Source organism: Emydura macquarii, unplaced genomic scaffold, assembly GCF_026122565.2.
Source record: "Emydura macquarii macquarii isolate MOO-44397 ecotype Brisbane River unplaced genomic scaffold, CSIRO-AGI_Emac_v2 contig_2636, whole genome shotgun sequence".
NCBI classification, from domain to species: Eukaryota; Metazoa; Chordata; order Testudines; family Chelidae; genus Emydura; species Emydura macquarii.
In genome coordinates this window covers 31319175-32472607 of record NW_027132773.1, presented here as the reverse complement: position 1 = coordinate 32472607, position 1153433 = coordinate 31319175, and the positions used below count along the sequence as shown (strand labels likewise).

The 1153433-nt window shown below is 39.8% G+C and overlaps 1 protein-coding gene and 2 long non-coding RNA genes across 6 annotated transcripts; 1 reads left to right on the top strand and 2 right to left on the bottom strand.

Moving 5' to 3' along the window:
• Window positions 1-474774: 474774 nt before the first annotated feature.
• On the top strand, window positions 474775-1006924 carry TAFA5 (TAFA chemokine like family member 5). 3 transcript variants are annotated; one of them, XM_067564384.1, is made up of 5 exons: window positions 474775-474845; window positions 475365-475829; window positions 754319-754468; window positions 895381-895508; window positions 1006727-1006924. In XM_067564384.1, the coding sequence occupies exons 2-5, from the start codon at window positions 475718-475720 to the stop codon at window positions 1006733-1006735; spliced, it is 399 nt and encodes a 132-aa protein (XP_067420485.1). In that variant the 5' UTR covers window positions 474775-474845; window positions 475365-475717; the 3' UTR covers window positions 1006736-1006924. The 3 variants fall into 3 exon arrangements, with proteins under 3 accessions (XP_067420485.1, XP_067420484.1, XP_067420483.1); XM_067564383.1 differs by lacking the exon at window positions 1006727-1006924 and adding an exon at window positions 906831-906946; XM_067564382.1 differs by lacking the exons at window positions 895381-895508; window positions 1006727-1006924 and adding exons at window positions 763506-763561; window positions 770956-771134.
• A 60531-nt stretch (window positions 1006925-1067455) lies between these two features.
• Window positions 1067456-1098636, bottom strand: LOC137163703 (uncharacterized). Of its 2 annotated transcripts, none has more exons than XR_010922797.1 (3): window positions 1098478-1098636; window positions 1076769-1076978; window positions 1067456-1067584 (listed from the first exon to the last, which is right to left on the bottom strand). It is a non-coding gene; the product is annotated as an uncharacterized lncRNA (long non-coding RNA). The 2 variants fall into 2 exon arrangements; XR_010922798.1 differs by lacking the exon at window positions 1098478-1098636 and adding an exon at window positions 1098206-1098245.
• Window positions 1098637-1134404: 35768 nt separating this feature from the next.
• On the bottom strand, window positions 1134405-1140059 carry LOC137163914 (uncharacterized). Its single transcript, XR_010922874.1, has 2 exons — window positions 1139217-1140059; window positions 1134405-1136245 (listed from the first exon to the last, which is right to left on the bottom strand). It is a non-coding gene; the product is annotated as an uncharacterized lncRNA (long non-coding RNA).
• Between the last annotated feature and the right edge of the window lie 13374 nt (window positions 1140060-1153433).

Sequence of the window (1153433 nt, the reverse complement as noted above, 5' to 3'; positions counted from 1 at the left end):
CACAGCACTTCCAGGCCCAGCAACTGGCCTGTCTGTAATCTGGGCCTGCAGAAAAGCCTCTGGAGAAGACAATCCATTCTCCTGCCACCAGTCTGCCAGCAACAGGAGGAATCCAGCTTTCCTGGCACCACCTGCAGCCCTCTTGCACTGCAGCAGACCACTCCACATCCAGGATTTTGGATCCAGGGACCCAACCTGCTTGCAACTGAACCTATGGGTTCCAAACTTTAAAGACTGTAAGAACCATTCCAGAAGGGAGCAGATGATTAGTCCCTCTCCAGCTTGGATGAACCATTCTCCTCACTGCTCCACCAGAAAAGGAACCTGAGATAGTACCCTGTTTACAGTTAGATAGGTAGTTAGATTTAATCTTGCACCATGAAGGCACGTTAATTGCATCTGCTAAGGGCTTTCATCTACCTGGATCATCAAGTGTGCACTGTTAGTTCCCAAAATAATGAAGTGTGTTTCTAACAGCATCTCCTTACAGGCCTGCAACATGTCTCCACATGTACCACCTGGGCACCTCAGACATGGGGGACAAGCAGAACTGAGGGGGGGGGGGGGGCGAGAGACACTTTTGGTTATGAAAATTGGGGAGTGTGTGGTCACATGACCTAGTATGCTTGCCAGCATAGCCTTTAATAATTAAAAAGCATTTTATTATCTCAAATAATTTAAATCATTTAATATTTTTATTACTTGTATATTTCTCCTTAATCAAATCCTTACATAAAGTTTAGAGTTACTGTCTAATTTGTTGACGTGTGTAAGTTTGAATTATTTGTGAGTTCAAGTGTGGTAGCCACAGCCTTAGTTGGGTCAACACCTTGTCTCACTGGGGGCACTGCCAAGTAGCTTTATTTTTTAGCACACCAGTAGGAGGAGTTGGGCACCTACCTGCTTCACTGTGAAATGAGCTCAGGCAACAGAAACCCTGGAACTGTCCAAAATCTGTGAGGTACCCTTCTCCTGTTCACACACACAGTGGGCTCTGAAATTCTTCAGAGAGAAATTCGTATTGTCCAATTGCTTCAGCAACTCATCCACAGTTATTAAACTCAAAAAGCCAATTCTAAGTCAGATTAACCTTGTAAATGAAGAGAAGAAAAGTGTTGGTAATTATTTTCATGGATATTGAAAAAAGCACACAGCAGCACCAGATTGCAGTGAAGATTTTCAATTCTGGAAAATTCTGAATCTTTCTGACTAAAAAAGTGAACCCTAGAAACAAGAGAACTCTCTTAAAAGTATGAATATCCAAATAAGCCTTGATAGAAACAGTGACCTACCGAAGCAAGTTATATCCGTTCTCATGAATGAGAAGCACCAAGAAAATGAATTATGGTTCAAAGCACAGATGAGTTTCTCACAGTTTTGATATAACTGCACCTCTGACTCCTCCCTGGTCTGCTCAAGGGATGTCCCCATAGATCTCAGGCCTCCGGACATCACCTCTCTATAGGCAGAATTCTGTAATTCTCTCTCTCCTGACAGAGGGTTTAGGCTTGCAGTCCCCCTGCAATTTACTGTGATTATCCCAGCAAGTCTGACCTAGCTTGGCACCTGCAGTTTCACACTATCTCTCGAAGGACAACGACAATGGTTTATCAGTGACCAGGCAGTCTTCATAAAGCACAGTACATTTATTTCAGGCCAAAAGCACTACAGCAACAACATATAATAAAACAATAAAGGGACTAAAAGCATATTAAGCTTACCAAAGGTTACCCATCTTCCACACACAGGTCTGGTAGATGTCAATTTGTTTCATACCTTTTTAGGAGGGTTTTCCTGATTGTTAAAGGTTCATGTCAGTTTTCAGATCAAGAATAAGAGCCCTTCATCAGTTCACACTCGCCTTTTTATAGAGTTTTGAGGCCTTTGTTCCCCAGGCCTCCTGAAACAATTAATACCTCTTTCCCCAGTAGATGAATTTTCAAAGGCTGACTATTTGCATAACGGGCATTAGGAATTTACATTAATCAACCCTTAGTGATTCCAGCTTCCACAGGAAACCAGCCCTGAAAGCCAGGTGCACATCCAGATACATATAACACTTACTGGGTAATACAAAGGCATATGAATATTCTACAGGTCCATATCATCTGGCACATCTCAGTGTAATAGTCTTTGACATTTTCCACACTTCCAATGTCTCATATCTGTCATAATGTTAGAAAACCCACATTTTTTTGTACAGTAAGTATGTATGCAAGTATGTATTAAGCAAGTATGTATGTATGCATGGTCTGACTCTGCCACCCTTACACCTGAGAAGTCGTACCCTATGCCTCAAACAGTTTCTTTGAAATCAGTCAGAACACTCAAGCAATAAAGAACTACTTACTGCAAATGTACATCACAGAATAAGAATAAATTTTAGCTAAGTTATTTTTTAAGGTAAATTAATTCTGGCCTGTTTAAGTTTAATTGGTTAACAATTAAACTCTTACAATGATATGTTGTTAAAACTATGCATCTTTTAAAATTATACTTTTCTGACTACAGAAAGCACAATGATTTCCACGGGATGTCTATTTTTATTTCTTTTCAATTAAACAAGCTGGAAAAAAATATATATTACTCCATTATTAACTTGTCTTGATTGCCCATCAATAATTTAAGTTAGAATATAGCAGAGTATTATAGAAATAGCAGGCCTGATTCCCTCTTGGTTATACCAGTTTTACATCAGATAACTTCAACCCACTTCACTGAAATCAATTAAGATCTACAGGAGTCAAACTGGGGGAGTTGACTGGGTAATCAGGTCCAACAGCTTTTAACTCAGATTTCCACATGAAATCTTAGTATTTTTCTCCCTCAGAATATTAGATGTGTCAGTTTGCACTGTTATTACATATTTTATCTTTCCTTCCATGGAAGAAAAATAGTTATTTGATTACTCAGTCATAGTAATTTGAGACACATTTTAATAAACAGAATGTGTAGGTTTCAGGAAAATGATAAATCCTAGGTGAGTTACTGTTGAGAACTGCGTAGCAGGCAATCACCTACAAGGGAATATTTCTCAGACAGATACATATCTGTTCTTGTCTGCCTTGAAGGCATTCATCAGCCCTGGTACCTCTCAGGGTAGAAACTGTTCAGTCTTGCCTGGAAGCCAGGTCACCATAACTAAATGCCTGCAAGGCAGATTACTAAACAAGTCTGCCTTGGGGACTGTTAATTACCAAGGAGGTAATCTTCCAGGTTTGTAAATGCACCTGTCTGATTTCAGGGAAGGCCCCCATCAGAGGTGTCTCACAGATGAATGACTATTAAGGTCTGACTGGAGAGGGGTTTGGCATGTGGAGGTCAGTCCCAAGCAGGTGATTATTCATCTTTGCCTTCAAGCAGGCCATCAGACAGATTGATTTCTGAGCAGATATCCTGTTTCTCTTTTCTAAGTTAATATGATTGGTGGGACATTACACAGGCATCCATTTTAGTTACATTTAAGGACAACCCACACTGAAGATAGCAGTGGGGAAAAAAAAAATTTCCCCATGGCAACTACAGAAGCGATATCAAAAGCAACAGTCAGGACTTGAATTATAGAAAATTCATAGTGCCCAAATTAACAATAAATAAATAAAATATCAATCCTAACAAAACAGTGTATTCCTGTATTGGATAGTGTATTGTTTGCCTATGGGTAGAAGTGGGTCCTGCCTACTTTATATCAGCATATTTCTAATTTAAAATAGGTTGTGGGTATAAATTGTTTATGCTGTGCCTTGTCAAGAGAGAAATGAGCATTTGGAAGCAAGCTAAATATATCCATATATACGACTAAAAATAAAAAGAATGGCGAGCGATGACAAATTGAAAATACACATCTTACTTAGCCAAAATAAATTTTATACAAAGCCACTGACTGAAAAAATAAAACACAAAAGTTATTTTTTTAAACTCTCTTCAATATCAGAAGTTGAAAATGGCTCCAGCCTAAAAGTTAACCATTTCCTATAAAATTATGAAATACTCTAGCTTATTTTGAGAAACTTTTCCTTTCCAGATAAACTTCAGAAAGTATCCACAAAGTAACCAGCTTGGTTGATGATATGCAGTAAAGACAAGCTCAATGTAGTAAGAAGTGAGAGCCTAAGGCCTGTAAAAGAGGCTAAGGCCTAAATGGAAAAAGCCAAGTGAACAGAAGTATAAGGGGTCACTCAAGTTAACTGAAATTGGCACAGGAAAGTGCTGATACTGCAAGATTGCCAAAATATTAGTAAAATACGTAGCAGATATAGGAGGTACCAAGATACTAACTCTCTAAAATGACACTTTTATGGATAGAAATGACAAAAAGTGATAAATGGAGTTGTTTTGCCCAAATCAGCCAATCAACGGAAAAAGGTGGTATTAGACTACATCAAGAGGGTGGCAACTACCTACGTCAAAGGGGGCAGAATGAAAGTGTATGTAACAATGTATAAAAGAGGGTGTCAGAGGGAATACCGGCGTCCGGTCTAGGGGATAACGGAAAGTCCCGCCGTTGGGCCGAGGCCATTGTAATGCTACCTATGTGAAACTGATCCAGAGATACTCTGTAGGTCATTTCTCATTAGGCCGCACGCAATAAACCTGGCCTGGGTGCCTTCGTTGCTCAGCTAATCCGTGGTCATGTCGATTCATTCGATCGTGAGAGCCATCTCGGTTACCTGCGCAGAGCTGGGACAGCATCTACACAGGGACACACGCACACAGCCTACACTGATAAACATCGGTGACCAATACACCGATTACCACACTCGTAATTTATAATTATCTTCTCACCCCTCAACTTGGCATCTGCTATTGGCTAGCTTAGGCAGCTCCCCGCTCAGCACACTGGATTTTGTGGATCCCATTCTTCAGGGCTTAACTTTCCTTATGCGTTGCGTGGGTAGTCTGAGCCCCTAATTTAGGGTTTGTGGATTCCCCTGGGTGGCGAGGCATCTAAATGTTGTAACACCTATGTCCCTTTATGGATCTAGCTCTGCCGTACTCCACAGGGAATATTTAATATGTTTGTTGTATAACCAGAAACGTTCTTTACAGCAGATGAATTTAGTTACTCTATTTTAAGTTAATTACCAAGTAAAATATCTCCTAAGGAAAAATGTTGCAATCATTCAAAATATTGGATATCATCTGGTGAAAGACCCTCCCCCAGTGTCCAAATGAAGGAATCCAATAAGTTAAACAATGAGCAATAAATAATGGTGCTATTTCACTTAGGATGGAATTTACTTGAAAAAGAGGACCTATGGGTTTGGATTTATAAATCACTTGTAAAGTAGTTATTATTGATAAATATATTCTTCCTTTTGTCAGAACAAAAAGCAGATGGTAATTTATCTTCAATAACAAATGCTTCTCAAACAATGGAGCAGATGAAAGTTTTACTGGCAATCATTCAAAAATACCAGATGTACATCATTTAAACAGATTTTTAAAAGGAACTTACATTTTGGATCTGATTCTCCACAACCTTGCACAGGACATAATTGTGACACTGGTAGACCAGCTGCCACCTCTTGCCAAGTCTGTAGGCATTAGCTGAGCACTGTCAAAGTCATAGCTGAAAGCCAGATCAGTTCACCTATATATTAGTATTGTTTGAAATAGGTGTTAGACTTGTAAGGATGTGTTTAGAAGCTATAAAATGTTAGTAACTTGCTGCATGTATTACTCTTATTTGAAATGTCAGTATCCCATGCCTTAATATGAAAGTTTTGTTTTATAATTGTAAAAATGCCTGTTCTGAACTTGTGAACCAAGACAGGAAAAGTTGTTCCCTTGTTCACTAAGAACTATCAGAACTAAATGGACTGTTGTAGGACAAAAACTTTGTTGATTGCCCCATCCACCCATGAAGAAGTTATATGCAGGAACACTCATTCCATTGGTTCGAACTCTGGGGAAAGGGCATATAAAGATGCTCACAAGGAGAAATAGTTATTTCTTTGCTCTTTGAATGCTCATAGGACTAGAGCTATGAAACAAAAGCAGAGATCCCCCAGGGTCAACGTGGGTTAGCCCTAAAAGACATTAAGTGGACAGATTACCATATGTCTGTCACCCTTTGGAACTATAAACTAACTCATTTGTGCATATATGTTGTCTGCTTTAACCTGTAAATAACTCTCTCATTTCTTTTTCCTAGTCAATAAATCCTTAATTAGTTTATTAGTTTACTATAGGATTGACTAATAGTGTTGTCTTCAGTGTGAGATCTAAGGTACAAATTGATCTGAGGTAAGTTACTGGTCTCAGGGGACTGGAAGCAACCTGAATATTTTGTGATCTTTGATGTAAGTGACCATTTATCACTAAGTCCAGCTTGCCTGGGTGACGAGATCGACTGGAATGCCAAAGGGGACTGTCTGTGACTCCACTGTAAGACTGTTACAATGCTTCAGGAGTTCACATTTGTTAATGGGTTGGTGAAATCTGATTATAGAATTTACCACTAGTTTGGGGTGTCTGCCCTGATTTTTGACAGTCTGCCTTGAAGTTGGAACTCATGGTCGTGAACCACTCCAGACAGCATGACAGTAGTCACTTACACCTGAACAAAATAGATGTACAATGTCAGAATGGTAGTGGATAAAATTTCCTTTGCAATGACTTTTCCCTGGAGTGAATGACTACACAAGGTGCAAGGCAGTGAAGAATCAACTTTTGGTTCATATTTTATGAATTTAGCATCTTATCCTGCTGCCACTTTCATTCAGTGAAATATCAGGTCCTTCATAAAGCAAAGGCTCAGGCCCTTACTTATGTAAAATAGGCCTCAGTGGGTTCATACTGAGATAACAGAGAATTTAGTGCATTATGTAAACACATCTATTTTCATAATTTTTCAAGGGCCAGAATCACTCCCGCTTTATGCCAACTTTCACCATCATACACCAACCATCAGAATCTCTGCTTGTGGATTTTCTGGAGAGAACTGGCAATTGCATCAAGTGAAATTTACACCCCTTCTTTGGAAAAACCAACTCTCCTGCCCCAGGAATCAATCTCCCTGGATCACAACATGGTTCACTGACATAAGATACAGAGAGGTGTAAATTGAGAACAATAATGAGATTTTCCTCTTTTTTTAAATGCCATTCATCATGACTCTAGACCATCAATATTAATCACAAGGATACAGGCAAGTGCCAGTAATATTTATTACATGTTTATTCAGACCATACCCACTCTGGCTATCACTGCTGCTGCTTAAACTGCAATTTGGAGTGTTGTGTTGTTGTAGCCATGTTAGTCCCAAGATATTAGAGAGACAAGGTGGGTAAGGTAATATCTTTTATTTTTATCCTTTGAAGAGAAAGACAAGCTTTCAAGCCCCACAGAGGTCTTCTTCAGAGCTTCTATCTCTCACCAATAGAAGATGGCTCAATAAAAGATATTACCTCACCCACCTTGTCTCTCTAATTTGAAGTATTAACATACAACAATAAACTGGGGCTCATTTTGTGTAGCCATTTTCAACATACCCAAACATCATTGTGACCCTTTCCCGTTTATCCTCGGTGTTGCGTTGCAAACATAAATTCAGCAAGAATTAAAGTGTTCAGTAAACAACACCAAATTAACTGCTGCCTAGTTGAATTTACTCCAGAGATCAGATGGAGAGCAGTGTTCTGGTACAGACATTTTTCAAGTAAACAACAGTGTTCATAAAAGCCAGGCCAGATTTATGTGTGTGGATTTAAGTTTCATTAATTATGCAAGGTTGTCATACCAATTGTTGGAGCATTACCTATACAAAGAAAGAGTGGAAATTCATTCATTTGCCATAATTCAATGAAACAAGTGACAGATCTTAAAATTCCCCTTTATGAAGTTTCCTTTTTGACCTAGAGTAATAGGCTGAAATTTATTTAAAACAATTTAGATTATTCTAATATCATTATCAGTTAAACGTGGGATTTCACAGAAGCTGATTTTGGAAGATTATTCTTGGTGTTGTGCATGCAATAAGAGGCATGAAAGAGACTACAGATGACCTTGCCAGTGGGAGCCTTGCATTTAGCACTAATGAGGAGGTCTTTGAGAGTGCTACATGTTGGAATAATGAAAGGTCTTGTGCTCAGAACTACTGTGGTTAGATACTTGAGAACCTACAATATAACTAAAGTAATACTTTTCACTGAAAAAAAAATGTTTACTGAATACAAAAGAGAAGCACAGATCTTTGCTGCCTTTTAGTCTCTTGCAGGGTCTTAGGCCCCAATTTTGCAAACTGTTGCACATCAGTTAACCCCAGTGCTCTAGCAGAGTCCTACTGACTTCAGTTTATCCTACATCTACATTTTGGCTGATTTAAAATACACAAATATAAACTAGCTACATATAAAAAAAAAACTTGGGTAAAAATGTAGATTGCTATTAAAATATTTTTAAATAAAAAAATCTACTCTGTTATTGACCTATTCTAAATCCCTTACACCTGACTGATATTGACCCTTTCTGCTGAAAACTGATACACTAAACAAGCCCTTTATTTAAAAAAAAAATCTAAACAAGCAATACAGTTGCAAACAGAGCTTTAGGCTAGTTTAAAGCTACATATGCAGAACTTGGTCTTGCAAACCATTTTTAAACGTGTTGTCCCATTGATTTCAGTGGACAATGGCACAGATCCTCAAATATTTCGGTGGACAATGGCACAGATCCTCAAATATATTTAGGTCCCTAACTTTCCTTGATTTTAGTTATATTAAAATCAAGGAGAATTAGGGACCTTTAAATACCTTTGAGGACCTGGATCTACCTATATAACTAATGATTACTCATGTGAATTAGGGTAGAAGGATCCAGTCAATATTCCTATATAATTCTACACATAATTCTATAAGAATGAATAATTCTTCACCATAAAAGATCATGCATATAACTTGACAGCTACGAACAGATGTTTTCATAGCAATTTCAAAATAATTATTTGAAAGGAAAACTTTACAACAAACTCTCTCATACAATGGGTCAATTGATTTAGCACATGATAAGAAAAATACCAGAGTGAAGCTTTTGCCTGATACCAATATCAAAATCAAATCAAACCAAAACTTTTTTAGCACATCAGAAAAGTTTGTCAACTTTTTGTTTGTTTTCCAAATGCCCCTTTACTTGCTGGTTTTGCTGACACGTACATAAATTCTAGAACTGGTGATATAATATTTGTTACACAGTTTATTCAGTGAATATTTTTCATGTTATTCAACCAGCTCTATAATTTAGCCAGTTAATATTTGTCAAAGAACATATTCAACAAAACTTTTTTTGCCAACTGTTAATTCAAACTATTACAATTTTACTTAGAAAGTTTTAAAGACCTGATATTTATAATCCATCTGAAGCTACAAATTATTGGAAATTTGGTAATATGAGAATTTCTGACCAAAAAAAAAATAATAATACAATTAATATACTTATCCTTACCCAATTTCTATAACATTTAAGATCCTCCATTTTCTACCGTTTAGTTAGGATGAGCAAGACACAATGGTTATTCAGAAATACATATTAACCTGCGACTAATACAATAGTTCCATTTTAAATTTTATGTAAAAGATGTTCTTTAAAGTGAGTCAGCTCTCTCTAGATGACGCACTTGTTTGTTCCCTTATACGAGAAGACTGTCATTAAAAAGACCTATATAAATTATATTCTAGCTAGAGCTGCCAAACTGAATATGTCAATATTTTGTTTTGAGGGTTCAATCAAGCTCCAGGGGGAAATCCTCACCCAAAATGACAAAACTGCCATTGACATTAATGGAGACAAAATTTTACCCCTGGATTTTTTTTTACCTTTGTTTCAGAAGTTAGGAAGCTTATCATCAGTGGTATAGCCAAACAATTTCTGTGGCATTCATTATTTTAAGATTCAGAACTAAACAAGAAATAGGTGCACTGTGTAGATCTGTACTTAATCCAATAGACTATGGGAAAGTAGAGTCTCCATAAGGACTTCACATTGTAGTCAATGTTTTTAGCCATCTCTCATTACCCTGATGCTCATACTATATTTTAAAGACAAGTTGGTAGCTCACATTTGTGACCCAGTACAAAAGTATAGGAAAAGTATAAGAAAAAGGATTACCAAGCTGTATTAACTATTGTTTTATATTACTATTCAGATTATGCTTCTGCCAGACAATCCTTGTTCTCTGTACAATACATGGAAGAAAATCATAGATATTGGAGAAAGAAAAGCCCTATTAAGTCATCCTGCCCATACTAAGAAAGGAATGTGCTGAAACTGCAGTATAGTTGAAGGGATCTCCCAGATGCAATGTAGAAAAACTGCCAGAACTTACATAAAGATTAAATATCTAATTAAGGAGGGAGAAGAATATGGTTACTGCAACTTCCAGCCTCAATTTGATTGACTTACTACAGTGTACCTTTGCTACTCATATAGCTTTCATATGCATACAATTCAGAAAACAGAGGAAGAACTGGACATCTTAAAATTCAAGAACTCAAATACTATCTCTATGCACAGACAACAAGCAATTAAGGTACCCTGTAACCTTCAATTTGCTTGCATTCACATGCATCTCCAGAGAACAACATGCATTAAAATAGACACAATAAGTTCATTATGGCTGCAGACCACGTACATTTCAGTGTTTTATTACCTTTCTACAAAGTTTTAGCCACCTTTTCTTCTAAGTCCAACAGACAGATTGTAAAATTATTTAATTATATTACATATGATTAAATGCATAGAGTAAATCTCTGAGTCATGACTGACATTATTATTTTGGCTTGACCTTTCTTTTTGGAGTTCCTTGAATTTTAATTCCAGAATGTTTTGATTATTGTTTAGCCTTCATGACAGTACAAAACATCTGTTTATTCTAAGTACAGGAAAATAAATAAATACTAACTACTATGATTCCTAAGTAATCAATAATGATATTTTGTCCTTCCACAGAACATTTCATCCAAAAATCCCAAAACTCTCTCTAGATTAATATATAAAACTGTGCTTCAGTGACCCAGAGCATTTCAGAAATTATACAACTAGCCCTTGGACAACTGCAACTGCATATGATTAGTGTGGTTCCATGTGTCCCTTGGCTTCGTCTTGTCTAGTGAGACCTTTTTATAGTGACTTCTCTCCCACCCCAAAACAAACATCAAAGGCAAACTAATCCCAGGCTGCGGAGCACAACAAAAGTACCAGGCTGTATGGTGATGAACTCCGGGGGGGCTGATGCAGAGACAGTAATCTCTCTCCCAGACTATGGAGAACTTACAGAAGGACACCAGAGCTGTTACTGGAGCCAATATGTACCCTCCAAAGGGAAAACGGGGAAACAAACCCAAACAACATAGCTGCAGGTATTTCAGCCATGCCTCTCCAACAATATATTCACACCCCCATATGGACCACTGGAATCTTGCTTGCTTCTGCACAGCAGAATTGCACCAGTTCCATTACCCACGAAACTATTGCAGTTGAAGAGTTAGGAATTTAATCTGCCCATATACGTAAAGTTCTATCTTAAAGGCCTCTCTTCACCTTCGGTATTTCTGGTGAGACCATATCTCTAATGGTTGTGTACTAGGATAGGAGATGCTGAGACAACACTATGTACAGCTTTATTACACTCCCTTTTTTCCTGCACCTCAGCTTAACTCTTTCCTGAAGAGCAGGCTAGAGTTCTGTCTTTTCAGAAAGCATGATACAGCATTAAACTTCAGGCCTATTGTATGTAAAACCCTGATAAATAGATGTCAAGACTTTCCAGCCAACTTCAAAGGGAGGGTACCATGCAGTTTCTTAGTAAAACAAACATTTAATACCCCCACAAATCATTGCAAATAATATTTAGAATACTATAATTGATTTTTAAAAGCTATCTACTGATGTCATTCATACAGACTTCCCCACTTTGTTGCCTTTACATATATTCAAATATAAGGTTCCAACATTATATTTACACCTCTCTACTTTAGCACACTCATCAAAACATAGTTGGCTCTGATGTGCTCTCAGGGATGATTTGTTAATATTATAGGGTCACCATAATATGTAGAGTGTGTCACCTGGACTTTTGAGAACTTGAACAGCATTTCAGGGTGAGATTCACAAAAGGGACTTTGGTGCTGCAATGCTCAGTGTGCCAGCACCTAACTTTTAGGTGCCCTGCTGCCCCTTGGAATTCACCATGCTGTTAGGAGCCCAGGGTCCTTATAAAAATGCATGGGAAGAGTTATGCGTTTGTAGCCCAACGACCAGTGCGCTTCAGCAGCATCAGTGGGAACTACAAGTTGTGGCCGGCAAACTGCTGCATGTTGGGAGAATTTCCTGGTCCCTGTCTGGAAGTACCCTCTGACCTAGAGGAGGTTTCATCGCTGACTGAAGCTGGGAGCATGAGGCAAGCAAGCAGAGAGGAGGCTGCTGGGCTGTAATCCTGTTCAGTGTTTCCTTACAGAATAAAATGTGGTTCCTGGTGGTCGGTCCGAGTGGGTCTGGTCTGAGGTGAATACACACTGACACAAAACAGAGAGCACCCAGAGAAGCATCCGGCCCAGTTTCCCAAAGTTGTGTAAAAAGTCACAAGGCAGACTTTCCCTATCTTGAACCACCTCATACAAGTGGGGGTCACACATGTAAAAACATGGATTCACAGAAGCCAACATGCTGAGCAGGGAGCCACCTAACTGGCCAGTAGGAAACGCCAAGGAGAATGGTGGGGCCTAACCCAACACACAAAATGAGTTAGATGGCTAACTCCAAGCTAGATGGAAGTGCCTCCTTTGATCTGGGATTCACAGTCATGAACCCTGTCCTGGAGTTATCAGGTTCCAGTCCCCCTGCTGCAAAGAATATTTCATCATTTATACACAACTCCAACAGGAGAAACTGAGAGAGCCCCATCACAGAATACATGTACTTCACTGGTTAGGGGCATTCTCCTGGGAGATGGAAAAGCCAGGCTCAAGTCTCTCCTCCACTCAGGCAGCATGTCTGACATCCTAGGTGAGCGCTCTGAGCTTGTGTCTCTTATGTGGATTTAGACATACCCAGGACACATCTTGCCCTAAAAACAAAATAGTCAGAGAACACGGACTTTCTGAATCCCACTGTGGTTTAGGCATGAGTTACATGCCAAACTGCTGAGTGGTGTCAATATTCATGTAGCTGTGCACATGCCCAGCTACTGAAATTTAGGTGTCTTGGGGACTTTTAATAATGAAAACTTGGATATCTAGGGAATTTAGTTGCCTATGGGATTAAGGTGATAGCTGAGCAGGGGATTTATGAATGCCAGTGATATCTAAATGATGGATGTAGGCCCCCCAACTGGCAGTTAGGCATCTAAATCCCACTTGTGACCCCAACCTTCAGTTCTTGTCCAAACACTTTAGAAGCCTGTCAGCAAACAGTCTGGTGTCTCCACAGCCAGCAGCATTTCAGCCTTTGTGTTAGTAGCTGACTGGTCCTCTAAGTAGCTGGTGAAACAGAAATGTGTAACCTGTATCCATAATGGTAGAGTTATTGGGACCTAGCCCTCATAGCTGACATTTCTTGGTCCTGCATGGTTCGGGTACTGACTCCAAAACTGACTGAAAACTCCCTATATAACTTCAGAAACAGCCACTGAGCATGTCTAGAAACTGCCACTAGACATGGATGTTATTCTGGATGTTTCTGGACCCTTCTAGATGTGTTAGCCTATCCTGCATATGTGCAGAGACATAGAGTATCCCAGCTAAAATCCATGTCTCCTTTCTACTCCTCTTCCTTTCTTTGCTCAGAGAAGGAACCGTTTCAGGTGGTATAAAGAGGAATTAAAGGATGAAACTGAGAGAGGGGGAGTTTTTAGGATGAATGGTCAAATGCTGCAATATAAAGCATATGGGTTACAGCTGTTCTAAGTCAAAATCTTAGGGGGACTGTAACTGTAACCTGCTTTAGGCTTGTATATGGTTTTTAATTAATGGCACTTTTCAAAGTGCCCCTGAGTGCTGCATTGTAGCTGAGAGACTTTTCAAAGCTGTTTTGGAATGCACATGTACTCATTAATTAAGGGTGCTTCTCAAAGAGCCCATCAGTGTATTATTGTGAAACAGGACTGTTGATGAAATCTTGCTGCTGCTTTAGATCTAGTTACTGGAATGTGTAAATGTGCACTGTGTAGTCTGGAATATTACATCAGCTTCTGCCATGTGGTTCCTTCATCTGGAAGAGCTACACTATTAAATTAATAAGCTTTGGAGAAAGATAATAGTGAAATGCAGACACATATATTTTGCTCTGATTATTTCCCTCATTTTCCAAGTGGGGCAGTGCTCCATGTGCCCCAATAATAGAGCCTCAGCTGGCTACCTTCATTCCCAGGTAAAGCAAAATGATTGGCCTGACTTCTCATCTCTCTTTATCGGGAGCAGCTGTAGAAGACTGGATGCCAAGGACTCTCCTGGTAATCATGGGTAATATCTTTGCCTCCACTTTGCATTTGTTCCAGTTGGTCAGAGCTGAGGAGGGAAGCAACAATCCCCCTAGAATTTTGTGATTATTGGACCTAATAATTTACCCTATGCAACTGTGAAAAGTATGTGAAAGGTCATATGATGTCACAATAACCTATAACTTTTTGCATGCCTGAGAATTAAATGGAAAATAGGTCAACTTGTTTTCAAGAAATAAGCGTTATGAAGAGGTGCAAGAAAACCTGACAGCAAAACTGAATTAATCCAAACAAAAATGGCACACTGATATAAGGCCTCTGACGAGTTCATACTCGTAAACAAGAGAATGTGGAAATGAAGTTACATATACCAATTTGGACCATACAGAAATCAATTTAATTGGTGGAGAAAATAATGAGGATGCAATATGCACTTTCACTCCTTTTTGGGGTTCTTAAAAAAAGAGATTTAAAAAAAAGAAGTTTCTTCTCCCAGCTCACCCCACCACAACCTGCCAAAACTGCATCTCATCTTGACTCATCCTAGCTTTTTTGATCTCAGGTCAGAAGAAGCTGACCAGCTAAGGTTCTTCTTGAGACGAAGGTCATCTGGCTGTGTCTTGTTTAAGGAATTTTGTTTTTGACATGTGAGTGCTGAAAGTCATCACACTATCATGACATCCAGTCCTTCACCCATTGGGATATTTAATTGTCCATACTGCAGGGGCACCTAAAATCCTACATTGTTTTCCCTTCCCTTGTTGTGTTGCTTTCTGCCCTCCCTCTTTCCTCCTATCCTGTCATTCTCTTGACTTTTCATGAAATCCTGAAATCCACTATACCACATTCATCCAGGCCTGCCTTGTCTAAGAAAAGATCCAGTCAGATGATAATCTGACCAGATAATAAACTAGCATCCAGCCAGCAGGTGTCGTCGTCAGTTTGCCAGCTAAAGCAGCTACTTGTAACTAACCAGTGTCTAGTGTTCCAAAAACATCAACAAAAGCTATATTTCCCACATCTTTTCTATCTTCTCTTTCCTCACTTTAAAACAGGGTCAGTGGATGCCCTTTACACATGAACACTGAGAGTAAAATTAACCCTATCCTTTTAATCAAAAAAGATAATTAATTAAAATAAAAGACTAATATTTTAACTGCACAAGGAGAAAAAAAGTTAATAGGATCTAACTAAGTTTGTTTTGCATAATCACTCAATCATAGTTTCAATATTAATGCTGCTTTAATTCCTTGTTCTGTCTGTGTGTGTTTAAATAATATGCTTTCAATTTGAATGAATGCTTTTGGGTGTTTGCCAAGTAACCAAATAAAACCAAGGACTCTTTGAAAAATAACCACAAACCTATCTATCAGTGTTTAATGTTGGACAGTAAAAGACCATAAACTCTTTAGTCTTTAAGTAAATATCAGTACAACAGAATGCTGCATTTAATACTTATCTGGGATGTGATATTTGCTGCAGTCCTCGGGGTTTAGTACATGGAACCCAGATAGAATGAACATTTACTTGAAAGCCTATTGAAATGCATTGAAGCTACTTGGGACATTCACACCACTTCCAAGTAAGTGGATTCCACTATACTTGATTACCCTCATTTTCCTCTGACTTAATACATAACCTTTCCAACCAATCCTTATGTAACTGACAAGTGCTTAGATTCCTAATGTCAATGGCAGAACTGATTCAATGTGGCACATTGCTGAATCTACTAAATCACTCCTCTGTACAAGAGAGAGGTGAAATCTTTGCACCACTTCTGGGAACTCGTCCTTTCCGTGACAACCACTAGGAAGGATCCAAGAGAACCACAGTGACAGAAGCAACAAGCATCAGCATCTCTTACCTTAGGACTCAGGAGAGGAAGAAAAGGTAGAGAAGGCACAGAGTGATGTCTGCTCCAATTATATTAATTCCCTCATTTGTAGCATTCTTCTTCTGTTTCTTAATTTAAGGTACATAAAAGCTGGCAGAGCATATTGTGCTTAACAACAAAGTCACACAGGGCTTTTCTAACCCAGTTAATCTTTTTAGTGATTAATAGATATATATTATCGCAGGGAGAGTTTATCTTCTACATGCTGATATTAAGATTTATAATGTCTTTTATAAGGTCTGTGATAAGGTCTGTACTCAGACCATAAAATGAGCACTCTAGAGGAGTTGTTGTGCCTATTGGGTATGCAAAGAGCACCTTTGTTGTGATCTTAAATATAAAAAGTATATGAAAGGTTATAAGATATTAAAATTACCATGAAAAATAGATCAAGTGGTTTATGACATTGAATGTTGTAAAAGGTGCAAAAGAACCAGACAAAGAAACTGATTTAGTCTAAACCAAAGAGGTCTTGTTGATATAATCCAAAGATTGTTTAAGGTAGGCTTGGTAAAAACAGAAGATGAGAAACCAATTGTTAAGAGACTAAATTTGGTGTGATGGATATTAGGGCTAATTGGTGGACAAAACTAATGAGGGGGATGACCTGTGACACCCACTTTTTCCCTTTTGGGTTTCTTAAAAATAATCTTTGAAGAAAGATTGATCAGTTTGGTTCAGCTCTCCCTTTTATCTGCTGGCCTACTTCTCATCCCAGCTTATCCCCCAAATTTCCAGCATTGGCACTCATCTTGGCTCATCTCAACTCATCTAAAGGACTTTCTTCCTGAGAGGAAGGCCAGCTGGGCTTAATCTTGTTCAAGGTACTTTGTTTTCACCTGTGTGTACTGAAATTCATCACATCATCATGATATCCAGGGGGATATCTAATTGTCAGCACTGGAGTGGCATGTAAGATTCTGATTTTTCCCCCTTCCCTTGTATTATTTTTGCTTCCCCTTCCACCTTTTTTTTATTCTATCTCACACTCTTATGGCTTTTCACTGAAAGTCATTCATTCAAGTCAGCTATGCTATATTCATCCAACCCTACCTTGTCTAAAAAAAATCAAAATGGTTTGTTTCAACATTTTCAAAATGATAAATTTTGACTTTTCATTTTGAAACAATATTTTGTTTTGAAAATTAAGTAGATTTATTTTAAAAAGAAAACAAGAAAAACCAGTAAAACACGCCCTAAAAATGAAACAATCCCCAGCCCAAAATAATTTCAGGGCATGTAAAGCAAAATGTTTCCTTTGACCTAAAACTAATTGGGGGTTTTTTTTCCAGCAAGAAAAATGAAAAAATTCTGTCAAGTCAACTGAAAACTTAATTATTTTTGGTTCGGCCACCAAAACAAAAAAAAATTATTCACCCAACTCAGTAAATAACTCATGATAAAATGATGAACAGTAGAAAAGGAAAAGACCTATTAGGAAATATAGGCCACTCCATACTTCCAGTGTAGTATTGTTCCCTATCGTGTATCCTCTATTACTTTGTCCAGACATATTTTAAATATTTCAAGTGATGGCAGCCTGTATGTTTGGTCCCCGGGGGCCCTGGTTTTCAAAAGTAGGGAGCGTCTGCAACATCTTTGAAAACTAGCCCATTAGTGCCTGTGGATTTTTTTAAAACATTTGTGAGGTTTGAAAAACACAATGGAAACAAAGGAGAAGCAAATATTAAAATATTCTTCTTGTTTGCATTAGTACATTTGTAGTGTACGGTGTTTCAAACCCAAGCAGAGAATCCTCTTTCTTACCACTCTATTTCCTCTCCTCTTCTTCCTATTCCCAAAATAAATCTTTAAGAATGAGGAATGCAAGTTAATGTGTAACTGTAATGTTCAATATATCACCTCCACCTGCTGTACGTTTGTCTCAAACTACATCTACACTACAGTTTACATTGGCATAACTTACGTTGCTGAGGGGTGTGAATAAACCACCCTACTGAGCGACATAAGTTGCACCAACCTAAGTGCCCATGTGGACAGTGCTATGTCGGCAAGAGAGCTTCTCTCGCCTACATAGCTACTGCCACTTGCAGGGTCTGGAGTATTTAAGCTGATGGGACAGTTCTCTCCATCGGCTTAGAGTGGATACATTAGAGAGTGTATCTAGTGTATGTATAGTCTTAATGCTAAGTTATTGTCTTATATGTTATTATATTGTTGTACCTGATCTGGGAAGTTTAGCAGGAAATTGTCCTGCCTGTGAGTGCTGGATTTGTGACTTGCAATGTACTAATAAATGCCTGTAATTCTGTGAGTATTACAACTAGTTACAGTGGTTTCAAGATGGCAAAAGCACTTTTTCCTGAGAAGAAATGTATTGCTCATGCAGATGAGACAGGAATCTGTTAACACTTGACAGACTTTGAGTTGTTGCTTGGTGTAAATAGGAGACAGATGAGAAAGCAGCACAGTATCTAGCAATGTTTTCAGATGATGATGCCAAATCATTCTACCAGCAACTTCCCTGTGTATGATAGTTCTTACAGCCAGTTATGCAATCACTTATATAACTGCTATGAGGGTAGATTGTCCTGTTTGAAATACTGAAGTAATGACAAGCTAGGAGTCAGCAGAAAAGGGAATCCCAGTATAGTTATTTGTGTGCATTGAGGAGGCTGTTGTTTAATAAGGCTTTCCCTGTGTCACCGTGGCTGGGAGATGGCTCGAGTGAAGCAGAACCTGATGCACCCAGTCTCAAAATGGCAATGCAGAGAAGAGCCTACATCCAGTGGCAAGCTATGGGTATGTCTACACCTCAGACTACGGATGTGATTCTCAGCTCTAGGAGACATACTCATGCTAGCTCTCATCAAGTTGGCACACTAGAAATAGGGTGGAAGCATGACCTCTGGGATAGGTTAGCAACCCTGCATATGTGCCCTTCCAATACCCTAGACATGTATTCACACTGACAGCTCCAAGTGAAGACATAAGCCATGAGAGAATCCTGTGTGAAAAATAGTTTATAAATGGTTCAACTTCATACACTGTTAGTGAAGGAAGATAACACACTGGATAAACCTTCATACACTGTTAGTGAAGGAAGATAACACACTGGATAAACCTCTGGACTATATTATATGCAGAATAACAACTGTGTAAGAAGAAATTGGGGTTTCCTTAAAGGTATCAGATGTTAATGCCCAGTCTCAGGGTGACTCCTTTATACCAGATGTAGCAGTTCAAGAAATTATTGCTAGGTAAGTGGCTGAAAAATCGGAGGAAAGGTGCAAGCTATTCACAGGCATCCCATGGGTCAAATGAGAGAGACTGTTTCCTGAATGGGTCCCAGGACAAATGACAGTTGCAGGTGATGCAGAGATAGAATTGCCCAAACGGGGAAACCACACCAAGGGAAACTAGAAGTTGCTGATGCAGCAGAGCCATCAGCAATAGCTTTTAGAATGGCCCACGTGAAGAGCTGCCCAGCAGACAGAAGAAGAAATCCAACTCCCACAGAACTTGAGGTCTCTACAAACTAAATAGACTTTTGTCATGGTGACTACTATTTCTAGTGCTGTTGTATTGGGAGTGGATTTCATCTGCGAGCATCACCAGAATTCCTGGGATGTTAATAGGACTCACTTGTTCCTAGACAATATTCAAATACCCCCACTAGATGTGGGTAGGAAGAAGAAAGTGTGAATTCTGGGGAACAACTCTTGGGGCCTTAATGATGCCTCCACCATGCCTACAAGATGTCAGTGAGGAACTTCTCCCTCTATTGGCTCTGAATAAAGTTGTGTTGAAGCCAGGTCATCATGCAATAATACCCCTAAGGGATAAAGGACTGTTTCAGTGACCCTGTAGGAGTGTTTGAAGCTACCAATATCCAGTCAGAATTGGTGTTTAGCAGAACTCTGGCTTGAGCTAGATCAAAGAAGAGTTCTGTGTAAAAGCAATAAGTATGACTGGCCAGGATGTGCAGCTAGTGAAAAATGAGACCATGGGGACAGCAACCAGTGTAGCTGATGTCTCAAAGTTTCTCACAGGGGCAGAGATCAACAGCCGTAAGGCAGCCCACTCAGTAAAACTGCTAAGGGCTTAACCGACAGAAACAGCAGTGAAAGGCAATGAAAGGAAGTGATTAGAACAGCTGCTCTTACAATATGCTAGTGTGTTCTCCAAGAATATTGAAGAGATTGGGAGATATGATTAAGAGCAACATCTGATTATGCTTACACCAGACAGTGTTCCCATGTGGCAGTTTCCACTGGAATATCAGGATGCAGATAAATCACATATTGGAGGATGGTCTGACTGAGCAATCTATATCACCATGGGCATTCCCAATTCTAATTATGAAAAAACCCAACAGAGACCTGAGGATATGTATTGAATTCAGGAGACTTAATTCACAGACAGTTCAAGATAGACACCACCACTTCCCCACATGCAGACATCCTGGATAAAATGTCAGGAGCAAAATATTTTAGTAGTTTTGATTTGGTATTGGGATACCATCAGATTGAAGTGGCATATGAGGATCAAATAAAAAACAATGTTTGTGACACCTTCTGACTGTTTCAGTTCTCACGAATACACCATAGACATTTCAGATGGTAGTAAATTATCTAAACCAAGTTTTGAGAACTAGAGACATCCTCACGTACTTAGATGATTTCATTTGTTTCCATAAAATATGGGAGAAGTATCTGGTAGGAGTGGAAAGGCTTCTAAATCTTCTTAAGAGAATAATTCAAATTTGCAGGAAACAAATATAAGTTTGTGAGGAGTCTCATCGTCTTCCTGGGGCATATGGTCAGTGAGGATGCATTGGAACCACAATCACAGAAACTGAACGTTATAAAGGACAGGAAGGTTCCCACAAACCCAGAGGAGGTACAGCAGTTTGTGGATTCTACAGATTTGTAAAAGAATTCAGAGTGCTGCAGCATTATATCAGCTAACTAAGAATGACTTTCTCTGGACTGAGGAACACCAAAAAGCATATGAGTCACTGAAGGAAGAACTTCTCAACAATTCTGGGAGTTCATACAGCTTGAATTGAAAGAACCATTACTGAAAACACTATCTGGAAATTGGTATCTGTTGGTAAGGACCTACATGTGAAAGTATGCGTTTACACAGCCACTGAAAGATATAAAAGGATTGAAACAGTTGGGGATGCACTGATGAAAACACTTCAGCCCACCAAGCCACATTTGCATTAATAAGAGGAAGGAATTTAAATCACAGTTAGTACATGAAGTTTGCTGACAACTCAAGATAATCAAAGTGAGTATCACTGTTACCCACCCTGCAGGTTATGGGGGAGTAGAGAGAGTAAGCCACACCATTGGTTAGAGTCTTAGCCAGTGAAGAACACCACCAGCCAGCACTCAATTATCCATTACTTTCTCTGTGAGATTGTTTTTGGACTCCACAAACCCATGCTTCCTTGTGTCTTGATGTTCAGGTAGGAAGAACCAGCAAGGCCAGCTGCACCTACACAGGTGAGTGACATTGTGGAGTCCAACTATCAGCAGTCCAAATATCAGCAACTTGAAGACAGCATTAAAAAAGGTTGAGGAATAGATGGGCCAGAAGTGATCGTGCCAGGAGACACCAGGCTCAAGATACCTGGGAAAGGAGAATTATTGTCCATCCAGGAAGGGGAAAATGTAAGGCTATCCAACTGGAAAAACAAACCTGAACCTTTTTGGAGGGGCCCTTGTTCAGTAAATAAGATACTAAACAACTTATCCTTGCTGATTCAAAAAGCAAGAGCTCATCTCTTTGTAGTGTATCAAGAACTGGTGCACAGACTCATAATTGAAATAAAGGGGAGAGAAACAGTTAGGATGATCAACCAACCATCCCAGAGGGATGCTGAAGAGGATTTGGAGGTACCCTCTCAGGTTCCTGTGGCTTGTAATGGGAGACCAATTTTGGAGACAGAATTGCTGGGATGTCCTCTAGATCTCACCCCACTGCAGTCTTCAACAGACAGTCCATCCACAAAAAATAGGTCTAACATAGATTATATGAAACCTGCACTCATTGATAATCTAGATCTAGCTACGAGTGATGTCTCCATTACTGAATATAAGACTTGAGAAGGCAGACCAACAAAAAAGCTTGTGTGGATGATAGCCTACCTGGATTCCTAGCATATACTTTTTCAGTTGTTATTCAACTAGAGGGGGAAAAGCTGTAATAATTATTGCAGACAGCACTTCCATTAATAGATCTATCCAGGCTACATCTTTATCTTAGTGTTAATTTGTTGTCTTGTGCATTGTTATGTTGCTATATTAGATCTTGGGTTTTAGCAGGAAGTTCAGTCCTACCAAAAGTTGTGACTTGCAGTGTTCCAATAAATTCCTTTGTTTCTATAACCAAGTATTAAAAAATGGATGCCTGTTGTAAAATTGCATGTGTTGTGTTAGCCTCTCTTTCTCTCAAATGTGAATGTCTCTTTACGTCCCTTTCATGATTCTCTTTGGCAAGGTATTTCTTAGCACTATTCCTCATGGTCCATTTGAATATCGATGTACTTCTGCCAGTTTAATAATGCAAGAATATGCTTCTTGTTGTGTTATGTCAACTTATCTGTGGTATTGTTCAGTGGTCCATCTATGAGGAGAAAGGAAAAATGTTAATAAGTTGATATGGTTAAAGATAATGAGCTACCAATTACTGCTGAAGAACACAATTGCATGAATATTGTAATTAGATGTTCAATCATGTTGAATTAATTCAACACAACAACAAACTGCTTTACAGGCATTCAAAAAATGGTATGTTGTAGCATCTTGTTAAGCAAAGTCTCTAAACAAGTTTTAAGTTTGCATTTTCCTAATTTTGTTTCTTTCTGTTATTTCTCTGGACCTTTGCCCTCTGAAAGTGCTCCTGCTGTGCTATCGGGGATTTGCTCAGCCTTTCCATATGTCTATCAAACCATCTCTGCCTTGATTTCTCAAGTAGCCTAACTACTAAAGAAGCCTTTAACCAATAGTATCTGCAGCCTTTAACTGACTACTCTCTAGGTTATTTTCAAGATTTCCCCTTGTGCTTCTAGTGTTTCTTTTCTATCTAACTATGCCTGAGGTTTGTGTGGAAAGCTCAGAAGGGAATCTCAAAGTTTTCTTTCTAGATGGATGATTTGGGGGACAAAGGTTTTTAAAATGTCAATTTCCCAATAACTTTCAGGTATAAAAACTGCTTCAAACTTCTGAAAATTAGACTCTGGGTAAAGTGCTCCTAATTGTCTTAGAAGATTAATCATATCAGGTAGAAATTACTGTAGATGGCTTAGTTCCTTCTATAGCAGACAAGTATCAATATCGTTAAATAACAACTATAATCAGCTCAGAACAAAATAGAGAAAAGCACATGCTGAGTTAGCTGCACTTGCATGTAAAACTGAAGTATCTGCACAGAGTGCAAATTACACAGGAGCTCTGTCAAGCTAGAGCAACTTTAGATTCTGAGCATACCACTCCCTCTGCTATGACCCTAATTTCTGTTTTAAAGCTTCTCTTCTCTACTGTAAGTTCATTGTAAATGTACCTGTAAAATTGGGAAAGTCCTGTATCTAACTAGGGAACCAAAAACAACCTTTAACATTCTCAAATGACAAATTCCCACAGCTGGCTCTTTGAAATTTCCAGTCAAGTTTTGCAGAATGAAGAGGTCTGGATAATAACTAAGGGTACGTACACACTGATGGTGGCAAATTCACTGCCATCAGTTCCATTTATCTGGATCGATTGAGTGGAAGTGAAGACCTGTTCAATCGATCTGGAAGTTGATTTAGTAAAACCACCTTCCCCAAAAACATAGCACTGTGTTGACAGGTACACATTTCCCATCAGTGCAACGTAGTGGAGACAGTGCTCAGAAGAGGATTTAGGAAGTTGACGTAGCTCTATGTAGCTTGTGTAACTCCCGTCAACTGTTGTTGAATTTCCTCGTAAATATAGAACAGGCCTGAGAGTTTAGAATGCTTTTCAGAACTGAATCCCAACTCCAATCCTTTTGAGGTTCGCATCTCATCTCTTCTGATATATTTTGCAAAGCCATCAGAGATCTTGGCATCTCAGTCATTGACAGATATTGATTGAATACTTATAGTATTTCTATATGAGCCTCTTTTGGTTGGATTGAAATCCTGGCAGAATAGTTTGTATATGGAGAAATATCAACCTGTGTATAAACTCAGAATTTCAGTTTCAAGGATGGTTTTCCATTTCCCTGTCATCCAAATATATATCCATCACAAAAGGTAAAAAAAACATGTTTAATTGAAAAATAGATTTGTTAAAAATAACTAAGAATACTTTTCCAGAGGGGTAGCCGTGTAAGTCTGTTTTTAGCAAAACAGTGAGAGTTCTGTGGCACCTTAAAGACTAACAAATTTATTTGGGCATAAGATTTTCTGGGCAAAAACCCACTTCATTGGATGCAAGAATATTGTAGAGCTGGTAATTTCAATGATAAAAAATAATTATGCTTTTTTATGCCCACAAATCCTAATCCTACATTGACTTAGGTCAGAGATCCACATGCCAAAGGATTGCAGGACCTGGAGACAAAAAAAACATTAGATCCAACAGCATATTAAAAGTTTTCTATAGTCAGTAATGAATGAACTGGACCTTTAGTCAGTCAGAGTTAGATACAGGTTGCTCTTTGGTTTGTATTTGATTAAATATATCCATCTACATTTTTAAATGATAGTAAATTTTATCCTAGCTTCATATAATATGAACAGTGCTGATTGCACATTTCTGTGTCAAATATATCAATTTATATGTTCTTTTTTGCTATGTTCAAGAAATTTTTAAATTATCAAAGGGGCTAAGTATACACAGTTACTTCCCTTAGATATGTATATATATGCCTCCTATGTGATTTTTATTCCTTACATCTGACGAAGTGGGTTACAGCCCACAAAAGCTTATGCCTGCAGAAATTAAATTTGTTAGTCTTTAAAGTGCTACAGAACTCTCGTTGTTTTTATCCATGTATAGATTCCTAACCAATTTAAGTCACATTTCTAGTTTATTCAAACCATTGTATGCTTGTAGACTACACTCATTATTAACAGACATCAATACACAAAGACTAAATGATTTCACTGAGGTCAATGGTGGCAAAAATAATTAGACAGTTCCCGTATCACTTTCTAAAACAGGTTTTAAAGTTAGTCAAAAAACCGATCCTCTCAAATCATTGAGGGCAGAACAAAAAGTAATTGATGTTGCATTGAAAATGACAAACAGTGCAGTAAAAGAAAACAAGTTGATTTAGGGACAAATGAAACAAGTTGGCAAGAGGGGTGTGCTATCACCTGAAAATAATCAAGACTAGACTGCTCTATGAGGGACAAAATGAATTCTGTCAGGAAGGCATTAGAGTTACCTTCGAACCTAAATGATTCCACAGAAAAAGTTACATACTGTACAACAAATATATACATGTTGCTATAAATTGCAAGAAATGGAATATTATTATTACCGGTTAAGAACATAACAACATAAGAATGGCCATACTGGGTCAGACCAATGGTCCATCTAGCCCAGTATCCTGTCCTTCTATAGTGACCAATGCCAAATGCTTCAATGGGAGTGAACAGAACAGGTCAATCATCAAGTGACTCATTCCTGGTCATCCTGTTCCAGCATCTAACAGTGGAAGGTTTAGGGGCATCCAGAGTATGAGGTGGCATCCCTGTGATGAACCTATTCTTCATGACTTTATCTACTTTTTTTTATCCAGTTATAGTTTTGGCCTTCACAACATCCCCTGGCAATGAGTGCCACAGAGTGCCAGACTGTATGTTGTGTGAAGAAGTTCTTCCACTTGTTTATTTTAAACCTGATGCCTATTAATTTCATTGGGTGACTCCTGGTTCTTGTGCTATGTGAAGGGGTAAAATAACACTTCTTTATTCACTTTCTCCATACCAGTTATTATTTTATAGACCAGTCTCCTTCCCCCACTTAATCATCTGTTTTCCAAGCTGAATTGTCCCAGTCTTTTTAATTTCTCCTCATATGGAAGCTGTTCCATACTCTAAATCATTTTGTTGTCCTTTTCTGTATATTTTCCATTTCTAATATATCTTTTTTGAGCCAGAATTGCACACAGTATTCAAGGTGTGGGTGTACCAGGGATTTATATACTTGCATTATGATATTTTCTGTCTTATTATCTATCCCTTTCCTAATGGTTCCTAATATTCTGTTAGCTTTTTTGTTGGCCACTGCACATTGAATAGATGTTTTCATAGAACTATCCACAATGACTCCAAGATCTCCTTGAATGGTAACTGCTAATTTAGACCCTATCATTTTGTATGTATAGTTGGATTATGTTTTCCAATATGTATTGCTTTCATTTATCAACATTTTATCTGCCATTTTGTTGCCCAGTCACCCAGTTTTGTGAGATTCCTTTGTAACTCTTTGCAGTCTGTTTTGGAATGAACTTTCTTGAGTAATTTTGCATCATCTGCAAACTGTGCCACCTCACCGTTTATCCCTTTTTGCAGACCACTTATGAATATGTTGAACAGCATTGATCCCAGTACAGATCCCTGGGGGGCACCACTATTCACCTTTCTCCATTCTGAAATGTAACCATTTATTTCTTTCCTTTGTTTTCTATTTTTAAACCATTTATTGATCGCTGAGAGAACCTTCTCTCTTATCCCATGACTGCTTATTTAGCTTAAAAACCTTTCATGAGGGACCTCGTGAAAGGCTTTCTGGAAATCCACTGGATCACTCTTGTCCACATGTTTGTTGACCTCTTCAAAGAATTCTTATAGATTGGTGAGGCATGATTTTCCTTTACAAAAACTGAGTTGATTCTTCCCCACATCATGTTTATCTGTGTCTGATCATTCTGTTCTTTACTATAGTTATAACCAATTTTCCTGGTCCTGAAGTTAGGCTTGAAATTTCCAGGATTGCCTCTGGAGCCTTTTTTAAAAATTAGCCTCACCTTAGTTATCCTGCAGTCATCTGGTACAGAGGCTAATTTAAGTGATAGGTTACATATCACAGTTACCTAATTACTGCCTGTTATGAACTCAGTCTGGTATGACAAAGAATCATAATATTTCTAGATTAATTTTTTCTAGATATTTATCATGGGCCATATTTTGAAAGTATTTTGGTGCCTAAAGATGCCGATAGGTGTCCAGTGGGATTTTCAAAAGTGGTGGAGAATTTTAGTCACTTAAGTGGAATTTTTAAAGGTGCCTAAGTAACCAGGTTAGAAGCCTAACTTCTATTATCTGCATCTTTAGGTGCCTAAATATTTTGAAAATATGGCTCCAGATGCTTTTTAATATGGAAGTACTTTCAGGCAAAAGACAGTGTGGCTTTATAACTCTCTCCCCCACTACTTACCTTCAGGGGCTAGACCCTGAACATAAGTGTAAAATTAATTAATTAATTACCTTTCCAGAAGTCCTTTTTTTCCCAGTTTGATTCTTAAGGATATTATTCATCAGCATTGGCAATTGACACGTGGATAAGTATTTATTCAGCTAATAAGTGTAGGTAGGCCTGGCCTGACATAAGTAATTAAACAAATGGGGGGAGGCCTCATTCTTTGGAAGGTAGGATTAGGGATAGGGAGGTAAATGAATCATTGGCTGAAAACAGGACATTCATGACAAATAAGATATGTAAATACGTCAGTCGACTAAAAAGACAGACTGTCTGAGCCAGCTAAGATAAGAGGGAGAACATCCAGTGAATCATTTACTATGAACTAAGATAACAATGGACAAGATAAGCTAGGGATGTAGACATGAGATAAAGAGTACATCAAGCATGGAGAATGTGTGGATGTAGTATGCTGCAGAGACTGGTTCCTGGAAAGTAACCAAGCCAGTACAAAAATGTGTGATGCAACATATAGTAAATGCAATGAGATGTGTAATGTATATAAAGGGAAAGAGTTTCTGTGCAACTTTGGAACTACATCCACCCCCACTGCATTCGAGACTGATCAACTCACTTTAACATTGCTGTATGCCAAATAAAAATACCTGAGTGACAAAGTATGAAGCTGAATTGTCATTTTGTATGCTTGCTTAGGTTTCTTTAGTTGTTTCTAGGGGCAAACATAGTATTACTGTAAATCTTTAGATTATTACATTCCCATCTTTTATACGATGTGTATATTGGACTGTTGTGATGACAGAATATTACATACATTTCCAGGTGAGAACAGGAAGTCTGAACCCTAAAAAGTAAGCAATTGAATGTACTGATTGTATACAATGCTATTGTGTAATATGTTGAGTAAGATATTTTATGAAAGTTGTAATGTTCTAAACTTGATGGTCATTATGAAATATGTGTTCAGGTTATGGTTCTGAATATATAATGTGTATATACATGTAGGTAATTGTAATTGTAACTATGGTGCAACTTCATCATCACCTAACAACAGGGTGGTGAAGCAATCAGGGAGGAAGGGGCACATCCCAAGCCAGGTGTTTACACAAAATTGGCTCCAAATTATGAACCGTTATCCAGCCAGTTAATGCTAAGACATTGAAACTGAAAAGAAAACCCCAATGTTAAAAAACTATGAAAGGAAGGAGTTTCCCCCAATTTGAATGACCATGAGTCATAGTGCCAGGAGACAGAGAAAAGAAAAAGGGAAGCAAGGAAAGTCTTTTAAAAGCAGACTTGTGTCTGAAGTTTGGCATCCAGAAACTGAGTGTCCAGAAACAGGGCAGTGTCTAAGTGGGAAGCTGTCCGTAAACACTGGATCCCCTCTAAGACAGATGGTATGCTGGGAAACTGTTCAGACACAATTAGAAAAGTAATTTGTTTTAATTAGGAGTGTAAAACCTGAAGTTGTGTCATGATGTTTATTTTCTGTGTAACTTATATATATTTACTTTTCCTTATTATTTCATCTCTGAATCTGTGATTTTTCTGTTAAACAAATGTTTTGTTTATTTTTACTCCATGAAGGTCTCTGGTGTGCAAACTGTGCGGAGTTTGTGTGACAAAGTGAACTGATAACTGGAGGCTGTTTTCACACCTTCGGGGCTGACAAACCAGAGTGGAAAAGTCCAAATAACTGGTACTTAAGAACTTGGGGTAGAAAGATTTGTGGAGACTCAGGACTAGAAAGACTGCTTAGGGTCCCTCTGAAAGGAGTAACTTAGCTGGGGAGAGCCAGGGTGAGGCCTCATGCTTGTGTCCTGGCTCCTGTTGTCAGGGTTCTAAGCCATACGTAATATTAAGGTGCCCAAAGTTACAAGGCAGGTAGTGACAGAACCCTTCCTGGTCTGGGTGATCTCCAAAACATCACACCTGGAACTATGCTGCTAAAAGCATTAGCATTAAAGTACCACATGATGCTTCCTGGAAGTGTTTTGAGAATCTGGTAGAACCAAAACAAATCTTACATCCATTCATGGAAAACATTAAATGAACTACATCATAAAATAAAATGGCACTCTAGAGAAGACACAGGGACACACAAATATGGTAAATCCATAATAAAGAGAAATGATCTGGTATTATTTTGGAATACACCTGGAAAGCAAAGGCAATTTTAAAGGTGTCAGATTTCTTTGAAAATGTACATTATCTGAATTTTGTTATGACCACAAAGTGTCATACTATGTTTGCCCCAAATGTGGGTAGGACAGAGGACACAAAAAGTCTGCTACCCATTTAAAACAACATAATCAGGTTCTATGTGTTTGAGGCCTCCCTCCTCCCCGGCCATCAGAGGGAAGGAAGCATCTGCTGAACCTGCTTAAGAGATGGTTCAGTAATAAGGATTCCCTGGTGGCTTGAAGAGCTAAAGAAGACAAACAGCCCAATATTGCTCCATTGAAGTCAACGGGAGTTTTGCCATTGACTTCAATGGGAGCAGGAGTCAGCATCAGCATATGATAAAAATCTATAGGAACAAACTTAAGATTCCTGCATAAGAAAAAAAGTAATTGATTTGTTTAAAGCATCTTTACAGGGATAATATTTTAAAACAATAAATAATCTAACCAAAGAGATAAGTCTAGTTTCCTCGACCCTTTCTATTCTTGTAGATTATACTAATTGTTAGACAGTCAATATAGAAAGGCCAAATAAATTTCACTGGGGTAAATGAATGCAAAAATCATTATTGTTAAGTAGTGGAAGTGTGAATCAACTAAAAAGGAAGGAATGTCAGATTTAATTAGAAAATTATTTTGAACCTATGATCTTCAGATCAGAATTGCCAGCATCTAATATATCCCTGCAGCGGCTGAATCTGTGTACTCAAAAGCTTGAGAGAGTTCAGTTTTGGATTTCTGTTCCTACACCCAAGATCAGGAGTGCTCAGGGGTTTAGGCAGGGCCATTTATGTAGACGTGGGCCCTGAATGTGATCATTTTTACATGTTTTACAGAAATGTAATTCCAATTAAATTTCAACTTATATCAGAATAGGATTTACTAAATTCAAATGCCAGAGTGGGATACAGGGTTTTGGTCTGAGCTTATCTCTTGAGCTAATAAAAGTTGTAGCTTAATTGTTTAGACACCCCCACCAAGATCAGGCTCTCATTGTGCAAGATGCTGTGTACACACGTTCATGTGCGTGCACGCGCGCACACACACACACACACACACACACACATGCTAAGAGACAGTCCTTGCCCAGATGTGCTTACAGCCCAAATAGACAATATATACAGAAACCCTGAAGCAAAGTCATTGGCACAAGGACACAGCCGGAGTGTGGCTGAGTTTGGAATAGAACCCATTTTTCCTGAGCTGTAGTCCAGTGTTGTAGCTACTAGACTGCATCTTATCAAAAAGTAGCACACAAGGTAAGGACAATTTAAAAGTAAGATTTCAGTGAACTATGGGAACAATTGCTAAGTACATATTTCAAGAGATAAGGCCAAATATAGAAGAAAAACAGATCACCAAATACAAATAGATGCACTCTGGTCTTCCAAAATATCTACAGAAACACCTCCTCCCCTCTTTTTAAAAAATGTTAAACCCCACAAAATGTTCTGAATATATGATGTGCCCAACGGTGTCAATAGAGATTTAAAGAATATCTTATATGCAGTACTTAGATGTCAGCTAGCTCCCCCAGTAGTAGCTCAAACCAGCATCCAGATACCTGGGACACAATGAAAAGCATGTGTACTATTAATACTGTCAGCATATAGGCTCAGATCCACAAAGAAATGTGGGGACCTAAATTCCAGACTTAGGTGCCTAAGTCCCAGTTTTAGGCACCATTGTGATCCACAAAACACTCACTTGGCTACTCTGCGTACCGCTGAAGGGGCTGAAATCACTGCTATAAAAGTTCCTGATGAATCTAAATTTTGGTTTCTGGGCATGTGCACTGCTGCCTCACTCTAGACATCTGGACATCCATCTCCTGCCTACACTTCAGCAGGATTCACGAACCAGGAGAAGAAAGGCGTTCTTCCGCCTGTCTTGCCTGATACAGTAGGCATGCTCAGAGGCCACCTAACTCCACACAAAAAGATTGGGGGATAAGGAAAGGGGTGGCAGCAGCAGCCTACCTCATAAGCTTCAGAGCAGTGGTTAGGATACTCACCTGGATGTGGGAGACTTTTCTATTGAAGCTGTTCCACTTTAATTAAATAAGTGAATAATTAAATATTAATTAGTCCACAGAAAAGTACAAATCACTCTACATTCCAGTGAGCAGGGCACTCATCTGAGAGATGGAAGATCACTTTTCATGTCCCTTCTCCTCATCAGGCAGAGCAGGGACTTCATCTGTGTCTCCTAGATTCTGGGTGAGTATCCTAACCACTGGGCTAAAGGCTATGAGGGAGGTCCTCCTTTCTACATCAGAGTGTGGAGTTAGGTGCCTGCCTAACTCATTCACACAAGGAATGGCTTAGGCGCCTAAACCTTCCACTCCAGAAGAGGGCTTCCCTGCTGTGGATCACAAGCAGAGCCCCTGCAGCCCAGACTTACATGCTGAACTATGTGAGGAGAAAGGATTTAGGACCTTCTTCTCTTATTGGCTAGCTTAGTCATAGCAGTGCCCAAATCCCTTTTTGAATTCAGGCCACAGTGGATATTTTTGCGACAAATAATGTTCATTTTATAGAAATATTCTAACATGAGGGGAGGTTTATTCAAGAAGATGGGTAATTACTGGCAGCTGACTATTTTCAGTTCTTGAAAGAAAATCCCAAAATCTGAAGACCCTTTTTACAGAGAATAATCAGTAAAAACCTTGCTCCAGATAAGCTTGCATTTTTAAAGTCTCAATCCTACTGCAATTGATTTTTATAGAGCAGGATGAACCCCTGAAGGAGAAAAAAAACTTATTGAAAATGCCTAGAGACTACCCTGAGAAGAATCAATTTGCATAGAAAGTGCTTAAACACTACTCTGATGGGTGTTATTGAAAACCCTAAAAAGAATACACATAAAAAGAGACTTGTAGAAAATAAGTAAAAGTCTTTAGAATCTGCAGTAGTAGAAGAAAAATTTTTCCATGTTATTTATTGTTTTATAATAAGTGTCACAATAATTTGTGACATTAATTCACAAAATATAAAATCTTAAATACAGAGATGATGAAAATCTATAGCAGCAATTGATACCAATATTTCATCTAGAGAAATAAGTCATCAAAAACATCTTGAGGAAAAAAAAACAGTGACACAGATCTCAATCACAGTACTAATCATACTGTACTTATTATTGCTCAAATTGACATAAGAATAATCATTAGATAGACATTAAACTGCAATTATCAGTCTCAATGCTCTAATAAAGATCTGTTTGATCAATATTCAGAACCATTATTCAGACAGACAAGACTATTTTCCATTTTTTTTTATCTTGAGAAGCAAGACTGGTTTTTGCATCATATTCACAGGAAAAAGGCTTTAGGTCTTTAATTAACCTAAACTTGGCAGGAAATGAGAAAGAAGCAGAAAAATCTACAGCAACAAACTATGCTCTAAGCAAACACATTTTTTAAATCTAGAACAGTTGTTTTCAGCCTGTGGTCTGCAGACTCCTGAGGTTCCACAGACTATGTCTAAGATTTCCACTTCCATTTGACAATTTTTAAGGGACTTAAAATGAAAAAAGGTTGAAAACTACTGATCTTGAATAACTATCTTTTCTGAAACATATCTAGTCTTGATATAAAGGCTCCAAGTGATGGAGAATCTACTATGTCCCTAAAATATGACTTTTTTCCACTCTGAATTTGTCTAGCTTCATCTTCCAATCACTGGATCTCATTATGCCTTTTTCTGCTGGATTAAAGAGCTGTCTGCTATTAGAAATTTCTTCTCCCATGTACATACTTGTAGATTCTGATCGAGTTACTTCATAACCTTCTCTTTGATCAACTAAATAGATTCAGTGTTTTAAGACTCTCACTAGTAGGCTGGCTTTTCACACATGAAATAATTCTTTTACCTCTTTTCTGAATCCTTTCAAGATTTTCAACATCCTTTTTGAAATGTGGACACCAGTAATTGTCAACTAATGTGATATACAGAGGTAATATCTCACTCTGCTTGATATTCCTCTGATTATCCGTTCAAAGTTTGCATAAGCCTCTGAGTTAAAGCATTGTATTGGGAATCTGTGACGCTAAGAGCACCTCAGTGCCCACTGGGATACTATTTATCATGATATACCCAAAAGGTGGCATGCAATAGATCACTGGCAAACCAATAACACACTCATCGTTAATAGTCTTGCATGTTGTACATACACTTTATAGATATGTGCTGGAAACATGTTCTTAAAATGTATTTGGCAAGCAGTGCCTAAGCCATGTCTGTACCAGACAAAGGAATGTGCTTGAACATGTCTTCAATGTAAATGAAATGAAGTGTGACCAAAGACAAAAATTATTATATACAAGATAAAGAAAGCCATCAAGAGAGGAAAGATGACGACTTAACAATCACAAGTAAGAATGGAGACTTCACCCCCACAAAGCCTTCCTGCCTCTTGAAGCAGAATCAATTAACTTTGGGAAGATATAAGGAGAGAAAAAAAAGGCATTTTGGTATCCTTCACCTGAGGAGAAAAAGCTCTGTGAAGGGTCTTGGCCAGAGAGGCTGGTCAGCTAGGCTGTAAAAGACACTCTGTGAGAAACACTACTTTGAACAAGAGACTCTAGGTTGTTAAATCAGGTTTTAGTCTTAGAAGCATATTTTTACTTTTGTTTACATGTGACTCTTTCTATCTTTATTCCTTATACCTGGTATCACTTAAATCTATGACTCATTGTCTAATACAGTTTTTTACTTCTACTATAGACCATTTCAGTGCTTTGATTAAAACAGCGTGTATGTTAACCCCAGTTAAGTTAACAAGTGTCCTGTTACTGTCTCTTTAAGGAGGAAGCAAACTTAACTTCTGTAAACATACAAGGAGAAGGCTGGGCACCATAGGGCAGATGGCTTGTGGAAAATTTGGGAATGCATGGGTGTTGGGGTCACCTTGTAAAAAGTAACTGGGCAGTGCAAGCCACACTGTGGCGTGCATGCTGGCTTTTGTGTCAGGGCTGTGAGCCATAGCAGCATAGCATTTGAAGCACCCAGAGTTGCAGGGCAGGCAGTGACACAACCCCTTGCTGGTCTGGGCTGAACCACAAAGTATCGCAAAGTCCACATTCAGTTTATTATCTACTATTACCCCCATGTCCCTTTCAGTATCACTGCATTCCAGGATAGTCTCCCATCTTGTAAGTGTGGCCTACATTCTTTATTCCCAGATGTGTGACCTTGCATTTGGCTGTATTAAAATGCATTTTCTTCAGATAAGGTCACCTTACCAAATGATCCAAGTTTATTTATATAACTGACCTGTCCCCACCATTATTTACCACTCCTCCCATATTTGTGTCATCTGCAAATTTTAACAGCAATGATTTTATAATTTCCTTCTCAGTCATGGAAAAAGATTATTGGGTAAAGGACAGATTGCTGCAGAACCCCACATTCAATATTTTTAATTTCTTACCCAAAAATCTTTCCTCTATAATGTTAAGGCTATTCTATCTCTATGTGATTGTCAGCCTGGACAAAGAACTTCATCATTGTGAATGAGACCCTTTCACCATTACTGATATTGTAGTTTGGTTTACTCTGAGAATAATTACATTTACTTCAATCAGCAAACTACTACACAGAGTACAGGATGGCACAAGTTGATTCTATATTTCCTCACTAGATGTCCTTTGGACAAAGCTACTGTGTACATCTGATCATGAAATTAGGCCCACTACATTAAAGCAGAGATTGTTTCCCTTGTATTGAAACATCAGATTTGATAATGCAGAACACATAAAATACATAAACCTGTTATCCAAATGTATAATGAAAAGACATATAAGGGCCTGCTATAACACCCATCAAAGTCAAAGGACTAACAGTTCAGTGTAAACTGGATTAAATAATAAAGTCATGACAGAAATCTGGGGGAAGATGTGATGTTGTTTGGGTGCTGGTCATTGAGAATTTATCTGTTTAATGGTTTGCTTGAGATAAACGAGGTTAAGGTTGGTTTCAGAATTATTCATGTAATCTTAATTTGGGATTTCTATATTTTTTAATCTTTGGTTCTCTCTAAAGATGCTGTAATGATGCATCTTCCCTGGAATTGCACTTAGTAACTTTACTTGTAATGTAATGAGATTTTTTATTATTCACTACATAGTAATTTCTCACCATCTCAAGAGTAATAAAGATATTGTTTAAATTAATCCAACTGATATACTCAGTGGCAGTTTGTGAAACATAATAGCCCCAAGGAAGGGGACTATCAATATTTTTCAAATCATCATAAATTAATTTAAGGATTTCTTTTGCAAGTTCTCTTTATAAACAAGAATTATTTGACATTTTTGCTATAGGCTTCATATGTACATTACATGGATATTGGAGAACTGATTAATTACTCTGAATATATACTAGGGGCTTTCTTTCTGCTCCCACTGAAGTCAATGGGAATTTTGCCATTAACTTCAATGGAAGCAGGTTCAGTACTTAGATGAGTTGGCATGTAACATATTTGAAAACCACCTGTCAAATGCCGGCCGCTGAGTTGCCTTCTGTTGCTGCTGTTCTATAGAATTTTCTCTCTCTTTAATGGTATGGTGTTTTCAGCAAACTACTTTGGTGAAATTCATCAGTGGCAACATTGTCACCTGTTATGGTGTTTTTATAATTTAATCTCCACAGGAATTAGTATACTGTACCTGAGCATGAGATCCAGGATAGAACCATCCAAGTTTTTGCAAGAGTCCTCAGTTAATGTGTAAGCTGTAAGCAATTATGTGTAACGTGCAGTGCAGATGAAAAGAATATTTGTGATAAACACTGTGACACAGAGACCTGTTGGTGGCTCACTACTCTGTGTCAGCAACTCTTGTCAGGCCTGACATACTCACTACACCTAAGACAATGTTGTCATGATATATACCCAAAAGATGGCATCTGATATATCACTGGAAAAATAATAACTTACTGATCATTAATGCTCTTGTGTGATATATGCATGGGGTATATACAAAGAGCAATAAATATTGCTATAATTACGTTTTTAAAATGTGTTTGGCAACCAATGCATAAACCCAGTCTGCCTCAGACAAAGGAATGTGTATTTGCTTGTCTGACCAGCCTTGTCATCTGGCAGAGACAATGAAGGCACATTTACAAATAAGGTAAAAAAAGCTATCAGGAGAGCAAGGGGAAAAATGACCACTTAATCTCAGTTGGAGGCCTTTCTGCCTCTTGAAGTTAGGTCAATGAACTTTGGGAAGATATAAGGAGAGAGAAAAAAATCAGTTTGGTATCCATCACTTGAGAGATTAAAGCAGCCAGAGCTCTTGAAATCACAGAATGTTGGATCCTTCAACCAAGAGGGTTGAAGACTTTGGGAACTGAGTATAGGTGAGATACCTTTCTGGACAAAATTGTAATTTGCCAATATTAAGTTTTAGTCTAACAAATATATTTTTACTTTTGTTTGTTTGTTTACATTTGTCTATTTTTATTTCTTACACTTGACATCACTTAAACTTATGACTTTTTGTTTAACAAACTTGTTTTACATTTTCTATAAACAAATTCAGTGCTTTGATTGAAATAAGAGTATTTGTCGAACCCCAGTTAAATTAATGAGTGTTGTTTACAGTCTCTTTAAAAGAGGAGTGAACTTAGTAACTTCTGTGAGTGTTCCAGGAGATGCCTGAACACTGCAGGGCAGAGGTTTGGGAGAAATTTGGGACTGGGGGAATATTGGGATCACTCTGCAAAGAATAATTGGGCGAGGGAAACCAGGGTGTTACCTGCATGTTTGTAGGCTGGCTGTTGGTGTCAGTGCTGTAATCCACAGCAGCATAGCATGTAACGCACCCAGAGTGGCAGGGCAGTCAGTAACACAACCCCTTACTGATCAGGGTTGAATTCTAAAGTATCACAAAAATATTTACAGTTCCAGGGTAATTGCTCCTTTAAACCTTCCTCTGCCCCCAGAATGAATGTTCCAGTCTCAGGCCTTTAACCTTCACCACTCTTGGGGCAGGGACACACATGCTTCTCCATCCAAATGGGGGTTTAGGCTGCAGTCCCCTTGCACTCACTGTGATTCTCCCCAAGCAGGTCTGACTAATGTGAACCCCCTTTGCTTTTTCTCCAAGAGAAATGTACAGTGCATGCCTGTGGTTATAAATGACGCATACAGCTATTTTTGTACATTTATTTAAGGACAAAAATATACATAGAAAACATATAAAAACATTAAAAAGATTTAAACGTTTTACCAGTAGCTCCCGCAACAGTCTTATGCAGACTTTGGCAGGTTCCATCCTTTCCAGCCCTTCAGCAGGGTGAACCCCTTCCATCAACAAAAGGTCATGACCATTTGCTGAATCAAAAAGAACACCTACGTCAGTTCACGTTTTCCCTTTAGACCCCAAGTTCTTTCTTTCTGACTTGTATCTCTTGTGGGGCTGCTTTTATCCAGTGGAAGGAAAGAATTTCAGAGGGTGGTACTTCTCTGGACCTGTTTATGGTCCCAGCAATGGCCACATTCACCCTTTCCAAGCAAAATGTTTTTAGTTTCTGGAGGAGCAGGGATGTTTCCTCCTAGAGTAGAATACAGTCCCTAAAGATACTGCATGTGGCTGAATACCTGTCATGATGATGTGACTGCTTAAAAAAACCCTGGACACAACACAAGAGTCTTATTTTCAGTCTTCCCATATTTATCTCACAGTTGCACAGAGAAGAATAAAAATATAGTGAGCAGGACTGCTGGGCAACACAGACTTTTCAGATAACAACTCACCTAATGAGACACCAAGTGTTATCTGTTTGTGAAGGACCCATGGACCATCTATTGATTTACAACTTCTAGTATCCCAGACAGATGGTTGTTAGTCCAATCAAACAAGAATATTGTGGATCATTTAATTATTTGAATGTAAGATGGACACTTATGTTGTTTTATAAATAGAATCTGAGGAAATTACTATTTGGATCCTTGCCCTAGGCAACTGAGTTAAATGCTCTGATATACTGGATCTGGAACTTCATCAGCACATCTCTAACATTTAAGCTGGTTGGCTTTTCCTAGCCTTCATTCACTTCCTGTTGTCCACTTGGCTGTTGAAATGCCTTCTTTTGCACCTGCAGCCTCTGAACTCTCATAAAAATGATAGAGTGTTCAATAGTTAATGATAATACAAAAAGGGTTTAAATCAGGGCCCTTCACATTATTTATGTACCACATCTTAATAGACTGTTTGTGTCACAAACAGCTCACCTCTCATCATCCCTTACAATACATAGACAATATAAATCTCTCCCCGTTCATCATTACATACCATCTCTGTGAGACAGTATAAATTCCTTACATGGAAAACTAATGGTAGGAAAGTATTTAATGTATTTTAACTCTTTACAAATCCAATTTAGTAGCTGGAAACAATGCTGCAAACCAGAATCATGTGACCAGACAGCTGTTTGCTGCTCCATTAACCATAGTTTGAAAACTGCTGATTTAGAAAGAAAAAGTTGATTTATGAAGTATAAAATTAACATATTGGTAGAGTATTAGTTTTGCTGTCTCATTTACTCTGTAGATATTGGACCAAGTTCTATGGTCTATAAACAGACATTGCTCCCTATGAAGTCAGTGGGAATTTTTCCTGAGTACGGGTGGGATGAGGATTGAGGAATATGGTCTATCAGTTTCAGTAAAAGAGTTAATATATTTTCTGTACACTATTGATCAAACTTCATGTACTGATGTCCTTATGTAACACCTATTCCTATAATTCTCCTGTCAGTTATATAAATGCAAATCCCGTTTAATTCAATGGGAGTCATACTGGTGCAATTTAGTGCAGAACTGGGCCCATTCATTTCAATGTCATGTGTGGAAAGCCAAAAGCTCACTTTGGCCCTATGTATTCATTTATTTTCCTTGTAATGTTGTCATAGTATATTGGTCTTTGCAAAATAAAAGAGAAAAAAAATTCAGATGTAACATCAGCTATACAGTCACACATGTACTTAGTAAGTGGGACTGTGCAGGCATAGGTAAAATTTTCAAAAGGACCTAAGAGATTTAGGTGCCTAAAAGTCTGTCTACAGTGCCAGAAAAGATCCATGGCAATGAGTCTTAGAGCCTGGGTCATCTGACTCAGGCTTGTGCTACATCACTAAAAATAACGGTGTAGACATTCTCACTCAGGCTGGGGCCTGGGTTCTCGACCCACCCCAGGCTCCTCTCCAAGTCAACATTTACACTTCTATCTTCAGCCCTATAATGTGACCCCCATGAGCCCAAGTCAGGTGACCTGGGTTCTGAGCGTCACCACAATGGGTCTTTTTTTGGCACTGTAGCCATACCCTACGTCTCTTAAGTGCTTTGAAATGTTTTCTCATTTCTTATAGCACTCACCACTGGAGTATCTAAGCCACTAGTGATGTCCTTTCTAAGAAGAATGTACAGAGAGGGAGATGGATGGAAATGTGAGAGGAAGAGAAAAAGAGGTTGTATTTTCTTCAGTAATTTCTCTTATTATATTAATATTTACTTCTTGCACATGATCTCTATAATTTAAAAGAAAAAATTCTCTCATTTATTGGGAATGATTTATTGTTCTTGTGTAAGTTTTGGACAGTTCTGATGTTTCCTCTCTTTTTCCATCCTTAGAAGCATCAAACCACAGCTAATAGTGCACAACCATGACTGCCAGACTCATTCTCACATGTATAGTACCTACAAGATCACAAGAAAGTCTGTATAGAGGATATGGAGTTTGCTAAAGCCAACTGCAAATTTAGAGTTTTATCTGTGAACTAGATCATGTGTCACTCAGAAAGTTCATCCAGAGCTATGTTAAACACAATCAGGAGGGCTTGCCCAGCTTGATGAACAAGGGATGATCAGTATTATAATTCAAGACTATTCAAATACTAAATTAGAATGTATGCTTTTTGGAACAAGGACTGCTTCTTACTATATATTCATACAGCACCTTGTACCATGGAGGGATACTTCCTACTATGAACCTCTGCGCACTACTGCAGTAAAAATACAATAAAAATTTGAAGCTGTTTCCTCTTCTAACTAACCGACTGCTGTGTGTAGTCCTTTTTTTTTTTTTTTTTTTGTCAAGCATTATTTGTACTCTTTTGTATTTGTACTTTAAAAAATATATATAAATCAGTTCTTTAAACAGAAATTGTAGCTGGTAAAACAAAAGTGAAAACTACTTCATCTGAATGCAATAGTGTCTGGCTATACCTTATATTGCTTGGCTTTAAATATTGTATAACTGGTAACAAATAAGTAACTACATATGGGATCTCCCTGACTCACCACCTGTGCATCATGCTGTTCAGCTCTTCAATGACAAAAAGTATTCTTTAGTTGGTTAATAAAGATTTTTTTTTTTAAAGAATAAATCAGCCCCCCAACTGGATTTGCAAAGTTACATCCTTTGGATACAGGTGCAATATTTTACTCCTACATGAACACAGGGGCTTTTTGTTTGCTATTTATCTATATTCATTTACCTGATTCTGATTAGAGCTGGGGTTGATTAGGTTTGCAGGGCTGGAAGGAACCACTATCTGCAAGTTCACTTGCAGGTGAGCAGACACTGAGGTTAGTGGACATACTGAGCTTGAAAACAGAGGTTCAGTTGAAATAGATATTAAATTTGTTCCTTTCAGTTTCACTCTGATGCAATTATTCTGCACAGTTCTAGTTCTGCTTACACGATGAGTATCTTATAGGGGTGTATGGAGAAATATTTGTCTCCATAACTAGATTTACCTTTTGCAACATTTAGATTTATAAGAATATTAGTGAATGTTTGTTCAGTGCCTTGATGATCTAACACATTATATATGCACTGCAGGTATTATCCAAGGGGCTTTGCAGAAATCCATCTTTTGGCTGAATTATAAAGCTTTATAAATGTACAGATAATGATAAATTGTATTATTCATATATTTTCCTTTTAAGTTTTGAACTGTTTAAGATTTAAAGTTGTATAACTGTTTAAGATTTAAAGTTGTACAATAAAAAACTCAAAAGATCTTCAACGTATAATACCGTCTAAGAAGCTTTGAACTTAAGTAAAATCAAACCTTAGTCGAAATTTATTTTCAAGATGAATTGCTGCAGGGTGATGAAGTGGAACAGTCCTACCTTGTCTGGAATGTCAACCATTAATTTTCAATCAATTAAAATAAGTGAGATGCTCTCTGTGATATTTCAACAATTAATTTCTAATCGATGAAGATAAAGGAATGATGTTTTAAATGAATTAAATAAAAGGGGGGTGAAGAAGGAACGCTGAGGTGTTAGCAGCTCCCTACAACAGTTCAGAATTAGTGTTTTGCTTGGTTTGTTTTGAGCTGGGTTATATTTTTGTATCTCTCATAAATGGATTCGAAGATTTGCTATAAACACTTTGTTTCTAAATTCTTAAATGTTCCATGTTGCAGCAGAAAGGAGACCTTCCATGTATTGTATTATATCACAAAAGTTGCATAACTTGATACTAATTTTCTTTCCATGAAGTCAATACCATGGCTTTGCAGCTGTGTAATATACAATTGTTTTTAGATCTGGCTATATAAGAGACCACCTCTATCCCTGTGAGATAACACCAAAATTATTGGAGACACTTAACCTCAAAGAAGTCTCAGAGTTAGAATGCCAAGGGGCAGGCTGCGCCAGGGCATTTTCCAAGGCTGTTTCTTGATTTTCTAATTCATAGGCCTCCAGAGCCAGCATTAGTGGAAATTGCAGATGCATTCCAAAAGTCATTTTTTAATTCATTATGTGGAGAGAGAGAATGGCTTGAGAAACTGGGAGATAGATTATTAAAACATGTCAAAATATTTTGTTTGATTTTTTTAAATACAAAAATTGTATTTTTAAAAGCAATGAAAAAAATCCACCAAACTTTTCAACTTTCTGAGATTTTGGTTAAAAAAAAACCCAAAACAAAACAAAAAGAACAAATTTTGATTTTTGGAACTGAAAACAAGAAGTGTTCTGTTTTCTGTGTGTTATTTCCTCCTCTACAAACACTTGATCTTTTTTCCTCCACGATCCCCTTTGTCATCCCATCCTCAGATTTTTTTCCATTTTGCTACTGGGGAAAAGGGATGGGGGGGGGGGGGAAGGGAAATCAACCCCTCAAAAAATAATGAAACAGTTTGTATTTTGGTTTCAAAGAAAAAAATTACTCTCTTTTCCACTGAAAAATTCATATTTTTTTGAGGAAAATTTTAATTTTTTGTTAAACATATTTACAATTTTTTGACCAGGTCTGATTATTATTATAGTGGAAAGTTATTATTATGGAGTTCATTATCTAAAAATTTTATGTTTTAGTTTAATCTTTATAAATACTTAGAGCCAGGGATACACAATTAACAGAAAGCAAAGTAAATAAAACTCTATATCAAAATAATACAGATTAGAATTCATTTCATGTTTCTGATTGGGAGGAATGCTAGAAAAAAGAATGAAACAAGCTTACAAAACAGACTGTGTGAAATAAGAGCCCATATTTTAATGCCTAGGAAAATAGGAATAGGTTGGAGGTGAGGGGCTTAGGCATAAATAGAAAGCTAGATGTTCCTAACATCATTCCCAATAAATAAATATACTATTCAAGAGAAATAGTTGCACAAAGACCTTCATGTCTGGGCTTGAAGGAAAGCCTTACACATCCAATATTAGATAAATTGTTCAAGAAGAAGTCACCTTTGTGAAAATAAATTCCCTTTATAAAGTTAATTAGTTGCATAAGTGCTGGTGACATGACTTAGAAATGCCCCAGGGCTTGCATTCACGAATCAGTATAATTCATACATGTTCATCGTGTTTCTTTCTGATTTTTGCTTCTTTGTGGACTTGAGTGCACCCTTTCCTTAACATGATGGAATCATCTGGCATGCACAGAGACACCCATCTTGAGGAAGACAAGTTTCATGAGACATATTTGGAAGTGCTGTATTATGAAGCCCTTTTAATCAAGCAAGCAACAACAACAAAAATTCCTTTGTGTATGTATATCACATACTCCAAGTCCCTTCTGGAAAACAGAGTCCTTGCTGTTGACTGCAGTGACACCAAAACAGAATGGAAATGGAAGGGGGCAGCACTGATCAATGCAGGCTTCACTCATATCACTTATACTGCCAAATAAATGCTCTATGAACATGGAAAATTCTCTGATAACTTAATCAATGTGTCAGCATTTTCAATATGAAACCATCCTAGATATTGTAAGCAAAGTAAATTATTCTAATTTAATCCATTCATTGTCCAGAGGTTTGTGGACCCAATGTCCCCAAAGAACTTACTTCAGGATATAGACCTGCAACTCAGTTGTACTCTGTTTCAGTGTTGAGACATGAGTTTTTGGATCTCAAGAATATTAGAAGAAATGACCAATAAAATGTGTAACAATAAAAATCTCTTGAGCCTTTTAATTTCTCTCCAACTCTCACATACACAGTCCTGAGTAGTAATGTTGAGACAATTTATAAGGAACCTTGCTGCTCAAGTCCTTTTTAATCAGGTGTATAGAACCTAATGATAAACTTAAAAAAAAAAAAACCCACCACAGCACAACAGCAACATACACACACACACACAAATTGTCAAATAATTCTGTTTCACAATCTTACAGGTTTTCACCAAAGCTTCCACTTTTCTAGTTTCTAAATGCAAATATTATGTTTCCACCACTACTTCACATGAGTGCCACCTCCATCTGTAGTTATATATCATGCTTTCTGAAAGTTATCAGAATACTGTATTCAAAGTTTGTAAAGTTTTATATATTGCTTTCTTTTTTTCTCATTTTGTGCTGTCATCTTTTTCACTTCAACAAACATTCCTCTTGTTTGGTTTTATATCCAATATTCTACCTTCTGTATCCAAACCCCATCAAAGTTGATGGAATGATCCCAGTGACCTTAATGGACATGGATTAGAGCTGGCTGGAAAACAAGAATTCTGATTCACAAAAAATTGAAGTTTTGGAATTTGTTTTTGGTCCACACTGGAATGAAACCAAGACCTTTCAAAATTGTTCAGAGTCAGGGGAAAGAGAGTCAAATGAAACATCCCAGAATAGCCAGGTTGTTAGAGCACTAGACTAGGATGTGGAAGCCCCACACTCAAGTCACACTTCTGCCTGATTTAAGGCAGGGATTTGAATCTGTGTCTTCCACATCCTAGGAAAGTGTTCTAACCACCAGATTATAGAGCTCAGTCTGTCTCTGTCCCAATCAGTATTTAATTATGTATACAAAGAGGAACTACTCCAAGATAGACCTAATCTACAGCCTTGTGGAGTTTACAAGGGAATAATAAAGCAGTTCAAGCTGTGTGCCATCTTTTCTTGGAGACTCCGTTTTACTGGAATTACCAGGAGATCTGTATCCAGATGGAATCCCTCAAACCACAGCTGTAATGGAACCACACTGTTACAGCATAGAGGGCTGCCAAGGGCCAGAATTAATGCAACAATATAATTCCTTCCCCTGAGCACACCACATCCTGCATATTTTGCAGTGGAAAGAGATGATCCCAACCTACATTTCTATCTTCATCTTGAGTATAAAAATTAACTGATGTGTTTTGCTAAGATTGTGCAGCTATGGAGCCTTTGTTGTAGGGGAATTTTGCCCTCAGACACATAACTAAATGACTCCTTTAGTTGGGGGAGCATACACGTCTATATACATTGCATTGTTACTGATGTGGAATATCAATAGCGGATGCATAATAACACGGACATGGCATTTACTGGTAGAAAATGCAAGCCTGGGCATGTAATATTATATATTATTGCATTATTTATATTGTTGTGTATACACACACACACACACACACACACACACACACAAACACACATGGGATTATATATATAACACAAACATATGGGATAACCAAGCATTAAAAATGATTAATAGCAATTACTTTAATTTGTGTTTGTGGTTTTTTTAGTAGTCTCTGCAGACATTTAAAGCAAAATATATTGATTGTAGATGTTTTCACTTTCAAAATTAATGCCTTTTGACAGGAGAGGGATACAAAAACATTAGACACTCTGATTAAAATTTAAAAACAGTTCACTTGTAATCACGTTGAATTCCAAAACATTTCCATTAATTACATACTAACAATCACCAGATATTCTCCTGTACCTAAACAGGAAATCTGTTAAATTTTAAAGAGAAACAACTTCTTTTCCTGTGCTAGAGGACAATTAAAAATAAGGTTTAAGAGAGGGGACATAGTCATATTGAACTATGAAGCCACTACCATATCTCCATAACATTAACAATATATACTTTGTTTGTACCAGCTGAATCTTTTTCAGAGGGTGTGGGTTTAGTCCCTATATCAGTTTCACATGATTTGGGGGGTAATTGTACACACTTTCCACAGTTCTACATACTGCCACATTATGGTCTCTTTAGGTAGTTTGCATCTTGATATAAATTTGGTCCCTGATCCAGCAATCACATCCATGCAAGTGGACTCCTATGCCCACACAGGAGAGATTACAGATGTCAGACCTTTTCCAGTCTGCCACAGTATTTCAATTTCAGATTATGGATTGTTCCATAATGAACATGAGACCATCATAAATTTTAAAGCTGAACTGCCCCAAAGTTGGAGTGCCTCTGATTCAGTGTTTTGGTTTCAATCCATTTCATTAGGATTAGAGTGTAAATTTTTGGGGCAGGAGCCATATATATATTTGTACAATATCTAACGCTGCTAAGCCCTGACCCTAACTGGAGCCTTGTAGTGCTATTTTAATTCAATAATATAAACTTTTGAATAGACAGTGAATGGGAAATTTTACTAAGGATTTCTTTGGACATGACCAATTGGAATAAACAAGTTAAAAATAATAGAGTTAGGCATCTGGATCTATATTCAGGCACCTAAACAGGGTAGCCTATTTTGCGTCTAATCTAAAGCCCACTGAAGTCAACAGAAAAAGACTCCTATTGATGTCAGTGGGCTTTGAATAATGCCCTTTCAGAGGCATGGAGCACTGAAATGAATGGGAGTTGCAAGTGCTCAGCTCACGGGCAAATCAGTGTTTATTTAGGTTCCCCCCCCAAAAAAAAGGTTTGAATGGCTGTCTTTAGACAGTTCGGTTTGAAGATGTTAACCCTCCTGTCTAAAATCTGTCTGATTTTAAATGATAGTTTCTGTTCTCAAATGCTGAGTATAGGGATGAAAAAATTATGTATTGGTTAGCTGTCTGTCACTGTAATGTATTCTCCACTGTTCTATTTACAAAGAACCAAGAATTGTGCTGGTACAGAGAAGATCAATAAGAAGCCTCTTATCAATCTACCAGCAAACTTTGAAGTTAGAAAAAAACAGACTATATTGCTTTCAAGCATTTTTGACAGTTTAACAAAGACATAGCAAAAGGCAGAGAAAAAGATGGGGAGGAGCTGTAATGACTGCCCTTGGTAACAAAGAAAAGAAGAATGAGTCAAGTGCTGAAGAGTTACATGAACCATATAGTTTCATCCTTCAGAGGTTGAAAAGTTCAGGGCCATTAGCTATTTTTTTCTGTTGTTGAGCAAAAGAACAAAAGTAAGATACAGAATATCTGTCCAGATAGATTTTTCTCTTTATTGGCCTAACAGCTTTGCTTCCATCTGTGAAAACATAAAATAGTAATGGGGCAAGGAGTCACAAACCATGCAACCTTAGCCTTGAAAAAGAGATTTTGTTAAACCTATAAAACCCAGACTTTGAATTCTTTTACCACATCTTAAAATGATGCGGAGGCCAAACATTTAGCAAAAGCAGCTCTCAAAATGAGATGTTCTAATGCAAAATCACTTCATAAATTCTATAGAATATTTGTTTTTAATCATGCAAAATCTCTCACACTAGCACTAGCTGGTTCCCTATAACAGGCCACACAAGCAACACAGAGAGCTGGGTTTGCTGCTGACATTTTTTCTTCTTTAACTCTTTACGGAGAGAAGTCTTTAACCAGACCAGAAGTCTACTCTCTGGTTAAGAAAATTAAGGGCCAGATGGCATCATTTAGGCCACGTGACTGGGCATGATGTGGGGAGCTCCAACAGGCATTGTACTTCAAGGTGCACAATCTTTCTCTGATCTATTTGGAGTGCAGGGGGAACTCATGTTTTGCATCATCCCTTTAAATGGTGCAGCCTGGATGCCTAAGCAGGTCTACAGGTGGATACTGAGAGAGAGAGCACTGTTACTGTGTAGACTGTGGGATGATTTGTGGCTCTGCAATGTTAGGAAGGAGTGCCTCTGTTTTCCTGACCAAAGGGACTGCTATTGTCTGGCTACCTCCCACACCTGCCCTAGGGTTAGACGTAATTTGGCTCTATATGAACAAGTCTTACTGAACAAGTAGCAAGCTGAGCATTTGTGATTTTCCTTTATTTTGGAAAGCTGATGCAGTTTGAGCTTTGCATTTTTATTACTCATTTATTATTTATCTAGCTCCATAGAGGTACAAAGTATTAGGCCTCAGCAAAATGAGATCATATTCTCGGCACTAATGTTTATGGACATGGGGCTGCAGTAAAATATTAATATGTTTATTACACCATTTGGGGGAGCTGTTTCACTGTGGTTTCTTTCTGTTAGCAATGCAGGTCCATTTTGGCCATTGGGTGTCAGTGGTAATGAGTCAGGAGAAGTAAGGATGAGGTGAAAAGTGATGATGTGACAGAAGGGAAGAAGCTGACAAGACAGGGACTAACTGACAGCATAGGAACATGTAACTGGTCAACTTGTCCTTCCTCAAGGTAGAACTGGCCTAACAGCTAAAGATCCATATATTGAAAGGACTGAGAGTGAACTAATATTTCTGACCAGAAAAGGAACAAGTGGCCTAAGAGAGTGTTTGAGGCAGCCTTTAAACCTGAGTTACTTAATCCCTTTTATATGGAAAGTTCAGTTTTCAGGCCTTGCCTCTGACTCATTACTTTCAGCTGGTTCCCAGCATGGAATGAGTGGGTGGCTGGGAAACTCTCACATGCTCCAGAGTCTGCAACCTCTTCTCTTCTGGTGAAAGATAATAGCGGGCACCTGAGCAGCATACAGGGAAGAAGACAGGGAGTGAACAAAGCTGTAGCCCAGAAGCTGCTGCTACAGGGCTAGATCCACTAAGGGAACTTAGGCTCAGCTTTGCAACAGGCCTCCTGTCATCTAATGAAACCCACAGCCCTCAGTTTGGTGCCCACGGTCCCTCTACAGTGCATGAGGAGAATTAGGCTCCTAAAAACAGAATCCCAATGGCTGAGCAGAGAACTGCCTAAACTAGCAAACAGGCAATGCAAAGATGAGGAGTGTGGTCTTCAAAAGGACATTGGCACATATTTCCACTTGGGATTCTCAGACATGAACTCTGTCCAGGAGATAAACGCATGAGCCCTTTTCTCACCAAAAAACTGAGGAGGAAGAGGTGGTGCTCCCGCCACCCTATAAATTTTAGCTCAGTAGTTAGAGCACTCACGCTGAGTGTGTGGGAGATCCAGGTTCAAATTCTCTGTACCTTGTTTGGAGCAGGGAGCTCACCCCTTATTTTCTAAGGAAAATGACACTATTCTACAGGATATTATGGGGAATGTCTCTGGCCATCTCCTCTGTTGCTGTCATTCCACTTTGTGTAAATAATTAAATATTCTTTAGATGAGCCACCATGACTCTATATCCCAGTGCTTAGGGTATACTCCTGGGCTGAGGGAAACCCAAGTTCAAGTCCCTCTTGCTATGAATATTTAATGTGAAAATGTGTGAGGACTGGGGAAAGGTAACAAAAGAGTTAATGGGAAAAGAATTAATGAACTCAGAAGCTAGAACTTAAGGAGGTGAGTTGATGGAAGAAGTAGGAATTGATAGAATGTGTGTGGGTAATTAGTAGAGTGGGGGAGATGGGCTTGGTGGGAGAGTTGTGTAGTTGGCTGCTCACTTTGTGGCTTTACATAATGATATGCTTATTTATATAATTTTTTCCTCTGGAAAATTGACTTATCTGGAGAGTGTCAATAGTGAGAAGCTGGAGAGTGCAGAGAAAAGTGAGAGTTTTAGTCCTTCAGTAATAAATTCATCTAAAGTCCTGTGAGGAAACAAGATCCCTGCCACAAATAGTTTATATTTTAAAAGTACAAACAGCTACAACACAGTTAATGGAAACAATAGTCAGCAGAGCTGTGTGCTGATTGGACAGTAAACCAGGTAACTGAGTAACAAATTTTTGTACATAAACACGTGCAAAAATCACACACACTTCGCCTTCTGTTTAATAAAATAAAAATTATCAAGAAAGAACCAGAAATAAGTTTGCTCGGCTACGGACCCTGGTCATATAAAGCCCCCTTTCCATTTATAATCCTTACACCACCAGTGGGACTATTTCATGCCCTTGTACCCACCCCTCCAACCCCCTAACTTCTGAACTATCCATCAATACCACTCCTCTTTTCTCCTTGATGCATAAGAACCTTTGTTATTGGTTGGGTGAAACCTTGTTGTTGAGGGACAGAGCCACATGCCCGTCCATTCAGAATACATGTAAAGAAGTCATTGTATCCAGGTGTCTGGAAAAGTAGCAGTAGTACCCAAAAAATACAGGCACATGGAAAAGCTGAATCAGGTGGCTCAAAGGGTTTAAAACCTGTTACTAGGATTTTGACTTGTGGAACAGTTTTGCTCTGGGTATGCACGTGAGTGAGAGAATCAGCACAAGAGGAAGCAATCAGCACAAGAGGAAGGACCACAGGACAAGGAGAAGCAAGAAAGAATGATGCAGAAAGAAAGCTACACTCACAGAGCCTGTACAAGCTGGCTGAAAGAGTTTGGTGCTGCGAGCAATGAAGCTCTCTCTGTTTTTTGGTTCCTCCTGTGTTTGGAGAAACATGACTTTGTACAATCTTTGTAAATAAAGAAGATTGCATTAAAGAAAGCAGACTTCATTATTAATTTCTCCTCCTCATAGGAACAACATGTAGAGCCCTGAATTTTGACAAGTCACTTGGATTAAAAGGGTAACAACTTCTTCAGCCTTGGGTAAGTGGCCTGCTCGATTTCTTTCTTGTGCCCCCTCCATAAACGCATCCCTGCTCTGTGGGGACCATGAGCAACAATACCTTAGTCCTACAAATACACTAAGGTGAACAAAGGATGGTAAAACATTGGGGAAGATCATGCCTCCCTCCCCTTTGGGTGGTTGTATCTATGCAGGAGATTTCATGGTTTCAGGGTGCAGGTAGGGAGGCTGAGAGGACTAAAGCCCTGCACTTCGTACCAATAAACAGGAGGAGGAGGAGGAGGAAAGAGCCCCTTGATATTCCTCTCCCAGTAGCCTGAAGGAGAAGCTCATAGCAAAGCTCCTTGATTTTTTGCAAGAGGGGACATGGCAAAGCTTCGTGAAGGAGTAGACATGGCAGAGCTCCTCGATTACTGGATCCTACAACAAACTGGAGATTATACAGCAGCCTAAATTGCATGGGAGGAAAAAATCACAAATCCATCATTAAATTAAATATTAAAATAAATTACACAATTAATACTGCTGTATAATTTAATAACTGCATTTCTTCGTGCATGTTCTTATTATGTATCACAAACTGTCATATATTTTGGCTTTCCACAGGACTCGGCAGTTGTGATTACATAAAAACCAATCCTGCTTTGGAGAATTATGTAGTTTATTAAAAATTTCACTCATGTTAGAGAAACTCAGATTTGCAAACGCCACATTACTCTATGTGTGTGCGTTTTAAACCAAAAATATATCCCAGTTCATAATCCATTTCTACCACATAATTGGCTCTTAAGAATTAAGCTATTTAATAATTCCAAAAGTTTAACCATTATAACAGTATAAAATATGTAGTGGTAGAAGGTTTTTACTTTTTCACTTTTGGGTTTGATTTAATTTTGCTTTTGGACATTTTTAGCTCCTGTAACTCAAATAAAGCTTTCTTTCTCAGAACAATATTTTCATGGAGTTAGCCAAAAGTGGCTTTTTATATGGATTTAAAATTACAGGGACAGAGCCTAGCTTCTGCTTTGGCTAATTTCTGCTGTACCACTTACATAAAGCAGTGACAAAGCAAGCTGAGTCAGCTACCTGAGAATTCCCCTTGTGAGATTTCTTAAGGAACCGATGGTAGCTCTAATTATCTATCTCCAAGACTAGAGGATGTTCCCATAAAAAAAGGCAATTTGTAAATGACTATGCAAGGCATACAACAGTGACAAATCCTATGACCCTAATCCTTGGGACTGATCTATCTGAACTCATCATAGGAACAGAGAGAAAATTAGTAGGAAAAAAAATCAAGTCTGTAGTTTTTATCATGGTTAAAATCCTGGTGCGATTTGTTTCTTTTAAACCATTTATTTAGTATTAAAATGCATAATATAATATGAAAGGAAATATAAAATATGATTGTGATTGAGATTACAAATTACACATTGCTCTACTGAGTCAAAAATATGCTTTTTACTAGAGTTGTGAGAGAAATGGAACATCCATTTCACAGGAAAATCCATGATTTTGAAATTTGTTTTCATTCTTAATCAGGATGAAACCTCAAATTTTGAAATGTTCTATAAAACAAAACATTGGAAATGTTTTTGTTTTGTTTTGGGTAAATTTTGTTTTGATTTTGACTTTACTTGATATTATATTAGAATTTATTATATACAATTTTGAAATGAAAATTCATTTCAAATTTCATTTCATTCCAAAATTGTCAAATGGAGCATTTAACATTCTCAAAATGCTTCATTTTGATTTTTTTTCCTAAACAAAATCTTATTTAATTTGACACATTCCTATGACAAAATTTTGATTTTCCAGAAATGGCATTTTTTACCAGCTCTACTTCTTAGAAAGAATGTGTGATAATGTTCTGAATCACAATTAGATGATGAAATTTCAGTTTTTGGTCTGTAGTCTTATTACCTAGCTTGGCAGGTCACTGTGAGTATAATACAGGTATTTCATTCAATCACTGAGTTATGGTTGAAGAGATTTATTGTGTTTTCTCAACAGTGCTACATATAGTGAGTTAAGGAGCAGCAGGAAGTTCCTAGTGTTAAATTGCTGGTTTATTCTTACCAGACCAGAAAAGGCTGCAACATGAGACATAGAGAGAGGCATGTATCTGGGAAGCAGAGAGAGTAATCCTCAATGACTAAGTACTGCAAGATTAGGTTCTTGGTTAATATGTGCACTGCCACATGTCAGCTAAATTACTCATGAGGAGTCATCTCATGCTAGTACATTACTCTCAGCAGTATCTAAACAGGCCATATTGGATGGTCATTAATTTAGCTAATTAAAGAATAGCTAGCACATATCTGACAGGCATGTCACCTTTCAAGTCAAGTTAAAGACTTGCTGGATTTCCCTTTTCTTTGAATTTTTATCTCACTACAACAGACAATTATATAACTTTAAAAAAACATCTTGAAATACCGTGGCACAATAAAGCACCATCTTAGTTGCTGCTCTTGTTATAACATCTTTACAATTAAAAATAAAATTGTTTTTAATTAAGCAACAGTTTTGTTCTCTCATGTATATACATTCCATGCTTTAATAAAGACCATGGGGCATATTCCTTTGCTGAATAATTCACTGGAATGCCCTATAATTGGTAATGATTCATGAGTAAAAATAAAACATTAAAATATTCTCGATGAAGGGGGTTCAACTGTGGAAAGAGTTTCCAGTGGACGTGGGACTAATTAAAATTTGCCACCATCAGAGTGCACTGCAATATTCTCCTCTTTGATAAAGCTTTCTTACCATAACCAGACTAACCTATTTTAAAAATCTCACGCTCTCTCTCTCTCAATATCCCTCATTACCCACCCCATCAGCTCCCACCATGTCTAAGCAGAGTTTCCTATAACGAAGGAAATAAAAGAGCAGAAGACTCCATGAAATCCACTAAGGAGCTTGCTAGCCAGATCTAATATGAATGCTCCTGTGAGGGTTACTATAGAAAATCCTTAGTCAAAGAGACAGTTATGACTATTAGATAACTGAGCAACTTGCATTTCAATGGGTCCCAAAGTAAATATTCACTAGAGTGATTAAAAAAAAAAAAAAAAAAAAACAGCAAAATTTTTCTAAATGGTTTGCTAAAAAATTGCCAACATTTCTGACCAGCTCTAATATTGACAGGACTGAATCATATATTCATAGACTATAAAGCCAGAAGGGACAATTGTGATAGTCAAATCTGATCTGCTGTGTCACAAAGGCCATAGAATTTCCCACAGATAATCCCTGTCATGGAGAATGCACCACCACCCTTGGTAAATTGTTCCAATTGTTAATTACCCCCATTGTTAAAAATGTGTGCTTTATTTCCATGCTTAATCATGGTATACCTTTCTCTGCTAGATTGGAGAGCCCATTATTAAATATTTGTTCCCCGTATAGATTGTGATCAAGTCACTTTTTAACCTTCTCTTTGTTAGATCTGAAAGATCTTAATCTATTTAGTTTATCACTATAATCCATGTTTTCCAATTCTTTAATAATTCTCATGACTCCTCTCTGAACCCTCTCCAATTTATTAACATCCTTCTTGAATTGTGGACACCAGAACTGGGCACAGTATTCCAGTAGCAGTCATAATAGCCAAATACAGAGGCAAATATCCTCTCTACTTCTGTTTAAGATTTCCCTCTTTATACATTCAACTTGAAGGATTGCATTTGCCCATTTGGCAACAGTGTCACATTGGGAGCTCAGTGTTCAGCTGATTATCTACCATGGGCCTCAAACCTTTTTCAAAGTCACTGCTTCCTAAGGTTGAGTCCTTCATCTTGTAAGTATGGCCTATGTTCTTTGTTCCTGGATGTATATCTTTACATTTGGCCACATTAAATCACCTATCATTTGCTTGTGCCCAGTTTATAAAGTGATCCAGATTGCTCTGTATCAGTGACCTGTCCTTTTCATTATTTATCACTCCCCTAAGCTTTATGTCATCTACAAATTTTATCAATGATGATTTTATGTTTTCTTCCAGCTCATTTATAAAAAGTGTTAAATAACCTAGGGCCAAGACCTTATAAACACCCGCGCGGTAATTTCCCATATACAATTACATTGAAACCTGTCAATGAGCCAGTTTTTAATCCATTTAATGTGTGCCATGTTGATTTTAATGCATAATTCTGATTTTATAAATATATTAAAAACTCTTATGGTCAGTCTAGATTAGGAAAACGATGCTTTGGTTAAACTGAATTAAGTAATTTGAGTTAGCTAACCAACTTCAAATACCACTAGTTACCTAACCTGATAACACACTCACACACCCTTTATCATAGTCCAGATAGGACCTTATAAACTCATTCAAAAAGCATTAAGGATTTTAAAACTAATTAAGTGGCTTTGTTGATGGTCTGCACCCAGGATATGTTATTTTATTGGCCTATGTTCTGTTTCAGACCTATATTACCTGTGGTAATAAATAAAAATCATTGTACTCATTCATATGGTTTGTAATTGTAATTGTAATCATGCCCCATATGGGTTCCAGTGTGGGGTGGTTGGAGACAACTCAGGGTATGTGATCAGTAAGGGTCTTATTTATGTATAGAATCAGGTTCTCTTGGGGTATTTGAGTGGCCCATTCCATGATGTGATCCACTTCTCTGGTGGAATGTCCTAGTTTGGTGAAGGCAGTTTTGCATGTATTAAGGTATGCATTCTGGACTTTCTCCTTGGATCATATACTGTGGTATCTGAGTGCTTGGCTGTAGATAACAGATTTCTTGGTGTGTTTGGGGTGATTACTGTATCTAAGAAGGTAGGTGTGGTGATCCGTGGGTTTCTTGTATATAGTTGTCTGATGGGTTCCACTACTGAAACTGACTGTGGTGTCCAGGGTGTTGATGCTGGTGTGGGAGTGTTCTAAAGAGAGTTTAAAGGAGAGGTGGTGGTTGCTGAAGTTGTGGTGGAAATCTGTGTGGGAGTTTGAGTCATCTATCCAGAAGATGAAAATGTCATCGAAGTATCTCAGATATATCATAGTTCCATAGTTTGGAAAAAGTTTTTGCTGTTGAATGTAAAATTTTTAGAGGTGAGGAAGAAATGGATGAGTTTGGCAATCTGTTTGGGTTGGATATTTGAGGGTTGCCCATTTGTCTTGTAAATATTTTAGGCAGGCAGCTATGCCATCATTGTGAGGGATGTTGGTGTATAGGGAGTTGACATCCATGGTGGCAAGAATGGTGTTGTGAGGGAGATTGTTAATGTTGCAGAGTTTGTGGAGGTGTCAGTCGTGCTCTGTAGGAAGTTAGCCCTTTGTGTGGTGAGTGGTTTGAGGGTGGTTTCTGTGAGTCCCAATTTTCCTTCAGTAAGAGGGCCATGGCCAGATATGATGGGACTGCCTGGTTTCCCTTGTTTGAGTATCTTGGGAAGCATGTAGAAGGTCCATGGGGTGGGTTCTTGGGGGAGGAGTTTGTAGAGTTTCTCTTGGAGTATGCTTACACAGCAATGTAAACCTAGCATTATTGGGACTTGAATCGGCTGACCCATGTGAGGAAACCCTGGACTTGTGCATCTACACTGCATTTTGAGCCTAGGTTAAGGATTTTCTGACCCATGCTCAAACCTCAACCTGAGTCAAAGGAACCCTATCCCAGGGTGCCTAGCATCATCCCCACCACCCCACACACTCTAGCCCTATGAATGTGTTGCACTATGGGAAAACACTACTATTCTTGTTTCCTAACTGTGATAGTGCTATTGATGGGACTTAGGTATCCCTAAGGAGCATGAGTACATAAACTGCATAATTAACTCCTTTGATGGCTGTCTTAGTAGAATGACTGCAGTTTGAGAAGGATTTGTCCTGAACTACCATCTAATTTGAGAATTGGGCTCTCCACCTGAAGGCTGAGTCACATTGACAGGAGCATGCCCATGTGAGTCTGTTCTGAGGATAATTAGGACATCAGTCTCCAGGGTTGCCAAACTATTAAAATAAAACTTTGCGGTTCTTAATTTTTAAAATGGGATGTTCAATGAAGGTGTTTTTGTCTGGTTGTATTTTTTTTTTGTCTGTTTGTTTTGAAGTTTGACATGAAATATAAGTTACAGAGGAAAAACACACATACACACCAACCTGGCTGCTGCTGGCTACAAAGTGGTGAAGTGCATTGTGACCCATCCGTGCATAGAGTAGCCACCTGAAAATGCCAAGGTCAGGGCAGGCTGTAAAAGGAGAGCAGATTCTCCAGCACCGGTGGGTGACACTGAAGTCAGACTTCTCAACCAGCCACAAACAGTGCTTCTGATTCCCCACACTGGTTATCAAGAAGACAAAATAAAAATACACACAGCCCCCTTTACTGCATTTCAGTCTCTGGCTCCCAATCATCCACTAGGTCCAGTAAAGAGATCAGTTATTTAAAACTCTATGCTCTTTACCAAAAAGGTTTCTCCTGACCCCAAAGGGTCAGCTACAGTACCAGATCAATATAAATTTAGATCTTACCCAAAATACCACGCTGCCAGCCAATCCTTTAGTAACTAAAACTAAAGGTTTATTATAAAAAGAAAGAAACAAACTATAAGAGAGATGTTAAAGGATTAAAGCAATCAGATAAATACAATTTCAGGCTTCTAGTAGAATTGTGGAGTTTGCAGGCTTGTACAGTCCCTCTGGTATACATCCAGTACCTGGATGGGTCTCAGTCCTTTGTTTCACAGCTTCAGTTCAGTTCAGTTATAGATGAGTTGATCCACAGGTAGGCTGGAGACTAAAGACAGACTAAGGACAAAATGGATGTAATGCAGTTGCCTTTTATGTCCTTTTCCTTTGCCATGCTCTTGTGGAATTTTACAGGAACAAGATGGGATCCAGTGTCACATGAGTAAATCCTGGTGACTCATCAGGTATATCCCTGGCTTCTCCCTCTGACCCCTTGTATCTGTGAATCTCTTAATGGGCCATTATGCAGGCCATTGCTGCAGCCATCCTGTCTGGGGTGTTGCCCAGGCACAGCACAATTTGAAATACAGATATATCAACCATATCCATAACTCCCATTACACATATAACATATGAACATAAACATTATCATCTAATTTAGCACATTACAGCCTTTCTAACAGTATCTGACATGGCATATCTCACATGAATTATTATGATTCTGACGTATTGATGTTAAATCACATAATAAAAGTCCCCCCCCCCTCCCCTCCAGCCAGCGTGACCTGCATCCCCAGGACTTGGGGTGCAGTGTGCTCCAGCACCCCCACTCCCCGGGGATGTGAGCCTGTGCTTACATAACTGTGTAGACATACCCTTGCAGTAGTTTGGGGAAGGATTTAATGATATCCTTGAATTCCTGGGTAAATTGTGGTGTAGGGTCTCTTTTGAGTTCTTTATAGCACGTGATGTCAGAGTTGCCAGTTGGCCTTGTTAAAGTAGTCAGTACAGTTGAGGACTACAACTGTGATCAAACCAGCAGACAAAAGGGGCACTAGTCACTTTCAAAGTAATCATTTTAGAAATGTAATATTTAAACAATAAATTAGTTTTTCAAAGTAATCCTGGCTTTATTTTTAATTTTCCTTTTTTTTCCATCTGTTGAAACATTATTCGCATCATCTCTATTAATTTGGAAAACTTCATTCTTGGCAGAAGGTCTATTAAATTAAGTGAACAATATCCCAAAAGTCTAATTTAAATGGAGTGCAAAGTGATTTACATAAGGCAAGTTTGTCGCTATTACTAGTTTGGCAATGAAAATAGAGTTAATCCTAATAACGTGCTTATTGAATACTAACCATTCCTGTCAGTGTCACCTGTCAGGACAAAACAAAGATTTTATATATAGAAGAAGATTCACCCTTTACCTGATTCACCCTTTACCAGTTGGTCTGCTTCTGAGTCTTTTGCTACAGAATACTTATCGATACGTTTATACTAGTAGTTGATGCAGATCGCATCTGAAACTGTTTCTCAAACTATTGTCCTTTTCACAAATTTAACTGCAACTAACCAATGTCATGTCCAATGTGAAAACTTGTCTTAGCATACTGTTGTGGTTAGAGAAATTAAATGCCTTGGTTAGAACCATTTAACAAAAATTGCTGCACACATAGGTTGAATTTAAGGTTACATCTACACTTCAAGCAAGGGGTGCAATTTCCAGCTTCCATAGACATCTGTGGGTCTGTACTTGGTAGGGCTTAGCCATGTTACTGCTGCCAGTGGTACCGTGGCTACACTACTATTTATATTCATGCTAGTTTGAGTACACATACTTGTGCTAGCTTTTATTGCACTACCGCAAGTACGGTACGGGTATGGACGCTGGGAATCACACCTGTAGCTCATACTGTAGACGTTATTTTATTTTGATTTTATTTGAAGTTCTGTAACTTCATGCTCTGTCTTATCTTAGCTTCCTTACCACAACCTTTATGCTCCTTTATGATATGACTTGGGAATTTACCTACTAATGCTCTACACAGTTCCTACCTCACACATTGACGGCTATTGTCCCACTGTTGTTCAGGGGATTTGTGTGGGTGCATGCACACGCACACATGCTTCTGCTCCAACCCTATCAGTAGAATTGAAATCTGTATTTTTCCCGTGTGCTCTCTCCCCAAAATGTCTTCTAGTTTGTTAATGCATGAAACAAATTTAATTACACAATTAAAGCAAAACAAAATCCTAAATTATGATTGTGGTTCAATGACAGGTTCAATTTTGAGGGTCAGATTCTTAGTGTTTCTAATGCAGCTGCAGTGGGGAGGAAGGCACTGCCCTATTTCCCCCTGCTTAGTTGCATTAGCGCTACCTGAATATTGAGTTTGGATGCAAATGGTGATGAATGGAGAAAAAGGGTTGAATGCCTGTGTGCCTCCCCTCCATCCTCAGTGGTGGAGAAAGATGCAGGGAGAGAGTGAAACCAAGGCTCCACCTTTTAAATGTTCCAGCCAGGCTGATTGGGGTATGCTACAACCGCTGAAGTGCTGTAGTGAACTATTCTCCCTGAGAAAGGGGAGGAATTATTACTCTGAGTCACAGTTCCTTGTGATAGCATGCAGCTACATATTTCCTCATACTGAAGGCATTGAGCAAAAGGTCAATCTAGCCCTAATATATGTAACGTCGCAAAGCAGCTTCCCCCATAATTACATTTCCACCAGCTCATAACTTTCCAAAGCCTTTCTGGTGAAATTGTCCATGCTGCTACTTTTGGAAAGTCTGTGGAAGAACCCTTTAGCAGTTTTTGAGTCTAGTTTCCCCTTGTAGAGAAAATATTAACCACACTTATTTTAAAAACAGAGTACAGCAAAAATAGATGGTGGGACGGGCAGGAAAAGAGAAACAAGTCTTGAACTACTGGAGGTCATTGAAATCAACTACTTTTGTGCCAGCAAACTATAAATATAAAATTATTAGAAAAATATGCCAGTGGGTTATGAAGATGAAGAACGTTTGTCAACAGACAGGTAATTCAGTCTCTGCCTGACTCCACAATAATCTGGATTTTAATCTGTTGATTTATCTACACTTTAGTTTTGTCTGTTTAAAGAGGCTTGAACAATGATCTTACATTTAGGAGACAAAACCACGTAATCAGACTAATGTAGAAACAGATGGCAAACATGGGATAACAGTGATATTAAATTTGTTTCATCAGCTTCTTCTTAGTGTTAGCAAAAATGTCATTAAGGAATGTGGCTTAATACAGCTCAGTGAAGGACTTGCATAAGACACAGAACATTGTGAGACAAGTGTAAATGGAACTGAAATTATTTTTCCTTGATGGATTATTAGGAAAAGCAGTCATAATGTAATTTTCCAGACAGTTCGATCAAAGATGTCAACTAATTGTCAAAAGTTTTGAATGATACCCAATTTTCAACAAAATATTTATGGGTGAAAAAAACAGCAATGTTTTATCTGGCTAATGGTTTTTATAAAAAATACAAAAGGTAACCCACAGAAAGTTATTTTTCTAACATTGAAGAGATACTTACTCATTTAAATCTGCTCACGGTAGAATATTTGTGGAATTTAATTAGTAGTCTATTTTGGTGCCAATATGTAGGTGAAGTTTAGGAAGGAATTCACTAAAGGATGGTGCAGATATCTGCCGTTCAGGAGCTTGCCTGATCTATGGGCCAGTGCTAGAGAGGATGGGGACATATCTCCTCCCCGTTCATCCTTTGGTTGATGTGCACCTCCAAGGACAGAGAGAAGGAGCACTCTCTGCACTCTCCTAGGCCCAGGAACTGAAGTGTGCAGGGCCCTTGAGGAGAAAGGCATTTTGCACGTTCCCACACATCCATATAAACCTCTGTCCTAATCTGTTCCCTGTACGCAACAGAAGACTGTTTATGTAGGTTAAAACAACTACCATGAGTCAGGTAACATAGCAAAAGGAAGTTCAGGCCAAGCTAATGCCTATGAGCAGTTTTTGTAAAGGTGGGGTACACTAACTGTGTCACATCACTTTCCAAATCACAGTGAAAATTAATATTGTGTATGGCACCATAATTGTAAGGGCATCTATCACCCTTAGCTAAACTAGCTATTTCCTCTGTCAAAGCTGATGGTGTTGCTGTCTAGCCTGGTACTGGACTCACCTACTTCTGTGATGGTGTGAGACGTTGGCTCCCATGTAGATGGTGATTATTACACACACATGCAGGCCCTTGTATTGACTACCTCTGAGATTCTCAAGTCAGCTGTGTACCTCTCATGCAATTTGAAACACTGAGGACATTCAACCTCAGTGTAGAATCTACATCCCTTTCCTAGACAGACAATCAGGCACTTCATCCCAGTCGTCAGACCTAGTGAGTGGAGCAGAGGTCGCAACTGGGCCAAGGAGAGCACTGGAACCAAGATCTGCAGACAGGCCAAGGTCAGAGTCTGTGGACGAGCCAAATCAGTATCACATCTGGAATCCAGATACAGGCCAAAGGTCAAACCTGAGTTGTTAGGAGTGGGGATATCAGGAGGCAGAGGCAAGGCTGGGACAGGTCCGTAAAAGGGCTGGAGCAATGTCAGGGTAAGACAAGGACAAGACTGAAACAGGACTTGGGTAAGACATTGGCAGGAACCGGATAAGGAACAGGCTGGGAGTCTAGTGAGTCTGTTACACTGAAGCAGCAAGAGACTTCTTGGCTGGGTAGTGTTGTTGCACAGATGGATCTGCAGCTCTGGAGGGGTTGGGGAAAGACCTGAGCCTCGGAGTCATCTGACCTGGGCTCTGCTCATGGATAGGCTGCTTCCACATGCCGGAAGGCTTATTCACTGCAGGCTTTGTGGGAAGAGTAAGTCAGCACAGACGAGTTGTTGCACATGCCTGAGTGACAATACATTGGAGCTCTGTTGGAAGGGCAGCTGCATGAACTGCCCTTCTTTGACCACAGGTTTGCTTCATACTGACTACCAGCTCTTATGAGCAGAGGTCAGGTCATTCCTGCTCTCCTACCTAGAGCCAGGGTCCAAAATGGTCTTTCCCTGAAGACTCATAGGTCAGAGGTTCCCCAATGGAACACACCACCAAGGCTGTGACTCAATTTACTCATTATTTGGTTAACTACTATAATAACTCACTATTCACTGCCCTTATCCCCTTCATCCCTGAGTACACCTTCATCTGCACAACCCACAAAGATCCTTTGCCAGATCAAAGGACACAAAATATAAGCACAGAGCAAAGCAAATATCCATTCAGTTGCACAGAGACATTTAACTCATTCAGTCCATGCCACCACATTGAAGACTGCTGCCTCACTGACTGTTTAAGGCAGATGGGGTCACTGCTGACTGACTTAATCAATGGCTTCCTCAGAGAATGGAAACTTTTGGAGCTTCATGTATATGAGATATCTTCTTGTTTAAGGTCTAGTGAAACTGTCGCCAGCTGCCCAACAGCGCTGTCCACTGACCTCCAGTCCCCTGTTTCTGAACAAAATCATATAGAGGCTAGCATCAAAGCTACCACAAGATCCGCCTGTCTTCTAACGTACAAAATTCCTCCCGGCTATGCTTCACACTGGGACATGGCATTGTAATGTACTAGGTGACTGTTTCCTCATAATCAAAGATGAAGTGCAAACATCCATGCTGATATAGCAGGATCTGTCAGCTGCTTTCAATACAGTCAACCATAAGGTATTACAATCCCTGCTGTGCTACATGGTGTGATCAATGGAGTGGCATTAAGCTGGCTTCAGTTTCCTTTTGTAGAAAGTTCAAAAGACCCATCATGTGTGGTGATACCTCCTCCCTGAAAGCTCTCAATGTGCTGCTTTTCAAAAGATTCAGTTTTATCCCCATTTGTTTAATGTTTGTGTTCCAAAAAGATATAAGATGCCATGACATCAAATACTATCATTATGCCAAAGAAATCTAACTGTACATTGCTTCCTCATTAGCACCTATCATTAGCACCTGGCATTGCTGTCACCCAGTTACCAATGAAGTCTAAAGGAAATAAATACCTGGATGAAAACCAACCAGATGACTCAACCTAGATTAGAATGGTTAATACTAGCAAGAAGTGGAAATACTTTGGTCAACTGGCAGAAGCCATGACTGTCTCCTCTAATAAGACCATCTGCCCTCCTATAGTTAAGATGTAATGTAAATATATAATAATAGTAGTGTGCAATGTTGGATCCTCATCTTGTAGTTTACACACCGAGATTATCTGTATACCTAGTTACTACAGCTGACCGTCAAGAAACTAGGGTAGGTGCTTTAAAAGGTTGAGGAATATCTCATTTACTGATTAACTCTGAAAGTACAGCTTGTGTATCTTAACTTATTCTTTTTTAAGTTTTCTGTGGTCTGTGCACTATAGTCTGCTAAGTTTTGAACATTTTGTTTTGTAATAGTCCTACATCTTTGTTTAAAAAATGACAAGCAGTGAGAGGAGCACAGAATACATCATTCCTAATTTGCAGAATTGAAAATTTTTACATATATTTATTTCATATATTTAAAAACATTTGCAATACCATATCAGACTAGTTATAAATATTAGTGTTAAGATTTGTTATGTGTGGTAATACCAAAACATGGAAAAATACTATCAAATACAAAATATCTAGTCTACAGCAGTTATGAATATAGGTCTATGTCATCTAGAATTTTTTTAAAGGAACATTAATGAAAATAAATTTAAAAAGCAAAAAAAAAAAAAAATTGAGAAAAGGGCATTTTCAGAAAGATAAGTTTAAGTATCTGAACTATTAAGGATTTTGTTGGATGTTTATTACATACACATTACAGAACACTGTGCATTTCTATTTTTACTTGTTTGTAAAAATGATTTTTTATTTCATTTTTTTAAAATGTCAACCTGTATTCCATTACCTTTTTTTAGAGCTTAAGATCATTAGTGAAATATCCACTAATGACCTATATAAATTTTACATATGAAAAGAAATATTTTCTTGATTATTGCAATCTAGTCATTTCAATAGTGGAACTGAAATTAGAAGCTTCATTAATTTTTTACTATTGCACTCCTTAAAGTTGTTGAACTTAACCTCTTCATATCCATCTGAGGGTGTGTCTACACTGCAACTGGAGGCATGATTGCAGCATGTATAGACATTCTCAAGCTCTCTTTAATTGGGATAGTACAAGTACAAATAGCAGTCATGTTGCAGCAGCACAGGCTGTAGAAACCAAACTGGGACCCTGGGTACTTACTCGGGCAGCTAGCCCACAATGGAGTCTGTGCCACTGCAGCTTGACCACTCTTGGTACTCGCAGTAGCTATGTTAAAGTTAGCTCAGGTATGTTGACACACACTGCATTTATACCCCTCATTTTCAGGGTAGACGCACCCTCAGATAGAAAGCTTTTAAGGGCAATAACATGTGCCTAACGTATTCTAGGTCCATTCAAATGCAGTAGCTGTTATACAAAAGAATTAAGTAACCATTGTCTTAGCCCCTCATCTTGAAAAAACTTTAGTCATATGCTTAACTTTGCTACTCTGTAGCCTGATCTATAAATTATGTATTAATTATATTGATTACTTAAGAATTTCCAGTTATTACTTTAAGGTTTGATAGGTTCTTGTCCCAAGATCAGGCCTAATATTATTAAAATTACTATATATTTGGGAACCCCAATGTGCACGGTTGCAATACTTCACTATATGAACTCTTCTATATTTACAATAATTTATAAATACATTTAGCAAAGTCACAAACACTTCAACCCAATAAGGTAGATAGAGAATACAGAAAATACATCTGAACATCCGTACTCACACCATCCCTTGAAGAACAACCTGAAATATTAGCCATTATCTTCCTCATCACTATCATCTTCCTCCTCATCACCAATGGCCATCATTCTGGCACCTCCAAAGGGCTATATCTCTCTCCCTGCCCACAGGCTGAGATGCAACTTTTATAATATGATATGCTGATGCCAATATGTCTGATGCATATTCTGCAGGGATTTCTCCCCTCTTTCTTATTTGTATTTCCTCACCCTATTAATATTAAAGAGTCCTTCTATAGGTTACTATATTAATGATCTTAACTTATCATACAAGACAATTCATTGCCTGGCACGTTTATGGTCGGCTAGTCTTTCCAAAACTTTCCAAAAGCTGGTGTTAGCTTACGTTTCTGTGGTTGGCTGATGTCATTATGGACAAAACTCCCTCAGGCTATTTCCAGTTCCCCAAAACTTAGGGGTGATCGTTTGTCATAGATAAACGATCAAAGTTCATAGGCCTCAAGCCTCATGCTAACTGCTAAAGTGAATGTCTTACAGGATACAGGCCTGTAGGTTCTTTGCATTACTGCTGAATATAATAAAAGCAGAATATAATGAAGGCAAGGCAGTGAATATAATAAATGCAAGCTAGCCCTGTGGGCTACAATTGTGAGTAGTACCATTGAAGTCAATGGAACTCATTGTAGTAAAGATAAGCATGTGTGTAAATCTTTGTATCATTGGGCTCTGAGGACCAAATTGTGCGGTTTTACTTACACTGGGGAGCACTTATGTACACAAGTAGTTCCACAGCCTTCAGTTTTATTACTTGCATGAGTAAGGACTCAACATTAAGAAGCAAAACTTCCAAGCATTGTAATGTTTCAGAAATGAAATATCTATTAATGGATACTACCAGTTGGAATCTAGAAAGGAACCACTCCAAGGATCAGTATTTGTGATCAGAACAGCATACAGTACAAGTGAGGTTGATGATACTTTGATTTGGGTAAGATAAGTAACAACTTGAAACTCCAACCCACCTTAGAACCAGTCAGATTATTCTAGGAGATTAGAGAGTATGAGAACAGTCCCCAGTCTGAAGGCGCATCACTTTTTTTTCCAATAGCAGTTCTTTTCAGTGGAATGCTGTGTGATCTTCTCCCCATTCTAATTGACCTTCCCTTAGGAATAAGACCGGATAGGCCAGCTTTTTGATACAGCAGACAGGTGCCAGTAGAGGCCTGAAATCCTTCCACTGAGCCTTTCTGCACTGTACTTCACCATTCAGCAACACTAACGCTTGCCCACAATTTCTGCTCTAGGGATCTGATTCTGCAGACATTTGTGCACGTGCTTAACTTTATGCATGTGAGTAGTGTCATTGAATTTGATATGACTACTCCACCCACTGAAACATGTATTGGGGTTCAAGACTGTAAAGCAACACTGCATGCACGGTCCCTTTCTCTCTTCCCACAAGATCCTTATGGTTCTATGATTTATGGAATAATTAAAACAATGCTTTAACAAATAAACCCAGGAGAATGTGTAACAAATTTATCACTGATCTGTTATATTCATAAATCACAGGAATAATTCTACCCATTTAAATAAATGATTGCTTTATTTAAATGTGCAAAGAATTCACTGTAGGCAGGCAGGGACCTCATCTTTGCAATGAAAAAGATAAATTAAAATGCACTGCTTGTCTCACACCATAGTATTTCTAAAAACAATTACAGGAACATAAGAATTCATAATAGTATTGGTCAAAGAAGTGGGTACTTGGAACAGAAGGCTGCACAGAATTGATAGTTTTAAACAGAAAAAAACAAAGGCATATTGAAAAAGTGGGGATGGGAGAATCTTCAATAATACATTTTAAGTGGACTTCAAAATAAGATTCCTTCAACCAGGAAAGTATTTCAAGGATAAATATGGCTCTAAAACGTAAGACATTTTCTAATGCAAACCTCTTCACATGTCTCCTCAGAAATATTCATGATCCAGCATTAGAATCCCTCTTGCAATGACGTGAGAAAAATGTCAGTTTTCTAGCTATTTAAGTTGGGAGTAGTCAGTAAACCTTGGAGGACTGACCTCTGTTTTTTCCAGAGCCTGCCTGCTTGTGTTCTCTTTGCACAACTATAAATTAATCAAAATAGTTTTGATTGTGTTTTTGCCCCCTGAATAGCTCTCAAAAAGTTAATAATGGCAGCCTCTCCCTTAAACAGAGTCAAAATGGCTTGTGCTGACTCTCTTTAGCACATGCCATAGGTTCAGCCAGAATCAATACTATATGTCTTAAATCATGTGGCCCATCCCTGTTAAACTGCTAAAAAGGCTGCTCTGCAGACATCAGGAGAGTGGAGAAAAACATTACATTGCCAATTTAGATCAAATTTCTGCTGTGCAGAAAACTCCTTGATGCACAATGTACATTTGAAGAACCACCAAGAAATTAAAACGTAGAAATGCTTTCAATTTTGCATTGGACATTACACACCGCTCTAGCCTTGAGCTGATTTATCATCTTCACTAGTTTTGCTTCTTTAAATATTTCAGAAAGATAAGTGCCCTAATTTACAATATTCTCACTACTGTTCTACCAAAAGCTTTTTAAAGAAATGCTATTTTTACCATTATTCCTATCATAAGCCATATTTCATAATTAAACCTCCATCACAAAAGATGAATCTGATCTTACTATGATGGAAATACAAGTTACATTCCCCCAGTCCACAAGGATATACCAACAAGTACCTAAGCTATATTTTCTGCCCAACATGTTCTTGAGAAGGGCTCTACTGGATCGTTTCTTGAAATCCTTCTTTGGTGTAAAGTGGTCATCCTTACACCTTTTGACTGGATTCATAATACACCCAAGCACTTAGATCTTCCCTTCAAAAACAGATCTTGACAAATTATTTTACATACATTCTTTCAGTCCATCTTCAATATCTATTTTTTATGCCATGGACCTTGGTGTTCAGCTTGTTGAGATAAGTATGTTAATATTTGTAGCATTTTGTTTTAACAGCTCAACAAAACTCAAGTTTCACATTTTGAATATCAAAACTTTGTAAACAATCTATAGACCAAGCAGAATTCATAGAAATAGTTCACCAGAAAAATCTGAAACGGGTACATTCAAGAAAGTTAGGTGTTCATGCTCAATTTGTGAACAGAAAGAGGATAAACTATCTTTTTTTTTTAAAAACCCATTCAGTATGAATTATTCACTCAACTGTAATAGATATGTTTAGCTAATTTGCTATTCAGGACAAAGATCATGTCTTCGTACACTCTAATGCCTCTAGCATACTTTTGGTACTATAAACAATAGGAGTGATAATGCACTTTCTAAATTTTAAAACACAATTGTGATTTATTCAGGGTGGGCCATGGCAGTCATGTTTAGAACTGGATCAAGTTTAAGCCGAGGTTCAGGTTTGAGGCTGAGTCAGTCAAGGCTAGAGTTTATCTAGATCAGGTCTATAGCTCTTTGTAGACTGTAAGTTTGTCTACCCAGACTGGTAAGGAATGACACCAGGCCCAAAGTCTGGTTCAAGCTCTTTTCTTGGGCTTCATCTGAATTTCTTCTACACTGACATTCTATACTATTTCTATCATCCTTAACTAAGGGTCTTCTTCCACTATAGAAGCCTTTCTCCAAGAGTCAGTCAATCTGCTCCAGGGCCTCCCAAAGGACTCAACCTGCTACCTGTAGCACCTTACTTTCTTGACCCAGATGCTTCCTGGCAGCTCTCTTTGGTAACTTTTATAATCTCCTGATCCCTAGCAGATCAGTCACATCTGATTCTGGGCCCTTTAAAATCCCCTTAAAGGGTTAGCTATCCCGTTACACTAGCCCAAAATGTGAGAAGGCAGATCATCTTATCTCATGAGTAAATATTTCTACCATCTTGAACTCTGGAAATCTAGTTAGATGAGTTGTTTTCCCAAGTTTTTGGCTATACTAAAGCTTTCATCAAGTTTTTTCACTTAAGTTTGAAAATAGGCCTTTTAAGTGTCAAATTTCACCTTTAACTAAAACTGAGGTTTTGAATCCGAAATTAAAAGCAACATTGACATCTAAAGAGCAACGGTTCCCCATCTGGGGTGTGGGACCCCCCTTGGTGGGGCACCAAAGATTATAGGGGGTCCATGAGGCTTCAATAATATTGATGTCATTTAGTCCCCGGAGCCCCATGCTGGCTGGGTGCAGCAGCCTCAGACCCCACACTGGCTGGAGGGGAGGAGCAGCGTGCCCAAGGGAGTACCAGCCCCAAGCTCCACACCAGCCAGAGCAGAAGAGCAGCCCCCTTCCCCTCATCCAGCCAGGCGCCCAGTTGTAGCAGAGCTGTCCTGCGCCAGTGGGGGGCCTGGAGCAGACCCGACCAACCTGTCAGCACCCGCTGCCTCCATTACCCTCAGTCTATGAGCGACGGAAAGAGGCGGGCCGCACGGGGCGTATGGTGGTGGCTGTGCCAGGGAAGGCTTAGCTTCTTACTCAAGTAAGAATAATTTATTATTATTATTAATGTAATTTAGTGGTATTACTATTATTATCATTATATGTGTTTATAGGGGTTGTGTGTGTTTATGGCCAGGTTGGGAAGGAGGTGGGGGAGGGCGCATGTTTTACCTAGTGCTAACTAGTGGGACTTTCACTCTAAAAGGTTGGGAACCACTGCTATACAACAACACTCCTTTACAGAAGGGGAGGATCTCTCTCAAAGGCATTGGGATTTGAAGATGCTTTCTTGCCCATTTCTAGTGATTATATTGCAACCTATGGTGGGCAGTGTAAACTACTGGGAGTATGACACCAAAAAGAGGGCTGTTTTTAATCAGCTACTGTTTTACATGAGCCCCAAATTTCAACGTACGAGTGTTTGTGAGTGTGTCAGGAATTCATGTGTTTGGATTCAATACATTACTTCATGTAACAACTATCCACACAGCTCTTTACTTTAAATTAATGTTCCTTTAATCCAGTCCAGCTATGGGAGTTTGACTTAAATTGTTCATCTTTGTGAGATAAAGGGCTGATTCTACAGCACATCACTTTTGCTAGATATTAAAATGAGAGCCCAGTTTGCAGCAAGTCATAAATAACTTTAATTTTTGCTTTCATGAGGTTCCAAGATTTTAATATGATATGGAACTGATTTTGTTTTTCAGCATTTTGAGTTTCAATTTTGAAAAGTGTAATCACTTCCAGTTTCTATAATCAGATCCACTATAAAATCCACTCCTCAGTGTAGTCTATAAACTCATGCTTTGTGATTTATCAGGCTGCAAGTTGCCTTCAATGCACCTTTGCTTCTGGGGCTCTGATTGACCAACTGTACTTTTTATTCCCTTCACAAGATTTTTTTTCTTTTAAAAGGAATGATCAGCAGTATTTAACCTGGACCAGATTGTTCTATGTCTTTCTCTGAACAGACACTCACACCGGCTAAGCCTAAATTGCCCATTTAATAGAAATATCTACAGTAATCCTAACTTTTCACTAAGCAGAGACAGGAGTTTCACTTAGCAGTTAAAAGCTAGATACTAACACACAAGAGAAATTTACTTAACTCCTGATTCATAAATTTTTGGTACATTTCTGCAGAGTACGGGTACTGTCCATATCTCTTCAAAATGTGACTGCTCTGTAGGGGGAATGTTGTGGGGGTGGTTTGGTTTTGTTTACCACAACTCAAAGTAATTTCTCCTTCAGGTCAGGGATTCCTCATTTTTAGGTCACAATCTCAGTACACTGCAAAAGATCAAAATGTAAGCAACTATTTCCACACAAAATGTGACTGTTGATGATAACCTCTCATTTATTACATCACAGGGCTAAGCAATTACAAATTGGACATGCACAGCTGACAAATGGCTGAATGAGTGAGTTCCTGGGCCTTGACTACATTAGAAAATTTATTAAACTGCTATGTAAAGTGAATTAGTTCAATTATCTCTTTCTCTCCTAAGCAATGGCATAATGTACCAGAGGTTTTTCAAGATAACAGTTGAGTCTGGACTGATACAAGTTTTTCCTTAAAAGGTACACATTTATTTTCCTGTGGCTGACAGACTTATGACTCACCTTTCTTCTCTTTCAAGTTAGTAGGTTTTATTTTATTTTGAAGAACAAAACAAGAGTTCTGCAAAAGTCAGATATAAAATATATACTCCACACTATTGCAGAAAATCCATAATACTCTCACAACTTCAGGAAATTCAAATAAGGACACTGGTAATTTCTCATGGAGTGGGGGAATCTTGTGTTGTGGACACGGCTAAATTATGTCCAACACAGATGATTTATCCCTGTGGCTCAAAATATACTTCGGAAAAGCAAGTTTGGCCTTTAGAATGGACCAGATTAAACCAAATACCAGGTATATCCCCCCTGTAAATCTTTTGAAAACACCAGCTGATATCCCTCCCCTTCTTTCCTCCTTTCCCACACACAGGATGAAATCCTGACCCCAGTGAAGTCAATGACAGTTATTCCATTGACTTCAAAAGAGATAGGATTTCACCCACGCTCTCCTCCCTCTTTCATTTATTCAAATCAAAATGAATACTGACAGACTTTGCATATTATCAGGAATCAAGTATGAATATTTCAATACAATGAAGCTTGGTTTGCCAAGTGGTGCTACATTCATCCTAGCTGTGCCTATGAGAAATCATTTTTGAGAAATCATTGTGAGAAGACAAGGAGAATATGCTCATGTTACACCAACACAGTAGCACAGTCACCCCCATATTAGTAACCTTTTCTTTCATAATTCCTCTAAAATAGTTTAAACCTTGAACAACTATAAGTAACTATAACATAAAGATATAACATTTCAGACTACAATTTCTTTACTGAGGGGTTTGAAGTACTTTTCAAAACCAGATAGTCAGTTATAGAATCATACAAATGTAGAGCTGGAAGGGATCAGAAGAGGTCATCAAGTCCAGTTCCCTGTGCTCAGGCAGGACCAAGTAAACAGAATCATTCCTGACAGGTTTTTTCCAACCTCTTGATGGGGAATCCACAACCACACTTGGAAGCCTATTCCAGAGTTTAACAACCCTTATAGTTTCTTGATATCTAATCTCAATGTCCCTTGCTTCGGGTTAAGCCCATTACTTCTTGTGCTACCTTCAGTAGACATGGAGAACAAATGATCACCATTCTCTTTATACTATAACATATTATAGAACTTATCAGGTTCCCCCTCTGTTTTCTTTTCTCAGAATTAATGTGTCCCAGATTTTTTTTCCCAACACTTCCTTATAGGTCAGATTTTCTAAACCTTTTATCGTTTTTGTTGCTTTCCTCTGGATTCTCTCCAGTTTAGCATATATTTCCTAAAATATGGCACCAAGAACTGGACACCGTACTCCATCTGAGTCCTCACCAGCTGAGTAGAGTTGGACAATTACCTGCCATATCTTCCATACAATACTAATGTTAATAAGCCCGAGAATGATACTAGCCTTTTTTGCAAATGCATGAAGTAGCTGACTCACTGAATATGTGATCTTCTACAACCCCCAGATCATTTTCAGTAGCATTCTCTCTGAGCCACTTATTCTCCATTTTGTATGCATGCATTTGATTTTTCCTTCCTAAGTGTACTACTTTACACTTGTAGTTATTGCATATCATACACATTGTCTTCCAGCTTCTAAAATGGCTGTTCCCAGGGTTCTTTCCTCCACTTTCTGAAACAAAAACTTACCAAATATAGTCCAAGAACTTATTGGACATTATGTTGTGCCATATTACTTTTCCCAATAGATCTCAGTAGTTAAAGTCCCCCATAACTACCAGGTGTTCTGTTTTGGCTATTTGTTCTAGAAATGCCTCATCCACCTCCTTTTTCTGATTTGATGGTCTATAGTAGACCCCTACCATTATATCCTCCTGTTTTTCTACTTTTTTTTACAAAGAGACTTCTAACAGATCTACCTCTCATCTGCTTCTGGACCAGAGAACAAGTGTACATTTTTCTTGATGCAACATCTCCCCCCCTTTTCCTCCCTACCTAGCCTTTTTGAACAAGCTTTACACCTCTATGGCAATATTCCAGTCATGAGAGTTACCCCACCAAGTCTCTGTGATGCCAATTACATCATAATTTAGGGGACATGCTAATACTTCCAGTTCTTTCTGTTTATTCCCCCATACATATGCATTTGTGTATAGACATCTAAGATGGGCAGATTCCCCACTGATTTCACTCTTGCTGCTTCAAAGACCCCTTTATAATTTTCCATATTCACCCTAATATCTAGTCCTCTGTAAAGTTGCTTTTTTATGCATACAGACCTCCTCACTCTGTTCGCAAATCAGTGCATGATGATGTTCTTCCTCTTCTTGGTCTGGTGGACCTCATCTTTTCCCAGAAGCCCTCCTTCCTGGAACAGCATCCCATGATTGAGGAAGCCAAAGCCCTCCTGTCAACACCATCTGTGCCACCACACAATCATCTCCAGAACGTGTATGCCCTTTCTTGGGCTCTTGTCTATCCCCCAACTACTTCATCCTCACTCCCAGAGCCCTGTAGTCACTGCTGATCTGCTCAGCATCATACTTAGTCATATCATTAGTGACCACATGGATGAGCAGCATGGAATCGTCAGAGAGACAGAAAGGCTCAGCAACCTTTCCATAATGTCTTGGATGCAGGCTTCAGGCAGGGAGCACACCATGTCAGGTCAGTAGGTGGATGGCTGTATCCTCCTTAGATGGGAGTCCTCTACCACCAGCACCCTATGCTGCTGCCTCCTCTCAGGTGCAGAGGCCATGAGCCTCCCAACCTTGGGGGAAGTGGCTTTTTCTCCTCAGACATTGGGGTCTGCTGCTCACCTCCTGTTATCAATATAGCATACTGGTCTTGACCGCTATGGATGGGGGATAGAGAACTATCTACTGCCAGAGGTAGCCAGCAGCCAGTCTCCTCCCCTTAGAACAGCCAATTGTCCTTGCTCCTTGAGTGCCACTGCAGTCACTTGTAGTTGGCTAGCACCCTCCATCCCAGATATTTCCACACTAGTCCTGTGGAAGAAGTTCTTGTGTTCGCAGATGCTACACAGAAAAGCCACCTTCTCTTTCAGGTCTATTATCTGCTTCCTGAAGAACTCCACCAACAGACACTTCTCACATTATGGTTCCCCATGCCTGGTTTTTTCAGCGGGGACATGCAGGCTGCATTCCCAGCAAGTCAAGACCGGAGCCTGGGTGGAAACCTCCAGGATCAGGATGCCTGTCTGGTGGGGGCCCTGACAGGTGCAGGCAGGGGAAGAACTAGCAGTGGTGTGGGCGACACAATTTTCCTCCCATTTCAGGTTCTTCCTTAAGAGTAGCTGAAAGTGAAGGGAATTTATATATCAGTCTTGTAAATATCTGGCTGGTTTTCCCTGAGATTCTCTGGCCTGATCCACAAAGGTACTTAGGCACGAAGTCTCCAGTTTATGCATCTAAATCCTAGTTTTGGCTCCACTGTGATCCACAAATCCTAACTTACTCAGTGCATACATTTCCAGGATAAAAATTCCTAAGAGCTTAAGTGGGAAATAGGAGCCCAGATACCTAGAGGGAGGTAGCAGTGCACATGCCTCGAGGCAGAAACTTGAATGATGAGGGAACTTTTACCCTGGAAACCCAGGTGCCAAGGGAATTTAGGCAGGAATTTTATGGATCACAATGAGGCCAAAACTACGATTTAGGCACCTAAGTCCCTTTGTAGACCTCAGCCTAAGCCCTAGTATGGATTCAGTACAGTCCTTCAGCTCAACAGAAGGATTTCCACAATATGACTGTGGCTCTTCTGTGAGAGGTAATAACTCTGGATGGCTTACAAACAAAATATTTAAATACTGTAAATGAAGAATTAGGGAATGAACTGAACAAACATATGGATTCTTGCAGGGAAAAGATTTGGGAAGCATGAGTTGTTGGTAGTCAACAATGTTAAGGTGAATAATGAAGACAGATACAAATATATCTGATAGAAAGTAACACTGATGGGGCTGAGGGGTGTATTAATGTGGCAATATTAAAAGATCTGAATAAGTATAGCATGACAATACAATGACTGAGGTCTGATGACCTAACCTCTATTGCAATCAATGAAAAGATTCCCCACTGAAAACAATGGAGCTGGATCAGGCCTTCAGTAGAAAGAAAATAACCTAATGCACACTGAATAGTACTTTACTCCCCAGGTAGTGCTATTGGATTTCAGAGGGACTACTCATTATGTTATTAGTGAGCATTAGGACATCAGTATCTGGCCCTTAGGATGCAGAGGAATTGTTTATTTTGGAACAAGAGCATATAACTAGGAAATATTGGATAACAATAATATTTCGTAATATCAAAAAAGCGAGTTTAAAATTATAGAACAGATGTCCATGAGAGTTGGTTGAAAGGTTTGAAATGAAAAGGCCAACAAAAACAACAATTCTTTTGTAGAAAAGTCATTTTTTCGACTTTGTTGAGATTTTTCATACTTACCAAAGAAATTCAAACTTTTAAAAATATATTTTTAACTGAAACATTAATGAAAATTGTCGAAATGATTAGATATGTTTATCAAAATCCCCACAAATTTCTATAACTCTTTATGTAATTTTTCCATTTTTAAAAAAGGATCCATTTTGAACTCTTCAAAATGAAAATAACTTTGAAGTTTCAAGAATTTTCATGAAAAATAGGTTCATTTTTTCAACTAGCTTTTAGTTTCAAGGAATGAGACAGAACCTTCACCACTTGCATCATATATAACTAGACTAAGGTATAGGGAACAATCTTAGCTGGACATTGAAGCAAGTACATGGAAACTCATAGGTCTATTCCATTTCTGATATTTATGACTCAAAGTGAAGTAAGAAAACCTCCCCAATATCTCTAATGTTCATCTGATGTTAGTTCTACATAAGAGCTTTCAATCAGAGTCACAGATAAACTTCAGTTTGGATTTCTGAGCTTCATGAATTCCACTGTGTAGAAGTGAAACACTGTACTGTTGCATTATATTTATTTCTTCCTGGGGTAGGTTATTCTCCTGAGTATTGGTCATACTCCCACAAGTTGAAGCTGTTTTACAGGTAGCCGTGATCAATTCTGTACATGCTTTTCATAGACTATTGCTGTGGACAAGTCGGATACTGAATGAGTGCTACAGAACAGGAAACAAAACAAATATCAGGCTCCAAAAACACTATCTGAATCTGCTGAGAATAATTTTTAAAAAAGCACACTCATTTTTTAAGCTGCATTTCTAGCTGAAGCCAACAGAAATATAAATATTTAAGGCTTTGACACAAGGGAAAAACTGCATGAGTCATTAAAGTTATAATTATAACCCTGACTTGATCTGGCAAAATCAGGAGTGGGCATAACTGACTAAAATGTTCTTTTTATTATGTAAGCCAATCACCTACAAGATTTGCAGTCACCATGGACTTTGATGGATATAGTTGTTGCCGTTATTGCACCAGAATAGATTTACAGATGAACATTTGGAGTGACTGCCCTCTGATGATGGACTATGGCTTCCCTCACAGGCTTTCCCACCTGTCTCTTTACAAAAATTAACCTTATAGAATCTTCTCTCTGTTTTACCAGTGATAATGCTTTAATATTTTGTATAGCATCTTGATGGCACTCAGTACATTATAATAATCAGAAATGCTTTTAAAAATGAGTTATTTAAGGGGGTTGTTTTGTTATTCCTTCAGCAAATATTAAAAATATGTTTTTAATCTGGATGTCAGTTAGCCAAATTGACTGGATGCAGTGGAAGATAGATGTCCCCAGCTCAGACTTCACTAGAGACTTACTTCCAATATGAGTCCAAGATAAAGGAGCCAGGAAACTCATGAATAAAAGATAAAAAAACCTCAGAGGGCTAAAGGGAAATTTTCACCAGCTACTGGTGATGTTTTATTAGTACTTGAGGATTTATCAAATCTTTCATCTTTGCTACAGAGTAGCAGAAGCAGAGAAAGTTTCAGAATAAAATAAGATTGTGGTTAGAGGCAGACTCGTAAGCAGTGAGATACAATGGCCAATAGGATGGAGGAAGGAAAATTTCCTTAGACAAGAAATAAACTCCAGTTCCCAGAAAGAATCCTACCTGGCTAGGTAAGAAGCTTGGATCCTGATATCTGAAGCAGACACCATGCCAGCTAACTAACCATTGTGTTTTAGAATTAAAAGCCAAAATATGTTTGATGAGGTAACTTTATCATCAGGGCAGGCACATTAACAGATACATAATCTATCATCTTGGATATTAAGGGGTATATCATGTTGGTATCTAAACACTTAAAAGCTTTTTAAAAAATCAGTAGTAATAAAATAATACTTTCTACTTTCCTAGCACTTCAAGGTGTTTTAGAAGGAAGGTTAGTATTGTTATCCCCATTCTACAGATTGGGAAATTGACAGAGTAAGAGATGAGTAACTGGGAGCCAAGACACAAGTGAGTCTATGGCAAAGCTGGAAATAGAACTCAGTCTCCCGAGTCTCTCTCTGATGCCCTGCTTGTGATCCAATCACCATGTTACTTAGCAAAAATGCTGATGGGTTAGACTGCAGGATTGAGCCAGTGCCTAGATTAGGGTAGATTAGGTAGCCTAGATTAGGTAGTGCGCCTACCCACTCTCCTCAAAGAGGTATTGTGCTTACAACAGATAACGAGGGTAAATTCTGGTCCTGTTTAGGTTAATAGCAAAATTCCCATTGAAGTCAACAGAACCAAGATTTCAGCCACTTTCTCCAAGAGCACTAGTTGAGGACAGCCAACAAGTAATAGATATCCTCCAACTCCCGTTACTAGCCTATACCTATACCCTATGAAATTTTACTACCACTGTCTCTGTCTAGAGTCCCTGGTCTTTGTATACCATGAGCACAAGGATGTGTGGGGTACAAGATGGGAAGAGAAAGGACAGCATTTGTGTCCTTTCACAGTCTTTATCAGCCACCCAGTGCTAGAAGCTATTTTCAATAATCTATTTTTAAAATATTTACAATTGAGCAAAAATAGCTAAATGTGTGGGGCGATACATTGTTCTCTGAACAATTAAATTGATTGCAAACCAAACTGAAGTTGAAACAATTGGCCAAATGAGATCCTGGCTTACCCTGCATGCAACCCCACTGCAGTCAATAGTGTTGCATGGGGATTTACATTAGTGAATAGTTTGGCTCATATTTTTTTCCTTTACAAATGTCAGATATAAATACACCATGCTGAGTTACTATATGTGTTGACATCTGTAACATAGTAAGTTATTTTCTTGTCAGAAATCACTTGGATACTTAAAAAGGCTCTTCCAAACATGGGTTTGGCAGGTAACAGCCAGCCCTTCATAGTGACTCAATTAGCTAATTCTAGACTTTTAAGAGCAAAAGTTACTGGGTTTCAAAATTCTATTTCCTATCATCATAGATTACACGGTCATCAATAATTTTAACAGTCATTTTATTCGTTTTTGCAGAAGTTCCTAGTGATCTTTTGGTACTAATTGTTGCTTTGCGTGTCTCACGCTACCCTTCACAACTCACACACTTATCTCTTGCTGTGTGCTGTCAGTTGTTAGTTGTCAGTGTAGGCTGTGTGTGTGTGTCCACGTGTAGGTGCTGTCCCAGCTCTGTGCGGGTAACTAAGACGGCACTCGCTATTGAATGAATCGACATGACCACAGATTAGCTGAGCAATGAAGGCACCTGGGCCAGGTTTATTGCAGTTGAAATACAATGAGAAGTGACAGCACACTTCAAATACGAGTGCTTCATTACAATGGACTCAGCAGAACTTAATGGCGGGACTTTCCCTCATCCCCTAGGCTGGACGACATTGTTCCCTGTGACATCCTCTTTTACACATTAAAAAAAAAAAAAAAAAAAAACAACGAGAGTCCTGTAGCACTTTAAAGACCAACAAATTTAATTTCTGCAGGCATAAGCTTTCGTGGGCTGCAACCCACTTCGTCAGATGTAAGGAATAGAAATCAGATAGGATATATATATATATATATATACATCCAAGAGTAAGGAACAACAATGGGGAGGGCAAGTGCTAACAAAGTCAATATAGTTAGAGGAGATGAGGCCTATTCAGAACCATTGATTAGAAGGTGAGAATGTGTGAACAGTGACAATTACTTCTTGTAATGAGATAACCATTCCAAGTCCCTATTCAGACCCAGTTTGATTGTGTCAAGTTTGCATATGAGTTCCAGCTCTGCAGTTTCTCGTTGAAGTCTGTTTTTGAAGTTTTTTTTGTTGAAGTATGGCAACTTTCAAGTCAGCTACAGAGTGTCCTAGGAGGTTGAAATGCTCCCGACTGGTTTATGGATGTTACCGTTTTTTATGTCTGATTTGTGTCCATTTATTCTTTTGTATAGTGACAGTCCGGTTTGGCCAATGTACATGGCAGAGGGGCATTGCTGGCACATGATGGCATATATTACATTAGTAGATGTGCAGGTGAATGAGCTCCTTATGGTGTGGCTGATGTGGTTAGGACCTCTGTTGGTGTCACTAGAGTCAATGTGAGGGCAGAGTTGGCAATGGGCTTTGTTGCAGAGATAGGTTCCTGCGCTAGTGTTCTTGTTGCATGGTGTACGGTTGCTGGTGAGTATTTGTTTCAGGTTGGGGGCTGTCTGTAAGCAAGGATGGGTCTGCCTCCCATGGCTTGAGCGAGTGAGGGATCATCTGCTAGGATAGGTTGAATATCTTTAATGATGTGTTGGAGAGATTTTAACTGGGGACTGTAGATGATGGCCAGAGGTGTTCTGTTGTTTTCTTTGTTGGGTCTGTCCTGTAGTACGTGACTTCTGGGTACCCGTCTGGCTCTGTCAATTTGTTTCTTCATCTCTCCAGGTGGGTATTGTAGTTTTAAGAATGTTTTATGGAGATCCTGTAGGTGTTCGTCTCTGTCTGAGGGATTGGAGCAAATCCAGTTGTATCTTAGGGCTTGGCTGTAGACAATGGATCATGTAATGTGTCCAGGGTGGAAGCTGGAGGCATGAAGATATGTATTGAGGTCAGTTGGTTTTTTGTATAGGGTGGTATTAATGTGACCATCCTTTATTTGTATTGTAGTGTCCAGGAAGTGGATTTCTTGTGTGGATTGGTCCAGGCTGATGCTGATGGTGGGGTGGAAATTACAAAGATGGACTACAAGCCATCAGGAACATTTTCCCTGATGATGATATGGAACACCTGGTAGCTGAACTTTGTGACTTTGTCCTGACCCATAACTATTTCAGTTTTGGAGGCAATCTATACCTTCAAGTCAGTGGCACAGCTATGGGCACCCACATGGCCGCACAGTATGTCAATATTTTTATGGCTGACCTAGAACACCGCTTCCTCAAAACTCATCCCCAAGCACCTCTCCTTTACCCACACTGCATTGATGACATTTTCATCATCTGGACCCACGGGAAAGAGACCCTCGGAGAATTCCACCGGGATTTCAATAATTTCCACCCCACCATCAACCTGCTATGTTAGGCTTCAGGCCTCATGCTCTCACTTTCTACTACACTGTGTTTGTCTGCTTTACTTCCTATTCCCTCTATATTTCATTTCCTGCACAAGCTTCTCATTTACAATTCCTTACACTGTAGACAGATTTGTTAATACATTAACTTGCACTGCTCTCCTTAGAGTTTTTGGGGAGATGGGGAGAGTGGATGGAGAAAGTATCGAAAGGAGCCCATTTGGAAGTCACCTTCTTTCCCACTCCACCAATTCAGAAGAGATGGAACCTCTCAGAACTCCAACAGAGGTGCTTCCATGGGTGGAGGCAAGGGGTGTCCTACAAAGATACAATTAAGTGATTGGCTCTCCTCTGTGTGTGGAAAGTAGAACAGGGTCCATAGTGTTTCAATAATTAATCCTCACATCAGCCATGCAAGATAGACAATCATATAAGTGAGACAATTTAAACTGAGAGGTTACATGATCTATCCAAAGTCACACAAAATGAATACGGGATTCATTAGATACGGGAGTCATTAGATACGGGATTAGAACTCATGAGCTGCCAGCTCCAAGTACTATCCATGGACCATCGAAACAGGCCTCTCTTTGATTTAGCTTTTAGAGTCTTGTTTTTCAGTTCCATGTATTTTTCAGTACATACGTGCATGTAGGACTCTTGACTCATTTAGAAAACTCTGATGTTGATATTTTTCTTTTAACTACTCCAACATTTTTGGTAAAGCCCATTATTTAGAAAGTCATATTAATTTAACTCAGAGTGTAGAAACAGAGGCTTTTGAAAGTTTATACTCCATAGCATTATTTCATCTTCATGCACCGAATTTTCCCTTCTCTCTCAATACATGCAAATTAAGGGTAATATAATTTGTGAGGGTGGGAAGGAAATTGATTCCCCCAGCCTATTCCTGAATTATTTTCCTAGATTCTTCAGCTTTCCTTTTGCCAGGGTTATTGCCATTCAAGGAAAGGGTTTGTTTTTAAATATGTGAGTAAAGTTTCATGTTCAGTAACTAGAATGCCAAAATACTGTAGATACTAATTAAACTCTTATTATGTAAAAAGGATTGATACTACGTCACATTTCCAATTAAAGAAAAAGCTGAAAATGGACATTTCTTTTTAAATCATGTCATGCCATTGTACCATTATTCTTTAGTCTAATGTGAGTAAGTAATCAGGGCCTGTCTCCGAAGCAGGACTTTCAGTGATACACCCCTATTTTCATCTGGGAACGATACTTTCACTTATCATAGCTGTTTTCTTAACAGAAATGAAAATGCAGGTTGCTGCAGTGTGAAGTGAAGATGGTATCCTCATTATTCATAGATTTAAGAGCAGGCCATGTTGTTGAATTATCAGCAAATGGTTCAGTCTCTCAGCACTTTTAGTCCAATTCCCTTCCATGATAGCTTCTAGTATTTAGTCCAGTCATTATTCATTTCTTATATGGGAGCCCATGCCAAAACAATGTAAATTAATATTTTGTTAGCCATTATATTTTTACTGTGATCAATGTGTAATAAATTACACATCAGCGCCTATTGTAAAATTAACAGCAACATTTTATGTTTTCACTTCTGGGGAATATATTTTTCATGTTGTCCTTTCATTGTTAGTGGATCTGTTGTTAGTGGGTCTGTTGTTAGTGGGTCTGTTGTCTTTACTCAGACAAAACTCCCAAGACATTGCAAAACTAAGCTGTCATCCAGTTCTGGTATGCCATAGTGAAAATGTACCAGATAAAAAAAATTGTTATCCTGGGCATGTAGAATTTAAGCAAGCAAATATTTAGGGATGATTTTTTTTTTAGAGTAAACACTAAGTTTGTTGACAATATATGTATATAACATTTGAAACCAGTAAGTATATCTGTTCATTTACCAAATTTCCACAGCTATCTATGTTTTGTGCAAATGTAGAAAGTTTAAAAGTTATTACAATCAAATTTATCTGCTTTCTCATTTAAAAATGATATTTTTCCCCATTCTTGAAGGAGATGTCAAATATAGCCTTTAGGTAAGTTCCTCAACTTGCTTTTAGCTAGTAATTTATTTTACAAATTTAGATGTTTGCTGTCTTTGAGATTAATCTTTTGTAGCCTAATGTTTATTTATAATATATCTACACAATCTCCCCTCCTTCTCATGAAAGCTTGCTCTTAGACTTGGTAGTGAACGGCTATGTAGCAACAGTTACAGACTGCTTCAACTTCTTACCTATAATTCCATTAATCCCCCTATTATTTTTAAGACATCTTCTCTGATCCTGTTATCTCCTTTTTGTTGTACTCCAGCCTTCTCAAGTCCTGCTTCATTGAATTCAGCCTCATGCCCTGCATCAGTGGCTTTCTGTGCCATTCTTCACTTGCGTTGCAGTATCTTTCAGTTGTCTGGCCTGTACAGTCAATTGTCAGCTTTTTTTCCTTTTCCATGGTTCTACTCTTGTGTCTTGCTTCATTGCCAGCCTCCTTTATTATTCCCTCAACTTTGACTCTGTATTATCCATTTCTGGCTCACTACTCTTCTTTACTTTTCCTGGCTGTCCCTTGTGACCTTTCTGAAATCTGTTTGCAGGCTTACTTTTTCCCTTCTTTGCTCTGCAGTTACTTATCTAGTGATCTTCAGGATTATTTCTGTTCTTAAACCCTGGTTTTGTGCATTGTACCAACCAGATTTCCCATCTGCTTATCCTTCCCTAGGTATCTTCATTCTTCTCTCACACATTGTCTGCAACATTTTTAGGCATTTTCCACTGGGCAATAAAAGCTCAATAAATTTTACTGTTTACTTTAATCTCCTTTTGTCAGTCGTTGTTAATATAGAGTACATTACTGGTGCAAGTCATTCTGGTAAATGACTTCTGTACATTAGGAACAGGTATTAGATATTGCTATGGCACTGTTTTTTCAGTACTGTTTGTATGCATTATAACTGTTCTGTTAGCCATGTACTCCAGGTTGTTTCTCAAATGATTGAGCTGCAACTAAACAGTCAACAATAAAGCTGACATTTTAGGGCTTTTAAATCAACAGTTAGTTATATCTCTTGCCCAGAGTCCCAGTTCAGCATCTTTGTGATTTTTAAGGTGCTTATTACCATGGTTTCTGCGTGCCATATGGTGTTTTAGAATTATTTTCTCAGTGGTTGACATACTGATAGAGAACCAGGGTTGATTCTCCAACCTGTATTCAGGTTAATCATGTTAAACCATCAGGACTATGCAATAATATCCATCGAAGTATGTGTTGCAGGATTACAACCTATACATTTTGTGCTTCTCGATGCATGTATGGGTTGATATCACTGAATATCACAGTGCATTAGCCCACTGTTATCATATTGCTACTATATTAAGGTCAAATCTCACTTGCCTTATTCACATGAACAGTCCTATCAAAGAGAGGGGGATTATCCATGAAAGTAAAGTGAGTGGGATTCGATCTTTATCCCTGTTTCTGATCATTATTATGTCTGAACGTTTCATAGATTTTCCCAAGGAGGTCTGATGGAAATGGTGTGAGGTTTGTTTTCTAGGTCCACCCACCAGTTTTGGGGGTTTTTTTTAAACACTAAGTGAATGTGATTTCAAAGCCATGGATGAAATGAATGCAGAGAAGAGGCAAAGACATTACTGTAATGAACATGTTCTGAAATGCAGCCTGTAATGTTCACCTTGGTTTGTTTAAGATCTGCAAGCATGACAACTCACTCAGTCATATTGAGTGAAAAGCCAGCAACAACAATTCTGATTACTATTTTCCATATTTCCTTCAAAAGAAACATTATACTAAGCCCTTACACAACAGATTTATAAGTTTCCCTCTAGAAATCTTTTCCAGCATCTTATTTTGATTCAAGTTAGAATTATGACACAGTGTATAACTGAGATTGCAAAAGAATTCATTGCTAAACTATCACACAGAAGACAAGTCAGGCTGGATAGCACCCTTTGGAATATATCAGATATTCTGGACACTTTACTCATTTACACAAATGCCTTCATATTACTGTATTTGAAGCATCACCAGAAAGCATCAATGTAATTAAGTTTCAGTCATTTCTATTATTCTAAACTCTCTATTTTAAAGACAGCTGAAACAAAATTGCTGAAGCCTGCCATGCAAAGACTCAGTCCAGGAATTAATTTTGCCAACAAAACTAAAAAAATAAAATAAACCACATGCAATCAGCTACTCTATAATATGACTAATTACTTTTGGTAGTTTGAAACAAAATATTTAGAAACAGCTGAAAATTCATTTTAGAAAACATATAAACTGTTTTATCCCCTCACTAAGTTTAGATTTTCATGTGTTCTGCACTTTTTTGAATTTGTGTTCATTATATATATATATATATATACTTGATCTACAAATTATGTATAATTAGATACAATTAAATACATCTAAATTCATGCTATCATTTCATCACCATCAAATGGAAAATGCTCAGTTGCAGAACAATCTTTGAGATATAAGTTTTGGGGTTTTTTTGCATGGACTAAAAGCTCCAACTGACAAGGAAACCATAAAATATATTGACAGTAGTGGTTGCATTGGGATCAGGAACCTTTGGTCTCTGTATCATGTGTTTATGTTGTAAGTTACAGCTTCTTGGCTGCTATTGCAAATTGAAAAGTTTAAAAATTAATGTTTATTTATAGTAGCACCTACTTTGTGGTAGACACTTTTCAAATATTCAAGGACTGTGCAGAGTTTACAGTCTAAGGGATAGGAAAACAACTCTAGGCAGTTTATACACATGTCAACATGACTCACTGCAAGGGCTTATCTATACACAAATGATGTAGTGCTTTAGCTGTACTAAAACTCTCCTTAACATGGGCATAGTTATTCCAGTATAAATAAAGATGCTTTGTATCGGCTATTCCTGCATGGGAAAGGGAATAAGTTATACCAGTATAAAAGGGGTCTTATGCTGGTATAACTGTGTCCAAAGTAGGGCTTGTACTGGTAGATTTATTTCAGGAGGACACCCACCCCTGCCACATACACCCTAACTGACAAAGTTACATTGGTCCAAAACCTGTGTGGACCAGGCATAAGCAGCACAGAAGATGCTGTCTTTAAGAGGAACTTTGTTTATTTCTACTTTTGTTTTTAAATAGCTGTGGAGAGGATAGGAGAAATAACTTTTTGTTAGATGAACTTTAGAAGTTTCATGTTCTCACCTTGACATTGCCCTGCAGTTCCCAGTCTAGCTGTCATGTTCTTGCTAATGTGATTTTTTCCCCTCTTTTTTATAATTGTAAGTAATTTTAGTTTTCAAGAAAGTGAAAGGACTGACAGTAATGGCTCAAGCAAGTCAGTGATGACAGGGTCTGTGAAGACTTCTCTTCTGACATTCCTCATCCTGGCCTACAGTATCCCAGGTATTCTAGTTCCTGAAGACTGCTGAGCAGAGATGTTCCAAATTGGGATGTTCCCAAATGGGTGGAAAAATAAAGTAATTCATACTTGTTGGCACGTAATACAAGATTTAACTCAGGTCTGAAGAGGTTTAAGGTTAGTGAAACTTTCATCCATTTCTATCTAATCGCCCTCTTTACTATTCTAAGTAGAGCTATTTTAAGTTTGTGTGGATTAGATTTGTAAATGGTGCAGTATATTTCTTTGCACAGTGCACTATATTTTTCTGCACGTCTGTTTCTAGTCCTTAGCTGGTTTCAGCTGTTATGTCTTATGTGAAAGTGGATATTGTTAGTCTCCTGTTTCTAAAAGAGCTTGTGTGGCCCACGACTATCAGAGAGGGGAATACACTGTAACAGCCAATCAGAGACTGTTTGTTAAGGATGAAATGCTAACGCATGGAAGTAGATTGAATGGAAGTGGCTGCTATAGAAGTAGTATACTGAAGTGTCTAAGAGACTCAAGCCCCTCTGATCATGAAGTGCAGTAATCTTCAGATTCATGGGTAGCAGAGATATGAACCCATCCATTTTGAACAAATGCTCCTGAGGCAATTCACAGTAGATTTATTCTTAAAAGAAGGAAAGGATTGTAAACACAGAAAACTCACTATTTTTAAACAGAAGCATGTATTGTGCAGCAGCAGCATTCACCTAGGGCTGGTCAGAAAACTACAATTCCATTCTGGGGGAAAAAAAATGAGGTTTTGAAATTTCTCATTTTGCATTAGAAAGAAACTGAGGCCTTCTGAAAAATTTTGGGAAAGATTAATAGAGAGTAAAAAACTCACTCCTTTAGAATAGTCAATAGCCCAGCAACTGCTGATCACTGAGCTATTGGCTGAGTTTCCCCCATCCCAGCTGAGAACCCTAATTGCCAGGCAATTGGCTATTCAGAGGGTTCTCTATCCTGAGCATGAGAAACCCTCCCAGTGAAGTTTTAAATGAAATTGATATGTTTTGACAAATTATCATCATCCCAGTCATTCACTCCATGGCCTCTCTCATGCTCCCAGAGCAGCAGCACTTTCCATGACTTAGCTTTCCAGTCAAGACATATTGAAGTCCCACCCCCCTACAATAGTATCAAAATCTCCTGCCAAACTGTCCCTGGCAGTCCTCAGACAGGCTATCCCTACTGTGTCATTCTCACAATGGCTTGTAGTAGAACCTCCACCCAGTTTTTACACCAGGTTCCAATCCAGAGACCCTGAACCTAGCTGCTCAGATTTTTATTCTCCCAGCCCTTACTGCTCCTTCCCTGGACTACTTCTTACACTGCCTTTTACATGCATCTGCTCTCCCCCTCTTGCGTCAGGGACAACAACTGCAGGCTCCTCACTACAGGACCCCTCAGCAAGCTCCCTGCCTTTATAAAAGCCCTGCCTAGTTCTGCCCAGATGAATTTTATCCCCAATTAAGTCTCATTGTCCCCTCCAGTTGCAGCCTATGGCTAATTTGTCTCTCTTGCCTATATTAACCCTTCCAGGGCCAGTGTGGGACTGAATATCCCATCACACACGCAAGCAAGCTTAATGCTGGCCTGTGATGACATCCCATAATAGCCATACAATTTTGATCTATACATTGTAGTGTTTGTGGACCTAAACTGGATTAAACTGATTTTTAAAGACACATTTTCCCCCAAGGCTTCACGTGAACAAAGAGCAACGTGGGAAGGGGAAGAGAGGGAGGCAGGGAGTTGTGTGGGACTGGTTGAGAGAAGAGCTGTGTTAGGAAGACAGGTGCTATATGAAGAAGGAATCTGGTGGGGGTTTCCAGACCAAGCCCCAATATTTCACTGTTGTAAGGGTTCCCCTGTGCTGCTGTTTCAGCTCTCATTGTAGTGCTGCTGCCTCTCTGCAGTGGAGCCAAGGCAGAAATGCAATGCGAACCCTTTCATGCACCAATGCCTGAGCAAACATGCAGCTTACAGAACCTTTAAAGAAGAATGATTATTCATAACAATGAGAACTGTTGACACAAGTCCAGGCCCTATCATAACACTGGATCACATCAGTCAAGGGATTGTAACATTGAGGTTAGTAGTAGAGGAAGAGACACAATTGGTTGAGTCTCTTCTATTATTACAATGGCTCCAGTTAAGTGTTACCTGAGATTTTTGCTCTATCCCTACCCATAGTCTATAAAACCATAATGATTAGATATAACAATTGTTTATTACACAGTTTCTCAGAATTTCTCAGATGTAGTTTATCAACAAAATGCCAATAAATTTTAATTATTTGGACAAAGAATGGTCAGCTGAGTGCTAAGTTTCCTAAGGGATTTTTTTAAAATTAATTTTAAATCAAGTTAATTAATATATTTACTTGTATATTCTCAGAAAAGTAATTTTTTAGTCAAAAAGCAATGCTGTAATTTTGGGCAAGATATGCTTTATTTTTACAAATATAAGATAAGGGTAGACTCCCTGCTTCTGGTACAAAATTCAGCATCAACTATAGAGCCATGAGTGACACCCATAATGTCCACATTATCTTAAGGGGACAAGAAGGGGAGAAGTTTTAAAGTTTAAGAGTCAAATTCTTCTTAAAAGCCTCATTATTTCCTTGTGCTCCCTGCACTCTTTCTTGAGTCTACCTGTTACCCTATCTTAGGCTGGATGTTCTTTGGGACATGGCGTACTCTTTGCTATGTTTGTACAGCACCTAGCACAATGGGGATGGATCCTCTAAGAGCTACCACAGTACAAGTAGTAATCATAAATTCTCAGGTGTAAATCCGTTAACTTCAAAGGAGTCACAACACAGATAAATTTGGCCAACAAAAGGACAAATAGATACATGACACGCTGATACTGCACACTTACATATAGTCTACTTTACCACCTCTTTTTAAAGAAAAGGACCAAATAGAATCCTGAACACAAACAGCAGCTATAGTTTGCCTTAAAAAGGTATTGTGGTCAAATGCACACCCCAGCTTTTTAGTTTTGCTAAAAAGGAGACGTAGCAGAGTTTCCAGGAAGGTGGCCTTTTGACCTTGATTATACATCAGCATGACAGACAAGCTATGTATTCAGCAGTTCCAAGATTATTTTACACCTTGGATGTTTGGCTTCTAGGGAGTTTGAGAACAGCACAGACATAATGACTCTGTTCTATTTCTGGACAGATCTTAACCAGTGCACTTTTAATGTAATAGTAATTTATGGAGAAACCCTAGTCTCTTCAAATTTATGGAAGCTAGTTTTCCAAGCCCATTTATTAGCCTGATTTAGACCCTCCTTTTTTCCTCACTTTGTCAGAACTAAGCCAATCCAGCTGACGTTTCACAGGCATGATCATGTACAAATCAAACAAGATGTTCTGAGGTGACAATTCTATAAAAAAAGTCAGAGGTTTCACTTCTGAAAGTTTTCCTAGTTATTTTAGCTTAACATCATTCAAAAATGGGTTGGGTCAAAACACAATATTTGTTTCAGTCTCTTGGTCATAAGAACTTGGTGCTGAACATTAGTTTTATAAATTCAATATTTAGGGATCATTTCTGCAGCCCTTACTCAGGTTGTGCAGCATTTATTTCAGCATATAATCCCATTGACTGTACTTGGGACAATTGTATGCTTCAGTGCTAATGAATGTGAGTGAATCAGAACCTTACTTGTTAAACTCAATTTATGGATAAGCAAGAACCCTACCAAGTTCTTAGATCTGAATCTCAGCTTTTACACAGTTTAGGGAGTCCTCACGAGCTGAATGCAACTTCCTGAACTACACACATGTATCATGCATGCCCCAGGAACCCACAAGTGGCAGCAGCTCTAATGCTCTTTAAAGGCTATACCAGAGCATCTGCATGCTTGCAACAAGAGCTTCCCAAAGTGCATGAAAGTGAAGGGGTGGAAACAGCAGAAGAGACGGCTTCATAGAAGCTGCATGATCAAGGAGAAATTAGTTATGGTGATGTATCAGGCAGTTTGGGTTCTGTTCCCATTTCTTTTATTTATTTGCCTTAATTATCATGTGCATTATATAAACACTACACACATGCTATGGAAAGTCTCACCTCACCCCTATGGTAAAGTGCAGAAATATAATTATCCCTATTTAACCAACATGCAAAATGAAGGTCAGAGAGTTTAAATGAGTAGCAGCGCAGTGTCAGATCTAGAATTAGAATTCTGGTCCCCTGACAACCTGGCCTGTGCCTAATCTACTAGACAACAGAACCCTCCACCCCCAGCTCAGTTTCCCCATTTGCAAAAGGCAATTCTTACCCACAACACAGAGGTACCCCCAGCTTTTACTTAATGCCAAGCTGGCACTCAATTTACGGACATGCATCTATTGACAGGAATCTATTGGATAGACATTTCACTTCCTAACAGTCATGTGACATGGAGTATGGAACTGCGCCCACTCAGCCACATTGCAGCAGCCTCCAACACAATGGATGTTCTACTGTGCATATGTAGTTTCTAAATATTACCTATGCATTACACAGTCTGATGGAGGTGATACTACAGATGAACAGTTGCCCAGCTTCTCTTTCCTTCACGATTAGTCACTTCAATCAATGACCTAAATGTAATGAATCTCATATAGGGTTGCTATGAGCAAATGAAAACATTAAGGAGTTAAGCAACTCCCCTTTCCAGATGACCTGAGTTATAACACTGGTTTTGACACCAATTTTCTGTTGGACCATGGGCAAGTCATCTACCTTTCTGTGACCATCTGTACCCCTGTATTCACTCCTTGCACACTATTGTCATAATCTTCATACAAAGTACATCTGGTGAGGTATTGTTTGAAAACACATAATTTGCTGGTCAATATTGTTCTGATAAAATATGTGTGCCAACACTGGATGTAAAGTTATAAGATAACATTTTAGGGTGTTATTAACACATTCCAAACCACAGCCCTGCTCGAACAGAAGCTGGCGACCTGGTCTGTCTCAAACAAAAGAATGTGTGTTCTGCTTAAATTGCGCTTAAGCAGCAAACAGAGTCATCAAAAGCAAAGACGGTTCCAACCTGTAGATGCCTCCCCTGTAGACTTTTTGTCTCCCAAATCTCTGCTGGAAATGTTTTCTATGAGGGGGACTGACGCTGTAATAATAAGGGACAAACATCACAAGGTACCCCTTCTCTTCCTCTGTCCATCTATTGAGTGCACCAGAACGCACAATGGAAATAGCCATTACACTGAAGAAGGAGTCCTGACCTTGAGGTTCAGCTAGCAACACTATTGAGATCATGTGGTGAGAGAAACTGCTTTGAGTTTAACATAGTTTGTTAAGTTAGGCATTAGTTACCTTTTATCTTTCTTTCTCGTGTAACCATTTCTGACTTTTATGCCTCATTACTTGTATTCACTGAAAATCTCTCTCTTTGTAGTTTATAAACTTGATTTATTATTTTATCTAAACCAATATGTTTGAATTGAAGTGTTTGGAAAATTCCATTTTGGATAACTGGATTTGTTCGTATTATTTCTATCAATAAAATGACTGACTTTATAATGAGATTGTATTGTCCAGGAGAGGGATAGGCAGTACAAGACCTACATTTCTGGGGAAAATCTGGGATTGGGATTGGGATTGGGGTTTCCCTGCAGTGTAATTTGGACTAATGAAAGCCTCAGTGTGACTGGCAGTTTGCAAGTGGACACTGACATAGCTGGGAGTGACTTACATGCTAGAGGCTGTTTGTGAGCAATCCAGGAGTGGAAACAACAACAGCAAAGCAGTGTAAAGGGCACCCCAGGTTAGAGGGCAGGACATAGCGACTCGCTAGTCTAGGTTGTACCCTAGATATGTCACATTTCCTGCCTCTATTTCAATATCTTTAAAAGAAGACATAATAATAATACTGATTTACCTACCTCATAGGCAAATTAAAGATTAAATTGTGCTTGTATCATACTTTTTAAAATATCAAGCCTATATAAGTGTTATTGTTAAGCAAGTGGCAAAGAGGCAGCTTATGGAAGTATATCAAGCATAGCTAGCTATGTTACTGTCAACAGAGCCCAGAAGGGGGGTGAGGGGTTCTCAGGCTAAATACAGTTAGTTGAGAAGGAAGAGTGGAGGTGTTTCATGGAAGAATTTCTTCAGGGGCTTTAAAAAACCTAGATGTTTAAAAAACATCACAACAATAGAGCTTTTAGAGTCAGATCGGGGGAGGGGGGGTTCGGTAGTGGTCTTTTTTTTTTTCTTTTGCAGTAGTACCCAAAGGCTCCAGTGTGCTAAGTTCCATACAAACACATCAAAAGACAATTCCTTACTTTAACGTGAAAGTAGGAATATTTCTTATTCTAATTCTTCAGCCCTTCTTCTTCAAAATAGATGCACTGAGTACTATACAGTTTATTTATTTTATTTTTTTCAGATACTTTCCTCCATTTTACACTTGTTGGCAGAGCAGCACCTGTGGCCTCAATATCAGTGTAAAGGATTAAGTGGAGAATTATAAGGAACCCTAATTGGTCAGAGGCTTTCTCTACACTGTTTTCCTCCACATAAGCAAGCCAAGGGTCTTTGATTTCAGCCTTATCTATGCCTCACTGGAATCATCTATAGATTTATGGATTAAGTACGCACTTGAATCATTCATTTCACTTGAGCATCACCTCACAAGAAAAAACATGCCTGAACATCTTTTTGCAAAACATTCAGTCTACCATTCATTATAAACCCAGGCTGTGTTTGTGAATTGATACCAAATTCCCCTGAATTTGCAGATTTTCAAAGTTAAATCCCCACCAAGGATAAAATCTACAACAATGCGCACACACACACAAACAACAACTAAAAACGCCTACCAGGTTAGTTGAATGATGGTGTGGAAGTAATAACATTACTGAAAGAAATATCACATATTCTAACGTGCCAATTTTCATCTTTCCATCACTCTAAATGTTGTACTCACCAATACCCCATAATTAAGGCTGCAAGTCTATCACGGAGATTGCAGCAGTCATGGCTCAACAGTGGTCCCAGGAATGGCCTGAGCAGTGGCCCCATCTGAGAGCAATCCCCAAGGGCCTCGGAGCAGCAGGCAGTTGGGGCTGCGCTCTTGCACACACACCCCCAGCACCACCCTCCCAGAGCAGCAGCATCCCAGAAGCAGCTAAGATTTAGTCAGGGTTTTTTATAGTAAAAGTCACGGACAGGTCATGGGCCATGAATCTTTGTTTATTGCCCGTGACCTGTCTATGACTTTTACTCAAAATACCCATGACTAAATCTTAGCCTTACCTATGATTGTCTTCTCAAATTATACTGTCCATGAGCCTCCTGACCATCTGAATTATTTGTATTATTAATTAAACCATCCCTCTAAGCTCTTAGCCATTTAATTGATTGCTTTTATTGATCGAACCATCTTTGTTGCTATGTTGTTACTTAAGTGGCTCAGAAGTCATGGACTGCTGTTTTTATTTGCTCCCTGATTCTCAGCACACCTTCCCCTCTCGTGTAGCTCCACTTATCAAACTTTTCCATGGTGGGGGAGGGAGCTTAAATAGCTGACACTCTAACTCTGCTGTGAACAGCCCATGAGACACTAGGCCAGATTCTCAGCTGGTGTAAATTGGCATAGCTCTATTGAAGTTAATGGAACTATGCCACTGTACCCCAGCTGAAGATTTGGCCCACTATAGTAAAAAAACTTCCTAGGGTTCCGGCTTTAATTAAACAAAACAACAAAAACAAAACCACAGAAATAAGCTCCCCCCTTAGGTTTGACTGCTTCTAGATTTTCCAGAAGAGACTTCTTTGTCCTAGACCCTTCTTCTTCTTTTTCCTTTTATATTCCAAGTGGAGTTAAAAAAGCAAAACTATCTACAGTGAATAGTCAGGGATCAATCAAGCAGAATGTTAGCAGGGTGGTTCAAGAGAAGAACCCTTCCACAATGCCAAGTAGTTTTCAGGACCAGAGATCTCTTGTAACTGTTTGGAAAATAACATACAGGGAACAGCCTGGCTGAGAACTTGAACATGGAATTATTTGCAGTTCTGAAGGTGAAGTGCAACATTTGTAAATTGCAATGTAGTTGCAGCCGTGTCAGTTCCAGGATATTACATAGACAAGGTTGATGAGGTAATATCTTTTGTTGGTGAGAGAGACAAGCTTTCAAGTGTCACAGAGCTCTTCTTCAGCTCTAATTACTTAGGCTAAACAATCTGTTCGACCTTGCATTTTGCTGTGACACTGGGAGTTCCTTTCCCAGACCTGAAGAAGAACTCTGGGTGACTCCAAACCTTTTCTCTATTACCAACAGAACCTGGTTCAATGAGAGCCAGCTCCTCCTGCCACAGGGGGAACAGAAAGTGCCCCTCCAAAAGTAGCCAAATTCTTATTATTGTGCACACCCCTGGTGGTGGGGAATCCGTGCTTGCACCAAGTACGGCAATCGATCAGTGATCCTGGTTCATACCTGAGCCACAGGACAAGTAGTAGCTCCAGCCTCCTAGATGGAGCTGAGTCAGTAAGAAGTCTGTGGCTCGGGATTCCTACCCAAAGGCTAAACCGTTAAATAGTCAATGGCTCAGGCCCTTTGGGCATGGGCTGAACAAACAAGCAGTTGATAGCTTAAGCCTCTTGGCCTAGGGGTTAGTAGTTGTCCAGCCCCAAGTTCAAGGCCAGAGGTAGGGAGACCCAGATCCATTTGCTGACTCACCTCTCAGCAACACAACAGGCCCTGGGCTGCTTCCGACTAGTATCTGAGGGTTGCACTGGGCTGCTGAGGTCTGGTTCCCCATCTTTGTGTCGAGCAGCTCCTTCTATGCTTCCTCTCTGGATTCTTCCATCTCCTGAGGCCATGGTTTGACTTTTCTCTGGGATGGTTTAGGAGCATCACTATCCACCACAGCCAGTTGTCTGGCTCCTTTTCACTGCTTTGCCCCAAACTGAGGTGCAGGGCTCAGGTCTTATACTTCCTGCCCCACCCCTGCACTTCCTGCAAGGGGAAGGGGTAGGGCTAACTGCATCCAACCAGGTGAATTAACTCCCTCTATGCTGGAATGAGGCCACGCCTCCTCATTACAGTGATCCACTATAACCCAGAGACCTTTTTCAGCAGTGCTACCACCTTGCCAGTTATTCCCACATTGTAGTTTTGCATTTGATTTTTCCTTCCTACGTGAAATACTTTGCACTTAACTTTATCGAATTTCATCTTTTTGAATTCCAAGCAATTCTCTAATTTGTCAAGGTAGTTTTGAATTCTAATCCTTTCCTTCAAAGTGCTTGCAACCCCTCCCAGGTATCACCTGTAAATTTTATACGCATACTCTCTACTATGATATCCAAGTCATTAATGCAAATATTGAATAGTACTGGACCCAGGTTGACCCCTGTAGGACCCCATTACATATTCCCTCCCTGTATGACAGTGAAATATCTGGCTTATTCTAACCAAATTTAGGACAAGAGCACCAATGAATATGGATGTTCTGGTCCCACTAAGGTCATTTTAGAACATCCTGGGTATCTTTTCTTACAGAATTTCAAGGTTATTATCATTAGAGCTAGGTGGAAAACAGTTTCTTCCTATCCCATTATAATTTTCCCAATTTTGAAAATTTGCCTATTCTGCAGCAGGAGAAAATCCAAAGACCTTTCAAAAAATTTCATAGGGGGGTAAGGGAGAGATCCCAGAACAGGTAGTAATCTGTTGATCAGGAAAATGACCTGAGATGCTGGAGATATGAAAGAAACAGGTTTAAGTTCCCACATCCTAGGAACCCTAATCAACAGGCTATTGGCTTTTTAAGAGTGAGCAATTTTCAATATGTCCTACTGGGGCTATTTCAGTGGGTATAAATAAATAAATACTCAAGGATTTGAACCTGGGGGCTTGTCTACACAGTACATTAGTCCACACTGAAAGTTCCTTAATGCATGTTAATATAGTCCCATTTCAAACAGAACATTTTAGTGCACACCTGCAGGATCCACATGCATAAAGTAGGGTATGGCTACACTACAATTAAACACCATGGATGGCCCATGTCAGCTGACCCAGAATCATGGGGCCCAGGCTACCGTGCAGTTTAATTGCAGTGTAGGCGTTCAGACTCAAGCTGGAGCCTGAACCTCTACAGAGCAATTTTCAGCCCTGCAGCCCGAATCAGCCACGGGTCTTTTATTCCCATGTAGACGTATGCTCAGTGCATGCTAGAATTTACATGCCTCTGTGAAGACTAACACACTGTGTAAACAAGTCTTGGTTTTCCCACATTCCAGGTGAATGCCCTAACAACTAGGCTATAGAGTCAGTCCTTTGATTTCTGGTCTAATTAATATTTAATTGTTTATAGAAAGTGGAACAGCTCCAACAGGACAGCTTAACCCACACCAGAATAGGTAATAGCCCAATGGTTGGAGCGCTCTGCAGGGATCCTGTTCTCAATGGGATCCTGTGGCAATGTGTTCCACAGAAGTATTTCTTTCTATTAATTGTGAATTCTTCACTTTTTAATATCAATGAATGTCCCTTTGTTCTTGCATTGTGGGAGCGGATTTCTAGAAATTCCTGATCTACACCATTCTTTATCTGGTATCTAGATGAGCTAATCATATGATTCCCATTACTATATTATCTGAGCATAACACAATCCTTAATGCATTTATCATCACACCCCATGTGGATGTGGGAACTGAGGCTAAATCGCTTGTGTAAGGTCACACAGGAAGTCTATGGCAGAGTAGGGAAGTGAATTCCAGTCTCCTGAATGGTAAATTAGTGGACCACTGGACCATCTTTCCATCTCAGTATGAATTTATCATGTCCCTGGTCATTCATTCCTCTTCCCCCATAGTGAACAATTCCAATCTTTTCAGTCTCTTTCCATGAGAGGAAAGAGGGAGGTCCCATCTTAGAGTACCAGTAAGAGAGGAAACCCAGTATCCACTTTGGGGGCAGAAAATTAGGAAACAATACACTGTCCCTAATCTGTAGGAAGAGAGACAGGGCACTGTTCCATGAAGGAGGGAAATGGACCTGCTTTCTATCTCCCTAAACACACATTAGAAACCTCCTTCACAAGGCAACAGCCACATATAATTTTTGAAGGTGAAGAGGTTTTGTGGGATGGATGCTCCTGGAGACTGATAAATGTGACTCTATAGATTCAGTGAGCACCCTCTAGCTCTGCATTCTGGGGTGATTTGCCAAAACCGGTCCAAGAATCTGTCTAGTTTTTCCTTCAGTGAGAAGACCAGCTCTAATAACAAAGAATGCATCCTGAATGAAAATTCAACATGTCTGTTAAAACTAGCCCTTACAATTCCATCCTTAACAGTTCCCTCTAACCTTTACTTTGCCCAATAGGCACTTTTCCCATTTTTCTGTTCCCAGTTAATCTATTAGATATGTCTTACCTTATTGCATGTCCTTAAGTGTCATTGTGACTATGAAAAATGCCTAAACTTAGCTCTTCCCATTAGACTCCAATTTCCAAAGCTGCCATCTAGAAACTGAATGGCAGCTCAAAGATTAATGGTACTCAAGTTGAAAAAAATCCCTCTTTGAAGACTCCCAACTAAAAATCTCTAGCTAACTGAAGCAGAAATTGTATTTCTATTTTCTTTGCACCTTTTGTACAGAGTACAGATCTCAGCTTAACAAATTGTGAACTATCGTCTGCTAGTGCATACCCATCTTCATCTGTCTCTCTGTACCGTGACTTTTGCTGTCAAGCTCACATACCCAGTTGCTTTATTTGTCTGTATTTCACTTAATACATTTCCTTCTGGTTGATGCCCCTTTCAGGTTTTATAAGGTAAAGGTGAGAGTGAGCGTTATTTCAAACAAAGGAACAGATTTAAATTTTAAAATAAGGAATGGAAACATTCTCTTCCAGGAGAACTCTTGGACTGATTAGATTGTTGCAAACACCTTCTGTGACTTGGACTGATTGAATTTGCCCATGGCACTTCTAGTGGTAATGATATTGTGCTTATTTAAGCAGAAAGTAAGTTAAGGACAGAGTGAGAGTGTTAACTTTGAATTTCCTGGCTTTTATTATTTTTTGATTCCAGTAGTTTATATTCCGGAACAGTTATGCATTATGTAGCATTTGCTACAGCCTTGGTTTAAATAAATATTAATATTTGAATTTTGCTGTGTAATTATGATGACACTTCAGTGTGTGGTTGCAAGCTTCCTGGGGGACTTCAGTGCTGGAGTTCTCACGACATTTGGATAAACAGTTAACCATTTCTGAGACTTGGCACTATTTCACTAGTTCTGTGTGGTAAATGGCTTTTTCTCTTCAGGAGACACCAACTTCTTTGTCTCTCACTTGTTCTCCCATATGTCATTTGCTTTGCTCTTCTGGGGAAGGTAGTACACAGTATTTCCTCTGGGTTCTCTCTTATTTTCTGTTGGGTATCATCAAAAATTCTCACATTTCCCCCAAAGCATAGATTATGGCCCTGCTTCTTTGATTCCACTTACATTCTCTCTCCAGTTTCCCTCAAGATCTGGGCATACTTGCCTTCCTGGCCCAGTAGTCTCATATTCTTAAAGTGGCAGTAACCACTTACTCCTGAGATGATACACAACCTTTACTTCTATCCTCCAAAACACTTGAAACCCCTCCCAGCTTGGTATCATCTGAAAACTTCATAAGTGTACTCTCTATGACACTCTAAATCACTGATGAAGATATTAAACAGAACCGGACCGAGAAATGATCCCTATATGCCTTTCCGGTTTGATTGTAAACCACTAATAACTACTCTCTGGAAATGGCTTTCAAACCAGTTATGCACCCACCTTATAATAGCTTTATCTAGGTCATATTTCCCTAGTTTATTTATAAGAAGGTCATGTGAGACAGTATCAAAAACCTTACTAAAGTCAAGATATACCACCTCTACCACTTCTCCCTATTCTCAAGACTTGATACCCTGTCAAAGAAAACTATTAGATTGGTTTGACGTGACTTGTCCTTGATAAATCCATGCTGACTGTTACTTATCACCTTATTATCTTCTAGGTATCTGCAAATTAATTGCTTAATTAATTGCTCCATTATGCTTCCTTGTACTGAAGTTAAGATGACTGGTCTGTAATTCTCCAGGTTATTCCCCTTTCTACAGACGGGTACTATATTTACCCTTTCCCAGTCTGGTAACTCTCCCATCTTCCATGACTTTTTGAAGATAATCGCTAATGGCTCGGATATCTCTTCAGTCAGCTCCTTGAGTATTCTAGGATATCTTTCATCAGGCCCTGGTGACTTGAAGACATCTAACTTGTCTAAATAATTTTAACTTCTTTTTTCCCTACTTTAGCCTTTCATCCTACCTCACTTTCACTGACAGTCATTAAGTTAGATGTCCAATTGTTACTAAAATTTTTGGTGAAAACTGAAACAAAAATGTCATTTAGCACTTCTGCAAATGTTTTGGAGGATAGCATTAAATTTCAAAATGATATGGACAAACTGGAGAATTGGTCTGAAGTAAATAGGATGAAATTCAATAAGGAGACATGCAAAGTACTCCACGTAGGAAGGAACAATCAATTGTACACATAGAAAATGGGAAATGGCTGCCTAGAAAGGAGTGCTGCAGAAAGGGATCACAAGCTAAACATGAGTCAACAACGTAACACCATTGCAAAAAAAACCCCAAACTTAATTCTGGAATGTATTAGCAGGAGTCTTGTAAGCAAGATATAAAAAGTAATTCTTCTGATCTACTCTGCAAAGATTAGGCCTCAGCTGGAGTATTGAGTCAATTTCTGGGCTTCACATTTCAGGAAAGATGTGGACAAATTGGAGAAAGTCCAGAGAAGAGCAACAAAAATGATTAAAGGTCTAGAAAACATGACCTATGAGGGAAGATTGAAAAATTGGGTTTGCTTAGAAGAGAAGACTGAGAGAGGACGTGATAACAGTTTTCAAGTACATAAAATGTTGTTACAAGGAAGTGGCAGAAAAATTGTTCTCTTTAACACCTAAGGATAGGACAAGAAACAATGGGCTTAAATTGCAGCAAAGATAGTTTAGGCTGGACATTAGGAAAACCTTCCTAACTGTCAGGGTAGCTAAACACTGGACTAAATTACCTAGAGAGGCTGTGGAATTTCCATCATTGGAGATTTTTTAAGAGTATGTTAGGCAAACACCTGTCAGGGATGGTCTAGATAACACTTAGTCCTGCCTTGAGTGGAAAGGACTGGACTAGGTGACCTATTGAGGTCCCTTCCAGTCAAATGATTCTATGATTCTATTTGCAGCATTGATTTTATGATAACTTTCTTCATTTACAGCCCACACACAGACGTTTCCTCCCTGGCACTCAGCATGCTTCAAAATCACACTCTCCTAAAAAAGTCCCACATTTCCTTTTAACGTTTAATTAATCTTTCAGTTGTTAAAATGTTTTTAGAAGTATTCCCATTTTTGTTAAAAAATGTAATAGGACAATTATTTTAAATAGATCTGGATAACATAACATGCTGGGATTTACGATAACTGATATGAATTGCCACAACTTAGGCTATCACCAGAGAAGATGTAAAACAAATGGGCTTTTCATGGCCCTAATAAAGGAAAACATAGTTTAAAAGTTAATTGCATATTGACAATTTTAAAAAGCCCATTGTCTTCTGCACATGCACAACACACATTTCATGGCTCTTTAGACTGATTTTCAAAGCCTGTAAACCTCACTGATTTCAATGGAAGCCACAAGTGCTCAGCACTCCCAAAAATCAGGCCACTTATCTTTAGTCATGTTATATTTTCATAGCACCACAAATGTTAATGGTTCTACAGAACAGGAAAGCTGGGTCAAACAAATAACAGATATTCTACCCTACTCTAAATGCACAAGAGTTGTTCAGCACAACACAATTTGATACAATAGGATACAGGAACAGGCTGGAAAGTGGCTATTGTAGCTGGGAAGTATGATATAATAAGTGAGTTTTAAGGAGTGCTGAAGCCTGGTAAAGGAACAAACTATTTGCTGGTTTTCATTCAGCTTCCCAAAACTCAAGTGTTCAATATGCATTATTAGGTTGATGGCTCCCTGGTTATAATTTAAACTCAAAGGCCTAGATTTGCCAACGTGACTAATGATTTTGGGCACTTCAGTCTGTAGGTATCTTAAAGGGGACTGATCTTCAGAAAGTGCAGAGCTTCCACCCTCTGAAGAATCAGGCCCCTTTAAAAAATCTCAAATATGACACACGCACACACACACACAAATGAGGAACCCCAAAAAAATCACATAAATCTCAACCTAGGAGTTTGCCTTTCATTATTTTACCAAGCCTATCAAACTGAGAATCATACATGTCAAGCTTACAAGACTTTGTGCTGAAAGACAAATAGCTGGACTGCCCCTGCCTGTTGATGTACGACATTCCTATGGAAGCATAGTTCCCTTAAGACCCATGCTGGCACTGGCTCCTCCACCCACACTGAATAATACTCCACACCCTGAGTCATTGATATCCATAACATTCTGGCCAGGTCCCCTCTTCCCCAAACATACATTCATATGCACATACCTCAGAAGCCCACATATGCAGAGGGGGAACAAAAAGGCCTCCATCAATACCCAATTTACAATATTTCCATTGTGCAAAATCTTTCAAAATTACCTGTTTTGTACTTGTGAGACTCCCATCACTATGGTAGCTAAGTGTCAAAGCCATTCTAACCTCCTCTGTGTCATTCCAACTTTTGGTATATGTAACAGAAATGCAGTACAAGTGACTGTGCAAACTACTTGTGAGAGATGAATCCCCGAGTAAAGAGTATAATTCTAGCACAGGGCATGAGGATTAACATACATGGCGTGAAGCTGTATGAAAAGGAAGATGACCATTTATATCATTGTTGCTACCACTGTTGCACAATTGCACTATATCTGATTATGATGGGGTGAACCAGGCCCTAAGGCCCCCCAGCCACATCCTGCCCCGGAAAAGGGCAGTGGAAAGGGTCCTCCAAACTGCCTAGAGTGGCTGTGTAGGACACAGCCAATCAGGGCCCAGCAGGCTAGTATAAGAAAAGCTGCAGGGGCTGAGTGAGATCAGTTCCTTGCTGGAATTGGAGGAGTGTTGATGGTGTGTCTCTCTGAGGGCAGGGCAGGGCGGGGCGGGGCGGGGCGGGGCGGGGCGGGAGTGAAAAGAGTCCCTGAGCTGGCAGCTGGGACTCCACCAGGACAAGGCCCAGAGGTAAGGGTGAAGAGTGTGCTGGGACTGCGTAGAAGTGGCCCATACCAACAATACAGCTAAGTTACAGGGATACCATGGGTGGCTGAAGTACTCCCACCAGTCACTGGGAAAGTGACCTGGACTCTAATGGACTCCAGAAGGGGAACTGAATTCTTCTAGCTGACCAGCAGGTGAGCTGGGGCCTGAGAGGCCCAGAGAGGGTGAGGACAGTGCCTTCAGGAAAAGGATGGACTAATTAAGGACCTAAGACCAGGGAAAGAAAGGCTGAGAGATACTAGGATAGACCATACTTGTCAGACTGTTTCCCCAGAAGGGATTTTTATTTCATATGCAGTCTCTGTGTGACTCGGCTGGAGGGCTGAGTCACCAAAGACCCAGCACAAATAGAGTGCAGGCACATGCACTTTGACAGGAGATGCTCATGATACATGAGTGAGGCTCCATTACACTGATACAAAATGTCATGTAATGGATAGATGGAAAAGTTGTGATAATTCTGTTTATATGCATGTATTAACTTTGTATCTGATGTTATGAATATTGGCTATGTATCTGTATCTCAAACATGTTTTTTTCTTGGGAGACACCCACAAAATAGATTTACATCTAGGCTAGCAAGACCTATGTTGATGGGCCAGTCAGATGCTGATGGGCCATTCAAGAAAATGAACTCTTCAATGAGCTCTTCCTGAAGATGCCTCAGACAGTAGGGAGCCGTTGGCTCCCCCTATGATTTAGCAAAACATATAAGGATATGTGATGTGGACATGTGAACTAAAACTGCATCTTTGCCAGTAATTTTCCATTTACATGGGATAGGGTATAAATTGCAACTGAAACATCTCTATTTTGCCTCATTTGTTCTCCAATTCTCTGGACTGTGGATTTCTAACTAAAAATGTAAAAGTATTTTTGAGCAAATAACTTTTCAGACCTTCCAATCTTTGGAAGTTTCAAGGGTGACTTTTGTAAATCAGCAGACTCATCCATCACTGCTACAAATCTGATCTAAGGACTTTGCAATCATTTATAATGTATATGATCTTTTAACCATTCAATTAATCTCATTTTCCTTTATTAATACATTGTAGGTTACTAAGGATTGGCTGACAGCATGATATTTGGGTAAGATCTGAAATATATTGACTTGGGGGGTAAGTATCTTATCCTTTGGGATTGGTAGAACCTCGTGTCTGGTGAATTTGGTTTTCAGTAATCTCTCACTATATTAGACCAATTTGTCTGGATGGGAACCAGGTATTACTCGAGGTTTCTCAGAACCTAAAGCAGTGATAAATCCAGGTGGTGTCAGGAATAAATAAATGGGAAAACAGCACATCTGTCTAATAAATAATTGTTACAAATGAGCACTTTTATCTAAAACTACTATTTATTAGTTTTTAAGTACACACACACCAGAGATTTAGGAGATGTCAGATATAGTTACCCACAGTCTGATAGTTTTAAGTGATAACCAGCCGGGCTTCCAGGAGCTCTTTCCATCCAGCTGATGGGATGTTTAGATGTTAGCTCGTTGCCTGAAGAAAAGCTCCCTCAGATTGCTCCCGAGCATATTCCTGCCATATTCCATATTATAGGTAACTTCAAACAAAATACATAAACTATAGTGACTCTTAGTGGGTCACCAATTCCCCTAACTTCAGAAAAACTACTCATTATCTCAAAACATTTCTAATCATAACAACATCTCAGGGGCACTTAAAAGTTTGCTATTCACTCACTCTCTTGCATAACTTTCTGTCCCATTCTGATTAGCAAATGGCAAGTATGTAGCTGTCTGGCTTTGCCTCACAAAAGCCTGAGATTATTCCTCACTAGATGGTACTTGGTTTTCAGCTGGCAGTGGTTGAACATACAAAATGTCTGACTTCAGTATTGTCAAGTTCAGGAGTACACTCAAGAATGTCAAATTCTGGGGTAACACAGGGGTTGGAATGTTTAAAGGGGACTGTGTTTTGGCTTCTTGTTAATCAGTGTGCTGCTACAGAAGCTCATTTTGTTAATGGTTTGCTAGTATAAACCATCATTTTTTTAACTGTCTGCCTTGTTTCTTGCTGTCTGCCTTGAGTGTGGCATTCTCAACGTGATCCATTCTAGGCACCGGTCACTCATGGAACTCTGTATGACACTAACGGTAGCTGTTTGTAAATCCCCACACGTGGAGGAGGGGGAGAGGAAGATAGAGTACCTTGAATTTCAGGTTCAGGTTACAGAGTTCTCCAAAGAGATTCGATTGATTCTGCACAGCAGATACAAATCAGAATTATAGTTCTGGTGTGTAGTACAGTTTAAATGAACAGCAGTTGATTATACATTTTAAGCCTTAATTATAGATGTATATATTTTCTTGATTTGGGGTTCTCCTACTGTGAGGAAATGGGTGCCCTCAACTCCAAAGTCGGACTACAAGTAGAAGAGGAGGGTACTCAACACCTCCCAGGATTGAAGTCTTTGTGGTTTTAATGTTACTTAGACATCGTCTTAGTAATTCAACATTCTTTAGCCTGTGCTGAGTGCTTGCAACTCTCACTGATGTCAGTGGGAGCAGTGGCTACTCAGCACCATTTACGATCAGGCTTTTATGGAACATGTAAAAGGGAGGCGGGGGGAGGGAACCTAATAGAGCTAACACAATAGACTCTAATCTCTCCTTCAGAGTAAATGTAGGTTATTGTCTAAATACATAATTACAGCATTTTTAAAAACACATCTTGTGTACTTTATGTTTGAAACTGCTCTGGAGGATATTTTCCGTTAGCAGTGTAATGAGTTGTTAGTCTTTCAAATCCCTGGGTCCCTGGAATGTCCATTAAGATCTCTATGCATCTGTGATTCATGGCCTTCTCACTACTCAAAGCCACAAAGTGTGGAATGCCATGGATGTTTAACAAAACAGCAGCAGGTCTACGTGATTAATAATAATTTGCTCCCAGGCTGTGAATTTGTATGCAAGGTTTAATCCACAAGTTAATTAACATGGCTGATTTATAAACCTCTCAAAAAAATAGTTTTGTTTTTTTTTAATGGGAAGCACAAGTCAAGCTCAGCCACAGCAGCCCTGCTGGGGGCTGTTATAATTGCACCATTAGTCTGTGTAACTGGTTTCTCTGACTCAGTACTCACCTGTGTTTTGGTCTTTCTGAATCCACCTGATCTTCATGGTCAACATGAAACGATACTGCTGGAAATATTAACATGGAAATATTTTTGCATCTGCCAAATTGTCCTAAAATTACAATGAATATTTACCTGAATACTTATAAATAAGCATCCTATGTTTTACTTTCATATATTTTTGCTGACATTTAAAACCGTGTTTCCCACTAATGATATCGCAATGAAATTGTTAGATGTGTCTGAAAGCCAGACCTCCTGCATAACAGACTTTCTGCTTCTACATACAAGATTGGTATCTCTGCCAATGGGAACTTCATAAAAGTTTCCAGAGTAATTTCACCATCAATTAGTGACTGAAACATTTGACTTCTTGAATTGCAATGTTTTTACAGCAAGTTATTTTGTTTGTTTGCTTGTTTTTTAAGGAGTTGCCTTAGAAAACTGGTGTTAACATTTCTACCTTTTCCAGAATATTTAATCTGGCCTTTAAAAAATCAGTAAGAGAAATTCTGTGAGATTACACTTTCTGTCAAATTTTAAAGAAAATCCAACAATTTGACTGTTTTTGACGGGAAATACCTTAAAAAATTTAGAAACTAAATTCTAAGAGGTTTTTTCGCACAGATAACCATTTTAAAAAAAAATGAAATGTCACAGCTCATTGGGGTCTGAGTGTGATTACTCATGGAAGTGAGATTTTTCCAAAGAGTTTAGGATCCTGCTTCTATGAAGACTTTAAGCGCCTGCTTAATTTTTCAGTGAGCAAAATTAAGCACACATCAAAAAGTCTCTGCAGGAGAGGGATACAATGGAAGTTAGGTGCTGATTCCATCCAGACTCAGTTGGAGTTGGGTCCCTCTCTCTCTTAGGGTCCTTTGAAAATTACAGCCTTAAAGATTGCTCAAATGAGCAAGGATTGCAGGTGTAGGCAAGTATTGATATTATGGAATTATGCCTCTGGTTATTTTGGAATAAAACCAGGAAAAATTAGGCTCTTTTAGTTACAAATATGCTTTACTTTACATTTAGAAAGATTTTTCAATGGACATTTTTTATGGTGGTAACATAAGTAAATTGCAAAATGATTGTGAAATGAAACACCTTATTTTGTGGTAATGATGCAGTAATTATACAAGAATCATTACCTCGTACAACAGTGCAATAAACACTAGATCTTATCCTCCCCTTTCCCCTGCTAAAATATTTCTAATCTTTCACCTCTAGCTAGCTGCTATAGAATTGTGTGACAGTGATAAGCAGCACTTAGCTGATAGCAGGAATATGGCATATGAACATAGAGTAAAGATATCTTGAAGTTTGGGGGAGGCTTGTCTCAAGCCCACAATTATTGGTAAATCTGCAACCTTTTCCTCAGGCTCTATGCAGTTTAATATTACATTAAAATTGAAGTCTTAAATGTAATATTGGAATGGTAGCAGTACTCTAGGACAGAAGGTCAGATTATTATCTCAGTTCAATTAGTCTAAAGCTACACCAAATATTTAGCTGAGATCAGAATCTGGCCCATGAGATTTGCTTACTACATCTGACCATTGAACTATCAAGTCCACCTTCATGACTCTTGCTTCAGAGGGAAAAATAATAAGCCTAGCTAATTTTGCAGTTCTGTCCATAAAAGGGAAGGAGGAGAGAGGAGAATCCTGCATGACACAGTTTGTATTTGGAAGCATAAGAACTGATTAATTTTATGATGCCATTCAAAACTCTGGATGTTGTTACTAAATCAGAAATTTTATAAATCCCTTTTAAAAAATCCAGATTCATTATGTGGTGTGCAGGATATGCTGCTATGTCTGATTATGGCTTCCCCCATCATGAAACGGCTGGTACATACAAGGCCATATTTTCAGCCCAGTCTAAACCTGACCTCGACTTTATCCGGTGTAAATAAGCAATTTTGTGCCTGCAACTGCTGGAGATCAACATCTCTGAAACTAGAGGCCAATATCTGAAAAACTGACTCCTAAAAGATCAAGCTGCTTCAATCACTATACAAACTATACACCTGATCCTGCACTGAGTGAAACTCTCATTGATTCAAAAGGAATGCAGGATGGGGATTTTTGACTATAAATAGAATATAGTTTTCATCCATAAACTAGGCCAAAGGGCTCCAAGTTCCAAATAATGCCAAGCTATCTATTTTACTATACCCTTCAGCATCTCTTGAGACAGCAAAAGACTATATAGCTGTACAGATATTGCATACTGCTGTACTATTCTAAGATTGTCATAGAGTAAATATAACAAGGAGAGAGAACCAATAACTCCAAGAAAAGGCTTGTAGGAACAGACCTCCTACACCTGGGAGGTCTCTAATCTCACCTTTGCTTACACATGCTGGGCACTGAATTATACCCTTGATATACTCAGTATACCAGCAAAATGCAACTTTGTATGTAATTGTTTGCCTTGTTTCTTCCCTCCATGGTTTTTTTAAAGGAGGGGAGAGTGTGGGAGGGAAAAATGGATTTCTCACTCTTTCATCCTGCTCCACCAAACTTTGCTCAAAAAGGTGTTCCAAAGTGTGGCTGGAGTAAGAAACTATCAGGGATAAGCCCTTGGTTTTTATGGTAGCCATAAGGGAAAAAGCCTATCCCCCAGAGCTATCATCAAGGATGCTGGAGTCATCCAAGACAATAAGCCAAAGCAGACAAGATCTCTGCATCAGAAAGGAGCTCTGAAGTGAAAAATGATAGACTATACGCTACAGCAACTCAGGTGAATCCCATTCCAGGGCTCTCCCAGAAAGTGTGCACACAGATATAATCCATTTCTAAAACAGGGACTTCCTACAACTGAAGCCAAATCAAATCAGCAACCCGCCCTCCTTGGCTCATGATACACCAAATACCCATCTGGAAAAAGCTGTGCTAACAAAGGGCCAGTATATCATCCAGCCTGGTCTCAATTATGTATGCAGAGCTGAGGGTCTCATCCATGATTAAATCATGGATAGCAGAAACTGTACTCACCAGTGATCATGCATAAAACAGCATGAACCAAATGGTAGTGTCCTTGCCTGCAGACATACTGCTCTCCAGAAGAGGAGGCTTTTTAAAAATGCTAGTTATTCTGATAATCTACGAATTGTAGTGTAGGGCTTGAGACTGTTTTCAGCTAACAAGCTGTACATTAAAACTCATGTAAATGGCTAGTGCAAACATCCGATGACTCAGGTAGCCAGATGTCCTCTTAGTGATTCTAATTCCAATGAGAACAGCACATTTGCTTTTAGAAATTCCTGTCTGCCACCTATCTGTAAGGATCCCACCCCTTTTTCCTCCACCCTACCCCCCCACCGAGTGTAACCCTAGCATCCTTGATGTAAGTAAAGTGATTAAAAGTGCCTCTACATGTTCGTAAGGACCATTATCACTGTTGTTCTCTCCGGATGTATTTGTATTTGTAAGTGAATAAATAAATAATTTAAAACGTACTATGTAGTCAATAAGAAAGGGTATAGAATTGACCACTGTAACATCATGAAGTTGAAGCTGATTTATCAGACTTCCCGGTATCGTGAATAAACCTCTCCAGTATTGTCTATGCTGCCTGATTCTTGGAGAAAGAATCCTTCATGCTTTACAGTAGCCACATCAATTTCACTATCACTTCCTTCCTAAGTTATCACTTCCTTTCCAGGTCTCAGCTGCCAAGACAGTAGAAGTAACAATGCTTTGAACAGGAAACGCTGCCAGTGGGACACATAGGCAACTCTGGCTGAGCTCAGAAAACTCTTTTTAAAAAATGAGACAATGAAGGGCAAAGGGGAGAAAGAAGGTCTGAGCTCAAAGCAGGCAGAAAAATTAATTTTAAAGAGACATCACCAGCCTAGAGGGAGTTCCCAGGCAAAGAAACAGATGCTGCATTTGGAATTAGTTGCAGCTCAAGTGTGACCATGCTCAAGCTTACCCTGATTACTAACAGGAGGGAAGGAAGGGTTGCCTAACAGATTTAGTAATATCCAAGGTTTGGGTATGTAGAGATATCAAATACTAGTGTAGTGATTAACAAGGGGGACAGCATATGTTTGAAATTATGGAATGATAAAAACATTCATGTTTGGTACCAAAGTAAAATTTCACCAAACCAATGTATTACTCTATGGTCTGGAAGCAGCTGCATTAAATGAAGCAGACATCAGAAGGCTGGAGGCAGTAGATATGAGAGTTCCTTGCAAGATGACAGATGTAAAGAGGGCAATCTTACATGATTGTAAGATAAATTAAGGTAGGAGAGTAGGATGTGAAGTCAAGGTATAGGATTGGCTGCAATCAAAAGGATTATGAGGGTGAGACACTGTAGAAGCCAAACAGAGCATAGGATGCCAAAGAAAATAATGCAAACGTAAGCAACATCAGTCAGAATGAGAAGATGACCGCTGACTTAGATGGCAGGACATTGTACGCAGGGCTATGGCCAGGCTGAGCTTAATAGAGGAACAAGACAGGGATAGGAATGAATGGCAATGCTGTCCTGCTTCTCATGACTGTAAAGTTGCTATAGGAGAAAATGTTACTAATAATTGATATTGCAATAATCCCCACTGTGCTAGTCACTGCACAAACATATAGAAAGAAAACAGGGCCAGGAAAGAACTTGCATAGAAACAGACGTGAGATGCAACAGGTGAGTTACAAGTAATTAGACAGAAGATGAGGATAATGGTACTAAGAACAAAAAGATATGTAGACTAGCTGGATACAACTTGATGTTTCCAAATCATACACAAGCAGAACCTTAACACACACAGACAGTATCAGGGCCAGTTTCTGGCAGAGCTGGGTTTGGTGCAAGACCAGGGGCAGGAGAATCAAGTGACTAAGACACTTTAGCTATCCTAAATTCTGGGATCAGCTGCTCTAACTCATGTCTAGGTGGCCACTGCCCTAGTCAGCACCTTGGGACAGCACCTTGGGACAGCTGAATCTCAAAAGTCCCTTGGCCACACCCCCTTGCTCTGAAAGCACCCCTTACACTGAGGACCAAGAATGGGGCAATGCATATTTACTTGTTAGATGAAATTATTCCAGTGAAAAATGATAGAACTATGATTTTTTTTATTCAAATCTTGTTATTGCTTATATTTACAAAACCAACCTTTTGGTTTATACTTGTCCTGTCAGCAGCCCTATAATATTTGGGAGGAGAAGGAATTAAACCACCAATTTATAAGGTCACTGTCACACTCTAGGCATTCAGTCACTAGCTAAGATCCAATATGCATTTTTTTTTTTGGGTGGGTTGAAGTTGTCTTGGTCCCCAAACACACCCAAGGTCTGCATGTATGGCTGAGTCAGGCAACATTTACATAAAGGAGAGTTTAGCTATTAACTTTGGTCTACAAGAGCAGGCCCATATTCTCTAACACATGCATGGTCTGGAGTGCATTACTATCTGTGTAAACCACAGGAAAAGTTTTTTGTTACCTTTTTCTAGCATTATTATTTTTAAAAAGCAGGTATTTGCAGGTCACATTAGGATCCTAAAGTAATCTTTCAATAAGGAAGTTGTTTTTAAGAGGTCTTTTAGAAGGTATTTTTCAAACAAAATATTAAATTCTATTATCTATGCCATGACAGAAACTACAGTGATGTACACATTCTTAATGCAATATAGGTAGTGATCACAAGATGAGATCAGATTTATATTAGGCTTCAAAGCACATTAAAAGAGCTGCTGGAGGTCAACTGTAAACTGCAAAATATTTAACATAAAAATAATTTCCTTTTCCCATTAAAAATCTAATTGGCTAGATAATATTGCTTTGCAAACATGAATGAAACTCTCACAGCATTCCTATTAGTTAAATATGTACTATCCTCGATTTACTATTGGGGAAACTGAGGCTGAGAGATTAAATAATTTGCTCTAGTGTCTAGAGAAATCAGTGTCTAAATTGGGATCAGAATGCAGGAGTGCCTGGCTCCTATTCCTGTGTTCTGGCCACTGGGCCCTGCACCACATTCTCTAATGACATAATTATTGCTCAATGGGCCAGAAACAAAACACTGTTATATTTTACTACATTATACACACAAACTTTTCAAAGTGTGCAGTTGTCTGGCTGAATGTGCAATTGATCACATTATGGGAACCTGATAGGATTTTTGGACTGCAACTCCCTCCTACCTTCAGTATAATCCTATTAGCACGAGTTGACCTGTGGACAATAGTTGCAATCAGTGGTGTGAAACACCCAAGATTCTCCCCTGCCCTGGAGCTGAAAACCTTGGTTTGCTGTGTTTTGCAGTGCATGTAATCATAACCATTCTAATCAAATAAGCAACCTTCGTCTTAATTCATAAAAAGAAAGAAATAGTCCCAAAACAAAAGCTCTTGCATGATTAAAATACACATCCTTGTTCTGTTTGTTATGAAAATCCAACTATATTATGATTAAGCAAGTATGCATTTCATTTTGAATTTCAATATTCCATTAAAATGAGGGGAAAAAAACCTTGGAGGAAATTTCTTTAGCAAAATGACAAGCTAAAATATGTAGCGTTACATTGCAAAGCGTACATTGCCTGTCATATCTGGCAGGGAGGTCTTGGCATCCATTCTGTTTCTGTCTGCATTTCTCATCCCATCATCACTGAAGCTTACAACAGCCTCTGGAATCACAGAATAGAATACTGCATTCTAGGAGCATTCGTAAATTTGTATCATCCGTAAACTTCAATTGATGCATTCACAAATTTAAAAAAAAAACAAAAAAAACCCCAAAAACATAAGGGGTAATTGGTTGCCAAGATGCTACTGCAATGGACACCATAGAAATGCATATATGCTTATGAATTAACAAGAGGACTTGTTTCTGTCAACCTTACATTAGAACAAAATATTGCATGTAACAAATATTTGCATACAAAGGGAAAAAATCTCCTAGTCAAATGTTATATACTAAGTAAAAAATTAATTCATAAAGCCATAGCAAATACTGAAACCTAAAATACCAGGCTTGAATGTTTTAATCACACACAAGTTAAATTACAACATCCCCAAAGCACTATAATAAAACAATAATAATAACAATACTTAATAGCTAGCTCTTATGTAGTGTTTTTTATCAGTAGATCTCAAAGCACTTTACAAAGGAGGTAAGTTTCATTATCCCCCATTTACAGTTGGGAATAATACTATCCACCTACTCATCCATCCACCTATCTATAACATATTATAGGTATCTGTAAATGGGGGATAATGAGGCTTACCTCCTGGCAGTGGTGGACAATATATGTATAGGACAAACCATAATGACCAAATTTCACAATAAATATGTACAATCAGGATTTCATCCAATATGGAACCATGAGATTTGTGTGTATGCACACAATGTAACTATATATATATAGTATGTGTGTGGTATTCTAATATACTCATAATATCATATGTACATATACACACACACATGCTCATTTATATATACATATACATACTTATGTACCAAAATCTGATTGTATTGTATATTTCGGACTTTATGACCCTGATTCAGCAAGGTATCTAAACACGGACACACACACTGAATATGAGATGAGTTCCACTTACATCAATGGAGGGGGGAGCAGCCAAGCTAATTGCTGGTGCCTCCTTGTGGCAGATGTCCAATGCAAGTACTCCATAGGGAGGATATACAGTGAATAGATAAATGGCTTGGTAAAGGATATAAAAAGGGGGTGTTTGTTTAATGAGGGGAGGAGGGGCTCAGGGCTTCTGTGACTGGTATGGCAGGAAGCCAACCACCCTTTCTTATAGCACATCTTAACCCTCATTCAAGTGGGGGGAGAGGAGGTCCCAGAAATGGGTTGGCTGGGGGACCAGGATGAAAAAATGGGGAGGGCTGGTGGAAGTCCCCTGGGTAGATATAGAATGAACATGGAGTTTCCTGCACTGTACACTCTTATCTTCTGGGTAGTCCCAGACATCTAATAATAAAGTTGCTGCCTGAATAAAACCATATCAAGTGTCTCCTGTCCATCTTTTGGTAGAGCCAGACAATGACTGTGCACCTTTAAGTGGGAGGTGGGGGTCATTGTCTGACTTGCTGGGGTATAGGTAATAGTGTTTTACAGGTGGAAGAGCAGGAAGAGATTCAAAGACTGCTGCAAAGAGAAGTGTGGGTCAGCTTGGCGACGCTGACTCATCGCCAGGGACCAGAAGGGCTGGGAAGTTGAAAAAGGGCAAATCCAGCAGGAGAATCCCCTTTTTCCCCAGACCAGGTGGACTTCAAGCTGTTTGGATTGCATCCTATCAGGCTTCAGACCAGGTCCTGGAGAAAAAACAGGTGGCAGATGATCTCTTCAGGACTGAGGATAGATGTGCTTGATGATCAATCTTGATCTTTCAATAGCATTTCATTGTGAAGTATTGCTGACATGACTGCAGGACCTGGCAGTGGTGGACAAAATCACGCAAAAGTGGTTTCATTCATTCCTCTCAATGGGATATTGTTGGTTCACTGTCTCTCTCTCCTCCTCAAAAATTCTCTGTTGTGGAGCCCCACATATTCTGTTCCAACATCTTTGTGTAAAGCACTGTGGTGGCTAGGAAAGATCATGAGACAATATGGGCTACAATTTAGCTCTTTGTCTCTTTTTCGTCTGACCCAGACCCTACAGTGTGTCTTCAAGTCTTTCAGAGTTTGGCAGAGGGTGAAACCTGGCTGTAAACCAGTTGGCTGAAGCTCAATCCAGATAAGATAGCTATTATGCTGATTGGCAAAAGGAAGCACTCTGTGTAGCTGGCAGAGTGCATAGCAACTCAATCAGATGAGGGTTTGTGTCCAAACAATGTTAAAGTAGTCTACATTGTCAGGGGCTTACTAGACTCATCACTGCTTCCAGAGTGCAAGACTGCATTGCCAGAAACACCTTATTTCATCTACAGCTGGCAAAAAGGCTGTCACAGACCTCGGGCTTGCTTCAGTACATCAGTTACACAGCAGTATGACTCTACTGACATCACTGGAGTTATACCAACGCAAAAGTGATGTAACAGAGTGAAAAATCAGTCCCATAGCCTTTGCCAGCCATTACTTCACTATTATTAATGTTCGTCTAGTCCAATAGGCTCTATCTAGAACTAATGACCTGATCCAGTTAACGGGAGTCTTTCAATGTCTTTAGTGGGTGTTGGATCAGGCCCATATTGTGTAAGCTACCCAGGGAGCCTCTTGCTATAACAGAATAGTTAGTATCTTCCTTAATCAGGCTGTGCAATGACAGCATATTATATCTGTGCTCTATACTCTTCATTGGGTAACACAAGAATTCTGGGTGAAATTTAAAGTGCTAACTATTGTCTAAAAACTGTAGGATCTGTCTGCACTATGGCACTAAATTAGCGCTGCAGCCATCGATGCAGCGGCATCGATTGAGCAGGTCTGGTAAAGACATGCTCAATCAATGGCAGTTCACTCTCCCATCAACTCTGGTATTCCACAAAAATGAGAAGCGTAAGCTATATCGACAGGAAAGGTTCTCCCATCAACACAGTGTGGTGAAGACAGCGTGGCTACCCAATGTAAGGTATGACAACTTCAGTACTTGAGTACCTTACATCAATCTGGCCATGTAGTGAAGACAAACCCTAAATTACCTCAAGGCCCACCATAAAACTAACTGTTCCATGGATGAAGTTTGTCACTTTTTTCAATATTCTCTGTCTTTAAAGCTATGGACAATGGAAAGTCATGATATCATGCTCTTTTATCTGAAAATGTTTATGACACGATTTAAGACATGTGAAAGTGCACCTCGCTGACACGTGATAATAAAGAATAAGAAACTTATCCTTACATATATAATTTTTGGAAAGCAAAATATTTTGTAATAATCTGTCAGTCTTTTCAACCAATATATTATTTTTCTTGAGTAACTCCCATGCTTTATATCATTGTAAATACACTGAGCCTGGTTCTCCACTGTTCTGCATCTTGTGCAGTCACTGACACCAGAGCAAAGTGGGAAAAATGCTACCATTATGTTCCCACTGGCCTGACTCTGCTGTCATAGTGCTATAAATCAGGAGTCATTGCACTGAAAACAAAGGAGAATAAAGCTCCCTTTGCTCAAGTGTGACTACACAAAGTACAAAGCAGTGGAGAAGAAGGCCCATTTATATTTATGTGTACACTCGTGAGCTTTTATCATGTGGTCTTTGCAGTTCACATTCAGAATGTTTGCTTTACAGTACAATTACATTGGAAATGCTGTAATGTATTAGCATGTTATATCTTATTAAAAATAAACGGCTTTATATATTTTTAGATTTTATACTATTTATTTATTAATAAAATTGAACGGGAAGATATAGGACACAAATGGGTTATAGGCACCCAACTCCCATTGATTTTTCAACAGGAGTTGGGCACTTAGTGCCCTTTGTGCCTTTGAATATCTTCCCTTAATTGTTTTGTAACTTATAATAATACCTTTAAATGCTTAGTTCAGTTTGTAATGGTTGCATTGATGAAGACCAATGACATCTGACATTACTGAGGAACTGCTCAGTTTCTTCTTTGACTAAAAGTACATGAGGCATCGTTCTTGAACAATTATCAGCACTGAAGTAGCTTATGAACATAAAACAGAGTTGAATACCAATGAACAGCAGCATCAGAGCTGGTGAAATAAGGGAGAGACATAATTAGGTTTGCATATTTAATATAAATAGGTGTTGGGACAGTGCTGAATCACTATATTATATCACAATGGACAAGTTGGGTGAGCCTGAGTGCTAGAGGATTCTGGGACCAGGGACTCACAGCACTAGACTTTGGAAAATCACTGAAAAGGCCAAACTGGCATCAATATGTGTCATAAATGTTTGTCCAGATACTGTGTAAGCTGCTATGCTGATGTGGAAGACCAATGGTCATGGTCAGCCAATGGCCAGTTCGCCTGGTGTGTCCATGTGGCGGCGTGTAATGGCGAATCTGGGGCGAGCTAACCTGGGTCAACTGACCCTACAGAGTGATGTGACATCAGGTGCCTGAAAGGGAGTAGTCCACGGTAAGTGAATATCAACCAATCCCTGCAACCCCCTCCCAAATTATGAATTAATTGGAATATGCCACATAATTATCTGGCAAAGCATATTTAGCATATTTTGGGGACATGTGACTTCTTTGGGAAGAGGGTATAAGTATTGGGGAGATCACATGGTAGCTAGCTTTTCTATCTATATTTCATATACCTAAGAGGGCTGGTGATCCTGTCAGACAGAAGAAGAATTAAGACCAGATGGCCTCGGGGTAACCTAGACCCTGCTCCAAGGGATCATAAATCAGAGGGTCTCGGGTAGCCAAGACCCCACTACAAGGGACTCAGAAAATAGACCAAGACCTGAGGGAAGGAAGAAGAGACAGTCGTCCCCTAGGAGTGGTACCTATCCCGCTTTGCTTATCAATCAGGATATTGTGTGGGGCCAGCATAGTTACTGAGGGTTTATGCTTGGGAAACTGAAGCTTACTAAAAAGGGGCATTGTAGAGTCCTTTTTATTTGTCTGTGACACCTGCTTTTCAATAAACAATAGCTCTGCATTGAAGATACTGACTTTTTGGTCTTCACTGGTAAGGTCACTGGGTGCCCAGCTGTGGGCACATGAATTGATCTGAATTGGTCCCCAGCTCAACAATAGGCATGTGGAAAAAATGCTAACTAACCAATTTTACTCATAGTTAATAAAATATTATCCACTACTCAGGGACCATATGGTACATTAATATACTCATGAAGTTTTGAGTATTTGCTGCATAAATTAAGGACCAGGTTGTGCCCAAAAACCTGTGTGAGTGCACAGAGGCTCTCCAGTCTCTCTACCACCTCCACAGAGTCTGGCTACAACTGCAGTCTTTGTACCCTTCTTAGTGCCAGGGTGGCACTGCTAGCTATCCCAAAACAGAAGCGAAGAAGTCAGGCAATCGCCCTGCTCCCCAGCCTACTGTAGTGGCCAGTAGAGTTAGCCAGTCACAAAGATACATTCAGCTTTAAGAATATGGCAGCGGCCGTACTTCTTCCTGGGTGCTAGTGAGCTCCAGGTGATTCAACAGGAGCCTGTGCCTGGAATCCTCAATAGAAACCCAAGTGCTACTTAAGCACTGCCACTGCTAGATTCTCCAGTATGGCAGTCCTGAAAGTGAGTTTTAAAATGTCATGAACGCTGTAAATCATGGGCACTGAGATAACGTGAATTTTTGCCACAAGAGTCAGAATTTAACAAAGAACAAGGTTTCTCAAATGGGGGAAAAAATGATTGCAGCAAAGTCAAAATAACTTTGTTCTTCTCCCTTCATATACAGGTAAAAAGCAATAAAGGGAGTTCTTGTCCATTGCCCCTTGCATCCTTCTACCATTGCCATCTTCATTCTACTTCATATGACTGGATTTACCTCTCTGCTCCTTAAAATCCTTCCTTAATACGTGCTTCTTCCTTTTAACTTTTCAGTGATGTTCTCACCTACACATTGCCACAGCTTCAAGATAATACCTTCTCCCAGTGAAGAATATACTTGAACGGTATTTGTGTTATCTGTGTTTCGATTAGATTATAAGATTCTTTAGAGAGAAACAGCAAGAGTCCTGTGGCACCTTAAAGACTAACAAATGTATGTGGGCATAAGCTTTTGTGGGCAGAAACCCACTTCGTCGGGTGCAGTTTAGAGAGAAACTCTGTCTTTATTCCCTCATGTATATGTAGCATGGACTACATTGTCAGTACTGCACAGAAACTAACAGTGATGTAGTGTTGGTGGTTTACAAAGGTTTGATACCTAATGTCCCATAAAGACACATCTATTGCAAGGAGTGGAATTATGTTTCATTACCTAATCTTCAAGCAAAATATTTTCTTTATACTAAGATTGTTATTCCCGTCTACAGCTACCTCTGCAATAAGATCAAAGACTAAGAAAGAAATGTACAGTACTAACTCTGCTTCTTCCAAGTTGTCAGGCTGAAGATAAGATCAAAGGAGGCCTATCAAGACCTGCCAGCTTGATTTGTTTGGATTTGGTGGGGCTTTTTTGTTCTTGTTTTGTTGCTGCTGCTGTTTTGATTTTGTAATGTTCACAGTGAAGTGGCCCTAGACATCAGAACATAGCCTAAGGGCCTTCTTTGCTTGTGCCTTCTCAGGGGACTGCAGACCCAGAGACACCAACCTTTCCCTGTATATAGCTATTGGCATTTCAGTCAGCGATCTCGAGTGCCAGGTAAGCACTGCTTCAGCACAGAAAATGACTGCCAATATCTTGCACTATACAGCCTGCAAAGCAACAATATCTTTCAGTGCACACAAAAGATAGGACTTTAAATCTAGTGCACAGACACCACTGCTACAGGATTAAGGACTGGAGAGAAAAGACATATTCCAAACACCCAAGCTGGGCAAGACATCACAGAAGATATCAGGGTGAGCTAATTTTAAAACTGTGCCTTTTGCTTTTGTTGCTTGATTTTGCTGTTGTTTGTTTGTTTGTTTGTTTATGTTTGTTTGTTGCATGGTACTAAACACTCAAGCTGTTCCCTTCTGTGATGTACTGCGCTAACAAAAATGTTTTTTTTTTAAATCCACCCAACTCAAGTGTGACTGTGACTCATAGCATGTGGTAAGCAAGCCGATTCCCTTAGAAGCACGGAAGATGATTAACTATCTTCTTCTTCCTTTCTGACATCTAAGTCAAAAGTAATCTTGCAAATGTTCCAGATGGCAAGTTAATGTCTAGCTTCTGCTCTTCTTGGGATGGGGGCAGTGCTTGCTTTGGTAAGCTTGATGGTGCGTGATATCACTTTTCCTGATATTGTTCTGTCTTTCCAGTAGTCTATTCCATTCCAGAGGGCCAGTGTAGTCTAGTTAACTGCTCACAGGACCAGGAGGCACGAGTTCTTATGCTGGTTCTCTTACAGATTTGCCTAAGGGTAAATTTTTCATAAGTGATGTAGGTAACCCTTATGTGTCTGAGTGACTTTTGATAATGGTACCTGGGCACCCAAGTCAATTAGTTATGCCTAACAGTAGAGCTGTATGTGTAATGTCCAGCACAGGTAGGCGTACCCACACTAGCTCAGATCAAGCTAGCACACTAAAATATCACTGTAGCTGCTGCTGCATAGGCAAGTCAGGGTAGCCACCCTGACTACAAGAGTCTCAGACAGGATGGTACTCAGAGTGGTGAACCCCTTCTGCTTCCCACAGCTACACTGTGATATTTTTAGTGTGCTAGTTCAATCAAAGCTAGTGTGGGTATACCTACCCATTCTTGAAATCACACCTCCAGCTCCCATACAGACGTACCTGAGACACTTTTGAAAATGTTACCCTTAGCCTCATTGCATCTCCATTTCTCCATCTGCAAAACTGGGATAATAAAATGTACTTAACTACTTTGCATGGGATATAGGGAAGAGTCAAACTTGTAACTCACACTGATGTGAAGTCTGCATGCTGTTATTTATAATAAATATTGAATAGCAAGTGGGTTTGGGGAGAGGGACCCGGAATGGGCCTCTAGCCTTTTTTCTTTCCCTACTTCCTCTGCTAAACTTTACAACACTCTTTTAGGCTTTCTGCGTCAGGTGATAGAACATCCTGTTCTTAATTGTCCCTTCAAGTTCTTTTCTTCTCCATTGCAAAAAGTGGATGATGATATAAAAAAATGATAGGAACATCAATTCATTTCTATCTTATTTATGATTGCCAAGATAAAGAGGGAATTAAATACCCACAAAGAAACTTGATAGTCTACCATGTAAAACAAATCTTGGCCTAGTAATTGTCAAGGTTTTAATTATTTTTATTTAATGGGTGTGCAGAATTAAAATTAACCATTTATATTTGATTTAGGTGTTTGGAGTCTACTATATTATATTTGTCAATTTAATCAAACTGCTTTGATCACTTTTGAGAAAGTCTTGAATACTACAGCACACACTCTGCACTCCCCTAGGAAGTGTAATAGGCCAGTTGCTATTTTTTTTATTTCCATAAATGATATACTAACAATTATTACCAGATCTACTCTATACATGTTTACACTGATGATGCTTCAATTTACAGTACTTCAGATTGTGTTAACACAAATGAGAAGGCATTATAGGAGGACATTAATTGAGTTCAAATAGGTTGACTGAGCCTAAAGTGATATTAAATGCAGTTGGAATCTAGAGCTGAGTAGTTTATTATTTGGCTCCACACCAAATTGGCTCAAATTATTAAAAGTTTAGACTTCAAAACAAATGAAGGTGAATGGAAAGCAAGTTAACTGCTTCAGAGATTTAAGCTTAATCTTTAGTTGTTGGTTTTCTCTTTGATAATTGAATTTAATGAATTTAGTGCTGTTTAAAAACAAAGCATCTTGGCTGAAATATTAGATGTATCATAATAATACAAGGTATGTTTTAGATTCTCCACAAATTATTGAACTTTTAATGAAATAACTGATTTTGGCTTTGAGGACACTAAACATGTGCAGAAGATTAAACACAGTGATCTAATCTCTCAGCAATGTCTCTCATATAATAAATATCAGCAGTCGAGGGGGGAAGAGTGTACCTGGATGAAATTCTTATTTGTACAAGTACATCACTGGTGTGTGTGTGTGTTTTCAGTGCATAACTAAATGCCTTACTTTTTATCATTCGATTCTTTTGACACTAACTACTCTGAAAATACTTTAAAAATAAAACCTGTAGACAGTTTATGTTTATTTGTTTAGATCCTGATTCTCCACTGCCTTCCATATTGCTGAGTCATACACCTGTGCAAACTGGGTGTAGAACACCACCAGATCAGCCTGGTAGCATTTCATACCAACTTTGCACTGGTGTAAATGACTACTCAACATACAGGGCAATGAAATGTCAGTTTCTTGTTGTTTTATAAGTGTGTGGGTTTTTTTGTTTACCAATTATGAACCCAATTCAGGGAATCATACTGACTAGTGCAGCACATTCTTATGTCCTAAGTACACAGCTGAATTAAACTGAAGTGGTTGGAAGTTGTTCAATAGAAATTTTTTCCCCCAGAGAATGCCAGTTCATCACAATCTAAATATTTGATGGAGATGGTTTGAGTTCAGTGAAATTGCAATGGAACACAAGCAGCATTCTGATTTAAGCCTGCCTTGTTTCTACCAGCTCACCTGCCTGGCTCTTCAGTAGCCAGCCTGGCAGCCAACAGGGAACTGGGAACATAGAAGCCCTGGGAGCTGCAGCTGCCAAACTCCGAGGCCTTTGGCTCAGCCAGGTCTCCCAGGGCTTCCAGGATCCTGCCTCTTCTGCAGCTCTCTAGGCAGACTGGTGAGGAGCTGGGGACCTGGAAAATATGAGAGCCCAAGCTCCCAAGCTCCAAGGCCCCCACTGGCAGTTTCCAGGTTCCCTTTAGCACTCCAGGAGAGATGATGAGGAGCCAGGAATCTGGAAACCCTGGCTCCCAAGCTTATAGCTCCTTAGCAGTCCAGTCTCCCAGGATTTCCAGTGTCTGTAACAGCCTGCCATGTGAACTGTCCCTGAGCCATGTGGGCTGTCCCTAGAGCAGCCAACTATGCACACTGCCTCTAAGCCAAGGTTTCATTTCCTTTCAGGGAGAATTTTTAAATTTTTGGTTTTCATTACAAATTGGAAAAGAACCAGAGTATGAAATATCACAATCTTCCATGAAACAGAATTACCCTTCTCCACATGGCTGTAGAATCAAAGCCATTAATTGCTGTTGGGTTTAGGCATCAAGGTGTCAATCCATTGCTGTATCTGTTCTTATTGTTAAATAACTAGGGCACTTTGCTGGATAGGAACTATGGGCTTCATTTTGCATGGTATTAAGCAATCTCAGCTCTGAGTTCAGTACAAGCTGATAGCACTAATCACTTCACAGGTGGAGAACAGCACTTTTCAGTTGTTGGGTCACCACATGACTAAGACTTTAAAAAGATTATAACTACATTCCTTCCTCCACTTCTAGTCCACGAATATTACTTGGAATTCACTGCCTATGGATACTAGAGATTTCAAATTGTTTTAGAATCATGAAATCATAGACTCATAGAACTGGAAGGGACCTCGAGAGGTGATCAAGTTCAGTCCCTTGCACTCATGGCAGGACTAAGTATTCTCCAGACCATCCCAGATAGGTGTTTACCTAACCTGCTCTTAAAAATCTCCAATGATGGAGATTCCATAGCCTCTCTAGACAATTCATTCCAGTGCTTAACTACCCTGACAGTAGGAAGTTTTTCCTAATGTCCAGCCTAAACTGCCCACTGCTTCTTGTCCTATCCTCAGAGGTTAAGAACAATTGTTCTTCCTCCTCCTTGTAACACACTTTTATGTACTTGAAAACTATTATGTCCCCCCTTAGTCTTCAATTCTCCAGACTAAAAAAACCCCAATTTTTTCAATCTTCCCTCATAAGTCATGTTTTCTAAACCTTTAATCATTTGTGTTGCTCTTCTCTGGACTTTCTCCAATTTGTCCATATCTTTCCTGAAATGTGCTGCCCAGAACTGCACACAATACTCCAGTTGAGGCCTAAGTAGTGCAGAGTAGAGCAGAAGAATTACATCTTGTGTCTTGCATACAAAACTCCTACTAATACATCCCATAACGATGTTTGCTTTTTTTTTTTTGCAACAGTGTTACACTATTGATTCATATGTAGTTTGTGATCTACTATGACCCCCAGATTCTTTTCTACAGTACTCCTTCCAAGGCAGTCATTTCCCATTTTGTATGTGTGCGACTGATTGTTCCTTCCTAAGTGAAGTACTTTGCATTTGTCCTTATTGAATTTCATTCTATTTACTGCACACCACTTTTCCAGCTTGTCCAGATCATTTTGAATTTTAATACTAACCTCCAAAGAACTTGCAATCCCTCTTTATAAGTGTACTCTCTGGGAATGGTTTTCAAACAGTTATGCACCCATAGTAGTATAGTAGTAATTCCATCTAGGTTGTATTTCCCTGGTTTGTTTAAGAGAAGGTCATGTGAGCCTTATTAAAAGCCTTATTAAAGTCAAGATATACCATGTCTACCACTTCCCTCCTATTCACAAGCGATGTTACCCCCATCAAAGAAAGCTACTAAGTTGGTCGGACATAATTTGTTCTTGACAAATCCATACTGACCATTACTCATCACCTTATTATCTTCTAGGTATTTGAAAATTGATTGCTTAATTTTTTTGCTCCATTATCTTTCCAAGTACTGAAGTTAAGCTGAGTGGTCTGTAATTCCCCTTTTTATAGACAGGCACTATATTTACTCTTTTCCAGTCTTCTGGAATCTCTTTAATCTTCCATGACTTTTCAAAGATAATTGCTAATGGTTCAGATATCTCCTCAGTCAGCTCCTTTAGTATTCTTGGATGTATGTCATCAGGCCCTGGTGACTTGAACATCTAACTTGTCTAAGTAATTTTTAACTTGTTCTTTCCCTATTTTAGCCTCTGATCCTACCTCAGTTTCATTGGCAAATGCTATGATAGACATCTAGTCACTGCTAACCTTTTGTTGAAAACTGAAACAAAAAAGTCATTTAGCATTTTTGCCATTTCCACATTTTCTGTTATTTTTTACTCCTTCATTCAGTAACAGGCCAACCCTATCCTTGGTCTTCCTCTTGCTTCTAATGTATTTGTAGAATGTTTTCTTGTTACCCTTTATTTCTCTAGCTAGTGTAGTCTCATTTTGTGCCTTGGCCTTTCTAATTTTGTCCATACATACTTGTGTTATTTGTTTATATTTATCCTTTGTAATTTGACCTAGTTTCCACTTTTTGTAGGACTCTTTTTTTTTAGTTTCAGATCATTGAAGAGCTCCTGGTTAAGCCAGGGTGGTCTCTTGCCTTACTTACCGTAGAATATAAAATAATAGTTAATGGGTTCATGCTTTAAGATAGAATAATAAAGTAAATAGTTTGGGAAAAGGGCCGGAAGGACCTAATAAGGGCTGTTTGGATGCTAGTACAGCACAGATAGAGTGCAAAGCTGACTACACCCAGATGCATGACACCTGGAAATGCAGAAATGTTACTAAATTGTGTCACATGGGGTGACAAGCTGAACAAGTACAAGAACAAACTGATAAAAAATGTTACTAAATTATGTCACATGATGAGGCAACCTGACAAGTAAACTTGTCAGCTTGGTCACTTTAATCTGACAAGTAATTACAACAAATAGCAAGTAAACTTGTCAGCTTAATCAGTTTGAGGTTATTTAAACCCGCAAAAATCAGTTGCACTTTGGACTGCAGCCCACTGGGATCCTCGGTAGCTGGACTGAGCCCTTCTATGAACCAGCAGCATCCAAGGGATGGCTAATACTTCTTAGAATCGACTTGGCCCAAGGGGCTTAGGAATAGAAGCACTTTTTGGTGATGTATGGAATTACACTTGCTTTAAGATAGCTGAGAATTTACAAATGGCCACCTGTCTGTAAACACTGGAATAACTGAAAGTTTAAAAGCGACTATCTGTCTGTAAACATAAAAAGACCAATAGTAGAATTGTGTGCTTTGAGGAATGATTGCATGCATAGGAAAATATTAGGCCTTTGTATCTTTCTCTGGTTTCATGTTTGTATTATTTACGTTTAGGTGCTTTATCTAATACTTATGACTAAATAAATGAGCCATATTTCTTCAGTTAAAGCTCTGTTCATATTCTTGTTTGGTCAGCCCCACCCCTCGGTAGAGGCAACGCCTCTGCTTCCAAAGACCCACAATCCTAAAGCTAAGGCCTTCCAGGCCGCTCTGAATCCATGCTTACTATTTTTCCAATGCAGTGGGATAGTTTGTTGTTGTGCCCTTAATAATGTCTCTTTGGAAAAACTGCCAATTCTCTTAAACTGTTTTTCCCCTTAGACTTGCTTCCTATGGGACCTTACCTACCAACTCCCTGAGTTTGCTAATGTCTGCCTTTTTGAAATTCATCATCTTTATTTACTGTTTTCCCTCCTACCATTCCTTAGAATCATGAACTCTACCATTTCATCATGACATTCATCTAAGCTGCTTTCTACTTTCAAATTCTCAACCAGTTCCTCCCTATTTGTCAAAATCAAATCTAGAACAGCTTGTCTCCTAGTCGCTTTCTACAACTTCTGAAATAAATGGATTTAAAAAGAAACTGTAAAAAACTTTTAACTCTGAAAAATATTATACTGTTATGATTGATTAATGTATTGGATATAAGCCTTTGTCTCTTGAGTTATCCTTACTGACGACTGTTAGTACCATTATAGCAATGGTTTAGTGCTCATTAAGGTTCAAAACATTCCACATCTAACCCTGTTTGAAGATGTGTCTAATCCACCGATCTACCATCTTAACTCAAGGTATCCCATTTGGACAATTCCTCTAAAAAACCTTGATTTCACCTCCAGATAATGTACTAAAAAACAAGAACAATCTTCAGACATAGCCAATGCCTATCTCATGACAGATCCAACAGGCCAGCCTCTTGGTTTTAACCTTCCAAATCATCTGTGGGCAAAGCTCAATGCTTCAGATGTAAAGTAATCAAATGTGCTTCAAATGACTATAAATGGAGTCTTTGTATCCCTACTCTTTGCCACTGTGGCCAGTTAAAAGATGTAGATCATATACTTGCAGGTTGCATCCATTGGCAAGAGTGCCTGGTTTCCTCATGGACTTGCACAATGCCCTTTCCTCAGATATTGAATAGTTAAAACATTTAGACTTACACAGTTGACTTGAATATCTATGTAAATGCAATCACATTAATAAAAACAAAAACAAACAAACAAACAAAAAAACAATGGTGTGAGAATTGCAAGATTAAAGATTGCTTGGTAAGGGTTACAGGATCAAAGATAATTGTATCTTATTTTACTTGATACTGCAATTTGTTCCACATGGATGGAGCCCTGAGCTTGCTCAAAGCTCCAAGTCAGTGAGGACTCATACAGGCACAGAGATCTTTTTGTGTGGAACAAATTTCAGGATCAGACCTCAGACCCTAATGCTTCAGCAGGATCTGCTTGCATTGATTTCTGCTCTTATGCAGTGCCATGTTGAATCCATTGGGACTCTGTATGAGTGCTCAGGGATTGTACTACAGGACTGGAGCCTTGCTTTCCCTTCTGAATATGTAATTACACAACATACAATTAGATTCTCTATCTCTGTATCTCTTTTAGGAACACTATTTTATCAAACATGAAACATAGATATGGAAGATATCAGCTGGGGGTCTCATCCTGCTTTCCTTCTACATGCAAGACTCCCATTGAAGTTGAATATCTAATGGAAGTTGAATATCTAAGAATGAAATATCAAGTGACACAGAAAAACACTTAAACATGTGTCTCACTGTAATTAACTTCTTGCTGAATTCAGGACCTTAATGATGTAACATGATACATGTTGTATTAGATGGGGCTAAAACAAATGCATGCCTGATGCTAGAAATAATTTTGAACTATGATTATGTTAATCAATCCTAATGTATAGGAAAGATAGGAAGTATGGTAAGAAACCTCTGTGGCTAGACTAGGAGATCTTCAATGACCTGGAACTCAAAAAAAAACAAAATAAAAAATGTCATACAAAAAGTGAAACTATGTCAAATAATGAAGGATGAATATAAAAAAAACCAACACAAACAATTAGAAAAGCAACTGCACAAAACTAGATTAAACTAGTTAGGGATATAACGGGGAACAAGAAAATATACAAATACATTAGAAACAAAAGGAAGACCAAGGACAGGGTAGGCCCATTACTCAATGAAGAGGGAAAGACAACAACAGAAATTATAGCAATGGCCTTAGTATAAAATGCCTTTTTAATTTCAGTTTTCACCAAAAAGGTTAGCAGTGATTGAATGACTAACATAGTATACCTCATTGTAAATGGGGTAGGATCAGATGCTAAAATAGGGAAAGAACAAGTTAAGAATTATTTAGACAAGTTAGATGTCTTCAAGTTGGCAGAACCTGATGAAATGCATCCTATAATGCCTAAGGAACTGGCTGAGGAGATCTCTGAGCCATTAGTGATTCTCTCTGAGGCCTCAACTGAAGTATTGTGTCCAGTTCTGGGCATCACACTTAGGGAAAGATGTGAATAAATCTGAGAAAGTCCAGAAGAGAGCAACAAATATTATTAAAGGTCTAAAATACATGATCTACAAGAAAAGATTGGGGAAAAAATGGGTTGGTTTAGTCAGAGAACACAAGACTGACGGGGGACATGATAATAGTCTTCAAGTATGTAAAAGGTTGTCATAAAGAGGAGGGTGATAAATTGTTCCCCTTATCCACTGAGGACAGGACAAGAAGTATTTGGCTTAAATTGCAGCAAGGGAGGTTTTGGCTGGACATTATGAAAAACTTCCTGATTGTCAGGTAGTTAAGCACTGGAACAAATTAGCTGGGGAGGTTGTTAAGATCTGATTAGACAAACACCTGTCAGGGATGATCTAGCTCAGTGGTGGGCAACCTGTGACCCAAGGGCCACATGCAGCCCATCAGGCTTCTGAGTGCGGCCCCTGAGACATTTTGTTAAAAGTTGCACACACACATGAAAGAATCATACAAGAAGTGCACTGATTTGATAATTTGTCAAATTTTTGGCAATTATTAAGTATTTTTGTAATTTTTGTTATATTATTGTTATATTAAATAATGTTGTAATTAATATTAATGACAATCTACTGATAATTTTGATTAATTTCACTAAAGTCCTTAATTTAATTGAAGTTGATAACAATTCTATTAATATTTGAATTATATGAATAAATAAACATTTTCTATAACTCGTTATGAAATATCTGGCCTGTATTAAATGCATTTAAGTTTATTCGTGGGGTCATGGTTAATGCACATGCCTGATTTCAATCTTTTGGCCCACTGAGATAAAGGAGGGTCACACATGTGGCCCGATCACTAATCTAGGTTGCCTATCATTGGACTAACTAATGCTTAGACGTGCCTCAGTGCAAGGGACAGGACTAGACAAGCTACCAAAATCTCTTCCAGTCCTATATTTCTATGATTCTTTGCAAGTTTATACAACGGCAGAGTTTTGAAGTCAGTCACTGTAATCCATTTGTATGATAATTAATATACAATATATAATTGATTCAATAACTTACAAAACAATAAAAACATGGTAAGCTACAGGAAAAATAGTTGCAATTTTTCATATTTTTATTATAATAGCTCTGCTCAGAATATTGAAATATGGATTGTTTTTCTGCTTTCTCTGTTATAACTTCATATTTTTAGATGTTTATAAACCAGTCATAAAGTATCTGCTCCTGGCTGTCTAGGAATGAGTAGGACAGAAGTGATTTAAATTAAAAAAAGTTAATAGAACTGGTTTGGGTATCTTTGATATTAGAAATGTTTTTAAAAAAACACCGTATGATTTAGATTTGTTTTGTGTATGCCTTTATTTCCCAGACTGTTTTGTTTTTTCATCCACTAAGGCAATTTGTGTGTGTGTGTGTGTGTGTGTAACCAATATTCCCATTTATGTTGAAGGAGTGACTGAATTAAATGTTACTTTTAGGTCTGAAAGAAATGCAGGACCTGTCTAGAAATTAGTACAGGCTAGAAGGTCGGATCACTCAATTTTGTATTTTGTACAAATACACTGTGTGTTTTTACACTCCTTTTCCTTTCTCCAGGCTCTCAAATGGTCAAACAAATTTTAATACTGCATGTTGTAGGAATTCAAACGTAGTGTTGCTTTTCAAAACCAGCACTCAGCGAGCTCTGAGTTTTGCAGAACCAGAACTACTAGGTCCCTGGGTTGCAGCCCCCAACTGTGATTCCTCAGCAGACTTGAGTGGGCTTTGCAACTTCCAGTCTTTCCCTGACCAGCAGTTAATATAATGACCAGGCAGCCTCCTTAAACCAAAGTGTTATTTAATCTTAACAGTAAAACATAAGAGAATGAGTTTTCTAATGAAATAAACAGTTTATACCTATGTATTTAATTGTATTTACCTTATATTTAGCTGTGACACTCCTAGTACATTCCCAGACCTGAAGAAAAGCTCAAAAGTTTGTCTCACACACCAAAAAAAGTTGGTCCAATAAAAGATATTATTTCACCCACCTTTTCTTTCTAATATCCTGAGACTTACATTGCTACAGCAACACTGCACAGTCTATACCTATGTTTGTCTTGCCAAGTTTACCATCGTTACTGCATCAGACCCTCTCACATGGCCTGTCTCTGTGTCACTCTGCTCCTTGTGAGAGCTGCCTTCCCATCTTTCTAGAATGCAGCCTTTTACTGTTTAATATCCTTTTAGTCTGTTACTTCACAGCTTTATCAAAACAACTGGGTAACTTTGGCCTGACCTTGAAATCAGCATCTTCACAACTAATAGCACAGGTCAGGTGTTGTATTTTAACTTCCTGACCTATTTACAAGGACGTGTTTTATCTGGACTAGTTGTGTTACCTTCCTGCTAACATCCTGCTAAATAAACCACTATATTCATACAATAACATTCCAATATAGTCATATAATAAACATTTCCAATGACCCAGTAACATATAGCATCAGCCCGTCAACCTTCACACATTTTCTCTTTAACTCAAACCACTGTTTTTTCAAGAGTAATTAAAATATTATTTTCCCTACAAATTAAAAATCTGTTCTGTGCAAAGAATGAAGATTCTTTATTGAAAATATTTTATTTTTTGTATAAGAATTATTTAAGGCGGAAATGTATATTTTTACATTTTCATAAATGCAAACATGTACATGTATACATATATATGTGTGTGTATAAATATTTTAAATATATACATATGTATATTCAGCAGCTCAGAATTCATATTTTGCCCTAGCCAAACAGAACTTTAACCTGAAAACTTTCCAACTCAATTCTCTATCTAGACTCTTTGATGTTTGAGTAACAAAATAAGTACTTATTTTCCTAGGCTTCAGAAGGGATGGAAAATTCTTGTTGGACACATCCTAAAGTAAAGCTGTCGAATTTACAGTATAATGAGCTTCTTAGAGAAACAGAAATGGACAGAAGCAACCACAACAAAAAAGCTTTGAATGGCATAAGATTACTGGAGAAACCATAACAATGAAACTCTGGAAACACGATCTACTGTACCTACAAATTAGATAGTATTATTAACACTTGGGGAAAAGGAAAGATCTAAACAGATTTGATTGCAGTAGGTTTTGCCAACTCTAGGCCTTTGCTTTTGATAAACAAATGTTTCATCATCACAACACATAAACTGTATACAAAAATGATGTTGTTATTTCAAAGCAAAGTGGTCTGGTAGTTGCTTGATACCTTTTGAGATGTGATTAAAGTTACTGATACTTTGTAGAGCAAAGTATTGTTAGAACAGAACATGTGCTGCAATTTAGGTTAAATTTAAATTTGGACTATGTATCAGCAAACATTAATTATAGTATAGGTTAGGTATGGTCAATATTTTTAATGTTAGGTTTGTTCTATTTTTTTTCAAAACACAAATGATGTGAAGAGCTTTGAAATTTAAAATACCCCTACTGCCAACTCTAACCTTATCTAAACATGGGGCTAAGAGGCAAGATTCTATTCCAGACCTGGGTTTGGCTCCATTAGTCCCTCTCCACTCCTTCCATTAGAACTTAATGATTTCTGACTTTGAATACAGACATGTTTTTGTCTCCAGTCTCATGACCTCTCTGTTCCCCCCGAAATGTATCAAAAATGCTATTAAAATTAGAATTCACCTTTACTTGACACTCTGACCAACTCCAGCCCTTCTAATCCCCACACTCCCACATTATGAAAGAAATTGCATTATGACATTTTATTAAATTCCATTTTATTTAATATTCACTATTTATCATTAGATAGATGTGTGTTATGTTAACAAGAATTCACCGGCAATCACTTTTGACTAAAGGAATTCTGATAGTAATGTAGCTCCAGAACATGGGGTCATTACACTACTTACCGTTAAGCTAATCTTCCAGTCACATACTGAATTTTGTGTCTGATGTAGTTGTGACTGTTCTCGGGGTACCAAGGACTGTGAGTTATCTTGTTACTTTCTGTCTTCAATGTGAGGGAGTCTTGCTTATGTCTTGCTTATGTCTTGCTGGATGTCGGCTTCCTAACATCCTCAGCCGGGTAGCCACACAAGCTGTCCTCTGGGCTATGCCAGCCCTTACTTTGACTTGTTGTTTAAAATAGGTGTATCCCAGCTTCCAAGTCACTTTGAAGTGTTTCTCTGGTGATATCCAGCCCCTGGTAATAACTATTCATATAACTACCAGGCCCACTGTATCCAGAGGAACGGAACACACCAGCTTGTAACACTGAACTCAGGATCAGCACTTTGTTTAACACCCCAGAACTTACATATATTTATAGTGAAAACAAGAATTATCATCAAAGATTCAAGATTCCAAAATTCTTACTCACTATCGCTTGAAACAAATGATTACATATAAAACAGAATCATAACACACTTTCTAAATACAAACTTAACTAGCAGGTAACCTACTGTTGAATGACATTTATCTCACTCAACTTCCTCTCAAGTATTTTCAACAAAAGCTGGTTGAGATCCCATCTTCATTAATGCAAATGTGTTTTCCATTAACTTCCTAGATGAAGAAAGAAGGGTTGTCTTCTTTGCTTTCTTTGTTTATAGGCAGGATAACCTCCCATGCCTTGTTTTTAACTTGTGCTTCTCTCCTGCTGATTTACTATCTCTTCATTAACATCTGACTTTGTATGTCAATGGGAATCCACCATGTTTAGATTACAATGCTTAATTTACATACCAACAGACAGAGAAATGAATAAACATCTCGTCTGACAAGAAACGCCTGTTCTTCACCTTTGCTACTGACTAATATCTTGATACAGACTCTAAGAAAACACACTCTTACACAGTATATGTACATACATCATATAATGAGATTAATGGCCAGTTTGTCACTGGCTTTTATTTGAGACCTCATATGACATACTTTGGTAAACTAGATTGTACACCCCAGACTCCTGAGATTTCTGTATTTGTCTTGTAGGTTCTGGGGTCACAGAAGTGGGTAATACATTAGATTTGAGTTGTAGATTTAAGTGGTAAAGTATACATATGTATCACTGAGTGTGTATTAGGTATATAAGTAAGTTAAGGCTGTAATGGAAGGCCTGTGGGTTTTAATTCTGTGATATATGCAGCTTGGAAAAAGGTCTCAGGCCTGAAACAGGTTGGCATGACTAGTTGACTGAGAGATAACCCTGTACCAGTAAAGTATAAAACTATAGTAAAAGATGCATTAAGAGATGATGCTCTTGAAACTATGCAGCAATAGACTGGAAAATATGTCACAATGTATAAATTAATATCACAAGATAACCAGCAATAACATCTTGGGGAATTTTAGCTTGACCACAAGTTGCAGGGTAACTACTGGATTTAAACGTTAATGAGAAAAATGACCTAATTAGGTAGCCTATGAAAATGGGGCACTCCTAAATTAGTGGGGTGAGAAAGTATGGATAAGGAAAAGAGGTTGGATATGTATATGTATGATCATTAATAGACATAAGCATAACTCAGGTTAAAAGCTATTGCCCAGTCTGGGGGAAAAAGAACTGGGAGATGCTAAGATGACAACCACTGGTGGTGGTGATGATGATGACAATTAAGATGACTGACACTCCAGATTCCTCCAACAGAAAACGTGAGAAGTGAGTGACATCAGTCATAGAGCTAAACATTTTCCATCATCTCTCTGTCTGCTGTTTCAGTGTTTGTGGGATTGTTTTTCTGCTTAATGGATTTGTTATTAAAGGGACTTGTGATAAATTGCAATTGTTTTTCATGTGCTTCTAGGGTCTCTCATTCTAATGATACTGATAATAATATTTCTGATACTGTAGCTGTCAGGAGACCAAACCATTTCTGACCACTGCAGTCCAAGAGATTAATCGATACATCAACACATCAATACAGTTACAGCATCTAATAGCAAGGACCATGTCTGTCTAAAGTTAGTGTTCACCATTTCACCTTTAGTCTTCCTGCTAGCTGGTAATGTCTTTGGCAGCAAAATACTGCAAGGAGCTATTATTTAAAGGTATACCTGCTTTGGATGGTTCTCTGATTATTGTGGGAAATCTCATTACCTCTTTAGAGCAAAGTGTCCATGATAATATAGTGTCACCTGATATTAAAAAATCTACAGAAGAAAAATAATTAAATCCTTAAGAGCCCATATCTGCAACCACTTGACACACAATGTTCCCATTCAATGGAAGTTCAGTATGTATAGCAGCTATACAACTGAGTCATATTTTTTTTCTCCTTGAGTACAACAGTCCAATGCTATGCACCACTTAACAGTCTCAAGGAATTTGCATAGATGCAAGGAAGTTGCTGCAGATGTGGAAACCATCTGAGGGAGTGTTCACTTCCCCTCTGCATTGCGGTGTGGGATCTTGTGGTCAGTAGGTGAGTGTGTAATGTAGCTTGGTCTGAATCAAGAGCCAGTTCCTTGACCTATAATTACACAGATCCAGTTGCCCAAAAACCCCATCTGGTGGCTGAGTCAGAATGGACACTATTCTAATCTGTCCAGAGGAATGGAATAACAGCTACAAAAGGGCTTCATTGTAGCTCAACAGCCTCTATATTGACTGGGAAATACATTCCATTTCCCCTCCCATCTCTCAGTCCTCACAGAGATATGGTTTTATGATTTGTGCAGGAAGGGTGAATTTTACCACACAGTATCTGAACTGTGTCAAATGCGTTCTGCTGTTCTCTTCTTTATCACCAACGTAAATTAAGGTTGTGAATTTGCTTGCCCCCCCAATGATTTTGTTTCAAACTCCCATTGTGTTGCATATTGCATTGTGCCAAATCGTTTTATGCTTGTTAGAATGATATAGATATTACAGTGCTCTTTCAACCCATGAATAATAAGTAAACACTTCTGGTTCCTTAGTACATAGATGTAATTCTGGCATTCCATTATAGCTGTAACTGAAAAGTGCATTTTATTTTTCATGCTAGTTACCTGCCACAATTTCAGGGTTTTTTTAAAAAGCCAATTTTTTGTTGTTAATTAGCAAGCTGAAATCTTGATGAACAGCAGGTATTTTTATGTTACCCATGAATAGTTCTATCTACAGTGCATGCTTATTTCTATTATCTTCCAAAAAAAAAAATCTATGAGCAGAATGCAGCTGCATGCTGGGTTATTGACAGGATTAAAGGAAGCACACAGATAAAAGAAAACAATGTGCTTGGGGAAATAACTCTTTTTGCCCATAAAATATAAATCACATATTTATAATTGGAATATGCTTGGGGATTTCTGTGCTTACAACAGTACATATATATCTGCAGTTTTACTGCATTCCTCCAGGAAAAAGAAAAGAAAATGGCTTTTATAAGAGAAATATGAAAAGATAGTCTTGGATTCCCCTCTTCCGAAGTCTTGTATGAATGGAGTCTAACTGAGATACTGTTCCTGTTTGTCAGGGCAAGTGCGGTAACTCATTTCTGGAAAGAAATGACAAGAACTGGTTGCCCTGAGAAAAGCCTGGATAAAATTTGATAAAAGATCAGTTCAATTGCACTTCTACTGCCTGAGCTAAGAGGGATGAGATGTTTGGTGGAGCTCAAGCTAAAATATTTGTTGTTGCATACTACATTTTTTCCCTACAAAATTACACAAATTTACAATTAATTTTACAATCAGCTACAATTAAGAATTTTACAAATTACTTCCAGTTAATTTGCCAGGGAAAAAAAGCCACATGAATTGTTCCAAATTATTTGCCCAGCTCTCATTACAATTATTAGCCAATTCTTTCTTTGTTGATATTTTTATGGGCTCTTATCTCTCTACATATTAGGGCCAAAATTCTCAGACTTGATGTCTAAAGCTCCACATCACACTGAATGGAAGGTGAGTGCTCAGCACATTTAGGTGCTCTACTATGAACAAAGGCATCTAACTTTAGGTATCCGTTTTTGAAAATTTTGCCCACATCACTATTTGTCCTCTCTGTCTCTTCACTTACCTTTTATTTGAAATGTCCTCTTTTAAATAAAATGTTTGATTGCTGGCACACACACCAACACTGCAATTGTTAAGGAGATATCCATATTTTCATAATAATGACTTTGAGTGGTTAACAACAGAATTATTAAAAATGGGCTCCAGGGAAAACCATTGATATATAATGTCTGCTCAGCCCATGGGGGAGAGAATGTTCCAGTAAATCCGCATGCATTTTATTTTTCCTTCAAAAAATATGTTTGGGTACATCTGGGGAGTTTTTGAAGTCATAAAAACTGACAGCATAATAGTGACCAGAATACAAAAACTTTTCCACTGTCCTTTGCCAGTGACACTGAACCTTGACCTAGAACAGACCAGATGCTAACAGAGGCTGCCAGTCATGCTACATTATCCCACAGTTTATGGTGGAACAATTCCATGGTTAAATTTAACTGGTGATCCCAACTTATTACTTAATCTCATTGTCACTTCTTAGCATGGACACATTTGACCTCAGGTCTCCAGACATGAAAGACAGCTAAAAAGCTAGTCCATTTGCATTTTAATTGCAGAAAAGCAATTGTACTCTACTTTCAGACATTCTCTGAACTTTGCATTATTTTCAAATACAACTTGAAAAGTAAACTCACTGAGAGAGAGTCTCACCACCGCTCTGGCTCCTATGCTGGGTAAAAGGGCCAGACTGGTGTAAAGGGAGCCCTAGCAGCCCTGGATCCAACTAAGAGAAAGAACTGCAGGCTATCTTCCTAGAACCTCCTTGCTCTAGCATGTTAAGGGTAGAACTGCAGCATGTGGTGCTGTGAAGAATCTGGGCAGTGCTGACACACATAGGAAGTTGGTTGCTATAATTTAGAGAGCTGTGAAGTGCTAAGTTATGGCAGGAGCTGCTCTGGGCTCTGGAGCAGTCCAGAATTGGTGGTACACAATGATTTTAAACCACCTTAGTCTCTCTCTTTCTGGGATGCAAATGCTCTGTGATGCCTCTTAGAAGTACAGTATGTAATCTCGCCCATTTTGTTTAAATAATATAATTGAAATTAGTCAAGACACTTATAAAACGCTTCTAATTTTTGTACCTTAAAATATTTCCCTCATGCTCAGCAAAATAAAAAATTATTAGACAATTAATGTCATTTCATGTAGAGCTAAATCTCAATTGGATCTAAAAGAGACTCAGACAGTATAGGTCATATTCACACCTCTGGTAATTCAGGTTAAAGGCAGCCGTATCTGGCAGAATCTCCTAGGAAGTGTCAGCTTTGTAGCTTCTGTGCAAAATGTTATTTAATGTGATGACATAATGTTATTTTTGTATGGGGTTGTAGTAGTGAAATCTGTTGGACATGAGCCAGTGGACATCGGTTGGATATGAGCTAGTGATTTAACATCTGAGGACTCTCTAAGGGCCCACCATGTTGCTAAAAGCCAGTTCAGCGAGGTCTGAGAAAGTGGAGAGAGGCCAGGCTCGCTGTCTAAAAATAGGTTTTTTTCCCAAGACCTTGCAGAAGGTGTCAGGAATGGACTTTTGAGACACCAGAGACACTAGTCCATTGGGGACTGAATGAGTCCAAGCTACTGGGAAGGTGTCACTGAGATCCAGTTCAGAGGATGTAGGACCCAGTAGTTTCTGAGAAGGAAGCCTGAATTGGGATTTGAAATAGGACCTTCCAATGCTTGAGATGAACAGTAAATGAGTTCATTCATGCGTTTTCGTGTAAGTAATAAAGTAAGAGTTAGTTAACCAACTCTGGAGTGGAGCAGTGGTGACTTGATATTCTTGCAGTGGCCTTTGAAGGACTCCAACTATATTTATCAGCAAGTACCCACGCATCTCAGGACAGAGTCCTTGGACTAGAGAGCAGAATGAGGAGTAACACAATATAAAATTTCCAAGTTCAAAGCTTGGTGGTGGTAGCAATTACCTGAGTCTGGGGTGTAGGAAACCTACTTTCTTTCCCCACTCCTAAATTTGTGGAAGCCGTTGTGCAGTTAACCCACAGCGCCCAGCCTATGTGGTAAGAGTTGGAATGTGGCCCGAAGGATTCCATTTTCTGTGGTATGTTCCCCTTGTCTCAACCCATAGTGATTCTCTCATATGAGCTAAATTCTGGCAGAATTATCTTATCGGTTGCCTTCCTCCCTCCTCAGTAATATAAAATTTCCTGAGTGAGGGTTTGGGGGCAGCAACCGGTAAGGACTAAGTGGAACATTAATGAAGGAGGTGGCTGTATAAAGGCATCTTGTAATATGCATGATTTTATGAGCACATCCCCCTGTGTATTCCATGGGTTGTAGATAAAACCTAAAACACACCCCAGTGTGATGATTTTGAGGAACCTCTGTGAAATGAATCTCAAGGAATTGTGTACTGAATTTGTCCCCTCCCTAGTTTTTTTTCCTATAACTATTATAGAGAAAAGTAGGAGGATTTATTATGCCCTTAGGGACTATGAAAAATGGGACATGTTTTTATATAACTTTATCAATTACAGCTGGTCAGAAAATGGGGGGAAAGAATCAGTCCAGAAATAACTTCATGGTAACCATATCAGTGAAAGTAAGGAATTATTAGTTGTCACAGAAGAGTGTGAGTCAGAGAACACTATCCTGAAGGTAAGTTTAGGCTAGACATTGAGGAAAGTTCTTAACAGTAAGAACAATAGGGCAGCATAATAAATGACCAAAGAAAATGGTTAGAGTAACTGTTGAGGCAGATACTTAGTATATTAAACAGGATAGTATTGGGAAAGATGAAGTGAGTAATCTTGAAAATACAGAGATTCATACTAGATCCATCTATCCTAACACTACTCCATAGGAATCTTTGCGTTGTTATAATGGTTACAACCGAGGTGAGTGGAGATGCTGACAACAAGTCATGGGTACAAAGCCAGCAGGGCAAGGTGATATGATGTTTTTGTTGCAGTGAGCCATATATAATAACAAGGGGAATGGACACATTGTTCAAAAACCCAATGAAAGCTAAAAACACAGCACCTGTGATAAAAGGCATTCCACTATTTGGGTAAATATGGGAGTCTGTTGCCTTTTGAACACACATAGGAAACCCCAGAGCCCCTAAAGAAAATGACTGGAGACCTTTGGGACTAGAGCATGGGCAGAGACAAAGAAGACAAAACTCTACAGAAATCTGGGGAACTGGAATACAACAGTTAAATGTAGAAAGGTGCCAATGGCTACAAGATTTAAAGATTATGATACAATCTGCCTGGTTCTCTTCCCACTTACACTGGGAACTGTGTAAATAAACTGGGAGTAACTCTAGTAAAGGTAATCAACACAGATGGTGCAAAAGTGGTATTAGCCAGAGGATGATCCAGCCCAATATGTAGAGTCTAGTTCAGAAGAAATGTAATATTAGGGTTCTGAGCCAGGTATGGTAGGTAGATGGAGCTATGGAATAATAACACAAAATTTTTGTTGTATGTTGTTTGAAATGAAGCAGACGTTTGTCTCGGTGCTGAGCTTGTGTTATTTCTGGCTCACCAGCACATACAGCCTTTCATATTTCCCAGACAAACACAAATCTTTTGAGTTTAGCCATGATTTATAATATGGTTTGGTTGCACTGTCTTTAGATATGTATCAGTTCATCACAACAAATTTCTGCTTTTCTGATATACAAATTTTTTGTGTTTGTGTTTTTGTTTGTGCTACATGGAAGTAGTTTTTGTGCAGTAAATGATTTTCCTTGCTGTCAGATATCCTATCTCTCTAATTGCACATATTTTACAATTTCAAAGTAAACAACTTTTCCACTAAAACTGTCTGAAATCTTTCAAGCAGCTACATTTTAAGTTGGCAAGGAATAGGACTGTAGCTGTAATTTCTGCAGCTCTTCGCTGTGGGTTGGTGCTTTCCTTCTGTGTGTTCATTTGGAAATCCTCCAACATGTCAACCACCTCTGTGGCAATTGTGATCTGTGATTGGAAAGTATTCAACAAACTGCAGATACTAGCTATTTTCTCTGCCAACTCCAGCTGTTGCCTCAACTACTGTACTTTGTCATAAAGAATGTTTGGAAAAAAATCGAAGTATAGATTACATATGCAATGTTTATACTATAGGGTAGATGTTTGTACATAAATTCCATATACATCTGTCTAATATTTGCTGGGTCTCATATACAACATGCACTGAAAAAATGGACATAAACATTTTTATGCTAATATTTTGGCATTCAATTGACAAAAGGCATGATCCCCAAAAGGGTTAAAAGGAATGTATTCTCAAAAACTGTTTTTACTATTTCCAGACAAGGCCAAAGCATAATTTTTTCGGATCTAGTATAAACTTGTAACATGGGCCCCCTCCCACACATAGACCACAATTCCTCATCCCATACATAAAATCTCATGAGCTCTGAAATTTTTTTTCCTCATGGGCCTCCCAGGGCCTCTGGGCCCTGGTAAAGTGTACCCTTCCTCCTCTCTTCCCCCCCATGTGGGGGCCCTATTTCCAGATTCCAGTTGTATGTGTAGTGAATTGCCTTTACCAGTATTAGCTGGGAAAGAATGTTTTTAAATAAGGCACCTTATATATTTATTAGTCAAAAAAACAAGTTTAACAATAAACAGGTGCTTTTTCACTTGATGATAATACTGCATAAGACGGATGATCTTCAACACATTAATGCATCGTTTCATAAATTCAGTTGTCACCATCAGAATGTCACTGAGTACCAACTCTTTGTTACCACACCATGGAATCTGAGAGAGATACCACAGTTATTGCTATGTTAAATACAGATAGCGGTGTGTGGTATCTTTTGGCAGAAGTTTACTTTTTAATAGCATTACAGAATCCCAATAATCATTACGTCACCTGGTATCACAATTGACACCATTGCAGTGGTATAGAAGAGAAGCCAAGACTGAATGGGCATGGAGTTGGAACTACCCCACAGTCTGCCACAATAGTGTCAAGCCACATTGACAAGACAGTATGAAAAAGATTGCATCACTGCTGCTCTGTATTTTTTCTGTGTACAAACATAAGTTCTCCATCTCCTGGGCTGTAGATGTTGCACCTTTCATGAGCACTAAATTACCTTCAAATTAAAAACAAAGAACCGGGAGCCTTTGCTATGTGAAGGCAGATATAGGAGCATCCTGATTATGTTACTACAGGGGAAGATTATTTTATGTCTGCTGCTCACAAAGGATCTCAGTACTTTGTTCTCACCTTGTAAGTGATGCAGATGAAAAATGATCTGCCCCTTCACCATCTCAGAAAGGAACAGCTGAAGTGACTGCAGAATCTGCATGACGTGACCAGCAGGCTTTCTCCAATTCATTGGGTTGTTTTAAAAAAATGTAACAAGAAAATAAAAGCAGGATGCAAAACATGGCACATGATCAAATTCCCTACCTTTAGTGGCAGATATTGTACCATAGTTGTTTCACTGCCAGCAGTCAATGAAGAGGAATGGATGTTACTCTTTGGCATTCTGGGGGACATTTAAGATGAAAAGCTGTTCTTTTTTTTTAAACCAATAAACTAAACTGTACAAGGGTTTGGTCTCAGGAACCTGGATCAGAGTCACAGTGAATTCTTAGACTTCAGTCTTAAAGACTACATTGCTTTTGGGTACCAGTGTGTTTAGAGACGTTTAAAGGAGGAATTATCAACTCTGCAAAGTTATTCCATATTGGCACATCCCTGGTGTAACTCCATGATATCCAACAGAATTGTGTCAGTGGTAAATTTGTCCCATTCAGTTCAGTCAGGATTTAAAGAACCACACAGACAATGGGCAAATTAAGCACATCCTAGTTCAGCAGATAGCTGAATCTACAAAGCAAAAGAGGACAGTGAAAGTCAGGTCAAGTGAGCCTAAGTAAGATTTGGTTTTTTAAATAACCAATGAGAATTGATATAGCAAGGAAACTCATCTAACTCTAGCTATAATGCCAAGAATGAGAACAATAAAGGAGTGAAAAGTGAATAGGTATTGCAGTCCCAAAGTGTGTGATAGGCTGTCCCATCTGAGGACAACTGCAAACCCTAATCTGGAGACATTCATATATGTTTAAGAAGGGATTCTTTAATATCAAAAAATCCCAAACCAAATCAATTCTAAGATCTTGAGTCTCTCCTGTACATGAGCTCTAATTGGCAGAAGCAGCGGGGTCATCAGGGAGTCCATCATATCGCCCTGCTTCTCAAGGCCAACAGCTCTAACTTGTGCCACTGACTCAGGATCCTTAATAGATATTATGCCAATGGGGTATAGTGGATCTCCTCTATTGACCTCCCACCATCTACATGCCCAGATATGCCACTGAATCTTGCCCCTGGAAACCCCATACACCAAGGGGAGATAGCAGGGTTATCTAGCACACTTGTACTAGCAGGAAACTCCACTCTGGCAGGATAATTCTCTTCTGGCCAGTTTCTGCCCCCTTTGCATCTCTCAGATGCTGTTCAGAGGAGCCAGATAGGACTACAGAGTTCAACCATAAATATATATTGTGCCAGAAGGACAAAGATATAAATCTACACATAATATTATTGAAATAATATGCAATGAAAACCAATTAAAGGAATTAACCACTGTCGATTCATTAACTATAGCTCTTCCTCTTCTTATGTGGTATCTCCATTACTGTCAGTTTGTAACTATGGTAGCCCATTCTGTATGATCCTCTGCCAATCTCTTTGTGGACAAGTAAATAGTCCTTGTAATACACCCAAGATACCATATCATCCATCCAACATCTTCTTTTTCTGCATTGTGTTCTTCTGCCATCAACTTTCTCTTCTAGTGCCTATAAACATGCATCACCCACTAAAACCCTTAAAATGTGCCCTGCAAACAGAATCTTTCTCATAAGATCTCTGACTAGTTTTTGCTGGTCCCATTGATTTCTGATAATTTTCTTTAGTTATATGGGCTGTCTATGATATTTTCAGAATTCCTCTTTAACACCACAATTTAAAGGATTGTAATCCCTTAATTATCAATTGTCTGAGTGTCCATGTTTCACATGCACAATTTAACACAAACCAAATGTAAATATTTAAGAATCAGAATTTAGTCTTTAGATTAATGCCACCATAGTTCTTGTCTTGTCCACATTCTACTCTAGACCATTTCTTTGCTATAGTTATATGTAATCTCCACTAACTTCATCAGACCTTCTGAATCAGCCAACAGCACTTTGTCATCTGCATAGAGATATTCCATTCATCTTAATACCATCTTCTGTTTCTTTGATTAACTTAATCAAACACTCACTATAACTGTTGAATAGAGTCATTGACATTATACAACTGTCTCACTCATCTCTTGAACTCTATTAGATTTTCATTTCCATTTCCCATTATCGCTTGCTGATTCCAATATAATTGTTTTATTGCTTGGAGTCTGTATCCATCAATCATTACAAATCTTAATATGTTGGGCAACTTGTAGTGGTAGATCTGTCAAATGCTTTTTGGAGGTCAATAAAACACAAGTATACTGTTTTTGCCATTTCAACTGATCTTTCTAATATGAGCTTCAAGTTCATAATGATGTTTTTCATGCCCTTTCCATGTTTGAAACTGTATTGATGTTCACTTATTTCCTTATCAATCTTTTCTTGTGTTTGGTCTTGAACAACTCACAAAAGTATCTTAAAGGCATGCAATATTAGCCTGATTGTTCTGTAGTTGTTACAACCATAGCATTGTTCTTTTTTGGAATTTGGATACACAGTGAAGCTGTAAGATCTTCTGGTAATTCGACTGTCTCAATCATATTCTTCATTACCTCTGACAGGGCTTTCATGCCTTCATCCCCTATCCTTTTTAACGGTGCAGCCAGTATTCCATCACAGCCAAGTGCTTTTCCACTTGGAAGTCTCTTTATTGCTGCCATCATTTCTTCATCCATTACTGGTGTGCTTACTTGATTGATCTCTAGTAGAAGTTCTTTAGACCAGTCGTCACTGTATAGTTCCTTGATATACTCTCTCTCTATCTCTCTCTCTCATTTGTATCTTTAGGTCTGTGAAATATTGTCCATTTTTGTCCTTAAGAGTTGCATTAATCACATTTCTTCTGTAATTGAAGACTCTTATCTTTTGATACATCCCATTTTGTTGTTCTCTTTATCCAATCGTTCAATTTCTTTACATTTCCCATTCAGCCATTCAGACTTTACTAATTTGCATTTATGCGTTATCATTTTATTTAGTCTTCAGTATTCCTATTTTACTGCTGTCAATCTTTGTGCATTTGTGGCATTTTATAGAGGCAGCACTGCCATCTACTGCTCTAACACACCCTGTGAGAGCAATCATCATATTGTCTGCTAGTGTTTATTCAACAGGTTTTTCTGCTTCTATCACAGCTAACCTCCATATCTGAAGGCCTATCTGCAACCTGTAGATATGCTCCATGGCAGAGGACACTGCCCCTGGGAAGTTTACCCAGAGCCAAGACCAATAGCTCATGAACATGTTAACAGTTCATTATTTAAAGGCAATTAATGAGAACAAGAAGTGGCAACTACTGCTAGGTGTTTAAAAGATGGTAACTGAATTCTAGTGGGATTCTTTTGTGTTGCAAAACAAAGGGAAAAGCTCACTTGTCCAAGAACAAGCAAGAATTTAGGCCTCCTCTTCACTAAAGAAAACAAACGTGTAATATGCTTCTGGGGATTCCCAGAGCTGTGATCCACTACGTTGCTCTCTGCCTCAGACAGAGTGAATTTTGTTGGCCATTAGATTGTGTGTCAGCTCTCTGCCATGCCAGTCTGTCTTCTTCACTAGCAAAACTTCTCAAGGCTCCATCAGCCCAAACCTGACCTTACAGGTAACAAGAAATGAACTCCAGTTCCTGATCTACTCAAAGAAGTTTCTTTGCAATGCACAGCTCCTACCACAGTGCATTCACAGAAGATATTAAGTTTTCTGCTCTGTTAAAGAATCAGTATATTCCAACTTATCAATTCAACTGGGATAAATACACCCTGTTCTTCAAACACTGCACTGACATTGAGTCATAGTAAAAGTAAACAACTGTATTAACAAAAGAGTATGGATTAAGTGACACCAAGTAAAAGATAAATGTACAGATGGTTACAAACAAGTTCTCTTCTTTCAAGGTCTAGGCCAATTCCTCACACTGGGCCTGGGTCGACTTCTTTCTCCATGATCTTCAGGATTCACACAGGGCAGGTGGAAATGGCATAGCTAGTTTCACCACAGTAGAAGCACAGGTGGTGTTGGTGGTGCCATTCCCTTCCTTCAGGTATGAGTCACTGGTGAGCCCATGGATTCAGCAGGTGATAATTAAGCTGGGGTCATGGTATACGCTAAGGGACGCTGCAGGCAATCCCTCTTCTCCTCTCTTCATTCTCATAGACTATTATCAATGACAAGGGTGGCCAAACTTATTGACCCCCCTGACACTCCCCTCCCCATTGGGCAGAATCCTCTAGCCCCACCACCCTGCTGCAGGAAAAATGCTCCAAGCTGCCCACCCCAGTCTAGTAGGTAGAGAATGGTGGGGGTATAGGGGACTACTACACAAGCTGCACTTTAACTGTGAAAGAGCCTCATGCAGCTCACAAGCCACGGTTTGGCCACACGTGATCTATGCAGATGTTGAGGTCCACAAAGGCATCTAGGCCCACTGGCATCTCTACGCGGGCCAGTTCATTTTCGATTTCTTCCTGTAAGCTGTGCTGCTTCATTCCATTTTGTATCTGCTGTGAGGTGGTGGAAGTGCACTGAATAGGAGGCCACAGTTCCTTGCCCCTGCTGGAGTCCCCCGACGGCAGCTTCAGCCATTCGTGCTCCATGTGGGTCATTAAAGATGGTGAATATCAACTGAAGAAAAGCTTCCCATCTGAAAACACTGGACTATGAACTTCCAGCAAGGGGAAAGCCCAGTCTAACTTACCTCCTGTCAGCAGGCTGCTTACTAGGGCCATTTGGCCTGGTCAGAGGCATAGATTTGGGGATGCATCAGAAACAGAAGGCAGTGTTGATTCATGAAGCCCCAAAACCACCAGCATCCCCCTCAAACCACTGGGGCATCAGTATTGCAAGCCCCCTGTTCAGGGGAAGTAGCATCACCAGATGTCCCAATTTTATAGGGACAGTCCCAATATTCATGGCTTTTTTCTTATATAGGCCCCCATTCTCTGTCCCAATTTTTCACACTTGCTTCCTACGTTGCATAATGCAGCATGGTATTCTCAGAGCTTAGCTGCCTCACTTGCTCCTGCAGCCATTGAATGTCTGAGGTGAGCTACACAACTTGGCCTGCAGTGCTTGATTATCCCTCTGAAGGTGGAGGGTTCATTTGGGTGAATCCAATACTTCTAGTGGCTGAAGTGGTGATGCTGGGTCCATCCTTCTCACACCAGGCAAGGCCCTTCAGGGTAACTGTGGTCCAAGCAAACAGTCACGGCTGGGTCATGGGTGGCCAGACTTAATAGTCAGAGCCAGAGTCCGCACTGATAAGCTAAGAGTCAGCTGGGTCAGGATACCAAGAGATCAGAAGCAGGAGACAACATGGATGTCAAAACCATAAATCAGATGCCAGGAGTCATGTCAGATCAGGATACTAGGAAATCAAGCTGGAGGAGGGGCAGGAGCAGGAAGCACAAGGCACACAGTCCAAAACAGGGTGAAACCCAGTTGTTTTGACAGCTTCCTGTTGCTGGCTTAAATATGGCCAACAGGTCAATCAGCTTCTCTGGGACTCCACCAATAGGACTTCAGGGGTGGAGCCTTAAACTGGAATTGGGCTTCAGGGGTCCCAGGTAAGCAAGCATCAGCAGGCTGTCAAATGGAGGATTGACATGTGGCTGCTCCCGCAGACCCAAGTTTGAGACTTGTGGGTCATGACAAGATTGTATATAAAGGATTTCTATTACCTTTTCATAGAACCCTGTAAGTTTCATCCCTGTTTAGTTATATAGGGCTTTTTCATAAGCCATATCTAACTTAGTTACATGAATAATATCATCAAGCTATCTCTTTTTCTAGTAATGATTACAATGTCACAGTGCTACTAGAGATTTGAGATTCTGGTCTTACCACGTGCTATGACTGTCATTTTTTATTTTATTTTCATTGCTCTTCTTGTTAAATCTTTTTACTGTGAAACACCTTCACAGCTTCTATGCTACGGTGGCATATCACAATGTTCTGTAGAATGCTAACATTCCACTGTATTGTCAACACTTCAAAGAGGAACTACTATATATGGCTGGCAGCACTGGAACTGAGTTTTGTCCAACATACTCAATATATTATGCAACACAGAAACCATTAAATATGTTTGTGTGCTACATTTTAAAAAAAAAACACCTGATTTTTTACTGTAGCTACTTCTGAATGCAGAAATGTCCAGTGTTATTTGTTGAGGTGTCCAAAAACGTTAGTGTTTCTGCACAAGCTGGTTTTTTTACTCAACATTGTATTAATCAGACAACTGATGTGGACAAAATTTGGCAGTAGCCCCTGAGGCACCAACAGAAAAGCATTTGTTCATGTGTGATGCAGACAAACTTGTTTTCAAACTAATGTAATAGTTTGTTAATGTTAGAAGCAGCAGTCTGTCCTACAGTGCTAGAAATAACAGATTGTGATACCTTTGCTCCCTGGACAAATGGCCATATACGTTCTGGTTTTGTCTGTTTCGACAGGAGCAGAGAAAAGAGTAAAAAGAATCTTTCTTTCATCCTCATCACTTGTCTCAGCTGTAGATGAGGATACCTGGTTTCCAGCAAGCTTTTGATGAAATATCAGCTTGCCTCCCATGTATGTATCAGGAAGGTGCAATCAAGAGGACTTTAGTAATTTTTGCCAGAGTAGTGAAACTTTTTGCCACTAGTTCCAAACCTTCTGTCCCTCCCAGAAACATTAGATTATGTTACACCTACCAAAAAAAGAGCCCAAACTGATTGACATCAGGCTGAGGGAGCACAGTTGGGCATCAGGTACCACTCCCAGTTCTGCTGTATACTAATATTACCGTCTTGCACGCCATGATATCTCCTAGTGAGCACCCCTTTCAAGCCAACCCTCCCCTCACCCAAACAGCCAGATCCATATGAATTCAGACTCTGAACTCTGCTGCACTTGGAGGGCCAACATACAGCACACCTGCACCATCACCATTACCAGGCAGCTACTGCTGCAAACTGGGGTGAGTGTCTATGCTTCTGTGCACCTCGTCTGCCCTACAGGCAGTACTGCCAACCCCCTAGTGTTCAAAAATCATGAATCAGACACCAAAAATGAGATTATTTTTTAAAATGTCATTATTTTTAAGCCCATCAGTTTGGGTCCTCAGCTTGAAGCCATTGGTGGTGGGTTGTGTTTGTTATATCTTCAGGTTTTCCCTACAACCACGTGGAAGGGGGAGGGGAAGGGAGAGGGAGGGGGAGAGATATTCCAGCAGGAAGGACTTTGAGAGATATGAAACATCATGACATTTACAAAAAAATGTGAGAATTGGCAATACTAAGCAATCAAGCCAAAGATTGGGAATTCAGGTGCTGTGGGGAAAATAGAAGGGAGCAAGGGAAGGAGGAGAGAAAGTCTCAAGAGGGAATGAGCTAGTTAGGGTGGCATATAGAGAGCAAGAGATGACATGAGATGGAATGCCAGAGAGAAAAGAAAGGGGAGAAAAATGAAATATGATGTAAGGGACAGGAGGCAGGAGAAAGGAGCAGAGAATAAACTGAGGAAAAGGAAAGAGAGAAGACAAAAGCACAGACAATATGAGGGATGAATGGACAGCATTTTCATTTCCCCTTAACATGCCCAGCTGCCAAATTCTCTTGTTCACACCTCTCTTAAAATCACATTTCAGGGAAATGGGTCCATAGCCCAAATACCACAGATTTACACTTTAGGAACCCATTTGCCCTATAAGCTATTTATTTTGAGTGTTAAAAATAAATGCAGTCCCAAAGTACTAAATCATTGTAAACATGTGCAGCAACTAATAATGCGGTCACTCAGTGCTTGAGAGGGAACTTTGTGAATTTTTTCTGCATACAAATTAATCCAACAGTCTGTTATACTTCAGACTTTTGACTATTCACATTCCACTGATGTCGCAAATTCAAAAAGCCTTTCTTAACTCACTGAAGAGCTCAAGTAGATGAAGATAGGTACACTTTGTCCTCCTTTAGCATGGCGGGGTGGACTAGATAACCTCTTGAATTCCCTTCTAGCTCTGTGATTCTATGATTGGTTTCAGTTTTATAAAGCTATATTCTGTTAAAGCCACAGTAAGGCATACAATAAAGAAAATGCAGAGTACAACACAGGTGTGGAAGTAAATCTGATGCAATATATTCTTCAAAAAAAACAAGATGTTCTAGCAATGACAATGTATATCTGTATCATTTCAGTAGGATTTTTATTTCCGTATCTCCTTCTTAACTAAAGTCAAAATCTATCTTCACATGTATGGATTTCTTTAAAGTGAAACAATATATTAGGGATAACAAATGGTGGAATAGCAGTCATGACTGGTGTACAAGTATTGAAGGGTATGTGTTGTTCAGGCAAGACAGATATAAAGGTAAAGGTAGTGAAGTACCATTGTGTATTAATGAGGCAATAGACTGGAAAGAGATTAGAAGTGATGGAATGAATAAAACTGAGCCTGTCTGGGTCAAAATCACTTTGGAGAAGAAGCTTACCAGCGCTCCCCTGTGATAGTGCTTGGGGTGTGCTACAGACCCCTCAGGATCTGATCTGGATATGGATAGAGACCGCTATTTTTAATTAAATGAATACTACTGGGAATTGTGTTATTATGCAAAAATTTAATTTCCCATATATATATTGGCGGACAATATTTTTCTGAATGTAATAGCTGACAGATTTCTTCACAAAACAGTCACCAAACCAACAAGACGTGGTTTTAGGGGACAGCCTTAGTTCAAGTAAACCAAACAGAAGGATAAAAAAAATAGGTCTGCAACTAGAGTCCTTGATTTCAAAAGGGCAAACTTTAAAAAATTAAGGGACTGAAAAGCTCAAGGATCAAAATATGCAGGAGGCTTGGAATTAATTGAATCCTTTAACATTTTGATAATGCAATTTAAGTTGCAGCAGCTATCTGAAGCCTGAATTACAAGCAAGGTGTAAAAATTTGTAGAGAAGGGTTGCAGACCAACCTGTATAAGCAAGCATCTCAAACAGGTTATTAAGAAAAAACAGAATGTCTAAGAGGAATGGAAAATAAGGTGGATCAGCAAGGAAAGCTATCTCTTGGAGGTCAGACAGTGTAGAGAAAAAGTAAGAACTTCTAAAATGCAAGCAGAGGTGGACCTTGCAAAAGAAATTAAAACCAGTAGTAACAAAAAAATTCTATAGCTATATCAATAAAAAGACAACAAGGAAAGAAGAAGTGGGCCCACTAAACGCTGAGGATGAGGTGGAGATTAAAGATAATCTAGGCATGGCCCAACACTAAGGGCTAGTCTATACTTGAAATTTACAGCAGCACAGCTGCATTAGTATTCCTGTGCCGCTGTAAGAGTGCTTGTGTAGCTGCATTATGTTGACGAGAGAGAGATTGCCCACTGACATAATAAAACCATCTAAACGAGTGGTGGTAGTTATGGTGGGAGACATAGCACTGTCCACACAAGTACTTATGCCAGCAAAATGTATGTTGCTCGGGAGGGGAGGGTGTTTCTTATCCCAAATGACAAAAGTTTTTCCAGCATAAGTGCTGATGTGGACAAGGCCTAAATGAATACTTTGTCTCAGTTTTTAATAAGGGTAATAAGGAGTTTAGGGGAAGTGGCAGGATGACTAATATAAATGAGGATATGGAAATAGAAACTACCATATCTAAGGTGGAAGTCAAACTCAAACAGGTTAATGGGACCAAATCGGGAGTACAGATAATCTCCATCCAAAATATGAAAGGAACTGGCACATGAAATTGCAAATCCAATAGCAAGGATTTTTAATAAATCTGTAAATTTGGGGGGGTCACACCCTATGACTGGAGAGTTACTAATATAATAACTATTTTTAAGAAAGGGGAAAGAAGTGATCCGACAATCTACAACCTTGTATGCAAGTTCTTGGAACAAATTTTGAAAAAGAAAGTAGTTAAGGACCTAGAGATAAACAGTAGCTGGGATAAGATATAATATGGTTTTATAAAAGGTAGACAGTCCAAACCAACCTGATCTTTTTCTTTGAAAAGATAACTGATTTTTTAGACAAAGGACATATAGTAGATCTAATCTATCTGCATTTCTGTAAGGCATTTGATACAATTTCACAAGGAAAATTATTAGTTAAATTGGAGAAGATGGGGATTAATACTAGAACTGAAAGGCAGATAAGGAACTGGTTAAAGGGGAGACTACAACAGGTCACACTGAAAGGTGAACTGTCAGGCTAAAGGAAGGTTATTAGTGGAGTTCCTCAGCAATTGGTCACGGGACCAATCTTATTTAACATTTTCATTAATGACCTTAGCACAAAAAGTGGGAGTGTGCTAATAAAATTTTTGGATGATACAAAGTTGGGAGGTATTGCCAATACAGAGGATGACTGTAATGTCACACAAGAAGATCTGTACAATCTTGAAAACTGAAGTAATAAAAAATGGATTAAATTTAATAGTGCAAAGTGCTAGGTCACGCACTTAGGGACTAATAACAAGAATTTTTGCTATAAGTAAGGGACTTATCAATTGGAAGCAACAGAGGAGGAGAAAGACCTCAGTGTATTGGTTGACCACAGGATGACTATGAGCCACCAATGTGATGTGGCCATGAAAAAAGACATTGTAATCTCAGGCTGCATCTGGAGAGGTATTTCCAGTAGAGACAGGGAAGTGTTAGTGCCACTATAAAAGGCACTGGTGAGACCTCATCTGAAATACTGTCTGCAATTCTGGTCTCCCATGTTTAAGAAAGATTAATTCAAAATGGAATAGGTACAGAGAAGGGCTCAGATAAGAGGAATGGAAAACCTACCTTATAAGATGAAACTCAAAGTGGTTGGTTGTTTAGCCTAACCAAATGAAGGCTTAGGGGAGATACGATTGCTCTGTATAAATACATCTGAGGGAATAATACCAGGGAGGGAGTAGAGTTATTTAAGTTCAGTGCCAATGTGGACACAAGAACAAATGGCTATAAACTGTCCATCAACAAGTTTAGGCTGGAGATTAGATGAAGGTTTCTAACTGTTAAAGGAGTGAAGTTCTGGAACAGCTTTCCAAGGGGAGCAAAAAAATTAACTAGTTTCAAGACCAAGGCTTTGTCCATTGCTAGCACTTTTGTCAGTAAAACTTTTGTCAGTAAGGAATGTGAAAAAAATACTGACATAAATTTCACCAACAAAAGTGCACATGTGGACAGTGCTGCCAGCAGGCGTCGCTCTCCTGCTGACATAGCTACTGCTGCTCGTTGTGGATGGTTTAATTATGCTGGTGGGAGAGCTCTTTCCTTTCAACATAGAGCAGCTACACCGGAGACCTTACAACGGCGCAGATGCAGTTGTACCACTGTGCCATTGTAAGATCTGTAGTGTACACGTAGCCTGAGTTTGATAAGTTTATGCAGGGGATGACATAATGAGACTGCCTACAATGGCATGTTGTCCACCTGCAACTGCTAGTAGCAAATATCCCCAACAGCCAGAGATGAGACAGTAGATGGAAAGGCTCTGAGTTACTACAGTGAATTCTTGCCCAGATGTCTGGCTGATGGGTCTTGCCGACATGCTCAGGGTCAAACTGATTGTCATGTTTGGATTTGGGGAAGAATTTTTCCCCAGTTCAAGTTGGCAGAGACACTGGGGGTTTTCACCTTCCTCTGTAGCATGAGTCCTGGGTCACTTTCAGGTTTAAACTAGAGTAAATGGTGACTTCTCTGTAACTTGAAGTCTTTAAAGCACGATTTGAGAACCTTAGTAACTCAGCCGAAGGTTAGGGGTGTATTACAAAAGTAGGTGGATGAGATTCTGTGGCCTGTAATGTGCAGGTCATACAAGATGATCATGATGGTCCTTTCTGGACTTAAAGTCTAGAGTCTATAAATGTAGCCTTAGCTTAATTTCCTCAGTTTGTAATGCTTGGTTTTGGGACAATTGTTTGGTGTGTTGAAAGCTGTGTTCAAATGATATCACTTTAAATTAGAAAGGATTTCCTTGTCCTTCTTGCAGGCTAGGAGGTCTCTGAGGGAAGTTCTGTGATCTGGTCTCTCTTGGGCAGTCTGAAAAGTGTCAACATGATGCAAAATGGGGTGAGTTGTTGTGATGGGTCCTCCCAAGTACAACTTGGGACTGGGGTACTGTGTCCCTTAACTCCAAACTGAGTTGTATCTCGCACTACTTTGCTAGTGAAAAGCAGCAAACCCATCCAGGTGCTGTTATCACTCAGCATAACAATAGGTGGAGCCCTATGCCCAGTTAGATTGTATGAATGTTTCCAGAGCCACTCACAAATCTCACAGAGAAAGGCATCAGCCCAGTAACCCCAGCTTCCTGCCCTGAACCCCAAAGTTGCCATGTCCTGCCCTGGTCAGAAATCTGACCAGTAAATTTATCATCTGGCTTGCCCCTCCCTCAGCATGCAGAAGACACACCAGCTTTTATTAACTGAGTGGGATTTTTTTTAAACACTTCACTGAATCACACTGTTTTAATTAAGAATATAAAACAGGTTTATTAACTACAAAAAGGTGGACTTTAAGTGAGTATGAGTGGTGGGCATAAGAGATTAGAGACAGGTTCCAAAGAAAATCACTAATCTAAATCTTAAACCTCTAACATTAGGTAGCATCTAGATTAGGTAGTTTTCTCATGCCACTTGAATGTTCCAGTTCTCAGTAAACAGGCTTCTCCCAAGCCTGGGTACAGTCTCTTAGTTTTCCAGTGTTCCTGTCACTTTCAGCATACATGGGGGAGGAGAAAGGACCAGGCATGCAGCCTCTGTTCCTTCTTTTACATCTTCTGATCATGTGGCCACTAAGGACTTGTCCAGGCATGTCCAGGTGGGCCCTGCTGAGCCACAAGGTTGCTAAATCCCTCTCATGTGAATGACTCATAGAATTGAACATCCCTATTGTACAGTTTTGTTCAACTGTCATTGTATTGTAAAGCCTTTGTTTACAACTCTTTTGTTGGCTGATGGTTGCCACGCCCTCCTGGGCGGGGGTGCCTCCTCTGCGGTTACTAGCAAGCTTATAACATATTGCAATAACAGCAAAATACTGTAACTTGATATATACTAGCGATATGCATATTTTGACAGCACAATGGGTTTTAGCAGATTATGACCTTTCATTAGATATCTTACATGGCATGCTAAATATTACAACCATACAGAAATGATGAATAAGTGGTTTATAGTATGCTGCTTTGGGATACAGTGTGTCACAGCTGTGCTTCTCTGCCTTAGTTAAAAGCCTGCTATGTCTCTCTCTGAGGGGTTATGAGGTGAAGCATAGTAGACAGCCACACGTGCAAGGGGAGGTTTGCTTTCGTTTGGGCCAGGCAGCTAACTCAGCTCTCACTAGTGGCTCCAAGTAGTTGCACATGTACCGCACCCCGGGATCTTGCCTCATCTGGCATGCTAACTTTAATGAGGGCAGCCCACATTAACAACTGCTAGTGAAAGGGCACATCTGGCCCTCCAAGTGCAAAAGGTGTCTTCTTGTGACACTAGCAAAAACAACTCCCAAAGTATAACATGAGTGGAAACAGTGCTGGATTAAGTGAGTGGATAGCTTAGAGCAGTGCTGCAGATGGATTATGGTGGACTGGACAACCACAAAGTCAAAGAGCCATGGTTGAACATTTTGTGAATATTGGATCATAGAAATCAAATGAAGGGTAGAATGAGAAACTGAAGCATGCCAGCTTAGTTATCACCTGAATATACAAGAGCTGCATTCACCGCACAGAAACTGAGGTAGGAGCAAAAAGTAAGTGATTGGAACAAACACAAATACGACAATACATAGAACAAGGAATTATGTGGTGAATTTGAAGGATAAGACATTTATTGGAGCATGCAATGTAAGAACATTATACCTGGCTGTAGCATTTGTGGGAAACTTGTGCATTTGTGATGTATGAGTTGCAAAGATATGAATGGGAAATTGATGATCTGAGAAATGAGATGGGAAGGCAAAGGAAAATTCTACCACTATTAACACAGGATATTGACAGCAGCTGAACAAGCGTTGGGCTATAAGGCTGTAGGCTGGTGCACTGATTTCCCAGCCCACAAAATAAAACAGTTAGTTAGGTAGCTTTCAGTCAGTTGAGGTCCCTTCTCCCCAGGGCTACCTTTATGAAATGTTATGCAGAATCCAAACATAACAAAATGAGCAGTAGCAAAACAAAGACAGTAACTACAACAAACAATCTCCATATACAAACCTGTAGATGGGACTTCAGCTCACACCCACTTGCCCAGCCCCACCCCCTGACTTCCCAGCTCTTAATATTTCCCTTGATCCCTATAATAGATTAGTGTTTATTGGCTACTGCATTAACCCTTTATGGCCTGAGCTATGGAGAGCCCTTTTACCCTGTCACAAAGGTGAAAATGAAGAAACAAAGGTGGCTAATGGATGATGTGCTGCAGTTGAATGATAAGCACAGGAAGCTGAAGGAGAACAAAAAGGAAGATACAAGTTTAGGCGCTGAGTACAATAGGTTGATCAGAAAGATAGAACAGACAGTGAAGAGAGACAGAAACAACTGGATAAGTGAACAACGTGAAAAAGCAGAACATGTGAAGAGAAATGTGATACTTATTGGATCGCACAATAAGAGAACTGAATGGGACGTTAGCTGAAGATGTCAGCGGTGGAAGACAAGCACAGACCAATAACTGAGGATGAATATGTAGAGAATAAGTGATGAAAAAAAATATTTTGAAGACCTGTACAACTTGCAGAACACAGTAGATGAAATGGTCCTGGAGAAACTTCCCAGTACAAGCAAGGGAAAGAAGATTCCAGAATTCTGAGCAGAAGGAAAGATCTCAATAATAAGTTTAAAAAAATGCTGGGAAGTGAAAACGTAACAGCAGAACTTCTGCAAACAGGCAAGGAGCACAAGGTAAAGGCAAAACACAAGCTCTTCAACAAACAACAGCAAGTGCTGAGATAATGGGGGGAAGCAATAATAGTACCAATCTATAAGAAAAAAGAGATAAGAGTGCAAGAACTATAGAGGAATCAGCTTATTGAGTGTGTTAGTGAAAGCATTCACCAAGACATTTCAGAGGAGAATGAAGAGGTATGTGAAAGCAACGTATGGAGTGGAACAGGCTGAATTTAAACCACAACAAAGTACAATAGATAGCTATTTGTGATAAGACAGATATTGGAGAAGTACACAGAACACAACCAAACCTGTTATAACAACTTTATAAACTTCAGACAATCTTTTGATAGAATTTGGCAGAAAAGGTTATGGCATGTATTGAGAATGCATGGTGTCCCTGAGAAATCGATCAAGCTGACATAAAATATCTGCAGCAATTTGATGAGTGCAGCGAGAGTAGACAAGAAGCTGACAGATTGGTTCAGGACAACTGTAGGAGTGAGAAAAGGATGCATGTTATCACCAGATTTGTTCAGTTTGGAAGCAGTAATGGGTGTAGCATTGAGAGATGAAGTTAGAGGAGTCATGTTGTGTGGGAGGACAGTGAATAACCATAGTTTCACAGATGATATTGCCCTCATAGCATTGACCAAGAAGGATTTAAAGAGAATAACTGGTGAGACAAACCAAGAAAGCAGAAGATTCATACTGAAGATCAGCATGGAGAAGACACAAATGATGGTAATCAGAAAAGTAGAGGCAGAGGAAAAGATCAAACTCAGAGACAAAGAGCCAGAACATGAAAAAAAAAAAAAAAAGTGTATCTTATAGGACTAGTTTCAAAGAATGGAAATTGTAAAGATGACATAAAAAGAAGAATCAGACTAGCCACGCTGGCATTCATAATACTCGGTAAGGTCTGGGAGGCTAAAGATATTTAGTTAAATGAAAATCAGCATATATGAAACCACTGTCATGTGACACTGCTGTACAAGTCATAACGTTGGAATATGAGGAAAATCGACAAATGAAAGATATTGACTGGAGAAATGAACTGGCTGAAGGGAACACTGAGAGCTTCAAGACTGCAAAAAAAAAATTAAAAATGAAGTGATAAAACAGCTACAGCAAGAAAATGCCGTTACAGAAGATCCAAGAAAGTTCACTATGACATTTTGGATACGTGTCAAGAATGGCTACAGCAAAGGTACCATAAATGGTGACACAATCCACAGTACAAGGAACTAGAAATAGAGGAAAGGTCAAGGATGCATTGGTGTTACCCCAAAATTTGGATCCAAGAGACCCTATACTGGCTTAGGTGTGCTAATGGAACAATCACAAGTCTTAATTCTATAAGCGGGTAACAGGCGGTGGTCTGCCTAGGGAATTCACAAGGGTTTATCAGAGGTTTTCCTTTTAAATTTTTTGGAAAACTTCCTAGACTGCCTGCCTTGGTTTACCCTTAGGAGGATATGGATACAGCCCTCCGCTCAAAGGATTGACACTCAGACAGTAATTTCTTCAGAAAAAAAGTCTCTTTATTAAATGCTACTTTTAATATAATTGGATTTTTAAACTGAAAATCAACACAATGTAACAGATGAAATAAGCCACTTAAAACAGTACAAGACACCATAAACTATATAATCCAGTGCAGTGCACCATCAAATATAACTCTAAAATTGCAATACAATACTCATAACACAATATAACATATCCTTAGCACATTTTATAATGTTATGAATATTTAATTGTGATGCAGTATGATAGACATACAATGTTACAACATACAATATAACATAGAGGGAGAAAGAAACCCTGCATGCATATGTATAAAGCCTTAATACAATGTTGTATTAGAATACCAACTTATTACAATATAACATACAATTCCCTTATACATATGTATACAGTAACATCACAATAACACATTCAATAAGGTTACTACAAACTAACATTCTATGATGTTGTTCAGGCAATCATAAAATGGATGGGGTGAGAGATCATTTGGATGCATGAATCCAGCTTTATTTGCAATCACACGCATGCATTCCTTATCCTAAGAAAAATTATATTTCCTTCCTTGATCAAATCACACTGTCTTGTTTTTAGGTCCTTCTGTTCTGTCTTTTCCTGCTTGCTGTTGCTGTCACTGCTGCGGATGCTGCTGTCTTCTGTTGTTCTCCTCTGATCCTCTAGTCGCCCACACCCAAGCCTGTCAGTTCTGTCTTATATATGATTTCTATGGCTTATCTCATCTGTTTCATTGTGTTGATTTTCAATTTAAATATCCAATTGTATTAAAATTTGCATTTAATAAAGAGACATTTTGTTTTCGAAGAAATTACTGTCTGAGTGAGCATCTTTTGAGTGGACGGCTGTGTCCGTGTCCTGCTAAGGGTAAACCGAGGCAAGCAGGTCTAGGGAGTTTTCCTGATTGGTTCCTTCCTGATTGGTTGTTTTCTTAATGTCAGTCATCAGCATTTTCCCTTCCAGTGAGGTGATATCATTTTTGTCTGATATGCTAATTAGTTTTTACTTGTTTATTCAAACTGAACCTCCTTGAGATCCTCCTTCTTACCTAAGTCACCTCTCCCTTGAGGCATTATGAGGACCTTTATTTCACCCCAATCTACTTTTCTGCTATTGATCAGTTTCTAAATGCCTCCATTTTGTTTCTTCATCTCTCTAACATGACATCATCACGGCTATCATTTTAGATTTCTAGCTAAACTTGCTCTAACTATTATTATTGACTACTTATCAAAAGCCTTAATTCTAAAACTAACCTATGCATGCCTAAACATTATAATACTGTCACTATCTTTGTTATGCTAATTAAAACAGATAAAATCCACAATGTTTTTCTCTCCGCTCTGCATGATTTTCAGCTGTGTAGATAAATGCTGTGTCTGGTGCTGAACTCATTATTTGAACTAGAGCAGCTAAAAAAGCCTCTTGTATTAATAGAGAGACATGGTGAAGTATGACACTGAACAAAAACATTTAAAGATGAACAAAGCTGTGAGGCTGATACAAAATAGAAAGTGGTGGAAAGACTTCATTTGGCCACATCATCACTGCTGAGCTGACAGACAAGAATCAAAGAAGTAGATATCCCTCTCTGGTTTTGTGTTTAGTCTTGTTTTGTTTTGGTGGTTGTATTATCATTCTGGTTTCTAAGAAATAAAGTTATGTTTAACTGTAACCTTCCAGAACGAGTATTTCATGTTTTTATCTAACTTCTGTCTATGTATGTCATGAAGATAACAAATTGCAACATCTCTGTAATTTTTATGATAGTTTATACTCTCAACTTTATCTCAATCTTAATTCAGTTTTTTGTCTGAAAATTGGTGCATGTATAAATATTACTCTAAAATAGTGAACTAAACTAATAAAAATAAACTGCTCTCTGCTTTGTCTAGGAATGCTACATATCCTCTTCTTCAGAAGAGGAGTCAGATGAAAAAGATACCAACTGGAGGGAATCAGCACAAAGGCATGATCTGGCAGTAGACCAAGGAGCTTTCCCTCCCAAAAGGGGTTCATCTTTGGGCTGTGGTGGCAGACTCCTTTAGATGGCAGGAAGAGAGGTATGTGAAGGCATACAACCTGAGAAAGAATTGCCTACGCTTTCATCATCCACCTGAAAAAGGCTGTCTCTTTGTCCCTTCCTCCACGCCTCTGACAGTCTACTTCTCTTCCAGTGCCCTACTCTCTGTTTCACAAGTTGGCTGGGAACCTCAGTTCATGTGTCTTTCACAAAAAATTCAGTTATCTTTTCCCCTTTAATATCCTTCTCAGTCTTCTTCCTCCTCCCTCTTCAATTCTCTTCCCTCACTATCCTTGCAGAAATTAAATTCAATATGATAGCTATGTTACTTCCACTTCAACCTGAAATGAATTGTTAGTCACAATATTTATTCCATCTATAAGACCTAAATTCGTTTTCTATGAACAGTCAGTGCAGTGTGAGTAATGTTATGTTACTAGAAGCAAATTAAAATGAGTACAAGGAAAATGGGAAATCAAAATTTGATTTCTAATTTTCCAAAGATTTGCTAATATTTTTCTCTTCTATTTGATCAGCTCTTCTTCTGTACTCAAGAATCATTAGACTTAAAAAATAAAAGAGAAAAGTAAAACTGTAGCCTACACACAGCTTGTGCATCTTATCAATGACTTGCACTTAGAATTCAAAATGTCAGGTTTTACATGACTGTATTTTGAACATTAAAAGTATGTAGATATTTTTTCTACAACTGCCACCTATAAATGGATACATTTCCATATCAATCACATCTGGCCAAGGTCACTTGAGGTCACATAATTATTAAATTCTTGATACACAGATGATTTAGCATCCTGATTGCACTGGCACAGTAATAACACAGTGTAATATGTGGTATGAGAGAAACAGATATTCTGAAAAATAAACAGTTAAATTGTAAAAGACCTACTTTTTTTCATATATTTCTGTGATTTCCTTTCAGGATCATAAATATTTTCATGCATTGATTGATTAAAAGAATCTTATGTCTGTTGCCCATTTAGCTATCAGTATAATTGTATATAAGACCTTTGCTTTAAAAAAAGAAAACTATGAGAAAAGGGGTGAAGTGTCATAGTTTTGCTCAAAGGTTGCTGAAAATCAATAGATAGCAAAGCATTAGTCCATTCTTAATGAATGTTTTAAAATAACCAACCTTCCCATGCCTCTTTGTCCTCAAAAAATTGGAGCCAAATCTCTCTCTGGTGTACTAACTATAGCAGCTGAGATGGATTTGGCTCCTAAGAGCTAAACAAGGTATTTATTTGAAGGTAGAAGGATTGTTTAGTTCTTGTCAATGTAGTCAGTAACCCTCCCCTTCTCTCCCACCTGGACCTATCTGTTTATAGAAAGTCCACTCAGCATGCACTCTCCCACCTCCTACAAGCAACCCAGGCCAGTGGGCTCTGATATCTCCAGGACCTGGGAGGGTTTTCTGAGTGGGGAGGGAGTGGCCCACTAATTTTTTCATGGCCCCTTTCTATGCCATGGTACATTCCTTTGAGTGGGTGGTTCCAGAGGCAGTGGCAGATAGGAAAACTCAGACAACATAGCTTCTATGGAACAGGACAAAGAGAGAGAAGGTGAACAGCCAGGGAGACTTAGTGCCTCCAATCAATCTTTGAGATGTATAAATTTGGAGGACAAAAACCTCCTGTTTTTTTCACAAGGGTTGGGGTGGGAGGGTCACCCACTCCTTTAACCAAAGATTTTGGAGGAAACTCAGCAAAAGGAATCTTACAAAGGTTTCCTCTACACAGAGCACCTTCCCCCTTTTTTTTTCTGTCACAGGACGGAGTGATCTGTCCATAGGCCAAGAGGTTTTCCCTCTCAAAAGATTCAGATTCATTGATAGATCTAGTAATAATGCTGCAGTAGAATGTATGATATGTATTTCCTTGCATGTGAATACAGATATGTATTTCCTTGCATGTGTATTAAAAATGCCAGTGCTTTTGCTAAAGGACACAGTTAATATAAAATTCTTTCAAAAAGCTTTAATTCAAAGCAGAATTGTAAGACCCATTCACAGTGCTAACCTGTATGCCCCTTAGACTACTGTAAGAGGATCCAGTACTAGGAGTCAAGATATGTCAGGTTTGCTCCATTGCAGTGAGAAAGTCATTTCACCCTCCTGATGCCTCTATTTCCTCTCACACTTGTCTAGCTAGTCTATAAGTTTTTTGGGGGAAGATATTGTGTTGTACAGCATTGAGCACAAAGAACCCTGAAGCAACTCCTGCAGATTGATTTTAAAAATTAATGCACTTTACAAATTGTTTTAAAGTAGACCTCCAACTCCCCTCAAATATAGTATTTCCTTAGACATTTACTAAAAGTAAACATTTTGTTCCATAACATTCTGCATAACTATTTTCTTTAAAATCTGGCCTATACTAAGTTGATATTCTCACTTTCAAACCCATTTCCATCAGACCTAAATGGAAACAAGACTGGACCCTAATCATAAGACACATGCTTTATTCAACCAGATCTGCAGTATTGTAGGAATAAAATTGTAATTGTAACCCTGTAGCTTAATTCATAGCTTTTAATTGTAATTGTAACCCTGTAGATTAATTCATATCTTTTAATTCATACCCTTATTTGTGTCAACCTCTATATGGTTATTATTGATATCATGTAACATTTGAACTTCTCTCAGTCATACTCCATATTGTGAATGTAAAACCCCATTTTGACCCTATGTACTCCATCTTGTGTCAAACCCTTTCTAAACCTTTAGATGAATAAGATAGATAGTTATCTGAACAAGGTATGAATGGAGGGTGTATGTGTGTGTGAGTCAGACCCAAACTGCCAGCTTGTCTTGATGAAGTTGTCCTGATGAAGTGTGAAGTCCATCCTAGGCTGAAGAGTGTGAACATAGCCCCAAAAAGCAAAGAAGGATCCACCCCAGAAAAACTTAATCAAACTTAATCAAGACATCAAAGAACAAGCTGAAAGTCACGTCTGCTATTGTACCAGCAATCAAGGGTCACAGAGAAGCGACGTGACACAGCAGAACTGAAAAACCTATAAAAGACTGGGTGAGATTTCAAGGCTTTGGGGGGAAAAACAGCGTTCTACACATCATCTAAAGAAGAGCGTCGGTGCGCGCCCGACAAGGACCCTGCTCTCCTCGTGCCCAGCTTCCCTGGCCAGGTAGCTGCCACGAGCCACGAATTCCAGCAACGAACCCTAGCTACGATCTCAAGCCACAATCAGGACTGGTAGCTATATATAACTATAGAACGCTTTCTGGTATGTTTGGGCGCGTGAATGTGTGTGTGTGTGTGTGTGTATATGTGTAGGTTTAAGTTAGTTATTACTTTAGTTTCTGTCAATAAATGCGGCATGCTGCCTTTTCCCCTTGAAAAAGTCCCGAGTGCTTAATTTTGCACAACAGTATGAGTGAGTCTTAGATTGTTAGATTTTGTGGCTTTGAGTCAGAAATCACTTAGTAAGTCAGAACTAAATTTATACATGTTAGTGCATTGGTAACTTAAAATAATTGCTGAATAAAATAAATTGTATAATTATTTATTTTTGCATGCACATCTGAGATCTCATCAGTCATTCATACCTACTGCTACTAAACAGTTTATCATTTAGATAGGCAAAAACATCTTTAATTACAATAAGAGATATTTCATATACAGTTTCTGTCTGCAGCATGCTCTATAACCTAGTGGTTAGGGAACTAGTCTAGGATTTAACAAACCCCTGTTTAAGTTCCTACTCTGCCTAATTCAAAGCAGAGTTTTTATCCTAAATCAAGCAGAGCAGGAACTGAACCTGGGTGTAACCACCCAGCTATATTCTCTCTCTGTGCATGTGCCCTGAACCTAAAAATCTTCCTGACTAAAGTTTCACAGAAGCCATTACATCTCCACCAAACATTTCGACTTTGACAAAACAGCATATTCCATTTTGGCAAACATGTGCCAACTAGATCTAATACTGCTCTGTATATTCTAAGTCTTCCTTAAATATTTGGGTCAGTGCTATACAGAACTATTTATGCACTCAGATATAATTAAAATATGTGAGCATTTGCTTTGTGATCATGTCCAGCTAAAGATGATCTCAACATATAGGCCTAAATTCTGAAAAATACTTTTCATGGTCTAAAGAGATTTTCAAGTGTCAGTTCCCAGGAAAACTCTTACTACAGCAAGTTAGAAGATCATTTTGTAGATTAATCTCCAAAGGCCATGAAAGACATAAGCCTTTCACAGTCTTTTGAGGAAACTATCCCTAAGCAGTAGCAAAAAACCTGATATTTTGAAGCCAGTTAGAGTTAATACTTAACCACTCTTGGTGACATTATTTCAGCATGGCTGGTTACAGACTCCACAAAGAACCCAGGGATTGATTTACATCATGAAGGTTATCATTGCAGCCAGAAGGGCTAGAAACTTTTTAAAATGACATCTTAAGTTCTGGATAATACAGCAAGCTGTGCATGAATAGTCTAATAATATCCTCATTTCGGTTAAGGTGAAATCCATGCCACTCACATGAAGCCTGAGCAGACAGGATTTGTGCAGGTGCAGAGAGACTGATTGAAGGAAATCTACCACCGGATGCTACTATTCTTGTGAAGGGAACTGGGCCCACTGAATCTGTGTTAGGCTTGATTTGCAGCTCCTTCATCGGTCCATCCCTTTATGTGGCCTATAACAGATTGCGCAAGGTCTTGCACAAGCAGTTGCTAACACCTCTGCAACCCCACTTCACCAGTCCAGATGGCCTTGCGCTGGTCCTCCAAAGCACAGCTGAATTGTATGATGACTGCATGAAATCATTGTCTGGGAAATTCAGAAGTATTAATACAATTAGATTCTTTTTTATTTATTTATTTGCTGCATTCCCCAGTATTTAAATCCCCGTTGAAGAGATACAAACAAACTAAACTTTTATCCATCACAGAAAGGCTGGAAAGCTGGGGGACTGTTTTGCTTTTAATGAGAGCTTAAATTTTGGAGAATACTGCAAATTTGAATGACGAGGCTAAGATCTGGTCTACACCTAAAACTCAGGTCAACTTAGTTACATCACTCAGAGGCATGAAAAATATTCACCCCTGAGAGACATCTTTAAGGCAGCCTAAGCCCCTGCATGGACAGCACAAGGTCAATAGAAGAATTCTTCCATCAACCTAGCTACTGCCTCTTGGAAAGGTGAGTGTCTACACGACAGTGCTGCAGCTGCACTGCTGTAGCATTTCTACTGTACACATACCCTATGTCTATTATTACCTCTGCATTTCTGATACAGTATTGTTATACATTAATTGATCTGAGGGAGTTATTTCATTAATAGGAGCTTGATGCAGATTTTCCTGAAATATCCAGATTGTCATTCAAAAAATATGACAGTCTTATCCCCTTCTAATTGCAAAAATCAACCTTCACAATGTAAATCAATCCATCGGTCTCCTTGCTGAGTCTGTGACAGCCAGGTTTAACTAAAACCATTGACAGAGGTTAGATATTAACTGAAAACAATATAATGTAGGACTGGGCTAAAGGAGGTTGCAGTTGGAGACAGAAAGATTATGGTAGACAATGCAGAGATTCTCAAAGGCTGGATGAGATGAGTGCTCTGGAAGAGAAGAGTGCTCTGGAAGAGAGATCATTCCTGGGCCACATTGGTATGAGAAGGACAGATGAATTACAGAATACAGAATACAAAGCCAAAGAGTTCTGAATTTCCTGAACTCATCAGCATGGAAAATATTTTGCTGCAGCACTAGTCATGACCTAATTTTCTCAATTTCTGCCTGGTATCTTATTCCATTGAATGCAATTTATGTTTGGATATCAGATACCAGCATTATTTTTTCTAACATACTGACATAGTGAGCTCAACTGGAGCTGCATGGGTGAAATGAAGGACTGACTCTGGCTCATTGACTTTCACGCTGATAGAGTACTACTTCAGTTCAAGTACACACTGTGTCTGTTTTTATATTCTAGTCAGTCTATTCCAATCACTTTCACACTGATCAGAATCCAATCCTATGATGACTTCTGTATTAGGGCCTAATCTAATTCCCGGTGAAGTCCTTGGGAGTCTTTCCATTGATTTCAATGGCTGTTGGATTGTGCCCATTGGCTGTAAAAGGTTTAAAATTACATCCAAACAGGAGCAGAAACATCATCATTCAGGAGCTGAAATTATTCTTCCTTAATGTATTAAAAATGCAGCTGTAATATGTGCTTTAGTTCAAATGTGCGGTAACTATTTGGCAAGGCAAAAACTAGTTCAAGCCTGAATTTTGATTGGGTATTATCTAATAAGAAATGTGTATTGCAAATATAACATAGTACATTTTTGAAAGATGATGGGTAGAGACTACTCAAATTTTTGCTTGCTGAAGCAAAAATACTGTAACCTGAATCAGTTTATAATGAAGTTCAGCTATTAACAGTTTCATAGGATATGGCTGATAATTATGATGTCTCATTTCTACTACTTAACATACTCTTTGCTGCATAAAACTCTTTAATCGGGGTTATAAGGTTTTGAAAGGTCAGTGCTCCCTTCTTAGCAAAGGCTTACTAAAATGTATGTGAATTACAGTCAGACTTGGCAATACTTGTCATTCTTTCATCAACTTTATTAAAGAGCAATACATTCATATTTTAGAAGAGTAAGTACGATATATCCAACTAGTTTCAAGGATATACTTATTGATACACTTGCTGAGTACATATGCTTTAAGAAATGTTGCAGAAATTTTGGGGTAGATTCACCAATGTGATCTGATTACATAAATAAGCCATAATCCCATCATAATCAGCCAGTTAAACTGGATTTACAGCTGTTTTACATCAATCGAGTGGTGTAGGATGCCAGTGAATCTGGCCAATTAGTTACATTAAACACCTCTTCTGGGGGAAAGGATAGCTCTCCTGATAGTTGAAAGTTTTCTCAAAGTCAAAGCATGGAACATGTACATCAAAATAACTATTTCCTTCTTGACTTCCTAAGCATCAGTCTGATCCATAGGGCAAAGCTTTTCATGTACCAGTACCAATGTGTAAGTTAGGCCTAGGCTACAATTAAAATTTAGGTCGACAGAGCAATGCTGACCTAATCATACATGTACATGCAGCTAGGTTGACAGAAGAATGCTTTCATCAACCTAGTTAGCATTACTTGGGGAAGTGGTATTCCTACATTGTCAGAAAAACCTCTTCCGCTGGTGTAGGCTGCATCCACACTATGGGGTTAGGCCAGCATAGCCTACAGTTGTGTAGACATGGCCTTACACAAACAACCTCTCATCCATGGCCAATGAATTTGGTCCCCTCTGGGAGTAAGAGAGTGTAACAGAGTATAAACTGGGATAATTCACAAGCTGTGTGTCTAGAAAACAGGGGTGTAGTGAAAAAAATCACTTAAAAGGCAGGTATACAAAGGAATAAGAACCATCCTACTTTAACTTAAAATTTACAATTTCTGCCAACTCCTCGGTGTGAAATTTTCACCAGCTTGAATTCCCTTAGATTCAAACATAAATGAGCAGAGGTATGGGAGTCTAAGTTTAATGCAGTCAAAAATACACCATATCATATATCATTTCTGAATTTGACCCTAATGAACACTGATTTAAAAATCCCATAGGGGTTTATGTAAAAATAAATTAATTAATTCATAAAAAGACAGGACAAACTTCTCCCTCCAAAACTAGCTTTCTCTACTCTAAAGCAATCACTAGGTTATGTCTGCACTGCAACTGAAGGCGCAATTGCGGCTCGAGTAGGCGTACATATGTGGTAGTTTTAAACTGGCTAGCACAGCTAAAAATATCAATGAAGGTACTGCAGCACAGAGTTTAGCAGGGATTGCACAAACCCACTGGAACCCTGGGTAAGTCCTCCACACCCAGGTCCATGCTGCTGCATCTTCAGTGCTATTTTTAGTTGCATTAGCTGGATTAAAACTAGGACAGATATGCCTATAAGAGCTGCAATCAACTGCAGTGTAAGCAAACCCTACTAGAATTCTCCCCAACAGATCCCAACTCTGATCCTGGAGATATCTAATAACATGTAAGATTCTGTAGGAGATTTCCAATATTCACCTTCACAGTTTTCAAGCAGTACCAAGTTTAGATAGAGATTCCAAATTCTCCTGAATTATTCAGGATTTTTCAAATTTTCCCTTTCTCCAGGTCCTCTATCAAGTTAATCGGAACAAAGATCCTGTTTTGGAATAGTTTCCACTCCAAAGTGAACTTGGGAGCAGTCAGTCTCTAGATACAACATGAATAGAATGTGTATGCATATATTGCCATAGAGATGCCATTGCCTGGAACGTTTGTATGTCATGGTTTCATCAGAGTGATTGTGTCATGATGTGACAGTAGTTCAAAAGTCCCATTCCATTAAAAGATTCTGATATTTCAGAAGACTGGAGAAGTCTCCAAACTTTCTGATGACAGTCCTAGTCAAGCCTAACTATAAGCAGGTAAATGAATCTCCTCTTGTGTTGGTCTGAAATTATGGCAGAGATATTTTGAAGTAACCACATTTCAGGGTATAGCATGATTGTTCTAGTGATTTCTGATACAGTATTTTTGACATAGCCAAAAGATATAGAGATATAGAGATAAATCCATGGGATCACTCAGCATGAGTAAGGATATTAAAATCCAGCCTTTATTATATTCTGTACTACTGACTCAATGGGATTCTTTCTGTGTAATGTCAGAAGGATGCCTTCTTTGATTTCTTTATATTTTTGTTAAAGTTTATGAAGAGATTATAGGCCAGATTCTCAGCTTGTGGAAACAAGCATAGACCTATTGAAATGAATTAAGTTATACCAATTTACGCTAGCTAGGGATCTGGTCCATGACTGTAATTATGGACTCTCCATTGCACATGATGCAGAAATATCTCATTCCAAAAGTATGATATCACATTTGTTGAGTCTGTGTGACCATATATTTGTGCATGTTTATTCTAAAATTTATATCTAATAACTTTAAACTGATTGTTGGTTGGAAACAAGAAAAAAACCAAATATTGCTTTGGGACTAAATGGTATTGGCTGCTGAAAGTTCATAGCACAGTGAATGCTCTAAAGAGCATTCTAATAGAGAGCCTCCTACTGATAAGGCCTAATACATGACAAGAAATTGCAATTTCTTGCCAATAACGACATTCTAAAATAAAGCACCCAATCCCTTTTGAGTGAGAAATAATTTGGTCTTTATTCTATTTCCATCATGAAACTCTCTTTAAGAGAGATAAATTGTGATAAATTATGTGTACTGTTTTTCTCCTGTGATTGATTGCCAAGGAAATCAAGCTATTTCACTTAGATGCTAGCTGCTGAATTGAACCATGTTTCCCAGGAATAAGACAAACAGTTCATATTGAGTCATCCAGCTCCTGTTGCTTAGTCTGGAAACTACATTTTTAAGTTCCAGCTACCTCCATCTCTCAACAGGATCCACTGCTCTCATTTTGGGGGCCTGGCAATTAGCAGAAGTACAGTTATTGTAATCCTAATTATATGTTCTAAGACTAATTTACTTACATGAACCAGGGGGTAGCTTACCATGGGAGGGTTTGATAAGCAAACAGGTACTTAAGATTTAATTGGTTTGTAACCATCTGCAGTGATTAATGATATTTGAGACCCTCCTTGCTTCTCACAACAACATTCTAAATGAACACAGACTTTTAACTTGAGTTAAAAAACATTGTAGACATAGTTATTGTATTCTGTGCTAAATTCTGTCCTAAAATCCACCCTATGAGCCAGCACATACTTGCGCTATCCCAGAAAAAGCCTGGGAAATGAATTTCTACCCTACTGCCCAGCCCTCCCCATCTTGCTGTGGGGTAGGAATAAGTTACTTCACCCCTTTTTGTGGAACATATTCATCCCCTACCGCAATGCCCCACCAGCTATTCTACGCCAGGCAAGTGGGAGGTGACTGGGGGCAGAGTCAGGGTTCTTCCCACTCCCCACCCACCCCTCTCTGCTGCCTCCTTCCTTGCTGGCTCACAGCCAGGAGTCTGAGGTGAGCAGTCCCTAATCTCTATATCCTGGTTGAAATTCAAGAAATCCATTGAAGTAAATGGTAAAACTCCCACAGGTTTCATTGGGGTCTGGATGTCACCCCCTCAATGGAATTGCAGGGCTAAGCAGGAAAATAAAAGGAGCTTTACTATCCCTCATGACTGAGTAATGGTTTAGATTATATATATATAGCACTTAGTTATTTTTAATAGTTCTTAGACAATGGCAATAAATAGGTGGCTTTGTGATGCCCTAGACAAAATTACCTAGGGCCTGTCTACATGGGAAATTAAACAGCAAAACTATACCAACTCCCCATTTAGGCACTCTTACTGAGGAATAAAAGCTGGCTTTTTCAGAGTGAAATAGGCTAAACTAGAAAAAGGTACTCCTATACTTGAATAACGGTGTGCAAATTATCCAAATGGCTTCTGAAGTTGTAGATCTTGGTATAGAAGTAACTAGAGATAAATTGGTTGCATTTTGACATGTTTGTCAGTTTCTCCACAAGTTTTTCACCTGTCCAGAGGTTTATTGATAAGTCGCATATTTAAATTCTTGACCTGCTCTTCTATGTTCTTTAAATCAATGTAAGAGAAATACTTTCACTTCATTCATCCAATGTTCTACAAATTAGCATCATGACTTTTCCAGGTGCTATTTTCAGGTCCAATATTTCCTGTGGTGACATCTTTTAAGAACCCATTTTAAAGTTTCCCATAGTAGCTAACTATATGGTAAAGATATCACATCAAATATCAAAGGAATCTGATTATATCCAAAAAAGACTATATAAATTGAGATTGAATGATTTCTTAGGTGATTTTATCTGTTCTGGATAAAAATTTAGCTATGAGATAGATTGGACAGATAGATTCTGAAAATTGTTAATTAGTTACCTTTTTCCCAAATACAAATCCACTTTTTCCTCTCCTTATATAACATAACTTACTTTGAATGACTCAGACTAACACAGCCTGTCTACATCTTGCCTATTAACCTCAGTTACAGGGGAGAAAAAGGCTTGATTTACCATCCCTTTCTAAAGACTACCCATAATGGCCATTAGCACAAATTCCTACACACCAAAGACCACTTCTTAATTGGCTCAGAAATGGAGGGAAAAGATCAGGTGGGACTTCTGTCAGAATACAACCTATTAAGCCAGAAAGGAGGAGGGCATTAGATAAGGTTTTATCAGAATAATCCTTCTTATTGTTGCACACACTGTACCAAAGTGTGTGTCCACATGTCAAATATTTAGGAAGAGAGAAAGTAGAATTACACTCTACTGAATTGACACTTCCAAATCTCAGTGCATCACTTGGAAAATATTGGAGCCAAATGCTCTACTGGGATAAACAGGCACAGCAACATTCAAGTCAACTTTCCATGTGAAGTCAAAGGTGCTGTATTAATTTACCTCTTCACAGAATATGGCTCTAAAGTGTTGACTTATAAAGAATACCTATGAACAATTACTTCATCTAGATAATAATGTTGGATTTAAATTATTTTTTTCTTACAATAGCCAGTGCCAAGAATAAATCAAGTATGTCATTATTAGCACTATGTAATACATTAATTATGCAATTAGTGTATTTTAGACTACTCTTTGTATCTGAATTTTCTTCATAGAAAGACCTGTCTCATCAACAGAATGAAATACTAAAAGATAATGAAACAAGAGAAAAAACAAAAGATAAAATACTCTGTGATTCATCACTGATCCAAGGAGGTTACAATTCCCTTTGTTACTCTGGCTTTTCCTCTGCAACTTTATATGTTAAATCCATAATGATATTCCTTTTCCAGTAAAGATTTTGCACACATTTTACTTCCTCAGTAAAAACTTCAGTAGAAAAAGAAATAGCTATGCAGTTAGTGAAACTTACTTGTGGAAGTATCATAGTATCAAGAACAAGTAGAAAGTTTGTCATTTAATTTTTAGTTAAAGGCATTTGTACATAATCTGGTATGCCGTTCTCCTCTATGGTTTTTTGTAGGCCCAGCAAAATAGGACCGAGACTACTTCACTTATTATCATTTGCTCTCTTAGAGATTTCAAAGTGGATCCAAGGACAATAGTCATTAGTTCTGAAGATGAGTAAATTTTTTGTGCAAATATTCTTGTCACAGAAAATGCAGATTCAGGTCAACTGAAATAATTTGCAAATAAAAATCAGAAATGTCAACACAGTTCATTTCAGCATATCCAAAACAAAACATTTTGACTGTTCATTTTGGAAAGACAATTCTTTTTTGAATTTCCCTTAATTTTATTTTAAAAGCTATTAAAAACCTTCTAGAAACTTTGAAAATATAACAAAATATTTTTGCTTTTTGGGGGGTTTAGCCACCAACCAAAAAATGGATTAATTGTACAGCTGTATTAGTTTCTAATGTTAGTAGTTCATGAGCTATTGTACAGTTAAGTTAAAATATTCACTGGCCCCCTGCATCAAGCAAAATTACTTTCATTATCCCAAGCGTTCTGGGCCAGTCCATCTCAAAACTATTGATGTCAACTTACTGCAAAATATACATTATAACTGGAACAGGGAGAATATATATTTCCTAATCAAACTATGAATTATTTATTTTATTAAGTTGATATCATTGACTTTGGAATGGGCTGGCCCATAATGTTGTGTGTATAAAAAAGAGTTAAATATTATGAAAAGATAAATGTTTACTTTTAAGAGCCAAGTGTTGTAATGAGTATGACACAGATTCGGACAGCACTCATAACTAGACAGATGCAAACCCACTTCTTTTGTACCGCTAGTGATTCCAGAGTAGCAGATTCAGTTCACAGGGACCTGTCTGCAGTTTTGGCTCACTCAGAACCCACAGCTCGAAGGTAATCTAAAATTCACTTAGAAATTTAGAACCCTGAAAAAATTTGTCCTACCCATACCATACTGCCTCCTCCTTGTGCTTCTTTTTGTCTCTTCACCTTCTCCTTTCCTGAATCTCTCATCATCTCTGCTCACTGCTGACCGATGACAACAGGAGGAAGTGAGTGGTTATTGACAGAAAAAAGCTATTAGAAAGACAATCAGATAAATAAAAATGATTTTATTGCTATTGATGAAGAAGAAGAAGAGAAAAAGGATAGTCCTAATGAATATTGCAATTAATTATCTGTTACTTTGTCTTCTAACTACCTGCCATATCTGCTTTATATAGCTAAGTAGCATATACAGCATGATAAGTCTGTGAAATATAACCCTATAATCCTTGTCTTCAACTACAAAAAAAAGTGTCCTTATCTCCAGTTAGCTAACAATGTAAAGTCGTAAAGACAAAGCACTTTGATCTTTTCCACACAGCTGAGTTAAAGACTATGGGGAAGCCTATCTGCTAACTCACATGAAAACTACAAACTGCCTTATCTTTATCTAAGATTTTACCTTGAGGTAGTTAACTCGAGTTATCTAACGCAGGTTAAAGCACACATCTTTTTTTCCTAGCAAAAAAACACAGCCATAGTAGCCATTGCTGATACACAATAGGTAGCTGGCATTTAGGTGCATCCCATTTTTAAAGTTTCAGGCTTGAACAAGCTATTCTTAAGCTTTTGTGAATCGTAGGGAACTTGGTAAGCATTGTTGAAAAGAACAGAAACTAAAAAAGAGATTGCTTTCCAAGTAGATTTTTCCAGGTCTAATAAACCGTAGCACAGAGAAGAGCTGGTAGTACTTAATTCCATAAATAAAAGCATCAAGAGAGAAATAAATTTCTAGAACCAGCAGAAGGAGAACATTTTCAGACAGTTTAATAAACTGTTGAATGATATTTAAATATTGAGACTGTTAGAACCAGATGGGCATGCTGTGAACTATCCATAATGTTAAATGCTAATATTCATAAAATAACAGTTTTCATGCTTTATAGATTGTAATTCATAATTCTATTGCTAGCCTACTATTTTGCTTTCATGTTCAGAACTTGAAGAGTTTTTGATATTTGCCATTCATTTTATATAGACAAAGTGTTCCTCTTCCTTTTTCCTACTTTTTACTTGCAGTGAGTAATAACAGACGCATTAAAACAAAGGTAAGTATTCTCTGAGTGGGTAGGAAATGGAAAAAAATAATGTTGTTATGTTACTTGATGTCATTGTTCTTATGCAACATAACCCATCTAAATTAATACTTCATACTTACTACTGAAGGAACAGGCCAACTGAAAGAATCCATTTTCAGAAGACAAGAAGAAAATTTAGAGAATGTGAGCATCTCCCCTTGACTCTTGCTCTCATTTAACAAGGAGGTTTTGATTAGCCCATCAGGCACATATCATACAGCAATGCAGAAAGGGGTAAGAAATACAGTTTTCCCTGAAAAGGAGAGTAGGGTATACCAAAGATGGGAACACTTGTATTGCTACTCAGAGTTATAGTACAATATGACTATGTGAATGTGCCCAGAAAGAGGTAACCACAACAAGAAAGCACTGGAATAAGCAAAGCAGGGTTGTGAGTACTGGAAAATAGGCTGTGCAGAATGCTACCCTCTTACATTACACATGCAGCAGGAATGAAAAAATTAAAGTAGCTAGAGGCAGCTTTCAAGCATACTGCAGAGTGCAAGTGGCCATAGGAGCATTCACAATTGGTAACAGCACCAAAATGGCAGAAGTGTGTAGGGACTTAATTTGGTGATCCTGTATATGGCCAGAAGTCTAAAAGTGAGGCGATCCTATGGAGACTGCACAGTTTGGCTGGCAGATGGGAGGGGAGAGGGCTGACAAAAAAGCTGGAGGAGAGAGGGTGCTGGACCAGGAGCTGGATGTGCTACTTTGTCAGGTTTTGAGAATCTGGCGGGATGGGAGCTAGTAGCAGTTGCCTGTGTTTGGATCTGGAGATTTGGGAGACTCCACTGTCAAACCTTCACTGCTGAGACCATGTGACGAGCATTAAGGGCACGCCCCACATGCAGGCCAGCTAGCACTGAGCTCCAGCACATTTACTTCTTCACAGCAGCCAGTCACTGAAAGGTGCAGCCAGAAAGCTCTCGTTTTTACTGGCAGATCCTGAGCTGTCCCCACAAGTAATTGTGGAAAAGCTGAGTATCCCAGAGACTATCCTTCTTATTTGGGGAGCTCCTGTTAGTTCCCTTGGTGGTCCAGTGTTAAAATCTTTGTACTAGGGACAGTGTTTCATCTCAGGCTAGCTGAGGTGAAGAACAGGAAGCTTGTAAGAACATATTTGCCCGCTTAGAGTTGGTGACTGTTGTTTTATAACCAGGATCATTACCAGCTAGCACTAAGTCAATTTTAACCTCCTCTGTACAAAAGTGTCTCACTGCTATTATCTTGACTGTCTTGTTAATTCAGAGATATCTAGTGCTGTTCTTGAACTCTTGTTTATCAGATGCATCATCTCAAGAAAGTGTCTAGGATTTTAAAACTACGGAGCAGTATGTAGTCTGGGAGGGGTATCTATTCCTGGCTCCAACTTGTGTGTTTAATGCTTTCCTTAGAGCAATAACTATTATTTGCTCTCATCTGCTGGGCCAATTGCATGGTTTACACCGGAGTTATTCCTGGATGCTACTATGGTGCCTTAACAGAGGTATATGGTGCATATCCAGGTGGAGACACCGCCAACTGTCATTCTTCCTCTGGGTGGACAGAAGAATCCCACCTACCCAAAACCACTGGAAGCTCTGCAGAATCTCCATTAGCCTCAAGAACATCTGGTACCCAGGCAAGAGGTGAGCACTTGCCTGCTCCCAAGTGATCTGGAAGGGATGAGAGGGTTACAAGTGGATTAGAGATCATGTTACAGGAGGAGAACATGTAAATGTGATGAAATGGTACAGTAGACCACAGGATCATGTGAATGGATACAGAGAGGAAGCAGTGTCACAGGCAGGACTGATCTGCGCATTTTCATTAAGATCATTTGTGATGGAAATTTCGGGTTTTGACTAAACTGAATATTTCAAAAAAAGTGTTTGCTTTTGCTGGGAAGAAAATATTTTGTCAAAAAACCCAACACATCTGAAAAGCAAAACACTTCAATTCAGATATGCCACCTAAGTGCCTCATGAGAGTTGTAGTTTGGTTGCCTTTTGTCCCCATTCTCCTCTATGGGCTGGGCTCCCTGGCTAATCCATGTCCATGATACACTACCTCCCTTTGCCAAGAGGGGAGACTGAAGTACATCAAGGGAGATGTAATCCAGCTAGGGAGTTGGGACTATTTAAGAGAATGGGCACAAGAAATAATCAAACTGCAACTTCTGTGAAGCACCGTGGTGGTGTTTCCAACTCAACCTACTTTGTTTTTTTACTGAAATGTCAAAATTTACCTGGCAACCCCCCCAATTTCTCCTCATCACAAGTTTAGTGTACAAAGGCTTTCCGACATAGCATAGGCATAAAAAAAGAACAGCGTTTCCATGGTCTATGTGAGTTCACCCAATCTATTTTGCTCTTACAGTCTGGAATATTAGAGATTGTTATCTGTTCCTTTTGTCTCCATGGGCTATAGTTCAATGTAAGCAATGCAAATATACATACTTTGATATATTATTTTCTGCTCTGATATTTTGACGCCTAGGTAACTACTTCCTGGAGTCTGCCTTCATCTCCCTATCAGGTCGATAATATAACTTCAGTAATGCACCTAAATGTTCCAGTAACTGCCATATAAATAATGAAGGTAGACAAATAGTTTAGATAGTTCATAGCATTTTTTGCCATGCAATGTGAAGGTCATCTTAACATGATCTTTCTATGTCCTCTGATTAATTATAACTAGTGCACACCTCTCAGCTTTCCCTAATACTGGAGGTACACCTTGTTATCTGTACATTTGTTAGTGGGTTGAGTACATGGACATTGCATTCTCCTTTGTATGTGCATTTTTGGGTGCAGTTTTCCTCCTTGCCTGCAAGGGGACAATCAGCATCTGTTACAGTGACAACAGTGATTTCCATTGAAATCAATGGACGTTAGGAGCCACAATACCTTTATGGAGCTGGGCCCCACTGCTTATGTTGCTTGTTCACAGGATTTTGACTGAATGAGCATGCAGCTTGCAATCCCCAGTTCAGGATTAATTTTTTAGCACTTTTTCCTTGTGTGTGTGTGTGTGTGTGTTTGGATATTTTAGTCAGTCCCATAACATACAGAACCAAAATGCTTACTAACTTAATACAGAACAGTCTATTCCATTAGGAAGTGCTTAATCAGGTCACCCACTTTAGGATATCTCCAAGGGAGCCAGTGTGCATAATGATAATGCAAATGATTAGAGACAGATCCAGGATTTAGATTGTACTTGAACTTCACCAGTTCTGGAGCTGAATATTGTGACTCAGGTTCACCTGTCTTTGGCAATGATCGGTGTTTAATCTGGAGAGGTTCAGTAACTCATCCAATAAATGATGATGCATTCGGCTAGTGTTCATGGGTTAAATGGTGGTGCCAGACCTTGACCTCTGCCCTAGTGGCATAAAGCAGCTGGAAAGCCAGTGGTACCAATTCCCTGAAGATTCCCCCTACCTTGGGGAATCCCAGGATGGCATAGGAATCCTACAGTGACTCCTACACAATAGTACCTCTTGGCCTCCAGATGTAGGGGGCATTACAGGCAGAAAGAGGTTTGGGGCATCCCTACCTTCAGTGAGCTGTAGGCTTCTGAAAATGGTCCTAGGGCAGGATGTAATAGCCCTGAGATTTCTCTAAATTATGCTGACTGGAAACTTCCCCAAGCAGCCCCAGGATTGCAGGAATATAAATGTGGCTTGGGCCAAGTCAATACTAGAAAAGGTTTGCTGGTATACAGATATGTCAGCAAACCTTCCTAACAGAGATGTAATTTATACCAGTGAAAAAAAGGGCTGTTGCCAGTATAGCTTATATTGGTTCCCAAAGCAAAATAAGCTATAGTGAGAAAAGAATGTTTATGCCAGTATAACCATATCTACATTAAGGCTTTTGCTGATATAGAAAATAAATAATAAAAAGCAGCAACTGCATATATCCTGCATTGCTATACCATCAAAGGATTCTAGTGCTATTGTAGCTCTGGTCTTTGACTATGTCTACACTTGGAGGTAAGGGTGTGTGATTCCCAGCTTGTGTAGACATACTTGTCCTAGCCCTCTTCTGAGTTAGCACATTAAAAATAGCAATGTACCTGCAGCAGCACAGCCTGTAGCAGTGGTGGCACCATACTAGCTGTCCTGAGTCGGAACACTGGAGTTACATACTCGGTTTGTGCTCAGGGCCGTTCGCACAGTGCCACTGCTGCCATCATGGCTACACTACAAGTTTTAGTGTGCTAGCTCAGATGAGAGCCTGCACAAGTTGGGAATCAGATCCCTAGCTCCAAGTGTAGACATAGCCTTAGAGTCAACTCTTTTCCACCTTTGGTCCTGTGCCAATTGCATCTCAAACAGACCAGAGGACCCCACCTGTCACATTAAACAAGGGTGTGTAAAGCAGTTGTAACAAAACTAAATTTTTCACTTCTTTCTGAACACAGAAATGGTCCATTTAAAAAAAAAATCATCTCAGTAGCCATATTTTTAGCACAAAAATGTGTTTGTTTCTGAAAGCAAATCAGCCCCATTGATGGAGTGAAGGTGGTTTGTGCTATGTAAATATGCAAAATTCAACATGAAAATAGCCATTTCATCTAAACTGTAAATAAAACAAAATTTGGAGGGCGTGAAATGGAATTAAATGGAATAGCAAATCATTTTGTGAGAAATTCTGCCAACCTAAATTGTGAGTTCCACATAGCCATAGTTTTTAACCTGGCATGAAAATTCTAAAAGTGGTGCTTTTAACACAAAAGAAATAAAGACGGCGTGCAATGGGTATGATTTGCAGGCTTATATTGCTTTTTCCACTCAAGAACTTAGTTTCATTTAAGTCTTTCAAACTGTTTATTTTTAATGGCCTATTCTCTTAGGGTCTAATTAAGGGTTCCTGCAACAGGTTTAGGAGTCGGTAGAAGATGCTGTGGATGGAGGGACTGTGTCTGAGGTGGCCAGAAGCAGTCATAATGTTTCCAGGCATGCTGAGGAAGCAAACTGACATTTTCAAAGAGGGGTAGCATATGCTCCCATTCCATAACACTCCAGGTGGTGTTCCACACCTCACTTAGACACCTTCTCCTTGGGCCATTAAATATTGCTGGCACACTTGCTGACTTTCCCTCTGTATTCAGAGACTGCAGTCAGTTATATTATGCATGGAATAAAATAGCACCTTATGCCCTATTCTCCCCTCAGAATTATCTTTGCTAGAGCAGCCACAATGTAGCTTTGAATTCCCGTAATCAGGATAGTCTCTTATTGAAGTGGACCATGAAAACAACGAGACACATACCATGATATGGTTAAATGCAGAGGATGCAACTTTCTAAAGAACAGTATCTCACCAAGGTACCCACATCAAACTACCCAGCAGGGCTGGCCCAGTGCAATTCTCAATGGGCACTAATGGCCCCAGTGGACTATAAAACTGATGGTGAGTATGAAGTCTGCACCCTCAGGTTCACCAAGGGACCGTGACTGGAAGCCAGATACCTGACTCCCCCCACCGCCCAACTCCCCTCCATTCAGGAGATAGGAGAGACAAAGGGAGTTACAGTCTGGGATCATAGAGGCACACCTACTCACCATGATGATCAACATCCAGGAACCCCCTGGAGAGAGCGACCTCATTCATATCCTTTCTAACACATAAAGCACACTGGAACCTGCCAGAGTAACCTCAATTGTCTTTTAACGCACAAAACAGAAGTCTTGGATGTCAAATGGAAGGTGGAGAAAACAGCAGTTTGTTAGTTTTGCCATATGTGAAAAATTTCTTACAGACTCCGGGTGATCAGCCAACCCCCTTAGCAACTAGATTAATGATGGGGTTGAAGCAGGAGCCCGCAATAGTTACCCCACCTAGGCAGGAATCTCTTTCAATGCCCCTCACTCTCCACACGATTAACCAGGAGCCAGCGCCCCACACCAGCCTCAGCAGCTAATGGCAGCAGCAGTGGGTGGGACAGGCCATAGAATCAAGACCTAGGTGTAGCATAGGACCTTTCCCCCTTGCCCTGAGTATGACAAAAGAGAGGGAGGGGGAAAGATGGAAGAAAGAGATGCTGCTCCCATATACTGAGAACAAAGAAGGACCACATCCCAGTTTAGGTGAAGGTGCCTCACTACTCCTGGCCCCATTAAAACCGAATTCCAGCTAGTGAGGTGAGGAGAGCATTTTAAACAATAGACTGTCCCGTCAGTGCTTCCCGGTTAAAACGATATCTCTATTATGGGCATGGTATAGTAATTATAGTAAAATAGGATTCTGATGCATGTGATTATTATTTATTATTTGTATTACAGTAGTGCAGCACTAATCAAGATCACTGTGCTAGATGCATACGCAAAATAAGAGTAAGTTCCTGCCCCGAAGAGTTGCAGTCTAACTAGATAAGCTAGGAAAAAGTAGAAGAGGAAACACAGGCATAGATAGGTGATGCGACTTGCTCAAGGACAAACAGTTAATCTGAAGCAGAACGAGGAATAGATCCCATGTCTCCCAACTCACAGTTCAGTGCCCTATCAACTAGCCCATACAGAAGCAAAAGACAGGAAGGTCTAGCAAACAAAAATATGTGTGTCTACAAGAAGACTCCAACTTCGTGTCCTCACTCCCCAAAACACCAGGAGACAGTGGCACTGCACAAGAAGAAAAGCACATCAGTATTAGTTCGCTTGCCTCAGCATGGTATTCTGGAGTGAATCACAGCCAACTCCTCTTTGGGTGGAGCAAGAATTGCCACTGTGTTGGGGACTGTTGAGAGTACAGACAGGGAATGGGAAGTAAAGAGAAAGGCATGATTCCTGGAGGATTTCTTCCCTATCCCACCCCAAGAAAAATAAAATGTATAGTGTACCAAAGATACAAGTCAATAGAGTATAGCTTTCATATTAATTTTCTGCATGTCCAAATCAATATATATGATAAATGCACAAAACTCCTTAATCCATAAGAGCCATGTGTGTGGCACATTTTGCCTGTGGTAGCATCTAGTTTATAGATGAAAGGGTTACAAGAATGATTTAAGTGAATAACCTTATAAATAAAGAGCATTGCTGTATAATCGCCTCTAAACCTTTGTGTTTACAAAGCTGGTCTGTTCCAGCAGGAATCCAATTTAGAAAATCCAAATGACTGAAACTGAATTAACACATTTCAGTTCTATTTTTTTTTCTTTTCACTCCTGGTATATTTTTGGGTTTTTTGTTTGTTAGTTTGTTTGTTTTTAATCAAAACTGCAGCAAACTCTAGGGCTACACCCATCAGTTATGAGGTTGCTCTATAGCTTTTCCATGTAGCGTATATAATATAATAAAGTGCATAACAATATTTGCCACTGTTGTTTAAACCTTAATCGTGACTTCACTGCAAATGTGGAAAAGATTAATGGTAATTTTAGCTGACATGACACACAGACTATTTGTTGCCAAGGTACATTCAGAATGGAGAAAATATCTGTCCAAGACTATGTCTATGTCTATAAATAGATTATATATATATAAACATTTTGAAAGCCCCAGTGGTATTCATTAAATTCTATAGTACAGGAAAAGGAAAAGAAAACTTTTCATGTGGTTTCATTTCTATTTTCCTCTGAAGTCAAATATAGCAACAGGCTTCAAATTTAACAAGGTAAATTACTCTGTGTTCAAGATATACTCAATGACAAAAATAATCCAGACAGCTATTAAGCTAATAATGGTTATTTTTAGGGTGGACCATCAAATACATCCAGATAAGTATTGGAATTTTGTACAATCTTGGAATTCTGCATTTGACAGATTAGTAGATTTGGAGATATATTCTGCAGGTTGATGAAATAACACCCATTTATATTTTCTATAAAGATGAGTAATGTTATCTCAATTTCTTTGGATGGTTCCCTTATGAGTTTCTTAACTTCCGTGTCCAAATAAAAGCAGACACGATTATAGATAGTTTTAGAATCTTCCTAGCACTACATTTGAACTTTTCTGCTGATAAAGTATCAAAAAGATCAATGCAGTTAAAGTACCAAACCTTTTAGAAGAAGAAGCATGTATCAGAGTTAACATTTTCTTTTAGTCTCAGCCTATCTTTCATTACAAATATTTTCATTTGCCTTCTATTAATGCATGCATAAGTAATTAACTAATTAAGCAGTCACTTTATTTAGTGAATAATTTTTCATATGAATATTTCTCTTAGTTTTTCTTCTTCCAGAGGCAGTACATTAATATGTAATGTTATAAATATTTTTTGACTGATTTAATTGAACACAGAATGAGGCGGCATGTTTCTCTGGACGTGTTATGGGGTTTGACCACTCATTTAATTGAGATTAATTAATGTGGTATATTTATAAATAGATTTTGAAAGGAAGTACCTAGGAGTACAAAGCAAGAGTATTTCAGAAGCTCGGGATTGCATGTAGCCTACTGGATGTTTTCAAAAAGTGGAGAAAAATGCCAGACTCCTGCAAAAATTTTCAAGCCAGAAAAAACAAAATCTGATAATGCAATTCTCTTTACTTTTCCTATGCTGCTAAAACATTATTCTTAAGCACAAAGTTTCAGTTTAGCTACTTGAATCATTCACAATACTTTTCCAATTACAAATGCATACAAAATCCATTCTGTAGACGATTGGGAGAACATTTAAACATTCTGACCGGAGGAAACCAAACATTGCAGACATCCTTTGAATTATGCTAGGTTAAGCTCAAAAGCCTTAATAATTTTCCATCAAAACCTTTATGAAAAAAGAGGTTTTTCACAAAATGAGTTTTTTCACCACAAGTGTCTACTCTCTGTGAATTTTTTTGCAAGTTTATCAAAAACCCAAACAACAGAAAAGTTTTTAGTTTTTGACAGGAAGCCTTAATAATTTGATTCTGAAATGCTGCTTCAATGTCTCAGGAATTGTAGTTCAGTTACCTTCTGTCCTCATTCTCCTCTCTGGGCCAGGATTCTCAGGCAGACTTCATCTCCAATGATGCAACACCTCCCCTCACTAAGAGAAGAAACTATGATGCATCTTGGGAAAGGTAGTCTGACCAAAGAGCCTGCCTACAGAGGGGAATAGGAGTGTAAGGCACAAGAAGTACAACTCCCATGTGGCACTGAAGTAGCATTGCCAACTTGAATTGTTTTGCTTTTTGGCTGAAATATTTTGTTTTTTCGCCAAAAAGTCAAAAATTTACACAGGGGGAAATGTCCCATTTTCCAAACAGCTCCACTCAAAAGATTCTTATTGAGAAAAAGCACCCCCTAAAGGGTCTGTTTCTCTAAAATGTATTTGGATTTATTATAAAGTTTTGAGCTTCTTTCCCCTCCCCACTTCTTCTTGTCCCAGACTTCTCCCTCCTCCTAAACTAAAATTTTCCCTCTTCCTCCAGCATTGTTCCCTTCCTCCAAAATTCTCCAAGTTAATTCCCTGTGTTTCTCTCTCTCTCTCTTGGGGTTGTTACCTTGAAGAGAAACAAACAAAAAAAATACAGAACATGGGGAGGCAGTCTGGATCACCAGTGAGAGGGTGATACTCAGTACCACTTGCTCCCTTTGCTCCCCACATGTTCTACAGTTTAAAATGATGATACTTTCAGGAGTATGAGGAGAGATTGTTGAGCTGTTGATGAGACCTTCATATCAAGGCCTGGCTCTGCTTTCTCCCACCAAGCCATCAGAACTCTCCCCATCCATTTGCAGGGTGGGTCTTACACCCACCTCCAGGTAATCAGCTGAGCAGGGGACCAAACCAAGGGTGGCCCCTTGTACAGAAAGCAAAGCCAGAGAGAAAAGCAGGCCGAGGGCTGAGGAATAACAGGTGACAAAACCCAGGAAGACTTACAAATCTCCTAGAAAATCAACTTTAAAAAAGAAACAATACTGGGAGGACCTGGACAGGTGGCAATTTCCACCCCAGTCTGGATTTCTCTTCAGTTTCCCTACTCCTTCTCTTTCCTTCCCAGATAACAATTAGGCCCTACTATCCCTTCTGCCAACTCCCTGAATCCCTCATGAGAATTCAGCAGCACTGGCAGTGTAATTTTTCCTCTCTGTCCATGTGTGCATGCATGCACGTGTTTTAAACTAAGCCTGCAGGTGTTGCTGCCAATTTATCTTGCTCAGGGCCTTCCTTTGATCAGAGGTGTCAAAGGAAACACTGTCTCTTCTCACATGGGGAAGCTTCCGTGTTTATAATAATTAGTACTCACAATCAATACACTCTACAAGGCAGGAGCTATTTAACATAATGCACCCATTGCACCCTCTTGGGGAAGAATGCCCGACAGTTTGGGAAGCTCTGCTTTAGAACATCTTTTCTGATCTTCCTGAATTGTATAACTAGCATCTTAAAATGAAAAAAAATAAATCTTCGGATCTGTTAGCATTGCTGTATGAGAGTGGAGGTAAAATGGAGTCAATATTATAAATGATATTCATACTTTGCACTTCTACAGCATCTTTAATTTGAAGAATTTAATTTGAAGCATTGCTATGCCAATTTAAAAGATGGGGAAACTGAGGCTCAGCAAGTTTTAATGAGTTGCCCGAGCGCACAGTATAACTCAGAGACAACACTGGAATGGAATTCAATATTCCTCAATGCCCAAACACTTGCTCTGTTTTCCAGAGCACAGTGTATGGTGATATCAGGGGGCAGGGAGAGGTAAAGGGAAGAGTATGTTTCAATACAAAATATGGTGGGAATTTGCAGATGACTAGAAGAAAAATAAAGGGGAAAAGCTGAGCATTGTATAGAGCTGTGTATATAAATGTGAGATTCTGGAGTTGACCAAAGAAGGACATTTTATATCCACCATCCAACTCCTTGCAAACACCAATACCTGCAGCATACTCTCCCAACCTAACCACTGACAGAATTGGAAACTTGCAGAATTGGGGTCTTTCAGTGAAAGTCACAGCAAAATCCAAATGACACTCCATCACTTCTCTTTCTAATTTCCTGGTGGTCAGCACTTTAGCCACAGACCAGAATCTTTTTGTAGCATCTTAAAATGGGAGGAGACATAATATTTTTCTCAAGTTTTTACAGACCTCGTTTTCAGTTACTCGATACATTAACAATACCATGCACTGACAAATATCACAGCTGGGAGTGCATTATGACATGACTGTAGCTGAGCAAATAACTGATTTTTTTATTCACTTCCAGTTCTGAAATTTAAAAAAAAAAAAAAAAAAATGGGTTCACCATAACTGAAATAGAACATTCCGAAAATTTTTGATGACTTGAAAAAGTTGACTAAAATTTTATTTTGGATCAAATAAAATATGCCTCCCTGTGTCTGATGTGGAGCAGGGATTTGAACTAAGATCTCCTATGTCATATGGGTTTGTCCCACCCACCGTGCAATAGCATAATCTGGTTTATAGTCTGGATTATAGCGTAGTCGCCTGTGGAAGCTGTTTCATGTTATATACAAGACTTGAATAGTGCTTGGGCCAGAGAAAGCATATGAGAATTACTCTATAGCCTGATATAGGAGCACCATCTTCAAGACATTGCTCTGCATCAGACAGAAGGGAGACAAACCTGGCCTTCCATATCCCAGTTGAGTGCCTTAACTGTCAGGCTAATGATTAGAAGAGAAGCTCCTCCTTCAACTGTTTTCTGAATGACATCTATGCCCCCTTGTCACCAAAACTATCTGGAAAATTCATGTCAAATTAGCTAATAGTTTTGGGTCAACAAATAGCATTATTTGGCAAATAAACTATTCGTGCCTGACACTGCTAGTACAGAAAGAGAAAGAGGAGAGATTTTGTCACAAAGTCAATCTATTTTATTTCAGCAAAATTATTTCCACAGATACTTTGTATTTCATGCATCTAACAAAAACTATAGCTTCTGAAGTAACCCCTTCTGAAGTCCACTGTATGTGAGTTTGTCAATATTTATTTTTAGCAGTGTAGTCCAGCAACACTCAAGATTTCAGTAAGCATTTTTTTCCACTAAACCACTACCAGTTTCTCGCACAACACTTCCAGTACACAAGAGAGTGACAGGCAGGAACAAAGCTGTCAAATTAAAGGCACCTGACATGCCTGGTTTTGACAGCAACAAAACCAGAGTGTCTGATGTTTCATGAACAGTACAAACGTCTTGGCATTTGTTCTATTTTTAACCCATGTCATCACCGTCAAAAATAAAGAAGTTACATGCAATGCACAGAGAGCCAAGCTGCTGTGGATCTAATTCAAAAATTACCTCCGATGGGGTTTGTGGTCATATCTCATCCAAGTGGGTAGGGCTTGGAGGCAAAGGGATAGAAACAGCTGCCTACAAGAGGACTGATCATATTCACATCGCACGCCCAAAGCTAAAATCCACCAAAGGCCTTGTCCAGTGTAACAATGGCTATCGGAGCTTCCTGCTTTCTGACAAGATTATTTTGAGACAAATTCTGGCACTGAAGATTATTTACAGGAATAGTTGTGGTGCTGCATGGAAACCCAGAAACACCATTTGAAATGTATTTCTCTAGCCTAAGATTGCATATGTGTCACTTTGTATACCTTTCTGTAGGATGCTACATCCTACCATGCTTCTATTACCAACGAAAATATCTTTCCACTCTTTCTCCTGACAACCTTTTTCTTGTAATGAATATTTTTTTTCTAAAAGAAAGGTAATGAGGATACAAAAATTGTTCCACAGCACAAAGGCTAAAATAGGCTAATTAGAAAGCATGGAATTGGACCCTTTTCTCTTAAGATACACACCCAAAAAATCAGATTGATAACATATATGTTGTAAAATATTTAAAATAATTGCTCTGAACCTTAAATATATCTTGCAAGATTATGCTCTTATTTATACTGTATTTATGTTTTACAGTCCTAACTTACACCTGTATAAACCCAGAGTAATGCTACTGAAGTCAGCGGCAACACAACAAATATAACATAAGTGTTACTAAGCAAAATCTAGTCCATCCAATGTAGTTACCATGGAAAGTTACATTTATGGGGTTTTTTTACTGCTTATAATCTACCTTCTTTGTGAACAACAGGATACAGATGTCACGCTATCTGAATGAGAGGGGCCCTTGAGGTGTATTCAGGTGCTCTGATTACTCCTTTCTATACCAGTCTCACTTTGTGGGTGTCATGCTGGGTAGATGGGGGGCGGGGAGAGCATTTGTTATATTGTTTGACATCAATATGTCAAAATCATATTAATTCATGTGAGATATGTCATTTCAGGTACTGTTAGAAAGGCTATAATGTGCTAAGTAAGATGATAATACTTATGTTCATGTGTTATATGTGAAATGGAAGTTACAGATATATTTGAGATATCTGTATTTCAAATTGTGCTGCCTGGGCAACACCCCAGATAGGATGGTGGCAGGATGATAGCCTGCTTAATGGCCCATTAAGACACTCATGGATGCAAGGGACCAGGAAGAAACTAAAGGCATACCTGAAGAGTTACCAGGATTGGCCCACGTGACTATGGACTCCATTTTAGTTCTTGTAACATTCCACAAGGCCGCATGGCCAGGGACAGAGGGTATAAAAGGCAGAGGCCTTGGGAATCCATTTTGTCGTCAGTCACCAGTCTTCACCCAGGACTCAGCTTCAGGTACCAACTTACCTCTGGATCAGCTCATCTACAACTGAACTGAAGCTGTGAAACAAAGGACTGAGACCCACCCAGAGATTGGGTGCTCACCAGAGGAACTATACAAGCCTGCAACTCCACAATTCTCCTAGAAATCTGATGTACATGGACTTTCAATCATTTGTACGTATATGATTTGCTTTGACCCTTTAACATTTCTCTTATGGTTTCTTTCTTTCTTTTTACAATAAACCTTCAGTTTTAGTTACTAAAGAATTGTCCGGCAGCGTGGTATTTTAGGTAAGATCCAAACTTATATGATCTGGCACTGTGGCTGACCGCTTGGGGTCAGAGGGAACCTTTTTAGTAAAGAGCATAGAGTTTAAATAACTGGTCTCTTTACTGGACCTAATGCTGATTTGGGAGCTAGGAGCTGAAATGCAGTAAAGGGGGCTGTGTGTATTTGTATACTGGCTTCTGTGGGGATTCAGAAGCGCAGTTTGTGGCTGGTTGGGAGGTCTGGCTTCAGTGCCACCTACCAGTGCTGGGAGAATCTGCTCTCCATTTGCAGCTTGCCCTGACCTTGGCATTTTCAGGTGGCTACCCTGGGCATGGGATGGATCATAACAGATACAGGCCCTTATTTAAAACCAGTATTGCCAAAACATCACACCGCTCAGCTGCTGTGAGTAGCGGTGCCGTGTTCCAACTGATTCTGCAGATACATTATTATTCCTGAATATATTCAGGCAATTAGAGAAATGAAACATTTGCTTGCCTTCCGGCGCAGATGAATATTTTAAGAAATATATCACTGTTGATTTGTAGGACAAAACTGTTGCCCTTGCTGTCCTATCATTTCTTCCCAGGAAGTACCAGAGAAGCAGCACTTCTGAGATTTTGTAATATAGCAATTTCTCTTAGGTAGAGAGCAAATATTGCTAGTCTACTTTTAAGATAGCGCTTGATCAGTTTATGAGTGGGATTGTATAACGGAGTCACCAGCAGTGGTGGGAGGGGGAGGAGCTGGGCTTGGCAGCCCGGGTGTCCCTTCTAGGTCATGTCTCATAAACTCATGTCCCTAAAATCTCATGCTTCAGGGTTTCAACTTGTCACCTGTAGGGGTCAGGAAGGAAATTATTTCTTCCCCTCCCTTTTCCCCTCCCTCTCCACAAGTATTCTGAGGTGGTGGGTTTTTGGAAGGTTGGGAGTAGAGTTGTTATATTCTCCTTCCTCTGAAAGATCAGAAATAGCCATGTTTGGAGATGATACACTGGATGGGGTTGACCAGTGATCTGAGGTGATACTGAGGATCCTCTCTCAGGTGTTTGGCTGGTGGTTCTTGTTCATGTGCTCAGAGTCTAACTGAATGCAATATTTGTGGTTGGGAAGTAATTTTCCCTACAGTCAGACTAGCAATGACTTTGGGGTATTTCACCTTCATCTGCAGCATGGGGCATGGGTCATTTTCTAGGATCATCTGGATATCAAACCAGTTCCCTGCCATAGCAGGAGCCTTGGACATTAGTGCACCTCTGACCCTACTGTTTGTTGTCATTTGTTGGCCACGTGTGTGTTCTCCCAGTGTGTATTCTGTCCTACCTCTGCGCAGATAACTGAGACACCAAACCACGACTGGATTATCCAATAATACCAGAGATCCATTTCAGTAACAAAGGCACCAGGGCAGGTTTACTGCTGATGGAACACAGTAAAAAGTGCCCGATTCGTGCCCTATAAGTATACTATGCCTGTGACAATGTTACTGGCTCAATAAACAGTGGGACTTTCCGTTCATCACTCGGCCAGACAAAGACACTCCCTCTGAGACCCGCTTTTATACACTGATACAAGCAAGTTGCATATTGCCTCTCTGAGGTGTGTAGTTGCCACCCTCTGATGTCGTAAGATACCACCCTTTACCTTGTACCGGATGGTTCGGTCAAAGTATCTCTATCCATCATATTATCATTCTGAGGGGTCAGTAAACCCCCATTATCTTTGGGGTATTGGGATATTCTGGTACCTTTCTGGAATGTGCTTGCGTGAGTGCTTTGTACCTAGCACATCTTTAGAAATGTGCCAGTTTCTGTGAACTTACAGGCAAGCTCACAGCCTGATTCCTGCTAACTTTGCTTTCTAATGGCAGGGCTTGACTGCTACTTTAGCTCAGACCTCAGGCCTCATACCTGGCCTGTTATACGAGGCCTCATGTCTCAGGGTCTCACTTTCTACTACATTGTTCTGTGCCAGAAGTGGCAATGGGTGGCAAGCAGCAGAGATAACAGTGGCACAGGTGGCAGTGAGCAACAGGTGATAGCAGAGAAAACAGCAGCAGCAGCAGTGGCAAGCAGAAGCAGCAGCAATAAGCCAGGTGCAGAGATGCATAGTAGCATTAGAGACATTGCTTGATGCCCTCCCTCTTTTCAGGGGTTAGGAGGTGAACCCAAATGAATGCACCTTTGAACTCCAAGTCTTTGCAGATCCAGGACAGCCAGTTGTGAATGGGGTGCAGTGGAGGGAAAAGAGAGTGGGCATTCATTTATCAGACTTTCACAAGGCAAAATGGAAAACTGAGGTAAAGAACACTGTCCAATATATGTGGGATGGGTGTTTGCTTATGGTCACATGTTTTTGAATGTGATTGTGGTGTTTCCCCAAATTAATGCTGGATTCCTTTTCCCTTTTAATAAAAGCTTTCCTTAATTATACACACACTTAATGCTTGTGAGAGAGGTGTTTAGTTTTCCCAGTTTACTGGATGGTGTTCAAGCCAGTTCTGTTTTGTATTGTCAAGAGGAACCCCTAGGTATTGAACTCAGCCCTTGTTGCTGCTAAGTCCACCTGGCAGAAGGGTTACGCATCAAAAGAGCCGAACATGGCTCAGGTGGGGACAGACCAACTTGTACTCAGTGAGGGAAGCCTGTCTGGAGCCAGAGAGCTGAACTGGACTGCCGGTAGATAAACCGTCTCTGAAGGAAGGTAGACCTACAACAGGGAGTCTGAGGCAGTTGGGAAGGCAAGCAAGAGGCAGTGAGTCCACCTGGGATTCTCCATGCTGGTGGAGGGGCCTGTCCTGCTGAGATAGGGACTGCCCTGCAAGAGGCCCAGAGAAAACTGAAGTGGTTTCCATTATGTACAGCATTTACAGTTTGGTTCACTGGCTCTCAGCACCCCCACTATGCAAATTGTTCCAGCACCTCTGTACACAGTGAGCCTATGAAGAAGCTGTGGGAAAGCTCTACAATATGGCAATGTAGGAAGTAGTGCAGGGAGACAGCAAGGAGTTTGCATAGTCAGCCCCAAACTGCCTATTAAAAGGTCCCTGACAGGGCTGCAGGAACAATTTTTATAGTTGGATGTTGAGAGCCATTGAACCAAACTGTAAACCCTGTATAAGATGGAAACCACTTCAAGCCAGAGTGTGGAGCAGCACCACCTATACCCCTAGTTCCAGCACCTATAGTTCCCTGGACTGAAGACCAGTGCAGGGTGAGGGCCGGGGTTCCCCTACTGGCCCACCAAGGAAGGTAGAAGAGGAACCCCTCCCCCAACGAAGGGTAAGGACTAGTTAGTTAGGACTTGGACCAAAGGCCCAATGTGAGTTTAATGGATTATTGTTTGTTGGGCTGTTGATTCCCCTGGATCTCAGGAACCAGGTCGCAAGAAGGAATAGAGCACCACAGTGCCCAGAAGCTATCAGCAGGAGGTGTGAAAGGTGGAAAGCCTGCTATGCTTCTCCTAGCCACAAGGGGGCACATCAGATGGTGAGTCAGAACTTGTACCTCCCCATTTCAATATTTTTAAAAACTAGATGGTTGTCAGGGAAGGAGCATGTGGGACTACATGAAAGCCGGCAGAAGACAAGAATAGGAAAAGGACATAAAAATAGAGTTGGTGATGCTGCTTTGGCTAGGTAGAAGGGGTTGGGATGACTGAAGAAATACAAGAACAGAGAATTAATCAGGAGTTATAACCTGCTAACTGTGAAATTTGAAGAAGCAACACTATATTCTTGTGACTTCTGAGTATAAGCCTGGTGTAAGGCAAGTAGCAATACGTGGTGGTCATGAAAATCTGAGAACCATGCTTTTTATCAGTTGTTTGCTGGATTAACTTTTCCCCTCATTCTCCCAGCAACACTGTGGGCTTTTTCTGCATTGCTTCTGCATATTTACACTGAGTATCTCATCCATGAAAAATCCCATTGGAGCCAGTGAGAGTAACTCGTGAGCCCTGCTCTGCTCAAGTAAGAGTTGCAGAACAGAGCTGATCAATACACACTAATTTTATATCAGCTTTATTGGTATCCCATATTATACACCCATCCAATGTGCTAAAATGATATATCTATACAGAAAGTTAAGCAATATGTTTTAGGTTTTAACTGGTTTAATGTATTTTTCCATGGAACCCTTTTTTATGGGTATTTGTATTAAATGATTACTTCTCTCCCAGAGTCTTTCTTTGAGAACTATAATTAAAAAAAAATACTGATAGTGGGTGGTTCCTGCATCAAAGACCTATCAATATCTGAATAGCATCTGAACATAGTAACATTACAGAGCTGTAACTGCATGTGAACACTTATACCTAACTGACTGTTAAGGAAGGAAAGTTGTCAAGGGACAGTTGACATGATTGATATAGAAGAAGTTTCAATGCACTTACCATAAATAGAGAGTAAAATAGAGAGCAAAAATAGAGAGTACCACATAATCATAAGGCATATAATATATGAAGATCCTTCCTAAAGCTTAGCCAAGAGGCACTATCTCTCTACATTTCAAACATACTCCATTTAGTTCAATGTGCTATTTAGTTTAGAAAGTGGTCTAAGCTGCCTAGTGGATTAGTTGTCAGTATTAACATGCGGTATATAGTGTAATTGTAGCCCTCTTGGTTCCAGGGTATTAGAGTGACAAGCTGGGTGAGCTCTATGTGGCTTGAAGGCTTGTCTTTCTCACCAACAGAAGAAGGTCCAGTAAATATATTATCTTACATACCTTGTTTCTCTAGTATTAACGAGCTGACTGATACAGTATGCAATATATCCTATAGCAAAGAATGGAACTACTCTCCAAACCAGCTCCAGAGCGTTTATACTGTAAAACATGAATTGAGTGTAGTCTAATTTAGTATAGACTAGTTGTGTTGCAGTTCATTATTTGACATGATTGTTGCTATCTTTTTTCATAGGAGCCAACAAATATAAATGGCTAAAGAAAACATCACTACCATTAGTGAAGTTAAAGTAAAAACATCTAAACTGTATGATTAGTATTGATAAACAGAAAGGATAAGGAGTTTGTCCTGTGTAAGTCATAACCATGCTAGTAACAGGTAGGCAGTTATAGCATTAATCCAGTGACATTTTTGTTTTCCATATGTCCTCTTACCACAGGATGCACAATGTAGGCAATGAGCTGCTACACACACTAAGCTTTTTTGGTTCTCAAAATGTCAGTTACATACAAACTTCCTACTTCCCCTGTTTGATAAGGAGTCTGCTTCCTACAATTCCATGAAATTAAATTTGAATAGAAAAGGAAGATTCAGTTTTTCTTTCAGGCACACTTTCTGTTTTATATATTTGTATCCATTTTACTGTAGACCTTTTAATATCAAATATCACATTTTTATAATCACTGATTGTTTTATGAGTAAGGGTAACTCACTGGTCAGTGTGTGTTATTGATCTGTCTGTGCACAATCCACAGGCTGTATGGATCTGTTATAACCCACAATTTGAGAGCCTGGCTCCTTAGATGTCACTGAGATCCCCAAAACCCCTCCTCACTTGTCATGTAATCCTGCAAGTGCCTAATTCCCACCATTAACGTCCTCTAAAGAACCTAAGTTTCTGGCAGTGAGTTGCCTCAGTCTATGCATCTAACTCACACCTAAGACCCAACAGGCCCTCAAACTAGGCATTCCCTAATGATCTTGTTTGTGGGGCCTGATGTGGTAGATATGTTCTGAATGCCTAACCACACACAAAACAACCAGAGGGGTTATAATCTTTAGCCCATTGATGACGGCATTCCTTTAGGATGTGGGAGACCTAGATTCAATTCCCAACTGCCCTGCTTGATGTGAAGAAGGGATTTGAACATAAGTTTCCCACTTCTCAGATGAGTGGGATGGGCTATGGGATGGTCTGGGGGTGATGGGATCTCTCAGTCTCTTCTGGTGAAACTGTTCTAATGTGTATAAAGGTTTAAATAAATAAATAAAATACATTGGGCCATTTGTTGTCTTTGAATTATTTCCATCCTCACTGGTGTTCACAGCTTTTCTTAGTATTGTCTGCAAATTTCATTGATATGGTATTTACTCTTCCTCTTGCATCATGAAATATTAACAATAGACCTAACACAGATCCCTAGACACTACCTCCTACGTAGCGTGGCAGAATGGTTGTCTGAGAAAAAATATTCTGATTCACAGAGATGACTATACTAAAACCCTGCTAGCAATAATAGCGTTTAAACCCAATAAAATTGTGATGGTTGTGATCCAAGTATGGACAGGGGCATAATTATACAGAACCATAAGTATATAATCAGACTCTTTAGAGCAGTGTGATTTATGTGAAGCATTCAATATGTTCTACACCAAATATAAAAGCTGTCTCTATACATTTGTTGTTTGTCTTTTAGCCAGAGTCAGTAGCACAAATTTTAATGCCTTAGGCAAAACAGACAATATGCCCCTCAGTGGGAGATTTCGCAACACTGCTGGAAGAGTTTTCAATCACCACTAAAACCCAGTCAAGTGCAAAGAAAAGGCCTCCAGCTTTGACAGAAAAAGGGAATGGTTAAATTTTTGTTTTAAAAAATTGCATAAATATACTCTAAAATGATCAGCAGAATCTGAAATGAAAAAAATACAATGCAAGTCCTTATAATACTGTCTCAGTGATGTTTGTTTTTCAAATGGGCTGAAAAATTCTGTATTTTTCATACAGAAAAATGGAGTTAACATTCCAGGTTTGAAATATAAACTCTTGGCTTGATCTTCCATTGAAGCCAATGGAGAATTTTGCAATTACTTCAACAGAAGCTGTACCAGTCTAATGTTGTCCTTTATTTTCACTAGTTCCCCCTTGGTTTTCATTGTAAATATTACTATTCAGAAGATATTTTGGAAGCAACCAGATTACAGAACAGGGAACCAAACTGATCATATTACAATGTGGTGCAAATGGAGAAGAACTTTAGAGGATGACCCTAGCATGAATGAGGAAGGTCTGAGAATGAACCAGGCGCTAGTAGTATCTACATTATGGATAAATATAAGAACAGAGATGAGCTTTGAACAACAGACATACCCGTGTTATAATATCACCAAGCTAAAACAAATGACAACACAACAAGAGTTCAGAATTATGCTAGCAAATAGATACCAGGTGGTTGAAGATGACAGAACGGTTGAAGGCAAATGGATAAGGGTAAAGGAAAGTTTCACTAAAACCTGTGAAGAAAACCTGGGATTCAGGAAGAAACATCACAGTGAATAATTATGTGAGGACACATGGGAGAAAATAGAAGAAAGATGCAAAATTAAACTGAAACTAAATCAAGCAAGAACAAGAACACAGACACAGCGAATTCAGAAGGAATATGCCATAAAAAACAAATACCAAAAAGAATTCAAGGAAGGGCAAACAAGACTTTATAGACAAAATGGCAATAGATGCATGGACCACTGCAGCACAAAATGACATGAAGACACTGTACAACATCGTTAGACAGTTGTCAAGAAGAAAAACAAATATCAATTGACCAAGTCAACACAACCAGGGCAAATTAACCATGAAGACATCAGAATAATTAAATTTTTGAAAACAGCACTTCAGTCAATCATCGAATGGCAAACCAGTGGCCAATCCCCCATATATAGAGGAAGAAGAAAATGTGGGTGTTGAATTAGAACCTGTCACCAGAATAGAAGTAGAGAGGGCAGTCAATCAGTTAAAAAGTGGAAAGACACTAGAACCAGATGACATTCCAATGGAGGTTCTTAAGGCAAACTTGAATGTGTAAGGAGACAGCCTATAGGGAATGGAGAAAGTTGTTCATAAGCATATAAACCTCCATCATGGAGGTTAGAAAATGTAGGAATAAAATGAGAATTGCTAAAAGTCAAGCTGAATTATCTCTTTCTAAGGATTTTTTTTTAAATAGGTGTTTTTTTAAAGTTATATAAATAGAAAGAGATAAGGAAGGATGAAGTTGGGCCGCTAATCCATGTGGATGGAAAGGAGATTAAAGATAACCTAGGTATGGCCTCCAAATTCAATGAATACTTTGCCTCAGTTTTCAGCAAGGATGATAATTTGGAATATGCATGGAATAGGCATTATGAATTATGGAAATGACTGGCTAGAAATGAAAATTACCACATCTGAGGTGGAAAAAAACTTAAAGATCTTAATGTGCTCATATGGTGGGATGATTGGAAATCAAATGATTTCCATTCCAGAATACTGAAAGAACTGGAATATAAGATTACTAGTCCGGTAGCAAGGATTTTTGAATAAATATGTTTACTCGGGTGTAGTACCATATGACTGGAGAACACCTAATGTCGCACATATATTTAAGAAAGGGGAAAGAAGTGATTTGGGCAATTACAGACCTGTTAGTCTGAGATTCGTAATTTCCAAGGATTTAGAACAAATTTTGAAGGAAAGAATAATTAAATTAATGGAGGTAAATGGTAAAGGGAATTTCATACAACATAAATTTATCAAAGATAGCTCATGCCGGATTAACCTGGTTTTCTACTTTGAGAAAATACCTAATATTTTAGTTAAGAGAAATGCAGATAGAGAAGTATTAATGTCATTGTATAAGTAACTGGAAAGACCCTATTTGGAATATTGTACTATTTTGGTCACTCATGTTCAAGAAAGATTAATTTAAATTGGATATGATTGCTCTGTACTATTTTTTTTTTTTTTTTTTTTTGGGGGGGGGGGGAGAGGGCGGGGTAAATACAAGGGAGGGTGAAGAGCTATTTAAGCTAAAGCCAATGTTGGCACAAGAACAAGTGGTTATAAACTGGCCACAAAAAAATTCAGGCTGGAAATTAGAAGTTTTCTAACCACCAGAGGGGTTAGGTTCTAGAGCAGCCTCCCAATTGGAGTTGTGGGGGGCAAACAACTTAATGAGTTTTAAGAGAAAGATCGGTAACTTTGAGTTCAATTGTACGGTTGGTTTGCTTGTAGTGATAGTGGGCAGGGCTCAACAGACCTGAGATTCACTTCCAGTTTGTCTTATGGTCCTAAAAACTCATGCCTCAGGGATTCAGCTGGTCACCTTCAGGAGTTAGGAAGAAAATTCCCTCCCCTGATGTATTCTGTTTGTTTTTTGGGTTTTTTTAAAATCTCCTTCCTTTGAAGCATTAGGAGTGGCCACAGCTAAAGATAGAACATTGGATGAGGGACAAGGGGCAGGTCTCTGAGGTGGCACTGAACAGTATTTCTCTCAAGTGCTTGGGTGGCTGGTTCTTGCTCACATGCTCAGGGTCTAAATGATTGCCATATATGGGGTCAGGAAGGAATTTACCACAGGTCAGAATGGCAGCGACTTTGGAGTTTTTTTGCTTTCCTCTGCAGCAGCGTGTGGGGTGGGGATTACTTGGCAGGGTTATCTGGGGGTATATCTCACTTAATCATTTCCCAGTCATTGCTTGGGCTTCAGGCACTTGTGCAGCTCAGTCCCTCCTATTGTTTCCCTGTGGCACATAGTAGTCTAGTCTCCTATGGGCTGCAATATTTGGATCTAATTTTGGGTTTAGTGTGTGGTTGCTGGTAAATGGTGGTGGCCTGTGCTAAATAAGAGATCAGACTTTTGATAGGCTCTTACAAAACATATGGGAAGAAAAAATACCAGATGAGTAGGAAAAGGTTATATAGTGAAGCTGCTAAAGAAAGGAGATCTCAGTAAATGTAAAAACTGGAGGGGCGTTCACTTGCTGTCTATCCCAAGTAAGGTATTTACATGTATTATTCTAGACAGCATAACAAAAGTGGTATGTTCAAGGTTATGACAAGAACTGACAGGGTTCAGACAGGACCAGTCATGTATAGATAAATTGTAACCCTACATATCATCATAGAACTGTCAACTGAATGGCAATCACTGCTTTATATGAATTTTATAGATTTCCAAAAGCCTTTGATATGATGGACAGAAAAGCTTTATAGAAGTTGGTAGGCCACTGTGGAATCCCTCAGAAAGTTGTGAACATCACTGAGAGCTTCTATGAAAATATGAAATGCCAAGAGATGCATAACAGAAAACTAACTAAGCCATTTTAAGTTACTTTGGGCACCAGTCAAAAATGTCTTTATATTACCCATGATCTTTTTATTGGTTGTGTATTGGGTTATTCTGATATTCCTCAGGATACAATATGGACTGCTGAATAGCTGTGTCTCCTCGGTTTTCCAGCCAGGGACGCTTTTTATACTGCTTTATTGGTGAACAGCCACACCTGTCCAGTTAACACACAGCCTCCAGCATGTAACTTGCTCCCAGCTATGCGGTATTGAGTAATACTAGCTAGCCACTCATGAATTACACTGCAGAAGAACATCAGCAGATTCTCCAGCCCCAGACTTTCCCTGAGATATGTGCTTCTTTTACTGCTCAGTACCCTTTTGAACAAAACAAGCTCATAGAAAATCTGTTTCAGCAAAGGAAAATGATATGCACAAACTTTGTCACCCCAATGAAGTTTCCCACACATTTTAATCCAAACACACTGGTTAAGATAAAACAATAAAATAAGTTTAATAACTAGAGAAAATAGACTTAAGTGATTAAAATAATGATGCCTAAAAATCAGGATTGGTTACAAAAGAAATAAAAGAGTAAAACACAAGCTAATACCTAAATTAACAAGCTAAGTGAATTTAAAAGCAAAAAGGTTATGTCTGACCATATGTTTATAGCTGTTTGTACTGGCTGAAAAGCTTTACAGCCAGATCATCCCTCCTCCAGTTCAATGGTGTTTTTTTTGTCTTTTAAGCTTTGTAGCTGCCGTGAGTAGTGATGGGGGAGAGTGAGGTGACTTAGAGGCCCCTGTCTCTCATTCTTATACCACGCTCCCATCTGTGATGATTATGGGGTTCAAGTGACAAGTAGTCTGATGTGGACTTGAAGTCTAACCCATTTCTGTGATGAAGTGTAAATTTCTTATTCACACCTTCCCCCTGCCAGAAACTGGCTGCTTAAGCAGGAGATAGTTTTTTAACAACTGGTTGGGTGTTGGTCTGTTGATTGTTCCTGAAAAACTGATTTGGGCCTGATTTTCTTAAACTTGGAGCATGCTACAGCAATGATATATAGTAGAATCTTATAACTTCACATACAATGTTGATACACATATTTTATCAGGACAATAATGTTCAGCAGATTATGACATTTCAAATGATACCTAGGTATCGCTAGGTATATTTTGTACAAAATGTATCATAGTCTTGTAAAAGTGGTGAACATAATGGTATAGACTGTCACAGTAATAAGGGAGACCACAGAATAAACAAGGGGCATACAATGGATTTTCATACAGAAGCTAGAGGACCTTGACTTTGCCGATGACGTCAACTTGTTATCCCATACCCATAGAGACATGTAAGTCAAAACAAAAGATCTTCAGGACTATGCACAATTAGTAGATTTGGAAATCAACACCAAGAAAACTAAAACCAAAAGAATCAACACACAAAAAACACCAACAATGCTTTCTGGGACTGATAAAGAAGAGTTCTGGTATTTCCCATATCTTTGCAGGCTGCACTGTATGTAGAGTAGATGGAACAGACAAAGACACTGAAGCCAGAATAGTAAAAGCCACACATGCCTTTGTAACTCTAAAACCAATCTGGAGAAAAGAAGTCTGGCCTTCCAAACTAAACTTTGATTAGTTAACACCAGGGTAAAGTTGATCTTACTATATGGTACTGAAACTGGAGACTTATTAAGATCTTATTATCTAAACTCAAGTTTTCATAAGCAACTGCCTTAGGCAAATGCTCAATATCAGATGGCCAGAAAACAATCACAAAGAATTCTGGAGGTTAACGTAAAAGAAACTGAAAGGACACAAAATTATCAAATGACAATGAAGAAAGCTAGGATATATACTGATGAAAAAGTCAAACAGCATAACAAGACAGACACTGGACGGGAACCCCAAGGCAAGAAATGATGCAGCAGACCAAGGATTGGAAACTCATAATAGAAGCAGAATTGAAAGCTATCAGAATGGCATGGGAAGAAGCTAAGACGGCAGCAGGAGACCAGGAAAGATGGAAAGCCATGATGAAGGTCTTATGTTCCACATGGAATAGAGAGGGATAGATGTACTTCATTGTAAATATTAGTTATTATTTTATAGATGTGTTTAATTGACTGAAGAGAGGATTTTGAGAGTAACCTTGTGTGTTGAAAAATAGGAAATAATTGGGAAATAATGGCTAAGATACAGGCTAATGAGGAGTATATTCTGTATATTTATAATGATTAGATTAACATTCCTAATGTCAGTCGCACTACTGCTCTCACATCATAGCCATAATATACAGTTGAACTCATTTATGGTGAAATCAGACACAGTGAAACTGGTGGAGTGAAAGCCCTCAATTGATTCAATAAATTCATATTGATTTGCACTCCTCCTAGACGCTGGCTAGCTTTAGTGATGGCATGTTGCAACTAGCAATTGCTTGGAACTCAGAGCTCAGCTTACATATAGTTTCACTGCATAGTTTCCCAGCTAATATACTGGGAATTTTACAGTGACTGTACAAACCATCTGGGCATTCCTCTCAGGTTTACCACAATGCCATCAAAATATTTTAAAAGGGTGTACATCCTTAACTTCCATATTAGTTACCGTAACCCAGTGTACAGTTAATATATACTGTCTTTCTAAATTAATGAAGTGAGTTTGTATTATGCAAGGCTCTTATCTTCATGTGTTTGGAAATAAGCTCTTGATGCACACATAGCATAACAACAAAAAGAGAAACAAGCCATCTTCAAATCATAGAATTTAAGGCCAACAGGGACCAGCAGGTGGTCTGGTATGACCTCCTCTATATCACAGGCCACTAAATACCACCGAGACAACTTCACAGAAACCCAACAACCAGATTTAGATCCAAATATTACAGCCCTCCATAGACTAAACTATTGTGTACAACGCTGTGTTCTGAGGTTCTGCCATTTAGCCTAGCTCTTAGTGATTTCAGCTCTAAGTGATTTTCATGGGTAGCAGGGAACCTCACGGATAGTGCAGCCTCTGCATTGTCTGTCACTGCAACACTGTCCCACATCAGGTCTATTGATTAACCCCTAGACCTGCTCTTCAGAGTTTCCATACTGCTAATCATTGAATAGAAACAGAAACTCTTAATTGCATCTAATCAGCCCTGTTTTTAAATACTGGAGAGGGGCAGGTCAAATGGTGTCTCGGACTCTTTAAACAGCATTCACAATACCAAGCAAGAACACCTGCCCCCACACACCCTCTCTCTTTCCCTGGAATGGACATCCCTACCCCTGTTTAGCAACTGAAATTCACTGTAAGGTAACCACCAGAATCAGGGCAGGTTAAGTAAATCTCTGTTGCCCTTAACTCATAAAATATGGTAACAACATTTTGTTACCCCTGCATCCAATACTAAAGTGAATTGTAACCCAAAATTGATCACTTTGGCAAAGCAGCTCCATCTGCTGAGCACCTATGCATAGTATGGTCTTCTCCTGAAGTCTTTTTCTCCCAGTTCATCAGTAAGCATGAAGGGAGAATTCAATCAGACCGTGCTTACAGATGCTTCCCACTGCTTGACACTCACTGCAGATGTAATGAGGTGGGGCTGATTGACCATTTCTGGACCAGTGTGGGGTTAGTACACCCATCACAGGGTTATGACAGCACAAAGACATAGAAAGGGTCAGCTGTAAGTGCAGCTACTGACAGAGACGACTTTACACACACTTTACACACAATCAGCTGCTGCACATGAATGTTTATATTACAAGAGCTGAACATAAACTGCACAAAACAGAGTTTAGGCACAGAAGTTGTACATAAACAGCATAGAGAGTTTATGTGCAGCTGCATATAACAAGAACTTATACACAAAATATTTTCCCCTTACCAATCTTTTGTGCATACATTTTCATCTATGATGAATAACTGCCAAAAATAACCTGAAATCCCATTTGAAAACCCTACGTAATGCATAGAAAGTTCAAAAGATAACTGTAGAATTTCACACCTCTTCTACTTCACACCTACTTCTAGAGAAAGGGATTTTAAGCCCAATTTGTACTGCAACTCTGACTATGGAGTCACCACCAGGGAACCTCCAATTATACTTTCCTAGTTTATCTGGGAGACAGTGAAGACCAGAAAACTACTGACTATGAAGCTGAGTTCCTCTAGACACTTATGATATGAGTGACTTTACTCTTGCAAGTAACCTCATTAAATTCAGGGGGAGAATTTGTGTAGTTAAAGTTACTCATGAGTTTAAGTGTTTGTGGAACTGGGGCCTTTGCTTATATATTCTTCTTTTGTGCAGCTAGGCATGGCATATTACTCAAAGATAAGCTTAATTTCATGGTCATTTTGTTAAAGAGTACCAGCAGTATCACCTCTGACTAGCTTTCCAGTACCAATGGCCCTAGGTACAAACCAAATAACATGGTTTTTTGTCTATATGTGTAGAAAGAAAGAACTCTGCAAAACTGTTGACTTTGCTGTTACTCAGTATTGCACCATTGCAATGACTATTCTGGCTTTTCTTTTCTACTAACCTATTGAGTCACCATTTTCAAGCCAATAAAGCTAAACTGCTCCATTGGTTTATAACTTAAACATAATTTAAAATTGTATTTTCCAGTTCCCAAAGGTTTCTATTCACATTTAATTTTTTCTGCCCGTAAGTCTCTACAAATTCCAATGATGTGCTGTAAGCATCTTAACTTATTGCAGCAAAACCACTTGCTCAGTCTCATCAGCTACAATTAAGAAGAATTTCCATTGTATTACCTTGTTTTTGAGAGGTTTGTAACTTGTTATAATATGGATTACATCCGTTCCACCATTTTTAAGATACAGGCCTACAAATAAATAGTTTTATGAATATAGGCACTTATTTTTCCTCTTTATGACTCAGTCATCATAGAATCATAGAAGATTTGGGTTGGAAGGGACCTCAGGAGGTCAACTAGTCCAACCCCCTGCTCAAAGCAGGACCAACTCCAACTAAATCATCCCAGCCAGGGCTTCGTCAAGCCGCAGTTTAAACATCACTAAGAATGGAGATTCACCTCCCTAGGAAACCCATTCTAGTGCTTCACCACCCTCTTAGTAAAAAAACTTTTTCCTAATATCCAACCTACACCTCCCCCACTGCAGCTTGAGACCATTGTTCCTTGTTATGTTATCTGTCACCACTGAGGACAGTCTAGCTCCATACTCCCTGAAACCTCCCTTCAGATAGTTGAAGGCCACTATCAAATCCCACCTCTCTCTTCTCTTCTGCAGACTAAACAAGGCTAGTTCCCTCAGCCTCACCTCATAAGTCACGTGCTCCAGCCCACTAAAATAAAATTGTGCCACAAGAGCAATCTCCTCCTGGCTACTAACCCCTTGAATATAACTCAACCTTTCATTTAACTGCTTATCTACCTGTTCCACCTTGTAAGCCTACCACCCTGATAACTTCTTCCAAGAGTTGAATTTGCCTGTAGCCCAACCTGGTCCCACGATATGGATGTGGTTAAAAATAGTCACTATGTTATTTTGGGTGAGGCTTTGCTGGAGCTGAGAGCAATTAGGACTCCAATGGTGGGGCAATGGGCAAGAGGGAGAGCTCATCTGGGAGCAGTTAAGGCTGCATTTCACAGGCCATTTCCTTCCTCACCCTTCCATCTCTAGTGAATGGGGTCTTTTGCTTCACTCCTCAGTCTCCTTCCTTGTGATATATCTGGTTCTAGGCTCTGAGTCTTGTCCTACCTGATGCCACTGTCCCTTGGATAGGAGAGGAGGAGGCTGGGTAATTGGCTCCCATGCAACAGTGGTGGTGATGGAGGAATGTGTGTACAGAATACTTGTTGGCAGAGTAGCCATTAACAGGGGCAGTCTCAGTCACACAATTCCCACCTTGACGCTGGATCTCCTATGATGCTTAGGGCTAGGCTGCTCACAAGTTTGGAGTTTGGATGCGATTTTTTCCCAGTGCACTGGTTGGGCTTTGGTCCTAGGCACTCACATGGCATGGTCAGGGGATATGTGTCTATGTATGGCATAGTGTGTGGCTCCCCATATCTCAGTTCTTCTATCTCCAGTGTGCAGCGGGAGAGAGGGCTGAGACCCTGTGGGTTTACAAGAGGCATGGCATTCCCACCCACCCCCAGGTTTATAGTACATCAAGCAATAACCCCAACAGGGAATTTGGTATTGTTGCTCCAGTTGGGTAACAGTAGTTAAATAACATGGTGGCCTCTGCATTTAGACATATTATGGTGTCTGTGTCTCCCTGTTTCTGTTCCCATATTAGGTGGGATTATCCCTACAAGCCCCTTACAAGGAGATTCAATACTTAGACTACTCCTTCAGCATGCACCAGTCATCTTAAATCTGTCCTGAGGACACCTCTCAGAGTAATTGTGGAAGCATTTTGTTTATTCTGTGTAAAAAAGGGAATTTTAAATTTGAATGTTAAAATATTAAAACATAAAGATTTTAATTTAAATATGCAAAAGCAAGGACACAAAGGATGAAGATTAACAATACTGAGTGATATAACCTGGCTTTTGTGCCTAGAGACAGAGGAGTCTTTAAACTGCAGGTGATCTTATGTACCATGCTGTCTGTTCAGCCTTACCTATGTGTGTTAAGGATGGGGTGAAAGAATGTTTTCTTAGCCTTAACTCTGAATCTCTTGGCTCTTGTGGTTTGAGTTCATACCCTTAGTATTACTTTAACAAAGCTTTCTCTGTGGTTTAATAAATATTGTCTTGGGTTGCTTAAAGTGGAAGTCATTTGTAATATGACCTTATCTTTCCTGTGCCCTAAATGCCGTACAGTCGGTACTTTTGATCAGCATGAAAAAGTAATGCATAGTGACAGCCTTTGAGAATTACACAGATCTTGTAAGAAAATAAAAGGCCACAGTGTAGACAGCGGAACAGAAGTCCAGCTCAATATTGATCTGGTATGAATGATCCTCGTGGTTTGATCTTGCAGCACAGCTGAATGTATCTGAACTTTTTTTGCACTCTTGAGAAGTGCACTCTTACTCAGGCAAGAGGTCAGGTCTAAAACTCAGTGGGCACAAATACTGCAGCAGCATTTTTTTTCATTGAAAGGAAATCTGAATTTTCCCTTGCATTGTTCAGCTGATTTCTTAAATAAACTGCTAATAACCTCATATTGTTTTGTTTGTATCATTCAGGCTCCTGTTCAGTAACACCTTAAAACAAATGCTTCACTCTCATGCCATTGTTGCTACTGTTATCTTCAGCAGCAATGTTAATGGAATTTATGTACTTGCACATTGACTGGGGAGGTGATGTCTAATGAGACAGGGTGGTTTTCTAGATGGAGCAGGGGACTGTGACTCAGGTCTCCAACCTTACTCCTGGCTTTATATCTGACAATTATTCATTAACGTTTGTGCCTCAGTTTTTCTAACTGTACCAGTAGTAGAGTAACTGTTGGGTATCATGAGAACCAATTTATAGTTATACAACTCTTTGGGTTCCACTGATAAATGTGCTGTACAGGAATAAGCTATAAATAATAGCAATATAGCTACAAAAATACTGCAAACAATTTCTCACAAATATTCATCCCAGTTTTAGAAACAGATTTACTTATATTAAAGTACCTTGATTTCTCCCCCTGTCCCTATTTTAATTCATTTTCTACAAGTAAAAAGGCATTTAGTGGCAGAAATGCTTATAGAGAGAGTTAATTTTAAGGAAACATTAGAGATGCTCATGGAAAGCAAATTGCAAATGGAAACAACTGCAACAGAAACCTGACTCTAAGAATTATGTTCACCCAAACAGGGAACAAGAACTTACCATGCTGACCTACAGTCTAGTGAAACTAACGAACACAACTCAGAATTTGAAAGTGATCTACAACAAACTGCTCACAAACAAACAATCTACAGACCAAGAATTATTTTCTAAAGTATAAATTTGAATGAGGAATTAATATCAGAAAATTGCAATCTATTCAACCACAATTCTCATTAGGTAAAATTCACATTACTCGGGGGACTCAAACTAGTATTTATGTGGACTTCAGTGGTAGATAAGACTTGTGCAAGGCCTTTGACCCAAAGAGAAAAAGATGCAAAAAACAGCTAAATTATTCATTATGAAATTATTCACCCATCACTATTAATAATGTACAGCAATACGCAATAGAGATATAAAGCTTCAGCTTCCTTTTATATGACCACATTCTAACATCTGAGTGATGTATGTCTACAAATGGTGGAATAATTTTTTAGGGCATAACTTAATGGAAAAGACACCTGCTTCCTACAGAATTGTAATAGTCCTAAAAAAATTGGGTTGTTTTGCCTTTCACACATCCTTTTTTCAGCAATAAAATCTTTTTGGATTCGCTTTGGATATAATAACAAAGCAATAAAAGTATTAGAAATTGTAACATTGTATTGGTACAAAGGTATGGGGTGATTTATATTGCTAAGTAATATCATTTGATATCACAATAAATTACTTTTGTTAATGTGAAATTTTAACCTTAATATTGAAAAACATCAATAGTAAGATGTGAAAATAATCACATTTGCATCTGTTCAAAATTGGTTCCCTCACTTTTACCCAATTAACCACCAGTTAACTGTTTTTTCTGGACTAAGAAATTAGCATTTTCAAAGCTGAAATATCACATTTATTTGTGGAATGAGTATTTCTGGGAATACTGTTTGATAATATCTAGAATTGGGGATACTGAAGCACTAATAATGCTGACAACATTTTATACAATCTGTCAAACTAAGGGCCTGATCTAGTGGAAAGATTCCCATTGAGGTTAGCAGGCTTTGGAGCAGTCTCAAAGTGAAGATGAACAGAGAAGATGAGGACCTAATGGTCCCTTTTGACCTCATAGTCTATGAGTCAGTGAATGGAAAAGAGGTCTAAAGAACATATGTACTCAGCAATACAGGCTACCACGAGCACATTAAACTGTCCTCCACTCTTTCTACATCATCTTCCCACAGATTTTTTTAATCAAGTTCAAGATTTTGGTCTTTAACTTCAAGGGATATTTAAAAGACTGCCTAAGCTGCTGATGGATTTAACAAGCTGGCTCCTCTGGCACAATGAAACTCTCAACAATGCAAGTAAAGTTCATCTGTGCAGCAGACAGAATTTTCTTGGTGTGTGTGCCGAGATTGTAGAATGAACTCCCCCAGGACCAAATAAGATCATCAGAAACCTCATCACTTTCTGTTCCAAGGTACATTTCTTTGACCCTGCCCTGTCTGACATAAACACAAAGCAGGTATATTTATATAAAAAATCCTACCAAAAGCACATGCTTCTCTCCCTGAGGAGAGGATGAGAGAACAAACAACATGTATCAGATGTGTAGTCATGTTGGTTAATGCACTACTGGAAGGTCCCCATAGACTACAATGATGAGTGTAGTATAAGAACCTACATAGAATAGGAGAGAATCGGGAAAAGTGGCAGAATAGTTGGAACACATTAGCATCAAGTCAATCAGGGAAATTTAAACTAAAATGTTATTTCCACTGAAGGATGTAAAATAGTCAGTTGTACAAAATGTGCAATCTTACAGCTTTTGCCGGAAAACCAAAGGCTTCCACATACATATATCATGCTGTCAAGTTTATTTTATAGAAGAAAAGCTAGGGGGGCTTGAACAACAGTTGAAGTCACAAAGAAAAGGGATGGGATCCAAACTGGATTGAGGCAGGCACCAGTAGAGACACTCCAGGATGATACCACAGATCAAAGCACTTGTTAAAAAGGATAAAAGATGAAGGAAGATGTAAGAATATGGCAAGCTTCTGGAGCTGAGTTAGTAGGAAATAATGAGACAGTCCAGTGCTCACTAAAGATCTTGTGGCAGCAAAGCTGTTGTTGCTGCATCTGCCTCTGTGTCAGATGATCTTTGTTTGCTATAATTGCAGCAGATTCATCTATTTTTTAACTCTTCCACTTATAAATGTAAAAAATGATTATGGGGAACCTTGTGGTTGCTTAGAGAAGGGATGGATGCTCTGCTTTTTTCCCCACCTCTTCTTTTTCTGTCTTTTCTTTTGTCCATTTGTTGCCATGAAGCTGATACATAAGGGCCAAGGTTTTCAAAAGTGATTTTAAGTGCTTTTGAGGTACCTAAATGGGGACACCTTACAAGGGCCTGATTTTCAGAGGTCAGTTGTTAAGCACATTATGACAATCAGCACTCTTCCATGTGTGTCAGATTGGGAAAACAAAAACTGAGGTACCCAAAATCAAGAGTCACTTTTGAAAATCTTGGACAAAGGCCCTCAACGTTCTGCTTCCTTGTGAATCATGTAAACAAAAACAAAAACAAAAAACAAAAACAAAAAAACCCACTAACAAATCAGAAATTCTTTATCCTACATTTCACAATGAAACCCCAAAATGACAAAGAGAACACTTTAGAGACATGATGTTTTCAATGTCTGAAAGGAATTTCATTTATAGTAATTTACACCTTCTGAGAGGCTTGCCTGAGCTACCTGCCTCTCTGAGCCCTTGTTGCTGAAAGTGCTGATCAACTGTTAGCAATTCAGCCCATGAAAACATATCAGAGACAGAGGAGTTTAATTCCCTTTGACCTCTACTTGTTTTCTCCTTCTGCTGTAACACACACATTTCACTTTTGCAAAAGAGCAATCCAGTTGGCTCTAAGAACATATTGTGAAAAGTGTTTCCTTTCCAGCAATGGCTTTCAAACACTTTATAGCTTTGCATTTAGTGGTCCAGTGGCAACATGCTAGCTCCAACTAGAGGTCAGCAGGTACAGATGTCTTTGCAAGAGACATCTCTGCACTTTCACTGTGTAGATTTTAAATAAACATCAACCCTACTCTGTAGCCATTCTCATGTCAGCCAGTTGCTTACACTGGTGTAAATCTGGAGGGACCTCATTTACTTTAGTGGAATCAAGTCCCCTTCACACTGAAAGCTTCAGGCAAAAATAATTAAATTTAATAGAAGGCACAGCTTCTAAATGAAGATGTATGGCACTTCAGCTCTACTTTCCTTTAGACTGAACACTGTCCCTCCCTTCATGTCATTTTTCTCTTCAGTGGTTGTCAGTTACATAACTGCTTTCCTTGGCTCATAGACTTCAGCGTCAACTATGTTAAAACTAAAAAAAAAAACTAAAAAAAAACTGTTAAAACTGTACTTTACTCTAGTTGAAATCCAAGAATTCTCTGTGCCATAACTCATCTTTTCTACCTGTTTTAAAGAAGAGTTCAAAGGGCAGAATTAAGGGGGGGAAGACAGGCACTAGAGCTCAATACACATTCCATGGACTGAGGTTTAAAACTTGATGTGGGCACATCACTAGGAAAGTTAGGTAGCAATTTATATTGCTTAGAGTGTCTATCTCTATAATGTAGAGGCTCAACACCTTTTATTTTTTTAATAATGATATATGCTAGGGGAGTTTTTGGTTTGTTTGTTTAACCCTGTAAGTGCAAGGAACCCAAATGAAAAATGTCATTATTAACTGGCAAATGGCTCTCTGCCGGCCAGCTAGGATGGAAGCAATGAGGCTACTCCAGTTCCAAAATTGGAAACTGATTGTCCAACTGTTTGTGGGCATGTGTATATACTGTGATGAGGACAGAGCAACAGCACCACCAGGCATCTAAAGAGTATCTTATTCCAGAACACTGGGTATGGCTACACTACAATAAAACACCTGTCGCTGGCCCATGTCAGCTGACCTGGGCTCAGGGGGCTTGCAATGTAGATGTTCAGGCTTGGGCTGGAGCTCAAGCTCTGGGACCCTGTGAGTGGGGAGGGTCTGAGAGTCCAGGTTCCAGCCTGAGTCCAAACATCTACACTGCAGGTTTATACCCCATAGCTTGAGCCCCATGAACCCAAGTCAGCTGACATGGGCCAGCAACAGGTGTTTTATTGCAGTGCAGACATACTCACTGGGAGTACAGCCAGACAACTGTAATCCAGTCAAATGAGTAGAGCATCATGTATTAATATCCTCTAGTACTGTCCTCTAGCTAACTTCTAAAGTAACTCAGCTTGATTATTATCTTTTCAACTGTTTCAAGAATAAAGAGTTCATGGAGAAGGACAGTACGTTTGGGTGCTGTCTGGATATCTGCAAATCCTGGGAATACTTTGCCTCATTGAAAGTATTTTACACTCTTCCCTTATTTCTACTCTCCAAGCTGAGAGACATGAAAAATTAAATAAATAGCAGAAATAGTGAAAAGGAAATCAGACTTGAAATATTCTTTTAAATGTTAAACATCTCACATGCTATGTTTTCTGTAGCATATGATTTTTAACCGCCCTGTTTCCTTCTAATTTCAGATTTCTATGTTCCATAGAGCGCAGCTTTGTATTGGATATTTTTTCTTCTTGCTGTTTGAAAATAAAATTAATTTGTTGCAATTACTATGGAATTAAATAGAGTATGAACAAACAATTCTGCCCACAGCAGGGAATTCCATCTTGGGATGAAATGTGACATAGTGAAGAGTAGTAGCTCACTATTTTAATACAACACCAGCTGTAAAGTAATTAGGACAGCATTAAAGGGCAGCATACATTTTATTTATACCATTATATTTTCAAATAAATCTTGTCCAGCACGGTTTTTAGTTACAGGTCCTCAAAATAGCATACTACATGTACATAATTTAACAGAATTTCAGTCATGTCAATGCACACAAAGAGCCCGATCCTGAAGTGAGCTCCCACGTGGAAACAGAAGGTCACCCATTTGGATTTCATAATAAGTTTACGACCTAATGAACCTACAAATACTTGCCACCTGGCCTCAGGCCAGATCCACAAAATGATTGAAGTGCGTAACTGTCACTTTAGATGCCTAAGTCAAACATTTAGGCCATTGAGATCTTCAAAACCCCTCCTCAGCTAACCCTAAATTCACTGCCTACATTTTTGCCATTGAAGTGCTGTAGGTGTCTGTGTTTCAGTAGATGGGAACACGCCGAGATGCCTCAATCCTAACTCCGCCCAGCGCTTGTCTCCATGCCTAACCCCCGCAGGATAGTCAAATTAGGTGTTGTGTGCTGCTTGTCTTGCCCACAGGGCCTAACATGGTAGATGTGCTCTGAGCACGCTTAACTCCACATAAAACAGCCACATGGGAGGAGAAAGCAGCAGCCTCCCTTATAATCATTAGCTCAGAAATTAGTGCACATACACAGGCTGTGAGGTACACTGCTTCAATTCTTCCCTCCACCTGACGTAGAGCAGGGATTGGAACATGAGTCTCCCGCTTCTCAGCTGAGTGCCCTAACCACGAGGACAGAGTGATTTCAGTGTGCATAAATAATTAAATATGCATTGGGCCAGAGAACATATGAGTGGCTCTATACAGCTGTGTGGGCATTTACCTGAGAGGAAAAACCCCATTGTAAATCAGGCAGAAGAGGGAATTGAACCAAAATCTTCCATAAACCAGGGGGACATTCTAACCACTGGTCTGTAGGTTTCAGGGTGTCTTACTGACCTACCTCCCCCATACCAGCTGTGCTGCATGCAGTTGGGCATGCACCACTACCTTCCCTGAAGAAAAGGCTTTAGGTGCCTGACTCCAGGAGAGGGTTCATGGATGTGAAACCCAGGCATGGATAGGAACCTCCCTTTGACCAGACTTAGGTGCAGAACTTCCTGAGAGAAGCAGGACTTAGGATACATGCCATTGCTTGACATCTGCCATTGGCTAGTTTAAATGGCTTCCAACTCAGCTTGCTAGCTTTTGTGGATCCCATTCTTTGGCACTTATATCTCCCCATGTTTGGAGCCTGGGTGCCAAACTCGGGACTGTGGATTTCATTGGCTGGCTCAGCGACTAAAAGTTAGATTTAAATCCTTTTGTGGATTTAGCTCCTATTGCCTACTTTTGACAGTAGACTCTGTGAAGACATTATGTCTGGTAATCAAAGCTTACAAATTTGATCCCTAAGAACCTACTCCTGCCAATATTTACACACAGGTGAAATTCACCCCCACACAGAAACCCAAGGTCTAGGCACAATTTAAATCCTGTATAAGAAAGTAAAAGTGAGGCCTGAAGCAGGACTTAGCATGTAGATAGTATTAGGCTAGCCCTCTGCACAGGGGTGGCTTTGACATGAGTGACTTTGCTCTCATTAATAGCCCTAGCGACTTTAATGTGCATTGAAGGCACTAAACACCTTTCAGAATTGGGCCTTACATTTAAAAAAAAAACACTCAAGTAAAATAGCTTTCTCCACTTTTATCATTTTAGCAGAATACTAGGGGCTAGATTGTCTCCTGACTTTCACTCTAATATTTACACCAGTGAAAGTTGGGTATAAAACACTACCGTACTCAGCTGGTAGCATTTCACTCCCACCTTGCATAGGTGTAAATCACAACACAGATGCAAGGCAATAGAGAACCAGGCCTTATCTTCCCACATCATGAAAAACCTTTTCCTTCTTCTACCAATAAATAACACAGATGTTATAATCTGGGTGAAAGATTATCTGAAAAAATTACTCTAAATCAAAAAAGTAGTAATAATATTATATAATATAACATGAACGGTAGGCTATAGTGCACTTTTAGTACAAGTCTATCTTGCATAATGCTACCTTGCTTTAAAACAAGAGTACTGTATTCTGGCACCAAATTATATTGCAATCTGTAAAAATATCACCTTATGTCACATACATATTAGTGTAACAAAGCAAATCATATTTTCCAAATATGACCAATTAGAGAAGATGTAATGTCTGTCCCAGTGTTTTAAGATACCATTGGCTCTAATGAAAAGAACAAATAGATTTGGCAGAATGTAATAATTTTCCAGCAGGAATGATAAGAGGAACAGTTATCCTATATGAAAACAATAATTTATTTTCCAGTAAACATTTAAATGTTCAAATATCCCTTTATATTGTAAGCAGGTTTGTAAACGTATGAAAAAGCAAAGAGAAGAACACAGAAAACATCCTTGTGGCCTAAATAAGTGCTGTTCCTCTATTAATGTTGTGTTTTTCAGTGCTGTAACTTAAGCAACTAATTTGCAATAATAATAAGCTGTAGTTTTGAATACCTTATAACAAACAATATCAATAAAAGAGAGAAATGTAACATCAAAACATTCCACAGTTCTTAGCACTCATCCCTTTCTTTTGCTGTTTCACTTTTCTTCCAGTTTTTTGACAGTGGAAAATTTACTAAGGAAAAAATAAATGAGCTATAATCGATTATGTTTTCTCTTTTATCCCTACAATAAATGACTGACTAGTTATTTGGGTCCTGAAATAGGAGTTATACACACACTTAAAATTAAGTATGTGTGTAGTCACATTGATTTCAATTTTTGCTTTGGTTGAAAAGCCATTTGTCTCCAAAAGAAATTCAACCAGCTCTATGTATTGTCTTGATTTTACATATAGGTAAACTGAGTCAAAAGATAGTCAGACAAGGTTGTGACACTGAGGCTATGTTTACACTGGCGGTGGCAAATTCGCCGCCACCAGATTGATCTTTCATGATTGATTGAGCGGTCAATGAGACCCCCTCAATTGTTGAGGGAGTCGACTGAATAAGTCCACCCCCTCAACTAGCATAGCGCTGAGCCGATGGGAATGCTCAGCACAATGTGAACAGCGCGCAGAAGCAGTCAACGGGAGTTACGCAAACTACTCTGTGTGTTTTGCGTAACTCCCGTCGACTGCCGCCGAATTTCTGGGTAAGTGTGAACAAGCCCTGAGTGATGCTGTGGGAAAGCTATTAACCAGGCTATTCTATTTAGTGTATAAGCAGAATACTTCAGTTTGCTTGATTCAAAAACCGGACTGAACAAGGCTTATGGTCAGGTAGCTTTGTGTTTTGAACCTGTCTCTTCTGCCTAATCATATTACCTCTCTGCCTCTGTTGATTACAGACAAGAAAAATAATTATACCTACCTACCACACACAGAGATCAATGAGTTAATATTTGTAAAGTGATTTGAGCATGTAAAAGCTAACAGATAGAATGTGGTCTTGTAATTAAGGTACTGGACTGGGACTCAAGAGATCTAGGTACAATTCCTAGCTCTGCCACTTAATTTTGGTGTGACCTTTGGCAGGTTACATAGGGTAAAGTTTTCAAAAGCACCTAAGTGACTTAGGAGTCTCAGGCCTGATCTACACTGGCGACAGAGGTCGACGTAAAGTCACTTATGTCTATCTCCGAACACCTGCGTCTCTACTGGAACCACTGATAAGTTGACTTAAGTCATGGCAAAAGTCGACTTAATAAGGCCACCTCCGCAAGTGGCATAGTGCTTAATTTGAATTTATTAATTCGATTTAGTGTCAGTGTAGACACAACTTCACTACACAACAAATCGACTTTATTGGCCTCTGGAAGGTATCCCACAATGCCCCCTTGTGACCGCTCTGGGCATTTGTGCTGTGCTATCCCAGGGTATGCTGGAGAAGGGACACAAGAGGGATGCGCAGCAGTGCCGCGTGAAGATCAAGGAGCTGCATCAGTCATATCAGAAAGCCAGGGAAGCTAACAGCCATTCTGGCTCCTCGCCCAAAACATGCTGCTTCTACAAGGAGCTGCATGCAATTCTCAGCGGCGATCCCACCACGGTGCTGCCCCGCAGCATCGACACCTCCACTGGATCACAGTCCATGGACAATGATGAGGAGGAGGCTGAGGAGAGCAGGGTGCATGAGAGCGGGGTGTCCATTCTCCCTGAAAGTCAGGACATATTCATATATATATTCATATCCAGCAGCACACAGGACAGTAATAATGTTCCCAGGGAAGACACATTTGGTGAGTTTTTTTTCTTCTTAGCAGTTCTGTCTTCGATGGCTTGTAGCGGGGCAGCCTCGGTGGCATTGCTGTTGCCTGTGCTTCTGCTTCTTGCTCTACTTCGAAAATATTCGATGATAAGCCACGATGTATTTGTGATGCTCACAATAATAGTGCAGAGTTGAGCTGGCTCCACAGCAATGGCGAGTGCGCGGAGTGAAAAATGACACGAAAATACTTTTCCTGTTTGTTTGGGGGAAGAAGGGAGGGGGAAGCAGCGTTGCATCATGGGACGATGACACTTGTCCCAACAGACACCGCAGCTAGTTGCACTGTGGGATAGCAACCCACAGTGCGATGCTTTAAAAGTCGAAATAAGAGTGGTGAGTGTGGACGCATGAGACCTGCACAAAGAGCGTAGTGTGTACACGCTGCTGCGACCTCTAAAAATCAGCTGCTGAAAGTTGACTTTAAGTAAGTTGACTTCACTCGGCAGTGTAGCGTATGTCATGGCATGCTGCTGTAGTGCATAGTAGAGACGCTTCCTACATTGACAGAAGGGCTTTTTCTATCAGTGTAGTTAGTCCACTTATCCGAGAGGTGAGAGCTGCATCTACAGTGGAGGTTAGGTCAACCTAACTACGTCGCACAGGCACAACATTTTTAGCAGCCCTCAGTGAGGTCGACTTGCCAATCTAACTATTAGGTATAGACAAGGCCAGAATCTCATTTCCAAAAGTCACTTATGACCTTAAGTTTCAATGAAAGTCAACGAGACTTGGGCTACTAAAACCCTAAGTTACTTGTTAAAATACGACTTAGGATCATAAGTCACACTGGCATTTTTGGAAATTTTACCCTTGATCTTTCTGTGCTACACTTTCCTCATATGTAAAATGGAGATATTTTTTCTTCCAGCCTTTAGCCGAGTCCTTTTTTTAGGCTGTAAACTCATGGCAGGGACTGTCTCTTACTGTGTGTGGTATAGTTTGCCTAGCACACTGGGGCCCTAATATAAGCACTAATTCTAGAATTAATAATAGCTAAGTATTATTATTTCTTGAGCTCCAGGACTGGCAACACCTTTGATTGTTAAATACAATTAAATTTTCTAAAAAATGAATATGCTAAAACATGTGGGTTGTTTTTAATAAAATACTCTAACACTGGGATAATACTATGTTTATACTTAAAAGTACTTCTTCTGAAAAACATGATTGCCAGTTTTTAATAGTGCATGGTTATATAACTTAACACAGCTATCTAACTTAACTATATAACTTAACTATCATAGCATCACACTTCTCCATGGAATTTCACTGCAAGTTTAATATTTTGGAAACACAATGGAAATAAATGTCTATGTGTAAACAAGCTGGCCACCACCCAGGCACCCCTCTCATGGCCCAAGGTGCCTCTGCACTGCCTTCCTCTTTATTCTCTCTCTTCCAGCCCTTTTACACAGATTCCACACACTGTCTTTATCCAGTTTCCACCCTTATTGGAGTCTGGGTCGATTCAGACAAAATAAACTCAAAAGTAAAACTCAAAGTCCCCAGACTTGGTCCCAGAAACATGGCTTTTGCCTCAGGACCTAAGTGAGTAAAACGGCTTCCTCCCTGTTCTTAGGAGGTGACCCGCTCTGAGATTCAGCTGGCAACTGCCCTGCTCAGAGCTGACTCCCTTGCAGATTTCCCACAGTCAGCCTTTCCCCAAGAACTGCTTCAGATCTCTTCTAGCAAACACGCTGCTTGAGGTTCCCACCTAACGCCAGGTGTCTCTGGTTGGCTCATTTAGCAAGCCTGCTCCAGGCTTCAAGTCGACCAGTAGGCAGAACCCTCACTCCTTCTGCTCTCTCACACTGTGCATAGAAGGGAACTTCTGTGCCCAGTTCTCATTTCCGTGTGGAAGATGGGCTTATCCATCTCTGCAGCACTGTTTATGCTCTCTCACCCCACAGAGTGGTCTGTGCTCTATGCTGGAGGATGTGGGGGGAAACCAGGTGAGCCAGCAGAAGGCTTGGGCAGGATGGGATGTAAGCTGTGCAGACACCCTTTTAGCCTTGTGAAAGTTGTGCAGAAAAGATCATAAAAACTGAGAGTATTATCTGTTCTGTTCCCTCAGCCTTACGTGGGGTTGAAAGGCAGTTGCACCCAGGGGCAGTCTGTCGTAGCACAGCTCCTTAGGGGTTTAACAAAGATGAATTTATGGGTTTTCTTCCACTCAGAAGAGGTTTTCAGATAATTTGTTCTTCTACAGAAACCCACACCAGAGTTGGGGATTTTATTTTCCCTCGCCATGGTGGAGATACTCATGGAATGGTTTTTAAGAGCAATTCTCTGAAGAAGAAAAAAAAAGACTGTAAACTGACATTATAGGTGATCCATATTAATTTTGCCTCTTCCCAAAGCATGTTTGCTCAGATTACCAGTACAAAGACCCCACCCCCTCACTGTCAGCCTTGCAGACTTATTCTGGGATCTGAAAGTCAAGCTAAGTTCTTTCTCATTCCTGCACCATCACTAATAATAAAGGGTCTGCAGACGAACTGCTGACTTCATTTACAACTTCGCAGCTGTATGTTCCTCAGATCATGTCCTCAGTTACATCTGTGCAACCCTGTGCCTTCCTCTGAGATTGCATTAGTGTACCTAAACACATAATTTGAGGACCCTGGAGTTAGTTGTATAGAAGACTGTACAAATAGAATTATGTTAACAATCCTGTTGATGGAGTGAGAGGCAGAAAAATCTAGTTCCCTTCTCCCAGAGCTGTGTTGGTTCTGCAGCAGTAAAATATAGTAACATTCTACTTTATTCCTTAACATTAGCCGATATGATGCTGACTGTACACAGGGAACAGATCTGCTGAGTAAGAAGGTGCCATTTTCACATGGTTACTATCCAAAACAGAATGGCACATTGAAAGGTCATTCACACTTTTAAACAATTTATCAAACTAACTGCCAGATTTCTTTTCTCACACTGCTTTGAAAATGTGATAAGAAAAATTATTCACAAATTTCAGAGATTTCAAAACTTTATTCTAGGGCTGGTACAGATATTTCATGGCCTGAGTTCGATCACAGTATTAACACTAAATAGTACCTACCCTACTAACGGTTCCATTTGAGTCAAATTAGCCACAGGAGAAGTGTGTACTAACTGGATCCATTCTATACTAACTGTATTTTAATGGTTTAAAGTCCCATCTTATCTGCTTAACTTTAAGCATGTGCTTAAGTCCCATTAAATTCAATGCTATTTATGTGCTTTGCTGAATAGGAATGGAGTAAAGCACATCCTTAAGTGTTTTGTTAAATCAGTGCCTTACCAGGCTTCAAGCAGAGCATAGGCCTTGTGCAGGGTATCTGCACTGAACAAGTTTCACCTAATATAAGTAAAGGTATTAGAATTTGCTCCTCTGTCATTCTAAGCATCATTTTGATCAATCTGGAGTACTTAATGACTCCGCAATCTCCAAAAGATTGCTGTTGGGAATAATTTACAGATCTGAATTTGATCTGGAATGAAGTTCTGGAAATTAAATAAATTTAAATTAAATTTAATTTAAAAAAAAATTAAACATACTATATGTTGTATGCAGTGTCAGAAGTTCTGACAGCCGTTAACAAACTTTAACAAAGAACCCTATTGATTTATGTACTGTTAGTAGTTTGCACAACAGTTACATTTGTAAGAAGTGTGCGTTCTAGAACATTTCATCTTTTTTTAGATAGATTTTAATAACTTAAATATCTGTAAATGTAATAATAACAGATACTTATACATTGCTGCCTTTCCTAATAGGTAGAAGACCAAGGTTGGGATTCTCTGGAAAACCATTAAACCCCCAAAACTCATCTTGATTTTGGGCTTTCCAAGTCTGGACAGAACTACCGTCTGTAAGAGGCACTACAGGGTGAGTTGCCATCTGGGAGAGACATTGAGATAATCAGGGAAGGATATTCAGTATAACTCACTCATTGTCCCAGGCACAAATGTATCCTGTCCCAAAATAAATTTAAATAAACTAACACTATCAACAAAACCCTTTGGAGCATCAGAAGATGGTGAGTGAAATAGACCATCTCCTACATATTGAAAAATAGAACCAGATCCATGGAGAGATAAGGTATTTTGGAAAGGACACACGATTCTTTGTGGTTCAAAAGGAAAAAATGGAAAGCAGACCATTTGAGCTCTCAGGTTCATCAAATCCATAAGAAGACAAATATTCCAGGTGGAAATACTAAAATCCATCATTATAGCATTATCATCCCGAATTTACAAATATGAAAATAAACCTCTTGGAGATATACTGAATATATGATTAGAGATACTTTAGTTTCTGCTGCAAGAAGCATTTTCAATAATCCTTTTTTGAACCTGTAACTTCTACATGATGGGTATTCACAAATGCCATATAATCCCTCCCTTGTCTACCCTTGTATGGATGACCTTCTCATCAAGCTACACAGAGCCCAGCAAACATTGTTAAAAGCTGTCAGAAACTCAGCTGTGAATGAACAAGTGAAAGGGTCAATTGCAGCCCTCACAAAGCTCCAGTATCTAAGTTATCATCCAAAACAATGTTTATTTTGGAAGAAGATAAAAGAAATTAGTGACTAATATTGCAAACATTAGCATATCTCTCCTAAAATAAAATTTCTGACTCAGCTCCTGGGTTAGCTGGTTTCATGCGTGGACACCCAACACAGTTACTCCTTCACTTCCAGCCAGCAACTGCAGCAAATCAGTATATAAAGATCTTGGTCCAAATCCAATCATAGTATCTCTTGGAGAATTAATGCTTTATATTAGTTAGAAGATACCTGATGTCGGGTCCAGAGAAGCTGTTCATCAGTACAGATACAAGACCACATGTAGAGGAAAATTATCTGGACCCCTGTGTGACTCAGCTGGGGCTGGGGGAGGGAATGTGACCTAAGGAAGAGAAATGGTGTATAGCCTGCATCATGCTATAGACTATCAAGTTTTCTCTTCCATTTCAAGCAGATGTTCCTTCAGAAACGTGGTGTGTGTATATAACTGTTTATGGACTAGGCAGAAGCTCTCACTCTGTTCCTCAGGGTTTTCACCAAGAAAGAAAGTCGGTCTGCTGGCTCTGCAAGACACACTTAGAACCAAGGGGATGCAATCTATGTCAACTATTCTTTAGGTGTATCACGGGCCAGACCAGCACCCTATTAATGAATCTATTTGCAGTTGGATAACCAAAAGAGGAAGACACACAAAGGCTGGAGATTGTGGTCCATTTATCTCAGAAATGGGTTAAAAGGCCTTCTTTATACCTTTCTCCCCACAGCCTCTGAGAGTAAGGATGTTAAAGAAGATTTTAAAGGAACAGGCTACAGTGATTAAAATCGCTTTCTTGTTAAACTTAAGGTCCTGGTTCTCAGAACTGATTTACTAGTAACTGAACTTCCTCTCAAATTCCCCAAGCACAAACACAAAACATAGTGCAAATATCCAGTGATCCCTTTATTTTGGGGAAATTCTAGGCCCTGTGTTATACAGGTCAGGCTAGATTTTCCAATAAGTCTTGGAAAACCAGAAAAGTTCCAGAACACTGGAAGAAAGCTAATGTGATGCCAATATTTTAAATGGATAAGTGGGATGCCCAGGGTATTTACAAGACAATCAGCCTGACATTTGACCTCATTCTGTGAAAAGAACAGTGATTCTGTGGGCAGAGATCACACACATCTTATGAGGAGGTCTGTAAGGCTACCACAGACTCTTCCATCCACACTTTCTCAAAACCATAGATTCAACATCCTCATCTCTGTTGATGCAGGGTTTGGTAGAAGGGTGATATGGAACAGGTTGCCCTAATAACCCTTAAAGTTTCTTTTCAATTCTCCACAGGTAAACCAAAATACTCCTCACTTTCAAGGGATGACTTACTGCATTCTACATCCCACTATGAAAACTGTCTGACCAAGAGGGGACTAAGAAAGGGAAAATTCTGTCTTACCTGCAAATTTTCTTTCTTTCTTTCTCCATGTCAGACAGTCTGACACTCTGTTTGAGGATTATATTATGTGCTGGGTTTATTACTGGCTATTGTTGCTTGTTAAGTCGTCTGAAAGGGAAGAGGATATTCTTTCAGGAAACCTTAAATTTCATCCCAAGGCTTTGCTGCAAATGGTTTGGGCTGAAATAGCACTTTAAATATACTTAGTATTTTTCAGCTTTAGAAGATATTGTTCTGGAGAGCTTTTCCTGAGGGGAGGTCCTAAGCTGAGGTGCAGAGCAAATATCTGGTCTGCCTCCAGTTGCAATGTAGATGGGGAACACCCATTGTACAGACTCTCTGACGTGGAGAGCCGTAGAATGAAAATTCATATATAAAACAGAATTTTCCCTTTCCCACATCCTTATATGGTGCATAAGTCTTGTGCTGATTGCACTGGAGTGAATTCTATCTATCGTAGGTTCTTATATGGCCCCAACTACCATAGTATCTGAGCACCTCTCAGTCACTTTCAATATATTTATCCTCACAATACCCCTATAAATGTAGGGAAGTACTAATATCCCATTTTACAATTAGAGAATTTAGGCACAGAGATTACATAGCTTGCTCAAACCTCCACAGGAAGTAGGTGATCAGGCAGAATACTCACTGTTAGACCATCTCTCCTCCCTTTCACCCTATTTTCTTTTTCCTGAGGAAAAAGCAGTGGCTCTATTTTGATGAAAGTCTGAGCACATAAGTTTAATATTCTTCCTTGCAGGAATTTAATTTAAAAAGTAAACTTTCATTCTTTTGTGTCAATCTGAATTACCTAATATACTACAGGGTATCATTTTGTTTCACCCAGTGTGGAATAATGTTTATGATTTATAATTTAAAATACTTTGGGTTTTAAGAATTGTAGTGTATAAACAAATTGCTTTATTTTTTTTGAGTCACCACACCAAGTCCTCTCTTAAGCTACCTTGTCTGAAAACGACTCCTGTATTTGTGGCTATTAATATTGCATACACATTATAGTCTTGAGAGAGAGAACTGTTTGTCTACAGTTATTGGTTTCCATACAGATCTGAGTAACTAATGTTTATTATAGCTGGCACCCCAGCATCAGATTTCCATTATAATCCTTCGTTTTCAGCCATTCATAACTTTCTAAAACTTTTACCTTTGCAGTTAAAACTTTCCAGGACTGATCGATGCCTGTAGCTTTTTTTTTTTTTTAATTTTTCTGCAAAGTTCGGACCAATGCAGGTTAGTTTTTTAGCATATAAGGAGTGGTTAAAAATTCACTTCTAGTGTAACATTTCCTGTAACTTCTTGTTGAGAAGCTATAGTGAAAAAACAGCTGAGGCTAGAAAGATAGAATATGTCAGGAAGTTATTCCTCACAGAGGAATAGTGCCTTCAAGTGTTGCAGTGAGAATTGGTTTGGATTTGGCTGAGCAATGAAGGTTTGAAAATAATACCTCTCAAATGCAGTGTGTTTGGGGCAAGATTTGATTTATCACATTTTAGTAACATTTGGATACAAGGGAGGCTATGTGGTGGATGCACTGATGGCTAGCTGATCTGCAGAGTGTGCAAAGGACAGCTGCCTTACCCACTGAGAACTGATTGACAATCAGGCTTCAAAGGAGCCCTGATTTATACAGAGCATATTGGCTTGAACAGTTGAAAACTTTATACTTCCAGTGTATAAAGGTTTCCATGACGCATGACACACACTAGACAAAGCAGGATGCAATGAGTACTACAGAAGAAATAGCTTCCTTTATTGGTAACATTTCTAACAGGAACACAATTTACAGGACCAAAGTGCTGATTTTGTCTCAGCAGCAATACCTTTGGTGGTTAGTTCCAGAACAGAAACATATTTCTGAATGTTTAGCCAGAACTATCTAACTGAAGTCCTTTACAGAAGGAACAGTATTTAACTCTGACATTAGTTCAGACACAGGAAAAACCAGCACTGTACTTTCTCTGACTGTATGAAAATAAATCCCGTCGACACTCTCAGTTTGGGGATTGTGCTCCCAGTAAGGGTGTAAACCATTCCAAGATTTCATGGCCATCATCCCTTACTTTATGCCTAGATATGCGGCGATGGCTCCAGAACCATGGGAAGAGGATCTCTTTAGTAACATGGGTCATGATCTGAAAAAGGCTGCTTTATATAGTAGAAACTGGATCATTGTTACAATTTTACTCCAGCACATATTTGTCACCACCAGAACATGGGCGGTCTGACAGGAGTCAGGCCAGTCAGATGCCAGGAGGTCAGAGTCCAAGACAAGCCAGAAGGCAAACCAGGAGTCAGGCATCAGGAGGCAGGCCAGGTCAGGTTACCAGGAGATCAGGGTCAGGTGCCAGGTTACAGACAGTAATCAGAGAGTGAGGTAAAGGCAAAACCAGGATCAGAAGCTAGAGTCTAAGGTCTATTGTTAGTAGGGTCTGGAGCAAAAGCAAACAAGCAGTCTGTGTTTTTGCTCAGACAGCTCCTCATCATGGCTTCCTGGTTTATATACTAGTATTAGCCAATCAGTGGGCTGTGAGGGGCTGCCACTCAGGACTTGTGGGGCGGTACTTCCTGTCAAGCCTACCTTTGCAAGATGCTCCCAGGAACACGCAACCTAAGCTTCTAGTGGCAATACAGAAGTATCAGTGGCTCAGAACACCCAGGTTCTTGTCCTGCAGGTTCTTATAATATTACCTCAAAATAAGCATCATTCACACAAATGTGAATTGGCTGAAGCTGTGCTGAAATTTCCAACAAAGCTGTGTTTTATAGGGGTTATTTTAGAAAGCATTCCTAAAAGCCATGAAGTGGGTATTAATAGAATAGAAAAGTTATTTTAAATGGATTGTATGAATCTTCAAGATTTTGGGAAATAAAATTAAAATTATCATTATGTGCCTTCAGTGTAATATTGGCAAGAAAAGTGAAAACTGCATTCTACTTTTTTCTTATGAATTATGAGTTATAAATGAAGCAGACATTTTTAATTGATAATGAAGTTAATGGAGAGCAGATAAAGAGATTAATATGGCAGCTAGGTAGATAAGTTTACATATCTTGCACTGAACTTGGCAGTATTGTAGTCCTCGCAGAGGGCTAACACACAGCCTATGCCCTACTTTAGTCCCATTTAAGCCTTATTCTGAGGATTTAACTGGAATATAGGTGACATGAATGTCTTGGGCAGGCCTTTTGTATAATTGTGAATTTCACTGTGTAAGACAGTGGGCAAACTCAATGCTCAGAAAGGTAGAATAAAGTTCCAACAACTGTTCAGTCTGAGACGCTTTCGCCAGGGCTAGATTTATTTTCAAAGAAGAGTTCCAAAACAAGAGCTAATGCAATCAAAGTACAGGGTGCTAACCACCTGAGACTTCCCAGCTTCCACCAGATGGGATGGGAAAAGATTCATGGCTATTACAGAGAATCCCAAACTAGAACTGCTCTAGCCTGGGCCTCATTTGTATCTGACTTCCTATAGGTCACATGTTTATTCCTAGTAATATGTCCTGCAGCTACAGGTTCAAAGGGTCCCGGGGCCATAATAGGTACATTATGATGTGCTCATACACCAGGACCCTTTCCCCCATTCCCCACTCATAGAAACTTTTTGATTTTACAGACAGTTTGAGCTCTTACTATTCTTGAATCACTTCTGACATTGTCATTATGAGATCTGTATACAAGAGTCTTCTGAGGGCTGGTTTTCAGTCAGATATTTTCATATTTAGTTCATATATTTCATATCACTGGAAAGTAAATGTGCATGTTACTGGGTCATCTATTTTTTGTTTCCATAATAACCCCTTCCCCACCTCCCTCCGTTGTATATCAGCATTTCATTCTATTTGTCAATAAAGAAAACTTTTGAAGATTACTCTGCTAACACTGGAAGCATGCTGAATCTTCCAGCATGCATCAGTTTTTCTTGTCTGTCACTTAGTTGCTCAAATACTGTCTTTTTAAAAAGCTCTGCCATAGCAAACGTCTTCTTTGAAATATATGTAGATGTATCTTCTCCTTTTAAAAAAATTCCTTTGTTGTTGGCTAGGCACAACCTTTGAATGATTCTTAGCACCAGCAAAATGAGAAAAATAAAAAATAACACATACTGACCTGACATATGGGTGAGATTTAATTGAAACACCCTTCTTTTCTTTTTATTAGGCATATGTACAAATCCCAGAAGCAACGTACACAGTACCTTGATTAATAATGTAGTGTAGCATGCTGATTGTAAGAGTCTGTAGTCACAGATGAATCATGAACATAAACAGAGGGAGACAGATTGCAGAAACAGAGCTTCTCTTACTGAGTCTCACTCACATACTGAGTCTTGTAGCTGTCAGTCCTTGTGCCTACATTGGGAATGGCCTGCAGGACCTTTCTCCTCCACCCACACCAGCAACCCATTACCCCCCACAAGAGCCTCTGATTCCACACTACCTAGTGTAGTCTCCCATTCCACAGATACTCTGGCAGAGTCCTCCTCTAAATCAGATCTTCAGCACAGAAATGGCCTTCACAGTAAAAATGAATTGCTTTGTTAATGATCCTTTAGCTGGGCACACAGCTCTGCTCTGCATTGCTTCACTCACAGCAGAAAGGAGGTTTATCAAAGCTGGTGAATATTCCTGCGAAGGCAGTTGGTTTGCTGCAGACCCAGCACCACAGGAGCTCTGGTGCAGCAGCTCTGAAGGGGGAAAGCAACTGGGAAAAAAGGGGAGGAGAAAGATTTTTAAAAAGAGGCAAAGTAGAAAGGGAGAAAACCAATAGGCCAGGAAGGGAAAGTGCAGAAAGGGGAAGAGCCAGCAGAGATCAAAGAAGGGAAACTGCTGCAGCCTGCAAATGGACAAGAATAGCTGAGAGAAAGAAATTTATTTTCCAGAAAAACAAGCGCAAAGAATGAGGGCACTTCTCTCCACCGGACTGCTAATGTGAGCACAGCACACCACCACTATGCCCTTCTATCAATTGAGTAGCCAAGAACGGATCAGTGAAGAGCATGTTGCTCTGCTTAACATATGCCAGGGTTCCAATTACTATTATACTCGTCACTCCACTCTGTCTCTCAGGCAGGGTCCAGAGAGCTAATGACTGAGTGATAGAAGAAGAGGAATGTACTTGGGGAAAGGACTCATTTTGTTAACAGGAATTTGGGGAGTAAAGCAAAAGGTGTGGGGGTGGGTGGCTGGAATGGATGGAGGAAATACCAAAAACTCAGGAATGAAGCAGAAAAGGCAGCAGTGCATAACCACACTTCAGAAGTTCATCAACACCAAGCAAATATACCTCCGTCCTCTTCTGGAATTGTCATAACATAGCTGCATTTCCCAGAATGCCCTTCGGCGATTACTTCACCTGAACACTAGGTGCAGTTAGAATATCCAGACACTAGATGTCACTACACTCAACATAAATATATATTTTTTATAAATTCTTACAAAGAGAAAAATCCATATCAATGAGTGGCGCCTTTCTAAGTCAAACATCTCTTTTTGCTCCTAGAACAGAAAAGTGTCAGACTGAAGGTTTCCAGACCATTCGTATTTTGTCATATGATCTTCATGAATTTTTAAAATTAGGGCTGTGTCTTGTAAGTGAAAAGAGGCAAAGGCCCTTGTCAACTTACAACCAACAACATGATGCCAAAATATTAACAAGAGATGGGTATTTAAAGGATAGATTGTATTTATCCATTGCACAGCTGTGTTGGAGTGAGATAGATTACAAAGCACAATCCCCACCAATGGGCATCCAGTCTCAGTCCCTATTGCTCCCTCTATGCATATGACAGCAAAACAGGATGCATGCTCGGCATGGCACACTGGTGGGAGCTATGCTGCACTGCAGGAAGAGATGTAGCAGTGGATGAAGCATTGTGTGCTGAAGTGCTCTGGCAGGAATCCTATCTCAGGGTAGTTCAGGAAGGTAAAATTTCTCCCACAGCACCATATAGAAGGATGTGACTGTGTATTACCCCCATTTTGGAGCTTTTGTTTAACAGATGAATTGTGCCCTTAAAGATAATGTCAGGTTCCTTCATCGAGTTGAAGGAAGCTTGGCTATGTCCTCATTACACTAGGTCCTCACCTGCTCAGTGTTAATGACAGCAAATGGTGCTAAAGAGCTTAATATGTGTAGAAAACATATATGTTGGGACAAGACAGAATATAATAATAATGCCTTTCTTATATTTATCTGGAGCCTATCTGCCTTGGCATTCTAAGTGCCAGTCATAAAAGCAACAACAATAATAAAATACATACACACATGCATACGACTAATTAAAATAACAAAATATTACTGAATAAAACATTAAAACCATCTTAATGTGAAGGGCTGAAAGCCATCTGAAAGAGCCTTTAAAGTGTGTATGGAAAATGATATATCCAGGCCTTTACCAGAAAAGAGAGCCCTCCTCAGGTGGCGTAGAGGAAGATCTATCAGACCCCTATTTCAGAAATACCTCACACTTCCTAGAAGGTAAGGTTCTATAAAGGGTGCCAGCATGTCTGTAAGAGATGGGAACTGCACAGCTAATGCCCCGAGTTCAGAGCTGAAAATATACCCCATTTGTTTTAGATTATTTAGTATGGATTTGTGCAGGCCAAGACCAGAATAGTTCAAGTTGATGAACACCCGAGTAATTGCCCTATGGCTTTTCTGCACACAGTATGTGCCAGCTACATAGGAATTAGACTTGCAGTTTAACTGCGTCTAGTGACCTTTAAAATTGTGTCTGTTTTTTATTCATGAATCATCATTTTGTTTAGTGGGCAGTTAATGTTTATTCACGCTTCTCACCTTCCCTGACCTCTTTTCACTATATATCACCTATTCCAGTGGATGAGTGTTCTGTGTTATAGCAAGTCATAGCTACTGAGTTAGTCTTTTACTTAAATATCCACAGGGATTTTACAGCACCTAGAACTCTGATCTCAGTGCTGCCTTTATGAGTGCAGTGGACCAGGGAGATTCTTCTGCTGCAAACACACACACAGTATCCAATATAACTTACTGATTTAAAATAAAAGAGGTGTGCCATGGGAAAATCTTCAGAGAGCCCCCAGCCTGCTCTGCTGCCGGAAATATGGAGTTCAGTGGTGATGGCTCTGGTCCATATCCACATGTCCACCTGACACTATTTTTCCCCAGAGGACAAGTTTTAAAATATACTCCAACCTGCTAATTCTCCTCTTGCCCACTCCCCAAAAAGATTATGGGGGCGTTCTCCATGGATTTCAGGGGTAGTTTCCTAATTAAAATATAATACAAATTTCAGAGTCAAAATAAATTAAGTAAAAATGATTAACTTTTTAAAAAACTCTTTCTTCATTTTTTCCCTTTCTCTTTATCCCATTCCTTTCCCCTCCCTCTGTCTCTGGCATCACCACATCATCTCTTTCTCAGATACACACACACACATTTTTCTGCCCCCTTATTTCTTTTTCTCATCTCTACTTCGCTTTCTTGGAAAAGTGGCATCTCCTTTGCATGCTATTTCATGCTGGCTGCATTCCTTGCTGCCTAACCTCATGGTCTCTTTCATGCTTTCCCTTCCCTTGTTATCTCTGTTCCCTTTGCTTCCAACATGATCATCTCTCCTTTTCTGTTCCTGCTTTCTTTCCTTTTGCTAAAGTATCTTTATATACATACATCTATTTTTATCTGTGTGAAAGTAGGAAATCTCACCTCTCTAACACTTATCCAACTCTCTGGTGATTCCAGCTTATCTCTGTCCATCATCCTCTCCCACTATGATCCCTATCGATAAGGTGCCTTTCTCTCTCTCTTTTTTTTTTTTTTTTTAACATAGGTTTCCCTTCTTCTGTCTCCCATGTTGCCTTTTCTCCCTCTCTCCTACGGTACATCCATTGGTACATTTGACAGTGATGATGAGTGGGGTCTATCAGCAACATGCAGCTGATTCTTTACTGAGCTGCCCTGTGGTTGTGATTGGTGGCTACACCATCAAGCCAGCACAGGAGCTGGCTTAGCTTCAGGCAGGCATTATAGGGCTGGAGGAGAGCTTGCAGCAGTTCTAGTGCCATCAATTTATATGCCCAGGGCAACGAATTAATCAGGGACTCCCCCCCATGAGAAGTGTGAATAATCTGTCACAATTAGGAAAGATTTCCATCACCAGTGACTGCCTTACATTTGGAAAACTATCACTGCAACAAAAAGGACTATCAATTTCCTTTTAAAAATGAAAGCTGACGCTAGCACAGGCATTAATAAGACCCTAAATATTAAGGGATCTTCAGCCACAAGCTTCACTGGCCTCAGCTGTTCTGAATGTCATGTGTTTAAAGCATCCATGGTATCTCTCCTGCCCATAACACAGCAGGTCCTTTGTATGCATATTTATTGATGACATTGTTACCAGATTTGCCCTTCACCTTGCGGTATGCTCATTTATTAGGGTTACCTTCCTGGAAGGGGAGTGTAATTCTAGGGGTGTGATTCTACTAATGTACTGCTTGTGTTACTTGTGTGTTCATATGGCTACAAGCCCCCTCCCAATGGAGCTATCCTGCAGGACCTAAGGTTTTCAGGGCTGGGTTCCTCCAGCACCAGATTCAAATACATCCCCCACAGATACACACACACATTTCAGATTAACTGAGTGCATCTGAGCGGACTGGGCTATCAGCACTGTCAGCTGACCCCTTATACGTCCCTGAACTCAGCAGGCTGGGTGACACCACACTTTCAGTGGCCACCCTTATATGCCCCTTTGCAACGCACCAGAATAGAGCAGGCTGGGTCCAAACAGCACCTTTTTTGGCAGCTCCCCTTAATTGCCCCTGGAGTCAGTCAGGCTGGGTCAAACAGCACCTTGAGCCGTACTCTTATTTGCCCCTGGACTTCATAGGCTAGGCAGAGTAGCACTTTTCAGTTGTCCCCTTCATATGCCCCCTTTACACCACTTTTGTTCTAGCAGTAACCATCTTGAGGAGCAAACCCCATAGGATTTTTGGGCACTCCAGAGATCTTTGGCTTAGGTAAGATAAGCGTTATTACAGAACAAGATAGGGACCAAGAACACAAAGGAGTAAATGCAGTTTGGAGAGAAAGAGAGAGAGAAAGTGGCAGTCAGCTTGATTATAACAGTTATTTTATTGCTAGGTATATAAAACTTATGATACTAATAGTAATACCATGCAAGGAGAGAAAAACAATCAAATGCTTACAATACTACACGATTACAGTTGGGGTATTGGAGAAAGTTATCCCAGGTTTGATTACAAAAGTAGAAAGTTATCCTTGGACTAAGAGAGAGAGGGAGATAGACAAAAAGTGTGTTGTATTACCCTTGATGGGAGGGTTTTCCACTGCCTTTTCATATTGAAATTCCTTTTGTTTCTGGTTCAAGCAGCCTGGGGGGGTATTTAGGTGAGCCAGAGAGAGAGTTGGGGTTTTGCGCCCTGGTTCCCCAAGAACACAGAGCTGCCAGATAACAACATACCATCACCTGTAGCGCATTAAGAGGACAAATATTATTCTCGGTGCTGAACTAATAAAAGAAAGAAACTGCTTTCATGAAAACCCCAAATGCTTAATTTGGATAAATCCACCAGGGTAATGTTCAGTCTGTGCAATAGACCATCAGGCACAGAAAATGCTCTGCCAATTAATATAGAAGAAATAACTTTTAACGCCACAGATATTAAATATCTCAGACTAATCCCTTTTTGTTGTTTATCAGTTACATTCCATACTTCAAAATTTGCAATCAAACTCCCTAGCAAGTTGAAACAGATTGATCACATTCAGAGTTTCACTAACCCACAAATTAACAGTTTCTCTCTCACACCCAGTCCTGTGGTTCACTTATTTGTACAGCGCTGAGATATTATTACAAAGTGACAGAACAGTCAGCTCTAATTATTACTCGGCTGAGTTGCCTGCCTCTGTCATTAAGGCATAAATATCAACTTGCTAATGTTATGCTTAATTCCAAGAATCATAGTGCGCCTGTTATCTTTAAACAATGTAGGGATAATGTGAGTAGTACCTGCTTATTGGCAGCTTCAGTAGAGAAGGTCCAGCTAAGTTTCCAGCACTATGAGTGTCCATCCATGTTAGCAGTCTGATTGTGAGAAAACTTTACCCAGAGCCAGATAGAATCACTTGGCAAGGCCTTGTTCCATCATTCTTTTCTGAACACCAGAAAGTTCTTTCAGAGCACTTAAAGCCCAGATTTTCTAAAGAGTCCTTTAAGGGAACCTTGAAATGGAAAGACTCTATTCCTGCAATGGCATTCATTTTGAAGGATACGCAGCCAGATTTTTTTGGCACCCAATGTTAGAGAAATAGGTCCTCAGAAACCCACAATTCCAGAAGAAGTGGTTCGACGCACCAGTGAAAATCAGCCTTATATATCAAAGGCTGGACATCCAAGAATGTAGTACCCAGAATATGTCCCTTCAATATGCAACACCAGCAAATTACAGGTGTTAAATGAGAAGTGGTTGGAGTAGCAGGGAAAGAGACTGAGTGCTGGGAACTGTTGTATTCTTATCAGTGTGTTGAGGTTGACTAGCTATGTGACCTTGCACAAGCCACTTATCCTTCAGTTTCCCCATTTGTAAAATGAGTTTAAAGATATCAGTTTTACCGGGGGTTCTAAGAACATAAGTCTGTAAAGATTTTTTTTATATCTTTAAATAAAATATTCTCTATAAATTCAAAGTATTATTGATAATTTTTGTGCTTGGTTTACATCAGCACTGGAATAGAATTCTTCCTTTTTATTTATTTACGTTGGGGGGGGGGGTCATAAGGACTGGTCTGCATTACAAAATATGACAGCGTAGCTATGTCAGTTAGAAATATGAAAATAATCAATCCGCCACCTAGCCGCCAGAGCTGTGCCAGCAAAACCATCAATGCTGATGGAACTATGCTAAAAAAGAGTGTTTCTGTTGGCATAACTAAAGTCCTTAAGAGACGTGGGACTGCTATGCTGACAGATGAACCCCTGTCAGTTTATATAGGAGAACCTCAAAGTTACAAACACCAGAGATATGAACTGACCAGTCAACCACACACCTCATTTGGAATTGGAAGTATGCAATCAGGCTGCAGAGAACAAAAAGAAAGCAAATACTGTACAGTACTAATGTATGAAATGTAAACTACTAAAATAATAAAGGGAAAGTTTAAAGAAAGATTTGACAAGGTAAGGAAACTGTTTCGGTGCTTGTTTCATTTAAATTAAGATGCTTAAAAGCAGCATTTTTCTTCTGTATAGTAAAATTTCAAAGCTGTATGAAGTCAATGTTCAGTTGTAAACTTTTGAAAGAATAACAATATTGTTTTGTTCAAAGTTACAAACATTTCAGATACACACGCACTAGCATCTAAAAAATAGCAGTGTGTTCACAGTGGTGCAGGCGGTAGCTTGGTTTAGCTGCCTGAATGCGTACCAAGAGAGCCAGGTAGGATTGTACTTGAGTATCTAGTCTGAGCTGCCGCCCACGTTGCTGCAGCCACGCTGCTATTTTAGGCATTAGTTGAAGCAGTGTTAGTGCATGTACATCTACCTGAGCTAGAAAATACGTCACCCAGTTGCTGTGTAGATGTGTAGACATGAGAGGCTGTTGTTTCTCACTTCATTTATGAATAGGAAGAAAACAGCATGGCCTAAAACTTCTGGCTTATAAGAAAATTATCCAAACTTCTTCATTTTACCCATGACTGGGTAAAAACATGATGCTGCCTTTCAAATATCTTAAGTATTTCCCGGGCTGTGTATGAACTCCATAAAGGACAAGTTTTGGCAATTTGTGCACTGGTGTATCCATTTAAAGAAAATATATAGGGACACATTTTCAAACTTGGGTACTTAAAATTAGGCACCTCAATCCATATTTAGATTTCTAAAAATCCACTTAAAGGCTCATTCTAATTCCCACTGAAATCAATGGCAATCTTTCTATGACTTCAATGTGAATGGAATTGGTCCCTAACTGCCTAATGCCTCACTCATGCACACTTAGGCTTAATTTTAAGCATGAGAGTAATCCCATTGAAGTCACTCTGTTCCTAGAGTTTAGGTTCCGAAAACGGGTGTTTAGAGGGATAAATACAGATTAAGTCCTTATCTGTAAGCACTCAAGTTTGGCCCCTGGCTATAAATAAGAATCCCAGCACTAACAAACACAGTTTGAATTGTCAGTATTGAATGAAGCTGGTCAAAATATTTCAAATGTTGATTAAAATAAACATTTTTTTTTGCAAAATATGACCCATTTTTGGACCACCTTCAATACCATACACTCAGAACAACTTCTTCCAGAGCAAGCTAGAGATCAAGAATTATCAGCAGAAGTATCACTGAGTAATTTCAAACGAATGAATACAAGTAAGAAAATTGCAATTTGCATGAAGACACTCCTGAAACTGAAACGGAGACAAAATTCATCTGATAAGGTATTTACTGAAAGCTAACTATTAAGTATTATTATTTATTATTCGCTTTATCGTCTTTAACTGCATATTTATTATGAAATCAAGTGTCTGAATATCATTTTCTGATAGAATCCAATTTAAGGGGCTTTTATGGGGGAAGCCACCCTCCAGACTGGTGTTACTATAGGACATGATCAAATGACAGAGTCCACAAATGATCAAAATTTTCAAACTAAAGCAATCTAAGCAGGAATTTTATGGAAGTCCATGGGTGTCATCTTAAACCAAAGCTTGTTATTGGAGATTTCACACAGGCAGTAATTAATACCTCACACTGCAAGTGTATTAATACAACCAACATTTGTCTCTACCACACTGGACAAATTATTTGGGATTGAGAAGATTGTCAGCATTCCCAAGGAGCTGCAGGTATCAGAAAAATAAATACATAAAAATATCCCTTTTCTACTGTCTGAGAAGGAGAGAGAACAAAAAGTCAATATTGAATAGACTAAAGGAATAGAACCATATAAATCTGTATATATTCCTGTGATGAGTGTGGCATAAGTATATACCTTGATAGATGAAGAATATGCAAGTGATGAAGAAAAATTGTAATGTTAACATAACAGTACCTTTCTGCTTTGGCTTTCCTGCCAGTTGCAAGCTACTCTCTGCTTTTGAGGAACTCAACCTGGAACAACTATCAAGTGCTATGAAGCCTGATACCTGGTTTCTGGGGAAATATGTCTTTGGGCATGATAGATACTACTTATGAAACAACAGCGCTATGAGAATTGAAACTGTGCCTGCCAACATTTCGGTTGCAAGCGATCAGGTGACAAATGGAACTCCATACAATCAAAGCAATGGTGAGTCATGACACAAAACTTCCATGGCCAGAAATGCTCATTTTCACCCAGCAGCAGGAAAAAAAGAACAAAGAAGAACAATGTTGAAAGTCAAAAATATTGTGAGTAGCTTTTTCTGGTCAAAGATGGTGCCAGGCAGAAATTACTTTGGAAACTGCACATTGTGTCAGGATGTAGGTACTAGAAAGTGGGTCTGCAGAGCCTGGAACAGCTGATGCTCCCACAGTGTTGCCAGGAAGCCATGTAGGCCCACAGCCATGGAGCACTGTGGAGAGAAGGCACCACAGGAAGTATCACTCAAGCGACGCAGAGTGACAGAATCCTGCGACCCTCTGATTGGCCAGACACTCTATTTAATCCTGGAGAATACCCCAGGAAGTTGTCTGGGCAACCACACAGACTTCGGGCCTGCTCTGACACCAGACCTCACCTCATCTTTTGATTTCTGTTCCCAGCCTGACTCTGACTCCAGTCTGGTACTACCTCTCATCTCCGGCCTCTGACCATGGCCTGAGCTTGATTCTAACTCTTGCTTATTGAACAAAGCTCTAGCAATTCCTTCAACCCCTGCTCACTGACTACTGTCCCTGACATATGGTCCCCAACCCAGTTGTGACAGCTAGGCCAGACCACCTATGACCCAGTCCCTTACACATTGCACCACATACTGTCCCAACATACAGTACTGTAAGGAACAATCCTACATTGGCCAAGAGATAGCCTGGGTCTCTTAGGTCTTTTCCACCTCTGATTTTGATGAGGATAATTAATGATAGGAACAACTGCCCAGTGATGGAGTTCTTGCAGAAGTCATGCAGAAGAAGCCACTGAGAATTTAAAAATATATATTTTTATGATCAAAGGATTAAATTCAACCCTATTCAGAAATGCAACCCTAGGTGTATATGAACTTAAATCGCACTTAAGCTCTACTTTAGGGCTTCTGCAGGGTGATTTTCACTCAAACAGTCTCATCCTGTGCCTCTACCCAAGCCCTCTACCCAAGACTTCAATAGGGCAAAATGTGTTCCCAATGAATGAATAAGTAAACTCAACTCTGGATTTTGTGTTACAGAATGTTGTGCTCCCCCACTTTCAAATCTTTTACAAAAGGGTGTAACTGCAATGAGGAGATGAGAGTTGTGTGGGCTGCGAAATGTACACAAAGAAATTATATGAAACATTGAATTGTGGCAGTTTTGTTTGTACTGCAGCTTGATGAGCAATCTGAATTTTGCAGTAACAAAACCCATTATTTACTTTCTGTTCTTGCTGCCTATGCATTTAGGAATATTGTGGGGAAAAGCAACGTGTGCAGAGGTGGAAATTTCAGAGAAACAAACAAACAAACATGGTCCTTTTACCTTCACTATTAATTATGACACATTGCTTTCTTTTCAGATAGGAAGTAAAGCTATGCAAAACAGGGGGCACGCAGAAAGAAACTATTTGCATCTGAGACCTAATTGAACTGTGAGTCTCTATCTAGTCTCCACTTGTGGATGAAAATGTTTATTGTGTGCATGCACACAGCCATAATTCCCAGATGCAAACACCTACTTTTATCCCTTACATTTTGCAGGTGACAATGAAAGAATACAAATGAAAGGCCAGACTTAGCCAAGTTAAATGCCTAAAGGAATAATCAGAATCCTAAGTAAAATTGGCCTGGTTGTTAGAGGTGTTGAGCACTTGCGGATTCCACTTACATCAATGAGAGTTTAGGAGGCTCAGAAACTCTGAATTTAGAGAAAAAAAAAAAGTTAATTTTGAATTTGGTTATAGTTGGAGTGATTCTTATTTTATCCAAGCCAGTTCACTCATCTCTAATTATGAAATTTGGAACAGTGCACAATCATCCTCTGATGTATGATATTCAGTACCATGAATCAGCTAAGGTGATTCATAATCAATCAGGCCAGTGTCTTGCTTATCTCCCAAATATTTATAATACCCATCTCACCAGATATGGGAGTTCAGTGGTGGTAAGCTATTTAACAGTGAATCATGAAGATGTTTTTACATGGATCTTCTTTTATCATGTAAAGGCATTCCAGGAAGAAAAAGAGATATGACACAATGATAAACAGGAAGCATTAAAACTCATTTATCATTTCCAAAATGATTTTGGTTTCCTAGATGTAATCTCTGTCATCATATGCATATGCATATGTAACACACACCCAGCTCTCTCTCTCTGTCTTCAATATACAGATTTTTTTTCTTGTATAGGATTTAATTAGTTGTTCATCCTTCCATCTGTTTTCTAGTGTGGTGTCTTCCCTTTCATGTGATTTTTTTTCATCTCCTTGTATGTTTGCAAGCTTTCTAGTTCTGAGCGATGGAAGCTACAACAAGAATTAAAATCCTTGATGTTAACTTTTTTTTTTGATGGCAATTTTTTCAAGAATCTATTTGAGTAGTTTTTGAAGGTGTAATTATTCTGAGTCAATATACCAATACTTCCCAAACATGAGAGGTGCAGAGCACCACGTGGGAAGAGCTAAGGGCCCTCCATTACAATGGGAGTTGGGGATACTCTGCACCTTCCAGGATCAGGTGCATTCCTTGACAGCTCAATTTCTTATGAGCTACAAATGGAATTTTTCCATTTTTTTTCTGAAAATAAGCACTGAAGCCTAATAGTTATTTGAAACACAGATTTATTATCTCATGTGTAAAATGGGGAAAATACTTACCTCACAGAGGTGTCGTATCTGAGCCCTAATTAATTAATACTTGTAAAGCACTTTGAGATCTTTGGATGAGAAGTGCTATTATGGTTATATCTTCTATTGTGCTTAAAATGATACAATTAGTCTCTTGCTATAAAATTGCATTGATTATCAAGGTCTTTACATTTTTTAAAGTTATTTTCAAAGATCAAAGACAGTATTACATTTTCTTATCTTTTATTCTAAAAACAAATTATACATCTATTACATTATTGTATATCATTAGGTTTTTTCCTGGTATTATTATATTTGCTAACAGTTTTTTAACAGTAAACTCAAATCGGCTGCCACTGAGTAGATACAAACTGAAGGCCTGATTGTGTAGTCCTCAGTCAGGCAAAGCTCCCATCCAACTCAATGGATGCCTTGCCTGAGTCATGAATACAAGAACCCATGCCTACAAACTACCTGAAAATAGTTAGGCAGTTGGTATACTGTGACCACTGCTTATTACACTAATAGTAGCTTTCTCACTGTTTGCTTGTGCTGCCCCCCCTTCATCTGCTGTCGCTTACCTTGTAAATTGTAAGCTTTTGGGGGCAGGGAACATCTTTTTCTTATATGTACGTAAAGTACCTAGCACAATGGCAAATCAATCTTTCATTGAGCCTTCTAGATGCTATTAAAATACAAATAAGAAATAAAAGGAGGGACTGACTAGGGGTATAATCTGTATCAAATTGTGAACTCCCTTTTGTTTGGTGAAGGACATTTTGATTGTATCCTTTGATTGGAACCTTCACTTTGCATTGTAATTTCCACCTTCGGTTAAGGCACCCAGGTTATGCAGAAAACCAGTTAAATCCTGCTGATGAGACCAGGCTATTCTGGACATTGTGTGCTCATGCTATGGTGTGGGACAGCTCACACAGCGCTATCAATAAGAGCCATCAAAGGCCAATATCAAATTACTCTTCTCCAGTGGAACAATGGGTTTTCTGTCAGCGGAGCTGTTGACTTTTGGAGGACTCTCTATGCAGAAGACAGGATGAGGGAAAAAGGAGGTGCGGAACCCCCTCAGCCAAAGAACATAGGCAGAAAGGGGGAAGATATGGTTTTAAGAAGGGGACTATTTCATCACCATCTGTAAGCAGATCAGGCTGGAGAGAAGAGAAGACAAGAAATACTCTGCCTCACATGAAGATGCTGACCAGAATCAGAACTCAGACAAGGTGAGGTCAGAGCTGAACTGGAGTAACACTGAGGATTGTTTATTGTTTTCTATAGTTCAGTAACAGTTTTGTGCTATTTAAGAGAGAAGTGTTTGTGGTTAAGAAATTCCTTTGCTAAGTCTATATTTCTTGCTTTACTGCCGTATTGGCCCTGGAGGTTTAACTAGATACCACAGTTCCCTGTGGGAACATATCTAAGCAACTGGAGTCAGGCACTTCTTCTGTCATCCAGTATGCAGATTCCCAATGCCTAAGAAGGACCTCAGACATTTGGTCTGCCCCTGGGAGTGTGCCTGATAGATTCTGATCTAGGGACAGTGATTAGTCACTACCCAGACCCAGGGGTCTTAAAAGCACATTGAATTCTATTATTAAATCCAATCACAAGACACTGTTATCCAACAAGAGAGCAGGACTGGGCCAGGTTGTGTGAATAGGTTCTAAAATTGCATGTTTAGAGATATAGAACCTGATTCAATGCTAAATTAATCTAGTTTCATAGCAGTTTAATTCCACTGAAGTTAACAGAGTTCCACTAGCATAAAATCTGAAGAGTTTGTTGGATCATTAATATTCATTCTCAAGTCTTGTAACTCTGAAGAAATTCCAGAAGACTGGAAGAAAACTAATGTTATGCCAGTATTTCAAAAAGGGTAAATGGGATGACCCAAGTAATTATAGGCCTGTCAGTCTGACATCGATCCCAGGAAAGATAATAGAGCAGCTGATACAAGACTCAATTAATAAAAAAATTAAAGGAGGGTAATATCATTAATGCCAATCAACATGGGTTTATGGAAAATAGATCCTGTCAAATTAACTTGATCTCTTTGATGAGATTACAAATTGGGTTGATAAAGGTAATAGTGTTGATGTAATTTACTTAGATTTCTGTAAGGCATTTGATTTGATATCACATGATAATTTGATTAAAAAACTAGAAAGATATAAAATTAAACATGGTACACATTATATAGATTAAAAGCTGTATAAATGATAGGTCTCCAAGCCTGAAGAAGAGCTCTGTTTAAGCTTGAAAGCTTGTATCGCTCATCAGCAGAAGTTGGTCCAATAAATGATATTACCTCACTCACCTTGTCTTTCTAATGTCCTGGAACCAACATGGCTACAATAACACTGCATAAAGGTCTCAAAATGTAATTCTAAATCGGGAATCATCATCAAATGGGTGTGTTTCTAAAGGGGTCTCAAAGGGATCGGTTCTTGGTCCTATGCTGTTTAACATTTTTTAATGATCTGGAAGAAAGCATAAAATCATCACTGATAATGTTTGTAGATGACACAAAAATTGGGGACATGATAAGTGAAGAGGGCAAGTCAGAGTCATCGAAATTGCTTGTTAAGTTGGGTGCAAGCAAGCAATATGTGTTATAATATAGCTAAATGCAAATATATACATCTAGAAAAAAAGAACGTATGCCATATTTAGAGGATGGGGAATTTATTCTGGGAAGCAGTGACTCTGAAAAAAGATTTGGAGGTGGGGATAGGATAATCAGCTGAATGGCCAAAGGGGCTAATACATTCCTTGAATGCATAAACAGGGGAATCTTGAGTAGGAATAGAGAAATTATTTTACCTTTGTATTTGGCAGTAATGTGACCACTGCTGGAATACTGTCCAGGTCTAGTGTCCACAATTCAAGAAGGATGTGGGTAAATTGCAGAGTGTTCAAAGAAGAGGCATGAAAATGATTAAAGGATTAGAAAAAGTGCCTTATCGAGGTAGACTTGAGGAGCTCAATATATTTAGCTAACCAAAGGGAAGGCTAAGGGGTGACTTGATTACAGTCTAAAAGTACATGTATGAGGAACAAATATTTGATAGTGGGCTCTTCAAACTAGCTAAGAGAGATATAACATGATCCAGTAGCTGAAAGTTGAAGATAGACAAATTCAGACTGGAAAAAAGGCATACATTTTTAACAGTGAGAGTAATTAACCACTGGAACAATTTACCAAAAGTTGTGGTGGATTCTCCATCACTGGCAATTTTTAAAATCAAGACTGGATATTTTTCTAAAAGATCTGCTCTAGGAATTGTCTTGGGGGAGTTTTCTGGCCTATGTTATACAGGAGATTAGTCTGGATGATCTTGGTTGCTTCTAGCCTTGGAATCAATGAAAATCAGAATAATGTCATGATACATTAAGCTCATACATTTTACATTGAATTTCTTTATGGGAAAACAAACATTCATATTTTGAGGGTTTTCCCAGTTCCAGTTCACCCCGTCCTTCTTAACGACTTCATCTAACACAAATCAGATGTCAATTTCACTTAAAAAAAAAAAAAAAAAAAAAAAAAAAAGAAGAAGATAAAAGAAGGAACCTAATTAAATCTGATTAACTAAGACAAAGTGACATCAAAGTTAGCTCTTTCCATTAGATCTCTCAATGCACATTACCTTCTCTTGTCTTGACGTCAAGATTGTCACCAGGGCAGGAATTGGAAGGAGGAGAGAAAGGGCTCTTGGGAGTGAGAGAGAGTTCTGAGAATATGGAGCTGTATGTAAGAAACTGTAAAATCAAGAGCAGGAGAAAGAGTCAACAAGAGCATATAGAGATGAGAAAACTGAAGAGTTGAAAGCAAGAAGGAGTGTAACAAATTAGAACAGAAATGCAGGCAGGAAGGAAGCAGTGCCGATAATTAAAATTAATTTAATTCACTTTAACTTCCTTCCTAAAAAATGAAACTGCACTATTCTTACAATGGGACTAGGGGGGAAAATAGTACAATTAGAAAGTGACCAGATATTTCATACTTGAAGTGCAACAACTGCTATTCCTGTTACACTTTGGAGGAAGAATGATATTTCTAACTAAGAACACAAATGTTGGCAAACCTGTTGTTCTTATCCCCATTCTTAGCAAAATGCAGGCCCATAGAGTGGGCACTTGGTGGTGGCTGACAGAGTCAACCCAAGAGAGTGCAGATCTCAATTATCTCCATGTGCTATAGTGTGAAATCAGGCAGAGGAACTGAGTCTATTTTAGTGTCATCAGGTGTCATGATCCCTGCACAGCTGAAACAGAGGGCAGATCAGAACTTCTGTTCACTCTGCCTGGGGCCCCAGCTTCATTTGCCAGGACAACTACCTCCACATCCCTCATAGAGGGGAAATAGAAGAAGAAACTTCCATGACTTTGCACATACCTGGCCCACAAGGTCCAAAATGAGGGAGAGGAGAACTCTTGGCCCTATAAGAACCAGGGAGAAGGAGTCCCCTCTCCTTTTGGCTCCCTCCCCTCCCCCGGCAATCAAAGAGAACAGCCCTGGCAATTCTATGTAAAGAATATACCCACCCTGGAAAATATTCCATTCTGTGTGCTTCTTCTGCCAGTAAGAGTTCTGTTATTGGCTCCAAATTCATCATCTCTTCCCCTCTGGGGTATCCATCTGTCTGTCTCAGGGGGGTGAGTGTGATTGGTGTGTGTTTGTCTGTCTCTGGGTTGATGTGTTTTTAAGCATGTGGCTTAATGCTCTAGTAATAAATACAATGACATAAATAATGCCGTTTGATACGCAGCACACAGAGGTACAATCTGTTCTCTCAGGGGGAATAGCTTCTCTAAAAGACTGGCACAACATAAAGGGCTAGATTATGGCATTTATGTCACTTCACTGAGTGAGGGCTGTATGGAGTCATCCTCATCAGCTGCTCTATATTAAATGGCAGTACAAGATCAGAAATGAGGATATTCATAGCCAAATCCAGCAACTGCCACCATTAGCACTGGTTCAGATATATCAGGATGGAAGACTAACAAACTGCAAAGCGTGTTCACCAAGCAATGCTGCTACACTGCCAGCAATCACATGGTCGCCAAAAGCTTTGGTGGTGCAAAAAGATCACCAGTGATGGACATCAATTGAATATCCAGCTATCCCACCTGAAGCACTAAGCTAGAGATTGATCCAAGTGGTGCTCAATCTACAAGAAGGCCATGTCCATTTGGGATTTGCCATGATGACACTGATGGAGTTGCAGTGCCCCAGGAGGAGCACCAGCGAGATGATGCCTCAGAGTAGCACATCTAGTGCTGCTCCTTGTACCCAGGGGGAATGCAGTCTGCTCCTTCCATTACTACAGCCCTGCTTGATGTCCTAGTGGATAGTGAGGTCAGGGCTGTGACCCCACTTTGTTCCTTCTGTACCCTGCCACTTCTCAGCATTGAGTTCTGTAGGGGGGTGAAGGAGGAGTAAGCAGCCCCCGGGCTCCCTAGAGTACAGGGCACACAGGGACTGCTGTTGTGAGAGGCCCCTGAGCAGCTGCACAAGACAAGGGGCGGTTCTTGCTCACACAGGCACCATTCACAAGCGGGGCCATAAAGAATGAGGCTGTGTAGTGACCCATCCTGCCATTCGCTGAGGAAAGTATAGATAACACGTTAAAAGGTTTACCTAAACATTCAAGTCTGCCACAGGATGTATGAGGAAATGGACAGTATGAGGAAAAGGAGAGGAAGGGAAGGTGGGCAGGGTGTTTAATAATAATTGTCAGGGATATAGTAATGGGGAGGAGTAACTACTCTTTGTGTGACTGTGTCTGAAAGCAGTAAATGGGTGGCGTGTTTGAAAAACAGTGATTGCGTGTTGGGATGGGTCTATCTGGGGAACGATTGTGATGGCCTGAAGGAGTGTTAGGAATGAGAATAAGAAGAAAAAAGAAAGAAAGAAACACTATTTACAGTAGAAAAGGAGAAAGGAGGTGAAAAGCAATTGGATCACACAAAATAAGTTGCTTTTAATAGAGTGCTGAAGAGCATGGGAAATGAGAGGATATTTACCTGCTTCTGGTGGAACTCACCCTGCCTGTGTCCTGCCGAGTCATCTATCCCTTTCTAATAAAGAGTAAATACTTTTATCTTTGTAATAGCAAATACATTTAAAAGAGAGAGAGACTGAGAGAAAGAGGGAGAGAGACCCACTACAACGGTTTTATTTCCATCCTAAGCATTACACAGTAATTTATGAATTGCTCTAAAGAAATTGTCCAGGTTAGTTGCATCTGCTAATTTGGTCCTGGGGAAAAGATTTTTGAAGCCTTTCTTACACCCAATCCTATGGCGGTGCCCTAAGTCCTTGGCAATGCTGCAATATAAAACTATTATGTAAATTATTATCCTCTTTTTATTCTAGTAAGAATATAATCTTCTTTAACCAACATTTTTTTTAAAGAGAAAGAGAAATGTTTCAAGCAATCATTAGTAATTTTATTGCACCTCATGAACTCTAATATCTCAAGCAATTAAGCTTTAAAATCCCATACAATCACATACTGAAATGATCTTATTATTAAAATGGCCATATACAAGATGCTGGAGAGCTAATTATAAATGTGTAGTGCAGTTTATGTTAATACACTGATAATTATTTGTTTGCAAAGAAATTAGGAGAGAAATCCACAGTAATCCTAAAAGTCAAGTGATATGAACTTGCTTTGTGACAAGACCCTGGTGCTATTTGTGATGAAAGGCTAACAAACCTGAGTTTCCTGTTGTAAAAATCACAGATATTTGAATTAGAAAGTCTCAGATCTTGCTTTAAACCTGGAAATGTCTTTAAAAGCTGTGGGGCCCAATTGTCCACTCCTCCTATGCACAGGAAAGAAGACTTGGAGCACAAAAAATAGCTTTAAGATATCATTGTGCTTCCCAGATTCCGGACCCCAGCTCCTGAAACACTGGCTTGTAATGACAGCATGGGCCTCTATGGCAGCCCAGAACAGAGGGAGTACATTACACTCCATTTATGCCGGTCATTTCCCCTTCCCATCCTCTGTCCCAGAGTTAGGAGGGGAGCTGGCATAGGGCACAGTCTCCAGAGAACCAACTACCAGAGTATTTGCAGAGTCTGTTTACACTGCCTTTACCTATTCTAATAGCATGGAGGTGGTATGGTAGAAACGGATTATACGCTTATAGAAATGGACTATATAACCCTTTATTTTTTCCAATTAGCAAATGAATTAATTAGCATACAGTGGTGCATGCAGACTGGATTGATCTGGATTTTTCTGCCTTCTGATCTGTACGTACAGCCTCAGACAAAGCCAATTATTAGCTCTTTGTTCAGAGATGAAGGAAGATACAAGGGAGCAGAAAATCAAGTAACCATGTAAGACTGAGATTCTGTGGGATCATCAAGCAATCAGAGAAAATACCATACCCAGTAGAGAAGACAAAAGAAAAAAGTTTTCATGAACCATAGAGTTTGAGAAAGGTTTCAGACATGAGGTTCTGGTATTGCAGACCAGAAAGGGTGTTGCTGTCAGGTAAGCCATTGTTTGGACATTGCTCCAGAGACCTGCCAAAATGGCATCAGTTTACATTTGGTTCATGTTTTCAAGGTTTTATTTTCGACCGTGACAGCGAGAAACATAATCTGTTAACAGTGAATGTTGAGATTGTGGAGACCAATTTTGCAGCAAGACATGAATTTTGAAGCAAATTGCACATCTGTAGAATCACCAAGTACACCTGTGTGAAATTATTGTGGTTAGCAGTAAATATTTATGTTATGGTACGATTCAAAGGCCCCAACCAGTACTGAAGCCCCATTATGCAATGTAGTGTACAGACCCCATGTGGAGGGACACGCCCTCTCTCTGCCGGAGAGGAGACTAACAAACTCCCCTGGGCAGTTCAGCACTAATAAGCTGCACCTATAAAGTGTACTCTTCCTGGAGCTGAGGGGGATTAAAAAGGGAAAACTTGCCACAGTGGTGAACAGGAAGAGAGATGCTCCACCAGCTCAGAGACTGCTAACAACAGAGACAGATCAGCCAAGAGGGAGACAGTTGCGGGTTTCACTGTTCCCGCAGTATGCTCCAAAAGGAGGGGCTGGAGATAAACCCCCCACTAAAAGACAATAGTCCTGCTAATAGACTAAGCCCAAAGAGCCGAATCCAGAAGACTTCCTGAGAGTTAGGCCACCTTCGCTTTTCTTTGTTTTCACTCAGATGCCCCTCTCTCATAAGGGAAAGAAAGAGCAGAGGACCTTTCTTTTGTCTGTTTGCTTTACTCTGAGAACCTTCATATGCTACAAACTGGGGGGAAGGACATTATGAACAACTGGAAGTGGGGTCTCCAGGGAGCCGCTGCCCCTCGCACCCCAAAAGAGATGATCTCTGCTCAGAAGGGTTTACACTCTAAAGAATTATTATAACGCATTCTGATATTAGAGAAAGGAGACAGACAGCTCTCTAGTATTATATGTACGTACAAATTCAGAGTGAACACAATAGAAGATTACACTGAACTCATTTTGAGATTTGTGTTATCAGTGCAGGCCTTGCTGAAACCCGAGGCATAGGTAAAAGTATGAACCAAAGTAAGGCTGTGAACCAATGTAGGCCTTGTCAGAAGAGGAGCACTAGGTATCAGCTAATCAAGTAAGCACATTCCTGAGAGAATGGTAGAGGAACACACAGACCTCTCAAGTAATCACGTAAATATATTCCTAAGAGCCTAGTGTCACGCTGGCTGGACTGCGGTGGGGGGAGGGGGTGTATTTATTATGGTATTTAACACCAATATGTCAAAATCATAGTAATTCATGTAAGATATGCCATGCCAGGTACTGTTAGAAAGATTATAATGTGTTAAATAAGACGATAATGTTTATATTCATGTGTTATATGTGTGATGGAAGTTATGGATATGTTTGATATATCTGTATTTCAAATTGTGCTGTGTCTTGGTCACACCCTAGACAGGATGGCTGCAGAACAATAGTTTGCTTAATGGCCCATTAAGAGATCCACAGGTACAAGGGTCCAGGGAGAGAAGCCAGGGATATACCTGATGAGTCACCAGGACTTACTCATGTGACTCTGGATTCCATCTTGTTCCTGTAAAATTCCATAAGCAGCATGGCACAGACCAAAGGACATAAAAGGCAGGTGCCCGGGATCCATTTTGTCTTCAGTCCTGTTCAGCCTTCAGCCACCTATCTACCTCTGGATCAACTCATCTATAACTGAAGCTGTAAAACAAAGGACTGAGACCCATCCAGTTACTGGATGTACACCAGAGGAACTACACAAGCCTGCTAACTCCACAATTCTTCTAGAAACCTGATATATATGGACTTTCAAATCATCTGCATGTACAGGCAGCTCTAAAGAACTCTTCATACCACAACAGATGGTTTATAATATATTTTATGTGCATGTTAGGAGATTTCTTGGTTCCAGTTAATTGTTCAAGATGGAGTCAATATACACAAAGTGAATCAGAATGCAGTATCATAAGAGCACAGGTGTATAAAAGGACTGATCCAAAGACCATTCACATCAATGAGAGTCTTTCCATTTACTTTAATGGGCTTTGGATCAGGCCTAAAGTGCATTTTTTAACAGCACAGGACTGGAACAGTAACTTCTAAATTAATAATTGAAATCAGAGCATTGACCTGCCTAACTTGTTGTTTGTCTCACATATATAGGGGTATGTCTACACTGCCAGCTGCATTGTTGGCAGTGCAGGATTGATTCCGCGGGATCGATTGAGCAGCAGTGGAGATGTGCGCAATCGATCCTGGAAGTCAACACCATTAATCCACCCCCACTAGAAGAGTAATGCTGCGTTGCCCAGAGGGCATTTCCCGTCGGCGCAGCGCAGTGGGGATGCCACAGTAAGTAGCAGTTAGCAAGTCAATGGGATATATGCAAGTTACTCTACGTAGCTTGCATATGTCCCCTGTTGATTGCCACTGAAATCTGCTGGCAGTGTAGACCAGGCCTATATTACAAAGCTTTTCTCTGTATAAACTGGGCACAGTTTAAGTTTTAACTAGTAAATTAATTAAAGGCACTTTAAATGGTGATATTGCTGGCTTCATGGTATATTGTAGAAACAAAGATGACCTCAAGAAGTAAAGGTACAGATTCTTTGGCATGCACATCATTATGTAGAGCTTGGAGATAGTACATTCTGGCTCAAATATATTAAAGGAGCATTACACTAGCCTAACACCTAGAATCAATCTCTATCAGCAGGAAAGCCATAGTTAGTTGAATATATTTGTTCACTGTTTGTGGCCTGGGTCTTACACAAAGTTGTAAAGGATGTTTTTTGTTCAGAAAGCATTGTTTCTCTGTTATTACTTTGGTATTTATTGTGTAACTGTGCAGTGTTTATGTCTTTGCAGTATTTTTTCGCCTCTCCATAGAGCACTTGTTTAAATCTGCTTGCTAGTCCAATGTGGTTCCTCTAGATGAATATTTTATAAGTATACATGTGTTGGTAACTAGAAGTAAGGCGCTTATGAGATCTAACAAAGTGGTTTGCATGATGCATGAAGGAAACTATAAACTTCACAATCTATTATTCTCCTTTAGCTAAATAAAAAGGATAGTATCAGCATGGATGACTTATTAGAGTATGTAGAATTTTTTTTTAAAAGACAATCTTGGTTTTCAAAGATTTTCTCATTGAGAAAAAGATTCCCTGTTTTTTGTTTTGTTTTCCCTGAGACCAAACATCAGAATTTTCAAACAAAGCCAGCTATGAAAAGTAGTATATTTTTAAGGAAGATAAAAAAAATGGAGAGAAAAAATAGATTGGCAGAAACTGACATCTCCAACACATTAAAAATTACAGGGAAATGTACAGTTCTAGAGGAAGAGAAAAAAGGTGTCTGAACTTCTGATGCTTTTCATTTTCCTCAGAATGGCAAGCCCAAAGGGGCATGTAGGCTCTCCTGTTTGTGGGAAGAAAGGATGTAGGATATATGCTGCTTAAGAGACAGGGAAGACAGGAGTATTTGCATTGTAACTGAAGTCAAAACAGGAGTTCTCACTGAGCAAACAGTGGGCAAATAATGTGCTGGTTATTTTGCCCTTTAGTTGAAGCACCATGCAAGTATATTTCACTATCACTCACAGCTGATATCTACTCTTTACCTTGACCAACTGACCATAATACCAGTATAATCAGACTTCTACATGATGTCCTTAGATTCCAATTTTAAATTTCCAAGGCATGTTTCTATATGACCTCTGACAGAAGAGATACTGAACAAGCATAAAAGATTACAGTTAATCTTGCAATTACTGTATTTATTTAATGATAACATCAAGAATGAACATCTATTAGATCCCTTCGAGGTAGATGTATATATTAACATACTTCAAAAGCTGCTTTTCCTTGTCTAGGTAATTATGCTGTGTTTTCCTGCATTCCTTTAAGCATCTGGTGAGTAATTTTCTCTCCTTTTCAAAATCAACCAGAGGTTTCATGAACGCATGGGAAGAAATACTGGCCTCAGTGAAGTCAGTTGGAGTTTTGCCAGTGACTTCAACTGGGCCAGAACTTCACCCATTTTCTTGCTAACAAATAGTTTATTTTGAGTTGGGGTCCAGATTCCTCACCATGTTTACTTCACAACTGCTTCCAAGGACTTGTATGAAATACTGGAATTTATCAGTGTTCAACAAATCACTAAAATGTTCACTTACTACTGACATCTCTTTCCATTTCATTTCTAATAAAAGAAATTACACAAATGCACTGACAGTCCTAATTGCTGCCCCAGCAGAAGTGTATTTGCTGCTCCTAATCTTCAGAACTGCAGAAGAAATCCATGATGGAGGTGAAGCAACACAGAAATAAAAACATTGGAAAAAATATTATTAAAATAAAGATACTGCACTTGTCAATTCTGTTAGTCTAAAGAGCCAGAGTATAGAAACTTCAGATTTGCCATATCAGATCGGACCAGTGGTCAATATATCCTGCCTCTAACAGTGCTCTGTCAATGCTGTTTCAGGAGTGCTCTGAAAAAGAGCTGTCTGTATACCTTAGCAAGTACCTGCTGCTTCAGAAAAAGGAGCAAGAACCCCTGAAGTAGGCAGCTAGGCAATAACATTCTGCCAGTGTGAGCTGGGGCTATAAAGAGTTATGGATTCCAAGTTCTGGCCTGTGTTTGAGTCAAGTGATCAGTTATCATATGATGGCAACCCAGAGGCATGGCATCTCTACCCTCCTGACCTCAGATTCCCCTCTGACTTCCCAGACAACACACACACACACATTTTCATCATTCCCACTAGTAGGGTTTGCTTTATTAAGACATTCTGGTTCTATAACATAAGCCTTCTGATAAACCAGCTGTTCCCTCTCTGCTCAGAATAAATAATCCCCATTTCCCTTCCAGGCTTGGTACTTTTCTGCCTCCTGGTTCACAGAGCCAGCCTGCAGGGTCCTTTCCTCATTCCTGACACCCGGCTGGTTCTTCCCAAGCCACACACAGTCCTCTTCAGTGTTCCATGCCTGGGGAACCTAACGGCACTCTCTGCTCTCTGCAGGTCTCTTCCCAACTCCTGCTTCACAGGGAACAGCTTGAAGCCTGTCACACTTCCCCAGCCAACCACCATCCTGGCTGTACTCCAAAAGAGCCTTCTGGCCTCCCTGAAGCTCTCTCTCTATGAACAAGAAGCCCATATATATGAGATGCTGCCTCCAGGCAGCTATTATGTGGCCCTTGGTTACCTGACTCAGGCAGAGGCCAGAGCTTGGGTCCTTAAACCCTTACAGGCTTAGCTCAGCCTGTGATACCTGCCTACAGGTCAAAGGCCAACCAAGAGAATCTGAAGACTTTTCAGACATCATTATCTTTGTTTATCCTAGGTGTTTAGTATTTAAAACACGTTAATTAACATATGGTATCTAACATTTTAATACAGCATTCTTTTTTCCAGGCTAAACGAGACTTGGGTGTATATTTTTTCAGTTGTTAATTTTTGATTTTAAGGAATTTCAGTGTTTCATGGTTATTCACAGATTAGCTTTTACTCTTGTGTCACATGCTATCTTGAGATGAAACCTCTAGATTAATTATCTCTTCTGTTCCAGTCCATTTCTGACTTTGTCACAAACTGTTGGAAGGCTGAAAAAGTAAATGCAATCATGCGTGTGCTCTTAGGAATACAATTGTACCATGTAATAACCACGTCTCCAGTATGCTAGCAGAAAAAGTAGCTATGTGATTCTGAACTTAGTAACATCAAAGTTACCTGAGATTTACACCAGAGCCAAATGGGTGCCAAATTTGGTTTAGGTGCACCAGTGTGAATCTAGAGTAAATCCTTTGACAATAACAGGATTCACATTTGGGCAAGAACACTGAATCATCTCTTTCACATTGACTTTTAAAAGTATTCCCAAACTTTAGGAACAACCTTCTCTGCTATCGTTCTCCTTTTCACTATAACCAAGAAAGTGTGAACACAGTAGGGACATTTTTTAAACATATACTTAATTACATTTAAATGAGTGTGAATCCACCACAGACTGAAGGACCTTGGAGGATCTTAATGCCTGTCACAACACTAGTCACACTGATAGTTTAAACTCAGGCAGCTTTGACTGTACCATCAGTTCTTTGAATTTGGCTGTGGCTTGGGGAGAACTCAACCATTTCATAAAGCTGACTTTTCAATCAAACAACTTTTATTTCAAAACTCAGCTCCAATCTGAAAAAAATGTTTAATTACATACTTCAGTGCACTTCAGAATAGCAACAGGCCTTTGTTAATCACCACTGCAAGCCCTCATACACCACTGAGATTCATGATCATCATTTTAAGATGAACTAAATCCATGATAAAGGGATTAGAATTCATGCAGGGCTCATTCAGTTTGGAAAGTGCCTATAATAGCAAAAGCAGATCCTTAAGTTCCACTTTGGATGTAATGCTGCTGGTATAGATATGCAGGTTACCTGCTTATATATAATATTTAGGCACCCCCAGTACAGGGGTGTCATGGGGTGCACCACTTGCATTGGTCTGGCACCTCCTCTTGGTCACTCTAGGGATTAGCTCTTGAGCTCAATGCCCCCCTCCGCAGGCCATCACTCTGTCTCTCCCTCTGGTCTGCAGTCCCTCTCTCAGCCCCAGGAACCGCAGTGTCCTCTTCATGACTCAGCCCTCTGCCTAGCTCACTCAATGCTCCCTCCCCGTTCCAGGATAGCAAAGTCCTTTCTCCTTAGCAGTTCTAGGCAGTCTTCCCTTCTACTTCCTTGGTACCACTCACTCACTGGCTGGTAGGGGAACCCAGTCCTGGGAACCTCAGCTCAGTAGTTCTGGGGTTCATTCTCCCACCCCTCATTGCTCCTTCCCTGGATTGCTTTCTACCACACCTGGTTCCCTTTCTCTCTGTGAGTGTGTCAGCTCCAAAATACTGCTCTCTCTTCCCAGGGAGTGACTGCTGTCAGCCTTCCTGCAGCCTCTCCCAGCAGCCCTCATCTGTTGTCAGCTACCTGGCTTTATGCGGGCCCTGACTGTTCCTGCACAGCTGAGCCTGCTCTCAATTAGTTCCCTGCTCCCTGGCTCCAGGTGCAGCCTGTGGAGTTAATTGACCTGCCTGACTATCTTAATCCCTTCCAGTCCTGTGTGGGATGGACACCTATTACAGAGGGTTTCATTAATTTGAAGGCTGGATATTGTTATGTACTCCTCATATATGGTAAATTGCAGGGCTGTTACTAGCAGGTCAGGCTTTCATACCAAATTTAGACTGGCTACAGTGTGTTTTTTATCTATAGAAATACAAGACATGTGTTCTCTTTAAGATACTTTAATGCACTGCCAGGTAGGGCTGTTCAGGTAAGGTATGTTAGCCATGGCTCCTCCTTGTGGCTGATTATTATAATACAGTTTTAACATTCCATCACAAACATTTTACTAACCATGCTGCAACCTACATGCTACACAGTCATGTTTTTCACTTTTTTTTTCCAGAAGTAATGTCTGACCCACACTAGTACTTCCTTGAATCACCTGCCAGTATTGAAAAACTGGGACCAGGTTGTATTTCTTAAACATTATCACAGTGTGATTGTCTAGTGTGTCCTAGGGGACATCTTGTAAAGATATTTTTTTTAAAAAACCTCTTCCATGCATACTTAGATGGTTTTAAAAAAAATAATTATGACAGATAGTGAGTCTTTGGAAACATCATTTTAGTATGTTCTAATTATGTCCTATAGGAATTTATGCTGGGAAATTCGCAATTTCAAATTCAAATTCAAAATTTCATAACCAATTTTCTGCCATCTGAGTTCCCAGTGAAGGCTGTGAGAGAGAGCTTGAAATGTAGTTTGCTCATAATACTTAGTCCTGCATCAGTGCAGGGAACTGGACTAGATGATCTATCGAGGTCCCTTCCAGTCCTACATTTCTATGATTTCTATGAAAGCGGTCAACCAAACTGTGGAGACACATGAGAAAAAAGAGCAGGCAAGGTTTAGCAGCATTAAGATCTTTATTAATAAGTTGTCAAGAGCATTGTGTGTAATGGGAGTGGGAGGCAAGCAGTAAAGGATGATTGTCAACTACTGAATTAAATTAGAAAGTGGCTTAGAGAACAAGCAAGGCCTGTAGAGAGGAAGAAAACTTGATAGCTGGCAGACAGAGAGGACTGGCAGGTGTGAGAACATCATAGCTCTTGATACAAAGTGAGCAGGAAAAAGAGAAGTAGGACCCGGGAAGTCAAGAGAGCAATGGTGGCCTTAAGGTGAAAAAAGAAATATAAAGATCACTACTAAAAAATCAGTAATCTCTAATTCTGATATTTTTATTTACAAAGTTTATGATTTATACAAGGAACATATCTATAGAAAAATGGGGGTTTATTATTTTCTAATGTAGCTTCCTGTGCAAAAAAAAAAGATTCTTAAACCTCTAACACATCTAGAATTGTAAGAGAAATTCTTCAAACCAGGTGGTGAGCAGTCTTTGTGTTGGTCTGCAGGGATGGAGAATAATCTTCTCCCCATTCTTCTACAACTGCACAAGGGCCTTCCATGACAGCAGTCCCTGTCTTCCCTGCATTCTACAACTGCTCAGTCCAGCTTCTCCAAGGGGGGACCAAAATGCTGGAAATTGGGAAGGGAGAAACTTTTGGCTGGATTAAGTCATAGACATGTTAAGCAAATGTGGGTCCTGCTCCTAGAGTCATGTGATGATGTTAAACTCTCAGCTTTCATATAATAGGTTGCATGGTATATTTTTATCTAGCCCTCATGATTGCAAACAAACCTGGCCAATGTGAAACCCTGTAACCGGTCCAGAGATGTTTGCCTGGGTCTGCAGACAGCCTGAAAGAGTATCTTTGTGCAGTATGAGCTGCCCTGCTCATCTTACTAAGCTGTAAACCCTGAAGCTCACTGACACTATATGACTCTGTGCCCACTATTTTGCTGGGATTAGCAGGAGTCCCCTATACACAGAATCCTCTTCTCCAGTAGCTGAGTCCTCCCCCCTGAAGATGCTATCAGGAGACAGGGAGCAGTGGTTCAAGGGAGAAGGGAGGCCCCACTCTGCATAAAGAGGTGGTGTGGTGTGCCCCTGCACTAGCTCAGTGGTTGACTCATGCACTGTAGGAGCACAATGCAGTGGGTGCTGGGGAGTGCCTGGATTGCTTCAACCTAGCCTTGAAGGTATTGGGACAAGGTAGGGTTATGGCACTGTCACCTCTCTGCACTCACCCTTAGACCAAGACCAGCGCACAAGGGTAAGCAATTTGTGTCAGCCCAATTGCTGGTGCAAAACGCACAACCCCTTGGCACACACAAACTGTGATGTAGGCAGGCAAAAATCACACTGGGGTGAGCCTCTGCTCCACCCTCTGTAAAGGGAAGTGACCTAAATGACAGAATCTAGCCCTGAAGATTTTACAAAATTAAAATTGTTCTGTGAGTCTTACAATGCAGGCTTTTAATTACCTGTGGTGAGAATATCACTCTCACTTTCAAAACACAATTTGGGGGATATTGTTATTTCTGATGAAATGAAGCTACAAAATACAAAGAAGGAGCAAATTATAGGCTTGCATATTGGGAATTATCAGTAACAATACCTAATAATCATTTAGCAATTCACTTCTTCAAGGACTTAACAACAATTAATAACCCATAAAAAATTCATGTGAAGTGAGTATTTGCCCTATTTTACAGAAAGGAGAACTGAGGCAGGGTGTGAAGTGCCTTGATGAAAACTTCAGAGGACTCAGTGTTAAAGTCTGCATTTGAATTCACAAGTTCCTTCTCCCAGACCTGATCTCAGACTACTGAATGACATAATTTAAAACCAATCAGAAGGCTGCATTGTGCCTGGGGTCTCTAAATACTGAACCCTCTTATAAATAAATTGTAATATATGTGTTGGATTTAGCTGTGATTTATTTAACTCAGTTTCCTATTTATGTTTAATATTTCACTCATAAATCTTTCAGGTACCAAAGAAATTTACCCATGAATTCTTCTTAGCCCAGGAGGACAGTCTATTAGAATTGCTCACAGGATCTCACAGATAGACAAACCAAATGAAACCATAAAAAATGTGCAATCAGGCAGACATTGTGTGTGAACTATGAGGCAGCAGATGAAATTTAAATATATATTCCTGAAGATGAAAAAACAACAATAATCAGCACATCCCAAAATATCAGCAAAACTGGCTTTAAAAAGTCTTGGAATAATTTTGGAACTGTTATAACAGAGTTAAAAGATGAAAGAGGAGAAACAAACATCACACAGTTACAATATGAGCATTAGACAATTATTTTTTCCTCTGAAAATTTTTTACCTCTTTGGTGCAAAATGGCTATCCACAGTGGCCTACGTTACATCATCAACTGTTGCCACACAGTGGTGCCTGAGACTATAAGTATAAGCCCCAGAGCTAGATGAAACTCTCTGCTCCCTCTGTAGGGAAAAGGGAAAAAGCCAATCTGTCCAGCCTCATTTACATGAATTATAATGTTGCTTATCCATAGTGCTATATAGTATGTTTTATTTATGTTTTATTGCTTTAATTGGAATTTGTCTGTATTCTGATTGTATAAATGATACTGGATTGCGACTGTGACTGTGCTCACAAAAGAACATCGAATTGTGCAAATATGCCCTGGAGTAAGAGCTTCATTCTGATTTCTCAGGCAGTGGTTAGGGAATGAGATTCAAGCTCACTAAGGAGAAGAGAAAAGACAGTCTCAGAACCTGGTACCTTTAGCCTAGGAAGCAAAGACTATCTGAGGGTTTGCACTGGGTTCACAACCTAGAGATTCTAAATTCTTTATGAGGCGATTTAATGGGAGTGGACCAGAATGAAATAATAGCAGAGAGATGATGTTGCAGTAAGACCAAACTGGAACAGTGACAGAAGCACAGAGCTGACTTCAGAGCAAGGATTGACCAGACCATTGATGGCAGAGCTTGTGTCACAGAACTGAACCAGGTAGCTACCCAGTGGACAGGTACCTGGTGTCATATACTTCACTCGACTAGAACAGACTGTCAGAGGAGAGGTGCTCCCTGACTTCCTGGACTACAGTTGAATTTAATTGGACCCAGGAGTGGGGTATTAGGTGGGTGGAGATTGTTGAGTGACCTGATCTCAACAAGCTGCACAACTGGTACTCCTGATAAACTGATTGGGTGTCTCATTTTGTGGTATATCAATCTATATATGCTGATCATGTTTCTTTTGTTAGATTTCTTTTCCCCCAGCCAAAAAAGGTACTTGTGGTTCCATATTCACATGGGCTCCTCAGTGTTTGTAAGGGAGAAAGAACACACAGCTAAGGTGTCCAGGGAGATTATATTTTAATATTCCAAGGACAAAAGTAGGAGTATGGTTCTGTGTGGGACCCTGAGCCTTAGCTTAGTTTACCAGAGGACCTCTAGACATATTGAACCCAGCCCTTGTTGCTGCCATTGGCTCCTTTCAGAAACATTATGCAATTGAGTCATAATGGGTGGTAAATATTGACTTTTTAATGGATTTTCCTGTATTTGTTTTCTATTAGGACTCTAATTCTACTCTCAGTTATGAGCAGGTACATATTGTACATAAATTTTTGCTTTAAGGGTTAGCTGGCCAACTGACACATATGAGTAGCTCCTTCCTGATACTGGGTTGGAGGTAGGTCAGGGGTGTCAGTCAGATGGAAGGGCAGCCTGCCCTTAAAGGCCTGCCTGCTACCTGTCAGCCAGAACCTCCTGCCTCCTCTATCAGGAACACTGCAGGCAGATTGCACTTGTTCTTGGCTTCCCTCAGGGACCCTGGCAGCAGTTCTTTCTTCAAGGCCTTTTTATTCTCACCCTTCCAATAAATAATAAACCTGATGGCTCATTACTAGACACTGTGTTAACCCCAATGCAACATCCAGCTAATAGAAGCCTGTGCAATCACTCTAGCCCAGGAAAGGGAGAGGTCAGAAGGGACCTTCCTGAGGAGGGAGCCACAGTCTGGGAGCAGGAACAGCTTGCCAGGTACAGCAACCTGGGATGTAGCTGAAGAGTGAAGGCCTGCTAGCAGCAGCCTGAGGGCTGGGACTGGAGGGCTTGAGAGCTAGGTCAAGACACATGCACAGGGCCAATGATAGCTGTGGCTGGCAGATACAGGGTTGAAGCCTGCATGCAAGAGGGCAGTGAAAAAGGGTTACATTCAGACCTGTTATATCCTCAGGTGAACTGCCTCTAGAGGCTGGATTGGGAGCTCTTGTGTTTATCTTGAAAGTTTATAATAGTCATTGGGTTGAGGGTACCTGCGACTTTGTTTTCTGGCAATTCTTGTAAAGAAATCCTCTCTCTTATGAAGTGTGTGAGTGTTCCTGAGGAAACCAAGGGCTAGAGTCTGTATAGAGTCTAATGCTTGGAGTACCTGCAGTGTTCGCCTCCAATCCGGTGGTACACCCAGCATGTTACTATTCTACTTAGGGACTTGTGTAGCACAATACTCACAGCAACTCCCTACAGTACGGTGGTTTCCAGTATACATCCCGAGCCATGTTAGCCTCATTTTGAGAGCACATGTTCCCTCCCTCCTTCACCGTTTTGTGGGACTCTGTCTTCAATACAGGATATTTTGAAAGAAGGTTATGAATATGACCTGATAAATCCAGCTCTAGTCTCCACTCCAGCAAGGGCCTAAGAGCCCCTGCTGAGCCATGAGGATTGGGTAGCTCTAATCAGTGTACAAGGTGCTATTATCCCTCTATGCAAATCAGAATGGGCAGCAAAGGAGTTTTTCCACCCTTAAAGGTTAAGGAAATTCAGCCAGCACAATGAAAGAGTCAGAACAGCTGCAATCTGTCCCTGTCCCTGAAGGGCATGAAGATCCCTCAGTAGTATTTAAATGATTCATGGCCATGCCAGGGGAACAATCTGGAATCTTCTCTTCAGCATCCTCCAGTGCTAGACAAACTCCTAGCCACTCTTGCTCTGGAAAGAGAGTCTGCCTGCACTTTCCTGCTTCCTTCCCTGACTGGATGGTACAGGATGATTTGTGGCCAAAACTTCAAGACACTTCTTGTTCACAAAAGATGCAGAGAAACACTCTCTCCTCTCTCTCTCTCTCTACGCCAGCCAGGGGCTCCCCAAAAGGAAAAACAAATCTAAACATAAAATAAATCTTAGTCCTAGACCCCAGTATCCTTCTCTCCCCTGCTCCTCCTGTTTGTGCCTTTCTCTTGGATGAAAAACAGACACAGCTTTCGGCATCCAAACCTGCGTAATCAGACTTTGAAGCACAGCAGCTTCCCAGCTATTGTGTGTGAGACTATATCTAAGTTATTTCTTCAAAGGGAAGGTAGTAAAGGGGACAGAGGGAAAATATGTCTTTGAGTAAGGAACCCAGGATCCCTCCTAATGCAGCCAATAATACCATAGGGATAACCTTCTAAGAGTAGATGTCTCAACAAGCAAAATTCCAAATATCAATTATTCCTGAAATAAGGATCAGCTTGTGGCATCTAATGCTGACACCAGATTTGCCCTATATATACGCACTAAGAACATTGTTATGCTTGAGGGGGGAGAAATCCTTTCCCAATAACTTGACAGCAGAAAGAGCAAGGCAGATCTGTGGTAGAATTTTGGTGCCGAATCAGTCTCATTTTATACTCCAGCAGCCTCTAATTGCTTCACCATAGTGATAATCTCATGGACTAGAGAACTATCCTCAGAGAACAAGGAAATCGATTTTCTCTTAATTAAGATGTCCTTGTCCACTATCACATGAGAGAAGCTTCGATGGACATTGTCAGCTTCCTAACCTGCTTAATGGCAGCAAATGCAGTGGCACTCAGACATCTCTAGCTGCAGATAGACACACATATTCTAAGCAATGCCTGGCCTAGACCAAAAAAATTGAAAAGTGAGTGGTGAATTTAAGTGAAAGGAAGCAAACCAAGATCTTTTCAAAAGTATCTAAGGGCAACTTAGAGACCTAGAGTGAAATCCTGGCCCCAGTGAAATCAATGACAAAACTCCCATTGACTTCAGTGAAGTGGGGGTTTCAAATCAATTAGCAAACCAAAAAGGATCCTTTTGATCCTCTCACCATACTAATCACTCCAGAAGAGATTCAAGATTTCAAAGAAAGGAATCATGGTCAAGAACTCATAGGGATGTAAGCCTTGGACAAGATTATATCGTATACAGCCATGATTCCTATCCCCACGAAATGGGAATTTGTTATCTCAGACAAGCAGATATTAGAAATCATGAACAAAGGCTATTCAGTGAACTTTCTGTTAAAATAAAGTTGGTTGATACATTTTTGATGGAACAGATTGCCATGGGAAAATGCAGGTTAGTCAAAATCAAAACATTTTGAAGGAACGTGCTGATTTTGGCAAAAATTTTGATGAAAACAAATTACTTTGACTTTCTAGTTTCAATATGGTAAAAATGTTTCATTTAAACTTTATCACCTCATTTAATTTCATTTTGACTTACTTATGAGGAGAGGCTATGGAAACTGGGCTTGTTTAGTTTGCAAAAGAGAAGAATGAGGGGGGATTTGATAGCAGCCTTTAACTACCTGAAAGGGGGTTCCAGGAAGGATGGGGCTAGGCTAGGCTGTTCTCGGTGGTGGCAGATGGCAGAACAAGGAGCAACGGTCTCAAGTTGCAGTTGGGGAGGTCTAGGTTGGACATTAGGAAAAGGTTTTTCACTAGGAGGGTGGTGAAGCACTGGAATGGGTTACCTAGGGAAGTGGTGGAATCTCCATCTTTAGAGGTTTTTAAGCTGAGGCTTGACAAAGCCCTGGCTGGGATGATATAGCTGAGGTTAGTCCTGCTTTGAGCAGGGGGTTAGACTAGATGACCTCTGAGGTCCCTTCCAACTCTAATATTCTATGATTCTATGATATCAATGCTAATTTTAATTTTAATATTATCTATTCTATATATATATATTTAATTATGTGTTTATCTCATTGAAATAAAATGGTTTGACAGTATTGAAACAAAATGTTTCAGTGTTTCCCAACTGACATTTTTCAGAACTTTTGTTCCACAAGAAATTTCAAAATGTCAACTTTTCATTCCAATTCAGAACAAAAACAAACTTCAAAATGGTTGAATTTCCTGCAGGACAGCTATCCAGTTTTCTGACTAATTTTATTGATAAGGATGAAAAAGAAGGTTCTTTCGGTTCCCAACCCCCTGAGACCTTAAGAAACCTGCCAATATGCTTCAAGCCTCAAGTGTTTCATTCAGTTTAGAGCAATGGCACCAGTTCCACAGAGAAGGATGGACTCTTCCCTCTCCCAACCTCTTACCCAATAGTACCCAAGAAACTGTGAGCCCCAAGGTCAGTTCTGGATCTGAAGTTACACAGACAACTTTCCTGATAGTTATATCAGCTAAAAGGATATTAGAACTGAATGCCCTGTCTATTGGAAAACAATGCTGTATTTTCCAAGGTTTGAAGAATAAAGTGAAGTTTGCCCTTTAAATTCTAAATATCTCTTCTTAATAACAGCATCTGTGGCAGACCAGGTTTGACAGTTTGGGTGATCTTGATTTAGGAAGTATTTAGTTGATACCTTACGTATATGGTTTCTTCACTGACTAATTCTGCATTTTGTTTAAATGGTGTAGCTTTTCAGCTGTGAAATCAAATTGTTCCGGTTTACAGCAGAGGTCAATCCTGCTTTCTGATCTAGCGAAGGGAAGGACCCACCCACACTTACTGGATTATTGGAATTTCTATTACTGAGGAAAGAAATGTTACAGGTGAAATGACACATTTATATAAGTCTGGGTACTTGTATCACCAGAGTATCTGAGTGCCTCAGAATCATTTAATGTATTTATGTGAAGTAAAGATATATTATCTTCATGTTACAGAGAAGGAACTGAAGCACAAAGACACTAAGGGTATGTCTACACTGCCTGGCAAACCCAGGTTTGTGGGACCCAGGCTTGTGGACTTAATGTTTCCAAGCCTGCACTTAAGTATCATCACATAGTAAACCTGAGCTAATGTGTCCTTATTGCATGACCCAGACCTTCTGACTCAGGTCTGTGGCTTTGTACTGCAAAATGAGGAGTGGACCTGAGTCACAACAGGACTAAGTCCTTGACCTATCTTCTTAGCAGGATCATAGGACCCAGATCCTGACTGCTGACCCAAGTCAGATTGATTGTGTGTGGACAGAGGGGAGTTATGGCTGAAACCTGAATCAGGACCCAGACTTAGGTTACATCTACACTGCAAAAAACAAAAAAACCCTAAGGCAGCAAGTCTCAGAGCCTGGGTCAGTTGACTCGGGTTTGCCTCATGGGTGTTCCAACTCCAGCCAGAGCCCAGACTTTGGGAGCCTACCCCTCGCTGAACCTCAGATCCCAGGCTCCAGCCCAAGCGGGAATATCTACACTGCTATTTTTAGCCTCGTAGCAAGAACCCAAGTCAGTTGATCCAGGCTCTGAAACTCACTGCTGCGGGTGGTTTTGCTGTGTAGACACACCCCCAGAGTGCAGGTATACTCTTGGGAACATGCCGAAAGGTGCACAGGAAACGTGAGGTAGGGCCTGACTTGATTCCAGATATCAGATGCCAAACTCCATTGACTTTTTGCAATATTCTCCTAATTTTCCCCAGTATGACAGGGGAATCTGTCCCTGAATTTTCAGTCTGATTGTTGAGATCTGAGACCAACAACCTGCACACTACATTGAGAAAACAACAACTGCAAATTAATACAATAGGTCCACCCTTTGGAATCAAAACATGCAGAGAAAGAATCAAAAATACGTTATATTGTTACACATGAAGGAGCTGACTATAAATACAAGCAAGCTGGAAAAGACAAGATAAAGAAGTTGCTACGTCCACAAAAAACATGTGCTTGAGATAACTTTCAAGAATACAGAATTAGCTCAGTGTTACTCACAGGAATTTCCCTAGTGTTTTGTCTTTAGAATAAAATTCTTTCCAGTCTTCACTACAGAGCTTGGTTGCTCAAAATTCCACATGAAGATCTTACATTCATAGATTCCTAGATTCAAAGGCCAAGGACCAATGTGATCATCTAGATTGACCTCCCATATAACACAGGTCATAGAACTTCCCCAAAATACTTCACATAATATATCTTTTAGAAAATCATCCAATCTTGATATAAAATTATCAGTGATGAAGAATCCACCTTGACCCTTGGTAAATTGTTACACTTGTAACAAGGAAAATTTCACACCCAGAGCAAATGCAGATTACATAACAGAGATGTCCCCTGAGAATTAAATATTCAGAATATGGGTGTCTGCTCTTATCCCTTTAAGTATAAATAATGGAAATAAACATTGAGGTAATACACAACAGCAAAATGTCATGTAAAATGAAAAAAGATTTTGTAATAAGCTTATAGATTCCCAGATCACCACTACTAGAAAAAACCAAAATAGTATAATGTATGAATTGTTCAAATTCTAAAGAATACATACTATAATTTGATTTAAAAGTCCATTCTAATAGAAACACAATGCACATTCAAATCAAACAGATTAAAGGTGGCGGGAGCAAATAAACCTTGCCTATAAGTGTTTTATTGCACCTTGCCTATGAGTGTCTCATTACAACTACATTGAACAGAAATAGTCCATACTAAAGTGATAGTATTGGCAATATATGGACTATGACACACAGTTGAACAGTAATTGTTTTATCCAGGAGAGGGTAGTGGTGCACAAAAATACTAGACAGTTAAGTAACAATAAACAGCTGATTTTCCAAAAGGTAGATCCCTATAGCAGCATATAGACAGCTTTACTAGAAGTATATTTCTATGATTGAAAATCGGACCCATAGGGACATCGTACAAAATGCAGAAGGATAACACTGTGACTCTTGTACACTATGTTTGTCCCCTTGTGTTTCAGAAATATGGAGCAAGTTCACAGAAATCTGTTTACAACAGAAAAACAAAAATACCAGGGAGTGATATTTGAGGGAATGATGTTTTCGCATTCTGCTTAGTAAAGGGCTGGCACTGTTAGAGTTTCAAACATACAGTACCACACCTGGAAGAGAGCTTTTCCGGGATCAAACACTAAAAGCCTGATTATGAAGATGCAGGAGTTTTGGGGACACGTGGACATTTCTATAGTGGCCCAGACTTCAGACAAACACACAGTTAAGCCTCTATATTGTAGATAATACATTTTCTTTTTAAAGTCAGGTCTGAGCAGTGGTGCTGGAACTAGGAGTGCTGGCGGTGCTACCTCGCTCTCTGGCTCAAAGTAGTAATAAGAAACACCAAATACATGGTTTCCGTGGTTTTCATCATCAGCACCCCCACTTTAAAAATTGTTCCAGCACCCCTATCTCTGATCATTTTAGACTTAAATATTGTAATGGTAGCCAGGTACAGTTTGACATGCATTCTCCTCACATGCTCTGAAAGGGGCAAAGCTTCTTCCTACCACCTATAATGTTTAGTAAGGATTCGAGAATCATGACTGCCAGCAGAAAAGATGCAGTGCCTCTGTTAACTGCCAAGCACTCTTTTCACACAGACTCTTCTCAGGCTCCTAGAAGAAATAGGTTACACTGGGCATGCTCAGAGGCTAAACATAGATATCTGCATACTCCCAAATTCACATATATAGTCTCACTTACAGAGCCAGTTCTATGTAGTAACTTAATACCTATACTTCAAAGACCAATCCCAAGTTGCAGTGGTAGGTTCTGGGGGATATTCATGGGTATGATAAGGAATGCAGGCAGCAGATTGCAGCAGAGTAGCTTCCACAGATTTTGCCCCATGCCCTCTTGCAGGCAGTTATTGGCTAGTAGATCCATGCACCAAGGAATCCACCACGACCACCTCACCTTCTCCTGTCCTCCACCACAGTGCTGCTAAATGCATCTCCATGAAACTGAACTCCCACAATCCTGCCATTCCATGGAGGTAAGAATAAGATTTGGTTCAAAGAGTTTTTTTTTTTAATTCTGAAGCCATTTATTACACAAAAATGTCAAGAATAATTAGGAAAAAATTATGGTGTGTGCAGCACTAATGGTGCTTTGCTGTCACTTCACTCAGCTTTTCATTAGATAGAAGGTGAACAGGGGCTCTAATGTTCTGAAGAGAGGTGTCATATTATCCCTCTGTCCTCCTTGGAAGCTGGAACCGCTAGAGGACACAAGAAAAAAAAAAAAGTGAAAACAGTAACCTGATGCCTCAGTAAGCTTGAAAACACAGGGCGGGGACCTGATCCTTCAACAAGAGTATGAAATATGTGACAGCTCTGCACATTGAATAGGGTGTGCTCACCTCGAGATCATTGTATAAATTATTACCTGGCCAATTAGGTGCTACGAACTGGCTGGCACAGACAACTCATGATCCGTAATATTGCTGTAAATTAAAATTTAAAGAAAAAGTTTATTGTCACTTCAACAAAACACACATATATGCACCTTTTCATAGAAATTTGGAGAGACAGCTTCATTGTGGTAAACAAGACAAAACTGTGATTCTTGTCTTCATAAAATGAGATAAAAAAGGACAATTGGAAATATATTAATCTACTAAATTCTGCTGAATTGACTTAAGATTTATTAATGTTTTCTTCTTCTTCAAAGCACAGGCTTCTACTTTTCATTCCAAATGTTATGGGAATGTTTCTTGGCAAATCAAGCCAAGAACTGCATCATAGTGTTTGAAGATAGTGAGGGCAGAGGGCAGTAGGAGAGTGCAGGAAGGGAGGTATGTGAGCCCAAGAATGCTCAGGGCTCTGTTCCCTGCAGATTAGCTAGGTGCCATTAGGGGGCAATTAGGGGCAGCTGGGGCCAGTGAAGGATCAGCCAGGAGCCTCTTAAAAGCCCTCCGCCCCAAACAGTCAGGGCACAAGCAGGAGGAGTGTGCTGTGCTGTGCTGTGCTGTGCTGTGCTGTGCTGTGCTGTGCTGTGCTGTGCTGTGCTGTGCTGTGCTGTGCTGTGCTGTGCTGTGCTGTGCTGTGCTGTGCTGTGCTGTGCTGTGCTGTGCTGTGCTGTGCTGTGCTGTGCTGTGCATCGGAGGGACGTGGATCGGATTGAAGTGAAGGGGAGTGGTGAAGTGAAGGTGGAGGAACAGAACGGAGTGCAGAGGCCGGTGGACAAACGGAGGTATCCGGCTCAAGGAGCCAGAAGGAGGGGGAAAAGTAGCCCAGGGGAAGACAGTGCAGCTGGGAACACGGTGCCAGCAGCACATAGCTGCCTCTCCTAGGGCCCCTGGGCTGGGACCCGGAGGAGCGGGTGGGCCCGGGTCCCTACCCCCCTCCTTAGGGAAGACGGGGTGACTGGACACGTCTGGCCCACTAGAGACAGTACAAGCGTGGGACCCACCAGAGGGGAGCTGACGGCTGCCACACGTGGTGTCAGGAGTGGGATCCTCACGCAGTGGACTTAACTCAGGGCGGTCCTAACCCACCCCACCCTCCTTCTAAGATGGAGGACGTGGTCAAAGCCCTGGTACAGGCCACAGCCGCCCAGCAAGAAGCTACCCGGGTCCAGGCAGCTGCCCAGCAGGAAGCTGTACGGGTACAGCAAGAGACCAACCGCCTGCTGATGAACCAGGCTGCCCAGGACCGCGCCCTACTTCAGGAGGTGGTAGGCCAATTGAAAGTCCTGGTGGGGCAAGGCGGCAGCCAGGGTGGAGCACAGACTATACGGGCCAGCCACTATCTTCAAAAGATGACCCGGGAGGATGATGTAGAAGCCTACCTCCTGGCTTTTGAAAGGACAGCCCAGCGGGAGGCCTGGCCCCGGGATCAATGGGCCAGTATCCTAGCCCCGTTCCTGGGAGGGGAGGCCCAGAAGGCCTATTATGATATGGCGGCAGAAGCTGCTGCAGACTACCTTCAGTTGAAGGCTGAAATCCTGGCCAGGGCCGGAGTGACAGTAGCAGTACGGGCCCAGCGGTTTCACGAATGGAGATACAGGGAAGACCGGGCCCCACGGTCGCAGCTGTTTGACCTGATCCACCTGACCCGGAAGTGGCTGCGACCTGAGGCTCTCAGCACCGAGGGGATGTTAGAACTCTTGGTGATGGACCGCTATACACGGGGGTTACCATCGAACCTCCGAACCTGGGTTGGCCAGAATGACCCCGCTACCTATGACGAGTTGGTTGCCCTAGTGGAGAGGCAGCTGGCAGCCCAAGAACTGTCTCCGACCCCCAGGGAGAAGGCCCGGCAGGCACGGAGGCCAGTCCTCAACCCCGGCCCCAGGACTATTGGGAGGCCCAGGGGAACAGGGACCGGACACCAAGACCCTGAGGAACGGCCCGGGGACAGGAAGGGACCTGGGAGCTCGGGGGGTGAAGGCTGGGGGGCCCGACCAAACAGCCCACGGCAGAGGGGGGCCGCTGGCCCAAGATACCGGTGCTATGAATGTGGAGAACTGGGTCACATAGCAGCCGAGTGCCCCAACCGGGAGGAGCCCATGCAGTGCAACCTGGGGAGTCGTGGGGAGTGTTGTGGACTCATTGGTGCAGTAGGGGTTGCGATGGCCCCCAATGGATATGTGAGGCCTGTAAAAATGAATGGCATCACAACCATGGCCCTGATAGATTCAGGGAGCGCAGTCACACTGGTCTCTGGAAAATTGGTGGGACGAGACCAGCTGACGCGGGCGAAACACACAGGGGTAACCTGTGTACATGGGACAATAAGTTTCTACCCCTCAATCCCAGTATTAATTGAAATCCAGGGAAGGTCCACCCAGGTAACAGCAGGGGTTGTCCCTAGGCTTCCCTACCCGGTCTTGGTTGGCCGGGATTTTCCTGGGTTTGAGGACCTACTCCCCCCTGTGGAGGCCACGGTGGTCGGCGAACCCCAGACTGAAACTGAGACTGAGACACAGGCAACCGGTGCTGCCCCTGTTTTTGCCGAGTTTGCCCAGGAGTTATTTTCACCCCCCGGAAGACACCGGAAGTCCAAGAGGGAAAGGAGGGCGGACAAAAGGTTGGGAACCCGAATACTGGCTGGGAACCAGAAAGCAGCCCTGGTCAGTACGCGAACCCGTTCAGGAAGCCAGGAGGCCACTCAAGCTAGTGAGGACCCAGGGACGGTCCCCAGTACTAGCGGAGGCAACCCTGGGGGTGAAGGTGAGGTTGAGCCCCTAGAGGTAGGGCGGTTGGGACCCCTACGGGGAAGATTTGGACAGGATCAGGCCCAGGACCCGCTATACCTGAACGTGAGGGAGGAGGTAGCAGAGGTTGACGGCGTTCCCGTGGAGGGGAAGACCAAGGGCCCAGGACCCTATTACATCCTGAAGCGTGACCTGCTGTACCGTGTGGCCCCAATACGCGGGGAGGAAGTGGAGCAACTCTTGGTGCCCCGGAAGCACGTGAGGGCCGTTCTGGAGTTGGCCCATAGCCACTTATTCGGAGGACACTTGGGAGCAGATAAGACTCTGGACCGGATCCTAAGGAGGTTTTACTGGCCAGGAATACGGGCAGAGGTTCAACGCTTCTGCGCCTCCTGCCCAGAGTGTCAGCTGCACAGTCCGCGACCCCACTTGAGGGCTCCCTTAGTGCCCTTGCCAGTTATCGAGGTTCCGTTCGAGAGGATAGCTATGGACCTGGTGGGGCCACTGGAACGGTCGGCGCGGGGCCACCGAAGTGTTCTGGTCATTCTGGATTACGCCACACGATACCCTGAGGCCATTCCGCTAAGAAACCCCACGTCCAAGGCAATCGCGAAGGAACTGCTCCAGGTCTTCGCCAGAGTGGGCATCCCTAAAGAAATCCTGACGGACCAAGGGACTCCCTTCATGTCCAAGCTAATGAAGGACCTATGCACCCTGCTCCGTATCCAGGCCCTGCGGACCTCCATATACCATCCACAAACAGATGGCCTAGTTGAGAGGTTTAATCGAACCCTCAAGAGCATGGTACGAAAGGTGGTGGCACAAGACGGGAAGGATTGGGACACCTTACTACCATACTTGATGTTCGCAATACGGGAGGTCCCCCAGGCGTCCACTGGATTCTCCCCATTCGAGCTATTATACGGCCGCCATCCGCGGGGTATATTAGACATTGCCAAAGAGGATTGGGAGGAACAGCTTAACCCAGGGAAGAATGTAATTGAACATGTAGCACAGATGCGGGAACGGATAGCCCGGGTGACCCCATAGTGCGGGAACACCTGGAGAAAGCCCAGGAGGCCCAGCGGACCTACTACAACCGACGGGCAAAGGCCCGGAGATTTCATCCCGGAGAGCGGGTGATGGTGCTGGTGCCGACGGCGGAGAGCAAGCTCCTGGCCAGTTGGCAAGGACCATACGAGGTCGTGGAAGCTGTCGGGGAGGTAAATTATAAGGTGAGGCAACCGGACCGCCGAAAGCCGATACAACTGTATCACGTGAACTTGCTGAAGCCCTGGCGAGACCGGGAGGCATATCTGGTTGCCCGAGAAGCGCCCCCCCAGTCGGGCGTTCCACAAGGGGAGGTGGGAATATCCCCCGAGCTAACCCCGGAGCAGCGGACGGAGGTCATCGACATGATCCGACGGAACCAGGATGTGTTCTCTAAGCGGCCTGGACGTACGGCGGCGGTTGAACACCACATCGTCACTACCCCTGGCATGCGGGTGACGATAAAGCCGTACCGGATACCCGAGGCCAAAAGGGAAGAAATTCGAACCGAAGTGAGGAGGATGCTGGAACTTGGAGTTATCGAGGAGTCCCATAGCCAGTGGTCCAGCCCGATTGTCCTGGTCCCAAAGCCCGACGGAACTCTGAGATTTTGCAACGACTTCAGGAAGTTGAACGAGATCTCGAAGTTCGATGCCTACCCAATTCCACGCATCGATGAGCTAGTGGACCAGTTGGGCAAGGCTCGATATCTGACCACCTTGGACTTGACCAAGGGCTATTGGCAGATCCCCCTCGCTGAGGATGCCAAGGAAAAGACTGCCTTCTCCACGCCTGATGGCCTGTTCCAGTATGTCGTCCTCCCCTTTGGTCTCCATGGCGCTCCCGCGACGTTCCAAAGGCTGATGGACAAATTACTGAGACCCCACGCCCAGTATGCTGCGGCCTATCTTGATGACGTGGTCATCCATAGCCCTGACTGGGAGACGCACCTGGGGAGAGTAGAGGCGGTGCTAGACACCCTCCGTCGCGCTGGCCTCACCGCAAACCCTCTCAAGTGCGCAATAGGGCTGGCCGAGGCCAAGTATCTGGGGTATGTGGTAGGAAGAGGGCTGGTCAAACCCCAGTGGGACAAGATAGAGGCCATCCAGGCCTGGCCCCGTCCAGTCCGCAAGAAACAGGTCAGGGCATTCTTAGGAATAGTGGGGTACTATAGGAGATTTATCCCCCACTTTGCCACTAGGGCAGGGCCTCTGACTGACCTGATAAGAGCACGGGGCCCAGATATGGTGAAGTGGACCACGAAGGCTGAGGATGCATTTGCTGATTTGAGGACGGCTCTTTGTAGTCGCCCAGTGCTCATAACCCCAGATTTTGGGAGGGAGTTCATCCTCCAAACTGATGCGTCAGAGACAGGACTAGGGGCTGTCCTCTCCCAGATGATAGCTGAAGAGGAGCACCCAGTCCTATATCTCAGCCGGAAACTCCTCCCCAGAGAGCAGAGGTATGCGGTGGTTGAAAAAGAGTGCCTGGCAGTAAAATGGGCCATGGAAACCCTCCGCTACTATCTACTGGGGAGGAAATTCACCCTGGTGACCGACCATGCCCCGCTCCGGTGGATGCACCTTAACAAAGAGAAGAATGCCAGAGTGACCAGATGGTTCCTCTCCCTACAGCCTTTCCACTTTCAGATACGACATAGGGCCGGCAACCTCCACGGCAACGCTGACGCCCTGTCACGCCAGCACTGCCTCGCGTCCCAGGTAGCCCAACCCCGTGGTGTTGAGCAGGGGGAGGATGTGTGAGATAGTGAGGGCAGAGGGCAGTAGGAGAGTGCAGGAAGGGAGGTATGTGAGCCCAAGAATGCTCAGGGCTCTGTTCCCTGCAGATTAGCTAGGTGCCATTAGGGGGCAATTAGGGGCAGCTGGGGCCAGTGAAGGATCAGCCAGGAGCCTCTTAAAAGCCCTCCGCCCCAAACAGTCAGGGCACAAGCAGGAGGAGTGTGCTGTGCTGTGCTGTGCTGTGCTGTGCTGTGCTGTGCTGTGCTGTGCTGTGCTGTGCTGTGCTGTGCTGTGCTGTGCTGTGCTGTGCTGTGCATCGGAGGGACGTGGATCGGATTGAAGTGAAGGGGAGTGGTGAAGTGAAGGTGGAGGAACAGAACGGAGTGCAGAGGCCGGTGGACAAACGGAGGTATCCGGCTCAAGGAGCCAGAAGGAGGGGGAAAAGTAGCCCAGGGGAAGACAGTGCAGCTGGGAACACGGTGCCAGCAGCACATAGCTGCCTCTCCTAGGGCCCCTGGGCTGGGACCCGGAGGAGCGGGTGGGCCCGGGTCCCTACCCCCTCCTTAGGGAAGACGGGGTGACTGGACACGTCTGGCCCACTAGAGACAGTACAAGCGTGGGACCCACCAGAGGGGAGCTGACGGCTGCCACATTTTTTTTTTTTTTTTTTTTAACTAAGGATATTTTGGATAGGCACAGATAATTTAGAGGTAATTTCTTGTTGGGGCTGCTAGGAAGGGTGCAGTGGTGCTTTTGTCAGCTGAGAAAGGTTGCAGCATTTGCCTCATCCTGCAGTAGCCATTGGAGGAGGGAAGGGCACTCGGGGGCTGGGGTCCTAGAAGGTGGTAGCAGGAATAGGACCCAGCACTCCCTCACATGATTGTGTTTCACCTCATGTGCAAGAGCACAAGCCTTCTTTCACTGTCTCCCAAAGGGAAGGACACAATATTCCCGTTTGTCATCAGGGACAATATTATATGTTCAGTTTTTGCAAAGCTTGTCATGCCAGCCTGTGGTAAGGTAAACCTATAGAATCTAGGGCAACTAGAAGGGACATCTTGTGGTAATGCACATTTTATTTGCTCAAAAAGGCCAAATATAAATGCCAAAGATAGTTTGAAGCAGTATTATACAATGCAGCAGTGATTTTCATTGACATTGTTTTGTTGACATTCAGTAATAGATATGGCCATTACTCCCATACTCTCTTGAATTAGCCTGGTAGAAAATATCTATGTTGACAAAAGAGCATAAACAGAAGTGACCACATACTTGTATCTGATAACTGAAATAATAGTGTGCTCTCAATTAAATACTGTCTATATGCTTATGTATTTATCCATGTGAAGCTAAGTCAGCTTAGGGGAATGAAAAAAAAATCCCAAAAAAGGAAATGATTGTTGTTCCAACTTTCTGTACTCCTTTATCATTTGTCCCCTTATTTCAGCCTGTAGCAATGCAAAGTATGAAATAGTGGTATGCCAACACAACAACACTGAATTCAAACATTGCAATAAGGCATTTTTTTAATGATATGCATCTCAAATTTTGCAACTCAAACTCTAGAATTGATCACGCAAGGAAACATGCAAGATCCTGGGAAATGCTGAACAGTCTGGACGCACTCAGTACTCAGTATCTGACTCTCAATCATTAAAAGTTATGTAACTACTGAGCCTTTAGACCAAATCACTGAAAGCCATCAGATTTATGTTTGGGAACCTAAAACATGCATTAGTATTATTGTCTGTATTACCATATTTGTAATCTTTGCTGTTTTCTTTCAAAAATGATGATTCACATTCCCAGTAACTCAGATTCAGGACAAAAGTGACAATGTGTAGATTCTGTATGCACATAACGCATCATGATGCAAATACTTTCTAAGCCCTGGTCTACACTTACCAGGAGATTTGGCAGCAGTCGATGGGAGTTACACAAGCTATGCAGGGTAGATTGAGTAACTCAAGTCAACTACTCTGCTTCCCTTCTGTGTGGCATCTTCACTGCACTGTGCTGATGGGAACCATGTTCCCGTCGATGCAGCGCTATGCCACTTGAGGGGGTGGTTTTATTGCATTGACTTCTGGATCAATTGAGCGGGTCTTCACTGACCGCTCAGTCAATCCATATAGGTCGATCTGACGGTAGCGACTTTGCCGCTGTCAGTGGTCGCCGCCGTCAGTGTAAACATACCCTAAGACAATATTTTTGCCAAGCGCCTTCAAAAATTGTGTTTTGCTTATTTGAAAAAATAAATATAAGAAAGTGGAAAACTGGAAATGGGATATGGTGACTTTTCACCAGTTGATTCCCAGTTCAAATCCAGCTCACATGAGTGTCCAATGGTCATTTCTATCTAAAAACTGGTTTCTGTGAAATAAGTTGTTCGTCTCAGTCCCTAGAGGTCTTGATGTCTGCATCACAAAAACTATCCCCACCCCAATTGGAACATGGTTTTCAGTCTCAACAGAAAGGCCAACAGTTGAATGGTCATTGAATATGTCATAGAATATGTACATTACTCTCTCTTCTTTAGAAATGGTACTTGCGATCTTTCTGCCTATTCAGTGCTCCCTGGAATTGCCACAATGCTGCATGGCCCACCACCATCATAACCCCATCTGCCCTCATTGACTAACATCATATATTATACAGTCTGGGACGTGGGAAGAGGTGCTCAAGAGGCAGCCTTACAGTGCTCATTCACAGTTTCTCCCCCAGCCAGATGTGTGGCTTTTAGAGCATCTTTACACCATGCTAGCACTTTTTCTAACCATAATAGCAGGGATGAGGATCTCTCACTATCACTATACACACACACACCCCTATAAATAGAGAACTTTGATCTTCAGAGAAGTCAAATTACATTTTTCATGAGCATAAATGTTCTAAAAAAAAATAATAAGGAAAATGTATGGAAAATGTTCCAGAAACACATTTTCATGCACCTTGTGCAGGTGTTCTAATTAGGACAAGAATCGGGTAGGTTGCAATTTCAGACGATATTCTATTTCTGCTTGTTTAAATGACAAGATACAGCTTTTAAAACTAATCATTTTTCCCTTTTCCGGACTCTGATTCCTTTTACAAATTGACTAATAATACAGTACCATTCTGAAATTGATAAGCTTTGTAACAGATGGTAGAATGAATTTTCTTATGTGATTTGAATGCTTAGCATTGTGTCATGACACAGGTAGGATTAATTTTTCCATTGTGCTAGTCAGAAATGAAATAAGCTTAATGGTTTTTTTTTTCCCTTCTTTTAAAAGATGATCCAGGTTTCTGCTGCTTTCCTTTAACTCAAGAAAACGGTTGCTCAAAATATTTGTTGAGAACTTAAAAATAAGTCTGCGAATTTGCTTAAAATAGTTTCCATGAAAGATAGATCTTAATTTTTTATCCTCAGTCACACTGTTGCGGAAGAATATGACCCTAACTTTAAAAATCGGTTTTATCCTGCACACTACAAGTCAGATGTTATTACCTGTGTTTGATAGAAAGGTGATTGTTTCTAATCTATCTGTTGTTACAGAGAGAGCCAACAGCGTGATTATTTTCTATGTTCTATGCAGTTACCAGTTGGCAGCTCTGGTATATGAGAGGCTTGTTTTCTTGATATTTACCCATATAAATAACATTAATAAAGTTGAGATGTCTCATACTGCTCTGAGACAATTTAGATGGTCAATAACTGGGTTTGCTGTTCAATTTGCAGGTGCTGTGGGTAATTTGCTGCTCCTTTTCTGTCCTAATAGAAAAAGCACACCTTAATCATATTTAGGAGGAGCAGCATTAAAAAGATTCCTTTGTGTTGGGAATTTTCTTCTATGTAACATCATATAATGCAATGTAACAGCATACTGTAATGATTATCTTGTAGATTAACTGCTGGATATATAAAGTGGAATCAATTAATTTATGTTCGACTTCAGAAATATGGGCTTTTATCCAGACTTTAGTTTCTGAGGGCCAAATTGATCATTGGCATAAGCAGGAACCAGTCATTTAACATCTGTGATTCTGTGTCCATCTAAACCCATGTTGAATTTGGTTTCTGATCCTCATTGCTTATGAATAGGCTGAGGACTTTCCAAAACAAAGTTCTAGCATTTATTCAATCGTCTTCATGTTAAACATTTTGAATATGAATTTGAGTGCTGCTTCATATTTTACATAGAGATATGGTAAAAATTCTTTTAAAACACAATTTGGGATTCTTTGAGATTTTCGCATGAGACCTAAAGTGAGGGATGAAATCTTGACTTCACTGAAGTCAGTGGCAAAACTCCAATTGACTTCAGTGTGGCTAGGATTTCACCTGAGGTGAGCACTTGTGAATATTAAAAATACGATAACACTTTTGAGTGGGAGTTTATTTTCATGTCTTGGCCAAATTCCAACTCATGCAATAACCTTCTGTGCACTCTTCTGAGCTGGATGCAGTGTTCTCTTCCTGCTCTAAATTGGTGTTTTCATCCCAGTCATGTCCAACACAATGGAGAAGAGACATGATTCTAATGTAATTATTATAAAGGGGGCGTGTTATTGAGGCTACTGGACACATATGGGCTCTTAGTTCTCCCTGGCCCTCTGACAACCTAAGACAGCCTGTATATCACACAGAGTCTACCTGAATCCTGCCCTGGATTTAGCATCCAGAAAAGAGATTGCCAGAAGAAGGGTAATTTGGTGAAAGGCAATAACTAAGCTGCAGTATTATGACCATAGCAGAGTATTTGATTCTGTGGGAGCCCAGCTTCATTGATAGTCTTTCAAGGTGTCACTGACTCCTGGTGTGATCCTTTGGAGAGTTGCTGCTGCCCTCTCTGGTACTAGGGTTACTACCTTTGAAATGCAAAATACCTGGCAACCCCACACATACACACACACAAAGCAAGCCCGCTGCAACCCCCACCCCTCCCCTCTTGCATGACTCAAACCCTTTCTCACACATACATATGCAGTGTGTTTGCATGTTGATGGGCAGACAGTTGTTGTATTTTCAACCATTTTCACAACACTGTTATCACTTAAACTGTGAAGTGGGATCACTGAAGCATCTTTAGCTGGACACAGAAACTTTTAACATTAGATATCCCAGTGATAATAATGCAAATATTTAGACTCAGGAAAAAAAACCCAGCAGATTAAATTATTTTTCTGGCAACTGGCAAATCCATAAAAAAACACAGCCAGGCCAGTCAAATAGCAGCCAGTGGTAACACTAACTGGGACCCCCTTAGTTTGCCCCCTGTCAGGGCAGGTCTTTGAAGTTTGACTGAGTCTGGAAGCATGCTTCGGTCTTTTAGGCTTGGTCTATGCTTACCTCCGCAATTTGGCAGCAGTCGACGGGAGTTACGCAAAGAACTTGTGTAACTCCCATCAACTGCTGTGCTTCTCCTCTGCACACCGTCTTCACTGCACTGCGCTGATGGGAACCGCATTCCTGTTGATGCAGCGCTACACCACTTGTGGGGGTGGATTAATAACGTCGACTTCTGGATCGATTGAGTGGGTCTTCACTGACCGCTCAGTCGATCCAGATAAATTGATCTGACGGCAGCAACTTTGCCGCTGTCAGTGTAGACATAACCTTAGCTGTGCAAGAGACAGTGAGAGACAGGAGCAGGGATCTTGCCCCTTTGCTGTCCCAGACCTTTCCACCTCCTCCTCCTTCACTTCACGCTCTCCTTTAAAGTAGGCCTTGTTTCCTCTATTGGGCACAGCTAAGAGTGCCTGCATCCATGATTGGCAGCTCCGGCAGCTCCATGTGGTTGTGGTTCAGCTGCTTGCCTGCCTAAGCTCAGTATGGGGTTTGTAAACCCATTAGACAAGGTGAGAAGCTTCTGAACATCACAAATCATTTCTTCATCTTCTGCATGAAGGACACCAATTCTGTTTCTTGATAGACCCCATGACTGGCTAATTGACTCCATTAAGGACCTCGAACTGCAAAAAGTTAATATTCTGCTTTCTTGTATCGAATATAGGTTTTGTGGTTGTTAAAACATGAAATTTAGGGCCCTATTCTTCATGCCTTTCTTCCATGGAATTTTCATTGACTTGAATAGAAGTTTCATGTGAGAAAAGCCTGCAGTATAGGCCCATAGTTATTATTCATGTGAGGAGATGAGAATATTCTATAAAGTTTTACAGTGTATGGAAACTTTTAAAGGGGTTCTTTACTGTCTTACCTTTTTTAAAAAACAATATTTGTTTCATTCTGATTCTCTGAACTGGCCTGTAAAAATTTTACCAGGTTCCCCTGAGGTGTTGTAATATTACTATCAGCAAACAGGAATACGCTAGGAATGCAGAGACCTCATAAACACTATTTTCTATCCAATGTATCCTTCGCACATCTTTTTTGATTTTATCTTTGTTTATCTCTATTTCAAACAACAAAATCTTTTGGTTTAGTATTGTAAGCATTTAAGCCTAATTTTAGTTCATTTGTGTGTGTGTGTGTGCCTGAGTAGTATTTCATATTCTACATCTTTTTTCTTCTTCTGCATTGCAAACATTAAATATTTTATTTGACATTTGTACATGTTAATATTGATTTAGTTCTCCATGATAAATAGCTTTGTATTGTAAAACACTGTTAAAAGGCCAGTGTATTTTTCTGTTCATTCCATCTATCTTTCTTACTATATGCAATGAAAAATCTTTGATCTTATCTATATCAAAGTAATGTTGATAGTGCTTGGTTGTTCAAGCATTTACTTTTTATTTTCATTCTAAGAACGCTTTTAAAGAAGGTTATAGAAATGTGACTATGCAGATCTGAGAATGATGGGTATTTGTATGGTGATTAGAATCTCTGAAACTGTAATCTCTTTTTTTTCTTAAGGCAAAACTACACGTTCATTAGTCTCTAAAACTTATACTATATATCTTTAGCCAAATTGCTTATCTGAGTAAACACTTCAGGTCTTGCAGTGGTTACTTATGTGAGATCAAGCATTTAGTTTTCATGATACTCAGAAAGGAATTTTTGTATGGCAGAGATGGTATATATCAATCTTGGATGAGTTAATTTAATTTCCTTCATGAATCTTGTGGGACTACTATTGAAAATCACATGGTAAGTTACATTTGTGGTCAAAAGGACTCATCTTCAAATCATGGTACAGCTTTAATTACTATTAAGATATGTGATTGTCTTAACTCCTGCCAAAGATAAGTTTGGCCAATTCTATAGTATGGCTAATATATAACTTTAAAAATTCAAATGTCTGTGTATGCAGGTACGTAAGTGTTGTGATTTTGTTTTCTGCCCACTGCATTTTTAGGAACTCCCTGTTTTCACAAGGCAGCTGTCATTTTGTGAGGCAGTGCTGATGTGGTACATTATAGAGGTGATATATGCTGTGCTTTTTCCTAGAGTCTTTATTAAAGTTATCTCTTGATTTGTTGTTTCTCTCATTCTATAATAAAAATCATACAGACACTAAGTACTGTCTGTGTTTGCCCTTCAGGTATAGAAAAATATAAGAGTTCTGGTGACAAATGTGGGATTGTGAAAAGCAGCAAAGACCTCAGAAAAAAATGAAGAGATTTCTTGGTTAAAAAAGAAGAAGACTTATAGAGAAAGGTAGTCTCCAGTTTAATACAAAAAAAGAAACAAATTCAATCTCAGGTTTGGAGACCTGATCAGTAATCCCATGCAAATACTATGAAAGATAATAGAAAGTAATGATTTCCAACCAGTGTCTGGAAATGCCAAGTGATGCCCCTCAAACAGGTATATTTTCCACATATCATAAGTAAATTGGAGTATAAGGACCAAAGAAGTGCTTAGCAAATGTTTTGTACCAAAACTAAACTTTCTATCAAAACTAAACTTTCTAAACTTTCCTTCTCCATGGTCATTTTCTTATCAGTCAAAGGCACTCAGCAGGTGGGGGGGGGGGGGGGGTTCCTCTCAAGGACACATATGCAGAAGCACAAGAAACAATGAACAGAAGCATGATTGTGAGTGCAATAACAGCATTGATTCACTATTGTAAAATACACATCTTTCTCACTGTCCCCTGGCAAGCGCACAACTCAACAATCAACCAGGGCATGATGAGTTGTGCTGGTTGGGGGAGGAGACACTCAAGCTGGGAAAAAGGTTCTGGGTGGTTATTTGGGGGTATTGATGCAGATAGATGCAGACAAAATTTGAAATTGTGCCACCATTTTCCACAGACAGGGGCCATAGAGGCTGATATCTCACTCCTGAGACTAAACAGGGATGCTAAGGTGCATCTCCTCCATGTGAGCAGCTTCAAAGTGAGACCTTATGCTGCTCACCTGTGTGCCACTTTGGTCCTGCACAAGCAATTGCTGATTGGCCCAGGAATGTTTCCTGCAACAGGGGGAGAAACAAAGCAGCTTTGTAGAGGAATCTCTTGCAGAGGATTGGCAAGTGCCTCCAAGAAAGTTTCCCAGAGTTGTCTCTGAGGATTCCCGCGAAATCTTAATGTGCATTAACACGCTTTTCCCACCACGCTGCGTAGAAGAACAGGGGAATAAGAAGCACATGCAAACACAGATACTCTTGTGCATTTCTATCCCTTCAGCTAGCTGTATAATGCAACAAAGCAAAGGACAGCTGTACCTCATGTAACCAAGCAGCATCAGCTCAAAAAATCACTTACCTGAGCTCCCCTCTCCTGAATCCTGCATGCCAGAGCTATAGGGATGGTACCGGCTCAAACCCTCCGGGATTGAGAAGAGGTCCTGGTTCCCCATGTCAGAAAACAACCCGGTCCCCTGCTCCACATTATCTTCCAACTCAACCTCCTCATTCACAACTTCGTTGGGGTTGAGTCCAGTGTCTGCTGCCCCCCCTAGGCCCATGAAGGTATCCATGGGTCTCTTGACAGTAAAGGTGGGATCGTTGCTGAGGATGGCTTCCAGCTCCTTTTAGAAGCAGCAGGTCTTTGGATCTGCAGCAGAGCGACAGTTTGACTCCCTAGCCTTTTGGTACCTCTGATGCAACTCCTTGATTTTTGCACAACATTGCAGCGTGTCCTGTTCATAGCCTTTCTCCACCATTAAATGAGAAATTTAAGTGTACATATCGTAGTTCCTTCAGGTGGAGTGGTGCTGGGACTGCACAGCCTCCTCTCTCCAAATGCCGATCAGATCCAGAAGCTCCGGTGTGCTCTAAGCAGAACAGTGTTTGGTGCATTGCACCGCCATGGTCAGCTGGGAAGATGAGATGTGAGCTCTTCACGCTGATCAAGCAGGAAGTGGAATTTCAAAAATTCTTGGGACTTTAAAGGAGGAGGGGCAGATGGCTGCAGGACAGCAGAGTTCAAATTGATGGCAAGAGTTGTCAGGATGGGCATTGTGGGACCCTTCCTAGAGGCCATTTACAATGACATACCCAAGTGTGGTGTCTACAATGACAATTTGATGCAAAATCTCTACATCTAAAAGTTTGATGCAAAAATCTCTACATCTCTCAGCAAGGTGATTTTATTTTGTCACAAAATCAGAGGAGTTGGATCGGTGGGGACTGCAGTATGTACACCATGACAATTTTGGCTCAAAAAGCTGACTTTTGTCCAAAAAATTCTCTATTGAAGGCCAAGCCTAAGAAACAGTTTACAGTGAAGACTTCACAGAGAAAGCATGTAAGGAATGGATGCTGCTTGGCCAATGGGGATGGACCCCACATCACGGCGAGAGATCTTTAAAGCTGTAAAAGAGGGGAAGTGACATCCTCACTGGGCTTCACTCCCCCGCCACAACTCAACACCTGGAAACATGTCTAGAGAACAAAGGACTTTGAACTGGGGAGGGGGTCTTGGGATGGAGAGGTATTCCAGACTGTGTATTAAAGATCTGTGACCTTTTTGTATTGTCTGGGTGAGACACTGCTTGATTCAAATCCTGTTTATGTTATAAGAACTTGGACTGCGATTTTACTTTTATTTCTTAAAGTAACCAACTCTGATCTTTTATGCATATAATTTGTAATCACTTAAAATCTATCTTTCTGTAGTTAATAAATCTGTTTTATATTTTACCTAAACCAGTGTATTTTGGTTGAAGTGGTTGGGAAATCTGCTCAGGTTACAAAGGCTTGTACATGTCCACTTTCCTTTGATGATCCAGCAGACTGAATAATGAACTTGCACTGGCCAGGTTTCTGACCAGTGGAAGACAGTTTTCTTCTGGGGTACAGTGATGGAGAGCTGGGGGGAAATGGCTGGTGCTTTTCTATTATTGGTTTTGTGATTGGCTGTGGAAAGCACTCAGGTAACTCAGCCGGATGTCTTTCTACAGTCCCTGCATTTGGATGTCTGTGTAAGTGCAGCTTGCTAACAGCATCACGGTGTGAGAGGCAACCCAGGTAACATTCATGCGATTTAGCTGTGTGTTGTGCTCTGCATGCTGTTGTGCTAGGTGATAACAGTGCCTCAAAGGGTTTGCTGTTTGTCACTAGCAAGGCATTGTGAGAGACAGTCCAGGCTGGAAGGTTAAAGGGGCACAGTGCTTCCACAGTGTCCAGGCTGCACCCTGGGGGATCCTGTCACAGGATTCAGCCAGAGCACTTTTTTCCCAAAAGAAGCTGCACTTCAACAGCTGTGGAAACTTGCTGACCAAGCCTATCGGAGTTTTTAAAGAGCAGACTGTGTAGCTCACTGGAGCATTAATGATAATGTTCTATAAGCTTTGGAACACTGGAGACATTCCAGAGAACTGGAATAAAACTAATGTTGTGCCAATATTTAAAAAGGGTAAACAGGATGACCTGGGTAACTATAGGCCTGTCAGTCTGACATTGATCCTTGGCAAGATAGCGGAGTGGCTGATATAGAACCAAAGAATTAAAGGAGAGTAATATAATCAATTCCAATCAACATGGGTTTATGAAAAATAGATCATGTCAGTCTAACTTGATCTCTTTTTTTGACGAGACTACAAGTTCAATTGAAGTAATATACTTAGACTTCTGTAAGATGTTTGACTTAGTACTGCACAGCATTTTAATTAAAAATCTAGAATGATGCAAGATTAACATGGCACACATTAAACGGATTGAAAGCTGGCTATCTAGTTGGTCCCATATTGAAATTGTAAACAGGGAATCATTATGAGTGTGTGTTTCTAGCGGGGTCCCACAGAGCTTGGTTCTTGTTCTTATGCTATTTAACATATATATCAATGACCTGGAAGAAAACAGAAAATCATCACTGATAAAGTTTGCAGATGACACAACAATTGGGGGAATGATAAATAATGGAAATGACAGGTCACTGATACAGAGCAATCTGGATCACTTGGTAAGATGGGCAAAAATGAACAATATGTTATTTTAATATAGCTAAATGTAAATGTATACATCTAGGAACAAAGAATGTTAGCCATACTTACAGGACAGAAAATTCTGTCCTGAGAAGCAGTGACTCTAAAAAAGACTTAGGGGTTGTTATGGATAATCAGCTGAACATGAGCTCCCAGTGTGACCCTGTGGCCAAAAGATCGAATGCGAGGGGAATCTCAAGTAGGAGTAGGGGTAATTTTACCTCTATATTTGGCAATATAGCAACCCTGCTGGAATACTGTGTCCCGTTCTGGTTACAGCAACTCATAAAGGATGTTGATAAATTGGAGAGGGTTGAAAGAAGAGCCAGGAGAATGATTAAAGAATTAGAAAACATGCCTTAGAGTGATAGATTTAAGAAGCTCAAACTATTTAGCTTAAGAAAGAGAAGGTTTAGGGGTGACTCAATTAACATCTGTAAGTACATACCCGGGGAACAAATATCTGATAAAGGGGTCTTCAATCGAGGAGAAAAAGGTGTAGTACAATCCAATGGCTGGAGGTTGAAGCAAGACAAAATCAGATTGGAAATAGAACATAAATTTTTAGCAGTGAGATTAACCATTGGAACAATTTAGCAAGGGTTGTGGTGTATTCATCATCACTAATATTTTTTAAATCAAGATTGGCTGCTCTTCTAAAAGATATGCTCTAGGACAGTGTTCATGGACTGGTGCCAGTCCCTAAGATCTCCCTGACACATTTGGGAGGGCAGCAAGCCAGTCCGTGGGATAAAAAAGGTTGAGAAACACTGTTCTAGGAATTATTTTGGAGAAATTCTATGCCCTGTGTTATACAAGAGGTCAGTCTAGATAATCACAATGTTCTCTTCTGACTTTGGAATCCATTAATCTATGAAACTCTGCCTCCCCATGATAAGGTGGCTTGCAAGTTATCCAAACTAGATGAACAGGACTCAGGTGCTCCAAATAGGGTTAATGTAAATACACAATGGATTGCAACTGAAAGACATGGGCCCTCACTTATTGGAAGAAATTGGCTGGACAAATTTAAAACTGGTTCAGAGGTGGATCGGGAGAAGGGGCAATAAAAATCAAGCTATAAAACTGTGTTTAGAGAGCTGGGGTTAGTAAAAAGTACAATAGCAAAGACGGCTGTGGCTGAAAATATAATTCCCAATTGTCTAAAGGATTCATTCTGTCCCTTACATTTTGTGGGCACACATAAAAGTGCAACTAAAAGAAATACATAAGCAAATGCTAATGTCTCAGGTGGAGTTCAGTGAATGAAGAGCATTTATAGAGTTCCCAGAAATGAAGGAAGTGTCAGAAGCTGTGGAGATTATAAAGTCTCCAAAATCTCTGTCTGGAGATAATTCCATATCTGTTGCTGAGGCCACGTTTGTCAGGAGTGGTAAAATTTGACCTATCCAAAACATGTGCAGACCTGCCAACTTTATGGAGCTTTTCTATAAACTGTATCTATCTATAAACTGTCTTCTGACAGTGGACAGTGCCAGAGGCTTCAGAGGGAATAAACAAAACAGGTAATCATCAAGTGTTCCATCCCATCACCCATTCCCAGCCTCTGGCAAAGAGCAATCTCTGCCTATCTGGCTAATAGCATACATGTATGCAGATATGCACTCTTTTATATATTTGATAGATATATATTGCACATCTAGTGGGTTTTGTCTGGGGGATGCATTCAGCGTTAGAACCAGCTGCAAACATTTCCTTACTGTGAATATGCACAAATGGCTGTTCAGCTAAGAATGTTTACCATATGGTGTAGCTACGGTACCTGCAGCATTTCAGAGGAGGGATTAGATGCTCCAGATGTTAAATGGTGATATTTTTCATTTGGAATGACATATTGGTAAAGAAGTTGAGATACAGAGAAACATGTAAGGAGCCTTTAAGATGTACTGGAAAGGCTGGAAAACATGGTTTTTATCACTGGAAAGAGGAAATGCACTTTCTGCCAGTATCAGGTTGCTTAGTGTTGGCATAGCATAGATGTAGAGGAGAGACCTCTCTTGGAAAAGAAGCCATTAGTTGTAGCAAATATGACTGTATCCCAAAACATCTCAGGTTTGAGATCTTCTCTGGCATTGCTAAAATATTATGGAAGATTAATTCCCAATTCCTAATATTGCTATGAATGTCTACAAAGTTGTGAAATTATTTGAAACAGTTTTGGAATAAAGAGCAAACTTAAGGCTTTGGAGTGTGAAATAGACAAACAGAATAGTTCTCATGGAGTGGGGTATTTGAACCCAGAGCTTCCCTCGCTGTTAGCATGTGATGCTTCTACTGAAAGGGTGAGAGCTGCCATTCATACATGTATAAAAATAAGAAATAAAACCCATAGCCTTTGCTTCTAGGTCATTATCAAAGACACAGAAGAACTAGACTCAAATAGAAAAAGAAGCATTCAGCATTGTTTTTGCAGTAATTCAATTCCATTAACATCTGTTAGGTGAAATTTTCAGCTTAATCACAGATCAGTAAAACTGCGTAAAAATACTGTGTGCAAAGACAGGCATTCCACCATTAGCAGCAGCCAAGAAGCAGATATGGGCTTTGATCATAGCTGCATATCAATATGCAATCAGGCAAGAGCCTTCAAAGAATGATGCATATTCAGATATGCTATCCTGAATGCCTTTGAAAGTAGTAACTATCAGAAATAAAGTAATTGTCCAGACTCTTTTTCCTAGGGGACCTTTCCTTTACAACCAAGGATTGATAGAGACATGAGAATGAAAAAAACTCCCATGTTGGTGAAAGTGATATAATGTACTCTTTTCTAGATTGTCAAAAGCCATAAAGGATAAGAGATTTTGTCTTTATTAATCTAGGTAAATGGAGTTATTAGTAGAGAATGGTTGTTTACTATGCGGCACTTGGATAACTCCCAAATGCTAACAGTTCATAAGATCCTGTTGGAATTACATGAACTTCATAAAGACATAGTAAAAATTGGCCAAGTGAGCAATTAAGCCATGGCACAGGCTAAACATTGATTTTGAAGAAAATAATAAGTTAGTGTATTTAATTCTAGTTAGTGATTTTTTCTGGTAGAACAAAGCTGTACAAAAGATGAACACTTCTGGTGCTAAGTCTATTGGAACATTGTGGAATAGTTTGCTGAATGTAGTAAGAGATTGTTTCAGATAATGATGCTCTCCCTTTCTGTGGAATTTCAAATATTCCACAGGAAATATAAAGAAAAGCTTACCAGGTCTTTGTGTATTAACAAGCATCCAATAAACCAATAGAACATCTTGTGCAGACCCTCAAAAGAGCATTAGAAAAAAGGAAGATAGACCTCTGGTATTACATATTCTTCGCTCTTTAAAGTCTACACCACAGTCCACTATTCAGAAAACTACAGTAGAATTATTTCTTAGAAGTAATGTATCATTTTGAATTGTTTTTATAGACCAGGTTTAGCCAAGCAAATACAGGGTAAATGTCCCCACAACATGTGGTTTTATACCTAGATCAGAAGGTATTTGGTGTGACTTTACAAGGGAGGTTGGAAATAGTAAGTGTGACAGGTCACCTCCTTCCCCTCACCAGGCACAGCATTTCCTCCTCTGGCAGTGGGGAAGGGGCTTGTCCCAATCTGCAGAGTTTTTAGTCTTCCCTATTTACAAGGTGGTCCTAAGGATAGGCCCAAAGAGAATACTTTTCTCTGTGCCCTTTCTGGAGTGTTGCCTTGTTATGCTGGCCTCTGGGTGCCAGTCCTTCCCCAAAAATTCCCTATAGGAAGGAGAGTAGCCTTCCACACAGGAGAAACCTACTATCTCCCCTGATGCAGCTTATGCCCCATCTCTCTGCTCCCCTCTTTCATCAGAAGAAGGTTTAAAGGTCCCTGGCAGTCCTTAACTGGCCTCAGGTGTTTCTGGTTAACCTGAGGTAACCTTTTTTCAGCTCATAGGGGCTTTCACCATTCTAGGGCTGATATATCAATCCTGTATCCCTTTCTTTTAGCTGTCAGGACTGACTTTGTCATGTAAGGAAGGTTGTGGGGCCAGTAATAAATCTGGTAAAGTAAAAGAAATGAATATAAGAAACATATTGACTAGTTGTTACAAGATAGAAATTCAGAAAAGGAAATTTAGAAAATTAAATGAAATAAAACAAATGTCTAAATGCAAAAATTTATCATGAAATGGAAACTCTGAATTTTGACCATCTCTGTTTCAGATGCTGGCAGGATTTCCCTTAAATGGAGGCAAATCAGGGTCCAAGGCCAGAACTACTCACAATTGATCAGCCTTTTTTATTAGTTATACAAAATTATTCTAATTTAAACAATAAATTAATTGGAACCCAAGACCTTACCAGGAAACATACTGGATTCAGATGAATATTTAATATTCTCTAACAACCAGAAACATTTTTCATGACTGGCAAATTTTCTCTTTGACTCTTATGGGATCAGGGCTGGGAACCAATAATCCAGCACATGCTTTTTATGGTAATAGCTGAGTTACCCATTTATCTGTGGATAGTCAGGTGGGACAGATGTGTCAGTCTCAGGCCGTCTGTAATAAAAAATGGATGAACATTCACTTGGCTAGATCATTCAGGTACATTATTTTGATAGAAGAGCAGTTAGTTAATGTCACAAGTGACGTATGGTACAAGAACACTTGAAGGGAAATAATGGTGATAATTTGTCAAAAAAGCTAAAAGGTAGAGTGGAGGGTAGGTGAGGTGCAGTGATACACTATGTGGTTAGGATAATATGATATAGTGCTAGTGGAAGGGAGAATAACATAATAGGGCAAAAGAAACAGAGGTGGAACAGTATTAGGATTCTGGATAAATTTAAGAGGCTATACATGTCAAGCATACTCTTGGTATATACAAATAACAAAATAAGAAGAATACATGCAATAATAGTTGTGAAAATGGAGTTAAAAATATGAGACATTGACCAAGAAAGATGCATATAAGTAGAGCAGAAAAAGGAAAATAATGAATGGCAGGAGAATAAACAAAATCCAGAGAAAAGTGGTTTTCTGTAACTTTCTGCTAGACTAAATCATTTTGAGCTACTGTGTGTACAAGTCTGGCTACAGTCAGCCGGGAGAGAATGAAAAAATAGAAAAGAGAGGAAAAATATGTTTCTGAGAAGGTTTCAAATAATTCATGGTTATTTTTACATTTTAAGAGTTTTTTAGAGAAATTTATGACTAATCAGGAAACAGGAGGAATTTAAAATGTGGCGGATGTTTGTAAATTAGAAAGTTGTTGTGTCAGAGAAGGAGTAAATATAGCTGGGAAAGTAAGAGTATGAGAGATTTTTCAATGAAACACATGCAAAGGGTGAAATGACTGAAGCACAGAGGTATAAGTCATCAGTAAAACTGTATAGCTAGACAGAGACAGAAAGCAAGGATATAGGAGGAAGAATTTTGTGAAACTGCTGAGGGCAATATAAATGCTCATCAATATTACACAAAACATCCAACTGTAACTTAAAATCTACAAGGTGTGTGAGGGCCCATTCGGCGCCTTGGGACCATATTGCATGGAGAACTAGTCATATGCAAAAGAGAGATGGTGGGTTTGGAGGAGAGGATTCTCTTTGGAGATTCTAATGAGTTTGTTCAACTAAAAGGATAGGAGCAAATTCTGATGATATATAGAGTCAAATGATGCCATTTAGGCATTGGGCTATGTTGGACACTGTTCCTCCTAGAGTTCCCTGGTATGAAGGGGACTGTGCATGTCCCACAGTTCCTTCAGATATTGTAGCCTGCTCCCTCCACAGCAGACTTGACCAGCAGCATTGGACAATGCAGGGAGGAAAGCAGGGTCATTGCTTGTATCCTCAACCACCCCTTTGGTGTGATTATTTATGCCCCCAGGGCTGCTAAACACAGCCATCACTGTATTTCACCAAATACCTGGACTGTTTCCATTCTCTCGCATATCTGTTCAAGGGCTAGGTACAGTCTGGTTAATGAGGGTACTGTAAGTAAGGGGAAAGGAATCTGAAGTTCTGGAGAAGAGATTTAGATGTATTGGGCAAGACTCATCAGTATATTAGAAAATTGATCCTAAGTGTATTACAATTATCTTTCAAATTTCCCAATTCACTAAAAACGGAGGTTATTAATGGCTTACTTTTGACATTTGCCAGTCCCTGACTGTGACCTGAAGCACTTTTTAGATTTTTAAAACTGCTTCACAATCACCCAGAAGCAAAACAAAGATGTGCTGAGAAACAAAATCATTTCCCCCCACCGTGCCATAAAAGAAAACTATGGCTTTTCTGAGCAGGATTAGGTAAATGAGTTATTATCCCCACAATTTGGGCTCGAATTCCGTGTGGTTAATAATAGGCTATAAATAAACCCTCCAACTGTCAAAGCAGATAGATAGATAGATGATAATCAGTCATTAAAATGTAGATGTATTGTGGAAGGAAGTAAAGAAAAAGAAGACATGAAATTATTTTACTTTACTTCATTGTTGAAATATGCATTTAGATATTAAGATAAGGCCCACTTTAACCCTCTTATCCTAGTTGAGTATACCTTACCCCACAAGTAGTCCCACTGAAACTACTCACCAGGGGTAACAAGGGCAGAATCCTGCCTATAATTATTTTATCTAATTCTCCTCTGATTTTACACTGACTAACTCCATTGACCTCACTGGAATTATTCCTGATTTACAATGGTATGAGAAGAGTCAGGCCTATGGGGTCAGATCCTCAGCTATGTCTGATGTGTTGGTCAGCTAGCAGGGAGAAATGGAATGAAATACTCATCAAACATTTTAAGAACAATGCCATAGTCACTTTACCATCTTGTTCAGTAAGGGAAATGCATTATAAATATTTCCAGCTATACTCCCCATTAAAGAAATCCATGGATTGATTTGTCCTTTGCCACTCTCTGTGTTTAAACTTCATTGCAGTTCTGGATCTGCTGAAGTGCAACTTCCTCTCAGGGCAACACGGGGGTTTATCTGACTGAATGCCTTGTGAAAGTTAATTTGGACTATTCTCTTCCTCTTATTTAAACTGGTTCAAAAACGCATCAACTTCTGACTCCACATCAGGTGACAATGCTAAACAAATGGAGAAAGTGTTGATTTTTGCTAATGCTGAAATTGGAAATGTTTTAGAACAAAAAAGGGAGGTATGATCTCTAAAGCTACTCTCCCTGCTTCAGGGCAAAGCTTCTGCAGAGCCACTTTCTTACCACTGCTGATTTCCTGCTACTGTTTTAAAAGATAGGATGCATATTGTCACACCTGTCACGTCAGTTCATAGGCAGAGTGAAAAGAGCCCTGAAGCTCATCACCTTTGTAGGCAATATATAGTAGAGGCCTTACTCTCTCCTTATTTACACTGATGTAAATCCAGAGTAACCCAAGTGTGGTAAACGAAGTGGCTCTGGTGTAAAACCGATATGCCTGGAGAATGAGACACCGCATGTTTTCTTTTCTCTTTTGACTGCTTTCATGTTGATAAGAGGCATTTCCAATTCTGGATTACAACAACTCTAAGTCAATGTGTCAGTTTATTTCTCTCCCAGAGCCACTGTGAGATAAGCTTGAAGGTGATCAGTCTACTGTGATCTTATTTATTAATGTCCCACACTGAAAGATATGTTTCCTATGTAGGGATAATAGCTTTAAAGGCTCTTTTTCATGTACCACGTGTTCACCTTCACATACAGTGTTTGTGGCCTGTACATTTATCTCATACAAAACCAGGTGGTAATAATGGGTTTTCTGTGTGTGGTGCAGTCCAGGCTCCTATAGTCACTAGTGCTCATGAGGACCCTGTGTCTTCCGTGCTTGTATTGTTTTAAATATTCTTTAGAGGCACAGGTCTCAACAGGTGTAACCAAGTGTAGGGAATCATGTTGCGAGGTGGCATTGCTGGATAGAGTAATAACTTCCTGCTGAAGAGCCAGCACGTGCAAAATTTTGCAAACTGCCTTTGTTTACTTGGCACCTATGCCCTCATGAAAGTGACATACCACCTTGTACGTGGGCACAGTGCCATCCTAACAGATGGGGATGAATGTAGGCAGCCAAGAGACCATGTCTGAGCATCAAATGTGTTTGTGAAGGGCAGGATTCCCAGCTAGGAATGTCAAAACAGCTGTTTGTCCTGAGTTTTGTGTGCCAGTCGGTAAGGTAGGATATGCCTTTGCTAATTCATCACTGAGCTTGATTCATTTTTTAAAAACTCTCTTCTGTAGCAGCCAGCTTTTATGATTCTGGATTAGTGGTTTGCCTGAAGAGTCAAAGATAAATATTATTGTTAACGTTCCTTTTAGGCTGTCTGTGATCTGACTGAAAAAATAGCACAATGGGACAGATACATTTTTGCCATGCGATGGAACCCTGCTCTGTTTTTTCCACAGCTTTCCACATAATTTTGCTAAATGGAATCCTAAATAATTCAACATCCATTCATATCAAAACTAATATTTTAATAAAACTCAAGTTTTAATACTGAAAGCTACTAAGAAATTCAACTTTTATTTAAAATCATCTGCTGACACTCATAAAGCAACAAGTGAAAAGGTAATAGGAATAAAAAAAGAGAAAGATGGCAGATCTCTAAAATGATTCTGTCTCACCTTTTTTCTTAATGGTAACAAAATGCACAAGCTTCATTTTCACAAGATCAAAAATAAATTCTGTCCCACTAGCAAGGAGAGCCTTAAAGAATTATTCCTCTTAAAATAAATCTTTTCTGCCATCACTTTATAAGAGAAGGTTATAAGCTGATTTCAGATGTGGCTGTACCATGTCTACTACTAACATAATTTTTATAACACCTTTTTATAACACTCAAACTCCTTGACTCTGGTGAATAGCTTTGTAATGACAGAGAAGGGATTCTTTTTTAGTTTAGGACTGAAAAGATTGCCTTTCCATAGGCATTATTATAATCACTATTCTCTGTGATTAATATAGTTCTACCAGATGTGCAGTGCAATCTATTACCCTATTAGGATTTTAAAATGTTGAGTATATTTCCTGTCTCTACCTGCAATCCTTGCTTATTTACCAATGATAGGTAATTGCTGAGTGTGCTTACCCCTTCAAATGAAAAATGGCTAAAAGCAATGCATTATGGATTTATTTCACTATAAAGACCTTATCACAGTTCAGTAGTAACTGCATCTGTATTCCCCCTTTTTGATCACTTCAGGTCAATCCACTCTAGGATCCTGGCTCCTCAGTCATCACCTGTCTTGTTCAGAGACCAAGTCTCTTTCCCTCCTGACTGGGGGATCTGTAAGGCTGCACAGTTCCATGAGTACACTGATATCTCCAGCAAGCCAGACTGCCTAAAAGGCCAGCGTCTGCACTTTGCTTTCTCTTCAGCAGCTAGGACCAGTGTATTGCCCGAAGTTATAAATTACCACACAGCTGTTTATAAGCAAGCACTTTTATTCTTAAGGTGAAAACATTACAGAAAAAACATATTAAAAACAATAAAAGAACCCACACAAACTCCAAAAAGCTTACCAGAGCTCACACCAACCCCATCCTCTGGTTCTGGTAGGTGTCAGTCCTTCAAAACTCACAACTGGGTTTTCCCCTTAGTTAAAGTTCATCATTGTCCCAGATTCTTAACCAGAACAACCATGAAAAGTTCAGACTTTCCTTTATACAGCTCGAGCCTTTGATCCTGGCCTAATATACCAGGTGATCAGCAGACAATGCCCCACTCCTCAAGATGTAGCTTCTAAAGACTGAGTTTTTGCATAACGGCAGGTGAGGAATTTGCATTTACCTAACTCTACATATTCCCCAGGAAAACCACTTAACATGTTTTTGTTCCAAAAGTCCATTCATGGCTGGCCCATTGTTCAGTATAGTCCTTTGAACCCCAGATATCACACATGTCACACCTTCCCCCTCAAGAGGTTATATACAATCCCAGCCCACAATAATACATAAACCTTTCAGCTAACACAATGGGATTCCAAATATATTTAAACTTAAATCTGTAAGGTCTCCTAAAGATATTACAGAAAATTGCCATATCTGTCACAGCCCTATAGAACTACTGGCATCAAATAAAATGCATAATTTTGGAGCACAGAGGACATTGTTCACTGTGATTTATGGAACAAAGTTAAGGTTTTCATACTCATGCTTCTCAAAATGTATACTCCTGCAAATGACCTGCCTAAATTTTCTGTCAGGTGGCATTTGTTCCCTGTAAAGCCTTTTTAAGAGGATTGTGTTGACTTTGAGCAGCAATAGCAAACTGTATTTCTTAGAGGGGATACAAACTGTGCTGACGAAACCATGTGTGTTTGCTCAATCTACTGCTAACATAAGTGCCACAGATTACCAAGGGAACAATGTTTAGAACAGCGACTGAATGCATGGGAAACATTACCACCAGTCTCTGAATGAGGAATGTTGATGATGACAGCCACAGAGAGATCATGAAATCCAGATCTGTGCGGTCTAATCTGTTGAAAAAAATACTTTCTGTGACAATGCTCCTCAAGAGGCCCTGACATTGGACTCTCACTAGAAAAGGCTGAGAAAACAGTCTTGTCTTTTGATTCAAATATGAATAACTTATTGGGAAAATAAGTTCATCCCAATCCTAAAAGCTGCCTGAGGAATAAAAATAATGTTGTTCTCTTTGTCTCTCTGTTCCAATGGAATGCTTTGATTATGTTTTCCAATACATTTGCCAACAATGTTCACAGGTAATGAGACATATGCTGAATAAATGATTGATCATGAACCCCATTAGGTGGCACATTGGAAAGAACTTCATATCTCAAATGATTGCAGCATTTCCACCCTGCTGGACCCTTAACTATTCTGCAGCTCCTTTCCCCAACCAGCTTTATATCTTCTACACCCCCAACTGTCAGAACACCATACCTCCACTGTACTAGTTTTTCCCTCCAGCCAGCTGGTGGCTATTAACAACATACCAAGTGGCCTACAACCACTCAAGGACTATCTTCTCATCATGCTGCTTCACCCACCTGCCTTCCAAATCCAGCCCCCCTGTTCTATTACCTGTAATTCCAATCTCCCTATTATAAATTTCAGCTCCAGGAATCCCCACTCTAGTTGCCACTGCTGTCTTCCCAGCCATCACTTGTGAATTGTATACATATATAAATAGGTTGAATAAACTGATTTATATACTATGGTGACAAAACAACTGGACAAGTGAAATCGCTCCCATTATGATCTGATAAAAACCAATAAGGGAGCTACTTGATCAATTACCTTTACCCGTTGCTTGAAATTACAATGCTATTCCATATCTCTCTTCTCTTGAAAATAGGGGAAAACATATTTTTAAAAAGGGGGAGGATGAGGAGAAAACCACTCCCCATCATCACCCTAGTTTAAACATTGTCTCTGCTCAAGCCAATTCCTCTGGATTCATTATTATTCAGCCTGAGATCTTGTGACAGAGTGCTCTGTTACTGAGCGTGATTGCTGATTGGCTGGAGTTTAATGGGGCCAAAGTTCAGAAGCTATAAAATTTGCTCCAGCTTTGAAAAAGTCAGTCAAGCCTGGGGCCCTGATTTGGGGCATGCTCTGTTCTAGCCTTGAAAGAGAGAGTTTAGTGCGAGCATTGGCTGTATCAGCTAAGAAATATTTTTTTCTTCAACCTATACAAAGGGTTGTTCAAACTCTGGGTCTCATGAAGTCTTGTTTATGTTCTTATGAAGTTACTATTAGAGTTTTGGTAAAGGAAGATTACTTACCCTATAGTAACTGGAGTTCTTTGATAGGGTGTGGTCCCTAGAGTTATACTTCATGGGTGCGCATGCATTCCGTGCATCTGAGATCAGCAGATACTTCAAAAACAGTATCTGTTGATCCATGCCTGTGCCCTACATCTCCTCAGGCTCTGAGCCACAAGTATAAGGGTCAGTGAAGACTGACCCCCTCTCCAGTTTTTTCTCTACCCTGAATCAAGTGAAGATCAAAGCAGAGGGAAATGAAGGCAGGTTGTGAATACCCCTAGGGACCACACATCTCAAAGAATTCCATTTACTATAAGATAAGCTTTCATCTTTGAGTGACAGTCCCTTTGAATATTTGCTATGGGTGATACCCAAGCAGTGCTCACTGAGGAGGAGGAGAAGAAAGGTGCAAGGAAATGTTCTGCACCACTGATCGCAGGATTAATGAACCAAATGAAGCATCCTCAAAAGAAGCTTGAACCAGGACATAAGGCTTAGAAAAAGTGTGACTGAAGGCCTGTGTCACTACCAGGCAGGTCACCCAGAGGGGAATTCCTTGAAGAGAAGCCACTCAGACAACCTGTCTCTGACTGACTGAGCCCTGACAGTCTGTGGAGTAGGGGCTTCCATAAGTTCATAGCAAAAGAGGAAGCAGCTGAAGCCCTACATCAGATTACCCTATAGTCCAAAGGCTGGGGCACTCACCTGAGAGATGGCAGAGTCTTGTTCCGTTCCCTTCTCATCAGACGGAGGGGGATCTCCCACATCCTAGGTGAGTACTCTAACCACTTGGCTAAAAGTTAAGAACCAGGTGGCTGTCCTCCTCCTCTTTCCCCACCCCACCACCCGGCTGTGTGTGAAATTCCCTGTCCAATGAGCACACACCTCCCAAACTGGGTTCCACAAGTGAGTTAAATAGAAGAACGCTTATTTTCCCCTGGATTGTGAATCACTTTTTGGCTTAGGCAGAAGATAGAGGAAGAACACCTAGAGGGAGGCAGCAGTGCACATACTCAGAGGCAGAAACATAGGTGCTTACGGAACTTTTACTGCAAACACTTAGGTGCCAAGTGACTTTAGGTGCCTACAGGATTCTGTGGAAGTTTTGTGAATTGCAGTGGAGCCTAAAACTGGGATTTAGGCACCTAAATCCCTTTGTGAATCCAGGCCTTAGTCCCTGTCCTGGAGAAGTTGGAATCAAAGAAAGAGGGGTTCTCATTACAGGTGATATGACCTCATATCAGACACTTTTGAAAGTTATAAAGCTCTTTCATTTACTCTCCTCTTGTATTGTGAGAGATACTGAAGCTCCTTCTTGAACTCAGCCCTGGCACCATTCCAACACGAATCCTACACAATCTAATTTAGAAAGCACCTTATTCATGAAAACATCCCAAGGCAGTGTATACTTTAAATGGGATTAGGGGGAGCTCAGCTAAGAGCAATATTAAAAAGAAGAGCCTTAATCTTACTCTTAAAAAACATGTAGTGAGGGAGATTCTCTTGAGACCAAAGGGTAGCATGTTCTAGATAGAAGAGGGAAACTGTGTAAATGCTTAGTGTCAATGAATATATGAATATATTTTTGTCTCAGACAAGTTGAATCTTATTAATCATGTCCTCCTTGAGGCTCTCTTATAATATACTCTATGTAGTTTATTGCATAAACCATTGGGGAAAACCCAGATGTCATTGCTCAGGTAAAATTCTCAGTAACATATAGGTGAGCGTTGCATGTATAGGAACTGCAAGATGAGTCCCTATACTTTGCATAATGTACATCGCAACTAATTTTTAAAACTAATGTAATTTTTTGCACCAAATAAGGCAAAGGCAAAGAGGTTCTGCTAGGGCAAAAGCAATGTTTCAAATTATACAGACTAAAGTGTATATGTATTTGGAGCCGGGAAACATTGAAGCATATTTAAATGTTTACTGATCACAGTTTTAATCTAGAGCTTTCACCATGCACTCTGCAGGTAAAATCAGTGGGAGTGCCATAAACATAGAATGCTAGTGTTTTTATGTCATCCGTAACGCAAAGTGGGCAGTGACAATGTTTCATTGGTTAGCACTGACAAGAGAACCTTTAGGCAATGAGAGAAATTCTCATCCAAATTAGAGAGGACGAAAAACATCCTTCCAACTGTCACCAAAAATTCATACACTCTGGTTTGCAGATTCTTTGTCTTTTGGCAATTGTGGAATTGTTATTTCTTACTTTGGAAGAAAAAAGATGGGTGGACTTGTTGCTAAAGCATTGGGAATCAGGAGATCTGGATCCATTTCTACCAGACTTCCTGTGTGACCTCGGGCAAGTTGATTAATCTGTTATCAGTTTCCCCGTCTGTAATGGTCAAAATAATATATTCTTTCTTCCCCACTTTGTCTGTCTTCTCTACTTAGGACTTGGAATTATTCCAGGATATCTGTTTTTGAAAAACTATCCCTGAATAACTCCAATGAACCTTTCTCAGGGATGGCACAGAAGATGAGATTTCCACTCTATGTGGATCTCTTTGCAGGGTTAGGGCATAAGGTGGCATTAGTGAGCGTGTGGAATAGCCCCTTACCTCTTTTGCCCAAGAAGTTTCCCCACAGCAAAAGAACAGCAACACACAAAGAGGCAAGGGAATGAAAAATCTCAAAGGTATTTTAAAAACGAAAAATCTCCTTTCATAGGTCTCTTGCATTTTATAGACAGTCATTTACTTCAAAATAGTTCTTGCAATGAATTTTTACAGCCACAGTTTAGGCAGTGCTTCTGTAGATAAATGGTTAAGAGCTATTTTTCCATAAATTAGCAAGAGAGAAAACCCATAAAATTTGTCAGCAGGCTTCAGAAGAGTGCTATTTTCAAGCAGCACAAATTGCGACTGGCTCAGCACCATATGGTATTTAATTTTCTCTAATGTATGCATGTGCACAAATTGCATTTAGGTAACTGGAATGCTGTCAGTTTGAAGATAATTCTACATATACTCTAACAGGTATAAAGCCAAAGGTGCCTGATAATCCCTGCATCATTTCAAAAGATAGCCATTTTATTCATTCACCATTACAAGTAAACATGAATAAATGTTAAGACCTTGGTTATTGGATAGATCTGAGACTTGCTTTTTATTTCTGAACTATGGCTCAATTCAGAACAAATAGTCAAAATAAGCATGTGTGGTTTTACTACCATCCTCGGATATATTATAATACACATCTTTCATGGAAACCTGATCAATTTCTATCCACTCAGAATAATATCTGTATTGTATCTTATCATAGTAACATGACACAATGTGGTGCTAATTCAGCAGGAAAAAAACATGCTTCATTTTTGCACTAGGTAGAAATATTCTGAGAGTACTCATGTTGTGGCTGACTTGTTCTGTTCTGTTTTGTTTTTCGCTCCCCCTTGCCATTTTTGGACGTTTTAGAAAGCGTAATGCAACAAGACAGATCCTGAGCTGTTGTAATTCAGTAACACTCTACTGAAGCCAGTATAGCTACACCAAGAGTTTGCACCTAATTCAATGGAACTGGATATATTGTTTTTGTTGAAAATTTTAAAAGTGTCTGTCTGTCTCCTTGTTTACTGTATCCTTTGATAATGGTTAGTGATTGGCCAATCAAAACTTCCTTGACTCATGTTTTAGAACAAATATATTTCAGTGTCAAAGAAGTAAATTTGGAATGGACATTATGAAATTATTAATGCAATAAATTATGGTTGTGACTGCAGGAGGCAAGCTTATTGTTTAATTGTGACTCTCTCTCCATCTCAGATCTGAATGGCGATTTAGGAAACCATGACCAAGAAAAGGACCAGTATTTGAAAGAGAATCTGAGCAAACAGAGAAGAAGCAGTGAAGGAATAGGAAGTGTAGAAAAGAGTGGCATTGAAGAGTGGGGGAAAAGAACAGGAAAAAAAGACAGGATGATTGGGAGAGAAGGGTTCAACTTTGGATTTAGCAAATTGATCATCACAGCTGGCTCTTGAAAAAAATGAAAAAGAATAAGAATAAAATTCACCAGCTAGTGCAAATGATAAATGACCTGGGGTTTAGCAGGAATGAGAATCTGAGAGAAATAATGACGCTGACACTTAGGGTGTGTCTACACGGCAGTTAGACATCTGCAGCTGGCCTGTGCCATCTGATTCAGGTTCTCAGGGCTCGGTTCGGGCTCAGGCTGCAGCCCAAGCTCTGGGACTCTCCCACCTCACAGGGTCCTAGAGCCCAGGCTAAGCCCAAATATCTACATCACAGTTAAACAGCCTCTTAGCCTGAGTCCCACGGCAGGTGGCACAGGGCCAGCTGCAGGTTTTTAATTGCGGGGTAGACACACCCTTAGAGCCAGTGAACACTGGACAAAATCAGAATAATATACTCTTTGTGGTCATTATGCCAGGAATAAAATACCTTCCCAAATTCTCAAAGTTGTATAGTCTAGAAAAAGCCTTATCTAGCAGGCAATTCAAAACTATAGGCTATGATGAATGATTAGCCACTTGGCCTTGGAGTTTCCACTCACACAGGCAGGTTTTAAGAATACTCAGTTGAGGAAAAGCCAAATTCATCCTGTCATCTCTTCTCTATAAAGGTGACTTAAGGTGACTTCTAATGCCTTGGCCTTTACTAATCTGCAAGTGGTACAGTACAATTAAGATAATACAGCACCTTGAACCCACCCCCACAATGCTTTAAAACATCTACAAACAGTACAGTATTACCTATACATATAGGAATCGTGATATCAGGGTTGCCATCCTTGTGTCAGATTTTATCATGAGTCTCACAATTAGAGCTGTGCAAATAATGGATTTTTCAATTTGTCAGAAGAAAATTGTTTCAAGTCAAAAAGAAAACAAAATTGTCTGAAATTTTCAGATAATCAAAAAATTGCATCAGGTTGAACAAAACATTTTGCTTCACAATTTTTGAAGTGAAACATTTTGATTTCGACCACTTAGGATTGTTTTGATTTGTTTAAAATAAAATTTAAAGAAATGTTGAAATGAAAAGCCAAACCAAAATATTGATACAATTCATTTCAAAAAGGTTGAAATGAAACATTTTGATTTTTCAGAAGTTAGGTAGGTTTTTTAGTTTGGGGATTTTTACACCGCCTGAAACAATTTGTTAAAACTGAAAAACTTGCAAAAGGTTTCAGTGTCAATGAATCAGCATTTTTTGCTGAAAATAGTTTCGATAAAAAATTTTGCCCAGCTCTATTCACAATACATAATGTTTTTCTTACAGCCACAGCTACCAGAATCAAGTGGTTACATGAGAAATTCACCTTTCATTTAAATAAGTAAATACATATCTACCCTTTATGATTGCAGAGAAAAACTTGAAAATTTGATCCAAGTGTACTATAAAAGCTCTAAAACCAAAAGGCATATCAAAAGATCCCAAAAGTTTGTTTTTTGTTGGTTTTTTTTTTAAATCTCATGACTTTTTTAGGCCTGACTCATGATTTCCGGTCGGCAATATAGCTTTATTCACCATTGAACTACAGCCACTTCTGCTATAAACTATGGCAGCTATTTAACACAGCACAACATCACACCTAAGTTTACTGAATGCCATATTTAACTGAAACTGAAAATGGGTAATTAGACAGGCAGAATTTAATTTCTGAACTTGGGAATCTGGTCATAACACTAGGACCTGCATCCCTGATAGTTGTGAAAAGTCACACAACCGGTGAAAACCTTAGGAGTTTTTTGGTTTTTTGTTTGTTTTTTAAAGATTACACCTAAAAGCAATCTCCTGCAGTACATTTAGGAAAGGCAACCCTTATCACAGTTTTTCTGATGCTTACTTGTTACTCTCAGAAGAGCTGTTTCTAGGTTACATGTAAACAGAACCACTGAAAAATCATATGAGAAATCATTGTACAAAGAACTGCATTTCAGAACAGTAAGTGTGCAGCAACACATTTGAGAATGTTAAGGAAAAATAGGCTATTTGAAAATTAGCCAAACTCAAGCTTCAAAGCAGATGTAATGGCATTTTCAGCTGAGGCAGTGGAAAGCCAGACAGTCCTAAGTTAATGATCCTTTGTTTTAGAGGATCATGGATCATCCACAAAGAAATAGCATCTTAAAGGAATTCTAATGAAAGCAGTGCTTCTAGTAACAATGGCTTCAGAGCCTCAGAATGATGATTTACTGAAACCAAACACAGAGACTTCTGGGAGTAAGTTTACTATACAGCAGGTATGTAAATATAGAGGCATACTAGCATTTTTTTCCCTATATATGAGCTAAATATAAATTCAGCCTTTCATGCTCTTAAGTACAGTGTAGAGAGAAAGTAAATGTCACAAGGAAATATCAGAAAATGGATGTACAAATCAATAGCAAAATGACAACACAGACATCACTTTTATTAAATGGAATAAAACATTTCAACAGTTTTTTATGTCAAATTCTGAAGTTTATGTTATTCAAGCATGTAGCCAGTGAAACAACACAGGAAGGCACAAAAAACTAGGAGGTGCTGAGGACCTGCACCAGAAAATGTTGTATTGCCAGACAGAGGCTTTGGTGGTGGTAGTGGAGGTTTTGTTTGTTTGTTTGTTTCGGTGAAGTTTTTTGGGGGGCTTTGTGCTCTTTGAAAGCTTTTAAAGAATTTTGAATCTATGTAACTACAGCTAAAAGTTAAGCTAAACCTATCTACTATATAACGGAATTTCTGCAGCAGAAGTAACTTCCCATTGGCAAATTCTGTTGTGTGAGGTGAACAACAAGCTGTACACACCCAGACAGCACAGGGTTCCAAAGCCCTTGGGTTTTTCCCAAGAGGTTTGCACATAAATCTGTAGAATGTGACTCAAATAGACAGCGTCAGTATTCTAATCACACACACCCCGGCCACTTCAAAAAAGGGGGGCTATCTCCTCCCGCACACGAGGCCACTGCTTGGGCTGACCTCCCAGACCTCAGTTTAAGGAAAACCCCTGCCTGTAGAATTTTCATTGTAGCACTGTCTCTCACTCTCTCTGTGAAACAACAGGTTTGGCAATTGCTGCCGTAAAATGGAAACAAGAAACTACTGCCAATGAGGCACAGTGTGAAGATATAATAATTATGCAGCACCTCTTTCCGTTCCTGCCAATATTTATTAGCCTATGGACAGGAGCCAATGTGATCTAGTGGACAATACCCAGGATTGTGATTCAAGAGCCTGGGGTTGTATTCCTTCCTGTTGTCTCGCTCTATAACTCTACACTAGTTATTTTGGCCCAAATGTTCAAAAGCGCTTTGCCATGTTTTATGCAGCTCCATTTGTGACATTTTATGCAATTTACTTAATGGATAAATCTGCATATTTGCAAATAATTTGCATATAAGCAGTAACTTCACTTTATAGTCAATACTTCCTGCCCCAAACCAGGGTGGGGGTGGGGGAGGAGACGGAACATGGAGTTGCACAAGACTTGCCAGCTCTCAGAGGTGAATGCTTGGGTGTCTGGGGGAGACAGGAGGGAGGCTGTCTAGGGGTGCTGGATAGATAGGTGGGTGGGTGCTGGAGGGTGTCTGAAGTGTTATTAACTGGATTAGTGCTGGATCATCTGTGGGTATTTGGATCAGTGGGTGCCTGGGTGATGTCTGATAATTAACTAGTTGAGCTTGTAAGGGTGTGACTGGGGTTGGTGGATTCTGGAGTGTCTGGGGGGCTGGATGCTACTGGGATCTGTCTGGGGTAAAGTCCAATTGGGAAGCCTCAGCCAAGTATTGAATCCCCTTTTGTTTTGGCTTGGCCACCACCACTGCCACCAACTGCCTCTTGGTTTCTCTTTCCTTGCTGAGATCCACCAGAGAGATCAATGAGAGGAGACACAAAGAGGCTGTCAGCAGAACAGCACAGCTTTTCCCATGGCAGCTGGGAGGGACAAGAACAGAACCCACAAAGCCAGATGCATGAAGATCAGCTGAACTTCTGGAATGTAAAATGGGACAGTCTATTGTCTGGGTTATGCAGAAAGTCAGATTAGATTACCACAATGGTACTTATGACCTTACAATCTGTGATGGTATCCATTTATGGCAAATGCATGCACATCATGTGAGATTCATGACATGTGATAGCCCTGGGTCTTCAAACACCAAGTATCCCAAAGCTGGGCATAAAAAAGTAAGGTGCCCAAAATTAGAGGCCATATTTGAAAATATTGTACCTCAGTTTACACATAGATAAAGTGTGTATAATATCAACAACCTTTGATAAATGCTTTGGGCATTATGGATGAAAAATATAATGAAAGTGCTCCAGGTCAATTAATCATTTTATCATAATTATAATTGTCTATTCAATGGCAAGATAAATAGAATTTAAGCCCATCCATAAAGAACGATTAGCTCATCTAGTCTGACCCTCCTGTATATTAAGGGCAATTAAATTTCACCCAGTTACTCCTATATTGACCCCAGTCATTTTTGTTAGCCTAAAGCATAAGTTCAATAAAGCCATATAGTCTTCAAGAGTTGGGGAATCCATCACTTCCCTTGGTAGTCACTAGTTCCAATGGTTAGTCAATCTCACCGTTAAAAATGTGTGCCTAATTTCTAATTTGAATTTGTCTGGCTTCAGTTTCCAGCCATTGGTTCTTGTTATGCCTTTCCCCACTAGATTAAGAGCCCTTTAGTAACTGGTATGTTTTCCCTTGAAGGTACTTGTAAGTTGTAATCAAGTCACATCTTGATTGTTGTTTTGTTTTGTTTTTTAATAAACTACACATATTGAGCTCCTTCAGTCTCTCATTGTAAGGTATTTTCTACAGCCCTTGATTAATTTTTGTGGTACTTCTCTGAACCCTCTCAATATTTCAACATCCTTTTTTAATGTGCATACCTGAACTAGACATAATATTCTAGTATCAGTCTCACCAATGCCATATACTGAGGTAAAACCACCTCTCTACTCTGACTCACTACTACATTCTTCATGCATCCAAGATTCACATTAGCCCTTTTGCCACAGCATTGCTCATTGCTCATACTCATGTTCAGTTGCTCATCTGCTGTGACCCCTAAATCCTTCTCAGAGTCACTGTTTTCCAGGATACAGTGCCCTGTTTGGAAGGTACGGCCTGCATTCCTTGGTTCTAGATATATAACTTTGCATTAAGTTGAATATATTTGGGGAAGATGATTTTGCTTTTTATGATACAATACTCACATACAACACACGTTGATTTTCTTTAAATGAAATATTAGCACATAAAAAAAAATCATGAAAATTTTACACCAGATACAAGTAACATTTGTCTTCCGAAAAGTATATATCCCTGATGGCATTCATATTTTAAATTGTAAGATCTTTGGGACAGGGACCATTTTGCCTCTATGTTCAGTATAGTGCTGGTGCAAAAAAAGAATTATTTATGTGTAGAGTGTGTGTACCCAAAAGATATTTTGGTCACCTGGGTCATTATATATGCTTTGTCCCTTGTCCAGCACTAGTGCTATTCATCTTGTATTGCAGTGATTGTCAGCGCATTGTTATTATTGCTGCTCAAAGAACACAATAGGGGAAACTTAAAAAAGGGCATTAGAATTCCAGTCGGGATTTTCCTTCAAAACCATTCAAAAGAAATGGTTGAAACCAACTGTTATACTTTTATATACTCTATTGCACTTCTTCCAAAGGGCTGCTTTCTATTCACTTACTATCTTGTAGGTTATAAATTGCAATCTGCATTTCCTCTACCAAAATGCACAGCTAGTGATATTTAACTGTAAAGAACTATATCCTTAGGCAATGAATAAAGTAAGAAATTACTTACTGAATTTAACCAAGAAGAGAATGAACCCATATAGATGCAGTGCATAAATTTTCAAGTGTGGGACAATGGCTACCATTTATTAACATTTTATCTCTATATTGAAATGTCTGATCTTGCTTCAGCAGTTTTATTGGCAGCAAGGTATCTGGAAGTTTCATTTTTTCCCCCTTGAAAAAGAAAGCAGAACTGTTCATGCTAGTAAATACAACTCAGCAGTCACTTCTCTATTGTTTTCTTTAGGTGGAACAGAGGTAGGAATACTTTTTTAATATGAAAAGAATCAGATAATAAAAAGACCAACTTTCACTAAAGAAAAAATAATGCTTTTATTAACAGACAATATATACCTGAGTTACAGTAGTCTGAATTTTAGACAGATAGAATGCCAAAGAGTAAAATGCTTATGAAGCACAAGCCAATTTTTTCAAGGTATGTAGGCAAATAAAGATGCAGATAGGTGCCTAGTGAGATTTTCAAAACTGCTAGGCACTTTTCAAAATCACACTAGGTGCTTATTTGCATCTTTAAGCACATAAATACATTTTAAAATATGGCCCAAATAGTTCCCCTGAATACAAAATAAAATAAGAAAAGTATGGCATAGATTCTTGTGTAAGCTGAGAAATTTCAGAAAAAAATCACAGCAGGCTTTTTTGGGGTGTGGGGAGATGCTCCTCAAATGAATTAATTTAGCATTACCACCAGGCAGATGGACTACCCAGCAGGATCTATGCCTTCTATAACTCCCAGTTGACTGAACCACACAGCTTTAGAAGAAGTCTGTGATACAGCCAGAGGTGTGTACTCGTTCTGGATGAAACGGAGGTGTCAGCTTATCTGCAAGTTAGCATATATGCAACTTTCTATGACAAGCCACGGCAGCTCAGTCAATGATATTTTTTCTGAAATGTTCTGTGATAAAAGAAAATAGTGGCAGAAACTGGAATTCAGTTGTATTTTCATTGTGCAGAAGAAGAAAAAGCATGGTGTTGTTTACTGTAAGACACCAAGAATTCTTGTTTCTTTGGTTTTGGTCCTCTTTAATCATAGCTTCGAAAGTTAGGGAAAAGAGTATAAATGTGTTATGATTCATGTGCATCTGTAGTGATACCCACATAATACATAAGTGGTTTGCGATCTTTATTAATGTTGAAGCTGCCCCTGAGAGTTATAATCTAACTCTATTTCAGGCAGACTATTAGCCAAAAGAAGCGGGTCTGGATCTGTCCAGCTGCCACTGAAGTTTAAGGCAGACAAAGCTGAAGCGGAGGCAGCAGCAGTAAACTAGGGCCATAAACCGGGGAATGTCACTGAGTCCGGGAGAATGAGTAAGGAGCAGAACAAGTGCTTGGGAAGTACTGCTCTAGGAGCTACCATGTGGGCATTCATATTTTACTGAACCAACAAGAACAATTCTACAGAAGGCTGAAGCATCTTGTAGAACTGGGCATGTTGCGTAACATATGGGACAAAATATCTTTAAAAAATGTCTAGAACACATCTTGCCAGTGATTGCATCTATAATCAAGATTTTATTACTCTATCCAAACTTCTTGTATTATAGGCTGAAATAATTGGGCATGTTTAATCTACAGATACTAGAAAGCTGGAGGGGAAAGAGGGGAACAGGCTGACACCTGTAAAATATGTAAAACTTGTTTTAAAGAGGATGGTGACCAATTGGTCTCCACAACCACCAACGGTAGGACAAGATGTAATCAATTTAGGCCTCGTTTACACCACACAGTTAGGTCGACGCAAGGCAGCTTACATCGACCTAGCTCTGGATGTGTCCTCATTTAAATTTGGCTCCCGCCCATGTAAGTGGTCCACTATGCCAACTTAATAATACCACTTTCCCGCAGCAGTGTAGAGTCACGGTTGATGTAATTAGATCAATGCAGTGATAGTGTATACACTTACATCAACTGTTGCTGGCCTCCAGGAGCTGTCCCACAATGTCCCACGCTGATTGCTGTGGTTACCATTGTGAACTCCGCTGCCCAGGGGTCAGGTAGATAGGAAACGCCCCCTCACCCCTTTAAAGCACTGCACATTTTGGAAATTCCTTTTCCTGGTTTCCTGGCTTGGTGAGCACACCTAACAGCTCACCATTGTTATGTGCAACTACCCAGCTGACCATGCCAGCTACACACTGCAGACATGCTCCAGCCTGCAGTACACAGGAGGTGTTGGATCTCCAGGGCCTGTGGAGAGAAGACACTGTGGAGGCACAGCTCCAATCCAGCTGTAGAAAAATGGACCTCAATGAGCAGATTGCACAGGGGATGTAATCTGGACCAGCAGCAGTGCCACATGAAAGCCAAGGAGCAGGCATACCAGAAGGCCAGCAAGGCCAACAATGAATCTGGTGCTGAGCCACAGACCTACCGCTTTTACAAAGAGCTGCAAATCATCCTCAGCAGAGACCCCACCTGCACCCCGAAGAGCACTGTGGATAATTTCAAGGAGCCTGAGTCACAGGTCACTGCCATGAACAGCAAGGAGGGGTAGGTGGCAAAGAAGAGGAGGAGGTGAGCCAGGGAGTCAGTCCCAACAGTCGATCATGGACAAGCCTGATGCAAGAAAAGGAACTTCTGGTTAGTATGTAGTTTGCTTTGAAATTACAAGGATGGAATCTCCAAAGTAGCAGGACACATCTGTTGATTTACTCTTTTTTTACTTCTGCTAGAAGAGGTAGTGGGACAACCAAGAGAAGTAGAGTTGCTATCTGCTTTTCATTTCCCTCTAGAGTTAGACAGAGGGGGTGACATGGAACAGTTTGTTTATGTGCACTGGGATGTCCTGTGAATCCTCCGTAGAGATCTTGATGAAACTTTCATTGAGGTAGTCTGAAATCCTCTGCTGAAGGTTTCTGGAGAGGGCTGCCTTATTTCTTCCTCCATGGTAGGATACTTTTCCACACTACTCAGCGATTATGTCTGCAGGCACCATTGCAGTTCACAGGCTAGCAGCATACGGCCCTGGGCGGCAACGGGAAGCCATCAGCTGCTGTGCTCTCTCTGCCTCTGTTACCCTCAGGAGTGAGATATCAGCTAAAATGAACATGGCCTGTGGAAAATAATGCTAGTGTTGAGTTCCATTGTCCTATGCAACTAGAATCATGCCAGTGAGCTATTCCCTGCTCATTTCCCCAAACCCCCTTGCCTCCAAGGGCCATATGTGAATATGGTTGGTGCTGTGACTGGTGCCATGTTCTATCAATCCCAAACAGAAGTGAGAATGCAGTGCTTACAATTTTTGAGAGCAAGGAGAATGAGTTCAGTATCTTCAGTTTCGATTTCCGTCGTGAATACACTAACAATGGTACCTCTGTGTGTTGTATCTGCAGCTGCTCCCATTGTAGCCCTCGGGGTCTCCGCATCCACACCCGTGAATCACCTGAGCCAGACAAGGACAAAAAAGAAGAGGACTCAGGATGACATATTCCAGGCGATCCTGCAAGCCAATGCTGTATCAGAGAACGAGGACAGGGCCCGGAGGATCACTCTTGTGGGCAGCATGGAGAAGGATAGAGCAAAGAGGAGAAAGGCACAGGAAAAGGAGAGGGATGTGAAGCAGGAGATACTTTGCTTCTCAGACTCTGGTAGACCTGTAGGTTCAACAATCCCGTGCTCATCTCCCTCTGCAACCCATAGGGAACTCAATATCAGGACCCCTGCAACATTCCACATGGCATCAGGTGTCAGTGCACCATCCCTACTACTCTACCCACGGGGACATTAAAGGTAATCACAGCTTCACAAACACTGGCCTGTGAAATCCACGGTTGGTGAATGTGTCCCTGAAATGGAAATGAGTGTTCTTTCCCATTCAAAAGTTCTGTTCCCTTAATTTAATAAGTTTTAAATGTTTTTTTTTTTTCTTAATTGCCTGGTTCCTGTTACAGAATAAAATTCTATGTTTTGGAACAAAATTCATCTTTATTAGTTCACAACATATGCTGCCTGGTGCTGAGCAGGTCTGACACCCACCAATTTCCTGTTACTTCACTGTGTCACAGAACCCATAACATCATTCACAGACAATATTAATAAGTGCATTGACAATGTTATCTTCTTACACACACAGCACGATTCATGCCAGGCAGAGCACACTATGGCAATACACACTACTCTGGCTCACTATTAAAATGTTCTTTCAAAGCCTCCCTGAGCCGAATAGCTCCTCATTGAGCTCTTCTAATAGCCCTCGTATCTGGCTGTTCAAATTCAGCAGCTAGTCGCTCTATTTCCGCCCTCCACACCAGTGGACATTTTTTACTATTTGCTTCACAGATATAATGGAGGAAAGAGCAGGCAGCTATAACCATAGGGATATTTTTCTCACTGAGGTCCATTCTTGTAAGTAAGCAAGATCAGGCTATGTCTACACTGACGGCAGCAAATTCGCCACCATAAGATCAACTTGTCTGGATCGACTGAGTGGTCAGTGAAGACCCTCTCAGTCGATCCAGAAATCGATGTATTAAGACCATCTCCTCCAGTGGCGTAGCGCTGTGTCAACGGAAACACAGTTCCCATCAGCACAGTGCAGTGAAGACAGAGCGCAGAACAGAAGCACAGAAATTGACGGGAGTTACGCAAGTTTTTTGCATAGTTTGCGTAACTCCGGTCAACTGCCGCTGAATCGCTGAGGTAAGTGTAGACAAGCCCTCAGAGACCCTTCCAACGACCAAGGCATATTCAACTGTCATTCTGCATCTGCTGAGCGTATAGTTGACCCACTCCTTGGTGCTGTTGAGATGGCTGGTGTATGGCTTCATGAGTCACAGGAGTAAGGGATAGGCTGAGTCTCCCAGGATCACTATCCACCGTTCTGGAAAAAAAAGTCCCTGCTTGCAGCTTTCTGAACAGACCTGTGTTTTTTAAAAATGTGTGCATCATGCACCATCCCTGACCAGCCCGCACTAAAATCAGTGAAGCATCCCCACTGATCCACCAGCACTTGCATTATTATAGAAAATTATCCCTTTCTGTTTATGTACTCTGGGGCAAGGTGGTTTGGAGCTAAAATAGGGATATGTGAACCATCTATCACCCCACCACAGTTCAGGAACCCCATTACTCCTATACCATCCACTATGTCCAGAGTCACAGTCCTTCATAGCAGGAGGTGGTTATTGGCCCTGCACAGTTGCATGACAGTGGCCCCTGCAGTGGATTTCCCAACTCCAAATTAATTTCTGACTGACCGGTAGCACTCTGGCATTGCAAGTTTCCACAGTGCAATCGCTACTCACTTCCCAACTGTCAGTGTGGCTCGCGTTTTGATGTCCCTGAGCTGGAGGGCTGGGGCAAGTTCAGCGCACAGATCCAGAAATGTGGCCTGGCACATCCAAAAGTTCTGCAGCCGCTGCTCGTCATCCCAAACCTGCATGATAGTGCAATCCCACCAGTCAGTGCTTGTTGCTCAGGCCCAGAATCAGGACTTCACCATCTGCAGCTGCTCTATGAATGCCACAAACAACCTTGAACTGGTTCTTTCTATGTCCCACAGCAATCTAGCCTCCAAGGAAACATCATGTTCCTTGCAGCTCTTCTTGCGGCTCTGCAAATACTGCAAGATCATGTGCACTGTGCTATCAAGGCTCATGACAATAGTGCAGTTGTGCAGGTTCCATGCTTTTGTCAGAGTAGGGACGTGCAGGTTTGTGGGGATTTTAAAAAAGGAATGAAATATTTGGGATGCTGATGAAATTATGGGATGGGAACACTGCATTATGGGAAGTTGACCCCATGCTCCCAGTCACCTCTGAGCAACTCATTTTGTCCCCATGGGGCATTGAAAAAACTTTTCAAAAAACACTGCGCAGGATGAGTTGCACAGTGGAATACCTCCCCAAGACGCACTGCACTCTGCATCGATACATGCACTCTTGGTGAGGATGCAAACCACCAACACAAGAAGCAAAGCGTGCACACACACAAGTGATGTAATAACTGTGGTGGCTATATGCCAATATAACTTAGGTCAACTTACTTTCGTAGTGTCTTACATTGAAGCAAGGGATAGCCAAGTTAGATATTAGGAAAAACTTTCTAACTATAACGACAGTTAAGTATTAGAAATGTTACATCTATGGTGTTTGTGGAATCCCTGTCACTGGAATTTTTTAAGAACAGTTTAAACAAACAACTTTAAGAGGTGGTCTATGTATAGTTAGCCCTATATCAGCATGGGAAGATCAATTAGATGAACCCTTAAAATCCTTTCCAGCCCTACATTTCTATAATAATTATGCAAGGTGTGAGAGAGCTAATAAGGAATTTCTAAATCCTAAAGCTTAGAGTAATAGATTTTAAAGCCAGAAAAGATTATTATGATAATCTAGTCTGACCTCCTGCATGACACAGGGCATAGAATTACACTCAACAATATTTGCATCTAGCCCAGTGATTTGTGGTTGAAGTAGACAGTCTCTTTTGGAAAGACATCCAATATAGATTTAAAGACTTCAAACACTGAGAATTACTTGATGAAGTAATACATGGAGTGTAGTTGTAACTGTGTCGGTCCCAGGATACCAGAAAGACATGGTAGGTGAGGTAATATCTTTTATTTTATCTTATTATCTTTTTATTATCTTTATTTTAGTATTAGTATTTTTTATTTTATTTTATTATCTTTATCTATTTTATTTATCTTTATTTATCTTTTTTATTATCTTATTATCTTTTACTTCTGTTAGTAAAAGAGACAAGATTTCAAAACAGACAGAGCACTCCTTCAGGCCTGGGAAAGGAACTCCCATTGTCACAGCAAAACGCAAGGTGGAACAGATTGCTTAACATAAGTAGTTAGCACATATTGTAAGGGAGCATTCAAGGTAAAGTGGCCCATTAATACCTCTGCAGTCATATGACAAAAAGAGGGGACTAGGGGGTTACAGTAATAAACCATAAATCCAATGAAGTAATGACAGGCCAATTCACCAAATTCCCTGCAGGGCACTAAGCTTTCATTTGTCGGTTGTCTCGCTACAGAATGTAGTTGGATCTTGGTGGATTTGCTTGTGATGAAACTGCCATAGAAGCATATTTAAATGGAGCTAAATATCCATTTGCTCGCAAAAAATCCTACTCTGCCGATGCAATTTGCATGGGCACTAATGCAGACAGACCTTAGCTTTCTGAATATCATGCTCATTGTATTCTCAAAGTAATCCACAGAATTGTATTTGGGCACAGAAAGGATAAGGTAACAAAGTGTATCTCTGTGGGGAAAAAATAGATTGGGAATTTTAATAGGAATTTTTAAAGGTAATGAAAATACAGAAGAATTATCATTTTGATCAAATTCATTTTCTAATCCGAGATAATGCAAGCTTGGACGAGTTTGTTTTTTGGGTTTTTTATGTTTTTGGTTTTGGGGTTTTTTTTAAATTCCCTTACAGTATAGGGAAAAAGGGAATGAAAATTGAGATTCTAGAGTTCCTGTGTGTGACAAACACTACAGTCTCATGCAATATCATTGGGGACCATATTGTATTAAATCTATGGGCATGTCTATACTGCTGTGGCGGCAGACATTAATGCAGTGGCATTGATTGAGTGGGTCTGTGTAGTCTCAATTAGTCCATCTCCCCAAAAGGCAGAAAGCAGCATCTCCTGTCGACGTAGCGTTGTGAAGATGCTGTGCTGTGTAGATGTAAGTATGTTAACGTGAGATACGCTAGTTACATGACGTAACCTATGCCGACCCACCATGGCCGTGTAGACCAGACCTATGAATGGTGGATGCAGGATTGTGCTCTACTCCATGGGTGAGGAGTACCACAGCTCCTACAAGAACTAAAAACAGTGGGAGGTGATTAAGGTGATCTATGAGACTAACAGCTCTAGAGAGGTCCCGTTCTCTGCAGCGGTTTGCATATACTGGTTCAAGCTGCATTTTGCAAAGACTAGGAGGCAAAGAAAGGACTTTTGATATAAAAGGATGATCTTGAACTGACGCAACTTTTTTCTAATTCAGCAAACGGACTCCAAGAGGAAGCCCCAACCCTTGCGGAAGGGTTGGAAGGACTTTGACCTACTAGAGCCTCCTAAGACTAATGGGTGACCTCTGGTAAGCTTTTACAATGCATATAAGAATGTTTATTGTTTTATGTTTTCTCTGTAATGCCTGTACCATAACAATAAATATGCTTTCAAAGAAAGAGCTCTGTGGCAACTTGTAACTGCAGCAATACTCTGTTTATAGCCCTCAGAGAGAAAGCAAAGCACTGGCACTGGACTTTAGGCAGTCTACTGGCTTGCTAGGGCTATCACAGTATAAGGCAGGGAGCTGGGCCAGCCATAAAACCCCAGTCAGAAGGAAGACAAATATGGGTCTCCACCCAAGAGAGGTGACAGTTGGGAGCCAGAAACCTTAAGTGGGAGTCTTCAAAGGACCATGAAGGGGGAATAAAGTTGCAGTTACATTGAAACCTTTGCCACTGTACCAGCTGTGAATGTAACACACATATTTCACAGGTATTTAAAAGATTGTGAGGTATACAACCGTGGTAAGATTACTTGCCCTCTCACTTTGTCTATCAGTGTAAACATTTTGTTTATTTCATTTGACGTCTGGACTGCTGAGCTAAAGCTGAATGAATATTTTCCAGCAAATAACTTATTTTTGAAATTTGTCTTTCTGTTCATAGACTATGCAGAAAGCAGATCAAAATGTCCTCAAATTAATTTGTTTATCAAATTTGTTCTATGAGTATATATTCAGATTTTTTACTCTATGGATTGATTGTGAATATTCAGAATTCAAGCTGTGTTGCTTAGTTGTGATTGGTCATAGAAGTTAAATGTTGTTCCTCTTCCACGTTGAATCCCACAGTTTACATATGGACACAGAAAGTGCAGCAGTCCATCTAGTCTAGTATCCTTTCTCTGATGGTGACTTGTAGTAGATGCTTCAGAGGAATGTGCTAATAACTCAATGGTGAACAGAGGATAAATAGGAACAGCTGATTTATCTTCTCCATACAATTTATTTTATATACTCCTATTACGATCTTTCTAAACTCAACAGTCCTAAACTTTAGTCTCTCTTTTCATTAAGGAATTTCTCCCCAGTCCTAATCATTTGTGTTCTCCATCTTTGGGCCCTTTCTATTTTTGCTATTTTTTATTTGCAATTCATGGATTCCAAGGCCAGAAGGGAAGATTGTGATCATCTAGTCTTATCTCCTTCATAACACAGGCCACAGAACTTCCCCAAGATAATTCCCAGGGCATATATTTTAGAAAAACATCCAGTCTTGATTTAAAAATTGTCAATGATGGAGAATCCAATAGTTCATCTAGTTTCAACTTTCAGTTATTGGATCATGATATGTCTTTCTCTGCTATATTGAAGAGCCCATTATTAAATATTTTTCCCCATGTAGATACTTATAGACTGTAATCAAGATATTCCTTAGCCTTCTCTTTGTTAAACTAAATAAACTGAGCTCCTTGAATCTATCACTATAAGGCATGTTTACCAAGTGACCCAGGTCTCCCTGAGTCAATGAACTGTTTTCTTCATTATTTATTACTCCCCCAATTTTTGTGTCATCTGAAAAATGTATCAGTGATGATTTTGTGTATTCTTCCAGCTCATTGATAAAAATGTTAAATAGAGTAGGACCAAGAACTGATCCCTGCGGAACCCCACTGGAAACACACCAGCTCAGTGATGATTCCTCATTTACAGTTACATTTTGAGACCTATCTGTTAGGCAATTTGTAATCTGTTTATAGTGTTGTGCGTTTTTTTTAATCAAAATGTCATGTGAAACCTAATGTTCTAATCATGTAATATATTTTGCCTTACAGAAGGCAAAGTAAATTACATCAACACTATTACCTTTATCAATCAAACTTGTAATCTCATAAAAAAGAGAGCAAGTTAGTTTGTCAGGATCTATTTTCCATAAACCCATGCAGATTTGCATTAATTACATTACTATCCTTTAATTCTTTATTAATCAAGTTCCATATCAGCTGCTCCGTTATCTTGCCTGGGACCTGAGGCTGACAGGACTATAATTGCCTGGGTCATCCCATTTACCCTTTGTAAAATTTGGTACAACATTAGCAGCAACATGCAGCAACCAGAATGGAATAGAGTATTCCAGACACAGAAATGACATATTTTCATTATTATTTTCCAGCCCATTTTTATACATCAACACTTTGAATTTTTTATCTCTAGCACAAATACCTGAATGTGCAAATTTAAAATAAAGTTGTCAAGAATATTCAGATTTGTAATTTCATTTGTGAATTCACTTTCCATAACCCTTTTTCCAGTAAAACTTAATTGCTACAAATGCTGACAGAAAACAAATTTTAAAAGCAGCAGATTCATGGATGAAGGCTTGATTGTAAACGGCTTACTCACACTAATAACCAGTTACTTCCTTTGACTGCAGTGGAACCTGCTTGTTACAATGTGAATGAAGAGTTCACCATCTAGCCCTCACTGAACACTGTTCACAGAAGCAATTCTGCATTGTTCTGTCAGTTCTAATAATTATTGAAATTTGAAAGGTGGCAGGATAAATTAGAATAGCAAAGGTATACAGAGCCATGCCATCTGCTACTTCATTCTTTGATGTGCAGAAATATCTGATAAATTGATTTTAAAAGCCTGCTAATGGCTCCACTGTTGACATGAAAATTTGCTGGGAGAGTGGATAATCTTGACTTGTTTGTCCATATAAATTAAAAGGGGGGAGAACATTTTGACTGGCGATGACTATGTTCCATGGAAGTTGTACAGTTTATGCACCTAGTGGATATAAAAAATTGGTTTTGAATTTATATTGATGAAAACCAGGAAAATTCAGAAGATGACTACATTGTCTGGAAATATTTATTCCCTCCAAGTCCTTCACAGGTGTATTATCCAGTCCTTTTCATTGTTAACAAGACCTACACTTTCTCAAGGCAGGCATTGATCAGCATGTTAATTAGGTTGTTCAGGGTGACAATTTACTCCAAAACATCCACAGTTAAAACCATTGTTCAGATAAATGTAACAGGCAGAATTAAAAGCTGCACAAGTTGGACCTTTGTGCCACAGTGTGGTTGAAGCATGTTGTGATCTGTCATGGATCTGGAAATCCTCTTCTTGTCATGTGTGTCAGGGCTGTAGTTTCACAACATTATTCTAATTGCTCCTGGGAGGAAAGGAAGGAGGTACTACAGGGACTTTGAAAAATACAGAAATAAAATACTAGAAAATTCTGTGTACTGTAGGGAATAATGGTGTACTGCAGGAGGATAGACAAGATAATGCCAAAGGCATTTCCCATTTCTATTTCCTATTAATAAATATGATCTCTGTTTGAAATGGAAAGATCAAAGGCTAGTGTGACCCATCTGTGCCTAGGGTAGCCCACCTGAAAATGCCAAAGTCAGGACAGACCACAAAAAAGGAAAGCAGATCCTCCCAAAATTGGTGGCTGACACTAAAGTTAAATTCTCCAAAGTCACAAAGAGAGCTCCACAAACTGGTTATCAAGAAGCCCAAAAAAGAAATACACAGCCCCCCTTATTGCATTTCAGTCTCTGGCTTCCAGTCAGCCACTAGGTCCAGTAAAGAGATAAGTTATTTAAAACTCTATGCTCTTTACCAAGAAGGTTCTCCTGACCCCAAAGAGTAAGCCACATTACTGAACCGTTATACGTTTGGATCTCACCCAAAATACCATGTTGCCAGCCAATCGTTTAATAACTAAAACTAAAGATTTATTATAAAAGAAAAGAAATAAACAAGAACAGAGATGTTAAATGGTCAAAGCAATCAGATACATACAAATAACTTCAAAGTCCATACATAGCAGATTGTCAGCAGAACTGTGGAGTTTGCAGGCTTGTACAGTTCCTCTGGAGTACATCTAGTACCTGGATGGGTCTCAGTCCTTTGTTTCACAGCTTCAAATGTAGACTAGTTGATCCAGAGGTAGGAAGCAGGAATGGAGACCAAATGAATATAGTGAAGCAGCCTTTTATAGTTTCTGCCACGTGGTTTGTCCCAAACACAGCTCACAGCACAAGGGCAGGGGAAAACATTTGCAGTCCCCCTGACCACAGGCATGTCCCTACATGTCCTGATGACTCATAGACATGGCCTCTGACTTCTCTTCCCTGGGCTCATTATATAGCTGATGGCCCTTGATTGGCTCTCAATCAGGCTGGACAGTGCCGGTGCTAATCTTTTGGGGATGTCAACCAGTAGCACAGCACAAGTTCTAGATACAGAATATCACACATATTCATAGCTTACAGTACAAAAGATGGTGTACCCATATAAATGAGCTTATCATATTCAGTAAGTCATAACTTTTCCAATGATACCTTACATGGCATGTTTTCCAAGATTTGTTGTAATTTTGCTATATTGATATCAATAATATTATAAATGGTCACTCATATGCCAGAGAGTGTCGCAGCTAGGTTTGGAAAGTGAACTCCATTTCCTTTTCACAGCAGTGGGAGCTGTAAGTGCTCAGCACCTCTGAAAATCAGGCCCTAACTAAAGCTGGGCACTCAGAAACAGAAGAAGCCTAAATTAAGTCAATTTTATTGCTTGGGTCCTAAATGCCCAAGGCCACACATGCAGGCAGCAGCAGATTTCCTGATTTCCAGTCTTGAACTAGGTCCATTGTTGCAGGACTTACCTGATCCAGCTTTGGACCCACCCACCACCTCACTTTCCCTTCTCACCCCAATCAAAATGCCACACAACAGGTTCCTTCAAAATCAACTCTTCCCTTCTGAGGTCTGCTTTATTAACATTTCAAAAAACCTCAAAAGTAGGTCTCCCAGCTCTCTTCTCATGACTCCATTAATCTTTTCAACTCATCACGGGCTTCGGTATCCCTATAGCCCTTCCCCTCTAGGACTTCCAGTCCTTTAGAGTCTTTCCTAGTTAGGGCTTCTCCTCTGGGCCCCTGCTTCCTAGCTGAAAACAATCTGCTTTCCCAGGTGGCCATTTTAGTCACATGGCACCTGATACAGAGAGAGAGACTTAAATCCATTTCCTCACTATGAGAGCCCTAACAAGGAAGTTGGAGACTTGGGTTCAAGTCCCTGCTCTGCCTCAGGCAGAGTAATGATTTGTATTTAGGTCACCTTCACCCTGTTGTGAGTGCTTTTACCATGGAGCTATTGGGTATAAGGGGAACTGCTTCTCTTTCTTGAGATATGGCAGACTTGACTTTAGTGCCTAGCTCCAGGAAAGGGTTCATGGCTGTGAATCCCAAATGGATGGAGTCATCTACCTCTCCACTGAATTTAGTCACCTAACTCCCTTGTAGGGGTTTAGACCAAATCCCTCTCCTTACCATGTCCTACTGGCTCATTTAGGTGGCTCCCTCCTCTGTTTGCTCACTTTTCTGAATCCCAGTTTTAGGCACCTACCTCTTTCCATGCATTGTTTATGGATCCTTAGCACCTATCTGGGCTGTGAATCCCACTAGTTGGTGGGGCACCTGAAAGTTAGGTGGTGGAATGCTCACCCTAAGTCCCCCTTGTGAATCTAGCTTACACTCCCTCAAGTGAAACTACTGTTCCCTCAGATCCGCCATGTGGGAAACAACTCCCTTAAAGGGCCTGGCTTGGAATTGGTATACTGGGTCATGTATATATCCTGGATCCGATGCACTGTTAACTCAACCAAAGCATTATAACTGCAGTAACCTTACAGGTCAGTGCAGTTGCTAGCACAGATATATACATTTTATCTTAGAGCCACTTCTTTCCCAGAAGCACCACTATTGGAAAGTTCACTATACAAATTCCATGCTACATTATTTTCTCCAGACTCATTCATCCATCTCTAGCAGTGACCCACAGAATTCCACAGAAATCGCCTTAGTTGTCCCCCATGCTCCAGGTTCTACCCTGTAATATTTAATGACCTTGTGCAAGTTTATTAGCATGTGAATTAGGAGGCACACAAAATCTCATTCCAGTATAGTCCAGTATAGTCAAGTTTCTGTGACATATGAACCCCCAATTTTACCATATGTCTCACACATGAAAGGTTAATGATTCTGTTCGATAATATGTTCTAATGAACTGTTTTTTGCCCTCCACCCAGAAGGCACATCATAAATTCTTCAAGAGGTGAAAAAAACTCAACAACTTGAAATTGAAGAGCAAGGAGAGCACAGAACTTTGAGGCATTGGAGATCTCGATGGGATATGGAAACACTATGCAGTTTGAAACAAATATGCAAATTCATCTGCCCTGATTTAAATAAGATATTAGCATATTAGCCTAGCAATGGATCAAAATCAAAAGAAAATTACCCTTTGTTTTATCCTACCATGCCAGAACAATTGAGAAACAAAATAGATGCCCTAGCAATTTTCTCTTTCTCCCATCCCTATGCCCCCACCCCCTTTTATAAAAAGGTAGTTTTTCATAGAGCAGTTAAATGTGAGAACAGTGTTTCAGAGATCAGCTACCTGGGGCTAAGCTCTGCCACGTTTGGGAATTAAGCTCATTAAACTGCTTAAAAAAACCTTTTCCTCTTCTGCTAGGATGATGGTGATGAATGACTATGTCTGAGGAGCTGCAGGTGTCTTTGATGGACAGCCTACTTCAAATGAGCTGGAGTCCCCCACTTTCCCCTCCCTCTTGCTAGAGATATAGTTATAAAGAAATTGTTCTCTCCTACTGTTTTGTCCTCTTGGTGAAAACTTTTGGAAGCTTATTTAGGTGGGTTTTTTGTTTTGTTTTGTTGGGTTTTTTTAAGGCCTCATTTTAAATGAAACTTTTGATGCCATCAAGCTGGGCACAATATTATACATAGAAACAAACAAAAAATTGGAGGAAAAAAACATTTGTCGGTATTTTAATAGATATTTTAGAACATCCTACTTAATCCTCTACCTTTAGGGAAAATTTGTTTTGCTAAAAAATGTGAATCAGTCAAATCACTATTAAAAGAAAGTAAAACATCCATTGATGTTTTTAGCAATTTCACTAAATTAGTTTGAATACACACTTTGGATTTGGATAATATTTATTTGTGAATATATCCACTATGTTTGTACAATGTATTTATTTGGACTGGCAAATACTCTGCTTTACTTTCACAGTCATACTACTGTATATGTCCACTATATATTCTTGGAACAAAATTGCCCCTCTTTATAGAGAAAGATCATTTTATGAAACTTTCCAACACAAAAATGTATGAACACTGAATTACGCAGGCACCCTTCCAGCGTGCCTTACTGCAGTACAACATAGGATGACCTGCTGGTGCTGGTGATGTATCACAACAAGACATGAAGCAATCTAACACAATATGACACTAATCATGAATTTTGAAAGAAAAAAAAACAAGCAGCTTTTTTGGAATCCAATCTAAAATGATACTAGTAGATGAAGGCAGATGGGACAATGAAATATCTGTAGATTCCAACTACCATCTGGCCATAATTTATTATCCATCTGATTGCAGGTTATTATTGTTTTTCTGCTATCATTAAACACTTGTTATTTATCTTGTTACACCACTTCTGCTTTTAACATGGAGACCTTCACAGATTTCAGTGCTGTTATTTCCAGTGACCTATAATTTATGTAAGTCCTTTGGTGTCCTTAGGTTTGTTCACCAGGCATCTAAAAGTAAGTATTGCTCTCAGCTTAGATTGCTGATTAATTAATTTCTACCTTCCATATCCCTTGGTTGCAGCCTTGGGTTATGAGTTTAAAGCAATAATTCACTGTTGGACATCATTTGTCAAGCTGAACTCTGCAAACATCTGAAAGAGTCCAATTTCCATGCTACATCTAATAGGTGGTCTCTCAGAAATTAATCCCTTTCTATCTATGATTTATTTTTTCTTCATCTGCTTGGTAACAAAAATTGATTTTTTTCTTGATGGGCTGAGATCTGGCTGCCTTTCTGTGCAGTGTTCAGTATAAATGACATGACTACATCTGCTATTCTTTTCTCCCTTGCATAGTTCTAACCCTGAAGATTATAACATGAGTTGGAAAGCCACTCCTGCAGGTGACAGCACCATGTAAGATTCTAAATAGACGCTGACACAAGCCAGTTTGAGTCCAAATATGAACATTCCCACAGTTCATGAGTGTTCAGGTATAGGGCTCTGATTCAGGCCATTGGGCACATATTGTTCATGAACCCCCTAATATCCAACCAATGGCATCCTACCCTAGTAGCTGTTCTAGCATGGCCAGTTCTATGCCCATCTAGATTTGCCTCTGCATTAGATCATCCACACTATGTCTCCTGTGATGCACCAAAGCCATTCAGTCAGTGGGGAGACCACAGAACATCTGTGCTCTCTGTGGCTCATGAGCTTCTCTTTCTTTCCCTCTGCTCTGAAGACTCAGTGGTCCCACTTTATGCACCATGTTTTCACTTATCTCTCTCTGCTCCCCAGTCCAGTCTCTTGCCCGTAAGCTTTTCCCAACTTCCCTTTACCTTTCCTTCAGGCCCCAAACCTCTTTGCCCATACTGACCTTCCTGCTCTTCTGTCCAACATGCATGATAATCATGCTTCTTCCCAATATCCATCCTCGACCACTATACATTTCCACACCAAATCCATATTCTCAGGCAAAGAAAACTTCCTACTGAAATGTTCAACTCAATATAATATTTTTAATGATGTAGGTACACCAATGTTAAAGGACCTGTATTCCTAGAATATGCAACCTCCCCACATGTTTGATTGGCTATATTTCGAACGCATAAGGACACATTTCCAAAATTGTGCACCTACGTTTCATAGGCAAAATAAACAGTTGTCTGCACACAATTGGGAATTGCACATGCATTTACTAATTAAACAGATGAAAACTGCAAGGGAGGGGCTTGATCCAATGACACTGAATTAAATTGATTTCTGTGCACACTGGATGGGGACTTAAACTTGATTACTTGTATTGTATGCACAAAAGCACATTTTTTAATGTCAACTAGGTATGCTTTTTTAAAAATATAATTAAATAGGCAGGGCTGATAGCACCACCTACTATTAAGGTTGCCTGACACTTCCCATTACCTGACCATGTTTTCAGATGCATATAACTTTGTGAAAACTTTAGCATTAAGTTGGATTAAATTTTTCCATGCCAGATGTCTGCCTCAATCTTATTAGTTTTATTTTATTTTATTTGGAAAATTTCAGCCAAAATGGTTAAGCTGTTTCCAAGAACAAGGCTGGGGAAAATAAATTGTGTTTCTATTATGTTAAAAATTCTGGCAACCTTTCCTGTGAAAAGCTCTAGTGATCCCAGGATTTTGGAGCAGGGATTTCAAATTTAGGAAGACATGTGCCTTTCGCCATCCTTGTGAGAGTCTACCCTGTCACAGGCTGGCTGGCAAGCCAGGCTCAGCTTTGCCTGTGATCAGTAAGCTATCCACTAGCTGAAAGTGACAGAGACGAAGGGCTAGTCTACACTTAAAACTTGTAACGGCACAGCTCATCCAGTACAGTTGTGCAGCTGTAAGGCACTTGTGTAGCCGCGTTATGTCAACAGGAGAGAGCCCTCCCACCACCATAATAAAACCACAAAAACGACCAGGGGTAGCTATGTCGGCAGGAAAGCACTGTCCATACAAGTGTTTATGCTGAAGCCATCTTAGCCAGCACCAGGAGGAGGTTACTGACGAGGTTCCATGACTTTGTGGGGTGACAGATGGGGTATTCATAGATCAGGACATGCAGGGAAAAGTGCAGCTAGAACCTCAGTAAGGTGTTCTGGAAGAATCAGAAGGACATCTGCAACCTGATGCACCCTACATAGATGCGAGCCAGGATCTCCCCATCTGCAAAAGGGACAAATGTTGGGGGAGTTCATGAATTGGGCCAGGTACATGTGCATGCTCATGGCCCCATGGAGGAGCCACAAACTAATATTCCCGGTGGGCTATGGAACTGGAGTGGAGTTCAGGCTGGCCCACCAGGCTTCCTCACCCTCCTCAGATGGCATCAAGTCCCACCACTTGGTATCAAGGTGGAACACAAGAGCAGTGGAAGTTGTGTAGTCAATGAGACAGGGGATTGCATAAAGAGGAAGCATGCTTTTATGGTTAGAGCAATTGAATGATGCCCTGAAGAAATGGATTCTATTCTTGCCTCTTCCATAGAGTTCCTGTGTGAAGTTAGGTGAGTTATTTAAACCTAACTTTTCTCACGCTAATTGTGTGTTCCTCATTTTCTGAGGGTTTGACTTGAGACCATGGAGGATGATTTTCAGAAGCTCTGAGCATGCCTAGCTGCAACTGAAGTCATATGGAACTATTGTTTGAACATATGACATGCTCTGTAATGTTAAGTACTCTGAAAAAAATCAGGTCTTAAGAGTCTCAAATTGGGCACCCAAAATTAGTGGATTTTGAATTTAATCTCTCTGTGCCTCAGATTCCCCTCTGTAAAATAGGAGTAGCAACTGCTCACCTCACAGAGGGTGTTGTGAAAATAATGTAATTGATATTTGTGAAGAACTCTCTTCCTATAGTGATGAATGTAATTAAAAGTCCATAAAGAAATTAACATTTCTATCTTCAGAGCAGGTTTGAATAGTCTGTAGTAAATAAGGCCTGGGACCACACATTGAATAATAAGGAGAAAATAAAAATATTGAATAGTTGTGCATTAAATGAGCATCATCCATCCTGTACTCTGAATGAGGCAACAGTTGTGTGGAAAAAATAGTATGAGATCATGTAATTACACTGCATACACAGTATCTGTACCATAATACATACGCAAAAGGGGCCAAAGTAGTGATGCATGGAGAACCTTAATTCTAGCATTTCCTAATTCCTGAATGCTCAACTTTGCAATGTCAATAATGTTTTTGTAATAGTTTTTGTGTATAATTTATAACATATATATTAATTAGTCAATAAAAATTACATTCAATGGCAGTTAAGGTTATGGCAGGACACACACCATCCATCCAAAAGCTTAAATGTGGAAATAAAAGTTAAGTGGAAAGACTTCTGCATTCTTTCCCACTTTTATATTACCTATACTGTTGATAACACACTCCAAAGCTTTCACCTCAGCTCCACCACCACCAAATAACAGTAAGGAGGTACTGTCTGCACTAATCATTACAAAACCCTAAATTAATCAAATTTTGACTGTAACACTTAACCTTAACAGTGACATTGTTTGCTTTTATATCAAGAAGTCACCACACCTGACTGTCCCACATTCCATACTTTTGGAACATTATTCTGCCTTAGCACTGCTGATGTCACTGTTAAGATTTTGCTTTAATGTATAAGAATATGATTTTCTATTCCCATTCCATTTTAGAGTTTGGGTGGACAGCATGTGTCCTGGAACTCAGTATAGGTTTTGTTTGCTCGGTTTCCAGTTTTATATACAAGTTAGGTATACCTCACTGGATAGCTCTGCAGTGTCAGGAAGAAAGGGATCTGTTCCTGACACAAACTCCCCAACTCAGAAAGGTAGCCAGAGATACTACAGAATGTACATCTGCACATCCATACACTCACAGCATCCCTTGCAGAATAACCTTACATGTTAGCCATCATCTTCCTCATCACCTTCTCCCTCAGCCCCAGTGACCATCATTTTGGCACCTTCCAAGAACTACATCTTCTTCTACTACTGCCCCTAGACTGGGATGTAACTTTTATATGACATGTTGATGCCACTATGTTTGTTGCATATTCAGTGTGGGATTTTCTCCTTTTCCTCATTTGTATATTTTTACTTTACTAGTGTTGGATTGTTCTTCTCCTATAGGTTAGTATATCAATGATCTCAACTTATTATCATATATGTCAACTCGTTACCATGGTCCTCTTATGGGTAAGTATCTGCAAATGTAGCTCATGAACCTGTTATGTACCTCAATTTGTTGCCATGACACTCTTGTGATTGCATCATGTACCCATGGTCAGAAATTCCCCTTAAACACTCTATTTTCAGCTTCCTAGTGATTGGGGCTTTTTGTTGGGCCATTTATCTGTTCAAAGTTCATAAGCCTCAAGCCTTTTGCTAACCTGCTGAAGCTAATGTCTTACAGGATACAGGCCTGTAGGTTCCTTGCATTACTGCTGAATATAATGGAAAGTAGTGAATATAATAAAGGCAAGCTAACCCTATGGGCTATAGACCTCACTTTGATAGGGTGGATGTTAATTCACCCTATCCCATAAATTTAGGGCCTTACTCTTTAGGTTTTAAATCCATGCTTTACATAACACAGCAGATAACAGATAACAGAAGAATTGCCATGTGCCCAATTAGTATATATATGTGCGCCTTTGGGGTTTGACAAAAATGTTGACCCTTTGGCCTTGCACTCCAGTTGACCCATAAAATATATTTGGTTATTACAATAGTGGAATACTGGCCATTTTCACTATATATCACCTTCTTATAGCAGCCTCTTTCCTGGTTAGCCTGGCAGGCTACCAATGACAATGACAATGGATTTTATTGGTACATTCCTTCTGGCCATACAGCAGTGTGTCCACCTCAGACATATTGTACTTGCCAATGTAGTGATACCGCCTTTTGAAGCAACAGACCATTGGTGAAATTTTCCCATTTAGGTGGTAAACTACCAGAGGTACATCGATGCATTCATTGTAGACATTGTTTTCAAGGTGACCAACTGAGTGGATAACTGCCAAGTGACTGAACGCATCCTCACCTGGATTGAACACAGACAAAGAGGCTGTGGACAGGACACAAGAATTTGCCATGATGTCCTTTTAGTTAAATAAGAGTCTTAATCAATATGCGGTGTGACAGACTCCATACCTGAATTGTTCTCAGTGGCACTTCTCACAAGAATTAAACAAGTGACTCTTCCTGTTCCATGTTCTAAAAAAATAGTATTTAACAATACAATTTAGCTACTGCTAATCCTTGATTAAATGAGGGATCTTTTTCAATTCTAAAATTATAGGATGGAGCTATATGGGTATGCTGTACACAGAACTGATTTATGCCATACTGTACACATTGCTACTCCTGGGTATAGATGCAGTCACTCTAGAATAATTGATTAGAGGACAGACCTTTTTTTCATGTTACTAAAGATGACATGGTTACAGCCACTATCTTATAGCTGAGGGTTGCACTTTCACCTGGTGTGCCCTTTTTAATATGCCCCTTTTAGATACATATTTTTAGTACACACACACACACACACACACACAAATATATACATCATCAGTTTAGAAAATAAACTCAATACTGTTCATGTGTAGTCTTCCCCACGTTCTGTATATTGTCAACTGGGGATGAGATTATATTACTTCTAAAATCATACTTTGCACCAGGCTGCTGCCATTGGCTTCAGACCACAATTACTGCAGAGTTAGAGTTTACCATTTGGAGGTTTACACCAAATTTTGTTTTTTTTAAGCTTCCTTCACATGGTACAAACACTCGAGCTTGGGAGACTGAATTTAATTGGCCACAAGCCTCCCTGAATCAACTGTCAAGACATCAGGGCTGCTGCAGAGGGGGAACAATGCTGTTAGCTACATTGTGCTGTGAGCCAGTTTTGGACTGAGTCTTCTCTGAGGATTTTGTATTATTGCTGAGTACCTGTAAAGACATGTCCCTTTCCTGGTACAACATTGTGGGACTTGATGTTACGGGCATTTACCAGCTTTGAATTTGATAACTTCATTCCTTTAACTATCCCTAAACAAAACATCAGAATGACACAAATTCTACAAATTCAAAATCAAATAGTTAAAGACTTCATCCCAGTACAGACATATACACACACACACACCTTTGTTGTGGTGCTATTTTTGATGATTATTCCAACTCCATGTTACTTACCAAGTTACATGGAACTTGATTTTGTATTTTTATTGAGTTTGATTATGAGAACCAAACAATATGTATTATTACATTATAAACCATTGTATCTTTATTATAGCTATTAAATGTAGAATTCTACATTAATATAATGCTGGTTTGCTCAATGAACTTTTGAATTTTAATTTGGGTTCTGCCAAACAACTGGCCACATTGCCTGACACACTTCAAATCAAGGTGTATGTATGTATATATATAGATAGATAGATATATCAATCAGTAGTTACAATTACATTGTTCATTTACAAACATATCTATATTTATGACTGACTTTTGCAAAGATTGAACCGCCACTGGCATTTTATATGGACATGCCCATGGTGGTGAAACCCTAATTATAAATTGAAATAGTGTGGTACCATAAAGAACAATGTTTTACTATTAATATCTTTTATTATTCACACCCGTGTGTGTAAAAATATTGTTTTTGCAACAATAACATCCCAAAAGTATGAAAAATTATAATTATGTCACATGACACAAAACATGTAATTTACAAACAAATATGTAATTCTAAGATACCAACAAATCATAGCACCAAAGGATTAAATGTTATTTATAACAGGTCCAGAAAACCTAAGGGTTGAAATTATTAATTGTCCTGGGTTTACACCTTGGTTTGCCTATAAAAGTTTAATGATTTATTTAGGAGCCAAAGGTGTTTTCCTTGCGTCTTTAGACCCTAAAGTAAAACACAAGGGGGTTAAAGAAAGAAAAATATTAACACATTTTATTTATTTAGGGAAATGTAAAGGGAAAATTGCAAGAGATAAGTTGAAACATTTTCTTTTGGTGACTTAAGACCTGTAACAATAACTATGAGTCATGTTGTGGGTAGCAAAGGCTGCTACATTTTGCTTTGATATCTCCTGTGTAAAGCAGAAAAATTATACATTGCTGGCTTACTTTATCATGTTGGCTACATCTGAAATTGCAACTAACTTGATAACTATTTTTGGAATAATGATGAACAGATGATTATTTAAATTTGGAATAAGTTCCTAATTTACAAATAAAAATGTAAACCCCATAAGTTTTGTGGCTGAAATTTGTCTAATACAACTATGCACACAACACCACAATATTAATGTTTGAATTTTAACTAATTTTAACCTCACTTCTTTTCATACTGCCTCCCACTTACAGGTTAGAGGGGTAGTAAGTAAGCAGAGTTTTCTTTACCTTGTACATATACATTGTACATATACACACACGAGGCATGCCAAGTTAGTCTAATGGTCAATACCTTGAATGCTCCTTTGTGTGAGATATGTGTGTAAGTTTGTGTTATATTTACTATGTCCCCCTGGAGGGCATATCCCTTCCTCTGTTGCATAGTTAATTAGGTAAGAAAAATAGAAGTAGTATACTAGAGGCAAAGAAACAGAAAAGAGAAACAGATGAGGAAAAAGAGGAACTTCCTGGCAAATTGCAGTGTTTCTGACTGGTACCAAATTCTGACTCAGAGATTAGCTGGATTTCAATTATTGATTTTTATCAAAATGAGTTCCTATCCCAGGTAGGGAGGTTGGCCTTGTGTGCCTCTTGGGGAGCCTATCTTGGGTGCCAATCTGTAGCCTGATCTATAGATTAGTAGATAGATAGAGAGAGATATTACTTAAGAATCCCAAGTTATCACTTTGAGAGTTGACAGGTTCTTGTCCCAAGATCAGGCCCAGGAATATTCACATTATTATATATTTGGGAACACCGATGTACACAGTTGCAACACTCACACCGTAGGAGCTCTTCTGTATTTACAAATACTTTATTAATACATTTAGCTCGGCCACAAACACATCAACTCAGAAAGGTAAATAGAGATACTACAGAATGTACATCTGCACATCCATACATTCACACCGTCCCTTGTAGAACAACCTGAAATGTTAGCCAGCATCTTCCTCATCACCATCATCTTCTCCCTCATCACCAGTTGCCATCATTCTGGCACCTCCCAAGGACTACATCTCCTTCTTCTTCTGCCCTGGGCTGGGATGCAACTTTTATAATATGACACGCTGCCACCACTATGTTTGACTTTGATGCATATTCAGTAGGGAATTTTCCCCATTTCCTTATTTGTATTTTCTTGCCTTACTAGTGTTAGAATGTCATTCCCTTATAGGTTAGTATATCAATGATCTCCATTTATTATCATATACGTCAAATCGTTACCAATGCCCTCTTGTGATTAGGTATCTGCAAATGTAGCTCATGAACCTGTTATGTATGTCAATTTGTTGCCATGACATTCTTGTAATTGGATCATGTACCTGTGGTCATAAATTCCCCTTAAACACTCTATTTTCAGCTTGTCTGTACTTGGGGTTTTCTGTTGGACCATTTATCTGTTCAAAGTTCATAAGCCTCAAACCTTATGCTAACTTGCTGAAGCTAATGTCTTACAGGATACAGGCCTGTGGGTTCCTTGCATTACTGCTGAATATAATGGAAAGTAGTAAATATAATAAAGGCAAGCTACCCTATGGACTACACTGGGAATAGGAGAATAATTACATTGCTCAAACAGCTCCTGAAGCCCTCCAGAAGAGTGTGAGAGCCTGTGATGAGACTCAATAAATTATTTGTGTCCAACATCTTATCATCATTGAACATTGTCCTGCAAGAACGCATACCAAAAGCAAGTCTCCACACTTTGCAGTGACAATATAACCTGCCATAACCTGTCTGTGAATGAATCTATGTAATCACTCCCTTCCTGAAACTCTCCATAGTCTCTTATGAACTTCTGGAAACTAGGATACAATCAAGAGCCGGTCCAGCAGCAACATGCATAGCCTGCGTTACACATGATCAGGTTTGCCTAATAAATTGCTACTGTTTCAAGGCGTCCCATCACAAAGTATACTTCTCACCCTTCAAACATGCCAATGTACCACAGTAGCAAGTGTGATAGGCTACCCTCTTGGGACTGAACCAATGACCTCTGGGGCTAAAAGCAAGAGCTGTTACAGCTTGGGCTAAAGCACCATGTTCTTATGCTATTAAAGACTCACATCCTCGGTGTACTATACATTGAGGGCAACACACCATACACCAACCCGTGGGTAACACAAGCAAAATGTGTGACAAAAAGTTGAAATATGACATTCATATTTTGGTGATACACATTGTAGAATCACAGTACCACAGGGTTAGGAGGGACTGCCAGGGTCATATAGTCTAGTCCCTTACCAAGATGCAGGATTTGTTGTCTAAATCATCCAAGACAGATGACTACCCAGCCTCTTTTTGAAAACTTTCATTGAAGAAGATGTCATGACTTCCCTAGGCAGTTTGTTCCATTGTTCTACTGTTTCTACAATTAGGAAGCTTTTCCTGAGACTTAATTTAATGTAGTGTGAACCCATTGTCTCTGGTCCTGCCATCAGTGGCAAGAGAGAATAATTTTTCTCCATCCTTTTTATGGCAGCCTTTCAAGTATTTGAAGACCACTATCATGTCCCTTCTTAAGCTTCTCTTTTCCAAACTAAACATACCAAGTTTCTTCACCTTTTGCTCATATGGCTTGCATTCCATCTCTTTGATCATCCCCATCACTTGCTTCTGGTACCTTTCCAGTTGCTCTACAATCTTTTTACACAGCGGTGACCAAAACTGAACACAGCACTCCAGCTCAGGCCTAACTAGTGCTGAGTAGAGCTGTATTATCACCTCACATAACTTGCATGCTATGGGAAGTGATAGTACCACTCTCCTTGGCACTGGTTAGACCATAATTTACTGATTACCATAATTTTTCAGTACAAAATTCATTTTAAAAATGTCTTCTCACAAGGATCAATTAAAACCCTTTATCCTTAAAGTAAAAGCTTTACTACTTAAGCTACAGGAGTAATTGAGTCTTGTGAGAAATACTCTGCCCACTCAATAAAATGTTTTGTGAAGCAAAAATCCAAAACTCATTTTCAGTTCAGATTACTTAAAACATTTTGTTTTGATTTTGACCTTTTCCGAGAGCGAGACCAAAATTCTAAATGAACCAGAAAAATTAATTTTCGTTTTGAAAATGTCAAAATCATTTGGACAATTTTTTAAAAAATCAATGTTTTGAGTCAAATAATTTTTCAAAACCAACCCTGTCTCACAAACAGTTTTGTTTTCAACAAATCTACATTTTCTGACCAAAAAAAAAAAGTTTGTCAAAAAATTTCTGACCTACTTTGATTGCTAGCCCCTTTGTAGAGCAGCTACTGAAGAAAGACTTGATGCCAACTTTCCCAGTGGCCTACACAACTACATACTCATCAGCAGTAGAATATTGGTGAGCAGGAATCCTGAATTCTATCCCTGGCTTTGGGAGATGTGTATGATTATTAGTGGGTAGAGATAGGATAACCCGAACTGCTTTAGTTAATGTAAGAGGCAGTGCTGTGCACTGCATAAGATAAGTGCTTGGGTAGGTTAGAGATTTGGGTTCTAGACCTGTAGTAACCTTGCATGGTATCTCTACTAACTGAGTATTCAGCAGCTGTTCTCTGAACATCTTCTGGGTTGTGGTTAATGGTCTTAGTGAATTACACAGGAATTTAAACAGTGATCATAAGTGAAATTTTTAATTCTGGCCTCCTCTTTCCCATCACAGGAAACTTTTCTCCAGGCTGTAGGCATATTTTGTGTGGGAGTTACTCTCTCCTTTTTCTTTTTTTTTTTTTCTTTTTTTTCTTTTTTTGGCATGCCTGGAAGTGAATGACAGATTTGTTGTTCAAATTAAAATTTGTCACGTTCAGCTTGGGCACATACTTGCCATTGTGGCTAAAAAGTTATAAAATCCTGTCTAGACAAAGGCTACCAATGTATAGCTGATCTTGTAGGAATCAGCACATGACGAGCAGTAATGTGGCCAAAGTGTTCTAGATTTTTTGCTAAAAGGGAACAAAGAAAAGTGAGTCAATCCAGTGAAAACTTGCCAAAATGGGAGCTGTTTTAATTATTATTCTTTCTACATCAATTTATTTTTCATCAGACCAGCATGAAAAATTCAAATCACACTCAAAGCTGATATTCTATGTTTTGCCATTTCAAGGAGATTTTTACAAAATAATAGTTTACACTTCTTCAACTTCTGCTGCACCATAATGGGTAATATTCAACTGGTTTAAAATGTACAGAAACCCATTACCATCCCAAATTACTACATATCATTCTCAATAGCACACCATCATGTGTAAATTTAATGTTCCAATAAAAAAATTCAGTACTTGCAGAAACCAACTACTGTTCCAATTGACAATTTAAACTTTATTTAATCTTTTTATCTTTGCTTTATGTCATTATTCAGTTTAGCTCCCCATGTTTCCTTCTTATTTAGGGCCACACTGCAAACTTTATGTAGATTGGTCAACACTTACACACAAGAATAGTACAATTTTACTGATCCAAGTAGAGCCACTGATTTCAATAGGCCCACTCATGTAGCTAAGTTCTCATCAACATATGGCCTGTACATTGTGGTCCTTATGTGAGATTGCTTTGATTTTAAGATTTCAGCATTTTTTAAAATGGTCTATTTATATTGCTTTAATTGATGTTGTTTATTGGTGTTTTTCAGCTATGTACCACTCAGCATCTATGATCATCAGTGATTTATTATTAATAACAATTATACTAATACAGAGTGAGCTGGTGTGTTCTGCATGCTCGGAACAATAAATCGTGGCCAGGATGGAGTCTCCTCTTAAACAAGATTTGAGCAAATGGTGAAAAATGCTGTATTCTGGAAATAAATTCTTAAACAGGTGGACAGGGCAGCAGGAGGTCATAGTCTGGAGAAATGGACAATTTAGAGCAAGCCAGACTTGGGGAAAGATTTTGCATTACATATTGGTCACCTCCCCCTGCTTAAGCAATGACAAACAGCCAGTCTTTAAGTTCTAACAACGTGCAAGGGAAAACTTTTCACTGAAACCAAGAGACTATTTTTATAGGTAAAATTTTGTAGGTCAGTTGAACCATATGCCTATAACATGTTTATTTTGATATTACAAATAATGCCTGGATTGCCAGCTCCTGTATTTTGCTTCAAATGTAAATATTTATGTATCGATACAATAGTCTGCCATATCCAGTTGGCAGTCTTGTTCCTCATTGCTCCTGCCCACATCCTGAGTCCCAATTTCTTAGTGGCAGCTTGTCCCCAGCTAGGCATGTGCCTCAAAGCCAGGGGAGAGAGGTAATGATAAACCTGACTGCCGTTGTTGGTGTGCAGATTGCAATTTAAGCCTTCCCTAATCTGAAAAATTCACTTAAGGAGTTGCATGCTGACTGGCACACACCTCTGCAGAGAAAATAAAATATTAGCCTCCTGAATGCCAGCATCTTAAATTAGATTTAACTATGAACTATTTACATTTTGAGTTACAGTTTATCATTAGTCAATTAAGCAGGCAGAGACAGATTAGTACTCTGTATTTGTGTCAATTTATCAGCACAAGCACAGCCATCTTGTTTGTTAGCTTCTGGATGGTTTATTCCATTGCTCACCTGAGACATCTGTTTTGCCTGTTAATTAGCCAGTCATTTTGCATTAGTTCTTAAGCACCACTACTGTTTTTTTCAACTTTGGTTAATCCAAGTTGTTTTCTCAAAGATTTTTCTAGGCACAGACCCTAAGTTCTCTTGGAGATTCATCCTACATCTAATTAAGAAGCTGTTCTTGTGATTCACTTTACCACAGCTGAGACATAACTGCTCTGCAGCATTGCAAACTTTCTGGGGAGAAATGATGGCAGGAGGGACCAAATTGCACTGTCTCAGCTAAAGGAATGATTTAGTTACTAGTGTGGAAGATAAATAAAATGGACTTAATACTCCCAGGGATTGGAATAAAGTGTTTGTTTTTGCTTTAAGGCAGGATATTAATCACCCCAAGTTTTAAAAAGAAAAATATTTCCACTACATTTATATGTAGTTTGGTTTTAAAATATTCCCTTGCGTTTCTAAATCTGTCCTGTAGCCTGGACTGAGAGACTCCTAAATGTAATTTGATATTTATTTTCTTAAAAATACTGGGGCAGATTTTAACCCCACATTGTTCCTTTCCCATCCCCCAACCCTCCCAAGCCTTCACCATGCAGCTCCACCTTCATGGAAGGTCTTGGCAATGAAAGAACTACATGACTAAGGTTACAAGATTAGCCTGGGTCCATAGCCCCTGCATTCTACAGAGCTCTGTGGAGGGCTCTCAGTGTGCATTCACAAAAGGAGGCAGAGACAAGGCCAAGAAAGGGGGCAGGTCCATCATCCATGCCCCCACAGGATGGTGGACTCTAGGACAGGCTGGGCTCCTGTAGCAACTGCTTACCCTGAAGTAGGTGAAAGGATCCATGCAGTCCCAGACCCAATCAGTGCTCCTGTGTCAAGTTTATTTATTCAGTGTTTGCATAGGGCAGATAATTGTCACAGTGATAATAGTTATTGACTACTGTAACAGTTCTTACTTTTCAGCTAAATTTGTCAAATATGTAGTTCCTAACAGGCCCAGTTCCAGAAGACTCACTGCAAAGTCAATGGCATTATGCTGAGGTGTTGGGCTAGTACTAGTTAGAGGGAAATGTGCCACTCACTGAATCACAAACATACCACATTTGCAGTACTCTGAATTTTACTTGGTGGTCTCCCATTCAAGTGAACAAGTAATGCATCTACTTACGAAATATGATGTGATCACAGCCCCATTGTGATTCACGGAGTACAGCTGAAAGAAGTTATGAGAAGATAGAGTTCATCAAAAAAATAGAGACATATAGAAGTTGAAGTAAAACTATTTGGCTATTCAATCCATTTATCAAATCACACAGAGCTTCCATGTCAAGGCAGGTGAAACAATGAGAATTACTGAACAAGGTAAGTTAATCTGTAGCAAAAGCATTTTATTCAATTTAGGTTACAATAAATGAAATTAATGCAGATTCATTGGCTCTCACCAATAATCTTTCCAACCCTTTTATAATGAAACCTTACTCTATTGCCTTTCATAGATCACTGCCAGATCTTAATTACGTTCTGTAGGAGAGGTGCGAGGTCTGTAGTGCTTGACATCAAGTCCCTTACTCCTTTCTATGTATTTGAATCCTTTGCTAGTGCTTGGAATTACTTAATACGTTTAACCCTCCTAATCCCATATCTATGGTGGACGACTGTATGACTAACAATCTGATAGACATGAAACATACACACTTAGGGTTCAATCCTGAAAATAGCTAGTGCTTTCCATTATGCATAGTCCTACTGAATTCCTTAAAGTGTTGGGGAGATACCTCATCATTGATGCAAAACTTATTATACATTTGTATAACTTATTTTAATATTAGATCATTGGTTCATTGGCCGTCCAACATCTTGACAGATGAAAGGAAACATGACAAAGTCAGTCTGTCAGGGGAGCTTAGCACTGGTATGGTAAAAGAACCCGATGCGCGAGCAGCAAACCTTCTCACAGATGGAGGTTGAAGCATATGCTGCTTCCTGGCTCACCTGCAAGCCTCAGCCTCGGCTCTCTGAAGACTTTCTGCAATGACTGCACCAACCTTAACTTGGCTTTTCCAAACCGAACAACTGTGGGCAGGATTTTCACAGTTGTCAGTGGGAAAGCTGAATTTCTTGAGACCTTGCATGACCTTTTTGCTGTATCAAAGCTTTGCCTATCCTCTGCATCACAGGCAGTTTCCAAGTTGGCTATAGAGCACAGACTTCAGCAGATGATCTTGAAGCATGCACTCCATGTGTCCCAACCAGTGAAGCCTGAGAACACCCAACATAGTCTGCATAGATTATGGGCCGGTTCTCTGAAGAATCTCATTATTGGTGATCTGTTAGTCCCAAGTAGCTCCAACAATTTTTCTAAGACAGCGGAGGTGGAAACTGGTCAATCGCCACTCCTGCTTGGATTACTTCACCCAGCTTTCACAACCGATAAGGAGGGTACTAAGGACACAAGCCTGATATACGGACACCTTTGTGTTCAAGGTTAGCAACTTGTTGTTTCAAACACATGAGGTAAGTTTGCCAAAAGTGACAGAAGCTTTGCTGATTCTAGCATCAAGTTCCTCATCAAGGTTAAGTGAGCTGGTAAGAATTGAGCCAAGATAGCAGAAGTGACACACGTTATCCAGAACTTCATTACTGATATCGATTTTAGGTGGAATGTTGGTATCTTGTGACATGACAACTGGTTTCTTGATAATTATTACCATGACAAACTTGTTTCATGCATCAGAAAACTTGTTCCTCGTGACCTGCAATTCATCAGGTGAATTAGAGACAAATGCAGTATCATCTCTGAAAAGCAGATTCCAAATAGTAAGCTGGGTGACGTACCTTCTGGAATTGTCTGAAGTTAAACAAACTGCCATCCATCCTCGACTCAATTAGTACACCAAATTTATCATTTCCAAAGGCGTACTTAAGAATAGAAGAAGAAGATGCCAAAGCCGGTGGGTGCTAAGATGCAGCCTAGCTTCATACCAGTATCAATACTAAACTCAGATGATGTTTCATTTTCATATCGGATGGTTGCCTTCATTCCCTCATGGAATTCCTTGAATAGGGAGAGCACCTTTTGTGGACAGCCAATTTTCAAAAGGATCTTATAGATGCTATTCCTTATAGCTATTATTCCTATGCTTTTTGTAGGTCAATGAATGCTACATAGAGAGGTGCCTGTTGTTCATGACTTTTTTTCTGGCAACAAGCACAATGTGAAGGGCATATCAGTTGTGGAGCGTCCAGACCGGACCCATACTGGCTCTCAGGATAGACTCTCTCAGTAAGAATTTGGTGTCTTTTCAGCAGGACCCTTGCAAGCACCTTGACAACCATGCTGAGCGAAGATATCCATTGATAGTTGTTGTAGTCTTCTCTGTCCTCTTTATTTTTATGTAGTGTAATTATCTTTCCATCGTTCAGATCCTGGGGTATGTGGCTTTCTTCTCAACAGAATGCAGAGTGGTGAATGGATGTCACTTGCAAGCTTCCTCCCCCCTGCCACTAGGAGCTCTGGAGATATCTGATCATTGCCTGCTGCTTTCCCAAGTGCAATCTCTTTGATAGCTTTCTCTACATCTTCACGAGTTGGTGTTTGATTCAGGTCCTGCATCACAGGAAGCTGAGGAATGGCAGCTAAGGCAGTATGTCAGATACTGGCATCCTTTGAACAGAGTTCTTTGTAATGCTCAGTCCATCGGTCAACTTGTTCTTGTCTGTCGGTCAATATGGTACCATCTTTCACTTTCAGATTTGCAGTCTTTTTAAAAGGTGGACCAAGTGTCTCTTTGATTCCGTTATAGCTACCATGTAGGTCTCCTCTTCCAAAGCAGAGCTGAATCATTTTGTACAGGTCTTGCCAATATATCTGAGCACATTCTCTGCTGGCTTGCTGAACCGCAGCCTTAATCTCTTTAAACTTGATTATATTTTCGGTATTACTATATAATATGTACATAAATATTAGATCATTGCAAACTTTTTTAGGCCTTCACTGAATATTAAGATGTAGCAACAAGTATGTTATATTTTCAAGCATCTTCTCTACAATAATACATATTATGTTCAGTTAGTTATGCTACAAAATGGTCAAGCTAATCAAAGAAATTCCAGGAGGTTCCAGTTTCTGTCACCCAAGGACAAGCAAATGTCAGGAAGATAACCTTCTTAACCATAAATCCATGTTTATTATCCTTAAAAGTGTTGTGCAAACTCAGAAAAGCATTTTTAAACTTTGACCCACTTTATCTTTTATATTATATTCCTTTGTGCTATGTTTAAAAGATATATTGGTTATTAAAATTTGTGCTTTGTACAAAATATTGAATAGTGGTTTAATTGCTATAACAAACAAATTGTATTTTTAAGGACCTGGACATAAAATAAAAAAACCCATGAAAAATATTAATGTTTTAGGTAAAGACCTGACTGAAAAGGACTGTAGGAATGTGTTATCAAAGTAATAAATCTAGGTGATAAACTGGGCCTCCACTAACCTCCCACTCTTTTGCAAGCAAAACCTCTGTTCGTGTCTTTAAAATTCTAGGAAAAACATGTATAACTAAAAATGTTTTAAACCTTTTGTTTATATCTTAAGTGCTGAAATGGCAAACACCTTTGTGAAGTGCATACTTGCAAATACATTAGCCAAACACAAAGCTTCTAATATCATTGCTATGTAAATGGTAAAATGATTTTGTACCAACACAGAAGCCAGTGACCTTGCTAAACTAATTACTAATGAAAGAAACTATTTAAGTATAGACTATTGATATGAATGTGAAATTAACTAATTACTGGAAGAGCTAAAGTAATTCCCTCACCCAGATCAAGAACACAAGAAAAATCCTTTCTCCAAAAATTGTTATAAAGAATTGTTGTTAAAAAAGTTGTTAAAGAACTTTTAAAATTATTGAAGCTAAAGATTTATTTAATTTTAAAAGATCATTTTGAGAGCTAAAAACTTTTACATAAAGCATATTTGGACTTTTTTAAAGGAGAATTTCATTTCTTCCTGAACTCTAATAAAATTCAATGGATATCTCAGAAAACAAATTGAATAAAAAAAACAGTTAAACTCTAACTTTAAAAGGTCATCTGGAATTTTTTCCGGCCAGAAGAAGAAGAAATTAGAAATGTTACATATTCATGAAACAGACTGCGTTTTCAGAAGCTGAAAGTGTCACCTAAGCCAAAACCCGACAGCATGAAAGGAATGAAAAGATGATAGCAACCAACTTTGAATCCAAACAAGTGTAAAAGAGGTGTGTTTTCCTATGAAAATAGGAAGGAGAAGGGTATTAAGCTCTGGAGTGGGCACCCCTCAAACACACACACCTTATTCTACCCTGATTAAACAGTATTCCACAACTCATTCTGTCCTTCTCCACAAGCAAGTTACTAGAAACAGCTAAGAAGAACAGAGAAGACTCAAGCAGAAACCAACCTGAAGAAAACCTCGAAGATTTCAACATGGATTCATGAGAGAAAGTTAACTAAAATACTGCCAAAGGATTAGATTTAAAACACTTGTAATGATTTCATTGGGATATAGAAATAGTTAATTAATCTCCTGTTAATCACTGAATGATTAGACCATATATTTCTGTAGAGGAGACAGAGGCTAAATCTTAGTAAAAGAGAAATAGTGGAATTTAATAGAATGTAAGATCCTTAATATTCCTAATTGCCCTGTCTCAAGACAGCTCCTTAAATGGCTTCTTCTAAGTAACTGATTTAAACATTTTCTTTGATTTCCTAGGATTCAGTTAAGATTGCTTACTTTGCCCAATTATAACAGTTTAGGTTATAAATGATATACCAAATAGGATCTACCTGCCCTTAAATGAAATTCTTTTGCCCATTTATAAACATTCTTAGTTATCTAAGGATAGACTAAGTCTGTCTTCACAATAATTTTGGGAAATAAGACCTTGCACTCAATTTATCAAGAAAAAAGTGTCCCACTAAAGGTAGGTTCACTATCAAGAGTATAATCTCTGTTAAAACTGTCCACAGAGACATGTAGAAAAGATACTAAACGGAAGTAACAAGTTTATCATTTGTGTTCTGTCATTTAAATTGTTTTGTTTAATGTTCTCTTTTCCTTTCTTTAATGCTAAACTAGTCTGGGTTAATCACTGTGATTATTTTTCTTGGTCTCAATCATGGTGTCCCCTAAGGTACGTAAAAGAACTCCTCAACTAAAAGTGGGAGTTACACATCTACGTTAGCCGTAAGAGAAATAATTAGTGAAAGCTGGCCTACCATTTCTGTTTTCTTTAAACTAAATATTTTAGCTTTTTTTAAAATAAAATGACTTGGTGTCCAACAATTTAAAATGATCTCTTTCTATGCCACAAGGCTTTTAAACAAGTAGTGTTCACTTCTGGATTTGGTGTGGGAGAGTGCATCTTGGATTTAATATTGATGTGTAGGTCTTTTAAAAGCCAATTGTTTACAACAATCCAAGATGTTGTTAAGCTCACTGCATTCTTGTGCATTGCAATCTATTAAAATTGCTTGGAAGAAATCAGTCTTTCATATGCAAATATGACATAGCTAGACTCATTTACTACTACTCTGTTCAGAGAATAAACTATTTCATTTCCGTCTCAAATGGCTTATCTCGGGGTATGTCTACACTGCAGACTGAAGTCGATTTACTTTAAATCGACTTTCACCCACCTAATTTTAGAAGTCGCAGGAGTGTGATCACACCACACTCCTTGTGCCAGGCTCTTGCATCTCCATGTGCCATGCTTGGTTCGACATTCAAAGCAATGCACTGTGAGTAGTTATCCCACAGTGCAACTAGTTGCAGAAGCTTTCGGGAAGCTTGTCATCCTCCCATGATGCAACATGCCCCTTCCCTCTCCCTTCTTGTCCCAAAAAAATTGCAAATACTTCACAGCTTATCCTGCAGTATTTTCAAAAGCGAGAGACAAGCTGCAGCACAGAAAATAGCAATGTTACTGAGGCTGCCCTGCTACAAGCCATAGAGCGGAACAATTCTCGTTTGCTGCAGGCTGTCACACATCATCTTCAGTCCGTGGAGCACCGGTTCTGGTCCCGGGAAACAAGCACAGACTGGAGGGGTTGCATAATTATGAAGGAGTGGGATGATGAGCAGTGGCTGCAGAACTTTCATATGCAAAAAGCCACTTTCTTTGAACTTTTCACGGAGCTGTCCCCAGCCCTGAAGCGCATGAATACTCACTTGAGACCATCTCTGACAATGGAGAAGCAAGTGGCCATTACTCTGTGGAAGCTGGCAACCCCAAACTGCTACTGGTCAGTTGGGAATCAATTCGGAGTCGGTAAATCCACTGTGGGAGCTGCTGTGGTGCAAGTGTGCAAGGCCATCAATAGGCTTCTGCTAAAAAGGATAGTGACTTTGGGAAACGTGCAGGACATAGTGGATGGGTTTGCCGCAATGGGGTTCCCAAATAGTGGGGGGCAATAGATGGCACACATATCCCTATCCTAGCACCTGACCACCTTGCCACAGAGTACATAAACCAGAAGGGATACTTCTCAATGGGATTGCAAGCCCTTGTGGATCACAGGGGATGTTTCACTGACATCAGTGTGGGGTGGTCTGGAAAGGTGCATGATGCCCACATCTTTAGGAACTCTGGTCTGTTCAATAAGATGCAGGTGGGCACTTTCTTCCCTGACCAAAATATAAACATTGGGAAGGTGGAAATGCCAATAGTGATCCTGGGGCATCATGCACCTTTCCAGACCACCCCACACTGATGTCAGTGAAACATCCCTTGTGATCCACAAGGGCTTGCAACCCCATTGAGAAGTATCCCTTCTGGTTTATGTACTCTGTGGCAAGGTGGTCAGGTGCTAGGATAGGGATATGTGTGCCATCTATTGCCCCCCACTACCCCTTGCTCCCTTGGCTAATGAAGCCATACACCTGGACAGCGAGAAGGAGCTCTTTTTAGTTCAGTGGAGGAATGGGAAAAAGAGTTTGGGTTTCTTAAATTTCTTGATGTCATTATATTTTTCAGATTTTGGGTAGCCAAGCTGGAGATGAATAGAAGAGAGAATCATAAAAGTAAACAGCATATTGAATGTTATAAAGTAGATTAGGTGGTTCTGTTCTCCCTGTCTCATAATGCAAGAACAAGGAGACGTTAATGAAACTGAAAGGCAGCAAATTAAAAATTGATAAAAGAAAATACTTTTCCACACAATGGGTAATTAGACTGTGGAAAATGTCACCGAGGATAATGATATACAGTGTCATAGTCCAGGATTTAAGCCAATCTCTACATGTTAGGGGTTAGGACGTGATTTGCCTAAGGGAAACCCTATCCTAAATCTGCTGACTGGAGGAACCCAAATTTCTCCTCATCATTCTCTTGCACTTTCCTCTAAGGCATCTGGTGCTGTCCATTGTTGGAGACACAATATTAGATGGAGCCCAGTCCTAAAAGTTGAGGATTCACTGTTGGTCGCTTATGGCCAGATGTGATCAGGAGGGTTCCAGTGCCCTGGCTCACTGTTTACTTGCAGAAGTATAAAATAGGTTAGGGCAAATAGGTTTGTCTTATAAAGATGGAAAAATTTCAGCACATCAGACTGCTGACTTTGGGGACTTTTCTGAACAACTGGAGCATGCAGCCCTCTGGGTAGATCAACAGAAAACGCTTTATATTTCTTAAGGGATTTTGTTTAAATTTGTAACTTTGCAACTTTCTATCTCTCTCTCCCCTATTTTGAGGATCTCAGAAGTATGTTCCTTTACTAGCCTAGGGCTGGTTCTCCTCTTGTTGATGTGTTTAATGGAAGAGAGGAAGGAGGAGGAGAGGACATTCTGCCACAGGTGGTTTTTGTATGACGAGTACTCAGACTCTCATCTAGCACTGACAATGTGATGGTGTTTCTTTGATTGTCATCCCAGTGACACTGACCTAAACATCAGCAGAGCACAGATATTATGCTTTTTTAACTTAACTTTGCTTGGTGAGCTTTTATCTGTCTATAGATCTAATGTACCTATCACTGGGTACCACTCTGGGGTCCAGTTATAGACCATTTACAGCTCTGAATAACTTTATTTTATTTTTGGCAAGGGGATGGACGTTCCTTTTCTCCCAATATTTACCCACTTTTTATTGAGCTTGAATCAGAAACTGAGCTTTCTTGCATACAGTTCTAGTAGCCTTTGGCAATGTATTAGAAAGATGAGGCTTCACTAGACATTGAATATAAATGAGAAAGAAAATGTGTGAAAAATTGAAATGCTAAGGTCGCTGAGGTAGCTTATGATGCTGTAACGTATTCAGATTAAATACAGTATGTGTGTAAGGGGCCTGAATGGAGTTTTAATAAATATTTAGGTGTGCCCACAGTAAACAATTATACACCATTCTGGCAGTATATAGGAGTCGGAAAACAGCTGTGATAAATTTCTCTGGTGGAGGAATGGTGTAGGGCTGTTTGTACCAGAGCTATCCCCATTGACAGGCCATTGCATAGCGGTATGGTGTGGGGCAGGACTGAGGTAAAATGGGATGGGGCTGGAGTAGGAGGGAGTGTGCTCACAGTGCCCACAGACACAGGCATTCGGGGATGCAGTGCAGCCCCATAGGCAACTGTGCTGTGGATGCTGTAAATACTAGCATCTCTGAAGAGCTGCTCTACCTATGCCAAGGGCCATTTTGGCCTCAGAAGTTGCCCAAAATCCAGAAAAAACAGATAGCTTAAAGCTACTTTTGCCCTTCCTCCCACTGGATTGTACTGTGCTGTGGTTCTCCAGATAACTAGAGCATGGAATAAGCCCCTTAATATATATTACAGACAAAAGCTGTACTGAAAGGCCATAGACCACTTGTTCCTGTGAGGACATTACTTCAGGCATCTTTTAGCTTCCGAGAGCTTGATTTTGATTTTGAAGCCTTACAGTTCTTTTAATGTAAAGTTTCTGTGTGCAATTTACTAGTTTTTCAAAAAGCAAACTGAAAAAATTCCATGGTGTGGATTCATATTGATACCCAGAGTGTTCATCATCAGGGAAAAAAATCCGTTAGAACCCTTAGATCCACAGTGTAGACCTCTGTCACTTGAACTAATTGAGTAATTTGATAATATTAGATTGCCATGTTTTATCTAGTCCAGCCCCTAGAGAGAAATGAACAACATATCTTGCCAGTTGTGTTTTACAGAAATTTGCTGATGTAAAGCAATGTTGAGCCTCAATAATTCTGGTTCTAGTTCAGATTCTGTAGGGTAGTGTACTCTACTGGTTAGATACCCTTCTGCTAATGTGTCTCTCCCCACACACATGCCCCAACCCCTTCTTCCCTTGGCACTCCAGTCTATCCTAGTCCCCATCTTTCTCCCCACCCCTCATCTCAGAGCACGGGTCCCTTATGCCAGTCCCTGCCCCCAAATACTTGTCTCTTTTTCATGAAAGGACTTCATGCTTCTAAAACTAAACTGACTCTTTTAACTGACTCTATTGTTAATTATTTATTTACAGGGGTACTGCAGTTAGCTTTCCCTGATCTCAGTTCCATCTCAGTGCCACAGCAGTATGTGGCCTCCAGGAGGTCAAGTCCAGCTCAGCCCCTGAATCTCTGAGTTGGAGCATGCTCAGTACAGATGGACTCTTCTGAGAATTTAGCTGCCAAATTCTTAAAAAGCCTCTACTGAACACATACAACCTAATATTTTTCAAAGGCTCACAGCTTTGCCAAATTTTGGCAGATTTTCACAAGGATGACAAAAGGCACATCACTGAAACCAGGGTGACTACCCAGCCAAATTTGAAGTCCCTGTTCCAAAGTATGGAGGGGCTAGTGCTTCTTAACAAAATAGTTTTAAGAATTTTTAACATGGTCAAAACAACATTTTTTCCTTCATTTCATTCTGAACAATGATCAGACAGTTTTTGCTGAAATTTTCAAGAATAATTCTGTCTGAGACAGATACCTAACAGAAAATTTCAGTTTAAATGAATAGAGTTTAGCAAAGTTAAAAGTGACTGAACATAGGGTTTTATAGTGAAAAGTGTCAGGCAACTTTAACTATAAGTGTTACTACCTGCTTTGCCTGTGATATTTAATTCATCCGCACATTTGATCATACTCCTGCATACTGACAAATGTGAATTGAAATCAATGGAATATGAGGACACAATCTGCAGTACACGAAGTATGTATTCTATTTACATGTTCAAGACATTTGGTAGCAGTGAAGTGGTTATAAATTAAAAGATATATAACTCTGTTGTCAATGCAGTGCAACATAAAAAAAATTAGTTGCACAGTCCAATACTCAGAGTCTACTCTCAGTATTATAACACTTTTAAACAATAACAGCATCTATCATTGCAGTATCTCTCTTTTAAATTCAGAATTACATTTAAGATTGTTTTCTGGCAGTTGAATCAATATTGCAAGTTGTGAATGATAAATGTACATTACATGAAAAAGCCTTATCTAACTGACTAGAACTATACAGTCACTACTGTGCTGTGTTATTTAATCCAAAGCTTATATAAATGTGTGCATCGCAAAGTGAAAAGCGTTTAGAGCCAACCAGAAAAACATACCAGGCTCAAAATGAATTTCAGACTGACGTTATTAACATATTCTTTGGTGTTTTTAACGCACTTTTTAGAAGGGGTGAATAATTTTATGATCAATAATCAATTGCAATGTCATAAGCTCTTACGTCCTGCTTTGAGTTGATTAAGCCCTGCAGCAGAGTTCATCTCCATTACCAGCATGTATTGTATCACACAGCAGGACAGATGCATTATGCTGGGTTTTAACTTTCCCCTAAAGCATCATGTATGCTTTGAGAAGCAAAATGCTAGCTCTTATAAAGCATTGGTCTAATCAGATATAGCAAATCCTATGTTTCTCTCATGTTCTTTAGTCTCTAAACAGCAAGCTAACTTGTGCTTAGAACATGGGAATCTGTGTACCAGAACCGACCATCTAGTATAGTAGCCTGTCTCCAGCAGTGACTAGTACCAAATGCATAAGAGGAAGTTGCAAGAAACCCCATAGTGGTTAATTATGGAATAACATGCCCATAGGTGAATTTTATTCTTAACCCCCATCAATTTGTGATTGAATTATGACCTGAAGAATGAAGGTTGCAGGTTTAAACTAGTATAAACGGTGGCTTCTCTGTAACTTGAAGTCTTTAAACCATGATTTGAGGACTTCGCTAACTCAGCCAGAGATTAGGAGTCTATTACAGGAGTGAGTGGATGAGGTTCTATGGCCTGCAAGTCTATGAATCTATGGATAACACACTTTCTAAGGTATAAACAGGATAGTGTTATAGGGCATAAAGATGAAAAGTATTTAGAAGTGATGAGTGTGTATTAGGTGTGTAATGCAAGGCCTGCAGACTGAGGCCTGTAAGATTTTAGCTTAGCCACATTAGGCCTTAGAGCTAAATAAGGGTTGACATGAGGAGATGACCTAGGAGTAACTCTGTACCAGCATAGTTACTATATTAGTCTAATATATGTGCTAATAGGTGATGTTCAGGAAAATATCCCACAATGTACCCATCAATGCTGCAGGATGCCCAATTATACCATCATGGAAAATTCTGCAGCGACCACAAGTTGAATAGTTGATGTAAATGGTAATGAAAATAAGCTGAGCTAAGATGATAGCTACAAAAAGCAGCCTCCTTAAATTTTATGGGGTGGTGCAAATTCAGATAAGGGAAAAGAGGTTGGAACCCTCAGGTATATTCATAAGAATTATGGCCATGAGTATAACACAGAATAAAAGGGAGTATGAATAGGGAAGAAGAATCCATCAGGAAATCCTTCACAGATGACCACTTGTTGAAAGATCCATCGATGTTGATAGTATCCTTGGGGATGTGACTATGAAAACATTGATACTGGCCATTTTATGGGATTCCTTCCTCTTTGTTTATATATCTATAACTGTGGCATTGATTATCTGTGTAATAAGGTTTTTAATAAAAGAAAGATTGATAACTTGTGAATGTTGTGGTCACTGCTATCATTCATAGTTCCCAGACCTAATTCTGATATTGTAGTTCTTAGGAAGTGCAAACCATTGGCAAAAGTCATTATGGTTTAAGATAATATTGGCAAATATCAACCCATCAATATTATAAAGGCTACAGATGTGTAAATAAAAATGTTTAATTCTCTGAGATTTGCATGTTGTCTTTCCATTTCATTGAATGTCTCACTGCTCTTTCATAAACACGAGTGGCCAGTCCACCTTTACTATTACATTCGTTATCTTGTGTAGCTGTACCTTAGACTTTAGTTCTTCCTGTGCCACTGACACAGTGGACAGTCCAAATCTTCCATTGATTAAGATCACTGAAAGTTATGGTCCTTCTTCCCAAGTGATGCCAGCACATTTAATATTCTGTCACTGTTTTCTGCCATTTCTTCCTTGCTTTCTCCTTCCTGCTTCAGGTACCTAATCCAATGCTTATTCAGCATGTCTCCAATCTTCCATACAATATACATGGTCCAACTACCTGGGCCTTCTTTTTTTGATGATATTTTCTAACATGTCCTGCACTGTCAACTTCCTTATTCTCCCATTTGCTATTTTGTCTTTCCATGAAATGTGCAGTATCTTCCTCAGCCATCTGTGATGGGCAGCCTCAATCGCTCTTTGTTAGCCACTGTCATCTGCCAAGTTTCTACTCCATACAGTAGCATTCTCAATACAATTACATGATATACACATACAACTTCACATTTGTTGTCCAGTTTCCTACCTTCATAATATTGGTTTTCTCTCATTTACTTTCAGTCCACTTTTTGCTGCTTTCTGTTCTACCACTGTAAGGACAATCATTCTGTTCCACATCAGACTTAATAAGGCAACGTCATCAGCAAAGTCAAGGTTGTGTAGCTTGTCACTGTTAACGCATTTTACACTCTCCATGATGCCTTTTGTTGCTCAGTTTCATTGCTGAATCTATTGCTAATGCAAAGAGGATTGGTGACAAACACACATCCTTGTCTAACTCCAGACACAATATTGATCCTGTCACCCAGGCTTGTATCTGGTTTTACAGCACATCTACTTCAATCATATAAACTCCTTATTATGTTACTCAGCTTGTCTGGTCTCCCATAGTTTCTAGCAATATTCCACAGGGTCTGTCTGCGGACACTATCAAACAGTTTTTCAACATCAATTAATTGCCAAGCAATAGCTTTTTTGATCAGTCAAAGTGTGAATATCTGTTCACAACAGGGGCTACCTGGACAAAACCCATCCTGTTCTTCTCATAATATTTCATCCACTACATTCTTCATTCTATTCAGGATGGTGGCCAATACTTTATCCCAGAACTGAGAGCAGTACAATACCTCTCCAGCTTGTGCACCAAGAAGATCAACATTTTGGGTCAATGCCATGATGATAACATCTTTCCAGTCTTGTGGCACTTATTCTTTCACCCATATTTCATTCAGAGTTTTATTAACTGCTCAGTCAGACTTCTGCTTCCTGCCTTTAGTACCTTTGCTTGAATTCTGCCAGTCCCAAAAGCTTTTCCCATTTGAAACCTTTGATGGCTGCTTTAATGTCATTGAACGTTATTAGTCCCTCTTCTATTTCTAATTTAGCACTGACATTTCACTTGAACATATGCATAATTGTCATCTCCGGGCAATTTAATATGGAATGGAAATGTTCTTTCCATCATCTGCTTTTCTCGTCATGCTTTTCAAATCTGTCCATGAGAGACCTTGATGGGCATCATCTGCGACAATCTGGTTCTTCCTCATAGGTCTTCCGCTATTCTACTGAGCTGCTTGAATTCTCCCCTCTGCAGCCTTCTCCTGAACCCCGACATTTCAATCTTGCCTGCATTTCTTATTTCTTTATCCTTTTCTCTGTATCTTGCATCCATCTCTAAGAGTTCTGCTGTGTCTTGAACTGCTTCTTTTTTCCCTTCAGAGCTTTCCACTCATCAATTACTGCCCATGTTCCAGATGTAATTCATGAACCCATAATCCTTACTGCAACAGAAACAGTTCAATTAAATCAAAACCTGATGATTGTAGGTGCAGATGGATCTAAAATCCTATGTATGACAGATCTCATTGAAAGCCAAAAGGAAGCTGAGATCTCAAGACATCGAATCCTGATGACCAAATCTGTAACAAAAGTAAGCATGTGGGGTGTATATATTTTGTATAGTACAGGAAAACTGGCATAGGTTAAATGATACCATCTGAACAAATTTGTCTTGAATGACATGAGATGAACATGGAATGGTAAGATAGTGACCACACGGCTGATGGTGCCCTACACACAAAAGGAGGAACACAAAAAAGAGATGCAGTAGTTATGCTGGATTACATCACAGTGAAACCTTGCTGACTTGGGAACCAGTGAATGGCAGAATAACACCAGCCAGGCTGCAAACAAGACATGTCAACAGAACAATAATCCAAGCATATGCACTACCTAGCACAGCAGGTGACAGTGAAGAGGATATATTCTATGAGCAGTGCAGATGCAGCAAATATTGGATGGCATGCCTAACCATGACATCAAGTTGATGACAATTGACTTCAATGCACAAATTGGCAACAACCATACTGGCTGGGAAGGAGGTATGGGCACAGCAGCAGATGGCATCTGAACTGATAATGATGAACATAAAATGCCATTCTGGCATAAAACAATTCACAAGCTCATATGGAAATCATCAGACAATGTGACTGTCAATCAGATGGATCACATCTGTATATCTAAGAGATGGGCATCTCTCTTGAAAGATGTCCGTGTCTTAAAAACCTCCCTTGATGGTGATTCCACAGCCTCCCAAGGCAATTTGTTCCAGTGCTTAAACCTGACAGTGAGGAAGTTTTTCCTAATGTCCAACCTAAACCTCCCTTGCTGCAATTTAAGCCCATTGCTTCTTGTCCTATCTTCAGAGGTTAACAAGAATATTTTCTCACTAACAATAATTAATAATTCATTCCTTTCCTCTCTTGCTCCACCAGGCCCCAAGAATGCAGTACATGGGCTCTGAGGGACACAAACTGCTTGTGCCAGATGCATATATATATAGCACTTGGTCTCTGACCAAATAGTTATCCAATCTGCACCCAGTGCAGTAACCCGGGTAGACCCTCTATGATTAATCTTCTCCTTGTCTTTTCCCACCATAGCTAAAGTAGGGGGTTACTCTGTGCCAGGGTACTCTCTTGAATTAGGTTTAATCTTTACTTATTAGAAGTGAAGAGTTTTCTTTTTCTTTTGTTTATTTATGTCATTTGTTTAACAGATTTTTCTTTACTTTAGTCCACTGACTAATTAAGCTGCCTACTTCCCATCAGTGCCAAACTCCTACACAGTCCAAATTCCCCTGCGATCTGGTGTCAGTGCCTCACTCTATATGGGGACTCTCTTGTCTTGAGAATCTATGAGTGCTTTCAACTGATAGAAGTATTCCCCATAAATAATCCCTTCCATAAGAATATGCATTATTATTCCATATCATTATGCACAGAGGGTGAGATCCTCAAGTCTAGCTTGGTGAAAGAACAAGGTGGGAGGAGGCAAAAGTGATTAAGTTTTCTTGGTGGCTCTGTGGGGCTAAACTGCACCAACCCAGATCTCCAGTGCAAGTTAGAGCAGTCTTACTGGTGCTCCAGCCTATGCTAGCTGCTCCATAGATGACAGGAATTGCTAGGATATAGGGTTATCATGGCTATGCCCTTTTTCCTCAGACATGCCTTCTATGCCAGTCGGATTGTGTAAGAATAACTACAGTGACTGTAGGCCACCTAGGGATTCCCCTATGCATAGGGAAACCTCAAGGTGCTGGTTCAGCTGGCTCTAGGGCTCATTTGCACCACTAGGTCAGCACAAAGAAGCCAGAGTGGGGAAGAAGATCAGATCTAGAAAGTTTATGGCTTCTTATAATATTTTTTGTGAGACTGTAACTGTGAAAACACTCTCTTTTTAGGGACAGCTAACCTGGTACCTTCTGTGAATGGCCAACAACAGGTGCTGGATATTGCAGGGAGCACTTTGAGGACTCAGGGGTTGGCGGGTGTCTATCACTAGCCTGCACAAAGATGGTTAGGTCTGCAGAAACCTGGAAGTCAGTGCTTGTGCATGACCAGAGGCTGCTGGTTTCAGGGAGCTGAGCTACAGCATGCACACAAAAGGCTGCTTCACACTGAGGTCAGGCAGTGGGAGATACCTCACAACCCATGGCGGGGAGGTTTATTGTGGGCCCAAAACCCACAGAGCTATACTATCCAGAGCTTTCATACTCCTGGTAGGGTCACCCTTGACAAACATGTCTGAGATGAGGCTCCTGATTAAACACGGTCCAAACCCCACAAGACCCCAGTGGTGGATCAGGTGCATAACAGGACCTTTTAGAACTCTGCAGCTGTGAAGGCGGATGAAGGCTGCAGGAAGGCCCCTGGTTGTCTTGGAACTCTTAGCCACTGGGTCCAGGTTTTCCTCCTGTCGAGCTTCGTGTGGGGTTACCATCTCTGCACTGCTTCCCCCACGTTAAAAGATTTCACTCACAGGCCTCTGACAAAGGACTCCACACTCACATAAAATCTTGTAGCAATGGATGAGTGATGGTGAAGACAGGAGCAAGTGATCTCTGGGAGTCTTCAGTCACAAATTTGCACACAGGGGCAACCATGCGATGGTCATCTTGTGTTTGGATGAGACAGAAGTGCATTTCGGCAGCAGGGACTCTGACTGAGCAGGCCTTTTTAGGATCCCTTTTGTCCACCCCAAATGGGGAGTGGGCTAGAAAAGTTGCCCCATACAAAGGCTGTCTCACACTCCTCTGCCTGGATGGCTGCATCCAGCGGGATCACTCAACTCTGTGACTGAAATAAGAGATACAAGACCATGAATTTCGCCACCGGGAATGTCCGCACCCGTATGGACTCTCAGAGCAATGAATGCCCAGAAAGAAGAACTGCCATAATTGAAAGAGAACTGGCAAGACTCAATATTAGCATTGCAGGCCTTAGTGAGACTCGCTGGGCTGATGAGAGCCAACTAAAAGAGGATCGAGGTGGCTATACCTGCTTTTGGAAAGGAAAGCCACCTGAAGAGAGATGCATCCACAGGATTGGTTTTCCCATCAAAAATAAGATTGACAGTCAGCTTTTGGAGCTCCCTGTGGGGATCAGTGTGCACCTCATTACTCTTCAGCTCAAACTCAGTGACAACTGATATGCCACAGTCATCAGTACATATGCTCCAACACTTGATGATGAGAAAGACAAGAAGGAGCAGTTTTACACACTCTCGATGCAGTCCTCACAGCTACACCTAAGGAAGACAAACTCATCCCTCTGGGAGATTTCAATGCCAGAGTTGGATGAGACTCCCAACTCTGGAGCAGCATAATAGGCAAAAAAGGGGTGGGAAATGTAAACTCTAATGGTATTCTCCTCCTCAGCAAATGTGCAGAGCATGATCTGCTCATCACAAATACCATCTTCAGGCAGAGCAACAAATTTAAGACTACCTTGAAACATCTTCAGTCCAAACACTGGTACCTCCTCGACGATGTAATATTCAGAGCCTGAGATCATACCGATCTCTGTATAACATGAGTCCTGAAAGACACAGATCACTGTTGGACAAACCACTGATTAGTTAGATCAGTCATGTACCTGAAGCTCGCTCCACCACACCATTAACAACCAAAGGCTAAGCAAAAGCTGTACAAAGTTAAAGCACTTCAAGACCAAGCCAGTTGCGAGACTTTCCAGCAATACCTGTCTGAGAAACTCTCTAACTTGCCTGATAATATCACTTACATTCAAGTGTGTCTTCAGGCCATTTCGAGGTACAACCAGCATGATTTTTGTGGCATGACAGATTCAGGAGAAGTGCAGAGAGCAACACCAGGAATTGTTCATGCCATTCATCAACTTAACCAAGGCCTTCGATTATATTAATCACAATGCCCTATGCACAATGCGTAGGCTTGGCTGCCCACAGAAATTCATTTACAACATTAGATTACTCTGTGATGGTATGACTGCCACCATTCTGTGCAATGATTCAGAGACCAAACCATTCATCATTCTCACTGGTTTCTAGCAAGGTTGTGTCATTGCTCCGACATTCTTTTCCATTTACCTTGCCGTGATCCTGATTCTCATCCGTGACCACATCACATTGGTGGCCCACAGTCATCCTGTGATCAACACATACGCCCAGATCCTTCTCCTCCTTTGTCACTTCCAACTCCCAGTTTATTGCAAAAATTCTTGTTATTAGTACCTAAATGCATGACCTTGCACTTTCCACTATTAAATTTCATCCTATTTCTATTACTCCAGTTTATAAGGTCATCCAGATCTTGTGTGATATCCCTATATTAGCAATACCTACCATCTTTTGTGTCATCTGCAAACTTTATTAACAAAAACTCCCACTTTTTGTGCCAAGGACAATAATAAAAATGTTAAATAAGATCTGACCCAAGACCAATCCCTGAGGAACTCTGATAGTAACCTCCCTCCAGCCTGCCAGTTCACCTTTCAGTATGACCCGTGGTAGTCTCCACTTTTATCCACCTTCCAATTTTCATATTAATCCCCATCTTTTCCAATTTAACTAATAATTCCCCGTGTGCAACCATATAAAATGCCTTACTGAAATCTAGATAAATTAGATCCACTGCATTCCTTTTCTCTAAAAAATCTGTTGTCTTCTCAAACAAGGAGATCAGGTTGGTCAAGCACAATCTACCTTTTGTAAAACCATGTTGTATTTTGTCCCAATTACTGTTAAACTCGATGTCCTTAACTACTTTTTCAATTTTTTTCTAAGATCTTGTATACCTCTGAGGTCAAACTAACAAGCCTGTAATTACCTCGATCACTTTTTTTCCCTTTCTTAAAAATAGGAACTATCTTAACAATTCTCCAGTCATATGGTACAACCCCTAAGTTTGCAGATTCATTAAAAATCCTTGCTAATGGGCTTGCAATTTCATGTGCCAGTTCCTTTAATATTCTTGGATGGAGATTATCCGGGTCCCCCAAATTAGTCCCATTAAGCTGTTCGGGTTTGGTTTCTATCTTGGATGTGGTAATTTCTACCTCCATATCCTCATTCCATCAGCCACACTGCCACTATCCTTAGCCTCATTAAATATGGTGACAAAGTATTTTTTTAGATATTGGACCATGCCTAGATTATCCTTAATTGCCACCCCACCCTCAGTGCTTAGTGGTCCTGCTTCTTCTTTCTTTGTTTTCTTCCTATTTATATAGCTATAGAATCTTTTACTATTGGTTTTAATTTTCTTTGCAAGGTCCAACCTTACTTGGCTTTTGGCATTTCTCACTTTATTCCTACATATTCTGTCCTCCAAGAGGCAAGTTTTGCTTGCTGATCCCTCCCATCTTCCACTCCTTGTAGGCTTTCTGCTTTCTCTTAATCACCTCTCTGAAATGCTTCTTCATACAAATGGTCTACAAATCTTGCCTATGAATTTTTTCCCCTTCCTTGGAATGCGGGCTTCAGATAGTTTTTGTAACTTTGATTTGAAGTAATTCCAAACCACATCCATCTTTAGATCCATAAATTCTTCAGTCTAGTCCAGTTCCCTAACTAATTACCTTAATTCTTTAAAGTTAGCCCTTCTGAAATCAAAGGCTCTAAACATATATCTGTTTTTGTTTATCCTTCCATTTTGTTTGAACTGAATTAGCTCATGGTCATTCAAACCAAGGTTGTCCCCTACAACTATTTCTTCTATGAGGTCCTTATTACTCATTAATACAAAATCTAAAATGGCATCCCCTCTTGTTGGTTCAGCAACTATTTGTTGAAGAAATCTGTCAGCTATCACATCCAGGAAAATCTGGGCCCTATTGTTATTACTAGCACTTGTCATAGAATCATAGAATATTAGAGCTGGAAGGGACCTCAGGCTCCAGCCCCCTAATCATTTTTGTTGCCCTCCTCTGGACTCTCTCAAACTTGTCCACATCCTTTTTGTAGTGAGGAGCCCAAAACTGGATACAATACTCCAAATGCGGCCTCACCAATGCCAAATAGAGGGGAATAATCACTTCCCTCCATCTCCTGACAATGCTCCTACTAATGCAGCCCAATACTCTATTAGCCTTCTTGGCAACCAGGGCACACTGCTGACTCATATCCAGCTTCTTATCCACTGTAACCCCCCCAGGTCCTTTTCTGCAGAACTGCTGCCTAGCCCATAGGTCCCCAGTTTGTAGCTGTGCATGGGATTCTTCCATCCTAAGTGCAGGACTCTGCACTTTAACTTCATGAGATTTCTTTTGGCCCAATCCTCCAATTTGTCTAGGTCACTCTGTATCCTATCCCTACCTTCCAGGGTATCTATCACTCCCCCCTAGCTTAGTGTCATCTGCACACTGGCTGAGGGTGCAATCTACCCCGTCCTCCAGAAAATTAATGAAGATGTTGAATAAAACCAGCCCCAAGACTAACCCCTGGGGCACTCTGCTTGTGACTGGCTGCCAGCTAGACATCAAGCCATTGATTACTACCCGTCCAGCCCAATGATCTAGCCAGCAATCTATCAATTTTATAGTCCATTCATCCAACCCATACTTCTTTAACTTGCTGATAAGAATACTGTGGGAGACTGTATCAAAAGCTTTGCTAAAGTCAAGATATGTCACGTCCATCACTTTCCCCACATCCACAGAGCCAGTCACCTCTTCATAGAAGGCAAGCAGGTTGGGCAGGCATGACTTGCCCTTAGTGAATCCATGTTGACTGTTCCTAATCACCTTCCTCTCTTCCAAGTGCCTTAAAATGGATTCCTTAAGGACCTGCTCCAAGGATTGAGGTGAGGCTGACGGGTCTGTAGTTCCCTGGATCCTCTTTCTTCCCTTTCTTGAAGATGGGCACTATGTTTGCCTTTTTCCCATCATCAGGGACCTCCCCCAATTGCCACAAGCTTTCAAAGATAATAGCCAGTTACTCTGAAATCACATCAGCCAACTCCCTCAGCACCCTCGGATGCATTGCATCTGGCCTCATGGACTAGTGTATGTCCAATCTTTCTAAATAGTCCTGGACCTGTTCCTTCAGCACTGAGGGATGTTCACCTCCTCCCCATTCTGTGCTGCCTAGTGCAATAGTCTGGGAGCTGACCTTGTCTGTGAAGACAGAGACAAAAAAGGCATGGAGTACCTCAGCTTTCTCCATATCCTTGGTCACTAGGTTTCCTCCCACAATCTGCAAGAGGCCCACACTTTCCCTAATCTTCCTCTTGTTGGTAACATGCCTGTAGAAACCCTTCCTGTTCCTGCAACTCCAATTGCGCTTTGGCCTTCCTGATTTCATTCCTGCATGTTCGAGCAGTATTTTTATAATTCTCCCTAGTCATCTGTCCAAGTTTCCACTTCTTGTAAGCTTATTTTTTGTGTTTAAGCTCATCAAAGACTTCTTTATTAAGCCAAGCTGGGCACCTACCATATTTGCTATTCTTTCTGCACATCGGAATAGTTTGTTCCTGTGCCCTTAATAAGGTTTCTTTAAAATATAGCCAGCTCTCTTGGATTCCTTTACCCCTCATATTAGCCTCCCAGGGGATCCTGCCCATCAGCTCTTTGATGGAGTCAAAGTCTGCTTTTCTGAAGTCCATTGTCCGTATCCTGCTGTTCTCCTTTCTTCCTTTTGTCAGGACCCTGAGCTCTACCATCTCATGGTCACTGCTGCCTAGATTGCCACCCACTTCTACTTCCCCTACCAAATCTTCCCTGTTTGTGAGCAGCAGGTCAAGAGGAGCACAACCCCTAGTTGGTTGCTCCAGCACTTGCACCAGGAAGTTGTCCGCAACACTCTCCAAAAACTTCCTGGATTGTCTGTGCTCTGCTGTATTGCTCTTCCAGCAGATTGCAGGGTGATTGAAGTCCCCATGAGAACCAGGTCCTGTGAACTGAAACTTTCCCTAGTTGACTGAAGAAAGCCTCATCTACCTCATCATTGATATATAACGCTACTCCACCACCTTTGCCTTTCTTTCTTTCTTTCCTAAACAGCACACACCCTTCAATACCTATATTCCAGTCATGACTACTATTCCACCCTGTTTCTGTTATCCCTATAATATCTAGTTTCACTTCGTGTGCCAGTAGTTCTAGTTCCTCTATTTTGTTTCTTGATAACCCCAGGCAGTTAGGGTTTGATTTATACCCTGAGACATGAGGCTCTGTTTTATGCCCTTTACACTCTCACTTCATTTGTTGAATGGTATCAAGTGCCACCTCTTACTGTACTGTTTCAGACAAAAGTGGCAGTTTGCATTTCAACAGAGGCATAACTGAGCCCTCAAAGGGTACACTTAGAGTTAGCAATTAAAATAGATTGTTTTAAGATATAACTAACAAATTCCCAGTTTCCCAATTCAGATTACATTAAATGAGATTCTCCGAACTAGGACTCCACTCAATGCTTTGAAAATATAAACTTACATTAAACTTTTCACAGACCAGAAACATGTTAAATATCTGCAGAACTATTTTTTACACTGTGTTGAAGAAGTTGGATAATTTATACCAGGGCAAACCATATTAAATAAACATTATTGCTGAGCTAGATCTTTGCATCTGAGTTACTGTGGTCACTGAGGGGAAGAGACAAACTCTGCATGTCCTGCACAGAATGAAACACAGCGATTTGTTCCCTCTCCAGGAGCCTGAACAGCATGCTCTACTTAAATGGAAGATACTATTTTCATAAATTCTTTATGCTCTTTACTTGGAAAGAGTCTGTTTTTATTAAACTGATATTCTTCCAAAAGCTCTTCACATATTTCTCCAACTCAGTATGGGCCTTTAATAACCTTACCAGATTTGCTACTCTACTTTACATAATGTTAGTCAAACAGTGAGTGCTCCTGAAAATGCTAGTGGCACAAACACATGCTGATTATTTGAAGAAAAGGAAAGTCATTTGTATCCTTTCTTGGTTTCCTTCCTCTCCAAATCCTCATCACTCTCTCTCACACACACACACACACACACTTATAATTTTTAGGCTGGAATTTTCAAAGGGATCTGAGAGTTGGTGCCCAACTCCCTTTCAAAAGCAAGGCAAGCTGGGCACATAATTCGGCTTTTAAAAATCCCAGCCTAAAATAATTACATGAATGTAGCACTACCCTCTAAAGCCAACACCATTAGTCTTCTGGCACCACCCCTCGCTTTTTTTTTTTTTTTTCCTGAGCTGGCTTACTTTGTTTTAGGATAGGTCTGTACAGCACCTGGGAGGGTAGCTCCATGTGTCCATAGACAGACACATGCTAACTTGGCACAAGTTAGTGCACTGAACATAGCAGTGTGGCTGCGGTGGCACAAGCTAGCAGCCCAATTACATGCACAGGGGGTTGGCTGTAATTCTGCTCAGGCACCTAGCCTGAGCTGCCGCTTGTGTTTGAGCAGAGGTAAGCATTTTGCTGCTCCCCGCTGCAGTGTAGACATACTCTTAGGGCATGTGTTTGCTGCATTGTTAGCTCCAACTATAACTCCAGAATTGGCCCTAATGCCATTCCCACTCATGCACAAAAAATGCTAGCTTAAGTTAAGTGGTACTTTAAACTCCACGCAGTTGGACTGAGGGAAAGGGGTAAGGAGGATACCTGATTGTTGAACTGTGGGCTGACGTTTATACTGCAACAGGGAAAGAGCAGTCTGAGTTACAAACAATCCAATCACTAATAGCTAATCCAATCACTCTGTGCTGCTAATCCCATCGTTGTATGTTGCTGTAGTGTTGTTTCACAGTGTGATGACTCCCATTCAAACTAGGCTAGCTCAAATGGAATAACGTGAATGAACTGAGAGCTTCTCTACACTTGAAATGCTGCTGCAGCTGTGCCACTCTAGCATTTCAGTATAGACACTACCCACACTGACAGGAGAGGTTTTCCCATTGGCAGAAGTAAACTACCTCCCAGAGAGGTGGTAACTAGGTCGATGGAAGAATTTTTCCACCAACCACCCGCTGTCTGCTCTGGTGGGATTAATTTGTTTTAACAACATTGTCTGGGGGGATGGGGTTTCACAACTCTGAGTGACATAAGTGGGTTGACTTAACTTTTTAGTGAAGACCAGGTTTAACCCAAGTTAACTGTTGTAGGGAACACAAGCCCTTAGTTTTGTTTCTGGTTGTGTTTATTTAGTGCAGCATAGTGGCAGAGAAACTGGGCAGGCAAGAAGTAGAAGCAGAAGGGTGAGTGGTGAGAGAATTTTATTTTTAAAAATCAGGGGTTGTTGATTCAGAACATAAGAAATTACTCACTTCTCTTCCATCTTCCCCGCTGCATGATACTGATATCAATTAGCTAGTTTATAAGTGCCAAGCAGCTAAATTTATGCAGTTAACTCTAAGTGGGTTTATAAACTATTTCTTGAAGATTAGCAAAGCTGCCCCTTCTACTGGGAATAGGAATCTTTCATAAGAATGCTTCAAAGTATATTAAAGACCATACATTTTTCTTAGTCACTGCTCAATTCCCATTGACATCAATGTACTTTCTGTTCCATCCCAAAGGTAGTATATGGTCTAAATTATTTTGATGCATCTCAAGCAAATCCTGAGGAAACCATGTAGATATCCTGATTTCTCAGCATTTTTTTCTGGCTGGGTGGGGAGGGGGGAAGACAAAGAGAGGAAACATCCTCAGCTGATGTAAATTGTTATCATTCCACTAAAGTCAATGGAGCCATGACAGTTTATACCAGTTAAGGATATTAACTAATTTTCAGAGTCAGATCCTGCTTCCCTTACTCACTTTGACCAGTATCATATTCTGGACTAGATAGCTTGTTTGTCTACTGCAATTACACAGAGAAGCAGCAGGGAGTAAGTCTTTATATTTTTATATGGCTATGTTAGCTCACAATGCTCTGGACAGTGACTGGGAACTGTGCCACAGATGGGCCACCCATGAATAAGTGTCCTTTAGAGGGGAATAGATGAAGAGAGACACAATTCCACTCTCTGGTGCTACAAACTTTTAATGGCGATAGCATTTTACAGCACTTCACCTCAGCCGAACAGGGGTGTCTCAGGCATAATGCCTCTTTATACTTTTGTTGGGGACAGTGCACCTATACATTGCTCCTTGCTCAGAGCTGTGCCTAAAGTAATCCCAATGGGTAAGGTTTGACTATTCAGTGTGAGTAAGGGTGGCAGAACCTGACCTTAAAGAGTCAGGCACAGAGTACCTTTTTAGGGAAGAACTTGAAGCCAGCATGGAATTCCTAATGGGTCATCATTTCTGCAAGACCTACAGCCTCTACTGGTTTAACCTGTCATGGTAGTAAATGATACTAGACAATAAGCCATTGTGCTGGTCATTATCAGTATTCGTGCTGCTTCTTTCAAATCCTTTTTTTAGTGTTATTTGGTTTTCTCCCCTCCCCAGTAGTTCACACAGACTGTTTAACGATTATTTTATATTTGCTGCAGTGTGGGCCAAGTTCATCAATGCTTCAATTAGAAATGCAAATGCATAATTGTAGTCTCCACAGCCAGAAAATATTGGAGTTTTCATTTGTGATGATGAATATGCAGATCTTTTAAAAACTTCCTCACTGTATTTTTATAAAGTAAAAGAGAAAGAAAAAGAAACAGAAGGGAATTGGTGTCTGACATCTACACCAGAGAAATGGCAATTGTATTAAGACACTTTTGTCCCCTTCAATAGCAAAATTAAGAAGACTTCACAGCTTTTCATCAGATTTACAGGATGTGAGCATACCATATCTATCTAATCTACTGATCATCAGAAATGTTTCACGTTAAAATAACCTCAGGTTACAAAAAAATTACATTTATATGGGGTATAAAATAAACCCTGATATTTCAAGGCACACTCCACTCCCCTGTGGACAGGGTGTTCCATAATTGTCCATTTTGGGGTTTCTCTTATCTTCCTCTCAAGCACTTGATACTAGTCACTATTGGATTTTGGACTAGATGAACCATTGGTCTGACTCTACCTGGGAATTCCTATAATCCTAAACACTTTAGTCATATTAAGATGTGATCTCTGTTAAAAAGAGAATAGGGTTAGCTAATTAACTGACCATCTTAAATAAGACATAGTTATGGCTAATTTGTCTCCTCTTTTTCCCTTGAATTCTTATCAAAACTCTGAACTGGGAAGGAGGTAGAAGAATGTTTTGGATTTGTATCCAATATATACATTTCATTAGCTACTTTTATAGACAATTCTGGAAAAATTGACTTCCAAGACTGACAGATTCAGCTCAATGTTAGATGATCAGCACATTTATCCTGATTTCTGTACCTGCGAATGACGGGGAGATAACAGCATGGAGATTGTGCTGTCATTTAGGTCTACATTGTGCTCTGGATTAGGGGCATGACAGAATTACATAGAGGGTAAGTCTACACAGATTTTTAGAGCTCGTGGCAGTGAGCTTCCCAGCCACGGTCAACAGGCTTGGCGTAGTGGAGCTTGCACTAGCACTGTAAAAATATCTGTGATAGTGCTATGAAGTTGCAACTTGGGATGGAGCTCAGTCTGTGCAGCGGTGGAGGGAGGAGGCTCAGAGCCTGAGCTCCAGTCCAAGCTATATCTTCAAAGCACTGTCTGCACAGCTATTTTTAAAGCACTAACATGAGCCTCACTAGCCCAAGAATGTCAACCTGGGCAAGGAGGCTCACTCCTGTGGGCACATATCCTAAATCCCACGGGGCTATCAGGAAAGGATTGTACTTTAGAGATTCACACTCCATTTATGCTAAATGAGACAACGGGTGTCAATGCATGTTGCACCATCCTTATGATTTTCACCACTGCACACCGAGCCTCAGCCAATAACTGCCATAGTTTCACGCTGGTCCACTTCATCTGATTTTATTTAAATGACTCCTGATTTCCAGCAGTGTAAATGACAGCAGAAACATAATTTAAGGTACTGGCTCATCACTACTTGACTTCACTTTTACGCTGGTGTAACTCATTGATCCCTTCTAGTCTGTTAGTCAGGAACTGGTGACAAGTGACACAATTTGTTCATCTTTCTCTCTTCAATTTAGATAGGTCACCACAGGAGGGAGGTCTCAGGCAGAATGCTCGATTATATTTTTCTTTTTTAAATCTTATTCTGCTAAAGAAAAAATGTACCGTGGAAAGGCACATCAGATTTGCAATTGGAAATCAGACACTGGAGAAAGCATCACAAGCTACTTGCAGAGTCTGTCAGTACAGAAAATGGCAGATTGTCCAAAGATGCATATAGTCCACGGCAACCAAGTAGGGGTGACTCCTATGCTATTTTGAGTTGGCCTCCAGGATCAGGATTTGTACATTTGTGCTGTTTGCGATCTAACAGGGAGCATGTGGAATTTAAAGGTAAGGGAAGATTAAGGTTACTGAATAAAAGAGTTACTGTCAACAAGATTTGTAACAAGAACGTTACTGTTGATTAATACATGACAGGGCAACATCTCAATGTGAGTGAAAAGAACTATTCACAAAGGAGACTATAGCATAAATTCTTATTACTTGTTAACATGCAGTACAGTTACTGCAAAAGCTCTGGAAACTTGATTCTAATAAGGGCTTGTTAACATTTCAGTTGGACACAAAATGAGAACATTTTTCCACAAATATTTACTGGAATGTTTTAGTGATTTTGCTTTGGCCATGATAGCACTCTATGTGTTTTGACTTTCGTGAATATTCATGTTTTACTGGCATAAATGTTCACAGGCAGAAATTCAAAGCTGCATGGAAAATATAGGCTTACAATGACTTCCTTCTGCTTTTGCAGGACTTATATGGCACACATCATTGCAGCATCTGAGCACCTCAAAATCACTAATGTATTTTAACCTCACAACATCCCTATGAGCCCGGGAAATACTATCCCAGTTTTATTAATGGAAAACGGAATGACAGTGGAGATTAAGGGATTTGACCAAGGACACAGAGGAAGTCTGGAGGTGAGACAGGTATTAAACCCAGATCTCGAGCTCCAATCCAATGCCCTATCCACTTGAAAATCCTTCCTATGGTAAAATTCTTATGGAGCAGCCATAAAATCCCTTTTCCAGACTAACTTCCCCACACTGCATTTTCTCACTCATTTTGTTTTTATTCACTAGAATTTTTAAATAATCTTCAAAAAAAACCTTGCATATGTGCATGATTCATAGATAACTGTGGATGCAGACTTGCTGGATAATGAATCGTAGTTAATTTAACATTCTTTTGCTGAATTAATATTTACCAAATCCAAAAGATACTATGCATACTGGCCCATGCCTGAATGCAAGAATTAGTGCATACACACCTATAGGTGCACCCTAATCTGAATTCAGACATTTGGCAATGCATCTGTGCAAGCCAGGCACACATAAAAGGAAACATACACTTTTGAGGTGCAGTTTTATAAAGGTGGATTAGATTGTCAGTCAAATAGAAGCAACTTTCTCACAAGTAACTATTTCTGAGCCCAATGGCAGCCCTCAAAAACCATTGTTCTTCTCACATGATCTGATATGTTAGTCTATAAACATACCCAAGAATTGTCAAATTTCTAAATCCCATCCAAAATACTGTTATAAAATTAAACTAATCTGAATTCTAACCTCATTCCAAAAATGTTGTAGTTTAGGGAGGCTACAGCTACAAGGAGGAAATGAGATACACTGCTGTTCTGTGCACCTTGGATCACCTCTCTACTCTTGGCAGCCATACAAGAAGTCCATGGCATGTGCAGCTGCTGGATACTGTAGACATCAATCTCAGGGAATTTGCTGTTTCCCACTCTCCTCTTTCAAAAGGTTGCTGCAGCTTGAGGAGGAAGAGCCTGACCATTGATAACCATCATAGGCCCCCTCCTTCCACCAGGCTAAAACTGACACCGTGGTTGACACCTCAAAATCCGGTCAGTCCTAGAAAGAGACTGAAAAATTCTAAGACTCCAGGTAGCTCCACTCTAGCCAACACACTTACCTAACAGCCCTTATCATAAATTGTCCATTGATATTCTGGGCCATTTCAAAATATATCTTTGAACTATCTTTCTGCTGATTGATTACTATACTAAATTACCTCTTACCATAGCTGTTTAGTTATTGCTATTTACAACTGGCCTCAGCTTGTTGACATGAAGGAAACATATTCCAAATTGTGTTTGGGAATGGACTGCAATTTAGCTTTATTGGATTGCTTACTTGCCTGAAAAAGAGACATTCAATATACACTGTTTCGTGGCATCATTCTGAAGATGCAGTGGCTTTATAAGTCTTCAGAGATATTCCATCAAAGGATTCACAAATGCATATATTCACACTCTACACGACCACCATTTTAGATTCATGCCATGAAGCAGCCAAGGTTTCTGTAGCTAAGAATCTAAATCTTAGTTTTAAAATGCCCCTTTGAATATGTTGTGTGAAATCCTGCTCCATTTAAGACAATGGGAGTTTTGCCATTGACTTCAGAAGAGCCTGAATTTGACCAATTATAATTTTAGGATGTCATTTTATAAATGCCAAAGATTCATCACACATTCATGGTGTAATATTTTATGCTGCAGAAATTGTTACTGCACTATAGTATTTTTAAAAATTTAAATATACTTTGCCCTGCTCCCTGACAAAAAAAAAAGTGAACGGAGAAAGACAGTGACAGAGCCCTGGCAGGTGAGGATGTTTTTGCAAAGCATCCATTCAACTTTCTCCACTTCAGTCATGATTCAGTTTACAGAACCAACACATATCTATACAGCACACATCTATCTCACTCACAAAGTCAGTTCCTATGGCTTCTCTTTCACTCGGACTCATACTGTGAAGCTCAGCTTTAGCATTTAATGAAATAGCTCTAGAATATAAGATAGAATAAAAAGTTACATTTGTCAGTTTAATTTTGGAACATTTATTGAACAGATAATGTTGCCCTAAGATTTGATTGAATTTCATTGACTAGAAATCAAGATTCATTTATTTTTCTAAGGCTACTTAGATTATCAGACCCTAATGGTCTTTTCAAAAAGATTTAAATACTGCAAGCAGCAAATGACTCCATTCAAGTTTTAAAGTATCTCCAAACATCTCGAGACAGAATGTCTCTCTCTCTCTCTCTCTCTCTTTTTTTTTTTTTTTTTTTTTTTTTGCAATAGCAATTTCTTAGTTGACCAACTCTGTCAAGTTAGTTCCCCTACAGAGAAAAATAATGGTATTTGTTTAGCATTTTTTAAATTAGATTTTCACATTGCATACAGGTTTCAATTCTCCAATAATTTATGCTGACTCTGTCCATTGACTTCAGTGGATTTGTTCCCAATTTACAGTGGTGTGAGTGAGTGGAGAATTAGGTCTACAAGTGTTAACTTGTTACTGGAATGACTTAAGCATGATCTTACTTTTATACAAAATCTACATCAATACACTACATCCTACACATACTTCAACATATCATCCTCCATTTTAGGTGAGCAGGAAAGAGGGAATGTATACAACAGCAATAAATATATTGTCATTTTTTTTTTAACCACTGGTGAAATTCACCTTTGTGTGAAGAGGTATCCACGGCCCAAGTACCACTTAAGCTCTACTTTGTGAGCTTCAAGTGGTACTTAAATAGCACATAGACATTATACCATCCCCCTGCACAGGGACAGTTATTTGCTAATGAAAGAATCTATAAAGAACTGTCAACGGTAAATTATTAAAGCTCAGAGGAATTGTTGTCTCATTGCCGAGAAAATTGAACCACCGATCAAGAGGGAGTATTTGAATTCGGAATCCAATGAATACTGTGGCCAAATTCAGTTCTCAGTTATACTAGTATATATGACAAATAACTCCCTTGAAGTCAGCTAAGGAATTCTGGATTAGCCCTGGTGCAACTGTGAGTAGAGTTTGGCCCTGGCTCAATTTCTCTGAGGAAACAAAGAGAACTTTGTCAAACATTACCACTAATCAACATCTTCTGATGCACTGATGAGTTCTGTGCAGGTTTTTTCCTGGAGACAGTTAACAGATATAGTATCTGTCCCATGTCACTGACAAGGAAATTCCCTTGCTGAATAAGGCCTGCTTTGACTGTCTTGTTTTCCTCCTACTTTCTAGGTTTCAAAGCTATGGCTAGAGAAAGATAAAATCTGTTTTTTACCAAACAGAACATCTGGGCTTTCAGATTTAAGGAACCTGTCCTTTTCACTTGTCTGCCATCACCACATCATAGAATCAAAGAAGATTAGGGTTGGAAGGGACCTCAGGAGGTCATCTAGTCCAACCCCCTGCTCAAAGCAGGACTAACCTCAGCTAAATCATCCTAGCCAGGGCTTTGTCAAGCCTCAGCTTAAAAACCTCTAAAGATGGAGATTCTACCACCTCCCTAGGTAACCCATTCCAGTGCTTCACCACCCTCCTAGTGAAAATGTTTTCCCAATATCCAACCTAGACTTCCCCCACTACAACTTGAGACCATTGCTCTTTGTTCTGTCATCTACTACCATTGAGAACAGCCTAGCTCCCTCCTCTCCAGTTTTAGCACTTAAACATGGTAGTATAGCCTTTATCTTAGCCAATTGCAATGCTGTCAGAAACCATTACCTTTCATAGAGAAATCCTAGTATTGATTTATTTTTATTTTAGTTATGGGTCTGACCCTGTCACAGCACATACAAATATGATAGGCTGTTAGAGTAACCCAAAACTTGAGAGTTACCCCACAAGTCTGAGGCAGTCTTTGGGTGAATCAGTCACTGATTTAGAATCATAGAAGATTCAGGTTGGAAGGGACCTCAGAAGGTCATCTAGTCCAACCCCCTGCTCAAAGCAAGACCAACCCTAACTAAATCATCCCAGCCAGAGCTTTATCAAGTTGGACCTTAAAAATCTCCTAAAGATGGAGATTCCATTACCTCCCTAGATAACCCATTCCAGTACTTCATCACCCTCCTAATGAAAAAGTTTTTTTAATATTCAACCTAGACCTTCCCACTTCAACTTGAGACACTTGCTCCTTGTTCTGTCATCTGCCACCACTGAGAATAGCCTAGTTCATAATCATAGTTTGGGGAACCAGGCAGGAGCAATGCCCCCACAAATTTATGATGATTTTTTTAACTCCCGCCCACTGCGCCACCTGGCGCTGCCCCCTCACCAGGAGTCCCAGCCTCAGTGGCATACCAAGGGAGGGGTCCAAGGGCGGCTCCCTAGTCAAGCCCAGCACACAGCTGGAGGCAGAGGGCCTGGGGTGGCACAGCCACCAGGGATGTCAGCAGGGGAGGTGGTTCCTTTGAAGTTGGCCTGGCCAGGGCCCCACCCAGGCCAGCACCCAGGGGCATGGCCCCCACCCTCAGTATGCCACTGCTCCCCTGGATGGCAGAGCTCCCTGCCCAGCTGCAAGTGCCCACTCCCCAGCCCAAGGCGCAGTGGCATACCCAGGTGGGGCGATGCCCCCAGCACTAGCCTGGGGGGGTGTCCCAGCCAGGCTCTCCTCAGAGGAACCTCTCCCCACCGCTGACATCCCCATCATGTCGATCCGGCCCTTCCGCCTCCTGCCCCACGCTGGGCTTGACTAGGGACAGGAGCCATGAGCTGGGTAGGCATGGCTGCTGGGAATGTCAGCGGGGGAGGATTTCTCCAAAGAGGGCCCAGCTAGCACCTCCCCCCAGGCCAGCTCCCGAGTGCATGGCCCCCTCGACACCCCACTGCCGCCGCACCCACCAGCCCCACGGAGAAGTGGGGGAGTGGAGGAAATGGGCCTGCAGACCCCCCCCACAGGATGCTGCTGACAATGGGATGTCCTAACTTCCCTACCGCTTGCCCCCCCCAAATTAAATATTCAAAATCCACCTATGGTATAGTTCCATCTTCTCTGGACCCCCCCTTCAGATAGTTGAAAGCCACTATCAAGGCCCCCCTCACTCTTCTCTTCTGCAGATTAGAAAATCCCGGTTCCCTCAATCTCTCCTCGTAAATCATGTGGTTTAGCCCCCTATTGATTTTTGTTGCCCTCCACTGAAGTCTCTCCAGTTTGTCCACATCCTTCCTGTAGTTCTGCAGAACTGCTGCCTAGCCAGTTGGTCCCCAGTCTGTAGCATGGGATTCTTCTGTCCTAAGTGGTGGTCTCTGCACTTGTCCTTGTTGAACCTCATCAGATTTCTTTTGGCCCAATCCTCCAATTCGTCTAGGTCACTCTGTATCCTATCTCTACCCTCCAATGTATCTACCACTTCACGCAGCTTAGTGTTGTCTGAAAACTTGCTGAAGAAGCAGTCTACTCCATCCTCCAGACCATTAATGAAGATGTTGAACAAAACTGGCCCCAGGACTGACCCCTGGGGCACTCCACTTGTTATTGACTGCCAACTAGACATCGAGCCATTGATGATCTAGCCAGCTTTCTATCCACCTTATAGTGCATTCATCTGACCCATACGTCTTTAACTTGCTGGCAAGAATTCTGTGGGAGACCATATCAAAACTTTGCTAAAGTCAAGATATATCACGTCCACTGCTTCCCCACATCCACAGAGCCAGTCATCTCATCACAGAAGGCAGTTAGGTTGGTCAGGCATAACTTTCCCTTGGTGAATGCATGCTGACTGTTCCTGATCATCTTTCTCTCTTCCAAGTACTTCAAAACGGTTTCCTTGAAGACCTGCTTCATGATTTTTCCAGGGACTGAGGTGAGGCTGACTGGTCTGTAGTTCCCTGGATCATCCTTCTTCCCTTTTTTGAAGACAAGCATTATATTTGTCTTTGTCCAATCATCCGGGACCTCACACAATCACCATGAGTTTTCAAAGATAATGGCCAATGGCTCTGCAATCACATCAGCCAACTCCGTCAGCACCCTTGGATGCATTGCATCCAGCCCTATGGACAAGTGCATGTTCAGCTTTTCTAAATAGACATGCACAAGTCATCATGCTGTCTCAAACCCTGGTGAGACCTTTCTAATAACACTTAATCTGAAAAAGAAATTTTCTTAATCTTTGTCTAAAACTTGTACCAGAGATATCACAATTACCATCTGTCTCCTGTCTTCCCACCTGAATCCCTAGCACTCTTGGCCCTCATCCTATTCTCCACCATTACAATATTTTTTTCCAAATTTAAACTGCAGGCTGCCTATCTTTATTTTATTTGAAAAATGTCTCTGTTCCACTGTCTAATTTTTCATCCCCTTCTTCCACTGTCTTAACTTAACTGACCAGCCTAGTCATTTTAGTGGTGAGATTTTCTTCATTGCTCTTAAGCGATGTTAAGCACAGTTTCATGATTTTATGATGTAGGGGATCCAAGAAGACTTGTATCTGTTCCCATTATACCTGTGCTATAATCATTCAAGGATGGGTCAAGGAGGCAATGTGTTCCAGGGTCTGTAGACTTCTGTTTTCTCACTTTTAGCATGTTTGTAGTATTTGAAAGTTATTATTTTCAAATACCATACAGATCATTAATTACCAGAAGTAACACCCACTATTGTCTAAATATTGCCATGAGCACGTCTCTCTGTGAGCTAGTGAGTTATGCATCTGGCTATTTCTGGGTTCTGGTTCTGACCCCAAAAAATCTTTTCTAAATAACAAAGTAATGGTTTAAAATGAAGTAATTAGAATAATTTATTCTTAACCCCATGTGACAGAATATATCTCTGTGTTCACACCTTACACATTATTGAAATGATGTTTTTACAAGGTATGCCTTGTAAAGTATCATTTAAAAACTCATAATTTGCTAATCAGTAATAACATAGCAAAACGCACGTAGCAGAATTATGTTTGACATTAAAAACACGAGCTGAAATCATGACTAAAAGTATGTTTTCTGGATAAATCTGGTGAGTGGCCAAGCCAGTTCTTTGGAGACAAAGGGCAAGCTGACACCTCAGCCAGGTATAAACCAGGCTGATGCACCATTACCTACTCAGTGGCCATTCTTTGGTAGGAAGGAGCAGGGGCAAAAATCAACATCTTAGCAAAGAAACAGCATGGAATTTCCTTCCACACAGACGGCTCATCATCTTGCTCCCACTTGGACATGCTTCTCAAAGGGGGACAGGACTATAAAAAGAAGGGGCAGATACCCCAAGACACCCCTCTTCCCTGCCCGTCACATTCACTGCACCTGAAGAGTCAAAGGAAGCAGCCATTGGACTCTGGGAGAGGGGAGCTGACCTAAAGAGTTTGGTCAGTAAGACTGCTGAAAGCATGTGGTGAGAAAACTATGTGTTGAATCTAATATATTTTGTTAAGTTAGACACCAGGAACATTTTATCTTTTTTGTTCCTGTAACCATTTTTGGTTTTTATGCCTCATTACTTGTACTCATTTAAAATCTCTCTCTTTTCAGTTAATAAACTTGTTTTATTGTTTTATCTAATCCAGTGTGTTCAAGTTGAAGTGTTTGGGTAACTCCATTTGGGGTAACAAGTTTTGTGCATATTGTTCTCTTAAAAAAATAATAGACTTGACGTATTTGTACTGTCCAGGAAAGGGCTGGGCAGTACAGGACATATATTTCTTGTGGAAGATCTGGGACTACAGGTGTTTTGGGGTCACCCTGCAGCATATCCAAGGCTGTTAAGAGCCAAAGTGTGGCTGACTGGCTGCAGCACACACAGACATAGCTGGGAGTGACCTACATGCTGGAGGCTGTTTGTGGGCAGTCCAGATTGGAGGCAACAGCAGTAGGATATTGTAAAGGGCACCCCAGGTTACAGGCCAAGGGTGACACAGCTACTCATTGGTCTGGATCGTACCCAGTATGTCATACCCCATAACACTTGTTCTCAGGCTCTGTCTACACTTGCCTGTGAGATTCGGCGGCAGTCGACAGGAGTTATGCAAAGTATGCAAAAAACTTGTGTAACTCCTGTCGACTGCTGATCTTCTCTTCTGCGCTCCGTCTGCACTGTGCTGCGCTATCTTTGTATCTGGTCTTAGTACGTCGATTTCTGGATTGACTGAGTGGGTCTGCACTGATGGCTCAGTCGATCCAGAGAAATCGATCTGACAGCAGCGAATTTGCCGCCATCAGTGTAGCCGTAGCCTCGGTCACAGCAGATAAGAAGTAAAGATTACAAAACATATTCTTTCCTTCCAATAAACCTAACTTTTTAAAAAATAACTAAATTGAGTTTATTTTGTTTGTTAAGACTGAAATAAAGCACAAATTAGAGTAGATTGTCAAAGTGGTGTAATTGAGGTTGCAATGGAACTAACTGTATGAACACCTATTTCCATGTACGATCTGGCATTTAAAGCCAAATTTTCAAATATGAATATCTAAATTCAACTTGTGAGGTGTGTGTGCATCCATTTATTCAAAACTTGGATATGATGGTAATAGGCATATTAGAATATGGAATGCAGGTACTAACTTTCCTTAGTAATTAACTCTCTGGTTATCAAAAACACATCTCTTTCCACATTCTGAATTTTCACTTAAAGTTCTCCAAAACATAGTAATTGTCTCCTGTGTCTATCAAGAGGTCTTTTTAAAAATTCTGTTTAAATATTAATGTCCCATTCTGTGTATCTTAAAGAAAAGGGACCAGACTTTATCACAGTTAAACCAGTGTAAATTCAGAGTCCTGTAACTCTATAGATTTGATTAACTCCTTTGAATTCTTTGATGTAACTGAGACTTAAATCTAGCCCAGGAAGCACACTACCTTAGCTTACATCTGAGTCATGACATTTGGCGGGGAGGGGGTTTATATTCATTTTTTTGGCAAAAGTATGAATTATGAGGGAGGCGGGGGATTGTGGGTTTGGTTTTTTTTAATTATTCTCTTTTCTAAGTTGTTGATTAGAAGATTGGAAACAAGAATCATTTAATACAGACTCTACATTCCAGATGCAGAGGTGGAATGAGTCATTGCAGCTCAGCTGTCAGTAGAAGTGACAGAGAAATTCTGCATTGTTTAAGATGTATTTAGATAGCCAGGGTAAAAAGAGTAACAAATGTACAAATAGTTTGATATTGCACCTGTATCCAGATCTGCCTGGCCACAAAGCAAATAGGTTTAGGTTGGCTTTTGAGGGGAGGAGTTATGTTCTAGCGTTATCTCACTGATGGATGAACACTTTCTTTTGCCCTAAGTAAAAACTAAATTGACGTCAATTCCCTTGCTCAATCCCCTTGCAAGACAGAAAACTTTGTCTCTGCAAGAATACATAGCACAGTATTCAGGTCATAATAATAAATATAAATATAGATGTCAGCCATCCACTGAGCTAGAACAGAAATACAGTAAAGCCAAACCAAGTTGCAAGTGACAAAATTATCTGTTTCCTTCCTTTCCCCACTCAGAAAAAATAATTGTGACAAATTGTTGTTATTTTTAAAGCAATACTTTCATCATATTTATGTAAGGCAGAGAAAGAGATCCAACAGTACGTATAGAGCCAGCATTTACAGACTCCAAAGGCATTCTAATATAAATATGGAATCAACACCCTTTCAAAGTACAGACTTTTGTTTTGAATACTGGATCATTCTTCTGCATTTCATAATGTTTCAGACTTTGATCCATCTAGCCAATAAGAAAATATTTATTTTAGAACAACTGCTTACTGAACAACCTTACACATCTTCTCCTGGTATATTCAAATGGAAGTTTATTTTTTAGCTCGCTTGGTAAAATTTCTGTCTGTGGACTACAAGAAGCATACTTTGAATGATGTGCCATTCATACACACAAGTCAACCCATGGCCTGAGAGACTTTGCTGAATGGGATCGACCTTCAATATGCTGAGCAGCCGCAACTGACTTTGAAAATAATAGCAGCTGCTGATTTTCAATACCTCTAAAAAAATCAGTCGCAAAGTGTGATCTGAGTATCTAGCCACCAGGCCTGCCGACGGGGGGGGGCGGGCTGATGGGGGCAATTGCCCAGGGGCCTGGCAATTTAAAAGGGCCTGGGCCTCTTCCACCCACAGCCCCGCCCACAGTCCATCCTCACACCACCTCAGGCCTCGCCTCTCCCAGCCCCGCCGCTCACTGATAACTACATTGCTCCTTTCCCCCATGCTCCCCGCTCGGCGTACCTACCATCGCTCACTGCTTGCATCCCTCCCCACCCAGCCCCCTGTTGCTCACCACCTTGGGAAGGGGAAGTGTAGAAGAGAGGAGGGGAACTGAGTGGGAGGGGAGGGACACAGAGGCAAGTGAGCTGAGCAGGTGGAGCAGGGGTGGGGACTGGGGCGGAACGGGGGTGGACCGTGGGTGGGGCCACGAGCGGAAGAGGAGGGATGAGACTGTTCTGCCCTGGGGCCTGGAATTGCTGTCAGTGGGCCTGCTAGACACCAGTTGGCAGCCAAAACTGTTCTAATAAACCTTTTGAGATTTAGATTATACAAAGGTGTCTTAATCTACCTGTGTATTGTACTGCACTAGGGAGTATTTCATATCTGCATGTACTGTAACCCTGTCCTGGCTCATCTCTGCCAAACATCCAAATTGTCTGTCTCTTTTCTAAACTTTGGTGATATGTGTACAGCTTGTCATGCCAATCACATCTCTTTGAATTTGTAAAATGGAATTTCTATTTTCAATACACCCTCTCTTGAAGCATTAAATTATGGCTTCAAGTCCCTTGCCTTATACTGGAAGAAAGGAGTACTTTTTAAAAGTTATTTTTAATGTTTTCTTTCAGTGACTTCTTGCTTAATAAAAAGGGGAAGATCTGTACTAAATAATCCAGATCACCATGTATGTGGGTAAGGTGCGTTTACGTGATATCTTTTGGAGTCCATTTCGTCTGCACAACTATGCATTTGAGTCAGCTGTTCAGATAAAAATATGAAACCTAGAAACTCAGCCTATTACACAGAACAAGATGACATTTTCTATCCCTAATTCTAACTTTTCAAGAAAGATGAATTCAGTCATTACCCATGAACCTTAATTTCTTGTGTATTTGGTCTTTGTTTTGCTGTTTGATAACTGGATTTCCGTGGAGTTCATTTAACTACTATAGGCAATGTCTGTCTGTAATCAATACATTGTCTGGTTTTGCTTAAGATTCTAGATAGGTCCAAAATCATTGAGGTTTCTTTTCTTCATTTGCATCCAAGAGACTAGTTGCTGAAGACCCTTATCTATGAATTACTCACATCTAAAAATCAATATTTACAGGCTTGGTGAAGTGTCCTGGGCAAGATCAATCCAACCTCACTGCAGAGAAGGGCTGGCTGGAGTAGCATGGCTGTGGTGAGGGGAGCTAGTAGTTAGCTTCTGTGCTGCTGAGCAACTTGACAGGTCACATTTACCCATTTGTAGTCCTCAAGCTTCCAATTGCTTTCTGTGTTAACCTTTACACAAGTGTATAACCCATTAAAGAAGTATTGTCCAACAGGATAACATTTCTCTAATACTAATATTGCCTGCACTGGCATTCAGAATCATCTGGAGTTTAAAAAAAACAACAACAAAGGGATGCTATTCTTAAATATATGTAAAACAAAAACTACTGTGCATGCTGTGTGCTCTAAAAAGGGGTGGGGGGATGAATCAGACATTATTAAGTTCAATTTCACTTGTTTTCTAGTCAAGATAATAAAATGTTCTGACAGCCAGCTATAAGGAAAGAAGACAGAATTACTTTTACCAGATAGACCTGGCTTAAAATATCTATTTTTTATGGCCTATCATATTTGCCTGAACAAATTTATCAGAAAAGCAGACTGCAGATGACATGTTCTAAAGTACCTTCCATTTTTCCTGCCAGTGGCATTTCATGGCAACATGGGGAGGGGAAGGAAGAAAAAATGAAAAACAAAACTCTCATTACTTTATTACCCTGAGCTGAAATGCACTAAAATTATTTTTAAACCAGTGAGCTCCATTCCCCCGTGGTGTCATGCAAACTATATCAGCAACAATTTTTGGCTTCATAAGTTTTGTTTCCTACTCCTAAGAGAGCCATTTTCCCACAACAACAACAAGAAAGTGGATATGAATGCAAAAAACCAAGTAGTGGACCTTGGAACAGTTCCTGTTGAGATTGAATATTTGCTGGGGCTGCAGGGTAAGGACTACAGAGTCAGGCCTAGTCTAGACTTACAATTGAGATCAACATAGCTACGGTGCTCAGGAGTGTGAAAATTCCACACCACTGAATACTGTCACTATGCTGACCTAACCCCCAGCATAGATGCAGCAAGGTTAGTGGAAGAATGCTTCCATCAATCCAACTACGATTGCTCAGAGAGGTGGTGTTACTACAGCGATGGGGAAAAAAACCTTCCTTTGCTGTAGGCCAGTGTTTCTTAATTGGTGTTCCGTGGAACCCTGGGGTTCCGCGAGAAAGTGACATCGCACCACCAAGAGCAGCTGTTCTCCGCGCCGCCGAAAAAGGGAAGGTGCCCCGGATTTTTCAGCGGAGGGTATCGAGTATGAGTGTAATTTCCCCGCGGAGCCTAAAGGGTTCCGCAGGGAAATTTAATTGAGAAACGCTGCTGTAGGCAGTATCTGTGCTATGGGGTTATGTCGAGTGAGCTATGGCACTGTAGGTGCTTCAGTAGTCCCTCAAGTGAAATCATGGCCTCAGATTTAATGAGAATAAATTTGGTGACCTGTGCACAGCCATCAGTTTCACTATTAGGTATAATAATTTGTGTGGCGCTCCTTAACTCAAAGGAGCATGGCTAGAGTATGTCAATCCTTTGCATTCTTCCATCTTGCTGGCTCTTTAGCATTATTTCTCTAGTGACATTCTTTCACTAAATACTGGCTATTTTATACAAGACATATCTGTTGCCTTTGTCTCACTAAGCCTTTAAAAGACTTGGTTGAATACTGCTTTCAGAAACTTCCGCAAATAATTGCTCAGATTTTTAAATGCAATCACTCAGCCATGTTTGAGCCCTTTTTGTGTTTGATTTCTGTGAATGTTTGAGCAATTTAGCTTTACTCTTGTGAATGTTCCCATAATGCCAAATTTAAGGTTGCAATCTCAAATACTTGTGAACAGCAAGATTTACATTCACAGAAAACAAGTATTTGCCACAATAGTGGCATATTTCATATCTAATGAGGGTACCGCTTGTTGCATCAGTGGAACAGGTTCCCCAAAGCCTTCACCAGGCCTTGGTACAGAGCCAATTTAACAAGCCAGAACAGGATCTAAATATTTATATGCCCCTCATCATCACAGTAGCTGAGTCCTACATGTAATGAGACTGCACATGAGCACACACATCTACTTTATGTTTCAAGAGAAAATTCATAGAGTAGTCTAACTGTTCTACAAATGATACCTTAGGCTAAACCTCTGGGGCCCAGAAAGGAAAAGTTTTATTTTTTTCTAAAATGCCATAGTCTGCTTCATCCATTACTTCTCCCCAAATTACTACCTCTCCATGATAGATTCAAAGCCCCAGTGAAATGTCAAGGTTACCAACAATTTTCCCATCTAATCAATTAACTCAACAATAACAATAATTGCAACTTAACAGTAACAATGGATGGTAGAGGCATCAACTTTTAGGGTTAAACTCTCTTGAAGAATCATGTCACTGATGTAAAATAAAGACAGACACTATGTTTTCTTTGTAGAGTTTCTAAATGTAAAAGTAAAAATGACAATAAAAATAAACTACTACTAAGCAGGAAACTTCAAAGAGTTCTCTTCAATGTACCTTGACTTAGCATTGTCATAATGGTACATGAATTTACAGTATATACAACAAAGGGGCTTGCTTAATGCATAACCAAGGCTATGGCATTAAGACACATTTAACCAAGAGCTTTGTTGTGTAAACTCTGTATTTCATCAAATGACACACAGCAGAATCATTAGTGGGTCAGATTTCCTGGAAAATCTTTTGATTTTTCTTGCACTAGTCTTGCATGACTTAAATTTCAAGCTGGAAAAAGGCTGAAAGAATGGTGCTACAAGGTTCAGTGAAAGAATGAATTATAAATAATAAATTTCAGTTATTAGAATTGTAATATCAAAACCAAGGCTTCCAAGTTTACAGATGCTAAACTGGCAGGCAGAGAGAAAATAACAATGAACAAAACAGTCTGGCACAGTGTAATGTAGATCATAAAAATATGTGGGGTAATAGATGATGAAAGCAATTTGAAGTAAATAACTGTAGGTGCATTAGCCTTCGAACAGTGAAGCAAAAGATAAAACATCTCTAAATGGAAAGCTCCTACAGCAGATTGATCAGAAAAAGAAGGCAAGTTACTGCCAAAAGCATATATATGGATATATGTATTGTTTCTTTAAATTTTTTGCAGGAAGCCAGAGAAGAGAGGACTGGGGTAGATCTAAACTGAAGAAGAGAAAGAGAAAAATAGATTTAATGGAAAACATTGATTTCCGTTATTCCATGCTCATTATTAAAAGAAAGTGACTGTGTGATTTTTACCATTGTCACATGACAGCCACTGAAATTAAAACAAGGCGAGTGGGATTCTAGTTTGAAATGCTAGGAACTCTATTGTAAATCAAAAGGATGTGAAATTGGATGTACATCTTCTCGAGGAACGAACATTAAGAAAAGAAAGCCCTTGCAGTGTCCAGCCAAAAGCAATCAGAATGAAAAAAAAAAAAAAGTCTCCAGGACTGAAGATCTCCAGCTGATCTTATTCTTACAGGAGAAAAATGTATATTAAACTTATTACTTTTCTAATGAAATGCTGAAGGGAAGCGATAACTAGTGCAAAGGCATCACACAGACAAAGAAAACTAAATGTAGGCTAAAAAGAACAAGAGTCCTGTAGCACCTTAAAGACTAACAAATTTAATTTCTGCAGGTATAAGCTTTCGTGGGCTGCAACCCACTTCATCAGATACAAGAAACAGAAATCAGATAGGAGGTATATATATATACATCCAAGGGTAAGGGACAACAATGGGGAGGGTAGGTGTCAGCAAAGTCCATTCAGTTAGAGTAGATGAGGCCTATTCACAACCATTGATTAGAAGGTGAGAATGTGTGAACAGTGACAATTACTTCTTGCAATGAGATAACCATTCCAAGTCCCTGTTCAGACCCAGTTTGATTGTGTCAAGTTTGCATATGAGTTCCAGCTCTGCAGTTTCTCGCTGAAGTCTGTTTTTGAAGTTTTTTTGTAGAAGTATGGCAACTTTCAAGTCAGATACAGAGTGCCCTGGGAGGCTGAAGTGCTCTCTGACTGGTTTATGGATGTTACCATTTTTTATGTCTGATTTGTGTCCCTTTATTCTTTTGCGTAGTGGCAGTCTGGTTTGGCCAATGTACATGGCAGAGGGGCATTGCTGGCCATGCGTTCTAAAAACTATAATCCATTGTGAATCATCTTGCAATACCCTGGTATGAACAAAGATATACAAAGGATATTTGATTGTATGACAAAAAAGAAAAGATAGTTTAAATGTGTTGCAAAAGTTTTTGATACTCTTCAGTTTTCACATTATGGCTACTAAACATGTGGCTGCTGAACACAGTCTTAAAAGGGTCCAGCAAGCAGGGAACATTAATGTGCTCAGAGAAAATGAAATGTGTTATCTGTGAACAAAGAAACAAAATGAAAAGGAAGATGGAAAGAAAAGGACAATAAAAAAAAAAAGGAAAATAGGACCAGTGAGTTATCAAGAAATGCATAATGAGGTAAATTCTGTCTCCAAAACCCAGCCTGAGTGGAAAGGGCAGCAGCAGGAAAGAGAGAAATCTGTGGTGAGAAGAAGTTGTGCAGCCTATCTGTGCAGACTACTCAAGCATAAAAGCCTCTATGCATCTTCATACCATCTTCCCAGGAAAGGATTCGAAGATTTTTTAGCCCTAGCCAACCTCCAACTTTTCACATCCAGTCCCTTCACAACTTTTACTCGTTGCTGCACAGGAAACATGTGTAGAATGAAATTCTATACTGTGTAGTGGGAGCACACCACTTATATGCCTCCCTCCCCTCCTGGCTGGTATCTAACCCTTTTGCACCCCACCTTTGTACGGGTTCTGCTACCCAAATGCCCTCTGCAATCACCGAGAAAAGGCTTGTGTTTGCTACTTTCAGAACTGTCCAGATTATATTTATAATCATATTTTGCAAATAATCTATTCAATAATTTATGGGGGGAATATTAAAAATACATTATTCAACAATCAATGCTGTTTGTATTTTTTTAATACAATAGACCAATGATTGACAGAAACAAATCCATGCATAGTATATGTGAGGTAAATTTTCCTACCATTTGCAAATGTTCTGGTGAATCTGGACTGAGTTTGGAGTTACCTGGGCTAGGTTCCTGGAGACAGGGAAAGATTTATGGTTTCTAATGAAAATGAGGCAAAACTCGGTGAGCATGATTCTCTGCTCTGCTACAACAAAGTCAACAAAGCTACACTGGCATAAATCAAAAGTAGCAAAGTGGAGAATCTGTCCTTGTGACTTTAGCTGTGTTTTGCTTAGATATTTGTTTGATCAAATCCCAAATGCAAAATAAAATTCAGTTTGGCAGAAAATGAGTCAATGCAAGTGAAAGAAAAAAAAATCACATGAAACCCCCATGAACTTAAACTACTGGGTTTTATACAGTTCTTTTTTTGAGCTGAAGCTACTCATGTTTTATTAGAAAAAAAAAATTGAAACTTCTTGATCAAATATACACACACACGGAAATATATAAACTTTGCAAAAAATGTGTGTTCATGTGACTTTTACCCATTTCAGTTGATTGTGAGGCTTTTCGACCTTACTAATGTCCCTTTCATATTTACTTAAAAACTAGTTCATTAAACAAAGAAGATTCAAATGGAAACTATATCCCATCTTTCGATATCAGAATTAGGGAGATGAGAAAGCAGTTACAAATTGCAATACAAGAGTTATTGCAAACTAAGTAGATAATATGCTTGCAAAAATCAAAATTTTAAGTTCTGTTCAACTGTAAAAATACCTAAATATCGCTCTGGAACAGATTTAAGTGCATATTAATACCCTTTAAATTTGTATGATTCTTTTACCCATCTCAGAATGGAAAATATAGTAGTAAAATAAATGCTATTTGCTTTGTTTGATGTAAGCTAGCTTTATCTAACAGACTGACCTACAGCTATTCTTTTCTAGATCATTGATTCCCAAAATGGGGCCCATGAATCCAGAAAACTTGCAGATGCTGGCTCTCTCTTGTGTTTCCAGCTGCTAAATCCCATTAAACGATGGTAGAAAAAAACATTCCTAGTATTGGTTTTCTATGTAAGCATTTGCTGTAGTCATATAGGGATGTTATTTGATCACTAATATGAAGCAAAGCCATTCACGTGATTGAGATGGGGAAGGGAGTTTTCCACGAGACAATCTCTTGGGTTGGGGTCTTCCCTATGAAAAAGTCTAAGGCCCTATCCTACAACTTTTTTCAGTTGGCATATTTAAGTGTACTTGTTATTGTTTATTCAGATAAGAATCTCTCATATTTATACTTGGATATTCCTAAGCATCATGACTTTGCATATTTTTATGAACACAGTGCAATCATCATTTCAAAGCTTTTCTTATTTTGCTGCCAATGTGAACCATTTTGATTGAGGAAATAAGTACTCAAGGGTTAGCAATCTAACAAAGAAGACAAGTAGAAAAATATCTTGAAAATGAAACCTATCCCTATAATAATTAAAATAGCATCTTGAAGATCAAATTAGTGGAACACAGAGCTGCTAATTTTATTATGCATTGAACTTTAAAATGCTTAATCTGAATCATTGCCTGCTGACTGAAGATATTCTATTCTTTCTTCCTTTTGGGAACCACTGATCCTAATCTTGCATGAGGACCAAATTGCCACTTCTTTCTGACCATATCAGGTTTTCACTCTTATTACCAAAATACATCCTTGGATAGGTATAGTATCTGTCTGTCTGATATATCCTAGATATTTGTAAGCATTAGTATCTAAGGGCTAGATTCACAAAGCAAGTTAGGTATTTAACTGCCTATTTAGGTGCTTAAGTCCAATATTTAGGTGCCTCTGATATTCAGACAACCCCTGCTCAGTTGCTGCCCAACCCTACAAGCATTTAAATTACCTCAGCATCTAAGTTTCCGCTGATGGACATACACAAGCTGCCTGAGTCTGAGCTGCTGAGCACCCATGCAAGATTCTCAAATTTAGGTGCTCCCCCCTCCACTATCTCTCCTGTGGGGTCCAATCCAGTGAGCATGCTCAGCATACACCAAACCTGCACAAAAGACAGCCAGAGGTGAGCAGGTCATGACACTGAGGGGCTGACAGGTGTGTGTCCCAGTCTACCTATCAGCCCAGTGCTTGGAGCATTACTCACATGACATGTGAGAGATCTGGGTTCAAACCCCTGAGCTAAATCAGGCAGAGCAGGGATTTCAAAACAGGACTCCTACATTCCTCCTAACCATTGACTATAATGTGGTCTCTCTCTCTCTCTGGGTTCTGGCTGGGACATGGACTACCTAAGAGATTTACCTGGCTTAAGTGCCTAACTCCAGAACCTCTCCTGGCTCTCATGACTAAGAATCCAGAGCAAAGGGAAGTGTTTTCCTCTGGCCTAGAGTTAGACACCTAACTATCTTTGAGGGACAGGACTTAAGCTTGTCCTTCTCCTAGTCATTTCCTACTGGCTAATTTAGGGTGCTACCCCTTTAGCTTCCTGGCTTCTGTGAATCTCTTTCTTAGGCTCCTACTCTCCCCGTACAATGCATAGTGAGCATTTGCACCTAACTCCAATCTGTGAATTCCACTAGGTGTCAGGATTGAATAGAGCTTGAGGATGAACTATTAACATCTATGTTCTGAATGTGTTTTTCTAACTAGAGCTGGAATATTTCTCTAATTTGTTTATTGAAAGGTCATGTGAGACAGTATCAAAAGACTTATTGAAGCCGAGATATATCACAAATACTGTTTCCCCCATCCACCAGGCTTGTTATCCTGTCAAAGAAGGATATCAGGTTGGTTGAACATGATTTGTTCTTGAGAAATCCATGTTAACTGTTATTTATCTCTTAATTTTCTTCTAAGTCCTTACAAATTTATTGTTTGACTATTTGCTCTCTCTCAGTGCTGAAGTTAGGATGACTGGTCTATAATTCCCTGGGTTGTCCTTTTTTCCCTTTTTATAGAAAGATACTATGTTTGCCCTTTTCCAGTCCTCTGGGATCTGCTTTGTCCTCCAGGAGTTCTCAAAGATAATCGCAAATATTTCAGAGATCTCTTCAGCTATTTCTTTAAGTATTCTAGGATGCATTTATCAGGCCCTGCTGACTTGAAGACATCTAACCTGTCTAAGTAATTCTTAACTTGTTTACCTGCCCTCTCTGCTCTGCCAGTGACTCCAGCCTAGATATCCCCCTTCAACTCCTTCTATGACACTTGTCTCCATAGCTTCTTCCATGCAGTTCCTTATACTTACAATTGCCTTCCAAATCTGTTCACCCAACTACCTCCCGTTGACTCTTTAAATCCCTCCTAAAAACTAATTTCAGCTGTCTTGCTTAAAAGTGAGGTGTAAGAGTAAGTTATGCAGCTATTCTGAAGTTTGCATCATTCACTGAGGTGAATGATCACACATTCTTACTATTGCCACCCTTCTCAATTCACTTCCCCTTCTCCTTTCTCATCTCTCCATGACTCTCACTTATTCTCGCTTTGAATTTAGGTTGTACACTTCTCTAGGCAGTGACTATTTCTGTATTAAAGGTTGTGAAGCATCCAAAATATTTTAAGACACTAGAAAGTCAAACAATAAAACATTGTAGACCTTCTAACACTGACCTCTACCCTAGCTCCCATGATGGATACTGCCTCAAAAAATTTAAGTATATTAAAGTTAAAAAGACTGAAAGGATAAAAACACGTCTCAGTGACCAAATCCTCAGCTCAGTGAAAGATGTCACATTTTCTTGAACAATTAATGGAGGAGAAAGGGTCACCACCAAAAGCCACATGAAGAATAACTGGAAAGATTACTGGACCATCTCTAGTAACACCACATGAAGTCCATTGATGTGCATAGTGAGGAAAGAACTTTTCTCAGTCCAACACAAGCCTGGCTAACTGTGATATCTGATGAACAATAAGAATATGTCCATTGAATTCAACTGCTGTTCATGTCAGAGGCAGTGAAGTACAATAGACTGAATTACTGGAAATCTTAATATTCTTTTTATTTAATTTCCAGCATATTCATAAAGAACTTTTCAGATTTGTAAAACAACTTCATCCATCACTTGGCAGCATTGATTAAAAATGGAAAATGGGCTCATCCTGGCATCTGCCAATTTTGTTTTTCCAGTTTATGTGTTTTGTATCATAAAAAGGTTTCTGCATGCTGTGTCTTTTAGGAAATAGACTAACATGAAATAAAATGTAAATTATATTAAGGCCCTTATTTTCAATACAAGCCTACAATCAAGACTAAGAATTGTTTCCAAAAATTATCCGGGAGCTTGCTTCATGTTAAAATAATACCATTGTAAGTTTTGCACTATTTTATTTTCCGGTTGACAAATGTATTTGAAAGAACAGATGTTGCCAAATGCATAAACAAATGATGTAAAAATTACTTTATACAGCACAATTTAAAGTTCCAAAAAGAGTTTGATGCACCCAACCATCAGAATACACGAATCTGCAGACAGGAAAGATATTCCAATGTGTCAGCATATTCTAATGGTTAACGTGGCTTATTATATTTCTTCCTTTTAAAATTTTTCCATCACAATCACAATCAGTAACTTCACCTTTCTTTCAGACACCCTGACTTGCAAATACCTTTTTGGTGTCATCATCTTCTCTGTCTCCTTTTCCAGCACATCTACTCTATTGTTAAATGTTCTGGGTTCTTTCTCTATAACTGATCCAAAATTCATTCCTACTTCCAAAAAGTTGGCACTTGCCATCCCTTCACGTTTGATTACAACCTCCTTCTCCTAGGCCTGGTACCTCCCATATTGCACCTCTCAAGACTGTTCAACACAATGCAAGGAAAAATGTCCCTGCATTGGTTTCTCATTTTCTGTATTACTTCCAAGGTACTGAAAAGATCAAACCTTAGCAACATCTCTAGTTGCTCTTCACTCTATGAAATTTAAGCTCTGGTAATTCTGTTTCCTTTTCGTCCTCCCACAAGTATTGCTGCTCCTCTTCTCGTGCCACCCTCTAATAGTCTCCCTCAGCCTGCACATTACACAAACTCGCCTTTTCAAAAGGCACTTATTTCAGTTAGTCTTCTATTGCTGTCCTCCATTCCAGCCCTCACACATGGCAATGTCCTAAAATTTTAATAAATTACATTTAAAAATTAAACACAAAGAGGATTTATAAGACATGTATACAACAATCACATCCCATTAGCTCATACTATTGTAACGCTCATTCTCCTTATTCTCTCCACCCAATCTTTGTGGGCTAGAATCCCTTCCTGTGTTAAGTTAATTATGCAGGTATAGTACTATCTCCAGAATTAAGATTGTACTGTGAGTTCAGTTATGAGACTTAGAAAGTTAGAGTTCACCTCTTCTTGCTCCTTCACAGTAACTGCAGAGGCTGTGGTGAGGGAACATACTCCTATTCCCCTTTTCTCTTCTATGTGCTGTCTCTCATTCCCCTCCAAGAGACTTTCACCATTTAACCCTCTTCAGAGACTTGCCTCTTTCTTGTTAAACTTACACACTCACAAATTGTAAGTTTGAAGCTTCAAGCTACTGCAGATATCCAGTTGCAAGACATGCATTTGAAATATTCCCTAGTCAACAGAAAAGAAAAGAAAAGATCCTTATTTTAGGAGCAATCTATATTCTATGATGGAAAGTGCATCAGTGGAAGAAAGCAAGGTATTCACAGGACAACTATTCTCACAACTCACATGACAAATAACCAAGTAAAAACACCTAATATCACTAATATTGCAAAAATGAGGATGCTTTTGTGGTAAGACACTAGCAAACAGGAGTTCTAGATTCTACTCCTGGCTCTACCCCAAGCTTTCTAGGTGACCTTCAGAAAGGATCGTTGTGATTATCAAGTCTTACCTCTTATATAAAAAAGGTCATAGAACTTGCCCAAAATAACACTTAGAGCATATCTTTGAGAAAAATATCCAATCTTGATTTTAAAATTGTCAGTGATGAAGAATCCACCACAACCTTTGGTAAATTGTTCCAGTTCTCAATTGTTCAGGGGTTACTAATTCTCACTTTTAAAAATTTACCTTATTTTCAGCCTGAGTTTGTTTAACATCAACTTCTAATAGTTCAATCATGCTATACCTTTCTCTGCTGGACTAAAGAACACTTTATTAAATATTTGTTTCCCACATAAGTATTATAGATTATGATTAAATTAACCCTTAACCTTCTCTTTGTTAAGCTGAAAAGACTGAGTTCTTTGAGTCTATCACTATCAGGCATGTTTTCTAATCCTTTAATCATTCTCATTGCTCTTTTCTAAACCCTCTTCAATTTATCAACAACCCCTGTGAATTGTTGTCACCAGAGTTGGGAACAGTATTCCAGCAGCAGTCGCACTAGTGCCAAATAGAGAGGTAAAATAACCTCTCTGCTCTCAAGATTCCCTTGTTTATATATCCAAGAATGGCATTAGCCCTTTTGGCCATAGCTTTGCACTCAGAGGTCATGTTCAGCTGATTATCCACCATGACCCCCAAATCTTTTTCAGAATCATTGCTTCCCAGAATAGAGCACCCCATCTTGTAAGTATGGCCTACGTTCTTTGTTCCTAAATGAATACATTTACATTTAGTCATGTTAAAACACAGATTGTTTGCTTCTGCCCAGCTTTACCAATCATCCAGATCACTCTGTATCAGTGACCTGTCCTCTTCATTATTTACCATTCCTCCAATTTTTATGTCATCTGCAAACTTTATCAGTGATTAATTCTTTCAGACCATTGATAAAAATAGTAAATAGCATAGAGCCAAGGACTGATCCCTGCAGGGCCCCACTCGAAACACATCTGTTTGATGATGGTTCCCAGGTTGCAATTAAATTTAATCCTTTTTATGTGTGTCATGTTAATTGTGTATCATTCTAGTTTTTTAATCAAAATGCTGTGCAGTGCCAAGTCAGCCTTATAGAAGTCCAAGTATATTATAACAACACTATTACCTTTATCAATCTAACTTGCACTATCACCAAAAAAAAAGAGATCAAATTATTTTGGCAGGATTTATTTTTTATAAACCCATGTTGACTGGCATTAATTATATTACCCTCCTGTAAATCTTTATTAAATAAGTCTCATATCAGCCACTCCATTATCATGTCTGGGATTGATGTCAGACTGGCAGGCCTAGGTCATTCCGTTTACCTGGGACTGTAACGTTGACATATTAGCTTTCTTCCAGCCTTCTGGAATTTCCTTAGGGAAATCATTTGTGATAGGCTGACATTTTCAAACTGAGCACTTAACTGAGCACTTAAACTGCATAAACTGATCACTTAAATCCATATTTAGGTCTCCACATAAAAAGTGGCCTGATTCAGAGATGCTAAATAATCATCGTTGCTACTGACTTCAATGTTTGCTGAAGATACAAAGCACCACTGAAAAAAATCAGATCACTTTTATTCGAGTGCTTAAAGAATGGAGATGGATGCACCCTAGTTTGAAAATGTAGTCTTTCATCACTAGACCTGTTCAAATGATTGATTGTTCAGTTCTCAAAATATTTGGAATTTATCAGCAAATTGGAGAGTGTGTGTCTGTGTGTTCCCTTTAGCCCATTTGTTAGGGCACTTGCCTGAAATATGCAAGATCCAGGTTTGAATCCCCTTGCTAGAGCAGGGATTTGAATTCAGGTCTCCCCCTTCCAGGGGAGCATTCTAATCATTAGGATATAGGCTATTCTGGGGATTGGGTGCTCTCAGTCTCTCATGTTGAAGCTGGTTCACTTTGTATAGGCACTTAAAGGTTATAAAGAGATTAATGGACACCCACAGTTTTCTGAAGTTGACCCTGAAAGCTTTTTCCCAGACAAAACTATTGGGTCAAATTTGGGAATAGTTTTAGGTCAACCAAAACTGCTTTTTTCAGCAAATAAGCTATTCAGCTGATAAATTTCACCATTCTGCTTCAGTTCCTCTTAGGTAGAGAAGGAAGTAAAAACCTTACTGGCAGGGAAAGTTGAAACAAAGCTGGGACCTTTTATAAATTATTTTATTGGGCTCCCACAACAAGACCAGGATTCCTTTTACGCCTTCTCCTCATCCTTTGTCCCAAACTATTCTTCTCTAACTGCTGGGTGTTGGAGGAGGAAGCAATAGGATATTTATCTCCACAAATGGTAAATTTCTGTCAAGAACTAGAAAAGTGGATGGAAGTTTCTTGCTGAATGTGAGGAGAGGAGAAATCTGTGATACGTTCCTTAGAGCACCAAAGAGACAGGGGAAATGTCCTGATTCCTCTGGCAGCTCAGTTTATCACCACTTAGCTCTGTCAGTACATATTCACTTCTACTCTCAAAAAAAACCCCAAAAAATCCACACACACACACACACACAGGGGTGGAACATGAGCAGTAGTCACACTTGAATTTCAACCTGTCACTGATTGTATGGGACTTTCCAGGTCTTATGTAGTCAAGTGAGGCGGCTCCAGGCTTGGCAACACAGGATAGACGCTATACAAAAGGACGTTGCAAGGTTAATGAATTAATGTTTATGAGGCACATGGATACCATGGCAATGAAGGCCATAGAAATACCTATCAATACATATGTAAGAGAGAAAGGCCACGCAGGAAGAAGTGGGAGACACTGAAAAACACAAGTGTAACCAGAAGGTGTCCATAAACGGGTGGCACAATGTCAGCAGTCATCCAGCAGCAATATCTTAACTAGCAGTTATTCCTCTCAGTCACATTAGAAGTTGCTGCCAATATTATAATATATACACAAACTGGCCAAGAAATGGTAGATCCCATCACTGAAGAAAAATTGGATGGATAACAAAATAATAATGCCAGTCCTACCACCTCCCTGTTAAAAGAATAAATGGCCAAATGGATACTTGAATTACCCTGGCACTACTGGGTGCTTGAAGACTTCCTTTTGCAGTTGACTAAATTCTGCTTTCAGCTACCTCTGTGCAATGGTGAATATATGAAATACACAACTGTGCATTTGAAAAATATCCAGCCAAATATATTTTTTTCTTTAACAAGGACAAATCATTGTACAAAATTCTCCAAGCAGCAGTGTCAGTGGTTTTTAAGACATAAACTAAAATTAAAAATTCTGAAAATGTGTAGAGTAGCGATTATAGATGGATCTCCTCTTTGCAATCCTTAGCAAGAGACAGCCTGATTTTTCAAACATTGACCAGTATCTATCAAAATGTTAGTCTTTGTGCACATCTGGCTTTGAAAAAAAGTCATCCTTGCAGACTGCAACACATTGGTGTGGGTTTTTAGTCATGTTTTTTTCACTGATTAAGGAAATGAAGTAGGGATAACCAGATTACATTTTAATCTGAACTTCAATCTGATATGTTGTTGCTTTATATATTATGGCTGTGGCCTTCATTCGGCTTCTTTAAATTTGCTTCATTGTTACATAGCATAGTTAGAATTCTGTGACCTTCTCTCAGCCTCCCTATCCTACCCCAATGATTTTTTCTATATCTAGTTTGCTTACATGAAAAAAAAAAAGAAACAATGATACAGTAAGAAAAGTGATACACATAACAAAATAATATCGCCACTCCTAATACATGTTTAAAATAAATGGCTAAATACATGTAGTGGTTGCAAATAGCATGAAAGGGTTATTTTAAACTCATGCTGGAATTAGACAATGTTAGCAATAACATTCGGATCAAAAGACTTTCCTTGATGTTATCTGGAACTACTTTTTCCTTTATAGATTACTACTCAGGGAGGGTCATAGTGAGGCATACTGCTGAATTTGTTGTCAGCATGATTTCAGCATAACCATCAGGTTTGCGGCTTGGTTTTTCAAAGTAGATTTTGGGAGTTAGGCATTCTACTCCCATTGAATTTGTAAGGTTCCAGACAAAATGACTTGTATATTACATTTAATGGAAGATCACCCAGTTTCAAAGATTTTCAAACTCCAATTGTAATCGACTTTTTTTAATTCAAAATTTTCAGGTATGCTGTGAAATACAGTTTAAGCAGGACTTTTCACTTTCAGCTACCTTTTTCTTTAGTTTTTACTACACCTTGCCATTTTTTCCAATGACCAAAGAGTCCATGGTAAATAAGCACAGCTAATACATAGCTTATTCAAACAGGCATAATATGTCAATTATAAGTATTGATTGATGGACTGACTAGTCCAACATGTAGAATCTAAAATGAAGGAAGGTATTTTCTTTTCTTTACTTAAAAGCAAGATCTTTCTGAAACTGTTCGAATTCTAATACTGGAAAACTAGTCAAGGAAAGTTTATCTACAATTTATGCTAATATTAAAACTGATCAGGGGACTTCTAGGAGGTACAGGCTATACTTACAGGTAGTCCTTAATCACAAGTAATTCCATTCAGTTTACTGAGGCTACTTGATTGCAGTGCACACGGGAGTTAGGATTTTGAAGAATCAGGCTTTTGAATGATAATACTGACTAAAACTGGGTAACATTTTTTTTTGAACAAACAGGTTATTCTCCAAAAACTGCAGTTTCAGGTGACATAAAACTATTCAAAAATTTGATATGAATTCACAAAACAGTTCTGGTCAAAAAAAAAAAAAAAAAAACCAGGCTAGATTTACAAGGGGACACAAAATGGCCAAAGGAGGAATTAATGGTATCCCCCTATAATTTTTAGAGCAGGGACTTGAACTTGGGTTTCCCAAGTGGGTGCCCTAATCACCAGGCTATAGAGTCATTCTCCCTCTCTCTCTCTGGGACCCAAAGAATATTTAATTATTTATACAAAGTTGAACAGCTTCAACAAAGAGATTGAGAGAGCCCCATCTCAGAATACCATATAGGCTGGTGGTTAGGGCACTCACCTAGGAGATGGGAGATTCGCATTAAAGTCCCTGCTCCACTGCTGCCAAAGGGGGCAAATGAACCAGGGTCACCCACATCAGGGGTGATGCCCTAACCACTGAGCTAAAACCATTTTTTTGTGACTCTAGCTTTTTAAAAATGACCAGAAACAAAACATTTTTTCAACTTTGTTGGTTTGCCAAAAAAATTGGAACATAAATAACTTCCCCACCCCCCAATTTTTCAGAACCATCAGCAAACCAAAAAATAATTTAATTGCCCAGTTCTAATACTCACTCTCTTTTGAAACAAACAGACTCCATTGGTTCCAAATCCTCCTCCCCTGACTCACGTACGCAGCCCAGACGACTTCCTGTGAGTAAAATTAACAAGATTTGACCCTAGATGTGTATTTTCATTTTGTCTGATTAGGTTCTGGGAGAGAGACAAGTGCCAACCTTAGAATCAAGACAATTTTGAATGGTCTATCATTGGATAAACTATTGTCCTTGTATTCTTAAGTATTCTAAGCTACAGCTTGTTTTCCATTTGTTGCCCCTTATCTTCAGTACAAAAGCTGAGAGAATTTATTGACTAGCTTCTTAGTTCATAGAGCAGGAGAAAGGAAGCTATCCATTTTATTAATAATCTCTGAATATTCGACATCTCTGGCAGACTCATGCTATGGTGATAATGGTCGGCACTGGCTCTCTTGTTTGGTAGATCTTCTGCTGTACATGGGGATTATTTACAAAAACACGGAAATAGCACACTAGCTAGCCTGTCTTTGCTTGGAAGCAAGAGAAATATTAATGATACAAGCAAATATGAAGACAATGATCCAGATTCTAATCTCACTTACACTAGTATAAATCAGGAATAATTCCATTTAAATCAACTGAATTATACTGATGTAATGGGTCCAATGGGCCAAACTCTGCTCTCAGTAACTCCACCAGTGTAAATCAGCTTATATCCAATGAAATCAGTGGAATTATTCTGGATTTACATCAGTGTAGCCAAGAGCAGAATTTGACCTATGGGTTTATTATAGAACCTTAGTTTATTGTACTTTGCTTTCCTTTTGAATGATCCTGATCCCACTGAAGCCAATGTCAAAATTCCTAATGACTTCACTAGAAGCAGCTAACAAATTAGTAGAGATCTTTGAAAGACACAATACACCTTTGTGCCGTGTATTCCACTTTTCATTTGGGGGCATCTTTTTTCCTTCTAAAAAAACAGAATATGAATTTTCCACCCTTTATTTTCATTGCATTAGTCCTTGTGTCAATTTACACAGCTCCCTCTCCTAATTGATGCAGTTGCAAATATGTAGCAAAATCACCACTAAAGACAGAAAAGAAAATTCAAAAGATAAAGAATGATGGGGATTTAAAATATTTTTATGAACATCAAAGTCATTAAGGGAGAATAGATGAACTTTTTTAACCCAGAAATAAAATGTCTCTTCTGCAAATCTTGTTTTAAAATTATTCCAATACTTACTGTAATTAGTATTCCTATCTAGTCGTGAAGTCAAAGTCAAAATCTACATTTAAATGAAGATATTCAAAAAGAGTAACACAGAGCATTCTGTCAGCATTAATTTAACTCAGTGAGTAGGTACAGACTTGCATTTCTTGTGTGTGCACATATTTCAGTTCTCCATATGGATTCAGTTATGTTCATTTTTCATGTTGTTGAGGAGGCTTTTGCAGTGTGACTTAAAAGAAAGGTGTTTAATATTATATTCCTCCAGTTGGAGTTTGCAGGTTTCACTGGTGTTTAAATATGTAGGTGCCTTAGTCTACATGATTCTTGCACAGAAATGAAAAATGAATTTCAAATACAGATAGACCAGCACTGTCTACGATTAACAAATTGCCAACTTCTAGCCTGCAAACATGTAATTACTATAGGATTCAGAACAAGATAATGTTTGCTTTCTCTTGTTTTGTTTTCCTGTGCCTTATAAATGAATTACATCATAGCATTGCTTTTATATTCCCTAGAGTTTATTCCTCTTATGGCAAACATCCATTCTGTTATCCTACATTTGTCTTTTGGAGTGAACAGCCTACCTGTGAAGAATATGGTCACCGTTTGAAAATGTAAAAATTGATTTAATTCTAAAGTATTGAAAGTTTATATACAATAGGGAACAAAGTTCATTTATAACTGCAAATTTGTATGCTTCTTTGCCATTGTGAACAACTCTAATTACAGCTAGAAGAAATAGCTGAATTATAACAGAGCAATTTCACTGAATCTGGATGACAAAGAAACTGATATAGCATGCAACTCTGCCTTCAAAAATCTCTATTCTAATTTTTGGAGGGAACTATATACGATCAAAATTATTGAAAGAAAAGAAGGGGGCCTGGTGGGCGAAGGAAAGGTATATTGACCTAATCCTCAACTAATGTAAATCAGCATAATTCCACTGAAGTTAATTCTATCACATTTTCGCTTCATTGGAGAGATCCCAGTTGACTTAAAATGGCTCTGAAAATTAACAGTGGCTGAGGATTGGGCCTACAACCTCCAGTATATGCTTGTTTTGCAAGACACTCTCTCATGGGCAGATTTAATACCCTCACTCACACTGAATAGTACTTTCCTCCTCAAGCAAGTCTATTGATTTCATTGGCCCACTGTGTTTGCCAACTACAATACAATACAAAGTGATGTCCTCTGAAAAAGAAAAAGAAAATAATTTATTGCACTTTTTCTTTTTTTCCCCCCCCCACCAATAATGTATTGTGTTTGAGGGAAAAGCTTTCTAACACGTCTCATGTGTACCACATTTATACAGATAACTAGAACTAGAAGTAAATACCTTTCAGAAGTAATATGGACAAATAAAATAAAAAAGCTTTGAAGTGCAGCTGGACGGGGGTCAGAATATATTTGAACCCATTGATGACTTGAAAGAACAACTGGAAAACCCCTTAAATAAATAGCTCTATAGGAACCTTAATGTAAAAGCAAATTAAACCACACAGTAAAAAAAAATAAAAAAATCAGGGCTTCACTACTGTCATTCAGGGGGAGAAAAGGAGACACTTCATTGTTTCTTAAGTGAGAAAGCATATTTGTTTTTATAGTCTTTGTAGATTTTTATTTTTGTTGCAATTCAGCATTGCTGTCTATTATCTGTGTTAATGGCAACAAGTAGTTTTTCAATCCAAATAATGCAAGTTTGGCAGCACTCCCAAAAACTCAGTCCCCGTTGCCCCCCTCACCAGGGTGGAGACAGGCTGATTATTTGTTTACACGAGATGAAAGAGTCAATAAGTGAGTTTTTCAAATCTGTGAGCAGGGCCATTTGTCATTTAAACAGGAAGTTCTGTGCCTGCAGCAGAACTCAGTTTGATCTGCTTAGGAAAAAAATCCATTTGGTTAAATATGCTGCTGAGGATGTACATTGCCTCAGCAGAGGGAATAGATTAAGAGCAGATATACTCCTTAACTCATCTAAAAATATCAGAAAACATTATGACATATTTGCTATCAAAATATAGTTTTTATGACATTTGTAGGGAAAACATTATAGAATTCAGCATTAACATGCAGCAAACATATCCCTTAAAATGAACACAGAATGGGCCTCTCTTTTTTTTTTTTTTTTTTTGATGAGCACATTGTCTTGAGCACTGTATTTAAGAAGATTCAGTGTTTCTTATGAAGAAGCCAGTACTGAGTCCCCAACTAAGAAAAACCAGCTGCAGATTTGATTAGCGCAATAAATATTGTTGTGATGCATTGTAAATAAGGTAATGTGTTGGTTTAAACAGTTTAAACAGTGCAATGGAGACTGAGTGAAGAAACTAAACCTATACATATGTATTTTTTTTCTGCACAATATAGCTTTAGTTTTTATATGGATTTTGCTCACACAATAAAGCCCCAGTCCTACAAGCTAGTCCACACAAACTGGTCCATGCAGAGAGCTCATTGCCTTCAGGGATCCACCCACATGGGGGGTGGGGTAAGAAATAGCTGAGAACTCCTGTTAAAGAACATACTCTGGGCATTGGTAATAACTAGGGAAATCTTAAGGCCTCACATCCCAACATGAACATATAAATAAAAGTTCCCAGACTAATTACAGAGTGACTAAATCATCACAGAAAATTACTGCTGCGCAAGGGGCAGAGGTCCCAGAACACAGAATGCATTTCTCCACAGATGTTGGACATACTTTATAAGTGGAAGCATTCTATTAGTTTGACTCTGTGGGTCTGAATCTTAGGTCGTGGCAACTTCAGTTTAACTCCGGACCTAAGCAGGGGTAGAAAAAGTAGTTTTAAGACATTTTTCTGCTCCCCCAAACCTGGACTGACTCAAGGGACACAATCACACATACTATGGTATATTCTGTTCTGTGATCTGCATATGGGATAGAAGGAGAATAGGAAGGAATGCTGTGTTGAATGGGCATGCGCTGAGGATACCTCCACCCCACTCCGGACACACAGGAAACAGAAAAATAGCTAGTGAAGCCACTTGCAGAGAATAGCTCAGTAGTCCCTTCCCTCTAGACCAGTGGTCCCCAAACTGTGGGGCATGCCTCCTGGAGGGGTGCAGAGCAATGTTCGAGGGGAGGTGCAGTGGGGCCCAGGCCAGCCCCCAAAGGTGCAGGGAGGCAGCGCCACCCAGCCCCACTCTGCCCCCAGACCAGCTCCCACCCCAGCTGCAGTTCCATTCCACCTCCAGCTCCTTCCCCATCCCTAGTTCTGCCCCCAGCTCCACCTTCAGCCCAAGCTCGGCTGCTGAGAAAGCCTTGGCTGTGAAGTAATGGAGGGCCAGTGGGGTGGACAGATTCCATTACTGGTAAGGGGGGACATGACAGGAAAAGTTTGGGCACTACTGCTCTAGACATACAGTTCTCTGTACCACGTGCAATGAGTCTCCAGACAGCTTAACACTCCAGTTGTTTCAGAGGATGACGCCAGCTCCTATTATGGCAGAATGTCAGTAGAGTGTGAGTTGCAGTGGGGCAGGACAAGGAGGGCTCTCCCTGATAAACTGGAAAATCTCCATGTCACTCTGCAAAGGCAGACTGGACTAATATGAAAAAAAAAAGAATTGCATCAACTTTCTGAGAACTTAAACAGCGTGTGGTACTACCTCTATTAAAGCACTGTCCTACACCCAGGCCATACAGTAGAAGCGGACATGTGGGACTATGGTGACAGTGAATTCCTACTGCGTACGCAGAAAAAACAGCTTAACAAATGGTCACTAAAAGTCTCAGTTGGAAAGTACTCTGCTTCCCTGTTAGATGTTGCTATGTGTCATTTGTATAGCCAATGGGAAGGGGAAAGGGAGTGACTGGGTGAAGCAGGGTTGTGGGGATACTTTGAGAATCCTGAACTTTCTCCTTGGCTACACACCTCTCTTAGTAAGGGGATTATTGATCTCTAGCCTTATGACAAATATTATCTGTTTTCCTATCACAGGCATCATGGATGTTCTGCCCTACTCCTAAAATAGCAATTGAACAGTCCGACAGTGTTTCACCTTTCCCCCACACTATGATCAGCTATGATGTTTGAAGTCTCTCGAGCAGTTAATCCCTCCCTGTTAGTGAAGGGGTGGAGCTAAGCAGGGAGGCTTAGTATAGAAGCCAGCTGCAAGGTGTACAGGAAATGGTAAACAGAAGAGTTTTGGCAGGACTGTATGAGGCTCTCTTTCTAGGTTCAGTTCCCCATTCAATAATGTGATGGCCAGCAATGGAACAGAGATTGACCTGCAACAGATATGCCATGAAACTAGAAGGTATTTTTTCTGCATGAAGTACAAGATAGTGACTATGCTGAAATAAAGTATTAGTTGTTTGGAAAGACCATCACTAATACTGCAGCACATCAGAGAAGCTGAGAAGTACGGGGACAAACAGATTTGGGAAGCATCAGAAACCCAGATTCAAAAATAAAGGAACTGGTGACCAAGGAATCAAGGAGAGTGGTAACCAGGAAGGAGGACTGGCAGTTCATAACCACCAGAAGCAAGAGGACAAGGCAGCACTCAACACAGCAGGAGGCAGGGTGGGTGATGGGTAAGCCCTGACTACCAGTCAGAAGACCAGGAGGCATTCCACTTCACTAGAAGTATCCATTTGTCTCACATCCTCACCATGGAAACTGTAGAAAATCTTTGAAGATCCAACAATGGAAAAGAGAGCTGTAAAGGATAAACCTGAAGATGGCTGCTCAGTCCAATCTGCAAGATTGTCAAGCATGCCCACAAAGAGTTCTCCAACCATCCAAAGAAGACAGATTATCCTTGTTGGGGGACTAGAGTTGCCAATTTGTGAGCATAAATTTAATCTAGTTGATGCTACTGAGCCTAGTGAGAAGATTCACATGATTGAAATGTTTGAATCACTGGGTATAGCCTATTTATGAAGGATCATGTGGCCAGAAAGGGCGGGGAGTGGCACTCTATGTCAAAAATGATATTACCTGTTTCCGAATCACTGATGACTCAGAAGCAAATGATCTTGAATATTTATAGATCAATGTTATAACAGATAAAGCTCAAGACAGGGATCTAGTTGGTGTCTGCTACAGACCATCAAATCACTCTACAGAACAGGATGACTGGCTCTTTAAGCATCTGTCTATAAATTATAAGGGAAAATATTGCATTTTTCTAAGGGACTTCAATCTGAGTGACATATGCTGAAGGTCTCATCCTTTCAGTACTAAAACATACCTGGAATTCCTAAAAACTCTAGAGGACAATGTCCTAACACAAAAGGTTATGGCAAATTCTATATGAGACCTCATCTTGACACATAAACAGGAATTGATCACAGAACTAAAAATTAGTGGTTGCTTAAGTGCAAGTGATCATAATTTGAGTACATTTATTATTGCAATAAATTCCCAACCAGTAATACACACACACCCCTGCCCAGCTCCTCGGTGCAGCACTGATTCTTCAGATTCCCCTGCATTTCAAAACACGCTCTCCCAGAACTCCACTCAAGAAACTTCTTGTTTACTGTTTAATTCTCTCAGTGGACAATTTGGTAATTGTACAGCACATAACACATACAAACTCTTTGGCCAAAGTCCAACATATTATTGTTTCTTTGCTTAATTATATAAAGCACAAGAGCATATGGATCGTACAAAGCAATAAACCTTACATTTCCCTGCCTCAGTTTCCTCAGCACTCAGTTAGGAAAGTAGGCTCTCTCTCAACTGCCCAAAATTTTCTCTCCTTGTCTGCCCCCTTATTTAAATCACCTAGCTGCTTCTGTTCTGTCTTTTGCATCTTTTTCCATTGCTCTCCCCTTCCACTACTCCTCTCCCTTCAGAAGATACAACAAAGCAGTTTCATTAACCTTAAGTACCTTCCTTTGTCCTCACCCTGGAATGTAGCTGGTGCATGTTCTGTCAGCAATGGTGGATCCACATACAGAGAGGCATTCATGACACAACAGGTTTTCATGGTAACATTTTATAACAACTACACAATATCAACCAGAATCCATAAGTTCATCACAGTCCATTACTATAAGGAAATGGTAGAATTGTCAGTGCGGAAAAAGCAGAAAGGTACAGTAAATATTTCTGTACTGTATTTGGGGAAAAAAGGCAGATGATGAATTCATTCTGGATAGTGATAATGAAACACTTTCCATTCCAGCAGTAACTAAAGAGGATGTTAAACAGCTCTTATTTAAGTTAAACATTTTAAAAATCAGCAGGTCCATTTAATTTGCATCCAGGATTTTTGAAAGACATGGCCAAGATCACTCTGAACTGTTAATGTTGAGTTTTCATGTCTATAAACAACTGGGAGTTTGTAGGGCTTTAGCTGTCTCCCCAAATAAGGATTGCATGAATAAAGACCATGTTTTGAATAGACGCTCATTTAGCTCACTTTATTAAAAGTGGACAAATTTAGTGATGGTACAAAACCAGTCATTAAAGTACTGCTTTTAAAATATGAATAAAAAGAATGATTTATAAATCTGGAAAATCCAAAAAATGATCTTCACCCTTGATGGCTTGAAATGAAATCTTCTGCAACATGTCAGCTGCAAATTATCTGTTTTGTCATTGTGCATATGTAAAGTCATACACCAGGTGAGCCATGATTGTTCCATTGTGGATTGAAGCCCTGTCTTAATACGACTTAAAGCACTGAAACTACACACACAGCGTTGGTTACCTGTTGCACCAAAATCATTTTTTATCATCTTCACCACCTTGAAGAAGAAGCTGACATTCGGTTTGCCTGAGCAAACTGAAATATTTCTAAAATGACTTCAACTTTTCTGTAAGCTGATGGTTGACTTGTGACAGATAATTACTCAGTCACGACTGAAATCAGAACCACACATCTGAAGCACTTCTACAACTGGATCATTTGATCATTACCTGTTCTATTCATTCCCTCTGAAGCATCTGGCATTGGCCACTGTCAGAAGACAAGATACTGGGCTAGATGGACCATTGGTCTGACACAGTATGACCATTCTTATGTTCTTATGGTCTAGAACTGGCGTTTGTTACATTTGTAATTAAGAAAGTTTCAAGATTTGGAATAGCTTTGTAGCCTCTGTTCAAATCTGCACATTATAAAATCAATTACTTCAAAGTAGCTCTACTTATAAAATTCCTTTGCTGAATTAAGGTAGCTAGTTTTCCCTGTCCCTATTTGCATTTTCTTGGTATTTTTTCTCTCCTTTGGATGCTCAGGCATTCTATCTCTAATTTTAAACTTTCTGGTGGATTTACTCCCTGAATAAATTGTAGTTTTCATCTGATCAGATGGACTGAAATGAATTGAAATCATTTTCATATGAGATTGGCTTTCGGTTGCTGAAACATCCCCCCTTGCAAAGTTTTGAACAGATTATCTGCAACTTTAGCTAGTTGAATACCACAAGCGGAAGTTAAACTTTTCCATTTGAGGTCCTATGCCACCAGTTTAAACTCCCACTCAAACTCTTGCTCCCAGACACATACTCATGTGTTACTTAAGCACAAGAGAAGTGTTTTTCACTTCTCCATTGTATACAACTGCCCTGACCAAAAACCAAATTAATTACATACAGCCTGAGACAACTGCCTTTGGCACATGCATGAGCCCTCAATAGCACACTGATTTTTTTGGTCTGCCACATACAATGACCAGATATTGGCAGTTGCTAGGCTGCTCACTGCCTACTTGTTATTTCAGATATATACTGAAAAGGCTAATGTTGTCTAGGTACCATCTTGGGATTGGGCAACTGGTATGTCAACTATTATGACAGAATAAATTTAAAGTCCACCTCAAGAAACCTAAATCTAGGCCAAGATTTTCAAAAGTAGAAGCCTGAAGCTAATCTCATAAATCCCTCTTTAAAATATCTAAATAGGTGGTTTGCTTTTCAGAAGCGCTCAGTACTTGGCAATGCCCAGTGAAGTCAGTGGGAGCTGCTAGATGCTCAGTATTTTGGAAATGTAAGCTACTTATTTAGGTGCCATTGCCACCTAAATTAATAGCAAAGGAAACAAAGAATTGGCAACAAAGTACAGCCATAGTCATCCAGCCCTGCTACAGCTATATGTATCTACCAGTAAATTTGTCTTACATATCTGATTTATCTCCTAATAGATGCAGTCCTGTTCTCTTCACTCATTTCATACTTCATCAGCCCATCTACACCCCCTCACTCACAAGTGGAAATGCCCTCCAAAGCCTATTAGTGTTAACTTTTACCCAGGCAAGTACTATGGCTCACTAAACATGAAGCAAACCAAAAATAATATCTGCCTAGACGTAGCATGAGGCAGTCACTGATTTAGATCTTTCTAAGAAGTGGAAATTTATGACATAATTGTATCAAACAAATGAAGTGAACAGAGGGCCCATCAGTCAAAACATTCCCATCTCTACCACAATCAGTCTTCGGAGGAATGTGCTAAATTCCTTAAACAAAGATTATTTTCTGCTATGAGGATTTATGTACGAGATTTGATAATTAATGAGATAATAATTCATTATATGAAAAAACTCTCCCATAACAATAACACCTTGCACTCACATAGCACTTTTCATGTTCAAAGCACTTTACAAAATTAATTAACTCTTATAACAATCTTGTAAGTTGAGGAAGTATTATTATCTATCAATGCTTTAAAAATGGGGAAACAAACTCAGGGAATTTGAGTGTCTTTACCAGAATCATACAGGGAGGCTCTGGGGTAGAGATGGCATTTGAACTCCAATGTTCCTGATTCTCAGTCCTATGCTTAAATCAGCTGACCACACCTAGAACTCGGGACTATTGAGCTGCCAAAATCGGCTCTAGTTCAAGCTCTCCTATGATTTTATAGTGTGATCTTAAGCAAGCCATTGAAGGCCACACTATCAAAAGCTCAGGGCCATTTTTCGAATGCACAACACTCACAATGGGAGCCAGATTTTCAAGGCAGCTTAGCTTCTATTTAGACATCTAAATAAGGATCAAATTTTCAAAATTGAACAGCAGCCAGGAGCTCCCATCATGAAACTTATGGTTCAGATTCACAATATGATGTATGCAGAGCTCCTTTGAAGAACTGGCCACTTATTTTAGTACCTGAGAACCTCATCTGAGGGTTGGGTGTAAAAGTTGAGAAGCTGAGTCACAAGTCCACCCAATTTTAGCTTGAGCAATTTTCACTTTTATTTATATAGTTCAATTATTGTCACTTTTAGTATCTTGACATACATTTATGCCAGACAAATAACAGACAAGATAGTGGGCCCAGGTTACCATGTTTTTGGGCACTGGGAAGTTCTTCCACCTTCCATAGCAATCGGCATCTTTTCTGATCCCATGATCTGGTCTTTCAGTCCCTTTCTTCAGTTTCTGGTCTGGTATTTCTCCATTTAGGGCCCACATTCACTTGGATCTTTTATATATTTGTACATTACAGAATACTTAATCTTTTGCCAATTGTTTTTTTTTTTGCACAGCAACCCTTTGGATTTTAGGTAACCTGTACATTACAGATGTGCAAGTTTCAATAATACAACTTCAACATTTTTCCTGATGGGTTTGCAGTTTCTGGATCATGTTGTTTTTGTGTCACACTGCCCTTGGCCTTCCCAAAAAGCGTGTGTGATTATTGGGGATTGTGTATTTATCATTATATGTTTATGTATAGTTTACTTACATCTTCCAATACAACATTATCTTTGTCCTGTCAGCAATAACATTTTAAGCAGATTAGCAATTCTATGTAGAAGAAGAATTGGCAAAACCACACTAACGCCAGCAAGGAATTGGCCTAAGTGTTACCTCATCTGTAGTCATTCACCATACCTAATTACAAATCATTAAAACATTAAAAACTATGTTAGCTGTCTTACCACTGAACAATTCCTCATTTTATATTTCAATGTTATAAACCAGTATATGTTATTCTTCATCTATCAGAAGGGGAGAGGAAGTTATGGGAAATATGATGATTCTTGAATGTCAACTGTCAATTAATCTTTGTTAATTTAAGCAATTAATTTGTTTTGAATTAATTCGATTTAAAAAATTAATCGAGATTAATCACAGTTTTAATTGCACTTTAAACAATAATAGAATACCAATTTAAATGTATTATAAATATTTCTGGATGTTTTTGTAAATTTTCAAAAATATGTATTTCAATTACAACACAATACAAAGTGTACAGTGATCACTTTATATTTCTTTTTATAGCAAATATTTGCAGTGTAAAAAACAAAGAAAAGAAATAGTATTTCAATTCACCTCATACAAGTACTGTAGTGCAATCTCTTTCTCATGAAAGTTGAACTTACACATGTAGAATTATGTAAAAAAAAAAAACCGCACTAAAAAATGAAATAATGTAACTCTTTAGAGCATATGAGTCCACTCAGTCCTACTTCTTGTTCAGCCAATCCCTAAGATAACCTAGTTTGTTTACATTTATGAGAGATACTGCTATCTGCTTTTTATTTTCCATGTCACCTGAAAGTGAGAACAGGTATTCGCCTGGCACTGCTGTAGCCGGCTTTCAAGGTATTTACATGCCAGGTATGCTAAATATTCATAAGCCCCTTCATGCTTCAGTCACCATTCCAGAGGACATGCGTCCATGCTGATTACGTTCATTAAAAAAAATGTGTTAATTAAATTTGTTACTGAACTCCTTGGTTGAGAATTGTATGTCTCCTGTTCTGTGGTTTTACCCACATTCTACCATATATTTCGTATTATGGCAGACTCGGATGATGACCCAGCATATATCGTTCGATTTAAGAACATTTTCACTGCAGATTTGACAAAACACAAAGAAGGTATGTGTAGGCACCCTGTACTTCAGGGGCCGTGGGACTTAATTGGGAGTTTTACAGTTGGGAGGATCCTGGGAGACTACAACTCCCATGATGCCTTGGGGAAAAAGGAGAGAGACTATTCCCCTTCCCGGAAGTCAGAGAAAAGCATGTGGGGGACTCCATTGTGGTGCTGGGGTGGAGCGCAGCCAAGGCTGGAAGCTGCTGCCTGACGGCTGCTGGCTACTGCCTGCTGCCGGAGTCCAAAAGCTGCTGTTGCCTGCTGACGGGGTCCCAAAGCTGCTGTTGCTGCGAGTCTGCTGGAATTTGATCCAGCAGGGGGCTTCGGAGGTTGGTGGCATTGCCCAAAGCCAGGGCAAGGACTGAGCCTGGAGCTGACTGAGGTGGGCCTGCAGTGAAGGTGTGTGAGTGTCCCCCGCCCCCTGTTGTTTGGGGCAGGGTTTGTAAAGGAAGAGACACTGCAGAGAGACTTTGACTGGGCCTGAGAAGAGGCAGAGAGAGAGTCCCTTCAAGCAGGGCCAGGACATTTGGTTGGTTGGGCCAACTCCAAATCTCCTGCTTGATACCTGGGCTGACCTCGTACACTGACCTAACAGAGTGCTGTCTCCTTCTTCAGATCTTCAAGCGCGCCCACGCAAGCAAGGGGTTAGGGCTCTGAACTCTAGGGGAGTGCACACTCTGTAGGTGGGGTAAATAGTGGCAGTGTAAATGCCAGTTAGACAAGTTTCATTTATTACTGTATACTATTTTTATTATTTGATTTATTCAGCTGTCCCTGTGGATTTAAAATAATAGTGATATTTAATTTCAGTCTGTTATGCCATATTTCTTTAATTTGTTAAGTAAAGATGTGTTAATTCTAATTAAAGTATATTGGATGTTTAGTTTGCATAATTGCAATTGTTAAGTTAGACCTATGTCTCAGATTATTATAATTATTAGTCTAGGTTTTGTCCTGGAAGCTCCCAAGGCCCACTGTTGAGCGTGTGCGGGGGCCAGCCAAGTGGAGGCACCGCCAATTTTAAATTCTTTTAGAAGTAAAGGGACTGCAGCAGAGGACTCCCACCTATCCTACATCATCACTGGGATACTCAGGATCTCCTTTGTTGTTAACAATCTTAGGTGCCCGTGCAGACCGGTGAGTGTTTCCGGCTCCCAAGTAACCCAGAAATAAAAGGGGGTTACATATGAATGTGAGATTGCTAAAGCTAGGTACAACATTCAACCCATGGTTTAAGAATCTGATGTGCCTTCCAAAATCTGAGAGGGACAAGGTGTGGAACATGCTGTCAGAAGTCTTAAAAGAGCAACATGCTGATGCACAAACTACAGAACCCAAACTACCAAAAAAGAAAATCAGCCTTCTGTTTATTTAGACACAGATGATGAAAGTGAACGTGTGTAGGTCCGCACTGGTTTGGACCATTATTGAGCAGAATGCATCATCAGCATAGAAGCATGTCTCTGGATTGGTGGTTGAAGCATGAAGGGGCATCTGCATGTTTAGTATATCTGGCATGTAAATACCTTGCAACGCCAGCTACAACAGTACTATGTGAACACCTGTTCTCACTTTCAGGTGACATTGTAAACAAGAAGCAGGAAGCATTATCTCCGTTAAATGTAAACAAACTTGTTTGTCTTAGTGACTGGCTGAACAAGGAGGAGGACTGAGTGGACTTGCAGACTCTAAAGTTTTACATTGTTTTATTTTTGAGTACAGTGGGTTGTTTTTTTTTTTTTTACATAGTTCTACATGTGAAAGTTCAACTTTCATGATAAAGAGATTGCAATACAGCGCTTGTGTGAGGTGAATTGTAATACCATTTGTTTTGTTTCTTTTTTATAGTGCATGTTTGTAATAAAAAGAAATATAAATTGAGCACTGTACACTTTGTATTGTGTTGTAATTGAAATCAATATTTTTTTAAAATGTAGTAAACATCCAAAACATTTAAATAAATGGTATTCTATTATTGTTTAACAGCACAATTAATCACAATTCATTTTTCTAATTGCTTGACAGCCCTTATGGCAACATTTCTTACCTTCTTTAATTATAGGTTTTTCATTCAAAGTCCAGGTTTTTTTGAGAATCATTACAAAGAAACTTCATTAGAAATTTTCCTGTGAATGCATTTTGAGGGATGTCTCAAATTTAAGGGTCTTGCTATTGAGTTGCTTCTTTAATGCTTTTAACCCCAACAGGAGGTTTCACCATTTATTTCAATGAGCTTTGGATCAGATCCCAAATGGGAGCTGAATCTGAATCTTTTTTGCGCCATCCAACATCACACAGGGCACGTACAATGCTCCGCCATCCCTGTCTATCATGCTGTTTGCCAAAATGGCTACCCTGTTGTGTTTCTATAACAACATTTTTATGACGACAGGTTGTTGGTCTATTGCCCAATCTCAAGGGCAGTGGACTGCCTGGCTTGGGTGGCAATAAGTAATTACTCACTCAGTACTTAAGGTGCTTGTCTGAGATACGCTTTCTTGTGTGTCTGATTCCAACTGTCTGTGCATAACAAGAGCTTCACAATGCCCTAAACTGACTCTATCTGGGAAGCTCAGCCCTTACAGGCATTGTCCCAGCTACTGCAACCAGAAGTTTAAACTACCAATTGCACAGCTTCTAGGGTCATTAGAACACAAACCTTTCCATCACAATAAGGTGTAGTAACCAGGGAAGGCAAATGGAAGCTGAGTTCTTTTGAAAACTGAACCCTTGTAGTCTCTGATAATTCAGGTTTTATGGACCTAATACATTTTTTGCATTCCAGTAAAGGACATGAAGATGATCAGGACAGTAAGGACAAGACCATGGAGTGACTCTGAAACTACTTCAGGGTCAGGACCTAAAAGAGTTGATGCGGGCAAGGAAATTATGCAAATGAAATACCAACTGCTAGCCTCTGTGTGGATCCCATCCTTCTCTCTTCTCTATGGAATCCTCTAGAGCTGCAGTAGGGGACAGACATGAGGAGGGAGATTTGCTGGAAACAAAGCATCCTTCTTCTCCTTCTCTTACTTCCTACATGATATCTCTCAGCTACTTCTATAAGCTGTGGCTCCGAGCCAAATGCAGAGCTGCTGTAGTCACATGCAAAAACCACAGAGAAAGTCCCTTTTGCTGCGTCTCGGAATAATCTATTTTCTATGGAGAAATCCTACTGAAATGACAAGAAAATATTATTTCACTCTCGTAAGATTCCCCTCACATACCAAGTTTTGAAATGAATAATGTGCCCTTGGCTCTAACTTCTGACAAGTATTTATTATCTCCTCCTAACCACGTTTATTCAGAATGAATTGCTCACATTAAGGACTGACATATACTCTTTAATCCTGGGAATACAGGTGATACTTTTAACTGTATGAAAATTTCCTATAGAATGTAATAGAAATAGCTATATTTATTATGGAATTTTTAAACTAAACCATTGGGGTAGCAGGAATAAAATTCTAAAGTTAATGGTTTATAAGATGATTTACATTTTCCATAGAAAAAATATTATTTTTCATTAAATTATGTAAGTTTTCAGTGTCATTTCTGCAAAATGGAACTCTATGGAACCCTACTGGATTCATCCTAGTTACATTTTTAGGAGGGATAAAGATGGAATATTTTCATCCAGAAAGATGCTGCTGCTACTGATACAGCTTTTGACACTGACGGTGATGAGTGGTTTGTAATGTCAGTTCAAGATGAGAGGCTACAAAGTCAAAAGAAATCCTCTGTACATGAATCCCATGGCACTACAGAAGCACTTAAAAGCCCTTATTTTCCAGACAGAAAGATGACTAAGAGGTAAAGTTATGCCATTAACGTTTTGCTGAGTTGCTAAAAGTAAAAAAAGAATAAATAACAGGGACCTACAATTCTCGTTAGGGTTACAGGCAAAAACCCTGTGCTTTTACGTCAGCAAAATTTCACTGAAGTTACTGGGAGATTTGCCTGAATAAAAACTATACAACTAGGTTCATAGTCTGCTTACCTGCTCAAAACTGATTGCAAAAGTGAATCTGACTTCCATGGAAGCTGGATAATATGCATGGTGGGGAATGGTATTTATTGCTTCTCAAAATTACCATAAATTATGATTAGTTTACAAGTCAAGCCCAGATCAGTTTACAAATTGAAAACACTACATGTCAGTGTTTCTGAAACAAATGTTTTCAGGGTATGTATTTTGTGGGAAATTTTGAAAAATGTAGTATTCTGAATTTTGTTCCAAAGTTTCTGGCAAACCAGATCTCAAGTTTCAGCCAGCTCTATTATATAAGCTATTACAGAATGTAGTTCATACTCCTATAGCATTACTGGCTTTGTAATGTAAACAATAAAGAAAACTTGTTTTGGAAAGTAAAAAGGTACCACTCAAAACTAAATAGGGGGCAAATATGTTGAGTATGAGAGTATCATTTCTACACTGTTATTTTCCTGAATGTAATGACATCTTTAAAAATCTCTACCACTGACAAGCTATCTCTGATTAGTTTTTTTCTGTTTGCGACAGAAGTTATTCCCACAGAGAATAAAGTCTGTGTCACAGATATAGTCAAGCTGCCCCCCTCTCTTGGGCACTCAGGCTGTTGTGATGGGCTCCAGCTTCTGGGTCCTGTGTGTTTTAAGCCACTGGAGCAGGATTGGTATCCAGGCACTGCTCCTGTCTTGGTACCTCTAGGCAAACTCTCAGCATGCAAACACTCTGTCTAGCAACCCCTCCTGAGAGCTGAAACCAGCCCCTGGAATCAGTGATGACCTCCTCTAAAACTTCCCCAGTAGCTTTAACACACTGTCTCCTACAAGTCCAGTGGTTAAGATTGCCATCTGGCCAGATTTTCCCAGGATCATCTGTTACCCAGGGTTCCTCAACCCAGTAACTTTTAGTCTCTGTGAATTGGTATCAGGAAATAAACTAAAGGAAATTCAGTACCTCTGCCTGCTATATGGCTGGCACAGACAAGTCAAAACCAAGTGCTCTTAACTTTAAAGCTTTACTTTATTGTCTCTAGCAATTCCCATTGGAATGCTTTTACTGGAAGTCTCCATTTATTAGTCTTAACACATACAAATACAACAGGGGGTAGAGTATCCCAATACTTGATAGCTGCCACACAAATCTGAGGCAATCTTTGGATGAATCGGTCACAGATTGCCAGATGGCCCGTCCTTCCATCTGTTTTTGGAGATCTTTTCAATGTGTCCACAGAGCGATGCGCCTGAATCAGACTCACTACCTCCCTTTTTTACCCAAAAAGTTAGAGACCTGTCAGTCAAAAGAATGTTAAATAGCTGACCAAATGAATCAAAAGCAGCAGTTACAGAGACATGGCACTAAAAAAAAAATATTGTTAAGCAAGCAGTTTTAAACCGTTAGTCTGACGGCTAAATTTACCCATACCAACCATTCTAAAATATATCCAGACTTCCTGTTTTTCACAGGAATCTGCTCCAGCACTTTCAGAGAGAGAGAATGCAAAGTCAAGTCCACTTCATATGCTCATTGTCTACTCACCATGCTAGTTTGCCTAGTTATGCAAAGGCCTGAAAATGGCTAAAAGCAGCAAGCAAAATAGTTGGTATCCATCCTAATAATTGGCAGTAGCTTGGACACCTGGCTGGTTGCTAAAATGCTTCTGTTCACATCCCTTTTTTGAAATAACTATCTTGAAAAATCTGTAAAGCTGCTCAGTGCATTCTGCAAGCTGTCCAGTTTTATGGGTTCAGGATCATCCATGATATCCCATTTTTTTGTACCTCAGAAGGTGGTAAGTTTAGCAGTTGTGTGAGTGTTGTGGATCCACAGGTCAGCTCTTCAAGGGCACATCATAAATGTAACACATGACACACAGACAGACTTTGCACAAAATTATAAAATACCTTCACTCTTTATCACATGGGAAATGTATAGATGTAGTCAAAAATAATAAACCCTGTATGGCCTGCCTCCATTCCTTCACCACTCCAGAGCATTCTTTGAGGTGTGGTCAAATGGCATCCACAGTCCTTCTGTAGCAGCACATGGCTTGTCTGCTCTAACATGGAGTTTTATTTCCCTGGTAGCCTTCTCTGACTTTAACTGGTCCATGCCCTTTCTCTTTCCTACCCAAAGCATCCTGTGTGACTGAGAGTCTTTCTAGTGTCATAGATTCCAACGCCAGAAGGGAGCATTGTGAACATTTATTCTGACCTCCTGAATAACACAGGCCATAGAACTTCCTCAAAGCGATTCCAAAGCAGATCTTGTAGAAAAATATCCAATCTTGATTTCAGAATTGTCAGTGATGAAGATTAGCAAGGATTGTGGTGACAAATTGTTCCAATGGTTAATTACTCTTCACTGTTAAAAATGTATGCCTTATATCCAGTCTCAGTTTGTCTAGCTTCAATTTCCAGCCATTGGATTGTGTTATCTCTTTCTTTGCCAGAGAAATTGTGGGCATGAGAACTGGACACAGTATTCAAGCAGAGGTCACACCAGTGAAAAATATAAAGGTAAAATAAACTCTAACGCCTACTTGAGATTCCCGTATATATGTATCCCGTGATCTCATTAGCTCTTTTGATCACAGCATGACACTGAGAGCTCATGTTCAGCTGATTATCCACCACAATCCCCAAATCCTTTTTCAGAGTCACTGCTTCCCAGGACAGAGTCCCCCATTCTTTAGGTGTGGCTGACATTTTTTATTCTCATTTACAATTACATTTTGAGACCTATCGATTAGCCAGTTTTTAATCCGTTTAATCCATGTGTGCCATGTTAATTTTGTTTTGGTCTCACTTTTTAATCAAACTGTTGTGCAGTCCCAAGTTAAATGCCTTACAGAAACCTGAGTACATTTCATCACCCCTTTTTTAACCTTTCTCAACCAAATTTGTAACCTCAAAGATAGATATCAAATCAGTTTTATTTCCCATATACAAATCAACACGAATATTAATTACATTACCCTCCTTCAGTTCTTTATTAATTGACTCCCATATCAACCTCTATATTATTTTGCCTCGGCTCAATGTCCCACCAACACCACCGGGTTCCTTTTTTTTAACCTTCTAGTGATTTTCCAACTCTCTTTACTTAGCCAGATTCCTGAAGGAAGTTGAAGAAGCTGGCTTCAACCAGTCTCCTTAGCACATTCATTGTTTGGTCAAAGACTAGTCCATAGTCACTGGACTGGCAGAGATGCAATACAGGCCTTATCAGCACTCGTATTACATACACAGAGGTAGTCAATAATGCAGTGATTTTCATACTAACACCTTCATCATACCATGTAGAATTCATAAGTTGTACTGACAGATTCCCTAAATCACCACATTTCTTTCTGTGTCTGTGAAAAAAGGTTTTCCTGTACACAATCATACAATCACTCCATCCTGCAAACAGAGACATGCTTTGTAAGTTTACGACTCACAAACTAAGTTCGGGTGTATATCAATGTATATACAGTTATATATATAGAGAGAGAGAGAGTTGTCCATCAGTGATGCTGACCCTTACCAATTTATCATGATTTTGGCCCTTGCTTCAGGCAATCTCACAATGATACAAAAAAGCTTCACCCCTTACACGATTTAGCTGGGGTTGGTTCTGCTGTGAGCAGGGGGTTGGAGTAGATGACCTGAGAACCCTTCCGACCCTAATCTTATTAGATTCTATGTTTTGCTCTCTCCTAGCTTCTCCACCCCTTTCCCCCTATGCAATGGCCATTAGCCTAGTTGAAGATGTGCTGAACTTCAAGCCCAGAGACCACTAGTTCCACTCCTGCTCGGCTACTGACTGATGTCAGCATTTCTGTGCACTTAAAATCATAGAAGATTAGGGTTGGGAGGGACCTCAGGAGTTCATCAGTTCAAGCCCCTGCTCAAAGCAGGACCAATCCCAACTAAATCATCTCAGCCAGTGCTTTGTCAAGTTACAGCTTAAAAACCTCTAAGGTTGGAGATTCCACCACCTCCCTAGGAAAACCATTCCAGTGCTTCACCACCCTCCTAGTGAAAAAGTATTTCCTAATATCCAACCTAAACCTCCCCCACTGCAACTTGAGACCATTGCTCCTTGTTCTGTTATCTGCTACCTCTGAGAACAGCCTAGCTCCATCCTTTCACATAGTTAAAGGCTGCTATCAAATCCCCCCTCATTCTTCTCTTCTGCAGACTAAACAAGCCTCGTTCCCTCAGCCTCTCCTCAGTCATGTGCTTCAGCCCCCTAATCATTTTCATTGCCCTCTGCTGAATTCTCTCCAATTTGTCCACATCTTTTCTGTAGTGTGACCCTTCTTATAGTCCAGGTTTTATCCCTTGCCAAGTAACTAATATTTACTAATTTCACACATAAGGTACGAGTTTTCACAAGTTCACTTCAGGCAGAGATGAGAATAGATTGCATGTCTCTAATATAACAGAGCTCAGACTCTGCCACACAGCATTGCAGAAGGAGCATGCCAGATTAAGTGTCTCGTAACACAAACTGTCACAGTATTGGCTGTGTCTCTCTAAGTGCTAGATAATGTATAAAGGTTTCTGACTTCTACTATTTCCATGCTAAGAGTTCTGATTCTTTAACTCAAGTGGTAGAGTCACATTCAGAGGTCATTTGGTCATTCTCCACAAATGACACATACAAGAGCTTTGTTACTTTTGGCTGTAGCCACTAGCCCACAGTCTGCTCCCAGAGTCAGTAATAGTAACCAGTAATTCTGATGTCAAGCAGTCCGTAGCCACCTCACAAATACTTGTGTTATCCACTGACAATGTGTTTGGTTTTTCTCCCAGCATGAACTGCACCAGCATGAACTGCGCTAGAGCGTATCAGTTTGCTTTCCTGCTCACCAGCTACTCCTATAGCTGAAGTGGAGATCTGAAGGCTGTCGCTTCAAGCATTGCTGATGACTTACAAGGGGATAAAAATAATAACTTAGATATTTAAAAATTAGTCTAAATTTAATGGGGAAGGCTGAGGCAATATTACATAACTCTATTTAGCTTCCTTTTTTTTCCTGCACCTCTGCTTAACTCTTGATTGATGCACAGGTCAGAGATCTGTCTTTTCAGAAAGCATTACACAGAGTTAAACTTAAGGACTATTTATGTAAAACCCTGATAATGAAGATGTTAATAGTTTCATGTCAAATTCAAAATGAGAATACCAGACAGTTTTTTAGGGTAGCGGTTCTCAACCTTTCCAGACTATTGTACCCCTTTCAGGAGTCTGCTTTTCTTGTAAACCCCCAAGTTTCACCTCACTTAAAAGCTACTTGCTTACAAGATCAGACACAACAATACAAAAGTGTAACAGCATACTATTACTGAAAAATTTCTTATTTTCTAATTATAGAACAAATCAATTGGAATATGAATATTGTACTTACATTTCAGTGTATAGTAGATAGAGCAATATAAACAACTCATTCGCCATATGAAATTTTAATTTGTACTGACTTTGCTAGTAATTTTTATGTAGCCTGTTGTAAAACTAAGCAAATATCTAGATGAATTGATATACCCCTGGAAGACCTCTGCATACTCCCAAGAGCACGGGTACCCCTGGTTGAGAGCCACTGTCTTAAGATATGTTTATACATCAGAGCAGGCTAGCAAGCAAAGCACATACCCAGGGTCATTCCTGTGCAGAAGCATGGAGAGCACTGTCTTTACTGCTATTACTACCCATACTAGTACCCATACTAGTTGGTAGTAAGCTAGCTCAAGTAAGCTAACCTATACACTGCTTTTAGTGGGTAGACGTACACTTAGTAAAGTAAGCATTTAATGTATACAGAAAACATTTGTAAATAGTATTAGTATTAGAAATAGTATAAATAACTTTTAAACAAAAGCTGTCAGTAAATCTACTCGTGTTCTCCATACAGACTCCTCCACTTTGCTGTTCTTACATATTTAAATTTAGAGTTCCCCATAAGATTTATACTCCTGTACTTTAACACACACATAAATGCATTCCACTTTGATCTTCTTTCAGAGATGATTTCTCAGTCTTTACAGTGTGGCCATGTAAAGGTCCCCTCTTGTGGGCGGGGCCATCAGCCCTCCCTCACCATCAATCTCCAAGGGAGGACACACCTCCCAGCACCTGCGCCCTGTATGGAGTCCTAACAAAAGGGGTCAGCCTCTAGCCATTAGTAGGGTGAACCCCAGTTCCAGGCCCCAGCCCTTAGGCAGGGCAGGCCAAGGGCAAGTGAAACAGTCTCTATCCACGGACAGGCAAGGAAACAGCCAAAGCCCAGCCCTTAGACAGGGCAGTCACCCCTAAGTCAGGCTAGGAAGGGGACGCAGGCCCACCCAACTCCACTGCGTCCCAGCCCAGGGCACTGGCAGTGACAGGTTTTCCCATCAGTGGGTCAGCAGGGCTACAGCCGAAACGCACTGACTCAGCTACAAGCCATAACGCAGCCAGACAGATGTCTGGCTCACCTGGGCTTCTTCCTTCCCTCCCTTTCCCTAGAGTACCTGGTCCCTCAAGTCGCTCCCTGTTTCCTTGGGGTACTCTGCCTGAGGAAAGTTCCAGAATCCCTCGGCCTCATCGCTCGACAGCAGGTCCAGGAACTCTTCAGAGCCACCTGTGGAGAGCAGCTCCTCTAGGTCGCAGGGTCCTGGGGTCTCTTCTGGTTCTCAGGGCAGCTCAGGTAGCTCCTCCAGGTTGCAAGATCCAGGGGTCTCCTCCAGCTCTCTGGGCTCAGGTAGCTCCTCCAGGTCCTCAGGGCCCCAAGCAGTGAGCAGCTCTGGCAGCCTCTCCTCAGGGTAACCACAACAGCCCAGGCATTGGCACCGGCACCAAGGGGGAGGCTGCCTCCTCCTTACTGAGCAGGAAGACCTGCCTTTTATGCTTCCTGCCTCACCTATCTGCTTCCGGCCACAACTCCCAGCTACAAGCCATAATAGGTAGTGTGTGTCACCGAGACTTTTTAGTTCTTGAGAAAAATGGCACCCTCTCAGTTCTTTTCCCAACACCTCAGAACCTCCTTAATAAACGAAGAGTCTGGTGTTTCCACAGCTGACAGTCTTCCAACTGTTGGATTAATAGTTGACTGGTCCTTAGTTACTAGTGAAACATAAATTTGTAGCCTGTATCCAAAACGATACTGGGCTCACCATATAAAATATCCATTTTCTGGATTTCTAGAAGGTTCTAACCCTATAGGGCACTATCTTCTCCTCATAAGCTCCTCATAAGTCAGGTATAAATTCAGAAACCTTCACCTCTCTCAGCTCTGCCCCGGTCTCTCTCTTTAACTGAAATAAAATCACAGTTTAAAGCAGTTAGCTAATAGCTAAATGTAAATTCCATTGGCTTTGTAGTCTCTAGAGGTAACAAATGCTCCCTTCCAAGCTCTCCTTTATGTCAAAAGACACACCATGATGGCTGGTCCACCACTGTCCTAATGGAAAGCTCCTCTAATAAATAAGTCTGGAATACCGTCACATGAATCCCGAAGTAGTGCAGGTATTGAAATCGAGCCCTCACAGAAGACATATCTCTTGATCCTACATGGACAGCCACTAAGTCGACAGACTGTCTTTAACACCTGTATTTATATCCTTCCCTTCCCCCATCCATGCACACTGATTGCTCAGCTCTTACAAGGTGACTAGGAGTGATCTGGCAGGCAGATTGAAAGAAAACTTCCTATATAGCTTCAGAAACAACTTCAGCATGTCTTGTAACTGCCACCCTAATTTCTAGGTCCTTCTAGTTCAGTGCACGTGGGTAGAGGTATGGAGTATTCCAGCTAAAATCAAAGTCTCTTTTACACTGCTTCTTTACCTTTCTTTGGGAGAAACAGAATCAAAAGTGTAGTATAAAGCATGCGGGTTACATTAAGACCATGGAATAATTGTTGGAGGCACTTTATATTGTAAAACAGCATATTTAGAAGTGAATTCAGACACAGCACCATTATTTAAGTGTTCTATTTTTATTGTTTATTTGGTTAATTGGAGCTGTCCCTTTAAAAATAGGGTGCAGCAGACAGAGTGCTTCACTCTGAGAGCCATGTGTGGGAGGCTTTGCCTGTGTGTCCAGAGAGTGGAAGACCTTGCCTAAAAAGGTTAGAACTTGTTTTAATAAACTTATCTTTCCAGGCAGCAGGACTTATTTGGGGAAGGAGTAACATTAGCATTTATGGAGGGGTTGGATACTTTGGAGTACTATTATTTCACCAATTTGGATACTGCTGAGCACCGCAGGGATTAAAAATTGTTGTCATCTAAAGGATGTTTGGTAGGTCCTATGAGATGAGTTTGGCACATCCCAGTTCCATATGCTGCTTCCATATTACAAACTCATCATCCTGCTTTGCACTGGACAAGGCAGAGACTGTTTCTTAAAATATGATTGTACAGTGCCTGACACAAGGGGGCCTAGATCTCAGTTAGATCAACTAGTGAGAGCTTCTGCAGAAAGAGCAAAAGCTGTCCTACAAACCATAAATTTATGAGTTGGAAACACTGTCAAACACACACTGGGAGTGGATAAGGGGGAGTTTAAGTCAGAAGGACAGACCAAGAGCCAAAATTTAATTTTTTTTTAATTTCATATTGGGGCCAGTGTGGTGGGCTTTTTAGGCTTAACTCATGATTTTTTAATTTTGGGGATTGGCAAGACTGAATGTTCATCGGATAAAGGTGTAGGAGCAGAAGATAATTATGGAATTCTCCTTCCTCCAAAGGACTCATCTTTACTCCCAGCTAAAACTAGTTTTCTGTGAGCACAGGATTGGACCTCTAATACCTCTCATATCAAGCCAAAAACAGCTTTCGTCTGAAGAGTGTTTCTCACTAGAGGAATCAGCTAAGAAATGTTACGCAGATAGGAATCACTGGGGAAGAATTACACGACTTCCGAGCATCTAAACCTTCCAAAGAACTGTAGTGGCATTCACTGGCCAATTCACAGTATTTGAACTGCAGTATTATTACCTTTAGGCTAAAACCTATTATCAATGGGATTTCTCATCTTCATGAAGGAAACAGGATTTGGGCCCTGATCTTCAGAAAGCCATCAGTCCCGGCGGAAGAGTCATTTTCTGTAAATGAGGAAATGTCCTTTCCGTGTTCAGTTAAGCCCTTCTCATACCCTCTTTTTGTACAAAGAAACGTTTCAATCATACATATCAGAGGTGCTTTTCCAAAAGGAACCACAATCAAAACAGAGAGTCTCTGACTCATAAACTGCACACTGAGTCACAGACCCTCCCATCTGATTTCAGCTGTAGAAAGGATGAAAGAAACAGAAAATCAGTTGAAAATGAGGAAGTGTCTGGCAGGGCATAGCCATAGTAGGGTTGGTGGGCAGCCACTGTGTGTTACATGGGGTTGTCGAGTCCAGCGGTAAACACCTGTTGTTATTCTGACCATACCATCCCGCACTAAAGTGACTTATGGAGGGGGCCAAGGTATGTGAGGAGATATCTTTTATTGGACCTACTTCTGTTGGTGAGAGAGACAATCTTTCAAGCTTACAGAGAGCTCATCTTCAGAAGGGATCAGCTATAAGGTATGAGTGATTAGCTCATCTTGAATATCTTTCCCTCTCTGATGTGGATGCTAATAATGGTATCAATTAAGGTCAGTTGTCCATGGTGTTCATGAGGAAATGGGCTGAGACCTAAAGTTCATTTCATATAAGCTAAACAATTTTCATATGATAACAACTTTTTACTGCTACTAAATGGCATTGTCTTTGATTCAAGCCAACAAGGAAACGTCTCTTTTCCCATATCACTTCCTGAAAGTATTTTTAAACCCAGGCCATAAGACAAGCCTGGAGCCCTTCAAACTCCTTCACCCTGAGCTGCACAAGAGCATTATCATGGTCTAGAGCTTTTGCTGCTAGTCAGCTAAAAGATTCTGAGAATCAGGAAAAGTGCACTTTGAGAAGAGGGTGCTTATCTGTATGTGCTGTCCTCTTCTCAGTTGGCTTCTCAGCTTGACATTGCAGAGCTACTATTGATTTTGGTTTGGGGGCTCTGCAGCAAGTCAACTTTTCTATTGAATATATCATCCAGTTTAAGAAACGTTTACAGAACTCAAGCATCTATTGATATTGTCATGTGAATTCATTCCTTTGACATACAGTGTCAGTAGGCAATGGTTGCTTTATATCCTGGGGAGCAGACATGAGGGTGGGAGAATAAGACAGGGAACCATTTGAGGCATAAGGACAACAAAAGGTATTTTAAATTTTTACTTAATGTAAAGGCTTGTACTGTTGTTCTCTATGACCCAACTGTAAGAACTGAATGAATTAAACTTAGGAGGCATAAAAGTAAAATTAAAGAGAGTGGATAATTATTTGCCTTTGAGAGATATTTTAAATAGAATAAACAGGATTTTTTTTCCAAAGAAACATTTATGTTAAGACTACCTACCTTCTTGAAATCAATGCAACAGCTAGTCTCTAATTATTTTGATTAGGAACATAGCTAGCATCATTTAGAAGCCTCTCAACCTTCTTATGAAAGGTTAAAGTTATTAAAAGGAAAGAGAATTGTATCGATGCGCCAATTTTCTTTTACTAAGAGAACAATATCTCCCTGTATTAAAAGAATCCTATTTTGCTTTGACTAACATGCTTTCCTGTTTTGTAGAGGGTAAAGTCACTCATATGCTATTGCTTTGTGATCTTCAAAAAGCTTGATTTCTAGATAGCAGCACTAACTAGTTTCAGGTGAGTTGATTTTGCAGGAAAGTTGGTGCTGACAGAATTAGTTGTAGCAGGATGCAATAACAAAATAAGAACAAACCTAAGTGTTCAAACTATTTAAAAGAGACGTTAATTGTTTGCTAATTCAGTGAGAAATGTTCTGGTCCAAATGTTAGGAAATAAAAACATGAATTAGAATGAGAGAAATAAACTTGATAGTCTAATTGTTTGCTGTCAAATGCAAAAAATCATGGCTACATCAATCTGCTAATTGCTAATCAGACCCCATGCTGTTTTAATAAATTCATCTACTAAGGTTATTCTGTCAATATTTAATTCATGGGTCTTGATATAATAACTGCTCCTATTAATATCTGCTCATAATAAATGTGATTTCAGACATTTTGCAACTCAGCAGTGCTTTCCTTCACAAAAATGCAACAACCAAGAGTGATTTTAAGAAATGTTTTCATTTCTATGGCAAATAGCATCTAAGACAACCATTTCGAAATAGATCCATTTTGGATGCTACAGCATGTAAATAAGTATCAAAATCACAGCATTTTTTACTTTAATTAGAATCATTGACTTATGGCGTAAGTTTTTGTGAAGGCTGTATAAGAATTTATGTACTTTTTTTCTTGGATATACAGTATTTCCATCCCCACAAATGAAAGAGAGACTAAACAAGATAAGTTGGGGAAGGAATGCTGCTCCCTGATAACTTATGGTCATTATTCAATTAAAATGAGAATGCAAGTGATTTGGAGTTTAGTCTGTATAGTATTCATCACAGTTTAAATATTCCTAATACAACAGGCAAGGAAAAGTAAATTTCGTACTGCAAAGAGTATGTTAATTGACATTAGATTTGCTGGAATTCAGGGTGATAAAATGTTAATTTTAATTAAGTTTTACAGATTTTTTTCATTTTCTGTCTTTTAAAGTGCAATTATACAATATCTAATACCCCAAAAGTTCATATGTATATTTGCATATTGACCACATTAGTTCTCCTCCATATTTTAGATCTTTAGGATTTTATTCATTATAATGCAAATTAGCTAGAAAGTCATCAGCTAAAAGCATCGAACGTACTTCATTTAAAGCATATAAATGCAATTAATAGCACTTTATTCACTCAAAAGATAAGTGACTGTAGTAAATCTTAAGGAATAATCATGGTTTGGTTCCATTAAAAGTTTAACAATTGAAGAATTTACCATATCTAGCAGATTCAGCAGTTATTTCTGTTCACAGTGGAAAAAGAATGTTTCACAAGGAATAAAAAAGTAAATAATATGTGATGGCTTATTAGACTTAACTGACCAGTTTTTCATCTAGCAATTTAATTATATGAGTTATCAGTTGCAAACCATTGTTAAATTAATGAGACAGCATGGACCCTGAAGCAAGGACTCTCCCACTCTGGCTTCTGGCCCATCTGTTGCCTCAGTTTCCCCTTCTTCCTCTGTTAATCAGACTTCATGCTGTGAGTGTTTTCTCAATCATTCTTTTCCTTTGGGAATCTCATTTGTTCGCATAAGTTTCAAAACAACACAAATCTTCCACCCAGCCTTCCTTGTTGGCTCACCATCTTCAGTGTGGGGTTCTTAGCAGTGTTGTTAACTCTCACAGTTTAATCATAACTTTTTTTAGAGTCAATCTCTTGACAGCATGAGAACCTTCATTTCTCCTGGGATTTTCAGCTATGCTTCTCAGGCTCCAGGGGAAGAACAGCCAATCAAAGCTGCCTGCAGGGAGAGGCAGCACTCTCCCTGCATCCCTCTGGAGCCCAGAGGAGTTTTTGGGTAAGGATGTGGGGAGTAAGGAGTAGAAAGTGCCCTGCAGGACAGCTGGTCACAAAATGGGGATAGGGTCCAGAGGAAATATCAATGAAAAAAAATCATCTTGAAAATTTTTCACAGAAATTGTCAAGGTTTTGGTGAAATGTTTCTTTTTTGAAATGCTGCCAGGGTATCTCATGCTCCCATTGTTTTCAATAGTCCAGGTTCCCTGGTTGGACTGCATCTCCCACGACACACCATGGTCTCACCGCTTGGTGGGGGAGGGCAAATCTTATGCTCACAAAGGGACCTTGTTGTAAATGAGAATCAGGCCCACTATTTTGAAAAACAATAATAATCTATGTTTTTAAAACTTGTTATTTGTATCTGAACCTGTTAAAGACAGGAGTTGATCATTCTTATTTCATAAAATAATAATCTAATTATGAATTTATAGATCCTGTATTGACTGAATTCAGTTAGATTTGCTAATAAAACCTAGATGTGTTGACATTATAATAACATAGTGTACAGTATGCGCTTTTAACTAGAAATGTATTTGTGACATACTTCTGTTACAAAAATTTCAATACCCATTGAAGTAAATAGGATTGCTCTTCTTGAGTTTATGGGCACTAATCAGGTCCCAAACCATTTTCGAGAATTTTATGAACTATTTCAGATATCTCAAACATTTTATGTGGTTCTTATTTTCAGCTTTCTGAAGTTGTGATCCATGTTGTAAAGGCCAATAGATAGATGGATAATTGAATGTAAATACTAGAGATGGCCCAAAATCAGAATTTCTATCCGGTGGGAAATTTTGATATTCTAACATTTGCTTTCATCCTAAACTGGAGGAAAAAAACTTGAAATATTGAAATTTTTCTCAGAACTTAAGTTCTGGAAAAATTCTAAATAAGACATTGACATTCCTGAATTGAAATATTTCATTTCAATTTGGCAAACCACTTTGAAACTTTTCGTTTTGGAATATTTCGGTATTGAACTGTGTCATCCTGAGATGCTGTGGTGCTTCATGGGAATTGTAGTTTTGGTGTCTCATGGCCGCATTCTTCTTTCTGAGTTGGATGCCCTGACCAAACTACATCTTCCATGTAAGTTCCTAGCTTCAAATGTAAGTCAGCATGCTCATTCTTCTCCACACCATCCTGCTACAAATGAGCCAGCAGAATGCTTTGTAGAGACACTCAAGCATGCCTTCAGAGCTAGAAAGTCTATTTTGAGTCATCAGCTGAAATTGGACAATGTCTTGCTTGTCTACAGGAATACACCACATGCTACTACCCAGGAGTCACCTGCAAGTCGTCTACTGAAGCAATATTTTTGTTCCTGTTTGGACCTGCTGTGTTTTGATGTTATCTCATATATAGCCAAATCCCATTCTATACAAATTGCTCCACTTGAGACTTGTCACCATTCTTTTCAAGTACGAGATATAGTGTGGATCCACAACTGTGGTTGAGGAGTGAAATAGTACTTTATGAAAATGACATATGGATGGGTTGCAGCCTCGACAAGTACCAAAGTCTGGGAATGTTCCACTAGGATTTTCTGTTCCTATTCCTGTTACAAGTCCTAATTTCAATGACTTGTCTGAAGAAACTTTGGTACCAGAACCAGCAGATTCCTTATCACCAATTGTTCCTCCTGTACACAACGTTACACCCACCATCACCATGTTGTCTCAAAAGTGTAGAGATTAGTGGTGCATCTAAACTTATAAGTTGTTTAGGTAATGAGTTGCTATTCTAGGGCAGAATGATCCCTTGAAAGTCTGTGGTAGTCCATCCACAAGTTTTAGTTAGGTTACATAGTGTTCTGTGTAAATCATGTAAACAATAATGTATGCATATATTTGGAAAGTACTTTAAAGTAGGGTGGAGAAATGTGCTGTCCTGCCCCTTAAAAGGTTAGGCCTCATTTCTATATGTTCCTGTTTGTTGCCAGAACAATAAAGCCACCACAGCAGAAGGCTGTGTTTGAATCCAACTCCCCCTGTGTCTGTTTCTTTCACTGGTGGGTCCAAATGTAACACCTTCAGTTTTGGATTTCATAACTTTTGAGTAATTCAGTCTGCAGTCTTAACATTCTATTAGCAGTAAGCTTTTTCTCCTTTAGTTTCTTTTGTAAATTATCAATACTTGAGGGTAGGCTTTTCCAAAAGCAACTAATGGGAGTTAGGAAATTCAATGGGCATTGGTATCTATGGCTCAGTCCTGCTCCCATTGACCTCTGTGCAGGATCAGGACTCCGTCTCCCCGCAGGCACTTTTGATATTTTCACCTTAAATGCTTTGGACAATTTTGGAGTACAAGTTGCATCAGCAAAATTTAGGTCCCCACAAATTTGATTATTTGATTTTCTGATTGCACAAATCAGGAAGCTAAAGGTCTAAGTATTGAGATTTACACCAACAATTTATTTGGCAGTGCCAAATTTTTGCCCACACAAAAGCAGATTGGACCTCTACCCTTCTGAAAATGTACCCCTTTATATTATTGTCACTTTTTCCATAATCCAGTAATTGTAAGAGATGCCAATCATATTTTTTAGTTGTGATTCTTTGCTTATATCTTTTTATTATGCAGAAAAAATTCAGATAAAAGTTAAATTTCTTCAGCCAAATCAGAGGGATTAATAATCAAAATAACATCGTACTATTAACTTAAATAATCAGTGTTTATTGCAATTTTAAATAACACTTAATGGGTCAGAACCTTGGCTGGTGCAAATCAGCACAGCTCTATTTCCTTCAATAGACAGAGGACTATATATGAGCATTTAACTAAATGTACCAAATGTTTTAAAGTTCAAAAGGATTTGAAATTCTTTTAAACACTGTCACTGTCATGTTTTATTATCTTACATTTATATAATTCCTTGCATAGCAATGTGATTTTAAAAGTTAGGGCCCGGGCTGGCCCCCATTTCAGTCAATGACAATACTCTGACTGAGTTCTAAAGATACAGACTTAGGCCCCCACTCTGAAATATAAACTCTGCACCCGGACCGCTCCATCTCTAAAAATGAGGCAGCTTTGTGGTGAACAGAAACCTTTAAGCAGTGCAGAACCACCTACACAGCATTTCATTCCATTCTGAATGAAATCACAGGAAGAATTTATATAGGAAAGATATAATTGCTCAGGTAGGAATGTCACCAAGAAACCAGAGTGAATAACCTAATGAAAGGTGTCCAGAGAGCTTTAATAACTACAAAGGATCCCGACAATGGTTTTAAATCTCATCTGAAAAATGGTACCTCCATCAGCCACTGTCCCCCAACTAGTTCAGAACTGACTCGGAGTGAAGAGTGACATGTTCTAAATGGCCACCACCACCTTCTGTGACAACTAACTGTTCCTTGGTGCTCTCCCATCCAAGTATTAAACCAATCTGAGCCTATTTAGCCTATGAGATTTGAAGAGGCCACAATGTAAGATGGAATGTCAGCATATTATTGACTTAAATAGAGCATTTCTAGAATAGGATGGGAATAGGATATATGATCCAAAAAAAGAAATTCATTTCATTTTTTTTAACTTCTTTAAGCTCTAGAAATCTTACCTGCTTTTTTGGACATTCAGGAGACATAGCAATGTTTCCTCCTGCACAACCAAAGTATAAAATATAGGAAGAAGAAAGAAAGTTATGTTGGTCAGACTCAGAATGCAAACTTTCCCCTTTGGCACTCTACCTATTTTCCTTCTCACTTCATCTGTTGCAGGTCATCTGTATAGCAGGGTAACTTATGAGGACAAAAAAAGGGAAGGGGCAATTTAGGAGACATTTTTCCATTAGTGAATGAAAAAAAAAAGAGGTATACAGTGTCCTTCCCAGTCATCAATTGAGTCAGTGCTGTGATGACAAAATTATAACAAGATATTCCTTCAAAAATGTTCTACCTCCATCAGAAATATATGTATATACCCTGCCTAAAATACTCTTCCCACAAAGAAGTTGATCAGTCCTATCCTTTTGTCTCCTCACCCCCCAAAAAAAAATCCACTGGTCCAATACTCTTCCATGTCCCAACTTCACCAGTCCTGGCACCCCAACTCCAACTGTGCTGATCTATATGTCTCAGAGTAGCATGGAGAACAAAGAGGCTTCATATCACAATGATGAACCAATAGTTTATGCCCTCAGCCCCACCTGTGAGGTAAAAGTATTGGCAATTTCCTCACAATGTGTTCATTTGCCTTCTCTGACTTTTCTTTTATTCTGGAAACAGAGAAGCTCCATAAGATGGTGATAATCAAACCTATCACTTTTTCTGTCGGTGAAGCATATCACAAGGAAAGCCTTGTAGATACACTAATGGTCCTGGGCAACCTGAAAAGTTATATTTTCTCACTGTAATTATAACCCCTCAAGGACTGTATATAAGTGAAAAGGACAACTTGTTCCTGTCTGCTCTTCCTGACACCCAATGGCTGTACAAAGACATTTGCCTTTGTGTGAGGTGAAATGAGTGCAAAACCTCAGTACTTTCCTCATTTACATACTGTTACCAGGGAAAAAGCTGTCAGGCACTTTAAAGTGAGTCTTCTGAGATACTGGCAGTCGATAATGCAAACTGAGGTTCCCACATACTTTTCTTTTGTGACCTGTTCATCTTTTTTATCTACAAGACTTATCAGGACATGTTTTTCAAAATGTGTTTTCCTATGGTTTTTGACAATAATGAAAGGTCATAAGTTAAAGGAGAGAGGAAAAGAAATGCACAGAGGGCAAGTTTCTTAGGTAATCTAGTATGTTAATGACAGATTTAAGCAGTCTCTATAAATGGAGATCTTTGAGCTGATATATGACCTTGCAAAAGAGCAATGTATTACAGTTCTTGCCATGGCAGCTTCATAAAAATCATCAATAACTACTTGGCAGTTAATACAAAAGAGTTAGCAGAGGGCAAATAACATGCTCCTATAGCCAGTGAAACAATGAACAGCATTTTCAAGTTTCTGCAGGGAATGGTTATTCAGTTGTGAACCAATTACCTTTAAAAAGATAATTGAACAATAGATTAAAATCATTGCATTAAACTTTGTATTAAACTAAAAGACTAACTAGTTTCTTTGATGTTACTTCTGTATTTCATTTGTTATACTGCATACCTTATTTGTAGAATAAAATACAATGACCTCCACTTAAACGGGATGCACTTAATTGGAGAACCTGCTTAACTGGGACATATCCCAGGGAACCAATTTAGCCAAATGACAGTGTGTTCTTGTTAATCAGGGAAATCATTATTTCCGAGAACTCCTTTTTTCTCCCAAAGAAATTAAGGGCAAAACTCACATTGATTTCACTGATATCAGGAACACACCCATTTGGTCAGCACTCAGACAGACTAGTATTAAAATGTTTCTCTTTTAATACAGGAGTTGGTAAAGAAAGACTGAAAGAAGGAAGACAGATATAATAAATATGAAAAATAGTGAATATCATTTTTTCTTCTTGAACTTTATTAATTGCAGTGTTTTACTTTATTTTCAGTCTTTTCCACATTTTCTTTATGTTAACAGCTTCTTTCTTTAGGGACAGATTCTTATCTCAGTTAGACCAATACAAATTCAGAGTAGCTTCATTTGCTTCAATAGAATTATTCAGCTATACAAGGGAGTAATTAAAATAAGAATCTAGGCCTTAGCACAGTTATTTACTTGGAATGATAGGCTGTCAACAGGGGTGACCATCAGATACTTAGATATCATAAACTTCTTCTTCTAGCCTTAGTCCCATCTACATGGGGTTAGGAATTTGAGTCCTTCTTCTCCATTCCAATGTGTCTTGAAGCAGTTCCTTGGACACTCTGCAGCTAATCACATTCTTTTGTATGACCAGCAACACAAGCCTACGCAGGAATTTAAATTTTAGTACTTTTGAATAGTCATGTTAAACACACACAATTGATCCAGAGGGGTAGCCGTGTTAGTCTGTATACAGCAAAAACAACGAGAGTTCTGGGGCACTTTAAAGACTAACAATTTTAATATTTGCAGGCATAAGCTTTCGAGAGACTTCATCTCTCTTCTTCAGATGCAGTAATACAGAAAATAGGTAACACAGAGGCATCTTATAGATATACAGGTGCATTGAGAACAATGGGGGAGGTGGAGTCCGGTACTTAAGACCTAATGAGGACCATTGAATAGGAGGTGAGAATGGGTGAGCAAAGTAATTTACCTTCGGTAGTGAGACAGCCACTCCAAGTCTTTGTTTAAACCCAGTTTGAATGTGTCAAGTTTGCAGATCATTTCTAACCCAGCAGTTTCTTTTTAAAGTCTGTTTTTGGAGTTTTTTTGGAGAAGTACAGCAACTTTCAGGTCAGAGACAGAATGCCCTGGGGAATTAAAGTGTTCTCCCACTGGTTTATGGATGTTATTTTTTTTTTCTCACTACCAAAGGTAAATTACTTTGCTCACCCATTCTCACCTCCTACTCAATGATCGTCATTAGGTCTTAAGTACCGGACTCCACCTCCCCCATTGTTCTCAATGCACCTGTATATCTATAAGATGCCTCTGTGTTACCTATTTTCTGTATTACTGCATCTGAAGAAGAGAGATGAAGTCTCTCGAAAGCTTATGCCTGCAAATATTAAAATTGTTAGTCTTTAAAGTGCCACAGAACACACAATTGAAAGGCTCGTGTAAAACCCCAGATTTCTCGGGATGCCTCTGGTGGGGATGCCCTTCAGCGAGGAGGCATAGGCTTCCCCTGACAGCGGCACTCTCCATGTCCCTGCAGCCAGGTGAGGGAGGAAGTAGCAGTGAGACTGGCTGCTGGCTGAGCTCCTCCCCTCCCCCTTTTCCCACCGCTGGAATCCCAGTGCTGCTGCCTGCTTTGCAGACCACCCACTGGGGTGAATCAGGGGATGGAGGCAGAAGCAAAGTGTGGGATTCCATCAGCAGGGATGGAGAAGCAGCAGGCTGCAGCTGTAGGGATGAAGGGCGGAAGAGCTCAGTTGGCAGCCAGGCACCCTGCTGCTTCCTCCCTCCTGGGGCTGCATGGAGATTTTAAGGGTGGGCCATGCTCTTGCTTTCCCCACATTCTGCACATCCCTGACAGCATCAATCTAGTTTTGGGTCTTCCAACCCATCTCTTACCCTCCTCCACGTCTTAGTTTAACACTCTGTTTCCTATATAATCTTTCAATTTTCTTTTTATATGCCCACACTATCAAAGCTTGGATATTCTCAGCTTTTCTATAATTGGTACCACCTTCACACTTCCTTTAATTCATTTGCTCCAAACATGGTCCAGCCTTGTATCACCAAGCATCCATCTCAATACTTTCATTTCCACTGTATTCAAGATATTTCTCAGTGCCCAGCTTTCAGAGCCATACAAAAGTGCAGGCCTAATTACTGTCTTGTTGATCTTACTTTTCAGTTTGATAGGTATTATTATCCTGTCGCAGATCACTCTGATCCCTTCTCTCTATTTAGTCCAGGATTTTTCTGTTCTGCTTATAAATTCATCTGTGTTGGGGGGACTGCCCCTCACTAGCCTGGAAAGGGTTAATAAAGTCCTAGGGAGGCTGTGATAGGAACAGCCAAACAGGGCTGAGGAGGCCTTATATAGGCAGCCAGCAGAGAGCAGAAGGGGCAGTCACTCCCAGGAGCTTCGGGAGAGAAGCCTGGCTGGCTGCCCTGCAGGCTGAGGATGGTCAGCACCTTGGGCAGAGCAGTAGCTAGCTCTCGAGAATGAACAGCTGAGAGCCCTTAAGTAAGGGCCGGAAAGTGGACTGCAGCTGCTACTGAAGAAAGTGGCTAGACTGGGACTGCAGAATCCCCCGGAAGCAGGGAGAGCACAGGTTGTGGCACAGCCAGAGAGCTGTGTCATGAAGTGAATGCTGCAGGCTTTGGAGAGATGTGGGTCCTAAGGCGGAGATGTAATGGTGGATGAGACAACCGCATGGGGCACTGGGACCTGCAGAACTGATTCCCCAGACTAACCAGCAGGAGGCGTAAAAGCGGTGGGTGCAACCCCGTTACACATGGCGGAAAATGCGGGAACACCGTTACCCTAATATAAGGGGAGGATAGAAGACTATGGGGATGATAGACCAGCAGAGGAGTTGGAGAGAAGGCTGGTGAAAAGATAAACTCTGATCAAAGGCAATTCATGGAGATGGAGAGACTATGGAGCCACAAATAGTAGAAGCCTGTTTTTAGGAGAGCTTTAGCACCCTCTTGGACTGGGCTCCTGGAACACAACCCCTGCCAAAAGGGGCTGACCAACAGGAAGGGTGACTTCAGGCTCTGCTCTGGCAGGTCCTAAGGAGGAGATGTAACCGTGGGCAAGACACAACTGTGTGGGTGCTAGGACCTGCAGAGCTGATTCCTCAGACTAGCCAGCAGGAGGTGCAGGAGTGGTGAGTGGAACTCCATTACATCATCATTGAGTTCACAGTTATCCTGTACTATTGAACCTCGGTATATGAAATTGTGTACCTTTGGTAATGGCTGCCCCCCCTCCCCCAGCCTACTACAGTGAGGAGCCAATATAGAGGAAGAGTCCCAATTAACAGGATTCTACTGTGTACCACTAACCCAGTAATTGTACTGATTCTCTGCACGTGTCTCAGTTGTCATTTCTACTTCATGACTGGCTTATTGCCTTATTGGAAAATAAAATACTTGATAATCACAGGATATTCTATCTGAGTCTATATTTGTCTCAGATGCGTTCCCTTTTGAACAGAGATATTAAATAGCAGTGCCAAATCACTGCTTATAACTGACAGAGACAGAACTCCAGAAAGCATTTCTGAATCTCCAGCCAGGTTCCAGCCAGACAGTTTCTTGGGTATAATTTTCCTCCACTTAATATCAGTTTTATACTAGTGTGACTCCAATAAACTAGTGTGACTCCAATAAAGTAATACAATGATTGCATCTATAGGAGCCAATGGTTAAAACTGGTGTAATGAAGTGAAGGATCAGAGCCTATATATCAAACTGCAATAACACTCCTTGGGTCAAAATCATTCCTGGTACAATTTTATTGACGTCATTATGTGAAGACTTTGACTCTATGAATAAGTTTGCACTGCAATAAAATACCTGCAGCTGGCCCATGTCATCTGACTTGGGCTCAAGGGGCTCAGGCTGTAAGGCTATAAAATTGCAGTGTAGGCATTTGGACTCAGACTGCAGCCCAGACTCTGGAATCTTCCCCGTTCACAGGGTCCGAGAGTCCAGGTTCCAGCTCAAGCCCAAACATCTATGCTGCAATTTCTGGAAGATGATGAGTTGTTTGGCCCTGACTTCTTTTACAAAGAGTTGTGGAAGGTGAAAGGATAGGCTTTTGCAGCTAGATTCACAAAGGGAACTTGGATTCAGCATTGCAACTCATAACTTTAGGTAGCTTGCAATCCAGTGAAATCCACAGCCTGGAATAAGGAGGTACCCAGACCCAGACACCTGGAGAAAGTCAGGTGACTAAGAATGAGATTCACAAAAAACAGCATGCTCGGTAAGGAACCACCAAAGGTAGCCAATCGAAAAGTGCCAGGTAGAGGGGTGTGGCCCAACCCCAGAAAGGGAGTTAAGCAGCTATTATGTTGAATTCCTTTTAATAGCTTGTATTCAGAGAGAGAAATCAGCACAGGATCACAGAGAGATGCAACACAGGGAACGTCTTTATTGAACTAATGCTAAAACCAGCCAGGACTGGCTGAGCTATCCCCTAATAGTCTAACTCGATTACTATGGCAACAACCTAAACTCTGTTGCTACAGCAATCTAGGCAATTAGGCAAGACACAAAATACACAACAGCACCTAACTCCGGGCCAGAGGAAGACAATTCTTTCTACTTGAGTCTCAGCCATCAACCCTCTCCTGGAGTTGGGTGCTTATCCCATATAAGTCCTTTCTGACAAAAAAGAAGGGGTGCACTCCTTTCATTTTATCCTATAGCCCAGAAGTCAGAGAACTCCCCAAGATGTGGGAGATTGAGATTTAAATCCCTGCTCTCCCTGTTTGAACGGCGACTTGCAGCCAGGTGTCCAGTGTGAGTGCCCTAACTAGTGGGCTACAGGATATGCTGGGTGGGGCTTTCTCAATCTCTCTTGTTGAAGCTGATTCACTTTGTAGAATGAAATATTCACTGGATCCAAGACTTGAACCTGACTCTCCCACATTGCAGGAGAAACTCATAACCACTGAGAGATTGAGTAATTCTCATTCTCTCTGCCCCAATGAATATTTAAATATTTTATACAAATAAAGGAGAACAGCATCAACAGGAGAGATTGAGAGAGTTCTACCCTAGAATATCAAGTGGTCAGTGCACTCACCTGATACATGAGTCACCTGGGATCATGTCCCTCCCTCCCTCCTGCAATAGGCAGAATAGGGATTGAACCTGGGTGTCTCATTTCATGGGTAAGTGTTTTAACCAATGGGGCTGTTTGGTAAAAGAGAGGTGGCACCACCACTGTCATTTTGTGTAGGGCCCAAATCTAGCAGATGGATTCTAAAGAGACCTCTGAGCATGCCTACTGGGCCAAGCCCAGTGAGATAAGTGAGGAATGCTTAGTTTGTGAATCCTGCCAGGAGTTAAGTGCCAGCCATCAGAATTTAGGCAGCTGTGTGCATGTCCACTGGCACAAAGTTAGACTGAGTGGAAGTTTTGAGGATTTAAATTTTGGACTTAGACCTGGTCTGCATTTAAAAATTACTTCAAAAAATCCACATCCCTGAGCACCACAGTTATCTCTGCCAAACTAAACCCTCTGCTTAGATGCAAGTAGGTCATCTGTCAGCCAACCTACCATCCACTTCCATCAGCTGACCTACGCTCAGGGAGGTGGAGTTACTATAATGACAGAAAAACCCCTCCCATCACTGTAGTGTGAATCTACACAATGGGTGTACAGTGGCATAACTACGGTTCCATAGCTGTGCTGCCATAGCTCCCATAGTGTAGACATGGGCTTTGACACCTATAGTGGCACTTAAATCCCTGGATGGCTGAAGCTCTTGGTATATTTTCTTTCCTCCCCTGTGTAATCCTCTTTCTTTTTTTTAAACCTGGTGCTTCTCTATTGAGGATTTTCATTCTGCAATCTATTTTTCCTATATATATATTTATATTCTCATCCCACAGTACTATTTCCTTCTCACAACATTTTTTCTCAAGAAAAGAGAAAATTAGACTTGATCAACAAAAATTGAATAATTTTATAAAGCGGTAATTTTAAGTAATTTCACCCTTTTCTTTTAAAAAAAAAAGGAATGTTTATTACAATTTCTAAACAATATCCCTCTTAACAAAGTCCCTCAGATCACTTGCATATAATACATTTTAAGACCAAATATGAGTCATTAATAGTACTTTGCATTTATATAGCATCTCCTTTCCAGAGATGGACCTAATTCTCAGCTGATGTAAAGTAACAATGTTCTTTTGAAGTCCATTGAGCCCGTTTATACCATCTGTGAATCAGGATCACATTGATCTGGTGGGAATCCTGGTTAGAACTGAGGACTAGAAATTAGGAAACATATATTTTGTTCCCAACTCTGTCCAAAGTCACACAGCAAATCAGTGACAAATAATTTAAGGATCAGTCTTGCCTTTAAGTCATAGTCCAAAGGTAGGAGGAAGTCACACCATGGCAGTGGTGCTGGAACTAGGGGTGCTGCTACACCTGCTGGCTTGAAGTAATAATAACAAATACCAAATGCATGGTTTCCATCATCAGCACCCTCACTATAAAAATTATTCCAGCACCCCTTCGACCACGGCAAGAGGGATGCTGTCTCTCTCAAGGATGTAGATTGCCTTCCAGAGCTCCCCAGCATAGAGAGATCAAGTTTAATGGTGCAGTCTTGCACTGTACCCCACTGCACAGCCATGTAAGGACCAGGCATGATATCCTGTTTGCGGTTTAGTTTTCCCATTTATCATGGGGCAAACCCACCTCGTCCCCCCTTAGAGGGGAACTTTGAGGGGTGATGAGGCTGTGAAGTGACCCCACGGTTGCAGTCTACCCATCTGGCCTCTCCCCAGTCATGTGGCTCAAGGGACCGAATCAGAGTGACTGCCCTTGGGACTGGGGCTGGGCAGCCCGGTGGCTGGAGTCACCAAGCGCCCATGTGTCGGGGCTGGGCAGGTAGCAGACTACAGTGATAGCCAGAGGAAGTGCACTCCTCTGCTGCCTGGGGCTCAGACAGGAGACTTCTATTGACCCAATGGGGATGGCAGGGGGGGTAGGGGAACGCAGGCCTGCCTGACGCCACTGCGTCCCAGCCTAGGGCCCTGTCCGTGAACGGGGTGGTCTCCACCCACGTCAGTAGGGATCCCGCCTCAACACACTGACCTGCCACAGGCGGGGCGTACCACTCACCCCGTACCCCTGGGCCACTTCCTATAATTCCCCCTGCTGCTGTCATCTGGGGCTCCTCGGGTCCTCTGGGTCCCCTCGCGTCGGAATTTTGCTAGGTGTCAGCCTCCAGACCATCAACAGCGTCCCTCGGGTCTCCGGAGTCTCCAGTCCCTCCGCCTTGGGGCTGAAACAGATCATGGCCAAGAGCTCCTGCTGGGCGTCCTTCCTCCTCGACGGTCTCCCCTGAATGAGCTAGGCTGCTCCCTTTTATCCTAGAACAACAGTTAGAACAGAGGTTCTCAAACTGGGGGGCAAGCCCCCTTGGGGGGGGGGTGGAGTGTATTCTGAGGGGGGCATAAGAAGCCTTTAGGGGAAAAAAACTTAATGCACACATTTTACCCACTGCCATGAATAACTAGCTGAATTGATCCCTCCAGACAGATCAGGTCCTCAGCTGGTGCTGTGCATTTGGACGGATTTCTGTTAAGCTTGCATAGCATTATACAAAGTCGTTGCCATCTGTATTTCAAACTGTTTGCTACGACGCAGTGTGCACATTTAGTTGCAAGCATCGATCACCAGGGCAGTTTTGCTTTTGCTCTTATTACAATAGATTGTGGGCTCTGTTTCAATTAATGCTTTTCTGCTTTTCATATTTAGTGAGAGTTGCATGTTGGTTTTTCTTTACCGGTATATGTAATTGTGCGGTGGGGGTGTAAACTACTCCAAACACAAAGAAGGGGGGCGCGATCAAATAAGTTTGAGAAGCACTGAGTCAGAGCAGGCCTGGCAGAGTCTGGGGGGGGCGGGACTTCTGCCACCCACAGAATATGGTTAACTCTTTCAGTGTGGGGTAAGCCTACCCCATTACACCATCTAAAAGAGGGATGACAATAATTATACACCTTTATAAAGCTTATTCATGTTCTTGGATGAAGTGTGTGTGAGAGTGTGTGTGCGTGTGTTTGTGTAAAGTTTTAGTAGTAGTATTTTACCCAAGAATATTCTTTACTAATATTAATTTAACTCTTGCAAATGATGTGGGTAGTTACATAATATATTATATCCATTTCACAGGTCAGTACACAGAAGCACTGGGAAACTGAGCAACTTCTCCATTGACAGAGGTGTAAATAGAAGCCCATGGTTCTGGTTTCTATTCCCTTTCTCAGATTACTAGGCCACACTCCTTTCTCAATATCTCATTCAGATGGCATGAATTATCTGTGGCTAAAGGGACCCTGAATCAATTATCCCAACCTTCAGTATCTAAACTCCCTTTCTAATGAACTACCAGCATGTCTCCCTTTCTAGCAAGCAATCTGCCAATTTGTCAGTTTATCAGATTTCCAAGTTGTTAGTTTTGTTTGTTAATTTGTTCATTGTCAATTTGTTAATTGCATGCTACTTTTAAGGTATTTATCCATTACACTCATTTCTTCCTTCTAGTTGTTGCAGTGAGAAAATGGATTTTCACCTTATCCCAAAAACTTAGAATATGTTGTGAATACTGGTGCCGATAGGTAGTGATTTAGGAACACTGCTCTTTAATGATTTAGGAGTACTCTTTGTGACCTTGTTATTGGAATGTTTACTGTATGCATAGGTTGATTTAGTTTAATAGCAGGGTTGTTTGGAAACTAACAGGGAGACAGTATAAGGAGTCCAGGTAACACACCTCCTGGTAAACAGCTCAGGAGGTTAAGAAATAATTTATGGTTGAGATCCCATTTCCTTGGCTCCAGCTCAAGTTACACAGCTGTTTTGCCGAGCCGGGGAACCTAAAGATCTGAATTAAATTTCCTGCTCCAACACAGAATTTCTGTGTGACCTTGGGCAAGTCACTTAATGGTGGATTTTCAAAGGTATTTAAGCACCTAGCAGGATTTTCAAAAGCAATGCATAAGGTGCCTAAATACCTTTGAGAATCTGGATTTTAGCCTTTCTGACTCTCAGTTTCCAATCTGTAAAATGGGGATAATTGCACTTCCCTACTTCACAGGATTGTTGTAAGAATAAATACATTACAAATTGTGAAGTGACCAGATACTACAGTAATGGGGACTATATAAATTCCTAAAAGAGATCATTCTAGCCAGGGTACATGGCTTGGGAAGTCCAAATTGTAGATATCGAAACTAAACAAAACATAGGCTTTGCCAAGGCAGCAGAGTGTGCACTTGAGGTCCACAACTGCAAGAACATAAAATCATGCCACCACGATAAAACAGATTTACCTTAGGTTTCAGCAAGAGGTTGAGAAGGGGATTTTGAATCTTCTTGTTAAGGAGAGGATGCTTGAACCAGGTGTCAGGTATCTAATCTCTCTCTCTCGCTCTCTTTCTCTGTAAGTATATTTAATATGTCCTTTGTCATGATAGATATGTCTGAATGCTAATAAAATTTCATAAGCATATTAGCAATAAAAGGACCACATTTTCCATCTCCACCTCATAAGTGCTATTCTGATGTGTGCTTGCAGTTTCTTCTCCTTCCTATTTGTACACTGTTGGTGTTAAGCACCAGCTGGGGATACCCAGTCAGCCACAGCCAGGCTAGGTTTCTGTCCTTTTCTTAGGAATCTGTTTAAAGCTTTCACAAACAAAAATAGAAAAGTGTGCTAAAGGGTAACACAAACAACAGTCTGGTTAGGGTTCAGACTGGGGGCCTCTGGCCTCCATTAGGTACCAGGCAAGGCCTTTTCAGCAGGGGGACTCTACAGGGTGGGTGGGTGGGTAGGTCGGTGGGTCGGTCAGTCAGCTTGCCAGTCTGCTCTGGTTACTAGAGAGTATCCTCTCTCCTGACTCTCCCCCTTCCCTGAACGGAGCTGAATTCTCCTTTATATTGTCCAGTCAGAGCATGGGACAATTCATGAGGTTCTGATCAACTGTCAGCTGATTCCCAGCACCTGTCTACTCCTGGGCCTCTCTCTGGGGCAGGGTTAGCAGCTCCCCTGCCTCCCCCAACCACCCTTCCCAGGTTTATTAAAGGGGCAGGTCACCCAGTTACTCTACTACTTATTGCTTCATCTTCTGTCAGTCTATCTACACCCAATTATTCTTGGGATTATTAGTAAGGGAAAGCTATGCAAAAGGATATGCCTGTCCTCTCACTCTGAAAGAGTGAGGTCAATCAGATGTCTTAAATTTACAGTTTAAGGAACAAAAAGATGGTTAATTCCATCCTACTTTAACTTACATTTTCTTCTGGCTCTTTGGCATCTAGCACCTATGTTGACTGGGGTCTTTAGGCAACACTGTAATACAAATAATAACAATAATGATTAATTTAAAACTCCTTCACACACTGGTTGAGGGGGTGTTAAGGTTACAAGCCTAAGAGAGATTCCCTTATACTCAGTAAGACTAAAATAGCTTAAGGGGGTTCAATTTACACCACAGTATGCATCACTCTGAATTTAGTTCCAAAAATTTCCTGATTGTATGAAAAATACATTCTGTATATGGAAAGTAGCCAGAGTGGCTGTGATCCAGTTGGAATTATTCTCCTACAGACATTTCAGCATCCAGCCTGCAGTCTCTTACTATTCCCCCCATGAAAATAAACTCTATTGTTATGGTGTTTAACGTTATGTATTACAAAATGTATAATGCTATATTTTATCTGAACTATTTCTATTAATTTTATATCAGTATAGTGTATAATAAAGATACATTGCTGGTTTTTACACTAATTATGTCCCCTTACAAATTTTTTCAATTGACTCTTGATTATGCAAACTCCTGATTATCTGAACAATTTTGGTGTTGCCGAAGTGGTTTGGATAATCTGAATCCTACTATAAATGAAATCAAATCACACTACTACTCTGGCATTTCTTTTAAAGTCATGAAAAGGCAACTTCCAACCACTTTGATTTATTTTAATAATAATAAAATTTTTATTATTAAATTATTAATTTAGATTAAATTATTATTAAATAAATAATAAATGTAGTAATTTTGTGCCAACTTTTTAAATAATTACAGATAAAGAATGTATTATTATAATTGGTATGACAACCTGGATAATTGGGATTAGATATTTTTTGTCTAATTCTAGACTCCACAAAATAATAATAAATCTTAGTAAAAATATGATGTCTAATTAGATTATAAATAAATATTCATAATCTACAATGCGTACTATAACTACCCTTTCAGTTTACTTGAGAAATGCCTATTGAATCTTCTGTTAGTTAGCTGATATATAGATTAGTTTAATATATATTTGCCTATGATGGACTGGTTATATTTGTTGCTGGGGTAAAATAATAGGTTATGGATTTTAATTTTTAAAATATAATATTCACATTGACTTTCATTGCCAGAAAATACCTTGCACTTGTCCCCTCAAGATCTTGCTCTGCTACCCCAGAAATGAGTACCCAAATAAGATGATTTTCTCCACAAAATATCTGGATGTTTCTGGACAATGGGAAAAACTCAGACCAGTTGTTGTACGGGGATGCCCCTTTCCGTTTATACACTATGATACAATCTAGTTACATAATCACGTATTATTTGTCCTGAGTATGCCTGCCTCTTTCAGTGCACATAAAATCATAGAAGATTAGGGTTGGAAGGGACCTCAGGACCTCAAAGCAGGAACATTTAAATCATCCCAGCCAAGGTTTTGGCAAGCTGGGCCTAAAAACCCTCTAAGGATAGAGATTCCATCATCTTAGCTCCATCCTCTTTGGAACCCCCCTTCAGGTAATTGAAGGCTGCTATCAAACCTCACCTCACTTGTCTCTTCTGCAGACTAAACATGCCTAATTCCCTCATCCTCTCCTCATAAATCATGGGCCCCAGCCCCCTAATCATTTTCGTTGCCCTCCACTGGACTCTCTCCAATTTGTCCACATCCTTTCTGTAGTAAAGGGCCCAAAACAGAACACAGTACTCAGATGTGGCCTCACCAATGCTGAATAGAAGGGAATAATCACTTACCTCAACCTGCTGGCAATGCTTCTACTAATGCAGCCCAATATGCCATTAACCTTCTTGTCAACAAGGGCACACTGCTGATTCATCTCTAGGTTCTGTCCACTGTAATCCCTAGGTCCTTTTCTGCAGAACTGATGCTTAGCCAGTCGGGCCCTAGTCTGTAGCAGTGCAGTGTAGACTTTTCTATCTTAAGTACAGGACTCTGCACTTGTCCTTATTGAATCTCAGATTTCTTTTGGCCCAATCCTCCAGTTTGTCTAGGTCATTCTGTATCCTATCCCTACCCTCCAGCCTATTTACCACTTTCCCCAGCTTTGTGTCATCCGCAAACTTCCTGAGAGTGCAATCCACTCTCTCCACCAGATCATTAATGAAGATGTTGAACAAAACCAGCCTCAGGATCAACCCCTGGGTCACTCCACTTGTTACTAGCTGCCAACTAGACATTGAGCCATTTGATCACTACCCCTTGAGCCCGATGATCCAGCCAGCTTTCTATCCACCTTATAGTCCATTCATCTAATCCATACTTCTTTAACTTGCTGACAAGAATAGTGTTGGAGACCATATCAAAAGCTTTGCTAAAGTCAAGATATATCATGTCCACTACTTTCCTTGTATCCACAGAGCCATTCATTTCATCATAGAAGACAATCAGGTTGGTCAGACATGATTTGCCCTTGGTGAATGCATGCTGACTGCTACTGATCATCTTCCTTTACTCCAAGTGCTTCAAAATGGATTCTTGAGGACTTGCTCCATGATTTTTTTGTGGACTGAGGTGAGGCTGATTGGTCTGTAGTTCCCCAGGTCCTCCTCCTTCCCTTTTTTAAAGATGGGCACTATATTTGCCTTTTTCCAATTGTCCATGACCTCCCCTGATTGCCATGAGTTTTGAAAGATAATGGCTAACGGTTCTGCAATCACTTTAGCCAACTCTCTCAGCACTCTCGGCTGCATTGCATCCGGCCCTATGCACTTGTGCATGTCCAGCTTTTCTAAATAGTCCTGAACCTGTTCTTTTTCCACCGAGGGCTGCTCATCTCCTCCCCATACTCAGCTACCCAGTGCAGTTGTCTGGGAGCTGACTTGGTCAGGAGGTCATCTAGTCCAACCCGCTGCTCAAAGCAGGATCAACCCCAAGATTGGTCCCCCAAGGATTAAAACCCCCAGATGTTTTAATTGAATCATTCTGTATAAAATAAGGGGTGAGAGGGTGGCAACTACACATATCAAAGAGGCAATATAACATCATTTCTCTGAGTGTATAAAAGAGGGTCTTAAAGGGGGTGTCTTTGTCTGGCCGAGTGAGGAATGGAAAGTCCTGCCATTTACTGAGCCAGTCCGTTGTCATGGGCATATATGTATCAAGTGTACTTGTTGCATGTACAGGGCGCTCTTTACCGTGCTTCGTCAGCAATAAACATGGCCTGGTGCCTTCAAACTAAAACAGATCACTGGTCTCATTGGGTAATTCAATCGGGGTTGATATATTGTATATCTGCGCAGAGCTAGAACAGCACACACACTGGGAGAACACATTCAGCCAGCACCTGACAACATTGGTGACCTCGACCACTGATCTGGTAAGTAAATTAGCTGTCCTCTGTAGGAATTGTAATCCAACATAGTGGAAAACCATGAGCTAGGGAACTCATTTATCCGCTCTCTGCAAATCCCCACAGAGTTTAATAAGGCATGGATGCGCTGGGTAGCCAGCAAAGGAGGTGCATATGAATTTAAAAAAGAAAGTTGGGAAGAAATGGAATGAAATCTGTAAGGCTAGGGCAAAGACTGTAGCTTGGAAAAGTAATAAGAGTAAAAAATTGGCGGGGCAACTAACAGAAACAAAGAAAGAGTTAAAAAAAAGCAATAAAATCCTGAAACACTAGTACTCTCCAAAGAGGGCGACAAGCAGTCCAGAAACACTATATGTTACAGCAAGCAAAAAAACAAAATAAAACATAAAAACCAGCTATAAAAAATCTGCAAAAAGGAGAAGTGCCGTCCTCTGTTATAAATATTTGTGGTCAACAGCAGGCTTCAGGTAGTTATTCTGTGCTTGAAGAATGGGGACAGAAATGGAAAAAGGTGGCCCTAGCAAAATTTAAAAAATGAAACAGGGGCCACCACATTGCAACCATCACCATCTGATAAGAGTCAGGTTCCAGTAAGACAAACCGAGAGCTAAACTGGTGCCTGTCAGAACAGAGAAGTAAGTGCACAGGAGGGAGAAATAGAAGACAATATTTTCACTGAATTGGTAAATCAGATGAAGTAAAAAATGGAACAGTTCACAAAGCACATTAAAAGACAGGAACTGTGACTTGATCACAGGGGAATGGATAGAAAAGAATTTCAAAGTGAAACACTGAGAGTAAGCAATTTAACATCTAGAATTAATGTATTAACACATGGAGTTTCCCTAAAACAGTTAACTACAGCAGGCAATAACACTACTGCAATCCATTTGGCATTACAGACAAAAGCAACAGACACTGGAGGAACAAATTCAGGTTTTACAAGAGCAGGTAACAACCCCCACTCTTCTCTCAGAGCCAGAATAAAGAACAGGAGTGCATATTTCCAACTGCTTTAACCCATAAAACCACTCCTCACTCAGAGCTAATTTACATACCGGTTCAGTTTTCCATAATATCTTCTCTGTTTGCTAAACTCTCTTTTGTTGCCTGTACTTTAAAATAGCTTAATAAGGTTATTCTCTCTGCTTTCGCCCGCTCCCTCCCCCCGCCTTTTTCTCCTTATTTCTGCTCTTTGTTTTAAAAGTTAAAAGTTATAGCTATTACAGAAACTATCATTGGTAAAAAAAAAAAAAGCACATTGTCAATGGTATACAGCAATAATACAGCAATGCAGCAAAATAATACAGTAATAATACAGTTGCTTTTACACGGTAGCCAAATTTAAATTAAATGACAGTTTAAGGTGGTCCAACTAGGGATTTCTAGCTGATTGCTAACTTAATTGTCCATATAGGATATACTGAAGCGTATACCAGGCCAGTCTGTTATTTATAAAGCACTTTATTTTATTTTATATTTTATTTTGTGCATGGATGGTTTTTTTCACTGTGTACTAATATATTGTGATTTCTTCAAGGTGTGATATCTTCCGGTGTCTTTGGTCTGTGGGATGCAACCTTAAACAGCTTAAGTTAAATAACATAATAAAGTCTTGCTTGTTTGTTTTACATTTCTCTTGTTTTCAGCAACCAAAACTTAATACACAGTTTAAGTTAGTTTGTTTACAAAGTAATAGGGACCAATATTTTTATAACACAAGCTATATTTTTGCAATTGTTAGCCATTTATTTTTACTTGAAGTGTATTACTAATATTATATACCAAATATAATGCTTTACTTCTAAAAGAGATACTCATAATCTTCTATGAGAAGGTGTATTGCTTTTCCCTAATGAGCATTCTGTTTTAGCAAAGGAGTTAGTAACAGAACTTTTACCCAAGCTTTTTAGAGTTAATTGCTTGTAATACCAATTTTACTTTAATTAATTGTTTAGAAGCACAAACTTAACAACCACTACTTTCTTTTAACATAGCATAAAATAAAAGTTTAATCAAAATTAAATCAAAATCAAAATTAAATCAAAATCAATTTTAAATACAGGTTTATGTAAGTACTTTGAGGATATTAAACTTTCATGATACTTGGTTGTGTTTGGGACACAAAGGTGGAAACCTGTTCAAATTGTTTGATTAGCTTTAACATAGCATAGCATTGCTAAACGGTTTCACCAACACACAAGTAAAAATTAACAAACCAATCGCAGCAAATAACAGAGGCAAAAAAAACCCAAATTGGTAAAAAAAAAAAAATTTAATTACATTGTAACTACAAATTGTGTAAACAAATCCCCTGTTAGTACTAGTCACAATGTGGGGTCAGTGATACTGCATCCTAACTAAGGAATATGTTACTCAAAACAATCTTGTTCAGTGACTGGTTACCAATATTAAATCCTGACAGTAATTTAATAAATTGTTGCTGTTCATTCAGTAGGCTAGCAGAAAGACAGCATCTATTACAAAAACAACTGGATCTACATCAGCTACTAGTGTCTCACAGCACAATACGACCAATGAAATAGAAAAGCTAGCAGTTCCTGTTTCCTGCCCAGCAAAGCTTACCAAAGGATAACAATGAGCAGTAAAGGTTAACATGAATGGACTGTATTTTAAAACACTCAGCCTACTACTAATAATAATACAGCTGGTAACTGTAATTGCCCTAATAAAAGTATGTTGCTGTTTGCGGTACCAAAGTGAAAGAGCCAAACCACACCACCAAATTAAAGAAGGACTGTGATACTTAACTATAAGGTGGTGTCACACATACTACACACATCTATATATATACACCATATCCCTATTATCCATATATATTAGTTATTTGCGAGTGCCTCCAACTCTCAATCATAAAACTACATTTATCAATCAAAGTCCTGGGCCTAACATTCCCAGGCCCACCATAAGTGACTAACAATAATTGCTAAATAAAATCTGTCCACCAGTCATATGAGGAAATGTGCAAACTAAGGGATAAGTGGGGCATGAACGTGTAGATAGTAAAGGAAGGTGACCATATAACAGTGTTTAGCCCAGTGGGTCATCTTCAGTCCATGCATTATGCTTTTCTGGACAATGGGTAAAACATCCTCCCCATTAAAAAAAAAAAAGTGGGGGACTGTAGTAGAAAGTGAGAACTTAAGACACAAGGCCTAGCATGACAGGTCAGTGCCTGAGACCTGAGGTAAGGCAGCAATTAAGCCCTGTTATTATGAAGTTTAGAAGAAATCCGAAATTACAGAAACTGGCAAGAACAGAGCTGGTACTGTAAAAATACACATTCCTAAAGAAATGCTAGGCACAAAACATGCAAGCACATTTTAAAACATTTCAGTACCAGGAATGGTACAAGCTTATTCCTCAAAGATAACAATGACATACTGCCCCCTCCATGGTCAAAATAACAATATGATAAAGATGTTTTAATTGAACCATTCTGTACAAAGTAAAGGGTGGCATCTTGACACGTCAGAGGGTGACAACTTCACACATCAGAGAAGCAATATAAAACTTGTTTATATCAGTGTATAAAAGAGGGTTTTAAAGGGAGGGTCTTTGTCTGACTGAGTGAGGAACAGAAAATCCCACCATTTACTGAGTCATTCCATTGTCACGGGCATACATGTATAATGAGTACTTGTAGCACGTATAGGGCGCTTTTTACCGTGCTTCGTCGGCAATAAACCTGGCCTAGTGCCTTTGTTACTAAAATGGATCTCTGGTCTTACAGGGTAATTCAATCATGGTTTACTGTATCGACTATCTGTGCAGAGCTAAAACAGCATATACGCTGGGAGAACACACACGCAGCCAACACCTGACAACAAAAGCACCCACTAATTTTGGCTACACTATTTGAAATACCTGGGGCCTGTTTTTTCAGAGTACTTAGCATTACATAACACTTTGTATGTTTAAAGCACAGATCCCACTGACCAGTTATAGCTGGGAGTGCTCAGCACTTTTACAAATCAGACCTGAGGGTCTATTGTGGTAATTGGACCTACAAATTTACCCTATTTTAAGTTTATGTTAATATTATACTAACCTAGCACAACAAATATTGATGGGAAATGGTACAAAAAGAAAGACAGACTGAATTAGCCCAAACAAAAGGGGCCACTAATATAACTGAAGGTCTGTGTTAAGATTATGCCTGGTAAACACGATAAGTGTGCATCCAGAAATCTGTAAATCAAAAAAGGTAAAAATTAGGCCTAATCAGTGGACTAAATAATGAGTGGATGGGCTATTTTACCCACCACTTCCTTTTTGAGTCCTTGAACACAGAGACTTTGGAAGAAAAATTGGCTACTAGAGCAAGCTACATCATCATGGCTGTCACCCCCTCCTGGAACCCCTTCATCTTAATCCTGAAAGATGTCCTCACTTGACTGGGCCAGAGACAGGGAGCCATATGACACCTCCAACAGTTAAAGCGAAATCCCAAACACCACCTGGGATGTGAGATTTTGTCGGAGTCCCCTTGCCCCAGTGTCTCCTTTTCCTTCCATACCTTATTTCTTTTCTTTCCTAGCTCTCTTCTTTTTATTTCTGTTTAATAACCATCTGGCTTTGCTTGCCAAGACCCTATATTTTTGCAACACTGCTGCAAACCTGTGACCAGAAAGAGGCAACTAAGTGATATCTTTTTGCTTCACCACTGTTCCCCCTCCAGAAATTGGGTTTGGAAATCCTAGACACCTCAAACAAGGGGGTTTTGTTTTTTTAGTCAAGCCCTGGATCCATTTGTCCCATTCCTTCATAAGATTAAGGGACAAATGGATTACATGATGATTACATGAGCATCAGGGCTGAAATAGCTCCAGTGGGTTCTGTGTCTTCATGAGAAAGATATGCATTGGCCCAAAATAAGGAGAAATAGTACATGAGAATGTCATTTTCCTTTCCCACTGGCTCCCCATGCCTTGACCAGCTACAAAATATCTGGCTTCAGAAGGGGACTTGGATGGTTTTAGGAGACTGGCATGGTTAACTTTCAAGCATTGTATTTCTCCTGAACATGTTTGCCCACTGTATACCCATTATCTTTGTGAATCTGGGCCTTACTCTGATATCTGGTTCTGCTAGTTAGGTCCCCAAAAGACTATGATCAGTGAATTAGTCCTCAAGTAAGAACGATACTAATAGTCTATGTTCAAAGAGGTACACTGTGTACTTAATAATTGGCACCACAAACCTCCAGCAGCAAGGAGCCTTCTGAATTAAAAAAAAAAAAATCTGACATGCAATATACATAAAGCAAACAAAAATATAATCTTCACTCAAGTTTTTAAAGGCATTCACATGAATTTGGAGGCTGCTCTTTGCATACCATTAAGGCACCACTCAGTGACATAGGTTATCATCAGTCTACTATTATTAGACTTGCGTATTAGAAGGATTGTGAATGCTGCTTGAACTGTCAGTGCAGATGAAAATACTTGCTGAGATGGTATTCAATAAAGGCATATCTCGCTTCTCTTTGTGTCAGGCTTCAGTGACTGTCTTCCTTGGAATTTGGAGTTAATGATAATGTTAAGATCAGTTTTAAACCATAATTAAAAAACTGTACGTTTTCTACAGCTCTAGTGGTAGGACACCTGTGGGAGACATTAATAATGTCATTTGTTAGCTCACTTTTGCAAGTGGTGTCAAATATGCAGCTGAAATTAGACTCATAAAAAAGTGTTTGAAGGTGCAGAGATGAAAAAAAGCTGAAACATTGCAACTAGTTTCCATTTAGAGAGCACTATGCTGTTGGAAAAGTAAAACAGTAAACCCAGTACTTTCTATTAGAAATCAAATGGATGAGGACAGGTAATGAAAGCTAAGGCTTATATTTATTTAGACTCGCGCCAGTTGGTTACATGCAGGATGTCTCTTTAATACATTACACAGTGCCTTTAGCTAATTTGGATTACATTAAGGCAATCAGGACTAAACTGGAACATACAAGCAATAAAGTCAACAGGGTCTCCACAGCTGTATTTATTCCCATTGACTTGTGAAGTTTGCTTCTGAGATATGCAGTTTTTCTAACAGTTTGGAGATTTTATGTATTTGTGATTTGGCTGCTATCTTGTCAAATTATTCTAATTCTAGCAGCATCACTATGGTTTAGAATTTTGTGTATCGTAGCTCAAAATTTGCATATTCAACTGAGTCTCGTCTGTGTAAAGTCTATCATTTGTGTGCACAACTATTAATGCAAAATAAGAATATTGCTATCAAATAAATCATTTGACACATGGAGACCTTCTTTTTAAAATTTAACTCTTACTGCTGCAAATATTCAGGACCCTGGTTTTATGCCTCTTCTGAAAGACGATAACTTCACTCCAGCAATATAATGCCACTCAGCACCATGCTGGTGTACTGACTCAACACTGAGTCAGAAAGAAGATGGACACCTCATGCCTCAACAATGACACTTTCTTCAGCAAACTGAGTTTTCACTGGAGCACTTGCATCCAACACTGGGCAATGTGACAAGATCACAGCACAAGAGATGATAAAAGATCAAACAAACCAGCAAAAAGAGTTTCAGAATTAAGCAAGATGTAAGGAAACTCTGTAGTAAGGAATCTCTGTAGTGGATAATTTCAAAACTAGCATAGCTTTCAGTGAAAAAGTAGGTAGCACTAATGGCAAAATTCTTGGCACAAATGTTTCACTGTTTGCATCCGTATGATGAGAAATCAAGTTTTCACTACTCCCTTTAGTCATTGAAAACTTTAATGTGTACAGTTTGGTAGATCTCAAGATTAGTGTGGCAAAAACAACAACAAGCAGGCTACTCAAGGCCCTTTCAGTGTTGTTAAATCTGGTCTATTTGCCAAAATGAAGATAGATTATATTTTGGAATGAGAAGTTATAAGAGCATGCTGCATATCTTTTAACAAATGATGAGGTCAGGAACTGAGTGAACACAAGAGCTATCAATGGAACAAGAAACATGATTCATAGCAGTAGTAAGAAAATGAAAGTTGTTTAGTTATGAGTGAAGAATGGAGATGGAATTTTGCCAAAGGCAGTGCTTCAGTGAACATAAAAGAAAGAAGCACAAGAAGCTGACAGCAAAGGAAATGGTGGGATGGTCAGACCCTATTAGCAGATACATTGGCATGGGATTCTCAGAAGTTAGAGCAGAAGCAAAAATAAAATGAAATCATGTTATTTATGAAAGAGTGTTCTATAAAATGTATCCCTAACTGCACTACAACTTTAATAGCAGTACAACTACAAAACTGGGAGTCAAGGTGAAATCCTGACTTCACAGAAGTCAAAGGCAGTTTCACCATTGTTTTCAATGAAGGCAGGATTTAACCCAAGGAATGTAAGGGTCTCTTTTCCAATTATACCACAGACTACAGTGCAACTTATGGCAAGAGACAAGCCAACATTGCCATAAGGCATTTCTCATTTTTAGTGCCCTAGTCTCTCCAGTTAACCAACAAAAGGCATGTTTAGCCTGATTTTCAGAAGTATGGCGTATTCACAGTTCCTATTGATTTCTGCAGAAACGTGACTGCTCAGCTCCTCTAAGGATGTGGCTACTAAAGTTCTGAAGACTTGCAACTTCTACTGACTTCAGCTGAAGATGTAGAAGCTCAGCACTTCTGAAAATCAGGCCTCAAGTTGGGCACCCAAAATTACTGAAATTGGCCCATTCTATTTCCAGAGCTGTATTATTACTACACGTCTTCCATAAAACCAAAAAGAAAAATCCTGGAACGGAGAAGGGGGAGATAGGGAACTCCTGCTTCAAGATAAATGTTACTTCTTAGAGTAATAAATAAAATTCATTAGAATTCTAGGCAATTTATGTTCACTACACCAAATTTTGTGTTCTTATAGTTTTATGTTTTGACTGAGGGCAAGAATATGAAAGAGATGCTATTTGGTTGGGCTAAATACAGTTCTGACATTTGTTGTCAATTATATCACAGGGAAAGTAGAAATTAATGACTATATATAGCGTATATGTATATTTTATTTCCATATTCTCTACCTAGTAGGTTGAAGAGTGCCCATTATTTAAAAACCATTGTTTATATCACTCTTTGTATCCATCAGCCTTGTTCTTTAAACAGTTTAGATATGTTTTGACTTTGGAACCCACTCCTTGAAATATCTTTATTTGACCATCAGTGCATAAGTGACTGTGGTGGGCCGGTAGCCCACCCTGGCAGAGAAGGGTGCCCTGGAAAGGCCAAGGGGGAAGCAGCTAATCGGGGCCAGGCAGGCCCATATAAGAAGGGCTGCCAGCCAGATGGAGGGGGCAGTCACCCTCAGGAGCTCAGCAGGAGAAGGCTGGCCGGCCTGCAGGGTGAGGCAGGCCAACACCCTAGATAGAGCAGTGGCTGGCTCCAGGGAAGGAGCAGCCATGGGCCCTGAAGCAAAGGCAGGGGGGACTGCAAGGCTGGCTCCAGGGGAGGAGCAGCCGCTGGGCCCTGGAGTAAGAGCTGGACAGAGATGGGAGGGCTGAATCCAGACAGGGAGTAGACGGGCTCTGAAGTAAAGGCCGAACTCTGGACTGCCATGGCCACTGATATAAGTGGCTAAGGACTAATGAATCTCCCTCCTTGCCCCCCACCCTGGAAGAGGGAGGAGCAGAGACTGAGACACAGCCGGAGGACTGTGTCACGAAGCAGACACTGGGACTGCAGGGAGACGCAGGTCTGGGAGCGGAGAAAGGATGAATAATGCACCACCAGAGAGGGTGCAGTGGTCACCAGAGCGATTCCCCAGGATGGCCAGCAGGAGGCACCATGGTAGTGAGCAGGAACCCATTACACTGACATTAAAATAATGATTATCACGTATTTTGCATTTCACTGAGTATTGTTTCAAAATAACATTCATACTTTTTCTTACCATTGCAAATTATTTAGAGTCAAAGTTGCACTTCTGAATATATTGAACCAGCACAGCTATATACTTCACCATAAAGGCCATGCAAAAGGAGAATTTCATTTTTACTACATTGCTTTTCTGTCTAGAGGGAGTTCTATTTCTACTTTATATATTTTCAGAATCTCTGCTGTTTACTAAATTGATGGGCTAAAGAGAACTGTACAACCTTTGTATCTAGATTTATTGCCTCCAGAGTTTTATACTACACTAGACAAAGGAAGTACGTCGCTTCTGAGCATTAGAAATGCAATGTATGTGAGGGAAAAATACTTCACTATAAATTACCAAATGAGGCTTTCTGATTTATAGGCAATATACCACTGCACCTCTTTCTTCTTCCAAGCCATTGTGATTAATGTCACCTTCCCCCCACGCTTTAGTCACCCATCATGCACAAACTATAATGTTATAAGTAAAATAATCTATATGGTTAATTGTGTAATTGCAATAAGAAAGGGAGGTGATAGATCCTTTAGAAACAGTGTACTTAGAAATCAAAGAGCTAGGTCATTTTTAATGAGGCAAGAGTAACAAGAAAAAATGTCTGATTCAAATATATTATATTATTTATTTAAATATAAAAAGACCCATATCCCCAGCTCTAGCCTGCATGCCACCAGTGACCACAGTTGTGGTATAATCACATGGGGTAGACATGTCTCAAGCCATTTAGGGATTATTGTAGGCCAGAACCAATACCTCAAACTTTGCCCAGAAACCAATAAACAAAGCAACTACTGCTGATCACATGTCATGTCCAGTTCATAACACGCAGACAGTTGGCACTAGCTTCTGTTTCCAAATGGATTTAAAGTAATTCCATGTTGAGTGTATTGCATTAGTGTAATTTTGAAATAACGAAGCTTTGGATAATTGTAATGAAGTGTGCATCTAATATAGAAGGTTACAAACTCCTGGTTAGGCACAAATGGAAAAAAGTTATCCTAATCATTACAACTGCAAGTGTGAACTCAGGTGACAAATAACAGACAAACAACTCTAATAAAAAGGGAAGAACTAGGCCTACTGTATAGAAAAGTGCAGAAGACAAGAGTGGATATATATTTATATATATGTAAGTGAAAACAAAATCAAATTAAACCTATAAAGCAAACAGCAAAAACAGAAAAAGGGCTGTAGGCTGGGCTCATGAATACCAGTGGAAATCTGCTTAGTTGCACTGGCTTCACTGGGGGAGGAGGGTGAGAACACTCAGCACGATACAGGATCAGGCCCTGAGTGCAGAATTTAGTTCAAAATATTCAAGAAACCAAGTGATGTGACATCATTAAAATAAAAAAAATATATAGGGCTTTTTTCTTAAAAAAAAAAAATATTAAAGGATGCTATCCCAGGAAATGACTATGTTATGAGATTAACAAACACTCTAGAAATCATTAATCATAAACTGTATGACCATCTTGGAGAAATGTTAAAATGACATAAGACAACAATTGCAATAGGCTTTTTAAAGAAAAGAGGGAGTAAACTGAACTGCCAAATGCACAGGTGAAAATGAAAGACACTTAGGAAACATGTAACAATGATGAATTCTGGTGGATGTTCATTTCAGTAAATACTGTACTGTCAGGAAAAAAATGACACTAGACACTAATTAAATTAGGCAGACGTGATTCCAAATTTTAGTAAGAGCATTTTTATGTTTAATAGTGAACAATAAGAAAAAAATAATGACAAAATACTTATGGGCGCCAATGAAAAATGAGGTTAAAAATAATATATTTAGGATATAATAGTATATATTACCAAGAACAATAGTATACAGGTAACAAATCAGAAGGGAAAAAATCAGGCCTCTGAAGAGTAGTAGATGGAAATTAGATTTTTGGAAAATATGTGGAGATCTCCACATGGAGATTAATGTCTAAAGTGAAGTGTCATTGGAGGTGGGAAAAGTTGGGTTAATGATTAAAAACAAAATAAAACTGGCTGGAGTTCAGATAAGAAAAGCATTAATAAACATAAACTTTTCAAGATAGAGACAACAAGCTATATCCTTTATGAGTGGGGATACGTCTGGCTTTCCATTGTTTAATCTGTAATCTGGGACTGGTTCAAACATAGAGAAGTTTGGAGTCTGCTGTTGATCACAAAGCTTGGGGAACTTGGAGAACTTGAATGTGTCCTCCTTCTTCTCCTCCATGATCTTGTGGTTGGGTCCAGAAGCAAATGATTCTTCTAAGGCTGACTTATGGGACCAAGAGTCCTTCCTACCCTATGTGGATGGGCTCCTAGAATGCAGATTTCTTCTTATTTGGCTATGTGCATGGTCCCCTATTGCTGCACTCATTGGGATGATGAGGTCTCATGGTGACACACTCTTCTTGATTGTGCAATAACAAGAATGGCTGGGTTAAGAGGACTTTGATTTCCACTTGAGCCATGCACCCAGATCTAGTTTAAAAGAGCTGGATCATGGAATAGGAAGCAAGATTTCCAAGTTTGCAGGGGACAAGAAATAATTAATATTTCCATCAAGTGCACAGTACACCAAGTTAGATCACCTCCCATGTACTCTGTGGACCAAATAGGACCAAATTACCGAGCAATAACCCCTATATTCCTGTGTAACAATGTATCATAATACCACAAAATACCCTTCATTCCCATGCTACCATCACTCCCATAAACAGGTACAGTTACGGCTCATAGTTGAAAATACTCATTGATGTAAAACTCAATGTTGACTCTTTTAGAGGATGGGTATCTTTTCTGTGCTGTCTAGGTGGCCAGCTGAGCTCCTGTGAGCCTCCACTCTTGTGATATACTACCTCAAAATCTTCTTCCCTCCCTATGTCCCAAAAAAGAGAAGATCTTGAGTTTGCTTGAGTGGTTCATCTCCCCTCCCCTGGAGGACTCAGTTGTTGTTCCATTCTCCAGACAATCCAGCTTTCCAGCCTATGCTTCTGGCTACCCCTATTCGCTGGCTGCATGTTGGAATCCAGCTCTGGCTCCATGAAATAGTGCAGATACCAAGCTTGTGTATTTCATCTGACTCCCCATCATGGAGCACAGGAGCAGGGGCAGGCAAGGCTCAGTAGGGCAGGGAGACTGAAAACAAAATGTTGGACACCTGGCTATAGCCATACTGCAGATTCCAAGGTTACTGAATTTTACAGCATGTTGCACAAGTACCAGATTCTGTGTCAATGAAACCGGGGAGTCCATAGGCCCTGGCTCAGATGAATGGAGTGGAAGGTTTAGAAACATAATTTTTTTGTAAATGAAGGAGATCCTGGAGACCAATTCTGAGGAATGGGATAAATTCTGCAGTAAATTCTGGGGCTCAGAATCATCTCTCTTCTCATTTCCCAAAAGGAACAAGCTAATACCAGTTCAGAATTATGACAAAAATGGAATATTTCACAAATACTTTTCTTGGATTTGGTCTTTTTACAAATTATCAGGCACTGTGATAGAAATGATACATGTAAATTCTTCAAATGGCATTTTCAAGGAACACAAAAGCAAGAGTATATTATGTAAACATTGAAAAATCTAATATATGGAATAATATACCGAGAGGTCATTAAAGCAACAGAACATGAAACATCAATATGTTCAGAAGACAGATAGATGAGTACCAAACAAGAGAAGATAGAAGTGTCTGCGCAGTACACAGGCAATTGAAGAAAGTCAATAGGGATCAAGTGGATTTTCCTTGTTCCTGTGACTTTATGTTCATTGTTTAAATCTCACAAGTCCTCAGCTATGCAGTGAGCTATATGCTTTAATGGGTAGCAATTTTGCATTATTGCCACTGACTTAATACATTATGTTCAGTTTAAAGTCATTGACTATCATGCTTACCAGTACTGTCTCATTGTTTTCTTGTACTCGCCAGTCACTCTGTATCTGTCTGTTGTCTCTTATCTTATACTTAAATTGTAAACTCTTTGGGGCAGGGGAAATCTTTTTTATTCTGTGTTTGTACAGCACGTGGTACAATGGGGTCCATAACTGGGGCTTGTAAGTGCCATAATAATACAAATAATAAATAACGATAAAACCAAAACAAAATAAAAATTACCAAATAGTATGTCTACTTCCTAATGAATTAGGTTTATATGAAAGGAAACATTTTGACTGTATGTGGACAGATACAGAATATTTGTTCTGAGAGATTACATTAACAAATAGGAAAGATTTGTGTTTTCCTGATACGTAGATGCATGTAGGAAGGAATATGTGTTATGTTCAATAATAATGGAAATAGCTATTCCCAGATAATGAGAATTTGAAAAAAGAATCTATGCTAAAATTTTGTATAAACGACTCACATTCCAATGAACAGCAAATAAACACGGCTCTTAGATAAACTAATGTATGCAGGAAGTGGGGTGGAAAACTATCCCTATTATTCTCAGAGAAATTACACCAAATTATATTAATTTAATTAAAACCTGAAATCAGGTTTATGTAATTAATTTATGCTGTCAGTATAATCAGGATGATTATGAACTAAGGAAGCTAGTCAAACTGAACCCAGTGTGAGCTTATGTGCTGACTTCAACTAGTGATCAAGAATGAACTGGATGGGATTTTAATACTTTATTATATAAGTTTGTTTCTGGATACATTTAGAGCTGAGAGTGAGCTAGATTTCTAGATCTCTAGGAGGATTTTTCAAAAGGAAGACAAAAGAGAAAGTATGTGTTTCTCAATATTTGATACAGTCTTTACGCTATCATTCCATAGGGTATTCTCATTAAATAAAGAGCATGATCTTCACTGAGAATTCCCATTGACTTCAGTGTGGTTTCTGAAGTCAGAACAATGGCAGAATGGGTCCTATAGTCTATAGGGCTAAGAAGGCTTGATCATAAGACGTTGTCGGTCATCTTTAAGAGGATCGAAACAGGCTAGGAGAAGGGTCAGAAGACTGGAATATGGAGTCCAATGATAGCAAATGCATCTAGGAAGAAAACAGAGAAAAGCAGTCTATTATTTAAATGGTAAATGAAAGCAGGAAAAAAGACTTTGGAGTAGCAGTAATAATCAGAAAGTAGAAGCTTTGGTGCACCAAAAAAAGGGAAAACGGAAACATAAATAATATAAACAAAGGAATATTACTCTGTCAGAGATAATTATTTACTATTATAAGGACCTTGTTAAACTGTGTTTGTAGTACCATGTGCAGAACTGGGCACCAAGTCCAAAAGAAAATAATCTGACATTGTAAAAGGTAAAGAAGATGGCAACAAAGTTTATTTCAGATTGCAATGAACTTCTTAGGAAACGTTTCCTGAACTGAACAAGTTTAGCTTTGAAAAAATGTGCCCAAGAGAGGGGTTTATCACGGTATATCTAACTAGAGGTTATAATAATAACTATCATAAACAGAGGTTATCATACACTTCGGAGAAGGTGTTTTAGACTCTCAGGAGGGAGAATGACATATGGCTATTATGAAGTTAAGGAAGTGTGATACTCTGTACACACATGTGTAGGCTCTGTGGTCTCAGCTAGATTGCATCAGCTTATGGTGGGACCAACCTAGCTGAAACCATAAAAACTATAGTATGTTTGTGGGTAAAGCTTCTCACAACCACTTCCTGTTTAATAATCCTTGTTTCCCTGTGAGATTCAGATTCTCAATCATGAGCCTGTGAAAAAGCATCTGAAATTAGGAATCTGTAACCCAGGTGCCCCATGTTGGCAACAGACGGGAGTACACAGTTATGAGTCTATACCCAAGGATTTGCCTAGATCTGCTCAGCCGGGCATGTTTCGCCTGTGATTGCCATCTTCATGATGTTTCACTGAAGGGGGCCATGCGTAGTCTCTGCCTAAAGCTAAGAACTCACTGGTTGTCATGGTTATTGCTGGATCTATGTATGGAAAATATTTTAAGAATAATGTAACCTAGAATATTGTGTTCCAAAGTTGCTGTAGATGAAACTGGGCACCTGGTGTGTGATGTATTTCCCACTGATTCCTATCTCAGTCCACCTATTGTCTGCCCCTCCCCACTTTTGGATACTTAGTCTCTGTGAAGTCTGGGGAAGCGTGGGGACAGCCATACATGCTGCTGCATTCCCTGCTACTGAAGAGGAAGAGATTCATGTGTGAAAGTATCCCTCTATTCACAATTCTGGGGAACACAATCAGGCCCTACATTTTTTTTTTAAATACAAATCTCTTAATATTTATTATCTCATTTCAATTTTCTTATATTGCATTTTATCAAAAGTGCCTTTTATAAACAAACACAGTCATTGTAAAGCAGATGTAGGGTACTGAGCCTTTACAAAGAGAAAGTTCTCTCATTTCAGTGCAGTTCAGATTTCCAGTCTTTTCCCCTTTTGCTTATCTTTATCTCTCAAAGAATAATAGTACTATCTTAATTCAATTGCTATCATTTGAAGTGAAAAACTGCTCATCATTAATCTTATAGTGACAGGCCTTTTTTCAATTAAACTCCAAAGATATGTAATTCCTTATTAAGAAAGATTTGTTTAATGCTTATATCATAAGTCAAATTTATCTGTTCTCATATACTTTGCCACTTGAGGGTAATAAATTTGTGTCTCATTTTGAATGTGTTGATTGCAGATGTCATGTGTATAAGCTGGAGTGGAGAAATTGAAATTGATTTGTAGATAAATAAAATATTTTAAAGTTACACATTTGTTATTCTTGTAAACACTTCCAACAAGTAATGCCATGTCCTTTAAAGAATAGGTTTAGAAGATGGATTTTTATTAGTTGGATTTTAAAGATGTGCTCTAATAATTATCACACCAATTAGATACAGTCTATCTCTTTTGCCACTAATATTATTTCAGACAAAAAAGTATTTCTGGAGCAGTGAATTTCTGAAAGAAAAGGTAATGAACAGATAATTCACAGGGCAATATATCCAATTATTTTAAGCAATTTTCAATACAATTCATGAACAGCAGAACTTCATATTGAAAGGAAGAGGTGATTATTAGAATCTAGGATACAGAGATAAGTGATATGTATAATATTCACACTTTTGAAGTTATAGCAGCTAGAAAGTGCTTCATTCCAAAACAACTGTGCTTGTTGCTATAGGAAAGTATCAAGTATGTTCACTACCCCTTTTTCTCTGGTTTAGTGTAGGAGAGATTGAAAAAAAGGCCTCTTAAAATCAATTTTCTTTCATAGATTCCACAGCCAGAAGGTACCATTGTGATTGGTTAGACTGACCTACAGTATAACACAGATTAAAGAACTTCCCACACAGTAATTCTTAGAGTATCTCTTTTAGGAAAAACATCCAATATTGATTTTTAAATTGTCACTGATGGAAAATCCACTACAATCCTTGGTAAATTGGTCCAGTGGTTAATCACTTTCATTGTTAAAAATGTACACCTTCTTTCCAGTCTGAATTTGTCTTGCGTCAACTTCCCTGGAAATCATATCTTTTCCTGCTAGACTGACAAGCCTATTGTAAAATATTTGTTCCACAGGCAGATACTTATAAATTTAATCAAGTTACCCCTTAACCTTCTTTTATTTAAAATAAATAGATTGAGCTCCTTGAGTCTATCATTACGAGGCATGTTTTATAATTCTTTAATCATTCTTGTGGCTCTTCTCTGAACCATCTCCAATTAATCAACATCTTTCTTGAATAGTGCACACCAGAACTGAACAAAGTATTTGACCAGTGGTAACACCAGTGCCAAATAACCTCTATACTCCTACTTGAGATTCCTCCTTTATGCATCCAAGGACCACATTAGCCCTTTTGAACACAGCAGCAGATTGGAGCTCATGTTCAGCTGATTATCCACTCCCCACATTCTTTTTCAGAGTCACTTTTTCCAAGGATCCTGTTGGTATAGAATACATTGTGTTCCTAGATGTATAATTTCACATTTACTCATACTAAAAGTGCATATTGTTTGCTTTTGTCCATCTTACCAGACAATCCAGATCACTCTGTTTCAGTGACCAGGCTTCTTCATTATGTAAAACTCCCTCAATTTTTGGGTCATCTGTTAGCCGTATCAGTGGTGGTTTTATGTTTTCTTTCAGGTAATTGATGTAAAAAATGTAAAATAGCATATAGCCAAGAATCAATCCCTGGTGGACCCCACTAGAAACACACCTGCTTGATGATTCTCCATTTACAGTTAGATTTTTAAACTCAGTCAATCACATTAAATGGATTAAAAGCTAGCTATTTTAATTTCACAATCAACATTCTAGTTTTTTATTCAAAAAGTTGTGCAGTACCAAGTTAAAAATCTCTAAGTTCACATCAACCCTATTACCTTTATCAACCCAACTCGCAATCTCATCAGAAAAATCAAATTAGTTTGATCGGATCTATTTCCCATAAGCCCATATCAACTGGCATCAATTATATTACCCTCCTTTAATTATATTTAATCAAGTCCCATATCAGCCGCTCCATTATGTTTCTGGGGTCGACATGAGACTGACAGGCCTATAATTATCCAGGTCATCCAGTTTACCCTTTTTAAACATTGGTACAATATTAGCTTCATTTTAGTCTTCTGGAATTTCCCTGGTGTTTCAAGACTTAATGAAAATCAACATTAACTGTCCATTGAGCTCCTCAGCCAGCTCTTTTAAAACCCTTGAATGCAAGTTATCCACACTTGCTTATTTAAAAATGTATACCTTTATTATCTGTTGTTAAACATCTTTCTGAGATACTGGTGGAATGAAAAGAATGTTATCATATGATATAACTACATCTGTTTTTTTTCCCCAAATGGAGAACAAATATTTATTGAAATTTCTCCCCATTCTGCATTATTGATAGTTCTACTGTTTCCATCTAGTAATGGACCAATACAATTGTTAGAATTCTTTTTTTTCTTAATATACTTAAGCTCCTTCTTATTGTCCTTAACTCCGCTGGCCATAGATTTCTCCTTATGTTCCTTTACTTCCCTTATCAATTTTCTACAATTCCTAGTGTAGAGGGGTGTCAGTCACTTCTCCCGCTCTGGGTCAGAGGGAGGCCACACCACCTCACTAGTTCACTGCCTACTGACAGGGGATGAGCCAATTGGCAGTTAAGGGGGTTAGGCCCTGGCCCTCAGGCAGGCAGGGCAACTATATAGTCTAGGGTCCCTGGCCCTCAGGCAGGGAAGTGTGCCCCATCTAGAGCTCCTGGCCCCTAGGCAGGGCAGGGCAGACAAGCAGTCTATAGCCCCCAGCACACAGGCAAGGCAGGGCAGGCAAGCGGCTTATAGCCCCTGGCAGGGGGTTGAGCACCTCTGTAATCTAGGGTTCAAACAGAGGGTTGCTGCCACCCCAAGGGGTGGCAGGAGGCAGGGGAACACAGGTCTATCCAACTCCACTGTGTCCTGGCCCAGACCCTTAACAATGGGGGAGTGCTCCACCACTGGGTCAGCAGGGAATCCCACCATAATGCACTGACCAGGGCCCAGGCCCCAACATAGCCGAATTGCAGTCATCCATCCCTGGGCTACTTCTTACCCTCTATCTGGGTTGTACCTGGGTCCATCGGGTGTCCTCAGTTACCGTAAGGTAAGTGACCAGCGGTAGTCCTGACAGTTCCCCTGTACACACAGACTCCTCAGCGAGCAGGGCACCTCTGTGAAGGTAGTGGCCAGGTTCCACAGAGCATCCTTGGGTACCTGGGGTAAGTGGCCAGTGTCAGTCCCATCAGTTCCCCTGCAGGCACAGACTCCTCAGTGGGCTGGGCATCTCTGGGTGCATCAGCAAAGACAGCAGCCTGGAGTGAGCCAGATGCATCCACTTCCTTGCTGTCTCCACCCCAACTGAGCTGGAAGCCCTGCCTTTTATACTTCCTGTCCCACCCAGCCACTTCTGGTGGGAGGGGTGAGGTTGGTCTAGCTCCGCCCACGTGGGTAGGAGGGTGACTCCCCCCCCTCTGTCTCAGAGGGTGGCCACATCACCTCACTACACCTACCTTTTGATTTATATTCATTACTATCAACTTTCCCTTTGCACTACTTGTTTATATACATATATATACATACACACACCTTCATTTCTTTGGTTTTACCTGATTAGTTCCACCTTTGTGAACATAATGTGAAAGGAAGGGTCATCAGCCTAAAAGATCAAGAACAATGCTAGCTATGCATTCTCTTTTGATAAGGGGAAAATGACCCATCATATTGTAATTATGCATCTTCCATCAGTACATGCAAGTGGCCGTCTGATAAAAGATCATGTTCCCACCTTTTCCACAGAACTAAAGCCCTCAAAGCAAAGATTTCAATCAACTCATCTATATAAACTGCTGTTCTCAATCTCAGTTATTTCCCTACAACGTAATAAGAGGCTCACACCAATGGAGGAGGAAGAACTATGTACATCCATTAGTTACCTAGTGAAATCCCAGATAAAGCAACACAGCTGCCTAACACCTAGTCCACACACTGCTTTACTCACACCTTCTCTGGCTCCTTGGCTTGTAAATTATATGCACTTAGACTCCCATACCTATTAGTAGAGTTTGTCTAAGAGAGTCAAAGTGAGTATGAGTGTCTCACACCACTTTGCACAGAATTTGGCCTTCAATCTGCAAAGGAAATAGATTAAAGTCTTGTGAAGCTAACTGTGGAACAACATAGGTGGTGTCATGTCTTGGTTTGGCTTTCAGCAAGTCTAAGTTGTTCCTTCCTTAGACTTGTTCTGGAAATATTCAAACTGTACATGTGTCAGTCAGGGGGTTAGTGACAGCTGAATAAATTCTCTTGTATTCCCAAGTGAAGTATCTTGATCTATCATCTTTACTTACAGCTCTTCACCAAGTATGAAAGTTCAGGCTTAAGGTACAAAAGTACTTATTGAAAACTGTTTTTATTAACAAAGGGTAAATGTGCACTTTCAGCAAATCCTAAACCAGAAATAGGTGCATAGTCAGGATCCCAGGCAAAATAATAGAATGGCTGATATGGAACTCAATAAATAATTAAAGGAGGGTAATGTAATTAATGCCGATATCCTTTGGTTTATGGAAAACGGATCCTGAGAGGAGAGTCAAGGAGCTTTGGCTTGTTTAGTCTAACCAAAAAAAGGTTAAAGGGAGATATGATTGCTCTCTATAAATACATCAGAGGGATAAATACCAGGGGGAGAGAGGAATTATTTTAGTTCCACGCCAGTGTGGGCACAAGAACAAATGGATATAAACTGGCCAGCAGGAACTTTAAACTTGAAATTAGATGAAGGTTTCTAACCATCAGAGGGGTGAAGTTCTAGAACAGCCTTCTATGGGGAGCATTGGGAGAAAAAAACCTACCTGGCTTCAAGACTGAGCTTGATAAGTTTCTGGAGGGGATGGTATGAGGGAACAGCCTAATTTGGCAATTGACTGATCTTTGACTACTAGTGGTAAATATGTCCAATGGCCTGTGATGGGCTGTTAGAGGGGGTGGGTTCTGAGTTACTACAGAGAATTCTTTCTTGGGTGTTTGGCTGGTGAATCTTGCCCACATGCTCAGGGTTTAGCTGATCATCATATTTGGGGTCAGGAAGGAATTTTCCCCCAGGGCAGATTGACAGAGGCTCTAGGGGGGTTTTCACTTTCCTCTGTAGCATGCGACATGGGTCACTTGCTGGTGGATTCTCTTTACCTTAGGGTCTTTAAACCATGATTTGATGGCTTCAATAACTCAGTCATAGGTTAGGGGTCTATTACAGGAGGGGGTGGTTGAGGTTCTGTGCCCTGCATTGTGCAGAAGGTCAGGTTAGATGATCATATTGGTCCCTTCTGACATTGAAGTTTTTGAGTCTATGAGTAATAGACTTCTGTAAGGCATTTTACTGGTGCCACATGACATTTTGATTAAAAAATGAGGACACCACAAAATTAAAATGGCACGCATTAAAGGAATTAGAAACTGGCTAATTGTAGCCAGTTAGCTAATTGCTAAGTGTAGATGGGGAATCATGGGCGGGAAGGTGTTTTTGTAGTGAGGTCCAACAGCGATCAGATCTTGGCCCCATGCTATTTAAAATTTTTATCAATGACCTGGAAGAAAATCATCACTGATACAGTTTTCTGACAACACAAAAAAGTGGGGAGTAGTAATTAATGAAGAAGCCTGGTCACTAATACTGAGCAATCTGGATTGCTTGGTAAACTGTGCATAAGCAAATGATACACATTTTAATATAGCTAAATGTGAAGTTACACATCTAGAACAAAGAATGTAGTCCATACTTACATGATGGCAGACTCATCCTGGGAAGAAGTGACTCTGAACAAGATTTGAGAGTCATGGGGGATAGTCAGCTAAACACAAGCTCCCAAATGCAACACTATGGCCACAAAGACTAATGCGATCTTTGGATACAAGAACAGGGGAATGAAGTAGTAGAGAGGTTATTTCACCTCTCCATTGGGCACTATGTGACCACTGCTGGAATACTGTGTCCAGTTCTGAGGTCCACAACTCAAGAAGGATGTTGATAAGTTGGAGAAGATTCAGAGAAGATCTATGAGAATGATTAAAGGGGTAGAAAACATGCCTTCTAATGATAGATTCCAGGAGCTCAATCTATTTAGAATAACAAAGAGAAGGTTAAGGGTGACTTGAGTAGTCTAACCGTCTGCATGGGGAACAAATATTTGATAATGGGCTCTTCAATCTAGCAGAGAAAGGGATGTAGTGGATTCTCTATCACTGGCAGTTTTTAAAACCAAGACTGGATTTTTTTAAAAAAAGGTTGTTCTAGTTCAAAAGGAAATATTTTGGACAGATTCAATGTATTATACAGGAGATCAAACTCGATGTTCACAATGGTCCTTTGAGCCTTGAAATTTAAGAATTTGGTGGAGTAAGCACTGAAACATTTTACAGACCAACCCCACCCACCTACTATGTGAAATTCCTAACCTCTGTGATCACCTATGGTCACGCCTTATAATTTATTTTTAAAATGATAGAACAATTACATACAAGTTCAGCTAATAATTATCCTTTCCCAGTTTATATTAGGTTCTGAAGCCAAAGGAAAGTCAAAAGCCTCAAGGCTTACCTGCCACTTGGAGACCAGTTTTATAGGCTTTTGACCAATACTTTCCTTTGGCTTCAGTTAATTAGGCCCCTCCATTTTTGCATGCTTTTTATTTCATAACTTTTAAAAACACCTCAACCTCATTGTTTGATAATCATACAAACTATTTTCCCTATTAGCCTCCTCCGGCCAGTAGGAACCAAGATTATACCAGCATCACCCATGAAGAGGATACAGGCAAGAAACCAGAAGAAAAATATTGAATTAGCACAACTTTTAAACTGGTGCCTGTCCATTCATTTGTAGGGTGGGGTGCAGCTCTATGGGGCTCAATCATTAAGTTTTCACAGAATAAGGCCTGGTCTACACTGACCTGGAAATTTGGTGGCTGTTGATGGGAGATATGCACGCTACATGGAGTAGCATTTGTATCTCCCTTAGACTTCCTAACTTCTACTACCTGCAGCGTCTTCACTTCACTGTGCCGATGGGAAATGCGCTCCCGTCGGTGCAGCATTACTCTTTTTCCAGAGGTGGATTTATTAAATCGATTTCCAGATCGATTGAGTGGGTCTTCACTTCTGCTCAACTGATACTGAAGAATTTATCTGATGGCAGCGAATTATGACATACCCTATGGAGACATTGCAGGCTGGTCCTTTGTGCCTGACTACAGAAAATTCCCAGAACACAGAGCAGATTATTTTTTTAAGTGGATTTTGCTTTAGGACAAGACTATAACCTCATCTTTATTTTAGTTGTGTAGTGAGCAGGAGAATGAAGACTAACTATGCAGGGTGCACCCTGCAGCAGTTCTTCCTTATATACACCTTTTCTCAGAGCTTCATGTTAGGTTTCAGAAAAGAGTTTAGTGGCTTTCTGGATTAACCATTCAGTGGCTGTTCTGGACTGAACTTTCTCTTCCCCACTGAAGGATTGCTCTCAAATACCAAATCTTTTCCGAGGTTTTGATATATTGAACTTTTTCAAAATAATTTTTGCACGCAGCATTTGCACATGCAGATTTCAGCTGAAACAGGAACCTTAACTGCAGTATGAAATTCTCCAAGAAACCCTATTGCATAAGATTGCTAGTCATAGTTTGCAGACTCAAGAAACCTGAATAATTCAGATAATCGTTTAAATTAAATCCAAAAGCCAGACCTTTGGATGTTAAGTCATCAGTAGGGGTCAAATTCTCATTCTCATTCAGAGAAAGTCTGACTAAAATGACTTTTGCTTGTATGAAGTCTGTGGCAGTTGAGAGCAAAGACAGCCTGAGAATATTGAGATATGCTTGAAAAACTGGGGTTTGGATTTCTCACCCACAAATTTAAACAATATCTCACCAAAATTATTCCCTTTGCCCTTCCCTACACCCAATTTATCTTACTTATTTTATATTGTTATGCTGAAAGGTGCAAGTGACTGCCAGCAGGGTGAGGGTCTTTGATCCAAAGACAATTATAGAAACACTCTTAAAGCTCATAGGCAGGCTAAGCACTTTCTTTCAGGCTCAAGGAAAGGAGCAATTAAACCCCTTTATGTAGTCAAACATCAAGCTATGACCCAAGGCACTCAGCTGCAAGGCCAGTCCTAAGCAGATCAAACCCAGGTAGATTAAGGGGTGTTTCCATGGTTGCAAATGCAGGGGCTAGGATATTGGATGTTGCCTGTATGTGTTGGAAAGAGACATAGAGCCTGGGAGAGAAGAGGTGAGTGTGACCCTGAGAAGAGGCAGCGAGATAGTGCTTCCTGAGCACAAAGCTCAGTGGAGCGGCAGGCTTGTGCACTTCAGAGGAACGAAACTGCCTGCTGTTTGTCTGTACTGGGCTCAGATGGGACTTTGTGTACATTTTTATAAATAAACAAGTTTACACCAAAGAACATACCTGACTCGTATTACTGATTTTTCCTCCTTTTGGAAGTAATCCTTCAAGGCTCCAAATATTGACTAGCTAGCTGCTCATCCAAAGGCGAAACAAAATAAATGAGAGGAAATCATTAGGCTACTTCCAGTCTCCTTACTACAGGAGATGTGGAGCCCAGCTGCTTGTGCTTAGATTCATGTACATAGAGGCAACATTTAACAAGTTAGTCAAAGGGACCAGTATTGAGATGGGATCCTGAACACTGTTAGCCCTGAATCCTCAGTAGGGGTATTCTGATTATTTTCTTTCTCATTTTATTACAGTTATTTAACTCTAGTAGCTAGTAGTATTCTTATAACATAAGCAAGCCAAATACTGATTCCATCTCTTTACCCTGCAAAAAACCTTAACGATGTAGGGTGAGCTCCTGGCTCCACTGAACTCTGTGGGAGTCTTGCTATCGACTTTTAGAGAGCCCGGATTTCACACATAGGCTGTCTGTCAGGGAAGCACGAAGTACAGGAGCTTAAATTACACTCAAGTAAGCTAAAAATTTTCTTTTTGCTTTCACCTGTTTTCCTCATTTCTTTACCCCTTTTCTCGCCTTCCAAGGCTAATCCAGTCTACCCCATTGCATAACACTTTCTCTTTTTTTGTCTGTTTTGTTTCTTATTCTTCTTTCCCACCTCTTGATTCTCACTTCTTTGTTTTAAATAAGAGATCAAGAGTTTTTAAAATTTTTCATCGTGGGGATCTCTGCTTGAAAGAGTTAGTCCCGCAGTGGCCCCCACCTCCATTCATTATTGTACAACAATGACAGCAGTAGCACATCTGGAAAAAAATATTAGTTATATATGTAACTGTTTTATAGGTGGCTCCTGTTTCATCACCCCATCATCTCACATAGTAACTGCTACTAGTAGAGTCAGGTAGATTCTACCCTCTTTCCAGCTGCTTTTGGGACCATCGAGGCTCTTCTTCACAGTGAAAAGCATGGCCACATACGAAAGGAGCTGGAAGCAAAGAGTGGGGAGCCAGAAGCATGTGACATACCAGTTCTCTGCATATCACTTATGCTCCACAGACTGTTGTTGACAGCTGGTGCATTAGATAATTCTTCCATTGGGGAGCTTTAGCATATAGTCAGCCTTCTGGTATGAATAATTGGTTATTTGCATCTGCAGATGTGAGTTCAAAATGTGAATAAGTAACATGAAGAACCCTCTTCTGAACCATTGGCTCACGCTGTTACCATTTAAAATTGAGCATTGCAAAAGTAGAATATCAAAGCAGGTTTCAATGGCGTATTTGCTATTCTGTTATACAAGAAAATGAGTATCTTACAATACAACCTCTATTGTGAAATCCTATTTAGAAATTAAATGCTATGTGTCTCTGGGTCATTTCTTTCTCTCTCATTTGTGCATTTTCCAAGACAGCTAGTGCGCCTGTCGTTTCTTTGTCAGCATTGCCACAAGCTGTGGTATGCCAGTACCCTGCAGATTCCTATTCAATTGATTGTATAAAAGCAGTGGGCCATTTGCTGCCACCCTTCATGTCACAAACAAAGTCAAAGGCAAAGCACTATGTTTCTAACATATGAGACAGTAGTGAATATCATATTGGAACAATGAAAACTACTGAAAATTGACATCCCTTCAGAGATGGATTTTTGTGACTCTGCAGAAAATTGAGGCAAACGTTTTAGTGTAATCACCAATTTTCTTTGGTAAGGGTGTCACCACCTGGCCCAGAGGCACTCTCTGGTTGCATAGTTGTTTGTTTTGACGGGTTCTCACCATGATTCCCACATGCTTCTAAGGGTATGTCTACTTAGACTTATGGCTAGCCCATGCCAGCTGACTTTTGTTCATGGAGCTCAGGCTGCAGGACTATTTAATTGCAGTATAGACATCTGGGCTCAGGCTGGATCCTGAGCTCTAGAACCCTGCATAGTGGAAGGGTTCCCACAGCTCAGACAGCAGCCTGAGCCAGAATGTCTACATCACAATTAAACAGCCCTGCAGCCTGAGCTCAAGTCAGCTGGCATGGGCCAGCCGCAGGTATCTAACCGCACATAGACATACCCTGAAACCTCTGGGTCTGGGCCGTGACTGGCAACTCTTCCTACCTCTGAGAATCTCAGGGTACAGCTACACTGCAATAAAAGACCTGCAGCATGGCCATGACTGGCCCAGGTCAGCTGAGTGGGGATTGTGCTGCAGGACTATAAAATTGCAGTATACATGTTAGGGCTTGGGCTGGAGCCTGGGTTATGAGACACTCCACCCTTGAGGCGTCTCAGAGCCCAGGCTCCAGCGCAAGCCTGAACATCTACATAGTTATTTTTATCCCCACAGCCCAAAGCCTGTGAACCTGAGATAGCTGACCCAACCTCTGAGACTCAGTGCCATGGAGTTTTTTAAATCAGTGTTTGGCATCCTAAATCCCATGTCCAACACCCTTCTTAGGCAGCAGGACCTCACACTCTTGCTGCCTAAACCCTGGAACTATGACCCAGCTTTTCCAAGCCCTCCACTTGCTTCGACATATTTAGCCCTCCCTATAAAGTCCAGTTCGCTGTGGAAGCTCTGGTTTCCTGGTTAGACACTTCAAGGGCCATGTGGCATTAAACAAGATACACAGGGTTAGCAAAGGATTTTCTTCACCACACAAACTTCACTCTTAAAAAACATGAGAGTTAAAGTTCTGTGGAAAACAATGGACTTCTGAATGCAAAGTACTTCTGGTCTGATTTCACCAGCTCCAGGAGAGTCCTGGACTTGGTCCATGTCCTGAGGCCAAACATCCCCTTCTGGACACATAGAATCATAGAAGATTAGGGTTGGAAGGGACTTCAGGAGGTCATCTAGTCCAATCCCCTGCTCAAAGCAGGACCAACCCCAACTAAATCATCCCATGGCCTGTTTAGCTTGCCTGCCTGGCTCCTGGCAGTGGAATGGCCTCCTTTGCTAAGAGAAGCACCTCTTTAAAAAAATAACTGTCCTCTGTTTTCCTATATTCTGCAAGCTGGGAGATGCTCCAGGCTCCACCACCATCAGCTTCTGTGTGGAGACGAATTCAGTCAACGGCTCGGCTTGTACAAACCCCACTGAACCACTCTTTTCTACTGAACAATGTTGTTGGTCCCTTGATTGCTCTGCACAGCTTCTTAGCTATAGTCTGTCCACTAGGTGTCAAGCCTCCACTACAAAATGGATGCTTTAATACACATGAAGGTTACAATCAGAAATGAGGTTCGCAAAACAAGATTCAATTAATAATTTTGCAGACTATTCTCCAAATTATCAGAGGTATCACCCAGATTGCACAATATCTTGCAAAAAGAATGCCATGTACAAGACTTTGCTTCCCCCACTAAGGAGCTCTTGGAATCAACAGGCATAGGAGCTGTTCCCATTTCATAGGAGGAAGTTCTACTTCTATAGTAGCTACAGAACTCCAGTCTATGCATTCTGTGGATTCCAAAGACTTTGGCTCATCTCATCTATTTAACATTTATGCAAACTGAGCTCATGCAAATGATGCCAGGGGACTAACTGCAAGTTGCCTCTATGACAGGCATGCTGGATGCTTTACCTGCTGAGCTCTCACCGGGCTGCTGTGTTTGGACCCACAAGTTGGGCCCATGTATTTCTAAACATGGTGCTTCTGAGATGCTGAAGATGGCTCATGAGTTTGATGAGATTTAAAACTCTACTGCAGCATATGCATCAGAGAAGACCCTACTAGTGGTGTCTGATTCCGTACTGAGGGGCTCTATGATCACCTCGGTTCTTCAGAAGTTCAAGATGTTGTTGTAAAAGCATACTTAGATGCTATTCTGATTGGTCTGCTTGCCAGAGCACAGAAATAAGAACTGATTAAAGTATCTGCTACAGCTCATGCACATCTCCATAGCATATTCAATATTATAAAACATGGCCAGCTCAGTTATTTTCCGAGGTACCATATCAAGCCTGTAACATCTATGCAGAGAGAAGGAAATTCTGGGAAACTGAAGATCTACTTATTATCCGGCTATACCAAAAGAAGGACAGGAGACACTTGATATGTATTTAATCAGACCACAATTTTATCATTAGATGTCTGGGACTACTCGGCAGATAAAAGTGTACAGTGCAGGCAACTCCATGTTCATTCAAATAACTACCTGGGGCTTCTACCAGTCCCCCCTTCATTTTCCATCCAGCCCCTACCCACCCATGCATCAGGGACCTCCTCTGTATCACTGGTAAAGTCCAGAGGAGAGAAAAAACCAATACATCTGGTTCCTGATCTGCTGCAGGAGTTGCTGGAAAGATACTAAAATGTTAGTACCTGACTGTATTAGGGGCTCCACTCTGGATTTTCTTTCTGAGTTTACTCTCATAGACTTACATTCTCCCAAATTCATCTACAAGGTATTGGGGCTTTTCTGTCACAGGTTGTTCCTTTAGCCTTTCATCCTCCCAGCCTACCCACAAGGTAGCAGGTTTGATGAGCCACAGGTAGTACCGTCTAATCTTATTATGGTAGCAGGCATCGCCTGACCTGACCTAACTGGACCACATATGGGGAAGATACATGAAGAACACCAGGACCTCACAAAATGCTAGGAGTGAGCCCAAATGTCATTGCCATAGTCAAGCATGTAGCAGGATCTAATCTGTAAAGTGGCATCACACACAGATAAAGACAACTCAAAGAACATCTCATATCCACAGCATTACCCAATATGCTTTGAAAAGTATTATGCTATACCTGGTAACCATTTGTTATTTTTCTAGACTTGGAAAATTCTATGTCTCATACTTGTTTGACTTGTGCATCTGGTGAGAATAAAGACATGTTTAATCAGTTTTGCCATCTGGAAGAAATAGCCTCTGACAATGGAACATAGTTTGCTAGCTCTGAAATCTAGTCTGTTTGGATACAGTATGATTTAAAGCATATTATGATTTCCAGCTCCCTTTAGCCATAAATCGACTGGTAAAGAGAGCAATGCTGATTACCATGACAAAAAGACCCCCATAGCAGCTCTGCTGAAATGCAGAGTAGCCCCCATGTTGATTATCCCAGTAAGCTCAGTTCAGCTCTTATAGGCTGAGATCAGAACACTGACTAAACTAAATCAACTCAAACTAAATCTGCATCCAAAGTGGCCCTGCTTTAAAGAGGTCAGGTTGAGAAGTAGCCAGTCTAAGGAGTTTGGCATTTTCCTTTGACTTTTGGAATACAGCCTGAAAGTTACACAAACAGACCCAATCCTGATAAAACTGGACAAAGCCAGCTGCTGCCCTTCTTTGCTCCCCTAGGGCTGTACAGAGAAGGAGAGTTAAACTGAGCCTCACCATTTAAGATTGCATATGTTTTAACATCACGTTTTTCCCTTCAGTACCTAAAATTTGATTAATTGACTGTGCAATTCACTCTGTTCCAACTGCACAGGAGTTCTGTTCAATTGAAGATAATATTATCAATTGCAGAATACAGACATGATTGAGGCAATCAAGTTATCTAGGGCAGCAGTGATGGGAAGTCTCCAAGAGAAGGGCAAGATCAATACATGCAGCATGCAGGCAGGAGTCAGGCAACGTTTGCTAGTGTGGCCAGCAGGAAACAGAGCCAAGCCTGCTCCCAGCAAAGGAACAGTTCCAGTGTACTGAGCAGCCAGCTGAAGTTAGAATGAGCTGAAGGCTTTGGGAAATTAACTCATAAGAGTCAAGTGAATCAGCTGTGTCTGTTCTGGTAGTCTCAGTGTGGTAGGTAAACTTATACAACTGAGCAATATTATCCTCTTACTGACACTGGGGCAACTGCATTGACACTATTGTACACAAGTTAAGATACAATACTGAATTATTGACTTTTTCAGACATGTAAGAGGGAATGTTCATCCAAGTAGGTACAGAATACATGCATCCACACACGCCACAAACACTACACCAAATCCACACACTGAGTCACATAAGGCTAACCAAATAATATCCATTCATTAGGATTCTAGTGGGGTTATGCAGGTGTAACAGGAGAATTTGACTCACTGTACAAATTAAACTTCCAAAGTCTGAAAGGACAAGTGCAGGAAGAGTGTGGTGGGGTAAAGCAAGGAAGTTTTGCACTAAGTAGAATTGATTTCTGTAAGGTAATTTCCATTTTCAGTAATCTCACTTTCCTAATTAAACCTCATTGATAAAGGAAGATAAATTTGGTTTGGGTGGACATAGAAAAATGTGAGTAAAGTGAGGGAGGGTTCAGAGAAGAGAATAATACTGCTGTATTAATTGTTACATCCCTTTGATCTTGTCAGAATTATATTGTTGTGAATATTAATATATCAAATTATTTTAATGAAATCTGTCCTAGATATAACTACACTGGAAAATTAGCACTGTGTTGGTAGGAAAGTGATTCATTAGACACACAAATCATGGGTTTATGCAAGATCATACCAAATTGCTCATGAATGTTAGACATCTAAGTAGGGCAATATCTAATTCACAGGCAATAGGTAGTTGCAAAGACCAACTAAAAGACAGTTTTTAGAAACCTATGCTCCTTATTGGACTCTGTCTTTCAAATATGAGTACATGTTTGACTGAGTCTACTACCATTTTTTGCCAAACCAGGTCTAATACCACATGCACAGAGAACATGGTGTTCAATCCCACATGTCAGGGACAGCAGTTGCTGAGCAGGAGTCAGAGGAATCGCAAGGGCCAGCTTCAGTAAGCAAAGGTCTGGGTCAGTCAGGCCAGCATCAGGTAGTACTAGGCTGGAATAAGAGTCAGCCCATAGACAAGTCTGGAATCACAGCAGACCAAAGTCTGTGTTGTTTCCCAGACAATTTCCTGGAGCAACTCCTGGGGTTAAATAGGATGCTTGGCCGATCAGAAGGCTGCAAATTATTGTCATGCTGGCTCCCTTGGGTGATACGTCCTGCAGTACCTCCTTTCCATAGTGCCCCTTGCTATTACTTTGCAGGAATTCCTGATGGCAGTCATGGGAATGTCAGCTGTCCAGAGTGCTGGAGCCTCTGGTTCTAAGTTCCAGATCCTCATACGTGGAACAGTCAAGGCAGACTAGTAATTTAGCAGTAAGGTTCTATATTGATTCAATAGCTAAATATTGTGGAGCTCCACAGAGTATATCTAGGTGATTGCATCTTCTGTCCTCTTTTACCTCATTATTGTACTTTCCACTAACTCTATTTCTCTAGATTCAGTCTCTTTTTCTACTACTTACGTCTAGAATCATAGAATCATAGAATATTAGAGTTGGAAGGGACCTCAGGAGGTCATCTAGTCCAACCCCCTGCTCAAAGCAGGACTAACCTCAGCTATATCATCCCAACCAGGGCTTTGTCAAGCCTCAGCTTAAAAACCTCTGAGGATGGAGATTCCACCACCTCCCTAGGTAACCCATTCCAGTGCTTCACCACCCGCCTAGTAAAAAACTTTTTCCTAATGTCCAACCTAGACCTCCTGCCCTGCAACTTGAGACCATTGCTCCTTGTTCTGTCATCTGCCACCACCGAGAACAGCCTAGGCCCATCCTCCCTGGAACCCCCTTTCAGGTAGTTAAAGGCCGCTATCAAATCCCCCCTCATTCTTCTCTTTTTCAGACTAAACAAGCCCAGTTCCCTCAGCCTCTCCTCATAAGTCTTGTGCTCCAGACCCCTAATCATTTTTGTTGCCCTCCGCTGTACTCTCTCCAACTTGTCCACATCCTTTTTGTAGTGGGGGGCCCAAAACTGGACACAATATTCTAAATGCGGCCTCACCAACACCGAATAGAGGGGAATAATCACTTCCCGTGACCTGCTGGCAATGCCCCTCCTACTGCAGCCCAATATGCTATTAGCCTTCTTGACAACCAGGGCACACTGCTGACTCATATCCAGCTTTTTATCCACTGTTACCCCCAGATCCTTTTCTGCAGAGCTGCTGCCCAGCTCATCGGTCCCCAGTCTATAGCTGTGCATGGGATTCTTCCTTCCTAAGTGGAGGACTCTGCACTTATCTTTGTTGAACCTCATTAGATTTCTTTTGGCCCAATCCTCCTGTTTGTTTAGGTCACTCTGTATCCTATCCCTATCTTCCAGGGTATCTACCACTCCCCCTAGCTTAGTGTCGTCTGCAAACTTGATGAGGGTGCAATCTACCCCATCCTCCAGATCATTAATAAAGATGTTGAACAAAACCGGACCCAGGACCGACCCCTGGGGAACTCCGCGTGTGACCGGTTGCCAGCTAGACATGGAGCCATTGATCACTACTCGTTGAGCCCTATGCTCTAGCCAGTTCTCGATCCATTTTATAGTCCATTCATCCAACCCATACTTCTTTAACTTGCTGATAAGAATACTGTGAGAGACAGTATCAAAAGCTTTGCTAAAGTCAAGGTATATCATATCCACCGCCTTCCCTACATCCACAGAGCCAGCCTCATCATAGAAAGCAATTAGGTTGGTCAGGCATGACTTTCCCTTGGTGAATCCGTGTTGACTGTTCCTGATCACCATCCTCTCTTCCAAGTGCCTTAAAGTGGATTCCTTAAGGACCTGCTCCATGATTTTTCCAGGGATTGAGGTGAAGCTGACCGGTCTGTAGTTCCCTGGATCCTCTTTCCTCCCTTTTTTGAAGATGGGCACTATATTTGCTTTTTTCCAGTCCTCAGGGATCTCCCCCTGTTGCCACGAGCTTTCAAAGATAATAGCCAATGGCTCTGAAATCACCTCAGCCAACTCCCTCAGCACCCTCGGGTGCATTGCATCCGGCCCCATGGACTTGTGAATGTCCAATCCTTCTAAATAGTCTTGAACCCGTTCCTTCAGCAGTGTGGGATGTTCGCCTCCTTCCCATTCTGTGCCACCCAGTACAGCAGTTTGGGAGCTGATCTTGTCTGTGAAGACAGAGGCAAAAAAGGCATTGAGTACCTCAGCTTTCTCCACATCCTCCGTCACTAGGTCGCCTCCCTCATTCTCTAAGAGGCCCACACTTTCCTGAATCTTTCTCTTGTTGGCAACATGCCTATAGAAACCCTTCTTGTTCCCCTTCACGTCCCTTGCTAGCTGCAACTCCAATTGTGCTTTGGCCTTCCTGATTTCATTCCTGTCTAGCCTTTTTTTTTTCTTTTTGGAAGAAGTGAGAAAGAGCACAGTATAATGATGGATTTATCTATATTCTAGCAGGTCAGGAAAGCCTTTGGAAAGTCCAAGTCTTGGTCTTGGCTACAATTTGCAGAAAATGTCACTTCAAGACAAATGGTTCACCATTACAGCAGAAGCCTTCTAGTCCCATAGCCCACAGCTTGTTCACTATGATTTACAGTAAGCTAGTGGTTTTCAAACTAGTTTACAATTAGGAAACTGATTAATTCACATTTTGGAGATAGTACCAAATACTAATTTTTTTCTGTTGAATAATAATACTGATCCCGAGAACCAGTTTCCGTGTAAGTGAAGGGAAACCACATGCCACAGAGGCTGAAAAAGAGCTGGGCAATGGGTGAAGGAAAAATATCTATTCATGTCTGTACACATACACATATTTAATTGTTCTTACCTATGTAAGCATAGCATCACCTCCAGGGAAGACTTGAAAAAAAGGGGCATCAAGTCAAAGAAAGATAATATGGTGGAAATTACCAATGTTCTTTATTTTGTTTGGAATAAATATGATGTATTTAAGATTTTAAATGACTAATGTCTATACATCAAATACTGCCAATAAATGTGTTAAAATTCAGAGCTAGATATTTAATTTGTTTCTTCTTTCAGTTCAATATCTTAAGCAGGCTACTGGAAATTAGACCTAACGTAGCAGAAATTTGATGTATGTAATCTTCAAGATAGAATTTTGCCCTCATTGTTCTCAGACTTTTATATTCTTATCAGTCCTTATTCATTTAGCAATATGAACACAATGTACTGTATTGGAATTTCTTTCAGTCTTGTTTGTGTTTCTTAATCTGTGAAGACTTAATTGTTTCCTAATCTTAGAGAAAAGCTCACCTTTCTAAATCATCAGTGTATTTGAGCTAGTTATTTCTGTTCTTGCTGTCAAATGTAGTATATATTTTCATCCTACCTGTGGTAATGACTCACTTCTGAATGAGTTGGTAATTTGCTAAATTTGAGGCACTTTCATAATAGCATTTCACTACAAAAAAACTTCATTTCCCAAACCAGTTAAGGTTGCTAAGTGACAAAAACATACTTACCTATCACATCACTTACAAATTCCATGCACTTTAATGCAAAGAAATGCAAAGCTATTGCTATCCTAAATCTTGAACTACCACATCATAAAAATGAAAAAGATTGCTAATATCTGCCACAAAGAGAAAAAAAGTTCATCACGACAACACCTTAACTCTGACCCGTAGATTAGTTTATTTGTATGCAGTACAATTTTGTATCTTTGGCATCTGAATATTTTCTTTTTAAGATTTACTCTTCAGTGAGAAGTATCATTTAACACTTATAAACCATCAGTTGAAATTCTTGGTAATGTATTCATAATTGCTGTTGCTTGAGAACAACATTGCATATGCATTTTAACAGGAACAGTATATATCACTGTCAATTTCTAGAAAAACTGAGCTGTATGTTGATTTGCATTTGCCACTAATAAGCAGCATTAGTATGTGTGCATATAAAACTTTTGTTTCTCTTTCAGATGAGTTTCTTTTTTATTGTTTTATAAATAATATTGGGTAAGAGTTATGTTAAGCAGTGTTGTGATGACACATTATTTATGCATACCAATTTTTTATGTGGGCAATGTACTTTTTTTTCCCCTTCACATATCATTTCCTTTCTTTGAAGTGTCTGGATTTTGAAAACAATTGGATAGGTAAGTACATTGCTGTTAGTTAGCAACATCAAATGGATAGGTTTTTTTTGTTTGTTTTGGGGGCGCTTTTTCCTTTTATGTAAGCAATTCTCTGAAAATCAACATTTTAAAACAGGAAACAGGCTATTACTATATAATAAAAATAAAGGAATGAGCAATACTCACTAAGTTAAGAAAAGCTAAGAAAAAATAGTCACTACGCTAAGAAAGAAAGAAAAGCTAAGAAAAGGAATACTCACAAAGTCAAGAAAAGCTAAGGAAAAAACTAACAAAAGTTAAGAAAAAACACTCACCTTACCCTAGTAGTTTTGAAATTGTCGTGGAAAGCATGTCAATGAAAATGCGCTGTTTGAAAGTAATACATCAGGACTACATATGTGCAATGGCCATGAGAAGCACTCATCAATGAGAGCACCCTACATATGAGAAGTATAATGCCATGATTTGTGTTGGTTATTGAAATAATTAACTGTCAACAGCCTCTCTCAGAATTTGTCAGCTTTTTTCTTTTCTCCATCTTAAGTGCTAGAGAATCATGGCTAGTTTTTGAACAACTTATTGTTCCTGACCTTTAAAAATACCTTTTCTGTGAACCAGTGTCAAAATCTGTCTCTAAGCATGTATAAAGTATTTTTATATAAATTTTATTTTAAATTGATTTAAATTGATTTTAAATAAAGGCATTTATAAAGTACAGGGTAGGAAGTAAAAGCTAGCTCCACAAAGGGGGACAAATTAGACTCAGCATTGCAATGCTTAATGTTTAGGCACCCTTCCACCTGCTGGCATCCACAGTTCTGAGTTAGGGATGCAGTCTTCCAAAAGAATGTGTGTTGAGAGTTAGGCACCTAAAGAAGTCAGCAAGCTGAGTGGGGTGCTGCCTAAGTTAGCCAATAGGAAATGCTGAAGAGAGACGTGGCCCCTAAGCCCTGTCCCTCAAAGGGATTTAAGCTAAGGGAGGCACCTCTCGCTGTTGGGGATTCTTATCAGTGAACCTTCTCATGGAGTTTAGTACTGACCTGACTTAAGGGACCTTTCTGGTGAAAACCTGAGAAGGAGCTGCCACTATGCCATCTCTATCCCCCACCCCCTTCCCTTTTCTGATAGTCTAGTAGCCAGAGTACTCACCTATACTGTAGGAGACCGAGATTCAAATCTCTCCTCTGCCAGATGTGAAACAGCCCTATGAACTCAGGTCTCACATTTCCTATGTTAGTTCCCTAACCTTTGGAATACTGGGTTTCATTGGGTGGGTCTCTCTTAATTATGTATTGGGTGACATTTTTCAGTCCAATAGTAAACTGGACAAAAATGCATTTGGGGGTACCCAAAACTGTTCACAAATGTGGGTTGAATTCAGCAAATGGTTTCAGCCAAATAACAAATGAAGATGTTACTAGAAAGTCTAATCAGTTAATTCTGACATTTTCAAAATTAACTGTTTCTACATTTTGTTTCAAAACTAACTATTTTGCTTTGAAATGGCATTTCAAAACAATACTTGAAATATTTCATTTGCCCCAAATGAATTTTTTTTGGGGGGAAGGGAGGGGAGGTTCATTTTGATGAGATAAATGGGAAACATTTGGGCCCCAAACTAAATATAATAAAAATCATTAAAATATTTGCTTAATTAAAATACATCTTCAAATAGACCCTGAATATTAACTGCACCTGTTAATATAAAGATAGAAGGGCTCCTATGAATTCTTCCTAACCCAAATCACTTTTCCCCTTAACCTACTTCTTCAGCCTGTACCACCAATGAACCCCAAATGATCTCCCCTCTCTTTTGGGAGAACCAAGGCAAACTGCAGCCTACCTGCATTTTTTCTGATGTTCATCTGGCTCAAAAAAATTAGACACCACAAATCACTGAAGAGCAACCCTGAGAATTATTTTATTTTAAATGGCCTTGTTATACAAAATATTATAGATGTAAATATTTATATACTATTAACATTACTTAACATTTTAGAATTAAGCTTCACAACTCTTTCCCTTTAGGAATCCGACTGGTCTGACATCAGGAAATGAAGTTAAACAGCCCTCATTGCAATTACTTCAGTGGGTATTTTTAAAGTGGTCTTTTAAGAATCAATTTTTATCAGTAATAAAACATTCTTTAATTTGTCTTTGTTTCTACCTTAAACAGAAATATGTTGACACATGAAATATTCCTGCTTACTCCAATATACTCCAGTCTCTTTAAGCCACCATTTGACATTACAGTACCTGAGAAATCATAGTATTTCACTTTGCGTAGAATACAAAAATAACGACAGTGCCTCCGATATTGCTGGTTGGCAATCATTGCAGCTGTGCTTGTATTTGTGCTGTCTAACTTATGCCTGGGACTTCTCTTAGCAAAGTCAAAGGCAGAAGTTCCAATAAATTCAATAGGAGCAGGAGCTCACATTGTAAGTTTCAGAATAAGATATCAATCTTGCACTGCATACATTTATGGCACTATATAAGTATTAAGATTTATCCTTTATAGGCTGCACCTATAGTAGAGGGCAATTTCATCACATATGCTTTACGGTGCTGACATTCTAGTAAAGAGCAGTGGTGCATATATGTATTGTAGAAGAACTGCCCAACATAGATACAGCGTACAAAGTGACTGAACCAATGTCTGTGTCCAGTCAGTGGCAATTTTCTCAGTGTCTTCAATGGGAGTAGCAGTAGCAGACCTTATATTAATAAACAATGTAGCCATTAGTTTCATTTCCTTGTTGACATCTTCACTGCAACCAGCAGAAATGAACACGAGATATGTGGCCAGAATTGTATAGGAATAAATTTGGCTTCTGACAAGCTTATTTTGTCCCGATATACAGACATTTGCTTGGTTCCTATTCACAATGTATTCTCTTGCAGACACCGACCAGTGGATTTAATTGTTGTCTCCCCTTTTGGGAAGCCTATGCTACTTAATGATAGCAACAGAGACTTTATAATTGAAATGGTGGGAAAAAACTAGAAAAAAAAATTAAGGTCCACATTCCGCCACCCTTACTCACATTGAGCAGAATTTCCCTTTGTGACTAGTCTCACTTAAATCAATAGGACCTTGTGGAGTAAGGCCCAGATCCACAAATGGACTTAGGCATTGCAATCCCTAGCTTTTAGACACCTTGAAAATCACAGAAATCCACCAACCCTATGCTAGGCACCTAAGCTCTGTATGCATAGGAGGAGGAAGGTTCCTGATAATGGGATCCATAAGAGTCAGCATGCTAGGTAGAGGGCTGCTTACGTTAGCCAATAAAAGATGCCAACCAGAGAGGTGTATCCTATGCTCCAACCACTCAGGAATTTTGGTGCCTAAATCTGGGCTATCGGGAAGCACCTATCTCTGCTTGTGATCCACAGCTGAGAACCCCTCTCTAGGAGTCAGGTGCCTAAGCTATCCTTGAAAAAATGGTTTAGGCACCCACCTAAATCCACCCAAAACAATGAAGATGGCAGCACCACCCTTTCTTCTAACTATTAGGCCAGCAGTTAGGGTACTTGCTTAAGATGGGGGGACCTTAGTTCAATTTCCCCTCTGCCTGATGAGAAGATGGTATCTGAACAGTCCCACACTCCGATGAGGGCCATAGCCACTGGATTATACAGTTATTCTCATTCATTTCCTGTCCCAATTAATATTTAATTAATTTATACGAATGGAATGGCTTCATCAAGAAAGACTCGCATCACAATATCCCATAGCCCAGTGGATAGGGCATTTGCCTGATGAGTGATGAACTCTGTTCAGTACCTTCTCCTCAGCAGGCAGAGGAGAAAATTACCTCATTTGAGGCTCATGCTGGGTTTTAGGCATGAAAGAGGCACCCAGATGCCTACCTGAGGCAGCAGTTTGCAATGCCGAGGGACAGAAACATAGGTGGCTAAGGAGCTTGTACAGCAAAAAATTAGATGCCAGTGAGTTTAGGCAGCATCTGAACAGGGGTTTTGTGGATTACAGTAGTGCCTAAATCCCAGATTAAGTCCTTTTGCGCCTAAAATAGTTTTCAATGAGAAAGGGTAGAACAGATAATGAAGACAAAGAATAGTAAGTGTGCATCTTTGTTCGTACCAAGAGCTACACTACAGTAATACAACATTCTATTTAAAGAAAGACAAGGTCTTTAGGCTTATTTTGCTTTTAACAAATCAGAATCTGAATTTTAACTATCTTCATAAAAGTGCTCTGTACTAAAATATTACAACCAGTAGGTATGGACAGAAACACCAAGGCTTACTCACGATGAGCCTCACTTTCTGAATAGTTGCCCTGCTTTGAGTGACCAGAATGAATCTGGCCTAAAATGAATAGTTTCAATTCTTGAAACTAACAGAGTAATACTTTAGCTTCTTCATCAATTTGAGACTATATTAGTGGAACAGTAGTCATGACTCTCACATCACAGATTCATGACTGGATTCTTTAAGAGAGATGCTCTGTTTGAACAAGAAGTTACTGGACAAATTGCAGGAATTAATAGATGAAATTCTGTGGTCTATGTTATATACTAGGACAGACTAGATGATATAATGTTTCCTTCTGGCCTTAAATCATGTATCTACACATACCAAACTCTCTGTATCTGTTACAGAGCTGCTATCTTGAGGGTGTTGATGTATACATGTGTGTTACAATAAATTTCTCAACACTATGTTCAACAGTCCAGGTGTAACGGAAATCAGATTTCATTGCATGTTCACAGGGATCTATTTAATTTGCATGTTGGTGCCGGAATTAAGTAAACAGCATCCCATGCTGAGACATTTTTGCCTAATAGTTATTTGGAGTTGTTCTGTAAATGGAAAATTTGAAAGGTCCAATATTTTTTTTTTAAACCAATTATGCAGTAATGCTTTAAAACAGTATACGTCAATGGATGCTGAAAGAACTGTGGAATTTATATGGATTTATATGGATTTATAAAGAAAATGAGGAATCTACGTGATTAGGAGGGTTCACAAAGATTTATTCACTAAACACTAAATAATTTAATAAGTATTAAATGCTCCTTTTCACAATCGGTGGGAAGAAAACTTAGCCCATTGCTTTAATGGATTTGCTTTATAATCTATTCTCAAACATAACAGAAAAAAGGACTTTAGCACTGAAAAATGAGGCAAAGGAAAATGGCATCTTGGAAGAGAAAGTTGTACATAAACCATTATAATATGACAGCTATAGAGCCATCTGTGTAGTACAACTGAGCACATAAGCTTATTACCCTAGCAGCTTAGGGTGCAAAATACTGTTAGAAAAGTAGATTTCAAGTCAAGGAAGCTGAATCAGCCATATCTTCATGGTGCAAAGATATGAACGTTGTTGCTGCATGAGGCAGATCAAGCCAACAAAGTAGTTTAATTATGTGTATTTGTATGAAAATTTCCTCCAAAACCCTTTCTTGAAAATAATGTAGACCCCATGTACAATGATTAGTTATGTAGGTATGTTAAGTGAAAGAGAAAGAAAGCAAGAGAGGTTTGTTTGAAGTATACTACTCTCTATGTTTTCACAATATTTGCATACTGTGAGCAGAGCATAAACTAGAGATCCTCTCATGGCCCACCTCTCTTTCCAGTCTGCCAGTCCTGATTCCACCCTTCTCTTAGAGTCGCACAGAGGTTGGTTACTTAATGTAGAATCTAAAAGTTTAATTTGAGGACATTGCTAAGGAGACACCAAATGGAAAAGCTGTGCTGCAAAGAACCTTTTAAAGTGTTTCGTTTGATCAAAAATTCCCCTGGAGCCTGTGTGAATCCTAAACTGGGCTATGTTTGGCATGTTGGAATGTCTCCACTTGAAGGGTGACATGCTTCACTACTGTGACAGAAATAGTCTGTAGTACCTTCAAGTATTCTGGATATGGATCACCCCTTGATATAGAAGAGATGCTTCCATTAACCAGCTCATAACCATAACCATAACCACAGGTGGCAGGATATTTACAGTGGGTGGCCAGGCCGAGAGATGTCTAGATGGGAGGAATTCCCAGGGCTACTTTTCTTGAAATTGAGCATCAGCTTCATTTAAAACAATGACAGTGTCCGAGGAAAGAGTGAGAACCGCTGCGGAGCAGTGGCTCGATGATGTTGCTGGGGCGGCTCTTCCTGTCTGACCCACCCTGATTTCAGAAGGGCAGTGCATTTTGCTAGCATGGAGAGTCTGTGGTAGAAAAACCAGTAGGTGCTGCGGGAAAGCTCGCAGGTCTAAACACGACGCTGAAGGCAGCGAGTTTGCCCGCACAGTGCCCCGGAGGTGCGCTGCTCTGCATCAGGTGAGAAGACCGCTGGGGCAGATTATTCCCAGCTGTGAGTCCAGTGAAGCCAACCCGACTTTGCGCGGAGTGGGGGCTGCAGGAGCCAGTTTTGCTGCGATAGCGCCAGGAGGGAGGGCTCGGCTCGCAACCTCCCCAGCTCCGCGCGCTTGCCCTAGGTACAGCCCAGCTCAGGCGGCCTCTAGCGGGAAGGTGGGAAGCGGCCGCCCCGGAGCCGAGATAATGCGTGAGACGCTCCCACCCCCAAGGGGTTAAACCGCTTCCGACGTGGTGTCGGTGTCAAAGCGAGCGCGGAGCGGAGGAGTGAAAGCCGGGAAGCTGCCAGAAGCAGCCGGGCAGCGGGAAGCGCAGAAGGAGCCGCCGTGCACCCAGCCACCGGGGGGCAGGAGCCCGGGCAGCCGCCGTGCGCCCAGGAGTCAGCATGGGCCAGCAGGGGGAAAGCGCCCCGCGCGCCCAATCGTTGTAGCGGCCGCCCAGGGCAGCTGCGCTCGGGCGCCCTTCACCTGTGGGCGCGAGCCGCTTGCCTCCCTCCCTCCCTCCTTGTATCGCCGGGGCCGCTGCTGCAGCGCGGGAGGCGCCTAGAGCCGAGCCGAGCCGGCGCTTGGAGCGAAGCGGGCGGGGGACCTGCTGCTGCTGCTGCTACTTCGGCGGACACAGAGCCTCCGTGTAAAGTGTCCCGTGAGTGAGGGATTCTTGCTCCCCCCCCCCCCCCCCCAGCGTCCCTTCTCCAGCAAGCCCTGACGATCCGGCGGGAGGGGAGAGCCGGCTCTGCTGGCGCCTCCTGCTTCGGGGCTCTCTGGCCGGCGTCTCTTGCCCGGCTCCATCGCCATCCTCGGCTGTTGGCCGGCACAGCTGCCCCCCCTCGGGGCTTCCCCCACCCCGACCCCTGCCGACCCGGGGAGCGGATCTCCGTGGGGTGCTCTGCCTCTGTGGAGCTGCCAGGCAGCAACCTTACCAGCTTGGGGGCGGCGGGTGAATCGGGTGCCCTTCACCCGCCCCCCGCCCCATGTGCTGCGCCGCGGTGCTGGATTGGACTGTGAAATGGTTGCAGTTTGACAGGGGGTTACCCCAAAGCTGCCTTTCGGCTGGGGTGGGGGGTAGGGAGGTTTCCCCCCTCATCTCCTCCTTGCTGTAACTGATTTGAGAACATTTACGGGATTTTTTATTTGCTTTTTTGAAATTTTTTTTGCGGGGTAGAGGAGGAAAGAAACACGCCAACCAAAACTTCCTCAGATAAAAAGCCTCGTCTGTGGCTCGTCACCACCCGGCGTCTTAAAGCCCAGAAAAATCCAAAACGCTGGTGAATCGGTGCCACGGTCCGGGAGGAAACCCAGCGAAGGCCCCTGCACAGAGGTTTTTCCATACTTCAGAATCATTTTGCTGTCTCGCTGAAAGATGCTTCCTGCAGCATGATGGGGTTGCTGTTGCTGAACCCTTGGGTCTTATGAAGATGTTTTTCTTTGGGATTACACGTGGAGAAAGGCGATCCGTTAAGGGGAGAACTGGCTGGTGAAACTAACTGATATTTTTGCTCCGGGGAAGTGGCTTCAATGGCTCCATCTCCCAGGAGAAGCAGTAGAAAAGATGCCAACGCCTTGCCAAGCATGTCCTCAACTTTCTGGGCAGTCATGATCCTGGCTAGCCTTCTGATCACCTACTGCAGTAAGTACATTTGTCCTGATGCTTCCACTGGACACAAATCCACGCCCTTTCCGTCCGAGGTAACACATACCTTCAAGGCCAAGGTTTCAAACCAAAAGGTGTATTTACTGTGCTCTAGATTCTCTCTCTTCTTCTCACCCTCTTCTCCCCCTTCCCCCCCCCCCAGTTAAAAAGCAGATAAGACCTGATGCTTTAATATTGCTATTACAGAAGAACACTTGAGACACCCTTAGACTGTAATTGTGGTGTTTCAAACATGGATAGAGTATTTCTTTTTTATTTTAAGAACAAACTTTAGTTTTACCAAGCATAATCTAATTTTCCATAATGATTAGTTCCACTGTTGATTAAATGTAATCAACTTTGAGCAGGAATGCTCCCTCTTCATATATAGTCTTCCACTTGCACACTTGCTGAACAAGATCTATTTTGCTCAGGTTTATTTCCCTTACTGAGAGCACATACTTAGTCTATGACAGATGTCTAAATATCGCCAGGATCATATGTGATTCTCTGACTGTGAAATTGCATTGGAACAAACCCCAGAATTTCCTTAGCACTACCTCAGCAGTATACTAAAGCCACACCAGGAGTTAATAGCTGTTTGATAATCCGTTGATCATTGTATATTAGTTTGTTGCAGGGTTGATATTCTTCTCAGATTAAAGTACTAAAGAGCAGAAATGTAATTACACAGATTTTGGGTGTATACAAGTTTTAGTAAGAATGGATACCATAAGAATTCATTTTTTTAAAAGAAGTCTTTATTTTTGGCTGAAAAACCAAATATTAACACTGATAATGCAATCAGTGTTATTGCTCCCAGTAAGTTTAGTTCTCAAACAGTTATGTAATATATATTTAACTTGACCATCTTCTTGCAAAAAAATAAAATTGTCCACAGTACTAGACTGAGCTATTCAACAGAAAAAGTAAAAAAAATACAGTTTCTGTGTTTTATAATAAACCATATCAGTATAGGGATGTGTACATACACAACTTTGTGTCAAAAAAATGAATTTTAACCCATGTTGTATTCCCCTGTACTGGTAACTTGACTTGGCTGGGATCTGTAATTTACGTGACATGGATATTCCATTCATAAATGTAAAGTAGAGATTCTGCAGAAAGCTTGTCATGTTGCGCTGTACTGGTAGTAGGCTATGATGAAAAAGAAATGGATTCTGGTTTTAAAGAGTGTGCCCAAGGCATTTCCTAACCCTCCATTCTATTCTCTCAAACCTTATCAAATTTATCATCCCTCAGCATTCTCTGAAATGAGATTGCAGCTAGCTATGAGAACCTTTTCTTCACTGCTTTACATGTTATAGTAGCTCATGACACTGACAACCTTCATTCACTGCTTTTGTGTGGCAGAGGCTGATGATACTTTTTCTAAAGGATAATTCTAATTTAATGTAGAATTATTTTATAAGCACTTATTGTAAATTAATAACACATTCTGAATTAAACAGCTCATTAAAACAATGTAAAATATGCTTCCCTTTTAATCAGTTCTATTTTGTTCATGATGTAGTAATCAGTTTGCTCATAAACACGGAGGGTATCTTAAACAACTTATTAAGATTTAACAGAATTTACTCTAATGCATTGGGAGATAAGTGTTCTGATAATCAATACATGCATATTAGAGGGTGATTAGTTAAAGTGTAATGAGGATTAAGCTGGATCTTATTTTATTAAATCTGCATTAACTTCCATACAAATTTTCTTTAGAAAGTGCAGATCTCCAGAGTGTCACAGGTTTCCTAGCTGAAAATGACAATAGTCCTTCTCTGAATATACCTTCAGTAGTCATAGTACAGTAATGGGTTAACTGTATATCCCAACAACTCTCAGAAGGAGTCTTTCTAGAATTATATATGTATATGTATATATTGTGTTTAAGGATGAGGGAGTTGTTGTTGTTCTGTGAAAGGGGAGGAATTTTTGCCTTCAATTGTATTGTTTAGTTATTGTTCGGTATATTTTTAGCATTGCTTACTGGTGCTGAACAATCTGAATGTTAGCTGGTATATGCAGACAATATCTTGGTGTGTTTAAATGAGCAACCACAAATTTATTTTGCCAGCAAGTTTTATACTAGATGGTGTTATTCAAAATAACATATTCTTCAGACCATATAGTGCTGAATAAACACCAGACAGCCTGAAACATGTAGTATCGAGTCACTTCACCATTTATGTAGTGTTTCACTGATTTAATGACTGAAGGTGCAACTCCAAATGTTAATGCAATAGTTTACATATTATCTGACTGCTATAGTACTTGAAGAATTGTTAATAACATCCTTGCCCTGAAAGAAAGGGTAAAGATGCCTAGAAATCTTAGGAAGAAGTGTGTAGATACTAACTCATAGTTTACAGTATTACACAAAATCTCTTCAAATTCATATAGCTTCAGTCATCCATTCATCATATGATGTATTGTTTATTAAAGGGGAGGCTCTTTTTGCTTTCTTTAAAGAGAAATAAGAGACCTGAATTCTATTTATCTAAATATTTTAAAAATACCAAAACATAATCCATTATCATTAGTCAACATTTTCACACACTTATGGCTTCAAGTAATGGAAATTACACTGACTTTAGATCTCTCTCTCTTTCTCCCCCATGCCTCCTCACACACTCGGCTTTGCTAAATATAAAATAGTAAAATGTCAATATGTTATACTCATTAAAACAATAAAAAATATCCAGTAAGGATTTATATCTTTAACTGTTGAAACCTGGAGCTGCGGTTTTAATGAAGACAGAACTTTTATAGTATTGTAAAAGCAAATGAAAAATGCAAATTAAACTGTTCTGTATGTATTGCTCATTTGCTTTGTCAATCTGTTCATGCTGACAGTATATTCAGAATACATTTGTATGACGCTGCTTGTTTCTCTTCTCTGTTACTTTAAAATTTTATTATTAGGAATGTGTTTCTGTTGTGCAGGACGCTATGTCCTGTTACTAAAAGCATCTGATATTACACTTTGAATTCAATGTAGCACATTTGTGAAGACTTAGAGAGAGCTTTCAGGAGATGCATGTATAGTCAATAAGATTTTTATTTATTCTTGATTTTCAGAAGCACTGTTATTTTCTCTTTGTAGTGGTAAAGATGGTAACCTGACCATTTTTCTTCCCTAAATGTTTAGTTTATATTTAGGGATAGTGGCTCCATCCTATGGTTGAAGACAGATCTGCACTGTACCAACTAAGTTAGTTGCTATAGTGATAAAGTCTTGTAATTCTGTCATGCTGAGAAAAATATTCTGAATTATGATTGTAGGCCTTAATAGGGGGAAAGAAGTAAGACAAACGTGAGATGGTAAAAATAGGCTGTTTAAGTAAGACTGTATGATAATCATTATCAAGGAGCTTACTTGTTTACAAGAAATAAAGGAAATGTAAAGAAATCTTGAATATCACTATCCTCTATGCTGCTGAGCACCCTCAATTGCCATTGAAGGGAGAGGAGCTGAGTAGTGCTCTTAAACTCTAATTTTACAAACTTGATTAATGAATAGTAACAGACTGGAGAGAACTACTTGCCCGAAGTTTAATACTTCTGTTCTGTGAAGGGGTATTCAATGCAGTTAGTAAAAACGTACAAACAGGAAAAAGGAGATCCAGCCTCCTAACAACTGTGTGTTAGAAAAAATCATTCATCTGAACTTCCTATGACTTTAAAGCAGTATGCTGCATTAGAAATGCAAGAGGCATATTCTCGACACTATAGGGTATGAATTCTGGATGTATCTGCTTCAGCTCGCGTCATGGTAAACATCAAGGTGCTTCTGTTTGGTGTGGTTTTTATAATTAAATGATAGCTGTTGAAACAAAGTGTGCTTCAGCTTTAGCTATGTTGTTGCAGTTAAGACTCTTTGACTTCTCCTGTTCAGTACTATTATGTAAGCAAAAAGGATATTAATGGCATGTCCCTTTTAGGTTTTTTTTTTTTTTTTCCCTTTATTGAAGTAATACTCTAAAGTGCAGTAGATATGGATCTTTAAAAAGTACTACCAAAATTGAGTTCTCTCTTGAAAGTTCATCTTGCTATTTTAAATAACATGGTCTTAAGAGGTGTCATATGCCAGACTTCATATCGCTGACTTGATACACAAAATCCTGTAGTCATGTATGTTTACTGCAATCCTTTTGTGTTGTAAATATAAGTACAATGTAATTCATACTAAGATAAGTGAAAAGTGGAAACATTTCTTCTGATTCATTTTTCCCATGTTGAATGCAATTTAACAAAATTGTAATGATAGCACGGTTAGGCATACATTAAGGGCTTGATCCTTCAGCCCTCGATTTAAGTCAATGGTGCAGCAAGAGTGAAGGATCAGACTCTTAATTTTTCCTTGGATTTTTTAAGTTATGTTTTGTACAACATTGTGTATGTACAGTAAATAAATGATTTCAGTAACAGCACAAAAGAACTTTCAGAGCTAAAGTTAAAGCCGGAGAGTTTCAGATTTTTTTCAAATGCCAACTATTATAAAAAGGAGAAAAATAAATTAGATTAATGCTCATGAAAGGTGTCAGATTGACCTCACCTGAAACTGAAGTCCTCTGCTTATGCACAGAATAGACACTGCCACTATCCATCCAATATAAGTTTCTCGCTGTCCTGTCACTCCTGCTCTGGAGGTACCATCTTTCTAGGAGGGAGAGATCAGTATGGCTTGTAGGCCGAGCCATTCCTTGGCATGTCTTCTGAAACTGCCAGCAAAGATACCAATTAGTTCTAACTGAACAACTCCAGTAAGCACTGGATTGAGACTACCAACTTATTTTATGCAGGCCACTGAACAGCTGTCAGATGATAAAGGTCACCTCTGACCTACATCAAAAGTAAACAAGTGACCTATGAATGTAGAGCTTCCATCTCACATTACCAAACCCTTGTCATCCAGTTCTGTCTCCATCTAATAAAATCAGATTTTTTCTTTTGTGAATCTGTGGAATCAATCGGTAGAATCATTGTTTACTGTAAGCATTACTATGCTTGTATTTCTATCCCAAACTCCGAATTTTGAATAAATGCAACATATAAATGAACTTGAATCACTCAACCTGCTTTTTGTCAAGTTTATGTATAGAAATGAAAAATTATGATTTTGCGACATTAAAAATAAAAAGTAAAACATTAAAATTTCCATCTCTTTATATGATATACCATCTGCTCCTTTTCAAGAGGGTTCATTTTTTAATTTAAACATGGTACTTTAAAGTTAATGACCTCTACAAAATACCACCTGTCAGCCAGAGCACCAAAATTGACATTGAGAATGTCGTATGACCAGTTATTTGGACAAGGTACGAGGGGATCTATTACATGGATTTTATTGGAGGGTACTTGCATCAGAATCTTCTTGCTACAAATGCTGCATTCTTTCCTTTCCTTTTTACTAATATTTTTGTGTTGTTGCTATTTACATTTCTCCAAATGACTTTAAACAAACATAACTTTAATTCTGTTACTTAGAACTTCTGTTGAATGACTGACATTGATTTAATATGAAAGCAATTAATTAAAAAGGGTATAAAGGTCTTCTTCTGACATGTTCTTATTATCCTTCACATGCCTATTGTAAATAGAGGTGAGGGGAAGGGTAGTCATGATGATTCTTAATTATTAAAAAAAATATTTTGAGGTCAGTTATCCCTGAGGTCTCTTCCATATGGGCCAAAGCAACAGAATAAAATGTTTCTAGAATGGTTGCTGGAAAGCCATCTTATTGTATAGTTGGCAAGCATATATGGACTGGAGTTAAGTGTTTAAGACTAGTGTTCAACCTAGGATTCAACTCTGTTAAATATGTTATGCCCTTTGTGGCACAAACTCATTCTGTTTTCTAGCATCACTATGTATTTTTTCTCTGTGCTGGTACTAATATGTGGCGACTGCTTTTATATGTGCATGTATTTGAAGAGAGAAATACAATAATGAAGGCAAGAGCACATTTCTATACCTCTTATAAACTTTTCTAATTTTTAAACCTAGTGAGTAAAAAAGAGCTTGCAGTAGCTTCGTCACTGTTTTTTAATTTCTCCATCTTTCAGAGAACAAATTGTACTGCCAGTGGTAATAAGATCAGCTGATGGGGAAGTGGGACCAGTTCATGCAAATCTGGTAATTCCTGCAAAACTGTTTTATCCGATAGATGACTGTCCTGCAAGCCACAAATCATTGTGGGAGCTTCTCTGTTCCACCCATCAGTCTGTGCACTGCTTATAGAAGCTGAAGTGGTTCTGGAGAATGGAGTGGGAAGCAGAGGCCAATAGGAAATATAGCCATCACTGACTCATGTACTTGTACAGGTAGTTAAGGGTGTTGGGAGGTGAGGGGGAAGGAATGGATATTAAATTGGTGGAGGAGGGAAAATCTGTGGTGCACTCCAGCCAGGGCTGTTATAAAGGGGAGATCTTTGATCCACCATCTCCTCTTCTCAACCCTGTGGTCACAGTCCAATATTGCCAAAGAGCTGAAACTGCAAGAGTTGTATTACACACTGAGCAGCACCAAAGCATGATCAGGAAATACCATGGTAGCACTTAAACCTATTCAGGGTGTGGTGAGTCCCCTAGTGTCCAGGGAACCCATGCAGGTGTTGTCTGAGGCATAATCTGAATTGGCCTGGGGAAAATCAAAACAAAAATGTACCCAGAATGGACCTATTTATACCATGGAACCTCTGGCTTGTCTCCTTTTCCAGAAGCCTAACCGGGTCTTTGCTACTATCAGTTTCATTAACACAGAAAGCACTTGGATGCTATGAGTGATGCATAGCAGTGTAAAACCTATAAATGGATGCAGGTGATGTCATCTAAGAATCCTAGTCTCTTGGTCGGTCTATCTTTTTGGTTATTTTGAATTCAAAATAAATTATTAGAAACAGTTTTCAGGCTTTGGGATATATTTGCCATGCTATGTCATCCTGAATCTTCAGTGTGGAGTTGGATGGTTTCTTGGCCAATTGAAAGAGAAGTTGTACTACTGTTTACCCAGTCAACTGGCAAACTGTTTATTGTAGAAATTTTGATAAAACTTCTCTTCATGGATGCTGAGTCCATTTTAGTACAGTGAATATGAAGACTTGATTTAAAAAAAATATAAAAAGGATCCACCAAATTCTAAAATTATTTGTAAAGACTTTCTGATTGATAGGGTTATTCCAAAGGTTTTGTGTATATTTCTTTTAATAAATAGTCCCTACTTCTTCCAAATCTATCTATAGTCCAATGCACAGCTTTTTATGCACTATTTCCCTTTTTTAAAAAGGGAAACTTTATAGTTTATCTAATGAAATGTGGATTTAATGATACTGTTGTACATAGAATGTAAATAATATGTTTTAGCTAATAATGAACTGGTGCAATGTATTTCTCTTGACTATTTTTCTAATTTGCATTGTCTATCTTGACAGGTAGCCCAAATGGGCTCATACTGAAATAGGAAAATGGAATTTTATGTCCATGTGGAAATTCATTCACTTGCACAAAACTCTGCTCTGACACAAGACTTTTGGCCTGGCTCCAACTACCAGATTGGGCCCATGTTAGAAAAGACTTAGTTTGTTGTTCTATTATCCATTGTTGATATGGAAATTATACATGGATAAGGCACAATATTGGCTTATGTAGATCTCTAAATTCACCTTAATTTAATTAAAAGTAGGTGACTTCTCCATATCAACAAATGCTCAGATCAAAACACCCAAGAAATTGGTGAATGTTTAAATACGTACTCTATGATTTGGTTTCAATTTTTATTTTCATATGTTTGGAATATGGTTCCATTGACTAGATGAACTCTGAAGTGGGAGGATGGACATCTAGTTTAAAAAAATTATAACTGAAATTAAACCAGTGCACTATGCCAAGTTAATCTTGACAAAGATTATTTTCTTGTCAAGACAGTTCATAATATTCCAGTGCTTTTCCAACCTGCATAGATTAATTTAAGGCTGTAATAAAGTGAAAAATATTGTATTGAAAATTTATTTTGGGAAAGAAATGGCTTTGTGCTCATTCAATAAAAAGTTAAAAGTTCCTGAAACCTAGATTCTTCTCCTGATTTTTGTTTAGAATGGCTTGACCACATCTTCTTGCTAGTCTTGTAAGCTAGTTACAAAGATAATGCCTCTAACACTGTCCTAGAATAACACACAAGATTTAGGCTTAGTGTAATCACTTATTTTTGTGCTCAGGGGCCTGCACAAGGGGAGGAGCAGAGGCACAGGCCCTCCCCAGTAATTGGGGAGGTACAGAATTCTTCTGACCCCAGGGCTTCAGTGGGAGCACAGGATGTGCCCCTCTAAAAGCAATCAAATTTAAATTCCTGTGCATGCCCCTGTCTGTGCTAATTTAATAGCATTTTACACCCATTTCATACAGTCTAAAACAGCTACACAAAGCGCAAGGCAGTGGAGATCTGGAACCAAATTGTTTACTGCTACTGTGGTTGCTTTGGTTTCAATTTTCTTCTTCTTATGGGTTTTTTAGTTCATGCTCATCCAGTAAGAGTAGTGATAGTTTTTATTCTGATACTAATCTGTTTAATACAATTGTAGATGACTGTTCTGAAGACTTTCTGAATGTGACTTTGGAGAAGTTTCAGTACCATGTTTGGTAAATAAATTTCAGTGTTCCACTTTTAGTCCCCCACTCATAATGAAAATTATATTATTTTTTGCAGACAAGATAACCATCTGTGCCCCTTTTGCATCAATGCTAATTCCTCCCTTTCTCCTACACTTCCCTATGCACCCCTAACTTCTCAGGGTTTTTTTAAGAGGAATGATATAATTCTCAGAGTGCTGAAACTGAGAGTTCTTAAAGCAATTTTTCTGCCACCTCTCTAAAGCCTTCCCCATCAGATTAGATGTTTTGGCCATAATTTATTTTTATTGTAAGTTGATTTTTCAGTTCAAGCAGCCAAAGATGATCAATAATCATATACTTATTTAGCTGTTTGTCATCAATTCACAGCAGGAAGAACACCAAACACACATACATGCTCCTTGTGTCCAGGCCTGGCAGGTAAGAAGAAATGGCTTGCACGTACTTTTAAAAATACATTCAGGTTTCTCCATGACAGGATCTTAAATAATTTGTATTTTATTTGCAAGACTTTCAGTTAACCTTTAGGTGTTCTTATATATTTGATTGCCATAAAGTGATATAAAAACGATTAACACCCACTTTCTGAGACATTCATCTGATGTTTATCAAATATATAAGAACTCTTAGGGCTAAGAGTAACACTGTAGGTCAAGATGCAAAACAAGCACTTTCGTGGCAAGTGTTATTGAGCAACAATGGGAGGGTCTTGACAAACTTGTCAATACATGTGTCAAACTATTACAGCAAATACATAGACAGGAGGATGTTGTTGGCATAAATAATCAACTGACAGCAAAATTTTGTAATTGTCTTTCACTCTGAAGCATCTTGTACTACTTTTGTTTCTTAATTGCAAGTCTCCATTTGCTTCACCAACATTTTCACAAGGCCTTATCCCTCCAAAAGAGGGGACACAAGGTGAATTTTAGAACAGTGGTCCTCATAGTTATCTGTTAAGTCCTTCTCTTTCCTTACCCCCATGAGGTTTCTTCTGGAAAAAACAAGAAAATTATGTAGTGCCACAGAATCTGCAGTCTGTCTCTTTGTATTCCATCTTCACTGCAGTTAAGTTACTTTTATGTAATTAGTGGGGAACTTGGAGAGAGACAGGGTGAAAGCGCTTTACTAGATATAGTATTATGTAAATCATTTGGGGAGAAAAGGGGTTGGAAACATCTATCTTACTTGTTCAGATATTCAGGAGTTGAAATTTCTCCTAGGAAATTTGTATTGTACTGTATAAATGCTGCTGCTCTCACAATCCTTTTGCCTGGAGATACTTTGCTGTCTTCCTACCCTCATTCCTTTATCTGTACATTCTCCAAAGCTTTGGTTCTACAAAGATGATAGTGATAGACTACATCCAGCATATTCTTAGGTCTTTTCACCTTTCTCTGTGATGGTTCTCCTTATTACTGATTGCTTATTCATGGATGTTTCACTCCCAACTACTAGTCATATTTGGTTTTGCTGCCTATACAGTCAGGGGCCCCCATGTGTTAATCTTGTCTAAATGTCATTCTGTAATTTTGTTAATTTTTTTTAAAGTTTCTTTTTAGAACCTTTTTACTTTTACCTTTTACTTTAAAAGTGTTTAATGTTATATGGGCTTCCCTTCCTGTTCTTTCCTAGGCAAGTATAAAGTGCTCTTGTGAGATGTTAAGTTGCTATCAAGTATTGTGAACTGCAAGTGAGCAATTCAGACTAATGCTATTTTTATAATTATGGTAACTACTTTTCAAGTATTGTGGAAAAAATTGTAGGCATTAGCTTGGAAAAAGTGAGTCAGTGGCATTTCAAAGGCAACTCTTATGATATGGCTTTTTTTCATTTTCAGTAGATCATAATTATGTACAACATTTGACAGGAATACATGTAACAAAGTGTAAAGTGTAGACTTTGATGAAACTAAACAAAAGGGGCTTAAATTATGTAAAATGTATGTAAGATTAAGAACCATCATTGAATGCGTCTTTTCATAAAGGATTGTCTTTACAAAAAAATACATGCTTTAGAATCTTGAATTGAACAGAGCAAAACTAATATGTTTTAGTCTTGGTATATAATGATAGAGTTATCACTCTGTCATTCTTGGACTTTAGCAGAGAGAATTTCCTGTTTGACACAAACTGTAAGGCATGTTCAAGAAAAACAGAATCTGCAAGTCAGAACAAAATGTTTTGTACGTCAGTTCTTTTAAAAAGAGCTGTGGCTGTAACCCACAAAAGCTTATGCCTACAAAAATTAAATTTGTTAGTCTTTAAAGTGCTACAAGACTCTTGTTGTTTTTGCTGTATACACATTAACACGGCTACCGCTCTGGAGTTCTTTAAAAGGGCACTCAGAGTAAAAGCAGTGAAAGGTACTGAACTACATATAATAATTGAAGTCTGTTTTGTTACCTAGTGCTGCTTCTAAAAATGTATGCAACTGGGGCAGATTCCCAATAATAATAAAGTGGGCCAAATTTTTACACTTTTTTTGTGTGTTTTCTTGACTAAGATCAAGTAATTTGGCCCTGCTCTGTTTCTGCCACTCTGCTTTATGTCTCTTATTGTCTCTGGCAAGCAGAGACAATGGAACGTGTTTATTGTTTGCCAGTGACTTCCAGGTCAAATGTACTTGGTATATATATAGAGAGAGAGGGGACTTCCCCTCTGTCCCCCGCCTCCCAATGTCAAAGTGAGAACTGAGAGTTAGACTGAATTGTCTTCCTTCTTGTGCATCAGTAATAAAGGATTTTGCAGACCAAATTCTACCTTGATGTGCTGTGCAAACGTGGTATGAGTAAACCATTCTGTTGGTAATGCACAGAAAATAGAATCCAGCTCCCTGTCCCATAGCTAACAGGAGTTAACATCAGTAAAAACATATTAAAGCAGCAGATAAAACTCTGAGTGGACTCTTGAAGTAGAGCTATTTGGAGTATACTATAGCGTTTTAAATTGCCAAGTTTATCATTGCTCTACTAACAAGAGGTGATGTCTCTGAAATACACTTTCTGTCCCTTTTTATATTCCTGTCCTGTTTTCTGACTTTTCCTGTGACTTTTTCTTCCTTCTCTGGAGGTTTCTTTTTTAGTTCTATTCTTATCTCCTGTTCACATTCTCAACCCAACGTTCCCTCGACTGCCATTCTCTCTCCCACTCTTTAACTTCAGGGGCAAGGAAATGGCAATGCTCTGTAGTGTTTCCACCAGGAACAATGCACATTACTGTAAATATGCAACAATTTTTTCCCAAATGTAGGACTGTGCCCTGAAATAAAATGATTACAAGAAAATCGTTTCCTTTCTTAAACTGATAGGTTTGTTTTGTTCTTAAGGGCTGAGATGCTGCTCTATTTTCTGGTTTTGTAGGTAAGAGAGGGAAGCGTGGAAATACTTACACTTTAGAAAAGCATCCACACATAAATGGTCTGACCTTTTGCATGTCAGTTGAAATGGTGGAGGGAATTGGAAGGTGGGTTAAATTATGGATTTACAAAACTTGTGTCTCTTAACTTTACAAACTTGGTGAATACTTCTTTAAATAATGTGTCGCTATCTGCGTGACAAATTGCCAGAGGAGAAAATCCCACATATCGACACTGTCTTCATACTTACAGATGTCAGGAGAGTCTAAATCAAACCACCTGGCATTTGGACTCCAGTGAATGACTACATACTGGTTATTAATGTCCTCGATATGGAAATGCTGTGTTTTCCTTTGTACGTAAGCAAATCCACGTGACAAAGTGGGGTCATCAGCTCTGCCTGTTCAGATTCACTTTTGCTTCCATGGAAACTGATGTACTAGGTTTTTAAAATGCGATTGTGTGCATGTGTGCACGCGCACATGCGTGGGTGTGCACTTTTGGGGGGGGGGATTGATTGTCTTTTTTAAAAAGGTAACATTTTCTCTTCTGTTTCTCTTCTGTGAGCCTCCTCACTGTATCTGAGCACCTCCTTAATATTTAGAAGTGAGATAACATTAACTTTCTCTCCCCCCTCCCAGGATATAGGGGGGGAAATGAGTTTATAGGGTTTTGAAATGAGTTTAATGAGTTTATACGGTTTTGGAATGTGTTTGGAGAGAAATCAGTGTGTGAAAGCCAAGAAAGGAGTTTAGGACTTGTTTTGAAAGTTGTTTGTGTTGTGGCCATTCTTATCTCCTCTAGTCTCTTTCCCCCCCCCCCGGAAGAAACGGATAGTCAAGAGGCAGCATGTGGGTGCAAGTGAGACCTCCCACTTGTTCTCCAGAGACAGCCTACAGCCACAACTGACTTATGCTGAGTATTAAACAACAGTTAGAAATTTTAGAAACGTTTGGTTTCTAACAGCTATAGCATTTCATATTTGAGGAAGACAGTAGGAAACATCATTATATCTGTCCAAAGATTTCTTGGAAGGCTTGTTGGCTAGGTAGTTCAGTTGCAGCATAGACTTGCATAGCTGGAACCTCTGGTAAAATATTTTGCTCTATAAAAATATAGTCATGGCAATAATAACAATTCTGTATTTTCTTAAACAGCAACAGATTTGCTGCTGCTAGATCTATAAAACAACTTGTAATAATATTACAGCATGTAATAATGTTGTTAGATGTGTTTCAAACCTTTTATATAATTTTATTTCCTCTTGATTGCTCGGAAATAGGTATAATACTGATTTCCTAAGAAAGAACAAGGCCTTTGAAAGGTTTTAAATTCCCAAGATGAAGCATGCTGTACTGTCTGTAAACAATTGAATAGGTTCCCTTGAACTCAATTACAGATAATAAAAGACATTTATTTATAAATTTATAAAAGACATTTCACATGGTGGAGAGAATACATTCAGTTTTGTTTCTGAACTCTGATTTACGATGACTAATGGTGAAGCCACGTATTTGAGATTTGTGCGGCTGCAAAGATAACGAAGGTAAAAACAGCATCAGAACAGGAATTCTATGTAAACTCTGCCAAAATATCTCTTTGAAGATATTGGTAAGATTTTTTTTGGGGGGGGGGGGGGAATCATTTTGACTACTACGAGTATTAACCATGTTGGGGCAAAATACCTTTCTTAGGCAAGTATATATATTCTGATATTCCTAAGAGTTGGTCACAGGCTCTGATTATTCTGGGACTAATCTTGGCTTCTCTTTCTTTTCTAGTCAATTTGTATTCAGTCTTTCCCACCCATTCTGCATACTTTGCAAGAGTTTCTGTTCCATACTTCGTTTATATAATAGTTGAAAACCAGATCTCATGTGCAGCTTAGAATTTCCCTTTTTTTTAAAAGTGCATCACCTCATAATGATATCTCAAATAAGTATTTGTTTACATATTCCAGTTAAGTGTGATGCATTGCTGAAGTATGAACAAATAGTGTTTGCAAGCTATAATATTTATGTTGGTAATTCTAAGATACTGCTTTTAAAATGTGCTTCTGTTTATCTGACAATTTTGTGACATTCATGTAATCTTTTAACCGGTATTGGATATTGTGGCAATTTTGGCAATTTGTCTGTATACTTTATGAATTCTGGTTGAGATTGTGAAGTGTTCTTTTGAAAATTATGGTATAATGGAATGCCTGTGTCTGTCTATATCTGCCATGGGCTGACAGGGCTTTAAGCATGTTCCTCCCAAAACAGTTATGAGGGTGGGGTCATTTAGAACTCAACAACCATCTATTCAGGGTGAAGTGATTTGGACAATGGGTTAGCTGGAATGGAGGGAAAATCAGTTCTTCTCAGCTTTTCTGCCAGGGGCTGGGGAAGTGTGAGGGTAGAAAATCAGCCGACGAAAAACAAAGGAACCAAGTAGTGTTGTCAATGTATAAACTAGAGGTACATCTATACAGCACACTCCTTTGGGTGGCATGTAGGGCACATATATAAATAGCAGTATAGACAGTGAGGCACTACTTAAGTGAGTAGAATAAACACATCTGCACTCTCAGGGTATGTACCTTATACGGCTCTCTACATGCCCAAGTAGTACTTCCTTCATCTACTATTTTTATGAGTTTAATGTCCACATGATTCCCCACTACTGGAGCCTTTCCTCGCCACAAGGAGCTGCCAGAGCCTTTTCCCATTGCCTCCCTCTGCTGGAGCCTTTTGCTGACCTGTGTAGTGCGTTGTGTGTGTAACCTGCCTTTCTCTATGGTGTGTAGTGTAGATGTAGCCATAGAGCTACACAGGAAGCTTTGGACAGGACAGAGAAAGGGCATGGATCAGCCATGGTCAGAGAAGGCTAGTGGCCTAGAGAGGTTCCATGGTTGAGAAGACAAACCATGGGCTGTAGCAGAATGACCCTGGATAGTCCCTGTAGACTCTGATCCCAGCTCAAAAAATGCTCTGGAGTGTTGAAGATGCTGAAGCAGAAAAACGCATGTAGGGTTTATTATTTTTGTGTTGATTTTATGTATTTCTCATGCAATTAAGTAAGGAGTAGGGATGGTTGAGAACCCTGTGCAAAGTCTCTGTCTGTCTGTCTGTTATGTTACACCTACCACATGTCTTTGAGGTTTTAACTTATGGACCCAGAACACCCACGCAGCTGGTGTTCTGGAAAAGAATGTGTTTAAGCAAAGGGGAAATCAGCATTGGTTCCATAGACTAGGCAGTGGGCTGTGTGGTCAAAGCTGTCAGCGGAGGATGCTAGGTAGAGAATTTACATTTTGAGAATGTGCTTAGAGATTCCAAGACGGGCAGTGCCTGGCCTTGGTTTAGACTCCAAAGGCTCCAGGGATCCAGTGGTTTGATCCCCTCACAGCAGTCTGGTGAATGACCAAGAGCAGGCATTCAACTCTATCAATGAAAGGTATCCAAGGCCCTTCATTTTTTGTTTTTTCTTTGCTTAAAATTTCCTGGGAATTTATTGGTATTTATTACAAACACTACATTGCCTTAATTTAACAGACAGGCTTGCATTTACACTTAGACTAATTTACTCTTAATGTAATCATGTCTACCTAATCTATAGTATTGGATTTTCTAACCATAACCAGTATTTTCATGTTCATGAGTGGTCCAAAATTCAGGTGATAATCAGTTAAAAAAAGCTTTTGTAAAACCTGGGAGTCTTTAGTTAAAAATTAGTAAAAACTGAAAATGAAAGGCCTTGCATCTATCCAAACTTTCCAGCTATCCAAACTATTTTGAGGTGCACTGAATATTTTTGCTACTGGAATATCTTTTTAAGGGGTGATTTTGAAAGTGTTTAACATCACACATGCACACCACTTTGTTTTATTTTAGGCTTTTTCTTTAAAACAAGTTTCTATGCATATAAAGCTGCCTCTTATATGTTGGGTGAATTAGTTTTCCATAGAGAATATAGATCATTTATTTTCAGAAACAGTTTGTTGCTGTGTCTGAGAGAGAGAAACTGAAACTGAGGGTAATTCTACTAAATTGGGTTTGTATTTAGGTCAGTCATATTTACCTATTGAGGGAAGGAGTACTATAGTTTAGTTGCACTCCTGCAAAAGTTCTGTCTCTTGCACTCAAAAACTTCTCCTTATTGATTAATTGTATTATATTATTGGAACATAGCTATCATTAAAGGTCATAGTGACAGGGAAAAACATATCTCATGTGGCCATGGCCAATTCCATGAAGGGCTCTGAATACCAGGACAGAGATCTTGAACTAGACTTCATATTCAGTGGAGATCCAGGTCAGAGAGAGATGTGCTAAGGAGAGATGTTCACTGACTTCTAATGCTAAGCAGACAAGTTCCTGTATTTTATGCCAGTTAGAGCTTCATTTTACATCTAAAACTTTCTCTCTCTCTCTCTCTCTCTCTATTGTTCTCTCTCTTCCCCTCCCTCCCTCATATAAAATATTATAGTCAATCCTGAGGACATGAATGAATGCCTCACTCTGGCTACTCTATGACTGATAGAATGAGTGTAATAATCTGGCCAGTTGTCATTGTTGAGGGGGGCTGTTTTTGTTTTTTTGCTGCCATGGCTTTTTTGGGCATCCTGTGACAATGAGGAGGTCAAAAATGCCTCAAAGATGAGGATAGTTTCCCTTGAAAATGGGAGATATTAGAGAGAAGACAGGCTCTTCAAAGCACTTACTTCTATTAGCCTTCCAATATCACCTCAGTCTTGCCTCTCTTTAGTTTTAACCAACTGCTCTTCATCTATGTCCATACTGCAGAGTGAAGTCGACTTACTTAAAATTGACATTCATCTGCCGATTTTTAGAAGTCGCAGGAGCGTGTCTACAGAAAGAAAAGAAATGCACAACGTTGCCATTGTTAGCAGACCCAGAAAACTGAAGCAGCTGCAACAATGTAAAAAATGTTCCCCTTAGTGTGCACAAGGCTAAGCCAGACCCGCATTCCATTCCGAGCATCTCAGAAGGGTCGGCTTGCTCTGCTGTTACAGAGATGATAAGCCAGGGGCACTTTTTAGTCTGCAATAGAGAGGCTTAATTATCTCTAAAAAGCTCAGTTCAAAAGTCCTGTATGAGAGGGGAGACCGGGTGCAATGGTTTAATTAAGATGACTGTTTTGGGACGAGGTGGGAACACTTGATCTGAGGACACCGCAGGTCAATAGTATTGTCAGATACCTTTGGACAATTATTGAACAGACTCAGTATGATAATAGAAAGGGGATTAGGGAAGTACAGAGTATCGGTTGTATAGCTCGGGTACTTTAAACATGCGCCATCTTCCCTAGGTGACCATGAGCGATATCAGTCTACTAAGGGTTACGCATGAGGAAAGGGAAGATTTGCTGCATGCAGCGGGGTACCAGCCTGGCCCTTATGCTGCTATGCTGTGTTCTGCCATGATTCTGGCTCACTTGATTGCAGCGTGGCATGGTAAAGTATCCTACTGTGGTGGAAGAAATAAGACTGCCCTCCCCCGAAACCTTGTGCAAAAGGTAACAGATTACCTACATGAAAGTTTCCTTGAGATATCAATGGATGATTCTCGGAGCATACCTCTGCACATAAATAATCTGTTCCGCGAGTAACCCTCCAGTAAAGTCCGCTAAGACTCTGAAATCCTCTTCCTCCCTTTCCCCCCATTAAAAAGGCCATTTCAGACATTGTATCAAGGACATAACTGCTAAGAAGAAAAAAACCTTACCGGATGTGCCTTCCCCAGGGTCATTATTGCTGTCCTGTGTGTTGCTGAACTGCTCTGGAGTCAGGAATAGGTTCTGGCTGTCTGGGAGAATGGACACCCAACTCTCCTGTACCTTGCTCTCCTCATCCTTCTATCCTCCTCGTCCACAGAGTCCTCGTCATTCTCCCTAGACTGGGATCCAGTGGAGGTATCTGCTGCGTGGTGGCACTGTGGTGGAGTCCCACCGAGAATTGCATGCAACTCCCCGTAGAAGTGGCATGTTTTGGGCGAAGAGCCAGAATGGCTGTTAGCTTCCCTAGCTTTTTGATATACCTGCTGTAGCTCCTTGATCTTCATGTGGCACTGCTGCGCGTCCCTGTTGTGCCCCTTCTCCAACATGCCAGTTTCTCTTTGAAGTCTGTTTTTTGGAGTTTTTTTGAAGAAGTACGGCGACTTTCAGGTCAGTGACAGTGTGCCCTGGGAAATTAAAGTGTTCTCCCACTGGTTTATGGATGTTATTTTTTTTATGTCTGATTTGTGTCCATTTATCCTTTTGCATAGTGATAGTCCAGTTTGGCCAGTGTACATTGCAGAGGGGCATTGCTGGCACATGATGGCATATATAACATTAGTGAATGTACAGATGAATGAGTCCCTTATGGTTTGATTGATGTGGTTAGGACCAGTGATGTTGTCACTAGAGTCGATGTGTGGGCAGAGCTGACAACGGGGTTTGTTGCAGGAATAGGTTCCTGGGTTGGACTTCTTGTAGGGTGTATGGTTGCTGGTGAGTATTTGCTTCAGGTTGGGGGGCTGTCTGTAAGCCAGGATGGGTCTGTCGCCCACTGCCTGAGCAAGAGATGGATCATCTGCTAGGATAGGTTGTAGATTTTTAATGATGTGTTGGAGAGATTTTAGTTGGGGACTGTAGGTGATGACCAGTGGGCTTCTGTTGTTTTCTTTGTTGGATCTGTCCTGTAGTAGGTGACTTCTGGGTACCCGTCTGGCTCTGTCAATTTGTTTCTTTACTTCTCCAGGTGGGTATTGTAGTTTTAGGAACGTTTCATAGAGATCCTGTAGGTGTTTGTCTCTGTCTGAGGGATCGGAGGAAATCCGGTTGTATCTTAAGGCTTGGCTGTAGACAATGGATCGTGTGATGTGTCCAGGGTGAAAGCTGGAGGCATGAAGATACGTATTGCAGTCAGTTGGTTTTCGGTATAGGGTGGTATTAATGTGACCATACCTTTATTTTTATTGTAGTATCCAGGAACTGGATTTCTTGTGTGGACTGGTCCAGGCTGAGGTTGATAGTGGGGTGGAAATTATTAAAATCTTCGAGGGACTCTTTCCCATGGGTCCAGATGGTGAAAATGTCATCAATGTAACGTAGGTAAAGAAGAGGTGTTAGGGGACGAGTTTTGAGGAAGCGTTGTTCTAGGTCAGCCATAAAAATGTTGGCATACTGTGGGGCCATGCGGGTGCCTATAGCTGTGCCACTGACTTGGAGGTATTGATTGGCTCCAAATCTGAAGTAGTTGTGGGTCAGGACAAAGTCATAAAGTTCAGCTGTGAGGTGTGACATATGATCATCGGGGAAAATGTTCTTGATGGCTTGTAGTCTATCTTTATGTAGAATGTTGGTGTAGAGAGCATCTACATCCATAGTGGCTAGGATGGTATTTTCTGGGAGATCACTGATAGATTGTAGTTTTCTCAGGAAGTCAGTGGTATCACGAAGATAGCTAGGAGTGCTGGTGGCATAGGGCCTGAGGAGAGAGTCCATATAGCCTGACAGTCCTGCAGTGAGAGTGCCAATGCCTGAGATGTTAGGGCATCCAGGATTCCCAGGTTTGTGGATCTTGGGTAGTAGATAGAATAATCCTGGTAGAGGTTCGGGGGGTGTGTCTGTGTAGATTTGTTCCTGTGTTTCTTTCGGGAGTTTATTAAGTAGATGTTTTAGTTTCTTTTGGTATTCCTTAGTGGGATCGGACAGTAGTGGCCTGTAGAAAGTGGTGTTTGAGAGACTGTTCTAGATTGTTATATATTTTTTCTTTCTTTTTATAATAAACCTTTAGTTTTAGTTACTAAAGGATTGGCTGGCAGCCTGGTATTTTGGGTAAGATCCAAACTTATATTGACCTGGTATTGTGGCTGGCCCTTTGGGGTCAGGAGAAACCTTTTTGGTAAAGAGCATAGAGTTTTAAATAACTGGTCTCTTTACTGGACCAAGTGGCTGATTGGGAACCAAGACTGAAATGCAGTGAAGGGGGCTGTGTATATTTTTGTTTTGGCTTCTTGATAACCTGTGTGGGGAATCAGAAGCATTGTTTGTGGATTGTTGGGAAGTCTGACTTCAGTGACCCACCAGCGTTGGGAGAATCTGCTCTCCTTTTGCAGCCTGTCCTGACCTGGGCATTTTCAGGTGGCTATCCTAGGCACGGACGGGTCACATATAGTACTAACTTGAGCCAATAGCATGGGTGTGTGCACTCTGCCCCACTCTGCAAGTCCACAGTTAGTGATGAGGTAAAAGTTCAAAGGGGAAAAAGGATGAACTACTTATTTTGGTCATTTCAGATTTACCAACATAATGGATTTGAGTTTGGCAGATTTTAATATCCTGAAGACTTAAAATACTGATAATGTGAAGTAATTTTGCTTTAAAAATATTATTCTGTGAAGATATTTGTGTTGCAATATTTTGATAGCCAAAAGAACCAACCCACTAATCACTGGATGACAGGAGTCAAGGAAAGCAACTGGCAAGAAGAGAGCTGTTAGCAGTATTCTATCACCCAGTATTAGCTGTGTGTCATTACCTTGACATTTGCAGTGAATCATCTCAGTGCCATTGCATTGATGTTTGCAGTGAAACCCCAACCCAGAAAACACATCCTTACTGACCTGCAACACTCTTGATGTTTTACTAGAGTCTCTTTGCCCATCAGTTCTAAGGGTCTGATGTCTTCCATTAAAGTCAAAGATATTGGATGAGGCTTTTAGTGTGCCAAACTGGATGGAAGCTCTGGGTTGTGGACGCTAAGAACTAGTTTTAAAACTGCTCTGTTATGAGCTAAACCAAATATGAATATGCATCTCTGTAGATGAATAGTCAGTACATTAAAACTCTGCATTAGATTGTTTACATTGCATTTTTAAAAAATGATTGTATGAAAATATTTTAAAACTTTGGGTCAAATTCTCCAGAGTAATGTCATTTCCAGTTGCCATTTTTGTAGGTACCACATTGAAAAAAACAGGGACAATGTTAATATTTTGTTTTATATGACTGTGTGGGGAGAAATGCCTTTTTCTATATTTAATGTATCTATTGTTCTTTGGGCATGTACTGTAGATCTACCTACAAAAGGACAGGAAAAGCTTAGCAAGAATTGTATTCTGGAAGTGTTCCCATGGTTCTATCAGTAGATCTTCAAGGAGAGAACTGTCTGATTTCCTATTTCACTTTGAGGTTCCATTTTTCTAAGCTGTACTCATAAGTTTAGATAGCTGCCCAAATTTGAAGGCCAGAGAGCAAATTCTGAGATTAAATTATGCATTTCTTGATGGTGGATATCGGTGAACAGTCTACCTGATTATTTTTATGTTGAATATTTTATTCACTTCCAATCGACTTAATAAATTATATTAAGCTTTAGAGGATTTTAAATATCTTATTTCAGTAGTTGACTAGATATTTTCCAACAACTTGTTAAGGACAACAATGATTCCTATAGTCGAAACCATTTTTGACTAAAAATATAATGCTTTTTTAAAAACTGGTACTCTTCCTTTTGCTTTCCAGATATTAGGAAAGAGCTGCACTCCTATATTTACTGAAAAACATTAATCATTTACCTTTTAAATATGAAATCAAAAGAGCTGCTGCATTTGGGGTGTGTGCAATTGGTGGTTTTTGTTTTTATCAAAACACATGACTACTGTATGCTTTGGTACAACATGAACCTTGTACATCTTGTCTCAGAATCAGGTATTCAGACTGGTGATGAATGTCAAACAGTGGATAGATATTCCATCAGGAAGGATGTGCTTAAGTGTGCCTCTTGTGCTGTAACTGACTCATATCGTAAAGCAATGTGATGACATGTAATGTGGTGAGGTTGCTGTAACAGAACTGGACAAAACGTGCACTGATGTTATCAATGGATACCCATGATTTGGTAGTGTCCAATTACGTACAGTAACTTTTCAACAAACCACCTCATTTGCATGGCTCAACTGTTAGCCGTCTATTGCTTTTAAGGAAAGGCACTAAGGTTATGTCTCCCACCTTGCAGGTCCAAGAGCCCAGGCTCCAGTCCAAGCCCAAATGTCTACTGCAATTAAACAGCCCCTTAGCCCAAGCCCTGCGAGTCTGAGTCAGCTGGCACAGGCCAGCTGCAGGCTTTTAATTTCAGTGTAGATATGCACTGAGGGGCCAAAACCAGGGCTTCACTGTAGCTGTAAAAAAGAACTACATGCATTTATAATCTGAGCGTCCCTAGGCTCTGTTTGCCAGAAGTTGGGAATGGGTGACTGGGGATGGATCACTTGATGGTTACCTGTTCTGTTCATTCCCTCTGAAGCACCTGGCATTGGCCACTCTCAGAAAACAGAATACTGGGCCAGATAGACCATTGGTCTGATCCAGTATGGCCATTCTTATGCAATCAGATCCAGCCCCATGAAGATTTCCTTTTGTTCATCCTCTGAGTATTCCATTGAGACTGTAGTAGCTACTACACCATTACTCTAGGCTCCTTGTGAGGGTGGCATGTGGGGGGGCTGAGTGGTAGAGGGCATGTCTGAGTCATTGTAACCTGATAACTGCTGGTTGCTGGAGCAGCCATGGGCAGGTGGGCATAAGTTAGAGCACGCTTAAGGATAGAGGTAGTGTAAAAGTATCTTAAAGTCACCTGCACTACCCCTCCCCCCCTTCCCATCTATTCCGCACCTTGCTGAACTCCATTAGATTGGAGGATCTGGCCTTATGGGTTCAACTTCCACTTGGGCTCTTATCAAATGTTGCCATTGCAATGCTTGTCTGAGGATGTACCACAGTATTGGAGATACAGTCATTTTGGCTGAGACTTGAAACTGAGGTCCCTTTTGTTCATTTGTGCTTGTTGCCCAGTGGAATATTAACCCCCTCCATCCCAAAACACCCTAAAAAAGAATAGCTTTATTCATCCTCTACTCATCCTCTATCTTAATAAAACATTCTAATGTCCAAAGTTATGTGAGTGTGAGAGCTATTGCTGAGTACATAGTATCTGGTCTGCAAACCATGAGCTCAACTCTTCAGCCATGCCAGTGCTGCACTTTGTGTAGCTATAGGTGGGAATAGGCAAAGGTGGCTAAGTCATTTTTGTTCTGCCATGACTCTTGGGCTTGCCAAAGGTCACTCTGGATGCAGGTGTAATTTAGAACAGTTGTAGGGTGCTCATAATTATACTCCATTGCAAGGGCCTCCTACATTGTAGGGACTTGGAATCCTTAGCTGTCCATTTAAGCCAACTTCATGGCCTCTTTACACAGCTAGAGTATGGGCAAGGCTCTACTCCCTTGCCTACTCTGTTACAATAGTACCATCATCCAACTCTTTGTGCTTTCTAAAGTACATTGATGAAACCTGGAATGTGAAAGGTACTGTGTAAAACTAACGAAACTCAGTTCTTGCGAGTATGTATATGCTTTATGACAATCTGAATATTGAATACCCATATATCTATAATGTAACTTTATAACGTTCCCTGGCTATATTCAGAATTGTATACTATTCTGAAATGAAACATACAAAGTTCAAGAAGCTCCTAATAAACACACAAAGACGAAAACTTAACTTTACCAAGTTATAATCTTAGCCTGTGCAGTTTTCTCACCTATATCCATTTCTCTGAGACTTCAACCTCCTTTCTTGAATTATCCTCTTTCTTTTTCTTTTTCTTTTCTTTTCTTTACTATAGTTCCAACCAATGTCCCTGATATTGAAGTTAGGCTTACTGATCTGTAATTGCCAGGATCGCCTCTGAAGACTGTAACAATCAGCATTACATTAGCTATCGTACAGTCATCTGGTACAGAGTCTGATTTAAGTAATAAGCTACATGCTGCCATTAGCAGTTCTGTAATTTCATGAGAGTTCCGTCAGAACTCTTGTGTTAATATCATTTGGTCCTGGTGACATATTACAGTTTAATCTGTTAGTTTGTTCCAAAACCTCCTGTACTGACACCTTGATCTGGGATCAGTTCCTCAGACTTGTCATATAAAAAAATGGCTCAGGTGTTGGAACCTTCCTCACATCCTCTTCAATGAAGAGTGATGCAAAGAATTCATTTAACTTCTCTGCAGTGGCCTGTCTTTCTTGAGTGCTCCTTCAACACCTTGATCATCCAGTGATCCCACTAATTGTTTGGCAGGCTTCCTGCTTCTGATCTACATAAAAAATGCTGTTAGTTTTTGTGTCTTCTGCTGCTTGCTCTTCAGATTCTTTAATTTTTTAAGCAATACTTATTCAAAAACTTGCAATACATTTTCTCTTTGACAGACTTTCCTATAAAATTTGGATGGGTTTTTGTTACCTGTTTGTCATTGTAACCCATCCGTGCCTAGGGTAGCCACATGAAAATGCCAAGGGCAGGGCAGGCTGCAAAAGGAGAGCAGATTCTCCCAGCCCTGTTGGGTGACACTGAGGTCAGACTTCCCAACCAGCCACAAACAATGCTTCTGATTTCCCACACTGGTTATCAAGAAGCTAAAATAAAAAATATACACAGCCCCCTTTACTGCATTTCAGTCTCTGGCTCCCAATCGGCCACTAGGTCCAGTAAAGAAATCAGTTATTTAAAACTCTATGCTCTTTACCAATAAGGTTATCCTGATCCCAATGTGTCAGCCACAGTACCAGGTCAATATGAGTTTGGATCTTACCCAAAATACTATGCTGCCAGCTAATCCTTTAGTAACTAAAACTAAAGGTTTATTATAAAAGGAAAGAAACAAACTTAAGAGAAGTATTAAATGATTAAAGCAAGCAGATATATACAAATGATTTGAAAGTCCATATATATCAGATTTCCAATAGAATTGTTGAGTTTGCAGGCTTGTGTAGTCCCTCTGGTCTACATCCAGTACCTGGATGGGTCTCAGTCCTTTCTTTTACAGCTCCAATTGTAGATGAGTAGTTGATCCAGAGATAGGTGAAGACTGAATAGATGTGGTGCAGCTGCCTTTTATGTCCTTTGGCCTTTGCCATGCTGCTTGTGGAAATTTACAGGAATAAGATGGAGTGCGGGGTCACATGAGTAAGTCCTGGTGACTCATCAGGTATATCCCTGCCTTCTCCCCCTGGGCCCATTGTACCTGTGAGTTTCCTTAATGGGCCATTAAGCAGGCAAGTGCTGCAGCCATCCTGTCTGGGGTGTTGCCCAGAAACACAGCACAAGTTGAAATACAGTTACAAACATATCCATAACTTCCATTACACATATAACACACAAACGTTATCACCTTACTTAACACATTATAGCCTTTCCAATGTACCTGACATGGCATATCTCATATGAATTATTATTATGAATTTGACATATTGATGTTAAATAATATCACAAATGGCCCCCCAATCCAGCCAGCATCACACTCATCTCTTCAGTAGATCCAAAATTATTTAGAAGCCATATTAATATTAAAGTGCTTGTATAGTATTTCTGTAGGTTCACTGCAACTCTGAAATTTAGCATGTTGCTGTATATGAAAGTGCAAAATTCACTTCATGAATAGGCAGAACATTTTATTCAATATATACGTGACAATTCCAAGCTAATATCTGCTAAGCACTAGCAGGAATATAACACTTATGCAGAAGCTTATTACATTGACCCCATAGTCAGTGGGTTTAAGAGAAATATTCTCAGTGAAAAATCACAATGGAAACGTTTTTACTGATTGACTTAGTGATACTGTTACTATTAACTTTATAGCACACCACCTAGGGAATAATTAAACCAGATGGTGTGTTAAACTCAACTGAAATAATATAGACATTTTTACTTTTAAGTTTATCAAAATTAGGTAAAACAACATATGTTCATGTAAATTAAGATTCCTTTTAACTACATATTAACTGCTTTCCTTAATAATCTTCCTGGTGATCTGAGAACTATGCTTTCTTTAATTTACAAAAAAACACAACCCAAACCTCTTTAAATACTTCCTTTCCTATTCTTTAGTCACTCGTGCCACATTGCTCTTGGTGTAATTTAAACAAGCGGGATGCTCACTGCAGTTTTCTCAAATTATGTGAAATTAAAATGTGGGCCATTTTGGGCCACATTCAAATTAAACAAATTGGGGCAGGTGCATCCAAGAAAAGGATCTAGAGATTGCCTCTAAAGGAGCGCAGTTTACACAAAAGAGAAAATTACATTTTATGCAACAGATGTTGAAGAGGGAATTACAAATATACTATTTCCTGTTATATTAGCACCTAACATTTCTCTTTACTAGTGCCGTGCAGGGCTAATAATACAAAATAACACACCACACCACGTATATTATAACTTAAGTCTTTCTACTTTCCATGATCCAGAGCTATGTAGCATAGAGCACCATTATTACTACCCTAGTCATTTCAGTAACTCGCCAACATTTTTCAGTGTTTCTATTCTGAAGGTTGTCTTATAAACAGGATGTAGCTTATGGAAATATTGTCCTATTTCTTGCTAAAGTAAACAATTCTTTATTCACAACTACCTGTTCAAACAACTAGCAGTGCTTTGTTATGGTAGTGAGTATATTTTATAAAGATAAGATGAGCCTTTGGGTACAGCTCTGTATAGGAAGCTTCCAATGTTGTTTTAATTTTGACCTATAAATATTCCTGTACTACGTGTGGGTGGGAGGGTGGGACGGTGGGTGTGTGCGTGCACACACGCCTGCCTGCTTTTAAACAAATGTGGAGGAGACATCCATTTGAAAAATACTTCCTTCAGAAAAACAAACCTGCCACCCCATTGGAAAGTGTAGTAGTTCGACCAATCTTGAAAGTCAATACTTGATACAGAAAACCCCTTCCAATTCCGTCCTATCTCAACATTCTTGTTCCCAGGCAAATTATCTGAGGAAGCAGTGATTGGCCATGACATCTTCTAATATTTTAAATGGCTAGTAGTTGTGCTTCAGCATAGGTCATAGCACAGAGATTGACTAGTAGCATTAGTGGATGATCTCTTTGTGGCAATGGACAGAGGCCATGCTTCAATCCTCATACTATTCAATCTGTAGCTTGCAATACAATCTGCCACAAAGTATTGCTAACCCATATACATGATCTAGATGGAATAACTGCGCCAGTACAATGGTTCTAGTTATGCCCTTCCAGCAGAACCCAGAGAGTGGTAGTGAATGGGCAATTACTCTTCCAATTTTGAAACGCTCTCCTCGTGGATTGCCACAGGTTCTATCCTGTCCCTTCTCTTTAAAATCTTCATGAAGCCACTTGGAAAGGAAGTGAGTCACCATGGACTCTGCTGAACAGTATACTCATGACAACTTTCTTTCTCTTTCTTGGTGTATATCCTTATTAGATGAGGTTGTGGCCACAGTAACTTGTGCAGTATTCACCTGAAGAGTGGATTAATATAGCTTGCTGCATCTGGTGTTAGAGAGATGGAAGCAAGGCAAAGGCTCTGGCTTGTACACAATGCAGCTGTCTGCTGATGGCATTTACTGATGCTTGAACATATCACATGCTGTGCACCTTCCTATTTGCTTCCATTTCTGTTACCAATGCAAGTTCTTGGCTCCTGAGACTAACCACCACATTTCTAATTATGACTGTTTTGTCCCACATGCCTCCCAATTAGCAAACAAAAGAAGCTGCATTTTACACACTTCTTGGAGAATGCAGCTAACCAAACCCAAAATAAAGCACATAAGATGGAGGTAAAGCATTTCTAGTCAAGGGGGTCTGGTTGTAGAGTGAGCTACCAATGGGATTAGACTAACCCAAAGCCGAACTTCTCAGAACTCACTGCAAAACCCGTTCCTTTTAGTAAAGTTTTTCCACCATAACTTTAATGATGTTTTAAAACATAACATTTATATACGTCAAGCTGAGCTTCCTAGAATTTAGAGGATTCTGCTTTTTGTCCTTTCTATCAAGTCTTTTAGACTCTACCTCACTTACCTATGCAACACTTAAATACTATGGTAGTTGCTGCTATAGAACACCCTAAGATAAGTTGCAGAGCAATGTGAAATTCAGCAGTGATTAGCATGACCTTTTTTTTCTGATGACACCTTTTTTGTAGCTGCTATCCTGTAGTAAGTTCTCTCTCTGCCTACCCCAGCTTTTGTCTAGCAGTGCCACAGAGCCATTTCTCCTCTGTGAGTTTCACTTCACTAAATAAAAGCCGCTGGCATTGAGAAATGCAAAAACTGTAAAAAGTTACCACAGAAAATCAGTAAGAAGAATTTAATTTCAGGCAAAGACTAGAAATGTAATCACTACACCTTGTGGAAAAGCCTTATTGAATACTGATGAAGCCAATGATGTTCTACAGAAGTTTCTCTATACCTAATAGAAAATAGAATAGAATTAAAATGTTTTCATAATTCCATATAGCCATCCTATGCAATTCTACAGCAGGGATATAACTGTTTGTTAAATTCTATAGGATCTTTCCATAAGTGCCTGTGTTACCCAGGGTTCCTTGACTCAGTAACTTTTAGTCTTTGCAAGTTGATATGAGGAAATAAGCCAAAGGAAACACAGTAGATCTGCCTACTATAATGGTTAACAAAAGATAAGTCAAAACTAAGTTCTTTTAACTTTAAAGCTTTACTTAATAGTCCCCAGCAATCCCCAGTGGAATTGCTTTCACTGACAGTCTCCACTTATTAGTCTTATTAGTCACAATAGGTAATTAAAGTACCCCCAAACTTAATAATTACCTGCCCCCACAAATCTGAGGCAGTCTTCAGGTCAATGAATCACAGATTTTCAGATGCGCAGTCTTTCTGTCTGCGCCTGGGGCTCTTTCTATGTGTCCACGAAGTGATCCACCTGACTGAGACTCGCTACCTCCCTCTTATACTCCAAAAGTTAGAAAGACCTGTCAATCAAAAGAATTTTACATAGTTGACCAAACAAATCAATCACTGGGCAGAAGCAGGAGTTACAGACAATATTACTTAAAAAAAATTGTTAAGCAAGCAGTCATAAGCTATAAGTCTAGCAATAATTTCCCCATAGCTGCAGTTCTAAAACATATTCAGACTTCCTGTTTTTCACAGCCATTTGCCCCGGCATATTCAGAGAGAGAGCGAGAGAGAGAGAATGCATACAGCCAGGCTCACTTCAGATGGCCACGATCTACTACACCCCCCCCCCCCCCCCGTTCCCCTCCCCCATTTGCCTAGTTATGTTAAGTTCCTGCAAAGGCCTGAAAATGGCTAAAAGGAGCAAACAAAATAATTTATAGTCCATCCCAATAACTGGCAATGGATTGGACTCCTAGCTGGTTGCTAAAATGCCCCTGTACACCTGACCCGATCTTATCACCCATCAGCGCATTATGGGAAATGTTGCCCCTTTCCTCCCTTGGGTCTTAAAAGCTATATGCCATGTTATGTGATCCATGCCATGCTACATCGATAGGTCTAACTGCTAGATACTGATTGTGCCATTAGCATGAAAACTGTCAGTCCACACCCCCAATATACTTAAAAGAATGAATATGTAATTAAAATTAACTCAGAAGGTATTTTCTATCAGTAATTCACACTCTCCATATTAAAATAGGTCTCTGTCCTTCCAAGCATATTTCTTCTCCTTTGCCTTTTTAAATATCTTTCTCTCTTCTATTGTACCCTTTCTTCTTGTATTATTTCCCTGTAAAGTGATTTGGGATAAGTGTGGTATGAAAGCTACAATACAAAATGAAGTTATACTATACACTGTAAAATAATTCTGGCCTCTAAGCTGCCCAAGGAAATTTATATGCAAACTAATACACTGCATACAAATTTAATTCTTCATAAACAAGTCAATGTTGGTTTCAAGCAGACCTGCCTGATTTATGAAAAAACAAAGTAGCTCTTAAAAAGGTAATATAATAGACATGTAAACAAAAGGCAAGAAGAATAGTGCGGGATAATAACTTAAACACAAAAATCTGAAATTTAGAAGCACCTCTGAAGATAACTTGGACACGGAATTCAGGTAGTGCAGTGTCTATGCCCAAGTCTGCATTCCAGCTGTGTCTTTGCACTGTATATTGTTACGTTTCATTAAATAATGTAATGAGGTGATCTACATAAGTGGTAAAATACTGACTCTCTTCCAAAAATGAACTAGTAAAACACCTGTTTTCATCTTTAGAAAGCAGCTATTTACACACACACACAGCACCTTCTCCCTGGAATTCAGGCCTGAATTTAAAAAAACATTTGTACTTAGGCAGAATTCATACCGTTGTATCCCATCAGCTACTGAAAGCCAATGAGCCTCATTACACGAAATAGTAAAATTGCCTTTCAGCTGCGGAGCAACTTACAGATCTATAAACTTCCTTCCAAAAATACTTGGCAGTAACTGTAATCTTTGTCAAAACTCTGACCTGTTGTGCATATTTTCGATGGTAGTGTGGTGTTTTTTCTTTGGTGGGGAGGCACATATCACTTTCCTTCCATTGTATCAGGAACTAACGAGTAGAATTATTGCAGGAAAAAATCAATACCAACTGTTTTTAATACTGACTTAAAATATACATAACTAGTTCCCCTTCCTGTCAGCAATGTCCAATTCAGAGGAGCCAAAAGTCATACTGGCTGTTGTGTATCCATTTCATCCCTTACCCTGATTCCATTTTTGCAGACTGGTATAAAGAGTGGATGCTGTTTGGGATATGGGGTACTTTTCCCAGACACAATTGCCACCCATCCCACACCACAAGTTTCTTTCTCTGGTGACATAGCAGGCCGTGGGGAAGAGCTTGCCAGAGTAGGGCCATGATATTAGCACCAGCTGAAGTTGCACAGCTCTTACTGCAGAGAGATTGCATCCACCTCTTATTTCTGACTACTGTGTTTGACTTCCAGAATGACATAGAGATGGCAGATGGGGTGTCAAATCTTGCTCTTAGCAAAATGGCATTGATGGGCCTGGCAACAGCAATTGAATATGATAAATCTTGGATGATAAACACTTCCACTGGGCTTCTTGATGGAACTCTCCTTGAATATACCCAGTTATATCAAGAAGGAATACTTTTTTCTGCAGGACACCTTATTCCCATGCTAAATCGTAATGTTAAGATATTTGGTAAAGCCCTGCATCCCAGGTTTTACTGATGATTCTAAATCACCTAGTCAGACTGTTTACTTCTCTGCTCCTTGTAAGGTGGGATTTTTAAAAATACCTAAATAAGTTAAGTGCCCCACCCCCATTTACTTTCAGTGGGAAATGGGCATTTAAGTTGCTTAGAAACTTTTCAAGAGTGTACCTGTAGCCTTGTAGTTGGCCTGAATATGTATTCAGAGCAGTTTTGTGCATGGTGCATAACCCAGTGCAATAAGCTTTTACTACTGCTCCTGTTAGTTCACTTGGCTTTCTGTCCAGTGCTTCTTTTTAGTCCTGACCTGATGTGATGTCTCACAGTGTGAGATTCACTCCATGCAGGGGGCCACCACAAGGCCTATATGACTATTAGACCCTATTTTGAGGTTTGAATGGGACTAGAGAATTGAATAAGCCTTGTGGAGACTATTCATACAGGGCTGTATTTCACCTAAGAAGAATAGGGACCAGTCTTGTTCCCACTGAAGTTTATTACAAAGCTCCCGTGGTCGTCTTAGGGCCTGATCCTCCTCCCATAGGATTGTGAAGGAGCACAGAAACTAATGTCCAGCACAGCAGGGATTAAAGAAAACCTTTGGGTTCAGCTAATCCCGCCCTGCTATACCTATAGCCAATGCCAGGCCTGGAGGTGGGAAAGAAGAAGGGAGCTTGGCTCAGTTAGGGGCTAACTGGCGAGGAGGAAGGAACTCTGCCTGCCTGCCTGCCTGCCTGCCCGCCTGAAGGGATGGATCAACAACCTGTCAGCCAGTGTAGCCACTTGAGGCAAGTAAGGGCTCCCTTGCCAAGAGGAGCCTGCAAATAAACCCTTGCTGTGGGGCAGCTGGATTAGCAGAGACACATCCCAAACTAAAGAGACTGGTAGGAAGTAGCCCTGGGAAGCAGGTCTTGACCCCCACCCACCAGGAGGGATACCCATCTCCCCTGTTTAGGGGTTAACCTACACAGGGCCCTGATCTGCAACCTGATGGAGAGGGATGGCCTGGGTCCCCCTACTATCCCCTTTGGTCTTACAGACTGAAAGACCAGTGATCTATCCACCAGGCCGCATGGCCATAAAAGACCCTATTACAAAGATGCAAAAATTTAATTCTGCCTTTGGTTAACTAAAGAAGGACCTGTTGTCTGAACAGAAGCATCTGAAGGGAGACTCTAGCCCATTACTGGATTTGATTCAGAACATCCAGTCTCTTCTTTCATTGCAAACCCTACACCATATTGCCTTTCAGGGTTTAACTCAATTTTCAGCACTGCTAAAAAACTGGCAACTGAAAAGAACCTGAGTGAAGATTTTTGATGAAAACTGATTGTGTGCTACATAGATATAAGGAAAAAGTGTGTGGTCTTAATTTTCTAATGAAAATAATCCTGGATTCTGAAACAAATCTGAGCAATTGCATGTGTAGGAAGAAATGTTGGGTGATCAAGAGGGATTTTAATCTGAGTGACATACTGGTGGTGTCATGGTCCCAGTCCTAAACATCCTTGAAATTTCTAAATATTATAGATGACAATTTCATAAAAAAGTGTTGTATCCAACGTGGGGGAATTCTGTATTATACCGTATCTTGACAGATAAAGAGGAAGTGATCACAGATCTAAAAATTAATGGTAATTTAGGTACAAGTAATGTGACTTTGATCACATTTAAAATGTGCAAATGGACTAAAATCCAGACCAGTGATAGTTGTGTGTGTGTATATATATATGTATATGTGTATATGTATACTTGGTGCTTTGAAAAGGCCAATTTCACAAAGCTGAAAAAATTACGAGTTAAATCAGCTGGGAGGAAGAATTTAATGAGAAAAATGAGACTGATAATTGGGAATTATTTAAGAACAAAAAGCCAAAAGCCACAATTCCACAATCGAGGAAGAAGACTGTGTTGGTTAAAACAGTGACATGGTTTAGAGGGGACATGAAGACTCACTATAAAAATAAGAAAATGTGTAACAAATATAAATCAGAGGCTAGGAATTGAAAGAAAATTGATTAACGGAAGCAACTTGACACAAGGAAAAATCTCTGGCCAGAAAAGTTAGGGACAATTAGAAGGAATTTTTTAAAACTGTATTAGGAACAAAAAGAATCATAACAATGGTGTTGGTCCATTACTAGATGGAAGTGGTAGAACTATCAATAATGCACAAAAGGAAGAAGTGTTCAATAAATATTTTTGTTCTGTATCTGGGGAAAAAACAGATGATGTAGTCATCTCATATGATAACACTCTAACATCCTCCTGAGATACTACTGGAATGGAAGAAACAGCAGCTACTAAAACTAGACATTTTAAAAAAGCGGGTCCAGATAACTTGCTTCCAAGAACTCTCTGGACTGTTATTGTTGATTTTCAGTAAGTCTTGAAACACTGGAAAGGTTCAGGAAGAATGGCACAATATTAGCTTTCTTCCAATGTTTTAAAAGTTTAAATGGGATGACCCACATAGCTATAGGCCTGTCAGTCTGATGGTGATCCCAGGCAAGGTAACGGAGCACCTGATACAGGACTCAATTAAAAAAGAATTAAAGGAGGGTACTGTAATTGTCATGGGTTGATGGAAAATACATCCTGTAAAACTAACTTGATCTATTATTTTGATTAGATTACAAATTGGGTTGTTAAGGCAATAGTATTGATGTAACCTTGTAACGAGGAGGCAGAACTGAGTGTATCACAACTCACCAGCTGGAAGCGCAGGCGTGAGACAGGAAGGGGAAGTATAAAAGCCAGGACCTGAAGCTCAGTCAGGGGAGAACTGCTGGAGGAAGACATTTCTCACCCATGGCAGGAGTGGGAAGCTGGAGCAGACCCCTGCTACACCACAGACTGGCCGGACCCTCCAGAGATGACCAATCATATGGACATCAAGGAGCTGCTGGGACTGCCGCTCGCATTTGATCCAGGGGTGACAGAAGACAACCCCACACTGCAGGTATGTTACAAAGAGAGTGTAGGAAGTAGCCCAGGGATAGCTGACTACAGTCCGGCTGTGTTCCCGCCTGAACACTAGTTGGTGCGTTTCAGCTGGAGTCCCGCGGACCCAGTGGCTGAACACTCTGCGCCTGTGAGGGCCCTGGGCTGGGACCCAGTAGAGTACGGGAGGTCCGGGTCCCCCATCCCCCTGCCCTCCCACCCCTCATGTGGCCAACTTACCCCCCCTAGGCTGGGAGGCCAGTGTAGGTGCTCACCCCTGCCTGAGCCCCTAGACTGCGTAGGCACTCACCCGTGCCTGAGAACCCTAACTGTTTGCTGCCCCTCCTGGCCGGAAGGGCTGGCACGTAGACTGCTGCTAACCCCCTGGCTTTTGTCTCTGGAGACTTTCCCTACTGTGCAGACTATAAGGAGGTGTGGTGTCCCTCAGAGACTGATGTCGAGGGATGACCATGCCTTGTTACAAATGTATTTACATTTCTATAAGGCATTTGGCCTGGTACCTCATGACATTTTGATTAAAAGAAACCTAGAAAGAATAGATATAAAATAAAAATAGCATATATTAAATGGATTAAAAACTGGCTAATTGATAGGTATCAAAATCTACCCATAAATCGGTTATCATCTAACGGGTGTGTTTCTAGTGAGGTTCCACAGAGATTGGTTCTTGGCCCTATGTTAATTAACATTTTTATCAATGACTTGGAAGAAAACATAAAATTGTCACTGATAAAGTTTGCAGATGACAAACATTGTGGGGGGGGGGGGCTGTTAAATAATAAAGAGGACAGTCGCTGATACAGCACAAACTGAACTGTTTGGTAAACTGGGCTCAAGCAAATAATATGTGCTTTAATACAGCTAAATGTAAATGTAGGAACAAAGACTACATGATGGGGAACTCTATCCTAGGAAGTAGTGATTCTGAGAGAGATTACTTATGTGGCGGTGGATAATCAGACGATCATGACTTCCCAGTGTGGCACTGTGGTCAAAGGGGTTAATGGGATCCTTGGATACATAAACAAGGGAATCTCAAGTAGGAGTAAAGAGATTATTTTACTCCGTATTTGGTGCTGGTGTGACTGCTGCTGGAATTCTGTGTCCAGTTCTGGTGTCCACAATTAAAGAAGCATGCTGATAAACTGGAGAGGGTTCAGAAAAGAATCACGAGAATGATTAAAGGATTAGAAAATATGCCTTATAGTGATAGACTCCAGGAGCTCAATCTATTAAACTTTACTAAGCGAAGGTTAAGGGGTGAATTGATTACAGTCTATAAGTATCTACATAGGAAACAAATATTTAATAATGGGCTTTTCGCTGTAGCAGAGAATGGTATAACACAATCCAGTGACTGGAAGTTGATGTAGAAAAATTCAGATTGGAAATAATGCATACATTTTTAACTGGGAGTAATTAACCATTGAAACAAACCACCAAGGGCCATAGAGGAGTCTTCATCACTGGTAATTTTTAAATCACGACTGGATGTTTTTCTGAAAGATATGCTCTAAGAATTATTCTGGGGGAAAATCTGTGTTTATATAGAAGATCAGATTAGATGATCACAGTGGCCCCTTCTGGCCTTGAAATCTATGAATCACTTGGGAAGATCGTGCCAATTTCAAAAGAGTGAAGATAACCAGGTGCTAATGCCTTTTTAAATAATAATAATGATAAAACTATTATCAAGCCCAGCTCCTCCCTATGTATCTAGTCATATGTACAACATTCATCACTGTCAAAATTCTAACCATTTCAAAAATACATTTTGGAAATTTAGATTTTCTATTGCTGATATGCATTGGCACAAACACAGCCAGTGTCCTCTATTTTCATTATAATAGTTAAGTAACTTTCCATTCATCTGGAGTCACCAATTTTTTTTACTCATTTTGCTCTATATAGTGTCATAGAAGTGTTGAGCTGAAATGAACCCCAAGAGGTCATCTAATCCATTTCCTCCATGCTCAGGCAGGATTAAGTATAACAAGAACATCCCTGACAGGTGTTTGTCAAACCTGTTCTTTAAAATTTCCAATGATGTGAGTTCCACAACTTTCCTTGGTAAACTATTTCAGTGCTTAGCTATCCTTATAGTTTTTTCCCCTCTAAATCTCACTTACTGTAACGTAAACTTATTACTTCTTGTCCTACCTGTGGTAGGCATCAAATGGAGAACAATTGATTGCCATTCTCATTATGACGGCCTGTGACATATTTGAAGACTTTTATCAGGTTCCCCCTCAGCCTTATCTGCTTAAGATTAAACACACCAATTCTTTCAACATTTCCTCATAGATCAGGTTTTCTAAACCACCTATGCTTTTTGTTGCTCTCCTCTGGACCCTCTCCAATTGTTCATATCTTCCTTAAAAATGTGGTGTCCAGAACTGGAAAATACTCCACACTGGTGCGGCCTCAGCTCCAAATTGAAGTAAAGAAGGACAATTGCTTCCTCTGTTAATACCCCCAGAATATTAGCCTTTTTATCACATTCTTGATAAGAATCATATTCTTTGCTCATATTCAATTTGTGATTCAGTATACTCCCAAGATCCTTTTCTGCATTACTGCTGCCTAGCTGGTTATTTCCCAGAAAACTGTGCATTCGATTTTTTTTTTTTTTCTTCTTAAGTGTGGTTCTTTATTTAAGTTGTTTTTATTGAATTTTCATCTTACTGTTTTCAGACCAGTTCTCCAATTTGTCAAGATCATTTAGAGGTCTAATCCTGGCCTGTCAAGTGCTTTCAATCCCTCCCAGCTTGATGTCATCTGCAAATTTTATAAACATATTCTCTACTCCATTATATTCCTTGCTTAATATTATCCTGCAATAAAGGTGATACCCCTGTACATGGTGTCAGCATGAGGCCATGCCCCACATAAATCCCACTTAAACTTTCATGGAGAGATGTAAGTGGTGGATGAGCCTTCTTCACAGGGGCAGGTTTAATCTTTCTAGGTGAGGTAAATGGTGTATACATTCCGCTTGCTTTGCCTATGTCTGCCACAAGGCCTAGGTCCTAGAGGATGATAAACTAAAATGAGGTGCACTAAGGTATTGAGTACAAATTAAAATCTGGGAAGTGCCCGTCTCTAGTTTGGTGTAATAAGCAGCATGTTAGCACAGCACACTAAATAAACAGCTATGGGTTACTTGAAATTTGGAAATTAACATTAAATCAAAAGAGACAGAGTAATTTTTCATTCAACTTGGAAGGCTATTTACTTTCTATATTGATGCTTAGTATACTGGTTTATAATGCCAAAAGGTAAATGATTTTGAGCTAGATTGAATTTAAATTTCATTACATATTTGCTGGGAATAGAAGCTTTGACATTCCCTTTTTACTTCACTTTGAGGATCTTTTAATAATTCTGTTGCCTAATGCCCTAATCTATTTATTGCACTATAACTTTACATGAATAATGCTGCTTCTGTTCAAAATAAACAGATTTGGTATGTCTGTGAAATAGACTTATGCATAGTATGATGCTTTAGCATCTATAAAAGCTCTGAGGTTTCTGAATGCTTAAGAAATGATAATGCCAATGGATTTAGCATTTGTATATCTGCAGGCTCGTGCTTATTCAGTTTTACTAAGGCTGCTTAAGCTAATATCTAATCTTCTTACAGAATAGTTCCCCCTTTAACAGCAGGATTGCACATAACAGGCTTGAAAAACCACTTGGATCCAACTATTGTGTAGAAGGAGGCACAGGGGGAGTTGTATAACTTCCCTCCCCCACTTAAAATGTCTAATTACAGTCATCCTTGCTCACACAGGATAATCTGTGAATCGTGATGTGAGGCAGTGTGCTCAACACTCCTAGGAGCTAAGAAATCCTGAATGAGTTATGAAGTTATATCTTCATAATTGTCTACCTTGATGCATTCCATTTATTATGTTTCTTCTTTAAAGGGAAGGAGGGGAAAATAGTGCTTTGCTACTGCATTCAGCATAGTTTCATAATGGAATCATGATTGTGAAACTTGTTTCACCCTTGGTAACGAGGCAAGCTAGTCAAACTCCTAGTCAAATTACTATATTTAACTATTAGCATATTTAAAATCCTAATTATCCTAGGGATGTTTTAATGAGAAATATTACCTTAATCATCACAAATTTATTTATTTATTGGTAAAAAAAATATTTTGAATACAATTCTAATGAATATATATGACGTATGAAACAGATATTTAAGTTCTGTTAAACATTTTATTTTAAATTCCCACAAAATTCTGGGGTAGCTTGGTTGTATATCAAAATTATCCTAAAGCTGACAGCTCATCTCACTCAAGGCCTAAACCTGCTCCTAAACCTAAACCTTCAGTGAGTGTTCAAGCTCTCTGTCTTATAGTGGAAAATGAGGGACCTCAATGACATGAGTTGCTGATCTCAAAAATTTAAAGGGTTTTGTGTATGTTTCAATGATGAACAGTAAGTAGACACAAAACATGCTTCTTATGACAATACAGTAAAAATCAGTTTCTAATTTCCTGTGCATTTCAGTGATGCTAGTTACCAAACATAACAGCAACAAAATGGCCCAAGCTAAATCCCCCTCACAGTTGCCAAACACTTCTTCCACTTAATGAACAGTCCAGCCCAGCTCCTATCTTTTAATTACCACACCTAACCAGACAAGTTCTTCCCACCGAGTTACTGAAAATGCTCATTGTCACCTCCAGAATGGGATGACCTGAATCTCTTCTCCTAGTTGTTCCTTTTCCTTCCTTCCCCAAAGCTTCCAAACCCACAAATCTTTGCAGTAAGTCATGGAGAAATAGCAAGTAGGTTTTTATGACAATATGACGTTAATAAGACTCTAATGATGATACAAAAATGTTTGTCTGAGGAAAGAACCTGGGAGGTAGAACCCAGCATGAAGTTTAAAGCTATCGTCCTCAGAACCATGCACAGCGGGAGTCCTGTGGCACCTTAAAGACTAACCAATTTATTTGGGCGTAAGCTTTTGTGGGCAGAAACCCACTTCGTCAGATGCAAGTTTAACTTTAGTACATCAAAGGATGGAAACACATTCCTCATCAGTAGCTGCCTCTCCTGTTGATCCAGATCCCCAATCTAAATTCTCTAAAACATTTTGGATGGATGGACATATACTATAAACGAAATAATACAGAAAGGCCAGATCTTTTGTAAATGGCCTTTATGTAGAACTTTGTATGAATACATGTATACAAAAGACCTGCAACTGGTATATTAAGGTTTTGCACAATATATCTTGACTTAAAAAGATCTTAGATGTACAAAAATTAAGACTACTTTGGTTTCAGTCATTAAATAAGATGTTAGAGGTTTGGATAACAGGTTGAGGACATTGCAGGTTTCTTAATAAACACTAGTGCCCATAACAAACACTAGTGCTCATCAAATCAGTATGTTTTGGGCTACTGTGTGTTGGCAAGCTAACTCCATTTTGTCTGGCAATTTTTTTACCTCACTCTCTTTTTTTTACTTTAGTTTTTACTCATTTATTTCTTGTACTCTTGGATTTTTTTATTTTTGTTCCCAGTGCCACATTAAAAAGCAAAGGATAATCGGGATCCATTAGATCTCATTAAACTGCTGATAATAGCAAAATTTGTAAATAACTATTTACATGATGAACACACTGTCCAGCATGAATAAATTCTATTTAAAAACGTGGTTTCTTGGATCTGTCATATGCTAATATATCTTCAGAGCGGCAACCAAATAATAGCCGCAAATGGTATCTAATCTATTAAATATGACACAAGGATTAAACTGTCTGTTAAAATTGTAGTTAGATTTATTGTATAGGTCATTAAAACAACACTTACTACTAAGGATGAAAAATCCAAAGTAATAAGTGCTACTTCCATTGGGTTGTTTTTATTTCTGTAAATTTACATTTTATACTCAGATATTTATTGAAACTGCATAGCTATAAATCGAATCCCAAATTTGGTTGTCCACTTCAGAACTCAGTGTTTTTCTAAATGACTTTTTAAAATACATGGTGCTGGTCAAACACGGTCTTTTTCAAACAAAGATGGAATAGAAATAGAAGAGGAGCAGAGAAGGGCAACAAACTGGTCAGTCATGAAAAGACCTCCATATGGAAAGGGACTGAGAAGATTGGGACTGTTAAGTTAGAAACAAGACAAGAGGAAAGCATGAGAGAGGTATAAAGATAATGAATAGTATAGAAAAAGTAAATTGGACTTTCCTACTTATCCATCTCTCATAGTGAAAGAACAAGGGGATATTTAATTCAAGTGAAAGAAAACCAACTTAAAATTTATAAAAGGAAATGCTTTTTCCTTATAGCACATAATTAATTCATGCAACCCATGGCCACAAGATACCATTTGAGGGTAAGAGTTTACTAGAATTCTAAAAAAGCATTAGCCATTTATATGGACAATGAGAACACGGTTAATTTAGGTAGATGAAAAAATAAAACTAGGAATATATAATCTCATGTTTCAGGACGTAAAACAATTACATTAAGAAACTTCCCCTCCGGACATTTTAGAACATAAGAATGGCCATACTGAGTCAGACTAATGGTACATCTAGCCCAATATCCTGTTCTCCGACAGTGGCCAATGCCAGATACTTCAGAGGAAATGAACAGAAGAGGTAATCATCAAGTAATCCATCTCCTGTCACCCATTTCCAGCTTCTGGCAAACAGAGGCTAGGGCCAATTCAGAGCATGGTTTTGCATCTCTGCCCATCCTGGCTAATAGCCATTGATGGTCCTATCCTCCATGAACTTATCTAGTTCTTTTTTTAACCCTTTTATAGTCTTGGCCGTCACAATACAATATCCTCTGGCAAACAGTTCCACAGGTTGACTGTGTATTGTCTGAAGAAATACTTTCTTTTGTTTGTTTTAAACCTGCTGCCTATTAATTTCATTTGGTGACAACTAGTTCTTGTGTTATGAGAAGGAATAAATAACACTTCCTTATTTACTTTCTCCACACCAATCATGATTTTATAGACCTCTAGCACATCGTCCTCTTAGTCATCTCTTTTCCAAGACGAAAAGTCCCAGTCTTATTAATCTCTCCATATGGAAGCTGTTACATACTCATAATCATTTTTGTTGCCCTTTTCTGTACCTTTTCCAAATCCAATATATCTTTTTGGAGATGGGGCAATCAGATCTGCAGTATTCAAGATGAGGGTGTACCAGAGATTTATAAAGAGGGAATATGATACATTATGGCTTTATTATCGATCCCTTTCCTAATGATTCCCAATATTCTGTTAGCTTTTTGGATTAACAGTGCACACTGAGTGGATGTTTTCAGAGAATTATCCACAATGACTTCAAGATCTCTTTTTTGAGTAGTAACAGATAGTTTAGACCCCATCATTTTATATGTATAGTTGGGATTGTTTTCCAATGTTCATTAATTTGCATTTATCAACATTGAATTTTATCTGCCATTTTGTTGCCCAGTCACCCACTTTTGTAACATCCCTTTGTAACTCTTTGCAGTCTGCTTTGGATTTAACTATCTTGAGTATTTTTGTATCATCTGCAAATTTTGCCACCTCACTGTTTGCCCCTTTTCCCAGATCATTTATGAATATGTTGAACAATACTGGTGCCAGTACAGACCCCTGGGGAATACCACTATTTCTTTCTCTCCAAACTGACCATTTTGTCGTATCCTTTTTTTCCTATCTTTTTAACTAGTTACTGATCCAGGAGAACACCTTCCCTCTTACCTGTGTCCACTTACCTTGGTCAAAAACTTACTTTGAGGGATCTCAAAGGCTTTCTAAAACTTCAAGTATGCTATATCCACTGGATCACCCTTGTCAACATGCTTATTGACCCGCTCAAACAATTGTGATAGATTGGTGAGGCATGATTTCCCTTTACTAAAACCATGACTCTTCCCCCAATAAATCATATTCATCTGTGTATCTGATAATTCTTCTTTACTATAGTTTCAACCAATTTGTCTGGTATTGAAGTTAGTCTTACCGGCTTGTAATTGCTGGGATCACCTCTGGAGCCTTTTTTTTTAAATTGGCATCACATTAGCTATCCTCCAATCATCTAGTACAGAAGCTGATTTAAAGGATAGGTTACATAACACCATTAGTAGTTCTGCAATTTCATATTTCAATTCTTTCAGAACTCTTGGGTGGATACTATCTGGTCCTGGTGATTTATTACTGTTTAATTTAATTTATCAATTTGTTCCAAAACCTCCTTTAATGAAACCTCAATGTGGAACAGTTCCTCAAGTTTGTCACCTAAAAAGAATGGCTCAGGTTTGGGAATCTCCCTGAAATTCTCAGCTGTGAAGACCAATGCCAAGAATTCATTTAGTTTTCTTTGGCTAGTTCTTCAAATTCTTTTTTTAGCCTTTTTAATTATATTTTTACACTTCATTTGCCAGATTTTATGTTCCTTTCTAATTTCCTCAGTAGGATTTAACTTCCACTTTTTAAAGGCTGCCTTTTTGCCTCTGTTTCTTTTATTTTGTTTAGCCATGGTGGCACTTTCTTTTGGTACTCTTACTAAGTTTTTTTATTTGGTGTACACATTTAAATAAAGCTTCTATTATGGTGTCTTTAAAAAGTTTTCATGCAGTTTGCAGGGATTTCACTTTTGGTACTGTGCTTTTTAATTTCTGTTTAACTAACTTCCTCATTTTGTGTAGTTCCCCTTTTTTAAATTAAATGCTACCGTTGTGGGCTGCTTTGCTGTCCCCCGTGTACACCCTACCCCTGCAGGGTTGTTACATTTTATTATGTTATGGTCACTATTACCAGGTGGTTCAGCTATATTCACCTCTTGGACCAGATCCTGTGCTCCACTTAAGATTAAATCAAGAATTGCCTCTCCTCTTGTGGGTTCCAGGACGAGCTGCTTCAAGAAGCAGTCATTTTAGGTGTCAAACTTTCTCTCTGCATCCGTAGGTGACATTTACCCAATCAATATAAGGATAGTTGAATTAGCCCATTGGTATTAAGTTTTTAATTTTTATTCTGTAATTGTCCACTATGGGGTTTTATACACAGGTTTCCTCTGAAGAAGGTGGAACTGACCTTTGTTAGAGACAGGAAACTAGATGGGCCACTGCTCTTTCATCTGATGAGCTAATGTTTTTTCTTGTGCTGCAAACAACCATGATGTCTGCATTTTTCATAGGACACTTCAAACAGATTGGGTTGCTAGGGTGGGAGGGAGGAGGAGGACTTAATTAGAAATCTTTATGATTGACAGGAGCGTCGGGAAGGATGGGTGGGTTGCATTCAAGTTCTGTTGTGTCACCCGGTAACAAGGGTCTGTGCGGTTGTCAGTAGCAGATCCTGGGCTCCACTAGATGCTGACCCAGGGCTCTGTGACTGGTAGGTCAGATATACAGTTGGGGAGGTGGAGGGGGGGACAGATACCACCAAGCCTGCTCCCTAGGTCATTTCCTACCACAGCTTTTGCTCTTTCAGAGTCACAATAGGGTCTGCTTATGGATTCACGGGTTGGGGGTGAGGGGAATGGTTCTCCCTCGCAGTGATCCAGAAGCTCTTTTCCTTCAATTACAGCCTGCTGTTTGCAATCTCCAGGGGGTCTTTTGTGGCTCAGCAGAGGAGTCTGATCCAGGCGGTGGGATGCTCCTGCGGGAGCTAACAGCATAGGACTGCTCCCATACTCTGTCCACCTTGACTGAGACGGGCGGTCCCTTTTGAGCTCTGTCTCCATTGTGAGCATGTCCAGCAGGTGTGGCTGGGCAATGCCTTCTGGATCCAGAGCTCTTCATTAACCCTTGGTACAACGGTGTGTTCCCCCTCACAGGAAGTCACATAGCTTAAATCCCTTCTCATCATCTTGGTTTTGGCCCAAAATATGGGACATGCATCTGAGGATATGACTGTGAGTCCCAGAAGAAAGAAGCAGATCTCAAATAATTGCTGAATTTCTACAATAAAGTTCTGGAAAGTGTAGGTCTTGGAACCTTTGAAACATTCCAGTACTTGATTAAAATTAGTGCAGTTGGAAAGTCTGTCTGTTCTTTTGTGCTCCTCAGGTTCCATGCTAAAGATCTAATTTTTTTTAATGTAAGGCATGTGTCTAAAGGAATTATATATATTTATACATTTACTTCATTGCAGACCTTACTACACTTTTTAATTTTTTCATGCTGATTCATTGTTCCTTTTTACTTTAACTATTTACGTGCTACATTAAAAGCACAGCACAGTTATAGTAGCTGGGATTTTACTTCCCAGGTTTGCAAATCAGACCTAAAAAATTGAATCTAACAGTATGCTGTCTGAGTAGCTTTTATAACTTCACCTCATTGTTAGTCTAGTATAAAGAGTCTCCTGGTATAATTTTGCATTTGAGTAAGGTTAATTCTAGCCTTTCATTAAAATGTCATTGTGATCTAAGCTTCTAACGGAGATTTAGAAACATTTCATCATTTGCATACTTTCAGGGCCATCACTGTTAGGGCATAAATGTTGGCTTCTGAAATAGGGGATGAAGAGCTCTTTGAAAAATTATGATTGAAATGGGGTTTATAACTTTTTTAATTTAAGCTACAAAATTTTTGCATTATATGTTTAGAAGCCTACTTCAAAATGAGATTATTTTTAGATCTTTAGCATGGAACTCTATGCATATCAATGTATGGATAGTCCCAATGTTACTGAGAATTACCATATACTTGTTGTAGAACCTCTAGATGGAGAGACAGAAAAGATTGGGACTGTTTAGGTTAGATATAAAAAGACATGATAAGCTTAAAAAAAGATAATCAATAGAATAGAGAAGATATAAGACCATCTTGAATCACTGGGCCCAAGACAATATGTAAAATTATATTAGTCTCTCCTCCTGCCCCCCTTCCCTAGTTTTAAGTGGATTTCCCTCAAGGCTAGTCTACATTATTGCAGAACACTATTTGTTATCTTTTTCCTCTGTTCGTTCATCTTACCTAATGATTCTCAGGGGAGAGGACTGAGGAAGAGACCAGAGGCAGTTGAGGTGAATTGTAGGGTCAATGTGTGTCCCTTCTGGTATGATATTCCAGTCACTAAACAAATGAAGTACCCAGTGTATCTCAATCTCCTTTCCTTTTCTCCCCACCATTAATTTTGACCTTCCCTCTCCTTTCATGTACACTCCCTCTCCGTGGGACCCTGTTCTGCTGTTGGGTGACAGTAACTCCTGTTGGGGACAATGGAAGCTACTGGTATCCTTCAGTAGCAAAAATGGCACCCTATCCCCTTTCACACACATTCTCTCTCCCTTATCTATTTTTCTGCACTCCCTACTTTATCACCTGTATTGGCATCTTTTCTCTCACTTTGCACTCTCTCTTCTTTCCTCCCTATTCATGTTTTCTTTCCTTGTCCTCCCCGCTCTCTTTTTTTTCACCACCTCTCCCTCCAGAGTAAGCACCGGAACTTGAGCTTTTCAGAGTTGGTCTCCTGCTCTACTACCCTTTTGTGAGCCTTGAGAGCAGCAGATAGGAGAGAGAACCTGGCATCTGACCACTGTGCTTGGCTGGAGAAAGGATACCAAGCCTGGGGCAGCAGGTTATGCTGGGCGGAGGGCAAGAAAAAAGGAGAGAAAAGAGAGAGCACACAACTAATGCTGCAGGTAGACAAGCCTTTCTGGCACCACCTGCACGTATTGCAGTTAGAGATGAATACTTTTCTCTCTGTGGGCACTTTGACTGGAGCTCATGTGGGGGGAGGGGGGAACAAAGGAGGCTCAGGTGGAAGGGTGTGATAAGCCCTACCAAAGAGCTGGCTCTTCTATGGCCTATATAGCCATGTGAAGTGTGGTCTGTGCATTGGAGGGAACTCCGATGCTGGCGCTACCTTCCCATGTGTTCAGTGAAAACACATTACAAAGGGACATGATAAAAGGGGAAACAAGAATAGCAAAAGGAGGCATACAATGTCCCTGCCTTCCACTGCATTAAATTCAAACCCATGCTGGGATGCATTACATGGTTTGGGGAATTGCCAATCCAGTAGAGAGGCTCTCCTCTAGATCAGCAGTTCAAATCCAGCAACTGTTGTCACTACAGGAAAAGAGTTATTGTCATGGCTATTCAGTAGCCTCTGTGTAATTGTTTGTTAGGTTCTTTCTAGGTCCACATTAAAAATACTCATCAAAAGTATTAGGTCTCAGTGGAAATGCCAAGAGTCGGATGAGCACATACAGAGGTGGTTCCCAAAGAAGAGTGTTGGTCTACTGGCTTCAGATGTCCACTCTCTACACTTAGACCTGTTTTGTTTTTAAAAAAATTAAGTACATTTAATATGCCCTTTCTCATAAGCACCAAGGGCCTGGTCCCAACTTCCATTATGGTCAAGGGAAAGACTCTTCTTCATGTCAGTGGAAGTTGAATCTGGTCCTAAACTCACTTTAAAATAATTTTGAAACAATACAGCGCATGCCCAAAGAGAAGAAGGGAATGAATATTCCATGGTAAATGCTTACACAGTTTATAATAGTAAAAAAGATTAACAGACTTGAAATTGAGGTTTCTCTTCAGATAATGGAGAATCGTTCTCAAGGCCATTACTGTACTGAAGGACTAACAGGACACATTCCTCTTGCTGAGCTGCCTTCACCATGCAGTCTTTAATTCCTTCTTTCAGAGAAGCAGTTGCAAACCTGCCTTAAAGGAACAAGTATCAGTCTGTCTTTTTTTCTTTATAATTAGTTAAAGATTCCCCTATTACTACTGCTGTTGTCAGCGCCAAAAAATGTGATTTCTCTCTTTCTCGTACCTGACAATCTTCTCCAGCTTGGATGAAATGGCGTTGAGGTTACTATGTGTGATCTAGGACTTGGGAAAAGGTTTGTTAAATTGTGCTTGGTACTTCTGCAATAAAATAATACATTGATAGGAGATATAAATTATGGCAGAAACTGAACCACTTATATGCTTTGAATGGAAAATCACTTTACTCCTGCATCAGCAGCTGACAAGAGGTCTAGGAATCTAATAATCCAAGGATTCCCAAATTGAGCTTCATAGGCTACTGGTGACCTGTGGTACGCCAGCTGCTGGGACTTCTCCTTCTATCAAGGAGAGGCAGCATCACCTAGTGGATGAAGCACTGGACAGGGACTCAGACCTGGATTCTGTTCCTAGCACTGCCACTGGCATGTTGGGTGACCTTGTGCACGTCACTTAACCTCTGCCTCAGTTTCCTCAGCTAAAATGGGGATTTTGATGCTGACCTCCATTATAAAGCACACTAAGATCAACTGATGAAAGCACTATGTAAATGCTAGGTGGTATTGTGTCTAATTAAAGAAACAGAACAAATGAGAGGAGGAAATGAAATGAAAAGGAAAAATAAATAGCATGATTAATTTACTACACTAAAGACAGCTAAAAATGCTGTATGACTCATGTTATATTACCTGATCATGAAAGGGAGCAATGGTGTAAATGAGACAACACCTAATGAAGTGTGATCCAGTGTCAAAAAAATGAATAGCTCTTGATCTAATTTAATTATGCATTTATGCATCTTATCAGAGTAGTATGTCATAAACATACTGTAATTACTTCAAACATTTCTGTCAGAAGTTCCACATTCCCTAACCTTCTTCGGATCACAAGCCATCTAGAGTAGGATCATTGTTGGCGGTTTGCCACGGAGAGCAATCTAGACTGTATTCTGCTATCGGCTTGTGCAAACAATGTAAGTTTGCATTGTGTCTTGAAAATATTAATACTCTGATACATCTTGATCTCTGCTGGAGAGTCCTGCTTTGAGCCCTGCTTTGAGCAGGGGGTTGGACTAGATGACCTCCTGAGGTTCCGTCCAACTCTAATATTCTAGGATTCTATGGAGGGGATTCTACAGCTAAAGAGCAGTTGTTTTTGTGTTTTATCTAATGTAGGTTATCAGTGTATCAAGGCACTATTCAGCACTAGAGGCAAGCCAGCCCTTGTTAGCCTGCACATTAGTGTCTGTAGATATGCTATGATTGTAGTTTCATCAAACATCAGCTCACTGCTCCTATGTCAGGACACTGCTCTTCTCCAGGAACTATGGAAATAAGGGTGTATCTACACTAGAGCTGGAAGGTGTAAATTCCAATTGGAGGAGACATACCTGCACTAACTCTAATTGAGAGAGTGCTAAAAATAGAAGGGTAACTGTCACAGTAGTGGTAAGAGGGCCTTGCTGCTCTGTGTAGGATTCTGTCCAACACCATAGCAGCATACTGTGTGCAGCCTATCCCCTCCCACTGCTCCTGCTGTGGCTTCTATTTTTAGCATGCTAGCTTGACATACCCATGCCAGCTCTGATCTCCTTGAGTTGGAATTTACACCTTCCAGCTGTAGTGTAGACACACGTTAAGTGGATCCCTGAGTCTCTGGGGGAGAACAATTCCATTTGCCCATCTTCCAGGTGGAAGGATCTCTGTTTACAGGATGTGGTGATCAAGCCAGGAAATGGAGGGGGGGGATGTCAGAATTTAAAATTTCAGTGTGGATCTGTGGTGGTCTTTGCTCATGGGGAATGTTGCCTAGTGGTCAGGGATTAAGCCCTTTGACCTGCAAAGGAGATTTCAGTAGGGGAGCCCAGGCCCTTTCACTCTACCTGGCTTCAGGACAGGGCTCTCTGAAGGCAACAAAACAGTTTGACTTAAGGCTGATTTTCCTGGGCCACTTCCTACCACTCCTCTGTTGTCCACAGTTAGTAGTCTGTGCAGGAAAGCATGAAAGGGGTCACCTGTTTGTGGCCCTGGAGCGTAGTAACTCTCTTCCTCTTGGAGCAGCAGCTGCCTCCTCCCATGCCTTGGCCCTCCAGCCAGGTTAGTTTCGAGACTTTCCCCTTAGGGGTAGTCCATAAACTGAACAAGGGAAATTAATACAAGTAAACTGAATCTGTATGCGAGGGAAGGGGGGGAATGCCTTCCTCTCAGGGTGTACCTGAAGCAGGTCCTCCCTTCCTTCAAAAAGGCAGTTGTAGGGAGAGATCCTGCCTTCCCTCATCTCTTCTCTCAGGTCTGCTCTTTTCCCATATCTGCCTTCAAGCAAGTTGTTCTGCTCCCTTTTAACTTCTCCAGCCTGTGCATCTCTTGCAGGTGTGGTGAGGCAGAAGCTGGCCGAACCCTAAGCAGCTTCTTAAAACCCTTGTTGCCCAGTATATAACCCATCACAGGACCATGAGGCAGTATTTAGCATTATCTTTTCAACAGGAGATCACTACCTAAAATGTTTACATTCTTTATCTGTATTGGCCATACAAAACATGAGCAGCTACCCAAGGGATCTTCTAGTGAACTAACATATGTCTTTATACAATTTTCAGCAGACAGTATGTTTATATATTATTATGTGGTTAAAAATTTTTCAAGGACAAGATGTCTTGTGTTTGTGGGCACAGAGGACCCATATGAATGGGAATGCATCCCCACCAGCTCTCAGCAAGGGTCCATTATCTCTCTATTTCAGTGACTCTGATGTTAGCTTGCCAATGCAGGGAGTCATAGGTTTTCCCTAAGACACTTCATTCTGATCCATCACATTACAGTGTAATCCGTTTCCCTCTTCCTCCATGGCATTAGAAGGAATTGTTTGTTTCAGTCACCCTTTGGCTAGTTAAGCATTCTCCTTTTAAGTGTCTTAGCAGCACTCAGTAAAGCCACCAGACAATACAAAAGTAAGCTGCAGTCATGTGGACATGATGCTCCAGACTATGGGTCTTCAGTACTACATGTTACTGTTGTCTTAACAAACTGGGCTGGATCAGTAAGGCAATTTCCTTTAATGTTACTGGATTTTCATTCTAAAAAGATTCATTCCAAAAAACATAAAATATGCAAGTTGATTTAAACGAATAGCTTACAGCGAGAACTGTTTCAAGAGCTGGCAATTCTTTTCAAGATTTTCAAGAGTTCTCTAAAACCAGATGAAGGCTTAGAAAGGGAAGACACAAAATTAAACAAAGAGAGTTGTTGAGCTGAACCTATTCATACTCCTGGGACATAACTTAGCTCTCCTTTAAAACTAAAGACCCACATATATGATGGTGCTAAAGATGGACTTTAGCTGGAACATCAGAAATAGTAGCTAACTCTGGGTACTGTCAAAATATCTCCAAGTAATGTGGTAATCCAGCTTGCTTTGGACCCTGAAATCATGTAATATGTATTTTTTGTGGCTGAAACTAATATCTAGATGGGAGAAAAACTGAGGATAAATTAAGGAAAATGGTGATTTTTAACCATGTTTAATCTTTAATGCAGCTTTCAGTCCATCTAGTAGTGTTAACATCTGGGCCCAAAACTCTAAAGTATGCTAAAGAATTGTTAATCAAGATGTCCATGAAGCTTTAAAAAGCAAGAGAGAGAAAATATACCTAAAGGTCATGACCTATTTTTGCAGACTTCTTTTTGCAGCTGTTTAAATATATAAGCATGTAATCAGCTCTAAACTACTTGAATAATAAATTATAAGATTGTGACAAATACATGTCACAAAAGCGTAAAATGTTCCAACTACAAAGAGAAAAATAAATGATTCATTAAGAAGTGTTGTTGTCTCTTTTGGCCAAAATTGTTGTGACCTTTTGTACACGGGAAATATGGCGTGCATTAAATGTAATTGTCCATACAACTAACTGCAAGGTAGACATTTGATAGTAATTTTACAATAATAAGTTACACAGCTGCAAATTGTAATATGAATAAACAAAGGACAGGGGCTACAAAAGACCTGTAGATTGTAAACCACTTTGGCCCAGTGCAAGTGAGTGACCTCAGGTCTTTCTGTAATATGCTGTCATATCTTTAGCTAGGGTAGCTTGACCTGAATAAACCAAACTGGACTCAGAAATCAATTATTTAACAAGAAACCATTTATTACAATATCTCCTACAATGTCTGCCTCACTCATTCCTGGGCACCTATTGTTGTGCAACCTCACAGAGCCTAGTTCACTTTTGCTGCTTTTGCAGCGATGAAGGGAAAATGATGGTTATATGCTCTGTTGCCACTAAAATGGCAAATAACAGCTGCACAAGTGTCTAGTCTAAATATGGCCCTGGAGCATCCGTGTGGAATACCCTAGTGGTATGAACTTGATTGTGCTTTGGGAAAGTCCCATGTTTAAATGCAAGCCTTTATAAGATCAAACTTGTTTTCCTCTTTATAAAATATATTTTTCAATAATGCAGTGTGTAGAAAAATTGTCCTCTATTTCCTGCTGTCTCAAAATGGGAATAATCTCTTTTTCTCCCCAAAATATTGTGCTATTGGTGATACATTTATAAATTGCTATTTTCTGTAACAGTAGTATTTTTATATAAGCAAAAAGGCAAACCCATCTCAAGCGCAGAATTATTTGGGGATTTTGAGTGCATTTAAAAAAAAAAAGTAATTTTTTTGAAAATGAAAACTTACTAAAATTAAAATTATTGCAGGTACATGGTGTCCATATTTTATAACCAATACAGCATAAGACATTAAGAAGACCATTCAGAAATGTCAGTTGGCAGAGATTGTTGATATCTGCTTGCTAGGAGGTACTCCCTGCAAGAAGCCCAGTCTCATTTATAATTTGTATGATAATACTTAACAGTAATTCCTGGAAATCAAAGGTTCACTGTGCTAGGCACTGTACAAACCTCTAGCAAAGAGTCAGTCCCTGCCCCAGAGAGCTTATAATTGAAGTTTAAGACTCTAGACAATGGGCAGTTGGGAAAACACAAGGAAACAATGATATGTTGGTGAGCATAAAAAACAGTGGTCACACAAAACAGCTGCCTAGCTATTGTATTGCAGGCATCACAGCAAAGAAGAGTTTTAAGGAGGGATGTGAATGATAATAAGGTGGCTTTGCAGATGTTAGCAGTGAGATCTTCAATAAATTCCAGTTTCTTTCTTGGTGTAATTCAAACTGCTGGTTTTGATTTGAATCCCTAAAAAGTTTTGAGGCAGGTTACCTAGAAACTGCTTCTCTGCTTATGTGATAATGTATACAGTGTACGCTATGCGCTTTATGGCCAACTAAAGAACTACCCATGACGCAGAGAAAGGCTAAAGCTCTGATACAGTGACATAGTCAAGCAGGGTCTCAAGAAATTCAGCATTCCCACTGACAGCTGGGAGAGTCCTTCCCACAACCGTTCAGTCTGGAGAAGCCGCATTAAGGCTGATGCAGTCATCACAGAGAGTCATCAGAGTGCTCAGGCTGAGGACTGTAGGTGACCCAGGAAGCAGTGTGTGCTCCAGCCTCCATCTGGTGACTGGATCTGTAGCCACTGTGGGAAGGTCTGCTGCTCATGTATTGGACTCTTCTCCCATACTACTGCCAAGCACCATTGACTGATTAACTTTGTTGTGTTTCCTTTCATCTGTCAAGATGTTGGATGGCCATATACAGTGTACTTGTAGCCATGTCATTCCCAGGGTATTAGACAAAGTGAGTGAGGTATTATATTTTATTGGACCAACTTCTGTTGGTGAAAGAGACAAAAAGTGTGGCTCAAAAGCCTGTCTTTCTCACCAACAGAAGTTGGTCTAGTAAAAGATATTCCCTCACCCACTATAGGATAATGTGACAGTAGCAAACAGCTGAGGCAATCACGCTAACATCCATCTGCTTTGTGTGGTGGAGCTAGTGGCAGAATATTTTTCAGTGAGGGACATTGCACACTGGAATCTGCATTCCCCGGCCTTGGTCCAACAAAGTGGAGTCTGTTAGCCTTCAGTGCTTCAGTGCAATGTGTACTTATTTTTCTTAGTGTTTGGAGGAGAATTAGTTAAAATGAATTAAGTAGGGAAGTCATCAGTCATGGTGGGTGGGCTGGTTAGATAAGGTTCTGTATGGCGACTGATGCAGTTCATTTCTGTTTCTGATACACGTTTGTTTATTTTATTTATTTATTTAGTATAAAGCTGCTGTGCTTGAACCCAGAGCATAGAATGCACACCTTTATAAATCTAAAAAAATTAAACAGTTTCCAACTGGAAGTATGTATATCGCCAGAACCCTCGAGAAATGTACTTACAATGAATAAAAGAGGTAGAAGTGAACCTCCTGCAGAAGGTAGATAAATGCATTTGAATGCATCGCCAAAGTTTAGAATATATTTTACACTCCAATCCTGCATGGTGATGAGCACTGTCATCTTCTAGTGAAGTCAGTGGAAGATGAGGGGGCTCAGCATCTTATAGGATTAGTCCCTAGATGTTCTCGCTTCTTCTCTCTGTTCTTTAATTTCATTGGAAGCTTTGAGAGTATCCATTTTAGGAAACTGATCCTTACAGGGTGGTGAATAGGCTTCTCATTGTTACAGCTTTCCTGGTCTTTACAAGATTAGACAATGTCTTCTGAATTCATTTAAATGTTGATTACACTATCATTGTATGTGCTAGGGGTTTTATGTCGAAGAAGAATGAGATGATCAAGTTGGTATACTCTGAATAGACTTAAAATGATTGCAAGGTGGCACTTTTATTGGAGGAGGGGAATTAGTATAAAAATATACTGTCAAAACATGTTGTTCTAAATGCTGAGCTGATGATTCTTTTACTTTGCTTTATTTCCTGAATGTGTCATTTAGAAAAATTAAGAGATCTGCTGTTTGCTGGAATTAGTTTGTCTGACAGGGAAGTGTTTGAGGAGTTGTAGTGATTTTTTTTTTTTTTTTTTTTTTGGTCTTACATCATGATTTCTTTCCCTGTGTATATTGGTACTTCGTATTTTGAATATTTAACTCTAGATTCATAAAATAGATATTTTTAGATATTTTATGAGAGCTGGAGTTCAGTGGTATCAGTTCTGTGAAAAGCAATTTTAGATAGATTATGAATAGGTATTCATTAAGAAACCTCAGGATCAAATATCCAATCCAATCCAACTGGCTTAAATAGTGGTCAATTTTCTGCAGTTGTCACCCAGTGCCAAATCTAAGGCCAAATTGTGACGCTTCAGATTGCAGCTACGCTGTTCTAGAGTTGAGAGGGAAAAAAAAGCTCTCTGCACTACACTATCAGTAGTACTTAATTACCATGCAGATGGAGGAAGAACCTTTTCATGGACCATATGTTTCCCTCAAGATAGGGAAATACATCTTTAAGAAGCATAGATAAAGAATACTAATTATTCAGTGTACCTATTTATACAGCAAGTTAAAAAAAAATAGATTGGCTGGATGATGTCTGTCATAGCTTCAGAAAAAGCAGTGCCTTTTGTCTTCTCTCCCAAGTCATTGTATATATTTTGGAATATAGTGCTGGATGCAGTCAATAACTTGGAGAGCTTTAAGGGTTTGATCTCCATTTCCTATACATCTGGAGTAACCACCTGGACTCAGTGAACTTTTTTGGAATATATACAGGTGTAAGTGAAAGCAAAATTTGACTTCAGGTATTTCAAAGTTCCCTCTGAATACTCCTTAAAAAAATTAGTGCATATATTTTCAACTCAGTAAATTATTTGAGTGGGGTTTTTTTGTTTGTTTGTTTGGGTTTTTTTTTTTTAAGCTTGTGGGATAAAGGGGGGGGTTAGGATGTAAGGGGATTATTTTCATGTGCATTCATATTACTTTTTAAAATTGTTTTATAAAATATCTAGATCTATAGATTAAATGGTTTGTCTTAATTTAGAAGCTATTTCCACCTCTTCTGAGAATGCTGAGATTAAGACAATACCTAAGACGGCAAGCCCATTTAATCATTATTGCCCAAATTTTTAGAAAATGTTGGGATATCAAGTGCTAATCTCTTTTAAAAATCTGGCCATAAATGCCACAAGAACTATTGTGATGAGCACTTCTGTCCATATATGCCATCATTAGACAATGCTGGGTAGAGTTTGAATTTACCTTGGAAAATTGTAAAAAAATTGACTATATAACTATAGGTACAAAATCTTTGAGCCTGCTCTCTCTGATGTTATAACAGGTTATGTCTACAGTATGGTTAATAATGTGCTGACTATTTCTTTATATAAAGCACATTATCATGTTGATTAGCCATGTAGCAGGCTACTAGAAATGACCCACCTCAGTTTATTTCTAACTAGATTAAGACATGATACCCCAACTGCAGCCTATGAACTTCACAGATATGACTGTGGAAACGGAGAGAAAAACTCTCTGATAGGTTCGGTTTGGGATACGGGGGTTAAGTGAGACAGTGATGATTCTGGGGGTTTGCTTAATCAATAAACCCTTTATTTTACAATAAACAATCCTATCCTTATAATAAAACAGTTCTATTTCTATAATAAACAGTTTCACAGCAACCAATTGCACAGCAAACAATGATAGCAAAGGGCAGGAGAACTCCGTGCACGAAAGGACAAAATGTGCCACCCAAGACTTTAGCGTTTTGTGATCTCTCCTGGATCAACGCATGGCTGCCAGCATGTGACACTAGGGTGCCCGGTTTTGAAGTTCCCCAAAGAAGTTACAAGACAAACACAACAGAAAACCATTAATCCATACTCACAAACATTATATACAGGTATACCATGCTGGCCAAATTCAGTTGCCATTTGCTTTAGATACTGCAGACGGGAGAGAGCCACTGTGAGTGATCAGTTCACAGTGAAGCAGGCTAGGAAAGATGCGTCAGCCCGCCGAGCCGACACAACCAGGAGATATGCAGGATGCTAGGTGGATTCAATTCCTCTCTGCCTTCTGCCACCTGGGTTTGAACTTTTATAGTTTCCCCTGGTCAGCAGAGGCTAAGCCCCATTGGTTGCTATTTGCTGCATGACCTTCTAAGGTCATGGTTCGGAGTTTAGCCAACCAGGTGCTCCTGATTTCCCGGGCAGGTATGAACCAGCCAACCAGGTGATTACAATTATCCTGGGCAGTTGCTGACCACGCACCAGCAGGTGGGGTCACTTCATTTCCTTATAAGGAGACAGGTACATGCGGCTCGTGCTGCTGAGTCAACCCTCCCTAGGCTGCCTCTTTATCCACGTGGGCGGGGGGGGGGCAGTGCATGTGGTGCTGCAGACGCCACTATGCAATTCAGTCTCCACAATGACAGGATGATAAGGCAAAGAGATGTTACATTCTAAGAGCTGCCTATAATGTTGGCTTCATTCTGTCTGAGATACTGTGTATCTCCCAAGCATCTCCTATGGCACAAAAGGTCTGTTCTCTGCCTAACTCCTGTTGTCTAAAATCAGCACTTACCCTGTGGAAGAGGCTTGATCATCTCTATCTTTCTGGTACTTAATGACAGGTATCACATGTAACTGTTTTCTAAACACATACACTGAATGTGAGTGAGTGAGTGTGAGAGAGAAGAGCCATTGCAACAGTTCTGGTTCAGAATGCATGTTTCCTCAAAACATCAAGACCCAAATTGTCTTCTCAGTACACAGGTGCAACCTTCGTATACTTCATACTGGAAACAATGGGGCTTTCACTTGCATGACTGAGAGCAGAGTTTGACACCATGGTTTTATTTTCAAGGCTATTATCATTTTTCTTATTTGTTTGTATAATGGTAACAGGTATAGGCCCCAATCAAGATCAGGGTGCCGTGGTGCCAGGTACTATATACAAATAGAGAATCCCTGCCCTAAACAGCTTACAAATGAATATGCAAGTGTTATTATCCCTGTTTCACAGAAACTAAGCCAAAAAGAATTAAGTTATTGGCCCAAGGCCACACAGGAAGTCTGTGACAGAGGTAGGAATTCACACCAGATATCCTGATTAATGGTCTATTATCTCAACCATCTTTCTCCTAGTTTAGAAAACTTTTAAATTTTACATTTGAGTGTTTTCCCAGACCTTCTGTTCCTTTTCTGTCACTTGGATTTCACTCTTATGATTTGGAATATTTCATCTGCATGTTCACTTCTCATTCTATTAGTTTCTTTTATATGATGAACCTTTCAGCCATAACCTTTCATCAGAAAAGAATTTTTCACTTAGAATATTTTTAGTATTCCAGAAAATGTAACATACCATGTGTGTGCATACCAAAGAATAATTAAATACTAGACAAGAGGAACTGAACTAGAGAGCAGCGCATACAAAAGGGATTTGTGAGAAATCATTGGATTTATTCTGCAAATGTTTAGGAAATGAAACTCTTTATACAGTGCTGGAAAACGCACGCAGAAGAAATCAATCTAGCAGAAATTGAGATGAGATTATATCTTTCAGGGAGCAAGTGAAACCATCTCTGTTTAGATCTAAACAAAGCCATTTCAACTTTCCTTTTAAAATCGGGGGGAGAGGAAGGAGGAAATATTGATGTTAGTGTTTATTTCATTTATTAATTCATGTATATTTAGAAAGGATCATCTGTGGTCCGAGCAACACTTTAATGTCATGAGTTGGTCAGTCAGCTGCTGATCAGCATTCCAGCATGAGACATGGGCTTTGAGTTTAATTACTGTATCCAGGTTGCCAGAGTGGCAATTGTAAATGGAATTTTACAGTTTCAGATGTCTTTTGTTAAAGTGCATTTTTCAAATAAGACTATTCTCTTGCTGATATTCATTGTCCAGTGCTTGTTTAAGCATTGAATGAGGGTCAACAGCTCAGCTTCTGGAAGTTGGAAGAGAAATGATCAGTTGAATAAAATCTAAACTGTTGTGGATTTTGAAAATTAACTTTAGGTGAAAACTAGCTATACTGAATGTTTTTAACCCATCAGTGTTCACTACGTGCATCAATAGCAGAAGAATATTTTGAGATGCTTCTGACATTTGTAGGGGGCATTTTTCTTTTTTTTTTTTTTTTTTTTTTTTTTTGTTTTTTCTGATAGTTGGGGAGTGAGTTTGACCTACAGATACAGGAAGAAAAAGCTTATCCTGCAAAGCTTGGTATATTTCTTTGATTGGAAAATGTCGCAGGGACGAAATCTTTTATAATTAGCATATCAATGATCTACTAATCTGCATTTTTCTACATTAAGAGAGTTCTCTGTGTCTGAGGTAAAACAATTTTTTCTACATGGAGATATATTGCTGCTTATTTCCCCCTTCATTGTTGGTATTTCTTCACCCTCAGAGTTTTCTTTCCTTATATAATGTATCTTATTCTGTTGCTGAACAGAATCCAACCACTGAGCTGTTTAAATAGTTCTACTAGATCACAGCAGCACTGAAGTCTACCTGCAGTCATTGCAAGTTAAGAAAAATTGCAACCAAGCGTTTTAACAGAACTGGCTGAAGAGCTTGCAGGACTGTTAATGGTGATTTCCAATAAGTCTAGGAACACAGGGGAAGCACCATAAAACTTGAACAAACCTAATGTACCACTATTTTAAAAGGGTAAACAGGATGATGTGGATAATTGTAGGCTGGTCTATCTGACATTGATTCTTGGTAAGATAATGGAGCAACTAATACAGGTCTTAATAAAGATTTAAAGGAGAGTAATATCATTAATGACAATCAATATGGGTTTATGGAAAACAGAGCCTGTCAGACTAACTGGATCTCTCTCTCTCTCTCTCTCTCTTTTTATGGGATTACCAGTTTGGCTGATAAAGGTAATAGTGTTGATGTAATATACTTAGATTTATGTAAGGCATTTGACTTGGTACATGTAAATGGAGTAATTGTAAATGTAATTGTAAATGTGGAATCATCACTAAGTGGTGTATTTCTAGTTGGCTCTCGCAGGGATTGGTTTCTGGCCTGTGCTATTTAACATTTTTTATCAATGACCTGGAAAAAAACATAAAATCATACATCTAGGAAAAAAGACTATAAGTCATACTTACAGGGTGGGGGACTCAGGGACCCTGGGAAGCAGTGGTGCTGAAAAAGATTTGTGAGGTGGGGGTGGATAATAAGCTGAACATGAGATTCCAGTGCGACACTGTGGCCAAAGGCATTAAAGGGATCCTTAGAATGTCAAGTAGGAGTAAAGAGGTTATTTTACCTCTGTATTTGGTACGGGTGTGGCATTGGCTGCTGGAACACTGTATCCTGTTCTGGTGTCCACAATTCCAGAAAGATGTTGATAAATTGGAGAGTGTTCAGAGAAAAACCATGAGAATGATTAAAGAATTAGAAAATATGCATAATAGTGATGGGAGTCTCAATCTATTTAGTTTGACAAAGAGAAGGTTAAGGGTGACTTGATCACAGTCTATAAATAGCTACATAGGAACAAATATTTAATAATGGTCTCTTGACTCTAGCAGACAATGGTATAACATGATCCAATGGGTGGAAGTTGATGCTAGACAAATTGAGAATGGAAATAATACATAAATTTTTAACTGTGAGAGTAACTAACAATTTATCAAGGGTCGTGGTGGGTTCTGCAATAGTGGTAATTTTTAAATCAAGATTGGGTATTTTTCTAAGAGATATGCTCTAGGAATTATTTTGGGGAAGTTCTAAGTTGTACGTACTGGGGTGGGGGGGTGGGAGGGCTGGAGCATTGGACCTGATGCAAGATCTGAGGTCTAAACCTGGGGCTGTGAACCAAAGTCAGGCCGTGTATTAAATCAGATGCTTACAAATTCAGTGCCCAGTACATGAACTTGGCAAAGTTGTTGCTAGTGTACTAGTCACTAGATATTTACGTAAATATATTCCAGCTAGTACAAATGCAGCCCAGTTTAGTACAAGATAAGATGGTTTGACAAAATAATGAATAAGGATGTTGTTTCCAACGTATCAGGAACAAAGGGAGATAACAGATGTCATGAAATAATATGTAGATAGTACATAAGTTGTTTATCCCAGTTTGTCTGTCTGTCAGTTACCTAGGCTTCTGCCAACCCCAATCTCTTGGTAACTTTACTCTGTGCAAGGTGGTATCAGGAAATAAATCAAATGGAGACATGGCCGTCCAGCTGATAGATGGACAGATAGAAACAGTATAACACAAGAGTGCTCTCGCTTTACTTAGTCTCATGTACTTACACACATCCACAACAGGTAAGTAAAATATCCCCAACCCTTAATAATTACCAAACTTTGAGGTGGCTTTCGAGTGATACAGCGGTGGCTTTCTGATTGGCCAGTCTTCCAGCTGCCGTTGGGGGACCCCAAAATCTGTGTCCAAGAAGAGATCCCAAAAAGTCCAAACCTCTCTTTCACAGATCCCAGCACATCTACCAGAGACTTCATTGGGGGGTGCAGAGACAGATAAGGTTGAAAAAAAGGCTCCCCTCCTCTCCTGGTTTAGTCATGCCTAGGCTGCACAGGCCTGCAAAAAGGCCTACCGATTTTGGCTGCTGTTAGCAACAAGTATGATAATCAATATTACACTCTCAAGTGGTCTCTGGGGCTTTTACTGGTCTGTCAAAATCTCTCCATACAAGTCTATATATGTTGGAGAACCTCACCTTAACCCTTTGTGTGGCCTACAGGACAGCAGAGACTCTCACTGCTCTTTGCCATTGTGCACTCATGTTAGCGTACCTGTAACCATGAAGCCGGGGCACTAGACTGTGCCTTGAGGGCAGATAAACCTGGCTGAGTGCCTTTGTCTCCAACCCATGCCTGTGATCTTTTTTTATGAGTAACATTGAGGTCTGCTGAATTAGGAGGCTGCATTATCTGCTGTTAGTACTAATAACGCTGGAGCTCCAAGGACAGACACACTGAGCAGCCTGAACAGCGTTACCGAGGCAATGAAATTCCAGCCTTGAATAGTTAATATTGTACACAATAGTCCTTTCTGGCCTTTCAATCTATAATGGATTCTGTTCCTCCAAACTAATCTTTGTCCTTCTACATCACAGAGGCCCTTGGCAGCTGTGGATGGTAAAGAAGAACATTGAGTCAGCTTTTCTGGACAGTGCTTTGAGGTGCTGCACACTAGCGTGAAATTCAGCTTTTAAAAAACACTCCCTAAAACACTGAAAAGTTTCAAATGTGCCTTTCATCTTGTGGAGTCATATACACCTGTGCACAGTGGCTATAAAATGCTCCACTCAGATTTGATAGCATTTTACAGCCACCTTGCACAGATGTAAATTGCTCTAGGTGCAAAGCAATGGGCAATCAGGCCTAAAGTGTTTAGTTTATCTTTTAAAATCCTCTAGAGACCCAGTAGTTCAATACCTGTTTAGAATGGAAATATATATATAAACTTGAGTACAAAGAGAAAAAATGTTTGTACTCCAGCTGGTTTCATCTTCAGAGACCACTAAGTGATCCACTGCAGAAAAATTATGAGGTCTAGATGGAGCATGGGTGGTAATGTGAAATGAAAAGGGATATCAAAGCCCTCTGTAGGTCAGTAATCAGATATAAGAGATGGTAAATGCCCTGTGATTTGAGGCACATATAGTGTAGCTGGAGTAATTCGTTTTTGTGTCTGAGTCATGAACAACTTTTTGCCATATTGTAGGTCAGCAGTTCAACATCAGGGCTCACTCCTTCCCTTTAAGTTGCACATGTCATCACAGAGTTGAAAAATCAACTATTGCACAGTAGCTAGCTTGTTTGTCTAAGATGTGAGATGATGCATGAGGATAGGATGGTGGCCTTAAAATAGTACTTTGCTTTTTCAGAAAGTGTACTGGAGAGAGAGTGACATTCAGAAGTAATATGATCCGTGATCCAGACTGGTGATGTCTGACATCTCATTGAACATTTATGCAGTCAAAAAATGATTTCCCCCCACATCCTTTACATTCTTCTTTCCAATCTTCTATAGAAAATTGTTGCTAACCAACATGGAACACACATTGGAGAGCGAGGCTTTGAGCTGCGGCAACTGCTTCCAGCCAATAGTCTTATAAAAAAGCAGCCAGTTGCGAACCAAGTGAGCTACGAACAGAGGAAAAGCAAACAGAGGGAGTTCACCTTGGGGGAGTTCCCAAAGAGTTTTTGCCTTTCAGGCTTCTGTGAGCAGTAAATAAAACATCTGACGAGGCTCTTAGAAGGAAGACAATATGGATGGTGAGCAATCAGCTGTTGTAAACTGCACAGGATGTGCCATGTTTGTCTTTCTCCCAGACGATAGAAGCAACTTTGTCTGTACGAAGTGCAAGCTGGTCTCCATATTGGAAGAGAAGGTTAAAAGACTAGAGACCCAAGTATCAACCCTGCATTGCATCCGAGAAAATGAAGACTTTCTGGATAGAAGTCAGGATTTGGTACTGTAGGCACAGCATGCTGAAGAATCAGAGAGGGCAGTGCAGGGGGGATTGAAAAATAGGGAAGAAAATTGTCAGCGTGTGACCTCCAGAGGAAGAAAAAAAAGAGCCCATATATATCCCCAATGCAGAGAGAGGTAAGCAACTGTTCTCAGGCTCTCTGCACAGGTACTACTGCGGAGAATAGTTTGGAAGAATCATCTGAGGGAAGGGATCAGAAGGAGACCCCATCGATTGGAAGGCAGGTGATGCATTGTCTTAGACATGGGGGTTACATGACCACCACTCCCAGGAGGAGATGGGTGGTGGTGGTTGGGGACTCCCTCATAAGGGAGACAGAGTCATCCATCTGCCATCCAGACCAGGAAACTCAAGAAATGTGCTGCTTGTCTGGAACTAGAATTCAGGATGTGATGGAGAGTCTGCTGAGACTCATCAAGCCCTCTGAGCTACCCCTTCCTACTTCTCCAAGTGGGCACCAATGATACTGCCAAAAATGAACTTGAGCGGACCATTGCAGACTGTGTGGCTCTGGGAAGAAAGATTTGAGGTGGAATGGTGTTCTAGTCCATCTTCCCTGTTGAAGTAAAAGGCCCAGGTAGGGACCATCAAATTCTGGAAGGAAGGAGTTGGTGTCAGAGAGAGGGCTTTGGATTCTTTGATCATGGGATGTTTTTCCAAGAAGGATTGCTAGGAAGAGATGGGATCCACCTAACAAAGAGAAGGAAGAGCATCTTCGCAAGCAGACTTGCTAAGCTAGTGAGGGCAACTTTAAATTAGATTCACTAGGGGATGGAGACCTAAGCCTGGAGGTAAGTGGGGAAGTAGGAGACCAGGAGGAAGCACAAGGAGGAAGGTGCAACAGGGAGGCCTTCTGATTCGTACTGATAAAATAGGGCAGTCAGCTAGTTATTTTATGTGCCTGTAGACGAACACAAGAATCCTGGGAAACAATCAGAAAGAATTGGAAGTCCTGGAACAGTCAAAGAATTATGATGTGATCGGAGTAACAGAGACTTAGTGGGGTAACTCACATAACTAGAGCACTGTCATGGATGGGTATAAACTGTTCAGGAAGGAGAGGCAGGGAAGAAATGGTGGGGGAGTTGCACTGTATTTAAGAGAGCAATATGATTGCTCAGAGTTCCAGTATGAACTCGGAGAAAAGCCTGTTGAGAGTCTCTGTGTTAAGTTTAGAGACAAGAGCAACAAGGCTGATGTCGTGGTGGGCATCTGCTATACAGCACCAGACCATGATGATAAAGTAGATGAGGCTTTCTTCAGACAAGTAATGGAAGTTTCCAGATCACAGGCCCTGGTTCTCATGGGGGTCTTCAATCACCCTGATATCTGCTGGGAAAGCAATACAGCAGTGCACAGACAATCCAGGAAGTTTTTGGAGAGTGCTGGGGACAATTTTCTGGTGGAAGTGCTGGAGGAACAAACTAGGGCTTGTGCTCTTCTTGTCCAGCTGCTCATAAACCGGGAAGAATTGATAAGGGAAGTAGAAGTGGATGGCAGCAGTAAAAGGAGAAGAAGAACCTGGGCTAGATACTCTGGAAGGTAGGGATAGGATATAGCATGACCTAGACAAATTGGAGGATTGGGCCAAAAGAAATCTGATGATGTTCAGCAAGGGCAAGTGCTAAGTCCTGCACTTAGGAAGGAAGAATCCCATGAACTGCTACAGACTGAGGACTGATTGGCTAGGAAGAAGTTCTGCAGAAAAGGACCTGGGGGTTACAGTGGACAAGAAGCTGGATATGAGTCAACAGTGTGCCCTTGTTGCCAAGAAGACTAACAGCATAGTAGGCTGCATTAGTAAAAGCATTGCCATCAGATCGAGGAATGTGATTATTCCCCTCCATTCGGCAATGGTGAGGCCACATCGGGAGTATTGTGTCCAGTTTTGAGCCCTCCACTACAGAAAGGATGTGGACAAATTGGAGAGAGTCCAGTGGAGAAAAATGAAAATGATTAGGGAGCTAGGGTACATGACTTATGAGGAGAGGCTGAGGGAACTGAGCTTATTTATTCTGCATTTGATAGTAGCCTTCAACTATCTGAAGGGGGGTTCCAAAAAGGAACTCAGTTATGGCAGGTGACAGATCAAGGAGCAAAGGTCTCAAGTTGCAGTGGCGGAGGTCTAGGTTGGATATTAGAAAAAACATTTTCACTAGGAGGGTGGTGAAGCACCTAGGGAGGTTGTAGAATCTCCATGCTCGGAGGTTTTTAAGGCCCAGCTTTACGAAGCCCTGGCTGGGATGATTTAGATGGGTTTGGTCCTGCTTTGAGCAGGGGTTGGACTAGATGATCTCCTGAGGTCCCTTCCAACCATAATCTTCTATGATTCTATGAACCTCCTCCACCCCACAACAGAGGGATCTTGTTTAGTTCTGTGATATAGCAAATTGTACAGTACATTTAGATTCCAGATTTCCCATCATAATTTGCTATCTGAGGATGGTAGCAGCATGGATTTTTTCTTTCTTTCCTGTTCTCTGGAACTGAGCAGTACTTTCAAAAGCATTAGAATACATAGAGTAAAAGCCTGCAAAAAGATTAAAGAATTGATAGTTAATTGGAGGCTTTTGAAGTAGTCTAAAACTAGATGGCCTATCTATAGTGACACACCCAAAGCTACACGAAATGATGAGGGATAAAGTTAATGTCAACATACTCTGCAGCATTTAATATTTCATCAAGTAGAGCTGATAAAAAAAGTGGTATTTTTGTGGAAAACTTTTTTTTTAATTCAAAATTTCTATTTCTTCAATTGAAAAAAAATCAAGAGTTAAGATTTTTTTTTAAAACAAAATCTGAAAATTTTTGATTGAAAACCAAAAATAAACAAATTTTATTTTGTTGCAAAAATATATTTCTATGAAATGTTTTTGATCAGCTCTACTGAAAAGTTTTTCCAAAGCATAAGAAGCAGAGACCATTTACAAGAATATCGGAGTGGAAACTGTGGTAGGAAAACAGAAGAAGCAACCATGTCATGTTAATAGTATCTCTATTCCTGCAAGCTTAGGTCCATACAAATCTTAATATTGAATATCTATGTATCCAGTAACTTATTAATTTCCATAGAACAGCTACAATGATTATATTAACAAAAGAACAGCTGATATAAGATTTTTATCTTTTTTTAACAGAACACTTTGCTCATATTAAAGATTGTAATCTTCTTTCTACTTGTCTCTTAAAATTTTGTAAGTTTATATATTGCATGATTTTACATTTATTTATTTTCTTTTTGTTTCCAATAAAATAATGGAATTTTACATTTGTACAAGAATAACTAATATTTTTCGTATGCATTGTTTTGCCATGTACTTGATCAAATTTCAATTGATTTTACACAAATATCAGTGCTTCATTTGATATTTTAAAGACGTAATCAACATACATCAGTACCGTGTACTGCCTCTGGCCATGTAAAATAAATAAATGCACAATACAATTCCAGATCTCACAAGGTGGACTTAACTGTTCAAAACTTATCTTCTCTTCAGAATGTAAACTGTATCACCTAGATTTATTCCAATTTAAGAATTGTGACATTTTCCCCAGAGTACCCAGAACTTTGAGTCACTGTTACTCCCTGCCTCCAGCAAGGAGCCTGCCTTGTTGTAGCTGGATGTCTGCTCTCTAACACTGCCAGCCCTTCAGACATTCTCAAGCACTCTCCTCTGGGCTCATGCTAGCCCTGAGTTTGCCTTGAAGATTAATGCTAGGGCATCCCAGTCCCCAAGTCCCCCTTAAGTGTTCCCCTGTAGTGTCCAGCCCCTATTCACTAACCACTCACAGAAATTACCAGGTGAGATGTCCCCAAAGGGGCAATTACACGCACAAGCAACAGGTTACAAATAACATTCTTCTTATAGTCTAAACTTAATTTTAACTGGCTAAGCCCTTGTCTAAAGAAGTCTATCTTAATGTCTATCCAAATGTTTTTTACAGTGCTCTCAACCAAACCTTTGTTGAGATCCCTGTTTCATGAATGTAACTGCACTGTCCAATTACTCCTTAGGTGCAGGGTAAAACAAGGGTCCTTTGGCATTCCTCTTATACCCCAAAGTTTGTTGTCTTTGCACTCCACAGACAGGACAAGCACCTGTGATTTAGTCTCCATTGTCTTCCCAGGTTGACTTCACATGTTCACGTTGACTTGGAATGCACAGGTAGCACCCATCATGTTTGACTTGCAATGTGTAATTTACATCGCAGAGGTGGATAGGTGAATACACGTTTTGTCTGGTAGAAAAGCTGTTTGTCAATTCTGCCTGGTTATGTAGTTTAAAATATTTTAGTAGGTACACATAACTCTGCATACACCATCCTCACATACATCTCACAATGATATTAATGACCAGTGTGACATCAGCTTTCATTTTGATTCCATACAAGACCCTATTCATGGTAAAATACCATGAAAGCAGGGTATTAGCTGTAGTGAGTTTCTCAGGTCTGTTATGAGTTGCTAACACAGAGTAGCGAATCCTTTGCCGGTTGACACCATGGATCTCTGTATCACAGGAATATTGGCTCTTCAGATTTGTCCCACACAACCAAAACAGTATGTCTTGCAGGGACCCTATGGGCAAATGTCACCTTCACCATGGCACATAAATTAGCCTGAAAGAACAGATCAGATATCAGTCTTTGAAGAAACCTTCAGTGCCCAAACTCTTAATTTGCATGGGCATACTTATTGTCTGAAGGCTTCAGATTTGTGCATGGTTCTCTAGTTTCTTCATTTTGTTCTGTAGGACTTTATCTTTTATCATAATTGAAATTAGAGCGTCCTGACCTGGAGAAGAGGATTTCAGCACAGAAACCCTCAAATCCTCTTTCTGCCTTCCTAATATTTGTACTTTCATATTTTCCCTCATTGGGATCAGAGAGTCCTGTTTACTGTCTAAACACTTTTTTTTTTTTTCAAACAATAATCCATGCTGGCAGACACTGCAGTTTTCAGTTCAGCAATGCTTGTCTCTATCTCCTTTCCCTGTGAAATGATTGCTGAAAGAGTTGCAGAGGACATGGTTCCATCTTGATCAGTTGAAAGAAGGCTTCATTCAACACAAGATTCACTCCCTTGAGTACTCCATTTTGCTCCAAGCACTCCAAGTTAATTACTTCATCTAGATTTTCAGCAACAAGCTAGATTGGTGCATCAAGACTTAAATTAAACCCCTTGCTAAGTACTGCTGTGCAGGGATGCCACCTGGAATAGAGTTTTGTAGAAATTATTTTTAAAAATAGAAGGATCAAATATAAAAATGAGAAGAACAGGTATAATGAGTCCGGTAGCCTTAACACTTTCCAAAATTCCTTATATTAGGGGAGGCAGTTTAGTCGGTAGTGTGCTGGACTAGGAGGCAGGAGACTTGGATTCTATTACTGGCCCTGGCCTGCTGAGTGACCTTAAACAGGTCACTTTCCCCACTATGTGCCTCAGTCTCCACATCTGTAACATTGCTGCTGACCACTTTTGGAAAGTGCTTTGAGATCTACTGGTGAAAAGTGCCAGGTATTACTATTTCATTATTTTTCCTGTGTGAAGTTGTAACCATGATAATCAGCCAAAGCTGATATTCTGAGTCTTACAGAGATTGCAAGATGGGGGAATATAAATGCAAATTATTTGATAAAAGTTCACTATGGTAGACAGGGTGTGTGTGGGATGTGTGTGTATGTGTGTGTGAGAGCGAGAGAGATCACCAGCCAAGAAAGAATTCTGATGATAAGCTCTCTTTTCAGTTCAACATTTAACTCTGGAGCACTAGATTTGAATTTGCTTTAAATATTCTTTCTCTCTGACATTGGGGACTCCAAAAAAAACCAACTACCATAGTCTGTATAACTGATATTCTTTGTCTTGCATCTGCTATTGCATGTTGATCTTTTGAGCAGAGATGGGCCAAGACAGTGGCATTTAGATCCTTATTTGGACCCCATCTACATTATAATTTGAAGTTAGGATTTTTGTCCATCCCTGAAAGTACTTTGGACCACATGCAACCAAAATGGTGCAAATCTTACAAGAATAATTGTCTTTGAGATGCCTCTATTCCCTCACTTCCCTCCCACCTGAACCGCTCAGCTCTATCACTCCCCTGCCCCAGTCTCTCATCATTAGAAATCTTCTGTATCTGTGAAGCATCACACCTTTAAGCCTTCCTCCTCTTCTTGGCATGTTCATAGGATACTGGCTGCCTTTCCTCCACCCCGCTGGCTTCACAGATATCGTCAGTTTAGTCACTTGTATTGAGGGTCATGTGAGGGATCTTCAGAGGCCACTGTAGTACAGTTGACAGTAGAGACTACAGTAAGGAACAGGTCGTGGCTCTTCTCTATCCTGTATGTGACAGAAAGTGCCAGGCACATTACCAGCCCCAACAAGACATCTGCTATTGGCAAGGGATGGTGTGGCAGAAATATAAGATTTAGGCCAAGGTTTTTAAAGGCATTTAGCTATTGCCGCGCTCAGCGTTGCAATACCTAGCTGACTTAGGAGCCTACGTCTCACTGACTTTTGACTTTTAGTGAGACGTAGGCTCTTAAGTCAGGTCAGTTAGGCATTGCAATGTTGACAGGAGCAATGCCTAAATGTCTTAAAAAATCTTGGGCCTTAACTCTTATTAAGGAAAAATTGAGGAGAGTAATAAAAACTATTTCACACTTCTTTCATTCATGGCCCTCAAAGTGCTTTACAAAGGTATTATCCCCATTTTGCAAATGTGGAAACTCAGGCACTAAGAAATTAAATAACTTTTTCCAAGGTCAAAATTAATGTCAGAGCTAAGAACTGAACACAAAATCAGGTTCTGATTCTACTGCACTATCCTATGCGTGCCACTGAGAGGTCAGCGGCAGTTTTGTCTGAATGCGGCTTGAGTGAGTACTTTAGAACTCCCATTTTTTTCTCTTATCTTTTGATGCGTATTTCAATGCAATGCAACATGCCCTCTAGGTTGTCAAGGGTTGGTGACTGTACATATCTTTCTTTCTACCTTTTAGTACTTTCTTGTTAGTTTAATTATTGCTAACAAAATGGTAACATTTCGAGATTAACTTTTTTAAAGTAAAGATATAAATATTTCTTAGCAATTTTTTTTAACAAAGTTATAAGACGAAACAAGATTCCTTGCATGGGCTTTGGGAGCGGGGGGTTGTTTTTGTCAGGAATATTATGCAGTTAATACTGAAGATTTCTCTTTGGAGATTTGCTAAAGTGTTGTCCCAGAATTGATCACTTGCTGGTTAAAGTTTTATGTGAGATCATATAAAAGTAGACCTTAGTCCGTTGAGTTAATCTAAATCATTTAGCCTATTTTGCTTACAAAAAGTTTTTTAGGAACATAGTAATGATGCTGGAAACAAATTATTTGTGAAGTCTCTTTTGGATTATGCTGGAGATTGAGACGTCATAATTTAAAGATACAGGCACTGACTTTGCTGTGGAGTATCCTCTTCTTTTTACCCTATCCTCTAATCATTTTGCCTGGCAAAGAACCAGCTGTGTCATTCCAGTTGTCTTCAGTCACCATTTTAAACTCTCTCATTCTTAATGAAGAAAGTAAATAAAGTAAACTCTTTAGATTTAGTGAAAAAGAAGCTAAGATAATGTGATAGTTCTCCTCCTGGCAACCAAGAGAATTAAATGATACAGAGAAGGTGAATTGTGTGAGCTTATCTCCTTTCTTATGGGGTAAGCATTTTGCAATTCACTGGTGTGGCATCTCCTTGTCCAATGATTCCCAGTGTATATATGGCCAGTCCTTCCTATCTCACTATTCTATACTTGCTCCCTCCCCTCCCATGCTTGTTTTGCCAACATGCAAGAAACAGAAGCTTTCATTCATATGTCCCACTGTCAGAGTAGCATGCAATCAGCTTTGTAAACAGTTATCGTTGTTGTTTTAGTCCAGTAAGCAGAGTTTAAAAAGCCAATAAATTCAGTTTATCATCATAACAGCAGCGAGGCATCATAAAAAAGTATAATCTTTCTCAAGGAGATGTGTTAGAATGACATTCCTTTTGGACAGCATTATAATTTAGGATACTTTTTAAAAATGTTCTCAACTGATTTCTCTGAAGTAGGGTAATATGACATCACTGTATGATTGCTGATAAACATACATCCCTCCTCTCCCAATATATGATCTTTTTCCAATTTTTATTATCAGAATATTTCATGTTTCTCATGCAATGAGTGCCGGACTTCTTAAAATTGTCTCTTCTTCCCTCCCCAAAATCTTTAATCAAGCTTCAATAATGTCTGAGAAGATTATTGCTGTGGGCCAAATACATCACTGATATAAATGGGTGCAGCTTCGCTGACTTCTGAAGTTTTGCCTGCATTTTCTAACAATATAAACCTAGGCCTGTGTTTGGATAATCATCATATTTTTAAACGAGGAACACCAAATTATGCATTTTTTAGCGTTGTGAGGGTTTTTGGGGTGTTTGCCTTCTCACACTGAGCCCTTCATTGTGGTATCTGAGTTCCTAAACAGGAAATTGCCAAGTTTGATTTGCTGTAAATTTTATCTACTATGATTATTTTTTTTCTGGGCTGCATCTGTTATCACACAATCATCATGACACATGCACTGGTCACTGGAATCACAGAGGTGATGCATACACAGGTGTGTAAGCTGTGGTGCTCTTTTGGAGGGGCAGGATTAGATAGTTCATGTATTACATATGGGCCAAAACGTCAGCTGTTTTAAACCAGCATAGCCTGCCTGATGTTAATGGAGCTGTGCTGATTGACACCAACTGAGAATCTAGCACAATGAGTTTTCTTTTTGAGGAAAAAGTATTTTAAATACAGTTGACATCTTTTAAATACAGATGACAAATTCCAGCAGCCTAGTACTTATTAGCAAGCTTTCAATAACAAGCTAATGTGCACTGCAAAATAGGAAAACTTCGTATTTAACGGCTTTCAGTTTTCAAAGTGTTAATATCCAGAGCAGAAAAATATTAGACTTTAAAAATAAGATATGTTGACAGTCATTTTAATGGTATACCAATGTTTACTATAATTTTATATGGAACTTTACATTTAAATCTGAAGTGTCCAGGCTAACACAAATGATCCTTCCATCCTAGAGTAAAATACGTGTTGTAAAAACTGAGGAGTCTATTTTCTCCTAATAAAAGGACACATACATTTCTTCTGTTGATTGAATTACATGTTCATTTGAAGAAAAAAATAACATCCTAAGGGAGCCTGAAGAAATTTGTTCTAAAATAGCTTTCTGATGTGATTTCAGATTAGAACAGGAATTATTCACCAGTCTGTGTCCATAGATTTCAATTGTCCTTAGTTATAAGTATGACAATACATGGACCTTGAGCTGGAAAGATAAGTATTGTTCTAGTGTTATTTACATTAAGTGCTGGAAGTGTTTTCTCTTTGTCCAGTGCTGACAAAGAAAATGATTGGTATGTTAGAGATTGAGATGGGGAAAAAAATGATACTACAGTTCAATTACAGTATCACAGTGCTGTTCGTAAACCTAGCCTTGGGGAAGAGATTGCTGTGAGGAATGTTTACTTCTACAGCTAGCTGCCTACATGCCAAGCTCTACTGCACAGTCAACAGATCTCCCAGTTCTAGCATATGCTTGGACTCTGCTTCCCCAGTCCTAAAGGCAATCTCTTGATATGGGACTGCATTATTGCCACCCTTACTGATGTTGAACTCCATTGTACTGCTTGCGGAATAAAGCATGACTCTGTGTGAATACGGGTGGTACGTGCTTGGTCTTACTGAAGAAAATAGTCCCTAGCTCACCAAGTCTGACGTCCTGGACTCTTAAGCATAAACCACTACAACCAATGGACTTGGGGGAGCTTCCTGTGCTTGTGTCATAACAGACAAAGCTATTGTTCCAGTGCTCAGTGTCCCCCAGTGTAGAAGCAATTCTGAGGTCTTAGGGACTGAACTAAAATGGAGGGAGTGGGAGGAGGGGGCGTAACCAGCAAGAAATGAAAGAACCTGTTAATGTAAATTCTGGTGCCTTAATCCAGTTTCTGAAAATCAACAATATTTTAATGAGTTCCAGAGAGGTAGCTGTGTTTGTCTGTTTTTAGCAAAACAGCAAGAGTCCTGTGGCACCTTAAAGACTAACGAATTTATTTGAGCATAAGCTTTCGTGGGCAGAAACCCACTTCATCAGATGCATGAAGTGGAAACTTCAGTTTGGTAGGTATAGATACTTGCAACTTACCCTCCTCACTGTGATGTAACTCACCCATCCTTGCATGTGTACATATACCTACCAAACTGAAGTTTCCACTTCATGCATTTGATGAAGTGGGTTTCTGCCGACAAAAGCTTATGCCCAAATAAATGTGTTAGTCTTTAAGGTGCTACAGGACTCTCACAGTTTTGCTAACAATATTTTAAGTTTGCCTTTTCACATTAGACAATGCTGCCAAATGTACAGCTGCAGAAGACCCCCATCTCTCCTCCTCCTAGATCAGTGGCATCCCACTCCACCAGGGACAGAGATAATGGGATGACTATCACTTATGATCTAGTGCCAGCTGGTATACAGTTCAATCTGCTTCACACTGACTTCTCTGTGGATATAACTAGAACCACCCAGGGCAAAATACATGCACTAGTTTTTGACATGTTTCTTCTTGGCTCCTGTCTTTGGAATCTAAATAATTCTTCATTTTGGCATGACAGAGCTATTCATGGTGGGTTAGTAGGAGGTCCTACATTGAATCTTACTTTTTGTAGACAGGGGTTTTGCTGAATAGTTTTACAGGGAACCCTAGATTTGTTTGAACTGGCTTTGGAGAACTATAAGAGCATATAAAATAGCTGAACACAGCAGAAGACAATTTGATACAGTGCTGGCAGGCTATTTAGAACTTCCTCCCTTTTATTTTCCCTTGAAATCTCAAAATACTGGCACATCTTGATGTGTAGGTGCTTGAATGCTTTGTTTTTCCCCAATTAGTCAAAGCCTCAAAACATACAATCACTGCTTGTTAGAAAATACTGCAAGTAGCACAAAGTTTCACTGCTAAGGATGTTACATTGAAATGTGTTAATAATGGTCATTATTGTGTATGCAAACCAGGAGTTGAATGTAGTTTATGCATCAGCACTGTATGGCAAAATGAGCCTCTGCAAGAGGCAAATGAAAAAATCCCTGTCTTTTCTAAAATGACAAGATGTCCAGAAACTTGAGTCTTGTAAATAATGTTGATTTTTCTGTATGCAGTCCAAAGAGCTTGTGTAACTTATTCTCTTTTACTGTCGTGCACTGTAGACTTATGACTTTGTTCAAGTATTGAAGATGATGTGTTGTCAAAATTTCATGCCAGCACTTGTTTTGTCAAACATTTTACTAGGAGGAACAAGGAATCCAACCTGGTTATCAAAATTTGACAGTTTGAGTCAGCATTAGGAATTTTTAACTGTTAGGTTTCCATGTCAACAGCTTTGTCTCTCTTACAGTTATGTCTCCATGATTTCTCTTTTTTCCCCCAAATGCCAAATTATATAGTAGATTGGCTTGTGTTTAGCAATTAATAGATATATTTATAATTCAGTAAATTTTCTGTAGTGAAGATGAGACAATTATTGGTCTGCATAAATTGTATAGCACATAAATTGTCTTGAACTAGTGTCCACTGTAATCTGATGTAATCAGCATGAGTAAATGATAATCAAGCTTCAATTAACAAATTAGTAAAGATTAAATCCTGTGCTTTAATCACAAGCATTGGAAGCCAGGAGATAAAGGTTCTGTTCTCTATTGCAGTGTTTCTCAATCCTTTAAGTAGCAAGTACCCCCTAACTTCTGAAAATTTTAATAAGTACCCCAACACTGAATTTTCCAGGAGATTTTATATTTACAGACTAATGGAAGCCATATGTTGGAAGAAGGGCCGAGTGACATGACAGATGTCAGATCTAGTGTGGATAGGGTTACCACCTTTACACCAGGGGTGCACAACTCAAGTATATATCTGGGCTAGAGGTGATGTTGGCCAAAGGTAGGAGGCTTTGAGTGGCATGCCAATGCTGGGGGATATAAAGCACCGCACATAATTTTTTGCCTCCTCCAGAAGCTGGGGCCTGCTGCCCACCTCCCAGCTGGGGGGGCTGTGACCTGGCCCTGGCACGAAGCAGGGGGCTGCTGCCCGCCTCCCCCAGAAGCTGGCAGCTAATGCCCACCTCCCAGCTGGGAACTGTGACAGGGTGGGAAGCACCCGCCTTCCCCAGAAGCCGGGGGCTGCCACATGCCTCCCAGCTGGGACTGGGTGGGAAGTGGGCTGTTGCCGCCAGGCTTCCCCAGGAGTCAGCAGCTGCCGCCTACCTCCCCTTCACTTTGTTTTTCTCGGGTATACCCTGCCTGTGTCTCATGTACCCACAGGGGTACGCATACCACAGGTTGAGAAACTATGCTCTATTGTACATGGCTTCCTGTGTGATCTTAAGCAAGTTGCTTTTTCCCAGATTTTCAGAATGATCTCTATTTCTGGGTACCTCAGTTTTATAGATGCCCAACTTCCGATACTGAAAGCATCCTAAAGATCTTTAGTTTACTGAACATCTTTAAGTGCCTTTCACATCAGGTGGTGTGTGTATGCAAGCATGTACGCACACACACACACACACCCCTCTATAAACAAATCAATCTGTTTTGTCTTTAACCTGGGAAGGAAGGAAAATAGAGAGAGAATGTGTCATTTCTCACTTCAGTCACTATTGTAGCCTCAGGGCTGCAGTAGATTCCAGGTGTGTTTGCACTCTTCTCTGAATGATGGAGAGAGGGAATTTGATGAGTATCACCACCCAGCCCTCAACCTCGACCATTTATCTCGTGCAGAGGAGCGCGCAGAGGATTTAATCCCTTGTCCAGCCAACCCGCATCGGCTTTGCATAAAGACCTCAGAGCACTTTTGCGGAGGTTAGAGCCTTCCACCCTAGGAAAGTTGACGGTAAAAGAAGTATTTGTCCTTTGCAGCGTGTATACACGTCAAATTTAGATATCAACATTACATTTTAAAATATTGGAAAATCTGCTTCTTCATTATTATTTGTCAAGACCTGAGATTAGACATTTGTTTCTCCTACTAAAACTAATAAAATTACAAAATGAGTATGCATTACTTTAATTGTACAGAATGCTATATTCTGTGCTATATTTTTGCTGTTTAGTGAAGTTGCCCATGCAGAATTAACTCAAAATTGTGAACTCAGGTCCTTGCGGGTAAAAAGCCATTAGTAGTAATTTCTTTTAGAGGAATCTCTTTGCAATTGGTTTGCATTCATTGGGCCTGATTCTGCTCTCACTTACGTTAGTCTAAATTAGCTATCATTCCATTGAAGTCAGTGGAAGTTGCAGTACAATTCCAGTATACTGTCAGTAGAGCTCCGGTATACAGTATAAGTCAGTGGAGTCTGTATAAAACTGGTATGATAATTGGGCTCTCTATTCTGAATGGAGCATTGACCTATGAATGTCTGATTTTACACACAATTTAAACAGAGAATTGTCAGAAGATGTGGCAGGTCTTGTGCTCAAACTAGGGTGACCAGACAGCAAGTGTGAAAAATCAGGACAGGGGGTGGGGGAGGTGTCTATATAAGACAAAGCACCAAATCATTGGGCCTGATTCTGCTCTCACTTACGTTAGTCTAAATTAGCTATCATTCCATTGAAGTCCATTGAAGTTGCAGTACAATTCCAGTATACTGTCAGTAGAGCTCCGGTATACAGTATAAGTCAGTGGAGTCTGTATAAAACTGGTATGATAATTGGGCTCTCTATTCTGAATGGAGCATTGACCTATGAATGTCTGATTTTACACACAATTTAAACAGAGAATTGTCAGAAGATGTGGCAGGTCTTGTGCTCAAACTAGGGTGACCAGACAGCAAGTGTGAAAAATCAGGACAGGGGGTGGGGGAGGTGTCTATATAAGACAAAGCACCAAATATTGGGACTGTCCCTATAAAATTGAGACATCTGGTCACCCCAGCTGAAACCACCAGACACATCCAGTTACATAAAACATATGGGGTAGTAGAAAGAAAGACTTAAACACTTACGGTGAAAGATAGAAAGGAGCCTGTCTTGTTGCAATCTCAAAATGATTCAAATTTGGTTTTTATTCAAAAAACAAAATCCAGTTACATGATGTGCCAAATAGTCTTGCATTTAGAATCTCTTAATTAAATATCCAATTTAGTAATTTTTGCAAAAAACAAACAACCCCCTTCTTTTGCTGAATCTTAATTTATCACTTGCTGTTGCATTTTTAAATTTAAAGTACAAATTATTAAAAATCCACTAAAATTCTACAACCAAAATCTCTGTGTAAAGGCACTTGTCGGCACTTTCTAAACTGTTTTGATCAAGCATAGTGTTTATGGGTGTGCTGTAGCTTGCACTGTGACATCCACATTACAGCTGTTAATTTAACTGAACTTCTTTCCTGAGAGGGAAATTTATTTCTTATGAGACTGATTTTCTGAGCTCTCCTTTAGGTAATTGGATTATTTGTTTTTCTGAACTCTAATAGGTATCATTCAGAATTCTCATATGCTGATTAAAGGCTAAGGATCTCTTCAACAAAACAGTTCTTACGTAGATCAAATCCTTTGTTTCCATGACTTTGTTTTCCACATACAGAAAAGCACATTATACATGAGTGACTTGAAAGTGGGTTGGGTGGGAGGAATGTGCGCTAAGAAATAGTCCTTGAATTTACACACAATTCAGATGTGGTCAAAAGTCTTTGAATATGTGTAGAAAGCTATGCTGCCTCATTGAAGAACAAATAATCATACCAAATTTATTTGCTAGGCTACTTTATTCTAAAAGATTTAAAGCAACAGATTTGCCCAGGGCACTTCAGAAGGTCCTTCAAGATGGATATATGCAAGGTTTGACAATCCATATCTGCCTAAATTACAGACATAAAATAGCTCCTCGGAACAAATTAGTTTTTTTTCTTCTTGCACAAATATACATTCTTCCTAAGATGGCATCCATCTATTTATTGCTGTTTTTCTTAGATAAAAGGGATGATAATATTTAGAGTCCCAGTTGACATTGAAGAATGTAGTACACTCACTACTGTGCTTGATGCATCAAATTATTTAATATTGAATAAAACTGGAGACAGATAAGGAATAAAGCCATGTACTGGTCTTATTCCTTGTGTTCGAAAATTTCAGCACTTTGGAGGATTTAGTGGGATGGATGGAATCTGTCAAGTGTACAGACAACAGAAAAGGATAACATAATACTAGTATAGAGTTTGGAAAAGATGAAGGTAATCAGAACATTAGGAGCTTGAGTCTGAAAGGGAAACTGTGGGTAGTTCTTTTGAAATATTGAAGTTACTTTAGTGTAGGGGCTTGTCTACACAGGGCAGTTAACAAAAATAAGCTATTCCACTGTTGCTATTCCAGAATAACTCCCTATGTGGACACTCTATTCTGGAATAAAAGTGACTTCATCATGGAATAATTACTCAGCGTTGTGAGTTTATTCTGCTACAGTCAGTTTCCCCATGTAGAGAAGACCTTAGTGAGATCAGAACTGGTTTCTAAGTGTTAGGAGACTGCATGTCTCAAGAGATTGGTAATGAGATATACAGACTTTGACCTCTGCACCAATTATTTGATTCTAGCTTACATCAGTGGTAAGCAGGCATTTGATGCCCATTCTGAAATGAATTTGTGGTCTCAGTCTAGTTCCTCTGTCCAAATCACAAAAACCACCAACATATTCAGGGCTTGCCTACAGTCTGTAGCCAACTGGGGTATGAATCTTGCCCACAGCTAGCCCGCTGAGCACTAAGTGTTGGTGTGGACACTACTAAAGTGCACTAACATTTCCTTAGTGCACTTTGGTTTACCCCAATTAGATTAAAGCTCACTAAAGAACTGTTAATGAATATCAGTGGGTCAACACTTAGTGCACAGCAGCCTAGTTCTGGGGTAGATTCAAATCCCAGTTTGGCCCAGGCTAACTTTTTGAGTAGACACGCCCTTAGTGTCCTTGTGGGCTGTTTGTTTCAACAGAGTAATGAAAGACTCAAGCTTTGTCTTCACTGCCAAAAAATGGCATATTTTTACTGCAGTATAATTAACACATACTAGTTATCCTGCTGTAAAATCCTAGTGGAGGCAAGGCACTGTAGTTTTTACCATAAGGTAAATAGGCAAGTTTTCCATATGGTAAAACATTCACCTTTTGTTTGGCAGTGAAGATTTATTCTAAGAGACACAGCACTTACAGCCCAAAGGGAGAAAGGGGGCTAGGTTGGCTTAAAGCCACCTTTTGTGCCCTCCCAGTCGTGGGCTGCTTTTGGGGCTGAAAGGGTGCAACTTAACTCTGGGGCCTGTCTGAGGTGCAGCAGCCTCCCTGTACTGTCCTATAGGCTGCAGCGCTGTCTGGAATCTCCACATCACTGCACGATGTTCTACCTGCAACATGGGCCTTATACCCCCAGCTCTGTGCCTGGCTCGTCCGCCATGCCCAGCTTGTGAGAGGATCCTAAGGAGGTAGTTTTAGCATTGTCTTCGGTGGCACCTGCTGTTGGGGAATCATCTCTAGGTGAATGGATGGATGGCTTTTAGGGTAACCTTTGCTCTACTCCAGCCCTTTTTATGTTGGATAATGGGGCCAGCAGGGGTGTGAGGATCTTGCCCTAAAAGAATATGAGGAATAATGTGCAATGATTGCCTGAAAATGTTCTTTTAATAAATAGAAATGTCTTCTCTGTGCTGTCAGGCCCCTTTTACATGAATTCAGAGCCACATTCTGCCCTCTTGTATATCTGTGCCTCTTCCACTGATTAACAGAATTGTGTGCACACAACTAGGTAGGATTTACTTAATAGTTTCAGTAATGAAAAGAGGTTTCTTGAGAAGAACCTGTTGTATTTTTAAATTTCATAATGACTTGAGATTGTCAAATAACATGCTCAAATAGACTTATTTAATCAGAGATTATTGATCAAAGACTAATACAGAACTGTATAGAATACAGAAAGAAAACTATTTTACCACCCCGTAGATCAACAGTTCCCAACCTGGGGGAGTGGGACCCCATTGGGGGCACCAAAAATTACAGGGGGTCCATGAGGCTTCAGTAAGATTGAGGTCATTTAGCCCCCCGAGTTCCACAGTAGGTGCAGCTGCCTCAAGCTCCCCGCCCCCAATCCTGCACCGGGCGGGCACCTGGCTGGGCAGGAGCAGCCCCATCCAACCCACCAGAGCCTACCTCCATTACCATCCATCCATGAGGGATGGGAAAAGGCAGGGCCACATGGGGTGTGCGGTAGCGGCTACTCCTGAATAGGCTTAGCTTCTTACTCAGGTAAGAGTAATTTATTATTATTATTATGATGTGATTTAGTGTTCTTATTTTTATCATTATATGTGTTTATAGGGGTTATGTGTTTATGGCCGGTGAGAGGGTGGGGTGGGGGGCACATGTTTCACTCAGAAAGGTTGGGAACCACTGTAAGATGGTGAAGAGAAGGTAGTTTGATCCCTTCCTCTGGAGTTGGTGGAATGCTGACAGTGTTCATTCCCAATCTAACTTCCAAACCCTTTGCCTTTTTATAGGGGGTGAGAAAAAGAAATTCTTTTTTGTAGGGAAAATTGATTTCCCACAATTAATTTGTGTTCTGTTTTAGACATTTTCATTTTATCTAATTACTTACAGAATTTCTTTTATGGTATCTTTAGGTTACATGATTGATGAGCTAAACGGAATTCTAATCAGGTCATTATTGCTGGCAGCTGTGATAACTGGCAGTTCTAGATTCCCAAAGACTTGGAGGCACTAGCAAGTCAGGTACAGCCCAATACTTGATCACATGAAATTCTTGAATACAGGTCATTCACAGGTTAAGAACCAACACTCTAGGCCTTAGAATTCAAACACACTCTTTGCTAATAACACAAAGATTCTAGGAGAAGGGTTAATATACAAATGAATTTAATATACAAGAGAAAGAGGACAAAAAAGGTTAACATTTACTAACAAACCCAAACTAGTTTGGTTTGAGTCCATGAAAGTTATTTGCATTTAAAAGAACATGCATCCCAATTTGATCTCCTAATAGCTTTTATTAAGAGACATAATCTCATTCTAATAGTAGGAATATTTGACCTATGATAATCCTAAATCTTGTGTACACCACAATGAGAATTACAACACTGTGACAAATTATCTTACTGTGTTTTTGATGTGTTACAGGAGCTGTATATCTCTAGCCCTGATTTCAAAGCTATGTTTCCTAATTTGTGGAGGGAACTAGGAAGACGGGGTGAATCTGCTTTATTAAAATAAATAAATCTCTATCAGAGACAAGATGTAGAGTGTAAAACACACTCTCTTTGGGCCTTCTAAATGGGCCACCAAGGACAATGAATACAACCATTAAAGCACAATAGCAGAGCCATCACGCAAAGCAATCGGTTGAAAGTTCTAGCTTTTCCCTGGGTTTGAGCAAACTACTTTGGAGTAGGGAGGAAGGAGATGCCAATAAATCTCATAATTCGGGATTGATAAAGCCTAAAAGACACGGTTGGGAAAATTCAGATATGGGCTGACTTACTCTCCAACATGGGGCTGAATGCAGACAGACCCTTGAGTCTTCTCTCTTAATAATAAATAAAAAATAATAATAAAAATTAAAAACTTTAAAAAGTTAATTGGTTTTCTGTAACTTAGACTAGAGCATTTTATCTAATGATGGGGCAAAGTTTAAATATAGGAATATTTTAATGTTAAGATAATTGTGATGGATCTAAGCGAGGCATTACAACTCCCATCAGCCCCCTCCCCACTCCACATCCCCTTCCTCCTGGCCAGATAAAGAGAAAGGTCTTGAACAAGGAAGTGGCTGGGCTCGGTTGGGAGGTAGCAGACACATAGCAAGTCAGCTGAAAAGAAGCTAGAAGGAGGGAGAAATTTCCAGGAACTATATGCAGCGTCACTTGACTGTCATATATTGCATCTCGGTATACAGCTGTATGGAGGAGCAGCTACTGCTCACTTAAACTGTAACAGTTTAAGCCTTTGTACCTAGGGTATTTGCAAACCTTCCCTTTCCTGCCAGCCCTAGTAAAATAGCCTTTCACTTAACCATGGGTCTTAGCCCTACCAGGACTAGCTCCTACAAGGCCTAATTGCTGAAGCACCTACAGTGCTTGCCTCCAAGTCACAGTAAACCTGGCATGCCACTGGCACCCTGGGGGGTTGGTGTACTTTGGCACTGAACAGCTGCAACAACTACATCATCATTTTACTTTGTTTTAAATCCTTCTCTCTCTCATTTAATAAAACATGGTTTATACAATAATAAGGTTGTTTGGGTGGGATGTTTATGCAGTTCCATCTCTGAAAAACATGCAGGTTACTCAAAAAGGGGGCCTGTAAGTTTAAAAAAAAAAAAAAAAAAAAAAAATCTAAACCCTGGGGCACCCCATTCTTGTCTTTGTCCAAGAACATAGACAGAAGAGTTGCCTTCCAGTGAACTGTGTTGTAAAAGGTCAAAGGTGGGCAACTCATAAGGTCAGACCCAATAAGGCAAAGAGGTGAAAGCAGGTCCATAGGTAGTGAACATATTTCAAACTTGATCATTTTGCTTTTTTGAAGCTGGACCTTTTTTTAGGTGCATGCTATATTTATCTGGAGATGCGATAAATGGTTTAATAATTTTTAAAAGTATAGTTTAGGCACAAAAAATATCTAGATTGAATGCTAATAGTTTTTTGCAGTGTTGCTTTTAACCCTCTAATTGCAGATATTTCAAACATATTACAATATGAATGTAAAATAGTGTTATGGTAGAGAATACAAAGAAAAACCATGTGTTATCTAGCTAAAGTCATTCTATATCCATACTAATCTCAACCATGCTTCAACATGTGTTAGTGTAATCAGCGAAAGAAAAGGCTAACTCTTGAAGCCAGAAGGAGGATGGATTTCTGTTTCCTTTAGTCATTGAGCAATTAATATGTGTAATTCATAAATTTCCATTGACTGATGCCTCATAATTGGCAACTGATTTTCACTAGGAAGGAGGAATCCGTGCCGGCTTGTCAAGCTCTGTTCTTCACTACAGCCTACCCTGACAACACATGTTCTTGGGGGTGCTTTGATGGCTATGTGATGATAATGTTTTCTGTCCTAAGGGTGCAAATTGTGGAATAACTGATTAATTGTAAACTTAGATGACAGTCATGGAGCACCACCATGCTTCTTCTTTTCAAATTAGATTTTCCAGGATGAAGAAGCTTAACGTGATTGTTTAAAGTTGTCGGCAGACAATTGTATTTAAAGCACATCGATGGGCAGCTCAGTTCCATTTAGCTCTACTGTCCATTCTGTCATTGGCAGCTGATATGAGGAAGCCATAGGAACACATCTGCATACAAATGTGATTTTTAAAAAGGCAATTTACATTTTTTATAGTGGACTTTACAGAGTTTTCATGAAATTTAATGGGCAGATGACTTTCTATAGCATATTTAAATTCAAATGGCCTTGTTCAACATTTGTGCATTAAAGACATTACAAGATCTCACAAAATTAAGATATTTTAAAATTGTGGTTATTTTTGATGGTTATAGTTTACAATTTGCAAAATGATGTCCATTTAGCATGCAACATGCTTATTAGTAAGTCCTTGAAAAGGGGTGGGGACATTAAAAACAACTTTCAACATTTGCAGTATAATCACTCATTAAATACTGGTTAAAGTTTTATATTTTACTTTGTTGTTCAATATTATCATTACAATAGATGACATCCATACATTGTGACAAAATTATGATTTTTTTATGTATAATTATGCATTATATTTATTTTTCGTTAGTGGTGGATAGTATGCAGAAATAAAGAGAGTCTCTGCATAAAATAAATTAGAGTCTAATACAATGGTTCTCATCCTGTTTACCATTGTGGGCCACATATGCAGCTCTCTGTGTTACGTGGGCCGCATCCACACAATATATATACTACCTGTATGGCCCTGAAGATGTCACATGGCCCACAGCTGTGTGCTGATTGGGCAGCAAGTGACCCACAGGTTGAGAACCATTAGTCTTAATAGATGGGAACGTCAAGAACTGGTTCTGTGGGGAAAAATCAGTGATTCATAGGAGACTTTTATTGCAATTTTCAAAAATTATTAATAAATTCACTTTAAAATTTTCTTCACTTTAACAACTTTAAAAAGTGTTCATAGATACGAATTGCAAAAAGAAGAAAGTTACAATTCAAGAATTCAAGATACTGTATTATCTATTAACTTTTAAATATATACATGCTGAGAGTGTTCTCAGCTCTGGACAAGACACAAAAATAGAGAGTCGTTGGCTCAAAGAGCTTACAGTGGAAGTGCCCTGTCTTGCAAATGCTTTCTACTGGGCCTAATGTTTAATACTGTGGGTAATGGTATTGATGTCAATGATAAGGCTCACAGTAGGAAGCACTATGCTTGGTAGTAGGTATTTGAAGAAGTGGTTATGAAGATAGGATATACTGGGCAACCCAAAGAAATGAATAATTTTTAAAAAGAGTTTTCAGTTCATGTAGGCGTGGTGGAATAAGATAATCTAGGGGGGGGGGGGGGAAGGACGGTGAATGATGACAAGGTGCTGGCTCAATGAACCAGATGCTGAATATTTTCCCATGTAAAAAAAAGAAGCTCTTTTGATAATACCATAAATATATAATTTCTAAATTGCCTCTTTCACATCAACTGTTACCCAAAATATCAGGCATTGCCTTATTTTTAACATTCAACAGCTTATGAGACATGGTTTACATACCTTTTGGTTAGAGCTGTGATTTTCTACCAAAATAGTTAAATTGATACAACCCCTAATTTGGATCCAGTTATACCAGTATAAAAGTATCTTGTTCCTTATTCCGGTTCCCTTACAGGAATAAACAATACTGTTATAAGCCCCTTTATATTGTTATAATTGTGTCCACACTAGTGGGATTGTATAGTTAAAGCAGTACAATTTTTGTTATAAACAAGATCTTAAAGATACGTATCGTGAACGATAACTAAATATATGAAAGAAATGATTTCCATATCTGGGAAATATTACGCTAAATTTGGGGGTTTTTTTGCCATTTTCTTGAGATGGCAAGTATTGCAGTTTCCCCCCCTAAAACAGCCTTAATTTTATATTGCACTTTCAGTTTTCTTCATTGCAGAAGGTAAGGTATATTTGTTAAGGTGTTTTTCCATATCTTTAATTGAAGATCCATCTTATTAAGATAGGCACAAGGTTCGTTCGTTCCCACAAGATTTTGTCACTAACTCTTGCAAATATTGCTTAATTTCATCCCAAATATGCTATGACCCCCTCATGTCTGCCTGTAAAAATTGTCTCTACAAGCTTTTGATGATACTTAAAACCTCTCTTGGTACAGTTGGATGCAGAGGTAAATACACTGGCTCAGATTTATCAGGCAAATGGAACAGTCCAAAAGGTTTCTCTAGGTTTCTGCATCACTCTGGTCAAATGCTGATATAAATCACTACATAATGGGTTCTCAAATCTGCCACAGGAGAATGAAGCTGATTATGTGTATTCCTTCTAAACAAATACTATTTCAGTTCTGAGTTTGTAAACCTTATAACTCAATCTCTGTTTTAACTCGCTTTTTTTGTAACTTGGTCTTGATGCAGTGCTCGGGGCTACTTTAGCCGAACTGATCCCTTTTAACCAGTTCTTCAATTTGTCCAGCAGTCTTGATGTCCCAAGGGAACATTGAGTACCTTATGTTGCTGTATTTGTGGTCTTAAAGCTATAGCTTTTGCTATGTTCATGCTTGCCACTTGGTTTTCATTTACAATCATTGAAGCAGGCAGTGCAGGAAGATTTTGCATCACTTTTGAATGGTGGCTATGTTTTCTCTGATGGAGAGAACCCATACTGGCAAGGCAACTGTGACCAGTGTTGGTTAAACAGAATTATGGCAGGTCACTTAAAGGAATAGTAACTGTGACAGATATGGCAATTCCCTGCAATATCCTTGAAAGAGCTTATTGTATTAAATTTATGTATTCTAGTGGGCCTGGATATAACCTATTTAGGAGGAGTTGTGGCAGATGTAAGACCTGGGAGTTCAAAAGATTATACTGGAAATGTGCCAGATAAGTATAGATTTTTTGGGACAATAAGTGTTAAGTGGATTTCCGGTGGAATCCCTAGGGAGAGGTTAATGCAAATTACATGCCTCCTGTTGTGCAGAAACACAGCCTTTTGAAGCCTTGTTCTGAAGAGGGAATCACTATCTGCTGATTACCTGTTATAGAAGGCCAAGATCAAAAGCTCAATCTATGTAAAGAAATGGTTGATCTGCCCAGTCTCCGTTCTGGTTCTGGATCTAAAATGGATGATTTGTAACCCTGGGGACAACCCAATTGTGGGTTTTGAAGGACTGAAACCTACCAGAGCCGTAGTTTGGAGTTGGGGGTGATCTCTGGTAAATTTTTTAGCATGTGTGTAGGTTCTTTTTATTGTTTTAATATTTTTCTCTTTAAAGCTTCTACATTAAGAATAAATGTGCTTACTTAGAAGAATCTCTGTGATAACTTACAACTGCAGGCAATACATGAGTCGCAGCCCTCAGAGAGAAAGCAAAGCACAAGTGCTGGCCTTTTAAGGAGTCTGGCTTGTTGGGAATATCACAGTGTAAGCCAGAGAGCTGTGCAGCCTTAAAACCCCGGGTCAAGAGGAAGTGAGACATGAATCTCTGCCAAAGAGATGGTTGGGATTTGGCAGCCTAGAGTGGGTGCCTTTGGTGGACCATGGAGGGGAATACAGTTGCCCTGAAGCTGTGACAGTGACCATCCACTCTTTCCCACTTCAATGGTGTCCTTATTCTAAAGGTGTGATCCAAAGTCCCTTGGAGTCAATTGGAGTCTTTGAATCTGAACTTTTGTACTTCCCAATGGTTTGATTTGAAACTATAAATGGAAAGTTAAAAAGTGAGTTTAAAAAACCACTCATTTTCACATTGTCTTAAACATGCTCATAGGATTAGGGTCTTGTTACACTCTGTGCAAATTCACAGCAATACCAAAATTATGACCTCATTATCCCATGCCCTGTATGCATATTGCTTGCCAACTCTTGTTCTGATCTTCACTTTGTTCATTTATTATAAATCTGGCTTTGGCAAATAGAAATGACTTGTGGCTTTGGTTCCGTTTACCTTGTGTTCTGACATTCTAGCTATTGGGTTTCAGTTGCTACTGTGCAAGCTCAAACGACCATCCATATCCTGTATTATACACAAAGAAAATAACCAGAGCAAGGCATGTGTCCTCTGTCCTCCCAAGCTCTTCAAGGTATGACCTGTTTGAACTACCCTATGACATTCACAATATCTTCTTAATATCTTCTTAATATCTTAATAAAAATGGTTCTGGGGATGCCTTTTCAAGCTTTGCCATCCTTAGCTATTAGTTTTAAATATTTGCCAAGAAAATTTCCGGGCAATTAATGCAATTAATTTCCCAGAAACTGCTCAGCTAATTGATCAGAGCTGATTCTCTACTGCTTTGCACATGGTGTCATCATTTACACCCGTGCAAAGCGGCTGAAAAATGCTACCAGATCAGGATGGTAGCATGACACCACTTCACATGGGTGAGTGTGACAATACAAGGCGCAAAATGGCTGAAAACCAGGCAAATTGACATTAGGGGAGTTACCCCGCAAGGCTGCCAAATGTTTCACATCTTGCATGATATTCATGCATCATGCATGTCACTCCTCCAGCACTGGGCAAAAGCTGCAGTTCCCCGAGCTGATCACTAGATGCCCTTCTTGAGCCTGGATTCAGATAGCCTGTAGGCCTCTTTTCTTGCTGCTCCCCCTACAGCTCTGGATGGGGAAGAAGTGGGAAGCAGTGACAGGAATGAGGCAGGTGGGAGAAAGCAGCAACCAGTGGCTTGACTGACAGAGACAAAAGCTGAGCCAGATCATTACTAGTCTAGCCTCCTCTAGCCACAGTGCCAGAGAGACCACTCACTCCTCGATACAACAGATCCTCAAAGATACTACAGCCCCACAGAGAGACCAGAGATAGATCACAGACACCAGCTGCCCCACCCCCAGCGCTCTCAGACATCCCAGTATGCCAATCCTGCAGCATCCAGCACTCATATCCCAGCACCCCCTAGACACCACCCACACGTCAGCAACTCCAGACACCTGACAACACCACCCCCATCTCTCTACCTACCCCAGCTTCACAGATGCCAGGTTTCGTTCAGTCCTCTGTCCCGTTCTGTTCCTGCCATTGCCTGCAGAAGGGTGTGTTGACTAGAAACAGAAGTTTAGGATTATTTGCCAATATACAAATCATATAATTAAAATTGCATAAAATAGCTTTTACGGAACTGGTCAAAACTTGGCAGTTATGGCTAGCTTTACATCATTGTAAGTCAAAGCAGAATCTGGGTGTAAGTGAGGTGTTTTCATCCAAACTGCAATCAAAACAGCTATCACAAGTCAGATGAATTAAATAGCCTAACTTTCCTCTTGAAATCCAATTAATGACAACAGAAGGTACCTTTTTTGGGTATAAAATCTGTCTTTATAACTTAGTTAGTCAAACCTATTGATTTTTTTCCCCCAGATCTTTCTTAACATATTGCTCTTAGAAACCTACTAATTCAGTAATTATTGCTGATTTTTAAAGTGATGCGTTATTCAGAATTTAGCCACTAATGTGTTTTTCAAATGTGACCTAGTTTTTGATTTACAGACGTACGTTTTTAACAAAGTGCTGTACATTTTTAGCAAAGTGCTGTGATGTTGGAATGACGTAGACACTTTAATTTGGGCTTTTATTAATTTTACATATTTGTATTGTTCTTCAGGGATGAATGAGGATAGACAAAGGTGGTTTCTGATGCTCTTACTCTGTTTGTTAGAACATTGATTTTGATCCATGCCAACAAATTCTGTATGATTACAATATTCTGTTAGGAAACAGATTTTAATAAAAACCTTATAACAATGGAAGCTGGAGCTAAGTTAACAGATTTTGGCGTTTAGGCAAGAAAAGATTCACGTTCTACACACTAGAGAAATTATTAGAGCTCTCACTTCTAGAGGTGCTTTCTAAAACATTATTTTATTTCTTAGATTTCTGCTGTTTAATTCCATTTTAAAAATATTATTTTAAGGAAGAAATTGCAATGTTGGCATTTTGTGACTTCAGTGAATATGCTTTATCATATTTTTAATTTAATATGTATCTGTGCATTTTCTTTAAGCAATTGTATTTAAATTCAAATTGCATGGAACTTGGAAATATTACGGTTTTTTACACGTTCCTTAGTTCACATATTACAATGTAAATCAAATTAATAGATACATTAAGATAACAGTGAGTGCTGTGGGCTTTGCCTGTAAAGTTGACATAGCTTTTATAGTGTTTCATCTTCAAATAGTTTTGTTTTGTGTGTAATATCACTTGAAAATTCTGACCTTTTTCATTTCCCCAAAGTGACTTGTTTTGCTTGGCCCTTTTATGAGGCAGCCCCAAGTACTGTGTATAGGTAAATCGGTTTTTATCTAAGAGACCAGTGCAATTGACTGTCTTGTTCTTGTATGGTTGTAGGCACTTAATGCCATTTGCAGAACTGCAACACTGTCCAGTCTCTCTACAGCAGAATGTTTTATTTTCAGAGGCATGTGTGAGATCAATAATACAGTCAGCCCAATCCTTTTCATTTGGTTTAACTTTTTCTGGGAACAGCCAATGGGATTGCAGGGAGAGAACCTGTTAATTGCTGTTTTAGAATGTTTTACAGGGCTAGTGGAGTGAGGAATTTTCATTTTCATTGTTTATTACACTTTGGTCTGCATTAGTTTACTTATTATTTGAGCTGGGCTGACCCAAATAAAATAAATGGAATGCATTATTCAATCAGAGAATTGACTATGTCTGTAGCTTTTCATTAACTTTTATCTTTTGCTATTGAATATATTTTAAATCACTCTTAGGCTAGGTCAGTGTTTTTCACACACACTCTTAAGCATTATGTCTGTTAGTTTCAGAAGGATATTAAGGTTAAAAACTGTTTCAAAAGCAACTATAGCGGCAGATCATAATAGAAAGCTTCCTTGGTGTTCAGACCAATAAATAAATTAGAAGAAGGGCTTTAAGCTCTGCATGATAAAAGGAACTGAAAGTAGGGCAGAGAAAGAACAACCTTTGTAATAAGTCTTGCCTGGGGCTAAGGAGAATCAGAAGTTTATTGTGTATTTCAGTGCATGGTGCAACAGCAGTACAAAGAGTTGGTGACTGTTTTTCACTGCCTCAGGATACCAATAATTCGGCTGTATATAATGATAGGGAATATCAGGAATGCACTAAATAAATCTTGTCTCTGCAGCTCATAATTTCAAGTTGCAACTCTGGGCAGGATGGAGACTTGACAAGATGAATTTGTAGCCAGCAGGATGTGATATGGCCCTGTTTCCTGCACTTATCAGATCACTAGTAACATGGAGTGTATTTTATTACTGTGCCTACATAAAAAAGCTGAAATAAAAATGATCAAAATGAGGCATGCACTGATGGTGTATAAAATATTTACTTGTGGACTAAGAAAAACACCAGATTTGAAACTGGTAGCATATGTCCTTTTGGAGATAAGAAAAGGAAAAGCTAAACAAATCATTGGCTGCCTAGGTCATAACCACCATTACTCTGGTCATAAATCCTCCAGCATTTCAGATGTCATTTTCTCTGAAGTGCATACACCAGGAGAGATTGTGATTTTTATCCCCATCCCCCCACCACATATGTTTGTGTTTTTCCTTATGAAAACAACCACACTTATTTGCATAAGATGATTTGAAAATTAGGGAGCTTTGTACTTGAAGCTTGTTTAAATGTTTGTAATCTGCATGGAGTCTGACACTTCTTAACTATCTGATTATAATCCTCCATAATTTTGTACCCTTTTACATCCTCCTGTGTACGTCTTCCAGCTGTTTATTTTCTGCTTCTTATAACTATACTGCTTTCACAAACGTCTCTAACTAGGAAATCTTTTATTGGCAGGCCTTAAAATGAACTTACTTTAATGATTTCTTTTTAATGTGAAGATTGTGTTGGGGTTTTGAGATCTGAGGCTCCAAAATTTTGAATTGTGTGGACTTGGAAAACTCCATTTGCTTAATATGCCCTTTCTGGGGAAAAAAAACAAAAAAGCTGCTGAACTCAAAAGTCTGGGGTGTATAATTCATGATAGTGACTTTTACTTTAAAATATGCCCACTTGTGTGTTAATGCTGCTCAAAGAGCCTTTTGCTTCAAGGCTGCATGAAAGCAGCCTTAAAGAGCAAATAGGTATATTTTAGTGACAGATCTAAAAAACAATCTGTTCTTCCTGCTCTGCTACCCTAGTAGCAAAATCCCACAATGATTAACACATTAATTTTAAATGAAAATGACCCCACCTGGTCCCATTATTATGAAGAACTGACTTATTTAAAATAAAATCAATGTTTATTTATCATCCCATCTCAGTAATCCCAACCCCAATTTCTTTTTTTTGCTGCAGTCCATACCAATATTTCATCCAGAAATGTTAAAACTTAATCTCATGAGGCGCTTCTTCCAGTCTGGCTGCCACACCTTAGCACCAATTTCATCAACTGCTTCAATACAAAAATAGACCAGATTGCTCAGGGAAGGTGCTTTAGGTAGCCATGGTGTTGAATTTACCCAAAGTAAATGAGTTCAGTTATCATTAGGGAGAAAGGCATATAGCCATAAATCTAACAGGAGCTCTGCATGGATTTGCAAATCTCAGAGTTTATCCGTTCAAAGTAAAGTTTTCCAAAGTGCCTAAGTGACTTAGCCCCTTATGTCTCATTTTCAGAAGTGACTTAGCCATTTAGGAGACAATGTCTCATTGATTTTCAATATGTCTTGGGGCTTGTCTACATGGAGAGTTAGTGTGTGACCAGCTGGGGTATCAATTTACAGCACTCTGTTGTGTTGCTTACTAATTGGCCATGTGGACCTACTGCTGCACAGTGCACTGTAGTGTGCTTTGCATACTGCTGTTTCAAATGGAAGAGGTATACTTAAATAGTCTTCCAGGCATGTTGATCTAACCATTTTAGCAGCAGCATTTTGAAGTACTCATGTGATGGAGCAAAGTGGCTGAGGTTGCAGGCATCAGTGTCAGTAATGAGCAAATAATCAGGGATTAGACATTAATCCACTGTGGCTAGAAAGGAAAGGTGAAGAAGGCATGGCAAGACAGAGATACTATTTACATATATGGCTCAACAGAGGGCCAAGTCACAGATTAAGCCAAGATTATAGGCTTGACCAACAGTAAGGTTGGTGATACTATCCACCATGGTGGAGAAATTGGGAGGAAAGATCAAGACCTGGTTTAGGCCTGTTAAGTTTTAGTTAATAGTTGGATGTCCATGAGAATATGCAAGAAAGACAAACTGAGTTTTTTAGTTTGGCCAGACGGGGATATATAGTATAAAGATGGGAGTTAAAGCCAAGTTGGATAAGATCACATAGAAATAGAGTTTAGAGGAAGAAGAAAAAATGGGCTACCACAAAGCTATAGAGATGCTCACCAAAAGATGGAGAGGGGAAGAGGAGGAGGAACCACTGAAGAAATTGTTTTGTGAGGTTGGTGGAGAACCAAGAGAAGATGGAATCATAAAAGCCAACAAATTAAAGTTTTTGAGATTAAGAGAATGGTAGATGATACAAAGCCTACTTATTGGACACGGAGGTTGAGGATGAAATATAGACATTGTCATGGTCTCTTGGTACGATCCTTCAAGAGGCCAGAGCTTCTCATGACTGACCCTCTTTAACTTGTCTTTAATCAGGTTTATTCCTGGAGCTTCATCTCTAATTAAGACTAACAGTCCTTTAATTTTAGGGCTTGCAATCTGCTTCAGTCTCTAGGCTACTTTCTCGAAGGCAGCCTGGAGCAGGTTTGTCTCCCCCTTTGCTATCCCAGTCCTTCTGCCTCCTGACTGGAAGTCAGATTTCAGAAACTCTAGAACAAAATTTGAGGAGGAGTCCTTAAAATAGCTGTTGTATGCAACTAGTTCAGTGTATTTAGAGGTGATGGCACAATGGTTTGAGAGGGAAGGAAGAGTTAAACATGTGGCTGCTTTAAAGAAAACAAAACACAAAACCCCAAACCTCCCAGGTGCCCTAACGATTATGCAAAATGTTAGGGAGCTACCTGCTTATTGCAGAGCCAACTGCAGAGTGGAGGTGAAGGATTTCAATCTTACATTGCCCTCTGTGTATAGTGGGTCAAACCAATTCCTATTGTGTCCCCCAAATATTCATAAGAACCTGGATGAGGTGGTGTCCCTGCCTACTACACTCTCTCCTAATATGGAAATTCACAAGCCACAAAGACACCAGAAGAGGCCACCCACAAAGCAATAGGAAGATGGCAGAGGCCACTTATATCACTGTAGGGACTCTTAATATATATCTGAAGAATTCTCATTACATACAGTAGAGAGCAGTGATTAACTTAGTGGTACTGTATGTACCAGCCAGTTAATTACAATAGTCTATATACAATTATCATGGCTAATTATGTGGTCATTAATATCTCCCAAAGCAAGACTCTTGGTTTCAGTACACAAACTGCTGCAACATTTTCATTACAATTAACACTAAAGCAAGAAAGAATCAGCATTCATTATATTTAACACCATGTCACTTTCTTTGTATTCATCATGAAAGGACATAGAGTGCCAAATATACTAATGTTTTATTGTTGGGGATTGTAGCTCGGATTTTTAGTGCTACAGATACAAATATCCTTTCCATATTTGGTGTGAACTGTTGGAAATGATCATGGTTTCAACTTTTTTAATGTTATTATTTTTAAAGAAGACCTTAATAATTGCTCCCTCTATCTATAACATTTATTAAAATAAGGAACATTCAAATTACTAGAATGTATCTAAATAAAGTTAATATTCAACTGAACTATAAAAGCAGAGTGGCCTTTCAAAATATTCAGTGGTAGTCAAATCTTTCATAAAAATTAGGTTTGGTTTGAGGAGATGATAGCATAGCCCCTTTTTGACCCAAGCATCTACTAAAATTTCAGGGCCCTGGGGATATTCCATTTAGAAGTAGAAATTGGTGGAGTCTGGTATTTTCTGTGATTCAGTTTTGTTTCTTTATGGGGAATATACAAAGTCACGTTTATCTGAATGCAGGACGAACCAAAACCAAAAGGAGCAGTTTCTTAGCATAGAGTATAGAGCTCACCAAGCCTCTTTAGCCAACAGACCCAAAAGCACTTTCACTAGCTCACAGGTTACTGCTTGGCTGTCTCGCTTTTTGCCTCTTCCTTTCCCTCTCTCTCTTCTTGTCTGTTTTCAGTTTCTGTGTGTGTGTGTTTTCTCTCTCTCTCTCTTTTCACCTTCCTCGGCAGCATGGGGCACAGGTCACTTGCCGGTGGATTCTCTGTATCTTGAAGTCTTTAAATCATTATTTGAGGACTTCAATAACTCAGTCTTAGGTTAGGAGTCTATTATAGGAGTGGGTGGGTTATGGCCTGCGTTGTGCAGGAGGTCAGTCTAGATTATCATAATGGTCGCTTCTGACCTTATAGTCTATGAGTCAGTCTCTCTCTCTCTCACTCACACACACACCCACCCTCCCCCGATCCCACAGTCACAATACCAAGTGGACCTCCCTCCAACCACATGGTGGTAATTTCTGGGCAAACTATTAGCCCTTATTTTAGGTGTGGGCCCCAAAGTGTTTCTTACAACTCTCTTGAGTTATGAGGGCATTAACATATCAGTTTGAATGAGGTTTTAACTCAATCCATAACAACTTTCACCTACCTCACAACAATATTCACAATGAGATTAGATTTAGGGTTTGACATTGAATCAAATCCAGTGATTGTCTTCAGGTTAGACAAAACTGAAACCTTGGTAGATGTTCTCATGAGATTTCTACTGATTGAATGAACAGGCATTAGAAAGTTATACTGTTATGATTTGGATGTAACACAGAACCAAAATTAGAGGGACAGGTTCAGTTTCAGGGATCTTAGGTCTAATATGTCCCTCCTCCTCAGTTTGGATTTAAGATTCCCATTCTGAACCTTCTCTCATAAGAATTTTTGTACAGAAATTACTACTTTAAATAAACTTCTTTGTGTATGCTACCTTTTAGTAGGCAATTAAATAAATATTAGTGACATTTTCCAACTCCTGGATTAACTACATTAATGCATAGTGCATTTCAGGAATTTTAGGATTAAATTAGTTCATTGCAATTTTCGTTACTATGATTATTTATTTATTTCCTCATAAAGTGAAATGTCTTTAAGTGTCAATGTCTGTCTTTGAGGATGACAGACAGGAATATTTAAGTGTTGCACTACCAACATGCTTGTGCAATGTGACATGTGCCCAAACAGTCCTTAAGCAGAAAATGAGCCTGTTTTACTTTGTGTCATTGGCTGCTATTCTATCTTCCACAAGCCATTAAAACTCAGGCCTCAAGTAAAACAATATGAGAAGAATATATTGCAGCAATTTTGGGGGATCATTAAATCCAGTCAGATAAATCTATTTATTGGCAGCATAGATGTATTATGTAAAAACAATACTTATTTTATAAGTTTTAGTTTTACTTTTCCCAATATTATGGTTGATTTATTAAGTGAAGTCATCACTTCTATGACTTTGTCTCAACATAACAAAGACTGAATATGATTACTCTACTCCAGTGTTTCTCAATTTCTTTCCACCCACGGAACCCTTGCGCGCCCATGCCATGCCCTCGGCACCCTTGCCAGCCCATGCCATACCATCCACCGAAAAGTCAAGGAAATCTTCCTCTTTTTGGCAGTGCGGTATTTGCTTGATTCAGCGGCACGCGAACAGCTGTTCGGCGCTGCGGTATGGCTTCTTCGCGGAACCTTTCCGCTCAGCCCACGGAACCCTAGGGTTCCGCGGAACACCATTTGAGAACCACTGCTCTACTCACTGCTAATCCTTTCCTCTAAAAACACCCTCATGTGAAAGTTGTTTGGCTTCCTGAATAAATTCTCATTCCAATAATACTGTCTGCCATGGTGGATTTGACTTCAGTGGAATTACTCTTGGAATTATATTAATGGAATTTATGTCTTCCACCACTACGAGAGCAGGCAAAATTGGGTCCATCCTGAGAAAGTCAGGAGGGCCTTTAACCATTGATCTTGAAATGTGCTGAGCATTCCTGGAAGGTGCAGAATACCCTTTTAACTCTTACGAAAGTGTGTGGAAGTTGAGGATGCCCCATATCTCCTAAAATCTCCTCAAATATATTTTATTCTATATAGATTCTCCTACTGCTCCCATCACTGTAGTATCTGTATGCCTTTCAATAGTGCATTAAGCAACATGATGATTCATTTGTCATTTGTTCTCTCATCCTCTACCCTGAAGAAGAAGCATGTGCTGTGGAATCGCTTGTTTGTTTGGTTTTTTTTTTCTTCATTTTTTTAAATTAAAATACCTATTGCTATGTATGTTTGTTACGGAAGGCAGGGTCAAAGAAATGTGACTTGCACTTGGGACAGAAAGTGGTGAGGTTTGTGATGGTCCTTAGTTCCTCAGGGAGTTCATTTCACACTCTCTGACTGGCCCTGGAGAAAATTCTCTCTCTCACAAATGAGCTTTACTCTGATTGTTGAGACTTCCTATGTGCCAAAGGATTGTAGCTGTCCACCAGTTTGGGGTCTGAGCATTAGACAGTCTTTTAGATATTCTGGGCCCAGACCATGGAGGTCTTTGAAGATGAGAACCAAGGCCTTGAATTTAATTCAAAATTCTAGGAGAACCCAGTGTAGAGAGCGGAGGACAGGTGTGATGTGCTTGCAGTAGGCTGTGCAGCTGAGGAGTGGCTATGTAGCTATTCAGCTCACTAGGGCTGCCTGGGTATAAGCTAGCATACAATTTGTCTCAGCATTTTAGTTTTAAAACATGACATTGTGTCGCATGCACAGGAGAAAGCTAGTTGCAATAGATGAGAAAACTCAAGTTTAGGTTTGAAATTAGATGAAAGTTTCTCACCATCAGAGGAGTGAAGTTCTGGAACAGCCTTCGAAGGGGAACAGTTGGGGGCAAAAAAACTAACTGGCTTCAAAACTGAAGTTGGTAAGTTTTTGGAGGGTATGCTATGATGAGACTGCCTACAATGATGTAGCTGATCTGTGACTGCTAGCATCAAATATCTTCAGTGGCTGATGATGGGAAGCTAGATGGGGAGAGCTCTGAAGAACTACAGACTGCCCAGGTGTCCGGTTGATCACCATATTTGGGGTTGGGAAGGAATTTTTCCTTGGGTCAGATTGGCAGAGACCCTGGGGTGGGAGTTGCCTTCCTCTGCAGCACAGGGCATGAGTCACTTGCAGGTTTAAACTAGTGTAAATGGTGCATTCTCTGTAACTTGAAGTCTTTAAATCACAATTTGAGTACTTCAGTAACAGAGGTTATGATTCTATTACAGGAGCGGGTGGGTGAGGTTCCGTGGCCTGCAATGTGCAGAAGGTTAGACTATATGATCATGATGGTCATTTCTGACCTTAAAGTCTATGAATCTATGTGTTTTTCTCTGAATAAAAATGTTATTCTACACTTTTCTGAGGGATATATATATATATATATATATATATACTTTGCAGGTTTTGTGAATAATTATTTGTGCAAGTTTATTTTTGGCTTTTATCAAAGACTAATTGCCAGGAAGTACTCCTGCCTTTGAGCTCACACTCAATATTGGTGATTTCAGAAAATACCTGTTCATGTAACAGTTTTCCCATTAGCAGGTTTTAATTATGTAAATTATTGCCTAAAGCTATAAATACTATTAAAAATGTAGAATGCAAAGCTGTCAACAAAATGCAATTTAGAACTGCATATTTATGCATAACAAAACTTGAGTTACAGGTCCATGATACATTTTCCTCAACTATTCTATAGCATGATAAGTGTTGTGAAGGGGTTGACTTACCACTGGAGCACCTCCTCATGGTCAGGTGTAGTGTAGCAGTTCTGTCCCCATCTGGCACCCCTTGTCAACAACCACTCTAGTCCTTTTGTGGTCCACCTCTTCCTGTAAGTAGGCCCTTCAGCCAGGTCACTTTTTAAGTTCACCCCACAAGAGTAACAAAGTCCAACAAAGCAAAGTCCAAGACCACATACCAGGTCTTTGACCCCACCTTTGGTCCCTCTGGTCCTCTCTCCCTTTTCTCAAGATTCTGTCGTCATTGTCCCATTCCCCAACCTCATGTCACCAAACCAGTGGCTGGTAGGGGAACCCAGACCCTCCTACCTGGGTTCTGGGGGACCCTATAACCAGCAGCCAAGGACTGCTTCATCCAGCTCCTTGGTGCTGCCTCTGTAGGCTTTTCTTCCTATTTAGCCTTTCTGAGGCCTTCTTCCCTGCAGTCTCTCTCAGTTCATTCTTCCTTGGAATTCCCTAACAAACCCAAACTAAAGATACAACTTAAACCATCTTCTACCATCTTCAGATTGGCCTTTCATGACTCTTAACTCCCCTTGCTGTTCTTCCACTGAACACCTCTTGAGGCTCTCTGTCAGGAAGTCCAGATCATGCCCTCTTATCAGGGCTTACCACTGGAGCCCACTCCACTCCCAGTAACTGCTTTGTCTCTCTCCTTGTCTGTCTCTCTCCTGGGCTTACTCTCTCCCCTGGAATTCTTTCTGTTGTCTTTCCCTAGACCCAGAAAGTGACTTTAAATTTTCTCCACACAGCCCCTTTCTGCTCTGAACTTCCTCTGTTTATAATCCTTTTCCAGCTCTCTTGAGCTGGGCTTGGTTCTCAGTTAAACCAGGCTGTCCTTCCAGAGACAGCTGGGTATTTTAATTGGCCTCTTGGGCCCATATTAACCCTTTTTAGGAGCATGTGTGGGGCACACACCCCATCACTGTATATATTTGAGTTGAGAAATCTTATTTTAAAATTGTATTCTATATTCAGCACATTGTTGCTACTGCAATCTCTTGCACAACAAATTAATTTAAAAAAACCAAAGCTCTCCTACCAAACAAATATTAAACATAAGGTTGTGAAACATTGAAAATTAAATGCTCATTTTAATTTATAAATCTCTCTAAATCCATCTGTCAATTTAATGCAAGTACTAACAATTTAAAAATAATTCAAAATAGAAGTGTGTCCCTACTGAAGAGAAATAGGAAGGCTGAAACTGAAACTGAAACAAGATAGCTTTAAGGGCAGTTCTAGACAGAGGTGTAATGGTAGCCCTTTAATGTTGGTTGTCTCACTCTCCTTTTAGTACTAATTCAACAGAAGGGTTACAACTGGATTAACGCCTAAACAGAAATGCAGTTCCACTCAGTCTGCTAGCTGGGATACTATAGCATATGCACTCCCACAGACTAATGTTCCCACTTTATTGGCATAGGATATGGGATGGGTTGATGATTAATCTGCAGGATGTTGCATAACCTCAATTTCTAAACAACCATATGGGTAGAATGCAAACTTTACCCTTCCTTCCCCATTGATTTTACCCTTAATCAACAGTGGAGTAGGGCAGACTTACTCTTGTTGTCAGTGTCCACAACCAAAACTTGCAGTTCTGATAATCAAAGGAATCAAAAGTGTGACCTGAACCACTGTGTGGTAAATCTTCACCCATGCAGTTCGCTAATACTGCCTCATTGGGGTGCTGCAGGCCTGGCACCACCTGTTAAAGGTGGCACTTCTGAGCAACCTCATAAGAATGAAAAGGATATAAAAATTATGTCAGAACTCAGCTGACAGTGTTTCTGGATTTTGTATTTTTCTTAATTAGTAGCTGAGTAAAACCCACTGTTATGAATTTAAAAGCAGCTAGATGTAAAATGAGAGAATAGCCATGCCAACAGAAGTCTGCCTTTTGGGAAAGAATATGTGGAAATTGACACTGCATGATTAAAGGTTGTCAAAAGTGTCTGAGTGAAGGAAACAAATCAGCAATTTTCAGCAGAAGCTACACTTCTAGGAAGCATCTGAAATATATAAATACCAAAATTATATAGCCAATTTTTTTACAAAACCATGAGGTGATTACCAAGTAGGAAAAGAGTAATAGAATTTCAGCTAATTCATGTGTACTCAAGCACAGCGAGTTTGCAAAACTTACTGTCCGTGGATAGTTGACGATGCAAACCAAAAAAGGCTGAATTGCAGTAACTACAACTCTCTGTAGACATATATCAGAATTTTAACTCTAACATAAAAACATTATTCAAAATGTATCAATGTATACACATGTGCTCTACACAGTCTCTGCATAAGGAATGGTATAAACATTTGAAAAAAATGTGTTTTCTGTGGATTTTCATCCAAAACTCAGTATTAGGTACTCATATCATTGTGAATTTAGTATTTTTTAAATCTGGATCTAGGTTTCCTTGGACATCTTGGTCATGGGTCTGCAGAGACTTTTGCTCAGAACAGTGGACTAATTTGGTGTGCATCATGTCCCTATATATTCCTGAAGATGGATGCACATAGCTGTTTTTTATTCTGCTGAGAGGAAACATATTCTCCAGATTTTGCCTGTATTTCATGCATTCAGTTGCACTGTACGTGTGTCATACCTTCCTCATTAAAGAGGCCTTGGAAACCTGGTCCCTGGATCAGGAATCTGATCAACCATCTAGCAGTGAAGGGCCTGAGCAGTCAGCCTTTGGTTTCTGAAGTTGATGGTTGTGATGCCTAGATCGTCTAAGGACTGTGAGGCCTCACTGGCATAAAGAACATCTACTCTGAGGAGTGAGCCTTCCAGTCCCACAGTTTCAATAATGTCTAAGGTAATTTTGCCTCTAAGGAACCATCAGGTCTGGGAAATCCGGAGGTCCCTAAGAAATCTTATTCTACACAAGTAACTATTGGTGTTCTAGTGTCAGAAGCTCTCTCCTTAGAGAGATTTGTTTAATTGGAACAAGTCCGTGTTGAGTACTTCCTCCTGACAGGATCTTACCTCGTGCCAAGGAGATCAGTTCAACACAAGGCTGATGGTTCAGTGTCCTTGTTGGCACTACCTCCTTGGCCTCAAATGGATCTTCTCTTCAAGGATGCTTTGGTGAAGCTTTTAACTGCCTTCATGTATGAGGGCAAGAAAAAAGATGGGTTGAGGGGTTTGCAGTGGTGCTTGTCTCTTGTCCTCTTTGTGACAAGCAGCAGTATGAAGTGCCCTCCTTTTTCCAGAGCAGTTGGACAGAGACATCACTGAGGACCTTTTCCTATTGCACTGGAGCAAAGAGTCAGTTTATACGTTCCCACCCATTTTTTTAATCAGAATAATTAACAAAAAGAGGTAACAAGAGAGAGCCTGAGCATTACTGGTTGCTCCAGCATTGGCCAGATAGTATTATTACAGGGATCAACTTTCTCATGAGAGCATCAGCTTCTTCTTCTGGAATCATCAAATCTGCTATCTCAGGCAGATAACTGGATCCTATCCTTATCCGAAGGTGCTCTACCTTGTGGCTTGTCTCCCAGGACACTGAGGCTAAGTCTACACTGCAGTTAAAACACGTGGCTCACCCTTGCCACCTGGCTTGGACTAAGGGTCTGTTTAATTGCGGTGTAGACATTTGGGCTTGGGCTGAAGCCTTGACTCTAGGACCCTGCGAAATGGGAGAGTCCCAGAGTTTGGACTGAAGCCTGAGCCCAGTCGTCTATACCACAATTAAACAGCCCTCAGCCCTAGCCCCACAAGCCTAACTCAGCTGGCATGTGCCAGCCATGGGTTTTTAATTGCAGTGTAGACATACCCTGAATGCTTCAGAGCTAATGTAATCTGTGGAAGTGCAAGAGATTCTGATGAAGTTTAGATAGCCTTGTTTAGTGGAAATATTACTGAAGTTTTGCTCTCTGGGAAGCAGATAACCTTTCTTGTGTTCTGCATCTATATTAAACTATTTATGGTATTTAAAATATCATTTTTTCCTTGTCTTCCAAGAGGGTGCAACCGTCCGGTATTTTAGTATATCATTTGACAATAGACAGAGTTCTGTTTTCAGTCATCCCACCATCTCATTACTCAGAGGCCCAGTCAGAAAACCAAATCCATCATGAGACCTTAATTTAGTGCTAATCAAGTTAATGGACTCTCGGAGTCCTTCTGAGAGTGCTTCATGTTCCACCTGTTGCTAAAGATAGCACTTTAATTTACAATTATGCCTGCAAGAAGAGTGAAGGAATTGAAGAATTTAATGGCTGATCCTCCTTGTACTGTATTCCATAGAGACAGAGTATTTTCATCCCAATTTATACCCAAAGTAGTGTCTTAGTTCCACTTGAGTCAGACCATTAATCTCCCTATGTTCTTCCCAACTCCAAATTCAGAAAACTAGATTTTGTTAAGAGGACTTTGAGATTTTTATTTTGATCATACTAACATGTTTAGGAGGTCAATAAGACTTTTTGTAGCCTTTGGGGATCAGTGTAAAGGAAATGTCCTTGCCTTTCAGTGTTTGTCTGATTGGATTAGGCTGTGCATTGAGCCATGTTTTATGGTATATTAGCTTGGGTGTCAGGGTATTGGAGCTCACTCCAATAGGCTTATGGCATGTCTTTATGAAGTTCCATCATAGAAATTGGCAGAACTACTGCCTAGTGTTATGTACAACCATTTATGCAACACAACTCTCTCTTTGGAATCTAGATCTGATGCTTATTTTGAGAGAGTAGTCTTTGTTTAATGAATTCATCAGTCCACCTCATAGACTCATAGATTCATAGCCTTTAAGGTCGGAAGGGACCATTATGATCATCTAGTCTGACATCCTGCACAGTGCAGGCCACAGAACCTTACCCACCCACTCCTGTAATAGACCCCAACTGATGACTGAGTTACTGAAGTCCTCAAATAATGGTTTAAAGACTTCAAGTACAGAGAATCCACCAGCAAGTGACCTCACAGGTTCTACTGCTTGCTAGACTGCCACAAGTGCAAATATGTTGAGGCTACCTTGAAGAAGAAATTGTTACCATAGTAACTGGTTCTTTGATAGTGCTACTTCTGCATATTCACACTTGTCTCATAGGACTCTTGGGTTTAGTGGAAGGACCAGAGGCATTTTGGGTTATAAATGCCTTTTATAACTTCTGCTTCAAACTTTCAGTTCTACAAGGAAGCAACAGACACTGCTTTCCAGAAGGCTACTGAAATGCTGGAGCTGGGAAGTACATCCCACAAGGGTGAATATGCAGACAGTGCTCTCAATGGTAGTGTGGCAAAAATTTATCTTATTCTCAAGACCAAAATAACTGCATTAATTGCCATACTATTTATACCGGTTAAACCATGTAAAAACTGTGAATATCCAAATGTCCAAAATACAAGCAAAAGGTACTGACTACTAGATTTCATGAAATCTTGCCTACCCTTATACGCTATGATTACCTGGGGATGCATAAAGGAATACTTGTCACAGACCACACTAATAAAATCACTCTCTTCATATATTAAAATCTGATGACAGATTGTACTACAATTTCCCTTTCCAAGTAGTGAAGGTTTGGAAAAAAGCACATTATGGGATTGAGTGGCCTTATTCATTCACTATATTAAACAAAAATTGCAGAAGCCTTTCCCAAATAAACAACTGTCATTATTTACCATTAGCATCTGTAATAACAAATGGACTAATGTCTAACTTACTCCATCTAGGTAGAGGTATGAGACAAGGATGCCCTTACTCCCCCTATTTAAGGGGTCATTAGAACCACTGAATATTCTTAATAAGCAACGTCCTGTCATAGAAGTCCTAGATATTTACTACATGTAAACTAAGACCTAGTCTACACTTATGGCAGTGTATCGAATACAGGCACTATGTGTACACAGTAAAAGCAGGCTGTGTCCACACTTATCACTGCTGTATACAGCTACACACTAGAGTGAAAAGCTCCTACAATAGGGAAAGATTCAGGCTGCGGGGAGCTGCCAGAGCCTTTCTCCACTGTCAGAGCCTTTCCCCGCAGCTGGAGTCTCTCACTGTGGTGTGGAGGCAGTGGAACTGTTAAAATAGAAGTGTAGACATGGGAGGCACTGCCTGGGTATGTACAAAGCCTGTGTATGGTATATATCCTAGCCCTCAGGTTTGTAGGGCATTCTACTCACCTCACTGTGTACCCTGCTATTTATGCTTATGCTAGCTGGGCATGCACTGTCTGTACTATACACACCACTGTGAGTGGAGACATATGTTAAATGCATATGCTTGTGATAACTTGATGATAAAAAACTATGCCTATCTATATCTATGCTTCCAAATCTATTAATGAAACACAAAGGTGTTCAAAATAAAACATTCACTGGACCTAATTTGATTTAATGTATGTATTCAAAGGACAGTGTTCTGAGACTCCGGGTAGGTCTATATTGATGGCAGCACTGTCAGCGCTGCAGGATCGATTCTGTGGGATTGATTGAGTGGCAGTTGAGACAACGCAGGGTAGCTTGTGTATCTCCCATCAACTGCTGCTGAATTTCACTGGCAGTGTAGACCAAGCCTCTGATTCAGGACAGCATTTAAACACATGCTTAACTTCACTCTCATTGGACTTGTGCATGTGATAATGTTCTGTCCTGGATATAAAAGGTTTTCTGAATAAAGACCTTCCCCTATACCAATAGATCATCATTCTAACATGAGCAGCAGTCCCATGTTTAGGAGTGAAGTTATATGCCAACCCAACATGACTTATCTAGATAGTGAAAATACTTACAATTGAATTTACAATGGTGAATATATGACCCAAATTTATATGTTTAGCAGGAGTATTATCTATGAAGATCCCTTCCACTACCTGTGTACACTTAAATAAAACCACTATGAAACCACTGTGAACTACTTTGAATACACCCAGGATAAAAAACAGTCATTTCTGGCACATAAACTCATTTTCCCAGGTTCCCTTTAGTATTATCAGCCCTCTATTTATGCTAACTTAAAGTGGCTTACTTTCCTTAAAGGTGATCACATAGTATCATGGCTTAACATAGAAAATGATTTAACATTGCTATACAGATATATATCAAAAGTTTGTGATTGTAGAACTTTATGTTTCTGCCACCAAAGTAGATCTCTTAATCTCTTCCACAAAAGGTATAATTTTGCCTCTCTCGATTGGCACTTTCTATAAACACCTACAACCTAAAGTTCAGTATATTATAGATATCACACACATTTATATTATAGCTATAGATATAGTCATGTGCGCACACAAAGCAGGAGTCTAATTTTTAGTGTCTAGTCTGAGAAATCTAAGATGTGATTTCCACAGCTGGTCAGAATTCAACTCCCACTGAATTCACTTGGCGTGGTGGGAGCTTGGCACCTCTAAAAAAACAAGTTAGGCAATCAAAAATGAGGCACCCGAAGCAAGTAGGGAAACTTAGGAAATATTATCAACATTTGTTTCTGACATCTATCTCTATGCCATTTTGTTTTTTAAGATACTGTACAAAATATTTGATATTTCACTTTATTATCATGATGTAATTTTTATGATGTGTGAAATCCATGCTAACAAATGGAATAAATATAATAGGCTACAGTATATACTTTTCCAGTGCCCACTCTAATTGGCAAACAGGTACACTGAATTAAAACTCATCTAATCTGACAAACACGTTTCCCACAGGTCAGACTAAAAACAAGGTTATTTAACCAAGGTGAATGTGTCACTTAAAATATAACATGGGTCATGACCTAAATATTAAGATGTTTTATTTCCGTGTTAGAGAACAATAATTCATTACCAAAATGACTACGCTCAATTTTGTGTTAAAATTATCCTTGTAACTGAGCTTTACTTTTAAATGATTTTGGCTGTGACATTGGGAACACATTTTAATATTAATACCATTTGGAAATTTTCCACTTCAGGAAAATGTGCCTGAATAAAACTGTGGAAGCTTCTTGGCACAGGAAATGTCTTATGTTTGTAAAGCATCAAACACCATAGTGGTGATCAATAAATAATATTTAAAGCAAAGATGGAAATATATTTCTGGGAGCTTAAAATGTATATGTTATATAATTTAAGATATTTTATTAAAATTGAAATAAAAATTACTATTCAAATTTTCAAACTGGTTCTGAATCTGTTTTTCTTTATTCTGATACTCAAGTCCACTGCCATAATCCACTTCAGTGGCAAAACAATTTGTTGTTGTTGTTGCTCATTGTCCTGCCCTAGCAACATTTGAGGGCACCTCAATATGCAAGTTGTTTGTTTAATATATTTGTATGACACAGATAACACACACTCTTTTGTATCTGTAAATCTGATTAAAATCATTTGGCATGTACAAAAATATGTGGCATAAGTGACAAATACTTGGGCCATTTAAATCACTCAGTTGTTGTATTGTCCTCTAGCTGCAAAAGCTATTCATAATTTTTCAGGAGAAATTTTCCCCTCATTTGGGATTCATAAGATTTGGCATAATGAATGTTCCCTATAACCTTTCTTCAGAATTGGATCTATTCAACTTGATATGCAACCAGGTCCTTTAATGATGTCCAAGGAATGCTCTGAGTATGCTTAGAGCTATGGCAAGAATTTAGTATTCTCAAGAATGTTAGTTTTGAAAGGGGAAACTGAAATATAGAAGTGCATTCCTTGAGGTCAGACTGGAAAAAATCTGAATTAGAATCATTTACTTCTAAATCTGGTCATGCTGATGACTCCCCCACATCTCATAGATGTTCCTGTCAACTAGAATACAGGAAGGTTTTCATTTTACTAGCTTAGCTGCCTCACAGATGCGCATGAAGGGGGAGGGGGGAGGGAGTGGACACATTTCTAGTGCATTGGAATGTGAGAAATACATTCCATTTGTAGTTTGCAGAATGTATTGTCTTCATGTGAACAGCTAGATTAAAAAAGAACAAAACATTTCAAACAAACAACAGGATATAAAATTTAATACATGCATTTGTAGGAAATGTACCCAGTTTCAAATACATTCTCATTGGGAGGGAGGAGAGACTAAACTTTTTGTATGCTTAGGTGCTTAAGGACTTTGACCACTAATTCCTATTGCTCCATTAACTTTTCTGGAATTATTGTTTCTGGAAAAATGTGTTCACTATGCAAGTTAACTTGCAGCAGTTAGGATGAAGTGGCCTGCAGTGGAGTATTGGTTACCCAAAGCTCCAATACTTTTTTTGTTGTTGTTTTAAACTAAACTGTGAAGAAAACTATGTGCTTTCTTATAGCCCCAGTTCCTGTGATTTATTGTAATTCTTTGGATGCAAGTTTTCAAAATTTTATTTTAATTTTCAACCCATAGCCTGGGCTGTCATATGGCCAGGAAGAAATTAAGTTGATTTAAGACTACAGAAATCTCTGGTCCTGATATACAGTGAGTGCAATTAGTATGATTTTCTATAAAATATAGAGTTAGCTGTTCATTAGCTAATGATATTTATATGTGTTGCTAACATGTTAGAAGACAGGTCCCTATCCCAAAGACCTGACCATCGAGCAGACACAATAGAGCTGAAGGCTGTTGTTGTGGGAAGAGATTCAACAGAAAAGCAAAGGGTTTGAGAAATCATTTGATGTGTTATTAGTTACAAGTTTGTTTTGTTAATTTATTTTAGTGTTTTGTGTTTATATTGAGATGTGAACAATGGGAACCTTTCTGCCTCCTCCTTCTTCTCTGCTCTCCCTCCTTTATAGCTATGCTTGTTTTCTTTATTGGTCACATCTGGAGGTGCATGTCTCCATGACTAGCTAGTTCTGGCTGCTGTAAGCAGGGAAGACTCTTCTCTCCCTTCTGCTTATGCTCAGTACAGGGTTTACAAACCCCATTATAAGCCTCTTATCCCATATTAATCATTTTTCCTCATTTCCCTTCTTCCCTGTACATGCATCCTATAGACCATAGGTGTGAACGTGTGCTACATTAAACTGGAAGGGAAAAAAATAAGAACCTGGGGAATACTTGGATACTCCCAAGATGAATCTGATATTAATGGCTAGATAGTTAGTCCTGTATGTAGAAATGTAAATCTGTTCTTAATAAAAGCTCATAGAAACCTAAAATCTATCACATCTATCTAGGCTTTACTGTCAGGATGGCAAACATAAGCACTTTAAAAAAAAAAAAAAACCCTTCTGTAGTAGTTATGTGATTGAAATATAGCAAATGTTTGACATATAGTGCATGTGTTGAACCTGTGCTAAGAAAGCGAGACTGCTCAGAAAGATGCAATGGATTCACTTTGGAAGGAAAGCTAGTGAGAAGTCCCTAGGTATCTGAGGAGATGTTCCAAGGCAGACTGTGTGTTTCGGGCATTTGAAGCGAGCTGGAGAAAAGTTGTGGGTGTCGGCTGGAGGGAGTGAGGAGCTGTCCTGTCCTTTCCTGTTCCACTAGATTCTGAGATGGTACATTTGTACGAATAACCATTTGTATTGTTAACGAAACAAAGACTGCCTGCAGCAAAAGAATAAACAGAAGTCTGTACCTAATTGGAAACAGTGAGTTTGTATTTTCCATCCCTCAGCTATTTTGGTTCTTAAGAAAACTAAAGCTGAGAATTGCACTCAAGGATGATGCATATTGTGTGTGCCTACATGGAGCTCTGTTTAAAGTGTCACCCAAGAGAGTTGGGAATTTACAGGTTTCATTTCCCACTGCAACAAATACTGGTTGGTGGGGAGAAATGAGGCCAGCACTTGTTTTGTTGTTACACAGAACCACTCAGGAAGTAGCTTCTCCCCTTTGCCTCACACTTCTCCAAACTTCCTCTTCTTCTACCAGCTGTCATGCAGGTTCTTCCAGCTGGCTGGTACATGTGCTGTCAAGCTCCAACTCTCCATGACTGGCACATAGAGCTGCTCCCAGCTGGCCTGTGTTCCTGCAGTGCAGGTTCAGCTATTGCATCTTTCCCACAAGACCCTCATCTGTTCTTCCTCTAGCTGCTTCTCTTTGCTCTCCTCTGCCTGGCCACACAGCTCTAGCTAACCTCCTGTCTACTCATCTCTGCCCTATTAGTCCTACTCTCTCCCTTTCCTCCAATCTCTAAGTTGCCAGCTCCCCACTATTGCCCCTTCCATTGCTACTTGGGAACACCCATCCCAAGAATTATTTCCCAGCTGTCTCACGTTGCTACCTCTTCTTATTTTGCAATTGAGGTAAGTGTCAAGGCAGGGTCAGTGTTTAAGCCTAATGACCATCCTCATATGTTCTTTTACTGGCTGTAACAAAATATTTTTCAGTGCATTCCAATTCTATTACCACTTACATACACACCTTTTCCTTGCATGGATCATATAGATCTTCACTTTCCTTTCTGCTCAGCCTTGGATCTTGTACTAGGATTTATTGAGTATGTGTAATATGTGCTTAATTGAGTCAATCATTTTAAACACTCTATCAGTACTTTTGGATGCGGAGGCTGCTTAAAATAGTAGCGGGATGTTCTGATATAGAGTAACTGATATTGGTTTATTGATTTTTGTCAAGGTTCAGTTTATCACAGGAACTGACAGCTGGAATAAAAATAAGTAAATTTTTATCATCAGGTGTCTTCTTGTGATAGTATAAGAATCAGTTGTTTAAAAGTGGATTTTAGGTACATTTAAGTATTTTCAAATGTATAGAAAGAACCCTCTGGATTGCTCACTGCATACCAGAATGAATATGAAAAAGAATCTGGCAAACAGCTGGTACTTGATGGGATCTCAAAATAATGGCACTGAATTAATCATATGTCTGATTTTCTGTCATTTCCTTTGGAAATCATATCACAGTATCAGAAATCAGAATATCAGCATTTATGACTTCACCAGAGTTAACATACGTGCCTTTTACCAAACATATACTTCATTGCCAGGCATAAGTGCATCAATATCCGTTAAAAGATTTGGCTTGATAGGTTGGGTAGGCTTGAGAGTGATGGATGGACAATGAGGGGCTCGGGACAGAGGATGATTGAGAATGGCAGGGTGGAGATAGGAGATGTTTGCGCCTTGAAAATATTTTCTTTCCATATAGATTTTTTTTTTAAATGTGTATTTATGAATACTGATTCTGGATTTTGATACTAGATTTGTAAATGACACAAAGATCCTATTCAGACTCCAAAAGTGATCATATGAACGTGTGACAAGTTTTTGGAGTTGTGTTACGCTCCCAGACCAGGGACTGTTTTAAAACTGGAGCTGTATTAAACTTCTTAACTCAAAACCAAACCAGTGAAGTTTGCACAATCCCTACCACTGCTGAGTATCTCTGCAGCACTCCATACTCTCCAAGGACTACCCCTGTTCACCAGAGCTGTGTCCCTTTTGATCTCTGGAGCAGAGCTCCAAACCTTTCACCTTAGCGGGACAGGGCACAGTAAAATAACCCTGACATGCCATCTAGTTCTTAAACAAATTCATGTTCACGTTAAAATACTCTAACATTCATACATATTAATTATGAGTGCTACAGTTCACGAAAGTTTGCTGAACTGCTTCTAGTCATCCCTAACAGTAATGACATCATCACCATCCTATGTTTTATGAGATTTGCTCATGAATTCTTGTTGGCTTAGAATAAAATTCTTTATAAAAAATTATTAATTATTAATACCACATACATTATACATTTTAACCTAGTACCTCCATGATGTAAAATGTTTTCTTTAATAAGAAAATGTATAAAATACACCTTTTTAATGACATGAATTAATTGCTCTTGAAAGAGGCTTTTTAAAGACATGGCTAAGATGATGATATAGATTTGAAAAAATGAGACTGAAACCACAGTTTTAATGAGAATGTAAATGAGAATTGCTAAGATTCAGTGAAGGTCATAGCAACTTCATTATCAATTTATGTCAGCAACTTCTCACAAGTAAAAAATGAGTATTAATGAAAATGGTTATCTTAACAGATTAGACCACACCATTGTGATTGCTTTAGAGTTTGCCCAGATATCTAAAACGTATCGTTATAAGTGCTAACAAGCATTGCCTTCCACCCCCAATGTACTACTTGGACATTCCAACTGAATTGCTATGCTATGGTACGTTTTCTGTCTTTGTCCAGATACTGAGGCATGTCGTGCCATATTCAGAGTACTTCTGTGGCTCATGCAAGGGTGCTGCTGTATCTGTTCCTGTTATACAAGAAGATTATTGCATGGTAATGCAGCTTTATGCATTGTGGTTCAGTTTAAGATGATTTTTTTCTTATCCTACAGATCCAGTGATTATCTATGTGGATAGTGTTTATATTATTTGTTACTTTCTTTAATTTGTAGTTTATGTAAATTAGCATTTTAGATTATTTTTGTGTGGGTTATCCACAGCGATTCAAATAAGCTGTTGTAGCCCTAAGGTAATTATAATTCTTTTTTTTTTTTTTTAGTTCTTACCAGTAAAGTGCAAGTTTATTTAACCTTTCCATTTTCTCTCCCCACCTCCCTCCCACCTTGAGCTGCACTTGTCAATTCCCATAGTACCTGTCTCCCACTCTCACCATACACACATCTACACCCACTGCAACTGGACAGCCTGGATTGCAATCAACAATTCCCAAAGACTCCTTCAGACAGATCTGATCAAAATATCAGTTTCCTCCTACATACACGTTTGAGCTGGAGAAAGCGAGCCTGTGATCCTCACTGCACTGTGCGGAAATGAGTACAATAACACCATGTAAAATATTAGATTTATTTAAACAAGCTTTATCACTTATATTCATCATTATCTATATAGTAGGCCTCCTCATGGTCTGTTTAAAAATAAATTTTTAATAAGTACCATAGCTGTATATAATACTCCAGAAATCTCTTTATACACAATTTTCTCATAATAGAGAAATAATAGAGTTCCAGTCTATACTGTAACATGGAAGTTTTAATATAACTCTTTAATTAAACTTTACCAGAGGAAAAAAAGATTTTCAAATGCCTCGAACAAACATTCAGTCACAGCAAGTTTTAGAAGCATTTTACATTTACAGCTGATATTGCTACACATAAGTGACACTGTAATGTGAAAAAATTACATTATTTTCATATGCAGAACTTTATACAGGCCATGCCATTGGGAAAAATTACAAAAAGTAGATCTGTCTGTAACAACAATATTAAGTGCAGTTTTCCATTTCTCATTTCCCTTTAGAAAAACCTCTATTTAAATCTAGTGAAACATCCCAAATACCACATAGTACAATTATTGACATTGTTTGCTCAACTAGAACTGATTTTCTGTGAAAGAAAGTTCTTCATCTGTATATCTTTACAGAAAACATTTACTGTAAGTGCAATATATGGCATCAAACATATCTTTGTTTTCGTTTCAGTAAACAACATTTCCATCATGTTGAATCCCACCAATACTCAAAGCATACTATATAAAGTACTGAACTGTTATGTTAATGCAATTCATTTGTTTCGATCACAAACTTAGTTTTGTCCTCATGAAAACTGCAAAGGTATTTTAATACATTGGAAATGGTATAAATTTCAATTTCACATGTTGTTTTCAAAGGATTTCAAACAGTCAAGAGTGGTACAAACAGCATGTTGAATTTGAAACACCTTAGATACAATATCAATGGTGAGCTGACTTTTGACTAATTCCAAACCCGCACTGCATTTCACAGGAGTACTAAAAATACGTTTCTCTTGTTGGGAACTGCAAAATGTACATGGTGAGTGAAAACACTTTTCTTTCCTAGAAATGGTACAATTAAATTCAAAAAAAGCTGAGAAAGAGGAATGTAGGTAATCCACCAGTCTAGTTGCAAAAGTAATATTGTTTAAAGAGCTTATTTTCCACAGAAAAGCCTCATTTCTGTGAAGACAATAGAGAAGAGATAGCAAATCAAAGAACAGACACATAAAATGTTAAACATTGCAATTTTGCAATGTTTTGTACCTCAAATTATTTAACAACTATTTATTTAACTGCTGCAGAATTGTTTTGCATGCTTTTTTATCCTGAAAAACATAACCCTGGTCATTAGAAATGCACACACAGTTACACTATAGTCACATCCGCAAGTCCTTTGTATAAATAGAAGTAAATATAATTTATGATGACTTCTCTAATCCAGCGGTATGGTGCTAGGCCACCACAAGGTCTCTATTAATCTTCTCCATCTTGTTGCAAAAAAAGTGGAAGCGGTAATGGGGAAAATTAGCTTAGGTGGTGTGTTGTATAGAAAACTGTAAAAATTACAAGCTATCACTTTACATTTCAGGGGGTTTCCTGCTCCTGCTTATAGGCTAGGCTAGAGGCTCTCTAGGGAAGCATGAGATCTGGGTCTAGCAGCAGTGAGATGTGGCCTCTCTATTTTAGGGAGCAGCCTGCTTTGTCTGTCTCTGTTTTGGCGTTCTTGTAAGTTTATCATTCTATATTCTAAGAAATAAAGTATTATATTGCAACTTTCCAAGTGCTTCATGTTTGTATGCCGTGAACATAACAAATGGTAGATATCCACATTCCTTTCTAATGAGGTGTTTACTGCAAAAGGCCACAAAGCAGATAGACCATTTGATTGAGGTACCCCTGCAGTAAAGAACCAGCAACTCCCAGACCACTTCACATTGAGGACTATGTGGTTTAGTCCAGGTTTACATCAGGGCCTCAGTTGAGCACCTACAGTTTAAAAAAAAAAAAAAGTGTGTGTGTGGGGGGGGGAAGCTGGGTGGCAAAGTACTCATGTAAATCAGTGACTTGCCTCCTGGATATCTGTGATTCTGTTCTTCTGGTCTTCATCAGGTGACACAGTGCACTATTACTGTTCATTTTCAGTCATCACTTCAGCCTTCACAACTGATTTTCAATGACATGCACACCATCCTACTGGATGTCTTGAGCATGGTGTAGACTGAACCACTGGGGATATAGTGAATACAGTGCCAGTTGTTCTGTACCCTGTCTTAAGGTGGAATATTTTTGGCCTGCCCTAAGTTAAATTGAAATGGTATGCCCCTAAAGGTGGAGGCCATTCAAGAATGTAGATTAGATAGGTAGATCCTCTATTCTAATGGAGTATACTGCATAGGAACTGCTGAAACGATGTTTTTCATGTGTGTTTTGCCATGCATGTGTATAATATTATGGCTTTTTTATTTCATTCTTTTATTGACTGTTAAGGTGATAGATGTTTTTCAAACAAGAAATTTTGTTTTGCATGACTTAATTGTACTTCCTATTTAGTGGCTTAAACCGACAGTAAAATAGTTAGGGAGGTAAGAATTTGTTTCTGTTTATTCATTTGTCATGATTTCTCATTAGTGTTCCAAAACATTTGGCAACATCATCCACAATAATAATCCACAGGTGGATGTCGTTTGTATTACTGTACCACCTAGGAGTCCTAATCATGAACCAGGACCCCAGTGGGGTATTTTTTTATTACTCCTTTTCATCCATCATTCCACCAAGGTCCTTTACAAACTAAGGGAGTGGGAGATGGTGGTGTGCAGAAGTGCCTTCAACATGCTAGCAACATATTTCCCTGGTAGTTCTTTACATAACATGTGGAGGAGTTACCCCCCAAAAATGGATTCTTGGGCATTCCTAGAATGGCCTGTCTATTGCTTCCTTAAGCTATCCTGCCCGAGGTATAAGTTTCCGGGGTTGTTAAGGAAACACTAAAGGACATGGATGTGACTTCTTGGGAAAAAAATGATTGACACAGGCAGTATTTTTTTCCAAAACAAAATATTTTTATTAACGTAAATAATAATCCCTACTACAATATAATCTAAAAGTAAAAATCAGACACAAATTCTTTATTGCTAGTTAAAGAGCATCCCAACTTCAATAGCATTCCGTTTAAATGATTCTAAGCAATGCGCTTTGCTACTGGTGACCAGTCTATAACAAATCGCTGACAGCAATTCTTAACTTCTACTTTAAATTCTACATAGGTAAAATACAATTAAAACACATACACATTTGAAGCATACATATCTATATTTTACGATAAACTTATAGTTTGAAACTGACAGGCTCAGGCTATTTGTTGATTCCATGGCGTTGTTACAAATGTTGAGGCTTGCTGCTGCTACTGTAGTTTATATTCCCAGTCAGCTCTGTTTGGCCAACAGCTTCTCTCATTCTGTCCTTTCACCCCTTAGTTGTTTTGTTTCAACATTGCAAATGTTGTGGCTGCTGTGGGTGTTACGGCTGCTGAAGCTGCCATGGCTGCTTTCTTCAGCAGTGCTCTCCTCACAATCCTAAACGGTCTTTCCAGCAGCTCTTCTGTCCTCTTAACCTACCTTTCAAACTCTCTCCAGAAGTTCTTCTTGCTGGCTTCTGACTGACTTCCGCCTGGCTGTTCTTTATACTGTGGTATCAGGACTTCCCTATATACTCTTAAAGAATTACCTCATTCACACATGCTCAGTACAAAGCATTACCTCAGAATTATGATTGACAGCTCAGTCCTTTAGAACAAGTTGTAACCAGTATGGACGAACTATTGCCAGCCAGCTAATCAGCTAGCTGACCTTTCTTTTACCCTGTACTGCACATGCTCAGTAGCTATGTACTGGTACCCTGTACTGCACATGCTCACTGCTGTTGTTTACCTCACAAACCTGATTCCATTATCTGTCCCTACTGTTCATGCTCCAGTTTTGGGTCCTTTTGTGGCCATACCTAATTTTATGTGATTTTTAATATTGAGCATATTCAGCCCAGAATTGGCTCAGCTCTAGTCATGTGACCAATATCACCCAATGGTAAGTGACCTCCAGGTGTCGTTTGGTGAAATGACTCCTGCTTATTCAAGAGAGAAACCAAAGACACAAAATGGGGTTGAAGAATACAAAATGGAGATTGAGAATGTCTTTGGTATCAGAAGTGTTTCTTGCAAACTTCACTGAGGGGATTCAGTGGAATATATGTCAGAATGAAGTTTCCAGTGTATGTACCACTGGGACTAATAGTCACTAATCCGTACCCTACAGATTAATCAGCATCCACTGGACTGTGCTCCTGTCTATGAGCAATAATGATACAGGCACATCAGCAACACCCTCAGTGATAGTGTACTTCAATTACAGAGTCATGTCTTGTTAGGAATCTCTGACAACTCATTTGAAGCTAACGTAACATTTGTTTACACATCCAGTCTCACCTTGATCTATTCGTACAATTGCCTTGGAAAGATCTTCTATGATAACTCTAAATTTTGACTAGCTGCTGCTATGGTTGATACATTGCTCAGCAAACCCTCTGTCATCACTTCGGCAAGCTGTGTTCATTGACAGCTGCCATTACATGACGTGGAGTCTATATCAGTCTGCAAATGCAAAGAGCGCACAGTTGCACCTGGCACGCATACCTAACTGTTCTGTCTTGAGTCAAAAGGGTCTTTGATCAGCATTGCCACTGAGATCAACTCAACAGCTGCCACATGCACCAAGGGCTCTTGAGATGAATCAAGCTCCATAAATGGGACTGGCAGATTAACTTCTAATGATATTTCCAGCTTCAGTGTAGGGGTCATGGCTTGATCTTCTTCACTGTGGAAGAAACATATCCCGGATGGTTTCACCTGCAGAGGTGAAAATAAAATATTAATACAAGAAACTGTACTCCAGGCATATTAGTAGACAGAGCATGTATTTCTCACATTTGTGACAAACTTCTTACTGTCCTGATTACTGAAGGTGAAAGTAATACATACTAGTAGAGCTTTTTCCACATTTTTCAATGGTTCCTTTGTGAGATGCAGCACTCAGAATAGTTTCCTTCCTTTTCAGCGATGGTTTTGTTGGATGCTGTCCCACTCTTTTAAGGTCTACCTTGTGATCTTTCTTAGGAACTTATCTGTGCCATCTATCGATGAATTAAAAATTATACGGTGCTAGGTTACTTTTAAAGATCTTTCTGAATGCTTTTTATTATGTGTTACTATTACAAACTTGATGTATGAATTTGATATGCCTCTCTATATCTCTATCTTTACCTCATTCTGCTTTACAGATAATTAGGGGATATGCCTTGTGTAGAATAGCTTCTCCACAATCAAGCACATCTCCATCCAATAGTTCTCTCCTGACATTGTTCATAAACTCTGAAAAATATGGAAGAAACAAGAGCTCTATGAAGGTTATGAATGGGTCCATGTGAGAATGTAGTCAAACTACAAATGAACAACTCAGTTTGAAGGCTAGTTTTGAAAGTCATTTCAGGTAAACTTCACTATGCAGAGACTTTTCATTTATGCTGACACTAATGAAAATTTTCATTTGATTGGACGTTGATGCTTACTTCATATCAACCATGACCTTCGCAAGATGTCTCTTGCATTACCCATCCAACTCCTAGGATGACCAAGATTTGAACAAAGCTGTGCAGCTCAGAATAGCAACCTCAACACCACAAAATCCTGAATGTTCTTGAAGGAATTGGTATTTACTTGACTTCATCAAGACTGAGATCTCTGCTTGCCTGGGCTCTATTTGACAGACCTAGATATAGAAATTCCCTTAAAGTTACTTGAGTCTGTGTTACCACGTTATGGGAAATAACTTCATGTGTCAATACCTCTGTATGTAAGCATAGTTCCTGCATCATGGAAAATGACTTCAGATGCCAGCGCCTCATTAAATAATTTGTTGACTCCCTCTGCTTGTGAGCTGATGTCAGCAAAGTGTAAATTTAAATACAGTTAAGATCTATGTCATGTACCAAATCAAGCAACTCATTTTAATAATTAAAGTACAATTAATGGCAATTGGTACAATTGTTATTGATTCCTCTGTGCCATAACAATAGGTGGTCAGAATGGAATTAACCTGTAGGGTATCATTGCAGTTTTTTAGAAAAAAAAATAATTAGGATTGTCTGTAAAGTTTCTCTCATCAATATACTGCTCCAAACAGTAGGTGAGGACAGGAAGTAGGGCAGGGAAGCCATTTCACAGGCAATATTCTATTAATAGGTCACTGACATACAATGCTCCACCATCCCCCTGGAGTGTTAGCATGATATAACACTGTAGAAGGAATTCTGGAGGAAGATTTCCATGTTGTGCTGTCCACAGCAGTGGCTAATGGATGTGCCATGGGTTGTCAGTACTATTAAAGCACCTGAGTGGTATAAGCTGATGTTTTTAACTTATAATTGAGATGTGATTTGAAATTTTGGCTGTGAGCTTATTACCAACAATGTACCTGACTATCAGAAGATACTTAATGGGTACATACATTTTGTGAATCACTGATGCACAGTATTTTGCTAGTAGCATAGTTTCTCTTGTTTCAGATGATAACTTCAACATGGAAGAATTCTGCGTCCGCACACCACTAGCAATTAGACAAGTTAGACTGAGTCTATTATTCTATTCTTGATGCTGAACATATATGGAGCATTGTCATCTGTTTTGAACCATTTACCAAGTTAGGAACACTGTTCTTGTTTACTTCGTGTCTTTAGAAACCCTGGAGATAACCACCCTGGGGGAGGTACATTGTTATGCCTCATTATTTTTACTGCAAAGAAAATCATATGCAGCAAATCTTGGCTAGTTTGTGAAGAAGGATGATAGAATGTTGGGGGGAAAAAAACAATTTTGGAAAATTATAGAAATTTGTCCCCCTTATTTAAAAAATAATCCAGAGAAGTCAGTGAATAGTTTTTCATACACAGATTTTCTATTCATTAAATTGAGCATAGTTGACTTCTAAAGTGATTTTGCACTTCCCAATTATAATAGCTATACATGCTACAGCTGGCATTATGCTTTCCCAGGACAATTTCCAGTGATTCTCCCCACCCCACCGCCTCTTTTTTCCTTGAAGTAATTTCATTTTTCATGCATTAGATTTTGTAAAGCATTTTCATCTTTAAAGTTTTGAGTTAGAGCAGGGCATGAGGGTGTACTGTCAATGATTTCCAGGTTCCCAAGTAAGCTCAGTATTTTTCTGTCAAAGTTAATGCATTTTAATTCATACTGACACACTTTCTCATGTCTGTTCATTTTCAATGATATATATTCAACCAAACTGATAAGTATATACAAAAAGCAATGTAACCTCTATAATAGTCTTCAGAAAAATTTGTTGCAATTTATACTAACAAATACAGTTTGAGTCCAGTTAGTGCTTTTAATTTGTAGTGACCAAAGCACACCAATAACCACAAAATATTGTCTCTAAAGCAAATTAATATTTTCTACAATTATTTTTGACTTGTACTTGTTATCAAAGGCAGTATCAAAGGAATCATCTGATTCTCAGATTCATGGAATTCATATTAATGAAAGCTTTATGTTACTATAGATATCTATATATGTAATACTCAAAAAAGGTTTACAGATGTTCTTAAATATTTCAAAGATTAGAATTTTTATTAACCACTCTTCTGGTTTCTCTAGTCTGTCTAATGATACACAAATAAGACTGTTGTAGTAAAAACAATGATTTAAAAGCTGTCATACATGCCCGGGAGTATTTATTACCAAGATGGATTCACCAATTTTAATCATGATTTAAAAGAGCAAGCAAAGGAACCTTGATTTAAATCATTAATTTTTATTGTATTTTTTAGTTATTTTCCTTAAGAGAAGGTTCTCATTAGTTGGTAACCATGAAAATATGCAAAACAGCGAGTCTCCTGTGGCACTTTAAAGACTAACAGATTTATTTGGGCATAAGCTTTCGTGGGCAGAAACCCACTTTGTTGCATGCAAGTGGGTTTCTGCCCACGAAAGCTTATGCCCAAATAAATTTGTTAGTCTTTAAGGTGCCACAGGACTCTCACTGTTTTGCTAAAAACAGACTGACACAGCTACCCCTCTGGAACTCATGAAAATATGTTTATTTGTAATTAAATATAAGCTTTACATTACATTTGGTAATTCTTTTTGCTACCCAGGACAATGCACTATATCGATACATATTTTAAAGCAATTGTATATATTAACTTACATTTATTCAGATCCTTATTTTTTCCATTTTCATTACATTAGAAAATAGTGAATGATGCATTTCTTATTTACTAGATAATGACTGATTTTTTTTTCTTGTGATTTGTGTCAAGTTGTATTTGGATGAATGTTCAAATTCAATTAAAAATTCACAAAGTAGCACTTATATTTTCTTATTATTAAATAAACCACACAAGTACTGAATACATACATTTTTGATAAACTTTTTTCTATAAAAACATATTTTCCATTTAAAACTGAATGATTTATTAAATAAATGAAATATTATTTGTGGTAAATGAATTGAATGGATTGGTTTTGGTCACCATGTCTTTCAAGATTGTAGAACTAATAAATCTTTTTCTCTCACACCTAGTTTTTATATATAGACTGGAAGAAGAAAGCAAGTTTTCTTGCTTCTTCAGCTCCCAGTTGTTTTATTGCATGGTGATGTATCTGCAGTGGAAACACATGAGACTCATGGCAATGAGATGCAAGCCAAGTTGTGTAGTACGATGGACAGTTGAGACTGTAGTTGGATCCATTGCATACTGCATCCATTGTAAATGAGAAGAATTTATGGTGCCTGTGCCACTGGAGCAATTTTGTCAAAGAAACTGCTTAACAGAGCCTGTCACCACCCTCAGAGCTTCCTGTAGCATAGTTTTAAATTAAGGTGTCTAATATCTGTACACCCATTTTGCATATGTCCTTCTGGACTGAAAGCTGATGAGCCAAGGACAAGGATATTTGCTTATTTTGGAACAAATCCTCAGTGGCATCAGAGAAGCATAATGTGAACTTGTGGGGGGACGATTCTGGGGGATAGAATTCAGTTCAGCCCAAACACAAATCAGAGCAGCTTCAGGGCCACTCCAATTTTCAGCAGTAGTAAAAGCTGCCAGAGGCCATTCTGCTTGCCTCAGATTGTTGGAGTACAATGTGCTCTGGCCATGCCTTCACCCCACACACCTGTCTGGGGGACCAGGAGCTGGTGGCGTATTGCCAGCCATCCCAGATTTGCACCTAGGATTCCTTTGTGCAAGGTTAAGCTAGAGTTTTGTCCCCTGGTGCCACTAGAGCATCACAAAGAAGACAATAAGGCTGAGTATCTGATCTTTTAGCAGTCAAGAAAAGAAAGCCATTGCAAACCCACAATAAGATGGTTTTGCTAAAGATTACTCTGATTTAAAATAACTTGATTGGGGAAAGAAATTGATGTACAATTTATATGCAAAAATGCTCATGTGCATATGTAGCAATGATGGCAATACTTGCATCACATATCAGATTTCAGATATCTGCAGTTTTCCTGAGCACATCCTGGTTGGATCAATCCTTTGCTCCTTCTTTCCTATTGTTTCCTATAGATGGCTAAAATTATCACCAGCAGGGGGAGTTCTGATCTTTCCAGTAGAGATGTTTCCTTTTGTAATATTAATAGAGGGCAAATTTAAGCTCTATTTAACTATTATTTTTCAGTTACATCTTTAAATTTCACAAGAGTGCTGGTCAACATAAACATTCAATAAGACAAGTGGAAAGTAACTTCTGGACCGTTTTTAAAGGTCAAGCTAGAGTCTTACACATATTTAGCCATGGCGCTAAGCCTGGACTTTTCATCTTTCTCTTGTCAAGTGTGGGCCTGGCCAGCTAAAAAAGCAGAGTAGATTTTGATTTAGTTTTGCTCTCTGGGTATCATTCCTACATCTGTTCCTATTCCCTAGCACATTATTGAAAGCCAAAGTACTGCAGTGCATCAAACATTCTGCTGCAGACGTTCCTTTACAGTGCTTACAGGGAGGAAACATTTCAACAGAGAGAAATTTAAAGTTTTAAGAGTGAAAACATTGAGCAACATGTACTGCCTATTTAAACAGTTCTTCTCTTTATAACATTAATTAGCTGACTTGTGCAAAGCAAGCTTATTCTGCATGCACAAACAAATTGTTTCAATTTTTGCGGTAGAACAGACTGTCTTTATAACGTATAGTTTCATAAATGTGAAAACAACTTCAAGCACCGAACACCAATTTAAAATGTTTATTTTTTTCCAAAAATCTGTTTTCATTTCCATATAAACAGACTGTTTAATAATACCTGCAGTATTTTAATTCATTGTAAGTACTACTTTAATACGTCTACATACATGTGCATAACATGAATTTGAATAGTTTTGCTTTTGCATCCTTAAAAATTATGAATTTTAGATGCCGAATTTTAGTTACCTTCACCTTTGAGTTGTTTAATGAACTTCTTAACTATTGGTCAAGTATTTAGAAATAGCTCTGTTCCATTGTTATAGTTAGACTTGCATCATTGTAGTACTCAAAGGACAGCTCACAACAGAATTATTATCAAACCAGTGCCTCCTAAGAATCTGTTATCTTACTGTAAAAAGTATTTGAGATATAGAATTTATCATAATTTACATATTTATGCTTGTATTCAAGTATTAACAAGAAATTTATAAGAAATCTTAAGTTATTACTTGCAGTTTTTCTGATTAAATCTTGTGAAACATATTACAGCATCTGAAATCTTACAACAGTGGACTTTATGGGGATGGTGAGTTTTTCTCGCTAAGGGATTCCTGCTTTGGTGTTTTAGCCTAGTGAGCAAATTAAAACACGAGGAAATCTCCACTTTTTCAGCTATAGCGCCAATTAATGGCGTGGCAGGTCACTGTCACGCAGCTTCCATTAAAATCCCTTGTCTAGGGTCATCATATAAAATGATCTTACCCTGTCATGTCACTCAGTAATGATGAGAAATCCAGAATAACTCATCTAGAATTGGCCAAAATAAGGATAGCTGAATTACAATGAGGCAATTAATACTTTGCCATACTTTTCTCAAAATCTTTAGCTATCCTGTAAGAATTTCAGCTTGTTGCTCTGGTATTTTAAACAAGCTTGAAAAGAGGCTGCTCATATTTTCATTTTTCATATCTTATACCCTTCATGTTCCAAAGCACTAGTTCCCCAATCCAGCAAAGCATTTAAGCATGAGCTTTTAACTGTAAGTATTGAGATTAGGTATCTTCTTCAAAGGGACTATTTTGCATAAAGTTGAGCACATGGTGAAGTGCTTTGCTGGACTGGGGTCCTAATGCTTTCAGATCAAAAAGGCTATGGAAATCTTTTACTGTAACCTTAGATGGTAACCCAACTGACAAGATGTGATATCTAGTACCTGGACCAAGGCAGCTGGGACTGAGAATTAGGACTCCTGAATTCTATTTCTGGTTCTTGCACCGACTCACTGTATACCTTTGGAGAACTTGTTAGGGCCTCCTCCCTCAGTTTTTGGTTCACTCACATAGCAGAAGTCCAGAGTCCAGCAGCAGGTAATACTATGGGTTTATTGGGGGGTAATTACGCAAGAATCCCAATACTTCACAATGGTAATTTTCTTCTTCCCACCTTACTTCCTGTTTGACCTTAGTTTTTAAAGTGTGTTTTAATCAATCATTTTCTTAAAAATATTACAAGATAATTTTTTAATGAATCCTAACATATTGTAATATAATTTTCTGACCAGTCATGCCCCAGCACCTTAACTGACTACAGTTAGTTATGGGACAGACAGAAACAACCAAAGACTCAGACAGAAATTATCAGAACAGTGGGTACCATAACGGCCAAACAATATGAAGTGTGGATTCTACAACTACAACTATTGACAAGTGTTTAAAAACCAGACAGAATGCTATCAAATAAAGTTTTTTTAAACATTCTAGGATCTTTCCTTTATCTGGAGGCGTTAGACTGGATCACCTTCTTAACAGCCTGGTCTTGCCTTATTTTAATGTAATTTGTTTGGAATGTGTAGATGGGACCTCACACTTCCCAGTCTATGGCTGCCTCTGCTGCTTGTTTTTGCTTATCCAAAGTACAAGGCCTCAGACTGTCACAGTGAGAGAAGGCCCTTAAACAGGCGGCCTGTGATTTTGATTCTTTGTTTCTATAGCCCTATAACTAGCTAAGTGATAAGAATATACTTAAACAATCATAGGCCTTTACAGGCCTTTACATCTATCTATATATATAGATATTCTAACACTCCACTCCTTTTTTTTTTTTTTTTTTTTCTTTTCTTTTGGGATTCTCCTATCCAAGTATTTCTGGAAAAGCATAGGACATATGACGACACATGTCCTGATAGGGCCAGACATTAATATGGAATGTGTCGTTGCTTCATCTGCCCCACTGCCACCTGTGTAGCACAGTGCCCTGCACCTTCTTTTGTATGGGCATGCTACCGCTATTTCAATTAGTGTTCCAGACTTACCATTGTAGTGGGCCTGAGAAGGTTGGGTCCAGGTTGCCTGTTACACTAGGGGGGAGGGCTTACTACATTATTTATGTGTTATAATCAGTGGCTGTTGTTTAGAGGGTTGTGCCCCCCTTGACTGTTTCCATATGCAACGTAACACAAGTATACTTAACAATACACCAGCTGCCATAATAATCTACAGCAACACTGAGAGTTCTGACCACTACAGTATAATTCAACATTCTGGCCATCACCAAAAACATTGCTTCTCCACCCTTGACAGGGTTAAAATCCTGTTAACGCCATCCTGATGTGTATATTGTAAGCATGTTCAACCATGGACGGTTGCGGTGAGTTGCTCCTGTAATTTTTGTGTACTTTTGTTCATATTGTGTGTCCATTGAACATTCACAGTGAAATTCGGTATTGTTCAAACCAATTTAACTACTTGGTATGGGATGGGATAGTAGGTGCTGGTTCAGTTGTTCACAAGAATTAGGTCCACTGATTCATTAGTGCACCATAGTTCAGATGGCAGAGTAAAGATGTTTATAATCCGGTTATATGCTGGTGTGATTTTGCCTCCTAGTGTTATATTACAGGATTGCATACATTTCCAACAGAATACTCCATACTCCATATACATTACCCCTAAATGCACCCCTTGCAATAGGCCATTGGTCCTGCTCCTTCATCGTCATAGGAGACGGGCACATCCAGACATTTCCTCTGGATATACAATTGCTTAACTTAATGATAGTCCAATTTAGACCATTTCACCCTCCCCACCTATATCCCAGTGGTTCCCAATGCACTCCTCCTTTTTTTGTTACTCCCATAGGGCTCAGGGGGACCACCTTAGTTGCACTGCCTTCCCATGGCATCAGCATTACAAAAATGCTGGCCCCCCAGGTTGGGGATGTTATTTTCCAGGTGGATGGATATATTTTTACAAATGTGGATAAATATGGGCTAGCCTTGTGATTTAACCCAAAAGGCCATTGTTCTCATAAAGCATCCCTCATGACATTTATTAACATTGTTAACTTAGCATTTTATATACCTACAGACACCTTTTTCCATGTGAGCCCTCTAAAGCCATCCCCCACCCATGTTACAAGATTTTCTGCGTAATGAGTTAACCGCAGGTTCACCTTTGCTGCCTTTCCCCATCCTGCGGCTATTGCCGATAGTTGCTGTGCAATTAATGTATTGATCTGTTGTTGATTACATTTTTATATTTTGGCTTATTAATTGTTTGGTTACCCACTTGTCCCCCACATTCTATGTACCCAGTACTGTGTTCCCTGCTGCCCACAATTCTCTTTTCCGATGACAATTCCAGGTACATCCTCTCACCGATCAATCAAATTGTTGTTTCAATCTTTCTATGTATACACTACAGTTGGGATGAATTTGGTCCATCCACCATTCTTTGGGGCATACCACCCATGTAATAGATTGAAAGGACATGTTGAAAAGCACTGACTGCACCCGCTCCCATAAAGGCTTCAACACGTTTGCTCGTCCGGGAATATTCTTAGCTCCAAGCTGTGGCCAATTTAAATTCAGATTTTTGCAACTTGGCATCCCTATTACCTGTAGGGTTACATTTTGAAAAATGGTTAAATTTTTATACACCCAGTGTTCCAAAGGGGACTTTACGTCCAGCATAATATGTACATAACAATCACACCTTCAGGGATTATCCTTCATGGACGTACCATTGTGGTTGCACATGGTGACATTACACCTTAGTTGTGGGGCCACATTTCTCAAAGAGGGTTCATACACTCCAGGATACCAGAGGATTATATTCTTTGGACCCTCTCTGACAAACCACATGCTGGATAACTATGCCTCCCACTATTATCAAACATGGCAGCGCCCAGGGAATACCATGCAATATTTTCTGATAAATTGGGTATTTTTTATTGGGTTGGGATTCCCCCATTTAATCCATAAACTATATACCAGCACTGCTAAATTTCTGTTGGAGGATTGGTGTTACATCTTTTTATGGGAAAATTTTCATAGTCCTCCTTTTGCTTCATTACAAGTTGCAGGTGTAGCAGCCCATGTGTTTCCTACTTTTGAAACTTCACATTGTGGGATTTGAGTAGAATTTATAACTGTAACAATTGTGATTAGCAGCAATGATTGTTCCATCTAGTGTTACCAGATTTGCCTGTCACCATTGGGGTATGCTCATTTATTAGGATTACTTTCCTGGGAGGGGGCGTGTGATTCTATTATTGTACTGCTTGTGTTACTTGTGTGTTCATATGGCTACAAGTCCCCTCCCAATGGAGTTAGCTTGCAGGACCTAAGGTTTTCAGGGCTGGGTTCCTCCAGTCCCAGATTCAAATAAGCCCCCCACATATACACATTCCAGATTAACAGAGTGCATCTGAGCGGACCGGGCTGTCAGCACTCTCAGCTGACCCCTTATATGTCCCTGAACTCAGCAGGCTGGGTGACACCACACTTTCAGTGGTCACCCTTATATGCCCCTTTGTGCCATACCAGAATAGAGTACACTTCTGAGCAGGCTGGGTCCAAACAGCACTTTTCAGCTTCCCCCCTATTTGCCCCTGGACTCAATCAGGTTGGGTCAAACAACACTTTCAGCTGCCACCCTTATATGCCCCTGGACTCCGCAGGCTAGGCAGAGCAGCACTTCTCAGCTGCCCTCCCCCCCCCCCCACTCTACAATTGTTCTAGTAGTAACCCCCTTGATGAGCAAACCCCACAGGATTTTTGGGCAATCCAGGGATCTTTGGCTTAGGTAAAAGAAGCGTTGCTGCAGGGCAAGATAGGGAAGCAAGAACACAAAGGAGTAAATGTAGTTTGGAGAGAGAGACTGGCAACCAGTATGATTATAACAGTTATTTTATTACCAGGTATATAAAACTTATGATACTAATAGTAATACCATACAAGGAAAGAAAAACAATCAAACGATTACAATATTACACAATTTTAGTTGGGGTATAGGAGAAAGCTTTGATTGATTACAAAAGTAAAGTTATACCTGGACTGAAAGAGAGAGTTGGGGGAAGGGTCTCACCACACCTTGCAGTTCAAAGGTTCCCAGGAGACAGGCTGCTCAGCATAGGGTCCGGAGCGCTTGAGACAGGCAAAGGCCCCACCAGGATCAGTAAGGAAAAGGGGAAGTCCCAGTGGAGCTGATGCAGCATATGGATCCAGGTATCAGAACCAGAGGTTTCAACTTGGGCAGGGCTTTTGTAGGGAAGAAACAATGGTTCAAGGGAGAACACTAGGCTTGTTTATGGGTAAACAATGACTCAAGGGAGTATACCAGAGTGGTTTTGTTTATGCTGGACAATAGGAGCTGATCATTCCTGGCTATGGGCAGTGTTCCTTCCAGGGAGCTCACAATGCAATCAGGCAGATTCAGTGTTTTGGATATCAGTAACTAGAACTGTCTGATAACTGTGGAGCTGGGTGTGTAAATGTGTGGGTTCATTAACATCAGGAGCAGAGATCTCCCATCATGCAGTGCGTCCCTGCTTTGCCAATCCCAGAGTTCAGTGCGGTTCCTGCTTTGGAGCTTGGTTCTCCATTCGGTACACTAATTCTTGTTCCATCTTCGATGTAGATGAGGCTTCTGTTCTCCATTCAATGTGCTAATCGAGCTGACTCCTTTTTACATCTTTGATGTAGATGAGGCTAGGGGAGTTGCCTTAATCCTATCACCCTTATTTGGAGGGGTTTAGGAGTGTCTCCCACTGCCTTTTTATTGCTTTTGGTTTCTGGTTCAAGCAGAGGCTGTGGGAGGGATTCAGGTGAGCCAGAGAGAGTAGGGGTTTTGCACCCTGGTTCCCCAAGAACACAGAGCTGACAGGTAACACCAGGGCCAGGGAACCCCCATTTTTATCTTTGTGGGTTAACCTGTAACACACACGTCATAATTTATGCACCCCCTATTCCAGTCCCCTTTTGTATCTTTTATTTGTGTGCAGTGGACCCACTCCCGCACTCCATTCTCTGTGCCCAACAGCAGCAGGCTGGGCCCTAATTGGTCAAGGACCAGGTAGAGGCCCCTCCATTTAGGAGCTGGGAATGGATGGTGTTGTCCTGGAATCCAGTACATCACTCGATCTTCCATGGATGGATCATGCTCTCCGGGCAAGCTATACCATTCATTGACGCTTACTGCTCCTTGCTCATCTTGCCAGGCTGTTGCCTGTGGTACTTGTGTCACATGGTCAATTAGGGCTAAAACCCATTCTTGTGTTAAGCCATGTGTGGTAACTTCCCGAGATACTGATTGCAGAGAAAACAGAGGAATTCCCCCCATTTTTTTTCTGTTTTTGTTCTATGGGGTTGTAATGTTTCTACCTTACTTTCTTGGAAGACTGAACTCTGAGCCTTTTTGGTTTCAAGTAGTTTGTTTGCTGCCCAGATATGTCCATTATCTGCAGCTCCTTTGTGCTACTTTGTCACCAAAAAAAAAAAAAAAAAAGGATCCAGAATCTTTCCCCATTTTCCTGGTTGTGGCTGCCTCTCCCACAGCCACAACCTTGGTCTTTAAAAGATATTGAACTTTACAAAGCATGGAAGTACCCAAAAGGTTAAATGCTAACAAAACCAATTCATCTGAAACCTACAAAGCAGGGTTTTTACAAACCAAGAGTATTGGTTTAGGTCCTTAAAATCTTACATATTTACACAATATATTTGCACACACAATTTTTTTTCTTGCACTGTTTTAATTATTTTCATACAGCTGTACACAAATTACATTCCCTTTTTTATATATTTGGAGGCAGTTAAGTTTCAGCAGAAACCCCCCTTGTTCCTTCATGATTTCAACCAAATCATCCACATTCAAATTATCTCAGTCAGGATTTACAGACCATTCCCATGGGAAAAGGGCCCATCCTTCCTTTAGGATGGCTGCAAGGACAACAAGAATTCTCCCACAACACCTTCAGCTGTTTAATTCTCCTTAAGTTCTGTAGTATTAATTTTTACAAAAGCTACTTTTAACTCTTCTTTTTTCCTTAAACTCACTTATTTTTGCATTTAAGTTACAATATCTTAGCTCTATTATTTTATTTTTTGCTGCCATAACTTTTAATGTTTCACCGGCAACCTAGTTTTGTGATCTTAAACCCTCCTCTCACTCAGAGTGCTTTTTACGGAGCTGATTCTTATGCATTTTATTTATTTTTTAAGCTGGTGCATTTTGCTTGTAAAACCTGAGCCACCAAATACAATTTTTGAAACATGGCTGCCTTGATCTGTGTTTTATTAAAAAAAACGTTTTACATTCAAAGTGTATCCAAAGTTCCCTCTACTAAAATTTTAGAAAAACAAAAGTGCGAAGGGGTGGTGAGGTGGAAAGCAACCGATTAACCCTGTGAGATCATTTTAAAGTACAGGCTAACAGCAACAACATTCCAACTGTGGCTTTAACCCTTAACTCTCCACACAAAAAAAAGTGACCAGGGCGGGAAGGGGGGAGAGAAGAAGCAGAGAAAAAGGGGGAGAAAGAAGAAGCAGAGAGCAACTTAGGAAGAAAAAAAACCTAAGCCAAAAAAGGTACAGAAAGCAACAACTAATCTGGAAGTGAGGCTCCTTGGAAACCTGCACCCCTAACCCTCTATCCTGGCTCCGAGAGGAGATTGGGAGTTGCTGCCACATCCACTGGAGTGAAACCAGAGGTGTGAGCAATCCTTGCCAGCTATCCCAAGGCTGTGCTCCAGGATTTCTCTGTTAACATTCTTTGCTGATTCACTATCTCCTCCAGAGACTTAATATGCTGGAGGAGCTCAGCTTCCCATTTTACCCAGTATGCTGTCCCAGCACACAATCCTTGTAACACCATCCCCTTTTCCTGATACTCCTTTCCCTTGGGGTTCCCTAAGACCTCAACCACCTCCTTCTCAGTCTCATCCCAGGTTAACCCCTGCATCGGGTATGGGTTCTGATTCTTTAATATCCACCTGTTTAGAAAATTTGTTACCCTGGTTTGCGAGAACAAAAAAACTCCCATTCTGAGAGCCTGCCATACCCACATCAAGCGGCTGCGCAGACTGTTTTCGAGGGAAACTTACCTGGCTCCTACTCACCTTTCCAGCAAAGGCATCTGAGTCACAGCACCAAGATGTTAGGTCCCCCTCCCTCGGTTCTTGTTTCGCTGAGAGAAGCAGAAGTCCAGAGTCCAGCAGCAGGCAATACTATGGGTTTATGGGGGGTAATTGCGCAAGAATCCCAATTCTTCACAACAGTAATTTTCCTACTTCCCACCTTACTTCCTGTTTAACCTTAGTTTTTAAAGTGTATTTTAATCAATCATTTTCTTAAAAGTATTACAAGATAATTTTGTAATGAATCTTAACATATTTTAACATAATTTTCTAACCAGTCATACCCCAGAACCTTAACTGACTACAGTTAGTTATGGGACAGACAGAAACAATCAAATAATGTGACAGAAATTATCAGAACACTGGGTATCATAATGGTCAAACAATATAAAGTGTAGATTCTACAACCACAACTGTTGACAAGTGTTTAAAAACCAGACAGAATGCTATCAAACTTTATAAACATTCTAGGATCTTTCCTTTATCTGGAGGTGTTAGACTGGATCGCCTCCTTAACAGCCTGGTCTTGCCTTATTTTAATGTAATTTGTTTGGAATGTGTGGCTGGGACTGAAGGCTTCCCAGTCTATGGCTGCCTCTGCTGTTTGTTTTTGCTTAGCTAAAGTACATGGCCTCAGACTGCCACAGTGAGAGAAGCCCTTAAACAGGCGGCCTGTGATTTTGATTCTTTGTTTCTATAGCCCTATAACTAGCTAAGTGATAAGAATATTCTTAAACAATCATAGGCCTTTACAGGCAGGCCTAAATATCGATATTCTAACAGAACTCACTGAATTTTTTGGTTCGTCAGTTTAATGTATATTGAAAATGTTTAAAATATTATGTATAAACCATACTTTTTGTGGTGAGATTCAGACCTTGGATACGTGGACACAACTCAAAGGGAATTTGACCTTGTAGGTTTATAAGTCTTTGAACGAATGTTGCAATACTGTTAACATCACTACTTATTAAGGTTTAATTATTGAAATGTCTGTAAGAGCTTGTTGTCTCCCAGGTACCATAGTTATATTCTTCTAAGTCTAAGAGCTTAATTGTGTTCTCTTTCCAAATTTAATTTTTACTACAAATTCATGTCTTAACTCTCCCCCACACTATTGGGTTACTTACAGAAATATAAATGCAATAATTTTGTGACCATTTTGTAGATTAATATATTTGTTCTCTAATTCAAACTCTCAAGGGTGTGATATTAAAAGAACTCATCTTGCTGAGCTAACCTTGCACTTATTTACTAATAATGTTTTTACCGTGGTTCTTTGAAATCTAAATGACTCCTTGTAAACTACAAAGTTCTAGTAGTTAGATCAGGTTTCTAAAACTCCTGACACATGAGCAACAGTGAAATGCATGGGTTTTTTTGCCCTAAAGAAGGACTATTTGTTAAAAAAGCTCTCTGTTCTGAAGAATTGCTATAATCATTTAATCAAATCTCTGGGTTCATTAAAATATTGGCTCTGTTAAGGATTGAAAATGTGTCCATTATATATAAGCAGTATTCTGGATCATTTAATGCTTTCCGGTCAATATATGTCTGCATGATGATAAGTTTCAGTTTATGAGCCAAATTCTGCTCTCTGAAATACATGGGTAAACCTACTGATCATAGTCGAGTTCTCCAGATTGACCCACAGGTTAACTGAGAGCTTATTTTGTCCCTCATTAAATTACATAGTTATCCTTAATGAAACAGGAGGGGGAAAACAGCTAGCCTCTTGCTGTAAAGATAAAGATCAGGGAGGTACATCACAAGACAATAGGGCTTATTTTGTTTTTTGGTGGAATTTAAAAATGTGCCAGTGGGAGAAAAATATCCTGACATCAGAAATCATTTGGAGCCCCAATGGGACAGAAGCATTTGGGTGCAGCCTCATCTTCTGGGTATGATGGACAACAGCCTCCTCCATTGCTGCCCCCATATTCAGTACCAGGTGTGTCCCATTTCAAGTGCCATTGTTTCAATGACCTGTGGCATGCCTTGCCACATTCTGCTATCACAAAGAGGCTCAGAAGTGAATGTTAACAAAGATTTTTCTCAGTCATTGAGTCAGCAGCCTGGTCTTCAGCACAGCAGACATTGACATTACACAAAGAGATGAGGTGGGGGATTCTTCTTCAGGAACCTATTTTAAAATATTTTCGTAAGGGAAAAATAATATGAGCGTGGTTAAGGCAGCGGACTGACACTCAGGGTTTTGGGTCTTAGCTATGCCACAGATTTGCTGTGTGACTTTGGACAAATCACTTAATCAGTTCTGTGTATTAGCTAATAATACATCTCTACCTCCCAGGAGCATTGTGAGAATATATTCATTAATGTCTGTGAAGTGCTTTTTTTGGTGGGGGGGGGCAGGCATATAAGCACTTACAGATATAATCTATTTTTGTAACCATGTGTATCTCTCTGAGTAAAGCTTTATTTCTGGAAGTTTTTCATAGCTTCTTGCATGAATAAATCTTTTTTTATAATGACAGAGTGAGGTTAAACTGTCTTTTGGAGTGCAGTTTGGCTTTATTATTCAGAATACGTGTAAACAGATATGAATTCAAGAGCAATTTCCAAAGCAAAAGAAAAGCCGTTCCACAGTCATAGATTTGAATGGAGAAGACCTCCTGGGTCATCTAATTCAAAACACGGAGGAGGATTTACATCTGTATTTGTCTCCCCAATGTTTTATCTACCCTACTTTTAAACACTTCTCATTACATTGCCTACACTACCTCCTTTGGCAAATCATTCCATTGCCTAATTGCCTGTACAGCTAAACAGTTTGTTCAAATGTGTAGGCTACAATTTTTTTCCATTTTTAGTTTCATGCTGTAGTTTTTGCTTTGCAGTTATAAACCACTCTATTAATCTGTCTCTTAACTCTGAATTATTTGTATAGCTTCATCATTGTCTTAGGGACACAGCAGCTAGAGATGGAAAAGATATTTAAATTCATATCCCAGCATGGGCAGGATACAGTCATTTGAACAATGATGGGTCATGACGCCTGACAAGTGATAAGCAAACTTCTACAATGACATACTCAAATATTTCTCTACTATATGTTCACATATAATCACTCTCTTATATTCTTTATCATTTTGCAGCATTCTGTAAAATAAACATAAACATAATATATGTCAAAGCACATCTTGAGCTAAAAGGGGTGAAATGGTGGCCAGACATTAATGGTAAGGCTGAGGTAGAACATAGCAGGGGCGCTGGGGAGGGGGTTGTGAAGAAGAGGTTGATTGGTGGTTCACTGCTCTGTGTTAGCAGCTACTTTCAGGCCTGACAAACTCACTACACCTAACACACTGTTTTCATAGTGTTTATCCAAAAAGTGTCTTCTAAGCTATCGAATGAAAGCCAGTGACACGCTGGTCACTAATATTGTGAAATGTATGTGTTAATGCTATATGAGGAATTATGGATATTTACTGATATCATGCTTTAAAGACTCTAACCAAACACAGGGGGAAAGAGATTTTCTTCCAGACAGGAGGGAAGTTAGTTATCTCCCTGCCTCTAGTGTAAATTTAAGCATTGGGAAATCAACACAAAGGAAGCTGCATTTTCATGTAAATTAACAGGAAAGGCCAGGTGGATGTAAAATCAGCAATTGTCTTGTCTCTGGATCAAAACATTGAATTTTGAGGAAATGTAAGGAGAAGGAAAAAAACATTTTGTGATCCATCCCTGATGGACCTGAACACTAGAGGTGAGTGAATCATGAAAAATCTGGATCCTGATTTAACTGAAAATCAGAAAACTCTGAGGGTGAGAAAGTGTTTAGCCAAAGGATTGTAGCTTGCTAAAATTATGTTAGAAGTGTTATACATTTTTCATTTGTAACCATAACTGCTTCTACTATCCTTACTCAGTATCACTTGAATCTCTATCTTTGTTAATAAGCTTCTCTTTGTTTTATCATAAGTAGACCACAGTGCTGTAATATTCAGCAAAGTGTGAATTTTTAGTTGAGTCAAACAAGCTGATGTGTACACTGTCTTGTTGGAGATAGTAAACTCAGTAATTTCTCTGAGTGTCCAGTGACAGGGGCTGGACAATGATACTCAGACCTCAGTGGTTCAGGAGCCAAATTAGCAATCAGCATTATCCAAAAAAGCCACAATAGTGTGAATTCATTGTTTCATTTTATATATATATTATTCTCACAGCAAAATGACTGACCAGTATTATTATTTTATCAACTACAATTGGTTAATAACATAGTAAAAGCATCCTGATTGGTTAATAACTTAGATTGGCTAATATGTAAATTACAGTGTTTTAATACCATGTGCTGCAAAGAGCAAGTGGTGACATTAAAGAGCCACTTGTGGCTCGTGAGCCTCAGTCCGAGTATTACTGCTTCAGGGGAACGCTCTTCCATGAGGCTCACGATCTGGGGTGCACAAAGTGTTACCTGCAAGGCAAAGTAAAGACTGTCACAGTCCTGAGAAGTTTGTCTGGGTTGGCTAACAGATAACTGTGTAACACTTGCAAATCTCTCTCTAGGTGAGGCGGAGGGGGGCAGGAGGGAGAGGGAGTTGCACAGTGACCTACAGTTTTGAGTGCGCTGAGAAAGTATCAGGGGGGTCACAGATATTAGGAGTGTCATGGTGCTTCTGCTGGGGAAGGGTTGCTAGGTTGGCAAAATGGTGGTGCTGCTTGCAGGGAAGGGGAGGAGAACACGGAAGAACTGGAAAAGAAAGAACTGGAATCTTATCCATCCTCTATCCATTTATACATGGCTGCATGCACCAGCAAGGTCTGGTGATGTTCAGTTTTGAGCTATGCATATGAGATTCAGAGTATCAGCACCAACCAGCCCATCAGCTCCAGTCACAAGGAAAAGAGGAAGGTGAATTGTTCCCAGGGCCGGTTTAGGGACAACAGATTCTCTGGAGGTTGCTGGTCACAGTCCCTCAGGACTAACTGCTGCGAAGCCCCTAGGAAGGGGCCCTTCCTATGTACAAACCAATGGCAGCAGCTAAAATTATGGAAATAAGGGATTGCAAGGATGTGGAGAAAGCAAGGAATCCCAGAGAAAAACATTACTATGTGAGGAGGACTTTGAATATTTGGAAAGCGGGGAAATGAGGGAGGCTGAGGTGGCATACAGAGGCGAAGCTGGTAAGTTCTGTCCTCCCGGCCAAACAGAAGGTAGTTACTTGCCTTACTGTGCCCAAACAGCCTAGAGTTCCTGTGCCACTGCCAGCCCCGTGGGAAAGGGGAAGGATGGAAGAGGTGTTTTGAACAGGGTAGACGTGCTGGCTTAGAGGCAGTTTCAATGGATAGATGTGCTAGATCAGAGGCTATGCCATTGAATTCAGTGGAGTAACACCAGGATAAATTTAGCCCTTTACCATCTGCATCACAAAATAGTATTTGTGTTTTGTTTGTTTGTGGATGCATATATTGTAAGCTTTCATCCAGTTTGTTATTCACGGCCAAGTCTGTTCCTGCTACTGCTATTACAGCAGTACCCTCTCACCTTGTAATTTCTTTTTCTGGGTATTTTCCCCCTCCAGTCCACAAGTGTGCAATGGTACACTTTTATCTAAATTAAATCTCATTCTTTTTAAGTGTGCCCATCTCTCTGCATCCTCCAGGCTGTTCTGCAATTGCAGTCTTCGGTGGATTTCCTTTGAAATCCCTTGTAGTTTGGTATTTTGTGCAAATGTGCATTTAAGTGAATCCTAGAGATCATTAATGATATGCTTAATAGTATTGGCTCTAACACTGACCCCTACGGAATTCACTGGATATATCTTCCCAGTCTGTTGATAGACCATTAATTATCTCTGTGGGACAGACATTTGGTTTCCTTGGCTGATCAGGGGAATGAGCGGGAAAAAAGTCCCCCTAGCCCTTGTTTGACTTACTGGTATCTTTGGGTAGAGGTCTAGTGTGGAACATAACCCCTGCTTTCTAGACAAACCCCTCTTCAACAAGTGGGAGCAGAGGAGTGGGGAGTGAATGAATGTCAGCCCTGCCCGCCCCCACATACAACATATATGTTTTGGACAGAGTAGCTGGTCAAGTGTGACAAGGAAGTAAGCTACCCCTGTTCAAGGTTGTAGTAACTTATTTTAAGGGTGTGTGGGGAGGAGAGAAAGTAATAAAAGAGCAGGGAAGGAATGCATATTCTCTGTTTCACAATTCCTTCCTCAGGCTGTTCCTGTGGAAGAATGTAGGTGCTATAGCCATAGTGAATATAGCCTATAGCCAGGGTTGAACCTAACCATTCAATCAAGGCATTTTGATTTATAGCCTGTCAACCAATTTGGTACCTACATTACAGAAGATCCAATTTCTGTAAGAATTTTGATGCAAGACTGTATAGAAAGCTCTATTACAGTCTAAGATCATTTTAATCTTAAATCAGTTGTACAGGAGACACAATTAATACTCATTTGCTTTTAGTCTAAAACAGTCATTAAAAAAATAAAACTCACAGGATCCGTCCCTTTCCTTCCAACTTTTAACCTAATCGTTTTCTCTTTTTACTATGTAATAATTTAATCCTCCTGTACCAAAATATTTCTCCAGAAGAATATCTTTCATAGTAAAACAACAACAAACTACACACAAACATTCAAAGCAACAATAATGTATCTTCCCTGGTTATTTTTATCTTCTTCAAAAATGGTGGATATTTCACATTTTATGGCAGGCTGATCCTCTTTGGCAACATTGTATTCGTTCACACAAATAGTGATATAAACAGAAGATTAATGTAGTTTGAACAAGCAATTAACCAAATAGAGAGTACCTGTCTACAAAATTCAGCTCAGATAATCAGCCAATCAAGAGAGACAACTACCACAAAGAGATGCAAATGCAAACTTCTGTTTCCAAAGTTTTGAGCATAAATTTCATCTGCAAAGGGAAAGTTACTCCCACTCAGAATTTTACATATATATTATTTTGATGGCTGCCGTATCAAATTCAGATTACTTCTTGATGCCATCTTTATGTGAGAAGCAGCAGAGAAAATACATTAGATATTTACCAAAAAAGGGAGAACAATTTCCTTATGGGATAGTACATTCAGTAATTTTTCATAGTAAGAGGATCTAGGGCTCAGTTACTGATCTCATCCACTTACTCTGATAGGACATTATCAATAAGCATCTTCCTATAGTATTTCTATAGGTTTGATGCCAGTCATACATGCTTACATCAACAAAACAGCTTCTCCCTTGCTAATCTCCAGACTAACCTTAATCCTCAGGCAATAGTTTTCTATATCCAATTAATCATGGCTATGACAATACTATCTAATATTTCAGTTTACTATCTGACATATACACCCACCTCAGTATCTTTTCTGCTTTCTTGTAAGATACAAAGGAAAAGTGAAGTCCCAGATAAGTGTCAGATTTAAAGATTTAATGATAGGGTAAGTAAGTGTGTGTGTGTGTGTGTGGGTGTGTAAAATAGTCTAAAAGGTGGCTGATATTTAAAATGTTGGTAATAAAATTTTAATATTTAAAATATCCTCTTTCTTCAGCTGGCACAGAAAATTGATTCTGGTTAAATGACTTTTGGCATTCCCTCTTCTCTAAAAGCTAGGAATAAATTGCCACTGCCTGACAGCAGTTTAATTACTGATTTCTCTTCTTAAAGAATTTCTTGGTGTTCCATTAATATTGTGTGAAAAGATATTTTCCTCTCATTGTTTCCTCGTAGTAACAAAAGAAAGTTGTTCATGGATCCCACTTTTATAGGTACTACAGATTTAGTTTTTACTTTACATACGGTGGGTATTACTAGAAAGGCAATAATGAGACAGTTACTTTGTACTATAATCTGTTGTCCTTTTGAGGCAGATGTGACTAATCAGTCCCTTTCCTAAGAAAAGCGAGAACCTTCCCCTAGTTTGTTTACTAGGTATAAATGTCTGTGTGTGTTTTATTAATTTTAGAATATCACAAAAAACACCCTTAAAAATCAGAAAGGGTTTATACACACTTCCTAACCCCTTGCAACACCTCTGATACACACAGAAGGACTATATAAGGAAAGACTGTGCAAATCTTATTTCTAAATGTTCAGGTTTGTGGGTTGTTGGATTATTAATATTATTTAAACATAATTTATTTTGTGTTTCATTTCCTTTTGCACTTTCAAAAGTGATTTCAATTGAATCATTTATAGATCTTTCATTCAGATTATAACGGCTATTTTTTATTGGCTAAATCTCAATGGTTGTATATGAGACATTGCCTAAGGTGTTTCCAAGAAGCTTTTGAGCTGGGTAAGGAATACACTGTGCCTTGACACATCCTCAAAGTACTGTGGCATGGATTTAAAACATACAGTTTAAAAATCTCCTAGTGACCCATTATCTATGGATCATTCAGACAATAGGCTATAACAGTTCCCTTGGAGCGCTAAAGGAACCTTAATCAACATATTATTTAGGCTGAAACCCACATGAAATATTTACATAAAAAAGATAGTGTACTTGCAAAATTAAAATCAGTAATCTAATCCACATGTTGCAACACATGAAAACTATTATGTATTATTTGCATGCTTTTGATATTTATTTAAATTGTTTTATTTTGTATTAATACCATTCAAAGTATTTTACTGTTATTGGGAAATATGAACATCATTTTACAATGGTTCACGAAACAGCCTCTATGGGGCATTCTGGGACTGGCCCTACGTGCGTGTAAAAGTGAGGTAAGGAGGGCGCAAGAGACTTCCTCTCCCTTTCTCAGAGGCTAGCTACAATCTCTGCTGTTGAGTACAAAGGTCAAGAGAAGTCTATATTAGGTAGTGTGATATTAGACTTCTAAAAAGGGTGAAATAAAACTGGGGCCACGATTCTGCTTCCCATCCCCACTTCTGCTCTATTTAGAGTTGAGCAATCCCAGTATATTGCACAATGTTAAGGGATATTTTAGCCCTTATTTTGGGATATACTTTCCCACCAATAATCTGGCTGAGTAAACCAGAATGCCTAGTGGGACTTTCACTGGTGTTGATTTCCTCTGCATCCTGCTCACCAACTTAGGCTGTGGTCTAACAAACACAATATTGCCCTACCTGTCGTGGGTATTACCATTTCGGTAACTGTTTTTTTGTTAAACGCCAATATCTTAGATGCTCCATATTTTGTTGTAATTAATGTTTTCTATTTTAAAATAGTGCATGCACACATAAAAAATGCTTCTGTTAGAACCATAAAATCCAAAACTAAATATAAGAGGATGATGGTTTTTAACAAAGTGGTATTACATAACAATTTACAATCCAAGGTCTATTTTATTAACTCTAGTGATTTATTTCTCACTGTGCCGGTACTGTGATACATACAAAAAGAAACCATATGGGGAAAAAGATGGTTGGGAAGGGCAAATATGTGTATGTGGGGAGTGATGTTAACATTCAAATTCTGACATTACTCCCTGTCCCCCTCCTCCCCCCAAATGTATATGTATAGGCTTTAATTTAGTTAATTTCTCATAGTATAGGGTCCCAAAATGACCCCCAGATGAGTTTTATAGTAATCCCTTTTATCCTGACTGACAAAAGAAGTCTCATACCACTTGGTAATATTAAACCAGTGAGACTGGATTAATGCTTTTTTTTTTTTTTTAAATATTCCAAAGGTAGATCACATTTTACAAGCCATTCATGTATAATATAATGTTTTATGTTACAGAATTACAAATACATTTGCATTTTAAGATGAGATATTTGAAAAACCACTCACTCCTTTCTTTACTCAGGATTGTGGAATAAAATGAAGTCCTGAACGCAGGACTCAAGAGTAACTTCATATTTTAAAACTTTGGGGCCTCATTTACAGGTGCATTACTTCAGTTTTATGCAGGTCTAGCGCTTCTGAAACCAGTGAAATTGCACAGACATAAAACTGCAGTAATACAGTGGTAATGTTATGTTTTAATTATTGTTAAGTTTTGGGTCTACAGCCATTTTCAGCTGTTTATTTCTTTTAAAGCTTTGCATTTAACATTTTAATCAAAGCATTTCTGGTCATCTGAAAACATTTGTATTTTCCCTTTTAGTTTACAAGAATCCAAAGAAATGTTTTTAACCTGCTTTTTGGTGGGAGAGTGGGGGTGAGCCTCATTTGGGATCTGGTTTTTGATTGTTCCTAAAGGCTTTGTATAAGTGATTTCCTCTCTCAGCATTCAACATGCTCCACCTTTTACTGGAATAGCCACTCCCAGCTCTGCAGCTGTGCACAGCACACCCCAGTTGCAGTAAGGCCAGAGCAGTGCACCTGGGGTTCATCCTGGGTGTGTTGCATTTGTGCAGCAGCACCGTTTCCCATGCAGTGGAGTATGAAGAGCTGGGGGAAGGAGTCAAAAGAACCTATAGGGGCTTGATAGCTGTCCCTCATGATCAACCCTTGTGGTGTGCAGGGGTGGGGATGGAAAGTCAGTGGTTTGAACATAGAAGCAGTCCTGTGGCCAAGCTTTAAGTTACAGACCCTGCAGTTTATTCATCTGGTAATTGTTCGGTCAGTTTTACCATCCTGTGGCATGCAGGGGCATGTCAGGAGCATCCTCATGTGGAACCACATTTTTCCTGCTCTCTCCGTTTTACTTTACCCACCTACCATCAGACCTTTCCTATGCTGTGCTGCTTTATTGTGTGTCTATCAGCAGGCACCATTGGCACCTTAAAAAATGTTGCCATCTCTTATTGTTTCTCATTAATTATTCTGCATGGCTTTTCCCAAGGACCTTTGTCTTCAGATACAAAACACTTATTTTTTCTGGGATAAATGGCCAATATTTCAGTCCGCATGCTGTTGTGCCAAACTGTACTATAAGGAGATGCCAGCATTCAGGCCAAGTACATATGAATCAACAAGAAGTGACACTGGAAAATATGTGTGCTCCAAATTTAGATTCCTCAATATCTTCTGTTTAGTAATATAGGTTATAACATAGTTTCAGATACTGTTTTTAATCAGTAATACTTTTGGTGCAATGGAATTCTGAGCCCATGTTAGACTAATATAAATTAAATCATATATTAATTCTGGAGAAGCCTTAAAAAGATTTATCTTCACTTAATATATATGAACACAAGTCAGTTGAAATGGTAGAAACCACTCTTTTTCTTTGACTAATGAGACCTATCATTGGATTTATTTTCTACACCTCTCATTGCTCAGTTGTTAACTTATTATTTCTGAGCACCAAAAAGGAGTGTTGTGTACAAGTAAAGACATGGGTTGATATTTTTCAAAACTACCGAAGAGATGTACCCACTCAACTTCCTTTAATTTCAAATGGGATTTGTGTGGCTAACTCCCCTTACTCTGCCCTGAAGAGCTGATTTGTAATGATTGTCTACCCTGAATACAATCTCAAACTAGGCTCACATCTTGCAACTGGAGCCACCTGGGCAGCCTCTTGCAGCTCCCCTTTCGCTCCAGTAGGCTCCTCCTGGCTGTAAGAGGTCACCCATCACATGACACAAGTGAGGGTCATAAACCAACCAAAAAAGGAGGGAAGGGGAGAGGAAGGACAAAAGGTCACTGTAATGTCACAAGTTATTCAGTAAGGGACACAGCAGAGTGGGTCTGTCAAATTCATATATTTTTATTTCTTCAAATATACAGAAATATCTATAGGGAGCCATTCTATAGTTTGTGTACCTGTCCCATAAATTAAAACACATCATATAAAAGACTGCCCACATATATTCATCAGCCCCCACACCACCTTCCCTTCAATTCTCAGATCATCCCTTCCTCAAAAGCTTAAGTGGAAAATGGGTTTTGTGGCACGCCCCCAACGCAAACAAATCTGTGATCAGCTGTATGCAGGGGGGGGGATGAGTTCCAAAGTCAAGGGGCAGCTCACTATCTATAGACAACACACTTGTTACAGGGTTCATCTTTCTGGTATTATGACTCCAGTGCTTTTCGATCTGCACTGGCTGCCTTTTAAGTACCCGCTAAAATGTAAGGTGTTTGTGTTCTTGATGTATAAGCCCTAAAAGGGCTAGGTGGCTTACCTTAAAGACTGTATCTCTTCCCATGTCGTAGTGCCACCTTAAAATCAGAGCGGTAGCCTAAGCTGGAGCCCCACTTGTATAAGAGAAGGGACAGCTAGTGGGTGTTGTCTGTGAGGCCCCCTTAGCTGTGCAACTCACTCCCCATCCCCTCTCAGTCTGAAGTATTCTTAGTTTACCAACCTTCACTCCATTTTGTGAGGCCCATTTGTTTTCCCTAGGTCTGAGAGATGAGGCGAATTCTTGTGGGAGACTGTAAAGATCTAAATATGTCTTCAGCTGCTAGGTTATTATATATGTCTGTTAGGCACAAGGCCTAAGTAATATGTTTTTATAACTGTGTTTTTAAATGGGTTACAGAGTACCTAGTGAAAAGGGTAGGGTTTTTTTTTTATAGAATAAGCATACAAAATATAACGAAAATAATAAAAATAACATGAAGTGTTAAAAGTGAAGAGTAAGGGATTTGAATAATTAGTGAGGGAGGTGGTTGGGTAGAAGGTGTTCCATAAATACAGAATAGAAGAAAAAGGCACATGGTAGCATAGTTCTACTGCAACATCCATATTAAGTTTGACTGGAATCTTGATCGTGTCCCGGTTTTCATTTCTTTGTAATTTAACGCCTGTCTCAAGGGCTCATTATGGGTTATTGCTCCTTTCACCTCTCCTTAGCCAGCTCAAATCCAGTCTACATCAATAGTGGATACAAATTATTACCAACTGATGGCTGTTATGTGTGAAAAAGTCAAATGAGTTCCTAGTGGGCTACTGTCCATCTGACAAACTACTGGCACAATTCTTACTCTATAAATAAATGAGATTAACCCAGAACAGACAGTTAAAGATTGTAGGGACAAGAGAAGAGCAGCAAAAACAGCACAATTAGTTAATGCTATCCAAAAGGAGCGAAGAAGCATAAGACAAAATTTTTACAAATGTATCAGAAAGAATTAACACTAGGTGGAAAATGGGCCCATTAATAAAGGAGTGGGGAATTACACTGATTATTCTAAAATCTGAACTACAGAATCTCTTTTAAGAATCTGTACTTTGCAAGAACAAATAAATACAAGTGGTCTGAATTGTTAGGAAGTAACATAGACCTTTTTAATATAGCACCCACTTAAGTAAGGGAAGTGCAGGAAGAAAGGGAGGAATATTTATGAAGCCCCTGAGAAAGAAAATTGTCAGAAAGACATAGAATGGTGAAACAAATGTGAACTTGTAATCTGACACGGTAGCTGCATGTATATATATCATGTCACAGATCAGAGAGATCTGATGGAACTTCTTTAAGGTATTTTTTACTTGCTACCCTTACTATTCAGTAGCTGGAGATCTGGCCCCATATTTAGATCACTATATACAGTTTTGACTATCTTACTACCAGAAGGATTGTAGGGGAGTCTGGGAACAACAACAAAAATTACTTAAGGGGGGGAGGAATTAGTTTATGCCAGGAGATTAGGAAAATGTATACACATACACACCATTTTTTATACTATGATATCCAAATTGACCAGATTACAATAAAAGGTGAGAAGGATAATCTAATACCCATCCAGAAGTATATGAAGGGTGTAACCATTGTGAAAGGATATGTAGGAGTAACAGAGTGAACCTGAGCAATGTAAAATGTTAAATTGAATATGAGAAGAGACATCCCAGCTCAGGGAGAATGTGTAACTGTTGATAGTGGTGGGGCCCCCACAATTTAAAGGTTCTGGGGGCATGCAGCTGAGTGCACAGCAGGGAATATAAACCCTGGCAGAAATCTGGGGGGACACAACACATGACTCCCATGTGTCCCCCCTCCACACGCTGCCTCTGTCCCAACTGATAGGAAATTATTTCATCCTAATCAATCTAAGTAATTGGTGGCAGGCCTATCAACTGAGTAATGCAGAAGTAAATTAAATAAAGTTCAGTAGGGAACAATCAGAGACTGGCAAAGGCTTAGCCTAGATGACCTAGGAAAAGATCTCTTCCAGCTCTAATTAGTATGGTTCCAAGACAGTAGTTGGTAATTCATTAGTGCTTTGGGGTAAAGTCATCCCTGCCGTAACTGCATTAAAATGTGCAGTTACATCAGGGAGGAATTTTGGCTATATTGTATAACCAGGAATTAAAAACCCAAATCTATTGTCCCCCAAAAGATGTTCAACACATGACATTAAGGGTTTGATTACAGGTATGAATAAGGGATATCTTAAAATGGCCCTGGAATAAGTTTTTAATGACTAAATACCCCTGTTCTTTAAGGGTGGTCCTGATGGGTGTTCCCTGTGCGTGCAAAAGCACTCCATGTACCCGAGACTGGAAGATTCTTCAACAGCGGTGTCAGTTGGTCCACATTTGCAATGTGCACCTTGAGGTGCTACAGGCCAACTACATTTCCAGTTCCTTTCCACCACTCATAGTCCAAGATGCTCAGTGTCCACAGCGTTGCTAGCATCGCCTTTCAATCAGGTTTTCCTGCTGTAAAAATAATTGATTTTTTTTCCCTTTTAAACCTAGACACTAATTAGTTGATAGGGTTTTGAGGGCTAAAGGTTTTTTCCCCCCACTTTCCCCTCTGCCTCCTCCCTGTCCAGGCATTTAGTATGCCTAAGATTCCAGGCTTCAATTCCTGTGTGGCTTGCCCCATGGTCTTTCTGGTTAGCGATCTCCACAACTTCTTCCAAGTGTGAAATCTGTTGTTCCTACCCTCCTTAAATGCAACAATCACGTGTTCTTGCTCTCACAACAACTCATGAAACTCTCCATGAGTCCCCAACCCATTCCTGAGCTCTACGACCCTTCTGTACATCAGTTGAAGTCGCCAAGCAGGCGACTGGTTTGCAGTTCTTGATTTGAAGGATTGCTACTTTCATATAGACATTCACCAGTGCACAGAAAATTCCCGAGCTTCATGGTAGGCCTATAATGTTACCACTTCAGAGTTCTCCCTTTCAATCTCTTGGACCCCAGGAGTTTTCACAATGGTGCTTCCCATAGTAGCAACATACTTCTGTTTCCATGGCAACCCAATGCTTCCATACCTAGATGACTGTCAACTTACACGGAGGTCATCTGGGGAAGTTCAATAGAGAATTCTCGCCCTCCTTGGCCTCCAGCAATCCTTAGGTTTCCATGTAAACATAAAAAAGTCTACTTTAACGCCCATACAAATTATAGATTTTATTGGAGCAACTCTGGACTCTCCTTCAGCCAGAGCTTTCTTACCTCAGGGCATAGTCCTCATGGACCTCAACACCCAACTTCGTCTGAGCACTCAGACAACAGCTCGGTCATGCCTGGACATTTTTAGTGTTTTAAGGAATTGGTTAAAGACAGTCTACATCCCGAATTGAGATTCTCTAGATAAAAGGGTCTCAATTCCCCAGACCATCCTGACAGCTCTGACCTGGCGGGAAAACAAGGAAACTGTGTATAGGAATTCCCTTTGTTTCTCCTACTAGACTAATTACGAACACTTCCCTACTGGGGTGGGGAAAACATCTGGACAACCATATGGTTCAGGGCTCTTGGACCTATCATGAATCCAGACTACGTATCAATCTCCTTGAACGTTAAGCACAACACAAAGCTTGCAAGAGATTTCTTCCTTTCATACACAGCCTACATGTTCTGGTCATGTCTGACAACATAAACAAGTAGGGGGATATGAGGTCCATGCCTCTTAGCATGGAAGTGGTCAAACTCTGACACCAGATCAGCCTTTCAGTGTTTACACCTTCCAGGGATAACAAACACTTCAGCAGACAATCTCATCAAACACTTTCACGAGACCATGTGGGAACATCACGACTCAGTGGTACAGAGCATCTTCTGACAATGGGACTTGTTTGCATCACAAAAAAACAAGTATCTTGCCTTCTGCTCATGCGTAGCTCAAGAGGACACATTCTTGGTGCAGTGGTTGTAACGACTAATGTTTGCATTCCCATCCATCCCCTTTTCATTTGGGTCCTCAACAAGATGAAGCAAGAGAAAATAACAGTAATTCTAGTGGTGCCTGGGTAGCCGAGTCAGTTTTAGTTCACCTCCATCCTCCAGCTAATCCCTCGCTGTCTCCCAAGACATGCGTTTACAACTGCTGCCAAATCTTCTGATCCAGGATAAAGGAATGACCATTCATCCCAACCCAGTGTTCTTCCACCTCACAGCCTGGTATTTGGATGGATTAGTAATGTAGAGAAGTCATGCTCAGGAGATCTACTTCATCCACAACAACAGCAGAAAATTCTTCATCAGGCAATATTATACAACCAAATAGAAGTGGTTCTCTATCTGGTGCTAGAACCATCATGCACCTCCAGGGGAGGCAGACTTCCCTACAACCATGGATCATCTGTTATTATTAAAGATGTGTTCCCCACCCCAGCTATCAGCTCACTTCATGTACATTTGGCAGTAATTAATGCCTTTCATCCTCAAATAGAAAATTGCTTATTATTCACCCATCTATTACTGAGATTTATGAAAGGTCTTCTCAGAACCTTTCTTTCAGTATCAATTGAATTGCTGAATTGGGACTTTAATTTGGTACTGTCAGAGCTTATGAATCCACTATTTGAGCCATTAGCTTCATCCTCTCTTCTTCATCTTTCCACAGAAGTAGACTTCCTGACAGTAATCACCTCCACTAGACAGCCTTGGCCACTTATGGCAGACCCTCCATAGATGATCCACAAATATAAGGTGTCTTTCAGTGTGCACCCCACGTTCACCTCAAAGATTATTTCTGATTTTTATCTGAATCAAACCATGCATCTTCCCATTTTCCATCCTAAACCTCACTCCGCTAGAGAAGACAAGAAGCCCCATTCTCTGGATAGCTATAGAGCACAGGTGTTTTACTTGCAGAGGACAAAATCCTCCTTTTTGGAAAACCCCAAGGATCTTCATTTCCATCACTGAGCAGAAGAAAGGGGAGGCAATCTGCTCACAAAAACTGTTGAAAGGGATTTTGAGTTAAATCCTGCTTTGCTATGAACAAAGAGGAACTCCCCTCCTCCTGGAGTTAGAGCTCATTCGACCAGAGCTTAAGCTGCCTCTTTCATGTCTCTTAAGGGTGTACCATCCGGACATGTGTAAAGCATCTACATAGGGCTCCTTTCATACCCGTACTAGGCATTACACCCTGTTATGGCTGTTTTATTGAAGGGGTTAAGAGAAGAGCCATGAGAATGATTAAAGGATTAGAAAACATGCCTTAGTAACTGAGCTCGAGTGTATCTAATTATCTTAACAAAGAGAAGGATAAGGGCTGACTTGATCACAGTCTGTAAGTACCTACATGGGGAACAAATATTTGCTCTTCAGTCTAGCAGACCAACTATAACAAGTTCCAACGTCTGGAAGTCGAAGCTAGACAAACAGAGACTGGAAATAAAGTACACATTTTAAACAGTAATTAACTATTGGAAGAACTTACCAAGGGTTGTAGTAGATTCTCCATCACTGGCAATTTCAAAATTAAGACTGGATGTTTTTCTAAAAGATATACTATAGTTCACACAGAAATTATTTCAGACAAATCCTATGGCCTGTGTTTTGGAGAAGGTCAGACTAGAAAATTACAGTGGTCCTTTCTGGCTTTATAATCTATGAACCTATGGAATTGAACAGAAAATTACCTATTTGCCACCGAGTTCCTTAGTGCAGTCTAATAATTCCATAGTGAAATGATCACTACAGAATTGTATGAGAGTAAGAGAAAAAAAAATGAGCTGATTTGGATACAATTTGCACAAGGCCTTTGTGTTTCTTAAAAAAAAAAAAAAAAAATGGAAAAGAAAAACTGGAGGCTTTATATGGTTCTCCTACTGAGTTTCTTACAAGCAACTGGATAAGCACACACATCAAATACTCATTGGGATTGCTCCCTGACCATAATGGGAAAAAATATTTTCACCCCCACCAGCTCTGTGGTTAGAGAGTACCTTCTGCATGGGCATCTTCCCTTTCTTCCACACAGGTGGAGTTGAGATATATCTGCAACACTATCTCCTTCCCTCCCCTTTATAGGGAAGGGGGTTGGAGCTCACCATCTCACCATCAATTCTGTAGACTTTAATTGGAAAAGAATATACAGGCTGAGGTTAGGGTTCCCGGTAGCAGCCACAGCTTGGGCATATCCTCAGAACACATTGCTCCAATGCATCTATGCTACTGGGAGATCCCTCTGCAGATCCCTCAGGCTCCATGGGCTTGGAAGTAGGTCTCATGGCCTATTCCACTGGGGTGAGGGGACACACCAAATCTTGCCCCCTACATTCCCCCTGCCCTTGATAGTCCACTGTAGGGAATTTTCTGTAAGGGGGATTTATTTAGAGGGCATTTGCAATATTGTTCTTTGACTTAGCTATACCATTAGCTTTAAAATTTTATAAACCTCTATGCAGCTGACAAGTTGAAAAGTCAGGGCTATTTTTGGGTAGGACTCACTCTGCTTGAAAGGTCCAAGATATTTTAAAAATATATAAAATTTCTGAACCATATTAAGTACAGCATGCAGTATCGACAGATAATGCTTTCCTCCTGAATGGGAAGTCTGTGGAAAACCTTGTTGCTATGAGACTAAATAGCTTTGTACAATGTGAGCCCTGTACCACATTTTGCTCTCACTTAACGCTGGTGTACATCTAGAGCAACTGCCCTTGGGACCTGGAGACACAGGGTTTGAATTCTGATCTCTTAATAGTGTAAGGATATACTCCAAAGCCCACTGAAGTACATGGGATTCTCTTTACAACCTTCTGTGTGCTTTGGATCAGACTTCTATTTAGGAGTAGCCTCTAAATAGTAACACCAGTTTAAACCAATGTAGATTCAAGATGAATTAGGCCCATTGACTTCAGTGGGTTTACACAAGTGCAGTTCAGAGGAGATTTTAACCCATTGGGAGTATGTCCTTGCATAAACTTGCCAAGAAGGAAACAAATCTATTGCACAATATTTTTCACAACTTTACTCTCCAAACCCATTATTTCAAATATGTGGACCATTTTGCTGATTCTGGACCTCATGCATTCCAAGTTTGGTAACTTTTAAAAAACATTTCTGAGTTATTTTTATCTGAGGACTAAAAATCACAAGTTATTTTATTTTGTTCATGCTTTTATAACTTAAATGCATGGATTTTCTTCTTTAAAAACAAAAAACAAAAAACCCCTAAAAACTTTGGACTGAAAGCAGACATGGTACATTTCAGATATATAGGTACAGTTCTGAATGAAAGGTTTTTATAATGGAATATCTCAAACTTAACTATAACATTGCTGCTTTTAAACTAAATATCTTAAATGCAGTCAGTAAATGGGTTTACAGGGAGGGATATAGCATTTATAGGAAGTTAAAAAAGCCCAAAAGATAGACATTTTTAATGTTTCTCCACTCTGTCACCAAAGAACCAAAAAACTTAAGAGAACAGACCGTAGCCTGAGCATGGATCAACAAGAAGAGACTGCTGCCCACCAACATCTGATTTATTTTTAATTTAAGATGGCGTAAATCTTTCTTTCCAGTGGCTTGTAAATATATGAAAGCACCTGCTACAAGCTACATTTTAAGCATTTAACAAAAAGATATTGAAACACTGACTAATTTTTAGGATTATTTTCTTAGTTTAATTATACTTTAAGAATCATCGGATGAGCTTTATTCTGAATCCTAGCTAAATCCCTGTGAAAATACTAATCATTGACATATTACTATAAAAATAGATTTACTGTGCAAACATAAAGAGACAAATAGTCTAATTAACTAAAATAATAACGTTTGCTTAGTGAACACGACCACTGCACGGCAGTCTAGTGGTAATTCAAGGGTCAGTTTCACTCATGGGATTATATCAGAGCTTAATTTTGACTCACGTTGTTCATTTGCTTGCAGGGTCTCAGCTGTTTTATACGATGCGCCTTCCTATGAGTGCTGCCTTTAGCGCTGTGACAGCATACTTACAGGTGTCAAAGGATGAGACTGAATCACAGGTTCTCTAAGGGGCAAAGGGCGACTAGTGAAAAGGCCGTGTGGCCTCTTTTCCCCGGCTGCCCAGCACGAATAGGGTAGGTCTAGAAACAGCGCTTGAAATAACAGATCCCTCCATACCCCCATTCACCTCCCCACCCCCCACCCCAAAAAAAAGTTGAGGACGGGCGTGGCTTGCCCCTGCTTTTGGGCAGTGGGTTGGAGGGTTATCGCCCCCTCCCCGCCCAGGGAAAAAGGGGCGTGGGGAGGAGGAAAAGGGAATGAATGCCAAGTGTGATCATCACACATCCAACCCTTCTCCTCCATTTTTACTCTTCTGCTCCCCTCTCTCCTTTCTGCTCCCTCCTCCTCCCCCCAGGCTTGCTCCTCCGCCCCCCTCCTGGACCCTCCTTCCCCCCTCGCACTCCACCGTTTGCTCCTCCGGCCCTTTCCTCTCCCACATTTTTGCTTCTCTCTCTCCCCTGCTTTGGCTCCTGTAGGTTGTTCACTGGCCGCCCCCTCCTCCTCTTGATCCCTCCCTGCCCCTTCCTGCTTGACCTTGCCCGGGCCCTCTTCTGCCCGGGGAGCAGCAGCTCCGGAGAGCGAGAGCGCCGGCGGAGCGCTGCGCAGGCTCAGCTCTCGGACATGCTCACTCACTCGCTCCCAGCCGGGGAGCGGAATCGGGGAAAGTTGTGAGGGGAAGCCGGCAGGGTTGAAATACGAAGGAGCGGGGCTAGGACCGGGCGCGTTGAAGCTCTACCGCCGCCGATCCGCCGTGGCCGAAGTCCCTCCGGGGAGCTCGCATGCAGGCAGGCAGGCAGGAGCCCAGTTCATCACAGCCCCAGTGCAGCCAGAGAGACCGAGAGCCACTGTGTCAGCGCGTCCGGCCAGCCCGAGCCGACAAGCCGGGATACTCCCTGGGAGCCTGCATCCAGCCAGACACCTCGCCTGCACCCCGAAAGGAAGCTCCCCAGCGAGCGGGCGAGCCCCAGGCTGCGCCTACAGCCCAACTCCAGCCGAGAGAGTGGGAGATCTCCAGCGAGCAGCCATTCAGACACCCAGCCTTTCTGGGCGCCTTTCTCACCAGTCAGCTCCTCTCTGCAGCCAGCCAGCCGCTACCCAACCCGCCTCCCCCCGTCTTCCCCTCCCCCCCCTCCAGAAAGCCTCCCAAAACCGAGGGTCCGGGAGCTGCTCCTTGCCAACGACCCGCTGCGATCATTCAGCCCCTGGGCGGTTGCAGCACCCCAAGGTTGGGCATGTGAATGTGTCTGGGGGCAGGAGGGGAAAGGGGGCTGCCACCGAGGCATCAACCTGTAGGCTGGGATTTCTCTTGTGCAGCAGCTACCTGTTTGGAAAGCGCTTTGCGGGTGCCGCCGGAAAAGCGCACAGAGACTTGTGCAACCTCTTCTAGATCTGGAGGCGTGCAAGTGAACTAGGTCTCCTCCGGCCCGGCTCGGCTCGGCGCAGCGCAGTCTTTCCAAGGGTTGGGAGCCGAGGGAGGGCTCCCATCCCGGCTACTGGCTGGATCCGGACGCAGAGGGAGGCAGGCAGCGGGAAGTGAGAGCCCAAGGGAAGGCAAGCGGCTTTGCAAGGCAGCGCATGCAAAGAAGAGCGGTACCGTGGCCAGCTGGTACCTGCGTTCCCCCGAGACAGCAGGATGCATTGAGTTGCTCTGAATAGGAGACGATCTCCAAGCCGGGTGGGGGCCACAGATTGTGATCATCTTAGAGAAGTTGCAGTCAAGAGAGATTTCCCCTCCCCTTCCCACGCTCCCCCTTCGCCCCGGATCGTGGCGGCAGACACCGGACAGGTAACCCAGCGAGGCGGGCGATGGTGCACTGGCTTCCCCGGAGCCCCAGGAAGATAAGCCCGACTCCCGCATTCCCAGCACTGCTGAGCCCAAGCAGTTACTGAACCAGCAGCGGCACAGTAGCAGCAGCAGCAGCAAAAACAACCCCCACCGGAGCAGTGAGAGCTATTGCGCAATTCTGCCCAGATTTGCTTTCTTCCCTGCCTCTCTCCCTCCCTCCTCCCCAACCGTCAATGCTGCTCAACTCACGAGGAAACAGAAAGCTGATTCATGGATCCCAGACCCAGCTTCCTCTGTGCTGCTGTCCATAAGAAGATCATCATGGTGCTGCTGCTGCTTGAGACTTTGTTTTAAATCTTCCAACCCAACCCCTCCTCCCCAAACCCTGAGCTCGCTCTCTCTCTCTCTCTCTCGGAAGTGTGGTTACTGCTTGGGGAGCAGCCGAGCCTGGCGCAAAAGGGGAAAGAAACGTTGATGCATCGCTGTGGAAATTCATTGTGTGACTTTCTGGGTATTTACTGAGTTTCAAACCGAGATGCAGCTCTTGAAAGCTTTATGGGCATTAGCAGGAGCAGCTATCTGCTGTTTTCTTATATTTGTCATCCACTCACAGTTCCTTAAAGAAGGTAATTATATCTGCATGTCTACATTCCCTGTTCTTTCAATGAAAGGTCTCTTAGTAGGTGCCTTAATTTTGTATTGTTTCCAGTATGTTCCGTCTACAGCTTTGGCTCTACTGTATTTCGCCCTTTAAAACCTTCCTCATTTTTATTTAGAAGGTAACTACATGTAGGCTTGCATTCCTGATAAATATATATATATATATAATGTGCATTTCCTATGCTTTAATAAATGTCTCGTTGCTTGAATGAGATATTTTTAGTGCATGGAAAAGATTTTCTGCTATTAGGAAGACCGAGGGTCACTGGTCATCGTTAGAGTATTAATAAACAAAAAAGAAAAAACCAAACCCACAAGTAAATGTCTTATTTTTTTATAATAAATCAATAGGTGGCCGCCTCTTCTTCCTTTTTAAAAAAATTCAATATATTTTCAATAGATGGCACTAAAGTTCTATGGAAGGGCAGGGCAGAGCAAATCCTGGGCATTCGGCTTCTTCCTTCTCGCTGCCCTAAAACTGGAAGAGACCTTTTGCATGGTTTCAGGGGTCCTGTCTTTTCTGTCTCTGTGTTCAGGAAATCACCATCACAAATCAGCGAGAAAATGTTTTGTTTCCTTAAGGGGGCAGAAAGTAAGATGCATTGTGGTTAAGTGGATACAGGATTTTTCTCGGCGAAGAAAATCCTCTGTTCAGTTTCTTTCTTTTCTTCTCCTTCCTCTCCGTTCTCAAGGAAACGAACTCGTTTTTCTCTGCTGAAATAATGATTCAGTTGGTTATTCGTGATACAAATCGCAGTGTGAAGATGGGAGCTTAACGCGTTAGGGATGCATCCAATTTTGAGGGCTAGGGGGTCAGAGGAGCGAGACCTGCTGCTTCTTTGTAAACCATGAGTGCAGCGTTATCAAAACGGATGCAATTTACATGATTGTGTTTTGGGTTCCGAGCTGGAGTTTTTTAGTGCATGTGACTATATCTCAGCACTTGACTGAATAGTGAACACCAGCGTAGGTTAGGATGTTGGCTGCGCCAAATGTGAAATGAGTCTTGTGTGACTCGGACAAAGTTTCACTCAAGATTGGTCAAAGTAACAATGTTGCAGCCGCTGAAGGATCTGTACTGTTGTGTAATTTACATGAGTCGGTCCAGGAAGTACTGTACATTTGGCAAAGAATTTGTAAGCCGATAAAGCATCTGCTTGATTTGGTTAGTTGCGGGAGAAGAGGTATTCATATATATACTTAAACTAAGGAGTTAGTAAAAGATTTCTCTTTTAAGAGGTCTACAGATGCTTTAATTGTGTTGCCTCCCAGATCTCATTAATTTAAGATTAATACAAAATTAGCATAATAGTAAAGTTCATATATTTTTCTGCCTAGTTAATTAGGTGACTCTTTTTAAAGACATATTGTAGGAAAATAAACTATATTACCATTTATTTCAAGCTAATTTTTGTTAGTATTTGCCCTCATGTTTTGCAATTTTAGGCTGTCTTTCATTACTAGATTTTGACACCTTCATTACTGTAAATAATCCGGAAAGAAGGAGGGCTTTATAACAGTTTACAAGAAAGTATTCTTTAGCATTATTGACCAAAAAGACTAAATGCCAACTGCATTTTCTTTTTCTTTTATTAATGAAGGGATCAGTGATCACCCAACCAAGCATTTTAGCACATTTTGCATTATTTTTTTCCACCAATATTTATAGTCATTCTGCAGTGGACTGACTAGATGAAACAGATGTGCTTCTGAGCCTGTAGGGTAATTTGTTAACTGTGCCTGTTTGTGTATTTCTGAGGACAAAAGTATTTTCATCCATTTTTTTTTTAATAGACACACAACAGCTGTATAAATAGTGCAAGTATAGATTGTTTGTATCACGTTATCTTTCAGCCTGACTGCATTTTTTGGGGTTAATCTTTATATTATTAGCATTTTGACTGATTTTTTAATAACATTCACATTCAGCACGGTATGTATTCTGCACTGTATGCAGAGTGATAACATTGTACAGTTTAATAGGATTGGGTAAAATTTGATATAGCGTAACTGTTTCTCTGTGTCTTGCACAGATTTTTCCCCCCATCACTAATCGACTGATCTGTTTTTATGTGTAGGTGTACTGAGATGAATTTATTTAAGAAAAGGAGAACATTAGGTAGTGTTTTGGGTTTCTTTAAACAAAAACACCTACATGTTGTATTCATTTTGCCTAAAAGAATTAAAATTCCCTTTTTTTGTGTGTGGAAAATTAACTTTTTTTAAATGGGGGGAGGAACATGTATTAGCATGGAAAAAGTGAGAAAAGCAAAAGGAAACAAACAAACAAACCCCCCATAGAACATTCATCTTCTCCCTGCCATACTGGTACATTTGTTTACCGAATATACATAAATGGAATACATGTGACAGATGACTGCTGCCTATCTTCAGGACATTTGGGACTTGCTTCTGATAGTGCAGTTGCTTTAATAATAATTTTAAAAAGTCTGAGATGTTACAGAATGGAATGTCTGAATCCAAATAATAGTACTGAAACACTGATTTATTGGCAACAGGTGAACTAATGTTTATTGAATATTGGAGCCCTATGGGCATTTTGGATTCATTGTTTGTGGACCAGGTGTGTAGCCAAAATCCTCAGTTAAATGCTTTGATCATTTCTTATGGGCTGTCAAATTAATCATTCCTCAGAACAGCGATCAGGTAGGTGGGTTACAAGTTTGTATAGCTTGGTCAAACTACTTGATAGCATATCTCTGAAACAGTCTGACAGTACAAATGACACATACTTCAATTCTCTATATTGTAAGAAGATACCTGAATTACAAAGGATGTTATGTAAAATTAAGTGAAGGTCTGATTTTTATTTTCTTATATGGTACATGTATGTTGTGTTCAAATTACATTCAGATTTTATTGTCTTTTCTACAGACGGGTTGGTGATGGAACGGATCACAAAATTTACTTATTACAGTCCCTTAAAAATGCTGTTTAGGATCATAGAAATAGAAGGCATGAAAGGTCCTCTGGTCCAGCTTCCTGGTCTGAGGCAGAAACAAGTAAACCTAGATTGTCTCTGACGGGTGTTTGTCCAAATTGTTCTTTAAAAACTGCAGTGACGGGAATTCCATAACATCCCTTGGTAGCCTGTTCCAGAACTTAAGTACGATTATAGTTAGAAAGTTTTTCTTAATATCTAACCTAAATCTCCTCTGTTGCAGAATAAGCCTTATTGTCCTACCGTCATTTAACTTGGAGAACAATTGATCACCATTCTCTTTATAACAACACCCCAGCATATTTGAAAACTGTTATCAGGTTCCCCCTTAGTCTTCTCTTCTCAAGACTAAACATGCCAGTTTTTACAATCATCACATGTCTTTTTCTGCATTTATTATCTCTCTACTCACTTTGAATTAGTGATTTTACTGATTCCTGGTAACCTTATATTACATATCAGTACCAAACATTTTTATAATTTCAATTTGAAAACAAAGCATATAGAATTCAGAACTTTGATTATAATTAATGGATAATATCTAGCTAAGATTATTTTAAAAAGCAAATAAACATTCAGTCACATTGATAGATAGGAGGCTGCTGTATTGCAACTATGTATTGTAGAGTTTGCAAACTAAATTTTCTGTTGTGCTTTGCTGAACTAATGTGACTTGAAATACTCCCTTTTCAGTTTAGAGTACATTTTTTTAATCCTTAAAATTATTTTTATAGTGGTGATAGAATTAAGGAAATTTAATTGCAGTGTTACATTGTTGTACACTCAGCATGATGTAAAAAAACAAACAATGAACATGTTGTTCTGAGATGAGTGGGAAAGAGCTTTTTAAATGGCCATTTTCATGAATATGTTTTTTTCAGAAAGTGAAAAATGGGTGACACAAGGTGCCGTTTTTCCACACTTAGGCTTTTGTGTGCAAATACAGGTCATCCTATGGCTAATCCATTCCCCTGTGTTCAATCTGTCTTTCAGTGTTTCAGAAAGATAAATAGTTCTGTGAACCAAGAAAAGGGTATTGTGATATATAATTGCAGTTCTATGCCTGTCTGATATTCGTACAAATCAGTTTAACACACGGCTCGACAAATTTACTTTGTAGCTAGGAGCCAGCCCAAAAATTAAGGACCAGACAACCTGGGCCCAGCGGCGGGACGCCCTAGGCAGAGCGCAGCAGCCACTCTCTCCTCCCCTCCAGGCCCCGCCCCTTCCCCCACACTTCTTCCACAAGGAGGCCCCAGCGGTGGGGTGCCCTGGCTGGAGCACCGATATTCTAGTCGGTTTCAGTCAGTTTGAAGAGGAGTTAACATTTAAAACATTTTGCAGTCACTATAGAGGACTAAAAGTAGGGAATGGTATTGCCCACCAGTGTCTAATTTTAAATGGTTAATCTTCTCTTCATAAGTACTTAACATTTTCTTCAGAGAGAAACAAAGTTGCATAATGTCACAAGTTGAGGAATCTTGCCTGCCTTGAATTGAGAACATCTCTCCACAGCCAAGAACAACCTTTTCACTTAATAATGAATTTTAACTATTCACAGTTATGATGCTAATAGTGAGAAAAGGCAGCAGATACATTTTCAGAATGTGCCTTTGTATAATTTATATAAAGTAGCCTAATTAGTGGGTAACTACACTGATATGTACAAAGCAGTATGTGTTTACCCAATAATTTATTTATTTTGATGTTTTTGTTTAGCCTAAGAATGTCAGATCTAATTCAGAGCTGGATTTTTAAAATATTGTTTCCTTTTGAAAATGTTTCCTATATTAAGCATTTTGAATGGTTTGCTAGATAGAATGGCATGACACTGTTTTGGATGGCTAAACTCTGCAGAAGCAACACTCGTACAGAGTCATAAACCATACTTAATCACAAAAGGCAAAGGAATTGGAGTCTGAAATGCCATTTTTAACTTGTGCTTAGATATTACAGGGATCTGTGTAGAACAAAGAGATTTTACATATGTGCTGCAGCACCTAAACAGAACAAGGAAAGTTAAGGAAGATGTTGTAGTGTCCAATCCCTGTTTTTTTAAGTATATAACAGAATCGTAGTGTCACTTGGACATAATTGTTTGTTTCAGTATATGTTCTAAATGTGCTTCTATTTGTACATGTACAAATCTTTTTTTCAGCATTCCTTTTATGATTATTATCACTTTTTCCTTATGAAGAGCTAATAGTCATTGGTTAAATTGGTGGCATTTTTCTGACAAATACAAACTCAATTTTAGTAATCAGTGCTATTATGTTTAAGGAACTGTTAGCGCTTAAATTGCGTTACAATTGTCTGTGTTTATAACTGCCATAATTTGCTTTGGGCAGAAATTTGACATATATATGTCCTAGTTTGATCCCTTTTTACAAATACTGTCTAATATTTTAAGTTACAGTGCTATGCAAAAATGCTTCATTCATTTTTATTTTGTGTTCTTATAACTTTTTTTGCAAACTTCTCAAAAATGAAGACAATACCTTGTTATTTTGAGAGATTTAAAAATACACATTTAACCATTAACAATATCCAAGCACATTAGATTTTTCATAGGTTGTTTGTTTGTTTTGCTTTTTTAAATTGCAGCTCATATAGACCTATAGCCTCATGCAGTAGACCAGGCTCGTAAATATTGTAAAAAGTTTTAGGGAAAAGATCTATGTATCAGCGTCCAAAGAGCTTTTGGGTATATTAACCCCCAAGTTTGTTGGAAAGAATTGACGTGTTTCATATGATAGATTGTAATTTCAGGTGGCATTACAATGGGATAAGTAATACATTTAAGATTATCCGTATACATCATATAGCTGTTACAGTGACAAGCACTTATATCAATTAAAAATTACTCAATAGACGATATAGCATACTATGAACAAGCCATTATGGTCCATTGTGTTAACTATCTTGCCCTTCTCTAAGATTATTTTTCCCTTTAGTCTTTCAAAATTTAACGTATAAATGATTATAAAAAATCAAAGAAGAAAAAAGATATGAAAGAAATTTGGATTTACAGTGGAAACTCTCTCTCTTCATCTTGTTCTTTTGTACTTAAGAGACATTTGGGTCCCCAAACAGTAAGATATCTTATATATCAGATGTGCTGCCTATATGACCTATATATAATGAACCTGAATTAAGGACATGTCTTAGCTATACATTTTTTTGCTTTTTTTGGTTTTTGTCACTTTTAACATGCTGCTTTATAATTGTTTGTGGTCTCGTGTGTCATGAAATTTCATTGTATGCAAAGAAGCACACATGAACCAGAATGTCACCAGAGTACAGTGGGGCATGTAAAGTAAGAGAAGAGTGTTAAGCTTCTTAGCCTGGCAACATCGTTAAAACAAATTGAGCTTGAATGACTGTTGGAGTGGGAAGCAAGTTTTGAAAGGTAATCAAATAGCATTTTCTCTTATGATTTCCTATAGTATCACGTCTGATAAACAGAAGCCCAATCTCTTGAATATTTGACAGTTAGCCCAATAGGACTGAAAACAGAAGAGCCTGCTTAGAAACAAGATAAAATTTTAAGTACAGTATCCAAGTTTCTAAATAACAAAATAAAACAAAAAAAGAGATGGAAAATGTTTAGCTGTTAATAGATGCAACCCAGACAAAGCACTAAATAATGTCCTTTAATTTCCTTTTCCCATGGGTTTTACACTTTTTTACTTGATGTAGATGTGCCAAAATATACCAGTGGGGGAGTTTGTCTTTTCTCTACCCAAAAAATAAATATCTGTTGAAACAGTAATGAAACAGTCTTATGATATTCCTAATAGAATATTTAAAATGAAAGGTATTTGTTTCTAGAGACAGCAGAAGCACACTATAGATGGAGCAAAGGGCTACTTCTCTTGATGTAGCTCCATCAGGAAAGGGGTTGGTAACAGATTTCTGCCATCCCCTTAGCCGACTGTCTGATTTCCTCCTAACAATATTATGTTGCACAAATCTAGAAAAAAGAACATTATTTGTTTCTTGGTGTACACAGTTGATCATGACTTTGATTATTAAAAGGCTAAAATTGTATAGTTATACAATTGTACAGTTATACATATTGAGACTTTTAACGTAATATAAAAGGGGACAGACACTAAGAAAATGACATTCATAGACTTTAAACCTATAGCAGCTAAGAAAGTAATAGCAAGAATGAGGGGGGTTTTAGAGCATTAGGTAAAAAACAAAATCTTTGGGATGCATTCTGCTTTTTTGATGGCTCATATGCTTACTATTAAAATTTCATACCTTTGTGAACAAAAGGAGGACAGTACAATCTGTTGTTGTTATAATTAATAATAATAATATAATAATTTAGTACCTAGACACCCCAGTTAGAGTTAGGACCCTGTTGTTTAGGCACTATACAAATGCAGAATAAAAAAATCTTCCCTTCCTTGAAGAGTTTACAGTTTAATTAGGTCAGACAGACAAATAAAGATAGTTAAAGTACAAGCAAAGCCTGCAAAATGCAAGTCTTGTTAGTTATATATTTTTTTAAATCTGCACCTTAATGTCGACACCTTCTCCCCTCCCCACCATGTTATCCAGTGGCCCCCAGCCCATATGTTCTAGTATGGCTGACTAAATGTGCTATTATCCTTATGCCACCCTGCCCTCTCTAATCTAAAATCTGAAGGCTGGAGAAAAATACAGACGAATGAGACAAAGTACACTTGTATAACTGAAACTTGTTAGGAACAGTGCTCTTTATTTACTGTAGAAATGAGTGGTGGGTCTTGTGGTGGGGTGATGCTTACAACTCCATGCTTTTGGTTAATGAAGCACAGTTTATTTTAAATGTACAGCTACATAGGATTTTCTTTACCGGATCAGACCAGTGATCTCGCTAGTCTGGTAAGTTGCCTGCCTGCAGAAGGAAGGCAAAAATCCATTTTGCTTGAAAAGCGACCTTATGCTCTGAAGGTTTGGTGATTCTAAGATACCATTTACAATGAAAAATCACATTGTTTGTCTATATATGGATTTCTGTTTAATCATATTTGTGTCTATCTTGTGTCTTGTCCTGGAAAGCCAACACAGAATGGTCTGCCTATTCATTTCATTTTATCTTTGGCATTGTGTGTGTGTGTGTGTGTATATAACCACTTTACTGGACACAACATAGATCTTCATAGTAATTCTTGTTAGCATTCTGAAGAGGAATGAACAATGCCTCTTGGAAATGACAATATCCAAACAGTAATCCCACATATGTATAATGAAAAAAGTAATGGAATGGATGTATTGAAATGTTCTCTAAAAGCAGTTGTCATGCTGATATGTGCTCTTGTGTGTGTTTTGAATTTTTTTATCATAAATTGAAAGACGTACGATCAAGGTAATATTTGTCAGATGAAAACATTGTACTGAAAATGGATTGGTTCTTTCTGTAAGAAATTCCATCCAAAGTCAGTTTTTAATTTTATTTTATTTTGCCAAAATGGAGTCCAGAGCTGTTTAAGAGAGGTCACAGCACATAAGAACATGCAAAACAACTTCAATATTTTGTTATTAATAACCTCTTGGCTAAATCATACTACTTTTGGGGTCTCTGGATTAACAAAAGCAGAGGAAGTGCACATATGGTGATTCATGCGTTTTTCGTTTAAGTATGTCAGAATATAAGGTAAGGTACCTTGTCTTAAGAACCGTTAGTTTATTCCCTCTTTTGGACACAGACTTCAGCACAGATCGTCAACCTTGCTGCATCCCCTTTCCTTTGTATGGCAGAACACTGAATAAATAATAAAAAAAAGGTATAATTGACTGGGTTTTTTCCTGCTGGGGAGGAAAGGGTGGGGGGATTCATTCTGGTGATCCCTACCTAGCATTCCAGCTTCTTGAGGCCATTCTGGGGCTAGGACAGAACAAGCCCCAAGATAGGAAGAGAGACACAAACAGCTGACTGGAGGCTTCTCCCTGAACTGTGCCTATTGGGTTCAGTTAATGATTGACTTCTTTATAGCTGTCTGTCAAGCAGTGGCACTCTGATGCTATATAAACAATTATAACAATGGCATCTACGTTCACATAAAGGATCTAGAGATTTAAAAAACATGAAAACTATGCTAAAAGGATTAGAAATTTGCACTTCCAGGTGATCTGCTGGAAAACTGGCTGTCACCTATCAGCAGCAAAGTTCACTGCAAGTGCTTGCAACAAGAGAGAAGCTGGAATAATGTGGAACCCTTTCCTCATAAAGGCCACACACTCATTTCTGTTGGTATATTTAAATGTGCTAAAGCCACTGATTGATATAATTGTTCTTCAAGATGTAGAGGTGGCTAGGTCCCAGTTACTGCTTCCTTGGGGCAGAAGTAACTTTTTTTTTTAAGTGCAGGAAGTTATAATACTTTTAAAAATAAATTAATAATGTTTCTTACCTGTTGCCTTCTAGTTTATTAAAGACTATACCCATATTTCAGAGTCATGTGGCTCTACTGCAGATCGTGATAAATCAGGACACTGAGGTGGTATGATATAATCTCTTCTAGTCCCTTTTTGTTTTGTGCTAGATTTTTTACAATAGTAAATTATCACAATCTACTTCTCTCTGCACTATGCTTGGTGTGGCAGGTGATAGTCCTAAACGAAGAACCCATTGTTAGCCCTTCAGTTGTTTAACTTAATATACATTTTGGAGATGTCTATAGTGGATCTGGGAATACAGTATGACCACAAGAATACTGAATAGTTGTGAAATGGCTGCTGCTTGAATATCCTCTTATTTACACTTATTATCTAGGTGATGTTGGACTCAAATAGTTGTGGGGTATTTTCTCTTGCCGTGCATCTGCAATTCCCATTACTTATCTGTTAATGCTTAACATTTTATTTCATCTCTCAGAGAAAAAATGGACTGAGCCTTTTTTTTTTTTTAAAGTAGAGGTTGGTAGAGGACGTGACGGCTTTTTGGCTTCATTTATTGTGTAAAGATCCTGTAATTGTTGTTGTAAGCATTTTTGCATGCTTGGCTATACATATATATAGTTTGTACCAGAGGCTACCTTACCTTATTTTATGAAATTATGATGGATGCTTATGAATATTAAGGCAAGTCAATTTTTGAAAGATAGCAATTACTTTATTGTGTATTGATTTTCATTTGTTTTCTGTTGTATAGAATAGTATGCCTGTTTTGTTGCATCTTGTTTGCCTTTTTGTGATTTACTAAGAGAGTATAAATTTATCAATTATGGTAAAACCCAGATAACAAAAACATATGCCATTATTGTTAATAACTGTTAAGCATCTTCACTGAAAGGAGAAAAAGGCACTGTAGAAATCTAGAATAGGTCATAGCTCCAAAAAGTTTACAGTCTAAAAGACAAGACAAACAAAGTAGATAACCAACAAGTAATCAAATAGAAAAACAAAAGTTGTGTTACATTTTCTGCCCAGTTTCCCTTCCACATAACGTGTTTCCCCCAACCCCTTCCCTCTGTCCAGCTACCACACTCCAACTCCTTAACAGCCCTTGCCCACTTGAAGTCCTCTCCTTCTGCCCAACATTACCTACGTAAGAGAACATGCCACCTCATTCTGCTGGGAAATGGGGAGATTCAGAAAGAACAAACGGCCCAAAGTCCTTGAAGGTTATACTCCCTTCTTTTTCTTCCCTGCCCCCCCAATCTCTTGCAGAGATGGAAAGAGGTCCCTCCTGAGCCCTGGAGACGGGGCAGGCAGCCCACTTACCAGTGCCTATTTTTCTTCTCTTATGCCTCTTTATTACATGGGAACTTTAGGCCTTCACCACTGGTCTCCTGCTACATTCGTAGCTTCTTCCAGTGTCATTCTGATAGCTTTCAATTCTGCTTCTATTGTGTGTTTCCATGTTACCCTTGGTCTCCCTCATTGCCTCTTGCCCTTGGGGTTCCAGTCCATGCTATGTTGTTTGGGTCTTTCCTCCATGTATGTCCTAGCCATCTCCATTTTTTTTCTGTAATTTCCTGTCCTATTGGTTTCTGTTTTGTCCTCTTTCAGAGTTCTTCACTTGTGTTCCTCCCCCACCCCAACTCCCAGCCATCTGATATTTAGTATTTGTTGAGGACAGCTGTTTATGAAAACTTGGAGTTCAGATAATAAAGTCTTAAGTCTCCAAGTTTCAGCACTGCATAGTAAGACTGACTTTACAATGGTGTTAAATATTCAAAGTTTAGTTTGGAGGACAAGATTTCTGTTTCTCCACTATGCGTTACAGTAGCAAAAGCATGTCCGGCTTTTGCTATTCTGGCTTTATGGTCTTTTTCTCACCTGTTGGCAGGCAGCATTGTAAGTACAAAATATGTGAAATATCAGACCTCTTCTATGACAGTCCAAGAAAGTGTTAGTAGGGTGCTTCTCATTCTCATAGAAGGGTGCTTCTCATAGGGTGTGTTGATTCTCATAGCTTTAGTTTTCTTGGTGTTAATTTTCAACTCTAATTATGCATAGGCCTGGAGATTATTTGTTTTGGCTTGTAAGTCTCTGTGAATGTGGGATAACAAGTTGATATTACCTGCACAGACAAGGTCGTCTTACTTCTTTGTGAAAGTACATTGTATGCCCCTGAGTTGTTCTGTGGACTTTCTCATTATTCAATCTACTACCAGTTAAAAGATCATAGATGAACGTAAGATATCCTTGTCTGATGCCTTAAATGACTTAGTCAGTTTGCTGTTATGTATTGGCATGTCATATTGTCATAAAAGCTCTGAATCATGTTTGCAAATTTCTGAGGGATTCCATGGTGTTGTGTGGCAGCTTTCATAAAACTGTGATATCCACTATATCGAAGGCTTTTTTGAAATCTATAAAATTCATATGAAGTGGTGACTGCCATTTGATTGACAGTTCCATGATGATACGTAGGGTTATTATGTGATCCAAACATTATTTCTCCTGTCTGAACCTTACCTGTTCTTGTTGTAACATTGAAACTGTCACTTTCTTTGTTCTGTTAGAATAATATCTGTAAATACCTTACTTGGTATAGACAGCAATTCAATGCCCCTCCAGTTTTTACACTGACGGAGGTCTCCTTTCTTTGGCAGTTTCTCTATATAATCCTTTTCCCACTCATTTGGTATTTTTACTTGTTAATGTTATCTGGACCTGGTGCCTTTCCACTTTTTAACTGATTGACTGCCCTCTCTACTTCTACTTTGGAAATAAATCCTAGTCTGACATTCAGATTTCCTCCTTTCTCTGTATCTGGGGTATTGGCCACTGGCTTGCGATTCAGTAGTTGACTAAGTTTCTAACTATATATATTTAATTGTTCTGATGTCTTCATTGTTAAGTTGCCCTTGTTGTCTTGAATTGGTTGGTTGATACCTGGTTTTTCTTCCTGACAACTCTCTAATGATGATGTACAGTGTCTTCATATAATTTTGTACTGTAGCAATTTGTGTATCTGTTGTCATTTTGTCTATAAGGTCTTGTTTGTCTTTCCTAGCACTCTTTTTGGCCTTTTTGTTCTTTTATGACATGTTCCTCCTGGAGTCTCTGTTTCTGTGTTCTTGATTGATAGAGTTTCAGTTTAACTGTGTTCTATTTTCTGCCATGTATCCACAGATAACCATCTGTTGTGATGTTTCTTTCCAAATCCTAGTCCTTCTTCATTCATCCTTCCAATTTACTGTAAAACACTACCATTCTGATTTGGAGATAGGACATTGGAGGCAGTGTGGTCCAGGGGAGAAGATGCTGAACTGGGTTTGGTTCCACCCAACTCTTCTGATGACTTGGTGTGTGAGTTTGGCAGGTCACTTCCCCTTTTGGTGCCTGAGTTTGTCCATCTGCAAAACGAGGATAATGATGATTACCACCAGGCTTGGGAGCTTTAATATTGAAGTTGACTTAGGGTCATTAGTGCTACTTTTATCTCTACTTCATAAAATGATTTTGTCCATCATATTTGTCCATGCCCATCAGTTTTCTATTTTGTATTTGTATTCTATTTTTATTTCTATTTTAGTAATGGCAGGTACAATCTCAAGTCCACAAGTTTCCAGTGTGAACTCAGCATATGAAGAGACAAAATCAAGATGTCTGAGGGAAGCTTAGCTTTGAATTTGCTTCCTTTTGTGCAGTTAAATTCTCATTTCTAACAAGGAATTAATCCTTTAGAATGCTGTTTGAAGTATATTAGAGTGACCTGAAGAAGAGCTCTGTGTAAGCTCGAAAGCTTCTCTCTTTCACAAACAGAACTTGGTCCAATAAAAGACATTACCTCACCCATCATGTCCCTTCAGAATGCTGACATTTTGCAGATGACCAGACAACTGGCTGTTTAGGAGATAGTAAATATGTGCCATCTCACAATGGCTTGGGCTAACCTAGGTCTCTATGTCCTGCCCCCTTGAGAATAGTCAGTTTGGAATTGCTCTGCAACAGTGACAGCTCCAAGAAGCATTGTGAGGCAGCCTCAGTGACCACTGGGAGAACATGGCTGCTGCCATTTTCTTTTAAAAGGCGCTGTGCAGCATATGTGCTGAGCCAGCTTTCCTACCTGTTGTACGCAGAGTGGTGCGGATGACATGTCCATGGTCTCCTCCTCATATCCTCCAGTCATATCCTCATCCTTCTATTTTTCAGCTTTCTAACACTGCCATTAAAGGCCTTGCACTCAGGGCTAGTTCCGGCCTTAGTGAAGTTAGTGGGAATTTTGCTTTTGATTTAAATAGGAGTAGTGTCTGTCCCAGAAAGTGTAAAGCCTGGGAATGTGCCTGTCCCTTGTGTGGGGTGCAAGAAGGGGAAAAACTTGTGCCTTTCCCCCCTTCCTTGTGCCCCCATGCAGAGCCAAACACAGTCCTGCATTTTATTTTTCATATCTTACTATGTTGGATTTATTTTATTGTTTTATTGGATTTTGTTGCTTTGCTGAAATCTCACTGGCAAAGATGGTCAGTGGTGGCAGATGACAGAACAAGGAGCAATAGTCTGAAGTTGCAGTGGGGGCGGTCTAGGTTGGATATTAGGAAAAAAAATTTCACTAGGAGGGTGGTGAAGCACTGGAATGGGTTACCTACAGAGTTGGTGGAATCTCCATCCTTAGCAGTTTTTAAGGCCTGGCTTGACAAAGCCCTGGCTGGTACGATTTAGTTGGGGTTGGTCCTGCTTTGAGCAGGGGGGTTGTACTAAATGACCTCCTGAGATTCCTTCCAACCCTAATTTTCTGTGATTCTAGGATTCTAAGGTGGAGATTGATTGATTTGATAATGGTTCACAAAATGTATTGGATCCCCTAAAAATAGTGTATATTTTAACAACTATGGTATAAAAGAATAGTGAAAAGAAATCAGTTATTTTAACAAGTAGTTTTGAAAAATGATTTTAGTTTCACGAGTGGATGGGGTTTGTAAGCCTCTCCTCTTCAGCACTCATGGAGATAATGAAAGTCAAATTAGAAAATATATCCTCTCTATAAGATTAATTCTAGTGCTATCACTTACTAATATGTGGCCTAAGGTGTCTATTCTGTTGTCTGTAGGCACACATAATGCCCATTAACTGTAATGAGAGCTGCTGGTGCACATGTATCTGTGGAAAGGTAGATTCCTTTAACTAAATGCAGCTATCCAACATTTGACTGACACCTGATAACATGTATCAAAATACAGAAAATTATTTTTGTTCTCTTACCTTATTTTAGAATAACAGAAAAAAACACTGTAAAATTTCACCAGAATTGACAAAGCAACCATATTGTAATATACAGCATATTTTATATTTATTTTATTAAATAGCTTAGCAATTATCGAGTCAAACTATGAACCCCTACCTAGTTGAACTATTTGTATGCACAATTGCTTACTCCTAGGTCTCTTTGTACTAGAAAAGAGATGGAGGTTAGGTGGAGGTATGTTAGCTAATTATAATTTCACTGTGACCTTTTCCTTAGTGTGAATGTCATTAACACTTTTATCTTAGTGTACAACTTGACCAACTAAATAGAAAAAAAAAAAGGTATCTAATGGTAGGGAAAAGATTGTGGTGAGCAACACAACCTCTTTTCTAGCATGGACAAACCTACTGTAAGTAAGGGGTTTAGAGTGTGGCCCCACAATTCATTTAAATTGGGGTAAACAAATAATTGCCATACTAACAGTTATATAAGTTGTAAAAAAAAGTTATTGTTGATAAATACTATTTTGGCAAATCATCCTTGTTTGAGAAAGGACTTAACTAGGTGACAGAAGGATTTGTAGGATTGATTTCATAATAGTTAAATTCATGCAAAACAGCAAAAGCATTAGTTTATGAAATGAACAGAACTTTTTTTGTGTATGACATTGTTTATTATTTAATTGTTTTTGACTGATGATCTAAGAAAATTTAGATACGAAGATTGCAATTGTGTTTTGTTCCGAAGATTTTATTTTACAAAATATTACTATGCATTTAATATACATAACTTTATTACAGTCAAGAAAATAACCGAGGACAATGCATTCTACAATTCCTTCTCCTCATCGTAAATATAAATATAATTCTACTTTCTTTGAATAATTCTCTTATTTCTAGAATAAACCTTACCAATAGCATTTTTCCCATACCAAGGCTTCCAATAGAAAACTACAGCTTTAACATCTTAGCATTTACTGGCTTGCATAACACAGATTTTTTGTTTTAAAAACTAGTCTTTGTCACAGCTAAATTGGATTACTTGAAAACTTAGGCCTGGTCTATACTACAGAGTTAGGTCAATGTAAGGCAGCTTATGTTGACCTAACTCTGTAAGTATCTACACAAAATGTCGTTCCTGTTGATGAAAGTTGCTCACTACACTGATTTAATAACTCCACCTCCAAGGGAGGTGTAGTGCTCAAGTCTATCTAGTTAGGTCGACACAGTGTATAGACATTGCATTGCTTACGTCACCTGTTGCTGCCCAGGGCTGACAGCTGGAGCCCCACTGCTGCCTCCCGGTGAGGACTGGGCGGGACGGGAAAGGAGAGTGAAAGGAGAGCCCAACCCTGGGAAGTCTCCTTGTGAGGAATTGGGGGGGGGGGGGGGCGGAGAACCCCGCAGCTCCGTCTATCAGTGCCCCACACTGTCAGTTAAACATTTCCCAGCTCTTCGGTAGGTTAGAGTATTTTAGGCTTGAGTAACTCTCTTCCATATGTATGTTTAAGAGTGATGGGACTGTCCTCAATACTGGGTATTTTTAACAGTAATAGAAGAAATTACACAGGAGGTTATCACCTAATTGCCAGAGAACAATTATTAGGCTGTTAGATCCCTCCCTTTTCTAGTTGCAGGTATACTGCAGGATTTCCTCTCCCAACCCAGTTTTAGTGATTAAAATAGTTTTTATGGTGACTCCTTCTTTTACTACATAGGTTGTTATACTGTGCTAATCACCACAGTATGTGAATGTCTTCTAATAATGCATTAAGTGACACGACTAACATCTGTCACATGTTTGTTCTCTCATCCTCTCCTGAGTGGGAGACGTGTAGTGGTTTGATTTGGTAGGATTTAAAAAAAAAATTGCTCTCTGTTTGTGTTAGAGAAGATATGGCGAAATAAACACTCTTTGCCTTTGGAATGGAAAGTGGTAAGGGGGTGTGATGCTTCTTAGTTCCTGAGGGTGAGGTGGGGTGGATGGAGTTCATTGCACAGCTTCTGTTCTTGATTTTTCTGGCCAGCCTTCGCAATGGTTCCAATATCTACAGAAGAACCCAGTGGCCAAAATTTTCAAAAGCAGGAGCCAAAAGTGAGGTTCCAAGTCCATTTCCAAGCATCTGACCTATTCTTAAAAGCACTGAGCGTGCAACAGATTTCATTGTGGTCAATGCTCAGCACTTTTGCAGCTTCCTTAAATTTCTTCCCTAGATTACATCACAAGAAGATCTCTGAGTAGGAAGCCCATTGGCCTTGTATCCAGGAGACCTTTTACTGCACTTTCCTATATGACAAATAAATAAGAGTGGTTAAGCTGTTAATTTAAATGTAAAATCTAACATTTTGTTATGCATTTTGACAACTTCTATGTACATGTGGCTGCCCTTATGCTAGGAAAAACATTTAAAATACAGTACTTTGCAAATTATTTGTTTTCAAGAAATAGCCTCGCTTTCTATGTGCACAACTTTGTATGCACAAGGTTTTGTTTATGTAAAGTTTTTCAACTGCAGGTATGCATGTTGTGGTGGAAAAGTGCACATGGGTAGTTGCATACCAGATGGTAGATCATTTGAAAATGTGACTCACATTTGTTCACCTCTCTAGGCATATTGTATAAGCTAATTGCAGTTGGGCTGCGTCAATAATTGTGTGCAAGACTTTTAAGAAGTGCACAGAAACTTCAGAAAGTGATGGTGGTGGTACTTCATATCACAACTTGGTTGGTAGCAATAGAAACTGCTGGAGATATCATCTTTCAGTCAAACTGAAAAAGAAGTACTAGGTAGCATGAGTAGGGGTGCTAGCTGAATTGCAACATAGATAATTACATTAATTCTACATAACTAATCTCTGAAGTTTCAGTTAGGTATGTTATCCCTCCTCATTTCCTGTTCTGAACTCTTCTGGAGAGAAGTTGTTCATTTTTGAATTCCAGTGATGGCAGGACATTTTAGAAGTGGGTGAAGTGCTCCCTCAGTCCAGTTTGTATATCACTTTCATGAGTTTGTAAAGCACTTTGGGATCCTTCCAGATGAAAGAGCTATTATATGAATGTAAAATATATTTAAACAAGGTTTTTTGTCTCCTTTCCAATCTTGTTTCTCCTACTTGACCCTGCAGTGAAGCCATAATTCTGAATTTGATGGCAGTGAACTGTGATACCCAAAGACGTGGAATTCAAATTTCACTGCAGCACACAACAGAAGGAGAATCTGAGCAGTGAGTTAGAGCTCTTGTTCAAACACAAATGTAATATAATTAGCAAAAGGGTAGCAGAAATTGGTGTGTTAACTTGTAGTTTGTTCCCTTCCCTCCAATTTATACTGCGTACAAGTCCCTCTTCAAAGTGTTATCCAAACATTACCTGTTTTCCCACATAAATGAAAATATATATATCATGTGAATGTAATAAGATAGCATATTTAACTTGTGTTTGCATGAGATCACCTATCGATTCAGATATAAACTACTGTAAAACAGCGGTGGGCCCTTTCATGCATTGCAACATACATACATACATAGATAATGCACACAGAAAAGACACACATGACCTTTCCACAAGGGTAGTTTCCATAGTTTACAATTAAGCTTTACCTTTTATATTAACAGTCAATAGCATGGTTGGTGTGCTCATTGATATATGTCAGTATTTAGATTCTTTTCCAGCTGGCACAGCTATGTTAGACTATACTGTTTTTAAATTCTGTCAGTAACTTAAAACCTATGTGCAATGAATCTTTGCGGGTGAAACAGCGGTTGTCTTTCCCTCACTCTTGTTTCCAGACTTTATTTTGTATTTCAGCTGGATCACAGTCCCAGCTATACTAAAACTTCACTAAGCTTATATATAATTTTGTGCTCTGACAGACTTAAATACATATCTAGGTAGCCTTCCTGAACTTTGTTCTATCTGGAAAAATTACTACTACTAGAAATGAAGTGTGTGTTAATTTGCATCTCAATAGCCACAATGCCATTTTGGTTGGAATATTGTATGATGGGTGTATTAATTTGATGTCTAAGTGAAAATCGAAAAGCTTTTAACCATGTAAATGGTATGTTTGTTGAAATGTTAGTTTCCTGCTGAAATGGGGGAAGGCACTTATATTTTAGCTACATGTTTTGTTTTTCCCCAGGTTATCGTCTAAAATATTCTAACTAACCTCCACATTGTCCAGCTTCATGAATTTGATATGAGTTTACACATTTGAAATGTGAGTTTACAAAATGCAAAACACATGTTTGGGTTGAATTCTTAACCGTGCATCTTCTCTCGTGTATCTCTCATGTATAGATATTGGAGTACAAGCCCAAATTCACTCCTTTAGTTCAATTATTTAAATAAATGGAATGCAACATACCATAATCAAATTGTGTTCTCGGATCTTAAATATACAAGCATCTACTATGACTATGAATGTAAAGATTGTCTCCTAACACCTAAGTGCAGCTTAGCTAAAGTTGCATAGTCAACTATTACTTTGACTGACTGCTTATCTGAGCAGCACTTGTCATGCATTTAATTTCTTTATTTTCTAAAGAAGACTTCAGACAGGTAGTGGGAGGATGAAAAGTAATTTTTTAACTTTCAGATATCAGTCAGCCAAAGACAATTGATGCCTATCAGTCCCAACAGTAAGCCATGAATTTGCAGACTTAGACACCGCGTGGCAATTCAAGCATTGAATGTGTGTATACCAAAGCGAGAAGTTAGACATTCTTATGGCAGTGTAAGTACTATCTAACTCTAGGTGAGCCATGCAACTGTGTTGTTATCTCCTGTCACCCTTTCCGCCTTTTCTGTTTGTTTTTGCAGTTTAAACTGGTATAAAGTCATACATTTTATATTTTAAAAGGGTGCTCCTTCACAATATATTGTAAAACCTGGATAGGGTCTTATTGCACAGTCACTTCGTTTTCTCTCACTTGAACTGTTTATATATGTGCACAATAATAGGAAGGAAGCCAATACAAATTTTAACATGGCTGTTATAAGAACATAGTTATTAACAAAATTTGCAGCAACATTGTATTTTCCATATACAAATTAAACTTGGGCTACAGAGGCAGTGTTCAGTCCTAGTTTAGACTTAGGCTGGGATTTGGATTCAAGGACCAGTCAAGCCTTGGGGTTAGAAGCTGTGCCCATGTCTATGAGCATTTAGTCCAAAATGATAGAAATGTTATGAAATTCACTGTTCTTGAAAGTCGTCATCTGCCTCGTGAGTACACTCATAAAAGCAAATGTAACTTACTAAAAGTAATTCAGGGAAGCAGAATCTTGCCCTTATTCTTCCCCAGTATTCTCACGCAGAAAATCTGGCATGAGCTTTGTTTTTCTAGCTTGTTTAGTAAGTGAATACATTAAATTTGATCCCCAAATACATGCTATTTCCAGGTGAGTGTGGCTCTGAAAGGCTCTGCTATTTCGTCCATGAAAGAGACTTCTCAGCTTGGCTATATCTCACTATGGCTTGAGTGGCCGGGCTAAAGCCTGGAGAAAATAACAACTTACAAGTTTAAAAATTCCAGGCTTGTATAGTTATGCCATGTGAAACTTGCCTTGTTTATGTTTTTATTGTTAACCACAAACCTGACCCAGACTGACTGAAAGGTTAACAGAAGTTCTTGAACCTTTTAAACAAACCATGCATCAGCTTTGAACCATGCTGTGCATTGAGGGGGAGGCATTTAATTCAAAAGCAGGATACATGTGATAGTTTGAGATCTTGAAATACCTAATCTTAAAACTCACTGCAGAATTTAGGGCTGTGAATTCTTATGAACTGAAATGAACAAAGAAAGAAAAATGTTGTTCCTACATTGTAAGCTATTTTCCAGCTTTACTTTTAATCTCTTTCATGGTATGTCCTTCATGCCATGGGCTGTTCTTAAAATTCTGTCCTGGTCTCTTGTGTCTGAGAGAGTGATTAAATATGGTATCTCCTGCTTGCCCTTTATTGGTGGTATTTGTCCTTAGGGGGATCCCATTGGTGCACTCTATCTAAATGACATCTATCTTCTTTTGAAAATTGTTAATATACTTTTGAAAGGTACAGTCTTATCATATTTACAGTGCAGTGCAAAGCATAAACTTGATTTATATGGAAGTATATATTTTCCTGCAGTAGGCTGTGCACCCCAGCTGCCTATAATTTGTCTGTAAATTCACAGGAGTTTTTAATAGTACAAACAAAACCTAGAATTTGGAGATTCTGAAAATGAAGGCTTTTGTCTGAGTAGTATGACCTCTTTTCAGCTGAAATACATCAGTGTTTACATTGCTTCACAATAATTGATGGTTAAGTATTTTATTTTAGATGATGATTTTGACCATAATGTGTGTTTCGCAAACAGTGAAGCAAGACTTGCCTTATCAGTTCGCTTTGATGTTTCCCAATTACAAGTTTTTTCTATTCTAGCCCTTTTCAGAGAAAAGTAAAAAGCTATGGAATAAAAAACTTGAAAGTATCACTCTCATGTAACATGGCTAGTACTTTTTTTTTTTTTGCTAACGTGAGTTGCTATAATTCTTATTTTTGAAACCAAAATTATTTTGTTCCATCAATGCAGCAGCAGTGCTTAGACAGCTGGTAGTAAATTCAGCTAAGGTTTTGGCTTGTGTTTCTATGATACAAAAACAGCTCCTGGAAAATGGATACATTTCAGAGGTATATTAACACTGAAAGCAGTATTATGATCTTTACACTTAAAGGTACAATCAGTCTGATCTGGCTAGCACAGATAGAACTTTATGAGGGTTGGAGAGCTGTACAGCTGATCTGAATGCAGCACATTTGAGTTACAGGCTGGGTTAAATATCCTTGAATGTAAATATGACTTATGAGTTTCAGCAACCGAACCTGCAAAATTTGATAAATCTATGTACAAAAGACATTTAGAAGGATATTCAAAAAGCTTTCTTGGTCTGAAATTCAATCAGCTTTGAACTTATCTATATACTGTTTAATTAATGTCTTTGGTGCAACATTAAAATAACACTATTCTCTAATCCTTTAAGAAGTAAGACCGTCTTGAACTACTGTTGAATTACATGCCACATAAATTAAAACTTGTGGCACGTGGTATTTTTCTCAGAGCCTTATAAATAGCACGATTATGCAAAAATAGTAAAGTATGAAAATAGGAATGTGTGTATAATTTGTTACTGTGCAGTTTTCTTCTATTTTTCTTTAAGTTCCAGTTCCACTTAGAATTAGGGGTATTACTGATAGTTTTCTTAACAAAGAATAGTTAAGAAATTTTATGTTTCACATTTATGAAATACATCTTGAAATCATTTTCTGAATTTAGCAAGCATAACAAGGGAAAAAGCCAGAAATTTCAATGTTAATTAATCTTCAGAATTCACTGTAGTCAGAGGTTAGTAGGATTGTTCTTTACCCACCAAATGTATTGGCTGAAAATAATTTCAGTGTAGGATAGGACAATATTAGCTGATGTGGTATATGATGAAATAATTACATTATTGGATATGTGTAGACATACACATACAGACACATAGTTTATATATCTACTTTTTATATATGGAAACTAATAATTACACATATATATGTAACCTCTCCACACTGTTCTTTGTTACTGATTAGCTACCACTGTTTACGTTGGGCAAGGCCATGAGAAAACAATCAGCCCTGAGTAAAGGGGCAGCACATATTGTGACACACAATCACACTGCAGTTCTGGGGAGGGAGTAATCTATGCCTGATGCAGTGTATACTGCTTGATACGCCTCGGTGCTGCTCACCATCTAGCTCATTGAAGGGTTGGAGCTAAGATTCTACTCATTCCCCACCTGGTTTTGTCCCCCTTCTACTCAGCTGTGATGGAGCAGAAGGTGTGCAGAGGTTGCTTCTATTCCTGCACTGCTATCAGTGATGCTGGTCGCTAATGCAGATGTATAAGGGGGCCCTCAACATGGCCATGCTGCTGTAGTTATACAAGCCAGGCTCAAATTAGACCATAGGTAAGAATGTTACTTAATTTTGCCTCTCTGTCACAAAAGCAGTAGACAGTGGATTCTAAACTTGGGGCCAGAGTGTCTCCTCCCACAGGAGGGGTCCTTTTACTTGAAAATCTCTGCAAAGAATCGCTCAAGAAGATTAACCCAAATTGTCTCCTCTTCTCAACCACCATGGAAAAGCTGCCTACAAATCTGGTAGATCTCCTGGAATCTGCAAGAGGCCAGGTCCCCCAGTGAACCACCTCATCCATGTAACCGCCCTGCATCAATGCTTGGGGGAACTTGATGGGCCCAGTGGTGAAAGGGGACAGCCTCAACAGTGAGTGAAGAAGATACTGGTTGAGAGACATCAGGTCACACCTCCCTCTTACTCGGTTCCCTCCAGAGTCTCTAGCACTCATTGCCCAGTTGGGCAGGGGAGGAGTGTTGATTGGCCCACATTTCCCAGCTCCCAGAATTTAACCTGGGGCGGAAGCCATGTGGAGCCTCTTTCAGCTCTGTTCCAGCTACCCCACCGTAGACTAGAAATGGGAATCCGACCTGACAAATGCTGCATGTCTAGCCAGTTGCCCAGTGGGAGGGCAGGAAGGAATTTTTTCTTCCATGGCTGAAATGGCAGAGGATCTGAGGAGTTTTTTGCCTTCCTCGCAGCACCTTCAAGCCACAGTAGATGATGTAGGAATATGCTTGGTACTAAATAAGGTACTTGGTTGAGTTGTTAATTCGTCACAACTTGCTGCTTGTTTTCAGTGCGATTGGAAGGACAAAACAAACAGTTCTCAAAGGTAAAAGCCCTGGGATATCAGTGATGGATCTTGGGCTCCTACGTTAGGATGAGACCTTGTGGGCTGAGGTACCCTCCGTTCTGCGATTGGGGGTGAGGGTGCTAGGTCTCAGAGAGAGTTGAGTCCTGGGGGATAGGCTTAGGAGAGCCTCCACCAAGTTACGGGTTATATAGTAGGAGTCCTGCAATCCCCGCATTGGAATTAGTTAAATGCCTGGTATAGGACAGTATGGCCGATGGGTTGGTCATGCCCCTCCCCTGTGTTTAAGTTTAATAATAATCGTGGCCTACTGTGATGCCCTGTAGCCCATGTTCACCACTTTTATATGGTTATGTTATATGTACAAAGTATGCCTTGTGAGGTATCATTTGAAAATTCATAATCTGCTGAATACTATCATCCTGTTGAAATATGTGTAATTTCATTGTATGTAAAATTATGAGATGTTGCTATCTGATTGTTACTGCAATATGTTGTATTACCATAAAGCATTTTCTTAGAGACAAAGGCACACTGTCATTCATGTTAGCAAGGTGCTGAAAAGCTATTACCTGCTTAACTGGCCAACCACTAGCAGTGGGGAAGGTATAAACAAAGAAATTTACTTTTCATCCCAGAAACGCTTCAAACCTCACATATACAGGAAACTGTTTGCACCTTGGTGGAGATAATCCTCAAAGAAAGGAGGAGAGTATAAAAAATAAGAGACAGTGACCTCCACATCACCTCTCCCTGTCCATCTCTACTCATGGCAGTGAGATTGCTTGAAAAACAAAAGAAGCATCATTGAACTGGGGAATGGTCCTGGCCTGGAGATTGTCCAGCCGGTACAGACTGCAGTAGACTTTGGGTGAAAAAAATTTCTTTCTTGCTTTTAAACCTATTAGCCTTAGTAAAGTTTAGGAATTAGCTTGCATATTTATCCTTTTTATTTCTTTTGTAACCAAGTCTGATTTTTATGCCTTATCACTTGTAATCACTTAAAATGTATATTTAGTTAATAAACTTGTTTTAGCTAAACCAGTATGTATTGGTTGACGTGTTTGGGAATCTCTTCTTAGGTCAACAAGCCTGGTGCATATTCATTACTCATTGTTGGAATGAAGGATTGTCTATGTGCTTACACTGTCCAGAAGGCTACTGAAAAGTGTAAGATACACATTTCCGGGGTAGCGAGGCTGGAACTGGGGATGTGTGGATGTTGCCCTGTATGTAATTCATGGATGGCTGGGCATAGCATTCATGTATTCAGCTGGGAGTGATTTTACATGCTAGTGACTGTGTGTGAGCAGAGCCTGGAAGAGTTTGCTGTTCACCAGAAAAGTAGTGTAAAAAGCATCATGGCCTGGAGAGCTAAGGGGATGCAGCAGTTCAGATTGCAGCCCAGACATTGTCATACCTGCCACTTAAAACCCATCCCTGCATTTATCCTCATTTCACAGCTCTGTCTGCATCAATGGCCCATGGCTATTCAATCCCTGTTGGCAGGGTCTCCCTCTCTGTGCCTGCCTGGCTGGCGGTGGTAGCTCTCCAGGACCTGGGGATGTGGAAGTGAAGAATAGATCCATGGAAAAAGTCAGAAGAGGGTGGTGGATGGTATCACAGAGTCACTCCAACTCCCCTTCACTACATGGAAGAGGAAGATATGTGGAGGGGAATTGGAGTGACTCTGTGACACCATCCCATTCCCCCACACATATGGGCCTCAAGGGAGATGATCTAGGTATGGTGTCTACATTTTCTTTTCTTCAAAGAAGGGAGTTCAGAGAGCCCCAGACCAGAAGAACTTTTTGGTGATGACTGTATTGTCATTGTGGTAGCCCGTCTTCTTGGATAGCTGTGATCACAATAATAGAATGACACCAGCACTAACAGCTGTTCTCAGGCTACAGCTGTGCATGCACAGACCCTTAGTCTATGCTGCTTGCACTGAACTTTAATTAGTATTATAGTGCCATAATAGTGTGCCTAGGTATGATGACCAGGGCAAGTGTGTCGTACTGTCAGGAAGATAGACATGAATTTTGTCAACTTTATCTTAGTTATCCTTCCCCTGTCAGTTATTGTAAGCAAGGCTATTCAGTGTCAGAAAGTATATAGACGATACTAATATTATCTGTTAGCAAGGTTTTATTGGTTAGTGTTGTTTCTGAATACTAATGGGTACAATTCTGTTCTAATTTAGACTGTGTGACTCAATGGAGAGATAAGGGGCAGAATTAATCATAATTTCTTCAAAGTAGGCGTAAGAGTCAACTTCACTTCATGTACCCATGATATGATGGGATTTTAACTTTTGATGGAATTGAGCGAGAACAAATGTACGTTTATTTTGGTCTCTTTAATGTTAGGATTTAATTTAAAAACAAACAAACCAACCCTTACTTTTAAAAGGTTAAAAATCTCAAAGACTTTGAACCTCTAAAGATTTGCTTCACATGTGCATAACTTTGAGCATGTGAGTAAACATGAGCATGTGATAAACATAATCATGCTTCCAGGTCTTTGCAGGATTGATGCCTAAAGGATAAATTGTATTTAATGCCCCTTTGAGGAAAACAGGTTATCTAATGGAAAATTCTTTGGGCTGGAAGAAGTAAGATGATCTTTATTGAGTATTAAAAAATCTGGAACATTATTATTACTACTGAGAAGCATTCTTGAGGCTAGAGTAAAGGAGAAGATACCAGTCCCCAATGTGAGCTACCTCTCCTGAGTGGCACATCTCAGGAGACAGCCCTGTGGGCTGTTAGTGTAATAGTTACCTTTGCACCTCCCAAATCGTAGTAGGGAATGGGGGCCTGTCCAGCCCTCGCTTAATTTAGAGCAGCGCGGAATAGCTGAAACGTTATCTGGCAACACCCCCTTCTGCTCCCAGCTCCAACACCATCATGTCCTATGCTGAGAGGTGAGAGCGGGTATGTAGGCTGCATACCCTGCCCCTAAACCACACACGGAACTCTCCTGCATTGGGGGGAATTACTGCTTGGAGACCGGTGTGAAGAGCTCTATCTGGTTTCTACTTTGAATGCATCCCACAATCAGGGTCGAAGAGTCTTAGGCTATGTCTACACTGACGGCAGCAAAGTCGCCACCGTCAGATCGACTTATCTGGATCGACTGAGTGGTCAGTGAAGACCCGCTCAGTCGATCCAGAAGTCGACGCTGTTAATCCACCCCTGCAAGTGGCGCAGTGCAGTGAAGACAGCACGCAGAAGAGAAGCACAGCAATCAACGGGTATTACACAAGTTTTCTGTGTAGTTTGTGTAATTTCCGCCGACTGCTGCCGAATCACCAGGGTAAGTGTAGACCAAGCCTTAGTGGTGTGGTGCAGTCTTTTTCTGTTTTGCTTTGTGGAGGGTAGTAGTTTTTGGGATTTAGCTGCAAGTGTGGATTTTTATTTGGGGGGACTGCAGTTTTGTGGCAGATGGCGTAGTACGAACATTTTTGTTTCATGGAGTGGCTTTTCCCCCGACCCCATGATGTTTTTTGGTTTCCTACTGCTGTTTTTGTCTTTGAGATGCATCTTTAATTATCTGTCAAAGGCCACTAGCACCTGGACTCATTGTTCATTTTTGTTGTATGTTGAAATTGAAATAAATATTTACTGACACATCAATTTATATATACTAAATATATTGTATTGTTTAGTCTGATATTGAATTCCATATTTTCATATTTACATTTTCCTGAAGTTGCTTAGTATGAAGAATATTAAAGTGACACAGTCAGCTTGGAAGGAAGATGAATTTTTTTTTAAGTTAAAAGTAATTAGAGGTATTTTCACCTGCCCCTTGACTCCCCTTTCCGATTTTTGTGATTTGATTTTTTTTTTTAATTCCTAGTCACTTTTCCCTATATTTAATTTCTTTTTCTGTCATATGTTGTATGGCAGGCCTCAGACAGAGAACTGGGTTAACAAGTAATTAAGGGGCTGCAAGCACTTTAGCATGTGACTAACTTTATGCATTTCAGTAGTTGTTTTGAAATCTATAGAAATACTAACAGTGGTAAAGTTTATATGCATAAATATTTGCAAGATTGGGCCTCAACTGACAAGACGAGGGAAGACAGTGAAACTAACTGCACAAAATGCTGTCAAATACAAAAGTAAAGAGAGTGGAAAAAAAAATGAGACGATATGCTTCTCTGTTACAGTAATCAAATGTGTTTTCACACAGAAGTCTGAGGGCTGAGTAAATTCCACAGACTTTGATCCTAAATAATATGATGACCATGACGTCCACTAAAGAAAGAGAAACTATTAGATGGTAGGTTCTTTGGGATAAGTATAATCTTTTTGCTATATGTTTATACAGTGCCCTGTGCAGCGGGGTTGGGGCAAGCACACTAGGTGTTAGTGAAAAAAGAAATCATAATTTTCACATCATATACACTTCCACATGTTTTTCAGTGTCTTGGTGGTCCAATGATTACTGTGCAGTTTCAGTAAAGCATGTAAGGGAAGAAATTGGACAGACTGGTAGTGTTATAAAAATATTGCTGTAGTGTTCGGTATTTTTATCTCGGTGGCGGGATGGAGCACACTGGCAAAAGGATGTCAAAAGTGCTTATTATTTACATGAGATAGCATAAGAAAGACAGGAGCGGGAGTCCTTTACCATACAGGAACTGAAGCTCCGGCACAAGTCTTAAGGTGAAAAGTACAATGAAAGTACAATTAACCACAAGGATATAAAGTAGCAACTTATAGGTACAGGACTTATTATTATCATGAGCTGAGCAACTGCAACAGCAGCAACAATTAGTGAACAGAGTGGTGAACTATAAAGCAAGGAAGAGACCTGCCAAGAGGATACCTACAGCAATATACTCCTGGGGGCCCATTGATGTAAGAGAGCTAGCCTTATCTAAACGTGTGCAGGGATGCTTACCACTGCAAGAACGAGGAGACCCATACTTCATTCTGATAAGCGGGTGGCGTACGGGAACCATCCTGACCGAGGCATCCGCTAGCACTTCCACGGATTCACGGAGAGTCTCCGCTTGGGGAGGCTCCCGGGGGACTGATATACCCCTTTTCCCCCCTCACCTTGCAGCAAGCCTTACCCAGTAATACATGATGTATATCTCAATCCCAGTAGGGATTGGGCCTTAACACTTAGTTGCTATTAGTCTATTGGTAGTTAGCTAGGGACCTTCTGGAACAAAGTGACGTTAGTTGTTTACTTCAAAAAGAACTTAGCCATAGCCTCACTTCCCCTTTATTATTACTAAAATAGGAACCTTTTAACTTATCAAGCATTAACAAATGTCTGTGGTCGTCTCAGGATGCTCCAGACCCCAAGGCACTTCCTCCTCTGGCCTAAGGTCGGGCAGAGGGCAGCGTCTGGGTTCTGCTCCTGAGTGGTCTTAACTCTTGCTTTTCTGGCTGCAGAAGCTTAGCATTGCTTTCAGGGCCTTGCTCTTGTCAAACTATACTGATTTCGCGTTACAAAGTCTTGTGTGCCCTAACAATTGCTATTACCCGTAAAGCAGGAAATGTGTATTAATAATTTGCTCTGATGGGTGCATTTATAATCATAGTAACTTGCAATCACTGTGATTTATTTCAAATGTTTTTAAAAAATATTTGAGTCTGAGCGATGGGCTATGTCTGATTGAGACTTGTATATTTGTTTTACAAGTCCTGTTATTTTATAGCCCAAAAATTATGGGAGGAATCCCACAGTATTATTGCATGAGGTCCCTCCCCTGAGGAGCTTACAAACTAATTTCACCCATGATACCATGAAAGGACAACAGAACAGGGAGAGGAGTGAAAAGACAGTGGTTCCAGCAATGCAATACACTTGTAATAACTAATAATTTTGCCTCATATTTCTGGAAAGTAAAACAGAGAAAATACTTTTAGTTAGAAGTAGAAGTTTGAATGGCAACCTGGGCAGCAGTGACCATGAGATGGTTGAGTTCAGGATCCTGACAAAAGGAAGGAAGGAGAACAGCAGAATTTAGAACCTGGACTTCAGAAAAGCAGACTTTGACTCTCTCAGGGAACTGATGGGCAGGATCTCTTAGGAGGCCAATATGAGCAGGGAAAGGAGTCCAGGAGAGCTGGCTGTATTTTAAAGAAACCTTATTGAGGGTGCAGGAACAAACAATCCCAATGTGCAGAAAGAATAGCAAATATGGCAGGTGACCAGCCTGGCTTAACAGAGAAATCTTCGGTGAGCTTAAACACAAAAAGGAAGTTTACAAGAAGTGGAAGCTTGGACAGAAAACTAGGGAGGAGCATAAAAATACAGCTTGAGCATGCAGAAGTGAAATCAGGAAGGCCATAGCACAACTGGAGTTGCAGCTAGAAAGGGATGCGAAGGGTAACAAGAAGGGCTTCCACAGGTATGTTAGCAACAAGAAGAAGGTCAGGGAAAGGGTGGGGTCCCATACTGAAAGGGGGAGGCAACCTAGTGACAGTTGATGTGGAAAAAGCTGAAGTACTTAATGCTTTTTTCGCCTGTGTCTTCACAGACAAGGTCAGCTCCCAGACTACGGCACTGGGCAGCACAGTATGGGAAGGAGGTGAGCAGCTGTCAGTGGTGAAAGAACAAGTTCAGGACGATTTAGAAAAGCTGGATATGCACAAGTCCATCGGGCTGGATGCAGTGCATCCGAGGTTGCTGAGGGAATTGGTTTATCTGATTGCAGAGCCATTGGCCATTATCTTTGAAAACTCATGGCAATCGGGGGAGGTCCCGGACAATTGGAAAAAGGCAAATATAATGCCCATTTTTAAAAAAGGGAAGAACGAGGATCTGGGGAACTATAGACCAGTCAGCCTCAGCTCAGTGCCCAGAAAAATTACAGAGCAGGTCCTCAAGGAATCCAATTTGAAGCACTTGGAAGAGAGAAAGGTGATTGGGAACAGTCACCATCGATTCACAAGGGGCAAGTCATGCCTGACCAACCTGATTGCCTTTTATGATGAGATGACTGGCTCTGTGGATGTGGGGAAGGCGGTGGATGTGATATATCTTGATTTTAGCAAAGCTTTTGATACAGTCTCCCACGTATTCTTGCCAGCAAGTTATAGAAATATGGGTTAGATGAATGCACTATAAGGTGACAAAAAGCTGACTAGATCATCAGGCTCAATGGATAGTGATCAACGGCTCTAGTGGAGTGCCTCATAGATCAGTCCTGGGGCTGGTTTTGTTCAACATCTTCATTAATGATCTGGAAGATGAAGTGGATTGCACCCTCAGCAAGTTTGTAGATGACATTAAGCTGGGGGGAGTGGTAGATACGCTGGAGGGTAGGGATAGGATACAGCATGACCTAGACAAATTGGAGGATTGGGCCAAAAAAAAATCTGATTGAGGTTCACAAGGACAAGTGTAGAGTCCTGCACTTAGGACGGAAGAATCCCATGCACTGCTACAGACTGGGGATTGATTGCCTAAGCAATAGTTCTGCAGAAAAGAACCTGGGGGTTACAGTGGACAAGAAGCTGGATATGAATCAGCAGTGTGCCTTTGTTGCCAAGAAGTCTAATGGCATGTTGGGTTGCATTAGTGGGAGCATTGCCAGCAGATCGAGAGAAGTGATTATTTCCCTTTATTTGGCACCGGTGCGGCCACATTTGGAATATTGTGCCCAGTTTTAGGCCTCCCACCACAGAAAGGATGTGGAAAATTGGAGAGTCCACCGGAGGGCAGCAAAAATGATTACGGGTCTGGAGCACATGATGTATGAGGAGAGATTGAGGGAACGAGACTTATTTAATCTTCAGAAGAGAAGAGTAAGGGGGGGATTTGTTAGCAGCCTTCAACTACCTGAAGTGGGGTCCAGGGAGGATGGAGCGATACTGTTTTCAGTGGTGGCAGATGAGAGAACAAGGAGCAATGGTCTCAAGTTGCATTGGGGGAGGTCTAAGTTGGATATTAGGAAAAACTTTTTCACTAGGAGGGTGGTGAAGCACTGGAATGGGTTACCTAGGGAGGTGGTGGAATCTCTATCCTTAGAGGTTTTTAAGGCCCGGCTTGACAAAGCTCTGGCTGGGATGATCTAGTTGGGGTTGGTTCTGCTTTGAGCAGGGGGTTGGGTTAGATGACCTCCTGAGGTCCCTTCCAAGCCTATTCTGTGATTCTAGGATTCCTAACATACAAAGAGCATGTTAAAAGAGGACCATCTCCTGGAGAGGAAGGATGTAAAGAAGGAACTATGAACAACAGGGATCTGAACTAGGGATATGCAGTGAGGAAAGAAGTGAAGTAGGGGCTAATACAATAGGGAAGAAGTTAGGGATAGAATGAGGGCAATGATATTTGTGCTTAAGATTGGTATTCAAGGCTTTGCCAACCAATTTTTTTATTTCTATGGAACTTGAGAGTAAAAGGTACCATCATTAATTTAAAGACTAGTTTACAAAAGACTGTCCTTCACATTTTTCAGGACGCATATGTGCTTTTAAAAAGTGGCATTAATGGTAATATTTTCATGTGATTATGGAGGAAGGCATATAAACGGCTTTATTTAATAAGTAAACACACATTTGCACGTCTGATGCCTTACGCTTGCTGTTTTGTGCAAAGGCTCTGTGCTTTGGGGTATGTTGGTCGGTAGTGTTGGTATACTGATGTAAACCTATTCAGGGCACTGTTTATCCAGTGTATCTGCATTCATTCAGGGTCTGTGATTTTTTTCACTGTGTTCAGTGAAGGCAAATCTGGAAAAGACATGAAAACCCTCCGAAGAACATGCAAATGATATACTCTACATTGGCTGTTTGGTTTTCAGATACAAAACTTGAAAGTAACATCTAACTTTTTAGGAACTATATTTAAATTAACTCTAGTGATTGACTTGCTCTACCCCTTTTGTTGCCTGGGCTACTATTTTCATGGAAGTGTATTCTACCTAACTCCAATTTAAATTAATACTTATTTTGTGGAGTATGTTTGTTGTTGTTTGGATTTGGGGAATCACAAGTAATGTTGGTATTATTTTGGCTGCAGGAGAAGCACCGCTTTTCACAGTCACGTTTACTTGAAACATAAGTGTTGTAATGAGTCATAATAAGTAGTTGTGAGTCACCAGGCTAGCTTCTAAATATAAGACTTAGTACTTTTCGTTAGAAGGATATAACTAACTCTCTGTGTGAACAGGCAATGATATGTTTTAAAACAAAATATGAGATTATGTGGAGGAGCAAATTATATTTGTTTGCATTTAATTAGAAAATTTAATTTTGAAGTATAATTAATACATTGCCAATATCTTTCAGACCTTTCATTAATCTCTGAAGAGTTTTTGATCTATCTGTATGCTGTTTTCTAGATACAGTCTTGGCAGACTTCCATTGCATGCTAGTTTATGCTGCTATTCATTAGTTGGATTATCAAAACTGTATAATCAATGCCTGTCACAACATAAATAGATGACCCTAGTGAGCAGCCCAAGTGGCTACGTTTGCATCTCTGTTAAAGAAGTACAATATCCCTAAAGGAAATAGAAGGTCAAATTTACATTGGCAAACTTCACTTCCATCATTTTGTCTATATATTTTAGAAATATTGAATATTTTTAGAAGCTCATTTTTCATAATTTTTCTTGTAAAGTATCAAGGGACATATCTATTCTGCTGATAATGCATTACTGAAAAGTTATTAGATTCTACTGAGACAAAAATACAGCATAGTTTATGAACACATAGCAATCAATGGATATTATTGAGTGAGGTCTACAACTTACGTTATGGAAACTAGAAGTTCTCAACTCCATATGAACCTGAACAATAAATTGAAGGAAACTGCACTTCCAGGAAGAAATAGTCAAACCTTAAAACAATTGTTAGACGGTTATGCAGTTAAGGAGACTACAGAGTTACTTTTAAAATACAAGATCTAATTGCTGTATTGTTTGGTTGCAATCTTCAAGTGACATGGAGATGGACTAGATGCCACATAGGCCTTCTTTATCTGAAATTGCAGTAATTTTTTTTATTAGGTAGGCTTCTTTGCCATCTAACAGTGCCATCTATTTGTTTCCCCCCCCCCCCCCCCATTTTTTGCAATTCTTTCTATAACTTGCCTGCAATGCTTCAGTATGTGGGAATCAACTTGCAAGATTTCATAAGTTGTCCAGTAAAACATTACAGACTTGGTATCTTGTTTTTATAACTGTATTTGGTTTTTACCATAACTCTCTGATATTAAAACAGTGTATTTTAGGACAGGTTTGGCAGGATATAAAACGGATTGTGTAAACTTACATATTTTTAAATAAAAAATATACCAACTATTGGAATGGTAGTAATATAGTGAGAGTTCTCTCTTCGAGATGTGTTGCTCATGTCCATTCCAGTATAGGTGTGCGCGCCCCGTGCACAGAATCCCAGAACTTTTTTCCCTTAGCTAGCTCCGTAGGGCCGGCTCAACACTGATCCCCAGCATTGCCTGCCTCAGCGCCGAGCTTCCCACTACGCATTATGGCACCGCCTGCCTTGGCACCGCCTGCCTCGTCACCAAGCTCCTCGGCACCGCCTGCCTCGGCACCGAGCACCTCGGCACCGCATGACACGTCGCGCTCCAGGTCAACGTTGCGACGTCACAGGAGTCACCGCTCCCGCTCTAGATCTGGGAAGTGTCGCTGCAAGTCTTCTCGAGGGAGGGGTCATTCCAGCTACAGCTCCTCCAGCAGCTCCTCTTCTCATCGGCACCACAAACGTCGGCACCGGAGGTCTTCTTCGTCCAGGAGCCGCTCACCTTCCAGGGCCCATAAGCACCAGTCAAGTGGCTCGGGATCCAAGGGGGGACGCCTGGAAATGGCCCCTGGCAATGGCCATATTGGGGGCCGTGGGGTACCCAGATGGGCCAAGGGACCACCTCTATTCACTCCTCGGTGGCCCAACCAATGCCCCCACCTACCGGTCCACAGGAGGGTCACCCCTCTGAGGAGGGGTCTGACCCAGAGGAAGGCCCTTCTGTAGGGGCCCTCCTACAGTCGTCGTCCTCCTTTCCGGATGAGGCGGCGGCCAGGGACAATAGGGCCCCCCTCTTTGACTTCAGGGGCCAACAGGACCTCCTGAGGAGAGTGGCTGACAATCTCGATCTAGAGATTAAGGAGGTGTCGGAGGAAGAGGACCCCCTCTTTGGGGTCTCTGAGGCAGCAGGCACATCACGCCTGGCCCTGCCTGTTCATGAGAGGGTTATGAAGATTGCTAAAACCCTCTGGCAAACCCCCTCCTCAGTGGCCTCCACCTCGAAAGGCGCTGAGCGCAAATACTATGTTCCGAAGGAGGGGTTTGAATTCTTATATACACATCCCGCCCCAGGTCACTCGTAGTGGACGCAGTGAACCAGCGGGACTGCCAGGGTGTCCAGGGCAACACTCCTAAAGACAAGGACAGCAAGAAGCTGGACCTTTTTGGGCGCAAGATGTACTCTACTGCGGCCCTACAGCTGAGGGTCGCGAACCATCAGGCCCTCATGGGGAAGTATAACTTGAACCTTTGGTCCTCTCTACAGAGGTTCTCCTTGGGGTTGCCCCTGGACCAGGCCACAGACTTTGCCACTGTGTTGCAAGAGGGCGTGGCGGTGGCTAAGGCGGCACTCCAGTCGGCCAGTGATGCAGCGGATGCAGCCAGCAGGGCGATCGCTTCGGCCATCGTCATGCGCTGCTGCTCCTGGCTCCAAGCTTCTGGTCTGTCTCAGGAGGTCCAACAGTCTATTCAGGACGTCCCCTTTGACTACACCGGCCTCTTCTCTGAGAGGACGGACGAGAAGCTGCATGCCCTAAAGGACTCACGGGCCACCCTGAGATCCCTAGGGCTGTACACCCCTCAGGCCTCAAGGCGCCAGACCTGGCCTCAGGCACAGAGACAGCCGCAACCTCCACTGAGGCTGCCCCCCAGACCCACTCAGCCCAGGAGGGGTAGCGACAGGTACCGGGTGCCCAACCGCCACGACCGGCAGGGACCCCCTCCGGGGTCCCAGCAAGGCCCTAACAAGGGCAATGCGCCCCATAAGAGGTTTTGACGGGGTGCACGAGGGTGGCACTCCTCCCTTCCCACTGGATCACTCCAAAGTTTTCTCCCACTGGCTTTGGCCATACCACGCCGAATGGGAAGCCATTACCACCGACCAATGGGTCCTTGGCATAGTCCGCAAGGGCTATGCCTTACAGCTTACGGCCTTCCCCCCCAATTCTCCCCCTACCCAGTCCCTCTTCAGGGACACCTCTCACGACCAACTCCTCATACAAGAGGTCAACTCCCTCCTCACGCTCGGTGCAATAGAGGAGGTTCCTCCACAGAAACAGGGAAAGGGATTCTACTCTCGGTACTTCCTAATCCCCAAGGCCAAGGAGGTCCTGAGGCCAATTCTGGACCTCCGCCGCCTGAACAAGTTTGTCAGGCGTACCAGGTTTCATATGGTTTCCCTAGCCTCCATCATTCCCACCCTAGATCCAGAGGACTGGTATGCCGCCCTCGACCTGAAGGATGCGTATTTTCATATAACTATCCTTCCAGGTCACAGGAAGTTCTTAAGATTTATGGTAGCTGCATACCACTACCAGTTTTCTGCCCTGCCCGCACCAAGGGTATTTACAAAATGCATGGCAGTGGTAGCGGCCCACCTGCGCTGCAGAGGGGTCCAGATATTCCCTTACCTGGACGACTGGCTGATCCGGGGCAAGTCCAGGGCCCATGTGAGGAACAGCCTGGCTCTGACCTGTGCCACATGCACCAGACTGGGGCTGCTCATCAACGAGCAGAAGTCCACTCTCACCCCGGTGCAGCGCATAGAGTTCACAGGGGCCACCTTGGATGCCACCCAGGCCAGAGCCTTCCTTCCTCAGACTCGGTTTGAGAACATGACCGCCATAATCAGCGATCTCCACACGTCACCCACGACGACAGCCAGGCACTGCCTTCAGCTATTGGGACACATGGTGGCATGTACTTATGTGGTGAGGCTGGCTCGCCTCAAGCTAAGGCCTCTCCAAGGGTGGTTGGCCTCAGTATATGTACCGGCCAGACACCGGCTGAACAAGGTGGTCACGGTTCCCACCCAGGTACTGTCCTCCCTGGACTGGTGGAGGGACCCAGGGGAAGTTCTGAGGGGCGTTCCCTTCAGAGACTTGGCTCCCTCAGTGACCCTGATAACGGACGCCTCGGATGAGGGTTGGGGGGCTCACATCAGCAAGGACCTGAGCACCCAGGGACTACGGTCACCACATGAAAGAGCTCTCCATGTAAATGTCAGAGAGCTCAGGGCAGTCTGCTTGGCCTGCAAAGTCTTCATCAAATTCCTGAGGGGCAGAACGATTCAGGTCCTTACAGACAACACGGCGGCCATGTTTTATATAAACAGACGGGGGGAGCGCGCTCCTTGGCTCTTTGCCAGGAGGCCACTTGTCTTTTGGACTTTGCTGTGAGGCACGATTTCCATATATCTGCCTCTCACCTCCCGGGGGTCAGGAACAATGAGGCAGACCGTCTCAGCAGGTCGTTCTTACCCCGCTACGACTGGTCACTGCACCCGGAGGTGGTGACTTCAATCTTCCAGAAGTGGGGAGTTCCCCAACTGGACCTGTTCGCGTCATCCTGGAACAGGAAGTGCCCGAGGTTCTGCTCGCTCCAAGGTCGCGAGCCGGGCTCCCTCTCCGACGTGTTCCTTCTAGACTGGACGGGGACCCTCCTGTATGCGTTCCCCCCCACTCTGCTCGTGCCCAAGGTCCTCTTGAAAATCAAGAGGGACAGAGCGGATATGATACTGATTGTGCCAGCTTGGCCACGGCAGCACTGGTACAGTATGCTGCTCAACCTGTCAATCGATATGCCGCTCCCGCTCCCGAGGCGCTACGACCTGCTCTCACAGGACCAGGGTTGCCTGCTGCATCCGGACCTGGACTCCCTCCACCTGACGGCATGGAGACTCTGTGGCTGACGGAGGGAGAGAGAGCCTGCTCGGCGCAGGTCCGACAGATTCTGCTGGGCAGCAGAAAACCTTCCACTCAGATTGTGTACCGGGCTAAGTGGAAGCGTTTTACTTGTTGGGCGGAGTCCCGGGGTGTCCCACCATCCAGCTCGCCCATACAGGCGATATTGGAGTACCTATTCCACCTAAAGCTCCAGGGTTTAGCACTGGCTTCCCTGAAAGTGCACCTGGCAGCTATCTCGGCTTTCCACCAGCTGATGGAAGGGCGTTCACTGTTCTCCCACCCCATGTCAGTCAGGTTCCTCAAAGGGGTGGAGAGGCTGTATCCCCAGGTCCGCGACCCAGTGCCTCCCTGGGATTTAAACCTGGTCCACGCCATGTTGACAGGACCCCTCTTTGAGCCCATGGCTACATGCCCGCTGCTCGTCCTCTCTTGGAAGGTAGCCTTCCTCGTGGCCATTACATCGGCTAGGAGGGTCTCTGAGCTCAGAGCTTTAACCTCGGAGCCCCCCTACACAGTCTTCCTGCCTAAGGTGGTGTCTCAGTTCCACTATAACCAGAATATCTTCCTCCCCATGTTTTTTCCCAAACTGCACGATTCAGAGGAGGAGCGGAGATGGCACTCGCTGGACATCAGACGAGCCCTGGCCTTCTACATCAAGCGGACCAGGCCGTTCCGGAAGTCAACGCAGCTGTTCGTGGCAGTGGCGGACCGGATCAAGGGCTCACCTGTCTCCACCCAGCGCATCTCCACCTGGATCACCACCTGTATTAAAACCTGCTATGAGCGGGCGATGGTGCCGCTTTCAGGAGCTGTGACAGTGCACTCAACCAGAGCCCAGGCCTCATCTGCGGCCTTCCTGGGAGGAGTGCCCCTGCAGGACATCTGCAGAGCAGCGACCTGGTCGTCGGTCCACACCTTTAAGTCCCATTACGCCATTGTGCAGCAGGTGAGAGAGGACGCAGGATTCGGCAGAGCAGTACTGGCAAGAGTAGCTCAACGCTGACTCCTACCCACCTCCAAGGTATGGCTATTTAATCACCTAAACTGGAATGGATATGAGCAATCACTCAAAGAGAGAAAACAGGGTTACTTACCAGTAACTGTTGTTCTTCAAGATGTGTTGCTCATATCCATTCCGAACCCACCCTCCGTCCCCACTGTCGGAGTCGGCAGAAAGAAGAGACTGAGGGGCCGCAGGTTCGGCAGCGCCCTATGTACCACGGCTCGAGCATGGTACTCCAGGGGGCGCCTGAGCCGGCCCTACAGAGCTAGCTAAGGGAAAAAAGTTCCGGGATTCTGTGCACGGGGCGCGCACGCACCTATACTGGAATGGATATGAGCAACACATCTCAGAGAACAACAGTTACTGGTAAGTAACCCTGTTTTTTTGAATTTTGGTGTGTGTGTGTGTGTGAAAATGTTCTCTTGATTACATAAGACATACTATGTTAGCGTTGATGTTTCTTCTTTGCCAAAACACATGATTTTAACCAGTGTTTAATTCTTCAGTTTCAAAGCCTTTTTCTTGAGATACTTAACTGTACTTGTCTGAAGGAAATGTTTGAAACTTGTATTGGTAAAGTGTTAGAGATTTTGGTTCTGAATATTGGGTTTAAACCATTTTAAATGGAATTCCAGATGTTGTTGTTCCCAAATAATTAACTAAAGCTAATTATTCTTTTCTGTATATTAGCTTTGTTGTTGGTTGGTCTTAGTTGCCAATAATAACCAGAAGGTTAGGATAGTATGTGGGAAAAGAGACTTCTTTACTGAACAAATTCATTAATTAAAATTATTTATCACTATTAGTAAGTGCTAAAATTGAACCACTGTTGTCAGTAATGCTGTTTCCAACAGTAATACTTTTTTTTTATGAATCTCAGAACTTCCACAGGTGATGTTTTAATATTTGTTGGAGAAACCAAAAAATGGTAACTTTTGGGGAAAAAATGGGTTTTCAGATTTTTTTTTAAAGACATTGCATGAAAGTGCTTTGCTTGGAAAGCTACTATTAAGATTTTGGAATGATACATAATTAAAGTTGCTGAGATATAATGAACATATACAGTGATACTGAGAAAACAAAGCATGAGTCACTGGAATGGAAGCTCTTTCAGAATCATATCTGTGAGAAAGTGAGTTCCAAAGGAAGGTACACGTTCTGTCCAGGGAGCTAAGTAAAAAGTGAGAGAGATCTCTGTGGAGAAAATCAGCGTTTATCATCATCATTTATTCTGTGATTCTCTTTACATAACTAATATTTCAGAGCTGTATTCTTTAAACTACTGGACAAAATGCTGTCTTGTCTGACACCCTTGTCTTTCTCGCTCATTGGTATAAATCATAACAAAAAAGACCTGCTTTTAATATTTCCTGATGCTGACTTACTGTCTTTCTTTCTCAGCCCAAGGCCTGTATAACCGGGCAAAGCAGCTGGCTGAAACCTGTTCTTGCTTTTTTTTACTTATTTCAATCTTTCTTTTTGTTAGGCACAATGGTATAAAGCAGCTGCTCAAATTGTTGTATTGAATAACATCACAAAATTGAAAGTTGGTGGATTGCACAGTTTCAAACCAATAAAGTACCATGATATTTCTGCTCAGATGATTGTACTGCTAGTGGGTTTGGGAGCTTTTTTACATAGCTGTTAATATGATGCATTCAGAATAGGGGCTTATTATTGTGTTGCGTGATATCTACAATTAAAGTTTTAGTGTGGTATGTCATGAGCACTAGATTCTCATTTGTCATTGTTGCATAGACATTACATTGCTAAAATGAAATATGTATTTATAAAACCAGAATCCATTTGGGAGGGCTTGTCAGAATATTCTGCAACTTATCACATCTGTGTTTTGCTAACACGGGTCCATGATGTGTATGGAATAAGCAAACATCTTTTTCTTTTACTGCTATGAGAGCTATTTGTGTTGTAAGAGGAAATAACAATAATGTATAAGACAGTGTGAATCGTCCCTTTATGGGGATATGGGGTCAGCCACACCTGTGCCATAATTAATTAGCTGCTTCCTACTTGTAGGAGGCAGGGTTAAGGGGTCCCTATGGTCCAAGGGGTCACCTATATGCTAACTTAATGGACACCTTGGGGGACACCTGGGGGAAGAAAACTGAGGTAGTTAGTGCTGGCAGTGCCACACTTGGTCAGCAGGCGATGCTACAGGGCATCCATGCCCTATGACATGGCTAAATGCACTGAAATGTTTAGGAAGACTTGTAAGGAAACTTATGATTACTTCTGCAAATGTCCCTCTGAAGCTCATTCGTTTGAACTGTAATTTATTTAGGTAGCTCTTTATAATAACTCATCTAATAGTAATAGTATGCACTATAAAGTGAAGGAAATATAATTAGGAGACTGAGCTCTGAATTTGAGACTTTCCATATTATTGATCTATCATAATACTTTGTCAAAATAAAAATAATTCAGGAAATCAAAGACTAGCATTATGTTATGGAGAATCGTAGGCCCATTACTAAATCAACAAAGAAATTAATCCATTAGACCGTAATGAAGATTTTCCTGCTCAGCCTGTTTGTTCTTTAAAAACGAAAACAAAACTGGATCATAATAATGTTCTTATCTGTAAGGCAAAAAGCTCTGTCTTGGTTCTAAATATCTTTATATCTTAGTTCATTGCACAAAAGAAAAATAAATTAATAGCTGTTTTATTGTTCTACGCTGTAAGAAATGTGTGAGCTTTCCATCTTGCTCAGCAGTAACAGATAGGTAACAGGCTCTTGGCTGAGTCCTTGGAGGGACTGAGCACTTGAAATTGCCTTTCAGGATTAGGCCCTCTGTTCCCAGAATTTTGATCTCTGGTTATGGGATGGTGAATAGATAGGGAAATAAACTAAGTTGTATTTGTTCTTGTAACTCTAAAGACTAAAATATGTCCAAATAAAGGACAAAAGAGGTAGAGGATTTATTCTTAGAAATTTGACCCCTTCTTATACAGAATAAATGGTTTAAAAAAATCTATAAAATAAAATTCTGTTTGTTGGTGTGCATAGAGACTTGAGAAATCCACTCACTCCTGCTGGTTTGAAGTTTGTCCTGGGGAGTGTCTGGGACCAATAATTTCTGAAGATTGAGGAGGGTTTGGTTTTGGTTTTTGTGTTTTAATAAAGCTCCTAGCTCTTATGCTTTCAGGTACCCAGTGGGAATTGAGTGCCTATCATGGCTGTTTTGTCTTTCTGATTTTGCAGACATGCAGCTCCAGTGCTGCTCCAGAGTGAAATTAACATCTTTGATCAGTTTATCTGCTGTGATTCAAAAACCTGCTGACAACAGCGAAATCACCAGGAATCAGATCAATTCATGGGTGTGCTGTTGATGCTACTGAAAACTGTGAGCAGCAACAGGAGTTACTTGTTGAGGAAGAGACTCAAAAAGGCAGAGCTATGATGGGATAGAGTATTTTGAGACCTTTCCCCTTCACTGCTCACAGCAGCCAGGAGTGTCTGTGGTAGAGGTGGAGTAACAGAAACCTGCTCCCCCCAGCCTTGACTTAGATTAAAAAAAAAAAACGGGTCTAGGAGAGGGGCAGAGAATTGGAGACTCTTCTTGTAGAAGCCAAGAGGTTCTAGAGTGGGGGAAGAAGATACAGAAAACGCCCTCTCTCACACATAGAGAGAGACTGGGTATTCAAGTTGAAAAACATGGCTCCCAATAGAGGGCTGAGAAAAACATGGATCCCCAAGCAAGATCTAGGAACAGTACCACTTTCCTAGCAGCTAAGGAGATCTGGGATTCCCACTATAGTGTTGGCCTGAGCCCTTGCCGATGGGGAACTTACCCTCATCTCCAATATACACCCACTTGTTAGCAGGTAACTGGCATATTTTTCGAGACCAGCATTCATGCATAACAGAAAACGTGAGAGCAGCTGAGGGAAAGTACATCAGCAGACACCACCCCAAATGACTGTTTCCTCTGGTAAGTCATGTTGAAAATTCTCTGCAAGTCTCCTGCCACTGATGCTCCTCAGGGGGAATAGTGGAGTATTGCCATGGAGGGGAGTCGATGTTGGCTAGACATTTGTGTAAGTTAGATCATTCCAACACAGAGATCTGGTGGCAATTACCACAATATAACATATATAAGAGACTATGACATATGTACAGTTGATATAATTGCACAGAATCCTATTAATAAACGGTGTTTTTCTAGTACTACAGAAATTCAGTAACTTAAAATTATTAGTTTACTTTCAAAAGTAGATAAATATTGAATAAGGTCACCATTTATTTGTTGAACAAAATTATTAGCCTGTAATCATGATCAGTCTACTCTACTTTGATAGTAGCCTACATGGGTTGCTTCAGAGTCAAATGTGTAGTTGATTAGTCAGTGGATTGATATTTAAAACTATTATTGCCCAAATACTATGCGGGAGTGCTTCAGTTTACTTTGAACTATATATATCCTCCCTGTCTAAAGTAAGTATAAACTTGACCAAGTTACCCATCTTCTGATTATTGTAAATTATGCTTTATATTGAACATTATTCGTATGTTGCACATGCTGTTTTAACTGTCTCAATTACAGTGATTTACAATTTTTTAATATGCTCCAGAAACCAGGTGTTTATCAATAAAACCAGTTGAGTGATTCCATCATTAGTTTCTAGTTAAATCCTTAGCACACACAAGTCAGTAAATCATTAACACAGATTTACCCATCACTTTCATTTGTACTATCTAATTGGGAATTGGTTGTACAAGCCAAATCTATACAGATGTAAGTGTCTCAGTGTGGCTCTGCAAATCCCATTGTAATAAGATACTGAAGTGCAGATGTGACAGCATAAACTATTTCCTTATGACTGCAATAACAGAGCAACTTTGGGGGGAAAAAGTTAATCTAGAATCAACTGACACTGTTAAAATCCAAAACTGCCTCTCTCCCTGTCTGTCAAATACATAACATTATTGCCAGTCAACTAATTGAAAAGTAATTGTGATTCTTCTTGTTGGCATAAAGTACTGTCTTGAGAGTTTAGACAATTAAAATTATCTTTACATCTTACAATTTGTACCTTTTAGAATTATATTGTCACTGTGTTTCAGTAAATTTGGTGTAATCCCATGTTCAGATGTTTTAAATTGATTCCCAGAAACTTTGTTAATCTGAACTGGATTTTGAATTCCTGCTTCTTGTGAAGAGTAGTTTGATTTAGTGAAAGTTACTTTTAAAATTTAAATTATAAATTAATAAATTATTTCATTATGAATTTTTACTATGTGCACAAAATGATGACCAAAGTTCTCACAAGCGGGTATGTTAAGAGACTCTCAAATCCATAAAGATGTCTCTGTGGGAGAAGTGGAATAACAGAGACTCGTTCCCCCCATTTTGATTGGAGTAAAAAAAAAAAAGATCTATGAGAGGGCAGAGAATTGGAGACTCCTCTTGTAGTAGTCAAGAGGCTCTTGAGTGGGGGAAGTAGATTCCACAAGGACAGGGTATTCAAATTGTCTTAAAGAGACACCTAAATCTCACAGTGATGGCCAAAGTTCTCACAAGTGGGTGCTTAAAGAGACAACTAAATTCATAACTGGTTGCCTAACCAAAGAGCTTTATTTTTATAGGTACAAAAGACATATAGCTCTTATTAACTACAGGGATGTCACTGGAAGATGTGAGTACTCAGCCCCTGTGAAAATCATGACACTACCTTTAGGCACCTAAGCTTAAAAATGCTGGCCAAAATACACAAGAAACAAGTATTGTGCCTTCTCACTAGTAGTTAATTTGGCATCTTGTCTCTTGGTTGTAGGTCTTATCTTGTAGTTGCACTCTGACTTCTCTCCTTTTCTCAATATCTTTTCCCCCTCTAGTTTGTGGTGTCCCAGATAGTTAGCTCTTATGATCTGAGCCCGGAAGACAGGAGAGTGGTGTGAAGAGTAAGGATATAAGGTGAGGTTCAGGGGAAACTGTTTCAGGCAAAAAAAGAAGTCTCAAGAGTGGGGTAAATAGGATCTATGTGTGTGAGAGTTTCTCAGAGGTAACTTCTAATGAACATTGTAAGAAAGGTAACCTATGGCTTTCCATTTCTACCTTTGGAAAGGAGCAACCCACCTATGTCATGAGCTGCACCCTCATACTTTTCAAAAGTATGAACAGTCATATTACACAAAGGTGTATGGCATGGTATCGTGACACATATATATAACTGGTAACATTCTGCTTCTGTTCAGGAAAAGAAGATGCAATGTCAGTTTTGTGGCTCTAATTAATGTTCTCACTGAGGCATAAAACTAGACACTAGTAGTATTTTCAGAGAGAGATAATCCATTGGATGATAAATTATTAATTGTTATCAGCATCCAAAAGTGTGGTAAGGATCTCCCAGGCTATAGTGAAGACATGGGGTGTAATCTTGGCCCTGTTGTAGTCAGTGGGAGTTTTGCCATTGACTTCAGTGGGACCAGAATTCCACCCATGATTTCTGCCTTAAAGAATTTACAGTCTAAAATGGAGCTGAAAGACAATAGGGGATATGGGGATGGGCACAGATTAGATTATGTGCTTACTCTTGTAGTGTGTGCAAGCTTGTTAGCAATTGGTTTCCAGTTATTCATTGTATTTATCTTGGGGATGGGGAGCTTGATGACTGAGCTATGAGATGTAGAAGGCAAATGGTGGAAAGGCAAAGGGGTTGAAGTCCTGGGTGCAAGGCTGGGGAGTGCAGGGAAGCAGAAGAAGGGTGGATGCAAGGAGAGAGAGGAAGGGGGTAACAATGGCAATAGGGAGTGAGGAAGGGCCTGTTTTTTACATCATATTAAAGCAAATTATTATAGGTCTATGTGTTCAGAGTACTTTAACAGTTTGTTTGCATGTCCACAGTAGTAAACCTTCACTGTTTTAAGATGTGTTCATAAGGTATGCTTCAGCAGAACAACTAAAACCAGATCTGCTTCTTTATATGATTCATTTTAAGAATTCTCTTGGTAATAATTATTTAGTTCACACGTTGTGTCAAACAGTAAGACAACTTATTGGAAATCATATTTTTAAAATTTCTGGTGCTTTTAGTAGGACAAAGTTTCCTAAACCAAATTTATGCTGCACAAAGTGAACTGAAAAGTACGGCCGCTATATATAATATTCTGTAACTGTTTCATTCTATCCTTTTTTTACTTTTATTGAATAAACTAATCTGTTTAATTTTCTCCCTCCCTTCTCTTCTTTCCATCTGTGTTCTACAGACACATAATTTGGGTTATTAATAAGGAGATTTATAAACAACAGATAGGCAAGAGTAAGTAATTGTTCATGACCAATTAATTTAAATCAATGTAAGTCATCCTTTGATAACTAGTAGAGTATCAAAGCGATGATGAATCATGGTAGGGGATGGTTGCATTTATTGTTTGCGTTTATTGCATTTAGTGTTATCTTTGTATGGTGTTTGTATTATGGTGTCACCTAGAGGCTCCAGTAAGGGTTGGATTTAGGGGCAGGCGACCACCTGGGGTGCTTGGCTTGGGAGGGTGCCAGGCTCAGGGTGCTGTTTTGGTTGTTAGTGACAAAAGGGAAAATAAGATGTTTGAAGTAAAATGTTTCGGGTATTCAATATGTGGATTCATTTTTCACTAGCCTCCTAGAATGTTCTGGACTTTGTAGAATCTTGTGGAACCTTCCAGACTTTCTGACTTTGTTCTGGCGTCTGTCTTGTGAGTGGAGGCCATGTATCACATTCCCACTATACCTAGCAACATTTTTAACATTTAACATTTTAGAAAAAAAATCTGGCTGTAGGATAGGCAAAAAGCAATACACAGTGTCTTTGTTTAGATATGTATCTCAAAGACCTCAGCTTTCAAGCAGGCAAGCAAACCCCATATTCTATCTCAGGCAAATAAACAGGCCTGAATACTATTCTACTATCACTAACTATTAAAAACTCAGTCGATGGACATTGTGACCACTACTACTTTGAGATGCTGCCTTGATTTCATTGTGGCCTACAGAAAAAACCGATTTGAAGATGCCATTACTGCTGCCAAAGAAAAGGAGTTGAGCCTGTCTTCAAGGAAAGTTATATTCATTGGAAGAAGAGACAGTTTGGTTACAAGAGCAAAGATGAGATGATGAGAAGCTTGGAAGAAAAATTCAAAAGGAAGTATTTTTGCTCACTTGTTGACACTGCTCAAGTGTCCATCGAAGAAAGTTTTGGACAAATGAAGCACCATGAAAAGACCTGAGGGGTTTCGTATGACCTTAGTAAGTTGCCGGCAGATGGAAAACGCTCTTGAACAATTGTACAGCCCTTCACTAGACGCTGACACATAAGGAATGTTTGGACATCAATGATAAAGACTTCTGTGTCAAATTGTACAACATCTGTCACATTCTTCCACATGGGAAGCACTCTCCACTCCAAGTTCTCCAATTCATTCATGTTGCAGTGCTGAAGAACATTTTTTTCCTAGTGTGTGGATAGCTTTGAGCATTCTGCTCACGCTGCTGGTCAGAGTCATGAGTAGTGAGTGCAGCTTTTTGAAGTTCAGGCTCATTAAAATATATCTTCAATCAACAATGGCCGATGAGAGACTGACAAGGCTTGATATTTTATTGCTGGAAAATCCCATTGGCCACTCTTTGGATCTCTCTGATGCTGTGCTTCAGTTTGTGAGGGCAAAGGCAAGAAAAGCAACCTTTTGAACTGAAGGACTAGGGTTAACATTCTAAGGCTGTCATTTACTGTAACACTGTTTAATACTGGTCCATTCAGTGTTGGAACACAGTTCAATTCCTTGATGTTAGTACATTTCAGTTATTTTTAAAATTAAAATGTTTCTATAAGTTTAGAGGAAACCCTTTTTTTATTTGCTTATATGTGGCATGAATAAGGCTGTGAGTTTGTTATGGAGGACACAGAAGTCACGGATTCTGGGGTAACAGGGTTGAAGCTGTCAGCTTCTGGGGCTGCAGGATCCTGGGAGCTCTCAGCCGCCACAGCTGTCAAGGGTCCCAGAGTTCTCAGCAGGGGTAGGGGGGGATGGAGCAGCTCTCAGCCAGCATGGGGCCCCAGCTCTGAGCTGCAGTGAGCGGCAGAGACCCTGTGGCTCCAAGCCGCCACCACGGTAGGGACCCCACTGCTGTCTGCTGGAGCGGATGGGAGGGATCCCCTGGCTTGAGGGACCCTAGACCCCCAAGCTGCCCCAGGCGGCTGGCCCCCACAGCTACTAGCGGGTATGCAGGAACCTTGCAGTCCAGACACCCCATGGGTGGTGGGGGATCCCACAGTCTTCAGCTGCAGACCTCGCAGCTTCCAGCCGCAGGCAGGCATGGATCCCAGATCTCCGAGCCACCAAGGGGGAGCTCGGAGCCCTCAGGGCCCGCCCACAACTATTATTTTTAGTAAAAGTCACAGTCAGGTCACAGGCTTCCATGAATTTTTGTATATTGCCCATGACCTGTCCGTGACTTTTATTAAAAATAACCATGATAAAATCTTAGCCTTAGGCATGAATAAATATAGATTTACAGATCCTAGTGTGCAAATTTATCATATGACAGGGATAAATCATGTATGCAAATCATGCATCAAAGTCGTGAAATGGGCCACAAATGCAAAAAAAAAAAAAAAAAAAAGTATTCAAAAGTTTAACAAATGGCGGCGGGGGGGCACTAAAGATGCTTCTCGCCCTAGGATCTAATTAGTCATGGGCCAGCCCCAGTCAATAAAGGGGCCCCATTGTGCTAGGTTTTATACAAATACAGAATAAGAGGAAGTCTTTGCACTAAAAGCTCAAAAGATAACTAGGTGAGAGAGTTAAAGGGCGGTAGACTGAAAGGATTCCCATTTAACAGATGAAGAAGTAAATGTAAAAAAAATATTTTTTTAGAAGAACATTGTCAAAATTAGATTTTTTTAAAAAACATTATTTGTCAATTTAAAGATATTATTCTAAATAACAAAATGAAGCCTGTGTCTTAGTAGCTTTTTAAAAAAAGAAAAATCAGTTTCAGTGTTACACTCTAGCACATTCATTTGTGATTATATGATTGTCATGAGTGCTGGGTTGATGGTATTTTTTTTTCTTAAGAAAAATATTGACTGATTTGTTTTGAACTCCTACTCCACCCACACACATGTATTGAATTATGTAGACTTTGTAAATGGAGAAAATAAGACAAGTGCTACTAACTTTGACAGTGTTCATTTCAACTGAAGTTACTCTTTAATTTAAACTGGACTAGTGTTATGCAGAAACCTGATTAAATTACATATTTGCAGTTTATAGGAGGTAATACTGCCCATTAAGATACTGTACTGTAGGTTTATTTTACCTAGCTGGGAACATGTGACATAAGAGAATGTAACCAGTAAGTCTTCTGCCAGTTGTGATTATGCATTTCTAGTCTTATTAGTGTCCAGACTGCTAGTGATCGTGTATGTTTCTGTGGCTCTTATACTTTTCCACCTTCACAGTGTGAAAGAGTGGTTATTATTGATTCATAACAAGAAATCATATTCTCTTTGTTCCCATTAACGAAAGAAAATAGACTAAAGACAGTATTAGTCATAATTTGTTTTTTTTTGCTAAAGAAATTCCTGCTCAAGCAAGTTGGTGGAGCAAAGTGCCTTCCCAGTAATAAATCTACAGGACACATTATGTCAGGTGATCACTACACTAAAACTAAAGCCAGTCGTGACCCCTTCTGTTCGTGAGCTTCAGTGGTATGTCTAGTAGGAAAAAACAATTTGATATCAAGATACACACAAATCTGTTGGAGAATGTGTTTCTATTTGTGTTGTAGGAAGTGTTGAAACTTTTCAGACTGAATTATAAACTTTCTTCAAAGCATGGTTTGTTTTGTTTTAAAAGCCAGGTTGTAATTGTGAAGCTTTTTTCAAGCTTGTAGGGATAAAGAAGTGTTGTGAAAGTTCTCCTTTAGCTCTTATATAGTAAAAAAAGTTTTCTTTTTTCCTAGGAAATGTCAACCTGATATATAGTTTTAAAGCCTGAAGGGAATCAGCAGGTATGAATCACCACAGGTGACAGTGGTGTGATGGAGAAGATTGAAACAGTGATTAGAGTTCTTAATTAGCAAGAATCTACAGGCTATAAATTAGTGCCAACAGAACTGATTAAAGTTACTTCTGTTTGACTGTGGTGACAATCAAAGGGCATAGTCCTAAGAGTTTGGTGCAAAGAGTAAAAGAAGAATAAAACGAAGTACAGAGTTTTATGATTAGTTTTTTAAATGCAATACAGATGAGCTTACAAATATAGTGAGTCAAATTCATTATGGGGTGAACTTTGGTGTAAGGACTTTTCACTTTATAAAATGATAATTTTACGTTTCATAGAGATACTTCACACCAGTTTCCCTTTGATCTTAACTGTGTGTTAATTTTGATTGTCGATAAAGAAAGTGTGGGTAAGTTAGTGATGGTAGTTGTGATTGCATTGCTTTATATATGTATTGTGTTTGATTAACTCCTGTGCTTAAAGCAGCTGTATCTGTGAGGGAGTCACTCTCACAGCAGAGCCACTGGAAGAAACACCTCCACTAGGAGGAAGTAGCTTTAAACTCTGGACAGAGGCAGAGGTGCCACCAGAGCAGGATGTGCCTGGGAAATATTTTGTATAAAAGAATCCTGTGCCTGTGTCCTAGCCTAGCCTCTTTCCTAGCCTGACTCACCCACTCATTAGTCTGCCCTAGCTGATTGTGGGCCTCTTGAGCAGAGCGCAGGTTGCCCTACTGTGTCCCAGCTTCTGCCAGGCTTTTGGCAGGTAAGGCCTCTACCACCTTTTTTGACTAATTTTGAGATCTGCTCTGCATCAGTCCTCTTGCCTTCATAGTATGATAGCCAGCAGAGTCCCACTGCTGTAGAATGTGGCTGCGAGCTCACACTAGAATGATTCCGGGATATTGCAAGGTACTGACATTTCCTCACAATGCTAAGTTGCTGGTAGGAAGAATGGAAGATGTCTTTTTTCTTGACTGTTAAACTTTCCTTCCCTGGTGGACTATAAACTACAATTTACAACAGCCTCCCCTGTTTTCTTTGCAGACATTCAAAGAATAAACCTGCACTGAGCTGCCATATTTATCCCTGCATCTCCAGACACATTAAACTGACAGATGTGGGTGTGGCTTTTTTAATAGCCCAGTGTTTTTAAGAATCCTGGGTACAACACCGTTGTGCAGATTTGAGCTTTTTCCTTTAAAGACTCCTAGGGCAGAATTTTCTATTCACATCGCTGGAGCAGAGGCTGCTTTCAAGATAACATCAGGAGTTTGTCGATTCTAACTCAAGATGAGTCAGTTTCACGATTTCCTCTTCTTGACATTTCTGTGTTAGAAGGAGTAATATCCTCTGACTCATTTCTTTTAGACATCAAAGGGAATTCAGTCTGAAGAACACGTATCCATCCTCATGAAACTTTGAGAATATTGCTACAATCCCTGAACACTTTTGTGGCCCCTTATTTCTTGGCTTCTGAAGTCTTCCTAGGAACCTTCCCCCCCCCCCCCTCTTTGGTTCAATAATTGGTAGAGCTGATAAATAGACTGCTAAGGAGATAAGACTTTGATTAATAAGTGAATATATCTGCGGTAATGCCAATGATGGAACATCTTGTAATTGTTGGCAGGCTTTCTAAAAGCAGAGCTACCCACCTGGAAGGAGACATAGCATTATGGGAGTTGTGGATAAGAAGAAACAAGACGCTCTTAACAAATATTGAAAGGCTTTTGATGTTACTGTAAACAGCCATCTATGCTATTTACTTTCGTTTTGGACACGGTCCAGTGACTGCAGAAACTGAACAAGTCATTTGCAGCCTCAGATGATTTTGAAGCTGGACAGTTTTTTTGGCTGCTTCAGTTCCTCCTTTCTGGCACACTCTGCCTATGATTCCAATGCCAGGAGTATGGCATCATTGTTCCTGGTACTCTCTGGCAGAGGAAATTTTCTCCAGAATTTACCATAAAGAGTGACTCCCCCAAGTTACTATATTGAAGTCAACTCTTGAGTTGTCAGTAGTGGAATATGCTGGTCTCAAGACACTCAGGGAATCTATCTCAGTCAGCTTCCCGCAAGATCGAGGTTGTAGAGGGAGATTCTGTGCCCTTTTAGGTTCCGTTTGCCTACTCACAAATTTTCTACAGCATATTTTCTCAGTTTGGGGAACTCTCCAGTAGATGTAGAGCTGGCAGAGTCGGTGCCTGTATCTCTCTCTCCAGGGGGCATGTTGTAGCAGAAGAGTAGCTGGAGCACTATGCATTCCTGCTATCCCAACTGGGGTCTGAGAAAGGAGTGGGGCTCATGGTCAGATAATTCAAGTTAGTGCACTTCCTGTGCTGCTCTAACCTGCAGTGAGGCTGAGTCAGAGACAACTCAATGATTTCACCTTCACCCCCAGATGTGCTGCATCCAACAGATGTTGGGTTTCTGTGTACAATTTCACATATTTCATATTAACTCCTACGGGCTAAAATCTAGCATGTGTGAAGGAAGTTATACACTCAAGCAAACCTTGTGCCCACCAGTTACTTGCTCTAGTGCATTAGAGACAAAGAGAAATTGAAAGTTCCCAAAGCACATTGAAAGCACTCTGCTTAATATCTTCCCTGAAATCAGTGGAGGGTGCCTCTTAGCAATTTTTTCTAGGAACTGAGCTACACAGCATTTGCCTAGTGGATGTTAGAGATGGTTTCTCAAAGATACTCAACTAAAGTATGTGAGACACTGCACAGAAAAGATTCAACACTAGTAGATTTTGATACAGACTGTGGCCTATATTTGTAAAATTCCTCTTCTGCTAGATGTAGCAGGGAGCTCTTATGTATTCATTTAAGTGTACATTAAAATATACCTTTCCATAGCTTCTTCCTTTCCTGTTTATTGGCTTTTTATAAGTTAGACCTCACAACTAGTCTTTAAGAACTAAGTACTGCAATTTGTGTATCAACCTTTGTGTTTTTAATATCTATATGTTGTTTTATTTGTTTCCTGGCACCAGGGCAATCAGGATTATAATAGAGTCCTTGGAGGGCCTGTTGACCTACTGGTTAGCACACCTGATTTCCATCTTTCACCTCTGAGCAAGAAGGGCCTTCAGTCCAGTTCCTAACTCTGGTATGTGGCTTATCCTTACTCCAGGGTTTTCAGTGTCCTTACCCACTCCTTACCAGAGAAGAACAGGGCAGTGGAAATGAGGCTTATGCCCTCCTGCAACAAAGGCAGTTGGTAGGGGAGCCTGAGCCATCCCACTCCATTTGCACTACACACCACTTCCAGCAGCATGTCGGCTATGTGTAGCTACACGCTGCAGTAAAAAGCAAGCTGTATCCACACGGCAGCGTGTAGCTACATATGACAGTGAAAGACTGGCAAAGAAGAGGCATTGGGGAAAGGCATCCCTGCCAGAGCCTTTCCTAGCTGCCATAGTCTTTCCCTGGGGCTCCAGCAGGGGAGCTGCTGGAGTTTTTCTCTGCAGCAGAGAAGGGCTTCAGCAGTGAGCAGCTGCTGGAGATTTTCTCGCAGCTGGGGTCTTTTCCTGTGATGGAGAAAGAGCCCAGCAGTAGCAGGGAGGCAGTGGTACACTACACAGCTAAAAATAGCAGTGTAGATGGGATGGAAAGGCTTGGGCAAGTGGAGAGCTGTTTTGGGTGTGTGGTTGTGTACATACTGTCATCCTTCTGACCTGTCTGTTCTCTATCTGCCTTAGCCATGCCTCACCATCTTCTCTGCTGCTTAAACCCCTGCTAGGGGGATTATCCAAGTACATACTGTTCACACCGTCAAAAGAGGCGTGCAGTGCAGACGTAGCCTTGATGACCTCAAACACAGCTAGAAACTGTTTTTGTGAGACCATAATTCTTCAGTCGTACTCGAATTCTTGATTGCACTCTGACAACTACATCTTTGATGCTGTCAGGAATGTGTCATAGTTGGTTTCACTGGCAGCAAAGACTGCTCTGCTGAGGACAGAGCAGTGCTTTGTCCTCTAGTTGATTGTGAAGGTGTGGCTTCTCAAAGTACATAGTTTCTGGCAGCTAGCTCAGAATGAAGATCCAATTTCCAAACTTTCAGAAAAGTACTTTGTCCTTGTGGAGGTTTGGTGTTTTAGCTGGTATAGCATTACTGTGCCCTCTGACTGATAGCAAAGATCTGGTTTCCTAATGCAGAATATTACTGTGTCCTCCAGCTGATAGTCAAGATCTGGTTTTGTAAGTAGGCATATAGAACTATGTCATTTTAACTGAAAGAGAACATTTGGTTTAGGAACTGGCAGGGAATATTGTGTCCTCTAGCTGATAGCGAAGATGTGGTTCTCATAGGCTTTGGGGGGACAATTTAGAGTTTGGGCTTGCACTGAAGTACTTAATTTGTAGGTAGGCAGGTAATATTCCTGTTGTGCATAAAATGATGCAAAACACTGATAAAATAAATCACTAATTTCAGTCAAATGAGTTATGGCTTTGCTTTTCGGTAATAAAGAAAGGAAAATTAAAGCCTGTCTAATATACCTTTTCCCCCAAATACACATTTTGTTCCTTATCTGCTGTAAACAGCTGTTTTGATGTGATTTCTTTTTAACATAAATTAGTTTTCTAATATATCTTGTGTCTTGTTAGTTATTCATGAGATGTCTTAAGCCTATTGAATGGTACACTTAAAAGTTGATGAAATGAACAAAAATTGTGTCTGGAGAATTACCAATCATTTAGAACAGTTATATACTTTTCTTAATACAAATGATAGCTATGACTTGCATTGACACAGTATTTTGTGTGGAGTTAAAATGTCATGAGTTTATTATACTTCAATTTACTTTGCACAAGGTGCTAAATTATTTAATTTTTATAACTGGGAGTTACTTTGGCATAATTCTAATAATTAGGAAATAATACTGTACTCAACTTTTTATTCTGCTTCAGAATAAGTGAATAAAAGATGATTATCAACAAACAGAACCTGCTTTTGGAGGATTGTTTAAAAACTGACAAACATTGTGCCTTCAACCTCTAGGAGAATTTGAAATAGAAAAAAGTTCTCTGGGTTTGCATTTCATATGTGGGTATTAAGATAATGTAATATTTCTGAATTCAGTACACAAACATATTTCCTTTCTGTAGATCCTTTTGGGTGGATTTGCTAATCACGTTGAATTATGATTGCCATGTTCTCAGTAACACTTTATTTTGTTTTATATGTTTGTGTCTTAGACAGATTATGCACTTTTTTGATGTTTAAAATATTCTCTCTGTTAAAAAAAAACACCAATTTTAATATGTGTTTCCTATTAGATGGATGAGGTACATGGATGTCATACTCGTCATGAGGTATTGAGTCTGGCTGTCTCTGCCTGAAGAAACACCATTTTTGGATAAAATGGTCTTTGGTAGGGTAGAATATGAATAGCATTAATTATCAAAGAAGACAGAAAACAAGGCTATTTTTTGCTCCGCTGTAAATTAATTGTTTCTGTTAAACTAAAACCCAGCAGTCTAGATATTGATGGGTAATCTGCCATGCATCCTGTTGATAGTGCAGTAAACACCAGTGAAAATACAAAACTTTTAAATTTTCAGAATCTGTTGGATCTCTTTTCTGTCAGACCAGACCAGTATTTCTTTGGAATCTTGACAAGGAGGATGAGGTGATACCTTTTATTGGCCCAGCTTTTGTTGGTGAAAGGGATGATCTTCCAAGCTTACACAGAGCTGTTCAGGTCTCAGAAAGGTACAGAGTGTCACAGCTAACTACAAGGTGGAACAGATTGTTTTGCATAAGTAGTTAACACATATTGTAAGGGACTATTCAAGTTGAAGTGGTCAGTTAACACCTCTGCAGTCACAGGACAAGACAAAAAAAAAAAAAAGGGTGAGAGGTGAGAGTTAATAGGTGACAGATTGTTGTAATTAACCATAAATCCAGTAATTTTTATTAAGTCCATGATTTTTTAGTGTCTAGCAAAGTTATGAATTTAAGCATACAGGCTTATGTTTTGAAAGTGTTGGGCAGGTTTCCTTTGAGGATGAGGACTTCAGATATGGAGTGGCCAGAGGGGAAAAAAAAAAAAAAACCCTTCCGACTGCTGGGACTCTCACTCTCAGTGTAGACGTAGCCTGTATTGAGTGATGGCAGTGGAGTGATGGATTATGTTGTATTAGGAGAACAGGCTGGATCCTTTCCCAGACACTTTACTGTTCAGAGTTGAAATTTTCAGTATAGCCTAATAGAGTGGGGCCCAAATTCTTATTAATTTTATTGTGTATCCAAATTCCTTAGCTGGTTGTGGAAAATCTCAGCCTGGTTGGGTTTTTTTTGTTTTTGTTTTTTGTTTTGTTAACAGGCAGTGTAGAGATTTTGTAAAGAAAATTGTAATATTGTTTAAAGGTTGTAGTGTTTGTCAGTGGATTCCAACTTTCAACCTCAATTTTTTTGGTTGCTGACTTATTAAAAATAAACAGAACTGTAAAAGTAATTTTCTTACACAAGTATTAGCAGGAGAGATACAACACATAAGGCAACAAACCACATTTGAGACAGTAAAAGTTATTTATAATACAAGAAAAAAATACCTGTATAATTTTTAAGTTCCTCCGACTTGACACATTGTCCTCAAATTGTTCAAATAATACAGACAGACAATAAGTCATTCAGTTTCTCTTTATTATTTTATCCTCGTCATGTACATTTCTATAGATAGTATATTTTTGTAACCATAGTGATGAAATGCATCTATTGCTTCATTCATTGGAATTTTTAAAAGGCTTGTGTCTTTAATAGAAAAATATATATGACCTACATTTGAAAGCACATCTAGTAACTCAAGATAGTATATATATCTGTAGCAGGTTTGCACAGGCCACCCTGTTGGTCAGGTCCTCTGCGCCCACAGACCACGCACAGACATCAGCTTCGTACTCTCACCAGTGCTCTTTATTTACAACATATCCTACCACCATCTATTGATATACAGTCCAGCCTACCAGCCCCAGAGACCTCACTGCTCCAGCCAAGGGATGCACACCCTCTTTTTGCAGCTTCTACCTTTGCTGGCCGTTTGCCCCCCCTGCACTTCCTTCCTGGGAGCCTTTATAGTGCCTGGCCTAACGAGCCCCACAGCTGCTCCTCATTAACCCATTCTGTGCAGGGTTTACTCAGCCTTTTCCATTCCCTCTAATTAGGACACCAATGGCAGGGGGCTGAATCAGCATGGTCTCTCCCAGCACCCTGTCACAATGTCATTGCATGAGAACATAACAAAAAATGGATCCTCACAGGAGAAGTGGGGAGGGAGTGGAGGGCAGAAAGAGAGGAGTTAGTTAGCCTGAGACCTTGGGTCACAATAGGAAAGCCTGTCACATCTTTGCTTTCTTCAGTGGTTCTTTCTTCCCTGTCACCACTCTCTCTATGGAGAGCATCTGCCAAGTGACTAGTGGCCTGAAAATGATGGCTCACAGAAAGAAGTCTTCCTTCTATGCAATTATGTTGGAGCAGCCTGGATGTACAGAACAACCTGAAACTTTCAATATTCAGGTAGAGAGATGAGCAAGACTCCTTTTTTTGCCACCCAGTTAGCTCAGGCTTCTTCTAGCACGAAGATTGGTCACCCCCAACATCTCCAACAACGTTAGAGGACGGGGTGGTTGCTGTAATCACTATCTGTAAACAATTATATGGATTTACCTTGGCCAAAGATAGCCATTTTTAAAGAGCAAAAAGCCTACTTATGAGCAAGGCCAACTTACGATTCTCATTTGAATGTACAGACTTTTCGTTCTCACTCTTGACACTTGGTTCATCATTTGCATCCTTTTTTGTATTAAATCATTGTTTGAATTAATTATACCATTACTTTTAAAACATCTGCATACTCCGGGTTATGGCAGAAGCCTTTTGCAGTCAGGCAGGACTGAGGGAATCCTAGTTAAATCAGACCCCTTTATAAGAAAATTCAATTTTTAAAAAATGACAAGGAAATGAAGGGTTATTGGTTCAGCAGGAGGAGCACTGCTCATTCTAAGGAGCAAGGTCTAGGCAGCGTTTGTTCTACACTGACTTCTACCTAGAATGTAGAACTTATGACATCCCATTTTGCTTCTTGTTGAAGAAGCAAGGAAGGTAATGTACAGTGCACGGTTAGTATATATTTTTTAAATGTCTGTGGCTCTTATGTCCAAAACAGTTGCTTCAGAGCTCATTGCATGCTAAGCTTCTAGTTTTAAAATAAAATCATTTTTATTATCATCTTATTTTTTAATAAATTCAAATAATCTGTAAAGACCTGTTCTATTCTTTGGAAACCTACCCTATGAATTAAAACCACATAGAATAATCAAATGAGACTGTCCATAGAGGAAAGCATCCTAAGCCTTCTCTTGTTTCAGTAGCTTTAGGAAAGAGATGGATGTTACATATCTTTGTTTCAGCTAATCTTCATTCAAAAGGTTAACACATTTTGAACTATCCACAAGCAAAACATTCTGAAATTGTCCTTTCTCTGCCATGCTGAGGTAACTCAAAAAATTGCACCATAGTCAAATGTTTTATATGCTATTTAAATTCTAAAAACCCCTGTGATATGTTGTAAAAGAATGGAAACAACTTTGTACTGCTCAAAAATCTGACCCTGTGTTGATCTTCCTATTGAAAAAAAAAAAAAATCATAGTTGAATAATGAGCACACTTTTTTTAAAAGTACTGCTAAGGAATAACAATTTCTAAAATTAAGTAACCATGGAAACATTACATAGGAAAACCATTCAGGAGTACATTTACAGTTAATAATCAAAAATATGTCTGGTAGTCAGTTTGTTTAAAAAAAACTCAGATCAATTATACTTTGCAAGCTGATCTCCTTTCAGAAAAGAAATACATAAGACCTTTTAAAGACAGCATGAAGCCGAAATAAGTAAATCTCTTGTTTTTGCTACATTTTTTAAAGGGCATGTGGGGTTTGTTGTGGTTTTACTAAATTCTACCTTTCCTAGAATATTATTCTTGCACTTTGTAACTTTTGGTTTGGGAGAGGAAGGGAGTTAGGGAGGGAGAATTCCCCCCGTTCCCCTTTTTTTAAAGGCATGTTTTGCAAGCTGCTTGGTCTTCAGGAATACTAAAAGTAGAAGAGATGGGTTAGTGGGCAGAGTTCTGGAGAAATGGTCAAAACTGCAAGGTAAAGGTAATTTATCATATAATATACACACACCATATATAAATTGTGATAAATTGCAGATCATGTCATACTCATATTATGTGTGCACCGTGCCTTCATTTTTGTTTGTATAGCACATGGCACATACTGGAAATACATTTCTCTCTCCCTCTTTATATTTTACACCAGTTTAGACTGAAAAAATAGATACATTTCCAGCAAGATACAGACAGTAGGACTGCATAGCATGCATGCAGTGACCTGCACACTCTCATTTTTACTTTGTGTCATGGTCTGCCTCATTTTTTGTTGTATCTTAATATCCTCAGATGGATTAAAAATGTTCAGCATGATAAGTGTTTCATGTGCATTACTGGGGCTGAAATTCTTGGGAGCTAACAGTGCCGATTTTCAGCTTAGTCTTGCTGTCTCCTATTTACCAGAAGCCATAATAATGTCAAGTAAATTAAGCAGTAAGGGCAGAAGATTTCTCGCTTTTTCCCCATTTATACTTTTACTCCTGGGGGAATTCTGTGCCAAAAATTAAAAATGTTGCATATTGTACTTGTCAAAATAACACAATATAATCATGCCAGTTTCAATTATTTTGGTAATTTATTTCAAAATACCTGTCAGCAAGTATGTCTGTAACAATACAGACAACAAAAAAGATTCCCCCTAGGAGTAGAGAGTTAAAGATACACCTATGACAACCCAGTTCCTCTTTTTCTATTCTGTTTTTGTTGGGTGCCTCAATCTGGGTGTGTCACATGTGCCAGCTGGGCACATCATGGAGGAAAACTCTATCCCTCTGGTTTTTTAGTCACTTCTTGGTTTTTTTGCCATGCCCCTGTAGAGTTATCATATGGAGGTTTCTAAATAGAGGACACTGACGGGAGGAGGAGTTGGAGCAGGGGGGCCCCTCAGCCCAGACACCTGCACCCCTTCTGCCCAGAGCCCACGCATGGGGCCAGACACCCACACTTCCTGCACCCAGAGTCCAGGGATCCAAAGGGAGAAACATCCTGATGCTGGGTCCTGGGCTTGTGTGGAGTTTCCTGCACACTGCCTCCTTCCTTCAGGGCATGCCAGGAACAGCAGCTACCAGGAACCTGCCAGCTCCCCCTCCCCCTGGTAGTGTCCTATATTTGCGAGCTGGGGAGTCTGGCCCTGCTGGGTCCAGTGGCCCTTAGTGGTGGCCGGCAGCTTTGCAGTGCCAATTCTGTAGGGAAAAAAGAACATTAATTCTGCACAAATTCTGGTGCAGAATTTCCCCTGGAGTAATACTTTTCATAGGTTGAGTCTATGGTTTCCTGTTCCTTTTCTGGCTCAGCACTGGGGATAAAAAGAGCATGTTTGAATCTTTTTTCAGTGTCTCCGTTATCTAGCTCCTGTCATGCAGAAGAAATGAAAGAGAAAACTCAGGACCAAAAATGTTCTCTGGATTCTGGTGCAGAAATTGCCTCAGCATTTTGATCACAGTCAGTTTATTATAAAAGTAGCTGGCACAGAAAGACACCTTGACAAGTGGCAAACAAGTAAAACAATAATATAAGTGATAAAATTGAGCATAGCATTTACATAGTACAACTCTTGACCCTGCCAGTAACTACTGCCTTCACAGTCAGACTAGGATTGACTGGAAAACCCCATCCCCTTTATAGGGAAGTAATTTTTCATTGACTAGCTTTCATTATAAGATCAGATGTCAGCTCACACCAAAATCCCACATGTAAACTCCACTGAATTGCAGAATTTTTTTCATGTCTAATGAAAACGCCTCCTTACTAAGGCCATCTATATTTAAGACTTAATTTCTCAGGATAATCCTTCCCTTACTTAGCTTTTAAAATCACGTTTCTAAGGAAGAAGGAATCTCTGCAAACTGACGACTTCCAAAACAGATTAATATTCTCAAATCTACAAATAAGAGAGGAATAAAATGGAAATACCAGTCGTTCACACCACAAGCATCATTCTTTCATTTTCCAAGCTTTGTTTGGCTAGGGAGACCTTTCCCTCTAAAGTTATGGAACATTTGCTGTTTGGCTATACGAGAGCAGAAGAACTGACTCAGGATTTTCTCAGGAAGGGATTTCATATCCTCATACCTACACAGAAACTTCCTCCAACTAAGGAGTGTAGTTAAGTCAAACAGAGGTCTCATTTTTCTTTAGTTTTCCAAAGCTCTCTAACCTACCTACAAAGGCAATATCTCTTTTGAGTATCAACTTTCAAACCAGGCCAATGTGTTTGTAGTGTATGAAGAAAAGGCTGAGTGTCCTCATTCAAAACTGGAAGTTACTGTGGGCCTGATTCTCCATGGCTTGGCACCTTGTGTAGTCATTTATGTCTGTGCACATAGGATATAAAACACAACTGTGATTTGGTAGCATTTTACACCCAATGTGCACTGATGTGAAATTACTATCTACGCAATGCAGTGGAGACTCAGGCAATAGATGTTTGCGGTAACAAATCTTCCTTGCTGTAGAGCACCCTCGAGGTAGCTGAAATGGGAATCTATCTAAACAGCCAGCTAGAACCTCTCTTCCAATTATCTTAGATTTTTGTTTTATTCTTTTAATGATTTGGCAGACATAAAGACCCCCAAAGCACCACCCACTATCTTTTAATTAAAAGTTGAATCCAGAAAATCAGGACACTTCATAGTGGTACCATTAGAACACCCAAGAATTAGGACACCATTACTACAAAGAGTTGAACTTAGTCCTGACTATGTTAGTGAAGACACAACTTTAGCTATAATATTCAGCATTGTTTTTTATTTGACTTTGATATTATGTTTCCTATGGTTCTTTGTTCTACTGAGAGGGTCAGCAAGTCTAATGATTTTGAATGTCTCTCTTTTACAGCAGATTTTTTTAATCTAAGCTACACCCAGTTTTTCATCAAAAGTTAATTAGCAATTTCATGTAAGGACAGAAATTCTTTATTCTATATATTTTTACTTTTCCAAGTACCTAGAACACTATTCCTTAGGTTTTATAGATCTTTATGATATGCTTTGTACTCCAGATTTCAAGAATTCTGAAATTACTTTGAATAAGAAAAGCAATCCCATTATCTAGAGAGACTCTTATTATGGATCAGATCTTTTTTTATTGTTAATGAATTAAACAGGATAGGAGAGGTCATCTTGACTAATTTTGATTGGAACACAATCTGCAAAGTAGTAATCAGGGTTTGAAACTTACCTATTCACCAGGCTGAAGAATAGCTGTGCCTTGAGCCAAGATCCTGTCTTCTGGTTGGGTAGCCCGCTCTTCCTGTACTTAGAGACCGCAGTCTACTGCTGGCTGAAGTCTGAAGACCCAGTTAATGAAACTTCCACCACACACATCCCAGATCAACTAATTAATATTGAGTCCTGGTAATTGCTCTCCCTTCATTCCCCCAGATAAGTTAGTTTACACTGGCCCCACAAACAGAACCCTCTGCTGAGGTAGCAGAGGCTGGAGGGTTCCTTCCTCCTAGACTAGATGCTGGCTCAGCCAAGAAAAGTGCAGAGGACTGAGGAGCAGGAAGGCGTGAAGACCAGAGGTGGCAGGACCCTGGCCTGTCACCCCAGCAGAGTGCAGTTGTACAAGGGGGCTCACCCTCGACATCACCTCACAAGCAGTGAGCTCTGTGGAGTGGCTCTTCCTGCCGTGCATGAGGGGGGAGAGGAGGGTGCTGCCAGTACAAGAGCAGAGCCCTCTGCTGGGATATTTCTCTTCCGGCCTCCACACCCTCCAAGCCCCAGCAAAGCCAGATCAAGGTATTCCAGGGATTTAGTTGCACCTTAGCCGGAGTTCAACATGGTCTTAGCTGTTATTTGATGGCAGGGACCACCCAAACAACCAGGCCCTCCTGGACCACCACTCTCTGTCCTTAGACCAGGCTGGGTGTCTCCTGAGATCAGTCGGTCAGAGGCTTAGTCGGTCAGAAGTGGGGAAGCCCTGTTGACACCAACCTAGGAGTACTATAATAGAAAGCCGCAGTAAGCTTCTCCCTCCTATTTCCCCCACAATTGTTCTATTTAGGGATGATACTGTTGTTCCCCCTCCCTCCAAGCTGGAATAGTTCTCATCTCTTGGAACTGCTGTTTCAGGCTGTCTGCTGTCTGAGGCCAACAGTGCTTAATCCGTTACACTAAGTTCACATTTTCCTTTGCAACTGTGAAGACTAGAATACAATTCTTAAAATGAAAGCTGAGACCGTTCCCGTCATGTGACTCTGGGAGCTGGAGCCTAACCATGTGACTATCTTGTCTTTATCCTGTCCTGCTCCCAGAACCCACAGGAGGTGGGCGTGGCAGTCTCCCTCTAGAGAACTCTAATGGTAGTGGCAGCCGGACTCCCTACTGTTATTGACACAGGTAGTAACGATTACTGACACAGGACTCCTTCGCTAGGACATCCCTTAGGCCATGGGCCAGGCCCCTGCAGTCACTCAGGCTTCTGCCCTGCAGTGTCCAGATATTCCACAACAGCAGCTCAGTCATAAGAGGCTCAGCCCGCTGGCTGAGCCCCAGACAGTCCATACCTTCCAAGGCTGTCAAATGTAAAAAGAGACACTAATTGTCCCACAGGTGTGGTAAGGCTCTTCCTTCAGAGAGGTTTCTGTTAAGCTGTGCTTTCTTCCTCCCTCACCCCCCCAGGCTCACCAGCTAATGTGGCAAAATAGTTCCCTCAAAAGGTGGATGTGGATCTGTACCTGGAACTGGATCAGGTCCATCCGTCCTCCCTTCACGGAGGGCCACTAGGGCTAGGCATCAGCCATCCAAGGAGTTCTTGCCTTCAGTCATTCCTCTCTTCAGGAGCTGTGGACTAGAGGTTTGATCTGCTACAACTGTACTGGGTTTCCCCCTTTCAAGTTCCTCCCTCCATGCCTGATGTATCTCCTTGGTGTGGCAGTGTAGGGCCACCTGAATCCACATTAGGTCATTAACCTTGTGTTGCCCACTGTGGGGTTTGTATCACAACTCCCCATGGTGTGAGGCAATGGAGATCAAACCCTTCTCAGGAGCAGAACCAGTGCGTCTAACTCCCAGCCCAAAGGCTAATCCCCTAGGTTTTATTAGTGAGTGTCGTGCTGTAAACAGACATTAAGTATAGGTAATTCATCAAACAAAGGATCTCCATTTCACAGAAAATTCTTTATTTGGCTCTTTAACTGATATTTCTCCGTATTGAAGCTTTACAATATTATGCTGTTTTACAGTCACCTAACGTACAGTGAAGATCAGGGCTTTCTTTGTTTTGAAAATCAGTACAAAAACATGAAACAGATTCTATTCTGTAGTTGTTAATACACAGATAAATTGCATTTGAATACTTATTTTACAAGTGTTCATTAAATGATTACATAAAGCATGATTTACAATAAAATTTGAAATGCTAAGTTTAAGAACCTAGGATTTTTCCATACTTCGAGTTATCAAGGAAATCTACTTGGAGCTAACTGGATGAAGTGTTTGAAGATGACTGCCATGGATCAGCGTAGATCAGTGTTTCTCAACCTAGGAGGTCTAGGGGTTAAGGGGTGGGTTTGGGAGGCCGCAAGCAGGGCTGATGTTAGGGGGTAGTAAGAAGAGTAATTGCCCGGGGCCCCACACTGCAGGGAGCCCGCAAAGCTAATTTACATGTTTCAGCCATGGACAATGGGACTTGCATTTTGGCCTGAGCCCCCCTGCCTCAGTCTGAACCCCAAGTCCACAGCTGAAACCGAAGGGAAGGGGTGGCAGGTTTTTTCAAGTAAAGGGGTCATATGTTTTTTTAAAGTCCTAAGGGGGTTGCCAGCATAAAAAGGTTGAGAAACACTGGCACAGATGATCTGCTCTTAAACAATTCATTCTGCTGCTGAATGAGTGAAATGGTGCTTTGCTGTGAATGTAAGCTCTAGTATTGTATTTCTGAATGCATTTTCTCAGCATGGCTTTTATCCCAAAAGAGATGGATTGTATCACTCTGTTTGCATTTCTAGTTACACAGTTAAAATTTTCATTGTGATGTATGTTGTGAGAAATGGTAGGAAATATTTTTTTCTGCAATATGCTCAGTGCTGTTTAAGTTCCACATAAGGGAACATTTGATGAAGAAGCAGGGAGGAAGGATGATATTGCAGATGAGGCACAGGACTGGGAATCTCACTAGTTTTAAAATTCCCAGCTCCTCCACACACATCCTGTGGGAGTGTGAACAAGCCACACTCCCTCTGTGCCTCTGTTAACCCATCTGTAAAATGGTGAAAATATTATCTACTTTACATAGATTTAGTGAAGCCAAATGAATTCATATTTGTAAAGTGTTTGAAGAGATTTGGATAGAAGGTGGCTATGCTTTATTTTAAGCTAGGATTTTCTGGAGGATTATTGTAGTTATAGTAAAGTGTAAATATCAGACCCTCCCTGGGAACAAAGCATTTGTGAATGTATCTGTGTCTTCTTTTATTGCCCCATCTATACATCTGCTTTTCCTCCTGCTTCCTATAATCTTCCAAAACCTCTTACAGTTCCTCTTCTTTCCCAGTCTGTTTCATGCGTGCTTGTTATCCTATCCGCATGTGAGGAACAGCATCCCTTTTCTCATCTGCTCTGTACTCTCTCTCTCTCTCGCCCTCTTGCTTCAGATCCCTCTTTAATACCTATACCACCTCAGAGTTAGGAAAAATTGTTGGTTTTTGTTTGTTTGACTTTCCAGGAGGCAAAAAAATCCTACCTAGTTCAGTGGTTATTTTTAGGGTTTTTTTTCCTGGCTTATCTAGTTGTTTTCCAGGATAGGTGTTTGTGATTTTTTTTTAACATCTTTCATTTTTGTGTACTCACATGAACATAGGACAAGTTTGAAAGTGTTTTTATTCTAGAAACTTTTGACTTTAATTTTTTTCAAATCCTGTATCTTGGCAGGGGGTTAGTCTGCATGACCATTGATATCCCTTCTAACCCTATGGTTTTATGATTTTATGATTCTGTCTCTGAATGAAAATTTTACTATTTTAAAAAGTCATTTTGGGCATCAGGGTTCTTGTTATGCCTACTAGGAAGTTATTTTTCATTCAGTTGATGATTGTTTCTCATTCCAATGGTAGCAAATGTGAAAGCCGCTGACCAATACTGCATATGGTGACTAACGTTAGATGATTACCAAACATCAGTGATATTTGTCTGAGTCAACATGCTTCTCCCTCCCGCCCTCTCACAGTGAAAGTGAATATTATGATTTAGGGGAGGGGGAGATAAAGAGGGGAGAATGGAAAGTACAAGTTAGAGGAGACTGAGTGATGGAGAGGCGATGATAATGAATATGGGGTATAGAATGAATGAGGAATCATTGTAGAGGATGGAGGGAGAGGAAATGAGTGAATGAAGGGGTTGACTGAATGAGTGGGGTGGGTGTAACTACACTCATAGTTCTTAAACTTCAGCTCTGGCAGTCACCTTTTTTTGCTTAGACTAAACCAAAATGGAACATTGAATTCAATCTTAAAACTGAATTTAGAAATTATTCTCTAACAACCAGCAGCTTGGTGGTTGATACCTTGAAATTGGAGACCAGCTCCTCCAGGATGCTCCGTGGAACTAAATCAGAGATTGACCCTTTACACCTGCATCTGAGTATCTATCTACTAGTATCATAAGTATGTTGAAATTCACACTGAGTACAAGGAGACTTTGATTGGAACATATTTCAAATGGGACTTTATAGAGAGACACCAACCTTGCAAAAACAACTGGAGGACGTTTCAGAGAATTTGACAGATTAGAGGCTAAATTCACTACTGTCACAGTCTGACTGAAAAATCTGTTTTACTCTAACAAAGAACTGGATTTGCAAAAGGACAAAATAGAAAGAAAAATAATTTAGAGATGTTGTGGAACCTTTCCACTACTTAACCAACCTGGCTGATTTCCTATATAAAGATTGCATTATAGAGGCCAGAACTGGAAGAAGAGGATGAAATGTGGGTGATGGAATGTAATCCTGCAAGTTCCTTTGTTCTAGCATTTAAAAGATCCAGATTTTTACTCCATACTGATATTTGTGCATGTCAAAGTTTGTTGTATCAGAATGGTGGAAAAGAGGAAATAAAATCATGAATGACAGGAAGCAGAATGAAGATTTTTGCCCCATTTTTAAAAGACCTGCTCAGCATTTAACACATTGAGATGTCATCCAGCTCAGCATTTAACACATTGAGATTGGTTTGGCCAAAATTTTAAAATAGAAAAGGTGCTGTAAAAGCAAATGAGTTGGCAATAGTATAATTATACCTAAAGGTAGACACAGAAGAGTGGCGGGACAGGATAGTTTTGGAACTTGATTATTGTGGTTTGCTTATAAATTGAATGTTGTTCCTTTTGGACAATGTGTGCTTTTTAATGTTTGAAGAGCTAAATATGTTGACAAAGTGAACAGAATGTGTTTTGTGTATTATTTCATAAAATCTTTATTGGTTATTTTACTGGGAGTGGGGTTCAGGTTGAGAAAATCACAGGTATCCCCCTTTCATCATCATTGATATACCTCATTGTCATGCATCTCCTGAAGTATTGCTCCCTGTTTTGCTTTCTGTTTATTTGTCTTGTCTGTGATGCAGTGACATGTCTTTATTTGTAAAGCATTTTACTTTTGTGTACTTTTACAGTTCTGTATAAAGATTTTTAATTATGCACTACACATCCGGTATGTCAGTCTATGTAGCAATACCCAGACATATAATCTATGAACTCAATATTATGATGCTTAAATTCAATAATATTAGATAACTATACATAATTCAGTATTGACCTACTAGTTTCATCAGGTGCCACTAATGAACACTTAAAATTCTGGGTCCATCTTCTGACACTCTTGCTCCCTTAATTAAATGTCCAGGTGTTTAGGGGATGAAACATCTGCAATAAACATGGGATTTTCAAAAGTGACTCAATAACTCAGGAACACGAGTCTCATTGACTTTCAACTTTCCTTTTGAAATTCTCACTGTTAAGCCATAGACAGGAAATCTTTAAATCAATATTAGTGATTATTAGAAGACATAATCCTCTAGTAGATATCACAGTGGTTTAATTAAATACATCTGGGTGATCCTTTTCATCTTCTAAAATAATGTGCCAGTTTTTAACAGTTGTATGCATGAACTTCTCTTTATTGATTTTTTTCTAAAATGGAAAATATAAAAACTGATCTTAGTTTTACAGGTTTGAAGAAACTACAGCAGCCTGTTGTGGTAGCTCTTCTGTTCGTAATGCAGGTGTTCAATCTGGGGATGACAAACAGGTGTCCTGAGGCTGGCACTTTCCTGGCCTTCTCATTACTAAATAGGAGGGAGATTCTGGCTAAATGGGAGGAATATGTTGATTTTAAACCACTAAAAACTACTTCATATTGTTTATGAGAAGTTCCACTAAGTGAATTGTATCAAACAGAAATGCTTTGTTCTTGTGATGAATGTATGGGTCTGGATGTGGGTTCTCGGTAACAAATATTGATCTGTTCCCAAAAAATATGGTGTGTGGTTTTGTTATAGGATTTTTGAGATGGTGAGTTGGAATGTCAGGGGAAGAAAACAATTTTACCCTGTCCCCCCATGGACACCAGGCCTGTGATTGCAAGCCATTGAGGTTGAATTGGTCTAACTGCCAAACAATGGAGCAACCATAACAGGTGCATTATTTCAGATGGCTGACTAGGAATAATTAGTCTCAGACAAAATGGAGACTTCACTCGTAGGCCCTGTAACAAAAGTCATTGAGCAATATGGTAAATGGACTCAGGCACACAGAGGGAGAGTGTTAGCTTTGAGGAAAGGGTCCTTAGATAGACACTCTGGAGGGCAAACTGAGACTAGGCTGGGTCCTAGGAGCTCCTGGGCTTGCTACAGAAACATAAGCTGGGTCATTTCTGTTCCTGAAACCCATCCAATTTAGCTTGTAGTGAAGCATAAGATTAGATTAGTCTAGATATGCATCAGTGCTGCTTGTTTTAAAATCACTTTCGCTATTGCTTTTTTGCATTTGATAAATAAACCTACTTGTTTTAAGAAGATTGCTTGTCACTAGTCCCGAGCTCTCAAAGGGAAGAAATGCAAAGTCCAGTTGGACCTAGACAATAATAAGAGGTTGACATAGACTTGGTGGTGCTGTACTCCAATCTCAGTCTAATGGTATATCTTCATGGGAGAGTTAGCCTGGTGATTGGCACCTCGGTCTGAGCATCCCGGTTAGCATAGCTGAGGTCTGAGCGGCTGCACTGCAAAGTCTTACTTGAGTATGGCACTTGAGTGCATCCACATGGTGCTGCACATAGTTCTGTGAAGTTCTAGAACTTCTAGAGTCATATTCCATGGTCCTTAGCACTACGGTAAGATGAGCTGTCCCAGAATTCTTTCCCAGGAATTGCGTAGCTACCTGTCTGTCCTGGGCAGATGGCTGGGAATTGTAGGAAGGCATTGGAGGGTTAATGAATAGTTTAGTCTGTGACCTCACTGGAAAGTGGGTGGGTTACCAGCCTGAGTGTAAGTAGCATTCAGGCTTTCACCCATATCTCAGGATGGACTGGCTAGCTTGGAGGTAAAGCACCACCATTCTCAGGCCAGAGGGTTTTGTGTGTAGAGGGGAGCCAGGTTAGGTGCAACACCTAAGTAAGACCCCGAGTTAACTCTTCAGTGAAGACAAGACCTAAGAGTGGGAGAACTGGAAATTCCACCCTAAGAGAAGTCAGGGCATGAGGCCTAACACCTGTGGGAGTGAATTCAGAGGGACCAGAGAAGGTACATAGGTGCAAACACCCCATAACTCAGACAGTTCTGAAAAAAAAGGTGCCATTACAATGCAGTGTATTGTAATTAACAATTCATAGACCAAATTTCTGCTGCAGTTATGTGAGCCATGTTTCTGTGGGTTAAAAAGGACATTTAATGTCTTATTTTTGCAGATGTTTGTTCCTTAGGCTGTATACCAACAATGTGCTTTAACATGAATTTCATATATGGACATTTGATTTGTGGCTGCCCTTGCACTGGTGTGCTCAAGAGTGGTGGATGAGGTCTTTAATCCCTTCTCTCTGCTCCTCATGTCCAGTGGACAGGTAGCAGTCAAAGTTCAGACTATGAAGTTCTGGGGAGTATTCTGGATGGAAGGATGGCCAGCGCAGCCTAAAATGCTCCATGAGTCATAGCACCCTCTCGTATACACTAGTGAGTGTCTGTGGGAGTGTGTGCTGGCTATACCTTTTTGATGGCCTTGCAAGTGCTCTAAACCAGGATGTTCTTGCACCCAAGTGCCATTATTCTAGACATAGTGCCTCCTTGTATACTGCTTAGAACCTCACTCCTTATGCTCTCTTGGATGTTGAGAAATATTTTAGATGTTATTAATAGGAGCATAAAATACAGATAGAAATTGATCAGGAGATTGCCTAGTGCCTACTTACCACATTTGATAATTAGGTAGAGATATCAGTTTCAGATCTTTACAGGATCACATTTCATGTCTTCACAATTAATAAAAGAAAATCCCAGAAGAAATAAATTGTGGAACATTATCATAATTGCCATAATGCAAAGGACTTGCATGCAGTCTGTTAGTATTTGCCAAACCATCCGGTTTCTGATAATTAGCAAAATAGCTGTTCCTATATAATTTATTCAACAAGCAATGCATTCCAAAACCCATATTTGCAGAAATAAGCCATAGGTTCTCGAGATATCAAGAGGAAAGAGAAACTCTCTCCTTGTATTTTGTGTATTTTGGGGTAGTGGAGAGACAGTAGTCACTGGTCATAAAATGTGTAATATGTAAGTGACTAGATAAAATAGGTATTTCTAATAAAAACATGGAATTTGAGGGATTGGTGACTCTTTTGAAATTACATTCCACTTGCCTTGTCAGCTGGATGCTGTGGCAGTTGATGGCCAAAATAGGCGGTGGGACAGCAGGTACTAATCTCTATATATGATCCCAGGTGGGTCACGTTTTTAAACTGAGACAATGTGCGGAGGGATGTCCTATGGAAGTATTTTGGTGGGGCAAAGGGAGGTTGGTAAAGAGATCACATATTATGCTGCCCTGGTCACCATAAAAATAATTTCTCTCTGTGCCTTGGAATATACACCCTTCAATTACATATACCACTAGTGGTTATCATATTCACATTAGCTAATCACTTAACCAATGTCTGTCTGTCTCTGTGTCTGTCTATCTATCTAGTATTGCTACTTGTTATTTACATTACAGTATCACCTAGAGACTCCATTGTGCCAGGCACTGTACATACATGTGTCTAAATGTACTACACAGACAATGGGAGAGGGAACCAGCACAGAGGGGTGAAATGACTTGCCCACAGTTACACGTCAGTTCAGTGGCAGAGCCAAGAACAGAACCTAAGTCTGCTGAGTCCCAGATCAGTGTTCTCTCTGTTAGGACACATCACATATTCCAGATATTTAATGCTTCTCAGCTTTTTTTTACAAAAATTAATCCCTTTAACACCTTCATTATTTTAGTTGCTGTTATCCAAATTGCCTCTAATTTCTCACCATCTTTCTTTTTCTGAGGTCAGATGTCCTAATGGATTTCAATATTCTTGATAGGATCACACCAATATTTAGACCACAGATGGACTGGCATTCTGAAGTGTCTGATGTGCTGCTTTTAGTAATGGTACTAATAATCATCTTGGCTTTGTCATCATGTTACACAGTATATTCATATTGAATGTGCAGTCTACTGTCACCCCATGTCCTTTTCCCCAGTATTGCTGTTAAGTGGAAGGGAGTCACTTGTAAATCTGTGTTCCAGATTATTTTATTTCTAGATGTATTAACTTGAATTTTTCCAGTTGTCAACCTCATTACTCCACTCCCTGGTCTAGATCATTCTTGTATTAATTATTTTGTTTTCAGTGATGGTCACACCACTTCCCATCTCTGAATTTATAGGCCATTTTTTTCATCTTTACTTCACTGAGTAGTACCTTACTCCTGGAGCAGGCCCTCTAAAGAACACAATTAGAGATTACTAGGTGCTGGCCTTAGGATGTCTGGGTACAAGTTATATTGTTGCTTCTAGGAACATGTTTGTTAAACAGATAATGTTTTGGTAATCTGCATTGACAAACTGCATTAGTCACCAGAGTTTTTTATTCAATGCAAAGCCTTTTATTTGTGTGGAAGAGGAAGCTTGTATTATGTAAAGTTCAACATCAGCTCAAATTTGTACAACAAATAATATGATGAAGATGATTATCATTATTTTACTGTAGAAATTTGCCTTCCCCATGATGAGATTCTTGCTGTTAATAAAGGATAAATATAAACAATTACAGTAAGTGGCCTGATGCATTTAGAAGTGGATTGCATTAATTAGGGTCTGATCCAAAGGCTGCTAACGTCCATGGGATTCTTTCCATTGACTTCAGTAGGTTCTGGCTCAGGCTCCAAGCTCATAAAGAAATGTGGAGTACAGGAAAAATACTACACTTTTGGTTTAGTCTTTATATTTGTTTTTCCCTTATATGTACAAATGTTAATAGAACTGCTTGGGCTGAATGGTGTTCACTTACAGTGTAGGAAAGAATAATTCACTCCACTGCAAGAATTGCTGGGTGAAATTCTGTGATCTGTGTTATGCAGGAGGTTAGAATTAGAGGTGGCAGGAAAATGCAAATCCCTTCCTGTGAAAATCTTTGTGGATTTTTTTTTTAATTGTCTTGAATTGCAAGAAAAAGTAAAAAACATGACATCTCAGGAAGGGTTTTACTGAAAAATTCTGTTTTGGAAGAACTGAGATGGAATTTTTCTGTTTGCTGTCTGGCTGGTTGTCTGCCTGGCTTCCTGGATTATCTTGGAGCCTGGGGAGGCAGCTAGCCTGGAAACTGGGCATCAGGGAGCTGGCTGTGCAGGCTGCTGGGAGTTGACCAGCTAGGAAGCTGGGTTCCCGACTCCCTGAGTAGCCTGGGGATCCAGCTAGCAGGTGGCCCAGCTCTCCATGGAGCGATCAGAGCTGGGGAGCTGTCTGCGCAGGCAGTTGGCCAGCCAGGAGTCTGGAAACCCTAAGAACCCTGGCTCTGTGACAACTCACCTGACGAGCTGCTGGAGGAGCTTGGAAACCTGGGAACTAGAGAGCCTGGCTGTTCTGGAAGCCAGGCGAGCTGGCAGGAAACCAACCTGTTTTCTGTCAAAAGTTTTGACGGAATCAGCACATTCCCATAGAACACTTCAATTCTGTTGATTCAGCATTTTCCAATGGAAACCTGTTCTGTCAGAAAATTTCCGACCACCTGACTTCTGTGCACCATGGCAATTCAAGCAAATATGCCAGAGAGGAAGCAGTGCTTTTCTTTTTTTTCCAAACTGTCATGTGATTTATATAAGGATTGGAAATATCTTAGGAGAACTTATAATGGTCATTTGTAAAGAAATATCTGCAGTGAATGATTTGGAAGCAAATACATATAAATAAAAGAGTAACTATGGAAATGTGGAAATGTATATGAGTGGAATGAGTAAAACAATCTTTCAACAGAAATGGGAATGTATTAGATTCAAATGTGTTTCCTGATCAGTATCCAAAATATACCATCCTTGAATCGTGTGTCTGTGTCACATATTTGAATTTCGGGTGTGAGTATTCACATAGTATAGCTCACTACAGAGTGCTATATGTTTCATTAGTAGAATGGATTTTGAAAGTTGTATGGATATAGATTTGAAAAAAGAAAACAGAGTTGTCAGTGAGGGGGAAAATGTATGCCGGCAAAAGTCACACATTTTGTTTTGTTTTTTCTTGACTTTGTGTGACTAAGAGAAACACTGAAGCATATTGCACCAATTAAATGTAGTACATGGGAGCACAAAATGTCACAAAACATATGGAATACCAGGAACATTCATTACTGATGCAAGAGGCTGTCTAGAACCTTGATAGGCTGGTCTAACGATTATGTCAATAGAATAGTGAGCGAGTGAAATGAAGATCTGGAAGCTCGAAAGATGTGAAACAAAAATAAAAACAAAAAACCCCCAAAAGCCCTTGGGATTGTTATGCAGTTACAGCTTTTTTTTCCTCTGAAGGAAGAAATACGATTGCAGTCAGGAAAAGCCATGCGGAGACCATTAGTTGTATTCTGTTGTAATATGCAAAAATTAACCAAGTGAACTGGTGTGCATGTGTAGTTGGGATATTAAAAAGTAACTTTTTAAAGACTGTGGGTGCTGCTACACATTTTATTTCAACAAGAGCAAGCCTACAGTTGTGGATTTCATTATTATTAAGTCAAATGCCTTCTGTTCAAATGAAGCTAAGGACCTAATCCATACCATTGTTTCTTTGGGAGAGGATGCAGTTTTGGAAATAAAATAAAATTGAAATAAGTTGCTTTAAAATAATGTATTTGAAAAACCCCTAAGACTTTGCTAAGAGAGGGGAAATAGTCTATATAATAATGGTTCACTTACTTACCATGTAGCATTTTGAATACATCATAAGCACAAAGGAAAGAGCGTATAACTTTTTTATCAAATACCTGAAGGCTTTACAAAAAGTATTTTTAGTTGGTTTGTGAAAATTCTTCCCCAATTCCTTTACTTGCCATTATCACACATCTCAGCTTTTTTATAAAGGCTGCATTTTTTGACTGTTCTATACTAGCAGAGGTTGAGCCCTTTTTATACTATCTTGTAATATAAAAATGGACTTCTTTTCTTAAGGATGGAAGAGCCCCCAGATCAGAGTATAAATAATTGTGGCTGATGCCTGGCATTATGTAGATTTAATTTTTGAATAATCAGTATCTATTTAGATAATTACAAAGCTTATAATCATAGACTCTGTGTTGATATATAAAACATAATATAGTATTGATAGAACATAAATTATTTGATATTTTATAATGTTTTATTTTTCAATACAATATAGTAATAGTATTTTCATATATTTTATCTTCTAGTGTTGTAAAAAGGAAACAGGTGCAAAGTTTTGTTTCTTACATTTATATCAAATGCACCTTTTCCTTAAACATAGAATGTCATTTCAAAAGAGGGAAAAAATCTGTGTTCCACAGTCAGAGAGATATGTAGTGCTTTCTAGTCACTTACATATGATTCTGTACTCCCCACCCTCCTGGAATTTTAACATTCAGATGGTGGTTATTTTTTCACTATCAAAATCCATTAAAACGATTCCGCCCCTCCCCCCCCCCACACACACACCCTACCATAAACATTAGAAGTCACAAAATAGAGCCTCAGACTTAAACTTTTGGAGAGCCCAAATTATAAGGTGAATATCTGAGCATAAAAATAACAGCATACCTTGGCTAACAGTGTAGAGAGGAGCAAAATTCTCTACTGTCCTAGCACTGCCTGTGCTTTAGTAGAGGGAACATAGGTGGTTGAGGCTACACAACACTTTTTATGTTATCTTAGCTCTGACTGTCACACTGGCTTGATGGGGCAGGGTGGCATTTATTATATTGTTTAACATCAGTATGTCAAAATCATAATAATTCATATGAGATATGCCATGTCAGGTACTGTTAGAAAGGCTATAAGGTGCTAAGTAAGATAATAATGTTTATGTGCATATGTTATATGTGTAATGGAAGTTATGGATATGGTTGATATATCTGTATTTCAAATTGTGCTCTGTCTGGGTGACACCCCAGACAGGATGGCTGCAGCAATAGCCTGCTTAATGGCCCATTAAAAGATTCACAGGTACAAGGGGCCAGGGGGATATACCAGCTGAGTCACCAGGACTTACTCATGTGACTCTGGACTCCATCTTGTTCCTGTAAAATTCCACAAGCAGCATGGCAAAGACCGAAGGACATAAAAGGCAGCTGCCCAAGATCCATTTTGTCTTTAGTCTTTCAGCCTTTACCTACCTCTGGATCATCTCATCTACAACTGAATTGAAGCTGTGAAACAAAGGACTGAGACCCATCCAGGTACTGGATATATACCACAGGTATTATACAAGCCTGCAAACTCCACAAGTCTACTAGAAACCTGATACATATGGATTTTCAAATCATTTGTATGTATCAGATTGATTTAATCCTTTAACATTTCTCTTATAGTTTTTCTTTCCTTTTATAATAAACCTTTAGTTTAGTTACTAAAGGATTGGCTGGCAGTGTGATATTTTGGGTAAGATCCAAACTTATATTGATCTGGTATTGTGGCTGACCCTTTGGGGTCAGGAGAAACCTTTTTGGTAAAGAGCATAGAGTTTTAAATAACTGATCTCTTTACTGGACCTAGTGGCTGATTGGGAGCCAGAGACTGAAATGCAATAAAGGGGGCTGTGTATATTTTTATTTTGGCTTCTTGATAACTAGTGTGAGGAATCAGAAGCACTGTTTGTGGCTCGTTGGGAAGTCTGACTTCAGTGTCACCCACCAGTGTTGGGGAGAATCTGCTCTCCTTTTACAACCTGCCTTGACCTTGGCATTTTCAGGTGGCTACCCTAGGCACGGACAGGTCACACTGACCATTGGATGCCACAAGAAGGTGCTAGTGTATCTGCAACGGGCATTGCTTTTCAGAAGGTTCCCAAAGCTCAGGAGCTCTGGGGGTGCATATCCCATATACAAAGGCAATTTTCAGAGGCAAAGTAATTTTATGTCATTAACTGATTTCTCAGTAACTAAACATTTTTATAAAGTTTATCTATATTGCAAAGCAGTTGCAAGTGTTGTTTTCACAAGCTTATAACTTTCCAAGCCAATCACCTTTAGTTCTGAAATTGTCCATGCTTGATTTCGGTCACTAGGTGTTTTTAAATTGCAGCAAACCCTTTCAGATATTTTAGAGATCTAGTTCTGTAATTAAAGAACTACAGCAAAAATGGTTGAAAGTTTGAAAAATAGTGGGACACCCTCCATTGAAGAGTATGTGCTTTGCTGGACTTTGAAAATTGTTTTAACCAATTCAAAAGTCACTCCTAAGGAGTCTCGTTGGACCTCTGCCAAGATTTTTACCAGAGTTTGAGGCTGTTTCTTCACCCCCCCCAAAAGGTGAGTCAAGTTAGCTCTCTTGATGTGAAATCCTAGTGGAGACAAGGCACAGATAGTTTTTACCTCAGTGTAGCTAGTTAAGGTCAACCTTATATCCCCCCTGAGGTTTATCTTTACTACCTACATCTAGGGAAGAATGAAAGGGCCTTGTTACCACTAGAATTTCATACCAAGATAGTTAACTCCAGATAGCTATTTCAGTGTAAAAAAATCACTTATTCTTTGCAGTGAAGACATAGGCTAAGAAACCCCCCCCCTGCCATCCAGTCCATTCTCCCTACCCGATGTAGAAGAGAGCCATTGCTCTTGGGGCAATGCGAGACAATTTAATATTAGGAATACTGTCTAGTTGAAGTACACAGGAAAATTCTTCACTAAGGTAACTTAATAGCCACAGTAAAACAAAAACAAAACTCCCAAATCCTGTAGTTTTAGTGTTTGCAATATTGGCCAAATTCTGAGCTTTCATATATATTTTTTAAAAAGTTTCTCTGTTTCTCAGTTGTGAGGACACACTGATAAAGTGAAGTGATATGCTGCTTGTCCTGTTAAGCCACCTTGGAGAAAACTCTCTCCAGCCAAACCAAAACAGCTGCAAAGGTGGGAACTACAAGATACAAGGGTGATAACAACATATGGAATGTAACACTTAACTTGTTTGTATCAATGTATAAAAGGAGAGTAGAAGGAGAGGCATCTTTGTACTGGCCTACAGGATTACACTGTCGAGTGAGCCACTATCTTGTCATGGGCATACCTGTGTTAGTGTACCTGTAACCGGACATCAAGGACACTGATAGCATTACTGCTAATAAACCTGACCAAGCCTTCGCCACTGAACCAAGTCTGTAATCTTTCTTTGTGAATAACATTGAGGTTCTGCCGAATCAACAAGCTGCACTTTCTGCTGGGGCAGAATATATATAGCAGCTCCAGAAACAGCAGCACTAACAACATACATTTTACAAACCAGAATATGTAAAAAACCAAAAATGTTTGACTTTGTTACACATGCACAATGGAATCAAATTAGTATTGCTTTTTGAATCTAATCTTTTGGACACACTGATGTCTCTATGATTTTATTTGCCTATCATTCATGTTTCATTATTTTTTCCCCTTTATATTAAAAGTGCTTTTATTTAATGAGTTATTATTTAAAGGGTTCCAACTCACCTTTGAATTTCACACTTCACTAAGATGAATGAGGCTGGAGGAAGGAGCCTTCAAACAAAATATCCTCATCCATTAATTTGTCATCCATCCTTATCTTTACAAGGGATCTGTGTGTTCCTGCACCACCCTCTTAGGAATTTGTTTCTGTAGTTATTTGGGGATTCTGTATGTTTCCTGTACCATCCTCTCAAGTTAGGAATGTGCTTGCTAGGTTAGCTGATACCTAGTATTACTATACTGATAAGTTCTACTTTGGTTCACTGTCTTATTTTAGTTTATATTTTCAGCTACACCTGGGGTTCCAGCAAAGCCTACACTATACAAATATAGTATGATAAGCAACGTGATCAAATTAATGTTCTTGGAGCATTTTAAATTCCCTGCTTTTTGTAAATTTAAAAGACATTTTAATGATTATTTACATTAGATTGTTCCCCCTGTTTCATTAATATATATTTTAGCTGTCTCTTTTATTAAATGATGGTTTTTTTACAATCTGAGTGACCCAGAAACTGGGTGTGAATTTGTAGGGATGTATGCAAGTTTTGCTACCACTCTTTTCTGTTCTTCAAAGAAGGCAAGATAGAGAATATACAAGAATCTGGCTTTCTGTGTGTTCCAGAACTCAGGATTCTTGTGTATTTTAAAAATACTATTTTTATAATCTGTCTGTTTATAGCAATTAAACAGATGGAACGAGTAGAGCAATTTGTATGTGTGCAGCCAGGATTATAAAGAATCCAAACCAAGTTTTTTGTTCTTTTTTGGTCATTCAGCAGAGAAGTTTGAATTTCACCTGTGTTGCAACTTTCATTTTGGGAGAATATATATAAAAACACTTTTTTTTCTGGAATCAGCTGATAGTTTTAAAAAAATGGGTAACTTGGGAATCTTGACAGTATTTTGCTAGGATACTAAAATTATAATAATTTCTCTGAGGGTGAAGATCATTCCCCATTTACTGTATAAAATGAAGTCTGTTGTAGCTAAAATAGAAATATGGTTATGAAGAAACTGGGAAATAATTAGTATATAATTTCCATGATAAAAGGCACAATTATATAATTGCATAATCTATACTAAATAAAAACAAAAATCATAGGTTTCTATGTGGAGTACAAAATTTTGTATCTAATTTCTGCTCAGAACTTCTAGCTTCTGTACAACCCTCAGTAAGTTTTGAACTCCATGGGACTGATTCTTTTCACTTCAATTGACGTGAATCAGAAGTAACTCCATTTACTGCAATGGAATTAGATTGGTTTAAAATGAGGGACACTCAAGCCCTTTTAGCACAGCTGCATGTTTCCTCCAGGTGGAACAGGCAGTGGTGATCTCTGTGGGGTGCCCTCAACTCTGCTCAGCAACCTTACACCTGGCATCATGGCTTTTCAAGTACCTTTCCTGCTGTTGATTAATTTCTCCTCACCTACGACCTGAAGGTAGGACTCATGAAAGAGGATTTACTGCTGAACAGAACAGCGTGGAACATGTGATGCTAAACATCTGTTCCCTGGTTCTTTCCCCTCTCATAGCTCCATATACTTTCCAAAGTCGCGGAGCTCTGCCTGCATGTCTCCCATGCATAGTGATTTCCATGGTCCTTGGAGTCATGGAGGAGCATGTTGTAGAGGCATCATTTACCAGCTCCTGTGTGTTTGGGGGCTGTCTTTCCCCATCATTTCCTCTCCAGAACATAGTGTTTGTATGTGTATATGCAGCAGCGTGGAGGGATGTGTGTGTATTGGGGGTGGCACATTTGTGACAACAGTTGGAATATGATTATTAACAAACTGGATGCTTGTCTTATGACTGGTCATTAACATTTTTAATGTTTTTAATTTGCACCTTTTTCCCCTCAGAAATATATTACGTTTGTGAAGGCTCATCTCCCAAAATAGGATTGTCTTTTAGCTGGGGTAAAATAAGAGGTTGCAAGTTGTTTTTATTTAACTCTGTTTGAATAGTAATGAACTGCAACATAATTACAAAGTGTTTATTATATTATGCCAACAAAGTACCAATCATATGCTAAAGACTGATATCAGACCGGGCAGTTTGTGATTACTACTGTATGTCAGGATCTTCATTAATATGCACATTAACTGAACATAACTGACTTTAAGCCAGCTGGACAGTGGTAAAATACTTAATAATGAACCATTTCAGTGCAGCATTTGCTGCCTTGAGGAGAACAATAAAAGTGTCCACATTTCCTTTAATATCCTTCAATAAAATGCTGGCATATTAGCAAGCAAAATGATACTATCATGTGGGGTCTTTACAGATTCTGCTTTTTCAAATCATTGAGGTAATAAATTCTAAGTCTGTGAGAGCTAGTGAGGGAAAAGAACAAACTGTTTGTCAAGGCTGTTGTCTATTGACTCTTCTCGTAACCCATACTAAAAATTAATAGCAAAACTAACTTGCCTCCTTTAGGAATTTGGGCTCAAACAGCAGTTTCCAGTTAACTATGAGTAATAATGTATATTTTAAAAATATAAGCGCTATCCTTGTAAATAAATAAATTAGTCAGGACAGCATAATTGGAAAACCATGATACGGAATCAGAGACAATATATCTTATCATGTTGTTTTTCTTTAGTTTTATTTAAATATTACAAACATTGTGGATTGCATAATAACATTTCTGCTGCTTTCTGATTGTGTCCTGTGTTGTGTTTATAAACCATTTTCCCTCTCTAATACAACTAGGATACTGTTTTCCTTAACTGTGAATTTACGTGAGCTGCTCACCACATCATGGATCATAGCTCACACCTATGGAATATATTAAATTAGGCAGAGGTAGCAAATCTGTATTTAGTGGCTTTTGGATTATATAAGAATTAAACCCCTCTGCAACAAAGCATCGAAGAGCTCAGTTTTCTCTGAAAATCATAATTACATAATTGCACATAAAAAGTCTGTTGCAACAAATGGGAAACAGCATAATAGAGTTGTGTTTATTATGGCCAATTTCCACCATAATCTCCCTTATGTACTTTTATTATACAATGTTATATGCATAATATAGTAAAGTATCAGAGCAGTCATATTCTCTTAAAAATGTGATGTTATTATCTCTTAAGTTCTCATTATACAGAACTGTTTAGACCTTTGTTTTACATAGGTCTGTAACACTTCTGTGTTAAATACAGAACAAATTAACTTCACAGTCGTGTTTTAGAAGCAGATAATTCAATACCGGGCATTTTTGATGGAGTCTACATTTTAAAACTTGGTCAGCAAATTCATTCTTTTGGATATAGCAGACTGTCAACAGCAATTCATTTGTTATTCTTTGAGCTGTGTTGCAAAGCTTTAGAAAAGAAGTGTTGCTTCCTTTAAGTTTAGATTTCTTAGAGTTTGTACTGGGAATAATCTCCTGAAAAAGATCTGCCCTGGGGTGCATGCAATCTGATGTAAATAGTCCACGTCAGGAAAAAAATAATAGGAACAACAAACAAAAAATGTTGCGTGTAAAACAGCATGGTTCATTCACCCAGTAAGTTTTGGCTCAGAGGCAGCATCTGGTTCTCTGAGATTCTGCTTTTTACTCAATTTTCCAGCTCGGTTTGTTTGCTGAAAGAGGTCAGGTGATTTGCTCCAGGTCATACAGTGAGTCAGTGGCATTAGAACCCAGAATTCTCTTGGTTCCTTTGTGCTGACGCTTAGACTACACAGACACCTGACTTTCTTTGACGTCAACATATTTAAGGAACATCTTCATACTTCACCATATCTTTCTGCTCTCATGATTGTTTTGTATGGTTGGACTACTGCATTGTTATTTGTATTATGCAACAAGGATAAATGACACTTTACAGAAGATGAGAAGATCGCAACATGCATATTCTCTAAATGGGTGGGATAATATAATGGAAATTGACAAGAGACCATGATGGGTAGAGAGGGAAGGAAGAGGAGAAAAATAATAAAATAAAATGTGCAATATTAAATATTACTTATTGTTATATAAATACAACATATGGGCTATTTATAATCCGTTTTCTTAGCAAGCCTTTTACAAGGGAATGGGTTATTTTTGTCACTGTTCTGATGAGGTGATTAGTTATTGGGGGAGAAGGGGGGATTGGCCTTTTCTTCTTCTCGTACTCCTTTATGCTTGCTCTGCAGAAGGGCTTCCCTTTGACATCTAGTCATGCGAGGATTTAGCTATCTGAGAGAACTTCTGTATGTAGGCACCATAGTGTTAGATAAACACCAAAACTCCAAAGCCTTGACAAATTGAAAGTCAAATGTGTAATTCAGAACTGGCACAACAACACTGGTAGTAACTGGAAGATTGATGGTGCAGTGTAGACAAGGTGCAGCCATTTTATCACCATGTTGCCTAAGCAAGTAGGGTTCCATTGTTGCTATCTTCACAGTGTCTTTATCAGTGGAGAATTACAATTCCCAGTCTCACTAGTGTAGATTCAGCCCTTGATCTCCCTTGCTGTTAGGGGTTTCCTTTATTTCAGTGCTTGTACTAGTGCAACTTGTGATGGATCTATGGAGTATCTGTCATGAACCAGCTTTTTGCTTTTCTTTTGAACAGGTCACCCTGCTTTGTGTTTAATTTAGCCCCTATTCCTGGTATCAACAGTCAATCTATGGCAGAAATACCTAGGGGGAAAAAAGACACAAATCTTTTTTTAAACATGATGCTTTTAAATTTGATTTGGTGCCTTCTTGAACATCTGTCCATGGGAAATGATAAATAGGAGGTCCAGCTTCCCCTTCACTATGCAATTTGATGTTTGAGATCTCTCGGTCATATCACTTCTTAGTGTTCATTTCCAAATTAATCAGTTTTTTAACTATTTAAGAGTAATTAGCCATTGCAACAATTTGCTGCACCCAGCTTTAATTTACTGTATCATGATGAGAATTTTTAAATAAAGATTAGATATTTGTCTAAAAAAATATGCTTTAGGAATTATTTTGGGGAAGTTCTGTGGCCTTTGTTATACTAGATGATCATAATGGTCCCTTCTTTGCTTGAAATCTGTGATCTGTGAATTAATATTGTATAATTTCTTTTCTACTCTTTTCCCTATGAAAATGAGCACAAATGCTCTGTACAATATAAGAACTCTAGATGAAGCAATAAGATTAACGTGAACACTAAAATAAATTTAACATTTTATTTCCTTTTGTCTCTTGCTTTTCTTTGTTAACATTATATATTTTACTATAGGACAGCAAATGTGTTTTATAGAATAACTAAGTCTTCCAAAAATATTACAGTTCTGAAACTTTTTTTGATTATAAAAAAAAATCTCTATAAAAAAATATTTGTGGACCCCTCCAGTTGACAAATAGAGGTGTTTAGTTTATCCAGATACTGTCTTTCTGTGGGAATATTTGTTTGTATTTTTAGCTCAGTTCTTCCATACCCTGGGTTACAAAGAAAACAAATTAATATTTGACTGTAGACACTCTTAGAAAATATTATGTCAGAAATAATAAACAAATCACCATGTTTGCATTTCCCCTTTGGCTGTTTACTCTTATTCTTTTCAACATCAAATTTTAATTCAGTAGAAACACTCTTAGCTAGTATGTATTTGTGTATATTGGTGCAAAAATTTCCCCTTTTCAATATAAACAAGGTTTCAATATGGAATACTGGTGCATGCAGCATATTTCAATAGACAGACTAACAATTTCACTGGTATGAAGCCCTATATTGAAATAAAAAGCATCATATACAGATCTGGCATAATAAGCAGGTGCAGTTCTGTTGAAGTCCTTGAAATTGCACCTGCTTACACCAGTTTGGCTTAGGTCTAGCTAGATGGAAGAGAAAAAGTCTAATACCTGTTGTTCAAGTGTCTTCTTTCTCTGGGTCTCCAACTAGGTCAATCTTATTACTCTGTATTCTTTGTATGGACGTATATCTTCCATCCTTTGCCCCCATATGGGGATCTCAGAGCTGTGATGCTGGATCCCCGCTACATTCATAGATTCCAAGGCACCATTGTGATCATCTAATCCCACCTCTTGTATAACACTGGCCATAGAACTTCTCCAGGATAATTCCTACAGCATTGCTTTTAGAAAAACATCCAGTCTTGATTTAAAAGTTGCAACTGTGACCCTTTGTAAATTGTTCCAGTGGTTAATTATTCTGACCCTTAAAAATGTACACCTTATTTCCAGTCAGAATGTGTCTAGCTTCAACTTAGAGCCATTGAAGCATGTTACACCTTCCTCTGCTAAACTGGAGCGCCCATTACCTGCTTTTTTAACTTCATATTCTGCCTTAAATTGGTGTGAATTCACAGGTCCTCCTCCTCATATCCTTCTGTCTCAGCTAATCTTGCTAAGAGATAGTTTAAAATATAAAATTTGGTTTCAAACTCAGTGAGGTACAGTATATATGCTGAAATGCATACATATACCATTCCTAGTCTGATGAAATATATCAGTTTAACAACTCTGCAAACAGCTTATTCAGACAGAGCTCACGTGTATGGCTTTACCTTCAGACATATGGTGATCACATAGCTTTTCAAAGACCCTGATGACTCACACAATATCCAAAATGCCATACCAGATCATACCAGTGGTCCACTCAGTCCAGTATCCTTTCTGACAGCGTTGTTTAATTCTTTCCTTGTAAAGTTTTGGGCCTCAATGTTATCTTGTAGCAATGAATTCCATGTGTCAGTTATGCTATGTGTGTTTAAAAAATATTTCTTTTTATAAATTTTAAATGTGTTGCCTTTCAATTTAATTCTAGTACTACAATAATGTCATCCCTACTTAAGGCTAATGAGCCTGGAGTCCTGTGTGAAGTGGGAACTTTTGTTCCACATCTGCTCAGCCTTTCTACCAATTGAAGGCTTGATGCAGCATTGACAGAAGAAATAGCTTCTATAGTCTTATGGACCCAAGGCCTGTGTGGGCTGTGTAATGGAATCGGTCTTATTCTGTCTTACTCCTTTGCGTAGGTGTGTGATTCAAGTATGACTAGTCCAGAGTGAATGTGCAATGTTTCTCACCCCCTATAAATTTATTGTTTTAAACTCTGTGAGGTACAGAAGCATGGTTAAGGACTGGTTGCCTTAAAGGCATATACACCCACATGTTGTTTTTCATTGCTTATTAATAAAATAAAGGTTTTTAAAAATACATTCTGATTTCAAATCCTAAAGTCAAATCCTAAGGTTTCAATAATTCTGGATCTGACCCAGGTCTCAGCACTGCTTTTTGGGTCAGACAGTGAAAAGCATGTGCTCTACTGCATCAGTAATGATAATGTAAGCAGGGTCTGAATGAGCTCTTCTCTAACTTCCAGTGATGCACTGGAGGAAAAGACTTCAGGAGCAGACTGTGTTTTGCATAGACATGCCTATTCTGCCTCAGTGCGCAGCATGTTGAAGCTACTTTGCTAAACTGATTAATTTTGGCTGCTTTTGGGTAACGAATCACTCTTAGGTTGGGCTACTCTTGGGTTATGAATCTCTTTGAATGCTGGGGTAATGAAATGTTGTTATCCTTATTTTACAAGTAAAGGACAACAAAGCTGTGCTTAGCATGCCTTGATTGAACCTGACTTGCTAAGCAGAGAGTAGGGATCCAAATCTCACTGAAGATGAGTGTGGTGGGGACAGGTGTTCTACCTGGTGGTGCAGACTCTATCTAAAGAGTCCTAGACAGCATTTGACCTGCCCTTCTTCAGTATTTAAAGACAGAGCTGACTAGACTCAACTGAGAGTCCTTGTTTCTGATTGGTGATTCCTGGAGCTGACATCACTGCTGAGCATGTCAAAAGGTTCAGCGTTAGACCTTGTCTGGGACACTGTGCAGCAAAAGACAGCACAGAAACTGCACTGGCAGTGAAGTTCCCCACTACCTGCTGAAATCAGAAAGAGCTGAATTAAGTGATGGAACCTCAGAATGTGACGTGCAGAGAGATGGCAGCAGAGAGACAGTGGCAGCAGTTGAGTCTATTGCAGGAGTGGGAGGTGAACCCTGTGATCACACCTCTGAATTCTGGGTCTTTGCTAACCAGGTACTGCCAACTGTTATTGGGGTACAGCAGAGAAAGAGGGGAATGATGGGTTGTTAAAGTGACATTCAGTCGTTGGACTTTTCCACTGTCCTCTGGGAAACTGAGGCAAAAGACACTTCCCAAAGCAGTGTGTGGTTGGGTTTGCTTATGGTCACATGCTTTTGAATGTGATTGTGGTATTTTCCCAAATTAATGCTGGGTTCCCTTTTCCTTTTCTCTTTTTATACACAGACTCAGTGCCTGAGAGCAGGGCCCAAGCATAATTTTTTCAGGCCCAATACAAACTTGTAACACGGGCCCCCTCACACATGCATAATGAGGGTTGCAGCCTGGGCTGGGCCCCCCAGGGCCTTCAGGTCCCTGTAAAGTGTACCCTCCCCCCCCCCATGTGGGGGCCCTGCTTGAGAGTGGGGAAGTATTAGTGGTGCCCAGGAGTCTTAAATTTTCCCAGATTACTGGGTGGAGACTTGAGTCAGTTCTGTTTTGTATTATTAGGAGGAGCCCCTAGATACTGAACCCAGCCTTTGCTGCTTCCAGCTGCACCTGGCAGAACAGTTACAGTAAGAAAAAAATAGTCTGGAAGGATAGGTATGATATCAGTGTGGGAGTGACTGTATTAATGAGATGATCTGTGTTAGTATGGAAACGCCAGATGTAGGCTTCCAACTATCTTTGAAAATCTGGCCTGAAGTGACCATGCTGTTTCCTAGTTTTAAATAACTTGCGCATGCCTGCTGTAAACTAAGGACCTGAATCTGATATCACATATACAAGTTTTACACCAATGTAATTTCATTGACTTAACTGGGACTGTTTTTTATTTGGATCCATGTAAGTGACTGCAGAATCCGGCCTTGGAAAAGCCCATCCTGCTTTAGTGATGAAGTAATAATAATAAGTTCTATTTAAGTCTGTTAGAAACAAAGGAAATTCTAATAATGGTGTAGGCCTATTACTGGTTTGTAATCATTGAATTGGTTGAACCAATGTCACTGAGGGCCTTCAGAACATTTATTACTAGTGATGATGGATGAGATGGAAGCAACCCGCCTTTCATTTTAGAACCCACGTTGAGTTGGCCGGGCTGGTAATTAGGAAAACATCTTTTACTGGCAAAGCTAGGACACTCTGGGCACTACAAAAAGACTGGGTACAGAAATCATTGTGAGACAATTAGCATGAAAACTCTATAATACCATTTCTTCAGAGTATAATTGCACTTAAGCGGCAATCATTACATAAAAATATTTGTGAAAAATCGAATGACTAATGTGCATTAGTTATCTAAAACTAATGATTAACTCATTGAGGGAGAATGCATAAAATTCATGAGAAAATCTGAGTGAATGGGAGGTGATGTTCGTTGATACTGACATGGGGAGATTCAAAATTGAGTAGATTTGTTTCTGGTCATGAGGGCTTGATTGAGGGCTTGTCTACACTTACTTTACGCAGCACTGTAGCATTTAATGAAGACACTACCTACGCTGATGGGAGAGTTTTTCCCTGAGAGCCAGTAGTTATGTCGATGGGAGAAACCCTCCCATTGACGTAGGACTGTCTATACCGAAGGCTAGGTTGGTATAACTTTATCACTCAAGGCTGTGGATTTTCCACACTCCTGAGCGATGTAGTTATGCTGACATAACCTTAGCTTATATTATGTAGTTATACTGACATGACCAAGCCTTAGTAAATGCCTCATACTTGCAACCCCTGTTGACTTTAATGGGAGTGCAATGCATGGAACAGCTAACAGCATCAGGTCTTTGAGATGCTCGGTTGAGAGTGTAAAACTGGAAGACGCTGAATTGATGTGAAGCTTCATAGCAAGGGCTTTTAATAACAATGGCTTCAATTCACATTAGGGGTTATTTCAGGAGGCCAGCCACCTAAAACTCATGCAGTATTTCAGATACAACTTTGACATGTTTCAGGGATGAAGTATTACCACATCGTGTTGAAGAGAAACATGAAAGTCACGCAAAGGCTAATTGCATTATAGTCTGCTGGCTTTTAGGCCTTAGCAGTTACACACCTGTGCTTTCCAAGCTGTTCAAAAATATTAATAAACTTACTCCTTGAATTAATGGATGGGCCTGCAGGACATTTTTTAGCTGAATGATATTTACATTGCTATTTGTACTGTAAAATTAGTAAAGGTTAGTAATTCTATCTGGTATTATCAGTTTTACACCATAATTACATGCACAGACACACACAATCTCTTGAGATGAATGCTGAAACTAAGGCACTTGCGGTACATCACGCGCTTAAGCAAGTGTGCAGAAGCTATCCTATTGTCAGTTTTAGTGATTTTGCCCTTGCCTTTTGGTGATACTGCTCATTTCAGTGATGAGATGTGGAATCATTACATTTGCCAGGATTATACACTCAGAGAGTAAGTACTATCCTGTGGGTTGTTTTAAGGCTATAACCCTTCATTGAGCAGGTCTGGTGAGGTCACTGTCACTATTTGTGGAATCACAGAGAGACAGATCTCCTCCACAGAGAAGTTTAGAACATAAGAACGGCCATATTGGGTCATTCCAGTGGTCTGTCTAGCCCAGTAACCTGTCTTCCGACAGTGGACAATGCCAGGTGCTTCAGAGGAAATGAGAACAGGTAATCATCAAGTGAGCCATCCCGTCAGCCATTCCCAGCCTCTGGCAAATAGCAATCCCTGTCTATCCTGGCTAATAGCCATTGATGGACCCATCCTCCATGAACTTATCTAGTTCTTTTTTGAACCCCGTTATAGTCTTGGCCTTCACAACAGGTTGACTGCGTTGTGTGAAGAAATACTTTCTTTTGTTCGTTTTAAACCTGCTGCATATTTATTTTCATTTGGTGACCCCTAGTTTGAGTGTTATGAGAAGGAGTAAATAACACTTATTTACTTTCTCCACACCAGTCATGATTTTATAAACCTCTATCATATCTGCCCTTAGTTGTCTCTTTTCCAAGCTGAAAAATCCCAGTCTTGTTAATCTCTCCTCATATGGAAGTTTTTCCATATCCCTAATCATTTTAGTTGCCCTTTTCTGTACCTTTTCCAATTCCAATATATCTTTTTTGAGATGGAGTGACCAGATCTGCATGCAGTATTCAAGATATGAGCATACCATGGATTTATAAAGAGGCAATATGATATTATCTGTCTTATTATCTATCCCTTTCCTAATGATTCCCTCCATTCTGTTAGCTTTTTTGACTGCCACTGCACATTGAGTGGATGTTTTCAGTGGATGTATCCGCAATGACTCCAACATCTCTTTCTTGAGTGTTTCAGCTAATTTAGACCCCATCTTTTATATGTATAATTGAGATTATGTTTTCCAATGTACATTACTTTGCATTTATTAACATTGAATTTCACCTGCTGTTTTGTTGCACAGTCACCCAGTTTAGTGAGATCCCGTTGTCACTCTTCGCAGTCTGCTTTGGACTTAACTATCTGAAGTAGTTTTGTGTCTTCTGCAAATTTTGCCACCTCACTGTTTACCTGTTTTCCCGGATCATTTATGAATATGTTGAACAGTACTAGTGCCAGTACAGACTTCTGGGGGACACAACTATTACCCCTCTCCATTCTGAAATCTTACCATTTTTTCCTACCCTTTGTTTCCTATCTTTTACTAAGTTACTGATGCAGGAGAGAACCTTCCCTTTACTTTGCTTAAGAGCCTTTGATGAGGGACCTTGTGAAAGGCTTTCTGAAAATCTAAGTACACTATATCCACTGGATCACCATTGTCCACATGCTTGTTGATCCCCTCAAAGAATTCTAATGGATTAGTGAGGCATGACTTCCCTTTACTAAAACCATGTTGACTCCCAACAATTCATGTTCATCTATGTGTCTGATAATTCTGTTTTTTACTATAGTTTCAACCAATTTGTCTGGTATTGACTTTAGGCTTACTGGCCTGTAATAGCCAGGATCGCCTCCTGAGCCTTTTGAAAAAATTGGCGTCACATTAGCTATCCTCCAGTCATCTGGTACAGAAGCTGATTTAAATGATTACATATCGCAGTTAGTAGTTCTGCAATTTCACATTTGAGTTCCTTCAGAACTCTTGGGTGGATACCATCTGGTCCTGGTGACTTATTACTGTTTAATTTATTAATTTTTATTCCAAAACATCTTCTAATGACACTTTAGTCTGGGACAGTTCCTCAGATTTGTCACCTAAAAGAGTGGCTTAGGTTATGGAATCTCCCTCACATCTTCAGCTGTGAAGACCAATGCAAAGAATTCATTTAGTTTTTCCGCAATAGCCTTATCTTCCTTGAGTGCTCATTTAGCATCTCGATCGTCCAGTGGCCCTACTGGTTGTTTAGGAGGCTTCCTGATTTTGATATACTTAAAAATATTTTTTGCTGTTACTTTTTGAGTCTTTGGCTGGCTGTTCTTCAAATTGTTTTTTTGGCCTTCTTATTTATATTTTTACACTTCAGTTTCCAGAGTTTATGCTCCTTTCTATTTTCCCCAATAGGATTTAACTTCCACTTTTTAAAGGATGCCTTTTTGCCTTGAACTGCTTCTTTCACTTTGTTGTTTAGCCACGGTGATACTTTTTTGGTCCTCTGACTATGTTTATCAATTAGGGGTATACATTTAAATTGAGCCTCTATTATGGTGTCTTTAAAAAATTGCCATGCAGCTTGCAAGGATTTCATGTTTGGCACTGTACCTTTTAATTTCTGTTTAATTAACTTCCGCTTTTTTTATATAGTTTCCCCTTTCTGAAATTAAATGCTACCATGGGGGAGGAGGGTGGGCAGGGGAGGAGGGCTGCTTTGGCTTCTAGGCTTCTTGCTCCCTTATTCAAAGATATTTCAAATATTGCTGTGTTCTTAACTTTATAAAGTGGTACTTCCCAGTGACGGTAATAATCCTGGACAGAATTGCCAGCTTTAATCATGAGTACCAACTGCTCACTTCTGCTTGTTAGAAATTATCAGCTATACAGAAACAGGGGAAAAAAGGGAACAGAATTTCAAATTCAAACTTCTGCTAGCTTTTTTAAGTACACTGGTTAATGTAATTCAGGTCACTTACAGAAGTGAATGTCTGAACTATTCACCACCTGATGTATTTTACTGGTGCATCTTACAGTTCTTTCCTCTATACCTAGGGCAGATGACCTACAATCTGTAGGTTTAGTTATCTGAACCCCTTCCTGGCCCTTCTGTGCAATGAGAGCAAAATCTGCAGCCTCATATTCTCTTCCCGAAGATTTCCAGGAAAGCTCTATTTGTTACAAAATGACCTGCACTGGGCCAAAAGATATTAGTAATGCAAGAGAGAACCTATTCATAGTTAACTGACCAGTGAGAGAGAGATCAGGGAACTATAAGTAGTTGTTGGGTTGGGTTTTTTTTTTTTTTTTTTTACACTTTATAGCTAAAATAGTGACTACATTGTTTCAATATTGCCATAAGAATATGGCATGTAATTAATTTTAGTATTATCATGGACTCATATTCTGTTGTTACACTGATATAAATGTGAAATAACTCCTCATATCTTGGGGGTATGCAAAGAGGCAAGAGACACTAAAAATGCCTGACGTGATATGTACATCAGATGTTAACTTTCCTAAGTGGTCTATATTACATTAATTTACACTGGTGTAATTGAGCCCAGATTTTCTCCTGTTAAATTGGGGATGGAAAAGTGCACTTGCCACAAAATGTTTTCTAGTTTTAAATGTCTCTAGAGTTGGTACTTTCACTAGCTCTCTCATCAAACTATACCACAGTCTTTAGAGAGTCACTGATGTTTGATAATGGGTTACATATTCATTGCATTTTCCCCAAACTTTTATTCTGTCATTATTTATTTGTATTCCAGTCGGGCCCATTGACTGTTGCATTAGGCACTGTACATTCAAATGTATTGGAAAGATAACCCCTGCCCTCCAAAACCTTGTCAAGAGATCTATAGATATGCCAAATTGATACGTTTTTTCAAAGTCATGTTATAAACAAAAAAAAAAAACAAACAAACCCCTGTCACTCTTCATGTGAACCTCAGCAGTCAAAGGAAAACCAGCAATTACTTTATATTTCCTTTAGAGTATTTATTTCCCATAATTATTAATAGCAAAAAATGACACAGGTTAATGACTGGTTTTGGTATAAGGGGTCTCTCAACTCTTTCAAGTGATCATTACTTTTCAGAAAATGTCCTGCATTCTCAACCAGTTACAATTGCTTGAATACAGTAAAAATAAGTGCTAAAATGCTCTTGATGACAAATTTTAAACAGAAAATATTATTTAAAATTTATATTAGAAAAACAATTTCAGTGACATTTTTAGGATTATTCGAATGAGATACAATGGTGATGAGAGTGGGGCAAAAACTCAGAATCCTAAAGATGCTTAATATGGGGACTATTACATCAACATGGACAGATGAAAAACATTGAGCAGTTTACAAAGTGGGGTAATTTATTCATATATTTTGAATGGAGATGCAGCACAATGATTCTGAAAAGATGTTTAGGTGTCTGTCGTGGTACCTATCGTGTCAATGATAGTGTTCAGTGTCTCACTGTCCTTTATTCCATGGATCACCATTACTTTTTGTTAGTTGGGGTGGCTGCTATTTATTTAGCATCAAAAGTGTGACTGCTGCATTATAGACCATTTAAAAAGAGAGTCGGTTTCTCAAGTTTACGGTCAAAGGACCTGTCCAGACCAGATTTTGGTAGTGTTGTAATTTGAATTAACCGATTATCCATTAATGTGAGTAAGTGAACATGATTGTAAACACTAGGGTAGACATTACACTAATGTTTATTTCAGTTCTCTGTTCCTGCATGTGGTTCATCCTAGGCTGAAGTTGAAAGGGAATATAGAGGCAGGAAGAGGAGATTGAGGAGATGGAGAAGAGAAGAGGAAGAAGGGAGAAGTAGAGAAAGGAAAGGGAGAAGAAGGAGAGGGAGAGGAGACGAGCAAGATGCTTGGTGAGAGTGAGGCTGGGCTACAGTAAGGTTTGGGTGGCTGAAGACTGGTGGCAGCATGTTAGAACCAATATCCAATGGAAGATCAGCAAATTAGCAGAATTGAAAGTTCATTCTAACGATACCTGACTGGGTCGGTGAAGAGTCTTGCCACCTAGTCTTGTTGCTCTTGTCTGGCTGCTGTGATGTGGCTGGATCCAGGTCCCAGGGTGGTTCAAGCAGAGGTTACCTTTGTGTGTGTCTGTGAGAACAGATGTCCTTGATTGGCTGCTTGATAGACCTAGGGAGGTGCCGGGGTGCTGTCAAGCCTGATTCTCATCCTTTCATCCCAGTGCTGCTTTCCACTGCTTCAGTGGTGTAACAGAGAGAAAAGAGACATGGATAGCCATCCGATATCCAATTATAGAAGGAGTCCTGTGGCCAATGTAGACTCTATGTAATGGCTCTATGCTGGCATCAGCACTGAGGGTTTGTTGGAGCTCAGGTGAGAGTGGAGGACAAGGAGGCGGGGTAAGGGGGCTAGGCTAGAGCACACAGTGTTCCCACTATTCATTGCTGGCATAATGACCCATATAGAACTGTTACAAGGCAGTACAGTTTAAAGCATGTAAGTTACTCAGTAGGCTGAGTAGGTTCCCGACACAGCCCAGAATTGGGATTTAAACAACCTTTTTCTGCTCTGCTCCTGCACGTGGTCCAGGAATGGCGCAATGCAGAATTGTGGCTTCTGTCTTTGCTGGAAACTGCTGCTGTATTTTGTTAAAGACCCTGAATCAGCATATCATTGAGACAATTTCTGGGCCATTATATTTGCTTGAATCAATGCAAACGTAGGATCCTGTACACACAGATTAATGACACTAATAATCCATGATGATATATTGTGTCTAAAGCAATAGATTCCTTTCAGAATAGATTATTCAAAGGCGAGGGAAGGGGCAAGATTCCTCCCATTCTCATTACTCTCCTCCATCCCTGCCATACACATTTAGAAAAGCCTCAGTTGGGAAGATAAAGTGCATGGAGTTCTATGTAGGAAATATAAAATAGAATGTATTTGACCTCCAGTTTATTGTAAATTGCAGTCACTTTAGAGGAAGAGGGTGGAGGAATGTTCATACAGCATTCAAAACCTCCAAACTTTTCTTTTATAAATATAAATGAAACCATTTAAAATCCAATGTGGAGGGTGGGGGAGAGAAATTTTGCCTTTTAGGTGAAAACTTTCCACACAGACTTTCAGTCTATTGATATTTGCTCATGGATACGTTGCACTCCATTTATTGTTAAACATTTATAATGGGAAGGCTGACAAATTCTCAACTCTGACATTACAGACATAAGAATAATCGTGGAAATATCATTCTTATAGTTTTATATTTGGCTGATGGGATTATTGTATCAAGAATATGGATTCACAACATTTCTTGGGAAGAAGACTGATTCATTTTTCAGTGTTGCCTTTTTAGCTTGAATGAGTTAGTGATAAAGTTGCCAGGTGAGTTCAGAGAGCACTTACAATCTTAAATACACTCATGTTTCCTGTTCCTGCTGATTTGGATTTTGTTTTCAGCAGTAAACCAATATAGAAAAACTCTTTCAATGCAGAAACTTATTGCTTGTTTAGGAACATTAAGGAGTTATGCATTTTATTTTTTGTTATAAATATCATATATATCTAAATTTACCTTTGTGGTATAACTCTGCCTGAATGCATAGAGTTAAATCTTACCTTATGGAGGAAGCTGAAATGAAATGAACTAATGGCAAAGATAAGGGGTATATCAAGAGTCTTTAAGGAACTAAAGGGCAACAGTTCATTGACAGAATACACCCTACCTAGCTTAATCTAGGCTGGTGAGGGGTAGTCTTCCCAGACCAAAACCTAAGACCGAAGCCTTAAAGATGCTAGTGTAGGCGGGGGGAAGGAGGGGAGGAGGAGATATAACTGTCAGCAGGCTGACAGATACAGGAACTGCAGCAAACAGTTCTCCCTACCCGGCTCTCCCAACCCAGACCTATGGATAAAGAGGGTATGCTTAGGTAAGGAAATGGGACTCTGTGGTTTTAACCCGTTTCCCTAGGTACTGTTCCTTTTGGCAAAAAATACAGCTTGATTTTGAAGGAACTCATTTTGAGTGACTTTATTCGGCTACTGTCTCAGTTCTCCAAAGATAAAGGGTTCTGAGGTGGCAAACCCAACTGGGCCTGTTGGGTTAAAACACTTGGCAAAGGGGGGAGCTGCAGCTCAGAGATCTACTCTAAGAGCTGTAGGACTGTGTGTTCCACATGGGAGGAAGTTGGCGAACCCTGCCCCCAAAGGGAGGTGCCCTTGTGAAAGACAAAAATGGGGTGCAAGGTGCAGTTCACCTGATAATCATGCATTAATCACTTAGTTTTATTTATTTTATTTGATTATGTCCATGAAGTCTGTAACTTAACGTCGACTCGCTAGCTGACGCTAAAATCCTACCTTGGGAATTATTCAGTCAGGCAGAAAAAAATGCAAATCCTTTTAATTCTCAAAGCAAGACTGAATGTCGCACAGCACAGCTACTAGGAGACAACTATTCATCATGGTTAACACATCAGTAGTAAATTGGTAGTCAAAATGTTTCCTTTCCACTTTCTTTTTTGGCCTGGGCAACACGGAAGAACAGTTAAAGCCCAGAGGAATATTTAAAATTTAATGAAGTGATACAAATCACACTGTTTAAGAAGAGATGAGCCTCTGTTCCTTCATTTGCAAACGTTCAAATAAGTGAACGAGAGGGATTAAAAAGTAAAAAAAAAATTAAATAAAATAAAATATGTAAGCAGCATCCTAGGGGATGCATTGAAGTGATGTAAAAAAAGAAAAAAAACAAACATGGTCAAGGCAAATTAGAGAACCAATCAAATCTCACAATAAACGTTCTAGTGTCTGTAAAGAAAATATCTGCAGACAAGAGAATACTGGGCACAACAGAGAAAAGTAAGCAAAGGAGTAGGAGAAAAAAGAAAATAGGATGCTGATTTGAATCTTTCCTTTCAAATAATTTTATTTATTATGAGAACATTATGATGATAAAACACAATAATCATTATCAAGGGATTAGAGCTGGAAAGAGATTCTCATTTACAATGGAATTGATGTATTGAAGTTTGGTTATTGCTAGTCAATTGAATTTTACATTTAGGGTGTTGGGAAAGAAGGTGCAACAACATATATAGAGCAAACCTGTAGGACTGACGCTTTAGAACATACAGGTTTTTTGTCAAAGGATTGCAAGTTACTACAATCAAAGGGCCATCTTCTCAGATGTTGTAAATCAGTGTAGCTCATTTGACTTCAGTGGAACTGTGCTGATTTACACAACACGTGTGTCTGGCCCAGAGTGTTGGAACTATCTTCAGATCCCATTGCAAAACCCACTTATGTGAATAATCCTTCTCACAATAACAAAGCTGTGGAAAAGCAAGGAGAGGCATACAGTTTTAAAAAATCCTTGTCTAAGTGGCAGCTCTGGGGAAGAAAGATCAGAGTTAGTAAAGTACATGCTACAATAATTTCTGTATCCACACCTTATAGACGTTGGTATTATGGGGACAAGTACTTTTATAAATGCATTGTACAGCGAGATTAGATTAACATATCAGATCTTCATTTTAATTATTTTATTAAAAAAGTGCCTTTCTTTTCATGTTGATGAACAATATGCTGCTGTGCATAAATGCAGCTGTACTGCGCCTGCCTATATGATGTATGACATTCCCACGGCAGCATTTTTCCCTTAAGAGCCATGCTGGCATTGGCTTCTCCACCCATACTGCATAATACTCCACACCCTGAGTCATGCTAGGAATGGCTCTAAACTAAATTAAGTCATAGAGCTCTTGTACGGCCAGGTGGTCTAGTGAGTAGCTCATCCAGTATCGCCTCTCAGCAAGAAGGCCTTTCTGTCCAGTTCCACATGTTCCCTTGGGTTTCAATGTCCTGGTCCTCTTCTTATCAGAGGAAGAGTGAGACTGGAAAGTGATTTATGCCTTACCTGCAACAGGGGCACTTGGTAGGGGAGCCCAGGCACTTCCCCACTCCACTGGGCTTCAGCCAGGGCCCTATGAGTTTCAACAGTGTCTGGCACCCTGGAATGCCCTCCGAGTTACCCTCCCTGGGTCCCTTTCTACCATGTCTCTCCCTGCGGCTCCAAGTCCAATATAAGGTAACAAAAGGAAAAGAAAAGACAACTACACCTTCTGCCCCCATTGGGCTCAGCATGCAGTCCTACTCCCCACAGGGAAGATTTTTCAGCATCCTTGTCTAGGAACCCTCAGAGTAGGTGTGTCTTCCCGCCCCTCAGCTGAGCTGAGAGGCTCCCTTTTAAGCTTCCTCTCCAGTTGGAGTATGCTCTTCAGGCCTGGAGAGGCAGGGCTGCCTGGTCCCAGCATTGTCATTTAACCCCTTCAAGCCTAGTGTGGGGTTTATATTCCGATCACAGTGACCTTAATGTCAACATTTGTTTTTCTGTGAGCTTGGCTGAGACTCAAAAGGATAAAACCTAGTCACATTTGACATAGTATTTCTGTTTTCTGTATTTGAACTATATACAGCAGCAACAGACAGAGATGTGTACCCCAAGGGCCATTGCAAAATGTTACTACGATGCAGTTGGAAAGAAAAAGTGGCTGAGCCAAAAAGGTCACAGTTCTCAGCGTGTTTTAAGAACAGCAAAATTTCTACTGAATTGTTCACTTTATTACCCTTTGAGTCTGGCTTTGCAAAAGATTTACAGAGCTGCACTTGGTCAGCATTAAGCAAATATCTGGGCTTTTATCTGTGGCTTTGTTTGTGCACTTTTCTAAATTCAAGGTTGTTTTTCCTGGTCTCAAAGCACTTTGAGGCTCTGCCTCAGGGTGTGCCTGCCCTGTAGTACCCTCTGCTGGCCAAATGTGTCACATCAGACACTCCCCATCTCTGTAGCCCCACCCCAGAATTTTCTATCTTTCCGGAGATTCACAAGGCGCCATCTTCCAGCTGAGTCACTCTGATTTCAATCCAATTCTGGGTAGCAAGTCCAACCAAAATTCCAAAACCAACACAAAGTACTTTCTCCCCACTTAGAGTCCTCTTCAGTCTGCCTTAAACTCCGTTCCCAGGCCCTTCTGGGTTACCTATCAATCTCTGGTTCTGGGATATCCTTACTCTCAGGCTCCTTCCTTTCTTCACAGGGTATGTCTCCACTGAAAAGAGAAATCCATAGCACTGAGTCTCAGAGCCCTGGTCAGTTGGCCCAGGCTGCAAGGGTAAAAATAGCAGTGTAGCCTTTCCTGTTTGGGCTGGTGCCCAACCTCCAAGACCCTTCATGCTCACCAGGTTTTAGAACTCCGGCTCCAGCCCAAACGGAAATGTCTGTTTTTAGCTTCGCAGCCTGAGCCGGTGACCCAGGCTTTGAGACTTGGTGCTGGGGTTTTTTCTTTGCAGTGTGCCCTCAATCTCCTGCAGGCGCTTATTCAGGACTTTCTACAGAAACCAGTCTGCTCTTTGTGTTTCCTCTCTCTTAGTTTTCTCAACCATTTAAAAAGAAATCACCTAGCTGATCAGGGCTAGTTTGGGAAGGAGGTGGATAGCTAATCTGGCAGTACCTTTAAAGGGCCAGCCAAGTGATGATGCTCAGTAATTTTCTTTTGTAGCAGGTACTACAGCCTGATGATATTTAGTGTTAGAAAGATGACCATTCTGCAGCCCATTTTGTTTGGCTAGGAACAGTCTCACCATCTCATCTGAACAATAGTTCTATAATCCTTGACAGTATTTAGTAGGAACAAAACCTATCACAAATGTGGGCCAATGGTGTATAATAGGAAGCCTGCCTTTGACAGCATGTTCTTAGAGGCATTACATGTTTTATTTATGTCATGGTTACCAGGCGAACTGTGCTTTAGACACTTTTTAGTCGCTCTCTAGAGGACTCCTTAGATGACAGGTCTGGTTCCCTTCAACTCACTTTGGGTGGAACCAATTAGTCCAACTAATCTCAGACTGGATCTGTGGCTGCAGGGCCTGGTTTCCAACAATGTTAACATAACAGGCTGAACTGGGTTTGGCACCTGTAAGCCCTTTCACTCCCAGAACCTGCGACAGCAGCTGAATAAAGTGACTCAAAAACAGCTTCTTCCACATGAGCATTCATTTATTCATTCCTCAAATGTGCAAAGAGCGTAGAGCAAAGGGGAGAAACAGTAACAGACCTACATGCATGGATATTAGCTATACCTTTTTAAATTCCTCTCAACCCAGCTAACTCCATCTCGGGGTTGGGAGAGGCAGACTGCACCTGCTCTCACAGCATTGATATCTTTCTGTCCCTCTGAGGAACCCCTTGCCAGCCTGTCAACTTATCATGGAAACACACTGGACAACCTTTCCTATTTCACCTCACCTGCTTCCCCCCTCCCCTTTTCTAGGGTCTCTGAGGAATTAGATACCCTTTAATCCCAGGTTTATCCTAAGCTCTGAGACTAGCTGCCCTTGTGTGTGTTTTGTTTTTTGCTGTGGAGACATATCCTCAGAGGCCTGCATCATATTCCTAAAAATTAATACAGATTTTCACGTTTGTCACATCATACTTATGGCTGTAAGAAGCTTGTACAAATGTTGTCGTATCATCAGTACATTGTCTCATCAATTTTTTCAACATCAGATAACCTGTATGCCTATGAACAACTGCCATACACAACAACAACTTAGCAATACAATATGCTTGATTGTTAATGCACTGAAGCAATATGCCGTAGGAGTTGCATGACATTGTATGGCCTGTGGTATGAATAACATTGAAATCAGAGGCATGTTTCATATATCCTTATGATTGTGGTAACTCACCTAAGCTATGCCATAGAAATGGTGTGACAAGTAGGTGGTGCCATGGTATGTGTTCTGTTTTCCATTTTGTTGTCAAGCACACCACATACCACAGAATACTGGAACCATGTCTCATATTTTGGGTAAACAGCTTCCATAGTTTGGTGTTCATGCATAAGTGATGCTGTAAAATAATGAAGGCTGTTTTGAGGTACGAAGTTCTGAAAAGCAATCCCACTTTGCCACGTGCTGCAATTTATTGATGCTTAGCAATTGTTCTTTCCTTTGGACATTTCAGAGTGCTGATCTGGGGCAAATGGACAGAGTTTGGCTTTAGATGACATACACAACAGTAGAGCAAGCTAGACAGACACCTGAGATATATAGTAATCATCTGAAGGGTTTCAAAGACATCTAATACTTTTGGATGAAAGAAATTTCTCAGGTAAACAGGATATTGATGGTGTGCATTGATGTTACGTGACATGACCAATCTTCAGTTAATGAGAGTCAGTTAAACAAGTTTATACTATACCATATTTATGGTTCCATGAAACTTACTCATTGATTTTTGGAACTCAAGTCCTCCAAGGGGTGTCACAAATCTACTCAGTACTCTTGGACCTCTGATTTAGCTGACAGATGTTGCAAAGTGTATGTTGCCAGAGAACTCTCAAGTGACCAGTTGTGAATGCTAAAGAATACAAATTACTCTAGCTAAGTTTGGTATTAACTTATGTTCAAGAGTTTCTCTCCTGGAATGACTTTTTAATGTGTACTTACAGAATAGATTAGTGTAGTAATTTTATTTTATTTTACTGTTCCATACACTTTTTGGTCAGACTCATGAATCATTTTGGGTACTGTTCAAACTGTTGTAGAACTGGATTCTGCCTCTTTTTTTTGCAATTGTATCATACCAGTTGGGCACAAATCTGTTACTGTCATATCCTTCAATGGATACCTTAACACAACGTGGAGATATGGTATAGGATCAAGTTAATATCTGATGTAAGCTGGCATATCTTAAATGACTTCACAGACTTAACTGGAAGTCACAGAATTTGAACTCAAGTACAATAATAATGAAATTGGACCATATAGGGCCTCATCCCCAAACTCCTATTTGCTGGATCAAGCCCACAATACATATCTTGATGGCATTGTTTATGCTAAAAATTCTGTTATCCCTCTGATGCTCAGGGGAATTGTTCACAAACTCCAATTAATACATATGATACTTCTTTCAGTAACTTTGATACACACTGTCTTAAAAGCCCAGTTCTGTCCTCTGAAATACAGGCAGGCATGTTGTTGAATATCAAAATTAGTCAGTTACCAGCATACATAAACATGAGAACTGAATTTGCAACATACATGGCAACATATATCTGCTTCCCTGAGCGCTAGACCCAGGTTGCATAGGTGTAAATGGCATAACTTTTTGTTTTATTTTTTAAAGGCCTATGGACTCATATTGGAATACAGTGAAAAGCCACTAGTAAATGAATAAATGCCTGAGAATAAATGCTTCAGACAAATGTGATCATTGATTGTCACTGAAGGTTGATAACTTAAGTTTAACCACACTTTTTTGACTTATTGTTTTGCATCTTAACACATTACTTCTAGAGACAACAAAATCAGTGGAATGAAACACTGCAAGTGAAAGGAATAACAAGCCATTCAAGCAATTATTTTCATTAACTCTTCTGCTGTATCAGACTGGAAGTGGCTGATACAAAATGCTGCACATAATTTGTCCCATGCCGCCTTACAACACAAAAGGTAGAGGCAATCACATTTTCATTCAGTGTACACCTGCAGGGCCATTTCTTCAAATCCTCATTAAACTCACTCAATGGTGGATTTCTTTTTAACCAAGGTCCATACAGTTCTCTTGCAAATCTGAGAACACCATGAGCGGGAATTCATAAATCCTAGCATTAGAACCAAGGTTGCTCTTGATGAGTTCTGGAGTATCCCAGTGCATTTAATGAGGACTTAAATAATAAAAAAGCACTGCTGGAAGTGCTGGGGGGAGAACTCTATGGATATTTTTTCTGTCTGGGATCAAAGAGAGAAGGCTATTTTTTTTAAAGCAGGTTACAGTGCAATGATGCTATCCCCTGTTAATAGTCATCGTTATATTTGCAGTGATATTCATTCGTTATATTTGTAGTCTGCTGGTTCTGTTATGTATAGGCACTTGCCAGCTTCTTTTTTCTATGGTTTGTTAGTTTTAGATGTCCACCAGTTTAAATAAATCCTAAATTACTTCTAACAATAAATAAATAAATTAAGTAAAACCATATACATGTGTGACTGAGCAGAGCACTGTAGGAGATGGATGTCTTATTGACAAAGCATCACAACTCTCACAATTAAGTATACCTGGTCATGTGGTGTATTGTACTGCTGCAGCTATTTTATTAGAAGCTATGTGAGAAATTCCCATCTTAAAGTGTTACCTTGAATTAAGCCACATAGAAATCTATAGAATTTAGGCAGCTGGAAGTATGAGTGTGCTGGAATAGGTTGTGGAATCTGCAGTATATTTGTGATGCTGTCATGGCATGTGCAATGAACAAAACATTTTAAAAAAATACATTGTTGGGATATTGTGGTCACAAAATTCAATGCTGGTGACCAGCTACTGCTAGTAAACTGTCTGAGTTGGTTCCGAAGAAAACAGAGAGATTATAGGTTGGAGAATTCATGTAAAAGAAGAGTGGTGTCTATATCTTTAGCTGACAGTCCAGTGCATTTGCATTATGGGTACAGAAGATGCATTCAGTAATGGTGACCAGTTATGCCTTTTCCCATTTGCCACTGACCAGAAGATTTTGCTCTCTTCTCTGAGATGCAGACCTCATAGAATTTCTTTTGGTTCAGGTCACTTTGTGAGTAACATGGATCCTTAATGGCCATATTATGTCATGGCGATTGGAAGTGGGAGGTGCTGGGGGATTTGCTGCTCTCCAAGCGCACAAAATCTCAAAATAAAGTTTTGTTGTCTTGCCACTGTTCAGTTTGTGGCTTTTGTAACAGACAGATCACAAAATGTTTCAGATGCTCAGGTAGTTCAGTGGAAGTTACTGCAATTTACATGTATGTCAAATGAGTAAAATAGACCATGTAGAAGTTTTTTTTGTTCTCTGAAGACAATATTTTTATTCCCTTTCCTTAAGGTATCAGTATAGTTGGTTCAGTTGAGTAGTTTTTCCTAACCATTTTCTTCCATCCATCCATCTATCCATCCTCTGTGACTCTTTCAAAGTCTGGACGGTCCATCTGTTATTTCCACTTCTTTACGTCTCCCACCTTCTGTGCTCCATGTTGCAGCAACCAGACCCCTGTTCAGTCTATCATGCTGCTCCTTACTTGTCTGAAGGAGACAATGTTGAATGCTTTTGAGCAGGGCAGTGTTTTTATCACTGTGGCTTTCAGTAAAATCAGAGATGAATCATTACCACTCAGTAAAAATTCATGGAAGAGTGGTGGCATTTTGACTTCGCTAGGAAGTAGGCTGCTTTAAAAACTAGGCATTCTGCAGAGGTGGCTGTCACTTATCACTGAACTTTAGGGGATGGGCTTTTGTGCTAAGTCAGCCGATTTTCCTATAAACACAGGCAATTATTTGGACAGAAAGTATTATGTGCGGTTCTGTGTATTGCACCAGTCAGCTTTAGATTGGCTGCTATCATAGATTCATAAATGATAAAGCCAGAAGGGCCATTGTGATCATCTCGTCTGAACTTTCCCACCTTACTCAGTGCATAGAACATCCCTGAATTATACCTGTTTGAACTAGAGCATATCTTTTAGAAAAACATCCAGTCTTGATTTTAAAAATTCCAGAGATGGCGAATCCACCACCGTCTTCTGTAGGGTAGTCCCCAAATGATCTTTATTGCATTTCACAAATGCCTTGAGCAAGCAGCAGTGTCTTCATTGCACTCTGAGGGTGGGAAACTGAGGCACAGTTAATTGCAGTGTGCTGATGACCTCTGAAATTAGATGGCTGGCACTGTCTCTATGCACTCTGAGGATGGGAATTTGAAGTGCTACCCCTTGGTAGCGGCCTGCCAGGACCGACAAAGAATATCTTTATATTTTTTTAAAACAAGGGAGTGAGAGGATGAAGTAGAACTTTATATTTCTTGGCACAAAAGTCACTGCTGTGACACAAGCACTACTCTGTGCATTACACTAACACTTGTGAGGGCTGCTTCTTATTGATTTTGTAACTCTGTTAACTTGTATGGAGTTACTATTGTTTTACATTAGACTGTTTAAGCAGTCAGTCAGGCCTAGTATTTCTCAGTATTCCTGAACCCTGCCAGCCTGCAAAGTGAGACCACACAGGGGAATGAATGTGGGTCTGCCAAATGGAAGTGGTTCTGCTAGGCCAACAGGTTTTAAAATAATTTTATTTTTATGATGATTTTCTTTTAAAATAAATAAAAAGTAATACCAAGTGTTGAAATGCTGAATAAATGACTTATAGATGATAGGTTCTGCTTATTTAAAAAAAAAAAAGAGAGACTAAAATATCCTTGCTATACAATTACAGAACAGTCAGGGTTTATGTATTATAAACATATATATATATATTTTTTTGCTGACTATGACTGTACCTTATATTTGGAGTATTGCACAGATGGGAATATAAAACACAATATAGCATTAGCTATAAATTTATCTTCTCTGTTTAAGGTATCTGCAAAGGCAAAATGAAAGTTGCTTGGTTCTTTCTATATTCATATAAAGATGCCTTTGGATTATTATTAATAAAACCATGCTGTTATCTTTGCCTAAATCATTTTGCACTGTTTTTATAGATTTCCTCCCTCCTCCCCCGCCCTCCGTCACCATCACCCTTAAATACGTAACAGACATGAACACAGCAATCATGGGATTCCAAGGGAGGGTGGGCAAGAAGGAATGTCAGAGTGTTTATCATACAGCTGTGCCAAAAGTAAAGGCTGAATGAATGAGATGGAGATTAAAGCCAGTAGTCTGAGCCTGTATTCAATCACTGCAGTCACTCTGTTTGCCTCCTGCATGCTGATGAAGTGTCATGAATGGTCCCATGTACTCTGATTCCAATATATTTCAGGCAGTAGTGATTATTGCTTGTACTCAGCTAAAGCTTGAAATAAATGGCAAAGTCTTGCTTAACAACAGAAGGCCTAGTCTTATCTCTCTTGGGACTGCTAACTCAAAAAATGGGTTACTTCTTATAGAAGTTAACCTTAGGAAAGAGATACAGTTTATACCCATTGCTTTCCTTGGTAATTTAAAATAAAGAACAACAAACTAACACCCACAACAATGCTGTTTCATAAATAATTATCTTGTTTGTAAAGCTTTTATCATGCTGTCTTTCTCCTGTAAACTGTCTTTCTGCTGTACTGGATTGCCTTCATTTGTACGGAGAGAGTACGAAAAGCGCCCCACCTCCTAGAAAATGTGCTTATAGCATATTTTGGTTTATATAAAATGTTTGAAAGCTAGCTTAGATATACATTTGTGCTTTTCAGTGGGCTCAATCTTAAAAATAAATACATTAAAATTTTAAAAGTAAATGACAAAACACAGAAGTACGGTTCAGGTTGTAGATCTTCAACATATACACAGAAGAATTCATTAAAAAATGCAGCAACATGATTCTAGTATGAATGATAAGCTGCTACGTAGGTTTCTATTTTGGTCACCACAAGATGGCAAAAGCAATGAGTACACAAACACAAGGCAGAATGGGTTCCATAAGAATGCACTCTGCATTCACACTTTATGCACATCAAGATAGAATCCAAGCACAGCAGGGGTAACAATCACTCCAACAGTCTTTTGAAATCAAAGTACTTCCTTCAGAATGTCTTTCCAGTGCTAATTACTCTATTTTATTGTGGTTCTTGTATTGTACAAAGTAAAATGTTTACACTGTCACTGAATACAACTCCATCATTGGAAAAAAAAAAAAAGAAAAGAAGATAACTAAGTCCATTCAATAATCGGATCTTTTTTTTTTTTTTTTTTTTTGGGGGGGGGGGGGGGAAGGGTGTTGTTTGCTTGTTTTGTTTTGGAGTCTTAAGAAACCAAAGTATGGATTCTTCTTCAGCAAGCTGACTTTGACAAGGGTGTTAATGTCTGTAAATGCCAAGGGCTACTCTTAACTCAAGACCCTGATTATACTGTAGAAATGACTGGTTGCTTGGAGATCCCAGTGCTTTTCTTAATCTGAGCCATTGTGTTCTCTGTTTAATAACCTCATAGTAGCTACTATCAGTAATTCCCCCTTTGAGTGGAAAGGCAGGAAGGCACCAAAGAAGCTGTAGTTCTATTGATTAGTGTGTCTGTGTATGTAAAATCATAATAAACAATCACCCTCTGAGGAAAGGTGCAGAGTGGCATTTCGATAGCCCCATGTAAAACAAGAGGGGAAATGAGGCTACTTCTGAATATCTAGCCCTCACCTAACTGTGCAAAGTTTTACCCAGTTGGTTGATAAGCCAGCCCACTCTTGACCTTTTCTTTTAGTCTTTGTTATTAGAATGAATAAAAAGGATAGTTGACAGAGTGGATAGTCAGAGTCAAATGCAACTGGAAACCGTTTAACATACACTGCTGAAAACGGGACCACATTTTCCAGTTGCGCTGTTGGTGTAGTCATTTACATCTGTGCCAAGTGGATGTAAAATATCACTGACATGAGTAAAACATTTCTAATTTGGTAGCATTTTATACCTATTTTACACAGTTTAGAAAACTATATAAGGTGTGAAATTATACAGAACCAGGCCAAATGGTATTGATTTTATACACATCAAAGTACATCTCTCTTTTCTGTACATTTTATATATAATTCCTTTGTTTCTGAATTTGATCGCCTTTTATTTATGTATTTATTTATTATTTAGACACCTGTTTGCCATGCATGACTAATTAGGTGCCACTGGAGACCTCAGTTACGTAATCAAACAATTTTAGGCTCTCTGCAATTTTTGAGTGTGTAAAAACCTTTTAATAAAATTGTTTGTGTGTATAAAATGCACACACACTTATTTTAAATTCAATTAAAGAGTTTTACACATTCAAAAATAACACACACACTTACTGTTAATAAATTCTTGGCATCTTATATGTCTGCATTGGCTTTCCTAGTATAGTTCTGACCATGATCAGTCTTGTTTGATTAAAGATATCGGAATTCAAGTATTAAATGGAATGGAGATTGAATAAGCTTATCTCACATCAGCAGAGCAGTTCTGTTATGGCAAACTGATATTAATATATGAAATCAGGAGTAGTAGTAAACAACAGCGACTTTCCTGAAATTGCAAAGGAAGAGAGGGAAAACCAAGCTCCAATGCTTAAAAAAAATCCAATATTAGCAATAATGAACAGGCATGTCTATATACTAGATTCCAAATTCTAAATTCCAAATTGAAAAATGAATATTTATAAAATTTGGAGCCTGATCCTGCAACCTTTATATATGGTGGTAATACCTACCCTTGAAGTCTTACTGTAGTAATGGTTGTAGAACTGGATCCTTCTTCATATGTTGTCTGTAAAAGGAGAAAATACACAAGACCCAATCCTTATTGGGATTTACCAATCTGTATTGGTAGCATCTTACGTTAGGCTGAATCTCTCATGACTGGTTAAGCTGGTTCTAGTGCCATTTTGCTCTAGTGGCACACCATAAAGTGACTGAAGCACTGCTTAAGATCTGGGTGAAGTCTTACAGAGTGACAAATGATACTGTACGGCTGTATATAGTGCTCTTCATCTGAGGAGCTCAGAGTTCTTTGCTAATGATGACATGAAAAGCTTCACAGCACCTTGTGGAAGCAGATGAGTATTATTGTCCCCATTTAACAGCGAAATCAGGAAGTTAAGTGACTTGCCAAAGACCACTCAGGAAACCTGTAGCAGTACTGGGAATAGAGACCAAGTTGCCTGACTCCTAATCCTGGGCTTTAACAACAGTGCCATTCTTTCTTATTTCTCCATATTATGTAATAAATACAGGTATTAAATATGTATATTATGGTCACATCCATGTGTCTCAATCAATCCATTGTACTAGGTGCTGTACAAACCTAAAAGAAAGACAGTCCCTGCACTGAATTGCTTACAGTCTAAAACAATATAAAATTACAGAAAGTATCAAACATTTCCTACATGATTCCCACAGAATACTGCACACTGTGTAGTCTCTCTTCAGCCTTTTATTCACATTCTCTTGTGTGAACTTTCGGTCCATTGTATCACCTTAGGAGTACAAGCTTGGAAACTGATTCAATGGAATATAAATGCTAAAAATAAAACGCTAAATTTTAGCAGTGATGGGACAGTCCCTTCAGATAAAATGAATGGCTCTTGGACTAGAGCTTCCACTTTGATAAGACTTTATTTGACAAATGTTCTTGGTCAGAGTCACAGCTATTGAAGATATAACACACATTTGCTAAAGGGCTAATCCTGGAGACTTTCTCATTATTGTGTCAAATGTTCTCCCTGGGAAGTCCATGCCAAAACTTGTTTTGATATTAATGGGAGCAGGATTGAACACTGCATATTACACAACAGATACTACAACTCTTCTTCAAAAGAGCTGGAACCATTTTTACCAAAGACTAGTGAAGGGCTTGATTTGTTTAATCCATTTGTTTCAGCAGAACAGAAGACCAGCTTAAATTTGATAAACACTTTTAAAGTCTCAGAGTCTTATTTGCCTTTATGTCACTCCAGTTTTACGCTGTGTACTTCTGTTAAAATCTGTAACAAATCAAACTCTGAAATTTAACTACTAGACCACCAGTTATCATCTATTTTTATTGATATTGTAGATTAGATTAGGGCTGAGTCCTGCAACCCTTACTCATCAGCAGTCCATTAATTTCAGTAGGTCAACTTACATGAGTAACCTCTTCACAGGAAAGGGCTGTCAGCAATATTTAAAATTTGATATAAAAAGTATATAAAAGACCTTTGATAAGATTGAAATTGAAACTGTTTTTCGTAAAAATGGTATTATTTATAATATTCATATTAAACTGCATCAGAGTGTGTGTGGGGGGGAAATTTATCTTCCTGACTAATTTTTAGCAGATCAATATAATGGATCCTGACATATTGTTACAATGTTTATTTAATGTCTGCAAACACTTAAGCCCAAAAGTAGTCCCTTTGAGGGCTATCCATAAAGTTACTAATGTGCTTAACTGGTAGCGGAATCTGGACTATACTGTGCCAAATTCTGCTCCCTTCACTCATCAAAGTAGTCCGGCTAACTACTACAGCAAGTGCACAGCAGAGATGGGAATAAAATCTAAATCTTTTGACTTTCAGTCTTGTGTATATAACTAATAGATCATGATTCCCATATAATAAATTTCTGCCTCTTTAATAATTCTCCTCCTTTCCTCTTTCCATAAAATAAACTGGCTTCCTTGAATAATGGCTTTTTCAACTTTAAGGTTAAATGAGATTGAGTTGTTTATTTCAAAATCCCTGTCTTCTCCCCTTCTTCCCTACTCTCCCAAATAAAAGATAAAAATGTACACATACACATAACATGGAGAAATAGCGTGATGCATGAGAACCAATTACAGTGGTGATTAATCATTTAGTTCACTTCTCTTAACTGTCTTTTAGATAATATATGCTAGTGTCTGCCTGTTTGGTCAACTCAACCCAAGCTCATGAACCCAAGCTCATGAATGATTGGATTTGTCTTAGTGTCATAAGAAGTCATAATTTAAAGATTGCTGTATATTATAAGTGCAGACTAAATATACCTTATTAAAATCTTTGTTTTGTTTAAATCTTATACATTTTGGATTCAGAGCAGTTAGTTTGAAAGATGGCATGACCTTTTGCAGAAAAGCCTTTTTTACTGCAACGTTTATTTCCAGCTTTTCACTTCTGATATCAGCTTATCCTCAATTTTCATTCAATATATTTTATGGCTGTAGAGAGATTTAAGTTATTGTAGTAAGAAAGGCAGGTCAACTGTTGGTAAATATGGCTGTGTATATCTGATATAAATATGTAGAGTGTGTGATATCCATGTGTACCTGACCTTGGAGTTTGATGGTTTATGCATCTACCAACTCACCCATTCTTTTTGTGCTGTCTTTGTTGTGTTCCCATCTGCCTTTGTGTACTCCAACACTCTGTCTGTGACTTTTGTACTCTCTTGTGCACATATCTTGTATTCATATTCTTGAAAGCCAGTCCGAGAACCACTGAAGCTTGATTGACCTGTTCCTCTGAACTCCAGCTGAGATTTATCCCCAAAAAGGGCAGGTAGTAATAGAGCCATCATTCTCCGATGGTTTTCAGTGGGGTAATAGCTTTCAATTAAAGCTTGAACTTCATAACCAGGCTGCTGTAGGAAATGGTGAATTGGCACATCCTAGCATCTCTGGCCATATCCCCTGCTTCCATCATTTACTTTTTAGGTTGTGCTTGCTCCTAATGAATCCCTGTCCAAAGTGTCCACAGCCACAACCTCCAGTCCTAGCAGATGTTCCTTCTTGGTGACTCTCCACCAGGGTCTGTAGTGACACAGCTGGCCTATATATGTGTGGTTAGCTTGGTTAATAGTGGGAATGGGAAGGCTTTGTAGAAAAGTACCACTAATCAGAAACACTTACCCAGTATATTGAAATCTTGATCACAGCCAATACTCTGTCATTAAATCTGAAGAGCTCTAGGTTAAGTGAAAATAGGAGACACAGAAAGTTGCCAGCTCAGGACACAGTCCTATGGATCTTCTGCTTGTAGGTTTACCACTGAAGTCAATAGGAGTTTTCCATTGAGGGTGGATTAGGGCATTATATTGTGCTATTTTTCATAGGGTATCATAGTATCAGACTTAAATTGACTTCATCCACTTTACATGGATTTACAAAGAATACGGTTACTGATTCATTCTTTGTTACTGAAATAAGGGTAACAAGCAGGGGACTTCACAAATTGCTCATTTTTAAATTTTCAATAGGAAAAGGTTGTTTTGAAGTACCTTCATTTTTTCATTTCAGTTTTAGGGTCATATAGTACAACCCATATTTATTTATTTTTTAAAATATATAATCTCTTTACAAGACTTGATACAACTTCATGCCCTGGGTAGCATTCAAATAGCTGAGCAAAACAATGATAGTCTTCATTTTATTTCCTTTGTTACTATGGAGTTTGGTCTGAAAAATATTATTTATTTGGTGTTTGTGGAGAAAGTGATAGTACAGTTTCACTTCTAATTGGGTAGCAACATTGATTAGAACATTTAAAAATGGCCCTCGTTATAGAGGGAATACTTAAAAAATAAAAATGTTAATATAAACTTTTAAACACAATGTCATGAATGTAAAGACTTCTTGATATTGTTTTCACTAATATAAATGGATCCTTTCATACCAATGGGTGAGACTTTTTTTGTTTGCTTCTATCTTACGGTAGTAAGGGTGCGTGGATATGTGCCTTTTACCTCTTCTATTGTAGACTGAAAAAACTTCTAGTTTTTCAGTAACTTGAGACTAATTTTAATTCTGGGATGAGTGTAATTAGTCTTTCTCTTAGTGTGGACACACATCTTTGTTTAGTGAAAGTTACAGAATCAATGGGAGTTGTGGGTATGCAATGATGGGGCTTGTAGAGCAGAAGAGTCTCTGGTGCGTAAACTGCAAAATGCGACTGGCTGACGCCGACCCCAGTTTTCTACTGCAAGCCTTTGTGTATCAAGCTGTATTATCCTATCTCCTGCTCAAGAAGGGGTTTGGATTTCTGGGACTAGACAGTGGCCTCCCACTGTAGCCCCTCTTTGGTGCAAAGGGACTAGAACACTGCCCTAATGGCTGCTCTCCCTGGCTGGCATGGAGGCAGATACGTTGGCTGTATGCTACTGCTTCTAGCACCCCAGGGGTAGGGGCTGTGCCAGTTGAGAAGGAGACGTGACTGAAGCGCCGTACACTCCATCGAACTCAGTTGAGGATCTTACAAGCCAGTGCAACTTAGAGCAATCTTGAGGCCTCTTTAAATTTCTTTAATGACTAAACTGTGCCCTGGTGGCCTGGCATAGGAAGAGAACAAAGATAGCTTAAAGCCACCTTTGCCCCCGTTTCCTCCTGATCTGTGCTGAGTACAGCTCCAGTGCAGCTGGGGCTCTCGCCCTCTGAATAGCAGAATAGAAATGAGACAAAAAAGATCCAGGTCTGTTTTGATTTTCACTATGCACCTATTTCACATCATTGCTTTGAACAGGAAAGATAAAAATGACCAAAGCAGCAGCAAAGTTTGCTCAGACATAGCAACAGTCTCTGAATGCTAGCAAAATAGCTGAGTTGTATGGCCAGAATGCTTGCACCTCTGCACGAGTCTTGTGTGTAAAGCATCTCCCCACAAGCACAGAAACCTTTGAAATGGAAGATAGTTAAACCATCACTCAAACATTTAACACTGGAACTGTCAGTGAAAATCACCCCCCTAAGTTGTTCAAAAATAGCTGTGGTTACGTGACTTGATGAAAAGGGGTCCCTTTTTAATTTATTATGTTTGAAATGAATTTTTCTCTTTCAGGCAATGTGGAAGTGATTGTTTAACTTTCCACTTAAGCACTGAGGGACATGTTCCCTAGGTGAACAGGAAATTTCAGATTTCCACTAACTGAGTTTTCTTTACATGGTTCAGTGGGTGTTGTTTCTTTTCAGAAATGGCAGAAGGGCCAGCATCTGCTGACGGCCATGTCATCTGTAAGAAGGCATCATACCTCCACAGTGCCTCTGGTCCTCTTTTGCTTCTGTGGTACTTTTAAGGGTATGACTTCATTGCAAATGGGAGGCGTAATTCCTAGCTGGGTAGAAGTACACATGCTAGTTCTGCTCAAGCTAGTGCACGAATAATAGAGTGGTCACTGTGACATGGGCAGTGGCTTATACTAGCCTCCCGAATGTTACAGCTCATAATAAATGTGTTTATTTTGAAGACATTACTTATTAGATCTGTTAGGGGTGGCATTGTGGATGATTTAGTGTGACTATATTCTTGCTACTGCAACAGCTACAAAGAAAATTAGGTCATTTGAATTTTTGATGCATTCTTAGTTATTAGTTAGACCATGATAACTTATTAGGCAACAATTGTTTTCAAGTGCAGAGTTTGATCTTTTGATTTCCCCATTTTTCAGAGCAGTACTATAGAAACTGAGTGATTACACAGCTCTTGCTGGGTAGGATATAACTTTCTGCCTTGCTGATGATAATCAGAAATCTAGTGTTATTATTTTTGCAGTCTTTAATGCAAACAAAGACGGACAAGATTCAGTGAAATAAAAATTCTGTCCTTTTGAATTTTTCCTTTCACTCCTGGATCAGGACAGTTTAATCCCATTACTGTTGTAGATCCAAGAACATTGCAATGTTTACCTAATAAGAAAGGCATTCACATGACTTTTTAGAGTCTGTGTTGTGTGTCCCTACAGTTTGTTTGTGATATTGGAATGGCATGTCTCTTTCCAGACTGAAAAGGAGGATGGCAGGTTAAAATCTACTTTCATCCCTGATGATTTATAATACCTCTTTTGGGTAGTTGACTTAATCTGCATGTTCCCTCAAACCAAATTCATATTCCCTACAGTGACCTCTACTGAAGACAGTAGATGTATTCCTTCACAACATGCTGTTGGCTACAACCAATGTTACTAGATTTTTGGGAAAACTAACATTTTTGCTCCCCACCTTTCCTCATCTTTTTGAAAGCTGCTTTTATTCTTCTCTTGTGGCTGTTTGTTTTGTATGTCAGATGGGTTTGTTTCACTACGTACAGGCTGGTAAAGATAGGAGAATGGGATAGTTAATGCTGTTGTTTCTCATAGTTTTTAGAAAGATAACATACAGTCAGCCAGATTGTCAACTGGTGTATCAGCATAGCTCTGTTAAAGCCTACATTCTTGCATTTGTTTTCTTTTTGGTACTGATGGAGGCCTTGGGCACAGATTAACTGAAATCTAGCATCAACGTTATGTCCTTCTCTCTTGATTCTTTTTCATAGCAGCTTTGTGCAGATGAGATTTGGAATCCATAATGTTTTGTATGGCTGCAATATTTCTGTACAGAAAAAAACCCAGGTATTAGGCCTTATCACTTATATTTATTGCTGGCAGCACTGATTGCACGACTTCCACATTTAGAGGGATGTTTTAGACTCACTATGTAAACAGAATCAAATGAACTTAAGAACAATTATTTGAGGAATCATCACTGAGGTAAGTTTAAAGGAACTGTAAATTACTCTGCAGACTAAGAGGTGTATTCCCTTAGTTTTCCTTAATATTCATAAGATTTATGTGAGGGCAGGAAGGGCAAATCATATCTGGTCTTCTGTGGGTGCTCTGCCCCCTGAGTAGACTCACAAAAGAAGCAGCCATAATTTGCCTGATAGTAATAGGAAGTACAAGGGTTCTAGCGTTGCCAGTACTTGGCTTGTCCTAGTCCACTAATCAGGAAATGCCAGTGCAGGAGATCTGGCTATATGTTTCTTACAAACATAAATAGATGGATATGCACCACTTTTGGATATGCACCATTGAGAAGAATCTGACTCAGGGCAAAATATCACCAAGCAGGAAGGCTTATCCTGTGTACTCCGGTAGCTTTATGACATAGACAGTTATTAAGCCTCTATCCTCTGCCACAATGATGTGTAAGTTTCTTCCTCAACACAGTACTCCAAACTGTCACTTTTCACTTTACAGAGAATATAATGTACTGCTAAATGTGTTAATTTGGACATGTGACTGTGCCGGAGTCTGAGAAGTAACACTGCTATGTCCTGTATTCATTCTACGGTTGTGAATAACTTTTGAAAATAATTTAGTGAACAGGATGCAAATTGAAAATGGTAAACATCATAAGGTATACATTATTTCTACATTCCTTTATACATTGTTGTCTTGATTTTTGAGTCTCTCCTGGCTGTGAACTCATTTTGCCATCAGTGAGAGTTAAGACTGTGGAGTGGCTTCAGAATCAGGTTTTTTGAGCTGAAGTTTTTGGTGGAGACACTATCTGTATTTATTTTCCTTTTAATTATCTTTTGGAAGGCAGCATACAGAGGACAATAAAATAGATAATTATACAAAAATAAATACAGTTGTTTCAAAGCTGTGGCACTGAGCAAATGATGTAAATGGCAAAACCATGTTAAGTGTTAGCATAATATTAGACTTACAATACTTCAAAAATAATTCCACAGGTGGATAAATTAATGTACTAAATTATTCTTGAAGACATATTACAGTATAGACTTTTTTTTTTGCTTATACAATTACCCAGCTGTGGAGGATCATTCCTTAATTAAAATTGACTGCTCATTTCAGAATGAAAAGGAAAATAACTGTCATCCTATCTGCGTAGCATCCATACTGCTTATATGTGTGAAGTGCTTAAGAAGTAGTGGTCTGAAAATGACAAGATTAGTAGTTACTTTAGGGACATACTGTACTGTTTCATGGCTGCATTATTGAATGTAAATGAGAGCAGAATTTGGCCCTGTATGTGTAACTCAATGAAGATTCTACAGAAGATTTTGCAAAAGTCCACGGACTCCCAAGAGTCACAGGCATCCAATGCTTTTTAGCTCACGGCACCTCTGCAGGATAAATTTGTAATGAAGGAATTAACCAGAGTAATTTCTTTTTCTTTCAGTAACAGTGACAGATTAATCCTTGGGTTCTTTGATCATGAGCACAGTCAGACCCAGTAGGAAACAGTTAAGGACATTTAAAGAGTGTTGCTGTACTAGAATAGTATACCTGAAGAATCCCAGTGTGTACTGCTTTACCTAAACAACCACAGTGTTTGTATGTTTCAATAAAAGATTTGGATTCTAGATAATCCTCAATGACAGATTGAAAATCTTTGAGATAAATGCTTTTAGTATGAGACATTTTAGTGATAGAAATGGCAGGAATTTCATTCATTTTAATGTGTGTGTTTCTTGAGAAATTAAAATGCTTTGTAGCATAAATTAGTTTTGAATAGTACTCTCAGTTGAGAGCTATCCTTGAAATCATGCTGTTTCAGTGAATTTCTTTTTCCTACACTCAGTTACAGAGTATGAACCAAATTCTGTTCTGTGGTGGTAACTATAGAGTTGTTTCACTGACTTCAGTGGAGTTACTCCAGTCATTTGCACCAGTGTAAATTTGGAGTTACTCTGAATTTACACTGTTGTAACACCGAGAATAGAATTTGGTAATATAAGTTAAACTGGTTCCCTCCAATTACCTAATGGTGTTTTTTTAAATTGTATTTCAAAATAAAAGCTTAGAGGGCTCTGTCCAAAAGTAGACATTTTAAATGCAATCAGACTGTTCAATTCCTTGTCAAGGAAAGACATCTTGTTTTGGAACATTTCATTGGAGGAAGGAAATATGGAATTAACGTTTTCAGGCTTTGCCTAAAACATAGTCATTTTTCTTCGAAGCAAAATATGTATAAGCTCATTGGACATTTAGGGGTTAATATCTGTCGCAAATCCTAAGAAATGCTAAGCACTTAGAACTCCCTGTTATTTCAGTGAGTACTTAGCATCACTCAAGATTTGGCCTGATGTTACTGTCAAGAAGACTTCAGTATTTCAATAACAAACTATGGAATTTATTACCATGATCTGATTTGAACAACTGCTGGCATTGTGTTCAATTACAAACAGAGGCTGAATCTATCCAAGATTTTTAATAACATCTACCTTTATGCATTTTGAACAAAAAAGAGCTTGTGTTGCTAGGCATCAAATTGGTGGTGCATGGAAAAATTATTTGGTGAAACTACAATATATGGCTGCATGTGCAATTCAGAATCCAAGATCCTGGATGAATATAGAAGCTAACATAGTAAAAGCCATGCCTTAGATCGGGTTCTATTTGTATTGTATTAGAAGATCTTGAAGTTGTGTCCATCTGAAATTCTATTTTAGTCAGGGATAAAATGAAGTCTTCTGCTTTTCAATGTGTGTCAGAGAGAAATTCATAACTATATCACATTTGTTATAATCACAGCAAACTTTCTTTAACTGGATTGTTTTATTCAGTGGCAGAGAACAGAAATGTTATTTCCGACAGTAAACTAACTTTAAATAGTTTATCATGCAAACCCTCCTTCATGTGCAGTTAATATATTGCATAATGGGGATGTGGTGTAAAGGACATTAAACATCTTACAAAAGCTGGTCTCTTTCTCATATGACATGCAGTTTAAATTTCAAGACTCTTTGGAATACATGATAGTCTTGATGAGATGCAAACCAGTATGCCTAAAATAACCTGGGAATAAACTTTTGTTCTTCTTTGAGTGCTTGCTCATGTTCATTCCCAGTTAGGCGTGTGTGTGCCACATGCACTGGTACTGGAATTTTTTCCCCTAGTGGTATCCGTAGGGCCGGCTCTAGCATCCCCTGCAGTGGCATGAATATGCGCCCATAAATAGGATGCTGCCGGCCCCCCTCCCTCTCAGTTCCTTCCTACCGCCTGTGATGGTGCTGGAACATTCCCTTCCTTCTGCAAGTTCTTCATAATAAGTTCTACTTATTATCAAGTGTATATAGTTAATTCTTGTTGTTAAGTGTTAGTGTTAGAGCTAAATTTAGTTTGCTTTTGACCTAAGGACAGGGTATGCCCTGGGTTTTAAACCCTGCACTTCATGCAAAAAGCCTATACCACTGAACGACCCACACCAGAGCTGCTTGAGAAAGTGCTTAGGGGAAGCTCACTTGTGGTAGAAGTGTAAAATCTGTAAGTGTTTCTGACCTCGGATTTAGAAGGATCGGGATATCAGACTTAGAGCCCTCCTAACAGAGTTAGCGCTCAGACTGGTTGTCAGAACCAAGGTCCGACTTGGCATTGAGCACATCGGCTTTGGCACGGAGGGCCCCCCTGGTGCAGTCGTCTTCCCAGCACCGATCAATACTGTGGTGCTAAAGAAAAGATTAAAGAAGGCCTATGCCGAAGGGGGCACTTGCTGAAGCCAAAGGCAGTTAAGAAGGGGACAGGGGTTCAGGTGACACCCACTTTGGGCCGCTCATCCCCTCATGCCCTGAGGGGGTCACCGCCTATATGGGTGTCCAGCCCCATCCCAGTCCCGCCATTGACTCCAGGGAATGGCAAGGTCCCTCGGCACCTGACAGTGTCCACTACGCCTGAGGCGTTTCAGGCGATGAAGGACCTGCTGGCTATCCCGGTGCCCCCGATGCCCAGGGAAGGGATGCCTCCACACCGAGAGCTAGCTACCCCCTCAGGGGGTTCATCGAGGGGGAAACCTGTGCTAAGACCTCTGCAGTGATCCCCGTCTCCAAGGTGCCGCTGTTCAGTGCATCAGTGGTCACCGGACCTTCGACGCTGGTCCCCGGAGCCACACCACGAGAGGTCGGGCTCCCAACTTCGGTGTCCGGATGCTGGGCGCTGATTTTCAGACCGATGGCAATGATCTCCAGAACGCCGCCAATCCCTGGAGTCTCGGCACCTATCTGCAGACTCCCAATGCAGATCTCCGGAGTCCTGGCCCTGCTCACCAAGTCCTTATAGGAAGCCAAAGGACAAAATATGGTCACGAGATACCTGGGACAGCTCCCTGGTACTAGAGCATGGGCACGCACGGTACAGCACAGAGGGGCAATTGGCATCAGCACCCCATGGTCACCCAGAAGCGGCTTCATGGACTCGGAAGAAGAGGAGATGGCCCTTCTGAGAGGACGGTCTTCAAACCAGACGGCTAGTCTCCCCATGATGCCACCGATGGGGTATAGCCTCAAGGGAAGTGGCCCGGACCGTGGCAGTTTTGGAACCAGTGGGAGTACTCCCATATGGAGGTCCCACAAGCTCATTCACTTGCAGGAGCCTCGATGCCACAAACCTCACTAGCTTCGGGCACGGCACCAGACCTGGATGTGGAGTCCGACCAGAAAGGGACACCCAGAGACAGCCCAGCAGGGCTCCTCCCTCTACCCCAACCCGGAAAGAGGATCCTTTCTCCCCCCCCCCCCCCCGCCAGTTACCAGCCTCCCCTTCCTCTTTGCCTGATGAGGCAGTCACAGGGTCCTCTACCGCTGCCCCATTAGACAATTTCAGAGCCCACCAAGATCTGCTTATGTGCATGGCAACCAATCTGGGCCTCAAGGTGGAGGAGCTCAAGGAGCCCGTGGATAAACTATTTGGCATCCTAGCAACAGCGGCTCCATCCAGGGTGGTTCTCCCATTGCATGAGGGAATAGTGAAGTTGGTCAAGGCACTGTGGCAGGCCCCTGCCCCCCATGTTTAAACAGGCAAAAAAGAAGTATTATGTGCCTGCCAAGGGGGTTGAATACCTTTTCACTCACCTCTCCCCGGGATCATTGGTGAGGACGGCTGTCAATGAAAGGGACAGGCAGGGCCAGATGAGTTCCACCCCAAAAAATAAGGAGGCCAAAAAGCTTGATCTGTTTGGGCGCAAGGTTTATTCGACAACAAGCCTGCAACAGCATGTATCCAACCAACAAGCACTGTTGGGAAGATACCTTTTTATCATCTGGCAGTCATTGGACAAGTTCTCCAACTTCCTGCCACAAGCCTCCAGACAAGAGTTCGAGGCCATCATGGAGCAAGAGAGGACAGTGGCTAGGGCTTCCCTTCAAGCAGCATCAGACGCAGCCAATTCTGCAGCCAGGACTATGGCTTCAGCTGTATAAATGAGAGAGCATCCTGGCTCCAGTCATCTGGTCTTTCGGTGGAGGTCCAGCAGTCCATTCAGGACCTTCCCTTTGACAGCACAGTTCTGTTTGCTGACCAAACAGACTCCAGGCTGCATGGCTGAAGGACTCGAGAGCTACACTGTGCTCTCTAGGCCTATACACCCTGTCCTCTGTCAAGAGGCATTTCAGACCTCAGCAGCCACAGAGGTTTGAAAGGCAACTTCGAGGGGAGCCCTATAAAACAAAGAATAGGGGTAAAAAATGACACTAGGGCCACTCATCAGCCACTGCCTCCCAGTCGAGCTTGAGCTGTCACCACCCAGGAGACAAACAAACCTTTTGAAAGTGCGCCCAAGGGTGACCTACCAGCCACTGCCCGGGATCCAGACTCCCTATTATTTTCATCCCATTTTACTTCCTTCCTCCTGGCCTGGGCTACCATAATATCAAACCACTGGTATTAAATACAGTGATTGCCAGATACACTTGTCAGTTCATTCCACTCCCACCTTCCCATCCCACTTCCCCGTCCCTCTTCAGGGACCCCTCTCATGAACAAATCCTCATCCAGGAGGTGCAGGCCCTCTTGCAATTGGGCACAGTAGAAGAAGTTCCTTAAGAATTGAGGGGGAGAGGCTTCCATTCTCGCTACTTTCTGATTCCAAAGGTGAAAGGAGGCTTGAGACCTATCCTGGACCAGTGAAACTTCAACAGATATCTCAAGAAGTTGAAGTTCTGTATGGTCTCCCTGGCTGCCATCATCCCCTCTCTGGATCCAGGTGACTGGTACGCCACCCTTGACTTAAAAGATGCCTATTTCCATATTTCCATCTTATCAGGCCATAGGAGGTTTCTACAATTTGTGGTGGGCAAGCGACACTATCAGTTTACTGTGCTCCCCTTTGGCCTATCAATGGTGCCATGCCTGTTCACCAGGTGCATGGCGGTGGTGGCAGCCCATCTCAGAGGCCAAGAAATACAAATCTTCCCTTACCTGGACAAATGGCTCAAGGGACACTCAAAGATGCAAGTCCAGTGCAGTACTGAAGTTGTCTGGGCCACCTGTCAATCACTGAGCCTGTTAATAAACGTGTGAGAGTCAACACTCAAACCAGTCCAAAGGATAGAATTAATCGGGGCAGTCCTAGACTCTACACGAGCCAGAGCACTCTTACTGAAGGCCAGTTCCTGGCAATGTCAGAGCTCATAGCCCAAATATCTGCCCACTCTTTCACTATGATGAGGGTATGTCTCAGCCTACTGGGTCACATGACAGCCTGTACTTACATAGTCCAGTACACCTGACTGCACCTCAGACCTCTGAAAATATGCCTGGCAACTGTGTATTTCTCATCTAGACACCATCTGGACACGATTCTCATGGTCCCTCCACAGATATTTACCTCTCTATCATGATGGACAAAACTGCATCACATGTCAGGAGTGCCTTTCACAGCCCAGCAACCAACATTGTCATTGGTTTCAGATGCCTTGGAGCTAGGGTGGGAAGCCCACCTCAATATGCTCAGTAGCCAAGGCCTCTGGACCAGGGACGATCTGGCATTACACATCAGTGTCACAGAACTCAGGGAGATTTGATTAGCCTGCGAGGTATTCCTACCTCAGCTCTCCAACAAAGTCGTTCAAGTACTCAAAGAAAACATGGCCACTATGTAGTTTATGAACAGCCAAGGGGGGCCAGATCATCAACCCTTTGTTGGGAGGCCTTTTGTCTGTGGAACTTCCAATACCACTGATCCACAAGGTCCTCATAAAAATAAAGAGAGACAGGGTATGTGTCATCCAGCATTGGTTTGGGATGCTATTCGAGCTATTTATGGCTGGACCTCCTCTCCCAGGACTATGGTTGTCTGATCCACCCAAACCTAGTCTCCCTGTACCTGAGGGCATGGATGCTCCATGGCTAAGGCGAGAAGAGCAATCCTGCCCAGCTCAGGTCCAGAAAGTTCTGCTGGAAAGTAGAAAACCAGAGCGCCTAGCCAAGTGGAAGCACTTCATCTGCTGGGCAGCTCGCCATGATGTCTCTCCAACTAAATCACCTATCCCCATGATCTTGGACTATTTGCTCTATCTAAAACAGGAAGGCTTGTGTGATGGATTCACGACACTCATCGCTGGACTGGCGCCTCCTGCTGGTTGTTTTGGGATTAGATTCAAGATTAGATGCCCACTTCTGCAGTCTGTGCACCGTCGCTCTGCCTCCCAGTTTGCCTGTGGCCCTTCCCACAGCTATTAGGACCTGCAACATCTTCCTTGTAACTCAGCCCTCTGGCCAAGCCACAATCAATGTTTCCTCCCTTCTGGGGGAAGTTTGGCTCCTCAAGAGTCCAGCCATTTTCCCAGTGTCCGCTGCAGTTTCTCAATCCCACCACTTCTTCAGTGGTGTCTGCACTCACTTATTCGACCACTTCTCCAGTGACTGGGGGGCTGGGGAGGAGGGACTAAGGCCTACCCTCTACTCCTGGATCTCTTGTGGATTGCAGCCTCCTGCTGCGCCTAGAACTTCTTTCCATGCTGCTGTCTCCCTGGGCTACTACTCCCAGCCCTAGCACCTTCTCTGCCAGTCCTCAAGGCCTGTTACCACTCACTCCCTGCAGTAACACTCAGGTGCCACAGGCCTCTTAGCCTGCGAGAGACATCCTTCCCTCTTTTAGCTCCTGCCCTGCAACTGCTTTTATATGGGCCTTCTGGCCTTTTATTTGCTGTTCCTTCCAGCCTCACTCCTATTGGCCACCTCCCACGCAGCCTCCCCAGGGCTGCCTTTAACCCCTTCAATGCCAGTATGGGGCAGACGCCCCATCACAGCTTGGCTTTCTCATCAGTTAAAGTGCATCTAGCGGCAATATCTGCCTTTCATCCTCTTGTACAGGGCAGAATGTTTTTTCCACATGAGTTGACAGCTAGATTCCTTAAAGGCCTGGAAAGGCTCTTCCCACAATTATGGGACCCAATTCCCCATTGGTATCTGAACCGTGTCTTCTTCAGGATCACTGGGCCACCATTGAAGCCCTTGGCTTCTGTTCCCTCATGCACCAGTCCTGGAAGGTCATGTTCCTAGTAGCTTTACGTAAGCAAGGCAAGTATCAGAGATTAAGGCCTTGACCTCAGATCCCCCTACTCAATCTTTTACAAAGACAAGGTCCAGCTACAATCTCACCCAGCTTTCCTGCTGAAGGGGATATCCCACTTCCGTGTCAATCACAACGTTTTTCTACAGGTCTTTCCAAAATTTCACAATTCCTGCGAGGAGAAATGTCTCCACACTCTTGATGTCATGAGAGTCCTGGATTTCTACATTGATAGGACCAGGCCCTTCCATCGATCCACGCAAATCTTCATTGCAAATGAAAGTGCTACCAGAGTCTTCTCAGTGAATCTCGACGTGAATCACAGATTGCATTCGAGGCTTTTACAAGCAGGCTGGAACTACTCCCCCAGCTTCCCTAAAAGCCCACTCTACTAGGGCCCAGGCATCTTCAGTGCCTTCCTGGCACATGTCATAATACTGGACATCTGTAGAGCTGCAATATGGTCTTCTGTACATACCTTCACGTTCCACTATGCCATCACGCAGCAGGCCCAGGACAACGTTGACTTTGGGAGAGCAGTGTTACAATGTCAGGCCTATGAACTTCTTTCCGCCTCCGGGGATACTTTGGTAAGTCAGCTAATTGGGAATGGACATGAGCAAGCACTCAAAGAAGAAAGAACAGTTATTTAACTCGTAACTGTTGTTTTTCGAGATTTGTAGCTCATGTCTATTCCACAACCCACTCTCCTTTTCCTCAGTTGGAGTTCCATCAAGAAGGAACTGAGGGAAGTGGGGCCGTTGGTGCCCTATATATGGGTGCATATGCACACCGCTGCAGGGTGCACTAGAACTGGCCCTATATATACCACGAGGGGAAAAATTTCTGGTACAGGTGCATGTGGTACACACACACCTGATTGGAAATGGACATGTGCAACAATGGTTATGAGGTAAGTAACTACTCTTTTCATAAGCAAACTGGCATTTTATTTTAATTACTTTTTTTCAAGAATATAGAATTTATTTTATAACAAATTTTAAGATTGAATAGTTTCCCCTGGAGCCTCGTTTTTCCCCCTTGCTATGCAGCTTGTATGCATGAATTCACAGAACTGTCATTGGCCTTAATAGGTGTCTCACATATGGAACAGTTGTAGAATTGAACTGTAAATATAATTTAAAAGAAAAAAGAAAAAAGGTATTGAATGCCTACAATTCTCGTTAACTAAAGAAAGTTGTGGGTATTTATGAGTTCTGCGGTGCAAAATGAAAAATAGTAATTACAGAAGTACTGCAATTTTTTGAGTTGTACTAGTTTTAGATTTTGATTTCTGTGTATTTCTAGCTCAGAAATGGGTCCGAAGGGAGAACTGATTCAATGAATGAATTCCACCATCCCCATTTATCATAGTCTGCACTTAATCTAGAAAACCAGATAGCCATCTTCAGCTTGCTAGAAAACTTGTCCCTTTTCTCCCATATGAGCTTTTTGCCACAGTTATTCATACAGTCATCTCTCAGATTGAATTATTGTACTTACTGCATATTGGACTACCGGTGGCAAAAATGTAGATACTCAAGCTTGTCTAGAATATCATAGCCCACCTCCTCAGTTCTAAGGTCCACTGTTACCTCTGTGCTTCTGTCCCTGTGCTGGTTTCCATTCTATTTCTGTCACCACTTCAAGATTTTAGTCATCTGAATTTATCTTTGTTTGTTTTTTAGGTAGCTTTTATGTGAAATAAGGGGTTTTATTTTTATGGAACTGTGGTAGTAAAAGATCAGATATCACAGTCTTTAACTGCTTGTTCAAATGTGCACCTTATATCATAAAACCCACCTGACAAGAAACATTTAAGCTTTCAATAGTCCTGAAACCATTTACTAGAAATATTATTGAAATTGCGCAGTCCAGTTTGTCATCTCCATATTGGCATTTATTCTGTCTCAAGTATTCTGAGAACTAAATGCAGTTAGCTTATGTATTTCATGCACATTTTTGCACACATTCACATAAATGGTTGTAATTGATTGCATGCAAGTACAAGACCAAATAAAAGTGCTATCTTGTACTGTAACATAAAATCTAGAAGATATAAATTATACCACCTGGCCAGTGAAAAGTGATAGCCTGTTTTTCAACCTTATTAACCACTGTAATATCTATAATGTATCTGTCTTGTTTGCAAAAGTTAACATTTGCCTTTATTAGTGTCATGCTGTGACACACTGCACCCCCCACGTACACCCTTATGATGTGATTGTGTATCATTCATGATCATCCTTATAGTGTAATTGTGTATTGTTTAATGCAAAGTATGTCATGTAAGAAGTTTTTGGAATGCTCATGACATACTGAACATTGTTGTTATAGTAATATGTTTGTTGCAATGTCATGTGTGTGGTTATGAGGCTTTGCTATGTAAAATTCCCAAATAAGTGTCTCATGGCTTGAGACAGATCTAGGCAAAGCTCTACGGAGCTGAGGAGTAATTCACACTTCATTCGGACTTGTATAGAATAACCCAGCTCGGCATTCCAGGAACAAAGGAATAGTTCAGATGTCAACAAATGAATCCACAAAGGACCACAGTGACTCAGGGCATGGAGGGAACCTTGCAGGGACACTGTTTGTCACCTGACCCTGAAGCAGTGGGATACAAAAACCCAGAGGGGAGTAGGGATATTTTAAAAAGGAGAGACATTTTACTGTTCTTTCTCTATACTACCTCCATCTACAAACACCATCAAGCAGCTGAAGTGCTGATCACAGGGGGAGGGCCTGGCTGAAGAAATCCAGCCAGCCTGTGGCAAGTATCATTTGAGTATGTAAGGTTGCTGAAAGTGTTAAGTTTAGCTTAGTATGCGATTTGATTTTGGTTCATCTTGATCAAATCTACCTTATTTTCCCCTGATTTATAATCACGTAATCTTTCTGTACTCAATAAATTTGTTTGTTTTATCTAAAACTGCATTTGGTTTAAGGTGTGCTAGGGATTCCATTTGAAGTGACAAGGCTGGTGCATATCAATTTCTATGATAAATTGACAAACATATAAGCTTGCAGTGGGAAGCACTGAACATTGTAAGACTGCAGTTCCTATGGTTGCATCTGAGGGCAGGTGGTGTTGGCTGGGCTCATACCAGTGCATAATCCCAAGAGTGGCTGGCCAGAAGCGCTCACTCACTCAGTTGGGAGCACCTTGCCTGCTATAGGCTGTGTGTGAGCTGTCTCAGGAGTGGGGGTTCACACAGCAGAGCAGAGTAAGCCGGGCTCCAAGAGTGAGGGATTGCGGTGACCCAGCAATTTACCAGTCTAGATTGCAGAGAGGAACATTACACACATTATCAACATTTTCAAAAGGAATGTGACATTTTAAACTTTCAAAATTCACATTTGCCATAACTTTCCCCAAAAACATTTTCTATAATTTTCTGTATCTATCCTAGAGCATGAATGAAATCCAGAATCAAACTGGATGGGTTTTTTTAGTATTTCTGGAGAGAACAACATTGATCAAAGAAACTTATATATATGTATACATACATACTTCTATATTTAGATACATATATACTACTTGGCTATTAAGTAGTGTCATCTTGATGTGGTTTGCAAGTTGATGGCATGATTAGTGTGTAAAAGGATCACAGGGTAATTGGAAATACATAGGCAAGTGATTTTGTATTTTATTGTGATGGGATGGAAGCTAAATTAAGGGATTGAAAAATCTGCTCAAACTTGCAAATGCTTTGTTATGAAACTGTATCTTTCAATGAAGAAAAATCCTGTTATTAAGATTTACATTCATAGAAAGGGCACCATTTGAGAATGTTTTTTGATCTTCTTTGCCTTCTGTATTTTCAAACATTTGTTTTCCACACATGTATAGATAGTGCCACATTTAATTTCATTGCTGCAAAATTGGATTGTTCCATAACAGCGACTAACATAAAAGTAATCCATTTGACCCTAGTTCTCCTGCTTTTATAGAACAATAACCATTTTCTGACAGAACCAGTTTTCAAGGTTTTCACATGTCCACCACAAAGAAAAATTGTATGGCATCTCAGTTTTATTATATCCATCAGCTGGCTTCCTATTTGTTGTGGAGTTTCTGCTGTGACATTGGGCCATGACTCTATTCAGCTGTAATAGATTGCCTGTAGTGCATTCAGTGACTCTGGTACCTGTTGCTGGTTCTTTTTCCAGGTCAGCTGGCTGCAGGTACATGTGAGATTGTTACTTTGGACAGAGATAGCAGTCAGCCCCGAAGGACTATAGCCCGACAAACAGCTCGCTGTGCATGTAAAAAAGGACAGATTGCCGGTACAACAAGAGCAAGGCCAGCCTGCGTGGATGGTAAGAGGCAAAGATCCATTCAATCAGTATCTACCAGCACAAAAGTTATCACATTTAATTGTTTATTCAAATAATAAAGGTTATGTGTATCTGACATTATTATATGTGTCAGCTAACCTACTGATCAGTTTGTTTTGTGATGATATGATCGAAATCCTCAAAACCAAGAATTACTCATTAATAGCATATTTTTTTCCAAAGGACAGTGAATCAGCAGTATTTTTCTTCTTTAGCATCTTCATTTCTGATTTAGTTTGGTAATGCAGGTGAGATGTTAATAACATTGAACTAATATATTCTGTATTTTAATTTGAATGATGCTGAAACCCATGAGCTATGTAGAGTGGGTTTTTTTCTTTGTTTGTTTAAGTTCTTCATGAAACCAAAAATGCACTTACTGTAATCTAGATTCAAAGGTTTAATGCCACTGTGACCATTCCTGCATGAAAGTTAGTGTTCTTGAAAAAAGTGGCAGTGATGTTATTGGAAAAGAATCTCTGTATGTACCTTACATGCATAGTACTTCTTATTTCATTAAAATGATCATTATATATGATTCACTGCAGATGCAGTGGCTGTGTAGAGCCTACAGCCTGCAAAAATGCTGATGTAGGGAAGGTATGAAAATATTTCATTTTTAAATCATTTTGTGAAGCAAATGAACTGCTTTGTTACAGCTAAGTAAAACATAAGCAGTGGTGCAGTCTTTGTTGTAAGCTTGCTGAGGTAACCTTATTAGGAAGCATTTATATTGCAATTAGAAGAAATAAAATATGATGCCAGTTAAAATGTCATGTTTTGATCTAGACTCTGTTAACAACAACAAAAGAAAGATGCTTCTCTATGGAGATAATAAAGGTTGCCTTTGAAAAATGACTCACATACTAGCTTGAGTCCTCAAATAAAAATATTGCATGCCATTACATCAGAATTTGATCTCACCCATTGACTGTCAAAGAAGATAGCTCAAAGGGGATTTCAGTGCCTACCCACAAAGCTAAGCATAGAACTTCACATACATTCTATTTCCATAGTTTGCTTTCACTGTTGTTGGTAGTTTGTAGATCAGTTCATTCTCTCAGCTATCTCCATCATGGATTGTGAGACTCCATCTCCAATAATTTTCTTCCTCCCTGTTTCCAGTAACATAATATGGTTTCAGAGCATACCTAAGGGATGAATTTTTAGTTGGCCACTTTAGCTATTCATGCAAATTTTGCAAACATATTTGTTATCAAATTGGGTAATTCAACATTATATCCAATGTAAGAGTAAAGGGATAGGTTTTGTGAGGGTAAATATGGGTTTTGCATGTACAAACTAGATGCATTCACAAATTTTGCTGAGACAACTAGGGAGGCCACAAGTTAACTGGGCTCAGCTTTCGGACTGATGGGGGTAGCTCATTTTCATCTGATGAAAGGAAAAAAAGGTCTCCACTTATCTGTGAAATGGGTGGGAGGATTAGTATGACTCCTGGTTTTGCTGCCAACATCCTTGGTCATCATATTTATACAACCAGAGAGAATAGATTATTGTAAATAAATCAATGTATTCATGTCTGAATATTGATTACATCAGCAGAATTTTCAGAAGCCTTCATGATCCATCGCTGTCTTCAAGCACTCAGCATCTGACCTTCCAGTGATCTGCCGCACAATATCCATTCACCTCCTCACTGGTTATCCCCATACTACGATGACCCTCCACCATTCCTTCCATATTAATTTTCTCAAAGTTATTTCCTATGCCTAATGTGACCAACGTACATAAGTTTGTTTTTAATTGATTTTTGACATCAGGATCTGCTTCTCTCCAATAATATTTTTAACATAGGCATTCTTTTTTTTTTTCTGTCCATGAGATAGGCAAAAGTCATTACCAGCATCACATTTCAAAAGCATCCTTTTCTTCTTGTCAGCAGCATTAACTTTATTCACATCCATAAATCTGTATGGAAAAAAACTAGGCTTTTCATGAGTTGTGTCTTTTGAGACAGCATGCTTTTTCCACACTTTCTTAAGGGAGGCCATATTGGAACAAAGCCATCCCTTGTATTTTCTGTTTCTTTGAAACAGCCTCATTGGTTGGATATATGTGATTCCAAATCATTATGTTAATCTACTGCCTCTCTAGTCTGTTAATCATGATGCCTGTTAATCATGATGTCTGCTTAAATCCTGTTTTTGCTAGCTGAGTCAACATACTATGCATTTTGTTTTCATCACATTCAGAAATAATAGTCAATTTTACTCACTGTTTTTTACAGACTCCGACATTTGTTGCATTGCATCATAGATTTTACAAAGTTGTCATGTCATCAGCAATTGTGAGGTCCACCAATGGAAATCCAAGCTTTTCTGCTTTGTCAGATCGTTCTAAGCCGTATTTCATAATAAATTCTGTGTATATGTTAAAGGCTTACGACAAAATACCCCCTTGTCTCATACACTTCACAGTGGAAAACCACTGACTGTCACCTGTTCTCACCGTGACTACTGTTGGTGGAAGAGATGTGCAATGAGTTCAGTGAGATGCTTTGGACTCCCTATGTCTGCCAATATCCTCCAGACAATATCAAATGCTTTTAAGCACTCAGTGAAATGTGATCAATGAGTGATTGTACTCTCTGCAATTTTTCAGTGATGTGACCAATATTCACAATTTGGTCACACATGCCTTGGCCGCCTCTGAAGCCAGATTGTTGTGGTGGTAGTTCTGCTCCTAGCCTTCATTTCATGACATGCTGAATTATGCAGAGAAGAATTTTGCTCGCATGCTATATCAGGGAGATGGTATGATAGTTATTAAAACAGTTATGTCTGCCTTCTTGGTAAAGGCAGAAAAATTTCCTTCGTCCAGGCCTTCGGCCAATTTTTATTCATCCATAAATCATTACAAATTTTCCACATAATTTCAGTATTGTGATTGCCAATCCCTTTTAACAATTCTGCAGGCATGTTATCTACCCCTGGTGATTTCCCAGTCTTCATTTTCATAATAGCACACACCACTTCCTTTTGTAGAATTGATGGCTCTGGCTCCGTACTCTCTTTTCTGTCATCCTATATTATGAGTGGCTCTGGTGAGTCATGCAGCATGGCACAATAATCTCTCAACCTGATTATTGTAGGAGGTTAGAAATTTGCAGACAGCCAAAGACAATGTGTACATTCTGTAATCCCTTACATTTGAAATAAGTGGTGAAAAACTAAAAGCAAAAGCTACAAGCAGACTAATGTGACTATGGATTACTCTGCAGTTTATGCTTTGTTTTACAATTCCTGTGATTTCAAAGACTTTTAAGGCCAGAAGGCACCATCTTGATCATCTAGTCTGACCTCCTGCAAGTTGCAGCCCACAGAACCTCACCCATCCACTCCTATAATAGATCCATAACCTCTGACTGAGTTACTAAAGCCCTCAAATAATGATTTAAAGATTGTAAGTTATAGAGAATCTACCATTTACCCTAGCGTTAACCTGCAAAAAGTGATGTATGCCCCATGCTGCAGAGATAGGTGAAACCCCCCCAGGGTCTCTGCCAATCTGACTTGAGATAAAATTCCTTCCCAACCTCAAATATGGTGATCAGTTAGACACTGAGCATGTGGGCAAGACCCACCAGCCATACACCTGAAAATAATTCTATGTAGTAACTCAGAGCCCTCATCAGGAAGGAAGAATCCCATGCACAGCTATAGACTGGGGACCAATGAACTGGGCAGCAGCTCTGCAGAAAGGGACCTGGGGGTAACGGTGGATAAAAAGCTGGATATGAGTCAGCAGTGTGCCCTGGTTGTCAAGAAGGCTAATGGCATATTGGGCTGCATTAGGAGGGGCATTGCCAGCAGGTCACGGGAAGTGATTATTCCCCTCTATTCGGCATTGGTGAGGCCGCATTTAGAATATTGTGTCCAGTTTTGGGCCCCCCACTACAAAAAGGATGTGGACAAGTTGGAGAGAGTGCAGCGGAGGGCAACAAAAATGATTAGGGGGCTGGAGCACAGGACTTATGAGGAGAGGCTGAGGGAACTGGGCTTGTTTAGTCTGCAAAAGAGAAGAGTGGGGGGATTTGATAGCGGCCTTTAACTACCTGAAAGGGGGTTCCAGGGAGGATGGGGCTAGGTTGTTCTCGGTGGTGGCAGATGACCGAACAAGGAGCAACGGTCTCAAGTTGCAGGGCAGGAGGTCTAGGTTGGACATTAGGAAAAAGTTTTTTACTAGGAGGGTGGTGAAGCACTGGAATAGGTTACCTAGGGAGGTGGTGGAATCTCCATCCTTAGAGGTTTTTAAGCTGAGGCTTGACAAAGCCCTGGTTGGGATGATATAGCTGAGGTTAGTCCTGCTTTGAGCAGGGGGTTGGACTAGATGACCTCCTGAGGTCCCTTCCAACTCTAATATTCTATGATTCTATGATCATCTAATGTCCCATCACTGGATGTTGGTGATATTTGCTGCTCGCAGTCGTATATTGGCTACATGCCATTGTAGGTAGTCTCATCATACCATCTCCTCCATAAACTAATCAAGCTCAGTCTTCAGGCCAAGTAGGTTTTTGCCCCCACTGCTTCCATTGGAAGTCTGTTCTTATGTAGCTCTAATGGGTTCTATTACTATAGATTATCCTAAAATGTATAAACTGGAAACCTTATGACCTTTGTTAAATACAGCGCCTGTAATGTTTAATCTTTAATGTTTTTAATGAAGTAAATACTACTGGGAATTGTGTGATTATGGGAGGCTTTAACTTCCCAGATATAGACTGGAGGACAAGTACTAGTATTTATAATAGGGCCCAGATTTTCCTGGATGTGATATCTGACAGATTCCTTCACCAAATAGTTACAAGAGGCGATGCCATTTTAGATTTGGTATTGGTGAGTAGTGAGGACCTCATAGAGGAATGGTTGTAGGGGACAACATTGGTTAGAGTGACCATGAGCTAATTCGGTTCAAACTAAATAGAAGGATAAACAAAAATCGATCTGTGACGAGGGTCTTGTATTTCAAAAGGACTAACTTTAAAAAATTAAGGGAATTAGTTAGGGAAGTGGACTGGACTGAAGGAACTCATGGATCTAAATGCGGAGGAATCTTAGAATTACTTCAAGTCAAAGTTGCAGAAACTATCTGAAGCCTGCATCCCAAGGAAGGGGAAAAACTTCATAGGCAAGAGTTGTAGACCAAGCTGGATGAGTAAGCATCTCAGACAGATGATTAAGAGAAAGCTGAAAGCCTACAAAGAGTGGAAGATGGAGGGATCAGCAAGGAAAGCTACCTCTTGTTGATCAGAACATATAGGGATAAAGTGACAAATGCCAAAAGCCAAATAGAGTTGGACCTTGCAAGGGAATTAAAACAAATAGTAAAAGATTCTATAGCCATATAAATAGGAAGAAAACAAAGAAAGAAGAAGTGGTACCACTAAGCACTGAGGATGGGACTGAGGAGGTTAAGGATAATCTACGCACGGCCCAGTATCTAAACTAATACTTTGCCCCAGTTTTTAATGAGGCTAATGAAAAGCATAGATAGTGGCAGGATGGCTAATGGGAATGAGGATATGGAAGTAGAAATTACCACATCCAAGGCAGAAGTCAAACTCAAACAGCTTAATGGGACTAAATTGGTAGGCCCAGATAATATCCATCTAAGAATATTAAAGGAACTGGCTCATGAAATTGCAAGCCCATTAGCAAGGATTTTTATTGATTCTGTAAACTCAGGGATTGTACCATATGACTGGAGAATTGTTAACATAGTTTTTATTTTTAAGAAAGGGGAAAAAAGTGATCTGGGTAATTACAAGCCTCTTTGTTTGACCTCACTAGTATTCAAAGTCTTGGAAAAAACTTTGAAAGAGAAAATAGTTAAGGACATTGAGGTTAATGATAATTGGGATAAAATACAACATGGCTTTACAAAAGATAGATCATGCCAGACCAACCTGATCTCCTTTTCTGAGAAAGATAACAGATTTTTCAGACAAAGGGAATGCAGTGGACCTAATTTACCTAGATTTCAGTAAGGCATTTGATATGGTTCCACATGGGGAATTATTAGTTAAATTGGAAAAGATGGGGATTAATATGAAAATTGAAAGGTGGATAAGGAAGTGGTTATATGGGAGACTACAATGGGTTATACTGAAAGGTGAACTGTCAGGCTGGAGGGAAGTTACTAGTGGACTTCCTCAGGGATCAGTCTTGGGTCCAATCTTATTTAACCTTTTTATTACTGACCTTGGTACAAAAAGTGGGAGTGTAATAATAAAGTTTGCAGATGACACAAAGTTGGGAGGTATTACCAATACAAAGAAGGACTGGGATATCATACAAGAAGATCTGGATGACCTTGTAAACTGGAGTAATAGAAATAGGATGAAATTTAATAGTGGAAAGTGCAAGGTCATGCATTTAAAGACTAATAACAAATTTTTTTGCTACAAACTGGGGATGCATCAGTTGAAAGTGACAGAGGAGGAGAAAGACCTGGGCATATTGGTTAACCACAGGATGACTATGAGCGGCGGCAAAAAAAGCTAATGCGATCCTAGGATGCATCAGGAAAGATACTTCCAGTAAAAATAGAGAGGTGTTGGTACCATTATAAAAGCCACTGGTGAGACCTCATCTGGAATACTGTGTGCAGTTTTGGTCTCCCATGTTTAAGAAAGATGAATTCAAACTGGAATAGGTGCAGAAAAGGGCTACTAGGATGATCCAAGGAATGGAAAACCTGTCTTATGAGAGTTTAGACTTGAAATTAGATGAATGTTTCTAACCATCAGAGGAGTGAAGTTCTGGAACAGCCTTCCAAAGGGAGCAGTGGGGGCAAAAAAAAACCTAGCTGGCTTCAAGACTGAGTTTGATAATTTGCCTAATTTGCCTAATTTGGCAATTAACTGATCTTTGACTACTAGCAGTAAATAGCCCTATGGCTGAGATGGAATGTTTGATGGGGTTACTACATGTCTGAGTTACTACAGAGAATTCTTTCCAGGTGTCTGGCTGGTGAATCTTGCCCACATGCTCAGGGTTTAGCTGATCACCATATTTGGGGTCTGGAAGGAATTTCCCCCAGGGCAGATTAGCAGAGGCCCTGGGGGTTTTTCAGCTTCCTCTCCAGCATTGGGCACGGGTCACTTGCTGGTGGATTTTTTGTACCTGGAAGTCTTTAAACCATGAATGAGGACTTCAATAATTCAGTCATATGTTAGAGGTCAATTACAGGAGTGGGTGTGTGAAGTTCTGTGGCCCGCCATTTGCAGGAGGTCAGACTAGATGATCATAAAGGTCCCTTCTGACCTTAAAGTCTATGAGTCTATAACTAAACACTTTTAAGTTACATTTCTTTTGTTTCCAGCATGTAGTTACGGACATTGTACTTCCACAGGTGCTTTGGAATCAGGGTTCAAGTGGAATCATAACTTGCTAGAACCAGCTAACAGATTTCTAAATAATTTGTCATTAAAGAAAGAAAATACAGGTCCTACAATGCTCATTCAGCGATGGTCTCATGAAAATAGAGAGACTTACCTGTCACCATGACAAACAATGTCCATCTGGTTTCAGCATAAGTATAATTTTCCCTTAAAGTAGAAAACATAGGAAAGATACTCCGAGTACTGTCTCCTATCCATGGTCTCCTGCTTATGAATATTATTAATGCTGACAATTAAAAGTGTCATACAAAAAATAAATGGTTCTGTGAATTGTGAGGTGGTTCAATGTCAAAGAACACAAACAGGATTCTTGCTGCCTAGGCAGGTGGAGGTTGAATTTTGTTGTGATGCTAGTATATTTAGTTTCTTGGAAAAGTGTTGGGGATTTTGCCATTGAATCATTCTGCTGGCCAGTTCATGAAATTTCAGAGAAGTAATCTTCGTAGGGAGCTGTTCATCCTTCTGGTTTTTAGCAAAGTACCATTGTTTTAGGAGTGTGACAACAAAACATAGGGTTGGATTTTTTTTTCTTACATTGAGAGAGGACATATGCAGTTGTAGAATTTTTGGGCTCTTTTTGTCCATTAGAGACTCCTGTTGACTCTTTGTCACATAGTCCTCATTACCAAAATAAAAAAAAACCAGCTTTCTCACTAAAGACACACAAAAAGTCTTTTTGCCACTTTAGTTATTGGAAAGTTTGGCCTTCATAACTGATCTTGAGAGCCTGATTCATCTGCTTGACTCTTTTCCTCTGAAATGTAGTGTATTCACCACCCATTGCATCCTCTTGTGTCAGGGTGCGATGTTACAAGGTGTCCTTGTATTCAGTGCCTCCTACAGGCCATCTGTCTCTAACAGGGTTTTCCATGGCTTGGCTCTCTGGCCAAGTCATATAAAGTTTGGTCCCCTTCTGGGATAACAAGGAGGTCGAACAGAAAGTTCACAAACATCCCAACACAAAAAAGCCTAGCCCAAATGGGGGTCGGGAGGGGGAGGGGAGATTCCTCAGCTTGTCCTTTCAAATCAGTCTTCAGCCCTGCCATAGGCTCAATATGGCTTCCATTGGGCTTGGATGCCTCTTCCTCAGGGATTGGTGGGGGAACCCATGCCCACCCTCTGATCTGTGTTCTGGCCTATGGACCCTCTATTAAGCAGCTAGGTCTGCTTCTTCAGACTTGCAGCTGTTTCCTTGGGCCCCTTCCTGTCACCAAGCCCCCTTGTGCTGCTTCTCTACAGTTATGCTTCACACAGCCTCCCTTTGGTTCTCAGGCCTTTGGGTTTTCCCTAGGTCTTCCCAGCTTCTTTTCCTCTGCTGAAATAAACACCCCTCCCCACACCTCCTTAGGCTCACTGACCCTATCTCAGGGCTCCCCCTCCACAAGAGCCTGGCTTGATCTCTGTAGGTTTCTCTCCACAGGAGAGTCCCACCTTCTCTACAGTCTCTCACCTACCGAGTTCTCTCAGGTTCCCTATAAGGCCCAGGTGCCTAATGATCCTTACTGAGCTCTGCCCCCTCTGGCCAGGAGGCAATGAATCAATCAGTCAATCACAGGTGCACTAATTGGCTTTCAACCCCTTGTCTAACAGGTGATGGGAGTAAGCACCATCACAGCTTCCTACACCAGAAAGAAGATGCTCTAATGGTAAGATATTTTCAATGAGAATATCATTTAGATAATGTGCTGTGAACTAATGGCCTGATTCTCCCGTTTTATACTCTGTGAGTAGTCCCATTGGTTTTATTGGGACAGCTTGTGGAGTAAAGGCTCCCCCTCTGCTTTCTGAGTAAGGATGGCAAATTGTACCCCAGATCTTTAATAATTACCACAAAAGCACCAAAGGTGAAGACCAAGCAAGAGCAGTAGTCAAAAAAGCACTAGTTAGTACTATGAGAACCTCTGATAGAGGAGTACTCTTTGGCTTTTTGGGATGGGATCTACAAACACAGGCAGGAAGGGGTTAAGAACCCTCCATGCCTGCAAACAACAAAACCAGCCCCCTCCATCTCCTCAGCTGCTGCAACTAATGAAGGCAAGATTAAAGAGAGACAGGAAGAGGGGGGTTAAAAGGTCTTGGCACTTCAATCCCAACAACTCCCTGCCAGACTTCCTCTAAAAGACTAAGAACCTCCTTGAGTAGAAGGGAGGAAGCTGTAGATGGAATCTCTGAGGACCAAGGGCTTTTTGACTTGTTTTAGTTTCTGAAGTGTGATTTTTATTGATATGATTTAAGCAACTGCTGCCTGGACTGAGAACCAACCGAGGATGCTCAGATTAGGACTTTGCACAAGGCAGTGTCCATCTCCTTTGACAGACTTCTGTATCAAATTTAGCAAATATTCAGAACACATTCTGGTAGTGGTATCAGACTATTGTTTACTCATTGTTTTGTGTTGAATGTTATTCTACAATATATTCTATTATGCTATATTTTTTTTCCTGAAGGACTGAATTCTAATGTCGGTTATTTGGTAAGGAGAGTAGGAAATTAAAGGGCTCTTATAATTAAAAATAACTTGTACCAAGAGCAATCTCTGCAGATCCTGAGTTGATTACCAAAGTCAGTTCTGATTTCTACTGATATATTAACTAGTGTCCTTTACTAAGAAATGAAAGTATGTGCTTCAGATTCTAGAAAACTGGAAGATAAATAGGCACAACTCAGGACTTTGTCTCAGTAAAGTATAAAGAACAAAGCTTTTCCTTTAGATATTTGGCTATCATGAGGAGCTCTGATGTACTCATTTCCAATCATTCTTCTCTAAATATGATAGACTGCTAATGTAGCTTGAAAAGGGTCTAAGTGTTTTCTCTGTTCTTTAGCTTGTGTTGATGGTTATTACTTCCTTGCTGGAAGAGATGACTGTATGTACTGGCTGTGGAGTAATTTCGTATCAGTAACTGTGAGAGCAGTGGTGGTAGAACTGAGTATGTGCCCCATAATTTTCTGTTTTTACCATTCTGAGGATCTACAAACTGCCTTTTTAGATCAAATTCTGTAATGAAGTGTTCATTAGCATTGCTTTAACAATATATGACAATTCAATATAGCCATCTGGATTGTAACAGATTGACTTGTCTGTCTATGACCCATGCTTCAGCCATTTTAAATTGGAGGATACAGGAGATTGATTAGAGGAAAGAGATTCATCCTCCATATATGTACAATGTTGTAATGAATTTAGTTCCTGTTCTAAAAAGCAATCTTGACCAGTGCAATCTCAAATAATATGTGTGTGTTTGCAGGTATGAACTTGAGAGACAGAAACATATACATGTATGATTTTATTAGAGTTCTTCCACAAGTTCATTAATCAATCTGGAGATGAAATTTTCAGTGCCCTGCTATTTAACAGACTGGAAGTAGCTCATGTGAGATGTTATGCTGGCTCTCTTGACATACATTAATGTTTTTGCCTCTTCTCTTGGTGCTCCACCCATTGCTGTGTGGTAAGGATAGGTGTATTGGCCAGGGCCAAGGCTATTAATCGTTTAAATGCAGATGTTCTGCCCAGTTGACCTTCATACTGTGCAGCAATGTACTGTGCTCTAAGTGGGCAAAATAGTAGGAATGCTTGAGGTGTATTTTTGCTGCTCACAATGGTGTCCTAAAATAATAGTTTCAGGAGAGGCCATAGGGTTCTCTGATACGAACATGGGAGTTATCATAATGGTCCACCTAGTCCAGTATTCTATCTCCAGCATTAACCGGTACCACAAGTCTCAGAGGAAGGTACAAGAATCTCTACAGTGAGCAGATGTGGGATGTCACTTTTAAGCTTCTAATAGCAGGAAACTGATTTAAACTCTGAAGGATGAGGTTTTATATCTTCTTTCAAAAGGGTATCATAGTAGTCTCTTGCTGAACTCACCAAGAGTGTCAGGGGCATTCTGCTTGGCTCTGCACTCCAGACAGCAACTCCTAGCGCTGAAATTCTGTGCCCTGGCCCACTAATGCATCTGTATATGAAAAAGCAACAATCTAGCCCTGTGACCCTAAGGGCTTGTGTACACAAACATTTAGGTTGACCAAGCTGTGTTGTGAATCTACCCCTCGCTAACCTGCCACAGACTAACTATCTGTTTGTATCTGGCTGCGGGGCATTAAGAATTTGTTAATGCACTTTGTTCTAATCTGGTTTCAAAGAGGACATTTGCAGTAAGAGTTGAACTGGCTCCCTTCCTGGTGAACGCAGCGAAGAACAAATCAAAATATCCCTGATTTTAATTTCCATACTTCCAAGTTGGATATCTGTGTGTATTGTTAGGTCAAAAATTGAAGATAAAATTATGCATGTATTTACATTTACAATATGAACTGCTGCAATATGTTACACTGCAGTTCTGAAATATGATTCCAGTCTAGAAATCTTGTTTAAAAGAATAATCTTCTGCATGATACTACCGTGTATAATTATTTTCACTGATTTAAAACTACTGAAAATAAAACACTAATATTTGGTATTTCGATCAACTTGCTTTTCTCTCTTTTTCCTTCATTCCTAATAGCCTTTTTCCTCCTAATTTTTAAAGAGCTCCTTGGAATAATCTCCAGGTATAGACATACTTTATGATAATTAAATTCTAGTACCTTTTTTGCAATAATTATTTCTAACTGCATTATTCTCTACTGCATCTTTATTTATGTGGCACAAAGTTCATATATGATATTTAACATGCTTTTCAGTTGGCAGTGATTGATTTTCACACAGAAACTCAGGATATCTGAGGAGGCCATATTCATTTAATAATTTCCTGATCTTCTCTCCTCATTAGCTTTTGAGGGATGATGGGAAGATGTTGGGGTCAAAATTGATTACTAATTGACTCCTAACTTACCCACTTCAAACAGAACTCTATTCTAAACATAAGGCTTCAAGCTTCTTAAGATTCGCACAACCAAAAAAATGCAAACATTACCATTTCTAGAAATGTAATTTTATGTTTAAGTTGCATACACTGTTATTGTTGGCATGCCATTTCCTGTCTAAGGTTTCTTATCATTGTAAATACAGCACATGTAGTAAGTTTAGTTGCATTTATGATAAGCAAAACAAAAAGGCAAAATTGGATAGATTTGACACTAATAGGAGATTGAATAGAAGTGAGTAGACACGTGTTGGGTTGCTGGAACACAAACTGTGCTCTGTATGGTCATGCAGGAGCTCTAGGCTTAGGGGGTGACCAGGGCTCTATGGTTCTAGACAGGTGGAACTAATTATAGTGCAGTGGTGACAGTGGTAGAAAGGCAACTGCCTATCCTGAAGGCTAGTTAGAGAGTTAAATAGGTGTTTTAAAGCTGCTAGGTTGGCAAGGAGTTGTGAAAATGATTATTTGAAACTGGAGAAAATGATGGCTGAACTGGAAAAACTAGTGCTACTGTAAAACTCTGCATGCTCTTTGTGGGCTCAAGGACAATAGCAGTATTTTTTTCTTCCTTTCATCAAAATACAGGTGGATCACACTGGCTAGATTGACTCCTCCTAGAATTCAGTAGACATTGAGATCACTCACACATCATACTGGAAGAGTATATTCTAATAACAGGTCTGCTAATGCAGTTTGTGATTAGTGAGGATTTATCCTAGTTGAGCAGAGAATTTTACTTGGATAGAAAGATATTTTTTTATTTTGAGTATGCTGGGAGCCCAGATATCATGAAATATGTTCAAGACCACCATTTCAGTTATAGAGCTCAGAGAGGTTCCTTAGTTTCATGAAGGCTTCAATATTTCTACTGCTTTTCAAAGATGCAATTTCACAAAATGTTTAGAACCTGATTCCAGAGGGTTATGAGGATCCTCAGCTTCCAGTGAAGTAAATGAGAGTTGAAGGTTCTCAACACCTCTTAGATTGTGCTCAGAACCTTGCAGGATCAGACCCTTAATTTTTAAATTACCTGATACTAAGATTAGATTATAGGCCATATGGAAAAATAAAGAAATATAAAATGGGTTGAATAATGAGTGGTTTGAATATTTGCAGGTGTGTAGGCAGACATAGACCATGCCATTTTGATTTCCCAGGAGTAGTTTCCCACTACATCATCAGGCCTTTTAAACACTCCTAGAACTCGCAGACCGCACGCAGAACGTGAATGATCACTTCTTGTGCCCTGAATGCCTATGCTAGGAGAGGAAGAGCATACTGTGTGCAGGGGAGGAATGTGTCTTTCGAAGAATGAAGGAAAGTAATGTTTTGGCCATTGTGTGCATACACTTTTTTAATTGTTGGCTTGGCTGTCTCGCTTGTCTAACTTTTGTTGAGGTGAATGTATCTGAAATTTACTACTACTTTGGATGCCCTTCCTTAAAATGCCATTCCCTACCCCACACTGCAACTTAGAACAATAGCTGCTTCTATTCACTTTAATATGCAAATCAGTTATGATTTTTTAAAAGACAGTTTCTTCTTCGAGATCTTGCTCATGTCCATTCTGTGCAAGGTGCGTGTGCGCTGCGTGCACAGTTGCTGGAGATTTTTCCCTCAGTTGTATCTGTAGGACCGGCCCTAGCGCCCCCTGGACCTGCGAATGTATGTGCTAGTATAAAGGGTACCACGAGCCCCACGCCCTCTCAGTTCTTTTTTACACCTGTGATGGTTGTTGGAAAGATCCTTCTTGCTGTTGCTTCTTACCCAGTGGTATGGACTTTCTATCTGTATAGTTATTGTAATTAGTGTAGATAGTAGTTTGAGTAGTTATCCCTGTTGTCGAGGGACTTTTTGCCCTAGGGGCTGGGCATGCCACAGTCCCCAGGCTTCAAGCCATGTGCTTCGTGCAATAAGCTGATGCCAGTGAGTGACCCGACCTGCCCTCTAGGTGTCTCACATTAAAGAAAAGTGCCAGATCTGCAGGGACTTCAGACCTCGCACGAGAAAAGACAGAGACATATGGCTGAAGGTCATTTTCATGGAGGCAGTCATCAGATCAGCTTTGGAGCCGAGCCGCTCTGAATCAGCATCAAGCACCTCGGCTTCCGTGCTGAGCATTCTCCCTACACCAGGTTCTTCCTGGTACCACTCTCCATCCCCAGTGCTGAGGAAAAGGCATAAGAAACAACACACAAAGAGAGGACATTCCCGGGTGCAGAAGAGGGACTAGCAGGAAGCCATTAGTATAGTGAGACCCGCGTCAGGTCACTCATCCTCCCCAGAGCCTCTGATGGCTCTGCTGCCTCTGCCTAGAGCACTGAGTCTGGTACGTGACTCGCCACCAACTCCTGGGAGCAACCACAGTGTCAAGCTTCTGTTGGCCCCTTCGACCCTGGAGGCTTTCCAGGTGGCAAAAGATCTGCTGTCCCTCACAATCGTGCCGACCCCTCAAGGTCCCTTGTCAGCCAAGGCATATAGGGACAGAAAGTGAGCTCCACTGTAACACCAATCACTGCGGCACCGTCCAGAAATAAGTCCTCCAGGGTCTTGATGCAATGGTCACCGGCCTGTCTCCGGTCTCTGGTTCCCCGGTGCTGCCAAGAGGTGGAAGTAGGAACTGCACCACCATGGTCTCCAGAGGAAGAAACCTCATTGGAGTCAGAGGGGTATTCTTCGCTCCTCCCAGAACCTACTGGTAACCAACCTATACTCCAGACTTCAGTACCGGTCCTTCTATCAGTACCTAGCCACCAAGACACTGGCTGATGCAGTGGCAGTACTGGAATCCTGGGGGGGTTCCCCTGATACCATGGCCCCCGTCCCATTGCTCATACTCGGTGGTGTCAAAAAGGCGGGCTACACCTCTTCCCATCTGGCATTAGACCCCAACTCTCGTACCAACCCTGGTGCCGATGTCCAGGAAATAGCCCCAATGGATGTGGCAGAGGAGGAGATGTGCTGCTCATGTCCATTCCATGACCCGCCCTCCTACCCCATTGTCAGAGTTACTAGCAATGAGAGGTTGTGAGGCAGTGGTGCCCCTTATAATACTGGTGCATATGCTTGTGGCTCCAGAGGGCCCTAGAGCCGGTCCTAGAGATACCATGGAGGTAAAAATCTCTGGCAACTGTGTGACCCTGCAGTCATTTCTCACTGGCATGAAGCCTCCTTTGGCATCAAACCTGGTCACAGCTCATCCTTTTATTATAGGAATGTTTTCAAATTGACACTGTGGAGAACTATTTAGGAAAGCAGAATTTGGTCATCTGATTGGGAACCAGGGGTAACATTGCTACTCATATAGAATACCAGAGGAACTTTAATTACTTCAAATGTTTAGTACCTTGCTTTTACATCTCATTTGAAAGATAACACCTTGAGAAGCTCAGTACCTCAATGGGGACATTAGTTCACTATTTACAGAGTGCCATCAGCTTCACTTCCTTTAGTTCCTGGATAGTCTTTAGCAGTCACAGAAGCAGTCTAATCCTATCTCTGCTATGAGTTCTGATAGGAATTTCAGCACAAGGTGATATGAGTAGAGGCTATGTGGCATTGAACGGTGGACTAGTTTTCCAAGGAAATGGCTAGAAGCCCCATCACTGAGGACATTTAAAATTGAAATGGACAAAGGTTTAGACAATCCATTCTGAGAAACAATCCTGCATTAGCAGAGGGATGTACTACATGACTTCACAGAGTTTTTCTGCCTTTGATTTCTATGACTTGCTAATGCTAGTTGGGTTACAATATTAACAATCACCACAATGTTGCCTAGTGACTCTTGGGGGGGTGATGAAACTAGTTAGACTAAATATTGTAAATAAAAATAACACTAATATTTTTCATCCTTTCCACGTAGACTGACTAAGCATGAAAAGAAAACCTCTTAATTGTATGGAAGTGAATTGGGGGGGACGGGTGTGGAAGAACTATGATTAGAAATAGCATAACTAGAACTACATTACTAGAGCTTTATTTTTTAACTTCTTTTATGTCTTGTGTGTGATGACGAATGATGTGTCAGAATAAACCTGACTAAACTCTAAAATTGAGTGCTAACCAAATTACTGACAGCATTAGTAGTGTTAGTACATTCAGCATTCACAGTGGCAGCACAGTTATTGCTGTACGTCTTTACTTTCTTCTGTCATGGTTTTCTGCAGAGGGCTGACTCAGAAAAGATGTCCTCTTTGAAGGAGAACCCTCACAAAGCTGCCTTTTTAGGGCCGACTCAGAAGAGAAAATATGTCCTCTGTCCCTAGAGATTGGGATAGCATCACGTTGGGAGGAAGATGCTGTTGCATTAACATTGTTGTTTTCCATCCATAAATAAACATCTGGTAAGGGCTCTTATTAATTCTCTGGCTCCTTCAGTATGATTTGCATGTTGAGCAGAGGACTTAGTCATCTGTGCTATCATCACATTCCAGGGTGCGATCCAGACCAGTGAGGGGTGGTGTCACCACTTGCCCTGCAACCTTGGGTGCTTCACAGTGCTTTGCTTTTGCAGCTCCGAACCTGGGCTGCTCACAAACAGCCGGATAGACAGAGCATACGGGTCACACTTCGAGTGTCTGTGTGTAGCTACAGTCCTGGTCCTTCGGTTCTGACCCCAGCAGCCTATCAGCAACCCACCAGCTGCACTCTGGCTTCCAGCAGCCTGGGTTCCTACCTGCAGGTGATCCCAATATACTCCCAGTCGTGAATTTCGCCCAAAACGTGTGTTCTGCATTGTCTAGCCCTCTCCTGGGCAGTTCAGATATTAGAGGTCCGTTGCCTCGGTAAGGGATCAATATGCACCAGTTTGATAATTTAACTAGAGTTCTCAAACAGTTCCGTTTAAACCTAACACTGGATTAGTTTATATTAAAAATAAACAAGTTTATTTAACTACAAAGGGAGATTATAAGTGAATACAAATATAAAGATATTAAAATTATAAATGTTTACAAGAGAAACAATATAAAATGCTTACTAGTAATTAAAACTTAAAAACTAGACTTGGTTCAAAGTAAATTCCTTCCACATGTTCCCAGCAACATTGCTGACCAAATTTTGAGGTCGGGATCCATCCCAAAGTCAAAAGGCTGGTTTCTTTGTCTTCTTAGGTGAAAAAGAGAGAGAGATCATGTGTTGTTGTTGCCCCTCACTTGTATGGTCCAGTCATCCTTTCAAATGCATTTTCCTGAGGCCAGATCAACACGATAGACTTTTGTCAACCAAAGTCAGCTTTTTGCGCTAAAACAATGGTGGTGTACACACTGCAATCCCACCCCCGCCAACCCAACTCCCCTGATTTTGCAAAAAAATAAAACTATCTCGACAAGAGGCATAGAGTGTTTTGCACCAAACTTTTAGTGACAAAGCGTCAGTGTACACACCTTGGTTATGTTGCGGTAAATAGCCTCCAGGAAGTGTCCCACAATGCCCATCCTGACTGCTCTAGCCATCAGTTTGAACTCCACTGCCCTTTAACACCCTGGGAATTTTTGAAATTCCATTTCCTGCTTGGTTAGCATGGAGAGTTCACATCTCATCTTCCCAGCTGACCATGGCAGCTCCACGCATCAAATGTTCTCCTGTTTGGAGCACACCGGAGCTTCTGGATTTGATCAGCATTTGGGGAGAGGAGGCTGTGGAGTCCCAGCTCTGCTTCAGCTGGAGGAACTATGATACCTGTGGTCAGATTTCTCGTTCAATGGCGGAGAAGGGCTATGAACAGGACGTGCTGTGTGAAAATCAAGGAGCTATGGCAGGGGTACCAAAAGGCTAGGGAGTCAAATAGTTGCTCTGATGCAGAGCCAAAGACCTGCCACTTCTTTAAGGAGCTGGAAGCCATCCTTAGCAGCGACTCCACTTCCACCACCAAGAGACCCATGGATACCTCCACAGACCTGGTGGCAGCAGACACCAGATTCAACCTCAATGAAGAACTCATGTACGAGGAGATTGAGTTGGAGGACAATGTGGAGCCAGTGACTGGGTCGTTTGCTGACATGGGGAGCCAGGACCTCTTCTCTACCCAGGAGGTTTTGAACTAGTCCCAGACCTTCAGTTCTGGCATGTAGGATGTAGGAGAGGGGAGCTTGGGTAAGTGATTTTTTTGGGCTGATGCTGATCAATTACATGAGGTACAGCTGTCCTTTGTTTTGTTGCATTATACAGTTGGTTGAAGGGATAGAAATGCACAAGAGTAGCGGTGTTTGCATGTGCTTCCCATTGCCCTGTGAAGCTAGCCAGTGTGGTGGAAAAGTGTGTTAATGCACACTAAGATTTCATGGGAATCCTCCAGAGAGATCTCTAGGAAACTTTCCTGGAAGTATTTGTCAATCCTGTGCTGGAGATTCCTCGGCAGAGCTGCTTTGTTTCTTTCCCCCTTGTAAGAAACTTTCCCGTGCCAATCAGCAATCACTTGTGCAGGGACCAAGGCTGCAGAGAAGCGAGCAGCAGAGGAACCCAGTTTGAAGCTGCTCGCATGAGGAGATTTATCCTCACATCTCTGCTTACTCTCAGGAGTGAGATATTGGCTTCTATGGCCCCCACCTGTAGAAAATGGTGGCACAATTTGCAATTTTGTCCCTATCTACCTGCATCAATACCACAAACAATCACCCAGAACCTTTTCCCCAAGTCGAGTAACCCCTCTCCCTGGGCACAACTCATCATGCCATGGCTGATGGTTGAGCTGTGCGGTTGCCAGGGGACAGTGAGAAAGAGGTACATTTTACAGTAGTGAATCAGTGCTGTTATTGCATTCACAGTCATGCTTCTGTTCATTGTTTATGTGCTTCTACAGATGTGCCCGGAGGGGAAACACGTCCACACCTGCCAAGCACCCGTGGCAGCCAATACAGAACTGCTTTCCATGCCCTCCCGAAAGTTCACCCACACATTCCTACCAAATTCCTGTCCTCTCTCGGTACCCTGTTCACTCCACCCCTTCAGCCAGCTTCCAGAACGATAGCTGGACTTACACCCAGTTGTCATAGCTCACACTGCCCCTCACTGCTTTCTCCCCTCCAGCCAAGTGTTGTATGTGTGTTGTGAATAATTGTTATTTAATAAAAATATCCTCTGTGAAGAATAAGCAATCTGTATTTGTCTCTTGCACACGGTGCTTGCAGCTCACATTGATACACAGTACAATCTGGATAGCAGTCATAGCTTGGCAGAGCGCTATTTACAAAGACAGCTTATTGTTGCTCATTGTCAAAATACCTCCTCAAGGTCTTCCTGATTTGAGTGTCCACCCGTTGTGCCCCTCTAATAGCTCTGACATCTGGCATCATAATCAGCTGTAAGGCGACTCGCCTCTGCACTCCATCCAGGGGGAAACTTTTCACCCTTAGCTTCACAAATATTATGAAGCACACAGCAGGTGGCTATAACCATGGGAATGGTTTCCTCATTTAGGCCTAACCTGCAATAAAGGAATTGTCAGTGAGCTTTTAATCTGTCAAACGCACATTCAACGGTCATTGAGCACCTGCTCAACCTGTTATAGAAGCACTCCTGGCTGCTATCCAGGTTGCCCATATAAGCAGGAGCCCTTGGCAGTAAGGAGTAGGCTGGGTCTCCCAGGATCACTGTGGGCATTTCAACATCCCCCATTGGAATATTTTGGTCTGGAAAGGAAGTCCCTGCTTGCAGCTTTCTGTACAGGCTAGTTCCTGAAGATGCATGCATCATGCACCTTCCCTGACCAATCTGCATGGATGTCAGTGAAATGCCCATGGTGATCCACAAGCCCCTGCATTACCATAGAGAAGTACCCCTTTCTACTAATGGACTCCATTGCAAGATGTTCTGGGGCCAAAATAGGGATATGTGTGCCAACTATCACCCCGCCACAGTTAGGGAATCCCATTGCTGTGAAGCCATCCACTATTTCACTAAGATTTCCAGCAGTATGTGATTAATGGCTCTGCACACTTGTGATAATACAGCTCCAACAGTGGACTTTCCGAATCAAAATTGATTAGTGACCGACCAGTAGCAGTCTGGAGTTGCCAGCTTCCACACGGTGATTGTCACACACTTCACCTCTGAGAGGGCAGCTCTCATTCTGGTGTCCTTGCACCGCAGGGTTCCATGAAGGTGGCTTTGTGCATTCGAAAGTTCTGCAGCCACTGCTCATCATCCTAGACCTGCATAATGATACGATATCACCACTAAGTGCTTGTTTCACACACCCCAAAAGTGGTGGTGCACCATGTGCAGATGTTCCGTGAATGCAAACAGAAATCCAGCGTTGTTTGTTTGCATGGCACACAGCAGGTCAGGTGCCTCGGATTCCTGTTCTGATTGGGAGCTTATGATATACTGCATGACCAGCCGCAATGTTTTCAGAACACTGACAACAACAGTGGAGAGCAGTGCAGGATCCATCCTTTCAGGTAGAGATGGCAGGTGCTCAGGAAACTGGGGCCATTGAAAAATGCTGCACAACGCAGTCGGAAACCCATGGAAAGTTGGGATGGAAATCACTGCATCGTGGGACGTTGACCCACATCCGTGATACACTGTGATTCTCTCCGCCTTCCCATAACTCGTAGTGGTACAACATGCTGAGTTGCACAGTGGGATAGCTGTCCAGAGTGCACTGCTCTCACTGTTGGTGCTAGAGTACTAACTGTGGACATGGTTCAGTGACACAATGAGTGCTGTGTGGACAAGCACAAGTGTTGTAATTAACAGCACTTCTTGATCATTGCTGTAACTTGCATTGACAACACTTACTAGTGTAGACTGTATGGGGAGATTTTGATAGATCATTACACACTGAAGCACATAGCCTGGCAGCTAAGTCATGGTGGGTGGCCTGCTAAGTGCAGGCCAATCCGGAAGGCACTGGTTTTTAGAGCCCTGCCCCTCCTCAAGCATGGTGGATCCTGACTGGTCCGCCAGCAGCCCCTCCCATCCCCTCACTGCAGCCAGACAGAAGGAATTCCAGCAAGGAGGCGGCCTCCTTGCTGATCTCCCATCCCCCTGGCTGCAGCAGGGAAACTGCATGCATCCTGTAGCCCCATGCAGTCCACCTGGGTCACTAGGCAGTGGCTCCCTTCTGCAGCCGGGGGGATGGGAGATCAATGCTCCCCTCCCTCTAACTTCAGCAGAGACCCCAGCGCCTAGGGACCCAGGCAGAGCGCTTTGCCATGATCCCTGCTAGGGTGGGGAGTGCTAATCTCCTGTCCTCTTGGGTGCAGCAAGAAGCCTGCACCGGTCTTGTAGCCCCATGGCAACATGCGCCGCATGGGTCCTTAGGCAGTGGCTCCCTTCTGCAGCCAGCGGGGGGGGGGAATGGCGGGCCATTTTGAAAGACCCCACGGGCCACTTTTGGTCCCCGGACCACAATCTGGGAACCACTGAGCTAGGCTGTTCTCAGTAGTGGGAGATGACAGAACAAGGAGCCATGGTCTCAGGTTGCAGTGGGGGAGGTCTAGGTTGGATAATAGGAGAAACTTTTTCTCTAGGAGGGGTAAAGCACTGACATGGGTTTTTAAGGCCTGGCTTGACAATGCCCTGGCTGGGATGATTTAGTTGATGTTGGTCCTGCTTTGAGCAGGGGGTTGGACTAGATGACCTTCTAAGGTCCCTTCCAACCCTAATCTTCTATGATTCTATGTTTTTGGCTGTTTTTCTACATATTCAAATATATTGATTTCAATTACAACACAGAATACAAAATGTACAGTGCTCAGTTTATATTATTATTACTGATTACAAATATTTGCATTGTAAAAAAGATAAACAAAAGAAATACTGTTTTTCAATTCACCTCATACAAGTACTGTAGTGCAATCTCTTTATTGTGAAAGTGCAACTTACAAATATAGAATTTTTTTGCGTAACTGCACTCAAAAACAATATTCCATTCAATATTCATAAATATTCCATTCTTTTGCAACATCCAAGAAACACTCTACACATGTTTCAGCATAATATCTCTCTTCAGTATGAATTACTGTTAAAGCAAATGACTGCAGTGTCCATGCAGCATCAGTCAGGTGTTCCATGACTCCAAGATAGCTGTGATTGCTCAAGGATGTCCTGTGATCACCAGTCAAAGCAAGAGATCATGAGAACACAGTAGAACTGTGCCAGTGTCCACCAAGTGTTGAAGTACAGTAAGTGAAGAGGGTCAGAAAAGGTGTGTGCGATTAACGCTTGTTAAAAATAATGCATTAATTTGTTTTGCGTTAATCCTTTGCATTACCTGCAATTAACTGGACAGTCCTAAAAAAATAATTCTACGTTTGTAAATGGCACTTTCACGATAAAGAGGTTGCACTACGGTACTTGTATGAGATTAATTGAAAAATACTATTGCTTTTGTTTATCTTTTTTACAGTGCAAATATTTGTAATAAAAATAATAATATAAAGTGAGCACTGTACACTTGGTATTTTGTGTTGTGTAATTGAAATCAATGTATTTGAAAATGTAGAAAAACATCCAAAAATATTTACCATAAGTTAAAATTGGTATTCTATTATGGTTTGATGGTGCGATTAAAACTGAGATTAATCGTGACTATTTTTAAAAATCTAGTTAATTTGTTTTGCGTTAATTGCTTGAACTAACTGTGATTGACAACCCTACTTTTTTATTCACCGACAATTCAAAACAATTCAGATTTGATTCAACCTGAGCTGACTTGTGTTTTGATTTGTTTGGAACTGCAACCTAGTTCTAGTTGGGACACCTGTTGTGATTCACTGAATAGTGCTGCTAGTAAAAAGTAAATATTAATGATGAGAGAAAATCATTTTTCCCTGTCTCTTATTTTCCTTGCTTATCTTTTGCCTTTCTGTCGAGTTTTGTTGTTGTTTACACTTTCCTTCATAAACAATCCCACGTAATTCTCCATGCTCTCTTACTAACCAGGACAAAAAATAATCCATTTTTTCTTCTTCTTTTTAAACTGTTTATTTTTTAATTTCATTATTCAGGGATATGCAATGCAAAGTACAAGATTTAAAAAATGGATGAGGTCTTTTCATTGACATGCTGTACTGCCAGCCACATAGTGTCTTCCAAGTGAAAATCACTTTCTTCAGCAAACACAGTTTAAACTTTGTCCTTCAACTTTGTATATAAGACAGAATTTTTAATTTTGCAAAGTACAAAACAGTGACTGCTGGCTGGATACTACGATCCACCCTTACATCCCACCAGTCTTGTTTTATATAAACAGATACGTTTACCTCAGTATTTGTACTGTACTGTTACTTAAACATCCCTATACTTTTCATAGGGAATGCTTACAATATTACAACTATTGAGCTACAGTCCCTGGGTTATCTGAGTTAAGTGGCAATACTTTTTAAGACTGACTAATGGTGTATTATAGTGCTGTCCTGCAGGAGACTCTTAACAATTCTACCACCATACTGAAAGGAAAATTGGGATATTTTCCTACTGCTGAAGCATAATTCCTTCCTGTGTACTAGTAAATGACCCTTGCCAGAGAAGACATATGCTTAGGGTTCTTACAAATGCTTTTCATGAGCACATAATTTACCTTTGGGTTGCACCAAGATTCAGACCGAGTAACAGGTTGTGATGAAGTGGGTATTTTCTGTACTTTTTTTATTAATGGTATGAATGAGAATGTCTTACTTGAGTAGGGGTTGATACCCAGTTAGTGCAAAAGGATTAAAAAGTTGCTTGTGGGGCATGTCATGTCATGTCTGGGAAATTGATTCTCAACCTGTGGCCCAATCAGCACACAGCTGCAGCCCATGTGACATCTTCAGGGCCACACAGGCAGTATATATATTGTGTAGATGCAGCCCACAGAACACAGAGAGAGCTGCTTATGCAGCCCACAATGGACATAGGTTGAGAACCACTGGTCTGGGGTGATATGAATGGGTTATTAAAAGTCTTGCTGAATCTGATCCATGTCAGTGGAGGATCCGGAAAAACAATGGGATCTCCAATGACTAAACAACTGACACCTATCAAGGGAAAACTCCAGCAGGTGGAACATGTGAGTTCAGTATGAGTCAGCAAGAGGAAGACAGTGGATCAAGAGGTAACAGGAGGATAAGTTAAGAGTTGGCCTTTAGAAAGGGGCTCAGCTGGGTCTGGGAGACAAAGGCACAGAGACAGAGAGGAAACCAAGATGGTTCCAGAGCACCATCACTCCAGGTAGCTGAGGCTTGGTCATTATAGACTGTGTCTTAGCTTTTGCTTCTCTGTGAAAACCTAAGTACTTCCTAATGCAATGTTCCAGTTGACTAGTAAACCCTAGTCTGTTTTGGAAAGGCTTCCCGGTGGCACTGAAAATACTTGTGGAGGTGCACTGATCACTGAAGAGGTCAAAAAGTCTCTGAAAAGGAGTCTATCTCAGCTGGAAATGCTGGGTGAACCAGGAGTGCTGGAGCCCAGAGGCTCAGTCTTGGAGGTATTGTGGCCACATGGCCTACCCTTAAGGAAGAGTGGGACCCCATGGAGGTTTGGCACACTGAAGGGGTCTCTCCAAGGCACTGCGTAAGAGCTGAGGTGTAGCAAACATCCTGTGGATCCATAAATAAATATGTCCTGGGGAAAGTGGGGTAATGCCTACACTTCTATACAATATCTTCATCCCCTCCCCCTATTTTAAAATATGTCAGTTGAACACCATGTTATTCTAACCTATTTGACAGGAACAAACTATAACACTTTCTATCAAATGCCTTTTAAATTAAGTTTGTAGCTCCTCCCTCACTTAATGAGAAAAAGTTTGAATGGGAATGCAAATAAATACTCCTCTCATATCAACATATTCATCCCTCATATTTTGTGCAGGGTTTTATTCCAGCCATTGGAGATGAATTTTGTTTGTTTGTTTGTTTTCTTTTTGTTTTGTTTTTGTGGGGGTCCCTCATTGCAATGTCAGCAGCACACATCACTGCCATAAAGTAGTTTTTGTAATCTAGTCGCCATAAGGGAGTGGGGGGGAGATTTCAGTCGAGTCATTTGCATGTGAAATAGTTTGTAGAGCTCTACATAGATCCTTATATACATTATGATTTTCCTCTGCACTGTAGTGACATAATGCAAAATCTAATAAGAAACTTCAGTAACTAGAGGCCAGTAAATCTCAGCCTCAGGCTTTCGCAGCTCTAAATGGAGTCAAGATGAAACAGAATTCATAACATTTCCTTAGTTTATCTTGCTCAAAGATAATGCAAAAGTAATACAATTTTTCCCACCTAAAGGAATGGAAATCTAAATTCAGTGTCTATTCTACTTTCTAGAACAATAATAGTAATAATAATGATGTTTTGCATGTGCTTTTCACAGAATCCTAGAAATAGAGGGTTGAAATGGGTCTTGGGAGGTCATCTAATTTAGCCCTCTGGGCTGAGGCAGGACCAATAAACATAGACATCCTTGACAGGTGTTTGTCTAACATGTTCGTAAAACGCTCTAATGATGGGGATTACACAACCTCCACAAATGGAAGTCTACTGAGTTTAATGAGTTTAACTATCCTTATAGTTAGAACGTTTTTCCATTATTTAACCTTAATCTCCCATGCTGCAGTTTAAATAGATTACTTCTTTTCCTATCTTCAGTGGACACAGGAAGAACTGATCACCATCCTCTTTATAACAGCCCTTAACATATTTGAAAATGTTATCAGGTCTCCCTCCCCAATCTTTTTTTCTCAAAACTAGACATGCCTAGGTTTTCTTTGTTTAGCCTTTCCTCATAGGTCAGGTTTTTTAATCCTTTCAAGTGTGTACACATGAAAGATTTTTGGGTTAGAATAGTGGAACTGACATTATTATTATGAGAAGTGTTACTGTGCTTTTAATGCTAAATTTTTCTAAAATTTCTCCTAGTTTCTCTATGCAAAACTACATATGCAATTGAGCACTTGTATGGGTTGAGGAGGCCTCCATCCATATTAATGCTGTGGATAAGTATTTGAACTTTTGCATTTTTATTTAAAACAAACTCTAAGCGTCTTGAGGATTCACCATCACATAGCATAATATTGTTACTATGTTGGTGCTCATTTCCTGTGCAGATGCCAAGGACTGAGACTCTGTGTTTGTAGGATCAGACCCTATGTTAAACAGAAAGAGCACTGTAGACATAGTAAATATTTTTGTTCTCCAGTACACAAAGTGATGCAATCAATGAAGTAGCATTGATTGGCTTTATGGAAGAAATGCATTTTGAGGAGGGATTTGAACATGTCCCTGATATACATAACTTTAAATATGATACTGTGCAGTTATTTTTCTAGTGTTCAAGTTTTGCAGTTAATAATATGTCATGATAGTTGCTGTTTTCCACTTAGTAGAAATAGAAATGGTATCTATTTATTTGAAACTGGAATTGGGAAGCTTTTTTAAAATGTTAAATATTGTCATATCCATTAAACATTGGCATCGGTTTTAAATCTGTTATTTGTTCATAATAGCCAGCTTGTTTACCCAATTTTCCAGCTAACTTTAGTATTTAATAGCTAATTTTAAAATTAAATTTTAATTAAGTTAAAAAATAAATTAATGAATAAATTAATGAAGTTAGCTTCTGACTCTCTCTTCCACACACAAGTCCACATACAAGATTTGCCAGTAGTTTTGAATATGAAATGCAACCCCCCAAAAACATACATTAGCATGTTAAAGGGATATTGTCAATTTGAAATCTAATCTATTAAAAATATAAGTTCAAAATAGTTTAAAGCACTATACTTGTACAACTTTCCATGCCAATTTTATTGGTTTTTACAATCATATTTTCACTTCAGAAAAAGCCAGAGCGCTTCCTTCTTGCTCTGTAAAAGCAGACAAATAACAGGCTTAACTAATTATGGTCCTAGTGTGCAAGGTGTTCACATGCATAGACCCTCATTGGAGTCAGTGAGTATATCTACACAGCAACTAGACACCCACGGCTGGCCTGTGCCAGCCAACTGGAACTCGTGGGGCTCAGGTTGCAGGGCTGTTTCATTGCTGTGTAGACTTCCAGGCTTGGGCTGGAGACAGAGGTCTAGGACCCTGCGAGGTGGGAGGGTCCCAGAGCCTAAGCTCCAGTCTGAGCTCGGAAGTCTACACAGCAATGAAACAGCCCCGCAGTCTGAGCCCCACGAGCCCAAGTCAGCTGGCACAGGCCAGCCGTGGGTTTTTCTTTGCTGTGACGAGATACCCAGTGAGGCCCCATCTGACACTGGAATCTATCTACACTTTATCGTTAGGTATAAAAAAGAAACCTAGAGAAGTGTGATTTTTTTTCAAGTTAACTGTTTCTCTTTAAAACTACACAGTTAAAATTACTGCTAAAAGTTATGAGCAAACTGAATTATAATAATGTTAGTAAACACCTGCTATAAACTGTTACAGTAGAACCTCAGAGCTACAGACACCAGAGTTACAAACTGGCCAGTCAACCACACACCTTGTTTGGAACCAGAAGTATGCAGTCAGGCAGCAGCAGATACCAAAAAAAAAAAAAAAATAAAGCAAATACAATACAGTACTGAGTTAAACATAAACTACTAAAAAAATAAAGGGAACGTAGCATTTTTCTTCTTTATAGTAAATTTTCAAAGCTGTATTAAGTCAATGTTCAGTTATAAACTTTTGAAAGAACAACCATAACGTTTTGTTCAGAGTTACAAACATTTTAGAGTTATGAATGACCTCCATTCCTGAGGTGTTCGTAACTCTGAGTTTCTACTGTATATACATGTACTGTATCTATACAGATAAACAGCAGTGTAGTGTAATGGTTTTAATTGGCATGAGTATGGGATGGCCATATTGTTTGCGAATATACAGAGGTTGTTTGTATGAGAACCATATTATTCATGTACATATACGTGAATGTATATAAATAAAACATATATTGCTATAGCACACATATTCAGCAGTGAAATAAAGCCATTTCTTTGTTTATTCTCTTCTTACAGGGAATAACCATAAAAAGTTTGAAAAAAAAATCTTGTATTACTTTTTGAAATTACAGTTATTTCACAAACCATTATCTTAACTGGCTGTGAAGCAAAAGTAGTGTCTAATTTGCAACAGAAGTTGAGGTGCTTTTTCCCCCTATATACTCTTTGTTCTGTACAGAGACTTCTATGGAATGCTATATCAGGCTTTCCAAATCCTTTTTTGTATGTCCCAGATTTGTACTGTATGATAGCTGAAAAATGGGCCCCAGTATTCAGCAACCTATATTTTGATAACTGTCTGTGGCCACAATACCTCCATTAGTACGACTTTCAACAGTCATGCTAGAATTTCATTGTGCTGCAGAGACAGGCTGACTGAATAAGTATAGATAACTAGTAGCTTATAAAAGTTCCATTAACGGTAGGCATACATATGTAAAGGAAAATAAGGTATAACTATCTTCAAAGACATTTCCTAGGAGATATTGAGTAGCTATTGAATCCAGTCCTTTATGTTTTATGTTTGATAAGAGTTCTTTATCTACCAGAGCTTTTTATCGTTGGCTTTAGTCTTGCAGTGTAATAATATTGATTTCTATTTCTGGTGTAGAATTTAATATGGTTGCCATTATGTGGTAGCCTTCACTGGTGCAAGTGCACTAATTGTGAATAGAGGACTGATTGGAAATTGCAGCTTAGGTGCATGAAATGTTGTTTTTGCAGCCTGTTAACTTTCAGGATCCCCTTAATCAGAAAAAACATGGAACTTTGTACTGGAACGCTGATTGCTTTTAACATTGCACTAAAACTATTGGTCACCTGCAGGCTTCCAGTCGTACTAAAAAAAATATTGGTTAAATGTATTCTAAGAATTGCAGTGTTGTATTAATAGTTTGGTCTGTTTTTATTTATTTAATTAATTTTACAACATTCAGAGCGTGCTAGGTGCTTTCCAAACAAATGTAACTTAGATTCTGTCTTGAAAAGTTTAGAATCTAAGTTTAGATAGGTAAAACGAGTGGGTGAGTAAGAAACGGGGCATGGTTTTGAATTGTGGTTTTGAATTTGAATTATATGCTGCTAGATGCTTCCACTGTGGTTTCTTTCCTTCTTTCTTTTGTTCTGTTCCTTTTGCTAACTTTTGTGAGAGGTGTCTGGGTATTAAGGAGATTGGATAAAAGGGGAGAGGAAGGATGGTGGAGGGGAGCGGAAACTGGGGAGATGGTGAAGACTAGTAACAGAACATCTGAGCACAGGTATCCTGGTTAAATAGAATCAGTGGTTGACTAATAAGGTGAATCTAAATGGAATACAGATTAGAGTAGTGATAGTATAAAGTTGCAGGAGAGTAAAAGCAGTTGAGCCTTGAATCTTACCAGTCAAAGTAAAAAGACCCAACTGGTTCACCTGTAGATAGAAATTACGATTCATTTTGCACCGAGTTCATTCAGATTTTGAGTTTGTGATTTGTATGATCTTAACCAACAAGGCGAAACCGTTGAAATCAAACAGCGCCTCTAAGTACCGTGCCCTTCTCTGAGTATATCCTTTATTTTTCCTTACACAATTTTTTTTTCATATTGAATTAATCATGTGTGGTCCTACCTGTTATGTAGTTCTCTGGTCATTAGTTGCACTAAATACTCCTTCTAAGCTACCTTATGAGTTTCCTGGTCTCATGCTATCTTGGTTTGACTCCAGAGCTTCAGTCATTGACCGGTACTACTGCTACAGGACTAGAATTTTTATGACCATTTTCTACACTAATTACAAAGTGCTTTCATGACTTTCCTTTTGGTTATGTTTTTGCAGTATCATTATTGTTTATTTTACTATGGAGGCCAAGGGTAGTTCTTATTCTCCTATATTTGACTAGTGATTCAGTGGTTATATTTGAAAACATTTAATGCACTATAAATACTCATTATATGTATGATTTCCACTGTATGACTACTATTGAGATACTCATCTCTTTTTTACACTCCCTTTTCCTATTTAGTCTTTTTATTAGGATGAAGCTACTATAGATGGGTTCCTTTCACATTCTCCTTTTATTCATTTAACTGGATGGGGTGCACTTCTCAGGCAAGGGACTTGTTCGTCCCTTGCTAGTAAAGCACTCAGCATGCTATATAAATAACAATAGTGCTTATAAGGGAGGTTGTATGAATGAATCTCCTCCTTCCCATTTCATGGTCATTCATTTCGGTAGGATGGGGATGTGGCAAATGATACAAAATGGCTTCCTGGAGTTCCTGCACCCTTTCCCATCCACTAAATATTTTATTTGGGAAGTGGGGGGAAAGGAGGTGGTTGTAGGTAGAATGCTGGTAAAAAATAAAGAGGATTCCAACCCACCCCCTAAGAAATAGTATTGCACTATCCATGTTTGTTTGGGGAGGGGTCAAAATAATAATAATTATTAAAAGAACAAATCCACTTAGCAGTCTTACTTGTGGATGCTCTGAAAGAATTTTTTTTAGAACGGGCATGTTTGCACCTGAACACACTACTAGAGTTTCTTCTGCACTGATGGTGGTGGGTGTTGCTAGTTGGACTGCATGTAAGTCTGATTGAGGCTTGGCATGCTTTAGTTCTTTGTTCTCTCTTTGTTTCTTGTCCCCTTTGATGCCTTTTTAGTGGGACTGGAATCCTGCAACTGGCCAAGAACAACTCTTTTCCACACTGAATCTCATCAATATTAAATTTTACTTTCCTCTGGTGGTGCATTATTTCATGGGAGTTGTAGTTGGGATTCCTTATGCCCCATTCTCTCTTAGGGGCTTGTCTTCCTGGCCAGACTACCTCTCCCATGATGCAGTGCAGTCAACATGAGAATCATCTGGCTGGTTCAAAATGGGAGTCATCTGGCTGCAGGTGCATCGTGGAAGATGTAGTCCATCTACAGAGCTGAAATCATAAGGTAAATTGGGGATCAGGAGATACCCAAGCTAGCACTCCCATAAGGTGCTGCAGCACCATAGGTCAATGCAGTTTGAATGTTGAACTGACTTGAAATGAAGCATTTTGGGTTAGTTCAGCAATCCATAATGATATATTTTGATTTGTGAACATGAAATATCTCATTTCAATAAAAAATGCCAAAACAAAATGTTTCACCATTTCCAAATATATTTATTATTATTATTTTATTATTTTAAAATTTTATTTTATTATTATTTAGAGCTTTTCATATTTTGAAAAATCCTCCAGATATTTAAAATTTTTAGCCTGATTTGGGATGAAACCAAATGTTGAAATATTGGAATTTCATGTAGGGCAGAAATTCCAATTTCTGCTTCACTGTACTTCTTAACCTTCTCTTTAATAAGATAAAGCAAACTCTATAAACCCCTCATTGTAGGGCAATCTTTCCACACCTCAAATCATTCTTGTAGTTCTTTTCTCAATCCTTTCAAATTTTTTCAACTTTATTTTTGAAGTTTGAACCCCAAAACTTGACAAAGTATTCCAGTTATGGTCTCACTGGTGTTATATCCAGAGGTAATATCAGATCCCTTTGATTGAAAGAGGGGATATAGATTTGCTTGAATTTTTGTCAAGATCTCATCCTTACAACTCTAGCATCAGGTCCTCATGCTCTCTCTCCTTTCCCATTTCTGACATTCTGTTCCTATTTGAGGAAATAGGAGAGTAGCCAGTAATAATAGGGAGATATTGAGGGAAGATTTTTATTCAGTATAAAATTAACAGTTGTTGCACATATTGATTAGCATTTTACCTCTGCTTTTCGCAGCAGGATTTCTTTAGTAAGACTTTAAATGGTTGTAAGACTTAAGAGTCTTTCAGGTGGCCAAGTGGCTGGGAGAATATATCAAGCTGTCTGTGAGGCATCAGGTTAGTACACGTGAGAGCAAGTTAACATGAGATTGTGACTAGCCTGGCTACCAGGATCCAGACCCATTATGCAATAATTTGGTATTTGATCATTCCTCAAAAAAGTGGAATCATCATAGCTCTAGTATTTTCAAGCAGGGAATATTTCTTCTGTTTTAAATCATACTAGAGTAGGCTGATAATGTAGGATTTTCAGCCTGTGGCAGTCTTGGAAGCCTGTGTAAATTGTTGACTCTGTACATTTGTGCTTCTAGCCTGAATGATTTCAGACCTAAGCTCTCTAATGTGGCACACTGTCATATCTCAAGTAAGCTGATGGGAATAAAAAGGAATTAATGTGGGGTGGTTTTTTGTTTTTTTGTTTTTTTGTGACGGGATTTAAAACAACACTCCAGAGATTGTGTGAGACTAAAGAAATGAAGCGTTTGGATTAATGGAACATTGTAACATATTCTGCAATAAAAGATGGCTAGTTGTTGGAGTTCTTTACAACACTTAGTTCCCTTGGATCATAAGGCATTTTAATTTTTTTTTTAACCTTTAATTATCTTGCTTTTTAAACTATATTTTAAAGGCACAGTACTGTGATACTAAGAGCATGAGAAAGAAGTGCCTTGGTGTAGTCATTATAGATGTTGCCATATCCCATTTCTCCTGGAACTCATATGGTACTCATATTTTTCATGTTATTTGGATGCCTATGGGTTTATGTTACTGAATTAGTGGTACTATAAAGTGGTTTGGTACAAATTCTTTGAAACTTGAAAGGTAATATAAGAACTGTTACTTTGCTATGAACGTCTGTCACTGGTGCTGATTAGCAATGAACAAGATGAGATTAGGTTACATTTTAATGAGATTCAAATGAAATATGTGGAAAAAATGGGGTTAAATATTATGTAAAGTATACTTTAATCAGATTAAATTCCAAATTGCTCTCATTATATCGTATTGTAGTCTTCCCACCTTTACAGTAACGATCAGCAACAGTACTTAAATAGTTGGCATTTACAACACATATAATGTCTGTGTCTTTAGGCATAGCCTAGGGCTCTCGGCATTTTTAGCAAATGAAGCTCTGATAGAATTCATTTTCATAAATAAAAACAGAATTAAAGTTACCCTTGCTAGGGATTTGCTCTCTGGGACTATTCAGCAATCTATTTATATTGGTATTAATTTCCTTAGCATGCTAATTTGATTTATTTCACATTTGTATGCCCAAGTACAAACTCCTTGAGGAGAAGAATAATCGGCATGTCAATCATGTGCAGTTACTCTGTTTCAATGATGTTCAAGTTGCTCTTAGGAAAAGTTTAGAAAGGTAGATATGTAAAATGTGTCTAAGGGAGTTCATTTGCCAGTAGCTAACTTTAGTTTCACTATACATATTAACAAAGCAATGTAGTTGTGCATTTGGATAAGTTTACCTTAATTTTACACATTATATTACAGCATATGGCTGTCTTAAATCATTAACAAAATTTACTTTGTAAAGATGATAAGAAAGCTGTAAAGCTGAGACAGCTCCAGGTACATGCCCTGCTTGTGAGATGCTGATTAGTTGGATGAATGTGTGTTAGTGAGTGTGGCAGAAAGAAGGGTTGAAATAGAAGACAGAACTTTTGAGAGAGGTTCATGGTTTTGAGAGATGCAGATTTTGGAAGATAATTGTGGGAAGAAAGGAGAGAGGAAACGTAGGGGAGGACATAGAGAATATAATGCAGGGAAAGAAACGTAGAGAGAACATGGGTTAGAGGGAGTGACAAGGAGCAGAGGAAACATACGTTGTAAACCATTCAGGAGAAGAGGGGCTGTGATCCATTTTAGGAAAGAAAAGAATGAGTCACTGAAGGCAGGAAAGGAAAGAAGGTATAAAAGTCAGAGAAATGTGGTAAAGAAAAACACATTTTGGAAAAAATGTACATAAAGTTGGAGCCTAATTTTCAGAGGCTCTGAGCACTGCCGCACTCAATAAAGGTAATTTGGTTTGTGGGTGCTCAGCACATCTAAAACCAAAACATTGATTGACAATGTCACTCAAGGCATGTGATATGTCGCACATGTTCTGTTGCTTTAATTGTACATTGTGTGCTTTGGAGGCATGACCACAAGAGAGTAATAGCTCCATTGTTTTCACCTCTTTCTGGTTATTTGGCCTGTGACTATTAGATACTGGGAAAATTCTTCAGGCGCTGTGTTTATTACACAACAATGTTGTCTTTCCTAAGAAAACCTCTCTGTAAGAATCTGTGTCACCACTGTGTGTCTCCTGTTTGTGCTTAAGCTTGCATACCTGAATTGAGGCTATTACATCATTCAGTCCCCTCCTGACTGCATAGATGGACAACTGATTGGATTTCAGTGTCTTTGACTGAGGCCTGTATTCCCAAATCTATGTCACTACCTTAATGCTTCTGCCTTTCAAGAAAACATACTGAAGGACAATCAGGACTACCTTGCAATTTTCAGGATTGGTGACCACTATGCTATGGTCTCTCATAGATCTCACAAGTCTTTGCCTTCCATGTTCCAGACCTGGGATGAATATATTCATCAGATGTTTGGTCTGTGTCAAAATGTAACCATAAGGGCAGCAATCTGGTGCAGCAGCCGCTCCTTCCACTTCTTTATTGCTCATCCCACCTGCCATCTGGAAGGTTCTCTCCATCTATATTGTTGTTATATTTTTTACTTAGGGAGAAAAAAAGATAAAGAACCTATCGCCACTTCATCTATTAAGTCCAAAAAAATAAGAGATTTTAAAGATGGCGCTAATGACATTTCCAATTTAAAAATAAAAATAGAGTAGCTTCCCAAGACCAGAAAATTGTCTCACTTGGAAGCACTTGTATCTATAACCTATCATTTAAATCAGCTTCTGTACCAGATGAAGGTACTGAAGGTAGAACAAGAAGTATTTAGCTTAATCTTCAGCAAGGGAGATTTAGGTTAGATATTAGGAAAAGCTTTCTAACTATAAGGATAGTTAACCTCTGGAATAGGCTTCAAAAGGAGGTCATGGAATCTCCATCACTGGAAGCATTTAAAAAGAAGTTAGACAAACATGACAGGGATGGTCTAGGTTTACTCGGTGCTGCCACAGCACAGGGGGCTGAACTTGATTACTTCTGGAGGTCTCTTCCAGCCCTATGTTTATATGATACTATATTCAATTTAAGGACAGAAATCCATAAAGCAACATACAACCAGGAGAACTGATCACCATTTACTGCAATCTGCTACTGTAGATGATGACCATTAGAGTTCCTGTCTATCTTCAGTTGATTATAACTGTATTTTTTATCAGGACTCTGTTAGGATGTAGCTGTTTCCTGTGCCATGCACATTCTTGCTAGTATTACTGCTATTGATAACACGATGCTGGTGCATAGTGAAGAACTCAACAAAAGCAGACATTTTGCTTCTGCAGCATGAGGAGGAAGGAACAGTAAAATAAAACACTTGGTAAATGTCAGACATTTCATTTTAAATCCTCTAAGGGGTTATTACAAGCTGAGAAGAGTGAGGAAATAAAAATTATGAATAGACGTATATCAGTTGTCAGTGTCATTGTAAAAGAGAGACATGTAAACCTGACTAATTTTGAAAATGCAGTAGCAGTATATACAGTACCAGTTCTCACTAGGGCTCTAGCACACTTTCTGCCTGGACTACTCATTTTTACACCCCTGGAAAAATATTATTTCTGTTTCCTGTCCTGCCATGCTGTCTTTAGTGTTATAAAGTCCATGTAAAGCAGGTACACTGACTGTGCTTGTGAGAGCTTGTGGGTACAAGCACAGTAAACTTTAAATTGTCACCGCCAGTCCCGTCTCCTTAAGGTTTAATTCATTTGTTAATGGACCTGGATTTTATTAAGTGATTTTGGGAGAATTTACTTAATCAACTGAATCATTGGTCAGATTGAAGTGTCACTCTGAAACGCCAATGAAATGTCACTCAGGTTGTTTAAGAAAGGACTCCAGGGAGTTCAGAGAGAAAGGAGGGAATTTGCTATAAACCCAGCCTAAGGAAGCCCCTCTGCACAACATGTTATTGCCCCTTTAGCATTGTCCAGATTAACACACAAGTAACCTCCCACAGTGCTTGAATGCGATATGGAATGCACCCTGCTTCTTTTATTGTCAAGGGCTGTAACACAAACAAAGTCAGCAAGGCAGCTGGAGCCATTTAATCAAATCTGCGTCTCATTTAACCTTTGCCAAAGGTGCCACGTAAATGGAGTTGAATTGTGACAGAAAAGAGAGAGTGCAAAATCCTATTTAACCAATTTCTATTGCTATTATTTTTACCACAACGCTGATGGTACTGGCTACAAGGCATGAATGTCAAGATTTCTGAGTTTCTCAGTGAGGGTGGGATTACTATGCATTGTGTAAGAAAACAGCAATTTCACTGGATTTGATACAACACCATCTTTATTCATTCTGATGCTGAGTCTATTTAATTTAATGCAGATTCTTAAAATCTGAACTCTCTGATTGAAAACAAAACCATTTGAACTATTTTCTCACATAATACAATATTCCATAATATAGCTATTCAAACGTACTTTTAATCAGATACCGCATACAGCTAAAGTAAGAATTTCTGTTATTAGAATCTGAACTATGTGTTATAATGTCCCACGCAGTGGAAGTGGCATAGGTAATTTTCATTCAATATATTTGTGTGGAAAATAGATCAGATTATTGCAATTTTTATTCCCTCCACATTTGTGTAGCTGGCTAAAATGAAATATTTATTACTAATGCTCTTTTTACATATTCTCCATTTAATCAGCTGCCCTTATCATAAAACCAATGTTTTCTTAACCAGATAATTACAGAAAATTTGCATAGAGCCCAGCTTTTATTATAAGTGATTCATCTTGAATCTCTTACATCCATAAAGACTTGAAAATTACCTTTTAGCAAAGTTACATTAATAGGTTTCTCAACAGAGTAGCATTTCATGGTTTGAACAGGTATTCACTAGTGGATTAAAGTCAGTTACATTACCCATTTCTGTGGGCAGAAAGCCTAGACTAAGGTTCATTGTGAAAATGTGTATTTGAATCATGGATAGGTCGGCCTGACTTGCTGGAGCGGAATCAAATTTTTTTGTATGACCCTGATTATTGGGAATCAGGAGTCTCTGAAAAGCTCAGTAATTGATGATGAGGCTGAGTATTCTTTGAAAGATGTAAGACTGGAAATGAGAGGGTGAAGCCAAGATGAAGAGATGGTGAATTAAGCTGCTGGTGGTGCTGTTAATCTATCAAAGTTATGCAATTAGGATCATTCCTGGGATACTACAAGTGAAACATTTTAGCATGGAGACTGACTGGATACTATCCACCTATTGGCATTTATTAAAGGGATACGGAGTTCAACTGATGTCCAGGATTTATAGGCTATTCTATGAGCATTAACTGCTCCTCTGGCAGTGTTTTGAAAGTGGAGGGGGTAGGATGAAGAAAGGAGAAAAGGGAGTGGTGAAGAAGTTAGGGAGTGAAGAAGGTAGTTAGGAGAAGAGGAAATTGGAAAGAAAACTAGGAAAGGGAAGCAGCAGAGACAGGAGGGAAAGGGTGAGAAAACCTGTGGAACCTCAATAGCGAATGGGAGTAATTATGAAGGTGGTTGTGATGATAAGTGAGAGGAGTGGAAATAAATGATCATTGAGAAAAGAAAGAGGAATATACAGTAGCTCTCGCAATAAGGAAATTCATCAGATTTTTGGTCTTAAAATCAGAACTTCTGGCACAGTTGCTCACTGGGAATGGGAGGAGAAAAAAGGATAATCTTTTCTCTATAGTGAGAGGCTCATTCACTTGCATCTTGCAACTCAGCAGAAGGCTCAGCCAGTTTCATTTTAGGGGCAAGATGGCTCCAAAATCTCTTAAACTGCATTGACAGGATAACAGTAAATGGTTATGTATTCAACATGGTTTACCCAAGAATATCTGATATGAATTGAATGTATTTTGCTCCTACTAAAAAAAGGGAGCTCTTTGATAATTACCATATGTGAACCACTAATGTTGACAGAGCTATCAGAATGGTTGTGAAAATACTTACTCTTCCCTCAAAGGTTGATCCCAGACAGTATGGTATATCACTCATGATTAAAGTGCCTGGTGTTATTTTTCTTTGCTATTGCACCACATTATGGTAGATGACATTAACTTTGACAAGTGTAAAGTCAAACACCGATAAAAAGTGTGCTGTCAAACACCAGTTTATTATGGAGGCAAGAAAACAAAAATAGATTGAAGACTCATACAGTGATCTAAAGTATTCTCTTCTTAATACCTTTTTATATGGTATAAAAATATTCTTGAAGAGGAAATGTGGAGATAGATGTTTAATCCTTGATTGCTGTATATCTAATTAACTAATCATACCTTGCTTTTTAATCATTTGAAACTTGGAGCTCAGAACATGAAAGGAATAATATAAAATGGATATTTTAAATCAGAAGACTTTTAACTAATACATGGTATTTCTATTTTTTATTATTATTTTCTTTTCCATTTTAAAAAAGTAGAAGAGGTATCAGGACAAAGTTTCAAAACTGGGCACAGTGCAAGAACTCTGCGTGCTTCTGTTTCACCAGCAAAATCCTATATTTGGGCCTGATCCAAAGACCATTAAAATCAATGGAAGAGCTGTCATTTGATTTCTTTGAATTGGGCCCTGTGCCTGCACATTGGGCAATACACCTCACAGATGCTGAACCATGAAAACATATAGGTAGTTTCATAAAATTTTTAAAAAAGTAATAACTTCTATTACTTGTAAATAATTGCATATAACAAATTTACTTGTTTGTTCAAAATGTACCAATGAAAACTATTTACCAATTATTCCTTTTGTGAATGTAGCCTTTTGAAATATTTCATTCAGTGATCTTGATCCATGAAATCATCTTTTGGACTTAAAGTTTCTTTGTTAGGTATCCGTTAGGTAATTATATAGCACCATTACTGCCCTGAGTGCCTTACAATGGTAAACATAGTTATCTTTGCAGATAGGAATGTGAGGTAGGGAAATGCTAATATCCTATTTTTACAATTAGAGAACAGAGGCACAGATCTGCAGCGCTATTTAGGCTCCAAACTTCCATCGATTTCAATGGAAATCCTAGATACTTTTGTGGATCTGGACGGAAAGTGGCTTGCTCAAGGTCATGCAAGAACTCTGTGGCAGAGCAGGAAAGGTGTCTCCAAAGTCTCAACCTAGCACCTTAACCATTGAGCCGTCCATCCTGTCTACACAGATATTCCTGATGACATTACACTACTCCAACTTCCCACACACAATCCTTGCCAAATGTACCCAGAAAAAAAAGACTTCTATTATCTGTGGCACCAAATGTTGCAATACAACAAAAAGGATGATTGCATAAGAATATAGAGCAATAATTCACAGAGAATCAGATCTAATTGTCAGACAAGATAGATCATTGCCACAGTCTTTTGGCCTGTAACTAATCATATTCATTTCAGTCCTTTTAAAGAGTCCCAGGCGAACAAGGTAAGTAAAGTTGAATGTAACCACACTAGATACCTATAATGTGTATTAAAGTAGGATTTATTCATTCCCAGTGGGTTACAAAAATCCTTGATCCTCCTCCCATCAACTTTAACTTTACTTCCTCTTCCTGAAAAGATGGAAAGAAAAAAACCCTCACTAGTTTCACATTGTCATTGACTCTCATCAGCTCCATCTTAGCTGTCTTACCATCAGAATCACCTCCACATGAACACGAGCATCTTTCGTTACCAGCTGGGTGAGATGCTCATTTGGATTGTGGAGTAAAACCATTTATTTTTCTTCTGTTGGCTCACATTTTCAGTCTAATTTCTGGATGTAAGAAAAATGAGTCTGCTTGTCTCTTGTGGACAATAGCCCGCATCATAAAGCATCATGAATTATTCAGCTAAACTGGCAGACTTTTGGCAGGAGAGGCTAGATCCCAGCCAGCAGACAGGCTGATTTACTTTATAGGTGCATTCAGGACACCTGCAGGGTAATGATATTAAGTGTACTGAGAGAGCTTACCCTTCCCAATATACAGAGGTAGAATACAGATACATAGGGAGTTTCAGTTTCCAGTATTCTGACTGCTTTAACCTTAATAAAATGTAAAGCTAGATAGTTCATTGGTTTTTTTCTCCTCTTGGGGGTAACTGATCACTTCTCAGGTGTAGCGCTAATACTACAAAGATGTGCAACTCATATAGTGGTGAAGTCTGTGACAAAAGATACCATAAAAACAGAGGTTTGGTTAAAAAAAATCAGTAGTCTTCCTAGATCTTTTTTTAAAAGTTGATCTTTTTTTAATACCTTCTACTATTCTTACCCTTCTTTCTTGTCTTCTTCTTTCTTTGTCCTTTTCTTTTATACTGTGAACTTTTGAGAATAGATGATAGCCTATAATAGGTCTTGATCAACTTATCTCGATAAGGTCCACAATTTAGAAGAGATGCAAAGGAGTAAAGAAAATGCAGAAAGATCATAAGACTGCCAGATAAATAATTTTATGTATAATAACATATCTCAAGAAATCCACAGACTCAAAGCAATTTCAATATTTTTAAGCCATCACTGATTTTTCATTGTCTATGAAGAATATTTATTATTATCCAGGTTCCCCTTGGCCTAACCCAAATCTCATAAGCATTGTAAAATGAGAATCTGAAGAGTAATAAACATACCAGAGAGGGACTAAACCTGCAAACCAAATCATAAGGGTAGGCTTTTGGGATGCCTTGCTGCTCATGTGAGTAAGGATTTGCATGATCAGGTTTGCATTAAACATGCTGGCGCACTGGAAGTGGCATCTCTTGAGTGTCTGTTTCCATCAGAGTGAGTTTGCTAAATGGTCCTAATACTTTTAGCTAACTTCTGGAACTTGACAAATACAACATAGATAAAATAAATTAGATTTAAAACAGTGACTGTCCTTGAATTACATATTTGTTGAATACTATTCAACAAACACTACTAACTCAATTAAGCTAGCCTCGCACATTTTCCATTCTCAGTGTCTCCATATGATGGCCAACCCCATGCATGTAATTATTTTCACATGTTTAGCAAAACTGTGCAGGGGAGGCAGTGTCACTTTGCTGTAGCTAAGCAGTGTCAGCAGAGGAACTAGAGTCATCCCTATTATAGAATTCTGTAGGATGGTTAAAAACCTATAGAAAGGATATTCTCTACTAAATGTCATAGGTTTTTTAATGATTTCTGTAGAACCCTATTACATTCCTATTGAGCCCTGTTGGTTTCATCATTATTTCTTTCAATAGGATTTTTCTGTAACAGCTTCCACTTGAGCTAATGGAGAATTTCCAGTTGTTATAGTACTCTCCAGATTGTTAGCCTCTTTGTGACTCAGACACTAGAAAGCAACCTTTCAAACACACACTGGAGCAGGTTTGGTATTCCATCCAGTAGCATGCTGTCATGCACAAACACACTAATGTATTGCAGCCTGGAGGATCTCAGTTTTACTCCTAATACTAATTGATACTGAAGGTTTTCCAACAAGAGCAGCATAGGCTAGCTGACAGAATATGCTAGGAGCTGATTTTAAAGCATCTTCATCTCTCATTTCTGTTTTTTTCTTCATTAAGAAGTTTTCTTTTCTTTTTCTTTCCATTCCTCCCCAACCTTGCCATCCCAACTGTATAGGGAGACACTTGCACCAAAACCATCAAGACTTAAATTGGACTCACTGCAGGAACCCAGTCACACTGATCTGATTGCAGAATCAGGACTTTTTGTTTATTTTCTGTTTTACAAAAACAATAAATACCTCTCAACATTTAAAATTCAAAAACCAAAAAGACAAATCAGGAATTAAGTGTAAAATGGGAATTGATATATGTGACACAGAAGCCCACTGGTGCCAGTTGGCAAAGGATTCCCCACTCTGTGTCAGCAATTCCCAATGGGCCTGACAAACTCACTACAGCTAACAGATCAGTTTCATGGTATTTATCCATAAATAGTATCTTGTGAGGGTTCAAATGAAAGCTGCTGTCATGGTGGTCAATAATATCATTGTGAAATGTATGAACTGGTGAAATTTAATGAGTTATGTGGTACCTATCAAAACCATATAAACCATATTAAACCATATAAGCAAGCAGAGTTGACAAATAGGTTTTCTACCTGACAATGCATGTCCATTCACCTGTCCCCGTCTCCAACATAAATTACACATTGTAAATCAAACACAATGGGGGCTACATGTGCATTCCAGGTCAAAATGGGAAGACACCTGGAGACTAAAGCTGTCTTGTCTGTGTGGTGCAAAGACAATGGACTTTGGGGTATAAGAGGGAGGCAAAAGGCCCTAGGGTTTTCCTGCACTTGAGGAAGTAAGCAATTATATTAATGAAAACAGGATTCCAGCCTGTCCTGGTTGGAAATGCTGCAAGGAAGCTCTAGCTAAGAAACTGCTTTAGACAAGTATATTAGCCTATTAAAGTGTTGACTCTAAGGAACATGTTATACCTTTTGTTTCACATGTAATCATTTCTGTTTCCATTATCCTTTCTTGGTATTTGTTTGACATGTAACCATTTCTGTTTCCATTATTCTCTCTTGGCATCTCTTAAATCTTTATCTTTGATAATAAATATACGATTGTTTCACTATAAATACATCTCCGTGCTGTGGTGTTATATAAACCTGATCCTGAGTTGTACCATCAAGCTGTGTGTATGCTGTTCCCTTGGGAAGAGCGAACGTGGTAATTACTGTGAGTGTCCAGTGACTGGGGCTAGACACTACAGAGGATGCTTTGGAGGAGCTCGGGATCTGGGGTGCACCTCGGGTTAACTTGCAATGCAAAGTAGGGGCTGGCAGAGGTGTGAGGTAATTGTTTGGATGGCTAACAGACTTCAGGTGACAGGGAGCCCACAGCCAGTGTAGCACTTGCAAGTCTGTCTCTTTCTGAGGCAAAAGAGGTAATATGGTGACTCACAGTATACACCTGTGTTAGTAAAATGTAAATCTGAGGTTATTTCTTGCTGGAGGTAAAGTGCCAAGGGGCAGATTGTATCCCAGGCCTATGCAGGGGCATAGCAGAAAGTAAGGACTTCTCCCTTTATACCTCCTGCCCTCCTGTGACCTTTTTTAGGGCACCCTAAATGATGGTTCCCAGAGCTGCACCTAAGATGCTTCCCCCCACACCAAGGAGGAAGTGGATGGGGTTAGTAATGGCTCAGGCCCCCCATGCATTGGACAGTGTGGACTGTGGGGCCATTTGCTGCATCCAATAAAGATTTATAACAAAATGACTTCCCTTCAGTGTAATCCAGGAACAATTTGAGACACACGGTACTTTTTGGGACTCCTCCAGGAGCAGGGCAAAAATGTCTGTCCACCAGCTCAGGGCTGTACTGTAAAGGCATAATGTAGCCCCAAACTATTCAGAGGTCTCTTAATTAATTTAAGTAATTATTCACTGGACTCTATCTGCTGAGAAGAGACTTTATCCTGCCATACGTGGAAGCATAAATCCTCTTAAATAGTACATCATAACAATGGAATGTATCCAGTGATCGATATGTAGTAGAGAAAAGTCTTTCCAGTTTTAGCTGGAATAGCTGTGGGTATCAATATAGCTCAATGTTTTTTAGTGTTCTTATCTATTGGCTCTTTTATAGTCATTCATTTGCATATTAATAAGAACACATTTAATGCTAGTTTAGAATGTGTGATTTTTTTTTTGTAGCTGTTTTTCTCTCAGAACAAATAAATGAATAACCATGAATTTTAATCCTGGTTTTGCTACTGGTGTAGGGGCTGTTGACGTCAATGGAAAGACACAAGTGACTTCAATGGAAGTTGGATCAGACTCTCAGTGGGTGTGGCCTGGGGCAGCCTCTCTGTGATTCAGCTTTCTTGTCTTTAAAGCAATAGTATTCAGAAAATTACCTATACAAATATTTTATATGGGGTAGCATTTACTCACCTACTACATAGAAGTTTTATTATGTAGATATGGCCAGATTCTTATACCCTTGTTCACGATGAGCTGTACCTTCCTTTTGGAATAGATATGTCACAGAATAAGGTATTACTCACTGTGAGTAAAAATAGTAGAAGCAAGCCCTTAGTGTTTTCTGTGGCTGCCCTTTCCACTAGTGTGCCATCTGAGAAAGAAATAAGAAACCTTTTCTCCTCCTGAATGGCCAGCATAAGGGCTGCCCATAGTTGCAGCCCCTGCACTGAGTGCAGCCGAGATGTTCGCCGTGGATATCATTTCACTCCAGATGGGGCGGGGTTGAAGTGAGCCCCTGCTCCTCACAACACACACATACATGTACATGATGAAGCTGGACAGGGGGAGTACATGTAAAGAGGAATAGGAGTTTATGCAAATTCTGTGCACACTGCCCCCAGTGCACTACGGTGTTGAAATCTGTACACAGTGGTTTGACATGTTAAGTACTACCCTATATGAAAGTCTGATATTATCCTAATTGTTTTTTATTTATTTATTATCTCTACAGATCATAATTGATTTTCTCTTTCAGTCATTTATTTACTAAATATCATGACTTATCTTTAGTTAATTGCCACCAATGTTGTGTAATTTTATGGGAAAGCATACTTTCCTCTTCCTCTGCAGTAATATAAAATAGAATTGTGGATGATTTTCAGTGGCCTTTTTCCCTTCCTACAAGCTAAAATCTGATTCTGGAAAAAAATCCAGAATGATTTCATTTTGTTTTTTCTTTTATGGCATTGCTGTAAAGTAATAAGATATTATGATGAGGGTGGCCATATAAGGGTATTATGTTATTTTGATTCTTAATATTTTCTCTGTGATAACAATCACTAACTTAAAAAAATTAAGAATTGAAGTGGGGAAGGGAAGTTCTTTTCATTGCAAATTGAAAAAGATCAATACTAAAGCCAAGACTTGTAAACATCACCATTGCCCATCCTTTACTTGGATTAAAGGTCCAGTTAAGTTATCTCTTCACACTTAACTCTCTAGGTAAACAAGAAGAAAATGCCAAGTAAGAATATGGTGAGTGGAAGCTTAGTCCTCGCTCAAGGACTTTATAAGGATACTGTGACAGATGGTGCCTGGGGTTCCCCCGAAAGGATGGGAGTGTTGTTGCAACTCCCGTCTTGTGCAGGCCTTGAGGTGTTGTGTGTTGCCTCTGGCTGCCTCCTACACCACGAGTCGAGGGCTCCTTGATGTGATGGGGCCTAACGACATGCCTAGGCATGGGGGAGGAGGCAGACCGTGGAGTTTCAGGCAGGTGTGGCAGGGCTCTGCTAAACTGTAGTACTGAGCAGTCAGCCATCTGGAAGCCTCTGTAGTGGGGCAGTGCTTAGCAAACATTCAGGCTTACCAGTCAGCAATCTTGAAGCCCCTCTGGATGTGGCAGGGCTCAGCAAACAATAAGGCTGAGCATTCAGCTGTCCTGAAGCCCCTCTGGGCATGGCAGGACTCAGCACAACAGTCCTTCTGGCAGGCTCCGGAAGTGAGTCTCTCCCCTCTATTGTCCCACCCAACTCTGGGGCCTCTGCTGGGCTTTTAACCCCCACTTCCTGCCAAGGAGTGTGTAGCATGCATGATGGGGAGGGGCCTTTCTGGCCCCTGGGGGAGCTGAGGCCTCCCCCTCTGGCAGGAGGGGCATACACACTCCATCACAGATACCGACACCCAAAATTAAATGGAATTCTGAGATAAATGCTGGCACTGCTCAGAGGATCATGGTCAGTTTACCCTCCTTACTGATCCAGGCTTGAAAGGGAAATGTCGCATTTAGGGAAAATGTGTACATCACTAGAGCTCGAGTACACTAGTTAGCAGTTGTATGGTATGTGCTAGTCGTATAACATTGGTGACTTTTACATGCTTCCTCATCATAAAATAATGTAGTACTCTCTGCAGAGACTTTGTTAAAACCAGCAAATCTTCACATACCTCAACATTGTGCATACATTCATACATTGTGTATACATTGTGCATAGATCCAGGCTTTTCAGGAAAAATATTCAACTTCCCAAGTTTGGGTCAGTATCTTATTAAAAATATTATTTTAGACATTTTCCCTTAACTTGATTTATTCTTTCTTTCATTGCCCTTTTTGCTGTGAAATAGTTCAAACTCATGGGGGCCAGGACTGCCTGAAATGCCTGTCGCACTTTTGGATGCTTGATTAATAGTTATAACACAACTGTTATTACAGATTAGGTCTCACTCTGCTGAGCTTTGTGAGATCTGACAGGATCACAGCACAAGGTGAAAAGGCTAGAGGCTACTAGTGTTCCATTGCTTAGAAAGAGCTGGACATGTAATTTTTTTATTTGCCAAATGAATATCTGTAATTGCAAGACTGATTTACTTAATGCCAAAAAATCAGACCACTTTAAGAGTTCTTCTGGGTTAAGCAGATTTTTAAAAAACACAAGGTGACTTACAACTAAAATAATCCACTTTTGTCAACAGAAAAAGAAACCGAAAGGAGATCTTGTAATACATGTTCACAAACCAGTGCTATGTCACCATTCCCTATAGGATAGCCTTAAAAGAATGGGGGTATGGGAGAGGCCAAAAAACAGATGGCTAGCTGTTATGAACAAAGACTCTAGAGAGGCTGACCATACTGCAGATGTCTTGCAACATCTGCTAAACAACCTAAGACCTATTGGACAGGTAGAACTTGCTGTATGCCCAGAGAAAGGACAGAGTGTGAAGTGTAGTTATTCATAAAATGTTGAGCTATAGATACACTGTATAAGCTCAATATATACATTTTCCCGATATATCAACTATGGCAGACTGCCTGTGCAGAGCGGTGGGGAGTAGGAAGAATGGGAGTAGCACTCCCCTCCTCTTGTGCTCCTTCAAGATATGGGCATTATCCTCCGTGACTTTACCCCTTTGCACTACACTCTGGAAAGAGGGTGGGAAGGGGCAGGGCCATTGCTTCCCGTCTACAGGTAGCCAGCTAAGCAGTGTGTCACACACTTCAATAAGTGTCACAGTGTGGCAACACTCACTCAGCTCTCTTGTAGGCATGTTTTCAGGAGCTTCTCGGGATACTTCATCTCTTCTTTACCTCTAGCACAGTAATTTTATAGACATAATGTGGCCCATAAAATATTGCCCAGCATTTTCAAAACTTATCTGTAACTTTGGATGCCCATCCAGAAGCGCTTTGAAAGGGACTTGATTTTCAGAAATTGCTGAATGCCCCCACTCTGAAAATTGGGATCCTTTATCGTGATTCAAGTTGGGTATCCAGAATCACTCATTGAAAATGTTGGCCATTGTTTTTTAAAGAAGATTCAAGTCCTAAATATAATTTTGTTTTTTTTTATCATTCGTTTTGTGGTAGCCCCTAACAGCCGAAGTCATGGACGGGGACCCCCTTGTGCAAGGCAGTTTACAGTCACAGAACAAAACAATGGTCCCTACAATAGCTTTAATTCATTGTGAACTTTTCTTTCCCTATAAGATGGGCACAAACCAGAGTTTTGGTGAGTCCTGTTATATAAATCTCTATGCTATGAGAACAACAGTGGTTCAGTTCTAGTGGCATACAATAGATCTAATAAGAGGAAGCATAAAATGTATGGCATGAAGTTTGGTATTTCACTTTTAAGTGAGCTGGGGTACACTGCAAGCTGTTGTTTTTTTTCTTCATATTTTTCCACCTCAGTTATTATTGCTTATATATACCACAATAAGTGTTCATGGCTGTTACAAAACAGGAAATGGCAAAGGACCCAATTTTCATTGATCCTGTGCACAGTAGCTCTAAAATATCCCTAGTGTTGAGGGACATTACTTACTTTGGTCCCACTGTCCCCTAGAAATGTGCTGTCCCTTCATTTTTATTCTTGAAAATTGTGTTAATCACAAATAGAGAATCATTAAACAGAGAAAGAGCTGGTTTACACTAAAGGAATGGGTCCCTCTCATTTTAAGTTTCCTCCATGATTAAGTTTTGGATGTTCTTATTGGGTCTTTGTCAGATATGTCTGTCAACTGGTGTCTTGGTAGACAGAGCGCTATGGTGAACACCTTCAGCCCTCATTGACTTCAGTTGTAGTCCTGGTTGCCTAAAAATCAGAGCTAAAGTCCTTGCCTAATTACAATCTTAGGCCCCAATCCAGCAAGGAGCAGCACATGGGCAGACACTTGTGCCATTGCAGAGCCCCCTTGATTTTAGCAGACAGAGGGAAATACATTTTCTCTATTTGAAATACGCTCCTGAAAGCTAAAAACTGAAACGATTTCTCCCCTTTCCATCATACATACACATTTGTTACTTTCAAGTTACTCAGGAGCAGTGGACTATTGTCCTTTATCAATTTAAGAAGAGAGAACAATAACACATTTGTTTTGAAATGATAATAGAAAAGGAGTTAAGAAAACAAAACAAGATGGATCAAATTTGGTGCATGTCAGTGTCCCTCTACATTAGAACTTGTTTCTTTTACATGGCTGTCGGTATCTGTCTTTTGAAAGTTTATTTGTCTCAAAGTTCAGAAAGAAAATAAAGGATTTAAACTACAGACCTGAATGGCAGAGTATCCATGTTGTCAGGTCATAACCTGAAGGCAATTAATAAATAAACCCTTTCATGTGGCTGCAGGAGTGTGTTCCTAACAGGATCAGGGCCTATTCCCCCAAATCTGTAAACACATACTTAACTTTACCCATGTTAGCTGGATTGATTGGGTCCTAAAATAAGGCAAGAACAGCAGGAGGAGATAACACTTAGAGGATTGGGAGGGGGAGGATGACAGACAAGAGAGTTTGTGGGTCATAAAAACTGATGTTGGATCCACTAAGCAAATATATACTAGTGGCTGATAATTATCCATATGTATTGGCACATCCCAGCACAGAAATAGATATAGCAGCTAAAAAATATTTTAACAGGAAATGTTTATAAAATGACTCCAGATTCCAGAGCACCAATTGAATGTTTACTGTCAAAAAAAAATTTATTCCAGCTTATATTGGTAAAATGTCTTTGCCATTCAGGGTCTCTAGTTTAAATCCTTTATTTTCTTTCTGATCTTTGAGACAAATAAGCTTTCAAAAGACAGATATCCAAAGCCATGCGAAAAGAACGATTTTCTATTTAAAGGGACACTGACGTGCACTAAATTTGATTTGTCTAGTTTTGTTTTCTTAATTCCTTTTTTATTATTATTTCAAATGAAATGTGTCATTGTTCTCTCTTCTTGCATAGATAAAAGGACAATAGTTCACCACTCCTGAGTAACTTGAAAGTAACAAATATGTATGTAAGATGGAAAGAGGGGAGAAATGATTTTGTTTTTAAGCTTTCAAGGGTGTATTTCAAATAGAGAAAATGTATTTCCAGATCGTTGAGAATACCCAAGCCATGTCGCTTTAAATCATGTGATATTTCAAAGTTAGAATTTGTATTTTTTTTTAAAAATTCTCCATAAATAAAAATATAAACTATCTTTGTTTATAATGCAACTGCAGTAAATAAACATAAAAGACCAATGAGGCACACAGAGATGGGTTTACTACTACTGTTTTGTATCAAATGATACAACTGAAACAATCAAATTCAGATATGTGAACAAGTACTTGTGAAGTTTTTCAGTCATTCTTATTCTCAGTCAGTCCTGCAGCCACATGAAAGAGTTCATTTATTCATTGCCTTCAGGTTCCTAGAAACATTATTTAAAGGACTTTGGTATATTTCTGACTGAGAATTGAGAAGAACCAGTGGTTTGCAAGGGACCTAACAGAATGTTTTCCAAATAGTTTGGGCTGTGTGACATAGTTTCTTTCCACAGTGGGTTTCTTCAATATAGGCCATATCTTTTTAATCTCGTGTCTTCAAAACCCCTTTCTTTACCTCTTTGATATCTGACCTATATTGCTGAGATTTCCTGGAGCTTGGCTGATGATTTTTCATTTAATGGTTTTTAAGGTGGTTCTTTAGATTACCTTTCCAGTACATATTTTTGAGCATTATGCTCCTTTGGCCTGCCCACTACAGAATGCAGATGATAACAGCAATTTAATATGAAATTCACTACAGGTCCCCATGCAAAATGAAACATCTACATCACCCTATATCTTTATACATTTTAGGTACTGTGATAGTGCCTATGAACCCCAGTCTTGGACCAGGACCCCACTGTGCAAGCGTATAGGGAAAAGACAGACTATGCCTCAAAGAGCTTTGAAATGCAACCATTTCTGTGATAGAAGGCAGCAGCCATTACATGTCAGTTACAATGCACAATAGCTATACTAACTTTGTCTGCAGGTTTCGATTGTATGTGGGGTGGGAGTTAGCAACACTTTTTTCTCACTCCACCCATTTGAGATGCAAGAATGAGATGTCACATACTGTGTACTGATGTTCAGGATAAATTATCAGAGGAGTTCCTGGACATACATCCTCCTCAGTAAGATTTTATTACACTGATCGTTTCCTGTGCTTTGTTCTTCCTTGACTGGGGACAGAATAAATGGAGATACTTTCCCACATACCATTCACTTTGAGTGCCAAAATCATCTTTTCACTTACAATAGACTGTGAAGATCTATGATCGTATCTCTCCTATCTTCTCTGCTCTGACCTGTAGTGAAGTAATTTAAATGTCAATATTCTCATCATGAATCATCTGAATTCATGCCTAAGGACTTGTCTACACTTTAAATGCTACAGCCTGCTGCTGTCATGCTTCAATGTAGACACTCAGTATAGTGATGGGAGGGGTTCTCCCATCAGTGTAGTTAGTCCATTTCCCTGAGAGTCGATAGGTAGGTCGACAAAATATTCTTCCATTGACCTAGCACTGTCTACACCAGAGGTTAGGTTGGCTTAACTATGTTGCTCAGAGATGTGGATTTTACACCCAAATGACATAGCTTGGTTGACTTTAACTTTTGACTTAACTTTAGAGCTGGCCTAAGAGAGATGAATGAGGGAGTTCACAAATCTCATAGCTATTGTTTCACATTCTCTGCAGACTCAGGACTTGTCTACACAGGGACATGCAGGAAAATTAATCTGAATTAACTAAAGATGTGAATTTGAAGTGAATTAGTTAAGCCACATTACATCCCTGTGTGGACGTTGTTATTCAGAATTGTAGTGGCCTTACTGCAGTCTAGTTCATTCACTTTTGGAAGTGAACGAAACTAAATTGAACTAAGATCTACATTTAAAACGCTGCATCAGTGCAGTTGAACCGCTGTAGCGCTTAAGTGAAGATGCTCCTATGCTGACAGGAGAGCCTTTTCCCGCCCGTGTAGACAGTGTTATGTAAATGGGTCAGCTTCTCCCTTCGGCATTGTTAATCCATCTCCCCAAAAGGCAGAGTCTACATGTGGGGCTAAGTCAGTATAACTGTGTGGCTCAAGGGTGCCAAGATAGGTCATGGAAAAAGAATTTTAGAAGAAGATTAGGATTGGAAAGGACCTCAGGAGGTCAACTAGTCCAACCCCCTGCTCAAAGCAGAACCAACACCAACTAAATCATCCCAGCCAGGGCTTTGTCAATTTGCACCTTAAAAATCTCTAAGAATGGAGATTCCACCAAGTCCCTAGGTAACGCATTCCAGTGTTTCACCAATCTCCTAGTGAAAAAGTTTTTCCTCATATCCAACCTAGACCTCCCCCACTGCAACTTGAGACCCTTGCTCCTAGTTCTGTCATCTACTACCACTGAGAAGAGCCTAGCTCGATCCTCCCTGGAGCTCCCTTTCAGGTAGTTAAAGGCTGCTGTCTAATCCCACCTCATTCTTTTCTTCTGCAGACTAAACAAGCATAGTTCCCTCAGCCTCTCCTCATAGGTCATGTGCTCCAGCCCCCTAATCATTTTTGTTGCCTGCTGCTGGACTCTCTCCAATTTGGCCACATCCTTCCTGTAGTGGGGGGCCCAAAACTGGACACAATACTCTAAATGTGTCCTCACCAGTGCCAAATAGAGGGAAATAATCATTTCCCTTGATCTGCTGGCAATGCTCCTACTAATGCAGCCCAATATGCCGTTAGCCTTCTTGGCAATAAGGGCACACTGTTGACTCATAGCCAGCTTCTTGTCCACTGTAATCCTCAGGTCCTTTTCTGCAGAACTACTGCCTAGCCAGTCAGTCCCCAGTCTGTAGCAGTGCATGGGATTCTTCCATCCTAAGTGCAGGACTCTACACTTGTCCTTGCTGAATCTCATCAGATTTCTTTTGGCCCAATCCTCCAATTTGTGTAGGTCACTCTGTATCCTATCCTTAGCTTCAAAGAGTATCTACCACTCCCCCCAACTTAGTGTCATCTGCAAACTTGCTAAGGGTGCAATCCACCCCATCCTCCAGAACATTAATGAAGACGTTGAACAAAATCGGCCCCAACATTGAACCCTGGGGTACCTCGCTTTTTACCGTCTGCCAAGTAGACATCAAGCCATTGATTACTACCCATTGAACCTGATGATCTAGCCATCTTTCTATCCATCTTATAGTCCATTCATCAACCTGTAACTCTTTAACTTGCTGATAAGAATACTCTGGCAGACCGCATCAAAAGCTTTGTAAAGTCAAGGTATGTCATGTCCACCGCCAGGTCTGTAGTGTCAACCTGGTCTAATACCATTTAAACTCTGAATGAGGGTATTCACATGGGTTTAATGTGGTTTAACTAATCCTCTTCAAATTCTCACATTTTGTTAATTTGAATTAATATTCCTACATGTCTCAGTGTAGACAAGCCCTCCGGCAGACATTGCTGCATCAATTATTTGAGACTTAGATTTGACAAAGATTTGAGACTTAATTTTTTTAATGAAAACTAAAATTCTGGAGCACAAAAAGGCACCTTGGAGTAGGGGAGGTATGCTATATCCCAACACAAATGCCCATTGGGCCATGTCTAACCTCCCAATTTTAGCCTTGAGTAATTTTTGATTGAACTGCTAGGAGAGGGGTGTATTTTGACATAAAATAGTTGGAATTGCCCAAGAATTGACATTTGTCCTATATTACTGCATTTCTCAAAGATATTTGGTGTAATTTCCTGCTGCTTAGTCTACTAGTATGTTTACCTTAAATTGTATGTTTATCAAAAGAATGTCATTATGTAGTGCTCTCCTTTTTATGGGGTATTCTTGAGACTGCAGATTGTGACGCAGAAAATGAAAACTGAACACGTAGTCCATGTGGCAAGATATGTCTCACTGCCATCCAGTGAAAAAGAAGAGATATGTTGTTTGAAACATTTAGAATAAAATTTCAGCAATATCTGTAGAATCCAAAGTCTTTAGGGATCCAGTGAATATTAGACTGGGCAGTTTTTCTCACTTGTTTAATGGAGTTGTGTTCACCTATGCTACAATGAAATTTTCTTAGCTGCTTTAGGGATCCAGATGTTGAATCTAGCATTTGGAATGATCAGCATAGATTTATCACATTTTTGAAGGACTTTAATTTCATGGTCCTCTGAGTGAATTGCACTGCTCCATTAATTTGACAATTTTATCAGTAAAATATTTAATCTTGACACTCAATTCTCCATTTTCTGTAAGTTTTTTGAGCACTAGAACGTAGGACATATACTATCTGATCAGACCATTGTTCCTCTAATCCAGTTTCCTGTCTCTGGAAGTGCCAGAATACCCGGTACTCAAAAGGAGGGCAAATAATGCACTAACTCAATTATTCATTGTTATATATGAGAGTTATGGTTGTGAACTCTTTCCTTAGCTCTACTGATCATCTTCTGGTCTTTAGCATGGAATTCAGTTAAATCTTATCTTAACATGCTTATATATAAAAATTTCCATTTTTCATAAACTTTTTCAGGCTTTATAAAATTTCATGTGCAGTATTGTACTCTGAGATCCTAAGCTATTGATTTTTTACAGTTTGACTTCCCACTGTGTGATGAAGAATGCCTTTTTACTTGTTCTGAATGTATATGTAATTAATTTTCCTTGTTTTTGTACCATATTGGTGAATACTGTAAAAATAAATAAAATTAAGAAGTAAGGATTGATTAGTTTTAAATAGTCTTCATAATCTTAAACATTTCAATCAAGTCTCCTCTAGCTCTTCTCCTTTCTCTGATAATTTGTCTTAGTTCATATGTAAATCCTGGCACACCATCAACCATTTTTGCTTTTGGTTTTTAGTAATACAGTTGCTGAGATAGTATACTGAACAGGGTACAAGGGCACTATCTATTCCCCAACACACAAGGGGTTAAATCTTGGCAAAGTGCCTGGAACAAAGAAATGGGGTTAGTGCAGATACTAAGATTGGATGATGAGCCTGTGAGATTGGGATTGGGAGCTGATGGTAATGGGGAATGTGGACAGGAGGAGGTGGAAACTGGAGGCCAGGATGATGAAGAGAGACAGAGATCAAATAAGGAGTAAGCAGGGGAGGAACTAGGACTGGTTGGATAAGGAGACTTGGAGGGGGAGTCCAGAGGACTGAGATTAGGATTTATGGGAAAGGAGACTAGGACGAGCAGATGGAGGTGTGGAAACTGGGACTGACTAGGTAAGGAGCCAGGGATTGGGACAAGGAGCCAAGAATGAGGAAAAGACAGGATTAGGATAGAGACAAGCTTGAGGGAATAGAGAAGAAAGGAGTCATACTTGAGTGGGGAACAGGCAGAAGAGTTGGTACCTAATAGAGCACACTTACACCCACAGCATGGAAAGAAACTCAAGATCCCTGATTCTCACCATTATTCTGGTGTCAGCAATCAGAAAAGAGCTGTGAAATGTACTGGCAAAGTGATAACCTGTTAACGCTATTCGTTATTCCATTAGCTCAAGTGGAAGAGGTCTGCATGATAGAAATACAGATTTTAACCCTGTTGATGAACCACGTGGGTGTCAGTCGATATGATACCACATGATGGAATTTCTGGGAAGGGGTTTCAGTTTGCTTTTTTAAAACCTTAGGAAGTTACTCGTACAAAAACTGAGCTAAAAGGACACAATTAAGGTTGCAAATCAAGCACTGAAAATGAGAAAATGCTAGTATTAATGTTAATTTGTTACAACCATTAATTTCATGATCATATACTATTTTTCCACAGTATCCCTACCTCATTCAGTGCACAATGTGCTGTGCTCTGTGGCTCAGTCAGGGTAGTGTAGTAAAAGAGGCTGTTTAAATTAGGTTACCTTCCTAGTTCCTTCTGCTTCATTTGTTGGAATGGTTGGAAGGCGTGTCGTGAAGGCAGCAGGGGATTTCAGGAAGAAAAAATATGGTTGCATGGTTAAGGCAATTGAATGCTGCTGTGGGTAATTGCATTCTATCCCTGCCTCTGCCACAAAGTTCCTGTGTGTTGCTGGGCAAGTCACTTAAACCAGTCTTTTGTGGAGGTGGTTACTTTATGTATATTCTTCTTTTTTTCTTTTCTTTTTTTTTTTGTGAACCTAAGACATGTGTGCAAGTGGTTGTTTCCAGTATCTATCAAGCTTCACAGAGGATGTTGGAGCCCCAAAAGTGCTAGGCCTCATGGGTGCTTAGAGGTAGCCCCAGATAAGCCTTGTAAAGCATAGGGAAGATAAGCTAAAGAGTTGTGGGGAAGTGGATCCAACTGAGTCTCCTAAGGCTTTGTATCTGAGAAATTCCTAAGAGTCTTTGAGAGTTCTTCCTCCCTGGCCTCCTGCTCTCCCTCTCCACACCTGCTTTAATGGCCTATTTTCACTGCAGAGTTAAATCGGGCTCTTAATTCGGTGTTGCTTTTAACCCAGTTCCTGTCTCTACACAAAAGCCTCTCTCCAAGGTGTACTTTACACTCAAGCTGGTTGGCCTGTGTTGCGGTATGGCCAGGGCTGGCTTTAGGGGTGGATGACCCAGGCGACCACCTCGGGTGTCAGGCTTGAGGGGTGCCAGGCTCAGCATGCTGTTTTTGTTGTGAGTGACAAAAGGGAAAACAGAATGTTTGAAGTAAAGTGTTCCAGGTATTCTGTGAAATGGACTACAAATGGAGGAGGGAGCACTGAAGATGATGCTCGCTTGGGGCACCTTTGGTCTAGGGCTGGCCCTAGATATGTGCTAAAGTCTGAGAGTGGCTTACACTTGGGCTGATAACCTACCCACTTCGCAGTGGCTAAACCACTCCAGTTTTGATAGTCCTCCAATGCCGTCTCACAATTCCTCTGCCCAGAAAGACAGAAAGGTTCTCCCACAATTCACTGGGAGAGAGTTATAGGGTGGATTAGTTTACTGCAGCACAAAGAATCGTGGGGTATGGCCCCAGAAAAATGAGTTCCTCCCATGAGTGAGTGCAGCACCAGTGTGCATGCAGTTGAGTGGACACACTCAAATAGGCCTTTGCAGTCTGGCCACTCACACCTGAGCTAGGCAGACCCTGCTGTCGATCACCGGAGTTAACTCTGCAGTGAAGACATAGCCTTAGTGACAGCAGAGTGCTTGCAGGGGAGCAAATGTGCCTCAGAGACCTGTGCCTCTTCATGAGCCTTTTGAGGGCAAAGATCTGTTGTTCTCATTGATTATTCTCTGTAGCTACTGCTTGAGCTCTAGCACTCCTGAGGAGAGGTCTAGAGACTTCATTTTTATTCATTTTTTCCCCAAAAAAAGAAAACTTAGGCCTCTGTCTTGCTGTCTGGAGTGGCTCATGACCATGAGTGCCTGTCTCAGGGCAGACTGTCAAAAACAAGGCAGATACCTCAAACTGGTGTAATTAGATTTCACCAAGCCAGTGACAGATGTGAACTCCTGGATCATTGTAACAGTCTCATCATGTATTCACAGACAGTCCCTTTAAACTCTCCAGTCTATCTTGCCATCTAGGCAAGCTGGCTTTAATGATAAAGGGTCACTTGCACCAAAAATCACAAAACATTCTGGTTGCTTCTTGTCCCAAGGGACCAGTCACTACCTCAGATCAATTGATACCCTAGATCTTACACGAAAGACAACAACTGTAGCCAATCCTGTAATACATTATCTAAAGATTTATTAACTAAGAAAGAGAAATAAGCGAGTTATTTACAGGTTAAAACAAGCAAGCAAGCATATACACCCAAAAGTGTCATTTCCAAGGTGAGATAGGGCCATTCACCAATCCTTTGTATTGTGATGTTCCTTGATGGCCCACCATCTGATTTTGATAGTTCTTCTGGACAGGTGGGAGGAAACAATCTTCAGATCTGAGTTCACAAGTTTAGAGCAAACATTTTCAAAGTTATAAAGGAAAACTTACATATTTCCTTATAGCATGGAATACAGACATTGCAAAGAAGATTAATGCATGCAGCAAAATACACATTCTTTAATGTAAATATATTTTTATAAGGCTAATACCTATTTTGAACAACACTAACACATAAGTGAACTGGTCTGGTCTCAAGCTATGAGTTTGTCAGTTCTTAGCTAATGCCTGCAGGCTTGGCAAGAGCTGGCCCTTGGTTTACCTGATTCACAGTCTCCATCAGTACTTTGAGGTGCTGCAATAAGGTCACAGAAGTCCATATTGCCTGGAGACATGCCTAAATTAGGCACTGTTAACATTGCAACAAGTCTTTCCTCAACTTTTGGTCCTGATCTCAGTCAGGAGATTCTGGTGAGCTGGCTTTATTTCTCACCCACTTTTTTTTATTTTTGCTGCAAAGTGGGGGGAAAAAAAAAAAAAAAAAAATTGAAACTTTCCCAGCTATATTTATTTTCATGTTGTTGTATTAAAAAATTCCTGTCTAATTCACTTCAAATTTCATAGCAAAATTAACCACAGCTGCAGAACTGACTATCAATTTTGAGTCTAATATGACTTTTCTTTTGGATGGTTGGTTTCATTTTTTTTGTGAAGAGGGAAACAAAATCAGGCTAATAACATGTCCTTAACTCTGGAACAACTACTGAAAAAAGCAGTCTCAACTGCTATCCATACCATCACAAGAAGCAATCCATTGAGTAAATAGGAGTGTTTCCCTTGGCTTAAATAGGAGCAGAATTCAATCCCCTACTTTTCAGAGGTTAGCAATGAAATCCTGGATACGTTGAAGTCAATGGTAATCTTGCTAATGACTTTAGTGGGACCAGGATTTTACCTCAAATGTTTTTAACGTAAAAAATTATTAAATTCCTTCATCTTCTGAATGTTGCCTAGATGCAATAACTTGTTCCATTTGTTAGTACTTCAGTCTGTCAGTTCATATTAGCATATGGACACAGTGTCAATGCATATTTTCACCCTTGTTCAGAGATAAAGATATCTAGTTCTAATAAAAAACACAGGTATATTATGAATATTTGGGTGTCTTTGTAATTAAGAGCTTCTTGACATTTCTTCTAGTGTTATGTGTCTTACGTTTTTATTAATAATGGGTAAAGAAAACATTATATAAGCTCTCTAAAGTCATTAATTTGTGGTAATGTGAAGAATCTGCCTTTTCCATGTTGTGCCTTTGAGATTAGCTTTGTTAGCAAGTTCTGTTTGTATATATTTATTCAAACCACTGTTTTCTCCTGGAAAGGCTGGACGAGGAAGTAAAAATTGCCTGTCAGGGAATAGTAAGATCTAAAAAGGAGGTCTGCGTAAGCTCAAAAGCTTGTCTCACTCACTAACAGAAGCTTGTCCAATAAAAGATATTACCTCACCCACCTTGTCTCTCAGGAAATAGCAAACACAACTGTGCATCATTGGGTTTTTAAGTATGGGCAGTGTTTCCCATGAGCTTGAAACATTTGCTTCAAATAGCTACTTATAAAAGTGTGGGGCCTGTTTTCAGCTGAGGGCTCTCTAGAGGCCAAATGCAATGTGCTTCTTGGTGCACAAAATTTCAAAAGCTCTTTGTTCTAGAAAGGGGATGCACCAGCCTTTGTCAGACACATACAGATGGCTTCTGTGTTGTGACATTCCCACAGATAACAAACACATTGACTACATTTTAACTAATGATTATACCTTCTATAGTTAATTACAATAGCCTAATTACTTAATTATCTGCCATTTTATCTTTCATTCAACAGAAGAAACCATAGTGCAGTACTAAATAGCTGTTTACATGAGCAGCAGAGGTGTGTGCAGAAAGAGAGGGAAAGAAACATTTCCAGGAGTAATGAAAACTATGGTCATGATGTATTTGCAGTCTTATTTGTTTTGATGTGGGTATTGCATATTAGTAAAAGTCTTCAACATTAATACCTCTCTTTGTCCGTGTATTTGCTATATCCCATTGATATATATTTATCTTACAGAGTTTACTTAAATATTGATGATCTTCAGCAGTCTCTGACCGCATTAAAATTTGCCACTTGTTTAATTCAATTTCTTTTTATATTCTGACTTTGCTGACAAAAGTAATCTATTTCTCGCAGTTGGTAATGCAAAGTTTAAATTGTAAATTCAGATCTTTTGTTTTAAAAATAATTTTTTAACATTTGAGATCCACTAATCGAGTTATCAGAATGAGGATTTCATACAGCATGATGTGACATCACCTTGTTTCCATGATTAACTTACCTCTCCAGGTTTTCAAGGAGATTCTGCTGCAAATGAAGTCTGAAGCATTAACTTTAATGGATTAATCAAGATGAAAGAGAGAGAGAGAGAGACGGATCTGTCCAAATGTGTATTGATTCATCTCCAAAACACTTAAAAATGAGAATGCTACCAAAAGCCCAGCAGATGTAGACATATAAGTATATAAAACCTGAGACCAATTCATTCTAAAAATACATTTATAGATTAGTGGATCAGAAGCTGTTTTCAAACCCAATTAGGTGTGTTCCTCAGACAAGTGGAAAGTCATTTCTCTAAGGGCAGATTTTATCAAGTTCTTCTCAATAGTTTCTCAGATTAGTGCTAAGTATTAAGTAGATTTATCACATTATTAACATATCCATATCAAACAGGTGTCACTTTCCCATGCCCAAGTCTGATATCACAGTTGGTTTTGTTAAATAAATTAATTAAAGCTCCACATGTAACAGAAGAGAGATTGTTGTGAGTTTTAAAAATTTTCTAACCCTAGCATACATTTCTTAATTTTTTTGAATCTTAATTTTCCTTAATATTCTAGGAGGATGTTCTCATCTCTGATTACCATGATTTTTAAATGTACACATTTTATGTGGACAGATGGTTATCTTTAACTGGTAATCAATCCCATGCTTCAGAGCATAAACAGATGACCCTCCAGGGTCAAGAAGAAAGGTCTTCCTTGATAAAACGTTGTACATTTGTCCAGGTGCATTATAAATGGTATGGGGAGGTGGGATTTTGTTTGGCAGGACAATGTCAGAGCCGCTATGGAAGCTGCATCTCTTGATCAGTAGTCCCTCCTTTGGGAAGCATATAGATTATGGGTCTTTTAAATGGGTTATAGCCCAGCCTGACAGCTTTCACGGAGTGCCACAGTTTTGTATTTATATGAATTGCTTTTTATAGGACGATGAAGAGCCAAATTGTATAACAATGGGTGCCAAATAGGATGCTTAAGTATAGCATTAAATTGTTAATAAATCATTGGTGGCACACTGGAGACTTTGTAAATGAATCTTGTGGGTGTCGTGTAAATGTGTATCCCTTTTCCTGACTTAGTGCTGAATTTTGTATCCTTCTAAGAGATTTTACTGTTTTGCTATTATCGCCTCAGTAGCCATTAGCTGGAGGAATATTAGGTCTGATTCATTAGACATTTAGTATTTAAAATAAATCAATCTTTTAATTTACTAACATCCATTGCTTGTTTACAAAATTAGGGGATCTAAAACATGCTTATAGAATGAAACAAGGATTTAGGAATGGTCATGTCCATTACTAGAGAGCAAAGCTGAACCAAAGGTTATTTTATTACTACAGAAGGGAAAAACAGAACATTTGAAATGTCAAACTCAAGGTTGCAGCTCTTGTGAAACAGTGAGAAAGGTTTAGAATCTTGTATTTAATGACTGAGCAGTTTTGCCAGCTCATCAGGAGAAAGGATAATGCTGGGTCCACATTTTAAGTATAGGATAAGGGTAATTTTACATCGTGGAAGTGAACATCAACAATGACCTGTATTGTAGCATTTTGTGCATTGATCTCTTGTGTCTATGCTCTCCATAATGTAGTAATACAGACCCAATAAACTGGAGACAATAGCTACTCAGTTGCCCATCTTTTTAAGTCAGAGTGCTTTCTGCAATTCCTGTTCAGTTGGTCAGTTACCCATTTAAAGACCAATTTTAACATCCTTCCTCATGCTGAGTAGCACCTTATTTCACAAGTGGCCCTTACTTAATGAGAAAAGTAATACACAACATCATTAAGAGCACTGGAATCTGACCATACCTCAGTTAGAATAAATTCAGAAAAAGTGGTCTTTTTTTAGAACATAATTATCACACCTCACTTCATTTACAAGTCTTTCTATTTTAAGACCATGATAATTATAAGAGGATGAGAACATTGGGTAAAATTTTCAAAAGCGTCTAAGTCTCTTAGAGCACGTCTACACTGCAAACTTAAGTCGAATTCAGTTAAAAGTCAGTTGTGCATGTACACACCATACACCTTGTGTTGGTGGAGCACATCCTCACTAGCAGCACTTGCATTGATGCTGAGAGCAGTGCACTGTGGGTAGCTATTCCACAGTGCAACTTGCCACAGGGGGTTTTGAGAAGGACTTGTAATGCCTCATGGGACCAAAACAATCGTGCAGCGGTGACTTGGACATGTGTATGTGCCATGATGCAGTTTGCTCCCTCCCCTGGTTTCATCTGCAACCCATAATATTTCGTACATTCTTTCCAAATGGTGGCATAGTCACGCATACTCCATCTCTAGGGAAGCATGGACCCCGCTCAGCTGTGCACTATTGTAGTGAGTGTGGCAAACTACACACGCCTTATCAAGAAATATTTCCAGAATGGTGAGAGGAACTGCCATGCAAAATATGGCAATGTCCTTCAAGTAGCCCTCATGGAATGAAAGAATTCATGGTTGCTGGTGGCAGTCACACAGCAGCTGAACATTGTGGAGCGCCGGTTCTGGTCCCAAGAAACAAGCACTGACTTGTGGGATCGCATCGTTATGCAGGTGTGTGATGATGAGCAGTGACTGCAGAACTTTCATATGTGCAAGGCCACTTTCCGGGAACTGTGTGCGGAGCTCTCCCCAGCCCTGCAGCGCAGCGACACTAAAAGGAGACCTGCTCTGACTGTGGAGAAGTGAGTGGTAATCACTTTGTGGATGCCTCCAATGCCAGACTGCCATCGGTGAGTGGGGAATCAATTTGGGGTGGGAAATCCACCATTGGGGCTGCTGTGATCCAGGTTTGCAGGGCCATTAATCAACTTTTGCTAAGAAGGGTAATGACTCTGGGCAATGTGAAGGACATACAGGATGCTTTTGCTTCAGTGAGGTTCCACAACTGCGGTGGGGTGATAAATGGCATGTATATCCTTATCTTGGCACCAGACCACCTTGCCACAGAGAACATAAACAGAAAGGGATACTTTTCTATGGGGTTGCAAACGCTGGTGGATCACTGGTGGTATTTTACTCACATCAACGTGGGATGGTCTGGGAAGGTGCATGACATCTTTAAGAACCCAGGTCCACTCAGAAAGCTGCAAGCGGGGACTTTCTTTCTGGACTGGAAAATTGATGACAAAGAAATGCCAATAGTCTGAACCGTACTGTGACTGCTGTGGGTTTAGTAATGTTAGTTTGCAAACACGCCTCTTGCTTTGCTCTGAAGATGACTCCCAGCCCCTACCATCTACAACCACTAGAGCTGCCTCCCAAAAGATTGCTGGAGAGACTCCCCCATATGCCATTCAGCCCCTTACACCTCCTAACACACTGCCAGTAATGGAGGGTGTACTTGACGCCTGGGGAATGGTCAGTGACGCAGAAGTTCATCCTTCTCGGTGGCCAAAACAGAGGCCGCCATGAATGAGGGGAATGTGGGCTACTGCTTAGAGTGTTTAGAGGATGGGAGCCAGGACTCCTGGGTTCTATCCACAGCTCAGGATCAGTGTAAAGTTATGCGCACACACCCTGTGCCTCAGCTTCTGAGTCCCTCACCTCTATCTCCCACCCCCAGCATGATTTAAATTAATAAAGATGATTTCAGTTTTCAAAACATGAACTTCTATTGCACCCATGTATAGACACAATATTTGACAAAGAATTAAAGTTTGGAAAGATGGGGGAATAAAATTGGAACGGGGAAAAACACATTCACCTTCTCTTTAAAAACACAATGGCCTTGCCTGTCATACATCACTGTATGTTCGACTGTTATTCTTGGCACCCTCTCCCCCGGGGTTGAGTGGAAGGGATATTGCCTTGGGCCCCGCATGCCTATTGGAATGAGTCTGAGGGGAGTAGGGGGAGTTTGGCGATGTTGAAATCTAATGAGGTTGAAATCTAATGAGATTCAACAAAGAAAAGTGCAGAGTCCTCCACTTAGGATGGAAGAATCCCATGCACAGCTATAGACTGGGGACCGACGAGCTGGGCAGCAGCTCTGCAGAAAAGGACCTGGGGGTAACTGGATAAAAAGCTGGATATGAGTCAGCAGTGTGCCGTGGTTGCCAAGAAGGCTAATAGCATATTGGGCTGCATTAGTAGGAGCATTGCCAGCAGGTCACGGAAAGTGATTATTCCCCTCTATTCGGCATTGGTGAGGCCGCATTTAGAGTATTGTGTCCAGTTTTGGGCCCCCCACTACAAAAAGGATGTGGACAAGTTGGAGAGAGTCCAGCGGAGGGCAACAAAAATGATTAGGGGATGGAGCACAGGACTTATGAGGAGAGGCTGAGGGAACTGGGCTTGTTTAGTCTACAAAAGAGAAGAATGAGGGGGGATTTGATAGCAGCCTTTAACTACCTGAAAGGGGGTTCCAGGGAGGATGGGCTAGGCTGTTCTCGGTGGTGGCAGATGACAGAACAAGGAGCAACGGTCTCAAGTTGCAGGGCGGGAGATCTAGGTTGGACATTAGGAAAAAGTTTTTCACTAGGAGGGTGGTGAAGCACTGGAATGGGTTACCTAGGGAGGTGGTGGAATCTCCATCATTAGAGGTTTTTAAGCTGAGCCTTGACAAAGCCCTGGCTGGGATGATATAGCTGAGGTTAGTCCTGCTTTGAGCAGTGGGTTGGACTAGATGACCTCCTGAGGTCCCTTCCAACTCTAAGATTCTATGATTCTATGATTCTATGAAATGCCGTTCTGGAGGGTCTACAGAGGGAGTCAAGCCTCAAGATGTTTCTCCTGAAGGTCAAACAGATGTCTTAACATGTCTGTTTGTTCCTTCAGAATTTCCAGCATCTCCTGCTGTGTGCCATGCTCCTTCTCCTGGGCTGCTTTCTTTCTCATAATGTCCATGTCCATTTTTTCAGACAGAGCAATCCTCCACACCCTCTGCTCGGTATCCGCTGTCCCAGAGGCATTCATTATCTCATTAAACATGTCATCACGCATTCTCTTTCACCTTCGTCTTTTCTGGGACAGTCTCTCTGCCCATGTGGAGGAAGAGCTGAAGGTCACACTTTCAACTATTAAACATGCAGAGCACAAAGGAACCATTGTCTGTGGAGACCCAGGGTCTAGTGTCCAGTTCTATAAAAATCACTCCCCTGAATCCACGCAAGAGTAAAGCAGAACATTTTCATTTCTACAAGGTGTTCATTGAACCAGTTTGCTTTCCCAGCCATGGTGAGAATGGCCCAGGGGCAGGGGTGATGGACCGTCTGCAGCAGTGGGGTGGGGCAACCCACGGTAGAACCAAAGGTGGGCAGGGGGCCATGCCACCTCCCCTTTGTAATATGGATGTTGTCTGGAAGTTGGGGACCAGCATTCTCCATCCCAAATGGCAAGCCTCGACACAGACAGTGTGGCACAGGGCAGGGAGAGGTACTTGTGGTGGCCTGTGGCCACCACAACATTTCTCTTCCCTCTTCCCCCACAGTTGCCACTATCACTTTCTGGCACCCAAGGCACCGCCCCCTGCCCAGTCCAAAAGCCAGGCCTGGGCAGTATTAAGAGCCTCCCAGGGAGCATGGGGTGCTGTGGGGAGACCTGGACCCTCCACCCACCCCGGGCGGGGGCACAAGGTGCCAGAGAGCAGCCCCCAGCACATGTCCCCACACCTTGCCTGATTGAGGCTTGCATTTTCTGTGGTCAATGCTGATCCCTGCCACCCAAAGCATTGTCATGTATTATAAAGCATGGGGAAAGGTGTGGAAAAAAGTCTGTGGTTCAAGCAATTGAAATGAAAAGTGGTTACCATCAACCGTGTAACCCTAGCTGATAGGAAGTGGAGATAACAGAGGCGGCAAGGAAACAGCTGCTGCAAGTGCCCAGGTACAGACTGGGTGCTTATGCTGCTATGCTGTGTACTGCCATGATGCCTTCCAAATTAATACTGGAGTGGCATGGGAAAGTGTCCTACTGTGGTGGAAGAAACAAGGCAGCCCTCCCAAGAAACCTTCTACAATAAATTGCAGAGTACCTCCAGGAAAGTTTCCTGGAGATCTCTATGGAGGATTCCAGGGACATCCCTGTGTACATAAACAATCTTTTTTGCAGGGCACACTCTTCCTAGCTGATCCAGCCACTGGGAAGCAGATAGCCACTCTACCTCAACTATTTTTTAAAATTAAAAATAACATATAATAACATGTGACCCCCACGATATTAATTGGAATTGCATACTCACCAGAGGTTCCTTCCCCGCCATCACGCTCGGCCAAGCTGCTGTGCTGCAACTGGTTGGACTGCTCTGGGGTTACAAACAGGTCCTGGCTCTCTGAGACAATGGATCCCATTCTCCTCTTCCTCTTGCAACTCCTTGTAAAAGCGGCACATCTGTGATGCTGCACCAGAATGACTATTTGCTTCCCTTGCCTTCTGGTATGCCTGCCATAGCTCCTTGATTTTCATGCGGCACTGCTGTGTGTCTCTGGTGTAGTCCTTCTCCCCCATTCTCCGAGCAATCTGCTTGTATATGTCCACGTTTCTACGGCTGGATCGGAGCTATGCTTGCACCACTGTTCTTGTGCACCCCGTCCTATGGACTCCAGGCAGGAGCGTGTTTGGGGCGTAGAGCCAGCATGATCAGCTGGGGAGGCAAGCTCTCCACACCGAACAAACAGGAAATGGACATTAAAATGTTCCTCGTCCTTTTTTAGGAGAGGGACTGTTTCCTGTGTGCCTTGCTGCTGGGCAGCGGAGTTGAAAATGGTGACAAGAGCAATCACAGTAGAGTGTTGTGGGACACCTTCTAGAGGCCAGTTAAGTCAACGTAAGCAACAGTGTCTACACTGTCACTACATCGACTTAACTATGTTGAATTAAGTGCTATTACTCTCACAGAGGTGAAGTAATTAAGTTAACATAGTTGGCAAGCGAGTTATGTCAGCAGGAGGAACCTGGTAGTGTAGACACAGACATGTCAACCTAGAGTGACCAGACATCCTGATTTTATCAGGACTTTCCCAATATCAGGGGCTTTGTCTTAAAGGGAACTATTTCCCCTTCCTCCCCTCTCCCCTCAAAAAGTGTCCTGATTTTTCACACTTGCTATCTGGTCATGCTACTCTAACAGTATTAATCTGCAATACATGACTGAGCCAGAGAAAAGTAGTTCTTATTCCTTTATATAAATTCAGGCTGAAAAAATATAGATATTAATATTTGAAGGTAAAAATACTTAAAGATGAGCCTATATCTTGTTTTCTGAGGGAATTAAAAGCATCTTACATTACGCAGCATTTATGGTTTTGCATTTTTATTTATTGCCATGACATTAACTGTAATAATAAACTAAAGGTCAGTAAATCAAAAGCTCTTACCTTTGCTTGATTAGTTTATGGCAATGCTGCCATCTCAAAGGCTGTGAAAATATGTAGAGAATGCAGTTTTTATTTCCTGCACTGTGTTCTGTCAGCCTTACTATGAAGGAACACAGAGAGAACAGTGCACACATGAAATTTTTCATTCATTTTCCAAAAGGGAAAACTACAAGCACTGATTTCTATTTTAAAGAAAGAAATTGCCCCATATCGCAGACTTAAGGGCCAAATGAAGAGATCCTTATGCAACCCATTAGTAAGTGTGCGCTACTCAGTGGTTACTCAGGCAAACTTCCATGAATAAGGCGTTGGGTGGGAGCGCAAAAAGTAAAACTCACAGTATTTGGGACTAAATTAATATTTTGGTATTGAAAGGTACATGACAAAGTCCTTTATGAAAACCACAGTCATTTTAGACACATAATTTCTCACTAAATAGACAATCAGGGTTTCTTTTACTTTCTCCTCAAATCTCATTTTCTTCCTAACTATAGATGTGACAGCTTCCTTGCTGACTCTGTGGTCTGTTATAATGGACTTCTGGCCCATTTGTTAGTTACCTCACCTTGGCTAACTCGTCTTGCATAGTGCTCCTTTTCACCTTTGCCTTTATGTAATGCTTTATCCCAGTCAATCGGTGCCTATTAATGGAACAATGCAGTTTCAGGAAAGTAACAGAATATAGCTCACTACTTAGTATAGTCGGAAATTACCAGAGGGGGGCAGCCTCATATATATAGGTTCTTTGTTACAGAAATAACCTCAGTTACCCCACTATGCGTGGCAAGTGAGTGACAATATTGAAGAGGCACCTTCTGGTAGTTGATCTGTCCTGTTACCAGGACACTGTATATATTTGATCAATTTACACATTTTGCAAGTCTGCATTTGCTTGAGCATTGATATTTGTGCTAATCCATTTTAATGAAATTATACACTGCAAAGTGTAACTTAATTACATGGTAGGCAGGAATGATGCATTGCAGAGTCATCTTAATATACTTGCAGGTGCTCAGAGAATATTGGCAGCATCTGTTAATGTACCTACCATTGTATTAGTAGTAATTGGCACTTACCGTAGTGCCCTAACTTGGAAGCAGTTGTAATTCATTAGTGTGGTTTACTTTACACCTGGAAAAAGGTATTAGGTGGAAGCCAGCAGTAGGTGTGTAGTTCACTGCTGAACTTTGGGGCAACGTTGTAACCAAATTTTTGTGTATTGTAAATCCTCATGTTTTTGACATCACTATTGGAAAGTCAATAATTCAGAGTAAAAGAAATCAGGTTTAATTAATGCACTTTACAGTACTCCAAAAATGGCAGAATACGTGGGAACTTCTTATTCTTGTTTCAACTTTTACAATGCTTTTTTATATCCAGAAATGTTAATGTGGGAAATGTGGAGTTCATAGACCACAAGCATTTGCAATAATGCCAGGTGTTACCATTTTGGATGCTTTTATTAACTGAAACTCTACTCTGGTTTTACCTCTCTTCTGTGTATGTAGTGTTAATTACATGAGTCAGATCACAGACCAGCCATGTCTAAGGACCAGACTTAATCACCAAACTTTGTTCAGAGGTGATATATTAAATCCAATTTGAATCTTAAGTAAGCCACTAACAGTGAAAGATCACGGGTACTTAGGCCACTTTATATGCAGGCAACACTTGACTACATGGATTTTTTTTTTTAAAGCTTAGAGCAAAACCAATTTTAAATAAAACAGTGGTGACTGAGCTGAGTATTTTTGTTACCATCTAATAAAACAATGTGAGTAAAAGGCATTTTGGACAGGCTAATGCTCCTGTCCTCCATGTTTGGCACATTTCTACTTACTTTATTTGGACACACAGTGTGGGATTTTTAAAAGTGCCTAAGTAAAAGTCAATGATAATTGTGCTCTCAAATCACTTAGCTGCTTTTTAAAAGTCTGCCCATAGTGACCAACCCTGCAGCCCTTACAATAATCCTTCCCAGTGTAACTATTCCCATACAACTTGACTAGATTAGATTTTTTCCCCCTCCAGATTTCCCACCATTGTTACCACTGATTCAGCTCTACTACTGAAAGCAGCAGGGGGTATGCTGATGTAGGCAAAATGCCTTTCCACTGGTGGCATTTTAGGTACCCTGCTGTGCAGGTTTTCTCTGAGCAAGATTGGTCAATAGGGTACTTTAAAATCCTGATGGCTGCTGTCTGGAGCTTTGTGTACATGAGCTCTCCTAGCTTTATTACCACCAGTGGAAGTAAAGTAAAGATAGCAACAATGGTAAAACATTGTAGTAAAAAAAATCCTAGTACAGACATCCCCAGAGGCGTGGCAGGACCGGGCACCTACTTTTCAGTCCTCTTCCTCAGAGGCTCATAAGCTAGTGTTTTAGTTGTCTGCAGTCTCAAGAGAAAGTGAAAAGGTAAGAATGTTTTTAATTTCACTGAGCATGCATGGCCCACTCTTACTTAGCTTGTCATAGAGTAAGGCAACTCACTTAACTAACTCTGTCAGCTTCTATACATGTCAGCACCATGGAGTTCTGCAGCACTACATCCATTCAGTGTATTACTGAGCACGCTGGTAATGAACATCTCCTTCACTCATTTCTATGTATTTGTGTTCTATTTAATGACTAGCAAACATAATTAAATTAAGGGGCAAATTCATGAATAATAGATTCATATAATAATAGTTTTGTATCTGTATGGATGGCCATGGGTGAAGCCACTGGGTGCCTTGATTTAAAAAAAATACAATAAAAATCTTCAAGCATAATAAGCTCTAAACAGACAACAGTACAACATACTAGCTTTGTGTGTATGGATAAGTGCATGATGTTGATCGTTATTTATTGGTCCAAAAAAGCCCCAAGGACCATGATACCACCTAAATAATCCCTCTGCTAGCTCAAGTAGCAGAAGGCTTTGCTGTTAGAGCTGGTTGATCATGGTTCTAGTCTCACATGTATGATTCATTTAGTAATTCTGTCTTCACCATATGAAGTCATTACACCAGAGCAAGAGTTAAAGCTTGTAAACCTTAATATACTAACCAAATATGGAGATTCTTTTAGTCCCAGATTTCATCACATAGGATGTTGCGATCCACTATAGTAGTCCATCATCTTACCAATGAACACTCCAACTCAGTCTCATGCATGGAAAAGTCAGGGCAGATAGAACTTTGATCAGGAAAACACTGGGCTAAAACTTGTTTATTCTTACACATAATCTGATATAAATCAAGAGACTATCTTGATTGGGCGAGGGAGAGAAAAATAGGACGAAAATCGGAATGCTGCTGCTGGAGTTACAGTCATTATAGCCATTCTCATATTTTTTCTCTTTGGGGGGAGAAGGGATGAGGGTGGCAGTATAAAGGAGGAAAGAGGTTCAATTTCCATCTTAAGTAAAGAATTTGTAGAAATAGTTTTAAAGTCCTTGTTTATTATTCATCTTCCTGAAATATTAAAAATAACACTTGCAAACATTTTTATCTTGTCAAAGTAACCAGAAAATTAAAGTTTACCTTTTCCATTTTAGGCAGGATTTTTTGCTTATGGAACTTGCTGATTGTACGCAGTGTTTAATGTTTGCAAATGTATTTCTTGACCTGCTCCCTTTGTGCTTTTAATTCTTGATAAGGACTGCTATACACTGCAGTCCTCAAAGTGAGTCTGAGGGCGAATCGAGATGAGTGAGATGAAGAGGATGCTTCTGATGGGAGTTCAACTTGTATTCAAGTGAGTGTGCAAACAATTCTGAATTAGCTTCTCATTATCAAGGCAGAACACGCTGTTTTAAGTCATTAGAAATAATCATGATGATTGAAAACCAGAACAATTCCAGTGGCTCTGTAGACAGACATACTGTACATCTCTCTGGGGAATTATGAGATTCTCTGAATTCTAAATACACCTACAATTTTCTGTTACATCTCCTTTCATATAAGATGTATCCTTTTGAATTGGTGCTGAAATCTAGACTCACATACCGGAACAGATAGGCTTAGTGAAAGTTTAAACAAGTTGGTATTAACCACCTCCTTAAACCTGAATGTTAAACTTAATCAAGACTAAACTGTAACTGGCCTTTGGTGAGTGCACCAGACAGGTAAAGTTTAAGAAGTTTCACCCTGTTATGCCCCTCTTCAGGGTGTAGTTGCAGTCTAGTGCCACTAAAGGTATAAGCCATTCCACAAGTGGTGGGAAGGAGGTGATGTCACACCTGCTCTTGCTGCTCACCAGCCAGCTGTTGAGGAGAGCACACACCGAATCCTTCTAAAGGGGAGGTGAAGTAGGCATGTTGATTTGTATATTAAGAAGTTCTGGAGACCCTGGAGATAGAATGCCTGCTATAGCCTCCCCTGCTTAGAGTGACTCCTAAACCCCATATCAGCCCCTACTCTGGGTTGGAATAATCAGACCCTTAATATTAAATGAAAAACATGGTTCAGAATGATTGGACTTGGAACAAAATCCCCTTTGATCTTCACATGGGGACCAATTTCTGCCTTGACTTATCCCCAGGCAACCTCATTAAAGTAGATTATGTTTCAAGAGAAGTAAATCTTTTCCCCAGATCTCCATATTCTGCATTCACTGCATATATATAAATCCCAGTCATAACAATAGAAGTTCCATGATTGGAATGAGTGTTGCAACCAGATATTATAGGGATAACAGAAATATGCTGGAATAGTAGTCATGATTGGAATACAGGTATTGAAAGGTATGTGCTGTTTAGGAAAGACAGAAATAAAGGCAAAGGTGATGGAGTAGCATTGTATATCAATAATGAAGTAGACTGTCAAGAAATTAGAAGTGATGGAATAGATAAGACAGAGTCTGTCTGGGTGAAAATTACATTAGGGAAGAAAGCTACTAGAACTTTCCCTGGGATAGTGCTTAGGATGTGTTACAGATCACCGAGATCCAATATGGAAATGGATAGAGATCTCTTTAAGGTTTTTAATGAAGTAAATATTACTGGGAATTGTGTGATTATGGGAGACTTTAATTTCCCAGATATAGACTGGAGGACAAGTGCTCGTAATAATAACAGGGCACAGATTTTCCTGGATGTGATAGCTGATGGATTCCTTCACCAAATAGTTGCTGAACCAACAAGAGGGGAAGCCATTTTAGATCTGCTATTGGTGAGTAATAAGGCCCTCATAGAAGAACTGGTTGTAGGGCACAATCTTGGTTCAAGCAACCATGAGCTAATTCAGTTCAAACTAAATGGAAGGGTAAACAAAAGTAGATATGTGACTAGGGTCTTTGATTTCAAAAGGGCTAACTTAAAAAAATTAAGGGAATTAGTTAGGGAAGTGGACTGGACTGAAGACCTCATGGATCTAAAGATGGAGGAGGCTTGAAATTACTCTAAGTCAAAGTTGCCGGAATATCTAAAGCCTGCATCCCAAGGAAGGGGAAAATATTCATAGGCAAGAGTTGTAGATCAAGCTGGATGAGCAAGCATCTCAGAAAGGTGATTAAGAGAAAGCAGAAAGCCTATGAAGAGTGGAAGATGGAGGGATCAGCAAGGAAATCTACCTCTTGGTGATCAGAACATATAGGGATAAAGTGAGAAATGCCAAAAGCCAAGTTGGACCTTGCAAAGGGAATTAAAACCAATAGTAAAAGGTTCTATGAGGATATGGAGGTAGAAATTACCACATTCTAGGTAGAAGCCAAACTCAAACAGCTTAATGGGTCTAAATTGGGGGGGGGGGGGTGGATAATCTCCATCCAAGAATATTAAAGGAACTGGCACAGGAAATTGCAAGCCCATTTGCAACAATTTTTAATGAATCTGCAAACTCAGGGGTTGCACTGTCTGACTAGAGAATTACTAACATAGTTCCTGTTTTTAAAATAGGGAAAAAAACGATCCAGGTAAATACAGGCCTGTTACTTTGATCTCAGTAGCATGCAAGGTCTTGGAAAATATTTTTGAAAGAGAAAGTAGTTAAGGACATCAAGGTTAATGGTAATTGGGACAAAATGCAACATAGATTTACAAAAGGTAGATCGTGCCGGACCAACCTGATCTCCTTCTTTGAGAAGATAACAGACTTTTTAGACAAAGGGAATGCAGTGGATCTAATTTACCTAGGTTCAGTAAGGCATTTGATACAGTTCCACAGGGGGAATTATTAATTAAATTGGAAAAGATGGGGATTAATATGAAAATTGAAAAGTGGATAAGGAACTGGGATAAGGAATATGAATGGGTCATATTGAAAGATGAACTGACAGGCTGGAGGGAGGTTACTAGTGGAGTTCCTCAGGAGTCGGTCTTGGAACCAATCTTATTTAATCTTTATATTATTGACCTTAGCACAAAAAGTGGGAGTGTGCTAATAAAGTTTGTGGATGACACCAAGTTGGGAAGTATTGCCAATATAGAGAAGAATCGGGATATCATACAAGAAGATCTGGATGACCTTGTAAACTGGAGTAATAGAAATAGGATGAAATTTAATAGTGGAAAGTTCAAGATCATTCATTTAGGGATTAATAACAAGAAGTTTTGCTATAAGCTGGGGATGCATCAGTTGGAAGTGACAGAGGAGGAGAAAGAGCTGGGCATAGTGGTTGATCACAGGATGGTTATGATCCGCCATTGTGGTGTTGCTGTGAAAAAAGCTAATGTGGTCCTGTGATACATCAGGCGAGGTATTTCCAGTAGAGATAGGGAGGTGTTTGTACCTTTATACAAGGTGTTAGTGAGATGTCATCTGGAATATTGTATTCAGTTCTGGTCCCCCATTTTTGGATGAAAGATGAATTCAAATTAGAACAGGTACAGAGAAGGGCTACTAGGATGATCCAAGAAATGGAAAAGCTGCCTCATGAGAGGAGATTCAAAGAGCTTGGCTTGTTTAGCCTAACCAAAAGGCCGCTGAGAGAAGATATGATTGCTCTCTATAAATACATCAGAGGGATAAATACCAGGGAGGGAGAGGAATTATTTAAATTCAGCACCAATGTGGACAGAAGAACAAATAGATATAAACTGGCCATCGGGACGTTTAGACTTGAAATGAGACAAAGGTTTCTAGCCATCAGAGGAGTAAAGTTCTGGAACAGCCTGTCACACTGTGTGGATTGGGGGGGAGGGTGGCATTTATTATATTATTTAACATCAATATGTCAAAATCATAGTAATTCATGTGAGATATGCCATGTCAGGTACTGTTAGAAACGCTATAATATGGTAAGTAAGATGATGATGTTTATGTTCATGTGTTATATGTGTAATGGAAGTTATGGATATGGTTGATATATCTGTATTTCAAATAGTGCTGTGTCTGGGCGACACACCACACAGGATGGCTGCAGAACAAAAGCCTGCTTAATGGCCCATTAAGAAATTCAGAGGTCCAAGGGGTCCAAGGGGAGAAGCCAGGGATATATCTGATGAGTCACCAGGACTTACTCATGTGACTCTGGACTCCATTTTGGTTCCTGTAAAATTCCACAAGCAGCATGGCACAGACCAAAGGACATAAAAGGCAGCTGCCCAAGATCCATTTTGTCTTTAGTCTGTCTTTCAGTCTTTCAGCCTTTACCTACCTCTGGATCATCTCATCTACAACTGAATTGAAGCTATGAAACAAAGGACTGAGACTCATCCAGGTACTGGATGTACACCAAAGGGATTATACAAGCCTGCAAACACCACAATTCTACTAGAAACCTGATATATATGGATTTTCAAATCATTTGTATGTATCCGATTGCTTTAATCCCTTAACATTTCTCTTATAGTTTGTTTCTTTTTATAATAAACCTTTAGTTTTATTTATTAAACGATTGCTGGCAGCGTGGTATTTTGGGTAACATCCAAACTTATATTGATCTGGTACTGTGGCTGACCCTTTGGGGTCAGGAGAAACCTTTTTGGTAAAGAGCATAGAGTTTAAATAACTGGTCTCTTTACTGGACCTAGTGGCCAATTGGGAGCCAGAGACTGAAATGCAGTAAAGGGGGCTGTGTATATTTTTATTTTGGCTTCTTGATAACTAGTGTGAGGAATCAGAAGCACTGTTTGTGGCTGGTTGGGAAGTCTGACTTCAGTATCACCCACCAGTGTTGGGAAGAATCTGCTCTCCTTTTACAGCCTGCCCTGACCTTGTCATTTTCAGGTGGCTACCCTTGTCACGAAAGGGTCACACAGCCTTCCAAGGGGAGCAATGGGGGCAAAAAAACTAGCTGGCTTCAAGACTGAGCTTGAGTTTATGGAGGGGATGGTATGATGGGACAGGCTAATTTGGCAATTAACTGATCTTTGACTACTAGCGGTTAATATACCCAATGGCCTGTGACAGGATGTTAGATGGTATAGGTTCTGAGTTACTACACAGAATTCTTTCCAGGGTGTCTGGCTGGTGAGGCTTGTCCACATGCTCATGATTTGGGGTCGGGAAGGAATTTTCGCTCAGGACAGATTGACAGAGGCTGTGGGGATTTTTTTCTTTCTCTGTAGCATGGTGCACAGCTCACTTTCTGGTGGATTCTCTGTACCTTGAAGTTTTTAAACCATGATTTGAGGACTTCAATAACTCAGTCATAGGTTAGGGGTATATTACAGAAGTGGGTGGGTGAGGATTTGTGGTTTGTGTTATGCAAGCGGTCAGACTAGATGATTATATTGGTCCCTTCTGACTTTAAAGTTTGTGAGTCTATGAGATCAACGGTGCTGACATGAATAGTTCCTCTATGGTTCAGAGAGAAAAAATAACCATCCCTACCTCTGTATGCCAGGACCTTGCCAGAGCAGGCTGAGAAAGTGGCTAAATTCTAAGAGGTGGTGGGTTGTTTACTTGCTTGGTTTTTATGTTGTTGTTGTTTGTTGTTATTATTTATGTGTTTTTGCTAATAGGAACCAGGCTACCATTACAAACTTAATTGCTAGGTGAAGGATTACGTTAAGACAAATGTGGAGGTGAAGTAGGACTCCAGTGAGACAGGTTGGTGAAAAAGTTGAATAGGGGACACCTCCAGGCAAAATTAAATAATAATAAGTAGGCCTCCTAATGAGAGGGGCAAGTGCTGTAGTTTGATGTCGTATTTTGTATTTAGTTACACACTTAAATCTGCATATTTAATATAAAATATATTTTACTGTATCATTTTATCCAACTCTTCATTCTTCAGTGTTTGCTTTTGAATATTAGTTAGTCTCCCAGAAAAAAAATTATATGCTACAGTTTGGCATCTTTCTATTATTTTTCCCTATGTGGATACTTAATACAGAAAAAATCATTTTGTTCTTAGGGCCGAAATGCCAGTCTTACCCCATGATGAATTTGGCACTAATAAGAATTCAATTCCTAACTCAGGAATGATGATATGTGCTGTGATATCTGGTATGGATTCAGCACTTCAACATAATAGGGTAGATTAAATGAGGAATATCGACCGTGCTTTTTGTTCACTTCTAGCCTTCTCTCTTTTCATCCATTCTTTGGTGCTTTCATGTGCACAGTTCGACTCATTTTCAAAGGATCAGAGCACAGATTTAAATGGAGACCCCTAAAATCTTTAATAATAATAAGTTCTTAAGTCCATTACAGTGTATCATACCAGCACTTAGTACAGAACTATTAACATGCAGTTTTTTTGTGGGGGAGGCTTACGTAATACATAATTACATGAGTCATTAGACTGTAGTATTTGGCATAGTAGTGAAAATTCTGATGTAGCTATGCATAGAGTGCTTGATCCAACGCCTTTGATGGTCCATTGACTCCAATGGCCTTTAGATTCAGCCTTGTACATTCAGTCGATAATAGGAATATTCAGATAGTTATAACTTGACTGTCTCAGCTTGAATATATTTAAGCTAACAAAGGGCTATAGATGTAAGAGACCTAAGGAGCTAAAAAACTAAGTTTCTAATTCGTTAGCAGAGGATTTGATTTCTTAAAAAGTCTGAAGCAATAACAAACTCTATTTCTTTAAAAATCCCAAACTAATTTATATCAAATGTGATTTCAAAGGTAAGTTTTCTTGCTCCATGATTTATAATGTCTATAAGTTTGAAACTTGTAAGTTATATGAACATGTATACGCCCACTGAATTTTTCTTATTTCTTAGATGAAATGCAGTTCTTTTACCTTGTCCATCTGTTGGATGGTCCAGTGGTTCAGACAGTAATTTAGGACTTGAGAAACATGGGTTCAAGTCTTTGCTCTACCCAGACTTCCTGTCTTACTTAGAGCACTCTTTACCTCTGTTCCCCATTTTACAGATGGGGATAATAGACTTCCCTACTTCACAAGGATGTTGTAAGCATAAATACATTAAAGATTGTGAGGTACACAGATACTATTGTATTGGATTCCATAGGAGTATCTAATATAGATAAAATAAATAATAGCAATAGTGACTGAACCTAAATATCAACCTCAAGGATTATGATTTATGCCTCCTTGTGAACATGGTCTATAGTTGACTAGCTTGCTATAGATTAATAAAGTACATGTGTTTACTTTAATGTGATAAAGGCCTATTTCTCTCCTATATTTTTCCCTCAAAATATTAAATGGATGGAAAAGCCAGAACTGCTAAGACACTCAGTGGGTTTACAACATCAACAAAGGATGAAAATGCCTGGGAACAGCATGAACACTGGATCAGGACAGAGGGGAAGGAGTGGAAAATGAGAAAAAGAATCAATGAATCTACACCTGGGGATCAATCTAGAGAGCTGGTGCATTTGGCGATAGCGTAGCAGAATGGGGGAGCTGGAAAAAAGAGGAGGGTCCATGCTAATGGAGAAGGAGTATTGTTGGATTGAAAGGAGGAATGGAATGTATGTGAAGGAGAAGAGTTATCATAAGAGTCAAATAAGCATTCATGCTTTGGAGGGCTTATCCAAACAGATTTTATCATCTGAATCTAATGAGCCTTGTCTGATGGTAAAACAGAGGGAATTAGATAAATTGGGCTCATTTTTACTTCCTCCGTCCCAATTTCATGTCAAAGAAAGAATGAATTCTCTCTGATAATGGTACTGTAATTCTCACTACATATACGAATCACAGCATTCAACAGGCACTGTAAGATCCAGTGTGCATCAATGATGATTGTTCCTGACTGCTTGACATTGATTGTATTCTCAATTTGAAGACATTCTGTTATAAAACTGCTTTACCTGCTACATTGATTCTCATTACAGGCACCCTCTAGATAGCACTCGACCAAATATGTCATTTAAAAAATTAGCTTCTGGAGATAATTCTTTGTGTGATGAGTTAGAAGGTATTATTTTTGTGACCAGCACATGGTCACAAGGTGTTTTATTATTACACATTTTAAATTATGAAATACAGCAACTAGAAAATAAAGTGATAGGGTTAAATTTTCAGAGTATCTGATAAAAGGCAGCCCAAAGTCTGCATTTAACATTGTTGCTTCTGTATCTATCTATAACAAATTGATTAATATAAACACCGAGCATAGTTTAAAGAGCTGAACTGTTTTACTGCATTTAAATGTGTTATCAGGATCTTTACTAATCTGGCATATTATCCAGACCCCCTCATCATATATCCGTATTGGCATGAAACTGGAATACGTTATGTCACTTGGTGCTCTCAGTTTTAACTCCATTGTCACTCGTGAGAGTTCTTCTATGCTTGAAAGCAGGGGGACTACTGAGAGGCTTTCTGAGAAGGGAAGTAGAGCAGGGGGCAATGTGACATTTGTGTGTGTTTTGGTGATAGCAGTGGGGGACATACTGTCTGAGTATATATGTATATATATCTGTATGGTGCTGTTTTCACCAGCTCAGCTGGCTGGCAGTTGATTGATTTGCAGGGGTTTATAAAACCCTGGAGAGAACACTACTTTTGTCAAAACCTAGAGGGATGCAGGCTCTGAATAAAAGGACATTCTGGGCTTTCAGGGACACATAATAACCCTAGTTTCTAGTATATGGTTTCTCAACTGGTGGATTGTGAACCACCCAGGGAGATCACAAAAGGCAATGGGAAGGGTCATGAGGCATTGAAAATTATATTAAAATCTAAAGCAAAGAATATCTCACTTCCTGAACCCCCTTATCCTTCAAAGTCAAGTATTCTCTATCAACTTCTTGAAACACAACACACAAACTATATAGGGTTATCATTGTTATCATTAATATGTTTACTCTTTTATAAGAAATGTTGGGGATGTGTGTGAAAACTTTTGACTTCAAATAAAGGGTTGCCAATCTGAAACATTTGAGAGAAACTGCCATTGAGTTACAAGACAAAAGCTAATATCCAAGAAAGTACTGAGAAGAATATAGGGACTATTTTTCTTTTCCTCTTCGAAAAAGCCAAGTAACTCCTCTATTCTACAGCTGATGATGCTTTCTCTATGACATTGATTGACTGACTCCATCCTAGTTGGTTGGTTGTGTTTCAAGGCTAATACGGAAATTAGAATAGTGATTGTGTGAATTAGATCTATAGTCAATGAGCCAAGGATTAAAATATAATAGGTGTGAAGATGCGTCTATGGATTAATCTCCATATGCACTTGTGCATTTAAACTAAATGATTTTTTTATTAACAAATTCAGAAATAGTTTATCAGATGAGTATATTTTCTCCTGCAAGACTGTAGGAGAGGAAAATTAACAAGGGACAGTCAAGTGAAAGAGATGTTGAGACTATAAGTAAAATCCAACAATGTTAGTTTTTAAAGTGTTGGTAAAAGGAGCCTGATTAACAGAGTTGGAAATTTAAGAACTACTTTTATCCAGAATACCTGATGTGAAAACCTGGCCCCACTGTTTTCCCAATGACTTCAAAGGGGCCAAATTTCACTCTTGAGAAAGTGTGGGCAATGATAGTTCAATGTTCCATACGTTTGCTTTTCCTACCAGTGTGTTTCTACCCGATGCCCATACAGTCTTGGATTTATTTTCTCTGTCTGCCAACAGGGTGAGATTTGTCATGGTGGGTTTGTTGCATGTCCATAGATAGAGCAGGGTTCATACTGGTGGAACTGTTGCTAGTTCTAGTTTCCTCTAGAGTTACAATTATTTATTTATTTCCGTGGTTTTAAAGTGTTCATTCCAAGCTGTAAACACTATTTTTTACAAAACTTGGAACACAGCATACTAATACAAATCTAGCATTGTTCTTTCTTGGCAACATATAGCCAGTGAATTGGTAGCAAAATATCAACTCTACTTGCAAATAGGCCTCGTAATTTAATGTTGTCAGGTACCTGCTTTCTTCCATATCATTACAGCTTATTATTTTATGAAAAGGGAGTAAATTCTGTATATTTATGCAAAGCTAGAAGCATTTGAGGATAATATTATAAATATATACGGTACCTGCAGTAAATGTGATTATCCACCCCTCGGAGTGCTTACCACTCTCTTAAGCAAATAGCCTCTAGATATCATTCTGAAACTAGATGTGGGGAAGATTACATTTCCATAATTAAAAAAAAAAAAAAAAAATCCCTCTTCTGTCTTCATTTTTAAACTGCTACTACTGTCAAATTGAATAAAATGTGCCAAAGAAAAATGATCAAAGGTTTGGGGGTCTCCAGCGTTTATGGCAGGTTTAATATTACAAAATGTTGTTTCTTCATTCTAATGCGATTACACAGATCTCGAGTGTTTTACATGGTTATGTTATGGTGAAGTAATCATAAATTCTATACATTCTTACACCATTAAGCATGTGTAGGCTTGCTGGTAAGCCTCCCATTATTCAATCTTATGACACAACTGAATCTTGAAAATTAATACATTTTCACTGTAGCTGCTTAACAGAAAAATAATAATTAGGATTGTTCTAATTAATTTAAGGTGTCTTGTCTTGTTAAGATGGAACCTGACTGTAAGCAGCAATATTTCTCTTTCCTGTATCCTTGTTGCTAACTTGTTATGGACTGAAGAGATTTTTCTGTGTATGTTTAATTTTTACTTACCATATTTCCATTGGCTTCCAATTAACATTTTCTAAATGCACCAAGGCTTTCTGATGTGTACTTAATAACAATTGTGACTTTAATAGGACACGTGGTTCATGTTTGTTTACAAATGAGAACTATTTTATACACAGAATAGTGATTTCAAACAATGTAGCATCAATATTGTCCTTCAGCCTTTAGGAGAAAAGGTATATCCTTTCTTTGTTTTTGGCACTTTGTGATCTGATGATAAGATAGTGATGATTCTTTTTTCAGTACATCCTGCATTTTAGGGTATACAGAAAGAAATCTTGGATAATGTCTGTTCCTAAAGAAACACTGGGCAGATCCTCAGTAAATCTGCATATATCCAGTGGAGTCGGTGGAGCTACACTGATTTGTAGGTGTAGGTTGAGGTTCTGGCCCAATGTGTCTTGCATGAAACTGCAGTCTCTTTCTTCATAGCTTTCTGTGCTTAATTGTTTAGTGCTACATAAAACATCAAGCATATGGATTTAATGTTGAGTACTGTAGTAGTCCAGCAGTGATATAATGATTGACAGGTATGGTTATTGCCACCCCCACAAATGCTGTTCCAACCTCAGATAAGCATTCTTCCCTAAGCATGCGTAAAATGGAAAAAACCCGAAGATTGAAATAAATATATATGTAGTATTAAACCCTCCCCTCCCCTTAGAAGTTTGAAAGTGACTTACTGTATTTAATTCTATTCTATTTCCTGTAAAATCCTTTGAATTTCAGATTTTAAGTAAAAGCTTTATTTTAAATAAGAATATCACCTAACTTTGGCATCCTGAAAACTACAAAAAACAAAAACAAAAAAAAACAACCTTCAAGAGTTACTTCATATCATCCATGTTTGTGTCATTTATTTAACTTCATTTCCATTAAATCCTTTGTTCAGTGTACTATAAATATCCATTGAAAGGCTGTAATGTATATGCAGAGATGGAAGCAAGGTACAAAGATTTCGCAGGCACCTAAAATAGAGAAAAATTATGGTTTTAGAAAACATGCCCTGGAGGTGTCTACTTGGGCATCCAGCTGTGACAACTTCACCCCTTGAATGGCCACTGTGACCTGGAGATAGGGGAAACCTGGGAAAATTTGTTACTGCAGGTTGAGTCATTTGATTCTTTTTAGAGCAGGCAGGTTAACACTAAGAGCTTGTCTACACAGGGATATTTACTGGTATTACTCAACTGGTGTATTATAGTGCTATAGTTACAACTCTCCATATGGACACTCTTATTTGGAATAACAATGGCCTTTTATTTTGGTTTAAGTGACATAAGCTAACCTGAAAAAAGTGACTATTATTCCAAATAAAAGTGTCTATGTGAGGAATTATAGCAGTATTATTATAGTGGTATAATTATGCTGGTATAGTAATGCAGTAAATATCCCCATGTAGGAAGCCCTAAGTTCAAAGAGACCATTTTTGAGCTGTGGGCCATGTGTTCAGAACTTATTATCTGGAAATATAATCTCACCGTGAAGATGCCCTGGTTTTAAATGACACATCCTTCTATCAAGTGTGTCACAGTGCAAGAAACAAGCATGGTTGTGGGTCCATTCAGACTCCTCCTGTTCTTTCTGCTTATATTAGCAAGTAACCCATGACACTACGAAACATCAAAAATGTCTAAATAAATCTACAGTCAATCTGGCAAAATATATTGTAGAGTCTTCTGTTTCAGTTTCCTCTAGAATGCCTACAGCATGAAGATCGTAGCCTCTCGCAGAAGAATATATTCCCTCTGTGTAATAAAGATGGACTCAGTGATGGAATATATCTTTTACATTTCTAGCTATTGTGATCCTAGATATAGGATGGGATTTTCAAAGCCACGTACATTGAATTCTCATAGTTTGTGCCACCCCTTTGAGCCTCCATTTTTAATTATTGTCTTTACTTACATCAGTAGAGAGTCTTCATCCTGGTCAAGGCTAGTAAAGGACTTGTATAGAATGGGAGTGGAGGAATGCCAGAGAGATGCCTCCTATCTCCCCTGCCCAACTGGTCTATACATTACATATATGCATTGTACATTGCTTGGGTGACGTGGGACCTACCTTGGGGACAGGAGTTCCTTTCATGCACATTTCTTCTCTTGTTCCCATTTTTTTCTGTGTTGTGTATCCTGACACCACAAGATGATGCAATATTGTTTATGACTAAGGACTGTCACAACCCCACCAACACTAGTAATCTTCCTTTCTTATCTTGATCTGTTTCAGTGCTTGACCCCAGAACTCTTTCTTTACCTTTCCCAGTAACTCCCAGTCTCTTCACCTACCCTTATCGCCAACCCCCTTGTAACTCAGGACAGTCCCAGCCAAGCAGAGACTGTAAGCAACTATGGAGTAAGTGACAAAATTCTTAAAGACATGGGGTTATATTAAGGATATTTTTCACTCCTGCGGTGCAAACCAGCCCTAACGACATCTCAAATGGACACTGGAAAATTCTGCATTTACATCGGGGAAGAAGTTTTCTAATATCTTTGTAAAGCATCTTGCACAATGGATTCTGAACCTGATTGAGACCTCTGAATGCTACTGTAATGTTACTATTAAATAATGAAGGGAACCCTCTGGTGGTGGAGAACCAGTGTAGTGACTCCAGCACCACTGCCTACCCCAGCCTGTGGTGTCGGATCATGACTAGGAAAAGGAGGCATTGCAAATGCATCCCCTGGCAGTCCCTAGTAGTTAGAATGTCCCCTTGAGGACAATGGCAACAGGCTTAGATGAGAGTCATCTTGAGGCTGTCTAATATATGTTATGGATCAACCTGGAGACTGGACGCTCCCAGAATAGGTGACTTACATTCCCTTTTGCATATGCATACACACCAAGCTGCTCTGAGCACAACTCGGCCATCTTCCAGGTTCTGGGCCAGCTCATCAGTTCCAAGCAATGTTTGCTGAACTGTATCCAGTTGGGTTTTAGGAATGTCATCATCACACCATGTGTCGGGTCTTTAAAGTCTCTGAGATAGTGCCACTTTAATTTGGAGATGGGAAAGCTGTGATAAACCCAGAGCTTTGGCCAGCAAAGGTTCTTTGGTGCCCACCACCTCCCTTTTTTCTCTAGGCATGTTGCGATCTCTGTGTTGGGCACAATAGCAGCAAAGCAGAATTAAACAGATATTATTATCATAATTTAATAGTAATATGGCAGTAGCATCCAGAGGTGCCAGTGATGTTCAGGACCCACTGTGCTAGATGCTGTACAAAGATATTAGAAAACGTATGGAGTTTGCAATCTAAGAAAATAAGTGACATGAAAACGGGGAAGGAAGAGAAAGAATAAAAAATACACAATTTTTCTGCAGAAAGATATACTTGTATGGTTTTTTTTCTGATTGAGTTTGTTTCTAACATTCCCTAACTACTCATCAAACCATTATTAACTAATTTCTTATAGGTACTGGGGCAGATATGGGTCCTGAGGAGAGGGCAGTGGCCTTATAGTAGAGCCCTGGATGGGACTATTCTTTAATCTCACTCCCACTATTATGGCAGTGGGTCCTGCGGGACCAGTGGGATCCCAGTCCCACTGCAGGGCTCTACCTTACAGATCCGTTCAGTGTGGGTGATCCTTACATAGGGCAGGACAGTGTCAGGCACAGATAAAATTGTGTGCACATTGACAGATGTGTAGACAAGGCTGGCATCATTGTCAGGATGGGGGAGACTGGAGGGTGACTCAGTAAAAACTATTTATTTGACTGTAGAGTGCTAGAGTTGGAGACTATAGCAATAACTAAGAGATCAACTCTAACCTTTACTATGCTAACCCAAACCTATTACTATTGTGAGTTCTGCCATGGAGAGGGGAGAGCAGAGGTTCTTTGCCAGATACCCTCCTCTCTTGCACCACTTGGAACAATGAGACAATGAGTCTTAGGAGATTTGGACATGCCACCCTACTAACCAGCCAGATAAACTGTCCAGGCACAGGAAGGGGAGAAAATAATTGACTCCCATCCCTCCCTTGCTGAATGGGCACCGTGTCTTATTGTGGGCTGATTAACGGCTTCATCGAGCTGTAGGCTGAACCCCAGGAAAGCAAGGAAGGAGTGCGCGAGGAAGCAGGACAGCACCAACGTGCTTCTAAATGCTGACCTTGTATACCAATGATTCTGTGTATTTGTGATAATTCATCTAGATTATCATACATAATTTTGTGCCAGGTACAGCGCTAAGCACACTGCCACTGCTTAACAGATACGTGTCAATAGATGTGACGTCTACTTCTGTCATCCATGTATTGAGAAAGAGGGCTTTGGAAAAGCTTTAAACAGGAAAATGTAGACTGAAAGTTTAAAATGAAAAATTCACAGCTGGGCTGAACACCTGGTAAGATGACTTGTTGATGTAGAAGGTGTTTGTCATTTTCCAGTAAACATGCATATGGTCAATTAGTGACCCAAGTGATTCAGGAAGGGTGCTCGGAATTGATAGCAGCTTGAGATTCCCCACCCACACTATCTGTGAAAAATATCCATGCCTAGGCTGTGTTTTCTGATGAATGGTAGAATATGGTGCCTAATATTAAAATTCAATCTGAATAGTTTTAATCAACCTCCTTTTCTGGTGTCATTTACATTCTTTTTCCAAGACACATGCAGTCGACGCTCCATCTTTATTACAGCTTCATTAACCTTTTAAATCTCCTATTTTTGTATAGCAGTCCTTCCTTTGTTTAATTATCAATTTAAAATTCACAGTCAGTAACTGCTGCCATCTGAGCTTTTTGACATTTTTCACCTGTGGATTGTAAAATACAGAATTAAGAATCTTGTTCTGACGTTGTATGTTGCTTTCTGATTCTAGCTGCAGTAGTGAAGCTGGAATTCAGTTATTCATTGTCATTCAGGAATTGTTTGAGTTGTACTTTTATGCTTTATGACATCACCAGACCTCAGGGAATTACAGTCTTGAATTTAGTTTTGCAACCAGGTATTATCCTTCATGAGCTGTCACTGCGTCTGCTCTTTAGTATGATCATAAAATATAACTTCAGCATCTTCTTACACAGGAATTCCATTTTTCCTTTTTAAAATATTTTTTGCTTGTAGATAGGATCACTTGGTTTCAAAGTCATTCAGTTCTCTTGTCTATCCTGATTTATAGTTTTTATGGCATACTCATCACCGTGCTATCTAAATCTGATAGCAAATACTGTCTTTGATAGTGTACTTCAAGATGTTCCCCCACCCCTCCATTACAAGTTTATTACATTCCTGGGTTATCAGGAACATCCAGGTATAAGGATGCACAATCATATCAGGGTTAGTGTAAAATTTGTCCCATCCCTTTTGTGTTCCGTTTCAAGTAATTGTTTCTTTTCCTCTAATCAAATAATCAAAACTTGATGACAGTTGTGCTGTTCTGGGAGTTGGAGAACTAAACAATGGCTGTGACGCAGCAGCAGTACATCTGTTTTAAAAGGCAATGCTTGGTCTTTCCTGTCTGGTATCATTGAAAGCACGAATAATATTATGGAGGAGTTTAAACTCTATCTCCCTGCACTGGCTAATCCCTCTCTTCAGAAGGATATTCACACCAGGTGGGGTGCCTACCATCCTGTGGGGTTTTAGTTAGGTTGGGAGGCAGACAATGACTCCATTTCTTGAGGTGGCTGAAAGGATGGGTGAAACTAGCACATCCTCTGCTCATCCTGGCTGTTCAGCAGTGTTGCCACTCTTTGGCATTGTAACTGTCTCCCTCAAACACACTTTCTGGTACCAAGAACCTGTGACAACACAGACCTGGTCTGAATGATAAAAATGTTTGTAAAGATCTGTCCATCTTCATCTTGGTTTTCTTTCTACTTATTACCAGCATGCTGCATTTCCGCATGTTTCTTATGTGTAGCCAAATTCCCATGGGGTAATTCCTGAGCCTCTTTCACAGACATTCAAATATTTTTCATAACTTTCTACAATGCAGTTCAGTTCATCTCTCTGGGTGCAGCTATTTAAAACCTAAGCTTTAAAAGTTTTGGAGGCCTGCTGAAAAAATTCAAACATAAAGCACTGTAAGTTACATCAAAACCACAGCACTGAAGCTGTATACATCTTACTGACAAGTTGGTAATGATTTCTCAGAGGCACATCTGAGCCCTTGCTTCTCTCCTGGACTTTCACATTTTTTTTGTGATAGTCACACTGGAATAGGTATTAAAATGAGCCAAACTAGCCAAAACAACACTTTACTGCAGTGCCAGAATGCCGCTCAGCCACAGTATCTTCGGTACACAGTGTCAGATGACAGCCTCAGCATAATAGGTAGTCTTTATGTTGTACTTGCAGGTTTTCAATCATCTTGTCATACCAATTATTTTTACTGAGACAAAAGGTTCTAATTTCATCGGAAAATAACTGACAGTTTAATAATACTTTGCATTTCTATAGCACCATTCCACCCAACAATCTCTCGGTACTTTACACACATTAATGAATTAAACTTGCTAGTAACCATGTGAGGATGTATTATATCCTTATTTCACAGACAGGGAAACAGAAGCACAGAGAAATTAAATGACTTGTCAAGGTCAAACCAGATATTAGGGGCAGGAAAAGGAACATACCTCATTGTTCCTTATTCCTTCTCCTGTGCTTTAACCATTAGACCAGTACTCCTTGGCTATTGGGGTGCAACCTAAAAGTAAGTAATGGTGGGCAACTACTGGATCATACTCAGGAATTAAAGTGAGGGGAGCAGGAGGAACACTGCATTCCATCCTCAGAAAAAGCTTCAGGAGAGCCACCCACAGCTCCTGCTCCTCAGTGGCTGGAAGGGAGAGAACTTCCCCTTGTGTATCAATCTGCTGTAACCACTGGGTCAGATCAGAAAAGCCCTAAACAAAAAGCTATCTGGTCCGAAGAGCCAGTGAAAATAAGGTCAGGAAAACTGCCACTCACTCTTTCTCCTTCCCTTAAAATCCACTTGGAAGGAGCAGAGACCATGGAGAGTGATCCTTTGACAATAAATCCAATTTAGAGAGTTTTAGGGAAACTTCAGGAAGAAAGAGATTATAGACATGTAAATTATCATCATCATCCTTATGATCAGTTGTCATTGTCTACTGATTCGGTGCATGAGTAACATTTCCTTTTTGTGGTTTGTTTTGGTTTTCAGTGTTTTCTTGGGAGGTTGTAGGTGAGTGACTACAGGGATTGGGAATGGGGTAGGAAGCCTTTAGTGAGTGAGTTGTGGTAAGAGTTTTGTGATGTTCCTGCAGTCCCCAATGGACAGGTGTCCCTTTCCCACAAACAGAGCACCCTGTTAACCCACCAGCGGGGTTGTCAGTTAGTGCTAAGTGTGGAATAGGTGTGCAGAATAAACTTCCCATTAACCACTTGAGATGATCTGTCTGGGTCAGGGAGGAAGCACACTGGTGTGTCTAGCCAGGAAAGTAGGGATCCCATGCTATGGAACTGTTCTTTTCATAAAACAGAAGACCTATGATGTATTAAAGAAAAAAAAACCCCAAAACAATGACAGCAGGCACTGTGACTCTGCAGATCCACACTCTACATTGCTCTGAATGTACAATGTGACCCAAGTACATGCCACTATCTCTCCCTCTGCACCTGCCTGTTACCGTCTTGTGAAGAGGCTACTAATTGAATTAGCTATAACTCCTACTTTTCGCTTCACAACTAGCCCTCCAGGTTGAGCAGACAAGTGAACTGGGAAAGGGCATGTGCATAAGCCAGAGAGTAAGGGAAATCATCAAGTTACTCTAAATGTGCCAAGATACAGTAATTATAGGTTACACTAATGATGCAATGAAAATATTGTAATACTGAAGTGTGTTTGTTCTGAAAAGTGACACTAACCCCACATTGCCAGCTTTATAGTCACTTTTCAGAGTAACAATACTCTGTAATATCAGTATTTTTCTATGTATCACTTCAATATAACCTTTAAACCCAATTACAATTTCTTATCTCTCAGTGTTTTTGTAATCAAATGTGCTCACTTTACAAGTAAAAACAGATATTTTTCTAGCTTCCAGCCTCGCAAACTCAGCCTGAGCTCTGAGAATCAAGCTGGGTTCTTTCCATTTTGCTCATCATCACTAGCAATACATGTTCTGTAGTCCTCAGTGAAACCTGTACAACTCCATTGCCTTCAATTTATTATGTCAGTGTCACCTGTGCAGCTCCTGCTGCTGTCAATGGATTTGCACAGGTGTCAATGATTGGTATTTAGTAAACATTCCTGCCAGTGGTACACCAGATGGAAAATAGTCTAGCTCACTCAGTCTTAGCAACAGGGGCTTTCCAGGGTTGGAATAAGTAAAGGTCACTACAAACAGATTTTAGTTACTAAAGTAGATGTATGAGACTGAACACATATAAAGTAGAGAGGTGCTATTTTTACATAGTCAGAGCACTTTAAAATAAATAAAAAGAGAGCTTTTGCCTAGAGTTCCCAGTTAAAGGGAGTTAGAAATTCTATGAAACTGAACCTTTTGCTTTTTGAATACTATTACTTTTTTGCTATCAGAAATTTAACTTTTTAAAATTTGCATAGAAACAATTGCTCTATAAATACATATAATTGCAGTTCTTGCTCTTGTCTGTGGAATTCTTTAATTATTTGATTTATGATTTTGCGAACCAAGTGGAATTGGAATTAGAAGTATATCTGAGCTCGTGTCTCCTTTTAAAAATTGCTTTGTTTCTTTTAATGGAAATTATGATCATTAAGTATAACTTGAAGATGATGGTGGAAATGGACTTTGTACCTTTCTGATCCACAGCCTCAAAAGACAAGTGTCTTAAATCTGTTTATGAAGATACTCTAGAATCTGAACATCCCTTCATGTAAGAAAACTCATCAGGTCATCTAAACTTCTAACAACTCCTATGGAAACACACCCACTTAATGATGATTCCCCATTTACAGTTACATTTTAAGACCTATCATTTAGCCAGTTTTTAATCCATTTATTGTGTGCTATGTTAATTTTATATCATTCTATTTTTTTTTAATCAAATGCTTTGCAGTACCAAGTCAAACACCTTACAGACATCGAAGTGTATTATGTCAACACTATTACCTTTATCAACCAAGCCTGAAATCTCCTCAAAAGAAAGGTATCAAGTTAGTTTGACAGAATCTATTTTCCATAAACCCATGTGGATATGCATTAATTTCATTCTCTCTCCCCCCCCACCCCCGTATAATTCTTTAATAATTGAGTCCCATATTAGCCACTCCATAATCTTGCCCAAGATCGATGTCAGACTGACAGGCCTATAACTACTCAGATCATCCCATTTAGCCTTTTTAACTACTGGCACAACATTAGCTGACTTCCAGTCTTCTGGAACTTCCCTGGTGCTCCAAGACTTATTATAAATCAACGTTAATGGTTCAGCAAGCTCCTCAGCTAACTCTTCTAAAACTCTTGGATGCAGGTTCTCTGGACCTGCTGATTTAAAAATGTTTAACTCTAGTTGCTTCTATTTAACATTCTCCAGAGACAGTAGTGGAATGGAAAGAGTGTTACCATCATCATATGATGAAACTATATCATTTGTTTTTCCCCAAATACAGAACAGAAATATTTATAGAACACTTCTGCCTTTTCTACATATTTATTATTAGTTCTGCCATTTGTATCTATTAATGTACCAATACCATTGTCAGGAATCAATTCTTAATTTCTGGTTTTTATTCATTACTATCAACTTCCTTTTTTCTTCTTGTGTGTGTGTGTATGCACGCACGCACACACACACCTGCACGCACACTCAAAATGATGAGCCAAATCAACTCAGAGGAAGAATTTAATCAGAAAAATGGGAATGATAATTGGAAATTGTTTAAGAACACTTTACTAATGCCCAAAAAGCCACAATCAAGAAAGAAGACCATATTAGTTAAAAAACTGAACCAGTTTAAAGGAGAAGCTAAGACAGCTGTAAATATATAGATATAGATTACAGCAGCTTTTGGGGCCTAAAGTAAAGTGTTCTTAAACAAGTCCCAATTATCATTCACATTTTTCTGATTAAATTCTTCCTCTCAACTGATTTGGCTCATAATTGTTTTCAGTTTTGTGAAAGGACCCTATTAAAGCACCAAATATCTATTCTACTGGTCTTGATTTTATTCTGCTTGTTTATTATAAAGGTGATCAAGACATGATTATTTGTACCTAAGCTACCATTCGTTTTTAGTTCTGTGATCAGTTCCTCTTTATCTATTAGTACATGGTCTAATAAAGAATTCCCTTGTATTGCTAGCAACACTTTTTGAATTAGAAAATTGTCATCCATAATATTTAGAAATTCCAAGGATGTTTTAGTACTGACAGCATGAGACCTCCAGCACTGAAGTCCTCTATAAGTACTCAGCTTTTTTTCCTAAATATGATAGATAGGTATTTAAGGAGGGTCATCCTGTTCCCTAGTGTGATTTGGTGGTCTGTAGCAGAACCCAACTAATTCCCCATCTTTTGCTTTATCTGTTAGGACACTGATGCCAAATAATTCAAGATCATTTTGTTCTGAGTTATTTGTAACTCAAAAACAGGTAACACCATTTTTGACATAGCGTGCCACTCCCTTTCCTCTTTTGCCTACTCAGTTGTTTCTAAACAGATTATAACCACTGATTTTAACATTCCAGTAGTGCGAATCATTCCACCAGGTTTCCATAATGCCAATTAGATTGAATTTATGCTCATAAATGAGCAATTACAATTCCTTTTGTTTACTACCCAGACCTCTATAATAGGTGTACAAGCAATTACATATTGTTTTCGCTTCATGCTCTTTGATTCCTGGATTATTTTTATTCTTCACATCTCAATTTTGTGCTGAGTGTTCATATCTTCCCTCTATTTATCCTCCCCTTGCTTTTAGTTTAACCTCCTCCTGACTTCTCTAGTTCATCTCTCCCCAATGAGATTGGTCTCCCCTTCTACTTAGGTGGAGTCCTTCCAAACTATACAGCTCCCTTTCTCCATGGAAGTTGAACCAATGTTCCACAAAACCAAAACCCTACACCACTTACCTAGCTAGTGATTCATTCCCAGAATCTTGTGTCTTTTTTCTTTTTTTGCTCATGGACAGGAAGGATCTCAGAAAAGATGGGTTGGATATTCTTCTCTTTAGCACACTTCGAGTTCGCTGAAGTCATATGCTATCTCTGAGATATCCCACAATGTACTGTCATTAGTGCTGATATGAACCATCACCAATGGATCCTTTGCTTTCCAATTCAGAAGCCTATCCAATCTCAGAGAGACATCTCATGTCTTGGCTCCCTGAAGGCAGCACACCATCCTGTTATCCACCTGTCCCTTGCAAAATGTTCTTTTGATTCTTCTACTTATTGAATCTCCAACAAGGATTGTTGATCTTCCTTGGACAATTAGAGAAATCCTTGTGGGCAAGCTTGCACCAAGCTGCCATCCACATGTCTGTCGCAAAGATCTCTCCATTCCCTTGTACCAGCTGGATCTTTAGAAGTATCATTCATAGTTTCCACATTATGGACCAAGTGTTGATTTGAAACTTCTAGCTGTGTGGAATTCCTCCCAGTCATCTTCTCTCTGGTGTCCACAGCCTGTACTCATCTGTCTCCAGCCAGGTGGAATGCCATTGCGATCTCTCATCTCTGTGAACCATCACGTCTCCTTTATGACTTCTCTCTCTGATTCCTTAGTGGCCAGCTCCATTCTTCCTTGAACCTGGAGAAATGATGTTTTCTGAACTGCCTATCTAGGAACTCAACATTTCTGACTCTTAGTAGAGTCTCAACTTGCCCCTCCAATGCAAGAATCTTCTCCTGCAGCAAAGCCACCAACTTGAACTTCATGCACATGAAATTCCTTGTGCATGTCATATCCATTGCAGATCACCACCACTGTTTCATCCCATGATATCCCATGTAGTGCTGAATCTGGAAGGAAAGCACCTCACACTCCCTACAAAACTCCCCTGGTTAGTTTTCTGGCAACTTGCTTGGTTAGCTGCCTAGCAAGTGACTTTTTATACCAAGTCTTCCCTGATTAGCTCAGCTCAGCTCCATCCCTCACCACCAGAGAACAATTAACCACCCAGAGACTTCAAACTAGTAGGCTGATCAAAGCCCTAAGGGCTAGAGCCTCTCGGCCTTTAGCAAGGCACCCTGCTTACTCAGGAGCCCAGGGCCCAGCTATGGAGACCATACACACAGATCAAACAAACCGTCAAACAGACGGACCAAATGCAGCACTCATCAGATCCCACAACCTCAAAGTATGGAATCTGCAACTACTTCCTCTGAAACCCCCAAGTTAGTTGCTTCTGTTCATGACTTTATATTAGCTTGAGGCTGGAATAACTCCTGGACTACACAGTTCTAATAAGTGAGTAGCTTTCAAGTGATACCCAGGCTTGTTTAGATGTAATCATCCTTTTTTTTTCTTTTCCTTTTGCGACAACTCTATGCATTGCATTTTTGGTTAGTTCCCTACAAAAATCTGTGAAATGCCTCACTTTTACCTTCTTTTTTTGTTTTTGAAAACAAAGAAATAATTGTGTTTCCCTTCCTTTAATTTTAGTGAGAGGTGTGGCAGGTGCAATTCTCAGTTCTGTGTCTTTTAAGTATGCGTTAACCCTAACAGGTACTGACAGTGTAGAATGTAGGTTTTGTGTGTATCTCTTTAATGTGAAAGCTTCATACTGCAACCCTGAATCAAAGAGACCAATTGAAGGCGTGTACGGCATATTAAGATTGTTTAGATAAGTGACAATGTGAATTTAGATATTAAATGAGTGTTGTATAAGAAACATCTTTTCTGTCATAGAGACGTAAAATTATATCTAACATACCTATATTAAAATAATGTTAAGGTTGCAAAGTCAAGTGCTGAGAGTTAGGAAATGTGAAAATCAAGGCTGCACATACAACTTTAATTCAGATCCCTGATGTATATGCATTATAATACAGTATTTAATTACATGATCACATACTTTTTAGAAATTTAAAAACAAATAGAAAAACCAGAAATTTTGTCATGTGGAAACAAATTAATTCCCAACTTGGGTTCAGACCTTTAGATCCACAGAATAGACACCTACCATTTCTACAACAGAGTAACTGGTAGCAATAGTAGGCTGTTAACCAGTGTTAGAGGGGGATGCTACAAACACTTTGTCAGCAGAGGAACACAGAGACTCAATTCCAGGTTCTGTAGGGTAAGTGTGCTTTAGTGGCTATAGATTCTTCTGACCTTGTCCCCAGTCCCGAGCTTATTTCTGCCCCCTTTGTTCCCATATCCCCTTCCCCATGTCCTGGCTCCTTTTTCCTTCTTCATCTATCCACACAGCCCAGTACCACCAGCCTCTTCCTTCATGCTGCTACCGTCCACCCCTGCATAGCTGCCCTTTATCTGTCCCACTATGCCATCCTCTCAACATCTCCATAATCCCTCTGCTCTTGTCCTCCCTGCTCTTTGATCCTGCTCCCCACCCTCTCCTGAAGGCCCTCTTCCTGCTCTTCACTTCTGTGCGTTCAAGTCAGATGTCTTTCTTCTTTTGTTCCATGTTGCGTGGACCTGGGCATCAGTAGAGGGAGCACAGAGAGCACATGAGAGACTGTCTTCCTGATCACAGCGGGGAGGAGCAATTGCAGAAGAAGTCCTGCTCAGTTCCTGCAGCCCTGGGCTGGAGCATACTCAATACAGATGTAATCTTTGGAGAGTTTTGTTGCCAAAGTCTAACAAAATTTTACAGCACATGTGAAAATTGCTATTTTTTGGCCACTTATAACTTGGCCAAATCTGGGAAATTTTTCATAGAGATAGCAAAAGGCACACACCTGTGTCCAGGGCCACCCACTACCAAATTTCAAGACCCTGTGTTGAAGCATGAGGATCCTAGAGCTTCTCTGTTAAACAATTGTAAGAATCTCCCTCACTTCACACAAAAATATATTTTCCCCTAATCTCATTCTCTGAAACAGCTGAACCATTTTAGCTGAAACCTTCCAGAGGAAATCAGTGTGAGGCTGGTATGTGACATGGAGAATTTCTTTCCAAACAGTTAAAGGACTGCAATGCAGGGGTGGACATTAAGAAACTGAAAACAGGGTCTCAGAATGAAAAAAATAGGGCAACCTTAATTGGAGGTTGTGCAATACAGAACATACACTGTTGTCCATTAAGCTTACGCATTAATTATATCAATTTCTTATAGCTAGTAAAATGGTAAAAAAACCACCCTAAGGTACCAGAACAAAATATTAGTCCTTATGCAGAACATTCATGCCAGTGATGTCAGCAGATTTTTTGTTTTCTTTTGATTTTTTTTTTTTAATTTAGACTGGACATTTTCTTACTCTCTCCTGATTGGTTGGTTGTTTGCTCCTGCCTGCCTCTCCATGCTTATACCTTTTCCATCTATCCATTTTCTTCCCATCAGTGTCCCTTTTAGTTTCCTTTATCAGATTAAAATTTCACTCTTCTACTGTTCCCCCATTGTTTAAGGGAACAATTTGCGGTACTTGAAGTAGTGAGAAAGAGATCTCTAGCATAGAGACTAGGGTGAATAAGGAGGGTATGGGGACAGGGAGCAGAGAGAGTAGGAAATGAAGAAAAATGTTGACAGATGGCCTCAATTGTTTGTCTTAGAAATTCACTGAGAAACAAGCAGAGATGGAAAGGGAGGACAAGTACAGGACACTTGTTCAGGCCTCAAATCTCCTACCTCGCTATAAGGAACATTTAATATCTTGAATTTTGGTGGTGCATGCACACATATGCTCGGTGCCACATTTCTTCCCCCAATCATGTCAAGCAGACAAAACATTCAATGCAGTGTGTGGAAAGTGAATGCTCATTACTTAGCTTTTTTTTTTCCTCCTCCAATTTCTTTCCAAGTGAGCTGCTTTTGATCAAAGAGATATAATTAAAGAATTAAGTGAGTTTACCTCTAATAGACTGCCTGCAGTTTTCCACTGCATTTTTTACCAAGCAACAGTCTACTTTACATGATTGTCTATTATACACATTAGAAAACTAAGCAAGCTAATTGTGTATCTGTGGAAGAAAAGTAAATGAAAGGTAGAAAAGGTGTGTAATGCTTTAATGAGATGAATGTGGGTGCATACTCATAGGCTGCTGGTTTTCATTTAGCACATGCATCAGCTTGTAAAATATTTTTAGCTTTCATGTAGTAGGATGATCTTTTGTCATTTTGGTTGTGCCTTGCCCAGTGGCTGGCTGGTGTTCTGGAAGAGGCTTCATTCTCCTCGACAAGAAAAGTAATAGTGATTAGTTCAGCTTCTTAGTTGTGTCTCTAAACTGCAACCCAAGTGTAATTTCATAAAGGCAATAGTTTTGGGTTGTTTTTGTCCATTCCTCCCAGCCCCCCTTTCTGGAATGCTTTCTGAGTAAGTTCTTTGCTTGCAGAGCAATGACACATTCCCTTGCTCTGGTTGATAAATATTTATGCGCAAGAAGAGCAGAAAGCTCACTTTTGGATGTTTTCCCATTTTACAGTGTGCTGGCTTTTGGCCTGATCTCTGTATTTAGAAAACATTGCGTATACCTGCATGCTTTCTTGACTCAATTTGCTATTGCTAAAGGGTCTACAGTCACTGCTGCCTGAGAGCTGTAGTACAACTGCAATACTTTCAATAAGCAGTCACGATACTTAAAGAAAGCAAGTTGAAAATGTGTAGCTATTTTTCTCTGTGTAATCTTATTTTATGGAGAACTTCATAGCTGATCTCAGGAAATAGTGCAGCACTCAAACTGTAAAAATGATTTACAAAGCACTTTATAAATATAGTGTTAAACCTGTACAGTTAAAAAAGAATGCAAAAATTACAGTTATTACAGCAATATTAAACTGCCTGATTTCACAAATATAGTCTTTTATACTCCTGTTTTTCTTATTAATGCAGTAATTTAACATATTTCTGAATTTGGATTTTTGCCCACATTTACATATTATCTTTCAAATCCAGAATACGTCTAATGGGAACAGTGTTTTTTTTTATTAAGGAAGTTGTGTAGGTTAGGAAGGAATGTATTGCCACTTGAGCAGTTAATAATAATGTTTTGCTAGAATTTAACTAGCGTGACCCAGTTGCCCAAGCTTTTGGCTTTTGGAAGGCCAGGTTAACAGAGCAGCAGCTTATTATTCTATTTTGTCATAGCTGTTGCAACAGAAAAAAAAGAGAGGCTTAATTCAAAAAGGGGTGGGGGAGCTTAGAATTTGAAAAAAGAAAAATTACAGAATGAAACAAAAATTGGGAAACACCTTAATATCACTAGATCTAATTGATTTTTTTCACCGTTGCAATTTTCCTCTCTCTCTGTCTCTGATGCTAAGGCAGAGTTGGTTGGTTTGTATTTTGGAGACTATTGCTGTGTGTTTCAATGAGTCAATTAAAATCTCCCTCATGCAGCTTGTTCCAGGAGCAGATGTGCCTGCCAAGCTGGGCCAAGAAAATGTGCAGTTAGATTACAAAGAAAATGGGTCTTCATTATGCCCTGCTAAAATCTTAGCAGATGCCCATTGAGCATGCCTAGAAGGTTTCACTCACTTGTTACTTTACTTATTTATTATTTATTCTTAACTTTCTCCATTTCCAACATTATGAAAGGGTGAAAGCAGCACTCCTCCTTAAGGATAGCAGTGCAGTGTCAAGTTTCATATTACTGTTGTTTTTGCTACAGTCTTGTCTAAAAAGTGTGTGTATGTGTGCACGTGTATGTTTGTGTGTGTTTTATATGGAAAAAGGGCATCTTATCAACCATGTCACATTAAAAAGGGTTGGAAAAACATTTCTGATTTTTTGCAAGTGCTGTTGGCTGAAAATTAATTTTTCAATCATGAACATCTGAAAACAAATGGAAACACTTTAGCAATTTTCAAAAGTCACCAGTGACTTAAAAATCACACTTCCCTCTGAAAAATATTTTAGCTGCTGTTCTTGTAAGTAATTTCTAAGACTACTCTAACTGCAAGAGATCAGAACAAGAAGTCTGTTTCTTTGGTTTGTTTACTTTGGGTATCTGACAACATTTTGTGTAGCAGCACTTTCTATCTCTTTTGCCCCTTTTGATTTTGTTTGTTGTTTTGTTTTGTTTCCCCTTCACAAAGCAACAAGGGAGAAAAAATATATATACATATGAGTGTGTGCTTGTAAAACCACAAAAAGGCATGAGAACTCAGGAGCAGGTAAAGTATCTGCAATTTCTATTAATTCAGTTTTTGAAATTTACTAGATTTCAAGTTTTAAGTATGGCTTTCACTATCACCAACATCTACTGTAAGTTAAAAAAAAACTATAAAGGGGAAATATTATTCATATGTTAGTTCCCTTCATGTCATCAAATGACTCAGAAGGTTTACAGTCTAAAGCCAAAGAAATAACACACACACACAGCCATAGAGGTTCCCACCAAAGACCTGATGTGTTTTAATATGGTTGGAAACAGAAAACAAATGTAATTTGTGCCATTGGAGTACTACCCACTTGTGCTAGGAAGGATAAAAATAACACTAAGCATTTGTCATCTTTAAATGTTATATAAATACAATGAGCTGATTAAGAATTTAATATGTCTCCTTTCAAATTCAAGTTTGTGCAGATCTGAGAGAGCAATAGATGGAATGATTTCACATAGAGAAATGAATGAGATTGGGCCTAATCCTATACTTATTGATAGAGGTATACACCAGGAATAACTAATTTGAAGTTGATAGAATAAAATGGTTTAAATCAGTAGACAATCAGGTCTGTAGTTTCAGATTGCTTAAGATTTGATACCTTTTTTAGCTTCAGAGTTTGCTGGGATGCGTTTTATCTTGATCATATGAATTCCCAATGAATACAGCAGTATTGCTGGCAGGATCTCTTGGTAGCTACCTTTCAGCTGATTAAGAAAAATGCTTCTTGTGTCTGTTAGATAAGGAAGCAGACTTAATGCTCTTTTGTGTTTCAAATATAGCTGTATCCTGGCCAATTACTTCTTCATCAACTTGTTCAAATATCAGAGCATCTATGAGGTGATTTTCCCTCCCACTCCTCCCAACATCTATGCACAAAGGGCATGTGAACCAAAGCGGGGTGAAAGTACGAATTTGAGGAGTAGGGAAACAACACACCAAACACCTTCAATACATTATTAAATCTGGCTATAGAATATCAGTATGTTTGTATTTCTACTTTGCCATCACAATTCATTTTGACTATTTTAGATCTGAGATGAAATGGCATCTCAAGCAAGGTTCATTTAAGGAAAAAATGGACAGTTAACAAAACGCACTAGACGTGATTATGAAATCGCTCCTCAGGGATTCCTGATAAAATCAAGCAACATAAAGATATTAGATCAAATCTTTTGGGTCTGATATCTTAAGACACTTATTACGTTTTCCCCCCTGTGTGATTGTGCAATGTGTGACAGATCACCTTTTTTAACATATAGAGGGCTGGAAGCTCAGATGGTTTTAAGAAAGTCTCTCAGAGCTACTGAGCGGTTTCTGTTTGACAGTCATGGGCTAGATTTCCTCATTTATATTTAACTGTAATCATGGGCCTTGAGAAGAGTTTCTAATTTTAAACACAAGCTGCTTTTTTTTTTTTCGCTTCAGAAAAGCTTTAATTTGCTTGGGTGCATCTCTAATTTAACTGCCAACACACTTCAGCCCTGGAGTGGGCTTTGTACATGAAAACTGTGCTGCCTGTTTCTTCTGAGTAAAGATGGACTTCTGGTTAAAACCCAGGCCTTGGGTGTCAGATGAACTGTGTGTTATTCCCAGCTCTGCCACTATCTTGCTGTGCAGTTTTGAATAAATATTACCTATCTATGCTTCATTTAATAACTGTGTATCTCACAGGCATGTCAGAAAGCTAAGTTAATCAGTAGCTGGAAAGTGCAAATATGAAGAAGTTTAAAGTAGTAGTAGTATTTCTTGTTATACTGTACTACCCAAAGTCAGTCTCTTTTCTAGCCATATGCAGAAATATGTGGAGATGATTTTAAATCCTGCCTTTCCTGCCATCGCTTCCGGTAGTCTTTCTTTGCAAGCTTCTGCCAGAGATCCACATTTCAATTAATACACCAAGTGGCATCAGTGAAAGATTGTATTTAATCAGTGTGCTTTACAGCAAAATTGTGACATTTGCCTAAATATCTGCTTATTTACTCATCACACGTCTCCATAAACTGCTTGCCTTTACTACAGGGCAATGCTAAACCCAGAGGGAGGAAACTGTGATGGCCACCAGGGAATGTTCATGTTTATACAGAACATTGTCCATTTAACAAAGATGAACATGAAACGTAAAATCCATAGTTTGGATTTGTTGATGCAATATTAATTATGCAAAGGATCATAGCATAACACAGTGTGAAATAATTTAAGATGATACAGAAAAATATAAATCTCAGGATTTAGAGTGTAATTCTTTGGTGAGAAACACCCAAATCCTAATCTCTACTCCTATGAGAATATTCTTTAGCAGTCAGTGTGAAATGCCACACTGAGTCTGTGGTTTAGTGTTATTTTTACACTCTGTGATGAATCTATATGGCAGTATCACAGGCTTGGCAGCCAGAAAACTTTGACTCTCTTTCTGATTTTGCCAACAGAGTTAATGTGTGTGATCTTGCGCAAACACTTAGGCCAAGCATATAAATTCATGATTATGCACCTGAAGAAGACACACACAGCTTCCGTTGATACCAGACCCTCTGAAAGTTAGGTCATTTACTGAACTGTCTAAATATGAATTTGTGTGCCTAGCTTTAATGAATGAACTAAGTGAGAGCTATAGGTCCTCAATACCTCTGAAAAGTCAGGCTACTTACGTAAGTGCCCAAATATGAAATGAACTGGTTAACTTCAAGTACCCAGGTTTCAAAATGTTGGTGTGAAAAACAATCTTCCATACTTTTCCTCCTTATGTGAATAGAGTTTGATGTTTCCCAGTCCCTCAAGGATGTGAGACTTACTTAATTGAGCATTTGGAGTATTCAGATTGGATATAAACGCTAAGTAAAAGGCCAAATAGTAGTAGTACTATATTACAGAGAAAAATGTCTATAATTACTCATTTGAAAACAGTAACAAAATATCTGGATATAAAGAAATGACCGAAACTTTAAATGGCAGTAACAAGTGTCCTTGTGGTCTTTTTCAGTAATCAGAATGTTGCTTGCATGTGTTAGTGGAGAGATTTCACAACATACATCATTAACCCTCATCATCTATCTAACCACAGAGATCACTTAAGCATACAGAAAGTGTTCAGCCTCCTCACTGTTACAATGGGCAATTTTTATTGGAACCATCATAGGGTGCCCACATGGATGAGAAATTCATTTTGCTGTCAAACAGCATGTGTGAGTGGAGTAGCATTCTCTTGCAAAGATTACTGCAAATTGATATAAATTAAGGTCTGCTTTCTCTGAAGGAGGAAGTTAATCGAGGCAGGATTAAAGCTATAGGTTGCTTTCATTCTGTAGAGGTGCTTCACTGATTTGTTAAATAATGGATTATTTGATGTACTGTACTGGGACTGATGTAGGTCACTTTCATCTTGGACTGCTCCAAATTTAAGGAGAAAGAGGAATGCATTGTAATTTGCCGAATACCAGGTTAGAACCAATATAACAAGCAAATAAATTGTTCTATCTTTTTTCATTTACCATATATCAAGATCTAAACTTTTTTAGTATCCTTACTATATTTTATAACCCCCAAACCAAATTAAATATATATTTCAGTGACATAGCTTTAATTGCTATCCTACTGAAATACATGTTAACACCTCTTTTTAATAAAAAATTTGTCTTTGGCAATTCCAAGGATCAAATAGTGCTCATGGAATTTAATCAAATTTCTTTTGACCATGTAAGGAGTGGTTAAAGGGATATTTGACGCTGCTTTTCTACCTTTGTCTTTTTGAAAATTACATGCAATTCTGTATAATTTTCCAGTCCCCAAACAGGTGCTCTTGTAAAAGAAAAAATGCCATCAAGAAATGGATGGCTTAGAGACTCTGGCTTTAAAAGATAATTAACATGAATAGACCCGTACATAGGCACCAGGTTCAGTTCAAATCTAGTCCATTATGGGTCTGACTCAAAAGCCATTACATTACAAAAGGTGTTCAGTAGCCCACATGTTGTGATTGGGGAGGTGTGTGTGTGTGTGGGGGGGGGGTCAGTTCAGCTCTTAATAGATAACAGCCAACACCACAAAAAACCACCTTCATTGAACACACATTGGCATACTTGCTGCAAAAGCTTGAATGGGCTATTGGAGACCAAACTTTCCTTTCATCCTTAGAAGTGGTCAGTCCGAATTCAAGGTGGAAATACATTGGTATGACATAGGGGGAAGTTGGTATTGTCACTGATTGTGCCTCATATTTTCTGTGGATATAAGACCTGACTTTAGTGAGCATTGGAGTATGTCTAAACTGAGAATATGAGCCTGTGGAGTGTCTGACTTTTCAATGTAACTGACTTAATTTCATAAACTGTAGTGTGTAAATGCTTGTACGATTTGAATAATTTGCATGAAGATTTACTATATTTACTTGGGAAAATCAGGGACTTATGTGTATAATAGGCTGGTAAAAGGCATAATTAATCAGTTGCACATGCAACTGTAGTTGTGCAGATGATCAATAAGGGGCTCAATTGCATGTGCATTTTATTTCTACATTGTTTCTAAATCAAGCCCTAATATAAACACAAGTGTATCACAGAATGCACAAAGGAAAAGGAGGAAAGCAATACTTTGGTCAAACTAACAGAGTTTAAATAGTTATTAATTGTTAATTCAGGGTCAGAAAAATCTGTTTTTATTGTTAATCTAGACAATCATTACATCTCCCATCTTCTCATATCAGTAAAAGTGAAAAATAGATATAAATGTATTCAAAATGTAACATGCATTCATAATTCCAACTACAGCGGAATTTGGCTATCAGGGACACCTCAATGGACTACAAATTGTCACAATTATCTGGGCAACATTTTTAAAAGTTTATGTTTTTGCATATTATATGGTGTAAGAACTTGAGAACTAAAGAGAATACTAATTTCTTAAAGTAAGTTTGCAAGATTGATGAACATTTTAATCATGTAGATCAGTGGTTCCCAACCTTTTTGGCTCAAGGGCCACAAATATCATAGTTAAAGTAAACATTTTGATGCTTCTGTGCTCATTAAGATTTAAAACTCAGATTTCACATGCACCTTAAAATATACAGAGTATATGGTTCATTTTTATAAGCTTCCAAAAATATTTTTGTTGAGACTGTAGTTACTTAGTACAGTTAGTAATGCAATGTTGCTGTAGGCAGTGATTTTTATCTGGTTAAAGGTTCAAGAGTGAACCTATGAAAAAGAATTCTGCATAATACATTGCATGAAATATTTTCCTGGTGGGACATCCTAATTAAGCAGATGTTCTTAAAACTTGCGTTGAGATAAAGTGGCACTGGCTATACATAAAGATTTCCAGATGGCCCCATCAACTAGGACTTCACAGACAAGTTGGTATGATCTGAAAATAGTATTTTCTTCTTCTGTCACGACATAGGCTTTTTTTTTGGAGAAGCTGGTAGACTGAATGTGCATTTAGTGACTTCATGTCAGAAATAGTTGTACTGCCGCTTGGTTTTTGGGATCCAAGCTGTTACTGTAACTCTTATGACAGATTGTCTTGCTCTTCTTTCCTCTCGAGGTCACAAAAGAATGAATTCTATCCGCTTCATTGATAAGCATTAAAAACCTGGGAAAGAGTCCCAATACTGATTGCAGGTCTGTACCCACACTGGTCAAGGTCTTGAGTCATCACAAAATGTAATGAGAAATTGAGTATTTACTTTATTATGAAATGAAATACTTTCTGGAAATAGACTCCAGAAAGGTCAGGACATGCACCTCCTCCCACCCAGTATAAACACCCACGTGCATGCTCTCTCTCTCTCTCTCTCCCCACCCCCCTTAATCACAATGATCATGCCTTATTGTGTTGTTGCATTGTGAAATAGTGACACAGCGTAAAGCATCTCAGTACAGTGCCATTGTTACTTACATTTTTTCTCTCCATCTGAAGCTGGTACAGTGGTAGACAGGTTTCACAATCTCCCTGTTGTTTTCTTGTTTGATCCCTTTTACAGTTTCACTACTTCCACAAGGGCCACAAACAAACAAAAAAGCCCAGTCAAATAAATAAAGGAAGACAGAGAGCAGATTAATGGTCTGATCCACAACCCACTGAAGCTAACAGATGTTATTCCACTGACTATAGTGGGCTTTGGCTCAAACTTTGGATTCATTAGGAGACCTAGAGGAGAAGATAATATCCCTATATACATAACTGTGTTATTCCATATTCACACAACCTGGCAGGGCTTCAGATATTCAAACGTAGTAGTCTATCATTTCATGTGTGTGTGTATAAGTAATACAAGTATATACAGGGCTTGGAATATCCACTCACCCAGTTGCCAGTAATAATTACCATGCATTTCCTAGTGGATGAGAGAATTTCTGCAGATTTTCTGGTTTGATTTAAAAAAAATCTTCAAGGCCTTATCATTACTAAAATAGTCTACCAAATAAAAATCAAATGTAACCAGATGCAGTGTTCTTTTCTGTTCTATTTGGGCCGTGCTCATCATTGTGGTATCTGAGCTTCTTCCTCAGTCTTTATACTGACTGTCCCCGTGTCTGTGATGCTGCTCACAGCATTGCCAAGCAGCAGCAGGGTGAAATTAAGAAGGCTGGTTGCTTTGACTGCTGCTGTTCAGAAAATAATCAAGAATTTGATGTCAATTTAGTGAATTCATTTAGCAAAGCTGTGAGTCATTGGAAGGGAGTAGGACCCAAAATGTGGAGGCTGGGAAAAAGCAGGGTAGTAGAAACTTCCTCAGACAGATAATAGGTAGATTCATGGAGACTGAGCTGCTTTGCAGTTGTGAGGTGGCTCTGCCTCTGAAGGGAGGGAAAAGAGACAGAAAACTGCTCCTCCATCCCAGCAGTTAAAGGAGGTAATTCAGTTCCCATATAGATGTATATATAAACAGAAGGATCAGGAAATTAAAGCAATGTATCCCTAGCAACTGTAGACTTTCACTGTCTTGATTTTAATGTCTGTAAAGCTGGAATCTGGACTCTCCCATTGCTTTTACAGATGAGTGTTCAGCTAGTGTTAACTTGAGTTCTGGGTTTCTTTGTTTATATGGCTTCTCACACGGGAAACGAGTCTGATCCTGGATTTACAAATGCAGTTGCATGTCTTGCAAGTGCAGTCATTGCTGTGCGGAGGGTTTGAGGCGCTAGCCTTACAACATGCTTTCTTCTTCTGCAGAGACCTCACACACCACTCCTCAAAAGCGGGGACAGCCTCATGGCACAGACCTCTCCATCTGAGTCTGTTCAGTGCAACGAGTTCTCAAGTTTTAATGACCATCTTGCATGCTTTGAGGTTGGCCTTCAAGATGTCTTTGTATCTCAGGAGGGTCGACCCTTAGAGCAGGTTCCCATGCTCAATTGACTGTAGGGCACTACTTTGGGTATACCAGAAACCTCCATGCAGACCACATGTCTGACTCAGTGTAGTTGAGCCCTGATGAGCATGCTCTCAATGCCAGGGATTTGGCACCTCTCAAGGACTTTAGTGTTGTAGGTAAAAAGCTTAGACAAAAAGTTGGTTCCTTGTTTTTTGCATTTAACTTTTTTTTCCCAAATGTCATTGCCTATACAGTGAAGTAAACATAGGAGTGCTTCTAGATCTCCATATTCCATTGTTCAAGGGAAAACATTCTACAACAAATGACCTAGATGTAATTTTTTTAATGGTGACGTAGCTATGCCAGTATAGTTTCCATAGTATACCCTAAGTGTTGTAGGAGCCTAAAAAGACCTATTTACATAAGTGACTTAGACACTTAGGAGATTATAGTGTATAATACCTCCAAAACTGCATTAAAGAATGTTAAGGTTGCAGAGTCAAGCACTCAGAATTTAGGAAATGCCAGAATTAAGGTTCCCCGTGCAACCTCACTTTGGTCCCAATGTGTGTATGCATTGCGTTACAGTCTTTGACATAATCACATACCCTTTTTCTCCGCAGGACTTCTGCCTTATTCATTGTAGAGGATGGACCTACTCTGGTTGTGAATTGGGATTGTGTAGTGAAAGAAGTTGTTGTCTGTAGGATCCTAGCCTCATTTGCTGCCGAGGTTGGAAGGTGTCTAATGCATAGAGTAGGGGATTGCATAAGGATAGTGTTGTGGTTAAGGCAGCTGAATGTCATTGGAGACTTGGACTCTATCCCTGTCTTTGCCACAGAGTTCTTATGTAATGCTGGACAAGTCACTTAAACAAGGCTTTTCACAGGTGCTTGAGCTAATGGAATAGGCTGTCATCCTGTGTGTGGACTAGCCACTGGTGGTGGCTGAGACACACATTTTGATTACCTCTGATGAACCTGTTTCATAGTGTTTTGTTTACAGCAGAGGAATAGGAAGATTCAAGAGTCTTGGGTTCCATTCCAGGTTCTGGAGGGGAGTGTATTGTAGTGTTCACAGCCCCTCTGACTCCTTTAGCCCCTGACCCCCAGTCCTGTTCTGTGCCACTCCTGTCTCTTGTGGCTTGCCGTAGCCAGGAGCAGCAATGGCATGGAAAATCCTGCTCATCCCCTGCAGCCTCAGGATGGAATACGTTCAGTCAGTTTGCGAGTGGTACATATGGAGTCCATTTGGCATGTAGGAATTGTGAGGGGATGGAGCATAGTCAGTCCAGTTGGACTCTTAGGAGAATTTAGCTGCCAAACAAGTTTCTGCTGAGCATGAGATAATATCTTTTATTGGATCAACTTCTGTTGGTGAGAGACAAGAGCTCTTCTTCAGGTCTGGCAAAGACTACTCCCAGCATCACAGCTAAGTGTAAGGTGGCACAGATAGTCTAACATAAGTAATTAGCACGTATTCTATTGGACCATTCAAGACAGAGTGGCAGTCATAGGACAAAAACAGGGTGTTAGTGGGTGACAGATTGTAGTAATAAGTCATAAATCCAGCTTCGCTGTTCAGTCCATGGTTTTTAATATGTAGCAGAGTTACAAATTTAAGGTCCCAGGCTCGTCTTTTGAAAGAGTTGTGCAGTTTCCTGTTGAGGATGAGGATTGATAGATCAGATATAGAATGATTGCTTTGTGAAAGTGCTCACCCACAGGTGATATGTGTTTTTGTCTTTTTTATCATTTTCCTGTGTGAGTTTATTCAAGAGCATAGTGATTGTCTCATTTCACCCACATAGTTGTTATTGGGGCATTTAGTGCACGAGATGAGGTATACCACCTGTTGTGATAGGCGTATGTAGAATCTATTAATCTTGAAAGGCGCTTTGTGGGGGGTTGGGGGTGGAGGGGTTGATCATTGTAGCAGTGGGATATGTCTGAATGTTTTGGATTTGTTCTGGCAGGATCTGGTGCCATTTTAAATTGGTGTGTCCTGGTCTGTGGATAGTTTGCTTCTGCTGATAAACTTGGAGAGGTTGGGGAGTTGTTTGAAGGCCTGAAGAGGGGATTCAGGAAAGATTTCTTTCAGGATGGAGTCCTCATCAAACATGGGTTGTAGTTTGATAGTATCCCATATGGGTTACAGTGTGGGGTGCTGGTGACAACTAGGGGTATGCGGTCAAGGTGGGGGATGGGCATTTGGGTGGCTCATTCCATGATTTGATCTACCTCTTTGGTGGAATGTCCTTGTTTGGTGAAGGTGTTAAGCTGTATATCCCGGACTTTCTCCTTGGCATATATTCTGTGGTATCTGAATGCCTGGCTGTAGATAACCGATTTCTTGGTGTGCTTGGGGTGGTTACTGGATCTATGAAGGCAAGTGTGGTAATCTGTGGGTTTCTTGTATATGGTTATCTAGAGGGTTACAATTACAGTGCATACATCTCCTGAGCATGGGCTGTCTGAGATTTTTCCAAATTTACAACGTGACTATGTTTGGGCATTTCTCCCCTGCCAAATTTCAAGTTCCTGCTTCAAAGCACAGAGGTATAAAAGATGACGGGGACTTCCTCTGAGGCAGAGGGAGATAGGGGCTGGGACAGAATGGGCCCTCCAGGGAAAACCCCAGGAAGAGGCAGACTTGTGGGGGAAAGCTTAGGCTGATGTTTAATCTATATATTTTTTCATTTTAACTATAAAGGCAAATCTCAGGAATGGGGTGAACTTGAAGAATATCCAGTGTGTCTATCCTCTGTCCAGAGTAAAATGGAAATACCACCTGCTTACACAGGAATTTTATCTCACTATTTGAAGAACTCTCCTTCCTTATATTTTCTTTAGTTCTTTAATCATATAAAGGACCTGATACACATAGTGGGGATGGAAAGTCTAAATTATCAATGGGACTAATGTTGTTCCTACCACAAGCAACACTTGCTGCCACTTCTTTACCTTCTCTCTTAGCTTTTCTTGCTCTTTTAATAGTTTCTTCAATATTTATAGGTAAGTGCAGGTTGATACTAGAATCGTTGAGTAGTATCACTGGATTTTGTACAGGTAACATTGATTTTTCCTCTCCTTCTTTACCAAATTCAGGAGTGTGTAGTCTTAATTGGTTAATATTTGCACAATACTTTGAAGTTGTTAGGAGTGCGATGATGATTATTATTAGGTTTTTTTTTACCAACATAGGTATGCCTATAAAAACTGTAGTGTGGACACGTTTTGAAGCATAAGCACGTTTATATTGCTATAAGTGCATCCACTCTAAGGATTTTGCTTGTATAACTATACTAGCAAAACCCACCTAGTGTATACAAAGTTTATGTCAATGGGACAACTCATGTAAAGCCAAGCAAATGCTTACAGATGGGAGCTTAAGTTGATATTGTTGTTGATTTTTTTGCATATGTAAACACAACTCAAAATACCTTAATGACTACTGTCTACCTGATATTACACAGATAGCATATATTCCCTACCAGGAATATTAAAGAGATGTACAATGTATTCAAAAGGAAATCTAGGCTTTTTTCTGGGTCTTTTTAATCATATATATATACTTTTAAAAACTGCCCTTATATATGTAGAAGACCAAATGTACAAGGAAATGGGCCAAAGTAATTCCTAGTATAACTCCACTGATGTTATACTCGTAGTAAAACTGGGCCCATTCTGCTTTAGCATGGTTATTTCATCTCCCTTGAATTTCTTCTCCTTTAATGTGCCTTGTTTGAGAGACTTGAATTTTTGCCCCCTTTTTTTTTTAAAGGTCTAAATGCACTAATGGGTGCTAACTCAAATCAATTTTAATCTTCTTTTGTCCAATAACTTGCTGCTGTGTTTTCATATCATAGCTCTGATAAGGAGATAATGCTTCAGCTGGTCTGTCAGATTTTATATTCTTTACTTTCTGGGAAAATCCTAGCCCCACTAACGTGAATGGGAATTTTGCCACTGATTTCAATGTGGCTAGGCTTTTTACCCTCTATTACTTCAAAAGCAATTACAAGCAGGGGGTTTAAAGTGGACAAGGTCTCATGTAACGCTTCTGTTCTCTGACTTGAGAAGTATTTGTAAATTCCAGGCAATATCATAGATTCAAATATATTTGTGACTGGAATATAATTGAATTTAATAATTCCCCATTGGGAACTTATTATAATTTTATTAACAATTCTTTTGGTTATAAACTAGAAAAGATTTGATTTGTTATAAATAACCAGGAACAAAGCATAAAAGTAGTTGGCTTGTCTTTGTAGACTTGTGTATTGACTACAAAGGATTTAGAATAACTTGTTTCATAGGCAAGAGAATGCCTGATTTTCCAAGCAGATTAAAAATTATCCAATGACTGTAGCCATGTGTAAGAGCATCCTTTATACTTTAAAGGGAAGCTATCTTTTGAAAAATACTGAGGATTTGTCATCTTCCATTTCACTTTGATAAAATAAGCATAGTTATTTCCTTTAGTTCATATATATAGGACCCAGGTACAAATGGACATGTGATGAGAAACATTTATTTTGCCTTTGGAAACTTTGTTTGGTCGCTTTTGGATCAAAAAATGAAAATAAATGACAGCAAAAACAAACAAATTAAACCTTTCTTTCATAATCAAGGCACAAGTAATTAATAGCCTTCATCTAAATAACTTTTTTTTCCACTAAAGAGAGCACCTTCCCATTCTTTGTCATTTGTTCCTGTGTGGGTGTTGGATTAAAAATGTTATCATCTGAATATTAATTTGTTATGTTTGGGAGTTTTGCTATCCTGTTGCAGTTTTAGCAATTGGATGGTCAAGAGTAATGGTAATAACACCTTGCTCTTATATTGCATCTTTTAAAAATAGATCTCCAAGAGCTTTACAAAAGAGGACATATGAACAGCCATACTGGGTCAGACCAATGGTCCATCTAGCCCAGTATCCTGTCTTCCAACAGTGGCCAATGCCAGGTGCTTCAGAGGGAATGAACAGAACAGGTAATCATCAAGTAATCCATCCTTTCGGCCATTTCCAGCCTCTGGCAGACAGCAATCCATGCCTATCCTGGCTAATAGTCATTGAGGGACCTATTCTCCATGAACTTATCTAGTTCTTTTTTGAACCCTGTTATAGTCTTGACCTTCACAACATCCTCTGGCAAGGAGTTCCACAGTTTGACTGTTCCTTGCGTGAAGAAATAATACCTTTTGTTCATTTTAAACCTGCTTCCCATTAATTTTAATTTGATGACCCCTAGTTCTTGTGTTATGAGAAGGAGTAAATAATCCTTTCTTATTTCCTTTTTCCACACCAGTCATGATTTTATAGACTTCTATCATATCCCCCCTTAGTTGTCTCTTTTCCAACCTGTAAAGGCTGTTTTATTAATCTCTCTTCATATAGAAGCTTTTCCAGCTGCCTAATCATTTTAGTTGCCCTTTTCTGTACCTTTTGAATTCTAATATATCTTTTTGAGATGGGGTGACAAGATCTGTATGCAGTATTCAAGATGTGGGCGTACCATGGATTTATAAAGAGGCAATATGAAAACATTCACTCAGTGTGCAGTGACAGTCAAAAAAGGTACAGGAGGTTGGAAATCATTAGGAAAGAGATAGGTAATCAGACAGAAAATATCATATTGCCGCTTTATAAGGCTGTTTTAATGAGGCTGCTTACCTGCCTTTGAGATCCAGGGATAGAAGGGGCACCGACGAACAGCTGAGCGGTAGCCTGCTGGGGGTGGGGGGCACTGAACAGCTGAGTGGTAGCCTGTGGGAGGGGCAGGGGCCAAAGAGCTGGGTGGCAGCCAGCCCCCACCCCAGATCTCAAAGGTAGGGAAGCAGCCTCAAAAGCTATGAGCCGCACATAGCTGCTTCCCTGGCTTTGAGATCTGTGTCTGATCCACCATCTGCAAAAAATGGGCTTTTGTGGCAGGTGGGGGCATAAACTACTAAACATGAAGGGGGGTGTCATCAAATAAGTTTGAGAACCATTGCTTTAACTATACCTAATAAGTTATTAAACTTCAGAAAGTAAAGTTGGAGGGCCTGATGGATACTCTGTTAACTGGTATATGAAATTCTCTGATTCCATTCCTCTTTGTTTGCACAAAATGTGTAGTTATTGCAAACTAATGAAAACCCTACTGCCTGCTCTTACTGAAACTACAGAAATAGTCATTATCAAAAAAGATAAAAATCTGTAACTGTGTACTTTCCTACTTTTACTATAGAGAGTAAAGTGTTTCTTAAAGTATTTGCCAACAGATGGGCTTGCTGTTTTCCACCAATTATACATACATATTGGCCTGGTTTTATACATCACTGGGCAGCCAGCACCAATGTAAGGAGATGATTGAAAGTTATTCATTTACTACAATGGCACAGAACTATGATCCACTGTTTGGGTCAAGGCACAGTCAAAAGATATTTGACTGTATTTTGGGGGAAAGTCTATATTATTTGTAGCCCTAGAAGCCTTTGATTTTATTCCTAAATATTATGTATGGATTCATCAAAATCATACTGCAACAGTAAGAATTATAATGTACAATTAGAGACCTTCAAATTATCAGGTGGGACCAGACAAGGCCGAACTTTATCCCCATTACTGTACACATTGGTCATCAATGGTCTTCAGTCATTTTCATCTATTGCAGCAGATAAGACTGGCAACCCTGAATGTAAGATTTCACTTTTTGCTGATGATCTGCTACAATACTAACTTTTCCCCCAAATTCTGTACCTCGGACAAGAGATCTACTTCTTAATTTTAGAAAGCTGTCTGAATTCAAAATTAATATAAATAAATCTATAGCCACCACTGACTGGAGTCTTTCCAAAAAATTGCTACCAAATTTTACAGTGAAACTAGGCACCTATCAAGTTTAAATATAATGGAGTAATGGCACAAACCAATTTAATATCGTTAATGAAAACATTCCTCCACTGTTTCACAAAATATAGACAGACCTGATAAAATGATAGGATCCCCTGCTCTCATTATCGAGCTGGGCTCATTTCACTAAATGAACATAATACCAAGACAACCTCACCTTTTACAAGTCCCCACTGCATATGTTAAACCTATTCATAGCAAACTACTGGATCGAGCTATCAAATAATGTATGTAGAAAAACAAGAAATCTAGGATTTGCATTAGTAAGCTACAGTTGTCCAAGGAAGCAGGTGGTCTTGCCCTCCCCAACTGTCAGCATACCTTACAAGTAATATGAGAAGCCAACAACAAGTATAATGTGATTGAACGGGATATATTTTAACCTATTAAACATAATTATTTAGATTTACCTAATATTGCCAAATACAATTTGATTATATACCTGCCCTAGAAAAACTGGAAATATCAAAAAGTTTCTAAATATAAAATGTTGTCTTTTGACTACCACTGCGTTTGTAGACATACTCCATTTCATTCTGCAGACAAATACAATATTTCCCAAAACCTATGTCTATAAAAGGATTGATCAGAACACAGAGGCAAACTAAATACAGACACAGGAATAGATTTTAAAGCAGCAGCTTGCAAATTCATCAACTTAAACCAATGGGGGGAGAGGAGCTGTCCACCCACTCTTTTCCCACAAATATCAGGCATTGTATTGGGTCCAGTGCTGAATTAAATGGCCTCATGACACATATAACCAAAAAATCAAGGTTGACACTCTTCATCCTAACCCTGGGATGCAGCCCACCTCTGAATCTTCTTGAAACTTGACATTCGAACTGTAAAAATCCAGAAGGCAAATAAAAATAACTCCTTTTCTATATATGTCGCAATTTTGTTGAATGCTTGGGATTTGTAGTACTGAAATAAGGACAGAACTACTATTTAACTGTCCAAAATGTTACCTATCTAAGACAAATCCTTTTCATGGCATGGGAGGCTGCCCCACTATGAATGATTTTGCGATCAAGATTAAAATTGTTTTATAGAAATAACCAGATGCCTAAATAATTTTCAGTTCAGCTCTATTTCCAATTCGGCATCAGTAAATATAATTATGTCAGCGGACATGACATTTATGTTATCAATGTAGTTTCATGTTTGAGCCATAGAAATGTGAACTAATTAATTATTAGGGTTGGTCAGAAATTTTCTGAAAGAACAGATTTCCATAAGAAAATGCTGATTGAACAAAATTGAAACATTTTGTGGGAACATACTGATTTTGTTGAAATGTAATGGGAAATGATTGAAGTGTTTTGTTTTAAGATCAGAATGTTTTGATTTGACTTTAGTGTTCTGGCTTATGTTAATATTATATTCAACATCTGATATAACATAAAAATTAAAATGATTAAGTTAAAACTAAACTTTTCAATAAGTCAAAACAAAATGTTTCAGAATATTTTGTTTCATGAACATTTTTGAGATTTCTACTTTTCTTCCCCATTCAGGATGAAACAAAATTTTGGTACTTCCCGCAGGATGCAAATTCCATTTTTTTAGCCAGCACTGTTAACTACCTGAAGTTTGATAATCTTGCTTACCGTGTACAAGAACACCACTAAAATTGTATGCAGTATCGTTTACTTATATAGACTTATCTCAGCCTCATTCCAGAGAACTAGGTTTGCCAATGTATTAATCACAGAGAAGAATATACTTCTCAATGCTGGGAAAAGTAGTTCAGCTTTACCATGGACTAAATGTACAGTATTCCTCCAGATGTGAACATATAATGGGGAATCTTGTAGGCAATGGGTTAACTATTTCATAGCTATTAGCCCTTTATTCCTGATTCTTATACATTTTACATATAGTCATATATATTTTACATACCCATCACAGTCATAAGAAGTAGTAGTGGAAATTATATATTATGACAGGGTCAGGCCAAATGGCTACAGGGAAGCGGTACTATTTGGGTTATGGGACATGGGCGGGTGCAAGCCTGCCCACGGCTAAATGCTCCTCCCCCAGCCTAAGGAGATTCAACTGATTATGGGGGACAACAAATGGAAAAACAGGAACAGGTGTGAAGGTTAAAGGCTAAATGAAGGGAACCTGAAGGGGACACTGAGCAAAGAACCCTGGACAGCGCCCACTGCTCCTCAAAAGGAGTCAGCGGACATGGCCCAGAGGAACTCTGCCCAGATATGTGATCGGACGGAGTAACGGAAATAGGCCCCACAGTCGCAGAACACCGCTACAGAAAAGTGATGGAGGGCAGGTATATTAGCCCCAGGATAAGCAAGTCCCTTTTCCCTTGATAGCTGAACAGGGGTTACTCCAGGTTAATTAGGACACCTGACCTGGGGCCAATCAAGGGCGTCTCTAGAACCTGTTAAAAGCCTCCCTTCCAGCCAGATAGGTGTATGCAGTAGGAGCTATGGGAGTGAGGTAAGCTGCTGAAGAAGTGGGCAGTGCAGATGCTGACAAGAAACAGGAGAGAACCCCGTAGGTATAAAGAAAAAACCTGCCCAAAGAGTGCTGAGGAGCTCTCCAGGCTGGAGGCCTGAGGGAAAAGACCCTGCCAGACGAGGAAGATTGAACTGAGCCCCAGCAAAGAGGAGAGGGCCGAGGTGGGACTCGAAGCCAGAGGGGGACAACCAGTTTGGGAGACATAATTACTTTCACCTTCCACTAGAGGGGGAACTTGTGATGGACAAAGGAGTATCTCGGCCCGCAGCTAGAGGAAAATGCTGTACCCACTGAGGCAGAGAAGAAACTCTGTCACGATATGTATGCATATCATGGAGGATAAATCCATCAATGGCTATTAGCCAAGATTGGCTGGGGTGCAAAACCATGAACAGAAGTCTCCTTCTGTTTGCCAGAAGCTGGGAATGGACGACAGGGCATGGATCACTTGATGATTACCTGTTCTATACATTCCCTCTGAAGCACCTGGCATTGGCTACTGTCAGAAGACAGAATACTAGGCTATATGGATCATTGGTCTGACCCAGTATGGCTGTTCTTATGATTTTGCTTTGAGATCCCTAGACTTTCCCAGGATATAACTGCCCCTTCCTGGGAAAGGAACGCTGTCATAGTACATGTCTCATGCTGTATTTTATAATGAAGCTTGCTCATAAATCTGTGGATTATATTTGCTCAAAATATCTAGTATTTTGTGTGTTGCTTTAGTCTATAGAACCTATAAAAACAATTAGAACAAAGTATCTGTGTCGTTAGGCTTCAGAACTGACTATTTAAGCCCTTTATTTGCCCTGCTATGTTCTTTAAAACTGATCCTTGCAGTGTTAAGAAACAAGAAGCCCCCAACTCTCATTTACACTAAGGCCCCTTTATATCACTTGGCAGCATAAAGTTGTTTTAAAGTGGGCATATATTGCACCCACTCAGAAGCATCTATGTGCTGCCAGAGTGGTATAGAGAGGCCTTAGTGTAAATGAGAACCAGGCCCAAAGTGTGAGAGACAGTAAAACATATACTAAGTGGTCTGTGTATGACATCTCACGGAGCCTGATCAGGTTTGGAGTAGTGGAGAGCTGCCTGAGTGGTAAACTGAAGAACAGTGAAATGTAACCTGAACACAGAACAGAGCTGTTTGGAAAAATTCATCGAAATTGGAATGTTTTGCAAAGATGGTCTGATTTTGCTTAAGTACCAATGGAACCCTGCATGTTGCAATGCCGGCTACAACAGTATCATGTGAATGCCTGTTCCAACTTTCAGGTGACATTGTAAATTGGAAGTGGAAAGCATTATCTCCTATAAGTGTAAACCAACTAGTTTGTCTTAGTGATTGGCTGAACAAGAAGTAAGACTGAGTGGACTTGTAGGAGCTGAAGTTTCACATTGTTTTGTTTTTCAGTGCAGTTCTGTTAAAAAAAATTCTACATCTGTAAGTTGTGCTTTCACAATAGAGATTGTACTATAGTACTTGTATGAGGTGAATTGAAAAATACTATTTCTTTTGTTTATCTTTTTTACAGTGCAAATATTTGTAACCAAAATAATAATATAAAGAGAACACGCTACACTTTCTATTCTGTGTTATAGCTGAAATCAATATAGTTGAAGAGATCGAAAACATCCAAAAATATTTAAATAAATGGTATTCTGGTATTGTTTAACAGTGCGATTTAAAACTGTGATTAATTGCGACTAATTTTTTAATCTTGCAATCAATGAGGATTAATAATTTTAATTGTTTGACAACCCAGTAGGAACAATGTTTTAATGCATTATCATAATGCTGCAGTGTTTGAACTAGAAACACTTAAAGGGAATGTTTATATTAAGAAAGAGAACCTATCACTGAAATTAAAACAACAATAAGAATAGACTATTTCTGATTATGTTCTAAATTTTGGCCATAAAGCAACCTGATGCAGGGTTACTTTAATGTTTGCAAAGTGTGTTGAAATAGAAAAACGCTACATGTTGGTATTTGCAGGATATTATTATAATAAAAAAGAGAGAACAAATATGTTCAGGATATATGCAGTCTACTGAAATTGTACTGCTTACTTTATTAAGTTATTTAGTTGTAGCATTTCCTACTGAACCAAGTGTATTTCAAGGGAGCATTTTCCGTTAAATTGAATTAATCAGAAAAGCTGGCAGTGGACATCTACATCCCCCATTTAAGGAAGCAGGGACTATTCTAAGTGAGAAAAGCATTGAAACTCTATACATGTTCTTCTCATTGGCAATGTAACTTTTAACCTATTGGGTTTATAATAAAGATTTTGAAAACAAACATTCTAAATTCTACCAAACTACCAGTGCATACATGGGGTTTCATTGAAAGGAATGGATGTGACATGTACATTTAGCATGAACTATAATTTAGATGAAAAGCTGTAAATTGGTTCAGCAACAGAGTTTTTTTTAATACTTGGTGGAAGTAAGAAATGGCCTCCCCATTTTAAAGTTTTACCATCGGTGTTATTACTTGGATACTGTCCTCACTGGATTGTTGTAGAAGGAATTCACTGAAATCACATTATGGTTGCAGCAATTTTTTGGTGCGTGAGCATACAGAGAGAAAGATCAGATGTTTTCACTCACAGGTCATGTGTACACTGCAGAATGTATCCACTAGAGACCCAGTAGTTTCAGAAGGGCTGGGAAACTGACTATCTGAGTTTGCAAATCATTAAGTAAATTAACAGTGCTGTATAGATTTATTTTAACCACAACAATGGCAACATTCTGCGTAAACAAAAGAGCAAATTTCCACTTCAATGTACAGACAATGGTGCCTATTCCATTCCCCACAGAATCTGTGTTGCAATTTAAACCAGGGAAACTACAAAAGAAAAACATGAATAGCCTCAATTTCATAAAGCAAAGCATCAAAATCTCTATTTATTATTTGGATTTCTGCAATAGTAATAAGAAGCACCTGTCAAAGGCTCCAGACAAGAACAATAACACTAAAATTGCTGCTTAAACTCTGACAGATAGCTGAACTCAACACCCTACAAAACACAATCCACCCCTCCCTCTATGCAAATCAAACCCTGCCTTTTAGAACAGTTGCACAAATAAATACACCTTGCATCATAGCATAAAGGTCAACAGACTTCAGCTATTTCAAACCAGGAATGGGGGAGCTTGTTCTAGAGCTGAGGGCTTCCAAAGAAAACCCTGTACTGCCGGACCCTTGTCTCTTAAATGGAGACATTTAAGCCCCTCTCTTGATCAGAACTGTGACAATGAAGTATGAAAAGAGAGGTGGAAAGGTCCAGGCCATTTATGGCTTTATAGATAAAAAATGCCCTTTAAATTAAAACCAGAAGCCATTGCAGATACTGGTACCCGGGGTAAAAGTTACCACCACACAGCATTCCTTAATAGGCAGGGTCCTGCACCCTGCACTGGTTTAATTTTCAGATTGTCCAAATGTTGAGTGCGCTGAAGTAATTCAGTCTTGAGGTGATAAAGACTATAAATTCACTGCAAAGAGATGTGGTTTTACATCCAGGTAGGTAACTCCAGATATGTCTTGATGTAAAATCCTAGTGGAGCCAAGGCACAGGTAGTTTTTAACCTAAAAGTAGCTAGTCAAGGCCAACACTATATTCTACATCAGAGGTTTGCCTCCACTAGCTACACTGTCTACACTAGGATTTTATATTGAGATAGGCTATATCTTCAGGGCAAAACAAAACAAAAAAAAAGATGGCTAAGTCATGGATCATGGAAGCAAGGTCCACATCTGGAAGAAATACATTCACTCTCCTAGTGAGGTGCACATAGTAAGATCTATTGCTGAACACTCTTTTTCTATATGATCATCCAACAACAAGTAGGGATCCAACCCCACCTCCAGGTTGCAAATATGGGGCACAAATGGAGGGCAAACATAGTCAATCAAAGGGGGAGATATCCTTCATCTCCTGAGCCTTAACTAGACTGAGCATCCACCAGCTCACTCTCATCCATGTACTTGTTGCATTCAGACAGTAAGGCAACAAGTCTGTGGTACAATTGGATAATCCTGACCATTAATGCTATTTATAAATCCTTAATTTAAACTTTTAAACTATAATAAAACAGTTTCAGTGGTAATAAAAAAAGTGCATTCATTTATCTACGTTCACGGTTGTTTTTTTAATATAGGATGCCCTATCCCCCTCCCCTACCTTTTTTTTTTTTTTTGGTATCAATAGCGACCTTACTCTTTATTGCATTCTTTTCAACACTTGATCTTTTGGTCCTTTGTTAACATAATCCTCTGTTCCCCAATCTGCTATGAACTTGGTATACTAAAGATTATCTATCTTTTTAAGCAATCCCTCTGCCCTCCCCTGAGCTTTGTTCCGTTGATGTGAAGTAATGAGATAATTTATTACTTCACTAGTTTGAAAAAGTACTTTGTTGATTAATTTGAAAGTAAAATGATATTGAACAATAATCAAGTACAATCCTTCTGGTAATCTCAGAGTTTTACAAAGGTTTATGCCCGGGAACTGAGACAGGCGATTTGCATGCACTGATCTGCTTGAATCCATATAAAAGAATTTTTTTTAATTTTCAGAACTTTGTTCTTAAAAGGCACCTATTAACTGAGATATGAGACTTTGTTGTCTTTCATTTCTGTTCTATGTGTTGATTAGGACTATAAAACTTGCACATACTGTAGTAAAGAATGACAGATAAATAATTTGCTTGCAGTTACATAAAAATGGTATTTGGGCACTTATCACTGTTCTCAGTCAAGGTGTCTTCACTTTTTGTTTATCTTAAGTCTTCCAAAATTAGACTTGTAAATTATAAATGCTATGTTAATAATAACATTATTTTCAGTGTATTTGTTGTGGATTTTAGCAAATATTTCTACTTCATAAAATTTCTTTCAATAAATATTTCTCGTCTGTGTTTGGGAAAAATACAGATGATATAGTCATATCACATAATGAAATACTTTCTGTTCCAACAATAACCAAGGAGGATGTTAAACAATAACTATTAAAGTTAGACATTTTTAAATCAGCCGATCTGGACCACAGGTTGCATCCATGTATTTAAAAAGAGTTGGCCGAGAAGCTCTCTGGACCATTAATGATGATTTTTAATAAGTCTTAAAAAGTGTGTGGAAGATCATAGGACTGGATGAAAGCTAATTTTGTGCCAATATTTTAAAAGGGTAAATTGAATAACCCAGGTAATTATATGCCTGTCAGCCTGACATCCATCCAGGACAAAATAATAGAATGACTAATACAAGACTCAAATAATAAAGAATTAAAAGAGGGTAATATAATTAATGCCATCTGACATGGGTTTATAGAAAACAGATTGTATTAATCTAACTTGATATATTTTTGTATGAGATTAAAGTTTGGTTGATAAAGGTAATAGTGTTAATATAATATACTTAAATTTCTGGAAGACGTTTAACTTGGTATTGTCTAATATTTTGACTGATAAATTAGAACAATACAAAATCAACATCTCACATATTAAATGGATTAAATTCTTGCTAACTGATAGATCTCAAAGTGTAACTGGAAATTAGGAATATTAATTTAGAGTGTGTGTTTCTAGAGGGATCTCTACTGTAATATTGTGCCTGGTTCTGGTATCCACAATTCAAGAAGGATGTTGATAAATGAGAGGGTTCATGAGAATGATTAAAGATTGGAAAACGTGCTTTTTACTGATCAACTCAAAGAACTCCATCTATTTAGTTTATCAGAGAGAAGATTCTGGGGTGACTTGATCAAAATCTATAAATCTGCTGTAGTATATTGTGCCCATACTCTCCTTTGAGTTTCCATTAGTTTCATTTCTTTCCTTTTTGGATAGTTAGAGATCTATTGAATCATGGAAGATTAGGGTTGGAAGGGACCTCAGGAGGTCTCTTAGTCCAACCTCCTGCTCAAAGCAGGACCAATCCCAACTAAATCATCCCAGCCAGGGCTTTGTCAAGCCGCACCTTAAAAACCTCTAAGGATGGAGATTCCACTACCTCCCTAGATAACCCATTCCAGTGCTTCACTACCCTTCTAGTGAAAACGTTTTTCCTAATATCCAACCTAGACCTCCCCCACTGCAACTTGAGACCAATGCTCCTAGTTCTGTCATCTACTACCACTGAGAACAGCCTAGCTCCATCCTCCCTAAAACACCCCTTCAGGAAGTTGAAGGCTGTTTTTGATTGGCCACTGACTTAAAACATCTTAAATTATCAGTTTTCTGTAGCACTTCTTCTTCTGACCTCTCAATCTGTGATAGTTCATCAACTTTGTTACCAGAGAAGACACATTGGGTGTAGGTATCTTCCCAATAGCCTTAGTGATGATGCAAATAAATCATTTAGCATCTCAATAATGTCCTTATTTTGTTTGTTTTTACATCTTTATCTATTTGTTCTTCAAAATCTATTTTGACCCTTCTAAGTTCCCTCTTAGTTAATGCTTGCTTTAATTTATGCTCTTGTTTGTTGGCTTCACTAGGGAAAGATTTCCAAAATTTGAAGGATTTCTGTTTGGCTTGAATAGCCTCCAGAACTTTTCCATTTAGCTATATTGATTTACTCCTTGCCTTGGTTCAGCAGCATGCATGTCTTCTGAGACTCTATTACTGGTTGTGTATTTTTTTTAAGTAGCATCCATACTACCTCTTAAAGATTTTACTTCCTTTACTTTTAGCTTCAGGCCTTTTTTGAGTAGTCTTCTCATTTTATCGAAATCTTGCTTTCTAAAGTTAAGTGTCAATTTTAGGTACCATACTTGAGTCTTAGATGTTGTTGAACCAAATTCTATAGTGGTTACTATTACTTAGTGACTCAGCTACTGTCACTTCCTGAATTAGTGCCTGTGTGTTATTTAAGAATAAATCAAGAATAGCCTCTTTTCTTGTGTGCTCTAGAACTAGCTGTTAGAAGCAACTACTGAACGTGTCAAGAATTTGTTTCTCTAAATTTTCTCCCATTGTGCCATTTGACCAATTTATATGATGATGGGGGGTGGGTAAGTATAGAAGAAATTGTGTCTCCCTGAGGTATATGATTCCTTCCTTGTGTTTTTCTTGGGATGGTACTAAGTAACAAGCTCTTGGGATTGTACCAAGGGCAAGATATCCAGTGTCTTAATACATAGGGCTTGTGGTAAATTCACAGATTAGCCCTGAGTGAATGTCAGAATGAATATGAATTAATATAATAATTTAAAAATGAATGTGTGTATTTGAATTTAGAGGTGCTTCTTTTCTTCTGGCACTTTGTATTGCTGATTTGAGGGTAATGGGTATACCCTTTCTTTAAATGATGTGGAAACAGCAGACCAGTCAGCTCAGTGCCCAGAAAAATCATGGATCAGGTCCACAAGGAATCCATTTTGAAGCAATTGGAAGAGAGGAAGATGATCAGGAACAGTCAGCATGGATTCACTAAAGGCAAGTTATGCCTGACCAACCTGATTGCCTTCTATGATGAGATGATTGGCTCTGTGGATGTGGGGAAAGTGGTGGATGTAATATACTTTGACTTTAGCAAAGATTTTGACATGGTCTCCCACAGTATTCGTACCAGTAAGTTAAAGAAGTATGGGTTGGATGAATGGACTATAAGGTGGATAGAAAGCTGGCTAGATCATTGGGCTTAACAGGTAGTGATCAATAGCTTGATGTCTAGTTGGCAGCTGCTTTCAAGTGGAGTTCCCCAGACTTCATTCATGGGACTGGTTTTGTTCAACATCTTCATTAATGATCTGGATGATGATCAGCAAGTTCACAGATGACACTAAGCTGGGGGGAGTGCTAGGTAAGCTGGAGGGTAGGAATAGGATACAGAGTGACCAAGACACACTGGAGGATTGGGCCAAAAGAAATCCAATGTGGTTCAACAAGGACAAGTGCACTTAGGACAGAAGAATCCCATGCACTGCTACGGAGTGGGGACCAACTGGAGAAGCAGCAGTTTTGCAGAAAAGGACCTAGGGGTTACATTGGAGAAGAAGCTGGATGTGAATCAACAGTGTGCCCTTGTTGCCAAGAAGGCTAACGGTATTTTGGGCTGCATTAGTAGGAGCATTGCCAGCAGATCAAGGGAAGAGATTATTTCCCTATAATCAGCACTGGTTAGGCTACATCTGAAGTATTGTGTTCAGTTTTGGGCCCCCCAATACAGGAAGGATGTGCACAAATTGGAGAGAGTCCAGCCGAGGGCAACAAAAATGATTAGGGGCTAGAGCACATGACTTATGAGGAGAGGCTGAGGGAACTAAGCTTGTTTAGTCTGCAGAAGAGACGAGTGAGGGGAAATTTGATAGCAGCCTTAGGATCATAGAAGATTAGGGTTGGAAGGGACCTCAGGAGGTCATTTATTCCAACCCCCTGTTCAAAGCAGGACCAACCTCAACTAAATCATCCCAGCCAAGGCTTTGTCAAGCTGGGTCTTACAAACCTCTAAGGATGGAAATTCTACCACCTCCCTAAGAGGAGTTTGTGGGAAGTGGCTGAGTTGCTAACAAAAATTTGTGATTTCCCATTAAAAACAGACACTTCCAAAGGATTGTAGGATAGCAAATATTGTACTTATATTTAAATAAGCCTCATGGGATGATCTGGGGAATTATTGCCCAGTAAGCCTTATATTTGTACTTGGGAAATTGGCTGAAAGGATACTTAATAACAGAATAAAAAAACACTTGGAAGATCATAATGCTATAGGGGTCTAACCAACATGGTTTCTGCAAAGGAAACTTATGTCTCACTAATCTCTTAGAATTCATTTAGCCTGTCAGTAAAATAGTGAATAAAGAAGAACTGGTTGGCGTGATTTATTAGGCTTCCAAAAGGCCTTTGACAAGGGCCCACACAAGATACTACTATACAAGCCTAAGAGGTTATGGGGAGAGAGGGAAAATACTGTCATGGATCAGAAACTGGTGTGGAGACAGAAAGTAAAGAGTAGGATTAAGTGGTCAGCTTTCATCTTGGCAAAAGGTTAGCAATGGGTGCCTTAGGGTTTCTAATGGGTGCCGAAGTCTCCTGTTTTGTAATATATTTATTAATGGTCTGGAAAGGGGATGTGTGGTGAGGAAGTAAAATTTGCAGACAATACAATTTTTTAAGTTACTCAGGAGCAGAGAGGACTGTGAGGAACTTGAGAGATCTAAACAAGATTGGTGAATGGGCAACATGATGACAAATAAAATTTGTTTCTGATAAATGCAAGGTAATGCACATTGAAGAGGAAAATCTTGAATTACAGGTAGACTTTTCAGAATTCTAAGTTAACTATATGAATGATTTAGCTGGGGTTAGTCCTGCTTTAAGCAGGGGATTGGACTAGATGACCTCCTGAGGTCTCTGCCAACCCTAATATTCTATGATTGAGGAAAGAGATGTGCAAATCTCTGTAGACAGCTCAGTGGATAACTGTTCAATGGGCAACTGTGTTTGAAAAAGCAAATACAATATTAGGAGGCATAAGGAATGGGATGGTGAATAATATGGAAAGTATATTTTATAATTAAATTAATGGTGTGGCCTAACGTGGAATACTGTTTGCAGTACTGGTTGCCTCATCTCAAAAATAAGTAGAAGTTTTGTTCTCCCTTTCTCATAACACAAGAACAAAGGGAAGTTCATTGAAATTAAAAGGTTAGGCAATTCAAAACTGATAAAAGATTTTCACATAGTGCGAATTAATCTACAGAACTCTAACTAAACCCTAAACTACAGAAAGTTCTTGTTGAGGCCAAGAACTTAATAAGATTCAAAAAGTGATTGGATATTTATATGGATAATGTCTGGAATTACCATAATTAATTAAAACTAAAATTTTGTGGTAGGGGTATTGATCATCATGCGTAAGAGTTTAAGACAATATCTAACCATGAGGACTGGAATGAGACCTTGATGGCAGACAGTTTATCCTACACCTGCCTATTGCAGGGTTCTTATACCTTTCTCTGAGGCAACTGATGCTGGCCACTGTCAGAGATGGGATCCTGGATTAGATTGGCCTCTGATCTGATGCAGTAGAGCAATTCCTATGTTCCCTACTCCAGGTGCAAATGACTAGGGACCTCCAGCACAGCTGGCCAGGATTTTGGAGCCCAGCCTCCCTCCATTCCTGATCCAACTGCTGGGAAGAATTTAGCAATGGATTGTGCCGTATCCATTTACTCGTACACACTTGAGCCCCAGCTCCAGGGAGGTCACAAAGGAGCATAAAGAGGAAGGAGATCTCACTCACATTTCATGTTATTAGTATACATAATATATTATAGACTATACTGTAGCTTGTAGTGAATAATCTTACAATGCACAGAACCAATGTATGTTATCATACGGCAAGGCTGTATAATTCAAGCATTTGGAAATATTTTAATTATCTGAAATTGAAGATATTGATGGGGGCACTAGGATGTTTTTAGGACAGGATCCAGCCATTTCTTTAATGACAGCCCTAGCTACACAGTGATTTGATGCTGCTAATATTACACTGATGTAGATGACATTTCTGATCCATAATCTTTGCCCATATTTGTGCTGTTACATTTTAGCTAAATATTGTCCATTGTCAAACCACTTTTCAGATTATCCAGTGGTAAAAGTGTACATGGGATGCGCTTAAAAGCATTTCTAGTTTTGCCTTAGATAACTAGATAAAGGGTATGTCTTCACTGACAGCAGCAAATTCACCATCTTCAGATCGATTCTTCGGGATCGATTTAATAAATCCATCCCCAGAAAAAGAGTAGGTACAGCAATGTGAAGACATGGCAATAAGTAGAAGTTAGGAAGTTGACGGGAGATACACAAGCTACCCTATGTAGCTTGCATAACTCCTGTTGATTGCTACCGAATTTCGCGGTCAGTGTAGACCAGGCCAATATTACCTTAATATCTACAGTGTTCCTCATATTCCCTATATTGAGCAAATGCTGAGGAAATGTTATTTAGTTATGGCAGTTATAACCACTATACTTTCATTTTAAGAGCATTACTAGAAGGCCTATTTTGTGAATTAAGACTGTGGCAAGACAAAACATTTTCTACCCTTTAGAGTAAACAGAGATTTTTCCCAAACTTTTCAGTGCAGACACTCTTTTATTTCAATGTAAAGGCCTTATCTGGCCCCTAATATGCAGTTCCTCATATTGTGAATTTCCATAGATGTCAGAATTGTAAAAGACTGCTCGGGTCACCTAGTCCGACCCTGAGTTGTACATACAATTGATTCTCTGTCATTCATGCACAGCACAATCATGTAACATCTGCGCAGAAAGAGGGCATTCTTTTCACATAGCATGAGTACCTCACTGATATTGGGAATAAGAGAAAAGATCTTTCCTGGAAAGAGACTGTGAAATGAAGTTGTAACACGTTTGTTTAAAACGCTCTTTTGTTAATTGCCTTTATGCGAATGGTGGTTTGTATATGAATTGTTTGAAAGCAGGAAGTAGGTAATGGTTCAGCTGAGCAGAACATTAAGAAAACGTAAGCCTGGATGGGAGCAAAATAAAAGGCATTTGGTAATCCATGGTAGGATGGTCTGTGCAGACTCAGTACTTAAAACATTACATTTAATAAACATAACGCTTAAGCTGTAGTGCCCATTAGAGAGTTGGCGTCATTTCATTTGCACTACAGAAGAATTGTTGAAGGATTTGCTCGCAGAAAGTTTGTTCTGTGTATTTATTCATGGCCCTCCTTCCCAGTGTGTGTGTCTTTTAAGTGGAAAAAGGATACACGTTTTCTCAGCAGGCTGACACATTTTAAATCATGTTTTCCGTGGTGCGGGGTAAAGACTCCCTGGCAGTCTGTCTGGTAGAGAATAAGTATTCATGAACTCTCGAAGATGGTATAGCTGTATAAAACTATTATCTATGTTTCCTTACTCAGGATTCTTCAGTGAATCTTGTTTGCGTTATGGTCAGTGAACTTAAAAATCTCTGCTAGATACAACTTAGAAATATATAGTACCAACTTTCTGCATGAGACTCTCCAGTTGAGAACATCTTACCATGGTTAAATATAGGGCAGTGGTGGTTAGTGACTGGGGAGGGAGGCACCCATATGTCGGCCAGACATGGTATCCTGGAAGGTATGCTGCTTGCCAGGGGCCTGTATATGAGATGTTATGGAGGATTGTTGAGGATCATCTGGCCCTCGGACTACTACCCCATGGTATTCATCCATGTGGGCTCTAATGATGCTGCAAGGTCTGACCCTGAGTGAATCAAAAGTGACTATTATGCTCTGAGAGTAAGGGTGAAGGATCTGGGAGCGCAGGTGATCTCTTCGATCCTTCCGGTCAAGGGTCAGGGCCCGGACAGAGACAGATGCATCCTGAAAGTGAATTCCTGTGAGGATGGTGTCACCAGGAGGGCTTCAGTTTCCTTGACCACAGGATATTGTTCTGGGAAGGAGAACCATTAAATAGAGATGGAGTCCACCTATCAAGGAAGGGGGAAAATCATATTTGGATGCATACTGGCTAACCTGATGAGGAGAGCTTTAAACTAGGTTCAAAGAGGGCAGGAGAAAAAAGCCCACAGGTACATCAAAAACATGGAGAGTTGGATTGGAATCCGGGGGGGATCATGAGCCATTATATCAGGGATAAAGGAGAGACAAGAGAGAACATAAGGGGGAAATGAAATCAGTATCTCAGATGTCTGTGTACTAATCCAAGAAGTATGGGCAATAAGCAGGAAGAACTAGAAATGTTAATTAACACCTCTATGACATCATTGGATTCACAGAGACTTGGTGGGATTATACACATGGCTAGAATATTGGTATAGAAGGGTGCAGCTTGCTCAGAAAGGACAGGCAGGGAAAAAAGGAGGAGGTGTTCAATTATATATAAAAATGTATACACTTGGACTGAGATTGAGATGGAAATAGGATACAGATTTATTTAAAGTTTGGGTAAGGATAAGGGAGAAAAATTAAGCATGATGTCATGGTAGGTGTCTACTATATACCACCAAACCGGAAGGAGAGGTGGATGAGGCTTTTTATAAACCACTAAAAAAATCATCCAAAGCACAAGACCTGGTGGTGAAGAGGGACTTCAACTACCCAGACATCTGTTTGGAAAATAACACAGCAGGGCACAGATTACCCAACAAATTTTTGAAATCATATAATCATACAAAATCAGAAGGGACATTAGGAGGTCATCTAGTCCTGCCCCCTGCTCAAAGCAGGATCAGCCTCAACTAAATTATCACAGCCAGGGGTTTGTCAAGCCAGGCATTAAAAATCTCTAAGACTGGAGATTCCACTGCCTCCCTGGGTAACCTATTCCAGTGCTTCACCACCCTCCTAGTGAAAAAGTTTTTCCTAATATCCAGCCTAGACCTCCCCTACTGCAACTTGAGACCATTGCTGTCATCTGTCATCTGCCACCACTGAGAACTGCCTTGCTCCAACCTCCCTAGAAACCCCCCTTCAGGTAGTTGAAGGCTGCTATCAAATCTCCCCTCACTCTTCTTGTCTGAAGACTAAATAAGCCTAGTTCCCTCAGGCTGTCCTTATAAGTCATCTGCCCCCTAATCATTTTTGTTGCCCTCCACTGGACTTTCTCCAATTTGTCCACATCCTTTCTGTAGTGAGGGGCCCAAAACTGAACACAATATTCCAAATGTAGGCTCACCAGTGCCTAATAGATGGGAATAATCACTTTCCTCGATCTGCTGGTAATGCTCATGCTAATGCAGCCCAATATGCCATTAGCCTTTTTGGCAACAAGGGCACACTGTTGACTCACATCCAGCTTCTTGTCCACTATAACCCCTAGGTCCTTTTCTGCAGAATTTCTGTTTAGTCAGTTGGTCCCCAGTCTGTAACAATGCACGGGATTCATCCATTCAGTGTGCAGGACTCTACATATATCCTTGTTGAATCTCATCAGATTTGATTTGGACCAATCCTCCAATTTGTCTAGGTCACATTGTATCCTATCCCTACCCTCCAGCTTATCTAGCACTCCCCCCAGTTTAGCGTCATCCGTGAACTTGCTGACCAAATCATTAATGAAGATGTTGGAATAAACCGGCCGCAGAAATGATCCCTGGGTCACTCCGCTTGTTACCGGCTGCCAACTAGACATCATTACCCAGTGAGACTGATGATCTAGCCAGCTTTCTATCCACCTTATAGTCCATTCATTCAACCCATATATCTTTAATTTGCTGACAAGAATACAGTGGGAGACCATACAAAAAGCTTTGCTAAAGTCCAGGTATATCACGTTCACTGCTTTCCACACGTTCGAAGAGCCAGTCATCTCATAGAAGACAATCAGGTTTGTCAGGCATGACTTGCTTTTGGTGAATCCATGCTCACTGTTCCTGATCACCTTCCTTTCCTCCAAGTGCTTCAAAATGGATTCTTTTAGGACCTGCTCTGTAATTTTTCTGGGCACTGAGCTGAGGCTGACTGGTCTATAGTTCCCCAGATCCTCCTTCTTCCCTTTTTTAAAAATGGGCATTATATTTGCCTTTTTCCAAATGTACGGGACCTCCCCCGATCACCACAAGTTTTCAAAGATAATGGCCAATGGCTCTGCAATCACATCATCCAATTCCCTTAGCAGCATCAGATGCATTGCATCTGGCCACATAGATCTGTTGCATGTCCAGCTTTTCTAAATAGTCCTGAATCTGTTCTTGCACCACTGATGGCTGCTCACCTCCTCCCTATTCTGTGTTGCCCAGTGCTGAAGTCCGGGAGCTGACCTTGTCTGTAAAGACAGAGGCAAAAAAAAGCATTGAGTACTTCAATTTTGTTCACATCATCTGTCACTAGGTTGCCCTCCCACCACCATTCAATAAGAGGCCTTCACTTTCCATGACCTTCTTCTTGTTGCTAACATACCTGTAGAAACCCTTCTTGTTACCCTTCATGTCCCTTGCTAGTTGTAGCTCCAATTGTGCTTTGGCCTTCCTGATTTCACCCTTGCATGCTCAAGCAATATTTTTATACTCCTCCCTAGTCATCTGCCCCAGCTTCCACTTCTTGTAACCTTCCATTTTGTGTTTAAGCTCACTGAAGATTTCTTTGTGAAGCCAAGCTGGTCACCTGCCATATTTGTTATTCTTTCTGCACATCGGATGGTTTGTTCCTGCACCCTTTAAAATACAGCCAGCTCTCCTGGACTCCTCTCCCCCTCATATTAACCTGCCCATCAGTTCCCTGATGGATTCAACGTCTGCTTTTCTGAAGTCCAGGGTCCGTATTCTGCTGCTCTCCTTTTTTCCTTTTGCAGGATTCTGAACTCTACCATCTTATGCTCACTGCTGACCAGGTTCCCTTCCAGTTGTATTTCCCCTATCAATTCTTTCCTGTTTGTGAGCAGCAGGTCAAAAGGAGCACAGCCCTTTCTTGGTTCCTCCATCACTTGCACCAGTGAAATAAACTCAGCACTCTCCAAAAACTTCCTGGATTGTCTGTGCATTGCTGTATTGCTCTCCCAGCAGATATCAGGATGATTGAAATCCGCCATGAGAACCATGGCTTGTGATCTAGAAACTTCCATTAGTTGTCTGAAGAAAGCCTCATCTACCTCATCCTGTAATTTATTGGAGACAATTTTTTATTTCAGAAAATGGAGAAAATCGACTGGGGGAGAGGCTGTTCTAGATTTGATTTTGACAAATAGAGAGGAACTGGTTGAGAATTTGAAAGTGGAAGGCAGCTTGGGTGAAAATAATCATGAAATGTTAAGAGTTCATGATTCTAAAGAATGGTAGGAGGGAAAACAGCAAGATAATGGAATTCAAGAAAGCAGACTAGCAAATTCTGGGAATTGGTAGGTAAAATACCCTGGAAAGCAAGTCTAAGGAGAAAAATAGTTAAAGAGAGTTGGTAGTTTTTCAAAGAGACATTATTAAGGGCACAAGAGCAAACTATCCCACTTTGCATAGGAAAGATAGGAAGTATAGCAAGAGACTGCCCTGACTTAACCAGGAGATCTTCAATGATCTGAAACTCAAAAAAGAGTCCTACAAAATGTGGAAACTAGGTTAGATTACCTAGGATGAATATAAACAAATAATAGAAGTATGTAGGGACAAAATTAGAAAGACCAAGGCACAAATGAGATTAAATTAGCTAGAGACATAAAGGGTAACAAGAAAACCTTCTACAAATTCACTAGAAGCAAGAGGAAGGCCACCATTACTCAGTGAGGGAGGAAAAACAATAACAGAAAATGTGGAAATGGCAGAAGTGCTAAGTGATTTTTTGTTTCATTTTTCACCGAAAAGTTTAGTAGCAATTGGACATCTAATTTAATGAATGCCAGTGAAAATGAGGTAGGATCAGAGGCTAAAATAGGGAAAGAACAAGTTAAAATTACTTAGACAAGTTAGGTGCCTTCAAGTCACCAGGGTCTGATGAAATGCATCCTAGAATACTCAAGGAGCTGACTGAGGAGATATCTGAGCCATTAGTGAGCCATGGAAGACAGGAGAGATTCCAGAGGACTGGAAACGGGCAAATAAAATGCCCATATATAAAAAGGGGAATGAGGACAACCCTGGGAATTACAGATCTGTCAGTTTAACTTCAGTACTTGGAAAGATAATGGAGCAAATAATTGAACAATCAATTTGCAAACACCTAGAAGATAATAAGGTGATAAGTAAGAGCATGAATTTGTCAAGAACAAATTGTGTCAAACCAACCTAGTAGCTTTCTTTGACAGGGTAACATCCCTTGAGTATAGGTGGACAGTGGTAGATGTGGTATATCTTGACTTTAGTTAGGCTTTTGATACTGTCTCACATGACCTTCTCATAAACAAACTAGGGAAATAAAACTTAGATGGAGCTGCTATAAGATGGGTGCATAACTGGTTGTAAAACTATTCCCGGAGAGTAATGGTTCACAGTCAAGCTGGAAGGGCACATCGACTGGGGTCCTGCAGGAATCAGTTCTAGGTCTGGTTCTGTTCAGTATCTTTATCAGTGATTAAGATAATGACATAGAGAGTACACTTATAAAGTTTGTGGACGATACCAAGCCAGGAGGGGTTGCAAGTGTTTTGGAGGACAGGATTAAAATTAAAAATGATTAGGGCAAACTGGAGAAATCGTCTGAAATAAATAAGATGAAATTCAATAAGTACAAATGCAAAGTACTCCACTCTAGGAAGGAACAGTTGCACACATACAAAATGGGAAATGACTGCCTACGAAGGAATACTGCAGAAAAAGAATCTTGGGATTATAGTTGTTTACAAGTTATGAGTCAAGAGTGTAACACTGTTGCAAAAAAAAGCAAACATCATTCTGGGATGTATTAGCAGGAGTGTTGTAAGCAAATCACAAGAAGTAATTCTTCTGCTCTAGTCCACACTAATAAGACCTCAACTGGAGTATTGTTTCAGTTCTGGGTGCCACATTTCAGGAAAGATGTGGACAAATTGGAAAAAGACCAGAGAAGATTAAAGGTCAAGAACACATGACCTGTCAGGGATTATTGAAAAAATTGGGTTTGTTTAGTCTGTGGAAGAGAAGACTGAGGGTGGATATGATAACAATTTTCAAGTACATAAAAGGTTGTTACAAGGAGGAGGGAGAAAAATTGTTCTCTTTAGCCTCTAAGGATATTACAAGAAGTGGGCTTAATTGAAGCAAGACTGGTTTACATTGTACATTAGGAAAAATTTCCTAACTGTCAGGGTAGTAAGCACTGGACTAAATTACCTAGGAAGGTTGTGGAATCTCTGTCACTGGAGATTGTTAAGAGCAGGTTAGACAAACCATCAGGGATGGTCTAGATAATACTTAGTCCTGCCTTGAGTACAGGGGACTGGCCTAGAAGTCCTCTTGAGGTCCCTTCCCGTCCTACACTTGTATGATTGCATGTGTGTGTGTGTGTGTGTGTGTGTGTCTATATATATATAGCAAATGAAACAATTAATTTACTGAATTCACTATTGTGGGTTTTTTGGGTAATGCTGATCGCTAATTTGGCTCCTGAACCACTGAGGTCTGAGTATCACTGGGCTAGAGGAAAAGCCAATATGCTGTGTGTACTCTCTTGAAAATGCCCACGGCATGCATAAACTAAAACTTCCAGATGTAGCTTCAAAGAATTAAAGGGTGACCAATCTCTGTTGTATTAGGCACTCCATGCCCTCTGTTCCAATCCCCGCTGCTGGTTCACTCAGTGGATATGGTGTTGTCATGTCACAATATGCCCTTTTTGCTACTGAGCATATGCATTCCTCTCTGAACATATCTAATGAGCACATGCAGGGAAATTTCAGTGAGGACCCTGCCTTTTCCCTCGGTTTCAGTGTGTGTGTTTTGCTGTCCCAAGTACACTGAATCAGTGCAGGGATTCTGCAATAATTTGTGAGGTTAGTATTCTTGTAGATGGAATGGTGAAACCTCCAGGAAGCTTCTGCAGGAATGCAGATCCCACTGCGTACACACCATGAAACACAGACTGTATCTGGTCACTTGCTATTATACAAAAATTATACAAAAAGGAGAAACATAGGAAGGCACATTTTGACTGACATGGGAAGCTCATCAAAATGTAACCCACCCATCCCCAACTTTTCTCCCACATCTTTGAGAAGGGCACATTTTGATGGGCTCCTCCCCCTATTCCTCATATATTAAATTGCAAGGTTAAAATGGAAGACAGGTGCATGTGGATGCATATTTTGACATGACGCTGCCCTTTGTTGCATTGATCATTCTTGTGCTGTTCCTCTTATCCAAAAAGATCTCATATCTTCCCTCCCTGACTTTCTCCCTAGATTACTCCCTAGAATGGTAACTAGAATATACTGTTTTCTTCACTGTGATTGCCTCCTTCAACCATATGTTTTACTACCTTTAGAGTGGTTAGCTCAGTACACCTATTATTTATAGGGATGCGGGGCCCTGCTGGTCAGTCTTCCCCCAGACTTGCCTGAACACTGGCATGCTTTCCAAGGGGGATTGGCATGAGTATTTGCACCTCCACTTCTTTGCACATTTTAACTAAGGCCACATGTTAGCTACTCTGCTCATATCAGGAATAGAGCTAGTGGGGAATTTTTGGTGACCTTTTCTGTGGGGAAAATGCTGATTTGTTGATACAGAAACATACCTGTTTTGACAAAACTTTCGGAAAGGTGGGGGAGAGGCGAGAGATCCCAGAATAGCGAATAGCAGTAGCCTGGTGATTCTGTCTAACAACCTCAGTCAATACCCCACACCTATTAGCATGGTACCTTTCTTCCCCTCCTCTCACCCTCTCATTCTTATATTACTCTGCATTACTCTGTTTTCTTGTCATTTCCTTCTTTTCTCCATTCATCCCACGTTTCTGCATCTTTGCTCTGGGTATTGTCTCTACATCCTCTCTCATCTGGTTCTGGTGTTGCTCTCCATCTCCACTTGAATCTGCTGTGCTCAGCTTGTTGGCAGCAAAGTGAAATGTGCTCAGAACCTGATCTTTGAAGTGTTTTTGCTGGCACATCAGAAATCAGGTTTTTTTTAAATAAATTTTACTTTGCTTCCAGCACATTAATTGAATACAACAGAGCGGAACAGCAGGGGACAGAAACAGAAGACAATGAGTCCTGACAAAGACTTTCTCTAGGGGCAAGTGTTCAATTAACTTCCCTTGTTAGACAGCAAAAAGTAACTATCCCCAGACAATAGAACTCTGGATCATTCACACTATTAGATATCCAGGACTTTATGTATTCAGTTTAGGGTCAAACTCCTTTCCTGAATGAACTATTATGGGTCAAGTTGCTCATATTAAGCAATTAGATGTTTTGGCATGTAGATAGGAACTGCCAAATTGGAAGAGACCAGTAGTGCATATAGTGTATCTGCAGAAAACCCTAAAATGTATAGATTGTATCCCAGACGGTACTGACGGGTTACAAAGAACATGGGACTGTCTGAGAGCTGGCCAATGTACTGATTCTTTTCCTTGTTTCTAACTGTTTTATAGGAAGCTAGAAAAACATTAACTATATTAGTAATATTACTTTTACATATAAGCCATTCCGATAGTTGCCAAAGAGATGCTTTTTGGATTACAAATGAAAAGGAGGTGGCACAATCACAAATGGGAGTGACTGCAAACGGTAGGTGCACAGTTCAGGGCAACTGCACCAGCGTTCCCTCTCCCTGGCGTAGCAAAGGCACCCATGTGAGGCTACAGGCTCCTCAACTGTCACTTCTTTTGGGTTGAGATCTGTGATTCTCTCCCTCCTGATTGGGTTTTTCCCAGGTTGCACAGCACCTTATCTACACTGTGAATTTCCTAGCAAGTCAGACTGCCTTAGTAGGTCTGCTTTGCCTTGCTCTCAGAGGCTATAAACAGAATAATTACCCATAGGTATAAGTTATTACACAGTCCTTTTTAAGCAAGCACATTTTATTCTTAAGGTGAAAGCATTACTGAGTAAACATTAATAAAAGAACCTACACATCTGCTAATAGGCTTAGCAGAGGTCACCCCAACTCCAAGAAGAGCTCTGCCAGGTGAACAGTCCTTCAAAAACCACCAAGGGGTTTTCTGTGCTCATAAATTTATAACAGTTGTTAGTTCAGAAATAATACACCCATAAATCTGTGGGTCATTCCTTTATATAGTTTGGGTCTTTGATCTCCAGGGAGCTTGAATAGGTAATCAGACAGACAGTGGTCCTCTCCTCAGGGCAAAGCTTCAAAAGGCTGTGTCTTTGAAGAACCAGAAGTGGTAATTTGCATTCACCTCCCACCAGGTATTTTCTAGGAACCCCACTTAACTTTATGTGTCTGGCTCATTGTTAAATAGTTCTCTGACACCCATAACACTTCCCAAGGTTTACATTAGCTGCAGTCCCATAAACTTTTCATTTTTTATACAATGAACTCCTAAAATGCTTAAACTTAATTCAGTAAAGTTTGTCCAGGATACTGCATGAGATGGCCATATTTGTCATTATAGAGGAATAGTCTGTGCAGTTGATAATAGGAGTGAAGGTGCGCTGGGTGGGGAGGTGACCCCTCTGACAATCTTTGTATTGGGATGGTGTCCATATTATGAAAATATGTAAGAGCCCTGATCTGTTCTAATTTAATATACCAAATACTCGAATACTGAGTAGTCCAATATTGTGCCCCTAAAAAGAGAAATAAGCTGCAACATTGGGCTTTTAGGCCCCATGGAGTTGAATGGAGAGAGGCAAGGTGAACTGTTGTTTGTTTATGCTTCAGAGAGGGCCAGATGTCTTATCCTCATGTACAGTTGGGAAGTTTGTTTCTTTGAGTTTGGGATATAATAAGGAAGCTGTAGTTTGGAGACAAAATGGAAAAGAAAAACAAATCAAAATTAATAGCTTTATAGATTCCAAGGCCAGAAGGTATCATTTCGATCATATAGACTGAAGTCCTGTATAGCACAGGCCATAGAACTTCCCAAAATTAATTCTTAGAGTATATCTTTTTAGAAACACATGCAGTTTGGAGTTAAAAAGTGTCAGTGATCGAGAATCCACCATGACCTGTGATAAATTGCTCCAATGGTTAATTGTCCTCACTGTTAAAAATTTACTCCTTATTTCCAGTCTCAATTTGTCTTGCTTCAACTTCCAGCCATTGGGTCATGTTATACCTTTCTCTGCTAGATTAAAGAGTCCATTATCAAACATTTGTTTCCCATGTGGGTATTTATAAACTGTGATTAATCAAGTCACCCTTTAACCTTCTCTTTATTAAGATAAAAGGATTATCTTTGTCACTGTACAGTATGTTTTCCAATCTTTTAATCATTCTCATGACTCTTCTCTGAACCCACTCCAATTTATCAGCATCCTTGTTGAATTGTGGACACCACAACTGGACTCTATATTCCTGCAGAGGTTGTATCAAAGCAAAAGAGAGAGATAATAGAACCTCCCTAAACCTTCTGGATACTCCCCTGTTTATGCATCCAAAGATTGCATTAATTCTTTTGGCCACAGTGTTGCACTGGGACCTCATGTTCAGCTGATTATCCACCGTGACTCCCAAATCTTTTTCAGTGTCACTGCTTCACAAGATAGAGTCCCTCATTCTGTAAGTATGGTCTACATTCATAGGTGTACACATTTGCATTTAGCCATATTAAAACACATATTGTTTGTTTGCACCTAGCTTACCAAGTGTTCTAGATCATTCCATTTCAGTGTCCTGTCCTTTTCTTTATTCACCATTGCCCCAATTTTTGTGTTATAGAGTGTAAGGCCAGAAGGAACTACCAGATCATCAAGTGTGTATAAGACAGGTCACCAATACCACCCTATACATGCACACTAAACTCAACAGCCAAAATTAGACCAAAGAATTACAGACCACAGGAGACTATTCACAGGCAGAAAACAGGACGGTCTTAGGGTCCAAACTTTCTGGAAGGATGTTGGAAGTTTTCATCATCCCAGATTACTCTGTGACTGTTCATCAGTGCCTGAGTTCCAGTCATGCTGCAAAGCTGTTTCATTCAGTCAGGCTTTTACGTGAACATTATTTTGCCTTAGTTTTCTGTTGGTAGGTATTTTTATTATTGTCATCTGCCATTGTGGTTTGCAGGGTGTCTCTGGATTCATTCCTTTCTTAACTGTCAGCACATCTTTATTTAAAGAGCTCTATGAAGATTCAGCAAAGCACTTAAGCAGATGCTTAAGTGCTTTTATGAACAGAGATGGATGTAAAGTTAAAAGTATGCTTAAGGGTTTTGCTGAACAGGGTCTCATATCCATAGGGATGACCCTGTAAACACTTCAGTACATGATTTGACTTCTAAGGAATTACTCATAAATAAAATTACTCACATGCTCAAGTGTTTGCAGGAGCAAATCTTTAGCTGCTAAGAGCTAAATGCTGTCTGATCCTTTGTGGCTGAGGAGGCTCCCCTTGCATGGGGACTGGTATGGTTCTGCTATCTGGATGGGGAGGACAGCATTTAGATTCCCACGCAGGGTGCACATGTGTGTAGTGGGGTTGGGGACAGAAGAGGGGGGTTGGATTAAAGGCTGTGCCTCTGCACAGATCGTGCAGTCCTCCACCTGCATCAGTGCTGCCCCAGGAGCATCTCAGCCAGTATTCAGTCATTCCACAGCCTATTAGAAAGGATTCCTTCCCCCAGCTCTTCCATGTATTTGCCCATCTCAGCTCCAGGATCAGGACCTACCTTGTGATGACAGCAAGAACAAAATGATAAAACAGGGATGCTGGACGCTGCTACAGTAAATATAGCCCTTTTCTTTGGATTAATTTAAATAGTCTGGCTAATTCTTCATGAATTAGCAGTTTCTAATTTTCTGCCTGGAACAGAATGACTGTCTGCTGGAAATCTAAGGTATCCAAGGTTTCTGCTATTTCCTTGTTGCATAGTAAAGTGAATTACTGCTTGGGGCTCATGTGCTATCACAACCAAATTACTTCTCTGAAGACACTCATGACTGTGGCGGATTATTAAACTGCTGTGATCCATTTTGTGTTCTTTTATCAGCCTCTTAACTGCCACTGCAGTTTAACCAATAGAATATGTATTAGAAAAGTCTATTACTTTGCGTAAAATTATTTTTCATTTAATTTCTCACTTTTTAGAAGCACAGTAGAAGATTATTATGTATATACTATATTTCCACAAGGGAAAAATTATTATATATAATATAGTAAGAAATATAATATATACTATATTTCTATAAGGGAAAAATGGGCTAAGATCAAGACTGGGCATCAGGAGACTTTGAGGTTTTATTCCCAACTCTGCTACAAACTTCCTGTGATCTTGGGCAAGTCAATTAACCTCTATACAAAATGGGGACAATAAAAGTTACCCACCACTCATGGGTGTTGTAAGGCTATCTAAATACATTAAATTTTGCAGAGTGTTCTGAGATTTTTGGCAAATAGACACCATATGAATGGAAAGTGGTCAGGGAGTCATGTCAATGATTTGTAATCTTTTTGTTAGTTCCAACGGTTCTTTTTTTTTATTATTATTATTTTATTTATTCTATAAAAAGTTTTGGTTATTTATATTATCCAAAAGGTTTGAGGAGGGATTGGTGGGAAGAGGCTGTGAAAATAAAAGAGGGGAATGGGTAAAGAGAGAATGAAATGGAAAGAGATGGAAGAGGAAAGGAGTGAGACAAACACAAAGGACAAGGAGAGAGAGCTTGGGTAAGAGAGGGGTGGGAAGATTGTGTAACCAATGGCCATTAGATATTTATCAAATCACAAAAGAAATATCCAGAGAGCATGTTTCAGAACTGAGTAAGAGGAGATCAGCAGGTCTGATGAGCTGAGCAGGTCCCTCTAGGACCAGTGGGGAAGATAGGGTCCTCAAAAGCACTGATGTAGTCTTCCTCTCTGCACTTTTAGCTATTTTGAGAAAGGAAAAATAGAATTGCCTTACTGTACCTACCCTTTGCAAACTCTTTATGGCTGCTGATCCTGCTTCTGCCATGTAGAGAGGGAGAGGGGCAGATTCCAAGCCTCAATAAAAGTTGCAGATGCTTAGCAATACTTGGCTCATGATTGTTAATCATTATTCATCACTCTTATTTTTACTCTATTTACACTTTTTCCAAAGATCAAGGACAATGACACTGAAGAGCAGGAAATGGAAAACTGATAAAAGGAAACACTTTTACACAATTTATAATTAACCTGTGGGACTAATCACCACAAATTATCATTGAAACCAAGAGTCTCAGACATATATGTGGATAATGGCAACATCCACAGTAACTTTACATTGGCTAAGAACTCTGAGTGATATAAACACTTATACTTCAGGGCACAAGCTGACCACTAACTACCTGGAGTTATCAAGAAGCTTTTCCTATGGATGGGTTATTCCATTAGTGTCCATTGCAAGGATTCTTGCACTTTCCTTTAAATCATCTATTATTGGCGACTCTGAGATAGGATACTGGACAACCGTACATTGTGCTTACTATTATGGGTGCCAACACCATGCCTCTCATTGTGATATCTGAATACTCATTTCACATATCACTTACTTCTTGTCTAGGGCCAGCGCTGTGATCTTGAATGGCAATCTCTATATCCCAGTGTTATTTTCATTATTTATTAATGATATTCTTATTTGAGAAAAAAATAAAAGTAGTTTTTCCTCTCTTCTTTTTATATCTAAGTTCCTTCTTCAGACATTGTAAAGACAATTTATGTAAACGTGTGTATTTCAATCCTACATCTCCTAAGAAAGATGTAACTTTTTCTGTTTATTGCTGTTAGACAAGATTTATCTCACTTTTTTTATTCTGTTACAAAAAGATGATGCTTTCCATTTGGGAGATTTACCAGAGATGCAGCAGTGGGTAACTGTCTGAATGAATAACGAACACATGTGAAAAGGAAATATAGAAAAGAGTGCTGTTGTTTATTGAGAACTATAGATATCCTGTTAAGCTAGTTTAGAAGGTTAATTATGAGTAAAAAGTCATTAAATGCGCTCAGTTTCAATAATTAGAAGGAAATCACCCATAATAATTTTAGAACACTTGTCTTCAAGCTACCTTAACCTAGAATATACAGTTGAACAATATTAAAGTTTCTCTTTAATAACTGGAAGACCCATTGAAAACTGCTAAATTTTGCAAATCAATTAAAAATACTTTATTAGGTAGTTTGGCATACTGTTGGATGTAACCACTGCCTGCCTGGAATAGTTCTGAACAGTTCTGAATTGTCTTCTTGAAAGGCCCACCTTGTCTCTCTAATATCCTGGGATCAACATTGCTACAACAACACTGCAAACAACATTATTATTAATATTTTTAACCATTGCTCCTCCCATTATATTATATGGACTTCAGGAATTCATAAAATTGAAAACTCACCTCTGCCCATTCTTTTTTCTTCTTTTGTTAAACCAGTACTCTATTTTGTTTAATTGTTATCATTTAAATTCTATTTTATTATATAATTGGTTGGCACAGCAGGTGATGTAAATAATTTTGTAAATTGCCTGGGACTGTCTATGGCATAACCTGTGGTTGCATTATCTGATGATGAAAATTGGCACCTCTACTGAGTGAGAGTTCAGAGGGAAGTTAAAAACCCACCTACCAACCGCTTTTGTTTTTTTCTCTTCCACAGCACGAATTATTAAAACAAAACAGTGGTGTGAAATGCTTCCATGTTTAGAAGGAGAAGGCTGTGATTTGCTAATCAATAAATCAGGCTGGACCTGTACACAACCGGGTGGGCGGATAAAGACAACCACGGTAAGCTACTTCTCTTCCTTATGTTCCTTTTGTTCCTCCTCATCTTTAACTTCTCATAGAGCAAAGGGTGAGACTTCAAGTTTAGATACAGGATAGGTTTTAAAAGTTAGATGCGAATTAGTAATCGATGCTCAGAAAGACTCATATTAAGATGCTCACATGTCCTTTCACACCTGTAATTACAGACAGGGAAAGTGAGGCAGATTACTAAAAGGAGGTAAAATGTCAAACTATGACTTAAAAGGGTCCATACATTCAGCCAGTAAAGATTGTCTTTTCACCTTTATTTCACTCTGGTGTGTATTCTGCACTGTGAGTAGAGCAAGGATAAAATACTTCACATCATTAACCTAATAGAGGAAAAATTTAAAAAAAAAAATGTTTTTTAGATACACGTAGTTTTGACTTTTTGTCTGTAATAAAAAGGCAGTTTTCAAAGACAAATCTCTATTTTTCCAGAGGAAAATTTATGTGAGACCTAAGGAAAACTAAACAATAAAACCCTCCTTTTAGGGTGACCAGACCTTTAACTCTAACTTATCCATACTGTACTTTTCAACTCCTTGGTGTTGTTACCTGCAGTGTTTTGGATTTGTTTGAAGAAAATATATTGAGGCTGAACATGAATACAGAAGTGATGGCTGCTGGGACTTGTAGTACATCCAGCATCTATCTTTGGGACATCCTATAAACTAACTGAAGACTCTGGTGCTTGTAAAAGGTCCCAGGAGACTGACATTTCAAGAATGTTTCATCATAAAGATTTACTTCAAAAGCTGCCTTATAAATGAACTCTGTGTATTTCAAATTAGTGAGATTTAGTGGGGTCAGGCCTCTGGCCTATCAGGCAGGATCCCCTGCATAGATTCTTTGTAGATAAAGGTCAGGAGACACAAGTGCAAATTTTTTAGTGTTTTTTCAGTGTTCGTATTTTGCCATAAAATCAACATGACCTTTACTTTTAAAAAAAACATTTTCACCAATCTTTGAGAATGACATTTATTGTCAAGTGACATGTACAAACACAACCCATGCATTTTGTATTGTTCTAATGTGAGATCTCATGTCGTTCTGACATCCCTGTAATTTCTAGATATAGCAATGTACATTACGGACAGTGTTGCAATCTTACCTCTCAATCTCCAAGTCAGAACTTTAATCTTATTCTCCTTTAGGTCATTTGAGTGTAATTTATGTAATGGGGATATAAAATATAATGGTGGGGAAAAATATCAGCTCCCAGGAGCAGGCAGACCTGACAAACTATCTTTGGAACTCTCACAATATTATTCAAAATCTCATTAATTCAGTGATATATTCTGTACCTCAAGTAAAGCAAATTACCTGTGTACCATGAGACATTAGCATCTATCATTATTATTGTTTGTTTTATTGGGATGCAGCACTGATATGCTTGGTGCTATGCAAGATGAAAAGTAGGTACAATGCCTACCCTGAGGAGTACATATTAGATATCTATCAGATTGGTTCAGTGGATCTTTTAGGTTTGACACCGTGGCCTGATTCTGATCTCACACCTGTTTTACAACTCTACTGACCTAAACAGAATTACTCTTGTTTTCAACCACCATAAATGAGATCAGAATCAGGCCACATCCTAGGGAAATTCTGGCAGTGCTGAGCGAAGTCTTATTAAGTAGATTCTCTTCTGCACTAAGATATGCTCAATGCAGGAAAGAAAGGGACTTCTGTCCAAAACTGCCCCAGCCCTTACATAGTTTAGAACAGTCTACAACAGCTGACTCAAATCCCTCAGAGACCTCACAGCAATGGAGAATTGCCACAGGGGAGTAGAATTCCACTCCAGCTCTTCTGCATCCCTCCCACTACATCTCCTCCCACCGCCTCCATGACCTCTATGCTGAGGTGTAATGGCTGGGTGTGCCACATACATTAATTGTCTATTAATCCAAACTAACAGTTCAGGATGTTCCAAGGTACACTGGATCCAGCAGAAATGACTTAAAAATAAAAACGTCCAGTTGCTGTTAGGGCACTTGGTTTGGTGTGCAAGGAAGGAGTCAGAAAAATAGCAAAAGAGCTGGGGACTTGGTTCAGATGGGGTTCATAATGTCTGTAATATACACTTCTCAGAAAAGAGCATTTATAATGGAAACACCAACACTCTCCCTTGTAGCAGTATTCTCCTCTACTGCTTGATGGAATAAAGTAACTAATATTTCTGCTCATCATCAGCCTACCTTACCTGCTAGACCCATACTGCTCCTTCTTGAAAAATATAGGTACAGCAAAGTGCAGCCTGATGATCAGGGGTGATGAGGAATATTGTGGAATTAACCTCCAAATATACAGTGAATATACAGCCCATTAAGGGTCTAAGCCTCTTATGGCAATAAATGGGTATTCTGCCATATACTGTAATGGGAACAGGATTGGGTCCTAAATTAGTTGACCTACAATAATTGTGCAGGCATTTACAAGTAATATTAGGTTATATCTGAAAGTGAAAGAGGTACTAGCTACTGTACCTTTCACTACCATAGCAGGGATAAATTTCTATAATACAGGATATCATATTTTGGGGGGAAATGTACAAATCAGTAATTATATGCTGCACTACGTGTACTAAAACTGGTAAGTAGGAATAATACTGAACACTTGAGGACTTAGACTACTGCTTGCATTCGTATTGACTCTTGCACTGATGCCAGTTAGTGTGTGTAAATTACAGGCATTTGTGTAAAATAATATGTCAGGGCTTGGGCATCAAAGAAGTGTGTGGGAGATGAAGCTAAGTGGAAGTAGGCAATAAGTTCCCTCATGTGAGAATGTGTACACTAGGATCCACATTTTTCCCATGAAAATAAGGCAGAAATAGAACTCTTGCCTGGATGAGTTTTACTAATGCGAACAGCAGCACGTCATGCAATAGTGCTTAATATTTTATGTACCCAGTGTCCAGGAAATTGCCAGCTTATCTAGTAAATACACATTGCACCCAAATGTTTTAGTGAATCGTGTTTCCAGAAAGTGATGCTGCTGGTTTTTACATTTTGTGTCAAAAATAGTTTAACCTAGATTTCAAGGCCTGATTCTTCATTGCCATATACTTTGTGTAAGCATTTATACTTGTGCAAAGTAATGCAATCAAATCAGAATTCTCTACTCAGGCTGGTGGCAGCCTTTTATGCCCATTTTGCATTAACTTTGCACATCTGTAAATGACTACAAACAACGTGTAAAGGAAGGGAGAATCAGACCCAGTGTATATTCTAAATGGATCTGGATGTCACTTATGCCCTGTCATTCTTTCTACAAGGTGTGAATGAACCAAGGATTTTTCATCCAGTAAGAGGCTTTTAGAATTGAAGATTGACTGGGCCAGCTGCCAAATTGTATACTAAGCATCTGATTGCCAATACCAGGAAACAATATGGCATCTTGCTAGAGGAGATGCTGTATCAACAGAATACTTCTGTTGTTAACACTTTTAACACAGTGATTCATGCTAAGTACTTTTATTTAAAAAATGCCCTTATGATTATCTTCAAATTACCTGCCGTGCAGAAATGCTCTGCTTTTGATATTTTCATTAATCTCCCAAATCTGATTTTTAAAATGAATTTATTGGACTCTGTCACGAGAGAGAGAGAGTGTATAATCTCAACAATGCCAGAAGATGTGTCCTTATTTCAACAGATACTGCTGAGAAACCTGGCCTTTTATATTTCAAGCATGAAACTTGCCAGTGTATAAATGAGGAGATACACAATCTATTGGTTTTACAGGGGAGATTAATTTTAGCACCAAAGTGTATATATGTTGTCAATGATCCATCACTGCTTAATTGTTACTTAATTAATTCCTTCTTTTACATGATGTGATTTCAATGCACGGAGTTTAACAGAACATTCATGCGCCAGTAGCTAACCTTTTAAAACCTCTGTGATTTTACTGCTAAATTAGCTGAAGTGGGAAATTAAGGAGTATGAAGAAGCTAAAAGAGAGCTCACAGTGGATAAAAGGTGTAATTACTCTGACATGGAGATCACTGCTTAGCTAGTAAAATTTACTAAGGATCTAGCTTCGCCAAGGGACGTGACTTTCTTAATAGAGTTTTCTTACACACAGAGCACCTTAGCATTCCTCACCATTAATATAAATGACATGCTGGCTGGGTTGGAAAGGTAATTTGTTCTTACCCTGTGAAATACTATAGTTGTTTGTATTGGCTGGAATTTAAATGAAGATTTTTCTGTAAACCTTTATCATACACAAATGTGTGATTAAGGTAAATTGGGTAAGATGTATTGGCTTGTTTTCGTCATTGATTTACAGCAGTGTGGTGTTATCATACTATTACATTCATTTTCAAAGTAAAAATATAAATTCATATTGCATATTGGATTTGAGAATTTACTTTTTTTTAGACTGAAGACCAGCTGGAAATGTCCTGAGGGCATGGTCTAGTGGTCTGAGCATGGGACTGGGAGCCAGAAACTCCTGAGCTCTAATCCCAGCTCTGACAGTGACTTCCTCTGTGGCCTTGGGTAAGTCACTGAACCTCTCTGCCTCGTTTTCCTATCTGTAAAATCGGACTAATAATACTTACCTCTCTAACTCAGAGATGGATTTTGAGGTTTTATTAGTTAATGCTTGTAAGTGATTAGGAAATTCAAGGCGCTGTACAAGTGCAAAATATTATTTTTATTTATTAGTGTTGTTGTTAGGCTCTAGAATTATGCTCATTTCTCTGGCATTCCTGTAGTTAGGCTAGATCAGCTTCCAGTTCTGAGTATTACTAAATATACCTTTCACATTCCCACAGGGCAGTTGATATATATTTTCATCCCTCTCCCAGCTCTACCTCTGCATGTGGTCTCACATGTGATTCTAGGATGTAATGCCAGGCCAGATGAAGGCAATTACAGGCTGTAGGCACAGCATGGTTCAGCGGGTTCCCCGTGACACTGTCTGAACTCTATGGCCTGGTCCCACACTCCCTTCTGGAAGTGGGGGTGTTAAGGGGACTTCCCAGAGAGACAGGGCAGTGGCATGAAGCTCTCATCTCCCCATATGAGTTGCAGCAGGGTCCTCCTCCTTAGGAGCTGCTTGGGGGGCAATAAGAAGCCCTGTCCCAAACCCTGGAGAGGCAAAGGTAGTACCAGAGGGGCCTCCAGTACTTATTCCAACAGCCAGGGGTATTAGTTTTGGATGGATGGGCTGGGACCATTATAATCGCCTCTGTGCTGCTCCATATACATTCTTCTGCTGGGGTGCTGTTGGCAGGGTCCCCCAGAGCTGTGGGTCATGGAGTTAATGCCCCATTGAGATGTGTGAAGCAGGTTATGCCTGTCAGAGCTATTGTTTCAGGCAGTCTACAGATTCGTGCAGATATTTGCACAATCATTAGGGCTAGGAGCTTATTCAGGTTTGTAATGAAATCTGAGATTCTGACGTAATTGCCCAAGAACTGGGCCAGTGGACTAAACATGTCTTTACATCAAGAAAAATAAGGCACTGATATAAATCCTGGTTGTTTCTGCCATTTTTTCTAGAAGCACTAAGATTAAAAAAAGAGGTTTCGCTTGACACTGGTTTTCTGTATCTGTTGCTGGTTGTGTATTAGGGGGAAAAGCTTGTCTCTTGATGGATAGCATGTGTTTCAGTTTTGTATACTCTATAGAGTCATGCTGTTGGTACCTGTGAAATCGAGTTGCTATTCCTTTCCAGGGTCTCATGAGATTCGCCTGCTCCCAGCAGAGTTCCCATTGTTCACACTGAGCATTTTACAGCATGAATTTGTTGTATCTGGATTCCTCTGTCCTGGTACTGGCTTCTTTTCCTTTCCTTTGTTGATTTTCCAACAATTTTATGTATGTGGCTGGTGGCTGCCACTAATGCATAATTGGGTCAAACATCATGGGCCCAATCCACTGTTACAGCTGAGCATCACAGAGCTCAGAAGGGGATTGAAGAGATGGCATTTGCTCTCCCTGTATCCTGAGGTAGCTGTGCACTGATCTGGTCCCCAGGTGTACCTTTAAGCAGTTCTAATGGTCACGCTAATTTATACTGGCTACTCATGGTCCTGAGGATCCAAACCAGTATCCATATATCTGGGGGGCATACAGCATCTGTAGACTTGCCTATTTTCTCCTGAAGACTCTTCTACACTGGCACAGGTAGGATCTGCTGTGCCACCTGTTTGCCACCAGAGGACTCCCTACAGTAAGGTGATCCATCTAGGGCAGGATGCATAGCTTTAGGACTCCTTTAAGCCACCAGTGCAGTGCAAACCAGCTGCACTGCATTTAGAAGAGGATCTGGGCCTCAACACTGACCAGAAAAACCCCAACCCAGATCTCCTTTTCTGTGTTACAAATAACACCTCTGATTATGAAACATGAAGGGATTAGAGTCTACTTATCACCATTTATTCTAATGTGAAAAGTTCCAGAGGAGTAGCCATGTTAGTCTGTATACAGCAAAAACAACAAGAGTTCTGTAGCACTTCAAAGACTAAAAATTTAATTTCTGCAGGCATAAGCTTTCATGGGCTGTAACCCACTTCCTCAGATGTAAGGAATAGAAATCAGATCGGGGGTGTGTATATATATATATATATATATATACATCTAAGGTTAAGGAACAACAATGGAGAAGTTAGGTATAAGCAAAGTCCATTCAGTTAGAGTTGTTGAGGCCTATTCACAACCGTTGATCAGAAGGTGAGAATGTGTGAACAGTGACAATTACTTCTTGTAATGAGATAACCAATCCAAGTCTGTATTTAGACCCAGTTTGATTGTGTCAAGTTTGCAGATGAGTTCCAATTCTGCAGTTTCTCTTTGAAGTCTGTTTTTGAAGTTTTTTTGTAGAAGTATGGCAACTTTCAAGTCAGCTACAGAGTGTCCTGGGAGATTGAAGTGCTCTCCTACTGGTTTATGGATGTTACCATATTTTATGTCTGATTTGTGTCCATTTATTCTTTTGCGTAGTGACGGTCCAGTATGGCCAATGTACATGGCAGAAGGGCATTGCTGGCACATGATGGCGTATATAACATTAGTAGATGTGCAGGTGCAGGTGCACATCTTATGGTGTGGCTGATGTGGTTAGGACCTGTGATGGTGTCACTAGAGTCGATGTGTGGGCAAAGCTGGCAACGGGGTTTGTTGCAGGGGTATGTTCCTGGGTTAGTGATCTTCTTGTATGGTGTACAGTTGGTGGTGAGTATTTGCTTCAGGTTGGGGGGCTTATACCTAACTTCCCCATTGTTGTTCCTTAACCTTAGATGTATATATATATACCCCCAATCTGATTTCTATTCCTTACATCTGATGAAGTGGGTTGCAGCCCATGAAAGCTTATGCCTGCAGAAATTAAATTTGTTAGTCTTTAAAGTGCTACAGAACTCTCGTTATTTATTCTGTTTCCTTTTTATATCACCTTCAGGTTGGGCTGAGTCCATTACACTTTTAGAATTCAATGTACTAAGAGCAACACCTGAGACTTCAGACACTGCAGAATGTTTGTTTTTGATAACTTGGCCAAATCCTGGTTTTCTTATATGGACAAAACTCCCACTGGAGTCTTACCCATTCAAGCTAATAAGAGTTTTGCTTAAGTAAAAGTTGAAGGATTTACTCCATGCTTCCATAAGAACTAATATAATACGTATTGTAAAAGCTTATTTTCCAAAACCTACAATTTCAGCTAAATTTGACTCAATAATTATCCTGTAAATTATTATTGGAGCTCAGTATTTTAAGAAAATGAAGATTTCTAATCCCCAAGTCCACAACACTAGCAAAGATGGGGAGTTTTTCTGAGCCCCAAGGGCTCTTCATTGAAGAGGAGTGAGAATGAGGAGTTTTCTGTTGAGAAAATTAAAATTGCTTAGGGAGTATCTGGAAGGGATTAGCCCTCCCCCCTGAGTGCCAAATCCAGGTTCCATTTAAATTGATGACAAAACTCCAATTGTTTTAAATGACTGCAGGTTTTGTCCCTGAGTGTACATCACTTGGAGTGAAGGATCTGACTTTTAAAGTGTGGGTTGTCAGCATTTCAAACACTTCCTTGCAAGAATATAGGAAAACCTAGCATTATTGTTCCCTTTCAGAGGAGATATGTTCAGATATTAATGGAGAACCATGTTAGCCACATATTCATGTCTCACAACCAACTTCAAAGAAAATGAAAAAGTGATGCTCATTTCTGCATGTAATATTGTAAATATCATTACAATTTCTATTAGAATAAAATCAGTTTTCAAGGTATAAGATTTCAAAAGATGTCTTTTCTCTCTGAATTCTTACTTGTAACTGCTATTTATGACAGATGCTACATCCTTAAATAGTATGGTCCTGAATCTGATCTCACTACTCTGGTGTATGTGAGAATAGAAGTAGTCTTAGACTACTAAAATCTACATAGCAAATGGTTTTTGTAATTTGCTCATCTGTTGGTTCTTAGGAATTAGTGATTTACTTAAGTGTTATGGGTTGATTTACTTATGAAACCAGTTAGCTTAATATAAAATAAATATAAAACATATATCTGATCCGTTTCAGATCTGCTCTGTTCTTTTGAATAAGGTAAATAAAAAAACAGATCCTACCTTAGGCACTAGTGGTTGGATTCCCAGCTAGTCATCTATTTCATGTTTGTTTAGAATAGACTTTGCTTCTGCTAAGAAGAAATTACTGGAATAGTTGTTTTGTTTTTCTTTTTGTACTTTGAAAGCAGAATTCTGAAATGTACATAAAAACACATCTGTAACTTTGGCTAGTCATTGACACAAAAGTAATGTGGCATTGTATAAACCCAACCAAAAAGTATGGATGTCTGAAATTGTTCAAGTGCATGAACAACCTTAATAGCTGGTCTTGTGGGAGTGCCTAAATTGTTAAATTGGCCCAGATGAAAATTACTTCAGTTTGAAGTTCTTTCCATCTTTTCATGATTCTGTAAAAAAGACACAAATTAAAAATATATATACTCATGTGGAGGTGAGGGGTTCAAATCCATTCCCAAAACCAAAGGGAAACATTTTTTAAGAATGGGCCTGGATATGGATGTTTCATATCAGTAATGGATGATTCTGTCCCATGAATTTTTAGGAAAATATAGACCCATCAAGAGGATGAGATTAAGTTTTATCATTATTATTAATGATTTACTTATGATATGTATATACGTATTAGGATCATTGCAAATACTCAGATAGAGTAGTTCCTGCTCCAAAGAGTTTATAATCAAAAGACAGTTCTACACAGGTCAGTAGGGATTAGTGGAAGGGGAAAAACAAGAGGCAATTTATATTAATAATAATATGTGTTATTCTAGCATCGGCCTGCTGATGGGGAAGAAGAGGGCAAAGAGGGCAATTGCCTAGGGGCCTGGCAATTTTAAAAGGGGCCTGGGCCATAGGCAGCAAGGTGAAAGCTTCCCCTCAGGGAGACTAGATCCCCGTCCCCCTTCTTCCATCCATGGATCTCGCCCATAGTCCAACCCCACTCCGCACCAGGCTCCGTCCTTGGCCCACTTGCCACCATATCCTCCCCATCAGCCCACCTCCCTTCTTGGGCCCCCTCCCTTCCCCACTTGGCCTCCCCACAGCTACGTCCCCCTTCCCCATTCAGCCTCCCCGTACCATAGTTCATTGCATATGTCCCTTCTCTCCTGCCCCTCTCGCCCCCTTGCCACGTCCCTCCTTCTTCCCACCATTGCTCACTGCGTGCATCCCTCCTCTTCTCCTCCACTTGCCCCCCTGCTACTGCTTGCTACATCCGTTCTCAGCCCCCACCCCTCAGCTGTCATTCACCACCAAAGGGGACCATGGAAGAGAGGAGGGGGATCGAGTGATGGAGGGGGTGGAACCTGGGGTGGAGCAAGGCGGGGCGTGGTGCGGACTGGGGGCAGGGCTGCGGGCGGAAGAGGCAGGGTGGGACTGTTCTGTCCTGGGATCCAGAATTCCCTTTGGCAGGCCTGCTCTAACACCTACTAGCTCCACCTATCAGGAACCACAGGTCTCAAACCTTGGGCCACAGGACTGTTAGGAGCTTTTAAGTTCTAACTTGCCACCCAGTGACCTGCTAACAGTTGCCAGAACTGGAAGCTGAACTCCAGAGGAGTTGGTTTAACTCTAGGGGTCCTGATTGGGTCCCGGCTTGTGTTTAAACTGAGCAGAGGAAAAACAAGTTGTCCATGCAACTGGGTTTCCCCTGCTTCCCTTGTACTACCTGCACCTACTGCCAGGCTCTGATCTCGTAATCACTTGATCCTGCCTGCCTCCTGACACCTGACTCTAAGTCTGCCCTCTGGCATAGCTCAGACTCTGATCTCCTGATATCTGACCCAGCCTGGCTTCCACGTAGACCAGTGAGTGAGACCATACACATCCAGGGGTGGTGACACCCACTGATATCAGGGCCCTGTTGTGTTTGTACAGTGCCTAAGACATAATGAGAGACAATACATACAAGTTTACAAGTAGACAAGACAAATACGGAGTCAGAGGAAACAGTCACAGAGAGGTAAAGAAGCTTGCCCAAGGTCTTGATTCACTGTAAGTAGCATGGTAATGCTAGGTCTGAAAGAGGGTCTTAACATATGGACAAGATACAGTTTTTATAGATGAGCTCAGAGTGTTTGCATTATGCTTACTACTTAGTGCATGTGGAATAGAGCATGGAGGTGATTGTGCAAGAAACTCACAAAAGGATGAACAAAGTTGGGAAAACTTGGTGGAACAGAGGAAACAGTGCCAACACAAAACTTGACAAAAGAAGATTTGTGTCTTCATTTTCTAGCATTGTGGGCAATAGATGTGGCCAAGTTCTTGATCCACCAGTCTCTCATTGAATGAGCTCTTATGGTTGGAGCAACTAACTTCCAGCTGAAGTTCAAGATCAAACACACTTTCAGGAATTCAGATCTGTGACACTAGGACAAATGGATCATATATTCTTTCTTTCTTTCTTTCTGAATGGCCCATATAGAATCAAGTTTTCATGTCTGATCTTGACCTTTAGAATAAGAAACAAAGCAAGTGAAGCTCTTAGAAAGGAATTAACCCTGTGGGACTTTGTTTTTGACACTCTGTACATGCAAGTGGAGCATGTAGCTCAATTTTTGTTGTTATTGGTTTTCATTTAGTAATAGGAAAGTATAAAGTTTGGAAATTTGTATGTCATATTAGTATCAAGAGTTTAAAATGTATGCTAAAATTATTACGTGCTCATTTCACAGAGAGGAGGTCTTCATGGTAAAAATGTTATGACATGAAGCCATTACATATGCATATCTGGTTTTAACCATTTTATCTATTTTCAGAATCCAACATAAAACAAAAGTTCTATTAAATTGTGTGAGGCAACCTGGAACATGTCTTGGACTGAATGACAAAGCTAGTGCGAAGAGGAAATGCAGTAGGTGTCATAGTATAGGGATTTTAGCAAGGTATTAGACACAGTGTCTGTCAAAACATTACTTGAAAAATTCATTCAAATTGGCTTGTTATGTGGAGGATTGTCATTTCAACTTGAAGGCTGAGGAATCATAAACAATAATAATGGAATGTATTGAACTAGAGCAAGATGGACTAGGGAGCAATAGATATGGGTGTAAGGCCCAGTTTTATTTCATTAGGGATATTTTCAAAGCCACAAAGGTCAGTATGCTCCTAACTTCCGTATTCCTAGATTCCAAGGCCAGAAGGGTCTACTGTGATCACCCAGTCTGACCTGTAAAACATAAAACTTCCCAAAATTAATTCCTAGAGCATATATTTTAGAAAAACACCCAATCTTGATTTAAAATGTGTCAGTGATGGTGATTCCACCAGGACTGTTGGTAAATTGTTCCATAGATTAAATACTCTCACCGTTAAAAAGTTGCACCTTATTTCCAATCTGAATTTGTCTAGCTTTAGCTTGCAATCGTTGGATCATATTATACTTTTGCTGGATTGAACAGCCTATTAGTAAATGTTGTTCCTCATATAGGTATTTGAAGACTGTCATCAAATTACCCCTCAATCTTTTCTTTCTTGAATAGATTTGCGTCCTTGAGTCTATCACTATAACATGTTTTTAAATCCTTTAATCATTTTCGGGGATCTTCTCTGAACCCTCTCCAATTTATCAACATCCTTCTTGAACTGTGGACATCAGAACTGGACACAGTATTTCAGCAGCAGCCACACCAGTGCCACAACACAGGTCAAATACCTCTGTGCTCCTATTGGATATTCCTTTTTTTATGCATTCAAGGATCGCATTAACCCTTTTGGCCACAGCATCGCTTTGAGAGCTCAAATTCATCTGATTATCCATCATGCCCCCCAAATCTTATTCAGAGTCACTGCTTCCCAGGATAGAGTCCCCAATCCTGTAAGTATGGCCTACAGTCTTTGTTCCTAGATATATGCATCGACATTTAATTATTTTAAAATGCATATTTGCTTGTACCCCACTTACCAAGAAATCCAGAAATGTGTGTCACCAAGAAATGTGTGTCAGTGACCTCTCTGCTTCATTATTTATCGTTTCCCCAATTTTTGTGTCAACTTGAGCAAACATGAGTAATGATTTTGGGGGGGAGGGGGGGGTTTCAGGTAATTAGTAAAAATATTTAATAGTGTAGGGCCAGGAACTGATCCCTGAGAAACCCCCCATGTTCGATGTGATTCCCAGCTTACGGTTACATTTTAGGACCTTTCAGTTAGTCAACTTTTAAGCCATTTAATGTGTGCCATGTTAATTTTATATCTTTTTAGTTTTTAAAAATCAAAACATCATAATACCATGTTGAATGCCTACAGAAGTTTAAGTGTATTACATCAACACTATTAGCTTTATCAACCAAACTTCCAATCTTTTCAAAAAAAAGATATCAATTTAATTTGACAGGGTCTATTTTCCATATACCTATGTTGACTGGCATTAATTTGTCTTATTCTTTTTTTGTTCTTTATTAATTGACTACCATATCAGCCCTCCATTATCTTGCCCAGGGTCAATATCAGACTGACAGGCCTATAATTACCTAGATCATCCTGTTTACCTTTTTAAATATTGGCACAACCTTAGCTTTCTTCCAGGCTTCTGGAACTTCCCCATTGTCCCAAGACTTACTGAAAGTCAACATTAATATTCCAGTGAACTCCTCAGCAAGCTGTCTTAAATCTCTCGCAAACTATCCAGACATGCTGATTTAAAATTGTAGCTGCTGTTTAACATCCTCATAGGTTTTAACACTGGCAGGGACCATTGTAATCATCTAGTCTGACTTCCTGCACATCACAGGCCACAAAACCTCACCCATCTGCTGCTGTAATAGACCCATAATCTCTGGCTGAGTTACTTAAGTTTAAACCAACAGGTGAGCCATGCCCCATCCTACTGAGAAAGGTGAAAAAAACCCAAGATTTTTTCCAACCTGATCAGGAGGGACATCCCTTCCCAACCCAAAATAAGGCAGTCAGTTAGACCCTGAGCATGTAATCAAGACCCACCAGCCAGATACCTGGGAAAGAATTCGCTATAGTCACTCAGAGCCCTCCCCATGTGGTGTCCCATCTCTGATCATTGGGGATATTTGCTACTGTCAGTCACAGATGAGCCACATGCCATTATAGGCAATCTCATAGTACCATCCCATCCATATATTTATCTCAGTCTTGAAACCAGTTATGTTTTTTGTCCCAACTATTGCCCAACTGTTGCACATCTTCACTCCTATGGTGATTAGAAACGTTCATCTAATTTCAAGCCTAAACTTGTTGATGGCCAGATTATATCCATTTGTTCTTGTGCACACACCAGCATTAACTTAAATATCTCTTTTTTCTCCCTGGTATTTATCTATCTGATGTATTTATAGAGATCAATCATATCTTCCTTCAGCCTTCATTTTGTTAGGCTAAACAAGCCAAGCTCCTAAAATCTCCTCTTATAAAGTAGGGTTCGCCATTCCTCTGAATATCCTAGTGGCCCTTCTCTGCACCTGTTCCAGTTTGAATTAATCTTTCTTAAACATGGTAGACCAGAATTGCACACAGTATTCCAAACGAGGTCTCCCGAATGCTTCCTATAACGGTAATAACATTTCCTTCTCTCTACTGGAAATACCTTGCCGAATGCATCCTAGGATTGCATTAGATTTTTTCATGGCTGCATCATATTGGCAACTCATAGTCATCCTATGATCAACCAATATGCCCAGGTCCTTCTTCTTCCCTGTAGTTTCAACTGATATGTCCCCCATTTATAGCAAAAATTCTTGTTGTTAGTCCCTAAGTGAATGACCGTATGCTTTGCACTATTAAATTGTCCCATTTCTATTACTTGAATTTTCAAAGTCCTCCAGATTTTCTTGTATAATATTTCAGTCCTTCTCCATATTGACAATTCCTCGCAACTTCATGTCATCCAAAAATGTTATGAGTACACTCCCATTCTTTCTCCCAAGCTCATGAATGAAAATATTAAGTAAGACCAGTCTCAAAACTGATCCCTGAGAAATTCCATTAGTAACCTTCCTCTAGCCTAACAGTTCATCTTTCAGTATGATCGGTTGTAGTCTCCTTTTAAACCGATTCCTTACCCATCTTGTATTAATTCTTGTATTAATCCCCATCTTCTCCTGTTTAACAAATAATTTCCCATGGGGAACTGTATCAAATGCTGCACTGAAATCGAGGTAGATTAGATCTACTGCATTTCCTTTGTCTGGAAAATCAGTTATCTTCTTAAAGAAAGAAATCAGGTTAGTCTGGCATGATCTACATTTTCTAAAACCATGTTGTATTTTCTCCCAATTACTATTTATCTCTATGTCCTTAACTATTTTTTCTTTCTAAAATTGTTCCAAGATCTTGCATACAATTGAGGTCAGTCTAATAGGCCTGTGGTTTCCTGGGTCATGTTTTTCCCTTTCTTAAAATTAGGTATTGTATTAGCAATTACAGATTCATTAAAAATCCTTGCTGTTGGGCTTGCAATTTCATGTGCCAATTCCTTTAACATTCATGGATCGAGATTATCTGGGCCCCCCGATTTGGTCCTGTTTAGCTGTTTGAGTTCGACTTCCACTTCAGAGGAGGGTTATTTCTACTTCTGTATCCTCGTTTCCATTAGTTACCCTGCCTACATATTCTGACTTCTAAAAGAAGCTTTTCTAGCTTTCCTTGCTGATTCATCCCATCTTCAATTCCTTGTAGGCTTTCTTCTTTCTCTTAATAACCTATTTGAGATGCTTGTTCATTGAGTTTGCTCTACAACCCTTTCGCTATGAATTTTTCCCCTTGCTTCGGATGCAGGCTTCAGATCGCTTCTGCAACTTTGACTTAAGTATTCCATGTCTCCTCCACATTCAGATGCTTGTGTTCTTCAGTCCAATCCACTTCCCTAACTAATTCCCTTAATCTTTTTAAGTTTGCTCTTTGAATCAATGACCTTAGTTGCAGACCTATTTTTGTTTATCCTTTCATTTAATTTACACTGAATTAATTCATGATCATTTGAACTTCTATGAGGTCTTCGCTACTCACTCTAAAATGGCATCATCTCTTGTTGGTTTGGTGACTTTTTGGTGAAGAAATCTGTCAACTATCACAGTCAGAAATATCAGGCCCCTACAGTGGTTATTAGCACTTGTCCGCCAATCTATATATGGGAAATTAAGGTCTCCCATAATCACAAAATTCCCAGTAGTATCTGTTTCATTAAAGATATGAGAGATATCTATCCATATTCTGACTGAATCCTGGGTGTCTGTAGCATATCCCAAGCACTATCTCAGTGGTCATAGTAACTATCCGTTACCTTCCTCCCCAAAATAATTTTTGACCTAAACAGATTCTGTTTTATCTGTTCCATCACTTTGAATTTCTTTAATCTACCTCATCAATATACAATGCTACTCTACCACCTTTCTCTTTATATCTGGCTTTTCCTGAACAGCACGTACCCCTCAGTACCTGTACTCCAGTCATGACTACTATTCCGTCATGTTTCTGTTATTCCAACAATATCTGATTTCACTTTATGCAGCAGTAGTTCTAGTTCCTCCATTTTGTTACCCAGGCTCCTTGCATTGGTGTACAGACATCTTAGTTGTTTCTGCTTGGCTTCACCCAGATTCCTTGCTTGATTAGGTACAGTCATTCTACTGCTAGTATCGCCTACCTGACTGTTAGTGTCATTGCTATTGCACTATCTTTCCTCCTTTTGTCTATTCTTCTTCCCTCTGTTTTCCTTTTTTTCCATTGCTCTGTCCTCTCTTACTTGATTTTCTGTCTGCTCAATATTAGAATCAGGAATGGAGATTACATGAGCATCTCCCAACTGTCTCCACCATGTCATCCTCCTGATATACTAGTGAAATGGAAAACATAGTATCATATCATATGAGTGTTATCATATGATATGACTATATCATCTATTTTCCCTCCAAATCCAGAACAGAAATATTTATTGAACACTTCTTTTTCTGCATTATTATTGATAGTTCCATCTAGTAATGGACCAACACCATTGTTGTTTTTGTTTTTCCTATTTTAAAAGAAAATTCTTCTAATTGTCCTCTAATTCTGCTGGTCATAGAGTCTCTTTTGCTTCCTTTATCAATTTTCTACAATTCCTAATTTCTTATTTATATTCATTATTGTCAACTTCCCCTTTCTTCCACTTGTTATATATTATTTTTATAGCTACCTTCACTTCCCCTCTAAACTAGGTCATTTTTAACCATTATGGCCTTCGTGGGCTGTAGAATTGTGGCTTTTGGGGAATCCAGTAAAGTGTTCTTAAACAATTCCCAATTATCATTCACATTTTTCTGATTAAATTCCTCTTCCCAGCTGATCAGGTTCATAATTGTTTTCAACTTTCTGAAATTGGTCCTTTCAAAGCACCAAGTGTGTGTGTGTGTGTGTTTATGTGTATACAGTCACAATTACAATTACACAGTTACCATTAATTTTTAGTTCTGTGATCAGTTCCCCTTTCTTTGGAAAGATAAGGTCTACTATAGAATTCTCCCACATTGGATGCAACACTTTTTGAGTTAGGAAATTGTCATCTATAATATTTACAAACTCCAAGGATATTTTAGTACTGGCAGCTTGAGACTGTCAGCATGTGTTACTTAAATTGAAGTCCCCCATGATCATACAACTTTTTCCCCCTACATATTATAGAGAGGTGCATAAGGAGATAGTCATCCCGTTCCCTAGTGTGATTTGGTGATCTGTGGCAAACACCAACTAATGCCCTATCTGATGCTTATCTGTTAGGACATTGATCCATAAACATTCAAGATCATTTTCTTTCTAGTTGTCAGTGAGTCAGAAAGAGGCAATGCCATTTTTGACAGAGTGCACTCCCCGTCTCCTTTTGCTTACTCCATCTTTCTAAGTAGATTATAATTATTGATTTTAACATTCCAGTCATGGGAACCATCCCACCAGGTTTAATTAATACCAATTAGATCAAATTTATGCTCATAAATGAGCAATTACAATTTCTTAGCATTGGTGTATAGGCATTTAAATGATTTCTTCTCTGTGTGTCCTTTGGTTTCCTGATTAATTCTGTTCTTAACATCTCAGTTTTTGTGCTGAGTGCTCATATCTTCCTTCTTTTAACTCTTCCCTTTGGTTATTAGTTTATTGTCCTCCTGACTATTCTAGCAAGTCTGTTCCCAAGAAGTTTGGTTCCCTTTCTACTGAGATGGTGGCTATTCAAATCAGATAATCCTTTCTCCCCGTAGAAGGTGGATCAATGCTCTACAAAACCAAAACCCTCCAGCCTCCACCACTTACCTAGCCAGCAGTTAAATTCACTTTCAGAATTTTATGTCCTCTCTCTTGTTTTGCTCCTGGTACAGAAAGGTTCTCAATGAAGCTATCTTGGATATTCTTTTTCAGCACACTTCCAAGATCCCTGAAATCTTGAGGCATTATTATTAATGCCAATGTGAACTGTCCCCAATGGATCTGTTGCCCTCCACTTCAAAGCCTATCTAATTTTAAAATGATGTCTTGTGTCTTGGTTCCAGAAACATAGTACACCATCCTGTTGTCTGCCTGTCCTTTGCAGAATGTTCTTTCAATTCTTCTGTCTATTGAATCCCCAGTAAGGATCATCTGTCTTCCTTGGATTATTGGAAAACTCTTTGTGGACAAGTTTGATTTTTTTACAGGTTGGGCCAAGCTGCCATACACAAGTGTGTCCTGTATATCTCTCTGTTCCCTTGGACCAGCTATATCTTAAGAGGGATCTTCCACAGTTTGTACACTGAGGACCTCAGTATCAGAAACTTCTAGCTGTGTGTAATTCCTCCCCTGCCTCTTCTCTCTGGAGGCCACAACCTGCTCATCCTCATCTGTCTCCAGCTGAGTAGAATGCCATTGTGACTTCCTTCCTCTGGTGCTTATGAAATGCCAGGCCTCCTCTATGACTTCCTCTCTCTCCGACTCCTTGTTGGCCAGCTCCTTTCTTCCTCGAATATGGAGTACTGATGTTTCCTAAATCTGGCTATCTAGGGACTCATCAGTTTCTCTGATTCTCACTATCATCTTTACTTGCCCCTCCAATCTGAGAATCTTCTCCTCCAGCACAGCCACCAGTTTGCACTTCATGCACATGAAATCCCTTTTGGCTTCAGGAAGGAAAGAGAACATGGCACTTCCATTGCAAGTTACCGCCACTGTTCCATCCCTGGCTGTCTTGAAATTCCATGTAGGAAGGAAAGCCTCTCGTAGTCCCTCTCAAAACTCCCTCTTGAACCTTACTGTTAACTGCCTCTGTTTGTGATTCTCATGTCACTAGCAAGTCAGTGGAATTTGTACCTTTTAAAATCCCCCTCTATACCTTCATTAATTATCTGGAATAGGGCTGTGATGGTTAGCGACTTTATATCTGCGCTTAGATTTTCTTTTCTCCAATGGAGGACCCAAAATGGTATTATCAGTTGATACTGATCTGCCCCAGTTGGTCTGTATTGTGGAGTATTGTACAGTTCTTTTATTCTGTCCCATCTGTTCAATGTGCACATGAAACCACTAAGACAGATGGCAAGACAGTTTGGCTTGCAGCATTGCCAATATGTTGATGAATATCAGGTCTGTACCTCTTTCATGAGATACAGCTGGGCAGTCCCGTTTCGTGGCTGAGCTTGGAGCTTGGAAGAGAGCCAGCTAGTTTGAGGTTCATTCCAAATAACACCAAACTGATGATGGTGGGACAAGGTAATCAGCTGGAGGGAATAACAGGAATAGACTCTGTCCCTCCAACTGAGGGGACATTTCCCCATTTGCTTATGTAGCGCTCCTAGATTGTGGAGCCTTGGCCTTGGACTGCTGCTAGATGTCCATATAGATGTTGCAGCCAAGAGTTCTTTTCCCCCCATGTGCACTTACCATGTAGATTGCAAACTTTCCTATTGGATGCAGACTTCATAGCCATTATTTATGACTTTGCCACTGTCATATTGAAATACTTCAGTGTACCCTACCCAGGGGACTCAAAAGTCCATGTCTTAGGCTATGGGAGGCTACGCTACTGAGGAGCACCCAATGCAGTTCTGGAGCAGGGGGCCACTGTGCCGCCTAATCTTGATCATGTTGTGTGCTGGGCCCATCCCTCAGCTAAATTAGAGCAGCCTAAGTGTTGCTTATGAATATCTAGTTTATAAAGTATATAACTTCTAATTTTGTATCACACTTCAGAACCTTTATGTAATTCCTGTGTGAATAACTTGTACTCTTGGGATTGTCAACAGAGTGATCAGAAAGGTGGCCTAGATAAATTTGTACAGACTTGTATTTCCATTGATGATTATTGGATGCCATTAGAGAGAGAACAGGGAATTGTGGGTATCCCATACAACACAAAAAAACTCCGTTGGAAAGAAGGACATGATACAAAATATCCTGATGAGAGAGTTTGGTATGCTGAAAGACAGACAGTATGCTCCTATGGTGAGAGACTTCCTTGTAAAAACATCCTTGAGACTTGGCTGGGATTCTTGCCTTGAGCTGAACAGCTTAGAGATAATTTGGCTAAGGACACCCAGATGCAACTTTTGAGCAATGAGTCACACAAAAAAATTTAGCCTTAAACGGAAATGGAAGCAGGAATGATGGAACAGTCTGAAAACCCTGTCAACAGTAAACTTAATTATTTCCTCCTCAAAAGGAAGCTGTGAAGAAGCGACCTCAGTCAGCATGGGTATTGAGTCAGCTGCCACAGCTGAGGGGTCTCAGTTACAAGGAGATAGACCTCATATTGAGAAAACTCACTGATAGTCATGCTAAATGTAACATGTTGCAAACACCAGAGAGGACAGAAAAATAATACAAAAATCCCTGAAGAAATTAGATCCTTAGTGAATATAGCCCTGTAAGTGTCTGGGTAAGGTGTGTAGTTCTGGGCTTCCCAATTCTGAACTTGAAGGAAAGTCAGAAAAGAGAAACAAAATAAATGTAAGTTAAAAGAACCAAATACGTTTAACTTAACTAAGTGGTGTTGAACAGGAGATAAATCCAGTAATAGCAAACTGTGAGAAACTGAAAGCCATAAACAACATGGAGGAAGTGTAACTGTTTAACGTGTCCATGGAGATAGAAACTAAGAGTAATGAGATGAAACTAAGCAATGGAAAAAATAGGCTGAACATCAGGAAAAATAAATGCTAACATTTTCGTCTATTAGGCTGTGGAATAGTTTCCATAGGATGTATTAGAAGTTCCATTGATTGTTTTATTCAAGCATAACTGGACAAAGACCTAGAAAGGATACTGTGAGGATCAATCCTGTACTGGTAGGGACATATAGACTACATGAACTAGAAAGTCTTTACCAACTCTAACATCTTTGATTTTTTTTAAGCAATTAAAAAAAAAAATGTAACAAGGCTGTGCATGCCACATATGGGGTGAAGTGATGATCCACACAGCTGAGCTCTTAGTTTCCACACACATTTTTTATTATCTTCCCCATGGTGTTTAAACAGACTGATAAGTCAGACTTCTCCCTTAGAAGCTGACACTGGGTGAATCATGCCCCAAAGTAATCCTTCAGTTTCTAAAGGAGTTATTTTATTTTATTGTTGTAATGACCGAGGACTTTGGAAAGTGAGGATATGGTTCCTTTGGGAGTTGCATTAGTCGTCTCCATTTTATGGCCAGAATTAGGCATTCAGAGGGTTAATTCTGAGATCACAAAGAGTTAGGATTTGCAGCAGTCAAAAATGTGCAGTGTTGAGCCTTTGTTAACTACCATTAAAAAGAAAAATTGAGGCCATCTCCAGCAAATTAGCAGGAACAGAATTCAGAGTGAGAGTGGTCCAGAGGGACATGATGCATCATCCCCCCCTCCCCCCAGCAAACATTAAAGGTAACAGTGCCTCCAATTGATCATTTTGAGAATAAAGTGAGAATTACTTAAAGCTCCATATAGAGTCAGCATCACTGAGATTTTGTGAATGTGGCTTCTTTTGTGGGGGAGAAGTGTTGGTGTTCTTCCCTCTTTTCCTCCTTCTGGAGAATTCATGGAAAGACACCTTCATTGCTGGTTGCCTCTGGAAATCTAAAGCACTCTTACAACTGTTCAGGGAAGAAAGAAATTGGAAGTTTTATGGGATGGATGCAGGAATGCCTGTTTTTCAGGTTATACACCAGTTCTGCCAAAATAGGATTAAAGGACTCTTAGGGATTACGGGGAGACTAATGGTGCAGCACTTCATCACAAGGCAGGCGGTCATTAGCAGGCTGGCTTCTGTGCCCTTATGTTTGCCTCCAGACACTCCCAATAAGATTGCCCCAGCCTTGATAGATTCCCAATGTAGAGAAGTTGCAATGACTTTACCTAAAGAGAAAGAGAGAGAAAAAAACCATCCCCTGTTAAAAAGCAGACTGACTCAAATTGGATAAGATTGAAATGTATTATTTTATTATGCTGATTGGTGCTGAATTTCTATTGCACATGTTTTTGATGTGGTGGGTTGAGGAGTACTAAATTATGTGATCTGTTTACAAAGGTCAAAGATCAATTTATTTCACTCAGCCACTAATGTGACTAATATTGTGTTGTTTGTCCAGTAATCCCTGAAGGACTCTTTCTTTGGTTAGGCTTTTGGACTATTTTTTGGACTATACTTTTGGACCATTCATTTGGGAGCACCCAGGATTGCCATTAACACTTTGTTTACAATTTCATTATTTTTAAAGTCACTATCATCCCCAGGTGCTCACATTCCAGGGAGCAATTTGGCCTTGGGGAGGACAGCCTCGGTTCTGCCTTAATTCATGTGATTTTTTGATGCTAGCAGTGTTTGTGTACCTGCACTTTTAAGGTGTGGGAGTCTTATTTTTCATTAGTTTGTGTTACATTAAGCATAATTGCCTTCATCTCTGTTTTGTTCCTTCCTGAAGTGCTCTGCTTCTCTTCCCTGATTAACTCCCACGCTTCCTATGCATATCAGATCTTCCCCGTATTTGCGTGTCTTTAAACTGCATCCCACTCCTCTTCCTTATCCTGCCTCTCTAGCCCCAATGATGGCAAGTACACTGAAGACAGGATTAATGCTATCCACTTTTCTTTTCCCTGCGCCCTCCCCTGCCTTCCGATCTGTCCTCCTTTTCCAGAGATTCCAAATTCAGGGTGAGCCTCAAACCCCACAGACTGCATCTCTGACCCTTTCCATTCCAGTCTCCATATATTCCTTGTTTCCTGTCTCATCTCATCCCTTTTCCTTAACTGTTCTCTCTCTCTCTTTTGCCTGCTTCCCTGCTGCCTTCAGGCACATCCTTCTTTCTCCTCTGCTAAAGGAATTATCCCTCAAATCCACTTGTTTCTCCAACTATTCCCCATCTTTTTTTCTCCCACTTATCTTCAGCATCTTCAAGCATGCTTTATACTCCCTCTGCATCTGATTTTAATTCTCCTGCTATCCTTTTGTTCTGCTTTACTTCAGTCTTTGCCTCTCTGCTTCACTGACAGTGCCCTCCCCACAGTCACTGGTGACCTTTTACACATCCAGCTATGTTACAGAAAAATGGTTTTGGCCCTGTCAGTGCTGTACACTGTATTGTGGTTTCATGACGTATTTTTAGTTGTAGTGTGCATGGGCTCCAACTGTCCAGTCCTAACATCTGCAGCTGTCTCTCCAGCGTTTTCTTCTGGGTGTCCCAATTCTATCCCAAATGCATTATGTCACAATCTTTCTCTTCCCCTCTTTTCCCTATCATAGTCAGTAATGGCACTTTCTTCCCACCACCCTCACTCACAATCTCGGTGTCCTCCTCTGTTTCTCTGTTGTTCACTTACTACAGCCCATCACTGTTCTTTCTTCTTTTATCATAGCTGTAAAATCCATCTTTTCATTGCTGTCCTGACTGCAGTAGCCTCCTCTCCAGCCTCTCAACATTTATTTTCCCATCTAATCAATCTATCATAGCAAAAATCACCTTCATTGCTGCTTCCCCATCCATGTCACCCCCACCCTTTGAATTCCTTTCCGGGCTGCTTCTTGTCTTCTTTATCAGATGTAAGCTCCTCATTCTCACTTTTAAAGCACTAAACAATTCCGCCACTGCCTGCAACCCACCACATAATTCATCTTCTACAGCCTCCCTTCTAGAACCCCACCATCTGCCCCATCCTCTCACTTTCAATTTATGGTCAAATTCATCCCAGCCAAGTTTATTTGAATGGAGTTACATCAGAGATGAATTGGCCCCTGTTGCCTTTTTCATATACTGCCACCTAGGCTGAGAACAGCCTCCTTCCCATGTCCCAGGTGTCCTGCCTCTCCTTTATCTGTCTTCTCTTTTTTTGCTTAGCCTCTAGCCACTGGTGTCCTGTTATACAACTGTCTGCTCCCAGTCACACACCTCTTATTTTCTGCTGTATTAATTCAAAATAGACTGGATTATTATTGTTTGTAGCTCACCATGCACACTTTAAATACTGTACTTAACACAAATTCATAACATTTATGCCAATATGCTAAATTTACCTTATTAATTAACCTTAATTCTGGCATTTTCTAACTCTTGTTTGACAGATGCTTCTCTCCCTCTGTGGGTGGGATGTATATATATATATATATATATATATATATATATATATATGCCCAACTACGTCCCTGTTATAACTCCACTGACGTCGACAGAGTGACATCAGGGATGAATTTGGCCGAATATGTAATGCTAGCTATTAGAACTTCTAAGTATGATGCATGTGCTTTGCTGATCTGTTATGTCTCTGTCCTCCCATTCATCTCCATCATTAATCTCTTCTTCCTCTTTTTTTTAAAAAAGGTGAATATAAGCCCCCTGGCAGATGTGTAAAATTAGTGCTAGCGAGGCAAGCTAAAAGAATGTTGGTGGCACACTGTCCAGATGTTGTATTCAAAGAGCTGTGAAAATATCCTTACCTCCCACATTCAGATGGTCATGCTGTTCTAATGTGTTGCTGTCTGGGTGTAGTGAGATTGATATAGCAGCTAAGTAATGCAGAAAACCATTGCCTGTATCCAGGTAATATTTTAATTTCATTTTAGGGAAACCAGAACACAGCTGGACCCAAGTTTCCTCCCTTTTTATTTCTTGTGCCTTACAAGTTTTGATTGGGTTGTCTACAAATAAAATTAATATACAACTTTAAGGAATGAGCAGTTGTGTTATCTCCTAATTTTTAATTGCATCAATAAGTGGAAAGAAGGAAAATGGAGAGTAAAATTGCATTCCCTTTATTTTAGTGCTTTTAAAGGAACAGAAGTCTATGAAGGCTAGGAATATAATGTAGGGTTTGGGGGGTTTTTTGATCAAATAAATAAGCTTTAAAATCAAGACATATGTTCCTTTTAATTCACAGTTTTCTATAAAATTGTGGTAATAATCACTGAAATGTCAATGTGCACTTGAATTTAATCACTATCTCAAGATATAGTACTGAAGACACAATTAGTTCTTAGCAAATAATAATGAACCATAAAGTATCGTACATAGGGAATTTGTGTAATAACATGATTTATTAAAAAAACAAAACAAACAGACATATCCATGGACTGCTATAGACAGGGCTGTATTCATAACACTGAAGAATTCGGCCATGATACTAAGTACTGCATGCCACCTGGCACCATCTCTGAAGAGAATTACACCTAGGGGTTCTGAAAAGTAAAATACCTGCAAATTAGGGTTTATAGGATTCTGAAAGATTGGGGAATTTAGGTAAATCTGCATTATGTTGCTGTATGATTTTAACCTTCTTAGTGAGATATTCCAGAACTCTCAAAATCCAACAGAAACTGCACTTTGCAGTCACCACCTGTAAAATAAATTTGTCATGCAGTATTAGTTTAATGAATAATTGATAATGTAAATTAGTTTAGTTTGTGTCATCATAAACATTTTTGAGAAGTTGTAATTGATTAGACTGATTTACAGATTCAAGTAATACACATTTTGAAATACCAAGTTATCATGGCTAGGTCAAAAAAGGGATCTAGTAATTTCTTTTAAGATGTATCATGGGGCTCAAAGGATCATTATAAAAATATTCTTACATTTGAGGCATTTTGCACTCAGACAACTCACAGATAACATGTGGGTTGTGAGATTTTTTTGCCAGCATCAACATGACTGAAGAGATACTATGCTTTACTGACTACCGTGCCAAATATGAATGTTCAGGACAGATTTCTAAACTGTTGGCATCCTACATAAATAGAATTGCAGTGAGTTCTGTATGCATTAGTCTAAGAACAGCCTCACTTCTGTGTTCAGAACGAGATTATTCCTAATCATTCCCATAAGATATGGTTTCCTTTCTTGCCTTTATTTAGTGCTTACTCAAAAAAAAAAAAAAAAAAAAAAAAAAAGATATAGGGACATCCCATTATTTTGTCAGGAACAAAGACCTCTAACAGGCTTATGACTTCACACTCTGTCCAGTTCAAGAAAAATCTAGGAATGTCACCTGCTGGTGGTATTACTGCACCAGTAACCAGTCGTCAGTGAGAATTTTTGGTATTGTTTCATGTACTCTTCTTTACATGTCTTCTTTTATGCTTCTGTTGTGACTTGCAGATGTGTTTTTTTTCTTGGTGCATATATACGACACGTTCACTTTTAATGGTTCAAAAACACAGCATAAGAACTTTAACCTTTTCAATATTTAAAAATGCTCATAAAAATAAAATGAAGTGCTATAAGAGCTATACTATGAGAAAGAGACAACACCACTCACAAATTCTTTCCAAGTAGCTTATTCTGAAATTGTTTAATACTGGTGCAGAAAGATAACTAGTGGGTTATCTTTCTTCATCCTCCATTACACCATCTCTGTGTGACTGATCTTTCTAGCAATCATGGGTTGGTCCTGGGACGAGTTTTGTTCTACATCTTCATTAATAATCTGAAGGATGGAGTGCATCAGCAAGTTTGCAGATGACACTAAGCTGGGGGAGTGGTAGATATGCTGGACGGTAGCGATAGGATACAGAGTGACCTAGACAAATTGGAGGTTCACCAAGGACAAGTGCAGAGTCCTGCACTTTGGACGGAAGAATTTCATGCACCACCAAAGTCTGGGGACCGACTGGCTAAGCAGCAGTGCTGCAGAAAAATACCTGGGGGCTTAAAGTTGACAAAAAGCTGGATATGAGTCAACAGTGTGCCCTTGTTGCCAAGAAGGCTAACGGCATATTGAGCTGCATTAATAAGAGCATTGCCAGCAGATTGAGGGAAGTGATTATTCCCCTCTATTCGGCATTGGTGAGGCCACATTTGGTGTATTGTGTCCATTTTTGGGCCCCCCAATACAGGAAGGAGTGGACAAATTGGAGAGAGTCCAGTGGAGGGCAACAAAAATGATTAGGGGACTGGAGTACATGACTTATGAGTAGCGATTGAGAGAACTGGGCTTGTTTAGTCTGCTGAAGAGAAGAGTGAGGGGTGATTTGATAGCAGCCTTCAACTACCAGAATGGGGGTTCCAGGGAGGATGGAGAGAGGCTGTTTTCAGTGGTGGCAGATGACAGGACAAGAAGCAAAGGTTTCAAGTTCCAGTAGGTCTAGGCTGGATATTAGGAAAAACTTTTTCACTAGGAGTGTGGTGAAGCACTGGAATGGGTTACCTAGGGAGGTGGTGGAATCTCCACCCTTAGAGGTTTTCAAGGCCCGGCTTGACAAAGCCCTACCTAGGATAATTTACTTGGGGTTGGTTCTGCTTTGAGCAGTGGGTTGGACTAGATGACCTCCTGAGTTCCCTTCCAACCCTAATGTTCTGTGATTCAAGGGATCTGTGTATACTGGGGAGCAAGAACCCTTTTTTCATTTTGCAAGGTACCAAGCTCCACCTTACAAAGGAATGAATTGGAGAAAATGCCACATGGAGAACTTTGCAGAGATTTTCTTCTAGAACAACACTACATTGTTTTTTTCCGTATAAAGGCAATTAGGCTGATTTCATTTTTATTTCTTATTAATTGTTATCTTTATAGCACCAACAGTGTGCTAGACATAGCCAAAGTCCCTGCCTGAAGAGCTCTGTCTATGTAGACAACTTTTGTATATAGTCTTTTGAAAAAAGCACGTAGGGAAAACCAAATATCTGCCCTACACTCAGAGGCTTCTTCAGCCCAGGAAGTTGCCACAGCCCTTGTGTGTGCTTTTATTCCTAGAGGTCATGGCAAGTTCAGTTGTCTGTAGGCCTTATGAATGTATGTTTTAATCGTCTTGGACAAGTAGTGTATTTTGAGACTAAAGGCCGAACTCTGGGCCTTTCATATAGAAAGCATGTTAGTTCTGACTGCCAAAATTCTGCAGTTCTCTCTAGGCAGAAATTTAGAAGCCAGCAGACATCAAGTTGGTGTCATTTTCTTTCCAAATCAGACTGGGGAATGGGACAGAAAGTAGAAACCCAGAAACATTGATTTGTTCCCTTTAGAAACCAAGCTGACACTAGAGAGCCTAGGTAAAGAAAATGTCCCTGGAGAAAGAGGCTCTTGCTTAGTGGGAGAGATGAACTGGTCTGTCCACTGGTCTATCTGAATCAAGTCTGCATTTTCAGTTGTTCAGTTATTGCAATCATGCATGACATCTTTTCTCATCTTCCTAAGAACAGTGTAACAATAGTATCAAGGGAAAGATAACAGACAAAGTCACGTGCCTAATGACTCTGAATACAGTGTCTAATATGCAGGGAGCTGATGACTGATTTCAAATGTAAGAAGTTCTGCGTCTGGCATCTGCCACATCCTTATCAGCATGGTGAATACAGTGCATGTTCCCCAGACAGTATCTATCGTCTGCCTGGTGAAGATGTGAATTATTACATTGGGTGCAAGTTGAAATGTTTTTTGGCTCACAACAAGACACTCAGTGTTCCCATCAGTAAGAGACTCACTATGGATCTCCTTTGCTGCTTTGTTGTTGACTGCTCCTCCAAATGGATTAATCTCATTAGCAATCCATGCCCTTCTGGAGAGTGTGCACATTTGAAAAGGGCTAATCAAGAAGACTGAATGCTCAGTGTGCGCATGTGGGGACATGATTTAGATTTCATAAGAAGGTGCTAAGAAGGGAGCAGTGATCCTGATGAGGTCCCCAGGCTGAGCTCCTGGCATCTTTTGTTAGCATTTTTGCTCTGGATCTCCTAGATCTACTCCTCTGTGCCTATTGACATTCTGTACCGACTACTGTAGGGAGTTGTTCATCTTTCTGGGGGTGCTGATCTATCTTCGTAAATTCCCTGGAAACTGAGCACTGTTACAGTAGAAGGAACTTAAGGACTGCAGGAGCTTCAAGGAACAGATTCCAGACAAGCAAAAGGCCAAAGAGACTCAAATCTTTCTTAAAGGAAAGAAACTCTTTTGTTTATGTTTGCTATCTGTGAACATGCATACTTTCCCATGGGTTATATTGAAGAGCAGTGAAGCTATACTTATCTTGCCTTATGGTGAGAGACTTGTCTAAGTTGTTGATGACATCTCAATTGCTGAAATATGCTTTGGACAGCTTGTACGGCTACAAATGCTGCTGGACATGAAAAGCCCAATCAGTCATACATCTGAGTGATCTATCACCACCATCATTTCGATAAAAATACTTGGTGAGGTCGGAACCCAGGGGTGTTGTTGGTGACATTCTGTGAAGAGAATAGTTAAACAACAGTCTTGGACATCCACCAGTGTCGGAAACTCAGATGGATTTATCTATGTGAAGAATGACAATCCATTTTGAAATACCACATACATATTTCCTCTATGTCCCTGAAAAAACGGATGAGACATTTGAGACATTATTTGAAACTTTGCCTTCTAGAAAAGGAAGTTCTTGGTTATCAAGGATTAGCAGTCATGGAGAATTTCTTTTTGGCCTTTTCTTGAATACAGTTGTCCAGAATAAGAAGAGCTGAGTAATGAACTATGCTTTCAGAGAAATTTGAGGACCAGACCGTTAGCCTGTGGGTCACTGCGATTTATAGTTCCAAACATTTCCTTTTCTGGGAAACATTTTACTGAAAGCCAATTAAGTTTATAATGGCAAACAGAACGGAAGGGTAAAAATGCTGCCCTTGGAGGGTCAGTGAGAGTGAGAACTGCTGATTCTATAGAGACCACATTTAGAGCAACTGCTGTGATAGTGCCACAGTAATGGACGGCACATTAGCTATGGCCTGAAAAACAACTATCCCATTAAAAATTGTGTCAAGCTACAGGCAATTCGTGCAGGATTAGAGAGACAAAGGCCTAAGCAGAACTCTGGGCCTCTGAAAGACTGTCTGACAGACTGGCTATTAGCAGCAACCTGGGTGGGTGTGATGTGGAGTGGAATATCTACCTGATTTACTTGTTTCCCAAAACTGGTTTACTAAACCAGATGGTAGCTGAAGTTCCTAGCTACTCTGCTGCACACCTCTTCAAGCTGACAAAGCTTTTGGCACAGTTGAAGTCCTACTGTGACTGGAAAGCCTTCAAATGCCCTTGTTTCTTATTTAGCGTGGGGTGTCTGTGTGTGTGGGGGGGTGTCTCTTTTCTTTTCCTGAATGCCAACAGGAACTATCTGTAGCTACCTTTATTGAGAAGCATAAAAACACCTTGGTAAAGGACATCATTAAGAGAGGAGAGTACATGAAGGAGCAAAACCATTCTTAATTGATGATAGGTTACTGCTGCAGCAAGTCTATGAAGAGAGAGAACTGCAACTTTGACTTGACTTAGAGAGGGTGTCAAGAATTATGTGCCTATAAAATTGTTCAAAGTAATAGGGCTTTAATAAGTTTGGCATTTTGTTGACTTCAGCTTCTGCAAACCTAAAATGGGGCTTAGTTGTCTGCTGCAAAGGCCTTCAGATAGATACACTCTTGTTCTCCAATTCAAATGATATCTAAAACCACAAATCTGCTACTGTTAAATTCTGTGTGTCCTCCACTCCCCATAGGCCAAATCATTAGGTCCTCATTCGGCCTGAATAAGGACCTAAGTTTTTGGCTTATTCTTTTTAATGAGAGTTGAGGCCATTCAGCACATCACACATGTAGAGTGAAATTCTGGCTCCATTGAAGTCAATGGCAAAACTCCCAATGTCTTCAGCTAAAGCCAAGATTTCACTCTGAGCTCTAATGACCTAAAATGGATGTGCGTGCATTTTATTCTTTATTCTTATTTATGTTACAAGCAAAGTTATAAATATAATTGTAATAGAATTATATTTTACCATAGTAGTTAGCACCTTTAAAATTCAGAACTGATGTAGATTGATTTTAAATCTTCTTAATACTTCTGGAACTTTATGATTTTCTCATTTAACTCCAAAATCATTTTTTGCATAAAACAAACAAACAAAAACTCTATAGTATGTCATTGTAGATTTGGATTTAACATGAGAAACTGATAGCTAGTTTGCATAACTTTTTGAATTCCATTTTCCGTAGCTTTGTGCTTTTTCCAGCTTTGCTATATTGTCCCATATTTGGATTTCTACAGCATGGGTTTGAGTGATGGAAATCAGGTGGTGTGAAAAACCCCAATGGAGAAGATTCTGTATCCGTAGATATTTATCTTGGAGCCTCCCAGACCACAGAATTACTGTCTGAGGGAGGTAATTTGTTATTCTGGGTGAAGAGAAAACTTTAACTTTTCAATTTCATATTCCCCAGCTTTTCTCCTTTTAATGTTTTGTATAGCAAATTGTAATGATATTCGGAGAATTGTTATTGACTGGGAAATAAAAGAAAACCCACTGTTTTGTTTATTGTACCAAGGAAAAAAACAAACATGGTGTTTTTCATTTTAACAGTGTGAAAAATGCTTTTTAATCACTGCAGATGTTAGCAGATTTATACCATGTAAATTGCATATGTTAATGATATTCCAAAATGTTGTAATAAGTGCTTATTATGACACATTTTATTTATGTTTGTGTTTCAAGATGTATGAAAGAGATATAGAAAACTACAAAATCATAATAAACCAGCTAGATTTAAATGTGGTTCTCAAACTATTGAGATATGCATTTTAATTAAAACACTGGATAAATTTAAATTACAACTACTCTAATGGGTCCTGGATATTTGTTTAGCAGATGAGCAGGTTTTAATAAAGTTTCATTCTACAATGACACTAGAAGCCCTTTCAACCATATATTATACAGGGTGCTAATACAGGAAATGTGTGAAATTGTTGTATGCATGATGCCAGCTACAATAATATTTAAAAAAATCCGAGAACCAATATACAGGATTTAAGGTTTTAACTTGAGCTCTTGGAACAAAGTATCTAAGGCCTTTCAACACTGGAAAATTTTTTGTTTGTTTGTTTGTTTTGTGTATAACCAAAGGAGTGAATTTAAACCTATATCACTATACTGGTATAATCTGCAGTGTGAACACTGTTACAGCTATTGCATATTAGTGCCTTTTTTGTGGTGCTTATGGTGCTTGGATAATGGTTTAAATTGGAGAAAAAAAAGTTATACCAGAATATACAAGGGGTTATCCTGGAATAACTATACGTATATTGACGTAACTGTCTGGTAAAATGTTTCCATGCAGACAGAGCCTAAGAGAAACATTTCAGAACAAATAAGTGCATTCTTTGAACTGTAGGATTTATGCCTAATTTACAATGGTATAAGTAAGAGTAGAGCTTGACCTGCTGCCTCACCTTTCTCTCTACACTGATATGGCCCTTCTAAGGCCTAGTCTACACTGGCTGCGGATTTCGGTTGTAGTCGATGGGAGATATGCAAGCTACATACAGTAACTTGCATATCTCCTGTCAACTTCCTAATGTCTACTTACCGCTGTGTCTCCACTGCACTGCGCCGACAGGAAATGCCCTCCCATCGGTGCAGTGCTATGCTTCTTTCTGGGGTGGATTAACAGAGTCGATTTTGGGGTTCAATTGAGCGAGCCTTCACTGCTGCTCAATCGAATCCATAAAATCGATCCTGCGCTGCCGGTGGTGCCACCGGTTGTGTAGACATACCCAAAGTAACTGGTGATAATATTAATTGAAGCACAATGATTTTCAGAAAGATCATGATTTCAGGATGTTTTCTGAATATTATTTCATGATGGGTCAACCTACTGATTCTCTTCCACAAACCTCATATCACAATAAATCCAAATAATTGGAAATTTATGGGCTGGACCTGCCAGTGGGTTAAGTTTATTGTCATCAGGAAGTTAGTTTCCAAAATAAAGCAAGCTGCAAGGATTGCTGCGTTTGTGACACATAGCATAGGTATCGCTCATGTGGAAATGCAGGCTATATGCAGCCATGACACTTGACAGTCAAACAGACATTGAGTGCCATACCTTTCATTTCATAGACAAGCATGCTTGCTACACATTACAAAATGCTACAAACACTACCATGTTTTGTGTGAACAATTTCCTTTTCATGTTGTCTTCTCACACATGCCATTCTCAAACAGTTAAAATGTTCAGTTTTCTAATTCGTATCAGCCATTTGTTTTAATTAGTTCATTCATGAAGTGAATATCATTAATGAATTAATTAATAAAGGAAAACAGGACTTTTGTATTTAGAACTTGGAGATTAGTTTAGGATACCCTGTGTGAAACCTGGTCCTGGTGCTATGATTTCACCTCATTTGAGAAAACATCACAATCCTCACTATGTGAAAGAGTACTAGATTTGGCATTTGTGTTTATGAGTTAGCTAAAAGTGTGTTAGTAATATGAAAAGTGATCATGATGAAATGACTGTTTACCAAGCAAATCAGAGTGATCCGAGCAGGCTTGTGGTTGCTTTCTGTTCCATTGTATCTATGGAATAATTTACGCTCAAGATATTTATCCCCTGTATGTTTGTTTCAGACAATAAGACACCTTGAATAGGGCTAAGTCCTTCCACTTTTACTCAAAATGTGCACTACTTTGGAAATGGATCAATACCGTCATAGAAAACACACAGAGCTGGCTTACTGTGAAATTCTTACTGCCATAAATTAACCCATGATCTGCTGTGAGCCCCTGTCACAGGGTGCTCTACTCACCGCCAGCCTGCTTCTGGCCACATCTGGGGATTAGCTCTGCTAGGCCAATGAACCTTCCTGTGGTTGCACTCCCTCACTCTCTCTCTGTCTCACTCTTTTGGGACTCATCTGCTTCCACGTCATAGCTTGTCCCTGTGGTCAGGTCACTGTAGTCCTCCCCTTCCAGGGTATTAAAGTCTCTCAGGACCCACTTGTGATATGATCCGTGCCCAGGGTTGCCAACTGATAATGCCAAGGTCAGGGTAGGCTGCAAAAGGAGAGCAGATTCTCCCCACGCTGGTGGGTGAAACTGAAGCCCGGCTTCCCAACCAGCCATGAACTGCTTCTGATTACCCCACACTGGATATCAAGATGCCAGTCCACAAATGCCCACAGCCCCCTTTACTGCATCTCAGCTCCAGGCTCCCAAATCGGCACTAGGTCCAGCAAAGAGACCAGTTACTAGAACTCTCTGCTCTTTACTAAAAAGGTTCCCTCTGACCCCAAAGGGCCAGCCACAGCACCAGACCAATATAAGTTTGGACCTTACCTAAAATTTCACGCTGCCAGCCAATCCTTTAGTATCTTAAACTAAAGGTTTATCGTACAAAGAAAGAAATAAATGATGAGAGAAATGTTAAAGGGTTAAAGTAAAGCACAGATATACAAATAATTAAAAGTCCATATACTTCAGGTTTCTGGAAGAAATGTGGATTTGCAGGCTTGTGTAGTTCTCTCTGGTTCACATCCAATATCTGGATGGGTCTGAGTCCTTCGGTTCAGTTGCAAGATGAATTGGTTCAGAGATAGGTGTATGTCTGCAGACTGGACAGGAACAAAGACAAGATGGTTTCTCTGGCTTGATCTTATAAGCCCCCTCCTCCGGCCATGCGGCCTGTGGGCAGTCACAAGACCCAAAATGGAGTCCATAGTCACATGGCCCAATCCTGGTGACTCCTCCGGTGTGCCTGGGGTCCATAGTCACATGGGACAGTCCTGATGCTTCATCAGGTAGGCTGCCTGCAATGGAGTCCAGAGTCAGGTAAGCAAGTTCTGGTGACTCAGTGGTGATGCTGGCCTCTCCCTCAGGGCCCCTTGCACCTGGGAATGCCTTAATGGGCCATTATGCAGGCCATTGTTCTGCAACCTTCCTATCTGGGGTGTTGCCCAGGCAGAACAATTTGAAATACAGATATCTCAAATACATCTACAACTTCCATTTCAAATATCACACATGAACGTAAGTACTATTATCTTACTTAGCACATTATAACCTTCCTAACAGTACCTGACATGGCATATCCCACATGGATTATTATGATTCTGCCATACTGATGTCACCCAATATACTGAATGCCCCCCCACTCAAGCCAGCCCGCATGACACCACTGTCCCAGGCAGTCTTCCCATTCAATGTCCATGAATAGTGCCAATTCCCCAGCGGCTGGTGGGGAACCCAGGCCCACCCTCTACAGTTCCAGCCCAGGGACTCTACAACAAGCAACCAAGATCTGCACAGCCTCAAACCTTACTGCTGTGTCCATGGGCTACTTTCTACCTTGCCTTCTCTTACCCTGAGAGCAAATGCAGATTCTCTTTCTGCAGCCTTTAGTTGCCCTTAGCTACTGGGCTTTATACAGGCCCTTCCTGAGCCTTGTCTCTAATTAGTCCTTGCTCCATGAGTCCTCCTCCAGGTGCAGACTAGGCAGTTAATTGGCTCATGTGGACACCTTAACCCCTTCAGGCCTCAAAGTGGAAAGTCAGAGGGACTTCCCTGCCTTTGGGTGCTATGCTTATGTTTGTATGTTGTGTGTGAATTTGCTTTCTTCCTTTTTCTTTTTTCATTATTCATTGTTATCACATTAATGGTTTCATTCTAAAACTATTTTTTCCCACTGCATGTAGGTTATATGAACAAGTAGACGTGGAACAAAAATAAGTATATCTCTCCTTGTCATTTGATGCATACAGTTCATGATGGGGATGGGCTGTGCATAGCCTTTCTCTGAAAGGTTTTGGAGAAAATAAGGCAAAGAGAGAGCCAGCAGAACAAATGAGTTAGTTACCATACATTGACTGGTGAAAGCAAAACTTATATCTCTTCTTTAAAAAGTTTGATGCTGAACTTAAAGCTGTGTTTGGATACTCACTGTACGAACGCTACAGGCACTTGCTCAGCAGACAACCCATGCAGATAGTGACCTTGACAGCATTTCAGAGATAATATTTGTACAAGGATGAACTGTTCTTGAACAATTTCTTCAGTGAATTAGGCACAAATAAGCTGTCTGTCAGCATCAGGCGTGTAAGTCTTCTTGTTTCTACTCTTTTTTCTGGAACAAAGGTATTTTTGTGCCCAAAAAGAAAAATCCCAGGCTCTACTTACATTAGTTCTCTCTGTCCTTCTCATGTTTACCAGTTCCTCAGTCCTGCTTTCACTGTTCAAAGAAGAAGTATGGGTTTTTTAATTATTTGTTTGTCATTTTAAACAACACCATAAAATTATCAATCAATCAAGAACAGGAAACTACAGCCTTTCTTCTTACACTGCAGGATGGAGCAGGACACTTCATAATATGTGGGAATTACTTACAAGCAAATAATTTTGAGGCTGCATGTATATATGAAAACTATGATGCTGGTGCGGTAAAGACTACTCACCTTTCCAGTTCCATCCCCTATATTCCGAGATACTGTTCTGTAATCACATAATTTTTGTAGGATTCCTCAGTCAGTACTCCAGACCCTAAAAGAGACAATAATAGTATCTAGAGATCTGCCTTGTTATTCTTGACCTTTTTGGAATAAGATAGATTTTCCTCATCTTGGCATTGCACTCTGCACCTTTTGCCAGTGTGTCCAAACCTGGTTACTCACCCATCTGGTGAGAAGCACACAGATTTTAAAGTATATACAATTATGTACACTTCTCTAATTATCATTATTTATTCTTTCACATCTCTGAGTGCTATTGGAATATAGTCAGTATCAGGGCTTCATAGGCATTGATACAACATCCAGCCAAATAAAAACAGTCTCTTTCCTACAATATTGACAATTTAAAGGGACAAAAAGATAAAAGGGGAATGGAATGCAACAAAGAAGCAGAAAAAAGAGTTCTTCCACATTGTGGTCCTAATGTTATACACATGCTTAACTTTACTACCATATATAGTTCAGCTGATTTCATGATAATAAAATTAGGTATGCGTTTGCAGGATCAGAGCCCAACTTATGAAGCCAATCTTTGCATTCTGCTATGCTCCATCTCTGTATAGGAATATATTGTACTGTAAAGTTCAATATATAGATTTCTTAAGAGTTATCTTTACTAAGCAACAGCAGAAGAATCTTCTCCCTCATGTATACTTGGTAACTTGGTCAGCTTATCTTCTTCCCTACCCAATAGCCAGTACTGCCTCTGGGCACAGATTTAGTAAATATTTGCAGCTGGAGAAGTGAGCTGGCCAGTAGAGCAGGGTATATGTATATTACTACTCAGATGGCCAGCTCACTTCTCCTGTTGCAAAGATAAATCAAATAAGCAATAAACTGAAGCCCCCATAAATAAATTACAGTGCTGTAGTTGAGAACTGGAACCTGAGCATTCGTATTTAGCAACCCTCAATTTCAGCAAATGACCATAACCTTTTTTTTTCATTGCAATGTTGCAGAATTTGTACATTAAGTGTAAAAAAAATTCATTTTCTAACATATTTAGGTTCCAGTTTACCTTTCTTTCTGTGTATTAAGCTGGAGTTGCACTATTGACTCAGAGTTGAGTTTCTGCTTCACCAGGGTATTGCAATGGAAAAGACAATATCAGTGGTTAGTGTATTGTAATTGTATTACTGCAGAGCACAATGTAGGGGGATTTGATCATTTTTCATCGCTGCCCCTTGTGAATTAGCTGTTGACAGGTCACCTTGCTTCATACAGAGACTGATTGATCTCTCACCACATGGAAGTGGCAGGTGCTTATTAAATGCCCAGTGGGGCTTGCTTCGATCTGCAGTGCTTTCCCATTTAAGCACCTTGTCCTACAGTATTTTTAAAGACTCTGTCTCTTGGTCTTGATCTTTAACCAGCAAAAGAAATGATATCTATGAAATATACCCAGTTCTGTGTTTTAATTTATGCTGCTTTACTATACTGTTGTATGACCTCATGGTCTCGTTCTTCTCTTTCTTGTGTGTTAGCACAGCAGGCAAAGTCCCTGGCATGAAGACACTGGCACTTGCTCAATAATAACAGAATGTGTATTTATTCCTAGAAGAGGGTTCAGAGGCAGCACCTCTCCTGCTGCGGTGGTGCTTCTGATTCCACCTCCCTAGGCAGGCAGTAACCCCTTTGCTGGATCTTCCTCCCAGAGTTACTCCCTGGGTCACAGGAGTCCTTCCCCTCGCGGGCTGCTTGACCTTGTGGTTGTGAAACACACTGTGACTCAGCCAACACAGTAACCCTGTTACAATAAGATTACAAACACGCAGTGTTGGAAAGTGAACAGAATGCTTGCCTGGGGATAGTTTGTTTTTTGTTGTCTTCATTAGACTATTTGCCAACCCCGATCACATTACATAGTATTCTAAATCAAGCCTAAAAAGACAGTAGTTCAACTTAAAATCTTACCAAACCTCTTAGATGAAAGCTCAAAAATACTGCTTTTCCAGAGGATGAAATTAACGTTTGTGCCACTGTATTTAACCAATGTTAGGCATTCATGGATATAAAGAATACGTTTTCTGCTAAACAGAAAAGAAATCTTCAGTCAAAGTTTCTTTTGCAAAAATGGTTTTAAATCATAGATCTGTATATTAGCCAAAGGTTTCGTGCTTCAGAGGTTTCTGGCACAGGATGTCTATGAACATTAGTTTATTGAGTCCTGTCTTTTACTTTGTTTTTTTTACATCATTCTTAGAATTAACTCATTCTTGTGTAACAGCAGAAATGCTAATTAATTGATAAGGTTTTTTTCTTAAATAAGCACAGCCTGGAAGCTACTACTAGTCTGTGTCTAGTTTAGAATATGCAGTGTTGTTAATAGTCATGTTAGTCCCAGGATGTTAGAGAGACATTTTGCCACCCACCTTGTCTCTCTAGTTTAGAATGACTTTCTTATCATCAGAGACATTGCCTTTTATTTTCTTAGAGAAAATCCAAATACTATGAAGCAAGTGTTAGCATATACTATGGATTTTTCTCTTCTGATTCTCTGTTTTAAGATACGGCCTTATAGAAGCACAATGCAATAAAGCCTAATTCTTTACGTTACATTACAAACCTTGTGCCTTCTGATTTTTCAAAGGCCTAAGGAGGAAGTTTTTTCCTTTATATAAGTAAAAAACACTATGATTTCAGGTGTCTAAGAACTTTGAGAGAATGAGATTCAGATACCAGCTGCTGCTAATTAGATTTTTCTCCTTTTCTCTCTTGCTTTATCGTCTGAAATATATACAGTACACTGCCATTTATTTGAATGGCCTGGGGGACATCTGAAAGTTTTGGATAACTGGGCATTGGGATAAACAGAAGTGCTATTAAATAACATAGGGTTACATGGGGAACACTCTAGGATTTTTGGATAAAGGGGATTCAGATAATTGTGTATGCGTGTGTGTTCGGATTATTTCTCATAATTGTGGAGTGATGTACTAGTCTGAAAATAGATTATTCTGAAAAAATCCCCTCGTTTTCACATTCCTAAATTATTGGAGCTATGTATTTATTTATTTTAACTTTGCGAATTGATTTATAGACCTCTGTGGTAAAGTCTAATGAATCAGTTAAGATTTACTTTTACTACGAAAGTATGTCACGACTGCAAGATAATATTCCAGTGCAGCAGACTCTTTACATGGGTGAGAGTAGAACGAAGAGACTGTTCCCATGAAAGTTATGCAGGCAGTCAGATGAGATGCTTGGGATGACCTTAAAGTCTATGAGTTGAGTCATCTACTTGCTTAAGTCTTTCCAGGATCGGACCCAAATGCAGCATAGACCAGACCCAGGGATGAACCTACGTGACAAGTATCTCCAAGAAGCAGAAGGGACAGAATCTCCCCTGTAAGCAGTGGAACAGCTGTGGAATTGCTCCATGAAGGGCTACTTCAGCACAAGAGAGAGATGTCCGGAGAAAATTAATCCGGTTTTGTGGTTTTAACGATCTGTGAAAACACTTGATTTTTCTGAATAGTGTTCATTTTACTATGAAAATGTTCACAAGCCTTGGCCACTACCTGATGCTACGGGAAAGAGAGTAACAATGACAACATAATCCATCTACTCACAGACCAGATCCTATGAGGTACTCGATGTGCAGTTAAGTTAATGGAAATGGAGGGTGCTCAGCATCTCAAGCCTCCCTTGTGTAATGATGCAGAAACACAGGGGATTCTTTCCTGACCCTGCTGACTATTTATAGCCCAAAGTATGACATTTACTTTATGTGTTTACCGATCTAGATTCTTATATTGTTGCCAATCATTAGAGCATCTAAGCACCTCTCCAGTACAAAACCATTACAGTGGCTAGCAGTCATATTCATCTTGCCCATTTTTAAGTAGCGTTACAGTATTTGATTCCTATCTCTTGCCATCATGAAAGTGACAGGAATTCACTCCTCTGTTCCTGGACTTGAATACAAAAACCCACCACCATAGTTAGCCACTGTTTATGTAGAGTTTGGGTTGGGTTTGCTCTGGTTACTGCAAGAGGATTCCAATCCTGTTCCCACTGCTGTGCTAACATTATTGATACTGATATGCAATACAGGAAGTAAGTGAAAGAGTGGGAGGCTGGACAGAACTTCAGTTTAACATGTGGGGGTGGAGAGAAGGAATCTATCCTTTTCCAAAAAGAAAAGAGTAAAGTCATTGGTGGTTAATATTAATCTATAGCTACTAAAATATATGAAAAAACCCAAAAAATAATAATTTAAAAAACTGGACAAAGTATTTGGCAGTTTTCTTTGTAAAAGAAGCTGCCCGATGAAACAAGTAGAGTGAGCAAGAGAATTAGCATTCTGCTTAGTCATTGTAGAGTACCCTACTACAAAGAGACTTAGCTGTTCAGATAGACAGGGAGAAAGACATTCCTATGACAAATAGATCACTATGACAAATGCTGATTTCTATTCTAAATTATTCTAAGTCATATCCCAGTGTGTTTTACTTAGTTTAACTCATGCTGTTGAAATCCAGGAGAACTGGCCTGCATAAGGACTGAGGGTATGTCTTCACTGATGATGGCAAATTCGCTGCTGTTAGATCAATCTATCTGGATCAACTGAGCGGTTAGTGAAGACCTGCTCAATTGATCTGGAAGTCGACACATTAAAACCACCCCCTCAAGTGGCATAGTGCTGTGTCGACGGGAACACATTTCCCGTCGGCACAGCACAGTGAAGACTCTGCGTAAAAGAGGAGTTACACAAGCTATTCTGTGTAGCTTGCATAAACTGCCATTGACTGCCACCAAATGTCAAGGTAAGTGTAGACCTGGCCTAACTAAAAACAGTAAACATCTCAGGATTTGGCCCTCAATAAATGAATTAAATTGGATGAATGAACCTATGCCATCTTCATTATGGTTTGAAGTCATTTTGTCCAGATATTTATGCATGGTCCTTGCTGGAAATGTGATTTCCCTCCTCTGCCCCCAACGTGCTGACTTCCTAGAGTTCCTGCGTCCTGGGAACAGACATAAGGTAAGATAGAAACATAATGGTGGAGTTATAGCACTAATAGATTTAAGGTTGAGTCGAACATACTGTTTAAACAACCAATTTCTTAAGTGCTATAAAATCTTTTATCTTTGCTCGATGAGTCCTCCTTAACTGACCTTAACTTTATTTGGAATGTAAACATGACATCTACTGAATACAGGGAAAATATTATATTGATGATAACATGATATTATAATGGAGCATTTAAAACAATAACAACACAGTATTCTTGTCATGCACAAATGTGCTGCTAAAAACGCCTCTAAGTCCTGTTTAAAAAAAATAGGGTTAGCCATACAATTTACAATTAATGACACATACAAGGATGTGACATCATATCAGTATTCTCAGATTTGACAGTTGGAAATACAGTATGATTATTTTTGTCTTTCATCCTGAAGCTTATATTTCTATGTATGTGTGCTCTTTTGAAGTTGTTCTTTAGTGCATACGCAGCATGAATGTGCTAATTGCTTCTATGTGTAAATAAATTATTATATATCTATATTATCAGAGCATTGAGGACTATAAAAACATGCACTTACCTTTTAGGCTGAAATAAAAAATAAAAATTGTACTGACCACATTAACATTCTTTCTGGCAGTAACCTGGTATGATGCAATCGTATGAAACATGGCCATTACATTCCAAAGAGTTATTTACAGTAATTGTACAGTATTAATCTCAATTTTTCTTAAGGCGGTATTTCATAGAATCATTTTAAATATATAAATGGCAAATAATTGAAATAAATGAAGACTTATATAACTGTTCATTCACCAACAGACTTTTTAAATACAAGGTATTTTATTTTATGCTAGACAAAGCAATGCCCATGATGTGCTTGGATCAGTAAATAAAGAGGGATGATCTTCTACAAGAAAGTAAATTTTCCTGAAGGTATAATTTGTACTACACTCTTAGTGCAAATCCAGTTTATGTACAACAATATAGGAATCAGTCTGGCTCATTGATGCGTTCAGATGCAAGACTATTTTCAGTGGTGAAAAGGTACTGGATTTAATCATTTTAACTGTCTAATTCTTACCTCTGCCACAGAAATGATAGATACATTCATGTTTTAACAAAATGTGCTGGCTGTCAGACAGTAAGCATAGTTAATATGCTGCACAATATGAAGTGCCATTAGGATACATCTGTTGCTGGAGAACACACACTTTATATATTGCATACTATAATGAGAGTATATTGTGAGTTCATTTGAGGCTACAGGATTTTACGCTGGTGCAAAATTCGAGTCTAAAACCACATCAGTGTTATCCTTTTGGCATTCCATCAGAGAACATTAGTGGTGTTATTCATTTTAAAGATGAAAAATACTACTAAGTGCTTCTATTGTCAAATATCTAATGCTGGGAGTGCTTCAGTAGTTAGATGCTAGGGATCTCATTATAATCTCACATGTGTCTGTGTTAATCCAGAGTAGCATCATTGAAGCTACACCATTTTAAACATTATGTGAAGGAATGTTTTCAGGATCAGGCCTTTTGATGGTTGATGTTTAACTCTTGATGAAGTATTTCTCACCTATTTTAACACTATTAGCATTAGAGTATATGTAAAAAGACTATAGTAGAGCCCTAAAATGTATGTTTCTTACTGTGCACAGTAGTTACCATTAAAAGTTCAACATTTGCCAACATTTTGAAACACGGTAGTACACCATAGTTATTTCATATTCAATGTACAGAATTGGGTCATAACTATTGGCAAATGCAGACTCTTTAACAGTGACCACTTTTAAGTAACAGCCTTTCAATTATTTGCAGTAGAAAAAAAGCTGCTGATATCCTATTCCTGCAATCCAGGTATAAAAGAGCATTTTGAAGGGCCACGTGAAATGAGAGAGTGGTGAATAATAAGCTAGAAAATATGCTTAAGGAATCACTTTACTGTCACTACAGTGTACAAATTATATGGGAAGAGCTGAGGGCTGGCATCTGTATTTTGGCTCACTTCTGTGCACTGCAAGCTTAGTATTGTTGTTCGCCTGCAGCTATTTTTGCACTTATTAACAATAAGTCAATCATGCAGCTCTTAAACAAAAGGAAATTATTTGGCTGCTAAGCATACTTAGATAAGGCTCAAAAGGTTCAAATTATGGTTTTCATATACAAGATGGAGAAAATCAAACTGCCCATATTTCTAGTAATTACACGTATTGAAATGCCCAATCTGACTGCATACCAATAATGCCCACTTTTAACTTGAGAAACTGACTCATGAAAAGAGCAGGTCAGCTGTTGTGAAACCAGAGACATTTCTTAGAAGGAACTACCTAATGTTGTCCCAAGTGTTGTTTCATCAGTATTTTTGCAAAGTTATTTTCTCTGGGCTGAGGCTGGCGTAAGACATTTCTTCATAGAGTTTATTTTAGTTTCATGAGAATTTTTATTCTTGTGTGATTTTTTTTCCTTCCTAGAGCCTTGAAGGTGCTGTCATTGTTCAGCTGTTTTGGTTGGGATATTATTCATCTGGCAGTGCTAATGTGTGTTTTTGGGGCAGAGAATTACAGGCTAGTTGCCCCGCATGAGAAGAACAGTGAGCCATAAGAATTTCACAGGGACAAATTTCCACATGTGCAATAAAGAACTGTGTGGGGAATTCGGTTACATCGGCAAGTTTCTTGTGTGAGCACAGTGCATAGTGTGCAACATTTCTTATTTCCCCTAATTACACTAATTACTGTCTTGATACAGACACTTCTAAAAAGCATTGGAGTTGGACCCAGATCATAAATCCAGGTCCAAAAAATCTGAGCTTCATAATCTGCACTGTAATTAGCATGTCTATAATGTATTTGCCACAATTTTGATTTTTCTGTTGAGGAAATCCTAAAAATAGTTCCCATAGTACATCTGCAAAACAGGGTGCTTTGAGCTCTGGGGCAAAATGCAGGGGTAAGAAAGTAGGTCATGGATATTAATGATTCTAAGCCTCTAAGGGTGTGTCCATGCAGCATTTTGGAGACTGCCTCCCAGCCAGGGTTGACAGAGGTGGACTGGTGGGGCTCATGCTAGAGTTGTAAAAATATCTGTATAGATATGGCTTTGGAACTGCAGCTCAGACTGGAGCGTGGGCTCTAAAGCCAATTCCCCTCCCTCCTTAGGCTTCAGAACCCAAGCTCCAGCTGGAGCCACAACTTCAAAGTACTATGCATACAGCTATTTTTAGAGCACAAGTGCCAGCTCCACTACCCTGAGTCTGTCAACCTGAGTTTGGAAGCTTCCTCCAAAATGTTGTGTAGACTTACTCTGATACTTTGGGGTTCAACCCTGACCAGTAAGGGGTTGGGTCACCTGCCCTGCAACTCTGGGTACCTTCAATGCTATGTTGCTCTGGCTCATGGCCCTGAAACCAGCAAGCATACAAGAATGCAGGTCACATTGGGGCTTCCCCCACCCAGTTATTTTTTTGCAGAATGACCCCAACTCCCTCCCAGTTTCAAATTTCCCCAAAATAGTCTGCCAATGTAACAATCTGCTGAGGTTCCCAGAATTGTGAGTTACTATATTACTATTCTTAGCATTAGCAAGTTAGAGTTTTGCTACTGCTAAACTGCATGAAGACTCTCTGACACACCCGCTTGTCTACCTTGCCAACAAACTCTTCAGGACTCTGCCAGTCCAAACCTATCTTTGTAGGTAATAAACAGAGAACCCCAACTCCGGAGTTCCCCAGAGACGGCTCCCTGTAGCCTCCAGCCTTTCCTGGAACACTCACAGAAATTGTTAAGTGTGTTGCTTCTTTGAAGAGACAATACACTGAAGATCATTAATTTTGCTGTGATTTGTTCTTATTTCAACCATAGCACTGAACTGGTTTATAGTAACGGTAAAAATAAATTTATTAAAAATCATATGTTTAAGTGATACCAAGTATAAGAAATAAAGATAGAAAGGGTTACAAACAAAGAACAAATATGCATGCTAAACATAACTTTAGCAAGTTACAACCTTTGTCTAACCAGGTTACTTACCTGCATTCAGATCCCAGAGACTTCAACCCTCTTGGTTGAAGGATCCAACAGTCTCTGATTTCAAGAGCTCTGGGCCCTTGAATCCTCCAAGTGATGGATAACTCAGATGTCTTTTTGCTCCCCTCACCTCAAAGTTCATTGTCTCTATTTCAAAAGCCAAGAAGGCTTCTTGCTGTTCTTCCTTTCCTGTGGAATTCCCACCCCCTGCAGATTCACATGTAGATGGAGCTTCCATTGTTTTGATTCCACATTGTTTAATTTGCCTTGGAAACAGATAGAGATAGCTGCCTTCCCTCCTGCCTGAGAGAAAACCTGTTCCTCCCTGTGTTTTGTCACACGCTTTGAAGCATAATATCAGTCAGTAGCCATAATTCCTCATATGTTGTTAATGCATACATTTTCACAAAGGTATTAATCACCAGTGCATCACAGGTTTTCATAAAAGACCTTATTCAGTGCACTTTTATAATATAGTAATATTGTATACAGTGAGTTGATTAAAAAAATAATGGAGCAGGTCCTCAAGGAATCCACTTTAAGGCATTTGGAAGAGAGGAAGGTGATCAAGAACAGTCAACATGGATTCACCAAGGCCAAGTCATGCCTGACCAACCTGATTGCCTTCTATGAAGGTGACTGGCTCTGGGGATGTGGGGAAAGCGGTGGATGTGATATACTTTGACTTTAGCAAAGCTTTTGATTCAGTATCCCACAGTATTCTTATCAGCAAGTTAAAGAAGTATAGGTTGGATGAATGGACTATAAAATGGATAGAGAGCTGGCTAGATCATCGGGCTCAACGGGTAGTGATCAATGGCTCCATGTCTAGCTGGCAGCTGGTCACAAGCGGAGTGCCCCAGGGGTTGGTCTTGGGGCCTTTTTTGTTCAACATCTTCATTAATGATCTGGAGGATGGGGTAGATTGCAGATGTCACTAAGCCAGGGGGAGTGGTAGATACCCTGGAAGGTCGGGGTAAGATACAGAGTGACCTAGACAAATTGGAGAATTGGGCCAAAAGAAATCTGATGAGGTTCAACAAAGACAGGTGCAGAGTCCCCCACTTAGGATGGAAGAATCCCATGCACAGTTACAGACTGGGGGCCGACGAGCTAGGCAGCAGTTCTGCAGAAAAGGACCTGGGGGTTACAGTGGATAAGAAACTGGATATGAGTCAGCAGTGTGCCCTGGTTGCCAAGAAGGCTAATAGCATATTGCGCTGCATTAGTAGGAGCACTGTCAGCAGATGGAGGGAAGTGATTATTCCCCTTTATTCGCCATTGGTGAGGCCGCATTTGGAGTATTGTGTCCAGTTTTGGGCCCCCCATTACAAAAAGGATGTGGACAAGTTGGAGAGAGTCCAGCAGAGGGCAACAGAAATGATTAGGGGGATGGAGCCAAGACTTATAAGGAGAGACTGAGGGAACTGGGCTTGTTTAGTCTGCAAAAAAGAAGAATGGGGGGGGGGGGGGATTTGATAGCAGCCTTTAACTAGGGAGGATGGAGCTAGGCTGTTCCAGGGAGGATGGAGCTAGGCTGTTCTCAATGGTAGTAGATGACAGAACAAGGAGCAATGGTCTCAAGCTGCAGTGGGGGAGGTCTAGGTTGGATATTATAAAAATGTGGTGAAGCACTGGAATGGGTTACCTAGGGAGGTGGTGGAATATCCACGTTTAGAGGTTTTTAAGCTGCAGCTTGACAAAGCCCTGTCTAGGAAGATATAGCTGAGGTTAGTCCTGCTTTGAGCAGGGGGTTGGACTAGATGACCTCCTGAAGTCCCTTCCAACTTTAATATTCTATGATTCTATGATTCTGTAATTGCTCATCATTTGAGGTTCAGACCCCCATCTTTATGTCCCAGTACCCTTTGAAATATATTCTTCTGAAGTGTATCCCCAGATAAAATGTTGCTCTCGTACTGGAGTCTTCTCTCCCATTGTTAGCTTGATAGCTTTGTTAACTTTATATGTAAATGATAGAATTGTAGGACTGGAAGGGATCTTGAGAGGTCATCTAGTCCAGTCCCTGTGACAGGGTGTACAAGACCCACACTCTTTAGGCTGAGGAGAAGAAGATCCAGAGGTAACAGAGTCACCAGTAGCTGCAGCAGCTGAAGACCCCAGAGACCCGGGAGAGCTATGGACTTGCTGCCAGGGAAAGGAATAGGAAGTAGCCCAGGGGATTTAAACTTTGCTACAGTGGGGGAATCGGGGAACCAGCTGGTGTGTCTTGGGAGTATCCCCGCTGACTTGGTGGTGAGCATCCCCACCACTGTCAGGACCCCGGGCTGGGGCTCAGAGGATCAGAGAGGGCCCAAGCCCCCCTACCCCAGGTGCCACATACCCCTAGGTGGCACCCCACTCCTCCACCATACCGATAGGCAACAGTACCCCACATAGCAGGGTGCCTGCTGACCCTGGCCACTAGGCCTCGCTGCCCTGAACAAAAGGGCTGCTCTGCTGACTCCAGCCACTGGGCCTCACTGCCCTGAAACACAAGGAGGGAATTTAGACTCAACTGCAGGGTGTACAAGCCCCATGACAACTTGTAGACAATGCAGATACCAGCAATCAGTATCTGCTAGTAGGTTCCTAATCAGACAGGAGAACGGATGGTGGTAAGCACCCCTCCCCCACTGTCCCCCATCTGACAGTTATGGAAACTAAAAAGTTTTTTAAATGGCTACTGGAGAGCCAACAGCAGCAGGCCACATAACAACAACAACAGCAGGTGCAACTGTTCCAACAGGTAGCTTCCCAACAACAACTCCAGATTGCACAGCAGCAAGAGCAGTAACAGCAGTTGATGTGGGAACTGGCCTCCCAACAAAAGGTGCAGCAGTAAAGGCTAGCCCAACAGATGGCAGTGATGCTATGGCCACCCCCTTCACTACCCTCCATCCTGACAGGGCCAGAGGTGAGCAGCAGTGGGGTAGGGATACCGGTACACCTGACAAAGATGGGACCCCTTGTGATGGCATCCTTGTGACTTTTGAGCAGGAATTGCCACTGTGGCCCAATAGCCACCAGAGCATTGGGCCACTCTCTTAGCCCCATATTTAACTGGCCTTGCGCAGACCGCCTACCGGAACCTTGAACTTTGTGAAGCACTGGAGAACCTCAAGGTCAAAGCTGTCATCCTAGACCAAACGGGCTTGAGCCCAAAGATATACTGCCAAGGGCTCCGCTGTGAACAATACCCACCAGGGGCCAGGCCCAGGGCCATGGCCCAATGATTCTGGGATTACTGTTGGAGGTGGTTGGAATCAGAGCAATGGTCGGGAGTGCAGGTGGCAGAGGCCGTTGTGCTAGAGTGCTTTAACCAGATCCTGCCCTCCAGGGAAGAGAGTGGGTACAATGGCTCTGCCCAACGACCCTCATGGAGGCCATCTCCCTGATGGAGGATTACTTGGCCACTGAAGGACCGGAGTGGCCTGTCTGTAACCCCGGGAGCCTGAGAGACAGAGATAGACCACCGGACCGAGGGACCCACTAGGCCAAAAGGGGGAGCCTGCGCGACCATGCCAGAATGCTGGCCCCTGTGATGGACCTCAGTACGGTGAGACCTCTTGACCCACCCCCAACCGGGGTATGGGACGAGCCAACTGGGGGGGTGGAATGCACTGTGGATTACAATGCCTGAAGCGGGAACACAAGACCAAGTGCTAACAGGAGGGGTATTTCCAAAGTGATTGCCCCTACCTGGATTGTAATTACGGGCACGTATGGGTCACAAGCCACCAAGCTCGGAAGAAGGAACCTGGCAAGATCCTGATCCCGGTATGGGTGGATTGAACCCTAGACGACTGCCCTATCTGCATTGTCCACAAATGCTCATCCTGGCTCGCCTCGTCAAGATCATGGGCCCAGCGTGGGCACCAATACATATACAGTGCATCCATGGGGATGTGCGCCCCTATCCTACTACCAGGGTGCGGACTCGAGACCACCTATGGGGAAGGGCCATGTTGGGTAGGAGTGACCTCACAAGCAGTCCAGTGGTCATGGGACACAACTGTCCAGGATTCATGGATGTCCTGCAAGATTGGCACACACACCCCCCGTTCCCCAACACAAAGAAGCCATGATCTGAAAGGAGGGATTTACTGGGCTTCTCAGCACCCAATGCCTCTGGAGAAGGCCCTCAAAAACTCCCATCATGCCAAGTATGAGCTGTCCCTGGGCAGAGGCCCTGGTAAAGGAAGGACCTGGGGCATTAGACATCGACAGTGACTTCCTAGAAGAAAAACGGAGTGACCAGACCCTCAGCTGGGCATGGGAACAGCCGGCAAGCCCACTGCAGAAGGACCAACCCTGGTGCCTCCCTCAGGGGCCCCACATCAAAGTTCACAATGACCTTCTCAATAGGCTGGTCCAAGACCCGCAGACACAGTAGCAGCTGCACCAACTGTTAGTTCCATGGAGGTTCCGGTGGGGCCTGCTTCGCCTGGCTCACTCAATGCCCTGGGCAGGACACCTGGGGAGGGAGAAGACACTACAGCGGGTGGCCAGGAGAGTCTTCTGGCCTGGCATACCCCAAGAAGTATGGGCCTACTGCGCTTCTTGCCCCAAGTGCCAAGTGCCAAAGTCCCCCCTTATGACTTTTCCTTTGAACATATCAGCCTGGATCTGGTGATCCAGCTTGGGTCATGGGTATATCCTTGTTGTTGTGGATTATGTGATGCACTACCCTGAGGTCATCCCATTGCGGAAGACTACAGCCTGCCACTGTTGCCAACAAGCTCTGCCAGAGTTTGATTCCCTTGTGAAATATTGATGGACGAAGAGGCCAATGAGACATCTAAACTGATGGAAGAGCTCTGCCGCCTGCTAAATATCCATGCCCTCAGAACCTCTGTCTACCACCCCCAGATGGATGGGTTGATGGAACAGTTCAACGAGACTCTGAAAGGGATGATGAGAAAGTTCATGGCGGATGACCTTTGGCACTGGGATAACTACTATCAGCCCTGCTTTTCATGATTCGAGAGGTCCCGCAAGCATCCATGTGGTTTTTCCCTGTTTGAACTCCTCTATGGGAGGCATCTGGGACCTCCTGAGGGAGACCGGGGAGAAACAGGAAACCTGGTTAAGAGGGTCCATCCACAATATACTGCAGTTGTGGGAATGACTCCAGGCACTGGGCACCTTGGCCTGTGAAAACCTGCTGTGGGCCCAAGAGGAACAGTACAACCAGGGAGTGCAGATGTAGACTTTCAAGACCGGGTCTTGCTGTTACTACCCTCCTCCGAGTCCAAGTTGTTGTCCAGGTGACAGGGACCCTTCAAGGTAACCAGGCGAGGTAACCATCTTGCCAGCATGCTGCAGACCTTGGGAGATGCAGGGCTCACTCCGAACCCAGCCAAGTGTCACCTAGGCCAGTGGGAGGTGACCTACTAGGCTACACTGAAGGCAGGGGAAAGCTACACCCCTTAGTCAACAAGGTGCAGTCCTTGCAGGAATATCCCACTACCACGACAAAGAGGCAGATATGGCAGTTCCTCGGGCAGGTCGGTTACTATCACTGCTTCATACCTAACTTCGCGACGCTCACTGCCCACTGACGGACCTGACAAGGAACACCCAGCTATGGAAAGTCAAGTAGTCAGAAGGGTTCAAGGCTGCCTTCCAGGCCCTGTGAGAACGATTGACCTGGGAGCCGGTCCTGTCCCAACCTGATTTCACAAAATCATTCATCCTCCAAACGAACGCCTCAGAAGTAGGGTTGGGAGTGGTGTTGTCGCAAAAAGCAGACAGGGAGGAATGGCCGGTCTTATACCTTAGCCAGAAGTTGTACCCTCAGTAGGTGTGCGACTCCACAATAGAATGGGAGGCCCTCACCATGAAGTGGGCAGTAGATGCCCTGAGGTATTACCTGTTAGACAATCTCTTTCACCTGGTAACTGACCTATGCCTCTCCGATGGATTAACAACATGAAAGACACCAACGCCTGAATCATGTTTTGGGACCTCTCCCTCCAGCCTTATGCCTTTGACATTCTACACCAGCCAGAGAAAGCCCATCCAAACATGGACTTCTTCTCCTGGGTGGGAGAAGAGGAAGGGGATGGAGTAACTCCCCAGACACCGTCCTAAGGGGGAGGGTGTGTAATGGGGTGTACAAGCCCCGCACTGGTCGGGCCAGGGTTAATCCCACTCTGTGGGCTGAGGAGGCATGCTCCACCTGCAGCCTCAGTACAAAAGAGAGCAGCCCAGATCAGTTGGGGCAGACCACTAAGGAGAGAGGATGCACTGTGCAGGCTCCGGCCCTGGAGCGGCCAGAACCCCAGACTGCAGGCCAAGAGCACCGCAACCCAGGCAGCGGCCTCACTGCCCGAAGACAGTCCTGAGGCAATAGAGTTGCCGGGAGCTGCAGCAGCCGATGACCCCAGAGACCTGGGAGACTTACAGACTTGACACTGGGCAAAGGAGTAGGAAGTAGTCCAGGGGACTTAAACTTTGCTTCAGTGATGGAATCAGGGAACCAGTCGGTGTGTTCTGGGATGATCCCCGCTGACTCCGTGGTGAGCACTCCCACCACTGTCAGGGCTCCGGGCTGGGGCTTGTGGGAGCAGGGAGGGCCTGCGCCCCCCTACCCTGGGCTCCACATGCCCCTAGATGGTGCCCCACTCCTCCAAAGTATCAGTAGATCACAGTACCTCACGAAGGAGGATGACCTTATTGACTGCAGCCATTATGCCCTGCTGTCCTGACCGAAAGGGCAGCTGTAGTGACTCTGACCATTAGGCCACACAGCCCAGATTGCAAGGGCAAACAAATTGACTCGGGCCATTAGACCAGACTACCCTGAAACACAAGGGGGGAAGTTAGACTCAACCGCGGGGTGTACAAGCCCTGCGACAGTCCCCTGCACTTATGGCAGGACCAGACATATTTAGACGATCCCTGACAGGTGTTTTTCTAATCTGCTCTTAAAAATCTCCAATGATGAAGATTCTACAGCCTACTTAGGCAATTTATTCCAATGCTTAACTACCCTGACAGTTAGGAAGTTTCTCCTAATGTCCAGCCTAAACCTCCCTGCTGGAATTTAAGGTCATTGCTTCTTGTCCTATCCTCAGAGGTTAAGGAGATGTACCTGCATTGTCTCGGCCGGTGATGAGGCTGGTCAGACAGTACATAATCGTTTGTATAAGGCAGACTGTGTGTTGCTTGCCGAACAAATTTTAAGAACTAGATGCTAGCACATATTTATAGTTCTTCTTACAGACCCCAAACAAAAACATTAATGATCAGAGTTATTATTTTTCCAGTGATATATTACATGCCACCCTTAGGATAGATATCATGGCAACAGTATGTTTGGTGTTTTATGTCGGGCCTAACAAGTTACTGACAGAGTATTGTACCACCAGTGGGCCTCTGTGTCACACATACCTTAGGTGATTCTGATCTTGATGAGCTCAAAGATGAAGTAACAGATTCTACCATGTAAAAAATCAGTGTTAAATAGCCCCATCGTTTATAAAATCATACAGTTACTTCAATGTCACAAAGTATAATTTGCAAAGAATTTGCACCATCTATTGTATTGCGTGTTTAAAAGAAACAGGACTTTATTCTTCAATTCTCACTCAGAATACACTACCATTGAAACCAGGGGAGATTTTCCTGAATGAGAATTTAGCTCAAAACCATAGTATGTAAAAACACATCTAGTAAAGTCCAAAAAAGCAGTTAAAAGTGTGTATGGTATGACACCTTCCCCTTGACGTCTCCTGCCAGTTTTTCAGTTTTACAATCATAGTTTCTTATATTTTATGTTTCCCATTCCCATCTTGCCATATAAAATAACCACACTAACAAAACTGCAAAGTGACTGACTGACTATACAGAGAAGCAATGATACTAACTGTACAGCAAGTATTGTCAAATATAGAAACTAAACACCGAAAATCTAGAATAAAATATCTATAATCAAATCTCATTCAGTTTCATAGTGTTCCTTCAAGTGTTCCTTGTAACAACAGGTAAAATATATTTAGTCAGAAATGCGATTTTCTTTAAAGAATTTCTTTAAATGATTACTTGTTAGACAGTCTCATAGAAAACTACAGTATGGTAACAGATACCAAGCAGAAGGCGAGAAATGAAAGCTAATCTGACTTCTTTAATGCAGACTGTTTTTACAGCTTTTGCATTTTTCAGTGGCAGCTTTGATTATTTGAGGGAAATTTCACTGCAAATAAATGATTCTGAGAGATTGCTGTAGAAAAGCTGTGCTAGGCAGAGAAAGAACAAACTTAAAAAAAAAAAAAAACCTGTAGTATTGCAGCTACAAGGAGAGGCATCTGAAAAACGTCTTGTTCATGACTCTTTAATATATACTGCAAGCTAAGAAAGTGTGATGTAGGGAGAGAGTTGCTATTTTCAAGCAGGGATTTACAGTGATAGCATCTACTGACTATATCATTTTGTCTGTGTCTGCTGTTTGTATGGGTGCTGGACGGCCTGCCTCAGCATGCAACATGGCAGTCATGCCCCAGGATATTGATCAGCAGTAAAAGTGTGAACATAAATCTGATGTTTTCTCTAAAGGGGGTCATAACACTCAATTTTGATCTCAATAGAAATGTGTACTGTACCATGCTCTCTCATCAAAGGATTGTTGCAATAGTAAATGTCAGGAGCCTTTCTCTTGTGTGGGAAATACAATTTTTATTTGCAAAAATACAGAAAGTGAATAGATAACATAAAAATTAAAAATGTCAGTGCTGAATATATGTAAATTTGTTATACAGTTGCACTAGTGTATTGCTTGCTGTCAGGCTTGTAACAAAAGTGTTATTGGGATTCTGACCCTGCAAAGAATTTGAGAAGCTGCTTTTATGAATAGGTTATTTAACATAAAGATTATGGGTAACGTTTTCAAAAGTGCTTCAGTGACTTGATATCAATGGGAATCTAGGTATATCTTTAAGTGCCTGAATACCTATACAAATCTGGCCACAAATGCCCAAGTCACTTTTTAAAATGGGACTTTGGCCCCCATGTCACTTCGGAGCTTCTGAGTCTTTTACACACGAAGGTGCTGTGAATATGGGAGTATAGACATACGCTAATAGCAGGAATATTGTTGTGGGAACAGTAATCTTTTCATATACTGTAGATCCAAAGATTATATTTTGTCCAGTACATTCCTCTAGTTAATTTTTCCATTACAGATGGAATCATTTTTAATTTTTAATTTATAACCATTTATTTTCTCAACTTGATTCCAAAAAATCAGATTAAAGGTCTCATACAAGTTCTGTGATACAGCGTGGCATTTATCACATTGTCTACTTTGTCTTCTTGTAGTGCAGCTGGAGTTTGTTTCAGTAACTGGGCATAAAAGATATATCTGTATTAGTTAAGTGGAAAAGACCTATATAGAAAAAATAGAGTTTAGAACTATTACCAGTTCTTGCATTCACTACTCATTCAAGTACTCATTATTCATGTGAGAAGTCCTAGATTATTCATGTAAAGAAAAATTATTGCTTGAATAAGGGTTTTTAGAACCATGTCCTATAATTTTAGGTCTGATTACAGAGCCCTTACTTATGCGAGAGGTTAGTTCCATTGGGCCAAATAGTGAGGTTCTCACTCATTTTTACATGGATACTCACCGTACAAGCATACATTGGCTTTAATGGGAACTGTCTGAGCAATGACAGAAAAACATGTTTTAGTGGCAAATGATAACCCTCAGCCTTTTTCTGTAGGCAGATCATGTGCCATTGAAAACCAGGAATGCCACTGTTTTCTACCTCTGCATCTGACGAAGTGAGCTGAGCCTCACGAAAGCTTATGCCTGCTAAAATTAAATTTGTTAGTCTTTAAAGTGCCACAGAACTCTCGTTGTTTTTGCTGTACACAGACTCACGGCTACCACTCTGGAACTGTTTTCATGGCTGTCTGGTCTCACAGTTCAAAGCTCTGCTTACCTTAGTTGGGGTGGAAACAGTGCAATAGGTCTAGCTGAGGAGTTTGCCCCAAAGTATCTCCAAGTATCAGAGTTAGGTTCTGCTCTGCCTTTGTGGGAGGGAAGATTTTGGAATTGAACCCATAACTCCAATTTGTGCCTTTGAAAATCTTCCCTCAGTCAAGGTTTGGTTTTGTCCACCCTCTGAATAGTCATTTGTGACCGTTTTTATTGTAGTTATTATATAAGAACAATAATAATTTCTCCCTCCAAAGATACTGTCAGGCTATAAATAATACTTTTTAAAAATTCATTGTTTGACATTTAAAAATAATACAATTAACTTAATTAATTTTAGATTTTGTAAAACCTTTTCTTTTACACAACCTAAATAACCACCGGTTGGAAAAGATTAGTCATATTTCTGGTACTACCGAAGAAAAATATTCTATTTCTCTATCTAAACATTTTAATATATTGTCTGAAACAACTTGCCAACAGTCATGATGGATCCTCCCATCAATGACAATTTCTAAATCAAGATTGGATGTTTTTCTAAAATATATGCTCTAGGAATTATTTTGGGGAAGTTTTAAGAGCCGTGTTACACAATAAGGAGGTCAGACTAAATTACACAATGGTCTTTTCTGGCCTTGGAATTTATGAATCTATGAGTCTGTTGCCCAACATATCAGGTACTGTGTATCTAGTAGACTGTACTTCCCAGTGATCGTAAATGTACAAGATATGTCCTGTTCAGATATGCCTCTACTAATTTTTATTAAAAAACAGACTGCAACAGAACAACAACTACAGTGAGACAGCAGCAATGAAGCAGTTAAAAAAGTTGTCAATCTATTGATCCAGAATTACTCTGTGAAGTTTCCATACAGCCACACAGAGGCATGTTCTCTTAGTTTAATCAGGCACTAAGGGAAAAAATTTCTATTGTAAGCAGAAAACATGCCATCAGAAATAAAGGTGCACCTGTTGCACACATACAAACCTACACATTTTCTGTGCACAAACTAGATTTGCACATACACATATGGCAATTGCAAGTACATAATTACCCTGTTTTACATGTGTTGGAAGGACACAAAGTGGGGCTGTGCAGCAGTGGAATTCCAGGGGAATTCTGTCTGAGTCATCCACCACATGTGAACCCTTTAAAAAGGGTGTCAGAGCTCAGGGAGGTCCCGTGGTGAAGAAGGAGTTTGGCCACACTTTGAAAGAGTTTGGTGTGCATTCATCCCTGTAGCAGGCCAGCTCTGCTGATGTTGCTAACCTGGAGCTTCCACTGCTCTCCTCATTAAAAGTCAAACTTCCACAGAAATTTCCACATGGCTGACCTTTACCAAAACAAGACGGACCATTTACAACACACACTTTGCTTCTCTATAAAGGAAAAAGGACTCTAAACTATCTAAACTCCTACATGCCACAAGAGACCACAACTCTGCTACCCTTGACTCATCCAACGATATTGTAAATCTTTTTAGTTATACACTCAATCCAGCAGAAGAATCTGTCTTATCTCGGGGACTGTCTTTCTGCCCTACCAATCCCACACACATGATACAATTCTGCGGTGACCTGGAATCCTACTTTCGCCATCTCCGATTCAAGGAATATTTCCACCACACCAATGAACAACACACTAACCCACAGATCCCATCCTACCAATGCTACAAGAAAAATAATTCTGCATGGACTCCTCCTAATGGTCGAAACAACAGACTAGACTTTTACATAGAGTGTTTCCGCCGATGTGCACAGGCTGAGATTGTTGACAAGCAACACCGCTTACCCCATAACCTCAGCCATGCAGAACGCAACGCCATCAACAGCCTCAATAACAACTCTGACATCATAATCAAAGAGGCAGACAAAGGAGGTGCCATTGTCATCATGAATAGATTGGATTATGAACAGGAGGCAACCAAACAACTCTCAAACACCACTTTCTACAAGCCACTACTGTACGATCCCACTAAGGAATACCAAAAGAAACTAAAACATCTACTTAATAAACTCCCAAAAGAAACACAGAAACAAATCTACACAGACACACCCTGTGAGCCCTGACCAGGATTATTCTATCTACGACCCAAGATCCACAAACCTGGGAATCCTGGACGCCCTATCATCTCAGGCATTGGCACTCTCACTGCAGGACTGTCAGGCTATATGGACTCTCTCCTCAGGCCCTATGCCACCAGCACTCCTAGCTATCTTCGTGATACCACTGACTTCCTGAGAAAACTACAATCCATCGGTGATCTCCCAGATGATACCATCCTAGCCACTATGGATGTAGAAGCTCTGTACACCAACATTCCATACAAAGATGGACTTCAAGCCATCAAGAACATTTTCCCTGATAATGATATGTCACATCTGACAGCTGAACTTTGTGACTTTGTCCTGACCCACAACTACTTCAGATTTGGAGCCAATCTATACCTCCAAGTCAGTGGCACAGCTATGGGCACCGGTATGGCCCCACAGTATGCCAACATTTTTATGGCTGACCTAGAACAATGCTTCCTCAAAACTTGTCCCCAAATACCTCTTCTTTACATACGGTACATTGATGACATTTTCATCATCTGGACCCACGGGAAAGAGTCTCTCGAAGAATTTCACCGGGATTTCAATAATTTCCATCCCACTATCAACCTCAGCCTGGACCAGTCAACACAAGAAATCTACTTCCTGGACACTACAATACAAATAAAGGAGGGTCACATTAATACCACCCTATACTGAAAACCAACTGATCGCAATACGTATCTTCATGCCTCCAGCTTTCACCCTGGACACGCTACACGATCCATTGTCTACAGCCAAGCCTTAAGATACAACCGGATTTGCTCCGATCCCTCAGACAGAGACAAACACCTACGGATCTCTTTGAAACATTCCTAAAACTACAATACCCACCTGGAGAAGTAAAGAAACAAATTGACAGAGCCAGACGGGTACCCAGAAGTCACCTACTACAGGACAGACCCAACAAAGAAAACAACAGAACACCACTGGCTATCATCTACAGTCCCCAGTTAAAATCTCTCCAACACATCATTAAAGATCTACAACCTATCCTAGCAGATGATCCGTCTCTCGCTCAGGTAGTGGGTGGCAGACTCATCCTGGCTTACAGACAGCCCCCAACCTGAAGCAAATACTCACCAACAACCATACCCCCTACAAGAAGTCTAATCAAGGAACCTATCCCTGCAATAAACCCCATTGTCAGCTCTGCCCACACATCGACTCTAGTGACAGCATCATTGGTCCTAACCACTTCAATCACACCATAAGGGGCTCATTCACCTGCACATCCACTAATGTTATATATGCCATCGTGCCAGCAATGCCCCTCTGCCATGTACATTGGCCAAACTGGACTATCACTACGCACAAGGATAAATGGACACAAATCAGACATAAAAAATGGTAACATCCATAAACCAGTTGGAGAACACTTCAATCTCCCAGGACACACTATCTCTGACCTGAAAGTTGCTATCCTATCACAAAAAAACTTCAAAGAACAGACTTCAAAGAGAAACTGCTGAGTTATAAATTATCTGCAAACTTGACACATTCAAACTGGGTTTAAACAGAGATTTGGAATGGCTATCTCATTACAGGAAGTAATTTGCTCCTACTCAGTGGTTGTCATTAGACCTCAAGTACCTGGCTTTCATCCACCTACCCCATTGTTTTCTATGCCTTTGGATATGTATATGTTACCTACTATATATATGTTGACTGTATTTGCTATGTTATTTCTACCAACTGCATCTGAGGAAGTGGGGTGCAACCCACGAAAGCTTATGCCTACTGAAATTAAATTTGTTAGTCTTTAAAGTGCTGCAGAACTCTCCTTGTTTTTGCTCTCCTTATTGTGATTGTTGCTGTCACCTGCATTAGATTCTTGGGAGGAGAGTTGACTTATGCTTGTTCAGTCATTTTGTGCACTTATGCCATGTGTTTGAAATTTTGTTTACATTGGGCACACTGGAACAAATTAATCCTTGGTGTAATACCATTGACTTCCTGAGTTTGGTCCACTCTATTTCGTAAACATAGTAAGGGAGTAACATTTAAAAACAAATAGGCACTCTTTCTGGAGAGCTTAGACATAATCTCTGTTTTATGCTCTGCTGGTGCACACCAAGCAGAGGGAACTCATTTTAGCTAAGCAAGCCAGTTCCAGTGCTGCACTGACATAAAGAGCAATATGCAAAAGAGTAAATAGAAAAGTGACGTTAACGTCAAGCATCATTAGAAATAAAAGCCAACCAAAAAAAAATGCATGTTTGCCAAATGGAAAATAAAATGTATTTTAAAACATCTAAGAGGTTATTGCAGGCAATGAAAAGTAGAAAAAAATTAAAACTATTAAAATACAATTCACAGTGTAATTTAAATGTAGAGTGTTGCAATCTAGAAATACCAAATTGAGCAATTTAGCTAAAGAAGCACATAAGTGTTACATTATTGTGATTTTTTTGTGGTTTGCTAAGACTAATAAAGACTGATATTTCTATCCATTAGCCTGTTGTAAATCTGGAGTAAATGAAGTCAGTGAAGATAGACTGGTGTAAAACACAGGTAAAAGACAGCAGAATCAGCCCCATAATGAGAATATTCTCCTATAATATATATATATATATATATATATATATATATATATATATATATATATTGATTTGCATTTTATTTTTCTCCAAAGTCCAATTTCTTTGAATTCAGCCTCACCGTAAAAGGTTGACACTAGCTTATGCTTGTGTCATCATCATATTTGCCTTACCAGTTTTCATGTGTGTTTATAACGATAAAGGTAGATGAATAAATAAAATTATACATTTTCTGTATGCGTCTTAATCATATGCCTTAAGTGCACCCTATGTCAGCTGGAATCCAGATATGTTTACAGGACTGTCCATTACCATTTATAAAACCATTTGTTCATTATGAGCCTGAGTAGGGAAAAAAGAAAGTGTTACTTTCTTCCCCCCCCTTAGGCAAGAACTATCTTTGAACTGTTCTTATTCAAAGAACAAGTTTGTACTTTTGGCATTGTTCCCAGAGCATTGCATACTTGGTGATGTGTCAGGCCATTGCCCCTTGGGGAAGAGGGGGACTGAATCACAGCATTTAATTCTTAATGATTGTTCTGCATGGTCAAGAGGACACAAAGGCAGCCAATGCTCTTTATTTATTACTTACTGTTATAGCTATTGGCAGCCAGCCTTTTTAATTTAGTCATCAATACTCAATGCCTTTAATCTATTACTTAAATCCAGTACAAAATTAAGTACTAGCAAAAGAGCATCTGCTAAACAGAAACAGTGAAAGGTAGATGTTGTTTGAAAAAACACAGTTAAAGGCCTATAAGATTAAGAATGGGCTTCTGAGTAAGCATTGCAGGGTAAATGCTCTCTTTACCAGGTTTGCTACTTAATTAGAATGGCATTTCTCAGAGCCTCTGACAAAATGTCTAGCCTAATGTTTGTGTAGACCCACAGGAGTTTGAGATAGATGATTTCTTTTAGATAATTCCATCCTTCTCTCTGTCAATACAGGGTAGTTCTCTAAAGTATATATTCTAGGTCTTTGTCTAGTCTGGATTTTAGAGTCACATGCAATGGGGTTTCCAGTACCCCTCGGGAGATTGGCGATCAGCTAAACCCTGAACATGTGGGCAAGACTCGCCAGTCAGACACCCAAGAAATAATTCTCTGTAGTAACTCAGAACCCACCCCATCTAACATCCCATCACAGGCCATTGGGCATATTTATCGCTAGTAGTCAAAGATCAGTCAATTGCCAAATTAGATTGTCCAATCATACCATCTCTTCCATAAACTTATCAAGCTCAGTCTTGAAGCCAGCTAGATTTCTTGCCCCCACTGCTCCCCTTGGAAGGCTGTTCCAGAACTTCACTTCCCGGATGGTTAGAAACCTTCATCTAATTTAAAGTCTAAACTTCCTGATGGCCAGTTTATATCCATTTGTTCTTGTGTCCACATTGGTGCCTAACTTAAATAACTCCTCTCCCTCCCTTGTATTTATCCCTCTGATATATTTATAGAGAGCAATCATATCTCCCCTCAGGTGCCTTTTGGTTAGGCTAAACAAGCTAAGTTCTTTGAGTTTCCTCTCATGCTCCATGATGTGATATCTAGCAGACTCCAGACTACTTTGTTTAGAAGATCACTATGTTAACAAATAATTTTGTTTTTTAGAATTCCATTTACTAGGGGCAAGACTGTGTCCAGCCCCTTCATAGATGTTCAAAGGAGAAAGAATGCACCTACAGAGGAAGAGTACAGTGGCAGTCTTTTCACTCACAATGCTATTATCAATCCTATTTTTCCAATGGCGGCAGGAAGGGGGCAGGCCTCTAGGCCCAAATCCTCCTACCTGCCTGCGGTAGCCAGAAGAGCTGCTTGTCCAGCACAGAGGGAGCATATTCTGTATGCTCTCCAAGGGAGTCATGACAGCTGCACTTGACCTTTGTTATTCAGAGACCTTGATGGGGCTGAACCCCTCACCACTGTCCTCCAAATGAAGCTGGGGTTATAAATCCCAGTCCAGAGCTAGATTTTATACTATTACCACTACTGCTATTAATACTTAGCTCTTGTGTAGCGGTTTTCATCTATAGATCTCAAAGGTACAGATGAAATGGGTACCGTTATCCTTATTTCACAGACAGGGATAAGTATTCCAAATAACTACATAACTACATTTTTGCTGATATTTCATCCAAATATCTCATAAAAAATAGAGCCCAACTACTCTCTGTTTAAAACAAAGTTATTACAATTTGCTATTGTCATCTCTCTGTGGATGAGATCAAAGTGTGTTGCAACCAGGTTAAAAACAATGTGCTTGATTCTAATTATTGACGACACAGGTCAATATCGTTTCTGGCTTTGAAGTCAGTAGGTTGAGAGCATAACAACAGATAAAATGATATTTCCCCACCTGTGTTAGAATATCTTGTAGGCACAGACTGAAGCAAGCTTCTTCTAGCCCTTTATCTGTTTGACTAAATGTGTATGTAACATATTGTGTCACTATTCCTTTGCCACAACACATGTTAAAATGTGACCACCTCTGCCTGACATTTAGCACATCTACAAGTTTTTTGTGTTTTTGTTCTTTTTACAGTTTATATTATAAAAGTGAAGTGGGATCAAATACAACAGCTGTGCATGTAACAGTGTTATCTCTTGGAATCTCAACACAATTGCTATCACTTTGTCCTCTCTTTGCTCTTGTCAAAATATTGTCTTCACGTTGAATGAGCTTCTCTATTAGAGGAGAGCTTCACTTTTTGCAGTACTACAAATACCATTATTGCAAGTCCTTTTTCTCTCTAATCTCTATATTTATTTTGAATGGGTTCTGTTTTGTATGCAAATATAGTATTATAAAGTCTTTCACATGATTGTAATGAAGCCATTGTTTTCCTGATATCCCTTCTTGTTGTAGTGAGTTCAGATGTCTCAGTTTGGAGCTCTTAAGAAAATTATAGCAGCTTCATTCAAAATTCATTATGATCAGTAAAAGCAGTACTGACCACACTAGGACAGACTTAGCATTTCTCATAAAAATCAAAACTCAAAAGATTTAATAAAAAGTATATGCTCTTTAAAAGCTCCAAAACATACCTTCAATTCCTCCTGGAGCTGTTTGCCTGCAGACTGAGAAAGAGATCCCTGCATCAATTTACACGTGGCTAACATTTGGAAAGTTGTCTCCAAAACTCAAGGATTAGAAATGTTTTTTTAATGAAAGTTAAGGTTCTACAGAAGCTGATAGCTCTCATTTGGGAATGTTTCCCAGTTTCCCTGGCTGGATAGAATTTTCAAGTCATGTTGTTCACATTTCTCTTTTCTTTGATTTGCCTGGAAAAATTCAGACCACTAAAGGTTTGCAAGATACTGGCTGTACTTCTCTCTTTTAGAATTGTTCCCCTTGCCATGACTCAGAGGAAGTGCACCAGAATGTGGTTAGGCCTACTGTCCAATCCAATTGAAAATCTTGAGTTCTGTTTACTCACTCCATGTCAGTGTTCTCACCTTCCAGTGGGTCCAGAATTTCTGGAAGTTCTTCTGCCATGAATTTTACCTTATTGTCCAATTTCATGTACTTGGGCATCTCCACAATGCAGGTATTTTGTATGCCCAGCTTACTAAATTGCTGATCAAGGCCCTTATTCAGGAAAGTACTTGCTTAAATTCATTCCTGGTTAACACAGCGCTTAAGTACATGTTTAAACTTCCTTAACTTCCTTAACACACATCCTATCTTCTACACTTCTCTTCTTACAGAACTACATTCTTTTTATAAATGTCACCAACATCAGATGTGACCTACAGCAAAACCTCTGTCAGGGAGTATCATTTGCTGTTACTTCCCATCAGCAGGGGACTAGTTAACTGGTCCATGCATGTCACAGGATGACCCTTTGTCCATCTTCTTCGAGAAGCCTTCGCTACTTCCTTTTGTTCTCAATGTGTTCCTCAAATAGTTTGCTATCTTTCCATTACTTATCTGATTTGGAATGTTCATGAATGGTTTATTTAGCAGCTCTTCCTAGCCTGTTAAATTTTCCAGAAGCAGCAACACTGTTAAACTGATGCTATACACTGGGTTTTATTTATTTAGCAGTTTACACTATTTTTGTTACCTTTATTGGAGGATGAAAATGTATAACGAGGCTACAATTGTATCACATTTGTTCATCTATCCCAGTAGTAATTTCTTTATCATTTATGTCTATGTACATTTACCTGGTCCTCTATAAAGAAAAAAAAAAAGATAACAATGCTAAAGGAAAGTTGAGTGAAACTGAAGATATTCCTTTGGAAAATTAAACAATTTCAGACTTCTTAAAAGGATCAATTAAATGGAAAGAATTTTGATCACTATAAAACGTAGTAGGTTGTGAGCTGTCAGTTTGAATCTCTGTCTCCTTGATTGCCTTGAATGAAAGAACTTAGTGTACGTACTATGGCAACCAGAGATATCCTGGGAATCTCAGGGCTACCGAAGAGAGTGCTTGTAAATAACAGCCCCAGAGGCTGACATTTATAACAAACAAAAATCAGTAGGCTAGTCTGCAGCCAGACAGATAGTTCCATATAGTCTAACCACAACATTTAGAGTCAGCTTTCTTCCCAGTTGAGAAAAGGGGCATCTATTCATCCTGTCCCATGAACTCTCCTAAATACAGCTTGACAAAAACATGATCAGGCTGCTTACAAACCATCATATCTTTTCCCCTAAGCCACTGCCTTCTCCTCTTTGACATTTTCCCCTGTCTCAATTTCTAATGCAAATTGTCTACATTTTAAATTCAGCAGTTTTCCAATGTAGTTTTAAATGCACCTTGACGTTGCAAATCAGGCTGTAAAGATACACAGTTTCAACAAAAAATAATCCTCTTTAAAATTTGGGCCATATTTATCTAGAATATTATGATTCTTTGTAACAAAATCACCACAGGGTTAAGGATATGGTATTTTGTATGCCACTTTTATTGTGTTCTTTCCCCTTATTCACTTTTTAAAAATGAAGTAAACCTCTCATGGCATTTTGCTGTCTAACACTACAACTGTAGCCAATTAAATTAAGTTCCCTGAGTACCTACGGGCTCCCAGTAGATGCTTTTTCACAAAATACATTGGTTTAAATGAGACTGATTCAGATAGATTTTAAGAACTTACCAAATTTGCAAGAAAAACAAGTGTCTTGGCTCATATGCAAGAATTTTCTATTTAGTATGTTTGCAATGTTTTCCCTATTGCATTTATAAAGCTGTGATTAAATGCACAGAGTAAATACATAATTCCATTTGTCTGCCATAAAATCCCAGTAGAAGGAAAATGCTTACGTGAGTTCTGCTAATGGTTTTAGAAGTCCTAAATTATTAAGAACTTGACTGGTAATTAAAACATACAATACATAGTCTGCTATAAACATTTGAAAAATATTGTAGAAGCTACTTGAATCCATCTGTACATGCATAAGAAACAAATTTCTCCAAATATCCTCAATATTATTAGATGTGAACACCTATGTTTGTGTAATTGGGTCTGAGCTTCTCATGCAGTTAATAGTTATGTAGCACAGAGATGTGAGTATGAAGAAGTGCTAAGCTAAACAGAAATTATAATGAAATCAGAGATGCCAATGACAATTAGCTGTGTTATGAATATTCATTTCATATTCACTCTCTACAATGAAGTATTAGTATATGATTGAATAGTGTTGCAAGAAATGGAGAGAGAACTAATAGTCAAGTGGTAATTAATGCAATCTTTCCTGAGTACTACAGCACTTGTCAAGCGGCATGTGGGCAAGGGCAGTGACTGGAAAGTTAACATTCAAAGACAACTAGTCATACTGTGTTTGGCAGCAGGCCTCCATTATTAAGGTTTGCAGGAATGCTATTTTTTTAAAAGGAGAAAAAAATCAAAGCTTCATACAAGTGGTGTTTTTTACCATGTGCAGTAATAATTCTAGAAAAGCTGAGTTCCCAATTTGTAAAATAGTTTCTCATGCAAAGGCAGGTTCAGGCTACATTGCAGCCACCATGATGTACCACCTGTAATTCAAGCAAGTCAAGGTCTACCATGAACCCAGTAAGCAGGGGGAGAAAAATGTGTTCACATTGAAATCACTCCCCCAATGCACAGATGTTTTTATGAGTCTATGATTTCCAACAAACTTTGGACAAATGCACTGTTTCAAGAAAAGCATGTATGTTCAGGATAGCACTTAAACAATGGAACTGAAGCATAGGCAGCCAGTTTAAAACAAACAAAAGGAAGTACTTCTTCACACAGTGCACTGTTAATCTGTGGAACTCGTTTGGGGATGTTGTGAAGGCCAAAACTACAATGGAGTTCAAAAAAGAATGAGATAAGTTCATGGAGGATAGGTCCCTCAATGGCTGTTAGCCAAGATGGTCAGGGATGCAACCCCATGGTCTTGGTGTCCCTAAGCCTGGCTGCCAGATGATTGCCCTGTTCCATTAACTCCCTTTTAAGCATCTGGCACTGGCCACTGTCAGATGACAGGGTACGTGACTAGATGGTCCATTAGTCTGACCCATCATGGCCATTCTTATGATGTTATGATTCAGGGCCATAGACTGGAGAGGCATCCATGATCATGAAGGTATGCAGTACTCTTTGCAAGATGTACGGTTTGATTACGTGATTTTATTCTATTTTGGAGTTCCCCTATGATTGATAGTATTCTATCAACATTCCCCAGCAACATTATAAGTGCCATCCCAAAAGTTTAACCTTCAGTCATTGTTACCATCATGACAAACCTGTACCAGTAGGCATTCATATTAATAAGCACCTCCTAAATATATAATTTTCTGCTGATATATGGACCCACAAAACCCCATAACAGTATAGTAATGTTGTCTTTTCTGGGTGTGAGTGCATACTGACCATGATTTTAAAAGAAGCACCACAGACTTAACATTAAAGCTTCATATGGAAATCTTCTATTCAGATGACATGACAATACAGAAAAATATGGAGAAATCTGGACGTTATTTCTGGAGGTAGTAAATTTATAATGCATAATATATGAAAACAGATGAGGCAAATGTATTCCAGCTAGCCCTCCTGTTCCTCACTAATACATGTCTGATACCACTCTTCACTGGTACTGATTCAACCAGTATGTGAAGGAATTAAAATAACAATGACTTTAATATACCAGGTTTAATGGAAAGAGAATATAATATTGTAATTATGTTTTGATTGTAATAAAACAATTTTTTTCTACTAAAGGAACTTCTGTAATTGCGTGTCAAAATTTCATTGTCTGTATTAATTAAACCCACATTTATTCTTTATAATTTGCTCATACTCTGTTCTGGAAATTGATTAAAATCATAATCAATCAATGAAAAAAAAAAGTCCTGGTGTAGTGTGAGGCTGCATGTTATGTCGGGGCTGACCAGACCGCTCACAGTACAGTATTATTGCGTACCTACTTTGGGGCCAATCAAAAAGGTGTTAGAATTTGGCCCTTTATTTTGTCACCCTTTCCTTGTACAACATTACAAGATTAATATTGGAAAGGAAAGACAGGAGGAGTGCTAGGGGAGAGATGGAAAAGGGTGGGCATAAGAAATAATAAAGTACATCTCTGATAGATTCTTGCAGGGAGCCCCTCCACTTCTTCCTTTTCTCCTGCCTGTGTTGTTTCCTCTTATTGTACTTATCTCACAATTAGTACAGAAAAAGGTGTGAGTTTTTAAAAACTTTTTTACTAGTAAGTGAACTATTAATTTCATTCTTGCAGAGGGAAAAGGTGAAAGGAAAGTTAACTGCATGCACAGTAATTTAGACCGTGAACACTTTGGGACAGGGACTCTATCTTCATTTGTTTGATAACATGCCATCTCTGTGTCATGATATAAGAAGCTATAAGAGAGAAACCAGCTTGTGTACATTATAGAAAGCATTAAGAAAGTTAATTATCATGCAGGAAACCAGGGCTAAGGAAAAAAATCAACAATTTGTCATTGATCTGCTGATTTATGTGGGGGCTCTATTCTGGTTTTTGCAGCCAGAGTCTGTGTTTGTGGGGGGCTTGTGGACAGCAGCACCTGGAAACATTATGACTGAGCTAGAATGTATTATCTGGGAGCACTGAGATAACACAAGGTGCAATCTGCAGTCCCCAGAGCCAGTCTTGCTCTGCTGACCGATATAGAAGACCACCAAAAAGGGAGCTGGTCCAGCTCTCTTTTTGGTGCTGAAAGCTTCTGTAAATACTAAACATTCAAATCTGTGCACACTCAAGAGTTCAAGTGAACCAAGATTGCATCTGCTTCATGCTCAATGGGGGGAGCAGGGCACTCTGAACCTTTCTCATCAACCTTTTGCAAGCCCATGCGATGACAGCCACAACCTCGCCCTTGATTTATCACCTGTCCTTCAAGTATCAGGGTGCAGTGTAAAGTATGTATATCAAATGTAGCCATGTGTACAGCAGTAACTGAGAAATAACTGGAAAACAGAAATGTTTTAAGTTTAACCTTAAAATTCTGAGAGAATCACTTGAGTAGCTATCAATTGGAAGGGCATTCAACCCTTGGAGACAAGTGGGAAAATAATATTCTGTACTGTGTATGGAAATTGCATGAGATATAGATGGTATAAGAAGCAAACTGTCTGACCCAGAGTGCAAAGCCTGAATAGGAACATAATCCTGCATCAAAATGCTTACAATACAGCCTGACAAAGCCATGCAACTTACAAAGAATGTGTGGAGATGAGTAGTTTACATGAGTGCCCAGGAGTGCTGCATGTGAAAAATGAGTGCAAAGAAATGTTTGACTACCAGATAACTGCACACCCAATAAATTGCAGTCAAACCAGTGCTTTTACAGAAATAATAGCTATAGGTATGATTTGGAACCTTAGACGGGTTCACTGTTGTAGGAGAGGGCTTAAAGAGCCTTCCCTCAACTTGTGTGGCCCCATTAACAGCAAATTGCTATCCTTGTACTCTTTGAGCTTAGGGACTTCTCCCTTCTTATTCCACTGTGGCACTGGAAACCCCAAAGGGGATGGACATGAGGTGTGGCCAGGGCCCTGTTCCCCATGCACCAGTCAGCATCACTAGCATCACAACAGCTGTCAGAAAAGCAGCACATCAAGTCAGCATGATGAAAAACAATCAGGAAAACAGCGAGAGCAGATGCAGTGAAACAGCACTTCAATTACTGCATGTCCAACCATGGCCAGTGCTGAAGTTCACCATCTGACAGAAGGTGACAAAGACCACGCTGATGGATAGACCTGTCAGGTATCTCATCTGCAGAGGCACAGAGGTAGCTGTCCAAAGAAAGAAGCATTAGGATACAGTGTGCAACAGTGCATGGCCGGTAGCTCAGCAGGTTGCCATGGAGCAGTGTAAGAAGAAAGAGACAGTGGCATTATCAAAATCTCACCTTAGCGTACGTACACCTCTGCCCCCATCAGCTGGCATCAGCAAAGTGGCCAGCCAAAAGTTGGCAGAAAAATCATAAATGACCATTGTGGAAATCTTATAATTGTACACTCTGTATCAGAGACAACCCTAACATTGCCCAACACTGTGTGCCACCATCATAGCCAAGGCATGCCATGAGATTTCAGAAATGACTACGCTCTTTTACTAACTGCCACATTTACAGGCATTCCCTACCTTTCCTTTAAAGAACTGCAATTCCTGTCATCTTTGTCAGCCTGCCTTGGATAGACTGCCCTTGTCATAAATCTTATTAGCTAGTCACAGCCCCTATTTTGAATTACCTCTACTACCCAGTGCTGTTTACACTTGCAACACTGCAACTACCCACTTCCAGTTTACTTGCTCCATGATGCCTGGCTGACCCTCTGCTTCTTTACACCACTTGTATATGAGATTAACAGGTTTTGCACTGCTACTTTGGAGGTGCAAGCCTACCTCAGAATAAATTATAGTCCAGTGAGAAATGCTTGTGTTGTATTAGGAGAAGATTGCTCTGATTTGCAAAGCTCCAAAAGAAACTGAGGATCTGAAGTAAGGAAAATGTATGGTTAAAAACTTCCAGTTCACTTAACACCTTTTCTATGTATGATTTGCCAGGATTTTTTGCAAACTTTGGGGAAACTATTAACAAATAAAAATGCACTAAGCAATTTGTATTCTTCTATTTGGAAAAATATCCTGAAAAACCACAAAGGGAAAAGAGCAATGCAAAATGAACACCATCAGCAGCAATGAAAACAATTAGAAAGTAAAGGTGTGTTTCAGAGAATGGTGATGGTTAAGATATACTGCGTCAGGGTATCTTATAAACAGAAAAAAATAACTCCAACATAGTATGAAAGTCAGGCATTTCTTTGATATAAGTTTTGACAACTTTTCCTGAACTTACACAGTGCACTGAAATAATGGTCAAAGAAAATAAAATATAAAAAATTAAGGCCTGCAGAGAAAAGATGTAGGGTTAATGGCATTTGTAAAAATGGATAAGTCCATATTTAAATTCTGAGCATAACACTCTTAGCACAGCTGGAGAGAATTCTGAAAGTGCAAATGAGGTTGTCAGTTGTCCTTTCTCAATGTAGTGTCAAAGGGCCTCAGCAAATTGCAACACCTCAGCTTTCAAGCTCAAGGACTTGAGCATGAAAGTAAAGGAGCCCATGCGCTCCTCTGCTTCCATGCTCAGGGAAGACAGAGGTGCAGAATGTGTAGAGCCAGCTCTGTTTTATGCTACTGAGTTATAGGTGTAAGATGTAGATCTGCAGTTGGGTAGAGGGTGAAGCACACCCACCTTCCACTGAGCAAAGTGGCATAAGTTATTCAAGATATTGTAGTCTCCCTTTCACATTATGAAATACCCCTGTAGGAAACTTTGGGGCTCAAAAGAGAGGTGTGGAGCCCTTGTTCATGGAAGGCATGTATCACATGCCAAAGGAGCCACACTATCAAAGGGAAATAGTGATACTTTTTCAAGTAATATGGATGCCCTACTATAGGTGATTCCCCACTGTAGGTGTGCGCTGCTGTTCAGAGAACTTTGGAAGCAGTGTCCATTCACCTGTACATGCGCTGCTCCTCTCCTGCCACAAGGCTAGTCAGCATGTGCAGGCGAACCCTTCTCAGTTCCTTCTCAATCACCTGTGGCTAGAGATGTGGCCATAGCTGTCCATTTCCAGAATGTTAACTCCTTTAGAATTGTTAATTTTAGCTTCCCTTGAAGATTTTTTTTCTTTGTTACTTCATTTATATTTTATTTGTCCATGCCTAAATAAAAAGGAAAAAGAAAAAAGGGCTTGTCTCTCACCAACTCTGATGCCTACCCCCTCTCCCCAGCCCCCAGGCTTCAAAAAGTGCCTCAGTTGCAAGGAATCTATCCCAATGACTGACAGACACTCGCAGTAAGCTTGCTGTCTGGGAGAGAAGCACATTCCACAAAATCATGGCTTGTGTCAGCAACTAAAGCCTAGATCCAGGAAAGACTGAGGGCTAAGACTCAAACTCTTACTCATGGAGTTGGCCCCTCAACTTCCGGAGTCCCATCGAGAATTCTCACCGTGACCCTCTACTTTGAAAGGAGGTGAGCATAGAGAGACGAGCAACCCACACAAGGCCTCTAAGAAATGGTCTGCGAGTCCCCATAGTGAGCCCTGATTGAGCCGAAAGCGATCTCTGATTCCATCTGTATCATCGGCACCCATTACACCAAAGCTGTGTCATTGGAACCCAGAGCACACACGGTACCGAGCTGATGGAGCAAGTCCAACTGCCCAAAAACTCAATGGGCAAAGAAGCACTAGTACTGCAAGGGCACAAAAACATGGAAGATCCCTCGTGGGGAAGGCTCCATCGGTATGGAATTCGGCACCAGTACCAACTTCGGTGCACCTGGCACCAATAGACGCCATCGCCAGGTCTGCATATCCTACTCCATCAGTGCAAGGCGCTTGGCACTGACAACCACTTCTGGTGCTGACGCCATCCTCACTGCCGGATTTCCAGTGTGTGATGGATCTTCTGGTATCTGACACACCAGACTCACTCCTAGGTAGTACAAGTGCCCTGCTACCGAGTTTACCCAGCACCCTGGACACACTGATATCTTTTTGCCGAGCACCGCCTTTCTCATCATCGGAATCAGTAAAGGAGTGAGAGGACATAGGTTCCTCCCACTCTTTTCACCTGCCATGTGGGACTCCTTTTCACTATGAACATCTGGTGTATCATTCACCTAATCCACAGTCTCTCTGGTCTGGTCAACCATGCTACCAACCAGTGGCCATACTGTGACCCTTGGCAAGCTCAGAGACAACAAGCCTCTCATGCCTCTAGTGTGGCATATCAGCAAACAAGGAGACCCCCTCCTTCAGCCATGGCTTTCAGGGCTTCTGAATCCTCTGAACAGGCAGGGGAGAAGGTAGAGGCTGAGGTAAAGGAGGAAGTCACTTCTCCTCATTGACGAAACAGTGATGTCCCCTCTGCCATCAATGGCTGATGATTTCAGACTATTCCAGGACCTGAACCCAGCCAAATTTATATAGCAGACCCCCACATCTATTCCACCAACATGCAAGCGTGTGGACAAAAAATATTATGTACCAGCAATGGACATGGAATTTCTTTTTTCCCACACTCCTCCCAACTCTATCATTATGGACACAGTTAACTCTAAGGGCCATCAACACCAGTTCAAATCCACCCCTTATGACCAGGATTGGAAACGTTTGGATATGTTCAGCAGGAAGGCATATTCATCAGCCACCCTCCAGAGCCGTGTAGTGAACTACCAAGCCTTGCTGGCAAAATATGACTACCAAAACTACACAAAACTCAGTTCCTTTATTGATCAACTTCCTGACTCTCACAAGGACCAATTCAAGGCCATAGTCAACAAGGGCTAAAGCATCCTTCCAGTCTGCACAAGATAGAGCTGACACGGTGGCACACTTGATTTCCACAGCCATTGCAATGAGATGCGCTTCGTGGCTTCATTTATCTGGCTTCTCTAAGGCTGTCCAAACTAGAGTGGAGGACCTTCCTTTTGAAGAGACAAAGTTATTTGCCAAGAAAACCGATGCATGCCTTCACATATTGTAGGATTCGAGGGCAATCCTTTGATCCGTTCAGATCTATACTCTGGCCTAAAAGAGAAAGTACAGACCACAGCCACCATTCAAGCCCGCTCATCACAGTACCCTCAATATTCATCCCAGTACTCATCTCAGAGATCTTACGAGTCACAGAGGAAGAAACCTAGGTTCCCCAGGCGAAAGCAGTTGGGATTTCAACCAACTTCCTCCCAACCCTTAACTTTGAAGAGGCAGTTTTGACGGGTGGGTTGAGGTGCCTGTACAACATCATCTCATGCTGGAAAACCCAACCCATCCCCACGCACCCATTCAGAGACCATCTTACCCCGTTCGGCAGCACCTGGGAACAGATAACTTCTGACAAATGGGTGCTGGAGATCATCTAGAATGGATGCTCCATCCATTTCTCCTTCCTTTTCCCTCCCAAACACCCTTCCTGTCCCTCTTCAGGGATCCTTCTCACGAGAGTCAGGAAATAGACCATCTCCTCAGCACAGGAGCCATAGAGCCTGTGCCCACACATCTAAGAGGCAAAGGCTTCTACTCTCACTACTTCCTAATACCAAAGAAAAAAGGGAGGTTGGAGACCCATACTGGACCTCAGAACTCTCAATAGATATATCAAGGTGCAAACGTTCAAGATGGTCACTCTATCAACAATTATTCCAGCATTAGAGAAAGGAGATTAGTTCTCAACCCCTTGACCTACAAGATGCATACTTCCACATTTCCATCACAGATGATTCCTTAGGTTCATGCTAGGCCAAGACCACTACCAGTACAGAGTAGCCCCTTTTGGCCTCTCTTCAGCCCCCGGGTTTTCTCCAAGGTCCTCTTGGTAGTGGCAGCCCACTTACGCTCTCAGGGTATCATGATTTATCCCTACCTGGACAACTGCCTTCCGAGTGCCTGTTCCTTCATTGAAGCCCAGTGAGTTACCCAGACTACACTGAACCTGTTCCAGAATCTGGGCCTTCAAATCAATGCACAAAAATTAACACCATGACAAAGACTAGAATTTGTAGGAGCCGAAGTCAACTCCATTCAGGCGAAGGCGCTTCTTTCACATCACAGGTTTCTCAGCTTATCTACGCTGGCAGAGACATTAAAATCCAACTCCCAAATTTTGGTCAGACATTGCCTCCATCTCATGGTTTGTATGGCCATGAGCACATTGGTCATAGCTCATGCCAGACTACTCATGAGATGCCTTTGGACCTGGTTCAGTTCAGTTTACAAGATGAACAGAGACAGCATAAACCAACTACTATCGTTACCCACCAAGGTCAAACAATCCTTGGACTGGTGGAAAGACTCAATAAATGTATGTACAGGAATCCCATTTATTCAGCCTTCCCCATTGTTACTTCTGACCACCAAGTGATTCTTCAGAGGATGGGGTGCACATCTCAATGATCTCATCATGTCAGGCAAATGATAACCATCTGAGATGTGCCTTTTTATCAACCTGGTCAAACTCAGAGTGGTCAAAAATGCATGTGCTCACTTGCCCCCACTGATGAAAGAGACGCACACAAAAGTCATGATAGACAATGTGGCCTGCAGATATTACATAAACCATCAGGGAGGAGCCAGATAACACTCTCTGTGCATGGAAGCACTGAAACTATGGGACTGGTGCATTTTCCACAATGTCATAATTTCAGTGGCGTGCCTGCCAGGAGTGCACAACACGACTGCGGACAACTTCAGCTACAAATTCCCACTTGGCCATGAATAGGAAATAAATTTGGTGGTCCAGCAATGGGGGACACCAACAGTAGACCTGTTCGCTATGTATCAGAACAAGAGATGTCTTCAATATGCTCCAGAGCAGAGACCGGACGACATTTCATGGGGGACGGTCTCCTCCTCCCATGGGACAAAGGTCTTCTTTATGCCTTTCCCCCATTCCTTCTAAATCTAAAAGTCCTGTTGAAAGTGAAAAAAAGAGAAAGCAAACATTGTATTGATTGCTCCCATCTGGCCCGGGCAGACGTGGTACCCTTTACCTGTCAGAGCTGATACTATGTCCACCAATGACTCTTCCAATCACTCCATACCTGCTATCTCAGAACGAGGATCACTCTCTCCATCCCAACCTGCAGATCCTGAGGCTGAAAGCCTGGCTTTTTCATGGTTCCAGCACATAGTAACATAGTGCTCTAAGGAGGTGCAGGAGGTGTTATTACACAGTAGGAAAGGAGCTACTACAAAAATGGAAAAGATTTCAAATCTGATGCCAGCCAAAAGGTATCACTCTGAATGCAGCCACCTTACCAGTAGTTCTAAACTATCTCTTGACTCTCAAGAAATCAGGTCTCTCTATCAGCTCAATAACAGTTCACCTAGCAGCAATTGTGTCCTTCCACCAGCAGATAGAAGGATGTTCCATCTTCTCCCATTTTACTGTGGAGAGGTTTCTCAAAGACATAATAAACCTATTTTCCCGACCTAGACTTCTCACTTTTCAATGGGATCTCAAACTTGTGTTAAAAGGACTGACTAGACTGCCATTTAAACCCATGGCAACTTGTTCACTAACTCACCTCTCAATGAAGACAGCCTTCCTGATTGCCATTACCTCAGCAAGAAGGATAGACGAGAGAGTGGCTCTGATGGCACATCACCTCTTTACTGTGTTCTTCCCTGACAAAGTCACTCTTAGACCACATCTGATGTTCACTCAGTCACAAGGTGACTTTCGCTTTTCATATAAATCAGTATATTCAACTTCCAATGTTTTATCCTAAGTCTTTTCAGGATAATAGGGAAGCCATTCTCCATATGTGGGAGAGCCTGGACTTTCTATCTGGACAGACAAGAACTTTCAGAAAATCTCCAAGGCCCTTCCTCTCCATTGCAGATAGATGAAAGGGTACAGCGATTTCTGCTCAGAGACTTTCTAAATGGGTCTCGAACTATGTCAAGCTCAGTTACCAGGTGTGTAATGTAGCACCCCCGTCTTCAATATGAATGCACTCAATGAGATTGATCTCCTCTTCCATTGCCTTCTCCAAGGGTATCTATATCTCCAAGGGAAATCTGCAGAGCACCTACCTGGACATCTGCACATACCTTTGCAGAACATTATGCCATTCTCAGGGACTCAGCTGCAGATTTGGTGCCACAGTGCTATCATCTCTAACAGATTCAGTTCCTTAGCCCCAACCTCTAGCGATGGGCACTGCTTGGGAGTCACCTACAGGGGAGCACCCATAGGGACACTACTTGAATGAGAAGATGAAGTTATTCACCTTGTGCAGTAATGATGGTTCTTCGATATGTGTGTCCCTATGTGTGCTCCACGACCTACTGTCCTCCCCTCTACTTCAGAGTTCTTGTCATTGACTCTTCAGTAGAGAAGAAACTGAGGAGGATTCACTGTGCACTCTGACTAATCTCATGGCAGGCGAGGAGCAGTGCATGTGTGGGCTGAACGGACACTGCTACCAAAGTTCTCCAATCAGCAATGCAGGGACGCAGACACATCTATAATGGAGCACCCATAGGGATACACATCTCAAAGAACCATCATTAGAGCACAAGGTGAGTAACTCATCTTCCAGCTTGGGGAGTTCCATCTTCCTATTCTTCCTTTAGCATTTGTGATTACAACTAAAATAAGTAAATAAATTGAATTTAAAAAAATAACAAAAGATTAGTACAGAGATCCAGATAGGGCAATTCTGTAAAAATGTTTAAAAGAGCTACAAGAAGCCCTGAAAGAAGCTTCACAGATAACTGCAATGGGCACTTTGCCCAGCTCTGCCCAGGAGACAGCAGCTCCTGAGGCAGAATAATCTCAGAAAGGAAATGGAAATTGCTTCTCTTGACAGGAATAGGTATCTTTGAAAGGAGACACTACCCAGTCTTGATGCCTGGAAAAAATAGACCTAGTACCCTTGCTTGTTGAAAAGAAGCAAGCATTTTTCTGTTTGAGTGACTTTGTTCTGTTGAGTTCTTGCATTTGACACCCTCTAACATCAACAGCATGAGGAAGGTTGTTCTGTGTCAAACAGAGGAGAATTGGGAGATTGTATTTTTAACCATCTTAAAGCTGATTTGAAATTATACTCTTTATTAGATACAGATCTGTATGGCCTAAGGGAGGGTTTCCCTTAATCAACGGGCTTTCTGTGCAAATATTAAGTACATTTGAAATGATAAAAACTGGATACATAACATAAGCCCTGTAATTGTACCCTTTTAATATTGCCGTACTTTAACCTTAGATCCCCATATAGGGGTTAAATGTAGAATGTATGTTGTGGAGGAGATATGTAACTCTGTGACCCTTTAAGGCCATTATATTATTACAATTTGAGATTACCCGCTTGTGATTCAGTGAAATGCAGGAAAGTAGTAGTGTAATGCATGAAATAATGCAGGGAAATAGTGTGCAGAGAAGGGTTCTAGAACCCCTGTTAATAAAACAGTATTAAATCTTCTGTGAATATGCTTGGGCGCATCTTAACAAAAAGTAATACAAGACACATTAAAAATATTTATTACATCTTGAACAAACTTCAAGTACCCATGTGCACATGTACCATGTTACCATGTCGTTAAATTGAAATGCCATATATGTCCATTGTAGACACTAGTACACAAGAGCATTTATTGCAAGGCCTCCCATGACCATGTTACATGTGTCTTTCAGTTTTTTTGGCAGCTCCTTCTGTTTAAGGGGTGATTTGGAAAGAGATTGATTTGGGAAAAGGACAATGACAAATTGCTCCAGTGATGGTTTTGAAAGGGGGAAGGAAAAAAAAAACCAACTCTGCAGAAATCTAACAACAAATACGATGACTGGTTTTGTGTCAATCAGTTTAAAACCACATGAAGTGTGTTCTGAAGTTTTGGCTGCTGAAAACACAGAGGCTTCTCAGAGTTGCCTCACTCTGAAGCCAGACATCTGGCACAGAAAGGAAAATGCCAGGATTTTGAAGCCTTGATAGATGAGCAAGATTGACTGCTCAAATTGGCAGCATCAGCACGACTGCCCTTCAGGTATTTTGTTGGAGTCTTGACAAATCATACAAGTGGAAGGTGTGTACCATTGAAGAAAATCATATTCTTCCCTGCATTAGAGATAGGATTTCAAAAGTTATAAGGCCTGAGGCAACTATCCAATTGAAATCAATGTCTTTGTCAGATAACACTGTTTTGTTTCAGATTGATGGAACATAGCTGAGAATGGCTGAAAGCAATTGCTTTCAAAATTAAAAAAAAAAGTGACTAATTAGCAATTCAACTCAATTAATCAAGTGGGTGTGTTGTGAGGTGTGTTTTTGCTGGCTCTGTTGAAGAAGACTTGCTCTTTAGTAAGACTGTGCCAGAATGTACTATAGGATGAGGCTTACTTAAGATGCTTCAGGAAGCAGTCAAAGATTATCACACTGTATTGATGTGTTGCATTGTGTTCTGCACAGATAGTGCCAGTGTGATGACAGATGAGAACAGTGGCCTGGTTACATAGTTCCAAACCATCAAACTTAGTGCTTTATGGTGTTTATGTTTAACACTCCCAGTCTCTTGCTGCTAAAATATCCAGGAAGACCTACCTGCACCAAGTCCTTCAAAATACTATTAAACTAATAATAATGTTGATATTTGGCTCTTTAATGGTAAACTTCACTGAAGGCTGTACAATGTATTCATGACCTTTTGCATTGCTTTGTGATGAAATGAGTTCTTTTCAACAGTAATTACTCTTATACATTGACTGTTAAAGTGATAACTAGACTCTGAATTTAGAGCAGTTTTCCTCAATGATCAGCAGTCTCGCCTTGCTAATGCAATCAGTTTTGAGTGGCACACTTAGCCTGCCTTTCTGACAACTTTGGATTCCTAAGTAACCTGAATTTTTCTCTCCAGGGTGGAAAATATGTGTTCTGTCCATGACTCTGAAAAAGATTTGGGGGTGTGGTGGATAATCAGCTGAACATTACCACCCAATGTGACGCTGCGGCCAAAAGAGATAATATGATCCTGGGATGCATAAATGGGAGAATCTTATGTAGGAGTAGAAAAGTTATTTTACCTCTGTATTTGGCACTGGTGTGACCACTGCTAGAATATCATGTCCATTTCTGATGCTCATATTTTGAAAAGATGTTGATAAATTAGAGGGGGTTCAGAGAAGAGCCATGAGACTGATTAGGATCATAAAACATGCTTGATCGTGATAGACTCAAAGAGCTCAATCCATTTAATTTAACAAACAATCCATTTAGCTTAATTACAGTCTATAAGTATCTGTATGGGGAACAAATACTTAACAATTGGCTCTTCAATCTAGCAGAGAAAAGTATAACGTGATCCAGTAGCTGGAAGTGGAAGCTAGATAAATACAGACTGGAAATAAGGCATACATTTTAAACTATGAGAATAATTAACCATGGAACAATTTAGAAAAGGACTTGATGGATTCTCCATCACTGACAAATTTTTAATTGATTGGCTGTTTTTCACAAATATATGCTCTAGAAGTTATTGGGGAAGTTCTATGGCCTGCATTATATATAAGATCAGACTAGAAGATGAGCTGTTTTGTTTTTCCACCAAATTAGAGAACATCTTGAATGCCAACCTGGCTAAGATGGCAGATCATTGTAGCAGTTGGTGCCTCCAATGAAGTGTGACCAAGACAGTTTTGAGTGTCTTCCACCTCCACAGTGCAAGCTCTAAATGTGAATTAGACATCTTCCTCAATGAAAAACGACTGAAACACGAAGCAAGACGGTGGTGTCACACTGGACTGCTCTTTGACTTATTGCGATCATGTAAAAAAAGACTGCTGCCAAATTCAGGACCAGGAATAATCTAATCAGCACATTAGCCGGTTCAACATGGGGCTCAGGCACACAGACACTTCACACATCTGCTCTGGCATTGTGCTATTCCTCAGCAGAATACTGTGCCACTGTGTGGTGTCATTCACCTCACACTAACGTGGTTGACGTTGAATTGAAGGCACTCCTATTCCATGGATACCAGTTCTGAGCAACAGAGCTCCTCCACACATTCATCACAGAGAGTGTAGAGCAGGACTGGTGGAAAAACTACGTGCCAATCCAGGGTTCCCTCTGTACACTGACATCTTCAGTCAACCCAGAGCAGGACTTACGTTAAAGCATCCAATGCGGTCTCAACTACCAGATCAGAATCTGTCAGCAGCAATCCTATGATGCGACAAGTGGTCGGCTAATGACATTTGGAATGGTTTCCTTGTCACTGAACTGACAGTTTGACCTCCAGGATTTTACCTGCCATGCACCTTTAGGCTCTGCTGAACAGGTTTTGAACTAGGCAAGCAATATGCACAGCCAACCTCTACACATGAGGGCTGTGCGATAGAATCATAGAATATTAGAGTTGGAAGGGACCTCAGGAGGTCATCTAGTCCAACCCCCTGCTCAAAGCCGGACTAACCTCAGCTATATCATCCCAGCCAGGGCTTTGTCAAGCCTCAGCTTAAAAACCTCTAAAGATGGCGATTCCACCACCTCCCTAGGTAACCCATTCCAGTGCTTCACCACCCTCCTAGTGAAACACTTTTTCCTAATATCCAATCTAGACCTCCCCCACTGCAACCTGAGACCTTGTTCTGTCATCTGCCACCACCGAGAACAGCCTAGCCCCATCCTCCCTGGAACCCCCTTTCAGGTAGTTAAAGGCTGCTATCAAATCCCCCCTCATTCTTCTCTTTTGCAGACTAAACAAGCCCAGTTTCCTTAACCTATCCTCAGAAGTCCTGTGCTCCAGCCCCCTAATTATTTTTGTTGCCCTCCGCTGGACTCTCTCCAACTTGTCTACATCCTTTTTGTAGTGGGGGGCCCAAAACTGGACACAATACTCTAAATGCGGCCTTACCAATGCCGAATAGAGGGGAATAATCACTTCCCGCGACCCACTGGCAATGCTCCCCCTAATGCAGCCCAATATGCTATTAGCCTTCTTGACAACAAGGGCACACTGCTGACTCATATCCAGTTTTTTATCCACTGTTACCCCCAGGTCCTTTTCTTCAGAACTGCTGCCTAGCTCGTTGGTCCCCAGTCTATAGCTGTGCATGGGATTCTTCCTTCCTAAGTGGGGGACTCTGCACTTTTCTTTGTTGAACCTCATTAGATTTCTTTTGGCCCAATCCTCCAGTTTGTTTAGGTCCTTCTGTATCCTATCCCTACCTTCCATGGTATCTACCACTCCCCCCAGCTTAGTGTCATCCTCAAATTTGCTGAGGGTGCAATCTAGCCCATCCTCCAGATCATCAATGAAGATATTGAACAAAACCAGCTCCAGGACCGACCCCTGGGGCACTCCGCTTGTGACTGGTTGCCAGCTAGACATGGAGCCATTGATCACTACTCGTTGAGCCCTATGCTCTAGCCAGTTCTCGATCCATTTTATAGTCCATTCATCCAACCCATACTTCTTTAACTTGCTGATAAGAATACTGTGAGAGACAGCATCAAAAGCTTTGCTAAAGTCAAGGTATATCACATCTACCGCCTTCCCCACATCCACAGAGCCAGTCACCTCATCATAGAAAGCAATCAGGTTGGTCAGGCATTACTTTCCCTTGGTGAATCCGTGTTGACTGTTCCTGATCACCTTCCTCTCTTCCAAGTGCCTTAAAATGGATTCCTTAAGGACCTGCTCCATGATTTTTCCAGGGATTGAAGTGAGGCTGACCAGTCTGTAGTTCCCTGGATCCTATTTCCTCCCTTTTTTGAAGATGGGCACTATATTTACTTTTTTCCAGTCCTCAGGGACCTCCCCCTGTTGCCATGAGCTTTCAAAGGTAATAGCCAATGGTTCTGAAATCACCTCAGCCAACTCCCTCAGCACCCTCGGGTGCATTGCAACCGGCCCCATGGACATTGTGTATGTCCAATCCTTGTAAATAGTCTTGGACCTGTTCCTTCAGCACTGCGGGATGTTCTCCTCCTTCCCATTCTGTGCCACCCAGTGAAGCAGTCTGGGAGCTGATCTTGTCTGTGAAGACAGAGGCAAAAAAGGCATTGAGCACCTCAGCTTTCTCCACATCCTCTGTCACTAGGTTGCCTCCCTCATTCTCTAAGGGGCCCACACTTTTCCTAATCTTCCTCTTGTTGGTAACATACCTGTAGAAACCCTTCTTGTTCCCCTTCACGTCCCTTGCTTGCTGCAACTCCAATTGCGCTTTGGCCTTCCTGATTTCATTCCTGCATGTTCAAGCAGTATTTTTATAATCCTCCCTAGTCATCTGACCAAGATTCCACTTCTTGTAATCTTCTTTTTTTTATTTAAGTTCGACAAAGACTTCTTTGTTAAGCCAAGCTGGACTCCTAACATATTTGCTATTCTTTCTGCACATCGGGATGGTTTGCTCCTGTGCCCTCAATAAGGTTTCTTTAAAATACAGCCAGCTCTCTTGGATTCCTTTCCCCCTCATATTAGCCTCCCAGGGAATCCTGCCCATCAGTTCCCTGAGGGAGTCAAAGTCCACTTTTGTGAAGTCCATGGTCTGTATCCTGCTGTTCTCCTTTCTTCCTTTTGTCAGGATCCTGGACTCGACCATCTCATGGTCACTGCTGCCTAGGTTGCCACCCACTTCTAATTCTCCTACCAAATCTTCCCTGTTTGTGAGCAACAGGTCAAGAGAAGCACGGCCCCTAGTTGGTTGCTCCAGCACTTGCACCAGGAAATTATCTGCGACACTATCCAAAAATTTCCTGGATTGTTTGTGCTCTGCTGTATTGCTCTTCCAGCAGATGTCAGGGTGATTGACGTCCCCCATGAGAATCAGGTCCTGTGAACTAGAAACTTTCCCTAGTTGAGTAAAGAAAGCCTCATCTACCTCACCCTCCTGGTCTGGTGGTCTATAACAGACACACACCACGACATCACCCTTATTGTTCTTGCTTCTAAGCTTAACCCAGAGACACTCAACTGTCTTATCTCCAGTTTCATACTGGAGCTCAGAGCAATCATATTGCTCTCTTACATACAGTGCAACTCCTCCACCCTTTCGTCCCTGCTTGTCCTTCCTGAACAGTTTATACCCATCCATGACAGTGCTCCAGTCGTATGAGTTACTCCACCAAGTCTCATGACTCAGTGTGGTCTGCAACAGTCAATGAGGCATGTTGTTGACTAACCAGACTTCATGGTAGCCCTAGGGCTCTTCATTCTGCTGATGAAACTGCTGTCAGGTGGCTCAGCAACTACTGCAAATGCTAGAAGAACTAGATCACAATTGTCCCTTCTGGCCTTGGAATCTAGGAACAGCAAAGTAGAAACATCCATCAGAAAACTTGGAATCAGTCTTTCTGAGTGCAGAGGAAATGTTCTCCTGCTTCAGACATCTTCAAGGGAACTGAGAAGTAACTCAAGAACCATAGGAACTCATTAATCAGAATTTGAGATAACTTCAGACCTGTCTGTGGATCTGTTTTCCTAATGATTCACATGGTGAAAAGAGGTGCCTCACTAATCCTTTCATCCCAGATGTCATTGACTCTGCAGCACTGGTTGAGCTATTATAGGAAGAGCTGACAGACTGTCCTCTGATAAGATCACACACCCAATTTTCTCCAAACAGGAACTCTGTGAATCTAGTTTCTTTCAATGGAAGCATTGTAAGGCTTGTTGAATGAAAAGGATTTGAGACTTCAGTCCTCTCAAGGTCAGTTTTCAATAATACATCTCTATTACTGATTAAATCAAATCATCTTATGCCCAATAGTCACTGCTGACAATGCATATGAAATGCCTCCAGCCTACTGATGTCTTCCTTAGACAATGTCCATGTTTCACATCTGTATAAGAGGATCAGAAGTACACAAGTTTGATAAATCCATACTTTTATATATAATTTCACCTTCTTTAAGCTCCAGACTCTATGCAGGTTCTTTGTGGCTGAGGCTACTAAATTGATTCTCCTTAGGATGCCTGGCTCCCTGTGCCCATTTAAGGACAATTTTGCTGTCTAGATAGGCATTAGATCCACCACTTTCACGCTTTGTCTGGCAGCAAAGTTGTCTTATATCACAACTTTTACACCAACACTGTGGATTTTTGTCTTTGCCCAAGAAACTCTTAGTCCAAGGATAGGAAACTCTCTAATGTGTCTTTTGTGTCTAGGTTGTTTGGGTTATGGCCAAAGAAGACATTATCATTCCCATAATCCAGGTCAATAAAAGGAATTAAACTGACAGTTATACTGGTATTTGCAGAGATATGTTCATGAATCTAATCCATTGCACAGCTGAAGAGGGCAGAGGCCAGGACACATCCCTGCTTCACCGAGATCTAGTGTAAAACTTATACTAGTGTAAAACCTATGGGTCCCCCATCACACCTGTGCCCTGGAGTCATTATATATAGCTTGAATTAACTTCAAGAGGATGTCGGAAAGCCAGTGTCTCATAGAGCCTTCCACAGGGCAGCTCTATCGACAGAATAGAATGCTGCCCTTAGGTCTACATATGCTGCTGTCAATGGATGATTGAATTCACATCAGATAAAAGATGAAGAGCAAGTATAGTGTCCACTGTAGAATGGCCATCAGGGATGGCATTTCAATAGGAGAGGCTGGAGCTACGTGAGTAGGATGTGTATGAAAACTTTTCCGGGAACAGAAAACAGAGTATGTGGGCCTTTCCCTTTATAAAGCAAGATATTGATCCCTTCCTTCTACTCCACTGGTACCTTCCCAGTAGTGCAAGCTCAGAGAAAAAATTGGTGTAATCCTATGCTTATGTGCTGTATGGGATTTCTAGAGCTATGCCATTGGGTCCAGCAGCATGCCTCCGTCACAATTTCCTTATGTCAGAGTGAACTTTTTCCAAAGTAGGTACATCTACACAGGTTTCAGGGTCAGGGATTCCATCTGTCACTAACACATCCAAATTTGGGCATGGAATTGCTTGAGGATGGTGAAGTGCTGTCTCATAATATTCTTTCAATTTTTGCAGAATTTCTCAAGTTGAGTATGTTTTACCATCAACCAAATTTACCAACATAAACCCCTCATGAAGTCCAGCTTTGGATCAAAGTGATTGAATAACTTTGAATGCAGGTCATAATTTATTAGATCTTACACTCTTTCGTGCCTCTTTTGCTAAGTTCTTAAAATAAACTTCACAGAATCCACTTTTGCTCTCACCTGAAACATACTTGTAAACGTTTACATTCAATGGCATCATGGCACTGTCTGGCATCAGATTTCTTCTGTGGAATTTGATATATCTCATCAAATAACCAAGGGTGTCATTTTGATTTTGGATGATTGTCCTTATGGCCGTCCAAGTTATTTCTATGTTATTGGGGATAGCGTCAAGTGTTTTGATTTTGTTATGCACCGTGACAGAGTACTTGTTAGCAAGTGCTAAATTTTCATAGATACGTTGTGCTTTATGTGTCATAACCACTGCACTTTTGTATTGAAATCAGGGGGTAATTGCCATTTTGGCAACAAGGAGACAAGGATCAGTATTTGCCAGGAATTCTGCACCTCTATAGTCCCGATATAACCTTACTAAACTGTGATTCCAGACCAATGTATGATCTGACTCCTTCCTTATCTGGCCATCGTTGGATATCCAGGTTTCCTGATTGATATCTAAATGCCTGAACCAACTACCAGGATGATAATATTATGAGAATTGCAAAAGTTGAGAAATCTCACAGAGTTGACATTTATTGTTCCAGCACAGACAATAGTCTCAAAGCCATTTCTGGGACACCTTGGTATGGCATTCATCTCTCCAAGTATAATAACATTTGTTGTGTGGCAGAACACAAATTTGTTGTGTGGCAGTCACTGCTGCTAGCTGCTGCTAGAATTCATCTTTATTAACATCTGTAACTCCCTCAGTGGGAGTGTAGGCTACAGTGATGGACAGCTGTCCATGACGATGCATTAGCCTGGCATATGGCAGTTGATCAGAAACAGGGTGCCACATTGTCAGTGATTTATTAAAGGGTGGATGGAGGATAAGTGCCGCCCTGTTTACGTGGCTGGTTCCTCCAGAGTATAGTGAACTTGCATTCTCCACAGGTTGAACATTTTTCATGAGTGTTGCCTCAGTTATCCCAGCAACTGCCAAGTTGTATCTTTTCAACTTTCAGTCTAATGTAACTTGGTACCCGACCTCATTTAGGGTTCGGGCATTTCAGGTAGAAATCTAGATTTTCTCAAATCAGTCATGGATACCATAGGCCTCATGGAATTCAATCTAAAGTGTGGATCATATGGCCCAGTATCAGGGCCTCATTATACTAATCACTATCCATATACATAACAAGATGGCTCCTGCTCCAAAGAGCTTACAATCTAAATGTATGACAAGTAGAACGATGTGGATAAGAAAAAGAGACAGAAGGAGCACTAGGTAACAACGAGATAATAATGAACAGCTTTGGTATGGTTATATTTACAAAATTTCAGCTGCATACCATTAGGTTTAGAGATCCTCAGGCATGGTCTTTATCTGGAAGTGACTTACTGGCTCCAACAGCTTGGAAAACCTAAGAAAGTAATTCTTACCAGAGGGGATGACCGGTGATAAAGACTCTTAAATCTTGTAACTTTTGATTAAATTTATAGTTTAAAGAAAAAACAATTCCAAAATGTAATGCCCTTTGTTATAGAGAAGTACTATAAGGCTTGGTTTGCACTGCCAGAGGATTTCGGCAGCAGTCAACGGGAGATACGCAAGCTATGTAGAGTAGCTTGCGTATCTCCCGTCGACTTCCTAACTTGTTCTTATCATGGCATCCCCACTGTGCTGCGCTGATGGGAAATGCCCTCCGGTCAACACAGCATTACTTTTCTTGCGGGAGTGGATTAATGGCGTTGACTTCTGGGTTTGATTGAGCGGGTCTCCAGTACCGCTCAATTGATCCCCCAGAATCGATCCTGCACTGCCAGCAATGCTGCCAGCAGTGTAGACTATCCTAAGTCCCAATCCTGCAGCCTATATGTATTTAATTTCTGTTGAAAGCTGTGGAAAGTTTTTTTATGTAAAGACTGTGGGACTAAGCCCACAATTATTAGGCCAACATAACCAGGTATTTTGAGCAGTAATTTTTACTAATATCTTGTTAGCTGATCCTGCCCTGTTATTTTTCTATTTCATATCTAGTATATTTGATGGAAAGGGTTCAGGCTTATGCTGGCTTCACTGTTTATCCCAAACATTTTGATCTTTTTGACACAGTCTTTCCTTTTCCTAAAGAAGAGATGGTAAACTGGTATCTCTTGGACCTACAGAACAGTGATCACAATATCATTCTATTTAGCATATATGCTTATGTGTCACATCAAGCTGGCTGTAATACTGGAAAGCCTGTTCAGTCCATAAGTATGATGGAGTATTCCATGTTTGTATCTGTGAATGAAACCCCAAGCACATCCTGCATAAGTCACCTTACAGGGTACATATTATGTTGGAGGTTCACATACAAATCATATTATTTGTGCACCACTGTTAACATTTGGCCTGTGTAACAAAGACCAGGGTTTCCCCTATGCTGCTGCCAGTTTCTCTCATAAATGTGCTGTAGATTTCATTCTGTACATATCACTATACACAAGTGCCCCTGAGTTTGTACTCTAAATCAGATATAAAATTTGCTGGCTTTCTGCCAGGCAAGAAAAAGGCACATAATTTACGTTCATATAAACCACTTTATGGTGAATCAGGCTCATGATGACTTTGATTATCTGAAAACCGTGTGTTCCAACCTGGAAATGCCAGCCAGCTGTTCATGAGGAGACAAAAATATACTCTGTTTTCTTCCACATTCTTTAAAAGGTTTTATAGTTAGGAGCCACTAAAATTTGACAGTTGTCATTGCATTGGTAATAGTATTAAAACAAACTGCTATCATGATGTGCTACTGCATCAGGGAATGTGACATTCTAATAATCTAAGCAGTTATTGGTCTCAGAGTTTCCTATGTATTTGTGCATTAAATTATTTTGGTTTGATGGATTGCTAAAGACTGTATGTTCACTGGAAGTGTACTGAACCTTTTACCTTTAGGTCAATAGTTTAAACCGGCACAGTAGTATCCACGTAGTTGTTATTGTTCAACTGCATTTTAGTGGCCTCTGTGAAAATGTTCATGATCTCACTCCTGTTTGCTGGAAAGTAAGGTCCACAACAAAAAATGATTGTTATAATTTACACCAATTAACAGATTTTTTTCACAGTTTCTGCAGGGGGGCCAAGTAGTGAGCACACAGGGAGACTGAACTTGTTGCATATCTAGAGGTGGTTCCTCCAGAAGAGTCACATTAGGAAGGCAGTGTGAGGAAGTTTGCATTCACATTGCTCATTTTGACCTTGTTATGAGTCAGGGCCAAATCCCATCCTACGTTACACCTGTGTCAGCACAGTTGATGTCAGTGTACTACACTTGTGTATTTGAGAGGGAAATTTGGCCAATATTCTCCAGTGCTATCAATCAGACAACTTTAAAAAGTATTAAGTAGACTTTTAATGGATTTACAATACCCTATTATACATAGTATTCAATTAGAAGCAAGAGGACCAGTTGGCTACCCCAATTTCATGTCTCAGCAGCCTTATCAAAGGGTCACATTACATTTTACGCAAGGTGCTGGCTATCTGATTTTACTGATCCTGGTGCAGTTGTATCTCTTTTGTTTTATTCAAAGTGTGGAGGTTTGGGTATGAATTGTGACTGAAGTGTCAAGCCTTAATTCCTTAGCAATTTTGTCACAAGTTCAATATTCTTTCAAGAGACGTTTGTGTTTATGTGTGTGTGTGTCTTTGTTTCTGCAACAGACAACACCAAGGCAGATTACTGATTTAATCATCTTTTCTTCTAAAAATGGTGGCAACATTTGGGAATATATTAAAGGAGGGAAAAGGTTAGGAATAACAAATGTTGAAAAAATCTATTAAAATCTATCCCCTTGAGGAGATATAATATTAATTTGCATGATTAATTTCCAGCATCTCAGAAATTCACCAAAACCCATCTTGAACTTTTTTATTTGATTTATTTCATTTTGTTGCCGTGTGATTTATGCAATAAAGCAAAGAAATGAGTGGTTGATTTATCTCACTGTTCCACTTGTGCAACAAAGCATACACTGAAGGGATGGAGAGAGATGGAGGCAACTGATGTAAAGTGATTTATTGATTGTATGCTAATGACATTTAGATCTACAAAGATACTCATTTTAGATTTTTGATCATTTTCAGCATTTTATAAACGTAGGAGATACAAGGAGCCCAATTAAGGGCATTCCTTCCAAACTTAAACTTGTATAAGTAATATACAGTCTGATTGTATTAGAGAGGTTTTTAAAGTGAATTAAGTATTTGTGAAAGGTGTCAGACTGCCTTGGAGACTGAAGTTCTCTGTTTAGCTACAGAGTAAGTACATCATAGGCAGATGAACTGCAGACTTCCCCAATATTGTCCCTCCAGTTCTGGTGACACTGTTGTCAGGAGCAAGAGGGTCATTAAGGCTCTGTACTTATTCTGTCCTTATCCTCTCTGCTGAGACTCCCAGCAAGAATGAGAATTGGTGCCAGTGGCAATGATGCATGTCTGAGATAGGGGAAAATATGAGACTAGTTCAATGCAGGCAAAAGATATTTCTGGTATTGTAGGAGGAGAACACCCAGGGACGTGCACAAAGGGGGGCAAGCTGGGCTATGCCTCCCACCCCAATAATTGTCAGGGACACAGGCCTCCTCCAGCCCTAGGGTGGAGAGGAGAGCGAGTTCCTGCCAGGGCTGGGCCAGGTGGGGTGGGGAAGGGAAGAGCGAGCTGCTGCTGGATCTAAGCTGGGCGGGGAAGAGAAGGCTCCTGCTGGGCTGGGGCAAAGAACATACCCCTCCAAAAGTGGTCAAAGTCAAAATTTCTAAGCATGCCCTTGAGAACACCTAGAAGATGTTAGAGAGATTATGTGGGACTAAATAAGACTTTCTGTTGGTGAGAGAGGCAGGCTTTGGCAGGTGAGAGAGGCAGGCTCTTCCTCAGACCTGGGAAAGGTAACCAGAGTGTCCCAGCTCATTACAAGATCAAATGGACATTTAAGGTAAAGTGGCCAATTAGAATATGTGCTAACTACTTACCCTAAACTATCTGTTTGGTCTTGAATTGAGCTGTGACACTCTGAGTACCTTTCCTAGACCTGAAGAGGAGCTCTGTGGAGCATGAAGGCTCGGCTTTCTCGCCAACACAAGTTGGTCCAATACAAGTTATTGTCTCACCCCACCCTTGTCTTCCTAATATCTTGGGACCAACACGGCTAGAACAACACTGCATACCTAAAAGATGTGGCAGTTTAGTCTCTGCTTGTCCTTTAACAGTGAGTTTCACAATTTTAGGGAAGAAGCACTTCTTAATCCCCATCTTTTCTTTTTTTCAATTAACTTCATGCCTAGAAGCACCTTTATCAGCTATTTTGCCCTGATGCAGAAATCAGCACAGTCTACTGCAGACCATTCTTTGGTGAACTCCAAATAGCATATAGGTGGAAATCACCCTAGGCCCCAATCCTACAATGTGTAGTATGTAGGTGTACTGTTCTGCAGGCACAGAGCCCATTGAAGTCAGCAGGGCTCTACATAGCCACAGCAGTCTGCCCACATGCTACACACTGCAGGATTACACCTTAGAAGCTACAGCAAGTACAGAATAGCAATAGTCGCTGTATTGTTAACCAAAGTTCTCAGGATATTCTCCTGGCATCTCATTTGCTTCTGCCTCAAATTGGAGGTATTGTTTTGTAAACTATATGTGATTTGGATCCCAGTTATCAGAAATATTTCTCCTCTCCCTATGTGCTGTGATTGTGAACATCTGGGATGCTTTTTCTATTAGCCCAAATATATGCACATCTGGGCATTGCAGTCAGGTCATTGTCTGAAGAGTTCCTTCTCTTAGCAGAAATAGATGCTGTTTGTGAGGTTGGTTTTAGGAAAGTATACTTTCATATTATGCTATTGTGGCCATGTATACAGTTGGCTGTTTTGATTAGGAGAGGGGAGTTATGCTACTTTCTCTACATTAGCCTGAATTATTACCTAATAAGCAACATTAAATAATATTACTATTATTTGTAATAATCTTTAATGATCCACTTTTTAAATATGACTAATATCCAGCAGGGTACAGGACCTAATGTAACCTAAGGTTTCTAGTGGGTTTTTTTATCCCCTCACTGAAAGGCCTTTATATCTTTTATGAAACACGGAAGAATCTGCCATTGTTTCCCCATTGATTTATTCCACTTCCCTTTGAGACAGCATGTGGCACTCATCCATCTGTCTGAGGAGGACAACGGGTTCCCTTGAGAACCAATCAGCATGCTCCTTAATTGGCTATAAGGCTTTCTACTGGCCAATGCCAAACATCTCCGTGCCCCCAGGAAATCCTGTCAAGTCCTGCCTTACTTGTGAATGAGAGGCTTAGCTAGAGCAGAAAATGAACCTGTCTCCCACACGGCAGCACGGAGCATTTACCACTAAACCACTGGGTCAGTCTAGTTGATTTTAAAAAAAATAACAGTAATAATTAATAATAAATAATTCCTGGGATTTCCCCACCATTGCTGCCATTAGTATGATCACAGCTCTCACTAAAAATTGAAACCTGCAGCTGGATGCTTTTACCTTTCATCTTTTATTAAATAAGACACATAAGGAAAATGAAACACCACCAGACTTGGGATTTTTTTTTTTACAGCAAGAAAGTAAAAAGTAGCACTGTCATGGATGAGGTGCTGTTGAAAGCTACAGGGAAACTGGTGCAGTTGCTATGCTTGAGATTTCCTCACCCAAGTCTGAACTGTTTGAAATTCCATTTCTTTCCAGGAGGAAACTAAACTGATAGATCATCATCTGACATCTTCTGCATTAGGGAAGAGGGAAGAGATTTTTTTTTAAGATCCGATCTTTCTCTTCCTGCCACTTTAAAGGATATCAGCCCAAGGAAGAATATACACAGCATTGGCTGGAGTCTGACACTGCTACTCCCTGAATTGGGCAACTCTCTGTGTAGTCAGGGGTGTGCTGCAGGATATCATCAGTTACTCTTTTCTGCCTAAGGCCCTGATTCAAGAGATCACCTGAGCAGGTGCTTAAGTCCATATCCATTCAGAACAATACTTCAGGATATAACATTAAGCACGTACTTAAATCTCATTGACTTCCCCAAGGCTAAAGCATATGCTTGAAGAGAAGTGCAGTGCTGGGTTGAGTAAGAATGCTTTCCTGGATCAGAGACTACAGGCTCAGTTGGGCATCTCTGCATAGTCCTCCCATCAGCTACCAGCCTAGTGTACGAAAGCCTTTCATTCTCTGCAACTACACTGCAGGCTGGCTAGACTCCCAAATTAGCTTTCAGTAAAAAGAGGTAATTTGGGGCTAGACTGTGCCCTAGGTAAGACACAGCCCTCAGTGTTAGCTGCACCACCACCAGGAGGAGCCCTAGGCATCATTGAGCTGCAGACAACACTCTCATGGCCCTCTGGTGCAATAGATGGAGGGAGTAATTTACTACAGCCCTTTACAGGGCAAAGTACACTTGCCCCCTTGTGTACAGTGAGCTGACTTGTTGCTCAATGGGGAGAGAGAGGAGCAGGCAGAGCCCTCGCTCCACCACTCCCCATTCATTTTTGTGAGGGTAATATTTCATGCAAAGCCCCTTCCCGTACTTGGAGCTGCAAGATGAGCAACGCTTCCAGGACCACATAAATGTGAGAGCGCCTTATTTTGGGCCATGTACAGCCTGGACTCAATATAGCCGTTTGGAAGCAACACTACTGTGAAAGCCATGTTGTAAGCCACATGGGCCTGAGAAATTGTCCAGTCTTACCCTGGAAAAAAAGAAAATAAATCTGAGTTTAAAAATTTAAAAATGTAATTAGTTTAAAAGTCACAACCAAATTACTGCAAAAAGGTTACTAGCTCCTTTCTTACCAGTTCTTTCTCATGTTTTTATAACTTAATTATTTTTCATAACTGCAGGGAATATTCAGTAAAGCCCACAAAATATAGTGTTCTTAAATCAGAGAAAAATCCATATATACCGGCAATAAAACTGCTCGGGGATGTGCTTTAGTGGGTGCATTCCTCAGGGTATGGAGCAAAACTACTGTGCCTTTTACCTTCTGCTGCCCTGTATATTCCACTGAAACTTAAAGCAAGTGTCACATCTGATTACTCCGTTGGACTTTATTGTGGAATTAATTATTGTACTTGTTAAATATCATTCTTGGTATCAGTCATTTTCTGAGTTAAATATGTGCAATAAACACATCAAGCTGATGCAGGCCACAGAACCTCACCCAGCCACTCTTGTAATAAACCTCTACGTATGACTGAGTTATTAAAGTCCTCAAATCATGGTTTAAAGACTTTAAGATACAGAGAATCCACCAGCAAGTGAGCCATACCCCATGCTACAGAAGAAGGCAAAAAACCCCAGAGCCTATGTCAATCTGCCTTTGGGGAAAATTCCTTCCCGACCCCAAATATGGCAATCAGTTAAATCCTGAGCATGTGGGCAAGACTCACCAGCCAGACACCCAAGAAAGAATTCTCTGTAATAACTCAGAACCTACCCCATCTAACATCCCTTCAGAGGCCTTTGGCATAGCTACCACCAGTAATCAAAGATCAGTCAATTGCCAAACTAGGCTGTCATATTATTCCATCCCCTTCATAAATTTATCAAGCTCAGTTTTGAAGCCATCTAGGTTTTGTCCCCACTGCTCTCCTTGGAAGGCTATTCCAGAACTTCACTCCTCTGATGGTTAGAATGCAAAGTAAGAGGGCAGAACCCCTGAAAATATTATAGGTATGTTTTTTAAAAATATAACACCCAGATTATCCACCTGGAAGTTGGATGGTATTGGCAGAATTAATTAATTCTTTCATCACATAATTTATATACATATTTCAAATATATTTTTGATATTTTCAATGATCTTTCTTCATTTCTCTGGAACTGAATCTGAGTTTGTGGACTAAGGCAAGAATTTCTTGTAACCCTAGGAAATGTATGGTAGCAGTTGGCTGAAGTTGATCCTGTCTTTTTTGTAAATCTTACTTTTCAAGAGCTTGTAACACAACTATTAAAATTTACCTGAGGCAACTTCTTGAACCAAAAATTGTGGAAGCAAAATAAAATATAAAAGATATTAGAAGTCTGAGTAAGTTATGTGAAATATTTTAACCTTTAATGAATAGAGATACTATATTTTCCTGGAGGATAATCCGTGCCATATTTTCTGACGGACAGCATATGAAATTGTAACAGTTTCAACAGTTTCAACATTGGCACCTGCAGTGAACGTGCTTGCCTTTAGAGAGCTCCAGCTTTTAAATGTGATGTTTAGTTTCATTATTTGAAATGAAGAGAAGTGCTTGGTCACTAAAGTGCTTCTTTCCACATTGGCCTTTTGTTCAGAAATGTGCCCTTCTACTGACACAGTTTGTTGTTATGTGAATGGTAAAAATGGAATGAAGTAATTTCATAGAACCCTAAACATCAGCAATGTAGCCTTTCTACCACTTTTACAATCTCAGACTCATAATGGGCCAGTTCCTCGGATCCAGTTCCAGATTCTCAAGTTGAGTTACCCAAAATCAGTAGTCACTTTTGAAAATGTAGACCCTGTTGACTTCAGATGAACTTCTTTGCTCCAAACCAAAGACCTAATACCCAACACCACCAGCTCAAGTGAAACAATTAATGTGACTGTTATAAATTGTTGCCTCAAATATGCATGCAAGGGCATTTTGACTGCTATAACCTGATGACAATGACTGATGCCTTTTTGGTGACCTCTGGTGTAAAACTCATATTTCTTTATTTAGTGACTCATATTACATGAATCAACCAAATGGCATGAGTCTAGCTCAGCAGGAATGTGAAAGTTTACTGGCTATTAATCAGTGAATGACCTCTTATGAGTCTTTATATTAATTATCAGACATGTTTTTGAAAGATTTCATCTGCTTTCTTCCACGTCACTCTTCTGCTTTGTTCCCCTGTTTTCTTGGTGGAATTGTGACGTGAGGGAGGCTTCCAGGGCCACACTAGAGAGGGAGGGCCTTCCTCTGTGCCTCATGAGACCTGAGCCCAATCTAGCCTAAGGAGTGCACTCAGCCCTCAGTGCTTAATGTGGTTTTGTTATGAAAAGTTTCCGTAAAAATGGCATTGTAGGGGTTTGTGTTTATTGAGTCTCACTAATTCCATATCAAATTAGGTCAGCTCACAAAGAAAAGAATGATTTTCCAACTTAAAAACCAGCTGTTTATATAGAACTCATTGAGACAAAACATGGACCGCTATGATGTCATCCTTACCATTCTTTTCAGAGCAGACCTGCACTGTAAAGCACCTGAGTAATATATACATAGTAATTACCCTCTCATGGGTACAATTTTCTAAAAACCCTAAATGCCTCAAACGCTTCTGTCCCATTTTCAAAAGTGATGTAGGCACTTAGGGCTAGATTCACAGATAGATTTAGGCACCTAACTGCCACTTTAGGTGTCTATGTCCATAATTTAGATCAGTGATACTCAGACTGCGGCTCACAAGCCACAAGTGGCTCTTTAATGTGTCTCCTGTGGCTCTTTGCACACATGATATTAAAACACTGTGATCTAATTATTAACCAATCTTGCTGGCTTCTGTGAATCCCATTCTCATCTGTCTGACTTTCCCCTGATTGTATAGGAAGCCTGGGAATCTAACTCTCCCCATACATTGTATAGGGAGCACAGGCACTTAATATGGAGCTGGGGACTCCAGCAGTGGCAGCACACCTAGAGTTAGGTGCTGCAGTGCTGAGCCTTAGACCCCTTTATGGATATTGCCTTTAGAAACTTAAATCTCACTGAAAGTCAATGAGATTTAGGCTCCCTTTTCTGGATGTAGGGTGCCCAGATGTCTTGATTTTATAGGGACAGTCCTGGTATTTGGATCTTTGTCTTATATAGGCGCTTATTACCCTCCACCCCATTCTGATTTTCCACACTTGCTATTTGGTCACCCTGTTTGGATGTCAGGGAACTTCAGACAGTTTGACACCTGGTTTGTATTGAGCTTGATAAATTCTGAGTGGCAGATCAAACACACATTCTTTCAAAAGACCTTTTCATATATTTGGTGTGGGGTTAAGACATGATAGAGCAAATGGGAACAGAATCTTGGAAGGAGCACACAGGGAAAGAGGTAGGCCTGAGACCTTGGACACAGAGCAGTGTTTTGCTGGAGTTCTGTAGAGGGCTCCATTTGTGTACACATTGCTACTGTGTTAGTCCATTTTGTTCAATGTAGTAACAGGAACTATGTGTATAATCTAGATAAACATAAACTGGAGTCTGTGTTCATTTATTTCCCTCTGACCAAGAATTTAACCCACTCCAGATATTCAAACCTTTTTGACCACCCAATTTCAGGACACCACCAATAAATTTACCTTTGGTCACCTTAGGGTAGCAATAGACTGTATTTTAAGGCTCAGTGTGCCTGATTTGGCCCTGTGCCTATACTTTGGATACCACTTAGCCATACTCCAGTACATCGTTAATTGTGAGAGCTAGAGCTGTACTTTATACAGATGAACAATCATGGGTTATGACACAGAAAAAATACATTAAGTGGTGGAAACGTCAATCAACAAATAGATAACTTCATTTCAAAATGACAAAAGACTCAAAGAAGATTTAATCTCAATTATCTCTGTAATATTGTTCTTAAGAGTTTAGTTGGAAGTATAATTTGAGATAGCAGTCCATTTTCCCCAAACTCATCATCCTGCCAGGCCACTGACCCTTTTTGTACTTTTATATTTTATGATATTCCGTGTATATGTGTGTACATTACAAAAAAGTTTCACGATGAGGATTGCTAACAAGGAGATGTCTGGGAAATAAGCCAGTTTTATCTGTTTCAGGAGAATTTTCAGAATTACAGAGTGCCATAGGAATATACTGATATTAAAATCCACAAATGTCTCAAATTAGCACAGCAAATGGCAATTGACAATTTATGATGCATCTTGGCACTGATCTCAGATCAAACCACAAAAGAGGCTTTAAATCAAAATATCTCTATCTCTTTATTGACATTAATATCAATCTAAAGCTTTAGCATTATGTTTACTTATGATCCATAGAGGAGCCATCTTAATTTTTGCACATTTAAATGTTGATTGTGCTGCTTTTGGCTTGCTAGACTACAGTATACATATGTGAATATGACATTGCCATCTCTAGGAATGAGAGGATCATTTTCAGGATACTGTCTTTCTGAATTTGGATTGCAAACTGCTCCAGTGCAGTCTGTGTTTTTGGCCATGGTCACCTGGCCCATCCTAGAGAAAGATGACCTCTGGCAAAATATTGGGATTATATTTTCCCATCTGGAGCCAGTCCGGGAAGTTCCAGATGTCAGTGATCTGGCTCATCAAAGTGCCAGTTTTTGAACAAAGGTTCCCGAGAGAAGAGTGGGTTTTATTGGTGGAATATGTACCTTGCCCTGCTGTTTAGGAGAGAGTGCCAGTCTAATATTATTTCATCAAAAGATCACCTTAAAATAGAAATATTTTGAAAACATTTTACATTAACCATTGATGTGACTGTTCTGCTTTTTGGCATTTTTGTATGTAGAATGAGGATGCAGTCACTTTGTAGGGTATAGTATATCTCCTCCTAGTGGTTCAGTCTCACAGCCGTAAAATGGGGATGATGATGGTTTCCTCCCTTTGTAAAGCTCTTTGAGCTATACTGATGAAAAGCACTATATAAGAGCAATGTAATATTATTATATTTGCATAGTGATATCACGTAGGTGGACATGCTGTGCTAATACGAAAACTGCTTTTGGGTCAGATTGTGTCTGGCCCTGGAAGTTGCACAAGGTGGGAGAGAACGTACAAGGACCCTTCCAAACGCCCTTTGCAGATGCTAGAATCAGCCACGATGCATAAGGACTGCTTGAAACCAGCACCCGCAGCAGCCCTATCATCCCTGCAAGGTCAGCTGAGCGGGCCCACAGGAGGAGGGGAGAATTCATGCAGAACACTGTACATAGGCGTAACATGGGCCTCAAGCATAATGTTTTCAGGTGCTCCCACTCAGCAGCGTTCTTCCCCATACCTTAAGGCACAGCCTCTTGAATCTAGCCTCTTGAATCGTTTTCTGTACACAGAGTGGTACTTGTAAGAATCCTGAGATCACACCCACATTGTCTTCCACTCTCAAGACACTTGCATCATTTTCCCCTTTCTTTACACCACTCCCCTGCCTAAATGAGGCTCCTTTCTGTACCTTTCTCACTAATCAGCCACACAGGTCAGTGCTAAACAACACAAGACACTACTTCCCCATCAGCCCTGATAACAGGATACATCCATAATAATCCCAGCTTGTGCTAGTGTTTTGGATTGAGAGCCTGGGAATGAGAATCAATACAGATCTGAGGCCCCAGGTATCTGATCATGTGTTTTCTCACAAGGCAAAAAATGTGTCATTGCAGAGTGATTGGAATGGTGGAATGCTGGATTTTTATGAAATCTTCAGGCTCTATCTCTTAATTTTAGCTGCAGTCTCTTGCCATTGCAAAGACATTGTGCTAGCCGTCTCTCCCTTCTACCCTGAGATCCTTCTACTATTTTGATTATAGTCCCAACATGTCCAAACAGTCAATACATTTGAAATTGTCACTCGGGTCTTTCAAATCCCTTGTATTTTTTCCTTCAATTTGACAAGAACAGTGAGGGCGGTAAAACCATGCAATGCTAAGCATCAAAGCTCCTATTAAAAAGAAAAGTATAAAGTTCTATAGTAGAGAATGAGGTTCATGCTAAATTGGTCCTTGGTGTTCAGTGTTTGCATTTGATTAGGAGCTCAGAAATAGCACTGTGATAAATACCGGAGAGTGTACCACACCACATTTGACTAATGAGATTGTCACTACAATATTTTGGTTCCTGTCTTCACCTGAAGCTCATTTGCTTCTCAGGTTCATTACATTTCATCTGTGTAGCTGTTTTATGATGTAGTAAGGTCAGTTCCATACCTAACATTAGGACAAGCAAAGTGCAGTATATACCACTCTGATTTAACACCACTGCATTTTTTAATACCTCACTATTTTTTACTTTATTATTCAGTTTTTGCTGGTATCTTTCAATTTCTTAATATGAAAACAAGGGCTGAGTAGTTGTTTCAAAAAATCAAATTGGCCGTACCTGCTGTTTATAACACAAATGTAATGAAACTCTGTTTAGAGTGTGATGCTTACCTATGATCAGGGCTTATTGACTCCTGGGATTTGGTTGTCACAGAAGTAGCAGTGGAATTTCCTCCTTGATCAGGGACCCACAAAAACCATTACCTGTTCTGTTAGGTAGTCTCGCATGGCAGAACAGTGGTAGTGTGCTGTTTTGGCCAGAGGAACAGGAAGGCACCAGTCACAAAAATTGTTTCTCACCCCTTTCTCCTGCTATCAGTGTGGCTTGTTCCTGAGATAATGCTCAGCCAGGGGAATGCTGACAATGATGCACATGGAGTGACAGTGGGAATTAGTATGCAACTGATGTTAGCGTGGGACTTGCTGTGTCCCAATGAGGTGAGGTGCAGCTACTTGGACTTGGGGGTGGAGGTCACTTTTCTTCTCCATTCCCCTCCAAAGTTGTACTGTGTTTGCTTTCTTACCATCTTTTCCTTCATATCCGTAGCGTACTTGTAAAATTTGTTATAAATTATAGAGTTATTTTCTTGCAGTTTACCACAGTTTGTTTTATTTATTTATTTTTTACTGTTTTTCTATTTGTTTCCATTCTACTGCAGAAATCTGATCAGCACAGAACTCCTTGCCAAAATTCCACAGAAACAAGGGGGGATTGGGGATCTTGCCAAAGAATTTAGCTCCAATATGCTGCACAATACACAGGGCTCTGCCTCTGATAGACAGCGACACACTGGTTGGTTTTTGAACTACTGTACTGTGTGCGTCCCAAATTTGTGTTTAGGTTTAAATGTAATTAAATGTTAAACAGATCTTTACATGGGCTGTAATCCTTCCATTGCTTTGCTGTTGGGAGACTCAAAATGTTTTCACTGGCTAATTTTTTTGGGATGAATGTATACCTTCTCCTATCCTCTCCCCTGCATGTCGTTCCCCTATCCTATTCCATTCCTCTCACACAGGCACAGGTCATAACTCTATGACATGACTATACATAGATGTAACAAAACAGGAAGCATATATATGATTATAGGAATATAACACAAAGGAATGCAAAGATATTTCCTGTTTGAAGCAAATCAAATACTCCCTATAGATGCTCATATACCTATGCCATTGTATTGAAGGGGAGTTGAATGTACATGTCTAAGTGCAGAATTTGGCCCCCTGTGTTGATGTATACTTTAGTTTTGAGAAATATAATATTGCTAGAGAGAGACATTGGTTCCTTTACCATGTACCCCACTATCCCATATAATATGAAGGGGGTACAGATTCTCTGTAGTTGACAGTTATTATTCCAGTGTAAATTAGGGGAGATGAACTTTTTTTTAAAAGCATTGGATTAAATGTCACTGTATTAAAAGAATTCCATTATTGAGGGGATATGAGATCAATATTAACATGAATCGTGGGCTTGCCCAGTGTTGCAAAGCCTCTGGAACCAGGATTTAAACATTATTAAAATGTTAACTGGGAGATCCTATTTGTTAGACTGGAAATTTTTGTGATTGAGCTGCTATAAAGAAGAAAGATTTCCTAAGTGTAATCAAGGGTTGACCGCTGAACTACTTTGTGCTGACACTGAGATAGTCTGGAAATCTGTGCTGAAACTGGTCCATCAAAGGACACTGCTGTTTTAGCAAACTTTCGTGCCAGCCTCCATGTTATGGATGAGGATTATGATCAGCAGCAGGCAGGCTTCTAGGATGGTAGGAGAGTGCTTCCTCTCATGTGTGCATTTGTATCTGTTCACATCATTATGAACTTCATTAAAGACCATTGTCCATCTTTCTGAATATGCTTTGGATGGCTGTATATTCCTGCTTCATGTAAATGCAGATGCTCTTTCTCTTGCCTGCAGACAGAGCTAGAAAAATGCATTAAAAGAAGAAATTTATTGCATTCCTCTTTATCTAATATATATGCCTTCTTCTTCCCTGGCCCCATAACCTCTCAAACCGCATCCTCAAAGCATAGGCAAAAACTCTGCACATTGAATGATGAATGCCAGTGAATCTTTCCTATATCAGGTATGCTAGTAAAGCTGATTTCAAGTCACCTACTGTACCACACTGGGTTTTTTTGGAATGAGGCCAAACAAGACTTTTTTTTTCTAAAGAAATTGCCATGTGGAATACATAAACCAGACATAATATCTCACTGGCAAACACTGATTATTCAGTTCCTTAACTGGCAGGGAAGCGTCCTATATAATGCTCATGTATTATGAGTCTGAATTTTCTCTTTTAATGGGTGAAATAGCCTAAATATCCCTCCTAAAAGAATGCTACTGTTTTCCTGATGTATTATTCATTAAAGTTTAACTGTTTTCACAATCAATCTCAGGACATCGCTGTTCCCATTTTTACTGCAAGTGTGAGTCCAACCTTGCTCCAGACCAGCTGCTTGTCAATCCGATGTCACTTCATGAATGCCCCTGAACAATTCTCTCCTCTAATTAGAGAAGGAATAGTAGCTGTTTAAGACTGTCTGTGGAGTTCAGCTGATGCCAGGTCTGTGTGTGTTTTCTTGAGAAGTACAGTGTACTTTATAATACTTGAGATAGTTTTTAAACCTTACTATTAAATCTCATGTCACCGTCCATGCAATGTCTCTTTTAGAATGATGCAGTATTGTAGCAATGGAAGCTTTACTTTACCTCCATGAAAAATCATTATCTTTAATAAATACTTAACTGTTAGCACTCACAGTTCCTCCAAGATATTTTTAAGACGATTTGATACAATTGAGGGTTATATCTGCGGTAGATCTTGTCAAGAGATAAGCAACAGTCCTTTCAATGTATAGATATCGATGTTTAGATGTCTGTGTATATATAGATATTAAACCAAGTATATTAAAAGTAACTCTTAGACCCATTGATAACTTGTTCTTGCCTCCTCCTAAAAAAAAATAGTAATCACAAGAATTATAATCCCTGATTATTTTTTTACTACCCAGAGGAAAGCCTCTGGCTACTCTTGTATATTTTAAATCATATTAATATTAGAATTGCTTGTATCTGAGCAGTAAGAAAAGCAGACTAGTCATTTTTCATACTTCAAATCACATACCAGTGACAAATCTTCCTTATTTTCATTTTCCATACCGCTTCATGCCTATGACAGTTGTAAAGAACAAGAGGAAATTAGATACAATCCAATTATTTACTCTAGGCCTTTAGGGATAGGTTATTTTTAATGTATTTGATTCTTACCAAGATCATTAGAGTGGCCTCTAGGAGAAATGTAAGTACACCATTTTCCATTGTTGCTCCATTTTAGATTATAAATGACTTTTATTTATCCCTGCTGTTTGATGCTGGTGTCTCAATGTGGTGCAAGTGCTGATATTCCCCCCCCCTCCAGTAATTACATTTCACTCTTACATTTGTGGATGTTCTTAATGTTAGTTATCTTCTCTAGGCTTCAGATAAAACAAAAAAATTTTTATCCTACAGGTCATCAAAGCCTTTCTAAGATATAGTTGTTTTGCCCCCAAGAGGTTGATTTGGTCTCTAAACCTTTAGATCCTTTCTGAGATGCCCACAATGTCTTTTCAGTCCCTGAATCCCTAATAAAAGATACTTATTACCAATGTGCTTTTTTAGCAAACCAGTAAAATACAGAGCCTGTTTTATCAGGTGCCTGCTAAGGAGCCCTTTGCTTATTAGGATAACTTGATAAGTCCTTTGCAAAGTAGAGCTTCAGGTGAGAAACTCAGTTTATTATAATACAAGAACTTGTGCCAAGTTTCCAGACAAGCAGTCAACAAGCTTTACAATGCATCATCCTTTTGAGGTAGGTAAATAGTAGTATCTCTATTTTACATATGGAGAATCAGAGGCACAGAGAGATTAAGTGACTGAACAAAGACTTGCAGAAAATCTGTGGCAAAGCCAGGAGTCCAGAACAAATGTCTCTCAACTTCCATTTCTGTGTCTTAATCCATTTTCCCACTCAAAATAACTTCCACTTCCTTAGCCACTTTGTGGAGCAAATATTATAGGGAATTACTTTGTGACTGTTTCAGGCAACACCAAGGAATTGGTATTTGGATTGCAATCCTGATTATGTTCAGGCAAGTGTTTAGGGTTTGGGTTTGACGTTTAATCAGGGCTATGATTCAAGTTCAACAACATCTTGTGAGGCATTCTCATGAGATTTCAGCCATATTTGAAGTAACGTTATTAATGTTATTAGTTATTCAGCATTCCAGAGTGAACTAGTGCTTTACAGGATAGGACAGGTCCCTGCCCTAAAGAACTTCCAATCTAAGCAGACCACACAGAGAGCTGGATGGAGGGTTTTCATTCAAACACTACCTTCCTTGATGAGTTGAAAAGGGTTTAGATTTGAGTTTCAGGTTTGGGCTTCTCTCTACTTCTGAGTATCATCATCTGATTAAACAAGAGACTCTTTATGTACAAAATCAGTAAAATATTATTCAGTTATGGTAGATATTTTTTCCATTTAAGGGGACATGATCAACTTGCAGATCACATTGTGCCTGAAAATTCTGTATCTGGTATAGTTAAAAGTGAAGCATAAAATTACTGTAACTGAAAGAAGATAATAGGGGAATATTCATTCCTCATTTTTTTCAATCTACTTTATGCATTTGACAGCACTACTGTGGGCACCCTTAGAAAGGTCCACTGGAATGGAAGAGTGTATCAGTTCTTTATAGTTAACATGGGGAATTCTATTCTAATCTTTCAAACTAGTAGAATTTATTAAAGATGTCTGCTGAATGTCCCTTGTATCTTAGTAAAAGACACTTTTAAACATCAACAGAGGAGCAGGAAACCTCTTATTAAAATACCCTTTAAGGATTTTAAAAATAAATCAGGATGCATTGCTTAAAGGGTGTTTTCTTAGAAACTAGGCTTTTTGTTTTAAATTAGTCAGTTTAAAAGAACTTCTCATGTGGACAATGTCTGTTCAAGTTGTTTTGTCTGAGGTAGGATTTTTTTGTCACTGACAGGAAGGCTGAAGAGTATGTGAGAGGGAAGCTGTCTGGGGAGCTTTTTTGATCAGAGGTCTGATGACTGTACTGAGCCAGACATGTCCTTCATGTATAGCCCCACAAATCCTTCCCCTATTTTTTTCCCAATTAGACCTCATTTCTTCCCCTGAAATATTACTACAGCATTTTCACACCCAGAAAGGACATTCAGTGAATAGTCTCAATAAGACCACCTATTAATGCTGCTCTATTATCTGGCTAGCCATGCAGTCCTAAAGAGTTATGTTGTGTGCAATATTGGCTGCCTCTTTCCCTTTTTCTGTATAGGAAATAGGATATAGCATCACCATGACATGCCTGAGTCAGGAACACTAAAGTACCTTCTAAATCTAGTTTTCCCCCACTGGCACTTGGTTGTGTTTTAGCTACACCACCAGTCAGCTGTGGGCCAAGGTATTACTCACCAAATTCTATGTGTAGTCCCATTGATTTCAAAGAATAAGATCCAATACAGCCTGAGTAAGGGTGTCAAAATCTGGCACCCAGTGCATTTAAAGTTTATAGCCATCATTTTTATACAAAAGGAAGAAAATAAACGTGGTCTGGGAAATTGGAGTGATGTTTATGAAAAATGTCAGGCTCATCTATTATTTGAGTTCTGGACCAATTATTGATATTAGGACAATGGTTGCGGGGGAAAATGTATGTACTAAGAGCCATAGAAGCCACAGCCAATTGTTATTAGCACATTAGTTTCCTATTCCCACAGGAAAATAATTTTTCCTTCCCGTCTCTGATCTGAACAGGGGATGTAAAATACGCAAACAATCCATGCTTAAGAAAAAGTCATGTTTTCTTGGAAGATTACTAATAGATGCATACTGGTATAGATACTTCAGGAATTCCAACTTATGAAAAAGCAATATATATGTATGGAAAGCATGGCTGGGTATGGACTACATAATGTGTGAGGCTGATCATCCATATACACATTCAGTAGGTATGACCTAGCTTATTACACTTCAAATTCAGTGGGAGCGAAAAGCCATTGAACTCTTTAAAATGGCCTGCCTTGTGGCTAGTTCAGTGACATAAAATAAATGTACATCTTTTCCAAATAAACCACTTCATGCTGGGTTTTTTTTCCGAAAAGCCATAGTCACTTTAAAGTTAGATTAACTTGTCCTTTTGTGAACATTGAAAAATCAATTTGCATATATGAACAGCGTGGAAGAAAGTGGAGGAAAAGAGCAATACTGAATAAATTGTCACCAGGGACTCTGGCAGATCATATAAATGCAACAGGCTCGTATTGCTGCTGGGATCCTCACAAGAAATTTACATTTTTATTCCTATGAGGAATGAGGTGCCTTACAAGGCAATGTCAGGTTTTTCTTGGGTGTTTTAATGGTTTCTATCTCTGTTGTAGTATTATTCATGCATGGTTATTCAGAGTTCTAGAACAGACAGCTGCAGCAACAGAGGGCAAAGACATGCCTATTTATCTGTCTTGCAGTAAATTGCTACAAAGCATTGGAACAGTTTCTATTACGAATATGTTTTCTGAGGTAGAGACTGGCCTCATACCTGTATTCATCTTTGCAAATTATATCTTTTTAGGATTTTTAGGGTAGTCCAAGCAAGAAATAAAAGGAGCCAGTGCTTAGATACTACAGTGATGAGTGAGGTATAAAAACCTAAGATAGGTAGATGGAATAAGGCTGTTTTTAAAGGTAATTGAAAGTGAAACATGTGGACAGAACAAGCATTTTAACTGTTACCCAACATATACCCTTCAGTGACCACTTATAACTGTTTGGACTCTGGAGAAGATGCAAAAAGCAGTGATGGACAAATAGTAGACAGTTTAGGAATGTGAGACAACAGAGGAGGTGGACCAGTCCTTTCTTATGCTAGCCATTCAATTGATCTCATGTAAATTAGGCACTTGGCCATCACTGTAGAAAACTACAGCTTTGCTTCACACTCCCTGACTTTCACTTTCTCTCTGAAAACTGAGAGTGTGACCCATGTGAAATTGCCAAACCTTTGCCAGGATTTGGATGCAATTTTTGGCATGTGTATGGATTCCATGTGAAATAAAAGCTCAGTCCCCACATGCTAGAAAACTCAGCCCTGGCTTGGAGACCTCTTCAAACTTCGTTTGCTGGTTTGTAATCAGAGTCCCAGGCATGTTGTCATTAGATACTACACCTAGGTATTATGGTGTGAGACTTCTGGTGGAAAGCTTATCTGATTGCTTTAAATAAGAAATGTACCATACATTTCCAACCTCTGTAGATAACTCCTTTTCCTTGAATATTTGTCTTTACCAACAGGAATGAATCATTAACTTTTCTTAGTTTTATACTTCATTTAATGATGCATTTCCTCCAACTATTTCCTCCTCCCCATGGAACTATGTAAGAAGAACCAAGTGCAGTATATTAGAATTGCTTTAATAAAACAGAAATGGTTAACACTTACTGAAACCATCTAAGAACTATAATAACACTTCTATCGCTATGTGAAAGGTTTGTTTTGATTTTTGTGGTGCTGTAGATAATGTTTTGATAGATAGTCAGGAAAATGGCTGCTATGTTATTCATTATGTTTTCTCTGACATGTTATGGGACATACTGTAGATGAGGGTTTTCACAGTTCAGGATAACTGCACCTGTATTTCCCCTGAGTGGTACAAGGGCACCGACTCTCAGCTTCCAGCTTCCCAGTTGTTGTCTCTCTGGGTGGAGACATGCATTTCTCTATCTTTTGACTGGGGTATTCTCATTCTGGACAGTTGCCTTTCCTTCGCTGAGTCGTTCATCCAAACAGACAGGTTGCCTTGGGACACCTGCTTGCTTTCTCTTCAAAGATGGATAGCAGATATACATTAACACACAGCTCTTTCTAAGCAAGCCTACAAGCATTACAGAGAAAACATATTAACAACTATAAAAGAACCTGCACACACGCTAATATACTTACCAGAGTTTATCCCAGCCCAGTTTATCACATGGGCTCTGGCAAACGCAGTCTTTTAATGCTTTACCCTACGGGTATCCTTGTGGTTGCAAGTTCAAAAGAGCTTCAGCTCAGAACAAGTACACAGTCTTACGAAGCCCCAGTAAGCCAAGTGCTTCCGATCCTCCCCTAAGGATTGGGGCCCTCTGTGGAGCAGGGGTCATGTCAGTTTTCTGGAACAGGAAGATGACCCTGGGGTAGTCTTTGATGACCCAATCTTTTATCCAAAAGTTGTCTGTTGGTCTCTGGAGAATTCAGTTTTAACTGGTATGTGCATTTCCCCTAGAGAGGACTGACTTTAAAGGGTTGATAATGGAGGAAGTACATTAGCATCCCTCCTCCTTACTAGAGAAGGTACATACAATGCCACAACAACACATACACAATTGCATTCTTAATGCAATATACCCCACTAATTCAGTTGGATTTAAAAGGCAACAGTAATTCAGTATGGTTTAGGTTAACTCACTAAAGCTGATCTTAATTCCATAAAGTTGGCTCACTATATTACAAAATATTGTCAGTCTGCAACCACAGAGCTTATATATAGTATTGTGGTGATTAGGTTCCATGAAAAATTATAGTCATCTGTCAACTATGTACATTATAGTTCAATGTATCCAAATTGTGATCCTCTTACTGTAAATAGTATAGAGACAACTGTGCTGGACCATTTTTTTTAAATAGCCTCTAATTTTACACTCACTGAGGTGTCAGTTAATTGCAAGTGCAGATGATAGTATGGCACCTGATCCAAAACCCAATAAATCTATCTAAAACACCCTTTAACTTCAATGGGCTTTGGATCAGGCTGTAGGTATCTAAATACTATTAGATAATTGTCCCCTCAGTTGACTTCAGAAACAAAATTAGGGACTGGGATGAGGTTATTTTAAAAAGTTGGTCCCTTCATCTATTACAGAGTTTACATACATACACATACATGTACACATAAATACATAGTTATGAAAGACAATAAAAAAACAATTGTGAAGCATACTACTTCAGTAATCTGTGGAGGGGTATCTTTTGGGACAACTTGCTCACATCAGTTAACCAGCTAAAACCCAAATGTAAGGCAGGGTGGAGTTATATTGCAGGAAGTGGACAATTATGTGCATGTAACTGCTGTAGCTTACATTGCATTGTGAATTTCTTGATCTGGCATTGATTTTATAAATTACAATGCTAACAGAGGGATAAGATCTGGCTGTGTATAGGATGGGAAAGGATGTACAATTTGGGGATTCTCTGGTGATGGGGAATTGTTGAGACAACTCTTGACAAATCCATTGTGTCTAGTGGACTGCTGGCTGCTGGTTTATCAAGAGTTGGTTGGGAAGTATGCCACTAAGGCATATTATAATCATCTTATCAATACCCTAAAATTGGGTGCCAATATTTCCAGTATGCCATTCAGAAAATGTGATCTCTGCAGCAACACAGAAAAACTATATTAGTGAATAGAAGCCACAGAAATGTAGGGTTATCCCTGCCAGCACGCACTGGCAGAAGTGTATCAAGCAAAGCAGAACTGTCCTTTTTAGAAGGACTTGAAACCTACTTTGTGAAAACTGGTGTGAATTCTTGTTCTACTGAAGTCAATGTAAAAACTCCCACTGACTTCACGAGGGTCAGGATTTCATCTTTGATTCCTAAATTGGATCTGCGAACACATAAGCAGATCCAGGGTTGAAAGTTGGGCCAGGGAATTAGAGCCCAGGATTTTATTACTTCAGCTGCCAGGTTTCAGGTTAGAAAACCAAAAGCATTCTCTAGTACTCAGAACTTTTACGTTCCTCAGTTACTTAGTTTACAACTTGCATTGCAAGCCATGTCAAACTAATTAGTAGCTGTATGAGGTTGGTGGACATTCCGAACAGCTTTAGAGCGTCTCTTTCTTCTTTTAAACTCATCTTCCAACACCATGTAACTGTTAGCAGGTTTTTGATATCAGGGTATATGGTATAAGATTTCCATTTATTCTGGTCATTCAGGGTCCCACACTTTTCTTTTTAATCCATATAGGATGAGATGATTATTTGTAGGCCATGAAGAATAACGAGAAGGAAGGATAGCGTGGAGATGAGAAGGCAAGACTGCAATCTCTCTACTCCTCCTCATGCTCTCTCCATCCTTTTAATCTACTGTCTCCACCCTTCCCCAGCATTTTAAAATGTAGAATCCTTCCCTCTCCTCTCCTTGATACCATATTCACACAGTAAACCTGAATGTTCAAAGTGGAGGCAGGGTTAGCAAGGAAGGAGACTTTTAAATCCATGAAATGACAAAGAAGTAGGTATCTGCAAATGAGTGTGGTTAGATCTGAATCTCACACCATACTGGGACCAACAGTATGGAAGCTCACTATGAAAAACTGAACATGCCAGTCGATCATCAGTTTATGCTGTTGCTTTTAGCTTTGGGTCATTCCAGCATAATTCAGAAAAGCCTGAGCTAGATCGGCCTAATTCTTCACAGAATAGTAGTTTACTTTCACCCTAATAAATCAGAGAACTCTAGCTTCATGTGCCATCCTCCATAAAAAATTAATTCTAGACTGCAGAATTTTGTAGTGATGCTAAACTTTTGCAATGGGAGGAAGAATATTAGGAGGCTAGAAGGAAGGAATGTAAATGGGAAACAAAACATTTAACTGAAGCAAAACTTGAACATAATTTCTTCTTGCTGAATGTATATATAAAACAAGAGAATATACCACAATAATCATCCAGGTTTTTTGCCTTCAGCCTGTCTGAGGCCATGTGGTTTGGAGATCTGATCACTAGTCCGAAAAGGAAAGGCTGTTTGCAAGATTTCTGGGGTGTTTTTTCCAGGAAAAGGTGAGAGGATAAAAGCAGAAATCTGTGAAATACACTTTATGCCTTATAGGGCAAATATATACATAGAGAGAGAGAGAAATGTTTCAAGCTGTCGCTAAACTGATTTGGACGCAGGTATTTCTTTCATTTACCTCTCCAAGGGGTAGGTTAAAAATAAATCTAAATTATATACACTACCTGAACCAAGGGAATTGGATTTTCTTATTTATTTTGCTCTTTCACATACAATGTTAGTATTTTCTGGAGTTATACATGGTATTCTATCAATAATGAGAATTTTAACTATTGAGAAACGTCAGGAAACAAAGAAGGTAGTGTTTGAACATTCAAACAGCATTTTGTAGTAATCATGTTTCCTTAATACACCTCAAAACATTTTTCTCTGAACAATGCTTGTGTAATTTAGAAACAATTTATAAACTGATTCTTTGGTGAGTGTGTCCAGCAGGCTTCTTGTCATACAAATACTTCATTTCTTTACCCTTTGTGTTTATATTATCTTTCATTGTTCTTATTTTCTCTTTGGTGTGCACTTTTTTTGTTCTGTTGTTTCTGTTTGAAGCCACTCTTTTTTCTTTCCTTTCATCTGATAATGGTTTCTATTCCATTTTTCTCTCTTGAGGTTCACAAGGCAATGATTTGTGCAGTTTCATTCTTTTTTTGTTTTTAAATCTCTTTAATTAAAACGAATGTCCAACTACATTGATCATAAATATACTTTTAAAAATAATTTGTACTTGTAATGGCATCACTAGAGGGCAGTATTGAATAAATTAGTGTGCTGAACAATGCTATTAGAAACTAAAAGCAGAAAAGTCCCTAGTAGAACATACTTGCATTTGTATTAAATATAAATACTTTTGGATTTCAGTTTTTATCATATCCTATTTGTACAGAATAAAATAAATTATAACTTTCATAATAAAGCATTTATTGGATCATTTTTATATGTAATTTAATACAAAAGGAGGAGCACTCTGCAATATTATTAGAAAAATCGGCTAGTAGGGGACTTAGTAGACAGTAACAGTAAAGCAGTTGTAAACTATTAATTCATAAAATTGTCATAGAATTTTAATCTTTAATTAGCCAGCATGGTGAACATTTCTTATAACAAATAAAGTATATAGATTACCTCGGTATTGTTCCCCAGAGAATGTTTGCGGTAACAAATAAATACTTTCCAATTCATTAACTTGTTCCTTGGAATCTCAGCGCAGTATATATTAAAATGATGGACAGCAAAAATAACCAAAATTATAGAATAAGATGTTAACTCCTTTGTTCTTATTTATTTGCAGGTCTCCTGACAAATGCAGCAGCAAAGAATCCTCGTATGAGTGGTCTAGGTTCTGTGTGAGCTACTTACCTTAGTCAAGTTTCACTGCTGTGGATCATCATCCATTATATGTCATCAACTCAACTGTCTGTTTCTCTATATCTCATAAAAGACAGCATAATTCCTCTACATTATGAGCTAAAAGTCTGTTCTACCATACTAAGGAGCACTGGACTAAGGAATATAGATATAAGAGATACGCTTGGGCATTAGCAATACAAAAAGTTCATGGTTAACGTTTCATCTGCGTTATACACCACTGCTGGGCTTGATGTTACCTACATGTTTTAATCTGAAGAGTCTACTACACTGAAGAGTATTCATCCCAATCAGCCTTAGAGAAGACTGTTTTGTCTATGGGAGGACACTGAGGTGCAAAAGAGAATCTCTTCTTGTGCCCTGGACTATCTGAATTGCTTTTATTTTCTTATACTTTCAGTATATACAATAGACCAAAGAGCAAAATCTATTTTAAAGTGGACACAATCTTACTGTTAACAGAGTTATCTGGGTTAAATTGTAGGGTGGTCTCCACAAAGACATGAATTCAGCTTTCACAAAGCTGAGATGTAGCTGTCCAGCAGAAGTCTTTATGGAACACTGCAATAAAAACTAAACCAGAAAACTACTCTTGAAAAACCACATTATAAAGGACGAAATGGAGCATGGAGAGAAAACAGCGTATGTTTGAAAAACTTTGATGAAAAAAATACAAACTGTCTACATGGCACCTTTATTCCTCTGTACTTAGATTGACTTTCTCATACTAAAATCATTTTCAGTTTTAACCAGTTAAACATGCCTCTTCTACAGTCCCATTTTTGATAGTTAAAGTTGGATAATACAGTATTTGCAAAGAGCATGTTTGGTCATCTGTGACCTATGTCTCATCTGATACACCATTTAGCACCAGAAAGCAAATTAAAGAGAAAAAAAAGTAACACTTGTTTGAAAGAGATCATTAAATGTATTTTGAAAAGCCTAAAGTTATATATTTAACAGTTTTTATATGTTGTATATTTGTAGAAAATCCTATTTAACAATTAACGTGGTAACTCTGACAGTCATGACAAATGGTTCAGAGTTAAGTTGTGTTTTATTACTTCAGTTGTCTCTGAAGTGACAGGTGTCGTTTGCTTTCTTCCATTGGGACATTCTGGATGTAAAGCATGACCAGAGAGGACTCTGTAGAAAAAGCAAAGAATAATGTTGTTTATATTACATAAATGCATTCAACCATTGCACTGTTGGAAGGCAGTTTTTTTTTGTCTTTATGTACTGGTAAAAATAGAGTGTAAAATATTTTAATCATGGCTTTCCATACCGAGTTATTTTTCTCTCTCTCCTTCTTCCCACCCTCTACATAATACGGTATAAAGATCAATTTTGAGCCTGTTCCTTGACCCAGATTCAATATTTTACCTCATCGTTAGAAAGCCCACCTTTTCGGCATTATCAGGTAGTGAAAAGTTAATGCAAAGACAGCATAGACAAGAGGGGAAATGAAGATAAAAAGATAATCCCTCACTCCCTGTTACTGTACCTTTCTATGTACGTCTGGTACATATTGATATGATGAAATCAACAAATGAGCTTAACTTCTTCCTGGCAAATGTATTCCAGTTTTAACTATTTCTCCAAGTTTCCATTGTAGTATACTACCTAATACTCCAATTAACTTTTAGTACTATGCTAGTTCTATGCTACTAAAGAAAAATATATAGAGACTGTTCAAGCAACCGTAGATGAAAAATACAAAAACAAAAAGTTTTTTTTTTTGGTAAGGCCTGTTCCGCTTTTCAGGCTTATTTAATACACAGGTTGCTGAAACTATGAATTATAGGTGACTGTGTCTTTTGAGTAAAATAAATATATAAGAATTTCTTATTTAATCTTAAGGTTTTTGACTAGTGTCAAAGTAGCAATTCAAGGCCAGCCACTTGAAAAGTGTTTTGGATTGACTGAACTATAAATGGCCAATGTCTGGTTTAAAATGTCATGCAATAAATGGTGGTAAATACATTTACTGTACTACTAGAAATCAAGAGCCAGATCTCTCACTCCACCAACTTTCTGTTTTGTTTCAGTTTATTTTTAAAGGGAGTGTAGTAGCCTTATTTAGTAAACACAGAAAAACTAAAGATGTTACATTTTTGTTGCTTTACAGTATTCAGTTTTGTGTTGGTTCAGCTAAATTATGGAAATAAAGAAAATCCTTTTGTAAGTGAGACTTTTGTTCCCTGATCGTGACGTCACACAGAGAATTTCAGTAGAGGGCACTTGTGGGTGGGAATGGGAAAGTAGATTCTCACAATAAAATAGGGGATTGAGAAAATGTTCAGTATTGGAAATTGAAATAATACCTTACATTTGCAAAATTGTTAACAGTTTTGGTGACTGACATTTTTTGGATGCCCAATCTGAGACAAGTTCAGTGCTGAGGGCCCATTCCCTGGAAATTAGGCCCTTTTAACGTATCTCAGATTGGACACCGAAAGTCACTAGTCACTTTTGAAAATTTAAGATAATATCTTTGTTTTTCCATTACTTTGAATGCTTAACAAAAGAGAAACATGTCCTTATTTTGAAGGTCTTCTGAGAAGAAGAAATAACAAAGATGATTGGTCAGAGACAACTGTCCATTCTAGCTAGTGATGCGGATGAGCCTCATTTGTGTGACAGCAGTCTCAAGCCACTTCAGAAGAGAACATTTATAAACAGTCTTTCCAGAATGTACATTTTCAAATGAACAAAATACATGACTTTTTTTGGAAATATAAATTAGTGTCCTCAGTGCTAGGCTGAAACCTTTAACTTTCAGTAACATTACACTTTTACAATATTCTGGGCTTCAAACCTTACGGAACTCAATTTCATAAAGAATTTTGAATTGTTTATGTGGGTATTTTATGTGCCTCTTCCACAGAGAAATTCAAAGCATAAGAGACAGTCTGACCTGAATGCTGTTATATACCCTCCTTTTCTCAGTTTGCAAATGGGTAACTGCTGCTGGTATAGTTTTCTGTCAGCCTGGGCAGGGACAGATCTAATTAATGCTTCAAACAACTCAGATTTCACAAGACCATTAAATATAAACAAGTAAATATTAAACTCTGTAGCAATCCACGTAAAGATCCATCTTTCTCTGATTTCATAATTACGTTTTTAACTTACTCTTTTATTGTGAGCAAACCTTTTTCTTTTTATTACTATACAGTTTTTATGCACACAATGTTCTTGGTCAGCTGCTTGTTTACTGAAACTGTACCCACATGTTTTTAGATAAACCTTTAACCCGCACTCTTTAATATGTAACATGGCCTACTCATGACTGTCTAGAGTATTAATTAGAGGTGCCATCTGAAAATAAAGAATGCAGCACCATGGCTGAAGAATTGTATTGGCAGCATTAGGTATGTCTGAAACAAAAGTGAATAAATGTGTTGGCTAAAGTATAAACATAGCTATGAGAGTCTAAACTAATGAACAGGTGGAAAGAACAATCACAAGGCAAAATTGGATACCAATACCTAGGAAGAGAAGAGATCAGCATCTGCAAATAAAATTCAGAGAGGTAAAATAGCACTGTATTTCACACTTAACATCTAGCATTGTAATGCATGAGGACAGGAACATAACTACTTCCTCCAGATATCAGAAATAATATCAAAAAGAGAGTATTTCGGGATTATCGAAAGGGTATTGTTCAATGTTGGAATGTCACAAATGTAAAGAAAGATCCATTAAAAAGTGGGCAGAGCTAGTCTTGGAAGTAGGAGCACAGACATCCCCACATACCATTTAGGGGATGAATTGAAATTTGGCAGGGAAATGGAAGTCATTGGCTTTTGTGATTAAGCACTGTTTCAAGGGAAAGGCTGAATCAGTAAGTTGGACAATAGCTTTTTCCATTAGGAGAGGTTTAGAATGGACCTTTGGAAAATTGGGTAGAATTACCTGGAAATTGCAAAAAATAGCCCCAATTCTTGCCTTGCAATGCAGTCTGAAACACAACAGGTCCAACCAGGGGATGATTCTTGTAGCACAGGGGAATCCTCAGGAGATGCAGAGTTCCTGTAACATCACCCTTGCTCCTAAACGCTGGTACTGGGTACATGAAAAGTAGCTTATACAAGCTAATACTAAAAGGGCCTTTGGCAACCAATGAAAATTAGAGCTGTCTTCAGTCTGCTCTGATTTATGCAATGGACTGGTCTAGCACCCAGATGGCCTCAGGATTTGAGTGAGTGCAAAGGAAATTTATAGCCACCTTTTCTCCCTCCCCTCCAGACTTATGCTGAAACGTACTTGGCTATACTGAAGAGGAATAGTAGTAAATAATGGCAGTAAGCTGATAGTAGCAATTTGCAAAGGATTGCTGATTGGAAATAACTACAGCTGAAGATGATAGTAAAAATCATAGAGGTTAATGACAATAGTACGTGCATACAATGATAGATATAATTCGGGTATTAATTTTGTTGACATGTTACATGAATGCGTCTTTACGTAACACCTCATTTTTAGATGACTGACACCAGTGGAACAGAGGAATCGCTACATCAGGTCAGATGAGTGGTCCATCTATTCTGCAGATAAAAAGTGCTAGAATTTCGTAATGACCAATTATGGAGTAACCTGTCCGTAATGAAGTTTCTTCTGAACTTCAGTCAGTTGGAGCTTGATTTATGCATGAAGCATTACGGGGGTTATTCCTTATTCTTATACATTTTATTCTGCCTGATGTAACTGTTAATGTTATGATTATCCATACAATCATCTAATCCACTTTTGTTTTGTTTTGTTTTTAATCCTGCTAAGGTCTCAGCCTCAATGATATATTGTGGCAATGAGTTCCACAGGTTAAATTTGATTTGTGTAAAAAGGAGGCGTGCCTCCTCAAGATTCATGATACAATCCAGCCCAAGTCATAGACACAAAAAGTGGGACAATTCTGATTGTTGAGGAGGAAATGTTACAGGATTGGTGATGGGAATGTGAGTGTAAATCTAAACCGAAAACACCTTAGGGATTCTCTTCACTGTGTTGTTAGCATGAGCCATAACTCAAGTGTTATCTCTAAATTGACTCCTATTCACATACACACACACGTCTCTGGATTGAGTTAAGTAGTACTTTAAGCTTGAACTATCTGGCTTGCCAGAGGGGTAGGGTGGAGCACTAATATGACCAATGCTCAAGCTAGTAATGCAGTGGGGATGCAGCAGCCTGAGTTACAACCATTTGTCAACTGCTAATTCAACCACTCTATGCTGCTATAGCCAAGCTTTCTGTGTAGCTCCGCCACTGTTTTGCAATGTCACACTCACTAAAGCTAGGCTAGCGCGGAAGCAGTAACGCAGGTGTACTAACTCAAGCTTCACTGAGTAGTGAAGACAAGCCCTTATTCCAATTAGCTTTCCCATTGGAATTATTAAAAGGAGAACAAAAGAGTCAGGAAAATTATAGCAGGGACTTTCCATTTCAGCTCAGCTAATTTTTGATGTCTAAGTGCTAAGGGAGCCAAAAAGAGTAAACACAGAAAAGGAAAATAGAAAGTGAAAAGGATACTATTTCATCTGCATTCTGTATTGCTGATAATAAGGTATATTTTTCTCTAGATTCATGTGTATACAGTCCATGAAACTGGACAGTCATGGCGTGAGAGGTAAAGTCCCAGCATGGATTAAAACTTGGTTAACTATAGAAAATACATAGAAATAAACGGCCAATACTCACCATAACGATGGGCCACTTCAGGCGCGGAGCAGCTCACAGTCCACTGCTGTTCAATATGTTTATTAACATCATGGATGAGAGGGTGACCACTGAGATTGTCTGGTTTGCTGGCACTACTAAATTATATAGGTTAGTCAAGACTAGGGATGAGTGTGAGGAACTGCAGACGGGAAACAAAATGGCAAGTGAAATTGAGTATAAATAAGTGCAAGATGCTGGATCTCAAGGAACAATTCAGACTACCTGTTTACTTGGATGGGTTCTCAATTATTTTTAACCTCAAGGTATCATTATGAACAGCTCAATGAATGTGTTTGCCCACTGTGTTGTATTAGTCAACAAGATGTTAGGCTGTTTTAAGAAGAGAATAGTGAATAATGTAATAAGCATTAGCACGACATTATATAAATCAAAGCCTTCACCTTAATGTATGTTCAGCTCCGGGCAGCTCGTGTTCCATCATACGTAGCACAAATAAAAAATGTTTGATCTTTTCCCCAATAGCCCTTCCTATGACCCTACTATAAGGGACTTGGGGGCCTTGTGCATTAAGGGTAGAAATTGGCTGTATTATTTGTTCAGGTCTGCTCTTGGGAAAGTGGTGCACCTTTATAGCTGGGTTGTCAGGCAGACTGTTGCACAGGTACAGTCACTGCACAGGGGCACTTACAGTGAAGAATCTGTGCACAGGTGCGTATGCATACACAAGGAGTCTCCAGCTGGTCTCAGGCAGGCCAGAGGGAGGAGCAATAAGATCCATGTTTATCACCATCTTGTGCAATTGGCATGGAGGGACTGCAGCTGCTAGTGCATAGACTTGGAAAAGCACATGTCAGAGAGAAGCGTGGAGGGAAGATTATAGAGGACTGCACAAACCGGTGTCATGGCCTTGGCTGAGGGCTGGATTTCATTTCCCCAGTCCCTCAGCATTCTTCCTGCATAGGGCCTGATTACTTTGGCTCTGTGCAAGTGGATCTGATTTCACCCACAGTGAAACACATCCACAGGTCAGAAGTTAGCACTGAGTCAAAAGGAGTCATATGTTTGAACAAGGAAGTGCAAAGTGGAATCAAATTGAACCTGTCCTTTTTATATTTCTTATCTGCATTTGATTCCAAGACAGACACATGCAAACAAGATAAGAGAAACAAAAGTAAATGGTGTAAAAAAAATTAAAGGCAAATGATAAGAAATGTATTAAATGTAAGAGATCTGGAAGGAATCTTCTGAACTACTGTGGAACACTGTACTACCAGGAGCTTAATGGTAGAAAAATGTTTTATTTTTGGTGTCATGTCAATTTTGCCCATTTGAGCGTAACTCTTGATCTGTGAAAGTGCTCAGACATGACTGATAGTAGCAGTTTAAGGCTCTAGTTTGAGAATGGATTTAAGCTATGCCAAAAAAAAAAAAAAAAGGTATTTAAACTTTGAGTCTAAATGATAAACTGCAAAAAAATATAAATAACTTGCCTTGGTGTTCAAGTTAACACCAGCGATCTGAACACATTTACCAGAGAAGGGGAAAAACTGGTGTAGAGACCTGGAATACAGTCACACTTCTTCTGCTTCGAGTAGTGACCCCTATAGATGCTCCACAGTAGTGTCTGCGTCCCTGAGCTACTGATCGGAGCACTTTGGTAGCAGTGTCCATTCAGCCTGTGCATGCGCTGCTCCTCTCCTGCCATGAGACTAGTAGCATGTGTGGGCGAACCCTCCTCAGTTCTTTCTCAACTGCCCCTAGCTAGAGCTGAAGCTATAGGTGGCCGTTTGTGGATCGTAAACTCTTTCAGAATTGTTTATTCTAGCTTCTCTTGAAGCTTTTTTTCCTTTGTTACGTCATTTGCATTTTATTTGGCCGTGCCTAAAAAAAAAAAGGAAAAAGAAGAAAGAAAAAATGGTCTCCCACCAACCCTTATGGAGGGGACCCCTCCAGGTAACAGTATGCCCAGCTCCCCAGGCTTCAAAAAGTGCCTCAGTTGCAAGGAATATATCCCAGTGACTGACGGACATGCGCAGTGCTTTGTCTATCTGGGAGAGAAACACATTATACAAAAGTGTGGATTGTGTCACCAACTGAGGCCCAGATTCAGGAAAGACCGAGAGTTGAGACTCACACTCCTACTCATGGAGTCGGCCCTTCAAGCCTCAGAGTCCCAGCAGGAACTCTCACCTCGATTTTCTGCTTGGAAGAGAGGTGAGCCCAGCAAGATGAACCTCTCACACAAGGCCTCTAAGAAAAAGGTCTGTGTGTCCCCGTAGTGAGCCCCAATGGTACTGACTACAGTGAAGCCATTTCAATTGGGTATCCAGGGAACGTATCCACCTAGCTGATGGAACAACTCAGCTTGCCCAAAGACCAAATTGGCCCGGGCATAGAACAGCCTTCCTAGGAAGGCTCCATCAATATGGACATTGGCACTAGTACCGACTTCAGTGTGTCCGATGAACTCTGCTGCCAGGTCTGCATCTCCAATCCCATTAGTGCGAGCCGCTCAGTGACAACAACCACCTCTGGTACCAATGCCATCTGCACTGCAGGATTTCTAGTGTGCAATGGATCTTTTGGTGTCCAATGCACTGGACTCGCTCCACTCAGTACCAGGACTCCAGTACCAGGTTCACCCAGAGCCCTGAACTTGCCGACGTCTTCCTGCTGAGCACTGCCTTTCTCATTCTTGGAGTTAGAAAGTGAACAAAAGTATCTGAGTTCCAGCCACTCTCCTCACCAGCAGTATGGGCCTCGATTTCACTATGGACATCAGGAGTATTGTCCATCTGATCCACAGCCTCCCTGGTTTGGTCAACCATGGTACCAACCACCGGCCCTACCCATCACAGTGGCCATACTGAGACCCTTGGCAAGCACAGAGACAGCAAGGCTCTCATGCCTATACTGTGGCATATCATCAAGCAAGGACAAACCCCTCTTCAGCCACAGCTTTGAGGGCTTTTGAACTCCCTGAACAGTCAGAGAAGGAATGGAGGCTGAGGTGGAGGAGGAGGTCACTCCTCAAGCCCACTTCTCATCATCATCACTAGATGATTTGTTAGTGCCCCTCCGCTATCAATGGCTGATAATTTCAGACTATTCCAGGATCTGGCATAGAGGGTGGCAGAGGCTCTGCAAATACCATTACAGGTGATGACCGAGTCTCACCAAGGCTGGTGAACATTTTACATTCCTTCACCTCCTCCAGAGTGTCTCTCCCAATTAATGAAGCTTTCCTGGATCCAACCAAAGTCATATGGCAGATTCCCACATCTGTCCAGCCAACATGTAAGTGGGCAGACAAAAAGTATTATGTGCTAGCAAAGAACACAGAATTCCTCTTTAGCTAACTGGTGGCTAAAACATCCCTCCAGTATGCACTAGATGTGGTTGACATGGTGGCAGGCTCAGTTTCTATGGCCGTTGTGATGAGATGGGCTTCATGGCTTCATTTATCTGGCTTCCCTAAAGAGATTCAAACTACAGTGGAGGACCTTCCATTTGTAGGAACAAAGTTATTTGCTGAGGAGACCGACACATCCCTTCACACGCTGAAGGATTCTAGGGCAACTTTTCAGTCCCTTGGGATCTATACTTCGGCCTATAAAAGAAAGTACAGCTTCAGCCACCGTTCAAGCCACACTCATCACAGTACCATCAATATTCATCCCAGTACTCATGTCAGAGATTTTACGAGCCGCAGAGGAAAAAGCCTAGGGGTTCCTCACAAGAAAGCAGTCTGGATCTCAATCAACTTTCTCCCAGCCCTCAGTTTGAAGAAACAGTTTTGTCAGGGTGCTCGTAGAACATTTCCCTCATTATCTCAAGCTGGAAAACCCCACCCATCCTTTCAGAGACTGTCTTACCATGTTCCGCAGCATGAGAATGAATAACTTCCTTAGGGACTCATCCGTAGACACCAGATTCAGTGCCATGGTGCTATCATCTATAACAGACTTGACTCCGAAATCCCAGCCTTCAGTGGTGTGCACTGCTTGGGAGTCACCTACAATAGAACACTCGTAGGGACACTACTCGAATAAGAAGATGAAGTTACTCACCTTATGCAGCAATGATGGTTCTTCAAGATGTGTGTCCCTATGGGGGCTCCATGACCCACCCTCCTCCCTTCTACTTTGGAGTTCTTGTCATTGACTCTGCAGTAGAGAAGAAACTGAGGGGGGCTTGCCCACACATTCAGACAAGCTTGTGGAAGGAGAGGCGCAGAGCATGCTCAGGCTGAACGGATTAAGCGTCTAGCAAAGTTCTCTGATCAGCAAAGCAGGGACACAGACACACAGCGGAGTACCCAGAGGGACACTACAGTGGAGCACCCGTAGGGACACAAATCTCAAAGAACCATCATTACTATACAAGATAAATAACTTTTTGTTTTCCTAAACAAGCCGGTTAATTTTGGCTTGCAAATTGCAAAGGACTGCCAGCACTCTGAGGAAGGTAGGGAAGGAGTGATAGTGTATGCAAATTCATAGATTCTAAGGCCAGAGGGGACTGCTGTGATCATCTCATCTAACCTCCTAAACCATAGAACCACTCCTGACCATAGAACTTCCCCAAAATAATTCCTAAAGAATATCTTTTGGAAAAACAAAAATCTTATTTAAAAATTGCCAGTGATGGAGAATCAACCACAACAATTGATAAATTGTTCCAATAGGTAATTACCCTCAATGTTAAAATTGATACCTTATTTCCAGTCTGAATTTGTCTATCTTCAACTTCCAGGATTCTGTCGTCTTTGTCTGCTAGACTGAAGAGCCCATTTTCAAATATTTGTTCCCTGTGAAAACGCTTTTGCCAGTGCTTCTGGGAGGACAATGGAGAGGGGAGAGCACTGTGACCATATGTCTCTGAAGTAAACATTCTGTAGAGGTGAGAGGGGACTTGACTACCTTCCTGCCCTGACCCCTGCTGCCACAGGCAGTTGCTGCTGCTACCACTACATCTGTCCTTCCTGGAGAATTCCAGGGCTTCTTTGATCCCCTTGAAAAATGACATTCTTCAAATTTTTATTGTATTGTAGTGTTGCCCCCATGCCTAGGGTTAGCACGTGTCTGGGACCTTGCAAGTCAGCTTCTCAGTGGAGAAGAATCAGTGGTGTGGAGTCTAAGTATAGTCTAAGTTAAATTTGTTTCATCTATGCATGTTTGTGCCAGTCTTGAGCTACAGGTAGTCATCACACAGGCTGCAGGGTTATCCCTTCTTTCAGGAAGGTCCACCCAACACCAATGCCTGCTTCGCAGAGAGCAAGTCTGCCTCAAGAGCTGACTCTAAGCAGAGATCACGGCAGAGGACAAAATTCTCCTTCCCTCACCCCAGAACCTTGTATGACACTGACAAAAGTACACAGTTCTCGCTGGCTAAGTATTTGCTCACATGCTCATAATAGAACCTGTAAGGCTATGTGTAATAGCAGTGCCTGGTGACACCTGCAATAACGGTGTATAGTTTAAAAGTGTTCATTTTACAATCATAATTTTCAAATTATAGCACAATAAATAAAAAAGTCCATTCACTGTTTCACCAGGTTTCTTTCCCTAGCAAGAAATTACTGGGGCCATTTAAGAAAATCAGTACTGATATATTACAGTCTTATAAGATTCTATGCATGTATCGCTTTCCCAATGTTAACAGGAGCAATATTTACCTCAAAGGCCCACACTGCACTCTTCATACCTTTAAAACTTCCTTAGTGCCAAGGGAAATTTTAGGTATGTCAGGAACAGATCAGTGCCTTAGTGGGTGAATAGAGAATATATTTCACACAAATATATATGTTCTTTAGAACATATTGGATTTCAAGAGAATATTGCATTAGTTGCACTGACTATTTTCCAGATTTTACAAGCCAACATTTCAGCCCCTTGGATGATTTCTGACAATGGTTATGTCTGTATTGCAGTAATTAAAACAAAGTTTGTGAGTTCAGGGGATAAAAAACAAAACACTAGTGCGTCAACAATTAATTATTAGGGATGCTAAAAGAATACACTCTCACAATGACAGATGATATTTAGCCTCTATGACTTTGTAACCCACATGATAAAATGGGGTTACATTTTTTGAATTAAATTGATAACATGACCAAATTGATTTCATTAGTGTATCTGTCATATTTGCTGTTAATGATGGCTAACAGTGGAATAGAAACTGACAACAATCCCTGAAAAACTGTGCAGAACAAAATTATATTATACTGGCATTCATGAATTTTAATACCCTTTTTTATCATGAGGGGTTTTTTTTTAGCTCCTTTTTTAAATTCTAAGCTCACAAGAAGAGAATTAAACTTTCTGCACCTGTCTCAGCTGCTATTATTTCTATTGTTACAAGTTAATAGGCTTGAGAATGGAAGACATTTCCACTAACTAAAACAAAAAAAAGGCCTTGCTGAGAATCTCTTGTGAGTGCTTATGGGGGAATGGCTGAATCTGTGCTGCTCAATTGTTGACAACAGAGTAATTTCTCTTGAATGACTTGAGAGCATCAGGACACCCAAGTTGCTGTTTAGAAGACTGTTTATGGAAGATGCCAGTTGTAGTAATAGACTGTGGGGGACATTTTCCTCTTGATGCTTGTGTGTAACTCCCTTTAATGCTAATGGAGGTTCTGCAAGATTCAAAAGGAGCATATATCTATTTGCCTGTCATGAATCATCATAGGGCTATAACCCCTTTAGAAGATCTTAAGTGCATGTGAATTAGAAGTGTATAAGTAATGAACTGCTCAGATTATAGCTACAACTGAGAACACCAAAATACCCTTATGTAATGAAATAACTTGACCTGTCTGGCACTTGAAAATGTGGTAGGATTTTATATACATATCATATTGAGCTGTAAGGTCATTATCCTCTCCAACTTCAAAGCCCTCATTAAGACCCACTTCTTTGGTAACACCTGCAGGAAACTGGCTGATTAATAATGGACAGAATGAGGGGCAATCTGGTACAGTTAATGTGTGTTTATATATAATTGAGAAGACTAGAAGAAACTAATGTTGTACCAATGTTTAAAAGTGCAAATGGGATGACCTGAGTAATATAGGCCATCAGTTTGCCATTGATCCCAGGAAAACTAATGGAATTACAGGAGGGTAATGAAATTAATGCCAATCAACATGAGTTTATGGAAACTAGACCCTGTGAAACTAATTTGGTGTCTTTTTTGATGGGATTACAAGTTTGGTTGATAAAGGTAATAGTGTTGATGTTATGTACTTAAACTCCTATAAGGCATTTGACTTAGTGCCACATAACATTTTGATTAAGTAACTAGAATGATACAAAATCAACATGGCACACATTAAATGGATTAAAATTGGCTAACTGACGGGTCACAAAATGTCATTGTAAATGGATAATCATCATTGAGCAGATGTATTTCTGTGGGATCTTGCAGGGTACAGTTCTTGGCTTTATGTTGTTTAACATTTTTATCAATGACCTGGAAGAAAATATAAAATCATGACTGACAAAGTCTGCAGATGACACAAAGATTGGGGCAATGGCAAATAAAAAGGATAGGTCACTGATACAGAGCAATCTGCATCATTTAGAAATACGAGTGCAAGCAAACAACATGCAAACAACATAACAGCCAAATGTAAGGCCAGACATCTAGGCACAAAGAATAGAAGCCATACTTATACAATGTGGGGGCTTTATCTTGGGAAGCAGTGACTCTGAAAAGGACATGGAGGTTATAGCAAATAATCTGATGAACATGCGCTCCAGTACAATGTTGTGGCCAAAATGGCTAATGCAATCGTTGGACATATAAACAGGGAAATCTCAACCAGGAGTAGGGAGGTTATATTATTCCTGAATATGGCACTTATACAGCTACTCCTGGAATATTCTTTCTAGTTTTTGTTTTCCATCCATCCAAGAAAGATGTTCATAAATTGAGGGGATTCAGAGAAGAGCTGCGAGAATGATTTAGTATTAGTTTACGCAAGTGAAGGTTCGGGGCTGACTGCATCACAGTTTTTAAGTACCTACATGGGGAACAAAACTTTGATAATGTTCTCTTCAATCTAGTAGGCAAAGATATAATAAGATCCAATAGGTGGAAGTTCAGACTAAATATACAGTGCAATTTTTTTAATAGTGATGGTTATTAATCATTGGAAAAACTTACCAAGGGCTGTGGTGGACTCTCCATCACTGGCAATTTTAAATCTACATTGGATGTTTTTCTAAAAGCTGTGCTTTAATTGAAACAGAAATGTATTCAGGAAAGCTGTATGGCCTGTGATATTCAGGAGGTCAGGCTAGATGATCACAATGACCCTTCTGGTCTTATAATTTATTAATCTATATAAAATTGTATATATATCTATATAGATTTGTATATATATCTATATCTATATAGATATAGATATATAAAGTGGTTCCTATTTTGGTTGTATTCGTTTTCCTTCCCTTCCCTACATTTTTTGTCTTAGACTGCAAATTGTTCAGGCCAGGGACTCTGTCTTCCTATGCGTGTGGATAATGCCTAGTACATTGTGGGTGGCAATGGAATACAAATAATAATACTCACATTTTAAAGGGCTTAACCTAAGCATTGTTTCATTGGGATTCAGCAACACAAGTGACAGCATGAAGTAGGGAACAGCAAAGAAACATAAGGGAAAGTGATAAAAGGGCAAGAGTGGGAAGAAAATAAGGTTTAAGAGAGCAGCAGTGGTACACATATCCAGCTGTGCATGTCTATCAGGGAAGTTATTTGATTTTGTGATTTTCAGACAATGTGGATTTGTACCCCAAGTGGGCATGGTGGACAATATCACCCATGAAGCTTTACAAAAGCAGAAACGATTCTACCCACTGGGAATAACAGAGAAGATTTTTTTCCCATTAAGTCCTATAGAAATAATGAAATTGTGTTAGGTTTCAAATATTTGCAATTCTTCCCTCTCTTGCTTTTTGCACTGTTCTCTTTTATGATTGTAAATCTTAGTCTCAAATCCACTCCCAAGTAGACTATTGCATAGGCTGAGACTGATGAAATTAAACTGCCTAAAAAGAAAGATATAGAGAATGCTAGTGACATGCTTAGTTATTCGGTTGGTACCAGCTTGGTAGATGTTGCGGTAATTAAGATAAACTGGTGGCCATGGAATAACAAAAGAGTGTAACTCATGGAGTATAAGTAATCATCATTAGTTCATGGACACAGACAACATTGATTTGCAGCACAGGCATTAAAATGTATCATTGTTCTCCAGTGCATTCCACTTGCCTTCCTTTCTTAGAAGACATGCTAGATTTCCATCCTCTTGAATTCTATGAGGGGTTTTAAGCAAAAGAAGTGATATACTGGCAACTTTAAAGAACTTCACAGCATGATTACAGATATATATGTAACGTAAACTCCAACAACTCTGTTCAACTAGCATTTAGAAATATACACAATTTATTGTTAAATCCACCATTCAACTCATAGTTATGATAAGATACAGAAGCTGAGTTTACTGTCTAAACCTAATAAAAGAGTATGCAGGAATGAGAAGCAAATCAATGTCTAATATTTATCCAGTTGTTTTCCTCATCACTGCTAATATGTCAGAGAAAATGCCAATATATTGAACTCATACATGTGCTTTCTTGCATTTACAATGATAGCAACAAGGTCAGTTGTGTCAGAATATTCTGCAAATCACCAAAAAGTTCTTCAATTAATAGCTGGGTTTTCAAACAGCTTAATCTAAGTCTGCAGGCAAATATCTGGGAATAGCAAATGCTAACTGCAGGATCTCTTTGATAAATATGTCTTTGATTTTAACCATAAAACCATCACCTGATTATCTGTAAGAGCCTTGACAGTTCACAGGTTAAATACTTATTGGATATTTTTTTTGTGGTGAAAGAGCTATCTAAAAACTGTCAGTTTTATAAATAATTTTGTTAGTGTGATTTTTGCAATAAATTAAGGGAGTTTCTAGTAGTAATCTTCTCTCCATAAACTAGGCAATTGACTGAAAATATAAAGATGCCATTTTTGTTGTCAGAAAGCTTGGTGTGAAAAAACTTGAAAAAGATTTTCCCGGCATGCCTTTCAACTGTTCTCACACTAGATCCAATTTTTTCTTCCATCCCACACAAATCTGATATTATTACAATAGATTATTAACACTGAGAAACAGTGACTCATGGAGCGAAGATTACAAAAAGTGTTATTTTACATTACATTCTCATGCTGCATCTCTAGCTCATATTGTCTATCTTTGGACTTTGTCAAGTGGAGAGATATGTTTCTCAATTTTAGGTTATTCATTCTGAATTATTATTAATTAGATTTTTTTTAGCATCCATAGAATTAGAAAAAGAATTATCCAGAACATCAATGAATCCTTGTCAAGCAGCACATTATTAAAAGAAATATTACCCTGTTTGCCTTTTTATCCTGGACTTTAATTATTTAAATGCGTATTAAGTGTTGCTAGACATCTATAGAAGATGATTACAGCATAATGTTAAAGATTAAAAGGGATGAGGTCTTATTTTAAAGGTATTTATGCGTCAAAAGGTGCAGATACGTGTCAGTGACATTTTCAAAAGTGCTTCCACTGATTTTTAAAGGTATTTAAGGACTTAAATCCCATGGTAGAAGAAGATACTGTGGGGCTGATTCACCACTGGGCTTAGACCAGTTTTATGTCATCTTAATTGTATTGATTTAAGTGGAATTACACTGACATGAAAATGAAGAAACACAGTGGTTCGTATCACTCACAGAGTGGAAAGGTGCAGTTGTGTGCGAGAAAGTATTCAAGATTATTCAAGAGTATTCAAGATTCAGAGGAAGGGCTAACATAAAAATGAGCAATAAACAGTATGTCTTGACAAACTATTGTAACTACAGATAATCTCAGTATGAATGTATTTGAGATAATTCAAATCACTGACATTTTAAAAGTCATGAAAGCAAAACAGGCCAGGCCTGGAGAGGTTTTTGGGATTCCTTCGAGACCTTTTCCACTTCACCTAGTCAGAACACCATGTCCAGATCTGGGACAACACTTCAGCCTCTTCTTTGTGATCCAGAAACTCAGTTTGACTCCAGCTCACCACTCTGGTTACTTTATTTGGCATGTATCAGCTCTATGCCCACACTGGCCAGGCCCAGACACAGGGGTGTTAGGTACAGGGTGATGCCATAATTCTAAATCACATCACACATACACAGTTTATATACATTCTTTCCTAGCTATTAACAGCTATAGTTTTTTAATTTAATTGCTTTGGACATCATACAACCTATGTAAGGACCAATCGCTTATACCCTCACCTTATCTAGGTTTCAAGTTTATTTGTTCAGGTTACTACCTCTTATCTTACTAGCCTGAAAACACCGTCTCCATCACACAGCCTCTCACACCCTTGTTTGCAGTTTAACCTTGCACTCAAATCAAGCTATATGCCCAGCAAGATCTATGCCTACATCAATGAGGTCAACTTCTGAACTAATGGGTATGGTATGACAGTGGGGTTAAGGGAAAAAAGAATAAATGAACTCTCCCATCTAGAGCTGCAACGCTATATCTGGATGAAAAGGATGGGTTTATTGTATTTCAGTATTTATTTGTCATCTTTCATTTTCAGTAATTTTCAGCTCTTATTTTTCTGTTCATTATAGACAGAAATACTTTCTTTCTGTTTCCAGTTATTTTATCCTTCATTATTACTTATATTTGAGTGTTTCAAGGTGGATGTGCACATAAAAGTAAGACAATTCGCTTTTGCTTTAATTTACAGTCTCTCAATTCCTGTAGGTTTATCCATTGTGTCACAAGCTAAATTATGATTTTATATTTTATTTTCTTGATGGCCCACGCCTGCACTGGCAAATGGATGATATATTTCCTGTAAAATATGGAACACAATCTGGGATTGTTAATTTCTATACTTAAGAAAAAAATCTGTGAGATAAAATATACTTTTTAATTCATCAAATTAATGAGGCATCTAAAGAGATGGGTTTCCTAACTACTCATTTTATCAATCAAGCAAATAAGCTGATGGAGAAAGAAAGATAATTTTTCTATCTGGAGAGGATCTCTACAGCTCTTTACAGTGAACCTTCACCTACTCTCTTTCTATTTCATTAGCATTCAAGTGCATCAGAGAAACTCCTCTGTTTATTCAGTTAGGCTTGGTCTACACTTACTTCTGCGATTCGGTGACAGTCGACGGGAGTTACGCAAAGAATTTGCGTAACTCCCATCAACATCTGAGCTTCTCTTCTGCGCGCCATCTTCACTGCACTGTGCCGACGGGAACGCGCTATGCCACTTGCGGGGGTGGATTAATAACGTTGACTTCTGGATCACTGACCGTTCAGTCGATCCAGATCTGACGGCAGCAACTTTGCCGCCGTCAGTGTAGACATAGCCTTATTGTGGCCCATTCATTTGGACTAGTTTCTCAGCTGGTATGATTTGACGTAGCTCCACTGACATCATTGTATGAGAAGAGAAAGTGACTAAACTCTAGAGCACTTCCATTTTTTAAAATTAAACGGGCCTTCACTAGTCTCCAGCCCCTGCATGCTTAACTACTTGTTCACATTTCCTAGTACAAAAACACCATTATCTGAGTGGCTACTCATTGGTCCATGAGCCTGTTATTACTACTGAGACCACAACCTGGGGTAAATTTGTATGCAAACTTTCAGTTATACCTATTACTAGCCATTAGCAGGTGTGTTTATTTAATGTTCGTGAACCATCTCCAAACTTGCTTGAGCAAATCTGACATGCCATAGTATACCATGGTCCTCTTAGTAAGATCTTTCAGCATATCATGCAAGCATTTTACCCTGCCACATGCTGTATTTTTCACACACTCTTTTGATAACTTTTCTCAGTGTGTTTTATAAAATCTTCCGAGTGGTCTTGCTTTCGCTTCTGCAGCTACTCTTCTGTACTGATACCTCTGCTGTGCTGTGACCCAAATGCTTCTTTGTGCCAACTGGCAGAGGACACAGGCATGCATAGGAGGTATTCTCTGGGGCTGCTCGCTACATAATAGTTCATCAAAGGGTGTCATGTGAGGTCTCTATTGAAAGCCTACTGATCATCATAATCATTATGAAATGTATGGCTGGATAATATGAAAGACGTTATGTATATGCATTGAAAATTATGCTCTTAAGATCGGTGAGTTGGGGCTGGTCACCAAAAAATGATAAACAAGTTTCTTTCAGGCAAGCGATATTTATCTATCTGTCTAACAATATATAAACTGAGTATTCTACAGTTTACATTGGATGCCCATTTACAGTCTGAACCAAATGTTAATGAAGGGATAGTAGAATCTTCCCAATAGGGAATGGACAGGAACAGCTAAACTAGCAGGTGGGAGTCCTGTTTACAATTCAAGACAATGTATTTTTGGACTATAACTATAGGTACAGGAACTCACGCTACATCCTTCACCTAGGAAGTAAGCTGACAGTGTGTTTGTTTGATTGAAAAAGGGATCACAGCCAGGGTTGGCTGAAAAACACTGCAATGCCTCTGGGGTGAGCTAAACTTTGCTACGCCAGAGGGTGTCTATTTATGTATGTCTAGGTTCTAGAATGTGTTATGACATTATTTTATATGTAACCCTGTGTTTACAATATTTCTACTTGATATCATGTGACTCTCTATTCTTTGTTAAATACACTTCTTGTTTTTACTATAAACATATCTAAGTGCTGCGTATTAAGCAGAGCTGTGATCTAAGGTGTCAGTGGTAAACTGCTCCTTTGGGAGCAGAGGATCTGGGAATTCTGTGACTGTCCAGTGGATTCAGGGTTGGACATTCAAGAGGGACACTCGGAGAACTTAGGAGTTGGAATGTTCCTAGCATTAACTGTAAAGAGAGAATGGGGCCTGTGGAAAGCAATGCTTGTGTTGCCAGAGGCTGGTGGAGTTGGGGAACCGACCCCCGGAAGGCACAAACAAGGCTTCCTCCAGCAAAGGGCAGGTGGTAGTGAGATTCCTTGCAACTCTCGGTACACCCAGGAAGGGTCACAACTGAACTTATGCATTGCTTCCTTTGGAAGCAATACTTAGGTGCTCAACAGATCTCATATAGCAAAAATTCTCTGTAAGAGATTAAAGCAAGTGAGGAAATCCAGTCAAACAAACCTTTCTTTCAGAAAGTCACAAATGAATTAACAAGGATTAGGGCTGTTCAGAAAAATATGGACCATAGTGTATACAGGACCTCCATCTCCTTACACACCATAGTGAAGTTTGCACATCTCCATTGTGGAGTAATTTACATATATAAGTGCAAGCATATCCTGATGAGCAGGTCAGAGACTGTTGGGGGACCCTACCATGCTTTAATGAAAGTGTTGCTGTGCAGCCACCAACTTACTTTTAATTCAGAAGTCCTGAGAAGGAAATAGATAGCCAGGTATCTCATTACTATAATGTGGATTGCATTTAAATACATTCCATTTTTGTCCCTTACCTGCCCGTGCCCCATCTCTTTTTTACCCTCCACACTTATGATAAGAGAATGGGAGTGCACAGATTAATGCCTCACAGTGGGGAGGGTAAAACTTGGTAGCGTTATTTACAGGTGGAAGCCTTGGGAACCCTACACTGCGGCAGCCTGCCAGGTGAGCTATGGAGGAGTAGAAGAGTCTGGGAGTTTAGGAGTTTGGGAGATGGGGCTTCCAGGCTCTTAGCTCCCCATCAACCTGCAGGCGGCCTGCTGAAGTGTTGGACAGGTGAACTGGCAGGAAACTAAGCAGGTTTGCCAGGAAAACCTGCCTTGGTTCCAGTGCAACGTTGCCAAAATTGAACCAACTCCATAAAGCAACTCGATTTTGATGAACCAGCATTCCCCAATAGAAAAAATATTCCCTCAGATAATTTCCAACCATTCCAAATAGCAACAAAACTTTAGTGAGAAATTTTAAGGCACATTGTTTTGATGCTAGGATCATTCTGAACATTTTTTTCTTTCTTTTTGGGTAACATTATTTCTTTATACCTCCTCAATTGGTGGGAAAAGGAATGATCCAAAGTTGCAGCCAAATGAATCATTCTGATTCACTGGAAATGCAAGCCAACCATTCCTGTGCGGAAACATGAATTAATGTTTTCCCATACATTGCTAACTATGAGAAGGTTTCTTTTATTCCAGGATAAGATGGATTGCTACAATCTCAACTGAAGTTGGTTTCTGTAAGTAATTAACTTCTTGATGGCCTATATCACTACACATTAGAGGCCTGATTCTGCTCTCAGTTACACCAGAGTAATTCCATTGAAGACAATTATTCAACAGAGTAATGTGATGGAGTAAGGTCAGGTTTTGGGGATGATAAAAATGCCCACTAATTGTATACTTATGAGGGTGATTGAGCTTCTACACTCCCTATGATTCTTTTCCTATTTGTTTTATCATTTGGAATTTGTTGGGCTTATCTATCATAGTTTTGAAGCACCAGTTTTATAACTCACTACTGGTGGTGGAAAAGTATTAAATGACTTCATATTATGCTCTTGTTTATTTCTTTAGAACTGTTTGAAAATTTCAATTTCCTTTCAATTAATATTTTGTTGGAAAAAAATCTAATTTTCATTGGTAAAATAGTTTACAAATTATTGACACATGACAGCTCTAGTGCTTATATAATATGGCTACAATGTATATGCATTTTCTGTGCATACATCAAATAGGACAATTCCCAGGTTGCTAACTCCATGTGCTTTAATGACTCTTGCACGGCTCTCAATGCACTTAGGAAGAATTTTTGTAATTGTTTGGGATTTCAGTTCTCCTATCTCCCCCCCTTTTTTTTTTGGAGAGCACAATATGCTAGATTGGATGAGAAGACTATGAACTGATTAAAACAACATCAACAAAGAGAACCTAATGGTGAAAGAACACTAAGAGATATCTCCCTGACTCACAGCTAGGAACAAGGTTCTCGCAGCACCTCACAGCCTGATCAAGGTGAAAGGCTGATAAAAGGAAAGAAGGTAGACTTGAAACAGTTATCATTTTAAGGATTACAGGTGGATCACTGCCTTCTGTATTCACCAAAGATTATGAAAAGAACTGGTCAGGACAGAGGCACTCTGTGATGGGGTCCCTGGGGCTTGCACCCCAGAACTGTACTCTCTTGCACTGGTGAGAAGCCTGATACTATTGTTCAATAGATCATGACTTACAAAGTGATACCTCACAAGGCATACTTTGTGCAAAACATATCATAATAGTATCAGAGTGGTGAATATGTGGGTTCCAAGATGCTACTTCGTGGTACAGAGTGTCACACTGAACAAAGAGACTGTACCTTGAAGAAGCTCCCAGACAGGTCTTTTTCTAAGAGACATTGGCCTATTTATTTCAGCTACAAAATTACAAGCTTGGGAGAGGTGACCATCTCTCCCTTTTGTCTTTGTTTTAGAGCCAGATTCAGATCTCCAGTTTCCAACCATAGTATTTTCCTGTGCACATGTTATTATTAGTTGAGCTGATCAATTTTTTTTCTCAAACTACAAAATATTTTGAAAATCCCATCTCTAGTTACTAGCACCTCGAGGTCTGGAGCTGCCAAAAGTTAAGTCTCTCTGGAGTAAAGGAGAACAGAATTGTAACTCTCATAGTCACAACCTGGTCCTGATCTCCTGCTTGTTCAGTGCACTGCATGCTGATTCTAGTTTAGGGTTTATGGTAAAGCCACAATTCAGCCCACTGTGAGTGTCATAATCTGGCTCCTTGGGTCTACAATATAGATCTTTGCCTTAATCATGAAAACCATGCCATTGTCTTCAGTGGACCTATTCACTTGAATAGGGATTGAAGCCACATCCATCAAAACATGTAAGCATGTGCTTAATTTAAAGCATATGAGAAGTTCCACTGACAGCAAAGGGACCTATCGGGCCCTTAAAATTAAGCAGCTGCTGAAGTGCTTTGCTGGAGCAGAGCCTCAGTTCTACAACTGGTTGTCAAATTGTGAGGGGGAAAAAAAAAAGAAAATTTTAAAATGGAATTTTCACGAACTTCTCCCCTTTTCCAACAGCCTCTGTTGAACCTGTAATGTATGGCCAAGGAACTTTTACTACTCAATTTTAACCAGCATTTAGTCTCATCAAGTCAACTTGCAGTATGTTCGACACATCTTTGGACCTCTTCCTGAAAGCCTTCCATGGATAAAATCTTGACCCCATTCAAGTCAATGACAAAACTCCCATTGACTTCAATAGAGCCAGTATTTCACTCTGTATACGGAACTCTCATTGGCTTCATTCAGAGATCGGTGTGCAGATGCACTGTAGGATTGGGCCCAGAAACTGGGATCTAAACAAACTGTATCTAATGCAATCATTACCTCCCCCACTGAATAATGATATAAATCAGGGTCTTTTGAGTCAAATCAGTTGTACACACTCTCTACAGACTCAGATAGATGAAGATGAAGTTTAATGGTGCACTGAGGTCTTGCAGTTAAACATAATTTACTGCATAGGAGGATATCCAGTCATACTATGTTAATTATAAAATCCTTAAACCCCAAAATGCTTAAATCAAAATCATTTAAAAGTGATGTGAAATATATTAAACACCTCTGAGAAAGAAAAATGCTGCAGGCAGTTTTTTTAATAAGTCTAGTTTGGTTAATTACTGCCCGAAGCATTTCTGAACTAATTATTTACTCCCAAAGGGGACTCCCCTTTTTTGGCATAAAAGTTCCAGATATTGATTTTCTGTAACTGACAGGCTGCGGTACTACACAGACCACACAGAGCTGAAGGTTAAGTCATTTAGAGAATGCGACAGCCAGGCCCTACAGAGTATCACACAATGTGTCAATGTGAAAGAGAGACCCAGACCCTGAAACTCTGCACTTTCATGGAAAAGCATTATTTGTCTTTGTCATCTAGCCTTTATGGTTCATGTAATATCTTAAATAGCCTGTAAAAATTAACTGTATTTAATAGTTGCACATCTCCCATGTCAAGGACCGCTTTCCTGTTCAACAGAGGACTGGGAGTATTTTAAGTACTTTTTAAATAACACTATATTATACAGTAAGTAATAAAAATTGTACAATTTTGTCATTATATTTGAAGTGTTGATATTCTTACAACCTGTTATAAATGGACTCTTTAATTTTGTGCACAACTTGCTGTTGTGTTTTTTAAAAAACATTTTCAGTACATACAACTCACAAAATGCACATATGCTGTGTATGCGTGTCACCATTTCTGGTATGTGCATATCTATGTGAATAAATGTATTCATACACACACAAACACATAGGGTGCCTGTCTATATGCATGACATATACACATACAAACAAACACATACAATATGTACAAAGGGTGAAATTCTGGTCTCAGTGAGGTCAATGGCAAGACAGCACCCCAAAGTGCTTAAAGAGAATTCTTAACTGTGTTGAATGATATGAAGGTTCTTAATGGTATTAGTTTGGAATGGCTGTATTAATTACTAGTGACAAGTCCCCAAAGATATGCATATTGAACTTCGTATTACGTCATACCATATATAGTTGTGTATATGGATGCCTGTCAGGTTAAGGCCTTTGGTGCTAGTACAATATAAATGATAAACAATGTCAACAATAATGTAGGCTCCTTTAATTGATAAATCTAACTGACTGCTAGCCCAGCTCATTTAAATGTTAAAAATCTTCCTTGTTCTGAGTCCTACATTACTTCCTGCTCTTTACTTCTATCCTGTTCTCCCTCCTCTTGGATAGTCTGTTCTTATGGGGTATATGTCAAGGCAGGGCAGGGTTGCTTCTATTTAATCTCATCCATTTTAATCAATTTAAGCTCTGCTTGTTCCTCTATTATTTCTCTCCACATTTTATTCCTCCTTTTTTATCCCTACTCTCCTTTTCTTCCTCCTTTACATTTACTCATTTATTCAGTCTATCTCAAACTAATTTGTCCTTTCTCTCTCCCCATAGCACACCATCCCACATTCCCACTCACTTTTTATATGTTTGCACTCTCTCCCTTGCCTGGACACTGTCTCTTGTCATCTTACTTATTCATTCATTCATTCATTCATTCTCTATTTCACCCACACTCTGTCAGTCCCACCAACTAACCTCGCATTTGGCCACAGGCTTCCAGGTAACCACCCGTGCAGCCAGCTACACACACACTCAATCACCAAGTCATACAAATTGGTCAGGTTGGGCTGGCTTCAAATGAAAAACCCTGAGGAAGAAAACTGTATGTCGTTCCCCATCAGCTGAATTATCTAATGCCCCTTTTTCATAAGAGAAAACAAATGTTAAATATATGTTACATATAATAAATATTATAAATATATAAAATATAAATATATATAATATAAATAAATAAATAAATATAAACATATTAAATAGAGCACTCAGATATAGAATGACGAGCATGATAAAAAAATGTCTACACATAAACAAATCAAAGTAAATAAATAATCCATCATGTATTTTCACTAAGTATGTTTAATCTGAAATGTCATATTGTGCCAAATTTCAGAGAATATCTTTTTTAAAAGAATGATTACTCCATTAATTATTATTCTCTTTTCTTCTGCTTTGTGAAGTTGTTCAATTAGTTGTTTTTCCCTTCATGTAAGAGTGAAATCTATTAAGGCAATTCATATCGCAAGTTATTAAGTACACTAACAGCATATTTTTCCCCAGAAATTTCTGACTTTCATTGTAGTGTCTACAGCAGGAGTGGCCAACCCACAGCTGGTGAGCCTCATGCAGCTCTTCCCTCATACAAATGCTGCTAGTTGCTCTTTGCTTTTTTGAAATTGACAAGCTGCTGCCGAAATTGACGCATCAGCTGGAGGGTAAGAAACAAGGGGAAACTGACAAGGTAAATGTGGCTCTTTGCCGCTCTTTGTCTCTGACTGGTTGGCCACCCCTGGTCTACAGTACAGTAGAACCTCAGAGTTATGAACACCTAGGGAATGGAGGTTGTTCGTAATGCTGAAATGTTCGTGACTCTGAACAAAATGCTATGTTTGTTCTTTCAACAGTTTACAATTGAACATTGACTTAATACAGCTTTGAAACTTTACTATGCAGAAGAGGAATGCTGTTTTAACCATCTTAATTTAGATGAAACAAGCACAGAAAGAGTGAAAAGCTTAACTTTTCAAAGCTTTTCTTTAAACATTCCCTTTATGTTTTTAGTAGCTTTGTTTAACATGGTACTGTACTGTATTAGCTTCTTTTTCTTTTTTTTTTTTTTTTTTTTTGGTCTCTGCTGCTGTCTGATTTCATACTTCCTGTTCCAAATGAGGTGTGTGGTTGACTGATCCGTTTGCAACTCTGGTGTTCAAAATTCTGAGGTTCTACTGTAATTGAATCACTAGCTTTCTTTGATTTGGAAAGGCCGGTTGAAATTTAGATGGTCCTGAATCAGAACATCAATTCTGAGCTTCTTCCTACCCCTTCAAAACTGGGGACTTTCAGATCCAGTCCCAAAGTTTAAGTTTTGGGCCCATCTCAGCCTTGCAAAATAGTGATGAAAATATAGCAGCTCAGTCACAAATTCTTACTTAGCGTAGTAAGCAATGGTAATGAAAGAACTAATAATATTTTATCTTACCCTTCCTTGTCTCAGTGTGCAAGTATAATTTTACGTGGCTCTCTTATCTATAAAATGAGTTGAACTTGAACAGCAAATCTGCAGGCCCACTTTGGGTAACTTTGGATTTGGATCCAATTCCAAGTCTGAACTTTGAAACCTGAGTCCATCTTTACCTACATTCCTATACACAAAGACTATACTGTCTTAGAAAATGTTGCAAAATCAAAAGTTGAGCCTCTTTAGTGATACACACTAGTGTCTTTCAAATTTGCTTCACTGCTTTTTGAAGACTAAATTAAAAACAATAAAATGGCTGTTAAGCATCTCTTACACGTTTACTGGCTTGTGGAGAATCTACAGTGTTTTTAGAGGACCATTGGTGCCATGACAAAATAAACCTTCAAGTCTCTGATTTGCTTTCTAAATAGTATGAATTTCCTTTTAAGCTTTTTCGAATTAAAGGAAAGTTCAGGTTCTTAAAAGCTATTCAAGCCTGTTGATTGCCATTCTTTTTCAATAAGGTGCCCACTGTATTCACTTACAATACCAGGATTAAGGATTCGACACACTCTATTATTAAGTAGTCATATAATTGCAAAGAGATTATTCTCATACAAAGGATTATTCGTATAGCACTAGAGTAAAGGTGTTTTATACGGGTCTCAATTAATAAAAACACTTCAAGTAGCCTCGTGAACCTTAGCAAAAAATTGATCCATCAAGATTCCATGTTGAGTTGTATCTATTTTATAAATACTTCTTTTTAAAGTTATCCATTACAGCATTTGCTTTATAACCCAGCTGTCAAAAGTTTTGGTAAAGGACTCAAGTTATCAGATGCTTGTATTTTCTACTACAGTAAATTCAAAGATGATTATTTGGATGTTTAACAATGGTTCAATGATCTTACTACATATATATCCATAGTAAAAGTCTAGTTAGTCGATTTTATATAGTATAAATTGAAGGATGCAAGCGTTGCTTCCTGAGCTCTGGCTGCTCATTTTGGGAAATCCATTGTAAGAAACCCAAAGAATTCTTTGTTATAAATTCAGCAGTACAGGAAGAGAGGCTGGAAGAGAGCTAATCTGTGTCCAAATAGGCAATTTACTAACAAAGTCAGCCATCATAGTTTGTCTCTGTTGGATTGCAATAAAAAGTGATGTTTGGAATTGTAAAAGGAAGTTAAAAAAGAAAAAGTTGACTGATGTGTGGTAGAAATTGCCATTGAGAGGAAGTGTTTTGAAGCACTGCATAATGTGCAAAGACATCTGGGTTTTGTTCTTTTATCTGACCTTGATTTGTGGAGTGGTCAAGCAAAACAGCTTTAATTTAGACTCAGGAGTGACAAAATATTCACGAACAACTAACAAACCAAGCATTAGTAGCAACCATTATTCAGCAAATAATTTTGCAATAACAAATTAAATTGAGGAAATCATGAGCTGCTCCTGGACAATTTGCAAGCAGAAAAAGAGGCAAAGTTTGTTGAATAAATTATCTATCACAATTAATCACAAAGCTCGAGATGAGAGTATGTGAGGGCAGAACTTTTTTATAACAGCTCTGTTTTTCTGGAATATTAAGGACCATATTCACAGCTCATATTACTGAAATCAGCATTGCTCCATTGAAGTCAATGGAGCTATGCTGGTTTATGCCAGTCAAAGATCTAGCTAGAAAAATCTCCTTTTCTGAGATAAGTTTGTGCCATCTTCCAACTTTTCCAAAGGTTGTCATTTTATTTCAACCTTTTAAATGAACTCATCTCATGCTTTTTATAGCAGTCTTATATTCCCTATCTCACTATCTCCAGCGCCCTCCAAACAGTCTTGCCCTCTAATATGGATGTTTTCTCCTTGTTTGTAAATTAAATAATATGAAATGCTCCTCAGAATCCCGTCCTCCCCCCACCCCCCACTGTTGGTTAAAAAGTTTTTTCTCTTCCAAGTATTCCAGATGGTTAGATTCATTCAAAAAGGATGAATTGTTTGAAAATTTCATGTGTTCTAGAAGTTGCATTTCTTTGGGATAAGCAATGTGCTGGAGCATCACTATAAGACTTCAAGTCAAAGCCACATGAAAGCCAAACCAATTATTCAATTATTCAATTCAGTTATTCAAACCAATAATCTAAAGGACTCATGGCTGTATTTCTTCACTATTTCTGGTTCAGACTTTATTTTATTAGATCCTTCAGTTTTGCCACTGTTCTTAGAACAATAATGTCCTTTTAAGGAAGTAAATAGATTATCTTTTGATTTGGTGGTACTTTCAAGAATGACTGTAAACTTCCGACTCTCATAAAACTCACTTTTTTTTAAAGCCAGCAATTTGTTTTCTGGAGTGTCCAATACAAACAAAACTATGAGACTAATGATGTCTTCTTCCAATAAAGGGTGGGGGAAGGAGTGGTACGTCAACTCTATAAGTCAGTTTTCTTAAGTCATGCATTTTCCAATCTCTTTTTCAATGTTATCTTGGGGCATAGAAGTAGTTTCTAATCATGTACTAAGCCAAGAAGCACAGAGTTGCTCTCTCGGTTTGCCTGCATGATGCAAGATGGAAGGTGTTCACTATGGGCCAGCTCTGTCACTCTTATTCACATTCATCAGTCCTCTGCTCAGTCCCATTTAAACAATTGGGGCTACTTGCAGAGGAAGACATTATTCAGTTAGTGAGTATGTGGTCATATTTCCTCCAATAGCTTTGCCCTTTAAACCTGTTTCCTCAAAATCTGCATGGTATAGCAAAATTCTTCCAAACAGAGCTAACTTTAGTGTAAAGTGGTTCTAAAATGATAACCTTTGTTAAATAAAATCAGTTTGATATTCTAGATGCTATCAGGATACCTATCAGTCAGAAGGATAATAGTGAAAGATCCAAGCCAAAAGTCCAGAGAGAACTCTAAGCATTCTTTTCCATTGAATTAGGACTATGACTCTGCTTAATTAAGGATTAGACCCTCTCCTGAGCCCATACAATGATCTTTGAGGCAGAGTCTCTTTATTGGGAGGATCACAGAGAAATCTGTGTTTTTACTCAAGTACTCACACCTTTAGGGCCTTTTATTGACTATTTCTTTATTCAGCTATAATCCTGAACCAAAAGCCTATGTCTGAACACCCCCAACAATCAGCCCCTATCCTTTTTGGGGCTGAGTGAACATCCCAGAGCGGACGACAGCCAAACTTTGGGGAAATTCAGATCCTATTGTATTTTGTGTAGGTTCTTATACTGCCCAAATCACTGTAGTATGCAAGTGCTTTATGGTAGTACATTGGGTGATGACTTACATCTGTCATGAGTTTCTTGCTCTTTCACCCTCTCCCCATTGGAAGAATTATGTGCAGGGTGTGTGTGTTTTGTTTTGGTATTATATTATATTTATAACACATGTTGCTATGTGCTTGTATTAGAAAGACTGCACCTTGCCGTTGGAATGGAAGGTGGTGAAATTTCTGATGATCCTTCATCCCTGGAGAGTCCATTCCACAGTCTTGGACCAGTCCCCCAAAAAAGCTCTGTCTTCAGCACAGATGAATTGACTGCAATTGACAATAAAAACCAAGACCCTGAACTTTATTCAATATTCCATAGGAAGCCAGCATACGGTGTGGAGGACAATTTTGGTGTGCTCAGCGTAGTTCATGTGGCTCAGGAGATGTGCTGCAGTGTTCTATACTAGGTGGAGTTCCTGAGTGCTGAAGGCTTCATGTCCGAGTACATCACACTACTGTAATACAGCTAAAAGGTGATGAAAGCATAGATAACTGAGACCAGGTCATCCTGTGCCAGAATGGAATAGAGTCTCCTAGACAGCCAGAGATTGTAGAAAATGTTATATGTGGATGCTGCTATGTGAAAACTCAGAATAAATGAGGAAACCAAGAGTACTCCTAAACTACAGACTTAATTGCCCAGTTCTGGGTTTTTACTTTCCGCGAAAGGACACTGCATTAAGTTTTCTTTCATCTGTACATTAACATTACCTTTGTCTTGTCTGGGTTCAGCTTCAACAAACTGTTCTTCATCGAAGTGGTGAGTGATAAGCAGAGCTGTGTACCATTTGCATGTTACTGGCACTTGGGTCTGACCAGTTCGCACAGCAGGTGCAGGCAAATGTTGAAAAGGACCAGGGAGGAAATTGATCACTGTGGGACTCAACAAGCGAGGGGTTCAGTGGCAGAGGTGCAGGACCATATCTGAAACTCTCTTTTGCTATCAGGTCCTCTTTCTACAGTTATTAGCATTATTTTTTACAGAACATAGAGAAAGACACAGTCCTCGCCCCAAAGAATTTATGTTTTAAATTGGACAGACTGTACCGTTCAGGAGCTAACACCAGATGACAACATGGGGTCATTGTGAAAGCAGCTGAATGCTCTCTGTTTCTCAGACCTGCTTGCTTTCAAATGGCATCAAACATTCCATAAAGCTGTATCTTGAACACTTGCTGCTCAAACTGTAAGTGCTATTACTTTGGAATCATCACAGATGTGTTTGGTTTAAATCATGCAGATAGCAGGACATTTTCCAAAGGAAAATTCAGGACGCTCATCATCCTGCTGATTGTTTGAACTAATTCTCTAAACTCTAAAATACTTTCTCTTTCCTCTGTAATAATATAACCCTCACTAATTACTACCAAGAATTTACAAATTTATTGTTTATTCCTCCTGTCTGAGTTATTTCTACTTTGACTGAGTTAGTTTTGTTCCTATTTCTCCACTGTGTTACTGCTGAAAGTTAAGCTAACATTTCTACTCTCTAAGCAGTGGTTTCCCACTGATAGACATCCTTAGCCATCCTCATATCTTTGGGAAGATGAAAGGAGTAACATTTCCACCCCTAAAGGGACCTGATCCTGAATTCCCACAGCTATCTGCAGTCAAGTTTTGACTTGACAAGGGATAGTTTTGGGTGCACAAAGAATTGCAGGATTTTGGGACCATGAAAACCAGGCTCTAGAAAGGAAACGTATTTGGAAATCAGGTTCTATTGAAAAAGCATTTGAAAGAAAAAATATTTATGTATGTTATTTGAAAAATAACAAAAGAAAAAGGGGATCAGTACAACTGATCTATGCATTCGTAATCATGTGCAAACACATGCACAGACCAGAATATTTGCTAACAAACAGTCCTTTGCATTGTGTACTCACTGGCAAAGGGTATATATGTGTAATCCGCTTTATAAAGCAGAGAGGGACAAATTCTTAAACACTGGGCAGCTAAGCTATGCCTGCAACCCATTGCAAAACCAGATAATTGAATGTTCAGACATGCTTTCTTGAATACACATAGAGCTGGATTCCCAGGTGCTCCAGCACAATGCGTAGTGCACCTGAGGAAGGGGAGATGCATAGGGTGGTTTTACACTACTGTTCCATGGCTCCATCCTGAGAGCTGAAGTGGCCCAAACTGACCCCTGGCACAAATTAGAGCTGCTTCAGAGATTCTTAAATGTACAAAGACAAAGTGATTCCTAACCAGCTGCTCCAGCAGCCAGAGTCACTGGATGGCCTTGCAATCTACCCTTTTTCAAGCTCCCTATAACAGATAAGTCTTTAGTAGTGCCTTAAGTCCATTTTCACAGTGATAGCAATGAAAAAATACTTCCCAGGGACCGAGGAACTGGCTGCATATGGGCAATTGCACAGCCAAAAGGGTCTGAAACATATAATCTTTGTGAATGTCACCCAGACACAATTTTGTAATTGTGAGTGAGTTTAGGGGAGTTTTGTGAATCACAGTGGAGCCTTAAAGCGGGAATTAGGTGACTAATCCCAGACATAGGCTCACAAATCTGGGGTTCTGGCACCTAAATATTTTTGTGAATCTAGGCCTTAGTTTCTCTGTTCCTCAGTTCGCCATCTTGGTATAATAGCCATCTTGGTATAATAGCACTTCCCTAATTCACAGAACTGAGATTGTGAGGTGCTGAAATACTCCAGTAATGGGGGCCAGATAAGTCTACAGAGAGACCCCTTGAATACTTACCAAAAGCAAATTTCAGAGAATATATTTGATTACAATGTTCAAATTCATGGCTGTGTTGGCACCTAATTCTGGAAAGAGAATGGTGTATGTGGAAGGCCTATGCAGAGCCCCATTGACTTCAACAGGCTCCAAGCATGGGGCAGTGGGGCCACCAGCCCAGTTCTCTTTGCAGGACCAGGGCCTTTGTCAGTTACCTAACTTGTGTGGGGTTGCTTCTAATCCCTGGCCAGACAGCTTTGTTAATTAACTAGCAAAACAAATGATTTATATTACAAAGCAATATGGGAATTCAACATTTGTGTTGAAATAATTGCAGGAATTAGTCAAATTGAAGCATAATTTTTTATTTCTACATCAATTACAATATCCTTAATCAGTAAATGGAACGATCTGCAGACCAAGAAATATTGACTGAAGAAATTTGTAAATAATATTGAACGACAAATAAATTGGAGGCTTTTTTCCATTGCTAATGGATAATTGGAGATCAGAAAGAGAGGGGAAAATCCTTGAAAGTATTCTTTATTGGAAATTATTTTATACAGTGTGGAGACTGAATTGCATAGTGGCGTCTGCAGCACCACATGCACTGCCCCTCCCCCCCCCACGTGGATAAAGAGGCAGCCTAGGGAGGGTTGACTCAGCAGCACGAGCCGCATGTACCTGTCTCCTTATAAGGAAATGAAGTGACCCCACCTGCTGGTGCGTGGTCAGCAACTGCCCAGGATAATTGTAATCACCTGGTTGGCTGGTTCATACCTGCCCGGGAAATCAGGAGCACCTGGTTGACTAAACTCCAAGCCATGACCTTAGAAGGTCATGCAGCAAATAGCAACCAATGGGGCTTAGCCTCTGCTGACCAGGGGAAACTATAAAAGTTCAAACCCAGGTGGCAGAAGGCAGAGAGGAATTGAATCTACCTGGCACCCCGTGTATCTCTTGGTCGTGTCGTCTCGGCGGGCTGACGCATCTTCCCCAGCCCGCTTCACTGTGAACTGATCACTCACAGTGTCTCTCTCCCATCTGCAGTATCTAAAGCAAACGGCAACTGAATTTGGCCAGCATGGTATACCTGTATATAATGTTTGTGAGTATGGATTAACTGTTTTCTGTTGTGTTTGTCTTGTAACTTCTTTGGGGAACTCCAAAACCAGGCACCCTAGTGTCACATGCTGGCAGCCATGCGTTGATTCAGGAGAGATCACAAAACGCTAAAGTCTTGGGTGGCACATTTTGTCCTTTCATGCACGGGGTTTTCCTGTCCTTTGCTATCACTGTTTGCTGTGCAATTGCTTGCTGTGAAACTGTTTATTATAGAAATAGAACTGTTTTATTATAAGGATAGGATTGTTTATTGTAAAATAAAGGGTTTATTGATTAAGCAAACCCCCAGAATCATCACTGTCTCGCTTAACCCCCCGTATCCGAAACCAAACCTATCAGAGAGTTTTTCTCTCCGTTTCTACATACAGTACATGCTGAACTCTATTGTATTCCATCAACATGTTCCTTAATCCAATGCTCTTATTTCTTCTTTCCAGACTTTGTAATCTACTACACCTTTATTACTTTTTAAATGTGTCACATATACAGTTGTCAGGCCTGATTCTTCTTTCCCTTACTCTTCTAGTACACTGGGCTACCCCCATTGATTTCACTGGAGTGACTCTTGACTTACGCCAAAGTAAGTAAGGGGAAACTCTAGTGGGGAAAAATAACTTTGTATTTCTTTTGTTGGAGTCAGTGAAGTATTGATAAAAAATATTCTCTGGACTTTCTTTAGATAATAAAATGTATATTTCTAAATGTACATTACTTATTCAGATTCCATCATGTGGAATTTTGGGTGAGTCCTAAGACTGAATCATCAACACTTCCTAAATATTATGAGGTTAAATTTATTCAGGATTTAGATGACTTTCCAAATGCAACACTGCTTTTTCAATCAGATAGTCCATTTTGAATAAAATGACTGTTCAGTTGTAACTGCATTACAATATATTCATTTATTTTTAAGAAAATCAGTATCTATGCTATTTATCTGATCATGTCTACCATGTTTGTCATTTTGGCATTTCAGCACTGAAATAAATTACAAACCCTTTCTCCTCTAAAGCAAACAAACAAAAAACATCAACCAAGAAGTCCTACCAATAGATTTGTTTCTCTCCCTGCTTTCAGGAACATGACTGATTTTTATAATCTTGCTTTTTTTCCTATCCTTCACCTCCCCTTTCTTTCTCTTCAGCAGGTGAGTTCTGTGCTTGAGAAATACAAAGATGCAAGTATGGGAAGTGCTATAAAACATATTCCAGCTCCCCTAAAAAGTGCCAGAATGGCATCCTGAAGGGTAACTGCAGGACTCGAGCACCGCTTCTTTTCCCTCTTTCCCTACCTTGCCCTTTCATTTTCATTGATTGAGACTCATTCTGCTTTCTGGGGGATGGGTGTTATTGTAGGAAATGAAAGGTATTGTGAAGTGATGAATCTTATAATAAAAGCCCAATTCAGCAATGTATTTAAACATGTGGGAGTCCCATTGATCCAACCACCTTGCTGAATTGAGACCTTAGTCTTGAGTTCCATGAAATTCATGATTAAGCTGGTAAACTAGAGAGACTCACTGAGAGAGGAACATGAAGTTATGGGCAAGAGAAAGGAAGGATATAGACCAGAGAAGGTTAGCTGGGGAGAGGAACCTCTATTTTTCAGAAGACAAACCATGAGCCAGAGCCAAAGGATCCTGGATACCCCCAGACAAATCTGGCTGTGGTGCAAATAATGCTCTGGAATGGTGAGGAAATGGAGGCAGGGAAATGAATATAAGATTTCTAATTTTTGCGTAGATCTGTGTATGTATCATGTGATTAAATAAAGAGCAAAAGTGTGCAAAGTGTCTGTGCTTTTATGTGTTTCACCTACCACATGCCCTTGATGAGTTAATATGTGGACCCAGAATACCCTATGGCTGGAGTTCTGGGAACAGGTGTATTTAAGCTATGAGAGAGTCTGAGGGGTCGGTGCTGGTGCCAAGGGCTAGACAGAATTCAGGAGGGGGTTCTAGACAAAAGGTCTGCAACCCAAGGGTGTATCTAGAGGTCCCAGGAGAGCTGCAGTGCCTGGACACTGTTCAGACCCTAGAGGCTTAAAACTAGTGGTTGGATCTCCTCACAGCAGTACGATAAGTAGCCAAGAGGACATGCATGACAGGAGCCATGACTGGAACTATGACACTAGCACAATGGGGTATTGCTATAATATAGTGATCCTAATAATGGTGCCAATGGAAAGGCATCTCTAGACAGCTAAAAACATAAGAAATTTCCTCATTTTCTATATTATCAGAAAAGTTACTTGTTATTAGCACTCTTGTGCACACAAAGCTTTTGGCTTGCTACTGAAAAATCAACTCACAGTAAAGCTGGACTCCAACCAACTATAGAAAAGGCAGACTTTTAATCAGGCTTCCCCAGAATGGAACACATCCATTTGATAAATGAACTAATTAGGCAGATGAATAACTATAGCCTACCACTGTGAATGACATTTATCAACTATGAAAAAGCTTCAAATCCTTATTAAAAGTTCTATAAACCGAGAGAATATGGGGGGAAATACATGTTCAGTTCATGAGACACATCTATGTAAATGCAATTTAACAACAGATTTGTGGTCCAGTATAATGTATGCTGAGCATGTGTAAAGATGATAAGGGAGGGAAAAAATGAAAAAGGCGATTCCATTTAAGATTTTTTCTTAACATCAGCCAGTTCACAGACGCCAGAAAATGGCAGTGGCTCCTCTATTCTGCCAATACAATGTGGTGTGATAACATAAACCTGTATTTCCATCTTTCCCTTACTCACAAATCTATGTTTGCTCTCCCTGGCTCTACAGGCTGTGTGCTGCAGAATGGATTATGAAGACAAAGGACTCAATATCAGTAGAAAGAGAATCTGAAACCATGGATATACATTTGCAGCTTCCTTTAGACAGTGTCTATGGGCATGACCTGATCTTTCAGAAGTCAATGGAAGTCTTCCCTTTGTTTTCAGTGGGAGTTTAGACTTTAATGCTCTGATGCTGCAATAAGCTCTGCGTAGGGGCAGGGGTGTGAAGCTTACGGCAAGACTGGTGTCTTAATTAAAAGATTCAATTGTTTTCCTGGAAAGTACAATCTTTATGTTACAGAAACCTTGAAAATGTGGGTGTTTTAAAATTATCCCAAACCGATCAATGATGCAACATGAAGGTGATAGCCACAATGGAAAGTAAAATATTTTAAGAAAAATGAAGATTATGTTCATGTGTCACAGCAAGTAAAAGAAAAATCATCATAGCTGGAGACATTAATGAATATACAGAAAAATGTGGTGTACCTTAGACATGATAGTTAAGTCAGGGAGAAACAATCCATCAGGTAACTGTACTCATACAGGGAGATAAGGGTTTGTTACTGGATTTGAAAAATGGAATTAATTTGTATCGCTGTAAACCCATGCTGTATATTAATCATGGCTGCATAATCGTGTAGGTGCTAAAGGAACCCCAGGTCTTTCTTTTCCTTTAACTGTAACATTGTTGCTCTTTCTAGCATTAATCCATATAACTCAACAAATTGCTATAAAAACGAGTCCTCTGGCTTTAGGAGAAAAACAGTGGTTTTGTGTTCCCGGAAGTATTTCTCTCTTCTGTTGATTGGGTTGTCACCTGCTAACAAGTTATCAGTCAACTGCAGGAGCACATGGAGTGAAAGTTTCCATATGCAGACAACTCTGTGCAGAGCCAATTGGAGAATTTCCATCAAAATGTAATTTTGACCAAAAAGGGGGTAAAAAAATCACAAAAATGTTCACATTATTTCCCCTTGTTTTCCAACCAGTTGTGAAGATTTCTGCAAAGAACAGATCCAGCCATTATTAATCTCTATTTATCCTATGCTCATCCTAGGCAAACAAATAATCTTATATTTGGAGAATGATGCAAAACAGAGAGTATAGTGAAATATTGCAAATACCCTTTTGTGTTTTTCTAAGGCAAGAAGTCTAAAGTGTCATGTTCCTAAGGGTGACCATAGAAGGGTGTGGATTTGGGTGGGAACTGTAACGAAGAAAGACACTAAAAAAGAAAACAAAAAATGTCCCTTTGTTTGTGTGCCACATTCAAGCACCAGATTCATGGTAACTCAGTCTGATTATTATAAATGGCATTTCCTTTCGAACTGACTTGCGGAAAAAGGGATGCTAACTGTTATTAGAAATCCATGGCATTATGAATATAAAAATTCAAAATAACCAGAGAGACTTGTGTAGAAGATTATGCATTGAATTCTTTTTGAGACTTGCAGTAGTACACAGTGCATCAGTTGATATAATAGTTTTATCAGTTCTATGTCTATATAATAGAATCATAGAATCATAGAATATTAGAGTTGGAAGGGACCTCAGGAGGTCATCTAGTCCAACCCCCTGCTCAAAGCAGGACTAACCTCAGCTATATCATCCCAGCCAGAGCTTTGTCAAGTCTCAGCTTAAAAACTTCTAAAGATGAAGATTCCACCATCTCCCTAGGTAACCCATTCCAGTGCTTCACCACCCTCCTAGTAAAAAACTTCTGTCCATCTTCTACATTTCACCACAGGATAGGATGCTCAGACTTTGTTATATAGTGGTTATCAATAAAACGTTAAGATTCCTACACTCTCATCACATTTCAAATCTTTTTTCCCACTAACATCTATTGAAAATGTTCAATACAAAGTTACCTGTTGAAACAATTGCTGCCAGTGGAGTTTGCTGAATGGTTGACAAATATAATTTTAAACAAGTTACACTGACTGTTAAAATGCTTTATGGATTATAAACTACATTGAGTGCGTGAACATGGGAAATGAAAAACTGTCCTGGTTAAAGTCACTTGCTAGAAATGGAACAATAATGATTTTCTGTACTTGGCTTGCAGAACACTGTTTTAAAGTAATAATAATAATAATTTATAAAGTCATGTACCATACTATTTTTAATTATGATAGTTTGTAACAATATAGACAGAATCCCTTGAAACAGTTACAAGTTTTCTGTGAAACTAAGGATTAACATATTGAAGTATTTTACAGTAAATTTTTAAAGAATGTTTAGCGGTTATATATTATGAGTATTGTGTTGAAATATAAAAGATGCATAGGGATGGGCAGGAAATGGTTTTACCATCCTATGGAAATTTTTAGGACCTCGAAAATGTTCACATTTTGCATTGAGATGAAACTGAGTCTTTTTAAAAAAATTAATGAAAAATAAGAGAAAGCAACACCATAGAATAGCATGGTCTCTCTCTCTCTCTCTCTTTCTCTGGTTTTGATGATAAATTCCATCATGGACCTGAGGAAAGTTTCCTGTTGAAAGCTGTGCTGAAACTAGCACATTCCCACAAAAAGTTTGTTTAGGACCAATCACCTTTTCCAAAATCACCTTTTGTCAAAAATTTCCTGGCCTTTACCTAAGTTCTCACATCTCTAGTAAAAGGATGTGCTATAGTTAAAAATGTGTTACCATTCACTCTGGTATAAATTGGATGCTCAGCTGGAACCTACATTTCATTCTTAGTAAGCACCTTTTTTACAAGGTGTCTCTTGAGATTAAACCAGGAAACAAGGTAGGTGACATCTACATGAAGTTCTAGGTGATCTAGTCCTCAAACCCTTTGGGACTGGTTTTTACAAAAGCTCTTGTGTTCACTGATAACAGACCTGGACAGGGCATATAAGACTATTGTGGGGGCAAATTCTCCTTATTCAAGTAGTTCTATTAACTTCAGTGCACTGCTCACCTGAGTAAAACAAGCAGGATTCAGCCCTTGGAAAATGACCTTTCCCTATCCCTGAGGAAACATTTTAACCATTTTTCTTTTGTACCAGCTGTACTGCAGTCATTGGAGTCAGTGCATTTCTGACCTCTTCATGTTACAAGGGATTAAACTTTTACAATCCTGACCCATATCAGGTGACTGAAGTCTAGGAACTGTTAGTAACCATTAGTAAATATTAACACTTTTAGTCCTTTACTTTCTGTATATATGATCTATATATCAACTATTCTTTAGAAATTTTAGGATATTAACAAATGTTAAATTCTAAGGCCCAGAACACTGGTCCTTGACTGATAATTCAGGAATTCTATACGTATTGCTTACATAAGCATATATAAAACTCAGAAACTGATAAGGATCTATTAAAGCAGATAGGAAACAATAATTATGGGGGGAAAAAGACACACTGAAATATATTACCTTATTAGTTCTCTCTCACCTGTAAATAATCCTGCCTTCACACATAAATTGGGTAAATTGAGAATGTATAGTGATGGCATCAAAACATATTTCTTTTGGCAAAAGAGATTTTCATTGTTTGAAAACCCTACATAATGATACTGGTGTGCAAACTTAGATGGGAAATGAAATATGCTGCATCACTCCAAGTACAGTGAAGGAGAGACACAGAGCCAACTCTTAGTTTGATAACACAGGATGATAATGTAGCTGTTTTTTCTGTGTTCTGTATCATGCTGTACTAATCTCTGATTGATAATCTTTGATTAAATAGTTCCAGTTGAACCTGTTATTCGATAATTTTGAATCACAATTATCTCAGACACACAACAGAAGTAAAGTTCAGTCCTTTACCTGCAGTCTTGTTTGTCACACCTTTATTACAAGATGATAGAAGAACATGAAATCTGTGGCAGAAATGGAGCAAAATAAGCCACCTGAACCCCTCACATTCCTTGAAGCAAACTTCACAGGGGATTAGGGTAACTGAAAGTAAATGGTATTAAGGAGAAACCAGAGAGGTTGAAATCCTCTACAATGTTACATGTGGCAGGTCCAGAAAACTACTATATTTTCCAGAGGGAACATAAAGGGCTGAAAACCACCACACAAAGTCCCTTGAAAATTTCAAGAATACCATGATCCATGCAGGAATGACAATTGGGAAGGCACAATATTTTTACAAGAAACAAACTGCCAGTGAGACTATTAACCATTCTGTTACAGACCTATGTAATAAAGCTAAATAATATAAATCTGAACAGTTAACAGATGGATTAACTAGAGACACATTCTTTATGATATAACTGATAACCAGCTGAAAGGAAATTTGTCGTGAGAAATTGACTTGACTTTAAAAGAGCAGTAGATATGAGCAAGATTAGTTTAAATCCCACTTCCCAAATGGAAGTGTTAGCTAGCAGAGAAAGAACTGAAGTACATCTCATTAGGAACACACATTGAGTCAGAAAGACAAATATACAAGGGTAAATGAATGACAGAGAATGGATTTGTTTGTAACAAATTTAGAAGCAATCTCAACACAATGCAATTGTCCAGTACAAGGGTATGGTGTCATGAATACAATAAAAGCAACCACTTTTCAGAAACGTCATTTTCAGTACTCATTGCAAAAAACACAAAAGCAAAATACCTTTATGAGTATACACACAGCTGGAGAGTGAAGCTGGAGAGTGATGATGGGTCTCAGTAAAAGTACAAAGTAAGTTGCTTCACTGAAAATATGTGAACAGTGAATAGTGGAGCAGAGTATAATGTATTCACAACAAAAGCATACCAACAAATATGCCGTCCAATGTTAAAATTGAAAACCACGTTTATTTCATATAACAGGTACAATTAATAGCCTGTAGTTGTCACTTTTATTTTATATATATTTTATATGTATTTGATTTGGGAAGAGGTAACAGTAGCTTCTAGAATACTAACTTCTGTTATGTGACAGGGTTATTAACCTTTTGTAACCCTGATCCACACCAAGAAAGAAAGTTTAGTCTCTTAATAGCTGTCTTGTGTGTCACACTTTTATGACACCAATGTTTTCTCAAGGATGAAATTCTTGGGAAAGAGCCAAAAGGGAGATTTAAGTTTTCTTCACTATAAGAGCAGATTGCGCTGAAATCTGCCAATTTTCTTTTCTCTTCTTTCTTTCTTCTTCTCCCCACCCCCACCCCCATTTTATTGAGCCAACTTGCATTCTAGAGTGATTTTTTTACTGAGAGTATCCCAAAAACCTCACTCAAACCAATAATCATGTGTTGATAGGTGAAATTAGTTTCAGAATTCTAATGAAGCTCAGCAGCTGGGAGATAGACAGCTCATCTGAAGATTAAATGAGAAAAATTGCCACTTTTGCTGGTTCCTTTAGAAACTCATTTACATTCTGTCAGCTTCCATTAGGAATGGGAACTGCGAATATTGAGGAAAATATGCATGAATTCTGCAGTGAGCTGGCCAATCAGAATCAGTTCCTTCTTGCTTACAAAGCTGCCAGAAGACTTTATGTAGTTTTGCCTTCTGGAAATGGTAACTGATAATCTGCTTGCCTTGAATAGTCACCTAACATTTTGAATTTAACACAACCCAAAGAATTTCTATACAATACAACAAGGGAAACAGAAGATAATATTTAATCTCCAAGGCACAGGGATAATGTTGTTGAGGCCCTGGATAGAATACTTTGTCCCATTTTAGGAAAAAAGGAGTATTATGTGTGTACAAATGGACACATAGACTTACACACAATTAAAACCTCTGCCAAAAACTGTGTTCATGCAGTATTAAGGCTTCAGAGTTAAAATTTAAAATGACATAAAGTCATGAAAAGAAAAATCGTACAGTTCCTACAACAGCTTTAATTGAACTGTCCTGCATGCATTATGGTATATTTTTGGGCCCTGATCCTGCAATGACTGATTCTGAGGTCTGTCTGCACACAGCCATTTGTAGGACTCAGGTTTAAACAGTCCAGAGGCTAATTAAATTCCCAATTACTTCAGGTAGAGGTGAATCAAGCAGATAAGAGAAATGTGTTAAGTAGAACAGGGTGAATTTTTTTTTTTTAAAAAACAAAGTTTTTTTTCCAAAAAAATGTATTTTCGGGGGCGGAGGGGGGAAGGGGGGGAAATCTGAAACTATTTGCTGAATTTCAGTTTGGCTTCAGTTGGAAAAGATTTTAAACCATCATTATTTTTTATTCATTTATTTTTCTATTCAAAATGATGTTTTGCTTTTAAATTTGGCCAGTTTAACCTCTACGCCCCCTACAAACACAAAAGAGTGAAAACACCTGAAACAGCCTAACTGAAATGAAAAACTCAGTGGAAAAATTCATTTCAAGTTGACCAAAACATTCTAGTGAATTCTAAGCTAAATTTTTTATGATGTATTTCTGTAAATTATTTCCATTGAATTGCATTGAAATAAAGGTAAAATTGTCAATAATGATGCGGAAAAGGAAGAAATGTTTAAACAAATATTTCTATTCTGTATTTGGAAAGAAGCTGCTTGACATATTCACAGCTTCCAGATAGTTAAATACTTTTTTTTCTCAGTAGTAACTAAGAAGGATGTTATATAGCAGCAATTAATGTTAAACATTTTAAATATTTATGGGACTGAATAACTTGTGTAAAAAAGTTTTAAAAGAATTGGCCAAATAACCACTGATGTTGATATTTTAACAAATCTTACTGCTATATCTCAAAAGGTAATTGTAAATAGGAAATTGTCAGTCTTCAGATGACACCACAACTATTGAAGTGTTAAATAATAATAAAGAAAGGTGAACTCTACAAAGCAATCTGGGTTCCTTGCTAAGGTGAGGGTGACTGTACTCTACAAAAAAGTGACTCTGAAAAGGACTTAGGGCTCACAATAGTTCACCAACTCAACATTGGATCCTACTGTGGTGCAATCCTGTGGATAAGCCAGGGAATTCAAGTAGAAGTAGGGGATAGTATTACCTCTGTATACAGGATTGGTGAGACCAGTATTGGAATACTGTATCCAGTCCTGAGGGCAGACCCTGAGATGGTGTAAAAAAACTGTCCTAGCTCCATTAACTTCAATGGAGCCATGAGAATTTAAATCAGTTGCATCTCTGGTCCCTGGGGTCTACATTTCAAAAGGATGTTGAAAAATTGGGAAAGATTCAGAAAAGAGCTACAAGAATGACTAAGATTTGGAAAATCTGTAGAGTAAGGAAATTCTCTCTATTTAGCTTATCAAAAAGAATCTTAAAGAAGTGTCTCAATCACAATCAATATGTATACACATGGGAAAATATTTTTATAGTAGAGGCCTTTTTGTTCTAACATACAAAGGCATAATAAGATCCAATGGCTGGAAGTTGAAGCTAAATGAACTCAGGGTAGAGAGATGATGCATATTTTAAAAAGTGAAGTTAATTGAAGAGCAGAATGAAGGGGGGATTTGATAGCAGCCTTTAACTACCTGAAAGAGGGTTCCAGGGAGGATGGAACTAGGCTTTCAGTGGTAGTAGATGACAGAATTAGGAGCAATGGTCTCAATTAGCAATGTGGGAGGTCTAGGTTGGATATTAGGAAAAACCTTTTCACTAGGAGAGTGGTGAAGCACTGGAATGGTTACATAAGGAGTGGTGGAATCTCCATCCTTAGAGGTTTTAAAGGCCTGGCTTGACAAAGCCCTGGCTGCAATGATTTAGTTGGGGTTGGTCCTGCTTTGCGCATGAGGTTGGACTAGATGACCTCCTGAGGTCCCTTCCAACACTCATCTTCTATGATTCTATGATACAATTCTATGGTAATTGACCACTGGAAGAACATACCGAGGGTTATAGTGGATTCTTCATCAACTGAAGTCTTTAACTAAAAACTGGATGAGTCTTTGTAAAAAAATATGCTCTATTTCAACCACCAGATATGGGCTTGACTCAAGAATTACTGGGTGAAATTTTTTGTCCTGCATTATACTTGATGTCAGGATAGATGATCATCGTGATCTTTTCTAGCCTTAAGGTTTATAAATTTGTTTAAAGAAAATAAATGACAATAAATAAATGACAATAAATGACAATAAATAATTTCTTTTGGTTAAATATGTGGCCTTAAAACACAATGTGGCACTGTGTCATTTGAAAACTGTATTGGCATTGGTTTGGGATGAACAGAATGAGTCATTCATGACTCTCAAATCATGAGAAATGTGACTCTTCCAAATTCATGCTGATAAAATGTTTATATAACACCATACCATCACGTATTCTATATCCAGACAGATATGTCTATGTATAACATAACTTTAAATAATTTGATAAAGCTACCAATCCATATTTCAAAAAGTTAGATTGCTCATGTTATATTTGGTATTTCTATTTCTTTTCAACTTGCTACTGTTTCTCTCTCTCTTTAGATGTAGCAAGCAAAGACATAATTAAGTTGGCCACCATAGTTCAGAGCTGACATTGGTGCTAATTATTCTTTAAAATTAGCATAGAAATGTTCTTTTAGAAGATTAAAGTCATTGGTAGGTCTTCAGTTTTTGAATGTCACCCCAAGTGATGGGTAATAAATTACACCAATAGGTTTTTTTCTTTATTTGCTTGCTTGTTTGGTACATGTAATGGGGTGCTTGAGACACAAAAGATGCAAATTCATTGATTTTTGCTTGTCTTTGATTTATAAAGAAGGCATTTACATAGATAAACATGACCTATTTGCATTGTTGGCACGACTCACTTTTTTCTGGCATGCCTATGCTGTGAAGCTTTCTTCATAAATTTCCATATAGGTCAATGACCTATATAACAGTCTGTACTGTAAGCACTTTTACAGTCTATAAAATGGATTACATATTAGAAATATTATCTCTACACAGCAAACTATCTGTTAATGAATAGTTGAGTGAGTAAAATGCAGGTTGAAAAATGAATAAAGATTTCATAAAACAATTAAACTCAAATTATATTTGCATTTCTCCATGATATTTGCATTACAAAAGAGTATTGTACAGTCAGAAAAGTAATATGAAGACAGATGTGTGATTATTGTGAAGCTAAACAGCCGTCACAACTGAAGTTCTTTGCACTATCATATCATGCCGCAGAATAATTTGCTTTGAACAGAGACAGGAGTATTGCAAGGCATTGTTAAGAATAAACATTTATAAATGTATTATCCTTCTACAAAAGAGGCTAATAAGAATGTGAAAGTATATCGATCATTTGCACTGTATAACTATTATACAGGAGAAAAATTCAGTCTATCATAGCACAGACGAATACATTATCATCTCTCCAATGACAACTCAGACTTGAGCTGACATAACTGCATTTCATATGGAATTATTGTTATTGGTATTTAACATTTATATTGAGGTAGTGCTTGGAAGCCAACTGGGTCTGGGCCTCATTTTGCCATATGCTGCATAGAGATATAGAAAATTCCAAGTATTCACTTGTAAGAGTCTGGAAAAATGAGAGTGAAATAGAGGAACAGAAAGATGGAAAAAGGAAAGTCTGTAAGAGGATTGTGCAACCGAAAAAGATTATAGGGCTTGGACAACTGTCATGATTCATATGGGTCAGTTGTATAGCTGTTTGGAAAAGTCCCAAGGAACCATTGTTTTGTTAGAATTTGCCAATTTGGCAAAAATCAGAATGTTTTGTGGAGATGGCCTGATTCCACCAAAGTTTTGATGTAACTGCCTCTTTTCCTTCTAGCTCACCTGCCTGGATCCTTGGCCACCTCAGCCTCCAGGGTTCATGGCTCTAGCATATAGACTGCGCTGGGCCCAGGGGCCAGAGGACAGTCAGAGGCTGTAGAGCTCTGGGGCAGTCACCCATAGGGACTGTCCCAGGGCCTGGGACCTCAGGCCTTCCAGGGTCCAGGTTATGAGCAAGGCAGACTGCTCCAGAGCATGGCCTGCATTCCCTTTCATGAACAATTTTGAAAAATTTACTTTACATTCCTAATAGGAATTAAACCAAATTCTGAAATATAAAAAATCCTCTGTGAAATTGAATTACATTTCTATGCACAGATCTAGCTAGGTGTGAAGGATGAAGTGATAGGAGGAGCAATGATGAATGCTCACTATCTCAAGGGCCTTATACAATTGTTGTGATAGTTCTGGTCTCAGTTCATACAATGAGGAATAGAACAGGAATACTGGCAATTGGAAAAGAAGCTACAAAGATAGTATAAACAATAGTTTCTCAATAGATTGATGATCCCTTATTCACAGGGCACTGTATAAATCAAAATTTTTTATTTTGTTTTGTAAAGAAAATACAGAACAGTGTAAACAGTATTGAATTTCCTGGAGTTTGCATGGAATGAATTTTACAACTAAATTTAGTCAGTCTCAAGGATAGAATTAATTTCACAAGTAACATTAGTCAATTTAAAGGATAGAATGAAATTTACTACTAACAGTAATCAATTTTGACTAATATTACTTGTAAAACTCATTGCATCATTGAAATTGATTAAATTGCCTTGTAAAATGCATTCTGCACTTCAAAAGGACTAGCTAAGGAAATTTTTGTAATAAAAATTTTGTTGTAAACATTTTCCTTTAAAATAAAAATATTTTTAAAATGACAGTTTGGGAGCATTTTCATGATTTTTGTGCCCTCCATGACGTCATGATTTACAGAGGATCCTACTTATTCCAAATCAAAACTTTCTGTGACCCTGTTCCATTTGCTGTAAAAGAAAGAGTAAAAAAGTATTGATAAAATGATCAGCCCATATGATTTACTTTCTGTGTGTGTGTGTTTCAACAGAATCATAGAATCATAGAATATTAGAGTTGGAAGGGACCTCAGGAGGTCATCTAGTCCAACCCTCTGCTCAAAGCAGGACTAACCGCAGCTATATCATCCCAACCAGGGCTTTGTCAAGCCTCAGCTTAAAAACCTCTAAGGATGGAGATTCCACCACCTCCCTAGATAACCCATTCCAGTGCTTCACCACCCTCCTAGTAAAAAACTTTTTCCTAATGTCCAACCTAGACCTCCCGCCCTGCAACTTGAGACCGTTGCTCCTTGTTCTGTCATCTGCCAACACCGAGAACAGCCTAGCCCCATCCTCCCTGGAACCCCCTTTCAGGTAGTTAAAGGCCGCTATCAAATCCCCCCTCACTCTTCTCTTTTGCAGACTAAACAAGCCCAGTTCCCTCAGCCTCTCCTCATAAGTCCTGTGTTCCAGCCCCCTAATCATTTTTGTTGCCCTCCGCTACACTCTCTCCAACTTGTCCACATCCTTTTTGTAGTGGGGGGCCCAAAACTGGACACAATATTCTAAATGCGGCCTCACCAATGCCGAATAGAGGGGAATAATCACTTCCCGTGACCTGCTGGCAATGCCCCTCCTAATGCAGCCCAATATGCCATTAGCCTTCTTGACAACCAGGGCACACTGCTGACTCATATCCAGCTTTTTATCCACCATTACCCCCAGGTCCCTTTCTGCAGAGCTGCTGCCCAGTTTGTCGGTCCCCAGTCTATAACTGTGCATGGGATTCTTCCTTCCTAAGTGGAGGACTCTGCACTTATCTTTGTTGAACCTCATTAGATTTCTTTTGGCCCAATCCAGTATTCTTATCAGCAAGTTAAAGAAGTATGGGTTGGATGAATGGACTATAAAATGGATAGAGAACTGGCTAGAGCATAGGGCTCAACGAGTAGTGATCAATGGCTCCATGTCTAGCTGGCAACCGGTCACAAGCGGAGTGCCCCAGGGGGTCGGTCCTGGGGCCGGTTTTGTTCAACATCTTTATTAATGATCTGGAGGATGGGGTAGATTGCACCCTCAGCGAGTTTGCGGACGACACTAAGCTGGGGGGAGTGGTAGATACCCTGGAGGGTAGGGATAGGATACAGAGTGACCTAAACAAACTGGAGGATTGGGCCAAAAGAAATCTAATGAGGTTCAACAAGGACAAGTGCAGAGTCCTCCACTTAGGAAGGAAGAATCCCATGCACAGCTATAGACTGGGGACTGACGAGCTGGGCAGCAGCTCTGCAGAAAAGGACCTGGGGGTAACGGTGGATAAAAAGCTGGATATGAGTCAGCAGTGTGCCCTGGTTGTCAAGAAGGCTAATGGCATATTGGGCTGCATTAGGAGGGGCATTGCCAGCAGGTCACGGGAAGTGATTATTCCCCTCTATTCGGCATTGGTGAGGCCGCATTTAGAATATTGTGTCCAGTTTTGGGCCCCCCACTACAAAAAGGATGTGGACAAGTTGGAGAGAGTGCAGCGGAGGGCAACCAAAATGATTAGGGGGCTGGAGCATAGGACTTATGAGGAGAGGCTGAGGGAACTGGGCTTGTTTAGTCTGCAAAAGAGAAGAGTGAGGGGGGATTTGATAGCGGCCTTTAACTACCTGAAAGGGGATTCCAGGGAGGATGGGGCTAGGCTGTTCTCGGTGGTGGCAGATGACCGAACAAGGAGCAACGGTCTCAAGTTGCAGGGCGGGAGGTCTAAGTTGGACATTAGGAAAAAGTTTTTTACTAGGAGGGTGGTGAAGCACTGGAATGGGTTATCTAGGGAGGTGGTGGAATCTCCATCCTTAGAGGTTTTTAAGCTGAGGCTTGACAAAGCCCTGGCTGGGATGATATAGCTGCGGTTAGTCCTGCTTTGAGCAGGGGGTTGGACTAGATGACCTCCTGAGGTCCCTTCCAACTCTAATATTCTATGATTCTATGATTCTATGAATCCTCCAGTTTGTTTAGGTCACTCTGTATCCTATCCCTACCTTGCAGGGTATCTACCACTCCCCCCAGCTTAGTGTCATCCGCAAACTTGCTGAGGGTGCAATCTACCCCATCCTCCAGATCATTAATAAAGATGTTGAACAAAACCGGCCCCAGGACCGACCCCTGGGGAACTCCGCTTGTGACCGGTTGCCAGCTAGACATGGAGCCATTGATCACTACTCGTTGAGCCCTATGCCCTAGCCAGTTCTCTATCCATTTTATAGTCCATTCATCCAACCCATACTTCTTTAACTTGCCGATAAGAATACCGTGAGAGACCGTATCAAAAGCTTTGCTAAAGTCAAGGTATTTCACGTCCACCGCCTTCCCTACATCCACAGAGCCAGTCACCTCATCATAGAAAGCAATCAGAGAATACTTGAGCTTGAAAGGTAAGGGAGTTGAGGGAAAAGGGCTTTCTTTAATTTAGATTGTAATAAAATTTGTAATGCCACACAACTCCCCTGATTGCCTTGTGTAGCCCTCCCCACCTCAGAGGTCATGACTCATTGGTTGAGAAACACTGTCCTACAGAGAAAGGATGAGTAACCTATCTGCTCTAGCATCTGTTAGAATGTATAGAGAGAATCGGCATTTGGATAGCTGAAGAGATAAAACATATAAAATGTTATTAGCATGGGCAGTAAAGGAACACTATGCCTCTTCCCACTGTTCTCTAAGACTTGTAACAGGATTGAGAGGTTTGTCTTTGCAGAAGCCATACTGATTAAACCCTGCTAAGCTATAGTTGTACTACTCTGTCCTTAATTAGATTCTCAACAAGGTTCCCTGGAGCAGCGGTGGAGCTCACAGTCTGTAATTCCCAGGATCATCTATGGCTTTTTTCTTTAGACCAAAGATAGCAACTTTCCAATCTTTGGGAACTGTGTCTGGTTGATTGCATATCTTCATCATTATCACTGCTATTTCACACTTCATTTCCTTCAGAATTCTTGCATCAGCACCATCTGGTCCTGGTGATTTACTACCCTTGAGTTTCTCAAGTTGCTCAATAACATCATTCTTAGAGACTTCAGCCTTTCTTAAGGCCACATGTTAATTTTTCATGGAAGTTATCTTTGGGTCAAGAATTTCCCCATTGTCCTTCATGGTAAAGATGGATGCACAAAGTTGTATTTAATTTCTTGACTACTTAAATCACTCTTTAATTGCTGTTTTTATTGCTTGACAGTCTAAAGTGTCTACAACTTGAATTGTTGCATATTCTGCTGCCTGATTTTTAAAAAATGTCTCACATTTTCTCTCACCCCTCAAAGATAATTTGACTCAGCTGTCCTATTTATTATTGTTCCCAGCATCCCTTTCTGCCCATCATAGAGTTTGTTTTATTCATTGTGAAATTTAGGGGAAGTTTGTAAAATTAAGTTTGTGGTAGTATTTGGTTGTGTTACATTGGTCAGCATCCAAAGAGCCTCAGTGAGGGGAGTGGTAGAAATAAATTAAGAAAAATAATATTTATAGACAGTGTTTTCCCCTGGAGATCCATGCATTGAGCATCCCTTTATATATGGATGTCACAATTCCTTCTCAGGGATCAGCCACAGTGGCCCAGGATCTTACATACGGTGCTTGGGGTGCACACCCTCCCTTAATATAAGGTCCTGAGGTGAATCCTCCAAAAAGCAACAACAACAACGCAAACTGTATTAACTTTGTGCTGTGTTCTCTGCTGCAGAACCCCTTGGATTCTAGGGCAATGCCTCTACAGCATTCCATGGCAGTATGGTTCCTTTGGAAGGGAAGGCAGGGGCATCAGAATGGATCTCTGGTAGACCCCCAGAATCTGTGAGAAACTTGGTGGAGCCTCTGGATTTTTGGTGGAGACCCCTGGATTCTTTCTTCATGTGTGGCTCGGGAAAACCATGTCCCTTCAATAAAAGGAACATGGACTTATCTCTTGGAAGGGTAATCCAGTCCCATGTATTTAAAAGTATACTGTCTATTTGACAATTAATTTGGAAGCTATCCACTTCAGAAGTCATCTTGCCTCAAACTTTCAAAAAACATTTACTCTGACATCTGATCACACATGGAAAAAAATACAGTTGGCTTGTTTTAGTCTTGCTGAGGGTAAGTAAGGTGGTCATCATGTGCACAAGAACAATTTACAATGGAAAGCTAGCTTCCATGTTAAACATGGAGAGGCTAGCATTTCTCCATATGTTCCTATGATCCTCTCTGGCTGTTTTTTTACTCTTTTATTCACTGTTGTGTTACTGTCTTTAATAAGTAACTGTGACCTAGATCCTGTAAATACTTACACACGCACAAATGACTTTATACACACGCAGAGTCCCATTGAACAAAACAGGATGACTGATGTGTGTAAGGTTATTCATTTAGGCATGTTAAATACGTATTCTTATTTATTTATATTACAATAAACCCTAAGATGCCTAGTCATGCACTAGGACCCCATTGTGCTAAGCAGTATACAAATACAGAACAAAATGCTGTCCCTATGCCAAAGAATTTACAATTTAAACGCAGGACAAGAAAACAGACAGAAAGACAGATGTGTGAGTACACGGAAACAGTGAGACAGTATTTGTGAGCATGTAGGGCAGTTGTCGTAGGTTTGTAGGACTGAGATCCTAAGTATGCATTGATCAGTTGAGTTTGAATTTTAATAGTGGAACAGAATGCACAAGTTTTTATTTTCAAAAATGTAATTTGACATCGTAATGCAAGGTAACCAATGAAGAATTGTTAATATATTTTTGCTTTTCAGAACTTGAAGAAACATATTTTTACAATGAAATAATTAAAGTAGTCAGTTAATATTATATATACTTATCATTATTTATTAAACTGTACCTACATTGTTTTTAAGTATACACTAAACTAATTTTCATGACTCTACAGGCATGAACTAAAAGGTTCCTAGTTCACCTTAACGTACTTCTCTTTAAACAGGACCACATTAATGAGAATTTGGTACCTCTTCATTTGTGCCTGCAGTGTCCACACACAGGAGAATTAGAGGCAGCACTTTGGACCACACTGTAATTCATACCATCATAGTGTGAACTGTGTGGCAGTATAGACATAGTCATAGATTCACAGGGCCTTATCCTAATTCCACTGATATCAATAGGAATAAAGCTGTGGACTTAAATAGAAGCAGGTTACAAACCTGTAGAGAGTGCAGATGGAAAAGTCCTTTTAGGTTTGTTCATCCTTCTCCCTGTATGGAATTGTTCCCTCCAGTCTTGTATGGTTTCAATAAATTGGAACATGTAAAGTGCAGTTCCAGTTAGTGAATCATTTCCTGTTCTATTCTTTATAGGTTCTTCCACTGCCTTCATTACTGTAGCATCTGACTGCCTTCCAGTAGTCCATTAAGCAACATGATTAATATCTGTCATATGTGATTCATTCTCTTTCTCTCTGTCTCTCATTTCTTCTCCCCAAGGGGAAAATTGTGTGCGCAATGGAGTGTTTTATTTTTGTAAGGTTTTTTTAAATATACTTACAGCTGCATGTTTATATTGGAGAAGGTAGGTCAAAGAAGTATGCCTTGCACTTGAAGCAGAAGGTGGTGAGGATTGTGATGGTTCTTACATCCTGAGGGAATTTGTTTCACACTCTCAATCAGCTCTCAAAAAACTGTATCTCCTGCACAGACATGCTTTACCTTTGTGGTAGAAAGTTCCTGAGGAGTGAAGTTATTGACCACAGTCATTATGCTGGAGCTTTAGGTGTTCTTTTAGATATGCTGGGCCCAGGACATTGAACACCTTGAAGATAAGGGCCAAGACCTTGAACTTGACTCTCTATTCTGTGGAAGACAGCGTGGAGCATGGAGGACAGCTTAAATGTGGTCGCCATTTCCAGTGTTGCTGAGTAGACACACTGTAGTGTTCTGTACTAGCTGGAGTTTCCTAAGGGCTGTTGGAATATTGCCCTGATGTATTGCACTGCTGTAGTTCAGACAGAAGGTGATGAAGGGGTATAAAACCAAGACCAGGTCACTGTCTGCCAGGATGGGACAGTCTCCTAGCCAACAAGATATGATAGAAAGCATTACTTGTGAGAGCTTAGTGTCAGCAAGGAATCCAAAATCTCTCCTAAACTATGGATTAAATTGACCAATTGTGGGTCTATACCTTCAACTAAAGAAGAGAGCATTGTGGTTGATAATCCCTCAAAGTGTTTTCCTCTGCCCATCAGCATCACCTGTATCTTACAGTGCAATTATTCTATGGGGAAAAAGGTGTGACTATAAAAGAGATCCTTTATATTTATAATACCTGGTGGGGATTATAAATTCTTAAATCTTGCCCCTGCTTCCATGGCCAGATGGAATACCAAGGCAGTGGAGTCAGGGTGGTGAAACCATGCAAGGAATGGTAGTATATCTCACTGGTCAGTGAATGTTATATGTGTCTCTCTGTGCCCAATCAACAAAGGATGTGAATATGTTACAAGCCTCAGCTACCAATCCTGGATCTTCAGTTGAAGCTGTAGAGACCCATGCTTTTATTTCTAGAGGTCCCCAGTTGAATCCATGCTGTGTCAGGTTAGATAACCACCATGACAGTATTTAGTCAGGTTTTAGTGAGGACTCATGGTAAGGGTGGACTATCTGCACCATACAGAGCTCTTCTCATTGAGTGCTTCTTATATGGAAGTGTACAGGGGGACAGACAGGGCTGGGAAAGGACAGGAGGTGGAAGTTTTTCTGCTTTGTAGATCACCTGGTTCTTTCCCTGTGGAGAGACACATACTATTCTGTCATGGTCACTGTGATATAATGCACCAATGTCCACACCGTACACAGTATTATAATAATTTTTGTACAAAGTATGTGTTGTAATGTATCATTTCATTATTTGATGGTTCTTCATTAGCCTGATAAAATGTGTGTGGCAACATTGCATGTGAAGTTATAAGATTCCACTGTATGGTGTTAATAACATATGTTCCAAACTGAGGTTGGCAAACAGGTCTGTTTCAAACAAAGGAATGTGTGCTGTGCTTAATTTGCATCTAGGCAGTAAATCATAGGAAGGACAGACAAAGAAACCTCAAGCAAGTGAAGAAAAGTAGAAGGGAACATCCTTTCCTATAGACTGTCTGTCTGCTGAATGTCAGCTGGAAATGTTTTACAAGAGGGGGGCCTACACTATAAAAATGAGGGACAAACAGCCTAAGGCACCCCGCCTCTCTCTCTCTCTGTGCTCATTGATTCACTGCAGAAGAAGAAATAAAGGAAGCAGCCAGTGAACTGAGGAAGGGGTCCTGACCTAAGATGTTTGGTCAGTAACACTGCTGAGAGCATGTGTTGAGAAAAACTTTCTTGAATCTGATAGTTTCTTAAGTTAGGCATCAGTAGCATTTTAACTTTATTGTCTTGCAGCCCTTTCTGACTTTTATGCCTCATTACTGGTACTCACTTAAAATCTATCTCTTTGTAGTTAATAAACGTATTTTATTGTTTTATCTAATCCATTAAGTTTAAATTGAGGGTAACCATTTGGGGTAACTATTTGGGGTAACCATTTGTGTGCATATTCTTTTTATTAAAGGTATATGGACTTTACGTGCATTTGTATTGTCTAGGAGAGAGCTGGGCAATACAACACATACATTTCTGGGTGAAAGTCTAAGACTGGGAGTGCATTGTTGTCACCCTGCAGTATAATCAAGGCTGGTAAGAGCCAAGCTGCAGCACACATGACATAGCTGGGAGTGATTTGCCTACTGGAGGTTGTTGTGACCAGTTCAGGCTGGTGGCTACAGCAGCAAGGCATTGTAAAGGGACCAGGTTAGAGAGATTTACTCTCTAATCTGAATTGTACCCTGGGTCTACCACAGTCACAAAAGTTCATCAGAGCTGCAGTGCATACACCAGACAGTGCTACTGATCACAGAGTGGGGAAAGCCAGTATCATCACAGCAAAGCAGAGACATGGGTTGTGACTAAGATCCCTGATTGAAAGACAGCAGCTGCTGGCAACCAACAGGGATGGTCCAGAGCTAGGCAAGGCTCCAGAAATTATAGAAATCTAGAACAGAGCAAATTCAGTGACATCTGTTCCTTTTTTCTGCAGTTGTCCTGAACCTGCCTTGACAGGTGCTGCTTAGGCTCACCAGATTTAGAGGAGAACTGCAGGAAGTGCAGAACTGCTTCCTTCCAGTTCATCACTGGTTCCCGTTCAGAAATCCACTATGGAGCAAGACACAACAGGTGCTCAGATAGTGTGATGACAGATGCAGCATTAAAACATAGACAAACAAATAGACAGCCTCTGCAGCCTGGGGAAGAGGATTCCTCCCCCATGCACCTGCCCAGTTTCCAGCATGGCTACTTGGGCTGAAAGCTGGGTTTAAGATTTCCCCCTTAGTGCTAATAATTGTAAGCACTTCTCCATTCAGCAATGCTGATTTTCTTCTTTTGTTTGTTTGTTTGATTTGGTTCAGCATAGCCAAAAAGAATAGCATCAAACTTTCTATTAATATTACCTCTTAGCTGAGAACTTGCATGAGAAATTTCAATCCCTGGGGTGATTGTTTCAGACAGTTATAAGAAGCCAGCACCGCAGCTAGGTGAATAACAGATTTTTGCTGGTTCCATGACAATTTTGAAAAGTAAAAAAAAAATTGGGCTGGACTGAAAACAAAACATTCAAAATAAATACATAAACAATAAAAATAATTAATTACAGGGCAAATGAAATATTTCATTTTGATGAAATTGAAATGTTTTGTTTTCAACAATTTAAAATTATTTTTGATATTTTAAAAATAAAATTCAAAAGATCAAAATGTTTCACTTCAAAAATGTTGAAATGAAACATTTAGATTTTTTCTGAATTTTTATTTGAAACGAACAATTCAGTGAAGTTGACTCAAATTCACAAAATGTTTTAAAGTCATTGAACCTGCATTGTTCATTAAAAAAAGTTTCAGATGAAAAATTTTGCTGAGCTCTGCTGAACATTAGGGCCTAAATAAGAAAGGGCCATGTTCACCATAATTATAGCATGAATAATAATGCACTGTTCAATAAATTACCTACTTCTGTTAATTTCCTTCTTTAGGGAAAAAACGCCATCCAAAAACTTTAAAGAAAGAATTTTAGTAATTCTGGTCAACAAGGAATATAGCAAAGTGTCAGTGCAAACTGTAACAGTCTTCAGGTTTTTTTTATTATATTACCTTTTTATTTCCATATTATTAAAATACATTCTAATGTTATTTACAATACTTTATTAGTTATTGTATTATTTCAGCCATTTGGAATTGCTGTCTAGTAAATGTTTTACCCTGTGTGTCACCAAAACCATTGTTAGTGTTAATCACAAAACCCTTCCTCATTTTAATAATCCCATTACTTCATATTGTGCCATCAGTCTCATACAGGAACCACCTTTGATTTCAATGAGGAATTCATTTGAAAACCAGATGGCATGATATGATCTAGTGACATGAGTACAGATTTGCAAGATCATGCCCTTTTTCTGCAAAGGTTTAAATGGAGGCAAGATTGAAAGCAGACTAAATCACTGATACTTTATGAAACCTCATCATAACCCTAATTAAGACAAGGGCATCACAAACATTGACTAACATGTTTGCATTTTTTATACAAATATATACATATGTGCATGTGTGTTTGTTAAAATCTCAATGTGAGTGTCAAGAATTCTACAGACTGGCACTGAAAATATGGTTCAACCAAGCATTGTACCCAGTGTGAATTAATTGACTGGCTGAATCTGGTAAACTCTGCTGATGGATACAAATCACTTTAAAAAAAGTTGTTTCCAATGTAGAGTAACTTTTATGCCCCCCCAAGGAAAGGGGTTAGGGTTTGTTGGGCCACTAGAATGAAGAATCCTGGTCTCTAGCTTCTACATTTTGAACTGAATTTGCATTTACAAATTTGTGAGTGATGTTCAAGGAAACTTGGATTGTTTTCTAAAGCTTTAATCCAGCTCTAATCATGACCCAGTAAAAATGTGTCTGCATCCCCTGTGCATACAAATTAAGTGTTTTGTGTTCTTTTGTAGTCAAAAAGATTTGCTAGTTTCACCAGCAAACTGCAACTATTATTTTTGAACTGTTTAAATATGTTCTATTCCCTTTCATCAGAATCACCACTTTCATTTTCTAGCATTATTTGCAGGTGGAAAGAGAATTATAGCATCATAGAAATTAGAAATGAAATTAGCTTATCTTCTCCATACTGCACCTCTGCCAGTGAATGATTTTCTCTCTTGTATATTCTCAAGTGAATCATTCAGTTCAGTTCTAAACAATCTGAATGGTGTCATTCCATTATTTCAAATAAGATGTTATCCCACACTCAAGTTCAATCTCATAATTCAGGAATTTTCTTTCTATTCATCATCTTATCTTTGTATGATTACATTATGTTGCCATTAGTGATAGCCTCTTATTCTAAACAGTTCTATTCTCTCCTTAGCATTTATATCTTTCAACTATTTTCAGATAGTTATCCTTTCTCAGTTTAGTTGTTATTTAATCAAATTGTACATATTTGGTTTTTTGCTCTTTCCTCTTACCCTCTAGCTCCTGAAGAATTTTTGGTGCTGTGAGAATCTGAGGGCTCTGTCTGTACAATTTATGAATTCTGCTTGGTATTGCAAAGTTATTATGAAGAGTTACTACAAAAACTGATGCTTCTATATATGTATCCACCATGTCTATATCAGCCTGAAAAGCATGTTTTCCTCAGACTGAAGACAAAGAGAATATACTTAACATTCACAAAGGTGCTGTGAATGGACAATAGTGGGTTTGCTCAATCTGGGGAGAGATCTGGGAATCGCCTTCTTCTGGTCAGATGGGATGAGGGAAATTTGGAGCAATGCGAAGTTACCAAAAACAGGACAAAGAAAGCCAGTTGACCTGTCAGATGTTTAAATAAGAAGCCACACAGGCAAACTGGGGGAGAGCCACAAAGAATAGGGAGAATTGGGCAGCAGACAGGAAAGTCTCAAGAGATGGGGAAGAAGCCTCCATGAGGGAGAAACTTCCCAACATATAGCAGGGTCCTGAGGCAGGAGATTCTACCCACCTTTCTGGAAACAGATTGTCTCCCAACGACACCCGGAAGGGTGAACTAATGAGGGGCATTGCATTCAGGGTGTTTGTTACATTTTATATGATCTGTACTCTCTTTGTCTGTATATGATTAAATGAAAGAGCCTTGTATGAGACTTTGGGCAAAGAGGCTCTCTGTTGTGTGTCACAACTATTTCTAGTGAGACTTAGTGCTGCCTGAGGTACCATTAACTCCTTTGGGTCAAACATTTTGCCACTGATCCTTTGCAGGAGATTCAAGCAAAGGCAGTACAGCCTCTGTTAGAGCCATGCTGTGAGGGAAGAAGGAGGATAGAGGTGGCAAGGGTCATTTATGAGGATGGTTCTTGCCTCTGTGAATTTGTGGATTATCTTCCCTGTGGATCCCAAGGATCTGTAAGTGTGCAAATCTGTGGGTCACAGACTCCTCCCTTTTGATGAGACAATTGGTAGGTAGTTTTCCAAGGGAAATGTAGCAGATGTTTTTCTGGCCCTTTAGCCAGATTTCCATGTTTATTTATGAGATAGCCCTTAGATGTGTGTAACCACTATTATACCATACAGTATGCTGTAATCTTAAACTAGTACTGTTAATATTTGTATTGAGGTACTGACAAGACTCTTCAGTGAAAATTGGGGCCCTCTTATGTTAGGCACAGTAAAGACACCTTGGAAGACAGTCCACAATCCACAAAGATAACAGAGGAATTTAAGATACAGCCTTGTCATACAGTGGTATGTCATACTGAGTAATTAATACCATTCAAAGTGTAAATACCATGGTAATGCTATTAAGGCAAAAGGCCAAACTGTAACCATTTAAATGGTGACTAGCCCATAAGGCTCCAATTATAACTCTGTTTTTCATAAGAAACAAAACATTACACATTCCAAAAGGAATTAACATATTTCATTAACTTTATCATCCACTCAGCTTTCCTCCACAGTAGCTAATGTAGCATTTCTTTAGCAGCACCAAATTTTAACACAAAAGGGAGTCTGAATTTCAATCAGATCCAGGTTATCTTCCCAAATATTGCAAATCCTCCAGAATCTGCATCACTAATTCTTTAATAAAATAGATATTTTATGAAACCTGACAACATTAGTGGAGGTTTTTTACAATTGTAGATTAAGCCTTTCACAGGGACTCACAGATGATAGTCAGGTTCAATAGAACAAAGATTTCATCTAATATTAGTTTCTGGCAAGTCAATTTGCAAGGTTATTTCTGCAGATTAAATTAGCTATATTGGGAGGTCACTCTCTTGCTTCTAAATCAAGAAAAAAAGACAGATACATAATAGCATAATACTATAGATGTATTATTAACCAATCTTTCAAAATAAGGAAATTAGCCATTCACCCAAGAGGGGTGAATTAAATAAAAAAAATATTTTGTAACATAGTAAATACCTTTAAGAGTGAGCTGGTGAAAGGTAGTATGACCAGATAGCAAGTGTGAAAAACTGGGACACTGGTAGGGGGTAATAGGCTCCTATGTAAGAAAAAGCCCCAAATATCGGGACTGTCCCTATAAAATTGAGACATTTGGTCATCCAATTTAAAGGCCATCTGACCATCACCAACTGCACAATCTGCCTATATGTTACTATTCAGACACTGGAAAAAAAATCTCAATTTATTATTAAAACTGGGAATGATGGAAACAAAATGCTATGTTTTAAAGAAGGGGGGAGAGAAGTTTTGTGCCTGTCTGCACTGTGCCACTTGATGTAATCATTCTGGTTTCACAGAAATGTCACAAAGTCCAGCCAAGCTGTAGCATTCAGACTGAAATCTAGCCTCTTTCTTCTGCCCACGTTTTGGGTATGAGATTTCAAGTGTTCCCAGAGCCCCATGGTCATGAACAAGCAACACCTCAGAAGATTTACACCAGAGATGGAACAAACTCTCATCCCCTCAGAAACCTCCCCCCTCAGAAAACCTCTCCCTTCAGAAAACTTTTGGCTGGATCAGAAAAATCTCTCTCTGAATTCTAAGGTCTTCAAGTCTGCTTAGATACCCAAGATACTGAAATAGCTCTGAGTCTGTACCTTAGGGAAATGTGAACCCAAAGACCAGATCTTCAGCTGGCATAAAGCCATGTTGCTCCACTGGCTTCACTGAAGCTACACTGAAGTACAACAGCTGAGGTTCTGACCCCCAGTTTTCTTTCATGTTAAATACCACTCTGAATTTTAGAGTGAATAAGGCCCACTGAAGGGTAACTTCCATTGTCAATGATCATTCAGTGCAGCAAAATTAACTCAAAGGCAAATGCAAGTGCTTTTGTGGGCTGATCAGGGTTATTTTTACATATAGCTTTTTTGTGATGCTAATTATCTACGCCTGTTGTCAACAAAAGGGATGAAAAATACTTTAAATGTAATCATCTGCTCCAGAAGATTTTTAGTTCATTTTGAGATCAGGATAACCATCTCAATGATGATGGTCTATTAAACATCCAATGAACCCTCCCACTATCTAAAAATAGATACTATATATCTTCTCAAAATTAAGGCTAATCAGATTACATCTGTGAGTTCTGTACACATTCAGCAAGCAGATAAATATACCGAGTCTGATATGTTATGATCTCTAAGCCTCTCAGATAAAGTATATTGAGCTTTCTGGCAAAAATGAATAGGATTCACAGCTGCTATTATTATTTTATTTGTTTGTATTACAGCAGCATTTAAAGCCCCAGTTGAGTTCAGGGCATCAGTGTGCTAGGTGCCAAGACAGTCCCTGTTCCGGAGAGTTTACAGATTAAATAAACAAGAGTATTATCCCCACTTCGCTGGTGCATACCTGAAACACAAAGAAAGTGTGAAAACAACAAGAGATCTGTCGCACTTTAAAGGCTAACAAATTTAATATTTGCAGACATAAGCTTTCGAGAGACTTCAGCTCTCTTCTTCAGATGCAGTAATACAGAAAATAGGTAACACCGAGGCATCTTATAGATATCCAGGTGCATCGAGAACAATGGGGGAGGTGGAAATTGTGATTTGCCGAAGGTTGAAACGTTCCTAGATTTCCTGACTCCCAGGCCAGTGTTTTAACTGAAAGGCGATCTTTCCTTCCAAGGTATAATTTGATTCTCCTGTTGAGTCTCCTTAATTTGGGGTGAGGCATACAGCATTTTCTCCTATCTGACAGGACAGGATGGGAAGTGGGGGACGACAGTATGAAATATTAGGCTTGTCCTGGAAAGACACAGACTCCACTGATGTTCATCAATAAGTTAAGTTAATATCGCAGAACTTTATCAGAAATCTATAGTATTTTTCTTGTAATTATTTATTTAGATTTAACAATAAAAAACACTCATGGTAGTAAACACAATGCACAGTGGGGAGAGCACATACCCTCATAGTAGTAAACACAGTGCTTTTCCCCCTCCCTAAAAGGAGCATTGGAAGCATAATGAATTCACATTATAGAAGGTTATTTCCTTTTATAATAATGACTAATTGGTAATATTTTACTTTTCGCCCACTTGTCTTCCTCTCTGTGCAGTGCCCTGCTGTTGGTATCTCTCTTCTCTTTTCACCTGGTTCATTTGGAAGACACGGCCTCCAAGATATTTGGTAACTTTGCTAGCTGCAAGCTGTGATTAATTGACCCATGGCATATCAAGTTGCCTGTGACACCTAGCATCTAGACAGCTCATCTGAGACTATCTTAAGAAACGGGTGATGATGGCTACAGGAAAGCATCAATTTATCTGAAAGCAGCAGAAAAATAAGTATTAGGAGAAAGCTGTAGTGATGGTAATGAAGAAGTGGGAGGTCTTTAGCCTTCATACTCTTACTCCTTCCCAGTTTTCTTGCACTTTTCGCATTTCTGTTTAAAAAGCAATTTTCCCTTTACTGCTTCCAGCTAATTTTTATATTGTTCCTTTTATTGGCTATGTGTCTCACATTCTTCAGCTTTTCTTTCACTTCATTATCTCCTTGTTCATTAAGTTATCATCCTTATTAATTTAATTATCTGATTTCTCTTTCTTTCTATTCAGTTTTTATCTTTGTACTTTTTTTTAATACTGGTTTGTCATGTTATGTTCCTACCTTTTAATTATTTCCCTCCCGTTGAAGTCAATTGGAGCTTTTTTTCCACTCAGTTCAATGGGCTTTGGATCAGGCCCTTAGCCCTTATTAATGATCTTTTGATTGCTGAATGTTTCCATTCTATATTAGTGAATTTACAAATTGTGTACTTCAAGGACCATCCCCTTCTGTGAATGGTAGCGCTGAAGTGGGGAGAGCACCTTCCCCTCAAATCTATGGAAACACCTTAGCAGCAACTCTGTAAGGATCTAAATTTGTGGGTGGACTGGTGATGTAGAGTGGTGCTAGCCAACCTAAGCCAAGATCACCCTCAACCCATGGGGCCAGCTGGAGTCGGCTACTACACACACTCTACAAGATCACCACCTGCATCACCTAATGTCCCTGCAGGAACATGCTATTCAGGGATTGGAGAGACCCTAATGGCTATCAAGGGAGAGACATATGCATGGCTTTTGCTACCAGCAAATCTTCTGACACCTGTGGGAATTAGTTGAAGGGGCAGGACCTCCAGCCTCTTCTTCGACTGTGACAAGCTATGCCCTTCCAACAGAAGAATCAGGAGGAAATGCCATGAGTGCAAACTCTCAGAATCCCATTGTCCTCTGGGTTATGCATACATACAGCAGAAAGGGCCCTATATATTATTCTCCAGGCTGATTAACATACTTACCCATTTCTTCCTCTGTAGTATTATTTATGTTTTTTTGGTAAGTGAATATAAATGAAATTGCTGCATCAGGAATTCTCAACATTATTATTATTAATAATTTATTAATAATAAATAAAAATACCAAGCTATTAGACAGTGCTTTCAATCTACCAATCTCAAAGCTCTTAACAGAGGAGGTCAATATCATTATCCCTATTTTAAAATGAGAAAATTGAGGAACAGAGACGTGATGTGATTTACCCCGAGGTTACTCAGCAGGCCAGCGGCAGAGCTGGGAATAAAAAGTTCATCGAGGACAGGTCCATCAACGGCTATTAGCCAAGACGGTCAGGGATGCAACGCCATGCCTCAGGTGTCCCTAAATATCCAACTGACAGAATATTAGACTGGATGATGGGGAGGGCTCACTCAGAATTGCCCTGTTTTCTTCATTCTTTCGGAAGTCAATAATATCACAACGAAAAGTATGTAGCAACACTGTATGTAAATTTATCAACATAAGCTGAAATCATGACTGAAGTGTGTTTACCAGACAAGTCTGGGTCTTGGGTAAACCTGTTTCTCAAAGGCAAAGCACAAGCTGACCCTTCTAGCCAGGTGTCATCAAAGTTGATGGGCAATCATCTATCAAGTGGCCATTCCTTGACAAGGAGGTGGGGCAGGACCAAACAGATCTGCATCTTAGCAAACTACATCATGGAATCTCTTTCATCACCAAACTCCTGGATTTCAACCTCACAGTAGCAATGGACTTTATCCAGGGGGTAATCCTCAGGAAAATGTATTTCAAAGGGTGGTTGAACTATAAAAATGAGGTTCAAAACCACCCCAACTTTTCTCTCCCTATCCATCTCTCTCCTTTTCACTTAAGAAGACAAAAGAAACAGCTGTTGGACTTTGGGAGCAGATCCTGGCCTGAGTATTTGGTCAGCATTGTTACTGGAAGCATGTGGTAAGGGACTTCACCTTGAACCAAGTCTAGTTTGTTACTGTTAGTATTAGGAAGTTTTTTTATCTTTATTTCTCTCGTAACCATTCCTGACTTTAATGCTTTCTACTTGTAGTCTCTTAAAACTTATCTTCTTATAGTTAAATAAACTTGTCTTATTCTTTAATTAAAACTAATCCAGTTTGTGAATAGTTTGAATAACTTAATTTGAAGTAGCAGACTGTTGCATATTGATCCTGTTAACAGGGCAACGGACCTAATATATCTGGACTGTCTAGGAGAGGGCTGGGCAGTACAGAACACAAGCTTTTGAGGAAAATCTGGGACAGGGAGTGTGTCGGGGTCACCTGCAAGTGGTAACCAAGACTGGTGGAAACCAGAATATTACTGACGTGTGGCTGGAAGGCTGTTAACGGCAGCACAGCATTTGAGGCACCCGAGTTCATAGGGCAGGAATGACACAACCTGTCACTGGTTTGGATTGCTTTTTTAAGTTGTCTACTTATATATCTGGAAGCTTAAGTATCAAGTAAAAGCATACACTACCATCAGAAAGTACCAGCAGAGAAAACAAGCCAGCAAGCAAGCAAGCAAGCAAGCACACTGGATGCTAATTAAATCCCGTCTGCCCTGCCCCTCTCATGAATCTGAACTTATGCTTGGATAAATATCAAATGTTAATAATCATTTTATTACTCTAACAACTTCTTCAAAGCAGTACAAAAAGTGGCCCAAAGATTAATGGAATTTAAATTTTGATTCGCTAATTACATGCTTTAGATTCACAGCAACCTTCGCTATTTACAGATAAAACAACAAATAGTGTAATACTTCTAGTTAAATAACAGAATCTTGAATAAATACTGCAATTATAGGTCCTGATCTTAAGGACACTTATGCACACTGTTAACTTTACGCATATGAACATTCTCACTGAAGTCAATGGGTCCATTCACATGTGTAAAGCTAATCATGTACATTAATACTTGCAGGATCAGCAGCAAAGATCTGAACGTGTTGCAATTTGCATCCCAGTGGTTTTCTGCTCTTTAAAATACTTAGCTTTTCAAATAATATTATCAACCAATTTGTTTTATAAATTCCATTAAATTATTAGATTAAATCACTCTGTGATTTTTTTTTCATAATCCATCTGTGATAGGGAGCTCGGAGAGCTAGGCAACCTAGTGGTTACTCCACGTGACTTCCAGCCAATTGACTTTCTATGAGGACAGTAGAGGTACTTGTTCCTGACCTTAAGCTGGGGATCTTCAGCTTTCCACCCACATCTGTTTGTAGCCCTTAAGGGGGTGTGATAGGGAAACTCAGGCCTATCCTCTCCACCAGGTCCTAGCCCACGGTCCTGTGGGAAGGGATAGCAGCATCGTCCTCCCTGAAGTGAGTTCAAGTTGCTTCCCTGGGCTAGTTTCTACCTATAGATTCCTTCAGTTTGGGGACAGCTCCTGTAGTCAATCACATCACAACAAAAAAGCCCAAAGGAGCAGGGCCCTGCTGGACCTGTGAATTCTCAAAGGGGTGGTGGTTAGAGAAGGCTTTGCCTGAGAGCCTTGTCCGCTCTGTGGTCCCATCTCAGGCTCCCTTGTTTATCTGGCTTCCTGAAGAAGGATGCCTCTTTCCTGTAGCCTTTTCACCACCTTTTGCCTGGGCTTCTTTGCTCCCTTTAACTCTCTTCTCCAGCTGGGGTAGGTTTGGATGGGCAGGGCTACCTGGGCCCAGTATTGCATTGTAACCCCTGCAGCCCCACGTGAAGTGTTTATACCTTATCAGACCACCTACTTTATAGAGATGAACAAATCATTTGTGAATATATACAGACTTAATTTTTTTAATCAAATAGCCACAAGTCATTGTTTAAATTATTCTCAGTGGTGATGTTTAGCAAAATGCGTTTAAGTTTATTGGTTAGATTGCCTATTTATATTCCTAGTATCGATGGAATGTATGTAGAATAGATTGGCTTTACTTCATCTGCATATGTGATAAAGAATGAGAAAAGGTTGAGAGAATTATAAGGGAAAATAATAGTTATTATTTGTAGTAGTAGCATCATAGCACCCAGAAGCCCTAGTCATGGACCATGACCCTATTGTAGTAGGTGCTGCTGTATAAACCCAGAAAAAATGACAGGCCCTTTCCCAAAGAGCTTACGACCTATGTATAAAACAAGAGACAAAAGATGGGTGAGTAGAGGAGACAAGGAGACAATACTGATCAGCATGATAGGAATGTCTATTTAGTTACTATTTTTATTAAAGATAAACAGAATTATTGACAATCATCTGCATATCTTCTGGGATTTCTTGAACTGAAGGACTTCTACTTGGATAGAAAAATGTCTCTTTACAGCCAAAACAAACTAGATTCAGTATAATACCTCCAGCCAAGGTCATTAACTGCAGTAGAAATACTTAGCCCTTACATTGCACTTTTCAGGTTCAAATCACTGTAAGAACATTATCTAATTAATCATTATAGTATCTCACTGAGACAGGCAGAGAATAATTTTTATCAGAGATTTACTGAGGAGGAAACTGAAGTAGAACAGTAGAATTGGGTAGAGAAGGTAACTCCATTTCAATGAGGATTTTGGTATGTCAAAATTTGGTTTCATTCCAATTCAAAGTGAAAAGCAAGAATTTAGAAATTCTACATGAAAGGAGATTCATCCCCATCTCTGAGGCAATCTGTCTGACATTCTACCACAGATGTGCGGACCCTGGGAGCCTGGGGTCCCCAAATCTGTGGGGTCTGCCTGGGGATCTGCCCTAGAACTGTGGACTGCCCTCCTCAGAAGCCTTCCAGGCACAGTGCAGAATAATTGGGTGAGCACGTTGACAGGAAACCAGGAAGCATTCCTGTCGGGGTTCCATTGGATTTTCATTGAAACTAAATCATCTGCAAGGAACATTTCAATTTCATTGAATCAGCAAATTTCAATGAAAATAAGTTCTGCTGGCATTTTTTTGGCCAGCTCTACAGAACACTTAAGTGACTTCCCCAGAGTCACAGCAGCAGTTAGTCAGAGCCAGAATTAGAACATAGGAAATCATGATTCATACTCCTATTCTCAAAATACTAGAACAGGAGTAATAAATTATTTTTTGTCAAGGTCCAAGTTTCTTGGTCAAGGTCCAGACTTCAGAGGACATAATAATAATAATAAAATATAACAATAAGTAAATAAAAACTTATTTTTGAATGGAGGGGTCCATTCAAAAGCATCTGGCAAGCTGGATTTGGCCTGTGGTCCACCTATTGACCACCCCTGCACTAGAAGACACTCGTCATTACAGATCTATGGAAGCCCCTGACTGTAGAAAGTGGAACCAACATAGTTCTGCAGTGAGGGGATAGATAGGAGTGGGACAGCCTCAGAGGGGGTTTCCACACACATTGAGTGCTGTGAAAAATAGCTCAGCAGAGGAAGTTTGAGGGTGGGAATGGAGCCATGGTGAAGGGATAAACAAATATGCAGAACCGCTGGCCAAACTCCTCATGTTGATTGAGGAATGCAGCAGCTGCTGAGGCCACTACAACACATAGGTTGCAGTAGCAGCCACATAAAAGTTGGGGATGGGCAGATAATTCTCTCTCTTCTTCCTCACCCTGACCACCATACCACTTAGGAGCATACCTTTGCAAAGTACAAGGGCTTTCCATAGGGGAGAAGAGTGGGCCTAACACAATATCTTCATCAGGAATGGATACAAACTGCAAAACTACCTGTATCATCTCATGCAAATAAAATAATATCATATCTCCCTCCTTGCAATGTATCAATCCTGATTTGATCTTCTGTTACCATTTCTCACTTCGAACTGTATCAACTTTTCAGTTAATTCTACCCCAGTTATTCTACTGCTGTTTCCAGTCTTCCCTTTAAATCACATCAGCTTTTCAGCCGCACCTATTTTAGCTCTCTGTTTCCAATTCTTATTTTAAATCACTTCAAGTTTTACATCGATCTTATTTGAGCTCAGCATTTCCATTGTTCACTTAGAACTGCATCGGTCCTTTGAATTGCTTTTATTTTTCCTTTCTGCTTCAATTTCTGGGCTTAAATCACATCAGTTTTACATCAACTTTTCAATCATTCTTATCTCAGACACCTATTTTTATTTCTCACTTGAAATCACATCAACTTTCATGGTGATGTAATTTATGTAAGCATCTTCCAGATCCCAGTCTTCGCATATTGACTTAAAAAGGATTTCCAATTTGTGTGAATCTACGTGTATTGGCTGTATTTGTGATACCCCTATATGATATACTGATTTCAAAATAACTTGAACATTATTATTTTCTACATTGCAACAGTTTAACTACGGCAGTAGAATTTTGAAGTAAAACAAACATTCCTTATCAATGGGCCTGATCCAAAGCCATTGAAGTCAATGGAAAGAGTAGTTCCCCTACACTGGCTATAAGTAGCTGCATTTAGCAAAACTTGCAAAGACAGCATTTTTAAAGAACTATTCCCCCTCACCCTCCAAAAAAAAAAATTAAATGAAGAGATACCACTTCACAGAAAAGATCAAATATGTAATAACCTAAAGTGGAAGGATAAACTTTAATAGGGGCATAAATAACATGCTGGGGCTATTTTAGTAACACACATTTCTAAGGCCTGGTCTACACTGACAATGTAGGTTGATGTGATGCAGCTTACATCAACCACATAAAGTATGCGTCTCCACTGGCATGTCAGTCCCGCTAACCTAAATCATGGGAAAATTCGACTTAATAAAACCACCTCCACAAGTGGCGTAGTGCTGAAGTCAAATTCTGTGGGCTGAATGAGCATCAGTGTAGGCAGAGCACAAAGTAAATCGATGTCATTGGCCTCCAGGAGATATCCCATAATGTTCTGTTGTGACTGTTCTGCACATTCGCAGTTTGCTGCACTATGGCCACGTAAATAGGAAATAGCTTCTCCCTGCAAGCCCCGGGGAATTTTGAATTCCCATTTCCTGTTTGGTCAGCGTGGAGAGAGCTTGCCAGCACAACTGATCATGGCGACTGCATGCCCCAAATGGGCTCGAGTCTGAAGTCGACCTGAGGTCTTGGATCTCATCGGTTTGTGGGGCAAAGAGTGTTCTGGCTCAGCTCTGAGCAAGCAAAAGAAAATCTGGATATCTACGAGAAGATATCTCGTAGACATCTCCCATGTTGGAGAGGATGCACAACAGGGACGCCCAGCAGTGCCATGTTAAGATCAAAGAGCTGAGGCAGGCTTATCAGAAAACTAGGGAAGCTAACAGCTGTTCTGGCTCCCCACCCAAAACATACCACTTTTACGAGGAGCTGCATGCAATTCTTGGTGGAGACCCTACCACTATGCCAGCACGTAGCATTGATACTCGGGGGAATCTGAGGACAGAATGAATGAGGATGAGTCCGTGGATGAGGATGATGATGAGGAGAACAGGGGGCAGGCAAGTGTGGTATCCCTTCTCCCTGAAAGCCAGGAGCTGTTTGCACATCAGCAGCCCACCCAAACGCAGGAAACCATGAATGACGGGATGCTGGGGAAGGCACGTCTGGTGAGTATGTACTGCAAATTTCATGTCTTTGGTTATATCCCCTGTCCAGAATCTTGTATCAGCGAGAAAAAGTGGTATGTGTGGCGGTGGGGCTGTGCTTCCTTTTACTTGGTGTGTTTAAGCATTGGGTTCACCCTGGACAAGATTATTTATGTGCACAGGGATGTTCCAAGAATTCTCCATGCATATCTCCAGGAAGCTTTCATGCAGGTACTCTGCAATCTTTTGCAGAAGGTTTCTTGGGAGGGCAGCCTTATTTCTTCCACCATAATAGGACACTTTCCCCTGCCACTCTGTTATTAATTGTGCAGGCATCATCATGGAACACAGCATAGCAGCATAAGGGCCAGGCCTTGCAGCAAATCCTCCCTTTCTGCCTACATGACCCTCAGCAGGCTGATATCACTCATGGTTACCTAGGGAAAATGGTGCACATTTACAGTACCTGACCAAGAAAGCTTTTTAAATTGTGTGTTATTGCATAGCCAGCTATGATTTCTTGGTTCAGCACACCGCAAGTCACTAAGCAGGACATTGTTGCTATGAGTCTTGGGTATCCGCAAATGGGTTCCCATTTTTTTCCTCCAGAGATGGTTAACCCGTACTCACCCTTTCTACCGCCTGTTAAGAGCCTGATCAATTGGGAGCCCACATCCATGCTGCTCTAGGGAGCATGGACTTGTGCAGCATGGGCCCAGGGATTTCCCTAACATATATTCACTCACCCCTTACTTACCATAGCTGGAATAACACTCCGACACCTGCAATAGTCAGACAATGGTATGCGGTTGTAGCCTTCTCTTGAGAACGTTCAGGGGACTTATTTTTTCATTGTAAAATTGCTTTTCATCCATGGGATGAGTTAACAGTGGGTACCTTGTGCTTTGCTTCTCTCACAGAGGACAACGTGGCCTTCAACACACCATCTCATACTCCTGCAGAGTGCCTGTCACAGATAAGAAAGTTTAAAACAAACAAACTGGGATGACATGTTTAATGCCTCTGCAGCTGCTGACACAGAGTTCAGAGCGTGGAGGATTTCATTATCCAACAAACTGAACATGGACATGGACAACGGGAAGGCAGCACAGGAGTATGAGCGTTCAACACAAGAAAAGATGCTGCATATAATGCATGATCAGTCAGACATGTTGAGGCATCTGGTTGAGCTTCACGAAGCTCAGCGGCAAGACAGACTCACTAACGCATTCTTTCCTAGCCCCCATCCCAAAGTGGTCTAGGAGGAGGTTGAGCAGGGTGCAGTACATGCTGCACTCCTCCCAGATTGAGGCAAGCAGAAAGAGGTGACAACCCCTTTAAGGAGTGGGGATGTAACAGTGGATAAGAAGCTGGATATGAGTCAGCAGTGTGCCCTGGTTGCCAAGAAGGCTAATAGCATATTGGGCTGCATTAATCGGAGCATTGCCAGCAGATCGAGGGAAGTGATTATTCCCTTCTATTCGGCATTGGTGAGGCCGCATTTGGAGTATTGTGTCCAGTTTTGGGACCCCCATTACAAAAAAGATGTGAACAAGTTGGAGAGAGTCCAGCGGAGGGCAACAAAAAAGATTAGGGGGCTGGAGCAGAAGACTTATGAGGCGAGGCTGAGGGAACTAGGCTTGTTCTGCAGAAGAGAAGAATGAGGGGGGGATTTGATAGCAGCCTTTAACTACGTGAAAGGGGGTTCCAGGGAGGATGGAGGTAGGCTGTTCTCAGTGGTGGCAGATGACAGAACAAGGAGCAACGGTCTCAAGTTGCAGTTGGGGAGGTCTAGGTTGGACATTAGGAAAAAGTTTTTCACTAGGAGGGTGGTGAAGCACTGGAATGGGTTACCTAGGGAGGTGGTGGAATCTCCATCTTTGGAGGTTTTTAAGCTGCGGCTTGACAAAGCCCTGACTTGGATTATTTAGCTGAGGTTAGTCCTGGTTAGTCTTGCTTTGAGCAGAGGGTTGGACTAGATGACCTCCTGAGGTATCTTCCAACTCTATGATTCTGTGATTCTATGTGTGATTCTTTTGTGTGTGCACAGCCAAAATGGCCTCTGTATCCCTGGCACCACACAATGCATGCAGAACATTCCATTTACTTCCATTTTCCCTCTCTGTGAAGAATCACCAATACAGAAAGTACTGCTTTACAATTCATTACTTCTTATTTATTGATAAAAAGGGAATAAAGGGAGAGGGAGGTGGGGTGGGAGGGAAGGATCGGAGGGGGCGGGGGAAAGTTAGGGGGAAACATGCTGCTTCACAATTAATTATTGTTTATTTATTGATTAGAGGGGAATAAAGGGAAGGGAAGGGAGAGGGGACTGGAATGGTGGGTGAGGGAAAAGGGGGAACTGGCTCGGTGGGGGATGGGTAGCGGATGCAAAGTGAAAGCACAGCATAGATAAGCAACACACATTACTGTTGTTACTCATTGCAAAAGCATTTTTTCAATGCTTCCCTGAGGCGCAGCGCTCTGTGATTGGTTCTCAGCGTTGCAGTGGCATCTGGCTGCTCAAAATTTGTGGCCAGCCTATCTGCTTCCACAACCCAACCCAATGGGAACTTCTCCCCCTTTGGCTCACAGACATTATGGAGCCTACAGCAGACAGAGATAACTATTGGGATTTTTTTTCACTGAGGTCTAACCTAGTGAGCAGACTTCACCAGCCGCCTTTAAACGTCCAAATGCACATTCCACCACCATTCTGTTGGTGATAGAGAAGTATCCCTGTCCATTTATGTACTCTGTGGCAAAGTGGTCCCGGGCTAATATAGAGATGTGCATGCATCTATCGCCCCTCCACAGTTTGGTAACCCCGTTGCAGAAAAGCCTTCCGCGATGTCCTCCATATTTCCAAAAGTCACTACCCTTTTTCACAGAAGTGTTTTAATGGCCTAGCACACTTGAATCACAGCTGCTCCCATGATGGATTTACCAACTCCGAATTGATTCCCAACTGACCAGTAGCAGTTGGTGTTGCTAGCTTCCACAGAGCAATGGCCACTCTCTTCTCCACTGTCAGAGCTGGTCTCAAGTCAGTATTCATGCATTTCAGGGCTGGGGAGAGCTCTTCGCAAAGTTCAAAGAAAGTGGCCTTTTGCATTAGAAAGTTCTGCAGCCACTGCTCGTCATCCCACACCTTCATAACAATGTGATCCCACCAGTGACTGCTTGTTTCCTGGGACCAGAAGTGGCGCTCCACTGACTGCAGATGGTTCATGACAGCCTGCAGCAAACAGGAATTGTTTCGTTCTATGTCTTGTAGCAAGACGTAACTTCGCAATTTTCTGTAGTGCAGCTCCTGTCTTGCCACAGAAAATACTGCAGAATAAGTCATGAGGTGTTTGTGATGCTCACAATAATAGTGCAGAGCTGAGCAGGCTCCATTGCTCTCTGGCAATGGCGTGCGCATGGCAGAGAGTGAAGGGTTTGAAAAAATGGCGTGAAAAGGAGATCTTCTGTTTGTTTGGACTGAGATAAGAAGGGGGGGAGTAGGTTGCATCATGAGAGGACAACAACCTTCCCAAAAGCCTCTGCAGACAGTTGCACTGTGGAATAGCTACCCACAGTGCACTGCTTTGTGGGGACGCAATCCATTGACGCAGTGAGCGTGGTGTGATCATGCTCTTCTGACTTCTAAAATTCGGCGGGTGAAAGTCGATTTAAAATAAATCGACTTCACTCCGCAGTGTAGACATACCCTAGGTGACAAGACAAGTTACTAAAACAAATGCAGCTTACATGTTACACTGAGCTGAACTGATCTAAGGCAAGATGGTGCTTGGCCTTGCATAAGTTCACACGGGAAGAAAGAGTGTGCAAAGAAACTTTCTACTTTGGCTCCCTTGGCCATTAAGAGGCATAGTTGCCACTTTTGTATTCCCCTGAATGCAAGGACTCCAGGGGTGAAATCTTCCATTGATTTGTCAGAGGCCAGATTTCACTCCAGGAGACTACTGTTACTGCTGTTGCTATATGTCCCAAATTGAACAGGGAGGCATAAGGGCCCCATCACCTACTTATAGAGGAAAATCCAGGTGTAAGTGCTTACTGCATCCTTACAGTGGGAAGCACAGCTGCCATTGTCTTCCTGCATGCCATATAATATTGCGTCTGCCTAAAGCACAATGCCTCTGGGAGTTCCCACCACGGCTATGAGATTTCCCCCCATTCTCTACTGTGGGCTGAAGCTTAACACTACAAAGTAGCTGCCAACTTTTATTTCTTATGGAAATAATATAATAAAATCATAGAATAATAGGGATGGAAGGGACCTCGGTAAATCATCCAGTCCAACCTAATGCTCAAAGCAGGACCAACCCAACTAAATCATCCCAGACAGGGCTTTATCAAGCCAGGCCTTAAATTCCCCTAAGGATGGAGATTCTATCAGATGCCCAGATAACCCATTCCAGTGCTTCACCATCCTCCAAGTGAAAAAGCTTTTCCTAATATCCAACCTAGACCTCCCCCACTGCAACTTGAGACCATTGCTCCTTGTTCTGTCATCTGTCACCACTGAGAACAGCCTAGCTCCATCCTCCCTGGAACCCCCTTCAGGTAGTTGTAGGCCACTATCAAATCCTCCCCTCAGTCTTCTCTTCTGCATGCTAAACAAGCCTAGTTCCCTCAGCGTCTCCTCGTAAGTCATGTGCTCCAGACCCCTAATCATTTTCGTTGCCCTCCACTGGACTCTCTCCAATTTGTCTACATCTTTCCTGTAGTGGGGGTCCCAAAATGGACACAATACTCCAAATGTAGCTTCACCAGTGCTGAATAGAGGGGAATAATCACTTCCCTCAATCTGCTGGCAATGCTCCTACTAATGCAGCCCAATATGCCGTTAGCCTTCTTGGCAATAAGGGCACATTGTTGACTCATACCCAGCTACTTGTCCAGTGTAACCTCCAGATCCTTTTCTGCAGAACTGCTGCCTACCCAGTCGGTCCCCAGTCTGTAGCAGTGCATGGGATTCTTCTGTCCTGAGTGCAGGTGTCCTTGCTGAACTTCATCAGATTTCCGTTGTCCCAATCCTCCAATTTCTCTAGGTTACTCTGTATCCTATACCCACCCACCAGCGTATCTACCACTCCCCTCAGCTTAGTGTCATCTTCAAACTTGCTGAGGGTGCAATCCACTCCATCCTCCAGATCATTAATGAAGATGTTGAACAAAACTGGCCCCAGGACTGATCCCTGGGGCACTCTGCTTATTACTGGCTGCTAATTAGACACTGAGCCATTGATCCCTGCCTGTTGAGAATCATGTGATGTGTTTTTGTGATGTTGTGAAGTAACTTGTTTATTTTCTATCACGCAATGCTTGGGCTACAATTGTTTGATTTAAAACATTTAAAGAGTGACCTGTAATATTCTGAATAGCTGGTGAGAAATGTCCATTCCCATACACAAGGGATTTTCTGGGCTTGATACCTACCCTAAAATAAAATGCTCCCTATGGTTGGTTTCTATCTGCCTTCCTCTTCTCTAACACCTTTTCTCTCAATCTTCTCCATTCTTGTTTTAAATTCCATTGTTTTCCTCCTTTCTGGTCCCCCACTAAATTTGTTCATCATTTTCATTTTGTTTCCCCTGCCCTTTCCTTGTTGTCTTCTTCTCTTTCCAGTTGTCCCACGTCTACAGTTTATCTATCTCTTCCCTGTCTGTTTAAAAAAACAAACAACCCCTCCAAAAACCTGATTCATACCTTTTCAGGTCTTTACGGTAGCCAATTTATCCCATTCATCAGATAACAAATTATGTTCCAGAGAAGACCTATATCCTCAAAAGTATCAATTCAGCGATAGGCACAACAACCAATGTTATGACCGGTCTACATACAAACCAGCACATACATCATACGCCAGTTTTAATTATTTTAATACTTAATTCTTTTTGTTATTTTGGTGTATATCTCTCTGTGGGCACTCTTATTTCAGAATAAGACTGCCTGGACACAGCCTTGCACCAAAATAATAAAGGATATAAATTAAAACTGATGTTATTTATGTGCAAGTTGGTATGGAAATTAAGCAGACATATTTTTAAAAGTGCTATTAAGAGTAAAGCCTGAAACCACTATTATAACAACATACAAACTGCAGAATCCACTGATTTATTGTAAATTGCTGCCTAGAGTACATATATTTTCAGTGTACTGCAGTATTGCTAACTCTTCCAATTTCTTTGTGAAGCACGCGAGGTTGGCTGGGGCTGAAACCAGAGCCCAAGCCCATAATATGATGAGATGATAGAAACTCCAGCCATCTCACAAATTTCAGTTCTGACTAGGGAAAACCACTGTGGTTGGCTGTGTTCCCCACTGCCCTGCCTACTAGAAAACAGCAGACAACCCAAGGTACTGAAGGAAGCAGCATAGCTCTCTCATGCCCCAGTCTCCACCAGGAGCTGACATCATTCTCACAGAAGGAGGCAGGGTAGGGAGCAGAAAGAGCCCAGTTTAGGACCACTCTTTCTCCCCTCTCCAAGAATGAGGGATTGGGGTGACACAGCAATACCCCAGTCCAGATTGCAGAGGGGAATGTCACACTCCCAGAGTCTGGAACAATCAAGAAAAGTTGTGAGTTAGGTGCTTCTGACATGGGAGACAGGGAGCTTTGAATAGATTTAAGAATCCCTGATTGAGAATCCCAGAGTGTATTTGTGCCCAAGTCACTTGGGACTCAGAGACATTTGCACTGACCCAGAACATAAAGTCTCATTGCTAATGACTATTATTTTGTTCTGTCAATTGTGTTTTTGTCTGACTTATTTAATCCTGTTTATTGTTACTTTGTTGAAATAACTTCCAGCCAGACTGTAAATAAAGTTTCTTATTTATTTTTTGACCTCTGCACGTGATTGTCAATCCTGGGTGAAGCTGTTGAGTGTTACATACCGATGTGGCTCTAGTACTTGGATCACCTACAAAACTCATCTTCAGCATGTGTGATATAGTTGTCATGGCTACAGTGATACTGATCCTAACCAATTTCTCGAACCACTGTTTAAACCTCTCACTCTGTGATGTACAGATTTCATTTCTGATAAATGTAAGAGACCAGATTCTGATATTCTTGCTTTGAGTAGTACTTAATGCTCCAATGGCCCCATGGAGTAAGGAACTACTTGATATAGCAATAGTGGCAGAATCTGGCTCAAAGTAATTCTCCTGATTAAACTGAGCCAGACTGAAGCATCAGTTCTTGTTGAGGTTTTTTTAAAACAACTTTAAAAAACCATTTTCAAGTGAACCTAAGAAATGAACAATTCAAAACTGACAGGTGAACTGGGATTTGACAACAGCGTTCTGCATGAAGCAACACCTGTTTGGAGACATTTGAAACTAAACTGCAGAAAATGCTAGAAAAAACAGTATATTGAACAATATTATATTTGCAGAGAGATGGACTAAATGACAAAATATGTTGATCCCACCTTTGCCTTTTGTGATTCATACATAAAATGATTTAGTCATTAGTCATGACGTCTCGGAGAGATAATATTACATAGCTTCTTTTGCAATCTGGAGACAGCTTTTAGCTCTTGTTATTTTTAATCACATATCAGCACCTCTTGTTAGGTTATACTTCAGAATCCGTCATCCAGAAATCCCTGAAGCTTATTACGTTTCTTAGTCTTCTGGAAATACTTCTGACTTTGGCTGCCCTTAGTGTCAAACCTAGAGGAGCATAGATGAGTATGCCAGGGACTTGAATAGTGGAAAAGACAGCTCTTCTGGGTCTATCTTTGGAACTTTTCCCTCCTTAAAGGTAGGCTGAGGATCACTAGATCTTGTGGGAAATTCAGCCACTTTACATTTAAGTGCCATGCTCTATCTCTGAGAATGCCATTTCTGATTGCTCTATTAATAATTAACAGGCTTAATTTTTCTTCTTTTAAAAAACATAACCTGTGACTGCTGTATTGTTTAGGAAATCCTGGTGTGGTACTTGCTGTGTTGGTCACCGGTGTTTATCAGTGTAGGCTGCGTGCGTGTGCCCCTGTGTAGATGCTGTCCCAGCTCTGGCCAGGAAACTGAGATGGCTCTCACGATCGAATGAGTCGACACGACCACAGATTATCTGAGCCACGAAGGTGCCCAGGCCAGGTTTATTGCGTGCGGCACAATGAGAAATGACTTACAGAGTATATCTGGGTCAGTTTCGCATAGGTGGCGTTACAATGGTTTTTATTTTCAGTAGAAACATTAGTAGCAATTGAGGTTGCCTTAACTACCACCCCAGCTATCTCCACCACCTTTTCTTCTTGATTTGGAACTAAACAGCAAAACATCTCTTAATTATAGCCAAATCTTTGTAAGAGTTCGTAATGGAAGTCCTATAAAAATATTTTTCTCCAAATCAAGAAGGTGAGGAATAACCTATATATATAGTGCAGCCACATATTATTAATGTTATTGGTTATTTATCTAGTTCTATAAGGTATGTTTGGTACTTTACAGCACAAATGTGGTGTCTCCCAGAAGAACTTGGGGCCAGATCCACAAAGGTGCCTAAGCCCCAGTTTTAGGCACAGCTGGAATCCACAAAACAACTGCTTGGCTGCTGTTTAACCCTTTAGGTGCCTAAATTCACTTGGTGCCTAAATTTCTGCTTTCAAATTTCCCTCCGTTATAAGAGAGCTCCTCCTCCCCTCATTTTGTGCAGTTAGGCAGTTGCCTAACTCATGCTCTCAACAAACAACTTAGATGCAAAAGCCCCCACTGACTCCAGGAGAGGGTTTCCTGGATGTGCAGTGCATGAAGAGAGAGATGCCAAACCCCATGAGGGGGCAGGGCTTAGAACCAACCCTTCTTGTTGGCATTTCATGTTGGCTAGTATGTAGCTCCCTGCCTAAAGTGGCTACACCATTTATAGTTTCCCATCTCTCCCCATGCATTGTTTAGGAAGCCTAGGCAGCCTAACTCAGACTTTGTGGATTTCATTGTTGTTTCAGTGATTTTCTAGGCACCTAAAAAATAGGTATTGAAACCCCTACATCCTTTTGTGGATGCAGGCCTTCCTATCAAACTTTAGATGTGACAGTGCATAGAAGAATAGTAAACCCTAAAAAGAGGATGATGAAGTACATGGGAAACTCAATTCAGGCCTGTTCACATCTTGGTATCAGTGATAGGTAAGTATAATGATTAAGATACACAAATAATAATGGACAAAATTCTGAAGTCCTTCCTGTGGAAAAAACTCCTATGAACATAAAAATTGAGCAATATTATGGGGATATTTCTGTCAGCTTTAAAGGAGCTGCTAATACACTGTATACAGGTCAAAATTTTCAAACTTGGTGCTTAAAATTAGGCACCTAAATCTGCATTTAGTATGAACTAAGAACACTGAATTGAAAGGGCAGCCACTCAGAATCATTATCTGTTCAGAGATCCCTGCAATACTAACGCTGAAATGGACCCCTCTGAAGAGGGACATGTTATTAGGCTTAGAACTTCAGTGTGTTGTAAGTGGGGCAGAGATTGTATGCTGGGCCCCCTACACATAGTTGAATGTCACATTTAAAGGAAAAGAGATTGGTTGAATCAGCATTTCAGAACTAACAATGAATTTCCTGGCTTTACTCATTTCAAATTAGACCTTTGGGGATTCATTTGTATTTGGGCATGTGTGTTTCACTTGCAACGTTTGTTTGTGTGCCCCTGATACTTACCCACCTGTGTTTGCATGTACCAATATATAATTATGGGTACAATTAAGGCAGCCACACATTAATATTGGCCCTTTACTAAACATAGCTTGAGTTATATGAAGCATGCTATTTGCAATAAGACAGGGAACTCCATTTCTAAAATTAAAGTCAGTACAAAAGAGATTCTATCGGTTCTAAAGAATGAGAATGGAACCTCAGGGAAAAAAAAGCATTTGTACTTCATATGAATTAGCTAATGACAGACTAATATTTATTTTAAATGATGTGGAATATGATCTATATATTTAAATCTCATGGTTTATTGGGCTAGAAGTAATAAGCTCAATGAATCACTGTCTTTATTTCATTTGCAGCCTTGTGATGAATTAATCACCATCCAAAAGAAACTTAGATAGGTGGGTCAGAGTCAATTGCTAAACTGTGAGTATGTCTGAACGTATAAATGTTTAAAGGCTTGGGGAAAAGTTAGGAATCTTGGTTATCTTTTAATTATGTCATTCTTGAATGTATCTCATCTCAGACTGTTATTTCTGGATACCATGATCAGCCTTGGTAGTGAATGAAAATTAAAGGCAAGTTGGTATGGAGCATATTGCTGAAAGTTGCACAAGCTGGCTGTGTTAACCTATAGAATATTGTCATTTTCCATACTTCATGCTTATGAACATCTGTTTTACTATCTGTTTTACTATCTAGCTACATTCATATGTACTCTACTTCACATTCATCTACTTAAGCATCATTTCCCATTAGCCACTGACAATATGAATCAAGTGACTTATTTTGTATTTTGACAATACATTAATATTTATTTATGTCTATTTTAAATGCTTCTGGATGGGACCATTTGTAGTTTGCCAGTATTATCACTAGACCTTCCTTGATCACTCTAGCAAAAACCACCAATACTTTTAAACATTTTGGTGTCTGTGGCTTTTGGGATGTAAAACCATTGTGGACATTTTCAGTGAAGTAGAATAAAAAAATCATTATACTGTAACAAAAGAATTAAAATAAAGGAGTAGCAGAGCATAAAAACAATATTGAAAATCACATTGATTAATAAAATACAGTATAGCAGGCTTGTTTTGCAATGTAAAAATGTACTATACTGTCACAGTTACTTATACAATGTGTGGAACAATTTTCTCTTATTGTAAACAGACCAGAACAAAAGGGTCCTGATTAGCTTTCTTACTTATTTCACTGGAGCTCTGCAATATCCTAACTGATAGCTATGTGACCAATGAAAATTTGCAAATACAATTTTTTTCCTTATTTGTTTTTCTGTTCTCTTTACACAAACATAAAAAGATCACTGAATCAGCTGTATTTCAATCTTCTTCAGTTTACTGAATTGTTTAGTGTATCACGTGCTTGGACTAGAAATGCTGATAGAGTTACTGGATCTGGCTAGAAACAATTATATTCACTTCCCCTGATTTTACCACAATGCTAAAAAATGTTATCAAAAGTAAAGATAAATGCATGGAGTCTTGACTATGATATAGGAATTTATTAAGGCAGTCTAACAACATATAAACAATGTGAGAGGGAAGGAGTGAGAGAAAGAAAGCGAGTGTAAAATAACCCAAATCTTTCAAGGACTTTCTTAATTTTCTTCTAGGAGGATGAAAAATAAAAAGGACACAATGATGGATTCATTCTTGGTGTAACTCCTTTGAAATCAGTGGAGATGTACCATGAATGGGTTTGCCCCAGAGGGTTTAAGAGTCATTTATTTTAAATGAGGTCCATACATATTTTAAAATGAGAGTTGCCCATCAGAATGCAGAAGTACTGAGTACAAAAGGGAAGGCATCCTGAAAAATAAAGGAAGGTGTGTCTCAAAAGAAAGTATTTGAGGCTAGAAAGTCAAACAGTTTAACTGTTTTCCCCACCTCATTCATCTGCCTTGCCAGCTTGTTTGTGTAATGGCAGTGAATTAAATGCTGAGGTTTTAAAAGATGGAAGATCATGACATATAACGTTCATCATAACACATGTTACTGATTGGCTTGGATCCCTTTCTAGGAAACTGTAAGACTTGTGTGGGGTGGATTGCTGTAATTGGTCAGGAGGAAGGAAACAGATTGACTATCAGAGGACTGGTGTAGTTCGGGATAGAGATGGCATTAAAATCCTAAGTGCAATTATGATCTTATAGTCCTGTCTCAAGAGGTAAGCGTCACCTCACAATGATACTGCTGGTAGGAGAAATTTTCATGGAACCGTATTCTGTAGGAATATGCCATTCTGATGACTGCTTCATGAAATTGAGTCAATTTCACTGGCATTTTGTTTCAGAAGAAAGATGGGAGGAGAAAGTTCTGACAATGTTAAAACATCCCATTTTGACATTTTCTGAATTAAATGTTTTGATTTTTCATTTAGAAATAACTTTTCCTTTTGATTATTTAAAACTTTGTATTATATATTTTGCTATAATAATAATAAGAAGTTAAAACTGGAACAAAACATTTGTCAAAACAAAACATTTTGAATGATGCTGTAACAGGGCAATCTGCCCCTTCAATAGCCCGAGGTGGAGAGGACAGGGAGCCATCAATCCTGCTCCAGACAGAAGCCCAGCAGGCAGATGCTGGGAATCAACTGACACAGCTGATCAGCATCACATGATTGGCCCACACTCTGACCTGGACAGTATAAAGGGGGAATATCAAGCGAAAGGGGATTGTAAGCAGAGAAGGAAGCTGCAAGCAGACACCTGCACCCACCCTGTGGTGCACCCCTTCCCTGCTGCTGCAGCTGCAGGGTCAGAGAGGGCCCTACCTGGTAGCTATCAGAGGACTATAGTATGAACCACTAAACAGACTGTTCCTTTTGTTACTTTTTGAACACTTTTCTTTCTTGTTTGTGAAGACAATGAACGGAGCACTGAAAAAAGGAACAGAATACTAACCTGGACATGGCTGACTGTCTATTCCCAGCTGGTGACTAAAGCCACCAGCATATGGACCCAAAATGATTTTTCTTTTCATATTTTTCCTTCATGGAGAATTTCAGAAAATTCAGTTTTTGTTTCCGTTTGGAATGAAGCCATATTTAGAAATGTTGAAATTCCTCATGAAATGGAACTTGCACCCTAGGCACAGCTCTAATAATTACAATACTTGCCTCCTGTGTAATGTGCTTTTGGGTCTGCAGATGAAAAGTGCTACATAAGAACTAGGTAATATTATTGCTTATGTGAATAAGTTCTACTCCACATCAATAAGGGCTGCAGACCTTCTTAGCTTAGGGTTCAGAGGATACTAATAATATCAGTCATTTTGCCCTCTTTCACCTGCAGTTTAAATCTTGAAATGCAGCTTCCTTTTATTTTCAAGAGTAGTAAACACAAAGCTGCTTACAATTAATGTCTAGATTGTGCCAAACACACTCAGGCTGAATTCTAGATAGTCAGATTGAAACCAATGGAACTACTCAGAGAGTAAATAGATGTGAATCCAAACTCTCCCAGGTTATGTGGTGCTCTGATTCTGCATTTGGATTTGGTCCATCATAGAGATAAGATCAACCTGTGAACTCCGATCCAAACACAGAACTGGATACTGTCTCATATCCAAGGTTTTGCTCTGGGCTTTACTGCAGTTTAGATCTTTTGGAAACTAAATGTTGTGTCAAGAATCTTGTGGAATCATCATCAAATTTTGAGTTTTCCAAAGTATATGAACTGTCACAGCAAGTTCAGCTTTTTTTTTTAACCTAAAAAATGTCTCTCTCTAAAGCTTATCGAAATCCTATATCCATAGTTCACAAGTAGTAGACTTGATTATAACAATGCCCTGTATTCTGACCTTTCTGATGATGCTCCATACGTCCTCTTCACTGAATGTAGGATACGGTAATCAGACTCCTGACACAGGCTGAGATTTATTGATCACATTATCCCTGAAATGCTTTTGTTGCACTGGCTCAGCTCCCTGGTCATCATGCTGACTTTAAAATATTATTCCACACCAAGTAAAGCATTTCATGAGTTGGCATCATTTTATGTGCTCATACCTAAGTTGAAAAGCTCTGAAGGGCCCCAATTATTATAAGAGAGCCCTTTTGCACTTCTTTGATGGTGTAAAGGGGCTGCAAAGAAGACATAAATGCAGAATACCCTCTGCTGGGTGGTGTAGAGCTGTTTCATAGTGTTATACTGCCCCCTCCTTTCTCCTGCTGTAGAGGGTATATCATGGCCAAGCCAAGAGTTGGAGGGAAAAGGAAAGATGGGGTCAGAGCACGCTACATGCTGGCTTGTGCAATGGCCCTGGGACTAGGACTAGAATCCAGGAGGCTCAAATGTGACTTAGAACCACTTCTTTGCCCTTTCCTCCACTTCATTTCTGGGCTGGGCGTGGTGAATCTGGCTCCTTCTGTCTTAGAATTTCCTTTTGAATCTCAAATACCAGACTTTGTGTTATATTCTTGTGAGCTGTATCTTGGGAACTCCCTCTCACAGGCTTTCCAGGAGACACCAGTCTTTGTACAGCTTGAGCTACATGGCTCTTGTTGACATCCTGGTAAGCATATGGCTACAACCACGAGTAACTCTGTTGAAAAATGCAGGCTAGTGTTTCTGAGTATTTTTTTCCCTTCTTTTCTTTTTTATTATTATCTCATCTTTTTTTATTGTTCAGTCTTATGTTAGGTTCTGAGTTCCCTAGATTTATATTGAACTTTGTGTGTGTTAGATACTGTATTTTGCAGAATTGTGTTTTATTTATTTTTGTATTATTTTAAAATGTAATGCAATTATGTATACTGGAAAATCAGAACAAGAGTTAACAATAATAATAGTTATTATTATTCATGCATTCATGCATTTTCATGCAGAATTGCATTTGAATATTTTTTACATAAGTCATACAGTACAGGTTTGTGATTCAGATACAATAGAAATAATTTAAATGACTGCATCTAACTGTGCATGGTGCCATCACTCTACATATCAACAGTGTAGAAGGACCAGGCCTCTGTCCCCAGAGCCCTGGTTGCCTAGGTAACTAGCAGGAAATCCTACCCCTACTTCCTGCTGCCAGATTTCCTCTGACTGGAAGAGAGGGTTGACTTTGGAGAAGAGCCGGCATAGGCTTCCAGCAGATCACATGCTACTACAGGGACATAGCAGCCTGAGAATCTGAGCTCAGGGCTGGTGGACAGATCTAGGCAGAGCCTGTGAGCATTCTTACTAAGAGCCTGCAGTATACATAAGAATCATCCAGGACCCAAAGGGCACCCTGATAAGTCACGAAAGAACTGATGCTGGAGGGGCACTTGGACTATTTGTTTATCCACAAAGATGCTGGAATGATCTCTGGGTGAATTCCTGCCTCTCCAAAGGCTGTAAGAAGGTTCTTCACCTGTAGACAATGATGACAGTTTGGAACTAACTACCAGATGGGGGAGCTCAGTCCATATATGTTGTTTAAATCTCAGTCCTGCAAATACTTATATGCTTGACCTCTCACACATTACATTTTTCAGGATCAGGGCCAAGGTGAACAATTCTAGACAGTTCACCTAAAATATAGCCACTAATCTGAAGTTTCTGGCAGAAAATGAAGGGGAAAGTAGATAAATTTCTTGTCATGTCATCATATATTGCAGTTGTCTGCATTATTGAGATCCTGCTTTAAAGTTGAGCTGGTCTGAAAGCAGAACCTGAAGTTAGGATATCTTTGAAGTTTGAAGGGCATGGGGAGAGTTCAGGTCCAAATCTCTGGATCTTAATCCATGATTTTGACATAGGTTGGATCCATAACCAGGAAGGAGGTTTTCTTTACGTCTACGGGGGTCTGATCATGGAAAAGTTCCTGCTTACTTCATTAAGTGTAGGATTGGCCCATAGTTGTAGTCCAGATGTTCTTCAGAACAATCATTTTTGGGAGATTTTTCCCCAAGATAATGGAAGTCACACAAGAAGAACTTATCTTGTGGATTTCCTCCCTTTGGGACTGAAGTTTGACAAGAACAAACTTGCCAAGATTGTGGCACCATTAAATCTGAAACCGAACTGAAGTCTCAGTGCTGATTTGGTCTTGAACTTGGAGCCTGAACCCTATACTTGGGTTGTCTCTACTTTAAACTCATAGAAATGATTTTTGCATTCATTTTAAACACACATGATGGAAGCATTCTTATTTTAAAAAGAAATAGCTACTTTGATTTACTAGTAATTTTGAATAACAGTCACAACACTGGTTTTGTTTCTCAGTCTGTGAATCCTACAGTTATTTTGTTCATCCCCTCTCATGTTATTACAGCTATTAAAATCACGACTAGAATTGTTAATGATTTCTCAACTGCAAAGAGGGGTTTATCATTTTATATTTTAATGAAGAATCAGTAGTTTACCACTGGGGAAAGTCACATCATTGTGATGCATATCATAATACAATACAGTGAACTGGCACACACACAACCTCGATAATGGTCTGTGCATAATAATTGTTGGAGAACCAATCAAAGCAGGAGAGAAGGATGTAACCAGTTCTAACTTAATACATGAGGTTAATACTCTGCCATATTTTAATAGGTTTCTATTTAATATAGAAATTAAATGGTGAGAATTTTAGTATCCTTGACATTTATAGATTCTGTGAATAAAACTTCTACTGAATTGTAGAATTCAAGCATAAAAAAACATATGACTGCAGTCTCGTAGACTGTGTAAGTACTTGTTATCCAAATATACAAAGGAAATTCTGTATTACAATGTGCATGTTACTTTCAACTAGATGAGACTCTTCATTGGAAGGTAAGTATAATCTGACAAGAGAGTCTAAAGAAAGAAAGTAGAAAATGTATAAGACACAAAACATGAAGATAGGGCAGGGGAAAACAAAGAGAGGAAGTGGTATTGATAGAGAAACCTATTTATGAAACTCAGTTGAGTTAACCTGCCCATATTTGGGGCAGAAGCATTGTGTCACTGGAGGAGCACCATAATTGGATAAAGAGAAGCTAGTAAGGTTTATAGGCAGTTTGTTTGATAAATCCTCTAACGCCATCGTTCTTTCTCCTGTGGGCAAACTGTTAAATAGCTCCCAGAAGCCTAACCCAAGTTTATTGCTATTATTGGACAAAGACCCCAATAAACCCATATCATATGTAGGCTAAAACTGTGCTCTCAAATATATCTAAAATGTGTCACTGAGATTTGGTGACAGAGCAGTCTGGCCACTGTCTCAAGTGCAGATGCTGATTTTAGTCACACCAGTGTTAAACTCAATTTTGGGCAAAACTCCTAGAAATAATTAGTGTAACTGAAAATTCTGAAATAGCTCCTTTCATCTCTGCTTGCATTTTGGGTAACACCCCAGCTCTCTAAGCTTTATAATAGTTTATTTTCAAAGTTTATCTAAAACTTCCTAAATTTTGAAAGTTTAATTTCAATAGTTTCTTTTTTGGTCATTAGAAAAACAACGTCTTGGTTTTTGACAGCAGAAAAAGGACTCATGTCCTTCCTGGGGTTATGGAAACTTGAAAAAAAATGTCATTGCAAAAGTTAGAAAAATGTCATGACCAAATCAGTTGCATTTCTTAGGCTTATATATCAATTAGAACTTACCAAGTGGAATTGCCATTTCTTTCTCTTCTCCTTTCCACAAGTTGCCCCTCAACCTATCACTTTCCCTTTCCCTCTGTCCCTTTTTTGGCTTCTCTATCATGTTTCCCTAACCTCATCTTCCTTCTCCTTCCCTAACACCTAACTCTGAGACTGAGACCTTGTCTTTTCACTGTCTATATTCCCCAACAGTTTGAACTTTGAAATACAGAATCTTCTGGTCAGAACTTTTTTTTGTGTGAAACTACAATGCATTTCTTCGGGAAGGTACCCTGGTGGCTGACATCCTGCTTATGCATAAAGTGTCCCCACTTCACTTTTCTATCTTTGGGATAAGAAAATGTCATAGTGACAGCAACAATGAAAAAGGCAGCATAAACCGTTTACCCCTCATTCACGGGCATAAGGGAAAATTTACAAAATGTCTGAACTTTTATCATTTCCTGAAGTTGGTATAGGGCCATCAGTAGATAGACAGAAAAAGAGATTTACAAAATAAGTCTAACTTTAAGTACTCTGATCTCCTAGGAACAGTTTTCAGCTTTGGGTGTCAGACTACTGTAGGTATGTAGACTATTAATTAGGCATGTATGTATTGACTAAATAGGGAATTTGATGCCTTAAACCAGTACTTAGCGGGGAGATTGTCAAAGGCATTAAGGGCAATTAAGTGCCCATCATGCATTGAAAGACCATGAAGTTGAGAGCCTACCTCTAATTTGTGCCTTTGAAAACTTCCCCTTAGATGACTACAATGGATATTTACATGGCTAATTTTAGGTACTCAAGTTTGAAAATCGATGTTTGTCTTCAAAGAAAGATGGATTTGTGAAGATTACAAATGTGCAAAGATGAATGAGGTTACATTTTAGACTGCAAACTTTAAAGCAAAGTGCAAGAGAGAAAAAATCTCAGAAAATAAACTATCCTGGTTTTAATTTTTGTATTTCAATAGGAGAATAAGGGACATATTTTCAACGTGGTATTGAGTATTTACATGCATAACTCCATGTACAACAAGATGAGAACACAGCATATAATTTTAAAGAACTTTAACACTCAGGAAAATATATTTTCATGTGGATAATTTTTAAAATGATTCAGGTTTTGAAAGATACTGATATTTTTGTAAAGTAAGTCATCATGCTAATTATCCAGTAAAATAGAGAGATTCTGGATTAAGTATCAGAGAAATTAAATCTTTCTAAACACAACAATAATAGCCCTTTTAGCAAATTTCTATCCTGAAGCATCATGTTGCTTTAGGTCCTATGAGGTTACATTAGTCACATTGCATAACATCATGTCATATCTTAAGTGCCAAGGAAATAAAGTATGAAAGTCACCAAAAATGACACATTACAATATGACACAGTGTAAAGCAATACATCAGAATGTGGCATGGTTAGAATCAATGAAGCCTTTTCTTCTATAATCCTTTAAAAGAACAATTTATTTAAGTGATTTGTTTTTTCCTTCTGGAAAAATGTTTCAAAGCATTTTTAAAAAGGATCACAACAGAGACATGTATTGTATGCCAAATTTATACTACTCAAAAGTTTTTGGCCCAGATTCTGGTTCACTTTTGGGGAAGTGGTTCCTAGCTTACTAATAAGGCGCAAACATATGTTGCGAAGATAATATTAAAATAGAAACAGATTGCGACTGACAACATCGTGAAGATTGCCAAGTGGGTAATATCTAGAAAATCTGCTTCTCAGATCAGATCCACGGTGGACCTTATATTTCATTGTCTGTTGAAACTGTGCAAAGGGTGAAGATTCCTGAAGGATTTCTGCTGATCTAAACCTATATACCCCATAGGGCCTGTAAGTTACCATACAGCACCCCTGAGACAGGCAAATACAGGTACCCAGGCCCAATTATGCATCTTAGGTCTCCTCCAAAATGAAATAAGTTACATGGAGTTAGATTCACAAAGGGTCTTAGGTGCTGATGTCCCATTGACATTAACAAAACCTCCATTCAGCTGCCGCCTAACACTGGAGGCACCCAAACTCATTCAGCCCTGATATTTTTGCAGTAAAAGTTCCCTAGGCACCTAAGTTTCTGCTTCTGGGCACATGCACTGTTGCCACACTCTAGGCATCCAGACACCTAAGCCCCAGTGCAATCCATGACAGATAGGCACTGAACTGCCTGATTCCAGATCAGGGTTCCCAGGGGTAAATCCCAAACAGAGATAGGTGCCTCCTTGGAGCCTGGATAAATGTGCCCACGAGGCTTAGGACACACCCCAACCCACAGCATTTCCCTTTTGTTAGCTTAGGTGGCTCTTTGCTCAGTATGTTAAGTTTGTGAATCTCATTCTTAGGTGCCTGTCTTTCCCCATTCATTGTATAGGGAGCCAGGCGACAACAATTTTCAAGGCACCTAAGGCCCTTTGTTAACCTATCCCTCAATGACTCTATGGCTATTCAAAAAGAACAATGAATAGGGTGGTGGAAAAGGTGTTTTAAAATGAGAACCCAAGTGTATTTTGTTCTATTGAACATGAATTGTTTAATTATTATTTTGATTATTGTTATGCCAAAATAGTAAATGTATAAATATAATTTGAAATAGTTATAATTGAGTTGTCCATCTCCCTAAGAAAAGAGTTAAACGATTCAGCAAGCCTTCAAATACACTGATAAGTCATTTTCATAGAGTTACTAAGGTAAGGAACTTTAACAATATTAAAATTGTTTCAGCCAATAGGGAGTTTACAACACTAGCAGAGACGAGATGGCTCAGCAAGTTGACTTCACAAGAGCAAATCTAATTTACACTAGTGGAAGATTGGGCATAGCAGAGTTCTGCTTTATAATACCCTTTTCCCACCAGTCCTGCTCATACTCTGCCCTGAGACACCCCCTCCTTTCCTCATGCCTTTGGGGAGAGGCAGCTGGCAGAAGAGATAGTAGAGCTACTTCCATCATTTTTTGTGTCAGCAGACTGCTGCCATGCAGGGGCAATTCTCCACTAGCTATCTTTGGACTGTTCAAGGTGACTTTGCATTGGTTACGATGGGAAAATTGGCCTTGTTAGATTGGAGATTCTGGACCTTTATGTCTTAACAGCTGAATTTCAAAATTGAAACATGACACTTAGTTCTCATGGAGGACTAGGTCCTTTACTTGATTTGGGAACATTTGTTGCATTTTGTCAAAGTTATGAATCCATGTAGAAAATTCCTTTATCCAGGAGTGCACTTTGCACAAGATCTTTGTAGGAGAGTAAAGAGTTAAAAGCTGGACAAGTAATCAGGCCTAAGCTACAGGGAATGGAGTCATGGCACAGGCAAAACCTTGTTTCTGTTACTTGGTGAATTTTAGCTAGAGTCTGTTATGTCTCTTCTTTCCCTCCCTTCCTAGCCATTTGTGCAAGGAAGGAGACTAACAAATAACTATTCTCCCTTCTGTTCAAGGTCTTTGGTGGGAATACAGCATTATCTTCTTTCCCTCCCTTGCATACAGTATATTTTAAAGAATGTTAGTAAGTTTCAAGGTAATGTGCCTGCACTCTGTGCAATAATCCTGTAAACAACAAACAGGGGTGGGTATAATTGTATTCATTATGTAGTAATTAATATTCATTTTGTAGGCGTTAATGTAACCAAATAAGGGTCTATGGGGAGTGGCTGGAAATGCATACATTTACATACCGGATAAAAGGATTGTAAAGAAACCCCCCTCATTGCTCACTCGCGGCGTTGAGGTGGAATGAGCAGGCAATAAAGGGTTCTGTCCCCCCAATCCACCCCCCCGGACAAACTGTTTGATTATTTCTAACAATCTTGTTAAAATTTTTCATTCTAATTTTTTTTCAATGAAAAATTGGCTTATTTGAAAATCATTGTTTTGTTGAAATTTAATTTTTCAAAATTTTCTGATTTTTTATGAAAAAATTAAAACTGAAATAATAAAAATATTTCATTTTTTGAAGTTAAAATCTGAAAATATTCTGTTTTTCCCTATTTCTCTCCTTTTTTCTCTGCCCCCAAAGAAAATATGTTATTTTTTTTCAGCAAAATATATTTACCATCTTTCAAGAAGCTCTACTTATCATAAATATTTTGTTAACATTAAATGATTGCAACTTTCATATTTACTGAACTAATTTTCTTCTGATCTGAGTTGTGTGGTAGTTATTTTTCATATGTAAAAATGCAGCTAAATTCAAAGGAAATCAGTTGTTTAGTGATGATTATATCTAACTGAGAGACTAGAATCAGACTAACTGATACACTAGCATAATGTTATATTAGGCACAAAAACTATGTTAAAAGAATAATAAGGTTGCAAGCACTCAAAAGTTAGGAAATACAAGAATTAAGGTTGTCTATGCCAGGGGTTTTCAACCTTTTTTAGAAACTATACCCCTATGGTCTCAAGGTTTCACCTGAAGTACCCCTTCATGGTTTTCACTCTACCTGATGTTATCAGGGTTGCAATAAAAGGCATAATGGCCTAAAATACATTCAAGACCATTTTCTATTTTTTTTACTTTTGCACTTCTGAGTCTTCTGGTGCAGGGCAGTCCCTAGGGGGTGTGGGGCCCGGGGCAAAGTACATTGTGTGGGCCCCTCGCCCGGCTCCCGTGGCATACTTGAGTCTCCGGCACTCTCTGACCATGCCTGCATTTGGGCACCACCCCAAGGTTTCACGTACAGGGCAGAAGGGGTCCCCGGCTCTCACAAGCCGGCGCTGCCCCCCAGCTGCCAGCGGGGGAAGTCTGCGCCTGCTGGGAGTCGGAAACATGCCTCCTATCTCCTGTGCAGGGCAACAGAGCCGGCTCTGGTCAGGCTCCACAGCCCTCCCCTGCGCTTACCCGCCGAGCCCCTTGCATTCACCCGCTGCCCCACCTCCTGCACGTACCCACCACACAGAGCCCAGCTGTCCCTGCCCCCGCACTTACCCGCCGCGCGGCGCCTGGCTCTGGCCGGGCTCCACTGCCCCCTACCCCTGCACTCACCTACTGAGCCCCCGCCACTTACCCACCGCGTAGCGCCAGATCCCGCCCCCGCACGTACCTGCCACGCAGCGCCTGGCTCTGGCTGGGCTCCGCCCCCCCCCTGCACTTACCCGCCGCCCCCACCACAGTTACCCACCGGCTCTGCCGCTCCCCAGCCCAGCACTTACCCGCCAACCCCCGTGAACTTACCCGCCGCCCCTGCCCTCTGCACTTACGTGCCACACGGTGCCCAGCTCTCCTGCTCCAGCCCCGCAGCCTGGCACCAGCTTGGACCGGGAGCCTCACTTCTCTGGTTTGGGGGCAGTGCCTCGCTGGCCCTACATAATGCACAGCCGGGGGAGGGCTATCGGAGGCTCCGAGCTGTGCATCGTGACCTGGTGCCCCCCGCAGGCTGGCGCCTGGAGGCCCTTCGGTAGGCGACTGTCCACTTCCTGCCCAATCCCGCGCAGCTGGGAGGTGAGCTACAGCTGCCTGATCCTGTTGCGTACCCCCTGCGATACTCTGAAGTACCTCTGGTTCAAACCTCTGGGCTATACAACTATAATTCAGTCCCCTAGTTTCCTTACCGCGGCAATTCCATCCTCAACTTCCACCCAGCTCCCAGTTCCAGTTTCTTTCCCCCTTCCAGTCCAAGTCTCACCAAAAACCTTGGTTCCAGTCTATCCCTTGCCTCCCTCTGGTCCAGCTTTTGTTCCCTCAGTGTTCAAAACAATAGCTGCTTCTTCCTTGCTGCCTGAATGCCAGCAGAGAGATCATTGGGAGCATAGAAGAAGACTGGTTCCCTACTCTCAGTTGTGATGCCTTGACTTGGGTAGACACTTAGCATAGAAAATTGTAATGGGTAAAGTTTCATAAAGTTATAAGCAACTGAAGATGGTATTATAATGAGATTGCTGAGCAGCCTTAATAATAAGCAGTACCACCATCTCTGCCTATAGTATTTTATCTTTATATGCAAAGGCATGAAAATTCAAGTTAACGCATTACTAATAGACACTTTGGTCTGACTGGAGTCTGGTAAGTGTAAAAGCAGATAACTGACTATAATTAATATATGGGCTTTCTCTTTGCTAACTAGTGGCTGTTAATTATAGAACTGGGGCCTTCTCTTTTAGCTATTTCTTAAAAAGAAAAAGAACAACTAAGAAAAGATAATCTGAGGCTTAACAGCTTTTTAAATTGATGTCTTTCGACAAGACAATACCTATTTGTAATATATAAAATCCTGGCAAAAGAGTAGCAAGGGCTCTTAGATTAGAAATAATCTCCAGTGAAATAGCCTGGGGAAAGTTTGCAACTGTGGTTTTTTTCTGCCGGTTTGTAAATTGGGTCAGGAAGGAAAACTTTTCTCCAGAGATCCAAAACAAGATACCTAAAATAAAATATGAGGGTACAATGAGAAAAAGTAGGGTTTGACCTGAAAGGGCATTGTAAAATATACACAAAGCCAGAAAAAAAAGTACAGCAGTGGTACCCCAAGAGGGAAGACTGAGGAAAAGATCAAGCCAAGAAGTCAAAGAGGTAGTTTTACAGGGAATGAGAGATGAAATGAAAACCAAGAAATCTGACAGGTTTTTGACATTGTAAATCCCAAAGGTAGAGAACCATTTCCTAAAGAGATTCAGTGTGCAGGATTATTATTTAGACCTCTGATTCATTAACAAACATTTAAATAGAATAATTTCTCTTTAATGAAACTATCCACATATGTTTCTTCTTGAGTACCTTTTGTCAGACCAAAAATTAGAAAATTTAAATAAAAATCCTAAAATAGATTGGGTGTGAAAACTTTTCAAGCCTCTTACGTGACATTTTTACTGGAAAACAATTCCTATATTTTAAAATGCTTTGTATTAACTGAATCATATGGACAAATAATGGGATGTTCATGTTTAGTGGTTGTTACGGAACTGTTCATTGTGACCATTTGCTCTTTATCATTCATGTTTTGTGACTGATCTCTAAATCATTAAGTATTTTTTGGGCCCTGATTGGATGACAAACATTTTAATAAGGAGAATACCGTGAACAAAAAATAATATACTTCTGGTATGGATTTTTAGATGAATAATTAGAGCTAAGATTTGTGTAACTTTTAAGGTTCATAATCAACCATGGCCTGTATTACACAGGAGATCAGACTAGATAATCAAAATGGTCCCTTCTGGTCTTAGAATCTATGAACCATTACATGGCTATCTGCCAATTTTTTGAGTTCTCACAAATAGCAAATATGAAAAAAACCAGACTAAGAGCTTTTATTCATGAAAATATTCCTGTAGCTAGGTCTACACTATGAGCCAGGTTTGTAATTCCTCTGCTCATGTACACATACTTGTGCTAGCTTTCATTGAACTAGAGCAAGTATAGATAGCAGCGTATCCACAGTAGCATGGGAAGCATTAGCAGAAGCTTGATTTTAGTTGTGCCAAGTATGTACCCACTGATATCAGACAGGCTTAACAGGGACCTCCATACTTCCCAGGAGAGCACTTTAACTGCTGAGTTGTGGGATATTTGGGGGGAGGGATCTCTCTCAGTTTTTCCAGTTGAGATTGTTCCACTATATAAATAATTAAAGAGTCATTGGATCAGGAACCTAGGACTCTCATCTTTTAGATGAGTGGTTTAACCATCAGGTTACAGAGGCATTCTTGCTTTTACTGTCTCTCTAGTCTAATGACTCTTTCAGTATTTATACAACATGGAACAGTTTCAACATGAGAGACAGAGAAAAGCCCCATCCTCATCTGAATATCCCACATCTCAATAGTTAGAACACACTCCTGAAAGGTGTGGGAGACCCTTGTTCAACTCCTTACTTGCCCTCACGTGGCGGAGGGATTGGACTTTAACCTGGGTCCCACAGAACTCTGACCACTGGGCTAAAAGTTAGAAGGTGACCACTGCTGCCATCACTTGCTTGCTTCCACCAGCCAGATTTTGAATTGGATTGAGCATGCCTATTGGATTGGGCCCCACAGGCAAGGTAGGTGGACAAACAATTGTCTTCCCCTGTCTGAGCATCACATTGAGGCGTAGGCACAAAAAAGGTAGCATGTCCCTAGAGTGAAGCAGCAATGTGCATATCCGGAGGCAGAAACTTACGTGAAGAAGGACCTTTTACTGCAAAAATGTAAGCACCACGTGGCTTCAGATGCTTACCAGGTTAGGTATTGGCCAAGTGGGAGTTTTGTGGATTGCAGTGGAGCCTAAAATAGGGACATAGGCACCTAAATACATTTGTGTATCTGAGCCTGGGTGCCTAATTGCCCTTTGTGCCTTTGAAACCTCCTGTATAAGATTTCGCTTCTCCTCTGTAGCATACAACTGGTTTTTTAAAAATAAAAAAATTTCAACTGATATTTATACAAGTTCTTACCCGAATTAACCAGGCTCTAAAATTTATTCTTCATATAGTCAATGATATCAGTAAGACGTATAGTAGTAAATTAGGATATATTTCAATTCATTCTGGTCACCATATTAGTGTAAGACACAATTCTGAACTCTGTGTAGTAATAATTTTCTCTCTCATTTTAGATTTATTTGCCCTCACCCGATCCAAGCATTAGACCTTCAAAACTATGGACCTTCAAAATTCAAGTTATAGAAAAATTGCAACTAGAATAAAGTTAAAATTTTTAGCATTGAGGGCAATTAACCATTGAAACAACTTACTAATGGATGTGGTAGGTACTCCATCACCTGAACTCTTTAAACCAAGAATGGATGTCTCTCTAAAAGATACGGGTTGAAATCCAGTCTCCATTTAAGTTAATGGCAGTTTTGCCATTGAGTTCAAGGGAGACAGGATTCCACCAGAGGCTTGAAGCAGGAATTACTAGGTGCAATTATCTAGTCTGTGTTATATAGGAGGTCAGACTAGATTATTTTAATGGTCCCTTCTGGTTTTACAATCTATTAGGGCTTGTCTACACTTACCTCCGAGATTTGGCGCTCGACCAGAGTTATGCAAGCTAATCAAAAAACTTGCATAACTCCCGTCGACTTCTCTGCTTCTGTTCTGCACGCTGTCTTCACTGCACTGCGCTGACGGGAACCGCATTCCCGTTGACACAGCGCTACCCCACTTGAGAAGGTGGCCTTAATACGTTGATTTCTGGATGGACTGAGCGGGTCTTCACTGACCGCTCAGTCGATCCAGAGAAATTGATCTGACGACGGCAAATATGCTGCCATCTGTGAAGACGTAGCACTAATCTATTGTACCAATTCTGTAGTGGGATATGCCTATGTGGGTGTAAAATATCCTGAATTTCACTGCTGAATTTCTTTGGATGACAAAGACTTATGGTTTCTGTGCAGCATGAGATGTGCATAAAAATAAGATTTAGCATGATACCCATATTTTATAACAGAGAAACAGATGAAGACAAATACCATTTCTGAGGTTCTATATTTAGCACCTATAAACATGTTTCTCCAGTATTTCATGTAACCAGTCAGGAAACGTTGTGAATCCAGTTTCTACTGCAGAATTTTCTTCTTTCTTTTTCCAAGCAAACTGAAAATTAATACTAAAAATTAAAGTCAACAGGAAGTAATAATTTTTTCCAATAATTCTGTGGGATGACAAATGCCATGTATTGCAGAAAATAAGACCACTATGACAACTAAAACTGTTATTGAAATCATATCAGCAAGTTTTGTAGTAATTTTGCATTCTTTCCCACTGAAAAGCCATATCAGAGCTTTGGGATCTGACCAACTAATCCACTTAATACTTATTTAATTATCTAAGCACTCTGTTTTATAATTCTCCATGAACTACTTAGATGTGAACTGTATATCTTCTCATCACAGAGCTTATCATACAACCTGCACAAAATTTAATCAAAGGGAAAATTAAAGTAAAACATATTAAGTCAAATTATGTTGGCTATATATTAGCAATTTTCTTCATTTACAGTTATTCATACAATGTATCTGAATAACTTTTGTATATCATGATCTCCTAATTTTCATTATAATTATCAGTGCAATAAAGACTTTTTAATCATTAAAACCCGCATACATAATTGCACTTGAATGATAAGTGCAATCATGTTCTCACTTTTGTATTGTTAATATACTTGACAGCACTGATATATTTACTTACAAATATATTGTTATCATAAGGAGTTTGTCCTAATACAATGGTGAGATGAAAAGGTCAACATTTAGTATGAGTAGCCAGACCACTTCATGTGAGGTACTAAAGTTATTAACTATTCCATGCATACAGGTATAACAGGTAACTCAGACCATGAGGTAAATGTTGGTAATTTGGTAAATGTTGACCATTTAATGGCAATTTCTAGAGTATATATAAAAATTTGCATAGAAATACAAATAACAACTATAAATAATTCAGCTGAGCACGTGACAAGAACAGTGATGTCATATAAGTAAGATGTGAAAATCTACCATAACAATTACAAAACCTTTAAGGAAAAAACACTATGGCCATAGTCTTTACAACAAAACCTCTCAGTGTGCTTCTAGGTATTGCTTGACTGTAACTATAAATAAGCTATTTTCAGCTTCAGTAGTTCACAGTCAAACACACACAGATGAAGATCTTGTGCAGAAAAAACATTTATGTAATTTTTTTTCCTTGTGTATCATCTCAGTGCATTAGTGGTTAGACCAACAGTGAACATGAACTTCCAAATATTTATCCACATTTTTGGGGGTTTTTGTTTTATGTTCTTTCCTTGACTCATTGCAATTCAGCTTAACCCTTGCATAACATTGGACGCCAAACACAGGGCTTCTGACTTGTACTTATGAACTATGCTGATATGACCCCCAACTATCAACAATTACATGTTGTCTCTGTTACCAAGAGTTATATGAATGTTAAATTAGTGTAAATAATTTCTGAATCAGCCCTTACACATCTTCATCTCCACCACACTTATGGTGACTATTAAAGCCCCAACAGATGGGGGTTAACAGGCTATTGGTATACACACCTCAGGTACTTTGGTGGATGCCTTAAACCACTTAAGAAGTGCACTACTTAAAGGTATTAAATTTTGCCCACCCAATATTCATTTATTCCTCAACCAACATCCCACCCATGATGGGTCAAATTTGATGCATACACATCTGAATGGAAGTCATATTGACTTCAGTCCTTTCCATGTTACAGCTAAATTTGGTTCAGTGAGATTAGGAATTTCTTTTCTGGTGTTGGTGGTCCCAGCTATGTACCACTGGGAGTTCACACACAGCTGTGATATCATCAAAATGGTCCAATCAGAATGTGCCTTTAGATAATTTGCGTACAAAGCCATACTCTAACTTGGAATACAAATGTGAACAGGTACGAGACGCTTATGACATTAATGCCTCACTGCTTTCATACTGTAGCTTCTTTCAGAAGAAATGATACCTGCCGCATTCTGCAGGCTTCTCATCTAAATCCATTCTTGGCTGGCTCTTAACCCTAATGAAGTTAACATTCCTTGAGTGGGCACAGGTGTAATGTAACAGATGGGGATTAATTTAGGCAGACAAAATACCAATTATGAGCATCAGAGGTATTTGTTATGGGAATAATTCCCAGCCAGAAATGCCAAAATGAAAGTCCATTATATTTCCCTGGAGTTTTAGTTAGTGTTGCCATTATTACATTATCTCAGATCTAGCTCAACTTCAGAAGAAACATTTCCTAAGTAAAATCTTTACAGAATAATGTTCTGATACTGATCATCTAAAGAGAAATTCACCCCACCATCTCACTTTGTCACCTGTCTTTATTTCCCTTGAGACTAGTCACCATTTATCTGGTAACATCTATCACCCCTTTATCTTTCTTCACCATACCAAAGCTGTTGTCCTTTATTGCTGTGCCCAATCTTTTTTCTCATCTTGCTTCATGAACAGCTAATTTTCACTGATATGTATAAATTATATGTTTAGATGAGATTAAACTCTTAATAGCATTTTAGGTGAGTGTTCATTCCACTGTTTCATAGGTTCTACATTTTAGATAACAGCTTTGTTTGATCATTACCAGAATGTTCCATAGAGGTGAAGGAGTCCACTTTTCATAGACTAAATCCTTCTTTGAATTAAACTCTTTTGCCTTTCTGGTGGTGATCAACATCTTTTCACTGTGAACTTCACCAAGTCTAACCAAACACTCGCTTGTTCTCAGTGGTTTTAATAGAAATGTATCATAAACGCAAAATGCCAAGCCTGGTGTTAGCTTGTTCTCCATTTGAACCCAGTCTTAATGTTCTCTTGAGCCCTTAGAAGACATGCCTGTAACAGAAAGAATGAATAATAGAATGAAACTGAGTCTAACTATCTTAGTAATTTCAAATCTTTCTGTGCACTCACATTCTCTATTATTACATAGTGTTTGGTATCTTTATAAAAAGTCTTTGATAATGTTCATAGTGTTCAATAAAATGCCATTTATCTTAAAAGACATTCCAGTGAGAAGCTGTGTGAATGCTGTCCATAGGGAATTCCAGTGACAGATCTTATGCATGCTCTTGAAAGCTTTTGAATGTTTACAAAATTCAGAATCAATATCTTCCAAAATTCAAAAGAGTGTACCTCTTAATTATCGATGGGGTGAAGAACTCATTAAAGCAAAGTATTCAGAGGTCAAATCTGCATTTTTCTCTTAGCACAGAATAAGTCTAATAAAAAGCATGCAGCATATCCCATGAAAATGATAGAAAGCTCATACCACTCAAATTGAAACAATTAGCAACAACATGCTGTATATTATCACCCTTCTCTGTCTGTGTGTGTGTGTCTGAGTGTGTGTGAGAGATAGATAGATAGATAGATAGAATGAGTTTATTTCATAATGCAATATGAAATCTGTTGCCTTGACATCTATTAATATAACTGATATAGAGCTTAATATGGTCCCCTGGTTTGAATATCTTCTTATCTATAAGTCAGCTAAATTATGTTTTTTTAGTATCATAATATATTCTAATTATAACTCTTAATACCTTACAGCACTGGAAACCAAATGACTTAGGATGAAATAGAATGACCACACTGTGCCTTTAAGCAGAGGGAGGGGATATTTGGCTGGCCGGCCAAATGAAGGGTACAGTACTTTATGGCTGGGAGTGGGAGATCAAACTGCTGCAAAAGAGGACAAGGGGCCAGCGTGGTGACACTGACTCATCCCCAGGGAACCAGATGGGTGAAAGATGGGCAGCCCTGTGCATGAAGCCCCCTTTTACACAGAGCAGGCTGAGGCAGCATCCACCCTTCCTCCCCTTTAGGTGGTGAAATACCAGGTTTGGTTCAAGACCTGCTGTGGGCATTGCATTAGCTGCCCCCTTTTTAGAGGGGCTGGGAAGGAATTTATTTTTCCCTTACCACCAGATGGGCCTAGGTGGAGTTTTTTTTCTGCCTTCCCTACAGTGGGTTCAGGGAGGGTTTTGTTCATGTGCGGCATGAAGGGAGGTAGGCTATATGTCACAACTCATTATATAAATCTGAGGTCGATGTCCAGTGTAGGTACTCCATAGGGAAGGTATACAGTGACCAGATAAATGGCTTGGAAAAGGACTTAAAAATGAGGTATTCATTAAAGGTACAGAACTGGGGGGTGGGAGGGGGAGAGGGGGTTGGGGTTCCTATGAATGGTACCTAGGGAGGCAACCCCCCTTCCTTATAGCCCACCTTAACCCTTCTATGAGGGGAAGGGAGAGTTGGATGGTATGATCCCAGCAATGGATTGGCTGGGGGACCTGGATGGAAAAATTACCCTGGGGACAAAAGTCCCCGGGTAATTATTGAATGATCGTGGAGTTACCCGCACTGTACATCTTTATCTGCTGGCTAGTCTCAGACATCTAATAATAAAATTACAGCCTAATTAAACCATATCAAATGTCTCCAGTCCTTCTTTTGGTATAGCCAGACGATAAGTTTGCATTCAAATAGATTAATCTGAGATAAAAAATGTGTATATTGTATGCACGCCTCAAGTGGTGTACAACACCAAATAAGCATAATCTGTTATTTTCTCTCACTGTGGGAAGGTATAATGGCCAGCGTATGAAGGTAGATGTTATTCTTTAAAATTGCTGTGGTGAAAGCCTCACAGCCTAATTTTGATTTTCAGCTTTCAGAATAGTCTAGGAGCCCAGAAGCATATGCTGATTTTAACATTCTGTTAAGATTACTGGAGGGCTAAGGGGAATATGTAGCATTCTCATTAGCATGATGAAAGTTGAATTTAATTTAATACCCATTCTCCACCCATGCCACATTCCTCTTTTACAGTGTCCATGTCTAGATAAGGCAGGCTGTGCACAGAGGGCTTCAAACTTACTATTGATCAGTCAAAGGGAAAAGCTTAGTGCTTTACCTTATCAGTGCCCATGCATAGCATGTATGCAAACTTCTGCTGCAGTTCAACAGCATTGGGCACTCTGCTGTGCAGTGTGCAAGTGCTTTCAGCAAGCAAGGCCTGTGTGCAAAAGCAGAAAATTAAATCTAAGGCATCCACATGTCTGAAAATGCTATTGCATGATAAATGACCAATTCTATTTTCTTTCAGACAAAAAAGTAAGCATGTAATGGTAACAAAATATAATAGTTCCAAGTTTAAAGCTACGCTAGATATTAAATAATATCTAGCTAGATATCAAGAAAAATGTCTTCTCCTTACATCAATTTGTTGCAACACAAAATAAATGCATACTTTCTCTTTTTAATAAAAAATGCTTTTGATATCACAGTTTTTGGCTCATTTGATCTATGGATATGTTATTTTCTCTTTCATAACTAATTTCAAGCCCAATGAGAACACACTTTAACTGCCTGTTTACTGCAATACATGCCAGATATATCCATGGAGACTGCACCTGTTGTACTACTGATAAAATCCTAAATTTGTCCTAATTAGTGGTTCAAAATTGAAACTTTTTATGCTGATCCCCTTTAATCCTAGTGATTTGGATATAATGGGACACAGATCTAAACAACCCCTGCTTTTAGTTTTGCAAAACCAAAACCCAACCAACCAGCTTTTGGAAAAATAAATATATAAAGGAAGTATAGCCTCGTCAGTGTATCTGTGTCAATGTATGAGCAATGTGACCAGCCATTAATGGCGTCATCATCAGCCAGTGGGAGAGCCAGTAGTCCACTGTCGAAATAAGTCAGTGGGCACTTGACAATAATATGCAAAATAGTCTGGAGTTGACCACAGCTGCGTCCCGTGGTGGCAGCCAGGGCATCTGGAAGACAGGCCATTAGGAGACCCGGGCCGTGATAGGGCCACGCGGCCAGGCCAAAAACTTCATTTAAAGAGATTGGCTGCACAGTTGCCATGTCCTGTTCGAAAATAGTTCAGAGATGACCAAAGGTCTTGGCAGATCAAAATCTGCTGGACAGATGGTTGGGTCAGTGATGAGAGAGTAATTAATGACTGTTGTCGTTGACCACTCATTGCACCAAGCAGATTGCACCATCATGTCCTGTGGTGGCATAAATGACCATAAAGGGCATCTGGAAGACTAGTGAACTTGTAGGTGGTTGAAGAGGTCTGTGTATAACAACAGGTCGCTGTTCTCATGGACTTTATTCTGCTACTAGACAGAAGTAACTTTGAGGCTTCTCGATGCAAAATTCGGTTATCCCGCACCACCTTTGAGGTTCTACATTGTACTTATAAATGCAACATTCCACACTGTGATGGGCAGGATCAAGGCAAAGATGGTGTATGATAGGGACACTCTGTAGGAATTAAATACATACCCATTATGCTATATATAATACTGGGATTTAACAAGAAAATATCAGCAAGCACACGGTTCAGACAAATTACAGTTTTTATATGCCTCCTAATTTTAATTATACCATATTAATATTATATTAAAATGAAATTCTTTACACTTTTTTTGCAAAACCAAATGATGTGCATTATTTGCAGCACATAGACACACACACACAAATAATTTTACTGTATATGCTTTTTTGTTGTTGATAAAGATAATTTTCAAAATTCATGAGAGGGCAATGTTATAGTGAGCCATGTGGGCTTGTTGACAGACCATGAGAATAAGAGAACAAATCCAGCAAGAAATACTCAAGATAATCAGCTGAGACTCAAAGCAGTGCAACAAAACAACAGGGATGCCCCAGATGTTTTTCCATTATGTTTAATTAGAGAAGGCCCAAATCAGAAATCCAGATTTGAAGAGATCTGAGCACTGGGAGTGTCTGAACTGGAATCCTGAAGCAATATCCATCTTTGATCTCAGACTTTGTAAAAAATGCTATTGAGAGCAGCTGGGTGTGCTAATGCAATGCAGCAATCTGTGCTAATGCAAGGTTCAGTCCTAGAATAGTGGAGGTGTTGCAGGAACTGACATCATTAGCAGAATTCTGGGGTATGTATGCACAGTACATGCACACTATTCATGTCTTTATGCTATTATTTCTTTACTTTAATGAGAACTGTGACCCTAACAGCCCCTCATGGTCAAAGGGCTAAGGGCTCACTGTTCTGTAAATACAATTGCTACCAGGCCTACTAAACTCATTATACCTAACATACTATTATAATATTTATCCAAAAAGTATCATGTAAGGTATCAGATAAAAACTGGTGACCCTTTGGTCATTAATATTATTGTGTGACATATGTTCAGTTAGTGTGTAAAAAATTACATATGTGATCTGGAAATATGTTCCTAAAATATGTTTAGACCAAACAATCTGACTAGAGAGGATAAACAGGATGGTCCTAGACAAAGAAATGTGGATTTGCCAGTTTGCCTGGGCCAAACGTTGTAAACCAGAGACAATGAAAAGACATATGCATCTAAGGTGAACAAATTAATTAAACCAACCGGAGGAGCTAATTAACAAGAGGATGAAAAAAGGACATGGCACGTGCACTCCACGAAACAATCAACAAGGAAAAAGAATTTTGGAATTACTTTTAAAAAAATACGATTCATCTTCTGAACTATAAAAAGTTGGGGGTGGGGGGTGGAGAGACGCTGTGGTTATCCACCATTTAAGAGACACAGCTCTCTAGAATCTGTAGAAGGTGGGTTGAGGATGCTCAGAACTGACTTCAAGTGAGAATTTTAATCTGTTAAACTTTACACAATAAAAAGTGTGTTCTATTTGGAAACATTTTTTGTTTCTATTATCCTTGCTTACTGTCACTTAAATCGGTTTGTTATTAATACACTTATTTTTGGTTTTACCATTAAATTGTCTCAGTGCTGTGTAGTAGAGTGCGATTCCTCAGCTAAACAAACAGGCTGGTGTGTGCATTGACACTTTGGGGCAGCGAACTTGGCAATTTCTGTTACTGTCAAATGGCTGGATAATGTAGAGGAATGCTTTTCCAGGTGGTTTGGGAACTGGAGTTCACTGAATGTTACTTTCAAGGCAAGATTAAGAAAGTCAGAGTCTTGAGAAGTTTGCTGGTGAGGTTGACAGACTGGTGTGGCAGGGAGCTGACACACTATTTAAACATCAGCAACTCTTTCTCTTGTTGAGGCAGAGGGGTGACACGGTGGTTTATGGTTCCAGCCATCCCGAGAAAGTGTCACAAGAACTAAAATTAAAATTGTTTTTATTTAGTGGGCATAAAAATACAACATACGCAATGGAAAATTGACAATGGACACAAAATACACTGCTGACCCGATCCTATTGACTTTAACGAGAACTAGAAATGGCCCAATATCTTTTGAAATACTGCAGTTTCTAGTAAAAGGGGCTAACCTTAAATAACAGTTGAACAAATAGAGCAAATTTATTTTATTATTATTTTAAAAAGTGTGCTTGGTGCTTTATAGGAAGAGATAGAAAGACAAAGCCCATATCCCAGAGAATTTAAAGACTATTCCTCCAAACACCCATGTGAGTAACTTTATGTTCATGAGTAGTCCCATTGGCTAAGTTAAGACATGACACCATGACTATAACTAACTGTACGGAGTGCATAGAGTGAAGAAGGACAATGGTCATAGGAAGGCAATCATGTGATGCCTCCATTAAGGCTAGAGTACGTGTTGGTTCATTGATTGTGCTATTGTTTAATATACATATAAAGTTATGACTCATTTAGTGTGGGTACTGTAAAAAAATGAGTAAAGCAGGGGCTTGAATTATGACAAACTGGTAGCTTAGTGGCCCAGTACTGGGAAGTCATTCTGTATGTAGGGGGCAGCACAAAATGATGCCACAGATGTTCGTTGATGAAAGAGATGAATGGTATATTGAGGGTGATATTCAGGGTTGGGGCAACATTAGAAACCAAAAGCTTCATTAATAAGCTGCTTCAGTGGGCTATGGGTCAAGCACTATGGGGCACATTTTTAAAGATATTTAGGGTGAAGAGTCACAAAGATATTTAGGTGTCTAGCTCCCATTGATTACAATAAGAATAAGGTGCCTAAGCACCTTTGTGAATTGGTACTTAGGATGTCTAAAGATGCAGATAGGTGCTAATTAAAATGGGCATTAGGTGTCTATGTGCTTTTGAAAACCCCATTAGGCACTTATTTATACCTGTAAGAACCTAAATGCCTTTAAAAGTCTGTCCCAAATCTGTAAGTAGGGTTACTTGTAGAGCAGGCTGAAAACTGGAATTCCTGGTCCATTGGAAATTCAAACTTTCAAAGAGAAAAAGCTGTTCTGAAATTAAACAAAGTTTTGAAGTTTCCAATGGAATAGGGATTCTAAAGTTCATTTTCGTATTTAGAAATATTTCCAAGGCTCCCTGAAATCCCAGAACCCCATGGAATACAGGGGGCATCAATGGAGCCTGGAAGCCTTGGAAATCACGGGAATCCTTAACTCCATGATAGCCTGCCTGGACAGGCTTGCCTGGAGCTGGAGACCCTGGTAGCTGGGGCCAGGAGCTGGGTTACTCCAGGAGCCCAGGCTGCTGAGAGAGTGCAAGCTTGGAAGTTTGGGAGCTGGGGTTACAATTGACACATTCTGGGGAACAGTTTGATTTTGATGAATTGGTATTTTCTAACAGAAAATGTTTTGTTGAAAAATTACCAACTAGGTCAACTTAATTTATTTTTAATCATTGTACCAGAGTCTTCTGATTTCTCTGTAGTCCACAAATATCAGGTCCATACAGTGGAGTGTCAGGGGTTGCTCTGTACATCCTACTTTGCAACTTTGTTTCCATTCATAGCGATTCCATTCATCCCTGGTGTAACTGTTTTGAAATAAATGGAATTGTGTCCTGGGCCAATTTGGCCCATTCTGGTTAAGTGGCTCCTAAAAGTAGCTATGAAAACACAATGAAATACAGAAATGAGACCACAAACAATGGATGCAATCATGCATCTCACTTCTTTGAAGAGTAATTATTTTTCAGCAGTCATTTGTTATTTTCCTTATCATAGTATTCTAGGAATTCTCCAGCAAATCTTCTGTCCCCTTTGATATTGCAATAAGTAAATAAAATAATTCTTCCATAAAATAAGTAGAATACATTTTAAAAATAAGTGCTTCCCATATAATATAAACAAAATTATCTTTAGAAGTGAATTAATTACATTTTATAGATAAAATACAATCTTTTGTTAGAAATATTAAGATGTGAATCTTATGAAAAACAAAGAAATAAATCGCCAAATAAGACAATAAAGTAAAATCAATATTGATAAACAGCAGCAAAAGGGCATAGTTGAAGCAGCAATTTTTTTAAGATTTAAGCAAAAATACTCTGGTACAACTATAATAAATTACATTGGTTTAATCACTTGCTAAATAACTGGAAGATTTGTATGGAATTTACAGAGTCACTTGAGCAGCATTTCTCTAAAAATTACACATTAGCGAACTAACTGTGACAGTTTAGTGTAGAGATGGTACCTCCATCATGTCACTTTGGCAGTATATTTTTAAAATTAATAGCTCATTATTTTGATTATACTTCAGTTTTAAAAAATTACTTTCCTACTATTGGTCACATAAAGATTCTTCTTTACTTAGGGCATGCCATTGACTTGACAAGCAAGTGAACTCTAAAGGCATGGTTGTGGCTTTAGGCATAGCCCTAAGCAAGGAGTGATGCAAAAGCTGCAACGAGCCAGGAAGCAAAGCTATAGGAAGCACCAGGACTCAGAAGCATCTTTAAGTAGGCACTTATTTGTTCCTGATCACCATAGTACCTGAGCAACTCACAATCATGAATGGATTTTATCCTCACACTACTATTGTGAAATATTATTATGCCTATTTTTAAAGGAGTAAGTGAAGGACTGGGTAGACTTGCCCAAGGTTGCACGGGAGGTCTGCAGCTGAGCCAGGAATTGTGCGTAGGTCTCTGAGTCCAAGTCCAGTGTCCTATCCACTAAACTATCTTTTCTTCTACCAGGGAGTCACCATTCCTCCTTCTTTCCCCCTTGCCTTGAACTGTAGCACCATGAAATTTCAACACCTCCTATGCCAGCTCAGCCACACAAGTGTGGGGATGAAGCCAAGGCTCCACCCATTCCTTGCTCTTCCCAGCCTACCCACTGTAGGGGAAGTAAGGAAGCACACGTCACTTATTTACTCTTACATGACCAGACCCAAATTATAGATAGCCTGCAGTCAGGGATGGAAGGAGTTATTTCACTGCACAAATGTGTCATCTGAATCTCACTCCAAATTATTAATAATAAATAATTTGTTCTACAAAGAAGTTAGCAGGAAACATTGTGTTTGCTTACTCACACTCAGCCTCTGTGGTTTATCTCTTATGGAGAGCTTCTGATAAAGACTTCATCCCCACTTCCTGTAGAAGAAACTCTTCACTAGGTAAACTGAAACAGAAATTTATTACAGCCTAAAATGTATAGGTTGGTTCTGTCTAATTATCATGAAGAAGTTTTGTTGAAGGTAGTTTAGTGCTGCATTAATGCTCATGAAATATGTCCTATTAACTTCAGTGGAATTTTAAGACAACTGTTTATCCTAAAAAGCTTATAGCATGAGTGGTAATGGTACAAGCTTCCCACAAGACCTCCCCAACTGTGAGCTAGTCCAGGCCATTTCTTACAATGAAGGAACTGGTCATCCTCAAAAACCATTTAATGAATGGCCTTTTTACTGAGAAAGCCAACAATTCTGTCAGTGATGGACTGAGATCATCAATTCATTTTACGCAGACCAGTGAACAACCACCATATGGTAATATGTTTTTCTCACTGCTGACCCTGGCTACATTCAAACCAGTGACTTTCAGTAAAGAGGAAAGGCTCTACCAATACGTTGAGCTATCCAGTTCTCCAAACATTTTTGTTTAAATTTAGTAATGCTGCCCATTCCTTGACCTTTGGGTTCAACAAGAAAATACTTTTCCCAATTTGATTTACAAATATATTAAGAAAAGTCAACTAATTTCAGTAACCTTGGCCGGTTTTCAAACTTAAAAAATAAAACCATGTGGAGATTTTACCAATACATGACCAGTATTAGGAGACAGTTTTCCAGTTAACCATCCTAACTATGTTAGTGATTATATTATCATAGGAGAAAGTTAAGATCCAAAACAAAATTTCAAACTATATTAAAATGAGTTCACTCCAGACTAGTTTTCAGTGTTTCCAGAACTATAATTCAAAATCTAAGTGTCCAAAACCCAGATTAAGCATTTTTGCTTGGGGTTATCAATGGGAAGCAGTACTAAGTTAAAGATGCTCATGAAGGCCACTTACACTCATTTGCAATTGCAGTTGCCTGAAGAGTCAGGTATTTTCTGGCCCGCATACAAATAAATTAGACTTTTTTCCTTCAACTTTCCGACCCTGAGCAATTTGGTTTTAATCGGTTTTAGTGACAGAGGGAGAGATGATTGCAACTCAGCTGATTGTATGGAAGCAACTTGAAATATTGGTGTTTTTCTATATCATGTTACAGTTTTCAGATGGATAGGATGCTTTTTATTGCTAGCTAGGTGTTTCAGCAAGGAAGGATGGTATGCTCATTTCCAGTGGAAGCTGTCAGTTCCCCTTGAACACACAACTTTGTATAAACTGATTAGAGCTGAATTAGAGCTTGTAGTAAAGGTCAAAGGCTGTGCACAATTCAAGGAGTATTTTCACACCTGAACTGCTGCAATTCAGTTTGTGTCTTTTATTTAATGCTAGTCTCTTGTCTGTATCAGTTTTATTCAGTAAATTGCAAAGATTGTGCACAGTGGCACAAACAGAATGAAGATTCACTGCCTCCTTCGTATTCTGGATGTCAATAAGAAAACCCAGCTCTTTCACAAGTGACCAGCATAAGGCACAATGTAAGCCACAGAGAGGCTGTTTTGGCAAATTCTCTCAAAAATGTCTCTAACATTTTTCTGGTCATAGATTCTAGGCCTGGTCTACACTGCCAGTTACCATCAATGGGAGATATGCAAGCTATGTAGTGTAGCTTCTGTAACTCCCATCAACCTAGTAACGTTCCCTTGCTGTGGTGTCTCTATTGCACTGTTTCGATGGGAACCACTCTCTGGTCAACGCAGCCTTATTCTTTTCACAGGTGTGGATTTATTGCATCGACTGGAGAGCACTTCCAGGATCGATTAGTGGGTCTCCACTGCCTGTTCAATCAATCCTGCTGCATCAATCCGTGCAGACCTGGCGCAGCCCCGGTAGCATAGACCTACCCTTAGAAATTCTCTTTTAAGTTGAGCACGTATGGTTTTACAGTTTCTGTTGATATTCCTTGCAGATAATGTTGTCTCAGTTTGTGTTGTTACTAATCTCTGTTGACATTCCCATAAAGTGCTAGATGTGGACACAGTCTGTCTATAGCTCCTCAAAGACAGATATAAAAAGTGCCCAAACTTGGATTTCTCTTCCACTGCATAATACTTACTGCTTTAACAATATTTGCATCATCATCAGTCATGTTTACCTTTAGCAATTGTTCACTCTCCTTCTTGCACAAGGCATTTTGAATAGCAGCAGTCAAATCTGTAGAATAATGCGTTTTTGGCCTATAAAATGTGTGAAGGAAACTGTATGCCATTTAAAACTGTTGCATGGCTTAGTGTCCTGTCTGTGGCTAGATTGAAAACTTCTTCAGCAATTCACTTATCACATATGAATGGAATAAGTTTTGTCTGTTAAATTTTAGACTTTTACACTTTATACAGATGCCAAGATTTTGTAGGGATCGAACTAGAGATCTTCAGCAATAGAACCTCATGCCACTGCCATATCAGTTAAAGAAGTAATCTCTGAATGCCCAAAAGACGCAAGGTGCCAAGAACAACACTGCTATTCACAAAACCTGAGTTAGGCTGCTAAGCTTCTATACAATGGATGGGGAGAGATAGGCACCTTAAACTGCAATTCACAAAAGCCAATATACTAGGCAAGGAGCCACCTGAGCTAGTCAGTGGGAGATGCCAATAAGAGTGCACTAAACCACATTCCTTTCACAGAGATAAATGTCTACATGTGGGTTGGAGGGAAGTGCCTGTCTCTGCTTGGGATTCTCAGCTGCAAACACCCTCTTGCAAGTAGGTGCCTACAGTGTTACCAAAAAACTGGGGAGAAAGGAGGAGGAGGATCTTCCTCATAATTTTTAACTCCACAGTTACAGTACTGTCGTATGATGTGGGAGACCTCCCACATTCAAGTTCCTGCTGTATCTGTGGGGGAGAAATAATTTGAACAGGGCTCTATCATCTTTCAGGTGCGTACACTACCCACTAGGCTATAGAGTCATTCTCATTATTGTGCACCCTCTCTCTGGCCCAAATGATTCTTTAAGAGTGAAAGAGCATGAGTAACTCTTAATCTGATGGTTTAAGCCCTCACCTGGGAGGTTTGAAATTCAGAATCCAATTTGCCTGCCCCAATGATGCTTTAATTATTTAAAACATGTGCAAAGCATCAACAGAAGAGAATGGGAGAGCCCCACATCAGTCTATCCTATAGTCCAATGGTTGTGTGAGAGGTGGCAGATCCCTATGCAAATCCCTACTCCCCCTCTGGTGGAGGGACTGGGACTTGAACCAGGAGTCTTCCACATCTCAAGTAAGCATCAAAACTACTGGGCTAAAAGTTATGAGGGAGCTTTTTCTTCTGGCTGTTTTGTATGCATCCACCTGTGGGGCCTGATCTGCTAGGTGTGCTCTGAGCACACTTACCAGAATGGGCCCTGCATGCAATTTAGGCTGCTAAATGCTTGTCTTCCCCAGTTTGTGAATCACTCTGGGGCTTAGACACCTACAATGAGGCAACAGTGCACATTCTCAGAGGAAGAAAAATGGATAACTAGGAAATTTTAAGGCAAAAATCTAGGCGCCAACTGAGTTTAGGTGCCTACAGGTTTCAACAGGGGTTTTGTGCATCATACGGGTTCCAAAACTGGGACTGAGACACCTACCTCCTTTTGTGCATTTAGCTCTGAGTAAATAGTAGGCTATTATAATTACTGACATCAGCCATTAGACAGGATCACATGCAAGAAGCCAGTGTATTACATGAGTGCTTCATTTATTTTATATGTTGATACCACGGTAGTGGGTGTCCTAGAAATACCTAAGACAGGCAATTTACCTACACAGATTTTACTGCTTCTTGTTAGTTAATAGCAAAGAACAGGCATTCTCACCTTGTTACAAAGTGTTCTTGGTGAACTCTCAACACTGGCATGGTATCGTTGGAAAGCTCTATTGTAATGTACAGTTACACTCTTCAGGAGAGAAATGCTCAGATATATTTCAAAGATGTGTTTCTAATATGTGTTTTCTCAAAGTAAAATTCTGTGCGTCACTCTCTTTCAAGGATGTTATTCGCAACTCAGAGGACCACAAGCTATTTGTACATGTGTCTGATTTTGTCTCTCATTGTTTGTAATCATGCGGTTATTGGTGATAGGATGCCAAACTAGAGATGATACTAACCTTAGTCTTCAAAATGCTTTTAACTTTTTCTTTTTTAGGATTGAGTCAATTGGAATGTCAAGATTGCCACTCTTTTCACAATCAAAGAAGAAGCAGCTGGTCACCCCAGTGCTGAAATAAACAGCTCTTGAAATACTCCTTTGTCTGCTTCTCAGAAGAGTGCTGAATTAGTCAGCATTATATAATTATGTATTTTCTTTATGACATTGGTTTTAAGGTCCTCTCTAGCATGGTACTGAATCCAATAGGAGCCGAGAAATTCAGCACCTAACAAGATCAAATCCTAAGGGCCTAATCACTCACTCCTGACTCACACAAACCTCCTCCTAGAGGAGAGGGATGAAATCAAACTGTCCTACATTATATTGTAGACTAAGAGTTTAATAATCCAAACAAAACTCCAGAGGACTAAAAAAACAGATTACTGCATAATCAATAGGATCAAATGGAAGCAATTCAATGGATGAATCCTTGAAACACACATTTTAAAAGGAAGTTTATATCTGATATTCCTGAGAAGAAATCCTAGAAATTAGAACAAAGATCGGGGGGAAAGAATGTTTTTGGGTTCTAATCCACCCAAAGGTGCTAAGTGCAGGTTGTATATGCTAAGTATTTCCCCTGACATACAATATATTATTCTCACAGCAAAATGACTGACCAAGTATTATTATTTTATCACTTATAATTGGTTAATAACATAATAAAAGCATTCTGATTGGTCAATAACTTTGGCTAATAATTAAATCATACATTCCTTTAATATCACGTGCTGCAAAGAGCCGCAGGAGACGCATTAAAGAGACACTTGCGGATCACAATCCTCAGTCTGAATGTGATGGAGTGTCTACCCCATACTGGCAGGGAAGTGTGCAGCCTCAGAAGGCTGTGCAGGAAGCAGCCAATTAGAGAGAGGCTGCAAGGGGCAGCCAATCAGTGCCAGGCCCAACAAGGACTTGTGCAGAGTCCTGAACTTAGGACAGAAGAATCCATACCCTACTATAGGCTGGGGACTGACTGGCTAAGCAGCAGTTCTGCAGAAAAGGACCTGGGGATTACAGTGGACACGAAGCTAGATATGAGTCAATAGTGTGCTCTTGTTACCAAGAAGGCTAACGACATATTGGGCTGCATTAGTAGGAGCATTGCCAGCATTGATTATTCCTTTCAATCTGGCAATGGTGAGGCCACATCTGTGTCCAGTTTTGGGCCCCCCACTACAGAAAGGATGTGGACAAATTGGAGAGAGTCCAGTGGAGGGCAACAAAAATGATTAGAGGGCTGGAGCACATGACTTATGAGGAGAGGCTGAGGGAACTGGGCTTATTTAGTCTGCAGAAGAGGAGAGTGAGGGGGGATTTCATTGCAGCCTTCAACTACCTGAAGGGAGTTCCAGGAAGGATTGAGTTAGGCTGTCCTCAGTGGTGGCAGATGAGAGAACAAGGAGCAATGGTCTCAAATTGCAGTGGGGAGATCTAGGTTGGATATTAGGAAAAACTTTTTCACTAGGAGGGTGGTGAAGCACTGGAATGGGTTATCTAGGGAGGTATTGGAATTTCCATCCCTAGAGATTTTTAAGGTCTGGCTTGACAAAGCTCTGGCTGGGATGATTTAGTTGGGCTTGGTCCTGCTTAGAGCAGGGAGTTGGACTAGATGTTCTCCCGAGTTCCCTTCCTATCCTAATCTTCTATGATTCTGTCAGAAGAGCTGCAGGGCAGAGCAGGGTCAGTTACTCCCTGGAGCCAAAGAAACGAGGAGGAGGGAAGGTGGAGGTGAAAGGAAGCTAGCAGGTGGAGGGAAGCTACCATCCTGACAGAGCAGTGCTGGGCATGAACATGGGAGTGAAAGAGAGAGCTCCTGGTTGGCTGCTAGGATTGGCACATAGTGGCCTTGAGACGAGGGTGAAGAAGGCATTGGGGGTCCCTGGAAAAGTGGCTGGACACTTAACTGAAGTCGCCACTGGAGAAGTGGCTAGACTCTAGAACTGAGATACCCTCCTCACCTGGAAGGAGGGAAACATGGAAAGTGACATGATTGGAGGGCCAAGTCTTGAAGAGGATGCTGCAGTACTTGGACTGAAGTGGGTCTGCAGTGGTGACAACAATGGGCAAGGCACCACCAGAAGAGGGCACACCAGCTAGCAGAGACAATCCCCATGATGGCAACAGGAGGCACCAATATGATGTGTGGTACCCCGTGACACGTGGTGGAGAATGAGGGCATTTGGTCTCCTCTGAGGGAAGAGGACTGAGTAAGAGAGTCAGACAGTTGTACAGCTTTCATTGATACATGGGAGTGGGAAAGGCTGTGGAAGAGTCACTTGGGGCAGAGGGACAATGGGTGGAGGCCTTTTTGATGGAAGGCAGTACCTTCCCAGGCTGGACTTCAGAGTTGCTGCCCCCACTGAAGGGAGTTGACAAGCAACCAAGGGGGATCCAGTCCCTAATGAGGCAGACCCTGGAGAACCAGTGGTGACAATGGGAGGCACAGAGATACCTGCATGAATATATGAGGCAGATGGCTGATGAGCAGCATTCTCTTCTCAAGATATTCCAGGAGGTGAGCAGGGGCCAGAGAGCCTGGGTCAAGAAGCGAGGTCCCAGGGCCAGGCCAGAAGCCCAAGCAGGGCAATCTTATGTCTGTGCGCAGAGGGACACTTTGAGAGAGAGTGCCTCTATGTGGGAGAGAAAACATCTAGCTCCAAAGGAAAGAGAGCAGGAAAACCCCAACGTCCCCGACCTGTGAAGAGAACAGGAAGGGGGGATGCTTTGTTTCGCCTATGGAGGACCAGGGGCATGTGAAGAGGCAGTACCCTTACAGGCAAAATAGGAGCCCAGGAAAGGTCAGGATCATACTGGAGACTAGAAAAGGGACCTGAGCCAGGAGAAAAGCAAGGGATCCAGAAAGAAGCAGAAGGAAGTGCCAGATACCCAGAGGGGGTGCACCAAGGTGGCAAAGAAGGTGAAAGGGGCCAAGTGAGAGAGAAAAGAGAAATGTGAGAAAAGTGAGAATCCTTTAGACATCCAACTGAAGGATGTGGGAACTTACAGAGAGACCAATTAAGGGGAGCTGGGAACTCAGACCTGGGACAAGGGATGCTGAGAGAATTGGCAGAGCAAGGGCCAGGGCTAAGGAGAAAGCTGAAAGCCACCGAGCGGGCCTTGTGAGTATCACAGGATGGCGCAGAGGTGTGGAGTGGGAAATTCAGGAATACTGTGGAAGAGAAGGGCAAGTTGCTTCTCCTAGTGGAGGACTTAAGGCAGGGGAGAGATGACCTGTGGACTCAGTTGCAAAGAAAGGAGGTGAGATAATACCCTCACCCCTCTGTAGTGGTCGGGCTTGAGTGGGAGGGTGTGTGATGGAGTGTCCATCCCACACTGCCAGGGAAGGGGTTAAAAGAGCCCTAGGGAGGCTGTGCAAGAAGCAGCCAATTAGAGAGAGGCTGCAAAGGGCAACCAATCAGGGCCAGGTCCATATAAGAAGAGCTGCAACACAGAGCAGGGTCAGTTACTCCCTGGAGCCCAAGAAGGGAGGACTGGGTGCCTTCAGGTGGAGGGAAGCTAGCACGATGACAGAGCAGTGCTGGGCATGAACATGGGAGCAAGAGAGAGCTTCTGGCCAGCTGCTAGGACTGGCATGCTGAGGCCTAGAGGCAAGAGTGAAGAAGGTGCAGGAGGCCATTGGGGAAGTGAGTGGACAGTTAACTGCAGTAGCCACTGGAGAAGTGGCTAGAACTGAGATACCCTCCTTCCCTGGAGGGGGGGGAAACATTGACAGTGACACAGTCAGAGGGCCGAGTCTTGAAGAGGATGATGCAGTACTTGGACTGAGGCAAATCTGCAGGTGGTGACAATGATGGGCCAGGCACCACCAGGAGAGGGCGCATTAACTAGCAGGGATAATCCCCATGACAGCCAGCAGGGTCCCCAGGCAGTCTTCGGCTCTGACCTTGGCTCTGGTTCCAGGCTGCTGACTCTAACCATTAGTCATGATTGCCAACATCCCAGTCTCTATAGCTTCCTCGGACCAATATCAACTTCTTTGAGTGGGCCCAGTCAAGAATGGACCCAGTGGAGTTCCCTGTACAAACAGGGGCATCTGCATTGCATGAGCAAGTCAATCTGCCTCCCAGCAGACAACTGAACATTTCATGCACAGAACCCACAGCTGGCCACTGAGAATCAGGCATTGCGGGAACAAGTCCATCATCTTCACGCAGAAAATGCTATGTTCTGGGCCTGTCTGCCTGCACTGTCACTTGAACTGGGACCTGTTATCCTTCTGCCACAAGGCTTCATGAATCAGTGTCACCTCTTGTTCTTGCTCCAACCACAGACATAAGCTTCTGACCATAACAAGACAGGTCTGGTAGTCAGCCTGCTGACAGGGGAGGTGTTGGACTGGGCTTCTCCCCCACTGGAAGCTAACAGTCCAGATCTGTCCAACTGGGATGCCTTCATCAATATATTTGATGACCCCAACTGCACCTGCTCTGCTGAGGCTGCCCTGCAGGAACTCTGACAGGGGATGGGCACAGCCATTTCATACATAGCTCACTTCCACCATCTTATATCAGACATGGAATGAAATGAGGTAGCACAATTATGTAATTTTCAATGGGGCTTACAAGATAAGGTTAAGGATGAACTGGCCTCAATCGAGACCGCAATGGGTCTGGATGCCTTCATAGATTTTGTTATCTGTATTAACAATCATCTTGCAAGCAACAAGAAAGAAGGGAGGTGTTGCAATCGTGCCCCATGCTCTTGTATTCTGTCCTGCCAGTTGAGCCAAGGCAGATAGACCTTACTCACCAGCAATTCACCCTTGAAGAAAGAGAATGCTGGCAATGCCTTAATCTGTGTTATTTTGGTGGCGAGCTGGGCCACGCTACCTCCAATTGCCCTATGACAAACCCACTCTGAAGGAATCTGGGAAACTAGAGAGCACAGATTTAGTGAAGGAGCTAGTAAGGGCATCCTGACATAAGGTCCTCCTGAAATGGAACTGAGGTCCTGATGGGAATGTGCACTGGCTCCTGTCAACTGGCACTGTATCTACAAGTACCAATCAAGTTATCCTGGGCCATCCCCTCTGCAGCAGGCCCTTATTGACTCAGGCACAGTAGACAACTTTATTGATGCAGAGGCAGCCTGGGCACTACCAATTTTCCTGTTGCCCAATCCCGTTCCAGACCTCTGGGTCCAGTGGCCATGGAAACTTTTCCTCTCAAAGTTACTGTCTAAGGGGATTAAGAGACTCTACAATTCAGTGCCATCCACTGCCCATACTTCTCTCTGATCCTGGATATCTTGTGACCAGCCTTTGACAACCCCCTTGTCTGCTGGCATAAACTAAAAGTTGATTTTTTTTTCAGGATTCTGGCAGCAGCACTGCTTGACCTAAGGAAAAGCACTCAGTAACTCCTCAGAAGTCACATGCTGAGGTAGCTGGCCCAGCAGAGCTGCCTGCTGATTCTGGTGCTCAAGTTCCTTCAAAATACAATGACTATAAAGATATCTTTGAAAAAAAGAATGCAGACACCTTGCCACCATGCAGGAACTATGATTGCCCAATCGAGATACTACCAGGAGCAAACATTCCATTTTGGCATATATATATATATGCCATATCAAAGCCCATACTAGCTGTGCTGTGCACCTATCTTTAGAAGAAACTAGCCAAGTGTTTTATTCATAAATTCACCTTGCCTGCTTGGACAACTGTAATCTTTGCTTTAAAAAAAAAGGATGGAAGTCTCCAACTATGTTTGGACTATCGGGCCCTAAATCAGGTCATCATTAGAAAATTATACCCATTACCGTTAATCCCCAAGCTAATGGACCACGTGAGCGCTCCAGATGCCCTACAACCTAGTACATGTTAGAGCTGGGGATGAATGGAAGACTGCTTTTTGACTGTGTTTGAACATCTCATGATGCCCTTTGATTTGACAAATGTGCCTGTGACATTACAGCATTTTATTAATAACATACTCGGGGACATTCTGGACCAATATGTGGTAGCATACTTGGATGACATACTTATTTTTTCAGACAATGCTGAACAACATACCATGCACTTCAGTTCTGTTCTGAAGAGACTATGCCAATACGACCTTTATGCTAAGCTATAAAAAATGTTCCTTTGATCAGTCCTTTATAGAATTCCTAGGATTCATTTTATCTCCTGCTGGTATAGAAATAGACTCATGTAAGGTAAATGCATTCCTTGGGTGGACTGCAGCATGGAACGTTCACTAACAACAAGGTTTCCTGAGGTTTGCAAAGTTCTATTGGTGGTTTATCCTGAAGTTCTTGGTGCGGATCGCCCCCTCACTGCCCTGCTCCACAAAAACACCAGGTTCCTCTGATCTCCTATGGCCCATCATGCCTTCAAGCAATTAAAACTCACATTTATCACATCTCACATGCCTTTATCATAGAAGTGGATTCTTCCAACTTGGTGATCAGAGTGATGCTATCCCAAAGGTACAATCCTCAACAACTGCTACATCTGTGTGCTTTCTGTTCCAGGAAACTCACACCCACAGAGCAAAATCATGAAATTTTGGACAAGGAACTTGTCAGTTAATACCACCTTTGAAGAGTGGTGCCACTATCTTCTATTGTCCAGGAACCAAAAGTAGTAAGGCTGATGCTTTGTCCTGGAAGGGCGAATATTATGCTGACCTAAATGACTTGAATCCAAAAACCTCCTGCATCCTTAAGCCTCATAACTTTCTGTGCACCACACCACACCAAGACCTCCTCACCTTCATATGATCAGTCTTGGCCCATGGGATCCCCACAGTCAAGCAGGAAGCCATAAGTAATGCACCCCATGATGTCCAAAATGGGGTAATCTACATAAAAGGGCATATATATATGTTCCCCCCAGACTCCCAAGGACATCAGCCCTACACATGTCATGACTCCCCCAACAGGAGATTTTGGCCACTTTAAAACTCAGCACCTCATCTCTTGTGTCTTCTGGTGGCCTTGCATGCAGGCCTGTGTGGCCTCTTACAATGTATGCACCCCCTCCAAGGTGACACACAGTAAACCCCTTAGACTCCTGCAACTCCTTAGGACTCCACTTGGCCCCTGGACAGTCATTGCCTTATCCACTGCATTGTCTTACCCTCCTCCCAGGAAACTGCCTGACGCTGGGTGGAACCAAGTTGTCTGCTTCCATGGCCTCCCAGAGTGCATCATCTCTGACTGCAGCATGCAGTTTATCTCCCACTTCTGCCAAGAAGCTATCCTGATTTTGGGCATCCATTCCTGCCTCTTCTCTGCCTACCATTCTCAGACAAATGGTGAAGTGGAGAGAACCAACCAGATCCTGGAGCAGTATCTTCAATGGTACATAAACTCCACCAGAATGACTGGTTCTTGCTGCTAAGTCAGGCAGAGTTTGCACACAATAATGCAGAACATGTGCCTATGAGGCAAAGCCATTTTTTTTCAAACTATGGGTTCCACCCTCAGTTCTACCTGGAGATACTTCTTACATCCCAATAACCCTGGACTGGATACAACAGATCCATCAAATTCAAGATGACATAAAAGTTCACTTGAAGGATGCCAAAAAAAGCTACAAACAGTGTGGACCATCGACAACAGGAGGGGGCCACCTTTTTGGTAGGCCAGAAGTTATGGCTCTTGATGAAAAACCTACACACGAACAGGCCATCCTGTAAACTGGACTACCAGTTCCTTGACCTCTACTGAGCTTGCCAGCAAATTAACCCAGTCACTTTTGAACTCAGTTTGCCCCGTTCTTTCTGAATACACACAGTTTTCCATACATCACTCCTGAAGTGCCACATTCAGGACTCATGCCTTTACTATTTCCAACCACCACCACATTCCCTTGCCCCCTGCCAGTATATGTTCAAGAACACAATAAGTATATAGTACATGAGATCCTTCATGCCAGGATCAACTGGTGTAGACTCTGGTATTGAGGGGATTGGGAAGGCTCGTGTCCTGAAGAACCTTGGGAATGTCCATGCTCCTAACCTGGAAAAGACCTTCCACAAATAACACTCTGGAAAACCTGGCCTACTACCGCCAGGAGGGTGCACTAGGGGTGAGGGAGATGTGCGGGATTGTGGGTACCCAGAAAATGCTCAGACCATAGCAGCTCACTTGAACAACTGGAGAAAGGGGCCAGGGAAGCTCTAGATCACAAATGGCCCCACCCACAAAGCTCCTGATAGGGAGAGATGTTCATCCCCACTGATTGGCTGGGAAGTTTCTTGAGCAACTAGAGGAATCCCTAGCTGGTTGCTACCATAGAACCTGTCTACTTGCCTGACCCCTATCTTCTTGCCTGTTCCTGCCTCCCAACATGTTTCTGGTTCTTGTCTCCTTATCCCAGACCCCTGTCTGTGACTGTCCTGCTCTCCTGTCTTTCTCCAGGTTCCTGCTCCTATTCCCTATCCTGACTCTGTCTCTGTCCCTTGACTTGATTCCTAACTCTGTCTCTGTGCCGGAGCTGGACTCCTGACTCAGACCCTGGCTCTAGCTCCAGATGCCTGTCTCTAACCATTAGGCATGACCACCCATGACCCAGTCCCTACACCCACCCCTTCAGATGCAATCTTCTTTCAGGACTGCTATACTCTGAAAGGCTCATGTGGTAAAAATTTGGAATTACATTATTCTAACCATGACAAGACATGTTCAGAGAGGCAGGATGGTCTTGTTAATGAGACTCAGGAGACCTGTTTTTATTCCTGACTGTGCCACTGATTACCTGTATGACTTTGAGCAAGTCACTTCACTTCTCTGTGCCTCTGTTTCCCTTTTCTCTGTCTTGTCTAATTAGATTGTAAACTCTTGTGGGCAAGGGCCGTCTCGCACTCTGTAATTGTTCACTGCCTAGCACAAAAGGGCCCTAATCTCAGTTGGGAGTCTCTAGGCACTCCAGTAATGCTAATATCAATGCTTCTACCACACTCAGTCCAAACTACCAAATGAATTTCCCTGGCGATAGGATTGGATTGTGGTTGAGTACATTTTATTTCCTTTTTCTTAAAAATATTGGTTAATATACTGCAAACTAGTATGTTTTTTGAAATTACAATAGGGAGATATAGGATTTGAAAGGGGAATGATTCATAGGGGTGCAGAAGCTTAGTTTGAATACAATAATTCTGAATCCAAAATTGTAAGAAAACACAATTTTCAGTGTAGAGAAGCTTAATCGAATCATAAATTCATGCTCTTAATTCCTTCTGACTCTTAGAAGCTTTCTTAATGATAATGAATTTTCTCTCTGCAGTTCCATTAAAGAAAGCTGTGGATCCTGATTTTTAACACATTTGTTCAGATCATTTTGAATTTTTTTTCTATATTCACCAAACAAACAGTTTTTAAAAGTTTTATTGTGTTAGCCCATAACTTTACTACGTAGGCTCTGACAGTTCTGAGTGATAACTATAGAGTAGTAGAAGCTATTCAGCTATTATGGAAGAAAAATAAAATCATGGCTGATGAACTGCAGATAAACCAAAAATTGATTATAGCCCATAGGGCTAGCTTGCCTTTATTATATTCACTGCTTTGCATTATATTTTGCTGGTATTATATTTAGAACAGGCTACGTGGTGGTTCATAGTGAACTGGGCTCACTTGCCTTTTAATACAGCTAAACACAAGGGCTTGCCTCTGGAACAAAAAATGTAAGGTACAGCTATAAAATGATGGACAATATATTGGAAAGCAATGATTCAGAAATGGTCATGATGAATAACCAAGTGAACATGAACTTCCAATGTGACGAAGAGAGCAAATGTGATCTGTGTGTGTACACACACACAAGCGTGCATGTGGATATACACACACACATGCATATTTAAAAAGGGAATATTGAGTAGAAGAAGTGAAGTATTATTACCAAGGATTGTGGCACTTATGAGACAGTTACTGTAATAGCGTGTACACTTCTTTAAAAATGTGTTGACAAGTTAGAATTGGTTGAGAAAAGAACTACACGATTCAAGGTCTCAAAAGCCTACATCACAGTGAGAGACTGAAGAAGCTCATTCTATTTAGATTATCCAAGAAAAGGTTAAGATCAGACTGGATCATGGTCTGTAAGTATCTTAATGAAATTTCTGATAGATGAGGCCTTTGATTTTGCAGACAAAGGCATAACACAATTCTTAATGGCCCATCAAATTTGAATAGTCCATTAACAATGGGCTGGTGAGACCAGATGTAAACTATCTTGTGGGTGTCACCCTAGTAATAAACACATTTGAGATACAGATACATAGCCAATATTCATAACTTCAGATACAGTGCTGATACATGGATTTAACCAGGATAATCATACTTGATAGTATGTAACTTTTCCTTTGACACCTTACATGATACATTAATTATGATTGCTAACAAAGAAGAACTTTGAACAATGAACTGAGAATCCAAATATTTGGGATGACTTATTACAAACTGGCATATTTAACATAATTGTTATTATCCTGATCTGCAAACTCTGAGAACAACTGTAATGTATATGATTCATTTTAACCTCTTAATAACTCTCTGCTTTTTTTTAAATTAATAATTGTTTGTTTTTAGTTTACTAAAGGTCTGGCTACCAGCATGGTTTTTGGATAAGATCTTAAGTATATTTTGATCTGGAGTGTGCATCTGGTTCTTTGGAATTAGAAGAACCTTATATATGTAATTCTTGGTTTTAATAATCATTTATCACAGAAGTCTGGTTTGTCTGAGTGATGCATGAGGGGCTAGAGTGCCTGAAGGAGACTGTCTGTGGCTTCATAATAACTAGTATAGCATTTTGGAAGCGCACATTTGTTATTGACTTGGTGAAATCTTATGATAGAGTATGCCCTGTTTCCTGGCAGTCTGACCTGAGATTGGCATTCTTAGCTGTGTTCCATACCAGCCAGCTTGACCGAGCTAATAATTGACTATATCAAGAAATCTGAGGTATTTTGCTTCAGTCTTCAAAATAAAAAGATCATTGGTGACCAGTTACTCAACACAATTAATATTAACAAGGGGGAAAGAATCCAAGCCAAATAGGAAAAGAACAAGTTAAAGAATATTTAGATAAGTTAGATATATTCAAGGTAGCAGGGCCTGATGACATTTATCCTTAAGTAGCTAGCTGAAGCAATCTCAGAACCGTTAGTAATTATCCTGGAGAACTCATGGAGGATGGATGAGATCTCAGAGGAAAGGAGCTTGTTCCCCTTTTTAAAGGTACTAAGAAGGCCTGGGAAATTATAGACCAATCAGCCTACTTAGATATCTGAAATGATATGGGAACAAATTATGAAACAATCAATGTGTAAGCACCTAGAGAGTAATAGAGTTATAAGGACTACCCAGCATGGATTTGTCAAGAACAAATCATGCAAAACCAAACTAATTTCCTTCTCTGACAGGGTTAGTGGATGGGGTGAGGCAGTAGAAGTGATATATCTTTATTTTAGTAAGGCTTTTGATACAGTCCCACATGGCATTTTCATGAACAAACTAGGGAAATGTGGTCTAGATGAAATTACTTTAAGGTGGGTACACAACTGGTTGAAAGACCATACTCAAAGAATAGTTATCAATGGTTTGTTGTCCAGCTGGGAGGGGGAATCTAGTGGGATCCCTCAGAGATCAGTACTGGGTCCAGTACCACTAAATATTTTCATTAATGGCTAATGGAGTGGAGAGTATGCTTATAAAATTTGCATTCAAGCTGTGATGGATTGCAAGAAATTTTGGAGGACAGGATTAGAATTCAAAAGGACCTTGATAAATTGGAGAATTGGTCGGAAATCAACAAGATGACATTCCATAAAGACCAGTGCAAAGTACTGTATTTAGGAAGGAAAAAAATCAAGTGCACAACTATAAAATGTGGAATAACTGGTTTGGTGATAGTGCTGCTGAAAAGGATCGAGGGTTACAGTAGATCAAATTGAATGTGAGCCTACAATGTGATGCAGTTGCAAAAAAAACCTGACCTTTATGGAGTGAGGCCTCAGCTCAAATACTGTGTCCATTCTGGGTGCCACACTTTAGGGAAGTTGTGGATGAATTGGAGAAAGTCCAAAGGACAGCAACAAAATGATAAAAGGATTGGAAAGCCTGAGCTATTAGAAAGAGTAATAAAAAACAGGGCATGTTTAGTCTTGAAAAAAGAAGATGCGGGGGGGAACCTGCTAAATCTTCAATATACTAAGAGCTGTTCTAAAGAGGACACAGATCAATTGTCCACTGAAGGTAGGACATGAAGAAATAGGATTAATCTAGGTAAGACATAATAAAAACTTTCTAACTATAAGGGTGGTTAAGCTCTGGAATAGGTTTCCAAGGGAGGCTATGGAGTTTTTTACCAGCAAGTTGGACAAACAGCTGTCAGGGGTGGTCTAGATTTACATGGTCCTGCCTCAGCAAAGAGGACTGAACTTGATGATTTCAAGGTCCCTCCCAGTCCTACAGTTTTATGATTCTATAATTCCCTGGTCAGGAGAAGAAATAGGCAAGACTGGAAAAGAAATGGCTCCGGGGCACGTACCTCCCCAAAAATCTCCATGAAAAGAGTGTATCTAGAAGGGCAGCATGGAAGATTGCCCTATGTCGTTATAGCTTACACTAGCAGCCATGCCTCTGACTGAGGAGCTCAGCCACTTCCTCCTCTGCTTTCCTGCAGGCTGCAGATGGACACAGAACAGATGTAGCCAACACTGGAGAGTCTGGTGAGGGGTATTCAGGCCCTGCTACCTCCCCTGTAACAGCCTCCCCACCATACCCCAGGGGATCCCTACTCTTATCCCAGGTTGAGATGTCCAGGGGGAACACAGATCTGATTCACGGGGCTCCTATGAAGAGAAAATTTCTGGGGATCAGATCCTTGAGCCCAGGGCAGTGCCTTCTATGAGATACCCAGGCGTGGCCCATGTGTGGGAGGGGAGAGCAATAAACCCAGACTGTGAGGTCACAGACAGAGTCAGTCACTTGAAATATTCTTGGAGCAGTCTGAGCACAATCTTGCTTCCTTTCTGAAACATGATCGAGACAAATTCCGAAAGTAGAAATAAATCAATAATGCCCTGCTCAACCTCAGAGTGCAAAATGGTGGGTAATCCTCAGTGCCTGACACCCCTACTCATCCTCATCCATTTCAGCATGGCAGATCAATGCAGAAAGAGCAGGCTGTAGACACGTGCTGATTCCTCCCAGCATGTATATACATGCCACAAAGGGAGGAAGCCCACTAGTCCAAATCAGAGTTAGAGAAACAAATAGAAAAATATTTAAAAAAAAAAATCAGAGGATTGATTCTTTTGGCCAGAAGTTTGCTCTAGTGTACGGAGTATTGTGAAATCACACTGTTGAAGCCTCCAAGGCCCTCGACAAGCTATAGATCTGTATTCCTCCTCGTACACTTTCCAAGGGTCGAATAAAAGGATAGAGATTTCCTGCCACACCTAACAGACTGGGAAGGCATTGGGTTCTTATCACCAGCTGGCACTGTGGGTCTCTAAGGGTATGTCTACACTACAATTAAAAACCCGTGGCTGGCCTGTTCCAGCTGAATCATGCTCATGCTAAAGGGCTGTTTAATTGTGGTGTAGACATTTAAGGGCCGTGTCCAAGTTCTTGGACCCTCCCACTACGCAGAGTCCTAGAGCCCAGGCTGCAGTCCGAACCTGAACATCTACACCAGAATTAAACAGTCGCTTAGCCTGAGCCTGAGTCAGCTGCCATGGGCCAGCTGTGGGTTTTTAAATTGCAGTGTAGACATACCTTAGTCCTAATTATTGGGCTGTCATTTCAAGTTGCTACTGTGGGTCACCATGTCCTAATGTCCAGATTGTTGCCAGCTTTTGTTGCAGGTTGCCATACCTTGCCATCTCCTCCTTCCAGTAGATGGCTGTGGAGTGATGAAAGGGTTAGCAATCCTATGTGGATTGAAAGGGACAGCAGGATGTAAGGGGCATTGGACCACCATTTATTTCTTTGTAGCCCAGCCTCCAATTTATAAGGCCAGAAGGTTCCCAGTCAAAGCTTCAGGTATCACTGCTGAAGATGAATTTGGCTGTTTTCTCTGATGGTCAGGGACTCGGCCTTTCTAACTGGAAGAGAATTTTACATGAAAGAGTGGCCTCCTCAGTGTACAGGCCCTTCAGTGGTAGCCAAGTCCAGGCAGCCATTGTCTCAGCCTCCTCCTTTGGGCATGAAAACGATCAAGTGACATCAGACCAATGACATTAAATAAATAATTGAATATGAACTGTCATCTGACACACTAAGTATCACTGTATGTTTTCACAAGCAATGTTATATGGACAGCAGTGCAAATATGGTCCCACCCAACCTAAAAATTTCATGATCTCTCCCTGGTGACAGGAAGAGGGGAAAATAGTAAGATGCACATTAGTTTCAGAAAGGTTTATGGGGATTTGGTCCTTGGGATCAGATGCTCAGTTCCCAGCTATTTTAGTGATACAATAGGAAACTTTATGGAAAGCTGAGGTTATTCAGTGTCATCAGAAAAGTTCTTACTATCCTGACTTCTGGCAAACAATCCTATAGAAAGGAATACAGGTCATCTGGCAATCTGAAGCAGTCAGTGAGGAGAAAATACTTCATTGCAGCTGATGGCTAGAACAAGTGCAAGGTCAGTATCTGCCATCTATTGCCTCAGAGTTATCTGCAGGCCTCCCGACCAACATGATCTGAAGTTAGACCCTTGATTATTGCCCCGATTTTAGTTTAGAAGCAAAAATGGCTACATATATCTTTTGATCAAATGAGGTCACTGGATCTGGTGCCCCAGGGAGCTGTGCAAGAATTTCAGTAACAGTTCTGTGCTATTCTCATTTTCAGAAACACATGGAAAGGCTATGGAAATGAATGAAATGATCCATCATCTACTTCAGATTGGAGCATTGCTACCCACTTCCCATCCTGCTTCTAGCCTCAGAATCTGCTTGTTCCCGATTATCTAAATAAGCTTCTAAAGGAGGTTTGTCTTCAAAGTCTTTACCACCCTCAGACAATTCTTATATTTCTCAGATGGAAGGCAGCTTTCCCCCAACTTCGATCATTACCATTTAGGCTTTGTCTACCCTATGAGCTAGGCGAGGTTTGAGTCCCCTGACTGTATATGGATCCTTGTGGTAGCTTGATGAGGGGAGCTAGTGTGAATATAAATAGGAGTACAGCCCCCATTGCACAGGCAGTAGTGGCACGGCTGAGCACAAAACACTCCTGATAATGGTGGGTACATACTTGCTATGATTCAGTTGTGCCTCCACTGCCCTCTCATTGAGCTACTGTGAGTACGTGTATGCAAGCAAGGAAATCATATCCCTAGTTCGTAGCATAGATGTAGCCTTAATCTCATATATGCTTTACAGGGTCTCTTTCTCCAGGATCATGGTAGCAGTAATATTGACTTAAAGGAAGTTCTCTTACCTGTTGCTGGACAATTTTTCTGATCAGAGCTCTGTACAAAGAGAAAGCTGAAGTAAACACACAGAGTGATGTGTGTCACATTTTGGCAGTCAGCCCAGAGTGATCAGGGGTTCTGTCACCACCTGCCCTGCAACTCTCGGTGCCTTAGATGCTATGCTGCAGTGACTCACAGCCTGGATACCAACAGCCAGCATACAGGTCACACCCTGGCTTCGACTGCCCTGTTACTGTTTGTAGAGTGATACCAACACCCTACCGCCCATCCCAAGTTTCCCCAAAACCATCTCCCTGCAGTGTCCAGTCCTCCCCTGGAACACTCACAGAAGTTAAGTTTACTGCTTGTTTAAAGAGGCAGAAACAACAGCTTGTTATCTTGATTGGAATGAAAAATCTTCTCACTTCAAACAAAGCATGGGTTGGTTTAGATAAGTAAAACAGGTTTCTTCCATTAAAAGAGGTAGGTTTAAGTGAATTTGGATAAGGATAAAGACAGAAAGTTACAAACAAACAGAAGTAAAAATATACTTTCTAATTCTAAAACCAAACTTAAGCTACAGATTTTGTTCCAGATTGGTGAGGAAATTATCTTTCTTTTTCCAGAAATGGCTGACTAGCTTTTAGTCAGGATCCTCACAAAATCCAAGGCACTGGTTTTCGTTGTTGACTCTGGTGAGGATAACGTAAGGGTCTGCTTTCCCTCTCTTTATAGTTCAGTAAACCTTTGAAATGTATTCTTCTGAAATGGATCCCTAGATAAAGTTCCATTTCCCTATTATGTGTGGTATACTGTCTGGTATAGATTCCATTCTGTCTTCTCCCACTCTGGTGATTTCTACAATGCAATTGCTCTCATCCTGAAACTGCCAAAACAAATGAATAGCCTACTGAATTTGGTCACACCTGGCTGGAGGTGTTGGCCTCTTTCCTTTGGCTGAGAAAACCTGTTTATCAACTTCCCCTAACATTCCTAGTTCAAACACATTTTAATCACATAATTTCAACACATCTGTATAATCCTATGTGGATTCACCACATACATCTCACAAAAATAGTTTTCCATTGGCATGCCACATGAAAACTTTTAGATACAGATTATAACAGTAATTTTGGGAACACTGAGCTGATCAGGCAAGCTGAAATTCACTGCCAGATACCAAGGAGTCCCTTGCCTTCTGGCATAGGGATGCTCCTAGGTTCACAATATGGTTCCTGGAGTACACTGAATTCAAGATAAATACAGACACATGATTGACTTCTCTGGACTCATACTCCTGGACTGAGAATGAATACTATCAGATACAGAGTCTTGTCTCTAAAGAATAACTGAAGATAGCCATAAGGTATCACAGAAACAAAAATCCAGTTCTTATTGGAGACCATTGGGAATTCTGATCTCATCTACAAGCATGCTTCAGTAATCCAGAGGTCATATACCAGAAAGAGAAAACACAGCTGGAAAATAATGATTCATTGAAATCTCGAAGAACTTCTTCCATGGATAACAGAACTGTTTTGGCTGCAACAGTCAACATGTCTGATAACTGGGAACAACATGATCAGCCCTACACTTGAGAATCTCTCATCCTGAATGGAGCAAAGCTTCCTATTTCTATTTGCTCTGCCCTCCAAGGGGTAGATGAACACTGTGACTTACATGGCAGAAGTCAGGATAACGGAGCAGCTGTTGAACCTATAAATATCTCATTCATTGTAAGTCAATTTGATGGATTGATAATCAATCGCTTCCTATCTGAACATTGTAAATAAAGTGCCCTGCAGCATTGCTTGGTGTCAGGACCTAGAGAGTGAGATGGTGATTGGCAGCTTGCAAAGCTAGACAAGATCCCTGCTATGTCTTTCCACCTCTTCCATTGGCCCACAGGAATAAGAAAGCAGCAGTGCAACTGTTTAAGCCTTTCTGGCTCAAGAGGCTTTGACTCTCAGGCCTGATTAACCTAGCGCAGGATCTTCAGATGTATCGATCTGATGGAGAAGATTTGCTATTGTAAGACCAATTCTCCATCCAGGACCAGACAGGTTAAAAAGGAATATCTGGATGAAGGGATATTTGCTTTCTATTGAACCCATAACAGAAGTCAACAAATATAACTTATTCTACTGGCTGGTACAAAATCCATAGTTTAACTATATGTTAAACCCGGGAAACATAGCCTTGTGTAACCATATGAGGACTTTATTGTGGGTATATAGGTGTGGAAGGAGAGAGGCCAAGTCTCTGTAGTATAACTTTTTCCAGATGTGACGGAAAGGAAGTTTTGTACGAATCCATCCTTAAGGGCATCAATCTTATTCCAGCTCTTCATAGGTCATAAAACACAACCTTGGAACCTCACTCTGCTCTTTACAGCACTACCCAGATTGAGTCGCTGAAGAAGGTGTTACCAGTCCAATGATTTTTTTATTTGAAGTTGGGACAAAAGCAGTATTGTTCTTTGAGTTCAGATAGATACTCTTCAGAACCATCATGGCATTCATTTCTTAAGTAAACTGAAGAAATATTACTCCTCATTTCCTAAGGAGCACTGAGTAGTCATGTCTCCTGTACTGAGATCTGCTAGATGGCCATGAGTTCCCCAAATTCTGCATATTGGTCCTCCAATCTTTGTACTGCCAAAAGAAAGGAAATAGCATAAATTTTCTTCATATATTACTACCCAGTTGGATATATAATATACCTCATTTTTAATGTCCATATTTAAAGTGCAGCTAAGAATATTAAATATTCTTAGAATATAGACATGAAATATAAGAATTAATGTTGTAAACAGACCCTACAGGCCTCAGTCCTGTAAAATATTCACTTTACCCACACAAGGCCTTAGGCCTGGAACAAGCTGGGATGACTTCTTGATCAAAAGATAATCCTGCACCAGTAAAGAGTAAGATTGCAGTAAGAGATGTGTTAAATGCTGATGTTCTGGAAACTAGGCAGCTATACAATGGAAAATACGTTGCAAGTACCAGTTAATGCCACTAAATGACTGGTATAAAATCTTGGGGAACTTTAGCTTGACCACAGTCTGCTATGGTAACTATTTGACGTAAATGTTAACGAGAATAAAGGAAACTAAGAGGATAGACAGTGAGAGATGGGGCACGCCTAAATTAGTGGATATGGTAGTGTGGGTAAGAGAAAAGGGGTTGGAACCCTTATGCATATGTATGAGTATATGTAGGAGCTTTAGAAGGTGTAAGCATAACTCAGGATAAAAAAGTGTTACCCGGCCTATATGCTGGGGGAAAACCACATGGGGAGATTCCAGGATGACAGCTATGGGTGATGATGATGACGATGAAGATGATGGTAAGAACGAGAATGACTTTGTACATACCTAGGTCCCCCAGCAGATAGAGTGATGCTAGTCATAGGGCTAAAAGCTTTGCACTCTCTCTATCTGCTATTGTATTTCAATGTGGAACTGTTTATCTGCTTAGTGGATTGGTTAATAAAGGGACTTGTGATAAATTGCAATTTTTTCTTGTGTGCTTCTAGGGTCTCTTATTCTAATGATACTGATAATGATATTCCTGATGCTGTAGGCCTCAGGAGACCAAAACATTATTGATCACTGCAGTCCAAGACTAATCAATAGTCAATGATAAAATCCCGTTGTAATGGATCTGCGCATCTCAGCATGAAGAACAGGAAAATGTATGTGTGTTTACCTGAACATTTCTTTTCTTTCAATAAGGTCCACAGATCCAGCCCACTGTGGAGACAAATGGATCATCCAGAATAGAGGTGGAAATTGACATCCAAGAACTTGGGCTTATCACAAGATGGACTTTACCATGCTTTTCATTACGGGAAATTGTGTTTTTTCTTCAGAGTTTTGACACAGTATTTAACACAATCTGCAATATAGGAAAGTAGATTTGAATTAACCTGGCTCTGGAGGTTCTCAGCTGGAGGGAACTTCAGGAGATGGCTTATTCTCCTTCTGTCTGGCTGACAGGTCTGATTGCTCCCCCAACCTGCAAGCAAACTGACATACTATTGTAACATACCTGTGGACCTTATTATTTAAAGAAAGGAAGATAAACATGGATACGTTTTCCTGATTTAGGAAAGGATTAGTATCTGAAGTGTTACAGTAAAAGAGTTCACCACAGCTGAAAGATCCAGAGAAGTGGTCATAAGAAAATATTCACTGGATGACAAATGGTAATAAAGATGGCCTTTCAGTCTCTGATCCTGTACAACCTCATTCAATGGGAACTTTGCCATTGACTTCAACAGGCACAGTATCATGCCCTCAATAAAGCAGTACACAAGCTGGAGCTAGTTTGTGGTGAAAGAGGTCAGCTGAACAGAGCAGCTGAAACAGATGTCAAGTTAGAAAAGATTTCAGAAGAATTGTTTTCAGTTTGTTAAAAATAGGTGCCACTGTGTGCTGGTCTCTGACACGACACATTCGTTTAAGTTTATGCAGGCCATAGTTTATGCAACCTAATGAGAAGTATTGTCTCTGTTGGATATTGGGATATGCTGGGATAATACAGCAATCAATATCATACAATTTTGCTTCACAGAGGTTCATCTCCAAAGAGCATGTTAAATTAGAGAAATTTTCTACATTCACACAAAACCAAGAACTTATATTTCTGCAGTGAGAGATGTAGTTTTCTAAACATTCATGTTGCCTTTTGTAAAAAGAGGAGATGGGATGGGGTAACATCATGTTGTACATTTTCAGTTCATCTCTGGCAGGAAAGGAGCTGTCCTACTCATGTCCATATACAGCAGAAGAAGAAATAAGCAGATGTAACAGTCAACGGCACAGATTTATCATGTTACTAATTCATTAACTATTTAAACTCCCATGTGACAGGAACAAAAATCTGAAGAGCTAACATGGGAGAGTGGGAGATGACTATAAGTCACATGTACTTCCTGCTGCAAAAGAAATACAAAGCAGATCTTAAGGGCCCCAATTCTTCAAAGCACTTAAACACATATTTAATTTTAAGCATATGAGTAATCCCATTGTAATTCAGCAAGATAATCAAATCAAAGTAAAGCATTTGCTGAATTGGGTCCAGTGGGAGGAGAATCAGAGAATAAGAAGTGTAGGCTAATGGGAATGTTATTTTAGGTGACTGCAGGCTCTACTGAAGATACAGATGGAAGTAATAGATTTTTACATGATAAGTGGAAATGTTTGGTTTGATTGAACAATACTGTTCTCTTTTCATTTGAACGATTATCATAATCATCATCATCAGAAAACCTCAGACTAGAACAGGGTGAGAAAAGGTTTCCCTGTCCTGCAAATATTCTTGAGACTTTAAAACGTTTTCTGTCATGAACTGGGATGAAAAGTCAACATGTAGAAAATAGTCACAAAACAAACTAATAATTCTTTTGGTTTCAGGTCAATTGTAATGTTTTGCTTTGATCATTTAAAAATATTTTGTATTTGACTTTTAAAACCTTTTTTTAGTCTAATTTGCATAAAGTTTTAAACAAAAGTCATTTGGAACCAGAAACTAGAATTTCTAGTTTCAAAATTATCAAAATGAAACATTTTGACAATTATGAAACATTTTTCATGTCAACAAATTTGTTAAAACTGACCCTGTTTCACGGTTTCAATTTTGATGAATCCCCATTTTTCAAGAAAATTATTTTGTTAAAAAAATCCCCATCAAAGCTTTATCTAGGCATCATGTAACATGGAACAAAGGGATGATCTTTGCTTGTTATCCGACACATTCACACATACGCCTCCTTGCATCTGTGTGAAGTGTCACTAGTATCCTGTGCTTCAGAGCCTCCTGCAGGCAGTCTGCCTCTCACCAGGTCTTCCATGGCTCAGTCTTCCTTCCAAGTCACATAAAATTCACCTCCCTTCCAGCATACTAAGAGTCCTAGTTGATGTAAATGAAAAAGTCCTTTGCTTCTCCTGGGCTCCACTCACAGTTCTTTGATAAGAGCAACACTGTGATGATTCCTTAGACTTCCTCCCCACTGGGGGTCCAAACACAGCATAAATCGGTGCTCTGCCTTTTCTGGGCTTTTTCTTCCATTCCCTGGTTCATGTAGGCCTAGTTCAGGGTTCCCCCACAGGAGCTTACCCTGCTCCCTTTCAAACACTGACCCCAGGACGGCCTCCATGAAAGCCTTTTGTTCCAGAGGCCCACCAGAGGAATTATCTGTATTCCTGAGGTTCAACTCCCCAGCCACAGCAAGCTCCAAACTGCTGTGCCTCTCCAAAGGCACCACTGGCTCTGTTCTCCAAGTTAGCAACCAGAGGTGACCTTCTGTCTCCCTTACCCAGCTCTCTGATTGTCTTCCTCAGAGTTCTTCCAGTTTTCTCTAAGATGTAACTCAGGGCTCTTCCTCTATAGAAGCCTGCACTGCTTCTTGTAGGTTTTTTCCCCCAGCCTGTAGTCCCAGACCTTTCCCATAGACAGAAGTCTCATCTGGGCTTTCCTTTCCTAGCTAAGCAGCTTCCTACTTATATTGTTCAGGCAGTTTCCTTATAGAACTCAGCTGGTCACTTGCTAGTTGACTAATGCGCCACCACCTGGAGCACCTACTTGCTCACAAGTGTAGTTTACAGGCTGCTTATGAACCATTTAGGCCCTGATTCTCCCTGAAGAGCCACCGGTCACATGATATTGCCCCAAAGAGCTGACTGACTAAGATAAGAGACAACAGATGGATACAGACATCTGAGGGAGTACAAGGAAACAGTGACCAGGGATCTACACAAGGATTAAGGTTTTGTTTTGCTGGACACTGTATAGAAATGTAAGAAAACAGACCATGCCCCAAAGGAGCTCACAGTTTGATGTCCGACAGGATGGAGCAGGTGGACAAAGTACATGTGAAGGCAGTGGGTAGAAGCAGGATAACAAAGTAAACAGAGATTAGCAGAAAAATAGAAGTCTCATCTTCTTTCAGCTATCAATAGGCTTCATTTTTTATAAACACTCATCATTGTATTATAACCACAGCATCATTTCTTAGAATTAAATTCTTCCTGAGCCCTATTTTGTTGTGCTGTGCCAGGGAGGGAAAGTAAGGAACTCTTACCCATCACCTATTAAACTTATATCTACAAAAAGAGAAAATTTATGTTCTGGCTTCACTGCAGCTAAAACAAACACATAAAAATAGTTACTGATTTATAAATTTACAATCACTTCAAATATTGATTTTAAGGCATGTGGCCCCAATCTTTCAAATATGTGTTCATGTGAGCACTATTTTTTTACATAAGCAGTCCCGTTCAGTTCAGTTGATTACTCACATAGATTCATAGATTCTAAGGCTAGAAAGGACCTGTGGGTACGTCTACACTGGCAGCGCAGCTGTGGCTGGCCTGGGTCAGCTGACGTGGGCTTATGGGGTGTCAGGCTGCAGGGCTATAAAACTCCAGTGTTGGAGCTCAGGTTCTGGGACCCAGGTTCTGAAGCCCGGGTTCTGGGACCCAACTGACCCAGGCCAGCCATGGGTCTTTTATTGCAATGTAGACATACCCATTGTGATAATCTAGTCTGATCTCCTATGTAACATAGGGCATAGAACATCCCCAAAATAATTTATTTTTGAGCTAGAGAGTATCTTTAAAAAAAATCCAATCTAGATTTAAAAATTACCCGAGATGGACAATCCCTGTCCCTTGTCAAATTGTTCCGATGGTTAATTACTTTCACTGTTAAAATACATATGTCTTATTTCCTGTCTGAATTTGTCTAGTTTCAACTTTCAGTAACTTGTTCTTGTTATACCTTTGTCTGCTAGATTGAAGAGCCCATTATCAAATATTTGTTCCCCATGTAGGTACTTATGACTGTGATCAAGTCACTCTTTAATCTTTTCTTTCTTAAGCTAAATAGATTGAGCTCCTTGAGTGAAGAGCTCCCATGCAGTGCCAAGTCAAATGCCTTACAGAAGTCTAAGTATATTGCATCATCACTATTACCTTTATCAACCAAACTTGCATTCTCCTCCAAAAAAGATATCAAGTTAGTTTGACAGGATCTATTTTCCATAAACCCATCGTTGATTGACATTAATTGTATTACCCTCCTTTAATTCTTCATTAATCAAATCTTGTATCAGCTGCTCCATTTTCTTGTCTCAGACTGATTTCATATGACAGGCCTATAATTATCTGGGTCATCCCATTTAACTTTTTTAAATATTGGCACAACGTTAGTTTTCTTCCAGTCTTCTGGAATTTCCCCAGTATTACTCAAAATCAAAATTATTGTTCCAGTGAGCTCCTTTGCCAGCTCTTCTAAAACTCTTAGAAGCAAGTTATCTGGGTCTGCAGCTGTTTAACATCCTCCTGAGTTACTATCAGAATGGAAAGTGTTTCATCATTATCATATGATTTGACTATATCATCTGTTTTTTCCCCAAATAGAAACCAAAATATATATTGAACACTTCTGCCTTTTCTGCATTATGAATATTATTATTCTGCAATTCTACCAATTTCATCTAGTGACTGACTAATAACATTGTTAGTACTTTTTTTTGTCCCTAACATACTTAAAAACTCCTTTTGACTGCCTTTGACTCTGCTAGCCATAGATTTCTTGTTTGTTTCCCTTATCAATTTTCACATATATTAGTGTTTGCAGATTCAGGAACTAAGTGAAATCGCTATTTCCATCTGAAAAACAGCCTCTGTACCTGCTGTTCCACACAATCTCTGCAAACTTCTCAGGCTAATACTCCCTTCCCAGTCACTGCGTACTAGGGCAAAGTCTTTTCATTTACACCAGGTTATTCCATATTTATACTATTGTAACTCAGACCAAAATTTAATTACAGATACCACCAAATCCAATAGCCATATATATAGCAACTAGACTCATAGGGACAATAATGGGAAACCCACAGATAATACTCAGTGTGTCTTCTAACATCTGAATGCAGGGACAGGATGGTTTTATTTATTGTTTTCTACACACTGATGTTGGTATGCTCAGATTTGTATAAGAAATAGATAAAGATACATGTCCTAATATTCAAAAGTGCACCCACTAAATTGTATGCAATCTTTTGCACATACTTGACTGCCACAGACTACCATGATTTGGGTGTGCAAATAGGAATATTTGTATGCTAATCAGGTTTTCATGTAGACACTAGTGATTGGCTGCTCAAGTTAGGCACATGAAAAATATACACCCAATTTAGTGCATGCAAATGTCACTACCCTGAGGGGTTTACAGCCCAAGGGACAAAAGGAGACAAAGGGAATGAAAAATAACTCAAAAGGTGGGTTTTTCCAAAACAGAGTAACATTTGATTATCTAGAAGAGAACATAAACAGATCTTAGCTCAGAGGAATATAAATGTTTTAAAAATATATGCACTGATTAGGAAGGAATTTAAGTTGGGTTTAAATAAATGTCTTTTTGTTCTGGCCTAATTTTGAAAATACTTCCTGCAATGTGTATGATTACTCACACATAATTGGACCATTGAGATCACTAAAAGTACCTGTGGAAGTAACTTTCTCCAGGCTTGGGCCCTTAAACTGTACATTGAAACTACTGTTCTGTTACCAGAGAGGGAAAGGGATTAGAATTGAATTAAAGCACCTACCAAACTTTGGGTGCTTTATAAATAATAACTACAATGAAACTACATCAGAACCTCATGATTAAAGAAGTATGTTTTTGGTAACTACAAATCTGAACAGTTAATAAGAACAATAACATAAGATTGGCCATATTGGATCAGACCAATGGTCCATTTGGCCCAGTATGCTGTCTTCTGAGAGTGGCCAGTGCCAGATGCACAGATATAATAATTTATGTACATTTTCTAAGTATTTTTTTTCCATCTCTGTCCTGCATGAACACACACAGACAGAGACACACATTAATTTGCAGCCAAACTGCAGTTTCTCTGCAGTGAAGATGCAGAAGTTTTTAATCTGGGGAGTCCCAGATCTGCATTAAATTCATGGTGTAGGGGACATTTCTATTGTATTTTATGCAAGAGCTCTCCTTGGCTGTATGTGTAATAAAGAAATGTCCGTTTTCTTTTTATTGGTTTTCCAATAGGTGTTCTATGGCTCACATTTTGTACTGAATTCTGCATTCAGGATTTGGGAATAAAAGACATTAATGTCACTTGCACTTCAAAAAACTAAATTTACTGTTAATGTGTGATAGTGTCTATTATTTATATATTGTATATGAAAGATCAATTTAATAGTGAGGCTGGGCTTCATTAATAAAATAAAAGCTTCTTATTAGATGACATGTTTAAGTCAGTATAGAATAGAACTTGTTCCTCAGTCAGCGAAAGCTCTTTTTTTAACTGAAGTTTGAAAAGCCAAGAATTTCTTTTGCACTGAATTCTTCTATAATATTATTTGAAGGTTGGTTGTTTTTTTTTTCTTTTTCTTTTTTTGTGGTGGTTACAGAAAATATAGAGGGCTAGATTCTGCCACCACTCACCCCTTTCCCACATCTTAACAACACTTGTATGAAACCACTGGGGGAACCAACGAAACAACACAGACTGTGGTGCCAGTAATATGCAGATGACACCCGACTACACATTCTCTGCATATCTGACAGAAACAATTTTTCCAGTGTTTAGCTGAAATAAGCACTGAATTTAAGAACAGTGGATGGAAGCGGACCCAGGCGGTGATGCTGGCATGAATCAGGAAGCCGTTACTCACATATGGAAAAACGCAGGTCTTTGATTTAGTGTCCTCACAGGAAGTTTTTCTCACCCACAAAAAGACACTCGCCACACCCAAATGAAAACAAAATCTGTTTATTCAAGTTTGCCCCTCAGGCAAGATAGGAAGTGTGTGAGAGACTGTTCTGTTATTACCTTCTAACTCTTGGGAGGTTGATGGATACTATGGGGATAAGAATTCTATATTAAAGTGAAAGGACCTATATATGCAGACAGCCAAATGACTGTTTTACAATGATAAAAGGACCCACAGACAAAGTAAATGAAGTTGTTATAGTGGTAGCAGCAACATTTAGAGATCTGAGGGAGAGTCATATTGAGTTGCTTGTTACTGGGGTGCAACAGATTTTGGCTCTTGAAAGGGAAGTTTCAGGTGATGGACATAGGGACACAGGGTTCTGAAAATTAGTAGACAAGTTGGATTTAATGACTGGCCAAGGTCACATAGTGAGTCAAGTAATACAGCCGGAAATAGAATCCAGATATCATGGGGTCCACTAATATGCTTTAACCACTAGACTTTGCTTCCACAAATAACCTTTTTCTACTTTTTCTATAACTCCTGTACTCAGGCCATCCAGCCACTCATTCTGAGTCATTCACAGTAGGGAGAATGATTGATACATCTGCATAATTGTGGATAAAACAACCATCCCTTGCTTCCCTGCATGTCATCCTCAAATCCATCCTATGTACTGCTTCATGAAATCCTGTCCTGTTGTGCTTTGTCTAGGGCCCTCTACATCCCTGAAGTGTGAAGGGGAACAAGATTGCTCTTTAATATTTAAAATGTTATTAGTTCATGATCATTTGCTCAAATCTTCCCTAGTAACTCATTTCTCATGTTCCCAATATCATTTCCTCCTTATAGATGAATAGTATTGTCTTTTCTCTGGTTTGATAACCACTACTGTGGTTCTAGAACTAAAAATTCAACAATCTCCCCATGGTGCATAGTTAATTACATTAATCTCCTACCAAAAATCTGTGTACTAGTAAGGATACCTTCACTATATTTACCCTACATATATAAAAAGGTTTGTTTCATTTGAATTGGAGGCTAGCTTGTATGTAAAGCAGTTTCTTGTGGCTGTCCTTTTGAATGTATTTCTGTAATTTTCTTGTTATAGTCTAACTAAAGAATGAGAAAGGTGCTCAAAAGTTTCCTGACTCTGTAGTCCATTGTACAAAGGATCTTGTTATTTGAATATCAAAAGTTTCTTTCAAAAAAGTTTTTATTGCAGGCTACTAACCTGAGTTGAAGGTAGAATATTATGGAATATGTAAGATAAATGAAGCAATGCTTCTTAATGGTGTCACTGAAAAAGGAAGAAACACATTCACCTGTGCTCCATATCAATGTAATAAATCACTTAGTTTTAATAGTAGAGTCTTCTCCCATTTTATACGTAAGCATATAAGAATTATATCCTATCCAAATTAAAAAAAAAGATTTTTAGTTGCTCTCTCATATTCCCTAGCTCCCTGATCCAATAGTCCTACACACTGAAATAGATGCTCCTGTTAGGAAGAATAATGGGGCATACGTAGGATACTTAATAATAATCTCTGCTTCACAGACAATACCTGACCTTGTCATCTTACTCAGACTTTTTCCAGATGTTATAGGACAAGAGAGCTTATTAAATGAGCAATTTAACCATTGGCAAAGATATCACATTTCATATATTATCAAGCAAGGAGAAAAAAATATATAGCTATGTAATGAGGGGACAAAACAACGTCACTCAGTAATAATTCCATAAATGGGAATAATTTTTGCAAAGTTTTTTCTTCCATTTTCTCTTTTCCATCTCTAATGTCAGACAGGTTTCTCAAGTCTGCTGTTTATGAACTGATTTGAACAACTCTTTCTATTGTCTAAATTGAGAAACAGAAGGGAGTTACTGAAATGCATCCCCATGTGAGTCTGGTCATGGTGGTGATTACTCAGTGTGCATACAATTGCCATAATCTAGAAAGAACTGAAAAAGCAAGCAGGGATCTTTCAAATAAAGCACAACTGTAACCACAGCTAGAGATAGGGATGTAGTGCCTCAGCTTGTGTATACTGTCAGAGTATACTGTATAATACTGTATTGACTTCCATGGAACTGTGAAAATTTACATCAGCAGAGGATCTGCCCCAGGGTGAACTTTTTAAAGTCTCATGGGCAACAGGAGCATCCGCTGAAAAAGGGACAGAGAGATAAGAAATGTGGAAGAAAAACATTTTCTTTTCTAATTGTGAAATTACACAGAGAAGAGAGAAGCAAAATTTGTGACTGGTTGTAAAGAGCCATAGCTTGTATGCCAAGGTTGTCTTCTCTTCAACTTTCTTAGCTGCCACCCATTTCACTCTGGACATGGCTATTAGACATAAACACTAGTTATTTGGACATACAGTACATGTCACCCACAGATATGTTTCCACATTCAGTGTGAGTACGTTTCACATTGACTTCCTATATAGGGGCTTTTATTCATCAGCCCTGTGTACAGGGCATCATATGTACCGCCCCAGAAGAAGCACAGTGATGGATGTGAGTGTAAGTGTCCTTGGACTACAATGAGAGTCTGCAGTGCCTGGCATGGCTGATGGTCTCACAGTGCCACCAGGAAGCTATGCAGAACAACAGCCCGGGAGCACCATAGGCGCTATAGGAAGTACCACCCAAGAGAGCCAGAGTGACAGTACTATGCAACCCTCTGATTGGGCAAACATTAGAGGTTGCCCCAGGAAGTTGTCTGGGCAATGAAACAGAATTTGGTCTGCTGCAACTCGAGATTTCACCTTGTCTCCTGATTGCCAGTCTCAGATCCCAGCTTGACTCTGATCCTGACACTTACCTCCTGACTCCAGCCTGGTTATGCCTCTGACCTCCAGTCTCTGACCCTACCATGATTCTGACCCCGACTCTTGCTTACTGAACCTGGCTCTTGAGATTCCTCTGGCTCCTGTTCTCTGATTACTGTCCCTGATGTGCAGAACCCAGCCCAAATGTGACCACTAGGCCAGACCACCTTTGCACCAGTCCCTTATATTGTGTCTCAGAAAGTCACAATTCCTTCCTTCCTGCCTTGTTGTTCCAGGGAAAAGTCATTTCATGCTGTGATTGAAGGGGAGGTTTGGGGAGTGGTGGTGAATCAGGGTCTGAGTGGTTGACTAATAGAAGCTATGCACCTGGACCAATGTCTTGGAAGACTTTGCTGGGGCATATAGGGGAAGAGTGGTCTTATTCCTTTTATGCCACTGCAATTTAGTTTTATGTGTAGTTGCACATCATACAGTGATACCAAAATCTCCAGTCAACGGCATATTCATTGCTGATTTGACCTTAAAATGTAACTCTGCTCTGAAAAGTAAAAATGTTTTCATTCTGTAAAAAATGAAATTGCAGACGTTCCATGTGTATTTTGTCTCCAGGACAAATTTTATCAAAATGAATGTAAAAGCATTTCTTCTTTTTTTATTAACTAACACTCCTGGAAACGGAAACTGGAATGTGGAGGACAGGCTTTATTTTCACTGTCTCACACATGATGATGTTTACATTTCTGGAAGTTCTACTGCTTCAGAAGGTAGCTGCCATTTTGTGTTCAGAAGTTCAGAAGCCAGCTGTTATGGATGAGACACAGACCATGTGGTTATTCTGGCTTTTTTATGTTTTGTAGTCCTTCTGTAATCTAAAATAAATTTATACTAAAAATATATGGTTGCTTCTTGCGTTTGGAAAACATAACATCTGCCTCTTGGTATTGAATCCCAGAAAATCACTCCTAACTCTTAAGATGTTTTAGTACACAGAGATTTTAGAGAATTTGAATATTTCTTATAATAAAATATGGTGCATTTACAAACATATAGGCTTGATTTTATTGGAATTATTATAGGATTGTATTGTTTGGAATTATTTGAGGTGAGTTATTGTTTGCCAGTGCACCGTCTCTGAGTCACTGGAAGAATTCACAAATGTAAGCAGATTCCAGCAACAAGGGTAAATGATGTAAAGAGCATATATGGGTACCAGTGAAAGGTTTATAATAGCCCACCCTTTTCTGATAACATCTTCTTTTAAAACCCAAAGATGTCACCAAATATACCAAATGCAGTTCTGCTCCACTTTTATTAAAAGATCATCTTTATCAAGCTGCCAAGTCTTTTCCATTCCTTGTGTGGTGCATAAGACAGATTTTCCTGTATTTATATTTGTTCCCCAATTATTTTTGTTTGTACACTTGTTAGTAGTTATTATTTATTGCTAGAGGAGAGGTAAAGCAGACAAGCAGACCTGATGTGCTGCAACCAAATGCAATTAAAGTAATTTAGCATCTTTTTGTCATGCCTTGCTATCCACGTTTTTCTTCAGAAAAACATAAATAAAAGAAATACTTTCAGAATGATAATTTTGATGGTGATAACAGCAGATTAGATAGTCTTTGGATAATAAAAATCAGCTGCTGCTGTTGCCAGATCTGCTGATACCCTGCACTTAGGGCCTGGTCTTACAGTGTGGAAATGCACAAGAATGGTTCCACTGACTTCAGTCAGAAACCTCACATTGTCTGAAAGTGGTAAACTCAGATGTGTTTATAATATGTTCATGGTTGGCTGGTCTGGATTAAAACAACTTTCTCTTCTAATTTTGATTTAGGGCCAAATGGGCATAGGTTTATGATATAATCTTTAATAAAATCATAATCAAAGTGAATACTAGTGGGTATGAAGGACAAATACTTCCAAGGCATTTTTTTGTGAGCGATGAGCATGTACATCTCTTGCACTGGCAACAAATGACAAGGGATGAGTATTTATATTGGATCTAGTGGCTCATGGAACAAGTATTGAACTACAGTAGAACCTCAAAGATATGAACACCTCGGGAATGGAGGTTGTTCGTAACTCTGAAATGTTCGTAACTCTGAACAAAACATTATGGTAACGTGCCCTGCAGTCAGTGTCTTCCAGCTGAGACCTGGGAGAGATCTCTGCAAAGGTGGCACCAAGCAGCATCTCCCTGCCCTATTCTTGTTTCTTGCCTTTGGGCTGAACTGGGCTAACCCTAACCCTGCCTCGCACCCTTGGCACTACAAACCCCAGCCCTCAGCCACCTCTCCCCAGGGCTCACTCTGCTCTGTGCACTGCCTGCTGTGCTCCAGAGGCAGCAGGTGGCAGGGGGTTGGCGCCATTGTCAGAGCCCCTCCATCCCCTGCCCCTTGCATCCCATTGGTACTGGCAGGATACAGGAGTGCAGCCATGGGCAAAGCTTGGGTCGCATCAGTGCAGAGGCTGTGGGCCTTTAAAACTCCTCCAGAGCTGGCTCCCACTCCAGATACAGACCAGGCTTTTGCTGCAACCTTCAGTTCCTTGCAGCTTCTTTCCTAGGCTTGGAGTCCCTGGGGGGTGGGGGGTGGGGGGGGGGTGATGAGGTGTGGTGAAAATAGCTTCCCACTCCCAGTGCAGTCGGAGGGGGTGAAACAGTGCCCTTGGCTTACAGGAAACAGTGCAGACCCCAGGCTGCCTCTGTCTGCATGCCTTAAGATGCAATACAGGCACAATATTTGCTTTTTTTTTTTCCCCCCACCTCCGCTGCTGCCTGATTGCTTACTTCCGGTTTGTCATGGTGTTCAGTTGACTGGTCAGTTTGTAACTCTGGTGTTCATATCTTTGAGGTTCTACTGTATGGTGATAATACTTATGCTGTGCAGATTCAAATATTTGTCTTTACCTTACCCCACTAAATTATTCAGTTCAGCAATGTCCACAAATGTTAACATTTGGAAGTACGGCTGCTTCCACCACCATTTCTTGGTAATGCTCAGTGCAGTTTCTCCTGCCACTATGAGTCTTGCATTGCCGGGACAGACGGAATGAATGTTTCTCATACTGAGCGCATTTTTGAGCAAAAATATGAACTTCTATAATTTAGTCATATAACTTAAGGCCAGAAGGGACCAACAGATCATCTAGTCTCACCTGTTGTGTATCACAGGCCACCAACTCCACTCACCACCAGCACACTAAATCCTAAACTAAAGTTAGACCAAGGTATTACATCCTCAGGAGATTAAACTATTCTGTGTCAAAGGGAGAGAACAGGAGGTTCTGAGGTGCACCAATTGCTGAGGCACATGCAATGGCAGGAAACTGATTAAGTGAGATATACCCAGACGGTCCTGGCAAGCCATGCACATCCTATGCTGCAGAGCAAAGTGAGAAACTCCTCCAATGTCACTGCCAATCTGACCTGGAGGAAAATTCCTTCCCAACCTCACATATGGCGATCAGTTAGAGTATGTGAGCAAGAACTAGCCAGCCAGCCAAGCACCTGAGAGAGAGAATGCTCAGTGCCACCTCAGAGCACTGGCCCACCCTGTCCATCTCTGATGCTTCAGAGGAAGGTGACAAAAACAAACAAACAATACATTGTCGAGGAGGAAAGAAAGCAATCCCTTTCTGAACCCTGAAGATGATCCTCTGAATCACACAATTTTAGGAAGATCTGACATAAACCAGAAGGGACCCACAGGGCTGCTGAGCTCTGTTCTCCGCCATCATAAGCAACCCTGTTATATAATCCCACTCATAAATTGATCCAGAACTCTCTTAACACTAATTAAGTTGTTTGCTCCCACAACTCTGACTGGGAGACTGTTCCAGGATGTCACTCTTCTGATGGTTAGAAACTTTCTTCTGATTTCCAACCTGAATTTTATACCCATTTGTTCTTGCGCCAACATTGTCCTTTAGCTTAAACTGCTCCTCACCCTTTCTGGTGTTTAACCCTCTCCCGCTAGATATCTATTCAGAGGAATCATATCCCCTTTCATCCGTCATTTTTTGCTAGGCTAAACAAACAAAGCTCTTTAAGTCTCCTCTTGTAAAATAGGCCCTCCAGCCTCAAATGCTTTACTAAAGTCCAAGTATATTGAATCTATTGCATTTCCCTTATCTAAAAAAACCCAATTTTCTTCTCAGATAAGGATACCAGGTTATTTTGCCATGATCTATCTCTGATGAACCCATGTTGCTTTACATCCCCTTTTCCATTTACCTCCATTAATGTAATTATTCTTTCCTTCAAAATTTGTTCTAATGCCTTGCATACTATTGAGTTCAGACTAACAGATCTGTAATTCCCCAGATCTCTTTTTTCCCCTTTCTTAAATATAGGTATGATACCAGCTATTCTCCAGTCAGTACCACTCCTGGATAGATTTGTTAAAAATCCTTGGTACAGGACTAGCCATTTCCATTCTTGGGTATTCTGTGATGGAAATTCTGTGGTCCCCATGCTCTGAGCACCTCAGGCTCTTTAAGCTTTTCTCCCACTTCATATGTAGTAATTTCCATTTCTGTACAATCATTTCCATCAGCCATCTTGGCTTTATGCTCATGTTCTGTAATATCATCCTGATTGAAAACAAAGGCAAAATATTCTTTTACTTCTTGTGCCATACATAGATTATCTTTTATCTCCTCCCCAACCACACTGCATAGCAGCCAAATCTCATCTTTTCTTATTCTCTTTTTATTTATATAAATAAAAACACTCTTATTTATTTTAATCTTCTGGGCAAAATGTTATTCAGCTTGACTTTTAGGAATTCTCACTTTATTCCTACATTTTCTGACCTGCAAAATGTAGTTTTCTTTGCTGCTGGATCCTTTTTTCCATTACCTGAAGGTTCTCTGCTTACTCTTAATAACATTTCTGAGGTGGTTATTCATCCACATGGGTCTGGAGCCTTACCCTACAAGTTTTGCTTGGAATGCAAATTGCAGCTAGTTTTTGTATTCTTGATTTAAAGAAATTCCAAGCCTCCTCCACATTTAAGTACTTGAGCTCTTCAGTCGAGCTGAGTTCTTTAACTAATTCCCATAATTTCCCAAAGTGCGCCCTTTAGAAATAAAAAATCATAGTTGACTATCTGATTTTGATTATTCTTCCATTCAATTTAAGCTGAATCAGCTCAAGATCACTTTATCCAAGGTTATGTCCTACAATCAGCTCTTCTATGATGTCCTCACTATTTACCAAAACAAAGCATAAAATTACACTTCTTTTTGGTTCATTGACTGTTTGATCAAGAAAATGGCCATCTATCATATCCAGTAATAGCTGGGCCTTACCAGTATTAGCAGCATTTATTCTTCAATGTATATGTGGGAAGTTAAAGTTTCCCATTATGACATAATTTCCCATAGTATTTCTCTCTCTCTAATAGTATTAAAGAGATCTCTATCCATATCCAAGTCTGACCCTGCGGGTCTATAGCAGACCCCTAAATAGAATCTCTTTTACAATTGTTCCCCACAGTCATTTTCATCCAAGCAAATTCTGTTTTATACATACTATTGTGACTCAATGACCTCTTGATGCCAGCGGTCAAAGGGCACAGGGTATAGGGAATGCCCTGGATTCACCAAAAGGATGCCATGTAAATTCTGTAATGAAAGCCTGTATCATACTGGTCATCATACCCATCACAACATGTATATATGGAAAATATGTGAGGAATTATGTATAGATGATGAACATTATGTTCTCTAGGCATTGTAGTTAAAGGCAGGTGACTCAAGATAGTGTGCCTTGAAACAAACTTCTCCAGACAGGAGGAAGGAGACACTATCTCCCTGGTAGACCATTGTGTATAGGATGTCTTAAAATAGAAGTCTATTGGCATACTGAGTTAAATCCTAATGAAGAGCTGACAGAGACTTCAGCAGGAGATTAACATGAACAAGTAAACAATTCAGGTGATGGAAGGGGAAGCTCTGTTTCCAGGTGAAGATCAAAGGACTGCTTTGGTGTATCTGGGGAGTGTAGAGAGATGACTTGTGTATCCTTCAGTCTGTGAAGACAAGATGCTAGTGGCCTTGATTTTATGAAAGGGGAATCTCAGCCATCCTGGCTGAAAATGCTGGGAATAGGACTTGGGGTTAACTATATTGTATGAGATAGGGGAATGTCTTATGACTTAAATTTAAGCTCTAGAAAGCATGTTATAATTTTATATATAACTCTTTGTTTCCAATCTTCTTACTTACTATCATTTGAATCTCTGTCCTTTGATAATAAACTCGTTTTTATTTTTACTATA

Bases quoted from the DNA above. Each gene is read 5' to 3' on its own strand.
- TAFA5 (XM_067564382.1), top strand. From the start codon at position 475,718: ATGGCTCCATCTCCCAGGAGAAGCAGTAGAAAAGATGCCAACGCCTTG. The intron at 754,469-763,505 runs GTAAGAGGCAAA...CTTGTCTAACAG, and splicing joins AAGGCCAGCCTGCGTGGATG to GTGATGGGAGTAAGCACCAT. The intron at 763,562-770,955 runs GTAAGATATTTT...GGTTTTCTGCAG, and splicing joins AGAAAGAAGATGCTCTAATG to AGGGCTGACTCAGAAAAGAT.